Below are 1,153,433 nucleotides of genomic sequence, written 5' to 3' on the forward strand. Positions count from 1 at the left end.
TGAAAAAGTGTTTAAAAAAAAAAGTTAAAGTCCAGCAAGCACAGCTCTTAAGCCTCCACACTTCATTAAAGTCAATGGGATGCGGAATATATCACCTACTACTTGTAGGTGATAAAAAATCGGTAATTAACGACGAAATGATGCGCCTGAACATTTTTGAGAATTGATCTTTTATTGCGGAAAATACCGACTTTTGCGGAAAGTTTTCCGCATGAATCCCGCTCTTTTACCACACTTTTTCCACATGCGGAACATTTTGAGAATTCCAACTTGACGGTATTTTGGGTGCAAACTTCCCGCATGTACTTTACCGCATGCAGGAAGTCTTTGAGAACAGAGCCCATTGCGGGCAACATTTCAGCACAAAATAAACGCATTGCGGGCAACATTTCAGCACAAAATAAACGCATTGCGGGCAACATGTCAGCATAAAATAAACGCAATGGGGGCAAACATGTCAGTACAAAATAAACGCAATGGGGGCAAACATGTCAGCACAAAATAAACGCAATGGGGGCAAACATGTCAGCACAAAATAAACGCAATGGGGGCAAACATGTCAGTACAAAATAAACGCAATGGGGGCAAACATGTCAGCACAAAATAAACGCAATGGGGGCAAACATGTCAGCACAAAATAAACGCAATGGGGGCAACATTTCAGCACAAAATAAACGCACTGCGGGCAAACATGTCAGTACAAAATAAACGCACTGCGGGCAAACATGTCAGTACAAGATAAACGCACTGCGGGCAAACATGTCAGTACAAGATAAACGCACTGCGGGCATACATGTCAGTACAAGATAAACGCACTGCGGGCAAACATGTCAGTACAAGATAAACGCACTGCGGGCAAATATGTCAGTACAAAATGAACACAATTTGGGCAAACATGTCAGTACAAAATGAACACAATTTGGGCAAACATGTCCGTACAAAATGAACGCACGGCGGGCAACATGTCAATACAAAATGAATGCACGGCGGGCAAACATGTCAGTACAAGATAAACGCAATGCGGGCAAACATGTCAGTACAAGATAAACGCAATGCGGGCAAACATGTCAGTACAAAATGTACACAATGTGGGCAAACACTTCACCTGCAAGAAAAAGCATTTACTCACCTGGCAGAAGATGTCCCCTCACGCAGCCGGCCTCTGGTGCCTCTGGTGTGTGCAGCTCCCCCTGGCCTGTAGTGTTGTCCGGATCATGAACGATTCGGATCTTTGAGCCGAATCTATTTTGTGAGTCGAATCATCAAAACGAGTGATTCGGATCGCAAAAGGGGCGGAGCCAGGAGCGACACGCCTCCTCTCAGCGGGCAGCGGGGTCCTGGAAGCAGAGCTGAGATGGATCGCTCTGTTGGATGGGAGCCAGCCTTGCAGGGACAGGTAGATGAGAGAGAGGGGACATGGGTGCCACTGCCAGATATGTGTAGAGCACACATACTGGCTATAACGTGCTGCTCATTATAGGCTGTCTGTTCCGTAGTTGTGCACAGTGAACACATTGGAAGCTTTTGGCTCAGCTCAGCACAGCTCAGTAACTTTGCAGGCACTGTGATTGCAGCGCAATATGATCCTCCTGCACTGCTCTAAACAGCTGCACTTCACTTCTGGGAATGCTTTGGGGAATGCTTTCTTTCACTGTGCGACGTTTGCATTCAAAGTACACAGATGAGCATATAGGTGAAATACATGTAAGGGCCCGTTTCCACTATAGCGTTACGAAATCGCCGGCGAATCACCGCAGGCAAATCGCATGCGGGTGCGATTCCGCATGCGTTTTTTGCCGCGATTTCGCATGCGATTTCGCATAGGTAAGGCTGTATGCGATTTTAACCATGTCACTGCCTGTGTGAATTAACATGGGTACCTATGCGAAATCGCGGCAAAAAATGCATGGGGAAAACGCATGCGATTTCCCTATTAAATACATTGCGTGCGATTCGCCTGCATTCCACACGCAGGCGAATTCTGAGGCCCCTACCCTGCAGATTTTTACTGCACAGAAAAACGTGCGGGGAAACGCACAAGTGGAAACAGTCCCATCCACTTGTACTGACTGTGCGAATCCGCATGCAGGCAACGCATGCAGATTCGCGATAGTGGAAACGGGCCCTAAAGCATATGATTGCAGCATGTGGGTATTGTGTGCAAACAAACATTTCTGCTCTCTGCTCGTCCCTCCTCCCTTCTCTGTCCACTCCCTGCCCGTCTCTGCCCACCATCTCCCCTTCTCTGTGTGTCCACCCCCCTCCCCTTCTCTGCCCACTGCAGGGAAAGACCTGTCCTGCTATTAATTTCACCCCCGAATGCTTCGGTAGTAAAATGATCCGAGATTCGGATCAAAGATCTGGATCTTTTCTATGATCCGAATCGAATCATCCGGATCATTGAAAAGATCCGAACTTCCCATCTCTACTGGCCTGGACGATCTTCAATCTCCCGCTCAGCCTCTCACAGGCAGAGCAGGGCTACGGCAAGATGGCGTCCGGAGGCGGAGCCCTGTACTGGAGACACAAATAGTCTCCAGTACAGGGCTCTGCCTCCGGACGCCATCTTCCCGTAGCCCTGCTCTGCCTGTGTCTGCCGGAGGAGGACAATGCAGGCTGGAGCGGGGCTGCGGGGAATGAACTAGCGCAGCATCTAGTTCATTGTACGGTGGCCAGAGTCCCGAGGCCGGGACGTCCCGCTGCTAAAAGCGGGACGTTTCCCGGGACCTCATGCAGCCTGGGACATCGCCCCCTGAAGGCGGGACGCGTCCCGGGTAAAGCGGGACGTATGGTCACCGTACTTTAACCTGACACTGCAGCTGCTATAACATTTTGGCAACTTAAAGAAAACCATTGCAACCATACTTGGTGTTAAAAAAAGGCTTTGTGAGCCGAAATAGCAGTCTGTCACTGCTGCCACTGGGTGATATTAAGAGCTTTAAATACAGCCAGCGGTGCCGGTCTTTTTTGTTTTTCTTAGTTCAGTATATACAGCATTTTGAGTAATCCCTCCTATCATAGTAGCAGCTGAGAGCAAAGCAAGGTGGCTTTTACAATGAAACTTGCAGAGCTGCTGGGCTGTTATTTGACAAAACACCAGAGTAATCACACATACGCCTGTGTGTTGTAGCTTGTTAACCAGTTCATGTCATGGCGTGAGGGGTATAAAGGGTAGAAATGTGCGTGCACTTTGGCAGAATGGGATGTTTACATACATGTCCTATTTGTATTAAAGGTGCACTGTTTTTATCTGTTGAAGGGAACCTGAAGTGAGAGGCATATGGTGACTTTCATATTTATTTCCTTTTAAACAATACCAGGGGCCTGGCTGTCCTGTTGATGATTCTGGTATCAGGAGTAACTGAATCACACACCTGAAAGAGCAAGAAGTTTTAAATCAGGCTGATACCATCTATTGGCTCAGTATAGCCAATAAATGGTAGGACAGTTTTTAGGCTAAACTGCACCCAGGGTGAGGGTGTAAAAATTGTGCAAACCTATACTATGCCCCAAGTATAGGTAGTCGGTATTGGTGCCCCCAGTATAGGCAGCCAGGCATAGGTGCCCCAGTATAGGTAGCCAGATATAGGTGCACCCACTATAGATAGCCAGGTATAGGTAGCCAGACAGGTGACCCCAGTATAGCTAGGTAGCCAGCTGTAGGTGCCCCCGTATGGGTGATGGAAAGATGAGCCGTTGCCACGCTGGAACTCAGCCATGGGGAGGGGGGCCCGACTTCTCCCTCCATCCCTCCCTCCGTGCTCCACCCTCCTTTGCAGAGTAAGCGCAATGAAAGCCACAAAAACAACTCGCCTCCTTCCTGGCTCCAAGCGATGTTCACTTGAGCCGGGCTCCTTTGTCTGCAGCGCCTCTTAGCTTACTCTCACTACTTCCTGATTAGCAGGAAGTAGAGAGAGTAAGCGGCGCCCCCCTTCCTGCTGCTAAGTCTCAGTGTGGCCGCGGCTTCCCCCTCCATCACTGCGCTCCAGACAGACACCCGCCTCGTCCGCCTCGAAACGTGGCTGATAAATGGTATCATCCAAATTCAAAACTTCTTGATTTTAGTCATGGCTAACACGGTACAATACTCCTACTGCTACACCTGAAAGAAGCATGCAGCTAATCTTGTCTGATTTTTTTGTCAGAAACACCTGATCTGCATGCTTGCTTAGGGTCTACTGGTATTGTTTAAACTGAAATAAATATGCCAGCCTCCATATTCCTCTCACAACAGGTTACCTTACTGAGATGGGCTGGAGAGAAAAAAAAATATATACATAACTGGGGCTTCCCCCAGACTGATCGCTTCCTTGCCATCCTCCCACATCATCTGGCAGGGCCGGGCCGAGGCATAGGCTGGAGAGGCTCCAGCCTCAGGGCGCAGTGTAGGAGGGGGCGCACAATTCATTCAGCTGTCATTCCTAATTGTGTATGAAGCAGAAAGAAATAAGAAAAGGGGATACATAGCAGTGACTGCAAGCCAGATAACTAGATATTAATGTGTTGGGGAGGTTATGGGTCCTGTGGCCCTCTTAGTCTTATAGCAATCAGTGTGTGACAGCTGGGGTTGGAGGGATGGAGGGGCGCACTTTGGTGTCTCAGCCTTGGGTGCTGGAGGACCTTGTCCCTGCTCTGTCATCTGGATCCTCCACGGTTAACCCCAGAAAGTCCTCCAGTCAGCGCAGGCGCAGTGCGGCTGCATACTCCCACTGCGCTCTGTGGCCGGTAGCGTTCTGTTCATGCACAGTACGCCCCAAACGAGGAGGGCAAATTATGGAGGATCCAGATGACGCAGGAGTACAGTGAGGGAGTGATCAGCCTGGAGGATGCCCCAGGTATGTATAATTTTTTTCTCTCCAGCCCATCTCAAGTAACCTTTTAACCACCAGTAAATTCTCTGCTGTACTGAAGCGAAAAAGATAAGCAAGCCATCCAGGCAAGTAGCATTGAACAATGGGTCAGAAATGCTGCAGCCTCCATGTGGCTCCCTAGTCCAGGGTTCCTCTAGAATGGCCTCACTGCCTCTAGTGTTTTCAGCCAGGCCTTGCTCTGGCTGTAGTTTATGTGAGAGGTTCTCCCTGACACCACAGAATGTTGGCGAGCCCCCTCCTCACAGACACCCTGTAACTGTCACTTCCTGAGCTCAGCAGCTGTACTGCAGGAATCTAAACACAGCATTGCCTCAGGCATCTCACCATCCCTCCTCTCTCTGCAGTAATCATGGGCAAGTGAACTGCATGCCTGACAGGAGCACCTTCACACTGTAGGGCCCCGCTGTACTCCTGGTGCAATGATGTCACTCCGCTCAGTGCGGTTAGAGGTACACTCCAGCCAAACACCGTATCAAACGCTCCCATTTCATCTATTTCAGGGAAAGCAGCCTGGAACCCACTAGGGCGATTTTGGCTGCGGTTTTTGGATCGCCGGCGATTCCAAAAACCGCTTTGCTAATGTATTTAAATGGTGGGGAACCCGCAATTGGGATTAAGGTTAATTAGAATCGCAGGACATGCAGCATTTTGAGTATGTTTGCACATTTATTGGCTGTAAAATTATGGCAAAATTGCTGCGATCATGAATTTTTTTTAAAAAAGTACCGCGATTTTAATCCAAGTTAATGGAAACATTTTTTTAACAAATTAAAATGGCCCGCAAAACGCTCTTCCGTGTGCCAGGGCCCATAAAGATGACAATTACAGCTACAGCAGCAATAAAGACTTAATGTAGGAACTACAGAAGGGCCCCTCAGGTCCAGGGGCCTGGGTGCATCCCCTTTGCTACTCCACTGGGAGGGACGACCTGTGGTTATACACATGATTTCTATTATGCAGCCTTACTGTTCAAACAAATACACAAAATTGATTGGTCCTGTTTCAAATCTCCTTCACATGCTAATCTCCTAAAATGTTTTTCTGTGATCATTTTAGACAACTATTTACAAAAACTCGTTTTATGGACACTCCCTCTAATTAAATTCTTCTGCCCCGTGGAGGGGAATGGGGTGAATAAGCAGGAGACACCCTCGAGTAGCAGCCATGTGGAATTCAAAGGCAATCAGCTGAACACGGCACCATGCTGGACGCACAGTATTAGGCAGCGTGTATGTGGGTTTAAAGGGAACCTGAAGTGAGATGGATATGTTTATTTCCATCTTTATTTCCTTTAAACCACTTGACGAGCACAGTGCTAACCCCCCCTAACGACCAGGCTGTTTTTTGCAGCACTGGGCTGTGCAGGCTTTTCCAGCCTCCTGCACAGCCCAACTATGGAGCCCAGCGATCAGACTCGCCTCCTTTTTTTGTCCCTAAGGGGACATGCCGCTGATCGCTGCGGCAGTTTGTTTATTTATTTTTTTCTACAGCCTCATCGAGGCTCTCTCCCCCCATCCCTCTCCTTCCTCCCTCCCCTCCGCCTACAGAAATGAACAGGACGGCGATCCGTCCTGTTCCACCTCTCATAGGCATCAGCCAATGAGAGGACGGCGCTCTCTGGCCAATCAGAGGCCGGGGATCGCCAATCTCGTACAGCACTGCCGGGGACCACAGCACTTTATGGATGTAAACAAAGGGGATTTCTACTAACCACGGAAGTCCGTTCTGTGAAGTGGCAGGAAACGATCGCGCATGCGCGCGGCCGTTCTCTGGGAAACTGCAGCCCCAGGACTTGATGGCAATCAGCGTTAGGCGGTCCTGGGGCTGCCGCCACGCCCATCGGTGTTAGGTCCCAAGGTAGTTAAACAATGCCAGTTGCCTGGCAGCCCTGCTGATCACTTTTTTTGCTGCAGTGGTGTCTATCAGAGGCAGAGGATCAGCAGGCCTGCCCGGTAACATGCATTGTTTCAAGTAGGATTGTCAGCCAAACTCCATTTATCCACTGCTCTGTATTTATTATTTTGTCTACATCCTGCATTGCAAGCATTCCAATATAATCATAAAAGTGTCTGCTGTAATGAATTTTATCTTAGTCAGCCTGGCTCCTTTCTGGTACATTGCCAGGGAGAGAGAAGTTTGTCTCCCCATCCACATTTCTGCTCCTCACTGATTGGCTGAGGGCAGTTCAGTGTGACACGAGGCTGAGAAGGGAAATCCACCTCACCCATCTTCAGAAGCTGCTGAAATACGATCTAAGCTGTGCTCACGTGTTTACAAAGCAAGCTAAACATGACAGTGCAGTTTCTACAGAGCTCAGTGGGGAGGAGGGCTGACAATGAATACACCAGGCAGAGGAGAAAGAAAAAGAGTAAGGGAGGAAATTACATCAGGATTTACTTCAGTCAGAGGCAGTAAAGATGGAAAATGGCAAGAAAAAAGTTCTCTACTGTTTAAAATTCACGGAAATCAAAACGTGGACAGTACAATAGATATGTAAATAGAACAAGTATTTATCTACTTATAGATGTGTTTTTTCCCCTAGGATAGTATGGCTGGCTGTCACTGCGCATATGAGAGAAATCACCGCCGGGAGACTTGGGCGTAATATACAGCCGGCATGGCTTATCCTGCTTCTGCACAAGTTCCCGGCGACGTTAAATACTATTCCCCTTCTAGGTCCACGTGGATAGTGGGGAATTAAATAATTCGCCTTTCAGCAATTGCTGGAGGCCGAAATACAGTGTTTAGAAAGTAACTTCAGCTCAGTCTTCTGACGATGCCGAAGTTACTCACCGTGCGTTGGTTTAGCTGTAATTCCTATTACGGTCTACGGTGTCGCCGGCTGAGCCCAAATCTACCTGCGCTGGATTAGCAGTGTTCGGTCCCTGCTGCTTTAAAAGGAAATGAATATGGCAGCCTCCATATCCCTCTCACATCAGATACCCTTTAAGGGCTTGTGCACACTATCAGCTGATTTGCTGATTTTTTTTAAGCGCTGGCAATTTTGCAAATCGCCCTTAAAGCGCTTGTGTAATGATTTTCTATGACAGTGTTCACATATAAGCGTTTCGATTTAATTGAAATCGCAAAGGCGCTACGTGTACCATTTTCTGAGCGCTTGGCTCAATGAAAGGTATAGGGAAATCGCAAAGCACTTGAAAAAGCGTTTTGTATAGTGATTTCCCGAGTGCTTTTGTGAATAAATACATTCTATTTATTAATTTCCGGGTTAAAGAGTTCACAAGTGAAAAAAATCATCACTGAGCAATAAACGCTTAGAAATGCGCTTTTGTAAGCGAAAAATGCTGGGAAAATCGCAGTATAAATCGCTTAGCGCTTGCAATTAGCGCTGGCAATTTATAATGTGAACAAGGCCTCAAAGAAACCTGACTGAAAGGAATATGGAAACGGGCATCTTTACTTCCTTTCCGGCTGCTTGGTGGTAATATTGATCTTTTGGCCTCAGTGGTGTTGGAGTCACATACCAGGAACTCCTGATCTTCAGTCAATTAGAAAGCATTAGAGGCAGGATTAGCAAAACTGTCAGGCATGCAGCATTTTCAAAAGTGAGTCTGCCATGGTATCATCCGTGCTCCCCTCAGTTCAGATTTCCTGTAACCCCCTGACACTCATTGTAACCTTTCAATTGCTATTCCCCTTCTCTCTGTACGGAATGTTCGTTACCATGGTCATGACATCACACTGTGGGAGGGGTTTCACCACAATATCAGCCATACAGAGCCCCCTGATGATCTATTTGAGAAAAGGTAAAGATGTCTCATGGGAAAGGGGAGTATCATCAGCTACTGATTGGGATGATGTTCAGTAGTTGGTTACAGTTCCTCTTTAAGGAGAAACACAGGATTGCCTACAAGTATCCATGTAAAGGTGCCCCTACATGTGCTGATTTTCCCCAGCCGATTCAGTCATAGTCAAGACAAGACAAATAACATTTATATCGCGCTTTTCTCCTGGCGGACTCAAAGCGCCAGTAGTGATCGAATATGCTGGAGTTCGGTGCCGCAGTATGGCTGCCTATCGTAATTCTGATTGATTTCTGTCCGGAATCAATCAAAACTATCGATCACGCATTCTGGAAAGATCTTGCTTGAAAAGGTTGTGTGAACGACAGTAGCGGTGTTTGATATTGGGACAACCGACAGACCCCAGATCCGGTACTCCTCCCGTGCCGTGCAGATTGTTGGCAGCTGAGTATACACTCACCTGTGCATCAGTGCACTCTTCAGGAAGAGCGTGCCTGCCGACAGGTGAGTGTAAGCTCTGCTGCCTAAACTCTGCATGGCCGGGAGGGAGCACATAAGACAAGGAGACCTGGGGATCCAGCAGGCGGTGGCAGCTCCACAGATCTATAGGGTTCATGCTGGTTTAATCTGGTAGCCATCTCTTAAAGGACATCCGAGGTGAAAATAAACTGATGAGATAAGCAATTATAACTATCTTCCTTCTCCTAAAAATGGCTTTTTTTCGCTATCCCACAGTTTTATTTTATATTTAAATCTAGTTTTCAAGTTTCATTGCCTCTGCTCAATGATACCTTCATTGAAGTACACCAGAGCTAAAATCTATGAATTATTGACAAGACAAGACAAATAACATTTATATTGCGCTTTTCTCCTTGCGGACTCAAAGCGCCAGAGCAGAGCAGCAGCCACTAGGGCGCGCTCTATTGGCAGTAGCAGTGTAAGGGAGACTTGCCAAAGGTCTCCTACTGAATTAGTGCTGGCTTACTGAACAGGCAGAGCCGAGATTCGAACCCTGGTCTCCTGTGTCAGAGGCAGAGCCCTTAACCATTACACCATCAACCAACTGACATTATTGACACTTTTTATCTCTTTTCTACTCTCAGAAGCCATTTAATCACATGAAAGTGTTTTATGGCTATAGTTACTTATAAGTGACAGTCTGACCCAGTCCTACCTGGTCCCGACCCAGACAGAAGCTGTCACTTGCATACCTGATGTTTAACTCTTTAAGGCAGAGAGAAAAAAAAGGAACACAGCCTAGATATTTGTGTGCCTGGCACTGTACATACACGTCACGTCACCTCGGTTGTCCTTTAAGGCATTAATTCAGTGTATAAACGATGTGGTTGTACCCATTTATTATACCCAAGATCTTGGCTAATGTTTATCGTCACCTCTGTCCATTCACTCTGCTATCCTATTAGGACATTAATTTTTTAAAGCAAGGTGTGAGTATAATGTGAAAACGACACATGGAAATTTGTGGGAAAAGCCTGCTCTTGCTATTCTCCTGCCTATTTTCAAAACTATTCCACTACTGATAACTTAGCTCTTTTTTTCCCGAATCGCACTGTTTCAATTGTATTTTGGGCTCCAGCAATTGCCGACACCCAAATTACTCAGTGAGCGCTGCTATAGCCATAGGCTGGCATGTTGATTTCCTTTTAAACAATACCAGTTGCCTGGCTGTCCTGCTGAACTTCCAGGCATCAGTAGTGTCTGAATCACACACCTGAAACAAGCATGCAAATAAACGTGTCAGATTTTTCTCAGAAACATCTGATATGCTGCATGCTTGTTCAGGGTCTATGGCTAGAAGTATTGGAAGCAGCGGATAAGCAGGTAAGCCAGGTGACCTTTGACCCTAAACTGAGCTGATATTTCTGGTCCCAGAAGTTAGCAGTGCTTGCCTATCAGCATGGGGGTGCTGAACCTTCAATTTCCAGAGCAGCACTGAGATTATCCAACAATGAGAATGTTGGTCTTAACTTGCTCAGAATGAACCCCACACTTTGCTATTCTTCCATTCCATGCAAAGGTGAAGCAGGGAGGACCATGGTCAACGAGCGCTGTAATTACAGTACAATGGCTTCCAAATCCTTCTCATATGTAGTGATGGTCATTGCGATGCAAATTTTTCTGAGTTGAGGCAGGATTATGCTTATTATGTATGCAAATTTATGCCGGTTGAATATGGAACAATTGAAATCCACCTTGGTGGGGTTTCAATGGTCCATTTTTATGCTGCATAAATTTGTGTGCAGAATACTGTATGTACTTGGAATAATTTGCATCTCATTAACCATCACTAGTCATATGTTACAACTTCACTCTATTCCTAACTCTAGGCACAGCTTGCAGTTATGAAGTCTGAAGTCACCTGTCTGCTCCCTCCCAGTCAGAATCCCTCCCCTTTTAGTCACATGGGTAGGCAGCAGGGAGAGTTCTCACTCTGTCAGCTGAAACCCCTCCTCTTTGCTGGCTGATAGCCTATCATAGCTGTGAGTCTCTGTGCATAGAAAGGCGTGGTTCCCAGACTGGAAGAAAGGGAGGGAGGGAGCAGGCAGTCCTGCCCCTGAGGAGGAGATGAGGATCTGTAAATTGGTGCAAAAGGTATTTTTACTTTTCAACTGCAAAAACTGATAGACTTTTTATAAACTTCTATAACTTAAATCTTAACAAGAGCTTTAAATCAGAGATAACATGCGATTCCGATTTTTTTTTTTTAATTCTTTTTATTGAATTTTATTAAAATGACAAATTAACCAAAGAATGACTCACTCACAGGTGAGTCCACACAAAAAAAAGACTCATAGTACAATACATGGTACAAAACTAGAAACAGTCCACCACCTAATGGCCACCCCTTCTATCCCCTCCCCCATCCCCCCATCTACCACCAAGATAGATATACTCATTGTACTGATTTGTTAAATACAGTACAGGTAGCCATACACTGGTCGATGTGCCATTAGATCGACCAGCTGACAGATCCCTATCTGATCGAATCTGATCAGAGAGGGATTGTATGGCTGCCTTTACTGCAAACAGATTGTGAATCGATTTCAGCCTGAAACCGATTTACCATCTGCTGAGCTCCTCCTGCCGCCTGTCCCCCCCCCGTATACATTACCTGATGCTGGCTCCCGGGCATCTTCTCCGCATTGCACGGCTCTGTTCCGGCTCCATTACGGCGCTTCCTGTGTTACTCCGTGACCAGGAAGTTCAAATAGAGCGCCCTCTATTAGAACTTCCTGGTCACTGCAGTGACACAGGAAGCGCCGGGATGGATGGAGCCGGAACAGAGCCGTGCAGCGCGGAGAAGACGCCCGGGAGCCAGCCTCAGGTAATGTATACAGGATCGGCCGCCGCTAGCGACGCGCACTTTACCCGCGGGCGATCGAGGGTAATTTCCCGCACGGCGCGATCGACGGACCGATCCGATTCCGGGAGGGAATCGGATCGGCGGCTGCGTTTACCGCGAACGATTGGCAGCAGATTCGATCCCAGGATCGAATCTGCTGTCGAAACGGCCGGGAATCGAGCCAGTGTATGGCTACCTTTAGGCTGCTTCCACACAGGGACGTTACAGGTGCACGTTAGTGCAGCCTGTAACGCTCCCCCAAACGCACAGCAATGTAACACAAGTGGGCTGTTCACACTGCCCACGTTGCGTTACATGTAACGCTGCACGTTGTAGTGAAAGTGCAGCATGCTGTGCGTTCAACGCGGCTTAGCCGCGTTAGACTGTTTGCACATGCTCAGTGGGGGGCGGAGAGGAGGCGGGGAGATGCCGCTACAGTAGCCGCACACATGGCTACTTAATATGCACTGCACTGGCGGCCGCTGATTGACCGGCGGGACCACGTGATGCGGAGTGTCTCGCTCCGCATCACCTGGTCCCGCCGGCCAATCAGCGCCACTCTAGGAGACCTTATGCGGATAGAGCCGCCTAACGCGGCTCACTCTAACATCCTCTCCCGCACCACCATGCGTTGCGTTAGGAGCACGTTATGCGATCATAACGTCCCCTAAAACGCAACGTCTTAGTGTGTAAGTAGCCTAATAGACAGGGTATTAATATACATATAATATGACTATAAATCATGGTATGTATTACAACAGTTGTAATTTGTTAGACTTCTGGATTTATACAGTATCTTTATTACTGGTCCAGGACTTCCATATTTTATCAAACTTTTGTGGACATCCCCTCGCTATATACGCCGCCTTGTACAGGTGTACTGACTCATTTATTAGTTTTTTCCAGTATTGAATGGAAGGTGATTCAGCCTTTTTCCAATTAGGTATAATAGGTTTTCGGTAGTAATACAGTAAAATACCAATAAGTGTTCTTTGTGCTCTGGTAGGTGCAATTCTAGTAGTGTCCCCTAGAATACAGTACATTGGTTCACATGGCGTATGAATTTTTGTAATCTTAGTAATATACTCACAAATATCTTTCCATTTTGATGCTAGCGATTCCGATTTTTAATTGGTTTTTACATCCGATTCCGATTTTTAATCGTTTCTGCATGCTGCGTTTTTTCCTCAGTTTTTCTGTTGCTTGTATTCAGGGAAATCGGAATTGCAAATAGGAAACGGAATCGGAATCGCAAACATTGCAGTGTGCAGGGAGCCTTAGGCGGCAATATTTCTGTGCCTTCTGCACTGACCTGCTGCCATCCACACAACTGACTGATGCTACGTACACACATGCGACAACAATCGTTCGTTATGAACGACGAACGAACTTTTAATTGAAGAAAGAACGACCTAAATAAAGTTAGTTGTAAAAGGTGTGTAACGATCTGATCGTTAAAACGAACGTTACAACAAATAAAGCAACGATTGCGCTTGCGCATAAAAATGAAAAGTTCCATGGAGAAATAGTGAAATGCGCATGTCAAGCCTAGTACTAACGATTGTTTTCAACGATGTACTACTTTTGCAAACGATCATCGTTGGGAAAAATCCGCCAAGCTAGATCATTCGTTTTGAACGATCTAGCTCGTCCGTCGTTAGACTTCATGGTCGTTGGCTGCTTTTTTTTTTAAACGATCGTCGTTTGAAATGATCGGGGAATGATCGTTTCAAACGACTATAGTCGCATGTGTGTACGCACCTTGACCCACAAGGTAATTGCCACTGAATGCTGACTTTGCTGACTAGGACCCACCCACTCTTATCAAGCTGAGCTTGGAAGAAGCCCACACCCATAAGGTGGAGTTTGCATTGGTCAGTCAAACCCTAAACTCTGCCCCTCTGTCAGTCATTGTAGACTGGAGATAGAGCAAGCTGTCAGTCTCGGGTAGTACCGGACACTGCAGCCATACAGGCCATTAACACTGTGAAGGATCATAGGAGATTCTTAACCTTACAAACTACAAAATACAAACTATAGATTTATCTTTCAAAACAATGTCCATGGAGCTGATACCTCTATAGACTTTTTATATAATGCAGAAGGGTTAACTGGGACCTCCTTTATACAAAAGGTAAAATGCCCCTTGAATGAGATGGAGGATAAAAAAAAAAAAAAAAAATGTTTGCTGTTTTTTCCTTCTAGGAGCTGAGTTTTATGTATGCTGAGATATTGGCTGTGAACATCAAAGGGGACCTATCACTCCAAACTGAAAAATCTATCAAATGAGGATTGCAGTTAGAATAAAAATGGGTTCATAAATCTACAAATCAGGTTATTTTTTCTGTTTTTTTTAAATTGTGAACTGCAGTAGTACCTGTGCTGGTTACCAATGACTGTGAAGTGAATATCCCGTTCCTGGGTGGATACACAGATTGGCTGCAAATTACGGTAGTTGTATTGCCGGCTGTATAACTAGTTGCCTAAAGTTCCACTATAGTTTATAAATTGCTAGCGCATGTCAGTGCTTCAGAAATTACGATAATCTGTTGTAATTTTAAGGAAGCCCAAGGCGATGGGAAAAGTTGGCTTTTACCTAACCTGGTGCTCCTTACAGCCCCCCTGTAGACCCTCAGTGCCCTCCCGATCCCCTCAATTGATCCACTGTTAGTGTTGCTAAAGTCCTCTGAGCAAGCGGTGACCGGTCAACCCTAGCACACTCCATCTCTGCAGGTTGTGCGGTACAAACCCTGTTTGATGGAGCTGACAGCGGATCAACCGAGAGGACCAAGGGACCTTCAAGACTGCAGGGGGCCGGAAGAAGCCCCAGGTAAGATCCAATGTTTTCACCCCACTACAGCTTCTTTTAAAAGCAAACCTGTAATTTGAAAAAAGTTAGATACTTACCTAAGTAGTGGGGAGCCTCTCGATGTTCCCTCTATGAGATTGGCCTTGCTACTGGCTGAGTGGCATGTCTGTGAATAAGTGGAACCAACTATCTCATTTTTTAGGTGGTGTGGGATTCCGCTGGCTGTCAGTTTGAGCTGAGGTCTCTTTAGATAATACACTTTATTTATCTCTGCCCCGCCTCCTGAACTCCTCATATGTAAATCTCCATACACATGCTCGACTGCCGTTGTTAGCGATGAACTAACAAAAACGGAGCAAGTTTGAATTCAAAAGCAGCACAACGGCAGTCCGCTGATCGGATCGTTAGCAGAAGAGTGAAATTGAGAGTCTGGAACTGCTTCGTCTTCATATTCAACAAGCTGGGGGACCCAGAGCTGGAATGGTGGGCCACAGGATGATTGGGGAAGCCCCTGGACTATCCTGAGTTACTGAGGTAACTAAGTATTTAACTTTTTTTTACTTTTTTTCCGCTCCAGGTAAGCTTTAAAGGACACCTGAACTGCACCCAAAAATATGTCAGTGTGTGTATTCTGGGCTCCTCTCCATAGCGCTGCGCTGACCTCCATTTGTGGCTCAAACTGGGGGCCCGTCCAACAGAAGTTGAAGGAGATGTTCCACTCCGAGAGGTCCACGCTTTGGCGTAGCTGAAGCATTCTGGGCATGCGCTCTTCAATATGTGCTGCATAGTTTACCATTTTTGGGGTCAGTTCAAGTGTTTTTTAAGCTAATCATAAACTATGTGACAGGCAGTTGTATAATTAGCAGGGAATAGCCCCTGTGGCTTGTAGGATAACTGGAGCCAAGGTAGTACCAAGGCTGTTGCCTTTGATGTTGGATTTGAACCCTTTGACAAGGGGTTGGAATACTACCTCAAGCCATTACATAAAACAGTAAGGAGTCTTTGAACAAAGGCTACCTAATGATCCCGGTCACCCGTGGAGCGCACCTTAAAGTGTAACTGTCGGGCATAAAATAAAAAAATCAATTCTTTATTTGTATCTGGTAAATAAAAGTAATAAGGACGCTAACCAGGAAACCCAAAAGTTAAAATTACTATTACTTTTCTTGTTGATAAATAATCATTCCCCAGTTTACCTCTTATATTTGGTACACACAAAATTTGGTACACAAAACGGAAGTTGCAGGGCATGCTGAGTTGTCCTTTTTTTGCTTCTATACTTCGCCTCAGACTTAACTAATGCAGCCTGATTGGCTGAAGCCTCTTTCCCAACCCGTTTTTTTCCTCCCACACCTCTCTGGCTAATATTTGTCATGCTGAGACAATACACTTTCTATAGTGAAGGGCGGGCAAATCAGGCAGAGGAGAGTAAGGCCCGGTTCGCATTAGCGTTCCAGGTCCGGCTTCCCCGGACCCGGAACGCTCACTACACAGCGGATGGTGAACGGATACATTGTTAATCAATGTATCCATTCACACTCGTGCGCCGTCCGGATCCGGATCCGATCCGGGAACGCAGCTCCGGGACGGTCCGGCTTTTTTTCCAACATGCGCTATTTTTCACTCCGTCCCGGTGCGGCTGCGGACCCGGGCCGGATCCTGACCCTTCGCATGCGGCCATGCTGTGCAATGGGAAACGGATGTTTCTCATCACACTGGCAATAGGACCGGATGCTTCCAGCACCGGTCCTATGCCACTTGGGGGGCCCGGACTACACGCCGGTATCCCCCATGCTTGCAGTGCCTTTCCGGCACTGCAATGTATCTAGTTCCGGCTACTTTATTGTAGCCGGAACTGATACATTCCGGATCCGCAACTTGTGCCGCCTTGTGGCCACCGCAGAGACCCGTATGGTTTCTTTGCGGCCACCGGACCCGGACCCCTGGACACTTGCGGACTCGAACCGCAAGTGTGAATGGTGCCTAAAGGGGGAAATTACATCAGAATTGGCTTCAAAATAGCCACACTTAAAATGGGAAATGCTAAGAAGGATTTTCTCTTTATTTACTGTAGAAAAATCATTAAAATCAAGTTGTGGGCAGTGCAATACATATGTTATGTAAGCAGAGCAAGTATTTATCTACGTGTGTGTGTGTGTGTGTGTGTGTGTGTGTGTGTGGTGGGGGGGGGGGGGGGGGGTCTGTCTGAGATAGTATGCTCTGTTGCTTTGAGTCCACCAGGAGAGAACAGTGAAATAAATGTTCTACGACTTGTCTTCTTTGTTGTGCTTCCTCTCTAGCACCTCCAGTAGCTGCAAACTGGGTCATGCTCAATACGTTATCCCAGCCATGCTGCTGAGCATCTGTCCTCCACCCGCCTGCACAACTGCTCAAAACTGACATCTTTGTCCCTCCTTGAGCAGCCTTTGGAAGTACTCGTGTCCCCAAGTACTTTTGAAGATGAGCGGACCAGCGGATCCATGCTGCGCACGCTTGAGTTTGCTCTTGCGCACGAGCAGCACATTGCACCCATTCACAGCAGTAAGAGGCTAAAAACTGGTTGTAATCACTTTCCATGCTTGCCTACGATTTTTTCTTTGTCCTTGGCCTGGGCTTTAAATAGCGTCCTTGTTCCACTACAGCATTTATAATTCTGTGTTCTCCCCCTCATTACCGGTTTGCCTTTTGCTGTCGGTGCAGCCAGCAGTCCAGCTGGAAGAGGTGGACTCCCCCCTGGAAGGAAGGCTGGGAGAAGGGTACATGCAGGCCAGAACAGGACGCACAGTACACAAGATGGATGGGAACAGGCTGCCATTGCATAACTTCACTTGTCTTTCACATTACACCACAGCAGGCCTCCCCTGTCATGAGAAGAACCTTTCTACCCAGTTGCTTTACACTGGCCAGCGCTGAACAGTCAATATTCAGTGTTCTTTTCACCCACATCCACTTACACCCTCCCCAGTTCACGGAGAGTATTGGCAAACTCCAAGCCGGCTCTGCCGAGTTATTAGTCCTTTAGGCCTCATAGGTATTCGCACTGGATGCCGCAGTATATTCGGCCTGTGTGGTTTATAGTAGTGTGATTGGCCCAGATGTCAAACGTTCAGAAAGTGCAATATACTTCAAAGAGGACCTGTAATGAAAATAATGTAATGAATAAAAATTGCTTTTTTATTTTTACAATATTCATTTATAGATTATTAAGTCGGTGTTTGCTCGTTGAAAAAGCTTCCTTCTCCCGATCTCCATTGTGAATCACAGGTGACATTATCCTTAGTCCTGTCAGGTACAGCTCTGCGGAATGTCTGTTTATTGAGAGTTCTGAAGCCAGTACAAAATATATGTGGTCACTCAGAATGTCTGTGGGGGTGGGGAGGAATTCCACATAGCTATTCAGCCTGCCCATGTACTGGCACGGACCCGGATCGGTCTTGCCCACGCTATTTTAGAGGATCTAAAGTTTTGCTTTGAGGATCCAACATGTTGGATCCTTTGCGACACCCATTGCGTTTGCATGCCCAAGCGCAATGTTATTTTTGCTCACCCCCGTGGGAAGCCGTTCTGTTGCACTGATCATCATCCCTCTGCTTTCCCTCCCTCCTCTCCCCCAAGGAAAAGAACATACGGTTAGCCTGCAGCCTAGCAATGTGTCTGTACAGCCTCGGCCCTGCGATGACACCTGAGGGATTGGCTGCTGTATAAGGTTTAAAGCTGGGAACACACAATGCAATTTCCCATCCAACGAGGGGCAATCTGATAGGAAGTTGTATCGTGTGTACATGTCCAAACTGCTCCCAATAAAGGGAACTATTGGGATCGAAATAGATCGGTCCAGTCGGAAATAATCGTGCGATTTCCATCAATTGGACCAGAAGTTGCATCGGACAGGTAAACAGGTCATGGCTCAGGTCCCTGTGGGCGTTGGCTTAACTACAAATCATGGGGGCCCCAGCAAAACTTTGAAGTGACCCCCAATATTTACCCTTTCCCTTGCTTACCCCGATGACTCTTACTGCCTGGGGGCCCTCTTTGCAAGAGCCATAACACAAGTGTGGCCATCGTGATCTTCACACCCATAACAAGTGCAGCCACAAAAACACCTGATCTGAAGGTTGGACCCCTTTATAAGAGGGAGTGAAGTAGTATTTGGGGCCCCCTTACAGCTCTGGGCCCCCCTACGGTAGCATGGGCTGCTCCCCTCTAGTTACGCCCCTGCGTGCAGCTATTAGATGTGTCCCAGCTGCCTAAATGATGCTTAGGTGAAGGCATCAAGGACATCCCAGTGGCACACATGGAGACAACTTCCTGCTTCCAAAGGGTTAATTGCCATGACCCCTGCCAAGAACACCCCCAAGGTCCAGGGTCCTGAGATAGCGCAAAGGCAATTTAGTGTCCGGGAGACGACCATCGTGTCTGTCCTCAGCTATTGCTGCCTGTCAGGATTATCAGCGCGGCTCTGTCACTCAGCGGCTCTGGCTTTGTGCGGCTGGAAATTGGCTGCGAACCGAACACAATGAGAGCATCATGTGCAGAGCCCGACCACAGAAGCGTCCAGTGTGAGCCCTGTATTGTGAGCACTGAACACACAGCGGGCCTGGTGTATTCTGGGCCTGCAACATTTAATCTTGTGTGTGAGGGGCTCAGAGTTCCCCGGCGCGGCGAGCCCTGGACATGACAGGGGACATTGCACACTCAGTCCCTCTGAATGGCACACAGTCAATAGCTGAGCTTGTTCCTTCTAAAAGCCATCTCTGTTTGGCGGCTGGCCTTTTAGCCCGGGGCAGATGCCCTTGGAGCCGCGGGTCACTCAGTGAGCACTGTCTGTAGGGCTAACACAACGGACAGAGATGCCAGTGTTGGCTTCCTGAAGGACAAGGCCATAAAAATTGGCTTTGTGTCCTATGTGACCTCCCATAGCCTCCCCGTCTTCAGTTCTTCCTATAGCACTGCCAGCCACTCGGAATGACAACGCTGTAAACTGGATGACAAAGCATTGTGGTTTTTAATGATAGTCAACTTTTGCTTAAAACAAAACATTTTGACATTTGTCAGTGAGTTGGTTTAAATATTAATGTTGTTAAAATGTGCTCTGCTGTGCATCTCCCCGGGCTTTTAAAACACACCTGAAGTGAAAGGAATATGGAGGCTGACATCATTATTTCTTTTTAACCAATTCACATTAGCTGGCTGTCTTGCTCAGCATCTCTGCCTCTCAACTTGGGCGACAAATTGGAGGACAGATGCTGTACAGACGCAATGCTAGCATTAAGGCTAGTGATGCATCCTGTTGCTGGGGGAAGAAGGGGAGAACGATGATCAACGACCAATGGAGCGGATTTCGGCGGCGGGGGGGGGGGGGGGGGGGGATTAGAAAGAACATTGTGGTCGGTCCTGCTGGTGCATCTGTGGCAAGATGGATCCTCGACGACTTCCAACACCCAGAAGGATCGACCGGTGGCCAATGTACACACAGAACGATTGTCAGCTGAAATAGTTGTTATCAGCCGTTTCGGCCAACAATTATTGCTTGTGTATATGTACCTTTAGTATAACGTTATCCATTACATCAGAGGTGTGAAACTCCAGTAAAAGCTAGGGCACTCCCAAATGGTTTTTAATATAAATATTAATTAAGGATTGACCGGGAATAACCATTATTTTATCATTTGGGTGCAGGCCAGAGCTCGATGGGGTCGCGGGACGGAGCAGAACGCACTCACTGGCACCGCAGTTCCGCTCTAAGCCGCGGAACGCATCTGTATGAAGATTGTATACCGCAGTATCACCCAAGGAGTAGCTTTAGATCTCTGTAGAAAATTTGAAAATCCAAAGCACAAACGGTGGCTTATGGCAACGATAAATGAACGAGCCACAATGGCACTCGGGCATTTTGAACAAACGACACGGCAAATCACTTCACCAGATAATTGTTTATCATCAGCAGTATGTACAGGGCTACAAACAAACGATGTGTCCACGAATTCCTCAGCACCTCCCCTGCAATAACGATCCTGTCGGTAAACGATCGTTTGGCTTTTCGGTGGCAGTCTTTTGCTGTTGTTCACATCTCTAAACATCTTCTGTCTTTCATCATAGAACGGTTATTCATCGGATATTTCAAACAATTTGATCTTGCAGTGTGCACATAGCTTTATGGTGGGTACACACCATGCAATTTTCACTTCAATTTCTACTACCAATCAAGAAAATTATCGATTTAGGTCAAATATTGACAGCTAGTGACCAATCCCAGCTCAAAGTCATCTCTCTCTCAATCAAAGAAGACATAGTGGAGATTATTGATCAAAACACTGGCTATTGTTCCATGAGTATGTTTTTTTGATTAATTTTTGGTCGCCATCCACGGGAAAAAATTATCGGAAATCTGAGTGGAATTTCAAAAATCACATACCTGTGTATTCTTGCGCATATATCTCAAATCTGACATCGATATTTTCTGCAGATTTCTGAATCGCCGGCGATTGCTGGCGCTTTGAAACGCGCTACTGTAATTAATAGTATATGGCAGGGACCTCACTGCATCGATCACACCTGATTCGCGATTTGTGAAAAAAAAAACTGTGATGCATGCAGCAATTGAAATGTGAATAACAATTGCTCAAAAATCGTGAAAAAATGTCCAGTAAAAATATGCAAAAAAAAGTGAAAAAATTCCAGTCGAAAAATGCTAGTGATTTTGCTAGGGTTTTGCTATCCCCAGTGTAAACGGGGCCTAACACATGAGAATCAGAGACAGTTTTACATACGTAATCTTATCAGCCATAAAAAACAAAAGAAGCCTGTAGTATGGACATAAACTGTATAAATATACAGGAACCAGTTATAATTTTGTTAGGGACAGGAAGGTTCACATTACATTTACTGTTCCTTTAAGAGCAGACCGGGGACAGCGTGTTCCCCTTTGATCATTTCTTAAAACCTCCCTGATTTATGCAGCAGATGGAAATATTGACCCGCTTTTTCTGTTCCTTTTTAAAGTCAGGTCAATCAAGATGGCAGCTGCGTATTGACCAACTGGGGCTATCCGGAGTGATTCATGTATAATGCAGCCTCTGAGGCGAGCGGGGAAGGCTTGGGCCTGCTGAAATGGATCTGTGTCTCTTCTGGAAATAAGAGTCATGTGCAGAGGACGGTCTATAAGACGTGATAGTTGAGGGGATGGTGGAGCTGGGCTCCTGAAAGGCCTTCTTGTCTTCCCTCTGCCAAAGGCTGTTTGTAGTAGCGGTGATTACCAGGAGCAGTCTGTGCCTGCGTGTGGAGACGTGCAAGGACACAGCATAAATGGAGGAGACAGCCTTCTCCCTGGCCAGCAAACTGCAGAGCATTCACTGGTGTATCAGCTGACACTCAAACAGCCTCCCAAACTCACTAAAGTACTGACAGAAGTTAGGAGTTCTTTATTTCACCCTCCCAGAGTGTTCATATTTAGTTAATGGAAATAGAATATGTTGTAAGTCACACAATTTTCATATGAAATGGAGCTTTCAGAGAAATAACTATAAATCTCTAGAGATAGAGAGACACCAGTAGGGTGGGAGTGTCTTCCCACAGAACCATCACCTAACCACATCCATCACCTTTCTTTAATATAGAGAAAAAAGAAGGGAACACCAAGAGCCCAATATAGTGTAGTATGTACAATAAAGGGTAATGAGAGGTATATAAATGAATATACTCACAAGTCAGGGTTACCGTATAGGTAACCACTGTATAGGCAGGTGAGGAGATTAGACCTGTCCTCACTCAGGATTAAGATGTCGCTCTCTGTAGATAGGGAGAAGAAAAGGGGAATTCAACCCCTCCACCAGGGGTGAATGCCGATATTGTAAGGAGAACAGAGGCACCGAAAGAATAAAATGTATTAAAAGCTTTAAAATTCCTCGGGAGGCAGTGGTAGACTCATCTCCCTGAAGTAGGCATAATACCGTCACAGAGGGCGCTTATCGTGACCTTGAGACTGTACTGAGTGTACTCCTATTTGTTATTGCCTGAAGAAGCGGGAATATACCTGCGAAACGCGTTGCACTGTTTATTGGAGTATATAAATAAACTTGTTTGTATTAAAATTGACGGTATTATGTCTACTTCGGGGAGAAGAGTCCACCACTGCCTCCCGAGGAATTTTAAAGCTTTTAATACATTTTATTCTTTTGGCGCCTCTGTTCTCCTTACAATTTCATTAATATAAGCACAGAGAGGGGGTGGGAGGGGTCAGCTTTGTGCTCACAAAGAAAGACTGGCTAGCACCCTCCTCTTAGCACCTCCCTGACTACCTCCTGTCTGTAATGATGGGGCAATGGGAGGAGTTCAGACAGCTCACAAACTACTTCAGTCCAATCTGACATTAACACAGGAAGTCAGTTCTGCAGCCCCAGCCAGCTAATGATCTGTATGTCAGATGACCCAGAGACAGAGCTGCCAGTAGGGTGGGCGTGTCTTCCTCTGCACAGAACCATCACCTATCCACACCAACCTCCTTTGTCTGGTATAAGCACAGAGAGGAGGTGGGAGGGGTCAGCTCTTTGCTCACAAGGAAATAATGGCTAACACCAGTCCTGAACGATTTTAGGAAAAAATTGAATTGAGCGATTTCTGTCCAAAATTACGATTTCGATTCGATTCACAATTTCCTTCAAATCAAGCTTTGTTCCCCCCTTTGTGCCTGTTTGTTCCCCCTCTGTCCCCCTGTCTTTTCTTGTGCCCCCTTTGCCTCTTCATGCCTCCTCTGGGTCTCTCTCTTGCCTCCTTTGTGTCTCTGTGCCCACTCTGTTTCTCTCTGTGCCCCCTCTGTGTCTCTCTTTGTGCCCCCTCTGTGTCTCCTGTGTCCCTCTTTGTGACCCCTCTGTCTCTCTCTGTGCCTCCTCTGTCCCCCAAGTTGCATCAGTTCTGGACATAGCTTCAAGCACGAGTCCAGCGATGCCCGTCTATCCACTTTGCCTCTTGCAGGCTCTAATGCACGGCATACTTCCTGTATATCATGTGACATATAGGAACCCAAAGTTTTGCCAAGCACAAGAGGCGGCAGAGCGCGATAGAGGATGGAAGGTATGTCCAACGCTGCGGGCCGCACGCACTGGGACTTTGGGAAAGTTTGAAGGTGCTCCTTCAAACTTCCACATGTGGAAATGATGTGATCGCGATATTCACCGCTTTGACGATTCTGAAATTGTGATCTTGGTGATCGCGATTTCGATTTAAATTCGATTTATCTTTCAGGCCTAGCTAACACCCCCTCTTAGCTCCTCCCTGACTACCTCCTGTGGGTAATAATGAAACAAGGGGAGGCACCAAGCCGAGCAGTTACTGACATTAGCACAGGAAGTCAGTCCTGCAACCCCAGCCAGCCAGATAAAAAAATGAATGGAATGCAAATAGTCGCAAAAATGATGTAAGTGCAATGCACAAAACGTATGATAAATTCCCCAAAATATGCATGAAAAAAAATCATGAGCCTGAACTAATCTAAACTGTTTTAGCATGGATCTCCTACCACATCCCAAAAGCACTATACAAATGTTAGAATTATTATTTTTGACTCGTTCACCCAAAAATTAGCTTTAGGCTAGGTCCACACGGCACTGGATGCTATGGTGCTTTCACAGCGTATACTGGTGTGCCTCATTGCAGTGTTCAGTGAGATAGTCACACTACTCACCAGTGTGCATTTAGTCCACCACTGTTGCCGTCACCACCACCACCATTCAGGTCTTCCGCTGTTGATGGCACTGCCGTTAGGCTCAGTGGACAATGGATCAGAGTCCGTAGAAGGTGGATCCCATTGGATTGCAAAAGAGCAATGGTAATCCTCTATAACATAAATTCTCATTGGTCCAGTACTCAGCAAACCAATTAAAACCCTCCCTTGTCTTTTGCAATCCAATGCTGGCCCAATACTTCTTCCAGGATTCTGATAGCTATATATCAGTACTTGTCCTTCAAGCCCAGGAATGGTGCCAGCAGCGCCTGAGGACTCAGATGTAAGCAGAAGACAGGTGAGTAGGGCAGAAACAGAAGGCGAATGGAGTCGGTGAAACATGTTGGGGTCAACATGTGGGGCTGCTGCCGATCTATTGCATTGGACTTGAGCCTCCTCCTGCAGCCGTACATCCTCCTCCTGCCTGTATCCACACATCCATCCAGCTCTGCTACATCCGCAGAGGGGAACTGTGATGTAGAGGATTCAGTGAGTCCCGTTTGCCTGTTCTTCTGGTACAAGCGTGAGTCAAGCCTACTCTGTGGGACTTTTTGTGCAAACAGCATTCTCATTGCAACACATAAGATGGGGGAGCAGTTTTGGTGCCACCAATCATGCTGGCCACTGGTGACTTTTATCTTACACTATGATACAGTCTGCTTGCCAGCACTGTTTTGTTGCTGGACTTACATGCTTGCTAAAGCATCTGCAACTATACCATCTTGTCTTTATACTTTATATGTGTGCCATTCAATAGGCTTGAATATCTGCTTCAATGTTAACATGGATACTTATCCTCATCGCTTATTCTGATACAATTTTGGAAGGAGGCTGGAAGGAGGCATTTACCTAAGCACCACTTGGCATCATTAGCAACAATATTTGGTTCCATTCCATTATTGAATTGGTGGAAGTGTGTTTGCTGAAAGGGTGCCAATAATTTTGTCCAGCCCATTTTTGGAGTTTTGTGTGACATTATTATAATTTGCTTCTTTTCCTCCCTTTTTTGTTTTGTTCCAATACACAAAAAGGGAATAAACACGTGTATAGCAAAACATGTTACTGCAAAACTTTTCTGTGAGAAATACTTGATTTTCTGGAAAAAAAACTGGGGTGCCAACAATTTCAGCCATGACTGTATAACAAATTCTAAGCTTGTCTGAAGAAGTGTATTTTAAGGGTACATTTGAAGGTTCTCAGGCTTGGAGCATGACCAACAGTCCATGAGAAAGAGAGTTCCAAAGGAGAGGTGACACTCGTAAGAAGTCCTGGATGCGAGATTGAGAGAAGATGAGCAAAATATGACAAGAGCATCAAGGGGGAGGAACAAGGCTTCTGGGAGGAATGGTATCTGGAGATGATTGAAGAAATGTATGGATCGGACCGCTCATATGAGCTTTGTATGGCATGCAAGTGGCCTTACATAGAGATGAAATGTAGGTCCATAGGAAGCAGGACTGGGAAGGGGAGTATGTACTTCTATCTCTACAGGTTTATTGTTGTTTGCAATGTCTGGGTTCCGCTTTAAAAGTGTTGAATGAAAGCAATGAGCAGGTGTCATTCAGGCTGCCACATATACGGCCTGTGTCGGAATCAGCAGAGGTTCACATATAGCACCCATCTACGCTTGCCCTTGGCTTATGGTAGCCAACAGTTTTTGGCGCCCCCTATGTTGCCACAGCCATAGTCCTTAAAGTCTCTTACACACCAAATGTTGCATTACAGTAGCCGGTAAAAAAGACGCACCGCAACAAAGTCCCTAAAAAGTCGCAGGCGGTACACCGCACAGCTGATCAGTGTTGGGTGGCAATTTCCACTCCATCTACAGTGGTTTGCAAAAGTATTCGGCCCCCTTGAAGTTTTCCACAATTTGTCATATTACTGCCACAAATATGAATCAATTTTATTGAAATTCCACATGAAAGACCAACACAAAGTGGTGTACACATGAGAAGTGGAACGAAAATCATACATGATTCCAAAAATGTTTACAAATAAATAACTACAAAGTGGTGTGTGCATAATTATTTGGCCCCCTTTGATCTGAGTGCAGTCAGTTGCCTATAGACATTGCCTGACGAGTGCTAATGACTAAATAGAGTGCACCTGTGTGTAATCTAATGTCAGTACAAATACAGCTGCTCTGTGAGGGCCTCAGAGGTTGTCTAAAAGAATATTGGGAGCAACAACATCGTGAAGTCCAAAGAACACACAAGACAGGTCAGGGATCAAGTTATTGAGAAATTTAAAGCAGGCTTAGGCTACAAAAAGATTTCCAAAGCCTTGAACATCCCATGGAGCACTGTTCAAGCGATCATTCAAAAATGGAAGGAGTATGGCACAACTGTACACCTACCAAGACAAGGCCATGCACCTAAACTCACAGGCCGAACAAGGAGAGTGCTGATCAGAAATGCAGTCAAGAGGCCCATGGTGACTCTGGACGAGCTGCAGAGATCTACAGCTCAGGTGGGAGACTCTGTCCATAGGACAACTATTAGTCATGCAATGCACAAAGTTGGCCTTAATGGAAGAGTGGCAAGAAGAAAGGCATTGTTACAGAAAACATAAGAAGTCCCGTTTGCAGTTTGCCACAAGCCATGTGGAGGACACAGCAACCGTGTGGAAGAAGGTGCTCTAATCAGATGAGACCAAAATGGAACTTTTTGGCCAAAAATGCAAAACGCTATGTGTGGCAGAAAACTAACACTGCACATCACTCTGAACACACCATCACCACTGTCAAATATGGTGGTGGCAGCATCATGCTCGGGGGGTGCATCTTTTCAGCAGGGACATAGAAGCTGGTCAGAGTTGATGGGAAGATGGATGGAGCCAAATACAGGGCAAACTTGGAAGAAAACCTCTTGGAGACTGCAAAAGACTTGAGACTGGGGTGGAGGTTCACCTTCCAGCAGGACAATGACCCTAAACATAAAGCCAGTGCAACAATGGAATGGTTTAAAACAAAACATATCTATGTGTTAGAATGGCCCAGTCAAAGTCCAGATCTAAATCCAATTGAGAATCTGTGGCAAGATGTGAAAACTGCTGTTCACAAACGCTGTCCATCTAATCTGACTGAGCTGGAGCTGTTTTGCAAAGAAGAATGGGCAAGGATTTTAGTCTCTAGATGTGCAAAGCTGGTAGAGACATACCCTAAAAGACTGGCAGCTGTAATTGCAGCAAAAGGTGGTTCTACAAAGTATTGACTCAGGGGGCCGAATAATTACGCACACCCCACTTTGCAGTTATATATTTGTAAAAAATGTTTGGAATCATGTATGATTTTCGATCCACTTCTCACATGTACACCACTTTGTATTGGTCTTTCATGTGGAATTCCAATAAAATTGATGCATGTTTGTGGCAGTAATGTGACAAAATGTGGAAAACTTCAAAGGGGCCGAATACTTTTGCAACCCACTGTACATGATTCCAAACATTTTTTTTACAAATAAATAACTGCAAAGTGGGGTGTGCATAGTTATTCAGCCCCCTTTGGTCTGAGTGCAGTCAGATGCCCATAGACATTGCCTGATGAGTGCTAATGACTAACTAGAGTGCACCTGTGTGTAATCTAATGTGAGTACAAATACAGCTGCTCTGTAACGGCCTCAGAGGTTGTCTAAGAGATTATTGGGAGCAACAACACCATGAAGTCCAAAGAACACACCAGACAGGTCAGGGATAAAGTTATTGAGAAATTTAAAGCAGGCTTAGGCTACAAAAAGATTTCCAAAGCCTTGAACATCCCACGGAGCACTGTTCAAGCGATCATTCAGAAATGGAAGGAGTATGGCACAACTGTAAACCTACCAAGACAAGGCCGTTCACCTAAACTCACAGGCCGAACAAGGAGAGTGCTGATCAAAAATGCAGTCAAGAGGCCCAAGGTGACTCTGGACGAGCTGCAGAGCTCTACAGCTCAGGTGGGGGAATCTGTCCATAGGACAACTATTAGTCGTGCACTGCACAACGTTGGCCTTTATGGAAGAGTGGCAAGAAGAAAGCTATTGTTAACAGAAAAGCATAAGAAGTCCCGTTTGCAGTTTGCCACAAGCCATGTGGGGGACACAGCAAACATATGGAAGAAGGTGCTCTGGTCAGATGAGACCAAAATGGAACTTTTTGGCCAAAATGCAAAACGCTATGTGTGGCGGAAAACGAACACTGCACATCACTCTGAACACACCATCCCCACTGTCAAATATGGTGGTGGCAGCATCATGCTCTGGGGATGCTTCTCTTCAGCAGGGACAGGGAAGCTGGTCAGAGTTGATGGGAAGATGGATGGAGCCAAAAACAGGGCAATCTTGGAAGAAAACCTCTTGGAGTCTGCAAAAGACTTGAGACTGGGGCAGAGGTTCACCTTCCAACAGGACAACGACCCTAAACATAAAGCCAGGGCAACAATGGAATGGTTTAAAACAAAACATATCCATGTGTTAGAATGGCCCAGTCAAAGTCCAGATCTAAATCCAATCGAGAATCTGTGGCAAGATCTGAAAACTGCTGTTCACAAACGCTGTCCATCTAATCTGACTGAGCTGGAGCTGTTTTACAAAGAAGAATGGGCAAGGATTTCAGTCTCTAGATGTGCAAAGCTGGTAGAGACATACCCTAAAAGACTGGCAGCTGTAATTGCAGCAAAAGGTGGTTCTACAAAGTATTGACTCGGCGGGCTGAATAATTACGCACACCTCACTTTGCAGTTATTATTTTTTTTTTTTAATGTTTGGAATAATGTATGATTTTCGTTCCACTTCTCACGTGTTCACCACTTTGTATTGGTCTTTCACATGGAATTCCAATGAAATTGATTCATGTTTGTGGCAGTAATATGACAAAATGTGGAAAACTTCAAGGGCACCGAATACTTTTGTGTTGCCATTCGTTAACCTCAGTGTCCCATGGCACACATTTGACGCATAAAGCACATCAAGTGTGTGTTGGGTCGCAACACACCGTTTTCTCAGAACGCAGTAGGTGTGGGCTGCAAACAGAGAAAAAGCTTGCATCTCTACGGCAAAAAAAAGTCGCCTTGTGTTAGTGCGTCAGTTTCTATGGGATTTAACGCTACTTGGCGCATTTGGGGTGTAAGGGCCCTAAAGGAAACCTGCGCTAGCTGGCAGCGAGGGAATCGCCTCCTCCCTCTCTCCAACCTGCTGAGCAGCATGTTTACGTCGGCAGTTTCAGCAGCAGACAGATATGGTAATATCGCTTTAATATCGAGCCCTTTGCATGGAATGCTAAGATTTCCAGGGCCGGGTCTGTGATGTGAGAACGAGTTGTAGACCCAGAACAACAGATACAGCGGAGGCTGCTTCACGTAAGATCAGCACTGCCTGTCGTCTCCTCTCCAGCCTCACCAACAGCATCATGATTAATTTATCAGGGCCTTATGAATATGCAGATGAGGCTGCTTCTCTCCGGCAGCCCAGGCCTTTTTTTTTTAAAGGGGCAGCCGGGATTGGCTGAGGCAGCACCTTTTCCAGAGCGCATTTCCCTCGCATCAACCTCATCTCCCTGTGCAAAATAAATGAGATGCCACAGACGCAGTGAGCTGTGTGCTCGAGGACGGCGCGTGTAACGTGTCAGTTTTGCTTTTTTTTTTTTCCTGGGCAGCCTGTTCTTTGTGTGCGTTTAGTGTTGGGTCTTTTGTTTGTGTGTTGTGTGCATTGTCTGGGGGCTTGCTGCCTGTTTTGTGTGGCGGCATTGTGCATGTGACTGAACTAATGGAGGATTTATGGGGACCGGTCACTAAAGGTGCCCAGAGACATTAAAGCTGCCCATACACTTAAGGTGGCCATATATCTAGCTACTTGTGCCCCAATCGACCATTGTATTCGATAATTTTAAAGAATGTGATAAAACGATGTCCAATGGATGATTTAACTTATTTTGGGCAGAAATCGGTCAAATGTATCAGTTGAGCAAGCTGTAAAATCTCGGTCCGACGTGGTAGATCTGGTATGTGGCGATAAAGGAGTGGCCAGGGGCGTTTCTAGCCCTCTTGCCACTCCAGGCACAAGAAGTCCTGTGTCTCTCCCCCCCCCCCCCCCCATCCCCCAAAAACAAAAAAGTAAAACCAAAAAAAACACCACACACTAGAAGATATAAACCATGTGCTGTACAGGGTGGATGCATAATAGTCCCTAAGATACAAACAATTCGCCGATCTTGTCGCATTGCGTTGCACACCCCCTTCCTGCACAACCCCGGCTTAGTGTGTAAATGCAGAGCATAGTGCAGCAGAAGCTGTGCTCTCACCTCTCCGCTGGAGTCCAGTGCTGTGTTTCTGCCTATCCGGTGCCTAAGGCAGGTGCCCAGTGTCAGACTGGGAGGTGGAAAAACTGAGGAAATCCACCTGCTGGCCAAGCAGCAGTAACCCTGTGTTATCACTCCCAATAGAAACCTGTAGCAAGTCTTCACTGTAAGCAGCAACACATGATTACTGCTGCTTAGCCAGCAAGTGGATTTCCTCAGCTTTTTCAGCTCCCAGTCCAACACTGCAGGTGCCTAAAGCATGGAGAGAGTCTAGGGGCCATGTTTACGCTAACACCCACCATTTCTCTTTAATCCATCTCGCAGTGTAAATCTCACCTCACACACAACACCGTAAAATAGTCACTGCAATAATTTAGAAGTTGCATGCAAAGTAAGGACCAGTTCATACTTCAAGAGCTTTTTGAAGCTCTCCTCCCTTAGGAGAGAGGTATTCCCTGCTTAAAAGGACTCTGAGCAGAAGCAGTGGGTATGCATGTAAGCATACCCACAACTATTTGGTAAAGACAGGTCACTCATCGGCCCCATCAGTAAGGGCTCGTTCACACTACAGGCGTTTTTGCCCAAATTTAAGCGCAGATTTTTTTTCAAAACCGCCCTGAAAGTGCTTACACCATTATTCCCTATGAGACAGTTCACATCTGAGCAGTTCGTTTCTGATACACTCAGAAAAGCGTTGCATGGGCCATTTAATTGCTTTGTGTGGCGATTGCGTTTTTAAGAATAAATACATTGTATTTATTCTTTTTCGGATCAAAGAGACTGTCGTCAGGGAGTGAAAAAAACAGCGCGCTGGTAATCGCCGGGAATTGGAAAGAGAAATTGTGTCAAAAAACGCCAAACGCGGACGGACACGCGAACGGAACGCAATGTGAACAAGGCCTCAGCGCTCCTGCTCCCCAGGTGGCCACTATAAATTACATTGAAACAAGCAGCTCTGAACTAAACCCCTTCCCTGTCCTCTAACTGTTCACATCTACACCTGACTTTAAAGGGATAAGAGGGATGTGGAGGCTGCCATATTTATTTCCTTTTAAGCAATACCTGTTGCCTGGCTATCCTGCTGATCTTTCATGCATCAGTTATGCCTGAATCACACACCAGAAACAAGCATTCTACAAATCTAGTCAAACTCCAGGGTTGTTCAGGGTCTATGGCTAAAAGTATTAGAGGCAGAGGATCAGCAGGACTGCCAGGTAACTTGCAATGTTTAAAGGATACATCCAAGGTAAAACAAAAATCAAAATCCACTTACCTGGGGCTTCCTCCAGCCCCTGGCAGCCGTCCTGTGCCCTCGCCGCAGCTCCGCTCACTGCTGGTGTCCTCCGCTGAGTCAGCTTCCGGGTCGGCTTCATGTGCGCTCCACGGCGCGGGTCACGTGGTGTAGCCGACGTCATCAGGTCTGAGTAGTACGCCTGCGCAGTAGAGACCTGATGACGTTGGCTACACCACGTGACCCGCGCCGTGGAGCGCACATGAAGCCAACCTGGCGAGGCCGGCTTCTTCAGCGGAGGACACCGGCAGTGAGCGGAGCTGCGGGGAGGGCACAGGAGGGCTGCCAGGGGCTGGAGGAAGCCCCAGGTAAGTGGATTTTGATTTTTGTTTTACCTTGGACCTCTCCTTTAAAAGTAAATAAATATGGCAGCCTCCATATCTATGTGATTTCAGGTGTCCTTTCACCTTTCAGAACTAACTACTAAAGTACAGTACTTATTCGATAAAAAAGAGATTGATTGCTGGCATTAGATAAAGCATCCTGCAGTACACATCACAGCCTCATTACCCATGCTCATGGCTGAGGTAGACGTCTTATAAACAATTTGTAGAGTGTCGGGCAGTAGGTAAAATTCCTGGCTTTATTTATCACATTGGACAACAGTGTACATCAAAAACAAACGTTACCGTACAGTGGGGACAAAAGTCTGCGGCCTTACAGCAGTTTCACGGACTTCCGCTTCTTCAGAGCCCCAAATGCAGAGTGAGACCCAAAGGCAGAGGGACCTATGCATTTGGGTCTCTGAAGAAGCGGAAGTCCGCGAATGGGGTGTAAAGACGCAGACTTGTGCCCCCACTGTACAGTAACGTTTGTCTTTGATGTACACTGTTGTTCCACTGTACTTCCTCGGTGCAACCAACCCTAATCAATTACCCTTACCTGGCCAGTTGAATCCCTTTTGATTAAGTAGCTACTTGTGCTAATACACTAAGATTTCAAGCTATTTTTTTTTTTTTGCTTCAAGGGAACCTGAAGGATAAGGAGGCTGCCATGTTGCTGCCTCATAAAAAAATGTAATTTGCTGTCGTCTTGTGCTGAGCTTTCCAGTCTGGTGTGAGTCATAGACTGGTTGCAACAACTATGCAGCTAATTGAGTAGGAGTGAGTCAGAACATGTCATGTGCACACTCGCTGCCGGTTAGTGAGTCACTCTCTCTGAGAGGCTGAGGGATCAGCACATCAGCCAGGCAACCACCATTTCTACACATTATTAGTCAGCTATAACAACTTTCAGGCTCCTCTCACTCCAAGCATTCCCTTTAGTAGTGTCTGATTCAGTCACTTGCAACTAATGAGCTGCCAGTGTAGTCTAAATGTTGTCTTAATGTTTATCCTCAGGTACAGGTCTAAAAAATAAAAAAACGTATTGTTTAGTAATGAGGTCAAAAAGTTGTTAGCTTTTTTTGGGGTGAAAAATGAGTCTTCTGTGACTAAAAATCCTGTCTTAGAAGTTTGATCACATGACCAAAAGCATTGCTTTCAGTCATCTAAGAATCCAAACTAAGCAGTTTCTTTTTCCTACCTTGTGGAACTACTCATCAGTCTGCCTTGAACTATTTAGGTTGAGGATTTACATTAACTATGTATGTCTGCGGACCCTGACTAATGTTAATCTGAACTCTAGGGCATTCACTTTGCCATCTAATGCTGCACACACACGTTGGAGATAAATATTCACCAAAACATGATTGCTTTGGGTGAGCAGTTGTGCTGTGAAGGAAGAGCAGGAGGAATAGTATTCAACTCAATGAAGTGGAGACGGCCACCAGTGTTGTAGCCAGGGCCAGTTCTAGACTTTTTGCTTCCTGAGGCAAACTTGTGAGGATGCTAAAAGCCCCCCCCCCCCCCCCCCCCTCCTTCCAATTTGGAATGCTCTCACAGCACCTGAAAATTTGCACTGCACGTTATAGCTGCGTTGCGATGAAGAAAAAAAACAAAACCTCAGTATACAAAGGTAAGTTGCCAGGTACAGGTTCCCCCTGTATAGGAAGTCAGTTATAGGTAGCTCCAGTATAGGTAGGCATGTATAGGTGCCCACAGTATAAGTAGCCAGGTATAGGTGCCACCTGTATAGGTAGTCAGGTATAGGTGCCCACAGTATAGGTAGCCATTATAGTTGCCCCCGGTATAGGTAGACAGTATAGTTGCCCCCAGTATAGGTAGCCAGTATAGTTGCCCCCAGTATAGGTAGCCAGTATAGTTACCCATTATAGTTGCCCCCTGTGTAGGTTAGCCAGTATAGTTGCCCCCGGTATAGGTAGACAGTATAGTTGCCCCCAGTATAGGTAGCCAGTATAGTTACCCATTATAATTGCCCCCTGTGTAGATTAGCCAGTATAGTTGCCCCTAGCCTAGGTAGCTAGTATAGTTGTCCACAGTATAGGTTAGCCAGGTAGGTGCCCCCGGTAGTCTCAGAGTGGCGGCCACCTCCTCCAGGACAGTCCTGGTACCCCTCGCTACGCTACTACTACAATAGACCTCAGATCAGCGTCGAGCCACACTGAAGGGAGGAGAGCATCACCCATAGCAGCGCATTACAGGAAGTACTTACTTCCTGTATATGCGCCGTTACCAGGGAACTGCTCTCCTCCCTTCACAGTGAAGAAGGGCGGCAGGAGGGAGGGAGAGCGGGCAGGATGCCACTTGATGCACATCACTCAGGTGGCGTCATGGGCGGACCGGGCCTGAACACAGTTAAAAAAAACATTCTGTCCCTGTAATCTCCGCGCCTGATGCAGGTGTTTCACCTTCCTTCATGAGAGAACCGGGATCTGAGCGTAGCAATAGGGGATGCAGAGGCAGCGACTGCACTAGGGCCCCCAGACCACAGAGGCCCAGTAGGGACCCGCCTTCAACTGCTTTATTCTCTCTTAATTGGTGCTAAGCTGGTAATGATCATCTCTGTACAGTCCCGGATTTGCATCACAGGAGCCTATAGGCAGGGATGTCTGGCACCTTAGACTTCCATGATGAACCTACAAACCCCTGCCGAACCGCACCACAAGTGTGCTGACTAACCCAGCTGTCACTTCTACCTTACTTCCCTTGCCCATCATAGGTAGCTACAGGTGCCCCTTAGTATTAGGTAGGCAGAGGTACACTCACTATTCTGTAGCTTCGCCGGCTTAAGGGAGATCTGGTCGGTGGAATTCAGAGAGTTGGGTGAGTAACCTCTCATTTACGCTCTGCTCTGGACTGCATAGAGAGGGAGGTGCTCGGGGAGGGGAGTTATCCACCTCTCCATCATCAGGCGCATGTAGGCACCTGCCTATAATGCCTTACGATAAATCTGGCCCTGTCCCTGTATGTGCTTTGATTAGTTGGAACCATTAATAGACTGTTCTCCTCTGATTACACCTCTCTGACACTGCAGCTGTCCTTGGCAATTGTTACATATAGAGCGCTTGAGGGGGCCCAATGTAAAACTCGCACAGGGGCCCAGCACTCCTAAGCTACGCTACTGACGCCACCTGTACAAATGCTCACTCTCATAAATCATAACTTTACCCAATGTCTAGCTTGTATGCTTAGGTGAAGTGTTAAGAAAATCAGAGGGAGAGCTTTATCTATGTAGAAGCTGTCTGCTAAACTGATATCAAAGAAATCACCATGAAAGTACTTAGAAGCATATTCTCCAGTCATTTCATGCAGCATAGTCTTTCAGGCTGCAGTCTACTCCCAGAGTTCAGTCTGTGCCCTACCCCCTTGCTGCCTGAACAGCATTATGATGCAAGCCTGGCAATACTAGCCCCGCCCACACAGCCATCTCTGCAACTTCAGGTGACAAAACCTAATTTTTAAAATTTGGATTTAAATCAGCAGAGCCATCTTTTCCTACAAACAAACTGCATGGTGTTACTGATGGTCAATTTCGAGTTCTGCCCAGAGATGGGATCACCTGGACTTTGTGCTCCTCCTGTGCCAGGCATAGGATCAGCATGACAGCCAGGTGGCCACGATTTTTAAAAGAAAATTGGGCGCCAGAGGGACCAGAGAGGTTTGGGCACTGCCATATATGCCCATGTAATTAGGACAATAGGGCGCCAAAGGGACCGGAGAGGTTTGGGCGCTGCCATATATGCCCATGTAATTAGGACAATAGGGCGCCAAAGGGACCGGAGAGGTTTGGGCGCTGCCATATATGCCCATGTAAATAACCGCATATATTGGCTACAACAGGAGAAAAATAGTGGGCACCGGCGATGCTCCAAAAATATTTGAAGCCGCTGTTTTATAATGAGTGTCTCTGGAGCCCTGGTTTTCTTTTTTTCAGGCGCCTCCAGAGCCCAAATTGAATTTTGTAGCCGCTAATTGTAGCTCTACGCGGGTGCCTATGGCAGTGCCCAAATTTCTACCAGCTGCAAATAGTGGTGGAGCACCATGGAAAAAAATTGCGGCGGTGGACAGCAGCGAATGCAAGATTGCGAACTGCTATATAGTCACAGAAGGTCTGCACGCTGCAATTTCAGGAGCCGTGCTTTATTGTTTCTTCACCAATCACCACATCACCTGACTGTTATGCCATTGATTGTTTCGGGGGCTTCAGAGTCCCCTTTATCAATACCATATCTGTACTTTGCCTTGATAAAGGGGACCCTGTGAGGCCCCGAAACGATTGTAGGCATAACGGTCGGATGATGTGGCGATTGGTGAAGGAACAATAAAGCACGGTTGCTGTGTAGTGTGTGTCATGAACAGCTTTATGCATACCTTGTTTACAATTGGCTATGGGTCCTGCACTTGCTACTGCATTATTATGGAATGCGATCTTCACGACCTGAACTACCAGTGGTGAGTGTGGAAGTGGTGCTTATCTCACCTGTCCACCAGCACGACTCCTCCAGATTCTTCTCTCCACCGCCGCTGGGAGCCTGTACCCTGTGACCTCATTGCTCATACATGCCGTCAGGTCGCGAGTCAGTGATGTAAAGAAGTCTCAGGAAAGTAGAGAAGGCTCGCCAGCAGACAGGCGAGGTAAGCACTACTTCCATACTCACCACAGGCCTGGAGGGGGTACACATTACACATGGGGGAGGGACCGGCCAGAGTTCTGATGTTCGTTGGGAAATTGAACGCCACTACCGCCAGACCGACGCATTTCAAGCGATATCTTTCCAGAATGTTGGATTGATTGTGTGGATTGATTTCAGCCAGGAATTGATCTGAAAATTACAATCAGGCAATTTTGAGCAAGTCGGGCACTTGCTAATTTTGTCCTACTTCCAGCACATCGCTTTCAAGAACTGACTGGTCACATCCCTTGCCAAATACCATTGTAACCAGGTAATCCATATTATTCACATCTCCTGTCCGGTTTTGAAGAGGAACTGTAGTGAAAATAACATCCTACCTAATAAAACCCTCTCTGCGTCTGTCCCTGTGTCAGTGCTTTTTTGCACTGCGCATGAACAGGGACAAACGCAGAGACACTGCGGAGAGTCGGAGGAGGACAGGGCCGGCATGTGCGGCGGGGGCGCGATGGGCGTGCGGCGGGGGCGCGATGGGCGTGCGGCGGGGGCGCGATGGGCGTCCGGCGGGGGCGCGCATGCGTGCGGCGCTATTAGTGACAATAAGTCACTAGTAATGAATAATATTGCTTATTTTTTTCACTATTCATTTATAGATTATTTAGTTAGTGTTTGCCCATTGTAAAATCTTTCCTCTCTCTGATATCCATTCTTAAATGTATCACTAGTGGTGACCTCTTTAGTTCTGCCAGGTGATCTGTACGGAATGTTCGTTACTGAGAATTCTATGCACAGAGGGAGATATTGCTTGCTTGGTAGTTGGAAAAAGACCGTATTTCCCACAATGGCTATCATTCATAAAGTATTCCCACATGCGGAAATGCTGAAAACAGCTTACTTTACCGACCACTTAGCAAAATGTGTATTCATAAAGGCTGTTTCCGCATGAAAAGCTGACATTCCCGAGCAGAGCGATAAATTACCGCCTAGTGCTGTGATTATCTTAAAAAATGTAACAAAATGTCAATTTGTAAAGATTAACGCAAGCGGCATGCGGACGGGGAATACCGCTCCCTTGGAAGTAGCGATAAGCATGCGGAATACATTTAAGTGAATGGAGACAGACCTCCCAAGCAGCAGCAGAGAGAGCAGCGCACGGAGGGACTAAGGCAGCTTCTCTTTTTCTGCAAGCCTACCGCCAGCCTTTTTCGGGAAATCACCGCACTTGTATCGCAACTGGCAACATTTTTATGAATGACCACCCAGAAATCTAAAATACCGAAAGCGGTATTTTCCCGCACGGATTTTTGTTACCGACCACACTTTTGTGAATGATAGCCAATGTAACGAGGATCACAGACAGCAAACTGTCAGGATACTGGTCATGACGTCACATTGTGTGTTTGGAGGGTTCACCACAATATCAGCCATACAGACCCCCCCTGATCTATTTGAGAAAAGGTAAAGATTTCTCGTGGGAAAGGGGGTATCGGCTACCGATTGGGATGATGTTCAATATTTGTTTAAGTTCCTCTTTAATGTATGTTATACGGAAGATCTTTTCACAGAAATTCAGCCTCTGAAAATCTTAAACTCAAATGTGAAGATTTTAAAGCTATAATTAAACCGTTATAAAGTGATTAAACTGTCTTCTGTCATTTTCTCAAAATTTATGAAATTTCAATGCAGTTCTTGATCATTATTATTTTTTCTACTTTATAAGCAATGGAGCTTATTAAAGCATCAGCCTTTATTTTATTTATTTTTTATTTGGGGAAAAAAATGTATGTGTGAGGATTTCAAGACAATTTTCATTTTGTAACCACTCATAGTGTATTTGTGAACAATTACACTTAAAGGGAACCTGAAGTGTGAGGGATATGGAGGCTGCCATATTTATTTCCTCTAAAACAACCTGGCTGCTGATCCTCTGCCTCTTAGCTATAGACCCTGAACAAGCATGTAAATCGTCTCTGACTGAAGTCTGACTAGATTAGCTGTATGCTTGTTTCAGGTGTGTGATCCAGACACTGCTGCAGCCAAAGAGATCAGCAGGACAGCCAGGCAATTGGTATCGGTTTCAAAGGAAATAAATATGGCAGCTTCCATATCCCGCTCAGTTCAGGTGTCCTTTAAGGATAGGGTTATCTCAAGCAAAGAAGTAAAAAAACAAAAAAAAAACAGGTCCGTGTTCAGCCTCACATTTTTTCTTACATATGTATGATGATAAGTTTACAGTATTTAGTCATGCACAGTATTTTAATGTACTTTTTGCAATACCTATATTGAATAGACCTGGTTGGCAGAGCCCTGTACCTTAATTTCCTGTTGAGATGGCAAAGCAATTTTAGTGGAGAGAAAGCAGTCCAGGCTCCTCCCCTTATCCTATCATGAGCCACACATGAAGTAGTTAGAAAGCAGCTGGGAGGCAGTGGCACCTATTCTCTTCCTGTCAGCATAGATCACCTGACCAATCTCGTCCATTAATGCTGCTAAGAGATTAACTCCTTGTGGTCAGCAGCACTGCAGCTACAGCTCAGTCTCATAATGATGAGAATCTGCTGAGCTGTAGTGCTGACCACAAAGAGCTAATCTTTCAGCAGAATAGAGAGGAGCTAGAGAGTGAGACCTGTTCACTAGCTAAGGAACACCTACTCTGCTCCCCCCTGTTCTAGAGGGGGCTCTGGGTCACGTGAATAACTTTTCCGCAGATAATTTCTCTCAATGCATCAAATATAAAAACTATAATTGCTTAGCCCCTTATTCACATTTACTAACAGTGAAAAATCTGTGATATATATTCTTAGGCCTAGTTTCCACTTATGCGTTTTATTATGCTAATGAAAGGCAATGGACTCATTTCCATTACATGCTCAGTATGCTTTGCCGTCTTTAAACAGAAGGTACTCTGTATTTGCGATAATTAAGCTTTAGTGAGCAACTGTGGTTTCCCATGATGCATCACTCCTGAATATGCTATTTATCTCTTTATGCCCCTGAAAGCCAGACACACATCCAGAAATACTGGTGTGTAGTGAGCCTATAGCTTCTACATTTTACAGAGCCACATGACACCAATCTGATATGCATACAGCCTGTTTCGGACTGTTGGTCCTCCTCAGTGTATGGCAGGGATTGATATTGCTCTATGGGATAGAGCTAGGACCAGTATTACAGAATACCCAGAAAGCTCATGCTGACATGCAAATTTTTGTTTGTGTATTGCTTCCGAAAAGTAAACTACTGCATTTTTTTCACACCACACTAGTTTGCATTCAAAATATTATAATGAGTATCATTATAATGGTTCTCAATGGTGCCGCATGTGAGCATTTGCGTATGTTTCGCAAAGAAGGAGCAGACTGTTGTATATGCAAGTCGTGTGCAAAAATGTGCATAATATTCACATATTTTGCTTTCTTTTTGCAGGAAAATATAATGCAAATTCTCCACTGTAAAATGCAAGTAGTCTGTAGAGATAGCTTAGCCTAAAGGTGCGTACACACATGCGACTATAGTCGTTTGTAACGATCGTTCCCCGATCTTTACCAACGACGATCGTTACAAAAAATGAACCACCGACTATTAAGGCAAACGACGAACGAGACAAATCGCTACAAAAGAAAGTTCTGTCTCGGCGGATTTTAACCAACGACGATCGTTTGCAAAAGTAGTACATCGTTGGAAACGGTCGTTCGTACTAGGCTTGACATGCGCATTTCGCTATTTCTCCCTGAAACTTCTCATTTTTATGCGCAGGCGCAATAGTTGCTTTACGTGATGTAACGTTCGTTCTAACGATCAGATCGTTACACACCTTTTAAAACTAACTTTACTTAGGTCGTTCTTTCATCAATTAAAAGTTCGTTCGTCGTTCTCAACGAACGATCGTTGTCGCATGTGTGTACGTAGCATTAGTCCTATTTTCAGGCTACAGCGCATCTGCACATATAATGCGCAAAAACCTTCTGGCCCAAACCCTTAAAAAAAAACATAAAATTAACGGTAAATACACTTTTTAAAAAAGATCATCTGACTTGTCAAAAAAAAAGGTCTAATGTGGACTAGAGATGATCAGTGAGGCCCAGTGCACACTGAGCGGTTTTAGGTGCGATCCGCCGGCCGCATCCGCATGTAAATACGCTTGGCTAATGTATTTCAATGGGATGGTGCACACCGTCGGTTTGAGGTTTGTAGCAAACCGCAAACGTGCCTCCTGCTGCGCGTTTGCGGTTTTCAGAAGCGTTTCTGCCTCAATGTAAAGTATAGGAAATTGCAAACCGCTCTGAAAAACGCTACTTCAGTGCGGTTTGCCAGGCGTTTTTGTTACAGAAGCTTTTCAGTAACAGCTTTACTGTACCAATATGTGTAATCTGCTACACAAAAATGGACCCAAAACCGCTAGGCATGTTTAGAAAACGTCTCTAAACATACCTAGAATCGCTCTGAAATCAGCTCCCAAAACCGCTAGCGTATTGCGGATCTGCTAGCGGTTTTGGTGTGCACTGGGCCTCACATGCTAATGTATTCATGTTTTATGCAAATTTTGCTGCAGTTTTGAAATTGGACCAATCTAAATCAAAAGCAATTGCATTTCATTAGTCCCTTTTCAAGCCATGTACAAAATCTGGTCAGAAAAATCAGCATCTCATTAATTGTTTCTGCTGTGGATCCGCGCATGAGATCCTATTTGTTTCCAAGAAAGCAGCCAAGTAATGATTTAAAAGGAACCCAAGGTTTGAGACTTATGGAGGCTGCCATATTTATTTTCTTTTAAACAATACCAGTTGCATGGCAGCCCTGCTGATCTTTGTAGTCAATAGGGTCTAAATCGCACACCTGAAACAAGCATGCAGCCGATCTTGCGGGATTTGTCACATACATCTGATCTGCGTACTTGTTTAGGGTCTACCGTTTAAAGTATTAGAGGCAGAGGGGTCAGCAGGACAAGCAGGCAATGTGCATTATTTAAAAGGAAATAATGTGAATGGATAGGGAACTGGCTAATGGACAGAAAACAAAGAGTTGTGGTCAATGGATCATACTCAAAATGGGTGACTGTTAGCAGTGGGGTCCCACAGGGGTCTGTACTGGGTCCAGTGCTCTTCAATTTATTTATTAATGACCTAGTAGATGCAGTACAAAGCGATGTTGCTATTTTTGCAGATGATATAAAATTGTGCAGAATCATCAACTCTCAGGAAGATAGTGACATATTGCAACAGGATCTGGATAGGATGGCTATATGGGCACATAAATGGCAGATGAAATTCAATGTGTAAAAATGTAAAGTCATGCATTTTGGTCGTACCAATGGTCTAGCACCATACAAAATAAATGGGATACAGTTGGGGACATCAAACTTAGAGAAGGACTTAGGAGTACTCATCGACAACAAGTTACATACTGTATATTCTGGCAAATAAGACTACTTTTTACCCAGGAAAATCTTCTCAAAAGTCATGCTCAAGCTTAAACGCCGGGTGTCGTCTTATAGGGCTGGTGCTGAAACTTCTGAGCCAGACTGGAGAATGTGCGGTTGCCGCATACGGTAGGGGGAAGTAAAAAAAGTCGGCGTCCGCATCCCTGCCGTATGTGGAGACCGTATGAAAGCAGCAAGGGCGGTGCTGTACAAGTATGGTAGAAGAAAAGCCACTCACCAGGATTCTTGGAAAGAAGGGACTTGACGAGGTGAGGGGGTACCTCACTGAGAAGGCTTTGCATACAACAACCAGCCAATCGCCGGTAAGGTACATCGCTTTGTGATGCACCTGCATTGAATTCAGCAGAATAGTCCTTATCGCTTGAAGTTTTTTTCTCAAATGCCACTCTCTAAACACCCCCAGAGCAGGAGGTCATGATGTGTGGCAGGGAAAGGGGGGAGGGTGTCTGCTCCTTTCCTCTCATCTCAGGGCCCTCACTTGTGCTTCACTGCAAAGCAGGCTACTGGAGGCGGATCAGATCAATCAGGCACCCAAGGGGTAATTTGGGTGCCCAGTCGCCTCAATTCTGGTAGGGTTATCAAACAAATTACTTAACGTGAGGTAATTTACCTCATGAGGTAATGACATTTAGCAATTCTGGAGGTTTTAGTCATGTTTTACCTCATGAGGTAAATTATGAGGTAATTCATAAGGTAATTTGCATGAATTTTACCAAAAATAGCTATTCTAATGGAAATTAGGGGGCATGTAAGCACATAATTTACCGATCAGTTTAAGACCTGCCTGTACCTGGAGATAAAGTCAATTTGTATGCATTTTGCAGTTTTTAGTGGAGTTCCTATTTCTGTCTTAGTGTTGTTCCTATTCAGGCTGTGTAATAGAAAAGAATAGTAGAAATAAAACGCCTAATATTTACTGGAATTTTATTTTTTTTATAAGGGATGCCTAAAAAGATACTTTTCATAGGTTGCTACATAATAAAATGCACCTTCCCCCCTAAAAAAAAAAAAAATCTTCCAAAGACTATCCTAACTTATGGAAGATAATTATAGATTACTATTATTTATTTACTGCACACTTCCCAATGAAATACCTCATGTTTTACCTCAGTTTATGCATTTACCTCAAGTTCGGAAATGGAGAAAAATCTTTCAGAATTGCTAAAAAAAAAAAAAGAGGGAAAATACTGCGCGAGGTATTTTACCTACAAAAAAAATATTTACCGCACATAGCTACCAGGATTGAGGCCAATGTGGCTAGTAGCCGATTGGCTACTACATAGCAATTAATGGTCATAGACGATCAACAACTATCGGTCGCTTGGGTGCCATGGTTATGAGGATAGTCACGCGGGGGAAGGTGTGTGGGGGGTGTTGGGGTTAGGATTAGGTGGGGGTTAGACACTGACAGGGGGTCTTTTTTAGGCACTTATAGGGGGGTGTTAGACATTAGGTGGTGAAGATTAGGGTTAGGCATCTACAGCAGAGGGTTGAAGAGCATAGTTCATTTTTGGTAGTCTAACTTACCAGTATTTTACTACTAGCACCACCTGGCGCCCAACTCATGTGGCAGGGCTGCAATATGTACTCACTGGGAGGGGGTGAATGTTAGATTGATCACACTTGCTATGGATGGTTACTATACTAGGGAGGGGTACCCTATAATTTGTTGCTACGCTTCCACTTCAGCACAGGATGCACACCTGTGTGAGCCTCTGAAGGTAAAACAATTGTCAGATTCCATGATGGTATGACCCCCCGTTTATGTCACTATGCTCTAGCTATTTAATATGCTAGTTAAAGTGGACCTGAACTCTCACAATTGAACACAAGGAAAACAGAGAAATGCACCCTGTGTGTTTTTAGAGAGAAGAGCCTATCTAATTACCCCTCATCTTCAAGTAATCACAAATGTAATTTAATTTCTCAGCTGCGTCAGCTCAGAAATGTGGCAGTCCTTGGCAGACACAGCTAATATGTAAACACAGGATGTTAACCCCTTGTCTGCTTCCATGAAAGAAGGAAATAGACACACTGGAGATTTATTGCAGGAGTTCTGTAAGCTGTAACAAAGACATGTTTTCCTTAAAGGTTATTATGCTGGTGCTCAGTGGCGTCACTAGGGAGTGCGGTAGGTGCGGACTACACCAGGTGTCACCTAGCTCTAGGCTAAGGGAGAGTGGAGTAGGCTATGTAAATACCGACTAAGCTAGTGCCTGCTGTACTTCTCCCTCCTGCTCTTCTCCCTTCTAGCTGCTCCTTGTTGAACTGATAACAGAGTTCAGATGCCACCAGGGCCACGTGGTGTTCTTCTTAACATCCCCTTATAACAAACAATGGGGGACATTTATCAAAAGTGTCTGAGACAAAATATTTGTAAGTTTTTAGAAATCCGTGCAGTATTGTCTCAGGCATCTTAAGAAATCACTAAATACTGCAGATTCCTTCTTAAACTTTTAGGAATAGGAGGAGTTTTTCTGATTCTGAGTTAGAAAGGTTTCTCGGACAGTGCAGTGTGTGAGGGGAATTGCTGTTGTTGAGGTAACCAACACATCTGCTGTATTGATACCAGCAGGCTGTGTGTGAGGAATTCAGCAGGGGGTATGAGCCCTTCACACCTCATGTCTAGCCTGCACTGCTGCATAATCTGTAGAACTGCTATTAAGCACTTCTTAATCTGCGACAGTTTAGGGATGGATTTTCACTTTTAACTGTAGTGCAGCTCTAGAAATCCACGCTAAACTTCCGCCATTACGTAGGATTTTAGAAGTTTCTTATCATGCAGAACAGTTCGTCTGCTGGTTAGAACAGTGTAAGAAGAAAAAAACTGTCGGTAATCCACCAAACAAATAAAATAAATCTAGCCCAATTTTACTACTTGGTGAGGTTGGAACTTCGTAGGGTAAGAGGGGGTGACACCATTAGTTTCTGCACTGGGTAACATCAAACCTAGTGACGCCTCTGCTGGTGCTTAACTCTTAGATCAGGAGGAATTTAGGAGTTCAGATCTGCTTTAAGTACATGAACACTGCGATAATGTAAAACACTCACAATACCCCTGGTAGCCAGAGACCAGGTGATCTTTTGCCTAGCCTGTAGGTCACATGAAGAAACCTGGGAGCAGTTTTTCTTCCATACCAAAAAGATGAACTTTTCTAATCAAAATATAAGTCGAGGAGGGACTTCTATAATCAGCTGTGACGTGCTAATGCTGATATGCCCTATTCATTCATGAAAAGTGTGATTCTACTCACAGGTCTGCTTTAACCTTCAAAACCAAAGTGATGGACAGACATGATTAGCACCGTGCGAGCGACTACAAATTAGATGTCTCCTGTGAAATAAGATATTAAAAAACAATGCGGTGGAAGGAGGATTTCATGCCTAAGGTTAGACTCTGCCATTACAATATTTATTTTTTAATAATTCTGATAGTGCAAGTCAACATCTAATTGGTGGCTGTGGGCAAGATTACTTTTTTTTTTTTTTTACTCAGTCTTTGTGATCAAAATCAGTATGTTGTATCATTGCAAAGGAGGGGAGGGGACTAGAGGATAGGAAAGAGGAAGTGGGTGGAAGGGAGGGGAGACGAATAGAGGGGAGGAGTAGGGAGGGGAGGGAAAGAGGACAGAGGGGGAAAAAAGTAAAGGGGAGGAGCAAGAAGGGGAGAAGAGAAAGGAGGGGTGGGGAGGAAAAGGAAAGGGGGGTGATAAGAAGGCAGGGCAGTGAAGGAGCAAGCAGGAAGGGAAGGGGAGAGGAGAGAAGAAAAGGGAAGAAAGGGGAGGAGGAGGAAACAGAGGGTAGGGGAGGAAAGAGAAGAGGGGACACACTTGCACAGTATAGAACTGCTTGTCTTCTTAAAGAGACACTGAAGCGAAAAAAAAATGATGATATTATGATTTGTATGTGTAGCACAGCTAAGAAATAAAACATTAAGATCAGATACATCAGTGTAATTGTTTCCAGTACAGGAAGAGTTGAGAAACTCCAGTTGTTATCTCTATGCAAACAAGCCATTAAGCTCTCCGACTAAGTTAAGTCGTGGAGAGGGCTGTTATCTGACTTTTATTATCTCAACTGTTCCTGGACTATTTACTTTTCCTCTGCTAGAGGAGAGGTCATTACTTCACAGACTGCTCTGAAAGACTCATTTTAAATGCTGAGTGCTGTGTAATCTGCACATATTATAGAATGATGCAATGTTAGAAAAAACACTATATACCTGAAAATAAAAGTATGAGAATATTTTCTTTGCTGCTAATCTTCTAGTAATTATTCATAGTACACAACCAATTCACTATATCATATTTTTTTTTTTCCGCTTCAGTGTCTCTTTAAAGGGGTTCTTTCGAGAAAAAAGTAGGCAGTTAAAAAATGTGACAGATGACAGGTTTTGGGCCAGTCCATCTTTTTAAGGGGGATTCTCAGGGCTTTCTTTGTTTTCAACAGCATTTCCTGAACAACAGTTGCACAATCTAACTGACATAATAGTGTGCAAGTGATTAGGGAGGCCCGCTGGTATCTTGCTATTTTGGCAGTTAAACTGCTGTTCAGGAAATGCTGTTGAAAACAAAGAAAGCCCTGAGAATCCCCCTTAAAAAGATGGACTGGCCCAAAACCTGTCATCTGTCACATTTTTTTAACTGCCTACTTTTTCCGCGAAAGAACCCCTTTAAGCACTTGGGACACAAGTACTTTCAAGGCCTTCCGAGGATCCCGGAAGGTGCATTTGACCAGTTGGTCGAATAACTTCAACTGGGGTGACAACGCTGGAATGAGGAAACTGAGAGGGGACCAGGAAGCCCCTTATGAGAGTACAGGGGAAAAAAGGAGAAGAGTGGAGACAGACGGAGAGTAGAAAAAAGGGAAGGGGGAAAGAAGAGAGGGGAAGGGTGGGAAAGAGAAGGCAAGGGAGGTGAGGAGCAGGCAGTGGAGTGGAGAAGTAGGCAGGGGTGTGGAGGAGCAAGCAGGAAGGGGAGGGTAGAGAAGGAGGGGAGGAGGAGGCAGTGGAGGGTAGGAGAGAAGAGGGGGGACTCTTGTTGCAGTACGGAGCCGCCTGTCTTCTGAAGAACTTGGGGACACAAGTGCTTTCAAAGCCTACTGAGGATCCCCAAAGGCACATTTGACCAGTTGATCGATTAACTTCCGGGGGGAGGGGGGGGGGGTTGGGGGTGTGACAACTCTGGAACGAGGAAGACCAAGAAGGCTGTTATGAGATCCAGAGTTTTTTCCTTTCCATAGGTGAGTATCTGACTTTTTATTCTAAGTTGCTTCAGTGTTACTTTAAAAGGAAATAAATGTCAGCCTCCACATCCCTCTCACTTCAGATTCCATCAAATGGAGCCCTGCAAATAAGCTCCTTGTGACCTATGATGTCATTTCCTGTAGGGAGGTCAGTGTGTGAACCTTCATTGAGAGGGACTGGATTGGAACGTACTTTAGCGCATATCCTGCTGTGTGCTCTGCATACCGTAGAAAAGTCTTGTAGAAATGTGCTCACTGCACTCTCCCCTCTTTTCTCAGTTCCACAGCTGGATTTAAATACAAATATCTGGTGGCTGCAGGAAAGATGCAAACATTGAATACATAATACAAAAAAATAGGAAGCATAATGTATGCTTGCTGCAGCCTCTCCTGTTGAGCCCAACACGGCGCTGGCCCGCAAGTGTCTGATGGCAAGTATGGTCCTAGCTGTGTGCCAAAAGCAACTTTGCAAGTCCTAGTCCTACACTGAAAACAGGCATTAGCATCTGACTTGCAACTACATGAAATTCTGCATTTCACTATGAATACATTATCCCCCCGATGATCAGACATCAGCCATATAAAGTGCAATGTTTGCAGCAATCAGATCTACCATCCCCACTGGACTGTACATCTAAAGACATAATCAATTCAGCCTAACACACAGACTAGATAATCCTTGGCCGAGGCAATCGTTTTGGGCCAGCTCAACTGAACTCTGTGTGTGTACAGCTGCTTCACAATGTCGTTCATGACCAGAGACAGATCATCTACAAGGCAACTTAGGCAGTTGCCTAGGGCCTGGAGAGAGACTAGTCGCCTGGCTGACAAACAAGAACATTAGGGTTGATTCACAAAGGTTACTTATTTTTCACCTTAACTGTAAGGAGTACTAATGCAGGAGATAAACAAATAAGTAGAGATATTTAATAAGATAAATAGATAAGGAGAGCTAAACTATGAGTTATGTCAAATAAGGTGTGCTAAACCCCGAGTTATGTCAAATAAGGAGAGCTAAACCATGAGTTGTGTCAAATAAGGAGAGCTAAACTATGAGTTATGTCAAATAAGGAGTGCTAAACCATGAGTTATGTCAAATAAGGAGAGCTAAACCCTGAGTTATGTCAAATAAGGAGAGCTAAACCATGAGTTGTGTCAAATAAGGAGAGCTAAACCATGAGTTATGTCAAATAAGGAGAGCTAAACCATGAGTTATGTCAAATAAGGAGAGCTAAACCATGAGTTATGTCAAATAAGGAGAGCTAAACCATGAGTTATGTCAAATAAGGAGAGCTAAACCATGAGTTATGTCAAATAAGGAGAGCTAAACCATGAGTTGTGTCAAATAAGGAGAGCTAAACCATGAGTTATGTCAAATAAGGAGAGCTAAACCATGAGTTGTGTCAAATAAGGAGAGCTAAACCATGAGTTATGTCAAATAAAGAGAGCTAAACCATGAGTTATGTCAAATAAAGAGAGCTAAACCATGAGTTATGTCAAATAAGGAGAGCTAAACCATGAGATAAGTTAGATAAGGAGAGCTAAAACCTGAGTTAAGTTAGATAAGGAGAGGTAAATCATGAGTTAAGTCATTTGAGAAGAGATCAATTGTAAGTTAATAAATAAGGTAAGATAATTTAACAAAAAAGCTTTGTGAATCAGGCCCATTGTCTTTTTTCCCCTTCCCTTTTTTCCATCATCCCTCTTTGTATGCTGCATTTTCACAAGACAAACAGCATTTATGTTGCGCTTTTCACCTGGCAGATTCAAAGCGCTTGAGCTGCAGCCACTAGGGTACAATCAGTAGGCAGTGTCCATGTTAGGAGTCTAATCCATGGACTCCTTATTGAATACTGTATGTGCTGGATCACTAAACAGGAAGACAAGACAAGACAAATAATATTTATATTGTGCTTTTCTCCTGGCGTACTCAAGGCGCTAGAGCAGCAGCCACTAGGGTGCGCTCTACAGGCGCCCTAGTGGCTGCTCTATAGGCAGCGTTAGGGAGACTTGCCAAAGGTCTCCTACTGAATAAGTACTGGCCTGGCTTACTGAACAGGCAGAGCCGAGAATCAAACCCAGGTCTCCTGTGTCAGAGGCACAGGAGATTGGATGCAGAATGGATGCAGAAAAACTGACTCCAATGAATGTCTATGGGCCTGTTTTCACTAAACGTGAATTTTCTGATGCAGATTTTTTCATAGGCATTCATTGGAGTCAGTTTTTCTGCATCCAATCTGCGTGTAGTGGAAACAGGCTCTTAGCATTAGGCATAGCTATGGAGGAGGTTAATGCTCAGTGTAGGTATAAGAGAGATTAGTGTAAGGTATAGGTATGGGGGAGGTTAGGGTTGGGCAGAGGTTAGTGTTAGGCATAGGTAGGGTTAGACTAGGTGTAGGTAGGTGGGAGGTTAGTTTTAGGCATGGGGAGTGGGGAGGTTAGTGTAAGGCATAGGTAGTGGGGAGGTTAGTGTAAGGCATAGGTAGGGGGGAGGTTAGTGTTAGGTGTGGAGAGTTTAGTGTGAGGTGTAGATCGGTGGGAGGTTAGTGTTATGTGTAGGTATAGGGGAGATTAGCGTGAGGTGTAGGTAGGTAGGTAGGTGGGAGTTTAGTGTTAGGCATAGGTATGGGAGAGGTTAGTGTTCAGCGGAGTATAGGGGAGATTAGTGTGAGGTGTAGGTATGGGGAGGTTAGTTAGGTGTAAGTATGTGGGAGGAAAGTGTTTGGCGTAGGTAGAGAGTGGATTAGTGTGAGGTGTGGAGAGTAGGGAGGTTAGTGTTAGGTGTAGGTAGGGAGGGGTTTAGTGTTAGGCGTAGGTATGGAGGAAGTTAGAGTTAGGTGTAGGTGGGTAGGAGGTTAGTGTGAGGTATAGGTATAAGGGAGGTTAGTGTTAGGTGTGGAGAGTGGGGAGGTTAGTGTAAGGCGTAGGTGTGGGGGTGGCAGGGGTTAGTTAGGTGTAGAAGGGGGGGGGTTACCCACAGCAACAGCTTGCTTACAAATTAATAAGCACCATTATTAAATATATGTAGCTCTGTGCAGTAAACTGACATAACTTTCATTTTGGCCAAACAGCAGATGCAGGAGTTCTGATTTTAGGTTCAATACGTTTTTATTGTGAAAAGTTCAGTGAGGTATAATATCATAGCACAGCCAGGGGCATAGCAATAGGGGTTGCAGAGATAGCCACCGCATCGGGGCCCTTGGGCCAGAGGGGCCCTGAAGGGCCCTCCCTCAACTACAGTACAACTCTCTATTGGTCCTGTGCTCATAATAATCTCTTCTATAGATACTTTGAATAGTGGTAATCATTAACAAACTTCCCCATCCCCTTCTGGCACCTCTGACACTGTAGTTGCCATTGGCAAGTTTTGGTGCGCCGTATGAATTGCTATGTATAGAGTGCTTGGGGGGCCCCAATGTAAAACTTGCATCGGGGCCCACAACTCCTTAGCTATGCCACTGAGCACAGCAAATTATCCTTTGCAGAGGGAAGTGATTTAAATGAACATTAACAGAATAAACATAATAACATTGCTTGCAAGGTAAATCTGCTATGTGTTCCACTAAGTGAATTGCAAGCCACCTTATACTCATTATAGGTACATCTCAGGTAGGGGGTCACACTGCATTTTTCCACATGCAAATATACATTAGAATTTACAACCAATATAAATCAGTGGGCTTGTTTACATATGATGTGAATTTCCACATGAGAAAAAAAAACCTTACAGCTTGTTTTCACACCCGTTTATCACGGTAAACGTGTTGTATTGCAGAGGAACGTGCACAGTGTCTGAAAATTTGCAGGCAAAAAATATGAATATGTTTTCCGCGCCTACAAGCATGAACCTGACTCAGCGTAAAGAGAGGGAAAGATGAGTGAAAATCTAAGGGGCTAACAGAGTATTAAAGTGAATGAGAACCGCATTTTAAAAAAAAATGAAGCAAATACTTAAGGAGAGGGAAGGCTCTAGGTCATATAGAGCCTTCCGTCTCCTCTCTCGGTGCTCTCTATCCTGTGCTGGCTCCCCCCCCCCCCCCGTTTCAATCCCCCACCGAAAGGGTATTTGGAAGTCTTCGGGAGCCGTGTTCTCTCGAAGACGTGCGGCTCCATACTGCACAGGCGTGAGCGTGCAAGAGAGAGTGCTTGCGCAGGCGCAGTACAGGGCGGCCCTTCTTCAGGAGCACTTGGGCTCCCTGAAGACTTCTGAAGCCTCCTTCGGCCGGGTAAATCAGTATTTGACTAATTTAGGCAAATACTGCTACCGGGCAAGCCAGCACCGGAACAACGGGACCGGGAGAGGAGCCGGAAGGCTCTATAGGACCCAGAGCCTTCCCTCTCCTTGGGTAAGTATCTGTCATTTTTTTTTAATGCGGTTCCCATTCACTTTAACCACCTCATCTTGAATGAAAGTGACTGGCCATGCAATAGTTTGTGCTCCGCTACAGTGTAGCCAAGCGTCCAATAGTGTAGTTGGAGGTACACTACAGTAGCTGGGTGTCCAATAGCATAGTTGGTGCTACACTACAATGTAGCCAAGTGTTTAGTAGCATAGTTGGTGCTCCGCTACAGTGTACCCAAATGTCAAATAGCAACAAAGGGGCGCTGGGTGTTTAGTTTTGGTGCTGGCTACTATATGGCCAAGCGTCAGCGCCCAATTATTTAATAGATGGTGCTTAGCTACAGTGTAGCCAAGTGTCAGATATCACAGTAGTATTCTGCAAGGCTTGGCAATTATATAGCTGAGCTGTAGATATCACCACCGGGGCTCAGCTATCACTTCAGATAGTGGGACAGATTGAGTTAGGTTGGTTATAGTTAAAGGATACAGTAGGGGGAGGATGGGGTAGGTTAGTGATAGACATTAAAGGGAACCTAAACTGACAAGGATATGGACTTTTCCTTTTAAAATAATGCCAGTTGCTTGACTCTCCTGCTGATCCTTTGTCTCTAATACTTTTAGCCACAGCCCCTGAACAAGCATGCAAATCAGGTGCTCTGACTGAAGTCAGACTGGATTAGCTGCATGCTTGTTTCAGGTGTGTGATTCATCCACTATTGCAGCAAAAGAGATCAGCAGGACTACCAGGCAATTGGTATTGCTTAAAAGGAAACATCCATATCATTCTCAGTTAGGTTTCCTTTAAGGAAGGACTTTAGTTAGTGAGGGGGCTTAGTGTGATATTTTAACTATCTACAGCTACATCAAATGGCACCCACTGGAAAAAAAGAAGGTATTCAATGCACACTCTGCTGGGGTAGCTTATCGCTCAGTTAAACAGGAGCGCTGCAATATTCAGTCCTGACACCGGACTGACAATTCAGAGACAGGTTAAGGGCCTTTGTAGAAACCTTATGAAGACTTCCAAGGGGGGCGTGATGGCACATGTGCAAAATGGGCACTACGGAAATTTGGGCACCAAAAATATCCTCTAGGAGAGTATCGGTAAAATTACCAATATTTTACTATTGTGCAGTGCTAATTACACTACTGAAATGATACTGATATTTAACTATAGCTAAACCTAACCCTATTCTCAAACAGAGCCCACCCTCTATTGATGCCTAAACCTAACCAACCCCCCACCGATGCCTAACCCTAATGATCCCACCCTGCCGATACTTAATCCTAACCAACCCCCACCACTGCCTAACCCTAACCGACTCCCCAACTGATACCTAAATACAACTGACCCCCCCCCCATTACTATCCCTCACATTAAAAGATCCCCCCGCACCGATGCCTAACCGACTCCCCAACCAATGCCTAAGCCTAACTGACCCCCCCATTAATCCCAGCCCTCACATTAAAAGACCCCCCCCCCCTTCCCCAACAGTAAACCCGCCAATGTATGCACCACCACCACAAAAAAGGAAAAATATAGGGTGTTGGTGAAATTTAGGCACTTCCATAGGCACCCATACAAATGCCAGGTATAGGACAAAATTTGGGGTGCCAGGGCCGCCTGTAATGCAAACAGCAGCTATAAATAGCGGGCGTGAAGGGACGTGTCCAGTATTTGTAGCCGCAATTTGCATAGCCAGTGGCCCCGACACCTGCTGTTTTTTCGGGAGTCTCCAGCGCCCAAATTTACCCTCATAACCAGAATTTGTATGAGCAGCCATGGTGGTGCCCAAACTTCCATGTCACGTCCAGCACCCAAATTTCCTGTTTACAGCATGATGTTCTTGGATTTCAGTTCTATGATGAACTCTATATTCCACATTTCTATGGGTCTATCTGCATTCAGCATTCAGGTCGTCTCCCTGTCTGTCTGGTTTTCCTCTCACATCCAAAGACCCTAATCTCCATGAGTGGTCAGCTTCCTACAAGTATCTTCTTCTTCCATGAGGTCCTGGCACATGTGCAAAGTGGGCGCTAAGAAAATTTGGGCACCAAAAATATCCTCTATGAGAGTATCCGTAAACTGACCAATATTTTACTATTGTGCAGTGCTAATTACACTACTGAAATGATACTGATATTTAACTGTAGCTAAACCTAACCCTATTCTCAAAAAGAGCCCACCCTCTATCGATGCCTAAACCTAACCAACCCCCCACCGATGCCTAACCCTAATGATCCCTCCCTGCCAATACCTAATTCTAACCAACCCCCAACACTGCCTAACCCTAACCGACTCCCCAACTGATACCTAAACACAACTGACCCCCCCCCATGCCTATCCCTCACATTAAAAGACCCCCCCTCCCACACCGATGCCTGACCGACTCCCCAACCAATGCCTAAGTCCAACTGTCCCCCCTTTAATCCCAGCCCTCACATTTAAAGACACCCCCCCCCCTTCCCAACCAGTAAACCCGTCAATGTATGCACCACCACCACAAAAAAAGAAAAATATGGAGTGTTGGTGAAATTTAGGCACTGCCATAGGCACCCTTAAAAATGCAGGCAATTTTTGCCTATCACAGTTACTCTGCCTGCAGAAGGGGTGGGGTGTTGCAGCCAACGGAGCGTCACGCGGCAGGTGGGGTGAGTATGTTCTCAACCAGCACTTGACTTGAGTTGATCCAGTGGGCTGATTGCAGGCTGAAATGTTGGAGGCAACTGTACTCACACTAGACTCTCGGCAGAGGCGGTCTTATCGGCCACCTCAGACAAGTTTCATTTAGCATGTGTACAAGGCTTTATATGTCCTAATTAGCCCTCATCTCTTGCTCCTTCCTTCATTGCATTATCCTTGCCTCTACCATAAAGGGATAGGTTCCCTTTATGGTAGAGGCAAGGATAATGCAATGAAGGACTGAGAAGGATATAGATTTTTCCTTTTAAAATAATACCAGCTGCCTGACTCTCCTGCTGATCCTGTGTCTCTAATACCTTTAACCACTGCCCCTCAACAAGCATGCAGATCAGGTGCTCTGACTGAAGTCAGACTGGATTAGCTGCATGCTTGTTTCTGGTGTGATTCAGCCACAACTGCAGCTAAAGAGATCAGCAAGACTGCATCTGGCATTGTTTAAAGTGGACCTGAACTCAGAAGTCATCTCTGCTCTAAAAGATACACAACAGCATAATAACCTTCAAACAAAAAACATTTCTTTGTTACACCTGTTACAAATCTAAAATAAATCTGCACAGTTTCTACTTGGAAGCAGACATATTGTTAACAGTCTGTGCTTTCAAATGGAGTTATCTGCCATCTCTGCCACAGGCAGTCAGGTGACACAGGGGATAAATCAGATTACAACTAGTGATTAGAGACAAATGAAGGGGAATGACATAGGCTAAACTCTGTAAATACGTACAGGGTGCATTTCTCTCTGTATTCCTTAATTCCTGTGCAAGAGTTCAGGTCCACTTTAAAAGGAAACATCCATATCCCTCTCAGTTAAGGTTCCCTTTAAATACATTTAAAAACACCCATATCTTCTCCATCTTCCTCCCTCTTTCTTATGACCCTAATTAGCATCAGTTCTATTTCCGTACCCACCAAACAATTTTCTTGACAATATTTTGAACGACAAGCAGTCGTTTCCGTGACATGGCGATGTGGATACAGGCGCGCAATCAAGCGAACATTTAGCGATGCACAGCGTTAATGACCATCACGGCGGATCAGGTCTTTAAGATCCGACGACTCCCCGCAAAGTACCGTGATCGCTCGACTTCCCGTATGCGCCCATCATGTAAAGTCGCGTGATGTCACGAGCAGGAAGAAGAGTCGATGAACGATTGGTGTCAAGGAGACTTTGCTAGACCCATTGGGGGATGAGTACTCCGCTTTAGATTGTAAGCTGGATTGGGCAGGGTCCTCTTTGCTTATGCCACAGATTGGACTTGGTATGTAGGAAGGTTTGTCATCAGTAGGGTAGCAATAGAGGATGCAAAGGTTACGACCACACTAGGGCCCCTGGACCAGAGGGGCCCTCCATAATCCATCTTTTTAGCTTTGCATTGGTGCTATGCTGGTCGTTTATTGAATAGTGGTAATCATTAAAGGGCCACTATCACGAAAAAGTTAGGCAGTTAAAATCTGACAGGTTTTGGGTCAATCCATCTCATGGGGGATTCTCAGGGTTTTGTTTTCAACAGCATTTCCTGAACAGCAGTTTAACTGTCAAAATAGTAATATACCAGCCAACCTCCCTACTCACTTGCACATTATTTTGTCAGTTAGACTTTGCAACTGCTGTTCAGGAAATGCTATTGAAATCGAAGAAAACTGTGAGAATCCTGCATGAGGAAATGGACTGGCCCAAAACCTGTTGGTTCTGTCAGATTTTAACTGCCTTCTTTTTTTCACGATAGTGGTCCTTTAACAAACTGTTTCCTTACTCTGATTACACCTCTCTGACACTGCAGCTGTTCTTGGTAGGTTTTGGGGCTCCATATCAATAGAGTGCTTGGGGGCCCCATGTAAAACTCACACTGGGGCCCCAAGCTGCTTAGTTACGCCTGTTGGTCATCTCACCCCCTTTGTTTATTGTACAAGACTATATAACATGCTTAATAAGTGAAAGATAGTAATAAAGGATAAAGCATTTCAGTGAATGATGGCATCGGTAACGCCAGTCGGCCCATCCTGAGAAACCAGGGGCGTAGCAATAGGCCCTGCAGCGCCTGCGCCCGCGGGGGGGCCCGGCCCCCCCCTGGGGCCCGCTCGGGGCCGTTTTTTGGGGGGCTGGAGGGGTGGCAGCATGAGGGGAAAGCCTTGCCCACAGTCGGCGGGGAGAGGGGAAGTTCCCCCCTCTCCCTCACCTCGGGGCTCTCCCCTCTGCGCTCCCCTCCAGCTAGTCAATGTGTGTGGGCAGCGGGCAGCGGCGGCGGGATACATACCTTCTTCCTTGCGTTCCATCACCGCCTTCTCGCTCTAGCGGCTGACGTCACTTCCGGAAGCGGAAGTGACGTCAGCCGCTAGAGCGAGAAGGCGGCGATGGAACGCAAGGAAGAAGGTATGTATCCCGCTGCTGCCCGCTGCCCGCACACATTGACTAGCTGGAGGGGGATTTTCAGGTGTCTGCTGCCCACATTACGATTTTCAGGTGTCTGCTGCCCACATTACGATTTTCAGGTGTCTGCTGCCCACATTACGATTTTCAGGTGTCTGCTGCCCACATTGCGATTTTCAGGTGCCTGCTGCCCACATTACGATTTTCAGGTGTCTGCTGCCCACATTACGATTTTCTGGTCACTGCTGCCCACATTGCGATTTTCTGGTCACTGCTGCCCACATTGCGATTTTCAGGTGTCTGCTGCCCACATTACGATTTTCAGGTGTCTGCTGCCCACATTACGATTTTCAGGTGTCTGCTGCCCACATTGCGATTTTCAGGTGTCTGCTGCCCACATTACGATTTTCTGGTGCCTGCTGCCCACATTACGATTTTCAGGTGTCTGCTGCCCACATTGCGATTTTCTGGTATCTGCTGCCCACATTACGATTTTCTGGTGTATGCTGCCCACATTAGGATTTTCTGGTGACTGCTGCCCACATTGCGATTTTCTGGTGACTGCTGCCCACATTAGGATTTTCTGGTGACTGATGCCCACATTGCGATTTTCTGGTGACTGCTGCCCACATGGCGATTTTCTGGTGACTGCTGCCCACATTGCGATTTTCTGGTGAACTCTGCCCACATTACGATTTTCTGTCCCACATTACGATATTCTGGTGAACGCTGCCCACATTACGATTGTCTGGTGAATGCTGTCCACGTTACAATTTTCTGGTGACTGCTGCTCACGTTACGATTTTCTGGTGAACTCTGCCCACATTATGATTTTCTGGTGAACTCTGCCCACATTATGATTTTCTGGTGAACGCTGCCCACATTACGATTGTCTGGTGAATGCTGTCCACGTTACAATTTTCTGGTGACTGGTGCCCACATTACGATTTTCTGGTGAACTCTGCCCACATTATGATTTTCTAAAGGCCCACATTACGATTTTCTGGTGAACTCTGCCCACATTACGATTTTCTGGCCCACATTACGATTGTCTGGTAAAATGCTGCCCACTTTACAATTAATTTACAGTGAAACGCTGCCCCATTACGATTATTTGGCACCTATTGGGGGGGGGGGGGGGGGGCATCCAAATATTCGCAGGGGGGCCCAGTGATTTCTAGTTACGCCCCTGTGAGAAACGATGAGATCTGTGCGTCTGTGCGGTATGGCAGGAGATTAAGAAGCAGCCTTGCAAGGTAATAAGCACTCTTTCTCATTGTGCAGCCACTCCTTTATTGTCAGGTACAGAGAGCCACCCAGCCAGCCTAACCAGTTTATGGGAAAACATTGCCTGTGACAAGTCAACTCTTATTTCCCTGTTCCTAGCAGGGCTGGAGCTGCCTTTTTCTCTGGCTCTTTTCAGTGCGATTTCTCCTGCCTCTGCACAGCCCCTGTGCTTCTAGTTGTTTGCTGGTTTTCAGCTTGTATCCAGCAACCCCCCCCCCCCCCCCCCCCCTCTCTCTCTCTCTCAACCTTCTCCTTCCTTTGTACAGCTGTCTCTCCCTTCCCCTCTCGCTCTATGCACATACTGTGCTGCTGCTTGCTTATCTGTGTCTCTGCTTAGCAGCTTCCTCTGTACAGAGCCTCTCTGCATCAGTCCTGAACACTCTCTACTTAGTTCAGTGCTGCAGAGGGATTTTTTTTTCTATCTTTTTTTCCTCCCCTTTCTGTAGGCTCCCTGCTGTACCAGGCAGCCACCAAATCTCCCCTTTCAGAGGCATGCAATGCATTTGCTGAGCTGCCAAATGGTCAGGGGAAAAAGAATAATAATCTTTTACCAGGGAATGTCCTTGGTTCCTAGAATGGAAGAACTGAGTAAGGCAAAATAAAACAAAATCATGAGGATAGAAAAGATATTCAAAAAAAGTACATAACAGTTGTGAAAGGAACTGAAGATAAATGTCTAATAATTAACTGAGGTTTTGCACAGAAAATAATTATAACAAAATGCTTGACTGGAGTAATTCTGCACGGAATAGAAAGAGGATAACGTTAAACGGGCTTAGTACTCTCAAACTTAACTTCAGGCTTCCATGAGACCGTTCAAGTGACTGCAATTACTAGAGAATTAAACAGTGTGTAAGTGCTACAGTCATATGCACAGAACTCTGCAGCATTTCCCTGATACAGGCCCGGCAGCCGAGTGAGGCTGGCCACGCCTCCTCTAACCTCTGTATTTATGCAGTGGCCACGCCTCTTCCTCCAACCTCTGCATTTATGCAGTGACCACACCTCCTCCTCTAACCTCTGCAGTTATGCAGAGGACAAAGTAAGGTCACATGATGTGGGGGGAGTGAAGTGCTGCCAGAACCCACCAGGACTCAGGAAGCTCCATCCAGGGAATTGTTGCAGCATTGCAATTTCCTTTAAATGAAGTAAACTAACAGAGTTGCTGTAAACTAGCTAGATGTCCCTTGTCTTCACGGTTTTGAGCACATTTGGTGACACCCTCACATTTGCGGGTGTAGCAGATGACTGCTGTCTGACCCCCATCAGCGGGGCAAGGATATATCACTTCTATAAATATAAACACCGATATTTAGCTGAGCGCTAGTGCTTTGGCAGCAGTTTGTGGGCTGGACTAGACTGCAGCTACACAGCTGACCCCATTCTTGTGTCTATGGACTGCCTTCAAACTCTTTTAGGCTGGGTTCACACTGCACATAAAAACATTCAGTTTAGCAGAACCGATAGGCATGGAGGTGAATGGTTCCTATGCAAAGCAATAGGATGCGTTCACATTAGTCCATTCAAAACAGATCTGTGTGATCCATTCCCGACAAGTGGAATGCAAATATGGGTCCTGCACGACTTTCCCGGACGACCGAAGTCTACAGAATCAACAAAAGCCTAAGAACAGACAGTGTTTGTTCTCAATAGACTGGTTGCCACATACGTTTCACCATTTTCCATCATTGTGGTCATAGATTACTCTGTGTACCATGCATTGCCTACATTACAGCTTCACATAAAATGGTGTTGCTATATAAATCCTTAATAAAATCCTAATCTACTCCAGAATTGGTCCCACTCCTACTACCCTTCCCAAGCAGAATGTCAAGCCTTGCGCACATGCTAGACGGGTCAGGGCTGTCTGTGCCGAGCATCTGTCATGTGCATGGCTCTTGCGTTGCTACGCTATTCTCCACAATTGCTTTCTCTTTCATTATAGTGAGTGGAAGCGCACCGTGTTGCTCAAAAAATGCATACAGCCATTCACTCCGATTCTGCCGTGAATCACAACACGTGGATAGAAACATTAGTGCACTTCTGATGTCCTTGCGGATGACATCGCTGTGCACTGCTGAAAACGCGATCAGCAACTCACAGATAGTGACAAAGGCCTTAGTCATTTCTACAAAAAATTTTTTTAAAAATGTAGGGTCCCTACCACAAGCTTGCTGGGCAATCTAACTTTAGGAATCTACATAAATAAGTATATGTATTTTTTTTTTAATGATACAGGCAAGCCTTTGGTGCCTTGTTCAATCAATAATTAAGTAAAGAGAACCTTTACTGAATAACAGTGAATAAAATGGTTTATTTTGTACAATATTACTTTAGAAATTAGCGTTTGCCCATTTTAAATTCTGATTTACATTCTTAAAATGTATCACGTGGCAACACCTTTACTGCAAGGTGCATCACTGAGGAATGTTTGTGTGTCGCATGTTCCGAAGTAAACAGAAACAACATCTGGGGCCTGATTCACAAAGCTGTGCTAACCTAGTTAGCACGCTTAAAGACTTTGGGCGTGCTAACTAAGGTGCTAAGTACTTAGCACACCCCAAAGTTAATCAGATCACGCGCAAAGAACTGCGCGCAAAGGCCGGTGCGCGTGAAACAAACGTCACATAGGTGCGACGTTTAGGGTGCATCCAATGCGTGCACCGGCCTTTGCGTGCGAGCGGTAATGACCACGCGCAAAGGATTTTTAGGCCTGATAAGTGGCTTTTCACAAGCGTGCCAACAGTTAGCACCGCTTTGTGAATCAAGCCCCTGGCCTCCCACAGTGCACTGGGAGGAGGATTTGTGTAATCATAGCCTAGCCTTTTCTCTCTAAGGGCCCTTTTCCATTAGTACCATTTTGCTTTGGATTCTGATCGCCTCTGAATCTCAAAATGCAAGTTAAACAAAAACTGAGGAGCCAGCAATGAACGTTTCCATTAGTGCAGTGTATTCGATGCAATCTGCTGAATTTTGTGCACACTTGAGCACCTATACAAAATTTCCTATGCTCAGTGCACTAAAATGTGCATAGCGGCTTCTATGTGCAGGAAAATGGCATAGCAAGTGCTTTTCACATGATCAAGCAACTCAAAATATTTTCCCTCCCATCGGAATTCACAATCACACCATACACCCGATGGATCGCAAGAGGAATCACGGCAGTGTAAATATAATGAAACCTGATTGCCTTGCGATTCTTAGTGGAAAAGGGCCCTTAGCACAAGTGGGAGCGTGGAGTGCACAACCACCAACCACAGAGCTTGCTACTGAATCAAGAGATACAAACCTAGCAGTGGAAGTATTTGCTATCAATATTCCTAAAGCTTACAAAAATAATCCCAGTATCAAGTGTAGCAAGGTGGGCAGGTAAAGCATCATCAAGCAGGTATGGATTGGTTTACCTGTCAGCAGTACCTGGAGGGTTTCAGTCAGCAGCATTTAAGCTTTCATAGTTTAGACTTCATTAGGTGTAATACAATTCGTTTTTAACTAGCAATATACAAAATAGAGAATTGGAATAGATGGCCCATCATGTCCTTGCCGCAGAACACAATGCTGGGAGCCTAGCTATACAATGCGACCCAATTGCCCTTTTTATCAGAGGACAACAGAAAGACAATGAATGGAGGGCTTGCTGACTGTTCCCAAACACCGCACTGTCAATATGAAAGGCGGCTCCTAACAACCAGGAGACTGTCACTGGGATCAGGCTGCTGCTGCTTCTCTGCACAATGCCTTTTTATTTCCACCCTGCTGCTTATTTGTCTCAAGACCAGCGCAGAAATCAAGCTGATGATTCAGTGCCACTGAAAAAGTGGAGCTGCGAAAAAGCTTTAAGGGAGTTTGAAAAATCACTGCAATCCCGCCACGGTGTGTCAGGGGACAAGAACTGCTACTGATAAGCTTTCTCGCAAAAAAAGATTTGGAAATATCATCACACCTCTATGCAAACAGCTAGGAAGCTGCCATTCCTCCAGATGGCCACTAGGAGGAGCTCTGGCAACTGCTTACAGAACACAGCGCTGGGAGTAGATCGGTTGGATGGGGCTTTTGCTTGCTATAAACATAGCCTCTATTTTCCTGCACAAAATAAAAACTAAACGTTTGCAGAAAAGAAAAAAAAAGCCACATCAATAGGCATTTAAGGCTTTTTTATTATTCCTTTAGTTTTAATTGCCTCTACTAAACAAAAAAACGACAGCGCTTTATTTTCTCCCCTCTATCCCCCTTTTAAATGGTATTTTGTACACAGAAGTATGAAATAGCAATGATACTGTTGGACATTACACAGAACTGAATCGATTTAATCGACTGGAGTGCTAAAAGAAGAAAACTGCTTTTGTATGCTCATCTCCCCCCCCCCCCCCCCATATGAACTTTCCTGAGCATCAGGCTGTACCCTCTAATCTCCTATAATTCAGCCCATATAGAAGCTGATGCAGAGTCTAATGGAAAAGCACTGTTTATATATTTCTAGCTTGATGTCATCTGCAGTCTCCGGAAACCGAGATCAGCTCTTTTTTTTCATTGGTTTTCAATGGTATTTAATTCCTAGGTCACCGTATAGGTGGTCACTGGTTAGTGTTACCTACTCTCTTCTGATTAAAGTTGGGAGGGGGAGTGGGAATCAACACTAAAAGACACACCGCCAAGTGGCACTGAGGAGTGACAGCAATAAACAAGAATAGAAGAATAGGGAGAAAAGTTAGGATGAGCAAAATCACTGACACTTTGGTCAGTTCTGTCTGGCTACAGGACAACATGGTGTATGTGACCACATGGGGCCCAGTGTCCTTAAAACCTGGATGTCTACCCCTACCTGAGAATGGACTATCCCTTTAAGTCAAATTATATCAGCTAAAATACATGAGGGTTACCAAATAAGTCAGTCATACCTAAAAGTCCAACAACCCATGGCAAGCAATCATTGGCTCAGAGGTCATGAGTGGCTAGAGGCCTATTGGTTACCATGGGTTACAGCCAGTTAGGTCCTTTGTGTTATCAGAAAGACCCCAATCTAGGCAATGTACTCAAGACCCACACACCCAAAAAGTTTTCATTGAAATAGCTCGATTCACAGACCGCCAGTGACAACATCAAGTAATTTTTGCATAAATTTGTTTTTATTTAAGATTATAAATTTAAACAAATAAATTTGAACAGTTTTACCCGGTGATATACAGTTCAATATACACAAAATACAGGAATCGGAACAAAAATAAAACATTTTGGCAACGTATTTTAATACACATAGTGCTTGTAAGTGTGAATGTTGGCATGGTAGGCTCATCCTAAACCACCTTTTTACAACAAAAGGATTAAATGCCCCAAAAAATTATATAAAAATATATAAAATGAAAAAAAAAAATATATGGATAGATCACAAGACCATACAATGCTGGTTTCATGGCATTCATTGAAGGCTGAAATTACTACAAATGAACTTTAAAAAGAGGAATATTAATAAAAAAGGAGGGAGGTAAGAGGGTTGGGGTTATAGCACATGGTCTAAAGTGTAGTGTTCACAAGTCAGTAGGGACAGTGAGTAAAAACAGGTAACAGGGTATATAAAGAGTAGGTTGGGGTTTGAGGTGTTCTTTTGACTTTAGTTTTTTTAAAAAAAGCCCTGAAATGTGACATCAATGACAGTCCCCAACCTACCCCACATATAGCCTAGCTATATTGTACTCTCTCACAACACAGGAACAAACAATAAAGTTAAAATGTTGCTATTTCTGCCTTCATTTAAGTCACAATTTAACAAGGACAAAAGGCTGCAGTCAGGGGGAAGAAAAAGATCACAAATTGGAAAAATAATGAGTTGTTGCCCCAAAATCTTCTTTGTGAGTGGTCCTCATGTGGTGTAAAGAAAAAAAGTGCCTAAGTGGACCAGTCACAAGGACGATAAACGGTGAACTGTGCCAGAGCTACTAGGTACAGTCACCCCTCGCCTAACCCAAACCAGGCAGCAGACCCCCCTTAAACTCCCATGGAGTTGTGGGGGTCTGTCCCTGAAGTTCCCAATGGAGCCCACCCTGCAAGCTTCATGGAATACTAACAACACCCCCAGCAAGCAATATCTGTGACCCTCTTTCCACCCCAGACTGCAGCCTCTCTGCCTTGAGAGGGGGAGACCAGATTGACCATTTGTACAACTTAAAAAAAAATGCACAAATTCATAAAAAAAAAAAACATAAAAACAAACAAAATACAATTAAATAGGTGCTCTCTCTTTGCAAAAATAAAGTCCAAGATATTCTTTTTTTCTTAAATGTACAGTCTCTATAAAACATTTCTATGTACAAGTCCTGAATTCAGTCAGTGCCCTTCAAGGAAGGCACCCCCTTTTGAGCAACCCCCATCCCCGACCACCCCCCACCCACCCCGGCTAGAATGCCACGATCGCCCGAGTCCAGGCTCCGAGGCTGGCCAGCGCCTGCTTCCCGCACAGGTGGCCGTTCAGGCTCTGCTCAGAGTCCGCCTGCCGGCTGCTCATGAGTCCCGTGAAGCCGGAGCCGAAGATGGAGATGAGGTTGGAGATGTTGGAGGAGTCGGCGGGCTGCTCGGCGGGGCAGAAGTCCTCGTACCTCCCGCGCTTGCAGGGCACGCAGTGGGGCTCCAGCTCGTCCTCCTCCTCCTGGTAGCTGTAGCCCGGGGGGTAGCGGCGCTTAGCCGGCAGCAGCGGGGAAGGGGCGCTGAGGACAGGCGGGCAGGGGGCTGCATGGCACGGGCACTGCACAGCGCAGCAGTCCTGGTGAAGGTAGCCGCCCTCCACGGTGGTCACAACGTGAGTGTCCAGGTCCAGCACGGTGGTCTGGCTGCAGTGCGCCGGCCCCTCCTCCTCCTCTTCCTGGCAGCAGCTCCGAGGGTAGCCGGGCAGCTCCTTGGCAGGGTGCGGGCTGTGGGCGCAGGGAGGCAGCTCCAGCGGCTCGTCCAGCAGCTCAGTGGCGGCTCCTCCGCTCTGGATGCGCGGCAGCTGCATCTCGTCCTCCTCCGGGATCTGCAGCGGGCTGAGCTCCGGGATGCCGCACTCCATAGGCTGGCGGTAGAGCTCGGCGTAGCGCTCGCTCAGGTACAGCTGCCGGGCGTTGCGCAGCACCAGGGACACCAGCAGGTTCTTATGCAGCTTGATGCCGCCGCGCTGGGTGCGGGAGCTGTGGATCTTCCTCAGGGACAGGCTGATGAGGCTCTGCGCGTCCAGGGCGCCCTCCATGCTGCGGGGGACTCCAGCGGTAGCGGCAGCCTCAGCCTGGACGGGGGGCAGAGAGAAGGAAGAGCGCCTGTCTATGGAGCGCAGGACGCGGGGCTGCTGCTGAGCTGTCTCTCTGTTATAGTTCCCCCTCCACCACCACCAGTGCGTGTCTATGTGAGATGTGCGCGCTGCTCACTCTGTACAAGCTTGTGCCTGTTTCCTGGCTCGGCGCCTTATATACCCCGCCTGCCCATTCCCCGCAGCCAATGGCGGCGCCGCGTCAGCCGTGACGGGATCCCAGCGCGAGGCGCCCCGGCCAATGGAAGCGAGGCGGTTCCTTTGTGCTATTCAAATACCATCTAGCGAAGGCTTCGCTGCCGGGAATGAGAGACGGCTGTGCTGGCCGGGTCCGCTGCGGCGCTCTCAGAGGGGAGATGGGGGACTAGAGATCCCCTGCGCCGGGGGGAAGACTGACAGGAGCTGCGCTGCGGACGCCTAGACTCCTGCAGACTTCCTTAGCGCAGGGAGGGGATCGCTGATCGATTTCTCCTGCAATCTACATTCAATACACTTAGGGCTGGTTCACACGGGCGTCTGCTGAGCTTTTGCTTGGCATTGCGTTCAAACGCCAGCGTTTAAATGCCAGCGTTTAAAAGCTAGCTTTTGAAAGCTTTTGAAAAGCGTTCAAGGCTAGCAGTTCTGGTCTCTGCTATTGTTTCCTCGCGTTTACTGCCTCTGAAAGCAGCATGTTGCTTTTGAGACTAGACGCAACGCTGGGATCTACTGCCAGGCTTTCATGAAAGCCTGCAAAAGCCAGCTCTAAACGCTCCCATTCACTTGCATGGGATGGCAGTAGATCCCAAAAAACGCTGCGTCTGAAACGCTGCGTTAAACGCCACAAAAACGCCCGTCTGAACCAGCCCTTAAAAAGAAAAACTTTTTTTAATTTTTTTTTTATTTACTCAGGTTTTGACTTTCTTTATATCAAAAAGTCAGGAAATTGAAGAAGATGCTTTTTCTATTTGCGCATGACAAATAATTGTCGCAGGATTAGGGGAGAAGCCACACTTGTATCCGCGTAAAAACGCCATTGGTTTAACACGGTCGATTTTTCACATTTTGTGCACATTTTCACGCACCCGTAAATGATTTAATGATCATTCCAGTATTTATACAGCAGTTTTCTCCGGTCTGACTCAAAGCGCTTGCGAGGTGGCCACTAGAGCGCACTCAATAGCAGTGTTAGGGAGTCTCGCCCGAGGACTCCTTACTGAATAGGCGTTGTCTTACTGAAATAGGAAGAGCAGAGAGTTGAACCCAGCTTCAAGCAGCTGGCACATGCTAGCGGTCTATGGCAATTGTTCCCGGCGTTGCAATTTTATGAGGCAGGGTGAAAAAAATTAAATGTAGATATGGGGACCAAAAGAAATCGGAGACTTGTAAATGAACACCTCACCATTGCAAAGCAGTGTGTTAGGGCCCGGTTCCACTAGCCACCGTGTGCGGCTGGGAGACACGCGGCGGCACTTCCGGGTCTGCAGGAACGCAGACGAATCCCAGGATTCGCTGCCTCCCTTGCGAAAACTGTGGGCAATACCGGCCGAATCGCTCGGGCAAGCAATTAAGCCGGCTGCACCATTATTTCCTATGGCAGAGTTTCCCAGAGCGATTTGCCTGCGGGGAAACTACGGATTCGGCCCGGTTTCCGCCCTAGTGGAAACGGGTCCTTTTACATTGCACTAAATCGCACTTTAACAAGTATGGCCCCAGCTAACCACTTTCAGGGCCCATTTTCCACTAGCAGCGATCAGAATAACAAACAACACGTGATTTGGGAATCGCAATAGTAGGCATCTTAAAATAGAGATCGTAAGCACTATTTCCATTAAAGTGTTTCGATTCTGTTAGAAGTGCAACAGCATTCTTGCACAGTTGTGCTAGCCCTTCTGATTCTTGAATTGTAAGCATGTGTTTGCGTTTTTTGATGTGCAGTGGGAAAGGGCCCTCCAACTCCTCCCTCACCACCCACAACTCCCACACTGCATCCAACAACCCGTGTCAATCACACAATGCTGCATACCCTGCCACATCACATTAATGAACACCGCACTGCTTGATTGGGGGGGGGGGGGGGGGTATATGGCTGTAAGGGCTGTTTCACACTGGCATCTTCAGCCATGCGTATCCGGTTTCCACTTCACCGGATCCGTAAGGCAGTGGCGTAGCTAAGGAGCTGTGGGCCCTGATGCAAGTTTTACAATGGGGCCCCCCAAGCACTCTATACATAACAATTGATACGGCGCACCAAAACCTGCCAATGGCAACTACAGTGTCAGAGGTGCAAGAAGGGGATGGGGAACAGCTTGTTAATGATTACCACTATTCAAAGTATCTATAGAACTGATTATTATGAGCACAGGGCCACTAGAGAGCCAATACTACACTTGAGGGAGGGCCTCTTGGGGCCCCTCTGGCCTAAGGGCCCCGATGCGGTCGCTACCTCTGCACCCCCTATTGCTACGCCCCTGCCGTAAGGCTTGCTTCACACTGGCAAACAGATCCCAGAAAACGAATCTGATTACTGGTTCATCAGATCCGTTTTCGTATTGAATCGAATCGGACAAAAAATTGTATGGTGTAGATGAGCCTTAAGACAATCGCTCTGAAGGATGATGCCTGGAATGATGATGCTTCAGTATACTGATAAACATGTAAATCAGTCCCCCTTTCAATACATTTGTCAGGTCCTCATGCCTGTCACAGCAGGGCGCGTGTGCATGGCAGCATTACGCGTGTGCATGGCAGCATTACTTGCATATTTGTGGTGAGACACACATATCTGTGCTCTGTACATTTGGTCTGGTTACTTCTTTTTAATCTATAGCTTCCCTGCCATGTCAATTTACATGACATTTGTTTGAAAGCTACCATACCATACTGCCCAATCACAATTCCAAACAACACAACCCTCAAAACTGACAAGACAAATAACATTTATGTTGCACTTTTCTCCTGGGGAACTCAAAGCGCTTGAGCTGCAGCTGCAGCCACTAGGGTGCACTCTATAGGCAGTAGCAGTGTTAGAGTCTAGACCAGGCTTTCTCAACCAGGGTTCCTTCAGGACTCTGCAGGGGTTCCTTGGCATTTTCCCCCATTGTGGAGGAAGTATAATAGAGCACACTATAAAAGGAGGTACTGTAAAAAGAAGCACTAAATTGGGGGACAGAATAATAATGAGCACAGTATAATGAGTGGCAGTGGAATAGGAGTTAGTGAAATTAACAGCCTCACTTTATTTTGAAGACCATGCATCTGGAAAAATAGATACAGGGGATCCTCGAGATTAAAAAAATGTTTGCAGGGGTTCCTTGAGATCCAAAAGTTATTTGCAGGGTTCCTCCAGGGTAAAAAGGTTGAGAAAGGCTGCTCTAGACCAAGGACTTGCAGAGGTGGTTTCAGGAGAGAAGACCACTGATGTTAGCAGACATCTGGCACTCATACATTAGTTATAGTTGATTAAGGGATCGACTAAATCGGGCAATTAACAACAGTGTGGTAGATCAAAAACCAATCGACTAGTGGCCCACACACTGCAAGCGAGATCCTATGTGATTTCCTTCAGTAATCAATCTGACAGATGTTGTGCCTCCATACTCTGAAACCAAAAATCGATTCTGTGTCGATCGAAATCATGTGAACAGTAGCAGATTCTATCTCGATCGACAGATATCTTCCATCCTGCCAATTATTATTATTATTGATTTATAAAGCGCCAACATATTCCGTGGTGCTGTACAAAGTAAGAAATAAACATGGGGAACATAATCATACAGACAAATGGAATACAATAATATACAAAATACATAATTAGTGACAAAATACAGAAGTTATGCAAAATTCAGAATTGGTAATGACAGTGACAAAAGTAACACGATAAATAAAATGTATATTAAATTTCAAGACACAAAAGAGGGGAGAGAGCCCTGCCCTTGCAAGCTTACACACTAAAGAAATCGACCAATTGAGTAAATTGGTCGATTCGACCAGATATCGGCCAATTTCCATTGATCAAGCAGAGTAAAACATAATTGATTGCCCCCAACCCGATAAAATGATCAAATTGAATGGTCGATCACACAGGAGAATCAAGTAATGTATGGTGACCTTTAGACTGTCACAGATGAGAGGATGAAAATGTAACTTGTACATACTCATTTTTCAAAGCAACTTTAACCAAGGATGGAACTTCATCCCAATCAGTAGCTGATACCCCCTTTTTCAAATATATCATTGGGGACATCTGTATGGCTGATATTGTGGTGAAACCCCTCCCACAGTGTGATGTCATGACCATGGTCCTGACAGTTTGCTCTCTGTGAACCTCCTTGCATTGTGGGAAATAACAGTTTTTTCCAACTGCCAAACAAGCAGTATTTCCCTCTGTGCATAGAGCTCTCAGTAAAGGAACATTCCGTACAGATCACCTGGCAGAGCTAAAGATGTCACCACCAGTGATAATTCTCAAAGCGTAAATCAGGGTGAGGAAAGATTTTACAATGGGCAAACAAACACTGTATAATTTATAATTGAACAATAAGCAATTTTATTCGTTTTTATTATTTTATTTTCACTACTACTATTATTTTTTCTAATTTAGAAAGTGTCTCAAGACAACAGAGAAAGGAGATGCTTCATTCATTCAGGGGAAGAGGATCAGCATCAGCGGAAATAAAGCCCACATTTCACACATCACTTCCCTCTCCTGCAACTTGCACTTTCTGGTTTGTTTATATATCAACCAGCAGCCACTAAGAATGAAACAATCCCGCGCAGAAAAATGAAAGCAGCACCCAGCGGTGTCCCAGTAATTCACATGTGCAGCTGATCAGAGTGTAAACAGCTGCACGTGTCACTCTGTCACTCCTACTCCTCTGATAACAATAATATGCAGCATTCCATAGACAGCACTAGCAATCCAATCCTGCCCACTGCACGTCAGTGGTGCCTTCCCTACTGACAGCCTACAGCACGCAGTGCATCTGCTGCAGAATAACCCGAGCACTGAATGACTCCAGCAATGTAAAGGATGCTTTATTAGTGACTTCTGCTGTGATATCGCTCCAGAGGTTAGCCTGTGGTCATCATTGCATACATCCTTATTGATGGCTAAGAATCACAAGTACCAGCATGCCTTGCAAATATGTGCTGAGACTTATTGTTCCACTGCAAAAAGCTAGGTTTTTGTTTTAAAGGAAATTATTAGAAGAGAACTGAAGTGACAGGGATTGGAGCCTGCCTTTTTAAGCAATACCAGTTACCTGGCTATCCTCCTGATCCTCTGCCTCTAATACTTTGAGCCATAGACCCAGAACAAGCATGCAGCAGATCAGGTGTTTTTGACATTATTGTCAGATCTGACAAGATTAGCTTCATGCTTGTTTCTGGTGTGATTAAGACACTACTGCAGCCAAATAGATCTGCAGGGCTGCCAGGCAACTAGTATTGTTTAAAAGGAAATAAATATGGCAGCCTCTATGTTCTTCTCAGTTCAGTTGCCCTTTAAAGAGTACTTGTGATTCTTTTAAAATACTAATCCACTTACCTGGGGCTTCCTCCAGCCCGTGGCAGGCAGGACGTGCCCTCGACGCTGCTCCGGAGGCTCTCGGTCTTCTCCGGTGGCGAGCCCAACCTGGTCAGGCCGGCTTCCAGGTCGGGCTTCTTATGCGCTCCAATGTGCGTCTCACACGGGTGCGCTGACGTCATCGGACGTCCTCCAGGCTGTACTGCGCAGGCGCAGTAGTTCTGCGCCTGCCCAGTACAGTCCATAGGACGTCCGATGACGTCAGCGCGACCGCATGAGACGCACGTTGGAGTGCACAAGTGGATTAGTATTTTTATAACTCGGTGAACCCTCCCTTTAAGGCTACGTTCACACGGACATGTTGCGTTGGATAATATAATTGCATTGCTTAGGTAGGATTCAGACGGATGGCTGTCTGTGCTGTCGTTCACTGCTGGCATCCACTGCGTTCTGCATTGAGATAAATGAGAGCGTTTGTCTCAGTGCGTTCACAGTCAATTGCACAAGTACCGCGGCCGATGTTCCGAGACGCTGCATGTAGCTCCTAGTATCGCCAGCTTTCCTGCTTCCGTATCCCACTAAAAAAAGCTCAAAATGCGATGACGAACCGACAGGAAGTAGTGCCAAGCGTTTTTCTGCACTGTAGCAGATCGGCACAGCGAAGGACAGGGACAGAGAGCAGCACTGATGCATTGCATTATGTGACTGACGCCTGAGGCATTGTGCTGCAATGCCTCGTGCATTTTGCTGCAATGCAATATTGCATGCTGATGTAATTCCTATTTCCCTGTGCGATTTTGAATTGTGTTTTGGCCACGGTAAAAAAAAAAACACAATATGCACTACATGCGATTTGCCCAAAATGCATTGAAAGGGGGGGGGGGGGGGGGGGGGGGGGGGAATTGCATGAAAAAAACACATTAAAATAATAACTGAATGTTCAATGAAGTTATATACCTATATCTTTACATTGCAAATGAAAAATATATGACATATACCATATACAATATATATATATATATATATATATATATCGCGCTTCTCTCCTGGCGGACTCAAAGTGCCAGAGCAGCAGCCACTAGGGCGCGCTCTATAGGCAGTAGCAGTGTTAGGAAGGTCTCCTACTGAATAAGTGCTCTCTTACTGAACAGGCAGAGCCGAGGTTCGAACCCTGGTCGCCTGTGTCAGAGGCAGAGCCCTTAACCATTACACCATCCAGCCATAATAAATAGCAGCCTTTTTTCAGCTGCATGATGACAAATATAAAATATTTTACATATAATGGAGGAACCCCTCCCTTCCTTTCATATTGCCGGGACAGAATCCGGCGAACTGGTGGAGTAGGTGGTGTCCGGCAATGGAGGAATTGCTAATGGCTGCCACCTGTATAACCCTAGTTATGAAAAGAGAAGGGTGAAAAGCATGCACTAAAATGCTCATAGGCTTGAAGGAGTGTTTATTTATCTTTGTATGTGTCAGAGTGGTGCAACTATTTTGAATTAAAAAAATGTTTGGTTTGGGTCCGCTTTAAACCCGTACCTCTGCAGCCTGTAGTGCCCCCTCCCACAACACTTGTGTAATGATAGAGAATGGGCATGGATCAATGCTCAATTTCGATTGATAAACCGTCTAAATTGATCAACATGTCCTTATTTTTAAATAGAGTTTGTCACGTTTAGGGCCTGGTCACAGGCTCAGCTGCATTGCAGAATAACTCAACATATCTCCTCACTGCCCATTCAATCCTATGAGCCTGTTAACAGTACTACGTTGAACTCCCTGCATGCAGGCTTACAGCCTGATTCCCAAAGCGGTGATAACTCAGTTATCACGCCTAAAAGACTTTAGGCGTGATAACCTTTGCACCACCTAGTTATCACGGATTTGTGCTGCTCTTCGCGCGAAGCTCCCGCGCACAAAGTTTTGCGTGCGCAGCCGCGCACAAAGTCCCATAGGGCTTAATGGACGCTGCGCGCGAAGCGGGGGCGTTGCGCGGAAAATTCGCGCGAGTTTCTTCTTATCATGCCTAAACTGAGTTTAGGGGTGATAAAGGGCTTTTCACTGGCATGCAAACACTTTGCACCGCTTTGTGAATCGAGCCCTTTGTATTAATGTTCATGTCCAGCCTTAGGCCTGGAACCCAGTACAGCGATTTTATGAGCGTTTAGGGAGCGGGTCAAACCGCTAGCGAATTCCCTAAACGCTCAGCTAATGTTAATGGATTGGCCAAATTCCACTGGAGCGATTTCGATTCGCAAAACGTAGGACATGCAGCATTTTTAGCATTTAGCATTAGCGTTTCTGCAATGTAAAAGTATATCAACGCTAGCATAATCGGTTATCAAAACCTGCACAGTGCGATTTTTCTAGCGTTTTGAAGTTACTGCACACTGTAACAAAATTAAAATTAATTGAAAGGACCAATCAGAATTAAAACGGTAATTGCTAATCGCTAAACAACAACTGGCAAATAGAATACACTTTTTAAAATCGCTCCTGAAAACGCTTATGAAAACGTGTGCAAACCGCTCATACAAAACGCTAGCGATTGCGATTAGCGATAGCGTTTTGTAGTGGGTTCCAGCCCTCAATGTTTATATCAAGCCTTATAACTATCTATTAAAAAGTCTAAAGGTGGCCATACACCATACAATTTCTTTTTTTTACCTGTAGATTTCTTAAATCCAACACCAATTTTTTTCATTAACTGCATTGTTTGAAAAATCCAACCAATCCACGATACGTTATTTTGTCATTTCGAAAGATCGATCACCGTTTTCCACCGCAGCCAAATTTCAATTTTTCTACACAATCGATCATTTTTATTGAGAAAATCTTACGTTTTAGTATAACTGTTTATGGCCACTGTAATATTGTATGGATATTGCTCTAGATAGAGTAATTAAATGGAATGCGCAAAGTATTAAAGTACTGTAGTGAAAATATAATCAGTAAAAACATTTTTTTATTTTTTTTTTTTACAATATTCATTTATAAATTATTTACTCAATTTGCCTATTGTAAAATCTTTCCTGGCAGGTGATCTCTGCAGACTGTTTTGTTACTGAGAGTTCTGAAGTCAGTACAAATAATACATAGGCATGGGGGAAAGAATTCCACATAGCTAAATAGCCTAGGCTAAACATTACTGGGGGGCAGGGCTTCATAACAATATACAGCTATATATAGATATAGGAAGTGTTTCTGCTGCTAAAACCAGGAAAATTACAGTAAGGGCTTCTTCACACTGCAGGCGGTTTTGTTATTTTTTAAGCGTGGGCGATTTTTCAAAATTGCCCTGAGGTCTGGAACCCACTAGAGCGATTTTGTGAGTGTTTAGTGAGCGATTAAAACCGCTAGCGATTTCCCTAAACGATCAGCTAATATTAATGGATGGGCCAAATTCCACTGGAGCGATTGCAATTCCCAAAACGCAGCATTTTTAGCGTTAGCGTTTCTGCAATGTAAAGTATATAAACGCTGGCATAATTGCTCATCAAAACCTACACAGAGCAATTTTGCTAGAGTTTTGAAGTTACTGCACACGGTAAAATAATTCAAATTAATGGAAAGGACCAATCAGAATTAAAAATGCTAATCGCTACACAATCGCTGGCAAATACCTTGCACTTTTTAAAATCGCTCCTAAAAATGCTCATGAAATCGCTTACAAAACGCTCACACAAAACGCTAGCGATTGCGATTAGCGATATCGTTTTGTAGTGGGTTCCAGGCCTGAAAGCGCTTACACAATGATTCTCTATGTGATAGTTCATATCTAAGCGGTTTGTTTACGATCCGTTTAGATAAGCGGTGCTTGAGCCATTTTTGAGGCAATTCCGCCTCAATAGAAGGTATAGAAAAAACGCAAAATGCTTACAAAACCGTTTTGTGGAGCGATTGCATTCGCGTTTTTAAGAATAAATACATTGTGTTTATTATTTTCCGGATCAAAGACTCCACTTCCTGACTTGCTTCAGGGAGTGAATTACCAAAATGTTTGGGAAAAACGCGCCGGAAACCGCTAACGACAAAAAAGAACCGCCGACCCAAGCACTGAGAATCAGAAAGAAAAAACGCCTCAAATAAGCCCACCGCAGACGGACACGCAAGCCGAACGCAATGTGAACAAGGCCTTAAATTGGGTAACCTGAATCATTTACTGCATTCTATGTGTCACTACACTGCCTCTTTAAATATACTCATGTCATTTCAGTGTAAATGAAAGGGGAGGAAAGAGAGAGAGAGAGCGCGAGGGAGAGAAGGAGGGAGGGAGAGAGGGAGGGAGGGAGGGAGAGAGGGATGGAGGGAGAGAGGGAGGGAGGGAGAGAGGGAGAGAGGGAGAGAGAGAGGGAGGGAGGGAGAGAGAGAGGGAGGAGGAAGGGAGGGAGGGAGAGAGGGAGGGAGAGAGGAAGGGAGAGAGGAAGGGAGGGAGGGAGAGAGGGAGGGAGGGAGAGAGGGAGGGAGGGAGGGAGAGAGGGAGGGAGGGAGAGAGGGAGGGAGGGAGGGAGAGAGAGAGGGAGGGAGGGAGAGAGGGAGGGAGGGAGAATATAGTCTGACACTGGGGAATTCCGTGGAGTGCGCTATAAACACAGAATTGCAACGCAACAGAGGGGAAAGTTGCACTGTGCGTTTTGTATGTGTTGGAACACTTTTTACAGTCAAGCTAGGGTCACACTTTGCGGAAAACGCACATAATGCTTCCCAATGCACAATCGCAGTGCAATGGAAGCAATTTGAGGTTTTCTGCAGCAAGAAAAAAAAAAAGCCGACAATTTAGCTTTTTGGCTGAGAACACACTAGGCAGAAACGCTAGCGTTGCATATAACACAGCGTTTATGAGTATAATGTTAGTCAATGGGCCGCATAAAAAAACGCATATACAAAAATGCATAATCGTTTTGTATGTGTTTTATAATATGCGTTTTTTAAAATGCTGGTTTTGTTGCATATTTTTCAAACACGCATCAAAAATGCACATAATGAAAGTCAATAGTGACGCAGAGGTATTGCGTTTTGATGCGCTTTGCATGCACTTTTATATGCGTTTTTTTTTTTTTTAAAGAAAAACATGCTTTATGATGTATTTCCGCTTCCTGTTGACTTACTAGTGATTTGCATAAAATGCATATTAAAAAACACATGCAAAACGCATATGCGTTTTGTATATGCGAACTGCAAATGCATTAAAATGCACGCAAAACGCAAGAAAACGTGTGGGGGAAAAAACGCAAACGTAAAAAAAAAATTATTAAAACACACTACAAATGCAAAAATGCATGACAGAAAATACGACCTTTCACGCACTGACAAGTGTGCACCCAGCCATTATCTCACAATGCGTGCGATTTCCTAGTGACGACAGTCCACTGTTCTCAGCTGGCTGCCACCCAAGAATGCAGATTCGGCCGGGGAAACCGCTGCAGCAGTACTCAAGTGTGACCCTACCCTGAAGCATACAGTACATGAAATGTATGCTTCACTGCAACTGTAAACCTGCACGGTGTCCGGTACCACATAGCATGCCTTGCGTGGTTCCAGTGACCTGCCAATGTGAATGTCCCATTGCGTTAGATATGCGATTATATTGTCTGACGCAATGGGCTTGATTCACAAAGCCGTGCTAACGGTTAGCACGCTGGTGAAAAGCCCATTATCACGCCTAAACTCAGTTTAGGCGTGATAAAATAAACTCGCGCGCAAAGTTTTCGCACGCAAAGTTTAACGCGCGGAACACCAATAAACCCCATGTGACGTTTCGCGTGCACCGGACTTTGCGTGCAAGTTTTTACCTCAAAGCGGTGCTAACCTACTTAGTGCAATGCTTATCACGCCCAAAAGTCTTTAGGCATGCTAACTAGTTTAGCACCGCTTTGTGAATCAAACCCAATGTGTCAATGTGAAAGTAGCCAGAGCTATAGATAGCTCTCACACAGAATGTTCAGTGCAGCATGAAAGATACGTTCAGTAACCTGAATATTAACATTTCGGTAAGTAATCCTTCAAGAGGAACTATAGTGAAAATAACATTATGAATAAAATTGCTTATCATTTACAATCTTCATTTATAGACTATTTAGTCAAAGGTTGCCCATTGTAAAATCTTTCCTCTCCCTGATTTACATTCTGAAATGTATCACTGGTGGTGACATCTTTAGTTCTGCCAGGTGATCTGTACGGAATGTTTGTTACTGAGAGTTCTATGCACAGAGGAAAATGCTGCTTGCTTGGCTGTTGGAAAAAGCAGTGAGGTTCACAGACAGCAAACTGTCAGGACCTAGGTCATGACATCACACTGTGGGAGGGGTTTCACCACAATATCAGCCATTCAGCCCCCTCCCCCCATAATCTATTTGAGAAAAGGTAAAGACTTCTCACAGGAAAGGGGGTATCAGCTACCAATCCTTGGTAAGGTCTTGTTCACATTATAAATCGCCAGTGCTATGGCAAACTCTGAGCGATTTATTAAGAGTTTTTTAAACGCTTTTCCCTGCGCTTTGTGCTTAGAAAAGCGCTTATCTTGTCAGTCAGGAAGTGAACTTTTTCACCTGGAAATGAATAAACACAATGTATTTATTCATAAAAGCGCTCAGGAAATCGTTATACAAAGCGATTTTTCAAGCGCTTCGCAATTTCCTATACCTTCCATTGAGCCAAAGCGCTCAGAAAATGGTACATACAGCGAGTTTACGAATACTCATTTATGAACACTCTCATAGGGAATCATTGCACAAGCGCTTTTGGGGCGATTTCTAAAATTGCCAGCGCTTACAAAAACCTGCAAACGCTCATAGTGTGAACAAGCCCTGAGGCCTGGAACCCACTAGAAAACGTTATCGCTAATCGCAATCGCTAGCGTTTTGTATGAGCAGTTTGTAAGCGATTTCATGAGCGTTTTAGGGAGCGCTTTTAAAAAGTGTATTCTATTTGCCAGCGGTTGTGTAGCGATTAGCAATTAGCGTTTTAAAGTCTGATTGGTCCTTTCAATTATTTTTAATTTTGTAACAGTGTGCAGTAACTTCAAAACGCTAGCAAAATCGCTCAGTGCAGGGTTTGATGAGCTATTACGGCAGCGATTACATACTTAAAGAGACTCTGTAACAATTTTTTCAGCCTTAGTTCTTCTATCCTATAAGTTCCTATGCCTGTTCTAATCTGCTCTGGCTTACTGCAGTCTTTCCTAACTGCACTGTCTCTGTAATAAATCAATGTATCTTTCCTCTGTCCTGTTTGTCGGGCTAAAGCTTGATTGTGTGGAATGTGCAGGGCTGCTTGTGATTGGTAGAAGCGATACACACCCTCTGCAGGCCCCCTGCATACTCTGAATGACTCACACACTATGCTTAGCTGAGCCTATTAGAAGCTGGTTAGTTTGTTTGTAAACACTGCCTAAAACTGTTAATTACAAGCCAGGATTGCAGCAGAGAGTGGCAGAAACAGCACAGAGGGGCACAGGAGAAAATAATGAATAGAATGGTATGCTTTTTATTGTAAGAATATTAGAGTACAGATTCTCTTTAACATTGAAGCACTAACGCTCCCAAAATGCTGCATGTCCTGCGTTTGTGATTTTTCTAATCTCAATCGCTCCAGTGGAAGTTGCCCCATCCATTTACATTAGCTAAACATTTTTACAAAACGCTAGCATTTTCAAACGCTCCCTAAACGCTAAAAAAAAAATCGCCCTTGTGGGTTCCAGCCCCGTCAGTTCCTCTTTCACTCCTCTCTAGCCACAGTCCTGGGTTAGTTACTCCCAGATTCTGGAGTAGTATGAGGTGAAGAATTGCTGTTGAACGCTGGTAGAGCGCAGGAGAAGCAGGCTGTGTACGCTACGTGAGCACAGCTGTATTCCCAATGGCCAGTACGCCGCCGTAGAGCAGGCTGAATCAGGGTGAATCACTCAGTGGCTGTGAGAGTGAGTCAGTATTCTGCAATGCCAGGAAATCTGATCCGCTCTCAGTCACTATCCCCCTTCCTATACCACACGGCTCCTTCTCATACAGAGGACGGAACCGTAAAATAGGATAAGGCTCCGAAAGAAAAGTTGCCATATAAGGGGCAGGATATGACAGAAAAAAAAGGGTAATTTTAGACTTCTTCTGGGAAGAAGCTATTTTCGATGTCAAGTCATTGGGGTACAGGGCATCCAAGGCTATTTATTATTATTATTTTTTATTTACATGGCAACACCATCTTTTGTAGTGCTGTATTAAAGGATACCAGAGCATATAGTAAAGATTGGGGTGGGCAGGCTTGTATATGAAGCAGTTCTCCTCCGTTCCCCTCTTTTCTCCGGTGAATGCCCCCCCCAGCTACTTCCTGGTCGGGGAGGTCTAGCATTGCTGCGCGCGTCCTTGATCGATCGTTATCTGCTGCCCCAGCCGACTTTAAGGTGGCCACTAACGGTCCAATTTCTAACGAAAAATCATTTGAGCGATTAGAAATTCTGATCGGATTAGTTGAACGATTTCTGTTGATGGGCACAATCAATTACGAATTATTATAAAAACGTCCGATTGGATTTTCGTCGAACCAAAATTTGGATTTTCTTGTTGGTTGTGGTAGATGGGAAGCAAAGATTGGTTTGTTGATGGTGTAGTGAACGATTTCATTTGCGATCAGAATTATCTGATCGCTCAAATGATTTTTCGGTAGAAGTTGTATCGTTAGTGGCCGCCTTTAGCCAAATGTATGTACAAGGCTCTCTTGAGGATCGCGGTGTTAAACCCCCCCAGTAACCAGGCCATTTTTAGTAAAATCGGCCACTGCAGCTTTTAGGCCTCGCTGCAGGGCCATCCATCTCAGCACACAAGTGATTCCAGCCCCCCTCCCCCTTTTCTCCCCACCAACAGAGCTCTCTGTTGGTGGGGTCTGGTCGCTCTACAGATTTTTTTTTTTTAATTAAATATTTGTTTTATAATTTTTTAAATAAACCTATGTATTTTTTTTTTATTATTTTTTACAATCCCCCCTCCCTCCCTCTGCCAGCCAATCAGCATGATCGGCTGTCATAGGCTTCAGCCTATGACAGCGGATCACTTTTGTGCCTGTTAGAGGGACTGCCGTGTCACACGGCTGTCCCCAGTGCAGTGCTGCTGTAGATCGCAGTGCTGTACAATGTTAATAGACGGCGGTTTTGCCATCTAACAGTCTCCGAGAGGCGATCACCGCTGGGAAGCTGAAGGCGGAGCTTTGTCATTCAAGCGGGGATGCGCACGCGATCCCCTGCAATCCGCATTCCAAGCCATTCACACCAATCGGCGTGGAGTGGTCCTGGGGCTGCCGCAATGCTCATGGCAATCGGCATGGAGTGGTCCTGGGGCTGCCGCACTGCTCAAGCCAATCGGCATGGAGTGGTCCTGGGGCTGCCGCGCTGCTCATGGCAATCGGCGTGGAGTGGTCCTGGGGCTGCCGCACTGCTCAAGCCAATCGGCATGGAGTGGTCCTGGGGCTGCCGCGCTGCTCATGGCAATCGGCATGGAGTGGTCCTGGGGCTGCCGCACTGCTCATGCCAATCGGCGTGGAGCAGTCGTTAGGCAGTTAAAGCAGCGTTTCCCAAACTCCCCCTAGCCCACCAAGAGTGCGTGCTTTTGCAGGTAACGTTACATACCCACAGGTGTGGTAATTTGCCGCGTGGAATCTGCATAGCTGAGGCACTAATTACCCCACCTGCACGTATGTGAGGTCACTTGAAAAAAATTTGCAAAACAGTGCACTGTTAGAGGTGTGTGAGGACAGGCTTGGGAAAACGCTGCCCTAAAGCAATATACAGACAGTAGATATCTGACAGTCCAAACGATCATGACAGACAATGTACAGTTTACCCGTAATCATTTACAGTCATGATGCTGTACATCTTTATACACAGCAAGTTCTGTCTTATGGAGAAGGAAGGGTGGAGGAGAAGCTGATAGGAACAGATTTATGAGCAGCGCAGTAGTTACAAAATGTCATGGGCAATATTTACCTAATACTGTCCTATCAAAAGACACCTGAAGTAGGGTTGCCACCTCATCCCTTTGAATACCGGCAAATCTAAGTTATACAAGTTCTGGGGCTACTCTCATATAATCAATGCCTAAGCTGCATCTAACTAGCCACAAGGCATGTATAATTCATACATGCTGGTATTTAAAGGGATGAGGTGTCAACCGTGACCTGAAGTGAGAGGGAAATGGAGGCTGCCATATTTATTTTCTTTTAAAGAATGCACATTGTCTGGCTGTCTTGCTAATCATCTGCCTCTAATTTTTTTTAGCCATATACCCTGAACAAGCATGCAGATGAGATGATTGGCTTAACTGCTTGTCGACAGCTGCACGCCAAATGGCGTGAGCGGCCTTCTATGGGGCTAGCAGGAGAGCGCGCACATCGATAGAAGCTCCGCTGCGCCTTCAGTCTCCCAGCGGCGACCGCCGCTCAGAGACTGTTAGACGGCGAAACCGCCATCTAATGCGGCTGTACTGCGCTGCGATCCAAGGCAGCGCTGTACTGGGGACAGCCGTGTGACACGGCTGTCCCCCTGGGGGACACAGAAGCGATCGGCAGTGATAGGCTAAAGCCAATCACAGTCGATCTCTGTGATAGGCTGACATGTGGAGGGAGAGAGGGTGGGAAAAATAATAAAAAAAAAATAGGCATTTTTATTAAAAAAAATAAAAAAAAATATCTGTAAAAAAAATATATAAACATTGGGGGAGCGATCAGACCCCACCAACAGAGAGCTCTGTTGGTGGGGAGAAAAAAAAGGGGGGGGGAATCACTTGAGTGCTGAGTTGTGCGGTCCTACTGCGAGGCCTTAAAGCTGCAGTGGCCCAATTTATGAAAAAAGGCCTGGTCACTAGGGGGGTTTAAAGCGGATCCGAGATGAAAAACTAACTATAACAAGTAACTTGTCTATATATCTTATGTAAGGTTTAGATGGTGTACACAGCAAATCTAGCTGCAAACAGTTTTAATAGAATATGATTATTTATTCCTGTGATACAATGACAGCGGCTATGTTGTTTGTAAACATTACACAGAGGCAGGCTTATCTGTATCTTGAGCCATCAGCCTAATCCTCTCTCCTCCTCCCTCCTCCCCTCTGCCTCTGAAATCAATGGCTAGTAACACCTCCTCCTCCTCCTCCTGCCCAGACTGAGCTCCCATGAGCCCTTGCTACTGCCTTGGCTCTCTGAAAACCTGTGGGCGTGGCTTTTTTAGTTTATAGGGAATCAGAGTATTAAAACAAAAACAAAAAAGTATTTGGCTTGAGGAATGCCCTATAAACAACAGGAAAGGAACACAATTATGCAATGTGTAAAAGTTCACCTCGGATCCACTTTAACACCGCGGTCCTCAAGTGGTTACGTTGGACTTGCTTCACGTGTGTGTAATTCAGGCACTAGTGATGGACAGGCCCGAATTTACATCACAGGAGCCACTCTAGACTTTGCCCTCCATGAACCTATAAACCCCGGCCGAAACACACCACAAGTGAGCTGGCTGTCCCAGCTGTCACTTCTCCCTTACTTCCCTTGCCCATCATAGGTAGCTACAGATGCCCCTTAGTATTAGATAGCCAGATGTATCCTCAATATTAAGTAGCTAGAGGTGCCCCCGACTAAAGGGAGATGTGGTCAGTGGAATGCCGAGACCCAGATGACTAACCTCTCATTTTACTCTCATTAGGACTCTGCACAGGTAAGCTAGGAAGGGGGGGACTTGGGGAGGGGAGTGAGCCACCTTTCCATCATCGGGCGCCTGTAGGCACGTGCCTACAGTGCCTTATAGTTAATCCGGCCCTGGTGATGGATGAAAGATCAGCAGGATGCCAGGCAACTGGTATTGTTTAAAAGGAAATAAATACAGCAGCCTCCATATCCTCCTGAAAAGACTACTACAGCACAAAAGTAAGCAGTTGAAATCTGACAGAACCAAAAGGTTTTGAACTAATCCATCTTCTCATCTGGGATTTTTAAGGGTTTCTTTTGTTTTCAAAAGCATTTTCTGAATGACAGTTGCTAAGTCTAACTGCCAATATAGTGAGGAGGGAGACTGGCTGGTGTTATGCTATTTTGGCAGCTAGACTTAGCAACTGCCATTTCAGGAAATGTTTTTGAAAACAAAGAAAACCCTGAGAATTCCCCCATGAGGAGATGGACTAGTCTAAAACCTGTCAGATTTTTAACTGCTTACATTTTTTGCTGTAGTGGTAATGTAGTGTAGGCTTTTTTTTTAGAAGGGAGCTGGGCTAAAACATACGAGAGGAATCGGCGCAGGAGACTTGGGCGCAGGATACAGCCGGTATATGGCTGATCCTGCTGCTGCACAAGTCCCGGCCGTATTAAATACTATGCCCCCTCCAGGCCGCCATGGATGCTTTGGAATGAAATAATTCGACTTCCAGCAATTGCTGGAAGCCGAATTATTGTGTTTTATAAGTAACTTCAGCTCCGTCTTCAGGCGGCGACGAAGTTACTCACTTCTGCGCCCAAGTCTCCTGCGCTGCCTGGAATGGAAGTGTTCGGGGGTAAATCCCTTGGGGGGAAAGGGGTGGAGGGATAAAGCTGAATGAATGCCGCATTACTTTTATTAGTAGAGTATTATTATGTACTGGAGATAAGGTACAGTTTAACTATTTGTCGTTTTTACTTAAAGAAAACCTGAACTGAACATTAAAAGTCAAAATAAGCATACACAAGTCATACTTACCTCCTGTGTAGTCTACTCCTCAATCTATTTTTCCTCTCCTGCGTCCTGTTTGTCCACTGTGATCAAGGGAATTCTCCGTCCTCCATTTTGAAAATGGCTATTACCCCATAACAGCTTTCTGATCAGCACACAGTTAAAGTGTAACATCGCCCACTTGAGCCATAGGGAAACATGGACACCTCAGTTCTCCTCTCAGCTGTAACTGACAGCAACTGATATATTTCAGTTCTGACAAAATGTTGTCAGAACTGGAAGGGATCACTGTAAGAAGAAAATGGTGAGCTTCTGAGAGGAACTGATGGCAAGGTGACTATGTAATGTTCACTTGAAGTTACCTCATGAGTTTATTTTAAATACTTTTACTCAGTACAGGTTCTCTTTAAAGGAGTCATCAGGGAAAGTATAGTAAAATGAATGGTACTTACCGGGGGCTTCCTCCAGCTCAAAGCTCCCAGGATGTCCCTCGCCGCAGCTCTGCCCACAGCCGTTCGCCGCAGCTCCGACCCGGTCCCCGGCGATGGCGTCAGAGCGACCTCCAAACTATTCATGAAAACAAGAAAGTTAATGATAAAAACTTATTTTCCTAATTTCACAATATTATTGTGTAGTAATTAATAATGGTTATAAGCTACGAATGGTTTTGAGCTAATACAAATTTTATATTAATTTTATGTGCCTTGGACACTTTACTTTTCAGTACAATAACAAAAAAAATATGCTATTTGTACCACACCGTCCATCCATTTTTCCTGCACTGTAATAATCCATCAAACACCAAATGAAAAACCGAGTGATTCCTTATAATACCAAATGAAATACTGCATGAGGTAAAAATCTTAATGAATTGTCATGCAGGTTTTTGGTAAACCAAACTATTACCACATGTGAAAATAAGTCTTAGGGCTCATTACCATATAATGTGTGCGTTCACGCCTTGAACCCACTACAAATCGCTAGCGTTTTTAATTAGCATTTTGTAAGCAATTTCATGAGCGTTTTCTGGAAATTGTGGTATCGATTTTAAAAAGTGTAAGCTTTTTTGCCAGCGATTGTGTAGCGATTTGCGATTAGTGATTTTAATTCTGATTGGTCCTTTCAATCTATTAACAACAAATCACACACAAATCACTATGTGTAGCGATTCATGAGCGATTTGCTAGCGCTTCAATACTTTACATTTAAGCGCAAACGCTCCCAAAATGCTGCGATTTGCAATTTTGCTAATCGCAATCGCTACTGTGGAATTTGTTATATTTATTTACATTGGTAGAGCGTTTAGGGAAATCGCTAGTGATTTAAAGCGCTCCCTAAGCACTCAAAAAAACTCTCTAGTGGGTTTCAGCCCTCAGGTGCGTTTATGGAAACGCGATCGCAAGGAACACCAGAGAGTGCATAGACTGCTCTGTCTGATGTTTCCACACATGGACTGCGGTTCACCACTGAATCACAGCGCATGGTTGCCTGCATTTTGGGGCGATTGCGCCCGCGTTGCAAATGGAAACGAGCCCTAAAACACCGGATGTGGTATTTTACCAACCCTTCAGTTTTTTGTTTTTTTTTACCAGACGCGTCTAAGTGAATAAAAGCCTTTGTATAAGGCTCGGTGCACACATGACATAACATGAAAAGCTGCGATTTATGTCATTTTATGTTAATGTTGTGTGTTTTTTGTGCGTTTTTGCGGCATTTTGGTGTATTTGCATTAGTGTTTTTTTTTTTTTACCGCAGATGCCTTTTTCAAGCATCTTGCGTGTGTCTTAATGCGTTTGCGGTTCGCATATTAAAAAACGCATATGCGTTTGGTATGCTTTTTTCATGCGTTGTCATTTTGCATTTTATGCAAATCACTAGGCAACTGAAGCGGAAATACATCACAAAACAATTTTTTAAAGCAAAAACGCATAGAAAAATGCATGGAAAACGCATAAACGCATACCATTGCGTTTCCATTGACTTTCATCATGTGAGTTTTTCATGAGTTTTTGAAGATTATGCAACAAAACCAGCTTTTTTTTAAAACACACGCATCAAAAACACATGTGCGTTTTTGAGATGCGTATTTTCCTGCGGGCCGATAGACTTCTATCAGCAGCAAAAACGCAGCGTTTCCCACAACGCCAGCGTTTCTGACATGTGTGCACCTAGCCTAAGAAGTCAAGCGCATGGAAAATGCAAGAGGACCAAAAACTGGAGTCAGGAAAAATCATAAACACCGCACACTAATGGAAACAGACACGGTTTCCATAGGTTTCCCAGTACCTAGAGCTTTGCAATCCACCAATCCAAATCGCATAGCACAAAAGCTGCTAGTGGAAAAGGGCTCTAAAAGGAACCTAAACACAAAATACAGTATTGTAAAATGCAAAGTTGCACCACTCAGTATAGGTATAGCATATGGTAAATACAGTATTGCCTGCCTAAATAGACAAGACAAGACAAGACAAATAACATTTATATTGCGCTTTTCTCCTTGCGGACTCAAAGCGCCAGAGCAGAGCAGCAGCCACTAGGGCGCGCTCTATTGGCAGTAGCAGTGTAAGGGAGACTTGCCAAAGGTCTCCTACTGAATTAGTGCTGGCTTACTGAACAGGTAGAGCCGAGATTCGAACCCTGGTCTCCTGTGTCAGAGGCAGAGCCCTTAACCATTACACCATCAGCCAACAGGAACTGTAGTGAAAATAATATACAGGTAATTAATCAAATTGCTTATTTTTACAATATTCATTTATAAATCATTTAGTCAGCGTTTTGCCATTGTAAAATCTTACCATTTCCTGATTTACATTCTGAAATTTATCACTGGTGGTGACATCTTTAGCCCTGCCAGGTGATCTGTACAGAATGTTCATTACTGAGAGTTATATGCACAGAGGGAGATACGGGTTGCTTAGCAGTTGGAAAAAGATGCCATTTCCCACAATGCAACAAGGTTCACAGACAGGAAACTGTCAGGACCATGGTAATGACATCACACTGTGGGAGGGGTTTCACCACAATATCAGCCATACCGATGTCCCCAATGATATATTTGAAAAAAGGTAAAGATTTCTCATGGGAAAGGGGGTATCAGCTTTTAATGGGAATGAAGTTCAATTATTGGTTAAAGTTTCTCTTGAAATAAGTGGCCTTGTGTAAATTACCCTTCTATTTTGAACTGCATAAAGTGTACATAGCTATGTTTTTGTATAGAGCTTTCAGGCATTTTTGGTAAGGGGCTGTTAGGTTCAGCATAAAGTAACTGGATAACCTGTATTGGAGGAGGAAGCTGTGGCACAATTGTGCCATTTGTGCACATGATGCTGCAGGTGGGCATTCACCTGCTGTACGTTCTATTCTCTACAAGGCAGAAGGTGAGAGCAGGAGGTGTACACAGCCGATCCCTGGCAGCCGGTGCTGGGAACTTCAACGACAGTTGGCCAGACAAAGTTTCACCCAGAGATCATTGAGGGACAAAAGCTGGCTGTGTACGTAGCAGTAGCTTTTGTGCAGCTGCTCAGCCATAGAAATCTGATTCATGCGGATCCAGAGGAGCAGTTGTTGCGGATGGATGGTGGGCACTGATGTGGTCGAGTATGGGAGTAGGCTGTCATGTAAGGAGACAGTCACAGCAACAACACTTATTGTTAGGGAGAGATGGTGGTGTTAGTGAAGCTGGAACAGTTCCAGAGCTGGAATGCTTCCAGGACAGTTTGCTCCTTAGCGTGATCTCATGCTTTGAGTGTTGCATTGCTGCTGTCACTGATAGGTAAGAAAGTAGCTGGACCTCTTTATGTAAATGTCCTTCTGCCTGCAAAAACAGCTATTACTATTAATGTGTGGCCTTGTTGGTGGCGTGACTAAGGAGCTTGGGGCCACAGTGCGAGTGTTACATGGGGCCTCAAGCAATCTATGATATGAAGCCCCAAAACCTACCAAGGGCAGCTGCAGTGTCAGAGAGCTGTAATCAGAGAAAGGAAACAGTTTGTTAAGGATTACCAATATGCAATGCACATATAAAGGTGTTAATTATCATAAATAAAAAGCTGATAAGATAGATGGAGGGCCCCTAGTGGGCCCCTCTGGCCCAAGATCCTGGTGGGGTCGCAACCTCTGCATACACTATTGCTACGCCCTTGTCCTGTGTGGTGACTGCATTTTAAACTCAGGTTTTGAAACAGATGCTTGTTGGTGATCTGGTACAGCTTCCACAATGGGAGGCTGACCATCTTTGACCCAAGTCTCTACTTCCAGGATTGGCAGAAATAGCCAGACATGCCATGGGCACCCAGTTCCAGGGCCTAAATCAGCTGTTGAGTGCCCTTGCACTGTGCACCGCACAAGCAACCTGGTGCCTGTTTGTTTTATTGCAAGGACTACCCCACTGAAAAGAGTGGAGCCCTGCTGGTAGAATATCGGTAAAATTACAGATATTCTGCTATTGAGCATCGGTAATTTTGATATTTCGTTATCACTAAACCCAACTCTCTACCGATGTGTAAGATGTGCCCCCATCTACAGCTGTCACCGCATGCATCTGCCTGGTTTGCCTATGCCTAAAAACGGCCCTGCCTTGACCACTAGGGGAGATGATTTGTAAGTCTGAACTTGAGGGACACATCTTTTTTCGACCTAATTAACTATCATATGTAACTATGTAGCCAGCTTGGAGCTTTAGGGATATATATAACTGTCAACTGGTTCATCGTTTGCCGTTTAGTGATCCGCCACAATGATTCGCTACACAACGTCATGTGACAGCTGTACACATTTGATTCTCAGTTGAGACACTTCCAAACAAATTTCTCAGAAAAGTATCTTCTAGCGTGTATGCACGGCTACTGACTGTGGGAGGAGGATTAGACTATGGGGCTAATTTATAAAGCCATTTCAGTATGATTACACATAACCGCTTCTTTGTTTGCCTGACTCAAAAACAAGATCACGCCTTAGAGATCACCATATTTATAAAGGTGCAATCTGAGTCTTTATGGTGACGATTAGAGCTTTCATTACCTATTGTAATCACCCTGAAGTGGCGATCTAAAGTATAATTCACTTAACTTCAATTGCAGCTGCGAATTGTCATGTTTCTAAATGAGAGACTGGTCGTCACATAACTGCTGCTAAACATCTAAAAACAGTTAGTCATCTTTCCTTGTAAACTATCGCACTAGCAGCCTTGGGCTGAGCAGATGGGCATAATATTTACAAGCTGAATTCTGATTTCAAAATTCAGCTTTAAAGGTAAACTGACACGACAGGTTTATGGAGGCTGCCATATTTATTTCCTTTTAAAGAAAACAAGTTGCCTGGCTAACCTGCTGATCATTCTGGCATCAGTGCCTGCAACAAGCATGCAGCTAATCTCATCAGACTTCAGTCAGAAACATCTGATCTGCATGCTTGTTCATGTTCTACGGCGAGAGGTATTAAATGACGAGTGAAGTGAGAAGAATATGGAGGCTGCCATATTTATTCCCTTTTAAACAATACCAGTTGCCTGGCAGCTTTGCTGTTCTAGTTGGCTGCAGTAGTGTCTGAATAACACCAGAAACAAGCATGCAGCTAATCTTGTCAGATCTGACAATAATGTCAGAAACACCTGATCTGCTACATGCTTGTTCAGGGTCTACGGCTGAAAATATGAGAGGCAGAGGATACGTAAGACTGCCAGGCAACTGGTATTGCTTAAAAGGAAATAAATATGGCAGCCTCCATATCCCTATTACTTCAGTTGTCCTTTAAGCCTTGTACCCACACCTCACAAGTCAGCAGAGGTGGCTGATAGGGACCACCTCAGTTGATAATCAGGTGTGTGTACAGCAGCCAGCAGCCCCCAACCCACGGGCGCATCTACTCAACCCCAGCAACGCCGATCCAATTGTTCGTGCCAGTCCCCTGTCTTTCGTTGACGTCAGCACAGCACATCATCAGCTACACCCCTGACACTCGAGTGTGCAGCCCAGCCCAGCGATGTTGCCCAACGGGCGACATCTGTCAAAGGTGTGTACACTCCTGTAGAGGCAGAGGAGCTGCAGTGCAGGGCAGCCAGGAAATTTGTATTGTTTAAAATGAAATTAAATGTCAGCCTCCATATCCCTCCCACTTCAGGTTCCCTATAACATTTCGAGCCTTTCTGTGGCAATATAAAGCAGAAACCCAATGCCAAAATTTATGGCTCCTCAATGAAAATACTAATTAGGGAGTATTGATCAGTGCAACGCCATGCAAACTGTGACTTTGATCAGATTTTATTCAAAATCTTATAGCCCAACTAAATTCTGGCAGGAAGACTGCATTCTAATTTAAGTGAATGGGAGCCACACTGCTGTGAGCCAGGCAGAAACAGCTCTCCATGCAGCGTTCAGCTGTGCTCCAAAGAGGCACCTCCAGGGCTGTGCGCTCAGCATTATATGGCATTTTATACAAAAGAGCACCTTATTTATTAGGTGATGCTTGCCTCATTATATGTAGTTTTTTTTTTTTTTGAGACACTGCAGGACACCTGAGCAAACCGGCCCTAACTGTAGAAGAAAGGCATAGATGCACTGCTCTGTCTAAATATCGTCATACACAATTAAACTAATTAAATATTACATTTTCTCTTTTTTTTCTGTACAAAAAATTATTGTATGGAAAAATGTAATATAATTTTATTTTCGTTAAAAAAAAAATACACATTTTCTCAAATTGTTAGTTCTCTATTGGTTATGGTGGGAAATTAAGATTGACTGATTTATAGCAGTATGTTAGATTGGTTTGATTTTGAAACATTGATAAATGTTATATAAAACAATAAACAAAGAAAACTGAATCTAAAAGATCTGAAAAAAAGGGAAAACATCACATGGCGTATGGTCACACACCATACAATAAAAATAATCAGTTTCCCGTTTTCAATAAAAACGATCAGCTGTACCAATTTATTGAAAAGCTTTTTTTTTTTTTTTTACCAAGAAATCAGATCAAATTTTCTGTTTTTTTTTCCCTGACAGGCAGGGTGACAGGGAGCATGAGACACAGTTCCAACTGTCCTGTGAGCTGATCACCCCTCCCAGCTGCACACACTAGGCTTCAAATGTCAAATTCAAAATGTAAAAAAAAAAAGAATTGCACCAAAACAGCAGAACGAGAACAACAACATCAGAAATCCCATCATGCTTTGCACAGCATTAGGGGAAAAATGCCCGGGCAGTTTTTTTCCTGTGCAGCTAACAATGAGGCTTTAGGGCTGGTGCACACCGAGCGGCTTTTTGGGCGTTTTCAGATCCGCTTGCGGCTGCGGATCTGCTTGGTCAATGTATCTCAATGGGGTGGTGCACACCAGAGCGGGAGGCATTTTGCAGAAACGAAAAATGCCTGGGTGAAGCATTTTTTGGATTGTGGATGCGTTTCTGCCTCAATGTTAAGTATAGGAAAAACGCAAACCGCTCTGAAAAACGGCACTTCAGAGCGGTTTGCCAGGCGTTTTTTGTTACAGTAGCTGTTCAGTAACAGCTTTACTGTAACAATACAGGAAATCTACTACACCAAAACCGCTAGACAAAACCGCAAAACGCTAACTGAAACGCTACAGAAAAAGAAGAAAAAGCGTTTCAAAATCTGCTAGCATTTTGCGGATCTGCTAGCGGGTTTTGGTGTGCACCAGGCCTTAAAGTTAAAGAAACACCAGGCCTTTCCAGTGCTGCTGAGTCAATGTTTAGTCTGGAGGTTCACTTTAATACTTGTTATTGACCTAAGCAGTGGGTAGTTATCCAAGGAACGCATTATTGTAAGTAATTATTTCGGATTTCAAAGAGGACCTGAAGCAAAAAATAAAATAGTTAATACCTCAGTAAAGGGAAGAGTCTGGAAAATACAGCCATACCTATGAAAAAGCTGCCGGTAGACTTGGACGCAGGATACAGCCGGTATATGGCTGATCCTGCTCCTGCACAGCTCGATCGAGCGGCCGTTTCCATGGTAAACCACTTAAGACCTGCCGACGCCGATGGGCATTAGCTGGTCGTTAAGTGGTTAATATTGCTTAACCACTTGAGGACCAAGGTGGTAAACTCCCCTAAAGACCAGGCTGTTTTTTTTCATAATTGGCCACTGCAGCTTTAAGGCCAAGCTGCAGGGCTGCACAACACAGCACAGGAGTGATCCACCCCCTTTTCTCCCCACCAACAGAGCTCTCTGTTGGTGGGGTCTGATCGCCCCTCAGTTTTTTTTTTTCTAAATATTTATTGTAATTATTTTTAATAAATAAATCTATTTTTTCTTTTTTCCCACTATATTTCTGGAAAATTGCTGTTTTGAGTTAACACGTGAGGTAAATTACCGACCATGTGATAAATAGTTCGGTAACCTCTGGTGAATTGACGCCTATGTTCTTGTGGCCTGAGATGCAGAATGCATATGGCCATGGAGATGAAGATGGTCCTGGCCAACAGTGGTGGACTTGTGGAGGATCTGGGGGCCTCTGGGGCATCCAATACTTAGGTAAGTATCTGTTTTTTTCACTTTTGTTTTATCACAGGTTTGCTTTAATTGCAGTTTTGTTTCATTTGTGAGAGGTATGTTATGCCACTTATCCTCCTTTTAGACTGTTTTTTTTTTATTGCACATTGGCACCTCCTTATATAGGTCTTAATCCTGCTGTGGTACCATGGGATGTCTGTGACCACACTCCTCTTTGACCCATGCTTTTTTTTATAAACTAACATGATAACTGACCTTGCCTTTTACTTTTTTTCCCCCATAAGGCCATCCTAACAACCTGAGACATATTCACTAATTTTTGTGTCTTTATTTTTCATTTATGTTTGTGGTCAAACGGACCCCATAGTACCTTCCATGTAATATACCGGTAAGTATTTATATCTTATTTTCACTGAAAACTTGCCCAACTTTGGAGATCATAAGAAAGACAAGTGGCAAAATTGTTTGAAGGAACTGGCTCTTGCATACATAATTTCCTATTCAGGTCAGAGATTAGGAGCGCATATAAACACCGCAAAGGCTATGCTCACAGTGGTGCGTTGCAATGCGGCATAACGAACGCTTTGGGATGCGCTTTGCTGCACTACAATACACAACTTGTGCAGTGTGGTGTAACAGCGTTCGGCATCCTGAGTTACCATAAAACGCGCGCGTTGTAGTGTATGCTTCACTGTCTGTGACGCAACACGCGGATAACAGAAACCACTTACCCATTGGCAGGGCCGGATTTACCATAAGGCACTGTAGACTTGTGTCTACAGGCGCATTTTGTAGGACTGAAGGCTCCCCTCCCCAAATGTTCTCGTACCTATTGGGGGTGCTACTTAACACTGGAGTGGGAGAACATCTGTCTCTTGTAACTTGGGGGGCACATCTACTACCTACATTAATGGGGTTACCAAATACTGGGGAAAATCTGGCTAATCTGGGGAGGAGAGAAGCCTACCTTTGGGGGTGTGGCCTGAGTTGAGGGGCGGGGTTTAGAGTGCCAGAGTGCCTGCACTTACAGGCTCCTGAGCTATAAATCCCGGCTCTGCCCATTGGTCTGCATTCCTGCTATTACAGGGATCTACTGTGAATATAGGCATGTCAGTGACGTCATTTACAGTTGCGTCATTTTACCAGAGGCACCTTAATCAGCTCCACGCACCACCCAGCGCTATTCAGGGCAGTGCAAGAAATTCTATATTTGTGCCAGATTAAAGACAAGAAAATCATCTGTAATGCATGCAATAAGTTTGTGAGCGAAGAGCACAACAAATGGCTGTACACCCTTTATCAGCAGTAAGGCCCCATTCACACTTGCGTTTTGCCTTGCAAACGGACCAGATCCTGATCGGATCAGGACCTGATCCTGATCGGAACCGTACGGTTCCAATCAGGATCCGGTCCGTTTGCATCAGGCATGCATCAGGCTGCCATCAGGATCCGTGGGCAAAAAATAGCGAAATTAAATAAAAAAATGTTGGGGTCAGCAGAAGGTGCACCTGGTGCACCTGTAGAATCAGGTTCCTCCGCTGTAGGCCTCACCTCCACCTCCGACATTCTGCCAAAACAGCTCCAGCATGTCTGTCACTGCTGCTCCACTCCAGACATGCTTGGCCCATGTGTCCCCATCCGAAATGGCCGCTTGGATACGCATAGGAAGTGGGGTAGAACGTCAGGTTTTTGTAGGCAGTGTGTTCTGTGCCTTCCGTTCCCCATTGGTTTCTGTGTGCCTGATGGTGCTGTCAGGCTCCGGTCAGGATGCGTGGGCCGGAGATCCGGACCCCAAAAATAGCGCATGTTGGAAAAGAGTCCGGATCCGATCCGGCTCCGGTACGTACGGAACAGACGCGTGTGAACGTCCGCATAGACATTACATTGCTATGCGGAACGTACGTTCCGTTTGTACAGTATGCGTTCCGGATCCGATCCGGAAAATCCTGATAGCGAACGCTAATGTGAACCAGGCCTAAAACTTAGGCCTAAACTAGAGTGACCAGACGTCCCGGATTGCCCGGGACGCGTCCCGGATTCGGGGTCCGCTGTCCCAGGCAGCATGAGGTCCCGGGAAACGTCCCGCTTTTGGCAGCGGGACGTCCCGGCCTCCGGACTCTGGCCACTCTCTCCGCATGAACTGGCAGCGGCGTCTATAGACGCCGTGCCAGTTCATTGCCTGCAGCCCCGCTCCAGCCTCCTCTTCCGGTGTCTGCTCCGACACCGGCAGGCGAGCAGGGCTACGGCAATATGGCTGCCGAAGCCCTGTACCGGAGACTATGTGTCTCCAGGACAGGGCTTCGGGCGCCATCTTGCCGTAGTCCTGTCAGCACGGGAGACTTCAGGAGGAAGGTGGTCCCGGGAGCAGAGCGCCAGAGGCCGGACACTTCTGCCAAGTGAGTAAATGCTTTCTTTTCCAGGTGAACTTTGCCCGCATTGCGTTTCTTGCCTGGTGAAATGTTTGCCCGCATTACGTTTCTTGCCTGGTAAAGTGTTTGCCCGCAGTGCGTTTCTTGCCTGGTGAAATGTTTGCCCGCAGTGCGTTTCTTGCCTGGTGAAATGTTTGCCCGCAGTGCGTTTCTTGCCTGGTGAAATGTTTGCCCGCAGTGCGTTTCTTGCCTGGTGAAATGTTTGCCCGCAGTGCGTTTCTTGCCTGGTGAAATGTTTGCCCGCATTGCGTTTCCTTTCTGGTGAAATGTTTGCCCGCATTGCGTTTCCTTTCTGGTGAAATGTTTGCCCGCAGTGCGTTTCTTGCCTGGTGAAATGTTTGCCCGCAGTGCGTTTCTTGCCTGGTGAAATGTTTGCCCGCAGTGCGTTTCTTGCCTGGTGAAATGTTTGCCCGCATTGCGTTTCCTTTCTGGTGAAATGTTTGCCCGCATTGCGTTTCCTTTCTGGTGAAATGTTTGCCCGCAATGCGTTTCTTGCCTGGTGAAATGTTTGCCCGCATTGCGTTTCTTGCCTGGTGAAATGTTTGCCCGCATTGTGTTTTTTTGCCTGGTGAAATGTTTGCCCGCATTGCGTTTCTTTTCTGGTGAAATGTTTGCCCGCATTGCGTTTATTTTGTACTGACATGTTGCCCGCATTGCGTTTATTTTGTACTGACATGTTTGCCCGCATTGCGTTTATTTTGTACTGACATGTTTGCCCACATTGCGTTTATTTTGTACTGACATGTTTGCCCGCATTGCATTTATTTTATACTGACATGTTTGCCCGCATTGTATTTATTTTATACTGACATGTTGCCCGCATTGCGGTTATTTTGTGCTGACATGTTGCCTATTGCGTTTATTTTCTGGTGTCCGGGGTAACTGTTACTGCATTTATTATTTAATGGTCATAGATGGCTATGTTTGCTGCTTTGTGGTTACGGTATACTATTAGCATCACACAGTTTCTACACACCCATGATGCAAAGTCTCGTTTGTCCACATCATGGCGTAAACACTGCTTTCTTATGCCTCACTGTTACATCATTACGTTAGCTCCGCCCATACAATGTCATGGCCATGCCCATTTTTCGCCGCGGCGCGCTGCAGCCCCCCCGCCCCCGGTTTTCGGCGCTGCGCGCTCCTGAGTCCTCCCCACTTTTCGCCGCGGCGCGCTACGAGCGCCGCCCCCCTCCCCGTCCCAGGTTGGACCCACAAAAATCTGGTCACTCTACCTAAACTGATGTGCAATTATTTGGATTTTGTACAGTACTACATTTTCTGTATCTGCGTCCATATTGGCTATTTGAGAGCTCCAAAGACAGGCCTCTGTCTATTTCTGAGTACAAGAGAAACACTAAATATGAAAAAGTGTTTTTATTTTGGTAATCTAAACTTTGTATTGGTCATGTTTTCAGAATTTTATATACAGTCCCTGCAGTTTTTCAATATTTGTGTAGGTGCGCAATTACAGAGCTTTTTTATGTACACGAAGAAGCCCCTTGATTAGATGAGGGACTATAAATCAGTTGTGAAATATCTGGTAAGCAGTCCACCTCTTATACGACCGACTGCCTGTGCTGTAGAATGTAGTCTCCAAAGACCGACTCAGCCTTAGGACCCTTTTACTGCTCTGTGCTCTGTGGTTGTTTGGGCCAGATCAAAGTGTCTAATTAGTTCTTAACAGCAGCTGCGAATAGACTGCAGGAGCTCTGCCCAGGTTACTCTCCCCATACAGTAAACACTGAGGCTTAACCCTTACAGTGCTCCCTGCAAAGTAAAACCAAATTGTAAATTTCATTTTTTTAGGATATCCATAATTGTAGTGAAGACATTTTTTGTCCAAAGGTTATCATGCTGTGACTAATCTTGTAGAGCAGAGAGAAAACTCTGAGTTTAGTTCCACTTTAGGCTGGGTGCACACATAACATAACGTGAAAGTTAACGTTAATGTTGTGTGCGTTTTTTGTGCATTTCTACTGCATTTTTCAAGCGTTTTGCGTGCGTTTTAATGTGTTTGCGGTTCGCATATACAAAACGCATATGCGTTTTGTACGCGTTTTCCATGCATTTTGATATGCAAATCACTAGGAAGACAACAGGAAGCGGAAAAACAGCCAACAAATATATAATTTGGGAAAAGCGCATATAAAAACACATGGAAAGCGCATAAAAAGTGCATAATATTGCGTTTCCATTGACTTTCATTATGTGCAGTTTTGCTGCGTTTATGAATACTATGCAACAAAATTTGTGTGTTTGAAAACACGTGTTTTTTTTTCCTGCGGCCCATAGTTGCAAAAACGCAGCGTTTTCCGCAATGCTAGGGTTTCTGCTATGTGTGCACCAGCCTTAAGTCTGAGCCTCCATAGCAGCTTTTGGTCATGTGATCAAAATTTCAAGACATTTCAGTTACTGGATTTTAGGTTTCCTTTCTCTTGTTTACAAGGCTGGTAAAACAGACAGTGCATTTACCATTTATTTAGTTCCTTTTAATCAACACCAGTTGCCAGGCTCTAATACTTGTAGCTATAGACCCTGAACAAGCATATGCAGATTATATGTTTCTGACGTAGCCAGATCTAACAAGTTTAGCTGCATGCTTGTTTCTGGTTATTCAGACACTACTGCAACCAAATAGACCAGCCATGCTGCCAGGCAACTGGTATTGTTTAAAAGGAAATATATATGGCAGTCTCCATATACCACTCAATTCAGTTGTCCTTTAATTAACCTCTTGAATACCAGCAGTCTCTAGCCCCTTAAAGAAAACCTGAACTGAAAAGTCAACATACACAAGTCATACTTACCTCCCGTGTAGTCTACTCCTCAATCTCTTTCTCCTCTCCTGCATCCTGTTTGTCCACTGTGATTGACGGAATTCTCCATCCTCCATTTTGAAAATGGCCATAACCCCATAACAGCTTTCTGGTCAGCACACTGTTAAACTGTAACATCGCCCACTTGAGCCATAGGAAAACATGGACATTACCGGGCACTTCAGTTGTCCACTCAGCTATAACTGACAGTAACTGATATATAACTGACAGCAACTGATATATTTCAGTTCTGACAAAATGTTGTCAGAACTGGAAGGGATCATTGTCAGAAGCAAATGGTAAGTTTCTGAGAGGGACTGATGGCAAGGTAACTATTTAATGTTCATTTGAAGTTACCTCATGTGTTTATTTTAAATAATTTTACTCAGTACAGGTTCCCTTTAAGGACCAGAGACTGCCGGTACAAAAAACAGAGCTCACCGACATCATGCCGCACGAACCGGTCACTCTCGCTGTTTGTGTCGCTCTCTTGTTGCTGAAGCCCACTTGCTCTGATGTCGCTATGACAGCAAAGCTCCATGAGGCTGTCAGGAGTGGATTTCATTGGCTGCTGACCCTGTGATCACTGTGAGCCAATCACATTGGCTCACAGTGATCACAGGGTCAGGTCAACCCTGATGCTTATCCAGTTTAAACCATTCTCCCTAACCCACATCCAATCACCTATCCTATCCAGTCCCTAACTCCCACCCAGTTCTACTTCTCTAACCAACACATCCTTTACCCATCCATTATTCTAACCCTATCTTTAGATATAACAAACTACAGTAGATTGATAATAACATTCTAACCTCCCAACGGTGGTGCTTTGAAAATCAGATCTGAAACAGATTAACAATATTTGTTTTGTTTTTTGAAATCAAGTTGTTTAGTTTTTTTTATGAAAAGGTGACATTTAATAGGGAGGTACAATATGAAAATACATAATAATAATATACATACATACAAGCTTGTAATATATGTATATTATGCTGTTATATTTTTCACATTTTTCACTGCCCTGAAGAACCAAGACTTACCAAAACACGTAGTCATAACTTTGTGCAGTATAGTTTAGTCAATCTACGACTGGCTCATCCTTCAGGAGAGGTAGGCCAACCTACTACCTCCTATACAGTGGGTTGCAAAAGTATTCAGCCCCCCTGAAGTTTTCCACATTTTGTCATATTACTGCCACAAACATGAATCAATTTTATTGGAATTCCACATGAAAGACCAACACAAAGTGGTGTACACATTAGAAGTGGAACGAAAATCATACAGGATTCCAAACATTTTTTACAAATAAATAACTACAAAGTGGTGTGTGCATAATTATTCAGCCCCCTTTGATCTGAGTGCAGTCAGTTGCATATAGACATTGCCTGATGAGTGCTAATGACTAAACAGAGTGCACCTGTGTGTAATCTAATGTCAGTACAAATACATCTGTGAGGGCCTCAGAAGTTGTCTAAGAGAATATTGGGAGCAACAACACTGTGAAGTCCAAAAAACACACAAGACAGGTCAGGGATCAATTATTGAGAAATTTAAAGCAGGCTTAGGCTACAAAAAGATTTCCAAAGCCTTGGACATCCCACGGAGCACTGTTCAAGCGATCATTCAGAAATAGAAGGAGTATGGCACAACTGTAAATCTACCAAGACAAGGCCATCCACCTAAACTCACAGGCCGAACAAGGAGAGTGCTGATCAGAAATGCAGTCAAGAGGCCCATGGTGAATCTGAACGAGCTGCAGAGATCTACAGCTCAGGTGTGAGACTCTGTCCATAGGACAACTATTAGTCATGCACTGTACAAAGTTGGCCTTTATGGAAGAGTGGCAAGAAGAAAGGCATTGTTAACAGAAAGCATAAGAAGTCCCGTTTGCAGTTTGCCACAAGCCATGTTGGGGACACAGCAACCATGTGGAAGAAGGTGCTCTGGTCAGATGAGACCAAAATTGAACTTTTTGGCCAAAATGCAAAACGCTATGTGTGGCGGAAAACTAACACTGCACATCACTCTGAACACACCATCCCCACTGTCAAATATGGTGGTGGCAGCATCATGCTCTGGGGGGTGCATCTCTTCAGCAGGGACAGGGAAGCTGGTCAGAGTTGATGGGAAGATGGATGGAGCCAAATACAGGGCAAACTTGGAAGAAAACCTCTTGGAGACTGCAAAAGACTTGAGACTGGGGCGGAGGTTCACCTTCCAGCAGGACAATGACCCTAAACATAAAGCCAGGGCAACAATGGAATGCTTTAAAACAAAACATATCTAAGTGTTAGAATGGCCCAGTCAAAGTCCAGATCTAAATCCAATCGAGAATCTGTGGCAAGATCTGAAAACTGCTGTTTACAAACGCTGTCCATCTAATCTGACTGAGCTGGAGTTGTTTTGCAAAGAAGAATGGGCAGGGATTTCAGTCTCTAGATGAGCAAAGCTGATAGAGACATACCCTAAAAGACTGGCAGCTGTAATTGCAGCAAAAGATGGTTCTAAAAAGTATTGACTCAGGGGGCCGAATAATTACGCACACACCACTTTGCAGTTATTTATTTGTAAAAAAATGTTTGGAATGATGTATGATTTTCGTTCCACTTCTCAGATGTACACCACTTTGTATTGGTCTTTCACGTGGAATTCCAATAAAATTGATGCATGTTTGTGGCAGTAATGTGGAAAACTTCAAGGGGGCCGAATACTTTTGCACCCACTGTATATGCCTCCGACCGGTTATATATTTACACCTTAGCTGGAAGGTTGTAATTTTAGTTTTTATCCCCCACCTGACAGGTTTTTCTTTGTGCCAACTCCAAACATCGAGGAGATGAAATCCCTGGAGAGTAACCCTGGACATCCCAACCCAAGTAGAAGCGGGAATCTTCCACAAGGATTGAAAGTGGTGGTTTTGCTTAGCAACCAAAAAAACATGAGTATTACACCAAACATTTGGAAAAAGTACTATTTTGCAGTTTCTACCTGTAACGATTGGTGTCAGCACGCAGAGAGAATCTGATTATTGGTGATCTGCAGTATCACCAAGAATACAGATATATACCCAATTATTGATGATCTGCAGAATCACCGATAATACAGATATATTACTAACCTCTGGACACCTATATAGTGTGAGTGTTTCGTGCAACAGTAATAACTTTGAGTGAGGACCACCCGAGGAGCAGGTGGTCCTTGGCAGTATGAGAAATACCTCCCTTTGGAAGTGCAGCAGCCTGAGACATCCAAGGGGCGGAGTCTCAGGCTGAATAGCGAGAAGACCTGGTGACTAGTGACCCCTGGAAGATGGGCGTCACAAGCAGGTCTGGAGAATAACACAAATGATAATACAGTTCCCTAGTCTTGGGTGCGAGGTCTGTGGTCTCAGCACCCTGGAACTAGTCTGGAATATAACACAAATGATAATACAGTTCCCTAGTCTTGGGTGCGAGGTCTGTGGTCTCAGCACCCTGGGACTAGTCTGGAATATAACACAAATGATAATACAGTTCCCTAGTCTTGGGCGCGAGGTTCGTGGTCTCAGCACCCTGGAACTAGTCTGGAGTAATAATACAATGATAAACAAAAGTAAGTGTGTGTGGGAGAGCAGGCAGGCACTCGGAGTAATGCAGTCAAAAACAGATGTAGTACCCAGTACACTATGTGCTCAAGACTAGCAAAGGAGAGAGTCCTGAAGCAGTCAAAAAGACATGGGAAAAAAGAGGCTATGAGACAGTTGTCCGATACCTCTACTTACAAACCCCTTAAAAAAGATCCAACTGTGAGTTACCATTCTGCCCTGAGATCACTCCTAAGAAGAGGAGTTGAACAAGGTTTTTTGACCTCAATCCTGGCAAATAACCTTCTCCCAACCTTCCCAGTTAAACCTGTCTGGTATTGTCTTCCGAAGATACACAAATCCCTGACCGATCCCCCAGGCCGACCAATTGTTTCGGGCCTGGGGGCGGTCACGGAAAGGTTGTCACGATACCTGGACCACATCCTCCGGCCCTTGCTGCATTCAATTCCCTCACACCTCAGTGATACTATCGATGTCCTGGAGGGCCTGGGGTCCTCGTCGTGGTGTAGAGGGGATCTGCTGGTGACCATTGATGTCACCAGTCTTTACAGCAGAATTCCACACACTGACGGTATTTGTGCCGTGAGGATGTATCTTGACAGGGATTCTAATATAAAATCTTCTCATAATGCATTTGTGTGTGAGTGTTTGGAGTTCATTCTCACCCACAATGCCTTCATGTTTGGGGATACATGGTACCAGCAGATCTCAGGTACGGCGATGGGGACCCCGGTAGCTTGTACTTACGCTAACCTGTTTTTGGGAGCCTGGGAAGAAATTTACATCCATTCTCCCAAAAAAACCCTTTCGCTCGGCTTTGAGGATGTGGTCCAGGTATGTGGATGACATCCTGACCTTCTGGTCAGGAGATGCTTCACTCTTGCAGGGCTTTTTGGAATATCTAAACGATAACAATGTCAACATGCTCTTCACAATGGAGTGGTCAATGGAAAGCATTAGCTTTCTTGATTTGGAATTGGCCGTCACAGAAAAAGGCTTGTTGACAAAAAGTTATCGAAAACCGACCGCTTCCAATACCATCTTGCACTGCAAGAGTTATCACCCACAACATGTAACAGAATCCCTCCCCTATGGTCAGTTCCTGCGACTGCACAGAAACAATGCTAGGCTCCAGGATTTCCTTGATCAAGCTGAAAGTCTAAAACAGAGACTCCTGAATCGGGGTTATAATGAAAACAATCTTGATCTAGCGATCAAAAGAGCTCTAGACAAAGATAGATCTGACCTTATTAAAAGGAAAAAGCGAGCCAAATCCTCTAGAGGAACTGGAGTCTTTTCTTTTGATTTTTCTCCCATGGCCGGCCAAATCAAATAGGCCTTCAGTAGGAACTGGTCCCTACTTTTGGAAGATCCGCTTCTGAAGGACTCACTACCTCCTCAACCTTTAATTGCGTTCAAGAGAGCACCAACTATTGGTGACCTTCTAGTACACAGCGACTTTCGTGAGCATCCACAGCGCACTTGGCTGAATGATTTTGCCTCATCAGGCAATCATAAATGTGGCTTTTGTAAAGCTTGTCAATTCATGAAAACTGGTAAGTCCTGCAATTTAGGCCCGATACATCATAACGTTTCTTTCTTTGCTACATGTAGAACCAAATTTGTGGTATATGCCTTATGGTGTCCATGCAAACGTTTCTACGTCGGCAAAACCACCAGGATGGTGAAGGAACGCATCTTGGAGCACGTCCGGTTGCTTCCCAAAAACAAAGGTTGCCCGAGGATCGTCGAACATATGTCGACCTTCCATCAAAGCAATCCCAATCTTTTGTCCTTTGCCTGCATTGAGATTTGTAATACCACTCGCAGAGGTGGTGATAGAAAAAAACTCTTGCTCAGACAATAAGCGCTGTGGATCCTACGTACTGACGCTATGGGTCCTTTGGGTCTTAACGACTACGTAGATCTTGCATGCTTCCTTGATTCGTGACACCTCTCGGTAACCCCGTTTAGGGAATTCCTGTGCCCCCACTTTTGGCCACCCTTCTGTTGCCCGCTCACTCCCAGTGTGGCCACGTTTCTCTACGATTCAGCATAAGTTTTTAACCGTTCTGTGATAATTATTAATAAATTTACATACATACGTAATTTGTAATTTTTTTTATTGAAATGCCGCATTGGGATTGAACCAATTACCTCCCTCTGGGGTGCCGTCTACTGCTCCCACCCCTACTCTCCTTAGTGCACCCATTCTACCTTTATATCACCTCTTTTTCCTCTGCCACTTTCACACCTTTGGGTTCACTATTCCTCTATTCACCCTCTCCCCCCCCCCCCCCCCCTTGTTTGCGAATTCTCCAGTTTGCCCTTTGAACATAACGCTACATCATCTAATTACCAACCAAGGCTAATAAGCCAGATATGAAAAAATGTTTTATATCCCACTGCAGCTAATTTTACGCATGATTTGAGCACCTTGCAGTAGCTCCATGCGAAGCACGACTTTGCACGCATGATCCTTTAGGTGACGCGTATAGGCGTCATTTTTGACGCCCGTACGCGACCCATCATGCGGAAATGTTGCGTTTCAAGAGCGTTATGCAGGCTTTGGGCATGATAGGTCCGCGTGCGCTTACGTCATTTTCTGACGCGTACACGCAGCCTTTGCATGAGTAACCAAATGCGTTCCACTACGCTTATAGGTTATAGGGCATGGGCTTTTCCCATTTCCGGAGGGGGCGTGGCCTATTATGGCGAACCGGAAGTGCCACCAGCTGCACTTTAAAAAGCTTTGCCGCCTTTCCAGCACTGTTGCACACTTTACCTTTGAGAAAGCTTGGCGCAAGCCATGTGAAACGGTCGTTAGGCCGTGCACCCAGTGGCACCCACTACCGCTGCCTCCCACCTGTACCCAGCCGAATTTCAAGACACCATGATGGTATGTGTATTTTTCTCATTGCATGATCAATCAATGCATATCATGCTTGCTGATGCACTTTAATACACCACATGTGATACCTTTTTGTACAATAAACACTATAAACAAAAGTAATCTGGCTCAGTGTGAATTCCCAGGTCCTCCTGGTTCAAACACACTGTAGGATCTGACTAAGGTTCTTCCACATAAGTGTTCGCAATGGCAGACAACCAACAACTGGCAAGCAAGCTGTATATATAGTTGCAGGACTCTGCCGCCCCGCCCGAGCCACTCAGCCAACCAGGAGTCCAGCAGGAATCAGCTGATCGTCCTGATCAGCTGATCCATCTCCAGCTGGAATAAAGGTCCTGACTTCTGGCGGCCGCGCGTGTAGCTCTCCATCCAGGTGCACTAACAGAGCCAGCCACACCAGACACACACTGCTGCGTGCAAACCGCCGTGTTGGATGCGGAAACAGCCGCCTTGCTGCCAGTACATGCGGCGGCTTTTCCGCGATCTATCATAGTATCAGACGCATGCTGCTGCATACAAACCGCCGCGCTGGACGCGGAGCCAGCCGCATTGCTTTTCCGCGTTTTCTCACACTACCATTGGCTCCTGGTCATTTTTCCCTTTTGTCTTTTTTCGGTTTCCTAGGAGCTCTGGGACAATCCCACCAAGCCTTAACTTTTATTTGAAGTATGACTTAAATTAAGGTTTGCTTTAAATTAGGTATGCTTAAAAGTAAGGCTAGTGGTTTGTATGAACCAACAGTTCTGAATGCAAGGTTGACCTAAAAGAGCAAAAAGGAATGATTTGACTATCCTGATGCAATGCATTATTGGTTTTGCTTTTTGGCTACGGGTTGGAAGTGATGACCTGCAATTAACGTTTGTTTCAAGAAGGCAATAATGAAATTTGCTTTAAATTCTACATGAAAAGTAGTTAATGCAAAACGGCAGAGGACAAAACCCCACAATTTTCTTTGTAAAATATTAGTCTTTGGATAAATTTAATTTAGTATTAGTTTTAAACGAATAATTTTAAGGTTACTGCACTTTCTAGGTAAGTTCTTGATTAAAATATATTTAAAAATTAAAAAAAAAAAAAGTTTTACAGAATAAATTGAAAAGAATAAATAAGAAATGGAGGATTGGTAAAAGTGTGACTACAGGCAACAACCAAACGTGAACAGTGACACAATTCCAGTCATTGGTTCTTGGTGCTCCCACAATACATTTCAAATGGAGCAATCAAAATGCAACTGAACATACCAACAGTGCAATTTAGGGAGGGAAGTGAGCCACCTTTCCATCATCAGGCGCCTGTAGGCACATGCCTACAGTGCCTTATGGTAAATCTGGCCCTGTTTGCGGTAGAAGATGCATCGGGGAACGCAGGTTCAAGATTGTTTAGATCCCGACGACCTCTGCAATCATTTGCGCCTGTTATGTGCTGCTGCATATTCCGCGGTAGAAGATGGATTGGGAAACGCTCGTTTGTCGGGTCACACCGCCTTAGGTTTTGCGATCCATCTTCTGGTGGGTGCCTAGTTTTAGTCCACTATTTAATTAACTTTTTCTTGCAGGTGATATTTACACACCTTATCAATAAAATGTCTCATAAGCCAGCAGCAGGCAAGAAAATACTCAGAATTTTTTACAATCATTTTTCACCTACTTTTAGGTACTTTTTCAATCGTAAAGTGCTGAAAAGTTTTTGTTCTTTTCTGAAAGAAGATAAGTATCTCCTGGAGAAAACTGAGGCAAAAAGGTGAATTGAAGGACCTTTCTCTTTTCTGTATCAATATGTGAAGAGATTCAGGGTAAGAAACATCTTTAGCAGTCTAAAAATGAGGCAACAGAATTCTAAAAACAACAATAAGAATAGTATGAAATAGAGGAAGGACCTTGTAAATTACCTCATAAACGACCACAGTGAAAATCAGTAATTTATGAGAACATCAAGATAGACATTGGCCTCAATTCACTAAGCTTATCTCCTGTCTTTAATAACGTTTCTAGAGTTATCACCACGGTGACGAGGCATGTAGTATTCAGGAAACATTTTACCTCAGGCAAACCTAAAGTTAACTCTTCTGTCTTTAAGTTAACTCTTCAATCCTTAAAATAACTCCAGAATTCTAGACAGGCTGTTAATTGACTGCGTGTGAAAATAGCTACAGATGAGGTGACTTAACTACAGAGGAGGCAACTTAAAGAGTAACTGTCAGGCTGCAAAAGCTAATTTAAACCTCTATTCTCCTGTGTTAAACAGTTTAGAAGGAAGCCAAAAAGGCAATACTGAAGTTAAAAATCTATCTTCAGAATCAGAATCAATTTTATTTCGCCAAGTAAGTTTGCACCTACAAGGAATTTGTCTTGGCAGTTGCTTAACAAACACAAACAAAAACAATACAAGGACAGACAGTGTGTATACAGTGGGTTGCAAAAGTATTCGGCCCCCTTGAAGTTTTCCACATTTTGTCACATTACTGCCACAAACATGCATCAATTTTATTGGAATTCCACTTGAAAGACCAATACAAAGTGGAGTACACATGAGAAGTGGAACGAAAATCATACATGATTCCAAACATTTTTTCCAAATAAATAACTGCAAAGTGGGGTGAGCGTAATTATTCGGCCCCCTGAGTCAATACTTTGTAGAACCATCTTTTGCTGCAATTACAGCTGCCAGTCTTTTAGGGTATGTCTCTACCAGCTTTGCACATCTAGAGACTGAAATCCTTGCCCATTCTTCTTTGCAAAACAGCTCCAGCTCAGTCAGATTAGATGGACAGCGTTTGTGAACAGCAGTTTTCAGATCTTGCCACAGATTCTCGATTGGATTTAGATCTGGACTTTGACTGGGCCATTCTAACACATAGATATGTTTTGTTTTAAACCATTCCATTGTTGCCCTGGCTTTATGTTTAGGGTCATTGTCCTGCTGGAAGGTGAACCACCGCCCCAGTCTCAAGTCTTATGCAGTCTCCAAGAGGTTTTCTTCCAAGTTTGCCCTGTATTTGGCTCCATCCATCTTCCCATCAACTCTAACCAGCTTCCCTGTCCCTGCTGAAGAGATGCACCCCCAAAGCATGATGCTGCCACCACCATATTTGACAGTGGGGAAGGTGTGTTCAGAGTGATGTGCAGTGTTAGTTTTCTGCCACACATAGCGTTTTGCATTTTGGCCAAAAAGTTCAATTTTGGTCTCATCTGACCAGAGCACCTTCTTCCACATGGTTGCTGTGTCCCCTACATGGCTTGTGGCAAACTGCAAATGGGACTTCTTATGCTTTCTGTTAACAATGCCTTTCTTCTTGCCACTCTTCCATAAAGGCCAACTTTGTACAGTGCATGACTAATAGTTGTCATATGGACAGAGTCTCCCACCTGAGCTGTAGATCTCTGCAGCTCGTCCAGAGTCACCATGGGCCTCTTGACTGCATTTCTGATCAGCACTCTCCTTGTTCGGCCTGTGAGTTTAGGTGGATGGCCTTGTCTTGGTAGGTTTACAGTTGTGCCATACTCCTTCCATTTCTGAATAATCGCTTGAACAGTGCTCCTTGGGATGTTCAAGGCTTTGGAAATCTTTTTGTAGCCTAAGCCTGCTTTAAATTTCTCAATAACTTGATCCCCGACCTGTCTTGGACCTGTCTTGTGTGTTCTTTGGACTTCATGGTGTTGTTGCTCCCAATATTCTCTTAGACAACCTCTGAGGCCCTCACAGAGCAGCTGTATTTGTACTGACATTAGATTACACACAGGTGCACTCCATTTAGTCATTAGCACTCATCAGGCAATGTCTATAGGCAACTGACTGCACTCAGATCAAAGGGGGCCGAATAATTATGCACACACCACTTTGCAGTTATTTATTTGTAAAAAAATGTTTGGAATCATGTATGATTTTCGTTCCACTTCTCATGTGTACACCACTTTGTGTTGGTCTTTCATGTGGAATTCCAATAAAATAGATTAATGTTTGTGGCAGTAATATGACAAAATGTGGAAAACTTCAAGGGGGCTGAATACTTTTGCAACCCACTGTATTACATGTTAAGGACATTTATGCAAGTATAGTGGCAGTAAGCAATGTGAGAATTGTTCATTTACAGTTCTGTGCTGATTACTATCAAGTCCTAGCAGCTCTAACGTGGTTCAGCATTAAGTATGGCTACCGCTTGAGGAAAAAAGCTGTTCCTGTGTCTGGAGGTTTTGGTAGCGATTGACCGGAATCTTACTCCTGAAGGCATGCGCTGGAAGATGGAGTGAGCTGGGTGAGAGGGGTCAGAGGCAATTTTGGTTGCTCTCTTTCTGCACCTGCTAGCGTAAAGATCCTGCAGGGAAGGTAAGCTACAGCCAATTATCCTTTCCGCTGTTGGGATGATGCACTGCAGCCTCCCCTTTTCTAATGCTGAGCAGGAGCTGAACCATACAGTCATAGATGATGTTATGGTGGATTCAATAATTGCAGTGTAGAACTGCACCATTAAATTTTGAGGTAGGCCAAACTTTTTCAGCTGCCGTATATGGTACTGTGATGCTTGCTTAACAGCAAGGCTGGTTATTCCCAAGCTCGTAAGGAGGACGCCAGGCCGCATAACATACTGCAAAGCATTCTGGGGCTGCGTCTTCTACCCACTCTGCACTACCTTGGGTCCTCCCCCTTCATTTCCCTATCACGCCCTAAGGCTGCTTTTTACAGTGGGAAGTTACAGGCTCATGTTACAGCAGCTTGTAACATCACAGCACTGAAAAATCACAGGGCACATGTTCCGTTAGAGTATACTGCATGAGTCCGCTATTGTTCCTAGCCACATGGCTAATTAATATTCACTGCACAATAGTGTTGTCCGGATCATGAACCATTAGGATCTTTGATCCTGACTGAATCATCAGGAAGGAGGGAGGATATTACAAAAATTGGCTTCATAGGAGACAGACAAACATGGAACCTGCCATGAGCTGTCAGGAGCATCATTCTCTGCAAATACTATATAAAAATTCTATGAAATCCAAACGTGGACAGTGAAATGCATATGTAATGTAAGTACAGCCAATATTTAGCTACTGATATATGTGTTTTTTTTTCTCTGAGACCTTATACCTAACAGCTCCTCTATAAGGAATGAAGAGATAAGATAACTCTCTCACTGCGAGTTGGCAAGTTTTCTCTTGCCTTATCTCCAGCATGATCTTAGTGAATTGAGGCCAATGGCACTTAGTCAATTAAAGGAATACTTAACTATGTTAAGTCACCTAAAAAAAAATGACTTTTACTCACCCGGGGCTCCCCTCAGCCCCCTGCAGCTGAACGGTGCCCTCGCCGTGTCCCTCCGATGCGCCTGGACTCGCCGGCAGCCACTTCCGGTTTAGCCGTCACCGGCCGACAGGCTGGGACCGTGGCTGATTATCCGCATCCCCGGCCGCAATAGCGCCCTCTATAATGCTATTGCGGCCGGGGACGCGGATAATCAGCCGCGTTCCCAGCCTGTCGGCCGGTGACGGCCAAACCGGAAGTGGCCGCCGGAGAGTCTAGGCGCATCGGAGGGACACGGCGAGGGCACCGTTCAGCTGCAGGGGGCTGAGGGGAGCCCCGGGTGAGTAAAAGTCATTTTTTATAGGTGACTTAAGTATTCCTTTAACGTTTTCTCGAGGAGATAATTCTTCATCTTCACTTTAAAAACACTACTCAGCAAGTACTGAAAAGTGGGTGGAAAAGTACTATCAAAGTTTTTTTCACTGGTGGTTTAAAGGAAACCTGAGATGGTACATTGTGCCTGATTCATACTTACCTGAGGCTTCCTCCAGCCCCATGTGGACTGCGGGCTCCCTCATCACCCTCCCTGGCCACTCTGTTGTCCCGTAGAAACCTCTGCGCCCCGGCTGAGCTCCCATAGCTGGGAGCATTCTGTGCAGTAGTACTGTGCAGGCGCAACATGCGTCCCGCCACAGAAAACCAGACTATCAGAGCTTTTCATGGGAGGACAGTGTCCAGGGAGGATGGCGAGGGAGCCCACAGTCCACATGAGGCTGGAGGAAGCCCCAGGTAAGTATGGTCCATTGCACCTTGTAGGGATTTATCTGACTGCCATCTGGAGTTGGGAAGGATTTTTTCCCTTTTAAGGCTAATTGGTCCAGGCCTTGTGAGGTTTTTTGTCTTCCTCTGCATCAACTGGGATGCGTGCGGGTTTCAGGATTGTTTGTTTTTTTGGCAATTTTTTTGGTTTTGTTTTCTTTTTGGTTAAACTTGATAGACCATTGTCTTTTTTCAACCAAACTAACTAGGGTACATGTTACTATGTAACTTACTTCCTCAGGTTAAATTGAAATGTCACAGAGCAGCTCCTTATTAGGCAGTAGTTACTCACCAATGTAAGACGATTGGGTTTTTATCCCTCATTGCCTTTTTATTTTTGGAGTGTGGCTTTTCCTGGGGTGTTTGTGCAGACCCGAGAAGGGACAAGCGCAACTTCTCTACTTATTCAGTGGTTGGATGCCTTTCAGGCGACCCCAATTTGTGAGCAGGATTATACAACTACTCTACAAGTTGTGTTCTAAATTCTACAGTAGAATAGTTAGTTAATAGCTACAATAGAATAGTTAATAGCTACAGTAGTTAGTGTCATAGTTCACAACTGTCCCTCTTTTGGCGGGGCAGTCCCTCTTTGGGAGCCATGTCCCCTCTGTCCCTCTTTCTTACCTCTTTCAGGACTGATGTACAGATCTGTGTAACTATATGTATTTTTCTGTTTAAAAATGTGCTTAATTCATTTTAAACGGTATTTCCATCCTTTAAATTGATATATTTCTTCTATTCAAGGGTTAATATGAAGGAGAATGAACCAGGATAGAAAGGACCAGTGTGGCTTGAATTATAAAACAAAGTATTTTTTAAAGATTTATTTCTACATCTTTACAGTATGCGTGATTAGGGGTGTGGTGGGGGTGTGGTTAGGGGTGTGAGAAGGGCATGGCTTAAGTGTCCCTCTTTCTGATCTCAAAAAGTTGGGAGGTATGGTTAGTGTTATCTTCCTCAACTGGGTAAAACAAGTATACCAGGCACCTATCACCAATGAATGTGTCAATAGCTTAGGCACAAGACAGTGTTCCCGATAATAGTAGAATATCTGTAAATTTACCGATATTCTACTGGCCAATATTTCAGGGACCAAAATTTCCGATCCGAGTGCCATTTTTGAATGTACGCAAGAAGATACTCAGCTACACATAAGTGTCCAGGTATTTTCTTTACCTCAGCAGAACAAAAGAAACTAAATAAAATATCCAATACTGCGTTAAAAGTGATTATCTGTGGCTGGATGGTTTAATGGTTAGGGGCTCTGCCTTTGACACAGGCAACCAGGGTTCCAATCTCGGCTCTGCCTGTTCAGTAAGCCAGCGCCTATTCAGTAGGAGACCTTAGGCAAGTCTCCCTAATACTGCTACTGCCTATAGAGCGCGCCCTAGTGGCTGCAGCTCTGCCACTTTGAGTCTGCCAGGAGAAAAGCGCGATATAAAGGTTATTTGTCTTGTATTTGTCTTATCTACAAGTTTACTAATGTCTGTGAAAACACAGTTTCTTTATTGTGCAGCAAACTGCATAGAACTTTCATTTGTACTTTTAAAAGGGAGCCTGCTGTGGATCTAAGTATATAAATCCACTGCTATAACCTGAAAGCTGCGTGTTCAATAAAACTGAAAACGCCATCCACATGGCAACCTAGGCAGGTGCCTGGGGCAAAATAGGTTTCAGGGGGCCCAACTCCTAATTTCACTGTCCCATCTCCCACGTTAGATTGCCAAAAGAACCATCAGGAAGAGCCAAAGGTACTACCTTGCCTAGCGCCCCATTTAATCCATCATTGCTGTGCGGAAACTCAACCATAGCATGGTTGGACCTGCAGGTCTTCATAGTCTCTCCAAACTTCCTCCTCACCCACTCTTTTCTTATGAGCCATGCTGTCTGTTTTCTTGTGTTCAAACCCAAGCTGAACACACTGAGCAGCTGTCTTTACACTGCAGACACCAAAGTGGACAGCATGACACATCAGAAGAAGGGGTGGGGGAAGCTGATTAAAGTAGCCGGAAGAAATCTTTTAAAGGACAAGACACAGAAGCAGTACTTTAGAGAACACACTATATTGGTGATGCTGGTTTGTCTCTCCAAAATGGAAAAGGCACCCGGCAGGTCACAAGAGAAAGTTACGTGGCTAAAATGTTTGTAATGCGTCTTTCTCATCTGAGAGAGTTGTGAGGAGGATTGGGAAGAACACAGGGGTCCTATTAGAAGAAAGATCCATGCCTGGCAAACATATGACATCCTCGCTGTTTAATAAGCACAGATCTGCAGTCTTGAGGAAATCATGATAGCAATTCTCCTGTATTCCTGCCAAAACCACATTCATTTCAGCTCCTATTTTGCATGTTTTCTGCTGTATGTTACAGATTACCATCGCGGCGTGGAAGTCTGACACTTGCGTTTTCCATTCCGGTCCCCAAACTCTGGTGAGAATTTTATGTCTGCCCCTGTGAAAAAGGAAGAGTTCTGCTGACTTCCTAGTAAACAGCTGCAGAGCTGGAATCACTCTTCAGTCTGCCTGTCTGCTCATCTGCATATTCATCCTGTCTCTCTCTCAGCAGGTCCTTTCAAACAGAGAGAAAAAGGTGAAGAAGACCACAAGGTGGAGTAGTTAATTCCCTGACAATTACAGCTATGGATTGACATTGACCTTAGCGAAAGCAGCTGCCCGTGTGAAGCGTTCTGTGCAGGCTGCTGCATCTCCTCTGTGCTGACTGAGCCCGTCCATACAGCAGCGCAGCAGCGATCAATTAAAGGTACGCTCCAGTCAAGGACCAGGGTTTTGCATTTATAGCAAAAAAAAAAAGAAAATCGAATAAAGAAGCAGCCCAGTTTATAGCGGGATTCCTGTGATAACTACACATTTTATTCTTGCCCATTAAAATGACACAGCGGTAACACGTTTACACTTATGCACAGATTTGTATAGACACTTTCCAACATTTTTTGCACGCTTGCTCTTCTGCTTCCTTAACAGGGTAAACAGTGCCTATTATTATTATTATTTTTTTATAATACAACTGAAGTGAGAGGGATATGAAGGCTGCCATATTTATTTCCTGTTAAATAATACCAGTTGCCTGGCAGCCCTGCTGGTCTATTAGACTGCAGTGGTGTCTGAATAACACCAGAAACAAGCATGCAGCTAATCCAGCCAGATCTGACAATGTCAGAAGCACCTGATCTGCTGCATGCTTGTTCAGGGGCTATGGCTAAAGGTATTAGAGGCAGAGGATCAGCAGGGCTGCCAGGCAACTAGCATTGCTTAAAAGGAAATAAATAAGCCAGCCTCCATATACCTCACTACAGTTGTCCTTTAATGGGAACCTGAAGTGAAAGGAATATGGAGGCTGACATTTAATTTTAAACAATACCAGTTGCCTGGCTATACTAGTGATCCTCTGCCTCTAAGGCCTCTTTCACACCAAGATGTTGCGTTTTAGGGGACGTTAAGGTCGCATAACGTACCCCTAACGCAACGCCTGGTGGTGTTGGAGGAGGACGCCAGACTGAGGCACGTTGTGCGGCTGTTGGTGCGCCTTTTTTGTCTGATACTCTGCAGGGACCACATGATCGGAACACTCCGCATCACGTGGTCCGGCCAGCCAATCAGTGGCCGCTCCAGGAAGTAAACACTGCAGTAGTGATGGGAAGTTCGGCTCGATTCATTGAATCGATTCATTGAAAAGAGCCGGACTTCCTATCTCTACTGTTCAGAATCGATTCAGAGGCAGAGCAGCAGGACTGAACCTAGTAATGGGAAGTCCGGCTCTTTTCAATGAATCGATTCTGAACAGTAGAGATAGGAAGTCCGGCTCTTTTCAATGAATCGAGCCGAACTTCCCATCACTACTGCTGTGCAGTGAATATTAATTAGCCATGTGGCTAACAATAGCGGACTCTCCCCTCCTCCTCTCCTGCTTTCCTGCTCAAAAAAAAACAAAAACACACAATACTGAGCATGTGCAAACAGTCTAACGAACGCACAGCATGCTGCACTTTCAAATAACGTGCAGCGTTACACTGTAACGCAACGTGGGCACTGTGAACAGCCCATTGATTTTTCATTACTGTGAGTTGGGCTGCGTTACAGGCTGCTCTAACGTGCGCCTGTAACGTCCCACTGTGAAAGCAGCCTAATACTTTTAGCCATAAACCCTGACAAGAGTTGACAAGATTAAATCTGACAATGTTAGTCTCATGCCTGTTTCAGGTGCCTGATTCAGATACAACTGATGCCAAAATGAACAGCAGGACAACCAGGCAACTGGTATTGTTTAAAAGAATATAAAAATGTTATGCTCCATATACCTCTCGTTGTTAGAGGCCGGTTTTACATCTATTTTTTGTGTTGCAGTGGGGATGCAATGCTCCTGCTGCATCCCACTGCAATGCAAAACTTGAAAAACATATGACCCTGCAGCAGAGCGCGCAATGTCATATGCGTAGCCCCGCCCCCTGCTCAGTGACGTTCTTTGTTGGGCAGGAAGTAGATCACTAGGATATTTTGGGATTCCCATCAGTGCGCACATGCACACCGTGGGGCACCGCTCTCATAGTGTTCACACATAGTGCGTCATCCATAGACTTCCATTATCCCAAGCACCATGCGTTAACCACGGTGCTTGCGGTAATGCGCTGCAGCCTTTGCGTCAGCTCGGATACTTCTGGCGCAATAAGTGGGAGAGTCTTTCATTGCTTTTGCTGCAAAATAGGGTCCCTCAATGCACATTTAGCCTGCTAGTGTAAAAGATGCCTAAAAGGATATAAAGATGGCAGCCTCCATATACAGGTGCAACTCGGAAAAGTAGAATATCATACAAAAGTTTATTTATTCCAGTAATTCAACTTTAAAGGTGAAACTAATTTATGAAATAGGAACCCTTTGCAGGTGTTTTGGATGATTTTGCTGATTGGAGTCTGACACTTTGAGTCAAGAATATTGAACATGTTCACAATATTCTAATGGTCTGAGATTCTGAGGTTTGCCATAAAAATGAAAAAAAAAAAAAAAACCTGGTAAAACTTCCATTGTATTAATGTCAGTGTTGAGATTAAAGGAAACCTGTGGAGAAAAAACTGCCCAATTTGGGTACTTACCTGACTAAAGGAAAGCTTCTGGGTCCTCCAGAGGCTTTCCCCACCCTCCTCCAATGAGCAGTTCCAGCGCCGCATTGCCCAGAAGGCAGACAAGGGCTTGTCCATGGCTCGCACATGTGCAGCAGCACAGCACCAGAACTGCATGGCGGAGAAAGATGGGGGAAGCTTCTGGAACATCTGGAGGCTTCCCTCTCCAAAGGTAAGTATGCCATTTTTGTTTTTTTAATTCTCTTTAAAGCGGTATGGGAACTTGTATTTTCTAAATGAATAATAATACTTATGCACAAAAGCAAATATGATAACTGTATGGGATGTAAAAAGTAGGAAAACATGGTTTTATTGAATATGATGTCAGGATTTTATACCGCTTTAAGGTTATTACAAATGTATGTTATGCTGGTTCTCCTGAAGGCGAGTTTGTGAGGGTGGTAACAGTATGGTAGCTGCCACCAATTACCTGATTCCACACACGCAAGGTCCGTGGCTGTCAGGGATGAGCTCTGGATCAAATTCGGGAATAAAACCCAAATGAGTTTCATTCGGATTTCATCCTCTAATTCCTGCACCTGAGCGGGTGTGTGCGGGGGGGGGGGGGGGGTGTTAAATTTACCCAGCAGCCTTCTTCTTTAACCCGTCCCACGGCGCATACCACGCTGCGTTCCAAGCCGCCTCACGTGGCTACTACACTTCCTCCTTCAACCCGGAAGGATAAAGTGTTTGTAGTCACGTGACCGCTGCTTCCATAGCTCATCACTGGTGGCTGTCACTCTAGGATTCTTTTACACTGCAAATTGCAATTCCAATTTGCGACTTTCACTGGGCACTAGCAACACAAGAAGAAAAACGCAGAAAATGCAGCATGCAGGATTTTTTTTTTTTAATCGAATGAAAAATCAGAATCAGAATTGTGATTTGCAATGTAAAAGGAGCCTTAACGATCAAATTAAAAAGGATCTTTTTTTTCGAACAAGAAAAATGAACCATTATCCTGTTTGTTTGTTTTTTAATAAAAATCCAATTGGACGTGTTGGAAAAATCTCTATATTAGATCTAAAGGAATAAACATACCAAATTATCTAATCGAAGAAAAAGAAAAAAATTGTACCTTGTATGGGCACCATTAGATTGTTTTCAGAGTCCTGGAATATGCAAGCAGCCAGTGAAGTTGAAAGGACAGCTCTGGTCCTTAAAGGGGATCCCCAGCCCGCAAGTTAAAATCCAGCAGCCTTCTGTTAAAAGAAAGTTATAGTTACCTGAACTGTCTTCTCCCTCGAAGCCCCCCGAAGACCCCAAACTTACGGAGCGTGGCCTGCAAACTAAAATCCGGAAGGCTGACGATTTTTAACTTGCAGGCTGAAGATCTGCTTTAAGGGACCAGAGCTGTCTGGTCCCAAAAGGGTTAAAAACTGTTCAGAAGTCTTTCCCACACTTGTCAGTGGACTGTTAGGTTGTATGCTTTTTCACCTTATAATGTTCTCATATGGGCATGGGCTTCCAAACTTCAACCACCTACAAAGTTGGAAATGTTGGGACACATGGAAAACTGTTAAAATGAAAACTAGACACAAAAAGATGGGCTATCTCTAGGTCCTGGAAGATCAGGCCCACTCAATGTTTGACAATGCTGCAAATCCCATGTGGCTGGATTCCCAGGCAGTTACTATAGTAACGGCAAGATGGTCTCCACTACGGACTCCCCCACCACATCCAATATAGCGTAGAGAGGGAGAGATGGTGCAAATGGTCATTGTTTGTTGGCAATACGTTGATGTCACTTCCAATTGTGTTCTATCACTGCTATTATCTGTAATGCCATTATCCATGTACAGCTCTATAGGTACTCAGCCAGGGACATTGCTAGGATTTCACAAGACCTGAGGCATCACTGGGTACCAATGAATGGGAGATGTTGTGGCAAGCACTGCAGCAAAAGGTGGTCATTACAGATTAGGGGCAGGGCCAAATAACACCAACAACATAAAGGTATGTGCAAGTAGTTTGTACAATATTCTTTTATGAACTAGTCAGTTTGCCCATTACAAAATCTTTCCTCTCCCTGATTTACATTCTGAAATGTATCAATGGTGGTGACATCTTTAGTTCTGCCAGGTGATCTATACGGAATGTTCGTTACTGAGAGTTTTAAAAAGGAAAAGATTTCTTATGGGGACTCTGATCTAGCTGGGTTGCACGGTACGGACTTGTGACTCTGCTATGGTGACATCGGCACAACAAAGGGGACCGTGAGGACACTGAGGGGCCTCAAAAAAAATTCTGAGGGGCCTCAAAAAAAATTCTCTTACAGCTGTCCTCAACGATGAGATGGAGGAAGATTGCGAAGATGTGGAGTCCGTTTGGGTAAATATTCATGTTGGAAATAAAAGTTGCCAATTGCTTATTGGGGTATGCTACAGGCCACCTCTTATTAATGAAGCTGCAGAACTGCGATTACTACAGCAGATTGAAAAAGCTGCAGGTAAAAATGAGGTCATAATTATGGGCGACTTCAACTTTCCAGACATTGACTGGAGTATTGAGGCTACCCATTCTGGTAAAAGCAGCAGATTTCTGGCAGCACTACAGGACAATTACCTGACTCAAATGGTAACTGAACCAACTAGGGGGCATGCGTTACTGGATCTGATCATTTCTAATAGACCAGATAATGTATCAAATGTGCAGGTTCAAGAACATTTGGGAAATAGTGATCACAACATGATAACGTTTGATCTGGTGACTGATAGGCCACGGGGCAGCGGGACCACTAAAACTATGAATTTTAGAAAAGCAAAGTTCACTCAAATTAGGCAGGCACTAAGTTTGGTGAACTGGGATAATGTACTACAAGGGGAAGACACTGAAGGGAAATGGCAAGCTTTTAAACTTATACTCAATCATTACTGTAGTATGTATATCCCATATGGAAACAAAATGTCTAGGAATAAAAAAAGGCCTCTATGGATGAATAGAAAGGTTAAAGATAAAATGAAGAGGAAAAAGAATGCCTATAAGGTCTTAAAACAGGAGGGGACCGAGGCTGCACTAAGCAATTATAAGGAGTGCAATAAAAATTGTAAAAAAGAAATTAGGCAGGCAAAGATTGAAGCTGAAAAACAAATCGCTAAGGATATCAAATCTAACCCAAAAAAGTTTTACAAGTACATTAACTCTAAAAAAAGAAAGGTTGACTGTATAGGACTCCTAAAGGATGAGGATGGGAACTCAATGGTGGATGACCAAGGTAAGGCAGAGTTATTAAATGCTTTCTTTGCTTCTGTCTTCACAAAAGAAACAGCACTGTTGCAAACTACAGAGGCAGAAGAGTCTCAATCTTCTAACTGTAATATTAAATACTTAACGCAGGAAGAAGTGAAGGCAAGACTAAATAAATTAAAAATAGACAAGGCACCTGGCCCGGATGGCATGCATCCTCGGGTCCTAAGGGAATTAAGTTCAGTTATAGATAAACCCCTTTATCTTATCTTTTGTGACTCTCTTGCAACTGGCAGAGTCCCAGTGGATTGGCGTACAGCCCACGTTTTCCCATTATTTAAGAAGGGCAAAAAATCTGATCCAGGAAATTATAGACCTGTAAGTTTAACATCAGTTGTATGCAAACTATTTGAGGGGTTACTAAGAGATACTATACATGACTTCATAGTAGAAAATAGTCTTATTTCTCAGCATCAACATGGGTTTACTAAAGACAGGTCCTGTTTGACTAACATGCTCAGCTTTTATGAGGTAGTGAATGCTAATATGGATATTGGGAATGCTGTAGATGTGATATACTTGGACTTTGCAAAGGCCTTCGACACTGTTCCCCACAAAAGTCTGGTGCAAAAGTTGAGGATGCAAGGACTGGGGAAGAGTCTGTGTTCATGGATAGGGAACTGGCTAATGGACAGAAAACAAAGAGTTGTGGTCAATGGATCGTACTCAAAATGGGAGACTGTTAGCAGTGGGGTCCCACAGGGGTCTGTTCTGGGTCCAGTGCTCTTCAATTTATTTATTAATGACCTAGTAGATGCAGTAGTGAGCAATGTTGCTATTTTTGCAGATGATACAAAATTGTGCAGAATCATCAACTCTCAGGAAGATAGTGTCATATTGCAACAGGATCTGGATAGGATGGCTATATGGGCACATACATGGCAGATGAAATTCAATGTTGACAAATGTAAGGTCATGCATTTTGGACGTACTAATGGTCTAGCACCATACAAAATAAATGGGATACAGTTGGGGACATCAAACTTGGAGAAGGACTTAGGAGTACTCATTGACAACAAGTTAAATAATCGTACTCAATGCCAAGCAGCTGCAGCTAAAGCTAACAAAATTTTGGGATGCATGAAAAGGGAAATAAAAACTCGAGATGCTAGCATAATATTGCCCCTGTTTAACTCTCTAGTAAGGCCACATCTGGAATATGGAATTCAGTTCTGGGCACCACATTACAAAAAAGATATTGCAGTTTTAGAGCAGGTGCAGAGACGAGCAACAAAATTGATGCGTGGGATGGAAGGTCTCACTTATCGAGAAAGGTTAGATAAACTGGGTTTATTTAGTCTAGAGAAAAGACGCCTTAGAGGGGATCTAATTAACATGTATAAATACATCAGAGGGCAATATAATACCTTGGCGGATGAGCTTTTTGTCCCTAGGCCTTCTCAAAGGACTAGAGGACATGATCTGCGCATGGAGGAAAAACGTTTTAACCATTTATTTAGGAAAGGGTTCTTTACAGTAAGAGTAATTAAGATGTGGAATGCATTGCCACAGGAAGTCGTTATGGCAAACTCTATACCTGCATTTAAAGGGGGCTTAGATGCTTTCCTTGCGTTGAAAGACATCCATGGCTACAATTACTAGGTAATGCCTAATGATGTTGATCCAGGGATTTTATCTGATTGCCATCTGGAGTCGGGAAGGAATTTTTCCCTTTAGGGGCTAATTGGACCATGCCTTGTAAGGGTTTTTTCGCCTTCCTCTGGATCAACAGGGATATGTGAGGGAGCAGGCTGGTGTTGTACTTTATACTGGTTGAACTCGATGGACGTATGTCTTTTTTCAACCAAAATAACTATGTAACTATGTAACTATGTAAAAAAAAGATAACGGGGTTTGGAAGAAGCCCCAGGGAAGTGAAAATCAACTTTTCTTTTCCTGGCTCAGGTGGGCTTTAATGCTGGCCAAGAGGCAAGAGGGAGAGAGACATCACAGCTTGCGGTGTACGAGGCTGAGTATCCCAATACGAGTAATGATACCCTGCCCAATAATTTTACCACTTTATATTTATTTATTTCAGTATTTACATAGCACTGACATATTACACAGCGCTGTACAGGGTATATTGTCTTGTCACTAACTCTCACTCAGAGGGGCTCACAATCCAGTCCCTATCATAAGGTAAAGGGGGAAGAGGCGCCCAGAGCAGATAAAATACGTTAAAAACAAATAAAATTAAAAAAAAAGTGAGGTGGCTTACCTCAATGAAGACAAATTCACGAATTAATAGAATTTTATTGCACTGGATACGCGTTTCGTGGGTGCATACCCACTTCCTCAGGCCAAATAGCAGTGCCTAATAGTGCTTGTAGCCAGAAATAAAGGGGCCTCTCTTACCCTACCCTCTTACCCTACCATAGTCATAAGTCTATGTATATATGTATGGTGTAGTGCATGTATCATCGTCTAGGGCCAATTTTAGGGGGAAGCCAATTAACTCATCTGTATGTTTTTGGGATGTGGGAAATATAACAAATAAAATGAAAAAAGTGAGGTGGCTTACCTCAATGAAGACAAATTCACGAATTAATAGAATTTTATTGCACTGGATACGCGTTTCGTGGGTGCATACCCACTTCCTCAGGCCAAATAGCAGTGCCTAATAGTGCTTGTAGCCACAAATAAGGCGCCTCTCTTACCCTACCCTCTTACCCTACCATAGTCATAAGTCTATGTATATATGTATGGTGTAGTGCATGTATCATCGTCTAGGGCCAATTTTAGGGGGAAGCCAATTAACTTATCTGTATGTTTTTGGGATGTGGGAGGAAACTAGAGTGCCCGGAGGAAACCCATGCAGACACAGGGGGAGAACATGCAATCTCCTTGCAGATGTTTACCACAACTCTGTAATTTTAGCCCAATCACAGAACTCGAAAGCATTGGACCAATCAGAGAATGCAGATTTTTTCCCCTCAAAAATCAGATTACTGCTGTAATTTTAGACCATCACATCATTTTTCCAGTTTTTGTCATCGTTTGCATTCTCTGATGCAAAAAAATGACAGCTAAAATACTCCTTGGAAATCGGAAAACCGGAAAATGGCATTGGTGGATATCAGAGTTTCCACGGAATCAGAAATGGGCATTTCGACCATCCCTACACTCAACTGAAGCACTGCATCGGGATATCTTTGTAGTAATCAATGCAGATAAAGTATTGTTATTGTCAGACTCCCATTCTTCCTCCCCATGTCCAGTCAATAGTAATGACTGCCTATCAAATAACTATAGATTCATAATTTGTTGAAAATCGATTGATTTTGGTAGTCCCAATGTATGTCTGTTCTGTACAATATTTTTATTGAATTACATTAAATAATAGAATAAAAAAAATGAATTTTCTTAGTTTAGCTCTGTACATTGTGAAGACAGATTCCACATATAGGCACCCATTTCCTAAAAAATATTATATGTGTCACTACCATGTGCTATTTTTACCGTGCGTCGTTGCACAAAATGTAAAGCATGAAGCACAGAATCACAACTACACATTTTATCGGATGCTAATGAATGCACTATCAGGTGTTAACCAGTTAGGTGTGCTTCCACGTCATCCAATTCATTAGGAGAGCAACTCTGCATTAGTTAAGGTTAACATATGTACCAGTCACTTGGTAATTAAAGTGGTATATTTTTACACGTGAAAAAATTACGCAGCCAAAATGAAGAAAAATTAAAATAACATCCATGTATTTAAATTGAAACCAAGGTTAAAAAATAAACTGGTGAGTTAAACAATTGTATTTATCCTCCTACTCCTACAAATGACTTTTTTCAATATCCCATGGTTTTATTTAATATTTAAACATCTACAAATAGATTGATTTTTTTTAAAATCAACTAAAGGTTTAAAGTAATGGTACAGTACAGGTAATGTGTATCCATAAGAACAGATACAATGTACACATAGAAAATAAAAAAAAAACAACATCCGGTGGGTGAAATCTTAGGAGAAAAGAGATCAAACATCACAAAAGCAAAGAAATGGAGTCATAATTGTAGTACAAAGAATACAGAATATCATAAATTGCAACAGTAATCAAAGTTTAAGATTGAATGGTTTATTTACTTTGCTCATTGGCAGTCTATAAGTGTCACAAAGTTAAAATACCATGAACTATTGTGCCAGGAAAAAACTTTTATGACTGTAATTTGCTTAAAACATTTTTTATATTCCATTCCAGACAAAAGACAGACAAGACAGAAGCTGTCACTTGAATGCCTGAAAATTAATTCTTTAACCTGCTGAGCGGTCTGGACGAGCTCAGCTCGTCCAACACCGCCAGAGGCTGCCGCTCAGGCCCTGCTGGGCCGATTTGCACCAAATAAAAAGCAGCACACGCAGCCGGCACTTTGCCAGCCGCGTGTGCTGCCTGATCGCCGCTGCAGCGCGGCGATCCGCCGCGTGCAGCGGCGAAAGAGGGTCCCCCCAGCCGCCCGATCCCAGCGTAGCCGGAACAAACAGTTCCGGCCAGCGCTAAGGGCTGGATCGGAGGCGGCTGACGTCAAGACGTCGGCTGACGTCAATGACGTCACTCTGCTCGTCGCCATGGCGACGAGGGAAGCGAAACACGGAGGGCCGCTCATTGCGGCCTTCCGTGTTATCTCTTGCCGCCGGAGGCGATCGGAAGATCGCCTCCGGAGCGCCCTCTAGTGGGCTTTCATGCAGCCAACTTTCAGTTGGCTGCATGAAATAGTTTTTTTTTTATTTAAAAAAAACCCTCCCGCAGCCACCCTGGCGATTTAATCAGAACGCCAGGGTGGTTAAGGCAGAAAAATAAAATAAAAAAAAACTAAAACAGCTTGGTTATTAATGTTTTGTACTGTACATACACATGATTATATCATCATGTCACATGTCGCCTCCGGTACACTTTAAGCTACGGAACCAAAAAAAAAGCCTCAACGTTGGCTCAGTAAATGTACATGGAAAATAACTCAAACTCAGGCAGGAAGAAAAAATATTTGGGCTTCCTCTATTAAAGTGCAGAGTAGAGATTCCAGGTTGGAAAACAAATGCAGCTTCTGCTTACAGTAGATTTTGAAAAATTATAGCTATGTGCATATTGAAAATGGAAAGCTTGTATTTAAAACCATGTCGTACAGATACATGTTTGTAGTAAGTTTTTAGCAAAAGTGGAATTTCACTTCAGGTGTCCCTTAAATCTGCCTGTCAGTTTGATTCTGCAAGCCCAACTCAGAAACTTCTAGTTGATTTTAGGCATTTATCGATCAAAATCATTACTGGCCACAGTGGTCAATGTTCATCAATCAGGAGGGGAGAGAAGTGAGTAGCTTTCTCCTCCTCAATCATTTAGTTGACTCCGCCTCTTTATGACTATATGTACTTTTGCACACCAGATGTGTTTGTCAATCACTGTCTCTTTTCGCTGTTGCACAGGCTTTTTCATAGCTTCATATATGCTGTCTACTGTATTTATCTTAAGGTGCCCATACATGGTACCATTTTTTTTCATTTTCTTTTGATTAGACAATTTTTTTTATTATTCTGTTAGATTAAATATAGAGATTTTTCCAATATGTCTGATCAGATTTTTATTGAAAAAACTGGATAATCGATTCTTTTTTCTTGATAAAAAAAGAGATTCTTTTAAACTTTCATTCGATTCGATCGTTTTGGTTGAATAAACGGGAAAATTTAACGTTTTATTGTACCATGTATGGGCACCATTAGCCTCTGCCGTCCTCTTCTTCTTTTGCACTAAATTTTTCCAAACATTAAGGAAAAGAATCTGGTCTTCTCATAATGTGACCAAAGTATTTGAGTTTTAATAGTAGCATCAGTCCTTCTAGTGAACACTCTGGCTTTATTTCTTTAACTATTGACTGATTAGTTCTAGCAGTCCAGGGAATTCTCATTAGTTCCACACTCACAATTCATAGGCATACATTTTTCTATGTATGTCTTTATTTCTAGTCCAACTTTCACAGCCATAAGTCACTACTGGGAAGACCATAGCTCTAACTATCCTGATCTTTGTTGGTAAATTGACAACACTATCTTTTAGCATCTTGTCCAAATTTGCCAAAGCTTTCCTCCCAAGAAGACAGTAGCACTAGGTGGTAAATTGATCACGACTCCCCAATCGATTAATGACTGAGAACTAATCAAACACGGCTGAGCTGGTAGCGGCCTGTGTCTAGGCAATAGCAAGCTGAATACTCATTGCAGCGATGAGGAAGATAGATCCAGCGATGTCTTCCAGACGACGAGTCCCACAATCCATCTTCCGGCCGGCGGGTATGAGTGACGTCACACGATCGCGCGTACTTTGTGGGAGTTGGCAGGGATCTTAAAGATCCATCTGATAGTTGTTATTGCCACGCGACGCTCTGCGACATCTGCGTGATCATGCCCCTGTACCCATGTTGCAAGATCGTGGAAGCGATCCCTTGTCGTTCACAGTATCGACGGTCGTCTGGAAAATCGTTGGGAAATGTTAAATTGTTAAAAAACAAGCGATACCCATGCTAACCTAGAAATAAAAAACACATATATAAGTAGATAAATACTACTTCTACTTACATAACAGATGTATTGTGCTATCCACGTACTGATTCCTGTGAATTTTATAAAGGAAAAGCAGAAAATCCTATTCTAGGCAGTGGCCGTCTTGCCAAGCTAATGCTGACATCATATCCTCCCTGACTCTTGTTTTCCCCCCTCCCTTCTCTTGTTCATTGTGTATTCATTAGCTGCCCTCCACCCAGAGTCTTCAGACACTCCCACTGAGGTGTATACTAGAAACTGCTCTGTCTTATCCTCCAATCGCTGAGTCACTTCAGCCTTGCTTGTAAACACAAGTGATCAGAGGGTTTCTGAAAAGCAGCTAGGCAGGGAAATAAATGGAAAAAGTAAGAATATAATATAGATAAAAAGAATTCCCAGCATTCAATTCTTTGGCACAAGGGCCAGTGCTCCCAAAGTATGTGATAACTCCAAACCATAACAGAAGAAAACGTTTTGCAAGTTTTGAATGCAGGATTAGCATCTTTATCACTTAATACACTCAGACCAGTTGCTTTTGAAATTAGATTTTTATGGTGACAATACTTAGTGTATGCTTTAAAAAATATATAATCAAAATTATATAAATTAAAAAGAATATATATATATATATATATGAAATTATAGGCTTGACAGATATATTCAAATAATTTTAATTCCCAAAATAAAACAACACCAGCTGTTCAGTTCTACAGACTGAAAAATGAGTGTCTTGCATACTCCAAAGTACTGTGACTTGTCCTGGTTTTATCATTCACCATCATAAAGCTGCTGTAACAGGTCTTCTGACGGGAACTGGGAGATAACAGTGTCCACCTCTGGCTACAAAAGGTCCACTAGCATTTCCCATTTCCATCTCTCTAAAACATTCCAGTAAAACAAAATGTCCCGTATCAGAAACAGTGCCTTGTAAATTAATATGCAGCAGAACCAGTACTGAATGTACTGCAGAGAGATGAGGCTGCTCGTAATTACCAGATACATTTTAACCCTTCTCCTCGCTGGAGGGGGCAACATGGGTTTGGAATCGCCCCCCAAAAAGACAAAAATCGCTGCAAGAAAAAAAATGGCCCTTTTTTAACGGCTACACCACTTGACTTTCAATTAGGATTCTTGTAAAAAAAACCAAAAAAAAAACCAAGTAGTTCTAAATTATAGGATGGTTTATATAAAGAGAAAATATTATGAATACAGTATATGTAAATATACCATATATGTTGTGTAGTTGTGTGGTATGTTCGGGAGCGAGGCTAATAGGCCTTTGTAATCTTTGTAATGGAACAATGGTAATAGGTTCCTGTAAACCTGCTTGTGTGCGGACCCTACTTTGAAGTTTTGGATTTCGATTGCTGATAGGTCCAGCACCAGCAGGTTCCTTGCTGAAGGTGTGCAATCTCCCGGAATTCCCTGGTGTGTTCAGGAGGCGTAGCTTCCAGAGGTAGATGTACATCGCAGGGACAACCAGGAACACCGATATATTGTAGTATTTCAAAACAAACGGAGCAATAAATATAGACGAGAGATACTCATGAAGCTGGGTTTCCAATAGCAACAAAGGCATGTGAAGAAAGACCATCCCCACTCGAGATTGTGGTATGTCCTGTAAATGTAATAGGTTGCTCTCCGGAAAAAAAAAAAACACTGGATACATGGAAGAAATAGCCTAAAGGTCCCACTGAAAAAAACTGTAGTGGAAAAGATGAGCCCCATGTCAAAAAAAATCTAAAAAAAACAGGTCAAAATTTAAAGAAAGGCTTACCTCCATACAGTACAACAAATTGGGAGGAAAAAAACAGTTTATTGAATGCCTTATTTTTGAGAAACACTGGGTAATACTGCATCGTGATAAAACTCTCTCCGGTTTTATTTTTTTTATTTATTTTTTTTTGGGGGGGGGGGGGGGGGGTGTTCCTCTTCTCTTCCACTATGTCCTTGTCCTGTAGTTGCAGCTTGGGCATTACCTATGCTGATGGAAGCTGGCATGGTGCTTTCATGCTGTACATCACTTGGTGGAAATGAAATGATGCTTCTAGTGACTATTCACCCCCAATCAGTAATTCGATGAGATGATCATCACTCCTTTGGGCAGCTCATTCTGTCCTGCAAGAAATGTTCCTCTGCAGCTCGCATGCTGTAGAGGAGAGCCTGCAAGCGATGGGGGACACCTGTAATCATTCCAATTTTCACAGACATTTTTAGAATGTATATGTAACATTGTGTTCTAGAACATCTTTCTTAATTGGAGGAGCAATAGAGATGCTTTGCTCAGGTGTACCCCAGAACTGGTCAGTCACCTGGGTTAGCGTTTTGTTCTTATTGGACACCTACGTCAACTGGTGCTGGTGGTTCGACTGAGGTGGGGTGGAGTGTCCTATGATAGTTCAATTGGTTTGAGGCAACCAAAATGGCCAAAGAGCATAAGAAGGAAATTTTCTGAGCATTAGATGAAGATGAACCAAAAGTGGCAAGATGAAAGTATGCATAAGAAGCACAAGTATGTACCGTACTTATTTATTTATTTATTGTATTTATAAAGCGCCAACATATTACGCAGCGCTAGACATTAGTTTTGGTTACAGACAATATTTAGGGTGACAAATAGCAATAAGACAATACAGGAATACAAGAAAGACCAGATCATGCAGCACAGTATGAGTACAAGGTAATGCTTAGTCCATCACTGGAGGGGAGCATGGAGATTAGGCAAGTTGAGTTCATTCAAATGCATAGCATAGATGCAGGGGCGGCGCCAGGGGGGTGCTTGGGGGTGCTCGAGCACCCCCTAGAATTGTCCAAGCACCCCCAAAGCACCCCCTGGAGTGAACTGACTTCAGGCGTCTAAAAGACGCCAAGTCAGTTCACACCGGCAGCACGGAGCAGCAGGCAGGGCTACGGTAAGATGGCCGCCCGGAGCCCTGTTCTGCAGACTTCGGGCGGCCATTTTCCCGTAGCCTTGCTCTCTGCATGCAGGCAGGAAGTCTCGTGGTGACGTCGGGAAGGAAGAGGATCGTGGGCGCGCGGGCGCTGCGCGCCACAATGAGGTCGGGACTCGGGACAGGAGGTCGGGAAAGAAGGTCTTCTGGCTGTAGGTGAGTAAATGGGTTTTTCTTTTCTTTTTCAGGTGATGCGGATTGTGCATATTGGGGTCATATCTGCTACGGATTGTGCATATTGGGGTCATATCTGCTACGGATTGTGCATATTGGGGTCATATCTGCTACGGATTGTGCATATTGGGGCGATATCTGCTACCGATTGTGCATATTGGGGTCATTTCTGCTACCGATTGTGCATATTGGGGTCATATCTGCTACCGATTGTGCATATTGGGGCGATATCTGCTACCGATTGTGCATATTGGGGTCATTTCTGCTACCGATTGTGCATATTGGGGTCATTTCTGCTACCGATTGTGCATATTGGGGTCATTTCTGCTACCGATTGTGCATATTGGGGTCATTTCTGCTACCGATTGTGCATATTGGGGTCATATCTGCTACCGATTGTGCATATTGGGGTCATATCTGCTACCGATTGTGCATATTGGGGTCATATCTGCTACCGATTGTGCATATTGGGGTCATATCTGCTACCGATTGTGCATATTGGGGTCATATCTGCTACCGATTGTGCATATTGGGGTCATTTCTGCTACGGATTGTGCATATTGGGGTCATTTCTGCTACGGATTGTGCATATTGGGGTCATATCTGCTACCGATTGTGCATATTGGGGCCATATCTGCTACCGATTGTGCATATTGGGGCCATATCTGCTACCGATTCTGCATATTGGGACCATATCTGCTACCGATTGTGCATATTGGGACCATATCTGCTACCGATTCTGCATATTGGGACCATATCTGCTACCGATTGTGCATATTGGGACCATATCTGCTACCGATTGTGCATATTGGGGCCATATCTGATACCGATTGTGCATATTGGGGCCATATCTGCTACCGATTGTGCATATTGGGGTCATATCTGCTACCGATTGTGCATATTGGGGTCATATCTGCTACCGATTGTGCATATTGGGGCTATATCTGATAACGATTGTGCATATTGGGGCTATATCTGATAACGATTGTGCATATTGGGGCCATATCTGATAACGATTGTGCATATTGGGGCCATATCTGATAACGATTGTGCATATTGGGGCCATATCTGATAACGATTGTGCATATTGGGGCCATATCTGATAACGATTGTGCATATTGGGGCCATATCTGATAACGATTGTGCATATTGGGGCCATATCTGATAACGATTGTGCATATTGGGGCCATATCTGATAACGATTGTGCATATTGGGGCCATATCTGATAACGATTGTGCATATTGGGGCCATATCTGATAACGATTGTGCATATTGGGGCCATATCTGATAACGATTGTGCATATTGGGGCCATATCTGATAACGATTGTGCATATTGGGGCCATATCTGATAACGATTGTGCATATTGGGGCCATATCTGATAACGATTGTGCATATTGGGGCCATATCTGATAACGATTGTGCATATTGGGGCCATATCTGATAACGATTGTGCATATTGGGGCCATATCTGATAACGATTGTGCATATTGGGGCCATATCTGATAACGATTGTGCATATTGGGGCCATATCTGATAACGATTGTGCATATTGGGGCCATATCTGATAACGATTGTGCATATTGGGGTCATTGGACGTGTTTTTTGTTAAAATCTGCTCACATTACGTGTATTTTCTTGAGAAAACCTGCACAATTATGTGAATTTTCTGGGAAAAGGGTCACCAAAACTTGGGCCCTCTGTCTTTGCGTTGCACTTTTAAAGGGAACCCGAGGTGAGAATAATATTGAGGCTGCCATATTTATCTCCCTTTAAGCAATACCAGTTGCCTGGCTGCGGTGCTGGTCCTCTGCCTCTTATTCTTTCAACCATAGACCCTGAACAAGCATGCAGCAGGTCAGGGGTTTCTGACAATATTGTCAGAACTGACAAGATTAGCTGCATGGCTTGTTTCTGGTGTAATTCAGTTCACTACTACAGCCAAATAGATCAGCAGGGCTGCCAGGCAACTAGTATTGTTTAAAAGGAAATAAATATGGCAGCCACCATATCACTCTCACCCTGGGTTCACGTTAAATTACAGTTAGCCCCGCCCTCACCCGGTCATGACCACGCCCATTTTTTCGCCGCGGCGCGCTTCGCGCGCCGCAGGTTGTAGCCACACCCGTCAGCTCCCCCGGAAATTGGTCCAGCACCTGCATAGCACCCCCTAAAAAAAATTCCTGGAGCCGCCACTGCATAGATGCACAGTAATGGAGGTGCATGATCAGGTAGGACACAAATGTAGGAGGACCCTGCCCAAAGGCTTACAATCTAGAGGGAGAGGTAAGGGCACGAAAGATAGGGGACCCGAGTTCAGCTGTGGGTTTAGAGCACCTGTGAAGGGTAGTAGGCCAGAGTGAAAAGGTGAGTTTTGAGGGCCTTCTTGAAGATGTTAAAGAAGGGGGCTGCCCTAATGGGTGGAGGTAGGAAGTTCCATAGTGTTGGAGCAGCTCTTGAGAAGTCCTGGAGGCGTGCATAGGACTGGATGATGCGAGGGGCGGTCAGGCTAAGTTCATTGGAGGAGTGGAGTAAGCGGCTAGGTGTGTACCTCTGAGTAAGATCGGAAATGTAGGTTGGACAAGTTTTGTGGACAGATTTGTAGGTCAGACACAGTATCTTGAATCCGATTCTGGACTGGATAGGATGCCAGTGAAGGGATTCACAGAGGGGAGCCGCCGTGGTGTAGTGATGGGAGGAGTGGATAATTCTGCAGCATTCATGATGAACTGCAGCAGGGCTATTCGGGTCATAGGCAGACCAGACAGAAGGGCATTGCAGTAGTCAAGGCGGGAAATTATGAGGGCACGGATGAGGAGTTTGGTGGTGGTAGAGGTCAGGAAAGGGTGGATCTTGCAAGGTAGGTAGGTCAGGAAAGGGTGGATCTTGCAAGGAAGGTAGAAGTTGCAGGACATTGTGAGGTTTTGGATGGGGGGAGTGAAGGAAAGTGCGGAGTCCAGGGTGACACCCAGACAGCGGGCTTGAGAGGTAGGGCGAATGGTAGTGTGATTAACAGTGACATGCACATCTGGGAGGTTCAGGGATGGCTGGTGTGGGAAGTCCATAAATTACGTTTTTTCTAGATTTAGTTTCAGGAACCTAGCGGACATCCAGGAGGAGGTGGCTGATAGGCAGAAGGAGACTTTGTCCTTGGTAGTGGTGGATATGTCAGGGGTGTGGAGGTAGATCTGGGTATCATCTGCATACAGATGATACTAGTCAAAATCCATGGAGGAGATAACCTTGCCAATGGAGGATGTGGAGAACAGTAGGGGGCCAAGGACCGAGCCTAAGGACTTAAGGATTTAAAGTTTTGGCTGGGTGCTGGTGGGATGCAGCTCACTCCAAACCTTCTCTACCACCCTGACTCTTTCACCTCCCTCTCCCAGAGGCATAAAATGACTCTTGCAAACTTTACCATAAAATGAAATAACCTTAAAGGACACCTGAACAGCAAGGCTGCACATCCAAACCCACTAGTGTATAGCAAACTCGTAGTTAATATACTTTATAGAGCCACATAAATCCAACATGCCTACAACCTGTTTTGGACTTTTTGGTCCTCATCAGTGCATGGCAATGGACTGATATGGCTCTATTTGATAGGGCTTGGATGTGGCTCTGTAAAATGTATTAGCTACAGGCTCACAGGGACGCTGAGGCTCACTATACACCAGCAGTTCTGGATGTGCAGCCTTGCTTTCCGGAGCATAAAGAGAAGATTTGCATATTCAGGAGGGATGCATTATGGGAATCAACAGTTGCTCACTTAAAGCTGAATTATCCCAAATACCTTCTGTTTTAAAGAGAACCAAAGACGAAGCACATTCATGTATTTTATTACATTTATCAGTGGGAACATGACAGTAAACACCTACCCTGCTTTTAGTTTTATTCTTTTCAGTCTAATCTATCTGTTATCAACTGTGATGAGAATCCACCGACTATTCAGTCGACCTTTGACCTGGAATCATTATAGCTGAGTCACTCTTCTGTGGAGTCTTTTCAAGCCCAAGCCTGCCCCCTTCCTGGCTCAGATTTCCTACTCAGAGCTGTTGACATGGGAGGGCTGCTGCTGCCAAGTGTATCTGTGTGCACTGTGCAGCCTGTCATTATCTACTGTATGCAGTTTCATTTCTATGAGAGACACTTCCTACAGGCAGCCACACAGCATACCAGAATAATAGTTGAAAGCAGACAGATGAAAGGCTGCAGCAGCCCTGCTTGTCTATAGTCTCATATAGCCTAGACAGCACATCCAGAACAACTCATAACCCGGAAGCAGAAACGGCCATATTAGATATTTCCTGGAGCAATAATGGATAAAAAAACACTCAAAAAGGCACACCAGAGCGGCGAAATTATCAGGTAGAGCATTTATTCTTTACAAGCTATCAACTGATATGTTTATTTTGTGTGAATCGTTCATCTCTGGTTCCCTTTAAAGACAATGTAACCCCACTGCTGAAAAAAGAACCCAGATGCTTACCGAAGGAGAAGGAAGGCTCTAGGTCCTAATGAGCCTTTCCTCTTCTCTCCCGGTGCCCGCGGTGCTGCGTTGTCCCCGGGAGCAGTAGTTGACTAAATTGGTCAAATACTGCTCCTTCCGCCGATGAAGGCGACTTCGGAGAGTCTTCGGGAGGCAAAGTACTCCCGAAGACGGGCCGCTCCACACTGCGCACGTGCAAGCGCCCTCTATCGCATCATCGCGCATGCGCAGTATGGAGCCGCCCGTCTTCAGGAGGACTCGGCTCCCGAAGACTTACAAAGTCCCCTGCGGCAGCGGCTTTGAACGGGGGAGCCAGCGCTGCACCAAGGGCACCGGCAGAGGAGAGGGAAGGCTCATTAGGACCTAGAGCCTTCTTCCCTCTCCTTAGGTGAGTATGTGGTTTCTTTTTTTAGCAGCGGGGTTACATTGGCTTTAAGAAGGCAAAATTACACTGAGCGTTGCTTTTTTGATAGAGGGCTTTTTCCAGGTGGTTCTAAGTCACCATAAGCTCTCTGGGTATTCCCAGGTAGAGAATGTCATTCAACGACAGAGGACCTATTCACATACAACAAGGAAGTGACCAGTTTAGAGAATACCCAGAAAGCTCATGGTAAACCAGAACCACTAGGAAAGTAGGAAAGAGACTGAAAAGCCATCCTACTAAAAAGTCACGCTGAGTATAATTTGCTTTCTTAAAACAGAAGGTATTTGCGATAATTCAGCTTCAAAGTGGTCTGAAAGTCAGCACTCTAAAAGATTCTTCACAGCTATCCTAGAATTTAATGGTTAAATGGAAACTGTAGGGGCGGTCGGGGGAAAATGAGCTGAACTTACCCGGGGCTTCTAATGGTCCCCCGCAGACATCCTGTGCCCACGCAGCCGCTCACCGATGCTCCGGCCCCGCCTCCGGTTCACTTCTGGAATTTCTGACTTTAAAGTCAGAAAACCACTGCGCCTGCGTTGCCGTGTCCTCGATCCCGCTTATGTCATCAAGAGCGCACAGCGCAGGCCCAGTATGGTCTGTGTCTGCGCAGTACGCTCCCGGTGCCATCAGCGGAAGTGAGGACACGGCAACGCAGGCGCAGTGGTTTTCTGACTTTAAAGTCAGAAATTCCAGAAGTGAACCGGAGGCGGGGCCGGAGCATTGGGGAGTGGCTGCACCAACACAGGATGTCTGCGGGGGACCATTAGATGCCCCGGGTAAGTTCAGCTCATTTTCCCCCGACCCCCCTACAGTATCCCTTTAAAGAAAGCACTTTGTCCTGCTATTCAGCTTCAAATTTGCATCCAAACTGGAGATAACAGTATCTTTTGTCTACATCCCAATGTTTATACATTGTGCTTGATTCACAAAACGGTGCTAACTGTTAGCACGCTGTGAAAAGTGCTTTGTGCAAAATTTTGCGTGATAAATGGTTATCGCGTGCAAAAAAATCGTGTTTGCGGTTAATGCGAAATTTCCACGCATTAACAGTCGTGTTCGTGCGATAAATTTGCATTATCACACGAATGTTAACATAAAAGATTTGTGTTAATGTGCAAATGTGAATTTTTGCACACGTTAACCGTTTTTCAGCGAAACCCGTTTTTCAACGAAAACGCGCTAAAGCGCACGAAAAGCCATGCTAACAGCCGTATATATGAAAATGTAGAAGACGGAGCAGAGTTAAAGTGGACCTGAACTCTTGCACAGGACAGAAGGAAAACAGAGAGATATGCACCCTGTATGTATTTAGAGAGTTTAGCCTGTCTAATTCCCCCTCATCTGTGTCTAATCACAAGTGTAATTTGATCTCTCGGCTGTGTCAGCTTTGGAATCTCAGCAGAGCAGCTAATTTGTAAACACATGATGTTAACTCTAAGTCTGCTTCCATGAAAATAACAGGAAGTAGACACACTGCAGGTTTATATCACATGTAACCAGGGCCGTTTCTAGGGCCGTGCGGCCCGTGCCGCTGCCCTGGGCGCAGAGGAAGGGGGGGGCGCTGTGATAGCGGGGGGAGCCAGAGCCGCAGGGAGGGCAGCCCGACCTCTCCCTCCCTCTCCCGGGCCGCCCTCCATGCTCCCCCCCCCCCCCCCCCCCGGACTGCAGGCAGCAGAGTTAGCGCGCAGGGAAGCGCTGCTGTACACAGTTACTCACCTCCCTGGATCCAATCGCCGCTCCCGCCCTGCTGGTCTCCTCTCTGCCTAGCCGCCGATACACGCTGCTTCCTGTGTAAACAGGAAGCAGCGTGTGTAATGTATCAGCGGCTACATTGCAGAAAGGAGACCAGCAGGGCGGGAGCGGCGATCGGATCCAGGGAGGTGAGTAACTGTTTACAGCAGCGCTTCCCTGTGCGCTAACTCTGCTGCCTGCAGTCCGAGGGGGGAGCATGGAGGGCGGCCCGGGGAGAGGGAGGGAGAGGTCGGGCTGCCCTCCCCGCGGCTCTGGCTCCCCCCTCCGCCATTATGAGGGGGCACCTGACCTACTTAACCTATACTGGGCAAGCTACCTTTCTATCCTATACTTGGGGGCACCTACCTAATCTAACCTGTACTCGGGGGCAGCTACCTATCTAACCTATACTGGGGGCAGCTATCTATCCTATACTGGGGGGCACATACCTAATCTAACCTGTACTGGGGGCAGCTACCTATCTATCCTATACTGGGGGGCACATACCTAATCTAACCTGTACTGGGGGGCAGCTACCTATCTAACCTATACTGGGGGGCAGCTACATAACCTATACTGGGGGGCAGCTACCTGTCTAACCTATGCTGGGGGGCAGCTACCTGTCTAACCTATGCTGGGGGGCAGCTACCTGTCTAACCTATGCTGTGGGGCAGCTACCTATCTAATCTATACTGGGGGCACCTACCTAATCTAATCTATACTGGGGGCACCTACCTAATCTAACCTATACTGAGGGGCAGCTACCTAATCTAACCTATACTGGGGGGGCAGCTACCTATCTAACCTATACTGGGGGCACTTATCTAACCTGTATTGGGGGCACCTACCTACCTAGCTAGCCTATACAGGTGGCAACTATACTGGCTACCTATACTGGGGGCACCTACCTAACTAACCTATACTGGGGGTACCTACCTATCTAACCTATGCTGGGGGCAACTATACTGGCTACCTATATTGGAGGCACCTACCTAGCTAACCTGTACTGGGGGCACCTACTTCTCTAACTTATACCGGGGGGGGGGGGGTGCCTGCCTATCTAACATATACTGGGGGCAACTATACTGGCTACCTATACTGGAGGCAACTACCTGGCTAACCTATACTGGGGGCAACTTTACTGGCTCACCTATGCCTGGCCACCTATACTTGGGGGGGACCTATGGCTGTCTACCTATACCGGGGGGGGGGGGCGCAATTTTTACACCCTCGCCCTGGGTGCAATTTAGCCTAGAAACTGCACTGCATGTAACAAAAAAATGTTTCTCTTTAAAGGTTATTATGCTGTTGTCTATCTTGTAGAGCAGAGAGGAAGTTCTGAGTTCAGGTCCGCTTTAAGCGGAGTGCTGAGCTTTCAGTAATATTCCATCCTGACTTTCTGGCTTGCGTTGTAGAAATGTTAAGACTCTAGCAGCCCGAAGCTTCTATTTCACAGGCAGAGTCAGTGGTGAGAAGCCACTCCCTTGTCAACGTTCAGTCTCTGCAAGCTTGTGCCTGCAGAGCCCAGAACAAAGGGAGGGGGAGGAGTGGCTTCTGGTTGTGGCAAGGCTATAGCTGTAGACACCGAGCTTGCAGCTGTAACGATCTGTGCAGCGACACATGTAGCAAAACAGCCTAGCTGCAAACAGATCGCCGGATGAACGCAAGAGCCGCTGAGCAAATCTCTAGTTGGGACGTGCAGAATTAGAAATTTAGTTTTTTTCAGAAAGCATTTATGGCAATGTCCAAAATTGTTAGGAGCTTGTGTGAGCTGAATACATTTAAGTGAAGGTGGCATCAAGGGGAGCAATGATTTTCTGCACACACCTTACTTCCTGCTCAGAAGTCACTTCCACCACTTTAAAGTGGACCTACCACTTAAATCACACGCCACAAAAACCTATAGTGGACATGTCTGTATGGCTTTAAAGGACAACTGAAGTGCGAGGATTATTATTGTTATTATTGATTTATAAAGTGCCAACATATTCAGTGGCGCTGTACTGAGTAAGAAACGAACAAGGGGTACATAATAATACAGACAAATGGCATACACCAATATACAAAATACATAATTGGTGACAAAATACAGAATTGGTAATGACAGTGACAAAAGTACCATGATGAATAAAATGTATATTGAATTCCAAGACGCAAAATGGGGAGAATATGGAAGCTGCCATAAAAAAAAAACTCCTTTTAAACAATGCAGATTGCCTGGCTGTCCTACTGATACTCTGCCTCCAATACTTTTAGCCATAGAGCTTGAACAAGCATGCAGCAGATCAGGTGTTTCTGACTGAAGTCTGACTGGATTTACCACATGCTTGTTTCCGGGGTGTGCTTCAAAAACGACTGATGAATGAAAGATCATCAGGATTCCAGGCAACTGGTATTGTATAAAAGGAAATAAATATGGCAGCCTCCATATCCCACTCGCTTCAGGTGTTCATTAAATTATGTAGAGATGGCCCGAACCTCCGATTTTCGGTTCGCGAACCGGCTTCGCAAACTTCCGCGGAAGGTTCGGTTTGCGCAAACTTTCGTGAACCACAATGGGGAGGCGAACTTTGAAAACTAGAAACACTTATGCTGGCCAAAAAAGTGATGGAAAAGATGTTTCAAGGGGTCTAATATCTGCGTTTTTGCATGGATAAGCGGGATAGACACCAAAAGTCCCGGGGAAAAATCTGGATTTGACGCAAAGCAGCGATTTAAGGGCAGAAATCGCATTGAATGCTAAATTGCAGGCCTAAAGTGCTTTAAAACATCTTGCATGTGTATACATCAATCAGGGAGTGTAATTAGAGTACTGCTTCACACTGACACACCAAACTCACTGTGTAACGCACCGCAAACAGCCAGGGACGGATCTAGGGAAGGGGGGGGGGGGGGAGCAGACGGGTCTCTTGCCCCAAGTGCAGTTTGTTGAATTTTTAAAAAGGCGGCAAAATTTGGATGGGGAATGGCAGTTTAGGCGCCAAAACCTGATCTTTAGGCACCAAAACCTGACCTTTAGGCGCCAAAAGTGGATGGGGAATGGCAGTTTAGGCGCCAAAACCTGACCTGGCCCCAGGCGCAACTTGGTCTAGATCCGTCCCTGCAAACAGCTGGCTGTTTGTGTAGTGACGGCCGTGCTGGACTGGTGCGCACCATGGCGAGAGTGCAGGCTGTTGCGGTTTTCAAGCCCATATGGTCGCCGGGCTGTGGTAGCTTAATAATAGAACAACGGTGACTGTCCCGCTGATCAAATTTGGTCTGTCCACAATGAAGCAACGACCCATTATCTTGGGTGTGCCCCCCCAAGACACTCATATAGCTGGCAGTCATTGCTTCATTGATACGCAAGCCCTTCACCGCGGCAAGGTAATGATCATGAAGGGGAATTAGCACATGTACATGCCTTTTGTTTTGTTGTTGCAGCTGCAGTGCAGCCCGAAAAATTAGGCAGGCATGTACACGCACCAGAGAAAGTAGTACAGCGGCCTTAAAAATTCTAAAATCCACCTGGAGTCCTGGACCCTGTTGGTGGTGGCGGAGAAGGCAGTCAAGCGGCCTGCGGGCAGAGGTGCTGTGTGGGGAGCGACTTAGTCTTGGGGCAGGCAGTCACACTGCGTGCAGGCAGAGATGCTGTGTGGGGCCGGAGGTAGGCCTCCGGGATCCATGCCACATTCATTTTGATAAAGATGAGGTACTGAACACTTTTGTGACTTAGGCGACTTCTCTTCTCAGTGACAATGCCTCCAGCTGCGCTGAAGGTCCTTTCTGACAGGACACTTGAGACAGGGCAAGACAGAAGTTGGATGGCAAATTGGGACAGCTCTGGACACAGGTCAAGCCTGCGTACCCAGTAGTCCAAGGGTTCATCGCTGCTCACAGTGTCTACATCCACACTTAAGGCCAGGTAGTCGGCTACCTGCCGGTCCAGGCGTTGGTGGAGGGTGGATCCGGAAGGGCTAAGGGCTAAGAATGTCCGCATGTCTGACATCACCATGAGATCGCTGGAGCGTCCTGTCCTTGCCTGCGTGGACATGGGAGAAGGATTAGTGGCAGTGGTACCTTTATTGTGTTGTGCTGTAACATCACCCTTAAAACGCATTGTAAAGCATAGTTTCCAGCTTGTTCTGCAAGTGCTGCATCCTTTCTGCCTTCAGGTGAGTTGGTAACATGTCTGCCACTTTGTTCCTATACCGAGGGTCTGATGGCGTGGCCACCCAGTAATTGTCATTCCCCTTGATTTTTTTATATGGGGGTCCTTCAACAGGCTAGAAAGCATGAAAGACGCCATCTGCACAAAGTTGGATCCAGACGTACTATCCATCTCCTCTTGCTCTTCCTCAGTGATGTCAGGTAAGTCCTCCTCCTCCCCCCAGCCACGAACAATACCACGGGAACGTTAAGCAGCACAAGCCCCCTGCGATGCCTGCTGAGGTTGTTCTTCTGCCGCCACCTCCTCCATTTAAACACCTTCCTCATCACCCGAGTCTGACTCCTGTTCCCCACACGACTCTTCCTCCTTCTCCCTCTGTGCTGCCGCAGGTGTTGAGGAAACATCTGGTTCTGATGAGAATTGATCCCACAACGCTTCCTCCCATAACTGTTCCTGTTCACGCTAATACCACAGCTTGATCCACCACTCTATGCACGGCACGCTCCAGGTAGTAAGCGTACGGGATCAAGTCGCTGATGGTGTCTTCACTGCGACTCACCAGGTTGGTCACCTCCTCAAACGGCCGCATGAGCCTGCATGCATTTCGCATGAGTGTCCAGTTGTTGGGCCAGAACATCCCCATCTCCCCAGACTGTGTCCTTCTACTGTAGTTGTAGGGGTACTGGGTGACAGCTTTCTCCTGTTCTAGCAGGTTAGAGAACATAAGGAGGGTCGAATTCCAGCGAGTCGGGCTATTGCAAATTAGGCGTCTCACTGGCAACTTGTTTCTCCGCTGAATATCGGCAAAGCGTGCCATGGCCGTGTAAGACCGCCTGAAATGCCAACACAACTCCCTGGCCTGCTTCAGGACGTCCTCTAAGCCTGGGTACTTTGACACAAATCTTTAAATGACTAGATTCAGCACATGTGCCACGCACGGTACATGTGTTAGCTTTCCCAAATTCAAAGCAGAAATTGCTACCGTTGTCACACGCCCCGTTGCCGATCTCCAGCTGGTGCGGAGTCAGCCACTGATCCACCTGTTTGTTAAGATCAGCCAGGAGAGCTGCTCCAGTGTGACTTTCCGCTTTGAGGCAAGACATGTCTAAGATGGCGTGACATCGTCGTACCTGGCATGCAGCATAGGCCCTGGGGAGCTGGAGCTGTGTAGCTGGAGAGGAGATCACAGCACCAGTAGAGTTGAAATGCCACTCAGCCAAGGAAGAGGAGGATGACGACAGCAAAGAGGATGTAGAACAGGGGTGCCCAATAGGTCGATCGCGATCTACCGGTAGATCGCGACCGCCTGATCGGTAGATCGCGGCCTCTTGGCCGCGTCCCATTGAATTTAGCAGCCAGCAGCTGTATAACACAGTTTCTGCTGCTGGCCGCTGGAGGAGAGAGCCTGGCCAATCAGCGGAGAGAAGGAGAGAGTCTGGCCAATCGGGGAGGGGAGGAGAGAGCCTGGCCAATCAGGGGAGGGGAGGAGAGAGCCTGGCCAATCAGGGGAGGAGAGGCGCGCAGCCAATCAGGAAAGGAGAGGCGCGGCGCGCAGCCAATCAGGGGAGGAGATGCGCGCAGCCAATCAGGGGAGGAGAGGCGCGCAGCCAATCGGGACTTGGAGAGGCGGAAAACTTCCGAGTTCCGACTCCACTCACGCTGCCCACCGGAGCCAGGCCTGAAGATCTGGACGCCACCGCGGGAAGACACCGGCCATATACCCAGGTAACCTATACTGAAGGGACCTATACCCAGCTAACCTATACTGAAGGGACCTATACCCAGCTAACCTATACTGAAGGGACCTATACCCAGGTAACCTATACTGAAGGGACCTATACCCGGCTAACCTATACTGAAGGGACCTATACCCAGGTAACCTACACTGAAGGGACCTATAACCGGCTAACCTATACTGAAGGGACCTATACCCAGCTAACCTATACTGAAGGGACCTATACCCAGGTAACCTATACTGAAGGGACCTATACCCAGGTAACCTATACTGAAGGGACCTATACCCAGGTAACCTATACTGAAGGGACCTATACCCGGCTAACCTATACTGAAGGGACCTATACCCAGCTAACCTATACTGAAGGGACCTATACCCAGGTAACCTATACTGAAGGGACCTATATCCAGGTAACCTATACTGAAGGGACCTATACCCGGCTAACCTATACTGAAGGGACCTATACCCAGCTAACCTATACTGAAGGGACCTATACCCAGGTAACCTATACTGAAGGGACCTATACCCGGCTAACCTATACTGAAGGGACCTATACCCAGCTAACCTATACTGAAGGGACCTATACCCAGGTAACCTATACTGAAGGGGCCTATACCCAGGTAACCTATACTGAAGGGACCTATACCCAGCTAACCTATACTGAAGGGACCTATACCCAGGTAACCTATACTGAAGGGACCTATACCCGGCTAACCTATACTGAAGGGACCTATACCCAGCTAACCTATACTGAAGGAACCTATACCCAGGTAACCTATACTGAAGGGACCTATACCCGGCTAACCTATACTGAAGGGACCTATACCCGGCTAACCTATACTGAAGGGACCTATACCCGGCTAACCTATACTGAAGGGACCTATACCCGGCTAAGCTATACTGAAGGGACCTATACCCAGCTAACCTATACTGAAGGCACATATACCCGGCTAATCTATACTGAAGGCACATATACCCGGCTAATCTATACTGAAGGGACCTATACCCGGCTAATCTATACTGAAGGAATCTATACCTAACTACATTTCCGGGGGGGGGGGGGTGCATTTGAAACATTGGTAGATCTCCTGGCCTCGGCGAATTTTAAAGTAGCTCGCGAGCCGAAAAAGTGTGGGCACCCCTGATGTAGAAGGAAGAGAGGAGGTGGCAGGAGGCCTGCCTGCAAGCCGAGGAGGTGTCACAGGTTGGTCCGCTGCACAGCCACGTACTCCCTGCTTGCCATCGGTCACCAGGTTGGCCCAATGGGCTGTGTAAGTAATGTACCTGCCCTGACCGTGCTTGGCAGACCAGGCATCCGTGGTCAGGTGGACCCTTGACCCAACGCTGTGTGCCAGAGATGACACCACTTGCCTCTCAACTTCACGGTACAGTTTGGGTATCGCCTTTTTAGAGAAATAATTGCGGGGTGGTATCTTCCACTGCGGTGTCCCAATGGCCACAAATTTACGGAAGGCCTCAGAGTCTACCAGCTGGTATGGTAACAGCTGGCGAGCTAACAGTTCCGCCAAGCCAGCTGTCAGACGCCGGGCAAGGGGGTGACTGGCAGAAATTGGCTTCTTCTGCTCAAAGATTTCCTTCACAGACACCTGGCTGCTGAGGGCAGAGGAGCAGGAACCGCTCAAGGGCAGAGGCGGAGTGGAGGAGGGTGGCTGTGAAGGTGCAAGGGAGAAAGGGGCTGAAGATGCTGGACCTGAAGGAGGAAGAGGAGAAGGAGGGTGGATTTTCTTTTGTGTGCTGCTTTTCTTCTGGTGCTCTTCCCATTGCAGTTTGTGCCTTTTCTCCATGTGCCTTCGTAAGGCAGTTGTCCCTACGTGGGTGTTGGCCTTTCCACGGTTCAATTTTTGGAGGCAGAGAGAACAGATGGCATTGCTCTGATCTACGGCAGATACATAAAAAAAATTCCAAACCGCTGAGCCCCCCTGGGGTGATGGCACTATGGTGGCATCAGCAGCTGACGTTGAAGGGCATGTTGGCTGGCTGTCCATAGGTGGCGATACATGGCGCCGGACACTGCCACCAGCTGTTTCTGACGACGAGCTTCCCCGGCTTCTTTCAGGAACTCGTCTCCTCCTACTCCTCTCTGACTCCCCCTCTAAACTGTCCCCCTGTTCATCTCCTCTATTGGGAACATACGTGGCATCCGTATCATCGTCATCATCATAATCATCCTGCCCAGCTTCGCTTGTCTCAGACACCTCCAAAACTGCACCAACAGCAGGTACTTCATCATCCTCCTCCTCACACATTACGTTCATAGTGTCGCCTAACTCAGACATATGAGGTGGTGTAATTTGCTTAGTGTCTTCATTTGGTTGTAACAATGATGGCTGTGTATCAGTGATTTCCCCACCAAATAACCCCTGCGAACTGTGAAATGCAGCGGATGTGGTGCTTGTAGTAGCGCTGGTGGCTGCGGAAGATGAGGTGTTCTGTGTTAAATAGTCAACCACGTCCCGACAATCTTGGGAGATGATGGGATGTGCCTTCTTCTGAGCACTGTACTTTGGTCCAGGGCCGCACGAAATCACATCAGCATGACCTTGCACTGACCTGCCGGGTGGCCTTCCTCTGGGTCTGCCTCTACCTCTGTCTCTACCTGTTTTGCCCATATCGGTGTGGGGGGGGGGGGGATGAAGTGAAAGGTATGCACTGACTTGACTAATACAATGTGCAGTCACACAGGTGCAGTTAACAGGTATGCACGGAGTGGTATATCACGCTGCATGCACTAGGTAGGTGGGTGCACTGAACACAACAGGTAGGTATATGCAGTGATGGGTATTACAAATGTGCACCTGTCACTCACACACACACACACACACACACACACACACACACACACACACACACACACACACGTACCGAGCATGACTGGGGGAGTGACTAGAAGTCTTGTGGGGGCATGAAGGCATTCCTAGGGGTATGGCAAGGGCATAACTGCATGATGGTCATCTGCCCAACAATTTTTTACACTAAAAACATGCCCCGTTGGGAGTTAGGAGGTTACATTACCAGCATCAGTTAAAAAAAAAATACCTCTGTCACAATTGTTTCTTCATACTGGGAGCCTTAAAGGGGTTCTCCGGTACCTGTCAAAAAGCTAAAACTGACACTTACCTGGTGCTTCTATTGGCCCCCTGCAGCTGTAATGTCCAGCGCCGTCCTCCACCGATGCTCCATTCCCTGCCGCTGGTAATCTGCTAATTATTCGTCTAACTAGACCAATAGACCTGCGGCTGCGCGACCGTGGCTACGCGCGAGATCGCTCCTGCGTGCGTCATCGGGAGCTTACTGCGCAGGTGCAGTACGAAGTTCTCTTGTACTGTGCCTGTGCAGTAGGCTCCCGATGATGTGTGCGGGAGCGATCACGCGCGTGGCCATGGCGCGCAGCCACAGTTCTATTCATCTACGTAGATGAATAATTAGCGGCGGCTGGAAACGGAGCATCGGAGGAGGACGGCGCTGGACATTACAGCTGCAGGGGGCAGATAGAAGCACCAGGTAAGTGTCAGTTTTAGCTTTTCAACAGGTACCAGAGAACCCCTTTAATGTCATAAAATAAAAAAAATAAAAAAAGGAGTTTATTGTTCTTAAAGCTGAACTATATGTCATGAAACAAAATTAAAAAAAGAATACGTTTTATAAATAAATTGATTGCATTAAAGTGGCCACAAACAATATAATTTAGCGAACGATCGTCGGCGCTGTTTCCCCCTAATGTAAAATGTGCCTAAAATTGGTTGCATCATTGATCAGGCATGCTCTTGGCGGCACCGGTTTCATTCAATCCCATTATAATAATATAATCGGATGGTCGATCAGCCGCCAAATTGTCTAATGTATGGCCACCTTTACACTACCAACGGTCTTATGCATGAAGAAAAAGCGTGCATTCAGTGAAGAGAGGGATGTCTATTTGCAGAGCAAGTTTGCCGGGAAAAGTTTGTCCTGGTTTAAAAGGAAACTTGAGTGAATGGAGGAAGGAAGATGCCACTGCTGCACTGCTAACTTCCTCTTCAGCAAATGTGACTCGCCTGGCTGTTGTGTTGATCCTCTGCTGCTAATATTTCTGACCTAGAATGTGTGACTCCTTGACTAGAAACTCATCGCTTGAAGCAATTGCCTGAATGCATTCAGCATTATAATGCATGACTTCACTAATGATGGGAGGAATATTCCTCTGTCGCTAGAAAAATAATGCTGACATTTTGTTGTTACCAAGAAATTGCTTCAGTCTCTCACAATACTGTGTATTATTAGGTTCAAAGCAGACCCAAATCAAACATTTTTTTTAATTAAAAATATTTAGTTGCACCACTCTGACACATACAAAGATAAATAAACACTCCTTCAAGCCTATGATCATTTCAGTGCATGCTTTTCACCCTTCTCTTTTCATAACTGGGGTTATACTGGGGACAGCCATTAGCAATTCGTCCATTGCCGGACACCATCTACTCCACTAGTCTGCCGGATTCTGTCCCGGCAATATGAAAGGAAGGGAGGGATTCCGCCAATAAATGGAAAATATTTTATATTTGTCTTCATGCAGCTGAAAAAAAGTCTGCTATTTATTATTATAATTTAGAAAATAGATTTTATTTCTGAAATCTTGTATTTTTAGTTTGGGTCCACTTTAAGTGTAGGTTATTTATTATTATCTTTGCCAATGTTTGGATGCCCACTCCCCCATTACCAGGGTAAAATTGAGCGCATCTCAAAAATACCCCCGCCCCCTCCCCCCCAAAAAAAAATCCAAATATCTTATTGTAGGCCACATTTGACCTAGTGCTTCAGAATGCTCTCCATTTCCCACTGAATGCTCCCCTTTCCTCTTGGCCCTGTTATGTAAACTCACTCAGACAAGATATTGCTGTCACAGGAGATAAACACTGGGCAGCACGGTGGCATAGTGATTAGCACCCTAGGTCTCCAGTTCGAATCCCAGCCAGGGCACTATCTGCACAGTTAGTATGTTATCCCCCTGTCTGCGTGGATTTCCTCCAGGCACTCCTGTTTCCTCCAACATCCCAAAAACATACAGATAAGTTAATTGGCTTCCCTCTCAATTGGCCCTAGACTATGATACATACACTACACAATATATACATAGACATATGGCAGGTATTAGATTGTGAGCTCCTCTGAGGGACAGTTAGTGACAAGACTATATACTCTGTACAGCGCTGCAGAAGATGCCAGCACTATATAAATACTAAATAATAATATTAACTTGTGAAATTAAGGGATTATTCCTACAGCAATTGGTCAGGCAGTCCAGGATACAACTTGTATACAGCAGTTTGTAAACAACAACTTTAGTATCTAGTGAAAACAAATTGAAATAACAATTGACTTCAGACAGATCAAAGGGAAAGAATTACGGTCCCATTTTTGTAACAGTTGTTTACACTTTTACAAGGCTTCTGAGTGATTCTGCAGCAGTGATGGGTCGTCAATTCATGTATCATGGTAAATTCACAGCAGCAACATGTACTGCAGTGCATTATTTGGTAATACTGCGTAGCAGAGATCGACGGACTGTCAGGTGCCTTCAGTTACTGCACTGCTGAAGAGACTTGACAGGGCAACAAAATGCAGGAGGAAGTACATGTACATCATAGTACAGTCAGTACAGGCACCTCACAGTACAGTCGGTACAGGTATCTCACAGTCCAGTCGGTACAGGCACCTCACAGTACAGTCGGGTACAGGCACCTCACAGTACAGTCGGTACAGGTATCTCACGGTCCAGTCGGTACAGGTATCTTAGGGTACAGTCGGTACAGGTATCTTAGGGTACAGTCGGTACAGGTATCTCACAGTGCAGTCAGTACAGGTATCTCACATTGCAGTCAGTACAGGTATCTCACAGTACAGTCAGTACAGGTATCTCACAGTACAGCTAGTACAGGTATCTCACAGTACAGCCAGTACAGGTATCTCACAGTACAGTCAGTACAGGTATCTCACAGTACAGCTAGTACAGGTATCTCACAGTACAGTCAGTACAGGTATCTCACAGTACAGTCAGTACAGGTATCTCACAGTCCAGTCGCAGTCCAGTCGGTACAGGCATCTCACAGTACAGTCAGTACAGGTATCTCATGGTGAAGTCAGTAGAGGTATTTCCTGGTACAGTCAGTACAGGCACCTCACAGTACAGTCAGTAAAGGCACCTCACAGTACAGTCGGCACAGGTATCTCACAGTACAGCCAGTACAGGTATCTCACAGTACAGCCAAGTACAGGCACCTCACAGTACAGTCAGTACAGGTATCTCACAGTACAGCCGGTACAGGCACCTCACAGTACAGCCGGTACAGGTATCTCACAGTACAGTCCGTACAGGTATCTAACAGTGCAGTAAGTACAGGTATCTAACAGTGCAGCCAGTACAGGCACCTCACAGTACAGTTAGTACAGGTATCTCACAGTATAGTCAGTACAGGTATCTCACAGTACAGTCAGTACAAGTATCTCACAGTACAGTCAGTACAGGTATCTCACAGTATAGTCAGTACAGGTATCTCACAGTACAGTCAGTACAGGTATTTCACAGTACAGTCAGTACAGGCACCTCACAGTACAGCCAGTATAGGTATCTCACAGTACAGTCAGTACAGGCACCTCACAGTACAGCCAGTACAGGTATCTCACAGTACAGTCAGTACAGGTATCTCACAGTACAGCCAGTGCAGGCACCTCACAGTACAGTCAGTACAGGCATCTCACAGTACAGTCAGTACAGGCACCTCACAGTACAGTCAGTACAGGTATCTCACAGTATAGTCAGTACAGGTATCTCACAGTACAGTCAGTACAGGTATCTCACAGTACAGTCAGTACAGGCATCTCACAGTACAGCCAGTGCAGGCACCTCACAGTACAGTTAGTACAGGCATCTCACAGTACAGTCAGTACAGGCACCTCACAGTACAGTCAGTACAGGTATCTCACAGTATAGTCAGTACAGGTATCTCACAGTACAGTCAGTACAGGTATCTCACAGTACAGTCAGTACAGGCACCTCACAGTACAGCCAGTACAGGCCCCTCACAGTACAGCTAGTACAGGCACCTCACAGTACAGTCAGTACAGGTATCTCACAGTATAGTCAGTACAGGTATCTCACAGTACAGTCAGTACAGGTATCTCACAGTACAGTCAGTACAGGTATCTCACAGTACAGTCAGTACAGGCACCTCACAGTATAGTCAGTACAGGTATCTCACAGTACAGTCAGTACAGGTATCACAACATTGTTTACTAATCCACCATGCTGAATTACTAAATGACTGGCACAAAGGTGAGCTTTTATTTAGGGCCTCCTGCTCATTTGAAACTCATCTGTCTTCCATCCCTATCCCCAGATCAAAATGCTTCTCATTGCAGCCTTCTGCCCATCCACTGCATGTTTCTCTCCCACCATCAACACCAGAACAGAGCGCTACTATTTGTATCCTTCTGGCTATTTAACACTTGTTTCTCTCCCACCCCCAACCCCAGAACAGAGTGCTTCTATTCACAGCTTCTGCCCATCCACTGCTTGTTTCTCTCCTACCCCCAACCCCAGAACGCTTCTATTCACAGCCTTCTGCCCATTCGGTGCTGGTTTCTTTCCCACCCCCAACCCCAGAACAGAGTGCTTCTATTCACAGCCTTCTCCCTTTCCACTGAGTGTTTCTCTCCACCCTCAGAACAAAGTGCTTGTATTCACAGCCTTCTGCCTATCCACTGCATGTTTCTCTCCACCCCCAACCCCAGAACAGAGTGCTGCTATTTCCAGCCTCCTCGCTATCTGCCAGTTGTTTCTCTTGACCCCCAGAACAGAGTGTTTCAGTTCACAGCCTCCTGGCTATCTGCCTCTTGTTTCTCTCCACCCCCACCCTCAGAACAGAATGCTTCTATTCATAGCCTCCTGCCTATCCACTGTATGCATGAGGATACACACAGGAGACCACACTTCCTGTGCAGCACTTCAGGCTTGGATACACACAGGAGCCCATACTTCCTGTGCAGCACTTCAGGCGAGGATACAAACAGCAGTCCACACTTCCTCTGCAGCACTTTAGGAGAGGATACACACGGGAGCCCACACTTCCTGTGCAGCACTTCAGGAGAGGATACAAACAGCAGTCCACACTTCCTGTGCAGCACTTCAGGCTAGGATACACACAGGAGCCCATACTTCCTGTGCAGCACTTCAGGTGATGATACAAACAACAGCCCACACTTCCTGTGCAGCACTTCAGGAGAGGATACAAACAGCAGCCCACACTTCCTGTGCAGCACTTCAGGAGAGGATACATACAGCAGCCCACATTTCCTGTGCAGCACTTCAGGCGAGGATACGCACAGGAGCACACACTTCCTGTGCAGCACTGCTTCAGAAAGCCCTTCTCGCTTTTGCAACAGCAAGCATACCTCCAAACTTTTTGAGATACAAGAGGGACACTTAAGCCACACCCTTAATCACCCCCCCCCCCGACACACCCATAGTCATGTATACCATAAAGATTTCATAAGAAAATTATGTTTTATAATTCAAGCCACACTGGTCCTTTCTATGCCGATTCATTTTTCTTTATTTTAACATTTGACAATAAGAAATATATCAATTCAATAGATGGGAATAACGTTTATAGTCAATAAAACAAGTTTATTTTTCCAATAGAAAAATACATATATTTACACAGATCTGAACATCAGTCCTGAAAGAGGGACAAATGAAGGAGAAAGAGGAACAGAGAGACTGAGTTCCAAGAGGGATGGTTCACACTAAGAGCGTTTCTGACTATTTTTAAAAACGCTTGCGGGCTGAAAAGCACTTGGCTAGTGTATTTCAATGGGATGGTGCACACCAGAGCGATTCGTTTTTTCCCAAAACGCAAACTCCTGTCCTGCAGCATTTTTGCTGATTTCTGAGGCGATTCTGCCTCAATGTTAAGTATAGGAAAGTAGAAAACCACTCTGAAAAACGCTAGATCAGAGCAGTTTTTCAAGCGTTTTCGTTACAGGAGCTGTTTAGTTATAGCTGTACTGTAACAAAATATTAAAATGCTACACAAAAACGCTCCAGAAACCGCTAGGCATGTTTAGAAATTTGCTCCAAACATGCCTAGAATCTCTCTGCAAAACCGCTTCAAAAATCGATAGTGTTTGCGGATACGCTAGCCGTTTTTAGTGTGCACTGGCCCTAAGAGGAACAGTTAGGAGCTATGAGCATGCGATAGCTAAATACAAGGGGTATTATGCTGTAAAGACAAAAAAGTTCACTTTGCCTTTTTCAAAAGAAATAATGCGATTAACGAACATTTCTAATGATTACATTCTCTGTCTGGATCCTGATTATTTGACAGAAAAATCCCACAAAGTGATATCCTCTTTCTTGATAGCATCAGGGCTAAGGACTTTCTGTTTTGAATCCAGGTCCACCTCCGTGTTGCCAGGTGCACAGCAGTACCTAGCACATGGGCCCGCGTATCTCTGCAATGAGTTTTCTGCCATGGAATTTGCATACAGATGCTGTTTTACTCTGGCAGTTGGATAAAGAGTTTGTTAAATAAAATGAAGGGATTGTGTATTGAAGGATGGATGCTGGATCGACCCCAACATAGTGACCTATCAGTACAGTCACTCCATAGTCAAATCAATATAAGGGGAGACAGCTAGCACCTGCATGAAGTGCCCTGTTCTACGGCACTGCCTTTATCCTTAATCTTTGTATAACTCCCTTGGTAACATATTACTATGTTTTTTTATAAACTAAAGCCTCTTACACACAGCAGAGAGTTCTTGGCAGAAGTGATCGATTGCAGACGAATTTAGAGTGTGTACAGCAGCCCCGATCCTCCATAAATCGCTGTATTATCTCTGCCGAGCATAGGCCAAGCCCATTGTTCTCCTCCTTACCCCTCCCTGCTCCGTACACTGCCGCCACCTCCACAGCAACAGAACGCATTCTAAGGCTATGGCTACAACACGCATCTATAGGGAATTTGGCCCTGAATATTTCGTAACACCAACGCGTGATTTATCCCCAAGTGCATTGTTCTCCTCTTTACCTCTCCCGCCAGAAGCCGCGCATTGTACCACCTGCATAGTCTCTAGGCAAGCGGCGTGTCTGTCCAGCAGTCCACCTTGAACTGTCAGCTGACAGATCGAGTCCTGAACCCTGTGGGTGACATTTTTTTGCATGTGTACACACCGTGAAGGGTTGGAACCCCTATTGTGTATTTACTGCTCTCGATTTCTTTAAGGTTGCCACTAATGACACAATTTTCTGAACAATCGATTACAAACGATTATTTGTTTGATACGTTTTAGAATGCAAATCAGTGAGAGGAAAGATTTTACAATGGGCAAACACCAACTAAATAATCTTTAAATGAATACTGTAAAAAAAAAAAAAAATTAGATAAAAATGTATTTCTTATGTTATTTTCACGACAGTTCCTCTTTAAAGGACCACTATCGCGAAAATCTTAACATTTTAAACATATGTAAACATATACACATAAGAAGTAGGTTTCTTCCAGGGTAGAAAAAGCCATAAATTACTTTTCTCCTATATTGATGTCACTTACAGTAGGTAGTAGAAATCTGACAGAACCGACTGGTTTTGGACTAGCCCATCTCCTCATGAGGGGGGGGGGGGGTTTCTCAGGGTTTTCTTTATTTTGAAAAGCACTCAGTGAATGGCAGTTGCTCCGTCCAACTGCCAGAAAAGCATACAGTGAGCAGGGAGGCTGGCCAGCATTTTTATATACATTTTTTTCAAGGAGTGTCTTTATAAAGAACAAAAGCCAAGGATCCCCTATGAATAGATGGACTAGCCCAAAACCTGTCGGTAATATCAGATTTCTACTACCTACTGTAAGTGACAGCAACATAGGAGAAAAGTAATTTATGGCTCATTTTACTCTGGAAAAAACATGCATCTTATTTATATGTGTTTACATATATTTTCAATTTTAAGATTTTTGCAACTGTGGTCCTTTAAAACCTAACCAGAGGAAAGTCAGAAATGCATACTGGGCATTTTCATGAAGTCCGGAGTTCCCCTTAAATCCCACTGTCTGGTAAGGGCAACACCTTGAGTTTTCTTTCCTACCGCTCTCATAATTCACATCCATTATCACCGCAGTGCAGGAAAGAAAAAAACACACCTCTATTTTCTGAATACACAAGAAGCCAATAACAGATTACCATAAGCTGACAAGTAAAAAGGGAATATTTTCGAATCTGTGTCACCTCAAAATTTTTTAATCTAAGAAGGACATCAGAGGAGATAAATATACCACGGTAGGCGCTAAACGCGACTTCCCATCCTGACAGCTCTCGGGTACGGCGAGCCTTAGGGATGAAGCGCCGCGGATGGGGTATTTAGCCTACAAAAAACCCTTCCAGCAGCGACCGGCTTTAACAGACGCTATAAACGGAATTACTTTGGAATTCATATGCTATTTAGGTAACGCTACACAGATTCACCATATGTGTAATATGTATGTATTAAGGTGTCTCAGAAGCTGCCTGCTGCTTTTGTCATGACAGGTTTATAATAGAGATTTTCTGAGCGCTAAAGCTAATGGGAAAAGATAGTGCGGGTTATAGTTTCGGTGATAAATGAGATTCTTTTTTAAATGGAATGATTGGCTACACTGAATAGTCATGGGATAGCGGCAGAGCTCCGTGCTGTTCCTCTGGGCCAGCTATTAAAATCCTAAAGATAGAAAAAGGCTTCATATACATAAGGGCAGCTCTGATTCCGTAAAAATGTTCAGTTCATGGCGCGCTGTTCCCTTTAAACGCGCTCCCCTGTGGGTACAGAGCAGTTACTGCATTGTGCTCCACACTTCAGTCGCTTTCTTAGAAGCGCAGCTCAGCTGATGTTTGTGGGTTGAAGGCAGCTCAACACAGAATGATCTGATTGCACTGGCTGCATAGTGTAATGGTTAAGGGCTCTGACACAGGAGATCAGGGTTCGAATCTCCGCTCTGCCTGTTCAGTAAACCAGCACCTATCCAGAGAGGAGACCTTGGGCAAGAGTCCCTAACACTGCTACCGCCTATAGAGCACGTCCTAGTGCAGTGATGGTTAACCTTGGCACTCCAGCTGTGACAAAACTACAAATCCCATCATGCCTCTGCCTCCCCGAGTTATGCTTAGAGCTGTCAGAGTATTGCAATTGATACAGCGTACCAAAACCTGCCAAGGACAACCACAGTGTTAGAGGTGCAAGAAGGGGATGGGGACAGTTTGTTAATGATAACTACTATTCAAAGCATCTATAGAAGTGATTACCAACACAGGACCAATATTGTGCTTGAGTGAGGGCCCCTCTGGCCCTAGGGCCCCGATGCGGTCGCTACCTCTGCACACCCTATTGCAGTGATCTGCAAACTTGGCTCTCCAGTTGTTAAGGAACTATGAGTCCCACAATGCATTTGCCTTTATGAATCATGATTGTGGCTGTCAGACTCCTGGAATGCATTGTGGGACTTGTAGTTCAACAGCAGGAGAGCCAAGTTTGCAGATCACTGCCCTATTGCTACCCCACTGTGCAATGCCTCATGGGACTTGTAGTTCCACCACAGCTGGATTGCCAGGATTAGCCATCACTGTCCTAGAGGCTGCAGCTCTGTCGCTTTGAGTCCGCCATGAGAAAAGCGCAATATAAATGTTCTGTGTCTTGTCTTAAAGAGAATCCGAGGTGGGTTTGTGAAATCATATTAGGACACAGAGGCACGTTCTGTATACAATCACCTGCCTCTGTGTCCTTACAGTGTGCCAGTGTTCATTTTCTTATAAACAATGCTAGTTCCCTGACTTGTGTGCTGATGCTTTGCCTCGAATACTGTAAGTCACTGGCCCAGAATAAGCATGCAGATCCCATGCTGTGATGCTGCTCTGACTCCACTGGCTGCATGCTTGTTGCAGGTGTATGACTCAAATACAACTAAAGCCAAAAGCTCAGCCTCACAGCCAGGCAACTGGCATCCAAGCGGGTAATTTGGGCGCTGCCACAATGTTGATCCCTCGGTTTCCTACTGGTGGTTCCTGTGTGCTGCTTCCGCCTCCAATCGATCAGCCATTGCGGGCTACTGCGCATATCTGATCCGGGACACCTGCCTTTTCGAGGTGCACGGCCTGGTTCACACATGTGCAGTAGAGATGGCCCAGCCTTGGAGAACTCATGGAGAAGCACATGATTAGTTTGATCAGCTGATAGATGTGTAAGCCTCAGATTTGCTGTGATGACTTCCTGGTTTAACACATGATCATGACCAGTAAATCAGAGCCTTACATATCTATCACCTGATCAAACTGATCAGAATCAGAATCACTTTATTCGCCAAGTGCGACAGGCGCCGCACCCGGAATTATTTGTGAACACAAGGCATATTGGCAAGTGCAAACAGTACAAGTAACATTACACATAGTACAATTTATAAGGAAAACATTTAGACATAGCAAAAGACACATAGAGCGGTTGTCGCTTAGTTATGCAGAGATGAACATGAGTGACAGCCTATGGGCGTGCATTCGTCCTCTAGTGCCCCGAGAAGCAGAAGGGGATTAGGAGATGGCATTGGAGAGAGATTCTGAGTTGAGGAGAGTGATCGCTTGAGGGAAGAAAGTGTTCCTACGCCTGGTGGTTTTGGTGTAGATGGACCTATAGCGACGTCCCGAGCGAAGAGGACTGAAGAAGTGATTGCCAGGGTGGGAGGGATCGAGTGTGATTCTATTTGCCCTGGACCTCATTCTGGATGTATGGAGAAGGTCTAAGGGTGGCAGGGGCGACCCAATGATCTTCTCAGCCACATTGATGACTCTCTGGAGTTTGAGCCTATCCTGTGCTTATCCATCAGTTCTCCAAGGCTGGGCCATCCCTAATGTGCAGTAGCCAGGGCCGGCCTGCTCATGAGGCGGGGTGAAACCTTTGCCTCTGGCGGCACTTCTGGGGGGCGGCACCCGCCCGTCCGTGGGTGTGGGGGGCCGCCCGAGCTGGAGGGGATAGCGGGCAGGAAGGGGGTATTGGGCCTAGCGGTGGGGAGGGGGGGGGTCGGACTCCCCCCTCCCTTACCTGGGTCCCCCGTCCTCCGCTCCCCTCCAGCTTTGAAGAGTTAAGTTGCCGCCGCTATTGTAAGAGGCACGGGCGGGGATCACTCACCTTTTCCGCATTCCAGCGTGCGCTCCACTGACGTCACTTCCTGCTACACCGCCCACTGTATTGTAAGTGGACGGGGCTACAGGAAGTGACGTCAGTGGAGCGCACGTTGGAATGCGGAAAAGGTGAGTGATCCCCGCCCGTGCCTCTTACAATAGCTGCGGCAACTTAACTTTTTAAAGCTGGAGGGGAGCGGAGGACAGGGGACCCAGGTGAGGGAGGGGGGGTCCGACCCCCCTCCCTGCCGCTAGGCCAATACCCCCTTCCTGTCAGCTATCTCCTCCAGCTCGGCGACCCCTTACACCGATTTCTTCAAAGTTTGCCTCAGGCGGCAAAAAGTCTAGGGCCGGGCCTGGCAGTAGCCTCTCCACTGATCTAGTGGCGAGCTTTTGGAGGGGCACAGTGGAAAAACAGGCCCAGGAGGAAACCGAGGGACCTGTAAGGCTGCGGTTTAATCACTTTTCATTCGTTTTCAGGGTGAAATCGATGTGTTGGTTGTGGTAGGAATTGATCCCTCTCAAATTAAAGTGAAATCGATTGTTTTTGTCACATCGGGTGGCAATCTATGTGTGTATGGCCACTTTAAAGAGAGACTGAAGCAAGGATAAATTCTATTTTTTAACTTGTATTCCTGTCAATGACCATAACCCCTGCTAAACTGCTGCTATCCCGCGGCAAATCGAGGGGTCTATAACCCCCAAATCCCCTCTCCTACCTCAGGGGAGCGCTTCCTGAATGAGGCAGAGCTAATGGCTGTAGCTCTGCCTCTCAGCGCATCAATCCCTGCTGATCGCCGCCTCTCCCCGCCCCTCTCAATCTGCCTTCACAGAGAGGGGCGGGGGAGAGGCGGAGATCCGCGCGGCGACTGACGCGCATGGAGGCAGAGCTGCAGCTCATAGCTCTGCCTCCATGAGCAGCAAAATCCACAACCAAGAAAGTCGTGGATTTTGCAGGGGGATTGGGGGGTATAAAACCCTCGTTTTGCCGTGGGATCGCAGTGGTTTAGCAGGGGTTATAATCATTAACAGGAATACAAGTTAAAAAATAAAATTTATCCTCGCTTCAGAGTCTCTTTAAAGGGAGCCTTAAGTGACATGTGACACGATGATATAGAGATGTATATGTACAGTGGCAAGCATTACAAATAACTAGGCCGTGTTCCTTTTCTTCTTTCTCTGCCTGAAAGAGTTAATATTCAGCTATGCAACTGGCAGCGAACACTGCTATTTCAGCGCAGAAGATTTTGGCGCAGCCGACGCCACCATAGGCCGTAATAGGAATTACGGCTGTAACGACGCACAGTGAGTAACTTCGGTGCCGTCAGAAGACGGAGCTGAAGTTACTTTTTAGACAGTGTAATTCGGCCTCCACCAATTTCATTCCCCCACTATCCACGTGAACCTAGAGGGGGAATAGTATTTAACATCGCCGGGAACTTGTGCAGGAGCAGGATAAGTCATACTGGCTGTATCCTGCGCCCAAATATCCCGGCGGCAATTTCTCTCGTACGCACTGGCAGTTTCTCTCCAGTCGCACTATAGAAGACTATAGCGTCCCTCAATGATAAGGAATTACAGCCATAAAACACTTTATCGGCAGAGGAATGTGCTTCTGAGAGCAGGGGATAGATAATAAAAGGTCAAAAGTTCATAAATTTTAGCTCTCTTAGACATAGGTACAGACTGTGTAACTGAGCGGAGACAAAAATATATTTTTTTAATTTTTAAACTTTAAACTTAAAATTAAAACTATGGAACATTTAAAAGTAATTTTTAGGAGTAGGAGCATAGATACAAATATTTATCTCATCAGTTTATTTTCACTTAATTGCAATGTAAACAGAGGCGCCAGTAGAGTAAAAATTGATCATCGGTAAAAACAGATAAAAGTTGGGGGGCAAGGGTCGACTTACCTCCCCAAAAACCAAACACAACCTCTATGAATGGTTCAAACAAGATTTAATTGTACTCCAGAACAAATGCAACGCGTTTCGCGGGTCTCTAGCCCACTTCCTCAGGCAATAATATAAGTAGGAGCAACTCAGAAGTTGTGTAGCCAAGTACAGCGCCTCTGTTACAGAGGCGCTGTACGTGGCTGTTACAGAGGCGCTGTATGTGGCTACACAACTTCTGAGTTACTCCTACCTATATTATTGCCAGAGGAAGCGGGCTAGAGACCCAAGAAACACGTTGCATTTGTTCTGGAGTACAATTAAATCTTGTTTAAACCATACATAGTGGTTGTGTTTGGTTTTGGGGAGGTAAGTCCACCCTTGCCCCCCAACTTTTATCTGTTTTTACCTATGATCAATTATTACTCTGCTGGCGCCTCTGTTTCCATTGCAATTATTGTTATCCACCTGGTGGATGGGTGAACACCCCTTGCTTCCTTCTACAGAGAGCGAGAGTGGGGACAGGCCTAATCACCCCATAAGTGCTTTAAGAGGTTGCCTGAACCCGGCAACCCATACTTGTGAGTATATTTCTTATTGCTGCTACCTTGGCATTCCTTTATCATCAATAATACACTATTGGGGGCTCTTGATTGTGTTTTTCCTTTCTTTTACATATTTTCACTAATGTTCACTTTAAGCCTGTCTTGTACTATGAAGAGTGGAGGTGGGAAAACGAAGAGGAGCCCCAGGACTACAAGAGAAAAACAATAACAGTCCAACATGATGGGTCCCCAGCGTTTACGGGGGACACCTGCACTCACGCTACACTTCCTAACAATCTTTCCAGGGGAAGGCTTCACTGATGAGTAGGGCTGCTGATCTCATTTTAAAGTGGACCTGAACTCTTGTACAGAACAGAAGGAAAACAGAGAGAAATGCACCCTGTATGTATTTAGAGGGTTTAGCCTGTCTAATTCCCCCTCATCTGTGTCTAATCACAAGTTGTCCAATGTGTCAGCTGACTGCCACGGCAGGTAAGCTCATTTGAAAGCACAGGATGTTAACAATAGGTCTGCTTTCATGAAAGCAGGAAGTAGACAGATGGCAGATTTCTTGTAGGATTTTAATCAGCTGATCAACAAAGAAATGTTTTTCTTTAAAGGTTATTATGCTGCTGCATATCTTTTAGAGCAGAGAAGAAGTTCTGAGTTCAGGTCCGCTTTAATCGCTCCCAATTTCTGGAAAGACTAATGATTTAGATATGCAGGTCTTGTAGATAACCCCCGATTATAGAGTTTATTTTTAATCACATGCTCCGTTCATATCACCTGGAAATTCTTTAAAGGACAACTGAAGCAATGCCAGTTGCCTGGCTATCCTGCTGATCCTCTGCCTCTAATACTTTTTAGCCACATACCCGTAACAAGCATGCAGCAGATCAGGTGTTTCTGACATTATTGTCAGATCTGACAGGATTAGCTTTTTGCTTGTTTCTGGTGTTTTTTCAGACTTTACTGCAGCCAAGTAGATCAACAGAGCTGCCAAGCAACTGATATTAAGAGGAAATAAACATGGCATCCTGCATATTCTTCTCACTACAGTTGCCCTTTAAATACCAGAAGATACAGGGCAGACTCCTGAACACCGTGAAGTACCAGAATCAATGTACCAATTGTTGCAGGGAAGAATGATGTAATGATTGAGGAGGGTGGTGGAGTTGGAGCTATATTTGTAAAACTTGTCAAACTAGTTGAACGTACATCATGCGTGCAGACTGTAGTTTTATCACCTGCTCCATCAGGCTCTCGCCAGTGCACGGCGACGGTGCCGATATGTCTGGATAGCGGGGAATTCACTCTGAACCATTTCCCAGGAGGTTCCAGGCCACATGTCTGCTAGTGAAACATGGAGCAATATGTTACAAATGGATAATAGAGACATGTTTGTGGCAGTTTTATCTTTTAAACCTGTGTATTAGTAGAAAGATATTAACAGGTAAGCTGTATATTTCATACCCTGCAACTACAGATGGTCAATGGGGCTGATTTATGACACCTACCGTGCACAAACAGCACGGGTTAAAACTAGCGAGCGCACACTATGTGCGGTCCTGTCAGCTTAGCGTGCGCTCTTCCCTTACGCGCGATGTGCTTGTAGCGCAACCGCAATACCTCACTTGTGTGGCTGGTTATACATTAACGTAGTAGCGACCACGCTAGTGAAGTATCGCGGTTGCGCTTCCAGGGCTTTAGACTTTTTGCTGCTTGAGGCAAACTTGTGAGGATGCACCCCCTCTTCAGTCATGATAACTGTGCCACCTCCTCCCTTCTGCTGTGCAAGTCAAATGAAGCACTGCTGCTCTCCTGCCTCCCCCCCCCCCCCCCCACTCACTGCCAGACTCCTCACACAGCACAGCAAGCTGCTTTTCCCCAATAATGACCTCTTCACCTTGCTCTCCTCCTACTCTGACTGCATGTTGTTACAAAAAATGCTGCCCCTGTAATCTCTGCACCTGATGCAAATGTTTCACCTTGCTTCATGAGAGAACCAGCCCTGCATGCTACCAGCACATCACTTGGCATTAGTAAGGATCGTGCTCTTTAAAGTGAAAAGCGCATGCTATGCTGACAGGACTGTGCATAGCGTGTGCTCACTAGTATTAACTTACTCTACTTGTGCGCAGTAGGTGTCATAAATCAGCCCCATTGAGAGGCAAATAATTCTGGCTTGCATGTACATTTAATGCAAACTGCTTGCAGCTTGAAATTTGGGTGCTAGTCTAGTCTAGGGGAACCTCATAGGGAACAGTTCTCCAATCACAGCACCCTCTACAGCATGAAGGATTGTCATTGGCCGAAAAGTGTGTGCATAGTTTAATACAACCTATCTTAAACCTTGCAGTTCAAGAGGGTGCAGTCCACCCAATCACATTAGCAGAATTTGGCTATGAGATTTACCGCTAGGTCCGCTAAAGCAGATTAGCATTGGAGTTTGGCCTATCAAATGCACTTCCTGTCGTTTCTGATTGTCCCAATAGAATGTTGCATACAATTGGAATTAAATTTGAATAGAAGCCAGAATTCTTTGAATTCTTTTTGATTGGTCTCTGAGGAAGCGAGGAGCGCTCGCGAAACAGCTGTCAGGCCACAATCACCTTGTCTGTATTGGTTATTTGTGCTGGGAAGAAATAAAATGTTATGTTGATTGCAACCTCACCCGGTGCCCGGAAACTTTCTTCCTCTGCTTTGGTCAAGTTACACTTATGATTCGGAGACACAGTGAGTCACCATCATTCCCCAGACTACTGCCAAGTCCAGCATTTAGTGCCGACTTTCGTTCTCTTCTCTTATTTGCATCAAGATTTTTTTGCATCTTATTGACCATCTCTACCCGCAACATATTTAAGCAGTCTTCTCCTTAAAGTGTACCTGAGATAAAAGGAGGTGAAAGTTTCATACAGTAGCAGTAAAAAGTATGTGAACCCTTTGGAATTATATGGATTTCTGCACAAATTGGTCATAAAATGTGATCTGATCTTCATCTAAGCCCCAACAATAGACATCACAGTGTGTTCAAACTAATACCACACAAATAATTAAATGATTCCATCTTTTTATTGAACACACGATGTAAACATTCATGGTGCAGGTAGAAAAAGTATGTGAACCCCTAGACTAATGACATCTCCAAGAGCTAATTGGAGTGAGGTGTTAGCCAGCTGAAGTCCAATCAATGAGATGAGATTGGAGGTGTTGGTTATGGCTGTCCTGCCCTATTAAAAACAAACACCAGTTTTGGGTTTGCTTTTCTCAAGAAGCATTGCCTGATGTGAATGATGCCTCACACAAAAGAGCTCTCAGAAGACCTACGATTAAGAATTGTTGACTTGCATAAAGCTGGAAGGTTATAAAAGTATCTCCAAAAGCCTTGCTGTTCATCAGTCCACAGTAAGACAAATTATCTATAAATGGAGAAAGTTCAGCACTGCTGCTACTCTCCCTGGGAGTGGCCGTCCTGTAAAGATGACTGCAAGAGTACAGCGCAGAATGCTCAATGAGCTGAAGAAAATCCTAGAGTGTCAGCTTAAAGGAAACCTGAACAGAGTAAAATTATTTAAAATAAACACATGATGTACCTTCAAATGAATATTACATACTTACCTTGCTGTCAGTTCCTCTCAAAAGCTAACCATATTCTTCTAACACTAATCACTTGCAGTTCTGACAAGACCGTCAGAATTTAAATAGGTTAGTTGCTTTGAGTTATATATCAGTTGCTGTTAGTTATAACTGAAAGGACAACTGATGAGCAAGGCAATGTACATGTTTCTCTATGGCTCACATGGGCGATATTATAGTTTAACAGTGTGCTGACCAAGAAGCTGTTATGGGGCAATGGCCTTTTTCAAAATGGAGGATGAAGAATTCCATTGATCACAGTGGAGTAAGAGGACGCAGGAGAGGAGAAAGAGATTAATGAGTACATGGGAGGTAAGTATGATATGTGTATGTTTATTCTTACTTTAATTTTCAGTTCAGGTTTGCTTTAAGACTTACAAAAGTCTCTGGCATATGCTAACATCCCTGTTATTATTATAATTGATTTATAAAGCGCCAACATATTCCGTGGTGCTGTTAGCGAATCTATAATATGTAAAACACTAACCAAGAACGGAGTTCATGGGAGGATACCACAGAGTAAGCCACTGCTGCCTCCCCCCCCCCCCCCCCCCAAAAAAAAAAAAGACTGCTGCATGTTTAAAGTTTGGTTTGCAAACGAGCACCTGGATGTTGCACAGCAGTACTGGCAAAATATTTTGTGGCCAGATGAAACAAAAGTTGAGTTGTTTGAAAGAGACACACAACACTTAGGGCTTGATTCACAAAGCGGTGATAACTCAGTTATCACGCCTAAAAGACTTTAGGCGTGATAAGCCGTGCACTGCTGAGTTAGCACCGCTTTTGCTCTTTATCGCGCGGGACAAAGTTTTGCGCGCGCAATCGCGCAATTCCGCGCGCAGCGCCCATAGGGTTTAATGGGCACTTCGCGCGAACTGCACCGTGCGCCGGGCGATTGCGCGCGGAACTTCGCGCGAGTTTCATTTTATCACGCCTAAACTGAGTTTAGGCATGATAAAGGGCTTTTCACAGGCATGCAAACACTTTGCACCGCTTTGTGAATCAGGCCCTATGTGATGAGAAAACGAGGCACAGAACACCAACATCAAAACCTCATCCCAACTGTGAAGTCTGGTGGTGGGGGCATCATGGTTTGGGTCTGCTTTCCTGCGTCAGAGCCTGGATGGATTGCTATCATTGAAGGAAAAATTTATTCCCAAGTTTATCAACACATTTTGCAGGAGAACTTATGGCTATCTGTCCCCCAGCTGAAGATCAGCAGAAGATGGGTGTTGCAACAGGACAACAACCCAAAGCATAGAGTAAATCAACAACAGAATGGCTTGAACAGAAGAAAATAAGCCTTCTGGAGTGGCCCAGTCAGAGTCCTGACCTTATTCTGATTGAGATGTTGTGGCATGAACTCAAGAAAGCGATTTACACCAGACATCCCAATAATAATGCTGAATTTGAAACCGTTCTGTAAAAAGGAATAGTCAAAAATTACTTTTAACCGTTGTGCTCCTCTGATCTGCAACTACAGGAAACGTTTGGTTGAAGTTATTGCTGCCAAAGGAGGTTCAACCAGTTATTAAATCCAAGGGTTCCCATACTTTTTCCACCTACACTGTGAATGTTTGCATTGTGTGTTCGACAAAAACATGGAAAGATTTATTTATTTATAGTGGTATTAGTTTAAGCAGACCGTGGTTGTCTATTGTTGTGACTTAGATGAAGATCAGATATTTTATGACCAATTTGTGCAGAAATCCATATAATTCCAAAAGGGTTCACATACTTTTTACTGCTACTGTACATACCTAGTGCTTCCTCTAGCCCCCTCTATGCAGGTTGCTACCTTGCCGCTGTCCATAGCCTCCTAGATCCTCCGGTAGCAGCTGTTATTTTCAGCCAGTCAGTGCATGCGCAGTGTGGCAAAGCGCGCTCCCCTATCTTGCTCTGGGAGCATTCTGCGGCTGTGCAATAGTACTGTGCAGGCACAGAACGCTCCCGGAAACGCGCATGCGCAGTAAGCCCGACTGGCCGGGGAGAACAGGGCTGCTACAAGAGGATCCAGGAGCCTTTGGATGGAGGTGAGGGGGCGATCTGTGTGGAGGCTAGAGGTGGGGCTAGAGCAGGCATGGGCGAACTTGGCCCTCCAGCTGTTAAGGAACTACACATCCCACAATGCATTTGCCTTTGAGTCATGACTGTGGCTGTCAGACTCCTGCAATGCATTGTGGGACTTGTAGTTCCTCAACAGCTGGAGGACCAAGTTTGCCCATGCCTGGGCTAGAGGAAGCCCCAGGTATGTATTAAACGTTTGCCTTCTTTCGTCTCAGGTTTACAGAACTCTGAGCTCAATTCCTGCCGAAAGCTTAAAGGACATAACGTGAGATGGACATGGAGCAATACATATTTGTTTTCTTTTAAACAATGAGCATTGCCTGGCTGTCTTGTTGGTCCTTCCTAATATTTTTAGCCATAGACTCTGAACAGATTAGGCGTTTCTGATTGAAATCTAGATTAGCTGCGTGCCTGTTCAAGGTGCGCGATTCAGACACTACTGATCCCAGAAAGATTAGCAGGACTGCCATGCAACTGGTATTGCTTAAAAAGAAGTACTGTAAATATGGAAGCCTACATAAAACTAGGAAATACTAGGAAAGTATAAGGGCCTATTTCGCCTGGGAGCAGCGGCTTTTCCCCCGATTCAGCCGTGGCTCTTGTTCTGCTGCGTAGCCGCAGCCCGGATTGCTTAGCTGTGCCATGCACGGCTAACAAATCAGCTGTGTGCTGCATAAATCTACACCATGCCATCAAGATTTACACTGCAGAGCGATATGGATAGCAAGCCATGCTATAGATAGGCAGTGTTTCTGTGTGCTGCTCGCATGAGGAGAACTGCAACGTAGATGTAGCTAGTGGAAACGGGCCCTAAGGGAGTGATGTTACCCATTGAGGATCAGGACCTGATCCGCTTTGGCGACATATCTGGGCTGGGCTGCACACGCGTCAGCTGTGTAGCTGAAGACATGATGTGTTGCTATGCAGGGGGCAATGAGCGGCGCATGCATGACGTCATGCGGCGGGCGCAAACAATGGGATCAGTGTCGTTGGGGTGGAGTACATCTGCCCAGCATCGTTATCGGCCGCTTCAGATGACTTAAAGAGAACCAGAGACGAAGCACCCTCATGTATTTTACTACATTTATCAGTGGGAACATGACAGTAAACACCTACCCTGCTTTTAGTTTCATTCTTATCTGCTTAATTAGTCTGTTATCAGCTGCGATAAGAATCCCCGACTGGCTCAGTCTAGGTTTGACCTGGAAATATTATAGCTGAGTCACTCTTCTGTGGAGTCTTTTCAAGCCAAAGCCTGCCACCTCCTGGCTCAGCTTTGCATACTGAGAGCTGTGATGACATGGGAGGGGCTGCTTTTGCTGAGAGAGAAGCTCTGAAACAGACAAGTGTAGCTGCAATATGATCTGTGTGCACTCTGCATAGATAATGATGATGACTGCAGTTTCATTCCTATGAGACACTTCCTACAGGCAGCTGCACATCATACCAAAATGAAAGCACACAGATGAAAGGCTGCAGAAGCCTTTCTCATATAGCCTAGACAGCAGCTTAGTCTCATATAGCCTAGACAGCACATCCAGAACAACTCATAACCCGGAAGCAGAAGGGATATGAGCTGGCGGCCATATTGGATTTTTCCTGGAGCAATAATGGATAAAAAAAAAAAACACTAAAAAAGGCACACCAGAGTGGCGAAATTATCAGGTAGAGCATTTATTCTTTACAAGCTATCGACTGATATGTTTATTTTGTGTGAAACGTTCATCTCTGGTTCCCTTTAAGTCAGGCGTATGGACGAGGCTTAAAAGAAACCAAAAAGCCCTCCTACTAAGAGACCATTCATACTGGGCGTTTTCCACACTATTTTAGCATCGCTGAAAAGCACTGGCATTTGAGCAATCGCTCATTCACTGTATATTCTATGGGAGTGATCTCATTGAAGCGATTTGGGAAACTGCAAATGCACTGCATGCAGCATTTTCTGGGCAATACTGAGCAATTAGCGCTTTAATTTTAAGTATTGGAACGCAGCAGAATCACTTTTCAAGTGCTATGGTGAACACAGTATATAGCGATTTCACAGAGCTTTTACCCACAAAGCTCTGTAATCTTACCCATAAAATACTTCTTCCTGTTTAGATGTCATTTCCTGGTGATTGACGACAGAAAATATCAGCAGCAACAGAGTAGAGAGAGGCTGTCAAAATGTCCTGATTTTGCAATGAGGACCTCATAGCTAAAGTGCAGCTTAAAAGGACCCAGAGCAGTGGAAAAAAAAAACCCAGCAAATCTGGACTTACCTGGTGCTGCCTCCCCGTAGCCTGCGAGGTCCCTTGGCATCCTCTGGGTCCCTTCCGTGGTCCAACTGGCAGCTTCATTAAATGCGCATGTGTGTCCTCTCTGTACACGCAGCTCGATCACGCACCCATCGCTGTAAGCGTTCTACGCATCTAGAACTGCTCAGGCGCACAGGAGGACTGAGACCTTTTGGTGTGGAGGGAAAACACAAACTAGAGGCCATTTTCACGTCAGCCCAGACATCACACACGTACCCCACGTGCTATATGCCAGTAGTCATGTGGGAAATACAGCAAGAACACTCAGAGATAGGGTGACAGGTAAAGTTTAAATGCACTGGCACCAGGGGGCATGTAATACATTTTGAGTTACAACGGCCGGGGTTTCCATTGCTTTCATCGTTCCTCTACCAGCACATGCAGTCATTTTAACAATGGTGAGAGACTAGACAGATTTTTTCCCATAAACCCTGCAGGCAAGCCTCTGCTCTGCATCATGCTGTGTATATTAACCAGCTTGCCCGCCCTCTAATTGCTCTGTAATTGGGGGTTTATTTCCCTCAGCCAGCCTAGTGGTTCACATTATACAAAAATATGAATGCTCCAGGCAATGTACCAGCCCTAAATCAATAAATGAGAGGCAGCCTGGGGGGAAATCTCCCCACTTCCCCCCTGGCCAGTCCTCCCATGCATGCGCAGGACTTGGGCGCGTGCTCAGCAGAGTATGCAGACGGGCCACGCATGCGCGACTTTGGCCAAAGTCACACACTTAACGGAGCCACCAGCAGGACCATGGAGGAGACCCATAAGACGCCGAGGGAACTAATGGGCTACAGGGGGCTAAGGAAGCCCCAGGTAAGGGCAGATTTGTTTTAGTTTTGTTTTTTCACTGCTTAGGGTCTCTTTAATCCCATTCTATATGAAAAGGGCTCTTCTTCATACGATCTGGGCAAGAAAGGCAAAATATGCTCAGTTTTCATAGTTTTACAGCTGCTTAGAAGCATTTCCAGTATAGTAAACAACCGCTATTGATGGAGGTGGTACTTGCTCTATCATTAGAGAACTGAGCAAAAAGGACTAACATCTATGCAAATTTCCACTGACCGGGAAACAGAAGTGTGCAAGAGTATAATCAGAATCCCAAACTGCGGATCACATTCTCATTTCCTGGTCAAGGGACATTTACATAAAGGGTGAGTTTCCCAGACAGCACTAATCGCTACTTGAAATGCTGTCAGTCTTCCAGCTACGTAGCAATTAAGCACCATCACTCCCATTACTGAAGATGCTGCTGGCTATAATGTAAATTCACTGGGTGGCTCCCTGATAATGACAGAGTGAGTGAGGAATCACCTGTACCACATCATACAGGCCATTCCCTCGGCAGTGAAACAGCAAGGAATCTATGATAGTGGCCACTGGTGACCAGAGGGGCTCATTTATCAATATGGGCAGGGCTGGTTCTAGACTTTTTGCTGCCTGAAGCAAACTTGTGAGGAAGCGCCTGCAACCCCCCCCCCCCATTTTGAATGATGGCACGGCACCCGACAATTTACTCTACTACATGACATGCTGCATCTCAACACAATAGCACACTGGCTGGCTGTGAGTCTGTGACAAACGCACTGCTCACCCTCAGCCACTCCATTCCTCCTCAGGAAGGTACACACAGTACAAAAATGTGGTCCCTGAAATCTCTGCGCCTGATGCAAATGTTTCACCTTGCTTCATGAAGAACCAGCCCTGAAGATGGGTGCAAACAAACTTACAGCATTTGCCCTAAGCAGCCAATCAGGTTTCATCTGTTAACTGAAAGAATTATTATTATTATTTTTTATTTATATAGCGCCAACATCTTCCGTAGCGCTGTACATAGTACAAACAAATAATGGGGAACAAATATACATAAGAAATACAAGACACCGTACAGTCATGACATTGAATAGAATAAATACAAATACATACATAGTTGATGTGTAGTTGGTACATGTACATATGTTCAATTACAGCAGTAAGAGAAACACTAGGAGGAGGTCCCTGCCCTTGCAAGCTTACAATCTAGAGGGTAGTGGGGAGGAAACAAAAGGGAAGGAAACACAAGTATTAGTGGGTGAGCCAGTGTGCCTTCAGTGCTGCTTATAGCAAATCATAGGCTTGTCTGAACAGGTGTGTTTTCAGAGTACGTTTGAAGGTTTCCAGACTCGTGGCATGACGAACCGGCTGAGGGAGGGTGTTCCAAAGGAAAGGAACAGCCCGTGAGAAGTCTTGGATGCGAGAGTGAGAGGTGACTAGGCTGGAGGACAAAAGAGTCTCCTGTGAGGAACGGAGGGTCCGGGCGGGGAGGTATCTGGAAATTAAAGAGGAAATGTATGGAGGCGATAGCTTGTGTAGAGCTTTGTATGCAAGCGTGAGAAGTTTAAACTGGATCCTTTGGGCAACTAGTAACCAATGGAGGGATTGGCAGAGAGGGGCTGCCTCAGAGGATCTAGAAGAGAGGTGGATGAGATGGGCCGCGAATGATTCTGAATGGATGCTGTGAGAAAATGCTTCTTTATTTGTGTGCACTTCCTGAAAAAAACAAGTCTGTTGACTGTCCCATTACCCCATTGTAGGGATGGTGAATGAGAATCTAATAATTCAGAGTTGATGCAGATTGTAGAATAATTTTATGTAAATAAGTGCATCTTGAAAATGGACCCATCGGGGAGCCGATACTGCACTGGAGTCGGGGAAGGTAAATATTACAGGTGTTACTGCGCCACAGCCGACTATCCTTGACGGCTGTGGTTTTGGGGAGTTTCACTTACCTGGGGCATCTACCAGCCCCCTGCAGCCGTCCTGTGCCCTCGCAGTCACTCACGGCTCCTCCGGTCCCCTGCCCCCAGCTAGCTTCGTTTTTTTCCGACTAGGACTCGGTGGGCCGCCATGCGTACCTTTGCACGCAGGTGACATGACATGCTGAGATAGACATACAGTGTTCTCCCCAGGCTCTTTTAACCGGGCGCTCCACCCGGCTAGCTGTCATTGGCTCACCCCCTGCTATGCAGTAAGCAGACTTGCTCACAGAAACACCGGCCCTGCATTCTCTCATCTCGCCCCACCTGGCTATTTTTTCATGCCACCCGGCTGGAAAAAAAATTCTAGGGAGAACACTGACATACAGTATGTATGTACAGTGCTAAGCACACAAATAACTATGCTGTGTTCCTTTTTTTCTTTCTCTGCCTGAAAGAGTTAAACATCAGGTATGTAAGTGGCAGTTCCTGTCTGAGTCAGGACTGGGTCAGTCTACAGTGTGACCCTCATTGATAAGAAATTAAAACCATAAAACACTTTCCTAGCAGAAAATGACTTCTGAGAGCAGGAAAGAGATAAAACGAGTCAATAGTTCACAGATTTTTAGCTCTGGCATACTTCAATTAATTTATCATTGAGCAAAACAAAAAAAAACAAAAAAAAATCTTAAAAAGTAGATTTAAATATAAAATAAAACTGGCATATCTTAAAAGGTCATTTTTAGGAGAAGGAGGATAAATACAATGTTTGTTTCATTAATTTATTTTCACCTCGGTGGTCCTTTAAAAAGGCAAAGTTCTGCTTTACATATAATTTTCACTGAGGAAGCTTTTTGGGCGGTTTCAGCCCCTTACACACTCCTGGGAGTTCTGGTTCACCATGAAACAGTCTGTATGCCTTTTGGATTAGTTTGGCTCTATAATATTAACAAGCTGGCATATCATTGCATTCTAGTGGTTCTGGAGGTGTGTTTACTTCCATGGACAACAAAGGTACAATGTGCATATTCAGCAGTGATGAGCCGTGGGAGACATCTCAGAGCTCATGCTAACCTGAATAATCGCAAATACCTTCTGTTTTAAGAAGGTAGAATTCTGTTTTACATGATATAGAAAAGTCCAGGTCTATGCGCCGGAATCCAGCTCATACGGAGTTCCAGTGAATCTTATTAAACAGACATATGTGTTGGGGCATTCTAACTTTTAATTCTGGGAATACACGGGTTGTTTTTGCGGCAGATAAATGGTTAGATAGATCATTTCCGACATGTCCGATCTCCCGTTCAATCGTTTTGTTATGAATACGGGGACTGCAGCAGCACAAACAACTTTTTGTTTTTGGTTTATTTCATTTGTGTGGACTAAACACTACTATTACTGCATAATGTGGTGGTTTAAAAAACTATTTGCCCCCTTCCTGATTTCTTATTCTTTTGCATGTTTGTCACACTTAAATGTTTCTGCTCATCAAAAATCGTTAACTATTAGTCAAAGATAACCTAATTGAACACAAAATGCAGTTTTAAATGATGGTTTTTATTATTTAGTGAGAAAAAAAACTCCAAATCTACATGGCCCTGTGTGAAAAAGTGATTGCCCCCCCCCCCCCTTGTTAAAAAATAACTTAAAGGTGGTTTATTACACCTGAGTTCAATTTCTGTAGTCACCCCAAGGCCTGATTACTGCCACACCTGTTTCAATCAAGAAATCACTTAAATAGGAGCTATCTGACACAGAGAAGTAGACCAAAAGCACCTCAAAAGCTAGACATCATGCCAAGATCCAAAGAAATTCAGGAACAAATGAGAACAAAAGTACTGTAATTGAAATCTATCAGTCTGGTAAAGGTTATAAAGCCATTTCTAAAGGCCCATACACACGTCGGATTTGCGCGAACGACGGGTCGTTTGAACGTTCCGTCGTTCGCACGTTTCCGCATGAAATCCGGCGTGTGTACAGACTATCGTTCGGGAGATAAGACTGGTTACCAACGATCCGCCGGGCGGATCGCTGGTAACCAGTCTTATCTCCCGAACGATAGTCTGTACACACGCCGGATTTCATGCGGAAACGTGCGAACGACGGAACGCTCAAACGACCCGTCGTTCGCGCAAATCCGACGTGTGTATGGGCCTTAAAGCTCTGTGACTCCAGCAAACAACAGTGAGAGCCATTATCCACAAATGGCAAACACATGGAACAGTGATGAACCTTCCCAGGAGTGGCCGGCCGACCAAAATTACCCCAAGAGCGCAGAGAAAACTCATCCGAGAGGCCACAAATGACCCCAGGACAACATCTAAAGAACTGCAGGCCTCACTTGCCTCAATTAAGGTCAGTGTTCATGACTCCACCATAAGAAAGAGACTGGGCAAAAACGGCCTGCATGGAAGATATCCAAGGCGCAAACAACTTTTGAAGGGGAACTTCAGCCTAAACAAACATACTGTCATTGAGTTACATTAGTTATGTTAATCAGAATAGATAGGTAATATAATTTTTTACCCACCCTGTTTTAAAAGAACAGGCAAATGTTTGTGATTCATGGGGGCTGCCATCTTTGTCATGGGGGCTGCCATCTTTTTGGTTGAAAGGAGGTGACAGGGAGCAGGAGTCACAGTTCCAACTGTCCTGTGTCCTGATTACTCCTCCCAGCTGCACACGCTAGGCTTCAAATGTCAAATAAAAAAAAAATTGCACCAAAACAGCAGAACGAGAGCAACAACATCAGAAATCCCATCATGCTTTGCACAGCATCAGGGGGAAAAAGCCCAGGCAGTTTTCTTCTGTGCAGCTAAAAATGAGGCTTGGATAAGAGAAACAAAGTTCTGATGCTGTGAAACTGTTAAAGAAACACCAGGCCTTTTCAGTGCTGCTGAGTCAATTTTTAGTCCGGAGGTTCACTTTAAGCAAAAAGAACATTAAGGCTCGTCTCAATTTTGCTAAAAAAACATCTCAATGATTGCCAAGACTTGTGGGAAAATACCTTGTGGACCGACGAGACAAAAGTTGAACTTATTGGAAGGTGCGTGTCCCGTTACATCTGGCGTAGAAGTAACACAGCATTTCAGCAAAAGAACATCATACCAACAGTAAAATATGGTGGTGGTAGTGTGATTGTCTGGGGTTGTTTTGCTGCTTTAGGACCTGGAAGGCATGCTATGATAGATGGAACCATGAATTCTACTGTCTGCCAAAAAATCCTGAAGGAGAATGTCCGGCCATCTGTTCGTCAACTCAAGCTGAAGCGATCTTGGGTGCTGCAGCAGGACAATGACCCAAAACACACCAGCAAATTCACCTCTGAATGGCTGAAGAAAAACAAAATGAAGACTTTGGAGTGGCCTAGTCAAAGTCCTGACCTGAATCCTATTGAGATGTTGTGGCATGACCTTAAAAAGGCTGTTCATGCTAGAAAACCCTCAAATAAAGCTGAATTACAACAATTCTGCAAAGATGAGTGGGCCAAAATTCCTCCAGAGCGCTGTAAAAGACACATTGCAAGTTATCGCAAATGCTTGATTGCAGTTATTGCTGCTAACGGTGGCCCAACCAGTTATTAGGTTCAGGGGGCAATTTCTTTTTCACACAGGGCCATGTAGGTTTTGAGGTTTTTTTCTCACTAAATAATAAAAAACATCATTTAAAACTGCATTTTGTGTTCAATGATGTTATCTTTGACTAATAGTTAACGGTTTTTGATGAGCAGAAACATTTGAGTGTGACAAACATGCAAAAGAATAAGAAATCAGGAAGGGGGCAAATAGTTTTTCACACCACTGTATATGTTATTTATGATGGCTATTATCTGAGATATAGAACATATCTTATTTTCTCTTTTTTTACAGTTTAAATGTATTAGGGGTCAGTGCATTATTCTCCTTAACTCCAGGTACCCACAGATTGCTCTGACTCCTCCACTCTCACTCTATAGCCTGAGAAAATGTAAGGGCTGTTCCAGTTGACCTGTTTTTTTTTTTGGGGGGGGGGGGGGGATGTGAGAAGAAACCCATGCAAGAATGGGAAGAACAGACAAACTCCATACAGATAGCGTCAAGGCTCACATTTGAACCTAAAACCCTAGCACTGCAAAGTAAGAGTGCTCTCAACTGCACCACCGTGCTACAAATGGTGGTTGTTATTAATCCATAGTGTTGGTATTCCAATTCTAGATCCTGCATGCAGAAACCCAAATTATGCCAAACACCGCAGTACAGCACCCAAGCTAGTGGACAGGGTTGAGGTCTAGGCCACGCTTCTCATGACTCCAATGCTTCCTCCTAAGCTGGGGCTGTGCCTGACCAAGCTGCCCTAAAATGTACACTGCCCCGCATGCACAGTATGATGCTGTGCCGCCAGATTGCCTGTTCTATTATGCGGCGGGCGATATCTCCAGAGCCACGACTCCTACACTCCCCTAATTTTGAGGTCATGGAGGGGACCCCCTGAACTACCTCAGTGCCAAACTGCAGCCCCCAAACCCCAGGGTTAGGAGATATTTGTGGTTACTATTTTAAACTGCCTACTGAGCATATGTGTTACTTAGTGAGTAAGGCAGCTCTAGGGTAGCAAGATCAGACACTACCCCGGGATTACCGCGACCCTATCCACTAGCTTGGGTGCTGAAGGGTATTGTTTGGAATTATTCAGGCTATCAAAAATGCAGGATCATGAATTCAAACACAAACACTATTCCACTTGCTGAAGATTGCTGAAGGATGCCCATCTGGTGTGTCTACAAAAAATCCCTTAAAGAGAACCCGAGGTGTGTTTAAAGAATGTTATCTGCATACAGAGGCTGGATCTGCCTATACAGCCCAGCCTCTGTTGCTATCCCAAACACCACTAAGGTCCCCCTGCACTCTGCAATCCCTCATAAATCACAGCCGTGCTGTGAGGCTGTGTTTACATCTGTTGTGTCAGTCTCAGCTGCTCCCCCGCCTCCTGCATAGCTCCGGTCCCTGCCCCCATCTCTTCCCTCCAATCAGCAGGGAGGGAAGGGATGCAGGCGGGGACTGGAGTTCTGCAGGAGGCGGGGAGAGCAGCAGACTGACACTATAGAGATAAACACAGCCAGCTCTGACAAGCTGTTTGTCAGCAGCGTGGCTGTGATTTATGAGGGATTGCAGAGTGCAGGGGGACCTTAGGGGGGTTTAGGATAGCAACAGAGGCTGGGCTGTATAGGCAGATCCAGCCTCTGTATGCAGATAATATTCTTCAAACCCACCTCGGGTTCTCTTTAACGCGGACCTGAACTTTTGCACTGGACAGAAGGAAAACAGAGAAATGCACCCTGTATACATTTAGAGAATTTAGCCTGTTTAATTCCCCCTCATCTGTGTCTAATCACAAGTTCTAATTTGAGCTCTCCTCTGTGTCACATGACTGCCACTTCAGAGATGGCAGATACGCTCATTTGAAAGCACAGAATATTAACAATATGTCTGTTTCCATGAATCAGGAAGTAGAAACAGTGCAGATTTATTTTAGGATTTGTATCAGCTGTAACAAAGACATTTTTTTTGTTTAAAAGGGAACTGAAGTAAGAGGTATACAGAGGCTGCCATATTTTTTTCCTTTTAATCAATACCAGTTGCCTGGAAGCCCTGCTGATCCTCTGCCTCTAATGCTATTAGCCATAGCCCCTGAACAAGCATGCAGCAGATCAGGTGTTTCAGACTTTAAAGTCAGATCTGACAAGACTAGCTGCATGCTTGTTTCTGGTGTTATTCAGATACTACTGCAGAGAGCAGGGCTGCCAGGCAACTGGTATTGATTAACCACCCTGGCGTTCAGTTTCCCCAGGATTTCCGTGCAAAAAGTGTTTCAATTAATTTCCAATAATTTGCAACCATTTTTTTTTGCAACCAATTTTTTTTTTATATTAAATTCAATACAGATTATTGTATTGAATTCAATTTTAAAAAAAAGGGTTTTCTGCAAGATGTTGATGACGCTGTGTGACCCTGGTGTCATCAACGCCGATCAACGGGGGACATGTGATCGCCGAGGGAGAAGCAAAATCCGCCAAGGGACATGGAAGAAGACACTGGGGAAGCTATCAGAGGTACGCGACGAGGGATCAGCATGCCAATGGTGAGTATAAGACCCAGATGTATAGGTAGAAGATGTGCAGCCAGGTATAGTTAGCCAGATGTATAGTTAGCCAGATGTGCAGCCAGGTATAGTTAGCCAGGGGTATAGTTAGCCAGGTATATAGTGAGCCAGATGTTTAGCCAGGCATAAAGTGAGCCAGGTGTTTAGCCAGGTATATAGTGAGCCAGGTGTTTAGCCAGGTATAAAGTGAGCCAGGTGTTTAGCCAGGTATATAATGAGCCAGGTGTTTAGCCAGGTATATAGTGAGCCAGGTGTTTAGCCAGGTATATAGTGAGCCAGATGTTTAGCCAGGTATTTAGTGAGCCAGGTGTTTAGCCAGATTTATAGGTAGCCAGATGTCCCCCTCCCGATCCTCCCCCCCCCCCAGCACGCTGTGGGTAGCGATTTGTGCTACCCACAGTGTGCAGAACAATCATCCAGCCACCCTAGGGAATCCCTGGGCAGCCAGCGGGGCAGAGAATGTGCGGGGGATCCCCCTTGTATGTGAAGGCTGTGCTGGCGGGGGATCCCCCTCTATGCGGGCGGGGGGAACCCCTTTATATGGTGGCTGTTGCGGGCAGGGTATCCCCCTCTGTGCGGACGGGGGGATCCCCCTTCTATTGTGGCTGTTGCGGGCGGCCTATCCCCCTCCTCCCCCTCCCTCCCGATCTTCCCCCTCCCGATCTCCTCCCCCCCCTCTCTAAGCCCATTGAGTAAATAGATTTACTCACCCGAGGGCTTTCTCCAGCGACGGCAGCAGCACTTCCTCCTCCATCTCCGAAGTCTCGTTCTCTGTACAGTTACATTACGAGGCTTGGTGACGTCACCAAGCCTCGTAATGTAACTGTACAGAGACCGGGACTTTGGAGATGGAGGAGGAAGTGCTGCTGCCGTCGCTGGAGAAAGCCCTCGGGTGAGTAAATCTATTTACTCAATGGGCTTAGAGAGGGGGGGGGAGGAGATCGGGAGGTGGGAGATCGGGAGGGAGGGGGATAGGCCGCCCGCAACAGCCACAATAGAAGGGGGATCCCCCCACCCGCACAGAGGGGGACCCCCTGCCCGCAACAGCCACCATATAAAGGGGTTCTCCCCGCCCGCACAGAGGGGGATCCCCCACCAGCACAGCCTCCACATACAAGGGGGATCCCCCGCACATTCTCTGCCCCGCTGGCTGCCCAGGGATTCCCTAGGGTGGCCGGATGCTTGTTCTGCACGCTGTGGGTAGCACAGATCGCTACCCACAGCGTGCAGTCAGGCATCCAGCCATCCTGGGGAATCCCTCTGATAAGAAAAAAATGCAGCCGGCGGGGCAGAGAAACAGGAAATCTCCCTGTCGGCATGGACGAGCTCAGCTCGTCATAAACGTTTTTTGCAAGTTTTTGCTGGACGAACTCAGCTCGTCCATACCGCCAGGGAGGTTAAAAGGAAATAAAAATAGCAGCCTCCGTATACCGCTTACTTCAGTTCCCCTTTAAGGCCTGTTTCCACTTGTGCGAATCTGCATGCGTTTTCTGCATGCAGATTTGCATAACCAATACAAGTGGATGGGCCTGTTTCCACTTGTCAGAAATCCTGTGCGGTTTTGTGTGCAGGAAAAATCTGCACGGCAGAGCCATCAGAATTCGCACACTGCCTTGCGGTGTGAGATTCGCATACAATGTATTTACTAGGAAATTTGCATGTATTGTTTTCGTATTCGAATTTTACCGCAAATTTGTGGGCGTTTTCGCATAAAATCAATGTAAAAGCACACAGGCACTGACATGGTTAAATTCACACTTACTAACATATGCAAAAACTCCCGCGAATTTGCAATAAAATTCGCATCCACGTGCAAATTCGTTTTCGCGGTTTCCGCAACTAAATTGCACCGCACAAGTGGAAACGGGCCCTAAAGGTTATTATGCTGTTGCATATCTTTTAGGGCAGAGAGGAAATTCTGAGTTCAGGTCCGCTTATCTGCAATTTATGAGCCAATGTAATTTGAGCTGTCAGCCCTCTGCCGAATTCTGAGCTACTATGTGAACAGAGGTTAACCCCTTCTGTGCTCCCAGCAAACCAGGAAGTAACTACACTGCAGAATCTCTTTAAAAATTCTGTAAGCTGTAATGAAGTGTTTTTCTTTAACCTCCCTGGCGGTATGGACGAGCTGAGTTCGTCCAGCAAAAACTTGCAAAAAGTGGTAATAACGAGCTGAGCTCGTCCATGCCGACAGGGAGATTTCCTGTTTCTCTGCCCCGCCGGCTGCATTTTTTTCTCATCAGAGGGATTCCCCAGGATGGCTGGATGCCTGACTGCACACTGTGGGTAGCGATCTGTGCTACCCACAGCGTGCAGAACAAGCATCCAGCCACCCTAGGGAATCCCTGGGCAGCCAGCGGGGCAGAGAATGTGCAGGGGTTCCCCCTTGTATGCGGAGGCTATGTGGAGGGGGATCGGGAGGGAGGGGGTTTGGAGGGGGATAGGCCACCCAAATAGCCACCATTGAAGGGGGATCCCCCCACCCGCACAGAGGGGGATCCCCCCCCTCGCCCACATAGCCATCATTGAAGGGGATCCCCCACCTGCACAAAGGGGGATCCCCCGCCCACATAGCCATCATTGAAGGGGATCCCCAACCCGCACAGAGGGGGATCCCCCGCCCACATAGCCATAATTGAAGGGGATCCCCCCACCCGCACAGAGGGGGATCCCCCGCCCACATAGCCATCATTGAAGGGGATCCCCCCTCCCGCACAGAGGGGGATCCCCCGCCTACATAGCCATCATTGAAGGGGATCCCCCCACCCGCACAGAGGGGGATCCCCCCGCCCACATATCCATCATTGAAGGGGATCCCCCCCACCCGCACAGAGGGGGATCCCCCTCCACATAGCCTCCGCATACAAGATGGAACCCCCGCACATTCTCTGCCCCGCTGGCTGCCCAGGGATTCCCTAGGGTGGCTGGATGCTTGTTCTACACGCTGTGGGTAGCACAGATCACTACCCACAGCGTGCTAGGATGAGGGGGGGGGGGGGACATCTGGCAACCTATAAATCTGGCTAAACACCTGGCTCACTATATACCTGGCTGCACATCTGGCTCACTATATACCTGGGTGCACATCTGGCTCACTATATACCTGGCTGCACATCTGGCTCACTATATATACACCTGGCTGCACATCTGGCTCACTATATATACACCTGGCTGCACATCTGGCTCACTATATATACCTGGCTGCACATCTGGCTCACTATATATACCTGGCTGCACATCTGGCTACCTATACATCTGGCTAATTATACCTGGCTGCACATCTGGCTACCTATACATCTGGGTCTTATACTCACCATTGGCATGCTGATCCCTCGTCGCGTACCTCTGATAGCTTCCCCAGTGTCTTCTTCCATGTCCCTTGGCGGATTTTGTTTCTCCCTCGGCGATCACATGTCCCCCGTTGATCGGCGTTGATGACAACAGTGTCATCAACATCTTGCAGAAAACACTTTTTTTTAAATTAAATTCAATACAATAACCTGTATTGAATTCAATTTACAAAAAAAAAAAATAATTGCAAAAAAAAAAAAAAAAGGTTGAAAATTATTCGAAATTAATTGAAACACTTTTTGCACAGAAATCCTGGGGAGATTGAACTCCAGGGTGGTTAGAGGTTATTATGCTGATGCTTATCTTTTAGAGCAGAGAGGAAGTTCTGAGTTCAGGTCCGCTTTAAGCCTATAAACACTTGCCATTTATATTGCCCAAAATATCGCCACTTCCTTGTGTGTAGAAATGTCCCCAAACATCCATCCAGTGCTCTCTAGCAATTGGTCTCACTAGACAATTACAATTGTCATCAGGCACTCGCAGCTCACCCTTCTGCAGAACAGAACATGCTGATAGGAAGATAGCTGAACAATCAGTTCATACAAAATCATTAAAAATGCTTGTTTTGGACAACCAGTGTTGCAAGTACAGAAACCAAAAATAGTGAATTGTGAGGAGGATGGATGGGAATAAATAGATCACATCATTTTTGGCCACCAAAAACAGGACTTAATTCTTCTAAAATCTAATAACATAACTTGCCTTGGAGTGGTGGAAGAAAGCAAACATATAAGAGTTTGTGACACTATCCATCTATTTCAACATCTATAACCTAAAAAGATATCTTGTACTACTGACAGCTTTGCAGATAGACAGTGCAGACAGCTACAGCTTGCTATACATATTCCATCCTCTACTGCATTTAAGGAGCTGTGCATAAAAAATAATCATTTCCATGCTAAGAAATCCCTGGGCTGTCTCCAGCCTGCCATAGAGTTGAGGTCAGGTGATCTGGGCACCACATGGAAGCAGCAGCCGCACATACTCCCTCCAGTGTATAGAAGATGTGTCACAAGCTGACAATTGCAGGCTATGAAAACATCCAAACACATTCATTCATTTCATTAGAATACAATCCCCAGCAGCAGCACATGGATCACTCACGTCACGTGACCTCCCGGCGGGCGGGCTCCGCCCACCTGGGCTTTGCCACAGCTTGTCAGTGACGTCACCCTCGCCCCCCTCGAGCGCGTTTCAAGCCTCGCTGTGAGGCAGCTGTCACGCGGGATCTTGACCTCGGTGATCCAAGGCGAGGCTTGACTTCTCACCTGTGTGCTATGGCGGGGCAGACCAAAAGAAGCCGGAGGGGGGGGGGGGGGGGGCGTGCTGTAAACCAACTTTACTGAGAAAGGGTTACCTGTGCGTTGATAGCAATGCATATGGAAGCTTTCGTCATAGCGCCACTTCTTTTTTAATGTTATTTGCGACAAATAGGAAGGAACGCTTCCCCGTAAAAGCTGCAGTGGGTCTTGCCTGAAAAAAGCGGGAACGGCGTGGTCACGTGACGCAGGGCTGGCCTCGTGCAACAGGCGCTGTGTGTAGTGTGTGAGGATTGGAAGTGGCGAGAGATGCTGGTGGTGATGGACTTGCTCGCTATATTATTAGTGTATATTTTGTGAGGGAATAGCTAAATCGTCTCATTAACTAGGAGGGATTATCAATCTCCTTGTAGTTCACCAGAAATGTATGGAATCACAACTGCCATTTCTAGAACCATGTAAAAATCTTCTTACTCATGCCAGTGTAATTTTGGTATATCTGTGGCGCCAGTGGAGTTACATAATTGAGCCCCCTGGGAGAAAAGCAAGAAAAATAAAGACAGGTGTTCTTTCTGAAATCTCCAGGTGCTTATGTATTACTTATTGTATTTATCAGCTAATTGTGTTTGTTTATGATATTATCACTTAGCGTTCATATAGTGTCAACATCTTCTGCATCACTTTATAGGGTGTATAGTTATGTCACTTAAAGGGATACTGTAGGGGGTCGGGGGAAAATGAGTTGAACTTACCCGGGGCTTCTAATGGTGACCCGCAGACACCCTGTGCTCGTGCAGCCACTCACCGATGCTCCGGCCCCGCCTCCGGTTCACTTCTGGAATTTTAGACTTTAAAGTCTGAAAACCATTGCGCCTGCGGTGCCGTGCCCTTGCTTCCACTGATGTCACCAGGAGCGTACTGCGCAGGCCCAGTATGGTCTGTGCCTGTGCGGTACGCTTGTGGTGACATCAGCGGGACGAGGACACGGCAACGCAGGCGCAATGGTTTTCAGACTTTAAAGTCTGAAATACAGAAGTGAACCGGAGGCAGGGCCGGAGCATTGGTGACTGGCTGCATGGGCACAGGACTTCTGCGGGGGACCATTAGAAGCCCCGGGTAAGTTCAACTCATTTTCCCCCAACCCCCCTACAGTATCCCTTTAAACGTTGCTTTAACTTGCTGCAATCCGCTTCAAAAAACAGATCACAGCATTTTGCAGATCGCAACAACATGATTTACAAAGTTTGCATCACACTGACATGCTGTTATTCAGGATATAATCTTAAATAAAGATCAAAATATGAGACTCTGGGAAAGTTCTATCTACCATTATTACCACACATACAATTAAGTTCCCTGTATGTTTTATTAATTATTTTAATATCAACTTCGCTAAAAAGAAGCAATTTTCAGTACAAAAACATTTCCAAACATCATATGCGTAACTTACAGCATATTCACATTTGATAACAGAGTATACGTTATCCCACGCAGGGAAGCAAAGGGAAACCTTCAGGTAAATTACAAACACTGGCATCTCATTTGCAGGGTTTAGTGTAAGACAATTTCAGTACCTAAAGCATAGCTCCCAACTGTCCCTCTTATGGAGGGACAGTCCCTCTTTAAGAACCTTGTCCCTCGTTCTTCCTCATTTGTCCCTCTTTCAGGACTCACGTACAGATCTATGAAAATATATGTATTTTTCCACTGAAAAATGTGTTTAGATATGGTAAAACTTTATTCCCATCCTTGATTAATATATTTCTTATTTTCAGATGTTAAAATTAAGGAAAATGAACCAGGATAGAAAGGACCAGTGTGGTTTGAATGATAAAATAACATATTTTTCCTATGAAATCTTTATTGTATGTGAGAATAGGGGTGTGTTGGGGGTGTAGTTAGGTGTGTGGCAGGATGTGGCTTAAGTGTCCCTCTTTCCTATCTCAAAAAGTTTGGCGGTATCATGCCTAAAGTCCCTTTAAAAGATACCTCCAGGCTAAATAAAAAACAAAAATCCACTTACCTGGGGCTTCCTCCAGCCCCTGGCAGCCGTCCTGTGTAGTGATGAGCAACGGATAAATTCCGAATAGGTTTTATTCGGAGTTCATCCAGGTAATTAGCGCATCTGAGCGGGGAGGCGCGGGAGCCTTAAACTTACCCAGGAGCCTTCTGCTTTAATCTGTCCCACGCTGCGTTCCAATTCACGGTCACGTGACTACCACACTTCCTCCTTCAACCCAAAAGGAGGAAGTGCAGTAGTCACGTGACCGTGACTTGGAATGCAGCGTGGGACGGATTAAAGCAGAAGGCTCCTGGGTAAGTTTAACCCTCCCACGCCTCCCCGCTCAGGTGTGCTAATTTCCTTGAGGAACTCCGAATAAAACCTATTCGGAATTCATCCGTTGCTTATCCCTGGTCCTGTGCCCTCGCCGCAGCTCCGGTGGCTCCCGGTCTCTTCCGCTGCTGACGTCATCAAGACTGTACTGCACAGGCGCAGTAGTTCGGCGCCTGCGCAGTACCATAATCTGTAACAAAAAAAACAGCCCCTGGGGGGTTATTTACCTCTGGAGGGGGAAGCCTCTGGATCCTAATGTGGCTTCTCCCATCCTCTTCACTCTCTGGGATCCAGCGCTGGCTGCTCCCGAACAACAGCGAGGTAAATATTTACCTACTGCGATTCTGTGCAGGCGTAGTAGCTGCTTTCCGATTGGGCTCAGGCAGAAATAGCTGAGCGCCTGCATATTATAGAGGACCCGACCAGACTCGTCTATTTCTGCCTGAGCCTGATTTACAGAACTAAAAACAGAGAGGGCCCTTCTCATATGGTCCTATCCTATACGATACATACATACACTATATGATACATACATACACTATACGATACATAGGCATATGACTATGGTAGGAATTAGATTGTGAGCACCTCTGAGGGACAGTTAAGGAACAGGACAATATACTCTGTACAGCACTGCGGAAGATGTCGGCGCTATATAAATACTAAATAATAATCCTTATGGAAAAAAGAATAATCCCTACAGTCTGTTAAAAGATGTCACTCCATTACTGCGCAACTGAGCCTATGAACTTGTAGCGTTCTACATATGCTAGATTGTTCAAGCAGCTTGTCATTGAAAACTGCCCAACAATAGTTGGTACATTGTTGTTAGATGTAGCAAATGATTGGTATTTACCAGATTATCAGTTGTTTACCACCTTGACATGTTTTCCCATTCGATTCTACATCAGATCTCACCTAGGATAAATGTAATGTATTGAGGGGTCCTCCTTTTCTTTTGATAGATTTTTGTTAGATTCAATCTATTTAATCTTAAAGGGAACCAGAGACGTTGGGGGAAAGGTTTTATACATACATGGGGCTTCCTCCAGCCCCATAAGCCTGGATCGCTCCCACGCCGCCGTCCTCTGCTGCCTGGATCCGCCGGTACCGGGTCCCGTCATTGCCGCGAGTTGGCCAGTCGGCCGGCGGACGCAGCCAACTGTCAGCATCACAGGGGCTCCCTCCATATACCTACGCGTGCGGCTGCATACTGCCCAGCCGCATGCGTAAGGGTATGGAGGGAGCTCCTGTGATGCGGACAATTGGCAGCGTCCGCCGGAAGTGACGGGACCCGGTACGGGTGATACAGGAAGCGGAGGATTGCGGCGTGGGAGCGGGAGCGACTACAAGAGGAAAGTTGGTGCCAGGGCCGCCCACTGTACAAACTGCGTCCACAAATAGTGGGCATCTGATATTTGTAGCCACAGTTTACTTAGGGTTAGATATTGGTTAGGGTTAGGCATAGGTGTGTGGGGTCAGTTAGTGTAAGGCATAGATTGGGAATTTCCGCTAGGGTTAAGCATTGGTGGTGGTGGGGAGGGGGTCGATTAGAGATAGGCATAGGTGGGAGGGGGGTCTTTAGGGTTAGGCATCAGTTGGGCGGTGGGTTAGGGTTAGGCATTGTGAGGATCCGCTGGGCTGCCTGCGCAGACAGGCAGCCTTTTGACCACTGTTCAGGTCTGCATTCTGCAGGTCTCTGAAAGAGAGACCTTTTGTCAGTATTGCAGCTTGCTGCTGAGGAATTTGCATATGTTTGTCATGCAGATTGCCTAGCCAAATCCTTTGTAGGCTTGCTCTATAAATACTATGTGATATCACAGACCTGGGCTGGTCATAAGAGTTAGATCCTGTGTAACACTCGCCTGGAGTGTCAGCCTTGCTCTTTGTTGAAGATTAGCCTAGAGTATCCCTGGAACTGCACTAGGCAGGTTTCCCTAGTGCAGTTAGGATTGCATATCTGTTTTGTTTGTCTGTTGCGATTGTCCTGTCCCAGCGGTGGTCGACAGGAAATCGTTCTGTGTGTCTGGGTGCTAACTGGAACAGCGGTTGTTACTGGTAGACCCTTCTGATCTGTTTCCTGGATCGCACCAGCCTCTTGCGCTAGTGCTGTGGATCCTTCTGTTCTGCTACTTTGTACCTGGATCGCACTAGCATCTTTCGCTAGCGCTGTGGATCCTTCTGTTCTGTCTTCCTGGATCGCACTAGCCACTTGCGCTAGTGCTGTGGATCCTTCTGGTCTGCTACTCTCTTGCTGTACTTGGATCGCACCAGCCTCTTGCGCTAGTGCTGTGGATCCTTCTGTTCTGTCTGCCTGGATCGTACTCGCCTTGCGCTAGTGCTGTGGATCCTATCTCTCGTTTATTCCTGCTTTCGTGTATCTGTCTTGTCTGCTACGAATGCTTGCTGGAGGCTCAGTGAGGTAACCGTTAAGCAAGCGCTCGCATCCTCTGTTTCATGTTTGTCTGTCGGTGGTTAGTTAGGCGTGTTTGTCTCTATTGTGATTATCACGTGGAGACCGCGCATAAACGCGTGCACTGTTGCGAATGAGTGCGGTGTTCGCGTTTAGCTAGCGTTTGTTATTTTTCGTATCTCCTCATTGTATGATTTGCTGTGCCTTTGCTACTCTCGTGCTCTGCCTTGCTGTAACCTTGTGTCACGTCTGGCGATCGCACCTCTCACGATCGCGTTCCTACTTCATATCTGCTGTGGTGTGTGCACCGTCGCGGGTTGGCGACTAGTTTGGTGCACACACATACAATCTGTCTCTGTGCTCATTCTCAATCGCCTCTCTTGCGATTGCGTTTCTTCCCTTCGTACAATTCCTGTCTGGCGTGTGTGGTAGGGCAGAGGAGCTGTTCCTCTGCACTCCACAGCTCCACCTGCCGACAGGAATTTCCCTCTACAGGTGCATTGCACCTTTTGCTGGGTTCCCGCAAATTATACGCTTGTGGAGGATTTCCGCAGTGTCAGCGCACGTCTTGTGCGCTGATCACGGAGAGAATTCCACAATCGTTACAGGCATCAGTTGGGGGTAGGGATTGGCTAGGGTTAGGCATCAGTTGGGGGGGTTGGTTAGGGTTATTCATCAGTTGGGGGAGGAGGGGTTGGTTAGGATTAGGCATCAGTTGTGGGGGCTGGTTAGGGTTAGGCATCAGTTTGAGGAGTTGGTTAGGGTTAGGCATCAGTTGCGGGAGGGGTTGGTTAGGGTTAGGCATCAGTTGTGGGGGCTGGTTAGGGTTAGGCATCAGTTTGAGGAGTTGGTTAGGGTTAGGCATCAGTTGCGGGAGGGGTTGGTTAGGGTTAGGCATCAGTTGTGAGGGTTGGTTAGGGTTAGGCATCAGTTGGGGGGTTGGTTAGGGTTAGGCATCAGTTGAGGGAAGGGGTTCTTTAGGGTTCGGCATCAATTGGGGTGTTGGTTGGAGTTAGGCATCAGTTGGGGGAAGGGTTGGTTAGGGTTATGCATCAGTTGTGTGGGTTGGTTAGGGTTAGGCATCAGTTGGGGAAAGGGGTTCTTTAGGGTTCGGCATCAGTTTGGGGGTTGGTTGGGGTTAGGCATCATTTGGGGGGTTGGTTAGGGTTAGGCATCAGTTGGTGAGATTGGTTAGAGTTAAGCATTGGTTGTGGCATCAGATTGAGTTAGGCATCTACAGAGGGAGGGATCAAGTGAGAATGCGGTCAGGTTAGACAGTAGTAAAATATCGGTAACAATTACCAATATTTTTCTATCGTACTTGCGTAGTAGAATATCTGTAATTTTACCAATATTCTGCTATTTCCTACTCCTAAATTACCACGGGGGCCCTTTTTACATGTACGCATCCCACTCTGGCACTGAATAGGGCTGCTCCCTACCATGGAATATCTCTAATAATTGTATAACCAGACTACTGATTGCATATTGATGATGACAAGATGAATACTATAGTATGATTTTGACTATTGTTTGTGCTTTATTCTGTTTGAACTCAATAAACAGATATTTTTAAAAAATGTAACAAAGAAATGTTTTTCTTTAAAGTTTATTATGCTGTTGTTTATCTTTTAGAGCAGAGAGGAAGTTCTGACTTCAGGTCCGCTGTAAAGAGACTATGGTATGCCAAGTAAACACGTTTAGAAAAGTAAACTGAAAAAGCTGTGAAGACACAAGAGAAAAGCAAGAACCATTTCCAAGTGCTTTGGTATTATGAGGTAAGAAGAGTGTTCTGATTCAGGACAGACCTTCCTTGGATGAGGTACGGCCAGGCTACGCTACCACGTTTTTGGATGCTTTGGGTATTTGGAAAGGGTTGCATCACCATCAGTTACAAAAAAAATGTTGAGGTGGCCATGCACTCATTAATTTTATCATTTGATTCCTTGCAGATTTGATTTATCTTTGATTTATCTGCTGGGAATCGATTCCCTAAAATGTCAGATCAAATTTGACTACAAATAGTTCAAAAGTATCGATCAGACAGGATAGAAAATGTAAGGAGCATTGGCAGATCAACAGCCCATAGCTGGAATCTGTTGGAAATTGATGTTCAGTGTATGGTAGGAAACAATTCTGCTGAATTAATTATTTCCAGAAAGGAATCATTTATATTGTAACCTTGGGTGGAAATCTATAAGGCCCGGTTCACACTGGCATTAAAAAATGGTCCATTCGCTAATTGGAACGGATACTAATGAATGCAAATGGATCCAATGTCAACCTATGGATCCGTTCACATCCGTCTGTTCAAAGGGATCCGTTCCGCATGGTCCACTGAATGGAACGCAAGTTTCCTACTGCACTAATTTTTCCAGACCGCTGAGCCCAGCGGAACGGAAACCGAAGCTAAAGCGCTGCATTGGGGGCAATGAGATAAATAATGGAATGTTTCTTCACACTAGTGAAGAAACGGACCGTTCTAAGGGGCATAATCCACTTTGGGGGTGGAGGTCTGGGGGGATGTGGGGAATCAGAGCGGAAGCAGCAGAAGGGAAACAGAGAGGCAACCAACGTAGTGAAAACGGATCAGATCGACTGGTGATCAGATCCATTTTCACAGATCCATTTTCCACTTCAACGCAAGTGTGAACTGGGCCTAAGTTTATGGCCCGCTTTAAGAATGAACAGATTTAAACTTAAAGCAATGTGAACCAAAAATCCAGGTGCCCAATACCGTGATTGAGTATTAAACCACCGTGTAAAGATAGATTGGTAGGAGTGTAACCTGCGCACAACTGATTTGCTCAGAATTAGATACAGACAGCCAAATCACTGGCAAGCATAACAAAGTTTTATTAATAGGTAACAGCCTCCTAAAAATCTTAAAAACATATCCCCTCCCCCCAGGCTAGAAAGTGCTCTCCCCTCCCTACGGCCATCTAACAGCTAAACAGACACACAGCATAATTGGGCTATCCACTTGTATACCATCCAGCAAATTTTCTCATGGACCACAATGGCTCAGTTCTTGAGCTCAAACAATGGCAGTGCTATCCAGCACAGGGTCAATTTGGAAATAACTCCTCTGTGATTGCTGCTGACACAATAGCCCCATATGAGTTGTACGGGAGATACTACACCTGGGTCACCAGGAGTCACCACCTCCTTCTGTGTGTCGGTGGTCATCGCTGTGGGCCATCTGGAGGACTCCCCACTGATGATATCTAGCACCCGCTGCATTACACATGCTCTCAGCTCAGCCACTGTCACCGGCAGATGGACCCTGAGCGAGATAGCGGGGTTCAACCATACCAGCGGTGCAACCTGGGGTAATCGCCGCCAAGCGTGCATGTGAACCGGCCCTAATTGTGTGACTGCAATGTCCTATTCCTCTGCATAGAGTAAATAAAGCAAATACAAGGTCTCCCCCCCCCCCCACCCCCCGTTTAAATACAGTTTTCTGACACTCAGAATTGATATTAGGGCTACCTCAACTTATTTCCTACTAAAGCTAGACATGCATGCTATAGTAAACTCAGTTGAGGCAGCTGATAACAACCGCCTCTGCCAAGAATGTTGGGTGTGTACTTCGAGAGGCGCTCGGCTGCGGTCCAGACAACTTCTAGTGTTCTCCATTGATTGCCTGATGAAGCGGGATCTTGCCCGCGAAACGCGTTGCAAATTGGAGCTACAAATAAATGTTATTTTTTGATGAAAATAACAAATCTCTTGTCTATTTTTCCTCGAGGGAGGTAAGTCCACCAACTTCCCCCTTTTAAACTGTTTTTAGATGCTTTTACTCTACTTTGGAACCTCTGTTTAAACCTCTACATCCAGTCTAGTCCACCCTTGCTGGAGGGGTGTTATATTTTCCTATCCACAGAGAGCGACTTCTTAAAGGGATACTGTAGGGGGGTCGGGAGAAAATGAGTTGAAGTTACCCGGGGCTCCTAATGGTCCCCCGCAGACATCCTGTGCCCGCGCAGCCAATCACCGATGCTCCGGCCCCGCCTCCAGTTCTCTTCTGGAATTTCTGACTTTAAAGTCAGAAAACCACTGCGCCTGCATTGCCGTGTCCTCGCTCCCGCTGATGGCACCAGGAGCATACTGCGCAGACCAAAGACCATACTGGACTTGTGCAATACACTCCTGGTGACATCAGCAGGAGCGAGGATGCAGCTGCGCAGGCGCAGTGGTTTTCAGACTTTAAAGTCTGAAATTCCAGAAGTGAACCGGAGGCGGGGCCGGAGCATCGGTGAGTGGCTGCGCCAACACAGGATGTCTGCGGGGGGCCATTAGAAGCCCCGGGTAAGTTCAACTCATTTTCCCCCGACCCCCCTACAGTATCCCTTTAAACCTAAGTGGGGTCAGGTTATAATTCTCCCCACCTGCCGTTTGAGTGGTTACCTGTTGGTAACCCATGTTTGTGAGTATACCTATTATTGCTTACATAATACCACTGTGAAATACAAACTTATTGCACTAGTTTGGGCTCTCGGTTTCTTCTTTTGTTTTACAACTACTATCTATTTGGCTGCAGAAGTGTCTGAATCACACCAGAAGCAAGCATGCAGCTAATCTTGTCAGATCAGACAATAATGTCAGAAACACCTGGTCTGCTGCAAACTTGTTCAGGGTCTATGGCTAAAAGTATTAGAGGCAGAGGTTCAGCAGGACAGCCAGGCAACTGGTATTGCTTAAAAGGAAATAAATATGGCAGCCTCCATATCCCTCTCACTCCAAGTGTCCTTTTCCTCTATCTGAGAGTGTTCTCTCCAGTTCTCCACTTTTTCACCTTCCTATCTCCATTGATTATCAGTTGTATTCAAAGTTACAGCCATATTCAGTGCACTTGTTGTTTGTTACGCAGTACTATGCAATGTACCTTCAACAGCTATGCCAAAATGTGAGGCCCAGGTTTAAGTAGCTCATACAGGGAGTGAGGGTTAAATCAGGTCTCTATTTTACTGGCATGTATTATTTGTAGTTGGGGATATTAATGCTTTTTACAAAATGCATTTGGTAAAAGCTTTCATTTTGTCACTGAATGCACACATTCCATTTCTTCCTAAAGCCTGCTCTTCCTAATTTTTCTTTTTTTGGGGGGTGGGGCACTCCTTTAGCATCAACATGAAAATTATACAATCGACAGTAAGCTATAAATTCTCATCTACAGTTACAGAATAGTTTTTACCGCAACATTTTTTAACAGCAGTGCTCTGAAGGAGGCTTAATAACAAATGCGCCGTGTATTTGATTATATCAATATTTTCTGCTTTTGTGTCTTCTAATTCCTTTCTATTATCAAGTTTAGAAAGATTTTCTCAGTTTGCTCTACATACAGTGAAGCTGGCAGCACCGTACATAGCACATCCAGGCTTTTATTTTCCAGTCTTGCGAGTGAGGATGGCACTAGCGAGAAACACAGTTGAAAATCCATATTATGTTTATTCTGTTGGATGAAGGTGATCATTTATGAAATCTGAACAAATGCCGAGGATGCTCTATGAGGGTGAACGCGGAAGTTTTTGCACGTCTGTCGGCTTGTAGTCATCCGGCCTCCAAACATCCATGTTGCCTCTGGTAATGGTTGATTGGTGTTGGACTACGGAAATGAAACGTGGGACTCCTCAGGAGAAATAAAGTGTGAACATTTCATAGTGTGCGGTTGAGATAAGCAAAAGTTCCATTTCATTCCACTCTTCAAGATAGCAGGACAGTTTCCATGAAAAGCTAAAATCACTGTGAAATAGTAGACTGCTCATGAGTTATTTAAAGCTGGTGGCAAGAAAACTTTTATTCCTGGCCATCTTCTCTGCACCTCTCCATCCTCTTTGCAAACAACTGCTGTACCCCTGTTGTGTGGTCAACTGATGATGTTGTCTAGTAGGTACTTCCTGCTGGCTTCTGACAGCTTCTAATGGGTAACCAGGGGCATAACTTGAGGGGGGCAGCATCTGCAATTGCAGGGGGGGCCCAAACTACATATTTTCAGGGTTGCTTTCACGAGTAATCACAAGTGATTATCCGTGGTTCAAATGAGGCTTAATTGGCGCAGATGTGCGGCAGGGATACAAGGGGTTATTTACCCATAATTCTGCCATTCCAAACAGCTTGCATGTGTCCTATTGGTCGCGTTGTAAGCCTCACACTGGCAAACTAGAAGGAGGAAAAGCGGCGGTTTGAGGCTTGCAACGCGACCAAGAGGACGCGTGCAAGCTGTTTGGAATGCAGGGGGGACGGCGGAATTATGGGTAAATAACCCCTTGTATCCCTGCGGCACAACTACGCCAATTAAGCCTCATTTGAATCACGGGTAATCACTCATAATTTTCTCGTGAGAGCAACCCTGCTAACTTTCTCTTCCTCCAACACAAGGCACTGTACTTCAGAACTGTACTTCAGGCACTGTACTTCAGGTGTTTTTGTGGCTTCACTTGTTATGGGTGTGAAGTTTATGATGGCCACATTTGTTTTATGACCCTTGTGAGATGGCCCCCAAGGCCATAAAGGGTACCAAGGATGGGGGGGGGGCATCAAAGTTTTACTGGGGGGCCCCATGAATTGTAGATATGCCACTGTTCTGCACAGTGACCTGGCCTCCCATAATGCCTTTTGGAAGACAGTTTGGTGCAGATGCATTCAGCCTCTTCCCTCTACTGAATTGGTGGTTGGTGGCTCAGTGGCAGGGGTCTGCTGAATGCAGCACAGGTGGTGAGACAGGCCAGGTATGGGCGTTCAACTTTCCTATCATTCCATTTGAGAGTGAGGTGTGGCAGATGGAATAACACGGTGTTGAGACGTCCTGTATTCCAGACAAGCTGAGGAAGTGGCCAGTGGTCCTATGTTGGGGGCTCAGGTGGTCTGCTCTCAGAATGTAGGTTGGGGGGAAACGATAGGGTAGAAAAAATATGAAGTCCATTAATTTGCCATGTTCATATCTGCCTACTCTTGATCTTTATATGTAAAAGAGTGTTGACTCAAGCATGGAACATCCTTGTTAAGCTTTCATATACTCAGAGGCCTATGACTCTTTGACTTGCATGTTTTCACTACCCTGAGCAATCCATCTTTCAGGCAAATTCTTCTCTAAAACCTATACAACACTTTATGCTCATGGCTGCAAAGAAGTGCATTCTGCTGTTATGGACCTTACCCACTTCTCCCACAAAATTACAGACATTTGAATCAGAGACATTTAAGAGGTCCATTTATGCATATAGCAACTGTCTACCATGATTTTCAGTCGGTAACCACTGTAGTTTATGCAAAACTTGATGTGCACAAGCTCTGCTATAGGTAACCTAAAGTAAGAGCCAATATACTTTTACTACTGTTTTAGTATGTCCTTTTTGCATGTAATTTAAGTAGTTATGGTGACTCCAAGATAACGTTGCATGGAAAACAATGAATGTGAATTAAACCTAAATAATGCAGTAAATTTTCAGCGTACCCAATTTTAACAGTAATTTTCCTGGTTTCAACATCAGAAACACTTCCTCTATCTATATATTGCTGTATATTGGTATGTAACCCCACCCTCCCAGTGAGTCTTAGCCTAGGCTGTTTACCTATGCGGCATCTTCCTCCCAAGGCATTCTGGGAGACTAGACGTAGAGAGGTACCTGAAAGTACTAAAGATGTGGCCACCTGTGACAAATTTTGGAATGTAAAGGTGACCATACATCTAGCGATTTGGCTGCCTGAGCGACCAACCGATTTGATAATTTTATCTAATTGAGAATCGAATGTGTTCCAGTACCCTCAATCAACAGTAATTGACCGATATCAGGGTGAATGATGTTGATTCATTTTTCGAGCAGGATGGAAGTTAATGGTCGATCATGGAATAATCGGCTACTGTCCACATGATTTCGATCAACAAATACTCGATTTTTGGATTCACAGCCTGGAGGCACAAGATCGTTCAGATCGAAAGTGAAATGCCTAGGGCAGTGATCTACAAACTTGGCTCTCCAGCTGTTAAGTCCCACAATGCATTTGCCTTTATGAATCATGACTGTGGCTGTCAGACTCCTGCAATGCATTGTGGGACTGGGACTTGTAGTTCCTTAACAGCTGGAGAGCCAAGTTTGCAGATCACTGGCCTAGGATATTGCTTGTAGTGTGTGGGCCTCTAGTCGATCGACTTTTAATCAAACACATTATAGTTAATCCCCCAATAAAGTAGAACGCTTAATCGTTTGATGCAAAATCGCTAGATGTATGGCTACCTTTTACCTTTTATCTGTGGGAGGGACGATTTTACAACAAGCAAACAGTGACTAAAGAATCTATAAAGAAATGAATATTGTAAAAAAAATAAACAATTTTATTCATTAGGTTATTATCACTGCAGTTCCTTTTTTAAGTATTGCGATCACGTACACAGTAAATTGTGCTGTTTAGTTGTGTTTGGTTGGCAAGACCCTCACTACCTGCACTGCGTATGCCTCTCATTTTCCTCTCACATATCTGAATACCGCAACTGTAGATGCGTGCCCCTGCATGGATCACTGAGTAATTGACCTCTAAAGTCACAAAGGCATTAGATGACTTTGTAGGCATGTGGTAGGCTAGTCTAGTCACTAGCAGAGGCTTGCATAAGCTTCCTTGTAAATACCTTCCCAGCTTTTAGTGACAGGGAGGGAAGTGTTTCCTATGACACTCAGTCAGTCCAACTGTGGAACCCAAATTATATTTAAAGTGTAACTGCACTCAAAATATATTTTAACTAGTGTGACTTAGGCCCATGTCACAGGGGCGACAGCCTGCCAGAGAAGATTGCTGCTGCAAATAGTTGATCTCTAGATTTTTTTCTGTTGCAAAAACCTTTCTATTATTGAGTATTTATATAGGGTTAACATCTTTCGCAGCTTATCCTAGAGTACATGGCCTTGATTCACAAAGCTGTGCTAACTGTTTAGCATGGGTATGCTAAACAGTTAGCACGTGAAGTGCCACTCGCGGACTTTTGCGCGCGCAAAGTCCCGCGATCGCGGACATTTGCACGCGATAACGCGGACTTTGCACGCGATCATGCAGACTTTTGCACGAGATCGGTGGCCGATAGCGTGCAAAAGTTCACGTGATTGCGTGCAAAGTCCGCGTTATAGCGAGCAAATGTCCGTGTTATCGTGCGCAAATGTCCGCGAGCGGCACTTCGCCCGTGCTAAACAGTAAGCCCGGCTTTGTGAAACAAGGCCCATGTGTTTTCCAGTCCTAAACACAGTGTATGCTGTTTTTGGGGTGTACAAATTCCATTCAGATTGTGTCCCGGCCTAGACTTAAACTGGGGGCCCTAGTGCTGCAAGGCGAGAGTGCTATCCACTATGCCACTGCCAGGACTATGGGAGTTACACACAGAGGCGTATCTAGAGGGGTGCTGGCATGGCTTGTACCATGGGCGCCACAGCACCATGGGCGCCATTCCTACCCCTGTTCTGCACCGCCATGCCTGCCCATATGCTGTGCCGCCATGCCTGCCTCCATGGCTCCCTCTCATTCAGACCTCAGATCAGATTAATGTGGATATCTGAGGAACATGGCTACTTAAAGAGGATCTGTAACGTCAAAAGGTCCCCTGGGGGGTACTCACCTCGGGTGGGGGAAGCCTCCGGATCCTAATGAGGCTTCCCACGCCGTCCTCCGTCCCTCAGGGGTCTCGCTGCAGCCCTCCGTGCAAAATGACGTCATTATTTACCTTCCCGGCTCCTGCGCAGGCGCTCTGATGGCTGTCGGCTCCGAAGTAGGCGGAAATACCCGATCGCCGTCGGGTCTGCTCTACTCCGCAGGCGCAAGTTTCCGGCGCCTGCGCAGTAGAGCGGACCTGACTGAGATCGGGTATTTCCGTCTACTTCGGAGCCGAGAGCAGCCAAAGCGCCCCCGCTGGAGCCAGCAAAGTTAAATATTGAATTTATAGTCAGGTCCGTCGCTGGCGGTTCGGAGGGCTGCAGCGAGACCCCCGTGGGACAGAAGACGGCGTGGGAAGCCTCATTAGGATCCGGAGGCTTCCCCCACCCGAGGTGAGTACCCCCCAGGGGATGTTTCTGATGTTACAGAGTCTCTTTAACTATGTAGGGTGCACTTAGTGTTATAAAAGAGGAGAGAGAGTGAATAAGAAGAGCCATTTTCCAAAAAAAGCCTCAGCAAAATCCCATGCCAAAAAAATACACCACAACACATGTACGGAGCAAGAAAATATGCTGTTTTTAGAGGAGAAGGCTACTCTGAAAGAGGGGCGCAATTTCAGTGCTTGCCATAGGCACTATATTAGCCAGATACGCCCCTGGTTACACATCCACCTGATAGTTAAAGTAAACCTGAACCAAACCTCGGCCAAAAACCAGATACTAAGGTAGAGGGAAGCCTCTGGACTCTCATCTAAGTATCTAGCTTTTTCACCATAGGGTCAGCTAGGGTACATTTTAAGATTCAAATTCTTCTTAACATAGATCCGTAGAGCCATATCAATCACTGTCATGCACCGACCAGTCTGAAACAGGCTGTCTGCATGTTGGTTTGATGTGGCTTTGTAAAATGTATAAGCTATAGGCTTGCTATACACCAGCAGTTCTGGATGTCAGTCTGGCTTCAGGGGCAGGACATTTGCATATTTGGGAGTGATGCATCATGGGGAACCTCAGTTGCTTACTTAAAGCTGATTTATCGCAAATGCCTTCTTTTTTAAGAAGTAAACTTCCACTCAGAACGTCATTTCAGTAGGAGGGCTTTTTGGTCTCTTATAGCCCTTTATTCTTTCCTAGTGGTTCTGGGTCACCCTAACATATCTGGATGTTCTCTTGTTCATAGTGTCTCTGTAGTGTCTGTTGCACCAGACATGTCATATATAGCCTTGCTATTATGAATGACTTCTGTCTGATGTCTGTAAAAATCATGCAGGTCAGGACTTTGTGTTGTGTAACTGCAACGGATGTGTCGCACCATATATGGATCCAGTGTTTAACATAAGATTGGTCAACATGTTTGTTGGTTAATTCAGCTGTGGCTGGATAGTGTAATGGTTAAGTGCTCTGCCTCTCAGATAGGAAACATGGGTGCAAATCTTGGCTCTTCCTATTCAGTAAGACAGCACCTATTCAGTAAGGAGTTCTTTGGGCAAGACTCCCTAACACTGCTACTGAGTGCATTCTAGTGGCTGCCTTGCAAGTGCTTTGAGTCCGACAGGAGAATAGCACTATACAAAAAAAGGAATTATTATTATTAACTGTAGTCCTTTGTGTGTGAAGCAAGCCTTAGGGAACTCAGATTATGCAGGTTGTTGGACTGTGCAAACCATCATTGGCTATGTTGCCATGCAGTGCAGTGCAGCTCTGTTCAATATAAGTTAATGGTAGTGCACACCAGGTAGACCAAAATGCAGCTGGCCCTTCTTAGTTTCTTTTTACCACACTATACTGCATTCAATTCCTTTCATAGAAAAGCATGGCCTGCAGCAGTTTGGGAGTGGTGAGTTTACTTCTTGTGTGTGACACTAAATGGTGTACATCGCTCAGTACAATGACAGTGGAAACAATTCTTTAAAATATGCCTGTCAGATTTTTCTGTAAGTGCCCAAAGCAAGGGCATTTACACAAAGGCCATAAGGCACACTTATAATGCACACAAGGAGCATTGATATCACTGTCTATGGATGGTGGATGCGATGCAAATAATTCTGATGCAGGATTATGCCAATTACAGTATGTATGCAAATTTACACAGCTTGAAAATAGACCAACTGAATACCTCCTTGGCAGAATTTGCATACAAGATTTGCATAATCCTGTATCAAATGTGAATTGTTTACATCCCATTGACCATCCCTACCACTGCCCCAGAGACTGAGGGTGCCAATAGAGCTTGGTTTGTTGAATGTTGTGTTTTCCTTCTGCCTTAAAATGTACAGTAGGGAAAAAAAGTGCCCCTTGGGCCTGGGACACAGTAAAAAAATCGCTTTTGGTAGCGATTTGAGCTGCGTTTTCCAGCGATTAAGCTAACTCATATACTGTGTATTGGAGCCCACATGCTCACAAAATGCTGCATGTCCTGCGTTTGCAATTTCCACAATCTGAAGTGCTCTAGTGGCTCAACACCATACACTTACACTATCAATGCATTTTTGAAAGCGCTGGTGATTATCAGAGTGTCAACATGCCCCAAAAATCGCTCTAGTGTGTCCCAAACCTAAAGCTGAATACCCGCCACAAACACCTCAGATAGATCGATTCATCTTTCGCAGGGGTGTACCGTTGGAACAAACAGGTGTAAACGCGACATTGAACGATTGCGCTAGGTCAATGGCAATCGGAACGGGCATCCACGATTGCAGCCGTCATGATGGTCTTTCAAAGCAAATCATTATCAATCATAATCGGCCATCATTGAACATTGTTTAACGAACTTTCGTTAAACGATGTTACGCAATACAGGGAAAACAATCGTTCATTGTCCAAAATCGTTTGGGAAAGTCGCTTAGTAGGTATGGGCAGTAAGGAGTACTCACTTAGGTAGAGGGAAGCCTCTGAATCCTCGAGGCTTCCCCCGTCCTCCTTCCGTCTTCCTCCCCTGGCCCATTCCAGCGATGTCCCCTACTCAAAAATCCGGCTTGCACATGTGCAGCAGCATGGACCCGCTTGGGCTTTGACGAAAAAATCAGAGCCCAAACTGTTCCGGAAGCCACCAGCTGTTTTTTCCACCAAAGCCCAAGTGGTTCCATGCTACTGTGCAGGCCGCGTCTCGGGGGTCTTAGCTGTGGAACGGCCTGATGGAAGAAGACGAGGCAAGCCACTGGAGGATCAAGAGACTCCCCCTCCCATGGTAAATATCTGTTTTCTGCATTTCAAAATATTACCGGTTTACTTTAAAGGAAATATCCAGGCATTTAAAAAAATGACATTTACTTACCTGGGGCTTCCTCCAGTCCCTTGCAGCCGACATGTCCCTTGCAGCAGCTCCGCTCCCAGCCGCTGGCCCGGGGTCCCTGTTGGTGCGTAGGCTGACCTCGCGAGCCACTGTCAATCACGCGCATGTGGTGTGGAGTATACTGCATAGGCGCAGTAGTTCTGCACCTGCACAGTGTACTCCACACCACGTGCAAGTGATTTACAGCGGCGCAGTTGCAGTAGAGGATGACCCCCATGGGGACCCCGTGCAGGAGGCTGGGAGTGGAGCTGCTGCGAGGAACATGTCAGCTGCAAGGGGCTGGAGGAAGCCCCAGATAAGTAAATGTCATTTTTTTTTAAAATGCTTGAACATTCTCTTTAAGATGGACATCCACCATTCTATAGCGGCCTGATCCGGTGAAAGATCTTTAACTCTCATTTTACCTCCTTGCATCACTTCAAGAATCAATTGTACCATTGCCTCTGCCAGCTTTTTTACAGAATTATGGGTGCACAGCTGTGTAGCTGTCAATAGATTTACACTGATTCTAGATTTGATTAAAGTGATTGAATCTGACGTAAATGGCAATGCAATATTGACTAGCGGATTTCTGTCTGTACAGCTGGAAGTTGGAGGCTGGAGGCCCACAGGCAGCCTGAACTCGAGGCTGCGATGCAGGAACCTCATCCTCACAAATGACGGCACCGGTTGTAGTGCTGCTCATGTGTTTTACAAGCACATATTATGGTGTTTCTGCAAGTACCCTTGCTTCAGGCAGTGTAGAAAATGAAAGGTGTAAATTGAAGTAGGTTCCTAATCAATAATGCAGTCCATCTGCATTTATAGATCTTGGCCATATCATTAAATACCAGTCTTTGAGAAACAAGAAAAGCTGGCTACTTGGCAGGTCCATTCACCCAGACGGCGGCTGGTATCCTGGTACTAGCTGTACAATGATGCTGTTCTCCAGTACCTACTAGTTAGTCATCTACTTATATTCTACTGACAACCCCTGTGCTGTGTTTCCTGTTAACTTCCCATCTACCTAATAATGGGAACACTGAGGCCTCTTGCACACTGTAAATCTGATTTGCGATCTTTGGATGCTATCAACACAAGAAGAAAAAACGCAGCATGCAGTACCAATTCAAAATTGCAAATCGTAATCACATGCAAAAACACGTCAAAATCACAAATCGGATTCGCATGTAGTGTGCAAGAGGCCTGAAAGCAGCTTTGCTAGATCCTGGTCAAAGCTATGAAGCACCTTTGCTGACACAGCTGATGGCATCAGCATTGTTGCCAATCATCCATACATTTACAGATTATCTATGAAAAAAATAAGCAAATCTAGGCTGTCTGCAATGTTCATCAAACGTTGTTAAGTGCCTGTAAGAAAAAAACCTACATGGGCTTACTAGTTTACTGTCTATGCACAATGTGCCAGGTGTCCTCAAGGTGGGCACTCCTGGTTACCCAGCCTTGAATCTGCCTCTTTTTTTGCCCTCCAGTTGCCCAGCACTTAGCATGTCCCCCTTCTTTATAACAAGATGGCTTGTTTGCTGCATAGTTCACAGGTGATGGTGCTTCAGCCAGGATCCGGTACCATTTCTCTCTGCTGGGTAAAATAAAGAGCAAGGAGCCATCTGAAGGACAGCAAGGCTGAGCGCCAGCATAGAGCCAGCTGCTGCATCATTCCAGCGAAGAGTCAGGAGGTTGGGCCACACATCTGCACTAAACCGTGATAAATCACATCACAGCCGCGCTAGCGGTTTTCACGCGCATTTTTTGCGTTTTCGCGCACAATCGCGAATTTCCACGCAGAAATTGCGATTGTGCGCAGAAACACTAGCGCGGGAGTGATATGCGTTATCACGGTTTAGTGAATCAAGCCCCTTGTGTTTACCTGCAGCAGTATTCCAGCTTGTTTCAATGTCACAGCAGTTAAAGAGGAACTGACCTTTTTACTGCTGGCAGGTGATGTCAGTGGAAGGAGATGCTGCTTGCTTTTTTGGCAGTTGAAGACAGCTGTAAACAGCAGTTATTTCCGACAATGCAACAAGGCTTCCGCAGTGTGATGTCAGAACCATGGTCCTGACAGCACACTGTGGGAAGAGTTTCACCACAATATCAGCCATACAGAGCCCCCTGATGATCCGTTTGTAAAAAGGAAAAGATTTGTCATGGGAAAGGGGGTATCAGCTACTGATTGGGATAAAGTTCAATTCTTGGTTACGGTTTCTCTTTAAGGGAGTGGCCTGTGCATTGGCAATTGGGTGGCAAGATTGCCTGATACACTTCTGTGGGCCTGGAGCATCTAGTATGAAGTAATAGGCGTTTCTTATTGTTCATGTGGAATTAAAAATTGCAGATACTTTCTGTCATGAGCAAGAAACATCCTGGTCTTGGAGATGGGCTAAGCTATGTGGATGTGGTGATGTTTGGTCATAGTCTGCAATAGAAATGACAACTCTCTTGCAGGAAAATGAATGTAATACTCTTTTTAAAGTCACTTACAAAAGCTTAATTCAGCCTGTTCTAGTCAGTATGTATGGTCATAGCAAAAAGTAATCTGACCATGCCCAAAATTTATCCTCGCCCACATTCTCTCTTCCCTGTTGAGTGCACCACAGGCACTGTCCCCTTCCATCGACAAATGTGGGTGCCCAGTTTTGTTGCGTCTCTTGTTCGTGAAAAATAAGTTATTTGGCTGGCAAAGAGATTCCAGTTTGGATGTGTAAAAGGGCTGTGGAATTGGAGTCGGAGTTGAGGAGTCGGAGCAATTTTGAGTACCTGGAGTCGGTAGCTTCAGTAAACTCAGGAGTCGGAGTCGGATGATTTTTGAACCAAATCCATAGCCTTTGTAAAAATTAGATGTCGGAGCAATTTTGGGTACCTGGAGTCGGAGTCGGTGGTTTCATAAAATTAGGATTATTTTTGTACCGACTCCACAGCTCTGATTTTTCTTAGTTGAATACCTCTTTGGGACTCCTCGTGCAAACTCCTGAATTTCTAACGTCCCTGAGCTCTTCTGAAGACAAGCGGATCCCTACTGCACACATGCAAGTCCAGGCTCGTGCATTCACAGTACGGATGTGCCCATCTTAGGTACTCAAGGTAGCAAGCTCTTCCAAAGTACTCAGGGAAACAAAGACTTCCGAAGCTTGCTGAGGAGTACCAAAAGTGCTTATTTTGAATGGGAGACAGCGTTAGAACGAGGGCAAGAAGAGAGTCTTCCTTCTTCTTAGGTAAGTATCTAACATGAAGAAAGTTTTCTCGCTTCTGGTTTGCTTTAATTGATAGCTTTTGAAGCAATACTATTGGCAGATTGTGCTTGAAAGTAATTGCTTACCATCCAGACACATCTGAGACTTTAGGACAAGCCTGCTAAAGTAGTGTCCAAACTTGTGCCACAATAAGAAGAATGAGATCTGGCTGCTTTTCAGCAATCTGTTAAACCAGATCATCAACTAGCAAACAGTTCAAATATTTGATATAACATAGTAGTTACTTTAATGCATCATGGAGATCTTTCTGGTTTTATCACACAAACTTCAAAGTTTGTAAAGTGAATGCAACCAGAGTGCCAATATGATACCCTAGCCTTTCCTTTTCTGAAAGAACATCTGAGGAAATTATAATCCTGGTGCTGAAAAGGAAAATTCATGTTCCTGTATTCATTACTGTGTTGTCCTCAGCATACCCCATGATGCCGTATTTTCCATACAGCTCTCCACTGTTAACAGGTTACATTGTAACCAACTCTGGTGAATATTGTTCTGTGTTGGGAGTATAAGCAGCCAACTAAATAGTGGATATTAAAGAAAATCTATAGTGAAGAAGAAATACAAAGTCACATACTCACTGATGGAGAGGAAAGGCTCTGGATCCTATAGAGCAGTGTTTCACAACTCGGTCTTCAAGTACCCCCAACAGTGCATGTTTTGCAGAAACTGTTGGGGTACTTGAACGAGTTGAGAAACACTGCTCTAGAGCCTTTCCGGTCCTCTCATGGAGTTGTGGTTCCAGCGCTGTCCCTGTTTAAATCTGCCACCTCCGGGAGCCCTTGGGAAGACGGCAGTTCCATACTACCGAGGATCCCCGATGCCGTATTAAACCAGTTGCGTCGAATATGTGCAATAGGGGTGACAGTGCTGGAATGAGGGGACCAAGTGAGGACAGGGAAGGCGCCAATTTCTGAGTAGATGCTTGTAGACTGAATAAGCCCCTCAGGGTCTCCAGTGGTGGGATATCTGCACAGATGAGCGTTTTGGCTCTCTTCGTGTTTTGCATTCTGTTCCACGGAGAGGGAAGGGAGGAAAAGCAAGAGGTGTACAGGAGTCGTAGGGGCTATTGTTACAACCCTGAGAGGACTCCTGTACACAAGTTACATTTTGGCCCGAGATGTGTACAAAGCTTAAAGCAAACCTGAAGCGAAAAAAAAAACTTGATATAATGAATTGTATGTGTAGTACAGATAATGAATAGAACATTAGTAGCAAAGAAAAAGAGTTTAATTTTTATTTTCACTTATATAGCTTTTTTTTAATAACATTGCATCATTCTGTAATATTTGCAGTTTAGAAACCACACTCTGTATTTTAAGCTGTAATACAAAGCAGAAATAATGACCCTTTGAACTTTCCTGCAGTAAAACCTTATCTCGTGCTGCCTAACTGTTTCTTGGCTGTTTAAGTGCTTCAGAAAGCAAGTATTTGAATTGGCTCAAGTAGCTCAGAGGAGCTCTTTTGCATAGATAACAACTGAAGTTTTTTTTAACTCTTCCTGTACTGGAAAACAATATGAGACTCTTTTCTTTGCTACTAATGTTCTATTTTGTAGCTGTACTACACATACAATTCATTATCTTATATTTATTTTTACTTCACGTTTGCTTTAAAGAGACTCCGTAACAAAAATTGCATCCTGTTTTTTATCATCCTACAAGTTCCAAAAGCTATTCTAATGTGTTCTGGCTAACTGCAGCACTTTATACTATCACTGTTTCTGTAATAAATCAATGTATCTTTCCCCTGTCAGACTTGTCGGCCTGTGTCTGGAAGGCTGCCAAGTTCTTCAGTGTTGTGGTTCTGCTATGAACTCACCCTTCCAGGCCCCTCTCTGCACACTGCCTGTGTGTTATTTAGATTAGAGCAGCTTCTCTCTTCTCTCTTATCTTTTACAAGCTGGATAAATCGTCCTCTGAGCTGGCTGGGCTTTCACATACTGAGGAATTACAAACAAGGGCAAAGCTGTTTGCAGGAAGAAAAGAGCAGCCTGAAACTTCAGTGCATGGGGGAAAGAAACACACAAATGATCTCTTGAGATTCAAAAGGAATGCTGTATACAGCCTGCTTATGTATGGGTGTATTTTCTATGTGTGGACATACTGTACATCAACCTACTTCCTGTTTTGGTGGCCATTTTGTTTGTTTACAAACAAACTTTTTAAAACTGTTTTTAACCACTTTTAATGCGGCGAGGAGCGGCGAAATTGTGACAGAGGGTAATAGGAGATGTCCCCTAACGCACTGGTATGTTTACTTTTGAGCGATTTTAACAATACAGATTCTCTTTAAAGAGGAACTGTCTCGAAAATCTTAAAATTTAAAACACATACAAATAAGAAGTACATTTCTTCCAGGTTAAAATGAGCCATACATTACTTTTCTCCTATGTTACTGTCACTCACATTAGGTAGTAGAAATCTGTCATTACCGACAGGTTTTGGGTTAGTCTATCTCTTCATGGGGGATTTTCAGCATGGCCTTATTCTTTATAAAGACATTCCCTGAAAAAGATTTATACAATGATGCTGGTCAGCCTCCCTGCTCTCTGTACACTTATTTGGCAGTTGGACGGGGCAACTGCCATTCACTAAGTGAGAACCTCCCATGAAGAGATGGGCTAGTCTAAAATCTGTCGGTAATGTCAGATTTCTACTACTAACTGTAAGTGACAGCAACATAGGAGGAAAGTAATTTATGCCTCATTTGACCCTGGAAGAAACCTACTTCTTATTTGTACATGTTTATATGTATTTAAAATTTTAAGATTTTCGTGCCAGAGGTCCTTTAAGGATGCAAGGTACAAGACCATTGTTCCACAGACATTACAGTAAGCCATTGATATATAAATACATTAAGATTACAAATTGTTTTTTATGCTGTCTGGATCACTGTGGCCACAAAGCTACACAAGGACAACACAATGCAAGAGTGCTATTAGGTGGAGTTCAGTTATAGCTGATGGGGGCAGTAGTTGAAGTGTACAATATGAAACTAGTGGATGCATCTATACACCAATCTGAGTATAAATTAAATCTGTTGGAAATGTCTCTTTAAGCATAAACAGTGTAGCAGTTTGCCACATAAATCACAAGAATACCACAGAAAAGATGGAAGAGAAGTAGGACATGCACTACTTTCCCTCTGTCCCTTCTATAACACCCCCCTTTGCCTAGTGGCCACAGGGAGCACACTGCCTTATAGAGGAGAAATGTGCTCTGCTCTGCGTCTCTCCTGCCTCTTACCTGTCTCTCCTCAGGGTTTTACCATAAATGGAGCAAAGGAGAGACGTGGTAAAAGATGCTGATGTACACAAACCCCTGGATGAGGGTGTCTGTGACTGGGGCCGAGAGCTGATGGATACAGGACTGCAGACACCTTTGTGGAAATGAAAGCTGCTCCAGGAGAGAGACTGAAAGTACACACATGTATCTCAAAGTCTAAACATATTTAAAGAGGCACTGTAGTGACATATACAGTAGTAGAATGCAGTCAATTATTCTGGATAATCACTTTTCGGGCTGATTCACAGAACAAGAGCTTTTTAAACGCTAGAGATTTTAAAAGCTCTTGCTAATGCAATGTTATGGGGGATTTTTACAAAATCACATAGTTCCAGTGTGAACACACATATAGGATAACATTAGCAAGAGCTTTCAAAATGACAAAGAACTTAGAAAAGCTCTTGTAGTGCAAATTAACCCTTAGGGACACACTAGGTATGGGTTGCATAAAAGGTGGTCAGCTGAGCGAGTTTTGACATTGATGCTAAGGGGTAGGCAATCTTGAACAGATGCGTTTTGAGGGCTTTTTTTAAGGTGGTGAAGGATGGGATGAGTTTGATGGGTAGCGGAAGGAAGTTCCAGAGAGTGGGGGCAGCTCTTAAGAAGTCCTGCAGTCTTACATGGGAGTAAGAGATGTGCTGATCATTGGAGGATCAGAGGGGGTGGCTAAGTGTATATTTGAGGACAAGTTCAGAGATGTAGGCTGGGCAGATCTTGTGTACAGATTTGTAGGCCAGGAACAGAGGGTTTTTTTTAACACCATAAGGGTTAGAACCTTTGTCAGGTTATTGTTGCTGTCTGTGCTCCCTCAGTCGGCTTTGGGCCAGAGAGTGGAGTGTAAAGAAACTTTTTTACTTTGTTGCATCTGCAGGAAACAGCTACAATTGTCACACGAGCTGTAACAGCACAATGCCCATTGGGAGTGTTAGATTGGTAAAGACTGCAGGTGATTACTCCAGGGCTGTAATGCTTCTTGATCTGTCCTGGAAGAAGGAGTGTAATTGGGCAGGATGTTTTTTTACTGGTGCGCTGAAATGTACTGACTTCATGCTGGGAAAAAGGTGTTATTAACCTCATAGTGATGCACCGCCATTATTCCACAATCAACGTTTTCACAACATCACGTAAGCTCCGTGCTGCATTGGGATACATTTTTGCCAAGCTGTGCGCTACTTCACACCGCACATGTTTTGCCCATGTTATAAATGATTGGTGATGAGGTAACATGCACTGCAATGTGTGAGAAGCCACAAGCTGCTGCTTTTGAGACCCGTTGCGATGTGCCGCATGCACATCGTGAAGATTTGAATGTGAATTTAGCTTTAGGCTACTTTCACAGTGGTGCATTGCGGAGCGATGTAACAGAGGCTATTTAATGCGCAGTAACGCTATGCAATTATAAGCCTATGCAACATTCAGAATGGATCTGTGAGATGCGACCAATGGACTTTGGTATCCCAATGCAGAGCATGCAGTGTAATACCGCATAATGGGCTTGATTCACTAAGACAAATAGCATGCCTTATCAGAGTTAACACGCCTTATCAAAGTTAACACGCCTTATCAATCACTAAAGGACATTATCCCTGCACTTTGATTGGCCCAATAGGCTGCCTGTCAAGTTTACTTTCAAGTGACAGGTAGCCTATTGGGCCAATCAAACTGCGGGGATAATGTCCATTAAAATTATTGGACCCGCAGGGGCTCAGGGCAGGACGAGTGGAGCTCTTGTCATTGCCAATCAGCAGGCATAAGTTTGTAGCGCTCGCTATGCTACTCTGATAAGGCACGTTAACTCTGATAAGGCGTATTAACTTTGATAAGGCATGCTATTTGTCTTAGTGAATCAAGCCCTATGCGTGTTAACAGTGACACCGAAGTATACCGTACTTTTCATTGACTGAATGCTTCACTGTATGCGACACAAGGTACGCATAACGTGCAATGCGACTTTTCCCTTCTGCCGTGTTCCTGTTTTTACAGGGGACGCAGCGTAGCTCCCCCACTGTGAAATTAGCTTCAGGCATTTATAGCCGGCTGGAAACTAACAGGGAATCTTTTTTTTTGTTAAATAACATTAAATTACAAAATAGTATTTGTAGTAGAGAAATGTCATAGCAAATTTTAAGAAATGTGAAATATCACTTTGAATGTGATTTATTTGACAGGTAATTGGAGTTTCTGGGATTGCACTTTACTGTGGAATGCTGCGTAATGTGTTTGTGCTGTGTAATAATAATACTGTATACACTCAAAGTAGATTTGAGCATTTTATGGGATAAATTAGGAAAATAGACAGGTCAGTGTATGCTTGGGTCACCCTATTTTCTTTATTAAATTTAGGCTTAAAATATCCTACTTCGTCCCCCCTATGTAGTGGTCCAGGAAAGCATATTAGTATGGGGTTATAGTTGCTGCAAGAATCAAGAAAAAATCAAGAAAAATGTATTCGCCAAGTACGACAATGCCGTACTCAAAATTGCTTGTGGTTCACATGGCGTAGGCAAGAGTACACAACCTTGCCATTTACGGCTACATTCACAGAACATTTACAGCATTAAAGGGAACCTGAAGCGAGGAAAATTATTTAAAATAAACACATGACGTAGCTGCAAATGAATATTACATACTAACCTCACCGTTCGTTCCTCTCAGCAGATCACCATTTTCTTCTTACAGTGATCCCTTCCAGTTCTGACAATATTTTGTTTTGTTTAGTTTAACAGGATGCTGACCAGGAAGCTGTTAGGGGGTAATAGCCATTTTTAAAATGGAGGACAGAGAAATCCATTGATCACAGTGGACAAATGGGACACCGAAGAGGAGAAAGAGATTGAGCAGTAGACTACACTGGTGGTACCTTAAGTATGACCTGTGTATGGTTACTTTGACTTTTTATTTTAAGTTCAGGTTCTCTTTAAAGAGATGCTGAAGCGAAAAAAAAAATTATGACATAATAAATTGGTTGTGTAGTACGAATAATTCCTAGAACATTTTTAGCAAAGAAAATAGCCTCTTACTTTTATTTTCAGTTATATCGTTTGTTTTATAGCATTGCATCATTCTCTAATATTTGCAGTTTACACACTACTCAGCATTCTAAATGATTTCACAGAGCAGGCGAGTGAACTTTTGAGCTGTCCTCTGCAGAAAAAACAAAATACAGTGACAGACACTTGAGATAATAAGCTTCAGAAGACAGAGCTCTCTGCAACTTTGAAAGTCAGAGAGATCAGTGGCTCTTTTGCATAGATAACTGGAGTTTTTTTTAACTCTTCCTGTACTGGAAACAATATTATCATAAGTTTATTTTCACTTCAGATTTCTTTTAACGACACATTACCATCATAGCAATAGTGTATGTGATATTAACAGAAACACTTGAGGCAAGCATATGGAGTAGGAAACTGGGAGTTGTGCAGAATGGAAGGAACTGCGTGGGGGAAGAAGGCATTCCTGCATCTAGTGCTGCTGGATGGGACTGCATGGTAGCGCCAACCAGATGGGAGGAGCTCAAAGAAGTGGCTGCCAGGATGGGAGGGGGTCACAAGAGATCCTGGTGGCTCTCTTCTTCATCCTAACTGAGTATAGAAGATCGAGAGGTGGCAGGGTCAATCTGACGATCCTTTCTGTCTCTCTAATGACTCTTTGCACACAATATCTCCAGCTGCAGTCCCTCTCCTCCATTTGTCTAGCTCTCCAGCCAGCTTCTCTCGCATTCACCTCCTTTTGGTGGTAATGTGACGTTATGTGAGCTCCACTGGTAGATGGCCATGGGTGAGAGCTGCAGATGGGAGAAAACAGTGCAGTCCGAGATGTATCAAGAAACTATAAACTTATCTTAATATACTTCCCTGCTTTGCCCTGCATAGGGTAAGTAACTTGCGTGTTCTAGGCATGGCATGGCAATACTTGTTGGGTAGACACAGTGTTGGACTGGGAGCTGGAAAAGACACCGCTATGTCTGTAGGGGGACATGGGAATGTTTGTGCGGTAGACATGGCTAGGGGAACGTGGAAATACTTGTGGGGTAGACACCGCTATATCTGTAGGGGAACATGGGAATGCGTGTGGGGTAGACAGGGCTGTACCTGTAAGTGAACATGGCAGTACTTGTGGGGTAGACACGGCTATATCTGTAGAGGAACATGGTAATGCGTGTCGGGTAGACAGGGCTGTACCTGTAAGTGAACATGGCAGTACCTGTAGGGGAACATGGGATTACTGGTGGAGTACATGTTGCTGTAACTGTAGGGGAACATGGGATTACTGGTAGGGTAGACATGGCTGTACTTGTAGGGGAACTGTAACGATCTGCTCAGCTGCCTGCACGGGCAGACAGCTGTTTGTCCATTCCTTAAGTCTGAGGGCTGCAGGTCTCTGGAAAAGAGACCTGCCTGTGCTTTGCAAGTTTCAGACCTTTTCTGCTGCTGAGCAATTTGCATACACTTGTCATGTAAACGGCCTAGCTGCCTCCTTTGAAGGCTTGCAGTATAAATACCATGTGATCCCAGAATCCTTTGCTGCTCATAGAGGTTTGTTCCTGCTGGACTCACCTGGAGTGTCAGCCACTGCTATCTTAGTATAGTTAATTCTTGGAGAGTGCTCCTTGCATTCCTAGTTAGTGCAGTCAGTTTGTGTATAATTTGTACTGCCTATTCTGTCCTGTCTTGTCTGTCGCGATTGCGCTGTCGCCAGCGGCGGTTGATAGCGAATCGCTCTGTCTTGTTTGGATCGCACTAGCCTCTAGTGGTAGCGGCTGTGGATCCTTCTGATCTGAGTTCCTGGAGTGTAAGCTGGAGCAGCGGTTGCTACTGGCTACCTCATCTGTCTGTCTTGTTTGGATCGCACTAGCCTCTAGCGGTAGCGGCTGTGGATCCTTCTGATCTGAGTTCCTGGAGTGTAAGCTGGAGCAGCGGTTGCTACTGGCTACCTCATCTGTCTGTCTTGTCTGTTTGTGCTCCTTGGTGTTACTTGTGGCTAGTTAGGGTGGCGTGCTTGTCTCTGTTGCGCTTTTCGTGCGGAGACCGCGCTGTAAACGCGTTCGCTGTTTGCGAATTAGTGCGGTGTTCGCGTTTAGCTAGCGTTTATTATTTTCCTTATCTTTTATTGTTGTTTGCTGTGCCTTTGCTACTCTTGTGCTCTGTCCTGCTCAGTCTGGTTTTACTATTTGGCAATCCCCATTCTTGCGATTGCGTTCTCACTTAGTTTCCGCAGTTGTGTGTTCACCGTCGCTGGGTGGCGACTAGTTTGGTGGACACACACTGATTCTGTCTCTATGCTCTCTCTCTTTGGGGGCTATCTTGTCTTGTGTTGCTTCTCTTCGTACAATTTCCATCTGGCATTTGTGGCAGCGCAGAGGGTTTATTCCTCTGCACTCCACAACTCCATCTGCCGGTGGGAATTCCCCTCTACTGGTGCTTTCACCAAAAGCTGGGTTCTATTATTTTGACACGCTTGTGGAGGACTTCCGCAGTGTCAGCGCACATCTTGTGCGCTGACCACGGAGATATCCCACAATCGTTACAGGAACATGGCAGTACTTGTGCGGTAGACATGGCTATACCTGTAGGAGAGCATGTCAATACTTGTGCGGTAGACATGGCTATACCTGTAGGGGAACATGTCAATACTTATGGGGTAGACACAACTATACCTGTAGGGGAACTTTGGAATATGTGTGGGGTAGACATGGCTGTACCTGTATGGGAACCTGGAAATATGTGTGGGGTAGACATGGCTGTACCTGTAAAGGAACATGGCAGTACTTGTGGGGTAGACAGGGCTGTACCTGTAGGGGAACATGGAAATACTTGTGAGGTACAAGTGACTATACCTGTAGGGGAACATGGGAATACTTGTGAGGTACAAGTGACTATACCTGTAGGGTAACATGGGAATACTTGTGGGGTAGACACCGCTATATCTGTAGGGGAACATGGAAATACTTGTGGGGTAGACACCGCTATATCTGTAGGGGAACATGGAAATACTTGTGGGGTAGACACCGCTATATCTGTAGGGGAACATGGGAACACTTGTGGGGTAGACACCGCTATATCTGTAGGGGAACATGGAAATACTTGTATGGTAGACACCGCTATATCTGTAGGGGAACATGGAAAAACTTGTGGGGTAGACACCGCTATATCTGTAGGGGAATATGGAAATACTTGTGGGGTAGACACTGCTATATCTGTAAGGGAACATGGGAATGTTTGTGCGGTAGACATGGCTAGGGGAACATGGGAATACGTGTGGGGTAGATATCGCTATATCTGTAGGGGAATATGGGAATACTTGTGGGGTAGACACCGCTATATCTGTAGGGGAACATGGGAATACTTGTGGGGTAGACACCGCTATATCTGTAGGGGGACATGGGAATGTTTGTGCGGTAGACATGGCTAGGGGAACATGGAAATACTTGTGGGGTAGACACCGATATATCTGTAGGGGAACATGGGAATGTTTGTGCGGTAGACATGGCTAGGGGAACATGGGGATACGTGTGGGGTAGACACCGCTATATCTGTAGGGGAACATGGGAATACTTGTGGGGTAGACACCGCTATATCTGTAGGGGGACATGGGAATGTTTGTGCGGTAGACATGGCTAGGGGAACATGGGAATTCTTGTGGGGTAGACACCGCTATATCTGTAGGGGAACATGGGAATACTTGTGGGGTAGACACCGCTATATCTGTAGGGGAACATGGGAATACTTGTGGGGTAGACACCGCTTTATCTGTAGGGGAACATGGGAATACTTGTGGGGTAGACACTGCTTTATCTGTAGGGGAACATGGGAATACTTGTGGGGTAGACACCGCTATATCTGTAGGGGAACATGGAAATACTTGTGGGGTAGACACCGCTATATCTGTAGGGGAACATGGAAATACTTGTGGGGTAGACACCGCTATATCTGTAGGGGAACATGGGAATGTTTGTGCGGTAGACATGGCTAGGGGAACATGGGAATACGTGTGGGGTAGACACCGCTATATCTGTAGGGGAACATGGGAATACTTGTGGGGTAGACACCGCTATATCTGTAGGGGAACATGGGAATACTTGTGGGGTAGACACCGCTATATCTGTAGGGGGACATGGGAATGTTTGTGCGGTAGACATGGCTAGGGGAACATGGGAATACTTGTGGGGTAGACACTGCTATATCTGTAGGGGAACATGGGAATACTTGTGGGGTAGACACCGCTATATCTGTAGGGGAACATGGGAATACTTGTGGGGTAGACACCGCTATATCTGTAGGGGGACATGGGAATGTTTGTGCGGTAGACATGGCTAGGGGAACATGGAAATACTTGTGGGGTAGACACCGCTATATCTGTAGGGGAACATGGGAATTCTTGTGGGGTAGACACCGCTATATCTGTAGGGGAACATGGAAATACTTGTGGGGTAGACACCGCTATATCTGTAGAGGGACATGGGAATGTTTGTGCGGTAGACATGGCTAGGGGAACATGGAAATACTTGTGGGGTAGACACCGCTATATCTGTAGGGGAACATGGAAATACTTGTGGGGTAGACACCGCTATATCTGTAGGGGAACATGGAAATACTTGTGGGGTAGACACCGCTATATCTGTAGGGAAACATGGGAATACTTGTGGGGTAGACACCGCTATATCTGTAGGGGGACATGGGAATGTTTGTGCGGTAGACATGGCTAGGGGAACATGGGAATACTTGTGGGGTAGACACCGCTATATCTGTAGGGGAACATGGGAATGTTTGTGCGGTAGACACCGCTATATCTGTAGGGGGACATGGGAATGTTTGTGCGGTAGACATTGCTAGGGGAACATGGAAATACTTGTGGGGTAGACACCGCTATATCTGTAGGGGAAAATGGGAATGTTTGTGCGGTAGACACCGCTATATCTGTAGGGGAACATGGGAATACTTGTGGGGTAGACACCGCTATATCTGTAGGGGAACATGGGAATACTTGTTGGGTAGACACCGCTATATCTGTAGGGGAACATGGAAATACTTGTGGGGTAGACACCGCTATATCTATAGGGGAACATGGAAATACTTGTGGGGTAGACACCGCTATATCTGTAGGGGAACATGGAAATACATGTGGGGTAGACACCGCTATATCTGTAGGGGAACATGGGAATACTTGTGGGGTAGACACCGCTATATCTGTAAGGGAAAATGGGAATGTTTGTGCGGTAGACATGGATAGGGGAACATGGGAATACTTGTGGGGTAGACACCGCTATATCTGTAGGGGAACATGGAAATACTTCTGGGGTAGACACCGCTATATCTGTAGGGGAACATGGGAATGTTTGTGCGGTAGACACCGCTATATCTGTAGGGGAACGTGGGAATACTTGTGGGGTAGACACCGCTATATCTGTAGGGGAACATGGGAATACTTGTGGGGTAGACACCGCTATATCTGTAGGGGAACATGGAAATACTTGTGGGGTAGACACCGCTATATCTGTAGGGGAACATGGGAATACTTGTGGGGTAGACACCGCTATATCTGTAGGGGAACATGGAAATACTTGTGGGGTAGACACCGCTATATCTGTAGGGGAACATGGAAATACTTCTGGGGTAGACACCGCTATATCTGTAGGCGAACATGGGAATGTTTGTGCGGTAGACATGGCTAGGGGAACATGGGGATACTTGTGGGGTAGACACCGCTATATCTGTAGGGGAACATGGGAATACTTGTGGGGTAGACACCGCTATATCTGTAGGGGAACATGGGAATACTTGTGGGGTAGACACCGCTATATCTGTAGGGGAACTTGGAAATACTTCTGGGGTAGACACCGCTATATCTGTAGGGGAACATGGGAATGTTTGTGCGGTAGACACCGCTATATCTGTAGGGGAACATGGGAATACTTGTGGGGTAGACACCGCTATATCTGTAGGGGAACGTGGAAATACTTCTGGGGTAGACACCGCTATATCTGTAGGGGAACATGGGAATGTTTGTGCGGTAGACACCGCTATATCTGTAGGGGAACATGGAAATACTTCTGGGGTAGACACCGCTATATCTGTAGGGGAACATGGGAATGTTTGTGCGGTAGACATGGCTAGGGGAACATGGGAATACTTGTGGGGCAGACAGGGCTGTACCTGTAAGTGAACATGGCAGTACCTGTAGGGGAACATGGGATTACTGGTGGGGTACATGTAGCTGTACCTGTAAGGGAACATGGGATTACTGGTGGGGTACATGTAGCTGTACCTGTAAGGGAACATGGGATTACTGGTGGGGTACATGTAGCTGTACCTGTAGGGGAACGTGGGATTACTGGTAGGGTAGACATGGCTTTACCTGTAGGGGAGCATGTAAATTTTACGTTTTACAATTTTTCCAGATAATAGTTCTTTAATTGAAAAAGGGTGGAAAAAAGTTCAGTAAGTATACACAGTGGCAAAAACATATTTCTTTTAGAGAAACACAGATACTTCATAAAAATATGACCTTATGGATATCTGTCACAATCAGAGCACCATATGTCAAGCATCAGCAGCAACAGTCGTGCCCTCAGTTCTTGGCTCTTGATCTGTACAATTCCTATTTTGCAGTCATTGTTTGTTCTTCTAGTGATGTAGTTTACATAAGCTTAAAATCATCACACATCTTGAAAAGTAGAAAATTGACAAAAGATTAACACACTTCCCTTTCCTTTTAACATAGGCTTATCTCTTTACCGTCTAATCTCCCCTCATCATTACACCAGTTACATTTATCTGTGTAGCTGCCCACAGAATTCTTGGTAACAATCATCAGTATCTGTTAAAAGAAACTGTTGGGGTATACTGGCTTTCTTTTCAAGTGTTGCATGGCCTAAATGGACCAAAAGATTTTCTTAGGCTATTACAATTGTAGCAGATTTCATAGGCAAACGCAGGGGGGGATTACAGCTGCCTAGAATCCCCCCTCAGACCAGGTCTGGTGCAGTGTCTGGGGACAGGCACAAGTTGATACCAGAATATCTGCAGGTATCCTACAGCTCTCAGCACCGTGCTGCTGCATGCACTATGCTCCGCCCCCTTTCTTTTCCTCCTACAGTTGACTTTGGATGTAGCAACAGCGTGAGTACAGAGCATGGAGCAGCTCAGGGAAACGTAACAGAGCCAGGTATGAGCACAGCCCTGTGCCATGCTGCGTGAATGCTTCACTTTCCCCTTTATTATCAATATCAGCTGTCCTCATTATTATCTGTATCCAAACTGCTGCTGATCCATCCTGTTCTTCTTCGCGAGCAGATCGAACATTTAGGAAATAATTGTCAGATCCTGTCAGTCGGACGGGAAATTGCATTATGCGTACCCAGCATGCTGTCCTACCATTTTATAATGCTGTATTGGACGTGGCTGAGGGAGACCTTTCAGGAATCCCCCTCTTGAATATCCTGGGTTTGCCCCTGGATTTGTAAAATGAATCTCCACCTTAGTTGAGAAGACTACTAATCTCCAATGTACATATTACAGGGATTTTAATTTTATTACACATGATTTCAGGTCTTTGCCTTCTTATGGGCTTATACGATGCTAGCAGAAACTTTTTCTCATAAGCAATGCAGCATGGGTATGTTTGTTGGTCTCTTCTGGACAGAGCAATCTGAGGTGTGCAAAAAGAAGAACCATCTCTTTATCTTCTTGAGATGTGTGAGCTCTCCCTGTTGATCTTGGGAAACCAGAGGATGGAGTGAGGGATGTTTGCGTAGTGGTGGCTACAGACTTTCAGTCTTACAGAAATTATTACTTTAAAGTGGACCTGAACTCTTGCACAGGACACAAGGAAAACATAACCAAAACACACCCTGTATGTATTTAAAGAGCTTAGCCTGTGTATTTCCCCCTCATTTGTGTCTAATCACTAGTTGTAATTTGACCCCCCCCCCCCCCGTGTCACATGATAAGCAGATAACCCATTTGAAAGTACAGGCTGTAAACAATATGTCTGCTTCCATGAATCAGGAAGTAGACACACTGCAGTTATAACAAAGAAATGTTTTTTGTTTAAAAGTTATTATGCTGTTGTGTATCTTTTAGAGCAGAGAGGAGTCCTGAGTTCAGGTTCACATGAAAGCACATCATACAGGCATAGATGTAAAAACACCATGTGATAACTTAGTAATCAGAGTGTTCAGATGTTACCATATTTGCGTGGTTAAAGCTTTCTGCAGCTAAAGATTCAGTCTTGAAATGTTGATCACATCCCTAGTGTCAAATATTAGGCTCTGTGGGTGGGGCTACGGATGCTTGGATTACATCATTTCCACTGTTCAGACTTGGCATTAAGTTTGGATGAAACTCAAATTTCATCTATAGTCTAAAACATTAAACACGGTTTAGAGATCAAATTACAGTTGTGATTAGTCACAGATGAGGGGGAATTAGACAGGCTAAACTCTCTAAATACATACAGGGTGCATTTCTCTGTTTTCCTTCTGTCCTGTGCAAGAGTTCAGGTCTACTTTAAGGTTTCTGTTGCCTTATGTAAAATTATCAGATTGACATTAGGTGTACTAAGCTACAGTGGGTTGCAAAAGTATTCGGCCCCCTTGAAGTTTTCCACATTTTGTCACATTACTGCCACAAACATGCATCAATTTTATTAGGATTTCACGTGAAAGACTAATACAAAGTGGTGTACATGTGAGAAGTGGATCGAAAATCATACATCATTCCAAACATTTTTTACAAATAAATAACTGCAAAGTGGGATGTGCGTAATTATTCGGCCCCCTGGGTCAATAAGTGGTGGCTGGAAAGTGTAATGGTTAAGGGCTCTGCCTCTGACACAGGAGACCTGGGTTCGAATCTCGGCTCTGCCTGTTCAGTAAGCCAGCACCTATTCAGTAAGGAGTTCTTTGGGCGAGACTCCCTAACACTGCTACTGCCTACTGAGTGCGCTCTAGTAGCAGCCTCGCAAGCGCTTTGAGTCCGACAGGAGAAAAGCGCTATACAAAAAAAAGGAATTATTACTTTGTAGAACCACCTTTTGCTGCAATTATAGCTGCCAGTCTTTTACACATCTAGAGACTGAAATCATTGCCCATTCTTCTTTGCAAAACAGCTCCAGCTCAGTCAGATTAGATGGACAGCGTTTGTGAACAGCAGTTTTCAGATCTTGCCACAGATTCTTGATTGGATTTAGATCTGGACTTTGGCTGGGCCATTCTAACACATAGATATGTTTTGTTTTAAACCATTCCATTGTTGCCCTGGCTTTATGTTTAGAGTCATTGTCCTGCTGGAAGGTGAACCTCAGCCTCAGTCTCAAGTCTTTTGCAGTCTCCAAGAGGTTTTCTTCCAAGTTTGCCCTGTATTTGGCTCCATCCATCTTCCCATCAACTCGGACCAGCTTCCCTGTCCCTGCTGAAGAGATGCACCCCCCGAGCATGATGCTGCCAGGACTATATTTGACAGTGGGGATGGTGTGTTCAGAGTGATGTACAGTGTTAGTTTTCCGCCACTCATAGCGTTTTGCATTTTGGCCAAAAAGTTCCATTTTGGTCTCATCTGACCAGAGCACCTTCTTCCACATGGTTGCTGTTTCCCCCACATGGCTTGTGGCAAACTGCAAACGGGACTTCTTATGCTTTCTGTTAACAATGCCTTTCTTCTTGCCACTCTTACATAAAGGCCAACTTTGTACAGTGCATGACTAATAGTTGTCCTATGGACAGAGTCATCTACCTGAGCTGTAGATCTCTGCAGCTCGTCCAGAGTCACCATTGGCCTCTTGACTGCATTTCTGATCAGCGCTCTCCTTGTTCGGCCTGTGAGTTTAGGTGGATGGCCTTGTCTTGGTAGGTTTACCGTTGTGCCATACTCCTTCCACTTCTGAATGATCGCTTGAACAGTGCTCCATGGGATGTTCAAGTCTTTGGAAATCTTTTTGTAGCCTAAGCCTGCTTTAAATTTCTCAATAACTTGATCCCTGACCTGTCTTGTGTGTTCTTTGGACTTCACGGTGTTGTTGCTCCCAATATTCTGTTGGACAACCTCTGAGGCCCTCACAGAGCAGCTGTATTTGTACTGACATTAGATTACACAAGGCGCACTCTATTTAGTCATTAGCACTCATCAGGCAATGTCTATAGGCAACTGACTGCACTCAGATCAAAGGGGGCCGAATAATTATGCACACACCACTTTGCAGTTATTTATTTGTAAAAAAAGTTTGGAATCATGTATGATTTTCGTTTCACTTCTCATGTGTACACCACTTTGTGTTGGTCTTTCGTGTGGAATTCCAATAAAATTGATTCATGTTTGTGGCAGTAATATGACAAAATGTGGAAAACTTCAAGGGGGCCGAATATTTTTGCAACCCACTGTATGTAAACAATGTAGAAAAGTTTCTACTGTATCCAGGGGGAGCAGAGAAATTTCTCGCCTTTATTTAGTCACTAATTACTTAATTACAAGACAATCTAATAATTTTTTCTGCAACCAACAATTAGGAATTGGTAGATGTAGGGTACTTGCAGGGAGAGGCATGGCAAATTTGGCAGAGTGCAGAGAGAAGTAGCCTACAGGCTGCAAAAGTATTTGTAAACGAGACAATGTATTTGCATCCTATGAGACTTAATCTGAACCTCAGAGATGTAGAGATATATCCTTAGCAATTCATTAGGGAAAATATAGGCAATACAGAACACTGAAGTGTCTTTTTTTTACCTTATTTTTATATGCAGCCAGCTTTAGCAATAAATTCCAAGTGGATTCGCAGAACGAGTTATTTATGCCCATGAAATAGCCCAGCAAAGTTCCACGACTTTACAAGTCGCAGATTTTGCTGCCTAGGGAGATGCAGAGCTGTGTGCAGTTGCTCTGCCTATTCTCCAGTCAATCTCTGCTGATCTCCGCCTTTCCCCACCCCTCTCAGTGAAAGAAGTCTGAGAGGGGCGGGGAGAGGCGGAGATTGACTGGAGAGGAGGCAGAGCTACTGCACACAGCTCTGCCTTTTACAGGAAGAAAAAATATGCAAGCCAGGAAAGTCGTGGAATTTTCTTGGGCTATTTCTTGGGCATAAATAACTCATCCTGCAGCGGGAATGCGGCAAATCCACTTCGAATTTGATGCTGAAACTGGCTGAAAATAAGGTAAAAAAAGACAATTCAGTGTCTCTTTATAACCAAAGTCATTAAGATACACAAACTTGTATTTACCCTGCAGACAGGATCAGGTGGAGTTCACTTGCTTGCACTGCACGACACGTTTCATGTGACTGATACTTCTCTTTCGTCTCTGGAAGGAGGAGGTATTAAAGTCACATGAAACGTGCTGTGACGCACAAGTAAGTGAACTCCACCTGACCCTGGTGCTGATTGGTGCTAAAGTGTGATGTTCAGGTGAATACAGAGTGATGTTCCGAATTCGTACACCAACACTACCCAAGCATTTGCACTCTATAAATAAAGGAAATGGATTGGGAGACAGGGCTACTCAGTTCTTACTATGCCTGTGTTAAACCCCAAGCCCTTTTTCTCATAACATGTCTTTACTACGCTATTTCCCAGGATCCTCACCTTTGGAACTTTCTGTGGCAACTACCGCTAGTTTCAGATACAGACGATAGGCACTCGGGTTTACTCATGCAAACTTGTGTACCGAAAACACGTGATTAAACCCATAACAACCATTCTGGCCTTATCGTACATTTTCTAACCCGCGTTACAGAAATAACATCTTTATTTATTTTTTACTCACTCACTTTTTCAACATTAGCCTGGCTTTGTCAGATCTTTCCTAGCAGAGGAATAGAGGAAGATGGCATCCCATGTATCATTCGGTTGTGCCACAAAAGTACTATAATCAGGAAGCGGTGCGGCCGGTATTAAAGAGATGGAAGGCAAAAAAAACCTATTTGGTGCACTTCAGCAGATGTGAAATATCGACCAGGTAAACGGCTGCTATTGAAAGTTGGTCAATATTACTTAGACTTCATCTTTCTAAAAAAAAAAAAAGCCTTGAAGTAGCGAAAGGCCCAGAAATAAAAAAAAGTGATGCTGCAGAACATAAAAAAGGTACTTAGCGGAGAGTATTTTGTGATGGTTTTGCTGCTTTACTTTTAACGCGTTTGTGGAGACAAGAAGTGTACTGCAGAGATTATCCTCTTCAAAGTCAATAAGATACACAAACTTGTATTTACCCTGCAGAGACCTGCTACGTGAACACAGCCAAAGCCCTTTGTAGTTTTTGTAAACAGTATAACTTTCACTTCTTTTCTTTCTCTTTTTTTTCACTTTCGTTTGTAATTGTTTATTGTCTGTTGGCACTCCGCCTGTATTGCTCAGCAAAGGAGGCATGTGTTCTGTTTGCAAGTTCATTGGTAAAGCCCTGTTTGACTTGGGGAAACTCTGAGCTGTTTCTTTTGTATGTTAGGAGAGGATGAATGCATGCTTCCTGTTGTGGAGCGCACAGAATAAGCGCTGCCTTCAAACACAGAGGTGAGAGGATGTGATCCTTTTTGATGCATGCTGGAGCTCATTGTACAGCCAGGAAAGGTCTGCTCTGATCAGTCAGTGAATCGGACAACTGCAGACCAATAAAGACCCCTCCATTGTCGTGGAATACCTTTTGAGGGGAGACACAAGAGCTTGTTCATTAGGCTGCTGTACTTTTATAGAGCTTTGAAAATGGCATAAAGAAACCCTGACTTCTGCATGTTTTTTTTCAAGAAGAATTGTCATATGTGAAGTCAGATCATATCACTGAACTCTTTTAAACTATGCAGCTTCTATTGTAAGTTAGAATGTCAATGGTTTGAATGTGGTCTGTTAGATTGAGCCTGTCACTTTAAGGCCTCTTTCACTCTTTAGGGATTATTTCCACTAGCCACAAATCGCGGCCATTTTCCGCATGTAATTTGGGTGTAGAATTGCGTGCAGCCCCCCAAAAAAATAGAGACAGCAGCAGTTTTCCACAGGCTGCATGCAAATTTCTATAGCAGCTAAGTTGATTCGACTGTATGCTACACAAGAGTAAAGGGATGTGTGCTCAGACCAGTCAACTCCTGACTTCATTACTGGCTGCCTCAAGTCTGCTGGCTAATTAAAATGGCAAAGCGTTTGCATAATGCATTCGCCTACCAGAATGTGCAGGATCTAAACTATCAACCTGCCTTTCCTGCAGGGGTTGTCCCACGCAATGTGCATTGCATCTCAACAGGTGTGCCGCGTGTAGGCCTCCTTGTACCCCCAAGAAAGAAAGGGCAGCGCAGACACCCCCAAAATTCTGGGAGCGCCGCAACTGCCCCCCCGGGAGGGGGGAGCGAGATTACATGGCCGGTTCGCCCCCCAGACATGGCCTGTGTCCGGCGGGGGGGGGACCACCCATGCAGCCCCCCCAAAGGATAAATTCCCTACCTTGCATATTTACTTACCTGTGGTGCAAAATTGCATGTCCTGGGAGCGAACACACCAATGGTGGGGTGATGCGGAGGGGGGGCAGGGCGCAAGCCCCCCAGACGCTGCCACCGCTGGGAGAGTCCGTCCGCACCCCACCCCCCCACTCCAACCACCACACCACCCCCAAGAAGGAAGAACCAGATGTATGCTACACAAGAGAAAAGGGATGTGTGCTCAGACCAGTCAACTCCTGACTTCATTACTGGCTGCCTCAAGTCTGCTGGTGCCATTTTGCTCCCAAACCATGCAAATGGCACCACAGGTAAGTAATTTCGCAAAGGTAGGGAAGCTATCCTTTGGGGGGGGGGGGGCAGCATGGGTGGTCCCCCCTGGGCACAGGCCATGTCTGGGGGGGTGCTGGCCATGCTCTCTCGCTCCCCCCTCCCATGGGGGGCAGTTGCAGCGCTCCCGGGCAATGGATGCCTTGTGGGGGTGTCTGCGCTGCCCTTCATTTCTTGGGGGTACAAGGAGACCTACACGCGGCACCCCTGTTGAGATGCAAAATTTTGTGTGGGCCAACTCCTGCAGGAAGTTAGGTGGACAGGTTAGATCCTGCATATTCTGGTGGGCGAATGCAATTTGCATACGCTTTGCCATTTTAATTAGTCAGATGACTTGAGGCAGCCAGTATTTAGTCAGGAGTTGACTGGTCTGAGCACACATCTCTTTTTTTCTTCTGTGTAGCATACAATTGTGTCTCTTCCTTCACGGGGTGTTGGGGGGGGGGGGGTGCGGGGTGCGGATGGGCTTGCCCAGCGGTGGCAGCGCTTGGGGGGCTTGTCTGCGCCCCGCCCCCTCCCCTCACCTCACCATTAGGTGTGTTTGCTCCCAAACCATGCAAATGGCACCACAGGTAAGTAATTTCGCAAAGGTAGGGAAGCTATCATTTGGGGGGGCAGCATGGGTGGTCCCCCCTGGGCACAGGCCATGTCTGGGGGGGTGCTGGCCATGCTCTCTCGCTCCCCCCTCCCATGGGGGGCAGTTGCAGCACTCCCGGGCAATGGATGCCTTGTGGGGGTGTCTGCGCTGCCCTTCATTTCTTGGGGGTACAAGGAGGCCTACACGCGGCACCCCTGTTGAGATGCAAAATTTTGCGTGGGCCAACTCCTGCAGGAAGTTAGGTGGACAGGTTAGATCCTGCATATTCTGGTGGGCGAATGCAATTTGCATACGCTTTGCCATTTTAATTAGTCAGATGACTTGAGGCAGCCAGTATTTAGTCAGGAGTTGACTGGTCTGAGCACACATCTCTTTTTTTCTTCTGTGTAGCATAAGTTGATTCGATTTGGAAACGGACGTGGCAACTACTGGAAATGGGGGGGGTGAAAATAAAAACGCACACTTACCTGGGGCTTCTACTGCCCCCCTGCAGCTGTCATGTCTCACGCCGTCCTCCCAACGATCTGCTGTTCCCCCCGCTGGTCTCAGTCTGAATTGTCATCTGATCCAACTGCGGCTGCGCGCATGCTTGTTCCCACGTGCGTCATCGGGAGCAAGAAAAGTTCGTACCGCGCCTGCGCAGTAAGCTCCCGAAGACGCGAGCGGGAACGCGCACTATTCATCTTGTAAGACAAGGAATTGACCGGTGCCGGTGGTGGGGAACAGAGGATCGTAGGAGAACGGCACGGGACATGACAGCTGCAGGGGGGCGGTAGAAGCCCCAGATAAGTATCCGTTTTTATTTTCCTCCCACATCCCAAAAACATACAGATAAGTTAATTGGCTTCCCCCCAAAAAAATTGGCCCTAGACCATACATGCACTACACGATACATACATATGACTATGGTAGGGACTAGATTGTGAGCCCCTCTGAGGGCCCTTTTCCACCAGCGCGTTTGCGCTGGCCAAATCGTAAAGTCGCAAACCGCTATACGGTTTGCTTTTTAACATAGGAGTCGCGGTAGGTCATTTCCACTACCGCGATTCGTTTTTGACGCGAACGCGCGGCGGAACGATTATTGACGCGATTTTGCTATGCAGTGCATAGCATAGCAAAATCGCGGCCGCAAACGTCGGGAAATCGGCGGAATTGCGATTCAGCAATCGGTAGCGTTCATGCGACTGCTAGTGGAAAAGGGCCCTGAGGGACAGTTAGTGACAAGGCAATATACTCTGTACAGCGCTGCGTAATATGTCGGCGCTATATAAATACTTAAAGAGAACCAGAGCTGAACCATTGAAAAGCTTTTATACATACCTGGGGCTTCCTCCAGCCCCATAAGCCTGGATCACTCCCACGCCGCTGTCCTCCGCTGCCTGGATCCGCCGGTACCGGGTCCCGTAGTTTCGGCCAGTTGGAGTCAGCACGCGACCAATTGTCCGCATCACAGGGGCTCCCTCCATATCTTTACGCGTGCGGCTGCATACTGCGCAGCCGCATTCGTAAGGGTATGCCGGGAACCCCTGTGCATGCGGATAATTGGTCACGTCCGCCGGAAGTGACGAGACCCGGTACCGGCGATAGAGGAAGCGGAGGACGGCGGCGTGGGAGCGATCCAGGTTTATGGGGCTGGAGGAAGCCCCAGGTATGTATAAAAGCTTTTTTAGTTTTTTTATTTTTGTTCATCTCTGGTTCCCTTTAAATAAAATTTTTGAATAAAATAAAAATAAATAAGGTAGCGATGCAATTGGTCCTCAGTCACACCACAACATTCCCAAAAGGTCGCTTTGTACGGTAACGTTGCGGTGCCACCATACAGTGAGGCATACAGTACAATGAAACTTTCGGTGTAATCGTGCATAATTTAAGGGTATCCCTTATGTTATCCCGATGGAACCTGCCACATTGTGATTAATGTGATAGCCCCTTAGGAATATCATTGCATCTGCACCGCAATGTGATGATTTTGTGCAACGCAACAGCAGAAGTGTGCAAGCACCCTTAGGTCTCAAACCCACTAGCAGCCTTTTCTAAGTGCTACAGTAGTGATTTGAAAAGCTCTTGCTAATGCAATGCTATGGGGGATTTTTATAAAATCACATCACTAAAGTGGGATCACACCCATAGCATTACATTAGCAAGTGCTTTTCAAATCACAAACACTTAGAAATGGCTTAGTAACATACTGTTAGTGGGTTCCAGGCATTTGGCTCCCTGCACACTGCAAATCCGATTTGCAATTACAATTTTGATTCCCATTCCGATTTGCAATTACAATTTTTCCTGAATGCTATCAACAGAAAAACACAGAAAAAACACTGCATGCAGTAATGATAAAAAATCGTAATCGCATGTAAAAAACGATAAAAAATCGTAATCGCATGCAGTGTGCAGGGAGCCTCAGAGTTTGTATAAAAGAGCTGTTGACTGTTCCCCACCAAAACCTAGTGTGGCAAGTCTCACAATCTGTGATGCCAAAACCCAGGGCCGAGTCAGAGGCGAGAGAGGCTTCAGCCTTCGCGCAGTGTAGGAGGGGGCGCACAACTCACTCAGCTATCATTTCCCTATTGTGTTTTGAATCAAAGATAAATAAGAAAAGGGGATACAAGGCAGTGACTGCAAGCCAGATAACTAGAGATTATGGTATTGGGGGCCCTGGGGCAGCTCTAATACTGGGGATATACGGTACGTTTCTGTACCGTGTATCGACCAGCTGATCCGGCCAGCTGATAATATTCAGCTGGCCCGATCAAGCCGCTCGACCCCCGCCCGCTCGATCCCCGCCGGCGGACAATGGCAGGGAATCGAGCGCTGATAAGGAAGCGCCGGCGGGGACGAGCGGTAATCGATCCACGCGGAGGAGCGGGGACGCGGCTGGTGTCGATCCAGCGGCTAATCGGCCGCCGGATCGACCCGTGTATTTCCAGCATTAGTCTAATAGCAGTCAGTGTGTGATGGCTGGGGTGGGAGGGATGGAGAGGCGCACTTTGGTCTCTCAGCCTTGGGTGCTGGAGGACCTTGTTCCAGCTCTGCCAAAACCAAAAGGACCAAAAGAAGGGTCATTGGCACAATGCAGCTCCCCCAACCCTAGAATGGACTCCAGGGAGCTTGCAAAAGACTCCAAGAATTAACCTGGAATATTTATGGAGTGAAAGAAACCGAAACGCTTCACTGCTCATTTGCATTTGTTATTATTAGGGATGGACAGTCATGCCTGCAAAGTTACAATAAAGAGAGAAAGGAGGGCAACTGGCATGTACGCCATGTGAAATTGTTATAGCTGGTATAGGAGGTGAGATATGGTCAATATGCTTGCATGCTGTTTCTTTTTGGCAAATTGACCTGCATGAACGGATTATGAGGGGAGGGGTTTACACTTTTCCATACTAATAAAAGGAATAATTTATTCTTCTTTTATTTATTTGAAGTTGTATATAAAGGTTTTCCTGACAGATTCCATGGCTCAAGCTCTGGATCACCAGCCTTTTGCGGGGTATTTCTACAGTCATCACCTGGAGCATAAATCTCCATAGCGATCGCCTGCAAATGACAAGACACAGAACATTTATATTGAGCTTTTCTCCTGGTGGACTCAAAGCGCTTCAATGCTGCAGCCACTTAGGGCGCTCTCCACGGGTGACCAGGATCATTAGGAAGCCTTGCCCTAAGACTACTTACTCACTACAAAAAATGTATTGTATTCCGAGTATCTCAAATTTGTCTTTCTTGAATCTGACAGTCTATGGCCTCAATTCACTAAGCTTTATCAAACACTTTATCAAACGTTTGGTAATTTACCTCATGTGCAAAATCTAATTTTGAATTCACTAAGGTGTTATATATTTATTGAACATTTTATTGATAGAACATTAGATAAATATATAACACCTTAGTGAATTCAAAATTAGATTTTACACATGAGGTAAATTATCAAACGTTTGATAAAGCTTAGTGAATTGAGGCCATTGAATGTGTCTGCTTCTAGGAGGTAAGTCCACCACTGCCTCCTTAGCTTTTTAAATTTTTTAGGGAATTTTATTGTTTTGGCGCCTCTGTTCGTTGTATACTATATCAGTGTCCACCCCGGGTGGAGGGGTGTATTACCCCCTTCTTTCTTCTGATCTACAGAGAGCGACTTCTTAATCCTGAGTGGGGACAGGTCTAATCTCCCCACCTACAAATACAGTGGTTACCTTGGAGGTAACCCTGGTTTGTGAGTATAACTTTCCTACTCTATATTTACCAACCTATACCAGTACATACTACACTATATTGGGATCTTGTGTCCTCTTTATATTTCCTTACTCTCTTCGTACTGGCTTGAGCTGGGATTTGAACCCTGCATCAAAGGCAACAGCCTTATCCAGTACGCTATCCAGCTGGTTGCCAGGCATTACTGTTTTCCTCAGCTTTTGTCTAAGGGTCCTTTTACACCAGGCATGATTATGCCCCTTTTGACGCAACATGTATCGTGCATGGTTTCCACGGTGAATTAAAAGTCCATAGATTTTCAGTTTACCTTTCCCATCTAGCAATGCGTTAGTGTACGTTGCATGTAATGCCTCCGGGAACATTTAGGGCCTGTTTCCACTACAGGCGGATTCTGGATGCAGAAAAACTGACTCCAATCAATTCCTATGGACCTGTTTCCACTTAACGCGAATTTTCTGATGCAGATTTCCCATAGGCATTCATTGGAGTCAGTTTTTCTGCATCCAGAATTCGCGTGTAGTGGAAATAGGCCCTTAATCGAACGGTGTAAGTGATCTCCTGTCTAGTTAATTACTACTAGTGCTGCTGATTTGCGCTAAAAAGCAGACTCCCTCCGTAATGCGGTGCGTTGTAACGCATGCACGAAATCGGGTTTATGCACGTGTTAGCTAGTGTAAAAGAGCTCTTAAAAATAAAAGTGGCAGGCTGTTTTAATTTAATTCCTAATGAAAGCAGTAAGAGGTGAATTATTTTGTGAAGTATACTTATGAAATAGCAGGGAAGAAAAAGCGAGCCAGTTAGCAGAGTTCTTGTGACACCGTCTGTGCTGCGTGCAGTCCCGCTACTGGCAAACATCCTGCGAGGTTGCAGGTATCACATTTTTAACTAGACAGGGCAGATAGATTTTGTACCAAAAAAGAGAAGTCTATTTGCTTTTATCACACAGTGCTGCCAGAGCGATTCAGCTAGAGCAGTGCACCTTCCTTTTTAGTTTGACATGTCCGTGCGGCTTCGAGTGCTTTAAAAAGCAGCATGTTTTTGGGCGTGGGTGCTTCAGAAGTCTGTGGTTAAGCTGCTGAGTTCAACATGAATGCAACATGAACTCAGGATTTCCTTTGAAGTTTGACACCAGGGATTTTCCCCGCCTACTAGGGGGGACTGAAGAAAAAGAAGAAAAAAAAACCTTTTAAACTTCTCCAAGTACCATGTAGCTAGGAAGAAGATTCAGAAGAAAATTGCCCATGTTTGAAGAGTTAGTTTCCACATGGATCATATTCCTTTAACCTAACCTTTTTTTTTGTTGGAGAGAGTGTGTCAGATATGAAGGGAACAACTGAATGTTATTACTGCTACTGCTCTGGAAATCTAAGAGTGGAGCAGAGAAGCCTTAAAGTGGACCTTTTTTTTTTAGGGTGATCGCAGTTAAAAGTAAAATCTGTTGATGATATTCCATTTCTGCTTTACAGAAATACTTATCAGATCCGCTCTTGTCACTGCTCGGTCTACAATACAGTCTGCGTCCCCTGATTAGGCTATTGTACAGCTGCCATATTTGAGTAGCCTTAAACTACAGAGGGAGAGAGACAGATTACTTCCTCATTACTTTCTCCTCAGCCTCTCAGTCTCATGAGAAGACTCACAAGACTCTGCAGGGAATTTGTCAGGCAAGGTTGAGACAGAATCAGGTGCTTGTTGCTACATAAGAAGCTGCTCTTTAAAGGATTTCCAGTGTTCTTTTTTTTCTGCTTCTTCTACTTCTGTACTTACAGAGCCTTGCACAGCTCAGTGCAACTGATTATGTTAGGCTTGCAACAGCCCAGTGGCAACCTGGTGACCACTCTTATTGCAGGCCAAGAGTCCTGGGTTTAGTTTCCTGATGGATTGTTTGTATGGGTTTTCTTCAGGTGCTGCAGTTTCTTACCACAAGCCAATGACAGGTTAACCAGCTTTCCCCTGAAAGTTGTTCTGAACTGTGGTAAGGATAACGGGCTATCAAAACCTTCAGCAAACTCTTGTTTGGAGATACAAAAGGAACACCGAGAGCCTAATATAGTGTAGCATGTACTGGTAATTAGGTGTATAATGAAGTTTGAGAAAGGGATACTCACAAAGCAGGGTTACTTCCAAGGCAACCACTGTAAATGCAGGTGAGGAGATTAGACCTGTCCTCACTGAGGATTAAGAAGTCGCTCTCTGTAGATCGGAAAAGAAAGGGGCATATCACCCCTCCACCAGGGGTGGACACAAATCTTGTAGATAGTAAACATAGGCGCCAAAAGTAAAAAAATGGAACTAAAATGTTTAAAAATTGCTTGGAATGCAGTGGTGGACTTACCTCCTAATAGCAGACACAAAACTGTCAATTTCAAAACGACATAAATGTATTGATTGTAATGATCTGTTCTGCTGTCTGCACAGGCAGGCAGCTTTTTGACCATTTTTCAGGTCTGCATGCTGCAGGTCCCTGGAAAGGAGACCTGTTTTCACTCTGCACGTTTCAGACTTGCTGTTCTGGTGAGGGATTTGCATTCACTTATCTGGTTATTGATAGCTCTTCCTCTTTTGAAGGCTTGCCGTATACATGCCATTTCCTCCCAGAATTCCCTGCTGGTCATAAAGGTTTGGTTCTGCTGGACTTACCTTGAGTTTCAGCCCCTCTGCTATTGTTTGCTAATATTGTCTTAGAGTAGTTCCGTGGGAGTGCACTAGCATTCCTTCTAGCGCAGTCAGGTTGTTTATTATCTGTATTGCCTAGTTCTGTCTTGTCTGTTTGGATTGCATTCGCCCTAGCGGTAGAGGCGGTGGATCCTTCTGTACTCTGTCTTGGAGTGTAAGCCAGAGCAGCGGTTGCTACTGGTTACTCCTTCTATCTGTCTGTTTGGATCGCATCCGCCCTAGCGGTAGAGGCGGTGGTTCCTTCTGTACTCTGTCTTGGAGTGTAAGCCAGAGCTGCGGTTGCTACTGGTTACTCCTTCTGTCTGTCTTGTCTGGTCCGTGCGATGGTACTGTCGCCAGCGGTGGCTGACAGTGAATCGTTCTGTCCTGTTCCTAGATCGCATTCGCCCTAGCGTTAGAGGCGGTGGATCTCTCTTGTCTGAACCTCGGAGTTTAACCTTAGCTGCGGTTGCTAGTGGTTACTCCTTCTGTCCGTCTTGTCTGGAACGAACGCTTGCTGTTGTCTGGGTGAGGCAACCGATTAGCAAGCGTTCGCGTTCTCTGTTTATTTTCATTTTTCCGTGTTTCATTTGTTAGTCAGGGTTGGTACGTTTTGTCACTGTTGCGCTTAACGTGCGGTGACCGTGCCTTGAACGCGCTTTGTCGCTATTGCGCTTAACTTGTGGTGACCGAGTTTAGCTAGTCTTGTCTGTTCCTTAGTGTTGGATTGCAGGTTGCTAATTGGTTCTGTCTTTATTCATTCTATGTTCTGTCTTTACTCCGCCTTGTGTCTCTGCTAGCAATCGTCATTCTTGCGATTGCTTTCTCACTTTGGTCTTCGCTGTTGTATGTCAACCGTCGCTGGGTGGCGACTAGATTGGTGGACATACATACATTCTGTCTCTGTGCTCACTCTCTCTCGAGTGGCTATCTTGCCCTGTTTTGCTTCACTTCGTACAATCTCCATCTGGCATCTGTGGTTGTACAGAGACCGAGTTCCTATGTACTGCACAGCTCCATCTGCCGGTGCATTTGCACCAAAGCTGGGTTCCCTTATCCAAACGCTTGTGGAGGGTTTCTGCAGTGTCAGCGCACATGTTGAGATAATTCCTCAATCGTTACATTGATATAATTGATATACTCCCCAAATGTGTTGCAACGCGTTTCACAGTTTTAACCCACTTCATCAGGCAATAAACATGGATATAAAACAGTAGGGCCTTGATTCACTAACCGGCACTAAGACGGTTAGTGTGCCTTATCACTTAGTGGGCACAAACGACAGCGCTAACCTTATCTGAGGTCAGTGTGCCTTATCTGAACTTAGTGCCCCTTAAGTAGCTTTGTGCACACTAAAAGATGCACAAAGCTACATCGCGCACTGCACCGTCGCATCGCGTTGCACCGTGCGCAAAGATCGGCGCATTATGCTGTGCGCGGTGCAGTGCGCGATGTAGCTTTGTGCATCTTTTAGTGTGCACAAAGCTACTTAAGGGGCACTAAGTTCGGATAAGGCACACTAACCTAAGGCACAATAACCGGCTTAGCGCAGTAAAACTCTTTTTTACTCCAGCGCTAACACTTAGCGCCGGTTAGTGAATCAAGCCCCATATGGTCAAAGTTGCACCAGGCGCCTCTGTAAACTCATCCATCCATCCTTACCTGTTTCTTAGCCCTTAATTACTAATCAACCACAGTCCCATTTATCTATCTATATATCTATTATATGCTGTGTTTTCCATCTCTTTTAAACTGGGCACGGTCCTCTATTCCTGGATTGTGAAAGCTGGTTAAAAATATATGTCATGCCAGAAGTCTTCTAGTACAAATCTTATGTTATATGGCCCTACTATTCAAACAAAGAGGTAATAAGTGACTTTACACCTTAAGGGAAATAAGGCGCTATGCGTTTTGGCTGTTAGGGTTACCTGGCACTACAAGTGGCCTGAAGAATTGGGCTCACACCCACAAAACGTGTTGCCGGTGTTAAATAAATCATTTTACAATACCTTAAGAGGAAGTGTCGCGAAAATCTTAAAATGTAAAACACAGACAAATAAGAAGTATATTTCTCCCAGAGTAAAATGAGCCATAAATGACTTCTCTCCTATGTTGCTCTCACTTAAAGTAGGTAGTAAAAATCTGACATTACCGACAGGTTTTGGGCCAGTTCATCTCTCCATAGGGGATTCTCAGCATGGCCTTTATTCTTTATAAATGCATCCCTCTAAAAAGATTTATATAAAGATGCTGGCCAGCTTCCCTGCTCGCTGCACACTATTTTGGCAGTTGGAGCAACTACCATTCACTAAGTGCTTTTAACAATAAAAAAAACCCTGAGAACCCCCCTATGAGAAGATGGGCTAGTCCAAAATCTGTCAGTAATGTCAGATTTCTACTACTTACTGTAAGTGACAGCAACATAGGAGAAATGTAATTTATGGCTCATTTTACTCTGGGAGAAATGTGCTTCTTATTTGTATGTGTTTTAAATTTTAAGATTTTCGCGACAGTTCTTCTTTAGTGTTGTTTGTGAGGTAAACCATCTCGTCTTTGTTTCTATTTTATTGGTTTAAACAAAGTTGTATCCTTCCTGGGTGCCTCTTCTCCCCTGTTCTACTATGCAAACATATAAGGGTTTTGTGTTTTAAAGATTTTTTTATTTTATTTAAAGTCACCTACAAAACAATGTTCTCATCGTATATTTAACTCAGTTCCTATTCCGTTCACAACCATAAAAGTTTGCAGTTCTTTCTATTTTACTCTCTCTATATGAGCCAACTGTCACAAGTAGGGTCCTTTTAAGCTGGCCACTAACGGTTCAATTTCTAGCGAAAAATCGTTCGAGCGATCAGAAATTCTGATCGGATTGGTTGTAAATAATCTCCATTGGTGGACACAATCAATTATGAACAAGTGAAAAAAATGTCGCCCCAATGAATTTTCGTCGAACGAAAATTTGGATTTTCTTGGTGGTCGTGATAGATCAGAAGCAATGATTGGTTAGTTGATGGTGTAGTGAACGATTTTTCGTCCGATCAGAATTTCTGATCGATCGAACGATTTTTCGCTAGAAATTGGACCGTTAGTGGCCAGCTTTACACTATATCAGTTGCTCTTAGTTATCTGAAAGGATAACTGATTTTGAAAGTAATGTCCATGTTTTCCAATGGCTCAGTTCACACTGTATGGATTTTAACTGAAAGCTTTTTCACAATGAACTGCTATGGAGCGTTAAAATGCATCAGTTTTTTCAGCGTAAAGTGTAAAAGAGGCCTAACAAGAAATTAAAACAAACCTCCAGAAGAGAGATAGACAAGAAATGTATCCTTTCTACACTCTATACAAAACTTGGCATATCAGATTGAGAGCCCCTTAAAGTGAACCAGAGCTGACTATATAGAAAAAATCGATACTTACCCAGGGCTTCCTCCAGCCCCATAAGCATGTTTGAGCCCCTCACCGTCCACCTTTCAGCCGTAATCAGCCCCAGTAACAAGCCCAGTCGCTTCAGTCAGGGTCTTCTACGCATGCGCGGTAGGTCCGCGAATGCGCAGTAGACCCAGCCTGGACCCCACTGAGCCAGTTACCGGGGCTGAGTCGTGTCTGAATGGCAGACCGCGGAAGGACGGCGAGGAGCTCAGACATGCTTATGGGGCTGGAGGAAGCCCTGGGTAAGTATCGATTTTTACTTTATAGTAAGCTCTTGTACACTCTAACCTAAGACCGCCCCACGCTAATGGGTGTGGCCGCAGCAGCAGCCCCAGGACCGCCTAACGCCAATTGGCATCAAGTCCTGGGGCTGGCTACTGCAGGAGATCGCGCGTTTAGGCTGCGCGCACATCTTCTGCTTGGGAAGCAGAGCTCCACCCTGCCTTCAGTCTCCGAGCGGCGATCGCGAAGCCGTTGTCTTTTCAGTTAGTACAGCACTGCTATCTGCAACTTCTATGTAGTGGTAGAGCAGACACCTTTCAGTTCATAAGCCGCATCTACACGAGTAGATGCGGCCGCGATGCTCCTTATCAATCGAGCCGCTGCTGCGGCTCGATTGATAAGATCCGACAGGACGGATCTCTACACCGCCGATTCCCTGCCCGCTCCCCGCGAGGGGACAATGGCAGGGAATCGAGCGGAAGATAAGCGGCGCCGGCGGGGACGAGCGGGCACGAGCGGGGAATCGAATGCGGCGCATGCGCAGCGAGCGGGGCCTGCGGAAGAGGCGATCCGGCGGCTAATCGAGCCGCCGGATCGCTGCAATGTCCCATAGTGTAGATGGGGCTTTAAACTTGAAAGCCATTGTGTGCGAAGGGGTTGGAGTCAGATTTCCACCCCTTGTAGACTCCATTAGGAGTTGCTGGTCCAAATGGGGGTGGGGGCAAGGGAGAGGTAAGTAAGGTTGCATAGAATGCAGTCTTCTTACATGCACTTTTATTAACTACAATCTATTCTTAAATGTGAGATCATTACATGTGCCCTATTGGCAACTGGTAACATTAGTTAAAGAGAATCTCTTCTCTAACAAAAAAAAGTTAAAAAAGAAAGTGTGACTCATTTATGAACTAGATAGAATGTCCTTGTTCTGCTAATAGATTCTCTGTGTACTCTGAGTTTTAATTGGATTTGTCCTTTAAAAAAAATATGGTCTCTCTCTGTATTTCTGTTTTTTTTTTGTTTTTTAGGGAAAATCAACAAAATGTTATTTACAAAATGCCTCTTAACTTGTTTTATTTTTACATAAGCAGTGAGTTTCATATCAACCATGTGGCTTTATAGTCATATGAAAGGTACACTTTAAGAGGACAGGCAAGGACATGCAATGATTTGCATAACATTTGCATCTCCTTGTAGATCAGAGTCAAAAAAGCTGGATTACAATGATAGCAGTGAAACTCTAGAGTCCTGGCTTTAAAATCACTATTCTCTTTTAAAGCGTAGTTTAACTTGTTTTATTCAAAGGATGGCTGGGGCTCATCCTGTCATCAGTAAATAACTGAACTAGTGCATGGAGTGCAGTGGCGCAAAATGACTCAAAGAGAACCTCCATACATCTGCATTTTAGGGTCAGTTGACCCCATATATATTTTAATTTTTCGGCAGATTCCAGGCTGTTGAATTACTTTTTGGTTTTATGTGTACCTGAGGTGCTCCAGGAGAGAGATATCCGAACTGGAGATGCGATGCTCAGTACAAGTAGCTACGTCCCTGTAGCTATTCATAATCAAAATTTAAATGAGTTTGGGCTGCCCGTGGCTGAAGGTGGGGGGGAAGGGGTTAACGTACCCAGGCGCCGATGCGCTCCATTTGCGCCCCACATCTTATTCCACATCACTTCCATGCTACCTTCTTCAGCCAGGGAGAAGAAGGCATGGGAATGACGTGGGATGCGAATGGAGCGCATCGGCGCCTGGGTAAGTTATCCCCCCCCCCCCAGCCGCAGGCAGCCCAAAGTCATTTAAAATTCGATTAGGAATAGCTATTCTCCCACAGACCACACTTGAGCCCCTGAAGAAGTGGACAGGGCCACAGGGAGTTCACTTACTTGTGGTTTAAGCCATGTTTCATGTGACTCCGATACTTCCTTCTTCCAGGTAGGAGGAGGCATCGAAGTCAGGTGAAGTATAGTGTGAAATGCAAGTAAGTGAACTCGCTGTGACCCTGTCCACTTCTTCGGGGGCTGAAGTGTAGTGTGTGAGAGAATTCATGTTTCCAAAGTAAATCTTTCAAATTTGAACACAAACACTACTTAGGTCTGAACCATCACTTGCAACCCCTAGTAATGGAATGAGTGATCCCCAGCTATTACCAGTGCGCAGCGCAGTGCTACGTTCTCCAGTTTAAATATAGGCCAAGACAGTATCTACGTGGAGTCTGAGGCCCATATGCAATTAACTTTTTCACTCAAGATTTCTCCTTGGTGATATTTTTACAACTTGTAAATAAAATGCTTTTTAAATCACCAGCAAGCAAAAAAAATACTTAAAATAGTTCTGGCAGTACTTTTTCTCTTACTTTTTGGTATTTTTTTCAGTTGCAAGGTGCTAAAGAGTTGTTCTAAATAGAAGATGAAAAATTACTGTATATCCCAGGAAAAAAGCCAGGAGAAAAAGTTAATTGCATATGGGCCTGTATATTCTCCACCTGATTGTGTGGGTTTCCTTCCATATTCTACAAATATACAGAAAGTTAATTTAATAACCTAAAATAATAATCGGAACATTTGTATAGCGCTTTTCTCCTGTTGGACTCAATGCACTCTAGAGCTGCAGCCACTGGGAAGCGCTCAAGAGGCCACCCTGCAGTTTTAGGGAGTCTTGCCTTGGACTCCTTCCTGAATAGGTACTGATCGTAGCCAGGATCCGAGCCCTGGTCTCTCATGTCAAAACCAAAGCCCTTAACCAGTACACTATCCATCCCCCCTTCCCAATTGACCTTCAAGAGAAACATAACACAGTGACTATGACTATTGTAGGGATTACTTTGTGAGGTAATCTGAGGGACAGTCAATGACATGACTATATACTGTATACTACGTAAAGCAATGAGAATGATGTCAGCACTATATAAATACACAATAATAACTGTCGCAAACAGAACAACAAATATTGATCTGGTTGACGGCCCTTTCCCACTAAGAAACACAATAGCAATTGCAAACACTCTGTTCTCGTTTTTGTTTTCCACTACCGCGATTCTGCTATGATCCATCGGATATGCAGTGTGTTTGCGATTTGCGTCTGAAGAAAAAAAAGAAGCTGAAAATATTTTGAATTGTGGGAAAAATCACAGAGTGATGCGATTTTCCTGTGCCGCTGTAGAATGTATAGGGGCTGAAGCGGGAAAAGATTGCATCGCAAACTCAGCGCAGTACTGGAAACCGTGGATTCCACTAGTTAGTTTATACCTACTGTTTTGTGATCTACAAGCAATCAGAATCTGATTGCAAAACGGTGATAGTCAAAAATAACCCTAACTGGTGATATTAATCTATTAATTATGTTAATACCAATGCTGCCGTCCCACCTCACCTCAACTCATGGAAGGGCTGATTCCACTTCTCAAATGTGTCTGACTTTCCATGTTACATATCTGATTTGTTTTGCATTACAGCAGTCACTTTTGCCTCTTACAGCAAGCATTTCAGACAGACATTAGTGGGTTTGATCCTGCAGCCCTCTAAATGAATAAAATGTGTTTTATTGTTGTCTGTTTTCATTCAGGCAAGCATATGAAGGTGCCTATACTCTGTGCGACAGGCTCAGGAATCTCATGAGGGACCAATTAACAGAACATTTCTCTTCAGCTTGTCCCACAAATGCCCCTTGCTCTTCTTTACCCTCATTCAATCCCCCCACCTCCCCAACCCCAGGGCTCAGCTATTGGATAGCTAGTTAAACATTGTAGATCACACACATTTCTCACCTCAGCACCACACTGCATAAATGATTTACTTATACAGGTAGTGATGTCACTGCCATTACAAACATGCATAAATGGTGGGAGTGGACATTATGCGAACTTCTGACAATATGCTGCTTCAAACTAACAGGATGTAAGCCCGACGAAGGCTGCAAGGCCGAAAGCTTGCTTATTCTTATTCATTTTTAGTTAGCCAATAAATGGTAACATCCTGATTTAAAACTTCTTGCTTCAGAATGTGTGACGTTCAGGGCCAGGCAGAGGCGAGAGAGGCTCCAGCCTCAGGGCGCAGTGTAGGAGGGGGCGCACAACTCACTCAGCTATCATTCCTCTATTGTGTTTGAAGCAGAGAGAAATAAGAAATGGGGATACATGGCAGTGACTGCAAGCCAGATAACTAGAGATTAAGGGGTTGGGGGCCCTGTTGCGCCTCTTAGTCTAATAGCAATCAGTGTGTGACGGCTGGGGCGGGAGGGATGGAGGGGCGCACTTTGGTGTCTCAGCCTTGGGTGCTGGAGGACCTTGTCCCGGCTCTGGTGACGTTTGCTTTAAAGTACTCTGGAAACAGGGAATACCAAATTATTGAAGTCCACGGTGGGCTAGATTACCGCCTCCTGAGTGTGCTGCTGTTGCTCGTTCTCCTTGGGATCCTCCCCATCCCTGTATTCGTTCCTCTTAGGTGTGCAGCCGCCCGGAGGTTCCTCCAAACTGCACCATGAAAGAAAGTGCTCGCGGACGAGTGCTTGGTTTAGCTGTGCTTGCATGAAGCGGTGCAAGTTGGGGGTAAAAGGTATTCGACCGACTGGACAATCCTATTGAATATGGGGGGGGGGGGATCATGAGCAACGACAGGACACTCAGAAGAAGGTAGCCCACGTAGATGCAATAATTTATGTCTCAGTTCAGGGGTACTTTCAGTGATTCATAGCTTGTAAAGATAATATTTTAACCTTCAGGCCATTTTTACACCTGGCCAGTGAATTTGCGGTCTAATGCTTTGCCCTCTTCACAACACACAAGTTGTCATTATATGATCCCGTGGCAGAGTGCGCCAATAGGGTCATATGCATAGCGCCACCCCCTCGCACACCCTTCACCGCCCCTCACCCTGAGACGTACGCCCTGCTGGACACGAAGTACATCACTGGGCTTCCCAGTCCTACTTGCATTGTTCTGCGCATGCACACCACACCGCCGACAAATTTACATTTTCTGTGTCGCCCATCAACTTTCATGTATTCCACCCCAGCTGTGGTGCCACGGAAGTCCGGCGGTAATGCGCTGTTTTCTTTGCTGTGAGTCGGCGGCTAATCAGAAACTTCCGGCGTGACACAACGCGGTGAGTGTACTGTGCCCCATAGAGTTTCATTGCTGTTGCTTCACCCTGCATGCAGAAAGGGTAACGCAATGCAAAGAAAGTCTCCTAATGCAGAAGAGACCTCAATGTCCCTTTACAATATAACTTATAGATATGATTATATAACTAGAAGCATGAAGCATTTGGAGTAGAGTGCATTTATTTTGGACCATAACAGGAGTCTGAGCTCTTGCAAGGAGCAGAGTTTTCTTTTTTTCTTCTCAGTAGAAGCAAATATAGTAATGCTACAACTGAAAAACCGAGAGCAGATCTGTGTGTGCAGAGGGAGACTGGGGAAAGAACACATCTTGACATTTGCTCAGAGAACGAGCTTATGACTCAGAGCTCCTCTTGGAGGTCCAGCCCACAGACTGCTGCCTACATTGACTGCAAAATGAACAGCCGATGGAGTGGAATAAACAAGAGCTCTGCAGCCAAACAAAATGCAGAAGCGGTTTTCAAATAGCATTTTATTTTCTTAGGCGCAGCAGGCATCAGCAGCACTGCAGTTATGGGGTGCCACAATAGGCTGAATCTACTGCTGATGTGCTTTCAGCCCAAGGGAGAAGCATGCTGGTCACACACAGGGAGGCATCTTTTACTGAAGTTGCAAGGCAACTCATTTACATGGAATCAGAGGAGGGCGAAATCCAACAGGATAACGACTGAGAAGAAGAGGAAAAAGGTTTCACAAAACTCTTGTGGCAGCCGTATAAAGGTTACAGGTGGTGATTTGGCGGCCCGATCGACCAGTATGTGTGATCGACAATAACTGACCGATATCTGGGTTATTTCTCAGTCGAGCGAGATGGAAGCTGTTGGTCGATTTTAAAGGAATTGGCTACTGTTCACATTATATAGATCGACAAAGAATGTTAATTTGTATTCAGAGCATGGAGGCACAGCATCGTTCAGATCGATTAGTGAAGGCTAATGGCAAAGGAAATCGCTTGGACTGTGTGGGCCTTTAGTTGATCGTTTTTTGATCAATAACTCTGTAGTTGATTGTCCTATAAAATCGTTTGCTTAATAGCTCTGTGCAACGCTAGATGTATTAAACTTCATTAAAGTGAACCGAGCAGCATTTTTAGCCTCTGGTACATCTTGATAGCACATTAAAAATGCATGCTAACAATGTATCTCATTACTAAAAAAATACATTCTAGATCTTCTTTTTACATTTAAATGTTTGTTAGAGGCTTTTATTACCCTACTTCTGTGGTCTGCCTTTGGCTGCCGAAAGAGCATGCAGATAAGGACTGCTGTAAAGCAGTAGCAATGAGCAGACAAAAGCTTTCATCAGCAGGGTGTTGAAAAAAGGGGGATGGGGGTATAGTACCCTGTACTTCAAATTGTTTAGAGAAGGCCAACTTGATTACATTTAAAACTTCCCCTGGATAAATAAATGTGTGTGTGTGTGTGTGTGGGGGGGGGGGGGGGGGTCTTAGCTCCCAAAGCTATTAGAAACCAGGAAAAACTGCAGGAAAAAAAGCTGCTTAGAAGTGTCATTGGATTAAGCAATACATTGTAAAATGTAGTTCATATATCAGCTGCAGAATTTTAACACCCGTCAAATGTCTTCTCACGTGTCATTGAATTGGAAGCGCCAACAAAGCATTTGAAATGTATGCCTTCTGTTCTTAGACTATCGACTGTGCCTTCTACACATGCAGTTGCTGGGATTTGTCACCTATTGTACAATGACCCTCACAAACTACACACATTGATTGCCAACTGTAGAGCTTTGTACACACATACGAATATTGCCGCTTGCATCGGAACTTGATCACTCAGCCAAATGCTGTACAGATGCATTGCTAGCTTAGAGGCTGGTGAAACACATTTGTTGTTGTAAGAAAGCAATGAAATGCGGAGCACTGTGGTGCATCTCCTGGTGGGCGGGTTGTAAGGAGAACAATGCACTTGAGGGTTGGTTGGACATTGGTGTCACTAAAGATCTGTATAGCTGGATCCTTAGGTGAAGTCACTGGGCTCCTGTACACATGCTAGATTCTTGGCTGAGACACTCCTGAACGGCCATCTTGGCTGAATTTCATTCAGCACATGTAGCTAACTTAACTAGTTACTCAAAACTGATACCCACTGGATTTCTAATGACCTGTATAATCAAACCCATTGCTACACTAGGCAAGGGACCACGCTGTGACTGAAAATAACTTTAGTTGGTAGATGGAGGCGCTCAAAAAGAAGAAAACATTTAAAAACAGTTTAAATTGAGGGATATAGTTGGCTTACATCTCTTGTGGGTTTCAAAGCAGCCGAAGCAGAGAAGAGAACTTGATTGAGATTCAAGAATTTATAGGACAAAGTATGGTCAGACAATGCATTTCACAGGCATTTCCCATTTCATCAGGTCAGTAATAACCACAGATAGTGCTTTTTTGGCCAGAGAATCAGACTCGAGTACCTCAATCAATGACATGCAGATGGAGTCCTTGGTGGGACTCAAACCCAGAATTTTGTGTGGGAGGAAGTGACTTGAGAAAGGCCTACTAACCAGATATTAGTCTATCTTACATCAGCTACTCTAGGAGATGCTTCTACAGAGATAAGAACTTCTGTCACTGAGTGCCTAAACAGGACTAGGAAAGCACTTGTACGTGGAGATGGGTGTTTAAAAACCTATTAGAAGTACAAATAAATAATGCTCAAGATCATTTTTGCAGATCCCAAAATGCTTCTTACATGGTCTGTTTGCCTGTTTCCAAAACTCCTCCACATTAGCTCACTAAGGCTTTTGATATGAATTATCTTTTGTCCTTTCATACTCTTTTTGTATTGTTTTCAGAAGATCGGACTACCATACTTGTGAGGGAGAGAGTCACACAACAGGCAAGAGGGACATTTTGGAGATCAATAAAATATATATTTTTTATGTTGATAACTTTTAGAGCACAACAATGCGTGATATACTGAGATATTAATGATTTTTCTTACATATAAGCACAGAGGCAAATTTCAGAACCGTGGAAGGTGAGAATTGAGAGTTTTCAGAGGGGAGGGGGGATAAGAATTCCTGGAATTTGCCTTTAAGATCAGTTGTCTTTCATTGAGTTTCATGCTGTGTCTGTGACTTCCCCCAATACATCCTCGCTGCTGACAAACACCAGGCGGAATGCTACTTTAGCTATCTCTGAACTGCTCTGGTGATGCCTCTCCAAAAAAGAACATTTTCTTTCTTAAAACTGAGCTGGGCTCCTGTTGTTTGGTCATTCTGAATGCAAATAGGACTCAGACGAACGCTTCCATAAGATATTCTGCTGGAACATGACAGGCTATGTTTACCTCTGTGAAATGAAACACAAGTGGCTATAATCTGTATCAGAAACTGGCTCATAGTGTAATTTCATTGTTTAAATGCAATTGTTGCTGGAATTGCATCCAAGAACTTAGCAAGTTCCCAATGAAACACTTGCATTAGGCTGTCAAGAGAAGCTGAGCTTTAACCCTGATCTACCTGTGCATCAATGTTCTATCCATGCCCCGTCGTCGTTGAGTTCTCTGATTGGTCAGTGTTTCCATGACGACCAAAGGTCCTGGGGGGAGCTAAGGACAGCCATTGGATGGCTTGGCTGGCTGCTTTGACAGACTCCAACCTGTGTCCCTCTGGATCAGTCAGGAACTTGAGCAGAAGGTTGTGTGTGAAAGAGAGGAAAATGCAAAGAACAGTGGAATGAGTGCAAGCGAAAAATATGTACCCGCGTTTGCATCTTTACAAATACAAATCTAGCAGAGAGCTCTGAAGGGTTTTGTGTCTCGCACATCTGTTTGCAATAGCATTCTCAATGTGTGAAATCTGGGATTTTCCACAGATAAAATTTGTATCCGAAGGAAGGATAATATTTTACTTTCCATGAGAACTGGAATGAGGTCTAGTGAAAACAATGTAGTAGTGTTGATTATATTACTGTTAGTCTATATTGTGCTGTCATCTTCTGAATCTCTATGTAAAGCGTGAGCTTACAAGGGTTAGCATAAAAATAACATACAGGGAACAAAAGCCCAGCCTGAAAGGAGATGAGGTTGAAATGCTAGGAAAGCGAGATCAGGCGTCTGCAATTGCGTATAAAGCAGGGCTGTGGAGTCAGTACAAAAATTACCCGACTCTGCAGTTTATGAAACCTCTGACTTCATGTAACCAAAATTGCTCTAACTCCTCAACTCCAACTACTCAGTCTAATACTTACCAGGGCTGCGGAGTTGATGCAAAAATCCTCCGTCTCTGATGCCTCAGTTTATGAAACCTCAGACTCCAAGTACCGTCCGACTCCTCGACTCCGACTCTACAGCCCTGGTATAAAGTAAAACTCCATGATGTTTCATCATGTTGGCCAGAGTTGTCCTGTAAAGTTATCAACATCACTATTTTTAACTACTTGAGGACCCAGCCTCCCCCCCCCCCCCCCTTAAGGACCAGCGCTGTTTTTTGTGATCTGTGCTGGGTGGGCTCTGCAGCCCCCAGCACAGATCAGGTGGCATGCAGAGCGATCAGATCGCCCCCCTTTTTTCCCCCCTATGGGGATGATGTGCAGGGGGGTCTGATCGCTGCGGTCGGCAGGCATGTTGCGGGGGGGGGGGGGGGGAGGGCACCTCAAAGCCCTCCTCCGCGGCGAAATTCCCCCCTCCCTCTCCTACCTGTCCCCCCTGGTGATCGGGGCTGTCCTCTGTCACATGGCGGCGATCACCGGCCGCTGATTGGCCGCTGATTGGCCGGGGATCGCCGATCTGCCTTACGGCGCTGCTGCGCAGCAGCGCTGTTCTATGTAAACAAAGGAGACAAACGTCTCCTGCGTTTACATTTAGTCTGCGAGCCGCGATCAGCGGCTCACAGGCTTTTCACGGAGACCCGCTCCGTGATCTAACAGGAAACGGCCGCTCGCGCGAGCGGCCTTTCCTGATTAATTAGGGAGGCACCTGGCGACGCAGATGTGCGTCGCTGGTCCTCCAGCTACCACTTTGCCGCCGCACGGTATGAGTGTGCGGTCGGCAAGTGGTTAAGAAACTCATCAAACAATTCAAAAAAGATCTTTCCAAGTTCTGGGAAGTGAAGCAAACCTCTGACAATACTATAATTTTTACCTTCTTCACGACACTTACCTTCTTATGACCATTCCACGTTTAATTTTTAAATTCTGTTTGAATTGAGAAAGAGTTGGAAATTGTGCCCACCACTGCCAATCTAATTTATAGCTCCTATTGGCCAACTGTCACCATCTACAGTCAAGTGATATTGGTGAAAGGTCAGTTTCTACAAATTTTAACAAATCCTTATGTATGTGGTAGAGGAAACTTGGCCGAGTCCATCAGTTGGCATCATCCTGGTTGAGAATATAGTGTGTGTTCTAACATTTTTTTTAGTCTACATGAATAGAGTCTGAAGTAGACCTACTGACTGAAAGCTTATTCAAAACAATAACATTTGTAAAGCGCTTTTCTCCCATAGGGCTCAAAGGGCATAGTTATGTCTCACATTCATACATGGTTGCCGGGTGGACTATGTTACAGAGGAAATAGGCGTTTATAAATGGCAAACTAGATATTCAGAAATATTCCACCTGGAATTCTGCAAACACCTCCTCCATGTCCATTGGAGTACCTCAAACAATTCCTGCCAAGCTGAACTGGGGATATTCCCACTACTGCTTGAGATACAGAAGAGAGTGCTGTTGTACTGGGCCCACCTACCAGAACAGCTGCCCTGACTCACCACACTACATAGCCATGTTGCACAATGAAGACCATGAAAAGCCATGTGCCCTGACAGAAGTGGTCAACTCTCTGCTCCCTCCAAACCCAGATACTCAGGTCCTATCAAGAGCCCAGATAAAGCACACCACAGCCAAGAGCAAAGAGGACTATGTAGATAAATGGAGGAGTGAAATAATACAGTCACAAAAGCTAACCATATACAAGTACTTACAGATAGAATATAAAATGGCACCATACCTGGAAAATCTCCAAAACTCTCAAGAGAGGAAAATCCTGAGTAGCTACAGACTGAGTGCTCACAACCCCTGAATCGAGTCTGGGAGACCTAGACGTACAAACCCAGGGAGAAGAAACTATGCCAACATTTGTGAGAAGAAGACCATTGAGGATGAGAATCACTTCCTGCTGCACTGCCCCAAATATACTGCAACCAGGGAAACCTTCTTCAAGAAATTGATGGAACTATTTCCAAACTTTCACACATTAGAGCAGGGGTAGGGAACCTTGGCTCTCCAGCTATTAAGGAACTACAAGTCTCACAATGCATTGCAGGAGTCTGACAGCCAAAGTCATGAGTAATAAAGGCAAATGCATGCTGGGATTTGTAGTTTTATCACAGCTGGAGAGCCAAGGTTCCCTACCCCTGCATTAGAGGATGAGAGAAAACTCTACATTCTACTAGGAGAAGAAGAATCCATAGTGACAATTGCTGCACACTACGTCACAGCATGCCACAGACTGAGAGGAGCATAAATAAACAATAAACCTAAAAATGTCCATGAACTTACCCATTGTATCCCCACCCCACCCTGTTCCATGTCCCCCATTCCCCCTGCTTTGTCAATGCCTGTATGAATCTTGGTCATGCCAATAAAGCTATATTTGATTTTATTTGACTAACAGGTGGCTTTTCAGTATGGACTTAAATGATTCTAGGGATTGATATGTACTGATTGGGTGTGGCAAGTTTCAAAATGTAGGGGCAGCATAACTGAAGGCTCTGCCTTCAAAGGTTTTCAGATGGACTCTGGGGGTAGCCAATAATTGGTATAATCCTAATAGCCAATAATTGGTATAATCCTGATTCAATACTTTCCGCTTTAACTGATAGCTAATGCAGGACAATACTCCACTGCCTTCGTTATATCTGTGTTATGGTACTCATACATGGTACAATAAAAATGTTTGATTTTTCCGTTTATTCGACCAAAACGATTGAATTGATTGAAAGTCAAAAATAATCTTTTTTCAATCAAGAAAACGTTTATCCCGTGTTTTATCAAAAATCTAATCAGACAAGTTGGAAAAATCTTTATATTCGATCTAACAGAATAAACAACTGAAATAGAATCGAAAAAAATGCAAAAAATTCTACCATGTATGGGCACCTTAATCATTGAACTTGTTAAACACATCTTTGCCATAGGTTTAACTGCTAAGGCCCGGTGCACACCAAAACCCGCTAGAAGATCTGCAAAATGCTAGCAGATTTTTAAACGCTTTTTTTTATTTTTCTGAGGCGTTTTGCTAGCGTTTTGCGGATTGCTGCTGCGGATTTCAGTGTAGTACATTTCATATATTGTTACAGTAAAGCTGTTACTGAACAGCTTCTGTAACAAAACCGCCTGGCAAACCGCTCTGATCTGCCTTTTTCAGAGCGGTTTGCGTTTTTCCTATAATTAACATTGAGGCAGAAACGCCACCGCAATCCAAAAAATGCCTCACCCCGGGAGTATGCGTTTCAGCAAAACGCCTCCCGCTCTGGTGTGAACCACCCCATTGAGATACATTAACCAAGCATATCCGCAGCCGCAAGCGGCTGTGAAGACGCCAAAAAACCCACTCGGTGTGCACCAGCCCTAACAGAGGGTCTATCTACACAACTGTCATATAGCTTTTCTGGAGATTGTTGTTGACCATAGCAGCTAGTCATACTCTCATTTTTTTCTACAGTATTACCATGCGATGGTCTCAGGTCCTTTGTGCTAAAAAGCAACAAACCCAACAGAATTGACTTCCTGGCAAATGTAAGGAAAACTGTTCTGACACAACTGCCCAACACAACCAATCAGGCTTCATTTGAGGCTTCTGAATGGCCGTCCTGAGCAACTGCTCATATTTTGCTGCAGCTTTCTTTTGCAGTAATCTTGATCAGTCAGAAACCCCATGCCTTCTCCAGGCAGTTCTGTCTATGAACTCCAAGGAAAGGTCTGCTTATGTGCTGAGAGCCTTAGAAAGTGAAAGTGTTTTATGAATTGCTTTAGGCAAAGCCACACATATTTTCCTTGTGATAAATCATTCACAACAGGCCTCAAAGCTCTTTCACTTTTGTTTCAGCGCAAATGAAGGAAGTGTCCTCGTGTTTCTGCCAGGACACATCTGAAGTATTACTGTTTACATTTCCACTGGAACAGATTTTTTTTTATGCCTAACCAGATGTGAGGATTTGTTTTGTTATAGAATTGATGATGGTGATGTTTCTAATGGCCTTTTTCAGATCCAAGGGATTCTGTGTCCTTATAAAGCCTCGATAATTATTATGTGAGCAGTTCAGTGACTCTATTGATGCTGAGCTTTGTAGTGAAAAAAAATGTTAGGTCTTCTGGGCAGTGCTGCATTCAGGGCCCGATTTCTGGAAAGGCCAGAACGGCCCAGGCTTTGGGTGGCTGCAGCCCAAGAAGGCACCTAAAAATGAAAGGGGGGTTGAAAATGGGGAGCAACACATGAAAAAGGGAAACCAATGCCTAAGGGAGCTGTTAATGAAAGATATGGGCTACAGTACATGGATGATGCGCATGGAAGAGAGGGCTGCATGCACATGAAAGCGGAGCCATAACATACTTGGCCTAGGGGAACAGAAAGTTTAACTCCGGCCTTGGCTGCATTTGGGGAGAAACGGTGTGGTAGAGCTGACCCTCATTTACCCTCTCAATCAGGATGCAGGAGGGTAGACATTGCATTGACCTTGATGGGACAATGCATTGACAAAAACATTAACAAAATCATGGGACATGTAACGTGAAAACAAGCATGCAGAGAGCACTGCCCAACAGGCTTGTAAGTGTTCAGAGCGGGCAGCACAGAAACTGTTACTGACAAGGGGCTAAAGTGCCCCAGGTGGATGGACCTGGCAGGAGGAACTGGAGTTCCGTTCTAGGACTGCCTGAGAAAATAATGTACTCCTGCCTTTGGTGGCTCTGGAGGGCATGGTTCTGTAATGTTAGTCCGATGGAAGGAGCTGGAGGCTTGTGTCTTTATTCTGGCAGTATGAAGGAGATCTAGAGGTGGCAGGGGTGATCTGCCGCGTTGATTACACTTTGAAGTTTGTACTTGGCGCTAGCGGTTGCACCTGCGTACCAAACGATGACAGAGGAGCACAGTATGGATTTGATGGCAGCGTTGTAAAAGCTGGTCAGCAGCTCTCCTGGCATACCAAATTTCTTCAATTGGCGCAGGAAGAATACTCTGCTGATCTGTCTTCTAAATTTTGGTGGTGTTCTATTCCCATCTTAAAGAGACTCTGAAGTCTCATAAAAATCATCTTTTTATTTAAAAAATGTCTTTAACATGATAGCCCTAACTAAAACGCTGCATCCCCGCAGCTGTAATCTAAGTAAATCCCCCCAAACTCCCCGGGGGGCACTCCGGCCAGCGCTTCCGTGAGAGGCAGAGCTTTCAGCTACAGCTCTTCCTCTTTACGCGACTATCAGCGCTGGATCGCCGCCTCCGCCCGCCCCTCTCAGTCTTCCTTCACTGAGAGAGACGGGGAGAGGCGGAGATACGCGCTGATTGATGCGTAAGGAGGCAGAGCTGCAGCTGAAAGCTCTGCCTCCTCCAGCAGCAAAATCCACGACCAAGAAAGTCATGGATTTTGCGGGGGAAAGGGAGGGGGGAGTTAGGGGGGATTTAGTTCGATTTCAGCCGCGGGATGCGGTGTTTTAGTTAGGGCTATCATGTAAAGACATTTTTTAAATAAAAAGATGATTTTTATGAGACTTCAGTGTCTCTTTAAGTCCTTCGTTATGGTTGTGCCAGGGAACTAAACAGCTAAATTATTTGTGTTGTGTTATTCACGTGCAGGAAATGACATCACTGACTGGTGGTCACAAGACCCTGCTAAAGATATATTGGTATTTCTAACAGCGTATTTGGGAGACATGCTGTCAGACATGCCAATATATGTTCAAACATGCTGTTAGAAAGACCAACATTTCTTGCAGCCTCTGCATCTGTGGGGGGAACCATCATCTGTGCGTTCATAGACAGGGTGTGCCTGTGCAGAGGGTCAGATCTGCCATCAGAATGTAGGTATGGGGAGCCATGGCTTGTAGTTATGCCTTTACTTATACAGTTCACGTCAAATAACATTGCAAGATAAAATCCGTGCGTAAAAAGCCCGAAGGCCAGACCGTATTTCTGTATTTTACATCACTACTAATTTCTCTTTATTCATCATTGCTCCCTGTACTGTATTTCTGAAACATTGTAAAGCACTGCGTACCCAGTTGTATCATATAAATGCATGTATTCATACATACATACATAATATCACTAAGCAATACTTGAAAAGGAATAATAAACCACAGCAGTGGGAAAAGAATGATCTTTGTTGCTTAAAGTAAAATTATTAAACTGCTACAACTCAGTCATGGTGATTTCCAGTTAAGCTGCACCGCCTCCAGCTGGGAAAGGATTTGCTATTGTCTACCTGGCGGACGGGTGGAAATGGTAGAGTTTATCTGAGGCAAGTCTGTGCAGGTGTGCTGTATGTGCGCCGAGCCTCGCACACCTGAACCTCATGACTTTAACGGTTTCTCCGGATGGAAAATACAGCTGTCTGTAGCATCGCAATGCCTGAATACCTGATTGTCCTCATGTATCCGATGCTGAAATATGAACTCTCTGCATCAGGCTCACTGGGTCATATTATTATTGGTGGTTGGATAGTGTAAGTGGTGGCTGGATAGTGTACTGGTTACAGTACACTATCATTGGAGACCAGGGTTCAAATCCTGGCTAGGGTCAGTACCTATTCAGTAAGGAGTTCAGGGAAAAACTCCCTAACACTGCAGGGTGTGCTCTTGAGCGTACCCTTAGTGTCTGCAGCTCTTGAGCGCTTTGAGTCCAACAGGAGAAAAGCACTATACAAAAGTTTGGATGATTATGATTATTATTTGCAGTGGCAGGGTAGTGTACTGGTTAAGGGCTCTGCCTCTGACACACAAGATTAGCGTTCAAATTTCAGCTCTTCCGGTCCACTAAGTCAGCACCTATTCAGTAAGGAGGCCTTGGGCAAGTCTCCCTAACACTGCTACCGCCTATAGACCACACCCTAGTGTCTGCAGCTCTGGGGCTTTGAGTCCGCCAGGAGAAAAGCACAGGATAAATGTTCCATGTCTTGTCAAACATAAGGGTACATGATAATACAAACAATGGTATACACAAAATATAGACAATGGTGCATAATACAGAATTGGTAGACATAGTAATTACTGTAACAAACGTAACATGATGAACAAAATGTATAGCAATTTTCAAGACACAAAAGGGTAAGAGAGCCCTGCCCTTGTGAGCTTACAATCTAAAACAGGGATGTCAAACTTTAGTTTTCAAGGTCCTTACACATTTTTGGCACTACTCAAGTTAATTGATGGAACTGAATCAGGAAAAGTGGTTCATCAAGTAGAACACATTTGTCCATTTCTCGGACTATCCTAAACACCCTCGAGCTCACACCTGTGATCTAAAGGAATAGGAAGGAAACAAAAGGCGGTGTAATATACAATATGTATACCTAGAGGCAGTGGCCCTGATGTGATTCACTTTTTCTCCTAAGTTTTCTCCTAGGAGTTAATTCTTCATCTTCTGTTTATATAACTTCTTAGCACTCTGCAACTGAAAAAGTACCAAGAAGTAGGTAAAAAGTTCTGTCAAAGTTATCCTGAGTATTTTCTTGCTTGCTGGTGGTTTAAATTGCATTTCATTGGTAAGATGTGAAATCACCTAGTAGGAGAAAACTTTGGAAAAAAAAGTGAATTGGATCAGGCCCATTGTGTTCTGAGGATATACAGGTGGAACTCGAAAAATTACAATATTGTGCAAAAGTCCATTTATTTCAGTAACAAAAAGAGGGACACCGAGAGCCCAATATAGTGTAGTATGCAGTGGTAAATGAGGTGTGTGGAAAGAGTATATGCAATATACTCACAAGTCAGGGTTACCGCATAGGCAACCACTGTAAAGGCAGGTGGGGAGATTAGAACACTCAGGATTAAGAAGTCGATCTCTGTAGATCAAGGAAAAAAGGGGTAACACCCCTCCACCAAGGGTGGATATGTATGACGTAGTATGGATACAGAGGCGCCAGAAGGATAAAAAGATCTCAAACGTTTAAAAATGAGGAGGTAGTGGTGGACTTACCCCCTCTGGGCAGACACAAGAAAATGCCGAACTATGCCAAGCGCAGAGACACTTGGCATAGTACCAGGCCTGTTTTTGTATGTATATGCTCCATCTTATTGCCTGAGGAAGTGGGTCACTCCTGCGAAACGCATTGTATTTTACTGGAGTATGTAAATAAATTGTTTCGCTGAAAATTGATCGGCATTTTCTTGTGTCTGCCCGGAGGAAGTCATTTCTAAGCATGTTAGATCTTTTTATCCTTCTGGCGCCTCTGTATCCATACTACGTCATTTATTTCAGTAATTCAACTTTACCTCCTGAGCGTTACGCCGCTCAGGAGGTTTTGTTAGTTTGTGCCCCCAGGATTAATTAGATTGCTAACATGGCTGTAAAAGCTTTAGCTAGCACTAGCCGATCCAGCCAGTTTATACATTACCCAGCCTGGATCCAGCGATCAGCACAGCCTCCCCGCACAGCCCCGGTCTTCACGTCATGACATGTGCAAAACCCGATCCTCCCCTTAGAGAGACCGGAGCTGTGCAGGGAGGCTGCGCAATTGCTGGATCCAGGCTGGGTAATGTATAAACGGGGATCGGGGGGGGGGGGGGGGGGTCGTAGGTGATCGGGGGGTGCCAGACACCTTTACTAGCTAGCCTAGTGCTAGCTAAAGCTTTTACAGCCATGTAAGCAAATTAATTAATTCTGGGGGACTCCTGAGGACAGAGAGCGGTATGCCCGACACAGTGTTGGGCATACCGCTAAGGAGGTTAAAAGGTGAAACTAATATATGAAATAGGAACCCTTTTGCGGGTGTTTTGAATTATTTAGCTGATTAGAATCTGAAACTTTGAGCCTAGAATATTCAACATTTTCACAATATTCTATTGGTTGGAGATTTTGATTTTAGGATTCTCATAAGCTGTAAGGCATAATAATTAACATTACAACAAATGAAGGCTTGAAATATCTTGCGTTGCATGTGATAAGTCTATTTCCTATATTAGTTTCATGTTTTAAGTTGAATTACTAAAATAAATAGACTTTTGCACGATAGTATAATTTTTCGAGTTTCACCTTTGTTTAGCAAGGAGCACAATTTGGTCTGAGGTTGAAGGAGGATTGGCCTAAGTTTGTGTTCATAAGTAGAGAGGATAGCATTATATGCACATTATTTAGAACCTTTCTATTTTTAGTGTACCTGGCCACCTCACCATGCTACTAAGTAAAGAGTATGGGGTAGAATGGCAGTAGGTGCTTAAAGGGAAGGTCCGAGGTGATAAAAAAGCAAAAAAATAAATAAATATATGGCAGGCCCCATTTTGAATTCTTCAATCGATAATTCAATAGTTCTCGTTATCCTAAGCAGACATAAAGGAATTAAAATAAAGAACAGAGGTAACAAGGAAAAACTTAGGTCTAATCCTATGCCTGGATTTGGATAAAGAAAATGGGTGAGTAAAATATGGACAATTGAGGCCCCTTGCACACTATCGCCTCACATCACTACCCTCCGTCGCAGTGGACATTAGTCTCTATGAGATGGTACAGGCCTACACAGCCAGTCCTTCCAGCGAACCCTCAGGTCCTAACATTCCATGCTGAAGTTGGATTTTTTGTTTATCGCCAGGATCCACCACATCCTGCATTGATATGAATGGAAGTGTTGCCAAATGCTTTTCTGTTTGGTAGCGGAAAAGCGTTTAACCGAGACACTGGCAGCTGGCCTTGTGAACCAATGGGATTAGGAATTCCAAATCCAGTTGTTAATGCACATCTCCATGTGAGATGTTTATCCCTCACTATTTGTTGACTAGTCCACAAGTGGAAAGGACCAGAGGAAGAGAGAGCGACTGGCCAGTTCCAGAAGGATCCAGTACACCGAGCGGGAACGGTTTTATTTCTGCATGCACATATGGCGGTTGCAGGATTGCACCCCATTTTTGTGAGTATCTATTGCCCACAACATTCTGTATTTATATTGCACCTAACGATACTGCACCATCGGGCTCCTGTTCCTGTGCATGCAGTTGCTGCTAAATGATTTTATGGGGATGTATGTGTGTCTTTTGGAGGGAGGAAGTAAGTCTGCTCCAAGAAGTTTAACGCCACTTTTTCCTACAACGAAGCATTCACTGTGTGGCAGCAGAGTGGTGCAGTGGATGTGTGCTGGGCCCATAACCCAGAGATCGATGGATCGAAACCATCCTCTGCTAGGCATGATTTCATTTTTGCACCTCACTTTATCGCATGGGCAAAACGGTTTCCATAGCCCTGTAAGAAAGTGTAATAAGGGCCCTGCCGTAATATACGGTAGCTAAGACTACTCCTGGGCCTTTCTTGTAGTTGAAGAGATGAGTGAACTGGCTGGCTTCAGCCTGTAACGTTGGTGGTATAGTGAGCATAGCTGCCTTCCAAGCAGTTGACCTGGGTTTGATTCCTGGCCAATGTATGTGAGCTTGCTTTTGAAATCCTACAAATCCCTGGAAGACAAGATCCATGAACAGGAAGGAGGAGGTGGAGGGTTTTTATCTTTGTAATCGGTTTCGGATCCGGATATCTGCAATATCCGCGGATATACGGATTATGCGTCCAAATATCCGCAGATAGCTATCCGGATTTACAAAAAAATCCGAAATCCGAATCGGATAGTGTAAAAAAGTTCAGATATCCGGATTACCCGGAATCCGGATGAGCATCCCTGATTTTTGAGTCCATAGGAAGATATGGAATTGCAAACCTTGCCGATGCTAGCAGCTAGATCCATCATTGTGGAAAATGTGATCGATCATAGGGCTTGCGCAATTGACGGCAAAATATATTGGGCCTGATTCACAAAGCTTTTCTGTTGAATTATCTCACCTTATTTATTAACTCACATCTTATCTCTCTTTAAACGAGTTCTGTGGAGGCTGTTGAAAACAAAAACTGTCACTTACCCGGGGCTTTATCGGCTCCCTGCAGCTGTCATATCCCGCGCCGTCCTCCTACGATCCTCTGATCCCCACCGGCAGTTCCGGTCTAATTTTGCTTCTAACTAAACTGCGGCTGCGCAGCCGTGGCTGCGTGCGTGCTCGCTCCCGCGTGCATCATTGGAAGCTTACTGTGTAGGTGCAGTACAAGAAAACGTTGTTCTGCGCCTGCGCAGTAAGCTCCTGATGAGGCGCGAGAGCGAGCAGTATTCGTCTAGTTAGACGACTAATTAGACCGGACCGGCTGGGAACAGAGAATCGTATGAGGACGATGCGGGACATGACAGCTGCAGGGGGACGATAGAAGCCCCAGGTAAGTGTTAGTTTTTTGTTTTTATTAGCCTCCACAGATCCCCTTTAAATGACTTAACTCATGATTTACCTCTCCTTATCTAACTTAACTCATGGTTTAGCTCTCCTTATTAAACTTAACTCATGGTTTACCTCTCCTTATCTATCTTAACTCATGGTTTAGCTCTCCTTATTTGACATAACTCATGGTTTAGCTATCCTTATCTATCTTAACTCATAGTTTAGCTCTCCTTATTTGATATAACTCATGGTTTAGCTCTCCTTATTTGACATAACTCATGGTTTAGCTCTCCTGATCTATTTATCTCATGAATTATCTTTCCTTATTTGTTTAACTCATGCATCAGCACTCCTTACAGTTAAGGGGAAAAATAAGTAACCTTTGTGAATCAACCCCCATTGAAATGAACGCTCCCATTCATCTCAGTGCAGGATGCAGTGGATCCCTGCGATTAATGTTGAGGACGGAAGCCGTCTGTCTGAACTGACCCTTACCAGGGTGGTTTCCTTCCCTAGAATCGCTCTCAAGGCCTGGGCCCACTACCCAATTTTTCTGCTGTTTTTTCAGACGACCGCCAATTTTTTGAGCATAGTGCATTTGCTTCTGCAATCTTGCAATGTGGGTTCAGATGCGTGATTATGCAAATGACGTTTGGTGACACGACCGATAACGGCCATCATGGCGGGTCTTTAAGTTCCTCGACAACTCTGTGCAAAGTACCGCGATTCGCACCCGTCACATGTACCCGCCCACAGAAAGATGGATCGGGGAGCACTCGTCCTTGAGGAATGTCACTGGGATCTATCATCCTGGGTCGTCAGGTGATTATTCAGCTTTACTCAAAAGGTATAGTTATCAACATATTGGCAAGTATTTGTGTAATTCTCAACAGCATCTTGATGAAAATTGTACATACTCTGTAAATGGAGAACATATCAATGACTGAGTCACAAGCCGCGAAGTATTCTATGTGATAAATTTTTTATATTGTATTTACAGTATGTATTTTTTAATGTATTTTTTGTCAGAACACCTGTTTAAAGGGTATTAGTACGTGTATACTTGCAAGCAACAGCATACTTTAGTCTGTCAATCGCTTTGTCTGTTCACATTGTTTTGCTGCTGCCCAGTCACTGTACTGGTGCTTGCCAAAGTAGAGTATTTACCAATGCTTAAAGCTTAAAGAGACTGTAACAAAATGTTCTGCCTTATTTCTTTTATCCTCTAAGTTCCTATACCTGTTTTAATGTGGTCTGTCTTACTGCAGCCTTTTCTAGTTGCACAGTGGCTGTATTATCTCTGTTATATAATCTAATCTTCTTTCCTTTGACGGGTTTGTCGGCTGAGGCAGGAATGTGCTGCTCTGCTGTTATAGGAAGAAGCTATACACATCCTTTCCACGCCCCCTGCAGGCTCTGTATGAGTCACAGACTGAGCTTATCTGAGCCTATCACATGCTGGTTAGCAGCCATGTCTTTTGTTTGTAAACACTGCCTAAAACTGGCAATTACAAGCCAGGATTGCAGCGGGGAGTGGCAGAAACAGCACAGAGGCGCCCAGGAGAACATAATAAATAGAATATTGTAATATTTTATTGTAAGAATTTTAGAGAACAGATTCTCTTTAACTTAAGTCATGAAACAAAGAAAAGTTCGAGTTACAGGACATCGGCGGAGGGTAACAGATTTGCATGTCTCTTCACAGCCACCATCTCTGTTTACATATAATAATTGCAAAATGTGCTGCAGCTAGTGTTGCTGTTATTGTTCACGTTATTGTGAAGTTCTCTCCGAACATCATGTATTCAATTTGGAAACAACTAAACCGAACAAGTGTGATTTGGTGCATAAATTAGGCAAGGACTAATCCCAAAATGCCCCTAGACCTCTACAGCAGCTGATCAGGTTGGGGATGAGCAGAGGTTTGGAATACAAAGAGAAATATATATATAGTATGTCTGCCTATATGGAGTCTAGAAACCATGTTTTTGATGACAGAAGTCTTATTGGATGTTGATCACCTCATTTATGGCTCTGTCCAAGGCATCTCCTAGCCAATGACATGTGTTGCCTGGTGGTCTAAAGCTGAATACTCACTGCAACGACACAGGAAGATGGATCCATCGACGTCCCCAGCGACAAGCCGGTGGGTACACGCAACGTTACATGATGGGCTTCAACGGGAAGTCAAGCCATAGCGGTAGTTTGTGCTGAGTTGTCGGTGATCTTAAAGATCCAATCTGCCGTGACCTTCATTATTTCTGCGCATCGCTAAATGTAATTTGCGTGATCGCGCACGTACCCACATCGCAAGATTGAAGAAACGATCGCTTGTTGTTCAAAAGATCGATGAAAAATTGTCAGGAAAATCACATAGGGGGTACGGGTCTTTAGTAATTAGATCACTGCTAAGGAGACAGAGGAGTGATTCCTTGAGGCGATTTGTACTTCAGAATTACAGAAGCTACAGATGTAATATTACAGTATTGCAGGCGCAGTACAGCTAGTTGACGTGGACGCGCGGGCATGAATGCCCACACAGGTGCAGAAGAGCTGACCCGCCTGTGTGGTCCCAATTTTTATGGGCGGCCAGTGGGACAAACCAGGGGACTGGGGCTGTGGCGAGGGACTGAGACTGCTGCTAGGGGCTGTAAGAAACCCCAGGTGAGTAAAATCTGTTTAACACCCCTCGCCTCGAAAGTCCTTTAACCCCTTCCCAATCGCCTAACGCAGATAGGCATCAAGAACGTGGCAGCCCCAGGACCGCCTAACGCTGAAAGGCGTCAAGAGCGGTGGGTGGAGATTAGTGGGGATCGCGCACGCCCATTCACACGCATCCCCGCTTTAGTTACGGAGCTCCGCGGCTAGCAGGCTGTAGAAAAAACAACAACTTTTTTTTCTGTCTGCAGCGCTGCGATCTATGCCAAAGCTGTGACAAAGCTGTCCCCTCGAGTGTCCCACAATGTGAGTCCCTCTCATAGGCTGATGCCTCGGAGGGTACAGAAGAAAATAAATGAAAAATAACGAAATTTAATTTAAAAAAAAAAAAAAAGAATACAGTTAATTTTTAAAAAAACGGCAGCAGCAATCAGATGCCACCAACAGAATGCTCTGTTGGTGGCAACATATTGAGGACAGATTAATTTGTGTGCAAAGTTGTATGGCTCTGCAGCGAGCTGTCAAAGCTGCAGAACATTGTATTGCAAAAAATCACCTGGTCACTGGGGGAGTGTAAGCCTGTGGTCCTTAAGTGGTTAAGAAGTGACTGTATTGAAAATAACATGAATAATTTTTTTTTTATTTTACAATATCCTTTTATAAATTATTTAGTTAGTGTTTTCCCATTGTAGAATTATTTTTCTCCCCGATTTACATTCTGGACTTTAATTCTCTCACAGGCGACGACGTGTTTATTACTGGCAGGTCATCTCTGTGGAATATTGGTTTACTAGGGATGATCAATGATATGCAAATACTTCCAAAGTTATGCAAATATATGCTGTTTGAAAATGGACCAATCAATGTAAACCCAGGTTTAAATTGATTGGTCCATTTTTTTAAGCTGCATATTTACACAAATTTACATAAATTTGCATTAACTCGGAAAAAAAATTGCATATCATTGATCATCTCTGTTGTTTATTGAGAGTTCCAAAGCCAGTAGAAAAGATCTGTGGTCTCTCAGAATGTTCTGGTGGGAGAGTTCGGAATCATCATATACAGCCTAGGCTAAGCCTCTGTTGGTGGGCGGGGCCAGTATACAACAATATGTAGTTATAGGAAGTGTTTCTGATGCTGAAACCAAGGATATCTAACATAAAAGTGGGTATCCTGAACTGTTTACCACTATATGTCACTACAGTGCCATTTAGGCCCCTTTTGTACTTGTCGTGTTGTGTCGTTTCCACCTTACGCACCTCATCGCAATGGCCATAAAAGTCAATGCACCTTGACACACTTTCTGTGACGGAAGCGCTCTAGCTGACGCAGAAGCGGCAGTGCGTTATTGCTCACTGCACAAGAAGCAATGAAAGTGAATGGTAACGTGCACATTTTAAATTGCACCGTATGCAAATATGCACATTTTTGTATTTTCTGTCCACCAGTATACACCTGACTGAAGGGTGCTTGAAGGCAGGTTGCCTCCAATTTCCCTGTCAACGCAGTCTGCTGCACATACTATAGTGTGTGTAATGGTGAGGTGCAATATGCCATAGCCACGCACAAATGACACCACACCAAGTGACCCTTATATTTTTTCTTCTGTGGATTCCCATTGTTCCAGTTGAATGAACCAATGGAATCATTGACGGCATATTCATAGATAACGATGGACATGTTCCCACTCAATGTCTGCATAGACAAAGCAACTTCCTGCTCGTGTAAAAATCTATATTTGCATAAAGCTTTTGTTTTAGGAAGGTGTAATTGTAATTGGATTTCAGTTATCATATCATGCTTTTAGAGAAAGGTCAGTTTAATTGTTTATTAATATACAGCACCATGCAGTGTTAAAAGAAACTCTCCATGCTTGATGCACGAACACAGTGATATGCTGTGACAGTCAGTCTCTACACACATCGTCGCTATAACCTTTGATTCCCACGTTATACCATTCCTATAAATCTGCAGCTCCGCTCTGTCTGCTGTTCTCAATGCTTTTATTTATTTTTAGATGGAAATTAGAATGTACAGCTAGTGATTTTATGATTCAGTTTTTATAGCTCGGTTCCTTTAACCTCTAATGCCTGTGCAGCGAGATTCTGCTTGCGCTGCCTCTCTCTCTCTCTCTCTCTCTCTCTCCGCCCACTTCTCTTCCCCTGCTGCTTGTGCTCGCTGCTGCTACCCCTGCGTTTTAATTGTTATAAATACTGCAAGGCTCTGGAAACTGATTTGGGTATACAATGACACCTTGTGTTATTAGAGAGCACAGGACACTAGCAGACTGGCTTGACTTTTCCTCGTCTGCATTGCTTATCATAAGCCGGTGCTCATGTAAAAAAAATGATATATATATTTTTTTCAAACTAAATATCTATCTCTGGGTGATTGATGGTCACCGCTCTATTTTTATTTAAGTGAACGCGAAAGAAAAAAAAGCTACATAATAGCTATATAGTACCTGAGGAAAAATACAGAATTCAGTAATAAATATGTATGTGAGCAACAACATCCATTGCATTAAAGCACATGTGAACTAAGAAAAATATGGAGGCCGACATATTTACAGTAAAAGCCCTGTTATCCAGAACTCAGTTAACCAGAATTCTCAAGCAGCCAGAAATTTTGGGGATGACTTGCAGGATGCATACATATACTTTTACACTTATTTATACCAGGGCTGTGGAGTCGGTACAAAAATCTTCCGACTCCAACTCCGACTCCTCAGTTTATGAAACCACGACTCCAATTCCGACTCCGGGTACCCAAAATGGCTCCGACTCTTTTCGACTCCTTAGTCTAATACTTAACAGGGTTGTGGATTTTTTACAAAATCATCCGACTCCGACTCTTCAGTTTATGAAATCAACTACTCCAACTCTGACTCCGGGTGCCCAAAATTGCCCCGACTCCAACTCCGACTCCACAGCCCTGATTTATACTGTAGGAGCACCTATTCAGTAGGAGACCTTGGTCAAGACACCCTAAAATTGCTACTGCCTATAGAGCACGTCCTAGTGGCAGCAGCTCTAGCGCTTTGAGTCCATCAGGAGAAAAGCACAATATAAACGTTCTGTGTCTAGTTACAGTAAGTTAAGTCTGTCCTTTGTCTTAATTTGTTCTTAATTGCCGTATTTCAACATGAATACAGAGTTTAAGGTAAGTATGCAGTGTGGTGTATAGTACTGTTTTTTAGCTGGGACAATTTTTAACATTGCCTCTTTCCTCAGCCAATCCCTGTTAGCGTAGGATAAGGTGGCTTTTACTGTATTACCTTTTAAACAATGCACATTTCCTGGCTGCCCTGCTGATCCTACACTTCTAATACTTTTAGCTATAGACCCTGAACAAGCATGCAGATCAGATGTTTGGCTGAAGTCTGACTGGATTTGCTGCATGCTTGTTTCAGGTACGTGATTCAGACACAATTGTAGCCAAAACGATCAATGGGATGCCAGGCAACTGATATTGTTTAAAAGGACTAAATATGGCAGCTTCTATATCCCTCTCGGTTCAGGTGTCCTTTAAAAGCAAACCTGTGAGGTATTTTAAGGAAAAAATCGGATACTTACCTCTAGAGGGGGAAGGTTCTGGATCCTCCGGTGGCTTCCCCTGTCCTCCTCTGCCACACCGTTCCAGCTTTAAGACCCACATTACACCTGCACAGTACCATGGACCTACTTGGGCCGGGCCAGAAAAAGCTACAGTAAGCCCGATCGGGTCTGTGCTACTGCATATGCAAGAGCCATCGACAAGCCTTTGTCGATGGTCTTTCGGGGCACGCAGTGCTGGAACGGCCCGGTGGAGCAAGATGGGGGAAGTCTCTGGATTATCTATTTAGGTGTGTTTCCCTTTATGGCACTTTTTTTTTATTACAGGTACACTTCAAAGCAGAACTCCATGTATACAGCTCAGGGTATGGTTGAAGGAAAATGCCATGAAGTGTTTTTGGATTGGCCGTTGGGCAGGAGCAACCTGTGTATTGTATACCTTTTAAAAAAAATGTTGTCCTTCAAAGGTTATCAACTGCAAGTCTTCATCAATGCCATACAGAATTATTCCCTGGATCTGAATAAACCTGATCTGTCCTTACGTTATTCAGACAAGGATGCAGTTAATTGTAAGAAAAGCATCCAGTCCATTTTTAATGTTGCTTGGTAAGGTGACTTGGTGGTGGCTCACCATAGCATTGTACACACACTTGACGGTCCTCGGTCGAGGTGGTTGGTCGTAGTCTCCTCTGTCATGAATCTAGCATGTGTATAATGGCTCCCCTTGGTGCTTTGGCAAATGATCTGCCAGGATTGTCTCAGCCTAGCTGGGGCATTGTTCTTTTGCTCACCTTGCCTGCTCCATAGCATGCTGCAGCATTAGCCATCCTCCAAACCCCACAGCAACAGAATGCATCCCTGCAGGCTAGCGACACATTTGTACTACCTTAGCCCTTAGCCAACTGTCGCCTGAGGGATTGAATCTCAATTCCTGTCAGGCAACAGTACTTGTTCACGTGCGTGTACAAGGCTTTAGCCTTTCCTCTCCCTAATGTGTTGGCTGTCCAGCATCTGCACTGGAGCAGAGGGTTGGACTTATAGTGGATCCGATATAAACTTTTACTCATTGCATAATTGTGTTCCTTTCATATAGTTTATAGGGCATTCCTCAAGCCAAATACTTTTTTTGTTTTGTTTTAATACTCTAATCCCCTATAAACTAAACAAGCCTTGCCCACAGCTTCTCCAGAGAGCCTTGGCACTCTCAGCCTTAGTAGCAAGGGCTTATGGGAGCTCAGTCTGGGCAGGAGGAGATTACTAGCCAGGGATTTCAGAGGCAGAGGGGAGGAGGGAGGAGGAGAGGATTTTCACAGGCTGAGGGCTGGAGGTGCTATCTGCTTGCCTGTGTGTATTGTGACAAACAGAACATGGCTGCCCTCATTGTATCACAGGAAGTAATAATCATAAACTGTTGAAGCTGTTTGCAGTTAGATTTGCTGAGGAAACTATCCAAACTATAGACAAGTTACTTGTTATAGTTAGTTTTTCATCTCGGATCCACTTTAATGTGGGGAAGGAGGGAACTAGGAAGTCTAGCTAACGTCATGATTCCCATGTTAGCTCAGTAGAACTTTGTTAGGGGAAACTGAGAGCATGGTTTAGTAGTAAGACTGCATAGCATTCAAACTGTGTATCAGTTTACTTCACCAGTACAAGATCTGTTGAATCCCATGACTGACTTAAAGCTGAATTCCAGTCTGGCTAAACATACAATTAAAAACCTGTCTCACCACTTCTTATTGACCATATAGCCTTTCTCACAATTCCCCCCAGGTCACAGCTCAGTCAGAAAATGATGTCCTCTTTGTGACTGGTAAGGCTCCAGGTGAATGTGGATGTAAACCCCTTAACCCACTTAGACATTTTATTTCTAAACAGGAGATTGTTTTTAGAAGTTATAATGGCCTGACTAATTCATTGGCATAAAGGGGAAAATGCTGACTATAACTCAATTTAGTGTGAAAAACGAAAACATCTAGTTCACATTAATAAAACACAAAATCTCCAAGTCTTATAAAGTGTGAGCCAGTTTACAAAATGTAAATATGTCTCTCCTGACTCCACAACACACTTATGAGATACTTCCCTGGATCATCATACCACTGTGTATTATCAGAAATGTTGGTCACCTCTATATTTTTTTGTTGTTGAAAAAAACTGTAATACCTCAATAAAGACTCTTTAAAAAACAACAACACTTTAGGGTTATATACTGCATAATTTAGAACCATTTCTGATGTTAGAAAATGTCATGCTTCCATAGCCTTCAGTGAAGAGCATTTTCCTCAGCCGCTGATTAAACTTCTTTTCCTCAAAATCAAGGCGTTCCCTTGAGTGTTCTGGTCTTAGAATGAATAACTTTTGACTAAATTTTAGTGTGAGTCATTTATATTTTTACACAAAGTGATCATATTCTCCCTTAATCTCCTCTTCTCAAGAGTAAATCAATCTACTTTGGGTTGCCTTCCCCTCATAACAGATCCTCTATTTCCCTTTTTCAACTTTGCAGCCCTTCTCTCCACACCTATTTTCAGCCCAAAATCTGAACTGTGTATTCAAAGTGTGGTCTTTTTATCTATAATTTTGGCCACACTATTCCACGTTACAGATAAAGTCAGCTTAGCCTTTTAGTAAAGTTTGCAGTAGGTAGTGTCCCATATACACTGGACAGTGTATATGTAAAAGACTCCTGTATATACAGGGGGAGTGTCCTGTAGTGGTGTTATACAGTGTGTGGGCTGAGGATCAAAATGGCGGTGGTGGTTCTCTCTGGAAGCCACTGGATAGTGGTGCAAGTATCTGTACAGACAAGGGGTGAGGGGTATGGAAGGAGAGAGAGGAGAGCGCATTCAGAAAGGTAGCAGTTGTCCCTGACAAGCTTGCCGGGAATGATCTCACCTTTAGGACTGACTGACTAGCCCATATGGGTCTTTCAGCAGTCTAAAGTTGTCCCTCTCTATGCCGGGGATGCAGGCTGTGGGCATTGGTCGCATCAGCTGATCTCCATAGATGGCCGCTCGCTGGGTCTCGCTGGATATGGTGCCTGGAGGCAGTGTGTGCAAGTTTGTTAGCCGCACTCTAAGCTTCCACTGTGTGAGGATAGAACGTGCGGCTGAAGATTCCTGGAAGGTGCGGTTCGTGTGGAGAGGATACACGGCGAAGTTCATGTTTGGTTGAAAAAACAATAAAATGTTTATTACTTCTGGAGAGAAGCTTTCTCCTTTCTTCAGGTTTTTCGTCGCTGCCTGTGTCCCCGGCATAGAGAGGGACAACGCTAGACTGCTGACAGACCCATATGGTTTGGGGGAATGAGATGTTCCTCAGATGAAAGTAGGAATATTTGACTACTGCCGAGATTTGGTTCCTGAAGCGCAATTCCCCATCGATTAGCACACCGTGCAAACGTTACAGCAGTGTGGATTTCTCCAGCACAACAAATTATACTTGGTAGGTGAAAGTTTTGAGTTAGTTTAAAGTGAGGAAACTTGCTTCAGGTTAGGAACTCATCTATGGAGAGGAATGGCTATGGATCCCACAGAGCCTTTCCGGTCCCTTCTCCGTCTCCTCGTTCCACTGCTTTTCCACATTGTATTTACATGCTATTGGTACACCTTGCAGTGCAGAGACTGGATGAATAATTTTAACTGGGGACAGTGAGGGAATGGAGAGAGAAACGAGAAGGCTCTGGAATCCAGAGCCTCCCCTCTACATAGTTGAGTATCTATCTATTTTATCTTCAGGTTTACTTTCAGTGCAAGTCTAGGCAAACTTGTCTTTTTTATTACAATGGGGAAAGAATGGGACCGTTTTAAAGGGTTTTTTTTATATCTTGGTCTCCATTGAGATTTCTTATCACTTCTTACTGTGCTACCAGAAACAGAAAATGGCACACTCCCAGCTGCATAGATATGTGGAGAGCACTTCTTCCTGTTCTTTGGCTATTCAGTATCAAAGGTTATACCACAAACTAGAGCTGTGTTAATTGGAGCATCAAGCAAGGTAGTTTCAGGTTATTTCCAATCACAACAGGGGTGGGCTGTATCATGTTTGCCCTCACTGTAGTCCTGCCATTAAATATCCACAGCTGCCAATCTGAGTCAGACTTATGGACATTTTCCAGGACATATCTTATTAGTGATACACTGACACTCTAAATCTATGCTGTTTTGCCCAGAAATCTCTGTTGAGAACTCTCTTACACTCACTAGGTTGGAGGTAGGGATTGATAAAATGAGGGATTGGAAAATGCAATAATTAACTCTCCACCTTAAGCTGTTCCATGTCCACCATTCTAGTCTTTATAACCTTTACAATTTATCTTGACTTGTGACGCTAAAAAACCTGCTAGCTTCTAATAGCGTTTTTAGACTCAAATGGCAAGATTTTCACCCCGTAAAGCGGATCCGAGATGAAAAACCTACAATAACAAGTAACTTGTCCATATATCTTATCTAAAGTTTAGATAGTTTACACAGCATATCTAGCTGCAAACAGCTTCAAAAGTTTATGATTATTTATTCCTGTGATACATTGAGGGCAGCCATGTTCTGTTTCTCACATTGTCACAGCCTGGGGGCTGGAGATGCTATCAGCTTGCCTTTGTGTAAATTCAGTCCCCTCTCCTCCTCCCCTCTGCCTCTGAAATCAATGGCTAGTAACCTTCTCCTGCCCAGACTGAGCTCCCATAAGCCCTTGCTACAGTGCCAAGGCACAAAAGGAGCTGTGTGCGAGGCTTGTTTAGTTTATAGGGAGTCTGAGTATTAAATCAAAACAAAGTATTTGGCTTGAGGAATGCCCTATAAAGTATATGAAAGGAGCACAATTATGCAATGAGTAAACATATATCTCGGATCCACTTTAACCACTTCAGGACTCAGCCTTTACCCCCCCCCCCCCCTTAAGGACCAGCACTGATTTCTAAGATCTGTGCTGGGTGGGCTCTACAGCCCCCAGCACAGATCAAATACCAGGCAGAGCGACCAGATCGACCCCCTTTTTTCCCCACTAGGGGGATGATGTGCTGGGGGGTCTGATCGCTCCTGCCGGCGTGTGGCTGACAGGGGGGGGGGGCACCTCAAAGCCCCCTCCACCGCAGGATTTCCCCTCTCCCTCTCCTCCCTCACTGCCCCGGAGATTGGAGGCTGCACAGGAACGGATCTGTCCTGTGCAGCCTCTAACAGGCTCCTGCCTGTCATGTGACAGCGATCCCCGGCCGCTGATTGGCCGGGGATCGCTGATCTAGTACAACGCTGCTACTGTTAGCAGCGTTGTAAAAATTAAAACAAAGCGGATTATTTCTGCTTGTGTTTACATTTAGCCTGCGAGCCGCGATCGGCAGCCCGCAGGCTATTCACGGAGCACCCCGCCGTGAATTGACAGGAAGCAGCTACTCGCGCGAGCGGCTGTTTCCTGATTAATAAGCCTGCAACCGGCGACGCAGATGTGCGTCGCTGGTCCTGCAGCTACCACTTTGCCGACGCGTGTTATGAGTGTGCGGTCGGCAAGTGGTTAAAACTGAAGTGATGGAGTCATCATCTGTTGCCTGTTTGTTCATTATTGTAAGCAGTTGGGAGAGGAGTGTGATGTACACATTTGGTAAGCTTAACTGGGAAACCACCAAGCATTTTTGAATCCAATTATTTTCTTCTTATTGCATTCCAGCACATTGGGCAACTTTATGTAGGTCTGCAGTCTGTATGTGCCAGCCCAGCTTTTTCTCTTACCAAGTTAAATAAAAAAAAAAAAGCTCTAACTTTATTTTGATCATTTAGTGGCCACTTCCTATACCTTACAGTAATAAATTGTCCAATACCGTACAGTGATCTGCCCATGGCATTCAGTGTATTGCCATTTTTTTTTAAACTTTTACCAAGACTTGCATTGACAGTAGTCAATTGATTTCATGATTTGCCCTTTTCTATGTCACAAGACCAATGGAAGAATGCAAAAGGATAAAATATAAATATGAAAGGAAGACTTCTGAAAGGAATCACAAAGGCTAGATTTGGTTACTTAGAATGTTAAATAAGTGATAACAAAAAAAACAATTAAATTTAAAACTTAAAGGACAACTGAAGTGAAAAGAATATCTAGGCTACATTCTTCTTTTGTACACCTTTTTGTCTTTTGTCACCTTAATTTATCTTGTCAGAGTTTTACACCTATATTTTTATTGGTCTTTTTTTTTATTATTATTATAATTGCGGTACTAATGCTAGGCATACTTTTTTAGTTTATTAGTAGATCAGGTAAACAATAACTTCAGTATATTGATTATTTACACACTAAGGCCTCGTTCACATTAGGTGTGCTGAGAAACGTGTAAAAGCGCATGATAGAAACCGCATGGGCTTGTGCGTGCTTTATTGTGCATTTTTGTACGTTGGCGTGCACTTTTTTAAGCAGTTGTCAATAAAGCTTTGTTTTCATATGTAAATGTATTTTTTTTTCCAATTAGGGGTAAAAAACGCATGTATTTCTACGTGCTTGTACACGCTTCTATGTGCTAAAAAAGTGCACCCATTCACTTGCATTGATGTGTGCTTTACAGCTCAACGCACAGAAATACATGCAACCCTACGTTTTTGTAACGCTGCTCAGCGCAGCACATAGATGTGAACCAGGCACATTTAATTACATAGGAAAATCAATACCTTGCAGAATGCACAGGGCAATGCGCTGTGAAAAACACACAGAAATGGCCCTGATGTGAACGAGGCCTAACACTTTGTGCCATCAGGTAGTAGACAAGATTGCAGCAGAAATCTTGTCTGAGAGGAATCGTAACACCGCTGCAAGCAATACGTATCAATCCTCTCTGTACTTCCACGTACACATTGATTGAGCAAAAAATTGTCACTTCCAATATTTGATCAATATTGCAATTCTAATCATAAATGCCATAGTTTTAGCACATTTTCTGTTAGATGTGATGTGAACATTGAATCTGTTAAAAACATTGGCTTCAATTCACTAAGACATTCAGTACAAAATGAAGGGTTGGTAAAATACAGTATTTGGTGTTTCTTTTCTTTCAAATTCACTAAGATTTTTACACATGAGGTAATAGTTCGGTAATTTACCTTCTTCGGGATCATGTGGCATTTCATTCGGTATTTAATGAATTATTGCAGTGCATGGAAAATGAATGAAAGGTGTGATACCATTTTTTTTATTATTATTATACTTGACAAATAAAGTGCACATCCAAGGTGCATAAAATTAACATAATAGTTGTATCAGCTCAAACGATTAGTATCTTGTGAACCGGTTTTAATTACTACTTAATAATATTGTGAAATTAGGGAATTTCATTTTTTTTCACCTTTTCTCTGCCCTGTTTCCTCCCTTCTATCACCTTACCCAATGGCTGTTTTGTAGCTACCAACAGCTTCTGGCTGGAGATAGGGAAGTATAATCGGAGGGATTAGAAGAGATGTGGATCAGTAACGCAGCATTGTCCAGAATGGACTGGAGAAGTACAGTAGCATGACGGGGGGGGGGGGGGGGGGGGCACCTCAAAGCCCCCTCCACCGCAGGATTTCCCCTCTCCCTCTCCTCCCTCCCTGCCCCGAAGATTGGAGGCTGCACAGGAACGGATCTGTCCTGTGCAGCCTCTAACAGGCTCCTGCCTGTCATGTGACAGGGATCCCCGGCCGCTGATTGGCCGAGGATCGCTGATCTAGTACAACGCTGCTACTGTTAGCAGCGTTGTAAAAATTAAAACAAAGCGGATTATTTCCGCTTGTGTTTACATTTAGCCTGCGAGCCGCGATCGGCAGCCCGCAGGCTATTCACGGAGCACCCCGCCGTGAATTGACAGGAAGCAGCTACTCGCGCGAGCGGCTGTTTCCTGATTAATAAGCCTGCAGCCGGCGACGCAGATGTGCGTCGCTGGTCCTGCAGCTACCACTTTGCCGACGCGCGTTATGAGTGTGCGGTCGGCAAGTGGTTAAAACTGAAGTGATGGAGTCATCATCTGTTGCCTGTTTGTTCATTATTGTAAGCAGTTGGGAGAGGAGTGTGATGTACACATTTGGTAAGCTTAACTGGGAAACCACCAAGCATTTTTGAATCCAATTATTTTTTTTCTTATTGCATTCCAGCACATTGGGCAACTTTATGTAGGTCTGCAGTCTGTATGTGCCAGCCCAGCTTTTTCTCTTACCAAGTTAAATAAAAAAAAAAGCTCTAACTTTATTTTGATCATTTAGTGGCCACTTCCTATACCTTACAGTAATAAATTGTCCAATACCGTACAGTGATCTGCCCATGGCATTCAGTGTATTGCCATTTTTTAAAAAACTTTTACCAAGACTTGCATTGACAGTAGTCAATTGATTTCATGATTTGCCCTTTTCTATGTCACAAGACCAATGGAAGAATGCAAAAGGATAAAATATAAATATGAAAGGAAGACTTACATTCTGAAAGGAATCACACAAAAAAACAATTAAATTTAAAACTTAAAGGACAACTGAAGTGAAAAGAATATCTAGGCTACATTCTTCTTTTGTACACCTTTTTGTCTTTTGTCACCTTAATTTATCTTGTCAGAGTTTTACACCTATATTTTTATTGGTCTTTTTTTTTATTATTATTATAATTGCGGTACTAATGCTAGGCATACTTTTTTAGTTTATTAGTAGATCAGGTAAACAATAACTTCAGTATATTGATTATTTACACACTAAGGCCTCGTTCACATTAGGTGTGCTGAGAAACGTGTAAAAGCGCATGATAGAAAACGCATTGGCTTGTGCGTGCTTTATTGTGCATTTTTGTACGTTGGCGTGCACTTTTTTAAGCAGTTGTCAATAAAGCTTTGTTTTCATATGTAAATGTATTTTTTTTTCCAATTAGGGGTAAAAAACGCATGTATTTCTACGTGCTTGTACACGCTTCTATGCGCTAAAAAAGTGCACCCATTCACTTGCATTGATGTGTGCTTTACAGCTCAACGCACAGAAATACATGCAACCCTACGTTTTTGTAACGCTGCTCAGCGCAGCACATAGATGTGAACCAGGCACATTTAATTACATAGGGAAATCAATACCTTGCAGAATGCACAGGGCAATGCGCTGTGAAAAGCACACAGAAATGGCCCTGATGTGAATGAGGCCTTACACTTTGTGCCATCAGGTAGTAGACAAGATTGCAGCAGAAATCTTGTCTGATTGGAATCGTAACACCGCTGCAAGCAATACGTATCAATCCCCTCTGTACTTCCACGTACACATTGATTGAGCAAAAAATTGTCACTTCCAATATTTGATCAATATTGCAATTCTAATCATAAATGCCATAGTTTTAGCACATTTTCTGTTAGATGTGATGTGAACATTGAATCTGTTAAAAACATTGGCTTCAATTCACTAAGACATTCAGTACAAAATGAAGGGTTGGTAAAATACAGTATTTGGTGTTTCTTTTCTTTCAAATTCACTAAGATTTTTACACATGAGGTAATAGTTCGGTAATTTACCTTCTTCGGGATCATGTGGCATTTCATTTGGTATTTAATGAATTATTGCAGTGCATGGAAAATGAATGAAAGGTGTGATACCATTTTTTTTATTATTATTATACTTGACAAATAAAGTGCACATCCAAGGTGCATAAAATTAACATAATAGTTGTATCAGCTCAAACGATTAGTATCTTGTGAACCGGTTTTAATTACTACTTAATAATATTGTGAAATTAGGGAATTTCATTTTTTTTCACCTTTTCTCTGCCCTGTTTCCTCCCTTCTATCACCTTACCCAATGGCTGTTTTGTAGCTACCAACAGCTTCTGGCTGGAGATAGGGAAGTATAATCGGAGGGATTAGAAGAGATGTGGATCAGTAACGCAGCATTGTCCAGAATGGACTGGAGAAGTACAGTAGCATGTTACAGAAGTCTAGTTAAGATGCAATGTTCTCCTGTTTTCTGGGTATTCCAGTTTCCTTGTCACATTCCAGAAATGTATTGGATTAGGTAAACACTCTGAAAAGTGAGGCTGGTACGTTAAAGAGGAACTGTAACCAAGGATTGAACTTCATCCCAATCAGTAGCTGATACCCCTTTTCCCAGAAGAAATCTTTACCTTGATTAGATCATCAAAGGGGGGGGGGGGGGTGTCTGTATGGCTCATATTGTGGTGAACACCCCCCGCCCACACACACACACACACACATACACACACAGTGTGATGTCATGAACATGGTCCTGACAGTTTTCTGTCTGTAAACCTCATTGCATTGTGGGAAATAACAGCTTTTTCAGCCGCCAAACAAGCAATAAATCCATCTGTGCACAGAACTCTTAGTAACAAACACTTCACACAGATCACCTGGCAGAACCAAATATGTCACCACCAGTGATACATTTCAGAATGTACATCAGGGAAAGGAAAAAGATTTTACGATGGGCAAACACTGACTAAATAATCTATGAATATTGTAAACATGTAAACAATCTTATTCATTATGTACTGTAATTTTCTGTTTCAATATATATTTTATTGACTTATAATCAGGGTAATTACAACAAGGTATAACATTGCATTCAATTCAGAACAGTAGCTGGAACATGGCTCTTTCAGAACTTAAGCCGCTTACAAATTCAAATTTTTTAACAATTGGTATAACTATAACCAGGGGACCACCTGGGTTAGGATCATCTATTGTGATATTTCTGAGGAAGAGGCTACTTCTGGATTAGGTAGGCAGGTGGGTACCTGGATAGTGTATCGGGCAGTTCTGGGATGCTTATGTCAGAGAGAGTTCTGTGTAACGGTTGTTAGTGCTTGGCTTTATATTCAGCTTGTCTGGTGCTGCACCCATGTTACTGGGTACAGCCTTATTCATAGTTATCAATGTGATTGAGGTTGTAGTTGTTGGGTTCACAGATTAGGTCTTAAAGTTAGATTGGGTGTTTACTGGAGGGTTTACATCTGGGCTTAGGGCGACCTAGGTTGGGTGTTTGGCTGTTTAGGTTGGGGTCCCCTAGTGGGTTCCACAGGGTTATTGGTGGACGGTGAGTGGTAGTGTTATTTTGTGTTGTGACGTCATACGGAGGAGAGCATGGCTTGCTTATAGGTACTAGAGTCTTGGAATTCATACCATGTGGCCCATATGAGTGATATTTTGTCGGCTTTGTCTTGGGCTAGTAAGATGTTTTCTTCTATTTCTTTAGTTTTTTCCACTCTCTGTATCCATTGTTTAAAGGTTGGGGTAGTTGCGGATTTCCAGAGAGTTGGAATGAGCGCCCTGGCTGCGTTAATTAGGATTGGGATTGAGGTCGTTTTATAGGTTTTTAGTGAGTCGTGGGTTCCATGTAGTAAGAATGATTCTGGATTGAAGTGGAGATTAGCACCGGTGATCTGGTTGATCGTGTGGTGGATTTTAGTCCAGTAGGAGTGTAGCATGGGGCAATCCCAAGCTATATGTTTGAGGTCGGCTTTATTGGTTTGACATCTCCAGCAAGTGTGTTGGGCATTGGGAAAGATTTTTTGAAGCTTTGCTGGGGTGCGGTACCAGGATGTGAGGAATTTGTAGTTTTGTTCCTGGGCTAGGACATTAAGGGAGGACTTATGGGCCTTAATGTAGAGTTGTTCCCATTGGGTGTCTGATAACTGTTTGCCTAGAGCTTGGTGCCATTCCTTTTGAAAAGGAAGAAGGATTTGGGTGTCTACTGGACTGAGTAAATTATATAGCCAGGAAATAGTGTGTCTCTGGTGCTCTTGTGATCTACATTTTAGATCAAAAGCAGTGTAGTTAAGCCTTAAGTTGGTTGTTGGCCTTATTGATAAAATGTAGTGTTTTATTTGCTGGTATGACCACTCAGAAATCTGATTTGGCGCCGTTAAGTTTTTGCATTGTTGGTAGGGGGTTACTTTAGTATTAGTTAAAAAATCTCCTATTGTGGGTGGATTTGAGGTGGTCCATCCTTTCAGGTAATTTTTACCCAGTCCAGGTATGAAATCTGGGTTGTGGCGTAGGGGGGTCATAGGTCCCTTTGGATGGGATAAAGTGTATTGCTTAGAGGCTTTTCGAAAGGTTTTTAGAGAGGCAGTTATAAGGGGGTGGGAGGTGGGCATTTTGGCTTTTGGGTTAGGCGGGCACCAGGGTAAACTAGCTATTTGGGGTTCTCACCCAGTCCTTGGTGTCTGTGTGTACAGACCAGTCAATGATTCTGGTAAGTTGTGAGGCCATGTGGTATGTTTTAAAGTTTGGGAGGGCTATTCCTCCGTCCAGTTTTGTTCTCCTCAGTGTGGAAACTGCAATGCGTGGTCGTGTTTTGGCCCATATGAATTGGTGGAGTTGCTTGTGTAGATTTTTAAAAAAGGCGGGTGGGAGGTGTATAGGGAGGGCCTGACTGATATATAAGAACTTAGGTAGAATCGACATTTTTGCAGCCGCCACTCTGCCAAACCAGGATAGAGAGGTGATCGGGTTCCATTCCTCTAGGAGTGTCCCTAGGTTTTGTCCCAGGGGTGCATAGTTTAGTTTATACAAGTCCTCTAGTCTGGAAGGGAGTTTAATCCCTAAATATGCTATTGACTCTGGGTCCCATTGGAAGGGGAAGAAATTTTGGCATGTTTCAAGAGTTTGGGGCGATAGCGACACGTTGAGGGCAAAAGACTTAGAGTAATTTATTTTCAGATTTGATATATTACCAAAGTAGGTGAAGGCTGATATTAAATTTCTGAGGGAGTTCACTGGATCAGTTAAGAAGAACAGCAAGTCATCAGCAAAAGCTGCGATTTTATATTCTGATTTGCCCACTGTGACTCCTTTCACTTCTGGGTTGTCTCTTATCATGTTTAAGAAGGGTTCCAGAGTCAAGACATAGATGAGGGGTGACAGGGGGCATCCCTGTCGGGTCCCGTTTTTCAGGGTAAAGGATTCTGATAGTGTCCCATTTACAAGGACTCTGGCGGATGGATTAGAGTATAAGAGTGTCATCCAGGATTGTATTGTCGGGCCCAGCCCCAGGTTGGACAGGACTGCAAACATATAGTCCCATGCGACCCTGTCAAATGCTTTCTCGGCATCCGTGGAGAGAAACATTCCCTCCTCTGGATGCCGAGAGAGCCAAGAGTTAATCCCAATCGCTTTAATGGTGTTGTCCCGTGCTTCTCTTCCCATTACAAATCCCACCTGATCATTGTTGATCTTTTCTGCAATTATTTCTTGAAGCCTTACGGCCAATATTCTTGCTAATATTTTGGCGTCCAAATTCAGCAGGGATATTGGCCGGTAGCTTTGGCAGAGGCTGGGGTCTTTCCCTGGTTTGGGGATGACCGTGATGTGGGCTTCAAGCAGCTGTTTGGATGGGGATGTCCCAGGAGGGAGGCCATTGAATGCTCGTAAAAATGGGGTTGCAAGAGCGGCAGCATAAGATTTATAATATTGTGAGGTTAAGCCATCTGGGCCGGGACTTTTCCCTGGTTTTTGTGCTTTGATTGCTGCTAGAAATTCCAGCTCTGAGATGTTGTTGTCTAGCTCTTTCTGTTGGTCTAGAGTGATAGGTGTAAAGCCGTGTTTTGATAGAAAAGTGTTGATGGCTTCCTCCCGTGATGTCTGACTGGAGAGAGAGCTAGAGTTGTCGTTTAGATTGTATAGTTGGGAATAGTACGTACTGAAAGTGTTGGAGATTTCAGGCAGAATATGGCACATTTTCCCATAAGGGTCTTTAATTTGGTGTACTGCTCGGTTTGCTTGCCGCTTCCTAAGTAGTCTGGCAAGTAGAGGGCCTGCTTTATTGCTATACTCGTAGAATAGCTTAGTCTGGAGCATAAATTTGCGTTTGTGTTCCCTGTTTAGATAGGTTGATAGCTCTTCCCTTAAGAGGGTGAGTTTCTTTAGGGTTGTTTGGAGAAGTGATTTCTTATGCTGCTGCTCAAGGTTGTGGATCTTGGAGATGAGAGAGTTGTATCTCTCTAAGTTCTCTCTTTTTTTCCGGGCCCCCTGTCTGAGAAGTTTCCCCCGAACAACCACTTTATGGGTTTCCCAAACTGTTAATGGGGATATATCATCAGTGTTGTTGTCTCTAAAGAAGTGAGTCAGAGTTCTGTCTATTTTTTTATGTATTTCAGGGTCAGCTAGGAGTAGAGGATTCAATCTCCAATTGAATTGTTTGTTTCTATACATTGGGAACGAAATAGTCATGTATACAGGAGCATGGTCGGAGATGTCAATAGTACCAATCGAGGCATCCCTAACCAAGTCCAGGTCTGGTTGTGTTATGAACAGGTAGTCTATTCTGGAGTAGCGTCTGGCTGGGTCAGAGTAATATGTGTAGTCCCTTCCCTGTGGATGGAAGATCCGCCATGTATCCAAGAGGGATAGCCCTTTTAGCCTTGATTTGATTGTTTTTAATGCTTTGTAGGGGAGGGTCGAGTGTCCTGTAGAGGTATCAATAGGGAGTAGCGGTATGTTGAGGTCCCCTCCCAGGAGTATCATCCCCTTTGCAAACGTGTGCAGTGTGTTTAATGTTTTTAGGATAAAGCTGAGCTGGCCAATGTTTGGGGCATAAATGTTGGCAATCGTGACATCTCTCGTGCCAATAGTTCCTTTAAGGAATATATAACGGCCTTCTGGATCTGTCAAAATCTCTTGTTTCTGAAATAGGCACGTGGAACTAAGGAGTATAGAGACTCCTTTGGTTTTAGATTGCGGGTTAGTAGCATAGTAGTGAGTCTTATAGTGTTTGTCTGTCAGTCTAGGGACTGAGTGTGTCTTAAAGTGAGTCTCCTGCAACAACGCAATGGAGACTTTCTCTCTGTGTAGTTTGTACAGGAGCTGGGAACGTTTCTGGGGAGTGTTAAGCCCATGTACGTTGTGTGAGCTAATTTTCCAGTTGGTTTTTGCATCTAGGTTCTGTGTTTGTGTCGCCATTATGTTAGTGGAGAAGTATTGGTGCACCCCGAAAAGGATAAGCCCCAGAATCAGGGCAGCGGGTCTGTGAACCCAAGGGTGCATTCGGATCAGTCAGGGTAGGTATAGTACTGACTGAGTAGGGAGTCCGATTGGAGTCAGTTACGCAGCCTATCAAGGGTGCGCACTGGGTGGGGAGTGTGTAACCGGTCTAGGGATGGAGTGAGTGGCGTACCCTTTCTCACCCAGTCCCCTCAGCCTGAAAAGTGGAGGTACTAGAAGCCTTGTTCTAGGTGGGGTACTTTATGTCCTAGGCAGTAACTTGTCTAGTAGCTAGTCTATGTGGAACCAAAATATATATTAAACCTTATGTCAACTTAATATGACGTATACATTCAAGCAATAAATTTCGAAACAAACGTATGTTTTCCTTCTAATTTTAAGCTAATTTTCGCTGTGGAATACCTGGAGCAGTGTATTAGGTTATTATCAGCAGGATGGGGCATAAACAGTGGGGTTAGTACATTTCACTTTTAGGCAGAGTGAGTCAAAACCTGTATGGAAGTAAGATGTTAGATTATGAACAGTCATATATGTTACACTTATTGGTTTGAACACTAGATATATCTAGTATGTATGCATATTCCGCTAAGTAAGTGATGTAGTTCTAGGTTTTTCCAGGTATGGTACTTTGAAATAGTGGGCTTAAGTTAGGTACAAGTGGGGGATGTTTATGCCTTTTGGGTCCAAGAGATAGGCCTTTGCCTGCTCCGGGTATGGCTGATGGGGAGTTGATTCTGTGGACTGTTCGGGGGTGTATGGGTGGTAAACCGGATCAGCAGGTTACGACTTTATAGGTTGGGTAAAGAAGGCAGGTTGAAAGTGGAATTACAGTTCCCGTCACCTAAGGAAGGAAAACATGTTAGCAGTACGTCTAATGGGGACAGGCGATCAAGGGGGGAAAATAAAGTTACCCGGGTGTTCAAGGAAGTTCGTCTTCTTGATTTTGGGATGGAGATGGTGGTTTGGGGTGTCTTGAGGATGAACGTAGGTTCCTCCGTTCAAATTCTTTCAGGCGTTGGAGTTTAGGGGCCTTGTCGCGTGCTCGGCCGGAGGTGGATTTGATGGAGCCTTCATCTGAGTCTGAAGTGGACGGGCGCCGCTGCTTGCGTCTGTCAGGGGGCTGTGGAGGTTCAATCTCCGTATACCAATCCGGAATTTTAGGTTTTGGGATCTTGAAGGTTAGGCAAAAGTCTGGTAAGTCGGAGGGGACCCTCAGGTTTGCTGTTTTCCCATTCTTTGTGGCGGAAAGGCAGAAAGGAAATCGCCATCTGTAGATTATATTCCGTTGACGCAGTTCTTCTATCAGCGGCTTTAATATGCGCCTGTTCTGTAGGGTTATTGGCGAGAGGTCCTGAAAGAGTTTTATCTCAGTTTCATTAAAGTATATTGCATCTTGTGTTCTTGCTTTTTGCATAATCTCCTCTTTTAGGCCAAAGCTCTGCAGGCAACAGATTATGTCTCTGGGTGGATCATCGTCTGACTTGCGGGGCCTGAGGGCTCTGTGGGCTCGATCCATTAGGATTGGAGAGTCTGCATCTTTATCAAGAAGGTTATTAAAAATAGAAAGCAGTGCTGACCTGATTTGTTCCGTGGCGACCGATTCCGGAACGCCTCTTACTCGGATGTTATGTCTCCGACCTCTATTATCCAGGTCCTCAAGCTTGCGGTTGAAGGAAATCATTTTCGTATCCTGGGCTGCGGAGTTTTTCTGCAGGGTGTCAACTTTCTGCAGGAGGTCTCCGTCTTGTCTCTCAAGGGAAGTCACTCTTGTGGCTAGACTGGTAACCTCTTCTTTCAGGTCGGAGATAGCGGCTGTAAAAGTACGTTTGATGTCTGCCGCGATAGCTTGCATGATGGTTGTGGTGGGCATATCGCTGAGCATGTCTACTACTATTCCGCCTTCGGGTAATTCTTCCAAGTGGTGAGTTTCTGTTGCATCTTTGTCTGAGGACGGAGCGGGCGCCATGTTGGATGCGGTGTGCGTGGTAGGCCCAATCTTCCGTGGACGAAATATCTCCGGGATTTGGAGATTTGGCTGTGTCCCTTGATCGCCGGGGGGTTTAGGATGAGACATATGGTCGCGTGGTTCCTGGGTTCTGCGCTAGGTGTGAGTTTAGGGCCGATTGCGGGGAACTGGTGAGGGAGCTCGTCTCTCAAGCGGCCATCTTGCTCCGGCGTTAAACCACGCCCCCATACTGTAATTTTCATTACAGTTTCTCTTCATATCAGGACTCCTTCGGGGGTTAGTAGGTAATGTAATTTGGTAATTTGTACAGCATTTCTAGTAAAATGTTAAAATAAGAAAATGTGGCAATAATATATATTATTGTATCAAATAGAATAATTTTAAAATAGGTGTTTATTTTTAGTGCAAATTATATGTTAATGTACTCTAGAACGCAACAGTTTCTCTTTAAAATTTGGTTACATAATTGGCATTAGGTTGCTCCAAGCTTGTATACAAACCATTAGGAAGTTTACAAATAGGCAGAGTAGGAAACCAGACAATAGAGGAGTCTTGGAGGAAGGAATTAAGGCAACAATAGATAACAATCAGAAAGTAGGGTCAAGTTCAGGAAAGGGTCACCATCTAACTGGTTGTATTCTACAATGTCAGGATTCAAAGGAAAGGTCAAGTTTGAGCTACAGGCTCTGGATCCAGGGCTGCAAATAATCTCAGGCTGTTGAATGACAGGTTTTGTGAGCATCAAATAAAAGGCTGCAGTGGGCTGCTTGTGTGTGTCTATGTTCTTACCACTACCACTAATGACAGAATCCTATTCTTACAATTACATTTCACCACCCATGCTCCATTGGGCTAGACATTCCTAATAATGCCTTTGGGTGAGGTAACATTAGACAAAAATTATATAAAACTATGACCTAACATGATTTGTACTCTCCTAGTCTGAAAGACCAATTTGGAGGTCTGCCCTTGCTAGCATGGTCTGGGAATATTAGCGAATGGTTAGTTGCACGGTTGTTGGCATGCAAAGCTGTGTGTTTTCTCAAAAAAACTTTTGTATTCCCTCACATGGCTCATTGGCTAAATTGTGCTCATGAGTTGGTGGCAGTTGCCCAGTCCAACTAAAAACCTTTGGAGCCAGCGTCTTCTGTCATGCTGTTCCTACCTTTTGGAACACCTTGCCACACCAAATCAAGACAGTTTCAACCCTGGAGACCTTTAAATCAAAACTGAAAAGCCACCTGTGTCTGGCATTTATGATCACGTAACTTTTTCCCCTGTAACTCATCACTATGTACTCATCTGAGACAAGCTTATGCACTTTGGGTCCTCCAGGTGAATAGGGCTTTTATAAGTGTTTAATTGTTGTTGTTAGTGGATAAGTGTTTAATTGTTGTTGTTGTTAGTGGACTTGTCTGACACCTCTACCTGCTGCCTCAGTCCTTGTTTCATCGTTGCCGAACCAGGTTGCCACTTATGGCCCATACTCACGGGCAGCAAAAGTAGCCTGTCGCCAGCACACGTGAGCGTGTGGGCGACAGGCCGGCGACAGCTCGTCGCCACGTCCCTCCGCGTACACACGCGGAAGAGGGACCAGCGGCCGCGACGGAAGCTGTCGCCGACGTTCCTCCTCCCCCCGCCGGAAGCTATGCGTATCCCAATGGAGGTTGCTGTCACTAGTCCGCGTACTCACGCGGACTAGCGACAGCTGCGGCGGAGTTGCGGCGGCGACTGTCGCCAGGCGATTGAACATTTCAATCGCCTGGCGACATCAGCGACGGGCGACAGTTCGGGTTGCGCGCCCGTTCCGGGCGACAGTTCGGGGTGCGCGCGGCCCATACTCACGGGCGACCTGTCACCGCAACACGCGCCAAAAGTCCCTCGTGAGTATGGGCCATAACTCTTACCAAATCCTGATTATTTTGTTGACAACCCCAGCCTAATTTAATCACTGCTTCTGCCTTCTATATCTTGCTGTTGCTTGACTCGTAAAAGTAGCTGAACTGATCACTCCAGTCTCCCACTAAGTTTGGTAAGGATTTTCCTACTGAAGGCTAAAGGGAAGTCTTCAGTATCTGGCTCTCTGCTAAACAACAGTGCTGTATAGCTGTATATTATTGCTTTCTCAACTGATTAGTTTGTATTGGGGAAATGATATGTCTACTGCCAACTCACTTGATCATAAACCTTCAGGATTCACAATGATACCCCCAGCAGACGTATGTGTGATCTTCAGTATGGACTGTCGCCAGCTGTATATTTCCAACACTAGTCAGTGACACCAGTAAAGCCAACCTTGAACTGCCATGTTTGCTGGGGAAGCACTATACTCAGTAGAGTTATATAAAAAATATAATAGCAGGTAGGACCGCTTGTAGAAATAGCTGGTGGCACAAAGGAAGATTTGGATCTTGTCTTGGTCTTCTAATCTGAATCCTATTGACTGTCTCTTGTTTTAGAATCTGACAGATATGAAAGTTCTGCCAAATGCCAGGGAAGTGTGGAGGAAACTAAAAGACAATTTTAGAAGAGACACAGGGTATGGTCCTCTTTTCCACTAGCACTCGCGAGAATCACGCTAGCTGGTGACTGCTTTCAGAAAAAAAATGAATCGCGGTAGTGGAAAATGAGCATCACGATTTACATTCATCACACTTTGTGCATAGACATACAGCAGAGGGTAAAGGTGACAACACTCTTCATACAACACATTATAGAGGTGTCAGCGGCCTGAATAGGTTTGCATATAGTAACCTTTTACATTCAGCAGTTAAAGAGATCCTGAGCCAAAGTGTAGGTTAAATGCATGAGGACCACAGGCTTATACCCCCCCCCTAGGGATCAGGTGATTTTTCACAATTCAGCACTCTGCAGCTTTAACTGCTTGCTGCACAGCCATACAATTTAGCCCCCAAAGGAATCTTACCTCCTTTTCTTCTCCCTAACAGGACTTTCTTTCGGTGGTCTTTGATAGCTGCTGTGATCGTTAGTTTTTTTATTGTAAAAGAAAATTGCTTTTTTATATCTTTATTGCCCCACTCCCTCCCCCCCCTAAATTGGCCCTGGGCGGCAATCCATCCACTTCCTCTCTCATAGGCATCATAGGCATCAGCCTATGAGAGGGCTTAGATTGTGAGCCGCTCGGAGCGACAGCTAAGTGTCCCCTGTACAGCGCTGCACCAGATCGCAGCGCTGTACAGATGTAAATAAACAGATTTTTTTTTTCAGTTTTTTTTCTCTTAAAAGCCTGCCAGCTGCGATCGCGGGCTGGCAAGCTTATCACGGAGCTCTGCTCTGTGTCTCTGCAGGGAACGATCGCACTTGCGCGCACACGGTCCCTGCTGAACTACACCTCCAGGACTTGATGCCTATCGCCGTTAGGCGGTCCTGGGGGCGCCACCTTCCCACTGCCGATGGGCGTTAGGCTGTCGGGAAGGGGTGAAAAAACATAAACCTACCAAAGAAGTGGGAAGCCTCTGGATTGTGTAGGATTACCATGTTCTTCCCTCTGCTGCCGCTGCTCACCAGAACCCTTAGCAAGATCCGGGCCACGCCCCTCTTCATGCATGAGCAGCTCTGGCTTACGGTGTAGACACGCCCACAGAATCCAGAGGCTTCCCTCTACCTCAGCTAATATGTGTTTTTTAACCCGAGGTTGGCCTCGTTACACCTTAAATGTTGATAAAAAAAGAAAGGAAGAAGGTGCTGGATGAACACACATGTTCTGCAATGTTTTTAAACAGCAATTAAAATCTCACATAACATTTCTTCCTATTTGTGGTATTTTTTTTTTGTAGTTCCTGGGACAAATGTAAAAAAAGGAAGGTCCGCACCAATGTCTCCACTTCCAATATCTTTATTCAGGACGTGTCCAGTTTACAGGTAATAGCACTTGACTGACATGTTTCGGACTCCAGGTCCTTACTTATAGTCATTTCATGGCTCAGTAAGCGCAGGTTAAAAATAGAGAGGGCAGCTGGAGGTGGAACATGGCCCAGCCCATCCTAGGGAGGGAATAAATCACTGGCCACATCCCACCAAAAACTACCGACTCACTGGAGAACATAAAAAGTTTTTATATATGTATAAAACCAACACTTAGACAAATAAAATACAAAAAGCCAGCAAACAATACAGCATAATGAATGAGGATTAAAACACCAGCAACATGCACCAATGAGATCAAACAAATGGTTTGTTACAGTGTTGGGCACATAAATATGGGATAATGTCCAAAATAATGAGGACATACCTCCCCTTAACCCGTAACCAAAGCCAAATCCCACCTAGCATTCAAACCCTTAGGTGACCTGGTACCAAGGCGGAAAATCCAGAGTGCCTCCCTTTTACGAATCAGGGCCTGAAGATCACCACCCCGTTTGGGCAAAAAAACCCTCTCAATCCCATGAAAGGAGAAACCCGACATATCCCCACCATGCACCTGCCGGTAATGTTTGGCAACATTGGAGATGTTCTGAGTGGACCAGCCTGCTCCCAAGAAATGTTCAGACACTCTGGCTCTGAGTGGTCTGGTGGTGCAGCCCACATATTGAAGAGAGCATACTCGGCATGTCACCAAGTAAATGACATTTTTAGAACCACAATTAATAAAGTGCCTGATAGTAGATTTGTAGCCATTATGCACTGACTCCACAAATTGGGTCCTAGTATGTAGTGCACAATAGTTACAAGTTGGAATTGCACATTTGTATGAGCCTCTAGTAGACAGCCAAGTAGAAGACTCTCCCTGTGAACTGAAAAGACTAGGGGACAACATGCTGCTCAGTGTCGGGGCCCGCCTGCTAGAAAAACTGACACCATCTCGGAGAAAGGGCCGCAAATCCTCATCACCCTCCAAAATGGGAAGGTATTTGGTGATGATGCGCTTAACCTCCTGATACTCGGTGCTAAACGTGGTTACAAAGGCGGACCTCTCTCCGAAACTGCGACCAGAAGTATTGGCCCGTATAAGCTGCCTCCTGGGAATAGAAGCTGCCCTCTGTTTGCCCCTTTCTATAGTCCATTTAGGGTAGCCTCTCTCTAACAGGCGTCCCTCAACAACCCCAAACTCCCGTCCAGTAGCCGCATGATCCGAGCAATTCCGGCGCGCCCGTATAAATTCGCCCACCGGAATCGCCCGGATCGTATGCGCCGGATGACAACTGGCTGCTTGTAGTGTGGAGTTGCCTGCACAGGGCTTCCGATACGTCCTGGTTTGGACAGCCCGTGAGGCGAGGTCACCCTCCAGGCTCAAATCCAAATAGTCAATGGAACTGGGTTGCCACATATGAGTGAATTTTAAATTGCACTCGTTACTATTAAGACGGTCCATAAATGGCTGTACCTGGTCCCAATCACCCCTCCACACTACAAGCAGCCAGTTGTCATCCGGCGCATACGATCCGGGCGATTCCGGTGGGCGAATTTATACGGGCGCGCCGGAATTGCTCGGATCATGCGGCTACTGGACGGGAGTTTGGGGTTGTTGAGGGACGCCTGTTAGAGAGAGGCTACCCTAAATGGACTATAGAAAGGGGCAAACAGAGGGCAGCTTCTATTCCCAGGAGGCAGCTTATACGGGCCAATACTTCTGGTCGCAGTTTCGGAGAGAGGTCCGCCTTTGTAACCACGTTTAGCACCGAGTATCAGGAGGTTAAGCGCATCATCACCAAATACCTTCCCATTTTGGAGGGTGATGAGGATTTGCGGCCCTTTCTCCGAGATGGTGTCAGTTTTTCTAGCAGGCGGGCCCCGACACTGGGCAGCATGTTGTCCCCTAGTCTTTTCAGTTCACAGGGAGAGTCTTCTACTTGGCTGTCTACTAGAGGCTCATACAAATGTGCAATTCCAACTTGTAACTATTGTGCACTACATACTAGGACCCAATTTGTGGAGTCAGTGCATAATGGCTACAAATCTACTATCAGGCACTTTATTAATTGTGGTTCTAAAAATGTCATTTACTTGGTGACATGCCGAGTATGCTCTCTTTAATATGTGGGCTGCACCACCAGACCACTCAGAGCCAGAGTGTCTGAACATTTCTTGGGAGCAGGCTGGTCCACTCAGAACATCTCCAATGTTGCCAAACATTACCGGCAGGTGCATGGTGGGGATATGTCGGGTTTCTCCTTTCATGGGATTGAGAGGGTTTTTTTGCCCAAACGGGGTGGTGATCTTCAGGCCCTGATTCGTAAAAGGGAGGCACTCTGGATTTTCCGCCTTGGTACCAGGTCACCTAAGGGTTTGAATGCTAGGTGGGATTTGGCTTTGGTTACGGGTTAAGGGGAGGTATGTCCTCATTATTTTGGACATTATCCCATATTTATGTGCCCAACACTGTAACAAACCATTTGTTTGATCTCATTGGTGCATGTTGCTGGTGTTTTAATCCTCATTCATTATGCTGTATTGTTTGCTGGCTTTTTGTATTTTATTTGTCTAAGTGTTGGTTTTATACATATATAAAAACTTTTTATGTTCTCCAGTGAGTCGGTAGTTTTTGGTGGGATGTGGCCAGTGATTTATTCCCTCCCTAGGATGGGCTGGGCCATGTTCCACCTCCAGCTGCCCTCTCTATTTTTAACCTGCGCTTACTGAGCCATGAAATGACTATGAGTAAGGACCTGGAGTCCGAAACATGTCAGTCAAGTGCTATTACCTGTAAACTGGACACGTCCTGAATAAAGATATTGGAAGTGGAGACATTGGTGCGGACCTTCCTTTTTCTACATTTGTCTACTGGGCCTGGCTGCTCGTGTTCCTGCACTGTCCCACTTAGCACAGTGAAGCGGTACCTCCTGCCTACTCAGTTCCTGGGACAGCAGTTGTAGCCATGCCCTTGTCTGCCCAGCTGACCATACATCAGCCTCTGCATTGGAGCATTTGCAGGCTTATAGTGTTTTGTAAAAACTTCTCATAATATGTAAACTAGCCCCGCCCAAGAGGTGGAACTTGTCAATAGCAAACAAGAATTGTGACGTTCCTGGTTTCTACTTTAATTTTAACGGTTGAAAAGCTAGCTATGAAGTAACAGGGAGGCATACTGTCATATTGACGTGGCAGTTTATTCACGTACGTATATGCACCAGTGGGTCGAGCGCAGGGTGAGCCGAATGACAGCTCACCCTGCTGCTGCTGCTCAAAATACCAGTGGCGACTAAATACGATTCCCCCTCCGAGTTGCTATGACTCCGATCGCCGGAACCCCGAATTACCCATGTGCAGACCGCAGACTATAGCATTACTGCTATAGCAGCGCCTGACGCGTTTTTAGGCTGGCGCATGGTACTGAAATCACCTGCTTCAGTTTATTAGGCTCCCACATGGGGAAAGAATTACCTTTTCAACTTTTTTGTCACTACCCTACCTTACTCTGTACAGCACCATGGAATAAGTTGTTAATAATAATGAGGAGTGTCTGCATGGCCACTCTGGTTTATTAACCCTTGTAATGAAGTGAAAAAAATGAAAAAGGGAACACAGGCAAACTCTAAGTAGGACTGGTACGGGCGCTACCTACACATTTTGATCTCATCATGCTATATATGTCATTTCAGATACACTTTAAGCAAGCGAGGGAGTGTCTTTGTGTGGTGTGACCGCACCCCTTGATAAGCCAGCCTCTCCTCTAATGCAGAGGCTAATTTATGGGCGTTGCTAAAGACACAAATGCAATCATACTCTTTAATCCATGGGGTAAACTTAATTCGTACCTGTGACAGCTTTCAGAGTACTTGTTCTTCAAAACAAGCACTGTAGAAAGTGTGGCAAAGGCTGGACAGAACACAAATGTACCTTTATTGGGCACTGTGTCATGTCTACACAGTATACTTTATTGTTCATGTCTGACACAGAATTACTTTAGCGCTGGGCAAGGTGGTCACTCTTACTTTTACCCTCCCTGGCGGTAACCCTGAGCTGAGCCCGGGGTAAGAAAAATATGTCAGGAGCAGTAACCCCGAGCACAGCTCGGGGTAGCTAAATACGCGAGCGGCGTGACGTCATCGGGGGTGGCACCACAATTTAAAGTGGACCGGAAACTCTTGCACTGGACAGAAGGGAAACGGAGAAATGCAGCCTGTATGTATGCAGAGAGTTTAGCCTGTCTAATTCCCCCTCTGGACCTGATCTCTGGCACAGGACAGAAGGAAAACAGAGAAAAATGCAGCCTATATGTATGGAAAGCGTTTAGCATGTCTTATTCCCCCTCTGGACCCAATCTCTGGCACAAGACAGAAGGAAAACAGAGAAATGCAGCCTGTATGTATGTAGAGAGTTTAGCCTGTCTAATTCCTTCTCATTTGTCTCTAATCACAAGTTGTAATTTGATCTCTCCCCTGTGTCACATGACTGCCATGGCAGAGATGGCAGATAAGCTCATTTGAAAGCACAGGATGTTATCAATGTAGGCATTTGGCTAAGTGCTTCTGCTGATCTGCCTTACTGTTTCCGATTTGTGCCTAGATTTCGATTACTCTCTGCCTGCCGCCTGCACCGATGTTTGCCTGAATTTTGGCTACTCTCTGCCTGCCGCCTGCACTGACCTCAGCCTGTATTTTGACTACTCTATGCCTGCCGCCTGCACTGACCTCAGCCTGTATTTTGACTACTCTATGCCTGCCGCCTGCACCGACCTCTGCCTGGATTTTGACTACTCTCTGCCTAAGACTGATAGCGAAGGGAAAAAGTAAAAAAAAACAAACACGCTTCTACTGCTCCGATTGTGATGTTGCCCTCTGTGCCATTCCCTGTTTCAAAATAAACCACACACTGGAGGCATAATCCTGTTTCATTAGGCAATAAAACATGGAGCAAATAACAGCAATAAGTCATGTAAACGCCAGGCGCCTCTGTTGATGTTTCTGACAAAAATCTGACAAGGTCAGCTGCATGCTTGTTTCAGGTGTGTGAGTCAGACACTACTGTAGCGAAAGAGATCAGCAGGACTGCCAGGCAACCGGTATTGTTTAAAAGGAAATAAATATTGCAGCCCCCATATCCCTCTCAGTTCAGTAGTCCTTTAACTTAAAATGAAGTTCTCAGTTTGAGTTTTGGGTCCCTGTTGTTACCAACAGAATTATCTCTGCAAACTGTCTTCGGACTCCCTGAAAGTCAAGCTCCAACCCTTTCACAGCCTGACACGGCTAGCAGTTGCTGCAATAAACAGGACTTGGAAGGCAAAATCACTTTTCAGCAGCTGACCTTTCATTTAACAAATATTAATTATCATTGTTTCATAGCTGCTTATTTTTATCAGATCAATAAAAACACTACCTATTCAGGGTGCAGGGTACATATTCAGCTTTCCACTGCCTCGCTAGATCGAGAACTGCATCACGGAGAGAAAAGCTGTGTGCTGAGGCTGAGTTCTGCAAACGGAAAAAACACCATTTTTTTGCATCTAGAGGGGGAAGCACAGAGCTAAAAATAAAAAAAAGAAGATCAGTATCTGTCAGGCTGACAACTGATTGGCTGTTTGGAAATGCATATAATTACCCAGGGCTTGCAGTAGGTAGACGAATGCACTGGGTTCTCAGTACGAGAACAGCAAGGTTATGCTGTAACCTTTATACACACGGAACTGTGGCAAACTGACAAAGAAGAAACTTACTAAATTAGGTTTACATTTCTCAGTGAGCGTCACATGAATCGGGTTATAGTCAACTTCTCATATCGTACATAATCTTTCTCTTACCAGCGTTTTTACACTAATGCTTTCTTTTCTTTGGGGGGGGGGTGCTTCTTTGATGATAATAAGTAACAAAGATCATTGAATAAAATCTTTGCTGTTTTTTGAGCATTGCCAATAACTAGTTAACTTATTGGAATCATGAAATAGATAATACAAATTAAACATTGAGCTTTGTTACTTGATAATGAACTATTTTAGGGGTGGTTCAGAGGGGCGGATGACGGTGGCTTGTTTAGATGATGCTGAGCGTTTTCCACTGCAGAGCAGAAAAGCGATCGGCATCGGTCCCTGGCGTTTTGTCGTGGCATCACTTTGTTGAGCCTTTAGGGCACAACCTACCGCCGAACACAGCTGACGCTGGACCCTACAAGTAGCTTCCAAACTATGTGACGAACAGATCTACCGAGGTGTTTAGTCGAACGTCGCAAAAAGCTGTAACCGCCATTTAAAAACAACTTTCATTCATTGGGATGGCGGCTGATCACTTTCTTTGACGTTGTGATTTACTGCCTGCCTGAACCAGCCCTCAGAATGTGATCATTACAAATAGTACAGGCAGTTGAAAGCCTAGCTACAGATATACAGTAGATCTGATAGCTTCGTAAAAAGAATTTCCAATTGTTATCTGTTTTTAAACATTAAAGCCAATGTAACCCGTCAGCTAAAAAAAGAAACCAGATACTTACCTAAGGAGTAGGAAGGCTCTAGGTCCTAATGAGCCTTCCCTCTCCTCTGCCGGTGCCCGCGGTTCTGCACTGTCCCCGGGAGCAGTATTTGACTAAATTGGTCAAATACTGCTCCTTCCGCCGATGAAGGTGATTTCGGAAAGTCTTCGGGTGCCCTAGTACTCTCGAAGACGGGCTGCTCCACATTGCGCACGCGCGAGCGCCCTTGCAATCGCAAGGGCACCAGCAGAGGGGAGGGAAGGGTCATTAGGACCTAGAGCCTTCCCTCTCCTAGGTAAGTAGCTGATTTCTTTTTTTAGCTGACGGGTTACATTGGCTTTAAAGTCCTGTTTTAAAGGAAACCTGAAGTGAGAAAAAAGAAACCCCCAGTATTGGAAAGCCTCTGGATAGTCCAAAGGCTTCTTGAATCCTCCTACAACCCAATATTCCAGCACAGGGTCCCTCTATATCTATTTGACTCACACAAATCAGATGGGTTTCTTCTGGTCGTGAGCTCGGCCATGAACGAGTGCACCCTGGTGGGATTAGAGTGTCTTTGTTCCACTAGGCTTGCATGTAGACCTTACTTGTTCATGCCCTGTGTCAGGATGTAACTCTCTGGATTTATTTGGCATGAGGAAGTGTGCAGAGACCCACGAAACACGTTTCCTATGCTTACTGAAAAATCATTGTATTTATATACATGAATTTTTTTTGCTACTGAGGTAAGGCACCTCCGCCTTTTTATAATTTGTTTTTATCTTAGTTTTATACACTCCTGGGCACCTCTTACCCCTTCTGTGCTGTCAGGATGTGCTCTTGCATGCCTGGGGGTATGGGCTGATAATGAAGAGGGACCATGTCCTGGAGCGGGAGGTTCCACGAAGAATTGGGAAGCATCTGGACCACCCAGAAGCTTCCAATTACTGAGGTAGATATGAGGTAGATAACTTTTGTTGCTTTTTTTCTTTTACTCACTTCAGGTGTGCGTTAAACTTTAGTCATGCGACCTAAAGCAACATAGCTGAAAAACGTTGTAGCCTTTTATCAAAGGACACATCCGAGGAAAAAAAAAAACAAGATCTACTTACCCGGGGCTTCCTCCAGCCCCTGGCACCCGATATGACCCTCGACGCAGGTCCAGTGTCCTGTGGTCCCCTCTGTTGCTGATGCCGACCACGCCAGGTCGGCATATTCTGCTCCTGCGCAAGGGTGCGTCCTGGAGGGTGCCTGCGCAGAACGCCCCTGTCCACGTGAGCGCGAGCTGTGCAACCTGGCGAGATCGGCGTTTTCAACAGAGGGGACCCCGGGACACTGGAGCTGCGGTGAGGGACATATCGGCTGCCAGGGGAGTAAGTAGAACTTGTTTTTTTTTTCCTTGAGCAATCCCTTTAAGGCCTTGTTCACATCATTCAGCGCAGATGGCTGTGCGATCGGAACGCAACACGTACAATTGCACTCCATCTGCGCTACTATGCGCTGAGCTTCAGATCCCATTCACAACATTGAATGGGATCTGCACTGTGATTCCCGAAAATGCATGCAGTAGTGAGATAGCGCATCACTTGCTGCACAGCGCATATGATGGGACCGGTATTAAGTCTGTCTATCCCCTTCTTCCATTCTTGCGTGTCGAACACTATGCGTGCTCCTAAAATGCGCATGGCAGCGCGCATAGTCTGAACGAGCCCTAAGGAGAGGCCTCTTCTGCTGCTTTGCTCGGCTTGATCACATTTTTCAGACTGCAAGAAGCAGGGGTACAGACAGAGTTGTCTGAAAAAAAGCGGAGCCTATGGCTTAATAAGTAGAGATAGCCCGAACGGTTCGACCGCGAACTTTTGATGGTTCGCGTTGAACCGCAAACTATATGCGAGTTCGACCCGCCCCCATACTACATCATTAGGGTCAACTTTGACCCTCGACATCACAGTCAGCAGACACAGGGTAGCCAATCAGGCTACACTCCCTCCTGGAGCCCCCCCTTATAAAACGCAGGCAGCGTTAGCCTTTTCACTCACTCGTGTGGCTGCAGTAATTAGAGAAGGGAGAGAACTAGTTAGGAAAAGCTTAGTTAGGCTCTTGTGTTAGGCTTGTTAGCTTTCTCCTTGCTGATACTTATTGCTAAAAAGCACTCCTCATCCTCAACAGCTCTTTTGAGAGTTGTTCTTGTGATCTATTTTTTGTGTGTGTGTGTGTCCCACAGACACTTGCATTTACAGCCCTGTCAGTCAGTCTCAGCTGCTGGACCTTGGCCCCTTGGTAATTCCTACTGTGCCACCCGCAGGCCCAGCACATTCAGTGACTACCTGTGTGTGTGACAGCTGCACATTTGTAATACCAATCCCTGCATACCTGTTCAGTAGTGCACCTACCTACGTGAGCGCACGCAGTGTTATCTACCACCAGTCACTGCACCTGTTCGCGATACCTGTGTGTGAGACAGCTGCACATTTGTAATACCAATCACTGCATACCTACCTGTTCAGTGCACCTACCTACCTACGTGAGCGCACGCAGTGTTATATACCACCAGTCACTGCACCTGTTCAGGGTACCTGTGTGTGTGAGACAGCTGCACATTTGTAATACCAATCACTGCATACCTACCTGTTCAGTGCACCTTTATTCAAAGATGAAGTGTGATATCTACCCTAAAAATGAGTCTGTGACTGCATAATAAACATACAAAATTATATAATGTGGACAGGAGCCTCATTAATAAGTATCAAAAAGCATTTATTAAACCTAAAGCATATCATAATACAAACCCCCCACCCCCCCACACACACCCATTTAAAACCATAAAATGGCTGCAGACCCCATTGAGGAGGAAGGCCTAGCACTAAATGATATTGGAGTGCACTCCTATTGATATCATATACATGCAATTTGATAAGATCAAAAAATCTTCAGGGCCCCTTTTAAATACTTTAGGTAGTCCTTAGTATAGCCTCTATGGGAGTCCAGATCATGTGTAGTAATCATGTCCTGAATTTCCTTAATACTGTGTACTTCAGCCTCTTATTGCTACTCTCATCTTTAAATGCAAGCACATACCCAGCCGGATATAATGCAAGCAGACCGGCGCTCGCCGGGACTCACGTTTCCATCATAGAGCATACAACGATGCAGTGGCGGGTACTACCGGCAGTATCTTTGTCCTTATGCCGGGTTCCCTTGCGTGCCTGTCGTCTGCTGCACCGGTGCGCTGTAGTCAAGGCACTCACATGAGGCTGCGGTCATGTGACTTGTCTCCTGCTACAGGCCTCGCTCTCTCTCCCCAGCGCTGAACGGCTGAGCAACTTAGATGGCAGAAGTGCCCTGACTACAGCGCGGTTCACTATTGAGTTGTGCTAGCCGTTCTTCCAACTACAGAGACTGGTAATGGGTATAGAAAAACCTGTAAGGTCCCCCTCTGCGCTGTTTATAAATTTGCTATAGTGTATCAGTTTTTTATGGCCATCACCAGTGGCATGAGGTGCTTTGTGAAGTTGGGCAGTGAAGCACCATGGCCACTGCTGGCAAGCACAGAGCTGAGTGCCTGGTACTGAAGGGGAAAGGATTTTCGGTGCAATCAAATTGCACTAAGAATGGAGCACTCAAATGGAGCAACCAAATTAGCCCCGGGTAGCACATAATATTTGGGAGGGACAGTGGCCGGGGGTTTTGTCGCTCACAATATCACACGCTGTTACCGCCATGCACCCGATCGATCACGTCGGCCCGAAATTTCCCAGCATGTCCAATCGATAAGTTCCACTAATTTTGTCCAGAATCCGGTGGAATCATCAATCGGGCATGCTTGTTGTGGCACTAATTTTCATTTGCTAATAATTATCGAATCAGATGGTCGATCGGCCACACAAATTGCTAGATGTATGGTATCCTTAAGATTCATAAGATATGTACTTGTAGTGAAAAAGTTGAAAGTCATAAAAATAATGAAGCAATTGTGTCCTGCGATCCCCAAAAATCCTGATAGCAGACTTAAGAAAAAGTGCCGCACTGCAGTAGTTGATATTGTATTCAGGTTGTTCATTACTGTACAGTGCTTGGCGCTTATAAATAGACTATAATTTGTTGTCCCAAACATTTCACCCTGTTCCACCAGACAGCTCATGAACCAAACAGAAGCCCATTCAAAAAACACTATTGACTAATCTGTCCCACCTAATACAGTAAGGATAATACTTCCTGCAGTGATTTCCTGAGAGCAATTAGTAAATGGACATCACTGCGGGCACATACCTATCTAATCTATACTGGGGGCACTTACCTATCTAACCTATACTGGGGACACTTACCTATCTAACCCATACCGGCGGCAACTATACGGGCTAACCTATACTGGAGGCACCTACATAGCTAACCTTTACTGTGGGCACCTATACCTAGCTCCACGGGGTGGGGGGATTTTTACACCCTCAACCTGGGTGAAATTTAGCTTATAAACTGCCCTGATCACTGAACAAAGTAAAAATTCCCTAACATGCAAATTAGAGGGACGTTATGGCTGTGACATCACTGTGCAATTAACTTTACAAACAAAGCGCTATCAGAGGCGCCGATGTATATAAAAAAGCTAAAAAACGTTTAAAAGGATAGGCAATGTTGGTCTTACCTCTCCATAAGGAATAGGTCAGTTTTACTGGAAGAAAGTTTATTCAAGCACCTAAAATAGACAATGCAACTAATGTTGTCTATCTGTTAAAGTGCTGCTCAGGGAAAAGCGCAGGGATAGTGCGCAGGGAAAGCAAATGGATAAGTGAATTGGGAACTTTAACCCCGAATGGAATGAACAAAGCTTTCAGTTTAAGATGTTTCTTATAAGCAAGTACTTGCTATACATTGTGACCTGTCTCTTTAAGCATTGTGCCTGCCAACATTTGGGCATGTTTTATGTAAATTGTATGTCCTTTTAAGAGGTTTCTGCACTTTGTACTGTAAGCGCTTGAAAAAGAGATCAGGGTCGAAACGTTGTGCTCTGCACTGTGGTATTGCATTAAACCAGCCAATTGGACTGATTGCCTACATGCCACGCCGCATTGAAGCAGTCATTTCTACAAAAGGATTCCCAACCAAGTATTGAGTGCATAACTGAACATCATTATTTGAAGGGTGACTTTTTTTGTTTTAAAAACACTTTTCTTTTATTGGTCGGATAAAATATGCTAATTTTTTGAGATAGGAAATTTGTGTTTTCATGAGCTGTATGCCAAAATCATCAATATTAAAACAATAAAAGGCTTGAACTGCTTCAGTTGTGTGTATTTGAATCTAAAATATATGAAAGTCTAATGTTTATCAGTACATTACAGAAAATAATGAACTTTATCACCATATGCTAATTTTTTGAGAAGATCCTGTACATATGCACAGAGATACTGCTTGCTTGGCAATTAGAAACAATGTTATTTCCCACAAGGTTTACAGACAGAGGACTGTCATGATCATGACATCACACTGTGGGAGGGGTTTCACCACAATATCAGCCCTACAGATATCCCTGATGATCTATTCCAGAAAAGGAAATGATTTCTTGTTGGAAAGGGGGTATCAGTTTGTGCAGGCCTGGGGAAACTAGGGCCCACGGGTGCTATGAATGCAGCCTGTCGTTAGAGTGCCGCATTCTGCTCCTCTCTGCTTCTACTTCCCTTCGTTAAAAAAATGCATGCAGTACACATACAAGAAGTAACTCACCCAATCGCTCATTCTAGCAGCGATCACCATGGCAATGGCGGCGTCATGTGACCTGCCGTCATTACATATCAGCATGTCACATGATGCCGCCGTTGGCCTGGAAATCGCCGCTGAAACAAGCGATTGGGTGAGTTACACCCTATCATTCCTGGCAGTAGAAGTCCGGAGGGAGGGAGGAGGGGAGAAAGACATGGACTCATGCAGCGGGCCGCATTCAAGAGCAATGTGGCCTGATTAAGAAAAAGTTTGCCCACACCTGGGATAGTGATTGGGAGGAAGTTCAACCCTGGGTTAAAGTTCTTCTTAAAAGTCCACTTTACATGTTTTATTTTATTTTGCATAGATGTTTTATCGAGAAGTGTCACTGATGATTGCAACGTGAAACGTGTGTTTAGAATTAAGGTCGATGCAAAGGAATTACGTTCAAATTTATTTAACACACTTTCTTTCTCTCTGCTTGCTGGCATAAAAAAAAAACCCCTCTTCATGTGGAGAAGTAGCAGCGCTGGCAAGCATCAAACCACCAATCTGTATGTATATGTGCAGGCACTAACTGCTTCAGACTCCGCAAAAACATGCTGCATTATCTAATTAGTCACCTACTGCATGAAAGCCACTCTTGGTGACAGAAAGCCTCTGTGTGCTGTAGTTCTGGGACAGCATGGTGGCTGAATGTTTATCTCTTTCGCTCACAGCTCTGGGGGTCTGGGTTTAGTTCCCACATGGTTGTATGGATAGGCGTGGATTTCTTTCTGGTGCTCCAGTTTCTTTTCAAACGTACCGCTGGGTAAATTGAATTCTGTGCATTTTGTAAAGCGCTGCGCAGAATGTTAGATCTGTATACAGTATAAATACAGGAATTGAATGTAATGTTTTAAATTACTTTAGGAAATAGAGTTTTATTTTCTATGAAAGGATAAAATATTCCGCTTGAGCCAATGGAATAGTGTGTATCGTTCTGTGACTGATCTGTGGTAAAGTGTGTGACCTGGCTGGATTGTGCACTATGGCACTTTACGCATCACAGTTCATCTAGACTCCAAACCATGCAGAATTCTCCTGCCTCCTGTATCGCACTTCCGGGTTCGTGAGTTTGCTGTAATGCGCAACCCCACTGACTCGTGGATTTTAACGGGACTGACAACGGAGTAACAAAAGGGACCAGTAGGACACAGAGGGACCTTAAAAGGAACCTGAACTGAGTAAAATGATTGAAAATAAACACATGAGGTAACTTCAAATGAACATTACATAGTTACCTTGCCATCAGTTCCTCTCAGAGGCTCACCATTTTCTTCTGACAATAATCCCTTCCAGTTCTGACAACATTTTGTCAGAACTGAAATATATCAGTTGCTGTCAGTTATATATCAGTTGCTGTCAGTTATAGCTGAGAGGACAACTGATGGCCAGGTAATGTCCATGTTTCCCTATGGCTCAAGTGGACAATGTTACAGTTTAACAGTGTGCTGACCAGAAAGCTGTTATAAGGTAATGACCATTTTCAAAATGGAGGATGGAGAATTCCCTTGATCACAGTAGACAAACAGGACACAGGAGAGGAGAAAGAGATTGAGGAGTAAACACACAGGAGGTAATTATGGCCTGTGTATGTTTATTTTGACTTTTAATTTTCAGTTCAGGTTTTCTTTAAAGACTATGGGGGCTGGAAGAGGCCTCAGGTAAGTAAAACCCAACTTTTTCACCCAGCCTCGGGTATCTTTTATAGAAAATCTGTAAGAACCCAACTCCGGGGGATTCTTACCTCGGGAGGATCTTAATGAGGCTTCCCCCATCCTCCTAAGCCCTGGCGATCAGGCACTGGAAGCCCCTAACTACCAGAGAGGTAAATATTTGCCTACCAAGATCCAGCACAGACGCAGTAGCGGCTTTCCGATCGGGCTCAGGGTGTCCTGCATCTGCGTAGTAGAGCATACCCGATCGGGCTCAGGGTGTCCTGCATCTGCGTAGTAGAGCATACCCGATCGGGCTCAGGGTGTCCTGCATCTGCGTAGTGGAGCGTACCCGATCGGGCTCAGCTATTTCCACCTGAGCCTAATTGGACAGCCGCTACTGCGCCTGTGCTGGAGCCGGGGAAGGTAAGTATTGCAGGTGCTTTCAGCTGTAGTTTCAAAGGGAGCCTGCGCTGGATCCCTTAGACTTAGGATAATGGGAGATGGCGAGGGACGCATCCATGCTTATGGGGCTGGAGGAAGCCTCGGGTAAGTAAAAAAATGGCCCCTTTATTAATCTGAGTCTCTTTAAAGTGATTTTGAATTGAATGCTTGCTGATTTGTACAGCGATTGCCATTTCATGGAGGGAGGTTCTGGGTAGTAAAATCACAGAGATTTTGGAAGGATCCTATACTTTTGTGTTGGAGCACAGTCGCTCAAAAAATGCTGCAGGACCCATGATCGGGATTTGGTGAAATCGCATTCGCTCCTCTGGAACTGCCTCTATTGACATTCATTTGCCTAGTGCTTTCAGAATTGTTGACGATTTCAAAACGCAGCTGAAACAGCTCCTGTGTTTCCCAGCCTTAAATCTCCTCAGTATAATTTCCCTACATTATATACTGTAGTATGTGATGTGTGTATTACAAGTCTGTCAAAATGAATAGGGGACAGCCTATTTTTTATACTGAAATTGCACTTTTGTAAGGCCTGGATTTACATGACAGGAGCCTATAGGCACAGATGTTCTGGCATCCTAGACTTCGCCCTCCATGAACCCACAACCCCCTGCAGAAACTCACTGCAAGTGTGCTGGCTGGCCCAGCTGTCACCTCTCTCCTACTTTCCATGCCTGGTGTAGGTGGCCAGATGTGCCTCTTACTATTAGGTAACAAGAAGTACCCTCAATATTAAGTATTTTGAGGTGCCCTAGTATTAGGTAGCTAGAGATGCGCCTGGCTGAAGGGAGATCTTAGCAGTGTAATACAGAAAGCCTGGTGAGTAACCTGTCATTTATGCTCTGCTTGGGACTCTGTATAGGAAAGGAGTGAGGGATGCACTGGAGGAGGGGAGTGAGCCGCCTTTCCATCATCGGGCGCCTGCCTACAGTGCCTTATGGAAAATCTGGCCTTTACTTTTGTTAAAAAATCACTACAAACAAATCAGTACTAATTAAAAATGATCTTTCTGTTTCAAACTGGAATCAGCTTATGAAAGTTCAAATTGCTATTCTTTGGAACCATGACAACACTACTGGGTTTGACATTCATTCTGGGTTTGACACTACTGGGTTTGATTGCACACCTAATATTAATGCAGAAATCAGCCTTCATAAGACCTTGTGCCAAGGTGCGGCGACAGGGCCATATGCATATCGCTGCCCCCCTTTCCCCAGCTAGGGATGTACTCCCTGCGGGGCACGAGGTACGTCACTGGCATTCCACCACATTGCACTGCACTCCCATCGTGCACACTTGCTGTGTCACCCATTGACTTGCATTACTGCAGAATCTTTACAGTAGACACGGATCATGCGGTAACACACTGCAGACTTTGCGTTAGCATTGCAGCGATTTGGATACTTCCAGCGCACCGCGTCACATGACATGTAGCATGCAAGTCTCCATAGACTGGTATGGCCCTTGCAGTGGGGAGGAGAAATGTGGAGCCCTTCCTATGCTCTTTGCTCACCTGAACTACTTGAATGTAAACTCACCTCTTCAGGCAAGCATACTTTATCTACCTAGGACGCTTCGGCCACTGATCACTATTTCTACCATCTCATACACAGCTTCCCCTCACCTACTGTACAGAACAGAAGGAAAACATAGAGAAATCCACCCTGTATGTATTTAGAGAGTATAGCCTGTCTAATTCCCCCTTGTCTGTGACCAATCACAAGTTGTAATATCCCTCAGCTGTGTTAGCTGACTGCCATGGCAGAGAGGTTAATTTGAAAGCACAGAATGTTAACCCTATCTCTGCTTCCATGAAAGCAGGAAGTAGACAAACAGCAGATTTATTGCAGGATTTGTAACAAAGAAATGTTTTTCTTTAAAGGTTATTATGTGGTTGCTTATCTCTTAGCTCAGAAAGGACATTCTGAGTTCAGGTCTGTTTTAAACCTTTACACTGTCAGATCTTTTGGCCAGGGCTCTCTTCCCCTTTTGTCTCAGAATGTTGTGTAATGTGTGTGCATATCTCCCACCCCTGTGTAAAAACCTGTAGTTGATTTGGTCATTGTATCAGCGGCAATCCACCATTGTCTTATATTAACTGTTGTATTGATTATTTTGTATTTTTATACCCTGTATGCATGCTGTTGTACTGCGCCAGAAACGATGCTGGCGCTATATAAATCACTAGCAGACCCAAGCCCGTTTAAAAACGGGCTCTAGGGTCTGTGTTTTTCGCCGCCTACCGCATGTTACTGCGCGAGCGCACACCCGGCCGCCCTCTCACACGCCTGCCCGGCTCCCTGGCCCCGTCCTCCTGTCTCTGTGAGGCTGGGTCCGTGCTGTGCACATGCGCAGTAGCAAAAAGCACAGACCCAGCTACACAGAGACAGCACACGCAGGGAAACAGGGGTTTTATTATAGAGAATTAATAATATTTGGCAATGATACACTGATCTGGCAGTTTCTGCTGGGGACATTGTGAAATTATTGGGTTTAGCATGCAGATGTATGATGTAAAAAAAACTATAATGACGTTTGCTGTTAGTCCATGCAACAGCAGAACGAGCGGAAGTGAAAGAATAGCTTTTGCCTGAAGATACGAAGGCTTTCCCTTTAAGGAGAATCTACAGGGATCAGAAAGGCGGATTTCACTTGATATGGAAAGGCGATCTTTGAGCAGCAGAGTGACAAGCTCCACAGAATAGCAGCACCTTGTGGTACAGTCAGCTTTGGAGGAACAGGTTTTAAATCCAGATATTCTGCTTGATCCTTCGCTGAAACGAGACACTCTTGTTTAGCTGAAATGCCTCGTCTGCTTTTCCTCTCGCCCAGCCTGATCACTGCAAGCTCGATTAGCAGTGTTGTTGCAGACTGCGCGAGTCCTTCAGCGAATGTTGGTTTCCTCAGAAATAATAACATTCCCTCTTATTAGTGACACGAAGAGCCCTCGTCCAAAAATGTATTCTCCATTGTTGAAATTTCTGACAGAGTATCAAGGGCCCTTTCACATTATCAGCAGCGCACACCGCCTCAGTGCGGGATACAACTCCATTCAGTAAAATAGAATAGGGTTGCTTGTCTCCAGATGCCTGTTTTATACGGTGGCACACCACCCTTGGTGTGAACGGCACCGAACACTTTAAATGAAACCCCCCCCCCCCCCGCAGCAGTGGGGTGGGAGCAAGCAAGAAGCTGTGCATATTTAACCACATAGCCTTGTAGGTGAACAGGTCTTAAAGGGGAACGGAAGTAAGAGGTATACGGAGGCTGACATTTATTTCCTCTTAATCAATACCAGTTGCCTGGCAGCCCTACTGGTGTATTTCTGTGCAGTAGTATCTGAATAACACCAGAAACAAGCATGCAGCTAGTCTTGTCAGATCTGACTTTAAAGTCTTAAACACCTGGGGCTTGATTCACTATGCGGTGCTAACCTACTTAGCACGTCTAAAGTCTTTAGGCGCGCTAACCAGGGTGCTAAGTAGGTTTTCTCAATCAGATCGCGCGCTAAGTCCCGCGCGCAAAGTTTTGCGCGTGCAAATATCTATGCGCGCGCTAAGTCCCATTGACTTTAATAGGCACTTCACGCGGAGTGGCCTGCGCTCTGTGCAGTGCACGCGTAAAGTTTTGTGCGCATAAAGTTTTGCGCACGTAAAGTTTTGCGCGCAAAAAGCTCGTTTAGACGTGCTAAGGGGGTTTTCACAGGCGGGCTAACAGTTAACACCGCTTTGTGAATCAAGCCCCTGATCTGCTGTATGCTTGTTCAGGGGCTATGGCTAATAGTATCAGAGGCAGAGGATCAGCAGGGCTGCCAGGCAACTGGTATTGCTTAAAAGGGAATAAACATGGCAGCCTCCATATACCTCTCTCTTCAGTTCCCCTTTAAAGGACAACTCAAGTGAAGGCTGACATATTTCCTTTTAAACAATGCAGATTTTCTGGCTGCCCTGCCGAGTCTCTAATACTCTTATGCTAGGTACACACCATACAATTTTCTGTTACATTTTCTGTTATGGTGGCCGTACATGGTACAATAAAAACGTTCGATTATCCCGTTTATTTGATCTAAATGATCGAATTGAATGAAAGTTGAAAATATTTTTTTTTTCGATCAAGAAATTTGAACGATTATCCCGTTTTTTAGAGGAAAAACTGTTTGGACATGCTGGAAAAAAACTTTATATTCGATCTAACGGAATAATCGAACTAAATGATCTAATCGAAAAACAATGAAAAATTGTACCATGTATGGCCACCTTTAGATTTAAGGCCCATACACACGTCGGATTTCCGCGACCGACGGGTCGTTTGAACGTCCCGTCGTTCCGTCGTTCGCCCGCTAAATCGAGTTTGAGCGATCCCCAAGCAGACGATTACTTCCTCACTCTGCCTGGATAGAGGATCTCACTCACGGGGTTCCCATTCAGAGGTAACCACACCTCTGAGTAATTGCCGTGTGGTAGATATTTCCACACTTCCGTGATATTACTGTCTTTATTGTGTTCTTTTACTGGTGTCCAGAGGTTAGCAATATATCGGATTATCGGTGATACTGCAGATCATCAATAATCGGGTATATATCTGCATTCTTGGTGATACTGCAGATCGCCAATAATCAGATTCTCTCTGCGTGCTGACACCAATCATTACAGAACAGCAGACCATTGGTATGGAAGCACTACGCAGTCAGATCGAGACTCTAACCACCTCGCTTAATAACCTCATCGAGGTAGTTAATACACAACAGACTCAGATCAACCAGTTGGCTGGGTCTGTACGGGTCTTGCAGACGACTGTGGACACAGTGCAATCCCCTCCGGTCACAGATCTCCGCATGCCAGTGCCCGAGAAGTTTTCAGGGCAAAGATCTGACTTACAGAACTTTCGTAACTGGGTTTTATCTTATTTTGAGTTACGACCTACTCAGTCAGGTTCTGAGCAGCAAAGGGTGACCTTTATTAAGACCTTATTGTCCGGGGATTCGCAAACCTGGGCATATGGTCTTCCACCCGAGGATACGGCTCTCACTTCAGTTGAGGAATTTTTCAAGGCAATGGCTATAATTTATGATGATCCGGATGCCTCGATCACTGCCGAGAGGAAGCTCAAAACTCTCAGACAGGGTCGAGACACGGTTGAGGTTTACGCAGCAGAGTTCAGAAAGTGGGCTGTGTCATCTAGGTGGGGGTCTTACGCCTTGTTAGACTGTTTTCTGTCAGGCCTATCAGACGCAGTCTCTGATTTAATGTTGGGACACCCAGAGCCCAAGTCCGTGGACGACGCCATTTCTTTGGCGATACGGGCGGACCGCAGATTGCGCTATCAGCGCCAATCGAAAGGCAGGAATGGAGTTAGAGTTTCTTCTCATGCGTACTCATCACCTGCTCCTTCTACCGACGAACCGATGCAAATCGGATATTCTCGGTTGACTCGAGCCGAGAAAGAGCGTAGAAGAGCAGAGAACCTTTGTCTATATTGTGCAGAGCAGGGTCATATTGCTCAAAATTGCCCTAAGAAATCGGGAAACGCTGCTGTCTAGGTGTAGTTAGAGGTAATACCCTAGACGCACAGAACTTACCTCTACGTCAGAATAATCGGTTACTTCTCCCGTGTTCCATTTCCTGGGGGAATTTTACTGTTGGTACTGAAGCTTTTGTGGACTTTGGGTCCGCAGCCAATTTTATTGATTATGAATTTGTGAAAGGGCTGGGGGTTCCCTTACAGCCCTTAGACCGACAAATAGTCGTCACCGCAGTGGATGATTCTCCCCTACAGTGTAGATCACCTCTCTCTCAGACCCCAAGGTTGTCATGTACGATAGGGGTTCTACATAAGGAGAGTCTACAGTTTCTTGTTTTGCGCATGGCAACTTCCACCGTTATTCTTGGTATGCCCTGGTTACAGCTCCATTACCCACAGATAGATTGGGCCTCAGGTCAGTTACTCAGCTGGTCACCTTATTGCGATACCCATTGTCTAGGGAGGATTGCCATGTGTGCTGCCAAGGTAGAGGTCAAGGGGATACCCACACAGTACGCTGAGTTTGCGGATGTGTTTTGTCCTAAATCGGCTGATAAACTCCCACCACATCGGAGTTTCGACTGTCCTATCGACCTAAGAGCTGGTTGTATGCCTCCTAGGGGTCATCTTTATAATCTTTCCGGTCCGGAGAAACAGGCAATGCGGGAGCACATTACTGAGAACCTGGCAAAGGGGTTCATCCGCCCTTCTCGGTCACCGGCTGGGGCGGGTTTTTTTTTTCGTTAAAAAGAAAGATGGTGGCCTTAGACCCTGTATTGACTACCGAGGTCTAAACAAGATCACCATAAAGAATCGCTACCCATTACCTCTGATAGACGATCTCTTTGGCCAGATTACCAACGCCACTATTTTTTTCAAAATTGGACCTACGTGGAGCATACAACCTGGTGCGCATTAGGGCTGGTGACGAGTGGAAGACGGCCTTCAACACACCCGACGGGCATTACAAGTATCTAGTTATGCCCTTCGGGTTGTGTAACGCCCTGGCCGTCTTCCAGGAGTTGATTAACGAGGTCTTCAGGGAGGTCTTGGGGAAATTTGTCGTGGTATATCTCGATGACATATTGATTTTCTCTCCAAACCTCGTGGAACATCGCAAGCATGTCAAATATGTGTTAAAGAGGTTGAGACAAAACCTATTGTATGCAAAACTAGAGAAGTGCCTTTTTGAGGTCACTCGAATTCCTTTTCTGGGATACATCATCTCAACGTTAGGGCTCTCTATGGACCCAGAAAAGGTTTCGGCTGTCCTTGAGTGGCCGCAACCGGTGGGCTTGAAGGCACTTCAGAGATTACTCGGTTTTGCTAACTACTACCGGAGATTTATTAAGGGGTTCTCTTCGGTAGTAGCCCCTCTGACTAGTCTAACCAAGAAAGGGGCTGACCCTTATCAGTGGTCTTCGGAGGCCCAGGCCGCATTCAATACCCTGAAGAAACTGTTTTGCTCGGCACCCGTTTTGAGACATGTTAACATCGCTCTTCTCTTCATAGTAGAGGTAGATGCCTCAGAGATCGGGGTGGGGGCTGTGTTGCCTCAGCGCTCGGGTCTGCAGGGCAAGACACATCCTTGTGTTTTTTTCTCACGCAGGTTTTCCCCTGCTGAGAGAAACTACGATGTGGGCAACAGGGAACTGTTGGCCATCAAGTTAGCCTTCCAGGAATGGCGCCATTGGCTGGAAGGTGCAGAACACACCATTACTGTATATACTGACCATAAGAACCTGGAGTACATTGAAGGGGCTAAGAGGCTTACTCCTCGTCAGGCCCATTGGTCCCTATTTTCCTCACGTTTTAGATTTGTTATCACGTACACTCCAGGTTCCAAAAACATTAAAGCAGACACTCTCTCCAGATGTTTCGAACCGGAGACAGCTCAGCCCGCACTCCCCGAAAGCATTGTACCACACAAGGTGGTGCTAGCAGCCACTGAAACCTGGGAGGACTGGGCAGTCACACTGGCGCCTCACCAGCTAGATACCCCAGAAGGGAAACCGGAAGGGGTCCTCTTTGTTCCACTCCCGTTCCCTTTGCAAATCATGCAGCATTCCATGCCCATAAGAACACAGGTCACCTGGGGGTCACCCGCACTCTAGATCTACTCACAAGGTGTGTTTGGTGGCCTTCATTGGCCTCTGATTGCAGGGAATTCGTCAGAGAGTGTGTGGTGTGTGCCAGGAGTAAACCATCTCGCCAGGCTCCAGTGGGTACCTTACAACCCTTGCCAGTTCCAAGTGAACCATGGACCCACCTGTCCATGGACTTCATTGGCGAGCTTCCCAAGTCGGAGGGTATGACTGTGATATGGGTGATCGTGGACAGGTTCAGCAAGATGGCCCACTTTGTTCTTCTTAAAGGATTCCCATCAGCTGAAGACTTAGCCGACCTCTTCATACAGCACGTCTTCCGATTACATGGGATTCTGGAGGATGTGGTATCGGATAGAGGAGTCCAATTTGTATCAAAATTTTGGAGGGCTTTTTGCCATAATTTGGGTATGAACCTGTCCTTCTCGTCTGGGTATCACCCACAGACCAACGGGCAGACCGAGAGGGTTAATCAGGCACTAGAACAGTTCCTGAGGTGCTATGTGGCAGATGCACAAACGGAATGGGTTAAATTCTTACCGTTCGCTGAGTTTGCACACAACAACCTGAGAGGCACTTCAACGGGCTTCTCCCCTTTTCAGGTTGTGTCAGGAAGGTCTCCTAAATTTTCCCCATTACCGGTGTGCTCCTCTCCCTTCCCAGCCCTGGAAGAGTGGCAGAAGGTTTTAAAAAAACTTTGGGGACAAGTAAAGGAGAATTTGGGAGTAGCCTTCCAGAATCAAAAGAAACAGGCCGACAAGAGACGGTCTGTTGAGTGGCACTTTTCTCCTGGAGACACGGTGTGGGTGTCAACAAGACATTTGGCACTCAGACGACTGTCCACCAAGTTGGGGCCCAAGTTCGTAGGGCCTTATCCGGTGGCCAAAAAGATCAATGAGGTCTCATATGTGATTGATCTCCCAGCCAGCATGAGAGGTGGGAGATCGTTCCATGTTTCTTTGTTAAAACCAGCAGTATATGTGGATTCCTCTCTCCCCCCCCCCCCCCCCAGTGATAGTGGAGGGCCAGACAGAGTACGAGGTTGGGAAAATTTTGGATTCCCGGCTGGTACAGAATTCCGTACAGCATCTGGTCCATTGGAAAGGGTATGGGGTGGAGGATAGATCTTGGGTACCAGAGAATCGCATGCATGCTGAGAAATTAAAGAAGAGGTTTCATCAGGCACATCCAGAGAAACCGGGTAGGAAGTGTCCGGAGTCCACTCCTCAAGGGGGGGGGGGGGGGGGGGGGTACTGTGAGGTTTCACGGGGTCTCCGCATCCCAGCCAACGAGTTCCGCTTCACTTGCGGAACCGCTGGCACGGGTTGGTGGGCACACCGCCGCCGCAGCTGGTGACATAGCGGCGGGGCCGGTGATGCGGCCGGTGGAAGTTAGTACGTGCTCGCGCGCGGACCCTGGACACTGAGGCAGAGGGTCGCAAGCGCGCGCACAAGGAGGCAGGATTTGTACCTCCTACGGAGGAAGGTCAGCTGACTCTCCAGTCAGCTGACCTCGGCAACACTTTTGGTTGGCTGGGTGGCGCTGCAGATGCGCTCCCAGCATATAAGGAGCTGGTTTTCAGTTGCTCCTTGTCTGCTGTCGTGTTTACACTTCTGTGTTAGCGCTCAGACCCTAGTGCAGTGCCCTGGTGTTGATACTAAGGATTTCACACCTTAGCTTAGGAATATTATTGTATATTGATCTGTGTTTTGACTCTGGCTATCCCTGACTACTCTGTCTCTTGCTGATCTTGTACCTTGCCTATCTGATCCTTGTTGCCGACCTCTGCCTGATTACCGATTATTATTCTGCCTTCCGTTCCTGTACTGCTGCCGTCATCTCTGTTGCTGAACCCTTGCCTGTCTGACCTTTCTCCCTTCAGTGGGACGTCTCCCACTGGAGGGTTATCTCTGAGGCTTGCCTCTCCGAGACGCCTGCCCCAAGCAGACGATTACTGCTAGGGGTCGAGATTCCTCACTCTGCCTGGATAGAGGATCTCACTCACGGGGTTCCCATTCAGAGGTAACCACACCTCTGAGGAATTGACGTGTGGTGGATATTTCCACACTTCCGTGATATTACTGTCTTTATTGTGTTCTTTTACTGGTGTCCAGAGGTTAGCAATATATCGGATTATCGGTGATACTGCAGATCATCAATAATCGGGTATATATCTGCATTCTTGGTGATACTGCAGATCGCCAATAATCAGATTCTCTCTGCGTGCTGACACCAATCGTTACATGTGGGTTTTCAGGGTGCTAGGTTAGTTGGGGATGAAAGTGCGCAATTAGTAAAAAAAATATATGGAAATGGAGTCTAATGCATAATTGTAGTTACCCCTATTTGTTTAGCTCCCTAAAGCAGCTTAAAATGATTATATTTATCAGGAGAGGTAAAGCACTGTGTACACAGTAATCATCTGCCACTAGGCAGCCTATGCTTGTAAATTGCTGCTGCACTATTTATACTTATGCCCACCTTCCCCTGTGCCTTTTATCCTAATGCCCTAATATACCTAGCTGTGACCACCTTTACCCATTACTTATGCTTCCCTGATATCTCCCAGGGTTTCAAGGATTCAGAATGTCTAGCTTCCTACTACAGACAGTGGACCACCCAAGTTGCTAGATTTATACCTCTGGCTGGGTAGAGTAGTCCCTTTATTGGTTTCAGCCAGGAGAAGGTTAAGGACAAGGTCAAAGATGCATCTCTCCAGGTTGGGGTTCTGCAGCACTGCTCCTGGTGTCTGGCATTGTTCACCTTTGTAGCCACATGTAAAAGAAAGCAAGCTGAAGATTGATCCTCTTCAACTTAGTTGGAAAAGAAAGAGGTAAGTTGAGGACAAGAAAGAACACAGAGGACAAGGAAAGACGGAAATAACAAATGAAAGAAAGGATAAAAAAGAAGTGGAAGGAGGATAATTACAGAGAAAAGATGACATCACAGCTTTGGATTATACAAAAAGAAACAAAAAATTACAGCTGCATACAGACTTTTTTTCTGAATTAAAATAATTTTGTTATTTTTATTATTTCAAATGAAGTAGTATTGTTAACACGCGTTACACTCTGTTACAGGGGGCAGACATCTGGGTATCCTCTTGTTATAGGGTGCTCCCAGATTCCACCATAAGTCCCTGTCAGGACCTATACCCACATTTCTGGAGGTAGTTACCTCCACCTCCTCCTGGGTACCAGAGGTGGGGATGAGCCCCTTGTCATGGCATGGGCAAGCACTTTGGGGGAGACATGAAGGCTATGCAGTTTGGCTCAGCCATATTTGCAGTAACTACGGGGGAACAGCTCCTGCAACTGCAGTGGGGCCCAGAGCTGCGAGGGCGCCCAAGTACTAACCTTCTCCAATAAAGGGGTCCATTTGTATGGTTGCACAGCACTGGTAATGTGAGATGTGACTTACTTGCGATTGAGGAATAATCGCATTGCACTGTTCAGCTTAAAGTGTCATAAGAAATGAGGGTGTAGAGATGTTGGCACTGAAGTCACTATCCTCTTGGAAAGGTGGGAGGGGGGAGGAAGCGGCACTGTCACACACAGATGAGTATGGGAAGTTTAAAGCTTAAAGTGTGAAAGGAGCAAGCAAACTTTTGTTTTCCATGGCATTTTTGTAAGAGGGCTTTTTGGACCATTGTAGCCCCTTATGCACTCCAATGAGTTCTAGTTCACCATGAGCTTGCTGGTTAGTCTGTACCTTTAAGCTTATGTCTAAACCCCAATATTATTGAGTTTTAAGTTGGCCACACACCATACAATTACATTTTTACCAATTAGATAAATACGATCGATTGTCCAGAAAAAATCTAAGCTTTTTTTCATTCATTCAAGAAATGTAAATGAATTTCCCATTTTTATTTGATAAAAGAAGGTTGGAAGTGTTGAATTTTTCTGATAAATTTTTATGAAAGTTGAATGGTATGTGGTGAATTGTCAATTACTTGATGTACAGATCCAATCAATTTTTTCTGAGTTTTTAAATATTTTATTCATGATTGGGTAAAAATGGAACATAGGTGTGTGGTACAATGGTCAGATTTTTGAAATGTTACAATCAGTCAGAAACATGTATTGAATTTCTTGTAGTGAAAAGACATTTAAAAGATATTTTAAAAAAAATGTAAAAACGTGCATGGTGTGTGGTCAGCGTTAGACTTTACTTTGCCTTTCTGCTGTATTTTTCTGGTTAACCGCTATCCTTCTAGTCATCTTAAATTGTACGAAAATTGGCTTGCTGCTTATAAATTCTTCAATATTTACATTGTGTTGTTACATGTTCTATGTACTAAGATTTCTTTTTTGCGTTAAATGGTGTCCATCTTAAAGACCTCGGCCAATATGCAATTCACTTTTTCTCCTGACTTTTCTCCCGGGTAATAATTTCTCAACTTGTCAATCAAATAAACCACCTGCTAGCAAGAACATACTCCAGATAATTTTGATAGCACTTTTTCACATTCTTTTTTGGTGCTTTTTCAATTGTGAAGTGCTAAAAAATGATTTTAAAGAGAAGTTGAAAAATAATCTCCTGGGAGAAAACTCAGGAGAAAATTTTTATTGCATTTGGGCTCTCATCTTAGAAGCTGAAAAGTATGCAAAATCGTATATGAGAAAAAGAGAGAACACCAAGAGCCCAATATAGTGTAGTATGTACTGGTAAGGTATAATTGATAGAGTAATAATATTAATTTAATACTCACAAACCAGGGTTACCAAGTAGGCAACCACTGTCAAAGCAGGTGGGGAGATTGTCCTGACCCCACTCAGGATTAAAAAGTCGCTCTCTGTAATTGAAGAAGGAAGGGTACAACCCTCCACCAAGGGTGGACTTGATGTAGATAATAGGATAACAGAGGCGCCAATAGGATAAAAAACACTAAAAGAACTTAAAAACCCATCTTGGTAATAGAGGAGGCAGTGGTGGACTCACCCCCTCCAAGCAGAAAACACGACTGTGGATTTTCAGTCAAAACAATTTTATTGGATACTCCAAATAAAGTGCAACGCGTTTCACGGGATACAAACCCGCTTCATCAGGCAATAACAGATAGGAGTAAACAGCATCTGCCAGTATCATCAACACTGAGCGCCTCTGTCTAAATCGTATATGGTCGTATACTATAACGAGCATGCAGACATTGACACATTGAAACTGTGACAGACTGTTTGTATCTGGGCAGCCTAGTGACGGTGGATGGTGGTGCCAGTTCTGATGGAAGGCAACTATGGAGATCCCAAGATATTGCCTTAAAAATGAAACTAAAATATCCCAGAGCAACATGAAGGCAGTGTAGTGTAGTGGGGGTGTCTCAGCACCTTGCAGGGAAAAAAAATATAGGAGACAAATACGGGAGCCCAATAGTGTAGTATATTAGTATGCAATTGAAAAAAGAAATTTCAATAAATTACTACTCACAAAAGGAGGTTGCAAGGGCAACCAACCGTAGGAAGCAGGTGGAGACCATAAACCCGACTCCACTCGGGGTAGTCCCAGCCGGGACCTGGATGTGGTCGCTCTCCTTGAAAAAGTAGGGACAGGTGTCCACTGTGGGGCACCCACAGGTGGTCTGTCACCACCCCTCAAACACAGATTGTTTGGGGGTATAGCTATGCACAATTGAAGGTAAAGAGGCGCCCTGGTTGAAATAAAAGCATCTAAAAACAGCTTAAAATCGAGGAAATAATATGAGGTGGCTTACCTCAATAACGAAATCCTTGTATATGACAAAAGATTTTTATTTAGCACAGGCAACGCGTTTCGCGGGTCCAAGCCCGCTTCATCAGGCCAATAAAAGTGCCAAATGAACAAGTCGATATGGCAAAGGGAGCCTCTAGGGAGGCTCCCTTTGCCATATCGACTTGTTCATTTGGCACTTTTATTGGCCTGATGAAGCGGGCTTGGACCCGCGAAACGCGTTGCCTGTGCTAAATAAAAATCTTTTGTCATATACAAGGATTTCGTTATTGAGGTAAGCCACCTCATATTATTTCCTCGATTTTAAGCTGTTTTTAGATGCTTTTATTTCAACCAGGGCGCCTCTTTACCTTCAATTATGAAGGCAGTGTGGCTGTGTGGCTGAGAGACATGGAAGGTGTCAGTAGAGATAACACGAAGCCTTCAAACCTTTGTTAATCACTGCCTTCGAAGAATACTTAAAGAGACTCCGTAACAAAAATGTAATCCCGTTTTCTACCATCCTACAAGTTCCTATACCTATTCTAATGTGCTCTGGCTTACTGCAGCACTTTCTCCTATTACCATCTCTGTAATAAATCAGCTTATCTCTCCCCTGTCGGACTTGTCGCCCTGTGTCTGGAAGGCTGCCAAGTTCTTCAGTGTTGTGGTTCTGTGATGCATCTCCCCGCTCCAGGCCCCTCTCTGCACACTGCCTGTGTATTATTTAGATTAGGGCAGCTTCTCTCTGCTCTATTATCATTTACAAGCTGGATAAATCGTCCTTTGAGCTGGCTGGGCTTTCACATACTGATAAATTACATACGGGCAGAGCTGTCTGCACTCTGCAGTAAGAAACAGCCTGACACTTCAGTGGATGAGAGCTGAAGGGGGAAAGAAACACACAAATGATCTCTTGAGATTCAAAAGGAAGGCTGTATACAGCCTGCTTGTGTATGGATGTATTTTCTATGTGTGGACATACTGTACATCAACCTACTTCCTGTTTTAATGGCCATTTTGTTTGTTTATAAACAAACTTTTTAAAACTGTTTTTAACCACTTTTAATGCAGCGGCGAAATTGTGACAGAGGGGAATAGGAGATGTCCCCTAACGCACTGGCATGTTTACTTTTGTGTGATTTTAACAATACAGATTCTCTTTAATATCTGATGGCCAAATATAATTCCAAATAAAGAGTTTTGGGAGAGGGCCAAAGAAGAACCAGTGGATTTACAGATAAAATGAAGAAAGTGGAATGGCCACACTCTTCGCAAGAACAATGCCATTGAGAACAAAGTCATAGAGTGTACCTGAGCCGAAGATTGGTACAAAATTAGATACATATTTAAAGAGAGAGGGAAGACTCAGGGTCCTATTGAGGCTTCCCTCAATATTCTGATGTCCCCTGACGCTGAGCACGGCCCCCCAGAAGATTGGAGACAAGGCATTGGCCACACAGCTCCTCTTCCTGAAGTGTGGCTGTGTAGTAGCCCTGCAAGTGCAGTAAGCCTAAGCCGCTCCTGTGCTCGCTACTGCACGGCCGCGCTGGTTACAGAGGAGATGCGCGGCCCCGCTCAGTGACGGCGATATTGGAGCACTGAGAGAAGCCTTAATAGGATCCTGAGGCTTCCCTCTCCTTGGATAAGTATCTTATTTTGATCCCGAGCTTCGGCTCGCGGTCACTTTAACTATTTTACATTCCAGGATGTAGATCAGGGGTGCAAACGCGTTACATGTAGCATTTTGGATTGACCCGGCTGCTATTCTCATTTCACTGAATCAGAATTGCAAAGCGCAATCGCTGTACATTTGTTGCAAAATAGAAATTGCTATCATGTTTTGCAATTGCAACTGTGAATGGACCCTAAGACCTCGAAGAAAAGCAATTTGGGCTTACTCTGTCAATTTCGGAAATTCTTAGCTGAGAAAAAATAAAATAGACAATTTTTAATAACAGCCTTCGGGCAGGTCCTTCTCCTTGTGTGTCCTACCTGATCACGCTCCTCCATTATTGTGCACCCATGCTATGCATTTGAGTGAACTCAACTTGCCTAATCTCCATGCTCCCATCCAGTGACTGACTAAGCATTACCTTGTACTTATACTGTGCTGTGTGATCTGGTTATTCTTGTATTGTCTTATTGCTGTATGTCACCCCTAAATATTGTCTGTAACCTAAACTAATGTCCAGCGCTGGGTAATAGGTTGGCGCTTTATAAATACAATAAATAAATAATACATAATAACAATTAGTCTGAAAAAAGATTCATGCAGCACCGGTGTATGTTTATAGATTTGTTTTTGTTTTTTTATATATATTTAGGTTGTTTTATTTCAAGGGTGTTAAAAATGTCTTGTACACTTTTCTTGCATTACGGATTTCATCTGCTTTCTATAATGCTGGTCTACTATGCACAGTAGAAGCTGTGACCTCTGTAACTATACCAATAGTAAAACAGCCAGAGTGTGTGCTGATTTCTATCTGAGTAACCAGCCTCCAACACATTCCTTTCTTTCTCCCCTGTTGTAAATTGTGTGTCTGCACTGCTTATGTGTAGATATTATCAGCTATTTTTCTCCTGAGTTTTCTCCCCTTATCTGTTTTCAACCCCAAAAAGAACCTGGTTAGTTATATTAAGCAGTTTAGTGTGCTTTTTTTTTTACTTACAGTACTCTTGAGAAGTTATTTTATAGTAAGTAAGGCGAAAAAAGTTAAGGAGAAAACAGCGGTGTAGCAATAGGAAGTGCAGAGGTAGCGACCGCATCGGGGCCCTTGGTCTACTCTAGAGGGCACCCCTCTAACACAGTATTATCTCTTTATTAGTCCTGTGCTAATAATATTCTCTTCTATAGTTGATTTGAATAGTAGTGATCATTAACACACAGTTTCCCCATCCCCTTCTTGCTTGGGGGGCCCCAATGCTAAACCGGCACTGGGGCCCACAGCTTCTTAGCTGCGCCACTGGGAGCAAAAGTTTAGTGCAGGGCCTTCCAACTCATGGTGCACAAGTCACTTCCAGTCCATCGGAGCACTTATTTTTGCCTGCCATTTGTTGTCTGATCCCTGGTAATTATTGGTGGTTTCCGTTTATCACTATAATGGACCTGAGATTTAAAGCAAACCTGGGACTTTTAAAAACAAAATAGTTGAAAACTCACTTCAGTTGAGGAATGCCTTTGGGTGCTCTAGAGACTTCTTTGGTCCTTCTTGACCCACCGCTGCTCGCCGGAACCCTCATCTTCTATGTGGTCATGCTCCCATCAGTGTACGGGTATGGCTGCACTATGCAGATGTTCTGACAAAAAACATAGCTTTTAATCATCAGCTTAAAAGTAAGTCAGTGCATATAACAAATATATTGAATGTCTGTATGTCAGCATATTGGATGTTAAATGTGTGCCTGACGCACGTTTTGCGGCCTTAGAACCGGTCGCTTCTTCAAGGGCAAAGCATTGAAGTTTCAATACTTGTGACAAGTGACAACAGGTTTATAAAAACACTAGTGACCTATGCCCATTTAAAAACAGGCTCTCGGTCTGTAACCGAGGCCACAGCACGCACCCGCCCGCCGCTGATGCACACCCTCCTGACGCCCACCATGTGCGCACATGCGCCTGCACCCTTGGCCCCGTCGTCCTCCTTCCCTGCGTCATCCTCCTAGCTCTGCGCTGTGCATCCCTGTTGCCCTAGCAACCACAGGGACAGGGCATCGTGAGCTGGCTGAACTTGCACAGTTCAGTTTTCACATGGACACAGGGACAAATGATGACGTAGGGACAGTTAGGGATTATTATATAGGATAGTATTGTACACATTTGCTATCTTTTGGGAAGCACATCATCTGACCCAGACACTACAACCAGTTATTGACCTTTCAGTGTTTTAACCTGTATGAAAGTCTTAGGAATAAGTGGAATAATGTTTTGTTAGTCCTTGTCTTGCATAGTACTGTTTTATGCTTATTTGAGGCAGAATAGGACTCTATATGAATACAGCCCTTTTCAAGCCATCATTTCAAGCAGGCCTGGATTTACCTCACAGGAGCCTATAGGCAGTGATGTCCTGGCACCTTAGACTTCGCCCTCCATGAACCTACAAACCCCCACCGAGCCGCACCGCAAGTGTGCTGGCTGGCCCAGCTGTCACTTCTCCCTTACTTCCCTTGCCCGTCATAGGTAGCTACACGTGCCTCTTAGTATTAGATAGCCAGACGTATCCTCAACATTAAGTAGCTAGACTTACCCTATCATCAGGACTCTGTGTATGGAGGGGTGCACTTGGGGAGGGGAGTGAGCCGCCTTTACATCAGTGCCTACAATGTCTTATGGTAAATCCGGCCCTGACTTCAAGTTTTAAAGTGTTAAAGCTAATTAGTGAACTTGCAATGCACTTGCATTAGTGATTCTAGCTCTGTTCACAAATTGATTCGAATTGTTTTCATGGTTAACATTACATTAAGTTGGCCATACATCTCTTGGCGGCTGATTAACCATCCGATTCAATAATTATTATCTATTCGGATTAAAATGCCGCCAAGAGCATGCCCAATTGACGATGCAACCAATTTTGTGCCGAAATTGGTTGCATGAACCATGAGTGATCTTGGGACAAGTGACAAAACCGCCGTCGCTGGGTTCGGCGATCTTACGGAGGGGACAGCGGCAGACCCAGGTAAAGTATAACTTCATTTTACCTCAAGTATCCTTTATAGTAAATGGAAACCTAGAATAAAAACAAACAAAAAACAGATACTTACCTAAGGAGAAAGAAGGCTCTGGGTCCTATAGAGCCTTCCTGTTCCTTTCACCATCCCTGCGTTTCAGCGCTGGCTCCCACAGTAGCGGTATTTGACCAATTGGTCAAGTACTGCTCTCTGCCACCAAAGAAGGCTTCAGAAGCCCGAGTGCTCCCGAAGAGGGTCCGCTACATACTGTGCCTCCACAAGCACGCTCCCTCATGCAGGATGGAGCGGACCGGAAGCCTCCCGGGGCTGGGGATTCAAACGAGGATCCAGCGCTTAAACCAGGGGACCAGTGAAGGAATGGAAAGGCTGAGTAGGACCCAGAGCTGTTTTTTTTTTTTCTTTAGGTTCCCATTTACTTTAAAGGATATCCGGTAAAAGGTAATTAAAAGGTAATAGGTGAAATAAAGAAGTTACGCTTTACTTACTTATCTGGCGCTGCCGATGTCCCCTCGTAAGATCACCGACCCCAGTTGGGTCGCGGGCTTCACATAACAGGGGCAGAAGCGTGATCTTGCTTCCGTGGCTCAGAGAATTCTGCAATTGCGCAGTTCTAGTCTTTGTGAACTGTACAAGGCGGCCAAGGGAGCCGTTCCTGTTAGCTTTAAGTATAAGTACATTAACTCTTTATTGAAAACTATAAATAAATAACAAGCTGCTGGATTTCAAGTAGACATATTAAAATCTGTACTGTCCCTATTTTGTTAATATAGATACTCTTTAAAAATTATGTTTTTTTTGTTTCAATATCTGTGTATTCGTGTATCATATCCACAGCTGCTTGTTTGTTAAGCGCTCTGCTTTTAGGCTGTGTGGTAATAACAGCAGCGAGACTGGAGGCCAGCAAGGAGTTAACTGCGCTTGCTGTTGTTGCTCCTCTGTTTCAGTTCCTCATTTCATGGGCTGAACTCAAGGTTGGGACGGAATGTATGTAATGCGGAGAGACTGTGGGAGGTAGGGCTAGTTGAAGAACAACTTTTACGTGATACTTAGGTTGAGTAATCCAGCAGTGTGACAGGAAGATTGTCGACGTGCCCCTGAATCCCTGCACATTTCTGTCGCTCTATCAGCCCCGTCACCTTGTGTTTTTATGTTGCGGAAGTGAGCCTGCGATACTGCGGAGAGAGAATGAAACACTTATTTGCATTTGTGCAGATACAGTATGGCGCACTTAGCAAGATGTACATCTGATTTGTAGTTTATAACAGTCATGCTGGGGGAAATCTTGTATAACTGCCAAACAGGATAAGGGAAAAAACACAGCAGAATATCAAAGAAAATGAATCTGCGTAGACTTTAAATTTGTAGAGCGCTGTACTGTCTGGCTGTTTGTTTTTCAGGTTTAAAGAACTCAATGAATGATAAAGTACCCCCAAATAAAACCCCAGTGGCGCTAAATACTATTTCCCCTCCAAGTTGTTGCAACTTGGAGGGAGATAATTCGGGGTCCAGCAGCCGCCAGAGCCCTGAGTTACACTTACGCGCCCCGCACAGCATAACATTGCTGCTATGGAGCGCCTGGTTTTGGTGCCCAGCGGTGAGTTTTGTGAACCGAAACCACCTGCTTCGTCCAGTATTCCCCCCGACACACACAACCTTCCAATACCCCACCCCTCCGACACACACACATTCACTATGCAGTAAACACACAAAGCTGATGGCTATGTCAAAAGCTCATCTGCCCCATCCCTGATCATTCCTAATCCATCCTGCCCAGAGCCAAATGCATACACTTTTCCACTAAAGTCAACTTGCTTCTTTCATGCTCTGCCCCTTCCAGCAGCTCTCCTTTCTCTCTCCCCCAAACACAAACATACCCACACCTTCTTTGATGTACAGTAAACCAGGGCAGGGGCTACCTTAGGGGCAACCTGGGCAATTGCCTAAGCACCCTGAGATGGCTGCCTCCCTCCCAGGTCTCCCCCAACTTACCTGTTCCCCAGCACCCCTGCAAAGTAGCGTCTTACCTTTCCCGGCGGGCACACTCCTCTGTCACTTTGTGGCTATTTGCACTCTCATGTTCATCCTCATGGGGCACCACTCCTTGTCACCCGACACATGTTATTACGTAATAACATGCTGCAGGTCACAGAGAAGATGTAGCCAGTGGTGGATGAAGACAGGGAGCATGGAGCCATGGCCTGAAAGAGGTGTGTGCCCACCGGGACAGGTAAGAAACCACTCCTCCGAAGGCTATGCAGGGCCCCCAGGGAGCAACAGTTAAGTTGGGGGGAGACCTGAGGGGCAAGACAGCCTTCTGGGGAACTGGCTTCAACAAAGGGGCCCTTACTGACGCTTTAGGGAAGGGAGGGTCAGATCTGTCAGGAAGGTTTGAAGAATGGTGGTGGTGGTGGGGAGGTGGTTAATTTTGCCTAAGGGCCCCATTGCTACTAGAACTAGCACTACAGTAACCTCTCTCTTCCATGTGAAACATTGCATGTACAATAGTCTCCATTTCTAGTATAGCAGCCCCCATTTCTTATGCAACAATCCCCATTTCCATATGGAGTTCTCCACGTGCAACAGCTGCCTCCTTTCAGGTGCTGCCACCCTAGTTGATTTGTAGTTCCCCTCTCCTGTGCCTACAGTCTCCTTCTTCAGTATAAATACACTCAATGTGCAGCACCCCCCTAGGCTGTGGCCCATGTGAAATTTGCAGAAATGCAGATCTGACTGCAGCCCTCATATATTCATATTTCGAAATGTGAAGGTTCAAGATTCGGATTGGGGATGCAAAGTGACTGAGAGGTCAGCATTCTTGCTCTGCAGTGTTCCACGTTCAGAACCCAGCCAGGACCTGATTTGTATGAAATACTGGACGTTCCACATCTGTTAGGCCCCTTTCACACTAGAGCATTTTGCTGCAATTTCGGCAAAACGCCCAAACGCTAGCGCTTTTTAAAAGCGCTAGCGTAATGAAACCCTATGGGCCCGTTCTTACTTGGGCAATTTGCGCTAATCGCCGCAAATTGCCCAAAACGGGCAAAAACGCAAACGCGTCGCCTGCACCATTTTCAGGCGATTACCCGGCGATCGCATTTCAGTGCTATAGAAATCGCGGAAAAATCACTCCTGCAAAAGCCAGCAAAAATCGCCGGCGTTTTGCGTTTTGTAAGTGTGAATGGGGCCTTTTCCAGGCTTTTCAGACAAACCCATACTGGTAGGTTAATGATTCCCCAAACAAGTTGACCCTTGTCAGATTGTGAGCAGTGATGAACAAAAATGCTGATTGTGATGTGATGAAGAATTGATTGTGGGGGCACTTCTTTTACCCAGATATGTTTTTCTAAAACGTACCCCTCTTTCTCATTTCAGAAAATTGGGAGGTATGCATTAGTACCTGTATAACGCCTAGTGTGCCATGACCATAGCTATCAACTGTCCCTCTTTGGGAACCATGACCTTCTGTATCCCTTTCTCCCTCATTTGTCCCTCTTTCTGGACTGATGTACAGATCTGTGTAAATATATGTATTTTATCTACTGAATAAATGTGTTTAATAGACTCTAAACTTTCCTCCCTTCCTTTAAATTGATATATTTCTTATTTTAAAATGTTAAAATGAAGGAAAATGAACCAGGATAGAAAGGACCAGTGTATTTTTCATTATAAAACCACACATTTTTTTCTTATGAAATGTTTATTGGATGGGTGACTAGGGGTGGGTTGGGGGTGTAATAAGGGGCGTGATTAGGGGTGTGGCTTTAGCGTCCCTCTTTCTGATCTCAAAAAGTTGGGAGGTGTGCATGACCATGAGGAATCCATCTTGAAGCCAACTTTGATTTAGTATATTTCTAAAGTAATGCAAGTATTTACACAATGCAAAAACCCTGACCTCCATCATTTCCTTGGAAATGGCAAACATCTGCTCCCAAATTCTGTGAGTGCAGTGTACACTGCTATGGACCATCAGCGTTATACAGTGAATGCTTACTGCCACTCTAGCAAAGTGATAACCCCTTGAATCCCTTGTTAATGGTACAGCACAGTCTTCCAGCCAAAGCTAACCTCCTAAAGTAAACCCGAGACAATTAGAGAACAAGGATTTATATTTATCTGGGGCTTCCTCCAACTCCCTGTAGTCCATTAACTCCCTCGGCGTCCATCTAGTCCTCTCCGTTCTGCCACTGTGAAGTCTGCTACCTATTTGGGTTGCAGGCCACTGCTCATATGTATACCCGGCCGTGTGCACCCCCAATCGCGATCCTCTGGCCGGGAGCGTTCTACGCATGAGCAGTTCAAGTCTTAGCCATCGGTACACAGCTGGGAACGTGCCTGAGCAGTAGGGACTACTGCTCAGGCACGTTCCCAGCTGTGTACTAATTGCTAAGACTTGAACTGCTCATTCGGGGACTTTGCTGGGGCTTACAGTGGCACAATGGAGGGGACTGGGAGGACAGCGAGGGTGCTACAGAGGGCTGATGGAAGCCCCAGGTAAGTATAAATCTTTGTACTCTTAATTGTCTCAGACACACTTTAAGCTTCATACACACGTGAGATAAAAACTGTTCAAAACTGCCGATGAACGATGGAAGGCTGAGTTTTGTGTGACGTGCCGTTAGCTAAGGCACTACAGATGAATCATCTGATAATTTGCGCGCAGCTGGAAACGGCACTTCTTATTCTTCCCCTATGCATCTCTCATGATCTGCGGATTCTTGTACACATCCTTGATTACGAACGATTGTTGTCCTCCTGAAGGATCCGACCAAGCAGATCGGCCAAAGTGACTAAGAACCATTGCTTGTTGTCTTTTTCAGTTGTTTGCTTCCATTTTCTATAATGATAATTGGTTGATCAGTCATTCCTTGTTTTGTTTTTTTCCATCTGACATGTGTACGAAAGTTAACTATCTACAGTGTCAGTTCTTCCACGTGCAGAGATTATTGAAATTAGATATTTAAAGTTTTCAACTGGTTCTAGGCCTTACCATCCAGTGTTTTGTTATGCCTGGTATTCTACGGATAATCTTGGTTTCAGTCTCACTAGTGCTGTTGTCCATGCCTTTCTCCTTGAATTCCTTTTTCCATGTGTTGAAATTGTTCTGTAGCTCTACAGCTGACTTGGCTAAAGTGGCTATATCATCTGCAAAATCAGGTCAGATACTCTGGCTGCCTTTAGTAACCAGTTCCCTATAACGATCTCCTTTGAAAACCTCTTCACTTCTTAAAATGTGTCATCCATCATAAGCACAAATAAGTAAAGTGAAAGCACAACTCCCTGGTGTAATCCCCCCCGTGGTATGAAATTGTTGCAATACTGAACTGGCTGTCCTAATGTAATTTCGGCAGCTTCAATAGAAACTTTTCAGAACGCTTTTGCACATACCGTGTTACATTGCCGTGTGGTACGCTTCCCCATCGCAAGGGCATTGAAAGAGTATGGAGACTTCCATACTCATGCAATGCGTCATGCTGCATGGAAGTAGTAAAAATTCTGCAATCTCGTTGTAAAGTCACCCCTGCATTATTGCATGATCCATGCCTACCGCACGGATTATGCAGTAATGCAAGTCTATGGCGACACAGTAAGTGTAAACAGTGCAGTGCGACGCAGCACGGACCGACCAGAATCCTGATGACGTACTTCCTGTCCAGCAGGAAGTATGTCACTGAATGGGGGAAGGTCTATGCATATGACCCTGCCACATGGTCATATGAAATATGGTTTTGTGCGGTGTGGTGATCCCATGGCAGGCTCCCTGTGCTGTGGGAAAATCGCACCACACATATATAAAAGCAGCCTAAATCTCAAGTAACAACTTTTTGATCGCTTCCATCTTCCTAACCACATCCCACAGGGCCCCTCATGCCAACTTGTTTTTTGGAAGCAAGCATGTATTTTGTCCAGTACTCAATGGCTGTTTCCAGTAGTCCTTTTATTGTAAAGATGTAATCCTATGTGGGAATGTCGCAGTGTTCTCCCTCAATAAGATTTGCTGGGTGAGGGCCCATTCACACTGGGGTGATTCGCGGGAGTTTACCGTGAATAACCAGCGTTTTGAAAAGCGCTAGTGTTGCTAATATGATATGGCAGTAATCTCACTGCGGCGATCGCTGGTGAATCGCAGCAAATGAGGTGCATGCAGAATTTTTTGCCATTTCAGATCGCGGTCGCAATTGCAATGTTAAGAAAACACGAATTGCGAACGCTCAAAAATAGTGAATATGTACAATGAAAAATGCACCCAAATCATGAAAATATGGCTGCGCCAAAACGCCAGTGTTTTGCGATCCCCAGTATGAACGGGCCCTCAGCTGTTGAGTGTGGAGGGAACCCCAGCACTGGTGGATTGGGTCTAGTTTAAAATCATTGCAGTCCATTATGGAAGCTTAGCTCCTCCACTTTTGCATACATTTGTCTAGGACACATCAGAATATAGTTAGATTTGCTCACATTGACCAAAATACCAAGAGGGAAAAACTCAGCCGGGGGGGGGGGGGGGGGGGGGTGTTACGGTCGGGGTGGTGGGTTGGGGGTTGGTTGTAGATGGGTATATGTAATACAAAGCAATGCCAATGGAACTGAAACATACAATGCCAGGTTTGTAGCGAAAAGTTATAATCAAGTAAAGGGAATTGACTACACATAAACTTTTACTTACTTACGCATTTTGGTGAAAATGGCAGCACAATATGCTTTGATCCTGCATCAAGTGGATCTGTAGCACTGTAGAGGAGAGGAGGGACTATGTGCAACGCACAATGGAATGACACAGAGTGCAACGGCTAAGGAGCTATTAAAATCAGTTAACCCTTTGCACACTCACATGCATTCCAGCGGATCTGGAGGTGTGTTTAGCTTCTAAGGGCAACAATGGTTAATTTGCATATATTCAGCAGTGATGCACTGGGAGACATCTCGGAGCTCACTCCAACCTGAATTATGGCAAATTCTTTCTGTTTTAAGAAAGCAAACTTTTGTTTTCACATGCAAATGCTTTCATTGAAATCAACTATCCAGGATTAGTGATGGTCTTCGGTTCGCATCGGAAGAAAGTTTGCTGCGAAATTTCGCTGTTTGCATTTACTGCAAACTTCATGTGATGTTTGCGTTCACTCCATATTTTGACTCTTCACCTTTAAGTCAGGTGGGACAGCCAATCAAGCATTTTTACCACACAGGCCACCCCTCCCCCCCATAAAAGAAACAAACCTGACATCCATTTTAACACCACTTAACGACCAGCTAACGCCAAAAGGCGGCGGCTGGTCATTTGTGGTTTTACATGGAAACGGCCGCTCCATGTCCATGTCTGAGCGGCCGTTCCATGTTAGTTCACGGAGGGTGTCTCCGTGAACAGCCTGCGAGCCTCTGATCGCGGCTCACAGGCTAACTGTAAAGAAGAAAATCCCTGCTGTTTACATCAATACGCGGCGCCGTAAAGGAGATCGGCGATCCCCGGCCTCTGATTGGCCGGGGATCGCCGCCGTGTGATAGGCTGAAGCCTATCAGAGGCGGCGCAGGACGAATCTCCGACCTGCACCGCCCTTGCAAGGAGAGATAGGGAGGGGAGGGAGGGAGGAATCGCGCAGCGGAGGGGGGCTTTCAGGAGCCCCTACCCCCCCCCCCCCCCCCCCGCTCGGCCACACGGAGCGGCAGCGATCAGACCCCCCAGCAGGTCATTCCCCTAGTGGGGAAAAAAGGGGGGAAGTCTGATCGCCCTGCCATTAACACGATCTGTGCCACAGATCTGAGAGAAACAGCCCGGTTCTTAAAGCCATTGGTTACCTATTTAAAAACCAAAAAGTCAGATACTCACCTAATGAGAGGGAAGACTCGGTCCTAATGAGCCTTCCCTCTCCTCTCCCGGTGCCCTCGGTGCTGCGCTGGCTCCCCCGTTCGCGTCCGCCGCCGCAGGGACTTCGGAGGTCTTCAGGAGCACTTGGGCTTCCGAAGACGGGCCGCTCCATACTACGCACGCGCGAGTGCGTCATAGAGGGCGCTCGCGCATGCGTAGTATGGAGCGGCCCGTCTTCGGGAGCCCGAGTGCTCCCGAAGGCTTCCGAAAGCTCCCTTCGGCATGCGGAAGTGGCAGTATTTGACCGAACTGGTCGAATACTGCCACGGGGGATCCTGCGCGGGACCGGGCACCGGGAGAGGAGAGGGAAGGCTCATTAGGACCGAGCCTTCCCTCTCCTTAGGTGAGTATCTGACTTTTTGGTTTTTAAATAGGTAAACATTCACTTTAAGTGGTTATAAACTGCTTGGAGTCAGTGTTGGGAGAGCTGTGCTGCTGCTTGAGAGACAGATAGATAGCTTGCTGCTGATACTGTTCTGTGTTATCTAGTGATGTGTAGCTGCTTCCATGGGAGATCTGCTCCTTTCAGTTCACCAACTAGGTATCCCAAAAGTCCTTTTGAGGACTGATCCTGCTTTAATTGTGTTGTTGTTGTTTGTGGTGTGTAGCTTACAACACCACTTGTGTAGTATTGTGCAGTGTGTGTGGTTGTGTAACTGGTAAGATATGTACCCACTTCGCGATTTTACCAACGGTTTTCCTGATGACCAGTGATTTTGAGCATCAAGCGGTCATTTCTGCGATATCGCAAACATGGATACAGGCGCACGACCATGCGAATGCCACCTAGCGTTTTGCGCGGCAGTAATGACCATCACGGCAGATCAGATCTTTAAGATCCCCGACTACTCCCGGGCAAAGTACTGCTATCGCTTGTAGTCTCATTTGCGCCCGACGTGTAATGTTGCGCTACTTTGTGCATCCCTGTCGTCAAGGGGACGTCGCTGGACCCGCCAGGTGGTGAGTAAGGAGCTTTACAGTCGGTTACTGTTAAATTGATTGAGTGACCGCATTTTGTTTTTAAAAAAAATTGCATTTGCAATCACTGTCAGTGTTAAGACCACACTGCCCAAACAGCATACTTTGGGATATTTTTAGCAATTTTGGGGTAAATGCCAAATATTAAAGGCCTCTGCTACAGTGACTGAAACTAGTATGTTATAGGCAGGTAAACACGGTGGCCATTGTAAAGAACTTAATTTAAAAAGTCTAGAAATTCAATGCAATATTTCAGGTTTCAACATTAAAAAAGACTTCTACATAATTAGTGGCCACTGTACACATGCTGGAAGGGGCCCCGAATGGCAGCCTCAGCCAAGAACCATCTAAACATCTAAGTTGTTCACAAAGAGAACATATAGCTGCCCCACCGAGGGAGTTGGGCGCCGGGAGGTGCCGAAGTATTAGTAGTATTACTGATATTTAACCATTGACTGACCCAGTGCCAGTGGTGCTCGTAATGGCCAAAAAACTTTGTTCTGCAAATTTCGCATCGTAAAACTTTGCATTAAACTTTGCGTAGTATTTTACAAAATTACATGTATAACGTAATTACTGCTACAGTACTACACTTGTAAACGAAATTGCGTAACGTAATAACGCGTTACTTACGCCTGAAAATCCACGTTAAACTTGCCAATGCGCATACTATACACTGTATATTAATGCATATAATCATGCTTATAATGCGTATAATCATACGCATTAAACAGCGCATGCGCGTCTATACAACTCCATGTCCGCATGCTGAAATTTGTAAGCGTACATCAATCAAAATACGCGTCGAAAGACTAAATGGCTAATTTCATAATGAACCGTAATTTCGTGAAATTACGAAGTTATGCGAAATTTCAATACATAATTACGGTTCACAAGTAATTTATTACGCATTCTCCCGTAAATTGCGCATTACGATTACGATGGAAATGGCGAATTTCGATGCGAAATTTCGGCCCACCACTGCCCAGTGCCCTATTCTTACACTTATCCTCCCTCCTAATGCCTAACACTACTCTCCTCCCAGCACTTTAATAGCTGTTTTGTTTGTGATAGCCAATCATCTATTAATTAGTAGAAGTAGTGCAGTAGTAGAAGTTGGGTACCCAACTCACTTCCTTTGCACCATGTAACTGCAACAAGTGCCCAAGTCAACTGATCTGGTGTACGAGGCTTAACACTAAAAACACATACAGAGGTGATCATTACCCCTACAGCAACAATAAGGACAGGGTCATATTTGCAAGTATCATAGGTGTTTTGCCGCATGCTGAACTCTGGTCCTTAACCTTTAGTGTCCCTACCTCTCCCTCTAGATTGTAAGCCTTCGGCAGGGTCCTCCTCCTTATGTCTCCTACCTGATCATGCACCTCCATTACCTACACCCATCCTATAAATCTGAGTGAACATGACTTGCCTAATCTCCATGCTCCCATCCAGTGACTAAGCATTACCTTGTACTCATAGGCCTTAATTCACTAAGCTTTATCAAACACTTTATCAAACGTTGATAATTTACCTAAATTAAAATTAAACCTAAAAATCTAATTTTGAATTCACTAAGGTGTTATAGATTCATTGAATGTTTTATCGATAACAAATCCGATAAATATATAACACCTTAGTGAATCCAAAATTTTGTGGTGGAAGTGTTTGCTAAAGGTTAGTGAATTGAGGCCATACTGCACGGTGGCGTAGTGGTTAGCTCTCTTGCCTTGCAGCGCTGGGTCCCTGGTTCAAATCCCAGCCAGGGCACTATCTGCAAAGAGTTTGTATGTTCTCTCCGTGTCTGCGTGGGTTTCCTCCTGGCACTCCGGTTTCCTCCCACATTCCAAAAACATACAGATAAGTTAATTGGCTCCCCCTAAAAAAAAAAAAAAATTGGCCCTAGACTACAGTACTTACACTACATAATATAGACATATGGCAATGGTAGGGATTAGATTGTGAGCTCCTTTGAGGGACAGTTAGTGACAAGAAAATATATATACACTGTACAGCGCTGCGTAATATGTCGGCGCTATATAAATACTAAATAATAATAATAATACTGTGCTGCACGACCTGGTTTGCATGTATTCCTGTATTGTCTTATTGCTGTATGTCACCCCTAAATATAGTCTGTAACCTTAACTAATGTCCAGTGCTGCGTAATATGTTGGCGCTTTATAAATACAATAAATAAATAAAATAAATAAGATACGGCAAAATGTGCATGCCATTGAAGTCTACGGTCAGCTTGGGAATCCAAAATTCTTTCACATTTTGTTCACGTTCCAGTTCCGCATTTTTTCCACATTTTAAAATCGTGTTTTTTTTTCTTGCAAATCACGTTTCTCATTACAATGTTGTTTGCAACAATATGGAAAATCGCAAACAAATGTGAAAAATTGCGGGCTGACAAACGCAATCTCAAACGTGCTCACAGAGCGCTACAAGACCCCAAATTGCATCAAAAAAACGCATGAGCAAGTGTGACCCCTACCTAAAGATGTAATACAAGAATTGGGCCTCTCAAGCAGGGGCCCCCTATACGATCGCAGCCTTTGCATCCCCTATGGCTACACCACTGTGTGTTCTCTCGTCATAATGCTATATTTCTTCACGTTACAAAAGCGTTAAAGGTTTATGAGAGCAGCATACAGTATATGTGCATTGAAATCAATAGCAGCAGCGTTCCCTTACCCTGTCTAAATAACCGCACACAATTAGTCACCAACGCATCTCCACCGCACCCCATATAATAATATAAACTCTACACACCACACACAGAGCCACGGCTCAGGTTACTAGAGCTAATAAACACCAAAAGAACATGTTCCCTGCTTATCATAAACGTAATATTTTGATATAGGATTATCACAAGGAATTATATATAAATAGGATTCATAAAGTGGGGGGCTACCCGGCAATTGAATCCCATCCCCAGAGAGAGGCTGTTTTTATTTCCCTCATTCCATGGTGGGCTTCCTTCTCACAGAAAAGAAGATTGATTCCCCGGCAGGCGCGTTACTGAGGCGAGCCTCGTCCAAGTGGTTTGCATGTATGCATTTTTACTGCTTTCGTTTAATATGTATGCAAATGCGGCGTCTCCTGTCCTAGCTTGGATGTGGCACTGCACAGTCAGGAGCAGATTTCCATTAAACCCCACGTCTTCTGCTCCAAAGTACATTCGACTTGACTTGCCTTTAAACTCTGATAGATGGGGGTGCGGAGAGGGAAAAAAAAGAAGACTGATTTGTGTAATTTATTCGGTGTAAGGATTGATATTGGGTTTAGAGTAGAAAAGGAGGCGGAAGAAAAAAAATCAACGCCTGAATTTAAATATATGCAAAATTATTTGTAGGAAAATACGAGACCAGCAAAATGAATGTGGGCTCCTCTTATTAAAAATGCCAGGTGGTTTCCTAGAAAGTAGTGCTCTGCTCAAACCCTTTGGGTAGCTATGTTAGTTAGTGTCATTAATGTAATTAATAGTAAAATGTTTGTCTTAGAAGATCATTGTATAGCTGGATACTGATGTGTGTGTTATGTACGATAGCTGCTGTTACTGGTAAATGGTGCCTTTTACATTTTTCTGATACAGTTGTACATGTTATTATTGATTTATATTCCACACAGCTTTCTAGGTTAAATAATAATATAGCATGTAAACAATACAAACTGTTTATGGACAAACAAGGGCAATGAAGTTGATACATATTTGCAAGCTATAAGTACTTATAGAGGAGACTGCAACAGAGATACAGAGGTACTGATCTTCCAGTGTAACCTACCTGTTTACTAACTAGGAGCTAATGCCTAAAGCACCATACCCACTAAACGATTTTTTCGGGCGAATTTTCACAGCGAATAATTTTTTTGTGATATCATAGTTACATAGTTACATAGTTATTTGGGTTGAAAAAAGACATACGTCCATCGAGTTTAACCAGAGAACAAAGTACAACACCAGCCTGCTCCCTCACATATCCCTGTTGATCCAGAGGAAGGCAAAAAACCCTTACAAGGCAATCAGATAAAATCCCTGGATCAAGATCTTTTAACGGAAACTTGTTAAACTATGTTTAACGACACGCCACCCAAGGCGATAGTTTGTTTTTGAATGACTGTGGATTGCAACGATCCTTATTGACTTTTGTGAGTTTTGCTGCAATCGCAAAACAGATTGTTTACGTGATCATTTGTATCCGACACCGCAATAGACGCTTACTGATTTGGCCAGATGGCTCAGGGAAAGGATCGTTCATTAGCAGAGATCCCCGATCCATCTGGCCGCATCTGCTGGTAGGTATGTGGCTTAACTTTTCCAAAACACTTGTATCTTTCTTACCTACTCTATCCTATTATTCCACCTCCCCTCCTTTGATTGTAAGCCCAAGGGCTGGTTCACACTGTTGGTAAACACAGCATTTTGGTGGCCAATGAAAGTGTTATTCAAAAGGAATTTACCGCTGTTCCATTCTGATGAATAGAAGCGTTTTAAAACAATGGTGACAGCTTTTAGCTTTGTTCATTTAAACATCACGGTACATCATATTGCCTCTTCTAGGCTTGGATGCTATGTGTAGCGTCCAACATTGGTTGGGTTTGTGCAGTGGCTTGTAGGGATTTGGACTTGATTCTTCAGGCAGCAGTTCGGAACCACATGGAGACGCAACACTAGGCTACAGCCTAGTGACATGTTCTGTTGCTATGGAGAGGGGAGGAGGAACATCGGCTCAAAACTTGGCATACCATCTTCTTCTTCTTGCAGACAAGATAAAGAAGGGAATAATGCGTTTGCCAGCAAGGCCGGATTTATACTTTTTCCGCCCCTACGCCAAGTATGCTAGGGCTAATTTTCCATGTACAGCAGTGCCCCTCCCATTCTAGGTGCAGCCCTCTCTTCTATGTGTATTATCCGTGTACAGCAGTCCTTCTCTTTTATGTATAGCTCTCTTGAGCATCAGCTTCCATTTTTATGTGTTGTTCTTGTTCCCCATTTCCAGCCTAATCTTTCATATGTAGCAACCTCTATTTCATGTCCAGGTGCCCCCTTGGGCTGTGGCCGCCCAATGCCTGGACCTTTGTGGCCTTTCCAGATATCTAGCCCTGCTCGCCAGAGATGATCCAGCACTCTGGATCACTTGGTGACACTGGCAGCAGTACATATGCTAGATTTTTGGCAGAGATAGCACTGACCCAGATGAAAGTCTGTAATAATATCGGGTTGGTATTGGTAAACAATAAAAATGTGACGCAGTATGCAATATTCTGTTGAGCAATGTATACTGAATAAATTCCACCCAAGAGGATCTTTGTTGATCACTGCCGGTGATAATATATCCCAGATCAGTGTACAGATCAGCTGTTTGGCCATTTGCCAGGCAGCCCATTCTGTTCTGTTGAAAGGGAGAAAATAAACAAGCAGTGTCCCACTACAGCCCACAGCAGGAACTACAATAGAGATCACAGAAAAAGGTTCTTTCATGATGGATTACTGAAGGGGAGGCTGCCAATGCTTGGAGACACCTGTACTCATACTACACTATAACCGGAAACAATCATTAATAATCTTCACAAGTGATGAAGATTTATTAGGCGTACATAACACACACACACACACACACACACACACACACACACACACACTACATAAAGGGGTAGACAATCGTACACACACACACACACACACACACACACACACACACACACACACACATACACACTACATGAAGGGGTAGACACACACATACACACGCACACACACACACACACACACACTACATGAAGGGGTAGACACACACACACACACTACATGTAAAGGTAAACACACACACATTACATGAAGGGGTAGACACACACACATACTATATGAAGGGGTAGACCCACACATACACACATACACACACACACATACACACATACTACATGAAGGGGTAGACACACATACACACATACACACACTATACATGAAGGGGTAGACACACACACACACTACATGAAGTGGTAAACACACACACATTACATGAAGGGGTAGACACACACACACACTACATGAAGGGGCAAACACACACACACACTACATGAAGGGGTAGACACACACTACATGAAGGGGTAGACACACATACACACTACATGAAGGGATACACACACACACTACATGAAGGGGTAGACACACATACACACTACATGAAGGGATAGACACACACACACACACACTACATGAAGGGGTAGACACACATACACACTACATGAAGGGATAGACACACACACACTACATGAAGGGGTAGACACACATACACACACACACTACATGAAGGGGTAGACACACATACTCACTACATGAAGGGGTAGACACACACACACACACACACACACACTACATGAAGGGGTAGACACACATACACACACACTACATGAAGGGGTAGACACACATACACACTACATGACGGGATAGACACACACACACACACACACACACACACACACACACACACACACACACACACACACACACACACATACTACATGAAGGGGTAGACACACATACACACCACATGAAGGTATAGACACACACACACTACATGAAGGGGTAGACACACATACCCACACACTATATGAAGGGATAGACACACGCACACACACACTACATGAAGGGGTAGACACACATACACACTACATGAAGGGATAGACACACACACTACATGAAGGGGTAGACACACATACCCACACACTATATGAAGGGATAGACACACACACACACACACTACATGAAGGGGTAGTCAATTCAAGAAACAGATGGGTGGTAGTGGCACACCTTACCCAAGAGTGGGTGCAGAGCCTGTAAGTGCCAAGCCAAGGCACCAGTTCACATAACACAAAATGTAAGTCCAGGCTCGCACACCAGATTCAAAATGCAACGATCTTGTTTATTGCTCCATCAGCACAAAGTGACAATTGTTTCGGGGCCTCTGGGGTCCCCTTCCTCAGACAGTGCAGACAAACAATATCCCTCACAGTGAACATCAGTTATATACAATCTAAGTGAATATCCACCCTGGACAATCAATTGAGACCCCTCCCCCACCATCCCGCATCACACCCATTGTCCCAATGTAAACAGAGGTACTGTACACATGTGTACTACATCCAACAATGACACATGTTGCATACTACTATGTCCCCAATCATGTCATTACCTGGCGTGCCAATGAACACTGTGATTGCTGCTAGATGTGTACCAATCCACGCCGACCAAATAGTTCCCAATGTCAGTCACTGAGATGGAGGCTGGCACATGTGTACATTCAAATCTGATAGGCTGTCAGTTCGGCGCCACGGCTCCGCCGACCGTTGCCGTGCGCCGGGTAAGACAAACTGCAGTAACTTGCGGTCCGTCACGTCACTTCCGCCGTGCTCCGCGCAACTTTCGGTTATCATGCAACCGTGGAGACGCGTCATCACGCGTCTCCACAGCAACCATCACCATGGAGATCGCGTGCAGACATATGCCAGGCGGCAAGAAGGGCGCATAGCCCTAATGCCGGCGCGGCTGCGATACCAACAACCCTCGAAGCGCATCACACTGTGCCACACATCTCCAACAATGCGACCACGAAGTCGCATAAGCATCGAGACTATACATGGATCCTAGCGTGACCATAACACGCTGGACTGTCTTAATAACTTGCAAGATTGCAAGATTGTTGCATTTTGAATCTGGTGTGCGAGCCTGGACTTACATTTTGTGTTACATGAAGGGGTAGACACACATACACACACACACACAACATGAAGGGGTAGACACACATACACACTACATGAAGGGGTAGACACACATACACACTACATGAAGGGGTAGAAACACACACACACACACACACTACATGAAGGGGTAGACACACATACACTCCATGAAGGGGTAGAAATACACACCCACACACTACATGAAGGGATAGACACACACACACACTACATGAAGGGGTAGACACATATACACACACACTACATAATGGGATAGACACACACACACTACATGAAGGAGTAGACACACACACACACACACACACACACACATACACACACATTACATGAAGGGGTAGACACACATAAACACACACACTACATGAAGGGGTAGCCACACATAAACACACACACACTACATGAAGGGATAGACACACACGCACTACATAAAGGGGTGAACACACACACTACATGAATGGGTAGACAGACACATAGACACACACACACTACATGAAGGGGTAGACACACACTACATGAAGGGGTAGACACACATAAACACACACACACTACATGAAGGGATAGACACACACACACACTACATAAAGGGGTAAACACACACACTACATGAATGGGTAGACACAGACACAGACACACACACACTACATGAAGGGGTAGACACACACTACATGAAGGGGTAGACACACACTACATGAAGGGGTAGACACACACTACATGAAGGGGTAGACACACACTACATGAAGGGGTAGACACACATAAACACACACACTACATGAAGGGATAGACACACATAAACACACACACACTACATGAAGGGATAGACACACACACACACTACATGAAGGGGTAGACACACATAAACACACACACACTACATGAAGGGATATACACACACACACACTACATAAAGGGGTAAACACACACACTACATGAATGGGTAGACACAGACACAGACACACACACACTACATGAAGGGGTAGACACACATAAACACACACACTACATAAAGGGGTAAACACACACACTACATGAATGTGTAGACACACACACTACACGAAGGGGTAGACACACACTACATGAAGGGGTAGACACACACACTACATGAAGGGGTAGACACACACTACATGAAGGGGTAGACACACACTACATGAAGGGGTAGACACACACACACTACATGAAGGGGTAGGCATTAATTAAGCAAAGATTTGTGGTGAGGAGCAGAGCTGTCATTCATTTTTATAATGCTGCCTGAAGAGGAGACCTAAAAGGTTCCTGCAAGCTCCTATCTGTAAATATATTTACTTAACCAGTAAAGGGTATTGCCTGCTACAACTATTTTCCTCTTTCTATTAAAATGTCATAGGTTAGAATATTTGGTTGCTGCCTTTTTCAAATTCTCTAACCAACAGCAGAATGTCATTTAATTTACTTAGCGATTATGTGTAATTTATTAGTACTCAGATATTTTTACTTTTAATTACCAGTGTTGTGTTGTTCCTTCATATGCTTTCTCTTCATGTTGACAGTAACGGAATCAAGCGCTGTTAAATCGGTATACTATTCTGGTGACTGAGAATGATCTTCAAAACGGTCCCTACGCATGCTTAAAGGTATCTTTTTTTGCCTTCTCTATCTAGCTATTTTTTTCTGGTTTAAGTGGGTCTGAGATGAAAAACTAACTATAACAAGTAACTTTTCTATATATCTTATCTAAAGTTTAGATGGTTTACACAGTAAATCTAGTTGAAAACAGCTTCAGCAGTATATGATTATTTATTCCTGTGATACAATGAGAGCAGACATATTCTGCTTGGCATCATTACAAAGGCAAGCTTCTCTGCATCTCCTCCCCTCAGCCTATGAAAACTCCACTCCTGTCTCCTCCCCTTTCCGCCCCCTTGCCTCTGAAATCTCTGGCTGGTAACGCCTCCTCCTCCTCCTTTGGGAAAAGCCTCCTCCTCCCCAGACTGAGCTCCCATGAACACTTGCTACATGGGATTTAGAATGCCTAGGCGATGGAGGGACTGTGGGTGAGGCTTGTTTAGTTTATAGGGAATTAGGGCTTTAAAACAAAAAAGAAATATTTGGCTTGAAAAATGCCCTATAAACTATATGTAAGGGGCACAATTATGCAATGAGTAATAGTTTATTTCGGATCCATTTTAAAACATTATAAATTCACATCACTGGAAAATGTGGGGATTTTGTTCTTTTAGGCCCCCCTCACACATGACAGAATTCGTGTGCATTTTCAGTTTTTGCAAATTCGCTTTTACAGCACATTAAATACAAGTCAATGGCATCCCATTTGACATGCGTTGTAGTGCGAATTTTCACATCCAATTTTCCTGCATGAAAAAAAAACATGTATGCTTTTTTTCAGTACTGACATGCAAATCGCATACAATGCAAGTCAATAAAAAATTTGCATGCAAATGCAAAGTTAATTACAAACAAATTTATGTAAATTAACTTCATTGATACACAAAAATGATTATAATAAGTTGTAAGGGTAGAAGGGGTGCAGCAGAATGTCCCTCATTTAAAAATTAGGCAGCATTATAACTACATTTGGCAGGGGGTTTTTTGCACATAACCTAATTAGGCAGCACACGTACCAGTTAAAAATCTGAGTATGGATACAGAGACAGCAGAAGGATAACAAGATCTAAAACGTTTAAAATGAGGAGGTAGTGGTGCCGATCAATTTTCAGCAAAACACTTTATTTACATACTCCAGTAAAATACAACGCGTTTCGCGGTAGTGACTAGCTTCCTCAGGCAATAAGATGGAGCATAAACAAAAACAGGTCTGGTACTATGCCAAGCGCCTCGGTGCTGTGCTGAGTTAAAAAACTGATCCCATGATACACCCCAATAACAGAGTGCTCCAAACAAATATATCACTTATCCCCATTAAATGATTTGGGATGGGAGCCTCTGGCTTTTTTTCATTTTTAAGTAGAGAGCCACAGATGCTATAGATTCTACTTGCCGCAGGCCCGAACTGGTTAATTACAGCCCCCCAAGACAGACCTCTTTACCTGAGGGGTAACAATAGACCCCACAATCCCCTCATCGAGGGAAGGCCCCGAGAATAAGAGGGCCTGGTCCTGGGATGAAGAGTGGCGTGGCAGCGGACCTTCCTACTACGCATATCTCCATGGTTACAGACTGCTCCATCAGCACACAAAGCACCATGTTTTTTTTTTTTTTAAATGTAATATCTCACAACGTATGGGGGGGGGGGGGGATTGCTGCCAAATTTTGCTGGGAGCTCTGGGAAATTGCTCTCGATACAGACCCACAATAAACGGCTGCCCCCCAAAGCAGATCTCCAGTTACAGGCTGCTGTCATAAAGTGACAAACATCTCCCCAAGTAAAAGACAGCACCTCCATGATACTTCTGTACCAGACAGGACCCCCAGTAACGGACAAGAGCCTTAGAAACAGCCCTCTGCGTACGTATATAACCGTCTGTGAGCTGGGCGCAGGGTTAGCTCAAAGACGTTAAATACTATGCCACCTCCAAGTCGTAGCAACTGGAAGGGAGAAGTAATTCGGGGTCCGGCGATCGCACAGGGTGCGTAGTATAGCACTAGTGCTATAGACAAGACAAGACAAACAACATTTATATCGCGTTTTTGTCCTGGCGGACTCAAAGCGCCAGAGCTGCAGCCACTAGGGCGCGCTCTATAGGCAGTAGCAGTGGTAGGGAGACATGCCTAAGGTCTCCTACTGAATAGGTGCTGGCTTACTGAACAGGCAGAGCCAAGATTCGAACCCTGGTCTCCTGCATCAGAGGCAGAGCCCTTAACCATTACACCACCCAGCCATAGTGGCGCCCAGTTACAAACAACCTGCATCGGTCCCTCTTGCTACAATGCCTACAATAACAAGCACTCCATGCGTGCAGAACTTGCAGTGCTGACAGAGCTTACCTGTCCAGCCTCTGAACCCATCTTCTCCGATCCCCGCCCTCCACATCATGTGACGCTGGAGAGCAGAACTGATGCAGGGCTCCAGTCGGCTGCTGTGATCTCTGGGGGAGGGAGAAGAAATCAATAGGGGAACATCAGTTATGCTGTGGAGAAGCGCCCCCCGCTCTTGAAAAGTAAGGGTCCTTCTCCACCCGTTGTGCTCCAATTCAATAATCGGGAAAAGCGCACGGGAACATCTCCATTGCATCGCAGCTCCACGATTGCACTTTTCAGTGGAAAAGGGCCCTAAAAGGCGACCGTGGCACGTGCCATACACACACCACCATAGATAAACCTCTACCTCTTGCCCAATGCTTTTATGGGTTTTTGGTATTGGGGTACATGCAGGCCTGGATTTACATCACAGGAGCCTATAGGCACAAATGTCCTGGCACCCTAGACTCTGCCCTCCATGATCCTACAATCTCCCGCCGAACCACACCACAAGTGTGCTTCATAGCCCAACTGTCACTTCTTCTTTACTTCCCTTGCCCATCATAGGTAGCTACAAGTGTCCCTTAGCATTAGGAAGCCAGAGGTACCCTCAGTATTAAGTAGCTAGAGGTGCCCCCCAACTGAAAGGAGATCTCATCAGTGGAATGCTGAGAGCTGGGTGAGTAACCTCTCATTTATGCTCTGCATAGGGTAGGGGGGAAGAAGGCTTTAGGGGAGGGGAGTGAGCCTCCTTTCCATCATTAGGTGACTGTAGGCACGTGCCTACAGTGCCTTATGGTAAATCTGTGCCCTGGGTACATGTTATCAGCAGTGGGAGTCCAGAGTGGCTAAAGCGAGACATTTGCTGCATTCATATTTTGTTTATTTTTAATGTTTTTGTGGAACGTTTAAGCCTTACTGTGAGACAAGTGAAAGGCATAAAATAACATCCTGGGAATTGAATGAAAAGCAAATCTATTTGAAGAGTACACATTTACTCAGTCGGTGCGGTCTCTGAATGATGCAGTTATGCTGAAATTTCCCAGTCATAGCCTATGGCAGTGAATGGGAGCTGCCTTGCTATGGTAATATCTCTGCTCTCAGCAACACCAGCCATTCCAAAACAAGATTGGGAGGATTCCGTGATGCGGTGGGCATCCCTGGCTGGGGACATAGAATACAATAAAGGGATGTGGTCACTCAGGAAGCCTATCTGTACATGCTGCACTGACTATGCACTGACTATGCAGCAAAGGCATTATATGGTGACTGCATAGTCTTCTCGGGTGTATTTATATCCTAAAAAGGGATTACAGCGAATGACAAACAAAATGAAATCAGTCTGATTTTATTTGTATTTGCATGTTTGACAACACAATCTTTGTGAGGTTTCAGTAATTATGGATTGTGCAGTTCAGATTTTCAGCCATACATTGAAGTTCAATACACACTCAGCCTGTAGGTATTCCAAGACACTTCACCAGGGAGTCAACCCAGGAATCCCGACCCTTAGGGCGAAATGGTCCAAGTTAAAAGTGATAGACACAGACAAGTAACATAACTACAATTCATGGGGCCCCCCAGCCAAACTTGAAGACCCACCCCCCAATGTTCACACCCCTTTCCTTGCCCCCCTCCCCCCCCTGGTGCTCTTCAGGGCCTTGGGCCCATCTCACAAGGTTCATAAAACAAGTGTGGCCATCATGATCTTCACACCCATAACATGTGTAGCCACGAAAAACACCTGACCTGTATAGTCCCCTGTATCGGAGGCTCTGTGCCCCCCTGCGATCACATGTGCTGCTCCCTTCTATCTATGCCTCTGGACCCAGAACTCCACTTGGATTTCATTTAGCAGTGCTGCTTTATTGTGTTACAGTACCAGAGATACAACAGCACGTTTTGGTCAAACAAGACCTTTATCAAATGCATTTCATAAAGGTCTTGTTTGACCGAAACGTCATGCTGTTGTCAGTGGCGTACCTAGGGCATTTGACACCCGGTGCTGGGTATTATAAGACACCCCCCCCCCCCCCAAAAAAAAAGTAAAGGGGCAAAAAATGGGTGGCGCTATAACATGGGCGTGGCCATGACCGGATGAGGGCGGAGCTAACTGTAGTTTGACGTGAACCCGGGTGAGAGTGATATGGAGGCTGCCATATTTATTTCCTTTTAAACAATACTAGTTGCCCTGCTAAACTATTTGGCTGCAGTAGTGAACTGAATCACACCAGAAACAAGCATGCTTGTTCAGGGTCTGTGGTTGAAAGAATTAGAGGCAGAGGACCAGCACGGCAGCCAGGCAACTGGTATTGCTTAAAAGGAGATAAATATGGCAGCCTCAATATTATTCTCACCTCGGGTTCCCTTTAAAAGTGCAACGCAAAGACAGTGGACCCAAGTTTTGGTGATCCTTTCCCCAGAAAATTCACATAATTGTGCAGGTTTTCTCAAGAAAATAAACGTAATGTGTGCAGATTTGCCCAGAGAATACGTTCAATCATGTCGGCAGATTTGCCCAGAGAATACGTTCAATCATGTCTGCAGATTTGCCCAGAGAATACGTTCAATCATGTCTGCAGATTTGCCCAGAAAATACATGCAATCATGTCGGCAGATTTGCCCAGAAAATACATGCAATCATGTCGGCAGATTTGCCCAGAAAATACATGCAATCATGTCTGCAGATTTGCCCAGAGAATACGTTCAATCATGTCGGCAGATTTGCCCAGAAAATACATGCAATCATGTCGGCAGATTTGCCCAGAAAATACATGCAATCATGTTGGCAGATTTGCCCAGAAAATACATGCAATCATGTCGGCAGATTTGCCCAGAAAATACATGCAATCATGTAGCAGATTTGACCAGAAAATACATGCAATCGTGTGGCAGACCTGTCCAGAAAACACTTCAATCGTGTAGCAGACCTGGCCAGAACATAAACGCTACCCCTGGCTGCTAATATAAATAAAAAAATAAAAAAAACAACATTAACTCACCTGCAGCAGAGCTCCTGTTCCGGCCTCCGTCCAGTGCACAGCTCCCATGATCCTCTGCAGCCAGCAACTCCCAAAGTCTCCAGAGCAGGGCTTCGGACATTTTACTATAGCCCTGCTCTGCCGCTGCGGTGAACTGATACGGCATCTATTAGATGCCGAAAGTCAGTTCACGCTGGGGGGTGCTTGGAGAATTTTAAGGGGTGCTTCAGCACCCAAAGCACCCCCCCCCCCAGTGCCGCCACTGCCCCCAGTATAGGTAGCTAGCAGTTGCCCCCAGTATAGGTAGCTAGTTGCCCCCAGTGAAGGTAGTATAGTTGCCCCAATATAGCTAGTATAGTTGCCCCCAGGATAGGCAGCATAGCTGCTGTCCCCAATGTAGGTAGTGTTGCTGCCCCCAGTGTAGCTAGTATAGTGGCCTCCGTACAGCTGCCCTCCAGTATAGCTAGTATAGTGGCCCCCATAGTTGCCCCAGTATAGCTAGTATAGTGGCCCACAGTTTAGATAGTATAGTTGCCTCCATTGTAGCTGGTATGGTGCCCCCCCCCCAGTATAGGTAATATAGTAGTGTAGCTAGTATAGTGGCCCCCCGTTTAGCTGCCGCCAGTATAGTGGCCCCCAGTTCCAGTTTAGGTAGAATAGTGGCCCCCAGTTTAGGTAGAATAGTGGCCCCCAGTTTAGGTAGTATAGTGGCCCCCAGTTTAGGTAGTATAGTGCTCAACCCCCCCCCCCCCCCCCGTGTAGCTAAAAGGAGGGGTGACAGCAGGGATAGCGGCGGGGAGGGGGGAAATATCCCCCCCCCCTCCCTCACCTGGGTCCCCTCCTTCTGCCTCTCTTCTCCCCCCAAAAATGCGGGCAGTGGGCCGGGGGCAGTGGGCAGCGAGCAGGCTGGCGCAGAGAATACTCACGTTACTTCCGCGTATCAGCCTGGAACGCTGCGTCGCCGTCACGTGCCTCTACTGCGCCTCCAATGATTGGAGGCGCAGAAGAGGCACGTGATGGCGACGCAGCGTTCCAGGCTGATACGCGGAAGTAACGTGAGTATTCTCCGCGCCAGCCTGCTCGCTGCCCACTGCCCCCGGCCCGCTGCCCGCATTTTTGGTGGGAGAAGAGAGGCAGAAGGAGGGGACCCAGGTGAGGGAGGGGGGGGGGATATTTCCCTCCTCCCCGCCGCTATCCCTGCTGTCACCCCTCCTCCTAGCGCTGCTCTTCCCCTCCTTAGTCAGGTGTAGGGGGGTCGTGGCGACACCCCCCTGGCTGTCTGGCACCCGGTGCGCCACGCCCCCCTGCGCCCTTAGGTAGGAACGCTACTGGCTGTTGTAGCTCTGGTATTGTAATGCAATACTGCAGCACTGCTTAATTAAATCCAGGAGGAGTCCAAAGTCTTTCACTTTTTGAACTCAAATGTCTCCAATCATACAGTGGGCAATCCAGAAATCGTAAGAGTAAAGTTGGCCACATGCTATTAGATCAATGATGGCTAACCTTGGCACTCCAGCTGTGGTGGAACTACAAGTCCCATGAAGCATTGCAATACTCAGACAGCTCTAAGCATAGCTCAGGGAGACAGAGGCATGATGGGATTTGTAGTTTTATCGCAGCTGGAGTGCCAAGGTTAGTCACTGTATTAGATGTTTTCAATAGATTACACTTAGGTTTAAATGTTTAGGTTATTTAAACACATAAAATCAAACAAAAATGTAATACAGATAAGACTAATAAAAGTTCTGATAAAAATGTGTTATGCCTGTTATTTAGATAGTCACTATTGACACCTGCATTACTTTGTACTGCATTAGGCAGCACAAACGACCAGTCCACCATTAAGACCCCCAATTCTTATATTATATCCATGGACTTGGGATACACAGAGCTAGTTACTACTTCCTCTAAGGTATGTACTCACCAGTCTGTCTTTGCAACAGGCACAGGAAGGTAAGTACAGTAATGTTTAATTAAAATCATTATATTTTATATATGTGTCTGAGTCAGGCCCGGGGGCCAAATGCGGCCCGTCAAGATATTTGTGGTGGCCCACAAAAGCTCTCTACAGCCACTAATTAGCAGCTGCCACTGTGCTAAATGCAAACGGTGTATAGGTGTATGGGTTATTTCCCATGGAAATGTTTTATTTGTCAAAACATTTAATGTCACTGATTAGCCCCCTAGCACTCTCAAGATTGACAATATGGCCTTGGCCCAGGGGCGCCATTAGGCATAGGCAGTACAGGCCATTGCCTGGAGTGCCATTGGTTCTGGGGGCGCCATGTTGCTGGATTAAGCCTCGCCCCCTGATTGAAGCCCAATCCACCTGAATGAAGCCCCACCCCATGGTTGTTCTATTACTTGCTTCTGCTGCATCTGCTTAGCGTAAGTTGCAGGCAGCAGCCACTGTATCCCTTTGTGCCTCGTGCATCCTTTTTTCCCCCTTTGTGCCTCCTTCTGTCTCCTTGTGCCTCCTTCAGTCCCTTGTGCCATGTCTGACTCCCTGTCTGCCCTTCTGTTCCCTTTATGCCTCCTGTTTCCCTTTGTGCCTCCTTCTGTCTCCATTTGCCTCCTTCAGTCTCCATGTGCCACCTCTGCCTCCTTCTGTGCCCCTTTGTTCCTCCTTCTGCCCCCTGTGCCTCCTTATGTCCCCTTGTGCCTTCTTTGTCCCCTTGTGCTACCTCTGCCCCCCTGTTCATCCTTCAGTCACACTTTGCCTCCTTCTATCCTCATGTGCCTCCTTTTGTCTCTCTTTGTGCCTCATTCTGTCTCCATGTGCCTCTTCAGTCCCCATGTGCCACCTTTGTCTCCTGCACCTTCCTCTGTTTTCTTGTGAAACGCTGCCCACATTACGTGTATTTTCTGGTGAAACGCTGCCCGCATTGTGTATTTTTTGGTGAAATGCTGCCACATTTACGTATATTTCTCTGGTGAAACGCTGCCGCAATAACTGTAATTTTTGGTGAAATGCTGCCGCATTACGATTATTTTCTGGTGAAACGCTGCCGCATTACGATTATTTTCTGGTGAAACGCTGCTGTAATACGGTTATTTTCTAGTGAAACGCTGCTGCATTAAGATTATTTTTTTTGGGGGGGGGGGGGAGGGCACCACAGGTTTTCTCGCCTGGAGTGACAAAATGGCTAGAGGCGCCCCTGCCTTAGCCTAAGACATTTGGCCACCCTTAGTCTAAGCAATACGCTTTCCTGCATTCTAACAGCACCTCCTTCCTGTACCCTCTCTTTGCTGGGTTACCACAAGGCTTCTCCTCAGAACCCTTCCCTTTACAGTGTATGACATATGGTCGTGGTCAAATTATCAGCTGCCATTATCACCTATGGTTTACGCTATGACAGCTACTATTTACTTCCTCTGAGGTGCATGAATGGATTTTGGTGTCAGCAAATCTGAATGGGTGACAGGAGAGGCCCTAATCCCCTCAAGATGTTCATTAACCTAATGCAGAGGTTATAATACGGCAGTGAGTGAGGTGTCGGCTAGTGAAACTGGTGGAGGTTTGTGCTCTTTCACCTGGATTGAAGTGTTGCACTTTCAAGACACGAGGAGCCCTGTTTTGGGAACAGTACCTATTTTTCAAGGTCATTTTACATGCAAGATTACTGTCTCCACTTACCTCATGATTTTATCTCTGAGACCAGGGGTGTCCAAAGACCAGCCTGGGGGCCAAATGTGACCTGCCAAGCCTTTTCCAGTGGCCTCCCAAGCTCCTGAGAGATTTTCATTGCATGTAGCCCACATGGGCCTGGACTTGATGAGTGAAGGGTAGCCACTTATGCCAGCAGCTGCCACTCATTAGCAGCCACCATTAAGTCAGCAGCAGCAGTCACTCATTAGTGAACGCCACTGCACACTAAAGGGGACAGCACACAAGGGAATATGGTTTATTTCCCATTGAAATGTTTAATTTGACAAAATGATAATAGGCATACAGTACCTAGGGGCAATCAGAAAATGTTTTGTTTAATTTCACTAGTTTGTCCCCTTAGCTTTCTCACGATGGGTAATATGGCCCTTGGTCCAAAGAGTTTGGCCACCCCTGCTTTAGAGTGCAAACTCAAAATGGCGTGGCTCTCTCTTAGTATTTACAGTAATACTGTACCTTTACTCTGCGATGTGCAGGGTATAGTGTTCTTATTTGTACTACTGCGTGTATTGTTGTGTATCATCTAGTAGTGCCACATAAAACCTTGTCACAGTGTAAATCATTAATTATAATAATAATATAAAGTAATTTCAGTGAACTTTATGACTTAAACCCAACTGCAATATTTTATGAGTGGCATTAGGTATTCAACCACTCAGTCGTAGCCTTTTAAAACCCACAGTGAGAAGATGTATGTGATTTCAGCAGTGAGGAATAGACCAAACGTGACGCTCTGATTTGTAGCCGTCTACACAGGTAGAATGACCATTATTTCAGCTCAACCCCGAGGTCATATAACAAAATAGCAGCTCTCCTGGAACCATTTCATCGAGTGTAAACAGGACGGTGTACCCCCCTGCCCCTGCGTGTATACAATATGCTGGGATAAATTTATCGCAGAGAATTTACAAGTTAATGGCTTTATTTTTCCTAACGGAGACTGTACACAAAAGGAGTGTTACCGGACTCAAGGCTGTGTGAAGAGGCTTGAACTCTTAACCATGTTATTAGATAGGTGTAGCTTTATCATTAAGAGAGATGTAAGGGCTGTCAGATGAAGTGCAAACCTTGAGATGTCTACTACAAAGGAATATCTCTGCCCGTACTGAAGGTCCCGAGGAGATTGTGTGGAGCCTGCTTGTAATTCATTTGCAAATCCACACTGGCATCAGAAAATACAACTCTCCTCAAATACAGAGAAAATTCAAAAATCTGTCCAATGGTTAGCAGCACACCAAATATCTCCAATAGTTTAAAAAAAGAAAAAAAAAATACGACGTGTATTGCAGCAGGAACTATCAAAGCCCTTTTTATACTTTAAAATCCATCATATTTAAGCTGGCAGTATATTTATACACTGAATGGCCCAAAAAATTTGAGACATCTTTTAATGACAAGTTGGTCCACCGTTAGCCGGTATTTTTCTTGACATGGACTCAACAAGATGCTGATACCATTGCTGAGGAATGTTGGCCCATGCGGACATAATGGCAGCTCTGAGTTTGATTGGATGGTGGCGTTTCCAAGCTTTAAAGTCATCTTTCGGCTTCATCCCACAAATGAGTGAGCTGGCCATGGAAGAAGGTTAAACTCTGATTGATACTTCTCAAAACCGATTTGAAACCGATCAAGCATGGTGGCAAGGGCCCACAACAGGCTCCTTTTTCTGTGATACCAAAGGCACTCTTGATGGTCTCCAGCTGCTAAAGCCCTTTGAAAAGTCTGTCTTCTTGTGCATTGGTATATGCTTTGTGATGCATTTTTATGCAGCTGTGATTTGTCATGTTGTTGCCCTTCTGTTGCTGTGGACTATGCGTTCTACTCGCCTTGCACCTCTCTTGTTCACAAGCCTTTTTCGACCAAAATAGTCTTTATCATTTGAAGTTTTTTCCTCAACCGCCACTCTCCAAATATCCGAGATACTGTTGGGCGAGAAAACCCTAAAAGAATTGTCTTTTTACAGATGCTAGCACCAGCTCTTCCTGTACTGACGATCATTCCTCATTCAAAGCCACTTAAATATTTTGTCTTACCCATTTTCACATTAACTTCCCTGAAAACTACGTTGTCCGAAGCTGAGCGTTCCTTATATAAGCAGCTCTTCGTTGTTCCGTCACTCTACATCACCGTTGGAATGGTTTACTTTCAAATAAGGGGTGACTCTAATTTTTGGCCACTCAAGGTAGCTTGCCAAACGATGTGTCAAAGCGATCAATTCTTCTCTGAAAGGAATCGATTTGGGAAGGGTATGACTCCTACTACACACACTGCACATAGATTTCCAATCGATTCCAGCAGAGAATTTATTGAAAATCGATCAAACTGGACAGTCATTCTACTGCCGCTCTTGTGCCGCCCTCAATCTATCTGGATTTTCCTTCCTGTCTGATGGATACTTTTCATAGATATTTGGTCAATCGGACATTTCAGAGGAATTGATTCCCTGCAGGTTGAACGGATCTGCAAGAATATGAAAAGAAAAATGCTAAGTGTATGGGCTCCTTTACTGTCACATTTCCAAGCGGCAGTCACATTAACCCCTTCCTACACAAAATTCATAAACCAGCCCTCAAGAGATTCAAGTGTGCATCATTGTTAGTAAAATAATGGCGGCACACTGCCTTTCCATTCAGAGAAGCACACCAGTGACAGTGCATCTGGATAAAACCTTGCCAGTTTAACCCAAGGTGGAGCAACAACCCATGCGACCCTCCAGGAAAATTAGGATGGGGGTCCAAATCCCCTTGTGTGTCTGGTAAAACACACAGCTTTGCCCCCCTCCCTGTGTTTCAGAGTAGCGCACTGGAGCAGTGTAATATTTACCTCCTCTAGCTGCATTGGGTCACTTCTGTCCTTCCCAGCAGCTGCACACTTTCTAGTTTGCACACCTTCGTCACATGACATGTATTTGGAGCCAGAGGTATGCAGCATAGAGCATGTGGCTGCCAGGAAGATCAGAGGAGACCTGGAGAAGGTAACTATTAATTTGCTCCACTGCACTACTCCGCAGAAGGGGGGAGAGTGGGGCCCACATGGTCACTATAGTTACACCACTGTCCTTTTATTATGAGCAGTTCCATGAAGGAACTGCCTTAGTTGCAGTTTTGCTGTGCACACAGCCAGAAAGTCCATGCAGATTTGGAAGCCTTTATAGATGAAGCAGGGAGGGTGAGAGTGTTTTACATCAGGTGACAACTATGTATTGGCAGGGGAGGGCGAGCCCTGCATTTGATTGACCATTTTTCATTTTTAACTGCACATTGTGGCATCTAATGGCAGACTTTGAATGAAGGTGTGCTGGGCTGGCTAAGTGGTTAGCACTCTCACCTTACCGTGCTTGGGTTCTGGATAGGGTCTAGACACTATCTGCATGGAGTTTGTATTTTTCCTCTGTGTTTGAGTGAGTTTGCTCTGGGCACATAGTTTCCATCTACTATACATTCCAAAGACATATTTGTAATGTTTTTGGTTTTTCCCATATTAGACTATAGGAAGGATTAGATTGTGAGCTGCCTACAGAACAGTTATTGACATGAATTTAGCTCATAAAGTGCAACTGAAAATGCCAGTGCTATCCATATCAATAGTATTCGAACTTTAGGGTTTTAGTTATCTAGGGAAAAAATAGACACGGTGGCATGAAGTCTGCATCTAAAAGGCTCTTCTGAGGTTGCTATTGGACATAGGTGAACAGTCAGACATGCAGGCATGCTCCACCTACCCTCATGTGACAGAGACTTTACCATAAACATGACATGTACACTCAGCTTTGCATAAACATATTCACTTAGTTCTGCCTGAAACCTATAGTGGCAGCTTAATATAATATACAGTAGATGAAGTCATGCAATTCGGATCTTTAGGCATCTGTGACCAACAGTTTATCCTGAGTCACAGCTTTATAGCACAGACATGGCTTAAGGAAGCCAAAAACATTCAATTAAAATATTGTGAAATAAATCTTCTTCTTGCAATAAAGGCAATTTAAAGCTGAACTCGGCAGCTAAATACTCAAATGAAATATATAAAATCTTGCCAAAAGATTGTGGTCCCTTCCAAGCTGTCCTGTTATTAAAGTGAACTCGAGGGGACATGAGACTTGATGTGAAAAACGTATATGTACAGTGCAAAACATATTAATAACCAGACTTTTTTTTTTGGGGGGGGGGGGGGGGGCTACCTGAAAGAGTTAATTTTCAGGCATGCAAGTGACCGCTTCTCTCTTGTCGGTACCTTGTTGGGAATATAGTAAACCTCACCGAGAAGGAAATTACAACCATAAAAGTTTTCCTGGCAGAATACAACTTCTGATGGCAGGGGATAGATAGAAAAGGGTCAATAGTTGATGTATTTTAACTCTGGGACACTTAATAGGCTGGCATTGAGCAGAGACAATAAAACATTCAATCTACTTTGTAAGTGTTTAAATATAAAATAAAACCTCCTCTCACTCCCGCATCCATGACTTCTCACGGGCTGTCCCTTTCCTTTAGAACTCCCTCCCTCAGCCAGTTCATCATGCCCGAGTCTGGAAACCTTCAAACGTACTCTGAAAGCACGACATTTCAGACAAGCTTCTAATTTGCTATAGGCAGCACTGAAGGCACACTGCCTTACCTACTAACCCCTGTGTTTCCTTCTCTATTGTTTCCTCCGAGTCCCCACTACCCTCTAGATTGTAAGCTCGCAAGGGCAGGGACCTCCTCCTAGTGTTTCTCATACTGCTGTAATTTTAACATATGCACATGTACCAGCTACACATCAACTATGTATGTATTTGTATTTCTACTAATCAATGTCATGACTGTACATGTCTTGTATTTGCTATGTATATTTGTTCCCCACTATTTGTTTTGTACAATGTACAGCGCTACGGAAGATGTTGGCGCTATATAAATAAAATAATAATAATAATAAAACCTTGGAATATTTAAAAGTATTTTTTAAGGAGTAGGAGGATAAAAACAATTGCTTATCTCATTTGTTTATTTTCACCTCGGGTTCACTTTAAAGTGAACCTGAGGTGTAAATTGACTATTTAGTCACAAAACATAGTACCTAATCCAGGTCTCCTTGTGGATCTTTTCGTGCTCTCCATTGTGCCACTCGTCCTACAGGTCCTTAGGAAAAATTCTATTTCCTTATTCCAAAAGTACTTCGGGATCACAGCACGTCCCTGAGAGCAGTGCAAGCAGAGACAGGCGGGAAGGGGTGTTCCTAATGCATCTGTGGGCGTATTACAGGAGTTCCCTTACAGCACAGGACGCCCCTTTCTGTATCTGAATCCCCACAAGCTGCTTGTTGCTTTTTTATTTTTTAGGGGGCACTCCGGAGACCGGGGGGCAGAGAAAGGCACAGGGTCCGGTTCCCGAAGCTGCAGACAGCGGAGGACGGTGACGTGGTAGCGATCCGAGAGGATGGGGCTGGAGGAAGCCCCAGGTATGTATACATTTTTTTTAATACTTCAGCTTTGAGTACCTTTAAGGTAATACTTCAACAGAACTTTGAAGGAAGGCTTTCTCAAGACAGCAATAAAAGCTTAACAGAGATCCTAACCCCACTCATTTAAAAAAATGGGAATTCCACTTTATGAACCCCTATAAACTATGGGGTGGGGTTATTTATGTCAGCACGAAAAGGGAGAGCTGCAGTAAAAGTGGACATTTCCTGTGCAACTAATCAAAATTCTTGTTTAAGTTAACTGAAACCCCATTGGTTGCTTAATGCAACTCTTCTTCATTTGCTCCAGGTTTTTGTTGGACCTGCCTTGAAAAATCTGCCCCAATTTTTTTCCTCTTGCAAGGCAGTAAGTAGAGCCATGTAAATAATTTCTTAATGCCCCTGGGGCAACTGTGCATCCAGAACTGATGGTTTGTAGTGCAGATAAAGCTTAGCTATAACACTTTTTATCCAACTTGCCTACAGTTATTTCCAGCTTGTTAGGACTCATTAGTGCAAGGCGCGTCTTTTATCATGGAGTGATCGTTATGCTGGCTCAGGGAATTGCTCACTTCAAATTCCCAATCAAGCAGAAGCAAATTAAAAAAAAATCCTCTTTTTTTGGATGCTTGAATCAAGGTGGATGTAAATGTAATCCTTGGCCCTAAATTTGTTCCTTTCCTCCGGTGCTTAGAAATGAACCCAACAAAATGTACCTCACGTATTAGGATGCTTTGCTGGAGGGTTTCGTCTCTGAATATGGCACCACTGGTCGCATCATTAAAGGTAATTTGGTCATGTCATGGAGCCAATTTGCCGGTGTATTATGCAAAAGAGCTGACATGTGCAGCTTCGTCTGTCATAGAAATTCATTGGCAATCCCTTAAAAGGAATACCTCGGTGTGCGATAGGGATGCAAAACTACCACAGCAGGCTGCCATAATTTAACAGTGTTCCAAAGTGACCCTACTTGTGTAATACAAGTAATGGTCTTTGTATCCGGTTTCCATGCCAGCCAGGGCCAGCCTCTCTCTCACTCATTCTCTTTCTCTTTTTAAACCCCATTAACCATTTGCTGCACAACAGAGCATTAAGGAAAGTTCACCACCAGGTGTCAATCACATTATGTTGATCTGCCATGATTGCTTTGAATCTCAAACACCAAAGAGTGAAGAGCTTTCCAGCTTTATCCTGGCACTTCAGCCAGGAAGCCCCATTGGAAAATGTTATTATTACTTTGCTGACAAGCCACAGTGCTCTACAGAGTACATTGAACAATTTATGTCACTCGCTGCTAACAGTCTGTTCTAACCACAGTAGAGGGACAGTTTTTGGAAATGCCAATTAACCTACCAGTATGTGTTGGAATGTGGGAGCTAACTAGAGTACCAGAAAATGTAAACTCCATGTATAGAGTGTCCTGGCTGGGATTCCAAGTTGGAACTCTACTACTACCTATGTCACAGCGCTAGCAGCCCAACTGATCTATACCATAATGGTTCATATGCACTTGTAATGTGACAGTTTTATTGTGAGTGCTGGAACTGTACATACATAGTTTGGGATACTTCTTGATGCGGCTGGGGCACAAACCTTGAAAGGGTGACTGAAAAAGCAGTGACTTCAGTTGTGAAAGTACTGCAGTTATTTGCAGCATATATAGGATATATATATATATATATATATATATATATATATATATAGTCTTGTCAGGGCCGGTAGACTTCTTGCCGCCTGAGGCAAACTTGTGAGGATGCCAGCCAGCCCCCCATAGGTAGTATAATTGCCCCCAGTATAGGTAGCAGAAGTAAAGTGGGCTGCGTTCCACTGCTAGCATCACTTCCTGCAATAGCAGGAAGTGACACGAGCGGTGGAACGAAGAGCTGGATCATGGAAGTAGGTGAGTCATTGCTTCCCCCGCTACCTGACAGAAATTAAATTCTGCGCAAATAGCTGGAGGGGGAGCACGGACAGAGGAGCCTAAGGTGAGGGAGGGGGGACTGACCCCCCCCTCCCCACTGCTGTGTCCACTGCGCCCTCTTCCTAGCTGCTATCCCCTCCAACTCGGCGCCCCCCCCACCCACTTCCGCCACCTGAGGAACCTGCCTCACCCCTCCTCATGTGTCAGCCCGGGGCTGACTTGTCACTAACTGTCTCTCAGAGGAGCTCACAATCTAATTCCTATCATGCTCATATGTCATTGTCTAGCTGTATGTGGGGGTAAACCGCAGTGCCTAGAGGAAACCCATGCAGACACGGGGAGACCATACAAACCCCATGCAGATAGTGCACTGGCTGGGATTTGAACCAGAGACCCAGCGCTGCAATGCGAAAGTGCTATCCACTATACCACCTAATGTCATTTAGCGATTTTCTATGCCAAAACACTAAAAGGCCAACACAAATGAGTAACTATTGTTTTGCATTCCTTCACTTGTCTTCGCATGTCATGCTCCCCTGCCTTTCCACAGACAAGAACAGCTTCACTGTAGGCAAGCTATGTCTCTGCACAGCTATTACTCTCTTGCTGTCTTCTGAGACAATCATGAACAATAACAAACAATTGAGTTTGTTCACAATTATTAAGCACACATACAGGTGCTTTTTAAAGCGCTGTGTACCTTGATTCTTGTATACAAACATAGGTAGCAGTATGCCTACACACTTCCTGCTCTTTAACTCAGGAACACAGATGGTGGCTTAAACCACAAAGTTAAGGTTTGGCATGCCTGGTCTTCTCTGCACCACACTACTGATAAGTGAAGCTGCACATACTGTAATTTTAGGGGCTAACTGGCAAAGCAGGTCGTTTCGGCGCACGACGCTCAGCACCAAGCGCTGAAACTAGGTGCTGCCGTAGCAGTAATGGTATACAGAGCAGGGCGGGTAAGGGTAATTTAGAGTTCCAGTGATCACTGGACCCCAAATTACATCTCTCTCCGAGTTGCTACGACTTGGACGGGGAATCATATTTTACGGCGCTGCCAGGGATTTGAAAGGCAGTGGAATGATGGCTTACCCTGCACCCAGCTCACCGGAGTCATACATATATATATGCCTAACATTTTTTGTAGTAGAGTGGATTGGGTGGTCAGGAAGACCTTAAAAAAGCAGACCTAAAACCAAGAACTGAATTTTGTGTATTCAGTACTATTAAAAGGGAACAGTTTTTATAAGGTACTTATCCTTACCGTTTATGTAAAATAAAACAATAACAAAAACCTCTGGCTAGACTCATGATCATGTGGTAATGCCAACTAAATTCAGCCTATCTGGATGCATGCTGGGAGATTTATTTTAGTAAAGCCTGCAATCACCACACTCAGTTTTTGTTTCTTTATAGCTCTGCAAATTAAGAATTTACTTTTTTTTCCAACACATCTTCATTGAACAAGCTGAATAATTAGATACACTGAAGCAATTTTTTTTTTATATAATGAATTGGTTGTGTAGTATAATTATGATATAATAATTTGGTTGTGTAGCAAAGAACATATTCTCATATTTTTTATTTTAAGTTATATAGTTTTCTTAATAACATTGCATCATTCTCTAATATTTGCAGTTTACACACTACTCAACGTGCTAAATGATTTTACAGAGCAGGCCAGTGAACTATTCAACTGTCTTCTGCAGAGAAAAAGAAAATACAGTGCCAGACACTTGAGATAACAAGCTTCAGAAGACAGAGCTCTCTGCAACTTTGAAAGTCGGAGAGATCAGTGGCTTTTTTGCAAAGATAACAACTGGAGTTTCTTAACTCTTCCTGTACTGGAAACAATATTAGACTTATGTCTCTGTTCCTATTTTTTTTTTACTTACCTGTACTACACATACAAATCATTATATAATTTATTTATTTTTTTGCTTCAGTGTCTCTTTAACAAAAATAGGGCCAGTGCACACCAATAAGTGCTAGCGTAATCACAAAACTCATCACTTTTTGAAGTGATTTTTATAGGCGATTTTAGGCATATGCCTAGCGATTTTGTAATCATGCCTAGCAATTTTTGGAGCGTTTTGGTGCAGCGGTTTATTTTTGTTTTGTTACAGTGGAGCTGTAACTGAACAGCTTCTGTAACAAAAACGCTTGGAAAATTGCTCTGATCTAGCACTTTTCAGAGCGATTTTCCACTTTCCTACACTTAACATTGAGGCTGAATTGCCTCAGAAATCAGCAGAAATGCTGCAGGACCCGTGTTTGTGTTTGGGAGAAGATCACATCGCTCTGGTGTGATCCATCCCATTTAATTACATTAGCCAAGCGCTTTTCAAAGCACTCAGAAGCGCTCTTGGTGTGCACCGGCCCTGAGTGTCATTGATTCAGAGAAGGCGAGTCCCTAGATGAAAGGTGGGAATACTGTTTAAAGAGGAACTCCAGTGAAAATAATGTAATAAAAAAAGTGCTTCATTTTTACAATAATTATATATACATGATTTAGTCAGTGTTTGCTCATTGTAAAATCTTTCCTCTCCCAGATTCACATTCTGACATGTTTTACATGGTGACATTGTTACTGTGGGCAGATTATGTAGCTGGTCTGGCTTTAACAGACAGCTGTAAGCAGCTATTTCCTGTCTGAACATTGTTACATTGTGGCAGTTTGCCCAGAGTACCGTACGGTACCAGAGCCTCTTGTGGGAGGGGTTTCAGCACAAAATCAGTCATACAGCGCCCCCTGATGGTCTGTTTGTGAAAATCATTATTTTTCTCATGTAAAAGTGGGTATCAGCTACTGATTGGGATAAAGTTCAATTCTTGGTCGGAGTTTCTCTTTAAGTGAAAGGTTGAACATATTATTATCTAGTTGATGAATAAACTAGGGGTATAAAAACATAATGTAGGATTAGGTCAACGTAAAACATAATCCCTGTGAAGAAGACTTATTTTCATCCAGAAAACATGGAAAAGTTTCCATTATAGTTTTGTCCTATATGATGCCAGACCCACCCACCATGGTGTATCTGTTGAGCTTCGAACCTGTAAAAATCTCATCCCCACAAAATACAATTCCAAGCTTCCGGTTCTGGATCCTTTTTAGACGTGATGTCAATCAGCAATGTGTTGGAAGGAGTGTCAGAAACTGATAATTTTCCCTGGTGTCATTAGCTGGGCTGTGAATTTGCTGCAGGGCTGCAGAAAAAGTAGATAAAAGTGTTAATCACTTGGGTATAGTGATTTCCTGCTCTCTAATTAAGCATTGTTCTCCACACACCACTTTCCAATGGAATCTATAAAGGTGTGCCTTGATTTACTAAACCTGAAGATTTGCCTTGATTTACTAAAACTGAAGGCTCTATCGAGGAACTGTTGACATGCAGCCATGCTAAAAAAGAAAAAAAATCTCTACTGCATCAAATACAAAAACCATGCATGTGCGTTGATGTCGGTTGGCACACATTCACATGGGTGATCATATGTGCGTATTTACTGAAGGTCCTGCACACATCAACAGTCCCATTTTCTTACCTCAAAAACCCTCAATTCCTCAGACCATTTACAACATGAATTATTCAACAGCTTTCCAAGCATCGTGTTTCAATAAGCTTGGTGAAGGAAGTGTAATAGCTTTTTATAAAGGATTATTGTTTATGAAACACTACCAGCCTTTTCAAACACAACATGAAAATAGGACCTGGTAAATGTCTCCTTCATTCATCTACTTACTGTGTGGTGAAATCCAGGCCTGGGATGAAAGACTCATCACAACAAGCTGGGTTTAGGCCCCACCCACTCAGTATTCTGAATGAGTTGCGCTCTGGGTGAGTATCTGAATCTATAGGAGAAGCTGTAAGAATCATAATTTTTACAGCCCTGATTCAGGGACAATTTTATTCATGTATTTATTAGATGTGTAGTTTAGAATTTTAATGCATATTTATTTTTTGTCCTTAAAGCATACCTGAAAGTGACATGATGATATAAACATTTGCATATATAGTCAGTGTCGTAGCTAGAGATCATGGGGCCCCATAGCAAAACTTTAATGGGCCCGCTGCTCCTACCCTATGAATTTGAGTTAATTGGTCATTTTACACTCTCATGCAATCAACACTGCACATAGATTATGGGCACTGAGACAAAGTTTGAGGGTGGAGGAACACAAGAAAGTTAATGATGAATAAATGAAGTACCTGGGCCCCTTATGCTCCAGGGCCCCATAGCAGCTGCTATGACTGCTATGACTATTGCTACGCCCCTTTATATAGTACTAGCTCTGCTAAGAAATTATTTGAAGTTCCTTGCTGTTTTCCAGTACAGCAAGAGTTAAAAAAAACTTGAGTTGTCTATGCAAAACAGCTTGCCTGAGCTTGCAGCTTGTGGAATTTAGTCAGGTTTCCTGAAAAGTGAACAGAAGCTGAAAGCCTTTCTGTCAGGGAGAAAATAAAATAATAAGGTTTCAGTGCAGGAAAGTCCAAAGGGTCATTGTTCCTGTATCTTTTTGAGTTTAAAAGCCATAGTGTGGATTCCAAACAGTAATCTGAAAAAAAAATTGAGACTCTTTTCTACACTGCTAGTGTTTTATTTATCACCCGTACTACACATACAATCCATTATCACATAGGTTTATTTTTACTTCAGGTTTACTGTAGAAAGTAACCACTGTGAAAGTTTAGTGATCCTATCTGCTCTTTTGCCCAATTCCTTATAAAATTCCTACTTTCCCTGTCAGACAACGACCTGCCGCCTGCAATGTCCCAACATCTTCAAGCTATTGACATGGTCCAAGTAGAAAAAGCTGCCTACTGTTCATGTTCACCTGCTTCCCTCGCTGTTGTCAGCCTCCTTACAAGACACACATTACATTATTTTCAAAAGCTGCTAGTATTAAAAAATTGTGTGGTAAGCAGGCACATCCTACTCCCTGTTACTTAAGCAGCATCACTGTTGTATTATTATTATTATGCATTTATACAGTGTTAACATCTTTCTCGAGATGCTAGTAAACTACTTCTTATGTATAAATCACTTGTGAGGCCACATCTGGAGTATGGGATACAGTTTTGGGTGTAAAAAAAAAATTTACCTCGCAGAACGGGTACAAAAACAGGCAACTAAATCACAAGGATGGAAGGTCTCGTTTACCAAGAAAGTTTGGACAAACGGCTTATTTAGCGTGAAAAAAAATGATGACCGATAGGTGACAGATTAGCTTTCTGTCCCTAGGCTTGTACAGTGGACAAGGGGACATGATCTGCATATGGGGAAAAAAGTTTTTGCCATCTGTTTAGAATTGAGTCCTTCACAGTGAGAGTCGTTAAAGGAAACTTAAACTGAGAAGGATGTGGACTTTTCCTTTTAAAATAATACCAGTTGCCTGACTCTCCTGCTGATCCTGTGTCTCTAGTACTATTAGCCATAGCCCCTTATCAAGCATGCAGATCAGGTGCTCTGACTGAAGTCAGACTGGATTAGCTGCATGCTTGTTTCAGGTGTGAGATCCAAAAACTACTGCGGCAAATACATAAGCAGGACTGACAAGCAACTGGTATTGTTAAAAAGGAAACATCTAAATCCCTCTCAGTTTAGGCTCCCTTTAAAGATCGTCTTGTTTTGTTTTGTTGCCTTTCTCTAGTTAAACTGGGATATGTGATGGTTCAGGACAGTGTTTTGTTTTGTTTTTTCTTGTGGTTGAACTTGATAGACAGACGTCTTTTTTCAAACAAACTAACTATGTAATTCTGTAACAGTGCTTTGCAGAGTACATAGTCCTGTAGCCTCAATTCACTAAGCTTATCTCCTGTCTTTAATAATGTTTCTAGAGTTATCACCATGGTGATGAGGCATGTAGTATTCAGGAAACATTTTACCTCAGGCAAACCTAAAGTTAACTCTTTTGTCTTTAAGTTAACTCTTCAATCCTTAAAATAACTCCAGAATTGTAGAGTTAAAGACAGGCTGTTAATTAACTACGTGTGAAAATAACTACAGAGGAGGTAACTTAACTACAGAGGAGGTAACTTAAGGAATGAAGAGATAAGATAACTCTCTCACTGTGTGGTGGCAAGTTTAAGGTGCGTACACACGCACTACAGAAGCAAATGACGGGTCCCTCGGACCCTCCCGCTGGGTGAACTTTCAGCAGCCTGTAGTGCATGTGTACGCACTGTCGGCGGACTGATAAGGCTGTTCCTGAATGATCCGCCCGGCGGATCATTCAGGAACAGCCTTATCAGTCCGCCGACAGTGCGTACACACGCACTACAGTCTGCTGAAAACCCGCCCAGCGGGAGGTGCCGACGGACCTGTCGTTAGCTGCTGTAGTGCACGTGTACGCACCTTTACTCTTGCCTTATCATCTCCAGCATGATTTTAGTGAATTGAGGCCAATAACATGTTTTTCTGGAGAGCTCAGAAGCGAGTTCTTGCCAGCCATAGTCTATGGTCAGTTTTAGGGGAAGCCAATTAACTTATTGGTATATTGGTCCTGAGGAAACCAACACAAACACGGGGAGAACATACAAACTCCATGGAGATAGTGTCCTGGCCAAAAGTCATAGCTAAGACTCTGGTGCAGCAAGGCAAGAGTGCCAACAACCTATTTAATTGACAACTGAAATGAGAAGACTATGGAGGCTGCCATATTAATTGACAAGTTTAGCATGCAGCTAAACTTGTCAGATCTGAAAATAATGTCAGCAACACCTGACCTGCTGCATGCTTGTTCAGGGTCTATGGCTGAAAGTATTAGAAACAGAGGATCAGCAGGACTGGCAGGCAACTGATATTGCTTAAAAGGAAATAAATATGGCAGCCTCCATATCCCTCTTGCTTCAGTTGTCCTTTAACACGTAGCTGTGTGAGTTGGCTTCACTGCTAAGGCTGGGCAACGACTGATATGTAGTGAAGGATGTTCACAGAATTCAGGACATCTGCGGCAAAGGACATGGACAACAGTGAACTGATGAGCATTAAATGTAAATACTTTATTGCAAAAACGTACAATTTTTAAGCCTCTTTCACAGTGGGACAGTGCGTTTGATGCGACGTTAAGGTCGCATAATGTGCCCCTAATGCAACACATTGAAAGACTATAACTTGGACGTTATAGTACATTCTTTAGCCCTGCGTTTGTTGCACCGTTTTAGTCTCCCAGTGATGGAATGAAAACGGCGCATGCGTTACAATTAAAAAATAAAAAATTACTGAGCATGTGCAACACACACAACGCAGCCGATTTATTGATAAATGCACAGCATGCAGCACTTTCTAAATATTGCTACACGTTACACACAACGCAACGTGTGCACTGTGAATGTTGCTCAGATTTAATATTGCTGTGCGTTAGTCCATGTTAAAACATTTTCTAACGTGCAACTTTAACGTCGCACTGTGAAAGAGACCTTAAGGATAAGAGCTGGGGCTTTAGGAGACCCATGGTATAAGATGCCATTTTAAACTATAGATTAAGAATCTACCGTATTTGTCGCCGTATAAGACGCACTTTTTCTCCCCCAAAAATGGGGAAAAAAAGTCCCTCCGTCTTATACGGCAAAGGCAGGGAATTCCCAACTTAATAACGCCTGCCGATACGAACTGCGACCCGCCGCCACGTCGGGGATTCCCTGCCTTTCTGTACCTGCCTTCCCCCTGCCTGCCCGAGTCTCCTGCCCCCCCATGCCCCTCCCGCGCTGATCCTAGATCATTGCGCTGCCCCCCGCTAGCCTCCTCTGCCTCCCCCCTACTTATCTGGCCCCCCTGGGTGTAGGAATAAGTATCGATAGCTTACCTCCGCAATGCGCCCGCGATGACTGCAGACATCCGTCTTCCAGGCACTTCTCGCTCTAGTGACCGGCTTTGAACTGCGCGTCATCAGTTCAAGCCGGTCACTAGAGTGAGAAGTGCCTGGAAGACGGATGTCTGCAGTCATCTCGGGCGCATTGCGGAGGTAAGCTTCTGATACTTATTCCTACACCCGGGGGGGCAGATAAGTATTGGGGAGGCAGAGGAGGCTAGCGGGGGGCAGCGCAATGATCTAGGATCAGCGCGGGAGCCTGCCAAAGGTAAGTTGCCGCCGCTATTGACACTCCATGGAGAGGGCAGGAGACTCGGGCAGGCAGGAGGGAGGAAGGCAGGGGGGGGCAAATGAGGGCACAGGAGGACATATGGGGGGCACCGGAGCACACATATGGGGGCACATGAGCACACACAGGACACATGGGGGGGGGGGCACAGGAGGACATATAGGGGCACAGGAGCACACATGAGGACACACAGGAGGACACATGGGGGGCACATGAGGACACACAGGAGAACGCATGGGGGGCACAGGAGGACACATGGGGGGCACAAAAGGACACATGGGGGGCACAGGAGGACACATGGGAGGCACAGAAGGACACATGGGGGCACAGGAGGACACATGGGGGCACATGAGGACACACAGAAGGACACATGGGGATATGGGGGGCACAGGAGCACACATGAGGACACACAGAAGGACATGTACAAGACGCTCCTGGAATATGGACGCACCAGGTTTTTTTTTTGTTTGTTTTTTGTGGTCTTTGCCCTCTAAACCTGGGTGCGTCTTATATTCCGGAGCGTCTTATACGGCGCAAAATACGGTATCTATCTATCTATCTATCTATTTAAATTGCTGCCCATAGTTCCCCCATGTAATATTTTTTAATCAAAGGAAAAATGTTTAAAATGTGTAGCAGGATCTCTGAATGAATTAGTTCAATAAACACTAGTTATTTAAAAAAAAATCATCATCTTACAGTGAAATAAACATTTTTTTGTCAATATTTTCTTAAATGCCTAGCACCTTACTATCAAACAATGTTTTGCGTATCTTTATGTAATTATAAAGTAGGATATTTAATCTATAGATTATTCAATATTTGTGTTGTTGTTAAGTGTAGGGATTACTCTTTTGGTTGTGCTAAACACCCCTCTCGGCTCTATTCTGCATATTGAGTTTCCCATTTTTCGGATCACAGTTTATGTACCAACAAGCTGAGAAGTGTGTCGCAGATAACCCCTGGCCAAACAAACCCGGACATTTGCCACCACATTTCATAAACAAGGACACAACCTGCACATCAGTTCTGCTAAATAGTTCATATGTGATCCTTCAAAAAACAAGGCGTGTGTCAGATCTGTTGAATTCCTAGCTGAATGGCACAGAATTGCAACCACAGAGCATTTATATGGTAGCGTACAGAGGCAGGTTAAATTTTGTAAAAAAAATTGTTTCATTGTCACTTTAATGGTGGCCATACATTGTACAATAAAAACGTTCGACTATACCGTTTATTCAATCTAAATGATCTATTTAAATGAAAGTTGAAAATATATTTTTTTCGATCAAGAAATTCGAACGATTATCCCGTTTTTTCGGGAAAAATTAGATCGAACATGCTGGAAAAATCTTTATATTCAATCTAACGGAATAATCGAACTAAAATATCTAATCGAAAAAAATGAAAAATTGTACCATGTATGGCCACCATAAAATGTATTTTATTACCTAGGAGTAAACTTGGAGAAAAGTGAATTGGATTGGGCCCATTGTCTCTTGTTGTGGGAGATATGCTAAATTAATATAGGCTAAATGATTTTACATAATTTATTCTAGAAAAGAAAAAAGAATGGTCCACTAATGGTTACTGTATATAGAAGTAAAAACAAACATTAAAAAATAATCAATATAGCTCACAGTAAAACAAAAGAAAAAAATATTGAAAGAATACCCAAGTTTTTGTTGGTTTGATCCAGTCCTTAAGGTGGCCATTAACGATCCAATTTCTGGCGAAAAAGCATTAGAGCGATCAGATAATTTTTATCGGAAGTAAAATCATTCACGACACCATCAACGAACCAATCTTTTCTTCCTATCACAACCAACAAGAAAATCCAAATTTTGTTTCGACGAAAATCCAATTCAACAACGTTTTTATAATTGTTCAAAATCGATTGTACCCATCAAGAGAGATTATTTACAACCAATCCAATCAGAATTTCTGATCGCTCAAATTATTTTTTCACTAGAAATTGGAGCATTAGTTGCCACCTTTAGGCTTCCAATTGTAGCTTCTAAAACATCTATTCCATTGCAGTGAGATTTCCTCTTTAAGGCTTCTGTTAGGAAATGTATCCACAAAGCTTTAGCAGCATCAACAACATGATACACTACTGATCTTGACAAATAAATAGGATGATTAGACTTTACTAATTCTGCCGCATGTGCAGGTACTAAACATTATGCTGCAGTGCAAAGAAACTGATATTTTTACATTCCCGACTATTTGGACTGTTTGTAATCAGGACTTCATGTGGAATCTACCTAGACTTAGGCCCCGTTCACACTTGCGGTTTTGTCAAAACCGCACCGGATGTCCGGACCGCACCGTATCCGGACCGGACCTGATCCGTACGGTTCCTATACGGATCCGGTCCGGATACGGTCCGTTTGCATCCGGTTTCCGTGCGGTGTGAACACGGTTGCGGTCCGGATCCGGTTTCTTAAGGAGATAACAACCTGTAAATACCTGGGGTCTGGGAGGTCAGCAGAAGGGTCTGGGGTCATTGTTGGAGACAGGTGGACGTGTGGAGACCATCCGTGGATACAGAGACTGCAGTTGGGACCATGGATCCAGGCATTTTTCGTATACCTGGGAATTCTCTGTTGTTCGCCTCCTCGTTATCAGACTTATATCAGACATGTTGCTGCCTAGAGCTCCAGCATGAAATCGCTGCTGCCCCACTCTGTGAACTCCATGTGGTCCCCATCCAAAATGCATAGGAAGTGGGGTAGAACGTCCGGTTTTTGTAGCCAGTGTGTTGTGCGCTCTCCGGTTCTCATTACTTTGTATTGGCCGGATGGTGCAGTCCGGCTCCGCCCCGGATACGGCTGCCGGAGGAGCCGGACCAAAAAATAGCGCATGTTGGAACGGACGCCGGAGTCCGGATCCGGTCCGGATCCGGTCCGGCTCCGGTCCGGCAGAACGGACGCATGTGAACGGACGCATAGGCTTTCATTGCTATTGCCGTGCGTCCGTTCCGTCCGTTCTGCAAGCGGTCCGGCTCCGGCACGGCGATTCCGGACGGCCACCGCTAATGTGAACCGGGCCTAACTATGTATTCAGAAACCTTACCATTCTTGGGGAGGTTGTTTCTATGTTATCTAGACTGGTTAAGAAAAAAGACTTGCCACAAGCATGTATTCATGTATTTACAGATTATGCATAACCATTTATTTATCTTTGTCCATGAAGAATCTCATAATCTTATTTCCACTCTACACTTCACTTACTTAGAGGGAGCCCATTAACCTACCAATAGCATTTTGACTTGTGGGGAGAAACCACAGTGCTTTAGGAAACCTTCACAGACAGAACATGTGAACTTCATGCACATAATATCCTGAAAGGGAATAACATCTGGGACACTAGAGGTGTAACCATTTACTTACTCCGCTGCCCTAATCAAACACACCAGTTTGAAAAATTATATGCCAGTTGATTTCCTAGAGACTTGCAATGTGTGTGGCTTCTGGTCTTATTATTCTTATTATCTATTATTTAGTATTTATATAGCGCTGGCATCTTACGCAGAGCACTACAGAGTGTGCAGTCCTGTCACTAACTGTCCCTCAGAGGAGGTTACAGTCTAATCCCGACCATAGTCATATGTCCATCGGAGTTTCATAGAGCCACATTAATCCATACCATGCACTGATGAGGACTGAGTTTTAAGGGGCCCACACACTTAACGATTTTCCTGCCGATATACAGCAGATTTGATCACTGTGATCGAATTTGCTGTGAAATCGTTGCACAAACACTGACCGAACCAATAGTTCTCGTCAATCCGTCCGTGCGGCAGATTTCGCGCGATCGCCGGCGGGTCCGGAGCGCGTCGATAGCGGCATTCGAATGTCCGACGACCGACGCTAGCAGCAATACATTACCTGTTCCGCCGGCGCGTGTCCACGCTCTCTCCACTGTCTCTTCTCCGTGCTGGGCTCCGGCTGGCTTCACTTACTTCTTGTCCCGACAGGAAGTTTAAACAGTAGAGCGCCCTCTACTGTTTAAACTTCCCCCGGCAGGTAGTAAAGTGAAGCTGTAGCCCTTGAGCCCAGATTGGAGAAGAGACAGCGGAGACCAGGGGACTCGTGCCGGCCGGATCAGGTAACGTATGCGGGGGGGCGGCGGCAGCTCCACAGATTGTGAATCGGTTTCATAGTGAAATCGATTCATAATCTGTTTGCAGTAAATGCAGCCATACGATCCCTCTCTGATCAGATTCGCTCAGAGAGGGATCTATCTGTTGGTCGATCTGATGGCAAATCGACCAGTGTATGGCCACCTTTAGACTATTGGGCGATAATCAGGCGTGTGCACCCATGCAAATGACTTGACGAGCAACTGATAACAGGCATTGCACCCGATACAACTGTCGGATCTATATTGGCCTACGGTCGTCTGATATTGTGCAGATGGTCCAAACAGGCATTGCACCCGATACAACTGTCGGATCTATATTGGCCTACGGTCGTCTGATATTGTGCAGATGGTCCATGTGTACAAAGTCATTTGAACGACTGTTAAACAACTTGTACTTGTTTTCAATGTGTAGTCTGTCATTCTGCTATCGTGCGCAATATGTAAATGAGCTGGCCGCTTATCCGCCCGGACGTTTGGTCATACAGGTCGTGCGGTGAGTCTGGTTGTTCGGTTCATTGTGTCATGCAGGTGGCCGTTTGCACGTTGTGCACTTGTTGACTGTGTGTATGTGGCTTTAGAGAGAGAACTGACCTACTGCAATTAAAGATTTGTTTCAGCTGACTGAATGCAGCTTGGCTTGACTGCAGTCATCTATACTTAACCTCTATCTCATTGCATACTAAACCTTTTTGTGAGGGTGACCACAGACCTTCCAGAGAGGACACTATGGCATGATCAAGAGAAATTCCCAGAGAGCTCAGTAAGAAAAAGTTACACTTTTATCAGTCTTAAAAGGTAAGCTAGTCCCACAACGAGAGATGATGGGCCCAATTCAATTTACTTTTCTCCAAGTCTTCTCCTAGGTAATATGTTCAAATATAATCAATCAAAAGCCTTGTAAGACACCATCAAGCAAGAAAATACTCAGCATAATTTTGAAAGTACCTTTTCAACTACTCTTTGGAACTTTTTCAATTGCAGTGCTGAAAAGGTTTTTAAACAGAAAATGAAAAATATTCTCTAGGAGTAAACATAGGAGAAAAAGGGAATTGGATTTGGCCCAATAACTGCAAAAGGCTCCCATCTAGTACCCAACACCACCTGCTAGCACCTCCACTCAGGGCTAAGTATACATGTATGTATCCTCCTACCTGACTGCAACATTCAATGTGTCAATGGAAATAAAAACATGTTCACTGCAGTGTTGGCTCAAAACTCTTGCTCATTTTCCTTAAAGTAAACACTACAACATTTCAGAGCATGCAGGAACATCCTAGAGGAGATGGATTTCTACACAGGGACCCCCAAGTATCACCCCTGGGACCAGGGCCGGATTTTTACTTTTTACCGCCCAAGGCCAACTATACCATCTGTATGGTTGTTATCTCTGTGTGCCCCAATGAGAATTCTTCTTACTTTCCATAATTGGTGTCACAGACAATAGCTATTTTAGTAATACGTGTATAGATTATAAGTTATGTTTTGAAATTCTAGGTTATGCTTGCCATCTCATTAATGATGGACCCATTGCGTCACCATGAGAGTTAGGCTGATGTATACCTGCAGGATAGAGCTTACAGGTCCTGCAGGGACGGCACAAGTACAGGACAGAGAGTTCAAAGGTTAAAGCTGTTCTTGTAGATAGGGATGACTGCATAGAACAGCTTTCCTGCCCCTCACTGAGCTGCCCCCTAAACTTCTGGTGCCCTAGGCCATGGCCTATGTGGCCTTGCCAGAGATCCAGCCCTGCCTGGGACAGATATTGCTGACACATTCACGCTCTGCACTCCCGATTATCTGCAGAAAAACTAAACTTGAAACAATAGTGCATCTTCCAAAGATTGGCTATGAAACAATGCAACAAAAAATGTATCCAGCAAGTCAGATAAAATCCCAGAAGAACATTCACAGAACGGCAGACTTCTATAACCTAAGCTAACATCAGTATTTTCACTATTTGGTTTAAGTGCACTTGCTTTTTCTTCACCAATGCAAGTTAACATCAGTATTAATTTCACCAAAATGAGAAAAAGACTACTAAAAATTACATTCATGGGAGATTGGCAAAGCTTCAACGCTGCTGTCCAAGAGTAATACACATGACACATGCTCATCTCAGGTTTGCAAAACAACTCATTGCCCCCGCTAGTCTTCTGGGGCAATGCTCTGTGGAGTCAAAAGTGGAATTCTCTGGTCAACATGGATGACATTATGTTTGGCATAAGGCATATTCAAGATTCCACAGTAGCAGCCACATCAGTATGAAAATCTGGTCATCCTTTTTGAGAGTGGGGATGTTTTGCTGCTTTGGGATTTGGAACATTTATCATTATTAACGAAAACATTTCTACACCGTACCTAAAGAGTATTAAAGAGAATATATCAGAATCAGAATCAGAATCATGTTTATTTCGCCAAGTACAACAAAAGTTGTACCCGGAATTGATTTTGGCACAAGCAGGGTCGGTGATGGTACAGTAACAGAAAGGTGCATACAGTGGATACAATAGACATTACAGAGTATATACAGTGCTTACAGGTACATATGGATACATACATTAGGTGCATACATATATGTATATATACAGTAGGTACCTTGCATGTACAGGCATAGAAAAAGGCGTAGATAGGAGAAAAACAAAAAGATGGACCCAGGAGAAGGACCGGGGGTTGATCTGCTGCCGTCTAGGCACTCAAAACGCTTCTGCAGCGATATTTTGACTCAGATTTCCCCCAGTCTGACCTGGAAAAGAGAGAGAGAGAGAGAGAGAGAGAGGAAATATAAAGAAAGAGAGGTAGAGGGCAAGAGAAAAGAACTGAACAGTGAAAGTGAGTCCCCTTTGGAGTCCAATGTAACCTGGCTGGTTAGTATCCTGGTCCTGCCTTTACCCCCTTGGCTGCATGTATCCAGTCCAGAGTCATGTGCATGGGACTAGCCATGGGTGAGCAGGGCAAACTGCATGGGCCCTTCTGGGTACAGACCATGACTTTGTGGCCTAGTATGGTGTGTGGAGTAGCCACAAGGCCTTGACCAGGGACAGAGGATCAGGGAAAACGGTGGCTGCGGTGGTGAGTGGCTCACATACCTAGGTGTTGTGAAGAGCGAGTCCCCCTGATCCAGTTGGAGAAGGACTTGGAAGGACTGGATGGAGCTGGAGGCTGCAGCTTGGTGTTCCCGGTAGCAGAGCAGCTCGTGAAGCAGCAGCGGCAATGTCCCGTCCGGGCCGGAGTAACTGGGATCCTGCCCTGTGTGTCCCTGTGGGCAGCATCAACCACGATGTCTCGCAGTCTGGCAGCGGAGAGATGGATGGGGTGGGGGACCAGCAGCAGCAGGCATGCTCCCTTGAAGACCGACAAATTGCACAGGGGGGGCGGCTGGGAGCCGGCAGATTGTAAGCACGTGGGTGGACGATCCTCTGCACGCATCACGTGGTTGGCAGCACGCTCGTTCCTCCTGTCCTGTGCCCCTTAGCGTGGCTTGGTGATTTGGCTCTCCATGCAGCGGCAGAGAAGGCGCTAGGAGTGGAGGCGGTGCTTCCTTGGGGAGATGGTTGGCGCAGCACAGCTCACTTTGCACCCGTAGCGATGCACAGCACAGCTCACTTTGTACCCGTAGCGATGCCTTAGGGTCCGGAGCCCGGTCTTCTCTTGTCCCCCAGGACGGGGGGAGCAGGGGGAATTCAACTGCAGGTTTTCCATAGGGAAAGGGGGGGAGGAAAGGAGTGAAAAAAGATGTTACGGCCGGAGCCCTGTGGCCGTGGCTTCCTATCCTGGCGCCATCACAGGATGTGCCTTTAAATCAATTCACAAGCTGGGGCTGAAACATAGTTGATCCATGCAACTTGACGGTAATCAAAAATACTAAAGCAAGTCATCATTTGAAGGAATGGATCCGCAGCACCACATCCTAGTAAATATAGCTCTTTATTGTAATAAGTATTGAGAATGCCATAATCAGCAACAGACACTGTTTCGTACCAACTGTCCTTTCTCAACTGAGTTGACTTCTCTCAAAGTAAATTTGACATCACACACATTTATATACCCACCCAGACCAAGACAACAACCAATCAAATCAAAATCATCAAAATGTGCAATGCGCAACACATACAAAAACAAATGTAAAACCGTATAAACGTAGTAACTAGGCCGTATCATACAATATGCGTACAAGGTGTAATGCATAAAAAAATATCGTCAACATTTGAAGGACTTTGGGAGGAATAACATTTTGAATCCTGAGGTCCTGACTAAGACCCAGTAGAGATGTTCTGGCAGGACCTTGAAGCCCAACTTTTTTTCAATTCTGGCTGAACTTGATGGATGTGATTTTTTCAACTGAAATATGTTACTAAGACTATTAAAGAAGTATAATTCTGAAAGCACAAGTTATCTACTGTAAGTTATTAGTGTTACTTTTGCCATTGTATTTTCTCATTTAGAAATCTGTGTTGTAGCTTTTCCTACATGCATCTCCATACTTATTCAGACACAATTCAGACCCCACTACTTGGCCTATAACCTGTCTATAAAGTAGGAGGGTCCAAAATCATGCTTCCTGTGATCAACAGATTTACAGTATGTCTGTATGGACAGCAAGCTGTGCCAACACCTTTAATCTCCCACTTATCTCATGAGAATAAGACTGAATATGGCAAACCAGAGCATTGTGGTGCTGAAGCCGACTTTTGAGAGTCCCTTGGACTGCAAGCAGATCCAATAAGTCAATCCTTAAAGAAATGAACCCTGACTGTTCATTGGAAGGAGCAATGCTGAAGCTGAAATATTTTGGACACATTGGGCCCGATCAAATTCACTTTTTCTACTAAGATTTTTCCTATTGATGATATTTTCAAACCTTATCAGTAAAATGCCTTTAAGCCACCAACAAGCAAGAAGTTATTCAGAGTAGTTTTGATAGTATATTTTCACTTCCTGTTTTTACTTTTGTCATTGGCAGTGTTCTGAAGAGTCATTTCAAACAGAAGATAAAAAATGATCTCCTAGAACAGGGGTTCTCAAACTGGGTGCCGCGGCACCCTGGTGTGCCTCTAGCACTTCACAGGGGGTGCCCCGGCATTCATCTTCATCCTTTGTGCATTGCCATCAAATAATACAAGTGCATTGATATACAATGGGTGGATCAGTTACCACTTGGAGGGGGGTGCTGCATAATGGGGGGTCACTGGCTACTTGGAGGGGGAATGTGGCCTAATAAGCTACTTAAAAGGAGGTAAATGCAGCCTAATTAGCTTTACTAGCTACTGTACTTGGAGGTAGGATGATTTGCTATCTAATTGGGGGGGTCCCACTTACTACTTGGAGAGGGGATTATGCCTAATAAGCAACACTGGCTACTTGAAAGGGGATGGGGGGGGGGTGCTCTGCCTATTAACAGCATTATGATAGTTCATTTTACCCAGGGGTGCCTTGGAAAAAATTCAAGGCCATGAAGTCACCCTCACCCCAAAAAGTTTGAGAACCACTGTCCTAGAAGAAAACTTAAGAGGGAAAGTGAATTAAATAAGGGTCATAATGAGAAGGTAGGACTCAATGGAGAAGATCCTGATGGTGGTGAAAATCAAGGGAAAATGGAGGAGGGGACAGCCAAGAATGAGATGGCTAGATAGTTTTATGAAAGCAACAAACCTGAGCTTGGACAATACCATATATTAGTAGTAGTAGTAGTAGAACAAAAGCTTGCCTTCTTAAAACAGAAGGAATTTGCGATAATTCAGGTTGGAGTGAGTATATGATGTCTCCCACGATGTATCACTGCTGAATATGCAAATGATCCCTTGTTGTCCCTGTAAGCTAGCCACACCTCCAAAACCGCTGGAATGCAATGATGTGTCAGCTTGTTAATTGTACAGAGCCAAAGTAATCCAACTTGCATACAGACTGTTTCAGATTGGTGGATCCTCATCAGTGCATGGCATGGATTAATGTAGCTCTATGAGGTAGGACTTGAAACACCCAGAGTTACAGACTACCCAGCAAGCTCATGGTGAACCAGAACTCATTGGAGTGTGTAAGGGGCTACAAAGGACCAAAAATCCCTCTTACATAAATGTTAAGCTAAACAAATAAGCAGAATTCCCCTTTTAAACCGTAAGGTCTTAGATGCCCTGCATGGATACTGGCACCATTCTGTATCTATCATCTTGCTTTCCCACCTCTCTTGTGCAGCTACTGCATCTGTATGAGCTCCATAACTTGCCTTTTTGGACAACAGAATATCCAGGAATGTGCACCTGCAAGCTTTGCTCCTCCCTCTACTCGGTAACAGGTAAGAGGCAGGGAACACAGGGCCCGAGAAGGTGCTATATCCATGCTCCACTTTTGTCACTACCTCTGTCACTGACTTGTCACTGCTTTTGCCATAATTTTATGTCGTACTGCTGGGAAATGTTGTCTAGCTTCTATTGTTCTACCTGCTTTAAGTATCACATGGTCATTCCTGGTTGACCCATCCAGCTGTTGACTTCCAGAAAAGACTGTTCTCCCTGTGCTTCCATTCCAAGCACATTTTCTCATGAAACAAGTATTCTGCCCAATGCTTTGCTTCTATAGTCTGTTTATATTCACTTATCAACCTCAATGCCATTAATATATATCTTGTTCAATTCTGGGTTTATTTGGTTTTTAAACGAGAAATTTGTGCACAGAAACCTACAAGTATGTCCACATTAAAGCAGTTCTATATTAAAGAATTGACTGATATCTATCAGTGCTGCTGTGAAAGAGTGATACCAAATTAATGGGAAATGTGGGTTACATGCGTTGGAAAGCTTAAAGTGTACCAGAGGTCTTAAAAACAAAGATTTGATACTTACCCGGGGCTTCCTCCTGCCCCATAAACACGTCTGAGTCCCATGCTGGCCTCCCGCGGTCTGCGATTCAGCCACGATCAGCGACGGTAACTTGCACAGGCGGGTCCAGTCTGGGTCTTCTGTGCATGCGCAATAGACCCAGACTGACACGACTGAGCAAGTTATCGGGGCTGATCGCGGCTGAACAGCAGACTGCGGGAGGAAGCCCCGGGTAAGTATCAAATCCTTTGCTTTTAAAAACTCTGGTTTACTTTATGAGGTCGTATTTTTGATTGTGACAGTGCTTCTTCCGGTCTGAATTAGTGCCCATTGCAGCAATAGTAAAAGGTCTGAGCACTCTGAGCTTTTACTACTGCTGTTATTGACACTAATTCTTACCTGAAGAAGCGACTATAGACCACGAAACATGTTGTCCTTTGTGCTATTACCTGACTGTGAAAATATATATATGAAGAATCAATGTTTCTTTACCTGAAAATAGGCCAACAATTACCCTCCTTTTAAACGTTTTAATTGTGTTATATTTTTCATGTTTATTTTTTGGCTCATAAAGTTTGATTTTGTAGGGTGTGGATACGGTCTTGCCCCACATGTTGTATTGGTGTTTTCTTAATCAGGCAACCATGACTTGGGAGTATATATATTTAATAAACTATATATTAGTCCGAAAGTTCTGTACATTAACACACTACATCATATCGGGCTCTTGGTGTTCCTGTTGTGTTCTTGTCTCCCTCTTTTCCATTTGCATTTATCTGCGATGTAAGGCAGTGTTCCCCAACCCTGTCCTCAAGGCACACCAACAGTGCATGTTTTAGTGGAAATCCACAGAGGTATTTGATCAGCTCTGCTGAGACACTAATTACCTCACCTGTGAATGTTTGTGGTTTCTTACAAAATATGTGCTGTTGGTGGGCCTTGAGGACAGGGTTGGGGAACTATGATGTAAGGTATTCTTTCAGTGTAATTTAACTTGCATTTGTCTTAAGCGACTGCAGAACGCCTGTAACTGTTTGTTTTACAGCTTTAACATAAATTACCCCTCTCCCTCCGCTGAATTCCTCCAACCCATAGGTGAGGAGTGTGCTGCTACTACAACAAATGGATTGAAAACCTTGTAAAAAGATATGATAAAAGTTAAACATGTAGAAAAATAATCAGAAGATTCTGAGTCTGAAATAAAAAAAAAATGTTTCCTCGGTTAAATTAAAAAAAAAAAAAAACAGCTGTTAGTGTCCAGATGACCCTTATATCTACATTATTTTGGGAAAATGTGGAGTCTGCAGACATTTTTCAGCTATGTAAATTTCATTCACCTGCCGCAGTGATTTCCTAGTTTCCCTGTGCTGGCTAACCTTATGCCATCCACACGCAAAAAGAACGCCAAGCAACACCTTAAATTTGGTCGTAATTTGCCACAACCCCTCGCTCTCTACAGTCGTAACGGATGAAAAAACAGTGAAACAAAATTAAAACATTTTTATTTGTGTCAGGAGCAAGTTTTTCTCGGTTTGGCAACTTTGAAGTAATTGTAATGGTTAACCTTTCGGTCGCCAGCTGAAGATATATATATCTTTATTTTTTGTGTGACTCATCTCTTGCTTTTATAAGCCTTTCTGGTCCTTTAAAACCATCTTGCTGCATCCTTTGACCTTTGTTTTTCATCCCTCCGGAGCCCACTGATCGATGAAATCTTTTTTCTCCGAGCTGCCTGTGCACACAGGATCGTTGTAGCATCTCTAACACAGGAAGACGAAACATGAAGGGAAAAAAAAAGAAAGAAAAAAAAAGAAGCAGGAAAAAAAATTCACAGCAAAAATATAAAAAGCTTACATCGATATTTTTCTAGCATGCCTAAAACAGACGGTACACAACATTTAAATTCGGCTCCCTATATTCTCTCTTTATTCGTATTTCTCGCGTGCCTTTCGATCTCCCGAGTTGTGCCACCGCGATTTGACTTGTTATTTTCATAATCATCCTCCTCCTCCTCTCTCTCTCTCACATCTGAGCCTGCCAATGATTCCCGGAAAAAAAAACAGAAATAAAAAAAAAAAATCTATGAAGCCTCTCAAGGGTAAAGGTCGTCCCTGTGGTAACAGCTCTGTGATTGGCCAATGCGGTGCAGGGGCTTTCTTTCTGTGGAAGTGCAGAGTGATTAATGAGCCATCCTTGTGTGCGAGAGAGAGCGGCTGCAGACTTTGTACAGCTTGAAAATCCGGTATTTTTACACTGCTGATGAACTTTTTTTTGCCCTTACCTTCTTTTTTTTTTTTTTCCCCAGGCAAAACTAGTTGAGCGTTTTGCTGCTAAAAGGAACATTTCTTCAATAACAACACAAATTAAAATGATGTTAATTTTTTAATTGATTTCATAAATGAGGAGAGCACTTTGATTATTCTTATTTATTTTACGCAGACATAATTTTCTACGTGTGTTGTATAAATTAAATACTATATCTATGGCAAACTATATTTACCTGAGACAGATGGTGACATTATCTATCCTATATGTGCTATATAATACATAATATTATTAGTAGCAGTAGAGTATTATTAATAGTAACATGAGTACCGTGTTAGCCATTGGTAAAAGCGGGAAGTTTTGAATGAACAAGATATGTATTGACTAACCTAGAAAGAAAAAGGGTAAGATAATGGCTGATAAGCCTTCTTCAGACTCTGTTCATGTAGACTCAACAATCTAAAAGAATAGAGACCAAAGAAGGCTTATCAGCCATAATCTTACCCTTTTTCTTTAGCCAATAAATGTTATCATCCTTATTCAAAATGTCATGCTCTTACATAATAATAATTAAGACCCTTAAAGGACAACTGAAGAGAGAGGTATATGGAGGCTGCCATATTTGTTTCCTGTTAAACAATACCAGTTGCCTGGCAGCCCTGCTGGTCTATTAGGCTGCAGTAGTGTCTGAATCACACCAGAAACAAGCATGTTGCTTATCTTGTCAGATCTGACAATAATGTCAGAAAGCTCTGACCTGCTGCATGGTTGTTCAGGGGCTATAGCTAAAAGTATTAGAGGCAGAGGATCAGCAGGATAGCCAGGCAACTGGTATTGCTTAAAAAGAAATAAATATGGCAACCTTTACATACCTCTCACTACAGTTGTCCTTTAATTTTAACTTAAAAGTGAATGGGAACCGCATTTAAAAAAAATGAGACAGATACTTACCCAAGGAGAGGGAAGGCTCTGGGTCCTATATAGCCTTCCGGCTCCTCTCCTGGACTCCTCGATCCAGTGCTAGCTTGCCCGGTAGCAGCATTTGACTAAATCAGTTAAATACTGCTTTACCCGCCCGAAGGAGGCTTCAGAAGTCTTCAGGGAGCCCGAGTGCTCCTGAAGAAGGGCGGCCCTGTACTGCGCCTGCGCAAGCACGCTCTCTCTTGCACGCTCACGTGTGTGCAGTATGGAGCCGCACGTCTTCGGGAGGACACGGCTCCTGAAGACTTCCAAATACCCTTTTGCCGGGGGATTGAAATGGGGGGGGGGGGGCAGCACAGGATAGAGAGCACCGAGAGAGGAGACGGAAGGCTCTATATGACCCAGAGCCTTCCCTCTTTTGGTTTTAAATTGGCTTCATTTTTTGAAAAATGCGGTTCCCATTCACTTTAAAGAGACTTAGAAATGAAATATAGCATGATTAGAAGTTTACTGTAATCACATATCACTATTTATTTTTTAAAGCACACCTGACCTGAAGCAAAGCTACCTAAGATAAACACAGAGATACATAAATCCACTTACTACTGCTTTGTCTGTTCTCCTCTCTAATCACTCCTTGACTTTTGGTCAAATTTTCAGACAGGAAGAGGCAGGCTTGCTGCAGTGTTACCTCCCATCACTCTCCCATTCCCTCTTCTTCCCACCCCATTCACTCTCCTTAGGAGGAGGAAATGAAGGGTGATACAAGGGGACCTACCCCAGCACTGCACCCCACTCATTTACGTAGGAATTATCACAACCTTGATCTCACCTCCCTGGCTGATTCTCTCAAAGCCCTGAGCAATCTGTCATCCTACACTGACCCTGAGACAGCATCCACCCACTACTCCAACATAGTCTCTGCTGTCATGAACACAGCCACCCCTCTCACCAACATTTACCCCACCACAACAGACAGCCCTGGCTTACTGAACACATATAACAACTGAAAAACATTCCAGGGTGGCAGAGAGGCAATGGACGAAAAGCACTACTGCAGAAGACTACCAGCATTATAAAAAAAAGTGCTGCCCCAGCTCAGGCACACTGTTACATTTGCATAGCAGTCATACTTCATCTCACTCATCTCTTCACAATCCCATAACCCTAAACAAGTTTTTAACACCTTTAACTCCCTACACTGTCCCCACATCCTCCACCATCCTCATGTTTAACAGCTGAAGATTTTGCATCATACCTTATTAGCAAACTTGATACAATAGGATATTTCACCCGTCCAGCCATCGGCTCCACCATTCATACCTTTGCTTGCTTGCCCACACCCTAGAAAATACCCCTTTCCCCCTAGTCAGTCACAAACAGCGCGTTTCTTCACTAATCTCTAAAGCTCATTGCACTACCTGTGCACTGTACACCCAATTCCCATTTCTCTTATCCTCCAGTTCTCCTCTTTCTTCATCCCTGCTCTAACAACTATTTTCAACCTCTTCATCTCAACTGGCACTTCCCCTTCCTTATTTAAACACACACCCATAACACCACTAATCTGAAAACCTTCTTTGGACAATACAGCCCTTACTAACAGTGGCGTAGCTAGAGACTATGGGGCCCCATAGCAAAATTTTCATAGGGTCTTTAGATCTAGGCACTCTTGAGCAATGCCATCTGCCCCTTCCCTATCGATATGAGTTGACTGGGCAATTTACATTTCCATGGGCACTTAGACACAGTTAGAGGTTAGAGAAACAAAGGAAAGTTAATAGGGAACATATCAAGTACCACCTGGGCCCCTCATCTCCAGGGCCCCATAGCAGTTGCTATGGCTGTTGCTACGCCCCTGCTTTCTAACTATCATCCAGTATCACTTCTTACCTTTGCTTCCAAACTGCTGTAACAACACATCTATTCAGAACTATCTGACTTCCTGTCTACTAATTCCTTGTTAGACCCCCTCCAGTCTGGCTTCTGATCTCACCATTCCACTGAAACAGTTCTCATCAAAGTTGTAAGCAGCCTCCTAATTGCAAAATCAAAAGGCCCATTTTCTATACTAATACTTGATGTGTCCTCTGCCTTTGACACTGTTGATCATTCTCTGCTTTTCCAGACACTCTTGTCACTGGGTGTCAAATGCCTAGCACATTCTTGGATTAGCTTTTACATGTCTGGATGCTTTTTCACTGTCTCCTATTCCAACATTAACGCCACTCCGCACCGGCTATCTGTTGGTGTACCACAAGGCTCCGTTCTAGGACTTCTTCTCTTCTCCATCTGTACCCATGGCCTGGGACAATTATTGCCCTCTTTTTGTTTCCAGTGTCACCTCTACGCTAATGACACCCAAATCTATCTCTCAGCTCCTGACCTCTCTACACTATTATCTCGAGTCCCTGACTCTCTGTCTGCAGTTTCTGCATTCATGTCATCCCATTCTTTCAAACTTAACATGAACATTAGTGAGATTGTGATATTTCCTCCATGCCTCTGGTTCCCCACCCATAGTTACTATTAATATACAAAATTCCCCAATAACCTTAGCTCCTAAAGCTCACTGTCTGGGGGTAACACTGGACTCTGAGCTCTCATTTAAACCACATTAACACATTAACAACCTCCTGTTACTTCCATCTCAAAACTTTTACGCTTCTTTCCACATGAGGCTACTAAACTGTTTTATACATGCTCTAATCATTTTCCATCTTGATTACTGTAACACCCTACTCCTGTGGGCTACCTAAAAATAGTCTGGCACCTCTCCAGTCCCTACTGAACTCTGCTGCTCATCTCATCCACCTCTCCTCCTGCTCTTCTGATGCCGCCCCTCTTTGCCAATCCCTCTATTGGCTTCCAATCACCCAAAGGATTCAGTCCAAACTCCTAACACTATCATTCAAACCTCTACATAGGCTATCCCCTCCATATATTACCTTATTAATCCCCAAATATCAACCCTCTCGGAACTCTTCACTCCTCCCAAGAGACCCTCTTGTTGTCCAGCTCGGTCACTTCCTCTCACTCATATCCAGGACTTTTCAACTCTCTCACACAGCTTGTCCATCGTTATCCAAATCTGGAAATTTTCAAATGTATCCTCAAGACACACCTGTTCAAATAAGCTTATCATTTTTCATAACTATTATTATTTACTACTCATACAGCGCCAACATCTTCTGCAGCGCTGTACAGAGTATATTGTCTTGTCACTTAAAGAGACTCTGAAGCCTCCTAAAATGCCACTTTTTATTTAACATTTCTCCCCTACACTATAACCCAAGCTAAAATACTGCATCCCCGCGGCAGAACGCTGTGTATAAACCCCCCAAATCCCCTGGGCTAAATGTGGGGAGCGCTTCCTAGTAGAGACAGAGCTTAGCGCTGTAGCTCTGCCTCTACTCGCATCAATCCCCACTGATCGCCGCCTCTCCCCGCCCCTCTCAGTCTTCTTTCACTGAGGGAGGTGGGGGAGAGGCAGCAATCAGCGGTGATTGATGCTAATGGAGGCAGAGCTACAGCGCTAAGCTCTGCCTCCCTGGGCAGCAAAACCCCAGACTTTAAAAGTCGTGGATTTTTGCCCAGGTATTTGGAGGGTTTATACACACCATTCTGCTGCAGGGATGCAGGGTTTTAGCTTGGGTGATAGTGTAGAAGAGAAATGTTTAAAAAAAGGGAATTAATATTAGGAGGCTTCAGAGTCTCTTTAACTGCCCCTCAGAGGGGCTCACAATCTAATCCCTACCATAGTCATATGTCTATGCAAGTATTGTGCAGTGAATGTATCGTAGTCTAGGGCCAATTTAGGAGATACATAGTTACAATTTAAAGCTCATGGCCTCATTTGCTTACCCCTTAGTGTCTCCACCCCACTACCCCACCCCACAAAGGGCAAGGACCTTTCCCTTGAGTTTCCTGTTTCTGTGCACTTTATCAATGAACATACAGTGGGTTGCAAACGTATTCGGCACCCTTGAAGTTTTTCACATTTTGTCATATTACTGCCACAAACGTGAATCAATTTTATTGGAATTCAACATGAAAGACCAACACAAAGTGGTGTACACATGAGAAGTGGAACGAAAATCATACATGATTCCAAACATTTTTTACAAATAAATAACTGCAAAGTGGTGTGTGCATAATTATTCGCCCCCCTTTGATCTGAGTGCAGTCAGTTGCCTATAGACATTGCCTGATGAGTGCTAATGACTAAATAGAGTGCACCTGTGTGTAATCTAATGTCAGTACAAATACAAAAGTTGAAGAGAAATCGAGAGCCCAATATGGTGTAGTATGTCAAAATTGATTGGAAGCAAAATAAAACAAAAGCTACAGCAAAATTCTTCAAGTTATGGGGCCAATTCATTAAGAAATATGTCCCAAGTTCAGCGATACATAACCTTATGGAACCATTTAAATGGACAAGATGGTATTTGCTGGGTCGTATAGATGGAACTCTAGGAATATTTGATGTGGGGGCATAAAATTGGTCATATTACTAGGCTTAGGCCATGCACAGTCACCCAGGGGTCGCCGGTTGTGAAACGATCCAAGGCTAAAAAGGGGACATACAACAATACTGGATTAACCAGGTATAATATGTAAAGGTGGATGCTTGCGACAATGCACAGTTCGGTTATTTTTGTTACGGCTACCTCACGTTGAGGATAAGCCATAAACTGTAAAAACTTAGATAAGGAGCTGGTTTTTGGACACGCAGGTACTGCAAATTTGTCGATTTCACCCTGTTAATCTCTTTCTGTATATAGTATACCTGTGAGAGATGTGAGATATGCTGTAAATTCTCTGTATTTTTATTCTTCAGCTCAATAAAAATTGTTTAAAAAAAAAAATAAAAAAAAAATTGATTGGAAAAATGAAACAGTGAGATGGTAATACTCACAAACACGGGTTACCACCTAGATAACCACTCATTAGGCAGGTGAGGAGATTAGACCTGTCCTCACTCAGGATTAAGAAGTCGCTTTCTGTAGATAGGAAGAAAGGGGGTAGATCACCCCTCCACCTGGGGTGGACTCAAATATATTGGTTGGTGAACAGAGGCGCCAGAAGGATAAAAGTACATAAAATTTTTAAAAAAATTGCTGGGAGAAAGTGGTGGACTCGCCTCCGTTAAAGCAGACACCAAGGACTGTAAATATATAGATAATATAATGTGTATATCTATATATTTACAGTCCTTGGTGTCTGCTTTAACGGAGGCGAGTCCACCACTTCCTCCCAGCAATTTTTTTTAAATTTTATGTACTTTTATCCTTTTAGCGCCTCTGTTCACCAACCAATATATTTCAGTACAAATACAGCTGCTCTGTGAGGGCCTCAGAGGTTGTCTAAGAGAATATTGGGAGCAACAACACCGTGAAGTCCAAAGAACACACCATACAGATCAGGGATCAAGTTATTGAGAAATTTAAAGCAGGCTTAGGCTACAAAAAGATTTCCAAAGCCTTGAACATCCCACGGAGCACTGTTCAAGCGATCATTCAGAAATGGAAGGAGTATGGCACAACTGTACACCTACCAAGACAAGGCCATCCACCTAAACTCACAGGCCGAACAAGGAGAGCGCTGATCAGAAATGCAGTCAAGAGGCCCATGGTGACTCTGGACAAGCTGCAGAGATCTACAGCTCAGGTGGGAGACTCTGTCCATAGGACAACTATTAGTCATGCACTGTACAAAGTTGGCCTTTATGGAACAGTGGCAAGAAGAAAGCCATTGTTAACAGAAAGCATAAGAAGTCCCATTTGCAGTTTGCCACAAGCCATGTGGGGGACACAGCAACCATGTGGAAGAAGGTGCTCTGGTCAGATGAGACCAAAATTGAACTTTTTGGGCAAAATGCAAAACGCTATGTGTGGCAGAAAACTAACACTGCACATCACTCTGAACACACCATCCCCACTGTCAAATATAGTGGTGGCAGCATCATGCTCGGGGGGTGTATCTCTTCAGCAGGGACAGGGAAGCTGGTCAGAGTTGATGGGAAGATGGATGGAGCCAAATACAGGGAAATCTTGGAAAAAAACCTCTTGGAGACTGCAAAAGACTTGAAACTGGGGCGGAGGTTCACCTTCCAGCAGGACAATGACTAAAAATAAAGCCAGGGCAACAATGGAATGGTTTAAAACAAAACATATGTATGTGTTAGAATGGCCCAGTCAAAGTCCAGATCTAAATCCAATCGAGAATCTGTGGCAAGATCTGAAAACTGCTGTTCACAAACACTGTCCATCTAATCTGACTGAGCTGGAGCTGTTTTGCAAAGAAGAATGGGCAAGGATTTCAGTCTCTAGATGTGCAAAGCTGGTAGAGACATACCCTAAAAGACTGGCAGCTGTAATTTCAGCAAAAGGTGGTTCTACAAAGTATTGACTCAGGGGGCTGAATAATTACGCACACCCCACTTTGCAGTTATTTATTTGTAAAAAATGTTTGGAATGATGTATGATTTTCGATCCACTTCTCACATGTACACCACTTTGTATTGGTCTTTCACGTGGAATTCCAATAAAATTGATGCATGTTTGTATCAGTAATGTGACAAAATGTGGAAAACTTCAAGGGGGCCGAATACTTTTGCAACCCACAGTATATCAGTATTGTTGATGGTTTACAAACTACACATCAATTGTATTTATCTGTACTTGTAGCACTAGTTGTCCTGATTGTACTGCTCATGTATCTGTGCTTCCCATTGTTGTATGTTTTTATACGTTGTATGAAAGATGTTTACACTATAATAATAATAATGTCCTAACGTTGCACCAAGCCTGCCTTTCCTGTCTGAAAATTTGACTGTAGCCTTAAGTCACGTTTTTCAAGAAGTGATTATGGGGATCGGGGGGAATAAGGAAAGGAACAGACAATGCACAGAGGTATGTGGATCCAGCATGCACATACCATTATGCTTACTTTAGGTAGTTTTGCCTCAGGTCAGGTGTACTTTAAAGAGACACTGAAGCGAGACTAAATCTCGCTTCAGGTCTTATATATAGCAGGGGTACGTGTGCCCCTGCTAAAACACCGCTATCCCGCGGCTTAACGGGGGTCCCTTCACCCCCAACCCACCCCCCGCAAATGTTGGTCGGAAAATGGTCGCTGGAGATATCCTTCCTGGAGGCAAGGGCTAACGGCTGCAGCCCTGCCTCCCAGCGCGTCTATCAGACGCGCATCGCCGCCTCTCCCCCGCCCCTCTCAGTGAAGGAAGACTGAGAGGGGCGGGGGAGGGGCGGAGATACGCGTCTGACAGACGCGCATGGGGCAGGGCTGCGGCGGTTAGCCCTGCCCCAACCAGGAAGCGCTCCCCCGCTGCACGGAGGGGGTTTGGGGGGACAGGGACCCCCGTTAAGCAGCGCTATAGCGGCGTTTTAGCAGGGGCACGCATGCCCCTGCTTGCTATGAGGTCTGAAGCGAGATCTATTCTCGCTTCAGACTCTCTTTAAAGAAAATCTGTAATGACAAAAAAACTCCTCTGGGGTATACTTATCTCGGGAGGGGAAGCCTCTGGATCCTAATGAGGCTTCCCCCTTCCTCCGTTGTCCCTACAATCCGGCGCTGCAGCCCCCTAAACAGCGGTGAGGTAAATATTTACCTACCGGGATCCTGCGCAGGAGCACTAGTGACTCTCCATTATGGTTAAGGCAGAAATAGCTGAACCCGATCGTATCCGCTGTACTACGGAGGCATAGGTCCTTTGCGTCGGCAAAGTAGAGCGGATACGATCGGGTTGGCCTATTTCTGCCTTACCCAAACGGAGAGCCACTAGTGCGCCTGCGCAGGATCAAGGAGTGGTAAATATTACATGAGCCTGTGCTGTCTTGTCAGGATTTGTCCAAACTCCCACTCAAACCCCTCCCACTGGAAGGGGTATTTCAAGTGTGCTGTCTCCTGAAATAGCTTTCCCTTTGCAGGTCTTATATTCAGGAACCACTGATCAGCACTGGTGCTCTTTGCGTATCTCTTCTCCTCTTGTTCTCCTTGTTGTGTCACAGTTTGTGCTTGTCATTTATGCAGGGTTGTCCTCGGCACCTCCTGTTTGTTGTACAATGCTCTTGAATGTGCTGGCACATTAAAAATAAAAGATAATAATCTTTGTATAGGCACCAAGATTAGTTGATATTAAATCTAAATTACTTTTGAAGACACTTTTCAATCGCAAATTTTATTAGGTAGGTGTCTCCCCCCTCCCCTCTCCCCTTCCTCTCACTGCCCCAGTAAATCTGGTAAGAGGGAAGTTTCAATGTTCCAGGTAACAGTCATGTGATGGTCACTGCTTCTTGTATTTTACAGACGCCAGGAGGCAGCCAACTTGAAATACCCCTTCCATTATTTACAGTGGGAGGGGTTTGAGTGGGAGCTTGGACATTTCCCCTCCCACATCCTGATTTGGAAAGGTGGTAATTGGTCCACACTGCTCTGCTCAAGGGGATGGGCTACAAGGAGTAACAGCAGTTAATAAAATTGTGACTGGAGAGTGCTTTAAAATATGTGGTAAGAAGCCTCCTTCATCAGGCGTTTCCTGCAGGACTACAATCTCACTGGATAGCTCCCCCTCCATGCCTCTTGGAACTCTGTGTCCCCACCCCTTGGAATCTCAACTCAGTTTTATTGATCCCTAGGCGCCTCTTTCCTCCTTTGTGCTCCTACAGAGCCTGCCGCTTACTTTTTAACCACTTAAGAACCGCGGTCTTAACCCCCCCCTAGTGACCAGGCCATTTTTTACTAATTAGGCCACTGCAGCTTCAAGGTCTCGCTGCAGGGCCGTACAACCTAGCACACAAGTGATCCCCCCCCCCCCTGCTTTTTTCACAGAGCTTTGTGTTGGTGGGCTCTGATCCCTGCCAGCATGTTTATTTGTTTTTATTATTTATTTATTTATTTGTATATTTTTTCAATAAATATTGCTATTTTTCTAAATTTATTTCTAACCCCGCCCTCCCACCCCCCACCCCCGCTAGCTTCAGCCTATGACAGCGTTCACTCCTGTGTGTCTCAGGGGGACAGTCGTGTCACACGGCTGTCCCCTGTACAGCACTGCCATACATCGCAGCGCTGTACCATATAAATAGACCATATAACAGTCTCCTAGCGGCGAGAAAGGCAGCTGCCAGGAGGCTGACGATGGAGCGGAGCTCTGTCATTCAAGCGGGGATGCGTGTTCATCGGCACACGCAATCCCCTGCAATCTCCACCCCTAGGACTTCATGCCAATTGCCATGAAGTGGTCCTGGGGCTGACGCCGCGTTCACGCCAATCGGTGTGGAGCGGTCGGCAACAGGTTAAATGGGACTATTTTAGATCACAAGTAATCTATACTCCTTGGCATGTACTGTTGCCATGGTTGTAGGGAATCCCAATTTGAGCTCACTGTAATATTTTGTGCATTCTTATCTGTATCCAAATTGAAATGGTAAGATCATTTTAATAACATCAAATTGCCTGTACAACTCTAACTGTGCTTAATGCAATTTTATTATGAAACTGCAATTTCCCTTTAAAACGTCCTTTCATAGCTCCTGAATAAGCAGATCAGCAGAATGCATTAGATCTGCATTTATGCAGGGGTATAACTACATTGGGCCACCTCCCCCCTTTCCCCCCCTCCCCAGACATATTTCTGCCAACCCCCCAAGCCTCCATCACAAGAAGAGGGGAGGTGAGAACTAGGGAGGCCTGGCCTGGAAGCTGTGTGGCGATTGGTTGGCTACACTCTTGTAAACTGTAGAGGCAGAGAGGATACCCTATATAGATACCGGGAGAACACCCAGCAATCCCTGCCAACTGACTCAGCAACTGGGGAAGGGAATTATACCACACAGCAGAAGTCTGCAAAGAGGGGCTTCCAGCAGTCTGATACACACTCAGCATGTAAATACTACTGAAAAGCTTCCAACATGTCATAAGACCATTGTTTTTGAAGAAAACAAAAACAAGTATTACAGTTTTATTATAACTGGTAAATATTCCCTCATTATCATGTACAGGAGGTAGGGGAGTCTAAGTGGCTGAATGCTTCCACCAATCATCTGTAACAGGTGCTTTTTAATCAGACCTGCATGAAGTCTACAACCTGCCTACTCTGCAACATTGATTTACCCACAAAAATGTCTGGCACACCACCACCACCACCACCGTATTGACAGGTACACTTTAACCAGGGCTCCGTCTTATGCCCATAACATGGATACAACACTACCTGCTACTGATATAATTACCGTACAACACAATTTCTACATTCCACAAAATCATTGTAGTCTAATAAGTTAGAAGAAAGCACAAGGGGAAGATGTGCAGCGCTACAGATGTGTACTCATTAGGGTTCCAGTAAAGCAAGCTGCTATTTATACCCAGCATTCTCTTTAAGCCGCAGCGACTACAGCCCTTAGCATGCTTTATGCTTCCTCGTCAACTCCCTTTTGAAGCCCGTAGCTTTAATCCACAAACTGTTCACGACGCAGCTAAAATCTCCTTCTAAAAAACACTGAACTTGCCAGAAAAGCATATCTGCCTCTGTTTCTTTTCAACTTTTTCCCTCTTCATGTTGGAAAGTCTGTTTAAAGATAGCATGAAAATGTCATATTTTCAGCTAAGGCTTATCTGGAGCAAACTAGAGCTGCTCCCCCCTCAGCGTTCCACTTGCATATGTATAACCTAGAAGGGAAGGCACAATAAATGCAATCAGGGTGCTCTTTTATACAGGTTCCTCCATCGTATATTACCTATTTATTAGGTGCCATGCTATCTTTCGTTTATATGAAGGAGAAGCCATTCAAAAAAGTGTAATCCTGCCAAAGTTTACATTCCAGTTGTGGAATTTTCAGTGCTATCATTTATGCAATCTGTTCTCCTGGGGGTTGGTTGGCTAGGAGAGTATAGATAATGGCAACTAAGAATGCAGAATATGCATGGAACTAGGGCTGATCGGAACAGCTGAATTCCGATTCCGTCGAAATTTCGTGTACCGCTTGCGAAAACCGAATTTTGTGTTCCAAATTTTCGTGTTCCGAGTGCATTTCTATTGAAGTCAATAGTGCCAAATTCTGCGGTTAATTGTAAAGCCCCTGTACATGCTATCATCACCAAATTTGGCATGTATAATAAGCAGATGAGTAGGAACATGGTAAAGAAATTTTTTTGTGAAAAGACCTTATAGTTTTTGAGCAAATAGATTTCAAAGTTTCATAGGAAAAATGGTTTTTAAACTGTGTAAAATGACACTGCTGCAGTACAGGTTACTGCATTCGTGTTTGCCCCCACCTCCTCCTGGGGCATAGGAGGTGGGGAAGAGCCCCTTATCCATGGATTGGACAAGGGCTCTGGGGGAGAGGGGGAGGTTGGCCGCCCCTCTCCTCCAGAGCCCCCACCCCCCCATATCATGGACCATGCGGGCTGGTATAGCTCAGTGTGCGAAGCCCCACGTGGCCGGGACTCCGCATTCTGGCTATCCCAGCCTGCATGTGAGACAAGGAGTTAAGGAGGCTTGGAAGGGGGGACCCCACCCTGTCTGTTTTCATGAAATGTATACAATATGTATACAGAACTCGGAATGCAGTAACCTGTACTGCAGCAGTGTCATTTTACACAGTTTAAAAAACATTTTTCCTATGAAACTTTAAAATCCCTTAATTCAAAAACTATAAGGTCTTTTCACAAATTTTTTTTACCATGTTTCTACTCATCTGCTTAATATACATGCCAAATTTGGTGATGATAGCATGTAAGGGGGCTTCACAATTAACCACGGAATTTAGCACTCTTGACTTCAATGTAAACGCGAATTCGGTACTTGGAATTGCCGAATTTTCGAGTTTCGAGTGCTTACTCGGAACTGCCAAATTCCGATGGCAAACTCAAAATTCAGAATCCGAGAGCTCAGCCCTACATGGAACCCAATTACATTGCATTTTGACTGTTATTCGATGATACAGAACTGGTCATAAACTAAATAAACTAAAACATGACTAAAGTCATAAACTAATGTTAAGGTTCCTAAAACAGGTATTTGTAAACTGACGTAGTTACTTAAAGTGAACCAGAGATGAAGTACCCTCATGTATTTCACCATGTACTGTATATCAGTGGGAACATTAGAGAAAACACCTAACCTGCTTTCTGTTTCATTCTGCACTGCAAAGCTTGCTTCTTATCAACCCTGATAAAATCCCTGAGTTAGCATTCAGTCTGGCTTTATTATAATGACTCAGCTATAATGATTCCTGAGCAGAGTCAGCAGGGGGCAGGCTTGGACTTGAAAAGACACCAGAGAAAGACAGACTGAATGCTCAGTCTGGGATTTTATCAGGGTTGATAAGAAGCAAGCTGTGCAGTGAAGAATGAAACAGAAAGCAAGGTAGGTGTTTTCTCTAATGTTCCCACTGATATACATGGTAAAATACATGAGGGTGCTTCATCTCTGGTTCAAATCTGTAACCCAAAAAAATCCCTCTGGGGTGTACTTACCTCTGGATCCTAACGAGACTTCCCCCATCCTTCTCTTTCCCTCCGTTCAAGTGTATTGAGATAAATATTTACTTACTGCGATCAGCACAGGCGCACTATCTGCTTTTCGTTCGGGTTAAGGCGGAAATGGCTGAACCCGATCTAACTGCTCTACTGTGCAGGCGCAAAAGGACTCACGCCTGCATAGAGTAGAGCAGATACAATTAGGCTTGGCTATTTCTGCCTAGCCCAAACAAAGACCCACTACTGCGCCTGCGCTGGATCCCAGAGAGGTAAATATATCGAGCCATGTCAAGCTTGTCGGGGGTGTATTTGAGGGAGCCAGCGCTAGATTTCATGAAGCTACAGGGGAGGGGGAGGCCTCATTGGGACCCTGAGGCTTCCCCCTCCCGAGGTTAATATCCCTCAGAGGGTTGTTTTTTTTTAACGTAACAGAGTCTATTTAAAGGAAAATTCTACCTGTGTTATGAAATTACCATAAATTGGAGCTTGTACAATTTTTTCAGTAACTTTAAAGCAAATGTCAGCAGAAATAATAAAAAACAAAAGGATACATACCTATCCTCTCCTGGTCCCCTTGTTCTAGCGCTGTTACCCGTGTTAGCAATATTCAACTCTATAGGACCCAGAGCCTTCCCTAGTCTTCCAGGTATCTGCGTTTTTTTGTTTGTTTTTGTTTTGTTTGTTTGTTTTGTTTTTAATTTTAGCTTACATTGGCTTTAAAGGATTGGCGGGAGATCAGATCTTCTTAAGGGGCCCATACACCTAACGATTTTCCCGCCGATATACAGCAGATTCGATCACTGTGATCGAATCTGCTGTGAAATCGTTGCGCAAACGATTGATTTCCGTGCGAAATCAATCATTCCCGTCGATTCCCGTCGAGCCGGGAGCGCGTCGATAGCGGCGTTTGAATGCCCGACGACCGACGCAATACAGCACAATACATTACCTGCTCCGGCCGGCGCGAGTCCCCGCTGTCACCGATGTCTTCTTCTCCGCTGGGTTCCTCGTTCCGGTCCGGCTGGCTTCACTTCCTGTCCCGGCAGGAAGTTTAAACAGTAGAGCACCATCTACTGTTTAAACTTCCCCGGACAGAAAGAAGTGAAGCCAGCCGGACCGGAATGCGGAACCCAGCGGAGAAGAAGACATCGGTGACAGCGGGGACTCGCGCCGGCAGGAGCAGGTAATGTATGCGGGGGGGGGGGGGGGGGGGGGAGGCAGCGGCAGCACCACCACAGATTGTGATCGGTTTCATGCTGAAATCGATTCACAATCTGTTTGCAGTAAAGGCAGCCATACGATCCCTCTCTGATCAGATTCGATCAGAGAGGGATCTATCTGTTGGTCGAATCTGACGGCAAATCGACCAGTGTATGGCCACCTTTACCTGGGGCTTCTTCCAGCCCCTCCACAGTCTATCAGGTTCCAATTACCTCCAGGGTGTCGCTGTCGACTCCAACAGATCCAGCTACTGTACTCTGCATGACTTGTCATATTACTGCAGAATGCAGGTAACTGTTTCTTTCAGCAGTGTTACCCCCCCCCCCCCCCCCTTTGCAGTGCCTTCAACCTATAGGTGAGAAGTGTGATGCTACAACAACAATGGGAATGTAAACTTTGTAAAAAAAAAAAAGATATGATAAACGCTTAACTAAAGGAGGTGATTATGTGGATAAATAATCAGACATACAGTGTGTGTAGAATAAAAAAAAAATTAAATGTTTCCTTAATTAAAAATGTGTCTTGTAGAAATAGTTTTTGACCTGCAAATGTTTTCTAGTGCCCAAGTAGTAACATTCTCTCTAGCTAGCTGGCTGAATTACAGAGAGAAGCATTATTTGAATTACAGTTAAATGGTACTATTACTATTAAAGGTGAGAGGATGTCTGTGGTCTGCCTGAGAGTAGTCAGTTATCATTGTTTACATATCAGGGGATAATCATGTGCCAGTCCTGAAACTGGAAGCCCAATTACACTTTGATTACACTGGAATAACTAAGAATCATATATAGGAGTTAGGAGCCTTCCTTTCTCAACAAGTCTAGTTAGTACACACCATGCAATTTCCCATCAGTTTAACGGGTTTGAAATTATTGAATCAACCCGTCGAGCTGACAGGATATATTGTTGTGTGTACTGGACTCTAGAGTTGAGGCTGGCAAAAAGAAAATTAAAAATAAAGAATGAATGTAGTTGCATAGTCTATCCAATTGTAAAGGGGCCTGTTGTTCCTTTTGTCACAGCCACTTTGTGTTATGCTGTATATGTTACTACTGGTAAGAGCATAGCTCTAACTATCCTGATCTTTGTTGGTAAAGTGACATCCATCTCTATCATTTACATCTCGTCTAACCTTGCCACAGCTAAAACAAAATAAATAAATAAATCAATTAAAAAAAAAAAAAGTTGTGCCCCTGAGTTCCTATACAGGACTGGAAAACATTTGTACTGGACATGGGCTTTATTTTGTTAAAATATGTTTCGATATATATATATTTCCAGCAGCCAGTATTTTTGTAGGATACAATATACCTATGAAGGTTTGCTTTGCATACATTTTAAAAAAAATCTTGAAACATCTTTCAGCTGTTCTGAGTTTTTATGCAGATACAGTCCAATATTAAAGGACCACTGTGGCTAAAATAGAATATTCGGTAAAATATAGTACATGTTTATTCATGTAAATGTGCATTTGTCCAAAGGTAAAATGCTCTATAGGTTTCCAAAGGTTAAATGCTCTATACTTTTTTCCAGTGTCGCTGTCATTTAGAGTAAATAGTAAAAATCTGACAGGTATTGGAATAGACCATCTCCTCACATGGGATCCTCAGGGGTTTTTTTTTTTCATTTTCAAAAGCTCCTACTGAACGTCAGTTGCTCCGCCCATCTGCTCAAATATTCTGCAAATGAGTAAGGAGGCTGGCTGGCATGTTTATATAGATTCTTTCCAGGGGGTGCTTTTGTTAGGAATAAAGGAGATACTGAAAATTCCACAGGAGGAGATAAACTAAAACCTAAGATATGCATTACCTACTGTCACGGACGGTTGCGCGGCCGCAGATGGCGTCCTTGAACCGCCCGTGAAAAAATGTGATCGCAATCGATTTTCTGCACCGATTGCGATTAACGATAGCCTCTGTATTGGTTGTGTAGGGGCTACCTGTAGTCAAGCCTGGGGTCTCTCCTTCTCTCAGCAGAGAAATAGTTCAGTAACCTAAGGTACAGGGTGCCTGTGATTTGTAATTAGCTACCCTAATCATGTCTGATGTCATATTAATCAGTATTTACTGACAATTATGAATCTGCTATCCACCTAAATATGACATGTATCGTTTATGAGTTACAGCATTTTATAAGTTTAAACCTAAACTCTCTCAGAGAGAATGAACTGTCATTGGTGGGTAATTCAGAGGGGGCAGGCGTTGCCACGCCCCAAAACCAGCTTCATTAAAAGCACATTGCCAGCAGGCGGACCTCAGTCCTCCAAATACCATCTTCATGAGAGCATGCTGCTGCCAGCCAGAGGACCCTGTGGTTAGCGGCCATCTTGTCTGAACTTTGCTCTTGAACTGAAACAAATGAACTTTACGAGTTTTTCCAGAAAGGACATATTTCCATGAACTTTAAGTATAAGTATTTTTTCCCTCATTTTTATTTTCTATACTGTGCTATTATTTGTCTCTATAGTTCCTCATTTTTATTTTCTATACTGTGCTATTATTTGTCTCTATAGTTCCTCATTTTTATTTTCTATACTGTGCTATTATTTGTCTCTATAGTTGTTGATTGTAACGATTTTCTGTATATATTAATTATTTATATTGCATATTTAATAAAAGACGCTAACGTCCTTTATTTGTTCAGCTACCCTATTATTCAGCCGCACAAACTGAACCCTGGTTTCTGAAGAGTCACTACTATTGTTGATAGCTAGATACAATAGAGTGTGTTTAACAGTCTTCTATTTGTAGGTCTTGAGTCAGTCAGTCAGTGGGTTCCTCTGTCCCATGATAGCAGAGGTGGTGGCAGTTATACCCTGAAATAGTTTGTAATTTGTAGTACAGTAAGTCACAGGCTCCCTTCTAGTCGGTCTGCTGCCAAAATTCCAGCGGTTTCTGCGCACAGATTTCAACCACAGATTGCATGGTCTGTGTGTTGAAACCGATTGAAAGGCATTGTGCTGTCCGGCCACTAGGGGCCCTGTGACACCTACTGTGAATGTCCGTACCCACAACGTGATTTTTGCTGCAATTTTTCTAACACCCAGCGACTTTTTTTCACTACGAACGATCAGTTATTATAGATGTGCGGCGATGTGCGGCGATCACAACCGTCATGGCGGATCCCATCGTGAACTGTCGTTCCAATCCCCATAGACTCCTGCACTGATTAGCGCAATCGCGATTGCAGCAGATGGATCGGGGATCTGCTCGTTCGTCGCATCGCTGTCACCACGAATCCCTGATCCAAGTTTAGGTGAGTATGTAGCTTAAAGGAGTTGTCAGGCAAACTATAGTAAAATTAGTGGTACTTACCGGGGGCTTCCTCCAGCTCCAAACTCCCAGGATGTCCCTCGCTGCAGCTTTGCCCGCAGCCCGCGCTGACAATCACTGCCATGTGGACCGGAGCGGACCGTTCCGGCCCACGTGGCGGTGATTGACAGCGCCGCTCACGCAGGCGCAATACAGAGCGACCTGGAGGTCGCTCTGACGTCATCGCCGGGGACCGGGACGGACTTGCGGCGAATGGCTGCGGGCAGAGCTGCGCCGAGGGACATCCTGGGAGCTTGGAGCTGGAGGAAGCCCCCAGTAAGTACCACTCATTTTATTATAGATTGCCTGATGACTCCTTTAAGTGACAGCGACATAGGAGGAAATTAATTTACGATGCATTTTTCTCTGGGGCAAACTTACATCTTAGATTTATGCATATAAATATATTTTCCATTTTACAATTTTCCATTACAGAGGTCCTTTAAAGTGTAACTGTCGGGAATAAAATCAAAAATCAATTATTTATTTTAAACTGGTAAACAAGTAATAAGGATGCTAACCAGGCAATCCGAAAGTTAAAATCACTATTACTTTTCTTGTTGATCAATAATATTTCCCCAGTTTACCCGACTCTTATTTGGTACCCACAAAATTTGGTACACAAAAAGGAAGTTGCAGGGCATGCTGGGTTGTCCTTTTCTACTTCCCCTCAGGCTTAACTAATGCAGCCTGATTGGCTGAAGCTTCTTTCCCTCCTGTTCTCCCCTCCCACACCTCTGTTCCTCTCTGATTGGCCAATATTTTTTATGCTGAGACAATGTACTTTCTATAGTGAAGGACGGGCAAATCAGGCAGAGGAGATTAAGAGAGGAAATTACATCAGGATTGGCTTCAAAATAGCCACAGTTAAAATGGGAAATGCTACGAAGAACTTTCTCTCTTTTTACTGTAGAAAAATCACTAAGATCAAAATGTGGACAGTGCAATACATCTGTCATGTAAGTAGAGCAAGTATTTATCTACTTATATATGTGTTGTTTTTTTTTGCTGAGATAGTATGGCAGACAGCTCCTCTTTAAGAGTGTCCCTTATGTGCTCCACAGACTTGTAAGTCAGATGAGCTGCTATGAAGAAATCACACAGTTTATGTTTCTGTTCTTTCATGCATGAGTTCTGTTCCTGTGATTATTATCAGCCTGTACAAAGTAAGAATACATCTCGGAGCACGTGACAGCAGGCATGCTCACGCCCTGTCCTCCTGTCAGCCTGTGTGCAAATAGAGAGGCATGTGATCTCACTGCTGAAAGGACACAAGTGGAAGGACAAGTCCTAGGCAGAGCTCAGGGCGTGAGGACCGGTTTGTGTTTCACAAGGATTCTTAGCAGCAATAATGAATGTGCAGTACTGTCTGCTATAGTTTTTCATGTCTTCTCTGTTAATGAACTATTAACTATTTTGGCTATTCCAACTGTTTTCTACTTGTTCTCCTCGGCCCATGAATAAGGTACATAGAGCATATTCAAGGGACAACATATTTTCCAAATCCCTTTCTTTCTATGGCCAAAAATAGTTTTCTCCAGTACTCCAGATTCTCCTGTCCTTACTAACGTTTTTTCTTTCATTGAGGTGTTTAATAATGTAAGTAAAGAGTCAATAACACAGACACAAATTAATAGTATTATTAATGGACACCTGACCTGAGAGGGATAAGGAGGCTGCCATATTTATTTCATGTTAGACAATACCGGTTGCCTGGCATCCTGTTGGTCTATCATGCATCTGAAGTTTGTGAATCACACACCTGAAACAAGCATGCAGCAAATGCAGTCAAACTTCAGTCAGACATCTGTTCTGCATGCTTGTTCAGGCACTATCATGAAAAGTGTTATGCTAGATACACCCCACACAATTTTCTGACAGATTTACTGTTAGATCAGTTATTTCCGACAGGTCCAATCTAATTTCCGATCGATTTTCCTTTCACTTCTATGGGAAATTCATTGTAAAATCTATCGGAAATCAGATCGGACCTGTTGGAAATAATCAATCTGACAGTGAATCTGTCAGAAAATTGCATCGTGTGTATCTAGCATTAGAGGCAGAGGATCAGCAGGACAGGCTGGCAATATGCATTGTGTAAAAGAAAATAAATATGGCAGCTTCCATATCCCTCTCAGGTCAGCTGTCCTTTAACATACATTTACTGTATATATAGTGCTTACATTTTCTACTTTACAGAGTACATAAAACAATTAATGTCACTAATTGTTCCTTAGAGGAGCTCACATGCAAATCATTTCTCCTTGAATTCTAAGTTCATGTAAATCATATGCAGCTTTAAATTGGACCAATCAGAGGCACTGTGCAAATAACTTTTGAAACCCTTCGGCAATTTTTTTGGCCCGAGGAAGTGGGCAGAGACCCAGGAAACACATTGTTTGTGCTTATAAAAATTAATTATATTTATATATATAATTTTTTCATTATTGAGGTAAGCCACCTGCCCTTTTTCTCTCTTTTTTTTTTTTTTAACACTCCTGGGTGCCTCTTACCCCCTTTGAATTTGGACTATAGATTAGATTCCTTCTCTTCATTGGTTTAGTTACGTTCGACTCTTCGTGATTATGTATATTTTTGCACACCAGATGTGTCTGTCAGTCACTGGTTCTTTCAGCAGATTACACATTCATATTAGCCATAGTTAGCCACAGGTGTGTAAAAGGCCAGGATTAATGTAAGGATTGGCAGGGAGAGGTTTGGTTCAGAGCTACGTAATTAAAGGGCTCTTGGAAAATTGGGTGCCAAGGAAAGCCAATAGTAGAATATCGATAACTTAACAGATATTCGATTAAAGTGTAAAGAAGGATTGTAAAATATTGGTATTAAATACTGATAGCTAAACCTAACCCTACTCTCACACAGAACCCTCCTCCCTGACGCCAAACCCTAATCGTCTCCCCACACAGACATCCTTCCTGACGTCTAACTCTGACCCCCCCTCCCCCGCACAAACACCCTACCTGACAACTAACCCTAACCACCCGCAACCCCCCCACCCACCCCGCACACCACCTACTAACCTTAACCCCCCCCCCCCTTCAACCCGGCACAAAAATAAAACAAAAAGCTTAATTTGTCAGGCCCTCCATAGGCAAGGCGCTCATTAAAATTGTGGCATTGAGCCCTATGGTGGCGCTCAAACTTCCGCCAATAGCGGCAGCATACATGTCCTGCTTCCGTAATTAGCACCATGGAAAGGGCAGCTGAAATCTTATTGGTACTTATAGGTGATGCCTCCACATTCACTTGCTCCAAATGTAATCAAGTCAGTTTCCCTGTCCTCCCCAAAAGGCAACACTGGGCTTAAAGGAAAAAGTAAAGGTGAAGAGAAATTGTATTTATTACATCACTATGGTTCTTAAGATTAACTAGTATTGGAAGCATTCGTTCTGTCTGTAGAAGCTTCTCACAGAGTGGAAAAATATTGACCCTTGCACAATGCTGTAAGGTTAATTACAAAAAGGATTATTGAAGCCTAGACATCCCTTTTTTCTGGAATAAATACAGTTGAGTTCACCAGAAAACCATCCTTATAAAAAGACACAATTAATTTGTTAAACAAAGACTTATTTCTTCCACAACATTCAGTCTGAAAATGCCGGAGCTACAATGGAATCTTCCATGTTCTGCCAGTTAAAATACACTTCTCCAACCTCTCACAATACATTGTCATGCACAACATTGTTAACTCAAAGCAGAACTAAGCGAGTGAGATAAAGGAGGCTGCTCAGCATATAGCGGCAGTGGCAGTTACCTTTTGAAATAATGATTTAAGTGTTTGTCCTGAACCAGAATACAACTATAACAAATAAGGTAGTGCTCGGAGGCGCACAAATTAAAGACAGACTTCTGTCTATACATAAAAAAAGGCTAGACCACTCACAAGGCGTATCTAAATAAAAAGGTTTAGAACAGATGTTTCTTTTATAGCATAAGCATTGTGACAACGCGTTTCTTGGCAACCGCCGCTTCCTCAGCGCTCTACAGACCCGGACACTGGATATTTGGCACTTATTTGACCTGAGGAAGCGGTGGTTGCTGAGAAACGCGTTGCTTATGCTATAAAATAAAACTCTGTTCTAAACCTTTTTATTTAGATACTCCTTGTGAAGTGGTCTTGCCTTTTTTATATATAGACAGAATCGGTCTTTTTAATTTGGGCGCCTCCCAGCACTACCTTATCTCTTATACCCTACACTAGTAAGAGTCAGTATCGCACAATAAACTTGTGAGATACGAAACTTTTTTGGAGTGACCTACCACTCACTTCTTACATCTGAAAGGCCCGAGTGGAGACGGTACTGGCAACCCACACTTGTGAGTATACCACTATACTGTTTTATCTTATGCCACATCACCAGACGATACTACACCAGATTTGGCTCCCGGTATCCTTGTGTTCTTTTCCCAGTTCTACTAGCAACAAACTATAACAAATAACAAGTGTTGTTTCCCACGTCCAATTACATGTGTGACCAGCATAAAACCCTCTCCCCCCACACACATATCAAGGTGCTGTATAATGCCCCCTCCCCAATGACAAGTGTGGGCAAAGTATCAACTACCTTCCCTCCAAAATAACAAGTGGGGGCAGCTTATGGCCCCTTTCCTCATAATGTGTGGCCACGATGACACCCCTCCCTCCCATTTGAAATGTCTTCAGCTAAAAGTAAACCTGAGATGAATGGAAGGAAAGGATTTATACTTACCTGGGCTTCCTCCAGTCCATCTGCTGTCTCGGTGTCTGTCTGGCCCCCTCCATTGCACCACTATGAAGTCCACAATCCAGCTGGGTTGCAGGCCATGGCGCACGTGTTGTTCAGGGCTGCACACCTTTTCTATCGCGTTCTGCGCAAGCGCAGTTACAGCTTCAACAAACTGCACATGCGCAGAACACGTGCAGAAACTGTAGTGTGAACAGGTGGTGTACATGGCCAGCACCCCACATGCACTCTCATCTCAGCTGAGTCATGGATATTACAGGGCTGACAGCAGCGCAACGAAGGGGATGGCAAGGGAGCAAACAGACTACAGGGGGCTGAAAGAAGGCCCGGGTAAGTAAAAATCCTCTTATCTTATGTCTCAGGTGCACTTTAACACAATCTCATGCCCCCCCCCCCCCCAATAGTAAGTGTGAAGGCTTGTACACATGTGCAACTATTCCGCCCAACTATCATCCAAACTTGGTCAGTTGGATGATAGTTGGATGTGTGTATGCAAGCCAAACGACTAGATGAGTGACTGATAAAATGTGGTTTGCCGGATCCAACCGGCGGTTCAACTCACATGGCTGTTGGGATGATATAGTGCAGTTGGCCATATGTGTACAAGTAATATGAATGACTTGTACTTGTTTTGAATGCGACCATATCATGCAGTCTGTCATTCTGCTTGTGTGCAGAGTATGTAAATAAGTTGGTTGTTTAGTTTGTTTGGCTGCATGGTAATTCAGGTTGTGTCTACGGGTTGTCGTGCGTGTGGTCATATCGTTTGTTGGATGTTTGTACGAGCCTTGAGCAGTATAACTCCCTTCCTTTTCCTGCAGTAAGTGTTGCAAGTATAACAACTTGAGGTGCTTATACCCAGGGCTGGGCCGAGGCAGAGGCGAGAGAGGCTCCAACCTCAGGGCGCAGTGTAGGAGGGAGTGCAGATCTCACTCAGCTATCATTCACCAATTGTGTTTGAAGCAGAGAGAAATAAGAAAAGGGGATACATGGCAGTGACTGCAAGCCAGATAACTAAAGATTAAGATGGTTGGGAGCTCGGGGCGCCTCTTAGTCTAATAGTAATCAGTGTGTGACGGCTGGGATGGGGGTGATGGAGGCGCACTTTGTTGTCTCAGCCTTGGGTGCTGGAGGACCTTTTCCCATCTGCCAGCACAGTTCATCTCCTTCTCACTCTATGGCACAGGGGGGTCTTCTCTTTTTTGATCCTTCTATTTCACATTACCTTATAAATGACTGAATGCTTGCTCAATTATTTGTATTTGCGACTGATATAAGGGATATGACAGTTTTAATGAAAATGCCCTGTATAGAATCACCCATTATGCTAATCACTATGATATAGTGTTATGCTTTATGATTCTATGCCTGGCGTATAAATCTGTGCACAAAACCTGCCCTACCTACATCTCGGAGCTTGTTCACAAGTATACACCAGGTCGCCCCCTCCGTTCCTCCAACGACCTTCGCCTCACCACCCCACGCATTTCACACTCCCATGCCCGCCTGCAGGATTTCTCAAGAGCTGCCCCCACCCTCTGGAATGCCCTTCCACCACCCATCAGACTTGCTTCCTCTTTCAACACATTCAAGCAAGCCCTCAAAACCCACCTCTTTATGATGGCCTACCCGCCTCCTACCACACAGTAACTCTCTAAGGAATATTTAACAGCCCCCCCTAGTGTTTCCACCCCTCCCTTTAGATTGTAAGCCTCTGGCAGGGTCCTCCACTCCCTAGTGCAGCGGTTCTCAAAGTGGGTGCCGCGGCGCCCTAGTGCGCCGCGGACACTTCCTAGGGGTGCCGTGCTGTGCCCTGCTGTGTTTGTGTTTAGACAGCGCATTTTTTTTTTTAAACACGGCCGCCGATTGCTGTGCTCTGTCCCCGGCTCACAGCGATGTGGGGCTCTGATTGGCTGCTGCTCTCTCCTGTGGGCGGATACAGTACACTCTACTGTATCTGCCCACAGGAGAGAGCAGCAGCCAATCAGAGCCCCACATCGCTGTGAGCCGGGGACTGTATCCGCCCACAGGAGAGAGCAGCGACCAATCAGAGCCCCCCATCGCTGTGAGCCGGGGACTGTATCCGTCCACAAGAAAGAGCAGCGGCCAATCAGAGCCCCACATCGCTGTGAGCCGGGGACAGAGCACAGCAATCAGTGCGTGTTTCTAAAAAGAAAAAAAATGCGCTGTCTAAACATACAGTAGAGCCACCAATGAGTATGGACTCTACCTTCTCCAGCCAGCACAAAGTAAAGATCTTCAACTGCCCTTCGGGCAGGAAGGAGGGGGGAGTCGGGGGTGCACGGGTAGGGTAGTTAAGGGCTGCACACATATTTCTAATGGGGAGGGGGGTATGGAGATTCTTTCTGGCCCCACATGTTTTTTCTGGGGGGTCATTCTCAGGCTTCACACATGATGTTACCTGGCAGGTTGTTTCAAGAGAGGGCTTGTGATGGATGAGTGTGTGTGTGTGTGTGTGTGTGTGTGTGTTGTGTGTACAGAGTGTGTGTTGTGTGTACAGAGTGTGTGTTGTGTGTACAGTGGGTGTGTGTGTGTACAGTGGGTGTGTGTGTGTACAGAGTGTGTGTGTGTGTGTGTGTGTGTGTGTGTGTGTGTGTACAGAGTGTGTGTGTGTGTGTACAGAGTGTGTGTGTGTGTGTGTGTGTACAGAGTGTGTGAGTGTGTACAGAGTGTGTGTGTGTGTGTGTGTGTGTACAGAGTGTGTGTGTGTGTGTGTACAGAGAGTGTGTGTGTGTGTGTACAGAGAGTGTGTGTGTGTGTGTGTGTGTGTACAGAGTGTGTGTGTGTGTACAGAGTGTGTGTGTGTGTGTGTACAGAGTGTGTGTCTGTGTCAAACACGCATAATTTTTTTCTGGCGGAGTTGATTATTGTGATCAAATCTGTTGGTTGTCTGTCATTCCATGAGCCGCATCGATTGTAAAAATCGATCATAAATCACAATCGGACTGTAAATTTCAATCAGTCGGACGCATCGGGGGAGCGATGGTAGATCGAAAGCCCATAGGGGTGCCTCAAAAAATGTCTAAATCGCCAAGGGTGCCTTCAACCGGAAAAGTTTGAGAACCACTGCCCTAGTGTAATCTACAGGATCATGTGCTCCTGTCCTATGACAGCCTGTACTTGTATTACTGGGCCTACCTAACCAGCCCATATTGCATGATCATGTATTTTGTACAATTTGCCTGTATAACATTGTTCTATGTGTACAACCCTATGTCTGTCATCCTTGTATCATTGTGTATATTTATTGTCCAGCGCTGCGTAATATGTTGGCGCTTTATAAATACAATAAATAATAATAATAATAATGCTTGTTTTTCTATGGCCCGACTTGTGTTTTTTTTTTTTTACTGTATATTGTATGTACAATTTAGTTTTACAATAAAACTTAATGGTGAAAAAAAGAAAATCGGAATATGGAGACAAATAGCACCATGCTCTTCCAGCTTTCCTTCTCTAGCCTGCTCTGGAGAAGCGGATAATGGAAACTGGCTGCTATAGACAACAAGGATCTCTTCCACGTTGGAGATGTTAGCCATAGCAGCATTATTATTTTCCAACCGGGGCAATAGACCAGTGACAGCTGGATCCTGACTGGCTGCTGTGGGCAATTCCACGACTTTTCTTCCCTCCAGTTTTCATAAATCAGCCCTATTGTGTAAAAATCTGGCATCAGAATTTGTGTTCCTCCAGGGTAGGATTACCAGCTCGGCTAATGAGCCTCAGTTGACTGGGAGGACGGTTTCCTCTGTAGATGCTTTCTCCTTCTCCGTTCCCTTTTGAAAACTCTCCTGCTCTCTCCTGTGAAAAAAATTGATTTTTCTATCCATCAGAGGAACACATCAAGAAAATGAAAGAGCCTCTTCAGTATTGATTGTAGAACTCGGCAGACTGGGGTCAGCATGGGTGTGAATTCAGAGCAATATCCCTGCTCCCTGTTCCTTTTCAGATAGGCTAGTGCTTTCCAACCGTATGAGTTTTTGTTTGACTGCATAAGGAAATTCCACATCTAGACACCCAAGTTCCAGCAATAATAATAATGTTAACATTTGTATAGCGCTTTTTGTCCTGATGAACTCAATGCACTTGAGAGCTACAGCCACTAATGGCAACCTCAGTAGACCACCCTGGAGTATTGGGGAGCCCTACTCAATGACTCCTTGCAGAATAGGGATGCTTATTCGTCATTTCGCATTACAGCAACTCGCTCATTTTAACCCAATCACAGATCTCAGAAGCATTGGACCAATCAGAATGCAGAGTCAACTCAGAAGTATTTGGCCAATCAGAGAATGCACAAAATGACCAAAAAAAGACTCCCGGAAATCATAACTCTGCAGAAATAGTGCAATATCACAAATCAGTTATTTTAGCCCAATTACAGAACTTGGAAGCTTGGACCAATCAGAAAATGCAGAGTCAACTTGAAAGTATTTGGCCTATCAGAGGATGCAAAAAAATTTACTCCTCCCCTCCCCCCCCAAAAAAAATCATCGGAAATCAGTAATCGGCATTGGCGGAAAACAGATTTTCCATGGAATCAGAAATTGGTATTTCCGACCATTCCTATTGCTGAATAGGCAACTGGCTGCAGATAGGATCCAAACCATTGTCTCCTGTGCCAGAGGTGGTGTCTTTAAAGTGGTCTGAAACTCTGATATAACATTCAATGAAAATGTGTTTTCCTACTTTTTATTACCCATACAGTTACCATATTTGCTTTTGTGCACACGTAATATTGTCCATTTACAAATGACAAGTTCCCAAAGTACAGTTTATCTGCTCTGAAAGCTGCCATTGCATTTTATTAATAGTTGCTTTTATTACATTTTAACATCTTCTAGTGAGCTCTAAAAGAGTCTTTGAAAAAGTCTTTTATTTTACCTAAAAATCCAAATTCACAGTTTAAAGAGTTGTGTGTGTCACCTGACAAGATATTTGAGAAAATTTAGAATCTTTTTTGGATTCGGATTTAAGGAAATGTGTGATTTGTCCCTTCTCTAATTTTACATGTCAATAAGAAGATCTGGATGGTTCTTGACACCTGTGACCTGGTATAAAACATACCTTTGAGAATTATTGATGCAGGGAACCATTGGTTGCTTCCATTCTCCACCATTTACAAAAGAAATAACAGATTAGGGTGGATGGATGTACAGTAGCCTTTATGTCAAAGGAAATGAAATGTAGGCTAAATATTATTCTGTAAATTACCACAGCCATAAATACTGTATTCATGCATATTCATACACTCCATGAATCAAAGTAGGTTACATCTGCGTCTTCACAGACACTTGCAGTGGTGCGAGCCGAGAGATAGCCTTAGAAATAGGCAACTTGTCGCCCGTGGCTTGGATGGAAATAGCTGGAGAGAATTTTATGGGTCAAGACTGTGAAACCTCAGAATGCCAACTGAGCTTCACGCCAAGCGCTCCCTACTGCCGCGTAACATGACAGGGTGGCAAAAAAGCTGCAGGTGACGGAAAGTCTGACAAATCACAGACACTTGTGAATTGTATCTATAAATTACCGGCGCTGTTTTTTTTTTTTTTTTTCATTCCAGTAACGCCTCTTTGAGAGTATTTTTTTTTCTTTTCATTTTTGTTTCGATCTACAGCAATGAAAACATAACAAAAATATGAAAGCTAAACTAAAGGCATATATAAAAATCCACCATTTATTCCCACGTAAGCCGTTCAAATGTTAGTGATCAGTAAAAGATTAAGACACAATGGGGTGCTAGACAAGATAGCAGTTTGTGCCCACCGCTGATGGTCACCTGGCTTTTTTAGTCAGATTTGGTGGGGGCTAGCATCCACTAGGCCTTTTGATGTTCTCCAGGCCCTAGGCAACTAGCTAGAATTGCCTTGTGGATGATCTGGCTCCGGTTAGTGTATGTGTTGAGATGAGTCAAGCAGTATACTTACGTTAATGATTTTAGCTCTCTACCAAGGGCATAATTAGGCTACTGAAAAATTACTGGGGCCTCATGCTAAAACTACCTGACAGTACCTCCACCCCGGAGTGTGGCCTGCCTGTGACCCATCGGCCCTAATGAAAGCAGCATCACAGCGTGCACATACTTATGCCGCAGATATGCTCTCTCCTCTTAACTCTGGTGCATGCGCTAGCGTTTCTCCATAAAGCAAAATACTCACCACCCAATGGAGGTAGATGGACCCAGCGATGTCCCCCTGGCGACAAGCATTCCAAGATCCATCTTCCGTCTGACAGGTACACGCGACATCATATGACGGCACACAACGCGTGTGAATGGGAAGTCAAGAGTTTGCGGTACTTTGCATGGAGTCATCGGAGATCTTAAAGCGGAATATAACCCTGCATTTCAACTTTGCTCTAAAATATTATTTACAGCATATTATATGCAAAAAGCATTTTTTTTTTACTAGACCAGCATTGGAAGGGTTAAACACAGAGGTTTAAAGTTCCGTGGAGAGATATGCATAAGTTCAGATTGTTACATTCTATTTAGTTATATGTATCTATTGATAAATGTTACACACTCTTTGGCTGTCCAACAAGCTCCTTCTCAGTCAGAGAGAGTGAGTCACATTCAACACTTAGATACATTTATGTAAACAAAATGTATCTATTTCAGCTTCGGATGCGTCTGCAGAAATCTCCAGGAACTTTAAAGCCCTGTGTAACCCCTTCAATGCTGGTCTAGTAAAAAAAAAAATGCTGGTTGCATATAATATACTGTAAATAATGTTTTAGAGCAAAGTTGAAATGCAGGGTTATATTCCGCTTTAACCACACTGGCGTTCTGATTAAATCGCCAGGGTGGCTGCGGGAGGGTTTTTTTTAAATTAAAAAAAAAACTATTTCATGCAGCCAACTGAAAGTTGGCTGCATGAAAGCCCACTAGAGGGCGCTCCGGAGGCGTTCTTCCGATCGCCTCCGGCGCCCAGAATAAACAAGGAAGGCCGCAATGAGCGGCCTTCCTTGTTTTGCTTACATCGTCGCCATAGCGACGAGCGGAGTGACGTCATCGACGTCAGCCGACGTCCTGACGTCAGCCGCCTCCGATCCAGCCCTTAGCGCTGGCCGGAACTTTTTGTTCCGGCTACGCTGGGCTCAGGCGGCTGGGGGGACCCTCTTTCGCCGCTGCTCGCGGCGGATCGCCGCAGAGCAGCGGCGATCAGGCAGCACACGCGGCTGGCAAAGTGCCGGCTGCGTGTGCTGCTTTTTATTTGACGAAAATCGGCCCAGCAGGGCCTGAGCGGCAGCCTCTGGCGGTGTTGGACGAGCTGAGCTCGTCCAGACCGCTCAGCAGGTTAATCACTTCCCTACCCTAGGGTTTTCCCCCTAAAAAACCCAACCAATTTCTACATTTCACGCACCTCCCATTCATTAGCCAATAACTTTATCAGTATTTATCATGCATAAATGAAATATACCTTGTTTTTTTTTTGTTTTTTACCACCAATTAGGCTTTCTTTAGGTGGTATTTTTACTTAGAATTATTTTACTTTGTATGCATTTAAAAGAGAATAAAGAGAAAAAAAAACTAAAAAACAAGGTCATTATTTCTCAGTTTTCAGGCCTTACAGTTTGAAAATAGGAAGTGTAACTGTAGATCAAGCCCACACATTTTATTTACCCAGGTGTCCTGTTTATTTCAACATTTAAATTATGTTCATAGTACAATGTATGGCAACAATATATTATTTGTAAATAAAGGGGTATTTTTTCATTTTGTTTGCATTGTACTTGCATTGTACTTCAGTAATTACAAGCCGTATTTGCCAAAATAACAGTAATATACCCTCATGGCATACATATTCAAAAAACTAAGCCTATGTATTAGCTCTCACTCCCGTTGTTAGCCAGATGTGCCCCTTTATTCCCCTCTGCCCCCATAGATAGCCATGTGTGCCCCTTTATCTCCTCATAGATAGTCAGGTGTACCACTTTATCTCCCCCCAGTATAGATAGCCAGATGTGCCCCTTATTAGCCCTTTCCCATATAAAAGCCCAGATGTGCCCCTTTATTAGCCAGATTTGCCCCTTTGTCCCTCCACCCCCATTGTTAGCTAGTTGGGCCCCTTTCTTTTACCCCTCCAAAAAATCACCAGATGTGTACCCCTCTACACCCCCCACCCTCCTATAGATAGCCAGGTGTACTGCTTTATTTCTCCCACCTCTCCCAATAGATAGCCAGGCGTGCCCCCCCCCCCATAGCCAGGCGTGCCCCTTTGTCCCACGCCCCAAGATAGCCAGGTGTGCCCCTTTGCCCCCATAGCCAGGCGTGCCCCTTGTTTCCCCTCCCCCCTCAGATAGCCAGGTGCACCCCATTTTCCCCCATAGATAGTCAGGTGCACCCCATAGATAGACAGGCATGCCCCTTTGTTCCCCCCCCCCCCCCCTCAGATAGCCAGGTGCTCTTCTTTGCCCCCTCACAGATAGCCAGGCGTGTCCCTTTGTTCCACCCCCATAATTGTCAGGCCCCTTTGTTGTCCAAATCTCCCCCCCCCCAATAACCATGTGTGGCAAAAAGATATTCCCCTCCCCCCCAGTGATTTTTCTGACGGCCGGAAAGCCATCGTTTCTGCTCTCTTGTGACGTGGATACAGGTGCGCGATCATGCAAATGACATTTAGGAACGTGTGGCGATAGCGACCATCATGGCGTAGAGATCTTTAACCACTTTCCATCCTAACTACAGTATATTGTAGCCACGTCATGAGATAGCGAAACGATGGCTCGCCAGTCGTCGGAAAAATCGCAGAGAAAATTGAATAGTGGATGCTGTCCGCAAGGTCCCAATGTTACGTGACATGAATCTGGGCCTTGTGGAGGAACGCTGGTGCACGCTGACGAGCTGCAGAGTGAAGAGGAGAGAGCTGAGCTTCTGCAATGTACGAGCATGCTGTGCTACTGCTTTGAATAAGGGTGAGGAAGAGTGATGGACCTCCTAGCTCCAGGGGGCTATTGTTACACCAAGGAATGACGTATATTTAGTCTAGTTCTCTGTTTTTAGTATTAAGTGTTGATGAGGTTTTCACAGGCATGATAGTCAGTGTAGACAAAAGTGCAGCAAAAGAGAAGGAATTAACATGGTAGAGGCAATTTTTCAGACGATTTTTCACGATGAATGATCGTTTCGCAATATCAGGAAACAGTGTAGAACGAAAATGATGTTTGAAGATGTGTGACCACCCACGACGATCGTTCTTTATGAACAACTGTCATGACGGATCACTGGACAAGCGATAGTCCAGATCCCCATTGCCGCTCAAGTAAATTACCGCAATCGTTCACACTGCAATTATCGATCGTCGTTTAAGCGATCGCAGAAGATGCACCAGGGATCGATTCTTAGTGGCCGCTGACTCTCCGATGCATCTTTAGGTGGATACTTAGGCAGAGCTCACATGATCAGTTTTGAGAGTAGGAAACTGCAAGTGTTTTTATACCCTTCTGTCCATTATGCCCTTGTTGCCTGTCCTTGTGGCTGTCAGTTCTAATGAGGTGGTTTTAGTCACCTTGTACCACTTCTTCTGCAGGTCACTTTCATGACCTTTAATGGCAAGACCAGCCTGCTCCGCACACATGTACATAGCTGAGGGTGTCATCTGCTCTTTAGACCCTGCATGGAACATTTGTAATGCCCACAACCTTGCTGCACTCCTCCTGTGCTTCTTTGGACAGGATGGTGGTTTTACATAAGTTGCATTATCCTCATTGAGGAAGCCCACAGTTAACCACCCTCAAAACCATCCAAGTGAACTAGCTGCATACTGTATTTTCAGGGGAAATAGAGACATGCTAGTATTATATGCGGTAATAAGTCAGTAATGCATAAGGAGAATAGAGCAATAGGGATAAAATGGAACAGAGATAAAGATCTAAATGTCTAAGGATAAAGGTCTAATATAACATTTTATATTGTTCAAAATCACAATTTCATGATCTCACCAAAGTGCTCAACAGCGAAGGCACAGTGATGATGGTGACCTGACAGGGTTTTTGCTTGAAGTTTTTGTGTCACTACAAATGTTGGGGGGGGGATAACAATGGTATTTAACTTCAAAGGCACCGACAACTATCATGAGAGATTGTTTCAGAGAGACAATACAGTTGGGTACCTGCCCTAAAGACTCATACATATGCTATATGGTTCTCTGCCAAAGCTGCTGGTCGTCTCTGCCGAGAATCTAAAGTCTGTACAGCAGCCCCAATCCTCCTTGATGTATGGCAGAGAAATCCGGAATGTCCGTGTAACGATTGTGGAACTTTCTCCGTGATCAGCGCACAACGCGTGCACGTGACACGGCGGAAATCCTCCACAAGCGTGTAATTGCAGGCACCCAGCAAAAGGTGCTACGCACCTGTAGAGGGAAATTCCTGTCGGCAGATGGCGCTGGGGAGTGCAGAGGAACCAATCCTCTGTACCTCCACAAATGCCAGACAGGAATTGTACGAAGCGCAGAACGCAATCGCAAGAGAGGCGATTGCGAATGAGAACGAACAAAGGGACAGGTTGTATGTGTGTGCGCCAATCCAGTCGCCACCCCGCGACCGCGCACACACAACAGCAGATATGAAATAGGAACGCGATCACGAGAGGTGCGATCGCCAGACGTGACACAAGGCAGATCAGAATAGAATACGAGGGTAGCAAAGGCACAGCAAATAATACAATGAGAAGATGCGGAAAATAACAAACGCTAGCTAACCGCGAACACCGCACTCATTCGCAACAGTGCACACAGTTATGCGCGGCCTCCACGTGATAAGCACAATAGAGACAAGCACGCCTAACTAACCATCGACAGACAAACATGAAACAGGGGACGCGAACGCTTGTTTAACGGTTACCTCACCGAGCCTCCAGCAATCGGTCGTAGCAGACAAGACAGACACACGAAAACAGGGACAAGCGAGAGATAGGATCCACAGCACTAGCGAAAAGTGGCTAGCGCGATCCAGGTACAGAGTAGCAGAACAGAAGGATCCACAGCACTAGCGAAAAGTGGCTAGCGCGATCCCAGGAGACATAACAGAAGGATCCACAGCTCTAGCGAAAAGTGGCTAGCGCGATCCAGAGAGGCAGAACAGAAGAGATAGCTGGTAGCAACCGCTGCACCTGCTATGCTCCAAGAACAGAGATCAGAACGACTTCCTATCGACCACCGCTGGGACAGGACAATCGCAACAGACAAACAAAACAGATAAACAATCCTAACTGCACTAGGGAAATCTACCTAGCACAGTTTCCAGGAATTACTCTAAGCTGATCTTCAAACAGAGAGTAAGGCTGACACCCCACCAGGAGTGTTACATAGGACGAAATCCTTATGAACAGCCAAGCATTGTGGCAAAGACATAGTACTTATAGTACACGCCTCCAATGAATGTGGCCAGGCAATTTGCATGACAACGTATGCAAATTCCTCTGCAAGCACAAGCTGCAAAACTGACAGAAGCTCTTTTTTCCAGAGTCCTGCAGCATGCAAACCTACACAATGGTCAAAAAGCTGCCTGCCTGCACAGGCAGCTGAGCAAATCATCACAGTCCGATCATTGCAGCCGAGAACTGGCAAAGAGCATTGGCTTCTTATTTCTCCATGCACTGTGTGTTGTCCCACCTTCCCCTCCGTAGCAGCAGAACACATTGCCAGACTGTAGGCTAGGGACACTTCTGTACAGCACTCAGCCATGAAGGCAAGGGATCGAGTCCTTATCCTGATCCTGCTGGTGACAGATGTGTACACACCCTAAAGACTAACTTGAATGTGGAGGCATTGTTTGTCTGCAGTTTATTACAGCTCTAGTTATTGACCTAATAACACATTAACAGATACTGAGGATTTATTAGGGGGGTTGTAGAGGAAGGGCTCACTCTTAAAGAGAAACCGTGATCAAGAACTGAACTTCATCCCGATCAGTAGCTGATACCCCCTTTCCCATGAGAAATCTTTTCCTTTTCTCAAACAGATCATCAGGGGGCTCTGAATGGCTGATAATGTGGTGAAACCCCTCCTACAGTGTGATGTCAGGACAATAGTGCTGACATCACACTGTGGGAGCCTTGTTGCATTGTGGGAAATAACAGCTGTTTCCAACTGCCAAAAAAGCAATCAGCAGCTCCTTCCACTGACATCACCTGCCAGCAGTAAAAATGTCACCATATGATAAATGTCTGAATGTAAATCAGGGAGAGGAAAGATGTTACAATGGGCAAACACTGACTAACTCATTTATACATGATTATTGTAAAGATTGAGCACTTTTGTTCATTATGTTATTTTTACTGAAGTTCCTCTTTAAGTTCAAGGATGGGAGTTTGAATCAATAGTTTGCCGATGGCACTACAGCGGATCTGCTACTTGCAGTTGCAGCATTTATGCACTGATGGAGCTTCAAGAGGAAGAAACACAATAATGAGCTAAAAAAGCGGGATGAATGGTGCACTGGTCCTGTTGCTGCATCCAGCAGTTTTTCATCACTTAGGCTTGAAACACACCAGAGGAGTTTTTCTGAGCGTTTTGAGTTTTTAAATCTGCTGCTAATGTTATCCTATGTGTCTGTGCACACTGGAGCAATGAGGTTTTGTAAAAAACCCCATAGCATTACATTGGGAAGAGCTTTTAGAGGTTTCAAAACCTCTTCCCAATGTAATGCTATGGGGTTTTTTACAAAACCTCATCGCTCCAGTGTGCACAGACACATAGGATAACCTTAGCAGCAGATTTAAAAACTCAAAACGCTCAGAAAAACTCCTCTGGTGTGTTTCAGGCCTTAGTAAGGCCTTTGCCAAATTAACGCTGCTTCCATATGCATTTTCCTGGATGGTCCCCTTCCACATATTGGCACTAGAGCCTTATGTACATGCTAGATGGTCCTCTACAAAGGTAGACATTCAGGGGCAGCCCCTGATCCCACCGATGCATTGGTGAGCGATCTGGACTACCAGATGTTCTCATTCAAGTTCCGGAAGAGTGTATTGTTTTTCCTTCTTACCATTTCCACTCTGTGCTGTTCCATCATGCGATGCACGTCTTTCCTCCGCCCCTGTCTATTGCAACAGAATTGTATGTAGAGCATTGGGGCATGCGCACCCCCCCCCCCTTTGGCCAGCTACTGCCCCCCCCCCCCCCCTAGTCACCCGAAGTCGCAGGACAAGGAAGCAACACAAAAGGAGGGGCAGCTGGGACAGTGGCTGGGAGGGGGGCCAGACCCCCCCACCTCCCTCACCTGGGTCTCCTCCTTCTGGCGTTTCCCCTGTCCCCATGCCACTGTCCCTCCTTCCAAGCTTCCCCCATACTGGGGGCAACTATACTAGCTATACTGGGGACGACTATACTACCTACACTGCGGGCAACTATACTAATACGGGGCAACTACACTACCTACACTGGGGGCAACTATACTAGTTATACTGGGGGCAACTATACTAGTTATACTGGGGGCAACTATACTAATACTGGGGGGCAACTACACTACCTACACTGAGAGCAACTACACTACCTACACTGGTGGCAAGTTGGGCAACTATACTGGGGGCAACTATACTAACTATACTGGGGGCAGCTATACTCTCTCTGCCTTTCTGCTGTCCCTTTCTGCTGTCACTCTCTCTCTCGCTGCCTTTTTGCTGTCTCTTTCTCTCTGCCTTTCTGTTGTCTCTCTTACTCTGCCTCTCAACTCTCTCTCTCTGCTGTCTCTCTCTCTCTCTGCCTTTCTGCTCTCACTCTCTGCCTTTCTGCTGGCTCTCTCTCTCTCTCTCTCTCTCTCTTCCTTGCTGCTCTCTCTGCCTTTCTGCTGCTCTCTCTCTCGCTGCTTTTCTGCACTCTCTCTCTCCCTCTGCTTTTCTGCTGTCTCTCTCTCTCTGCCTTTCTGCTCTCTCTCTCTGCCTTTCTGCTGTCTTTCTCTCTCCCTTTCTGTGCTCTCTCTCCCTCTCTCTCTCTCTCTGCTTCTATGCTGTCTCTCTCTCTCTCTCTGCCTTTCTGCTGTCGCTCCCTTTCTGTGCCCTCTCTCCTCTCGCTCTCTCTGCCTCTCTGCTGCCTCTATCTGCATTTCTGCTGTCTCTCTCTCTCTCTGCTGCTGTCTCTCTCTCTCTCTCTCTCTCTCTCTCTCTCTGCCTTTCTGCTCTCTCTCTCTGCCTTTCTGCTGTCTCTCTCTCTATGCCTTTCTGCTCTCTCTCTCTCTCTCCCTGCCTTTCTGCTCTCTCTCTCTCTCTCTCTCTTGCTGCCTTTCTGCTGTCTCTCTCTCTGCTCTCTCTCTCTCTCTCTCTGCCTTTCTGCTATCTCTCTCTCTTCCTTTCTGCTCGCACTCTCTCTCTCTCTCTGCTGTCTCTCTCTCTGTGTCTTTCTGCTGTCTCTCTCTCTTTCTGCCGTTCTGCTCTCTCTCTCTCTCTCTCTCTGCCTTTCTGCTGTCTCTCTGCTTTTCTTCTCTCTCTCTCTCTTTGCCTTTCTGATCTCTCTCTCTCTCTCTCTCTCTCTCTCTCTGCCTTTCTGCTGTCTCTCTCTCTCCTTCTCTCTCTGCCTTTCTGCTGTCTCTCTCTCTGTCTTTCTGCTGTCTCTCTCTCTTTCTGCTGTCTCTTTCTCTCTCTCTCTCTGCCTCCCTGCTGTCTCTCTCTGCTGTCCCTCTCTGTCTTTCTGCTCTTTCTCTCTTTGCTGTCTCTCTCTCTACCTCTCAGCTGTCACTCTCCCTCTCAGCTGTGTCTCTCTGCAGTCTCTCTCTCTCTGCCTTTCTACTGCCCTCCCCACACACGGGCACCCTCCTCCTACCCACTGGCACCCCCCTCCTGCCCATTGTCACCCTCTCCCACCCACTGGCACCCTTCTGCAAAATCTGGGGTGTGGCTTAATGCCACACAGGGGCATGGCTTAAGTTTCTCTGTCACTTCGTAAACTGGGGGGGGGGCACCTGTGTCAGAGGCACTCGCAATCTAATCCCTACCATAGCCCTAGTCTAATGTCCCCCCATTGCCAAGTTCATGTAAACTTGGCTCCACCTGTGACCACACCCACATCGTGGGTCATGGCCACGCCCATTTTTGGCACGCCGCACTAGGTGTGCCACATGGCTCTGACCCCCCCCCCCCCCATTTTTGCCCCAAGACCCCCCACCCCGGAAAATTTTCTGCGGGCGCCCATGCCAAGGGGCCGTCTCTCAAGCACAATATTAGGCCTTTGCTGTTAATATTCACGTCTATAGATGCTTTAAATATTAGTGATCTCTCTTATTTAGGAAAGGGTTCTTTACAGTAAGAGTGATTAAGATGTGGAATACATTGCCACAGGAAGTAGTTATGGCAAACTCTATACCTGCATTTAAAGGGGGCTTAGATGCTTTCCTTGCGTTGAAAGACATCCATGGCTACAATTACTAGGTAATGCCTAATGATGTTGATCCAGGGATTTTATCTAAATGCCATCTGGAGTCGGGAAGGAATTTTTTTCCCTTTTGGGGCTAATTGGACCATGCTTTAAAAAGGATTTTTTCGCCTTCCTCTGGATCAACAGGGATATGTGAGGGAGCAGGCTGGTGTTGTACTTTGTTCTCTGGTTGAACTCGATGGACGTATGTCTTTTTTCAACTAATATAACTATGTAACTATGTAACTATGATCATTACCAATCTGTTCCCCATCCCCTGCTTGCACTTCTGACACTGTGGAAATCTTTGGCAGGTTTTGGTGCACCGTATCAATTGTTATGTATAGAGTGCTTGGGGGGCCCCATGTAAAACTTGAACTGGCCCCATAGCTTCATACCTACGCCACTGGTGCTGAACTATCACCCAAGGAGTGACAGTAATTGTGCGTGTGTATGCACTGTCTCCTTGCTGTAAATCGATAGTCTCTCAACTGGAAAACTGTCAGGAAAACAGGCGCAAAGATGCCCAATTTTTAGACAAAGCATAACATTCAGAGGTGAGCCCAGAGTCCAGATAACTACTCCTGAGACTTTCTCCAAGGCTCAAGGTAGAACAACACAGGTCAGCTAGCAGAAGAGAGGATACTTATACAGCAATATGTGTAGGATAAAATAACAACTTATGAGGATAGACTATAGAATTTCAGCCTGGCCACACGGAAACCAGCAATATCCTATTCCTGTGATGATACTTTATATATAAATACACTAAACTGCATAAATACTAAACAGTTGTCAGCTGAAACAAGTGTTTTAGCCATTAGTTGACGTCTGTACAGGCATCCCCTGTCTGCTACGGTGGAATGTTTTAGCCAATGGCTTTATCTCCTGGGTGCAGTGGGGTGAAGCAGGTCATTTCGGCGCACACTCTTCCCTATGTTGCACCTGACCTGGGCACCGCCATAATACACTTTATTATTATGTCTATGGCCGCACAGCAGTGTGATTCGGGTGCCAGCGATCACCAGACCCCAAATTACTTGTCACTCCCGAACTGCTACAACTCGGAGGGGGAATAGTAATTAACCCCACCCGGAATTTGTGCGGCAGCAGGGTGAGCTGTCATTCGGCATCCCCTGCGCCAAAATGACTGGCGGCAAGTATCCATGTATGCCTTTGGGGAGCCTTCTGCTTCTTCATCCCCTCCCACTGTCCCTTCCCTCTCCACAGCAACATACATGCTACTTGCTACTTGCCTCAACCAAATGTAATTCATCTGCCTCACTGAGAACATCATTTGTGAATCTGGTTGGCTCTGTGCAAAAATCTAGTTTGGCCCCCTCTTATTTTGATTCCTGAAAATAAGAAAATAATATATGGGAAAATGCAATTTTCAACTTACCTATAGTCATAAGTTCCAGGGATACAGTTGCTGTGGCAACAAAGAGGATTTTCCATAAAGAGGAACTCCACCCCCGACAGTTCAGCAGTGAAGGGTGGATATGTGTGACATACATGCCTGTTGCTTAGAGACATTGCCCCAGCTTATACACACACACTCGCTGTGCTTCTGGTTTGCAGCTTACATTTTAGGTTTGGCTCACACAGTCAGCTGGACTGCAGTTCAATCACTGCTTGCCAGCCACTCTACTGAACCATGGAGCATTGGGAATGGAGCAGTTGTGGTGTAAGATTTGTGCATCTGACTGCCTGTCATAAGCTACATGTAAGGACCCACCAACCACTCGCTAACGCATGTCAAACCCCTGCAGTAAGGCTGTGTTCCCACTTGAGCTGAGAATGGGCATTTTTTGTCCTTTCTCTGCTTTTTGAAAAACTAACAGTGAACGGCTACTATTTTATATATCGGAGCCGTTCACACTTGTCCACCGGCAAGGGATCCATGCGGTAAGCGGACTGCACTCCTGTGCAGTCCGCGATAATCCCGGAAGAGCAGATGCCTTATCCATATAGCCTATGGTGGTAACACATCTTCCCTGGGCTACAGCCAGACCACAGCAGACCATCAGAGCAGACACTGCTCTGTCCTCTCCTGCTGGCCACATGTGATCCAGCGCAAGTGGAAACCGAGCCTAAAGCTGGCCACTAACGGTCCAATTTCTAGTGAAAAATCGTTCGAGCGTTCAGAAATTCTGATCGGATTGGTTGTAAATAATCTCCATTGGTGGACACAATCGATTTTCTTCGTGGTCGTGATAGATAGGAAGCAATGATTGGTTAGTTGATGGTGTAGTGAACGATTTTTTGTCCGATCAGAATTTCTGATCGCTCTAACTATTTTTCACTAGAAATTGGACCGTTAGTGGCCAGCTTTAGGCTAATCTGCACACCAACTGTTTTTGACAGTTGGCATCAGTTTTGTATGAGTTTTCTATGGCTTGGTTCACATATAAAAGGTGTACATTTCGGGTCCAGTCCTATCCTGTCAGTGTGGAATCAGTTTTCTATGGGTGTGTTCAGACATAAAAGGTGTACAGTTCCAATCCTGTCAGGTAAAACTGGTAGAAAACTGAAACACACGCCTGAAACAAGCATGCGGCAACTCCAGTCACACTTCAGTCAGAAAACCATCCGATCTGCTTGTTTCTGAGTCTGTGGCTAAAAGTATTAGATGCTGAGGATTAGCAGGACAATCGGGCAATGTGCATTGTGTTAAAGGAAATAAATGTCAGCCTCCATATCCCTCTCACTTCAGGTGTACTTTATTAATCAACTAGAGACTTCTATGGTCTATAGTCCATTGACTAAATTCATTGAAATTGGGCAGCACAGTAGTTTAGTGGTTAGCACATTCGCCTTGTAGCCCTGGGTCTCCAGTTCCTAGCCAGGGAAGGGAACTATCTTCACAGAGTATGTATGTTATCCCTGTGTCTGTGTGGGTTTCCTCTGGGTATTCTAGTTTCCTCCTACATCCAAAAAACAAACAGATAAGTTAATTAGCTTCCCTCTAAAATTGGCCCCAGATCACGATACACATGCTACATGATACATACACAGACATGTGAGTATGGTAGGGATTACATTGTGAGCCCCTCTGAGGGACAGTTAGTGACAAGACAATATACTCTGTACATCGCTGCGTAATATGCTGGCAATAAATACAGTACATACTAATAATAATTGAAAAGGCACTGGAAGCAGTGCAGTGGATGCTCACAGCACATCTTGTCTCTTGTAGCCAGTAGTTCCACAGTTATGTTGACAAATGTTCTACACTCGCCCACAATGCCAAATGGTGTTAGGTGCAGTTCTTCCATAATGGAATACAGGAGCCTTAGTAGCAGATAATACATAAGCATAGCATGTTTAGTCAGCTTAATGCTAGGTACACACGATGACATTTTCTAGCAGATTTACTGTCAGATCAATTATTTCCAATATGTCCAATCTGATTTCCGATCGCTTTCCGATCAATTTTACGCTCACGTGTATTTAAAATTGATTGGAAAATGATCCGAAATTAGATTGGACATGCCAGATATTATCGCTCTGACAGTAAATCTGCCAGAAAGGCAGCCATACACTGGTCGATTGCCACCAGATCGACCAACAGATAGATCCCTCTCTGATCGAATCTGATCAGAGAAGGATCTATTGGCTGCCCATACACTGCACACAGATTTTGAATCGATTTCAGCATGAAATCGATTCACAAACGGTGGAGCTGCCTCTGCCTGCCTCGCTGCCTCCGGCCAGCAGCAATTATATTACCTGTCCACCGGTGCGGGTCCCCGGATCCGTGCAGGCCCTTTATCCGGATGGCCTTCTTTTCCATCTTCTCTTCACTTCCTGTCCCGACTGGAAGTTCAAACAGTATAGGACGCTCTACTGTTTGAACTTCCCCTTCTCACAGGACGGGACAGGAAGTGAAGAGGAGATGGAGAAGAAGGCCAGCCAGAGAAAGGGACAGCACGGATCCGGGGACTCACGCTGATGGACAGGTGATGGTATTGCTTCTTCTTTGGCACCGATTTGAACGGCGCTAACGACACGCTCCCGACCTGCTGGCGATCAAGCAAAATCTTCCGCCTGGACAGATCAACTCGATCAATCAATCAATTCCGGATGGAAATCGGTTGATCGGTCAATATCTGCATTAACGATTTCACAGCAGATTCGATCACAGTGATCAAATCTGCTGTATATCGGCAGGAAATCGACATAGTGTATGGGTACCTTTATTGTGTGTACCTAGCCCGAGGGAACCCGAGGTGACAGACATATGGAGACTGACATATTTATCTTCTTTCAAACAATGCACATTGTCTGGCCGTCCTGATGATTCTCTATACTCTTATGCTGGGGATACACTGTACGTTACTGTACCGAGTATCGAGCAGCTGATCCGGCCAGCTGATGATATTCAGCTGGTCCGATCACGCTGTTCGACCCCCGCCCGCTGGATCCCCGCCGGCGGACAATGGCAGGCAATCAAGCAGCTGATAAGGAGCGCCGGTGGGGACGAGCGGTAATCGATCCGCGCGGACGAGCGGGGACGCGGCGGGAGTCGATCCGGCGGCTAATCGGCCGCCGGATCGACCCGTGTATTCCCAGCATTAGCCATAAACCCAAACAAGCATGCAGATTACGCGTTTCTGAAAGAAATCTGACTGAATTAACTGCATGCTTGTTTCAGGTGTATAATCAGAGATTTCTGCAGCCAAAGAGATAAGCAGGATCAGGCAGCTGGTGTTATTTGAAGGGAAAGAAATATGGCAGCCTCCATGGGCTTGATTCACAAAACGGTGCTAACTGTTAGCGCGGCTGTTAGCACGGCTTTGCTCCTGTTTTAGCGCGTTTTAGCACGAAAAACGGGTATCGTGTGCAAAAATTCACGTTCGCACAAAAAATGCGCGTTAATGCGTGAACTCGAATTTTTGCTGGCAATAACTGCTATCATGTGAAATTTTGCGCGAAGCACTTTTAACAGCGTGCTAACTTGTTTTGTGAATCAAGCCCCATGTGTCTCTCACCTCAGATACCTTTTAAACATTGCTACTGCTATGACTTTGCTGTGTTCTTTCTTTTTTTCTTTCTTTATTTCACTTTCTCTATAACAAAAAATAAAATAAAATTAGTGTTTAAAACACTGTCATTCATTTATTTAACTTGATTTGAATCCCTCTTCCTGTTTGTTCCAGTGTTCACTCTCCTGATTCTAAGAGAGCCACTGAAGAAAAAAAAATTAAGAGTAAAATATATTTCTGTTGTGCCTTTTACAAGGAAAAATCCAGGCTGCTCACAGGGTCAGTGCATTGCCTGAGTCTTCCAGGGCTGATGAGAAGTGAATGAAGCAAGCAGCAGCGGCTGCACATCTCTGCCTTTTCCATAGAACTTAGGAATCCAGTGTTTTGTCAGCTTTTTTCACTAGAGGTTGCTCACTATCACTTCTTGATTTGTTCAGTGCAGCAGCTCAACCAATGTGACTAGTCTGCCTGCAGCGGCGTGGCACAGAGCACAGAGGAGATCAAGAGATGGTTTGCCTGATATTTCATTAAGCGCTGTCTCCAAGTAACAGCACACCCCTAATGGCCTGGGTGTATATCAACCATGTAAAGTCACGCTGCACGTGCTTCCTTCACCGTGTGACAAGCAACACAAGCTTCTATAGGAAGAGCCAGGAGTTCAGCGAGATATTTAATCAGCTCTGTAAGAGAAATCTCCGTTAGCTGCAACTGATTGTTTCTACGTTTCTGCTGCCAGATATATATATTACAGCCACATACCTGGTTTGTGAGACTTGTTATAGAAAAAAAATGTGATTTGTCAAGCTTGTAACTGTAAAGAATGTGGAAACGCAGCACTACATAGAACAGATATTTAGAGAGAAAGATAATATGAGAGGAATGTGGGACTGCCATTGCTTTAAAGGCAACCTGAAGCGTGAGGTGTATAGACGCTGCCATATTAATTTCCATTTAAAGCCAATGTAAATTGAAATTATATATAAAAAAAATGATACTTACCTATGGAGTCCTACAGAGCCTTCTCTTTCCGCTTACAGTTCCCTCATGCCAGGGCTGTCCCATTAGCAGTATTTGATCAATCCCTTGAATACTGCTCCGTGCCGCCGCGGGAGGCTTCGGAACTCTTTGAGAGCTTGAGTGCCGCGCAATGATGAGCATGCAAAAGAGCATACTTACACAGGCGCAGTACAGACCCGCCTGTCTTTCGGAGCACTGTCTCAGACAGAGAAAGAAAAAAAAGGAACACAGCATAGTTATTTGTGTGCTAGGCACTGTACATACACATGTCTATCTCATCATGTCACGTGTCACTTCGGGTATCCTTTAACCGTTCACAAAATGCCAGCTGCTTGCCTGTCAAGGTGATAACTCGAATGTGATCCCTTGGTGTCAGAAGAGTCACACTCCTGCATCAAGTCAGAGTGGAGAACACCTGATCCAGGCTACTTAATCATGGTGGATGACTCAGAGCACTAGAGTGAAAGACTATGCCATCAGTTCAACAAGATTCCAGTAAGCTGCTGTGACCAGTGCAGTTTACTGCACCTTACTGGACACTTGCTACATTATGACAACAATGATATTTATCTTACGTACAAGTCATTGGGATGACAGCTAGCACGGTTCATTATCTGGCCCAGTTACTGCTAGGTAGATGCTTTCCATGGTGCCGAATGTTTTAAGCTCTAAGGAGGGGGGGCAGTGTCTGGGTTCCCCTCTGGACCCAGAGTAGCACTGCCCCCAGCCAAAGCTGCTGGTACCCCAAAAGCATAGGAGTATACATTAACTCTAGTTGCCGGTTAGCTACACCTGTGACCCTGCTCTGTTTTTCCAGACTGTGGATGCAGCGCCCACAGCCACAGCAATGCATCCGCCCCTGGACCCAAATGGGACGTAAAAACGTAACAAAGCGGGCAATGAACTATTCCACTCTGCTCTAAATGAGCAGCATTGGGAACTGAGACTTAGCCTCTCATTTACACAAAGTACTATGCTCCCTGCTGGTTGTCATGGGAGCACTTTAAACACTCCCAGCAGACTAATTTGGATATGCCCTAAACTGACATAACCCACCTGCATCAGCTGCATCAAACTGTAGCATATTCTGGCCAAGTGTATGAATAGAGACAGAGCCAGTGGGGTTGAGAGTTCAAAGAGGAAGAATGCTGGTGGCACCAAGAAATGACTGCAGTCAGTGCAGGGGTACAAGCTGAGAAGAGATTCTTCAAGCATGATGAAAGAAGGCCTCTACCAACGCAGAAGAAGCAGCAGATCAAGAACCTTGAAAATGTCTACCAACTTGAACATGTCAAACTTTACATTTTACAGCTCTCAATTGACTATACCTGTACACTGCTAGCAAATTACTTAGAGTAGGTTCACACTTGTTTTAAAAATGTATCCGTGGTTCCCTTTTTTGGCCCGGATCAAAAACGGAGCCATGGATACCAATGTTAAAAACAGCGTCAGTCTTCACTCAATTTAAAAATTAAAAATGGGTCCGTTCAGTGTGCTTTCCGGGGGATCCATGCTGAAAACCTGAACGGACTGTCCGGATTCGCAGGATTTTTGCGGACCCCGCATACACAGAGGGGCAATGAAAGGCAGTACAAAAACGGATCTCCTCCACAAACAAAAGTGCACACAAACCGGTGGGGAAACCGGAGGGCCAGAACTTCCTTCTCCTCCCCTCAACAACATCATCTCTGACAGCTTCCAGTTGACAAGCTGGGAGAGATAGAGAGCAGCCATCATGCCCACCAGGAGTTTTATCAACGTGGAGGACCTGATTATGGCCGTCCAAGAGGGCCCAGAGCTGTAAAGCCACTCCCAAAATCCTCCCCTGTACATTCCAAATGTCCTTACTTGGTTCAACAATTGTTTCTTTACAGCATAACTGCTCCCACTTCCTTCCTATTGGCCATAATCCACTCCCAAAACCCCTTCCACTACATTCTACATGCCCATAAATGGTTAAACTACTGGTTTTTTTTATCCATAGCCATGCCCACTTTCTTCCTACTGATCCTCATTAAACCCCTCCCACTACCTTCCTATTGACCAATATCCTCAAACATAAAAAGACACGTTTTCTGTAAGTTTTTTGGGGTGAGAAACGGAACGGAAATAGATACAAAACGGATGCTCCTTTTTGCAAAACGGATCCATTTGCGTTCCGGAGCACGGACCGCAGGCTCCGTTCTGCAACCGTGCCTAGTGTGGACCTACCCTTAGTGTACCAGAGACCAGATCATATTAAAGCTTGATACATACCTGTGGCTTCCTCCAGCCCCATCTGCACGGATCGCTCCCACGCCGCTATCCTCAGCCTTCTCCAGCTCTGGTACGGGGTCCCATGACTTCGGCCAGTCGTGGCCAGTCTGCGCAAGAGAAGTACGCCCTCTAAATATCTCTCCGGTACCCCCTTTGTACCATGTGTGGGACCGTGAGGAGACTGGGATGGCTCTATAGGGCCCAGAGCCTTCCCTCTCCTTAGGTGAGTATCTGGTTTTTATTTTTATTTTCACTTCAGACTCCCTTTAAATGCACACAATGCAAAGTGGGATGCGTATCTCAGCGACAGCGATACAATTTGATGCAGTACAAAAATGATCCCAAATGCATAGTGCCACAATGCATGTGAATGCATACTGTAGCTGTTTTGTGAACAGTACCATGAAAGTCTATGGACTTCCTGTCACAATGCAGATTGCACATCATGTACAGTTGATCAGAACTGACATTATTGCTCATTTGCAGATGAAATCTACAAATACTCTTTCTCATTACCCTTCTTTACCCTTTGCTCATCCCCCCCCCCCCCCCCCTCACTTCCAGCTACATCGATGGGGGGCAGGAATGCTGTTGTCTGGAGGTATGAGGACTCGCTATCCTATCCACTACTGTATAAAACCTCAAATCTAGGATCTGAAGAACCAATGCAAACCAACCAACATTATTATACTGTCATAACAAGCAATTTTACCATTTAGCTTCCACTTATGGTACTTCATATGTGAGGCGTATATATTTATATGCATGCGCTCCCAAATTGGCTGGCCCCTCCCCTCTCTTGTGCCTAACACTAGCCTCCCCTCTCCTGTGCCTACCACTAACCTACCTTCTTCTGTGCCTAACACTAGCCTCCCTTCTTATTACCCTACCACTAATCTCCCCTCTCCTATGCCTAATACTAACCTCCCTTCTCCTGCCTAACACAGTCCTTCCTTCTCCTCTGCCTAACACTAACCTTCCTTCTCCTCTGCCTAACACTAACCTTCCTTCTCCTCTGCCTAACACTAACCTCCCCTCTCCACTGCCTAACATTAACCTCCCCTCTCCACTGCCTAACACTAACCTCCCCTGTCCTCTGCCTGACACTGACCTCCCCTCTCCTCCGCCTAACACTAACCTCCTGTGAGGAAACGCGGAAAAGCCGCCGTCTCTCGAGGTGAGGCGGCTGTTTCCGCGTCCAGCATGGCGTCACAACGCGGAAAAAACGCCGCATGCCGCATGGGCAGTGCGGCGGAATCCGCATTGGTAACGGCGGAATCCGCATCAGAGGCGGCCCCCGCACTAGATACATTGCATGACAGTACTGGTGTGGCTGGGACTGATAGTCCACCAGGATTCAGACTTACATGCGCGCGAGCACAGAGGCAGAGTTTAAATAGCAGTTAGAAGGGTGTCGGCTGACCAGCTGGGTCAGCTGACAAATTCCACTGCTCTCATTGGACCAGCAATTAGGGAGGTCCTGGAAAGGTCCTAGAGTATATATACTGCTGGTTGTTCACTTGCTCTTTGTCTGGCGTGCGATCACATATGTGGGAGCACTCAGACCTGTAGTCAGATCCTTAAGTGTGCCGGGACCAGCTGGAGCTGTAATCCTACACTTAGCTAGATTCTGTTGATAGCTAAAGTACTAGTTTGATTGTGATTATATGTTATGACTTTTGCCTGCTTTGACTATCCTCCTGAACTCTGATCTTGTACCTCGATATTTCTGATACTCTGTTGCTGAACCCCGGCTCGTTCCTTGACTCTGTTTCTGCCTCCTGATTTTGTACCCCGATATATCTGATACCTCGTTGCTGAACCCTGCCTGTACTTTGACTCCGCCTTTGCCTCCTGATCTTGTACTTTATCTGTCTGTGTGTGTACGACCTGGCTTGTCCGACCTCGAGAACCGACCTTACCGTTAGAGGCGGTTCCTCGCTCTGTTAGCGATCCTTCCTCCTGAGGGTCACTTTCAGATATACCTTCCTACTGTCATTCTGACTCCTCCCGTCTTGGAGAGCTCAGGTCTGCGGAAGGAATCTGTGCAGTACTCCTTGCTGCATTGAGGCCTTGTCCTCTAAGTGTTACTGTTACACCAAACACTACACTCTACTCAGGTGAACAGAGGTTAGTTTGTATATCGGATTATCGGTGAGACTGCAGATCACTTATAATCTGGTATATATCTGTATTTCCGGTGATACTGCAGATCACCGGTAATCAGATACTCTCTGCGCCCACCGATCGTTACAGAACGCCAGACCAAAATACAAAATGGACGCAAACACTGATTGTCTGGGTGTACTTGCCGCTTCGGTGGACAACATCAATCAAGTACTGGGCACTCACATAACTCTTATTGATGCCCTATCAGGGTCTGTACAAACCCTCCAGACATCAGTGGATCATGTGCGATCCTCTCCTAGCTCTGACATACGTATGCCTGTACCTGAAAGCTTTTCCGGCCACAGATCTGACTTCCGGAATTTTAGGAGTAGGGTGTTGTCCTATTTTGAGTTGAGACCCCAATCTTCGGGTACTGAGACCCAGAGGGTCACGTTTATTAAAACTTTGTTGTCCGGCGACTCCCAGTCTTGGGCGTATAGCCTGCCCGCCGGAGACAAAGCTCTTACCTCTGTAGAGGAATTTTTTAAAGCTATGGCGGTAATTTACGACGATCCGGACCTTGCCTCGACTTCTGAGCGGAAGCTCAAGCTTTTGCGTCAAGGCGAAGGTCCGGTCGAAGATTACGCGACCGAGTTTAGGAGGTGGTCAGTTACGGCCAGGTGGGACACCTATGCCCTATTAGATCATTTCTTGTCAGGGCTGTCCGATGAGGTCTCTGATTTGATGTTAAGCCAGCCCGAGCCCAGAACAGTCGATGAGGCCATCTCAGCGGCCATCCGAATCGACCGCAGGCTGCGCTACCAAAAACAGACCAGGGGTAGTTCCCGTCTCAGAGGGGTATCTTACACCACGGTCCCAGTGACTCCACCTACTACTATTTCACCTTCTCCTGTCGTGCCTCCTTCCGAGCCGATGCAGATTGCTCGGTCAAAATTAACCCAGGTAGAGCGAAGACGGAGAATGACCGAACAGCTGTGTTTGTACTGCGGTGAAGGGGGGCATATAGTACAGAACTGCCCCAATAAGCCGGGAAAACGCTGCCGCTTAGGAGTGGTGGGGGGTAACACCCTGGGCGTCCGACTTTTACCCCTAGAAGAAAAACGATTGCTTCTTCCCTGTACCGTTACATGGGAAGATAAGACTGAGGTCACGGAAGCCTTTATCGATTCAGGCTCCGCGGCAAATTTTATGGATTCGGAGTTTGCTAAGAGATTGTGTATTCCGCTCACACCAGTACAACCACCCATCCAGGTTACGGCAGTGGATGACTCTCCTCTGCAAGGGAATCACCCACTGTCTCAGACACCAGAGGTGGGGGTCACCATAGGGGTACTGCACTGGGAAAAGTTACAGTTCTTTGTGTTGCATATGACAACCTCCACCATTATACTCGGCATGCCATGGTTGCACCTTCATTCTCCACACATTGATTGGGCCACCGGCCAACTAATTTCTTGGTCAGCACACTGCTTTCAGCGATGTTTAGGGAAGGTGACATTGGGCCAAACCAGGGTTCATGTTCAGGGGGTACCTGAGCAATATGTGGAATATTCTGATGTATTCTGTCCCAAGGCTGCAGACAAGTTACCCCCACATCGCTCTTTCGATTGCCCCATTGATATACGTTCAGGTTGTATGCCCCCTCGGGGTCATTTGTACAATTTATCTGGGCCAGAGAAATTGGCTATGAAGGAATATATCCGTGACAATTTAGCCAAAGGCTTCATCCGGCCGTCCCGATCGCCTGCTGGAGCAGGTTTCTTTTTCGTTAAAAAGAAAGACGGGGGCCTGCGGCCCTGTATTGATTACCGGGGACTAAATAAGATCACGGTAAAGAATCGCTATCCGTTACCCCTGATAGACGATTGATTTACGCAGGTCACCGATGCTAAGATCTTCTCAATGCTGGATTTACGGGGCGCGTACAACCTGGTGCGCATTAGAAAGGGCGATGAGTGGAAAACGGCCTTTAACACGCCAGACGGGCATTACGAGTATCTGGTGATGCCCTTTGGGTTATGTAATGCCCCGGCCGTTTTCCAGGAACTCATCAACGAGGTCTTCAGAGAGGTGTTGGGGAGATTTGTGCTGGTCTATCTAGACGATATACTTGTTTTCTCCAACAACCTCTCTGAGCACAGAATACATGTGAAATTTGTACTCAACAAATTAAGACAAAACTCACTTTATGCTAAGATTGAGAAGTGTATTTTTGAAGTCACATCTGTCGCCTTTCTGGGGTACATAATTTCCACCACGGGCCTGTCTATGGACCCCGCCAAAGTCTCCGCTGTTTTGGAATGGCCTCAGCCGGTTGGGTTGAAGTCTTTACAGCGGTTTTTAGGCTTTGCGAATTATTATAGAAGGTTCATAAAGGGGTATTCCACGGTTATCGCACCCCTCACCTGTCTTACGAAAAAAGGGGCAGATACCACCCACTGGTCTCCTGATGCATTAAGTGCTTTCTCCACTTTAAAAGATTTGTTTTGTTCCGCACCCATCCTGAGACATGTAGACACCTCTTATCCTTTTATTGTTGAGGTAGACGCCTCGGAGGTTGGGGTAGGGGCTGTGCTGTCTCAGCGGTCCGGCTTCCAGGGAAGGCTACACCCTTGTGCGTATTTCTCTCGTAGGTTCTCTCCGGCAGAGAGAAACTACGATATAGGCAACAGAGAGCTCTTAGCCATTAAACTTGCCTTTGAGGAGTGGCGTCACTGGCTGGAAGGAGCAGAACATACAATTACTGTATACACGGATCACAAGAATCTAGAATACATCGAGGGGGCTAAGAGATTAAGTCCCCGTCAGGCTCGATGGTCTTTGTTTTTTTCGAGGTTCAGGTTCATAATTACGTATACCCCGGGTAGCAAGAACATTAAGGCAGATGCCCTGTCCAGATGCTTTGAGTTGGAGACAGCACAGCCTTCTGCCCCAGAGACCATTGTCCCACAAAATTTGGTGCTGGCCGTAACAGAGACTTGGGAAGACTGGACAGAGACCTTGAGTCCTTTTCAGCAGGATGTCCCTGAGGGGAAGCCTGAGGGGGTTTTATTTGTGCCTCTGCCATTCCGTCTCCGGGTGCTACAGATATTCCATTCACACAAGAATGCGGGACATCCTGGGGCATCTAGAACGCAGGATCTTGTGGCCAGGTGCGCTTGGTGGCCGTCTCTGGCAGCCGACTGCAAAGAATTTGTTAAGGATTGTGCGGTATGTGCTAAAAGCAAACCCTCCCGGCTGGCACCTGTAGGGAGGTTGCAGCCTTTACCCACCCCGAATGAACCATGGACCCACTTGTCCATGGATTTTGTGGGTGAGCTTCCCAGATCAGAGGGCATGTCGGTCATTTGGGTGGTAGTCGACCGCTTCAGCAAGATGGCCCATTTGGTGCCCTTGAAAGGACTCCCCTCGGCCCAGGAATTGGCCGACTTGTTTATCAAACACGTGTTCCGGTTACACGGCATTCCGGAAAACATAGTGTCCGATCGGGGAGTCCAATTCGTATCTAAATTCTGGAGGGCATTCTGTCATCAAATGGGCATGAAGCTGTCGTTTTCATCGGGCTACCACCCACAGACCAACGGTCAGACGGAGAGGGTCAACCAGTCGTTAGAGCAGTTTTTGAGATGCTACGTTGCAGAGGCGCAGAATGACTGGGTCAAATTTCTGCCCTTTGCAGAATTTGCACAAAACAATTTGAAAAGTTCTTCCACTGGATTTTCTCCGTTCCAGGTTGTGTCTGGAAGATTGCCCAAATTTTCACCGTTACCAGTGGCCTCCACTCCGTTTCCAGCTCTGGAGGCTTGGCAAAGGTCTTTTAAAGACATTTGGCGGACGGTGAGAGACAGTTTGGAAAAGGCGTTTCTGAGTCAGAAGGGTCAAGCTGACAAGAAACGGTCTTTGGAGTGGAGATTCCAACCAGGAGACTTGGTTTGGGTATCCACACGTCACTTGGCCCTGAAACAGCCCTCAGACAAGTTGGGTCCCAGGTTTGTCGGGCCTTTCCCGATAGCCAGAAGGATCAACAACGTCACTTACGCTGTTGATCTTCCCGCTAGCATGCGTGGGGTAAGGTCCTTCCACGTATCCCTGCTTAAGCCAGCAGTCCATGTGGGTCCCACTCCTCCTCCTCCTGTGTTGGTGGATGACCAACCTGAGTACGAGGTAGAAAAGATTTTAGATTCACGCGTTGTACAAAACTCGGTACAATATCTCGTACATTGGAAAGGGTACGGCATTGAGGAGAGACAATGGGTACCGGGGAGTCGCATGCATGCGGACGAATTAAGGAGGGAATTTCACGCCTTACATCCCGAGAAACCTGGTAGGAGTTGTCCGGAGTCCACTCCTCGGGAGGGGGGTACTGTGAGGAAACGCGGAAAAGCCGCCATCTCTCGAGGTGAGGCGGCTGTTTCCGCGTCCAGCATGGCGTCACAACGCGGAAAAAACGCCGAATGCCGCATGGGCAGTGCGGCGGAATCCGCATTGGTAACGGCGGAATCCGCATCAGAGGCGGCCCCCGCACTAGATACATTGCATGACAGTACTGGTGTGGCTGGGACTGATAGTCCACCAGGATTCAGACTTACACGCGCGCGAGCACAGAGGCAGAGTTTAAATAGCAGTTAGAAGGGTGTCGGCTGACCAGCTGGGTCAGCTGACAAATTCCACTGCTCTCATTGGACCAGCAATTAGGGAGGTCCTGGAAAGGTCCTAGAGTATATATACTGCTGGTTGTTCACTTGCTCTTTGTCTGGCGTGCGATCACATATGTGGGAGCACTCAGACCTGTAGTCAGATCCTTAAGTGTGCCGGGACCAGCTGGAGCTGTAATCCTACACTTAGCTAGATTCTGTTGATAGCTAAAGTACTAGTTTGATTGTGATTATATGTTATGACTTTTGCCTGCTTTGACTATCCTCCTGAACTCTGATCTTGTACCTCGATATTTCTGATACTCTGTTGCTGAACCCCGGCTCGTTCCTTGACTCTGTTTCTGCCTCCTGATTTTGTACCCCGATATATCTGATACCTCGTTGCTGAACCCTGCCTGTACTTTGACTCCGCCTTTGCCTCCTGATCTTGTACTTTATCTGTCTGTGTGTGTACGACCTGGCTTGTCCGACCTCGAGAACCGACCTTACCGTTAGAGGCGGTTCCTCGCTCTGTTAGCGATCCTTCCTCCTGAGGGTCACTTTCAGATATACCTTCCTACTGTCAGTCTGACTCCTCCCGTCTTGGAGAGCTCAGGTCTGCGGAAGGAATCTGTGCAGTACTCCTTGCTGCATTGAGGCCTTGTCCTCTAAGTGTTACTGTTACACCAAACACTACACTCTACTCAGGTGAACAGAGGTTAGTTTGTATATCGGATTATCGGTGAGACTGCAGATCACTTATAATCTGGTATATATCTGTATTTCCGGTGATACTGCAGATCACCGGTAATCAGATACTCTCTGCGCCCACCGATCGTTACACCTCCCCTCTCCACTGCCTAACATTAACCTCCCCTCTCCTCTGCCTAACACTAACCTCCCTTCTCCTCTGCCTAACACTAACCTCTCTTCTTCTGTCCCTATCACTAGCCTCCCCTCTTCTCTGCCTAACACTAACCTCCCTTCTCCTCTCCCTAACACTAACCTCTCTTCTTCTGTCCCTATTACTAACCTCCCTTCTCCTCTCCCTAACACTAACCTCCCTTCTTCTGTCCCTATCACTAACCTCCCCTCTCCTCTGCCTAACACTAACCTCCCCTCTCCTCTGCCTAACACTAACCTCCCTTCTTCTGTCCCTATCACTAACCTCCCTTCTTCTGTGCCTACCACTAACCCCTCTCCCCCCTCCTCTGCCTACTACTAACCCCTCTCCCCCCTCCTCTGCCTACCACTAACCCCTCTCCCCCCTCCTCTGCCTACCACTAACCCCTCTCCCCCCTCCTCTGCCTACCACTAACCTCTCTCCCCCCTCCTCTGCCTACCACTAACCTCCCCCCCTCCTCTGCCTAACACTTACCTTCCCACCTCTCCAGATTCTGTCGTGTCCAAGAAAGTGACATGAAACCAGGCAAATAGTGAAATGCCAGGAAAGCCATTTTCCACATTGGCCAGCCAATGTTGGACTTTGGCCGGTGATATTACAACTAAATTGGCCGGCCAGTTCCCGATTTGGAAAACTTCTGGCTTTGGGCATAACCTATACATAAAATGTTTGCATCATTTTTAGACACAAAATGTCACAAATGTGTGCGTTATCAGTCATGGTGCGAGCCTTGTTTTCTCTATTTGTGCTTGCTAAGTGGCTATACTATTTCCTTCTCAGAATGATGTGTCCCTATATATCACTAGCGTTCAGGGTACCTGTCTATCACATAAATGTGCACAGTGATTGGTTACAAAAAGGATTTTGGTTACCACATACGTAGAAGAAAGATCTTCTCTGGCTGATTGCTAATACTAATATCCACAGCTCTCGTTCACATGCGGACAACACAGTACCTGCTGTATTAATACTTGTATGGCATGAGATTAGGCTATTTCTTTGTATGGCTAGGAAGCAGTGATTCTGAATGAACACAAGAAAGTTCACAAGGGATGATGGAGTGGTCCAAAATCAATGTTTTATAATGGCCAAGCTAAAGTCCAGAGATAAATCCCATAAGCCAGGTTCAAGAAATCAATATGACATAGAATCTTCCCAGGAATGTCAGACACACACAGTATACATATGATCGGTGAAGCTAAGTGATGTGCGCTCTTCTATCCAACTCTGCATCCATATTAAAAGGGGAGGAAACTCCACAATAACTAAAAAAAAAATATCCAATAAGACACTTCTTATTTAGCTTACCTATCCTGTTGTTTTTAGTGCTCACTGTCAGATTTTGGAGAATGGTATGAAAAAAATGAAACAAATATTTTTGCTTGTTTCCATCTTTACTGTTTCTCTGTGATGCCAAAAGTGACATCACTTCTGCCTTTATTTTGGTTTTCAGATTTTCCCTCCCTACTGCCACAGCTTACTACTGTTCCTCCCACAGCACACATCACCTAGACAACAGGCTTAAAGAACAAGTGACACCCATGCTAACCTAACATTAAAAACACATATATAAGTAGATAAATACTAGTTTTACTTACATAACAGATGTATTGCACTGTCCATGTTATGATTCCTGTGAATTTTATAAAGAAAAAGCAGAGAATCCTATTCTAGGCAGTTTCCATCTTTGTTACATTTGAGCTCCTGACATAATTTCCTCTCTCAATTTTTTTCTCCTTGCTAATTGTGTATTCGTTACCACCCTCCTCCCACAGTCTTCAGACACTCCCACTGAGGTCTATACTAGGAAGTCCACTGTCTTATGTCATTAGAAGGAAGGGGAACTAAAGGGAAGAGGAGGAATATATTATAGATAAAAGACCCCCAGCATGCGACTGTTTGGCAATGGCACTTAAAGGGCCAGTGCTCCTAAGGTATGTGATAACTCCAAACCATAACAGCAGAAAAAGTTTTGAAAGTTTTGAATGCAGGATTAGCATCTTTATCTCTTAATACACTCAGACCAGTTGCTGTTGAAATTTGATTTTTATGGTGACAATCCCGCTTTAAAGGCTTAAGCCACATACACACGCACAACAAAAGTCTTTTAAATGCACGATTATCAACTTGAGGCGAACAACTAATAAGACACAACTCAAGTCAATCCAACAGTTGGATTGACTTGAGCTGCGTCTTATCAGTCATTGGTCGCCTCTTATCAGTGATAACGCCTTGTCGTCTTGACAAAAGTTGTCCAACTTTACTTGACAAAAGTTGTCCAACTTCTTCAAGTTGTTTGATAATCGTGCATTTAAAAGACTTTTGTTGAGCGTGTGTAAGTGGCTTAAAGCTACGTACACATGCATGATTGCTTGAGGTGGCTGATAATGACCACCTCAGTCAATAATCAGGCATGTATATAGTAGCTCCCAACCACTACCCCACAATGGATCCACTCTGCGAGGTAACTACAATTCATGCGCCCCCCCCCCCAGTGAAACTTTGATGGAGCCTCGTCCCATCATGATCTTCACACCCATAACAAGTGTGCCACAAAACCACCTAACCTGAAGTCCCCTGTATTCGAGGAAGGCAAAGTTAGTAGTTGGAAGTTAGTAGTAGTTTTGGTTGTGGATTTTGCTGCCCTCTACTTTTCCGTGTGAGACAGAGCTATGAGCTGCAGCCCTGCCTCACGCGCGTCTGTCGGCGGTGGATCTCTGCCTCTCCCCCGCCCCTCTCAGTGAAGGTAGACTGGGAGGAGAGGGGGAGAGGCGGCGATCCAGGCTGACAGACGCGCTGAGAGGCAGAGCTGCGGCTTATAGCTTTGCCTCTCACGGAAGCTCTGCCCGGATTTCCCCCCAGGGAGTTTGGGGGGACTTAGATAGTTTAGAGCGGCGGGGATGCGGCGGTTTAGGTAGGGCTGGCATATTACAAAGGATTTTATTATAAAAATATGATTTTATAGAGACTTCAGAGTCTCTTTAAATGATTATCAGCTACTCAAAGGGCAATCCTAAAAGTCGTCATAATCAAGATGTGCCAGCAATGGGCGCGTAGCTCACTTAAACAGAATATTTATATGTTAACAGGTTTACCTCTGGAAAAAATACGCAACACTCATCAGTTGAAGTTTATAAAATTATATTGATATAAAAAATAGATAAAGCATATATACAGGAATATACATCTCTCCAGTTGTTGTCCATCGACCAATATACATTGTCAAAGTTCCTTCAGTGAAACAAGTCCATATCAATATAGCAACTCTTCTGCCGTAGATTTTATCCTCCATCCATAATTGTTATCTCGAGATTGTACAGTGTATGGTACACACAAATATAGCTTTATCCTTAAAAATGGTATATAGAGTTCTTGTATAAAGAACTTTAAGTAGATATACAGTATCTTCATAAAAACAAAGCTAGGTAGTTGTCCCTAAGCTTGTAATTGCATCTAAATATTAATGCTTACTGATTGGTATATATATATAAATATATACTTTGCTTATATGGCCAGGATGCCAGTGGTCCTGCTCCGGGTGTCGGTGTTTCTCTCTCATGTACACAGTTAGACAAAGGCACTTGACCCCAAAAAATAGGGACATTTAGGGACCGAATTTAAAAATGGGGTTATATACTGTATGTGTTTGGGGCACTATTTGTTTGGCAATTTTTTAAAATCATTTTTGTATGTTACAACCCCCTTTAGCCGCTATTAGACTGTTAGACGGCGAAACTGCCGTATATTTACATTGTGCAGCGCTGTACTGGGGACAGCTGTGTCACTCGGCTGTCCCCTAGAGAGGCTTTGATCGCGATCCCCTCTTATAGGCTGATGCCTATGAGAAGGGATCGCTCTGATTAGCTGGAGGGGGGAGGGAGGGGAATAATAAAAAAAATAAAATTGTATACATTTATTTAAAAAAAAAACACAATGAAATTAATAAAAATAAAAAAAACAGCCTGCAGCAGCGATCAAAGCCCTCCAACAGAAATCTCTGTTGGTGGGCAGAGAAGGGGGGGGGGGGGGTTCATTTGTGTGCTTGGCTGTGTGGCTCTGCAGCGAGCCATTAAAGCTGCAGAGCCCTAATTTGTAAAAAAAAATAGCCTGGTTACTAGGGGGGTGTAAGACTGTGGTCCTTAAGTGGTTAAAGCAAACTGCCTCCTGCCATTGAAGACACCATACACCAGGACTTTGTGCTGCTGGAAAACCACAGACCTGCCGAGATCTTTCATGTTTTCAGAATCACTGACCCCCTCAAAACTGATCTAACATTATTGCTCCATTTCAGGGAGATTAGTAAATTTCAGGCACATATGATCAAAATGATTGGATGTGCCTGTCATCAATCATTCTGGTCAATATGTGTGAGGTCACCAGTATAGGCTTCCATCCTTTATAAAAAAAATGTTTTAATCAGCTGGATGATCGATTCAATAAAACCATTCAATCGAACAAAAATGGATTAAAAACAATGACCTTAGTTAATCAATTTTTTTTATTGTATTTTCAGTTGAAAGTTTAGAGGAGACCAGCAATCGGGCACAGGGAGGAACGGTAGGGGGAACAACAGCCCCATAACTTTGTATTACGGTACAGCACTAGCCATGTTGGCTGAATGCAGAGTATCCTATAAGCTCAGAGTGACACAGAACCACTGAGAGGGATGATCAAAAGAAACCAAAAAGGCCCCTTTGGGTGAATTTCCACTAGGTCCATTTGAGTGTATTTCTGTATATTTTTGTCCATTGAAAAAAGATTGCATGGCTTTGGAGGATGCCTGTGTTATATCGCATACAAATGTGCGCATTATGAGGAACACCACACTCAAACATTGAAGTGGAAATCAGCCTCACCAAAAACGAAGAGATTTTTGCTGAAATCTGATTTAACTTGTACCCAAGGTGACATGTGACTGTAACGATCGGTGAAGCACAGAGAGGATCTGATTACCAGTGATCTGCAGAATCACTGGGAATACAGATGTATACCAGATTATACGTGATCTGCAGTATCACTGATAATCCGATATACTAGTTAACCTCTGTTCACCTGAGTAGAGTGTAGTGTTGGGTGTAACAGTAACACTTAGAGGACTAGGCCTCAGTGCAGCAAGGAGTACTGCACAGATTCCTTCCGCAGACCTGAGCTCTCCAAGACGGGAGGAGTCAGACTGACAGTAGGAAGGACAGACTGGAAGTAACCTTCAGGAGGAAGGATTACTAACAGAGCGAGGAACCGCCTCTAACAGTAAGGTCGGTTCTCGAGGTCGGACAAGCCAAGTCGTACACACACGGACAGATAAAGTACAAGATCAGGAGGCAAAGGTGGAGTCAAAGTACAGGCAGGGTTCAGCAACGGGGTATCAGATATATCGGGGTACAAAATCAGGAGGCAGAAGCAGAGTCAAGGAACGAGCCGGGGTTCGGCAACAGAGTATCAGAAATATCGAGGTACAGGATCAGAGTTCAGAAGGGTAGTCAAGGCAGGCAAAAGTCATAACAGATAATCACAATCAAACTAGTACTTTAGCTATCAAAATAATCTAGCTAAGTGTAGGATTACAGCTCCAGCTGGTCCCGGCACACTTGCGGATCTGACTACGGATCTGGGTGCTTCCACGTATGTGATCGCACCCCAGACAAAGAGCAAGTGAACAACCAGCAGTATATATACTCTAGGACCTTTCCAGGACCTCCCTAATTGCTGGTCCAATGAGAGCAGTGGAAATTGTCAGCTGACCCAGCTGGTCAGCTGACTCCCTTCTAACTGTTATTTAAACTCTGCCTCTGTGCTCGCGCGCGTGTAAGTCTGAATCTTGGTGGACTATCAGTCCCAGCCACACCAGTACTGTCTAACAATGTATTCTGTGAACCGCTTGCGGGGGCCGCCTCCAATGCGGATTCCGCTGTTCTCAATGCGGATTCCGCCGTTCCCAATGCGGATTCCGCCGCTCTGCCTAAGCGGCATGCGGCAGTTTTTCCGCGTTGTGACGCCCTGCTGGACGCGGAAACAGCCGCCTCACTTTGAGAGACGACGGCTTTTCCGCGTTTCCTCACAGTACCCCCCCCCCCCCGAGGAGTGGACTCCGGACAACTCCCACCAGGTTTCTCGGGATGTAAGGCATGAAATTCCCTTCTTAATTCGTCTGCATGCATGCGTGTCCCCGGTACCCATTGCCTCTCCTCAATGCCGTACCCTTTCCAGTGTACGAGGTATTGTACCGAGTTTTGTACAGAGCGTGAATCTAGAATCTTCTCCACCTCATATTCGGGTTGGGCATCTACCAAGACAGGAGGAGGAGGAGTGGGACCCACCTGGACTGCTGGCTTAAGAAGGGACACGTGGAAGGACCTCACCCCCCGCATGCCAGAGGGAAGATCAACGGTGTAAGTAACATCATTGACTTTCTTGACAACCGGGAATGGACCCACAAAACTGGGACCAAGCTTATTCGAAGGCTGTCTTAGGGTCAAGTGACGTGTGGACACCCAGACCAAGTCTCCTGGTCGGAACTTCCACTCCAGCGACCGTCTCTTGTCAGCTTGACCCTTCTGACTCAAAAAGGCCTTCTCCAGGTTACTTCTAACCGTCCCCCAAAGGTCCTTCAATGACCTTTGCCAGGCCTCCAGGGCTGGGAATGGAGTGGAGGCTATAGGTAATGGGGAAAATTTGGGTGACCTCCCCGTCACCACCTGAAAAGGAGAGAATCCGGAGGACGAGTTTTTTTTAATTATTCTGGGCAAATTCTGTGAAGGGCAAGAATCTGACCCAATCGTCCTGCGCCTCTGCTACATAACACCTTAAAAATTGCTCTAAAGACTGATTTATTCTCTCAGTCTGGCCGTTGGTCTGTGGGTGATAGCCAGATGAAAAAGACAGCTTTATGCCCATGAGGTGGCAAAAAGCTTTCCAGAATCGTGAGACAAATTGGACTCCCCTGTCTGAGACTATGTCTTCGGGAATGCCGTGTAAACGGAAGACATGAGTGATAAACAACTCGGCCAATTCCTGAGCCGAGGGGAGTCCTTTCAAAGGCACAAAGTGGGCCATCTTACTAAAGCGGTCGACTATCACCCAAATGACCGCCATACCTTCAGACCTGGGAAGCTCGCCCACAAAATCCATGGACAGGTGGGTCCACGGCTCATTCGGGGTGGGCAAAGGCTGTAAAGTACCGACAGGTGCCAGCCGGGAGGGTTTACTCTTGGCACATATCAAACACTCTTTCACATATTCCTTGCAATCCGCTGCCAAGCAAGGCCACCAGGCGCATCTGGCTACCAGATCCTGTGTTCTGGATGCCCCAGGATGCCCTGCATTCTTATGCGCATGGAACATCTCAAGAACCTGAAGGCGAAAAGGCAGAGGAACGAACAGGACCCCTGCGGGCTTCCCTTCCGGGATGTCTTGCTGAAAGGGAGCCAACGTCTCCCTCCAATCCTCCCAAGTTCCATTGGCTGCCAGTATTAATCTCTGGGGAATAATGGTCTCTGGAACGGAGGGCTGTGCTGTCTCTGACTCAAAACATCTGGATAGAGCATCCGCCTTAACATTCTTGCTCCCTGGGGTGTACGTAATAATGAAACTAAACTTAGAGAAGAACAACGACCATCGAGCCTGGCGCGGGCTCAACCTCTTAGCCCCCTCGATGTACTCTAGGTTTTTGTGATCGGTGTAAACCGTGATGGTATGCTCAGCTCCCTCTAACCAATGTCGCCATTCCTCGAAAGCCAATTTGATGGCCAAAAGCTCCCTGTTGCCAATATCGTAATTCCTCTCTGCAGGGGAGAACCTGCGAGAGAAATACGCACACGGTTGCATTCTACCCTGCAAGCCTGACCGCTGAGACAGCACAGCCCCCACCCCAACCTCCGAGGCATCCACCTCCACAATGAACGGGAAAGAGGCATCCACATGTCTGAGGATGGGTGCTGAACAGAATAGGCCCTTCAGGGTGGCAAAAGCCTGTAAAGCCTCAGGAGACCAGTGGGTGGTATCTGCCCCCTTCTTAGTGAGACAGGGTAGGGGAGCAATGACCGTGGAGTACCCTTTTATAAACCGTCTATAGTAGTTGGCGAAGCCAAGAAAGCGCTGAAGGGATTTCAACCCAACCGGCTGTGGCCACTCCAGAACAGCGGAGACCTTGGCAGGATCCATAGATAGGCCCGTGGTGGAAATTATGTACCCCAAGAAAGCGACAGATGTTACTTCAAAGATGCACTTCTCAAGCTTTGCGTATAACGAGTTCTGCCTTAACTGATTCAACACAAACCTCACATGGTTTCTATGTTCAGCGAGGTTGTTGGAGAAGATAAGAATATCATCAAGATAAACTAGAACAAATTTCCCCAACACCTCCCGGAATACCTCGTTAATGAGTTCCTGGAAAACGGCCGGAGCATTACATAGCCCGAAGGGCATCACCAGGTACTCATAATGCCCGTCTGGTGTATTAAAGGCCGTTTTCCACTCATCGCCCCTTCTTATACGTATTAGATTGTACGCCCCGCAAATCTAGCTTAGAAAAGATTTTAGCGTCAGTAATCTGAGTGAACAAATCATCTATCAGTGGCAACGGATAGCGATTTTTTACAGTAATCTTGTTGAGACCGCGATAATCGATGCAGGGTCGCAGGCCTCCATCTTTCTTTTTGACAAAAAAGAACCCTGCTCCAGCAGGTGACTGGGACGGGCGAATGAAACCCTTGGCCAAATTTTCACGGATGTACTCCTGCATGGCCAATTTTTCGGGCCCTGATAGATTGTACAAATGACCCCGGGGAGGTACACAACCTGAACGGAGATCAATGGGACAATCAAAAGGGCGATGTGGGGGCAATTTATCAGCTGCCTTGGGACAGAACACGTCGGAAAATTCAGAGTACTGATCTGGTACCCCTTCCACCTGAATTCTGGTTTGCCCCAAGGTCAACTTCCCCAAACACCGCTGAAAACAACGAGGTGACCAAGTGGTTAACTGACCCGTGGCCCAGTCTATTTGAGGTGAATGAAGTTGCAACCACGGCATGCCTAGGATAATAGTTGAGGTAGACATGTGCAATACAAAAAACGATAATTGTTCCCCATGCAGTACCCCTATGGTGACCTTTACCTCCGGGGTCTGTGACAGAGCACGATTCCGTTGCAGAGGGGAGTCGTCTACTGCCGTGACCTGAATGGGGGGTGTCACAGGAGTGAGAGGAATACCCAACTCCTGAGCAAACTTAAAGTTCATAAAATTGGCCGCTGAGCCCGAATCAATGAAAGCCTCAGTGGCCACAGATTTCTTCTCCCATGTAATTGTACAGGGGAGAAGCAATTTCTTTTCTTGAAGGGGTGAAAATGGTGTGCCTAGGGTGTCACCCCCCACTACTCCTAGGCAAACTCGTTTCCCGACTTCTTCGGGCAGTTTCGCACCCTATGCCCTGCTTCTGCACAATACAAGCACAGCTGTTCCGTCATCCTCCGCCTTCGCTCCACCTGGGTCAATTTCGATCGACCAATCTGCATTGGTTCGGGTGGAGGCAAGGCCGGAGGGGATGAGACAGAGGGAGACGGTGTTACTAAGGGTGCAGCAGAGGGTGCCGCATAGCATGCCACCCTTACACGGTGACTGCCTCGAATTTGCCTCTGATGGCGTAATCGACGGTCGACTCGGATGGCCGATGTGATGGCCTCATCGACTGTCCTGGGTCCGGGCAAAGTTAACATTAAATCGGAGATCTCCTCCGACAACCCAGACAAGAAGTAATCCACCAGGGCAAAATTATCAAATCTGGCAGTGACTGACCATCTGCGGAATTCTGCCGCGTAATCCTCGACTGAGCCTCTGCCTTGCCGCAAAAGTTTGAGCTTGCGCTCAGAGGTAGCCGCAAGGTCAGGGTCGTCGTATATCACGGCCATGGCCTTAAAAAATTCCTCTACCGAAGTTAGAGCAGTATCAGTGGGAGGCAGATTGTATGCCCAGGTCTGGGAGTCACCGGTTAACAATGTTTTAATAAATATGACCCGTTGGGTCTCAGTCCCCGAGGATCGGGGTCTCAGCTCGAAGTATGACAACACTCTACTCCTAAAATTCCGGAAGTCAGACTTGTGGCCGAAAAATTTATCAGGTACAGGCATACGTATGTCATCACTAGGAGAGGATCGCACTGAATCAACTGACGTCTGAAGAGTTTGCACAGAGCCTTTTAGTGCATCAATTAAGGCTTTGTGCTGGCCCAGTGCTTGATGGATGGTATCCACCGAAGTGGCAAGCACAGTCAGAGGGTCAGCGCGTGCGTCCATCAGTATTGTGGTCTGGCGTTCTGTAAAGATCGGTGAAGCACAGAGAGGATCTGATTACCAGTGATCTGCAGAATCACTGGGAATACAGATGTATACCAGATTATACGTGATCTGCAGTATCACTGATAATCCGATATACTAGCTAACCTGTGTTCACCTGAGTAGAGTGTAGTGTTGGGTGTAACAGTAACACTTAGAGGACTAGGCCTCAGTGCAGCAAGGAGTACTGCACAGATTCCTTCCGCAGACCTGAGCTCTCCAAGACGGGAGGAGTCAGACTGACAGTAGGAAGGACAGACTGGAAGTAACCTTCAGGAGGAAGGATTACTAACAGAGCGAGGAACCGCCTCTAACAGTAAGGTCGGTTCTCGAGGTCGGACAAGCCAAGTCGTACACACACGGACAGATAAAGTACAAGATCAGGAGGCAAAGGCGGAGTCAAAGTACAGGCAGGGTTCAGCAACGGGGTATTAGATATATCGGGGTACAAAATCAGGAGGCAGAAGCAGAGTCAAGGAACGAGCCGGGGTTCGGCAACAGAGTATCAAAAAATATCGAGGTACAGGATCAGAGTTCAGAAGGGTAGTCAAGGCAGGCAAAAGTCATAACAGATAATCACAATCAAACTAGTACTTTAGCTATCAAAATAATCTAGCTAAGTGTAGGATTACAGCTCCAGCTGGTCCCGGCACACTTGCGGATCTGACTACGGATCTGGGTGCTTCCACGTATGTGATCGCACGCCGGACAAAGAGCAAGTGAACAACCAGCAGTATATATACTCTAGGACCTTTCCAAGACCTCCCTAATTGCTGGTCCAATGAGAGCAGTGGAAATTGTCAGCTGACCCAGCTGGTCAGCTGACTCCCTTCTAACTGTTATTTAAACTCTGCCTCTGTGCTCGCGCGCGTGTAAGTCTGAATCTTGGTGGACTATCAGTCCCAGCCACACCAGTACTGTCTAACAATGTATTTTGTGAACCGCTTGCGGGGGCCGCCTCCAATGCGGATTCCGCCGTTCTCAATGCGGATTCCGCCGTTCCCAATGCGGATTCCGCCGCTCTGCCTAAGCGGCATGCGGCTATTTTTCCGCGTTGTGACGCCCTGCTGGACGCGGAAACAGCCGCCTCACTTTGAGAGACGACGGCTTTTCCGCGTTTCCTCACAGTGACATGATGAGATAAACATGTGTATGTACAGTGCAAAACATATTAACCACTTCACATCCTGACCTTGTTTTCCACTTATGGACCAGAGCAGTTTTGTCAGTTTAGCTATGTCCTTATTTAATCAGAAATAACTTTATCCCTACTTATGACACAGAAATGAAATATATATATTTTTTTTCAAGACACACTAGGCTTTCATTGTATGCCATTTTTTTCCCTCGAACAATTTTGTTTTCTATGAATTTTAATGGGAAAACAAGGAAAAAATAGAAAAAAAACACATTATTTCTCTGTTTTACCAATTCCAGTTTAAAAATAAAAGTACTACTGTAGATAAAAAACACACATTTTGTTTGGCTATTCTTACCACTTATCACAAAACTTAGATTATGTTCCTGTCACAATTTATGGTGAAGATATTTGATTCTAAAATAATGCTACAGAGTGTATTTTTCACTATGAACTGAGCAAATAAAAGTATTTTTAATGGTAAAAATCAATCTCATTAGCACAGGAAACATATATTCCCGTTCACCAATTAGTGCTGCATCAGACAGTGCCAGAAATGTGCACAGGAGCAAGCCCAATCCTGCACAGCACTGCTTCTGCTACAAGATGTATATCTACTGACTCTTGGCTTAGATGAAGTTACAGAGGACATACTGTAGTAGTGGTACTGTAGTGGTGGATAAAGTGGTTAATAACCAGGCTGCTTTACTTACTTTGTTTTGCTGCCTGGAAGAGTTTATTTTCAGGCATGGAAGTGACATGTGACATGACTTGTTTGTACCTTATCAGAGTATAGTAAGCCTAAGTTACAACCATAAAAGTTTCCTTGGCAGAATACAACTTCTGCCCGCAGGGGAGAGATAGATAATGGTCAATAATTAATGCATTTTTACTCTGGAACACTTAAGCTACATTCTCACATCGCGACCCAGCGATGTCCCATGACAACGAGCACTCCCCAATCCGGAAGCAGGAAATTTGGGCGCATGAGGCAGGTGGACAAAAAGGGCGCCGCCATTCACTCCCATAATAAATATCGTTTAATCGGCGCCCAACAGGAAAAAAGGGCGCCGGAGAAAAATAACGTTTTAAAAGCGGCGCCCGGAGACTTTTAATGTTTTATAACTGTTTCTCATGATTACACATTATTTAATGATTTATAATTTTTTAAACATTATTTTTAAACGAAAAACAGTACAATATTTTTTTAAAACATTACTTTTAAACGAAAAACCGTACTTACATTTTTTTTTCACATTTTTAAACGAAAAACCGCACCATATTGTTTTAAAACGTTATTAATGCTTATCACAGGGGGGTCTTAGGTTTAGGCACCACCAGGGGGGTCTTAGGTTTAGGCACCAATAGGGGGGTCTTAGGTTTAGGCACCAACAGGGGGGTCTTAGGTTTAGGGACCAACAGGGGGGTCTTAGGTTTAGGCACCAACAGGGGGGTCTTAGGGTTAGGCACCAACAGGGGGGTCTTAGGTTTAGGCACCAACAGGGGGGTCTTAGGTTTAGGCACCAACAGGGGGGGTCTTAGGTTTAGGCACCAAGAGGGGGGTCTTAGGTTTAGGCACCAACAGGGGGGTCTTAGGGTTAGGCACCATCAGGGGGGTCTTAGGGTTAGGCACCAACAGGGGGGTCTTAGGTTTAGGCACCAACAGGGGGGTCTTAGGGTTAGGCACCAACAGGGGGGTCTAGGGGTTAGGGATAGGTACAGGGAGGGTTCTGTGTGAGAGTAGGGTTAGGTATAGCTTTAGTAAAATTCTTATTAATGTTTTATAAAACATTATTATAAATTTCAATTTTTAAACAGGGAAGATTAACGTTTTTAAAATTGCCGATTTTATACACATTATTTAATGATTTATAACTTTATAAAACATTATTTTTAAACAAAATATAACACAATTTTTTTTAAACGTTATTCATGATTATCTTTTAAAACCCTGCGCCCTTTTTTCCCGGCGCCCTTTTTTAACGTACGCCCCCAATCCATCTTCCGGCAGGCATGCACGACAGCCACGAACGAGACTTGCAAGAGGTCGCGGTACTTTGTAGGGGAGTCGTCGGGGATCTTAAAGTGTACCAGACGGGGAGGGGGAAAAATGATACATAGCTGGGGCTTCCTCGAGCCCCCTCCAGACTTATCACTCCCTCACCGTCCTCCTCCTGGATCTTCTGTAATCGGACCAAAAAAAAGTCCTCCAGTCGTGGCCAGTCGACGCGGCTCAGTCTGCACCTCGCCTTCTCAGGTCCTCTTTGAAGATCCGATCCACCATGACGGTTTTATCGCTGCTTGATGCTAAACGACGTTCACGTGATCGCACCTCTGTACCTACGTCGCAAGATTATGTAAACGACCGCTCATCGCTCAAAGTATTGCTGGTCGTCAGAAGGATCGTAGGGAAAATCACATCGTTGTTACGGGCCTTTAATAGGCTGCCATTAAACAGAGACAATAAAGCATTCAATCTACTTTGTAAATGTTTAATTATAAAATAAAACCATGGGATATCTAAAAAAAAAGTCATTTTCAGGAGTAGGAGGATAAATACAATTGTTTATCTCATCAGTTTATTTTCACCTCTGATTCACTTAAAGGGAAGGTCCAAGCAAAAAAAAAAAAATGAGTTTCACTTACCTGGGGCTTCTACCAGCCCCATGTAGCCATCCTGTGCCCTCGTAGTCACTCACTGCTGCTCCAGTCCCCCGCTGGCAGCTTTCTGACCTCGGAGGTCAGGGCCGCATTGCATACATTTTTACGCATTCCAGCTAGTGCAGGAACAAAAATGTATGCGTTGCACCACTTACGCGTAAAAATGTATATGTTAATGTTCCTGCACTAGCGGGAATGCGTAAAAATGTACGCAATGCGGCCCTGACCTCCGAGGTCAGAAAGCTGCCAGCGGGGGACTGGAGCAGCAGTGAGTGACTATGAGGGCACAGGATGGCTACATGGGGCTGGTAGAAGCCCCAGGTAAGTTAAACTCATTTTTTTTTTTTGCTTGGACCTTCTCTTTAAATCAAGTAGTCCACAGTTCTGGTCAGGAAGTAGGGTGTAGTTGATAATTTGCCACATCGAGCCAATGTTGAGTACATAACTATTTAAAGTAAATCTATCACTATATGTAACGGTCCGAAAGCATTGGCAAATGTGGTAAAATGTTGATATGTTTGCATGTGCTGCTAAAGCTCAACAGTTTTATAATACTAGAGATCAAGTCTTCTGTTTATCTGAGCCAAGCGTTTTGTCCCACCAAAGGGCCGGCGCTTTCATAGGGGAGAATTGGGACATTTCCCAGGGCCACAGAGCCAGATGCCCCCATGTCTTCCCTCAAGTGAATAATGCCCCCCTCAGGTCTCCACTTAAAGAGAACCAGAGATGAAGCACCCTCATGTATTTTATTACATTTATCAGTGGGAACATGACAGTAAACACCTACCCTGCTTTTAGTTTCATTGTTATCTGCTTAATTAGTCTATTAGCAACTGTGATAAGAATCCATCGACTATTCAGTCGAGGTTTGACCTGGAATCATTATAGCTGAGTCACTCTTCTGTGGAGTCCTTTCAAGCCCAAGCCTTCCCCCTCCTGGCTTAGATCTTCTGCTTTGCATACTGAGAGCTGTGATGACTGGGAGGGGCTGCTGCTCCTGAGAGAGAAGCTCTGTGGCTGTAATATGATCCCTGTGTGCTCTGTGTGCACTAGATTCTCATAGGAATGAAACTGCAGTTATTATCAGTGACACTTCCTACAGGCAGATCATACCAAAATGAAAGCACATAGATGAAAGGCTGCATTTAGCCTAGATAGCAGCATAGTCTCATATAGCCTAGACAGCACATCCAGAACAACTCATATAACCCGGAAGGAGAAGGGATATGAGCCGGCGGCCATATTTGATTTTTCCTGGAGCAATAATGGATAAAAAACACTAAAAAAGGCACACTAGAGTGGCAAAATTATCGGGTAGAGCATTTATTCTTTACAAGCTATCAACTGATATGTTTATTTTGTGTGAAACGTTCATCTCTGGTTCCCTTTAAATAGTGAAATATAGTGCTTGCAGCGGAGTGAACTCACCGTCTGGCACGCTCTTCCTTCAGTCTATGTGCTACTGTCTTCATCCTCTCCCCATGTAAGTCTGCAGCATGTTCTTTGACTACATATGTGTTGCTGGGTCACAAAAGAAGAAAAGGCAGCAAGCGGGAATGAAGATGGATGCAGCACACAGACTGAAAGAAGAGCACAACGGCCCAACAGATGCGTTCCTACCACTGCAAACACTCTGCAGGGGCTCCGGTGGACTGCTGTTCACTTAGGGGGAGACTTTGGGGCCCCTGCTGGGCAACCTAATGCTATCTAGGTGAGGAGGAGAAAAAGAGGTCACCTAATGCTGCATTGAATTGGGGAAGGGTGGGTGCGGGTCAGGTCAGGAGGGCTTGCCCCACTCTGACTAGGACTGGCCCTGTCCCACCCAACGCTACTATACTGTTTATTATGCTACCACAATTATTTAGTTGCACACAATCACTTGTTAATGTACATGGGCTAGTTCACATTGCATTTGATTCTTGGCATTGGGTGCCAGGAATTGCTGGTGTAAAATGCTAGAGAGTTGAAAGCCCCATTGTAGTCAAAGAGGCAGTTCTATCTACAAGCTTGGTGCTGGCTGACTTTGGTAAAAATCTTGCAGCAGGCAGTTTGGGGGTGTCGACTAGTGATTTAACCTCCAGTTGCTTGTCAGTACCAGCTGCTTTAATGGACCACTATGGGGAATTTGGAGCGAAGGTCTCTCTCTCTCTCTCTCTCTCTCTCTCTCTTTCACACATGCACACGCACACACCCTCAGACTTCTAATGGAATGACATCATAAGTTAGTCTAGTACTAGATAACCTCGCAGAGCTATTAGCATACATTAGTGGAGTGATTACCGTACTTTGTGTATGCAGGTGATTTCTTGTGATGTCATAGATGATAAAACCACTTGTGAGGTCCTTGATGAGTTTCAAGCTATTATATATAAAGTATAATACCAATGTTATATTACACACACACATTTATACACACGCAATCAGCCTAAAATCTAAACCAACCCCCAAACATAGGAATTTTAAAATCATTTGAAAGCATTTGCTCCCCTGAAATATGTCAAGGGGTGTGAAAGTAGTATGCTACTTCTTACTATTTGTGCTTGGCAGATGGGACAGAATTAAAGCTTACAGTATAGTTTCTGTATCATGGAGTGGTGACTTTGTAGAAAGTAACAATGAGCAGCAAAACATTTTTTGCAAGGTCTCCTGCAGATTGGCCAGTCTGAATTGGCCTGGGATAGAGGCCCACCCTAAACAGAAGTGAACCTCAGGCAACAAAATTACAGTCTATAATCTAAATATAGAAAAGAATCTCACACACACACGCACGCACGCACACACACACACACCACATGTATAGTACTGTCCACGTTTTGATTTCAGTGAATCATATTTAGTAAATGAAGAGAATTCTTTTCCTGGTGGGGGCCATGTCTTTTGCTCACAGTTTAGGCTAACTTGTGATGTCATTTCTGCCCTTTACTTTTTTATTTTCTCCTCCAATCAATGTGTCATCTCAGCCTTGCTTGTAAACACAAGTGAGCAGGGGATCAGGTTTCAGATAAGCAGCTGGCAGGGAAATAAAGGGAAAAGAAGGAATATATTATAGATAAAAAGAACCCCCAGCATGCAACTGTTTGGCACTGACTACTAAAGGGCCAGTGCTCCTTAAGTATGTGATAACTCCAAATCATAACAGCAGAAAATGTTTTGAAAGTTTTGAATGCAGGATTAGCATCTTTATCACTTAATACACTCAGACCAGTTGCTGTTGAAATTTAATTTTTATGGTGAAACTCCTGCTTTAAAGCTCAGTCTGATTTTATGGTGTTCATTGGTGGACTGCAGTCTTCAAGTCATTCCACAGATTTTCACTAGGGTTTCAGTTGGGGCTCTGACTGGGTAACGCAAAGGCATTTAACGTTTTCTTCTTTAATCATTGTGAGGTCAATTCTGCTGTGGGTCCTCCAACTCATTGTCTGCATTGCAAAAGCATTATATGTACCTCCCCAGGGAGTCTTCCTCCCCCCCCCCCCCCAGTCCTCCTTTTCTTTATCTTTTGTTTTCTTCACAGCAAACCTGAATTGAAAATTAGAATGTCATACCTACCTCCTGTGTTGTCTACTCATCAATCTCTTTCCCTCTTTCTCCTCATTAAGGTGCTCACTAATAAACTTCTTAGCCGAAAGCTTACTTTATATTTATACCTGTCTCTCTCTCTCTCTCTTTTCTCTCTCTCTCTCTCTCTCTCTCTCTCTCTCTCTCTCTCTCTCTCTCTCTCTCTCTCTCTCTCTCTCTCTCTATATATATATATATATATATTTATATAAATACTTAAATAATTAAATACCTAAATACCTCTAAGTTAGCCAATAAATAGTATCATCCTGATTCAGAACTTCTTGCTTTTACTGATGGCTAACACGGTACAACACTATACTGACTCTACTATGGAAATTTCAGCAATAGATTTCCGGCACATTATGGCTCACAGTTTCCACTATTATATAATGATAATGGATTGTCATAAATGTGGATCCATAGCCACATGGATACAGAGTGTATACTATCCTACTAATGATAAAAAGCATAGTATGGTAAATATCATCATCCCTGTACAGCTTTGATCTCCGGGACGTCATATTATTAGCCCCTTATGAGATTGGGGAGATAAAACTGGTAGGACATGTGGAAGGTAACATTTACCCTATAATGCTTTTGTTTGTTTTTTTAATACAGACCTGTTGAATACGAAGGCTAATGGCACTTTTTTTCAATACAGGTTTTCTTTATTTTTCATTCAGGTTGTGTCTAAATACTAAACTGATTTATAAACTAATATTTTATTCAGCTCCAACTATTACTGTATCATCTATATTCATACAGTACATACGTATTGCAAGATGTTCTTCTACCTGTGTGTCTCTATAGGCCCCAACCGGAGCAACCTAGCTTGTTTGCAAGGTGGAGATAGATGTACAGAATCATGTCCACAAATCAGGCTCTGCACAAGCCCCCTACTTAAAGAAATAAATAAAGAGAAAGATCTCAACCATAGAAATGAAAGCTGAAACATCTCGTCAGTCTTCAGGGTACACCGTATACCTCTACCTAGGCTAGATAGCAAAGCCTGAACCTGAATATTGACTGTGATAGCCAACTGGCTAGGGACACATTTACATCACTTGCATATCTTAGCAGCAGCCTTTGCGCTTTGCATGCAACCTCTGCCTGTTTGACATTGCGCTCCATTCCCAACCTCAAAGTCTTTCCCTTTTAACCTGCGCATGACCTTCGTGAAAATTGGCATAAAGCAGGTTACAGTAACGAGCGATCAGACTCCGGACCCACTGCGCCATATAGCATAGCACTTCGGAACAACAACATAAGCAGATTCTCCCCGTCGTTCTAGCGAGGATAATTGGGGCTGAGCTACTCAGCCTGAAGCCTTTCGTTTGCCACTAAGTTCAGATTACTGTCTCTCGGGTGGACGTGGGAGTTTTAAAGACTGCTGCTAAGCTTTTGTGAATATTTAAAGAGATCTACAGAGCACATTGCAGCAGCGTGCTGATGATAGGCTCGCTGGCCTGATAAGCTGTTTTACAGAACTCTGCATCCCTTGCACAAAGTTTTCCCGTTGCAGCTTGCTCATGAAAAATTAATAAGGATAAGGAAGCCAACAAAAGCACGGATATCACAGGGCTGCTGTGGAAGAAGTAGCTGTAATAGAGCAGGAGACTAACTGGTGATAGGTATAGAACAGAATCTGAACTGCAGGCGCAGTAGTTTCAATAAAGGCTTTTACTATTGTAACCAGAGCAGTTTCTAGGCTAAATTGCACCCAGGGTGTAAAAATTGCGCCCCCCCCCCTATGGACTTGCCAACGTTATTTACGATGTGGCATTTAACCCCCCAGTATAGGTGCCCCCAGTATATGTAGCCAGGCATAGATGCCCCCAGTAGAGGTAGCCAGGCATAGGTGCCCCCAGCATAGGTAGCTAGGCATAGGTGCCCCCAGTATAGGTAGCCAGGCATAGATGCCCCCAGTATAGGTAGCAAGGTGTAGGTGCCCCCCAGTATAGGTAGCCAGGTATGGGTGCCCCCAGTACAGGTAGCCAGGTATGGGTGCCCCAGTATAGGCAGCCAGGTATAGGTGCCCCCAGTATAGGTAGCCAGGTATAGGTGCCCCCAGTATAGGTAGCCAGGTATAGGTGCCCCCAGTATAGGTAGCCAGGTATAGGTGCCCCCAGTATAGGTAGCCAGGTATAGGTGCACCCCCAGTATAGGTGCCCCCAGTATAGGTAGCCAGGCATAGGTGCCCCCACCATAGGTAGCGAGGTATAGGTGCCCCCAGTATAGGTAGCCAGGCATAGGTGCCCCCAGTATAGGTAGCCAGGCATAGGTGCCCCCAGTGTAGGTAGCCAGTCATAGGTACTCCAAGTATAGGTAGCCAGGTATAGGTGCCCCCAGTATAGGTAGCCAGGTATAGGTGCCCCCAGTATAGGTAGCCAGGTATAGGTGCCCCCAGTATAGGTAGCCAGGCATAGGGTACCCCCAGTATAGGTAGCCAGGCATAGGTGCTCCCAGTATAGGTAGCCAGGCATAGGTGCCCCCACCATAGGTAGCCAGGCATAGGGTACCCCCAGTATAGGTAGCCAGGCATAGGTGCTCCCAGTATAGGTAGCCAGGCATAGGTGCCCCCACCATAGGTAGCGAGGTATAGGTGCCCCCAGTATAGGTAGCCAGGCATAGGTGCCCCCAGTATAGGTATCCAGGTATAGGTGCCCCCAGTATAGGTAGCCAGGTATAGGTGCCCCCAGTATAGGTAGCCAGGCATAGGGTACCCCCAGTATACGTAGCCAGGCATAGGTGCTCCCAGTATAGGTAGCCAGGCATAGGTGCCCCCACCATAGGTAGCCAGGCATAGGGTACCCCCAGTATAGGTAGCCAAGCATAGGTGCTCCCAGTATAGGTAGCCAGGCATAGGTGCCCCCACCATAGGTAGCGAGGTATAGGTGCCCCCAGTATAGGTAGCCAGGCATTGGTGCCCCCATTATAGGTAGCCAGGTATAGGTGCCCCCAGTATAGGTAGCCAGGTATAGGTGCCCCCAGTATAGGTAGCCAGGTATAGGTGCCCCCAGTATAGGTAGCCAGGCATAGGGTACCCCCAGTATAGGTAGCCAGGCATATGTGCTCCCAGTATAGGTAGCCAGGTATAGGTAGTCAGGCATAGGGTACCCCCAATATAGGTAGCCAGGCATAGGTGCTCCCAGTATAGGTAGCCAGGTATAGGTGCCCCAGTATAGGTAGCCAGGCATAGGGTACCCCCAGTATAGGTAGCCAGGCATAGGTGCTCCCAGTATAGGTAGCCAGGCATAGGTGCCCCCACCAGAGGTAGCCAGGCATAGGGTACCCCCAGTATAGGTAGCCAGGCATAGGTGCTCCCAGTATAGCTAGCCAGGCATAGGTGCCCCCACCATAGGTAGCCATAGGTAGCAAGGTATAGGTGCCCTCAGTATAGGTAGCCAGGCATAGGTTCCCCCAGTATAGGTAGCCAGGTATAGATGCCTCCAGTATAGGTAGCCAGGTATAGGGTACCCCAGTATAGGAAGCCAGGAATAGGTACCCCCTGTTACTGTACATTGTTGCCTGCCTACAGTACTGTTCACACCTTTTTGCTTTCCTATAGGAAGGAGCAGCGTGAAATGGGTCGCCTGTCAGGTGTGTGGGTAAGTAAAACTGACCAAACACTCTTATGGGAAATGATTACTCATGTTAGGGACCATATTGTTCTATCTATTAAAACTGGTAGTGGCTGAATTACTGTGCATCCTCCATTAATTAAACACTACTTCCAGTGAAAGGACCAGAGGCGTAACTAGAGGGGAGCAGCACAGCACCCGCAAGGGAGCCCATAGCTGTAAGAGGGCCCCAACTGCTACTCTACTCCCTCTAATAAAGGGCTCCATCCTTCAGATCAGGGGTTTTGTGGCTACACTTGTTATGGGTGTAAAAATCATGATGGCCACACTTGTTTTATGACCCTTGCAAGGAGGGCCCCAGACTGTGAGGGTTACCAGGAAGTTGGCAAATGAAAGGGTGTAAATGTTGGGGGGCCCCATCAAAAATTTGCGGGGGGGGGGAGGGGCATGATTTATAGTTACGTCCCTGTAAGGCTATTTATTATTGCTGCAAGGATCGGCGGGTGGTAAGGTTAATCACTTACCCGCTGGCCCGTAATTCAGTAATGCCAGAAACTCCGCCCCCTCCTCTTCAAAGCAGCAGCATTTTTCTCTAAAGTCTTCCGAAGCTCTGTGGCTATCCCCACCTGCTTGCTGAGGTCCACCCCAGCTTGGCAGCCATGGCCTAATTGGGTGTTACCGAACTGGGGGCACGCCACAGCAAGCAGGTAGGGGTGGCCACAGAGCTTCGGAAGACTTTGGGAAACATGGCTGCAGCTGTCTTAATGATGGAGGGGGCAGAGTTTCATTAATTAATGAATTACGAGCCAGCGGGTGAGTGATTAACCTTGCCACCCGCCGATCCTTGCAGCAATAATAGAGAGCCTTATATTGCAGGCTCTCTTTTTTACACTGGAGGTAGTCTTTAACGTACAGTACTAGTGGCATAGCTAGAAATCATGGGGCCAAATAGCAAAATGTTGATGGGGTCTCCCAGATCTAAGCACACTTGAGCACTGACATTTTATCCTACTGCATGGATATGAGTGGACATGGTGACATACACTCAGATGCAAAGTATGCAGTGTCTACAGCAAATAAACAGATATACAGTCACAGGTTAGGATAACACAGGAAAATTCAAACAGTGGTGAACAAATTTAAGTACCGTACACCTGAAGTCAGTGAAAAAAAAAGTAAGATACTTACCTCCGTAGTTGGAAGCTTCTGGGTGGTCCAGAGGCTTCTTGTAACCTTGTAGAGCCCACCGTTCCAGCATAGGGCCCCTGCTTCATCTTCTAGTCGGGTCCTGGCTGTGGACAAACACATTCGAAATGGGCTGCAAAAAGTGGAGCCCCAACGACTTGAAAAGACACCTATAAACCACGATTATTATCTATGTAGACAGATCTATCCTGGCATATAAGTATTACATAGTTACATAGTTTGGTTGAAAAAAAACATTCGGCCATCAAGTCCAACCAGAAAAAAAAATAAAAATAAAATAATAATTAAAAATAAAAAAATAAAATAAAACACCATCCTAAACCTGCACATATCCCAGTTGATTCAGAGGAAGGCAAAGAACCTTACAAGGCCTGGGCCAATTAGCATTAAAGGGGAAAAATTCATTCCTGACTCCAGATGGCAGATAAATCCCTGGATCAACTCTTCCGGGAATTACCTAAAAATTATAGCCATGGATGCCATTCAATGCAAAGAAAGCATCTAAACCCTCTTTAAAGAGACTCCGTAACAAAAATTACATCCTGTTTTTTATCATCCTACAAGTTCCAAAAGCTATTCTAATGTGTTCTGGCTTACTGCAGCACGTTCTACTATCACCATCTCTGTAATAAATCAACTTATCTCTCTCTTGTCAGACTTGTCAGCCTGTGTCTGGAAGGCTGCCAATTTCTTCAGTGTTGTGGTTCTGTGATGTATCTCCCCCCTCCCGGCCCCTCTCTGCAAACTGCCTGTGTATTATTTAGATTAGGGCAGCTTCTCTCTTCTCTCTTATCTTTTACAAGCTGGATAAATCCTCCTCTGAGCTGGCTGGGCTTTCACATACTGAGGAATTACATACAGGCAGAGCTGTCTGCACTCTGCAGGAAGAAACAGCCTGACACTTCAGTGGAAAATAGCTGCAGGGGGAAAGAAACACACAAATGATCTCTTGAGATTCAAAAGGAAGGGTGTACACAGCCTGCTTGTGTATGAATGTATTTTCTATGTGTGGACATGCTGTACATCAACCTACTTCCTGTTTTGGTGGCCATTTTGTTTGTTTATAAACAAACTTTTTAAAACTGTTTTTAACCACTTTTAATGCAGTGAGGAGCGGCGAAATTGTGACAGAGGGTAATAGTAGATGTCCCCTAACGTACTGGTATGTTTACTTTTGTGCGATTTTAACAATACAGATTCTCTTTAAATGCAGATATAGAGTTTGCTACAACTACTTCCTTAGGTAAGATGTTCCAGATTTTAACCACTCTCACTGCGAAGGACCCCTTTCTAAATAGCTGGCAAAAACTTTTTTCCTCCACACGCAAATCATGTTCCCTTGTCTGTCGAACAACTCTAGGGACAAAAAGATCATCTGCCAGCTTTTGTATTGCTTGTTAATCAGGTCACCTCTCAGTCGTCTTTTTCCAAGCTAAATAAGCCTAGTTTGTCTAACCTTTCTTGGTAAGTGAGATCTTCCATCCCTCTGATTAATTTAGTTGCCTGTCTTTGTACCCATCCCAGAAGGTCAATGTTCTTTCTATAGTGTGGTGCCCAAAACTGTATTCCATACTCCAGATGTGGCCTCACAAGTAATTTATACAGAGGGAGTAGTATACTAGCATCTCTAGATATTAATTCCCTTATTATGCATCCCAGAATTTTGTTTACTTTAGCTACCGCTGGTTGACATTGTATATGATTACCTAACTTGTTATCAACCAGTATTCCTAAGTCCCTCTCCAAATCTGATGTTCCCAGCTGTATACCATTTATTTTATATGATGAACCATTGGTTCGTCCAAGGTGTATGACTTTGCATATATCAGCATTACATTTCATCTTCCATGTGCCTGCCCATATGGCCATGTTGTCAAGGACCTGTTGTAATATGTTACTATCAGTCTTAGGGCCCTTTTCCACTAGCAGTCGCTAGGGTTCACGCTGAACGCTAGCGATTGCTGAATCGCAAAGTTAAAAAATTACCGGGGATTTCCCGACGTTTGCGGCCGCGATTTTGCTATGCTATGCACTGCATAGCAAAATCGCGGCAAATATCGCTCCGTGCCACGATTGCGTTTCAGGCAAAAACGAATCACGGTAGTGGAAATACCCTACCGCGATTCCTATGTTATTTAGCAAACCCTAGCGATTGTAAAATCGCTAGCGGTTTGCGATTTTGCGATTCCGCTAGCGCAAAGTGGAAAAGGGCCCTTAGGGTTAATAATTCTGCATAATTTTCTATCATCTGCAAAGATGGCTACATTACTCTGTATTCTGTCTACTAGATCATTAATAAATACATTGAAAAGAATAGGACCAAGTACTGATCCCTGTGGTACCCCACTGCTAACAGTTTCCCATTTTGAGTATATTCAGTTTACCACCACTCTTTGCCTTCTTTCCCTTAAACGATTCTCAATCCACATACACAAATTTCATCCTAGTCCCTGTATCATCAGCTTTTGTACCAGGCTATTGTGGAGAACAGTGTCAAAAGCCTTTGCAAAGTTCAAGTGCACTACATCTATAGCTTTCCCAAGATTTACATTTTAATTCACCTCTTCATAAAATCTGAACATTTTGGTGAGACAGGATCTGTCTTAAGTAAAAACCATGCTGTTGAACTGAAATAATATTATTCTGTGCTAAATAATTTTGTATAGCATCCCGTGGGTAGAGATGTGGCGAACGGTCCCCGAACTGTTCGCCGGCGAACATCTCTGAATCCCTGGGGGGTTTACTACTTCCGGGTCGCTCTGACCCGGAGTAGTACGCCTGCGCTGCCCGGCGGAGCGCATCCTAGATCGCGCTCCTGTTGCCAGGCACTTTATGCGCATGTGTGTGACGTCATGAACGACGTCACGCTCATGAGCAGAGAGTCAGAGCGACCCGGAAGTAGTAAACCCCCCATAGATGTTCGCCCGGCGAACCGTTCGCCACATCACTGCCCGTGGGTGCCTTCAAACTATTTACACGCAACTGATTTTTTTATTTATTTAATATTTTTATTTTTACAGCACCAGCATATTCTGTAGCTCTGTACAAGATGCAAAACATACAACAATGGGGTGTATAGATACATGAGTAGTTCAACACACTGTACAATCAGGACAACCAGTGACACAAGTACAGATACATACAATTGATGTGTAGTTTAACTAACATTACCGATACTGATAGATGTTCATTTGATAAATTGTCCAGGAGCAGAAGACAAAAGGGGAGGTCTCTGCCCTTGCGAGCTTACATTCGGGAGGGTAGTGGAGTTGAGACATAACAAGGATAAATTGGTTAGCAGGTGAGGTAGTTAGCTTTAAAGCTTCTAGCTATAGCAAATTATAAGAGAGTCTAAAAAGTCTTGAGGGTACGTTTCAACATTTCCGGACTTGGAGCATATCTGATAGGCTGTGGAAGAGAGTTCCAAAGAAGAGGTGACACTCATGAGAAGTCCTGGATGCGAGAGTGAGAGGAAGTGACCAAGCTAGACAACAAGAAGATATTTTGGGAGGATTGAAGATGTATGTAGAGCTTTGCGTGATAGTGTTAGGAGTTTGAAGTGGATCATTTGGGTGATTTGTAGCCAATGGAGGGATTGGCAAAGAAGGGTGGCATCAGAGGAGCAGGAAGAAAGGAGGATGAGACAAGTAGCAGAGATCAGTAGGGTCTAGAGAGGTGCCAGTTTGTTTTTTGGTAGGCCACAGAGTAGGGTATTGCACTAATCAAGACAAGACATTATTAGAGCATGGACAAGAATCTTAGTAGGGTCTTGTGTAAGGAAGGCACTAATTCTGGAGATATTTTTGTGATTGAAGTAGCAGGAGGTTGTTAATGTGTTAATATGTGGTTGAAATGAGAGCTCAGAGTCCAGAATTTCCCCCAGACAGTGAGCTTTAGGAGTTAAGGTTATTGGGGTATTTTCTACATTAATAGTATCTATAGGACAGTGAGCAGAGAGATAGAGGAAATATCAACATTTTTGTTTTGTTCATGTTAAGTTTGAGAAAAGGAGATGACATGAATGCAGAAAATACAGGCAGACAGTCAGAGACAGTCAGATAGCGGGTGTGGAGAGGAATTAGTATTGAAATAGGAAACTGTGAAAGAGCGTCCAGACAGGTAGGAATTAGCACAAGTATGTGCTAGGCCCTTGACACCCAGTGACGAGAGTGACTGGAGAAGCAGAGAGTAATCTACAGTGCCAAAGGCAGAGGAAAGGTCATGAAATATTAGTACAGTAAATTAGCCTTTTTGATTGAACTTTTTGGTTTTGGTTGGTTTTGGAACGAGGAGGTGGTTCACAACTTTGGTGAGGATTGTTTCAGTGGAATGAAGGTGGTCTAACAATAAGTTAGACAGGGAGGCAGACAGTTCTAAATATATGTGTCTTTCCAGCAGTTTGGAAGCAAAGGGAAGAAGTGAAACTGGACAATATTTAGAGAGGGCTGTATTTTCCTAAGAAGGTTTTTTTTGATTAGTGGTGTTATGATTGCTTGTTTAACCACTTAAGGACCAGAGACCACCGGTTCAAAAAGGATGGAATCCCGGAGAATCACCGCGCATACCCGCCGCAACCGACATCATCGCCGCACGCCGTGATCGCCGTATTCATTGGCTCCTGACCGTGTCTATCAATGTAAGCCAATGGGAGCGGCTTACATTGATAGACATGGCCAGGGGCCAATGAAATAGGCTCCTGACCGCTTCACATGGCTCTGCCATCATAGAGACAAGCAGAGCCTGTGAGCTGCGGTGAGAAACACCAGGTTTGAGCGGCATGATCGGCGGGGAGTGACGCAAACAGCGAATGCACGCTGCAGACGGTGATTGAAATCTATGCCCTGCCAACCAGGAACCCACCAAAATAGGGAGTAGATTTCAATCACCGCGACCCGAAAGTAGTTAAATGAGGTAGGACAAATGCCAATTGAGATGGAGAGGTTGAAAACAGACATATAGGCATAATCTGATTGGAATTTTTTTGCCTTACGCTCATCGTCTTTAAAAGCCATATAGGTGTTAAGGAGCTGGAGATGGGTTTTTATTCCTTTATTCTAGACTTTAATTACGCTTTAATGCCCAACTCCACCATTAAACTAAAACTAGCAGAGCAGGTCTCACTTGCTAAATCAAGCTGTTTAATGTAAAATATCCCTCTTACTGCAGAGTGGGCCCAGCGGAAGGCTCTTCACAGCAGAGCGGTACCAGCAGCTTCTGCCCAGCTTGATCGCGCTCTGACTCCCATTAAATTGTATTAGGGTGTGTGCGCATCCTAAGGCAAGTGAATTGGAGCTGGACGACTCTGCAGCCAGGCAAGAGCTGCTGTCACTGCTGCAGACCACTCTGCTGTGATGAGACCCACTCTGCAGTAAAAAGGATTTTTTTTTTCTACTCAAAGCAGTTTACAATTTAGAAGGTGAGACCTGCTTTAGAAGTCTCAGTTCAGAGGGAGAAATCCCTGGCAGCAGTGTTGCCATCAAGGTTTAGTTGGGATTTAACTTTTAGGTCAACATTGCAAATATTTTGGCCCTTCAAAGTGTTAAATATGTTATTTGAATCAAATATTGAAAATTCTGCTCTGTTTTGAAAACTCTGAATAATAATGTTAACATGTGTATAGTGCTGTTCTCCTGTCAGACTTAAAGTGCTTAAAGAGACTCGGTTACTTTAAAAAGTGCCCCTGGGGGGTATTAACCTCAGGAGGAAGAAGCTTCTGGATCCTAACAAGGCTTCCCTTGTCCTCCTCCGTCCCACGGTGGTCTTGCTGTGCCCCTCCTAAGCCACAGCCAACAATTTGTCAGGCCACGGCTAGCTGTGGCGCAGTAGCGCCAGCATTATTTACCTTCCCCGGCTCCAGAGCAGACGCAGTAGCAGCTCTTGGCTCGGGATCAGGCGGAAATAGCCAATCCCAGTCGGGCCATTCTACTGCGCAGGAGCAAGTCAAGTTGAGGTCTAATTGACAACATTTGTCAATGACATGCTCTGTCAGAATGAAGATGGATGAGATGGGCGCTGGGTGAAATACGTATAGTCCTGACGTCTTCGGGAAAGAGGTGACCCCCCTTGAGGACAGGTGAGTATTAAACCCTGTGACACCGCCCCCCACCCAGTCCTCAATCATTCAGACAGAACCTGTTATTTGTTATTTGGTCTCAAGTACTGTTTAAAGAGATCCTGAGAGAAATACAACATAAGGATTTAGACTTACAAGGGGCTTCCTCCAGCCCCCCCTGTAGGCAGTGGTCTCTCTTGGGTTTCCATCTGGTCCCATCCTTTGCTGTCACCCCCGTTAGTCGGAGACAACTGCGAATGGTTGGCCTAGGCACACGCCTCCCTCCTTGTGTCCTTGTTTGCGCTCTCATGGCTGGGAGCATTCTGCATCTGCACTGTTAGTTAGGGCTTGTAACTGGGCAGACTCAGAACACTCCCGGCCAAGGAAGCATGTGCAGTAGTTCCTGATTGGCTCAGTCAGAGAGAGACTTTACCATGGAAGACAGCAGAGGAGCGGACAGACGCCAAGGGAGCCCACAGCTTACAGGGGGCTGGAGGAAGCTCTAGGTAAGTATAAATCATTATGTTCTATTCCTCTCAGGTTTTCTTTAAGATCAGCAACTATTAAAGGCACACTCAGTAGGCCATAGGCCACACTAGAGCATTAGGGAATCTTATCCAAGGACTCCTTGCTGAATAGGTAACTGGCTTCAGCCAAGATATGAACCCTGGTTTCCTGTGCCAAAGGTGGTGTTTTTAACCAGTACAATATCCAGCGAATAGTGTAGGACTGTGGTACAAACACAACACAGCTTTATGCACCAGTGTGTTTACATGCATGCACTAGATTTTCATGACCTGAATCAATCGTGCTAGATCCATTCAGATGAGAATATAGTGTGAGTTCAGGTGTCCCCCCAACATCGTGTTCGTGTTCTGGTCCATATTTGACCATTATCCTGCAGTAGCGCAAGATTTCACATCTGTTTTTTTGTCCCCCCAACATTGCTGGCTTCCCCTTCTCCAGTTCACAAACTTACAGTCTATTCAGCCAACTGGTATTGTAGTTTTTTTTTGCTGCAAGCAGCAATGGTACCCCCCCGGCTCGCCTCTCATCCATACAGTCCATGTAAACAAAACTGTCACCCAGAATGATCACACAAAATCCTTCAGTTGACATTTGTCACAAATGTGTACGTAGCGTAAGACAGGAACGTGTAAAGTCTAATGATCTGGCATCCAAACACAAGTGAAGCAGTGTGGTATATACAGACTAGCGTACTGAGGAATGTAAACATTCAGACAGTGGGAAAACCAACAGTTCCTAAGTAAGAACATCGCCCAACTGTGCAGGTCAAGCCTGGGCACACTTTCTGCAGCTCAAGGAGAAATTACAAGGATCCGGTGTACATTCTGGATAGAGAAGAAAACTGGAAAAGTCCCAAACTCAAACAACTGTCCTTAAACAGGGGATGGGCCTTGAACACCATTTATCATCAACACCAGATGCTGTTTTACATCTTTTTTCAATCATTGTAAAAACAATCAGGGCCGGTTCAAGTAACAATTGGGCCCTAGGGCAGAATTAGCCTGGGGGCCCCCCAACAGACACCCACCCGACCAAAAAGTGTCATTTGGGGCCTTTTGTTGCAGCCAAATTTCCCTTCTTGGCCCCCGAGCTGGCTGCTGACCCTCCCCCAATCACCTCCCAACTTAACTGTGCTCCCTGGGGCCCTGCAGAGTCTATGTCAGTGTAGTGTCTCACTTGCCCACCAGCACAGATGAGACACTACACTGCCAAAGACTCTGCAGAGTCCCTGGGGAGCAACAGTTAAGGTGGGGGAGGGACACCTTGGGGGCCCCTACAGACTCTGGGGCCCTGGGGCAATTGCCCATTTTTTCCTATGGTAGCTCCGGCCCTGAAAACAATATACACCTTCAGCCAGATAACTTGACTCCTTCATAGTGTGTTCCAGTTAAAGTAGACTATGCTTGAAGTAAGTGAATACTGTATATGACAAGTTATAGGTGGCGCTTGTGGATCCCAACCTACCAAACAAGTACAGGGGACACAATCTTCCCGTACTGGCCTGCTGCTTCACACTATGTTGGGGTACCCCTAACCCCAGCCATACACAAATACTATCAACAAATAATGTGTGGAGTGCTGGCACTTGCTGTAAAACGTAATATCTCTTTATTTAAGGATCAGTTAAATTGAATTTGCATAAAGATCACATATATCGTACAATTTTCCATCCACTCACACACCCATCCAACCTGAGAGTATGCTGATGAGCCCAAAAAAACTGTTATATATATATAGGTGCACCTTAAAAAATCAAAAGATCAAAAAGCCATAAAATCAGGATAAAAAATCAAGAAATTCAAAAATATATAAAAAACTTCCCAAGCTTTACTACAGAGCGGCCTAGAGTCTCAGCTTCTTACTATTGCACAAATCCAACTCTTATTTCTAAGGTTAACAGACAGATGGTATACACTTATCTACTCGCAATAAAATCTGTTGAATGTCAAAACGGCTAACTTGCTCTATTAAATAGCATGCAGCCTATATGCTTACAGACAGGAAGATGTATTCCTCAGTCCACGTCTTTAGGTTATGGCGAATGGCAAGATCCGTCCAAGGTTCCCACGGCCGTTGTCCAAAGGGAAGAGGGGAACTAGGGCTGGTATCTCCGTTCACACCCACCCGCCGTAAGATTAAAGCCAGGCGGGGATAGCGGGTCCCGCTCAGAATACCGCTCCTCACTCCTCGTAATCCGCGGCAGCCTCCCACAGTACTTCCTGGATCAGAATTCAGGCCAGAGACGTCACTTCCGTGCGTCTCACTACTTCTTCCCTGCGTTCCAGCACGCACCAGACTCTCAGTGTTTGTACTGGTCCTGCTTAGGAAACCTCAGTTGAATACTGTATATGAGTATACAATTGTTTATTTTGTTTATTTTTCTTACAATTATAAATTATTTAGTCAGTGTTTGTCCATTGTAAGATCTTTCCTTACCCTGATTTACATTAAGAAATTGATCCCAGGCGGTGACCTCTTTACTGCTGGCAGGTGATCTCTGTGAAATATTTGTTTACTGGGAGTTCTGAAGCCAGTAAAAAATGTACCTGGTCTTCAAGAATGCTCTGGGAGGAGAATTCTGCATAGCTAAACAGCCTAGGCTAAGGATCACTGGGAGGGCGGAGTTGCATAACACTGTACAGCACTATATAGATTCAGGAAGTGTTTCTGATGCTGAAACCAGGAAAAGCAACATAAAAGTGGATATCCTGAATAATTAACTGCATTCTACTATATATCACTAAGATGGCTATTTCATTTAATTTGCATTAGATCAGATTGGATGAAGTTGCACCAAGTACGCTATATGCCCATTTAATGTGACTTGCTACTGTTCATTTTCCTCTCATAACCCAAAAGCATACTGGCAGCTTCACTGACTGATACCATCCCCAGCATGTGTCCATGCTTGAAAACAGCAGTAGTATTAGATTGCAAGCTCTTCTGGGGACAGAAGGCTTATATACACAATCGGTGTACTCTGCAAAGGGCTGCAGAACTTGTGGGCATTATAATGTATTTTCAAACCAGCAGAGGTGCTTGCATTTATTTTTTCCATCATGGGCCATACTTTGGCATTGGCCTTTTTTTTTTTTTGTGTGAGCCAGTAGATTGGAAGAGCAAAGGCCACGTCCACACCGATGTCAGTGCCAGGAAAGGCAGCTGTCTCCTGTGATTTAATAGGAGAGAGCGTGTGTGTATGCCGTATACAGGAGCGGGAGAGAGGGGGCCAATATGAATTGGCCTCAGCCTCGCGTGAGCTGGAGCATGATTAGGATCTCCTAAGCTCTCAGCTGCGCTCTGTTGCTGGTAGCTGGGGCTCGGGAGATGGTCTCCATAGCAACCGCTGCCACTCACTCCCCATCTCGGATGCAAATTAGTTACAATTTTATTAGTGTGTAGAATTTCAAGAGACTGTAGTGTGTCTCCGTTGGAAACAGCCTCTCAAAATGCGTCGCAGGAATACACATTGCTAGCGCGGTTGACTAACGACTAGTAAGGATGAGGATTGCTACGAGTAACTGTGACCACAGTGATTTTGTTAGTAAAGTTTAAAAAAGGCACAGAGAGAGCATGCTAGGCTTCAAAGCCCGACTCACAATTCCCCCGAGAAGCCTTCCATGACCTTTAGAAATTTGCTTTATTGCTCAGTCGACTTTTCTAGCGAAAATTAGATTGCGAGCCACCTAGGTCAAAAATTATCCTAGTTCAGTGCACTCCAAAATATTACACAAACTATTGTTGAAAACCAAATGCGTATTGATTGCACGGTGCTATTGTTTAATAGGAATAGGTCTCTTTGCTAAATGTCTTTTATGGCATCGCTCATGGAGGGCCTCGTGTGAGCTACTTGCTGTTAATTTACATAAAACAGATTCATAGTAAGGAAAAGATTAGGTATTATTATTTCTGAATAAGGAGATTTAAATTGCTTACCCTGCGATAAACAGTCTGTGGTTAGTCTGTGCCTCTCGGATTTACAAGCCCTACTCCATAGAGCCAAATTAATCCATGCCATGCACTGATGAGGATCAAACAATCCGAAACAGTCTGTATGCATGTTGGATTATTATGGCTCTGTACATATTAACAAGCTGACTGTCAGGGACTCACCTCGGGGATCCCGCGAAGCTGCCGCCTCCGCTGGTCTCCATGCGGGCTCCAGCACTTCCGGGTTCGCGCCGTCCTCTCGCGCGCACAACAACCCCGGCATCCATGGCAACAGGGGTGTGCGCGCGCAGCTAGGGAATGAGCGGGGACGGACGCATAGAGTCAAGCGTCCGTCCTATACGCTCAGAAGACGTATCACATAGTCAGCTGACATTATCAGTCAGCTGACAAGACAGAGGGCTCCTGTTGGTTGTGTCAGCTGGTATTACAGCTGACACTTAGGCAGGGATCATGCTGCATTTTGATTGGTTGTGGTGTGAGTGGCCGGCCACTGATTGGTTGAGTGAGATATTTAAACCTGACTTCCTCTCCAACACATTGCCCGTGATAGCTTGTGTCTTGCTTGCTGGGTGTGATTCTGCTGTGGATTTTCTGTGTACCGATTAAGCTTGGATATCGACTTCTCTTTGATTGCCGCCTGACCTGACCCTTGCCTGAATATCGACCATTCTGTGATTGCTGCCTGAACTGAACCTTGCCTGGATATCACTACTCTTGATCGCCGCCTGTACCGACCTCTGCCTGGACTCTGACCGTGTAACCGTTTGTTCCTTTTGTACCTCGATATTTCTGATCTACCGTGTATGACCTTAGATTGTTCTGGACTGTGTTTAACTTCCTGTTGGATCTAGAGGATTATTTGCTCACCCTGCATTCAGCCCCAATACTTTGCACACTAAAGGCCTGGGTGTAACCGAAGTCGGGCAGGTGTTGTCTCCTCACCTCCTGTTCAAGCGGGGACGCGCCACATAGGGTGAAGCGTGTGGTGATAGATTGGGGCATTGGGGCTGATTTGTGAGTAGATATTCTGACAGGTCTTACATTATCACGGGCCACTCCCCAAAAATCAGCTATGAACGTTGACGGGGAACGTTCTCAAATGGAGCTCCTCTGTGAACTGGTGGCTCAGCTCAGAATTTCAGTGGAAGAGGTTCAGAAAAATTATTCACAAATCCAGGAACAACTACGCGCTCCAGGCACTCCTCCCACTCCACTTTTGGCGGCTGCAGCCGTATCCGCTCCTGTTCCACCCCCACCAGTTGAGCCTGCCCCTGCACAGGCTCAACCTCTTGATCATCAAGTACCGGAACCCCGACTCCCCTTACCAGAGAGGTTTTCTGGGGATCGTTCAAAATTCAGACTTTTTCGGAGTGCGTGTTTCTTGCATTTTTCACTGCTCCCCAGAACCTATGCCAGTGAAAGTACTCGAGTGGGAGCAATTATTTCTTTATTACAGGGAGAACCTCAGGCCTGGGCGCTCCGGCTAGTTGAGCAGCAACATCCAGCTCTTGCTAGTACCACTACACTCTTTGAGGCCTTAGCTGAACTCTATGAGGACCCCGGCAAAGGAGCTTCAGCCGAAACTGCTCTTCAGGCTCTCCGTCAAGGCAGGCGACCGGTGGAAGAATACGTGACTGAATTTCGCCACTGGTCCGGAGACACAGCATGGAATGATGCAGCTTTGAAACATCAGTTCAGGTTGGGACTTTCAGAGCAATTAAAGGATGAATTGGCCAGGGTAGGAGTTCCTGGTACGTTGAAGGATTTGATTCAACTCTCCATCCAGATTGATCGACGTCTCAGGGAGAGACGCCAGGAAAGGGACTCATCCTTTAAACCAGCCTGGTCGTTATCAGTTCCTCCAGTTCCTGTTCCAGTAGCTGTTCCCTCCTCGCCCACTTCTGATGAACCTGAACCCATGCAGTTGGGTGTTTCTAGACTGTCTGTGATCGAGAAAGCTAGAAGGAGGAAGGAGGGATTATGTCTCTATTGTGGGGGCCCGGGGCATTATGCTCAGAACTGTCCTGTTAAAAGGAAGAAACAGGAAAACTCCAGCGCTTAGGTGAGGCCGAGGAAACTCACCTAGGCGATCAGGTATTTCCTCTTAAATATGACCGAGTATTATTACCTATTGATATTGTCCGAGGTGGCAAGAGTTACCAAGGTCAAGCATTTGTTGATTGTGGAGCTGCAGGTAACTTCATGGATCTAGCTTTGGCACAGGAGCTTGGTGTTCCTGTTTCTGTTTGTTCTGAAAGATTGAATGTGACAGCCATTGATGACACTCCACTGCAAGCTGGCCAGCCAATTTCTGTCACCTCTGACATTTCTGTAAAAATTGGTGCACTACATTCTGAAATACTGAAATTTTATGTCTTGAATATTCCCTCTAGTCCCATCATCTTGGGGTTACCATGGTTAAGATTGCATAATCCTATTATTGACTGGCAGTCAGGTCAATTGATTAAATGGTCTTCATATTGCAATAATAATTGTCTCACACGTTTATGTCTAGGGGCCACGTGTGTGGAGGAAAAATTACCAGAAGTTTACCATGAATTTATTGATGTTTTTTCCCCTCAGGCCGCTGACAAATTACCTCCACACAGGTCTTATGATTGTCCTATTGACCTTTTTCCAGGAACCATGCCACCTAGGGGAAGGTTGTATAGCCTTTCAGGGCCTGAAGACAGGGCAATGAAAGACTATATTAAAGAAAACCTGGGCAAAGGGTTCATACGCCCCTCCTCATCCCCTGCGGGTGCTGGGTTTTTCTTTGTCGAAAAGAAGGATGGTGGGTTGAGGCCTTGTATTGATTATAGGGGTTTAAACAAAATTACTGTAAAAAACCGCTACCCTTTGCCGTTAATTGAGGATCTTTTTGCCCAGGTAGCCGGGGCTAAGGTATTTTCTAAATTAGACCTCAGAGGTGCTTATAATCTGATAAGGATCAGACAGGGGGATGAATGGAAAACGGCCTTTAATACCAAGGATGGACACTACGAGTATTTGGTAATGCCGTTTGGGTTATGTAATGCCCCAGCTGTGTTCCAAGATTTCATCAATGATGTATTTCGTGATTATTTAGGACGTTTTCTGGTAGTGTATTTGGATGACATCTTAATTTTTTCCTCTTCTCTAGATGAACATCGTGAACATGTTAAGAGGGTGTTACAGAAACTCAGGGAAAATTGTTTATACGCTAAATTGGAGAAATGCGAATTTGAGATTCAAGAAGTATCCTTTCTAGGTTATGTGATGTCTAGTTCTGGTCTAGCCATGGACCCTGCCAAGCTCTCAGCAGTATTAAACTGGCCCCAACCCACTAATCTGAAGTCCTTGCAACGCTTCCTTGGGTTTGCTAATTTTTATAGAAAGTTTATTAAAAAATTTTCCCTCAAGGTGGCCCCATTGACGGATCTCACTAAAAAAGGTGCAGATCCCTCCAATTGGACCTCTGGAGCACTAACAGCTTTTAAAGAATTAAAGGAAACCTTTTGTTCTGCCCCAGTTCTGACCCATCCTGATGTTCAAAGACCGTTTGTTTTGGAGGTAGACGCCTCAGAATTGGGGGTGGGGGCAGTACCTTCTCAATACACTGGTTCTCCTGAATGTCTCCACCCATGTGCCTTTTTCTCTAGAAAATTTTCTTCCGCTGAGCGGAATTATGACATTGGTAACAGAGAGCTCTTGGGGGTTAAACTAGCGTTTGAGGAGTGGAGACATTGGTTAGAGGGAGCCCTTCATCCTGTCACAGTTTTTACAGATCATAAAAACCTTGAATACATTGAGAACGCTAAAAGACTTAATCCGCGACAAGCTCGATGGGCTTTGTTCTTTTCGCGTTTTAATTTTACTATAACGTATAAACCTGGGTCAAAAAATGTGAAGGCGGATGCTCTATCCCGTAGTTTTGGGATTCCGGAGCCGCAGGCTAGGTCCCCTGAAACCATCATTCCTAAACAATATATCATTGCGGCCATTAATCTGTCCCCAGACCTCTCAGAAAAGTTGAAGTTTGCTCAAAGGAGGGTTCCACCAGGGAAACCAATTGATTGTCTGTTTGTTCCCCCTCACCTCAGGTTGCAGGTCCTGCAACAATTGCATGAGTCTAAAACCACAGGTCATCCAGGCGAGAAGAAGACACTTAATCTCTTAAAAAGACTGGTGTGGTGGCCTTCCTTGAGCAGGGACGTGTGTTCGTATGTTAAATCTTGTTCTGTTTGTGCCCGCAGTAAAGTTTTACGTACCAGTCCTCAAGGCACCCTCATGCCTTTACCTGTTCCACTAAGACCATGGACACATATTTCCATGGATTTTATTGTAGATCTGCCCAGTTCTCAGGGTAATACTGCTGTATGGGTTGTAGTGGACAGATTTAGCAAAATGTGTAATTTCATACCAATGCCAAAATTACCATCCGCTAAAGAATTCGCTCAACTTTTTATTTGCAACATTTTTAAATTACATGGGATCCCTGAAAATATTGTATCTGACAGGGGGGTTCAATTTGTGTCACGGTTTTGGAAGGCCTTCTGTAATTGTCTAGGAATTTCGTTGTCATTCTCTTCAGGGTACCACCCAGAAACTAATGGACAGACAGAAAGGACCAATCAGAATTTAGAGCAAATTCTGCGATGTTTCGTAGCCAACTGTCAGGAGACTTGGTCTGATTACCTGTCCTTTGCTGAATTTGCCATCAATAATGCTGGAAATGCTTCCACTAAAATGTCTCCTTTTCAGATTGTTACTGGGTTGCATCCAAAATTTTGCTCACTGTCTCCAACTTCCTCTGATCTTCCCGACCTCGACAATTGGGTTGCTCACATGGAGTTGGTTTGGAAACAGGTTCAGGAGAACTTAAAGGTAGCAGGGCAACGACAAAAGTCATTTGCTGACCGTCATCGGTCTCCTGAACCACAGTTTGTGCCTGGGGATATGGTTTGGGTGTCTACTCGAAACATTTCTCTTAGACAACCATCTACCAAATTAGGACCTAAATTTATTGGTCCCTATCCAATATCTCAAAAAATCAATGACGTGACTTATAGAGTCAAGATGCCGAATTCCCTCAGGGGGGTAGATTCATTTCATGTCTCGTTACTGAAATCTGCCGTTAATTGTGATCAATCTGTTACTCCCCCAGATCCTGTGATGGTCAATGGTGAAATTGAATATGAGGTAGAGAAAATCTTAGATTCACGTATTGTAAAAAAGTCACTACAGTTTCTGATTGATTGGAAGGGTTATGGTCCAGAGGAAAGGTCATGGGTTCCTGCTAGACAGGTTCATGCTGATCAAATAATTAAAGAATTTTATGACAAATTTCCTTTCAAACCCCGATTAGAGTGTCCGGGGGCCACTCCTCGGGGGGGGGGGGGGGATTTGTCAGGGACTCACCTCGGGGATCCCGCGATGCTGCCGCCTCCGCTGGTCTCCATGCGGGCTCCAGCACTTCCGGGTTCGCGCCGTCCTCTCGCGCGCACAACAACCCCGGCATCCATGGCAACAGGGGTGTGCGCGCGCAGCTAGGGAATGAGCGGGGACGGACGCATAGAGTCAAGCGTCCGTCCTATACGCTCAGAAGACGTATCACATAGTCAGCTGACATTATCAGTCAGCTGACAAGACAGAGGGCTCCTGTTGGTTGTGTCAGCTGGTATTACAGCTGACACTTAGGCAGGGATCATGCTGCATTTTGATTGGTTGTGGTGTGAGTGGCCGGCCACTGATTGGTTGAGTGAGATATTTAAACCTGACTTCCTCTCCAACACATTGCCCGTGATAGCTTGTGTCTTGCTTGCTGGGTGTGATTCTGCTGTGGATTTTCTGTGTACCGATTAAGCTTGGATATCGACTTCTCTTTGATTGCCGCCTGACCTGACCCTTGCCTGAATATCGACCATTCTGTGATTGCTGCCTGAACTGAACCTTGCCTGGATATCACTACTCTTGATCGCCGCCTGTACCGACCTCTGCCTGGACTCTGACCGTGTAACCGTTTGTTCCTTTTGTACCTCGATATTTCTGATCTACCGTGTATGACCTTAGATTGTTCTGGACTGTGTTTAACTTCCTGTTGGATCTAGAGGATTATTTGCTCACCCTGCATTCAGCCCCAATACTTTGCACACTAAAGGCCTGGGTGTAACCGAAGTCGGGCAGGTGTTGTCTCCTCACCTCCTGTTCAAGCGGGGACGCGCCACATAGGGTGAAGCGTGTGGTGATAGATTGGGGCATTGGGGCTGATTTGTGAGTAGATATTCTGACAGGTCTTACACTGACACATCATTGCATTCCAGCGGTTCTGGAGGTGTGTTTAGCTTCTAAGGGTACAATGGTTAATTTGCATATATTCAGCAGTGGTGCCTGGGAGACATCTTGAGCTCACTCCAACCTGAATTATCGCAAATTCTTTCTGTTTTAGGAAAGCAAACTTTTGTTTTTCTTAACATCTTAGTAAGGGGGCTTTTAGGACCATTGTAGTCCCTTACACACTCCAATGAGTTCTGGGTCACCATGAGCTTGCTGGTTAGTCTGTGCCTCTCGGATTTACAAGCCCTACTCCATAGAGCCAAATTAATCCATGCCATGCACTGATGAGGATCAAACAATCCGAAACAGTCTGTATGCATGTTGGATTATTATGGCTCTGTACATTTTAACAAGCTGACACATCATTGCAATCCAGCGGTTCTGGAGGTGTGTTTAGCTTCTAGGGTACAATGGTTAATTTGCATATATTCAGCAGTGGTGCCTGGGAGACATCTTGAGCTCACTCCAACCTGAATTATCGCAAATTCTTTCTGTTTTAGGAAAGCAAACTTTTGTTTTTATAAACAGATAATGTAGCCTCCTTGGCATTCTGATTAGTTTTGGGTTTTAGGGTCTAACAGTGCAGTGGTACATTTTTTTCCACTTTGAGACCCTAAAATTAAAAACTAATCACACTACAGAAATCCCTCACCTCCCCAGAATCGAGATCAGCACTGCATTTCTTCCTCCTGTCCTCTGGGGCGGCGCTCTATCTCTATGTCGTCATGCTACAAACCGCAATCTTATGCAAGAGGTCGAAAGCCTCAGACAGAGGAGACTGTCCAAATCCTGGGGAGATGAGTTTTGAATGTTGCTCCACTGTGCTCTCTGCAATAACCTGCCCAGAAGACGCAAGGGGCCTCGTGGGTGGAGACATTTTCCTCCCTGTTCTGAGAGCCTGACAACTAAGGACACGGAGAGAAACAACTTTCAGTTCTCTGCACAATTGTTCTTATGTCTGCATCCGCTCAGCCATTCATAACGAACCATACAAAGATTTGTAGACAGTCCCTATTCAGTGTGCAGCAGGGTCTTGTGTACAGCGGCCTGCCCCAACCTCTACCCCTCCCCATGTGCTCTGTACTGTGCTGGGGAAGTCTGCAGAGCCAGTTCTGCTCTATCAGAGATGGACAGAGTGAATGTAATAAGCTTAGGCGGGAAGCACACTCATCTGTCACTTTTCTGTATATATTTTCTGCACACCATTTGTGTCTGTGTGTGTGAAAACATGCACGTTTTATCAATGTAATTGATAGAGAAAATGTGTGCAATGCTTCACTGCTGTCAGTTTTTTTCTGCATGGGGAAAACATATTCAAGTGTGCACTAGCCAATTGAATAACATTGGTTCTCAGTTTGCCTGTGCAGAAAGCAAGGGGGGGGGGGGCGCCATCCAAAATTTTGCAGCGGGGCCCACAGATTTCTAGTTACGCCCCTGGCAGCTTCCATTACATATCTTATGATAGACATCAGGAGCCGCCAGGTGAGTGGCTACACTAAGGCTGCTTTCACGGTGGGACGTTACAGGCGCACGTTAGAGCAGCCTGTAATGCACCCCAACGCACAGCAATAAAAAATCTATGGGCTTGTTCACAGTGCCCACGTTGCGTTACATTGTAACGCAGCACGTCTACATAACGTACTGCATGCAGTACTTTACACGCGGCTAAGCCGCGTTAGACTGTTTGCACATGCTCAGTAGGGTTTTTTTTTTTCATTTTATGGGCGGAGAGGAGGCGGGGAGAGGCCGCTACGTAGCCAGGCACATGGCTACTTATTATTCACTGCACTTGCAGTGTTTACATCCTGGAGCGGCCGCGGATTGGGTGGCGGGACCACGTGATGCGGAGAGCTCCGCTCACGTGGTCTCCGCAGTGCCTCCGACAGAGCAGGCGCACCAAGAGCTGCTTGTAACGCGGCTCTTAGTAGCGTCCTGCTCCAACACCACCAGGCGTTGCATTAGGGGCACGTTATGTGCCCTATAACGTCCCCTAAACGCAACGTCCTGGTGTGTAAGTAGCCTGAAGAAGAAGTGAAGAGGACCTGTCCGCTGCTGGAACTAGGCACAGTATGAAACTCAGCTGCAGCTGCTCTGCCCCCCAGGAATGGGCAACCTTAGCCTCAGCAGGTTATTGTTATGCCCATGATGGGTTTGAAATGTATTTTTCAAGAGAGGAATATATATTAATCACCTCCCAAATACAGCAATTTGTTTTCAGCAATACAATTCTCGCTATTTCTAAAAGACAAACCTTACTGATAACAAGTCACATAAAATAAGGCTTGTGATTGAGCAGTGATTTGGGGAGGGGGTGTCACTGTCTTGGCTTGAAGACATAAAATATAAATATAGTTTTGGATGGAAAGTTGACTGGAGGGATAGGGAATCGTTAGCGTAAAATGAACCTAAGGTGAAAACAAACTGATGATATAAACAATTGTATCTATCCTTCTACTCCTCAAAATGACATTTTCCTAGATACCCTATGGTTTTATTTTATATTTAAACATTTACAAAGTGAATGTTTTGTTCTCTCTGCTCAGTTGCAGCCTATTAATATGTTTTGCACTGTACATACACATATTTATCTCATCATGTCACGTGTTGCCTCGGGTACACTTTAAAGAAGAACACCGGATACCTCTGTTGGTACTTCATAGTTTCTTTACATTTACAAATAAAATTCCTGACAGCATTAAGAAAACCTGCCTCATCTCAGGTCTCTCATTTTTTCCTATGGAACTGAATGCTTAGCAGCCGTTAAATCTGAAAGGCAGACTTGATGGCAAGTTTGCAGAGGGCATTCCCTCAGGAGAAGGCTGTGTTATGTAAACAGCAATGCATTGGAATACAACCTTTTGCAGTTCAAAAGGTCACATGACACAACGTCCTCCTGGGAGAATGACTCCTGCTCACTGTTGAAATCAAAGCAGTGGTTGACCCACTGAATCTGAAAAGGCTGCATCTCTGACAGCAGTGGGAGATTTGGGGCAATTTTTTTTTTTCTCTTTGTGATGCCATCTTAGTGTTAATAGGGGTAGATTACATTGAAACCCAAATGAATTGCTCAAAGCTCCTTCCAGTAAACCTAAAGGTGCCCACACACCATACAATTTTTTAAATATCTGTTCAAGTTAAGAATTGCAATCAATTTTTCTGACTGATTGTAACATTTCAAAAATATGACCAATTTACCACACACAAATGTTCAATTTTTCCCCAATTATGATAGAAATGATTGGAAATTCTGAGAAAATTGCTTGGGTGTGTATATTAATAAATTGACAATCTAACACACACCATACAATCTTTAGAGAAATTGAAGAAAAATATATGGCATTCCGGATAGATACAAATCGAGAAACCGGGAAATCCGATCAGATTTTTCAGTCGAATGAAAAAAAAAGCTTTCGATTTTCTGTAAAATCGGATCATTTTATTGTATCGTGTGTGGCCACCCTTAGACCAATGCAGCACAAGGATGTATACTTACCTAGGGCTTCCTCCAGCTCCCTGTAGACTGTGGGCTCCCTCGGTGTCCGACTGGTCCATCTATTCTACCGACATCAGCCTGGTAGTCGGGGACTGCTGCGCATGCACATTCCTGGCCACGCACCTTCTTGGTCGTGCTCCCGTAGCCGGGAGCGCTCTGCGCCTGCACAGTTAGTTAAGGCTTGAAACTGTGCATGTGCAGTAGTCCCTGACTGGCTAAGTCAGGGACTTTATGGGAGGTGACTGTGGGAGAACGGACAGGAATGGATGGACACTGAGAGGGCCCATGGACTACAGGGGGCTGGAGGAAGCTCCAGGTATGTATAAATCCTTATGTTTCATTGGTCTCAGGTACAATTTAGTCACTTTTTACACAGTGTCCAATAAGGGTGAGGCTGCATTATATGCAGGCTAATCACTCTCTCTGCTTTACCTATTGTGAAAAGAGAGACTGTAAAGAGCACTGACAAGTCTTTTTGCATCTGTGCTTCCTGATACTGGAGTACAACCACCACAGCATAGCTTTGTTCTCTGTCTACTCACCTGACCATACCAGCTGCCTCTGCATTGAAGAAACGCTGCTGTTGGGAGGTAGGTTATTGTATTCATGTGCCCAAAGCACATGGCCGGATTTACCATAAGGCACTGTAGGCACGTGCCTACAGGCACCTGATGATGGAGGGGTGGTTCCTTCCCCTAGCGCCTCCTTCCTTCCCTGTGCAGAGTCCTGAGTGGAGTGTAAATAAGAGGTTACTCCACCTGCTCTCTGCATTCCACTGATGAGATCTCCCTTTAGTCCGGGGCACCACTAGCTACTTAATACTGAGGTTACCTCTGGCTACCTAATGCTAAGAGACACCTGTAGCTACCTATGACAGGTAAGGGAGAAGTGACAGCTGGGCCAGCCAGCACACTTTTAGGTTCATGGAGGGCGAAGTTTAGGGTGCCAGGACATCTGTGCCTATTGGCTCCAGTGATGTAACTCCGAGCCTGCCACAGCATCTCCAAGCCCTGCCTCTTCTATCTGCTCTGCTTCTCCAAACTAGGCTCCATTTTAAACTCGGGAGATCTCTAAAATTCTTATTGTGCGCTCCCATTATTTCTTTTCTAGACTACTTCAACAGCCTACCCTCCTGTCCTTGTCTCATATCAAACTCTCACCTCTGCAATTAGTTGTGAATGCTGCCACAAGACTCAACCTCCATCCACGCTTCATCCGCTGTCTCTTTCTGCCAACTCCTTCGTTGGGTTCCTGTCCACTTGACAATAAAGTTTAAACTATTATGCTTTGCAGTGCCTTGAGATCACTTAATGGCTCATCTCCTGCCAATATAGTACTGATTATTGCCTGGCACCTGCTGGAAATTTAAGTAGGTGCTGACTGGTGTTTTTAGCAAGTGCAGACTGTTGCTTTGCAGGTGTTGTTTAGCACAGGTAGCCGCTTTTAGTGGGCGCTGACTGGTTCTTTTGGATTGGATGGCAGACTCTCATGAGAATGCAAAGGAAAGCTTGTCAGTCATTTGAAAACAACATGGGGCAGTGACCTCCACTGTTTACCTATTCCTTTAGATTGTAACCTTGCATGGGCAGAATGTTTGTTTACTGAGAATTCTATGCACAGAGGGAGATATTGCTTGCTTGGCAGTTGGAAAAAGCCATCATTTCCCACAATGCAACAAGGTTCACTAACAGCAAACTGTCAGGACGGGACCATGGTCATGTCATCACACTGTGGGAGAAGTTTCAGCACAATTTCACTCCCCTGTCCATCTCTAGACTAACCACCAGGAGTTTGCCAAGTTTACTGGGTATGGGGGGGGCGGGGGGGGGGGGGATGGTTTGGGATAATGATAACACATGCTCATTAAGTTGCAAAAAAATGGAATTGTTTAGAGGAATATATGAAAAAGGAACCATAACTGTATTACATGCAAATTGACTAGTATGTCAGGAGTCAGAAACCCCAGGCAGTAAGGTAGTCAGCATTTTTATAGTCTACATAGGAAGAAAAAGGTATCAAAAACTTAACAATTTTAAAAACATATAAAAAGGAGGAAGAAGGTGGACTTAGGCCCTGTTCATATTACCAAGCGCAGATGGCCGTGCGTTCAGAAGGCAACACGTAGGAACGCACGCCATCTGCGTTTGTAAGCGTTGCATGGCTGATACCCATTCACTGTAGTGAATGGGTCAGCAGCACATTTCATGAAAAAATGCATGCAGCATGCGTTTGCGGACCGCACTGGTCCGGAACGCATGCAGTGTGAACATCAGACAGTGCAGTCTATGCACTTCCAATGTCGTGCGTGTCTGCCTCCTGCACCCGTTGCCGAAATCCGGATGCCAACGCGTGCAGTGTGAAGAGGGCCTTAAATGAAAAGATCAGAAACTGCAACAGGCAAACATTTTTTTAGGCTCTACAGGCAACACCTTTTGTGGGTCTGTAAGTCCGCTTCATCAGGTCACAAAAAAGAGCCCAGTGGCAGATAATGATAAAGCCAAGCCAGGGCTGGATCATCCACAAGGCAACCTAGGCAAGTGCCTGGGGCATAGTGGATGTCAAGGGGCCTGGATGCCACCTTCTTTGACCCCTCTTCTACCTCAGCTGACCAGAACGGCTATATTGAGGAGTCAAAGCTACTACCATGCCTCAGGCCCCATTTTGTCTTCATCTATCTCTGGACCAAGCTTGTTTGCGTTCTTTTTGGATCCTTGAGTTAGCACAGAGCTGAAGTGTGATAAAATGATACCGTTAAAGGGAACCTGAGACGCGGCCCCCGCGATAAAATATACATACCTGGGGCTTTCTCCAGCCCCCTCCGGCCTGATCGCTCACACAGCGTCCTCCTCTCCCTCTCCTTTTGTGCGCTCCAGCCGTGTTCACGTTGTCTGGAGCGTTCTGCACTCCTGGCGAGACAGGGGAGCTCGCCTGGCCGGACTGCACATGCGTCGACTGGCCCCAACTGACGGATTTTCCGGGGCCAATTGCAGGCGAACAGAGAGGGAGAAGAGGATGGCGAGGGAGCGATCAGGCCGGAGGGGGCTGGAGGAGACCCCAGGTATGTATACTTTATTGCAGGGGCCCCCGTCTCTGGTACATTTTAAATAATTCAGCAAAGGAGATTTCCCAGGCAAGTTATATTTTACAGCTAGATCAGGTTCAGAGATGACTACAAACGCCTATATCTGACTGTCTCTCTTTAATGTTTTTTTAATTTATTTTTTTTATTTGAGATTATAAACAGATCTTGACGATCTGTTTATAAAGAGTTATTTTCAAATGTTCCTTGTTTAGAACTTCTGACACCCAGGTGCCACATCCAAGGGCTTTTTCAAAGCAAGTAGAGAAGTGATCGATTTATTACCTGAGGGATTCAGGAGCTGTGCTCCCCGTATTCTGAGTAAGGTCCTTGGCCTTCTGCTAGGGAACTATTACATTGATGTTCTGTTCCCTAGAGCCTTGTAGACTGATTTACAATTTCAGACACCTTGTTTTGTTTTCAAGGTGCGCTTTTTCTGTTTGCCAACAGGCACTACAACTGTAAAAGCATCTTCTAGTTTCTAAAAAAAATTCATGGCATTGGACCGTCCCTGCAAAAGTCACCCCATTGTAAGTAAATAGTGAAGGGTTTAAATCAGGGGTGCCCAAACTTTTTAGGCCAAGGGCCATATCTCCATTCTGGAGAGTGCTGGGGGCCAAACTAGTGAAATGAAACACAGCTCTTGCTGATTGCCGTTTGGTACGCTATGCCTGTGATATTTTGTCAAATAATTATTTCCACGGAAATAACACATATACTGTGTGCAGTTAGCATGTCGCTTTCAATATGCAGGCATAGAGCTACTGCCACAGTGGCAGCTGCTAATCAGTGGATGATACTGCTGCTGGCATGGTGGCAGCTGCCAATCAGTCGCCGTTACTGCTTTCGGCGGTTGCGGCCCCGCGGACCCTCACCTCCCCCGGCCAGGCCAGCTGCACACACATGCGTCAGCTGCGTAGCTGACGACGCACTGTGTTGCTATGCGGCGGGCGACGGAGGGACAACGAGTGCTGCATGCGTGACGTCACATGGTGAGCGGGGAGTGGCACAAACAATGGGTTCAGCATCGCTGGGATCGGGTTTTTTCGTCTAGCAGATCGATCGCGGGGTTGGGGCGTCGGGGGGCGTTGGTTGTCGTATACTCATGACTGATTGTTGGCTGAGGTGGTCGTTATCGGCTGCCTCAGCCGACTTAAGTCAGGCATGTGCATGAGGCTTTAGAGAGGGACATTGCACTGTGACTACGATAGAGATTAGATAGTGACCTCCTCTGAAAGTCAGTCACTTACATGACTTTGTCCTGTGCAAAGCACTACAGCAGATGTCAGTGCTATGTAAGTACGTAATAATAGTTACGGAAAAGCACAGTAAGTATAGGAAAAAGTCTACATATGTGTAGATTAGGGTAGTAAGTCTCTTTATGAAAACCAACCACCATTTAGTTCAACGGGGCTCAGAATATTTGGTATATAAAATGAGCTGTGATAGATGACCTTACCTCATGCTTGACCTACCCTGACCTTTAACTTCCTAGATTGGTAGAAAACTACTTTCCCACTTTCTTCTATTGCCAACTTTCACCCACTTCAGATTGTAAACTCCCATCCCCTCCTTTCTCTGGTCTTTGCAGAAATGTACTGGTGGCACACCTGCTCATTTATGAGGAATCAGCAGTTATAATAAGCACATGGGAGATTCAAAAAGCCAAAAAAACGGAAGCAATGAAAAAAAAAGGAGTCATCTGCTTGGTTATTTTGTAAATCAGAATTGTCCAAATCACAAAACAGCAGAATTAAAGCAGACCTGAACTTTTCACAGGAGGCAAGGAAAAAACAGAGAAATCTACCCTGTGTGTGTTTAAAGAGAATCTGTACTGTCCGATTTGTACTATAAAAAACATACCTATCAAGTCACTGTGATCTCCTAGATCCCTCTTTGCTATTTCCGCAGCTCCCTGTCGTGATCCTGGCTTTTAATCGCCAGTTTTAGGCGATTAAACAAAAAACATGGCCGCTAACCAGGAAGTGATGTTTGTGTGTGTGTGTATATATATATATATATATATATATATATATATATATATATAATGTTACAGTATACTACAATTTTTTATTACATAGTGAACTCCATGGGAATCTCCCTTCCCCCTCAGACAAGCTGAAATTGAGAGCAGAGAGCTGTCTGTGACTAATAAGCAAAGCACACACACAGAGCCTGCAGGGGGCTTGGAGGGGGCTTGCATAACTTCTCGCTATCACATCAGAGGCAGTGCATTCCTCTCTGGCTCGACAAAGCTTGACAAAGAAAAGAAGACAGTACAACTAGAAAAGGCTGCAGTAATCCAGACCACATTAGAACAGGTATAGGAACTTATAGGATAGAGAAAATAAGGCAGAAATTTTGTTACAGAGTCTCTTTAAAGAAAACAGCCTGCCTAATTCTCCATTTACAACATTAAGCTCTGCCAAATTCTGAGCTTATATGCAAACACAGGAGGTTAACCCTTTCTGTGCTCCCAGCAAACTACACTGCAGCCTCTCTGAAGGAGCTCTATAAGCTGTAACAAGGAAATGTTTCTTCTTTAAAGGTTATTATGCTGTTGCTTATCTTTTAGAGCAGAGAGGAAATTCTGAGTTCAGGTACTCTTTACGAAACCTTTCCTGGGTAAAACAGTCCACTTTGTGTGTCTTTATGATGCTTATTTAGCTTTTTCAATACTTGTAATATCTATTGTGAAAATTAACTCAGATGGGTGGTTAGATCAGCAAACCATTTACTCCTCCCCAGAGGTAAATCTAGAGGGGTACAGCATAGCATGTGCCATGGGTGCCAAAGCACCATGGGCGCCATGGCTGCCCCCTTCTCCCTCATGCTCCATCATCATACTAAGGGATTCCTCTCGGGTGTTCAAACCTTATATTATTATACTGGAGGACATCTCTTACTACCTATACTGGGGGAGGGGGGGGGGCTACTTATCATGGGAGACCTCTTCCACTACATATACTGGGGGGGGGGGGGCTGGTTATATTGGGGACACACCTGTCACTACCTATATTGGGGGGGCTATTTATACTGGGGGACACCTCCTCCTACCTATACTGAGGGGATACTTGGGGGGTACTTATACTGGGGGAAACCTACCGCCATCTATGCTAAGGGAGGGGCGGTGTTCAGTGTTTGCCATTGGCGCTATATTACCCAGATATGCCCTTGCTCCTCCCTTACAATGCCAGCTGCCAAATCAAAGAGCTTATAAAATATTACTTCCTTGAAGGACTTTCACCTCAACAGTTTGGGGACAACCTCAGCCTTGATGGGTGGACATGCTCAAATCTGGGCTCAGTGGTGCTAAAGTACAGCAATTATTTGTTGACTGCCTTTGCTGTCATTGCTTCCACATACATCAGACATCTAATGGCACTTATGGATGACAACTCTACAATGGAGAAAAAGAAAGACTGGCACAGGCTTAAGTGACCATGCCTTAATCTCAGCTCAACAAGACAGACATTCCCTATCCTCATCTCTCTTGCCTGCACTAACAACTCTATTTAACCTGTCCCTCTCTACTGGCATCTTTCCGTCCCCACTCAAAAAAGCTGTTGTGACACCACTACTTAAAAAACCTTCTCTAGATCCTACCACACTTGCCAACTACCGCCCAGTGTCACTTCTCCCATTTGCATCCAAACTACTTGAACGCCATATACATGCAGAATTAAGCCATTATTTATCTGCTAACTCCCTACTTGATCAGTTCCAGTCTGGCTTTCGCTCTAACCACTCCACGGAAACAACCCTTACCAAAGTGGCCAATGACCTTCTTACAGCTAAATCCAAAGGTCAATTTTCCATACTCATCCTTCTTGACCTGTCATCAGCATTTGATACTGTCGACCACACCTTACTCCTACAAATACTTTCAAATGTAGGAATAAAGGGCCTTGCTCTCACATGGTTATCTTCCTACCTCTCTGGAAGGTCCTTCACAGTCTCCTACTCAGATCAGATCTCTTCTCCTCATGCTTTGTCTGTCGGGGTTCCTCAAGGCTCTGTCCTTGGTCCTCTCCTCTTTTCCATCTACATGCACGGTCTTGGTGATTTAATCAACTCATTCGGGTTTCAATACCACCTCTATGCAGACGATACACAACTGTACCTCTCTGACCCAGATCGTAACTCCCTCCTTAAACGTGTTCCTGACTGCTTGTCTGCTATATCCTCTTTCATGTCCTAGCGCTTCCTAAAACTTAATATGAGTAAAACTGAACCAATAATTTTTCCACTGTCTCTGTCCACCTCCCTGCCTGAAGTAACAATACATGTTAATAACGCTCCCATAACTTCAGTTCCCAAAGCTCGGTGCTTGGGGGTAATATTCGACTCTTCTCTCTCTTTTATTCCTCTTGTTCACTCCATAACCAGCTCCTGCCATCTCCAACTCAAAAACATATCTCGCATCCGTCCTTTTCTCACTCAAGACACAACTAAAATGTTAATACATGCTCTCATAATTTCTCTTCTGGACTACTGCAACATACTACTCTGTGGACTACCTTCTAACAGCCTGGCCCCGCTCCAGTCAGTACTGAACTCAGCTGCTCGTCTCATTCATCTTTCTTCTCGATCTTCCTCTGCCGACCCTCTTTGTCAAGCTCTTCACTGGCTGCAAATTAACCAGAGGATTCAGTTCAAACTCCTAACCCTAACCTACAAAGCTCTCCACAATCTCTCTCCCCGGTACATATCTTTACTAATTTCCAGATACAAACCCAATCGCAATCTCAGATCGGCACATGATCTTCTGTTGTCCTCCTCTAGAATCACCTCCTCACATTCACGCTTACAAGATTTTGCACGCGCTTCACCCCTCCTCTGGAATGCCCTCCAACAACACATCCGTCACTCGCCAACCTTCGTTGCCTTTAAACGCTCTCTAAAAACACACTTGTTCCGACAAGCATATGCGCTACCTTAGGCCACTTCCCTTTGTCCTAAGACCAAATTGCACTCCTACTAGGTGTCCTAAAACACACAGCCTCTATATATTTGCTGCATACTACCCCTTCTCTTGTTTCCCCCCATTCCCTTTAGATTGTAAGCCCGCAAGGGCAGGGCTCTCTCCCCCTTTTGTGTTTTGCAGGGGCAAACGCAGGATTTTTAAGGGGGGGGTTCCTGAAAGGTCCAGAAGCACGTATGTCCCCGAGTGCTTCCGAATACAGGTGGCTCCATACTGCCCATGCACAAAAGTGCGCTGGCGTATTACGGAGCTGCCTATCTTTGGAAGTACTCAAGGACACGAGTGTTTCTGAGGGCTTCTGGTAGCAGCAAATGTGAACGGGGTACAGATAAGATAGACTTAGTTTGGACAATTCAGTGGAATATGCTACATAGTGTCACATAGCGCAAGCGATACCCATATGATGCAGGGATATATGCATCTGCGGAAGATGGCGGCGCTATATAAATACTAAATAATAATATTTTGCCTCACCAGGATTGCACTTTTATTTAGCTTTCCTGTATGACAAGAACACACAGCCAGCTCTAGGGGAAGAGGGAAACAAAGGTGAATGAAGGAGGCTGGTGCACACCAAGAGTGCTTCTGAGCGTTTTTCAAATCAACAGTGATTTGAAAAGCGCTTGACTAATGTTACCCTATGTGGGTGTTCCCACAGCAGCGTTGTGATTTTTTCAAAATCGCAGGTATACTGCATGTAGCATGTTTTTGAGCAATTCATTCAAAAATCGCTCTGAAAATCACTTCACAAAATCACACTCACAAATTGCTAGCAATTGCTATTGTCATTTTGGCGTGCACTAGCCCAGAGAGAGAAGTGGAGAAATTGAGAATAGCCTGAGATGGAGCAGAGAACTTATCAGTATTGCAGTCCCACATCAGACAGGCTACTTGCCTGTAATCGGACTCCTGTCCCTGTCAGTCTCTCACACAAGTCAGAAAGAAGCCCTCCTGGAGTCTAGGGACTGTCAAAAACTTTTCAGCTTGTTAAACACCTTACCCACACATGCAGTCATTATAACAATGGGGAGAGACCAGACAGATGTTTGCCCACGGACCCTGAGTCCAGGCAAGCTCTGCATCATGCTGTGCATATTTACCAGCTTGCCTGCACTCTAATTTCATCATGTCGGACACTTCTGTGCTGTGGAGAGTCCAGGACTCCATAATCAACATTCTCTCACTGCAGGCTGCATCTTCTTGTGAGGGAAGCTGGGCTGCCTCTCTCATTCTATTAGCTGGAGGGAAGCACCAGAAGTAAGAAGGGAGGGAGAATGAGGCTGTTTATATTATGCGGGCTTCCCTGGCTGAATACACAGCTCAGTGCAGGGGGGAGGTTCCAGACACCCGGAATAGCCCCCTCAGTTCGCCAGTGTTTTGGTAACCATTATACATTTTATTCATCATGTTAATTTTATCACTGTCATTACCAATTCTATAATTTGCTTTTGTATCATTCTTCGTATTTTGTCACTAATTATGTATCTTGTATTTTGGTGTATAGCATTGTCTGTATTATTATGTACCCCATGTTTTTTTCCTACTTTGTACAGCGCCACGGAATATGTTGGCGCTTTATAAATCAATAATAATAATAATAATCCCCAAAGCTAGCCAGAAACATTTTGATTTTCACCCATTAGGGTGTATGCAGTAAACTGCGTTAAGCAGAGTTGTGCATTTTTACGCAGGATGAGTACTGTAGAGCATAATGAATTGCAGGGATATGTGAGGGTGTAGTCTAGTGTTGCAGTTTATTGTCTATTTGAACTCGATGGACGTATGTCTTTTTTTAACCCAAATAACTACTGTATGCAACTATACATGTAATATATTGCAATCTGCTCAACTCATTGTGCAGTAAGACTTTACACTCGTAATACTGTTTAACAGTTTACTGTATACATCCCATTATTCTAAAACGATCAATTCCTCAACGAATAGTTTCCTGCCACACACAAAGGATCAAGTTTTAATACATTCCAGAATCTTTAAAAATCGATTGAAACATAGCATTGTACTAGTCAACTGCCACTCCCGCCCTGCTCCCGATCAACCTAAATTTTTTGTCTGGTCCGATCAATACTTCCAATCGACTTTAGGCCAGAATCGGTCAGAAATCAGTCAAAAAGTTTGTTTGATTTGATCCCCATTGATCGTATCCAACGGAAAAATCTATGTTTGTATGGCTAGCTCAAGTCTTTGGGTACATACACACCCCATACAAATGCCTTTAGCTGTGAGGCGGGAACTAAAGACAGAAGATTGCAGCGTGCAGTTTTGAGCGACAATTCGCGCCAGCAACACACGCGGCAACATACTGAGTGATCTAACAACAGAAGCAGTCTGCCACGGACTAAAGTGATCATCATCATCTGCTTCCAAGCTCAACAGCTCTAAATTGCAATACGGGTTGCACTACAAAACTTGTGAGGGATTGAACGGTTTGATCTCTCGTGCTAGGGCTTGTCTGCAGACAGTCTTTGTCACTTGCTGCGTACACACGGAGCAATTGTTGCACAAACCGTCCTCCATCGCCTGTCTTGAGAGACATTTTTATGCCTGGGCCTTTTAACTTGAGAAACTACTAAGCAGTAATTCACAAAAAGTATTTTAGTACAAGAGTCTGGAGATACTCCTTACTTCAGCAGATCAGGACAGCTCCATCCCTGGACGTGTTTAAATCCAGACTGAAAATCCAGACTGAGTCACTCTAGTTTTGCACATTTGTATACCGACACAGATGGATGCAATGCGTTACAAGGTAGGTACCTATCCTTTGGGGGGTGGGTGTGGACTGCTCTCCCTGGTGGTGGCCATGCTGGGGGGGTGTCTGCACCTCTCAGCTCCCTTCTGAGCAGTGAGAGGGTTCATGCTTCTCCCCTTTCATTGGGGCATGGGGGGGGGGGGTCTACTTGTGGCACCCCTGTTAATGTGCAAAATGTTTTGCGTGGACTAACTCCTGCAGGGCAGGGCCAATCAGGCTAAGTTTGCAGCCAGATGAGTCAGGTTCAGCTTGGTGCTGCACACATCCTCTTGTTGTACGATTGCTATGCCAATGACACACAATTATATTCATGCTTCAAACCTGGCATGACAGGCCCAGCTTCAACCATAAAAACTGCAAGAGTGGATGAATGACAACTAATTTAAATTAAATGCTGATGAAGCTGAAGTGCTTGTCACTGAAATTCCGTAAAACAACTCCACTCCTAATCATTACCACTGGGCACGGGAGCCACACATCTACTTAGCTTTCACCATCTGCAGAGCTTGGGGTGTATAAACTGGTGGGAAATTAAACTTCAGAAATCAAATCTCTACAGCAGTAAATTCTTTCTACGTTCACCTAAGGAACATGGTGAAAATTAAACACCTCATGCTACTGGAAAATCTGCCAACTTTAGTATTTGCATTTAATTATATCAGGGATGGACTATTGCTTTGTCCCTTCCACAGGCCTTCCACATGAAAACCTGCACTGCCTGCAGTTTATACAGAATGCCCATGTTAAAGTGGTCTGAAAGCCAGCATTTCTACTTTGCTCTAAAAGATCCCTCAAAAGCTACTATCCCAGAAAAAAATTCTAGCAGAACATCACTGATTTTCTCCTGCTATTCAGCTTCAAATCTGCATCCAAACTGTAGATAACAGTATCTTTTTTACTTGTTAAACACAAATGTATCAACACTGGAATGTAAACAAACACGCTCTGTGAAACTGTCTCTGCTTCAGGCACACACAGAGTTCAGAATAGCTCATTAGAAGGTTTTAATATATAATCAAAATAAATTATAATAGAAAAATAATAAAATGCAATGCCAGCTTTCAGGGCAAGAAAAACTACACTTTGGAAATTTGTAAACAGACAATATTAGGTGTGCACAAAAGCAAATATGATAACTGTATGAGTAATAAAACGTAGGAAAACACATTTTTATTGAATGTTATGTCAGAGTTTCAGACCACTTTAAGCATTAACAAACCATCTCCACCACTGCCACATAATACTAAATGCTCACTTAATTCACTCCTTGCTCTCAAAGGACAACTGGGGCGGGCGAATAAAGTTGACATTTAATGGGACTTCTTCAAGCCCCCCATAGTCTCCCTTGGGGTCTCTCCATATTTCCGCTGTCACCCCAAGTAAAGTCAGTGAATGGCTGAGTCGCATACTTTGTTGATCGCACTCTTGTGGGTATGCGCAGTTACAAGTCTCCCAGCCACGGGAGCACAATCAAAGAGGCATGCAGCCAGGACAGCACATGCGCCATAGTGCGCAACCCAGCTGGGTCGCAGACTTTAGTTGGGATGACAACGGAACAATTGAGGGAACCTGGAGGACACCAAGGGACCTCAAAAACTACAAAGGGATAGAAGGAGCCCCAGGTAGGTGTAATTTTTTCCCCCCTGCCTTATGTTTACTTTACAATGGAGAATTTAAAAAATGAGACAAATGGCCCGCTGGTATCAAAATCCTTTTCACAATCTAGTCCCTGGCCATATGTAATAATTATCGCAGCTGCACTGAATATCCCACAACCTCACATCAGTGGGATCTAATAATCTAGTCATCCCTAGAGTCAAACTCAAAATCTTTGGAGCCTGAGCCTTCTGTGCACACTCACCATCCTCCCACAAGTGTTAGTTTTGCAAGACACCTCTGTAAAGAGCAGTAATAGGTCATTCTGTTTTTACTACCTCCTGGCACAGGAGGCTGACTATAGCCACACCCCTGCCTGTCCACCTGACCATACATCATCCTGTGTTTTGAAGCAAAGACTTGCTTGTAATATAGTAGGTTGACAAGGGGGCTGTCAATGTGCCACAATGCCATGCCCCTGCCTACCAAGTAAAATAAAAGATGATGGTGTGAAATCAGGTGCGTGTGTGGAGCATGGCCCTTGCATGAGTGCATAGGCTAGTATATAGTCAGGTTGATGGTGGTTATAGTGCTTAAAGAGAAACTGTAAGTAAGAATTGAACTTCATCCCAATCAGTAGCTGATGATACTCCCCTTTCCCATGAGAAATCTTTTCCTTTTCACAAACAGATCATCAGGGGGCTCTGTATGGCTGATATTGTGGTGAAACCCCTCCCACAATGTGATGTCCGGACCATGGTTCTGACATCACGCTGAGGCAGCCTTATTGTATTGTGGCAAATAACAGCTGTTTACAGCTGTTTCTAATTGCCAAAAAAACCAAGCAGCATCTCCTTCCACTGACATCACCTGCCAGCAGTAAAAATGTCACCATATGTTAAATGGCAGAATGTAAATCAGGGAGAGGAAAGATTTTACAATGGGCAAACACTGACTAAATCAAATTTTATTGCATTATTTTCACTGGAGTTCCTCTTTACATACACATCTCCTGTGGCAGTAATATCCAGTACAGCTTTCATTAGACTTGTTTTTCAACCTAATTCGTAGTATGGCACTACTGCCATCCTGACCCCAACAATAACCACACTAATTTGACCTTACCTGCCACCACCAAGATCTACTGCTTTAAGATTCAGTGGACTCCATAATGCTCCACTGTGTTCCGATCTCAGCTTTCTTGATTTACAAAACACAATCATTACAAAGAAGGATAAAACAGAGACATGATGACTACTTACCCTTACCCTAAACACCGTTCCTCTCAAGCTTCTTGTCATTTCTTATTATGTCATGGTTGTGTCCGTAGATAGTTCCATGAATTTATATCACATTGCTCTATAGTCTATCTCTAGGCCTATCTGTCCTCTCCTTTGTAATCTGAAGTGAAGACATGTATCCAAACATCTCGGCGCTAAAAGTATGATAAATGACAAAACAGTCATTTGAAGGAAATTGTTTAACTTTATATTGTGCTCCAAAAATAGATTTTCTGACACAGCAGACTTATAGAAATGATATATGCTACCTTCTCATTACAGCCTGCAGCGCTCTTTACAGCTGAAAGCAAGAAACTAAAGATAGCATTCACCGCCAGGGTCCTGTTTGTATGATGTATGTAAATAAGTGCATGTAAAGTAGTAGAGTCTCATTGAGTAGTAGAGTCAGAACATGATTTCCTTAATGAGAAGTCTTGAACAATTCTTGGGACCTATTGTTACGACTATTGTTATTCCTAAGTACTACCTAAACATCACACTCTCATTCATTCATCATTTGTGGATCCATCTTTGTGGATCTTCCAGAAAGAGGGAAAAATTACAGGAGAGACCTGGAGCCCCTGGTGTACCATGTTTTACGGATGGTATAAATAAGACTAATAAAAGTGGTACTCACAAACCTGTGTTGTGGAACAGCAACCACAGTATATAAACTTTGGGTGTGATGTATCCAATCACACTTGGGCGGTGCTGGGTCCGTGGTTTTAATCCCAGCCAGGTCAACATCTGCAAGGAGTTTGTATGTTCTCCCTGTGTCTGTGTGGGTTTCCTCCATGCACTCTGGTTTCCTCTCACATTCCAATAACATACAGATAAGTTAATTGGCTTCCCCTTAAAATTGGCCTTAGACTATGATATATGCACTACACAATGTAGATATATGACTATGTTAGGGACTAGATTGTGAGCCCCTCTGAGGGACAGTTAGTGACAAGACAATATACTCTGTACAGTGCTGCGTAATATGTTGGTGCTATATAAATACTTAAATAAATACTTGTTGAGGTACATATCTTGAAATGGTTAGGTTGCTCTCCAGAGAAAGTTTAGTGCGTAGGCGCTCCAAGCTGTGCCATACTTGCACTAAGACACTGTTTACTGAACTGAGGAAGCAGGCTGACTCTTGTTAAACGTGTTGATTGCTTTTTGGTTTGTTTGTTTTTTAACAAATAAACTACCTCTTTTTTACACTAAACTATGTGTCATCCTGAGGTAAGTTCCTCTAACCTTTTAAACTGTTTTATACTTTTTGGAGATCCTCCTTCCCTCCCATTACATTTTGTGCATTTTCTCAGTTTGCGATTTGGAAACGTTAGTAAATTAAATAAGGATACCAGTAGCCGCATTATGAAGTGCATATCTTGTGCTGTCCCCTTCCCCATATGTTTTTTCTGGTTACCTAGGCCTTACCTCCAATATAGCTTCCCTGGTGCTTTAGAGTGGGCCAAACATAATACAAAGTAGGGAAACCACCTGAGGGCCAAATCAGATGGCTCTGAGGGCCAGACTTGGCCCACAGGCCGGAGTTTGACATGTATGCTCTAGAGATACTTACGCACTGTTATGTTAATGTCACCACTACTAAAAGAAGATCTTGTCAGCAAGTCAGCAGACTGTCTGCAGACACAGCCATGTTTGAGCAATTCAACTGGTGAATCTCTTGTGACTTTTGTCTTACAAACCGTCGCTTAGTCTGTTGGTGTCCTGTCGTGTGTATGAAAGTCTTGTACAGACAGCAGAGTCGCTACCATTGTACTTCTACTATACATACAGTAGTCTGTGGCAGACAGCTTCCATCGTGTCTTCACTCTTTCAGTTGAAGAAGATGAAGCCGGCACCATCATCACTTCATCTTCTTCTGCAATACATCCATTTGGTTAACGGACTGCGTTGGCACATCACTACTTATACAGGAAGGAGTGCCTCCTCTCTACTATTACTTCACTCTTTCTGTTGTCACGTGTGTACAAGTGTCGCAAACTCGAATTGTCACTGCCATAAATATGCTGTTGTCTCGTGTCTGTTTGTATACGGGCCTTAAGAAGATAGGAGCCTCTAGATCCTCTAGAAGCTTCATGTGTCCTCCTCACTCCTGACGCCGCTCTCCTTAAAGGGGTTCTGTGGGGGTTGTGGAAGAGAAGAACGGACACTTACCTTGGGCTTCTATCAGCCCCGTGCAGCGGTAATGTCCCACGCCGTCCTCCTCCCATCTGGCGTTCTCCGCCGCCGGCCCCGGTCTAAGCGGCATGGGATCCAACTGCGGCTGCGCTAGAGTGGCCGCGCACCCGCTCGCTTCCGCCTGCGTCATCGGAAGCTTACTGCGCAAGCGCAGTACAAGGCTCCGTTGTACTGCGCCTGCGCAGTAAGCCTCAGATGACGCGAGCGGAGGCACGGCAACGCGCATTATTCGTCTGTATGTCAGACGAATAATAGCCCGGTGCCGGCTGCGGGGTACGGCGGATGGGAGCAGGACGTCGTGGGACATTACCGCTGCACGGGGCTGATAGAAGCCCAAGGTAAGTGTCAGTTTTTCTCTTCCACAACCCCCACAGAACCCCTTTAACATCAGAGCTGGGCTCCTCTCCTGGCACAAGTATGGCCATGCTGCCTTTGTTGATAATTTTCAAGCTGTTGTTGGTAATTTTCAGGGGGATATGCAGTTGGAAACGGGACCACAGGACGGTGTAGATTCAGATACTTCCCCTTCTCTTAGGTAATTATGTCTTTTCATACCCGAGGTTTGCCTCGGGTTTACTTGAAAGATTTTGTGGTCTTTACAGGCTCTAAGGTTCCTCTCCCATTTTCTGGATCAGTAGGGGCAATGGCTATGGTTGGGTTGGTGTGGCATGTGGAGAAGAGGGGTGTGTTCATGGTATTGTAAGACCGGCACTGGGGCTTTGGGGATATGCTGTGGGGTGTTGTGTAAAGGGGTGCAGTTGGTCTGCTACTCATTTCTCCTATTTTTTTGTTTCATGGTAGATGCAGGCAAGGGATGAAACTAGCATCCAGACAGCGGGGAGCAGTCCAAGCAGTGAGGAGCTTTAGCACGGTCTATTCCAGGACATGAGGAAAGTGAACCCCAAAATTGACAACCCTAAAAGTTAGTTTGTATGAAGTTTTGGGGCACTTAGGGGAACATATTTATGCTAGATTAAGGTATAGAAGGGGTGGGGATTGAGGGAAGGAGAGAAACCAACAATTCTTGTAACTGTTCCTTTTAACATGTAACTCTAATTTAATGTACAACGTCGTGGCATATATTATTAGCACTACACACACACACACACACACACACACACACACACACACACACACACACACGTACACACACACACACACACACACGTGTACACACACACACACACACACACACACACACACACACACCTGACCTGCAAGTGACCTACACCTCTCTGCATGCTAAGTCTACCTTCCGATGCCTCATGTCTTTCTCTGGCTTCCCAAGTCTCCAATACCATTAAGTGTTCCATGAGAACACACATCTGGAAGCATATCAAGTTACTCTATAACCTCTAACTTTCCTTCCTGTCTAGAAAAACCACTAGTCTACCATACTCCAATGACCCCCAGCTATTCAGCTATTCACCACTGGTATGCAGCTCTGTTATTTGCTATGCAAACTCACAGTTCCTTCCCATTCTTCCTCCCCGGGTTCAGTAATTTTGTGTGACTTGCCAGTTGCCAGACCTACAACCAGGAAAAGTTTTCACATCTCTCTCCCTGATCAAAGAAGTAGTCATGTAATTAACTTTGCACTTAGGACAGTAGACATGTTCTCTGTACCACTCCTGAATTCGGTTGTACATGCAATTCTCAATTATTTAAATCTGAGGAGTTACTGGTGGGTAAATTATTATTTTGCTACAAAAATATATGAATGTTTCCAAATTAGTCCTTAGTAGTGTCTACATTTAAAGCAGAATTAAAGTCAAATCACGAAAGGGGGGGGGGGGGGGGTCATTGCAGTGATCTGATGCAGTGCTTTTTTTTTCAACTAAGCACAATTATACTGCCCGCTGCAGTTTTCCTATGCCAACTGTGTTAGTAGTCAATGGGAGTGCACAAAAATAGCAAGCACGGTGCTATATGATTTTCGTGCAATTTCCTTATGCAGTCTGAAGTCCTACCTCTCGTCTCCTAAAAATCGCAGTGGTGCCATATGTAACAACAATCACACTAGAATTTAAAGAATTGGCTTATGGACATTAGATGATGATTATGGTCTTCTGTTTAAAATCATTTTTCAGCACTCTGCAATTGAAAAAATACCAAAAATGAGGTGAAAAGTACAGGCAAAATAATTTTGAGTATTTTCTCACTTGCTTGTGGCTCAAAAGGCATTTTATCGTTAAATTGGGAAAATATAACCAAGGAGAAAACTTAGGAGAAAAAGTGAATTGAAATGTGACATGTGAAGTCAGATACTACCCTATGGAGAAGGAAGGCTCTGGACCCTATAGAAGCTGCCCTATTCTCTCTCCATCCTGACGTTCCGGCACTGTCACCGTTGTTGAAATTTGCTGCCTCAGTTTGCCCTCGGAAGGCTTGGAAGCACTTGTTTCTCCGAGTGCGTCCGAAGATGGGCAGCTCCGTACTGCGAATGTGACTGCGTTCTTGAGCATGCACAGTACGGAGCCGTCCATCTTTGGAAGCACGAGAGACAAGTGCTTTCAAAGCCTTATGAGGGCTCTCAATGGTTTATTTGACCAGTTGGTTGAATAGCCGTAATGGGAGTGACATCACTTGGACAAGGTGACAGAGAGAGTGCAGAGAAGGCTGTATAGGATCCAGAGCGGGGAAAAAAATACTGCTACTTAACACCTACATAGACTCAGGCTGAGAGCAGGGAGAATTTTTTGCAGGGTTTATCCTGTTCAGTGTATGCTGCTGGAGCACTGACGTGATTTCTAGTGCACGTGGCAATACCGCCATGAAGGGACACCACATTTAAAGGATTGTGTAGAGTGGAAGATTGGGGTCTAGATTCGAAGAGGCTAGGAGACTAAAGGGTCGGAGCATGCCTGCTGGCAAACCAGACTTCCTGCTGTAGAAAAGGATGCAAACCCTTATCCACCTCTAAAACTGGTAGATATTTTTCAATTATACCTGTCACTTGATTAAACTCCTCGCTATAGGTGGTAGTGAATGTGGTTCTGCTTACAGCAGGCATGTGTATCAACTGTTTTCTGGGTTTGGCACGGCCTCTGGTCTTACCTTTATAGCCCATCTGGGATAACCACATTTGCATAGGTGAGCCTCACCTATGCCAGACTCTCCAAATACATCAGCCTCCTGAGAACAATTGTGACATGCTCACACAAACAAACTCCTTTGAATGGTATGGGCCGGATGGCAACTATTGGCCCTAACGGTTGAATTTCCACTGCAGGTCTTCCTAATGGTGCCCATACACGGTAAAATTAAAATGGTCGATTTTCCCATTTATTTAACCCTCTGGGCGATACAATTGCATCGCCCAGGAGGGGGCGCAGCACTTTTTTTTTAATTTTTTCTTTTTAAATCATGTAGCGAGCCCTGGGCTTGCTACATGATAGCCGCTGCGCTGAGGCATCCCCCCACCCACTCCGATCGCCTTCAGCGATCAGAGTAAACAGGAAATCCTGTTCAGAACGGGATTTCCTGCTGGGCTTCCCCTGTCGCCAGGGCGACGGGGCGGGATGACGTCACCGACGTCATGGACGTCGTGACGTCAGAGGGAGTCACGATCCACCCCTCAGCGCTGCCTGGCACTGATTGGCCAGGCTGCGCAAGGGGTCTGGGGGGGGGGGCCTACGCGGCACGGCGGGTAGCGGTGGATCGGCAGCGAGCGGCGGCGATCGGAAGTTACACGCAGCTAGCAAAGTGCTAGCTGCGTGTAACAAAAAAAAAATTATGCAAATCGGCCCACCAGGGCCTGAGAAATCCTCCTGCGCGATATACCCCGAGCTCAGCTCGGGATTATCGCCCAGGAGGTTAACAAATCGATCAAACACAGTGAAAGTCAAAAAGAATCTTTCTTTAGATTGAGGGGGAAAAAATAAACAATTATTCAGTTTTTTCGATAAAAATCTGTTCGTACATGTGTGAAATTGTATAGTGTATGGTAGGTTGAAAATAGAAATTAGATAAACCAACTTTTTTTTCATATTCAATCGTTTTTCTCGGATTTTTGGAAAAATGGAAAGTTTGTGTATGGTTCCTTGAAAAAAAATTAAAAACAATTTGACTAAACTGAGTAATTGATAGAATTTCTCTATTGGAATAAAATGAAAAAAGAAATTGTACCATGCATGGGCACCATAAAAGTGATGGAACTTACAAAATGGCCCACAAAGTCACCTTGAAGCGTGACGTCCAGGTAATCAATGGAGACCTTATTGGATAGTATAACTGCAAATTAAGACTATTCTCATTTAGGTACTACATTAAAACCTGGACATCAGCAGGTTCCCCCTACCAGACCAAAAGGAGATCATCGCTGTACCACACAAAGTCTACCAAAAGGCAGTCCCCACCCCAAAGATGCGGCACTCCTCCCATCACCTCATACAGAGGTGGGCAGTTTTTGGATAAGAATTTAGCACCCATAGATGCTCCTCACCTCTGGAGATAGAAACCACCATCAAACATGAAGTAGTTTTTGGGTCAGGAGATACTCGATGGCCAAGTATGTGAAGTCTGTTAGATCTAAGGAGTAAGCTGAATATTAGGTGGTACCTCCGGGCAGCCAAAGTCTAACTGGGGAGGGGAGGATACATGAGTAGTGGGACTTGACATCACCGGTGACCCACAAATTCTCTGTCCTCCACTCAAGGCCCTCAAGCCAACAAATGTTTAGTATCCTTAATGTACCCCCGTAGGTGCTAGACAAATGGCTGTAACAGAGAGTCCAGCCAGTCATCAAGGCGTTCCCTCCAGAGAACCAATGCTGACCACAATAGATCGGCCATCCAGGGAAACACCTGGCTTATGTATCTTCAGCAAATGGTGGAAAATGTGGGTGATTAAAAATTTTTTGTAATTCCCAAATAATCTACTAATACACAATCTAAAACCCCAAACTAAGACTGACATAAACCTCTGGGTCACCTAACTGTCTCAAAGCCTCTGCCCTCTATGTTTCACTGTTCAAGACAACAACTGCCCCTTCCTTGTCAGCACTACAGTTAACAATACTGTTATTCTTTTGAAGATTTTTAAATACTAATTACGCAGAAGGGGTTAAGTTGGAGTGCTGGACAGACTGGAATCTACTGGCAAAGTTTACCAGCTCTCCCTCCACCAAATCCTGGAAAGTCTCCACTGGAGGTGTAGATGCTGCCACCAGATAAAAATCAGGATTCCCCACCCTAACCCTTTTAACATCATACAAAGAGATTGGACGCATGTTATTGAACGCTAGAGAATGCAGCATCTACCTAGCAAGGGTATACTGAAAATGTTCTATGTCAGCTGGGGATGTTGGTTGGGGAATCCAGTAAATACTGCTCAGTGGAGAAATTCTTTCTTAATAGGATAGACCTAATGAACCTACTGACATCCAAAAGAGTGTTGAATATATCAGCATGGTGGGTGGGCACAAAGGATAAACCCTTGGCTTTCTTAGTCTGTCCCCAACCTCTGGACTATTTATTGGTCATGGCTGCCACTAAACAAATAGCTATGATTAAGGATTATTCTCTGTCTGAAACATGTTCGCCAAGCGCTGTATGGGTTTTTATTCTGGATACAGCCATCAATAAAGTGTTTTCTGGACATCATGCAGACTTTCTCTTCCATAGGTTCTAGAGCTTCCCTGTCCGTGAGTATCTGCTTTTCTTATTCCCTTCACATTTACTTTGAATAAGGGCTATTGTCTCTAGGACATAATGACCTTAGAACTCCAGCACTCTGAGTCCATAGTAACTAGCCATCTGTTACAGCAAACCTGCATCAAAAATGTGCCTAATGAGTTAGATGCATATACAGATATAGTGAATAATTAGGATTTGCACAATGTACATATAAAGTTGTAATCAGAAAACAAAAAAAAAGCAACAAAGACAAATTACAATGATGCCAGACATAGAACATAGACATATCATTATATGTTAGTAGCATGTATACATTTTGTCAGATTTGCTTTACTTCACCGCATTGGGACCAATGGTGTAACTATAGCCCCCACCACCACTTCAGTTGTGGGGGGCCCAGGGTCGGTGCTGGGGGCTGTCCTGTACCTAATCATGTATGCAGAAGGTGCAGCAGAAGCCTTATTATTCATTACCTGTTCCCGGTGATCGTGATTCCTCCGCTTCCTGGTTAGTTAGCAAGTGCCGTGCAGCCACCCAATCACCATGTGAGGACTAAAGCTGCATGGTGCTTACCACATACAAAAGAACAAATCGAGGGCCCAAGATAATGTAGTATGTTATAGTATACTGGATAAGATCTTGTATAAATTGCAAGGTGCTCACTAAGGCAACCACTGTAATGGCAGGTGGGTAGATTAGACCCGACCCCACTTGGGTTAAGAAGTCACTCTCCATAGAAAGGAAAAAAGGGGGTAACACCCCTCCACCAAGGGTGGACTAGAACTATTTGATAATATTGAACAGAGGCATCAGATCAGGATAAAATTAGTTAAAAACAGATTGGAGGTAGTGGTGGACTTACCGCCCGAAAAGCCATAAAGAGTCAATATTTATTAGTACAAGAGTTCTTTAATCATAAAACTCCAAAAGTGCTGCAACACGTTTCACAGACTTCAACCCGCTTCATCAGGCAATAAAACAGGATTAACCGTGCACTGGTTCTGAGCAAGTAAAAGCGCCTCCTGATCTCTACAGGGGGTAGGTTCATTTTAACTTGCCATTCTAACTAAATCTAGACTGCAAGAATGATGGGTGGAGTTTGATGGGTTGCAACGGGCCAGTGTGTGCTGCAGTGTTTAACAAGCGTCCGTGTATTTCTGCACTCGTATACGATTCAGATTAGACCAGAGCTATACAGTGTCACATTATGAAGCCGTGAATAAGTAACGCAGCAGGCTTCCGACTGCAGAATCCCTTCTAAGATGGATAACACGTCTTTCACGCTATAGCCAAATGTTCTGTGGAAGCTGCTTGGTCCGTAGCCTCTGGGGTGTTGTCATCGCTCTGTTTTGTTGCTGTATACAGCTTAAAACAGCACTCCATTTCCACTAGAAATCTGTTCCTGCCGTCTCTACCCGGCACCAAAGTGACAAGTCAGCGGATTGGCACCTGCCACTTCCACATGCTGAATCTGGAGCTGCTGAATAAGACAGACATGTAAACAGACTGATGGGTAATTTAGAAATAATTGTAACCCAACTGACCATGCATAGTGTGTATTCATTCTTTTCTTGCCTGAAGCTGTACTACGGGCACATGTAAATAAAAAGAAAAAAAAGGAAAATCACCATTTAATTCATCAATAGGCTCAATAAATGACAAGCACATTTTTAAAGTGTGAAAAGTGAGGGCTTGAAGTAAACTTATTTCAGCGCTGTGTCCTCCTGAAACTCACGAGAACGAGCGCGTCTGCACTAAAGTGGCTGAAGTTAAAAGCTATGTTTAAAGAGAGTCTGAAGCCTAAAAAAATACCTCTTTTTGCTAGGCAGTCCTGTTCAGAAATAAGGCCATAGATGAAACGCCGCATCCCCGCAGCAGAACGATCAATTAATACCCCTGAAATCCCTGGGGCAAAATTTGGAGCTCCTTCCAGGTAGAGGTAGAGCTTTGTGCAGTAGCTCTGCCTCTGTCGCGTCAATATCTGCCTCCTCCTGCCCCTCTCAGTCTTCCCTAACTGAGAGGGGCGGGGAGAGGCGGAGATCTGCGGACATTGACGCAACTGGAGGCAGAGCCACAGCATAAAGCTTTGCCTCCCCCGGGCAGTAAAATCCACGACCTGGAAAGTCGTGGAATCTTGCCCCAGGATTTCAGGGGTATTAATTGATCGTTCTGCTGCGGGGATGCAGCGTTTCAGCTATGGCCTTATTGCTGAACAGGACTGCGTAGTAAAAAGAGGTATTTTTTTAGGCTTCAGACTCCCTTTAAATATATATTTTAAACCCCCTAGACACTATACATTTTTATCGCCTGGCCTGCCATAATCTGTAGCTGTGGAATAATTGGCGTACAAACACTGTCCAAAAAAAATGGCCCAGTTGCATGTTGGGAATTTGCGTTGCATTTACTGTAACGGATCATTTTCAGACTGACAAGTGTGAACGGATCCTATAAATAAAATAGGATCTGTTTATTGTAAGTTTTGCATTTCACTGCGATCCTACAAAACAAACAAATAATGTTCGTTTGGCGTTGCAGTGTGAGCAGAGCCTTATATGTGCATTTTACATTTTTTTTGTTATTTATTTTCCTCTCCCTGCTGAACACATACAACTGTGCCAGAGACCTACAGCCATGAGTTTATTTCAGTAAGCTGTAAAGCCTTGTTCAAACTACACATCGCAATCGCTAAGTGCTTTGCAATTGTGATTTTGCAATGTGATTTTCAGAACAATTTTTTAAGGAATGTGCATTTTTGTACATTCCTTCAAGCTCAATCCCTCCAAAAAATGCTGCCTGCAGAGCGATTGTGATTTTGCAAACAAATCACAATGCTGCTGTGAGAACCTAATGCTGCTGTGTTAACACCCTCATAGGGTACAACAGGAGTTAAGAGGCACCAAGAAATGTATAAATCTGAGTTACAAACAACTATAATGAAAAAATAAGAAGTGGCTTGCTTCGATGATGACAACTTCATATAACAAATACATTTTAGTTGTTAATATACACTGGCAACGTTTCGTGGACCTCAGCCCACTTCCTTAGACCAATTGTAGCACGATAACTATGCAGTGGCGCTTTGCTGATTTATGGTGATCGGCCAGCACACCGCCAGTGGTGCTATTGTGAACTAGCCCTAAGAATGGTAATGCGTAGGAGAGAGCAAGCAATCTCCCCCTGCATCTTTTCTGTAGTCATGATTAGGCCTCTCTGCAGAGGACTGGACTTTAACATGGGAGGGGGCGGGGATGTGTCAGGGTCCTGAATAACGATAGAAAAAGATATGGACACCAATGCCACACCTTTCCAAGTACAGAAGTAGTAGAAAAAGAGTAACAGCTATAATAGTTAAGTGCTTTATCCTCTTGCAGTCTATTATGGACGTGTTGAAAAAAAGAGCCAAATTTAGATATTAACTCAGTAGAGGTTCACGTCCTCCTCCACCTCCCCGATCCAGGGCTGAGCCATGCTTATGCGCTTTGAGTCCTATGGGAGAAAAGCTCTTTACAAATGTCATTAGTTGTTGTTACCCCCTGAATCCCTTCGACAAAGGCTGGTCAAATAGTGCGCGTGGCCAACGCTCCCGTCTGTGAAAGAGTGCGGCCGCACTGCGCAGTGGCTGTGCAGCAGCAGTCATTAAAACAATTGTGTAGAGAGCAGAAAGCTTTTTCTCTCAGGACAGGGAAAATAAACTTCTCCCCCATGGGGCCCCCTGCAGCTTCTGCCCCCCCCCCCCCCCCCCCGCGGCTGCATCCCTTGCAGAGTCTATTGTTACGCCCCTGTGTTTGAGGAATGAGGGATGAGTTTAAAGAGACTCTGTAACAAATTTTTCAGCCTTAATTCTTCTATCCTATAAGTTCCTATGCCTGTTCTAATCTGCTCTGGCTTACTGCAGTCTTTCCTAACTGCACTGTCTCTGTAATAAATCAATGTATCTTTCCTCTGTCCTGTTTGTAGGGCTAAAGCTTGATTGTGTGGAATGTGCAGGGCTGCTTGTGATTGGTAGAAGCGATACACACCCTCTGCAGGCCCCCTGCATACTCTGAATGACTCACACTCTATGCTTAGCTGAGCCTATTAGAAGCTGGTTAGTTTGTTTGTAAACACTGCCTAAAACTGTTAATTACAAGCCAGGATTGCAGCAGAGAGTGGCAGAAACAGCACAGAGGGGCACAGGAGAAAATAATGAATAGAATGGTATGCTTTTTATTGTAAGAATATTAGAGTACAGATTCTCTTTAAAGCAGGGAGACAGGGAGAGAGAACTGGGTGAATAAAAGTGCCCCTAGCGCTAGTGGTAATGTGTACCGTTATATAGAGTCTTAAAAAAAATAAGTTGTTTTAATTGATAGTGTTCCTTTAACTATATGGCACTTGCTGCATGTTACAGTAACTGATCTATGGGAAATAATGCAGGGTTAGTCAGTCGTGGTCCTTCAACAGCCCAGTTCTAGTAGAGAGAAATCAGGGCTGTTTCCTCTCTTGACTCTTCTGTAGGACTCAGTGAAATTGTTGAAGCCGCTGTTTATATGCGTCACTGTCAGCAGTTAATGGGGTTTTCCACTTTCGGTTATAATCTGGAAAACACCTCAGCTTGTGGGCGGTTTCATACTGACCTGGAAGTAGTGGGGTTTTCCACATTGTTACTGAGCAGAAAACAGAAAATACATACTTTACACAGAACATGCAGAGTTCTGAATATACTGATTGTGTTTCAGTAGCACAAAAACAGACTTTGATCTTCTCTAATAAATGACAGTGTTGCCTACTCCTCAGCTTCATTAGGCTGAAGATAACTGCATTGTATCTGCCTATCCTCTAAAGCAGTGTTTCTCAACATCATTTTGCTAGATACTCCTTATAAAAGCCCAAGTACCTCTCTTATAGCTGAGATTAGGGCACGTTCATGAAATAGCGGTAAAATTGGCATGTGCAAGCAGCGCACACCAATTTTACCATTACTTATGCCAGATAAGTAGCCCTCATTGCACAGTTAGTGCGAACTGCGTTACCCAAGTATCCCATGCATTGCTAGTGTAACAAACACTACACAAGTAGTGCAATTGTGTGTTAACCCGGCAACACCCACATTACCTAGATAACGTGGCTTGCACTTATTGCACAATACATGCTACAAACCTGACATACGTAATGATAAAATTGCTGTGTGCTTCTTACGCATGGCAATTTAAGGCCTTGTTTACACTATATGCGTTGCTGTGCGCATTTTGCCAACACATATGGTGTACGTCACACAATAACATCAGAAGTGGATAGACTGCACTGTCCGATGTTCAGACTGCATGCGCTGCGCAGCACTGCGATGCACTATTGCACTGCTGCCCGGATTTATGGCAAAGCGCAATGCCACCCACGGAAGCACAGATGGATTGCGATCGCAAGCCCATCTACGTTTGCATCTGTGAACGAGGCCTTACCACTATTTTGTGAATATGCCCCATTGACTCAAGTACACCTCAATACATACACATTTATTTATAGTACACCCTAAGGCCTGGTTCACAGTAGCAATTAAGGGGCAAACGGATCCATGAAAACGGATCTGATTACTGGTCGATTGGATCCGTTTTCACTCCGTTGCCACTCAGCCGTTTTTCTTCCATTTCCACACCTCCCCCCCTCCTTCCTTCCCTGATCCCCATCAAAGCGGGTTTTACTGCCTGGAACGGTCCGTTTCTTAACTAATGTGAAGAAACGCTCCATTTTCTCATTGCCCCAATGCAGGGCTTCAGCTTCCCTTTCTGTTCCGCTGGGCTCAGCGGCCCAGAAAATTTGCAGCAGCAGCTAATTTTCAGTCCGTACAGCGGATCCTGCGGAACAGATCCGTTCTAACAGACCAATGTAAACTGATCCATAGGTTAACATTGGATCCGTTCGCATCCGTTAGGATCCGTGAACGGATCGTTTTTTTCCGCCAGTGTGAACCAGTATTTATGATTTCCAAGCATTCCCTACTCGTTTAAAGAGAACCCGAGGTGGGAATTTATTATGCTAGTGGGGCACAGAGGTTGGTTGTGCACACTAACACCAGCCTCTGTTGCCCCATGGTGTGCCTCAAAGACCTCCCTGCGCGCCGATATACCCCCGCAGTGCTGGCGACAATGTTTATCTAAGCGCTGTCTGTCAGCGCCGCTCCCCCGCCTCCTCCGTATCGGCGCTACCCGCCGCGTCACTTCCCTCTAATCAGCGGGAGGGAAGGGACACAGGCGGGTAGCGCCGATAAGGAGGAGGCGGGGGTGCGGCGCTTACAGGCAGCGCTTAGATAAACATTGTTGCCAGTACTGCGGGGGTATAGCGGCGCGCAGGGAGGTCTTTGAGGCACACCATGGGGCAACAGAGGCTGGTGTTAGTGTGCACAACCAACCTCTGTGCCCCACTAGCATAATAAATTCCCACCTCGGGTTCTCTTTAAAGAGGATCTGTAACGACACATAATAGAATTCTATAAATTATTCTGCTGTACATTGCATGTCCCCCAGTGATGTTTAGCCTAGGCTGATTAGGTCAGCGAAATGCTGCCCCCTCCCACCTCTCCCTTCCTGGAGTATTCTAGGACACCAGGTATATTTTCTACTGGCTTTAGAACTCTCAGTAATCAAATATTCAGCAGAGATCACCTGCAGGTACTAAAGATGTTACCGCCAGTGATACATTTCTGAATATAACTCAAAGGGAGGAAAGATTTTACAATGGGCAAACTTTGACTAAATAATTTATAACGTAAAATTAATAAAAAAAAAGAAAAAAAAACAGTTTTCTTCATTACTTTATTTTCACTACAGTTCCTTTTTAATTTACAATGAAAAGATGAAGGAAAGCACAACCCCGATAGTGTTGTAAGATAGGATGTGCCCAGGCTACTCGATCACCACTCGAGTTCTGAATCCAAGAAGAAGAAAAGCCGGCACCATCCAATGCTCTTTACTATTTATTGAAGGCTGTCATAATAGTACAGATGTACAAGCAGCGACGTTTCGGAGCGATGTCCTAGCTCCTTTATCAAGCCATGACAGCCACACAAGTAATGCATCTACAAACAAGTTTATATAATACATCATATCAACCTAAACCAATCACAGGCTAGTATTCCATTAGCCAATCCCTGCCAGGCATACTTAGGCCGGACCTGATGGGGAACTATTTTCATAGTGAGAGAACCAATGAGAAAGATCTGCTCACCTTTGAAATGTGTCCGTTCACCTAGCCACGCACTGCGCCGTATATTTCTACTGGCTTTAGAACTCTCAGTAATCAAATATTCAGCAGAGATCACCTGCAGGTACTAAAGATGTTACCGCCAGTGATACATTTCTGAATATAACTCAAAGGGAGGAAAGATTTTACAATGGGCAAACTTTGACTAAATAATTTATAACGTAAAATTAATAAAAAAAAAGAAAAAAAAACAGTTTTCTTCATTACTTTATTTTCACTACAGTTCCTTTTTAATTTACTAAAATACTTATTCAGATTTGTTTACTTGTTATTTATCATTTTCTAAAACTCCTCTTTTTTTAGCCTTAATTACCTGTATTCCCTGCAGGCATCTGGATTGCACCCTCGGGGACTCATAACACATGTTGAGTTCCTAGGCTGTAAAGTGTATGGGCAGCTTAAAGCCATACTAAACCCTCCCAGCAATATTGCTGCCGGGATTTTCCCACCACAAGCTATGCATACGAAAGCAGGTCTTACCTGCTAAATAAGGCACTTTCTTGTGCAAGATGTTATTTAATGCTGGGCTCCTAAGAGGAGCTTCCAGTATTGCATGCTCTGCATTTTATTTAAGTAGTTTGCTTTACTTACTGTATTACTTAGCAAGCAAGACGTGCTTTAGTAGACATGGTCTATGGGGGACGGCAAAATATGGCCAGTTTTTTAGGTGGGCTTTAAGAGGATCTGAACTTTGCGGTGCAGTTTTACATTTCTTCAAGAGACTTAAAGAGAAACTCCGACCAAGAATTGAACTTTATCCCAATCAGTAGCTGATACCCCCTTTTACATGAGAAATCTATTCCACAAACAGACCATCAGGGGGCGCTGTATGACACACAAGTAACCCCTCCCACAAGAAAAGTTCAACCTTTTGTGGGAAATAGCTGTTTACAGCTGTTTCCAACTGCCAAAAACCATGCAGCAGCTACATCATCTGCCAACAGTAAAATGTTCACTATGTCCCAAAAAATCACTGCGCTTGCTTATACCCTGTAATATAAATCAAAAAGCGCACATAGTGCCCAGCATTGTCTACAACAGACTAAAACCAGCACCCTGTGCTGCACTCCTGGGGGTAGTGCCACCACTAGTGTTGGGCGAACAGTGTTCGCCACTGTTCGGGTTCTGCAGAACATCACCCTGTTCGGGTGATGTTCGCGTTCGGCCGAACACCTGGTGGTGTTCGGCCAAACTGTTCGGGTTCGCCCGAACGGCTCATTGCCTGGCCGAACAGGGCCCCTGTTCGGCACGAACAGGGCCCTGTTCGCCCGAATACTGGCCCCCTATGGGGTCGCAGGCATAAGGGGGGAGCATGCCCCGATCGCGGGGGGGGGTCGGAAATTCCCCCCACCCCCTCCGCTAGCGCTCCCCCCTCTGCCCGCTTCCCCATTCAAAAGTTAGGAAGTGAAACTGTACCTGTGCGGCCGGTAGTGGGTGACTGGCAGTGGGCGGCACTATGGAGAGACTGAGGAGGAGGAGGAGTCCGGAGAGTGACGCGTTGAGGGAGGCCGGGCAGTGGGCGGATCAGCAGTAGTACGGTACTACTGCTGATCCGCCCACTGCCCGGCCTCCCTCAACGCGTCACTCTCCGGACTCCTCCTCCTCCTCAGTCTCTCCATAGTGCCGCCCACTGCCAGTCACCCACTACCGGCCGCACAGGTACAGTTTCACTTCCTAACTTTTGAATGGGGAAGCGGGCAGAGGGGGGAGCGCTAGCGGAGGGGGTGGGGGGAATTTCCGACCCCCCCCCGCGATCGGGGCATGCTCCCCCCTTATGCCTGCGACCCCATAGGGCCCCCAAAAGCGGGATGTTCGGGGAGTTCGGGGTTCGGCCCGAACATGCCGAACATTGCGGCCATGTTCGGCGAACTTTCCCGAACCCGAACATCCAGGTGTTCGCCCAACACTAGCCACCACCTCGGATAGGAATCAAAGTCGCTTTTCCCCCTTTGTGGGAGCACTCACCAGAAGCGCGTCTTTCACCACTGCATATCAAGCCTCTCTCAGTGAGGCCAAGGAGAAGACCACGATGTAAAAGCAGATCCAGTTTAATGTACAACCGCCAGGTTACAGAGATAGTACTCGCTCCAGCCGCGGACAAACGGAGCAGCACATTACCATCCGGCTTCCCTGTTTCCTGGTCGTGAAGTCAGCGCGCTCCTCCGACTCCGCCCTACGCGTTTCGTTACAACGTAACTCATTCAGGGGCTCCTGAATGAGTTACGTTGTAACGAAACGCGTGAAGTGACCTTTTCGTTGCTGCGATTCCCTGAGTGTGTGTATATTATTTCCAGTGGAGCGCAGTGTATTTCCGAGGATTTTAGTAAAATGTTCACTGGAATTCCTCTTTAAAGCTGGATTGTCACCGTAAAAATCAAATTTCAACAGCAACCGGCCTGAGTGTATTAAGTAATAAATATTGTAATCCTGCATCCAAAACGTTTAAAACTTTTTCTGCTGTTATGGTTTGGAGTTATCACATGCCTTAGGAGCACTTGCCAAACAGTTGCATGCTGGGGGATCTATTTATCTATAATATATTCCTCCTCTTCCCTTTATTCCCCCCTCCTTCTAATGACATAAGACAGTGCACTTCCTAGTATAGACCAAGGAGAAAAAAAGAGTGAAAGAGGAAATTATGTCAGGATTCACTTAATTCGTAGGTAACCAAGATGGAAACTGTCTAGAATAGTATTCTCTGCTTTTTGATTATAATATTCACAGGAATCATAACGTGGACAGTGCAATACATCTGTTATGTAAGTAGAACTAGTATTTATCTACTTGTATATGTGTTTTTTCTATTTCTAGGTTAGCATGGGTGTCACTTGTTCTTTAACCATCTGGCGTTCTATTAAATGTGCCAGGGTGGCTGCGCAGCACTATTTCTTTAATTTTTTTTTTAAATCATGTAGCTAGCCTAGCGCTAGCTACATGATAGTGCAGCGGCTTCCCCCCACCCCTTCAGAACGGGATTTCCTGTTTGGCTTCCCGCGTCGCCATGGCGACGATCGGGATGATGTCATCGACGCCATCCACGACATGGCGTCAGAGGGAGTCCTGATCCACCCCTTAGCGATGCCTGGCACTGATTGGCCAGGCTGCGCTCGGGGGGGCCCTGTTACGTGGCAGGTAGCGGCGCATTGGTGGCGTGCGTCGGCGATCGGTACAAACACGCAGCTAGCAAAGTGCTAGCTGCGTGTTTGAAAAAAGAAATTGTGAAAATCGGCCCACCATGGCCTGAGAAATCCAGCGTGGCGGTCATGGACGGGCTGAGCTCGTCCATACCGCTAAGCTGGTTAATGATTATATTAAAATAATCTGTGCCACTTTTCCTTTTTTTTGTGGCTATAAAACATCTTTTACATTTTTTTTCAATTATTTACATAGTTATGTAGGTTGAAAAAAAAAAAGACATATGTCCATCGAGTTCAACCAGAAATTAATATCTCACTTGAAGCCTCATGCTTTGCACCTCCTCCTACTACGCTTGTGCAGTAAGCAAAAAGTGCTACCGTGCATATACAGAACACTCCAGGCCGTGTATGTGCAATGACTGGGCCACTCGTCAGTTGGCTTGATTACGGAGGGGTACATAGGAGGAATGGCTGATCACTGATTCACGGCGAGGAAGCAGGAGAACTTCAGGGGGCTAGAAGAAGCTCCAGGTAAGTAAATAGGCACATTTTTTTCCACTTAAAGAGAGCCCAAGCTACCTGATCTGGGGGGCTGAGCGGATCAGGTAGCCACAAAAACTGCTGCTCCCACACTGGCCCACTTTTACTTTCGTTACCTCTGGGTCATGGCGCTGTAAGGAGAGACTGTGTGTCTCTCATCCAGCGTGCAGGGAGGCGGGGGATCGGCAGGGGGCGTGGCCAGGGATAGAAAGCCTGCAGAAACACCCCTGGCAGGCGTTTTAAGCAGGGAATCCCTCTCCCCTATGTTTACCTCTGATTAATCTAGGGGGGCTATAGCGCGGCGGTGGTGGGGGAGAGGCATGTCATGATACAGAGAACATACCTCTGTGTCCCATCCGCCCCCATGGAACTGCCTCAAATTCTCTTTAAAGTTCACTTTAAGGTGCCCATACATTACTCGATTTTCCCTCTCAGTTGACCATTTGATTCTATCAATTTTTTGGTTTGAGCGAGAATCGATTATGCTCCATTCTGCTCAGTTGATGGAAATTAGCTAATGTTGGGTTGAACGCAAGGGAATCGGCTACTGTTCACATGCTTTCTGTCCGAGCTCATGCATTGTCCAAGGGAAAAGAAAATACTGTCAACAGTGTCTAGGGGGTGACAAATGTCTTCTAAATTCACCCAGCACCCGTCTGCTCTTCATTTGGCATTATCAAATGTTCTGCATATCGTTTTCTTCCAGCAGCTGCATCTCAGCTTTAGATACAGGGACCAAATGTGAGCTGCAGTTGTGGAGTGGCAAAGAAGAGGTGGAAGAACTTCCTTTTGGTGTTCATGTTAAGGGACTACAGAGGGCACAGATGCAGGGTTAGTGGGGAGAACAATATCCTCCTGCAGCACTTGGCCAAGTTTATCAACTCGGCAGATATCTCACCAACATGCCAAAGGAGAACACGCTAGATTCTCGGCTGTGGTGGTCGTCACTGACTACCTCAGCATGCCTGATGGATAATGGGGACTATAGTTTGGGGGGGGGGGGTTCAGAGGCATTTTAAATACTGTATTTTATGGACTATAAGACTCACTTTTTCTCCCCCAAAAGTGGGGGAAAAAAGTCACTGCGTCTTATAGTCCAAATGCAGAGAGTTCCTGACTGCCAATGCCAATACGAATCTCCAACCCACCGCAATGTCGGGGACTCCCTGTACTCCCTGTACTGTTCCCATGTAGAGGAGGACACAGGGGGGAAAACGGAGGACACGGGGACACAAAGGGGCATAGAGGAGGATACAAGGGAGACACAAAGGGGCATATAGGAGGACAGAGGCGGACACATGGGTGACACAGGAGGACACAGAGACACAAGAGGTATAAGGGGGCATAATTCACAAGATGCCACTTCATCATGGATGCACCAGGTTTAGTATATTTTTTCCCCCTGGTTTTTGTCCTCTAAACCTAAGTGCGACTTATGGTCAGGTGCATCTTATAGTCCAAAACATACGGTACTTGCCAAGCCCCCAGGCACGTGTAGCAGCTTTTCTGCAGCTCCTAGCAGCTTTCCAATGCCATGTACGGAAGCCGGTGTGTCACCTGACCCTATGGGGGTCAGGTGAGACACCTTCTTGCGTGCAGAGAGGACGTTGGAAAGCAGGAGCTGCAGAAGGGCTGTGGAACATCGCTGGAGGTTCGGTAAGTATTTAGAGGGGAAGGTCTGTCTTAAAGTGGACCCAAACCAAACTTTTTTTTAGTTCAAAATTTGTAGTTGCACCTCTCTGACACATACAAAGATAAATAAACACTCCTTCAAGCCTATGAGCATTTCAGTGCATGCTTTTCACCCTTCACTTTTCATAACTAGAGCTATACAGGGGGCAGCCATTAGCAATTCCTCCATTGCTGGATACCATCTACTCCACCAGTTTGCCGGATTTTGTCCCGGCAATTTGAAAGGAAGGGATGGGTTTCTCCAATAAATGTAACATATTTTATATTTGTCATCATGCAGCTGAGAAAAGGCTGCTATTTATTATTATAATTTACAAAAATAGATTTTATTTCTGAAATCTTGTATTTTTAATTTGGGTCCACTTTAAGCAACCAGCAAGCATGTGTATCTGGCATCAGGCAATCCCCGCCGGTGCCAAATATTGCTGACTTTGCTTTATACCAGCAAAGTTTGATACAGTTTTCATTTTACTATGTAAGTCTTTGATAATGAAATCAACATTTTCTACCTGTTAGGCAATCTTGGTTTGCTGTTGTAAATAAAGCTTTAGTGGTATACAAGTTGGCATATATGAGAAGCAATTGTCCAGCAAAATACAAATTCTGGCATGAGCACTCTGTTATTGGCTCTGATGAAATATAGCTGTAATTAACAATCGGCATGGTACGAGTTCAACACCTTGAATAGATGAATGAGGGGTGGCTTGTTCAGTTAGGGCCGGGGCTCACAGTCACGTTGCTGATCTGATCTAATTTTGGTAACACGCATCATTGGGCAATAAGCAATGCAGAGCATCATGATAGTGTGCTCAGGCATTTAGAGTTCTCTTTCCTCTGTCATTTTATTCACTTATAATTTCTGAAAGTTGGAAACTTGCTTCTGAGTTTGTAATGAAAGAATAATAATCGGAGCAATAATCGCATGTAGGGATACTCCTCCTCGCTTTATTTTTCTCCTCTACTTTTCTCACTCCTCTTCTTTTCCCACAGAGAGTTATGGGAAATGCCACAAGCCCGCCCCTCTCTGTAAACAGACAAGGGGCAGGAGATAGATGGCAGATTGTCTGCTAATGAAGACCTGGTGGCCTGGATGCCATTCGAGTCACAGAGGTCAGAGAGGATGATGAGACAAATCATAGAGACCACAGGACACTTAGCACATCCCCTAAATCTGAAGTCATAACATCCCCCCCCCCCCCCCCCAAAAAAAAATCAAGTCAAGATTTAGATGATTTTCCACAATCAGCTGAACCTTTCATATGTTAACATTCCCAGTGTGCTGCATTACAGTGGCTATTGGATTGGAAAAGATCACTATTTACATCTATTCCCAAGAAAATAAAATTTCACAGACTGCAAACAGTACTCTACCATTGCTTTGATGTCTTACATGAGCAAAATATTACTCAAGGTCATATGGCATCGACTTGACTTGAACCGCACATAGAGAAATTACATATGTCAATTATGGCTTTTTAGAAAGGTAGAGGAACCAGAAATACAATTGTGAATGTTTGGTAGATAACTGAGAGTCCACATGTGTTCTGTTGATTACAAGTATATTGTATTTATGTGTGTAGAGCAGTGTTTCTCAACATTTTATTGCTATATACCCCTTTTAAAAGTCTGTGTTCACCAAGCACCCCTTGGCAATGGTAAAGATCATCTCAAGTACACTGACAAAAATATTCAGTAGTAGTACATGGTAATTGTTTCAAAGCCATTTCCAAGAATTAACTATTTAAATAGCTAAAATGCTAATTTGGCTTTGTTGTTTATATCGGATTTATTTGATTTCTCAAACTCTAAATTTGCTTTATTTAATTTAACTTAATCAAGCCCAAATCCCCCCTGGTCCCACAAGTACCCCTTGGAGTTTGAGTGCCACAAATTGAGAGCCAAGGGTGTAAATAATATCAAACTTTGGACAAATGGGAATCCAAGAAATAGGAAAACAAACAAACCACTGACCAAATGCGCCTAGATTTCTCTATAAAAAGACTAATGACACCGAAGCTTTCATACTGTGGTCACATTATTAGACATCTCTCCTGTGTGGAGCAGTGAGTCCTGCTAGGAGGGTGGAGGGACAGTGAAGACAAGGAAGGCCAGCAGCAACATGGATTATTTCTATAACAAAAATGATGAGGACTTCACTTTGGTAGCCAAAGAAAACTGAAAACAGTTTTTTTTTCTGGAGTAACTCTATAGATGTGGTCTCCAAGAGTTGACGTTGAATTTGAAGACACTTGGGCAGCATGGTGGCGCAGTGGTTTGCTCTCTCGCCTTTCAGTGCTGAATCCCCTGTTTGAGTCACAGCTAGGGCACTGTCTGTTTACATGTTCTCCCCGTGTCTGTGTGGGTTTCCTCTGGGCACTCTGGTTTTCTCCCACATCCCAAAAACATACAGATAAGTCAGTTGGCTTCCCCTAAATTGGCCCTAGACTACGATACGTTCACTACACGATACATATGACTATGGTAGGGATTAGATTGTGAGCCACTCTGAGGGACAGTTAGTGACAAAGCAACATACTCTGTACAGTGCTGTGGAAGATGTCAGCGCTATGTAAATAATAAATAAAAACAATTGTGCTACATTATAATTATACAGGCAGCCCCCTACTTACAAAACAGGTTACGTTCCGTGAGTTTGTTTGTAAGTTGAATTTGTGTGTAAGTTGAGTTGTGTTATACATAGGGAAACGTGCATAAATTATTTACTTTTGGACAACTCTGGATTTGAACATATAGTATAAACAATAGTTTTGGGTTTTTTTTCAATGTGTTTACAATGGTTTATACAATACTGTAACTTGTAACCAATAAAATAATAATAAAACAACAGTAATGTATATTTTGAACATCGAGAAAACTTTGTTTGTGCGTATGAAAAATTGTAATTTTGCAATGAGTCGTTTTTAAGTAGGGGATTTACTGTATATGGATAAAGTAGGACGAGTTTCAGCAATGAATCATAGTAAAGGTAACCACACATGACGCAATACAAAAAAAATTAAGGCAGCTTAAAGAGAATCTGTATTGTTAAAATCGCACAAAAGTAAACATACCAGTGCGTTAGGGGACATCTCCTATTCCCCTCTGTCACAATTTTGCCGCTCCCCGCCGCATTAAAAGTGGTTAAAAACAGTTTTAAAAAGTTTGTTTATAAACAAACAAAATGGCCACCAAAACAGGAAGTAGGTTGATGTACAGTATGTCCACACATAGAAAATACATCCATACACAAGCAGGCTGTATACAGCCTTCCTTTTGAATCTCAAGAGATCATTTGTGTGTTTCTTTCCCCCCTGAGGGGTGAGTGCATAGCAGAACCACAACACTGAAGAACTTGGCAGCCTTCCAGACACAGGCTGACAAGTCTGACAAGGGAAAGATACATTGATTTATTACAGAGACTGTGATAGTACAAAGTGCTGCAGTAAGCCAGAACACATTAGAATAGCTTTTGGAACTTGTAGGATGATAAAAAACAGGATGCAATTTTTGTTACGGAGTCTCTTTAAGAAAAAGATCAGTTGTACAGAAAAATGAATTCCGTATATACTCAAACACAAGTTGACCTTGTGTATATGTGGACTCCAATATTTGACCCTCTCAAGCTGGAATTTTTTATTCACTCAAGTATAAGTCTACCTAGCAAAGTTAATAGCTGCACTTGGGGCTCAAGAGAGGTTAATGACAGGGCTGCATAAAGTATTGCAGCCATTAACTCCTCCTCTCCCTTTAAGGGGTTCTATGGGGGGGGGGTGTTGAAAATAAAAACAGACACTTACCTGGGGCTTCTAGGGGCCCCCTGTAGCAGTAATGTGCAACGCCGTCCTCCGACGACCCGCAGTTCCCCACCGCCGGCCCCGGTTTAGCGCGGCATCTCGTCCGACTGTGGCTGTGCGGATGTGGCCGCATGCATGGTCGCTCCCACGCGCGCCATCAGAAGCTTACTGCGTAGGTGCAGTACAAGAAAACTTTGTACTACGTCTGCGCAGTAAGCTTCCGATGAGGCGAGCGAGAGCGCACATCTTGTTAGACGAATAATTGCCGGTGGCGGGGAACGGATGATTGGAGGAGGACGGCATGGGACATTACATTACATTAGCTACAGATGGGCCCCTGCCCCTTTCCTTGTTAATTATTATGGCCAGGACATTCATACCTGCGCTTTCTTGGCATTTCCATTAAGAATGTGTCACTTACCGCTGGGTAAATTGCTGCAAATGGGAATGTCACTAATAGTACACACATTACTCAGTGTGCTCAGTGTTGCCCATGACTCGTGTATAAAGTGACCCCTATACTTTTATTTAGTGAGTCAGACCTAAATTTTTAGACTTATACTCGAGTATATACAGTATATTTTCTTTCAATGTGAGCAAGGAATCTGTTTGTTTGTTTTTTAGTGCAGTTTATCAGCAGTCACTGATTTTTCTGTTCATTCTTTCTATGAATTGAATAGTGTGTGATAGATTGTCAATTTCATGATTTAAAGACCCAATATTTTCAGCATTGTCAATAATTTTTTTCATAATTTGAAAAATTGAACACACGTGTGATACATTGGTCACATTTTTCAAATTTTACAATCAACCTAAAAAATTGTAATTCTCAAAATGAAAGGAAAACATTTTAAGAATTGAATGATGTGTTAATTTTGATTGGCCAATTTTACCACCCCCATGATAGCTTACCTACAAAATGTATTCCTAGTATTCAAAATCTGTTGCCCCTCATGCTACTTGGAAGTGGTAGAATTACACAAACAATATATAAGCACTATGCATCTCACCAGTATAATACCTCCTCTGTATTAATGCAAAGAGCACATACAAGAAAAAAACGAGGGTTTTAATTACATACAATATTTTCAAATACAAAAAACGTAACCTTTAATACAGCGTATAAAAAGTCTCATAAGGACAGACATATAAAATTCAATACATCACGGTAGTACCATTAAACGCAACCTGACACCCGTTTTGCGAACAAGTACGGTAACTCCATCGGAGGTATGTAGTACAAGTACAGGTCTCTCCGAGAGCATACATAAAAGCAGACATGAATCCCTTTTGTCTAAAGTATCAAGCAAAACCACGTTGGACTGTTTCCAAAAGACCCATTCCATAAGGTAAGTACCAGAGGGAATAAGAGGAAGGGCTATACGGTATGCCTCTGAAGAAGTGACCATTTGTGGTCACGAAATGATACCATCATGATGTATTGAATTTTATATGTCTGAATTTATTAGACTTTTTATGTGATGTGTTAAAGTTTACGCTTTATATTTGAATTGCTTATACGCAAACCCTCGTTTTTTTTCTTGTATGTGTTCTTCATAATAAGGGATAGAATTCAAATCAAAATTGGATGTGTGTATGTACCCTAACTTTTATTCAACAGTTGTCTGTCTGAACACTCCTCCTTCCCATCCCTTTTCTCTAGAACAGATCAGTCTGCTAAACTGAGAACCTCGAAGTGTTTCTGTAAAGCACCTTTTCCAAAACTGTCACCCATAATGATCTCCAATGATTGTTTCAAGCGACAATATTCTAAAGTGTTTACCTGGCTTTAGAAGTTAAACACCTTTGCTCTGCTCTAAATACTACATTAGTGTTGAAATAATACCATTATAACCGGCATGTCCAAAGCCTGTTATAATGGTATTATTCCTGGGGGCCAAATGAAGCCCAGTGAGCCTTTTCTGGTAGCCCCCAAAGCTTGCTACAATTGTTAATGCTATGCGGCACACAGGCTGTAGCTATGGTGCCCTATGCAGGGGCCACTATATGTTATCACTCTGCCTCCCCCTTTGTTTTCCTATAGGTTATGAGCCTCCACTGTAGTAGTAGCAGCCACATATTAGCAGCTGCCACTGTGCCACAGCAGTAACAGCCACTGATTAGCAGCTGCCACTGTACCAGCAGCAGTAACAGCCACTGATTAGCAGCTGCCACTGTGCTAGCAGCAGTTACAGCCACTGATTAGCAACTGTCTCTGTGCCAACAGCAGTAACAGCCACTGATTAGTAGCTGCCACTATGCTAGCAGCAGTAGCGGCCACATATTAGCAGCTGCCACTGTGCCACAGCAGTAACAGCCACTGATTAGCAGCTGCCACTGTACCAGCAACAGTAACAGCCACTGATTAGCAGCTGCCACTGTGCCAGCAGCAGTTACAGCCACTGATTAGTAGCTGCCACTATGCCAGCAGCAGTAACAGCTGTCACTATGCCAGCAGCAGTAACAGCCACTGATTAGCAGCTGCCACTGTGCCAGCTGCAGTAACAGCCACTGATTAGCAGCTGCCACTATACCAACAGCAGTAACAGCCACTGATAACTGCTCCCACTGTGCCAGCAGCAGTAACAGCCACTGATTAGCAGCTGCCACTATGCCAGCAGCAGTAACAGCCACTGATTAGAAGCTGCCACTATGCCAGCAGCAGTAACAGCCACTGATTAGCAGCTGCCACTGTGCCAGCAGCAGTAACAGCCACTAATTAGCAGCTGCCACTGTACCAGCAGCAGTAACAGCCACTGATTAGCAGCTGCCACTGTGCCAGCAGCAGTAACAGCCACTGATTAGAAGCTGCCACTGATTAGCAGCTGCCACTGTGCCAGCAGCAGTAACAGCCACTAATTAGAAGCTGCCACTATGCCAGCTGCAGTAACAGCCACTGATTAGCAGCTGCCACTTTGCCAGCAGCAGTAACAGCCACTAATTAGCAGCTGCCACTGTACCAGCAGCAGTAACAGCCACTGATTAGCAGCTGCCACTGTGCTAACTGCACACAATATATGGGTAATTTCTTGTGGAAGTTTTATTTGGGAAAATGTCACAGGAATAGTGTGCCTAAAGGAAATCAGCAAAAATTGTATTTAATTTCACTAGTTCAGCCCCCAGCACTCTCAAGAACAGTGGTAGGGCCCTTGGCCTAAAAAGTTTGGACACCCCTGCTTTATAAGGACAAAATACATTTAGAAATTATTTACAAATTTAGAGCCAAAAACCCAATTTATTATACAAATCCATGTAAATCTGTGAGACTCCGTTTTAAGATAAAATACATTAAGACAGCTTCATTAATGCTTCATCTAGATTACGATGTAACCCCTATTATGCTCAGAAGTGCAATCACAACAAGAGGGTGTTTAGCATTAAATTACATTCACTTAGCAGGTTAATAATCTTCCCCTCAGCCTTTGATGGGTATATAATGTTACTGGTAACCTTACATTTTTTTTTATTTTTTTTTACACCACTGGCCATTCACATTTTTTTTTTTAACAGATATTCTAAAAATCTGGGCTTTTCATACAACAGTTTGTGTGTTTGTAAAGAACAATGCAAATGATGACTTGCAAAGTGACAAAATCGGTTGAATTGCTTAAAAAAAACATTTGACCTGATTATTTTGTTTTCTTTTCCCAGTTTAAATACTTTCTTCTGTCCATCTGCACTGACTGCTGCAGTCTCCCTAGTAAGTGAGTAACTGTAAACATTAGGCACATTAAAACATGCTTTTGACATGTTTAAAGGATTCAGTTTACTTGAATAGTAAAGGCAGGTCAACAGATCAAAGTATGCGGGGCTCACTATGCCTGCTAACGTGCATTATTTAGTATTTATATAGTGCCGACATATTACGCAGCACTGTACAGTGTATATATATATATATATATATATATATATATATATATATATATATATATATATATATATATATATAGTCACTAACTGTCCCTCAAAGGAGCTCACAATCTAATCCCTACCATTGCCATATGTCTATATTATGTAGTGTAAGTACTGTAGTCTAGGTTTTTTTAGAGGGAGCCAATTAACTTATCTGTATGTTTTTGGAATGTGGGAGGAAACCGGAGTGCCCGGAGGAAACCCACGCAGACATGGAGAGAACATACAAACTCCTTGCTGATAGTGCCCTGGCTGATCTTAAAGATCCCATCTTTCTTGACAGTCGTTGTTGACGCGTGTCGCTAAACGTCGTTCACATGATCACGTGCTTGTACCTACATCGCGAGATTGCGGAAATGACCGCTTGTCACTCAAAAAAATCTGGAATGCAATTATGTGTCAGCTTGTTAATTGTTCAGAGCCACAATAATCCAATATGCATATAGACTGTTTCAGACTGCTTGGTCCTCATCAGTGCATGGCATGGATTAATGCAGCTCTATGGGGTAGGACTTGGAACACCGAGAGTTACAGATTGCCCAGCAAGCTCATGGTGAACTAGAACTCCTAGGAGTGTGTAAGGGGCTACAAAGGACCAAAAAACAAGTACAATAATAAGGCCAATATTAGGGGAAACCAGTTAACCATCATAGACACTAGGAGATAATATCTCCATACAGGTAGTATCAAGTTGTGCTGTAAAGATTTTTACATTGATGTACTGTTAATCACAATTAATATGAAGTGTTCCTAAAAATGTAGGACTTTTTTGTGACTTTTTTAAAAAAACTGTTTTCTACTGAGTGGTAGTGTTGGGCGAACAGTGTTCGCCACTGTTCGGGTTCTGCAGAACATCACCCTGTTCGGGTGATGTTCGGGTTCGGCCGAACACCTTATGGTGTTCGGCCAAACTGTTCGGCCATATGGCCGAACTAAGAGCGCATGGCCGAACGTTACCCGAACGTTCGGCTAGCGCTGTGATTGGCCGAACGGGTCACGTGTAGTGTTGGGCGAACATCTAGATGTTCGGGTTCGGGCCGAACATGGCCGAACTCCGAACATAATGGAAGTCAATGGGGACCCGAACTTTCGTGCTTTGTAAAGCCTCCTTATATGCTACATACCCCAAATTTACAGGGTATGTGCACCTTGGGAGTGGGTACAAGAGGGAAAAAAAATTTAGCAAAAAGAGCTTATAGTTTTTGAGAAAATCGATTTTAAAGTTTCAAAGGGAAAACTGTCTTTTAAATGCGGGAAATGTCTGTTTTCTTTGCACAGGTAACATGCTTTTTGTCGGCATGCAGTCATAAATGTAATACATATAAGAGGTTCCAGGAAAAGGGACCGGTAATGCTAACCCAGCAGCAGCACACGTGATGGAACAGGAGGAGGGTGGCGCAGGAGGAGAAGGCCACGCTTTGAGACACAACAACCCAGGCCTTGCATGAGGACAAGAAGCGTGCGGATAGCAATTTGCATTTTGTCGCCATGCAGTCATAAATGTAATACAGATGAGAGGTTCAATAAACAGGGACCGGAAACGCTAACCCATCACAGATGTTCATTGTTCATGTTACTTGGTTGGGGTCCGGGAGTGTTGCGTAGTCGTTTCCAATCCAGGATTGATTCATTTTAATTTGAGTCAGACGGTCTGCATTTTCTGTGGAGAGGCGGATACGCCGCCAATCTGTGACGATGCCTCCGGCAGCACTGAAACAGCGTTCCGACATAACGCTGGCTGCCGGGCAAGCCAGCACCTCTATTGCGTACATTGCCAGTTTGTGCCAGGTGTCTAGCTTCGATACCCAATAGTTGAAGGGTGCAGATGGATTGTTCAACACAGCTACGCCATCTGACATGTAGTCCTTGACCATCTTCTCCAGGCGATCGGTGTTGGAGGTGGATCTGCACGCTTGCTGTTCTGTGTGCTGCTGCATGGGTGTCAGAAAATTTTCCCACTCCAAGGACACTGCCGATACCATTCCCTTTTGGGCACTAGCTGCGGCTTGTGTTGTTTGCTGCCCTCCTGGTCGTCCTGGGTTTGCGGAAGTCAGTCTGTCGGCGTACAACTGGCTAGAGGAGGGGGAGGATGTCAATCTCCTCTCTAAAGTCTCCACAAGGGCCTGCTGGTATTCTTCCATTTTGACCTGTCTGGCTCTTTCTTCAAGCAGTTTTGGAACATTGTGTTTGTACCGTGGATCCAGAAGGGTATAAACCCAGTAATTGGTGTTGTCCAGAATGCGCACAATGCGTGGGTCGCGTTCAATGCAGTCCTAGGCCGAAGAGGTCATAGCCTAGGGTCACAAAACCTGTTTATTTGGGCAATTTCAATGGTGGCGAGTCTGACGTACATAAATCGCAGCAATGGCCGTTAGCAACGTCTGAATCTCACGAAATGTCTCATGCAGGTAGAAGACATATTGTTAGACTTGGGCTCCAAAGATGGGTTCCCTACATCTCTGCAAACCAGAGTTACAGGGCTCCAAATTTGGTAAAATCCCCCATAGGCTTTCATTGGGCCTCCTATTTACAGTTCCAAAATCTCACATCTTTTCAAAGGGCAATTACTCAGCAGTGGCAAATTTTCTAGCATTGTAGGGACCCTTAGGGGGAACATGACTGGTGAGTTTCGGGCCCCTAGGCCAAAGAGGTCATAGCCTAGGGTCACAAAAACCTGTTTATTTGGGCTATTTCAATGGTAGTGATGGTGACGTACATAAATCGCAGCAATGGCTGTTAGCAAAGTCTGAATCTCACGAAATGTCTCATGCAGGTAGAAGACATATTGTTAGACTTGGATTCCAAAGATGGGGTCCCTACATCTCTGCAAACCAGAGTTACAGGGTCCAAAATTGGTAAAATCCCCCATAGGCTTTCATTGGGCCTCCTATTTACAGTTCCAAAATCTCACATCTTTTCAAAGGGCAATGGCTCAGCAGTACCAAATTTTCTAGCATTGTAGGGACCCTTAGGGGGAACATGACTGGTGAGTTTCGGGCCCCTAGGCCGAAGAGGTCATAGCCTAGGGTCACAAAAACCTGTTTATTTAGGCTATTTCAATGGTAGTGATGGTGACGTACATAAATCGCAGCAATGGCCGTTAGCAAAGTCTGAATCTCACGAAATGTCTCATGCAGGTAGAAGACATATTGTTAGACTTGGATTCCAAAGATGGGGTCCCTACATCTCTGCAAACCAGAGTTACAGGGGTCCAAAATTGGTAAAATCCCCCATAGGATTTCATTGCCTCCCTATTTCACTTTCCAAAATCTCACATCTTTTCAAAGGGCAATGGCTCAGCAGTACCAAATTTTCTAGCATTGTAGGGACCCTTAGGGGGAACATGACTGGTGAGTTTCGGGCCCCTAAGCCGAAGAGGTCATAGCCTAGGGTCACAAAAACCTGTTTATTTGGGCTATTTCAATGGTAGTGATGGTGACGTACATAAATCGCAGCAATGGCCGTTAGCAAAGTCTGAATCTCACGAAATGTCTCATGCAGGTAGAAGACATATTGTTAGACTTGGATTCCAAAGATGGGGTCCCTACATCTCTGCAAACCAGAGTTACAGGGGTCCAAAATTGGTAAAATCCCCCATAGGATTTCATTGCCTCCCTATTTCACTTTCCAAAATCTCACATCTTTTCAAAGGGCAATGGCTCAGCAGTACCAAATTTTCTAGCATTGTAGGGACCCTTAGGGGGAACATGACTGGTGAGTTTCGGGCCCCTAGGCCGAAGAGGTCATAGCCTAGGGTCACAAAAACCTGTTTATTTGGGCTATTTCAATGGTAGTGATGGTGACGTACATAAATCGCAGCAATGGCCGTTAGCAAAGTCTGAATCTCACGAAATGTCTCATGCAGGTAGAAGACATATTGTTAGACTTGGATTCCAAAGATGGGGTCCCTACATCTCTGCAAACCAGAGTTACAGGGGTCCAAAATTGGTAAAATCCCCCATAGGCTTTCATTGGGCCTCCTATTTACCGTTCCAAAATCTCACACCATTTCAAAGGGCAATGGCTCAGCAGTGACAAAACTCACCAGTCATGATCCCCCTAAGGGTCCCTACAATGCTAGAAAATTTGGTACTGCTGAGCCATTGCCCTTTGAAAAGATGTGAGATTTTGGAAAGTGAAATAGGGAGGCAATGAAATCCTATGGGGGATTTTACCAATTTTGGACCCCTGTAACTCTGGTTTGCAGAGATGTAGGGACCCCATCTTTGGAATCCAAGTCTAACAATATGTCTTCTACCTGCATGAGACATTTTGTGAGATTCAGACTTTGCTAACGGCCATTGCTGCGATTTATGTACGTCACCATCACTACCATTGAAATAGCCCAAATAAACAGGTTTTTGTGACCCTAGGCTATGACCTCTTCGGCCTAGGGGCCCGAAACTCACCAGTCATGTTCCCCCTAAGGGTCCCTACAATGCTAGAAAATTTGGTACTGCTGAGCCATTGCCCTTTGAAAAGATGTGAGATTTTGGAAAGTGAAATAGGGAGGCAATGAAATCCTATGGGGGATTTTACCAATTTTGGACCCCTGTAACTCTGGTTTGCAGAGATGTAGGGACCCCATCTTTGGAATCCAAGTCTAACAATATGTCTTCTACCTGCATGAGACATTTTGTGAGATTCAGACTTTGCTAACGGCCATTGCTGCGATTTATGTACGTCACCATCACTACCATTGAAATAGCCCAAATAAACAGGTTTTTGTGACCCTAGGCTATGACCTCTTTGGCCTAGGGGCCCGAAACTCACCAGTCATGTTCCCCCTAAGGGTCCCTACAATGCTAGAAAATTTGCCACTGCTGAGTAATTGCCCTTTGAAAAGATGTGAGATTTTGGAACTGTAAATAGGAGGCCCAATGAAAGCCTATGGGGGATTTTACCAAATTTGGAGCCCTGTAACTCTGGTTTGCAGAGATGTAGGGAACCCATCTTTGGAGCCCAAGTCTAACAATATGTCTTCTACCTGCATGAGACATTTCGTGAGATTAAGACGTTGCTAACGGCCATTGCTGCGATTTATGTACGTCAGACTCGCCACCATTGAAATTGCCCAAATAAACAGGTTTTGTGACCCTAGGCTATGACCTCTTCGGCCTAGGACTGCATTGAACGCGACCCACGCATTGTGCGCATTCTGGACAACACCAATTACTGGGTTTATACCCTTCTGGATCCACGGTACAAACACAATGTTCCAAAACTGCTTGAAGAAAGAGCCAGACAGGTCAAAATGGAAGAATACCAGCAGGCCCTTGTGGAGACTTTAGAGAGGAGATTGACATCCTCCCCCTCCTCTAGCCAGTTGTACGCCGACAGACTGACTTCCGCAAACCCAGGACGACCAGGAGGGCAGCAAACAACACAAGCCGCAGCTAGTGCCCAAAAGGGAATGGTATCGGCAGTGTCCTTGGAGTGGGAAAATTTTCTGACACCCATGCAGCAGCACACAGAACAGCAAGCGTGCAGATCCACCTCCAACACCGATCGCCTGGAGAAGATGGTCAAGGACTACATGTCAGATGGCGTAGCTGTGTTGAACAATCCATCTGCACCCTTCAACTATTGGGTATCGAAGCTAGACACCTGGCACAAACTGGCAATGTACGCAATAGAGGTGCTGGCTTGCCCGGCAGCCAGCGTTATGTCGGAACGCTGTTTCAGTGCCGCCGGAGGCATCGTCACAGATCGGCGGCGTATCCGCCTCTCCACAGAAAATGCAGACCGTCTGACTCAAATTAAAATGAATCAATCCTGGATTGGAAACGACTACGCAACACTCCCGGACCCCAACCAAGTAACATGAACAATGAACATCTGTGATGGGTTAGCGTTTCCGGTCCCTGTTTATTGAACCTCTCATCTGTATTACATTTATGACTGCATGGCGACAAAATGCAAATTGCTATCCGCACGCTTCTTGTCCTCATGCAAGGCCTGGGTTGTTGTGTCTCAAAGCGTGGCCTTCTCCTCCTGCGCCACCCTCCTCCTGTTCCATCACGTGTGCTGCTGCTGGGTTAGCATTACCGGTCCCTTTTCCTGGAACCTCTTATATGTATTACATTTATGACTGCATGCCGACAAAAAGCATGTTACCTGTGCAAAGAAAACAGACATTTCCCGCATTTAAAAGACAGTTTTCCCTTTGAAACTTTAAAATCGATTTTCTCAAAAACTATAAGCTCTTTTTGCTAATTTTTTTTTCCTCTTGTACCCACTCCCAAGGTGCACATACCCTGTAAATTTGGGGTATGTAGCATGTAAGGAGGCTTTACAAAGCACAAAAGTTCGGGTCCCCATTGACTTCCATTATGTTCGGAGTTCGGGTCGAACACCCGAACATCGCGGCCATGTTCGGCCTGTTCGGCCCGAACCCGAACATCTAGATGTTCGCCCAACACTACTGAGTGGTATTTAAAAGGTAAGATCGGGGGTTATCTGGGCCTACTGGAAATATGAAAATAAATTACACGAATAACTTAGTTTAGGGACTCATACAGGAGGGGGAGGGGAAGGGGGAGGGAATGAATGGAGAACCATAGTAGTTAGTAGTTGTTCATAGGTAAAACGTTGATACATGGTCAGAATTAGGTAAATATCGGACTAAGGTAAAGACTAATTGGTATAGATATTTAAGGAATAAAACTGTGAGTTTAGTCTCACCATATGAATGCATGTGTTATTCAACTGGAGTGCCTAGATAGTATAATATACTGTATGTCCAACAGGAGTTAATGAAGCATTGTTAAATTGCTATAGGACAAGTATCGATGCATAAATGTTTAAAAAGTTTGGTGAACTGTATTAATCTGTATGCATAATACTAATAAAAATATTTGAAAAAAAAAATACTGTTTTCTACACCAAAAAGATGTTTAATTACGTTTGTCTTTTTGAATTAAGATCTATTATTCAGGTTTATCTACATTTCCCTTAAAGACCCGTGGGCCAAAGGGCTTGATTCACAAAACGGTGCTAACTGTTAGCACGCTGTGAAAAGTGCTTCGTGCTAAATTTCGCGTGATAACGGTTATGGTGCGCAAAAACTTGCATTAATGCAAATTTTTCACACGTTAACGGTCACGTTCACGCAATAAATTTGCGTTATCACGCAAACGCAAGCGTTAACGCATGAAAAATTTGTGTTAATGCGCGAATGCAAATTTTTGCTTGCGAAACCCTTTTTTTTCACGCTAAAACACGTGAAAAGCAGCGCTAACAGCCATGCTAACAGTTAGCACCGTTTTGTGAATCAAGTCCAAAATGTTTTACTATTTTCTTTACTAGCGGTACCAACAAATGTGTCCAGGCCAGTAGCGTCCCTACAATAGGGCGCAGGGGGGCGTGGCGCACCGGGTGACAGCCAGCCAGGGGGGTGTCGCCACGACCCCCCATGCAGCCGCAGCAGGGGAAGAGCAGCGCTAGAAGGAGGGGTGACAGTGATAGCGGCAGGGAGGGGGAAAGATACCCCCCCCCCTCCCTCACCTGGGTCCCCTCCTTCCGCCTCTCTTCCCCTCCAAATGACAGCGGGGGCAGCGGGCAACTTAGAGTAAGGGCGGGCGGGCAGAGACTACTCACTTTACGTCTGGCTGCGTTCCAGCAGCTGGAGCGCTCCGCAGCGTCGCCATCACATGCCTCTTCTCCGCCTCCAATGCTGTGACACGCATTGGAGGCGGAGAAGAGGCACGTGACGGCGACGGAGCGCTCCAGCTGCTGGAACGCAGCCAGACGTAAAGTGAGTAGTCTTTGCACGCCCGCCCGCCCTTACTCTAAGTTGCCTGCTGCCCCCGCTGTCATTTGGAGGGGAAGAGAGGCGGAAGGAGGGGACCCAGGTGAGGGAGGGGGGGATCTTTCCCCCCTCCCCGCCGCTATCCCTGTCACCCCTCCTTCCAGCGCTGCTTCCCCCCCTCTTGGAGCAGCTATACTGGGGGCAACTAAACTAGCTATACTGGGGGCATCTATACTAGCTATACTGGGGGCAGCTATACTGGGGGCAGCTATACTAGCTATACTGGGGGCAACTATACTAGCTAATACTTTAAATTACAGTTAGCTCTGCCCTCATGCGGTCATGACCACGCCCAATTTTTTTGCCGGTTGTGGCCACGCCCAGCTATACTGGGGGCAACTAAACTAGCTATACTTGGGGCATCTATACTAGCTATACTGGGGGCAGCTATACTGGGGGCAGCTATACTAGCTATACTGGGGGCAACTAAACTAGCTATACTGGGGGCAGCTATACTGGGGGCAACTAAACTAGCTATACTGGGGGCATTTATACTGGGGGCAACTATACTAGCTATACTGGGGGCAACTAAACTAGCTATACTGGGGGCATCTATACGAACTATACTGGGGGCAGCTATACTGGGGGCAACTATACTAGCTATACTGGGGGCAGCTATACTGGGGGCAACTATACTAGCTATGCTGGGGCAGCTCTGGAGGCAACTATACTATCTATACTGGGGGCAACTATACTATCTATACTGGGGGCAGCTATACTATCTATACTGGGGGCAGCTATACTAGCTATACTGGGGGCAGCTATACTAGCTATACTGGGGCAACTATACCAGCTATACTGGGGGCAACTATACTAGCTATACTGGGGACAACTATACTGGGGGCAACTATACTAGCTATACTGGGGCAACTATACTGGGGGCAACTAAACTAGCTATACTGGGGGCAACTATACTATCTATACTGGGGCAGCTCTGGGGGCAACTATACTATCTATACTGGGGGCAACTATACTAGCTATACTGGGGGCAACTATACTAGCTTCACTGGGGCAGCTATACTGGGGGCAACTGTACTAGCTATACTGGGGGCAACTGTACTAGCTATACTGGGGGCAACTATACTAGCTAATACTTTAAATTACAGTTAGCTCCGCCCTCATGCGGTCATGACCACGCCCAATTTTTTTGCCGGTTGTGGCCACGCCCAGCTATACTGGGGGCAACTAAACTAGCTATACTGGGGGCATCTATACTAGCTATACTGGGGGCAGCTATACTGGGGGCAGCTATACTAGCTATACTGGGGGCAACTATACTAGCTAATACTTTAAATTATAGTTAGCTCCGCCCTCATGCGGTCATGACCACGCCCAATTTTTTTGCCGGTTGTGGCCACGCCCATTTTTTTTAAGGGGGGGGGTCTTTTAATACCCAGCACCGGGTGCCAAATGCCCTAGGTACGCCACTGGTCCAGGCTATTTTAAAATGTGGGGTTTTTCTTGTAGAATAAAAACAATATCAGATTTAGCATGCTTTCAATGACTTGTAGCAAAATCACAATTTTTCAAAAAAACATGATTGCTACAATTTTGCCGCAATATTAATGCAAGTAAATGGGATGGTGTGTTTTCAAAATCGCAAATGCAGCGATGACGGATGGAAAAGCTCTCTGCGGTATGGCTCAGCTGTGTTTTTAACAACTTACAACTGTTTAAAGTTGAAAAAATTCTCTTAATGTCAAAAATATGCATTATTATTTTTGTTATTACATATTTTTGTTGTTACGTTTACAGTATTGTTTAAACTTTAAATCATTCTGTAAACGTAACAACAAAAATATGTAATAACAAAAAGAATAATGTATATTTTTTACATTAAGAAAATTTTGCATGTATCAAAAGTTATTCCTCGAGTCGTTTGTAAGTTGGGTGCTATTTGTACTTTGATCTGGCTCTATGACCCTATTTTTTACAGATATTTATGTTTCTAATTTTAAGCACTGTTTTTTAGTAAAAAATATTTGCAGCTGCCGACTGAAGAAATTGATAGTGATCTCGTCAAACCAAATAATAATATCATCATCATCCACATTGATATTACTATTATCATTATCATTTTTAGTTATTTTCCTCCACCTTCTTAGGCTTGTCCATAAACAGACTCCTGAATGGCTGTTAGTTGTTTAGCTCAGGTGTCTGCAGGTCTGAGCTGGTGAACCAGGCAGGACGGGCAGATATAAGCTTGTTCGGCAGCTGTGCCTCTTCCTAGACTAAACACGGATTGCAAACTTCTGAGTGTGAGGTTGTGACAGCTGTGTTTTTCTTAACAGTTGCTTTACATTGAGGGTTGAACTTGAAGCTTGGGAATTATCTGTTTTCGTCAAATAGGACCTCAGTGGATTACTGCTAACACCTCATTTGTGGGATCCTGCCAATGTTTTTTTGCACCTGTACTACCTCAAGTTCATAATTACATGAATACGTCACACTGTTCGTACAATCAGCAGAAAACGGTGATGGGATAAGTTAGTCAAAATAACAGTTTGGCTGCTTGAAGAGCTTAGTCAGTGTTTAGCTGGCACTTATTAGGGCTTATATGCATAGTCACGCTTACTCTTCTCGCTCTGGTGCTCCACCAAGCTCGAGCTCTTGCAGATCCCCCCCGAGCACAGCTCACAACTCTTCCACTTTTAGAGGGATGATACAGATGGGGAGCAAAGCTCCCATGTGGCTATAAAATTAGGTTACAAACCAATAAAATGAATAATGAAGGGGTGGCTTACCTCCAAAGATGACACTTAAAGTGTACCTGTCATTGGAGGAAAGTTCTAATTTACTTACCCTGGGCTTCTTCCAGCCCAATGAAGCCTTACAAGTTCCTCACAGTCCTCCTGTTGATCTGCACCCTGGTTGATCAGCTGAGCCTCTCCAAAAGTTGGCAGACTCACCAGTCGAGAGCTACTGCACATGCGTGGACCTGGCCATGCACGCTTCTCGCTCAAGCTTGTGTGGCCTGGAGCTCCCTGCCACCAGAGCAGGAGATAAGAGATGGCCCGAGCCACGCATGTGCAGTAGTCTGCAACAGGCAATCTTTCAGAGGGTCACAGCTGATTAACAGAGCGCAATGGGAGGAAACCGAGGGACCTGTGAAGCTTCATGGGACTGGAAGAAGCCCAAGATAAGAAAATAAGAACTTTTTCTCTCATGACAGGTTTATTTTAGACACAGACACAGAACATATATATCACACTTTTCTCCTGGTTAACTCAAAGTGCCAGAGCTGCAGCCACTAGAAAGCACTCTATACGCAGTAACAGTGTTAGGGAGTCATGCCAAAGGTCTCCTACTGAATCGGTGCTGGCTTACTGAACAGGAATGCCATGATTCCAACACTAGTCTTCTGTGTCAGAAGACATGCCACGTAATAGGCAGAAAAATGTAAAGTCATGCATTTTGGTCGTATCAATGGTCTAGCCCTATACAAAATAAATGGGATAAAGTTGGGGACATCAAACTTGGAGAAGGACTTAGGAGTACTCATCGACAACAAGTTAAATAATCATATTCAATGCCAAGCCGCTGTAGCTAAAGCTAATAAAATTTTGGGATGCATTAAATGGGAAATAAAAACTCGAGATGCTAGCATAATATTGCCCCTGTTTAACTCTCCAGTAAGGCCACATCTGGAATATGGAATTTAGTTCTGGGCACCACATTACAGGAAAGATATTGCAGTTTTAGAGCAGGTGCAGAAACGAGCAACAAAATTGATACGTGGGATGGAAGGTCTCGCTTACCAAGAAAGGTTAGATAAACTGGGTTTATTTAGTCTAGAGAAAAGACGCCTTAGAGCGATCTAATTAACATGTATAAATACATCAGAAGGCAATATAAAAGCTTGGTGGATGAGCTTTTTGTCCCTAGGCCTTCTCAAAGGACTAAAGGACATGATCTGCGCATGGAGGAAAAACGTTTTAGCGATTTATTTAGGAAAGGATTCTTTACAGTAAGAGTGATTAAGATGTGGAATGCATTGCCACAGGAAGTAGTTATGGCAAATTCTATACCTGCATTTAAAGGGGGCTTAGATGCTTTCCTTGCGTTGAAAGACATCCATGGCTAAAATTACTAGGTAATGCCCAATTATGTTGATCCACGGATTTTATCTGATTGCCATCTGGAGTCAGGAAGGAATTTTTTTCCCTTTTGGGGCTAATTGGACCATGCCTTGTGGGGTTTTTCGCCTTCCTCTGGATCAACAGGGATATGTGAGGGAGCAGGCTGGTGTTGTACTTTGTTCTCTGGTTGAACTCTATGGACGTATGTCTTTTTTCAACCCAAATAACTATGTAACTAGGACTATTACGTGGCATGTTTGGAGGTAAGCCACCTCTTTATTATTAATAATTTTATTGGTGTTTAACCTAATTTTATATCCACCTGGGTAACTCTTTTCCCTATCTGTATTGTCATACTTGTGTTGGGAGCTTGTGGTCCCCAGCCTCCAATTGACTTGGCTGGTTTCCCTATTTTTCATAAGAGAGCGACCATCCCAAGAGAATCCAGTGATCACTTTGGTGGAGGTGGTTTCATTATTTTCACCAGCCTACTTAGTTGGTTGCCCTTAACAGCATCATGGTTTTGTGAGTACCTTGTTGTTACTGTACAATAAAAGAAAATGACTACCTACTGCACCACTTGGGCTCCCTGTATCTCTGTGTAGGTTTTTGTAGGTGCAACATCTCATCCTCTTGCGGTTCTTCCAGAGGGAATGCCTCTCTTCTAAGCAAATCCTTCCCACACCTCTTTCTACCTTAGTTGCCCCTCGTTTATCATATTGTACAGATCTACTAAATGTATGCTTGGTGTGTTAATTATTGCCTTTCTCATCTCCAAATGCTAATAAATAGTGATGGGAAAATTGTCCAGCGACATTTCAAATACTAAAATGCTTCTTTTGCTCTTGAATTCCTGCAAGGAAATCTGTTAAAGGCCAGGATGGAGGCGTTAAGTGCCTCAATTCACTAAGCAGTTTAGAGTGACTAGTTTACTGATGGTTTTTAGTCTACTGATAGTTTGGTCAGTTGCATCAAAGGGGAATTCACTATTATCAAATGTTTTAGACCCGTTTTTAGACCCGGTCTAAACCATTTGGTAATTAGGCGGGTAAAGCAGGGGAAATGATCAGAAGATGCAATTCACAAACAAGTAGCTATGACTGACATCCTTCTCCTTTGATGAGCTCTCCTCTGCATACAGTTAAACTCCTGCATAATTAATTCAAAAGGTTCCATCCTCACATCTAAAATACCTCACAGAATTACTTTACTGACAAGAAATCAGCTGGTCTAATCTCTGTCAGGAAAAGCAGGCGTGGTTACTCCTTGTTTGCCTTTGTGAATTGTGTCATTACTGAATGTTAGACCAGGTCTAAAGACAGGTCTAAAACATTACACCAAACCATCAGTAGACTAAAAACCATCTGTAGACTAGTCTAAACTGCTTAGTGAATTGAGGCCATTGTGGGCGTTTCTTTTGCCCAAACCGGTGTGCAATAAAGTCCTCATCTTAGGAAGTTAGGAAATACAATATTTTGGATGTTCAGGTGCATATGCACCATTTATCTGTGGCATTTTGCCAGAAAAACAAAAAGTCAGAGTCACAAATGTCCCAAATTTCAGGGCATATCAGCTGCTAATGTTTTGGCTACAGATACCGGCGGTGGGGTGATTAGGATTAGGCATCATGGGGGGTAGGTTAGACATCGGTTAGGGGATCGGTTAAGGTTAGGCATCGGGGGAGGTTATTAGGGTTAGGCATCGGTAAGGGGTCGGGTAGGGTTAGGCATTAGTTACGAGGGTAACGATTATTATTATTATTTATTGTATTTATAAAGTGCCAACATAATATGCAACACTGCACAACAGGGTTAACATACAAGGTAGGACATACAAGCAGCTCACAACCAAACAAGATCGTGCAAATGTCTTTGATAACAGTAGTTCAGTGTCATTGGTCAAAATAGAGACTGTTCTAGTCCACAAGAGCGGTGACAGACAGTGAGATAGCATAATCAAGCTGGAAACACTAGGGGGGAGGGCTCTGCCAGAGGTTTACAATCTAAAGGGTGGGGATAGAGACAATAGGTGCGTCTATTGAGACGGTTAGAGTTCGGCATTGGTGTGGGGATTGGTTAGGGATAAAAAACGGTAGAGGGAGGGCTCATTTGAGATTACTGAGTTTGTGTGAGTTTAGTGATAGCAAAATATAAGAAAAATGTATCAATGGTTTACAATCGGAAATTACGGCTGGATTATAGTAAAACATCTGTAACTTTACTGATATTTTACTAGTGTCAATTTCCGCATCACAAACGTTCCCGCCATCCATTTTGCATGTACACCCTCAGAACACTTACAAAAGTCTTGTGGAGTTCATGCCTCAACAGGATAGAGCCGTTTTGGTAACATGAGGGGGGCCGACACAGCATTAGGCAGGTGGTTTTAATGTGCTGGCTGATCTCGTGTATAAAAATTAAACTTGAACACTAAAAAATAATGATGGTCTTCTTTGGAAAGCAGCATAAAATTGCCATTGCTTCACAGCCTAAGCTCTGCATCCTTCTCCGATGAACCCTCAGCCCGTTGTGTGGCTGCTCAGACCAGCCTTGTGATGAAACGGTTAGCTGCTTTTCCTTTGCGCAATTTAGTACATGACGGTGACTTTAATTGTACCTCAGCTATTCACGGCTGTTGACGTACACATTAGCATGCAAATAAGCCTGAGCCGGGCTGACTGAGGCATTCTGATCTTTCCGAGCAGGCAGAATTTATGGAGCTGAGAATTTGTGACCATCTGTAGATTAATCAGCGCTCAGTCTTATTTACTAACCTGTGGTTTCATTAGTTTGCAGAGGTGGCTTAACTGAAGGTTAGTATGCAGAGAGGGGTGTCAGGCTAGCCCGTCTGGAAACAAGATGATCTTGACCTTGATTAAAAGGAAACAAGCATAATGCTGGCCATAGAAGGGTTAACGGAAAATGCTCCCTTTATTGAGAAATACCCAAAAGGCTCATAGTGACCCAGAACCACTAGGAAGGCATAAAAGGCTAAGAGAGACCAAAAAGCACTCTATTTAAGAACAATGCTTAATGTGATTTGTCTCCTTAAAACAGAAGCTATGTGCAATACTTCAGCTTTAATGAGAAACCGTAAACAAGAATTGAACTTCTCCCATATCAGTAGCTGATACCCCCTTTCCCACGAGAAATCTTTTTCTTTTCTCAAACGGATCATCAGGGGGCTCTGTATGGCTGATTTTGTGGTGAAACCCCTCCCACAGTGTGATGTCAGCGCCTCACAGTACCAAGGTACTGACATTACACTGTGGAAGCCTTGTTGGAATGTGGGAAATACCAGCTGTTTCCAACTGCCAAAAAAAAGCAAGCAGCATCTCTTTCCAGTGACATCACCTGCCAGCAGTAAAAATGTCACCACGTGATAAATGTCAGAATGTAAATCAGGGAGAGGAAATAACTTACAATGAGAACACTGATTAAATCATTTATACATGATAATTGTAAAAATGAAGAACTTTTTTTTTACATTATTTGCACTTTCCTCTTTAAGTGAGCAACTGAGGTTTCCCACAATGCATCACTTCTGAATATGCAAATCATCTCTTTGTGCCTCTGAAAGCCAGACACACATCCAGAACCGCTGGTGTTTAGCAAGCCTATAGCTTATAAATTTTACAGAGCCACACCAACCCCACATACAAACAGCCTGTTCTGTGTCAACATGAGCTATCCTTAGTACAGCAGAGTCCCCACTTTTCAGTGGGGATCGCCTGGTGCCGCATACATGTGCTTGCCAGTTGCATGAGCGACTGTCCGAAAAAGCACAAACCTCCCCCCTTGTGCAGCACAAAGTACTTATTGAGCCTCTAGCGACATCCTGCAGCTCCTAGCAGGCTCCTGGTGGCTTTCTGACATCCTCTGTGTACGGCACCCGGGGTGTCACCATAACCACATTGGACGGATGCTGGAAAGCCGCTAGGAGCTGCAGTACGTCGCTGGAGGCTCAGTGAGTATTTTGTTGCCAGCAACCCCCCTAAAAACAGTCCTCAGACATGCTGGTTAGTTGAGACTCATGGTTGCCGGAGTTCTAGATAACGGGGACTTTGCTGTACTAATCAAAGCTCTATCCGATAGAGCCATATCAATTCATGCCATGCACTGATGAGGACCAACAAGTCTGAAACAGGCTGTACGCATTTGTATATTCAGGAGTGATGCATCTTGGGAAACCACAGTTGCTCACTTAGGGCGTTTTGCGTTTTTTTATAGCACCAGCGATTTTAAAAAAATGCCCTAAAATTTGTGCAATGAATCCTTATGGGATAGTTTATATCAGCGCGTTTCGTCTCCTTCCGCTCAGCAAAGCGCTGCATGCACCATTTTTAGGGCGTTTTTGCTACAATGGAAGGTATAGGAAAACCGCAAAACGCTCACACAATCGCTTTATGCGGCAATTGCGTTCGCGCTTTCAATAATTAATACATTGGGCTTGATTCACTAAAGCGTGCTAAGTGTTAGCATGCCAGTAAAAAACGCCACTTAGCACATGCTAACTGGCTCTTCACGCGCTAATATGCGCGTAACAGTTTGCGCGTGCAAAGTTTTGAACGCAAAATCATCCACTTTGTGTGCTAAGTAGCGTGATAAGCAATGATTTCACATGCTGAGGATACTTAGTACATGAAGCAGCTGATTTTGCACGGGAACGGAACATAATTGCGTAGCACCGTTTGTGCGCACCGCGTAATGCCGTATGCGCCCTAAAATAGCAAGCGAACAGCAACAACTTTGCAGTGCAAACTACTTAGCACCCTAGTTTGCATGTGCAAAGCATTAACACGTGATGACTCAGTTATCACTGGTTAGTGAATCGAGCCCCTTGTATTTATTATTTTCCGGGTCATAGAAAGGATTCACCTCCTGACTTGCGCTGCAAAAGCGCTTTGAAAACCACTTTACAAAAAATACTAGCGTGAAGGTAAGTGCCATGAGGGGGAAAAAAACGATTGCGATTTTAGATGTGAACAAAGCCTTAAAGCTGAATTATCACAAATGCCTTTTGTTTTAAGAAGGCAAAATTACATTTTATTGAGAAACAAATTGATCCTTACCAAGTAAGCTGTAGTATTATTACAGAAGTTTACTATGTTCCGTACCTCTGTGCATAGCTACTTTCAGCAGCGTATCAGCAGGAGGTACTAAGGGCCCTTTTACACTATACTTACTAATTAGAACAACTCTGCTCCATGCAAAGTCAAAACAGAGACCCTATTAATAGAAGTATCAGTTTGCTCTAGTCAAGGAATACAGAGCAGCTTCAAAGTTAGAGAATTGCGCAAGCGCAGGACTTTTACCCCAGCCGGCATTCAGGTCGAAGTCGCCCATTAACGGAGCCACCTGCGGGGCCGAGAGGGGAGCAAGGAGGACACCGGAGGACCTTGCAGCCTACGGTGGGCTGGAGGAAGCCCCAGGTAAGTGCAAATTGTGTTTTTAAAAGCTGCTAAATGTTCCTTTAAACTGGACAGGCCATCTTTGTATAATCTGTCAGTAAGAAAGCATCTGAACAGCTTTACCATCCTGCCCTACTAATCATCACTTTCTCTTGTCCTCCCTATCACGGCCCTCATGTCCTTGTTTCTCTCTGCTAGATCTCACATACACCTACGTCATTACATACAGTATCTGCATGCACCTAGCATGTGAACAGCCTGGGACTGCCAAGTTAATGGACACTTCCTCACTGCCTTCCACACCGATGCCAAGGGTAGGTGTATGGTCACTTGGGAGAGACTTGCCACTTGGGAAAATAGGCAATATCATGTGACACACCTGGCCACTTCTTGACCAATGCACTTATAGAACTGCTTTAAAGGACACCTGAACCGAGAGAGATATGGAGGCTGCCATATTTATTTCATTTAAAACAATGCCAATTGCCGGGCAGTCCTGCTGATCCTCTGCCTTTAATACAAGAATGGCACGAAGAGAGAAACGACAAGCGGCTACAAAACCAAGCAGCACCTGATTGACATCCGGCTGCAGGAGGGGCCTCTCAAGCCAGCCCACAGGCCCACACAGTGCAAATATGTAAATTAGTTTAAACTTTGGGACTTTTAAGGGGATGTATTTTGTCCCAAGAGATGTAGGTTATTACATATTAGCCATAGTCATATTTGTTAGTGTTAAAAATATAAAAAAAATTACAGCTTAAAATGATAACATCAGCAGACAACATTTAGTGAATATAAAACCATAACGACACGCCATAGGTTTATAATAATTTTGTATACCATCAACACATTAGCCAACTTATACTGCTATCTCTGCTATCTGGGAAAGGAAGGAGGAGACAAAGGCTGCCTTATACTAGTACCTGGCTAAGGGGGAGGCAACAAAGGCCACCTAATACTGCTATTTCTGTTATCTGGGGAAGGGGAGGGACCTAATACTGCTATATTTGCTATCTGGAGAAGGGGGAGGGGTCAAAGGCCACCTAATACTGCTATCTGGGGAAGGGGGGAGAAGACAAAGGCCACCTAATACTGCTATCTGGGGAAAGGAGGAGGAGACAAAGGACACCTAATACTGCTATCTGGGGAAGGGGGGAGGAGACAAAGGCCACCTAATACTGCTATCTGGGGAAAGGAGGAGGAGACAAAGGATACCTAACACTGCTATCTGGGGAAGGGGGGAGGAGACAAAGGCCACCTAATACTGCTATCTTGGGAAAGGGGGAGGGGAGAAAGGCCACCTAATACTTCCAGGGCCGAGGCAGAGGCAAGAGAGGCTCCAGCCTCAGGGCGCAGTGTCGGATAGGGCACACAACTCACTCAGCTATAATTCCCCTATTGTGTTTGAAGCAGAGAGAAATAAGAAAAGGGGATACATGGCAGTGACTGCAAGCCAGATAACTAGTGATTAAGATGTTCGGGAGCAATCAGTGTGTGATGGCTGGGGTGGGAGGGATGGAGGGGCGCACTTTGGTGTCTCAGCCTTGGGTGCTGGAGGACCTTGTCCCGGCTCTGAATACTGCTATCTGGGGAAGGGGAAAGGAGACAAAGGCCACCTAATACTGCTATCTGGGGAAAGGGGAAGGAGACAAAGGCCACCTAATACTGCTATCTGGGGAAGGGGGAGGGGAGAAAGGCCACCTAATACTGCTATCTGGGGAAGGGGGAAGGAGACAAAGGCCACCTAATACTGCTATCTATGGAAGGGGGAGAGGAGACAAAGGCCACCTAATACTGCTATCTGGGGAAAGGGGGAGGGGAGAAAGGCCACCTAATACTGCTATCTGGGGAAGGGGGGAGGAGACAAAGGCCACCTAATACTGCTATCTGGGGAAAGGGGGAGGGGAGAAAGGCCACCTAATACTGCTATCTAGGGAAGGAGGAGAAGACAAAGGCCACCTAATTTTAGTAACACAGAACACTAGTGATAGATGTTAGTGCTGGAAAAACTTTGGTTGTAGCGATCGATAAAAGAGGAAAAAATGATTAACAATGGCAGATCAAACACTTGTATAGAAATATAAAAAAATAAATAATTGTTTCACCAGGGCAAAAAATTAACATGCCTCCCCCATATTGGAGTATTAGGTGGCCTTTGTCTTCTCCCCCCCCCCCCCCCCCATTCCCCAGATAGGAGTATTGGTGGCCTGTTATCTATGGAAGGGGGGGAGGAGACAAAGGCCACCTAATACTGCTATCTGGGGAAGGGGGGAGGGGACAAAGGCCACCTGATACTGCTATCTATGGAAGGGGGGGAGGAGACAAAGGCCACCTGATACTGCTATCTAGGTAAGGGGTTAGGAGACAAAGGCCACCTGATACTGCTATCTATGGAAGGGGGAAGAAGACAGGCCACCAATACTGCTATCTGGGTAGGGGGGGGGGGGGGAGAAGACAAAGGCCACCTAATACTGCTATCTGGGGAAGGGGGAGAAGACAAAGGCCACCTAATACTGCTATCTGGGTGGGGGTGGGGGTGGGGGGGTGGGGAGAAGACAAAGGCCACCAATACTGCTATCTGGGGAAGGGGGGGGGGAGAAGACAAAGGCCACCTAATACTGCTATCTGGCTGGGGTAGGGGGGGGGGGAGAAGACAAAGGCCACCAATACTGCTATCTGGGGAAGGGAGGGGGAAGACAAAGGCCACCTAATACTCCAATATGAGGGAGGCATGTTAATTTTTTGCCCTGGTGAAACAATTATTTATTTTTTTATATTTCTATACAAGTGTTTGATCTGCCATTGTTGATCATTTTTCCTCTTTTATCGATTGCTACAACCAAACCTTATCCAGCACTAACATCTATCACTAGTGTTCTGTGTTACTAAAATACTCCTAATTAAGGCAATCTTTTAAAATCTCTGTTCATCCACATGCGCAAAATAAACACCATGCATCAAAGATCACTTTCCCATGTCGGGATACACAGAATCATACATTCCTCATATGCAGGCTTGGCAGGCTAGCTGGAGAGCTGATGCTGCGTGAATGTTAATGAACACAGCAATTGCTAATGAGCAGTCTTTCTACTAAACTGCTCTCACCACTGTGCTGCCCAATTCACCAACACACTGCAAAATATTGCAAGGCTGGCCAGCCAACCCATATTCAGAACACTGCTTTTCTCGCCTTGCTCAGAGTGGTAGTCCTGCATGTTAGCATTCAATGTTTATTATATATTTTCTGTTCTTTAAACAGAGGAACAAACAAAATGTATGATATACTGTATACTGTAATATCCAGTATAATTTCAGGGCCATGGAGCTTAGAGTTGGCATTGTGAAGTCATATTTGAGGCACCCAGTGCATAAAAGATAGAGTAATAAAGTTTTTGATCTTATAAACAGAGAGGTAATTTTACCTCTCTTGTAGAATTTGGACCAGTCTATTAAAAAAAAAGGTCATTTATTTGAGCACAGACATTAACAATGTGGGTATTTGGAGTTAAGAGTCAGAAAAAACTTTGGGTATTTGGAGTTTAATGCAGATTAAATTTAAATTGTTTATACATTATTTGGTCAAATATAATTGCATTTGAGTATAAACCAAACCCTCATTTTTACCTGAGAAGATGTTATTTAAAGTGGACCCAAATTAAAAATTCAATATTTCAGAAATAAAATCTATTTTCTAACTTAAAATAATAAATAGCGAGGCGCATGCGCGACGCCGGCGTGACTGGATGCAGTCTCGCTGAGCTCCGTGACTGACCGGGAACTTATCGGCAAACTACTGCATTTCTGGCCGTGCTGGGCTAACCCCTAGTAGCCCAAAGCCTCTGGGATATGTCAGAGCAGAAGAAGATTAAGAAAAAGAACAAATCCGCGCATCCTGAGGGCCCGCTCCCGAAGCTCCTTGCACGTCAGCAGAAGGACAAGGCCTCAAAGATGGCCGCTGCCTCCTCCTCCCAAGCAAGTAGCGATTCCCTGGAGGACTCATCCTCTCAGCCTAGCATCTCACCAGGGGAGCAGAAGTCCGATCACTCGGCTCTGCTCAACTCGATCCATAAGCTCCTTAAAAAAGAGCTGAACGCGGCTGTCTCCGCCATCAATGCCCATATCCAGGAACTCGGTGACAGAGTTAATGTCGTGGAACAGAGACTGGACTCCTACGCTGACGCCCTGAAGGAAGATAAGAGCAGGCTGGACGCCCATGACGCTCGCATGGATCAGTTCGAAGCTAGGCAAGAAGATCAAGAAAATCGGGCGCGTCGCTCCAATATTCGCATTAGAGGGCTGTCTGAAACCTATACGGATCTCCGTGCTGTAGCTCTCAACCTATTCACAGCCATGCTTCCACAGGTGGACCAGGCCCTGTTCCGGCTGGACAGGATTCACCGCGCTTTGGGGAAGCCCCGCAATCCTAATCTGCCTAGAGATGTGGTGCTCCGGTTCCACTACCATGAGACGAAGGAACAGATCATGGCTGTGGCCCGTAATCTATCTCCGCTCCCCGGGGTGCCGGACACAGTCCAGCTGTATGCAGACCTGTCACCGCTGACGTTGCAAAAAAGAAGGTCGCTGCGCCCAATATCGCAAGCCTTAATCAATGAGGGTGTCCGTTACTCCTGGGGTTTCCCGTGCGCCCTGCTCTTTACCCTACAAGGAACGGCCCACCGAGTGACCACCGTAGAAGACGGAAAGCACATCCTCCAAGCCGCGAACATAAGGGTGCAGAGCGAGACCTCCATGGAGGCACCCAGAGCCCAACGCCCGGAGAGGGTCTGGCAGACCGTCGGAAGCGGACGGGGATCGGCCCGCAGCTCTCCTTCAACCTCCCCGAGATAAGTACCTTGAAAGGGGCTTCCCCCTCTCCTCTGATTTAACATTTTATCGATGAATGTGCTGATTTGACTGTGCTGATCTGAGGGTTTTTTATTAGGTCCCTATGGGATACCAGCTTTTTATCCTAGGGATATGATTTTTAGCCATATGTTCCTTATATGAAGTGAGGCTAACCTGACTTGCTTGTCACATAATGCTTCCTGGAGCTTTCTGCAGAAACGGAGTGCCTTTTCCTTTCCTCACAGCTTAAAGAATCTACCCTCATCAGGTCGCCAATGCATATCTCACAGTGTGAGTGGCATGGTGACCAGGAACTTTAGCTCGTGGCTTCTGGACATATCCGCATCGTTTGGCTGCAAGATCAGGCAACCCACTATTCCATGCTCTGTGTATTGTTTATTGGCCTGCTACTGACATTTGCTATCCTATCACAAACCTATAGATCGGCACTGCTCATCACGCATATGTAAAATCCCTGCCTTGTCTCGATTCATGGGAAGTGCTTACAGAACGCTCCCACATACCCAAGATGTCTACAAGATGGGATACTCTACTTTGATATGGCATTGAGAGATTGGAGACAGCTAGCCCACATGCTTTAAACCTGCCTTACTAGCAACCGTTCAGGTTATCCACGGGTAGCTGCATATCATGATCTATAACAGAGATGAATACCATACGCTCTGGGGGGGCATAACCCTTTTCCCCTTTCCCTCCCATCCCCCCTCCTCTAACCCCTCTAACCCCTCCCCCCCCCACCCCAACACACTCCCCTTCCCTTTTCCCATACCCTTTCCCCTCAGACCCTCCACCCCAGAGCTCAAACCTAAGCTTCTTTAACTCCGGGCGTTTTAGCAGGGCTAGAAGATTTAAACTCTTTAGTAGCTGCCGCCTTCCCGGTTAAGTGATTCATGTTGTCCTCACAGTTTGGTGGATTTGTGGGAGGAATTGGTTTTCCTTTCCCCCCACAACCCGACCAAGCCTTAACTGGCTTCACACCCAGTTATTGCACAGAACAATTGACTTCTGTGCCTACTCGAATTTTACTGTTGTTGTTTATGTTACTGTTGTTTTGTTACTCATTTATCTCTGCTCATGTTGGGACACTGCTTATTTCTGCCCACTTGGTTGATCACTTCCTTATCATACCATGGATTCCCTGAGGTTAGTCTCTCTTAACATAAGGGGTCTCAATTCCCCTAGCAAGCGAAGGAAAACCTTCATAACCCTGCTCCGGCACAAACCAGACCTTATATGTTTGCAGGAGACACATTTCACTGCCACCTCGTGCCCACGTTACTTTCATAAACATTACCTGACCTTTTACCACTCCCAGGCCACTAAAAAGCATAGAGGAACCTCGATTTTTATAAGGAACACACTCCCTCTAGTTGTGGAATCTGTTGACTCAGATCCAGAGGGGCGCTTCGTCTCCATTAAAGGTACCCTAAACAACAAAAATCTCTACCTGATTAACTGCTACTTGCCACCTGAAAAGGCTTTTCGTACCTTCTGTGACCTGCAAAAAAAACTAGAGATTGGTCCCAACACTATTTTTGTTTGGTGTGGGGACTTCAACTTCACACTGAATGAAAAACTAGACAAGTCCAAGCCTTCCACTGACAAACTCTCCAAAAAGCAACGCATTGCTCTCTCCAGGCTATTAGAAAATAATTTCCTTGTCGACACCTGGCGGGAGCTCTACGACAAAAAAAGGGGATTCACTCATTTTTCTGAAATCCACAACACTTATGCTAAAATAGACCATGTACTAGTGACTTCATCCCTAGTTCCCTCATTACAGTACTTAAGGCATATACCCACTAGCCTTTCAGACCATGATATTCTCCTCCTTAGCATAGATCTTCACACCAAACCCCTTAAGCGGCCTTGGTGGAGACTTAATGAGTCCTTGGTTGTTAATCAATCCACCAGACAAGACATAGCAGAACATCTAAATCAATATTTTCCCTCTAATGATGTGAATGATATCTCCCCTGTAACCCTCTGGATGGCCCACAAAGCTGTTATAAGGGGCTTCTTGATAAAAACAGCCTGTACCATAAAGAAACGTTCACTTGAGGAGCTTGACAACCTTCGTTTTAAGCTTCTTCGCCTCCAAAATATCCACCAACAAAATCCTACCCTTTTTACTCTTAAACAAATAAGAGATACCAGGGCCCAGTTAGATGTCCTTCTGGCAAAATCAGCAGAGAAAATGTTAAGATTCACTAAAGCAAGCTATTATAGATATGTTAACAAGCCGGACTCATGGCTTGCTAGAAAATTAAGAAATCAGCAAAGAATAAATACCATATATAAAATCAGGACACCATCAGGCACAATCACAAGCAACCCGGACTCAATCTTTGAAGCTTTTCATAAATATTACGCTAATCTTTACAGCAATAAACCTACAGCTTCGAGGGGTGACATTCAAGAATTCCTAGCCTCTTTGAATCTACCCACCCTTACCTCAGATGCTTCTAAGTCCCTAAATAAAGCCTTCTCAGAGGAGGAAGTTGAGGATGTTATTAAAAAGCTTAAACTCCATAAATCTCCAGGCCCAGACGGCCTTAGTGCCTTGTACTACAAAAAGTTCTCAGCTACTCTAATCCCCTACCTAACGAAATGTTTTAATACACTAAGAGTTAAACCCCTAAGCTATCCCGAGTTTCTCGACGCCCACATCTCTATCATTCCTAAGGAAGGTCGGGATCCTTTAAACACCAAAAACTATCGGCCCATAGCCCTCCTCAACCAAGATTATAAAATTCTAACTAGTATTTTAGCTGTCCGACTTAATGCTTTTTTACCATCCTTAATCCAGCGAGACCAGGTGGGCTTTATACCACACAGGCAAGCCTCAGATAACGTCCGTAAAACTCTTAATATACTTCACCATGTATCTCAATCGGGCCAGCAATTGGTCACCCTTGCCTTAGATATCGAAAAGGCCTTTGATACTATATCTTGGACATTTCTGCTGGAGGTCTTGGCTAGGGCAGGTATTTCTGGACCCTTTGCTCACCTGATCAGACAACTTTATTCGTCCCCCCAAGCCCGCCTAAAGCTACCCAGCACTTCATCTACTCCTATAAACATCCAAAGGGGTACACGTCAAGGTTGTCCCCTGTCACCAGCCATTTTCGCCTTGGTCATGGAGCCTTTGGCAGTAGCGATACGCCACAATCCTGACATTCAAGGTTGCAAAATTGGCAAATCAGAATACAAACTAAGCCTATTTGCTGACGATGTGCTATTAACCCTTACCAATCATGCCGTTTCTATCCCAAATTTGCTAAAGCTGCTTAAGCAGTTTGAAGCGCTGTCAGGCTTGGCATTGAACTATGACAAATCTGAGGCAATGTTTAGCAACTTCCCCAGGGGTATGGGCGACTTTATTAGTAGTATTTTCAAATTTAAATATCAACCCCATTACATCAAATACCTAGGGGTTCATATCCCGCACGACACGTTACAAATCTTTAAGTGGAACTATCATCCCTTACTTAAGACTCTCCATAATCTCCTTCTTTCCTGGGCCAGTCATAATATTTCTTGGGCAGGTAGAGTTACTGCTGTAAAGATGACCCTTCTACCCAAAATTATGTACTACTTCCGTACTCTTCCCATCGATGTTCCCAAAAGATCCCTGGCTCCCCTCCAGAACCAGATTTTTAAATTTATATGGGCCAACAAGAAACCCAGAATTAAACAAAACATGATGCTGCTTCATAAAAAAGAGGGGGGTCTTTCAGTCCCAAATCTCCACAAATATTATCTCGCAGCACAATTGGCAATGTTCCCCTCGATTTATGCAGGGGCTCACACCCCTCGTTGGGTAGACTTGGAAAACAGCCTGTTATATCCCATAAGCTGGAGAGGGGCCTTGTGGTCAAATACCGTGGGTTCCACATTAGGCAGCTCAGTGTCTCCTTACACCCAACATTCTCTGAGGCTCTGGAAGAGAGTCAGATTTAAATATCCTCTTCAATCAAGACCCTCCCGGCTGATAGAGTTCCTGGGCAACCCAGACTTTCCAGCAGGGCAGGACGCAGCACAATTCAAATGGTGGGCTCAGAGGGAACTAACATGTCTGCACAAGACACTCATGAAAGGTATAGTCCCTACAAAACGAGTACTTAGTGAGCTTCACAACTTACCGGCTGCTGAACTCTTTAGGGCGCACCAGCTCTATCATTTTATTGCATCATTAGCCAGACCTGGGCAAGAAATCAAGGCAACCTCCTTTGAACTCTTATGCCTCACTGACCCATTACGTAAGGGCACTTTATCTCTACTATATACTATTTTCAACACTAACCCTTCAAGTGCTAAATTTCGCTTTCAAGAAGACTGGGAAGCAGACATTGGCACACCGTTTTCTGATGACCAATGGGTTCAATGCTTCGATACATTATCAAAAGGCAGTCTATGTGTAACTGATATGGAGGTTGCCTTGAGAGTATTGCACAGGTCTTACCTTGTTCCTCAGAGATTGCATGCGTTCAACCCAGACAGATCAGCTTTATGCTTCAGAGGTTGTGCCAATACAGGCTCAACCTACCATGTATGGTGGTCCTGTCCCATAGTGGCTAAACTATGGAGGAGAGTAATAAGCAAAATCAATTCAACACTCTCACTCCACCTACGAACTGATCCAGCTATATGCCTTCTGGGCTTACAACCTGAAAAGATGCCCCATTCCCAACACAAACTCATACAGTTCATTATGAATGCTACCAAGACCTATATTGCCTCGCAATGGCTCAAGCAGACCTTATCCTTTCAATGTGTACTTGCCCGTATCCATACCACAATGATTAACGAAAAGATTAAAGCCAATCTTTGGGACAGGACTCACCACTTTGAAAAAATCTGGCATCCATGGACCCAGCTGAACTCACCCTTAGGGGTCCAGAGCGCTCTACAGGCATTATAATCCTTCCTACTATTGAGCAGAACCTTGTAGACAAAAAAAATCCCCCTGAGTCCCAACGTGAGCAGTCAAACTTCTCTCCTGTTAAAATTCTTTTTTTTTCTTTTTGGTTTTTTCTATGCTTTGATTTGCACACCACATAGTCAATAATGCCAGACCTTCTAGTTGCACAGGCTGGGATCTCGACAGGTTCACTTTTTTGTCAAAAGGACTCCACTGGCCTTCTACTGCTATGTTTCTTAGCTACAACTCCGCTCAGTTCGGTCACAATAGACATTATGTACCATTTGAAGTGTCCCAGCCTGCCTCCCTTAAGGACTATCTCTGCCTTTGGCACGTCTGGAAACTGTTAACCCTGATTCTGCTAATTGTGATTCTATGTGATGTATGATAACGTTATCTATTGTTATTTGATGGTTCTTTATTTCTGCCTATGACTTTTATTGCTACTCAATAAAAAAGTTTTGAAACTAAAATAATAAATAGCAGCCTTTTTTTCAGCTGCATGATGACAAATATAAAATATTTTACATTTATTGGGGGAACCCCTCCCTTCCTTTCATATTGCCGGGACATAATTTGGCAGACTGGTGGAGGAGATAAAAAACAAAACACAGGCTGCTACTGATGATGTCACAGGGAGGTGATTTCAGCTTGTGTGAGATTTCACATAGACAACGCCCCGGTGAGGGAGGGTAGCTGATGACAAACACACCCATGATCTAAAACCTCCTACTAAGCTCAGAAGTAATGGCTGCCACCTGTATAACCCTAGTTATGAAAAGAGAAGGGTGAAAAGCATACATTGAAATGCTCATAGGATTGAAGGAGTGTTTATTTATGTTTGTATGTGTCAGAGTGGTGCAACTAAATATTTTGAATTAAAAAAATGTTTGGTTTGGGTGCGCTTTAAGTTTTGTACTTTGTTTAAAGGGACACTTAAGTAAAAAAAAAATGAGTTTTACTCACCTGGGGCTTCCAATAGCCCCCTGCAGCTGTCCGGTGCCCTCGCCGTCTCCCTCCGATCCTCCTGGCCCCGCCGGCAGCCACTTCCTGTTTCAGTGACAGGAGCTGACAGGCTGGGAACGCGAGTGATTCTTCGCATTCCTAGCCACAATAGCGCCATCTATGCTGCTATAGCATATATCATATACCATATAGCAGCATAGAGGGTGCTAATGTGTCTGGGAACGCGAAGAATCACTCGCGTCCCCAGCCTGTCAGCTCCTGTCACCGAAACAGGAAGTGGCTGCCGGCGGGGCCAGGAGGATCGGAGGGAGACGGCGAGGGCACCGGACAGCTGCAGGGGGCTATTGGAAGCCCTAGGTGAGTAAAACTCATTTTTTTTGTCTGACTTAAGTGTCCCTTTAAGCTGTAAGCAGGGGCTTAACTAGAGAGGAGCAGCCTCTGCAACTGCAAGGGGGGGGGGGGGGCAGAGCTGTAAGGGGGTCCAACTACTACTTCACTCCCTCTTATAAAGGGGTCCTTCCTTCAGAGCAAGTGTTTTTGTGGCTACACTTCTTATGAGTGTGAAAATCATGGTCATGATCTGAGTCCTATAAGGCTGTGGAACTTGATGCATGTCTTTTTTTCATCCTAGATAGATAGCTCTACTCCAATGTTAGAACAACATACACAATGCAACGGAAGCAGGAAAAAAGGGCACATGTGGCTATTGGACAAAAGCGGCGCACCCATTCACTGCAATGCAAAATATTGGCTATTGGGCGCCCGACAGAAAATTAAGGCGCGCGAGAAATAGCGATTGCAGGGATCATGGTAACAAAAGTTTTAGTTTACAGAATAAAGTTTATTACAAATATCGTTTACAAATTCGTTTTGACTTTTGGTTTTACTTATTTTTTCGTTTTTAAATTTCACTTTCAGGAGGTTTTACTTATTTTTTCGTTTTTAAATTTCGCTTTTAGGAATGTAACAAGTAAATTTTTGTTTACACTTTTTTTATGGTTTTAAAATTAGTTTTCATACCTATAATACTTAAATATCGTTTTCAAGCTTATTGTATTAGAAATACATCACTTTTGGTATTAACCTTGTTTTGAGAATTATAATACGTTGATTATAGTTTTCAGATTTATTATCTTACTAATATATCGCTTTTAATATTACCGTTATTTTAAGATTTTTAATGCATACGTGATTGTAAGGCTATTTATTCTATTATACATATAACTTTTTCTATTTATAATATTTTTAATTTGTATCTGATTTTAAAGGGAAGGTACAAGCTCTAAAAAAAAAAAATCCACTTACCTGGGGCTTCCTCCAGCCCCTGGCTGCCGCCCTGTGCCCACACCACAGTGGCTTCCGGTGTTCTGCCAGGTCGGCTTCCTGGATGGCTTCCTGTGCGCTCCACGGCGCGGGTCACGTCAGAACTACTGCGCCTGCCCAGTACAGACCCGATGACGTCAGCCGGACCACGTGACCAGCGCCGTGGAGCGCACAAGAAGCCGACCCGGAAGCCGCCCTGGCGAGGTCGGCTTCTGCAGCGCAGGACACCGGGAGCCACTTGAGCTGCGACGAGGGCACAGGACGGCAGCCAGGGGCTGGAGGAAGCCCCAGGTAAGTGGATTTTGTTTTTTGTTTTTTAGAGCTTGGATGTTTCCTTTAAGGCTATTTATTCTATTAAAAATATATAAGTTATTCTATTCATGTTATTTGCGGTGAAGTATTTTAAGGATTAAATATATTATTGTTTATCTGTGTGTAAGGGTGTTTGTGCAGTGGGGGTGATTAGGGTTAGGCACCACCAGAGGGTGGTTAGGGTTAGGCACCACCAAAGGGATGGTTAGGTTTAGGCACCGCCAGGTGGGTGGTTAGGGTTAGGCACCACCAGGGAGGTTTTAGGGTTAGGCACCACCAGGAGGGTGGTTAGAGTTAGGCACCACCAGGGGGGTTGTTAGGGTTAGGCACCACCAGGGGAGTGGTTAGGGTTAGGCACCACAAGGGGGGTTTTAGGGTTAGGCAGCACCGGGGGGGTCTAGGGGTTAGGGATAGGTACAAGGAGGGTTCTGTGTGAGAGTAGGGTTAGGTATACAGTACAGTAGAGTACAGTTACAGTACAATATTTGTAATATATACAATTTATTAAATTATGTATATTTCCACAAAGGGGGGGTCTAGGGGATAGGGATAGGGAGAGATCTGTGTGAGAGTACAGTAGGTATAGTTGCAGTAAAATACCTGTAGTATCTACAGTTGTATTACTATGCTTAATACAAGTGTAAATATTGTTTTTGTTATAGACGGTATTTTGCCATTTCCGTTCATTCAACATATTTAGCACTTGCTTTTCGTTTATAAGCTATAAATGAAAAATATTGTTTTAGATAAAAACTTAATTTCGGCTATATCCCGCACCCTTTTTTCCCGGCGCACTTTTTGTATGTACGCCAATGCAACACCCTGCTACTCTTGAACTGAGCGACAGATAAGCTGGCAAATTACAGCTTTTTGCCAGAGACTTTGCAGAAAGATTTTTGGTTGAATTAGTGCCAGAATCCAGTCATGATTTTGGTAATTTTCTTCCAATTCTTTAGCCAGAAAATACTTGGTGACAGCTGCCTGTTATCTTCCATGGGAAATGTGCAATGACTGCAGCCTAGTTAGTGGAGTGAAAGGATTACTGAGAACATTGTCACTGGGGTCATTAGCTCCTTCTTTCTCTCTTCCCTGCACTTGTGGTGGGCTCCTCTAAGCCCCTGTAAGAGAGTGTAGCAGCGCCGAGGCTTCTCATTAGCCTGCACTGGCGTACTGAGCGGTTAATGGAAGACTGCAGATCCCTTGTGCTGGGGCTCAGCTATCAATCACCAGCACTCCTGCCTGCGATTTTCCTGGAAACAGGATGTTGCGAAAAGTTGCTGAAAATAGTTGTCCCTTCAGCGGTGCTTGGCCAGAACGTCTGCTGTGATTCACTCATCTCTGGTGCCTGAGAGGCTCAGCGCTGCAGAACTGCCTAATGGCAAATTATAATTCTATAAAGGCAAAGAAGACTTTCCTAAGAGGGATTCCGGCTTCAGTCTACTGGTTTTTAAGCAATACGAAAGCTCCAGGTGGATTAATACTTTGTAGTAGATATGTTATTAAAGTAAACCTGAAGTGAAAATAAACTTAAAAGATGATTAAGGAGGCCCTGTAGTGACATACAGTAGAATGCAGTAAATTACTCAAGACACCCACTTTTGCAGTAATTGTCCCAGTTTTAGCATCAGAAACACTTCCTAAATCTTTACATAGGCAAAGGCAAGGGGGATTACAGCTGCCCAGAATCCCAGCTTAGACCAATGCCAGTGCAGTGTCTGGGAACAGGCACAAGTTGAGACACTGGAATATCTGCAGGCACAGAGCATGGAGCAGCAGTGTGTGTACAGAGCATGGAGCAGAAGTGTGTGTACAGAGCATGGAACAGCGGTGTGTGTACAGAGCATGGAGCAGCAGCATGTGTACAGAGCATGGAGCAGCAGCATGTGTACAGAGCATGGAGCAGCAGCGTGTGTACAGAGCATGGAGCAGCAATGAATGTACAGAGCATGGAGCAGCAGCGTGTGTACAGAGCATGGAGCAGCAATGAATGTACAGAGCATGGAGCAGCAGCGTGTGTACAGAGCATGGAGCAGCAATGAATGTACAGAGCATGGAGCAGCAGTGTGTGTACAGAGCATGGAACAGCAGTGTGTACAGAGTATGGAGCAGCAGCGTGTGTACAGAGAATGGAGCAGCAGTGCATGTGCAGATCATGGAGGAGCAGTGTGTGTAGAGAGCATGGAGCAGCGGTGTGTGTACAGAGCATGGAGCAGCAGCATGTGTACAGAACATGGAGCAGCAGCGTGTGTACAGAGCATGGAGCAGCAGTGTGTGTACAAAGCATGGAGCAGCAGTATGTGTACAGAGCATGGAGCAGCAGTGAGTGTACAGAGCATGAAGCAGCTCTGGGGAACTTAACAGAGTCTTTTATGAGCACAGCCCTGTCCCCTGCTGTGTAAATGCTTCACTTTCCCCTTCATTACCAATGTTGGCTGTCCTCATTATCTTCTGTATCCAAACTGCTCCTGATCAATCTCGTTGTTGGTCGGTTGGTCGTACCCAGCATGATGTCCTACCATATTATTATATGAGGTATCTTATATGAGGTTGCTAATAAAAATCCCTTGTATTAACTACAGAGGTTTCGTCATTGAGGTAAGCTACCTCATATCACTTTTCGATTTTAAGCTGATTTTAGATGCTTTTATTACACCAGGGCGCCTCTTTCCCTTTTACGTGCTAAGTATACCCCCGCCCCGAACACATCCTGTCCGGGGGGAGGTGGCAGACCACCAGTGGAGTCCCCACAGTGGACTCTGTCCCCTTTTTTCCACTAAGAGAGTGACCATCCTTCCGGTTCTGGCTAGGACCACCCCGAGTGGAGTCGGGTTTATTGTCTCCACCTGCTTCCTGTGGTTGGTTGCCCCCAGCAACCTCCCTTTGTGAGTAGTGCTTCTAATTTATTTTCTTTTATTGTGGTCATTGACATATTGCACTACTGGGCTCCCGTTTTTTGTCTCCTGTGACTTTTTCTACAGGGTGTTCATCCACCCATACTACAATTGCATATTATTATATGGTATTGTGCGTGGCTGAGGTAGACCTTTCAAGAATCTACCCCTTTGAAAATCCTAGGTTTTCCCCTGCTTTATATTGCTGTATGCTAGTCGAAAGATATATTCATGATATTAGAGAGTCAGTTTGACCATGAAAAATCAGTGGGAATGCTTCAGAATCAGAATAGATTTTATTTGCCAAGTACAGGGTATGGTACAAGGAATTATTTTTGGCACACAGTACAGCAGACGTCCATGGGCAGAACACTCATACATGGGTACATATACATGGTCTGAAGTGGCAACCCAATGAGAATAGGTTTAGGCGGCGGTTGATGGGGTTGGAGGGATCACTATTTGAATAGGGAACAATAGCACAGACTGCAGTTTTGTTTCCTAACAGTGTAAACCCGCTGAATTAGATTATACTGTACATGCTGAGGCTGAATTGCCTGTAACTGGAAAGGGGGTCAACTTAAAAGTGATACTGCTAGTATACTGCAGTATTGATCAAGTCCTCATTTTAAGTTATTTTAATTAAATATAGGCATGCTACTGTCTCTAAAGCAACTACTTATAATCAGAAACTGCACCCATACAGGGCAAAAGAAGAAGATATCTTCATAGGAGATGCAGCATAAAACAACTAACATCTATTAAAGAGGCACTGTAGTGACATATAGTAGAATGCAGTAAATTATTCAAGGATACCTTTTATGGTAATTTTCCTGGTCTCAGTATCAGAAACACTTCCTGTGTCTATATATTGCTGTATATGGGTATGTAACCCTGCCCTCCCAGTGATGTTTAGCCTAGGCTGTTTAGATATGCGGAAATCTCCACCCAGAGTATTCTGGAAGACCAGGTAATCTTTGTACTGACTTAGTAACTCTCGGTAAACAAACATTCCTCAGAGATCACCTGACAAAGTAATGGAAGACAGATGGTCTTATTGATGCCAGGTAAATCTAACAGAAAATTGTATGGTGTGTAGATTAAGATGTCGCCACCTGTGATACATTTCAGAATGTAAACCGGCCAAGGCAAGAACTTACAGTGGACAAGCACTGACTAAATAATTTATAAATAAATATTGTAAACAAAAAGCACTTTTATTTATTATGTTATTTTCACTACAGTCCCTCTTTAATTGTATGTGTTTTACTAAAGGTTAATATAACATAAAAGTCGACTTTATCGGTGAATGGTAAAGCCCCCATATATGATATTGCCAACAAAATTGCTATATATGTTAAAGAGAATCTGTACTCTAAAATTCTTACAATAAAAAGCATACCATTCTCTTCATTATGTTCTCCTGGGCCCCTCTGTGCTGTTTCTGCCACTCCCTGCTGCAATCCTGGCTTGTAATTGCCAGTTTTAGGCAATGTTTACAAACAAAAAACATGGCTTCTAACCAGAGTTTGATATGCTGAGAACAGCTTACTGTGTGACTCATGCAGAGCTTGGAGAGGGTGTGTATAGCTTCTGCCAATGACAAGCAGTGCTGCACATTCCACACATGCCAGCCTAAGCCCGACAGAGACGACAAAGGAAAGAAGATAAGATTTATTACAGAGACTGTGCAACTAGGAAAGGCTGCAGTAAGACAGACCACATTAGAACAGGCCTAGGAACTTATAGGATAGAAGAAATAAGGCTCAAATTTTTTTTACAGTCTCTTTAAGGACAATAGTGGGCACAAGTCAAACATTTTTGACTTTTGAGAAAATCGATCCTAAAAATGCAAAGGAAAAATGTTTTTTAAACTCTGAAAAAATACAGTTTAAATACAATTTTTCCTTTGCATTTTTAAATTTGCATTTTAAAACTTTAAAACATAACGTGTAATCTCCAGAAGATACAGACACCAGTTCAATTGGAAAAATATTTATTCAAACATTAACAACGCCTTTTGCAGGTCATGGCCCGCTTCCTCATGTCAATACAAAAAATGCCTTAGCAGCATAAGGAGTGTAGGCGCCTCTCTACTCCTGCTAAGACACTTTTTTCGTATTGACCTGAGGAAGCGGGCCATGAACCGCAAAATGTATTGCCAATTTTTTAAATACATATTACAAACATTATTTATTAAAATATTAATAAATGTTTTTGAACTAGTGTCTGTGTCTTCTGGAGAGGTAAGTAATTACCTCTCGTTTACACATTATGTTTTAAAGTTTTAACACCCATATATTTTGGGCGCCTCTACCCCACTCTTCTATCAGTTAAAGTCCAAACTCAATCACTTGGATTTGACAATGCTGCTTTATTCTGCACCGTGCCATCATCCCTCCTCCCACCTCTCTAGAGACAGAATGCATCACTTGGCTGTTGCCTAGCAATGCATCTGTACAACATTGGGGCCACGCAATGTCACCTGCTTTGAGACATAAATTGCACTTGAATTGTGTGTGTGTGCACTCCTTATCAGACAGCATCTTCCTGAATGAACATAACAGCCTCTGCGTTCTGCCTACAGTCTTTAATAGCATAAAACACATCCAATAACCGAGTAGTGTGTGTACTGTTCTATAGAGAGGGATGAGGGACAACACGTGGCACGGGATAGAGTAGCATCCTGCAGCATGGAGATAAAAAGAAACTCATTTGTCGCTTTATGCTTGAGATCATGTGATCTCTTGGGTCAGATAAAGGACTTCAGTGGTAGAATATTTTGTTCACGGCAAGAAAAACATGCTTTTATTAGTTGTATCATTTGGTAATGCTGACGTGTTGCCTTTTGATTCGTATGAAGTGTGAATTTTAATGATGGATCTGTTTTAAATGTCTTGCGATCATTTACATTTCTAATAATTATCTCTCGGTGATATAGCTCTCCCAAAGGAAAACACAAATTAGCTTGTCATACTTGCACACATAATGGTATACCCGGAGAGGCTGCAATCCATGCCTAGCTCTCTTGCTTTGGCTCATGCCTCTACCGAGCACCCAGAAACAGAGGACAGAAGAGTTACTGCAGCTTACACTTACAGTGGCTCAATCTGCAACCACTTCCTCCACATTGTATTGTTCTACTGAGATGTGTGTCATATTCCTATCTAAAACCTTGTACACATGCTCAGTTACTGTTAAAGTAAACTTGCAACAAATACAAAAAAAGGATTTATACTTACTTGGGGCTTCCTCCAGCCCTCTGTAGCAGGGGCGTTCTTAGGCATAGGCATTACACGCCATTGCCTGGAGTGCCATTGGTCCTGGGAACACCATGCCCCTGAATTAAGCCTCACCCCGAATGAACCACTGCCTGGGCTAAGCCCCGCCACCACAGGTTTTTATCAATTGATTCTGATGTGTCTGGGTAGTGCAAGTTACCCTTCTGTCCCCCTGTGTCTCCTTCTGTCCTGTGCCTCCTTCTCTCCCCTTTTGTGTCTCCTTCTGCCCCCCATTGTGTCTTCTTCTGCCCCCTTCTGCCTCCTTATGTCCTCCTTTGTTACACCTTCTAGCCCTCGTGCCTCCTTCTGTCCCCCTGTTCCTCCCTCTGTCCTCATGTGCCTCCTTCAATCCCTGCAAGCCTCCTTCTGCCCCCCTTTGTGCCTCCTTCTGTCCCCCATTGTGCCTTCTTCTGTCCCCCTATGCCTCCTTCTATCCCCCTTTGTGCCTCCTTTTGTCACCCATTGTGCCTTTTTCTGTTCTCAGAGTAGGAACACCAAGAGCCAAATATAGTATAGTAGTATGTACTGGTAGTTAAAATGAAGTATGATAGAGTACTAAGCTACACTCACAAAGCAGGGTTACCTCAAAGGCAACCACAGTATAGGCAGGTGGGGAGATTGGACCTGACTCCAGTTAGGATTAAGAAGTCGCTCTCCGTAGATGAGAAAAAAAAAAGGTTAACACCCCTCCACCAGGGGTGGACTTGAAATAGCGTAGTATGGATACAGAGGTGCCAAAAGGATAAAGTATCTAAAAAGTTTAAAACATGAGGAGGCAGTGGTGGACTAACCTCCTCCAAGCAGACACAAAAATTGACAATGTGTTTGTCAAATAGTCAATTTATTTACATACTCCAGGGGACATTGCAACGTGTTTTGCAGGTTTGATCCCGCTTCATCAGGCAATTACAACAGAGTAATAGCATATGTGGTCAGTAGAAGAGCCAACCACCTCTGTGTGGCAGATCTCCTTGGGCAGGAGCCAATTGGATTGTGTGTACCAGCTGTGTACACAAACTACATCGTGGTTGTCGGGAACAAGGATACATGACGGGTCAGAGGTGGATCGTTGGGAAAAAAAAGTGTCCCGACGACAGTAAACGACAGCAAGTAACTTCCATGTAAACCGACTTGTCCTGACAGATCGGTGTTAATCATTCATACTGCACAATGGCAAACAATGTATTCATTTAAAATACGTGTTGCAGATTTCAAAGTTCTCATTTTTGCACTTCCGGTAAAGACCCAATCGCAATTAAAATGACGCTAACAATCAGGGATTGCTTGTTTGTCGACGACCGCAGTCTAGTGTGTGTACTAAGCTTTAACAATGAAGCTTTCCCACAGAGAGATGCAGCTCTGTTTCACTAAAGCTACGTGTAGATATGAAATGATGATGGTCAATCACCTTTTTACCTTCAAGATTGGTCATCTGCATCTGCTATAGATTGGCAGGACCTGCAGACAACTACTTTTATTTTATCATCTCTTTATTGTGGGTGGAAATACTTAGATTTCGCTTTTTACATCAATCAAAGGGTAAGAGCGTCCACAGAATTCTGCCTCCAGTCTTCACATTCTGCCTTCAGTCTGCACATGAACAGACTGCATGCAAATTTATGGAACCCTCTCCAAGGTGCTAGCTGAGACTGAGTCAAACAATGCTGTAATAAGACACTGGCGAGGCACATCAAGGAAGTCTGTAAATCCTCCATGTTCCAATATCAACATAGGACATCAGACATAATGATGTTATTGTTTTCTAAGTTACTCTTTCCAATGGTATGAGCCTGCCCACAATTGTAAAATGTAGTGGAACAACCAGACTGATGTAATGCTTGTGTGTGAAAAGTAACCTTATGGTCAGTAAGTTGGTTTCTTCTAATTAGAAGTATAATTCCAAATCATAGGGCCACACAGCAAAATTTAATTCACCCCCATCTCCATCGAAGCCAGATTTTGGGAAAGGCCACAAAGGTCTGGGCCTTAGGGGGTTTCTGCCCAATGGGGCGGGTGGACATGCAAACAGGGTTTCTGCATATGGAATCGGAGGTTGCAAATGGGGAGCTACACTCAGAAAACAGAAACTGCTGCTCAAGGAAGCTGTACATGAAAGAGAAAAACTGCTATACATGGATGTCACACACGAGAGAAGGAGCTGCACGTGGAATGGGTGGGGCGCTGTGGCACATGGGTATGGAGTACCAATAATATTGGTCTAGGGGCACAAACAATATAAATACGGCCTTGCTTCCACCACACTGCTGCACCTAGAAATTCCTTACAGCCTCTGTCAGTTCAGAATATTCCTAGTGGATAAGTGCTGAGTTTTAGTGAGATCATGAAATAGTAATTTTGAGGGATGGCGGGAATTGCCAAATTCCGAATCCTCTAAATATCCAAAATTTTGCAAAGAATTCCTAAAGAATTCCGAATTTTGTGGATTCCAAGTTTTAAATTGTGAAAATTGTGAAATTCTAATTTATTGCAAATATATTTTTGCACTAACCATAAGCTTAAATATGGTTAGTCCGAAGTTGGAAGCATTTGTTCACAATAGGTTACAATTTCGAAAAGATAGCAAAGATTTAACCTGGATTTTGTTTTGTACCTTGCATGTTCCCATTTTCTTCAAAAGGAAGTAGAATAGCTACAACCACCGATACATAGCCAATGGGAGCCTGAGATCCAAGTATCTCAGAGTCAGGCAACAAAAGGAGGATGTCCCGCTACACCATTGGCAGAGTAAAAAATCTCCAAAATTTGATTTAACACATCAGTAAATACACAGAAAAAAGCTCACAAGTATCAGACCTCTACATGGCTCCTTAATCATAGGTTTAAGGATTAAAGTGAACCAGAGACGAAGCACCCTCATGTATTTTACCATATATATCAGTGGGAACGCACAATGAGAAAACACCTACCCTGCTCTCTGTTTCATTCTTCACTGTTAAGCTTGCTTCTTACCAGCCCTGATAAAATCCCTGACTGAGTATTCAATCTGGCTTTGCTCAGGAATCATTATAGCTGAAACTGTCTTCTCTAATGTCTTTTCAAACCCAACCCTGCCCCCTTCTGGCTCTGCTCAGCAATCATTATAGCTGAGTCATAATAGCAAAGCCAGACTGAATGCACAGTCGGGGATTTTATCAGGGCTGATAACAGGCAAGTTGAACAGTGAAGAATGAAACAGAGAGCAGGGTAGGTGTTTTCTCTAATGTTCCCACTGATATACATGGTAAAATACATGAGGGTGCTTCGTCTCTGGTTCACTTTAAGTACAGTGACAAGATTTTTCTTGGCTCAACCTGGGACGGAGGGGGCGCCATGCCAAAAAATGGGCGTGTCCGTGAACACGTGGGAAAATGGGCATGTCCATGACATGGTGTGGGCAGAGTGAAATGTAATGTAACTCTGAGGCATTGGTCCAGAGTTTCCTCCCAAAACAGAGATAGGCAAAGTGACCCTAAAGGTAATTAGGCAATGTTCCCCAAACACATAAGAAAAAGCAGTGTTCCCACAATGATGTGGTGAAATGGGAAATTTGCATCATGGATGTCAGTCCATGACATGACTATCTACTCTGTAAAGTGCTGCTGAAGATGCAAGTGCTACATAAATACATACAGTAATAATATGGTGAGACATTAGACTTTGACTATGGCTGGGATTAGATTGTGAGCTCTGCCAAGGACAAGACTACATTCTCTGTAAAGTGCTGCCTTAAGATGCCAGTGCTATATAAATACATAATATTGGAGAACATTAGACTATGACTATGGTGGGATTAGATTGTGCGCAAAGTCTGCCGAAGCTGCTGATGCTACAGTATTAGCATACCCTTTAATAATCATGATCCCCCAAAATGCCAAATGCTGCAACAATAACCCCAAAGTAGCAAATGCAGTCTCTATGACCATCAAATTATAACTGCAGCAAATGTTACCTCTGACACAGGAACTGCAATAACTGTTACCTCTGACAAATAAACGATTACTCCGACTCCGCAAACAGTAAATAAGCCAAACATTACCTCACGCGGCCACAGAGTCCCACGGCTAGGTCATCCAGCAGCCAAAGTGGGACATAACCTGGGACACACTGCAGCCTGGGACAAGGGACCCTGAACCTGGGACGTGTCCCACGTAAAAAGGGACGTCTGGTCAGGGTACTTTAAGGAGCCATGTTGAGCCCCGATACGCGTGAGCTTTTTTCTGTGTATTCACTGATGTGTTAAATAAAATGTTGGAGATTTTTTACCCTGCCAATGGTGTAGTGGGACTTCCTCCTTTTGTTTCCCATTTTCTTGCTTAGAATTTTGCTCACTTTCACTATTTATTTGGAAAAAAAAAATTGTGCATTACATGAACTTAATTTCACACAGCTTTTGACATTTAATTTTAAATTCTGACATTTGACTCAAAATTGCAAAATTTTAGATCATATTTTTATTGTAATTTTAGATTTTTTCCTTAAAACCAGTTCAGGACCAATTCATTTTTCACATATCAGCACTGCTCCCATTCAGTCACCAATAACTTTATTACTACTAATCACACCTAAGTGATCTATATATTGTTTTTTTCAGGACAAATTAGGCTTTTAGTGTGTGATAATTTTGTTTAGTAGTTACCTTCTTTTCAATGCATTTTAAAGGGTAAAGGAGGGAAAAATTGAAAAACCACTATTTCTTCATTTACATCCATTATAGCTTTACAATAAACAGTGCTAACTATAAGTTGAACCCACAAATTGTATTTGCTTATCTATCCTGGTTATAACAATGTTTCAATTATGTTCCCAGCACAATGTATGGTGACAATATTGTGTTTGGAAATAAAGGTGTATTTTTTCTGTTTTGCGTTTTTGCTTTCACATTGTACACTATTGATGATTCCAATTCCTTATTTGCAAAAATAATAGTAATATACCCTTATAGCATACATATTTAAAAAGCCAAGTTCCTAAGGTAATAATGTATGTTTCTTCTTTCATATTCTGTCACTTTGTTTTCATTTTAAAAGTCTTTTTTTTTTGGTACAGAATATGCGAAAATGTAATTGCCTTTGATTCCGTTTGCGACTAAAAAGAATACACAGGACATGAGCCTCAACCCTAAATCTTTCTAAACTCTATTTTACTACTTATCAGGGTTAAAATGTTACCACATTTGTCTCTTGTAGTTTTGCTAAAATTTTCCCAAGGTTGATCATAATTTTGAAAATGACTTTTTATGTTGGATTGAGTTTGTCCCTACCTATTTTTTATGTGACATGCGCTCAAGATTTAAGACTCACCAAAATGTATTCTACAACTCGTCACGATTAAAATGATACCACATGTGCCTCATTTAGTAACAAACTGGTGGTGCACTCTCCAAAAATACAAGGTCAGTATATATACGTCCTATTGTCATTAACTGGTTAATAAATAAAATCATCACTTAACAACTGCATGTTGTGTTTACTTGGGGTAACATTGCCTAATGTTGACATTTGAAAGAAATCACAAAGGGGGCAAATACTGTTTCATAGCACTATATGATAGTGACAATTATGGGAGAAGGAGGAGATTAGGATTAGGCCTGGGGCAGGGGGTCAACTCCCCCAAAAATGTTTTAAAAATTCCGACAATAAGCTTGTCAGCAGCTTGAGAATGGAAGAAGTTTTAAATGGTTCATGTGATCTGCAGATCATTGTTGCAGTAGAGGAGCTACTTATCTCCTTTTCTGAGCTCCCTGACCATATGATCTGCAGAGAGAAGGCGGGAGAGAGCTTTAAGAAAGAAGAGAGAATAAAGAAAAGAAGAGTAAGTAGAAAAAGAGGGAATAACAGAAGCGGTACAGATGGAGAGAGGAGCAGCGGGGGAGATATATGGAGCAAATAAGAGGTTGTGAATGAGGGAGGAAAGATAGAGGGCAATGAAAAGCGAAGACTGAAGAGAAAGAAAAGAGAAAAGGATGATGGGAAGGAAAAAGAGAAAGAAAAGGAGGAACAGAAGAGATGAAGAGAAAGGAAATGCATAAAACTGGCAAGAGAAAAAGAAAGGTGCACAGAAGACAAAGAAAGAGACAGAGAAAAAGGAGTACATAAGAAAGGCGGAGCTTCAATAGCCATACATTGATAGATTTTCAGTAGATGTATCGATATTTCCCTGATCGGAGAATATTGATCGTTTTCGCACCACTTCATATGGATCCTATTTGCTAAATGCGTACTGTTTGATGTACAAAGCTATACGACCGTCCATTGCCCGCTACTCACCCAGGCGCTCTTGCCTGCGCTCGAATGTGATAAGAACACTCTTTCCTGACGCTTTCTTTTTTCCCCTAAAATCAATTAGAAAAGGTCACAGTTTTTTCTTCCTCGACTGCGTTTATTATACTGAACACCTAATCTATTCAAAACATCTAACAGTGTATGGGTGCCTTTAAAGTGAGACGGGATAAGGGACAGCAGAGAGTGAGATAGGAAAGAATATAAGGAAGGGATGAAAGGGGAGGTTGGAGGAAAGGGGCAGATCGGGAAGAGGGGGGGGGGGGGGCAAAGAGAAGGAAAGAGTGTGAAGCAGACAAGATACTGAAATAGCAGAGGAGGAAAGAGAGGGAAGAAAAGAGTAAGAGAGGAGGGAGTGAGAAAGAGAAGGCAGAGAGATGTGATTAGAGACGGGTTAAGAGACAGCAAAGAAAGGGAAATGAGGTAAGGGGAAACAATTAAAGGGGGGCAGGGGCAGGAAGGAGTGTGAAGTAGGAGGCGAGGGGTAACAAGAGACACTGAAATAGCAGAGAAGAAAAAGAGAGAGAATAAAAGAGTGAGAGAGGAGAAGGGGAGTGAGTGAGAGAGAAGGCACAGAGACGGGATTAGAGATGGGATAAGGGACAGCAAAGAAAGGGAGACAGGAAAGAATATGAGGAAGAGATGAAGGAGGAGGCGGAGGAAAAGGGCAGATTGGGGGGGGGGGGGGGCAAGGAGAAGGTAAGAGTGTGAAGTAGAAGAGATACTGAAATAGCAGAGAAGGGAAAGAGAGGGAATAACAGAGTGGGACATGAGTAGGGGAGAAAGGTGGAGGAAAGGGGCAGATACTGGGGGGGGGGGGCAAGGAGAGGGAGATAGGAAAGAATATAAGGAAGGGATGAAAGGGGAGTTCGGAGGAAAGGGGCAGATCGGGAAGAGGGGGGGGGGGGGCAAAGAGAAGGAAAGAGTGTGAAGCAGACAAGATACTGAAATAGCAGAGAAGGAAAAGAGAGGGAAGAAGAGAGTAAGAGAGGAGGGAGTGAGAGAGAGAAGGCAGAGAGATGGGATAAGAGACAGCAAAGACAGGGAGACAGGAAAGAATATCAGGAAGAGATGAAAGAGGAGGTGGAGGAAAAGGGCAGATGGGGGGGGGGGGCAAGGAGAAGGTAAGAGTGTGAAGTAGAACATATACTGAAATAGCAGAGAAGGATAAGAGAGGGAATAAAACAGTGAGAGGGGAGAAGGGGAGGGAACGAGAGAGAAGGCAGAGAGATGGGATTAGAGACAGGATAAGGGACAGCAAAGAAAGGGAGACAGGGATAAATATAAAGAAGGGATGAAAGAGGAGGTAGAGGAAAGGGGCAGATACAAGGGGGTGGGCAGGAATGAGGTTGGGGGGGGGCTGGGTAAGGTAGGAGTGTGAAGTAGGAGGCGAGGGGTAACAAGAGACACTGAAATAGCAGAGAAGGAAAAAAGAGAGAAAAAAAGAGTGAGAGAGGAGAAGGGGAGGGAGTGGAGAGAGAAGGCAGAGAGACGGGATTAAAGCTGGGATAAGGGACAGCAAAGAAATGTAGATAGGAAAGAATATAAAGAAGGGATGAAAGAGGAGGTGGAGGAAAGGGGCAGATATGGGGGGGGGGGGGGGGGGCAAGGAAGAGGAAAAAGTGTGAAGTAGAAGAGATCATGAAATAGCAGAGAAGGGAAAGAGAGGGAATAACAGAGTGAGACATGAGTAGGGGAGGGAGTGAGAGAGAAGGCAGAGAGAGCACAAGAGGATAAACAGGGAAGGGGGGGGGGGGGGACGCATTAGACTGTCTTATAAATAGCTCCAATAAAATGAGGGGGAAAACAAAGGCAATGTTCTGTCTCTTCCCAGCGAAAAAAAAAGTTCAGCATGAATATCACGGCTTTTCTTTTATACCAAATCACCCATCGCTCTTAAATCTGCAATCAGCAGTGTAAGCGTCTCCCTGATAAGCTGCTTGTACTGCGTTTCTATAGCCACAGAAAATAAGTCTGCGGCAGGAATATAATAAACTGAAAGGGGCAGCCAGGAGAAGTGCAAGCAGGAAAGAAACTGTGCAAGCGAAAAGACAGCAAGAGAAGCAAATCTCCTTGAGCTAACACAGTTGCTATGACGACACGCCAAAGAGGAACAGGAAGCCGCAGAAAATAGAATCCTTTTTGCTGAGGCCTGCAATAGCTCTGCGGAGCCCAGCTCCCTGCAGGAGGTTACCAGGGATACACTGATGAAAGAGAGGCTGCCGCATTTTTTTTTCTTCCCCCTTCCGTTCATTAAAATCTGCTGGCTGCTGCACCTTTGCAGGTAGCAGGACGAGGCGATGTGCGGAGGGAGGAGAGAGATGTAGGACAAACAAAAGGAAGTCATAAGAGAGCCCCGTGCTGAAAGCAGCGTTAAGCAGAAGCAGTTATCTCTGGCTTGAATTAATCATTTGCTCTGGAGATATCTTAAGAGTTTGAGCTCCTGGGGATTGTATAATCTTGTTATTCGGAGGCCGAGAATAACACAAACTTCTGAATTCGCTTTCAAATTCTTCCCTGCTTGATAAAATGGCCCAAAGCTAGCCACGGACATTAGGCGGTCGGTGGACGGACGGGCCAGGTATGAGCAGCAGAGCCGTATCATTTTTGAACGGTCGGACGATGTGCTAAAGCCCTTCTAAAATGCTGCCAGGGTTTATTAACTACTAGTTGGCTTTAGCTATGCTGGTTTTATATATTTTCCTTGCAATGCAAAGTTGTGCACCAGAATGGGAGTTTGTCTGACTCTGGTGACCTTTTTGTTTTGAATGAAGTTGTTGTCCTGAGGTCTACCGGCTTTAAAGGGTACATGTGTTTCCTGAGGGTAGTAATACTGCATCTGAGCAGCCTACATACTTTTCCCACTCAGTAATGTGTAGGGTCTCTTCGTGGCACCTCAGAGTACCCACACATCCTCCATATGTGCAGCGTGCTGTGGAGCCACCAGGCTGTGGATCAGGTCATTTGGGCTTGGGGATCAGCAGGCGTCTAATGTTAATTATTGGTAGCCCAAGTAGTGAATTGGGCCCACCGAATGTGGGTAGTAGGCGATCTACTAGGAACTACATAGGAATTAATGGTCGTGGCTGATCGTAGACGTTAGCTACAATTAGTAATGGTTTGGGCGCTGGAGTTACAAGGTCTGGTTTAGGCACTTAGCGGTGGTGGTTAGGGTTAAGCATTAAGTGGGGTGGGGGGGGGGGGGTTGGTTAAGGCACTTAGAGGGTGGAGTAGGGTTAGGCATTAGGTTGAGAGGTTCAGTTTAGGCACTTAGAGGGTGGAGTAGGGTTATGCATTAGGTTGAGAGGTTCAGTTTAAGTACTTAGAGGGTGGAGTAGAGTTAGGCATTAGGTTAAGAGGTTCAGTTTAGGCACTTAGAGGGTGGGGTAGGGTTAGGCATTAGGTTGAGAGGTTCAGTTTAGGCACTTAAAGGGTGGTGTAGGGTTAGGCATTAGGTTGAGAGGTTCAGTTTAGGCACTTAGAGGGTGGAGTAGGGATAGGCATTAGGTTGAGAGGTTCAGTTTAGGCACTTAGAGGGTGGGGTAGGGTTAGGCATTAGGTTGAAAGGTTCGGTTTAGGCACTTAGAGGGTGGAGTAGGGTTAGGCATTAGGTTGAGAGGTTCAGTTTAGGCACTTAGAGGGTGGGGTAGAGTTAGGCATTAGGTTGAGAGGTTCAGTTTAGGCACTTAGAGGGTGGGGTAGGGTTAGGCATTAGGTTGAGAGGTTCAGTTTAGGCACTTAGAGGGTGGAGTAGAGTTAGGCATTAGGTTAAGAGGTTCAGTTTAGGCACTTAGAGGGTGGGGTAGGGTTAGGCATTAGGTTGAGAGGTTCAGTTTAGGCACTTAAAGGGTGGGGTAGGGTTAGGCATTAGGTTGAGAGGTTCAGTTTAGGCACTTAGAGGGTGGGGTAGGGTTAGGCATTAGGTTGAGAGGTTCAATTTAGGCACTTAGAGGGTGGAGTAGGGATAGGCATTAGGTTGAGAGGTTCAGTTTAGGCACTTAGAGGGTGGGGTAGGGTTAGGCATTAGGTTGAGAGGTTCAGTTTAGGCACTTAGAGGGTGGAGTAGGGTTAGGCATTAGGTGGGGGTTTCAGTTTAGGCACTAATGGGGGGGGGGCTTAGGCAGTAAGTAGGGGGGTTTGGATTAGGCACTTAGAACGGAGGGTTCAAGTGAGAATGGGTACCAGAAACTGCATAATAAAATATTGGTATACTAAATTACCAGTATTTTACTACTAGTGGCACCACCCGACTCCCAGCTTAAACACTGCCCCATTTTATCAGGTAAATATGTTTTTTTTACTTCCTGGATTTTATGTTTTTTTTTAAATATAATCATAACAAGAACATTTGTGCTTTTTTTTCATACAGGACTCAAAGCGCATAGCATGTTTCAGTTCAATAATTAGAGGCAGGATACATTTTGTCACTAATGTAAGAGCAAGAGTCAGTGAATTCCAGAATAAACAGGTACCGGTTTCAATTTGGATTGTAACAATCTCCAAAGATGGAGTTTTCCTTGCTGACCAAGGTAACGAGTTCCATAGGGTAGAAGCAGCATGAGAAATGGGGTGGATACATCGCTGACTTGTGAAGCTGCAGTAGATTCCCAGCCCCACTTCCTGCTTCAGCCCAACCAACCCAGCTACAAAGTCACAGGTTTGACTTGCTGACCTTTGTTAAACTGTTCTAACATGCCAGAGGCAGTTTACCATGGACACCTGCTGCGAACACAGGTATGGCTCAACCTGAGATCTACAGGCCCTTCCTTTAGGCTGGAGAGAGCACCCCTGAGCCTCCTGAAACGACAAAGCTATGGATAAGCAGAGCCGGGACAAGGTACTCCAGCACCCAAGGCTGAGACACCAAAGTGCGCTCCTCCATCCCTCCCACCCCAGCCGTCACACACTGATTGCTATTAGACTAAGAGGCACCCCAGGCCTCCCCCCAACCCTCCAATCTTTAGTTATCTGGCTGCAGTCACTGCCATGTATCCCCTTTTCTTATGTCTCTCTGCTTTAAACACAATAGGGGAATGACAGCTGAGTGAGTTGTGTGCCCCCTTCTACACTCCGCCCTGAGGCTGTAGCCTCTCTCACCAGCCCTCGGGATAAGCATCAGTACACCATAACCAACTATCTTCTCCTATTTTTGCAAAAATAAGAACTTTCTTTAAAATGTATTTCTCTTACCCATAGACTTCAATGCATTTGGTGAAAATTTGTTTTTGCACGTACAAAAATGTGTTTTCTCATGCCCACAGACGTCAATGCATTTAGGGAAAATGTTTACATGTACTGTATGCCCATACATTTTCACACATCTGTGGCAAAAAAAAAAGTTTAACACTCCTGCCTTGCAGCGCTGAGTCAGCTGTTCGAATCCCAGCCAGGGCACTATCTGTAAGGAGTTTGTATGTTCTCCCAGTGTGTGTGGGTTTCCTCCGGGCACTCCTGTTTCCTCCACATCCTAAAAATATACAAATAAGTTAATTGGCTTCCCCCTAAAATTGACCCTAGATTACAATACATACACTACATGATGCATACATAGATATATGGCTATGATAGGGATTAGATTGTGAGACCCTCTGAGGGACAGTTAACCTTCCTGGCCGCGCAGGAGGTTTTCTCAGGCCCTGCTGGGCCAATTTGCTTACTTTTTTTTTTTGCTGCACGCAGCTAGCACTTTGCTAGCTGCGTCAGCACACCGATCGCCGCTGCCCCGCGCTCGATCGCCGCTATCCGCCGCGCCGCCCCCTCCCCCCCCAGACCCCGTGCGCTGCCTGGCCAATCAGTGCCAGGCAGCGCTGAGGGGTGGATCGGGACTCCCAATGACGTCACGACGTCGGTGACGTCATCCCGCCCCATCGCCATGGCGACGGGGGAAGCCCTCCAGGAAATCCCGTTCTTTGAACGGGATTTCCTGACCGAAGCGGGCGGGGGAATGCCGCTGAGCAGCGGCTATCATGTAGCGATCGCTACATGATTTAAAGAAAAAAAACTAAATTGCTGCACTCCCTCCTGGCGAATTAATTAGACTGCTAGGAGGGTTAAGTGACAAGACAATATACTCTGTACAGAGATGCAGAAGATGCTGGTGCTATATAAATACTAAATAATAATAGTCATATTTCAAGGACACCATAGAGGTTTGGCAGAAAACCAATGTTCCGATCAGTATTTGATCAGATTTCCGTTCATCAATACAGAATGGCATAAAGCAGTGAAGCAGTGAGAATTCTACAATGTATTTGTGATCAGGGAACTATTGATCATTTCCCACCATGGATATACACATCTAATTATATATGCCTTACTTTACTGAGCAACCTCTTCAGTACTTATGAGGCAAAGGAAATACCTAGCCACTTATATGCACAAGCCACTTACTCCAGCCCACAGGCTGACTGATTGACTATCATTATGCAAATGTTAATTGTTCCCTAGCTGAAGATGCATATTTTCTGAGGAGGGGATTCTCTCACACGTCATCTTTGAAAACAGAAAAAAATACCAATCACCACAGAGACGACTTGGAGGCCCGGGGGAGGGGGGGGAGGGGGCTTCTGTCAGTCATGGCCATTTCTACGTAAAACTGCCAAAGGACACTTCTTAGGACTTTAATGGTCACTTGTACTTCATTTTTTGGTTCTCCTGTGAGCTCCTTCCTGTAGTGGGTGCCAATAAAAGTGGATGAAGGGTGAGAGAGAGGCAAAGCCAGTGACCATTCCTTCGTATGGCATAACATTTTAGTAAGAGGGCTCTTTGGTCCTTTGTAGCCACTTACACACTCCCGGAGTTCTGGTTCACCATGAGCTTGCTGGGTAATCTGTAACTCTTCTTATGGTAGCTAGTCACTGTTTCTTTGCTTCAGAGCATTATACATTGATGATTTCTTTCTTTATTTTTTCAGTATTTATATAGCGCCGACATATTACGCAGCGTTGTACAGAGTATATTGTCTTGTCACTAACTGTCCCTCAGAGGGGCTCACAATCTAGTCCCTATCTAAGTCATATGTCTATGTATGTATTGTGTAGTGCATGCGTGTATGTATTGTGTAGATGATGAGGAGGACATCTGTTTATTGTCTCAGAGGAAAAAGACATGAAATAAAAACTGGAAGGTTACAAAATAATTGCAGGATTACGCATCAATGCCAGCAAAATAAAAGAAATATGATAAACAATACTGCTACAGAGACAATGAATATTAGGGACTATGAAAAATAACTTATTGGAAGGTTTCGGTGATCCTAGTAGTAACCGTGTGCTCAAGAATACCTAGGTAAACAGAGGCACCAATATCCTATTCACCTTGCTGCAAGGCACTTTATATTGACCTGAGGAAGCAGGTTAGTACCCCTGAAACTAGTTGTTTTATTTTGTGCTTTGAAAAAAAACTTTTCCAGTACTACTGGTGTTTTTGTCATTAGGAGAGGTAAGAGGTTACCTTTCACTCTTATTTTAACTATTAGAAGTTTATATATATGTTTACACTTGGGTTCCTCCATCCTTACAAGTTTGATATAGAACTGGTGGAGTCATTTACCTATTTGGGAAGTGTTGTGACCAGACATGGTGGTCCAGAAGATGATGCAAAAAATCGAATAAAGAAAACAGAGTATCCAGTTGTACCCTATCTGGAAAACCCCCCAAAATCTAAAAAAAAAGTACTATTGATATGATAGCAGTCCTTTTATACGCACATGAAACTTGGACGGTCTCACAACCCATTACCACAAGAATCCAGATCTTTGTAAACAGGTGCCTACGGAGACTTATGAATATTAAATGGCCAAAAAAGTGACAAATGAAGGACTGTGGAAAAACAACAACCGACTACCAACAGAAGTAAGACAAAAAGAAAAATGTGAGAGCCCGGAATAGTGTAATACTGTTGTATAAGTAGCAATGAATAGTAGAAATTTTACTCACAAACATGGGTTGCTGCCACAGGCAACCACTATATGTGCAGATGGGGAGATTATCCTGTCCCCACTTAGGCTCTCCGTAGATAGGAAGAGAAAGGGCAGAAACACCCATCCACCAGGTGAATATTCAATGATTTGTGTATACAGAGGCGCCAGAAAGTATAAAATCTATATATATAATAGAGTACGTGCCTCAACCTTCAAGCAAGAAGAAAAAGTAGCGCCCTGCCCCCAGGGCCGTTCCAAGCAAGAAGAAGGGGCCGGTCCAAGCAAGAAGAAGAAGTAGCGCCCTGCCCCCAGGGCCGTTCCAAGCAAGAAGAAGGGGCCGGTCCAAGCAAGAAGAAGAAGTAGCGCCCTGCCCCCAGGGCCGTTCCAAGCAAGAAGAAGAGTAGCAGTGGCTGAATAGAGTACTGATTAAGGGCACTGCCTTTGACATGGGAGACCAGGGTTCGTATCCTGGCTAGGGTCAGTACCTATTCAGTAAGGAGTTCAAGGCAAGACTCCCTAACACTGCAGGGTGGCATCCTGAGCGCGTCCCAGTAGCTGGAGCTCTTGAGTGCTTTGAGTTCGACAGGAGAAAAGTGCTATATAAATATTTGGATTTTTATTATTATTAAGTAGCGCCCTGCCCCCAGGGGCGGTCCTAGACTTGCCGCCGAGCTGGAGGTAGTAGCGGGCAGGGAGGGGGTCGGACCCCCCATCCTCGCCTGGGTCCCCCATCTGCGCTCCCCCTCTAGCTTAAGTTCAGCAGCAGCCGCTGCTATTAGTAAGAGGCAGGGATGACTCACCTCTTCGGCGTTTCAGCGTGTGTTCCACTGTCATCACTTCCTGCAATGCCATCCACTTACAATACAGTGGGCGGCATTGCACGAAGTGACGACAGTGGAACACACGCTGAAATGCGGAACAGGTGAGTCATCCCCGCCCGCTGCATCTTAATAATAGCGGCGGCTGCTGCTGAGCTTAAGCTGGAGGGGGAGCGCACATGGGGGACCCAGGTAAGGGGGGGGGGGTCCTGCTGAGCTTAAGCTGGAGGGGGAGCGTACATGGGGGACTCAGTTGAGGGGGGGTTCTGCTGAGCTTAAGCTGGAGGGGGAGCGCACATGGGGGACCCAGGTGAGGGAAGGGGGGGTCCTGCTGAGCTTAAGCTGAAAAGGGGGCGCCCATGGGGGACCCAGGTGAGGGAGGGGGGTCCTGCTAAGCTTAAGCTGGAAGGGGAGTGCACTTGGGGGACCCAGGTGAGGGAGGGGGGTCCTTCTGAGCTTAAGCTGGAGGGGGAGCACACATGGGGACCCAGGTGAGGGTGCCCAATACCCCCTTCCTGCCCGCTACCCCTTTATGCGGCGTATGCTATGCCGCTGGTCGGCTAGTATATTAAAAACAGTTTAAAATGGGGGTATTGGTGGACTTACCTCCCCATAGATGACACAACAATAATGTATCTTTAAAACATATTCAACATTTATGTCTTACTCCAATAACATCTGCAACACGTTTTGCGGGTCTATCGCCCGCTTCTTCAGGCAAAGTACAACAAGGAGCAGCTGAATGAGTGTCAGGACGTGTATAGCGCCTCTGTGACTACCAATAGAAATTAAATTAAGGAAGAGGAAGTGGGGTTGGATAGGCCACACACTCAGGAAGGGGGAGGCTTGTATAGAGAGAAAAGCCCTAGAATGGAACCCACAGGGATCATGAAGAAGGGGACGGCCTCAAAATACATGGAGAACATCAGTGGGAGATGATAGTAGAAACGTGAGAAAAACATGGAATGAGATCAAGAGAATAGATCTGTATGGAGAGTCTTCACTGATGCCCTATGCTCCACTGGGAGTAAAGGAACAGATGATGATTGTACATTACTTCATATAAGCAGGCAGTGTGATTCTACGTGGCGCCATGGCTCTAGCAATAATGGTCTGTCATTGTGTTTGTTTACATGATGATCATTCAGCTAAAAATTACAAGTTTCCGCAAATCACTGACTTATTTCTGTAAATATGGCTAAAGACAGCAGGCATAATCCATTGCAAGTTTACACTATGAACTACTGGTGGACAGGGTAGAGACAAGATATGTATAGATGAGACACAGAACATTTATAACGCACTTTTCTCCTGGCAGGCTCAAAGTGCCAGAGTTGCAGCCACTAGGGCGTGTTTAGTAGCCAGTTAGGGAGCCTTGCCCAAGGTCTCCTTACTGAATAGGTGCTGGCTTACTGAACGGGAAGAGCTAAGATTCAAGAGCTGGTCTCCTGTGTCAGAGGCAGAGCCCTTAAAGCAGACCAGAACTTCCTCTCTGCTCTAAAATATAAGCATCAGCATAATAACCTTTGAAGAAAAACATTTCTTTGTTATAGCTGATACAAACCCTGCAATACATCTGCGGTGTGTCTACTTCCTGCTTTAATAGAAGCAGACATAGGGTTAACATCCTGTTGCCGAGATCACATTACAGTTGTGATTAGTCACAGATGATGGGGAATTAGACAGGCTAAACTCTCTAAATACATACAGGGTGCATTTCTCTGTTTTCCTTCTGTCCTGCAACAACTCAGGTCCACTTTCCCCAGTAAACTATCCATCCACTAGACAGCACTGGCTTATTTATTAAAAATAGCAGCAATCAGATAAGGTATTCCAATGGAACTTGGCTGGCAGCAACCTCAACAGGTAATAACATGCAGTTGTCGCCCAAACTGCCCAAACAACGGCTGTGATTGTGTCTGTGGAGGTATTGACTATCCTTGTACAATGAGCCTCAATTTCACCAGACAGATGAAATTCCTGTCACATTTACTGTGTGAAAATCAACTAATAAGCTCACTAATGCTCTGTTTTGCGCTTAGTCTGTAGCGTAATTGATGGAACTGCCTATTGGATCCATTTGTTGGTATTCAGGTGGGTGTTTTTAAACTGCCATGAAATGAAGTTTCCTCGAAATTTGATTTTTCTAGTACTTTTTTGTATTGTTCAGCTTTCTGATTTGTAATGTTATGGTTTAAAAATGGAGACGGTTATCTTTATGTGCAAAAATGCATGGAATATTGTCTGTATCTTCAAAATGCTTCTAAATAAGCATGATAATGAAATGGGTAATCAGGTCACCTTTGACTTGGGCCTCTTTAGCGCTCCTCACATCTAGAACAGTGGTTTTCAAAATATGTACCCTTTATGAAAGACTAATTCCCCTTATTATAGGAAAAATCTCAAATGCCCTTTGTCACAAATACATTTATTAACAGTATTCTGTATCGTTTACGCATCATCTCACCACCCTTTTGTGTCTAGGAATTTACTATATATTTTTGTTCATCATATTACAATTGTCACTGTAATTACTATTTGCGTGTGGTCCGGTATCCATGACTGTAATTACTATGTCTACCAATTCTTTATTATGTACCAGTGTCTATATTGTAATGATCTGCTCTGCTGTCTGCACAGGCAGACAGCTTTTTGACCATTTGTTAGGTCTGAGTGATGCAGGTCCCTGGAAAAGAGACCTGTTTCCACTCTGCAAGCTGCAGAGTTGCTGTTCTGGGGAGGAATTTGCATCCACTTGTCATGCAGATTGCTTGGCTGCTTCCTCTGATGGCTTGCAGTATAAAAAACATTTCCTCCCAGAATTCCTTGCCGGTCATGATGATTTGTTCCTGCTAACTCACCTGGAGTCTCAGCCCTTTGCTTACTGTTTGCTAATATTGTAATCTTAGAGTAGTTCCTTGGGAGTGCACTAGCATTCCTGTTAGCATAGTCAGCTTGTTTGTTACCTGCATTGTTTTGTATTGTCTATCTGTTGCGATTGTCTTGTTGCCAGCGGCGGTCGACAGGAAATCGTTCTGTCTGTTGGGATCGCATTCGCCCTAGCGGTAGAGGCGGTGGTTCCTTCTGTATTCTGCCTTGGGAGTGTAGCCAGAGCAGCGGTTGCTACTGGTTGCTCCATCTGTCTGTCTGTCTGGAACAAACACTTGCTGTTGTCTCGGTGAGGTAACCGTTTAGCAAGCCTTAGCATTCTCTTTTGTTTTCGTGTTTCTTTGGTTAGTCAGGGTTGGTATGCTTTGTCGCTATTCCGCTTCTCGTGTGGCGACTGTGTCGCGCACGCGCTTTGTCGCTATTGCGCCTAACGTGTGGTGACCGCGTGTAGTTAGTCCTGTCTGCTCCTGTGTGTTGGATTACTGTTTGTTATCAGTTCTGTCTTTATTCTGTTCCTTTGCTCTGTATTACTCAGTCTGGTGTTGCTATTAGCAATCGCCATTCTTGCGATTGCGTTCCCACTTGGTTTTCGTTGTTGTGTGTTAGATTGGTGGACACGCATACATTCTGTCTCTGTGCTCTCTCTCTCTCTCTCCAAGGGGCTATCTTGCCCTATATTGTTTCACAACGTGCAATTCCCATCTGGCATCTGTGGCAGTGCAGAGGGTTTATTCCTCTACACTCCACAGCTCCATCTGCCGGTGGGAATTTCCCTCTACAGGTGCATAGCACCATAGCTCGGTTCTGTATTTTATACGCTTGTGGAGGATTTCCGCAGTGTCAGCGTGCATCTTGTGCGCTGATCACGGAAATAATTCCCCAATCGTTACATATATATTGTGTATAATGTAGTGTGTATTATTATGTACTCTATGTTTGTTTATTACTCATTACGGCACAGCAGAATATGTTGGGGATTTATAAATCAATAATAATTTCCCAGCTTTCACTGTAACTTTCAGTGAGTACAAATACATATTTAAATACTTATACACGTATTTCTATCAGGTATATCAGTTTCTAAAACTCTAAATTAATCCTGTAAAGCCCAAGTACCCTCTAAAGGCGCGTACACACGCCATACTTCAGCAAACAACGGGTCCGTCAGACCCTCCTGCTGGGCGGACGTTCTGCCGACAGTAGCACGTGTGTACACACTGTCAGCAGACTGATAAGACTGTTCCTGAAAGATCCACGTATCTGTCCGAAACAGTTTTATCAATCTGCCGACAGCGCGTACACACGTGCTACTGTCGGCAAAACGTCCGCCCAGCAGGAGGGTCTGACGGACCCGTCGTTTGCTGAAGTATGGCGTGTGTACGCGCCTTAAAGCCACATGCCTCACCCCTCCTCTGGTATGCCCTTCTAAAACACATCCATAACTCTCTAACATTTGAAGTCTTTAAGCGCTCCCTCAAAACTCACTTTTTCCAACAAGTATAGATTCTAATGTAGACCATTCCCCTTCAACCTTTGGCCAAGTTGTACTCCTTACTAAATATAACCCACACTGTCTCTAGCTATACATATGGTATACTACCCCCTCTTGTTTCCTCCCTATTCCTTTAGATTGTAAGCTTGCAAGAGCAGGGCTCTCTCACCATGTTACAAAGGTTGTTCACTATAATCACTATGCCTACCAATTCTGTATTATGTACCAGTGCCTTGTATACCATTGTCTATATTACCAGATAGCAGCGGATTACCCCCCTGGTCCTTCCCCTGGGTTCATCTTTTGTGCATCATTCTATCTATGCCATATTCTATGCCTTGTATTGCACTGTACCTGCTGTATGTATTTATGGTATATACCTGTATCTATGTACTATAAGTATAAATTTTATGTTAAATACACCACGCTGCTATTGTACCACTACCGACCCTGTTGTGCCAAAACCAATTCCAAGTACAACTCACATTGTACTTGGCGAAATAAACTTGATTCTGATTACTATGTACCACATTTGTCTTACACATACACTAGTTTGCGCATCTGGAGTGTACCATGTTGAAGTAAAACTCTTAACCACTTATGTGGTTTCAGACTGATTATCTACGTCCTGCAGGACTTCAGTTCCTGCCCAGATACGTAGATAATCGTCTATTAAATCCGACGGCCGCCACTTGCTCCCGCACTTGCTCCTGCACACGGTCTTGCCGCTGAACATCAGAGGGGAGACGAATGAATGGGAATGCCGTTCTAAGTCCCCGTGTCAATGATTGCCGGCGTCAATGATCACCGGTCATTGTAATAGAGGAAGTAACACACCCAAACATTACTTCCTGTTTGCGTACTTATAATACGCTTACAGGAAATAATGCGCGAGGACGTCTTGTGGCCAAATAGTAAAATTACACCTACATACATTATAATAAAAACGCCCACAAATACATTTAATACATTTAAAATGAACACCTTACCTCCCACACAATCCTTCCAAACAATACAAATTTTGCATAAAAAAAAAAGTTACAATTAAAAAAATCACCTTGTGGACTGAACTTTTTTAATAATTATGTCAAGATGATATATCACTGTTAATTTTGAAAATATGGGCTTTAAAATAGTGATGGACATAAAACTGAGAAAATGCACCTTTATTTCCAAATAAAATATTGTTTCTATACATTGTACTAGGGAAATATTTTAAACATTGCAGTAACCGGGACAAATGGGCAAATAAAATGTGTGGGTTTTAATTACGATAGCATGTATTATTTTAAAACTATAAAGGCCGAAAAATGAGAAATAATGATTTTTTACCATTTTTTTCTCTTATTTTTCCCGTTAAAATGCATTTAGAATAAAATCATTCTTAGCAAAATGTACTACCCAAAGAAAACCTAATTGGTGGTGAAAAAAAAAGATATAGATTGTTTTTTTGTGATAAGTAGTAATAAAGTTAGGGGCAAATGAATGGAAGGAGTGCTGAAAGGTGAAAATCTCTGGTACAAAAGGGGAAAACCCCTCAGTAGTGAAGTGGTTAAAGGGAGTTGAGAAACGAACTCATCCAGTGATAGTTATAACAAACTTTTACTATGCAAAGCTAAATGGATCTTTAATTTGGGTACTAGGGTAACAGATGATTTAAATGCAAGTTGGGATCTTAGCTTTTTGTATTATTATGATATTACATTTATTTTATATGTTTAATGATGACTCTAGCCTATTGTTTCTATGGATCTTTAGGTGTTGGCCTATTCTGTTACCAGCCCCTAATGGGCGGTATCTTCTTTTGTATATATGTCTTTTCCTGTTTGGACAAGCAAATTATGACAAGGACCTGTGTGTCTGAAACGCGTCAGTTGTCTTTCTGTCTGTTGGATTTGCTAAATAAAGTTCCTGGATTGCATTTCATCATGGTGGGCTGCTGGCTTCCTTGCTGAATTTGTATGTTTCACCATGTGGAGGGTTTTGCCAGGCACCACTAGAGAAGAAGAGGATTTGGAGCGGTCTGCCTGTCTGTTTCTCAGCTTGACAACCTATTATCTACAACATCTTTGTGTTCTGCTATTTCAGGCTGCACATCTCCAGAATATTCCCCTTCCTATCTCAAACAACTTCCAATTTCCCGATATACATTAGACTTGATTTTACTAGGTTTTTTTCTCCTATTGGCAAAATTATTAAGGATTGAGCTCAGGCACCTTAATGATACATCGTAGCCATACACCAGCACCCAAATCATACCCTGGGCACTGCCTGATAAATGTGATGACCCAAAGTGAACTGCTTCAGAGATTTCCAGTGCCTTTTAAGGGAAATCTATGAATATGCTAGCACTATTCTTTCATTTGTATCTGGATTATATATATATATGGTGTTACACTGTGCATGCATTCGGTTGGTTCTCCAGAGGATACTCAAAAGCTGCTGATAGGTACTAGGGCACACATCTTACTAGCTATCTCTCAATGTTGTGTCACCCAGCTGATATGTGTGGCATCTGGCTGTGGATAGGCATAACTAGGGATGATCGAAATGAGCAAATTCCGTTCCGCCAGAATTGCAGAATTCCGCCAGCGCTAAATTCCGTTGCCATTACATTTCCGCGGAATTGTGTGAATTCCTGCGGAATTCCGCATTCTGGCAGAGAAATTTAAGTAACCACAAATGAAACCTTGTTTATGCTAATGGACCTAGTGGCTGTTCCCCCGGTCATTTTTTTAATTTATTTTTTTTTGCAGCAGGAAGTGTCGCGTAAGCCATGGGACCTAGCGGTGGTCCCATGGAGGCTGTTTTGGCACCGCAGGAGGTGTCGCTTACGCCATAGGACCTAGCGGTGGTCCCATGGCAGTCATTTTGGCACCGCAGGAGGTGTCGCGTAAGCTATGGGACCTGGCGGTGGTCCCATGTCGGTCGTTTTGGCACCGCAGGAGGTGTCGCGTAAGCTATGGGACCTGGTGGTGGTCCCATGGCAGTCGTTTTGGCACCGCAGGAGGTGTCGCATAAGCTATGGGACCTGGTGGTGGTCCCATGGCAGTCGTTTTGGCACCGCAGGAGGTGTCGCATAAGCTATGGGACGTGGCGGTGGTTTCATGGCGGTCATTTTGGCGCCGCAGGAGGTGACGCATAAGCTATGGAACCTGGCGGTGGTTCCATGGCGGTCATTTTGGCGCCGCAGGAGATGTCACTTAAGCCATGGGAGCTAGCGGTAGTCCCATGGCGGTCATTTTGGCACCGCAGGAGGTGTCGCTTAAGCCATGGGACCTAGCAGTGGTTTTGGCGCCGCAGGTGTCGCTTATGCCATGGGACCTTGCAGTGGTCCCATGGTGGTCATTTTGGTGCCGCAGGAGGTGTCGCATAAGCTATGGGACCTGGCGGTGGTTCCATGGCGGTGGTTTTTGCGCTGCAGGAGGTGTCGCGTAAGCTTTGGGACCTGGCGGTGGTCCCATGGCGGTGGTTTTGGCGCCGCAGGAGGTGTGGCGTAAGCTTTGGGACCTGGCGGTGGTTCCATGGCGGTGGTTTTTGCGCCGAAGGAGGTGTCGCGTAAGCTTTGGGACCTTTACAAAATGGTTGGGATAGGTGAGATAGCTAGGGAGCTGGTTGCTAACATAGGATTGATTGGTTTTTGTTAACACTGTAATTGGTGGTGAAATAATTCCGATTTTCATGCAGAAATCCGTTTGGGTGGTTTTTGTAAGCCTCTGATTGGTGCAGAAATTCCGATTTTCATGAAAAAATCCTGTTGTTTTCACTTTAAACTTCTTCTAGGGGCTTCCTTGTGATTGGCTTACAAAATTCCGCATTCTGCCGGAATTACGCATCGTTCCGCGGAATTTCCGCTATAGCGCTAAGGCAATTCCGTTCCGATGCAACGGAACGGAATCACCAAATTCCGGCCGGATTCGTGGAAAAATAAACCACGGAACGCATTGAGCATCCCTAGGCATACTTCCCTACTGAACTCTGCTGTTTGCCCCATCCACCTCTCCTCCCACTCCTCTGAGGCAGCCACTATCAGTCAGTCTCTCCACTGGCTACCTATTACCCACAGGATCCACTTTTAAATGTCTTACCCTATCATACAAAGCTCTACATAAGTTGTCATTTTCTTACATTTCCTCATTAATTCTCCAGAGACCATCACTTCTGCATCCAGGACTTCTCATGTGCAGCCCCTCTCCTTTGGAATGCTCTTCCACACCCTGCCTGTCATGCTCCTAGCTTAGGAACCTTGAAATGTACTCTCAAAACACACCGTTTCAGACAAGGCTAGTCTCCTTCCCTAATGTCTGCAACTCAATACCCTCTAGATTGTAAACTTGCAATGGCTGTGACCTCCTCCTAGTGTTTCTTAGTCTGCAGAAATGTATCATATGAACATGCACCAGTCTTGGTGATGTCTCAAACCACAGATCAAATATGTATGTATTTGGGATGAGGTAGGATGCACCCAAGGGTGGTATGGTGTGTATAGTATGTGGCCAAAATGGATGGTAAGACAGTCTTACCTTTAATGAGCAATTCCGAGAGTAGGATGTTAAAAAAACCCCTCAAATTTATTATGCACATAGGACGCGTTTCACTGTGAAAATCACTTCATCAGGTCAAGTAAAAAGTTTGTGTTCATCCTGTATTTTATATGTTAGCTTAACTTTACTTGGTGCCAGATTTTGCTTTTCATATGCAATAATTAACTTGCCAGCAGCGTTTTTATGTCCTGCATTGTGAATGCTAGGAATAGGTATTTTTAGTTTGCACAGTGTAAATTGTTGTTACACCTACGCCATGAGACATGTTGGTTTGGAGGCATTACAGCCTTTCCGTACGTGTAGCTACTATATTTTGCTCTGTTTACCGTGAGAGTCTCTTGATGTTGCTTACAAGGGAGAGCTTAATGCTTTGCTGCTGCCTGCGTTTATCTGCCTTTGCCTTTCAGGCCCGCACACACATTGAGAAGATCAGGCTGTGCTCTCCAATAACTCATGCTGATGCTGGGGATCCAGATGGCCCAGTTAATAGGGCTCAAAGTAGTAAATCTCCCTTATTGCTGTGCTTTCTCAAAGCCTCAACGCTAAAGCTGTGACCAGCTTTGGTGCTTCCAGCTCAACATGAGCGCAGAGCATAGAGGCGCCCTTCAATTGTTACTCTACAAATTTGCCACATCTCTCTGAAAGGAAAAAATCAAACATGCAAATTGTGCTTTTAAAAGGTGACAAATTTGCAGTCTAGTGTGGCTTTGGCTGTGCACAGAAGGAAAGTGTTGTATAAAGAGATATGTTGTAAATAGTAGCTTGACCCCCTCTCCATGGAACAATGTGCCAGTTCTTTCAACACCAATTATGTTGAAGGGATGATATTCTATGCTCTACCTATCAATTGCTTACTAAGGTATCTCTGATGCTCTCATATTATTTTCTATGGCAAAAAAAAACAGCCCCCTGCCCCCAAATTAGGATCAACCCCCACCCTCATATTATTTTTATTACAGATATTATTGATTTATAAAGCGCCAATTTGTTCCGTAGCACTGTACAGAGTAAGACCAAAAACATGGGGTTCATAGTAATATAGACAGTGGTGTACACAAAGTATAGACACTGGTGCATAATACAGGATTGGTAGATATAGTAAATACAGTGACAATTGTAACATGATGAAAAATAAAATGTATAGCAAATTCCAAGACACAAAAGGGTGAGAGAGCCCTGCCCTTGTGAGCTTATAACCTAAAGAAATAGGGAGAAAACAAGAGGTGGGGTTGTATACAATCAGGCCCGGATTTGTTCTCTTTACCGCCCAAGGTCACTGTCACCAGCCGCCCCCCTTCAGTATAGGTAGCCAGAAGACCACTCCCCCCTTCCCTATAGTATAGGCAACCTGATACCCCCCCCCCTCCAGTATAGGTAGCCAGATGACCCCTCCCCCCTTTTCCTCCAGTATAGCTAGCCAGATGACTCCCTAAATCCCTCCTTTTCCCACTCCCACTCCCCCTTCAGTATAGGTAGCCAGATTACCCCTCCCCCTTTCCTATAGTATAGGCAACCTGATACCCCCCCCCCCTCCAGTATAGGTAGCCAGAAGACCCCTTCCCTCTAGTATAGGTCACCTGATGACCCCCCTCCAGTATAGGTAGCCAGATGACCCCTCCCCCCTTTTCCTCCAGTATAGCTAGCCAGATGACTCCCTAAATCCCTCCTTTTCCCACTCCCCCCCCCCCCTTTCAGTATAGGTAGGTAGCCAGCTTGCCTTCCCACAACAGCAGCCCTCAGTGTCACTTATTTCTCAGCTCGTCTCCAGTGCTGAAGATTCCTCTTCCCCTCTGTCTCCAATGCAGCCCAAGTTCATAGCCGCCAGCCACAATACAAACGTGCACAGAGAGCAAGATGGTCACTGCACAGGCAGCTGGCAGCAGAGTACCGCGATCAGGTGCTCGCCTGACCTCCTTGCATTACAGCATTTGCAAGCTTGCAAATTCTGCACCAGCTTAGCTTGCTGCTTTGGTGCCCTTGCTCCCGTGGTGCCTTAGGCCATGGCCTAGGTGGCCTTGGCCTAAATCCAGCTCTGTATACTATATGTATTGGAAGAGGCAGTGTGTTTTGGGCTATATTTAGTAAAGATTACAACTTGGTCAGGGGTTGAAGGGGGATCGGCCTAAGGTAGAGCGCATGCTTGACGATAAAAAAAGTGAGTTTTTAGGGAGTGGTTAAAGATTTTAAAGGGAAGGTTCAGGGACACTAAAAAATGAAAATCGAAATCCACTTACCTGGGGCTTCCTCCAGCCCGTGGCAGGCAGGAGGTGCCCTCGGCGCCGCTCCGCAGACTCCCGGTGGTCTCCAGTGGCCGACCCGACCTGGCATGAGCCTGCGCAGTACAGCCTGGAGGACGTCCGATGAGATCAGCGCGCCGGCGTGACACGCATAATGGAGCACAGAAGAAGCCCGACCTGGCCGCCGGCCTGGCCAGGTCGGGTCGGCCACCGGAGACCACCGGGAGCCTGCGGAGCGGCGCCGAGGGCACCTCCTGCCTGCCACGGGCTGGAGGAAGCCCCAGGTAAGTGGATTTCGATTTTTACTTTTTTTTTAGTGTCCCTGAACCTTCCCTTGAAAGGTTGGAGAGTGACAAATGTGTTTTGGAAGGAGATTCCAGAGGAGGGGTGAGGCACCTAAGAAGTCTTGTATACATGAATGCAAAAAGGTGATTCTAGAGGAGGACAGAAGGTCGTGTGCATAAAAACAAGTAGTACTAGTGCAGTTTAAAAAAGTAAATAGAAATCCTTTTTTAAATAAAATAATAATGCAGCCGTGACCAGATCACCACATTTTTTTTACTACAGTAGATTACGCAATAGATATTGGGAATCTAAAACACTGTTGGGTAGTTGGAGAAGAATTATGTAAAACAAGATTACACACTTTCAAAAAGCTGAGCTATGAGGGTGCGTTTTTTTTGTTTTGTTCTTTGCTAAACAATCGGTGGTGATGTATCATTCTTGCTAAATCAAACCCACTGAGTGTTGGTGAGTATCTGATGACATGGGGAAGGAGGTTTCAATGGAAACGAGCAGCACCATAAACTGTCCTGGAGGCACCTGTCAAAGAAGTAAGAAAATGAGAAAGACATATATAATGTATATTAACATATTAATATAGATTTAGCTTAGCCAGAAACAGAAAAAAAAATAATTTCTCTAAACCACTTAATGACAAGCTGACTTATAAAAACATCCTGCTAGAGCTTCTTAATGGCTCCAGGATGTTTTTATAAGTCAGACAATGCTGCTGCCGCTGTGCGCGTGCGTGTGCACGTGCGCGTGCGTGTGCACGCTCCCGTGCGTGCATCCCCATGCACGTGAAAATAGTGGGAAAAAAAAACACCAAAGAAAAAAATACATCTTGATTTCCAAATACTATATTGTCACCATACTTTGTACTACGGACATAATTAAATCCACATTTACATCAAACCACCAATCAGGTGCGCAGGTCCTCTCTTAACCTTAAAAGATGTTTGCAGTAAACAGAGTGAAAATTATTGCTCACTGAATTTATTCATTAGAAAAACATTCCCACTTTGTATCTGTAGACATGGAGCAAGAACTGCATTGAAATAAAGAAATGTAATATCCTTGGCCGTTTTTAGCCAAAGACATTCCAGGCCGTCGCCTGGAGCACCGTTGATTCTTAGGGTTGCTGCTAAAATGCCCACTATGCCCAGTCCCACTACTCACATTGCTACTTTCCATCATTATCTCACACTGGCCTGAACCAATAGAAAAGGAATGCTGCTCTCGCCCTTAAGTACCCTCCAGATGATGCATAAAGGTACTCAACTTCAGCCAAATTTGCATCACCGGCAAGGATTGAACTGAGTGCACAGCGGAGTTGCTTCGGCAGGCGCTATAAGGAAAATAACACTTGGGCGCTATTTGTTGCCTAAAGATCGGGGGGCACAAGAGTAACGCAGGCTGCCTTGCCTGGGCACCAAATAAGTCAGAATTAACTCTGGTAATCCAGCTTGGTTACACCCACAGCTCCCTTTCATTCAATGTTCCATTTAATGCAATAACAGGTGTCAAGAGGTTTACAGGCATTATTCTGAAACAAAACTTGTGAATAGACTTTTTTTATTTAAAATCTGCTGTTGAAGCAATTCTGAAGCCATGTAAAAAAAAAAAAAACAACAACCTTGATCGTGGGAAACCTGGAAGGCTTGTGAGCTATTTTAAAAAAATTAACAAGTCAAAATGATCTACCTATGTACAATTTTAGGAGCACACTTGTATATACAGAATGGAAAATGTAGTGTGGTCGGGATCTACCACAAAGTCCTTCGCGATCTACCTAATGGGCACCACTGTCTTAGCGCATCAAGCCATTCCAGCGGCAGGGTTTGCGCAGGCTCAGTAGAACTAAGTGCATGTCTTTTTTCCCTACGTGCAAAGCGTTTTGTTCTACTTGACCTGCACAAACCATACTACAGTCATGCTTATCCAAGGGCGCACTCGTTCAATGAAGAAACTGGGGGACTCAGCGATGGGATGGTAAAGTGTGAGAAGTTACGAGAAGCCCCTGGACCAGGGGTCAGGAACTTTTTTGGCTGAGAGAGCCATAAACACCATATATTTTAAAATGTAATCCTGTGAGAGCCATACAATATGTTTCAAACTAGGACAGTGCGCATGCGCAGCAGAGGGCTCACGTCCCTGTTGCCATGGTGATTTGTATACAGTTGATCCTCCGGGCAGTGGAAGTGTCAGACACGTCTTCAGCTTCTCTTGGGTTTCAGCAACATCAGCAATTTCACCAAGAGCCAGGCAGGAGGAATACCGACTAACTGCTTGCACAATTAGCTAGCTGACTTGGGGGTTGATTCACTTTGTAGGACAAGATCCCCGCAATTTGGCCCAAAAGGTTGCCTGTCAAGTGACAGGCAGCCTATTGTACCAATCAAAGTGCAGGATCTCATCCTATAGAGTCACTGGACTTGACAGAATCCAGGGTGGGACAATTGGAGCAGCCGTTAGTTTTGGGGGGAGTGCTAGTAAGCAGTAGCGTGCCTACTTTGAAAAGTGTACTTGTGCTGCCACACTAAGCTGCGCTGCTTGAGCTGTGTAGCTTAGTGAATCAGCCCCTACTGATTTGTCTGTGAGCCAGATGTAGCCATCAAAAGAGCCACATCTGGCACCCCTGCTCTGGACTATTCAGAGGCTACCCACTACTAAGGTAAACATATGTTTTTTTATCTCATATTTTGTTTTAAGGAGAGTATCTGGGGAGCTGTTTGATTTTGAAAGTTTAACTTCACCTAATGTTTTACCAGAACTCCTAGCAGTGTGTAAGCGGCTGAAAGGGATCAAAAAGCCTCTTTACTAAAATGCTACGTAAAGCAGGACCTCAAATGTTCACTCCAACCTGGAAAATCGCAAATACCTTCTGTTTAACAAAGGTAAAATTCTGCTTTACATAGCCTTTTAGTAAGGAGGCTTTTTTGATCTTTTTCAGCTCTTTACACACTCCTAGGAGTTCTGGTTCACCATGAACTTTGCGAGCAATCTGTATCTCTGGGTGTTTCAAGTCCTACCCCATAGAGCCACATTCATTCATGCCATGCATTGATGAGGATCAACCAATCTGAAACAGCCTGTATGCATGTTGGATTAGTTTGGCTCTGTACAATTAACAAGCAGGGTAGCTCATCCGGATTCCGGATATCCGGGTAACCCGGATATCCAAACATTTGTACGCTATCCGGATCAGATTCCGGATTTCTATAGAAATCCGGATAGTTACCTGCGGATATTTGGCCGCATAACCCGGATATCCGCGGATATCCGGGGATATCCGGATCCGAAATACTGTAACTAAGGAGATGACATCCTGGAGCCAATAAGAGGGCTCCCAGCAGAAGCCCTAGCAAGCGATCACAGAGAGGAACCCTGGCCAGCCCTACCTGACCTCATTGAGCCAATCAGAGGCCTCCCAGCCTAAGCCCTGGCACCCAATCACAGAAATGAACACTGGCCAGCCCCCCTGCATAATAAGGAGGGCTGCCATGATGAGACAGATCGTCTTAGCTTGCTGAATGGTCACTGAGAGACATGCTCCAGTGCTGGTGGCCTAGCAGCAAGGGCTGTACACAGTTATAAACCTAAAGCTGTTCAGTGATTAACCCCTTCACTACTATCACTACACTATAGTTAAATCGTTAATTAGCTTGATTAATGTCATAGGGCTTGATTCAGAAAAGGGTGCTAAGTGTTAGCACGCCAGTGAAAAGCCACTTTGCATGTGCTAACATGCTTTGCACGTGCTAAGTAGTTAGCACATGCAAACTACTTAGCACCGTAGTTAGCACATGTAAACTACTTAGCACCGTAGTTAGCACATGTAAACTACTTAGCACCCTAGTTTTTTTTTTTAAATCAGTGTTTATTCAACATAGAAAAGTAACATATGACAGAATATGCAGTGTAGCAGTGTGCCTCCTAACTTTTCCAACAGTAGCTTCAGCATCAGTTATTACTGTGGAAGATGAGAGGTATTGTTAACAATAATATAATGATCGCCACATAATATATAGAGCTCAGATTGAATTTAAATTTCCAAATATTCTATCTTTTACAAGATCATAATTAGCAAGACCAGGGATATCTAACCATGGAGCTTAGCACCCTAGTTAGCACGGTGCTAAGTAGTAGTTTGCATGTCCTAACTACGGTGCTAAGTAGTTTGCATGTGCTAACTATGGTGCTAAGTTTACATGTGCTAACTACGGTGCTAAGTAGTTTGTATGTACTAACTACTTAGTACCTAGTTAGCACGCCCAAAGCCTTTAGGTGTGCTAACTGGGTTAGCACCGTTTACTGAATCGAGCCCATAGTGTGATAGTTAAAGGTGGCCATACACTGGTCGATTTGCCATCAGATTCGACCAACAGACAGATCCCTATCTGATCGAATCTGATCAGAGAGGGATCGTATGGCTACCTTTACTGCAAACAGATTGTGAACCGATTTCAGCCTGAAACCGATCACAATCTGTTGTGGTGGTGGTGCTGCTGCTGCCGCCGCTCCCCCCCGCCGCATACATTACCTGCTCCGCCGGCGCGACTCCCGGGTCTCTCTCCGCTCTTCTTCTCCGCTCTGGTCTCCGGCTCCAGCATGCTTCACTTCTTCCTGCCCGGCAGGAAGTTTAAACAGTAGAGCGCCCTCTACTGTTTAAACTTCCTGCCGGGCAGGAATAAGTGAAGGCATGCCGAAGACCAGAGCGGAGAAGAGCGGAGACGAGCGGGGGCAGTCGCGCCGGCGGAGCAGGTAATGTATGCGGGCTCTATTGCGTCGGTCGTCGGGCACTCGAACGCCGCTAGCGACGCGCTCCCTACCCGCGGGCGATCGACGGTAATTTTCCGCACGGCGCGATCGACGGGATCGGACGAAATGTATCGAAATTCGGCGTGTAGCGCGAACGATTGGCAGCAGATTCGATCCCAGTGATCGAATCTGCTGTCGAAACGGCGGTAAATCGGGCCAGTGTATGGCCAGCTTTAGAGTGTGTGCTCCAGTGCTGCTGGGCCAAGGGCTGTACACAGTGATAAGCTGTTCAGTGATTAACCCCTTCACTATCACTACACTATTGTTAACTCATTAATTAGCTTGATGTCATTTGTGTGACAGTCAGTGTGTGCTGCATGCGGCTGCTGTGTGTCTGTGTGTGTGCTGTGCACAGACCAGGCCAGCTGCTGCCTGCTGGCCAGCTATTAGTCTTAGGTATAGGTTAGGTAGGTTAGGGATTAGGGGATAGGATTACTGTGTTATTGTGTAGTTAGTTAGTACTGTAGTAATGCAGTCAGTGTGCTAGTAGTTGATAGAGTAGTAGTACTACTGTGTTAGCTTTGTACAGAACTGCTGTGCTGTGAGCAGTGCCAGTGTGACAGTTAGTGTGCACTAGTGTCTTCTCCTCTGCTGTCTGTCACTCGGTACGTGTCCCGTTGGCACTTGGCACGTGTCACTTGCCACGTGTCACATGTCAAGTGTCACATGGCACTTGCCATGTGGCACTGGCCAAGTGTCACATGCCAAGTGTCACATGCCACGTGTCATGTGGCACTTGCCAAGTGTCACTTGGCACATGTCACGCGGCACTTGCCAAGTGTCACTTGCCAAGTGTTACGTGGCACTTGCCGGATCAATTCGGATTTTAAAAAGTGGTATCCGAGCACCCCTGTTAACAAGCTGACAACATTGTATTGTATCCCAAGTTCTTGAGGTGTGTTTACACAGGGACAACAAAAAATGATTTGCATATTCAGCAGTGATGCATCGTGGGACATCTCAGAAACTCACTCCAACCTAAATAATCACAAATACCTTCTGTTATAAGAAGGCAAAATTCTTCTTTACACCCAAAGGCTTTCCATTAAAAGGGTGAACCACTGAATATACAATTGTATTTTAAGTTTATTAACCAGAATGGTCAAATTACTTTTTTTGTGTGAAACCCATCTTCTACAACTAAAATATCAGTCTGAAAATTTGATCTGAAGCATCTGTGTGTAGGGCTACTGCTGCTTCTGCTGTTTGAATCGCATCATCCTGCCATTTAGACTGGAATGGGGTGGGGCACAGACTGAAGTTCCTGGGAAGATTGAGCCTATAACACAGTCAGTGGAGCAGGAAGTGGCCAGTGTCTGGGCTTCTTACCAGGTATTTTAAAAGTGATTTACCAGCAACTTATCAAGGAACTCCTATGCTGGTTTTAAAAAAACATTGGTGCCCGAAAGGGGGGGGGGGGGGGCTTTAATACATGAGTCACACTATATGGACTAACACGAACACTGGATGGAAGAGCCCAAAAATATATAAAATAATTAAAAACTATTTAAAAAGGGATTCAAAGCAACCAATATAACTTTATGGAGATTTAAGAGATTATTGCACACAGTAGGGTCGGACAACGTGTTTCACCTGCATTTCCTGCTTCCTGGGGTCAATAAAAACAACAAAAAATGCCGTTGGCTAAAGAAAGTGGGACTCGATTGCCTCGCTACTAAATGGACAAATGCATGAATGTAACTGTGCAGTTACTTCCATATTATTTTTCCGTAGTTGATAATCAGCCAATCACAGTGTAGTTATATTGTGTCTTTTATGAAATCTGAGCATTTGCTTCTATCGTGGCTTGTACTACATAATGTCATTACTAAAACTGCACTATATGGTTGAAAGAGACGCCCTGGTTATAGATAAAATCGTTTAAAAACTGTTTAAAAACAAAAAAGATTTGAGGTTGCTTACCTCAATGATGACAAATCTTTGTATAGACAAAAGTTTTTATTGGTAGCACAGGCAACGCGTTTCGCAGGTCCAAGCCCGCTTCCTCAGGCCAATAGCAGTGCCTATATCAGCAAAGGGAGACTCCTCAATATACCAGTACCAATAAAGTACATGCATTTATAACATCAAATGGATATCATTAACATTGTATTGTCCACTTTTACACTAAAACCACTAAAATTAATCTTTGACGGAAAACGTGCCTTTTACGTTTTTTCAAGTTTTTTACGTTATTATTTATTTATCAATCTATTTTTGGTTGACAAATATCAGTAGTCCTATCCAATGGGGGAAAAAAACACCAATACCCCTAACATGTTTGACATAATCTATTGGAAAGCAACCGCTGTCAAAGATTAATGTTTATAGTGGTTTTAGTGTAAAAGTGGACGATACAATGTTAATGATATCCATTTGATGTTATAAATGCATGTACTTTATTGGTACTGGTATATTGAGGAGTCTCCCTTTGCTGATATAGGCCCTGCTATTGGCCTGAGGAAGCGGGCTTGGACCCGCGAAACACGTTGCCTGTGCTACCAATAAAATCTTTTGTCTATACAAAGATTTGTCATCATTGAGGTAAGCAACCTCAAATCTTTTTCGTTTTTAAACGATTTTATCTATAACCAGGGCGCCTCTTTCAACCATATAGTGCATCTTTAACCCCTACACGCTACCCGTGTGAGAGGTAGAGAAAGAACACACGTGGTTTAATACCAGTGTGGACATCTGTCCCCTTTTCTTTTCCAAGGAGAGTGACCACACCAGGTCCCCAGTGACCACCCCGGGTGGAGTCGGGTTAATTGTCTCCACCTGCTTTTTGCGGTCGGTTGCCCCTCTGCAACCCACCTTTGTGAGTAGATACTTACCTTATACATTTACCAACTTGTCTCTACATACTACACCATCGGGCTCCCGTTTTTGTTTCCTGTGCCGTTTTCTAGAAGGTGTCCTAACACCCACTACCCACTACATTTCATTACTAAAACGTTACTTGTAAATCGAAGCAATAATTGGGTTGATTCATAAAGACCGGTACAAAGGAAAGTGGAGCAGCCACTCAGAGCAGCCATTCAGAATGCTTGTTTCCATGGCTGGATTTACCATAAGGCACCGTAGGCACGTGCCTACAGGCGCTTGATGATGGAAAGGCGGCTCCCTCCCCTCCTGTGTAATGCAGAGTCCTGAGCAGAGCGTATATGAGAGGTTACTCACCCTGCTCTCGGCATTCCACTGACGATATCTCCGTTCAGTCAGGGGCACCTCTAGCTACTTAATACTGAGCTACCGAATGCTAAGGGATACCTGTAGCTAGATGGGCAAGGGAAGAGAAGTGACAGCTGGGACAGACAGCACACTTGCGATGTGGTAAATTGGTGGTTTGTAGGTTCATGGAGGGCAAAGTCTAGTGTTCCCGGACATCTGTCTCCTGCGATGTAAATCCGGGCCTGCTTGTTTCATCTAACAGCTGATTGGTTGCTCAAACAGTTGTTCCCTGTTGCTCCAGTATTTTTTGTTATTTTACATTTTGAGGTTTGTGTTAAAAAAAAAATCCATAAAAAGTATTATTGTGTTGGGAACCTGATGCTTGGATTTTTTTCTTGTCAATATCATGCATTTGCTTGTTTCTGCAGTACAGTTCGCTGTACTAAACTTTTGTTTCTGTGTGTTAAACAAGCGCTATCACGTGTATAGCTTTAAGCTGCTAATATGAACATGTATCAGCTATTGAGCTTTCCCTCTGCCTTGCGTCTTGGCTGCCTGAATTTCCACCCTTTCATTAAGGCCTCCCCGGGGACCATGCTGTGCCTTCAGCAGAGACCATGCTATTAGATCCAGGCAGGCACCAGCTGCAGTAACCCTGTACAATGCAAGGGGGTCAAAGGGCCCTCCATAATGCCACAGTGCAGCTCCTGCTCTCTGCGATGTCCTCAATTAAGATGCTGCCAGCAATTGTGCCTAGTGCTGTTTACCTCTCATACACTCGCTAAACATTGGCCTGTAATTGTATGCTTGCAAAAGTTACAAATATGTAGAAAACAAATAATTATATAAAAATAACCTATTTGAGAATCCTAATTTAGGGTTCATTGAAGCATGTTTACATGCGTTTTTATACTTGCGGAAATTGATTTGTTTTTGGGTTTTTTTTCAGGCTGTAATAAGCAGGTGAAAGTTATTTTTCATCCACCCAAAATGTTCATTCCATATTCCTATACAAGAAGTTTTGAATCAGGATGATACCATTTATTGGCTAACTTGTAAGAATAAGCGTAAGCTTTCTGCTGTGCAGCCTTATTCAGACTTCAGTTGTGTTTGCTTACAAGCTTTTGGAACAAACAGCTATATACATGTAACATCAAAAGGGGATACATAGATTGTTTGCAAGCATAAATACAGTGGAATGCGAAAGATTGGGCACCCTTGTTAATTGTCATGATTTTCCTGTATAGATCGTTGGTTGTTACGATAAAAAATGTCAGTTAAATATATCATATAGTAGACACACATATTTGAGAAGTGAAATTAAGTTTATTGGATTTACAGAAAGTGCGCAATAATTGTTTAAATAAAATTAGGCAGGTGCATAAATTTGGGCACTGTCATTTTATTCCAAAACCTTTAGAACTAATTATTGGAACTCAAATTGGCTTGGTAAGCTCAGTGACCCCTGACCTACATACACAAGTGAAACCACAGACCGCTTATCTATAACCTTGACATTTGAAACAAAAATGTTTTAGCTTCTAAACTAAAATAATCTACTGTAATTATGAGTTTCACTGCCTGGAATATGTTGAGATGTCCCAGAGCAATATTTTAAAGAAGTACTCTAACTTTACAGTTTACAATGAAATTTTGCATAGAACATTAAAACTTAAAACATATACATATGACAGCTTTTCCTGCATAAATAAACCACTAGAATTCTGACAATGGGGGGGGGGGGGGGTCTCAAAAACAACTCTCAAATGACCTGAAGACAAAGATTGTTCACCATCATGGTTTAGGGGAAGGATACAAAATGCTGTCTCAGAGATTTCAGCTGTCTGTTTCTACAGTTAGGAACATATTGAGGAAATGGAAGACCACAGGCTCAGTTCAAGTTAAGGTTGGAAGTAGCAGACCAAGAAAAATCTCAGATTGACAGAGGTGATGAATGGTGAGAACAGTCAGAGTCAACCCACAGACCAGCACCAAAGACCTACAACATAATTTTGCTGCAGATGGAGTCACTGTGCATCATTCAACAATTCTGTGCACTTTACACAAGGAGATGCTGTATGCAAGAGTGATGCAGAGGAAGCCTTTTCTCCACCCACAGCACAAACAGAGCTGCTTGAGGTATGCTAAAGCACATTTGGACAAGCCAGCTTCATTTTGGAATATGCTGTGGACTGATGAAACTAAAATTGAGTTATTTGGACATAACAAGGGGTCATTATGCATGGAGGAAAAATAACGCAGCATTCAAAGAAAACACCTGCTACCTACAGTAAAATACGGTGGTGGTTCCATCATGCTGTAGTGCTGTATGGCCAGTGCAGGGACTGGGAATCTTGTCAAAGTTGAGGGACGCATGGATTCCACTGAGTATCAGCAGATTCTGGAGACCAATGTCCAGGAATCAGTGACAAAGCTGAAGCTGCGCCGGGGCTGGATCTTTCAGCAAGACAACAACCCTAAACACTGCTCAAAATCCACTAAGACATTCATGCAGAGGAACAAGTACAGCGTTCTGGAATGGCCAACTCAGTCTCCAGACCTGAATATAATTGAAAATCTGTAGTGTGAGTTAAGGAGAGCTGTCCATGCTCAGAAGCCATCAAACCTGAATGTAATAGAGATATTTTGTAAAGAGGAATGGTCCAAAATACCTTCAACCAGAATCCAGACTCTCATTGGAACCTACAGGAAGCGTTTAGAGGCTGTAATTTCTGCAAAGGAGGATCTACTATGTATTGATTTCTTTTTTGTGGCTGCCCAAACTTTCGCATCCCATTACATGTCATTAAGATGCCTTAAATGAAACAGAACATGTAAATGGGATGGGAGGATGTTAGCTGATTTATGACAAATAGATATGACCCCTTTACTCAATCCTCACACAATTGGGACTCAGACTGTCTCAGAGGCTTTGTAAATTCAGAGTTCTTCGCTCTGCTATGCCCCATAAATCATCAGCCGATCTGTGGACACACAGCGTGTCGCAGCCGGCTGTTTACTTCTGTAAGTGTCAGTCTCGGCTGCTCCCCGCCTCCTCCATAGCTCCAGTCCCCGCCTGCATCCCTTCCCTCCCCGCTGGGGGAAGGGACTTACAGAGGTAAACAGCCGGGGCTGCGACACGCTGTGTGTCGACAGCTCGGCTGATGATTTATGGGGCATAGCAGAGCGAAGGGGGAACTTAGGGGGATTGGGATAGCAACAGAGGCTGGGCAGTATATGCAGACCCACCCTCTGTGTGCTGTAAGCATTGTTAGAACTCACCTCGGGTTCTTTTTAAATATCATCAACCTTATACCAATATGGCACAGACTAAAATTTGTTCGTCCTCATTCAAGCCTTTGTCCACAGCTTTGAACCAGTTTATACATTTTGTCTCTACTATTAATCTCTCTTTCGATGATTTGAAGCCACCTTTCAAGGCAGTAACCCAAAGATCACGCAAGCTGTGTCAGTTGAAACGAAAGTGTGTAGCGACTTGGAGATTATCATATTTGGGATTGTTAATATTGTGCCTGTAAACACACTATACAGTAGACTCTGGTTATAGAAAACTCTAATATAGTAAACCTCTGGATATAATAAACCTAGTCCTCTGGTTCCAGCAAACGCATCTTTTGTCCACTGTGCTTCAAATCCCTAATTCTTATATCATGTCCTCCTGCGCCTTAAACAGAAATTCCTGTATGCTTCACTCAATTGTATAAAACATTTATTAAAATCAATAAGCACACTTTAAGATGGATTCATCACGTTCTTACAGGCCGATAATACAGTCTGCTAACATTGCCACATAGTAATCCTACTTTCACACTGTTCCACTCACACTCCTCTATTGGTCTAATTCTCTGCACAAAAGTCAGCACTCAAAGTAACTAAAAAGTTCTCAGGCCGCCCGTATATGCACAGGTATCAGTTCCCATAGAGCCTAGGTTCTCAACGTGTGGTACGCGTACCCCAGGGGGTACTTCTAATGGTTCCAAGGGGTACTCGGGCTTGATTTACTTAACCAAGAATATCAATTTTAAAGTTTTAGAAAATGATAAAGCTTATTTAAACACCACCACATTAGTGTTTTAGCTGATTAAAAGCAATAGTGAATGCTTAGAAATTGTTTAGAACCAATTATCATGTACTAGGATTAAATACATATTTGTCAAGGGGTACTTGTGATAATGTTTACTATGCTAGGGGGTACTTGGTGAGTACAGGGTTTTAAAAGGGGTACATACCAATAAAATGTTGAGAAACACTGCCCTAGAGTATGCTGTTGCCGCAGCTCTGAAAGTTTCTCCTTAACTGTAGTGGCAGCGTGACAAAAATTGCATAGAACCAGTTGTATGTATAATATACTGCAAGCTTTTAAAATATATTAAAAAAAAAAACCTCGGTGTCACATCAATAGTGATAGGGCAATACCAATGGCTATTTCCAGCTGGAGTGGCCCTATCACTATTGATGTGACACCGAGGTTTTTTTTTTTATATTTTAAAAGCTTGCAGTATATTATACATACAACTGGTTCTATGAAATTTTTGTCACGCTGCCACTACAGTTAAGAGAAGCTTTCAGAGCTGCGGCAACAGCATACTCTAGGGGAACTGATTCCTGTGCATATACGGGCGGCCCGAGAACTTTTTAGTTACCGGTACTTTGAGTGCTGACTTTTGTGCAGAGAATTAGACCAATAGAGGTGTGTGAGTGGAACAGTGTGAAAGTAGGATTCCTATGTGGCAGTGTTAGCAGACTGCTTTATCGGCCTGTAAGAACGTGATGAATCCATCTTAAAGTGTGTTTATTGATTTTAATAAATTTTTTATACAATTGAGTGAAGCATACAGGAATTTCCGGTTAAGGCGCAGGAGGATATTATATAATTTTTCATTTGCAATTGGTGGGGGTAGAGCACCCCCATAGTTTCTTATATATTATATCATCCCTAATTCTGACATAGTAAACTACTTGAAGAAAGGTATCGCATGGTGGTTTGGGGGCTCCGGCTAGTGAGAGAGTCCAGTTCCCCCAGCTGTCGTGTGAACCAGTGTTTGTGGTTTTAAATTATTTTTTTGCAGCTTCCAGGATTTGAGTGACAGTTGAGTGGTTAGGGAGGGACCCCTGTGGGAGGAATGACTGCACTGGGCGGTCCTGCTAGCGACATAGTCTACGATTACGTCCAACCGAAGTCTCCCACCTGAATGCTGCCTAATTTATGCAATTCCTGCTAAATTTGATACGGCAGGCAAAGGGGGTGTATAACTGTGCACCTGATTGGCTGACAGTAGCCTGCTGATCAGATAAAGGTAGGAAATTGCTAGCACTGGGAGTGAGCAATTGTGTGTGTTATAGTAAACTACTTGGCCAGGCCCCTTGACATTAACTATAAAGGGATTCTACTGTAATACTAAAGGCCAATTTCCTGCTCTAATGCTGGGAATACACGGTTCGTTTTTGCCTTCGTTTAAACCTTCGTTTCGATTGTGCCTTTTGTCCTTTTCGATCCCGAAATAATCAGTCATACGGTTAATATCACCACCCACGGTTTAGTTTTTTTTTCCGATTCTGATGGTTTCGTTTTTCCAATGATCGAAGGCTGCAAAGAAACGAAACGAAAATCCCTTTTTACAGGGACGGACTAGCATAAACGAATGTATAATCGATCTGAACAGCCATCAAGCCTACCAATGGCTCGATTAGATGGATAAAGAGAGATAATATCAAACATGTTCGATCACTAGTCGTTCGTTTTTGGGGTCTATTAATCGAAACTATAATGAGATTATGACTATTTTCACATACGTTTTCAACACTCGATTCGTTTACCGAACGAATCGAAGGTTTAAACGAAGGCAAAAACGAACCGTGTATTCCCAGCATAAGAACTATTTGCCTGGTGCTGGGCTGGTATAGAGTTAAAGCACTGCTCAATGTGGAAATGCTGCCTCAAATATTTGGTTATCGTTATTTACCCTCACCCACATGATACATGGGTCTAGGTGAATCAGCTTGTTCATCTGTAGTGACAGCTATAATCCTGAAGACTTGCACTCCATAGACTGCAGAATGGGAACAAGAAACATGAAATATATTATTTTTCAGGCTCCCGCTGACTGACAGTGTTATGATAAAACCACAAGTCACAAATTTGTCTAACAGCTACAAATGCAGATCTGGTTTATGTTCTGCTACCAGATGTAATGCATTGCACATTGTAACAAGGGTAATGTCATGGGGTTGCAATAAATTAAAGTTAACTAGCAGCACCAGTTGCATTAGCCACACTTCTGTGATGTCATTAACAACTCTTTTTTGGAGAGATTTGGTAGTTATTAAGTCTCTTTACTGTATTTTAATGCATAAAATAACACAAAAATAAAGACGGGGTCCCATGGTGGTTGTAAGTCAGTGTTGGGTGTGAATGCAGAATAAAAAGTCATGTAAACTCAAACGTAAGGTCTTAATGAATGAGTCTGGGTGAAAGACACTTAGTGAAAAAATTATTATTATTATTTTTCCTTTCTATAGCATCAACTTCCTCCATAGCGCTGTACATAGTACAAAACAAATTGTGGGAAACATAGACACATGAGATGTTCAAAACTCTGTCCAATCAGGACATCCAGCGGATGTAGCAATTCAAGTACCGTACAATTACATACATAAGTGATGTGTGGTTTGAAACATCACCGATACTGGTACATGTTTATAAGAGAAATATACATCAGAATAAGAAGTACCTCGATTCCGGAGGCTGTTATAAAACTCAGCTCAACTCAGAGATGACTGCACGACACTACAGTACATACAGGAAGCACATTTAGCGGTGAGTCTAGAACCTACGTCTGTGGAAGCATATAAACAGTGCAAATTGCAAACATTGGTACTCCACTCAGGCTGATAACTAATATATGAGGAGCTCAAGAAACTGGGCAGGGACACACAGAGAACCCGAGGAGGCTGAAAACAGAGAAAAAATAGATACCTATAAAAAGGAAGCCACGTCCTCCTGGAGCCCACCAATGCTGCCAGTAAATAATAATTTCAAAGTTTTTATAGCGCTTTTCTCCTGTCGGACTCAAAGCGCATAAGAGCTGCAACCACTAGGGGCACACTCAATAGGCCACCCTGCAGTGTTACGGAGTCTTGCGCATGGAGTCCTTACTGAATAGGCAAGAGAATGGCATTTGGAAAGATCCTCTTTAGATGCGCGATCAGACAGTCCCAATATAGGCAGCTCTATATTCCACTATAGAAAAAATAGAGAGGGCTCCATTGAAGATATGTCAATCTGTATATTGTCTTGTCCAGGACAGGTCTCACCTGATTCAATTTCAGGCCAGCCAGGGACCAGGCTCTTACGGAGGTGGCCAGATGTAGTCCCCCAGGAGAGGAGCACAGACTCCTTCGTTGGATGGCGTTAGTCCAGGTATGTATAGGGGAGGCTGACTCAACCCAACTGTGGCAGTAATGGGGAGCGGCATCCTCCTAGCTATAGCCGTTAACATCTGTAGGCAGGTTAATGGGCTTCATGCGGTAACTAGGCAGTGCCGCGGCGACTGAAATATTTAAACAGCGGGAAATGCTAGGTGGCAGACAACGCGTTTCACGGAGGATCAGCTTCTCTTTCCTCAGATCAATAAATAGGGATGAATAGGGACTCGCTTACTTATTAGGAAGAGTCGAGATTTTTGAACACTGGTCTAATCCACTGGTTCAAATGTGCCCTTGGGAGACACATCCCACATGGTGTGGTGGCTCATAGTGCCTTTATGGGTGACCAGCATATAGGCTTTTGTTCCTCTTAGCCAAGGATTGGACTTGTATAGTCGTCAGTGACATGTGGTGGTGATTCCTCCTAGTGTGGGTGTTACAAAGTCCAGGTTTGTTTCGATGTGTATGACATACTGTAAATTAATCGGCACATATACTGGTTTGAAAGAGATGAGAAGGCAGATTAGTGCATGTACAGCAGGTTAACTAGCTCTTTATTGGGCAACGCATTTTGCAGGGGTCTCTTCTCCGCTTCCTCAGGCTAAAAGGGACAAATGTAATGCAATCCTCTGGATTAGTGGCATATTGTAGCTGTAAGAATAGACATAGCTGCGCTTGCTGATTTTGTACACCTAATTTTTTAATTTGTATAATTAATTGGACTTGGGTGCAAGACACGCATTCTCTACTTTGATAGCTTTGGAAAATATGGCTTGTGATAACCTTGTGCACTTGGCCAAATTAAAGAAACAAGTTTAGAGCTCAGTTTTTTTAAACACAGTTTTGTAGTCAGATCTCCCCTTCATATCTGGTCGCACTTCTATGCCATCGGAGACCTTATAAGCTATTTTAGTGTGAAGGGGGCTTACCATGGCCGCCTGCAGTATCCTTCAATGGGATTACCGGACAGGAAGCAAGCTGTGCAGGAGAAAACGTCTCTCCCCGCAATAACAACTTTATCTCAAGCCTCGTCAATTTTCATAATCTCTTGATTTTTTTTATTTAAATGTATATTTTCTGATAGCAATAATTGCTCTTTTATGCAAACCAGTAGGACATTAAGGATTACCATTTTTATTTTTAACACCACTCAACTTTCTTAGCAGGCCGTTAGAGCTGGCTGCTGAATTTCTAAGCAGGTTGGCTCTTTCCCATTGGCTGGAAGGAGGGGGTTGATTGGAAGGGGCTAGGCTGGAAAGGGTTAAACCGTTCCTCCGCGATTGTGTCATTTCTTCAGGGACCTTTTCCTCATTCTGAGAACTGGTGCTGAAAGATGTGAAAGGCGTGGGGTAGTCAGTCTGCCGCTTTATTCTGAGTCTTCAGGGCAGCGCAGCTGTGTGTGGCGGCCTTTGCCTTGTAGATGGATGGAAAGAAGACTGCAGAGAAGATATGTGTGTGTGTGTGTGTGTGCGTGCGTGTGCGTGCGCGCGCCTATGAAACCTAATTGTCTGATGTCTAATCTGTCAGCTAGGGGGACAGTCTACCCATGCTCCTTCTAGGCAGTCTGATGAATACAAGCCAAACGCTGGCAACTCTCTTTTCTTCCTGCGCTCTTTAATTGGTGGCGGTGCGGGCACCGAGTTTGCACGCCTGCCTGCGTAATTCTGTGTAGGCAGAGACGTGAGCGACACACAGCATGCTGGTCCGCGTTCCCTTAAAGCATACTGTAGATACTTTGCTTCATCAGCGCACGACTTCAGTAAACCTCTGGCATGCTATTTATAGTCTAGTGTAATATGTGAGTTACAGTATACAAGGTCCATTCATTTCTGGCACTGGCGTTTCAGGCACAATTTTCTCAAGCAATCTGTAAGATTTTTTTTCTAAACCTTAACTTTGACAAATGCCCAACCCTAACTTTCCACTGGATATACCCAACCCTAGCCTCACCCCTTTCTATACGCCTAACCCTAACCTGTTTCTCCTTTAACCTTTAAAGCGGACCTGAACTCAGAACTTCCTCTCTGCTCTAAAAGATAAGCAACAGCATAATAGCCTTTAAAGGAAAAATGTCTTTGATACAGCTGATACAAACCCTGCAATAAATCTGCAGTGTGTCTACTTCCTGTTTTCATGGAAGCAGACATTGGGCTTTATTCACAAAAGGGTGCTAACTAAGTTAGCACGCCTAAAGCTTTTATTGATCACGCGCAAAGTTTAGCACTGCACAGTGCGCGCAAAACGTCACACCGGGTGCGCCTAAAACGTCGCACCGGTTGCGCCTGAAACGTCGCACCATTTTGTGCATCAAGCCCATAGTGTTAACATCCTGTGTTTACAAATTAGTTGTTCTGCCAAGGCAGCTACCTGACACAGCTGAGAGATCAAATTACACTTGTGATTAGTCAGAGGAGGGGGAATTAGACAGGCTAAACTCTCTAAACACATACAGGGTGCATTTCTCTCTGTTTTTCTTCTGTCTTGTGAGTTCAGAAACTACTGTTTTCCGCAGAAACACTGCTAAGGCTGCTTTCACAGTGGGACGTTACAGGCGCAGGTTACAGCAGCCAGTAATGCAGCCCAACTCACAGTAATGAACAATCAATGGGCTGTTCACAGTGCCCACGTTGCGTTTCAGTGTAACGCTGGACGTTCAAAGAAAGTGCAGCATGCTGTATGTTATACGCGGTTTTAGCCGCGTTAGACTGTTTGCACATGCTCAGTAATGTTGGAGGAGGAAGGGAAAGTCTGTTATTGTGCCTAGCCACATGGCTAATTAATATTCACTGCACTGTGTGATGTCCCGTGTTTACTTCCTGGAGCGGCCGCTTTATGCGACAATTGGCTTGCGGGACCGCGTGATGCGGAGTGTTCCGATCACGTGGTCTCCACAGACTTTTGAAGCATGCGCCGTTTTAGTTCTACCAGTATCGAACGAAAATGGTGCACCAAGAGACGCATAGCGCGTCTCTATGTAGCGTCCAACTTTAGCACCACCATGCGTTGCGTTAGGGGCACGTTATGCGACCTTAACGTCCCCTAAAACGCAATGTCTTGGTGTGAAAGAGCCCTAAATGCAGGAAACAGATACAAAAAGGTCAAAAAAAAGTGTTCATACAACTATATATGTAGGTAGTTGTTCATACAACTGAAACTATGACAACTTCAAACTTTCAACTTTTAACTAATTTTGACTCTGGTCCCTTGAAAGGAGTCATCAGGGGAAAAATGCTAAAATAAATGGTACTTACCGGGGGCTTCCTCCAGCTCCAAGCTCCCAGGACGTCCCTCGCCGCAGCTCTGCCTGCAGCTGTTCGCCGCAGGTCAATCCCGGTCCCCGGTGATGACGTCAGAGCTCTGTACTGCGCTTGCGCGAGCGGCGCTGTCAATCACCACCACGTGGGCCGGAGCAGACCTGCGGCGAACGGCTGCGGGCAGAGCTGCGGCGAGGGACGTCCTGGGAGCTTGGAGCTGAAGGAAGCCCCCGGTAAGTACCACTTATTTTAGCATTTTTCTAAGGACCAGAGCCTTTTTTTTTTTCTTTTTTCACTTCCTGATCACTGTGATTGGGACACAGTGATCAGGTGGTCAGTAGCTAATGAAAATGGCTCCTGACTGAATTAGGCCCCGTTCACATCTGAGCATTTTGCCGGCGATTTCAGCAAAATAGAACTTTTATCCCTGTGACATGTACACTATAAGGGCTAGAAAAGCATACAGGACACAAAATGCTTGTGCAATGAATCTCTATGAGAAGGTTCATATCAGCGCGGATCGTGTGCTGTGCGTTCAGCAAAGCAGTGCCTGTACCAGTTTTGGGGCATTTATTACTATAAGGGAAGTTATAGGAAGAGCGCTAAACGCTCACAAAAACGCTTTATGGGGCGATTGTGTTTTTTTAGAATGAATACATTGTATTTATTCGTTTCCGGGTCAAAGAATTCACTTCCTGACTTGCGTCAGGGAGTGGATCTCAAAACCGCTCTGAAAAAGCACTTAGAAAAGCGCTTTTTCAAAAAACGCAGCGCTCAGTGGAGCGCCGGGAGGGGGAAAAACGCATAAAAACGCAAAACATTTGCGTTTTCGTTTTCAGATGTGAACGAGGCCTTATTTGTGTTATGACTGCACGCTGGGTTATTCCTGACCACCTACTGGAAGTGAGATTCCTTTTAATATTTAATGACCACATCCATTAAATGGCTGAGTTGTTTTATGCTTGTCTGGACCTCTAAAGCTGAATGTTTACCTGACCACCGAGGAAGATGCATCCCAGTGGCGTCCCCTGACGACGAGCGGTCCCAGATCCATATACCTGCGGATGGTTACATGCAACAGCACACAACGGGCGCGAATGTAGACTCAAGTGATCACGGTACTGTGCACAGAGTCTGTGAGGATCTTAAAGAAAACCTGTAACTAAAAAAAGTTCCCCTGGGGGGTACTCACCTTGGGTGGGGGAAGCCTCCGGATCCTATTGAGGCTTCCCCCGTCCTCCTGTGTCTCACGTCGCTGTGCCCCTCCGTACATCGGGATGTAAATATTTACCTTCCCCTCTCCAGCACAGGTGCAGTAGTGGCTCTCCGATGGCTCGCCGGTTGCTGTTGGTCCGCTCTACTGCACAGGCGCAAGTCTCTTGCGCCTGCGTAGTAGAGCGGACCTGAAATAGATCGGCTATTTCCGTCTATCGCAACAGCGCCCCCGCCCCCTGTAAATATATCAAGCCTTGTTAGGCTTTTCGGGGGAGGATTGCAGGAGGCATCGGGGAAGCCAGCGCTGGATTGCCTGCAGCTACATCGGAGGGGGAAGCCTCATTGGGACCCTGAGGCTTCTCCCTCCCGAGGTGAGTACCCCCCCCCCCCCCAGAGGAACTATTTTTTTACAGAGTATCTTTAAAGCTCCGCCATGACAGTCGTGGTCACTGTGCATCACCAAAAGTTGTTTGTTGCCTGTACCCACGACGGGAGATTGTAGAAATGATCGCTGGTTGCTCGGGAAAAAAAATCACAGGTTATTGCAAAAATCGTCTCAAAAATCGTGTAGTGGATACGGGCATTTAGAGAACCAGGAAGCTAAGTAAAGAGTTAAAACAGCACATATGCAGCCTCACAACACATTAATTGCTTGAAAGTCTCTTGGGCTGTCTCATTGTGGAGGGCTTGGGGCAGAAATACCCCTTCTTTACCCCTACTGAAAGGTAAGACGATATGGAGCAAAGAGGAAATACTGCTTTTGTCAAAGCCACCAGTTACATATGGTTTTCATTTGGTAGCCTGCACCAAAAAAAGACAGCTTGGAGCATAAGCTTCACATACTTTAACAACGTACAAGGAACGGTGATTTTCAGGAACCCATTGCAGCCACATTCATTCAGCTTTCAGCAGAGTGCTGTATAAGGATGAATAAAATGATTATTCCTACAGGACGTTTCTGATTGGTTGCTCTTAGACAAATATGTATCCAGACAAGAGCAATAGAGGCAGCTTCCCAGGCTGGGCAGTAAAGAATAGAAGGAGCACAAAATATAACCAGGGAGGAAATTCTACATTAGGATGATAATACTTGATGCCTTAACTTCTGCCCTTCCAGTGATGCCAAAATCAGTCTCAACCCCCTTGGTGAGCATACAGAAAAATGTAGGCGAAATAAATATCAACAGTGTTATTTAAAGCAAATCTGAGGCGAAAATAAAATTATGAAATAATGTATTGTATGTGTAGTATAGAAAACAAAAAAGAACATTAGTAGCAAAGAAAAAAGTCTCATGTTGTTTTCCAGTACAGGAAGAGTTAAAGAGACTCTGAAGTCTCCAGAAAATGAGGCTTTTACTTTAAAAACCTCATTAACATTAATGCCCCTCTTAAAACGCCGCAGAATAGTGGCTGAAAACCCCCTCAATCACCCCAAACTCACTGGGGTACATCGCGGGCTCCTTCCACATAGAGGCAGAGCAGCTCTGCCTCTATGCGCGTCAATCAGCGCGGATCGCCGCCTCTCCCCCGCCCCTCTCAGTCTTCCTTCACTGAGAGGGGCGGGGAGAGGCAGAGATACGCGCTGATTGACGCGCATAGCGGCGGCAGCAAAATCCACGACCAAGAAAGTCATGGATTTTGCCTGCCGTGTACCCCCGTGAGGTTGAGGTGGTTTTCAGCATCGGTTCTGCGGCGTTTTAAGAGGGGCATTTATGTTAATGAGGTTTTTAAAGTAAAAACCTCATTTTCTGGAGACTTCAGAGTCTCTTTAAAACACTTGAGTTGTTATCTATGCAAAAGAGCTTCTCTGAGCTATTCGACCAACTTGGTCCAACTCAGTCCTGTTTTTTGAAGAGCTTAAACAGCCAAGAAACAGTGAGAGACAACTTGAGATTTTTTTTTTAATGCAGGAAAGTTCAAAGGGTCATTAGCTCTGCTCTGTTCAACATGCATTGTATATTTATAAAATGGTATGTAAGAAACAGGAAAGGACAACACCAGCTGCCAACCATTCAAGCTCAATGAGCCAATCACTAGGCGTGGCAATGCTTAGGAGAACTCATGGAGAAGCAAGTGTTCAGTTTGATCAGCTGATAGATGTCTACGGTTCTGATTTGATGGGATGACTTCCTGGTGTAACACATGATCATGTCCAGCAAATCAGAACCTTACATATCTATCAGCTGATCAAACTGATCACATGCTTCTCCATGAGTTCTCCTAAGTTTGCCATCCCTACCAATCACTAATCAAAAATCTGATAAAATGACCTATCTTTATGTTAAATCCACATATCAAAAATCTAAAAGGAATGGCAATGAACAGAAACCACAATCCATGTAGCTTTCATTAATTGGTTCCTTTTAATTGCCATTCCTTTTAGAGTTTTTAGTTTCAAGGGCGTTTATTGAAGGAACAGTCAAAATGACAATCAAGGGTACAATACACGTATATAGTACCCCACACAGGGAGGTCCATACAAGATAGCAACAAACATAGTAAGATATCACCTTGACAATGCATTTTACTCTATTTGTATAATGCTGGGCATACACGGGTCGAACCGGCGGCCGATTAGCCGCTGGATTGATCCCCACTCGTCTGCGCGTGCGCCAGGATCAAATCCCGCTCGTCCCCGCCGGCGCTTCTTATCTTCCGCTCGATTTGCCGCTATTGTCTGCCCGCGGGTATCGAGCGCAGAAACGATCCCCGTGGTGATTGGACACGTCGGATTTTATCAATCGAGCCATCAGGCTCGATTGATAAGCCTCCCTCGTCGCCGTGTATGCCCAGCATAACATATTAGGAAGAAGAGGGCAGGGAATGGAAAAGAATAGTAGATAAAGGGAAAGTGAAGAGGTGGGCCTTTTCGAGTTTTTATAAGTGGATTTGAAATAAAGGTGGGTCATTTTACCTTTAAAAGGAGTTTTATCTGATTTTTCAATAATGATTGGCTGATTAAGGTTGGTTGGTTGGCAGCTGGCATTGGCCTTTGTTTCTTTAGGTGGCCTCTAACAATGTAATTTACCCATCATTCATCTGCTCAATCAGAAACTATCATTCAGCACCAATGATGGACGAAAATCTAACCAATCCGATCAGATTGACGGGATCGATTTGAAAATCAGATGGATTTCATTAATCCAATTGCAAGTTTTTCATCCATTAGTGGTTCTAAATGATCGTTTCCTAATGATCAGATGAATGATCATTTGGCTAATTGTATCATTAGTGGCCACCTTAACCACTTAGGTCTATCTGGACGGATACATCCGTCCAAATACCCTGCCCTGCTGTCGCTGAGCCAGGCGCTCGATCCCGCACACTCCCGCCGCCTTCCATTATCCCAGGGATCAATGAATGGGAACAGTTCACATTCATTGATCTAAGTCCCCGTATGAAAGATCGACACCATCAGCGAGACGGCTCTGTCTTTCATAATTCTCCTTCTGCCCCATCTACACTTTAGTCCTGCTTGCGTAGTAATACTACGCTTGCAGAATTAAGCTCAGATGGCATATTGTGGCCAAATAGTAAAAGTACAACTGAACGTGAAAATTTCCACATAAAGACATTTTTTTTTTACTATTAAACTTAGTCCTTTGCCTCCCACACTCCCCAATAGCTACCATTTTTTTTTGTAAAATAAAAAAATACATAAATAGTTACCTTAGGGACTAAACATCTCTAATATGTATGTAGTAAGATATATTACTGTTATTTTTTAAATTGTGGGCTTGTAATAAGTGATGGACGCAAAACTGAAAAAATGCAGCTTTATTGCCAAATAAAATATTGGCGCCATACATTGTGATAAGGACATAATTTAAAAGGTGTAATAACCGGGACAAATGGGTAAATAAAATACATGGATTTTAATTACGGTAGCATGTATTAATTTCAAACTATAATGGCCAAAACCTGAGAAATAATGATTTTTTTTCCATTTCTTTCTTAATCTTCCTGTTAGAATGGATTTAGAATAAAATAATTCTTATCAAAATGTACCACGTAAAGAAAGCCTAAATCGTGGCGGAAAAAAAAAGATATAGATCATTTCAGTGTGAAAAGTAGTGATAAAGTTATTGGTGAATGAATGGGAGGTGAAAGTTGCTTGGATGCATAAGGTGAAGCAACACTGTTGGCTGAAGTGATTAACATAATGATTACCAACCACTTCTAAAATGTATTTTGTATACTGAAAACGATGGTTAGACTATATACTGTTAGTAGCTAGTTTTTCAGCAAATAGAATAGGAGGGTCTTATTAAGTTTTTTTGATTCATCTTATGCTAGGGTTATCCAGGGGCGTAAATATGGAGCTATGGGCCCCGGTTCGAGTTTTACATTGGGCCCCCCAAGCACTCTATAGATAACACTTGATACGGTGCAACAAAACCTGCCAAGGTCATAAACAGTATTAGAGGTGCAAGAAGGGGATGGGGAACAGTTTGTTAATGATTACTACTATTCAAAGTATCTATAGAAGTGATTATTACCACCACAGGACCAATAAACAGCTAATACTTTGGTTGAGGAAGAGCCCCATGGAGCCCCTCTGGCCCAAGGGCCCCGATGCAATTGCTACCTCTGCAACCCCTATTGCTACGCCACTGGGGTTATCCATCATATCCTAAGTTTGTGGAGTAAACATGCTTTATTTTTGTAAATAAAGGTTTACATTAATATAATAAGACTAAAGGTGGCCACACACGATACAATAAAATGATCCGATTTTACAGTAATTCGATAAAAACGATTGTATCTCTCGAAAAAAATCGAAAGTTTTTTTTGATTCAACTGAAAAATCTGATCGGATTTCCCGTTTTTTTCGATTTAAATCGATCTGGAATGCTAGATATTTCTCTTCAATTTCTACTAAAGATTGTATGGTGTGTGTTGGATTGTTCATTTATTAATATACTCACCCTAGCAATTTTCTCTGAGTTTCCAATCATTTTTATCATAATTGAGGAAAAAATTGAACATATGTGTGTGGTACATTGGTCATATTTTTGAAATGTTACAATCAGTTAGAAAAATTGATCGCAATTCTTAAACTGAACAGATATTTTAAAAATTGTATGGTGTGTGGCCACCTTAACACATAATAATGTGGACTTTGTTCTCTTTTGTTTGACCTGCCGATGTGGAAAAACAGAATGTAGTGATTTGCAAATCATGTAAACCTTATATGTAATTGAAAACAGTACAAAGACAACACAGCTAATGTTGAAACTGAGAAATATATTTTTTGAACAATACATGCTCATTTTGAATTTGATGCCAAGAACAATTTTTTTTTAAAAAAGGTTGGGACATGGTCTTGTTTACCACTGTGTTGCATCACCTCTTCCTTTTACAACACGCTGTAAATGTTTGGGAACTGAGAAGACCCAAATGCTTTTGTTTTTAAAGAACAAAGTTTTCCCCTTCTTGCTTGGTATAGGATTTTAGCTGAAATAAGCAAGACCTACCTTAAAAAAAGATGTCATTTGGCTGTTCACCAGGAATGGTGCCCTTCCAGATTTACAAGATACCCATGCCATGTGCACTAATAGAGATACTGAATCCTGTGCTGCCAGAACGCTAAGATGTGTGTTAAAATTCCTCCAGGTGCCGCTCCGGGTGCTGGGTGGTGCCAGAGACCTGTGCAGAGTAAGAAGAAACAGGAGCGCTCCTCTGGTGCATTAATTTTTTTTAATCACGGTAGTTGCACATAAAAGTTACAATTACAGTGTTTCAGAAAATCAAAGAGCACTTCAAAGCCTGCCGGAAACTCCTCTACTGCTTGGCCACAGCGACAGGAGCGATGGTACAGCGTGGAGCGGGGTCATGTGCACTAATACAAGCATCATACCACCATGGATGCTGACTTATTCACCTGTGTTACAGTTTAATGAGCACTGTCTACAACTCATGGGGCCTCCTAGGAGAACTTCAATAGGAGCCTACATTCCCTTCAACTGTCCAATCCCCCCCCCCCCCCCCCCCCACCACACACACACAAACAGTATGGCAATGTCCCCTCAGCCCTGTTATACAGCCAAGTCCTCCTAGCACTGACCCTCTCCCACACTCTCACAGCAGAGCCCTTCCCCCCACATGTCACCCCAGCAGTGCCATTCTACAACCCCCATTTCCCCTGCAGTAAGGCCAAATCCACCCAGCAGTGCAGCTCCCCACCTCCCTAACAAAAGAAAGTCATGACTGCCAAATTAGTGCTAAAACCTCCTCCTTCCAACTCTGTAGATAACCCATGTCCCACCAGCAGTCCTCCTCCCCCCCCCCCCCCGAGCTGACTGCAGTAAAAGCCATGACCACCTTCCTTCATGAAGCATTAGCACAGGGAAGCACCTGTTTTGTACTTACCACTCATTGAACTTATTGGTTTTCACCCATCTGTCTTGCTCTCCTTGGCCCGTATGCAATTAACTTCTTCTCTCTCCTGAGTTATCTCTTAGGAGATAATTTTCATGTTCTCTTTAAAATTACTTTTTAGCATTTCACAGCTGGAAAAGTTCCCAAAAGTTGGTGAAAAAGTACTATTAACTTTTTTTTGAGTATTTTTTTGCTTCCTGGTGGTTTAAAAGGCATTTTATAACAAGGTATGAAAAATTCACCTAGGCGAAAAAGTGAATTGCATATGGGCCCTTGTGTCTACACAGCCTTCTTCTGGTTCAGGACTAGCTCTGATGTCACAGCGCCTTAGCACTGGACTAGCATCAAGAAAAGGCAGTGTGAGCATAGGAAGTGGAAGGGTGATGGAGACAGAATGAGATGATTGCTGTGCACCATGAGGGATAACCATAAAACTGGTAACAGAACTACCAGGTGCACTCTGCAATGGCGGCTACCAGGGCTGTGTTGAAAGGAAAGCCCCCTTTGGCCCATGCCCTTTGCCCCTACAGCATCTACATGCCATCTCCCCCACTAGTTACACCTCTTAATTCATGAAAGTTGGACTTGGTAGGACCCCATATCAGCCAGAGGTTTCCAGCTGCCTGTTGGGTTAAAGAAATTGGCTCAGAAAATAACAGTATGGCCGACAGCAAGTCACATGTTTAGAAGACAGGATAGTTGGTACAGGCAGCAGAATGGAACAAGTTTTGTTTTGGCCATCAGATGACTCATGTCAATACTGACATTCGAACTGGAGAGAATCTATCCCCAGTCACTTTTAACTGTACTGTTCACATTATCTGTGTTTGCATATCACAGATTTCATTTACTTGGTGAAGAACCATCCTTCAGCAGATAAACCCAATAAGTGTTTCCAGTTCCAACAAAACACAGTGTTCTCATGTACTTCATTTTCATGCCGACCTTCAATAGCTCAGCCCAGGTACCGTATCATGTGATGTAGGATTGACACCAACATGTACATCCTGTGCCGTTATCTTATGGCTCTTCCTTGTAACGCTAATTGTAGGAACAACTTTAAATCATGCAGCCATCTGTCAACAGTGTCGACAGTATGTTTGCTGTGGTTCAGAGTACAGCCATTGCAAAGTATTTGAAGAACACACTGAACCTGAAGTCTGTATACACGTTTTCCATGTTCTTGGTAAACGTCTATTATCAACAGGAACATAATTTCTAACTCTTTCCGCTTCTTCTTCTTTCACACAAGTTTTTTCCTTCTCTTGTGAAAATGTTGATAACTGTATTGAAATCTAGAAAAAAAATAAATCTCTGAATACTTGCAGATCTTGAGTTACACAAAAGGTTGCATCCTCATGTATCGTTCTTTGCCCAAGCTTCACTGAATCAAGAGGGCTTAAAATAGTTTCCCCTTAAGCAAATTTTGAGGGTAGGCCTGGTAATAAATTTGAAGAAGAGAGACATTCACGGAAGGGACTTTTAAGTGAACCTGACATTAAAATAAACTCATAATATAAACAATTGTATCTGTCCTCCTACTCCTAAAACATTTTTTTTAGATACCCCATGATTTTATTTTTATATTTAAAGAGAACCCGAGGTGGGATTTAATTATGTTACTGGAGCACAGACGCTGGTTGTGCACACTAAGACCAGCCTCCCTTGCCCCATGGTGTGCCTCCAGGACCCCACTGAGCGCCGCTATAGCCCCCGCAGTGCTGGTCGCCAGCACAATGTTTACCTATGCGCTGTCTGTCAGCGCCGCTCCCCCGCCTCCTCCGCATCGGCGCTACCCGCCCGCGTCACATCCCTCCTATCAGCGGGAGGGAAGGGACACGGGCAGGTAGCGCCGATATGGAGGAGGCGGGGGAGCGGCGCTGACAGACACGGCATAGGTAAACATTGTGCTGGCGACACGCTGCATGTCGCCAGCACTGCGGGGGCTATAGCGGCGCGCAGGGGGGTCCTGGAGGCACACCATGGGGCAACGGAGGCTGGTCTTAGTGTGCACAACCAGCGCCTGTGCCCCAGTAACATAATTAAATCCCACCTCGGGTTCTCTTTAAATGCTTCAGCCTTCGAACAATTTTCACATATCAGAGCTGCTCCCATTAATTCCCCAATAACTTTATTACTACTTATCACACCTAAATGATCTATATATTGTGTTGGTGGGGGGGGGGGGGGGGGGGGGTTTCAGGACAAATTAGGCTTTTAGTGGGTGATATTTTTTCTTTAGTAATTTCCATATTTGTTATGCATTTTAAAGTAAAGCATTATAGCTTTACAATAAGCACTACGGTAGCTATAAATTAAACCCACTCATTTTATTTGCTTATCCATCCTGGTTATTACAATGTTTAGATTATGTTCCTAGTACAAGGTAAGTTGACAATATTGTATTCGGAAATAAAGGTTTAAATGAGACAATAAGTTATAGTGCAGCAAAATTCCTCCATATATTGTGCTGAGGAATAAGACAACTAGGAGGCACCCAATAAAAACTAAAATTGTTAAAAACAGTTTACAAATACATAGTAAGTATTGGCCAACCTCCAATGAAGTTACAACTAACATTCACCATATATGACCACTTATTCAGCACACTAAAGGCTTGGAGGTAGGCCAACACTTGCCATCCATTTTAAATATGTTTTTAGTGATCTTAGGTTTTTTTTTGGGCACCTCCTAGTTGTCTTATTGTATTAGTTTACCTCTGTTGGGAGGGCTGATATTTAATGTTTGTCCTAAATATGACCTTTGTGGGAGAGCAACCAGATTGTGGAGGGGACCCGAGTGGGGACAGGCATTTCAGACATGCACTTGTAGTGGCTGCTTTGGAGTACCCTTTTCTTTGTTCTCTTATATTTATGCCTCATACTGAACTAGTTCACTACACAGTAGAACCTTGGTTTGCGAGCATAATTGGTTCCGGAAACATGCTTGTAATCCAAAGCACTCATATCAAACAGTTATGTTAAAATAGTATAAAATACAAATGTTAACAAGACTTTCACTATAACTAACAGAATCCTTTCTATCTGTTGCCTCATCCTAACCTTTTTTTTAGTGTGGCTTTAAAGAGACTCTGAAGCGAGACTAAATTCACTTTTTTAACATGTAGTCATGTTAACAACTATAACCCCTGCTAAACCGCCGTTGTCCTGCGGCAAAATGATGAGTTTATAACCCCCAAATCCCCTCTCCTACCTCCGGGGAGCGCTTCCTGAATGAGGCAGAGCTTATGGCTGTAGCTCTGCCTCTTAGCGCGTCAATACTGGCTGGTCACCGCCTCTCCCCGCCCCTCTCAATCTGCCTTCACAGAGAGGGGCGGGGAGAGGCGGAGATCCGCGTGGCAACTGACGCGCATGGAGGCAGAGCTGCAGCTCATAGCTCTGTCTCTATGAGCAGCAAAATCCACGACCAAGAAAGTCGGGGGATTTGGGGGGTATAAACCCCTCGTTTTGCAGCGGGATAGCAGCGTTTTAGCAGGGGTTATAGCTCAGTTGTGATGATGTGTCGCATGTATACTTTTTTTTTGCTTCTACAGCAAGACGTTGCTTGTATATCAAGTCAAAATTTCACAAAAATGTTTGCTTGTGTTGCAAAGTGCTCTTAAACCAAGTTATTCTCACTGCAAGATCTTACTGTACTGGGCTTTCAGGGCCCCCCGTGTGCTTTTATGGAAAAGCCTTCACATATTGCTATCAGGTGTGCCACCGCCATCACCAATCAAAACATTAGGCTTTCTGTCACTCAAACTGATTGTGACAACTTAGTCTTGATTTTTGTACAGACAGTTCTGCTGGTCTTTCTGTCAGTGGCAAAGCTACAAATTATGGGCCTTCCCACAAAATCTTGACAGTCCCCCCCACCTTCCCCCATGCTCACACTCCCTTACCCCTCCTCCTATGGTGACGTCCACAGCCTGGAGGCCCATCTGGCAGGAGTCACATAATAAACATGACCTCCATAACAGTGTGGCCATCATCATGACTCCTTCCACACATAACACTAGCGGCCAAACAACACTTATTAGGGAGGTTGGGCTCTGTATCAAATAGAGGCTAGGAAATTGGGGCCCATATGGCCCTGGGCCACTTACTCCAGGTATAGTTACAGTACGTTCACTTCCTCAGGAGGTGTGTCCACTCCTCATTTTGCTTATGGATACATGTGCCCATTCTGTATAAATAAGGTGTATAACACCTAAATGGCACAGCATAGGGATGTTTAGAGTATTGACACTTCAGCTGGTGTTTAAAATGAGCTCCCACAGTAAAAAGAGAGCACAAATAGGTCCCCACACATATTTTTATTATCCTTGCTTCAATTTTTATAATATAACTGGAACTTGTCCCATCGGTCCATAGGAACACTTTGGGTATTATATCAAACACAATGACCATATTACAATATGGGGCTCTCTTAAAGGATACCACAACTGACATGTGGCATAATGAGATAGACATGGGTATGTACAGTGCCTAGCACACAAATAACTATGCTGTGTTCCTTTTTTTCTTTCTCTGCCTGAAAGAGGTAAATATCAGGTATGTAAGTGGCTGACTCAGTCCTGACTCAGACAGGAAGTGACTACAGTGTGACCTTCACTGATAAGAAATTCCAACTATAAAACACTTTCCTAGAAGAAAATGGCTTCTGAGAGCAAGAAAGAGATAAAAAAGGGGGAAATTCTTATCAGTGAGGGTCACACTGTAGTCACTTCCTGTCTGAGTCAGGACTGAGTCAGCCACTTACAAACCTGATATTTACCTCTTTCGGGCAGAGAAAGAAAAAAAGGAACACAGCATAGTTATTTGTGTGCTAGGCACTGTACATACCCATGTCTATCTCATTATGCCACATGTCAGTTGTGGTATCCTTTAAACAAAACCAACTGGAGGATAGGCAGGAAGCATTCCACGGACAGGTTTTTAACTTGGTGGATTGCTCTGGAGGAAGTGATTGTCAACTGAAGTGATCAGGAATGATAGCTTCAGGTGACAAGAAATATATATTGCACGCTAGCAGTAATCAGAAGTCCTGACTTTTGAGGGACCCTGTGGGATGTGCTGGCACCCTGTTCTGCAATCAAAGTAAGTTTGCGGCTGTGTTATGCTGAACATTATGCAGAATTACACTTTGTTGATTTATTTTTATCCAGGGCAATACAGGTACAGTGGAGGAAATAATTATTTGACCCCTCACTGATTTTGTAAGTTTGTCCAATGACAAAGAAATGAAAAGTCTCAGAACAGTATCATTTCAATGGTAGGTTTATTTTAACAGTGGCAGATAGCACATCAAAAGGAAAATCGAAAAAATAACCTTAAATAAAAGATGGCAACTGATTTGCATTTCATTGAGTGAAATAAGTTTTTGAACCCCTACCAACCACTAAGAGTTCTGGCTCCCACAGAGTGGTTAGACACTTCTACTCAATTAGTCACCCTCATTAAGGACACCTGTCTTAACTAGTCACCTGTATAAAAGACACCTGTCCACAGAATCAATCAATCAAGCAGACTCCAAACTCTACAACATGGGAAAGACCAAAGAGCTTTCCAAGGATGTCAGAGACAAAATTGTAGACCTGCACAAGGCTGGAATGGGCTACAAAACCATTAGCAAGAAGCTGGGAGAGAAGGTGACAACTGTTGGTGCGATTGTTCGAAAATGGAAGGAGCACAAAATGACCATCAATCGACCTCGCTCTGGGGCTCCACGCAAGATCTCACCTTGTGGGGTGTCAATGGTTCTGAGAAAGGTGAAAAAGCATCCTAGAACTAAACGGGAGGAGTTAGTGAATGACCTCAAATTAGCAGGGACCACAGTCACCAAGAAAACCATTGAAAACACATTACACCGCAATGGATTAAAATCCTGCAGGGCTCGCAAGGTCCCCCTGCTCAAGAAGGCACATGTGCAGGCCCGTGTAAAGTTTGCCAATGAACACCTGAATGATTCTGTGAGTGACTGGGAGAAGGTGCTGTGGTCTGATGAGACCAAAATAGAGCTCTTTGGCATTAACTCAACTCGCTGTGTTTGGAGGAAGAAAAATGCTGCCTATGACCCCCAAAACACCGTCCCCACCGTCAAGCATGGGGGTGGAAACATTTTGCTTTGGGGGTGTTTTTCTGCTAAGGGCACAGGACAACTTAATCGCATTAACGGCGGAAAATGGACGGAGCCATGTATCGTGAAATCCTGAACGACAACCTCCTTCCCTCTGCCAGGAAACTGAAAATGGGTCGTGGATGGGTGTTCCAGCACGACAATGACCCAAAACATACAGCAAAGGCAACAACGGAGTGGCTCAAGAAGAAGCACATTAAGGTCATGGAGTGGCCTAGTCAGTCTCCGGACCTCAATCCAATAGAAAACCTATGGAGGGAGCTCAAGCTCAGAGTTGCACAGAGACAGCCTCGAAACCTTAGGGATTTAGAGATGATCTGCAAAGAGGAGTGGACCAACATTCCTTCTAAAATGTGTGCAAACTTGGTCATCAATTACAAGAAACGTTTGACCTCTGTGCTTGCAAACAAGGGCTTTTCCACTAAGTATTAAGTCTTTTATTGATAGAGGGTTCAAAAACTTATTTCACTCAATGAAATGCAAATCAGTTGCTATCTTTTATTTAAGGTTATTTTTTCGATTTTCCTTTTGATGTGCTATCTGCCACTGTTAAAATAAACCTACCATTGAAATGATACTGTTCTGAGACTTTTCATTTCTTTGTCATTGGACAAACTTACAAAATCAGTGAGGGGTCAAATAATTATTTCCTCCACTGTATGCTGTAAGATGAATGAATATTTGAAACAAAGTGACTGATCTGTCATTCAAACGTCAGTAGATTTTTCGTTTATGTTTGTTGATACCATTAGTGGAGAATTTTTGTAGGTATAATTTGTGTTTGAAAAGCTCTAAGTGTTGTGAGTTCCACACACTAAATAAACCCGTCCCGCTCTTCACTCTTCAGAGCTGTGTTTCACATTTCTGATTCCTGCTTTTCTTGGCACATCACAGCAACAGCTGAATACACTGGTGATGCCATCCTGTGGAAAGCGCTTCATACAGCTCCGAGTGCTTCTCCAGTGCCAAAGGTCTCATAGAGGCCAGTCATAAGCAGTATGAATAGCCGCTAAATTTTTGTGACCGGTAGGTTTTGTGAGCAGAGACAAGTAAGAGCCAGTGTTTTGTTTACCAATTCCCCTGCTGTCTGCCACTTTGTCTGAAGTGCCCCTGAAATGCACAAATGTATTACCCACAAACGTACACAAAAGTGCCTGCTGCTTTCAGTTTATTAGAAACTCTGATTTGCTATTTTTTGTAAAAAAAAATTTTTTTGCTTAGCAATTCTTTAAAGAGGAACTTTAACTCAGGATTGAACGTCATCCCAATCAGTGGCTGATGCCTTTCCCACAAATAATCTGTACCTTTTCTCAAATGGATCATTAGGGACATCTGTATGCAGGGCTGTGGAGTCGGTACAAAAATCTTCCAACTACAACTCCGACTCCGACTCCTCAGTTTCTGAAACCACGACTATGACTCCAACTCCGACTCCGGGTACCCAAAATTGCTCAGACTCCGACTCCTCGACTCCGACTCCTTAGTCTAATACTTAAGAGGGCTGTGGATTTTGTACAAAAATCATGCGACTCCGACTCCCGACTCCGACTCCTCAGTTTCTGAAACCAAGACTCCAACTCCGACTCCGGGTGCCCAAAATTGCTCCGACTCCTCGACTCCGACTCCACAGCCCTGTCTGTATGGTTGATGTTGTGGTGAATCACTCATCACATAATGTGATGTCAGGGCCATGGCCCTGACAGTTTGCTGACTTTTAACCCCGTTGCATTGTGGGAAAGAGCGGTTGTTTCTATCTGCCAAGCGAGCAGTTTCTCCCTCTGTGCATAGAACTCTCAGATCGGATCCCCGATCCCCGGATCCTAACTGAAAACCCCCACTGACAACTTAACTTAACTGCAAACCCACCCCACCCCACCACAAATCCCGCCACAAAAAAACTAAAAATAACATGCACTGTGGAAGTGCTTGGCACCCAAGTTTTTCCTGTAGTCAAAATTAGTTTGGGCGCCTAAGACGGGGTCCAAACTTCTACGGTGACATTTCTTGCTACCCTTTTTCTTTGCTGCCATTTCCTTTATACTTCTACTATTTTTTAGACTTCTATTTTGCTTTTTACCCTATCATTCTCCCTTATTCCTGTCCTGCTTGTCATTTCCCCCTTCCTCTCTCTGCCTTCTCCCTCTATTAACTGCTCTCTTTCCCACGCCACCACCTTGTCTCTCACCTCCCCATTTATTTTCCTCTTTTCTCCTCTGTTTTCCATGTTCTCTTTCCCTCTGCTCTCTCCATTTCTCTTCCATTCTTCTTAAAGCGGAATATAACCCTGCATTTCAACTTTGCTCTAAAATATTATTTACAGCATATTATATGCAAAAAGCATTTTTTTTTTACTAGACCAGCATTGGAAGGGTTAAACACAGAGGTTTAAAGGTCCGTGGAGAGATATGCAGAAGTTCAGATAGATACATTCTATTTAGTTACATGTATCTATTGATAAATGTTACACACTCTTTGGCTGTCCTCCAAGCTCCTTCTCAGTCAGAGAGATGAGTCACATTCAACACTTAGATACATTTATGTAAACAAAATGTATCTATTTCAGCTTCGGATGCGTCTGCAGAAATCTCCAGGAACTTTAAAGCCCTGTGTAACCCTTCCAATGCTGGTCTAGTAAACAAAAAAATGCTGGTTGCATATAATATACTGTAAATAATGTTTTAGAGCAAAGTTGAAATGCAGGGTTACATTCCGCTTTAAACCCTCATACAGCCCCTCCACTATTTGCCCTCTGCAAAGCAAGATGCGATATCAAGTCAGGTTTTGAACCACAGGAACCAGGGCAAGATATTTTTGGTGGGCTGCAAGGATTCAAAAAGCCCTGCAATAAGTACACTATAAACTACAGTGTTGCCTTCTAAAGGCAGACTTGCATGGTGAATACACATTGGGCTTGATTCACTAAAGGGTGCCAAGTGTTAGCACACCAGTGAAAAGCCCTTTAGCACGCGCCAGCAAAGTTTAGCGCTGTGCGGTGCACGCGAAATGTCGCACCGGTGCTCGCGAAACGTTGCACCGTTCGGGTGCTAAATAGCCTGATAAGCATACTTAGCACGCCAACGGTGCAACATTTTGCGCGCACCGGTGCGACGTTTCGCACGTAGCGCTAAACTTTGCGCACGATCAGTAACAGCTTTAGACGTGCAAACTACTTAGCACCCTAGTCCTAACTATGATAGCACTCCTTTGTGAAACAAGCCCTTTATCTTTTATCACTAGTAAAATCTTTTTTGCTTTGCTGCTTTGGCTAAAAAGCATCCTTGTTTATATATATTTTTTTATTCTCATGTGAACATGGAGAAAGCCTTATTGATTTCCATATATTCTCAGAATGCCGGCAGATCCTGAAACCAGCATACGTTACATAAAATTATGCATCCCCAGACTCTTTCCCAATGTTCAAGTCTCTTTTTCTTTTTCCAAAGTTACACACTTATGCTAAATCAAGAAAACTATCATAACTGAGTTTCTAAACAAAAATATATGGTTGTATGAAATGTATGCAGTGTTAATAGAAAACAAATATGCAGGAATACTCCATTTTATAAATTGTTTTATTTTATTCCTATTTCCTTATTTTTCCCATTTTTTTACATGAGTTATATTCTTTTTAAAATATCCTCCTAATACAACTTTACAAATTAACAAGATAACAGCAAGAAAACTTAGAAGGGAGAAAGAACTATGATGTGTTACAACTGACCTGAGAGGGATATGGAGGCTGCCATATTTACTTCCTTTTAAATAATACCGGTTGCCTGGCAGTCCTGCTGATGTTTCATGCATCGGTAGTGTCTGAATCACCCACCTGAAACAAGCATGTGGCAAGTGCAATCATCTGATGTGCATGCTTGTCCAGATGTCAGGGATAGCAGTATTACCTCACCAGCGGAGAGTGCTGCGGCCGCCGCTTCCGCATCTGATGTCACCCTGGCGGCGGCCGCATCCTCTCAGACATCTTGCACAGCCTCTGGCAGGACAGGTCTCTCCTCTGCACATCAGATTAGGTCAGCACGTTCGCGGGCGGGGTGGCAGGACCTTTATAATCTGAGGAGACGGGTCAGCTGATCTTGCAGTCAGCTGACACCAACCTGCCAATCACACGCTGCTGATTGGGTCAGCCCTCTGGGCGGGCGGTTTGAATTGCTTCCTGTATTTAAGCTGGGAGATGTCATTTGCTGATTGTCTGTTGTTGCGAATACTTCGTGTTAGCGCTCAGACCTTTGATAGCTGTAATAATAACTTCATTATTGTATTATTTATCTGTGTATGACTCTTTGCCTGCTCTGACTAATCTTTCTGCCTTGTGATTCTGTACCTCTGCCCACCTGATCTTGTTGCCGACTTTTGCTTGAACTTCACTCTGATTTTGCTTGTCGATTCTGTACCTTATCTGCCCGTCTGTTGCCTACCTGATCTGTCTGACTATTCTCTCTCACCAGTGGGCCCTCGCCACTGGTGAGGTTACTGCTGTGGTTCTATCCGTAACCTCCATCGCCACTGGTGAGATTACCACTGAGATTCTATCAGAAACTTACTGTTTGCACCAATCACTACACTTTGTGCAATAAAGCTAGTGACTTTGTCACGTATTACACGCCATTTGCTTACTATACCTGTATTATTGGTGATACTGCAGATCACCACATAATCAGAAATCTGTTATCTTGCTGACACTATCATTACACCAGAGGATCAACTAGACAGCCAGGCAATGTGCATTGTTTAAAAGGAAATAAATATGGCAGACTCCATATCCCTCTCAGTTCAGTTGTCCTTAAAGAGAACCCGAGGTGGCTTTGTATAACGTTAGTGGGGCACAGAGGCTGGTTGGGCACACTAACACCAGCCTCTGTTGCCCCATTGTGTGTGTCAAAGACCCCCCTGCTCGCCGCTATCCTCCCCGCAGTGCTGGCGACACGCAGCGCGTCGCCAGCACAATGTTTACCCTAGCGCTGTCTGTCAGCGCCGCTCCCCCGCCTCCTCCGCATCGCCGCTACCCGCCCTCGTCCCTTCCCTCCAATCAGCGTGAGGGAAGGGACGAGGGCGGGTAGCGGCGATGCGGAGGAGGCGGCGGAGCGGCGCTGACAGACAGCGCTAGGGTAAACATTGTGCTGGCGACACGCTGCGTGTCGCCAGCATTGCGGGGGTATAGCGGCGAGCAGGGGGGTCTTTGACACACACGATGGGGCAACAGAGGCTGGTGTTAGTGTGCCCAACCAGCCTCTGTGCCCCACTAACGTTATACAAAGCCACCTCGGGTTCTCTTTAAATTGAATAAGGAACTTTTGAAATTGAATATATTGTGGATACTCCCATTAAAAAAAACAAAAAAAAACGTAACAATCACCACATTGTACTAGATATCACAAGAAACTCTGGTCTTTTATACATACAGTATATTTTTATGTACTTCAAACTTTCCATATTGGACAGATGTGAGTAATTATAGATCTAGTAGGTGTCATGAACTTGCTTACCTCTAATGGCCTATACTCACGGGCAACTTTTTGGGCCTGTCGCCAGCACACGTGAGCGTGTGGGCGACAGGCCAGCGACAGCTCCTCGCCAGGTCCCTCCGCGTACACACGCGGAAGAGGGACCAGTGGCGCGACGGAAGCTGTCGCCGACGTTCCTCCTCCCCCCGCCGGAAGCTCCGTATTCCTCAATGGAGGTTGCTGTCGCTAGTCCGCGTACTCACACGGACTAACGACAGTTGCGGAATTGCGGCGGCAACTGTCGCCAGGCGATTGAGCAATTCAATCGCCTGGCGACATCAGCGACGAGCGACAGTTCGGGGTGCGTGCCCGTGCAACGGCGCATACTCACCGGCGACCTGCGCAACACGCGCAGCGACAATTGTAGCCCGTGAGTATGGGCCATAAGGTTGTTTTTTGGGGGAGGAAGAGGGGGGGGGAGATGGGGGGGGGACAATGGGACATACTTAAACTTGACCACCTTTCTAAATTTTCAAAAATACTGATTAGATTACTGTGTTGGATAGACACAGTCAATGAAGTACTACCATTATATAAACTTTCTATAGAAGTTTTACTAACAAATTTCATTATACTGTATCTGGGACAACTGGCCATTCATTGACCAGATAATAGATATGACTCTTGTGAATTTGTTGAAGTTATATTTTATTAATACTGTCATTATACTTTCCCAGGAACAGAACTCCTATAACCCGCCCCCTTCCTTTTTCATATTCCTTTTACTCTTCTTATCTTTTTTTTTTTATTATCATATCTATTCAAAAATGTTGTAGATTGTAGTTCCCACATTCATATATCCTTAAAGCACAAAATAAGTAGGAATTCTGAAAATGTTTTACTATGTCACAATACTTTAGTAAAACTCTATAAAAAAATCTATCTTTTTATTTCATATCTATATATTTTATATCTTATTATTATTTTTTGTTTGTTTTTTATGTCTTTGGTTAAAATGATTAAAATAATTTGTAAATAAAAATATATACTGTGGTTGGTAACATATAGGTGACTCAAAGGACTGAATTAATTGTGAAATAATGCATAATCATTTAACCTCCTTAGCGGTATGGACGAGCTCAGCTCAGCTGCGTGTTGGGGACGATCGCTGCTGCTCGCGCCGAAGCACCGCGTAACAGGGCCCACCCGAGACCCCGTGCGCAGCCTGGCCAATCAGTGCCAGGCAGCGCTGAGGGGTGGATCGGGACTTCCTGTGACGTCACAATGTCGATGGCATCATTCCATTCATCGCCATGGTGGCGGGGGAAGCCCTAAAGGAAATCACGTTCAGAGCGGGATTTCTGGATGGGCTTGATCGCCGGCGGCGATCGGAAGGGTGGAAGGGATTCTGCAGGGAGAGGGGAATCATGTAGCTAGCGCTAGGCTAGCTACATGATTTAAAAAAAAAAAATGCAAAAATACTGCTGCGTAGCCACCCTGGCGATCTTAATAGAACGCCAGGGTGGTAGACAGAGTTACATGTTAAAATTATTTTACAATAATATTTTTACAAAAAAATTAAGATGTGGCAAAAAGCAGATATACAGTATACCCTAACACAAACGGAACTGTGTTCATATTGCAGCAACTTTAAATAGGCAATGGTAGGTGCTAAAATGGCGTGGCCATATCAGATAATTATGCTGTCCCTATTACACAACTGATAATAGGGATACTGAAATAGCATAATTTTTGCCATCGTGCCCCTTTAAAGCGGACCTAAACTCATAACTTCCTCTCTGCTCTAAAAGATAAGCAACAGCATAATAACCTTTACAGAAAAACATTTCTTTGCTACAGCTGATACAAGTCCTGAAATAAATCTGCAGTGTGTCTAAATCCTGCATTCATGGAAGCAGACATAGGGTTAACATCCTGTGTTTACAAATTAGCTGCTCTGCCATGGCAGCCAGCTGATCAAATTACACTTTTGATTAGTCACAGATGTGGGGGAATTAGACAGGCTAAGCCCTCTAAATACATACAGGGTGCATTTTTTATGTTTTGATTTTATCTTGTGCAAGAGTTCAGGTCCACTTTAGGACATAAAAGTCCTGCTGAGAAACACCTAAGTAACTAGTAATGTAAAATGTTCAATATTATTTGAGAAACTGTGCAGGAAAAAAGCTTTGGTGTTATTTTAATGCATAATAATAATAATTTCCAGGACATCACCTTCAGCATGTCCAAAAAGCCGTTTCTTAATGCATCACTTAAAGGCAGTGCTTAAAACCTTATAAATCCTTCTCAAATACCTCCATAGCTAACTGATGCATCCAGAACTGCCGGTGTACAGCCCAGATACAGCATTATGCTAAAAACACTGGTGGAGTTGATGATAGACAACAACTAAAGCTACTATATAAGTGAGAAGTGTAATGTCTCAGCTTCTCAAAAGGACAAACCAATAATTCATGCACAATAGACAACACGTTTCACAGGTATTAGCCCTCATCATCAGGTCAATTAAAGTGCCTGAAATGCTGCCGTTCACTAACGTGAGGACCGTTATTCTGCGACACTGCACTATTGGACTCCTGGTCTCTCTCATCCTATAGATCTTATAGAATCCTATAGAATTTGCTTCAAGCGAAACTAGTTGGGCAGCGTACTGCATGCCGCGTGGCCCAGCGCACATCACTCTCCTATACACTCAGCAAGCGCTATTGACCTTTACTCTTCAGCCTTATGCTGGGCATAAACGGTAAGTTTCTTGCTTATCAATCGAGCTGCTGATGGCTCGATTGATAATATCCGACAGGTCCGATGACCCGCCGGATAGATTCCCTGCTCGATCCCCGCGGGCGGACAATAGCAGGGAATCGAGCGGAAGATAAGGAGCGCCCCCGGGGGGGGGGGGGGGGGGGGGGCGAGCGGGGATCGATACAGGCGCCGGAGGGGATGAGCGTGAATGCCAGCGGCTCGTTCCGGCGCATAATTGCATCCGTGTATGCCCAGCATGGCAGCTATACTTTCTCTATCTCTCTATACTAGCACCGGCATTCTGTTTGCACGTTCCTCATCATCTAATTACCATGGCAGCCCATGTTTGAATATCTTTAGCTGCTACTACTGGCACCTTATTGGTGTTTTTTCTTGGTGATAGCTGTTTGTTTTTTGGGGATTCATCTCCTGATTCTTGTTTGATACTACCTCATGTCACTATCATATTTCATTTTCTCTTTAGCCATATAGTATATGGACTATTTGCACTTTATTATGCATTAGCACCTTTTAGATATATTGTATAATACATTTTGCATCAAGCACTTTATATTAATCATGATGATTACTACATGTGTGTTTCTTAACTTAAAGAGACACTGAAGCGAAAAAAAAATTCTGATATTATGATTTGTATGTGTAGTACAGCTAAGAAATAAAACATTAAGATCAGATACATCAGTCTAATTGTTTCCAGTACAGGAAGAGTTGAGAAACTCCAGTTGTTATCTCTATGCAAAAAAGCTATTAAGCTCTCCGACTAAGTTAGTCGTGGAGAGGGCTGTTATCTGACTTTTATTATCTCAACTGTAATTGAACTGTTTACTTTTCCTCTGCCAGAGGAGAGTTCATTACTTCACAGACTGCTCTGAAAGACTCATTTTGAATGCTGAGTGTTGTGTAATCTGCACATATTATAGAATGATGCAATGTTAGAAAAAACATCATATACATGAAAATAAAAGTATGAGAATATTTTCTTTGCTGCTAATCTTCTAGTAATTATTCATAGTACACAACCAATTCATTATATCATATATATTTTTTTCGCTTCAGTGTCTCTTCAAAGGTTATGTAGGATTCACTTATGATTAACAAATAACTGTGGTCAATAACTAATTCATGCGCTATATTATATAAAGCATTGCTATATCAATGTTCCACATACACAGTCCAATGACGGCTACTCTTTCCTGATGTCTTGTTTTGACCAGGACCTTTTTCTTTTTTTACTTTGACAGTGTGTCGCATGGCAGTTACATTACTAGTGGACTATAGTTGTAGGAGGTTCGCGTGGCTGTGCCTTGTTTTTAGATGTGCTTATATTTAGTAAGGAGTACAACTTGGCTAGAGGTTGAAGGGGAATGGCCTTAAACTGTATGCTTGTTGGAAAAAGTGAGTTTTGAGGTAGTTTAGGAAATTAAAAAGTTAGATACTTACCTCAGTAAAGGGAAGTCTCTGGATCCTCCAGAGGCTTTCCATGTCGTCTTGCAGACCCCTCTTGGATGCTGGAACCCCTTTGGAACTTTGGGGCTCTACTCCAATACCTGAACCACTGTGGCTGCACTGCACCTCCGTAGTAGCCCGGACCCACTTGGGCTACGCCGGAAAAAGCGTGTTTCGGGAGGAGGATGTAGGAAGCCTCTAGATCAGGGCTGTCCAATAGGTCAATCGTGATCTACCGGTAGATTGCGACCGCCTTCTCGGTAGATCGCGGCCTCATGGCCGTGTCTCATTAAATGCTGCGGCCGGCAGCTGTAGTTTTGCTGACGGCCGCTGGCCAATAGGGATGCAGAGGAGGAGAGAGACATCGCACGCTGCCCCTTTGCCCGTCAGAGTGCTCCTGGAACCTCAGCCGCCGGATTGAGGTAGTGATCTACTACCTCCTATACTGAAGGCAGATGTAACTAGCTAACCTATTCTGCAGGCACATGTACCTAGCTAACCTATACTGCAGGCACATGTACCTAGCTAACCTATACTGCAGGCAGATGTACCTAGCTAACCTATACTGCAGGCACATGTACCTAGCTAACCTATACTGCAGGCAGATGTACCTAGCTAACCTATACTGCAGCCACATGTACCTAGCTAACCTATACTGCAGGCAGATGTACCTAGCTAACCTATACTGCAGCCACATGTACCTAGCTAACCTATACTGCAGGCACATGTACCTGGCTAACCTATACTGCAGGCACATGTACCTAGCTAACCTATACTGCAGCCACATGTACCTGGCTAACCTATACTGCAGCCACATGTACCTGGCTAACCTATACTGCAGCCACATGTACCTGGCTAACCTATACTGCAGCCACATGTACCTGGCTAACCTATACTGCAGGCACATGTACCTATCTAACTTATACTGCAGCCACATGTACCTAGCTAACCTATACTGCAGCCACATGTACCTAGCTAACCTATACTGCAGCCACATGTACCTAGCTAACCTATACTGCAGCCACATGTACCTGGCTAACCTATACTGCAGCCACATGTACCTGGCTAACCTACACTGCAGGCACATGTACCTAGCTAACCTATACCGCAGCCACATGTACCTGGCTAACCTATACTGCAGCCACATGTACCTGGCTAACCTATACTGCAGCCACATGTACCTAGCTAACCTATACTGCAGCCACATGTACCTAGCTAACCTACACTGCAGGCACATGTACCTGGCTAACCTATACTGCAGCCACATGTACCTGGATAACCTATACTGCAGCCACATGTACCTGGCTAACCTATACTGCAGCCACATGTACCTGGCTAACCTATACTGCAGCCACATGTATTTGTCTACCCTATACTGAATTTTAAAGTTGCTCACGAGCCGAAAAAGTGGGGGTACCCCTGCTCTAGATTATCCAGAGATTTCCCTCTGTTGAAGTAAGTACCAATTTGGGGCACATTTTTTCACTACAGGTACACTTTAAAGACAGCAAAAATAAAAGATTTATGGCAGATAAGTATCCATTTATACTGTGAATTCTGACTCCTTTAGCATCGGTGTCCAATTCAATAACTGGTTATGCACTCTAAACAATGCAAGTTCAATGCCACTTTAAGAACAATACAGTCACATTCCCCTAGCATTATGCTAGCGCTGGAAATGTCTGAAGAATGCAAGGAATCAGCACAGACAGTGTAAAGGAGCCCTATACAACAGCGGTATGCAGACAAAGAGATAAAGGATGAGGTCAAAAACAAGACTGAAGTCACAGACACATATTAGTCCGCATCATACCGTGTTCCTCTCAACCTGTGACAAGCTGTGAGCATTGTGAGCTATTTTCACTGCTAGTTCCTCCCAGCAGAATGTAGAATGTCCTAACTTCCTCTACAGCAGTGAAGTCCAGGATGTGAACAGAGTGTCTCTGGAGATGAGTAGCCATGCCTGATGAGTTTTAGGAAGTAGCGCAGGAAGTAAGCCTCCCACACCGCCCTGTCACAGGATGCGCAGCACGCATTGTCTTCCCTTTTTGGTTTTGCAGGCTTGGGATGCTTGCAGTCCTTGCTCTGTACAAGCATAGGACCTGCCAGCGGCGGGATGGTGTAATATTTTCTAGGCTTGAGGACACTTTATAGTTTTCTATGCTGTGGAAGATTTGCATTTTACATTCAATAACAGAATAAAGGCATTAACAACCACGCTTGGCATTTTCCAAATACTTAGTGGCATAATACACATGGAGATTGATCACATTGAGAATGACGGGTTACTTAGCAAACTTTACCTAAAGCGAAACTGTGAGATCCATAGGTCAAAAAGCTTTACAGTAGAGTCCCAGTTATGGAACTCAACTAACCAGCAGTCTCAACCAACCAGCACAAAACCGGCAGTACTCACAGTAGTGAAGGACAACTTCATGGGCTGTTTGTTGGGTTAAAGACTGGGTTCTATGACTCCCCCAAGGTTAATATACTATCAGTGACTGTATTTTAACATGTAATACAGTGTTCATGCTATGTATATAGAGTGGGGTATAGTACTGTATTAGCTAGGCCTATTTTAAATAATTAGTCCTAAGCGTCCAGAAAGCACACTTATCCGGCATTGGCCGATCTCTGTTGGTGCTGGATAACAGAGTCTACTGTTTGCTTACCTTGGTAGAGAGAAGCCTCTGGATCCATTTCCACATCCTCCACCAATTGCTGGGAACCTCAGACGTTTGTGGCTGTACTCCGTACTGCGTACTGCACACGTGCAGGGTAGATCACGCCTATGCAGTAGCAAGGAGATGCCACTCTGGCTCAGTGGTAAAAGTGTGACCGAGCTCTGTTAACAAGCCCTTTTCGACAAGCTCAGGGGGTCCCTGGGCTGGATAGGGGAAGCAATCAAAATTACCTGCAAAATGGTAATTACAATGTTAATTATTATTAAGATCAGAATTGTGGAATTTCAGAAAACTGAAATTATCGATTATGATCAACACTAATAGTAATTCAAAATTTCACATAAGGACCTCGCCTCCTTTTAGTTATTTTGTTGTTCTCAGCTAAAATCTAAAGGGGAACTACCTTTCTATACAATAATCACAGCAAAATCAAATTCTTACTCTTTATAACATAGAGGCAACCAGATATTATAAAACCATTAAAACATTGAACATTTGGATTACCTCCCAGGAAGAGATTGCTTGAATATACAGAATTAGACTTTTAATAGAAAAAGCGGTTTCTTTAGGACAAGTGTGCTTCCTTAGGTGAGTATAATTTAACCATGGTTCCGAGCAGGGCCAGATTTACCATAAGGCACTGTAGACATGTGCCTACAGGCGTCTGATGATGGAAAGGCGGCTCACTCCCCTCCCAGAGAGCCTCCCTGCCTCCTTCCCTCTGCAGAGTCCTGATGAGAGTGTAAATGAGAGGTTACTCACTCAGGCCTTGGCATTCCACTGACGAGATCTCCCTTCAGGGTACCAGTAGCTACTTAATACTGAGGTTCCTCTAGGTACCTAATACTTGGGGGCACCTCTAGCTACTTAATAGAGTACTTCTGGCTACCTAATACGAAGGGGCACCTGTAGCTACCTATGATTGGTAAGGGAGAAGTGACAGCTGGGACAGCCAGCACACTTGCAGTGCGGTTTAGCTGGGGTTTGTAGGTTCATGGAGGGCGGAGTCTAAGGTGCCAGGACATCTGTGCCTATAGGCTCCTGTGAGGTAAATCCGGGCCAGGTTCCGAGATAGTTTTGATAGGGGTTCAAAACTGTTCTAGGGCACTAATTAGACTATTTTCTCCTGAGAAAGTGGGTTTGTACTAATGAAACACAAATGTGTATTCATTGTCTGCTATTGCAAGTTTCCTTGGAAGGTTAATCACCCACAATTTTATCCTTTTCATTTTTTGCAGCATCTGATAGCTACTTCTGGTGGATTACAACATCACGTTATTATATTATTCATCTGTGTTTAGGATTAGGGTTCGTGTTCAATTTCAGCATAATGAATACTGAACACACAAATGCTCCTGAACACCACACTTCAGCAGCATTTCAGTACAGAACAAGCAGACAGGGTCAGAGGGAGCTCACTGCTTGTGCTTCCTGGCATGTTTCATTTAACTCCGATACTTTCCTTTTCTGGCTTTGTAACGAGGAAGTATCGTAGTCATGTGAAATGCGTGGTGAAGCACAAATAGTGGACTCCCCCTGACTCTGTCCGCTGGTTTGGTACTGAAATGGTGCTGCAGTGTTGTAGTCAGCAGTATTCATGTGTTCCGGGTTCATTATGCCAAATTCGAACACAAAACTATTCTGGATCAATACATCCTGGTGAATAGGAGCGAGTCCGCTCTTTAGGCAGGCAATAGCGGCTGTCACTGCAGTAGACCAATGATCTACACAGGAGTTTCCTTTGTTGCCGAACACATCGATTGAAAAGAAATGGTATGCTATAACGAACATTATTTAGCAGGAACGATATGCTTTACTAGGCGTAACGTGGAGGAAACCCTGGCAGAGATCTCGTTGCCAGGGTTTAGTTGGGCTTTCATTTAATTCCTTTCCCAGGTTAGCAGAGGGTTGCATGCTAGGAATTTTTTCTCACCACTAATAAGGAATATATATCGGATATTCTAGGGACAAAATGATACTGAGGGGATGAAGGTGTATGAATAGAGGATTAGTCTATGGGCATTGTGAGTTTAAGGTTCATGTAAGGCCACATCAGTTCATGTTCCCCTCAGTCTAAGAAATGCTGTAACATATTGTACAGCTATTTTCCTGTTAATTCCTCATCTCCTAGCAAAATGAAGAGTTACCTCCCTTCTTGTACAGCCCTAAACCCTCTCTTTCTTTTTCCCTTTCTCTCTTTCCGTACTTGGTTATTTCGTTAGGATCACCTCAGAGCAAAACTATTTTTTGGGGATTGAAATTCTGTGCACAATTTAGTCATTGCTGTTTTTGACCAACTTCCTTAAAGATAATCTGTACTGTTCGGTTTGTACAATAAAAAACATACCAATTGAGTCACTGTGATCTCCTGGGCCCCTATTTGTCGTTTCCGCCGCTCCCAGCCGCGATCCTGGCTTTTAATCGCCAGTTTTAGGCAGTGTTTACAAACAAAAAACATGGCCTCCAACCAGGAAGTGATGTACGTGTGTATATAGATATATTGTATACACACACACACTAATATGTGTGTATGTATGTATGTATGTATGTGTGTGTGTGTGTGTGTGTGTGTGTGTGTGTGTGTGTGTGTGTGTGTGTGTGTGTGTGTATATATATATATATATAAAATGTTACAGTGTACTACAAGTTTGAATTATCTGCACTCCAGTCTGGTATTAGTCACAGTTTGCATGTGACAGGCAGCAGCTCCCTTTCCCCTCAGCCTCAAAAACTGCAATAAACAAAGCACACACACAGAGCCTGGAGGGGGTGTGCAGTGGGCGTGCATAACTTCTCCCTATCACAGCAGAGGCAGTGCATTCCTCTCTGGGTCGACAAAGCTTGACAAAGAAAAGAAGATTAGATATATTACAGAGACCGTGCAACTATAAAAGGCTGCAGTAAAACAGAGCACATTAAAACAGGTATAGGAACCTGTAGGATAGGAGAAATAAGGCTGAAAATTTTGTTACAGAGTCTCTTTAACCTCCTTGACAGTTATCCCGAGCTCAGCTCGGGGTAACCTGCGCAGGAGGATTTCTCAGGCCCCGCTGGGCCGATTTCTATGAAATAAAAAGCAGCACACGCAGCCGGCACTTTGCCAGCCGCGTGTGCTACCTGATCGTGCAGCGGCGAAAGAGGGTCCCCCCAGCCGCCCGAGCCCAGCGCAGCCGGAACAAACAGTTCCGGCCAGCGCTAAGGGCTGGATCAGAGGCGGCAGACGTCAGGACGTCGGCTGACGTCCATGACGTCACTCCGCTCGTCGCCATGGCGACGAGGAAAGCGAAACAAGGAAGGCCGCTCATTGCGGCCTTCCTTGTTACTTTTGATCGCCAGAGGCGATCGAAAGTGCACATCCGGAGCGCCCTCTAGTGGGCTTTCATGCAGCCAACTTTCAGTTGGCTGCATGAAATAGTTTTTTTTAAATTTAAAAAAAACCCTCCCGCAGCCTCCCTGGCGATTTTAATAGAACGCCAGGGAGGTTAAAGAGACACTGAAGAGAAAAAAAATATATGATATAATGAATTGTATGTGTAGTACAGATAATTACTAGAACATTAGTAGCAAAGAAAATATTCTCATATTTTCATTTTCAGTTATATCATTTTTTTTTGTTTGTTTTTTTTATAACATTGCATCATTCTCTAATATTTGCAGTTTACACACTACTCAGCATTTTCAATGATTTCACAAAGCAGGCTAGTGAACTTTTGAACTTTCCTCTGCAGAAAAAAAGAAAATACAATGACAGACACTTGAGATAATAACCTTCAGAAGACAGCGCTCTCTGTGACTCTTAAAGTCGAGAGATCAGTGGCTCTTTTGCATAGATAACAACTGGAGTTTCTTAACTCTTCCTGTACTGGAAACAATATTAGACTCATGTCTCTGCTCTACTGCTAATGTTTTATTTCTTAGCTGTACTACACATACAAATTATTATATCATAAGTTTATTTCCACTTCAGATTCCCTTTAAAGTACCCCTGAACTGAGAGCGGGGTATTAATGTAAATGTAATACACAAACATGCAGTGCTGAGACCAGTATCACAGCACAACTCTCACCGTTCTGTGCCCCCAGGTCTCCCCGCTCTGCTGCTCTCAATTATTCGATGGAACATAGATTATGGGCATGGAGGAAGTGGCAGTTTTCTTCCTCCGATCAGCCCACTTTGTCCGCTCTCTCCCCAGCGCGTCCTGGCCCCATGTGGCATAGTTACCGCCCCCTAATGCCCATCTCCATTGCATCTGCGTATACAGAGACGCGCAGTCTGTTGCCAGCATTGGCGCTGACCCGGAAGCACTTACGGGGTCAACGCACGAGTCGTCATTTACAAAAGTTACTGTATTTTTTGGACTATAAGACTCACTTTTTCTCCCCCAAAAGTGGAAGAAAAAGTCACTGCGTCTTATAGTCCAAATGCAGAGAGTTCCTGACTTGTGAACGCCTGCCAATACGAACCTCCAACCCCGCAGCAATGTCAGGGATTCCCTGTACTGTGTCCATGCAGAGGAGGACACAGGGATACAAATGGAGGACACAGGGATACAAATGGAGAACACAGGCGGACACAAAGGGGCATAGAGGAGGACAAAAGGAGGACACAAAGGGGCATAGAGGAGGAAACAAGAAGGACAGAGATGGGCACAAGGGGGAAACAGGAAGCCACAGGGAGACACAAGAGGTACAAGGGGGCATGAGGTACAAAGGAGGAATAATCCACAAGATGCCTCTTCATCATGGATGCAGCAGATTTAATATATATATTTTTCCCCTGGTTTTTGTCCTCTAAACTTAGGTGCGTCTTATGGTTAGGAGCGTCTTATAGTCCGAAAAATATGGTAATTGCGGCGGAACGGGAAAACAGAGAGGACCGATAGCACAGTGATGGATAACAGGAGTAGGTAAGTAATGATGTAATGTTTTTTTTTGTTGTTGTTGTTTTTGCACAGGTTAATTTCTATGGTTCAGGAGTATTTTAAAATAATCCTGAACTGAGGGGAATATGGAAGGTGACATCACTGATTTCCTTTGTAAGATGCTATTTGATTGGCTGCTGCTCTGACTCCTGGTCTGTAAAAGAGGACTCCATGAAGTGTTATTGGATTGGATAGAAATATGGTGTCATTTATACCTTTGGAACATTTTACTACATTGGATATAACAGCTGAGATTTTAAAAGGAACCCAAGGTGAGAGGGCTATGGAGGCTGCCATGTGTAGCCTGGCAGTCCTCCTGATCCTGTGTTTTATTACTTATAGACCCTGAACAAGCATATGCAGATCTGGTATTCTGACTCAGCTGACTCAAGTTTTACAGGATAAGCCATATGCTTGTTTCTGGGTTTTGACTCAGACACTACGTATGCTAGAAGATCAATAGGTCTGCCAGGCAACTGGCATTGTTTACAAGAAAATAAATATGGCAGCCTTCATAGATATCACTCTTACCCCGGGTTCCCTTTAATGGAATACCAAGGTGCCATGTGACATGATTAGATAGGCATGTGTATGTACAGAGCCAAGCATACAAAGACATAACTAGGCTGTGTTCCTTTTTTTTTTCTCTGTCTGAAAGAGTTATTATTTAGGTATGCAAGTGACAGTTTTTTTTTCCATTCGGGACCTAGTCAGACCATAGCCTAACCCACACTGATAAGTATTTAAAGGGGAACTGAAGAGAGAGGTATATGGAGGCTGCCATGTTTATTTCTTTTTAAGCAATACCAGTTGCCTGGCAGCCATGCTGACCCTCTGCCTCTAATACTATTAGCCATAGCCCCTGAACAAGCATGCAGCAGATCAGGTGTTTCAGACTTTAAAGTCAGATCTGACAAGACGAGCTGCATGCTTGTTTCTGGTGTTATTCAGATACTACTGCAGAGAAATAGACCAGCAGGGCTGCCAGGCAACTGGTATTGATTACAAGGAAATAAATATGGCAGCCTCCATATACCTCTTACTTCAGTTCCCCTTTAAAGAGGAACTCCAGTGAAAATAATGTAGTAAAAAAAACTGCTTCATTTTTACAATAATTATGTATAAATGATTTAGTCAGTGTTTGCCTATTGTAAAATCTTTTAAATCCCTGATTTACATTCTGACATTTATTACATGGTGACATTTTTACTACTGGCAGGTGATGTAGCTGCTGCTTGCTTTTTTGGCAGTTGGAAACAGCTGTAAACAGCTGTTTCCAATGCAGCAAGGTTCACAGACAGTAAACTGCCAGGAGTACGTACTCAGAGTTTCTTGTGGGAGGGGTCTCACCACAATTTCAGCCATACAGCGCCTCATGATGGTCTGTTTGTGAAAAGGAATAGATTTCTCATGTAAAAGGGGGTATCAGCTACTGATTGGGATAAAGTTCAGTTCTTAGTCGGAGTTTCTCTTTAAAGCCATAAAGGTCTTTGCTGGCAGAGAAAAGCTTTTGAGAGTAGAGAAGAGATAAAAAAAGGTAGATTTTAGCTCTGGCATACTTCAAAGACTGCGTCATTGAGCAGAGACAATGAAACACTGAAGAGTAGATTCAACCAGTTCCAGATCTCTGGTACATGTGTATATATATATATATATATATATATATATATATATATATATATATATATATATATATATATATATATATATACACCCTAGAAAACTTCACTTGTGGTTAAGGGTTGTATGCATATGTACTTTCACGCTTTCGCTGCCGTGCACAGCTGTGACCCGGTAGAGAAGACATAGGGGAGAAGCATCATGGCATGGAGAAAAGACACTGGACACGAGAAGCGCACTGGCAGACAAGTGAGAGTTAGCTCGGCTACCAACACTCTGCGTCAGTCATCCCCATACCAAACACTGCTATTGCCCCGCTTCCTATCCGCTGCCAATCGATTGATATCTTTCGTCCAGTGCAAATGACTTATTTGATTGATTTCAGTTGAAAATCATCCAGGTATTGATTGCAGCATTGATTTCTAGTGGATTTAATTACTGTGATCAAATTTGCTGGATATCGACAGTAAAAATCGATAAGTGTATGGCCATCTTAAGGGATGCATGAGGCAAGTTTTAAAAATCCAGATTTACTTACCCAGGGCTTCATCCAGCCCCTAGAAGCCTACGTGTCTCCAGGAGCGTTCCCTGCAGCCACGCGCATGCACAGAGGCCGCCAACCTGGCCGTGTTGGCGCCCACAATGGAGGGGACCCCGGGAGACTGCCTGAGAGCGGAGCTGTGGGTGGCGAAGGACACATAAGCTTCTAGGGGCTGAAGGAAGCCCCAGGTAAGTAAAAACATTTTTATCATGTATCCTTTAAAGCTATGGCTACATCCTTACTATAAGGAATACTGTAAAAGTCTCCAAGTATAGTACATAGCAGTGTGCAGGGTATTATGTTATGGCAAAATAAGAATGAATGAGCATATCTCCATCTACAGAAGGGCTTTATCCAATTTCTGGTCTAGGTTCTCCTGTATGTTACCTCCCCAATACCTTAGTTTGCATGTTACAGACACAGAGGTGTGATTTTGTTATGTGATAATTAAATATCCCAAACTTTCCCTTAATTGTATTTTGGAACACGAGGTGCTGGAGGGATCAGATCCTTCCTGTTTTGTTTTCGCGGTCATAGGGATCGTTCTTTGCAGCTTCAGCATTCAGAGCGCGAGCTGCTGCTTTCCGCTGCGTTCTCCCTCCCAGCGTACTGCGGAGAGAGCCTATTTGTTTGTAAAGGAGCAAACGAGGCTGAATTAATTCACTGCTGCTTCGCGCTGCTGAGCTCATTCCTAATTAGAGCTGAGAAAAGCAGGATGAAAACTGTGAAGGTGCCCTACACACCTCCTGCTATCCCCCCATCCTTCATCATCTCCCCATTTCCCTGCTTATTTCTTTTCTCCAACATCTCCTTCTTTGTGTATTGTAATGTTATTTGGGTGATGTTGGCTGCTTGGAAACTGTGGTCAGCCTAGCTTCTTTGTGGCTGATTTATATATAGAAAAAAAAAGCCTGCAAGAAGAGGGAAAAGAAAGTCCTTTACACGTAACAGTCAGATCCCAGGTGTCATTTATCTGAGCTACGAAGTGAGGCAACACGCGATGGCAGCAGGCTTCGGCACGCACTGCATCTCCACGGCTCCGGGTTCTATAAATCAGTCACTGCTCACCAAGATTGTCCTGTAGGGCGATTGTGGTATAAAACATTCACGCCTGCTCCAGCGGAGCGAGCATGTTTACGCCCTGCACAGATATCCCGCCACTGTCGTGAGGAAACCATAAGCAATAGGATCAGCTTGGAAAATCTATTTTGGGTAATGAATTCTCTCCATGATGCTGAATACTCCTCTGTCGATGGATCAGGGAACCTCACAGCAACGTCTCCCAACAAGTGAGGTTCCCCAATCCATCTTTCAGCCCGCAGGAACATGCAATGTCACACAACAGGCGCTAATGAGAGTTCAAGGGATTGCAGCACTTTGCATGGGAGTCGTCGGGGATCTTAACGATCTGATCCTCCATGACAGTCATTATTGCCATGCGTTGCAAAGCGTTGTTCGCCTAATCTCACACTCATACCCATGCTCGTCATTTGTCAACAATCGCTCATCACTCGCTGGTCATCAGAAGAATTGAGACCATTTGAGCTGAAATATTAAAGATTTGATCTGAAATGTTAAAGATTAGATCTACTTACCTGGGGCTTCTCACAGCCCCTAGCAGTCTTTCTGGTCCCTTGGTGTAGTCCTGCTGCCCTCCAGTGTGGCGCTACCTCCTCCGAAAGATCACCGACCACAGCTGTGGTTGCAGGCTATTGTGCATGTGCGTCCGTGAGCCTCTCTCAATAGCTGGGAGTGCTCAGCGCTTGTGAACTTCAGAGTGTGCAGAATGCTCCCAGCCACAGGAGCACAATTCAGAGAGGCACATGGACATGCCCACGCATGTGCAATAGCCCGTTGTGGTCGGCGATCTTTCAAAGGGGCTAGCAGTGCACTAGAAGGCATCAAGACTAAACAGAGGGACCAGACAGACTACTAGGGGCTGCGAGAAGCCACAGGTAAGTAGATCTAATCCTTAACATTTCAGTTCAGATTTCCTTTAATAAGCCAATTTCCAGAACGATCCACCATCCATTTCCATTGTTGTGATTGATCGAAAATGATCATTATGGCCCATCAACGAAGGGGAAATGATAAGCCATCCGACCAGACTAAAAGAATGGTTCCAAAATTTGACTGAATGATCGATAGAACATTAATCGGTATCATTAAAGGTAGCCATACATCTGGCGATTTGGCTGTATTGTATTTGACGCAATCATTTTATAGAATCGAGAGAACTGAGTGTATTCCAGTATAGCCAATCGATGAAAAGTGGCTGATATCATGTCGAATCGACCAGCTTAGTCGATCGGGCAGGATGCACAGGAATCGGCTACTGTTCACATGTCATTCAATCAACTCTGAATTGATTTTTGCATTCAGAGCATGGAGACACAACATCGGTCAGATGAATTAGTGAAGGTGAATCGCATAGTATGTGGGCTACTAGTAGATCAACTTTCGATAAATCATACTGAGGTAGATTCTTTAATAAAGTGGATCGCTTTGTCGATTTAATCAGAATCGCTAGATGTATGGCTACCTACAGCACACAATGCGATCAATCGTATGGTTGATTGTTCAGGAGATTGTACTGTTAATGGGACCTTAAGAGTAGGAGTATGGGTAAATTAAAGCCCTTGTATATGTCATTATTCCTCAGTTCATTATTATGTATTATAAAGCTTTTATTCCTTTACATTGACCACTTCATATTATTATTATTAATATTATTTATTTATAAAGCGCCAACATATTCCGTGGCGCTGTACAATGTAAGAAAACAAACAAGGGATACATACAGACAATGATATACATCAAAAATGAACACTGATACAAAATACAGCACTGCTGATTACAATTTGATTTAACATGATGACTAAAATGTATAAATGTCTAACAGTGTGCAAGCAATTAAATTAATAACAGTCCATGACACAAAAGGATGAGAGCCCTGCCCTTGCGAGCTTACAATCTAAAGGAATGGGGTGGAAACAAGAGGTGGGGATGTATTCATATCACTAACTGTCCCTCGAAAGGACTCACACTTTAGTGTCTCTGTTGCAGTCTAGGGACAGTTTTATGGGGAAGCCCACTGTAACGAAAAATCCGCAACGCCGGATGGATTGCGGAAATACGGTCACATCCGTTCCGGCAGGCGGATTTTCCAACGAGGGATGCGGAAATTTGTCCGCATCCGTTGCGCAAAACCTTCCCAAGGCACATCGCCAAACTCACCAGCGTGCTGCTCACCAGGGCTCTGTCATTGTATCTCTAGGGGGTGCGCGCGCACGCCGGACACGCCTTTATGCTCCTAGAAAGCGGGTCAGCTGACCTGACCTGGAGGTCAGCTGACGTTTTAGCCTGCTCTGATTGGTTGCTGCTTGGGGTGGAGATTCCTTTCTCAGGCAGTATTTAAGGAAGTGCTTTTCAGTAGCATTTTGTCTGTGTTTGCGATACCCTGTGTCAGCACTCAGACCTAGTCAGTTCCCGTGTGATAATCTGGCAGGATCCCGGCTCTTGTCACATCTAGTCAGCCTTGTAATTGATATTGTGTTATATATTGGTTTATCGCCAATATATACACATATTATACTGTCTTAATTTACCGTGTATGATTCTGTGCCTGTCTTGGCTATTCTTCTGCTTCCTGATTCTGTACTTCGCCAGCCCGTACTGTTATCGACTATTGGCTTGGTTTCAGACTATTCTCTTGTCTGACGTTTCTGTACTGTTGCCGCCTGATCTGTTGCCGAACCTCATTTTGTCTGACCTTTCTCCCTTCAGTGGAACGTCTCCCACTGTAGGGTTCTATCAGAGGCTTGCCTCTTGAGACGACCGCCTCTAGAAAACCCTTGCTGCTAGAGGCCGAGACTCCTCCATTACGTCCTTTGGAGGATCTCATACACGGGGTTCCCATTCAGAGGTAACCACACCTCTGAGGAATTACTGTGTGGTGGACTTTTCCACAATACTTGTGAATTCATACTGTATATCATTGTTGTCTGCTGTTCCAGCTTGCTGGAGGTTGTATTTCTGTGCCCTATAGAGATACTCTATTGCACCAAGCACCTTCTTGCATCCGATTGTTCCGTGTCACGCTATACTTGCATTATTGGTGATTCTGCAGATCACCATATAATCAGGTATAGCATCTGTATTATTGGTGATACTGCAGATCACCAATAATCAGAAAATCTGTGCTTGCTGACACCAATCGTTACACCCAATCATCTGCACATATGTTTTTGAGCTGTGGGAGAAAACAGAACAGCCAGAGGAAACCCGCACAAGCACTTGCTGAATTTTCCACTTGTTAAAAACAACTGGACATTATCACCTCTGAAGTGCTCTTGGTCACTCTTGCTGTTGAGAGCCTCTACACCTCCATCCCTGTAGACTGGTATTTGTTGACTCAAGCAGACTAATTGGTTGAACGGAGGAATTTTGCAATTGCAATGTTGTGGGTTTTCATGGAGGAGAACTATTTTGAGTTTGAAAGTTCCTATTTCCAACAGCCTAGGGGTACAGCCATGGGCTCGAATGTGGCCCCCTCCTACGCAAATTTGTTTATGGGCCTATACGAGGAGGCTTTCATGTATACTAGTCTGTACTTTCACTGCCACATTTTGTGCTGGTGAAGGTACATAGACAATGTTTTTTCGTTTGGAGGGGGTCACAATCATCCTTGTTGGAGTTTATATATGAGTTAGGAGAAAAGTGCCCCTCCATTAGACTAACTGCACACTCTGATCTGGTACAGGTTTCTTTCTTGGATACCCTAGTGATGAGACATGGGGTGTTTTTTCCATGGACCTGTTTATAAAGCCAACAGACAGAAATTCCCTGCTTAAATTTGCTATCTTCCACCCTAGGTCTGTCAGAGAACATATTCCAGTTGGCCCTATTGACAGGGTCAGGAGAATAGTGTCTGATCCTGATGTCTGTGAATCAAGTTTGGTGCCAGCACCTCCCGTCTGATTGGTAGCGTGCCAAAGCTTTCCCTCTGTCAAAGGAAAGGATGGCAGGTGCCGCCAATCGATTGAGGATGGAGTTTCAGGGATGCATATGGGCCAGGAAGGCAAGCAGGAGAGTGGAGATGAGGCAGCCAGGAGCTAGGTGGGCAAAATTGTTTGCCCAAATGTTGCCCCCTTATAAGGAACTTGCCTGGTCTTGAAGTTTCCGCCGGGTGGAATCCATCGCTTCCAGGTCTCGGCACTTGTTCCCCACTGATGACGTCACTGCTGAGACACAAACCGCACATGCTGATAGGCGGAGGACGCGTTCGCAATACTCCCTCCGCAAATGTAAGCAATAGTCAGCTAACTCCGGTCAGCTGACAGCACGGTGTCAGCTGACGTTACAGCTGACACCTAGGTAGGCTGAACATTGTGTGATTGGATGTGCGGAGTGTGGCCAGCCACTGATTGGTTGAAAGTTGTATTTAAACTTGCAGAGTGCTCCCAGTCATCGCCCGTGATAAGCATAGCTTTGGCTAGTTGCTGTTTGTGCACTCACTTGTTGATATTACTGGATCTTGACCTTTGATTTGTAGTGACGATTCCTGTCTGCTGTGATTAACCCTTGCCTTGTTTCTTGGATAACCCTTGCCTGCTGCCTGGACCGACCACTGCCTTTTTCCCTGGATAACCCTTGCCTGCTGCTTGGACTGATCTCTGCCTTGTTTCTTGGATAACCCTTGTCTGCTGCCTGGACTGACCTTTGCTAAGTTACTGGACACTCTAAATAAGCCAGAACTAATCCTTGAATATTGAATAACCTTGCATGTGATCCTTCCATGAACTCTCTCCTTGCCTGGAGCATTCACTGCCTGTCCAATAACGTTGCATGTGGACTTGCATGAACTCTCTCAAATCTACCTGGATCCCTCACTGCCTGATCCTCATACATCTGTCATTACTGGCAATCGACACGGAGGGCCTCTTCCTCCGGAATCAATGTAATTGCCCTGTGTGATACTTATGAACTATCTGAACTGTGTTACTAGCCTTAGTGGGGTCCTAGCAGGTTGTTGTTCTCTCTACTTCAGTTTGTATGTCTTGCACGTTAAGACCTGGGGGTAACCGAAGTCAGGAGACATATTTAGTGTCCTGTTCAAGCGGGAACTTGTCTATAGGTGAAGACATGGGCCGAGCTCAGAGCTGCGGCACTAGATTGGGGCATACAGACCGGTTTGGAACATAACCTGTCAGGCCTTACAACCCTAGATTTTGCTGCCTGAATCACATGATTCAGGTGGCTTCATGTTAGGTCCGCCCCTGTATATGGTTCTTTAGACCTATAACAGTGGGCCCTTTTGAGTGCAATGTTTGTGCCTACATTTAGTGTGGGGCGACAATGTGGGGCAGATGTTTTGATTTTGAGTGGGCTCCTCATAGCCAGTGTCATGGATGATGATGCATGGGGTTTGGAGGAGGTTGTACAGGTCTTCATCATGTCCCGCTACACTGCTAGCGCTGAAATGATCGCTTTCTATACAGTCGCGGACCTTACTGATGTTTTTTAGACCTGGAGGTAGGCGGGCTTTACAACAAGATCAGCAGTTCCCCATCAGGTCCTCTTGTGCACATAATTTTCAGTGATTGGTCACTCTCCCTGTGCAACATGTTGATTGGTACAGGTGACCCTTTTATGTATTTATTCTGCAGTTGCAATGAGTGTTATCATAGAGAGCCAGCACAGCCTGAAAAAGGAGGTTAAACTCCGAAGCAGTGTCTGTCGCTGTTGGCTACTCCTCTCATGTTGATTTGATAAAAGAGCATAACTACAACCACGTGGTGCTGCCGGCTCCTCTTCTTTGTCCTAAATATACATCTCTCTGTCAGTTTTAAAGCTTGCACACAGAGTCTCCCAGCTATAAACTTTTCACTTGCCGTCAGAGATACAACTACACATTTTAAGTACAGTAGCGTCAGTGCATCACATACCGGTAAATAAGGCTCCCAGGAGAAAATGAAAGTAAACCCATTCATTTTGGTTGCAGTTCTGCTGTAAAATCAATTATTGGAGAAGTTTCCCACTGGGATTCCTCTCAAGGGAATGCAGAACCTGGGGAACTTGAGAATACTTCTCATGCACTGACCACACTCAGCAGACCAACAGACACCAATTCTTTGGGCAGCTTACATCCCAACAGCTACACCCAGTCTAGTTAAACCCATTTTCTCCCTATCCAATTTAAAAAGGCCAAAGTAATTCATCCACTGACAGCATTTGAACAGCTTTGTACTGGACTAGAGCCAAAGTGGAGAATTCTCTCTCTTCAATTTATGTGATGCTAATCCATTCCACCCAGAGCACTAAACCATTTTCTACTCTCTGGGAAAAAGGTCACGCAGTAGCTAGACAAATGACAAAAAATATTTACTCTTATCCGTCAAACATTTCTATCCCTATAAGACTCTAATAGTCAGGGATATAAGTCTTATGTGTGGTGGATATCACATCCTGTGATGCATTAAATAGATGCACCCTGCTATGGAGCCAATCAGTGAGTTTCAGTGCTGGGGATTTGGGTGTTGGCGCACACCTGTAGGGTTAGGGTGCCAATAGTTAGCTACGAGTTCTTATCAACAATGACTGTATTTTTTGGGTGTCAGTCCATGGCCACACATCCCAAACAGGTTATGGTTAGGAATAGATAAGGAGTTCAGTCTTATGCTGTTTATAGATGAAGGCTCGGTTCCCATTTGGAAAGGAGTAAAACAGCTGTTCAGTTCAGAGCGAAGCAGACCAGTTCAGTGTTCGCTTCGCTTTCTCCTCCCATTCCAGTCCAAAGCAGGTTTGTTTCCACCATAAGTTTCTATAGGAAACATATCTGCTCTCAGGTAAAAATGCAACAGGACTTGCAATGCAATGCAGCAAAGGGATCCGGTACACTTTAACCAGTTAAAGTGGACCCAAATTAAAAATACAAGATTTCAGAAATAAAATCTATTTTCTAAATTATAATAATAAATAGCAGCCTTTTTTCAGCTGCATGATGACAAATATAAAATATTTTACATTTATTGGAGGAACCCCTCCCTTCCTTTCATATTGCCGGGACAGAATCCGGCAGACTGGTGGAGTAGGAGGTGTCCGGCAAAGGAGGAATTGATAATGGCTGCCACCTGTAAAACCCTAGTTATGAAAAGAGAAGGGTGAAAAGCATGCACTGAAATGCTCATAGGCTTGAAGGACTGTTTATTTATCTTTGTATGTGTCAGAGTGGTGCAACTAAATATTTTGAATTAAAAAAAATGTTTGGTTTGGGTCCGCTTTAAGAACGACGCTAATGAAATCGATGCTGTTTTGATGCTGTTGTGGCTGCCAGGGCGTAGATTTCAGCTCACCAACGTCATGCTCTCTCGTCTCTCCCGACGATCGTGTTGCTCTCTGCCTGCCGCAGCTCACTCGCTCTGCTGTCTCTATGATGGCAGAGCCCTGTGAGCAGGTCAGGAGCTGATTACATTTTCTCCTGACCCTGTCTATCAATGTAAGCAACCCCCATTGGCTTACATTGATCACGTGTAGAGTTGAGCCGAAATTTTCGTAATTTCGCATTACTATAATTACGCATGCGAAATTTGCGATTACGATGCGAAATTACGGTAGCGTAATTGCCATTAAAATCGTAATTGAGAATACCGTAAGCGTAATTTTCAACGCGTAATTTCGCGTTTCGTTCATGCCGTAATTTCGCATTAAACGCTACCGTAATTTCGCGTTAAACCGTAACGCTCCGTATAATGTAAAAAAGCCGCCGACTTTAAGGGTTAATAGCAAAGCCCCCTTAAATGCCAAGAGCCTCAAATTTGGAGAATATATTAAGGAGATCAGGAGGAATAAGAGGAAATTTTTTTTTTCAAAAAGACCTTATAGTTTTTGAGAAAATCGATGTTAAAGTTTCAAAGTAAAAATGTATACATTTAAAAACCCGCCGACTTTAACGGTTAATAGCAAAGCCTGCTTAAAGTTTAGGAACACCAAATTCCTAGGGTATATTAAGGGGATCAGTGGGAATAAGAGGAAAAACATTTTTTTTCAAAAAGACCTTATAGTTTTTGAGAAAATCGATTTTTAAGTTTCAAGGGCAAAAATGTCTTTTAAATGCAGAAAATGTCAGTTTTTTTTGCACAGGTAACAATAGTGTATTATTTTCATAGATTCCCCCAAGTGGGAAGAGTTTTACTTACTTCGTTCTGAGTGTGGGAAATATAAAAAAAAAACGACGTAGGGTCCCCCCCTCCCAGACCTCTTTAACCCCTTGTCCCCCATGCAGGCTGGGATAGCCAGAATGCGGAGCACTGGCCGCGTGGGGCTCCGCACCCTGACTATACCAGCCCGCATGGTCCATGGATTGAGGAGTCTCGGAAGGGGAGGGGCAGCCAAGCTTTCCCCTCCCCCTCCGAGCCCTTGTCCAATCCAAGGACAAGGGGCTCTTCTCCACCTCCGATGGGCGGTGGAGGTGGAGGCCGCGATTTCCTGGGGGGGGGTTCATGGTGGAATCTGGGAGTCCCCTTTAAAAAGGGGTCCCCCAGATGCCCACCCCCCCTCCCAGGAGAAATGAGTATAGAGGTACTTGTACCCCTTACCCATTTCCTTTAAGAGTTAAAAGTAAATAAACACACAAACACTTAGAAAAAGTATTTTAATTGAACAAAAAACATAACCACGAAAAAAGTCCTTTAATATTCTTAATTAACCATTAATACTTACCTGTCCCTTTAAATAAATGATCCCTCGAAATAGCCTCGGAAATGTTCTATCAGTTACAATGTAACAAAGTTATTACAATGTAACAACTTTGTTACATTGTAACTACGCCGCACCCGACGTCACTCGCCGCTCAGCCGCCGCATACGCGTCTGCGCTGCACAGACCTGACAGAGCTCTGAGCTATATAGCTCAGAGCTCTCTAAGCATCTTTGAATTTGGGCTCCAAGGAGCCCCATTGGTCCTTAGCAGACCAATGGGGTTCCTTCAAATCAGAAGGAACCCCATTGGTCTGCTAAGGACCAATGGGGCTCCTTGGAGCCCAAATTCAAAGATGCTTAGAGAGCTCTGAGCTATATAGCTCAGAGCTCTGTCGGGTCTGTGCAGCGCAGACGCGTATGCGGCGGCTGAGCGGCGAGTGACGTTGGGTGCGGCGTAGTTACAATGTAACAAAGTTGTTACATTGTAATAACTTTGTTACATTGTAACTGATAGAACATTTCCGAGGCTATTTCGAGGGATCATTTATTTAAAGGGACAGGTAAGTATTAATGGTTAATTAAGAATATTAAAGGACTTTTTTCGTGGTTATGTTTTTTGTTCAATTAAAATACTTTTTCTAAGTGTTTGTGTGTTTATTTACTTTTAACTCTTAAAGGAAATGGGTAAGGGGTACAAGTACCTCTATACTCATTTCTCCTGGGAGGGGGGGTGGGCATCTGGGGGACCCCTTTTTAAAGGGGACTCCCAGATTCCACCATGAACCCCCCCCAGGAAATCGCGGCCTCCACCTCCACCGCCCATCGGGGGTGGAGAAGAGCCCCTTGTCCTTGGATTGGACAAGGGCTCGGAGGGGGAGGGGAAAGCTTGGCTGCCCCTCCCCTTCCGAGACCCCCCAATCCATGGACCATGCGGGCTGGTATAGTCAGGGTGCGGAGCCCCACGCGGCCGGTGCTCCGCATTGTGGCTATCCCAGCCTGCATGGGGGACAAGGGGTTAAAGGGGTCTGGGAGGGAGGACCCTACGTCGTTTTTTTTTTATATTTCCCACACTCAGAACGAAGTAAGTAAAACTCTTCCCACTTGGGGGAATCTATGAAAATAATACACTATTGTTACCTGTGCAAAAAAAACTGACATTTTCCGCATTTAAAAGACATTTTTGCCCTTGAAACTTAAAAATCGATTTTCTCAAAAACTATAAGGTCTTTTTGAAAAAAATGTTTTTCCTCTTATTCCCACTGATCCCCTTAATATACCCTAGGAATTTGGTGTTCCTAAACTTTAAGCAGGCTTTGCTATTAACCGTTAAAGTCGGCGGGTTTTTAAATGTATACATTTTTACTTTGAAACTTTAACATCGATTTTCTCAAAACTATAAGGTCTTTTTGAAAAAAAAAAATTTCCTCTTATTCCTTCTGATCTCCTTAATATATTCTCCAAATTTGAGGCTCTTAGCATTTAAGGGGGCTTTGCTATTAACCCTTAAAGTCGGTGGCTTTTTTATATTATACGGAGCGTTACGGTTTAACGCGAAATTACGGCAGCGTTTAATGTGAAATTACGGCATGAACAAATACCCATTGTAATGCGAAAATTACGCTTACGTGAAATTTCGCGAAATCCTTCTTCATTACGATTATGTACTTACGGCCATAATCGTAATTACACTAATTACGCGAAATTTCGCGAAATCGTAATTACGTCATTACGCTCATCTCTAATTCACGTGGTCAGGAGCCAATGAAAGCGGCTCTTGACAGGCTCACAGGAGCTCTGCCATCATAGAGATAGCAGAGTGGGTGGCCTGAAGTTCCCGGCGTGCGGTGTGGACGGCGGTATGTACAGCGAATTTGTCAGTATTCCGACGTTTATGGTACCAGAGGTCTCTGGTCCTGAAAGGGGTCTAAGCAGCTCCTGGCTTCAAATAGCTGAAAGGGCTGTCATGTTTGAGACATTCTCCCCCTGCTACTGTACCTTTCCACTGTCACTATCCAGGCTAGTTGTGAAATTCTTCAAGTGTAACTAATGTTTTTTTGTTTGAAGTACAGTGGGGAAGACTCAGGGTTTGTTTGTCATCACCCCAATCCCCATCACTTCCTACTGTATGGAAGTGAAGTATGGGGCCCCACCACCTACCCAGACCAATCAAAATGGGAATCCAGCCCAACAGAAATATTCCACCTGGAGTTCTCCATGTTCATCGGAGTACCTCAAACAATGCCTGCCGAGCTGAGCTGGGGAGATTCCCATTACTGCTTGAGATACAGAAGAGAGTGTTGTCCTTCTGGGCACACCTACAGAGCAGCAGCCCTGACTCACCCCACTACAAAGCCATGCTGCACAATGAAGACCAAGAAAAGCCGTGTGCACTGAAAGTAGTGGTCAGCTCTATACTCCCTCCAATCCCCGACCCACAGGTCATAATAAAAATCCAGACAAAACACACCACAGCCAAGAGCAACAAGGACTATGTGGGAAAATGGAGGCGTGAAATAAAACACAAAAGCTAACCATATACCAGTCTCTACAAAGAGAATATAAAATAGCCCCATACCTGGAAAAGCTGCAAAACTCTCAAGAGAGGAAAATCCTGAGTGTCTACAGACTGAGTGCTCACAACCTCGAAATAGAGTCTGGGAGACACAGACAGACGTACAAACCCAGGGAGGAGGGACTATGCCAACGCTGTGAGCAGAAGACCCTTGAGGATGAAAGCCACTTCCTGCTGCACTGCCCCAAATATACTGCAACCAGGGACACTTACTTTAAGAAATTGTTGGAACTATTCCCAGACTTTCTCACATTAGAAGATGAGAGAAAAACATATATCCTACTGGGAGAAGAGGAATCCACAGTGACAATCGCTGCACACATGTCACAGCATGCCACAGACTGAGAGGAGCATAACGGAACTAAACCTAAAAAATGTACACAGACTTCTTAGCCATTGTCTAACTACCCCACCCCCCTTCCATGTCCCCCTTTTCCCCTGGCTTTGGCAATACCTGTAATGAATTTTGGTCATGCCAATAAAACTATCTTTGATTTGATTTGATTTGTTTGTGGTTAATTCAGTTTAATTAGGTGATTTCTGCCTTCCATTATCTGTTGCTTCTCAAGTCCTTGCAGGGACAAAGAGGTAGAAGGTTACTGCTTATTTTAACCCTTAAATGTAAAAATAGCTGATGCTTTAAAGGTGCAGATATAAACTGCTACACATTGAGGGCCAGTGTACACAGCAGATAGGGTTTCCTAGACTTAAAGTGTGCCAGAGACGAATAAATACGAAAGATTTATACATACCTGGGGCTTCCTCCAGCGCTCTCTGCATCAATCGCTCCCACAACGACTTCCTCCACCTTCTCCTGGTCCCGGTAGAAGCCCTGTAAATTTGCTCAGTCGGGGTCAGTTGGCGCATGCTCACGCAGCCTAGCTGCGCATACGCGGTGCACCCGACTCGCCAAACTTACAGGGCTTCTACCAGGACCAGGAATCCAGCCGCTACACATGGAACAGTCTTTTGTGCAACCACTCATTAATATATGGATATTAATGAGTGGTTGCACAAAAGACAGAGGTTGCTGCTCTTAAATTAGCTGTTTCCACCAACCAAGGCCTATGGGAAACAATTTGTTATATTTCTTCACACCTAAGGAACATAGCATACCTCCAGTGGTTCTTCCAACCTAGTTCACACCTTCATCACATCACGGCTGGACTATTGCAATGCCCTCTTTGCGGGCGTTCCAAATAAACACCTACACCGCTGCAGCTAGTACAAAATGCTGTTGCAAGGCTGTTAACGAGCCAACACCGCCAATGCCACATGACACCAATCCTTTGCTCACTCCACTGGTTACCCATAAAATGGAGAATCCTCTTCAAAATGTGCATGCTAACAACAACATTTTTACTTGACCTAGGCTCCAGATACCTGAAGGTTTTGTTGCAATTGAGACACCTGTCCCACAACCTCAGATCAACAGGATCTAATAACTTGACCACCCCCAGAGTCAAACTCAAAACCTTTGGAGTCACAGCCTTCTGTCATGCTGCCCCTACCCTTTGGAACGCCTTCTCCAGTCATGCTGACCCTACCCTTTGGAGAACCCAATCCAGACATCTCTAACCCTGGAGCTGTTGAAATCAAAACTGAAAAGCCACCTTTTTAATCTGGCATTTATGATCACATACTGTAACTTTTTCCCCTGTAACACATCACAAACCGCAACTATGTACTGATCTGAGACACGCTTTACAAATGTTTTGTTGTTGTTGTCCTACTTGACCCTCCCCAGCTACTTCTGGATTGCTCCTCCAAAAGAGGTTTATCACCTCCTAATAGCACTCTAGACACCTTTTCCAGTTTTCAATGAAATATTTTCTTCTGTGTCTCCCAGCCTTTTGATAATGTGCGCTGTTTATTTTACTGCATTGTGTGACTGCCATATTCATTACTCTATATAACCTTGGAGTGAATACTTGCTGTAAACTGACGTTCATCTGTTTGCTTATGTGCTATGGATCTTTTATATGCACTTTAATATTTTTAATACATATCCCCTCCTCCCCTGTTGGGGCGTGGAGGGTAAGTTAAAAAATGGAAACAGACCATAATATAAACATGACAGAAGGTCTGACCTTTCCTCGCTCTACAAAAGTAAAAATAATGCTGTCCCTTTGAGAAGATATCCCTTCACTTCTTGTATTTGGAGGCACCCATGAGAACAACAGAAATGAGTGCATTTGGTTGGGCCGAACCTCCGATTTTAGGTTCGCGAACCTGGTTCGCGAACTTCCGCGGAAGGTTCGGTTCGCGTTAAAGTTCGCGAACCGCAATAGACTTCAATGGGGATGCGAACTTTGAAAAAAAAAATAATTATGCTGGCCACAAAAGTGATGGAAAAGATGTTTCAAGGGGTCTAACACCTGGAGGGGGGCATGGCGGAGTGGAATACATGCCAAAAGTCCCGGGGAAAAATCTGGATTTGACGCAAAGCAGCGTTTTAAGGGCAGAAATCACATTGAATGCTAAATGACAGGCCTAAAGTGCTTTCAAACATCTTGCATGTGTATACATCAATCAGGTAGTGTAATTAAGGTACTGCTTCACACTATACAGTGTGGCGGGTCCACTGAACAGAACAGGTATGCAGTGGCGGGTTCACTAAACAGAACAGGTATACAGTGGCGGGTTCACTAAACAGAACAGGTATACAGTGGCGGGTTCACAGAACAGGTATGCAGTGGCAGGTTCACTGAACACAACAGGTATGCAGTGGCGGGTTCACTGAACAGGTATACAGTGGCGGGTCCACTGAACAGAACAGGTATGCAGTGGCGGGTTCACTGAACAGGTATACAGTGGCGGGTCCACTGAACAGAACAGGTATGCAGTGGCGGGTTCACTGAACAGGTATACAGTGGCGGGTCCACTGAACAGAACAGGTATGCAGTGGTGGGTTCACTGAACAGGTATACAGTGGCGAGTCCACTGAACAGAACAGGTATGCAGTGGCGGGTTCACTAAACAGAACAGGTATACAGTGGCGGGTTCACTAAACAGAACAGGTATACAGTGGCGGGTTCACTAAACAGAACAGGTATACAGTGGCGGGTTCACAGAACAGGTATGCAGTGGTGGGTTCACAGCACAGGTATGCAGTGGTGGGTTCAATGAACAGGTATACAGTGGCGGGTCCACTGAACAGAACAGGTATGCAGTGGCAGGTTCACTGAACAGGTATACAGTGGCGGGTCCACTGAACAGAACAGGTATGCAGTGGCGGGTTCACTGAACAGGTATGCAGTCGTGGGTTCACAGAACAGGTATGCAGTGGTGGGTTCACAGCACAGGTATGCAGTGGTGGGTTCAATGAACAGGCATACAGTGGCGGGTCCACTGAACAGAACAGGTATGCAGTGGCAGGTTCACTGAACAGGTATGCAGTGGTGGGTTCACAGCACAGGTATGCAGTGGTGGGTTCACAGAACAGGTATGCAGTGGTGGGTTCACAGCACAGGTATGCAGTGGTGGGTTCAATGAACAGGTATACAGTGGCGGGTCCACTGAACAGAACAGGTATGCAGTGGCAGGTTCACTGAACAGGTATGCAGTGGTGGGTTCACAGCACAGGTATGCAGTGGTGGGTTCACAGAACAGGTATGCAGTGGTGGGTTCACAGCACAGGTATGCAGTGGTGGGTTCAATGAACAGGTATACAGTGGCGGGTCCACTGAACAGAACAGGTATGCAGTGGCAGGTTCACTGAACAGGTATGCAGTGGTGGGTTCACAGCACAGGTATGCAGTGGTGGGTTCACTGAACAGGTATGCAGTGGTGGGTTCACAGCACAGGTATGCAGTGGTGGGTTCACAGTATGCAGTGGTGGGTTCACAGCACAGGTATGCAGTGGTGGGTTCACAGAACAGGTATGCAGCCAGACAGGAACAAGTTAAGCCTAACTAATCTTTCCCTGAGAGACAGTCTGCAGCAGCTCGCCCTACTCTCACTAACGCAGGCAGCACACGAGTGATCGTAATGGCCGCCGCTGCCTGCCTTATATAAGGGGGGGTGGGGCTCCAGGGGCTAGTGTAGCCTAATTGGCTACACTGGGCCTGCTGACTGTGATGTAGAGGGTCAAAGTTGACCCTCCATGTGCATTATGGGGCGAACCGAACTTCCGCAAAGGTTCGCCTGCGGGACGCGAACGCGAACCACTGAAGTTCGCATGGAACCGTTCGCAGGCGAACCGTTCGGCCCAACTCTATTTCTAACCAGTGTAGTCCCAGACAAAGTCTGATTGCCTGGAAGAGGTTCTGACCCTTCCAAACCCCACTGTGAAGAATTAGGGGTAGTGTCGGGCTTTAAAGTGAACCTGTGAAGAAAAAAAAATCAAAAATATTTACTTATCTCAGTAGAGAAAAAGGCTCTGAATAGTCAAAAGGGTTCATGGGTCCTCCTGGTGCCCAACGTTCCAGAACTAGGTCCCTCTTAAGCACTTGTTGGATGTGTTCTCACAGCCATGCTCCCATCCGAGTACAAGCTTCTTTGTACTGGGCATACATGAAGATGGTCCTCACATGCCCAGTAGATCAAAGACGCTTGCACAAACTGTAATGAGAGGGGTAGGGAGGCTGCCATATGTATTTCCTTTTGCACAATACCAGTTGCCTAGCTGTCCTGCTGATCCTCTGCCTCTAATGCTGGATACACACGGTGCGTTCGTGCACTCGATTTTCCCGTCGATTCCCGTCGATTCGTTTATTTCCAACATGTCCGATTTGGATTTCGATGGATCGTTAGGTCGATTCGGCATACTTTGCATGCGAATCGACCTAACGATCCATCGAAATCCAAATCGGACATGTTGGAAATAAACGAATCGACGGAAATCGACGGGAATCGACGGGACAATCGAGTGCACGAACGCACCGTGTGTATCCAGCATAATACTTTTAGCCATAGACCCTGAACAAGCATATGCAGCTTAGGTGTTTCTGACATTATTGTCAGATCTGACAAGATTAGCCACATGTTTGTTTCTGGTGTGATTCAAACAGTGCAGCAGCTAAATAGATCAGCAAGGCTGACAGGCAACTGGTATTGTTTAAAATGAAATAAATATGGCAGCCTCCATATTCCTCTCACGTCAGTTGTCCTTTAAGCAAAGCAGTCAAAAGTGCTGAAGAATAGTACTACAGAGATTACCAACCTTCAGCTAATGCAGAGTTCCCCAACCGTGTCCTCAAGGCCCACCAACAGTACATGTTTTGCAGAAAACCACAAACATGCACAGGTGAGGTAATTAGTGTCTCAGCAGAGCTGATTAATTACCTCTGTGGATTTCTACAAAACATGCACTGTTGGTGGGCCTTGAGGACAGGGTTCTGGAACACTGAACTAATGCATAGCTCTCAACTGTCCCTCTTTTGGAGGGACAGTCCCTCTTTGGGAACCCTGTCTCTCTGTCCCTCTTTCTCCTTCATTTGTCCCTTTTTCAGGACTCTTGATCTATGTAAATATATTTCTACAGAAAAATGTGTTTAATTGACTCAAAACTGTATTCCCATCCTTTAAATTGATATATTTCATATTTTCAAATGTTAACATCAAGGAATGAACCAGGATAGAAAGGACCAGTGTGGTTTGAATGAAAAAACAACATATTTTTCTTTTGATATCTTTATAGTATGCGTGACTAGGGGTGTGTCAGGGGTGTGGTTAGAGGTGTAGTAGGGTGTGGCTTAAGTGTCCCTCTTTCTGATCGCAAAAAGTTGGAAAGTATGTGAATGATGTGACCAAATACCAAGGACCAAATCCTTTCAGAGCCGGGACCAGGTCTTCCAGCACCCAAGGCTGAGACACCAACGTGTGCCCCTCCATCCCTCCCACCACAGCCGTCACACACTGATTGCTATTGGACTAAGACGTGGCCCAGTGCCCCAACCCCTCCCCCCAACACCTTAATCTCTAGTTATGTGGCTTGCAGTCACTGCCATGTATCCCCTTTTCTTATTTCTCTCTGCTTCAAACACAATAGGGGAAAAAAAGCTGAGTGAGTTGTGCGTCCCCTCCTACACTGCACCCTGAGGCTGGAGCCTCTCTTACCTCTGCCATGGCCCGGCCCTGCCTCTTTTATATGTTTTATTTGTTTGTAGACGTGTTGGGTGCTGGGGGGATACAGTCATTCTAATACCTTCACATAGCATAATAATTATTACTTATTAAGGAGTAAGAAAAAAAAATGATAGCAGCTATTCAAATAAAGCTACTTGACGTATTTTGCATGCTCTCTTGTATATTCCTGAAATAAAATAAGGATGCCAGCGTTGGTATGGCAGTCCATGCGCGGCCAGGAGAGATGGGAGCCGTATTAATTCTCTGGACGCGGTAATGTTCAGCCTGAGCTGGAAGCTGTATGTCATGCCGTAATGTGGGACCGGTGCCAAGAGAGAAATCCTGACCCAGCATCTTCTAACATCATTATGGGAAATTATTTTTTCCTTGTCCTTCTGCAATTCCGAGGCTGAAATATATGGAATTAGCGAGCAATTACATGAGCTATATTCTAATGAGATCACAGAGTGTCCTTATCAGACTATTTAAGAGGAAAGCTTCATAATATCCTTATTTGAGAAGGGAAGGCATGCCTTCCACTCCCACTGGCCATTACTGGAGATGTTATGGAGATGTGTGAAGCTGACTAAGAAAGATTACAGCTGATGCACCACTTTGTAGGCCAGTACCACTTACAAGCAAGTCACAATGGCATTCCTTCATTGCAAGTAGTGCTTATTTCTACCCCATCCTGATTTCCTGGAGTGAGGCTGTGAAGACACAGAATCTGAACAAATGAAAGCCTTGTACTCAGGCTTAATGCTGCTGCTCAATCATTATGGCAGCACTGCAGTGACCAAGCACCGTACAGGTGTGCTGCTCAGCCATAGCCAAGCAGCAAGTACTGACATGTACTATCCACTGTCAGACAGCTCATAGCAATTGTATTGGCACTGCTAGCAAAATAGCAATTAGCGCAACCTGTGGTACCTGGGTAATGCGTGTGTTGCTATGACAACACAAATTACTAATTGTGCACTGCACACTATTGTACTGGGTAGGTATATGGAGGTTGCCATATTAATTTCCTTTCAAACAATACCAGTTGTCAGGTAGTACTGCTGATCTCTATTGCCTGCCCATACACCGCAGGCCAATTTCCAATAGATTTAAAATGTCCAATCGATCCTTCTAACTGATTTTGGCCTGAAAACTAGGGCACAGCAGGGGGCAGACCAAGGGGAGGCATAAAAAAAGAAATTGAGAGCCCAAATAGTGCAGTATGTCTTTGTGTTTTAAGAGATGGTGTGCTCTGTATGATAGAAATATAGCTGAATTTTTAGTGTCCTGCCGAACATTAGCATATCTCTTTCATGGGGCTGACATAAGCAGCAACTCCGTTATCAAACTTCTCTGTAATGGAATGCCCTACAATAGCCATGTTTAGTACCAAAATGTTGCAAATGTTTCATGGATCATGAATATGCCAGTATTGTACGTGGGTGATGAATGTTGCCCGAAATATAGACTAGTCATACTTTCAAGACCAATTCTCCCTCCAAAAGCAAGAGGTCACCTACCCTCTAACACAGGGGTGGAATATGAGTATTGCCTTCAAAGCAGGGTTGTATAAAAGAACAAGGCTGAAATCAAGCCTCCCTTCTCCATTTTGTACCTTCATTGAAGGAACCTGGAGCCAGCAAGAAAGCTCCTGAGGCTCTAAACACGTCCTTGCATTTCCACAACCAGGACTCACACTACTTCCGAAAACCTAAGTATTCATTTCTTAATGTTTCTCCCTTTACTTTTCATACTGTTTGCTAACATTTTTATAATTGTTATCCTCTATAATAAAACCCCTTTGTCTCCGCGTCCCATCCCTGCACTTCCTGTGTGTGAGTGTGTGTCCCGTGTTTTGCGCTACTGCGCATGTGCAGGGAGGGACGCAGAGACTGAGGAGAGCTGAGGGCGGATAGTGCCAGAAGGGGCGTGTGGTGGGCGCGCGTTGCACGCGCGCATGCGCGAGTGACTGTGCGGCGGTTAGGGGGGAGGATGAGAGGGAAGAAAGGGTAGGGGAGGAGAGGGAGGCGGGGTTTCAACACAGACCTAGAGCCCATTTTGAAACGGGCTTTAGGTCTACTTGTTCATAATATTTTTCTGTAGGTATTATTAACTTATATTGCATATTTTAATAAAACAACTATTTTTTTTCTGTTATTTTGATCGGAGTACCACAGAACGAACCTTGCTTTTCTAAAGGAACACTACCCAGGGGTTTGTATTGTGTTAATAAGTTTAGGCTGTGTTAACCCTTTTCTTTCCGCAGGCTTAGAATAGTCAAAACAGACCTTTCCCCTTATAATTCAAATGTGACAACTTTTTACTGCTTTTTACTGCTGTGTTTTTTTAATGTGTTCTCCCCTGTCTTGTTTGTTTGCCCAATTCCAGCTTCTTTCAGCACATCGATTGCATCCACGAGATTGGATGGTCTGCGGTCTGAAGCAGATTGGGAGGAACTAAGTGGTATGGCCAGCAGGGGGCGTGTAACAATGGCCATCTTTAGTATGCTAACTTTAGTATGCCAATTGTGAAGAGGACTCTCCATTTTATGGGTATCCAGTGGAATGAGCAGAGCATCGGCATAATGCAACAATGGGGGGGGGGGGGGGGGGGTTGCTAACAGCCTTAAAGCAGTATTTTGCACTAATTGCAGGTGGTGCAGATTCCTATATAGAGAGCATTGCCTTAGTCTAGCCATGATGGAGATATAAACTAGGGTTGGGAAATCTGTATGGTTCCATGCTGGCATCACTGGTGTAATCACCAGCATTACTTTAAATTAATGATTAAGCAAGTTTTGAAGTAGGTAAGACTTTCAGCTTTAGATTTAAAAAAAAAAAAAAAAAAAAAAAAGGAAATATTGCACACATAATGGGAAAAAAAATCTAGAACAAAACTTCACTATTACTTACACGTTGCACACGTGTCAGAGATGTTTTGAGGCTTTGGTGCTCCATGAGATGAGTAACATGGGCCTAATGAAGTCTTGTCATGAGCTCTTGTCATCATCCTCAAGCTGGCCACTAACGGTCCAATTTCTAGCGAAAAATCGTTCGAGCGATCAGAAATTCTGATCGGATTGGTTGTAAATAATCTCCATTGGTGGACACAATCGATTATGAACGAGTGAAAAAAATGTCGCCCGAATGAATTTTCGTCGAACGAAAATTTGGATTTTCTTGGTGGTCGTGATAGATAGGAAGTAAAGATTGGTTAGTTGATGGTGTAGTGAACGATTTTTTGTCCGATCAGAATTTCTGATCGCTCGAACGATTTTTCGCTAGAAATTGGACCGTTAGTGGCCAGCTTCATGATGATGCTCACAGTCAAAGGGTGAAACGTGACTGAGCTGGAAATGAGGAAATGTAGAAGCATATTCAGCAGTGATGCATTATGGGACACCTCATACACTCACTCCAACTTGAATAATCACAAATACGTTCTGTTTTAAGAAGGCAAATTTCTGTAGATAGAAACAAAGTGAAGAGGAGAGAGTGTTCCACCTACTGCTGTCATCTGCTACTCCCAAAGAATGAAAAAAAGCTGCTGGTCTTTAAAGGGGTTCTTGCACGAATGAGGAAAAAAAAAGTGGTTTATGCATAACCTATTAAACATCCTTCTAAAATAGTGTAAAAAGTTTTTTTAAAAAAATGAATGGTTTCATCAAGACAATATGTATTGTAAAAAGTGACGGATGACGGCTGGGAGGCTAATCCATTTGTAGGGGTGGTGTTTTTTTTTTACTTTCTTTTCACAAATATACCTCCTGCCTAAGTAGTTTTCAGTGGTATAACCCACTTCTAGCAGGAATCGCTGTTATAGCCCTAAAGGCTTAGCTCCACTGAGCTGCTGAATTGTTTACATTGTTGCTAGGAAACCAGAGGCCGTGCAGAGACTCCTTTGTGAAAAAGAGTCATAAGGTGCTGGGAGAATGAATCAGTCCCATCTAAACCATATGATTCTTTGTCAGATTCGATTCAATTTGATTTGATTCATTGATTTGATGTGATTCAATCTGACATGTCCGATTCATGATTCGATTCAATTTCAATCTAATTGAATCGAATCATGAATCAGACATGTCAGATTGACTCAAATCAATGAATCAAATTGAATTGAATCTGACAAAGAATCATATGGTGTAGATGGGACTGATTCATTCTCCCAGCACCTTATGACTCTTTTTCACAAACGAGTCTCTGCACGGCCTCTGGTTTCCTAGCAACAATGTAAACACATATTCAGCAGCTCATCGGAGCTAAGCCTTTAGGGATACAACTGTGATTCCTGCTAGAAGTGGGTTATACCACTGAAAACTACTTAGGCAGGAGGTATGGTTGTGAAAAGAAAGTAAAAAAAAAAACACCCCTAACAAATGGATTAGCCTCCCAGCCGTCATCCGTCACTATTTACAATACATGTTGTATTGATGAAACTATTCATTTTTTTTAAAAAAACTTTTTACACTATTTTAAAAGGATGTTTAATAGTTTATGCATAAACCACTTTTTATTTTTTTCCTCATTCGCGGAAGAAACCCTTTAAAGGGACCAGAGGCGCCCGTCCCAAATTAGTTAACCTGGGATCCTAGTGCTGCAAAGTGAAAGTGTTAACCACTATGCCACTTTCTTAAAAATAAAACCACAGAGTTATGTCATTGGTATGGCTACTTTAGGATGCACAATTATTCATTTACACAGATGTTTTAAGGATGGTAAACTGCTGCTTTTTAACACCCTCGAAAATGCCACAGTGTTGATGTGTGGGCCCGCTCACATTGATGTGGTTTGTGATGTTGTGTCTGAGGGCTGTATGCAGTGTCTGGGTAGTAGCAACTGCTCTCATAGGCATATATGTGGACGGCCTGTGGTGGTTCTTACACAGTGACCTATTGAGTTGAATGCTGAAGTATAGAATGAGAACAGCTAAATACCTAATTTACTCCCACCCCCATAACAGCAGATAGTCAGTTTGCTTTCAAGGCATTTAAAAAGATGTCCATATAAACAAGGCCATTGCTTCTTGAAGCTGTGAGAAGGTATACTTTTTACAACTTTTGGGTTTTTTTTTCTACCTATAAATTTTCACAGCTAACACAGACTACAATAATCGGTGCTACTGCAGCGTAATTCCTGCCATCATTTTTTGTTCCAACTTTAGCTGTTGAAACCTGTAGAAACAAACACTTGCACTAACGGCTTTTTGCTTCCTACCTCACAACATAACAGTTTCATGTTGAGGTACCTCTAAACTTAGAGGGGTTGTTTGCATGGTTGAAATAACATTTTGTTTGCAGTGCATCCTCATGGTCCAGTGCCCCCAGGTACCTCCGGCGTACTCAAGTTGAAATCTTCGACTGGTGTGAACCTAGAATATGGGCAGGGAGGAAGTGACAGTTATCCTCCTCCGTTGGCCGTAGGAACTCCCCTTTCACGCTCTGATCATGCCCACTTGCACCGCCCTCAGCCGCCGGTTCATTACCGAATTGATTACCGGTGTAAAAAAAGCCCCAGATCATCTCTCCTACTATGCGTTCCACTCACTGTCTTTTCTGTCCTGTCAGCTCTTCCATTCTGCCGCAGTGTCCACTCGTGAGCCCCGACATTTTCACAGCAATGGTGCTGACCCAGAAGTACTGACATGGAAGTACGTCCGGGTCATCACCATTGCTTTGAAAATGCTGGGGCTTACAAGAGGACACTGCAGTGGAACGGAAGAGCTGATGAGACGAAAAAGACTCGTCTTTGAGTGGAATGCGGAGAGGGGAGTTATGATCTGGGGCTTTTTTAACACAGGTCACAGGTTCAGGCAGAGAAGTTTAGCCAAGATTAGCTGTGAAACCAGTAGAGACAAACACACAAACTGCATATCCTTCCAAAATGCTGTTGCAAGAGTTTTATACTGGAGTGGTGCACAGTGAAGAAACGTCATCATTATATCTCCTTCAACATGGTAGAGGAAAATTCTTGCCCTAAGTGTGATGGCCCAGTGATGTTAATGAACAAGAGGGTCCATACACATAATGTGCCAGTATGGAGGGCCAGAAGGAAGGGATGCCAGTCTGCTTAATCAATAAGAAAGGGGAACATATTCTTCCATTACACTGATTCAAATGAAAGACTCCACTGTAATTTGAAGCTCTGTAAAATTGTAGAGGTGGTTTACATCTGGAGTATTATTTAATCCGGACTTCATGAAGACCACTTTGTAGGGCTACTATAGCGTGAGCATTGATGATCGTAGGATCCACACTGAAGTAGCACCCAATAATCTACTTTGTTTTTCCTTTGGGCACCTGTTCCCACTTCTCATTGCAGAGCATTAACATTCTAAATATAATTTCAAAGTTGGGGGAGAATGTATTATTGGCAGGAGTTCAACTTTTTAAGTGACTTTGAATGAGTTATATAAACTAAGCTGGTTCCTCAATAGAAGGATGGCACCATAATGTGCTGACTGACACACTGACTGATCCAAGTTTCAGTCCATCAGTGCAGGTCTTGATTAATATGTAGAATATACTCATTCTTGCAGGTTTTCAGCACACCATATACCGGTATTCAGCTTCAAGCATGGATGGATTAAGATTTAATGGGGCCCTAGGCAAGGTGGTAGATTTGGGGCCCCATTGTGTTTCTTTTGGTAAGCTGAAGTGGAGGAGAGAGGTCAGAGAAGATGGCAGGTGGGCCCCTTGACACCCGTTAGTCCCCAAGCACCTGCCTAGGTTGCCTAGTGGGTGATCATGCTCTGCCTTCAAGTGGCTACAGCTATGCCGCATGTTAGGTAAATTAGTGTGTCCTGCAGCACTTTATGCAATAAAGAGGCTGCCATCTTTGTCCCACGTGGCCCGGCACGCATTCTAAGTCCAAGGCAAAAGATTACCATGACAGCAGGGCAAGTGGTATTTCTAAAAGCTAATAAATGCTTCCACATATCTTTCCCTACAGGTTTTCTTCAAAGAACCTCTATCGCGAAAATCTTAAAATGTAAAATACATGTAAACATGCACAAATAAGAAGCATGTTTTTTCCAGATTAAATGAGCCATAAATTACTTTTCTCCCATGTTGCTGTCACTTACAGTAAGTAGTAGAAATCTGACATTACTGACAGGTTTTAGACTAGCCCATCTTCTCATGCGGGGTTCTCAGGGTTTTCTTTTTTTTAAAAAGCACTCCGTGAATGGCAGTTGCTCCGTCCAACTGCCAAAAAAGTGTGCAGCGTGCAGGGAGGCTGGCCAGCATCGTTGTATAAATCCTTTTCAAGGAATGTGTTTATAAAGAATAAACGCCATGCTGAGAATCCCCCATGGAGAGATAGACTAACCCAAAACCTGTCGATAATGTCAGATTTCACTACCTACTGCAAGTGACAGCAACATAGGAGAAAAGTAATGTATGGCTCATTTTACTCTGGAAGAAATGTACTTCTTACTTGTATGTGTTTTAAATTTTAAGATTTTCACTACAGATCCTTTTTAAGTGAAAAATAGTTGAGCAATGCTTATGTGAGGTTGCAACAATGTAAAAAACTATTACAGTTTAACTAAACATTCCAAAACAAATTGTTACCCTGTGTTAGAGTGTGTTTAAAAAAGATACTTCACAGCTGAAAAATGTTCATTTCAAAGCTTTCTCCAGTATTTTTTTAAAAAAAGACATGCAGAATTCCTAGCACCAGCAATGAATAGTAATAAATAGCGTGTTAAGATTTTTCTTTTTAGGTAGAAATGGTAGGTCACCACTGGTGTATCCAGACGGGGGTTCTGGATGTATGGAACACCCCCCTGAGACTCCTGTACCTTTAAAAAAAAATTCCCTGAAATCGCTGAAGCAGAGGCTTGCCTGCAGGGTCTGTGGGAAAAACTCAGCTCTTTCCCTATTGTATAGACTGCATGTAGACAGCTACATAAGGTATGTCACAGGTTGAAAAGTTTTTGACAGTCCCTAAACTCCAGGAGGGCTGCCTGCAGCTTGTGTGAGAGGCTGACCATCCCTTACATTCTCCACACCCCTATGGACGGTATACCTATATCATTCCCCTATTCCCACAATCCTCCCCACCATGTTGTTAATGTTTTGTTTTTGCTTTGGCAATGCTAAATGTATTTGGTCCTGCCAATAAAGCTTTTTTGGATTTGGCTGGCAGGGACAGGAGACACAGTACATGCAAGTAGCCTCTATGTGATGTGGGACTGCAATACAGATACACTATCTGCTCTATCTCAGTCTCTCCACTCCACCTGGGGGGCAATCTCCCCCAGGTCCCCTTTCATTCAGGGATTTAGGGCTGGTGTCTGGTGTATTCAGGTTTGTTGTTGTAAGGCAAAGCAAATACTAGGCTAGCTGATAAAACTGCAACTAAAGGGCAGGCAAGCTGGTATATATACACAGCATGATTGTAGAGCTTGCCTGGAGGGTTCGTGGGCAAAAATCTGTCTCTCCCTTATGTCATAATGACTGCATCTTGTTAAACAAGGTGAACATTTTTTGACAGTCCCTAGACTCCAGGAGGGCTGCTTTCTGACTTGTGTAAGAGACTGTCAGGGAAAGGAGTCCGATTACAGGCAAGTAGCCTCTGTGTGATGTGGGACTGCAATACAGATAATGCTCCATCTCAGGCTATTCTCAATTTCTCTCCACTCCTCTTCTCTCTCGGCTAGTGCACGCCAAAATCACAATAGCAATCGCTAGCAATTAGTGAGTGCGATTTTCAGAGCGATTTCTAAATGAATCACTAAAAAAAATGCTGCATGTGGTATACCTGCGATTTTGAAAAAAATCACAACGCTGCTGTGGGAACACCCTCATAGGGTAACATTAGCCAAGCGCTTTTCAAATCAATGTTGATTTGAAAAACACCCAGAAGCCCTCTTGCTTGGCACCAGCCCTCCCTCATTCACCTTTGTTTTCCTCTTTCCCTAGTGCTGTCTGGCTGTGTCTTCTTGTCATACAGGAAAGCTAAATAAAAGTGCAATCCTGGTGAGGCAAATTATTATTATTTAGTATTTATATAGCGCCGCCATCTTCCGCAGATGCATATATCCCTGCATCATATGGGTATCGCTTACGCTATGTGACATATTCCACTGAATTGTCCAAACTAAGTCTATCTCCCGTTCCTCTCTTGGGGGGAGTTGTTCCAGCGCTGTCCCCTGTTCAAATTTGCTGCTACCAGAAGCCCTCAGAAACACTTGTGTCCTTGAGTACTTCCAAAGATAGGCAGCTCCGTAATACGCCAGTGCACTTTTGTGCATGGGCAGTATGGAGCCACCTGTATTCGGAAGCACTTGGGGACATAAGTGCTTCTGGACCTTTCAGGAATCCCCCCCTTAAAAATCCTGCGTTTGCCCCTGGTCACTAGACCGCAGCCTGGTCAGCATAATTTTCAGGAGATTAGGGTCCTTATTCAATTCGCTTTCTTCTAAGTTTTCTCCTAGGATATAATTTTTTATATTCTGTCTAAAATCACTTTTCAGTACTCTGCAATTGAAAAAAGCACTAAAATGTAGATGAAAAAGTGCTGCCAAATTTATTCTGAGTATTTTCTTACTTGCTGGTGGCATTTTATTTATTTAAGTCTGAAAACATCACCTGGGAGAAAACTCAAGGTAAAAAGTGAATTAAATAAGGACCATGGAACGGCATCATTATAGCCTTGTAGCATTTCCGGGAAGAGGCATGGCAATCCTTCTACCCTTCTACCCTCTGCAGCGGGGCAGGGGTTAATGGTCTGCCACTTGCTCTACCTAACACCATGCATTCTTAGGGCTGGTGCACACCAAAACCCGCTAGCAGATCCGCAAAATGCTAGCAGATTTTTAAACGCTTTTTTTTATTTTTATGAGGCGTTTTGCTAGCGTTTTGCGGATTGCTGCTGCGGTTTTCAGTATAGTAGATTTCATATATTGTTACAGTAAAGCTGTTACTGAACAGCTTCTGTAACAAAAACGCCTGCAAAACCGCTCTGAACAGGCGTTTTTCAGAGCGGTTTGCGTTTTTCCTATACTTAACATTGAGGCAGAAACGCATCTGAAATCCAAAAAATGCCTCACCCAGGCATTTTTCGTTTCTGCAAAACGCCTGCCGCTCTGGTGTGCACCACCCCATTGAGATACATTGACCAAGCAGATCCGCAGCCGCAAGCGGATCTGAAAACGCCCAAAAAGCCGCTCGGTGTGCACCAGCCCTGAGAAGGGTCCTGCTTTTTTGGACAACCAGGCCCTAATTCAATTAACTTTTTCTCATACGTTTTCTCCTAAGTAATATTTTAACAACTTATCAATAAAATGCAATTTAAAGAAAAAACAGATAAAAAAACCCTCCCTCCTGCTCTACTTACCGGAGGCTTCCTCCAGCCCCTTGCATGTCCCATGCCGCAGCTCTGCTCTCAACCGCCGGCCCGGGTCCCCACCGGTGCAGAGGCCAACCACGAGGTTGTCCTCTACTGCACCTGCGCGAGCGCCGCTATAAGTCAAGTGTACGTTGTCTGGAGGGTAGTGCGCAAGCACAGAAGTTATGTGCCTGTGCAGAACATGCCAGACAACGTGGATTTGATTGACAGCGGTGCTCGCGCAGGCACAGTAGAGGACGACCTCGAGGTCGGCCTCTGCACCAGCGGGGACACCAGGCCGGCAGCTGAGAGCGTAGCTGCGGCGTGGGACATGCCGGCTGCAATGGGCTGGAGGAAGCCCCAGGTAAGTAGAGCAGGGAGGAGGTTTTTTTTGCCTGATATTTCTTCTAAAGGGACCCCGAGGAGTAAAAATAAATGAAATCGCTATTTACCTGGGACTTTCTCCATCCCACCGTAGGTCCGGAGGTCCCCCAGCATCCTCCTGGCTCCTCTCTCGGTCCTGCTGCTGCATACAGCACCGGCGACACCCGGGACACTGCGCATCATCACGCCAGCCACTGCGCGTCATCACGGCGGCCAGTGTGACAGTACTGTGCATGCGCGGTTAAACCGCAGCTCCCTAGTTTTATTTTGATGCGCAGTCCTGATCATGCTCCCATGCACGAGAGCCCTTCTTAGTATGAAAAAAATCTCTTCTCTATTATGCATGCGCAGAACACTCCCATGCACGGAAGTGTGATCGAGTAGGCGCGCGGCCACGACCATTCATGCGCAGTGGCCCGTTGACTCGCCGGTCGGCTGGCCAGAAGAGAGTCGCTGCGGGGCACTGGAGGAACATTTAGTGACAGCACGGGCACAGGGTGGCTACAGGAGCTTGTAGAAGCCCCAGGTAAGCTAAACTTCTTTTTTTTTTTTTACTTCAGTTTAGGTTTCCTTTAACTTTTCACCTTATTTTCCTCACTACTGAGAAAATGCATCAGATTGGCTCTCATTTTCTTGATGTGATAAAATGTTTAAAAATTCTCGAATTTAGCAGAAATGATCATTTTAAAATTATTTTGAAATATGTCAAACTCTAAACTTTCGTTAAAATAGAGCATTTTTTTAGCAGAAGCATCAGTTTCACAACTTTATTCCTCCTTAAGTAAATTTGCTCCTTAACCAGCTTTTTAAATTTTTTTTTATAAAAATTAAATTTATAGACAGTAATCTAAATGAGGAAACACATATTATGCTGTAGCTTTAATCTGATGAGCAAAAATATAAAATGTCTTAGATTGGGATAAAAACTAATCCCCATTCACACTAAATCTGACAGCATGGCTGCTTGCTCTCTTTATTTTTACTCACTTCCATTTTCAGGTAGGACATCAAAATTTCCACTGTGTGGCAACAGTAGCTAAATCTATTTCAATAGCACTCTGAGTCACAGCATATCAGTCCATCAATAGCAGAGCTCCGGCCTCATTAGCGATGATCCACCTACCATTCCTTCCCAGCAGAAAGTAACATAATTGCCTGAATCCAGCATTCTGCTACATGCAGCCACTGATAGCAAGTGTGGAATCAGTCACAGCGTACTGCCAGTGATTGGTCATTTAGATAGGACTGATGTATGGCTTATCCAGCTGCAGGAAAAGAAGTCAATGTATCCCCAAAATGTATACATTCTTAAGAAAAAATAAAAATAAAATATATATTTTAACTCTTTATTTAACAAAACTTCACAATCACAGAGTTTTGCTATTCTGTGTTATTTTTATTTATTTTATTTTTTTTGTAATGCTGGTACCCAAAAAATATGAGAAAAGAAAGTTAGCATTCTAGTTCTAGCAGTGTGCTACTAAATCATACATTAACCCAAAGGTCCTAAAACTTTTTCGGGTGACGACGTGGTTGATGGCTTTTAAGTTTGCTCAATGCCCCTACCTCAGCAAAAATGCCCTTATGACCGTTACTTAGCAGCTACCCCTGCCAAGTAAGGGTCATAAGGGGCCAAGTAGCTAGCGTTGATTATAGGCAGCATCCCCAATCCAAGTAGTCAATAATTGCCCCCCCCCCCCTTCCCGGCAACAACCCCCTCCAAATAATCAGTGACACCGCCGTTAGGCAGCATTACCCCCTCCAAATAGTCACTGACCACTCATTTTGCAGCACCCCCCCTTCCCCCCCCCCCCCCCCCCCCAAATGAACATAACAATGATAAAGAATAAATGTTGTAGAGCACATAGACATTTCCCCACATGGGAACTGCAGTCAGTAACATCCCCTTTAATTATGCAGCATCACCTCAGCACCAGGGTTGCTCGTAAACTACGCCAGCCCGAATCTACGCGTCGTAGTACGCAACTACGCATCGTAGTTCGTAGGCGAAGTTTAAGAACTACGCGTACGCATTTCCGTGTAGTCGTAGTCCCGCTATGCGAAGCTTCGCCCGCTACGCATAGTTGACGTATGTATTGCGAAGTCAACTACACGTGCAGTAACTGCATCTATATGGATCATTGCGCATGCGCAGAAATATTATTGCCCTTTTATACGCATACAATTCCGCATTGGAAGGTGGAATGTACGCTTATATTAGTTTATATTTGCAAATAGGTTGAAGATTATTGCGGAAATTTTTCCGCATAAGGGCATAAGCGGTCGCATCAACTACGCTTCGCACTACGCAAAGCTTGCGTATTTTAACACGTAGTCTACGAAATGCAAACGTAGTGAAGTTTCTGATTACATAGCCGTAGATTGCAAAGCGTATTTCCGTAAAAATACGCGTAGTTCCAGCGTAGCGAAGTTGGCTGACTACGACCATCTCTGCTCAGCACCCACTCAGTGACTTCCATTAAAGCGGACCCAAACCAAACATTTTTTTAATGCAAAATATTTTGTTGCAGCACTCTGACACATACAAAGATAAATAAACACTCCTTCAAGCCTATGAGCATTTCAGTGCATGCTTTTCACCCTTCCCTTTTCACAACTAGGGTTATACAGGTGGCAGCCATTAGTGATTCTTCCTTTGCTGGACACCAGTTTGCCGGATTCTGTCCCGGCAATATGAAAGGAAAGGAGGGGTTCCTCCAATAAATGTAAAATATTTTATATTTGTCATCATGCAGCTGAAAAAAAAAAGCTGCTATTTATTATTATAATTTAGAAAATAGATTTTATTTCTGAAATCTTGTATTTTTAATTTGGGTCCACTTTAACTGGACAAACATTTCCTTACCTATCCAGGCCAAGGTTAACTGGCAGGTAATTCAGCCTCATTGTACATCAGTGTGCTGTTACATTACTGATGGAAATGAACAAAGAATGGGGATGCATGCTGTGGCGCCCCTGGCAGGTGCTCAAGGCACCCAGTTTGAGAACCTCTGCAATAAACTGTACAGTGTCTGGAGGTTTTGGTGGGGATGGTTCTGTATTGAAGGTCAGATGGAAAGAGGTTGAAGTGACGGCTGGCAAGGTGGGAGGGACCGTTTGTTATCCTGTTGGCCCTAGTCCTCAGTCTAGAGGTGTGAAGGATGTCCAGTGGTGGTAGGGGTGACTCTACAATCCTCTCTGCAGTGTGATTACTCTTTGAAGTCTATACCTGTTGCTTGCAGTTGTGTCTGTATACCAAAGGATAACAGAGGAGCAGAGGATAGACTCAATAGTGGCAGTGCAAAAGCTGGTCATCAGTTCCCATGGCTACCTGAAATTCCTCAGTTGTCTCAGAAAGAGCAACCTTTGCTGGGCCTTCTTCTGGGCTTTGGTGGTGTTCTCCCACCATCTGAGCTCGCTGGTGCCTAGGAGCTGAATATTGGATATCCTGGAGACATCAGTGCCTTTGACGGAGACTAGGTTGAGTGTGGGTGGGCGTCTTCTGAAGTCCACAGTCAGTTCTACAGTTTTTGCTGCGTTTAGTTTGAGCTAGTTGTCTTTGTACCATTTGCAGATTCGCTTGATCTCGTTGCGGTATGCATGCTCCAGGGCAGTTTCTAGGCTAAATTGCACCCAGGGCGAGGGTGTAAAAATTGCGTCCCCTTCCCCCCACCCTCGTGGACTTGCTAACCCTTACTCTTTATGGACAGTCACACAGCCAAAGGTCACAAGTAGATCTGCATACTTACAAGTGACCAGCCGCTCATCCAGGAGGAAGCAGGGACCAGTAAAACACACAGGCGAAGAGAGCCCAGAAAGCTGACTCCTCCATAGGCGCCATGCACTGATAGCCTGCAGTACCGCTACAGGACATCAGATGTCATTATGCGGTGGTGACGTGATGATGACTTGACGTCGGACGCAGGCAGCCCAGGAGCAGTCAAGGAAGGTGATTGCGCTGGTGATCTTCTTTCTTCTTCCATTTGACTGCACCACACCTCACCAGCTCCAGATTGGTTATGTTCTTTTGCCTGCGCCCCCCTACTTCTACTTGCCGGTCTGCGCCCAGGGTGGTCGCCCTGTCCAAGAAACGCACCGGGCATGCTCTTCGATTCCGTCAATGAGGCCATGGATTAATCTTTAGATATCACCCCACTGGCATCCTCTATTCTGCTAATGATATTCTCTTGTCTTTGGGTTTTTTTTTACTTCTCTCATATTTATCCCTTCCTCTGGAAACCCCTTCCATCAATCTGTTCAGCTCTCACCCGCACTTACCGTCTTTAGGGGCAACCTGAAAACTCACCTTTTTGGTCAGTCTGTTTTGAGTGCTAGGTGTGTAATATAGTCCAGTTACTGGAGCTCTGCACATTCATGCAGATAAATCATTCAGGTATAACTTCTGTTTCTCTCTGTTGGTGGGCTCTCATTGCTGCTGGCCTGGGATGTTTGTTTATTTTTTAATCAATATTTATTTCCTTTTTTCTATAAATATTTGTATTTTTTTTTTTATTCTGGCTCACTCCCTCCCCCCATCAGCCAATTACAGCGATCGGCTATGATAGGCTTCAGCCTATCACAGCGGATCGCTTTTGTGCCTCCCCGGGGGGGCAGCCGTGTCACACAGCTGTCCCCAGTACAACGCTGCCATAGATTGCAGCACTGTACAGTGTTATTAGACGGCGGTTTTGCCATCTAACAGTCTCCTAGAGGCGATCGCCTCTGGGTGACTGATAGCGGAGCTCCGTCATCCAATCGGAGATGCGCCCGCCAGTCCTGCAAAACACGCCCCTAGGACTTTACGCCGATCGGCGTTAGGTGGTCCTGGTGCTGGCGTCACATCCACGCCCATTGGCGTGACACGGTCGACTAGCGGTTAATCAATTAGAGATTCAACCAGGGGCATTCCAACAAAAAAATTGACATAGGGCCTTCTGACCTCCCCCTCAGCTTTGACTAGCCAGCCGCACACACCTCAAGACCCACCCCCCACATTAGTAGAGTAAGCGCCAAAGAGTAGTGTAATCATTTCCTTGTCCAACGATGCATTGGTGGCAGTGGCGGACATACGGCCGTGCAGGCCGTGCCGCCGCACGAGGGCCCCTGAAGTTCTGCTGCTTCAGGGGCCCATTAAGTATTGCAGGTTTTTTTTTTTTTATTTTTTTTTTTATTATTTATTTTTTTTTTAACCTGGGGGGCCCAACTCCTGTCCTCCCCCCTCACCTCGCCCCCCCCCCCCCTCATGCGGCGGGAGAGCGGAAAATACAAGAAGTCTCCGGCCGGGGCGGCAGCTGCCGCTTGGTCTCCAACTTTGGAGACATATCGGAAACTAAGCAGCAGCTGCCTCTAGCGTCTGCTGCAGCCCCGGCCGGAGACTTCCTGTATTTTCTGCTCTCCCGCCGGCTGCAGCGCATACCGGGAGGGGGGCCCCGAGGTGAGTGAGGGAGGATAGGAGTCGGGCCCCCCACCCGGATAGCTACCCACCCGGCTACCTTACCCACCCACCCGGCTACCTACCCCGCTACCTAACCATCCACCCGGCTACCTACCCGGCTACCTAACCAGGCTACCTACCCACCCACCCGGCTACCTAGCTACCCACCCGGCTACCTAACCACCCTGCCGGCTATCTACCTGGCTACCTACCCACCCGGCTACCTAACCACCCTGCCGGCTATCTACCTGGCTACCTACCCACCCGGCTACCTACCCACCCGGCTACCTAGCTACCCACCCGGCTACCTAACCACCCTGCCGGCTACCTACCTGGCTACCTACCCACCCGGCTACCTAGCTACCCACCCGGCTACCTGACCACCCTGCCGGCTATCTACCTGGCTACCTACCCACCCGGCTACCTAGCTACCCACCCGGCTACCTAACCACCCTGCCGGCTATCTACCTGGCTACCTACCCACCCGGCTACCTACCCACCCGGCTACCTAGCTACCCACCCGGCTACCTAACCACCCTGCCGGCTACCTACCCACCCGGCTACCTAGCTACCCACCCGGCTACCTAACCACCCTGCCGGCTATCTACCTGGCTACCTACCCACCCGGCTACCTAGCTACCCACCCGGCTACCTAACCACCCTGCCGGCTATCTACCTGGCTACCTACCCACCCGGCTACCTACCCACCCTGCTGGCTACCTACCCACCCACCCGGCTACCTACCCACCCACCCGGCTACCTACCCACCCACCCGGCTACCTACCCACCCGGATACCTACCTACCCACCCGGCTACCTACCCACCCACCCGGCTACCTACCCACCCGGCTACCTAACCACCCTGCCGGCTATCTACCTGGCTACCTACCCACCCGGCTACCTACCCACCCGGCTACCTAGCTACCCACCCGGCTACCTAACCACCCTGCCGGCTATCTACCTGGCTACCTACCCACCCGGCTACCTACCCACCCGGCTACCTAGCTACCCACCCGGCTACCTAACCACCCTGCCGGCTATCTACCTGGCTACCTACCCACCCGGCTACCTAACCACCCTGCCGGCTATCTACCTGGCTACCTACCCACCCGGCTACCTACCCACCCACCCGGCTACCTACCCACCCGGATACCTACCTACCCACCCGGCTACCTACCCACCCACCCGGCTACCTACCCACCCGGCTACCTAACCACCCACCCGGCTACCTACACACCCACCCGGCTACCTACCTACCCACCAGGCTACCTACCTACCTACCCACCCGGCTACCTACCAACCCACCAGGCTACCTACCCACCCACCCAGCTACCTAACCACCCACCTACCCACCCACCAGGCTACCTACCCACCCGCCTACCCAGCCACCCACCAGGCTACCCACCCGGCTACCCAGCCACCCACCAGGCTACTTACCCACCCGGCTAAGGGCTACCTACCTACCCACCCGGCTGCCTACCTACCCACCAGGCTACCTATCCACCCAACCACCCATGGGAGCTGCGCGCCGGATGGAGGCTGGGACAGGAGGTCTGCTGCTGCAGGTGAGTAAATGTTTTTTTTTTTATTATTTATTTTAGCAGGTGTATGTTCTGGGCAGGTCTGCCACATGATTGCGTGTATGTTCTGGGCAGGTCTGCCACATGATTGCGTGTATGTTCTGGGCAGGTCTGCCACATGATTGCATGTATGTTCTGGGCAAATTTGCTACATGATTGCATGTGTTTTCTGGGCAAATCTGCCGACATGATTGCAGGTATTTTCTGGGCATATCTGCCGACATGATTGCAGGTATTTTCTGGGCATATCTGCCGACATGATTGCAGGTATTTTCTGGGCATATCTGCCGACATGATTGCAGGTATTTTCTGGGCATATCTGCCGACATGATTGCAGGTATTTTCTGGGCATATCTGCCGACATGATTGCACGTATTTTCTGGGCATATCTGCCGACATGATTGCACGTATTTTCTGGGCATATCTGCCGACATGATTGCACGTATTTTCTGGGCATATCTGCCGACATGATTGCACGTATTTTCTGGGCATATCTGCCGACATGATTGCACGTATTTTCTGGGCATATCTGCCGACATGATTGCACGTATTTTCTGGGCATATCTGCCGACATGATTGCACGTATTTTCTGGGCATATCTGCCGACATGATTGCACGTATTTTCTGGGCATATCTGCCGACATCATTGCACGTATTTTCTGGGCATATCTGCCGACATCATTGCACGTATTTTCTGGGCATATCTGCCGACATCATTGCACGTATTTTCTGGGCAAATCTGCCGACATGATTGAATGTATTTTCTGGGCAAATCTGCTCACATTATGTGTATTTTCTTGAGAAAACCTGCACAATTATGTGAATTTTCTGGGGAAAGGGTCACCAAAACTTGGGCCCACTGTCTTTGCGTTGCACTTTTCAAGGGAACCTGAGGTGAGAATAATATTGAGGCTGCCATATTTCTCTCCTTTTAAGCAATACCAGTTGCCTGGTTGCCGTTCTGGTCCTCTGCCTCTTATTCTTTCAACCATAGACCCTGAACAAGCATGCAGCAGGTCAGGGGTTTCTGACAATATTGTCAGAACTGAGAAGATTAAGCTGCATGCTTGTTGCTGGTGTAATTCAGTTTATTACTGCAGCCAAATAGATCAGCAGGGCCGCCAGGCAACTAGTATTGTTTAAAAGGAAATAAATATGGCAGCCTCCATATCACTCTCACCCCGGGATCACTTTAAATTACAGTTAGCTCCGCCCTTATCCGGTCATTGCCACGCCCATTTCGCGCGCCGCAGGTTATAGCTGCACCCATTTTTGGGCGCGGCGCGCTTCACGCGCCACAGGTCAGGGGGGCCCACAATTGATATTTTGCACAGGGGCCCACTGCTGCCTGTGTCCGCCACTGATTGGTGGGTCTCCTCTTTGCCGCATACCCAGCTCCTGATGTATGTCATGTGATTCGGGATGCAAGTATGCAGCCTAGAAAGTATGCAGCATAGAGTTAGTGGCTGCCAGGAAGAAGAGGAGACCTGACGCAGAGCTGGAGCAGGTAAAATAACACTGCTTTGCTGTGCTTAATCTGCACAGGGGGGATTAGGCGTCGGCCTCCATAGCCCCAAGTTCCCTCCATGATGGCAGGGTTCGCATGGGCTATTGTTATGCCGCTGCATTCAACTCAGGAAAAAAGCATCATATCAAATAAAATGTTGTGTCATGCTACAAGTATGGCCACCATTATACATTCCCATAATAGTATGGTTACCATGACTGCCACCACTCATAGCAGGAGTGTTCACAGCCATACCTGCTATGGGGGGGGGGGGGGGGCTGTGTTGGAGGTGAGTAGTTGGGACACCCCACAGCCCCAGGTCCCTCTGGTAGATGCATGGGCTGCTCCCCCAGTAGATATGCTTTTGGATTACAGAGAAAAGGATTGTTTGTTGGATTGGGCTGTGGCATAATGCAGTACATGACTCCTTAAAGTGGAACTTTACTGAAAGATAGTAGTGGGGGAAAAAAATAAATCAATACATTGCCAAGTGAGAAGTTATAAATTAGAAAATAGATCAAGATATAATTGTATCTCGCCTTCTAATTTGTTCATGTTGTTTGATTCACCACAGGGCCAGATTTATCATAAGGCACTGTAGGCACATGCCTACAGGCGCCTGATGATGGAGGGGAGCCTCACTCCCCTAGCACCTCCCTCCTTCCCTATGCTGAATCCCAAGCAGAGCATGAATGAGAGTTTAGTCTCCCAGCTCTCGGTATTCCACTGACAAGATCTCCCTTCAGTTGGGGCACCACTAGCTATTTAATACTGAGGGTACTTTTGGCTACCTAATGCTAAGGGACACCTATAGCTACCTATGATGGGTAAGGGAGAAATGACAGGTGGGTCAGCCAGCACACTTGCGGTGCAGTTCGCCTGGGATTTGTGGGCTCCTGGAGGGGTGGAGTTTAGGGTGCCAGGACATCTGTGCCTATTGGCTCTTAATGTAAATCTGAGCCTGATCCACCATCAGCCTGCAGTATTTACTACTGGCAGACATAAAAAATAGACAGCACCAACTGCTTTTTTTTCTGTAAATACACCCCCTAACCAGAGCAGGGACAAGGTCCTCCAGCACCCAAGGCTGAGACACCAAAGTGCGCCCCTCCATCCCTCCCACCCCAGCCGTCACACACTGATTGCTATTAGACTAGGAGGGCCACAGGGCCCACAACCTCCCCAACACCTCAATCTCTAGTTATCTGGCTTGCAGTCACTGCCATGTATCCCCTTTTCTTATTTCTTTCTGCTTCATACACAATTAGGAATGACAGCTGAATGAATTGTGCGCCCCCTCCTACACTGCGCCCTGAGGCTGGAGCCTCTCCAGCCTATGCCTCGGCCCGGCCCTGCCCCTAACAATGTGATAGGCTAAGAGGTTGGGGTATATATATTTATATATAAATTACAGATATGTGTGCACAGAGGGGGATACTGCTTGCTTGGCAGTTAGAAACAGCTGTTATTTCCCACAGTGCATCGAGGTTCACAAACAGGAATCTGTCAGGGCCATGGCCCTTACATCACACTGTGGGAGGGATTTCACCACTATATCAGCCACACAGACCACCCTGATGATCTATTTGAGAAAAGGGGGTATCAGCTACTGATTGGGATGCAGTTCAACCCTGAGTTAAAGTTCCTCTTTAAGTTTTATTTCATGTCCCATTCAATGTTGGGGGTAATAGCAGCTGAATTATGATGTTTGGACTCCTGTCATACACTGCATCGAGTTACACAGAAACAGATAAATAGTATCTGATAACTTATATACTACCGATTATATTTTGTAGTTCTTTAAGCAGCGCACAAAATATCTCAGTGTGGTCATTGTGGGTTACGTACCGTTTTAGAACCAATATTGTGCTGAGGCTGGGGTTCAGGCTAGCAGGCCTCAGGTCATGGCTACTCCTACAGCCAAGCAGGGAGAGCCTGCCATCTTGCCAGATTAGCACTAATGAGTCCTTGTGGAATGCTGACCCTGGTGACCTTAGCGGGAAGGTCACTACTGGAGCTGCAGGGGGGCAAACCATGCCGGCTAAGATGGAGGGCCAGAGCCTGAATAAATGAACCTTGAATGCGGGGTGCAGAGCAGCGCGTCTTTTCTGCTCTCTCTCTTTCTAGATCACACTGTTCCTTCCCTTTCCAGCTAGCAGCAAAGCTGATAAACGTATGGATATTTTTAGCTGGGATTGAGCTACAATTAATTAGCTTGGTTGCAGCAGTGCATGCTGGAAGCCTGGATGGGAACAGTTGCTCCTCCTGAACATGACAAACACCGCTCTCCAATATGATGGCACGGCGTATAGAAAATGGAACAGCGGTTTAAAGAGGACTAGTCACAAAACTGCACTTGTAATAATATGGATCTCCACATTCATTTAATTCTAGGATTTATATCAGCCTGGCATTTTGCTTTGTTATTTCATAATATAGTTTTTCTTTTCCAAACCTCAGCGCCTGCCAATTTGGAAGTGCCAATAAGGGAGTTGTTATGAGTCTGGCCACGGGTGGGAGGAAGAGGGCTTCCCTGAAGTGAGACCTGTTTTTTACAAAAGTATCCCATAAGGGATGGCAAACAGGTGGCCCTAGTGGCTGTTGGATAACTTTCCTGCAAGGTTCCGCTTACGCTTAGCCCACAGGATTAACCCTCCAAGAGTTAGCGGTAACATGTAAGGCTGCAATGTGTGACCTAGTAGTCATTCAGACCATGTCAGTTACAGGAACTAAAAGTCCTAGGATCCATTCACAAAAGCTTGCACTTGCACTTATCATAATGAACCTCTGCTGAGCTGAAGTGCTGGCTGTAAACAGTTAATGAGCAGAGGGGGGGAAGTGGGTGGGGTCAGATAATCTGTGTGCTGACAAAGACAGACTAGCTGGTGCACCCTCCCAGACAACCTCCTATCTGTGAGCATGGGATAGAGAGAGTAGTGTGGACGATTTCCAGTAATATTGATGCCTCCACACAAATAGATCTACAAGAGCAGAAACATACCTGCAAATCATGGGGGATCATAGTGAATCTTTGAGGACTGCAAGAGTGTCCACTATGTGTTCCATTCACCCACCATAATTAATGTAGCAACCATGTCTCCCTTCTCTCCCTCTAAATCACTGAAACGGAGGAGTCTCCTAAAACAAATACCAGCTTTATTAAAAAATTACTATAGCAGCCACATAAGACCACTTAGGCCCCGTTCACACTTGCGTTTTGGCAAGTAAACGGACCGGATCCTGATCGGATCCTGACCTGATCCTGATCAGAACCGTACAGTTCCGATCTGGATCCGATCCGGATCCGGTCCGTTTGCATCAGGCATGCATCAGGCTGCCATCCGGATCAGTGGGCAAAAAATAGCGAAATTTTAAGAAAAAAATGTTGGGGTCAGCAGAAGGTGCACCTGGTGCACCTGTAGAATCAGGTTCCTCCGCTGTAGGCCTCACCTCCACCTCCGACATTCTGCCAAACAGCTCCAGCACGTCTGTCACTGCTGCTCCACTCCAGACATGCTTGGCTCATGTGTCCCCATCCGAAATGGCCGCTTGGATACACATAGGAAGTGGGGTAGAACGTCAGGTTTTTGTAGGCAGTGTGTTCTGTGCCTTCCGTTTCCCATTGGTTTCTGTGTTCCGGATGGTGCTGTCAGGCTCAGGTCCGGCTCTGGTCCGGGTGCGTGGGCCGGAGATCCGGACCCAAAAAATAGCGCATGTTGGAAAAGAGTCCAAAATCCGGATCCGATCCGGCTCCGGTACGTACGGAACGGACGCGTGTGAACGTCCGCATAGACTTTACATTGCTATGCGGAACGTACGTTCCGTTTGTACATTATGCAGTCCGGATCAGATCCAGAAAATCCGGATAGCGAACGCTAATGTGAACCGGGCCTTATCCCCCCATAAACATGGCCGTGTTCAGTGTGTCTTTAGCTGATCAACCATCTAATCATCACCAGCACTCATGCCACAAACACACAAGGTGCTGGTGATGATTGGATGGTTGATCAGCTGATGACACCCTGAACACGGCCATGTTTATTTTTAAGGGGGGATAAGGGGTCTTATGTGGCTGCTATAGTACTTTTTTAATAAAGTTGGTATCTGTTTAAGGAAAATCCCCTGTTTCAGTGTATTTAAGTCTTGGATGAGATTACAGGGTGTGGCTCCCCCTGATGGGTAACAGTTCAGCAGTAAATATCCTCAGGCGTTCCTCCATTTTTTGCTATGGTCTAGAAGACATATGGCCTAGTGTTCTCATGGCATGTTGCTGACTAAATCACAGCCTTCCTTCTATGGGAATATCAGCCTTTGGGCATGTTTGTTTTCTGAGTTGTTAGAAAAACTCCATTAGAAAAAAACTGGTTGCTGTGAAACAGGAAAAACATAATATGGGAATGAAGCCAGTGAGTCACCAGAAGTGCAGTGTTTTAAATGGCCTTAAAGTGAATTAGGGCAACATCAGCAGGCTAACGAATGGCGGAGGGCTGACGGAGCACGGTGGGGGGTGAGTAGGGGAAACAAAGCTATCGGCCATCGGTCGGCTGAATTGATCCCTCTGGCGGATTGCTGGCCAGGCGGCTCTTGTGAGTCCGGGGCTGCTGTACACACACCAGATTATTGGCAGAGGCGGTCATTATTAGCTGTCTCAGCTGGCTGTAATCTAGCATGCGCCTTTAGTCATGTGACTCAGAGATCTGTGCAGACATATGCAGCTGCCAGGAAAGTGACACTGACTTCTACTGTGCAGAGCCATCACCTGACCCCACCTACCTCCTCCTTCTTCTCCCTACAGTGGGCAGAGTCAGCTCTGTGCTCACAGAAAAAGACTGGCTGGTGTCCCCTCCCAGACCCTCCCTGCATACCTCCTCTGGTGTAAGGATGGGATAAGAGAAGAGGTCAAACTGGTAGTCAAAAAAGTGAACAGTGCAAAAAGCTTTGTGTATTGCAAACTATGCAACATGCATTAAAAACACAAGCCTAAACTAGGGCTTTAAAGAGGACCTAGATTGTAATTTTTATTACATTCAATAACATTAATGTAAACCTCTTGCATGTATCTATTAGAATTGGCGGGTGACAGGGGTTGAAACTGACCCCCTCGCCTGTAAATCAGTACTCTTTTGAAACTCCGCCCCCTGTGCAATCCCTCCGTGGCCATATTTATCTGAATTGTTTCAAAGCTCTGTGGCCACCCCCACCAGGGTTGCCATGGTCCACTTTAGCTCAGCAGCCACCTATTGGGCTGCAGCTGCTGAGCTGGAGGTGGATCAAGGTGAAACAGCTGAGGGTGGCCACAGAGCTTCAGAACACTTCAGAAAAAATGGCATGGCAGTTTTTCAAAGGAGGGGGTGGAGTTTCAAAAGGTCAGTATCAGCCTTTAGTAGAAGTGATGCTTCCATGTTCAGCCTAGCAAATGAGACTTTACCATGAGCACAAGGACATTGTCATAAAACCCGCGCGCACAAACAAAGCGGAAGAGTGTAATTTATGAGACCGCTAGTTTATGCTCTGTGAGGTGTAATTAGATTAACTAATCAGCAGAAGCAGGTCTGCGGTTTGCTGAAGCCACTCAACATCTCTTAACTACACTGAGCCTACACAGAGAACATCTTTAGGATTCACACCATGAATGTGAGCGGTTAATTATTACAATAGTCTACCATAGTCTGTAGTTGTTGTCAGCAATCATTAAATTCATGGAGATGTTTGCAGTTTCCACAAATTATCTTCAGTGGTATTCCCTCTAAATGCAAATTGGGTGTTTCACTTTTTTTGGCAAGTCACACATTTGGACTATAGGAGCCTAGGTAACATGTGTTGCGGTAATTGCGCAAGGTGTGCTATGTAGTTGGCATAAATAATGGTAAAATTGCCATGTGCTCCCTGTGTCAATAACCATATACCCAAAGCTGTATCATTTTATTTATTTTGTATTTATATCGTACTGACATCCTTCATAGAGCTTTACACAGTCTAGTCTTGTTACTAAGGGTGCCCATACATTAGACGAATTTGTGGGCCGACCGACCTTCCAATCCAATAATCTTATCGAACTGGAGGAGAATCGATGCCATTACATTGCGATCCAATCATTCTTTCAATCTGTTCCGAGACAAATATCTGTCAAAAGGATTGGACAAGCATGGCTGACAATCTCAGTTGCAAAGGCTCGATCCGGTGCATGGCAGTAATGGCATTCGATTTCTCAACGACCCAAGGAACCCCCACCAATGTGCCCCCAAGTGTATGTGTTCCTCATGGCAGTGTGCAGTGTCGAAAGCACATCTGTCCACTGCCATGAATCCTGGCCTCCTCCGGTGTCCGGCATCACCGTGAGCACCTGTACCATGTGACACCACCACATGTAGTGACGCCGCTACATGCACCGGTTTGCGGCATTGCGACAGGTGAGCTTTCAACATTGGACATGGGCACTGGGAGGACTCATATACACCTGAAGGGTGGCAGCAGGACAATTCATACTGAAGTCTATTAAAAAATTGCTGTGCAGTGTGTGGGCAGGCAATAGCTCCCTCTCTGATCGAATCTGATCAGGATCTGTAGAGAATTAACTGTACTTACATACGTGATTACTAGGCATGGTCGGAAAAGCCCATTTCCGTTTCCGGGACAATTCCGCATACCGTCATACTGAAATTCCGCTACCGTTTCATTCCGACGGTATACCGGAGCTATTCCGCGGAATTCCGACGTATACGTCTCTCTCTCTCTCTCTCTCTCTCTCTCTCTCTCTCTCTCTCTCTCTCTCTCTCTCTCTCTCTCTCTCTCTCTCTCTCTCTCTCTCTCTCTCTCTCTCTCTCTCTCTCTCTCTCTCTCTCATCCATCCTCTTATATCATCAAGTAGGGAATTGCAGATTTTCAAAACAGCTTATATACCATAGCTGGGATTTGAACCCAGGATGCAGTATGTAGTAGGTATCTGTCTTACCCTCTAGACCATGAACCACACTACATGCTAAAGCTGGCCTAGCATAAACCATACTACCATTATGCTACTGCCAATAGAGCGCGCCCTAGTGGCTGCTGCTCTGCTCTGGCGCTTTGAGTCCGCAAGGAGAAAAGCGCAATATAAATGTTATTTGTCTTGTCTTGTCTTGTCTTATGATCAATTCAATAGAAAAAGTAGCATGATTAAGGATTTGTACTTTTTGAAAAGCATGCTTATATACCATAGCTGGGATTTGAACCCAGGACGCAGTGTGTAGTAGGTATCTGTCTTACCCTCTAGACCATGAACCACACTACATGCTAAAGCTGGCCTAGCATAAACCATACTACCATTATGATCAATTCAATAGAAAAAGTAGCATGATTAAGGATTTGTACTTTTTGAAAAGCATGCTTATATATCATAGCTGGGATTTGAACCCAGGATGCAGTGTGTAGTAGGTATCTGTCTTACCCTCTAGAGCATGAACCACACTACATGCTAAAAGTGGCCTAGCATAAACCATACTACCATTATGATCAATTCAATAAAAAAGTAGCATGATTAAGGATTTGTACTTTTTGAAAAGCATGCTTATATACCATAGCTGGGATTTGAACCCAGGACACAGTGTGTAGTAGGTATCTGTCTTACCCTCTAGACCATGAACCACACTACATGCTAAAGATGGCCTAGCATAAACCATACTACCATTATGATCAATTCAATAGAAAAAGTAGCATGATTAAGGATTTGTACTTTCTGAAAAGCATGCTTATATACCATAGCTGGGATTTGAACCCAGGATGCAGTGTGTAGTAGGTATCTGTCTTACCTTCTAGACCATGTCTAGACCCTCTAGACCATGAACCACACTACATGCTAAAGGTGGCCTAGCATAAACCATACTACCATTATGATCAATTCAATAGAAAAAGTAGCATGATTAAGGATTTGTACTTTTTGAAAAGCATGCTTATATACCATAGCTGGGATTTGAACCCAGGATGCAGTGTGTAGTAGGTATCTGTTTTACCCTCTAGACCATGAACCACACTACATGCTAAAGGTGGCCTAGCATAAACCATACTACCATTATGATCAATTCAATAGAAAAAGTAATTCGCATAGCAAGTGTCGTCCACTACACAGCTGATTTGCATCACTACAGCCTAGCCCTGCGATTTCAACCAAGGAAGCGGGTCCCGACGGGTGACATCCATCAAAGGTTTGTACACACCTTATGCCTCGAACGCTAAGGCTACGTACACATGGGCAATGACTGTCACCGTCCAGAATCGGGAGTTGATCCCTAGGGAAACAGTTGTGTCCACAAGCTTGTACCGATGCCATATGAGTGCAATGAAAGCCTGTAGCTTAGTCTAGCCTGCTAGCTTATTCCCATGTGATCACACCTCATCTATTCCCTCCTGTGTAAGGTCCTGTACATGCGCTAGATGGTTATCTTCCAAGGCTGACTGCTGAATCATCTTGCCCGAGCACCTGTCCATATTTCTACCTCCTTAACCCTCCTGTTCTTTTCCGCTCCATGGTGCGCTGCATGTCATACCTTCCCCCCCCCCCTCCCCTCTATATTAACGCAATGCATCCCTAGCAAGGAGGCTAGTTATGCATCTGTACAACATTGGGCCCTGCAGACCACAGTACTCCTGCGGGTTTATGAACTTTACGCATCTTTGGTTGGCAAGCAGGCTAGTAGCTATTGTGGTAGTTGAAATTCAATGCACTTTTTATGTGGATGTTTAAAGGGAACCTAAACTGAGAAGGATGTGGATTTTTCCTTTTAAAATAATACCAGTTGCCTGACTCTCCTGCTGATCCTGTGTCTCTTACTTTTACTTTTAGCCACAGCCCCTCAACAAGCATACAGATCAGGTGCTCTAAATGAAGTCAGACTGGATTAGCCGCATGCTTGTTTCAGGTGTGTGATTCAGCCACTTCTGCAGCCAAAGAGATCAGTAGGACTGTCAGGCACCTGATATTGTTTAAAAGGAAAAATAAATATCCTTCTCAGTTTAGGTTCCCTTTAAGAGGAAAGGAAAGATTATTAGGGTAAGCAACAGAAACTCTGCTTTAATGTTTCAGTTTTAGGAAATAACAGCAGGAGCGTTGCTAGGAGCCTTAGAGATCCGGGGCACTTTTGGGCACTCTAAATGGAAAATGGGTGTGGCCCAGCACCAGAGTATGGGTGTGGTCATGGGTGGAGCCAAATTTACATGAACTTAAGAGCAGTAGGCCTGCCCAGCAAAATGTCCGATGAAGCCTCCTCTCCATTAATAAAAAAAAAAAAAAAAATGCAGCTTATTACATAAATAGGCAGTGTCACTGAAACATAACTAGGCAGAGTTACCTGGCTTCTGTGCTGGCCAGTCTGGCTTTCTGTAGGGCGGGCTGCCTGGCTATCTGGCAGTTCCCCCATAGCATTCCCTGACCTTCTAGTGGACCCCCTCCCATGCTCTCATGGACCTCCCATTGAGGCACTACAACTCCCAGCATGCCCCCATAGAAGTACTACAGCTCCCTGCATGCCCCCATAAAGGCACCACAGCACCCAACATGCCACCATAGAAGAACCACTGCTCCCTGCATGCCAACATAAAGGCATCACAGTGCCCAACTTGCCTCCATAGAAGAACCACAGCTCCCAACATGCCCCCATAGAAGAACCACAGCTCCCTGCATGCCACCATAAAGGCATCCCAGTGCCCAGCATGGCACCACAGCACCCTGCAGGCCCACATAGAGGCACCACAGCACCCAGCATACCCCGATTGATACACCACAGCTGACTCTGCCTGGGGGACATCCGGGGCCACTGATCTTTGGGGCTAGCTACGCCCCTGAGTAACAGTAGATTCATATGCATGAACTTGATACAGGGTAATTTCATGCTGAAATCCAGCTTTAGTGCTGTTTTATTATACTGTACAACCTGAAAACACTACTTTATGCTGTGAAAATCAGTAGTTACATGGACACTGCTGGCCTCTTTAGCCAAGTCCCCTCCTGGCATTGGCATAAAGGGACTGCATCATTAATGTGGAAACACCTCACCTCCTCTCCCTTCACTGCCTGACAGGAGGTGGAGGGCCTGATGTGCCAGGGATCCAGGCCAGGACAGAATTCACCTGACTGAGGAGGTGAGAGCAGCTATTCATAAACTACAATAAGGGCCCTTTCACACCTAAGTGGGAAACGTGCGATTCCCGCTAATCGCTAAAGCACTAGCGGTTTTTAAAAACGCTAGTGCTATATTAGTCTATGGCAGTGTTTACACTTGAGTGATTAGCGATAATCGCGGGCGTTCTGTGATTATCACTAATCGCAAACGTGTTGCATGCAGCATTTTTATGACGATTTAGGAGCGATCGCCATTAGCATATATTGAAACGCTAATTGCGATCGCTCCAAAAACGCAAATTTGTACAGTGATTTTTCCACGTTAAATCGTGGAAAAATCACCCACAGAGGACGGTAGCGCAAATCGCTAGTGGTTAGGGATTTTAGGTGTGAATGGGCCCTATTACTTGGATACAAGTGTAATAACATAAATAGCACTACCATTAGATAGAAGAGTGCTATAGAGAACAGTTATCAGTCACCAAGTCCAGGGACTTTGCTTGTGTAATGTTTTAATGACTTGTTTACTTCTGATATAAAAACTTAACTCTCAAACCAGTAGTTAGTGTAAAAAAAAGGTTTTAATTTAATTTGTAATAATTTACAGTGTTTTTAACAAAGAAAAATAAAAAAATTGGGGGGTGTTAAATACAATAAAAAATAGAAATAAGATGCTAAAAAAAAGCACTTAACATTTCCTTGAAATAAGAAGATAAAAAAGTCGATGGAAAAATCTAAATTATATATATATATATATATATATATATATATATATATATATATATACATATCATTGTTTCATCATTCCTTGTACATATTATTTAGAACAAAAAGGATGCCAATAAATGGTGGTGCTTTCTTCAGCTTTTAGAGTTGTTAATTGGGCAGCTGCCTTAATTGCTCCAAGCCCACTCAGGATAGATGATATCCATATCAGCGGTCGTCTCCACTCCCCAACGTTGAAATAATTAGGTGACACTCCGTAAACTGAGCCGGAACTGTAGAAATGAATTAAAAGCGGAAACCTAGCTGGCTCGTCTCTCCAGTTGCCGGAGTGGGAGCACAGGCGCTGGCTTGTTGATGTGGATGTCAGTTGCTTGGTTATCCTCTGTGCAGATCCGGTTTCTGGATTTCCAAGCAGAGAGCGGATCTCAGTGGCTGTAGAGGTTCTGGCCTTGAGATAGGAAGGCAGCTGTGCTCTCTGTTCCTGCAAAAATAGTTCTGCCTTTCATGTTCTCCAGTGGAGTGACAGAGCTGCCAGGAAGCTGCTGGTGAGACTGGAGCTGTCAACCTTGGGGCTTTTAAATGTGCTAAGCCAAGTGCAATCAGCATGTGAAAGAAAGATGGTAGGAAAACATATAGGCAGCCAGCTTTGTTTTCCCAGCATGCACATGTGTGTTATGGTGCAGTAACCAGTACAACTGTTATGAAAAGAAAAAAATAAGATATATATATATATATATATATATATATATATATATATATATATATATACATACATACACATTGTACACTAATATACAAAATACAGAATTGGTATATAGTTGGAAAAGTGGAGGGGGTCAGGGACAGAGCCTTGAGGTACCCCCACAGACAAAGGATGGGGAGAAGAGATCTGCCGACAGATGAAAGATTATATATATATAACCTTCTGCCATCACCTATTCCATAAATTATTTCACTTCTGGACCTCCGTGTACCTTTCTGGTTAAAATCACCTAGGATTAGTCCCTGAATGCTTGTGAAGGGTTTGTTTACAGTAACCCTGTAGCGTATTGCCACTACTACTATCTTATTATGCGTAAGGGAGGGAACATTTCAACAAGACTACCTATTCCTGTCTGAACTTTAGCCAAAAGTTATATTTTTCAAGGAGTAAGTACGGAAACTAGGAAGAACGGACAAGACACACAAGACACAGAGGTTTGTGGACGTATGTAGATAGCTTTGCCTTAGTTTAGGTCTGCGTTAATACGTCTGTCAACAACAGACATGTCTCCTATATCAGATTAGAAGAGTACATCCTTGTACACATACTGAATAAACCTTGTCCAAGACAATTGTTTTGTGCCACCTCAGATGTATCTAGCATGGGCACAGCTTCCCCACAATGTTGTTTAACTATTTGCCATTCAATGAGTCCACTGTCTTCTTTTGTAACCCACACCATGGGACACAACTCTCTCAATCACCGCTCCCACCTGCATAGAACAATATATTCTACTTGGCAACAGTTAAGGATGACTTCTGTACAATGCTCATTCCCGAAACTCGATTAACAATTGTTAAAGTGTACCTGAGGCTGACCTTGGGTTAAAAACCACATACTTACCGAAGTAGAGGGGAACCTCTGGATCCTGTAGAAGCTTCCAACGCCGTCCTCCGGTCCTCCATTGCCACTCACAGGCCACCCCAAGGAATTCCAACAAGTGCTTGTTGGATTGAAGATCGGGACCGTGCACTTCTTTAGGAATGAGAACAGTCATACTGCACTTGAATGATGGCTGCCACGCCTGTGGAGTAATCCGAAGTTGCTCATGCACGAGTGGCTCCATGTAACTTCACAGGTGTGGCCGTAGTCACGTGGGTGCAGCACAGTCGCACTCATGCATGAAGAGGAGCATGGCCCAGATCTTCCAGAGGGTCTCAACTAGCACAGGCGAGGATGATTCTGGAAAACTCTTCAACCTGCACCTAATCAGTGAGGAGACCTTGGGTAAGAATCCCTAACACTGCTACCAGAGGCGTAGCTAGGGTTTTCAGCGCCCGGGGACAAAGACTATTAATGCGCCCCCTAAGGTGAAGGGTCGTGACCAAATGTGGGCGTGGTTATGGGTGCTCCACATTTGGTCACGCCCCTTCAAATGTACATGGAGGTTAGCAGGCTCACGCTCACCCACCCTCCCTCAGTATGTACCTTCCAGCATGTTCCAAGACAAATTCAGCAATCATGAGCCCCCCCCCATCAAGACAAATTCCGCAATCATGAGTAAACATGAGGCCCCCAACATGACCAACTCAGCAATCATGAGGCCCCCAACAAGACAAATTTAGCAATCCTGAGGCCCCCAACAAGACAAATTCAGCAATCATGAGGCCCCTAACAAGACAAATTCAGCAATCATGAGGCCCCTAACAAGACAAATTCAGCGATCTTGAGGCCCCCAACAAATCATGAGGCCCCCAACAAGACAAATTCAGTAACCATGAGGCCCCCAACAAGACAAATTCAGCAGTCATGAGGCACATAAATAGACAGCATTTCACATAAATAGGCAGAATGCCCCCTTAATATGGTAGACACCTCTCACCTGGCAGCAGTTCCCCAAAATACACTCAATCTGACAGCAGTGCTTCCCCAAAAATAGGTAGCCCCAGGTCTATAGGTGTCCCCAGAATAGGTGGCCAGCAGTATAGATGTCCCCAGAACAGGTAGCCAGGGGTAGAGATGTCCACAGAACAGGTAGCCAGGGGTATATGTGCCCAGAGTAGGTAGCCAGGGGTATATATGCCCAGAGTAGGTAGCCAGGGGTATATGTGCCCAGAGTAGGTAGCCAGGGGTATATGTGCCCAGAGTAGGTAGCCAGGGGTATATATGCCCAGAGTAGGTAGCCAGGGGTATATGTGCCCAGAGTAGGTAGCCAGGGGTATATGTGCCCAGAGTAGGTAGCCAGGGGTATATGTGCCCAGAGTAGGTAGCCAGGGGTATATGTTCCCAGAGTAGGTAGCCAGGGGTATATGTGCCCAGAGTAGGTAGCCAGGGGTATATGTGCCCAGAGTAGGTAGCCAGGGGTATATGTGCCTAGAGTAGGTAGCCAGGGGTATATGCCCAGTATATGTAGGCAGGGGTATATGTGCCAAGAGTAGGTAGCCAGGGGTATATGTGCCCAGAGTAGGTAGCCAGGGGTATATGTGCCCAGAGTAGGTAGTCAGGGGTATATGTGCCCAGAGTAGGTAGCCAGGGGTATATGCCCAGTATATGTAGGCAGGGGTATATGTGCCCAGAGTAGGTAGCCAGGGGTATATGTGCCCAGAGTAGGTAGCCAGGGGTATATATGCCCAGAGTAGGTAGCCAGGGGTATATGTGCCCAGAGTAGGTAGCCAGGGGTATATGTGCCCAGAGTAGGTAGCCAGAGGTATATATGCCCAGAGTATGTAGCCAGGGGTATATGTGCCCAGAGTAGGTAGCCAGGGGTATATGTGCCCAGAGTAGGTAGCCAGGGGTATATGTGCCCAGAGTAGGTAGCCAGGGGTATATGTGCCCAGAGTAGGTAGCCAGGGATATAAGTCCAGTATATGTAGGCAGGGGTATATGTGCCCAGAGTAGGTAGCCAGGTCAGGTGTCCCCCTCCCCAGCAGGAGGGGAGCAGCGCAGAGAAGAGCTGCTCTCCCTTCCTCGCTGTCCCCTCCAATGTCCGGGTGGCTGGCAGCGGCGGGTGGAACTTACCTCCGTCTCGTCGCAGCGCCGGATGGATCTGCCACTACTCTGGTCTGGTCCAGACCAGAGCAGCGGCTGCGCACCCGAACTTCCGCCCGGCGCTGGAGCGAGACGGAGGTGAGTTCCGCCCGCCGCTGCCAGCCAAGAGCCACCCGGACATTGGAGGGGACAGCGAGGGAGGGAGAGAGCACCTAAGGTGAGGGAAGGAGGGGGGATATGGCCCCCCTTCCCCACCGTCCGCACAGCTCTCTCTCTTCTCTGCGCTGCTCCCCTCCGCCGCCAAAAAAAAAAAAAAAAAAAAAAAACCTGGCAGCTCAGCCAGGCGGAGGGCGCCCTTGGGGACCAGGCGCCCCGGGGCACTTGTCCTACCCCGACCCCCCCTAGCTCCGCGCCTGACTGCTACTGCCTATAGAGCGCGTCCTAGTGGCTGCAGCTCTGGTGCTATGAGTTCACCAAGAGAAAAGTGCAATATAAATGTACTGTGCCTTGTCTTGTCTCTACAGGATCCAGAGACTTCCCTCATCTTTGTTAAAGTGGATCCGAGATGAAAAACTAACTATAACAAGTAACTTGTCTATATATCTTATGTACAGTTTAGACAGCAAATATATCTGCAAACAGCTTCAATAGGCTATAATAATTTCTTCCTGTGATACAATGACAGCAGCCATGTTGTTTGTAAATATTACAAACAGGCAAGCTTATCTGCATCTTCTGTGAAAAAAAAAACCTAATCCCCCTCCTCCTCCCTCCTCCCCTCTGCCTCTGAAATCTCTGGCTAGTAATACCTCCCCCTCCTCCTGCCCAGACTGAGCTCCCATGAGCCCTTGCTATTGCCAAGGCTCTCTGAAAAGCTGTGGGTGAGGCTTGTTTAGTTTATAAGGAATTAGAGTATTAAAACAAAAACAAAAAAGTATTTGGCTTGAGGAATGCCCTATAAACAATAGGAAAGGAACACAATTTTGCAATGAGTAAAAGTTCGCATCCACTTTAAGTATGTGTTTTCTTACCCCAGGTTTGTCTTGGGTTCTCTTTAAAGGCAACAGAAATTGAGTGTGTTGTAGACAGCATATAGTTGAATCTGTACAGGCAGGAAGTATCTGTGAAATGCACCATATTTTGCCAATACACATTGAGTGGCAGATTTACCAGAAAAAAAGTTTCTTAGAGTTATTGCTCAGAACAGCCAACCAGAATTCTTGCTCTGAAGAAATCCTCCAGCCTTGCTCTAGTTGTCCTCCAATTTTCCTTGCGCTGGAGGTAGGTTATTCCTTTCAAATAGTTTAACTCTTTTAATTATTTTATCCACATGTGGGAGCCTCTTACTCTTCTGATCTAATAATCATAGGTTATTTTCAGTGAAAAATGCGTGACAAAGCAATTCTTTGTTTCAGAGCGATACTCCAGAGGAGTACGGGGTGTTCAGCTTAGAAGTACACAATGGATATTAATACTGACAATTTTGATTTAACATGCCTTATAAGTTACAGCAAGTGCTGAAAGTGACCTCTGTAATGCTGTGCAGACATTTGGGCATGTCTCACCTTATTTATGGCAATACACTAGTTACATTCTGAATTACAGTGGTGATGTTCATCTTCAGTGTCTCCTTATTGTGGAGATTACATCTGTATACTGTGTTAAAGAGAAACCGTAATGACATATCGTAGCATGCAGTTCATTATTCAGACTACCACATTTTATGTTAAATATCCTAGTTTCAGTATCAGAAACACTTCCTATAGCTATATATTGCTGTATATTAGTATGTAGCCCCGCCCTTCCACTGAGGCTTAGCCTAGACTGTTCATTATGTGGAATCCCCCACCCATTGGGAGACCAGATATATTTCTGCTAGCTTTAGAACTCTCATATGTCGCCGCCTGTGATAACCTCTATCATAATCTATTGTTTAAAAAAAAAAAAACATCATGAAACATGGCCCAATCGTGATTATGGCAACATGTCCAGCGTTTACAGACATTGTCTTTGCACAACTCATATAACTTATATAATACTGAAATCAAGTGAAGTGTTTATTACTTAATTTACTTTATTACTCAATTTACTTGTAGACTTGTTACCTTATATACTCACATATAAGCCTAATTTTTCAGCAGAAAAAATAAGCTGAAAAGTTACCCTCTCGGATTATATACGAGTCAGTGGAGCGGAAGGGATGGTGGAGCAGGTTTTGTTACTAACAGAGGAGCATAAGGATCTTGCTCTAGTGATCCTGTTCTTGCTAGATGGCTCCCTGCTGTGTCTATGCCCTCCATCCTCTGCAGTATGGTGTGCAAAATGTGCTGCTCAAGACTAGAGATGTTGCGAACTGTTCGCTCGGCGAACATCTCTGGGGCTTTTACTACTTCCGGGTCGCTCTGACCCGGAGTAGTACGCCTGCGCTGCCCGGCGAAGCGCGTCCTAGATCGCGCTCCTGTTGCCGGGCACTCTCTGCGCATGTGCGTGACGTCGTTCATGACGTCACGCACATGCGCAGAGAGTGCCCGGCAACAGGAAGATCTAGGACGTGCTTCGCCGGGCAGCGCAGGCGTACTACTCCGGGTCAGAGCGACCCGGAAGTAGTAAAAGCCCCATGTATCCAGAGATGTTCGCCGGCGAACGGTTCGGGAACCGTTCGCTACATCTCTACTCAAGACTACCTGTGTCCCCTGGATTGTGGACTGGAGTGTGCAAGCAACATGTCAGTGGAGCAATGATTGCGGATTCTTCCTCTGTGGCAATCGCTGTGTCTCAAATCTATGACGCCACCTAGTGGCATCTTGAGACACAGCTGTATCATCCTTGGGGCACATCTGGCTATGGGGAGAAAGAATGACTTGTACTGGGGGCACATCTGGCTACTGTGGAGGGGGCTATACAGTACGGGAGTCAATCACTTTTTCCTGTTTTCTGGGGGAAAAGTGGATACCTTGGCTTGTAAGCGGGACAGCTTATATGCGGTATATATGGTAAGTGATCTAGTTGTCAGTATCTTACCATTCTAATAAAAAAAAAAATGTCAGTCAAAACGTTTCTTTTACACTCGTCTCTTGTCTAAAGTGTCTTGTCTAAAACTGAACAAGTTTTATTGAAATTTGTCACCAATTTTCTGAACCTTATTTGATGGTGCTTCCTTACCATACAGCTCTCACATGCTCATAGCTCACTTAAAAGACACTGCACCTGAGGAAGTGACCTGTGACCCACGAAACATGTTGTAGATGCTTGAATAAATACTTCTGTTGTCTGGTTGTCATTTTAGGAGGTAAGTAATATTCATAAGCCTTTTGATATTTTGATAATTTTATCACCCCTGGGTGCCTTCCTTCTCCTTTTTACCTTCCTCAATATTAGTATTATATTATTCCACATCTTGGTGTTTATTATCAGCTTCATGCTCAGTCCATCATGAGAGAAACTCTGCTTGAAACACCCCAGGGTGGGTTGCTTTGGAAGCATTAATGTTTGAAAGGTCTCTAGTAATACAATCAGAGTCTACTGGGTATCTCACTCTCGTCCTTTATTTTTACCTTAGTAGAGGGAAGCCTCTGGATAGTCCTTTACTCCTTCCAGACACACCAGACAGTTAGAAGAGACACTTAGAAGAGCTTCCACACTGCCATCTACAGAGCATTGGTCTTTAGCTACTCTAGCTCCTTACTAAATTTAGTCTTTGGCCGATTATCTACCCAGTGACCAATTCTGGTCTATGATGTATTTGCCTATAGGGGCCCATACACTTACCGATTTTCCCATCGATTCCCGTCGTTCCTGTCCGTGCAGAAGATTTCGCTCGTTCGCCGATGGGTCGGGAGTGCGTCGATAGCGGCGTTCGAATGCCCGATGACCGACGGTAGCGGCAATACATTACCTAATCCGGCCGGTGCGAGTCCCCGCTGTCACTGCTGCTTCTTCTCCGCGCTGGGCTCCGAGTCCGGCAGGCTTCACTTCTTCCTGTCCCGGCAGGAAGTTTAAACAGTAGAGCGCCCTCTACTGTTTAAACTTTTCCCAGCAGGAAGTAAAGTGAAGCTGGAGCCCAGAGAGGAGAAGAAGACAGCGGAGACCAGGGGACTCACGCCGGCCGGATCAGGTAATGTATGCGGGGGCCCGGGGGGCGGCGGCAGCGACAGCTTCACAGATGGTGAATCGATTTCATGCTGAAATCGATTCAAAATCTGTTTGCAGTAAAGGCAGCCATACGATCCCTCTTTGATCAGATTCGATCTGAGAGGGATCAATCTGTCGGTCGATCTGATGGCAAATCGACCAGTGTATGGCCACCTTATGGTGGTATTTGCCTATGGTCTGACCAGACTAAAAGGATGCTTGATGCATATCAAAGTATGGATAAACAATTGATTACACATGCTATGTTTTTAATACCTGTTGTCACATCTACTGAAATGTCAATGCTTTGCCTCTGAAGAAGACTTAAAGGCCGTGTGTGAAAACGTGTGTCAGGCTAATCTTTGATATTGACTATATTGACACATGGACTTTTATGATATTTGTTACAAGTACTGGCTAATTTTAAGCTTGCAACTAAAAGCTCTGTTTTATTAATCCCACTGGGGCGGTTTCACTATGGACCTGGAAGACACTTCATAATGCTGTAACTTCGGATGTGCAGTCTTCACTGCATGCAACTCCTGATTGTATCGTGTCTCTGATTATACTGCTCAAATTTACTTCAGGGTCACTTTAAGGTCATTTTAACCTCTTGCCAACCGCGTCACGCCGATAGGTGTGACCGCAGTGGCAGCCCCTGGACCGCCTAACACCGATCGGCGTAAAGTCATGTGGCAGGGATTTGCAGGAGATCGCGTGCACCGATGCACACGCATCTCCGCTTGGATGACAGAGCTCCGCTCCATCATCAGTCTCCCAGCAGTGATTGCCGCTAGGAGACTGTTAGACGCAAAACCGCTGTCTATTTAGTCTGTGCAGCGCTGCAATCTACGGCAGCCATGTACTGGACACAGCCGTGTGACATGGCTGGCCCCCTAGGTCGCAAGACAGTGATCCGCTGTCATAGGTTGAAGCCTATGACACCCGATGATACTGATTGGCTAGCAAGGGGAGGGAGGGTTTAAAAAATAAAGAAAAAAAATACACATTTTTATTATAAAAATAAAGAAATAAATATGTACACACACTTGTGTGCTGAGTTGTGCGGCCCTGCAGTGAGGCCTTAAAGCTGCAGTGGCCTAATTAGTATAAAATGGCCTGGTCACTAGGGGGGTTTAAGCTCTGGTCCTTAAGTGGTTAAAGCTAAATTTTTACCTTTCCTAAGCCAATAAATGGGGCTGCAGAACAAGATTTTAAAAATGTATGACCAGTACATTGCTGAACCAGAAGTGGAAAATGTGTTCCCCGTATTTATGTGTTGCCCGCATCATATACAGCCCTTTAAAGATCTGTAAAGAGTACATCAACTATTTACGATACTTCCTGGCCAGAGGAACTAAACAGCATACCCAGGGCAGTCTCGTCTTACTGCTGTCCTGGTTTCAAATCCTAAGTCTACTATCTGTATGCATTTTGCATATTATTTTCATATTTTCTGAAGGCCTCCTCCCAGGGTTATATGAGTACGTTACTTGATTTCCTTCTCAAATGGGCCCCAAAGTACAGAAACAACATTAGGCTACATTCGGTGAATAATACAAAATATTTTTAAGCACTGCACAAGTCTCCGCATTATATATATGTTGAAAAATAAGACATCTAATGTCCCTACTACCAGGGGCGTCACTACAGGGGAGCAGTTTCTGCAAGTACAGGGGAGGGGGGAGGCAGAGCTATAAGAGGGCCCCAATTACTACTTCACTACCTGTGATAAAAGGGTCCATCCTTCAGATCAGGCGTTTTTGTGGCTACAACTGTTACACTTGTGAAAATCATGATGGCCACACTTGTTTTATGACCTTTGGCTGTTTAAGCACTTCAGAAAACAGGACTGAGTTTGAAGTTGGTCGATTAGCTCAGAGAAGCTCTTTTGCATAGATAACAAGTCAAGTTTTTTTTTTATTCGTCCTGTACTGGAAACCAACATGAGACTTTTTTCTTTGCTACTAATGTTCTGTTTATTATCTGTACTACACGTACAATTCATTGTCTCATCGTTTATTTTTGCCTCAGCTTTAACTCTGTGTCAATGCATTTTTAGTGAAGGTGGAATCTTAGGTGAATTTACCCCTCAGCCCTCAAAACTATCTAAATGTGCATAAGATTTTTTGATTGCATTGGTCTACCTCCAAGTTGACCGCATGTGCACTCCTCCCACCTGGGCTATCCCAAAGGTGCCCCCATCCCTGGGCCACGCCTCCCTTTTGCAGGATGGAGGCTGAGAGGCAGACTGGTCATAGCCCCTCCCACAGCCCCACAGCAATGTTTTTAGAAAACCCTACCACACATTGACAAGGTGGCCTTCCCTCTGCTGTGTCACCTCCGCTGCTAGTTATGCCCCCACTGAGGAACAGGATAAGAAGGGGGAGTGAGTGCCGTACCCCACCCACATGTGATATTAGGAGACTGTGCCACTGTGATGACACAGGAGTTCTTCTCCAGAAGACATAAGGAGCTGGAGCCTCAGCAGGATGCAAACGCTGCAGCTTCAAGGGTATCTACAGAGTATCTTGCAGGGTGGGGAAGAACACTTCATAGTATTAAACATGGAAGATCGATATAACGAAGAGCATAAAAATCATATTGATCTGTTTTAAAAGAAGCATCAATTGATTTTCTCATATTCCAAAAATTGGAAAGACTGACACAAGACTGTGCAGGGATATCGTACATACCGAAAGTCGCAATTATACATTTCTACTTCCAACAACGGAATAGAGCAGAGAAACACGCACGCACGTCTATTAAAACCTGCCTTTTATGAGAAAACATCGCTTTTGAAATGCCCTTGCAATTTACAGTGTGTGAAAATCACAGGCCTCATCCTCTAAAACTTTTTTTTTTCCTCCTCGCTCCTCCCCCCCTCCCCACAGGAAATATTTCTGTCATAGTGTAACCGTTATTTGTAACCTCCACAGCTCGCCTCCCTCTTTCCTTCCTGCTCTATCTCTCTTTCTCCCTCGTTCTCTCTCTCAGGGGGGAAAAAAGGTCATTGCGCAAATGATTAGTCAGAGCTCAGTTGCTATAGCAACCAGCTCATGTAACTGGGACAGGCATGCATTCAGGACAAGAGAGAGGTCGACCATTAGCGTGTGCTGGCGAGCTGAAGCCCTTTTGTATTTACTTCCAAGCAAGACTCCGCAAAGCCCCATGCTGCCTGCTATACCGGACAGGTCTCTTCTTAATGATTGAATTTAGTCCAGACTATTTATTCCGTTTTTTATCGAATTTGAAAAAAAAATTATTTTCTTCCTTTTGTTGATTCTAGTCTTTTCTTGTGTAATTATCTGATGCATTTCTTTGCTGTAAACCTCCATCTCACAATGTTTCCTTTTTTTTCTTTTTGCTCTTTAAGATGATTTTATTAGCTTAAAAAATGTTTTTGTGTGTTATTTATTTTTCTTTGTGCTTTTACTTCTTTTTGCTTCATTAGCAAAAGCAACCCTACTGTTACCTCTAATTATTAAGCTTTACTGTTTTTGTGTGTTTTTTAAATATATATTTATATGTATATATATTTTTTTCATACTGTATATCTTTTTACAAATAAAGCTGTTTTTGTTTGAACATAATATGTGCTTGAAGGTTTGGATGCTAAGGGTATATATTCTGGATATGTTTGAGATCAATTTCTATTTACAGAAAAGACTAAAAGATTGCCTATAGAACATTAGATTTTATGTGAGAATCGGATTTGTATCTACTTATCGCAAAATACTAGTTTGGTTTTAGTAGTCACCTCTCTGTATGTCTTTTTTTAGGTTTGATAAAAATATACAATGTGTGGTGTAATAATTCATGCTTGCGGGGTCTCCGAACTACCTTAAAATCACCTCAGTGGTACATTAAGCAGGGAGTTAGTGGCAAGAAAGCATTTAAATAATGGATCGGTTGTAGAGGGGAATTTATTACAAATAATTCCAGATCAATAAGTAGGATCATTGAAAGCGTATCACAGTTAAATCTATTTAAATAGAAGATGGTATAATAATGAGCACCATGGAGAGGATGATAATTTGTGACGTACATCTGACTTCCTGTCCAATAATTCATTAGGAAAGTACTGCCAACAAGGACTGTTTCTGGCCATTTTGGCCCCCCAGGCAAGGCACTATTTGTCTCCCTACCCCAATTTAATGAACAGAAAGATCTTAACATTCATCAATTAATTTTGTGGACACCAATAAGAAATGTAAAGTTGACATAGAAATAATGTTGTTACTCAAAATAAGTTTGTAAAGGATACACAAATGATTACCAGGCCATATACATTTCAAATACCTTTCACTGGCCCAAACTCACTGAACCTATCTAACAAACCCTTCCAATAACAGTTTTGAAGGGTGGGAATCTACTTTATAACCATTATACTGTTTATGTACAGCCTGGGTCTTTACAGATAAGAATATTTTGCTGGGCATCCAATCAAAATTAGAACAACTGACACAGCAGTGCCAATTTAGATGTTAAAATTGCCATCCATCTCTTTCTTAAAGGAACTAGCAGTTGGCTATGTGAATGCCATAAAGTACAGTGTGCTGAGAGTAGCTCTGTGGTGCCTCCTCCTATAGTTATCACCCCAGACATGGGCCTGGTTTGTCTATACCTAAAACCGGCCATGCTGCCAACTGTCATATTTAGCCTTGCCTTAGCCTAGAGTAGCAGCTATCATGAAGCAAAAAACAAAAGAAGTAAATTTAAATGGTCAGTCCGCCCAAACACAGCATGTCAGAGTTTCGTAGATGTTGAAGACATAAACCATTTAGGAATTCAGGAGCAAGACCCCTTTCTACAGCTACGAGGCCTGCACAGCTGCAGCAACTGTAGGCCTGGCTTTTCCTGTTGGATGTTTAGCCTGATTTTATAGTTATGGAAAACACAAGAGATATATCAGTAAAAGCAGGGGTGTAGCAATAGGGGTTGAAGAGGTTGCGAACACATCGGGGCCTTTAGGCCAGAGGGGCCCCGAAGGGACCTCTCTCAACTACAGTATTAGCTCTCTATTGGTCTTGTGCTCATAATAATCACTTCTATAGATACTATGAATAGTGGTAATCATTAACAAACTGTTCCCCATCCCCTTCTTGCACCTCTGACACTACAGTTGCCATTGGCAGGTTTTGCTGCGCCATATTAATTGTTGTGTATAGAGTGCTTGGGGGCCCCCCCATTGTAAAACTTGCATCAGGGCCCACAGCTCCTTAGCTACGCCACTGAGTAAAAGCCCAGAGTGGGCAGAAACACCTAAAACTACATAATCAGGAGAAATAGAGCAGAGAACTACTACTATTATTATTACAGTAGCGTCTTGGTTATTTGGCATCGACGGTGATTGGCTGATGCCGGATAATTGTGCTTTTTGATTGCTTGAAACTCAACGATAAAAATAGGTCTAGCTCACTTCTTACCCCACTCTATGTACTTACCATGAACTCTGTATTCAATGTTATCATACAGTAATTAAAAGTTTATTAAAAGCAAAAGAAGAGCAAATGGTTGGCACTACAGCGGTATGACATGCACAGCTCAGCTTGAAAGGCATGCAGACTGCACAGGAGGATTGGAATAAACACACTCCTCTAGAACCTCTTCAGCATGCTCAAGCAAAAGCATCAAGTTGCAAGCAAACAGAAGAAAGCAGGAAAGCTGGCACTGCTGCAAGTGTTCAATTTATTGTGGCGTAGATAAAGTGCAAATGAGCAACATCTTGCAAAAATGGACATAGATAAAACACATACCCTTGTGAGAGGAGGCGTGGATGGTGGTGGGTGCTGGGCACCGGATGCCTGACGGCCGTTTCGCGCTAGATAGCGCTTCTACGGAGGCAGCCCAAAAATGGGTGTGGCTATAACCTACGACGCGCGAAGCACGCCGCAGCAAAAAATGGGTGTGGATAGAACCTGCGGCGCGTAGCGCCGCGGCAAAAAATGGGCGTGGCAATGACCGGATAAGGGCGGAGCTAACTGTAATTTAAAGTGATCCCGGGGTGAGAGTGATATGGAGGCTGCCATATTTATTTCCTTTTAAACAATACTAGTTGCCTGGCAGCCCTGCTGATCTATTTGGCTGCAGTAATAAACTGAATTACACCAGCAACAAGCATGCAGCTTAATCTTCTCAGTTCTGACAATATTGTCAGAAACCCCTGACCTGCTGCATGCTTGTTCAGGGTCTATGGTTGAAAGAATAAGAGGCAGAGGACCAGAACGGCAACCAGGCAACTGGTATTGCTTAAAAGGAGAGAAATATGGCAGCCTCAATATTATTCTCACCTCAGGTTCCCTTGAAAAGTGCAACGCAAAGACAGTGGGCCCAGGTTTTGGTGACCCTTTCCCCAGAAAATTCACATAATTGTGCAGGTTTTCTCATGAAAATACACATAATGTGAGCAGATTTGCCCAGAAAATACGTGCAATGATGTCGGCAGATATGCCCAGAAAATACGTGCAATCATGTCGGCAGATATGCCCAGAAAATACGCGCAATCATGTCGGCAGATATGCCCAGAAAATACGCGCAATCATGTCGGCAGATATGCCCAGAAAATACGCGCAATCATGTCGGCAGATATGCCCAGAAAATACGCGCAATCATGTCGGCAGATATGCCCAGAAAATACGCGCAATCATGTCGGCAGATATGCCCAGAAAATACGCGCAATCATGTCGGCAGATATGCCCAGAAAATACGCGCAATCATGTCGGCAGATATGCCCAGAAAATACGTGCAATCATGTCGGCAGATATGCCCAGAAAATACGTGCAATCATGTCGGCAGATATGCCCAGAAAATACGTGCAATCATGTCGGCAGATTTGCCCAGAAAACACATGCAATCATGTAGCAAATTTGCCCAGAACATACATGCAATCATGTGGCAGACCTGCCCAGAACATACACGCAATCATGTGGCAGACCTGCCCAGAACATACACCTGCTAAAATAAATAATAAAAAAAAACATTTACTCACCTGCAGCAGCAGACCTCCTGTCCCAGCCTCCATCCAGCGCGCAGCTCCCATGGGTGGTTGGGTGGATAGGTAGCCTGGTGGGTAGGTAGGTAGGCAGCCCTTAGCCGGGTGGGTAAGTAGCCTGGTGGGTGGCTGGGTAGCCGGGTGGGTGGGTAGCCTGGTGGGTAGGTAGCCTGGTGGGTGGGTAGGTGGGTGGTTAGGTAGCTGGGTGGGTGGGTAGGTAGCCTGGTGGGTCTTTAGGTAGGTAGCCTGGTGGGTTGGTAGGTAGCCGGGTGGGTAGGTAGGTAGGTAGCCTGGTGGGTGGGTAGGTAGCCGGGTGGGTGTGTAGGTAGCCGGGTGGGTGGTTAGGTAGCCGGGTAGGTAGCCGGGTAGGTGGTTAGGTAGCCGGGTGAGTGGTTGGGTAGCCGGATGGGTGGGTAGCCAGGTGGGTAGGTAGCCGGGTGGGTAGGTAGGTAGCCGGGTGGGTAGGTAGCCGGGTGGGTAGGTAGCCGGCAGGGTGGTTAGGTAGCTGGGTGGGTAGGTAGACGGGTGGGTGGTTAGGTAGCCGGGTGGGTAGGTAGCCGGGTGGGTGGTTAGGTAGCCGGGTGGGTGGGTAGATGTGTGGGTGGTTAGGTAGCCGGGTGGGTAGCCGGGTGGGTGGTTAGGTAGCCGGGTAGGTAGCTGGGTGGGTAGGTAGCCGGGTGGGTGGGTAGGTATCCGGGTGGGTGGGTAGGTAGCCGGCAGGGTGGTTAGGTAGCTGGGTGGGTAGGTAGCCGGGTGGGTAGACGGGTGGGTGGTTAGGTAGCCGGGTGGGTAGGTAGCCGGGTGAGTGCGTAGATGTGTGGGTGGTTAGGTAGCCGGGTGGGTGGGTAGCCGGGTGGGTAGGTAGTCGGGTGGGTGGTTAGGTAGCCGGGTAGGTAGCCGGGTGGGTAGGTAGCCGGGTGGGTGGTTAGGTAGCCGGGTGGGTAGGTAGCCGGGTGGGTAGGTAGCCGGGTGGGTGGGTAGGTAGCCGGCAGGGTGGTTAGGTAGCCGGGTAGGTAGCCGGGTAGGTAGCCATTAGGTAGCCGGCAGGGTGGTTAGGTAGCCGGGTAGGTAGCCGGGTGGGTAGGTAGCCGGGTGGGTGGTTAGGTAGCCGGGTAGGTAGCCGGGTGGGTGTGTGGGTATCCGGGTGGGTAGGTAGCCGGGTGGGTGGGTAGGTAGCCGGCAGGGTGGTTAGGTAGCCGGGTAGGTAGCCGGGTGGGTGGGTGGGTAGGTAGCCGGCAGGGTGGTTAGGTAGCCGGGTAGGTAGCCGGGTGGGTAGGTAGCCGGGTGGGTGGTTAGGTAGCCGGGTAGGTAGCCGGGTGGGTGTGTGGGTATCCGGGTGGGTAGGTAGCCGGGTGGGTAGGTAGCCGGCAGGGTGGTTAGGTAGCCGGGTAGGTAGCTGGGTGGGTGGTTAGGTAGCCGGGTGGGTGTGTGGGTATCCGGGTGGGTAGGTAGCCGGGTGAGTGTGCGGGTATCTGGGTGGGTAGTTAGCCGGGTGGATGGGTGTGTAGCTATCCGGGTGGGGGGCCCGACTCCTATCCTCCCTCACTCACCTCGGGGCCCCCCTCCCGGTATGCGCGGCGGCGGCGGGCGGGAGAGCAGAAAATCCAGGAAGTCTCCGCCGGGGCTGCAGCAGACACTAGAGGCTGCTGCCGCTTGGTCTCCCGTGTCTCCAACTTTGTACACTGCTCGCTACTAAACCAGGAAGTAGCGAGCAGTGTACAAAGTTGGAGACACGGGAGACCAAGCGGCAGCAGCCTCTAGTGTCTGCTGCAGCCCCGGCGGAGACTTCCTGTATTTTCTGCTCTCCCGCCGCATCGCATGAGGGGGAGGGGGGGGCCGATGTGAGGGGGGAGGACAGGAGTCGGGGCCCCCCAGGTTAAAATAAAAGGTAAAATTTAAAAAAAAAACCTGCAATACTTAATGGGCCCCTGAAGCAGCGGAACTTCAGGGGCCCTCGTGCGGCGGCACGGCCTGCACGGCCGTATGTCCGCCACTGCCAGAGCCAACAAACAGCTTAAAAAGTTGACCTTTAACACTGTGAGTATGGCTGAGGATTTGTGCTGCTTGGTTGAGACTACTGGTTAGTTGAGTTCCAGATACCCTACTGTACTGTGTATTTTTATATTCTGCAGCACTCTGCAAAGGCCATAATCATGTTGAAAACTCTCCTTAAGTGGCGCTCATAATCTAATTGACGCCATAGCCATAGTATTTTGTCCCTCATATAGATTAATGCTAATTTTGGCATGGGTTACCAATTAATTTATCTGTATATGTGTCAGAGAGATCTCACATCACCTATAGGGCTTGATTCACTAAGACAAATAGCATGCCTTATCAGAGTGAACACGTCTTATCAGAGTTACCACACCCTATCCGAGTAGCATTGTGAGCGCTACAAACTTATGCCTGGTAATTGGCAACGACGAGAGCTCCACTCGTCCTGCCCTGAGCCCCTGCGGGTCCAATCACTTTAAAGAACATTATCCCCGCACTTTGATTGTCAAGTGACAGGCAGCCTATTGGGCCTATCAAAGTGTGGGAATAATGTCCTTTAAAGTGATTGGACCCACAGGAGCTCAGGGAAGGACGAGTGGAGCCCTCGTCATTGCCAATTAGCAAGCATACGTTTGTAGCGCTCGCTATGCTACTCTGATAAGGCGGGTCAACTCTGATAAGGCATGTTAACTCTGAAAAGGCATGTTAACTCTGAAAAGGCATGTTAACTCTGATAAGGCATGCTATTTATCTTAGTGAATCAAGCCCATACAGCAGTTGAAACACCACTTTTGAAGGGACTAACTTTTTAAACACCAACTCCAAGGAAAAACAGTTTAAAATGGTGCGGGATGGAGTTAGCACCTTCTTTGGGTGTCTACTACTATCCACGTCCTTATTGATGATATTTTCCATCACTTCCTGTTTTAAGAGTCTTCCCTGGACCTTCCATGTTCAGATATGAAACCTGGAGGTCCTAGCAACAGGAAGTGATAAAACAACTCTATAACTCTATTTGTACTTTCCTAGTGTTTTGGGGTCACCATGAGCTATCTGGGTATTCTGAACTACTACTTGAATATCACATAGTGTCCATAGCAAAGCTGAGGCCAGAAGGAACTGGAATGGAATGATATTACATGAAATAGAGGGGTGATCCACTTGTCTGGATAGCCTCTAAACTTGCCCTAGAACCTGACACTCATTACTAAGGTACGGTACATAGAATTATGTATTAATTATGGTATATGTAAACATTTATAAAAGCAATATACTCACACAACACAGGTGTTTGGAATAATGTATGTATTGTTATCATTCGGTGTAGGCCACTCCTGCCTGTAGGTGGTTGTGTAGTTATTGCTGGGGTTGGCTATAAAGACATCTTGTGTCTGTTTCTCTTTCTGGGTGTGCTTAGCTGCTAAATATTAATGAAAGCAGCTTGAGCTGTAAACTCAGGAGTGCAGCCTGCCCCACAGTAGTTTACGGAGTTTATACAGAGTTTCTCTGAACCAAAAACAGATACAAGCAAAGCATAACCTCACACAGCAAGAGGATAGTGGTCCAGCAAAGCTTTCCCGACCGAGGCAGCCGATTTTGGTGCAGCGCTTATCATTTCGGTGCCAGTGTTCCGTGATGGATTTTGGCACCCCCGAAGTTTCAGCTGGGCCCCGCACAAATTAGCAAAAACAAAGGTAGTTCGGCAGCCAGCAATGGTGTTCGAATTACATGCCACTGAATCCCCCCCCCCCCCCCCCCCCCCCCCGGGTTGTGACAATTCGGAGGGGGAACAATAATTACCGAAGGCCGGGAGTTTGTGCAGGAGCAGGGTAAACCATATTTCGGCTTAGCAGGTCTGAAAGTGAAAACAAACTTAGGAGATAAGTATATATAGCTGTAGAACTATTCTTAACCAGAGCTATCCTGGGGTCCCATATTATTATTTTAGTAAACCTAGGTATGTAAGTTTGAACTCTGAACCATATTTAAAGTGAACCCAAGGTGAAAATAAACTGATGTGATAAACAATTGTATTAATCCCTATACCCTGAAAAAATGACCTTTTTTAAGATATACCATGGTTTTATTTTATATTCATACATTTACCAAGTAGATTGAATGTTTTATTGTCTCTGATCAATGGCAGCCTATTAAATGTCCCAGAGTTAAAATACTATCTGTTTACTACATTCCCACAACGTACTGACAAGAAGAAGCTGTCATATTATTATTATTATTAGTTGCATGCCTGAAAATTAATGCTTTCAAGCTACAAAAAAAAACATCCTGGTTATGAATATGTTTTGCACTGTACATATACATGTTTATCTGATCATTTCACATGTCACCTGGGGTACACTTTAATGTCACACTTGCATTACTGCTCTTCATTCAGTTCCCGTACAAATGTTTTGCTATCAGGTGTGTTTTTTTTTATGACCTCTGACTAGTTATCAGACTGAAGTGTGACTTTTCTTTCGAACAGATAAAGTGGTGCATTGCAATAAGCCCTTGCACAAAGGGAACACAGGCAAGAGAAAAAACAGGTAAGAAGGGAAGGAAACGGTGAATGGTACACACCAATGAATAAAAAAAACACAGGCAAGTCCTAGTTAGGATTGGTATTATAGTTTCACATGTTCATCTCATCATGTCCAGGCCCGGTGCCAAGTGAGGCAACTTCCTCAGGTGGCAGAAGTCGGGGGAAGCACCAGGCAGAAACAGGAAGTGAAGAGAGTGCCTGGCTAACCTATACTGGGGGAAACTGTACCTGGCTAACCTATACTCAGGGCAACTGTACCTAGCTACCAACACCGGGGGCACCTATACCTGGCTACCTACCTATTCTGAGCGTGTTTTTGGGGGTCTCACCGCAAGCTATAACGTGCAGTGCAAATTGCCTCAGGCAGCAAAAAGTCTAGAACCGGCCCTGTCATGTGTCACTTCAGGTACCTTTAACTGCTAGTAAAGGTATTCTCATGGTTTATGGGTAGCAGTGAGAGGTATGTCTAGAACACAGTTGCCAAACCCAATCGTTTTGGAGACGATCTGTCGAGGGATCTATCTGCCAAAAAAACTCATGGTGTTTTCCCAGCATTAACATCATGACACCAATTCCCTGGTATTCTGTTGGTGCAGAAGGCTGGACAGGATTGCCCCAGGCAGTACTTTAGATTGTCCCAACAAATTCACACAATGACATAATTTGGTAAGTGCATACAGAGGACAAACACATGACTTGGAGGAAGCTACACAGGGGTATGCAACAGGACCACACATTAAAGTACCACTGAATTGAGGACAAAAAAAAATGCTGTATGAAGCCCATGGTGTGCTAGATTACCTCCTCCTTAGTCTCCTAAAGCTGCTTGTTGTCTATGGGGTCCTCTTCTCTTCCCACCCTCCTGGAAGTTCCTCCGAGCAGCGCCAAGCGATCCTGAACTGCGCGTGTGCGAGTTTAAAATCACACATGCAGAGTGAAAGAAAGCAGTCATGGACGAATGCTTACATTTGCTGTGTTCACGTGGTAATGAACTTGCGCCTGCACGTTCTGAATAGCTCAATGATGAGGAACTGTGTTCAACAGAGGGAATCTATCAAATACATAGAGGACCTGGGGCAGGGAACATGAAGGACCCCAAAGACAACAAGCAGCATTAGGAGCCTGTAGACGAGGTAATCTATTCTAGACCATCATGGGCTTCACCCAATTTTTTCTCCCGATTCAGGTGTACTTTACGACTGACATTAGCATAAAAAGAAAGTGATTCAAGGCCATTCTAAGGAGGGAAAACGGTTCTTGGCAGCTACCAATAGCATTATATTCACACCATGCCTTGCTCTGATAAAGGCCAAAAGACAAGACAAGACACACAACAGTTATATTGTGTTTAAGGGCTGCAGCCCCTTAGGGGAGCACTCCACAGACAACCAAGATCAAAAGCCTTACCACTACGCTATCCAGCTGACCCAAAAAAAGCCTGACAACTCTTTGCAAGCTGGATTACCCCTGGCATGCAAGGGTACAAAGGAAGGATTTACACATTCCCTGTGATGCATTATGGGAGTTACTTCTCACTCACAAGAGGGTGAAACTGGCATAAACCTTCTGTTTTAAGAAGGTGTAATTGTACAGTATACAGCATAGCTTTTACAGTAGAGAGCTTTTGGGTTCCATTAGACCATACATGTCAAACTCCAGCCTGTGGGCCAAATCTGGCCATTGGAGCCTTCAAATTTGGCGCTCAGGTGGTTTCCCCACTTTGCATAATGTTTGGCCCACTTAGGACCACCAGAGAACATATATTGTAGGGTAAGCCCTAGATCATCAGGGAAGCCATATGGTAAGAGGAAAAACACTATGTACCAGGGAACTATACAGATGTGGGAGGGAATCATATAGGGAAAGGAGAGGACACTAGACACAAGGCAACTGCATAGGGGATGGAGGCTATTAGACACCAGGGAACTTTACAAGGGAGGGAGGTGGCCACTCGTCATTGAGGTGGCCCGCAACTTGGTACCAGAGCTCAAATTCAGTCCACTTTGTATTTGAGTTTGACACCCCTGCTTTAGACCCACTATAAGAAGTCCTTGTGGCTGTGGGATCCTCAAAAGGCTTCGGAAGCACTTGTGTCTCCAGATGCTTCCATAGAGGGGTGGCTCCATACTGTGCATGTACAAACATGCACTCGTGCATGCACAGTTCGGAGCCACCAGTTTTTGGAAGCAATCGGGGACACGAGGGCTTCCAAAGTCTTCAGAGGACCCCCGGAGGCAGCAAATTTGAAGTGGGGACAGTGCTGAAACTACGAAACTGAAAGGGGACCTGGAAGGCACTATGAGATCCAGAGCCTTCCATCTAGATAGATGAGTATCTAACGTTTTTTTTTGGCTTCAAACTTGCTTTAACTAGGAATAAAGTGGGGCAGTCTATGTGCAGATATAGCTGTCCTCGTAAATATACCCTTATAGTGTACAAAAAGAAACAAATGTAAAAATAAAATAATAAAAAACATTGACAGCGTTACTTAGATCACGACAATCACATTCGAATACTGTCTTGATTCCCCTGATTCCCCAGCAATAGTTAGCTCACATTTTACAGCACAAGTCTTCCCGTTGTGACAGAGCAGTTTCTGCTGATTCAAGCTGAGCAGTGTGAAATTTGATTCAAGCTACTTGGTTTGAAGCCTACTGGGTGCGGGACTGGGCGGATGGGCAGAATACAAAGTCACAGTCTCACTGTAAATCCTACCTTTTCCCCAAAAAGTAGAATCAAGACTTAAAGATGATTTATATTATTCTGTTTCTACAGCTAAACAAAATTCACAAATGATGGTGGGACAAGGAGTGCTGAACACTGCAGTTATTATTACTACTAGTACTGCTGCCATTGTTATCATTATTGTCTATCCAGTAATTCAAAAAATAGATTATTTCAAATTAATACCTGGTGGCGTAGTGGATAGCGCTTTCGGCTTGCAGCCCTATGTCCCCAGTTCCCAGCCAGGGAACTATCTGCACGGAGTTTGTATGTTCTCCTCATGTCTGTGGGGGTTTCCTCCAGGCACTCCAGTTTCCTTCCACATCCCAAAAATATACAGAGAAGTTAATTGGCTTCCCCCTAAATTGACCGTACACTACGATACATACACTACAACAGAAAGAGCACCAAACACCGCTCACTCAGACTAGGACAGTGCTGGAACCAGGAAGGCCAAATCCAGAGATCAGTAGCAGAAAGAGGGGGTCCGCTCGTGTCCTTAAATGAATCCTTTATTGTAACATATCCAAGATCAACACCAAATCACGCATCAGCAGCTGACATGTTTCAGACCTACTGGTCCTTAATCATAGCTAAAGTGAAGGTGACACAAAGTACCCATATATACCCACCCCCTGTGAGGGGGGCGGCCCTGAATATCAGGGATACGCCCTCAAACTCCACAGATAGGAGGGGATATTTACAAAAACCCATGGGTATGGGGTTGCAAGAGTAAAAATATAATCGGAGGGTCAAAACAATTTGTTTGTATCGCAAGACCCCTCAAATAACAGCCCCAATCAAATATTATATAAAAAATATTGAATAAAATCAACTATGCATACAGGTACAAATTTTAAGAGAAAGAAAAAGGAGCGGGCTCATGAGCAATGTTATGTAATCAGAGCTAAATCCCATCGGGAATTCAGACCTTGAGGGAGCCTCGTACCCAACCTAAAAATCCACAAGGCCTCACAGCTTTTCAACCGTTTGGATGCATCACCACCCCTCACATTCCACGAAATCCTTTCTAGGCCATGAAAAGAGAAAGAGGACATGTCGCCCTGGTGTACTTGGCGAAAATGCTTCGCCACATGCGACACATTTGAACTCAACCACCCAGGGCCGCAGTAATGTTCTCCAATCCTGGCACGCAGAGGTCTGGTGGTGCACCCCACATATTGCAGGGCACAAGCGCTGCAAGTCACCAGATATATGACGTAACGGGTGCCACAGTTGATAAACTGTTTTATGGGAAATCTGCGACCATTAGAGGCAGAGATAGCCTCCTGGGTCCGGGTATGGACATTGCAGTAATGACAGGTCCTAACACCACAGCGGTAAGAACCTATGGTGTTAAGCCAGGTGGGGACCCTCGACCTAGAGTTGTAGAGACTTGGGGATAAGGATTGGGCCAGGGTGGGGGCACGCCTACTAGCAAATCTTACCCCCTGCTGCAGGACACCACGTAGATCCTCATCACCCTCTAGAATAGGGAGATATTTTTTCAGAATCGAAACAATATTGTTGTACTCAACACTATATGTTGTCACGAATGTGGGTTTAGGATTGTTTCTGGTGTCACTCCGACCAACACCCTCCAAAAGTAGGTCTCTATCCCTAGAGCTGGCCCGCATTTTGCCCCTCCTAATCATCCATTCTGGGTACCCCCTTTCCCGCAGTCTCCCCTCCACCTTCTCAAACTCATCACCGAGCCAAGCTGCCTCCGAGCAGTTGCGGCGGGCTCTAATAAATTCCCCGACGGGGACCCCGCGAATAGTATGCTTTGGATGACAGCTAGTGGCTCGGAGGGTGGTATTCCCGCTACAGGATTTCCGGTATGTTTTAGTCTGTACTGTCCCTCTAATAGGGTCACCCACCAAGGTAATGTCTAAATAGTCAATGGAAGTAGCATGCCAACTGGAGGTAAACTGTAGATTGAGAGCATTGGAGTTGAGATAACTCAAGAAAGCGGGGATGTCACTAGGTGCCCCCCTCCACACCAGGAGAAGGTCATCGATGTACCTCCCGTACCACGCAACACCCCCCAGAAGGCGGCTCCCACCCCCAAAGATGTAGCGCTCCTCCCACCACCCCATATAGAGGTTGGCCAGGGACGGGGAAAACTTAGCCCCCATGGAAGCGCCACACCTCTGGAGGTAGAAGCCGCCATCGAACATGAAGTAATTGCGGGCCAGGAGGTACTCGACAGCCAAACAAATGAAGGTCCGAAGATCTTCGGAGTAGGCAGAGTATCTATTTAGATGGTATCTAATAGCTTCTGTGGCGGGACCATGAGGTATACATGAGTAAAGGGCCCTGACATCAATAGTGATCCAAGTATAATACTCATTCCAGGTGAAACCCCCCAAACTAGAAAGGAGATGTTTGGTATCCCTGATAAAACCCGGGAGACGTCTCACCAGTGGTTGGAGCAAAGAATCAACCCACTCGCTCAGGCGCTCCCCCAGGGACCCAATGCCGGCCACAATGGGCCTGCCCTCTGGGGGAACGCCCGGTTTGTGGATCTTCGGAAGATGGTGGAAAATCGGGGTGACCGGATGAGCCACACCCAAATAGTCCACCACCCTCTGATCCAAAACACCCAGACTACGACCAAAAGATAGTAAGTCCATAAGCTCCTTCTGAAAGGGCACCCTGGGATCCCCTCCCAGTCTCTGGTAGACAGTGGGGTCACCTAATTGTCTCAGTGCCTCGGTCCTATAACTATCACTATCGAGTACGACAACAGCCCCCCCCTTATCAGCATTCCGAATAACAATATTCGAGTTATTTTTAAGTTCAAAGAGGGCCTGCCGCTCCCGATGTGACAGATTGGACCTACCAGGTGAACGACTTCTCTCTAGTTCAACTAGGTCCCTTTCCACCAACTCCTGGAAGGTCTCCACATGGTGGGTTCTGCTGGTTAAAGGATAGAAATCTGGATTGCGGGTCTGGATTGGCTTAACATCATCAAGGGAGATTATTCCAGTGCTTTCAGATGCCAGATGATCCAAAGCCCATCTAGCACTAGTCTCATCAAAATCCCCAATATCAGTAATGCCACTCACAGTCCCCTGTTCACCAGCTCTATCCATGTTCCGATCTGAAAAGTGTTTCCGTAATAAAAGGCTCCGTACGAACCTATTCACATCTATGATAGTGTCAAATACATCCATGTGATTAGTCGGTGCAAACGAAAGACCCTTACCCAAAACTCGCTCCTCCACCTCAGAAAGCACATAACGGGAGAGATTAACCACACTGCACACCTCATCTCCCCCCAATATAGACCTATGGGTTCTGTGTTTCAAACCTGCTCGTCTGGTCTTCCTTCTCCTCCCCTCCTGCCCCTCCTGCGGCCCTTCCTCTGTCTCCTGTAATAAGTGGCCCGGCCTAAAGCGTTTTTTGAAGGCCCAGATGTAATGGCAGCTTGTGTGGAGGTACTGTCTCCAACTGACTCAGGAGTGTCCGAAAACTCCGAGGCCTCAGGTGAGCTAAAGCTTACTCGTCTGTTCTGCTGTCTATAGGGTCTACGTAAGATGGGTCTTGGTGATTTAGGGGACCTAGCCATAGACTCCCACCTTCCCCACTCATAAACAACATTCGATTTGTAATCTCCCACATCTCTTAAATATTTAGATCTTTTTGTTTCAGTGATGATGGATTCTAACTTGGTAATGTTATCCTGCAACCTCTTATTCAGGATATCAAACTGTTCAAGATTTCTAAATTTCACAATATTACTTTTCAGATCTGTGATTTTGACATTTAAATCAACAAGTTTCTCTTCCTCATAGGAAATAACTTTCCTAATGCGAAGTCCCCTAGGTATGATTTTTTCGGCCACATACTGCTTCAGTGTGGTTAGATCCCACCACACCTTCGTTTCCTTCTCAACAAGAGATTCCAGCTGTGAGAAAGAGGTCCTCAGGCCAATCTCTGGCTCAACCTCCCCCACATAAGGCTTCCTTGAGAAGACAGCAGCAAATTTCTGACATCTGTTGGAGTCATATGCTAGATCCCCCAAACCTATAAGGTGTCCATCAACAGGCCCCTCCACCGGCCGCTGGGAAGTGTCAAAACTCGGTTGTGACATGTGAGTGGAGTCAGTGGCCATTTGTATACGTTCCATAATTTCTTCATTGGTGGGCCACTGCCAAGCGGGGTCTGGCTCAGAGGACCCCTCCTGCAGATAGGATGCCTGATTATTGGCAGCCTGGGAACCGGGCAACTGAACCTGCGTGTTTAAGCCCTGTAGTGCATGGTTAGTGGCATATATAGGTGGATTGATAGCAGATACACTAGGAGCGACCGTTTTGGCAGGAGAAGAGGAGCAATTAACAGCGGTATTAGTAGATGTGTTCGTTACCTGCTGGCCGCCGGCTTTCTCGTGGTCCCAGTCTCTCAATAAACCTTCCATCAGGCGTTTGCAGTGTGGACGGGACTGCAAACAGACCTCCTCTGTAGCGAAGCTCCCACTCGGCTCTCCCGTCGATTGCTTCGGTCTGGCTGCCAGTGATGACATCACCAGGGTTGCGTCCAGTGGTAACACTCCAGGTCCGAGTGAGTGACGTCTGCCCCGCTCAGTGAGACCCTGGATACGGATCCCCGCCCGCTCCAAAGCAACAACATGCGGAGCGACAACGGAATCCCCAAGGAGCTGCAGGCGCACTCCATCTCCGGCCAGACCAGCCCCAGGATACGGAGGGTGACCCGGACCAGCAGTGTCGGCACTCCCCAAGGTAGGAGCCGACTCGAAAAGGCATTCCGTGTCAGGTAGTGGAGCATTACAGAGCGGGGGGTTGGATGCAGATGATGCAGCACCAGGCTGAATATTCATGGCAGCCGTTGGTTTACTTCTAGATGACTGTGGGGGTTTAGAGGCTCTAAAGTAAAGGTCCAATTTCGACTTGGGAACATTGCTGGCGCTGTCCTGCGCACCTGTGTTGCTCCTCAGAGCCCGCTGTTCCCTCTGTGCCATAAAAACACAAAGATGCGTGAGGTGTGAGGCAAATATAACTTGACTCGTAGGTGGAGACTCACGTCTGGGAGCTGGTGTAAAAAGCCAAAGCAATACAACAGAAAGAGCACCAAACACCGCTCACTCAGACTAGGACAGTGCTGGAACCAGGAAGGCCAAATCCAGAGATCAGTAGCAGAAAGAGGGGGTCCGCTCGTGTCCTTAAATGAATCCTTTATTGTAACACTAGCTGATTGCCCGGCGTTGCCCGGGTATGTATTTGGCTGGTGTTGGCTCCGCCTACTTTTTCTAACCCTAACACATAATTACTCACTGACCAAGTTTGTGAGCTTTGCGGTCTTTGGTATCAATAATCTGCTTTGAAATGAAACAAATCTGATTGGCTGTGTGTGGCTCCACCCCTTTTCTGAATTTGAACCCCAGTCACACAATAACCAACTGTACCAGGTTTGAGGTAGCAATTGAATGGTAGCAATTAAATATTCCCCTTGAAAAGCAACAGGTGAAGTTTGATTCACTTTTGTAGGCTCCACCCACTTTTCTGAATATTAATCCCAGTAACCAACTGTGCAAAGTTTAAAAACCCTGCCATTAACAGTGTAAGGTGGCTGCAGTTTACATTTTCCCAGTGAAATGTGTATTTGTCTCCACCCACTGATGACCCGGTGTTGCCCGGGTATGTATTTGACTGGTGTTGGCTCCGGCCACTTTCTAACCCTAACGCACAAACACTCAATGACCAAGTTTGTGAGCTTTGGGGTCCTTGTCATCAATAATTTGCATATTCCCATAGAAATGAAACAAATCAGATAGGCTGTTTGTGGCTCCGCCCCTCTCCAGCATTCAAACCCCAGTCACCCAATGACCAACTGTAGCAGGTTTGAGGCATCTGCTATTAACAGTGTAAAAATGGCAGCAATTTAAATATTCCACTTGAAAATCAACAGGTGAATTTTGATTGGCTATTATAGGCTCCACCCACTTCCCTGAATATTAATCTCAGTCACCCAGTGACCATCTGGGCAAAGTTTGAGAACCCTGCCATTAACAGTGTAAGAATGGCTGCAGTTTATATTTTCCCAGTGAAATTTGGTTTTGGTTCCGCCCACTATTTGTAACCTAGACACACAGTCACTCAATGACCAATTTTGTGAGCTTTGGGGTCCTTGGCATCGATAATTTGTACTTTCCCATGAAATGAAACAAATCTGATTCACTGTTTGTGGTGGCTCTGTCCCCTTTTCTGAATTTGAACCTCAGTGACCCAATGACCAACTGTACCAGGTTTTAGGCTTGTGCCATTAACAGTGCAAGAATTGCAGCAATTTTAATATTCTCCTTGAAAAGTGACATGTGATTTTTGATTGGCATTTTTAGGCTCCACCCACTTTTCTGAATATTAATCCCAGTCACCCAGTAACCAGCTATGCTAAGTTTGAGAACCCTGCCATTAACAGTGAAGAAGGGCTGCAGTTTACAATTTCCCAGAAAAATCTGTTTTTAACTCCACCCACTTTTTATAACCTTGACACAGTCAATACTCAATGACCAAGTTTGTGAGCTTTTGGGTTCCTGGCATCAAAATTGTGCTAATGGAAGCAGTTTATCCAGCAAAGAAATCTGGTTCTTTTTGGCTCCGCCCCTTTACTGAATTTGAACCCCAAACACTTAACAACCGACTGTAGCAGGTTTGAGGCCTCTGCTATTAACAGTGTGAGAATGGCTGCAGTTTCAATATTACCCTTGAAAATCAATAGGTGAATTTTGATTGGCTCTTGTAGGCTCCACCTACTTTTCCGAATATTAATCCTAGTCACCCAGTGACCAACTGTGTGAAGTTTGAGGACCCGGCCATTAACAGTGTAAGAAAAGCTGCAGTTTACATTTCCCCATGTAAAAAGTTAGTTGTTTTTGGCTCCGCCCACTATTTCTAATCTTGACATACAGTCACTTAGTGACCAAGTTTATGAGCTTTGGGGTCTTTGGCATCAATAAGTTGCATTTTACCTTTGAAATTAAACAAATCTGATTGGCTGTTTTTGGCCCGCTCCCTTCAGAATTTAAATCCCAGTCTCCCAGTGACTGACTGTAGCAAATGTTAGGCCTCTGCTATTAAGAGTGTATGAATGGCAGCAATGTAAATATTCCCCTTGAAAATCAAAAGCTGAATTTTGATTGGCTGCTGTAGGCTCCACCCACTTTTCTGAACATTAGTCCCAGCCACCCAGTGGCCAACTGTGTCACGTTTGAGAACCCTGCCAATAACAGAATGGCTGAAATCAATCTAACAAATCTGATTGGCTGTTTGTGGCTCCACCCCTTTAGTGCATTTGGACCCCAGTCACCCAATGACTGACTGTATCAGGTTTGAGGCCTCTGCCACTAACAGTGTAAGAATGGTAGCAATGTGAATATTCCCCTTGAAAATCAATAGGTACATTTTGATTGGCTGTTGTAGGCTCCACCCACATTTCTGAATGTTCATCCCAGTCACCCAGTGGCCAATTGTGTAAAGTATGAGAACCCTGCAATGTAAAAAATGAAGTTGTTGGCACCGCCCACTTTTTCTAACCTTGACATACAGTCACTCAATTATCAAGTTTATCAGCTTTGGGTTCCTTGGTATCAATACTTTGTATATTCCCATTGAAAAATAAACAAATCTGGCTGTTTGTGGCTCTGCCCCCTTCCTGAATTTTGGCCCCAGTCACCCAGTGACCAACTGTACCAGGTTTGAGGCATCTGCTTTTACCAGTATAAGAGAATGGTAGCAGATGAAATATTCCCTTTGAAAATCAAATGGGGAATTTTTATTGGCTGTTGTAGGCTCCACCCACCTTCCAAAATCTTAATCTGTCACCCAATGACCAACTGTGCAAAGTTTGAGAACCCTGCCATTAACGGTGTAAGAATGGCTGCAGTTTATATTTTCCCAGTAAAAGTTGTTTTGGCTCCGCCCACTTTTTGTAACCTCAACACACAGTCACTCAATGACCAAGTTTGTGAGCTGTCAGGTTCTTGGCATCAAAAATGTGTGAATGGAAGCAGTTTATCCACCAAGGAAATCTGATTGGCTGTATGTGGCCCCGCCCCTTTAGTGAATTTGGACCCCAGTCACCCAATGACCGGCTGTAGCAAGTTTGAAGCCTCTGCAATTAAAAGTGTAAGAATAGCAGCAGTTTAAATATTCCCCTTGAAAATCAATAGGTGAATTTTGATTGGCTGTTGTAGGCTCCACCCATTTTCTTGAATCTTAATCGCATTCACCCAGTGACCAAGTGTGGCAAGTTTGAGAACTCTGTGATTAACAGTCTAAGAATGGCTGCAGTTTACATTTTCCCATTTAAAATGAACGGCTGAAATTTGATTGGCTGTTTTATGATCCACCCACTTTTCCTGGATTTGTAACCTCGGTCACCAAGTGACCAACTGTGCCATGTGTGGGGACTCTGGCTTGATTACTGTGAGAATGGCAGCCTTTTACATTTTTTCCATTGACTTGAATGGGTGGAATCTGATTTGCTGTTTGTAGCTCCGCCCAGGTGTGCAGGGGGGCCGCGAGACCCCCAGAACATATCATCCCAGGTAGTAAGGGATCTGTGTACCAAGTTTCGTTCAAATCGGTCAAGCCGTTTTCGCGTGATCGCGGCACATACACACACACATACACACACACATACACACACACACACATACATACATACATCCGATTTTATATATATAGATATCTAAGATCAACACCAAATCACGCATCAGCAGCTGACATGTTTCAGACCTACTGGTCCTTAATCATAGCTAAAGTGAAGGTGACACAAAGTACCCATATATACCCACCCCCTGTGAGGGGGGCGGCCCTGAATATCAGGGATACGCCCTCAAACTCCACAGATAGGAGGGGATATTTACAAAAACCCATGGGTATGGGGTTGCAAGAGTAAAAATATAATCGGAGGGTCAAAACAATTTGTTTGTATCGCAAGACCCCTCAAATAACAGCCCCAATCAAATATTATATAAAAAATATTGAATAAAATCAACTATGCATACAGGTACAAATTTTAAGAGAAAGAAAAAGGAGCGGGCTCATGAGCAATGTTATGTAATCAGAGCTAAATCCCATCGGGAATTCAGACCTTGAGGGAGCCTCGTACCCAACCTAAAAATCCACAAGGCCTCACGGCTTTTCAACCGTTTGGATGCATCACCACCCCTCACATTCCACGAAATCCTTTCTAGGCCATGAAAAGAGAAAGAGGACATGTCGCCCTGGTGTACTTGGCGAAAATGCTTCGCCACATGCGACACATTTGAACTCAACCACCCAGGGCCGCAGTAATGTTCTCCAATCCTGGCACGCAGAGGTCTGGTGGTGCACCCCACATATTGCAGGGCACAAGCGCTGCAAGTCACCAGATATATGACGTAACGGGTGCCACAGTTGATAAACTGTTTTATGGGAAATCTGCGACCATTAGAGGCAGAGATAGCCTCCTGGGTCCGGGTATGGACATTGCAGTAATGACAGGTCCTAACACCACAGCGGTAAGAACCTATGGTGTTAAGCCAGGTGGGGACCCTCGACCTAGAGTTGTAGAGACTTGGGGATAAGGGTTGGGCCAGGGTGGGGGCACGCCTACTAGCAAATCTTACCCCCTGCTGCAGGACACCACGTAGATCCTCATCACCCTCTAGAATAGGGAGATATTTTTTCAGAATCGAAACAATATTGTTGTACTCAACACTATATGTTGTCACGAATGTGGGTTTAGGATTGTTTCTGGTGTCACTCCGACCAACACCCTCCAAAAGTAGGTCTCTATCCCTAGAGCTGGCCCGCATTTTGCCCCTCCTAATCATCCATTCTGGGTACCCCCTTTCCCGCAGTCTCCCCTCCACCTTCTCAAACTCATCACCGAGCCAAGCTGCCTCCGAGCAGTTGCGGCGGGCTCTAATAAATTCCCCGACGGGGACCCCGCGAATAGTATGCTTTGGATGGCAGCTAGTGGCTCGGAGGGTGGTATTCCCGCTACAGGATTTCCGGTATGTTTTAGTCTGTACTGTCCCTCTAATAGGGTCACCCACCAAGGTAATGTCTAAATAGTCAATGGAAGTAGCATGCCAACTGGAGGTAAACTGTAGATTGAGAGCATTGGAGTTGAGATAACTCAAGAAAGCGGGGATGTCACTAGGTGCCCCCCTCCACACCAGGAGAAGGTCATCGATGTACCTCCCGTACCACGCAACACCCCCCAGAAGGCGGCTCCCACCCCCAAAGATGTAGCGCTCCTAGATTGTGAGCCCCTCTAAGTGACAGTTAAGTGACAACACAAGGGGCTTGATGCTTAATAATAATGTTAAAATTGCCGCATTCAGGTTGCACTTGGCAATTTTAACGTTACTTATGGTTAGTATTGTGCAAATATTTCAACCTGCGTTTCCTGGTATAACACACACATCGCCAGTGTATTGTGCGTCACACTACGTGTAGGCACCTTTTCTGAGCAATTGAAATGGAACCTACTCACAATGAAGTGAGCACTTGAGAAAGGGCAGACAGCCCGAAATGTTGTGCTTTCTTGCTGTATAACCTCTGTTGAAAAGCAAATAAAAAAGCTGAAATTTATTACAGAAGGGTCGAGTCCAGATTGTATTGTATGTGTATGGACTGTATTGCATTGGAGACTTGATGTCGCTCCACGCTCCTACCTTAATCTGTGACTCCTCGTGATCGATTGGATACAGTCTGAGGTCCATGGACTTTTCTTTGTTGCACAATAGAAGTTGCCCAGCTGAACTGGATTTTTTGCTGGTGAAGAAAACCATTCTCCACTTGATATGTATATAGGGTGAGTGAGAATGTATAGGGGTGAGTAAGAATGATTTCACAAAATGCAAAATTGTCCTGCAGTGTGCATGGGGTGCGGGCTGTGTATGCAGCGGTTAACTCACCTAATCCGACCCCACCCTTCCGAAGCATTCCAAGCTGCATTCCATCTACTTACACTTCCATCCTCAGAGCGGAACTTGTGGTTTAGAAGGCGGAAGTGTAAGATGGAACAGGGCCTAGAACTCATCAGAAGGGAGGCAACAGTGTAGGTGATTTGACCATTGCATACACAGCCAGCGCCCCTCGCACACTGCAGGATAATTTTGCAAAACCATTCTTGCAAATCCCTAGTCTTTAGGTCCTTTGGCCACAGTCCGATCTGTTGGTGTCAGTAGTGGGGAGAGAAGGATAAGTATTTGAAAAATGGGGTCCAACTGTATAAGGTTTATAAAATGTGAATCTAAAGCACAGTTTTCTTAATTTATGCAAATATCTAGTGGGAGAAAATGTAGGAGAAAAAGTGATTTGAATAAGAATTGAATATGGGCCATTGCTCCATATGCACTTGAGTTTTCTCCTAGGTGATATTTTCAAACCTCGTCAGTAAAATGCCTTTTAACCATTTATGCCTCCTGGACAAAGTACCTGCGTCCAGGAGGCCATGTGCGCGTCCGCGCACTCCCGCGGCCGATCGCGCGCGTGCACGCGCGCTCCGGGCCCGCGGTTCGTTAGCCAGGCAATCAGTGAATTGGGCTATGGTGCCTGATCACTGATTCCTCTCCCCCGCAGAAAAAGTGACAGCTTCTCTCTTCGCTTTTTCTGGCTTCATGCGTCCCTCTAAGCGTGTGTTACGCTTAGAGTGACGTCATGTAAACAAACTCATGGCTGCCATCTTGTGGCCAAAAAGTAAAACTACACCTAAATGTAAAAAAAAATAAAAATGCACATATATTTACCCCAAACAAACACTATTTACATCCCACCCTCCCAAAAATAACCAAATAAAATGTTTAATATATAAAAAAAAACATTACAATTAAAAACAAACAAACATGGAAATATTTACCTAAGGGTCTAAACTTAGTGATGGATGCAAAGCGGAAAAAAATGCACCTTTATTTCCTCATAAAATATTGTCGCCATTCATTGTGATAGGGACATAATTTAAACGGTGTAATAATCGGGACAGATGGGCAAATACAATACGTGAGTTTTAATTATGAAGGCATGTATTATTTTAAAACTATAATGGCTGAAAACTGAGAAATAATGATTTTTTCCGTTTTTTCCTTATTCTTCCCGTTAAAATACATTTACCGTAAAGTGGCTCTTAGCAAAATGTACCACCCAAAGAAAGCCTAATTGGTGGCGGAAAAAACAAGCTATAGATCAGTTCATTGTGATAAGTAGTGATAAAGTTATAGGCTAATGAATGGGAGGTGAACATTGCTCGGATGCATAAAGTGAAAACGACTGAAGGCTAAACTGGTTAAACCACCAGCAAGCAAGAAAATTCTCAAAATAATATTGATAGTAGTTTTTCATATTTTTTTAATTTTTTTTATATATATAATCTTTATTTTTTTTCCTTTATTTTGTGTGGTACAAATATGACAGGTATACTTATGAAATACAGTCAAAACCAGTATAGATTGCATATAATCTTCCTATGATTCAACATTATCTCTGCAGATTTTGAAAAAGCCTGTATGCTAAACATACATAGTATATGGTGCCCATGTGCATGCTCATATGTAAGTCTATAGAAATCAAAGTACCCATCTTAGGAGAACTTAGAAACTCACAAGATCTGCGGATATAGTATATTATGATATGTACCCACTCTTTTCAAAATTTTGAGTTTTATTAACCCTTCAAACACCCACACCACCCTTTTTCCCCCTGGGTGTACGCCTCCTTAACTGCTTGCCGACCACGTCACGCCGATCGGCGTGGCGGCTGCCCCAGGACCACCTAACTCCGATTAGCGTAAAATCCGGGGGCAGCAGTTTGCAGGAGATCGCGTGCAGGCTGCGCGCGCATTTCCTGCTTGAGGGGCGGAGCAGTGCTCCGCCTTCAGTAGCTCGGGAGACTGTTGCACGGCGAAACCTCTGTGTTTACATCAGTACAGCACTGCGATCAGTAGCAGCACTGTACTGGGGACAGCTGTGTGATGGCTGCCCCCCTGGGGGACTTAGAAGCGATCCATCAAAAAAATGGCCCGGTCACTAGGGGGTTTAACACTGCAGTCCTCAAGAGGTTAATGATGCTTCATCTCAAAGAAGATTCCAGTTGCTCCACAGTAAGCAATGTCATCAACCTTTGCTACAGGCCTAGGTGGTTTAACCTTCTTGCCGATTATCCCGAGCTCAGCTCGGGGTAACCTGCGCAAAAGGATTTCTCCAGCCCCGCTGGGCCGATTTTCAATTTTTTTTTTTTTTACTGCACGCAGCTAGCACTTTGCTAGCTGTGTGCAGTTTCCGATCGCCGCTGATTCGCCGCCCAGCAGGAAATCCCGTTCTGAACGGGATTTCCTGCTTACTCTGATCGCCGAAGGCGATCGGAGTGGGTAGGGGGATGCCGCTTGTCAGCGGCTATCATGTAGCTTGCCCTGGGCTCGCTACATGATTTAAAAAAATTTTTTTAAAGTGCTGCGCTGCCCCCTTGCCGCCAGAATTGGAACGGCAAGGGGTAGTTAAGCAGATCATTGAATCTAGGCTACGGTCCATTTAGCACCAATGATAGTAGTTTTTCACCTACTTTTTGTCACTTATTCTAATGCACAGTGCCGAAAAGCCATTCAGACAGAAGATTAAAAATTATCTATTGATGGGTTGATTTGATCATTTTCAACCGGTGTGATCAATGTTCGATAGATTTTCCACTAACTACTGTGGAAAATCGATCGGGAGTTGATCCAAGCAGTTGGAAATAATCAAATTGACCCACTGATCTGATGGGAAATTACGTTATGTGTACTGGGCTAAAGATCATGAGCTATATTCTTTGTGGCAATGAGTGGAAAAGCTAAAAGAGAGGGGCATCAACTGCAGAGCGAGAGGAGATTTGGGATACTTTGATTAGTCTACTAGCAGAAGACATTGGGTGGTATCCACCTGCTCCTCACTGGACATTGAGGAGGATGTTAGGCTCAGTACACACTATGTCAGATATGTACTCCTGCATAAAGAGGAGTGCAGCCCAGATCTTCAACCCAACAAGCCCTTGTCAGATATCTTTCCGTAAGCAGCAATGGAGGTCCAAAGGATGGTGTGGGAAGTCTCTACCGGATCCAGAGGCTTCCCTCTTCTTAGGTAAGTATGCGGTTTTTGACACAAGGTTCACCTTAAAGGATACACAGGGTGACATGATGAGACAGACATGTGTATGTACAGTGCCAACCACACAAATAACTATGCTGTGTTCCTTTTTTTTCTCAGGTGTGCAAGTAGCAAATTCTGTCCAGGTCAGGACTGGGTGGGACTATGGCATTATCCTCACTGATAAGGAATTACAACCATAAAAACCTTTCCTGGAAGTAAATGACTTCTGAGAGCAGGAAGAGATAAAAAGGGACAATAGTTCATAGATTTAAGCTCTGGCATACTTCAATGAATGTGTCATTGAGCAGAGACAATGAAAGAATAGAAACTTAGAAAGTACAGTATATTTAAATATAAAATAAAACTGTAGGATATCTAAAAACAAGGTAATTTTTAGGAAAAGGAGGATAGATACAATTGTTTATCTCATCCGTTTATTTTCACCTCATGTTTCCTTTGAAATTGTCTGGCTGAGATATAATGAAGACATGCACCAGCATTTTATATGAATCCAGTTTTAGAACATTCCTTGGAAGGCTATTAGCTAAATGAGTAAACCTAACCGATCATAGATTTAACATTTGTTGCAGTAACTTAGGCTGGCCATGAAGCCCAGATGATGGTCAAACAGGTAAGAATTATCCCACCACTGGCAGAGATGTTTTATTTTTGACAGGCATAAAATGTATGTGTCCCTTGAGTTCTACATGTTTATGGAACATGAAGGGTGCATGCTGGACGTACCTGACATTCAACCATTTATAATTAGCCCTCCCCCAGCTGATGAGAGCTCCAAGTACCTGCTTTGCATAATAGCTGCTCAACCGCTGCAAGTAAATTAGGTAAAAGTATTAATTAGTTACATTTTGTGAAGGCCTTACTATATTATCCTCTTTTTTTAATCAGTTCACTACAGAGTCAATTGCAAAAGAAAAATGTAAAGTTGCTTGCTGCACCAAGCTATATGAATGCTGTGCAAAAGCGGCAGGTTTGCATTCCACTAATATTCTACATATATAGTGCCAACATCTTCTGCAGCGCTGTACAGAGTATATATAGTCTTGTCACTAACTGTCCCTCAAAGGAGCTCACAATCTAGTCCTTACCATAGTCATATGTCTATGTATGTATTGTGCAGTGCATATATATTTTAGTCTAGGGCCAATTTAGGGGGAAGCCAATAACTAATCTGTATGTTTTTGGGATGTGGGAGGAAACCGGAGTGCCCGGGGGAAACCCACACAGACACGGGAAGAACATACAAACTCCTTACAGATGTTGACCTGGCTGGGATTCGAACTGGCGACCCAGCATTGCAAGACGAGACCGCTAACCACTACACCATTGTGCTGCCCACTATTGCAAGTACATCTAGTGCAAAGATCGGTCATAATCATGCTATAAAAAGCTACGAAAGTGATCTTCAGCTGCAAATTACCATTATTTAAAGAGAACCCGAGGTGGGAATTACTTTTACTATTGGGGCACAGAGGCTGGTTGTGCGCACTAAGACCAGCCTCTGTTGCCCCATCGTGTGCCTCCATGTCCCCCCTGCTCGCCGCTATACCCCCCGCATTGCTGGCGACACGCAGCGTGTCGCCAGCTCAATGTTTACCTTGCGCTGTCAGTCAGCGCTGCTCCCCTGCCTCCTCCGCATCGGCGCACCCGCCCGTGTCCCTTCCCTCCCGCTGATAGGAGGGAAGTGACGCGGCGGGTGGCGCCGATGCGGAGGAGGCGGGGGAGCGGCGCTGACTGACAGCGCAAGGTAAACATTGAGCTGGCGACACAGCCAGCAATGCGGGGGGTATAGCGGCGAGCAGGGGGGACATGGAGGCACACGATGGGGCAACAGAGGCTGGTCTTAGTGCGCACAACCAGCCTCTGTGCCCCAATAGTAAAAGTAATTCCCACCTCGGGTTCTCTTTAAGTTGAAATAAAATGTAATATCCTCATATATATATATATATATATATATATATATATATATATATATTTACTTATTATTCTCCTGTATTCCTGTATTTACAGTGGGTTGCAAAAGTATTCGGCCCCCTTAAAGTTTTCCACATTTTGTCACATTACTGCCACAAACATGCAGCAATTTTATTGGAATTCCACGTGAAAGACAATTACAAAGTGGTGTACATGTGAGAAGTGGATCGAAAATCATACATCATTCCAAACATTTTTTACAAATCAATAAATGCAAAGTGGTTCAAAGGGGCCGAATACTTTTGCAACCCACTGTATATATCACTGACATCTTCCACTTCACTTTACATAGTCACGTCACTAACTGTCCCTCAAAAGAGTTCACAATCTTATACCTACTATTGTGTTATGTTCCTATCACTATTGCAATCTAACTCCAGTTTCCACCCCGGGGTATTAAAGGAGTTGAGTTCACTTATCGATAAGCCACCTTATCCTACTATCTTTGATTCTCTTTCAAGGGAGTCAGCACCGCTACCTTCCACTCCCCATGTTCCTTCCCTTCTCTCCCCCTCATGACCACCATGACCAACCACTATGATAGTGCTGCCACCATGTACATACTATCCACTGACACCTCACAGTGTTCTTTCACTCTTAAGCAGCGTACACACGCCGGACTTTAGGCAACGACGAGTCCGTCATTGCCTCCCGCTGGGTGGGCGTGCCAGCGACAGTCCGGCGTGTGTACGCTCTGTCGTCAGACTGATACGGCTGTTTCTGAGCGATCCGCCCGGCGGATCGCTCAGAGACAGCCGTATCAGTCTGACGACAGAGCGTACACACGCCGGACTGTCGCTGGCACGCCCACCCAGCGGGAGGCAACGACGGACCCGCCGTTGCCTAAAGTCCGGCGTGTGTACGGACCTTTACTCAGTAAATGGTTGGGCTTTGGCATCTGGAACAGTCATTCCCATCCAAAACAACACAAAAACAGCAAAACATTTGTAAATCACTTTTCTCCTGTACGATCCAAAGCACATAAGCTTTTATCAGATCAGTACATAGTTGCAGTTTGTGATGTGCTACAGGGGGGGGGGAATTATTTGATCATAAAAGCCAGACTAAACAGGTGACTTTTCAGTTTTTGATTTGAACGCCACCAGGGTTGGAGCTGTCTTTATTGGGTGTGGCAAGACATTCCAAAGGATAGGGGCAGCATGAGAGAAGGCTTTGGCTCCAAAGGTCTGGAGTTGGATTCTGGGGATGTTCAAGGTGTTTGATCTTGTTGATCTGAGATTGTGGGCAGTGTGAGTGGATATGTGGATGTGACAAAAATCAGCCCATCACTTTTGTTCAGAGATTTTGAGCCATTTGATAGCAGACTTCCTGATTGCAACAAAGATATATTTCTGTTGAACGAGCTATATTTCCATGGCAGATAATGTATCTCAGGATCCTCCAGCAGTCCTCAGGTTTCCGCTCTGGATCCAATACTAACATATTATCCTGAAATAGGTGGAAAAAAAGCTCCTGATTTATAAGTGTATTGAAATCAGCGAATGCTAATATTAATCTAATGTTCAACATCAGAATATTGAGAGCCTGGCTGGGAATTATGAGACTCTCAGGAAGGAACCCTCCAAAGTGCGTCGAGAAAGGAAAGACAATAATGTATATCTTATGCCTTGGAATTCCTGGATATGGAGGACCGCATGTAATATTGCATTCTAAAAATGTAAATGTCACACAATGCAGGCATTTATTTTCCTGCATTAGAGGATGTGTGTGAAGGGTCTCCACTAGGTATGTAAATCCAAACCTTAGATGGATGATTATTTCTTTTATATTAGATTATTCCTACCATTTGTATTATGCCGTATCGAGAAAAAAAAAACACACATGGCGGTTTATCAGAGTTTAACTATAGTCTCGCAGAAGGAGTCTTTGCATCCCGAACACTCAAATAAGCATAGAAAATATAGCTTCTACATATCACTATCACAAAAGACTTAAAGGAACTTTACGCGTTGAACAGAGAGGTGCAAAAGTCTTGAGTTCAACTGGTGTCCAGAGCCCAGACTCTCGTATGCTCTAACAAATTACCGGATTTTTCAGAATATAAGAATCTTCGGAATCTCCCAAAATGGGTAGAGAAAGTCACAGCGTCTTATATTCCAAATACAAGGAATCCCCAACTCACAAATGCTCCCTAATAGGAACCGCCGAACCACCGCGATGTTGGGGACTCCTAGTATTGTCCCCGGGTCTCTGCCGTTCCCCCTGTGTCCTCCACCGCTTCCCCTCAATAAATGAAAGGAGCAGCAGCACCCAGAGGAGTAGCTATGGGTGGGCAAGGGGAGACATATGTCCCTGGCCACAGCACTGTGAGGGTGCTCAGCACGGCCATTACACCCCAACGTGCATGAGAGGTGGCTTGCTGGCTCCCTCTGCAGAAGTGTTAACAGTAGCAGAATAAGGCTACCTAAAGGGGGCACATCTGGCTATCTAAGAAGGGTGAAAGTGGACACATCTGGCTAACTAAAGGGGCACACATTTGGCTATTTAAGGGGGGGAACATTTGGCTATCTGAATGGGGTGAGGGGACACATATAGCTATCTGAATAACTTTTGACTCCACCAATTATTATTATTATTATTATTTATTGTATTTATAAAGCGCCAACATATTACGCAGCGCTGACGCAGCACCAATGACCATGACCACATTTTGATGTGTGGCCATGCCCATTTTGTCTGGGGGGGGGGGGGAGGTGCAAAAACTATCTTTGTCCCTGGGCGCTGAAAACCCTAGCTACACCTCTGGGCAGCACTGTTCCCCTAATCCATCAGAGCCCATGGCGATCTAAGACCTCTCCTCTACCTCGCTGTTGCCCTAGTGCCGGATTCTGCTGATCGCAACATCAACAGAAGCTCAACCCAGGCCCAGGATACCTGGAGGATTTGTTGCAACTGCGTCACACCTCCCACAACCTCAGATCAAAAGGATCCAATAACTTGACCACTCCCAGATTCCAACCAAAACCCTTTGGAACCAGAGCTTTCTGTTATGCTGCTCCTACCCTTTGGAATGCCTTGCCAAATTGAATCAGGACAGCTCCAACCCTGGACACGTGTAAATCAAAACTGAGAGCCACCTGTTAAGTCTGGCATTTATGATCACCTAACTTTTTACCCTGTATCACTGTGTACTGATCTGAGAGAAGCTTATGCACATTGGATCCGCAGGGAAAAAGGCACTTTACAAATGTTTCATTGTTGTTGTTTGGCCCCCTGCTTAAAACCTATGAAAATATTAATTCCCCGCTATGTGACCTTGCTTAGGTCAAGCAATTGTTATTCTTTACTGTTCTTTTATATTTTCCCTCTCAAAAGAGCTGTACATGTCTCATAAGCCAAGAGGAACCTGGCAGATTGAGGCCTCTGATGAGTCACATTGACGAAACTAGTAAGGCGTGGCCTCTGGCGGAAGTCGCACTGGGAGACGCGATTCAGGATACGGAGGAACTTATCACAGATTGCCGAGGATTGTACTTTATGTACTTTATGTGCTGTTTGATGTCTACCTTTGTAAGTGCACTACTAGGTTTTTAACCTTTTATTAAATACAGTATCACGCTATGGTATCATTTGTTTCAGTCTTTAAGGAATGTGCATTCCATCTGAATAGAAAAGATCTAAACACAAGCGCACATTGCTGATCGAATCTGGGGGTCAGCATTGGAATCTGGTGAGCAGTTAACCATTGCATTGTCGGTGGTGGGAACACAAATTTGATCACCTGACACAGGGTGAATTACACAGTCACTTTTAATCCTGTGATCCACGGCAGTATTACGCTATGTCCGCATATTGTGTTTGAATCTACAGATGCCAATAGCAGTGGAAGATCATTGGAGTATATGTACATGCTGTGCTTGCTGATCTGTGATTAAGTCAGCCAACTGATCTGGTGAGAGTACCTGGTGGATACATATTTGTGAACTAATGATATCGTTTGGGTCCGCTTGTATACAGACTGGTCTGGGACTGTGGACTTATTATCATTTATGTTGAGCGCCTGCACAGACTTCACATCATTTATTTAGGGAGGCATTTCCCATCCCACTGTGTGGCGACCCATACCTGTTTGCTTCATTGTTTGTGAAACCATATTGTAGTTGGAGGAGCGCCTATAACCACATTAACTATACTAAAGTATAGGTGATTCTGCAGATCATCAATAATCAGGTATATCTGCATTCTTGGTGATACTGCAGATCACCAATAATCAGATACTCTCTGTGTGCTGACACCGATTGTTACAAAAGGTTAACTGGAAGTTTATGCAGCCACATTGTATATCAATATGAGGTTGCATTACCTGATGGCAATGCACAGAGGATGAGGATGAATGCCAAGGCACCCCTGGAAGGTGCTTGAGGCGCACCAGGGTGCCGCGGCACCCAGTTTGAGAACCCCTGTCTTAGGAGATAATATTTCATCTTGAATTTAAAACACATTTTCAGCACTTTGCAATTGAAAAAGTACCACAAAGTAGGTGTAAAGGTATTATCAGAACTATTTTGCGTATTTTCATGCTTACTGGTGTTGTAAAATGCATTTTATTGTCAAGTTATGAAAATATCACCTAGAAGAAAACTCAGGAGGAAAAGTTAATTTCATATAGTCCCTTGTCATAAAATGCATTTTAAACCACCAGCAAGTGAGAAAATACTTAATATAATTTTGATAGTGCTTTTTCACCAACTTATGGGCACTTTTTCAGTTATAAAATGCTGAAAAGTTATTTTACAAAGAAGATGAAAATTATCTTCTAGGAGATAACTGAGGAGAAAAAGTGAATTGCATATGGGCCAAAGTGTCAAAATATCACCAAGGAAAAAACTCAGGAGAAAGCAAGTCTCAATACTAGGGGTATACACGTCTATTTTATGCTGGGAATACACAATGAGTTTTTAGGGCAGATTTACTGGCCAATCGATTTTCCATTTGTTTTTTCCGATCGATTTCCAGTCACTTTTATGAGAAAATTGATCAGAAAAACGATCGAAATCAGATCAGATCTGTCGGAAAATTATCTATCGAGCCTTCTATCTGCCAAAAAAACTCATCGTGTATTCCCAGCATGACACGTCACTGCTGTTCCAGGGGATGTACTAGTGAACCCAGCGTCTCTAGTTTTTTAACACTTGCTGTACTGGAAAACAGTAAGGGATGTCCGACAAATAAACTTCAGACAATCTATTAGTAGTACTATTACTATAAGTATCTATGTTTAGGATGTGTGCCAGGGGCGTAAAGAGATGATTTGCATATTTAAAAGTGATGCATCATGGGAAACCACAGTTGTTCATTTAAACAAAAGCCTTTTGTTTTAAGAAGGCAAAAATATATTCAGCGTTGCTTTTTAGTAACAGGTCTTTTCGGTCCCTTTTAGCCACTTATATTCTCCTAGTGGTTTTGGGTCATTATGAGCTATCTGGGTATTCTGTAATATCTATGTTTATCTCATCATGTCACATGTCACTTTAGGTATACCTCTCAACTTTTTGAGATAAGAAAGAGAGACATTTAAGCCACACCTCTGCCCCCAGCACACCCCTGATCACGCCCCCAGCACACCTCTAGTCACCATACCATAAAAATTTTATAAGAAATCATGTTTTTTATCATTCTAACCACACTGGTCCTTTCTATCCTGGTTCAGGACCGGGCCGAGGCAGAGGCGAGAAAGGCTCCAGCCTCAGGGCGCAGTGTAGAAGCGGGCGCACAACCAGGGGCGTAACAATAGAACCTGCAAGGGATGCCTCCGCAGGGGGGCCCAGAAGCCTCAGGGGGCCAGTGGGGGAAAAGTTTGAGAGACTGACAGCTAAGGGCATGGAGAAAAAAAACCTATTCTGCTCTCACACATTTGTTATATTGACTGCATGTATCCAGCACACAGATAAGGAATCACACACATTTTAGAATTTGTACACTGTCCCTGCTCCCTAGGGTTCGTAAAAAAACATCTGTCTCTCACTGCTGCAAAGTTCTGATGACTAGATTACAACTTTTTTTTTCAAAATGTGACTCCTTTGTTTGTAATGTTATAGGATGTTCCCTTGTCAGCAAAAGGATTCCTAGATTCGTATCACACAGGCTAATGACTTTATGGCATCTGAATACTTTTACAACACAGTGGAGTGGAGATTGATGTCTGACTGTCACTGCCTCATTGAGAGCTTTTTGTTTCACATGGAGTCCAAGATCCTGTAATAAGAGTATCAATCAGTGACATTCTGAATGTTTTGCCAAAGTTACAGTAAATACTATATCTTATGTTCAGCATGTCATTGTTGTTCCTCCATATAGCATGTGCTGTCATGTAGTAAGATAATACGGCTGTGTGTGTATGTACTGGGAGCTGCAATGAGGGACTAGTCGGCTGCAAGGGGCTGGAGGAAGCCCCAGGTAAGCAGATCAGGGGGTAGCATAGATTGCCTGACGTTTCCTTTAAGTCTAAGTGTTTTTATCTGCATGGGGAAAACGCATTGGTCCTCAGTTTTCCTGTGCAGAAAGCGAAGGGGTGGGGGGCCCCATCCAAAGTTTCTCGGGGGGGGGGGGGGGCATCCAAAGTTTTGCAGGGGGGCCCAGTGATGTCTAGTTATGCCCCTGCGCACAACTCACTCATCTATCATTCCCATATTCTGTTTCAAGCAGAGAGAAATAAGAAAAGGGGATACATGGCAGTGACTGCAGCCAGATAACTAGAGATTAAGGTATTGGGGGACCTGGGGGGCCTCCTAGTCTAATAGTAATCTGTGTGTGACGGCTGGGATGGGGGTGATGGAGGCGCACTTTGGTGTCTCAGCCTTGGGTGCTGGAGGACCTTGTCCTGGCTCTGTCCTGGTTCATTTTCCTTCAGATTATCATTTTGAAATAAGAACTATATCAATTCAAAGGATGGGAATAAAGTTTAGAGGTAAACACATTTTTCAGTAGAAAATTCCATATATTTACTCAGATCTGTACATGACTCCTGAAAGAGAGACAAATGAGGGAGAAAGAGGAACAGAAGGATTATGTTCCTAAAGAGGGACTGTCCCTCCAAAAGAGGGACAGTTGGGAGCTATGCTTTAGGTACGCTTTAAGAGTACAATAGCACTTTAACTGTGTGTGACTAGAGATGGCCCGAACCTCCGATTTTCGGTTCGCGAACCAGGTTCACGCTAACTTTCGCGAACAGAAATAGACTTCAATGAGGAGGCGAACTTGGAAAACTAGAAAAATTTATGCTGGCCACAAAAGTGATGGAAAAGATGTTTCAAGGGGTCTAACACCTGGAGGGGGGCATGGCGGAGTGGGATAGACGCCAAGGGCTCGATTCACAAAGCGGTGCAAAGTGTTAGCACCATGGTGAAAAGGCCCTTATCACGCCTAAAGTCACTTTAGGCATGATAAGAAGAAACTCGCGCGAAGTTGCCGCGCGTACGCGCGTAAGTGCGCGCGCAACACCCGACGCTTCGCACGAAGCTCCCATTAAGCCCTATGGGACTTTGCGCGCGCTCTTACGCGCGTACGCGCGAACGCGCTTACGCGCGGTAACTTCGCGCGAAGAGCAGGAAAAATCGGTGATAACTCAGTGGTGAAAAGGTCATCACGCCTAAAGTCTTTTAGGCGTGATAACTGGGTTATCACCGCTTTGTGAATCGAGCCCCAAGAGTCTCGGGGAAAAATCTGGATTTGATGCAAAGCAGCGTTTTTAGGGCCTAAATCACATTGAATGCTAAATTAGCAGGCCTAAAGTGCTTTTAAACATCTTGCATGTGTATACATCAATCAGGGAGTGTAATTAGAGAACTGCTTAACACTGACACACCAAACTCGTTGTGTAACGCACCGTAAACAGCTGTTTGTGTAGTGACGGCCGTGCTGGACTGGTGCGCACCATGGCGAGAGTGCAGGCCGTGGTGGTTTCAAAGCCCATATGGTCGCCGGGCTGAGGTAGCTGAATGACAGAACAGTGACTGTCCAGCTGATCAAATTTGGTCTGTCCACAATGAAGCAACATGCACCAGAAAAATTATTATAGTGGCCACTGCTATCCGCCTGGAGTCCTGGACCCTGTTGGTGGTGGCGGAGAAGGTAGTCAAGCGGCCTGCAGGCAGAGATGCTGTGTGGGGAGTGACTTAGTCTTGGGGCAGGCAGTCACACGGCGTGCATGCAGAGATGCTGTGTGTGGGGACTGACTTAGTTTTCGGGCAGGCCTGACCGTGCTTTGCAGACCACGTGGTCAGATGGTCCCAGTCAAGCGGCCTGCAGGCAGAGATGCTGTGTGGGGAGTGACTTAGTCTTGGGGCAGGCAGTCACACAGCGTGCATGCAGAGATGCTGTGTGTGGGGACTGACTTAGTTTTCGGGCAGGCCTGACCGTGCTTTGCAGACCACGTGGTCAGATGGTCCCTTGACCCAACTCTGTGTGCCAGAGATGACACCACTTGCCTTTCAACATCGCGGGACAGTTTGGGTATCGCCTTTCTTAACAAATAATTGCATATCTTCCACTGCTGTGTGTGGATTTGCTTTTGTGTGCTGCTTTCCCTCAGGTGGTCATCCCATTGCAGTTTGTACTTTGTAATCATGTGCCTTCGTAAGGTAGTTGTCTCTACGCGGGTCTTGGTCTTTCTATGGCTCAATTTTTGGTGGCAGAGTACAGATGGCATTGCACAAAAAAATGTCCACACCGCTGAGCCCTGGGGTGATGGCACTGCAATGTGCAGTCAGTCACACAGGTGCAGTTAACAGGTATGCACGGAGTGGTATATCACACTGCGTGCGCTCACGTAGGTAGGTGGGTGCACTGAAGTGAACAACAGGTATTAGGTATATGCAGTGATGGGTATTACATGTGCACCCGTCACACACAGACAGGTACCGGATAGGCACAGTGACACTGCGTGACACTGCGTGCGCTCACGTAGGTAAGTGGGTGCACTGAAGTGAACAACAGGTAGTAGGTATATGCAGTGATGGGTATTACATGTGCATCTGTCACACACAGACAGGCACAGTGACACTGACTGACAGGGCTGTATATAATGCAAGTGGGCCACACACACACAAAAAAATAGATCACAAGAACAAGATTAGCTCTCAAAAGAGCTGTTGAGCTGTGCTTTTTTAGCAATAACAATCAGCCAGGAGCAAGCTAACAAGCCTACAAGAGCCTAACTAAGCTTTCCCTATGAGAGTCTGCAGCAGCTATCCCTTCACTAATTACTGCAGGCACATGAGTCCACTGCCTGATGCTGCCTGCCTTTTATAAGGGGGGTGGGGGGGCTCCAGGAGGGATTGGCTACAATGTGCCTGCTGACTGTGATGTAGAGCCTAGTTTCTCAACATGCGGTACGCGTACCCCAGGGGGTACTTCTGATGGTTCCAGGGGGTACTCAGACTTGCTATACTTAACCAAGAATAACAAATTTAGAGTTTTAGAAAATGATAAATCCCATTTAAACAACACCAAATTAGTATTTTAGCTAAATAAAAGCAATAGTAAATGCTTGGAAATTGTTTAGAACCAATTATCATGTAATATGATACAAGCAAGAAGTTTTAAATCAGGATGATACCATTTATTGGCTAACTACAAATGAATAAGAATAAACAAGCTTTCGGCCTTGCAGCCTTCGTCAGGTTTACATCCTGTTACAGGATGTAAACCTGATGAAGGCCACAAGGCCGAAAGCTTGTTTATTCTTATTCATTTGTAGTTAGCCAATAAATGGTATCATCCTGATTTAAAACTTCTTGCTTTTACTGATGGCTAACACGGTACAATACCCTACTGCTAGTAATATGATACATACATACATTTGTCAAGGGGTACTTGCGATAATGTTTACTATGCTAGGGGGTACTTGCCGAGTAAAGGGTTTTAAAAGGAGTACATACTAATAAAATGTTGAGAAACACTGATGTAGAGGGTCAAAGTTGACCCTCATGATGCACTACGGGGGCGAACCGAACTTCAGGAAAAGTTCCCGGTTCGCCGCGATCGCGAACCACGGAAGTTCACCAGGAACCGCTCGCCGGCGAACCGTTTGGGCCATCTCTACGTGTGACATACATAGCAAAAGAATCAAGGAAGCGTTTGAGGAAGTTAAATCCATTCATTTCTGCATCACTGTTATTTTATGTGAGAACCTACTGAGTCAGTTTCACACAATGAAATGCAAACTCGGGAGGTGCACATTACCGTCTCACAAAGACAATTATAAGGTGTGTTCCAGATAAACATCTCACAACTCTCATTTTCAGAAGGAAAGAGGCTGCTGAGTAAACGACAGTGTTGAAATCACATCTTGCTCAACAGCATTGATTCAACACATTTCCTATGATGGCATTCTTATTACTTTACAGTGCAAACAGAGGATTTTAAACCTGGCTCATTGTTGATGTATTTCATAAAGTCCTGAGAATGGGCTGATCAATGCTGAGCTCAGCCTCTGACTGTGCGCTGTAGAATGCAGAGCACTTCTATCTAGCAGGGATGAAATGAAAACTGAAGAGCAGGAAACACTGAGATGCTGCCCACAGCCAGGCTTCCGTACTGACATCTGGAATCCGGACAGCTGGTGATGTCGCAAGACTGGATAGTAAAATAATCAACTGAAGGTACTATTTAAAGAGCGAAAAGAAGGAAGTTTAGGTTGAAGACTTTAATGTACTTACTCTTACACTTGTTTAAAATGTGATAAAACGGGGCCCTGATCTATGATTCAATAAACTGGCATTATTTAGCATGCTTTCTTTTTAAGCAGGTCAACATAACCTAAGTATTGTGGAAAACACAAAAACAGAAAGTGATGAGCTTATGAATCACTTTAATCATACAGAGTCATTTATTAAAACCTAAATTTTAGATCCCTGATGGTTAGACAGTGTCCACTTCTGAGCAATATAATTAGGCAGCATGTCACCCCAAACAACATAATTAGGCAGTATGTCTACCCAAACAACATAATTAGGCAGTGCATAATCTCAATGAACATAATGAAGCAGTGAACTCCCCCAAACAACATAATTAAAGAGACACTAAAGCGAAAAAAAAATATATGATATAATGAATTGGTTGTGTACTATGAATAATTACTAGAAGATTAGCAGCAAAGAAAATATTCTCATATTTTTATTTTCAGTTATATAGTGTTTTTTCTAACATTGCATCATTCTCTAATATGTGCAGATTACACAACACTCAGCATTCAAAATGATTCTTTCAGAGCAGTCTGTGAACTAATGACCTCTCCTCTGCCAGAGGAAAAGTAAATAGTTAACTAACAGTTGAGATAATAAAAGTCAGAAAACAGCCCTCTCCATGACTTTGAAAGTCGTAGAGATAATGGCTTTTTTGTATAGAGATAACAACTGGAGTTTCTTAACTCTTCCTGTACTGGAAACAATTAGACTGATGTATCTGATCTTAATGTTTTATTTCTTAGCTGTACTACACATACAAATCATAATATCATAGTTTTTTTTCCGCTTCAGTGTCTCTTTAAGCAGCATATAGCTTAAACCACATAATTAGTAGGGATGTACTAAGACCCGTTGTGTTCCCCTTACCTTGTGATGAGCAGGCACTTGCACTTACTGTATATAGAGCAGAGGCCATGCAGGGTGTGCACAATGTGGGACCTGGGGAAATTAGTGAGTAGTCAGAGTTAAGGTGCGTACACACGCACGACAGCAGCCAACGACGGGTCCGTCGGCACCTCCCGCTGGGCGGGTTTTCAGCAGACTGTAGAGTGTCTGTACACACTGTCGGCGGACTGATAAGGCTGTTCCTGAACGATCCGCCCGGCGGGAGGTGCCAACGGACCCATCGTTGGCTGCTGTCGTGCGTGTGTACGCACCTTTACAGAGCCTATCCTTATAGCAAAGTGCTGCAGAATTTCTCCGGAACACTTCACTGAGTAATGTAGTCTTTCTTCCTTCCAGGAAATTAAAATGCTGCTCACAAAAACCTGTGGAAGTGGGGATTTTTATTTATATTAGCATATTTGAGAGAGTTGAGTCCAGCTCAGGTTTCCTGTAGGCACTGCAGCTTTGGGGGCAATGCTGATATCTGCCTCCTTGCCTTGCAGCGCTGGGTCCCCTGTTCAAATCCCAGCCAGGTCAACATCTGCAAGGATTTTGTTTATTCTCCCCGTGTCTGCGTGGGTTTCTTCTGGGTTTCACTGGTTTCCTCCCACATCCCAAAAAACATACAGATAAGTTAATTGGCTTCCCCCTAAAATTTGCTCTAGACTACAATACATACACTACATGATACATACATAGACATATGACTATGGTAGGGATTAGATTGTGAGCCCCTCTGAGGGACAGTTAATGACAAGACAATATACTCTGTACAGCGCTCCGTAATATGTAGGTACTATATAAATAAATGTGCCAGGGTTCGGGAACTTCATCTAAATTTTGCAATAAAGTTTCTGTCTCTGAGGCTTGTTCACATGCGTTCGGCCCGCGTGTCCGTCCGCTGTGGGCTTTTTTCCATGTTTTTTTAAAGCATTTTCTGGCGATATTGTAAGCGTTTTTGCAGAGCGCTTCCGTCTTTTGATCCGGAAAAATTAAATACAATGTTGGTTTTTTTTTTAAAAACGCTCATGCAATCACTTGCCAAAGCGATTTTGTGAGCGTTTTGCATTTTTTCCTATACCTTCCATTTAGGCAAATCGCCTCAAAAATGGCCCAAGCACCTCTTTTCAAAGGGGATCGCAAACGAACCGCTTTGATATGAACTCTCTCATAGAGAATAATCGCACAAGCGCTTTCAGGGCGATTTTGAAAATCGCCCACGCTTAAAATTTTACAAAAACGCCTATAATGTGAACAAGGGCCTGAGTCTTATTAAAACAATCCGCTATATTCCTCATTAGTTGCAAGACTGCAAAGCAGGTAATTTGGGCAGCACCTAGGGGGTAATTTAAGTGCCGTGAATGCCCAATATATATTGGGATTAGGTGGCTAGTGGTGGCCAATAAATAGAGGATGAAAGGGATTATTTAGCGGCGAAGCTGGCAGTGATATCGGCAAAAACTGCAGCAGGTGTAGGTTAGTGTTATGCACCAGTAGAGGGAGGGTGTGAGAAAAGGCAGAGGTGTATCTACAAGGGTGCAGGTATGGCATGTGCCATAGGCGCCTCTTACTGGGGGTGCTGCTCTGTAGCACCCTTGGTCTCGAGGCATTCTGCCCGGTTTCATCATTTGAATGCCTAACTGTTATTTGGGGGATATGTGGCTGGATAGTGTAATGGTTAAGGGCTCTGTCTCTGACACAGGGGACCTGGGTTTGAATCTCAGCTCTGCCTGTTCAGTAAGCTGCACCTATTCAGTAGGAGAAGTCTCCTTAACACTGTTACTGCCTATAGAGCGCGTCCTAGTGGCTGCAGCTCTGGCGCTTTGAGTCAGCCAGGAGAAAAGCGCTATATAAGTGTTCTGCGTTTGTATAGGCTGACGTATTGCGATACTCTTATAGGCCATGCTTCACTTCAACTTGCGCACAATCAATTCAACCAAGACTACATGTTAAAATATTAAAATATCCCACCCCTGAATTTCAGTGTTTGCCATAGGCGCTGGTTTTCCCAGATCTAGCTTCACACCTTAACCTGGATACATAATGAGCAGCTAGAAGGGGGGGCTGGAACATGGCAGCTCCTACAGCTATTAGAAACCAGGACAAACTTTAAGGAAAAAAGGGACGCTAGGTTCCCTTTAAATGATTATTGATTTGGATGACGGTTTAGGGACGATCTCCGTAAAAGTGTTGCTTGGCTCTCTGCAGTAGTGTAGCTTAGGAGTTCTGGGCCTCAGTGCGAGTTGTATATTGGGCCCCCTCTACCACTCTATACACAACAATTGAAACGGCGCACCAAAACCGGCCAAAAACAGCTGCAGTGTCAGAGAGGTGTAGGCTGGGGAGAACAGTTTATAAATAGTTACAACTAAGCACATATAGTGGTGTTCCTTACCAACTTAGTACCAAATAAGAGCTAATAAAGGGGTTGAAAGAGGTGCCCTTACTAGGCCCATCTGGTACACGAACCCTGGTGCTATCGCTACTTCTGCATCCCCTATTGCTACACCACTGGCTCTCTGCAGACCAGCCTGTAATGTTCTATGGAGAGGGCTGGTTGAACAGGTGGTGTTCTGTTGTGGAAACCACAATAGAATAACTATAGCGGTTGGGCAACCAGGATACAATCCAACACAGCGGACCACTAATGGAGTTTTCCACAACATGGTGGGACTCCTGTACCCACACTGGATCTTCTTTTAGGAGCATCACGGTTCTTTTAGGTGATGAAAGTTTCGGCCCTCCGCCTCTAGCAAGCTGACCACCATTTTCTTCCCATTCTGACACCGTAGCACAGTCCGATAGGTTGACCACCACTCTCTTTTCCACAGCATCGCTTGACTCCTGACGGTCCTGTACCGGCACTGGATCTTCTCTTCGGAATTTTCTTTCAGATGATGAAAGTTACAGCCCTCAGCATCTAGCAAGTTGACCACCACTTTCCTCACACTATGACACCGTAGCACATTCCGGTAGGTGCGGATCTGCATTTCTCCGCAATACTTCTTGGCAGGTAAAACAGTTCCTGTATACGAGTAATAAAGGAAATTCATTCCACTTACCTGCACATCTAATTGCCTGTTATAAAATGCAGAAAAACTATGGCGTGAGCACTTTTGCTGTCAGAGGTCTTAGCTCCCAAACTATTCTAAATTATCCCCAGCGTGCCTTGGCTTCCTTCCCAGCCATCCATTGTCAGAGCACAAACTGCCAGGGAGCAGAAGCAACAGCAGCACAAGGGCTCAGGAGTGGATGTAAATAAGTGGGAATCCAGTGTAGCTCCTGGACAGATGAGTGTGTGCAATATATTATAGGCTGATGCTGTGCAGATAGGTGCTGTATGATGCGTGCAGCAGCCAGAAGAGGGCTTTGCAATACTGATGATCAGTCTGTTTCCATTTAAAGCTCCCATCCATCACTGTCAGCCATTAAACCTTCTGCAGAAGTGCTTAGCGGAAATGACACCATTCCAGACGTGTGTGGAAAAGGAAGTTTAGGATTTATTTTCTCTTGCATGATCTGAAATGTGTTTACATTGAACAGAAGAGGGAAGCTGTATGGCTCTCAATTACGATACTAGATTTGGAGGTTGCGAAGGGTAGAACAGGTGAAGGTTAGTGAGTTTAGTGAGAGAGTTTCATTGGTGTTAGAAGGGGTGGTTCCTCCATGAAGCAATGTGAACCACCAGGGCAGTTTTTAAGCTAAATTGCACCCAGGGCGAATGTGTAAAAATTGCGCCCCCTTCCCCCTGTGGATTTGCGAACCCTTAGGCCCGGTTCACACTTGCGGTTCTCTGCCAAACAGACCGGATGACCTGACCGGATCCGGACCGGATCCGGATCGGAACCGTACGGTTCTGATCCGGATCCGGTCAGGTTGCATCAGGTGTTCATCAGGATGCGATCCGGATCTGTTTGGCAAAAGATAGTAGAAATAGAATAAAAATGTTGGGGTCTGGGAGGTCAGCAGAAGGTGGACCTGTGGAATCAGGCCCTCCGCTGTTTAGCACTCACCTCCACCTCCGACATACTGCCAACATCTCCAGCACGTTTAAAGTCACTGCTGCTCCACTCCAAAATGCTTGCCCATGTGTCCCCATCCAAAATCGCCGCTACAATACGCATAGGAAGTGGGGTAGAACATCCGGATTTTTAGCCAGTGTGTTGTGCGCTCTCCGGTTCTCATTGGTTTGTATTGGCCGGATGGTGCAGTCCGGCTCCGCTCCGGATACGGCTGCCGGAGGAGCCGGACCAAAAAATAGCGCATGTTGGGTCTAATGCCGGAGTCCGGATCTGGTCCGGATCCGGTCCGGACGAAACCGACGCATGTGAACGGACGCATAGGCTTTCATTGCTATGCCGTGCGTCCGTTCCGTCCGTTCTGCATGCGGTCCGGCTCCGGCACGGCGATTCCGGACGGCGACCGCTAATGTGAACCGGGCCTTACTCTTTAGGGACAGTCTTACAGGCACAGGTCACAAGTAGATCTGCATACTTACTACTGACCAGCTGCTCATCCAGGAGGAAGCAGGTACCAGGAAAACACACAGGCGTAGAGAGCTTGGAAAACCGACTCCTCCATGGGTGCCATGCACTGACAGCCTGCAGTACCGCTACAGGACATCAGGTGTCATCACGCGGTGGTGATGTGATGATGACTTGACGTCTGATGCAGGCAGCCCAGGAGGAGTCAAGGAAGGTGATTATTATTATTATTATTTAGTATTTATATAGCGCCGACATATTACGCAGCGCTGTACAGTGTATATATATCTTGTCACTAACTGTCCCTCAAAGGAGCTCACAATCTAATCCCTACCATTGCCATATGTCTATATTATGTAGTGTAAGTACTGTAGTCTAGGGTCAATTTTTTTTAGGGGGAGCCAATTAACTTATCCTTATGTTTTTGGAATGTGGGAGGAAACCGGAGTGCCCGGAGGAAACCCACACAGACACAGAGAGAACATACAAACTCTTGGCAGATAGTGCCCTGGCTGGGATTCGAACCAGGGACCCAGCGCTGCAAGGCGAGAGAGCTAACCACTACGCCACCGTGATTGCACTGGTAATATTTCTTCTTCCATTTGGCTGCACCGCGCATCACCAGCATCCTAGTGGTTATGTCCTTCTTCCTGTGCCCCCCTTCTTCTAGTTGCCGGTCTGCGCCCAGGGCGGCCGGTTGCCCTTTCCACACTGCCTAAGAAACGCCCTGTGAACCACATTCTTCAAGGCGACAACAAGCAGAGGGTGGCAAGAGGCAGCTCCCTCCCCTAAATGTCCCCCTCCACATACTCCCTGTTTCCCCCTTCATAGATGAACAGTGCCGTTTCACTTACCTGCTCTCAGCGTTCCAGTGATGAGATCTCCAATTCTCCATGTGCACATCCAGCATCCTGTATCCATGGCTACAGTTGTACCTCATGTGACCTGTGTCGTGCTGCCGGGTCACATAAAGCACGGCTGTAGCCAGAGAAGAACCAGAACTTCATGCATCGCTAATCTGCTGAGAGTGGGTGAGTGATGTGGCACCAGTGCAGCACATACCCGGCATCCTTGGGATCAGATGCTGCAGGCCAGCATGGGGGAGATGCTGTCTTGGAAGAAACAGAGGGAGGTAAGTGTAGTGCCAGTGACTGCAATGCACAGCCCAATGTGTCTACCCTCTCCGGTCCGGCTTCTATGCTTCCCCGCAAGTATATTGTACAAATGATCTTTGTGTTCACCTGCTGTCTGTGCTGTATGTGTCATTGCCATGTCCATGGGGCAGGGAGGAGGAAGAGTGTCAAGATTGCCCAAAGCTATGTACACACACTGGATTAAATGACTGAGTGGTGAGTGCGTGACTACATACCGCGAGTGGGGGAGTTGGCCCTTGCTTGGCCAAGTTAATCCGCTGGGCGACTCGCTTTCCGAGTACCCGTCGCTCGGTGAGGGCCTCTGTACACCCACCTGACTTTTGGCTGAGGCGGTCATTGTTGGCTGCCTCAGACAAATTAAGTCACGCGTGTATACAAGGTTTTAGTCAGGCGTGTATACAAGGTTGAGGTGGCTGGTAAAGACCGTGTCAGGCAAAAACAAACAAACTACTGTGCAAACTTACGTCGCCTAAGGATCTGCCATGCTTGACCTTTAGCGCCTTCCAACAGTATGCTGAGTACATTGTACTCCTACTCACCCTGCCTGCTGATAGCTGCTTATTTGTGCGCCATGCTCCGTCCCTTCTCCTTCGTGACAGACACGTTGCTAGCCTCTAATCTAGTGACACGTCCATGCAGAACTTGTGTGTATGAGGCTTAAGACCAGGGACCTCATCAAAATTTGGGTTACACCAATGATGAGAGGCAACATAGATGATTGTAGAAAAGGTTGTCACTGTGAGAATACCATGGTCACCTGTGTGACAAGGAGAGACCAGGAGCCAAATGGTGCAGTATTGTGGGGTATTAGATGTTAGATTGTAGTGCAAGAGTATTTATACTCACGAAGGTGGGTTGCAGTCCCTGCAACCATCGTATATCGCCAACGGGGAAATAACCGTCCCTGCTCGGTATTCCAGGTCCTACTGGAACTGGATGGTCGCACTCCTGGTTGGTCCTTCTTGGTTGTAGGAAACACCACACCCAGAAGATGAACACCTCCAAAGGAGATATAATGTATAGTACTGGGGGTGGAGACACCCAAAAATAGGTAATGTAATGAAACAAAAATTATTGGTAAACTAGTAAACTTCTGTTTGTTTTTGTTAAACAACAGGGCTACATGCTGGCTGAGATTGCATGCGGGATGTGAATGCCAAAAGATCTCTCCATTAACATAAAAGCTTGAAAAGTCCAATCATTTATGTTACTGGGGGTGGAGGCGCCCAAAATTTGGTAATGTAATGAAACAAAAATAATTGGAGGGAGGGTGTCTTTACCACTCAAGATGGAAGAACCCAAACCACAGGGTTAATGTAAAACAATTAAATTATTTATTCAGCACGATTAAAAGGACAACGCATTTCACGGGTCTCAGCCCGCTTCTTCAGGTCAATACAAGTGCCTTTAAAATATGGTCACAAGCATGGACGCCAGCAATAATCTTATTTCTGGCGTCCATGCTTGTGACCATATTTTAAAGGCACTTGTATTGACCTGAAGAAGCGTGCTGAGACCCGTGAAATGCATTGTCCTTTTAATCGTGCTGAATAAATAATTTAATCTTTTTACATTAACCCTGTGGTTTGGGTTCCTCCACCTTGAGTGGTAAAGATACCCTCCCTCCACCATATTTTTGTTTCATTACATTACCAAATTTTGGGCGCCTCCACCCCCAGTAACATAAATGATTGGACTTTTCAAGCTTTTATGTTAATGGAGAGATCTTTTGGCATTCACATCCCGCATGCAATCTCAGCCAGCATGTAGCCCTGTTGTTTAACAAAAACAAACAGAAGTTTACTAGTCTGTTAACCTCCTTGCCGGTTATCCCGAGCTCAGCTCGGGGTAACCTGCGCAGGAGGATATCTCAGGCCCCGCTGGGCCGATTTGCATAATTTTTTTTCCCTACACGCAGCTAGCACTTTGCTAGCTGCGTGTAGGTCGCGATCGCCGCCGCTCGCCGCCGATTCGCCGCTACCCGCCGAGCCGCCCCAGACCCCTGCGCAGCCTGGCCAATCAGTGCCAGGCAGCGCTAAGGGGCGGATCGGAGTTCCCTCTGACGTCACGACGTCTATGACGTCGGTGACGTCATCCCGCCCGGTCGCCATGGCGACCGGGGAAGCCCTGCAGGAAATCCCGTTCTCAACGGGATTCCCTGCATACTCTGATCGCCGAAGGCGATCGGAGTGGGTGGGGGGATGCCGCCGCTTAGCGGCTATCATGTAGCGAGCCCTGGGCTCGCTACATGATTTAAAAAAAAAATATATAAAAAAAACGTGCGGCGCTGCCTCCTTGCCGGATTTTTTAGACCGGCAAGGAGGTTAAAGAGACACTGAAGCGGAAAAAAACAACTTATGATATTATGATTTGTATGTGTAGTACAGCTAAGAAATAAAACATTAAGATCAGATACATCAGTCTAATTGTTTCCAGTACAGGAAGAGTTGAGAAACTCCAGTTGTTATCTCTATGCAAACAAGCCATTAAGCTCTACGACTAAAGGTCCGTACACACGCCGGACTTTAGGCAACGACGGGTCCGTCGTTGCCTCCCGCTGGGTGGGCGCGCCAGCGACAGTCCGGCGTGTGTACGCTCTGTCGTCAGACTGATACGGCTGTTTCTGAGCGATCCGCCCGGCGTTTGCGCTGGTGGAAAAGGGCCCTAAGAATCATTTTGAATGCTGAGTGTTGTGTAATCTGCACATATTATCGAATGATGCAATGTTAGAAAAAACACTATATACCTGAAAATAAAAGTATGATAATATTTTCTTTGCTGCTAATCTTCTAGTAATTATTCATAGTACACAACCAATTCACTATATCATATTTTTTTTTTCGCTTCAGTGTCTCTTTAAGCATTCATTTCCTCAGCCCTTGATGTATTGCAGTGGACAGTGTTTAGTGCAAATATCTGATTGTACCTATTGTTGTGTTTGTATTGTTTAATCCTCCTTTGTATGTGATGGGGCCAGATTAAAGCTATTAACCCAATTAAGAGAGCCATTCCACCTCACTGAATCTCTGTATGAAGCTGCAAGTTGCACATAATTGCCTGAACTTTCACACATCATCACAGGTGTATGTCACCAGTGTGAAATGTAGTGGCGCTGCAATCTACAGCTGTCCATACATGGACTCTGGCTAATTGCTGACTGCTAGAGGTTCTTTCAGGGCAATGATTTGAAAAGAATTCCCGAAAATGTCAGCGTCATTATGCATAGACTGGTGTATTCACAACCTTTTAAAACACTGTCACCACTCTGAACCAGGGGAAAAAATTGCCACGTTCCCAAGTTTTTTGATGATTTGGAATGCGCGTAGCGGGCTATGCTTGTAAACTTCAGAGTTTCATAAACATTTAATAATAATTCTCATATTTGTATAGCGCTTTTCTCCTGCCAGCTTCAAAGCGCATGCGAGGCAGTGACTAGAACGCGCTTTCCAAGAACTCCTTACTGAATAGGAAGACACAGAGGCAGAGCCCTTAACCATTACACTATTCAGCCACTAATATGATGTCTTTACTTACAGTAAAGGGGAACTGAAGTGAGAGTGATATGGTGGCTGCCATATTTATCTCCTTTTAACTACCTAACGACCACGTCACGCCAATGGGTGCGACCGCGGCAACAGCCCCAGGACCGCCTAACGCCAATTGGCGTCAAGTCCTGGGGCTGGCTACTGCAGGAGATCACGCGCAGGCTGCGTGCACATCTCCTGCCTGAGGGGCGGAGCTACGCCCCACCTTCAGTCTCTGAGCGGCGATCGCTACTCTAAGCTGCAGTGATCAATTTAGTGAAAATTGGCCTGGTCTTTAGGGGGGTTTAACACTGCAGTCCTCAAGAGGTTAAACAAAATATACCAGTTGCCTGGCTGTCCTGCTGATTTATTTGGCTATTTTAGTGACCTAATCACACTAGAAATAAGCATGCAGCTAATCTTGTCAGATCTGACAATAATGTCAGAAACACCTGATCTACTGCATGCTTGTTCAGGGGCTATGGCTAAAAGTATTAGAGGCAGAGAATCAGCAGGATAGCCAGGCAACTGGTATTACTTAAAGAGACTCTGAAGCGAACAAAAATTGCTATTTTTACTTGCTAGTTCGCTTCAGAAGTCTCATTAGGTGTAAACCGCCGCATGCCCACCACAAAACTAGCACTTTAGATCCCCCAAATCCCCAGGCAAACATCCACGACCAACTTGGTCATGGATTGTGCTGCCCTGAGAGGTAGAGCTTTCTGCTGTAGCTATGCCTCTCCTGCCGTCAATCGCCGCACGGATCTCCGCCTCTTCCCGCCCCTCTCCGTGAAGGAAGAGTAAGAGGGGAGGGGAGAGGTGGCGATCTGCGGCGATTGACATCAGGAGAGGCAGAGCTGCAGCTGGAAGCTCTGCCCCTTTCCAGGAAGCGCCGGCCCGCTTCCCCACCCCCCTCCGGGATTTGGGGGGTCTAAAGCGCTCGTTTTGCAGCGAGGATGCGGCGGTTTAGATCTGATGAGAGGACTGAAGCGAACTTGCAGGTAAAAACAGCAACTTTTGTTCGCTTCAGTCTCTCTTTTAAAGTAAATAAATATGGCAGCCGCCACATCTCTCTCACTTCAGTTGTCCTTTAAGCAAAATACTGCTAAATACTATATATACATATATATTTTATTATATATTTGTGTTGTTACATGTTACAGTATTGTATAAACTGTTGTAAGTAGTTTAATGCCTTGTACACACCATGCAATTTCCCGTCAAATCCATTATTTCTGGAAGGTCCAATCTGATTTGTGATCGATTTTCTGATCACTTCCACACAAAATCAATCAGCAAAAATGATCGGAATTCATATCGAACCTGTCGGAAATAATCTTTTCGACCCGCCTATCTCTTGGAAAATAGCATGGTGTGTACCAGGCATTAAACAAATTAAAAGCACATTGAAAACAACCAAAAATCATACCACATGTCCTATTCCAGAGTTGTCCACACATAAATAAATTATCCATGTTTCCCTATGTATAAAACATGACTACCCTTACAAATAAATTCACCTAACAAACAATGGAATGTAACCTGTCTGTAAAGCCCCATACACACGCTCAACAGCGGTCTTTTAAGGTATATACACACATCAGATTATTCCAAACGACCAGTCGTTTGGACATCTGATCAAGCGTGTGTACAAACCGGTCGTTCAGCTGATAAGACCGGATTTAACCGATCCCCCAAGCGGATCCGTTAAAACCAGCTGTAACGAAAAATCAGCAACGCCGGATGGATTGCGGAAATATGGCCGCATCCAGTCCGGCAAGCGGACCTTCCAACGCGGGATGCGGAAATTCGCCCACATCCGCTGCGCAAACCCGTCCGAGCACTCTGCTCCAAACTCACCAGGGCTCTGCCATCTTGCCTCTAGGGGGCGTGCGCGCACGACAGACACGCCTTTACACTCTTAGAAAGCGTGTCAGCTGACCTGGAGGTCAGCTGACATTTTAGCCTGCTCCGATTGGTTGCTGCCTGGGGTGGAGACTTCTCTCCCAGGCAGTATATAAGGAAGTACTTTTCAGTCAGACTTCATCTGAGTTTGCGATACCCTGTGTCAGCACTCAGACCTAGTCAGCCTTGTCTCTGATATTGTGTTATATATTGGTTCATCGCCAATATTTACACATATTATACTGTTTGATTTGCCGTGTATGATTCTGTGCCTGTCTTGACTATTCTTCTGCTTCCTGATTCTGTACTTCGCCAGCCCGTACCGTTATCGACTATTGGCTTGGTTTCCGACTATTCTCTTGTCTCACATTTCTGTACTGCTGCCGCCTGATCTGTTGCCGAACCTCATTTTGTCTGACCTTTCTCCCTTCAGTGGAACGTCTCCCACTGTAGGGTTCTATTAGAGGCTTGCCTCTTTGAGACGACCGCCACTAGCAAACCCTTGCTGCTAGAGGCCGAGAATCCTCCACTCCGTCCTTTGGAGGATCTCACACACGGAGTTCCCATTCAGAGGTAACCACACCTCTGAGGAATTACAGTGTGGTGGATATTTCCACAGACTTAAATTTACGCTGTATATTATTATTGTTGTCTGCTGTTCCAGCTTGCTGGAGGTTGTATCTCTGTGCCCTATAGAGATACTCTATTGTACCAAGCACCCTCTTGCATACGATTGTATCGTGTCACGCTATACTTGCATTATTGGTGATTCTGCAGATCACCATATAATCAGGTATAGCATCTGTATTATTGGTGATACTGCAGATCACCAATAATCAGAATATCTGTGCTTGCTGACACCAATCGTTACACCAGCGTTATCAGCTGAACGACCGTTTGTACAAACACCCGATTTGACATCCAAACGACCGGTCGTTTGGAAAAATATAACGTGTGTATGCACCTTTATGCTTTCATAAGTTTTGATGTGAAACAAGTTGAAACAACTATTAAAAGTATTTTGCCATTGTTCGAACAGCTGATAAAACTGATAAGAAGTCAATCCAACTGTTAGATTGACTTCTTATCAGTCTTATCAACTTTTTGAACAATAGCAAAATACTTTTTTTTTTTTGCTGTTTCAACTTGTTTTACAACAAAAGTTGTTAAAAAATTGTGCTGCATAAAAGACTGCTGTTGAGCTTGTGTATGGGACTTTAAACAACAGAAAAAAGTTGATTGCTATTGTTCAAAGAACTGATAAGACTGTTAAGCCGTCAATCCAACAGTGGTTGGATAGATAGATAGATTTTGCGTTCCTTTTGATTTCCTGTTATTGTAGTTTAATACTACCGAATACGATTTCTTGTCTATTAAATCTTAAGGTACATATACTTCAAGCAGGAAATAACATTCGTAAATTAGAACATAACATTTATAAATTAGAAGTTAGTAGTAAGTACAGTATATCTGCTCTGAAAGCTACCATTGCATTTACTGCATAGCTCCTTTATATATTATCTAGTGACCATTTGGCTCCTTTTTCAGCTTCTGTAAAGCATGCAGCTAAGATAAAGCACTGCCAGGAATGTTTACTAATTGTGGCTGATAAGAAAATGTAAACATAAGACAATGTAATCACTTCCTCTGCATAGGTTGCTAAGTGCTGTGTTTAACAAAATAAATGGCTTTCTGCTCTAATTTTTTTTTCCTAGTAGGTTTTATGCTGTAATTAAGCAGGCCATACACTGGCTCGATTCACGGCCGTTTCGACAGCAGATCTGATCCTGGGATCGAATCTGCTGCCAATCGCTTGCGCTAAACGCACCCGCCGATCCGATTCCCTCCCGAAATCGGATCGGTCCGTCGATCGCGCCGTGCGGGAAATTACCCTCGATCGCCCGGCGGTAGGAGCGCGTCGCTTGCGGCGTACGATTCGGGCCCGATCCGAGCATGTATACATTACCTGAAGCTGGCTCCGGGGTCCTCTTCTCCTCGCTGCACCGCATTTCCGCATGTCCCAGTGTACGCTTATACTTCCTGTGTCACTCCGGTGACCAGGAAGTTGAAATAGAGGGCGCTCTATTTGAACTTCCTGGTCACGGAGTAACACAGGAAGCGCCGGGATGGAGCAAGAACAGCGGTGCGGTGCAGTGCGGAGAAGACGCCCGGGAGCCAGCCTCAGGTAATGTATACGGGGGGGGGGGGGGACAGGCGGCAGGAGCAGCTGAACAGATTGTGATCGGTTTCAGGCTGAAATCGATTCACAATCTGTTTGCAGTAAAGGCAGCCATACGATCCCTCTCTGATCAGATTCGATCAGATAGGGATCTGTCAGCTGGTCGATCTAATGGCACATCGACCAGTGTATGGCCACCTTTAGTCTATTAGAGCAGAGAAGAGTAGCTGAGTTTCATATGACTTTAAGTATGTCTTAATCAGTAATGCTGTAGTTTTAGTATAGTTGTATCTTACTTTAGCGCCGTTTTATGATATTACAACATCACTGTACCATGCGCAGACCGACGAGAATCCCAGTGATGTATTTCGTGCCCAGCAGGAAACAAGGGGCGGTGCTATGCATATGACTCTGTCACCATCTAGTGGCACAGGGCATATAAAGGTGGTTTTTTTCGGTGCGATGCTTACACCGCACTGCACCTCTACTAAGTGTAAAAAGGTACTAAAGGTACTCTTCTAGCTTTATATTTGTGTTGATGCATTGACACATTCTGTTTCTACGGGAAGAGGAGGAGTAACGTTGTGACAGAGCAGAGGGATTAGGAGGGGAACAATATACTTGGAGGTCTGGTGGAAGAGTCTTTTCGACATTGTGCACATGCAGCGGACTACATGATATCTGCCAACAATGATTCGCTGGATGGATTGGGAAAAATACCTAATATTGGTCGCTCGTCTTTGTCGTTTAATTACAGTTTTCCACACGCTTGTCTTCCGATACAGCAAAATCTGTTTTTTCTTTTGGACGTTTCAAATGACTTTTGTTGAGCGTGTGTACGAAGCTTTAGAAGTTTAGGAAGACCATGCATGTTATTTGCTTAAAGATACTCTGTAACAAAATTTTCAGCCTTATTTCTTTTATCCTATAAGTTCCTATACCTGTTCTAATGTGCTCTGGATTAATGCAGCCTTTTCTAGTCGCACTGTCTCAGTAATGGATCTAATCTTCTTTTCTTTGTCAAGTTTTGTCGACCTAGAGAGGAATGCACTGCCTCTGCTGTGATAGGGAGAAGTTATGCATGTACCCTGCACGCCCCCTGCAGGCTCTGTGTGTGCTTTGTTTATTAGTCACAGACAGGTCTCTGCTCTCAATTTCAGCTTGTCTGAGTGGGGAGGGAGCTGCCCATGCTGAGAAGCCCTGACTGGAGTGCAGACAATTCACTATGTAATAAAAACTTTTGGTATACTGTAACATGATATACTGTATATATATATATATATATATAGATATATATATATATATATATATATAGATAGATATATATAGATATATATATATACAGGGAGTGCAGAATTATTAGGCAAATGAGTATTTTGACCACATCATCCTCTTTATGCATGTTGTCTTACTCCAAGCTGTATAGGCTCGAAAGCCTACTACCAATTAAGTGTATTAGGTGATGTGCATCTCTGTAATGAGAAGGGGTGTGGTCTAATGACATCAATACCCTATATCAGGTGTGCATAATTATTAGGCAACTTCCTTTCCTTTGGCAAAATGAGTCAAAAGAAGGACTTGACAGGCTCAGAAAAGTCAAAAAAGTGAGATATCTTGCAGAGGGATGCAGCACTCTTAAAATTGCAAAGCTTCTGAAGCGTGATCATTGAACAATCAAGCGTTTCATCCAAAATAGTCAACAGGGTCGCAAGAAGCGTGTAGAAAAACCAAGGTGCAAAATAACTGCCCATGAACTGAGAAAAGTCAAGCGTGCAGCTGCCAAGATGCCACTTGCCACCAGTTTGTCCATATTTCAGAGCTGCAACATCACTGGAGTGCCCAAAAGCACAAGATGTGCAATACTCAGAGACATGGCCAAGGTAAGAAAGGCTGAAAGACGACCACCACTGAACAAGACACACAAGCTGAAACGTCAGGACTGGGCCAAGAAATATCTCAAGACTGATTTTTCTAAGGTTTTATGGACTGATGAAATGAGAGTGAGTCTTGATGGGCCAGATGGATGGGCCCGTGGCTGGATTGGTAAAGGGCAGAGAGCTCCAGTCCGACTCAGACGCCAGCAAGGTGGAGGTGGAGTACTGGTTTGGGCTGGTATCATCAAAGATGAGCTTGTAGGGCCTTTTCGGGTTGAGGATGGAGTCAAGCTCAACTCCCAGTTCTACTGCCAGTTTCTGGAAGACACCTTCTTCAAGCAGTGATACAGGAAGAAGTCTGCATCCTTCAAGAAAAACATGATTTTCATGCAGGACAATGCTCCATCACACACGTCCAAGTACTCCACAGCGTGGCTGGCAAGAAAGGGTATAAAAGAAGAAAAACTAATGACATGGCCTCCTTGTTCACCAGATCTGAACCCCATTGAAAACCTGTGGTCCATCATAAAATGTGAGATTTACAAGGAGGAAAAACAGTACACCTCTCTGAACAGTGTCTGGGAGGCTGTGGTTGCTGCTGCACGCAATGTTGATGGTGAACAGATCAACACACTGACAGAATCCATGGATGGCAGGCTTTTGAGTGTCCGTGCAAAGAAAGGTGGCTATATTGGTCACTGATTTGTTTTTGTTTTGTTTTTGAATGTTAGAAATGTATATTTGTGAATGTTGAGATGTTATATTGGTTTCACTGGTAAAATAAATAATTGAAATGGGTATATATTTGTTTTTTGTTAAGTTGCCTAATAATTATGCACAGTAATAGTCACCTGCACACACAGATATCCCCCTAAAATAGCTAAAACTAAAAACAAACTAAAAACTACTTTCAAAAATATTCAGCTTTAATATTAATGAGTTTTTTGGGTTTATTGAGAACATGGTTGTTGTTCAATAATAAAATTATTCCTCAAAAATACAACTTGCCTAATAATTCTGCACTCCCTGTATATATACACACAAACATCACTTCCTGGTTAGCAGCCATGTTTTTTGTTTGTAAACACTGCCTAAAACTGGCGATTAAAAGCCAGGATCACGGTGGGGAGCGGCGGAAACTGCAAACAGGGATCCAGGAGATCACAGTGACTTGATTGGTATGTTTTTTTATTGTACAAATTGGACAGTACAGATAAAGTCTGCACAGATTTAGTTCCTCTGTTAACTACTTCGGGACAGCAGGCTCTGGCCCCTCACTAGACCCTTTTTTTTAAATCCGTACTTCCTGATCACTGTGATCGGCTCACAGTGATCAGAAGGTGAGGAGCCAATGGAAACGGCTCCTGAGTGATGTATGAAATGCTGTCATTAGATAATTGAGTTCTGTGCCAGCAGGGACACACAATTGTGTCACATGTACGTGAACCACTGGTGTTAAAACTATGCCGCATCAGGCTTAGGCAGCCACAAGTGCAGCTTAGTTTTAGCATGTGGCGGTCTCGAATTGGTTAAAAGAGTAAAGCAAAACTCAGAAAGCTGGGGGAAACTTTTCCAGTATCCCTTCAGCGGCTGTGGGAATGTTTGTGGTGCTGGGCACAGTTCCTCCCTGTGTCACAGCATGTCTGCCTTAGACCTGGGCACGCTTTTCGCTCTCTTATTACATCCTTTTCTTTTCCCTTCCTGTCGTACGTCTTTCAGGCCTGTAGGAACCTGAGCTTATGCCCCTATTCATTGCCGCACAACAGGGGTAGGGTCACGCTCACTTTGTCAAGTAGTGGAACGTGTTGGAACAAGGGGAAGATTTGAGCTCATTGTAAAAAAGCCATATTCAGCTATTTAGTGGGAGGCATTCCGGACATGTAGAGCCCCTGCACTTGTGACATTCCGCACACACGCCGGTCCTCTCAAGAAATACATCAGAGCTGCCAGCTGGAATATCTCTGTGGCACTGGTATTCTTCAGAAAGTCTGAGGCCAACATGGTGATAGATGGGCAAATAACCAACATTAAAGGGTTAACGGAAATGAAGTCATAACTTAAAGTCCTCCTGCTTAGCTGTGTCATGAAAATGTAACAAAAAAGCTAACTGTTCACTATTTGCTTCAAAACATGGAAAGGAAGTGCTTGCTACTTAATTTAGTCTAGGCCTAGGGTGAGGGAGAATTGCATTCTGGGAAGGTCACATGATCACAAATACCTCTTCCAGTTCCACAATGAAAAGCACAATCTCTCCCAGCCAGCAGTTAAAACCCTAAGTTAGAAAATGCAGCAAGCCGTTCTCGACCAGAACTTATGCAAGTAAATCTATGGAGTTGAAGTATAAAGCCCCCATCCAGGCAAGTATGCTTTAACACTTCCCACTAATGGTAAAATATGTATTAACCACTTTAGGACCTGAGGTTTACATCCCCCTAGTGACCAGGCAATTTTCACAATACAGCACACTACAGCTTTAACGATACATTGCACAGCCATACAACTTACCACCCAAATGAATCTAATCTCTTTTTCTTGTCACTATTTAAAAAAAAAGCCTTTTTCTTTTAAAATTAATACAGTTCCCCCTCCCTCCCCCCTTCCCTTGCCTAAATTAGCCCTAAGCTGTGATCTATAATCTTCACCTACTCTCATAGGCATCACCCTATGAGAGGGATTCGCTTGGATGCCGCTCAGAGGGACAGCTAAGTGTCCCTTGTACAGCACTGCACTAGATCGCAGCTCTGTACAGATGGAACAAACAGTTTTTTTCCAGTTAAAGGGGTTCTGTGGGGGTTTCTGAGGAGAAAAACTGCCACTTACCTGGGGCTTCTATCAGCCCCATGCAGCGGTAATGTCCCACGCCGTCCTGCTCCCATCCGCCGTTCCCCGCAGCCGGCACCGGGCTATTATTTGTGCCTCCGCTCGCGTCATCTGAGGCTTACTGCGCAGGCGCAGTACAACAGTTTCTTGTACTGCGCTTGCGCAGTAAGCTTCCGATGACGCAGGCGGAAGCGAGCGGGTGCGCGGCCACTGTAGCGCAGCCGCAGTTGGATCCCATGCTGCTTAGACCGGGGCCGGCGGCGGAGAATGGCAGATGGGAGGAGGACGGCGTGGGACATTATCGCTGTAGGGGGCTGATAGAAGCCCAAGGTAAGTGTCTGTTTTTCTCCTCCGCAACCCCCCACAGAACTCCTTTAAGATCCTGCCAGCTGCGATCATGGGCTGGCAGGTTGATCACAGGGAACGATCGCACATGCGCGCGAGTGTTCCCTGCTAAAGCCCGCCAACTCCTCTTGACACCGATCGGCGTTAGGTGGTCCTGGGGCTGCCACCCTCCCGCCGCTGATAGGCGTTAGCAGGTCAGGAGAGGGTTAAGCTGGGCACACATGGTACAATTTTCCATCAGATCGACAAATCTATTCGATCATTTCCAACCTGTCTGACTGGATCCTGATTGATTTCGTGATCGATTTTGGGTACTTAATGCAAAATTGATCTCAAAATCGATCGGAAACAATTTGGACGTCTACACAAAATCCAATTTCTTATGAGATCACCGGTCAATCTGATGGAAAATTGTACCATGTGTATGAGGCTTAAAATCTAAAAAGTTAGCCAAAATACATTAATGTGTTTTGTCAGCTGTAGTCATATAACCATCTCTGGGCCTCTATACCAGTAAGGGCCCATTCTCACTTGAGTGGGAATCGCGCGATTCCCGCTCAAGGCAAACCACTAGTGGTTTTTTAAAAACTGTTACAACATGTACACTATGGCAGTGTTCTCACTGCCTCGTTTGCGGTTAGCGTTAAAGGATACCACAATCGAAAAAAAGTTAGCAGCAGTGTGTGGGGGGTTAAAATTACATACCATTAGCCAGTCCTGCCCCCTTCATTCCTCTGCCTCCCCTGCGCTGCGTGTGCGCTCGATTACACTTAGCGTCACATGATTAGCAGGGGAGGCAGAGGAATGAACGTGCTTCTGAGCCGATCGCTATGCGCCGGCCAGAAGTGAAGAGGGGAGGACATACTGCGCGCACAGGGCGCAGTATGTCCGGGTGGGGGGTCAATCAAGTCGCCGGGCACCAGGACTTATAGCAGACTAACGGCGGCAGACGGAGGGGGCAGGACTGGCTAATGGTATGTAATTTAAACCCCCCACACACTGCTGCAAACTTTTTTTCGATTGTGGTATCCTCTAACCGCAAATGTGTTACATGCAGCGGTTTGCCGGCGATTAGCATTTAGAGATCGCGATTAGCACGCATAGCACCGCTAATTGTGATCGCTCAAAAACCGCCGCAGTGTCCAGTGATTTTTCCGCGTTAGTCGCTGAAAAATCACTATCACCGCTGGCGTTGTGCTGTTTTAGATGTGAACGGACCCTAAATGATGATCAGATCTCACGAGCAAGTGCAATACAAACTACTACCTACCACCTGCTAACCACGTCCTGGTCCACTGACATGCATGGGAGAAGGGCAATTGAATAGCAACTCAGCCACGCCCCTCTTCAATATCCTGATTGTGAGGGGACATGAGCAGGAGTTTATTGACTCCTCCCCTTTCTCCCCCTCTCAGGACTTGAAAGATGGGACAAGCTGGTGTCATGTGACCAAAAACCCAACAAATAAGTTATTTCTGCTATTACCTCTAACCAGCATGTTTAATAAGCTCAGGTTACTTATTACTGCAGAACAAGGTACTCCGCCCACCAAAAATCAAAAATGGTGTGCCAAAGGTCCTCACCCCAGTACCAAGGGGTCTTAATAGTCCAAAAGCAACAAAGGACCGGCACCACACGATGTATTATAGCTGAAAAGTGATTTATTGCAGCATCAAAGTAATCAGCAACGACAGCCCGCTGTTTCGGCCAAACGGCCTTTGTCAAGTTGCACAAAAGATCATGATCATTTGTGCAACTTGACAAAGGCCGTTTGGCCGATAGAGAGCTAAACCATGAGTTATGTCAAATAAGGAGAGCTAAACCATGAGTTATGTCAGATAAGGAGAGCTAAACCATGAGTTATGTCAAATAAGGAGAGCTAAACCATGAGTTATGTCAGATAAGGAGAGCTAAACCATGAGTTATGTCAAATAAAGAGAGCTAAACCATGTGTTAAGTCAAATAAGGAGAGCTAAACCATGAGTTATGTCAAATAAGGAGAGCTGAACCATGAGTTATGTCAGATAAGGAGAGCTAAACCATGAGTTATGTCAGATAAGGAGAGCTGAACCATGAGTTAAGTTAGATAAGGAGAGGTAAATCATGAGTTAAGTCATTTAAGGTGAGATAAATTGTGAGCTGATAAATAAGGTGAGATAATTTAACAGAAAAGCTTTGTGAATCAGGCCCCATGTGTGCTACTTGCCTTTCACCTCGCTCATTCACCAGCATTATTTTGACCAGAATAGTTTTTTTTCTCTCAACTGCCACTCACTAAACACCCGAGATACTGTTAGAGAAAACCCTTAGGGCCTGTTCCCACTACACGCGGATTCTGGATGCAGAAAAACTGATTCCAATGAATGTCTATGGGCCTCTTACCACTAAACACGATTTTTCTGATGCAGATTTCCCATAGGCATTTATTGGAGTCAGTTTTCTGCATCTAGAATCTGTGTGTAGTGGAAATAGGCCCTAAGAGTCATCATTTCAGGATGCACCAGCTCATCTTGCACCAACGATCATCCCTCGTACTTACATTTTTCATCATACCCATTTCGGCACTAATTTCCGTGATAACTACACCGTCTGAAGCAGAGCATTTCTTATATAAGCAGCTCTACGTTGTTACGTCACTCTATGTCACTGTTGGACTGGTTTCCTTTCACATTTTTGGGCCACTCAGTGTAATTTCTAAGGGCTCGTTTCCACTGTTGCGGTGCGGAATCGCCTGGATTCCACCGCAGAAGAAATCGCATGCGGCTGCGTTTCCGCATGCGGATGTAGCCGCGATTTCGCATGCGATTTCGCATGGCAAGGAGCCAGGCGAATTTAACCATGTCACTGCCTGAGTAAAGCTCCATAGCAAACCATGCGAAATTGCACGCGAAATCGCGGGGAAATCCGCATGACAAAGCCGCATGCGATTTCCCTATTAAATGCATTAGCGGCGATGCAGATTTCTGCCGCACCGAAAAACGCTCCCGCCGCCGCACAAGTGGAAACAGCCCCATCCACTTACATTGACTATGCGAATCCGCATGCAGTGCCCGCATGCGGATTCGCTATAGTGGAAACGAGCCCTAAATGAATATATATGTAAAAAAAAAAAAAAAAAAAAAAGCAATTTTGTTATTTTGACTATAATTCCTCTTTAATAGGATCCTGTACTCTCCACTCAGTTGCTACAACGGACAGGATGTACTCAGGTAGCTCCTGCAATCACTGAGCTGTATACGGTGTTATATATACAACAGGCAGCAACGCACACGTCTGATGTTTTGGCTATGCAGAGATGTTGTAACGTTTTGCGGATTTCCGATCATTCCATATTCTCTGTGGAAAAGTAGAACAAGCCTTTCACTGAGCTGAAGAGGGAGATCACAGCAGGTCCCAGCGGTGTGTGATCCTAGTGAGCATGTGTAGACCTCTCATCACCTGTCATTCTCAGTGACAGATCTGTCCGTGTATAGCTATTCTGAATGCACAACGAATAGACCGCAGTGAGTATTCTTCCCGAGCTGTCCACAGTAGTTTATGTCTGACATTGTCAGAGCTCCGTTCATGGCAAATCCCACAAGAGCAGAATGGATGGTCGGGACCAAGTGTCATTGAAATCACTGTGGGGATCACCTGATGCTCATGCCGATTACAATGGTGCCTGAAAATGTACAATGCGCTTGCTCATTAGGGGGCTCCTGCATAGCCCCACTCTTTATATCACTAGAAAACTACTATGGATTGTCACAACATGAATGTCTAAGTCATAACAAAATGAAACATTTCCTCCCTAATATCCAGGTACGAACATCACTGCACGCTTTTATTATGTATTTATGAAGTGCTGACGTCTTCACAGGGCCGGCCTTTGACCTGAGCGACCTGTGCGATCGCTCAGGGCGCCGGCTTCCAGGGGGCGCTCCTGCCGCCTGGCCGCATGTAGCTGGCTGTGTCCGTCTCGCTCCGCCCCCCCCCCCCCCCCCCCCCCCCCCCGTGCGGCCACCGTGATGGAGGGGGGAGCCGCGGGGAGAGCAGCCCGTCCTCTCCCTCCCTCCTCTCCGGGCGCTCTCCGTGCTCCCCCCTGCAGAGTGCAGACTGCAGCCAGCAGTGAGAACAACTCACCTCGTTGGTTCCGATCGCCGGCGCCTCTCACTTGCCGCTGGTCTCCTCTTGTACATTGTCACTGATGCACAATAAACTTCCTGCTTAACAGGAAGTTTGCTGTGTATCAGTGTCAATGTACAAGAGGAGACCAGCGGCAAGTGATACACCGTGAGAGGCGCCGGCGAACGGAACCAGGGAGGTGAGTTGTTCTCTCTGCAGTCTGCAGCAGCATCGGAGGGGGGAGCACGGAGGGTGGCCCGGAGAGGAAGGGAGGGAGAGGTCGGGCTGCCCTCCCCGCGGCTCCCCCTCCAGTATGAGGGGAGGGGAGCACCTACCTACCTACCTACCTAATCTATACTGGGGGCACCTACCTATCTAGCCTGTACTGGGGGGGCAGCTACCTATCTAATCTATACTGGGGGGCAGGCAGCTACCTATCTAATCTATACTGGGGGCACCTACCTATCTAACCTATACTGGGGGGGGGGGGCAGCTACCTATCTAATCTATACTGGGGGCACCTACCTATCTAACCTATACGGGGGGGGGGGCAGCTACCTATCTAATCTATACTGGGGGCACCTACCTATCTAACCTATACTGGGGGCACCTACCTATCTAACCTATACTGGAGGGGCAGCTACCTATCTAACTTATACTGGGGGCAGCTACCTATCTAACCTATACTGGGGGCACCTACCTATCTAATCTATACTGGGGGCAGCTACCTATCTAACCTATGCTGGGGGCAGCTACCTATCTAACCTATGCTGGGGGCAGCTACTTATCTAATCTATACTGGGGGCAGCTACCTATCTAACCTATACTGGGGGCAGCTACCTATCTAACCTATACTGGCGGCAGCTACCTATCTAACCTATACTGGGGGCAGCTACCTATCTATACTATACTGAGGGAACCTACCTATCTAACCTATACTGGGGGGGGGGGGCAGCTACCTATCTAACCTATACTGGGGGGGGGGGGCAGCTACCTATCTAATCTATACTGGGGGGGGGGGGCAGCTACCTATCTAATCTATACTGGGGCAGCAGCTACCTATCTAATCTATACTGGGGGCAGCAGCTACCTATCTAATCTATACTGGGGGCAGCAGCTACCTATCTAATCTATACTGGGGGCAGCAGCTACCTATCTAAGCTATACTGGGGGCAGCTACCTATCTAACCTATACTGGGGGGGGGGCAGCTACCTATCTAATCTATACTGGGGGCAGCTACCTATCTAACCTTTACTGTAGGCAGATCCCCCCTTTAGTGTATATAGGCTTAGGCTACTAGTCTTACAGTCGCAGATCCCCTTTTAGTGTATTTAGGCAGCAGATCCCCCCCCCCCCCCATTAGTGTATGTGTGTGGTGCGCTCACACGCGAAGAGGATGAATTTGGGGGGGGGGGGGGGGCACCAAAATCTGGTTCTGCTCAGGGCGCTGTGAAACCTAAGGCCGGCCCTGCGTCTTCAGCAGTACTTTACAGAGCACATGTTACTCTCTGTCCCTCTGAACTCACTATCTAATTCTGATTAGAGTCACAGTCTAATGGATTTATACCATAGTCTAAAGCCAATCTGGGGGAAATCATTTAAAGGGTACCTGAGATGAGAAAAAAAAAAAACATCTGTGGCTTCCTCCAGCCCCCTTCAGGCTGATTGGTCCTCCTCGGCCACCTGGATCCTTGCATAGGTGGCCCCAGAGCCGGGACAAGGTCCACCAGCACCCTCAGCACCAGCTGAGAGACCAAACTGCGCCCCTCCATCCCTCCCACCCCAGCCGTCACACACTGATTTCTATTAGACTAAGAGGCGCCTCAGGGCCCTCAACACCTTAATCTCTAGTTATCTGGCTTGCAGTCACTGCCATGTATCCACTTCTCTTATTTCTCTCTGCTTTAAACACAATATAGAAATGATAGCTGAGCTGAGTGCGCCCCCTCCTACACTGCGCACTGAGGCTGGAGCCTCTCTCGCCTCTGCCTCGGCCCGGCCCTGGGTGGCCCAGTAATCTCGCAAGTCAGCGCCAGTTGGCGCAGGCACAGTCCGGCAGTGTGTGCGCCCTAGTCGTACTCCTGCAGCCGGGAGTGTTCAGCGCCTGCGCAGTAGTACTGTGCAGGCATAGAACTCTCACGATGACTGGAGCGCGATGGGGCATGCGGCGACTTGTGAAATTACCAGGCCACCTACCAAAGGATTTAGGTGGTGGAGGTGGTGGTCATTTATCCTGAGGCCTCTCACATCCAAGATTTTTTAAGGGAGTCACCCATCCTTTAGAACTCTCTTTCACGCTAAGTTGCTCATGCGCTATGTGATTTTCCCTGGCAGGTTAGATCACTGTGATCAAGTCTTCCAAGGATCGGTCCCCCTATAAGGATCATAATTTGTGAACAAATTCGATCAACATTATGGATTGCACAGGACTGTTTTTTTGTGGTCAAAAGGAAGCAGGGGAACATCGGTAAGTAAGTGATAGCAGCAGCATCTATGTGACAAGCAGCCCCACAGGGGTCCCTCAAGATACCCAGGGCCCCTGAGGAGTATTAGCACACTCACCTGTCTGGCCTGCATGCTGCGCTCTCTTCTGTGTCCTTACATCATCTCCTAATGCTCAGTGACCTGGCATTGTACGCTAAAGCTGTCATGAAAATGCCATACAAACTCTGGCATGGTGAAAAAAGAAGTGTGAGATGCATTGGAGTTTTTGGGGTGGAAAGCCTTTGTTTACATTTCAGAGGAGAAACACAGCAAACTCCAGAATCCAGCAGTAGAATGTATCCTTGCTGGATATGCCAAAAATACCAAAAGATATAGAATTCTGGATCCAAAGGTACCTCTCGGTGTTACAAGCCCTACTCCATAGAGCCAAATTAATCCATGCCATGCACTGATGAGGATCAAACAATCCGAAACAGTCTGTATGCATGTTGGATTATTATGGCTCTGTACAAATTAACAAGCTGACACATAATTGCATTCCAGAGGTTCTGGAGGTGTCTTTAGCTTCTAAGGGTAACAATGGTTAATTTGCATATATTCAGCAGTGATGCACTGAGAGGAATCTCAAGCTCACTCCAACCTGAATTATCGCAAATTCTTTCTGTTTTAAAAAAGCAAACTTTTGTTTTTCTGTACTGTAGTTGTAACCCTAGTCTTTTACAAATCTTCAGAATCAGCTTTAAAGGGACACTTAAGTCAAACAAAAAAAATGAGTTTTACTCACCTGGGGCTTCCAATAGCCCCCTGCAGCTGTCTGGTGCCCTCGCCGTCTCCCTCCGATCCTCCTGGCCCCGCCGGCAGCCACTTCCTGTTTCGGTGACAGGAGCTGACAGGCTGGGGACGCGAGTGACTCTTCGTGTTCCTGGCCACAATAGCGCCATCTATGCTGCTATAGCATATATCATATACCATATAGCAGCATAGAGGGTGCTAATGTGTCTGGGAACGCAAAGAATCACTCGCGTCCCCAGCCTGTCAGCTCCTGTCACAGAAACAGGAAGTGGCTGCAGGCGGAGCCAGGAGGATCGGAGAGACAGCGAGGCCACCGGACAGCTGCAGGGGGCTATTGGAAGCCCTAGGTGAGTAAAACTCATTTTTTTTGTTTGACTTAAGTGTCCCTTTAAGATCCTATGCCTCACCTACATCTCTAACCTGGTCAGTAAATACACACCCGCTCCTCCAACGACCTCCTCCTAACCTTGGCACGCATTTCACACTCCCACAAACGACTGTAGGACTTCACTAGAGCTACCCCCATCCTATGGAACACTTTCTCACTGCCTATCAGGCTTGCGCCCTCCTTTAGCACCTTCAAACAAGTCCTCAAAACTCACCTCTTCAAGAAGGCCTACCCCACCTCGTTGATGCACTAACGCTCTCTGCCAAAACCTCTTGATGCAGCCCCCCTCCTATCATGTCACCACCCCCTCCCCTTAGATTTTAAGTCTTTGGCAGGCCCTCCCTCCTTGTGTATCTTACCCGATAGTGTATCCTGCTCACAGAATAACATGAACTTGAATTACTTGGACTGCTACTCCATGATCTGGCATTGTGTATCTTGCCACTTATCATTGTATGTATGCATAATATGTTGGTGCTATATAAATCCAATAAATTATAATAATAATAACAACAATAAAAACTGCATGTTGGTTTAGCACAGGATACTCTTTACCATGCCCCTTGGCTGAATAATGCAGGTGTGCCTTGTACAGTGTCGCTTTCCATAAATGCCAGGCTGGAAGTAATTTACTGAATGAAACAACTCCGTACACATGAGCAGTGAAGCAAGATGCTTGTTCTGCTTTGTTGCGTGGTACTCTGAAATGGAAGCTGTATTCTCACACATTTACAACACTCGACCCCTCTACCATGTGCCTGACTCCCCCGGGACGGTGTAGAGAGGCCAGCCAAAACAAGATCCAAAACCCTGTCAGTGGATTTGCGTTTTTATGCACTCCACAATATAAAACCACAGTGTAACACGTCATTTAGTACCGTATAGTGAGCGACAAATGACATAATGTTTGTAATGAGCAAAACAAAGAAATGTTTTCAAGAAAATTGAGGAAATTTTGTTACTCGTTGTAAAAGATATTCTAAGAAGCTTTCAAGCCTCGTACACACACTAGATGGAACTTGAAAGATGCGTGACTGTACCTTGAGGTTAAGCGCTGGGTAGTGTTGCTAATAAAAAATATTGGTCATTTACATTACCAGTACTGTATGTTTCTATGCGCTTACCTGGCACTCATTCTCACTTGAAACCCCTACCACCACCATAAGTGCCTAAAGCTAACCTCCTACTCTTAATTCCTAACACTAACCCTCACCATTCAACCGACCACTAGTAGTAGCCAATTGTCTACAACCATTATTTCCTATGTAGTAGCCCATCTCACACCCAACTCACCGATTGGGCACCCAATTATTGATAATGTGTACAGGTCTTTTAGACACCTGCCAATCTCCCTGTCTAAATGACGTGACCTGCATAAGGTCACTTATAGATTCAGAACTCTGGTGTAATGATCCGCTCAGCTGGCTGCACAGGCAGACAGCTGTTTGACCATTCCTCTAGTCTGTGGGCTGCAGGTCTCTGGACGAGAGACCTGTCTTTCCTGTGCAAGTTTCTGACCTGCTCTGCTGCTGAGGAATTTGCATACATTTGTTATGCAAATCGCCTAGCTGCCTCCTTTGAAGGCTGGCAGTATAAAACCCATGTTTTCCCAGAATCCTTTGCTGGTCATCCTTCATGGTGTGTTTCTGATGAACTCTCCTAGAGTATCAGCCCTGTTGGTTTTGCTAAAGTTTATCTTAGAGTAATTCTTGGGACTGCACTAGGCAGCTCCTCTAGTGCAGTTAGCTTGCTTATCTGTTTTGTCTGTGTTGCCTCTCTGCTGCGATTGTCCTGTCGCCAGCGGTGGTTGACAGCAAATCGTTCTATCTGTCTGGGGGTGCTAACCAGAGCAGCGGTTGCTACTGGTAGCCCCTTCTGTTCATCTGTCTGGATTGCACTAGCCTCTAGCGGTAGCGGCTGTGGATCCTTCTGATCTGTGTTCCTGCTTGTACTCGGATCGCACTCGCTCTGGCGGAAAGAGCAGTGGATCTTTCCTATCCTGTTCCTGAACCCGGATCGCACTCGCTCTGGCGGAAAGAGCAGTGGATCTTTCCTGTCCTGTCCCTGTACCCGGATCGCACTCGCTCTGGCGGAAGAGCGGTGGATCTTATCTCTCATACTGTCTCTTGTCGGATACGAACGCTTGCTGTAGGCTCGGTGAGGTAACCGTTTAGCAAGCGTTCACGTTCTCTGTTTTTGTGTTTGTCTGTCATTGGTTAGTCAGGGTGGCGTGCTTGTCTCTGTTGCGCTTTTCGTGCAGAGACCGCGCCGTTAACGCGTTCGCTGTTGCGAATGAGTGCGGTGTTCGCGTTTAGCTAGCGTTTGTTATTTTCATTATTTTCTCATTGTTGTTTGCTGTGCCTTTGCTATTCTCGTGCTCTGTCCTTCTCTGTCTGGTGTCTCTTGGCAATCGCCATTCTCTGTGATTGCGTTCTTGCTTTGCTTCTGCTGATGTGTGTTCACCGTCGCTGGGTGGCGACTAGTTTGGTGGACACACATTCATCCTGTTTCTGTGCTCTTTCTCTTTAAGGGCTGTTCAGCCCTGCATTGTCTGTACAATTTCCATCTGGCATCTGTGGCAGCGCAGAGGGTTTATTCCTCTGCACTCCACGACTCCATCTGCCGGTGGAAATTGCCCTCTGCTGGTGCATTGCACCTAACCTGGGTTCTCCTAATTACACGTTTGTGGAGGATTTCCGCTGTGTCAGCGCGCATCTTGTGCGCTGACCTCGGAAATAGAAACCCGCAAACGTTACATCTGGATCTTAACCAGTTCCCTTCCCGCAGGATGAGTATCTACGTCCCCAAAAACTTCACTTTAGCACCCAGGGATGTATATACTTGCCTCTGTGTGGTGAATGCATCTATATAATGATCTAGATATAGAGTAAGCATATATTGGTCAGCACGGTGTGGAGCCCACCATGTACCCAGCCCAGGTGCCAATTATCAACTGTGTTAATCTCATTGTGACCTCTGTAGGCCCATGATAATAAAGTAGGCATACAAAAGTCACCACAGCATGCAGGGTATTGCATGCATTGCCCATGTATCAGGCATCTATAATTCCTGTATTTTAAAATTCCCCCAGAAATGTTCTCCATAAACTACATGTGAATTATAAACAGAAAGGATAGCTCAGGATTGTTGACCTCGAGTAGTGCGTCCACCCCACAGAACATTACCAATGATACATAGAATCCACTTGTACATTATATATATAATAGTTGCTTGTGTACCTTATAGATCTTCAGAGTAAGTTAAGAAGATAAGAAAATAGGAAGAGAGAGAGAGACTAGTCAGATCAGATGAGGTGGAGTATTGCAGAGGACTGGGACCGTTTGGGAGTAAACAACTAATGACACAGGCCAGGTTTGAAAAATATCAGACAGAGAGAAGACATACATTTAAAAAAAAGGAAAGAGAGATATACAAGGGGCTTAGTTTCCTTTGTAGAGTGATGTGTAATGATAGGTATTTTTCAACCTTATCCAAATGGATCAAGTCTCCTTATATTCCTCCTGTCTGTTATATATGCAAAGTGTTAGATCCTCCATTTTTTTTAATGAAGTCAACTTCTTCAATCCATTCCTGCGCTGAAGGGGGGGGGGGGGGGGGGTAGGCTGAGACTTACAGTATATGTATACCGTGTTTCCCCGAAAATAAGACAGTGTCTTATATTAATTTTTGCTTCAAAAGATGTGCTAGGGCTTTTATCTCTATCAGGAAGTGTCTCTTAGCAGAGCATTTCCTGTTCCTTTGTACGGTGCTGTTCCTGGATTTGAAGGTATGCTACTGTACTGATCAGGTACCTGCCCTGTCATTCCTGCACACAGCTGATAACCTTGCTGTGTGCTGGGATAACAGGACCGGTGTCCGATCAGCACTGCACTGCTGTGTCTCTGATTTCTAGCTGCCTTTTCCTCCTCTTTAACTTCTGCTAGGGCTTATTTTCGGGGTAGGTCTTATTTTCAGGGTGGTAACAATTTGGCTGCAATTAAAAGATGCCTGATGACAGAGTTTTTATACATTTTCAGTGGCCAGGGGTTGTGGTGGAGTAGAAAAAAGCAGGTGAGTCAGGAGGAATCCGGTCTTTCATAATGCAAATTACCGTTCTTATTTCGGACCAGAATCTTGTGAGCCTGTCACATGACCAGAAGATGTGTAGAAGGGACCCTTTATCTGTGCCGCATCTCCAACACAGAGGGGAGGAATTCGTAAATATTTTATTAAATTTAACTGGGGTATGGTACCATCTTCAGAGTATCTCATATCCACCTCTTATCTGGTGGAGACAGATGATTTGAGGATTTATTTTCCATTGGGCTTCTGTAAAGGTTAATGTTACATTTTTTCCTATTTGGACCATATGTTGGCTGTGGGATTTTCTGGGTCATTCAAGAGTGTGTATACTGTACAAGGGATAAAGTACATCTAATGAGGCTTCTGTCAATACAGGTCCTCTCAAATGTTGTCAGGGGTCTATCAAATTCTTGTTTAGTACATATGGATTGTGAAAAATGCTTGAACTACATCAGGCTCCATCCGCCCAGAGAGGGGGCTTCTAAGAACTTACATAGGTGGGTTAGTGAGATCCACTCACCATTTGATAGAAGGTGAAATGCTCTTGGTACCGGGCCCTTCCTCCAGTTAGGGTAGCTGAGTAAAGGGCAGTCTGGAGCAGAGCCGGGACAAGGTCCTCCAGCACCCAAGGCTGAGACACCAAAGTGCGCCCCTCCATCCCTCCCACACCAGCCGTCACACACTGATTGCTATTAGACTAAGAGGCGCCACAGGGCCCACAACCTCCCCAACACCTTAATATGTAGATATCTGGCTTGCAGTCACTGCTATGTATCCCTTTTTCTTATTTCTTTCTGCTTCAAACACAATTAGGAATGACAGCTGCATGAATTCTGCGCCCCCTCTTACACTGCGCCCTGAGGCTGGAGCCTCTCCAGCCTATGCCTCGGCCCGGCCCTGGTCTGGAGGAGAGATGGGGTTTATCTAGTAGAGGAATCATAGGACATAGCCAAGGTAATATATGCTGTTTGATTTTGCAATTAGTGTTGAGCCGAAATTTCGCGTAACTATAATTACGCATGCGAAATTTGCTATTACGATGCGAAATTATGGTAGCGTAATTGTCATTAAAATCGTAATTGAAAATACCGTAAGCGTAATTTTCAACGCGTAATTTCGCGTTTCGTTCATAACGTAATTTCGCGTTAAACCATAACGTAATTTTGCGTTAAACCATAACGTAATTTCGCATGTCTTCGTAATTTTGCGAATTTCGTAATTATTTGTTAGCAAGGTTGCTCGCGAATTTTCGCCAAAGGCATTTTCGTCTGCATGGCGAATTTTATATGCGAAATAGCATTCCGTAACGTGAAAACGATGCGAAAATTAACGCTTACAGTAATATGAACTATCGCGAAATTACGTTATGTAACTACGCTTACAAACGGTTGCATGCAAGGCAAACGTAATTTCGCGATACCCACTGTAATGCGAAAATTACGCGAAAATTATGCGAAAATTACGCTTACGCGGAATTTCGCGAAATCCTTCTTCATTACGATTATGTACTTACGGCCATAATCGTAATTACACTAATTACGCGAAATTTCGCGAAATCGTAATTAAGTCATTACGCTCATCTCTATTTGCAATATGTGTAACAAGTATCAGAGTGGGTTCTTTTAGTCTCACAGACTTACTTATTCATGGGGTATTGTATAGGTGATATACTGTAGGAGCCCACTCTTCATAGAAACCCGCAGTTTTCTTCATAGAAAAAGCAGCTACACTATAAAGCTGCCAGTCCTCCCAGTCCTATGTGTGGTTTGGAGGGAGAAGTTTAGTCTTAGCTTACGACCTTTTCAGAGAAAGTCTGAAAAAGTTTTAGTGACTTTCCTGAAAAAAGAAGATGGCAGGGGTATCAGAAGGGTTCGGAATAAGTATATTATTTTTATTATTATTTTAATTCTTCCAAACCATGAGAAGCATTGTTTATTCCAAGTGGCAAGGTCGTGTGTAAGATCCTTAGGGTTTGGTGTAATCAATGTTTTTAAGTATTTTAAGGCTTTTGCGGGCCATTTAAAGGGAAGGATTGTCTGTAGCCTCTCTTTTTGACCCCGTGCAAGTAGAATTACTATCACCTCACTCTTATCATACTTGATCTTCATATTAGAGAGTTGGCTATATGTCTTAAACATAAGGTTTGGGAGAGCTATGTGGGGATCTGTAAGAAAAAACAGCATGTTATCTGCATATGCCGCTACCTTGTGTATTGACTTTGGAAAATAGAGGTGTGTATGCCGGATTTCATATGTACTCTGCTCAAAAATGGTTCTAGAGAGAGCATAAAAATTATCGGGGAGATGGGGCAGCCCTGTCGTGTTTCATTCTTAATTGAAAAAGATTCTGATAGCAAACCATTGGCTTTAACTCTGCATAAGGATTCGTGTACAGTGCCATAATGGATTCAGAAAGGGTTTAATCAAGATTTAAAGTAAACCGGAGATCACCTAAAAGAAAAAAATATACATACCTGGGGCTTCCTCAGCCCCCTTCAGGCTAATTGGTCCCTTGCTGTCTTTCTCCATCACCTAGATCCTTTGGTAGATGCCCCATTATGCCCGTCGTGTTCCCAGCGCCAGGAGTGTTCCTTTACGTTCCCATCGCTGGGAGTGTTCTACGCCTGCACAGTACTGCCCAGCTTCGGTAGCGCAGCGGGGGGACCGCACGCAGCTGTACTGCTCCTGTGACAACTGGCCCTGTCTGGCGAAGATAATGGAGCAGCTACCGGAGGATCTAGGCGGTGGAGGAGGACAGAGAGGGACTGATTAGCCTGAAGGAGGCTGGAGGAAGCCCCAGGTATGTATATATTTTTTTTTCTTTTTGTCATCTCAGGTTCACTTTAAGCTACATATGCCTAAGGAAAGGTCCAACCCTGCCAATGTATATGAGACAGCTGTTTCCCAACCAAGTAACAATTTAATGTCTATGGGCAGTGGTGTAAGAACAAATCATAAGGCCCACCAGCAAAGCTTTGATATGGCCTCTGTGTACACACCCCATTCCCCCTCCTCCTGTGGTGACCCCCTTGAGCATAGAGAGCATCAGGCAAGGATCATATTACAAGTGTGGCTGCTATAATCTACCACAGTGGCATAACTCAAGGGTCCGCAGTGGAGAGCAGGGTTTGTGGGGTGCATTGAGTAGTGCCTGTTGCTCAATGCAAGGATGGGCCCACCATCTTACTTTTATTTTGCTTCTAACACTCTCCCAGTAGTTTCCACTACAGGGAAGAGTGCGTAGAGCAGCACTAGCACCAGATTTAGCTGTCGTGATGCTCAGTGGTCCTCTCATCTTGTCTACATTGCTCTTCCTTTCCTTGCGTTCAAATAGCCTTTTAGTAACTCACCTATGTAGAGAGAAGGCTTCGGATCCCAGAGAACCTTTCCAATCCTCTCTTCATGTCCTCATTCCCTGGTTCAAATTTGCCACCGTGAGCACTCCCAAAGTCGGGTTCATCCCTACTGCGCTTGCGCTAACTCAAATGCGTGCAGTACAGATCCACTGGTCTTCAGAAGTACTCAGTGACATAAATACTTCTGAAGGCAGCCGAGGAGGGCCGAAGACGTATTTGACCTGGAAGTCAAATAACTTTACCGTGGGGAGATTGGGGGAGCCACAGGACAGAGAGAGGACCGGGAAGGCTCTATGGAATCCAGAACCTTCCCTCTCCATAGGCAAGCTTTTTTTTACAGCTCACTTCAAGAGAAAAGGCAAGACGTGGAACATTTATACAGCAAAGTCCCCATTTTCCGGAACTCAGGCAACCAAAAGTCTCAACTAACTGGCATGTCTGAGTGATAACCTTGCTTTTTGCAGGTTTTGAGGCTTTTTAAATACTTACCGGGGCTCCAGCAATGTCTAGCAGCCTTTCTGAATCACCTAACGAGCTCCTAGCAGCTTCGGGCGTCGGTGCATGCAAGTCGGCATGTCACACGACCCAATGCAGGTCAGCTGACATACCGGCTTCGGTGCACGGGGGAAGCCGGAAAGCCGCAAGGAGCCCCAAGGTGATTCAAAAAAGCTGCTAGACATCGCTGGAGACTCGGTAAGTATTTTTTGGGGGGGAGGTGTAGTGCATTTTAAGCCGGCAAGCACATGTGTCCATCAGGTGCTCCCCGCCAGTGCCAGATATTCGGGACTCTGCTGTATTGTGCTTTTCTCCTGGCAGACTCAAAGCACCAGAGCTGCAGCCAATAGGGCACACTCTCTAGGCAGTAGCAGTGTAAGGGAGTCTTGCCCGAGGTCTCCTCGCTGGCTTACTGAACAAGAAGAGCCACATTCAAACCCTATCTAGCATCAGGCAACAGAAATATACAGAGTGTAATATATAAATATGTAATAATAGTAAAAAAATAAATACATCTAGAGGTCACATTGCTTCTGCCGGTCCCCTGCTTACTGCGCTCATCCTTAACATTTCATTTTCCAGCTATATAAATATATAAATACAGCCTCAGTGCCGCTTTAAAAGAAGAAGAAAAAAGGCGGAATTTTTCCTCCATCTCTGTGTGCTGCTAGCTCAGCTCTCCTGCATTAGGGTTAGAGTAATCTTAGCTGTCTGCAGCCCAGTTACAAAGGCAGAGGGAAAATTCCATAGAGATAAAGGACGGTTTGATCTGGGAGAGCATGCGGTGGGGCTATTTTGCCGTGCATGCCTTTCTCTCTCGCTCGCTTTATTTTTTCCTGGAGAGAAGCCTGGCGCCAGCAGTCTGGAACCAGCCTGACAAGCTTTTTGAGTTATGGAAGGGGGGAGGGAGGCGATAGGAGAGAGGCAGCTGGCTTGCGGGGGTAGGGAGATTGTTAAAGCTGCACGAGAAATAACGAAATGAGAACACAGGGTGGGGGATTTCACAGCAGACTCTTTTTTTTCCCAGCCCTGTTCTCAGAACGTTCTGCGCTCTTTTTTACCTCCTATTTTCTTATTTGTGACATTCTGCACGGCAGTGAGGGAAATTCAAAAAACTGGCAAAGACTCGGAACTGGCCAAAAGGTTATTATTTTTCATCGTTAGTTTACTGAAATCATTTCTACAGCTTCCGTGCTTTACTGCGGTGGTTTTGCAGAGAATGTTGAGCAGTTTTTTGCCTCGTTGGCCACTCCGAAGGAGCTTATAGTCGATTTTTTTCTAGCCTTTTGGAAGGTGGGAACGAACTTAGGACACCAAGTGTCAAAATTACCAGGGGAAAGAGGTGACCTTGTCAATCGGTTGCCCGTGCTTTCCGGACTGTGTCCTTCACTCGTACTGAAGCCAAGGCATAAAGCTAGCTGTAGAATTTATTATCGACAGTTCCATTTTATTGTAAAGGCAACATAGGCAATTGCTTTGGGGAGTTGCGGCTGCCACAGGGGGACTGAACATGAAAGCTGCTGCTCAAACGAGATACACATGGGGAAGGGGGGTGCGCAAAGAAGAGAAGGGTGTGCATTAAATTGAAAGCCAACGGTTGTGCGTTGATGAGAGGTCTGCTGTACCTGGTAAATCGTGGGGGGGGGGGGGGGGGGTTGAGGCTGTTGTGCTGCTATACATGGTGGAGGAAACCGCTCCTGGCATTGTGGGAACTGTAGCCACATTAAAATGGTGGGGGACCGTACGTATGTAAAACAGTAAAGAGTCCTTGGGCAAGGCTCTCTAATGATCCTGGAGTGCCCCCTAAGTGGCAGCTGCCCTGAAGCACTGTCCGCCGGGAGAAAAGCGCAATATAAATGTTCCCTACCTCTCATGTCCCTATCTCTCCCTCTAGATTGTAAGCCTTTGGGCAGGGTCCTCCTCATTTTGTGTCCTACCTGATCATGCACCTCCATTGCTGTGCATCCATGCTATGCATTTGAGTGAACCTAACTTGGCTAATCTCCATACTCCTTCCAGTGACTAAGCATTACCTTGTACTCATACTGTGCTGTGTGATCTGGTTTTCTTGTATTCCTGTATTGTCTTATTGCTGTTTGTCACCCCTAAATATTGTCTGTAACCTAAATTAATGTGTCTGCGCTGCGCAATATGTTGGCACTTTATAAATACAATAAATACATAAATAAGTCTGTGTCTCATCTTGTCTTGACTGTGGTACACAGAGGAGGGGACTGAACTTTGAAGAAAGGCAGCTGTATATGGGGAGGAAACAGAACTGCATATATGTAGAACTAGGTGGACTGCTGTATGTGGAAGAAGATAGCACATGGAACTAGGCAGAAGGAGGCACATGGACGACATGAAAATATGTGAAGGGGGGGGGGGTACAATAATTAGGGGAACTGCAGATTATTGGAACTGCTCTACATAGTATAGGGAACTGCGTATGGAATGGGGGCAGCTTGTTACGTCACACTAGACCAGTGGTTCCCAACCTTTTCCGGCCCGGGGAACACTGCCTGACCAATTTTTTCTCCGGGGAACGGCGCGGGGGGGGGGGGGGGGGGAGCGACGGGCGGGGTTGCGGCTGCATAGCTAGCATAGTTGCCCCAGTGTAGGGAGTTTAGTTGCCTCAGTATAGCTAGTATAGTGCCCCAGTATAGTGCCCCAGTATAGCCAGTATAGTGCCCCAGTATAGCCAGAATAGTGCCCCAGTATAGCCAGAATAGTGCCCCAGTATAGCCAGAATAGTGCCCCAGTATAGCTAGTATAGTGCCCCAGTATAGCCAGCATAGTGCCCTAGTATAGTGCCCCAGTATAGCCCGCCAGTATAGCTAGTATAGTGCCCCAGTATAGCCCCCCAGTATAGTGCCCCAGTATAGCCAGCATAGTGCCCCAGTATAGCTAGTATAGTGCCCCAGTATAGCCAGCATAGTGCCCCAGTATAGCCCCCCAGTATAGCTAGTATAGTGCCCCAGTATAGCCCCCCAGTATAGTGCCCCAGTATAGCCAGTATAGTGCCCCAGTATAGCCAGAATAGTGCCCCAGTATAGCCAGCATAGTGCCCCAGTATAGCCCCCCAGTATAGCTAGTATAGTGCCCCAGTATAGTGCCCCAGTATAGCCCCCCAGTATAGTGCCCCAGTATAGCTAGTATAGTGCCCCAGTATAGCGAGAATAGTGCCCCAGTATAGCCAGCATAGTGCCCCAGTATAGCCCCCAGTATAGTGCCCCAGTATAGCTAGTATAGTGCCCCAGTATAGCCAGAATAGTACCCCAGTATAGTGCCCCAGTATAGCTAGTATAGTGCCCCAGTATAGCCAGAATAGTACCCCAGTATAGCTAGTATAGTGCCCCAGTATAGCCAGAATAGTGCCCCAGTATAGCTAGTATAGTGCCCCAGGATAGCCGGTATAGTGCCCCAGTATAGTGCCCCAGTATAGCTAGTATAGTGCCCCAGTATAGCCAGAATAGTACCCCAGTATAGCTAGTATAGTGCCCCAGTATAGCCAGAATAGTGCCCCAGTATAGCTAGTATAGTGCCCCAGAATAGTTCCCCAGGATAGCCAGTATAGTGCCCCGGTATAGTGCCCCAGTATAGCCCGCCAGTATAGCTAGTATAGTGCCCCAGTATAGCCCCCCAGTATAGTGCCCCAGTATAGCCAGCATAGTGCCCCAGTATAGCTAGTATAGTGCCCCAGTATAGCCAGCATAGTGCCCCAGTATAGCCCCCCAGTATAGCTAGTATAGTGCCCCAGTATAGCCCCCCAGTATAGTGCCCCAGTATAGCCAGTATAGTGCCCCAGTATAGCCAGAATAGTGCCCCAGTATAGCCAGCATAGTGCCCCAGTATAGCCCCCCAGTATAGCTAGTATAGTGCCCCAGTATAGTGCCCCAGTATAGCCCCCCAGTATAGTGCCCCAGTATAGCTAGTATAGTGCCCCAGTATAGCGAGAATAGTGCCCCAGTATAGCCAGCATAGTGCCCCAGTATAGCCCCCAGTATAGTGCCCCAGTATAGTGCCCCAGTATAGCTAGTATAGTGCCCCAGTATAGCCAGAATAGTACCCCAGTATAGTGCCCCAGTATAGCTAGTATAGTGCCCCAGTATAGCCAGAATAGTACCCCAGTATAGCTAGTATAGTGCCCCAGTATAGCCAGAATAGTGCCCCAGTATAGCTAGTATAGTGCCCCAGGATAGCCGGTATAGTGCCCCAGTATAGTGCCCCAGTATAGCTAGTATAGTGCCCCAGTATAGCCAGAATAGTACCCCAGTATAGCTAGTATAGTGCCCCAGTATAGCCAGAATAGTGCCCCAGTATAGCTAGTATAGTGCCCCAGAATAGTGCCCCAGGATAGCCAGTATAGTGCCCCGGTATAGTGCCCTCCCGCCCGTCCCCGCGGCCAACGCTGTTATTACCTTAACAGCTGCCGCTCTCCCCTCTCCAGCGCGTGTATATTCTAGCAGCGTATCTCCGGCTGCTCTGTCTGTGTGATGCGGAAGGAAGCATCCGGGCAGCGGCTTCCTGTAACGGCGATATGTATCGCCGTTACTATGGGAACCGAGCCCTCCCTCCTTCCGCATCACACAGACAGAGCAGCCGGAGATACGCTGCTAGAATATACAGGCGCCGGAGAGGGGAGAGCGGCCGCTGCTATGCTAATAACAGCGGCGGCGGGAGGGGGAGAAGAGGACGGCACACCAGGCAACGTTCCGCGGCACACTAGTGTGCCGCGGAACACTGGTTGAAAAACACTGCACTAGACAATGATAAGGTGCGTATACATGCTCAGCGGATCGTTCAGAAACAGCCTTATCAGTCTGCTGACAGACTGTACACACGCTCTACTGTCAGCCGAACGCCCGCCCAGCGGGAGGGTCTGACGGAACCGTTGTTTGTTACAGTAGTGCGTGTGTACGCATCTTTACAAACCTGAGATAACATGACACAAAAGGAGAGTTTAGAATCTATAGCTATGGGCACACGCTCAACAAAAGTAATTTGAAATGTCTGACAACCAACAGATTTCACCGTATTGGACGACAATTGTATTAGGAAATGTAGCCAAACCACGAATGACAGATATCGGGCATTTTGCCGTTCTATTCGGCGGATTAACTCAAATGCCTGTTGGGTGTGGGACATTTAACGACATTGTTCTACAGAATGCATGCATGTCGTACGTAATGTGGCTTCCCACAAATTATATTTAAATGAGTTGGTTGTTTGCAATATCGGTATGAGGACAACACTGTTGGAAAGACTCATTGTTTGTCTTTGTCGCTGACCAAGTCGTTTCTGCAAGGTTGTTCGTTTGCAGTGACTTTTGTCAGCGTGTGTCCCAGGTCCAAAAACCACTAGTCAACGCTCAAAGCAGTCTGGTGGTGTCTTCTGGTCACTAAATAGCAACTATAACTAGCAAATGCTACAAAATGGCATGGAAAGGAAATGTGCACAGTGATTAGGAGGGGCCATTTCATGTGAGTCAGAGGGCAACGTAGTGCCAATTTGTAGGGCCCCTGGGACTCGTAACAGTGACACCACATTTTGGCAGTGCACACTTTCTCAACTTTCTTCAATGATATAGACTTAACAATCCCCCCTGCCATCTCAGGGGGGCCCAGAAGCTTTCAGGGCTCCTCCTCCTCCCTCTCACAAAAGCCGTGTGCAGGACTGTGAGTAATTTTTTACTGCTTCCAGACTCTGCTTCACAGGAGAACACTCTGCTGCCATTTGGCGGTTCCTGATCACGTGGGGTTCGGGGACACGGGGCCCCATGCTATCATTTTTTTTTTGGGGGGGGGGGCTATTAAAGGGACCCTGAGCAGTAAGGAAAAAAAAGGAATTCCGGACTTACCTGGGGCCTCCTCCAGCCCCCCATAGCTCGCGACGTCCACGGCGTCCTTTTGGTCCCTTCCGTGATCCTGCTGGTGGCTCCAGTAATCTGGTGACTTTGGCTGAAGTTGCGCGTGCGCGTCATCGCGCCGGTCGCCATAAGTGTCCATTGCATGCACAGTTTAGTCTTTAGAGAACAAAGTCGCCAGATTACCGGAGCCACCAGCAGGACCACGGAAGGGACCAAGCGGATGCTGGGGAGTTTGTGGGCTATGGGGCGCTGGAGGAAACCCCAGGTAAGTCTGGATTTCCTTTTTTTCTCACTGCTCAGGACCCCTTTAAGTCTAGTTATGCCCCTGTTTAATTACCTTATTTTTCTTACACATCTTAATTTACCTTAAAAAATTGTTTACACAAATTTCTGTCAAATTAAAATACATTTCTCTTGTGATATAATCAACTGGTGTCAAAGTAACACACAGCATAAGCCATGCATTGGTGTGCTCCCCGAACCCCTTATTTCAGCATTGGTACAGGAGTCCCTTGGAGAGGTCTTCCTAACAAAAAAATGAGGCAGACCTGAGACAAGATGCTGAAGGCAGGGCTGGGCTGAGGCAGGGCTGGGGCTCCTCTTATTCTAATAGCAATCAGTGTGTGAGGGCTGGGGTGGGAGCGATGGGGGGAGCACTTTGGTGTCTCAGCCTTGGGTGCTGGAGGACCTTGTCCCGGCTCTGGCTGAAGGGGTTTTTTCATGTAGTTGTGGGCAATGGGTCAGATTAAGACAAGACAGATGTTCCATAGTGTAACTATTGTGTGAAATAAAGGACCTTTATCTTGAAGAATTTAAAGCGCACGACCAGCTAAGGAGAGCCGTGGCCACTTATAGCAGATTCAGTTTCATGCAGTGGTGGTTTGTGTAGATAAAATGTCAACCCCTATTATAATGTAAAGTTGTAAGCTATATACATACACGCTGGATTAAACTCGAATGGGGGGGACCACCTTGGGTGAGAAAGTGTGTACGGGAGCCCCTGTAGGCCACTGTCATGTCTGTACAGAACTCAGCCCCGAACTGTCGCCTGAATGATCATGTACTGATTGCAGCGAAGTTACAACGGCCTACAGAAACATATTGCGCCTCAGGTAATGGCCATCTACTGGCCAAAACAGAGGTTCCATAGTGTAATTATAGAAGCCCGGATGACAACAACAACAAACAACATTTCTAAAGCACTTTTCATCCATAGGACTCAAAGCACATAAGCATGGCTCAGACCAATAATTGGTTGATTGGTAAATTGTGGTACAGAGGAAGAATTCTATAAGTCTACAAATGTCAGGCAAAACAGGCGGCTTTTCAGTCTGGATTTGAAGAACTCCAGGGATGGGGCTGTCTTTCCTGGGTGTGGTAGGGAGTTCCAAAGGGTATGGGCAGCATGACAGAAAGCTGGCTCCAAAGGTTTTGAGGTGCACTCTGGGATGTTTGTGGCAGGAGCCACTGTTTCCATGGCTGCCTTTTACGGCACTATCTTGAGTAAGTGTGGATACGATCAAGTATCATGTGGGAGAGGCTCCAATCTCGGCTGCATCAGTGAGGAGGGGTTGAAATAATTATTATTTTGGATTTATATAGCACAACCGTGACAGGGAACAGTTGTTCATCAGAAACATGGGCCACCGTGCACAGGGTAACCCATCGCTTAACTCCTGCTGTTAGTATGCTGATCAAAAGTGGCTGGTGATAATGGTAGCACTGTTGGCATTTGCTTGTGGAAATGTGGATATAATGGCAAATAAACACCTTTGTCTTAACATAGTTCCAAAAACAGAATTTCTGTGGCGTGATAAAAGTAGCACTGTTGATACTGACTGGTTTGTGGAAGTTGGACGATGGCAAAAGACTTTAGTGGAGATTTGCCCCATACTGAGCCAGGCCTGAGAGCAGACGCAGAAAAATTTTGGAGGAAGCTGCCTGAACTTTAGAGGAAGCCTCATACCAGAAGCAGAAGGCCTGTAGACATGTACCTCATGTACCTCCTCACACACAGTTGAGGTCAGATGTGCCAGGTTTTGATTTGGGGCAGCCCAACACTTATTTAATAATTAGAATTATTACAGAAGCTGGAGTGAGAGGAACATGGAAGCAGTTACACCACCACCATCTAGAGCCCAGAGCGTATACTCTTAATTTTGTAAGTGTATATACTTCATCAGGGGCATAGCTAAGGAGCCAAGGGTCCCAGTGCAAGTTTTACAGTGAGCTCCCTGAAGCACTTCATACATAGCAATTGATACTGTATGTAGCATCACAACCTATCAAGGACATCCGCAGTGTCATTCCCTGTGGACATGCAGATATATCTGTTGATCATCACCCCACTGGTTGCTATGAACCATCATTCCAGTTTGCCTCATGGTGAGCCAGCGCCTTTATGGCACGTGCTACAAGCGCTGTGCTCTGGACATCCTCTGGTCTAATGAGTCCTCCATTGAGATGGTTGTTGGATTCTCTCACATTATTATTATTATTTCAATGTCTTGGCTGTTAACAATATTTATTATATTGAAGAGTACTCCTAACCCTGACTTACAGAGCACTCCATTACTTGTTCCACCTCCATACATATTCTCCTTAATCTCCAGATATAATCTGAACCGCTATGTTCACCATATTGATTACCTACTCACACTGTGGCATCCCAGAATTCTCAAGAATGTTACCCCTCCTGTGGAGCTCTGTTCACAGGGTTCATCTTGCCCAATTTGAGAACCTTCAAACACTTCCTGAAAATACCTCTTTACTAGCCATTTACCAGACCAGTGTCCACATCTGCCTCTTGCAACATCCGTCACATGACCTGCAGCCTCCTCAGCTATTGTCCTAGTCATCAGAGTATAGTAAGTTTCTGGCCTCTGTCTGATTTTAAGCTGCACCTTCACTATGTACTTGTTCTACCAAAACATTAAAGAGGCACTGTAGTGACATACAGTAGAATCAAGTAAATTATTCAGGATGCCCACTTTTACAGTAATTTTCCTGGTTTCAGCATCAGAAACACTTCCTATATCTATATATTGCTGTATATTGGTATGTAGCCCTACCCTCCCAGTGATGCTTATTATTATTGATTTATAAGATGCCAACAAATTCTTTAGCGCTAGGCTTTTTAGCTATGCAGAATTTTAGAGCATTCTCAAGGACTAGGTATATTTTGTACTGGCTTCAGAATTCTCAGATACAAACATTCTGCAGAGATCACCTAGCAGAACTAAAAATGCTGCCACCCATGATAAATTTGTAAACGTAACTCTGGGTGAGGAAAGATTTTACAATGGGCAAACACTGAATAAATAATTTATAAATTAATATTGTAAAAAAAATTAGCAATTTTTCAAATTACGTTATTTTCACTACAGTTCCCCTTTAATGAGCCCTGGACCCTTACGAACCTGTTGCCAGTTTACAAATTGACCTTTCTTGGAACACTTTTGGTCGGTACTAACCACTCCGTACCAGGAACACCACACGGGATCTGTCATTTTGGAATTGCTTTGACACAGCCATCCAGTCATTAAATTTGACCCTTATCAAAGTCGCTGAGATCCTTACAACTGCTCAGTTTAACGGCTTCCAACACATGTTCTTGAAGAACTCACTGTTTACTTACTGCCTTATGTAGCCCACCACTTGACAGATGCCATAGTAGCGTGATACAGTAGTCACTTCACCTGTTATGGGTTTTAATTTTGTGGCTTATCAGTGTATACTGCTCTCTGTACAGCACCTCACAAGATAATGACTTTATATTTATTATAATTATATACTATATAGTCATTATATAATAACAACTAACATGTGTGCCTGTTGGTGCACTATAAAAATTACCACAACTGGAAAAATTGGGCGCTGGGTATATAAGACTAAATGCTACTGTAAATACGATTGTGAATTGGGTGCCAGATGAAAACAAAAAAAAATATTTACAGTGGTAATGATGATAGTAAAACATTGGTAATGTTTACCAATTTTTTACTACAACTAAATCTAACCCTACTCTCTCACAGAACCCTTCCCCCTCTTCCTGACGCCTAACCCTAAAACCCCCTTCCTGAAGCCTAACCCTAAAACCCCCCTTCCTGACGCCTAATCCTAAAACCCCCTTCCTGAAGCCTAACCCTAAAACCCTCCTTCCTGACGCCTAATCCTAAGACCCCCCTTCCTGATGCCTAACCCTAAAACCCCCCTTCCTGACGCCTAACCCTAAAACCCCCCTTCCTGATGCCTAACCCCCAAACCCCCCTTCCTGATGCCTAACCCTAAAACCCCCCTTCCTGACACCAAACCCTAAAACCCCCCTTCCTGATGCCTAACCCTAACCCCCCCCTTCCTGATGCCTAACCCTAAAACCCCCCTTCCTGATGCCTAACTCTAAGACCCCCTTCCTGATGCCTAACCCTAAAACCCCCCTTCCTGACACCTAACCCTAAAACCCCCCTTCCTGACGCCTAACCCCCAAACCCCCCTTCCTGATGCCTAACCCTAAAACCCCCCTTCCTGACACCTAACCCTAAAACCCCCCTTCCTGATGCCTAACCCTAAAACCCCCTTTACTGACGCCTAACCCTAAACCCCCCCTTGTAACCTTATCATTTTTAAAAAGATAATTTTCAAAACATTTCATTCACTTTTTAATTTTTAAAAACTATAAAGTTCTAATACTCTCAAAATGATAAAACCTTCAAAAACATTAATGTTCTAATTTTCAAATCATTATTTATTGGACGCCCAGATTTCTGCTTTTGGCGCCCAATAGCCGATATTTGCATTAGCGGCTATGGCACCACCCAAATCGACCATTAGACGCAGGCGCCCAAAATTCCTGCTTCCGGTATGAATTAAAAGGAACCTAAACTGAGAGGGAAATAAATGTTTCCTTTTAAACAATATCAGTTGCAGTCCTGCTTATCTCTTTGGCTAACTGAATCACACATCTGAAAAAAGCATGCAGCTAATCCAGTCTGACTTCAGTCAGCGCACCTGATCTGCATGCTTGTTCAGGGGCTGTGGCTAAAAGTATTAGAGACACAGGATCAGCAGTAGAGTCGGGCAACTGGTATTGTTTTAAAAGGAAAAAAATCCATATCCTTCTCAGTTTAGGTTCCCTTTAAACTGTGAGCTCCTTTGAGGGACAGTTTGTGATATGATTATATACACTATGTAAAGCAAAGCGAGAAATGTCAGTGCAATATAAATCCAAAATAATAATAATATCAATAAATATCTAAACTTATGTGGCTTCACCAAACCACAGTAATAGTTATCCTTAACCTTTTGGGGACCGCTGCAAGTAAATCCTACGCTGCAGGATTTACGCCACCTGCCGTTTCCGCTCCAGACGCAATTGTGTGCACCCGAGAGGGGAGATTAAGCTGTCATATGACAGCTGACATCTCCCCTCAGTGATCAGGAGCCATCACGATTGGCTCCTGATCACGTGATCACTACGATCGCCGGCGGATCATAGTGATCACTGTTGGCAGCCGCAGTCTGAGGGGAAGAAGAGGATGGGGACTCACCTTCCTGACATTCCCTTGGCGATCGTCTCTTCCCTCTGCTCTGGCGGCATCCCCGCTCACACTGCGTTAAGTGTTGGCGAGCCGGAACTTAACGGCGGTGTGAGCGAGGATGCTGGCCAGAGCGGAGGGGGCTAGAGCTGCTCATCGCTGGAGCCTGGGCTACACAGGGGACACCATGCCCAGCAAGCATTACTGGGGATCCGGCTGCCTGACCCCCCAAATGCCCCCACCGCATGTAAAATGGGGTTAGGCAGCCGGTCCCCAAAGGGTTAATATTAGAGCATAGGTGAGTGGTGACTCTTTCCACGATGCTAGAAGATGATTCAAAAGACTACAAGGCTCTCTATCCTTAGCTTAAATCAGTGTTCATCATGACTCCACAGTAATGCTTTGTACGGACATTAAGGGATCACTATGTACTGTTGACTGAAGGTTCTGACTTGTGTCTAGAGCAACATATAGACAGGGGTATAACCATAGCAGATTGGCTTTACCTGCAAAGCATTGGGCAAGTCCACTATGCTGTTCACCACAGCCACACTGTACAGCATACTTCTGCTCAGCTCGCGATGTGTGTCACGTGACATGTATCAGAAGCCATACAGAGTGGAGATTTGCTGTGCAGAGTGGCTGTGGTTAACAGCAGAGTGGACTGACCTGGCACTGGAGCAGGTAAAACTCTGCTGCACTAATATTCATGTTATGCACATGTTACTGGGGGTGGGTGGGACAAGGTGGGAATAAGGTTATAATTTGTTATGGTGGGAAGGAAATGTGTTCATGTGTTATTGGTTGTTGGGGGGGGGGGGGGCAAGGTAGGGGTATGTAGCCACACGTGTTTTGAGGGGGTAGGTGGAGCATAGCACAGTCACGCAGTGCTTAGCACTCTCGTCTTGCAGCACTCGGTCCCTGGTTCGAATCCCAGCCAGGGCACTATCTGCACAGAGTTTGTATGTTCTCCTCGTGTTGGCGTGAGTTTCCTACGGGCAATTTGGTTTACTCCCACATTGCAAAAGCACACAGACAAGATAATTGGCTTCCCCTAAAATGGCCCTGGACTACGATGGAGAAATGACTATAGTAGGAATTAAACTGTGAACTCATCTGTTGTCAAGGCAAGTATTAACTCTTCCATTCTTTAATAGATGGTGAAACATGTATGTTGCATAACAACGATCCAGAAAAGCCTAAAAAGAACAAAGTCTACGTTTCTGTGGGCGAGTATAACCAAAGTCAACATTTTGATTAAGCCTAGTCAGAGTCCTGACTCAAACTTTACAGAGAAGCTGAAGTATATAATAAAACAATCACTATGAAAAAAAACAACAACAACAACAACCAATGCTTCTCCATTAAGTTACATCTGTACAGAAGAGTGGGCTAAAATTCCCATACAGTGATTTGAAAGACTAATGTCATAGTCGTTAAACATTCTATTGGGCAGAAAAGTCCAGTTGCCTCCCCCTCTACCCACTTCCTGTGTGGTCTGCCCCAGTGTCAACCATCATACCAAAACATAGAGGTCATCAAGATGATATATCAAAGTCCATCAACCCACAGTTTTGTAGTCAATACCCCCTTAGGATAACTTAGTTTGAAGCCTCATTTGAGTACTCCAACTATTATACTATTAAACCATTAGTTTTCCTCTTATGGCTGTAAATACTTAGAAAACCACTTTATTCAAATCTGCTAGTAATCTACATAGCCGATTGAGTTTTGATAGATGTTGTGCAATTTATCAATCGAAAGTCTTACTGGACATGTTGCAAAAATTTCCATGTGACAGGGGCACTGGGGTCTCGATGGTCCATAGTGTTGCACTGCATTGAGCAGCACAATGCTTGTGGTTCCATCAATGCTTGATAAATTTCTGCTTCTATCAAAATTGGGTTTGCCGCGTGTGGTAGGAATCACTATTCAATCAAATTCTAAATTGGGCCATAATAGAACCATAATAGCCGTACCCTGACTACACCCTCCACTTACACTACCCAGGTAATGCCTGCCCAACTCCAACCACGCACCCCAACCCTGGCCACCTCATGCAGAGGCTAGGCGGCTAAATTACTAGTCCATCACTGGATTCCTATGTAACTTACCTGAGCCCAGTTAACGAGAACATTCATTATTGTTGAGGTGGTAAATCTGCATAATATGACTAGTGTTGGTGTTCCAATTCTGCATCCCGCATTCAGAGGTGCTCAGGGTTGGGGTGTGTGGTTGGCAGTGGGCTGGCATTGGGTAAAAAGTTCATATAAGTTGTGTGCTTCTTGTGGATTGCGGGGGGTGCTGGGATGGCGGCGGGTGTCAGCCATGCGCCACCAGCACCCACTGCTATCCCAGCACCCCCCCCCCCCCCCCTCCAAGCCATGATAAGTTCACACCTTATATACAGTGGGATGCTAAAGTTTGGGCAACCTTGTTAATCGTCATGATTTTCCTGTATAAATCGTTGGTTGTTACGATATAAAATGTCAGTTAAAGAGACACTGAAGCGAAAAAAAAAAACTATGATATTATGATTTGTATGTGTAGTACAGCTAAGAAATAAAACATTAAGATCAGATACACCAGTCTAATTGTTTCCAGTACAGGAAGAGTTAAGAAACTCCAGTTGTTATCTCTATACAAAAAAGCCATTATCTCTACGACTTTCAAAGTTGTGGAGAGGGCTGTTTTCTGACTTTTTGTGAGAAAACGCGGAAAAGCCGCCGCGGGTACTCAGAGCAAGGCGGCTAATTCCGCATCGAACGCGACAGGTTGCGCGCGTGGGTCTGCATCCACTGGCATGATGGAGCGCGATGAAACTGCCGCATGCCTTATGAACAAGGCGGCGGATTCCGCATCAGACGCGGATGTTTGCACGCATAGGCATATTTCTGACAGTACTGCTGAACGCGGAGGAACCGCCGCATGCTTGGACAGCGGTGCGGCTGGTTCCGCATCCAACACAGCAGAAACATTACAACAAATGTCTGGTGTGGCTGAGACTGATAGTCCACACAGGTTCAGGAGGACGTGCGCGCGCGTGGATAGGCAGAGCCTTTATGACAGTCAGAAGGGTGTCAGCTGACCAAGCCGGTCAGCTGAAAATTCCAGCAGTTTTCATTGGTCCAGCACTTAGGGGTGGCGCTGGAGAGCGCTGGTGTATATATACTGGGTGCTGGTCATTTCTATGGTGTCTGGCGTTGCGATCACTACGTGGTAGCAAGAAGTTTTAAATCAGGATGATACCATTTATTGGCTAACTACAAATGAATAAGAATAAACAAGCTTTCGGCCTTGCAGCCTTCGTCAGGTTTATATCCTGTTAGTTTGCAAGCTGGTGGTACAGACAGCTTATATACATGCAACATCAAAAGGAAAAACAGATATTTTTTTCAAGCATAAATACATCATTAAGATGCCTTAATACAAACAGACCACCTAAATGGGGTAAGATAAGGATCCTTGTTTACTTTATTGCTCACAGACCTGGTATTAGGATTGACCCAGAGGTATCGTAAATTCTTAGTTCACAAGTTCAGCTAGGGTGGCTGAGACAGTTCATATATCATCAATCTCATACCAATATAGAAAGTTGTTGTCCTTATTCAGACCCTTCTGCACAGCTTTGAAACAATTTATAAATTTTGTTTCTGCTATTAATCGGTCATTTGACGTTTTGAAGCCGCCCTTCAGGGCAGTGACACGAAGATCATCCATGCTGTGTCCGTTGGACCGAAAGTGTGTAGCAACTGGGAGTCCAGATTTGGTATCATTAATAGTGTGCCTGTGTCCATTCATACGTTTGCGCAGAGTTTGTCCAGTTTCTCCCACGTACATAACATTGGGGCATTTAGCACACATGATCAGATATACCAGATTGGTGGACCCACAAGAAAATTTACCTTGTATTCTGTACTCCTGATGTGAACCTGGTATCGTTACCCTGTCAGTGGAGTAAATGTGTCTGCAGGTCCCACATATTTTTTGTCGGCAGGGTGATGTTCCGTTTTGTTGAGGCCTATTCAAAGAGCTCCTGACAATCATCTGTTTTAGATTGTGTGGTTGCCGATATGACAAGAGTGGAGGTTTAGGGAATATCGTTCTCAGTCTGTGATCCTTGTGTAAAATGGGATGAAGTTCCTTAGCAATCCTCCTTAAGATTTCCAGGTGTGGGTTGTAGGTGACAACCAAAGGGACACGTTCCTCTTTCTGGTTTTGCTTATATTTCAAGAGTTCAGTCCTGGGGATGTTGCTGGCTTTCCTGATTTGGGCCTCAGCCATGGGAGGACTGTAACCTTGTTTAATGAAAGTGTTCTTAAGGTGATCCAGGTGCTTGTCTCTGTCCATCCTGTCAGAACAAATCCGGTTGTACCTTATAGCTTGGCTGTAAATTATAGAGTTCTTAATGTGCTTGGGATGAAAACTGTCATATCTTAGGTATGTGGGACGGTCTGTAGGTTTGCGATACACAGAGGTTTGTATGTTTTTACCCCAGATGTATATGGTGGTGTCCAGAAAGTTAATCTCTGTGTGAGAGTAGGTAAGTTTCAATTTGATTGTAGGATGGAAGGCATTGAAGTTCCTGTGGAACTGGAGAAGATCATCCTCACTTGCGGACCAGATGATTAAAATATCATCAATGAAGCGGAAGTAGGCCAAGGGTTTTATGCCACATGCATTGAGGTATTCCTCTTCGATTTTGGCCATGAATAGATTTGCATACTGTGGAGCGAATCGCGAACCCATTGCCACGCCCATCTGCTGTAAATAGAGGTCCTGTCCAAAAGTGAAATAATTATGAGTGAGAATGAATTTGATCAGTCCAGTAATAGGCTTTACAGGTATGCCCTGACCCTGAAGATATTTACGGCAGGCCGCAATACCATCATCATGGGGAATGTTCGTGTACAGGGACTCCACGTCCATCGTGGCCAGTATGGTTCCCTCAGGTACTGGGCCGATGGCTGACAGTTTGTTCAGGAGGTGGGTGGTATCCTGTAAGTAGCTGGGTCTTTTACAGACAAGAGGTTTCAAAATGTTTTCCAGCCACCCTGAGATGTTCTCTGTAAGAGTTCCGCTCCCTGAGATTATGGGCCTGCCAGGGTTTCCCTCTTTGTGGATCTTGGGAAGCATGTAAAAGCAGGCTGTTCTAGGCTCTTCAGGGATAAGGGTCCTTACATGTAGTCTGATGTTTGCAGGCAATCTGTTAACCATCCTATTAAGTGCCATCCTGTAGCCTTTTGTGGGGTCCCCCTGTAATTTGGCATAGTGAGCGGTGTTGGATAATTGTCTTTGTGCCTCCTGGATGTAGTCACTGGTGTTTATTATGACTATGGCACCACCTTTATCCGCTGGTTTAATAATAATGTCCTTATTCTCCTTAAGGGATCTGATGGCCTGTCGCTCCTGTGGTGTTACGTTCTGGGCCAGTGTCTTTCTTTTACTCAGGATCCTGTCAGAGATTCTGCGTCTGAATTTGTTTATGTATTTATCCAGGGCCGGGTTTTTTCCTTCTTTGGGGGTCCATCTTTTTTTCTTTTTTTTCTTTTTTTTCCTTTTTAGATCTGGTGCGTTTTGGTCCATTATCCATTGTATCACAGGCTTCACTCAGACCTTCTGTCAGTATCTGTGTTATTATCTGAGTTATTATCTTAGGGGTGGCGCTGGAGAGCGCTGGTGTATATATACTGAGTGCTCGTCATTTCTCTGGTGTTTGGCGTTGCGATCACTTCGTGGTAGCACTCAGACCTTCTGTCAGTATCTGTGTTATTATCTGAGTTATTATCTAGACCAGTTTCCAAGGTGTAGATGACCAAGGAGCTCACACCTTAGTCTAGGAATCCTGTTATTATCTGTGTTATTATCTGTGTCATTATCTGAGTTATTATCTAGACCAGTTTCCAAGGTGTTAATGACCAAGGAGCTCACACCTTAGTCTAGGAATCCTGTTACCATCTGTGTTATTATCTAGACCAGTTCCGGGATGTTGATGATCTAGGAGCTCACACCCAAGTCTAGGCATTGTTGATTATTTGTTATGACCTTCTGCTTTCCTGACCACTCTTCTGATCTCTGATTAGGTACTTTGCTATATCTGATACTCTGTTGCCAAACTCTGCTAGTCTTAGGATTCCGCATCTGTCTCCTGTCTCTGTACTTTATCTGTCTGTGTGTTGACGACCTGGCCTGCCCGACCTCGAGAACTATCTCCCCAGCTAGAGATAGTTCACAGTCTGTTTGTGACATCCCTCCATTGGTGTCACTCACACTCTGGTCCTTCCCACTATCAGCCTGACTCCGCCCCTTGGGGAGCCTCAGGCTTTTGGAAGGAGCCTGTTCTCTGGGCAGTACCCTTTACTGCCTTGCACCCTCTATACGGGTGCTCTCCTCAAAGTATTACTGTTGCACATAACACTCATATTACCTGGTGTCCAGAGGTTAGAGATATATCTGATTATCGGTGATACTGCAGATCATCAATAATCGGGTATATATCTGTATTCTCGGTGATACTGCACATCACCGGTAATCAGATCCTCTCTGTGTTACACCGATCGTTACAGAACGCCAGACCCAAAATGCAAATGGACGCACCCACCGACCGTCTGGGCACACTTACCACTTCGGTGGATACCATCAACCAAGTGCTGTGGATGAAGTGCGATCTCCTCCTAACAGAGACATACAGAGACATACGCATGCCTGTGCCTAAAAAATGTTCTGGTCACAGATCTGACTTCCGAAATTTTAGGAGTAGAGTGTTGTCATACTTTGAGTTGAGACCTAGATCCTCAGGAACTATGGCCGAAAGGGTCACGTTCATAAAGACTCTATTATCAGGCGATTCTCAGACCTGGGCGTACAGTCTACCCGCCGGAGATTTAGCCTTATCCTCGGTAGATGAATTTTTTAAAGCTATGGCAATAATTTACGACGATCCAGACATTGCCTCGACTTCTGAGCGGAAGCTCAAATTGTTGCGTCAAGGCAAGAGTCCGGTCGAGGAGTATGCTGCAGAATTTAGGAGGTGGTCAGTTTCAGCCAGGTGGGACACCTATGCCCTTTTAGACTGTTTCTTATCAGGGTTATCAGATGAGGTTTCTGATCTAATGTTAAGTCAGCCTGAACCTAGAACCGTCGATGAGGCCATTTCATCGGCCATTAGGATTGATCGCAGGTTACGTTATCAAAGGTAGACCCGGGGTAGAAACAATGTTAAGATGGTGTCCTACGCTGCGCCTCCTGTGACCCCACCTCCTTGCGTTTCACCTCCACCCGAGCCAATGCAGATTGGTCGGTCCAGATTGTCACAAGTGGAGCAACGACGCAGGATTTCTGAGCAGTTGTGTCTTTATTGTGCAGAGGGGGGTCATAGAGTGCGGAATTGCCCTAAAAAGTCGGGAAACGCTACTGCCTAGGAGTAGTTGGGGGTAATACCCTAGGCGTACGACTCTTACCCCTAGAGGATAAACGGTTACTTCTTCCTTGTACGATTACATGGGAAGAAAAATCTGAAGTCTCTGAGGCCTTCATTGATTCGGGCTCAGCGGCTAATTTTATGGATTACGAATTTGCTAAGAAATTGGGTATTCCGCTCACCCCGGTAAAACCACCCATCCAGGTTACGGCAGTGGATGATTCCCCCCTGCAACGTAACCATCCTCTGTCTCAAACTCCAGAGGTGGAAGTCACTATAGGGGTGCTGCACAGAGAGAAATTGCAGTTTTTTGTGTTACACATGACAACCTCCACAGTCATCCTTGGCATGCCGTGGTTACACCTTCACTCTCCTCAGATAAATTGGGCCACTGGTCAGCTAACAAGCTGGTCAGCCCATTGTTTCCATCATTGTTTAGTGAAGGTGACCTTGGGTCAGACCAGGATTCATTTAGAGGGAGTTCCGGAACAGTATTCCGAGTTTTCGGATGTGTTCTGTCCCAAGGCTGCCGATAAATTACCTCCACATCGCCCTTTCGATTGTCCCATCGATCTCCGATCTGGTTGTATGCCCCCTAGAGGTCATCTCTACAATTTATCTGGGCCGGAAAAAGTGGCCATGCAGGAGTACATCCGTGAAAACTTAGCTAAAGGATTCATTCGCCCTTCCCGGTCACCTGCTGGAGCAGGCTTCTTTTTTGTAAAGAAAAAAGACGGAGGCCTTCGGCCATGCATTGATTACCGAGGTCTGAATAAGATCACAGTAAAAAATCGCTATCCATTGCCTTTGATAAACGATTTATTCACTCAAGTGGAAGAGAAATCGAGAGCCCAATATGGTGTAGTATGTCAAAATTGATTGGATAAATGAAACAGTGAGATGGTAATACTCACAAACACGGGTTACCACCTAGGTAACCACTCATTAGGCAGGTGAGGAGATTAGACCTGTCCTCACTCAGGATTAAGAAGTCGCTCTCTGTAGATAGGAAGAAAGGGGGTAGATCACCCCTCCACCTGGGGTGGACTCAAATATATTGGTAGGTGAACAGAGGCGCCAGAAGGATAAAAGTACATAACATTTTTAAAAAATTGCTGGGAGGAAGTGGTGGACTCGCCTCCGTTAAAGCAGACACCAAGGACTGTAAATGTATAGATATACACATTTATTGAAAATACCCCAAAGATGCAACGCGTTTCGCGGGCACAACCCACTTCTTCAGGCAGAGGTGCTCTGCTTGCTATAACTGAATTGCTGTTGTTTATCCCCTGCTTATTGCCTGAAGAAGTGGGCTGTGCCCGCGAAACACGTTGCATCTTTGGGGTATTTTCAATAAATGTGTATATCTATACATTTACAGTCCTTGGTGTCTGCTTTAACGGAGGCGAGTCCACCACTTCCTCCCAGCAATTTTTTAAAAATTTTATGTACTTTTATCCTTCTGGCGCCTCTTTTCACCTACCAATAGATTTATTCACTCAGGTCACTTACGCTAAGATTTTTTCGAAATTGGATTTGCGAGGGGCATACAACCTGGTGCGGATCAGAGAGGGCGATGAGTGGAAGACGGCCTTTAACACACCCGATGGGCATTACGAGTACCTGATGATGCCCTTCGGGTTGTGTAACGCCCCGGCCGTTTTTCAGGAACTTATTAATGAAGTATTCAGAGAAGTGTTGGGTAAATTTGTCCTGGTATACCTAGATGATATACTTATTTTCTCAGACAACCTCACCCAACACAGGGCTCACGTCAAATTTGTTCTGAGCAAGCTAAGACAGAACATGCTTTATGCTAAATTGGAGAAATGCATTTTTGAGGCAACATCCGTCACTTTTCTGGGGTACATAATTTCCACCTCGGGCCTTTCTATGGATCCTGCCAAGGTCTCTGCTGTCCTGGAATGGCCTCAGCCAGTGGGACTAAAATCTCTCCAGAGATTTTTAGGATTCGCCAATTACTATAGAAGGTTCATAAAGTGGTACTCTACAGTCATAGCACCCCTCACCAGTCTCACAAAGAAAGGGGCAGATACCAACCACTGGTCCCCCGAAGCCCTGGTTGCTTTCTCCACTTTCAAAGAATTGTTTTGCTCTGCACCCATTTTGAGACACGTTGACACCTCCTATCCCTTTATTGTGGAGGTGGACGCCTCGGAGGTCGGAGTAGGGGCTGTGCTGTCTCAGCGGTCTGGGTTGCAGGGAAGATTACACCCGTGTGCCTATTTCTCTCGTAGGTTTTCAGCACCAGAGAAAAACTACGATATAGGCAACAGGGAGCTCCTAGCCATTAAACTGGCCTTTGAAGAATGGCGTCATTGGTTAGAAGGAGCAGAACATACGATTACAGTTTACACTGATCACAAAAATTTGGAATACATTGAGGAGGCTAAAAGATTAAGCCCCCGTCAGGCTCGGTGGTCATTGTTTTTCTCGAGATTTAGATTTATTATTACGTACACTCCGGGTAGTAAAAACATTAAAGCGGATGCCCTGTCAAGATGTTTTGAACCGGAGACAGCACAGCCCTCAGACCCAGAGACTATTATCCCACAGAAGGTTGTGTTGGCAGCCACAGAGACTTGGAAAGACTGGACAGAGACTTTAAGTCCCTTCCAGCAGGATGTCCCTGAGGGAAAGCCTGAAGGGGTTATGTTTGTACCACTGCCATTTCGTCTCCAGATCTTACAGATGTTCCACTCGCACAAGAATGCTGGACATCCGGGGGCCTCCAGAACACAGGACCTGGTTGCCAGATGTGCTTGGTGGCCTTCTCTGGCAACGGATTGCAAGGAGTATGTTAGAGAGTGTGCAGTTTGTGCAAAAAGCAAACCCTCCCGTCTGGCACCTGTGGGAACGTTGCAGCCTTTGCCCACCCCGAATGAGCCGTGGACCCATTTGTCCATGGATTTTGTTGGTGAACTTCCGAGGTCTGAAGGCATGTCGGCCATTTGGGTGGTAGTCGACCGTTTCAGTAAAATGGCCCATTTTGTGCCCTTGAAAGGACTCCCCTCGGCCCAGGAGTTGGCCGATCTTTTTATTGTCCACGTTTTCCGACTACATGGCATTCCGGAAAACATAGTATCGGATCGGGGAGTCCAATTTGTTTTTAGATTTTGGAAGGCATTTTGTCATCAAATGGGCATGGAACTGTCATTTTCATCGGGCTACCACCCACAGACCAATGGTCAGACTGAGAGAGTGAATCAGTCATTGGAACAGTTTTTGAGGTGTTATGTTGCGGATGCGCAAAATGATTGGGTCAAGTTCTTGTCGTTCGCAGAATTTGCGCACAATTATTTGAAAAGCTCGTCCTCTGGATTTTCACCGTTTCAGGTGGTAACTAGAAAGTTGCCTAAGTTCTCCCCACTGCCAGTAGCTTCCACTCCGTTTCCAGCTTTGAAGGCGTGGCAAAAGTCATTTAAGAACATTTGGGGGAGCGTGAAAAATAATTTGGAGAAGGCTTTTCAAAGTCAGAAAGGTCAGGCTGACAAAAGACGCTCCGTAGAGTGGAAGTTCCGGCCAGGAGACTTGGTCTGGGTGTCCACGCCTCACTTGACCCTGAAACAGCCCTCGCCCAAGTTAGGACCCAGATTTGTGGGCCCTTTTCCAGTGACCAGGAAGATCAACAATGTCACTTATGCCATTGATCTCCCTGCCAGCATGCGTGGTGTAAGATCCTTTCATGTGTCCCTGCTTAAGCCAGCAGTTCATGTAGGTCCCACTCCTCCTCCTCCTGTGATGGTAGATGACCAACCTGAGTACGAAGTAGAAAAGATTTTAGACTCACGTGTTGTACAGAACTCAGTGCAGTATCTAGTTCACTGGAAAGGGTATGGTATTGAGGAGAGAACATGGGTACCTGAGTGTCGCATGCACGCGGATAAATTAAAGAAAGAGTTCCACGCCCTACATCCTGGGAAGCCGGGTAGGAGCTGTCCGGAGTCCACTCGTCAGGGGGGGGGGGGTACTGTGAGAAAACGCGGAAAAGCCGCCGCGGGTACTCAGAGCAAGGCGGCTGATTCCGCGTTCAACGCGACAGGTTGCGCGCATGGGTCTGCATCCACTGGCATGACGGAGCGTGATGAAACTGCCGCATGCCTTATGAACAAGGCGGCGGATTCCGCGTCAGACGCGGATGTTTGCACGCATAGGCATATTTCTGACAGTACTGCTGAACGGGGAGGAACCGCCGCATGCTTGGACAGCGGTGCGGCTGGTTCCGCATCCAACACAGCAGAAACATTACAAAACATGTCTGGTGTGGCTGGGACTGATAGTCCACACAGGTTCAGGAGGACGCGCGTGTGCGCAGAGAGGCAGAGCCTTTATGACAGTCAGAAGGGTGTCAGCTGACAATTGTAGCAGTTTTCATTGGTCCAGCACTTAGGGGTGGCGCTGGAGAGCGCTGGTGTATATATACTGGGTGCTGGTCATTTCTCTGGTGTCTGGCGTTGCGATCACTACGTGGTAGCACTCAGACCTTCTGTCAGTATCTGTGTTATTATCTGAGTTATTATCTAGACCAGTTTCCAAGGTGTTGATGACCAAGGAGCTCACACCTTAGTCTAGGAATCCTGTTACCATCTGTGTTATTATCTAGACCAGTTCCGGGGTGTTGATGATCTAGGAGCTCACACCCAAGTCTAGGCATTGTTGATTATTTGTTATGACCTTCTGCTTTCCTGACCACTCTTGTGATCTCTGATTAGGTACTTTGCTATATCTGATACTCTGTTGCCAAACTCTGCTAGTCTTAGGATTCCGCATCTGTCTCCTGTCTCTGTACTTTATCTGTCTGTGTGTTGACGACCTGGCCTGCCCGACCTCGAGAACTATCTCCCCAGCTAGAGATAGTTCACAGTCTGTTTGTGACATCCCTCCATTGGTGTCACTCACACTCTGGTCCTTCCCACTCTCAGCCTGACTCCGCCCTTTGGGGAGCCTCAGGCTTTTGGAAGGAGCCTGTTCTCTGGGCAGTACCCTTTACTGCCTTGCACCCTCTATACGGGTGCTCTCCTCAAAGTATTACTGTTGCACATAACACTCATATTACCTGGTGTCCAGAGGTTAGAGATATATCTGATTATCGGTGATACTGCAGATCATCAATAATCGGGTATATATCTGTATTCTCAGTGATACTGCAGATCACCGGTAATCAGATCCTCTCTGTGTTACACCGATTGTTACACTTTTATTATCTCAACTGTTAGTTAACTATTTACTTTTCCTCTGGCAGAGGAGAGGTCATTAGTTCACAGACTGCTCTGAAAGAATCATTTTGAATGCAGAGTGTAGTGTAATCTGCACATATTAGAGAATGATGCAATGTTAGAAAAAAACACTATATACCTGAAAATAAAAATATGAGAATATTTTCTTTGCTGCTAATCTTCTAGTAATTATTCATAGTACACAACCAATTCATTATATCATATATTTTTTTTCGCTTCAGTGTCTCTTTAAATATATCATATAGGAGACACACAGTGATATTTGAGAAGTGAAATTAAGTTTATTGGATTTACAGAAAGTGTGCAATAATTGTTTAAGCAAAATTAGGCATATGCATAAATTTGGGCACCACAAAAAATAAATGAAATCAATATTTAGTAGATCCTCCTTTTGCAGAAATTGCAACCTCTAAACACTTCCTGTACGTTCCAAAGAGTGTGGATTCTGGTTGAAGGTATTTTGGACCATTCCTCTTTACAAAACATCTCTAGTTCATTCAGGTTTGATGGCTTCTGAGCATGGACAGCTCTCTTTAACTCACACCACAGATTTTCAATTATATTCAGGTCTGGGGACTGAGATGGCCATTCTAGAACATTGTACTTTTTCCTCTGCATGAAAGCCGTAGTGGATTTTGAGCAGTGTTTAGGGTCGTTGTCTTGTTGAAAGATCCAGCCCCTGCGCAGCTTCAGCTTTGTCACTGATTCCTAGACATTGGTCTCCAGAATCTGCTGATACTGAGTGGAAACCATGCTTCCCTCAACTTTGACAAGATCCCCAGTCCCTGCACTGGCCACACAGCCCCACAGCATGATGGAACCACCACCATATTTTACTGTAGGTAGCAGGTGTTTTTCTTGGACTGCTATGTTATTTTTCCTCTATGCATAATGCCCCTTGTTATGCCCAAATAACTCAATTTTAGTTTCATCAGTCCACAGCACCTTATTTCAAAATGAAGCTGGCTTTTCCAAATGTGCTTTAGCATATCTTAAGCGGTTCTGTTTGGGCTGTGGGAGGAGAAAAGGCTTCCTCTGCATCACTCTCACATACAGCATCTCCTTGTGTAAAGTGTGCCGAATGGGTGAACGATGCACAGTGACTCCATCTGCAGCAAGATGATGTTGCTGCAGATGGTGCTGGTCTGTGGGATGACTCTAAACATACATATATCCAGGCACATCGCCTCTAGTTAGGACATTAAATAAATTATTAGGGAAAGGGAGGTGCTGAAGGGGGTGTGGCTAGAAACAGCAAAAATCAATTAACCCTTCGCACACTCACATGCAAATGTTCAAACAAATGCATTCACAGATTACTCATCCAGGCACAACTGTTATCCCTACAGCTAAATTAAAAGCCAGGGTTTTAGTTCACAGAAGAATGCATTCTTATGCTTAGTCACCTATACTGCGTAGAAGTACCCAGGTAAACATAGGTGTCCTAACTCTGGCCCTGTAACATGCATAGTGCAGACATGCAAACACATTCATTGCATCAAACCTATCAATGGATTAGGAGCACACATCCTAACTTCCTCTCCTGGGAAAGACAGTGCATCTTACCAATCGCACAAGGGAGCTAATGTTATGTGTCCATGTGCACCATGCGCATACACCAGCATAAGCTGTCTGCATGCTGACAAACATACAGGGGAAGGGGGGAGTGCACCGAATTGGACCCTAGCCACAGGGGTCAATGATAAGAATAAACATACATATATCCAGGTACATCGCCTCTAGTTAGGACATTAAATAAATTATTAGGGAAAGGGAGGTGCTGAAGGGGGTGTGGCTAGAAACAGCAAAAATCAATTAACCCTTCGCACACTCACATGCAAATGTTCAAACAAATGCATTCACAGATTTACTCATCCAGGCACAACTGTTATCCCTACAGCTAAATTAAAAGCCAGGGTTTTAGTTCACAGAAGAATGCATTCTTATGCTTAGTCACCTATACTGCGTAGAAGTACCCAGGTAAACATAGGTGTCCTAACTCTGGCCCTGTAACATGCGTAGTGCAGACATGCAAACACATTCATTGCATCAAACCTATCAATGGATTAGGAGCACACATCCTAACTTCCTCTCCTGGGAAAGACAGTGCATCTTACCAATCGCACAAGGGAGCTAATGTTATGTGTCCATGTGCACCATGCGCATACACCAGCATAAGCTGTCTGCATGCTGACAAACATACAGGGGAAGGGGGGAGTGCACCGAATTGGACCCTAGCCACAGGGGTCAATGATAAGAATAAACATACATATATCCAGGTACATCGCCTCTAGTTAGGACATTAAATAAATTATTAGGGAAAGGGAGGTGCTGAAGGGGGTGTGGCTAGAAACAGCAAAAATCAATTAACCCTTCGCACACTCACATGCAAATGTTCAAACAAATGCATTCACAGATTTACTCATCCAGGCACAACTGTTATCCCTACAGCTAAATTAAAAGCCAGGGTTTTAGTTCACAGAAGAATGCATTCTTATGCTTAGTCACCTATACTGCGTAGAAGTACCCAGGTAAACATAGGTGTCCTAACTCTGGCCCTGTAACATGCATAGTGCAGACATGCAAACACATTCATTGCATCAAACCTATCAATGGATTAGGAGCACACATCCTAACTTCCTCTCCTGGGAAAGACAGTGCATCTTACCAATCGCACAAGGGAGCTAATGTTATGTGTCCATGTGCACCATGCGCATACACCAGCATAAGCTGTCTGCATGCTGACAAACATACAGGGGAAGGGGGGAGTGCACCGAATTGGACCCTAGCCACAGGGGTCAATGATAAGAATAAACATACATATATCCAGGCACATCGCCTCTAGTTAGGACATTAAATAAATTATTAGGGAAAGGGAGGTGCTGAAGGGGGTGTGGCTAGAAACAGCAAAAATCAATTAACCCTTCGCACACTCACATGCAAATGTTCAAACAAATGCATTCACAGATTTACTCATCCAGGCACAACTGTTATCCCTACAGCTAAATTAAAAGCCAGGGTTTTAGTTCACAGAAGAATGCATTCTTATGCTTAGTCACCTATACTGCGTAGAAGTACCCAGGTAAACATAGGTGTCCTAACTCTGGCCCTGTAACATGCATAGTGCAGACATGCAAACACATTCATTGCATCAAACCTATCAATGGATTAGGAGCACACATCCTAACTTCCTCTCTTAGCACAAGGGAGCTAATGTTATGTGTCCATGTGCACCATGCGCATACACCAGCATAAGCTGTCTGCATGCTGACAAACATACAGGGGAAGGGGGGAGTGCACCGAATTGGACCCTAGCCACAGGGGTCAATGATAAGAATAAACATACATATATCCAGGCACATCGCCTCTAGTTAGGACATTAAATAAATTTTTGATGCAGTGAACTAAAACCCTGGCTTTTAATTTAGCTGTAGGGATAACAGTTGTGCCTGGATGAGTAAATCTGTGAATGCATTTGTTTGAACATTTGCATGTGAGTGTGCGAAGGGTTAATTGATTTTTGCTGTTTCTAGCCACACCTCCTTCAGCACCTCCCTTTCCCTAATAATTTATTTAATGTCCTAACTAGAGGCGATGTGCCTGGATATATGTATGTTTATTCTTATCATTGACCCCTGTGGCTAGGGTCCAATTCGGTGCACTCCCCCCTTCCCCTGTATGTTTGTCAGCATGCAGACAGCTTATGCTGGTGTATGCGCATGGTACACATGGACACATAACATTAGCTCCCTTGTGCGATTGGTAAGATGCACTGTCTTTCCCAGGAGAGGAAGTTAGGATGTGTGCTCCTAATCCATTGATAGGTTTGATGCAATGAATGTGTTTGCATGTCTGCACTATGCATGTTACAGGGCCAGAGTTAGGACACCTATGTTTACCTGGGTACTTCAACGCAGTATAGGTGACTAAGCATAAGAATGCATTCTTCTGTGAACTAAAACCCTGGCTTTTAATTTAGCTGTAGGGATAACAGTTGTGCCTGGATGAGTAAATCTGTGAATGCATTTGTTTGAACATTTGCATGTGAGTGTGCGAAGGGTTAATTGATTTTTGTGGGATGACTCTGACTGTTCTCACCATTTGTCGCTTCTGTCTTTTAGAGATTTTTCTTGGTCTGTCACTTCGAGCTTTAACTTGAACTGAGCCTGAGGTCTTCCATTTCCTCAATATGTTCTTAACTGTGGAAACAGACAGCTGAAATCTCTGAGACAGCTTTCTGTATCCTACCCCTAAACCATGATGGTGAACAATCTTTGTCTTTAGATCATTTGAGAGTTTTGAGACCCCCATGTTACTACTCTTCAGAGAAAATTAAAAGAGGAGGGAAACTTACAATTGACCCACTTAAATACTCTTTCTCATAATTGGATTCACCTGTGTACGTAGGTCAGGGGTCACTAAGCTAACCAAGCCAATTTGAGTTCCAATAATTAGTTCTAAAGGTTTTGGAATCAATAAAATGACAACAGTGCCCAAATGTATGCACCTGCCTAATTTTGTTTAAACAATCATTGCACACTTTCTGTAAATCCAATAAACTTCATTTCGCTTCTCAAATATCACTGTGGGTGTCTCCTATATGATATATATTTAACTGACATTTTTTATTGTAACAACCAACGATTCATACAGGAAAATCCTGACGATTAACAAGGTTGCCCAAACTTTAGCATCCCACTACATAATCAATGTTTTTGTATTTATTTTGCAAATAAAGGTCCTGACTAGTGCTGTTCCTCTCTCTGATTTATACATAACAATTGATATGGAACACCAAAACCTAGGGAAGGACTACAGTCTATTAATGGTAACAACTAATCAAATCACGTAAAGAGGTGATCATTACCAGCATAGCACCAAAAAAGAGCTATTAAAGCAGTCAAAGAAGGGCCCCTAGTGAGCCCCTCTGGTTCCCCTTTTGCTGCGCCGCTGGCCTTACATTTTACTTTCGCACAGAATGGGTTGTGGGCAATGGTTATGTTTTTTTTTTTCAGCACCTAGAATTCTGCCTTAAGACTGCTATCATTTGTCGGTGTTAGCCATAGTCCAAGGTGGAATTCCGCTTTAATTGGAAGCATACGGCAACGCTTTTTGTTTATAGCAGCGGAAGCCCTGTGACCTCCATGTCCAAAGCTGCTGAACTGAAACATTCTGCAGGAAAACAGCCACAGATTCTGGCAAGAAATAGGAATCCTCAGAACCAGCCTCACGTCCTAAATATTTAAATTGCTTTTTTTTCGGCTAAAAATCGCTTCTATCCATCCTTGTTTTTTGGCTTTGCTGACTCAAAAATGTTCAATCTGCCTGTTATTTTTAGTAATGAAGTTTATATAGACAGGCTAGGCAGAGATCCTTTGTCTGTGGTGTAGTCTTCTTCCACTGTCTCCCGGTGGACCATACATCATGTGTCTGACCTGGCTGTATCTCATCTCCAGGCGTATCTCCAAACCAAGCTTCGTCTTCTCCAGCCTATTTCCATTTATCTCCTGTGGATGCTGTTTCCAGCCCATAACTCTCCACCCTGACACAGCACACAGCTCCTCACAGCACCTAATTTAGTAATATCGCGTTGTTCCTGGTAGCCCTTATACCAGGGGAGTTCAATCAGTTCAGCTGGACATTAGTGTGGCAACAGCAGTAGCATCCGTAGAATACAGAGGCAGCCTGAGCTAATGCCATAGGGATGTCGCCAAGTTCTAAGGAAAAGGATTGAAAAGATGGGCAAAAAAACTGGGGGCCTTCTTAGGGCACAGTTTCAAATGGGTCCTCTGTTACCAGCAGCCTGGTAATAAGAATGACTGGAGAGGGCTGCTGTTCTCCCCCTGCTGCTGTTGTCCACTTACCAGCCTCAGGGGCGTGCATTGAAAAAAAGGTTTTTGAGGTAATTTGGGCGCCGGGCTAGGCTGCTAGCAGAATATCAATAGAAAAAAAAAACACCCTCTACCTACTCCCAACACTAACCTATCACCCCACTGATATTTGTGTCACCTTCCACTGCTATTATTTGCCGATGACACAAAGCTGAAAATAATACACTGTGCCCCACTGTAGCTGCACTTAACATTGCAGTCTACCACCAGGTGGCCACCAGCGCCCAAATTACCTGCCTCGGCGTCAAGGTCATTTAAGCAAACCAGATACTATGCAACATTTTTAGTCAATTACGGTTGGTTCAGATGGGCTTTCGTTGGCGGTGCGTTTAGCTGGAGCTAAATGCTTCTCTGCAAATGACCAGAGAAGTGCTTGACATCAGTTACTATCATTCCGGTGTCACGTCACACTACGTCCTCCTAGAGAAGCACGGAAGCGGCAGATGTAGCCGATCCTGGATGCTTCATGTGGCATCCAGGACGAGATGAGGCAACAGGATTGAGTGTGACCTTTACGCGAATTATAGGAAAAGCTGTTACCATCGTATAAATAGCACTGCCTGTTCATATGAATTGTCAGCGCTTAAAGAGACTCTGTAACAAAAATGTCATCCTTTTTTCTACTATCCTACAAGTTCCTAAACCTATTCTAATGTGCTCTGGCTTACTGCAGCACTTTCTACTATCACCATTTCTGTAATAAATTAACTTATCTTTCCCCTGTCGGATTTGTCGCCCTGTGTCTGGAAGGCTGCCAACTCTTCAGTGTTGTTGATCTGTTATACACGCCCCCCTCCAGGCCCCTCTATGCACACTCCCGTGTGTGTTATTTAGATTAGGCAGCCTCTCTGCTCTTTTGTCAGTGAGAGAAGAGAGCTGCCTGCCTTTTACAAGCTGGATAAATCGTCCTCTGAGCTGGCTGGGTTGTCACTGAGGAATTACAGACACAGAGCTGTCTGCAGGAAGAAACAATCAGCCTTTCACTCTTCAGTGAATGATAGCTGCAGGGGGAGGAAGGTAAACACACAAATGATCTCTTGTGTATACAGCCTGCTTGTGTATGGATGTATTTTCTATGTGTGGACATACAGTACTGTACATCAACCTACCTCCGGTTTTGGTGGCCATTTTGTTTGTTCCAAATAAACTTTTTAAAACTGTTTTTGACTACTTTAAATGCGGCGGGGAGCAACGAAATTGTGACAGAGGGGAATAGGAGATGTCCCCAAACGCACTGGTATGTTTACTTTTGTGCGATTTTAACAATACAGATTCTCTTTAAGTGACGAATACCACAATCACACGTTTAACACCCGTGTGAACTGGGCCTTAGATATTCAGTTTGAGAAAACCATTAAATAGAAAAAAAAAATGAGCAAAAACTAGGTGCACAGTCAACCAATTTTTTCTATGTTAATCTGAATTAGAAACTCACCGTAATGAGTAAAAATTATTCTTTATAGGGAGGCAAGAGCAGTAAATGGCATTGATAGCCACATAACTTTGTACCGCATAGATGAATACAGAGTTAGCAATGATGGACTTTGAATCAATTTCACACAGAGTGGCTCAAGGTCCTAAAATGAATATACTTAGAATAAAAAAAAAATATATTGCTACCGTATTTTAACTTCCCTTGCCTATGAGCAATGAGAAATGTATAATATAGCCTGTAAAGGCGTAAATAGGGTCAGCACTATATAAACAAAGAAAATCATACTATTAATGTCACAGAAGTCAAAGTTGGAGAAGGGTTGACTGAAAAATGTCAGTTTGGAGTCTGAGCCATGTTTAACATCACACTGACTTTATACAGCTCCCACACAGAGAAATGATGACCTTTGAACTTTTCATCGATATCCTGTTATCATTAATAGCCATTTCCTGAAGGACAAAATTCCACAGACTCTCCAGCCATGTTTCCACTTGCGCCATGCACGGCTATGGGGGATTTGGATGCATTATCCAAAAAAATACTGCAGGTCAGATTTTTTTTCCCCTGCCCAAGAATAGGAAGCAGCCTGTTAATTTCAATATGTGGACACAGAAAAATCAGCCGCACAGCCCGTTTCAATAGCTATGCACACATAACCACTCTATAGGTTTGAGCTGCGAATCCAAAATGCAATCAACAATGTCAAAAAATAAAGGACTGGAAGCGCTCGACTAGTATGCATAAAGTGCTTTTTATTGGTCAAAACAACGATTGACTGTGTGTTGAGCGAACCTCACCTATCCCAGCATCCCAGCCCATTAAAGCACTGGCCCACGTGCCTCGAAGGGCCGAGAACCCCAACAAACACACGCTGCCTAATTGCCTAAATACTGCAGTACCAGCCCTGCTCAAATACCCAGCATCAGCCACACCCCACACTCTCACTGTGTTGTTTCAGGCTGACGACCCACAAAGGGTTGGCAGGGAATACAGCAGGCCTTGCAGCATATAGCTCGGCTGTGCATGGGACAGGGATACACTGAGCTATTAGTGACAGCATCGCATGTCTAGTGATTTTTTTTAGACAATCAGCAAGTTCTTATGAATGAAGCAGTTTTCTAACTATGAACCGTGCATGCGCAGGGCTGTCACGCCGGGTGCCACAATGAAGCATAGCGGCCGGCGTGATGACAAGGAGCGTCATGGATCTGGACGGCTTGGCCCGACATTCAGCGGGAGTGTCGCCAGTAATGGAGCTGCCAGAGGAAACCAGAGCCAGGAGGACGCTGGTGGAACTCGCAGCCTATGGTGGGCTAGAGGAAGCCCCAGGTGAGTATCAATTTTAAATTGACCCCAGTGCTCAGGGTCCTTTTAAGTCATATATATACATTTGTTAAGCAGAGAGTTAAACAGAGACCTACAGAAAATGAAAGAGAAAAAGAAAAAATGAGAAGAGAAGGAGGAAACTAGTATAAAAGAGAAAACAAATAGTGTTATGCTGGCCATACACTGGTCGGCTACAGAATGACTGACCAACCTATGACCGTTTAGTAGTAAAAGTCCACCAAAATGTTTGGCACCCAACAAGAGCAAGTTCCTTTGTAGGATCACAACACAAACCGGCGCCGGGTCCTCATCACTGTGGTTTCTTTTTACACAGACCAGCTGCCCGACTGGGATGCTCCTAATTAGTGGCGGAGGGTGAAACTGCCTGCATGAAGCACGGAATTCCCTGCTGTTGGCTTGCGAACCATCACACTTTAAAACCGTCAGTCACCCTTATGGAGGCACAGATCCAGAAAAAATAAGCAAGACCTCTCCCAGGTATAAGGGAGCCTTGTAGGTGACCATTGTTTTGACCAAAGCTAGTCGAGCGCTTCCAGTTCTTTTTAACATTGTTGATTTCAATAGGCTGCATGTGGAGAAATGCTGCAAATTGCTTCTAGTGGAAATTATCCCTAATTGTGACCTTCTGAGTCAGTTGTGAAAGTCACACCCTTGCTTTAGGGAAAGCATGATTATAGGGAGATTGTCAGGTATAAAATCAAATTTTATTTACCCACTGCTCTCCGTTTATTATGTAGTCTGCATCCTGACCCTGCATTGAAAGCATTTCAATATAATCATAAATGTTTATCAGTCAGCCTGGCTCTATTCTGGTACATTGCCGGGGAGAGGAAAGCTTGTTATCTCTCCTCCCACATTTCTGCTCCTCACTGATTAGCTGAGGGCAGTTTAGTGTGACACGAGGCTGAGAAGGGAAATACACCTAATCCTCTCTGCAGAAGCTGCTGAAATACGATCACAGCTGTGCTCACGTGTTTACAAAGCAAGCTAGATATGACAGTGCAGTTTTAGAACAGAGCTCAGTGGGGGAGAATGGCTGGCAATGCATACGCAATTTCATGCAGGAGAAAAAAGGGAGGAAATTACATCAAGATTGGCTTCAGTCCAAGACCGTAAAGATAAAAAAAAATGGCTGGAACAGTTTTATCATTATTTACTTTATAAAATTCACTTAAATGAAAATGTGGACAGTACAATACTTTTGTTATGTAAGTTAAGCAAGTATTTATCTACACACACACACACACACACGCACGCACGCACGCACGCACGCGCGCGCGTGTGTGTGTGTGTGTGTGTGTTTTTCCTGGTATATTATGGTTGCCCCTGCTGCTTTAAGCTAAAATACATTAGTTGATTTCAATATCCCTGGCAGATTCGATCATTATGATCAAATCTGCCATAAGTTGATGCTGCAACATGGCTGCTCGACCTGTTTCGTGCTATATATTTCCAGCATATTGGATTGATTGTTTCCGACAGCAACATGGGTGGGTCAGAAACTGCCGATTATTCCAGTTGTGTCTAAAGAGTTGCAATGCCTTCTGCTTTGTGCAGCTAATTTTTTATGCAAATAGATGGGAATTACTGGACAGTCTGGACCTGAGAGAATATAGCAATGAAGTACTGATTTCATATTTAGGGAAAAAATTGTTATCCATATTTCTGGGCAATTTTATTCATTGATAGCTGGCTACAAATTTTAATAGAAAGATAATTTAAAAATATTAAAAGTACTCGCCTTTACAATGTAAAAATCCCAAATACTTGCAGATCCTCTTCACAGGTGCCTAATTCCTTACTGACATATTGGCTATCATTCATAAAGCATTTCCGCATGCGGAAATGCTAAAAACAGCTGACTTTACCGACCACTCGGCAAAGTCAGCATTCATAAAGGCTCTTTCCGCATAAAAAAATGACACTACCGAGCAGAGTGATAAATCACCGCCTTGTGCGGTGATTATCGGAACAAATGTAGCAAAATGTTTATTCATAAAGATCACCGCAAGCGGTGAGAGGTCGGGAAGTACCGCTCCCTGTGATGTGGCGATACCAATGCAAGTGAATGGAGACACACAGACCTCCCAGGCAGCTGCAGCAGAGCGGAACACGGAGAAATGTATCAACTCGGCAGCTTCCGTGTCTCCGCCTGCCTACCGCCAGCCTACCGCCTGCCTAGTTCGGGGAATCTCCGCACTGCCACCGCACCTGGATGTTTTTTTATGAATGCCCACCCAGAAGTCTAAAACACCGGCAGCGGTGTTTTCCCGCACTGATTCCCTGTACCGACAGCTCCTTTATGAATGATAGCCATTGCAGGCTGTTTAATCCCCCCTGCCTGTATAAATGATGTACCATGGACCGCATAATGGTGGGGATAGGTCCAATTGCTGTGCCCTCTGTAGCCCTTATTGACAGCTTATCTTGGCTCAGGTATGGAGGTGTGGCTACAACAGGCAGAGCAGTTGGGCCTGCCCTTTACATTCTGACATTTATCACAGGTGGCAACATCTTTAGTCCTGACGGGCAGCTCTGTGAAATATTTTGTTTACAGATAGTTCTAAACCCAGTAGAAAATATATCTGGTCTGCCAGAATGCTCGGGGGGAAAGGGGGGGAGCAGGGCTGGATTTGTACTCTTTACCGCCCAAAGCCACTGTCATCAGCTGCCCCCTCCAGTATAGGTAGCGAGATGACCCCTCCCCCTTTCCCTCCAGTATAGGTAGCCAGATGATCCTCCTCCCCATCCAGTATAGGTAGCCAGATGACTCCCTTAATCTCTCCCTTTCCCACTCCCCCCTTTCAGGATAGGTAGCCAGCTCGCATCCACACCGCAGCAGCCGTCAGTGTCACTCACATCTTCGTACATCTCCAGCACAGAAGCTTCCTCTTCTCTTACGTTTCCATCAGCCGCCGCTGTGCTTCTGTCCCTCCAATCGGTGTCTCTCACATTTGACTCATCAGCATGTTACAAGTGAGTCATAGGGGAGGAGGAAGAGTGACTGGCAGCTGCTATTCCACTTCCTCCACTTGCTGCTTTGCAATGCTTCCCAAGTCTGTAGCTGCCCGTCACAATGCCAACATGCACAGAGAGCAGGGCGGCCACTGCACAGGGGGCTGGCAGCAGAGTACTGCGGTCAAGCGCTTGCCTGATCTCCCTGCACTGCAGCATTTCAGCATTTGCAAGCTAGCTTAGTTTTAGCCTGCTGCTTTGGTGCCCTTGCTCCTGTGGTGCCCTAGGCCATGGCCTAAATCCGGGGGGGAGGGATTCCGTATATGTAATCAGTCTAAGCTAAGCATCACTGGGAGGGGGGGGGGGGGGGGCTACATACTAATATAGTGTACAGCTATATATAGATTTAGTAAGTATTTCTGATGCTGTAAACAGGAAAATACCTTGAAAGTGGGTATCCTGAATAATTTACTGCATTCTGCTATACGTCACTACAAGGCCTCTTTAAATATAAGCAACATTCTTTAAATTATCATCACTCTTGCCTCAATTCACAATGATACATTCTGAATTACCTTCCGTGAATACAAATGTAATGATGTCTATTTTTAGCCAGTTTTGTCTATAAATCGACACACCCATGCTATGACCGTACCCGGATTGGGCTCACGTTACCCGAGACGGGTGACTTGACTTTGACTTATTCTTGCCGTTTGGCTCGCCATTCATTGATATCGTAAACACTTGCATAAACAAACATAGGGTATTGTACCACCAACTGCTAGAAAAAAAAAAAGTTTCAACGAGGCGAAGGAGAGAATGACAGACTGCAATCCCTCTTGAGTGCCTGAGCTCATGAATATTAATAAGGCAGTAATTAAAATGCAGGGACACAGCAGGATGGATGCAGGCGCTGCCTTCGGAGCGCTGGGAACGGGGGGGGAGCGAGAGCATCCTTCCAAGCAGATTTCGACTCTGTTCCGTGATGAAAAGAAGGAACCCGAGCTTTCAACTTTAATCAGTTTAGAGTTTTCTGACGTGAAATGTCTTTAACTGAAGATATTTCAGTTGCGATGCTATTTGGCCGGAGCATTAGCGATCCTGGCAGGCGGTGAGAACGGCAAAATATTTCCTCCACGTTGTTGATGGATTTATTAATCAATTTTCAATACTAACTCCCCTATAAATAATAGTTTAATGATACCGTTGCATACATTCCATCTTTTCCTCCAGTGCTGATACATAAGTAATGACAGCATCATCTGGCAAAGAAAGCATATGGAAAATGTCGCGCCACAGGGGGTCGCGGTGTGGTGTTGGGTTGCTGAAGTCCTGGATGCAGTTCTCATTGTACAAGGTTCATCCACAGGAGCGCGGCTAGGAACTGAAACAATGCGGGGAAGCGGCGGGCAACGGGAACGAACCAGGTGGTTTTGGCACCAAGCACTGGCCGTGTAGTACCTGAGTTGGGCGTCGCTATAGCAATAACGCTATAGTCCGCGGTTCGGGCTTGGGCTATTCGGAGTTTCTAGCGAACGCTGGACTCCAAACTACTTCTCCCTCCGGGTTGCTATGTCTCAGAGGGGGAATAGTATTTTACACCACTGGGAATTTGAGCGGCAGCAGGGTGAGCCGCCATTCGGGTCACCGTGTACCCAACTCACCGGTAGTGTACATATACATACGCACCAGGGGAGGTGTTGTGGTAAAAAGTGGGCATGGTTGAATGGGTGTAACAATAAAAAGGTAGCATTTGGCGTGCGCAGACAGAGAATTGTCATTTTACCAGTACTAAAGCCAGGGGAGCGATGGGCGTTACGCTTTTAGCGCAGTGCCCATTACCTTGGAAATGCGGTCGTTACTATGCAAACACGCATTACCACTACCCCGGTAAGGCTTGTTACTCTAATAGCATCACACATGCTGCTCTCCTAGCATTAGTAAAATTGCTGTGTGCTACCTACTCAGGGCTTATTTACTGGTACTTTTTGCATCTGGCTCAGTGTCCCATAAAAAACATAAATAGGCATACCAATTTCTGTACACATCCGCATCACCAGTTCAAGCCAAACTTATAGTACAGGGCAGCAGGCACCATGTGGGGTTGGCAGAAGCTCTGCACCAGTGCAGCTGAGCATAGCAGGTCCGTGGATCTGGTATGTCCACCTCCTGGTCAGCTGCACAGTCCTTTGCTGTCTGTCTCTGGGGCCTGTCTAAAGTTGATACTTAGGGAGAAGGAGACAGCGGGCATTCGGGGCACAAAGCCCACATTGTTTTGCCTCAGGCCACTTTCATACTGGTGTGATGCGTTACCCTGTTTTTACCTCAGGGTAATGCTAAACCAATGAAAGTCCATGGGGCACTTCATAGCTGTGCGATGCTGTGGAAGTGATGTTATCGCCACATGGCCGATGCTAATGCAACAGATGCTAGTGCAAGTGTTGGTGGGTAACTTGCGTGGTGACATACAGTGGCCAGAAGTCATGTAAGTTTATGGCACCACGCATATTTTAAAAACGTTCACCGTGTGTATTTGCATCACACATGTGTGGAAGCGTACTTTGACTATACACTTTGGTGCAATTCTACCATCGGCCACAGGAAGTGAGCGCTAGAGAGCCTCACTTCCTGCTTGGATTGCAGCCAGAAGGGAGATTACCACGCATGGCCGTGGTAATCCCTGAAGGTTATTTTTAAGCGTTGCGGTACGATGCTATCATTGCACTGCAATGCTGGTTACAAGTGTAAAACTGGCCTTAAGATGCCACTGTTCATCTATATACACACAATTCAATAGAAATTCTACTTAAGGAGAATATTACAGAGAAGCATGTGATCAGTTTGAACTGGTGATTGATCAGTATTCGCCTGACAGGCTGATTGTGAGTGATCAGTGTTAAGACTTACCTAACATGCAAATCATCAAAGACCCAGAAAATAAAACAAGAAAACCCCTAACCAATCAATAGTGATGTGTAAAGAATTCTTCTAATATGCTCATTAGTCTCTACCAGAGGCAAAAGTTGGGGCGAGCAATCAGTGAACAGTAAAGACAGCTGATAGTTACCTAGATCAGTTGCTAAAACCTTTTATAGGTCAATGCCCACTTCTGCCAACTTCCTACATCACCTTCACTAGTATCCGGACAAATTCACTGTATTTCTCTGGTCTGTTGATACTTTGGATGCACTGATGGAATGCAGACTCGGCTGTTACGACACACTATGATCATAGTCCCATCTCTGCAGAAGAATGCCAAGCAGTGAGTACAGTCTAACTACTTTCAACACAATGCCATGTATAGGGAATAACCATGCCTGGCCACAGGTAAACGTTTTGCCTCCCTCCAGTACACCTTCCAGACAGGCAAGGTGATAAGTTACAGAGTAGTCTTTGGTTTAGAGGTGGGCAAAGCTCATCGTCTGAGTAAATCTTCTGAGGCATAATGGAACAAGGCTTGAGTGACATCCAGTAGACTCATGTTTGGCCACATACTGGGGCAATGGAACCACAATATAAGCATTATGTATTACAATAAAAAAAATGTATATACGCATTATTTTCATAACAATGTTTTTTGATTGTTTCTCAAAAGAACAAAACACTAGAATGGTGATTTTTGTGATTCATTTGAATGAACTGCAAAGCTGTACAACCCTGAAAGATAGTAATGGAAAGGTACAACTTACCACGAGGTCAAGTGCACTGTTCCTAACTTTCCTCAGATGTGTAATAGGACATGTCACCTACGTTTTTTACGGTTGGGAGCCTTTCATATATTAAGAAACTATTTCTTTTTACTAAACTTAATAATATTTTGTCTGTGTAGGGCATACAAAAGTATATAGCGTGCAGTAACATAGCAATGGGGGATGCAGGTTGCTACCGTACTGGGGCCCTTGGACCCTCCTTCATCCATCTTACTAGCTTTTCATTGGTGCTATGGTGGTAATGAACACTCCTATATGTGCATTGCATAGTAGTAATCCTTAACAAACTGTTTCCTTACTCCGACACTGCAGCTGTCCTTGGTAGGTTTTGGAGCTCCGTATCAATAGAGTGCTTGGGGTCCCATGTAAAACTCACTCCAGTGCCCCTTAGTTATGCCACTGATAGCATGTTATTGAACGTTAACTTGAGCATGGCATTTCTTTGTCCAGTCAACTTTTAAACCATGATAGAAAGACCTTAGGAAACTAAACTATTCCCCTCAGACATGAGGTTCTTGAAGGTCCACACTGTCTTGCTTCTTCAAGATCTCTTGGTGTTCTGCAACAATAATGCAGTCTCACAGCGGATCATCCGTATCTCTTTGACCTTGGCTTCAACAAGATGGATGAATGAGCACTGTGCTTGTGTATTTGCACTACCCATAATAAGCCATAGCACATTAATTGTATTGCTTCCGCTTCTATCCATTCCAGTTACCATGTAACTTTCCAGTTGCCATTACTTTCTGATTTATCCTCATGCTTGGCGATTAAAATGATTCTGATACTTATTCCAGTTGAGTTTTTGATTCAGTAATTATCGTAGTCAAATGAGCAACATCACAGCCAAGAAACAAATTTACTTAAAGAGGAACTCCAGTGAAAATAATTTAATATAAAAAGGTGCTTAATTTTTACAATAATTATGTATACATGATTTAGTCAGAGTTTGCTCATTGTAAAATCTTTCCTCTCCCAGATTCACATTCTGACATGTATTACATGGTGACATTGTTACTGTGGGCAGATTATGTAGCTGTTCTGGCTTTAACAGACAGCTATAAACAGCCATTTCCTGTGTGTGTCATTGTTACATTGTGGCAGTTTGCCCAGAGTACCGTACGGTACCAGAGCCTCTTGTGGGAGGGGTTTCAACACAAAATCAGTCATACAGCGCCCCCTGATGGTCTGTTTGTGAAAATCATTATATTTTTCATGTAAAAGTGGGTATCAGCTACTGATTGGGATAAAGTTCAATTCTTGGTCGGAGTTTCTCTTTAATTCTAATTCACATAGAGGTTCTAATTGCCACCTCAATTCCTTTAGATCATAAGCTTGCAAGGCCAAGCTCTCTCCCTTTTGTGTCCATTTTGTGTCTTTGTCACTTGCTCTCAGGGCAGCCATCGGGGGGAGGGGGGGGGGGGGGACAACTGACACTGCAGTGGGGGGCTCAGGCTTCTGGGGGCCCTAGACTTCCCAAAGCACTGGAAGGGCTGCATGTGCTGGCTGCGGGCCTGCGGCTCACTAACCAGCACACAGCTGAAGAGTGATATCAGCGCTTGAATGTGGGGAGCAGATGAGTGAGCCCGCTACAGCTGACTTTCTATACTGGGGCACCACCTATATCTGGCTACAGGCTATCTATACTGGGCCACCACCTATACCTGGCTACCTATACTGGGGCTGGAACCACCTATACCTAGCTACCTATACTGGGGCATCACCTATACCTGGCTACCTATACTGGGGCACCATCTATACTTGGCTACCTGTACTGAGGACACCACCTGTATCTGACTACCTATACTGGGGCACCACCTATACTTGGCTACTTATACTGGGGTACCTATAGCTTGCTACTTATACTTGGGGCACCTGTACCTGGCTAACCTATACTAGTGCACCACCCATACCAGGCTACCTATACTGGGGGCAACTATACCATGCTACCTATACCGGGGCACCACCTATAGTTGAATACCTATACTGGGGGCACTTGTATCTTGTTGGCCTATACTGGGGCACCAGTTATGCCAGGCTAATTTTACTGGGGGCATCTACACCAGGCTACCTATACTGGGGGAGCCTATACCTGGCTTCCTATACTAGGGGCACCTATGCCTGGATCCATATACTGGGGGCACTTATACCTGGCTAGGGCAGGGGGATGAACTGAGACAGAAGTGGACAAGAGGCACAGGGGGAACAGAGGCGGACAGAAGAGGCACAGGGAGAAAAGACATGAGACGGGAACATGAGGTCACACAGAGGGACACAATAGAGGCACAAACTGAGGTGAAACAGAGGCGACAAAAGAGGCACAGGAAGAAAAGAGGAGGACAAAAGAAAACTAATAAAGGATAAGAACGGACCTACAAATCCCTATCTCATTTGTTAACCGGACACTGCCTGTATTTTGCTAGTATTTTGCTTCACCCACAACATGCCATGGTCATGCCCACTTTTTGCTGCATCACGCTGTGCATGCCGCTTTCTTCAGTGTCAGAGCCATAAACATTTTTCACCGCAGCGCACTTCGCGCATGGACATGGGATGGCTATTGGGCGGGCACAGAAACTAGTGGGTGGGCCCAGGGAGGGGGGGCCCAGGCCTAAGCCTGATGATGTGTGAGGGGCCCCAAAATTTCTGATGGCCGCCCTGGTTGCTCTACATTTTGTTTTGGCTCATACAGGTTCTGGAAAGGTTTGGGGGGGGGGGGGGGGGTGTGATGTGTGAAAGCCATGAACATCGGTAACATCCCTACAGGCACAGTTTATGCAGAATTGGGTCCAGCTACAAATCACAGTTTGTATGTAAAAAAAACAACAAAAACACACGCAGTAAAACTGGTCACTGCATCGTCTGGGCAGTGGAAAGAGATCAGCAATGAGTGGAAGGCAATTTTGGCCTCCGTACCTCCATATTTATCTGATTACCATCCCAGTATGCCAAAACATGACTCAATACTGAACCTGTTTGGACGTTCCAACGTTTTTCTAACATCCCGATCCATTGTGGGATTGAAAGACACGCCAGTATGGCCTAAATAGGTACCCATGAAAATGAGCCTCTATACAGAACAGAACTACAATCCACATGTTCATGCATGATTTATTCTACGTAGATCAATTTGCTGCAAGACCTCGATGTTTTATTGTCGAAGGAACCCTGTGAATTTGTAAAGCGTGTAAAATCCACTGTATGTTTGTTCAGTGGAATGTATCGCATTGCCAATTCCAATTCTATTTCACATGACAATAACCTGCGCTGGCAGGGGTCCTCCCTACCTATATTTTCCCATGAAAAGGAGAAAACATAGTGGCAAGTCCCAGACAAATGCCAAAACGAATGATGTGTTAGGCCAAATTCACCTAAACATGTAATTACCTCTGAAATAATGTCAAATATTAGGACTGGAAGATTGTGCGTAGCTGCAGTTTGGATTGTAAGCATAATAAACATCATTAACATGAACTGTAGTGTGGAAATACATTATCATAACCATTAAGCCTCTGATAGCAGAACTTACAGGTAGGATCTATTATTCGATGCAAGAAATGAACCGACACTCAAGCGCTATAAAGAATCCGGGTAAAGGCTACACATAGTGGCAGGCTGAAAATCTATGAAAGGTAAAAGGCTGCACACTGATTTTTTTTTCAATGTATCACAACCAACTTTATTTTCACCGCACACAGAAACACACCAGAGATTGGAATCAGCACTTTTCTCACCACCTATCCATCTACTTATGTTCTTAAAGGATACATGAAGCAAATAGAATAAAATAAGATTTAATTACCCGAGGCTTCCTCCAGCCCCTAGAAGCCTGTGTCCCTTGTCGCAGCTCTGCTCTCTGCCAGTCTCCTACGGTCCCCTCCGTAGTGGCCGCCGGCTTCTGCAAGTGGGCAGGCACATGGCCGTGCCACTTGAGGTTGCACTTCCGTGGCCAGGAGGGTTATGCGCAGACGCAGGCTTCTAGGGGCTGGAGGAAGCCCCAGGTAAGTAAATCTGATTTTATTTTATCTGCCTCATGTATCCTTAAACTAGTTGATCCATTAGCCACTGTAATTGATCTGGATGCGTATTTGCTTCCTGTGTTGTTGCGGCGGATGCACATACATTTGCGCAATCCCGCTGCTCATTCCTGGCGGCGCTTACAGGGGACCGACTGGTGAAGGGGAACAAGTGTACCCCCGAGCCAACCGAAGACCCTGTGAATGAATCAACATGCCTTGAATCACGAGGCATGTTGATTCATCAAAGTGAAAGTAAAAAGTAGTAAGACAAAAAAAAGATCAAGCACTTTCTGTTAACCACTAGGATAGTTCTTAAAATAAAATTAATGTAAACAAATATTAAAATAAATAAATATAATAAATATTAAAATCTTATCAACCCCAAAACTCGCCCGTAGCTACAAAAAATAAAAGTAAATAACACACTGTTCCCCATCCCCTTTTTGCACTTCTGAGACTGTGGTTTTCCTTGGTAGGTTTTAGTGCACTGTATCAACTGTTATGTATAGAGTGCTTGGTGGTGGTGGTGGTGGTGGTGGGGCAACGTAAAACTCACACCGGGCCCATAACTCCTTAGCTATGTGTAACAATCAGTTTAAGCCTCAATCAGATCTCTGATTATATGGTGATCTGCATAGTGGTGCTCAGCAGAGCTCGAATATTCGAGTAGCTCGAATATTCGAGCTCTTTTCAGCTATTCGAGCTCGGTATTCGAGCTCCCGAATAGCTGGAGCTATTCGAAGGGGCTATCCGAGTACACTCGAATAGCCCATTCACTATTCGAGCTATTCGAGCATCTCGGCGCTATTCGAGCTCGGTACCGAGCTCGAATAGCGTCATAGCCCAGATTGATGTCCTTAGAGCCAATCAGAGGGCTCCCAGGCCCTCTGACGGCAGCCAATCACAGAGGGGGACCCTGGCCAGCCCCCTACCCTATAAATAGCGGCCGCCATGTTACGTTTCTCCATGCTTGCCTGAGACTTGTACAGAGAGAGAGTTGCTCCTTTGTGCTTTGGCTTAGCAAGTGCTCTATTGTGATCATTTACCTAGCGTTTTTGCTCACCTACACCTGCCATATACACCTATATTGTTGTTAGTTAGATAGACATTGTATTTTAGTTAGTAGCTTGTGTGTTACATTAGAGACAGGCAGCTGCTGCAAGCTTACAGGTTTAGGCCTCAGGGGGGCCTTGCCTCTGTGGGCAGCTGTCCTCTGTTTATTTCTCTCATCTATACCAGTATTTCTGCTGTCCTTTACTAATAGTATTGTAGTTATACTGTACTAGGAGTAGGACACTCACTGACTGTCACTGTTTATAGGCTACTAGCTAGCTCCTGCGTGTGTGCACTCACTCACTGTCTGTGTGTACACACACTCTATTTCCTTCTGATTACTGATAGATTATTGTTAGTTAGTTGTACTTACTGTTACTACTTACTCTTACTGTACTAGGAGTCTAGGACACTCAGTCAGACAGTCACTGTGTTCATAGGCTACTAGCTCCTGCGTGCGGTCACTCACTGTCTGAGTGTACACACACCACCCACACTCCATTTCCTTCTGATCGCTGATTGATTATTGTAATTAGTTAGTTGTACTTACTGTTACTACTTACTCTTACTGTACTAGGAGTCTAGGACACTCAGTCACTGTGTTCATAGGCTACTAGCTCCTGCGTGCGGTCACTCACTGTCTGAGTGTACACACACCACCCACACTCCATTTCCTTCTGATCGCTGATTGATTATTGTAATTAGTTAGTTCTACTTACTGTTACTACTTACTCTTACTGTACTAGGAGTCTAGGACACTCAGTCACTGTGTTCATAGGCTACTAGCTCCTGCGTGCGGTCACTCACTGTCTGAGTGTACACACACCACCCACACTCCATTTCCTTCTGATCGCTGATTGATTATTGTAATTAGTTAGTTGTACTTACTGTTACTACTTACTCTTACTGTACTAGGAGTCTAGGACACTCAGTCACTGTGTTCATAGGCTACTAGCTCCTGCGTGCGGTCACTCACTGTCTGAGTGTACACACACCACCCACACTCCATTTCCTTCTGATCGCTGATTGATTATTGTAATTAGTTAGTTCTACTTACTGTTACTACTTACTCTTACTGTACTAGGAGTCTAGGACACTCAGTCACTGTGTTCATAGGCTACTAGCTCCTGCGTGCGGTCACTCACTGTCTGAGTGTACACACACCACCCACACTCCATTTCCTTCTGATCGCTGATTGATTATTGTAATTAGTTAGTTCTACTTACTGTTACTACTTACTCTTACTGTACTAGGAGTCTAGGACACTCAGTCACTGTGTTCATAGGCTACTAGCTCCTGCGTGCGGTCACTCACTGTCTGAGTGTACACACACCACCCACACTCCATTTCCTTCTGATCGCTGATTGATTATTGTAATTAGTTAGTTGTACTTACTGTTACTACTTACTCTTACTGTACTAGGAGTCTAGGACACTCAGTCACTGTGTTCATAGGCTACTAGCTCCTGCGTGCGGTCACTCACTGTCTGAGTGTACACACACCACCCACACTCCATTTCCTTCTGATCGCTGATTGATTATTGTAATTAGTTAGTTCTACTTACTGTTACTACTTACTCTTACTGTACTAGGAGTCTGGGACACTCAGTCACTGTGTTCATAGGCTACTAGCTCCTGCGTGCGGTCACTCACTGTCTGAGTGTACACACACCACCCACACTCCATTTCCTTCTGATCGCTGATTGATTATTGTAATTAGTTAGTTCTACTTACTGTTACTACTTACTCTTACTGTACTAGGAGTCTAGGACACTCAGTCACTGTGTTCATAGGCTACTAGCTCCTGCGTGCGGTCACTCACTGTCTGAGTGTACACACACCACCCACACTCCATTTCCTTCTGATCGCTGATTGATTATTGTAATTAGTTAGTTCTACTTACTGTTACTACTTACTCTTACTGTACTAGGAGTCTAGGACACTCAGTCACTGTGTTCATAGGCTACTAGCTCCTGCGTGCGGTCACTCACTGTCTGAGTGTACACACACCACCCACACTCCATTTCCTTCTGATCGCTGATTGATTATTGTAATTAGTTAGTTCTACTTACTGTTACTACTTACTCTTACTGTACTAGGAGTCTAGGACACTCAGTCACTGTGTTCATAGGCTACTAGCTCCTGCGTGCGTGCACTCACTGTCTGAGTGTACACACACTAAATTTACTTGTGATTACTACTGATTATTGTAACTGCTAGTTGTACTTCCTGACTGTTACTACTTACTTACTGTACTAGGGGACACTCACTCAGTCACCTCACCAACCAACCCACTCCATTAAAGTACCCCACTTTTCACCCGCCCTTTTACAAAACTTTTGTCTATACGCCCAAAACATTTAAGATGTCTGGAAGTGGCAGCCAGCGCGGTTTGGGCAAGGGGAAGGGCAGCAAGGGAATCAGGAGGAGAGGGAGCAGCATTGTGGCAAGCCGCGGCCGCGGGCGCGCCACCATGCACAGTTCCGCAGCAGCAGCAGCAGCGTCAGTGGCTAACATTCCTCCCATAGCCACTGGCCGTGGACGCCTTGGGCGCCGCCCAGCAGGAGCATCTGCAACTCACGCTGCAGAGACACAGCAGCAGCAGCGTGTAGCACCTGCTCCGATTTTCCTCCAGCCGGGTCGGAAACGTCCCATTGAGGAAAAGGATGCAGACACTGTGGTGCAACTCATGACGGAGGATGAGCAGCCCGCCATCAGCTCTGCATCCGAGGCCTCCACCCTCACCACCACCACCACCACCACCCCTGTTCGCAGCAGCCGCCCAGCAGGGTCTGGGGAGGAGGCCAGTTCACCGTCAGTCGCCGACCTCTCATTCAGCACTCTTTTGACCCCAGGCATGATGAGTCAATTGTCTGCTGTTGTTGGCGATTTTGAGGAGGAGATGCTGATGGGCACTTTGGGGGATGAGGGATTGGACAGCAAGACTGTGGCGACAGTCAAGCAGCCCATCCATGCATCAGGAGAGGAGTTTGGGGGGTCATCATCCCAGCAGGACATGTTTGAGGAGGGGGAGGATGATGTTGATGACCCGGTGACAGACAGAGACTGGGTGCCACCACCTCCAGGGGATGTCGTCCTCAGCAGCTCGGAGGAGGAGGAGGATGCGCTTGTGGGCCTTGCAAGGAGGCGCATCATTGCAAGCATTGGCAGCGACCCACAGCCTGCTGGTGTCTCAGGCTCAGCAGCAGCAGCAGCAGCATCAGCCAGTACCACCACCAGCCGCACCCAAGCCCCCCCCCCAACCACCACAGGGAGACAGGCAGCAGCGCTTCCATGCCGTAGGGGGATGTTTCTGTCACCAATCTGGCGCTTTTTCACCATGCCCACTGTGTACAGCAAGTACGCCACTTGCAACCACTGTCAGCGGAAGTTGAGCAGAGGTGCAGACCCCTTAAAGTTCAGCACCAGCTCGCTGATCAACCACCTTGCGGCTAAACATTTCCACCAGCATGAGGAGTTCCAGAGGCTGAAGGCATCTGGTGCTGGCAGTGGCACCACACCCATCACTGCACAGCCTTCAGCAGCAGCAACAGCAGCCACCCGCCCTCCTGCTCCTCCAGCAGCACCAGCAGGAGTGCGGAAACGCACTGCTCCTCCCCCCTCTGCAACTCCTGCCGCCGACACTGAGGCCTGTTCTGGCAGCCAGTCCTCAGTGGCCTCCTCCGCTGTGTCTGGTGATTCCCGTGTCAGCAAAAGGCCACGCCAGAGCCTTTTGAGCGAGTCCTTCCAGGGGGTGGTTAGGGCTCTGCCTCCCAGCAGCCGTCGCGTGCGGCAGCTGAACGGCTTGCTGGCACGGGCCATGTGCTCCCAACTCCTGCCGTACACGCTCGTGCAGGAGGGGAGCGACATGCGGGCGCTGCTTGCTTGTGCAGCCCCAGACTGGCAGCTCCCCAGCAGACACTTTTTCTCCCGCAAGGCCATTCCAGCACTGCACCGCTTTGTGATGGCCAATGTGGAGCGAGGGCTGGAGCACGCGGTTGGTGAAAGGGTCCACGTCACCATGGACTCCTGGAGCAGCCGCTTCGGGACAGGCCGCTACCTGTCCTTCACTGTCCACTGGGTCAGCTTGGTGGAAGGGGGTGAGGATGGGAGAGCAGCAGCGGGCACAGCAGCAGCAGCAGCAGCAACACAGTGGGTGGTGCCACCCCGCAGGGTCAGGGGAACTGCAGCGGGTTCCTCCGATCCTCTGCCATCCTCCGCCACACCTGGCCAAACCCCCCGCCTCAGCAGCAGCGTGAAGGCCCGCCACTGCCAAGCGCTGCTGCACTTGGTCAGCCTTGGCAAGACCAAGCTGACGGCAGCCCACGTGTTGGCCAAACTCCAGGAGCAGGAGAGGATTTGGCTGACCCCCAGAGGCCTCAGAGTCGGAGAGGTGGTGTCCGACAATGGGGCCAATCTGGTTGCTGCCATAGACAGGGGAAACCTGACCCACATCCCCTGTCTTGCCCACGTGCTGAACCTGGTGGTGCAGAAGTTCCTGCGCACCTACCAGGGGATGGGCGAACTGCTGGAAACGGCAAGGAATGTTGTGCGTCACTTCCGGCGCTCGGCTGCAGCCTGTGCGAGCCTGGAAGACGTGCAAAAGGAGCTGGATCTGCCACGCCATCGGCTGATCATTGACGTTCCGACTCGCTGGAACTCCACCCTGGCGATGTTGGAGCGTATGGTTGAACAGAGGCACGCTGTCAACCAGTACCTTGCCCTGGCCACTGTTTCCGCAGCTCGGAGAAGGGACAAGACCAGCAACATCCCGTCCATCGTCCCCGATGATGACTGGAGGCACATGCAGCAGGTGTGCTTTGTGCTGGCTCCCTTCCTGCAGGCCACAAACATGGTGAGCAGGGACCATGCTATGGTCTGCGAGTGGGTGCCCCTGGTTTCTCTGCTGAACAGGGCCCTCGATGGTTTGCTGGAACAGGGAGCGGCAGCCTTGGACCAGCAGGAGCGGCAACCAGCTGCGCAGTCCACCTCTGAGGGGGAGGAGGAGGAGGACTTGGTGGAGGTCCCTGACCTGGCTGCTGATGAGGGGGATCAGCACAGCGCAGCTGAGTTGGTGCGGGGGTGGAGAGAGGATGAGGCGGCAGAGGAGGAGGATGAGGACAGCACTGACGTCGATGTGCCAGCAGACGTGGCCCGCCTCTTCCCAATGGCAGCGCACATGCTGGCGTGCCTGCGCAGGGACCCCAGGGTGATCCAGATGAAGCAGAGGGAGGACATCTGGATCAGCATGATGTTGGACCCACGCCTCAAGGGGAAGTTGAGCCAGTTCCTGCCGCCTGCAGGAGGAGACCCAGCGCAACAAATAAGGAGCTTGCAGCAGGCCCTTGTTGAGCGCTTGGAGGAAGCCTTCCCCCAGCCTTCCACCCCCACTGTCCAGCAGCCAGCACAGAGGCAGCAGCAGGTGCCTGCATCCAGCAGCAGCAAGCGCCCCACAGACCTGCTGTCTCTCAGCCACGAGCTCTACAGGACTGTAGAGGCTCCGGCAGCAGTGACTAGAGAGGAGATGCATGCAGCAGCATCCTCCTCCGGTCACAGCCAGCGCCTGACCCGCATGGTGGCTGACTACATGGGGTCGTACAGCGGGCTTGACAGCGATGCCCCTGTTGATCCCATGGAGTATTGGGTCAAGCGCATGGAGATCTGGAGCGAGCTAGCGCAGTACGCCCTGGAAGTGCTGTCCTGCCCCCCTTCCAGCGTGCTGTCCGAGCGCTGCTTCAGTGCAGCTGGTGGCGTGGTCACCGAGAAACGCTCACGTCTGTCTCACAAGTCTGTGGACAGACTGACGTTTCTCAAGATGAACCAGGCGTGGGTGGAAGGCGAGTTCCTGGCCCCTGTTGTCGGCGAGAGGGGGACATGAACTGGCTGCCGGAACCATCGTTAATGTGCCTTACCACCCTTTACCACCTCCTGGCTCCTGCTCACTAAGCCAGCCTGGTTCACTTTGACTATTACGTCGCCTGCAGCCACACATTTTACACCTACAGTGGGCTGCTGTGTACTGCCCTTCTGCTGTCTGTCTGTGTTTCCCACTGCCAGGGTACACAGAATGACCTTCTTCTGCTGCCACTCTGCCACCAGCTATTACGTCAAACAATAGCTATATTGGTTGCAAAACCGAAACCAAACAAACCATTAAAAAAAAAAAAGGTTTAATTTTTCTGAGGTGCCCGGGTTGAAAACTGTGTTGTCCCAGTTGTGTATTGGACACAATGTGGGCTGCACGACCGCTGTCTGGGACCTCCTGTTGTGTTTATTTACGGCCCTGGTATCACCGCTAGGTACCAGGGCTATTATGTCACGCTGCCTACCTGCTGCCACACTCACACTACTCCTCCATTCCTCCTGCTGCTGCTGTCTGTCTGTGTTTCCCACTGCCAGGGTACACAGAATTACCTTCTGCTGCCACACTGCCACCAGCTATTACGTTAAACAATAGCTGCTCACATAATTACTCTCCTCCATTCCTCCTCCTGCTGCTGCTGCTGTCTGTCTGTGTTTCCCACCGCCAGGGTACACAGATTTACCTTCTGCTGCCACTCTGCCACCAGCTATTACGTCAAAAAATAGCTATATATCTGTGTAATTGGTTGTAAAACCAAAACTACAAAACCATTACAAAAAAAGGTTTAATTTTTCTGAGGTGCCCGGGTTGAAAACTGTGTTGTCCCAGTTGTGTATTGGACACAATGTGGGCTGCACGACCGCTGTCTGGGACCTCCTGTTGTGTTTATTTACGGCCCTGGTATCACCGCTAGGTACCAGGGCTATTATGTCACGCTGCCTACCTGCTGCCACACTCACACTGCTCCTCCATACCTCCTCCTGCTGCTGCTGCTGCTGTCTGTCTGTGTTTCCCACTGCCAGGGTACACAGATGATTTACCTTCTGCTGCCACTCTGCCACCAGCTATTACGTCAAACAATAGCTGCTCGCCTACTCCTCCATTCCTCCTCCTGCTGCTGCTGTCTGTCTGTGTTTCCCACTGCCAGGGTACACAAAATTACCTTCTTCTGCTGCCACTCTGCCACCAGCTATTACGTCCAAAAATAGCTAAATTGGTTGTAAAACCAAAAACCAAAAAACCATTAAAAAAAAAAAAAGGTTTAATTTTTCTGAGGTGCCCGGGTTGAAAACTGTGTTGTCCCAGTTGTGTATTGGACACAATGTGGGCTGCACGACCGCTGTCTGGGACCTCCTGTTGTGTTTATTTACGGCCCTGGTATCACCGCTAGGTACCAGGGCTATTATGTCACGCTGCCTACCTGCTGCCACACTCACACTACTCCTCCATTCCTCCTGCTGCTGCTGTCTGTCTGTGTTTCCCACTGCCAGGGTACACAGAATTACCTTCTGCTGCCACACTGCCACCAGCTATTACGTCAAACAATAGCTGCTCACATAATTACTCTCCTCCATTCCTCCTCCTGCTGCTGCTGCTGTCTGTCTGTGTTTCCCACCGCCAGGGTACACAGATTTACCTTCTGCTGCCACTCTGCCACCAGCTATTACGTCAAAAAATAGCTATATATCTGTGTAATTGGTTGTAAAACCAAAACTACAAAACCATTACAAAAAAAGGTTTAATTTTTCTGAGGTGCCCGGGTTGAAAACTGTGTTGTCCCAGTTGTGTATTGGACACAATGTGGGCTGCACGACCGCTGTCTGGGACCTCCTGTTGTGTTTATTTACAGCCATGGTATCACCGCTAGGTACCAGGGCTATTATGTCACGCTGCCTGCCTCATTGACTGCATGCTGCCACACACTCATCCTCCTCCTCCTGCTGCTAAATTTACCTCCTGCTGTCTGTGTGTTTCCACTGCCAGGGAGCACATACAATGGCGCTTCCAACATGCGTGCGCCACCAGCTATTTGTTGTTACGCTCAAAAATAGCTGCATTTCTTTAAAAAAAAAAAAATGAAAAGAGAAATAAGTGACGAAGAAGACGATATAGAAGAAGATGAAGAAGAAGAAGAAGATGAAGAAGATGAAGAAGAAGATGAAGAAGATGAAGAAGAAGATGAAGAAGAAGATGAAGAAGATGAAGAAGAAGATGAAGAAGAAGAAGAAGAAGAAGAAGAAGAAGAAGATGAAGAAGATGAAGATGAAGAAGATGAAGAAGAAGATGAAGAAGATGAAGATGAAGAAGATGAAGAAGATGAAGAAGAAGATGAAGAAGATGAAGATGAAGATGAAGATGAAGAAGATGAAGAAGAAGATGAAGAAGATGAAGAAGAAGATGAAGAAGAAGAAGAAGAAGAAGAAGAAGAAGAAGAAGATGAAGAAGAAGATGAAGAAGATGAAGATGAAGATGAAGATGAAGAAGATGAAGATGAAGAAGATGAAGAAGAAGATGAAGAAGATGAAGAAGAAGATGAAGAAGAAGAAGAAGAAGAAGAAGAAGAAGAAGAAGATGAAGAAGATGAAGATGAAGAAGATGAAGATGAAGAAGATGAAGAAGAAGATGAAGAAGATGAAGATGAAGAAGATGAAGAAGATGAAGAAGAAGATGAAGAAGATGAAGATGAAGAAGATGAAGAAGAAGATGAAGAAGATGAAGAAGAAGATGAAGAAGAAGAAGATGAAGAAGAAGAAGAAGATGAAGAAGATGAAGATGAAGAAGATGAAGAAGAAGATGAAGAAGATGAAGATGAAGAAGATGAAGAAGATGAAGAAGAAGATGAAGAAGATGAAGATGAAGAAGATGAAGAAGAAGATGAAGAAGATGAAGAAGAAGATGAAGAAGAAGAAGAAGAAGAAGATGAAGAAGATGAAGATGAAGAAGATGAAGAAGAAGATGAAGAAGATGAAGATGAAGAAGATGAAGAAGATGAAGAAGAAGATGAAGAAGATGAAGATGAAGAAGATGAAGAAGATGAAGATGAAGAAGATGAAGATGAAGAAGATGAAGAAGAAGAAGAAGAAGATGAAGAAGAAGAAGAAGATATAGAAGAAGAAGAAGAAGATATAGAAGATAAAGAAGAAGAAGAAGAAGAAGTATATACAGTACTGAACAAAATTCTGGACACAACTTCTCTTTTCACCTTTTTTTTTTTTTAAAGGAACATCCCCACATAATCACTTGCTGTTGTCACTTGGAAAAAAATATGTTTCTTGCATCATTAACCCTCAAAACAAGTGTTGGGAAGCTATTTAAGGCCAATTCGAATAGTCAGCTCGAATAGTTAGCTCGAATACCGACTCAAATAGTGAGCTCGAAGTCCGAGGTCGAATCGAATAGTAAAAATTATTCGACTCGAATATTCGACTGACCTCGAATAATTTACTATTCGAATTCGACCAAACTCGAATTTTAAAAAGGGGTATTTGAGCATCACTATCATCTGCAGTATCACCAATAATACAGATTCTATACCTGATTATGTGGTGATCTGCAGAATCACCAATAATGCAAGTATAGATACAAGGCGTAATAGCAAATGTGCAGGAAGTGCTTGGTGCAACAGTAAGTACTGGTAAATTCAGCTATACCTCACCAGAGGAGCTGGTGGGCACTATCAGTACATTGAGTACCTCACCAGTGACGAGGGATCACTGGTTAGTAGAGAGGTCAGACAAATCGAGTTGGCAACAGACAGGCAGATACGGTACAAAATCAGAAGGCAGAGAAGAAACGGTTAACAGGCAGAGTCGGCAGCAAGATCAGATGGGCAAAGGTACAGAATCACTGAGAGGAAGAATAGTCAGGAAGAGCCTAGAGTCATACACAGATAATCAATAACATACTCAATAATACTAACTATAGATAGATGTATATGGCAAACGCTGCATATACATCTATCATCAGCAGGAACCTGACTAGGTCTGAGTGCTAACACGAAGCATTTGCAACAGCAGACAAGTTGCGAGTGACTCCTCCTTTTGAAGCTGAGGAGTCCCTGAGGCACGCCCCCCACCGCCCAGCCTATCAGGAGCGGCCGGCGCCTCCAGTGACATCAGCCGACCCCTGGGTCAGCTGATGCCACTTTTCCCAGAATAAAGGTTGTGGCGATGCGCGCGCACGCCCTAATGCGACCTTGTGAGCTGCAGACAAACCCGTCCTCGGCGTGCTAGACGCCTGAGGCACGGGAGCCGAGGTAGGCAGGGGAAGAGAGGCAGCCGCAGTGGTAGAGCTATCCACCGCGGCTGCTAGATCATTAATTGTTACACTATGCCACTGGTGCTTACTTCTAATCTAGATGAATAACTTTCTGTACTGGGAGAAAAAGTAGATATTTTATTTTAAAAATGAATTTCATTGGACAGTGTAGGCTTCTTCAGGTGATTTTCAGGACACCTAAAGTGAGAGGGATATGGAGGCTGCCATATTTATTTCCTTTTTAAAAAATACCGATTGCCTGGCTGTACTGCTGATCTTTCAGGCATAAGAAGAATCGGAATAACACACCTGAAATGCACAAAATATGCAGCAAATCCAGTCAAACGTCAGTCAAACATCTGATCTTCCTTGCTTGTTCAGTGTCTACAGCTAAGAGTGTTTGAGGCAAAGGATCAGCAGGACCTCCAGGCAATGTGCATTGTGTATAAAAGGAAATAAATATGGCAGCCGCCACATCCTTCTCACTTCAGGTGTCCTTTAGGCACGATAACTCATGTGAGTGAATCTGTCAAGAGGTTAAAAAGCAAGCAAAGAGTAGTAAATCACCAGCTTTGCAAATGCAGTCACGTGCACACACCCACTGAAAAAAAAAATGTGTACAGCCACCCCAATCCAAAGAGCCAAGTAGCCAAGAACCTAGTAGAATGAGTATGTCTGACCTTGCTGGGGTTATGGAAGATTCACAACTTTATCATAGCTGTCAATCTTTGAAGCTGGCTAGGAGCATGCGTTCCACAGTAGCTACTGAAGAGGAGAACTGTGCCTTTCAGAATTGTTTCCTCAGTACTTCCATGTGGGCGCTTACTTACATCATTTCAAGATGGCAGTGCCCAGGCAATGATTTTTGCTTCATTTTTGACTCCGCAAAATCAATACCCATATATATTTGCATATAAGCCGACTTGTATAAAAGCTGACTTGTATAAGCCGAGCTACCCACTTTTCCCTCGGAAACCAGGAAAAAGTGATTGACTCGCGTATAAGCCCCGTCCCCAGTAGCCAGATGTTCCCCCAGTAGAGATGGCCCGAATCTCCAATTTTTGGTTCGCGAACCGGGTTCGCGAACTTCCACGAATGTTCGGTTCGCGCAAATTTTCGCGAACCGCAATAGACTTCAATGGGGAGGTGAACTTTGAAAACTAGAAACACTTATGCTGGCCAGAAAAGTGATGGAAAATATGTTTCAAGGGGTCTAACACCTGGAGTGGAGCATGGTGGAGCGGGATAGACACCAAAAGTCTCGGGGGAAAATCTGGATTTGACGCAAAGCTGCGTTTTAAGGGCAGAAATCACATTGAATGCTAAATTGCAGGCCTAAAGTGCTTTAAAACATCTTGCATGTGTATACATCAATCAGGAGTAGACAGTGGGATGTGGGGGGATGGGTGGAAAAACAAGGGGTGGGGGAGAGCGCACTCAGGTTGTCATTCAATAAAAATGGCCAGCCGGGCGTGGAATATTTTCACCTGGATCTGTGGCTGACTGTCCCATACGGGGTGGCCAGCAGAAAGGCTTTGCCCCACTTGGACCGGGGACCAAGTCTTGGCAGAAGTCCTCCTCCACAAGGCGTGCAGACGATAGCCTCCTTCAGAGCTGTAGTAGCAAGCCGCTGCTCTGGTATATTTTCCACCTAGCCTGAGTGCTGTGATGCCACTATAGGCGGCTGCACTGTCAGGCAGTCGTGGGTGGGTTAAGAAATTTGGGTTTAAGCAATTTGCCAGTGCAAGTGTATGCAAGTAGGAAATAGACGGCGGCTGCCGGGCTGAGGTAGCTGAATGACAGAACAGTGACTGTCCAGCTGATCAAATTTGGTCTGTCCACAATGAAGCAACGACCTTATTATCGTGGGTGTGCCCCCCCCCCCCAACACACTCATATAGCCGTCGGTCATTGCTTCATTGTGATACGCAAGCCCCTTCAAGGTAATGATCATGAAGGTGAATTGGCACATGTACATGCCTGTGGGCTGAGATGCTGTGTGTGGGGACTGACTTAGTCTTTGGGCAGGCCTGAGCGTGCTTTGCAGACCAGGCATCCGTGGTCAGATGGACCCTTGACCCAACGCTGTGTGCCAGAGATGTCACAACTTGCCTTTCAACATCACGGTACAGTTTAGGTATCGCCTTTTTTGAGAAAAAATTGCAGCCTGTTATCTTCCACTGCGGTGTGTGGCTCTGCTTTTGTGTGCTGCTTTCCCTCAGGTGGTCATCCCATTGCAGTTTGTGCTTTGTAATCATGTGTGTAAGGTAGTTGTCCCTACGCGGGTCTTGGTCTTTCCATGGCTCAATTTTCGGTGGCAGAGAGTACAGATGGCATTTCTCTCATCTGAGGCAGACACACAAAAAAAATTCCACACCACTGAGCCCTGGGGTGATGGCACTTTGGTGGTGGCGGCCGACTGAGTGTTAAGTGGGGTGCCAGAATCAGAGCAGGAGGAGGAAGATATATCACGCTTCCGTGCGTAAGCTGAGAAAGATGAGGTGTTCTGTGTTAAATAGTCAACTACGTCCTGACAATATTGGGGGTTGATGGCACGTGCCTTCTTCTGAACATTGTACTTTGGTCGAGGGCCGCACGAAATCACGACAGCGCGATCTTGAACAGACCTGCCAGGTGGCCTGCCTCTGCCTTTTGTTTTGTCCATATTGAGGGGGATGAAGTGAAAGATATATACTGACTTGACTGATACAATGTGCAGTCACACAGGTGCAGTTAACAGGTATGCACGGAGTGGTATATCACACTGCGTGCACTCACGTAGGTAGGTGGGTGCACTGAACACAACAGGTAGGTATATGCAGTGATGGGTATAACAATGTGCACCTGTCACACACAGACAGGTACCGGATAGGCACAGTGACACTGCGTGTGCTCTCACGTAGGTAGGTGGGTGCACTGACAGAAGTGAACAGGTAGGTATATTCAGTGATGGGTATTACAATGTGCACCTGTCACACACAGGTACCGGACAGGCACAGTGACACTGCGTGCGCTCACGTAGGTAGGTGGGTGCACAGTGAACAACAGGTAGGTATATGCAGTGATGGGTATTACAATGTGCACCTGTCACACACACAGGTAGTCACTGAATGTGCTGGGCCTGGCAGTGGCACACACAGTAGGAATTACCAAGGCTGTCTATGCAACACAAGTGTCAGTGGGACACACACACACACACACACACACACAAAAGATCACAAGAACAAGATTAGCTCTCAAAAGAGCTGTGGAGGGGTGCTTTTTTAGCAATAAGAATCAGCAAGGAGCAAACTAACAAGCCTAGAAGAGCCTTAACTTAGCTTTCCCTATGAGAGTCTGCAGCAGCTTTCCCTTCTCTAATTAATGCAGGCACATGAGTGAGTCCAAAGCCTGACGCTGCCTGCCTTTTATGAGAGGGGGGGGGGGAGTGGCTCCAGGAGAGAGTGTAGCCTGATTGGCTACAATGTGCCTGCTGACTGTGATGTAGAGGGTCAAAGTTGACCCTCATGATGCACTAGGGGGCAAACCGAACTTCCGGAAAAGTTCGCCAGCGAACGCGAACCACCGAAGTTCGCCGGGAACCGTTTGCCAGAAAACCGTTCGGGCCATCTTTATCCCCCAGTACAAGTCAGCCCACCTTCCCATAGCCAGATGTGCCCCAAGGATCATAAAGCTGTATCTCGAGAAGCCACTAGATGGTTTCATAGATATGAGACACAGCGATTGCCACACAGGAAGAATCCCTGTTGATTGCACTGCTGACACATTGCTTGTATGCTCTGCTCCACAAGCCAGAGGACACAGGTAGTCTTGAGCAGCACACTCTGCACACCATGTTGCAGGGGATGTAGGGCACGGATACAGCAGAGCGCAAGCTGGTAAGAGCAGGATCACTAGTGCACAATCCTTACGATCTTCTGCCATTAACAAAACCTGCTCCACCATCTGTTTTGCTTTACTGACTTTTATGTTGAAAAATTAGGCTTATACGTGAGTATATACAGTACTTATCATTTTAGGGTCAATTCCCACTAGGTCCTCTGCCGTTGTGTTTCCTAGAACAGACAGCAGCAGACCAATGAACATATCCATTCTTTTTTATTGGCATGTATACAAAGTCTGTTTTCAATGGGTCTTGGCTTGTCTGTTGTGATATGGACAATTCCTTGATGCACATTTTTTTACAAACAGGGTATGCTTTGCTATATGTCAGATAAATGGTGTGTTACTGCTCCGCTGAGCAATGGGGCACTCCAAAGGAGCATCGGAGTGGATACAGCATGCCCCTACTAGACAGATATGCAACTGACCCTTAAAGCAGATCCAAACTCTTGCATAGCACACAATGAAAAGTCTTTATTACACATATAGTTGCTGAAGAAATGCACTTATCTGTGTTTGTTTAGGCAGATCAACCTATCTAATAAGTTCTTATCAGCAACTGTGAATAGACTGCAGGAGAGCTCTCCATATACTGTATTTTTTGGACTACAAGACTCATTTTTTTCTCCCCCAAAAGTGGGGGAAAAAAGTCACTCCATCTTATAGTTCAAATGCAGGGAGTTCCTGACTTGTGAACGCCTGCCAATCCAAACCTCCAACCCGCCACAATGTCAGGGACTCCCTGTACTGTGCCCATGCAGAGGAGGACACAGGGGGACAAACTGAGGACACGGGGACACAAAGGGGCATAGAGGAGGACACAAGGAGGACAGAGGAGGACACATGGGGGACACAGGGAGGCACAAGTGGTACAAGGGGGCATGAGGTACAAAGAGGGCATAATCCACAAGATGCCCCTTCACCATGGATGCACCAGGTTTAGTATATATTTTCCTCCCTGGTTTTTGTCCTCTAAACCTAGGTGGGTCTTATGGTCAGGAGCATCTTATAGTCCAAAAAATACTGTAGTTAACACTCTTATGAGGCTTAACTCTTTCATTGCCTTCTGCAAAAGTGAAACCAAGTAAAACTTCAGGTTTTTTTTAGAATTGCCATAAATTGTAATTCATATTTTTTTCCCATTAAGGTTATTATCCTGTGGCTAATCTTTTAGAGCAGAGAGGAAGTTCGGAGTTGCGTCGCCATAGACTAATGCTGGGAATACACGGTTCGTTTTTGCCTTCGTTTAAACCTTCGATTCGTTCGGTAAACGAATCGAGTGTTGAAAACGTATGTGAAAATAGTCATAATCTCATTATAGTTTCGATTAATAGACCCCAAAAACGAACGACTAGTGATCGAACATGTTTGATATTATCTCTCTTTATCCATCTAATCGAGCCATTGGTAGGCTTGATGGCTGTTCAGATCGATTATATATTCGTTTATGCTAGTCCGTCCCTGTAAAAAGGGATTTTCGTTTCGTTTCTTTGCAGCCTTCGATCATTGGAAAAACGAAACCATCAGAATCGAAAAAAAAAACGAAACCGTGGGTGGTGATATTAACCGTATGACCGATTATTTCGGGATCGAAAAGGACAAAAGGCACAATCGAAACGAAGGTTTAAATGAAGGCAAAAACGAACCGTGTATTCCCAGCATTACATGCCTTCCGGTCTGCCGCACATGGTCGCAGCTGGACACATAAGCACGCGGTAACGTAGGTCTGTCTGAGCGTCAGGATGTGGCTAAAACGTCACTTCCGTTGCATCGCACTGTACCGCATCAGTATGAAAGTCCCCATAGACTTTCATTGCCCTGCGGTGGGGTGCGGTAAAATTAAAAGCCCTAGTGTGAAAGGGCTCTCACTGTCCAACAAGGAAACTGGGGAGAGACCTGGGAGGGAGGAGGGGCATCATCCGGCCCTGGCCAATTGCTCAGTCTGACCCATGGAAGCGGTGCCTCTGATGGCAAGTACACTTTCAGTTGATACATTGCCCAAAATTGTTTAACAGTTTATCATTTGATTTTATGAAGGTAAAAAATTGCTTACAGATTGAATCAATGTGATCCAATACATATTAGCTCTCGTATGGCCAACTTTAGCATGGTAGCCAATCAGAAATACCTTATCACTATGATGTGACTATTTGGCCAATCAGGGCACGTCTTCAGTGGTCAGCTGAGGGATTTACCTGAGGGCAGCTGGGTCACCCCTGCCTGTCTAACTGACCTTGCATGTCCACAGGCAGTTTTATAACACTTCTTCTTTGTGTAGTTTCCCCCTGTTATTTTATGATTGAAATCCACATCGCTTTTCTTTCCAAATTTCCCTGAAGTATTTAAAAAGCAATTTGTGTGATAAAAGGCAATGATATCTATCTCCAGGAAACCAGCTAAACTTCAGTGGGTATAGCGGTGCTTTCAAACTGGGGGAAAAAAAATAAGCAGCATTTCAGATGACTAAGAAAGCAAACAAGATTACAACAGCGTGCTTTCAACAGAGCGAGGCGTGGAGAGATAGTGTGAGTGACTTATTAACACTGGGATTCATTTAGCAATACGGTGCAAAGAGCGCCATGCAGTCACGTAGAGTGACCAATCGGACCAATGCAGCCAGATACGCTGTGGAAGAGATCTGAACTTAGTTTACAGCCTCCGAGATGCAATACACAGATATTTCTCACTATTTTGCTCTGTGTTAGCGGTGTGGTGTAGTAACTTGAGGACAACCATTGTTGCTATGGCGGTGTTTCCAACTCGTCCAGCTTGCTTCTTTTAACAAAAAATGCTGCGATGTGTCAGTGCTGTAAAGTGGACCTGAACTCTTGCACAGGACACAAGGAAAACAGAGAGAAATGCACCCTGTATGTATTTAGAGAGTTTAGTCTAATTTCCCCTCATCTGTGACTAAACAAAAGTTGTAATTTGATCTTTCAGCTGTGTCAGCTGGCTGCCTCGACAGAGCAATTAACTTGTAAACACAGGATGTTAACCCTATGGGCTTGATTCACAAAAGCGTGCTAACAGTTAGCACGCTTGTGAAAAGCCCCTGATCACGCCTAAACTCAGTTTAGGCGTGATAAGTTCTAATCGTACGCAAAGTCCCTCACGCAAAGTTTTGCACGTGCACAGCCCAGCGCGCTGTGCGCGAAGTGCCCATTCACCTTTATGCGACATTGCGCAAAACTTTGCGCAACGGACTTTGCGCGCGATCAGGTCTACACAGCGGTGCTAACCTAGTTAGTGCTATAGTCATCACGCCTAAAAGTTTTTAGGCGTGCTAACTGGGTTAGCACTGCTTTGTGAATCAAGCCCTATGTCTGCTTATGTGAAAGCAGGAAGTATACACTGCAGATTTATTGCAGGATTTGTATCAGCTCAGCTGTAACAAATAATTTTTTTCTTTAAAGGTTATTATGCTGTTGCTTATCTTTTAGAGCAGAGATGAAGTTCTGAGTTCAGGTCCACTTTTAGTCACTGCTAACACAAGTTCACATACACATTCCCACACTTACAGCAGTCGTAATGGTGCCCTTTATATCACTCATGGCCTATGAGCACTATGGGATTTCTCAGCTTAGTGTGGCTGCGTTGCTGCATTGTTAGATGTGATCTTGCCCATGAGCAATGAGTCTGTGAGTTAACTATTATTATTATTTAGTATTTATATAGCGCCGAGATTTTCCGCAGCGCTGTACAGAGTATATTGTTTTGTCACTAAAGCTGGCCATACACTGGCCCGATTTGCCGCCGTTTCGACCCAGTGATCGAATCTGCTGCCAATCGTTCACGCTACACGCTGAATTTCGATCCATTTCGTCCGATCCCGTCGATCACTCCGTGTGGAAAATTACCGTCGATCGCCCGCGGGTAGGGAGCGCGTCGCTATCGGCGTTCGAGTGCCTGACGACCGACGCAATAGAGCGGCAATACATTACCTGCCTCGCCGGCGCGACTGCCCCCGGTCACCGCTGCTCCGTCTCCGCTCTGGTCTCCGGCATGCTTCAGCTCCTCCTGCCCGGCAGGAAGTTTAAACAGTAGAGGGCGCTCTACTGTTTAAACTTCCCGCCGGGCAGGAAGAAGTAAAGCATGCCGGACCTGGAGACCAGAGCGGAGACGGAGCAGCGGTGACCGGGTGCAGTCACGCCGGCGGAGCAGGTAATGTATGCAGCGGGGGAGGGAAGAGGCGGCAGCAGCACCACCACCACAACAGATTGTGAACGGTTTCAGGCTGAAATCGGTTCACAATCTGTTTGCAGTAAAGGTAGCCATAGGATCCCTCTCTGATCAGATTCGATTAGAGAGGGATCTATCTGTTGGTCAAATCTGATGACAAATCGACCAGTGTATGCAGGGCCGGGCCGAGGCATAGGCTGGAGAGGCTCCAGCCTCAGGGCGCAGTGTAGGAGGGGGCGCACAATTCATTCAGCTGTCATTCCTAATTGTGTTTGAAGCAGAAATAAATAAGAAAAGGGGATACATAGCAGTGACTGCAAGCCAGATAACTAGATATTAAGGTGTTGGGGAGGTTGTGGGCCCTGTGGCACCTCTTAGTCTAATATCAATCAGTGTGTGACGGCTGGGGTGGCAGGGATGGAGGGGCGCACTTTGGTGTCTCAGCCTTGGGTGCTGAAGGACCTTGTCCCGCCTCTGAGTGTATGGCTACCTTAACTGTCCCTCAGAGGGGCTCACAATCTAATCCTACGATAGTCATCAGCATTTGATACGGTTGACCACACCTTACTCTTACAAATACTTCAAATGTAGGAATAAAGGGCCTTGCTCTCACATGGTTATCTTCCTACCTCTCTGGAAGGTCCTTCACAGTCTCCTACTCAGATCAGATCTCTTCTCCTCATGCTTTGTCTGTCGGGTTCCTCAAGGCTCTGTCCTTGGTCCCTTCCTCTTTTCCATCTACATGCACGGTCTTGGTGACGTAATCAACTCATTCGTTTTTCAATACCATCTGTATGCAGACGATGCGCAACTGTACCTCTCGGACCCAGACCTTAACTCCCTCCTCAAACTTGTTCCTGACTGCTTGTCTGCTATATCCTCCTTCATGTCCTCTCGCTTCCTAAAACTTAATATGAGTAAAACGGAACTAATAATTTTTCCACCGTCTCTGGCCACCTCTCTGCCTGAAGTAACTATAAATGTTAATAACACTCCCATCACTTCAGTTCCCAAAGCACGGTGCTTGGGGGTAATATTCGACTCTTCTCTCTCTTTTATTCCTCATCTTAACTCCATAACCAGCTCCTGCCATCTCCAACTCAAAAATATATCCTGCATCCGTTCCTTTCTCACTCAAGACACAACCAAAATGTTAATATATGCTCTTACAATTTCTCATCTGGACTACTGCAATGTACTACTTTGTGGACTACCTTCTAACAAACTGGCCCAGCTGCTCGTCTCATTCATCTTTCTTCTCGATCTTCCTCTGCCGACCCTCTCTGTCAAGCTCTTCACTGGCTGCCAATTAACCAGAGGATCCAGTTCAAACTCCTAACCCTAATCTACAAAGCTCTCCACAATCTCTCTCCCCGTTACATATCCTCACTCATTTCCAGATACAAACCCAATCGCAATCTCAGATCTGCACACGATCTTCTGTTGTCCTCCTCTAGAATCACCTCCTCACATTCCCGCTTACAAGATTTTGCACGTGCTTCACCCCTTCTCTGGAATCCCCTCCCACAACACATCCGTCACTCGCCAACCTTTGTTACTTTTAAACGCTCTCTAAAAACTCATTTGTTCCGACAAGCATATACGCTACCCTAGGCCACTTTCCTTTGTCCTAAGACCAAATTGCACTCCTACTAGGTATCCTAAAACACACTGCGTTTATATATGTTATCGTATACTACCCCTCCTCTTGTTTCCCCCCATTCCCTTTAGATTGTAAGCTCGCAAGGGCAGGGCTCTCTCCCCCTTTTGTGTCTTGGAAATTATTATACATTTTATTCATCATGTTACTTTTATCAATGTCATTACCACTTCTGTATTTTGTATTCTGTATGCTGTATCGTTTTTTGTATTTTGTCACTAATTATGTATCTTGTATATTAGTGTACACCATTGTCTGTATTATGTACCCCATGTTTGTTTCTTACTTTGTACAGCGCCACGGAATATGTTGGCGCTTTATAAATCAATAATAATAATAGTCCTATGTCTATGTATGTATCGTGTAGTGTTTGTCTCATAGTCTAGGGCCAATTTAGAGAGAAGCCAATTAACTTATCTGTATGTTTTTGAGATATGGGAGGAAACTGGAGTGCCCGGAAGAAACCCACACAGACACGGGGAGAACATACAAACTCTGTGCAGGTAGGGCTCTGCCTGGGATATGAATCGGGGACCCAGTGCTGCAAGGCGAGAGTGATAACCACTACGCCACTGTGTTGCCCAAGGATGAGTGCGACACTCCAACAGAGCACTGGTGTAAGCAGGCCACATTACTGGAGGTCACCTCATTCTGGTCACGGCCTGGCCACAGTGCCCCATGCCTCTCTGCATCCTCCCTATACTCCTCCTTCCGGCTGCTTGGCCGATCCATTCGGCAGATCAACTCACACCACTTTATATCTGATATTGTGCAGTTGGCCATGTGTGTTCAAATCGTATGAGCAACTTGCACATGTTTTGAGTGCGTCAAAATGCTTGTACATGCAGTATGCAAATGAGTTGGTTGTTTAGTCACGTAAACGGTTTGTTGTGGGGTCAGTCATGTCGTGGAGTTGGTCGTACACTTTGTTGGATGTGTGTGTGAACGCTTAGACATGAAGGCCATTTGTTCACGATTTTTCTGGTGTCCTACTCCATCACCTGCATTACAGCTCTGAATGCTGGCAGAAGCTAGGACCAAGCATGAGTGGTAATTACATGAAGCAAGAAGTGGCTGTGGACCAGAATGACTGTCATGTAATTTGAATGAATGTGGCCTTCCATTGAAGCCTACTGCTGCCTACTAGAAGTGTCACCTGACACTTAATAGTGACCTTTACTGACCTGACACCTAACAGTAACTTAAACCCCACCCAAAGCCTAATACTAACCTGACATGTAACGCTAACCTTACCCTTACCTGATACCTAACACCGGATTACCGCTCACCCGCATCTCTCAGCTGTCCCACACAGGAAAAAGGAACACTTTTTTAGCTCCAAAATATATAGGTAAACAGCAGGCACCAGCCATACCTCTATATGATACCCCTGATGAGTCACACTGACGAAACTAGTCGGGTGGAGCCTGGCAGGACGGGAGACCCCGAGATTACCTGTTGCAACCTAGTTATATGCTCATTTTTATCTACAATTGTAAGTGCACTACTTTTTTATGGATTTGTAATAAATGATTTTACGCTATGAAGCTATCTTTTGAGTTTAAAGGCTATTGTCAATGAAGAGAGGATGAATATCATATGCCAAGCGCAGTTGGCTGGTCTGAAGTTGGGTTAGCAACATTGTCCGCCATAAGGAGAGGGGAGAAAGTGATAAGATTGCTGGCTGGGCTAAAAGCGGTGGTGCTGATCGTGATTTGAATAGCCACACTTTCTGGTGAGCGCACTCTGTGTCTGTGAGGGTGTGTGATACATATTAATCGGACATACGACACCATTGTGGGCTTTCTTTCGTTGCTTTCTTTGAGGTGATGAAGAATTACGCCAGGATCAAGTACACAGGCTGAGCCACAAGTGCATGAGATGATCTGTAATCGATCGGCAATTGAATCTGGTGAGCTTATTGCATAACTATTAAAGTTGAAGAATGTGCCTTGGTCTTTGAGGCGGGAACTGTACCCTGTGCAGAGACTTGTTGATCTTTTGGATTTGTTGAGCGCTAGGCCATTTGCTAAAATAGTTTGTTGAAGGTTAACACCTAACCCTAGGTCTGAGCGATCCAATTACACTGTACAACTAATATCTTGAGCTCAAGGAGCGCACTACTCATTTTTATATAAAAATCTGTTTTTAATATAAAAATACCTCTATATGTACCATTACAAATTCACCAGAAAAAATACATTTGTATACACCTATAGATATCTGGAGTGGTCACTATCTGCTTTAAAGGATTGTAAACAAATACACTAAATTTTTATCCAGTATATTAATTTAACCGTTCTCGGACCGACCCAGTATGAATCTGCGCCCCTGACTGGAAGTAAACTCTACGTCTCATTAACCGTGCGTACCCGCCATTTACCGCCGATCTCGCCGCTCTGTCCCCGCCGCAATGTGCTGCCCTGCCACCTCTATGACGGCAGAGCACTGTGAGCCGGACAGGAGCCGTTTTCATTGGCTCCTGGCCGTGTCCTCACTGTAAGCCAATCCCATTGGCTTACATTGATTCACAGGGTCAGGAGCCTATGAAAGCGGCTCCTGACCGGCTCACAGCGCTCTGCCGTCATAGAGACAGCAGAGAGTGGAGCCTGCAGCGGGGACAGAGAGGCGTCATCAGCGGGAGCGGCAGTTTTTTTGCGGGGATTCTTCAGGAAGCGCCGTTTTGCTGTACCAGCAGCCTCTGGTCCTTAAGGGGGCAGAGGCTGCTGGTACCAAAGTGGTTAACAATTGAACCTAATGTTCATACACTATAATTAAAAAAACAAATGTTTATATACAGACTAGTAAAAAGGCCCACCCGTTAAAAAACAGGCTCTAGGCCATGGCCACGACCCTCCCAACAGACTCATGGACGCGACCCGTGTGCATGCCTGCTACACATGTGCACACGGTCCTGACCCAGCAGGGAATAAGTCACTGAGTGGGGAGCAGTGCTATGCATATGACCAGTCAGCGCACTCTGCGGCAGGGTCATATGTTTGTCATTTTTTTGTATTAAATAGGTTTAAGGGCTCTTGCACACTACATGTGATTTCGATTCCGATTTGTGATTTTTATGCGATTTTACATGCAATTCCGATTTGCGATTTTAAATCGGTACTGCCTGCTGCGTTTTTTCCTGTGTTTTTCTTCTTGTTTTGATAGCATCCAGGGAAAATCGGAATCACAAATCGGATTTGCAGTGTGCAGGGGGCCTCAAACCGGCCTGAAGATCTCCAGGCTCGGCGCATGACGGGCTGGCTGTGGGGGAAAGTGTTCCAAAGGAGAGGTGATGCTAGTGAGAAGTCCTGGATGCGGGAGTGAAGGTTGAAAAGGGTGTTCAGAACTTCTAGGGGTAGCGACATCCATTTCATGAGCGCTTGCCTATGCAGAAGGCATATTGAAGCTTCCAGATTGGTGCTGTCTCCCCGAATGGTCTGAATACCAGACTTGACTTAACCCTCAACCATTGTCCCCACATTGGTCTGCATCTACAACTGCTTAGCAAACAAGGCACTTATATGTCCACTCCATAGCACAGCTCCATACTGTGGAGGCTCTAGGAGGCTCTGGTTCAATTGAGTTTTCTCCCAGATTTTGTTTTTTCTATTCTACCTACAAAAAAAACTTTTCAGCACCTGGCAACGGCAAGTGAAAGATCACAGAAAAATAGATAAGAAAAGGAAACTCAAACTTAGATTAATTAAGATTAATTAAGTCATTTTTGCTTGCTGGAGGATTAAACACTATTTTATTGAAAAGGTGCGAAGACATCCTCTGTGAGGCAGGGGTCACACTTGGGGGAATCACACGCAGTTTTCCCACAAACTCAGCATTAAAGGCAGGAAATTGGCATTTAAAAAATAAGTTTGGCAAAGGCAGCTTTCATAAGCTTTAAGTATAAGTTGACTTTAACAATAGGCAGGGGACAAACTTGTCTATTATCGTGCGCATTTTCTGCTCAGAAAAAAACAATTTAAAGTGAGGATTTAGGTTAGGGCCTATTTCCACTAGTGCTGCATTTGGCACAAATCTGCAGCGTTTCCCCACGAGTGAGACGGGTGAGGAAATGCTGGCTATCTAACCTAAGATCTGCCATCCAGATTGCACTGTGGTGCCAATCTGGACAGCATGCTGCAGTTTTTATGCAGCACACAGCCGAACCCCTATAGCTGTACATGGCACGGCTTAGTGATTCAGGCTGCGGCTCTGCATCAGAATGGGAGCTTTGGCTGAATCAGAAATGGCTGCAGCTTCTAGTGGAAATCAGCCCTTAATCAAAGAGCTAGTTCACACTTGAATGCATTTTTCATGCGCAGAATGAAATCCTGCAGCATAATTCTGCACATTTTTCTGCATACAAACAAACGAGGTGTGCAGAAAAGTGAAAGACAAGTGTATCCCCAGCATCTTAGTAAGGAGGCTTTTTGGTCTCCTTCAGCCCCTTACGCACTCCTAGCAGTTCTGTTCTCCATGAGCTTGCTGGACAATCTGAAACTCTACCTCAACATGTTATAGTTCAAATATATTGGTAGTATTGTACCTGATTAGCCATCAGATAAGTCATTCTCAGAATATGGAGCCTGAAGAAGGTAAGACTACATATACTACATACCCAAAGCTTAGACAGAGATCACACTACAAACCGCAACCATAAACTGGTTTTCTATATACAATGCGGGTTTGTATGCATTCAACGGTTCATGTCTACAGCTTCTGAACAAAACATTTTTAAAAGCTGTAAGGCAGGTTTCACACCTATCAACAATTGCTCCCAAATTGCAAATTTACAAAAACATGTTTACTGCATATATGGTAAAAGTCAAAGGAAATTCGCATTCTGAGTCACATTTAGCAAAATTGCGTTTGCTTTTCATCTGTGTAAAAAAAATCGACATCTCACAGCATAAATTCGCACGCTGCTGTCCTCATGGCTGCGTGGGTTTCCTCCGGGCACTCAGGTTTCCTCCCACATTCCAAAAAAACATACAGATAAGTTAGTTGGCTTACCCCTAAATTGGCCCTAGACTACAATACAACAATACATACACTACATGATACATACATAGACATATGACTATGGTAGGGATTAGATTGTGCAAACAGAAGTGGCAGTCACACCGCTCATGCTGCAAATTAGCTTTTACCGGGGAGTCAACCAGGGCATAACTTGATTTAATAGGGCCCCCCTGCAAAAATGATAGCATGGGGCCCTTTGGTTCCTGAACCCCATGCGGGTCACGTGATTGGGACCCAGCGAATGACAGCAGAGAGTGTTCTGCTGTGAAGCAGCATCTGGAAGCAGGAAAAAACACGCTCCTGCACACGGTTTTTGTGAGCGAACAGGGAGGAGGGGCTAATTGGCAGCACTTGCGGTTATGGAGAGGAAGGAGGAGGGGCCCCCAAAGCCTCTGGGCCCCCCTGCGATGGCAGTGGTCGCAGAGGTGGTTTCTACGCCCATGAAGTCAATCAGTCCACACCCGGATCCACCAAGGGTGCAAGGAAACACAATCGTAGAATAAAAATGATCGGGGCTCCACCTGGATTCATACAACAATCAGGGCCGGATTTACCATAAGGCATTGTAGGCACATGCCTACAGGCGCCTGATGATGGAAGGCTGCTCCCTCCCCTCTTCAAGCGCCTCCCTCCCTCCTTCCCTACGCAGAGTCCTGAGCAGAGAGTAAATGAGAGGTTACTCACCCAGCACTCATCATTCCACTGACGACATCTTCAGTGAGGAGTATTTCTAGCTACTTAATACTGAGGTTCCTCTAACCACCTAATACTTGGAGGTACCTCTAGCTAAGATTGAGGGTACTTCTGGCTACCTAATACTAAGGAGCACCTGTAGCCACCTATGATGTGTAAGGGAAAAGTGACAGCTGAGCCAGCTAGTACACTTGCGGTGGAGTTTGGTGGGGATTTGTAGGTTCATGGAGGGCGAATTCTATCTGTGCCTACAGGCTCCTGTGAGGTAAATCCGGGCCTGACAACAATCGCTAATTTATTAAAGCATCACAGTAAATATGCACAACGTTTTTGCCGGCAAGCCTTTATAAAGTCCTGTCGGTTGAAATGTGCATTTTTGCTGTGATGCTTTAATAAATTAGCCATTGTTGCATAATTCCAGGTGGGAACACGGTCATCTTTGTTCTACGAGGGATTAGATTGTGAGCCCCCCTGAGGAACAGTTAATTATTATTATTATTGATTTATAAAGCGCCAACATATTCAGTGGCGCTGTACAAAGGTAAGAAACAAACATGGGGTAGATCATAATACAGACAATGGTGTACACCAATATACAAAATACATAGTTGGTGACAAAATACAAAATCGTCACAAAATACAGAATTAGTAATGACAGTGATAAAAGTAACATGTTGAATAAAATGTATATTGAACTCCAAGACACAAAAGGGGAGAGAGCCCTGCCCTTGCGAGCTTACAATCTAAAGTTAAGTGACAATATACACTGTACAGCGTTGCGGAAGATGTTAGCGCTATATGAATGCTACATAATAATAATAACACTGCAAGCATTTTCTCATTGTCAATCAATGTCTGTCTAAAATGCAAAAAGAATATGCAAAAATTTCAGCGGCTCTTTGCATATCATTGGCTGTCCGCGCTGAATTCTCACATTGCATAAAAATGCACACGAAGAATGTGTGATTCCACTTTGAATCTTGTAAAGTTATCTAGTAAATGGCATCATCCTGATACTGAGCGTTTTTCTAATGAAGCAGCACTTTTGTTCCATGTAATTTTTACCTAGCGACTAGCAAGGTAAAAGGCCTGACTGCACATGCAATGTTTGTACTGGATCATAAATAAAGTTTTTTTAGAGGCAGAGCTTACAGAAAGGGTCATAAATTGTGATCAGCTGCAGAGGAATTCCAAGCAGTGGTGGGAGTGTGTGATGTCTACACACAAAGGTCGCCCCACCGCCTCTATAAACAGTCCCGCTCCAGATCAAGTTTCAAAGCATGTTTGGAGTGTCTGATACCTGTGGGTGGAGAATGTTAGGCTCTCCTGTCCATCAAAGCCAGCATTCTCCCCCCAGCACTCTGATGACTTTAGCAGTCTTGTGGTCTCTGGTTAGAGGTGGTCCGGTATCTGTGTGGCGCTCATGGTTTTTCAACTCTCGCACTGTTAATATTACGGTTAAACAAGCAGTTCATCTAGATCAGTTATGGCAGACTCAAGGGAAGTCACCGGCCCGCCCGAAAAGGTGAAAACCAGGACAGGACTCTCCATCGATCTAATCCTGGCCACACACAGGTTGAAGACAACATAATCCTGTTAACAATCAATACTACTGCATCAGATACAGGCCCCATAAATCACCTGATGCCGCGCAATTTACCCTCTCCGAGATAAACTTTTACTCATTGCATAATTGTGTTCCTTACCTATAGTTTATAGGGCAATCCTCAAGCCAAATACTTTTTTTGTTTTGTTTTAATACTCTAATTCCCTATAAACTACACAAGCCTCGCCCACAGCTCCTTTTGTGCCTTGGCACTGTAGCAAGGGCTTATGGGAGCTCAGTCTGGGCAGGAGGAGGAGGAGGTTACTAGCCATTGATTTCAGAGGCAGAGGGGAGGAAGGAGGAGGAGAGGGGACAGAATTTACACACAGGCAAGCTGATAGCATCTCCAGCCCTCAGCCTGTGACAATGTGACAAACAGAACATGGCTGCCCTCATTGTATCACAATGATCATAAACTTTTGAAGCTGTTTGCAGCTAGATATGCTGTGTAAACTATCTAAACTTTAGATAAGATATATAGACAAGTTACTTGTTAGAGTTAGTGTTTCATCTCGGATCCGCTTTAAGTTGGTTTTACATTCCCTTAACTTAAAGCAAACTTGAAGTGAAAATAAACGTATGATATAATGAATTGTATGTGTAGTAAAGCTAAGAAACAGAACATTAATAGCAAGGAAAAGAGCCTCGTGTTGTTTTCCAGAACAGGAAGAGTTAAAAAACTTCAGTTGTTATCTAGGCAAAAGCGTTTATCTAAACGCAGTCTTTTTTTCTGAAGCAATTAAACAGCCAAGAAACAGTGAGAGTGTTTTACTGCAGGAAAGCTACAAGGGTAATTACCTCTGCTTTGTTTTATAACTTAAAAGACAGAGTGTGGGTTGTACACAATGATGCAATATTGTTAAACAAAAAAAAATAAAATAAAAAAAAAAGCTTTATAACTGAAAAAAATAATATGAGACTCTTTTCTTTACTAATATTGTACTATTCGTTATCTGTACTACACATAGAATTCATTATGGTTTTTTTTACTTCAGGTCTGCTTTAACATGAGTAAAACAGAACCATTTTTTTTCCTGCTATCTCAACCCACCTCTGCATTATAATTATCATTGTTATTATTGATCTTAAGGGCCCATTCACACCTGAGCAGGAATCGCACGATTCCCGCTCACGGCAAACCGCTAGCGGTTCTGCAAGAACCGCTACACAATGTAGCGAGTGGCAGTGTTCTCACTGCCGCGGTTGCGGTTAGCGATAACCGCAACCGCGCTGCATGCAGCGGTTTGCCGGCGACGAGCGTTCCGCGATTTGCGATTGTGATTAGCGTGCATAGCACGCTAATCGCGATCGCTCCAAACCCGCCGCAGTGTCCAGTGATTTTTCCGCGCTAATCGCGGGAAAATCACTCCCGCAGAACGCCGGCGGTAATCGCCGGCGTTCTGCGGTTTTAAGTGTGAACGGGCCCTAATTGATATTTATATATAACGTGCCAACATGTTCTGTAGCGCTATACAGAGTGAAAAACAAACATGTGGTACAGACATTAGTATACGCATAATACAGACACTGATACATAATACAGTATTGGTAGACATAGTAGTTATAGTTACAATTGTAGCATGATGAACACAATACCTAAAAAGGGATGAGAGAGCCTGGAAAGGAATAGGGAAGAAACAAGAGGGGGTAGTTTACAATATTTATAGCTAGAGGGAGTTGTTTTTTAGGGATATTAAGTAAGGAGTACAACTTGGAGAGAGGTTGTAGGGGGAACAGCCTAAGTTAAAGCGTATGCTTGGTAGAAAAAGTTAGTTTTGAGGGAGTGTTTAAGATTTCAAAGGTTTGTAGATTGACGGATGTGTTTTGGAAGGGGATTCCAGAGGAGGGTTGAGGCACCTGAGAAGTCTTGTATGCGTGAATGTCAGGAGGTGTTTCTGGAGGAGGACAGAAGACGGTCGTGGTTAAATCTGAGATGACACAATATTAAATGTTGATAATAACCTCAGCTCCTCAAGCTAGGGGTAGTATTTGATTCTGCACCTTCAGTGTTGCATTATTTTCCCTTACTACCCTCTTCCTGTTATTTTTTTTATCTTAAAAAACATATCCCACATCTATCCCTTTCTCACCCTTGATACTACCAAAATGCTTATGCACAGCCTTATTTTACCCTGCCTTGTTTATTGTATTATCCTCCTCATCATTCCAGTCTATGCTGAACTCTGCTGCTCAACTCATCAACCTCTGTTCCCACTCCTTAATTGCTGCTCCTCCTTGCCAAGCTCCGCACTAGCTGCCAATTCAAGTTTAATCTCCTAACTCTAATTTACAATGCTCTCTACAATACGCATCTCCTCGGTAATTTCCTACAGGATTTCTCACAAGCATCCCCCTAGGAATACCCATCAAAATATATACGTCCTTGTCACTCCACAACCCTTGATTCCTTACCACGCACCCACAAAATAAAGCTACAGTCTGGAACATCATACAATGAGACCCGTCTCCTAACTCCATATTAACTAGATAGTGGGCTTAATCTAATTAATTTTTCTGCTACGTTTTCTCTTCGGTGATTTTTTTACATCTTATCAATAAAATGCCTTTTAAGCCACCAGCAAACAGAACAAATACTCCAAATAATTTTGACAGTATTTTTTACCAAATTTTTGGTACTTTTTCCAATTGCAGAGTCCAGAAATGTTATTTTAGGCCCCTTTTACACTTGAGTTAGGTTACGTTACCCTGTTTTACCGCAGGGCAATGCAAGTCAATGGGGCCTGGCACTTATAGCGTTGCGTTGCATTGCGGTGGAAGTGCCCGATCGGCCACCGAGCCACCGTAACGTTAACAGCGCGTTTAAACCAAGAGGCACTTGTCTGTCATATTTATTGGCAGATTACGCCATCTTTGATTTTCTTGAGACAGTTTTCTCAAGGGAGTTATGTTCTGTGTGAGTAAGGATTGGGGGTATTTGCCTTTTTTAACCCTACGCATTTAATGTTATTTGTGGCGTTGTCGATGTCCATCATTTTTGCTGGCTGCCATTACACTGACCTGGATGTAAAAATATCTTGTATGAAGGGAACAGAGGCGCCAAAAGAATAAAATCCACAATTTTTTTTTAAAAACATAAATAAAGAGTAGGTAGTGGTGGACGTACCTCCTCAAGCAGACAAACAAACTGTCAATTTCAACAGTGAAAAGTTGTATTTATACACTCCAAGAAATTGTGCAACGCGTTTCACAGGCATAACCCTGCTTCAAAAAACGGAGTATACAACAACTGCAGATCAGTGTAACACTAAGCGCCTTAAAGAGACTCGGTAACAAAATGTTCAGCCTTATTTCTTCTATCCTATAAGTTCCTATACCTGTTCTAATGTGGTCTGTCTTACTGCAGCCTTTCCTAGTTGCACAGTGGCTGTATTATCTCTGTTATATAATCTAATCGTCTTTCCTTTGTCAGCTTTGTCAGGCTCAGGCACTCAGGCAGGAATGTGCTGCTCTGCTTGTGATAGGATATAAGTTATACACACCCTCTCCATGCCCCCTGCAGGCTCAGTGTGAGTCACAGACTGAGCTCCTCTCAGCCTATCACAAGCTGGTTAGCAGCCATGTCTTTTGTTGGTAAACACTGCCTAAAACTGGCAATTACAAGCCAGGATTGCAGCAGGGAGTAGCAGAAACAGCACAGAGGGGCCCAGGAGAACATAAGGAATAGAATGGTATGCTTTTTATTGTAATAATTTTAGAGTACAGATTCTCTTTAACCCTACACATTTAATGTTATTTGTGGCATCGTCGATGTCCATCATTTTTCCTGAGTGCGGTTACAATGACCTGGATGTAAACTTATCTTACTCTTGCTTTTGTTTATCTGGAATCCTGAGGACTGCACAAACCTCTGTAGGACCAGCTGAATGTCAATCAGATGGGAGAAATAGAATAATAACAGTAACAATACTGTATAACAACAACATTTGCCAAGCATGTTTCTCCCATAGCACTCAAAGCACATAAGCATGTATCAGACCAGTGAATAAAATAGTTAGGGTGGAGGGTTGTGCTACAGAGGAAAATCTACAGGTCCATAAACGCCAGACTGAACAGGTGGTCTTTCATTCTGGATTTAAAGGGTACCCGGGCACACCTCAGATTAGAAAACACATACTTACATAAGAAGAGGGAAGCCTCTGGATCCTGTAGAGGCTTCACACGTCGTCCTCCGTGGTACTGTGCAGGCATGGCTGTGATTGCGTGGGCGCAGCATGGCCATGCTTGTGCATGAAGAGGACTACACTCCGGATCTTCCGAAGAGTCCAGGTGAGTGGCAGAAGTGGTGAGGAGGATGCAGGACGCCTCTACAGGTTTTTTGAGGCTTAGCTCTTCTTCAGTAAGTATTATTATTATTTATTGGATTCATATAGCGCCAACATATTACGCAACACTACAATACATAAGATTAGAGACAGGGGTGACCGACAACACAATACAGGTAGTAAGCAATAAGATACAATAACAATACAGGTAATAAGCAATAACATAAACAACACAAAACAGGTAGTAATACAATGCCAGATCATACACAGAAATGTTAGTGCCAATAATACAAGTTCACATTACTCTGGGTGGAGTGTACAATCAAGTAGGATACATAAGGAGAGAGGGCCCTGCCAAAGGCTTACAATCTAGAGTTGCGCAAAAGGTGGATCAGCGCAACACCAGGCCGCCTCCGAATGGCCTCCATCAGAGATGCGCTGAGCCCCCCCAGGAACTGCAAACGCACCTTGAACCCAAACAGAAGCTCTGCATATACACCAAAAGCATGGCTGTTAAGTGGGAGCAGCTGACCAAAAACGAATTACATTAGTACATAGCAAGGAAATGAGCAGCGCTACTTAAAAACAGACTAGTGCCTACCTGCAAAAGAGTGCAAGCCCCACTTGTGAGATATAATACACACCGAGCATACACATGACCTGTCTACCACTAGAGGAGGATGTTGGTTTCCATTAACAGCTTGCATGCAACCTATTAAGTACTCGTCCCTCCCACTGCGAAGAAGTCAATCCTCCATGGGAGGGGCCTAACACAAGTGGGGCTTGCACTCTTTTGCAGGTAGGCACTAGTCTGTTTTTAAGTAGAGCTGCTCATTTCCTTGCTATGTTACAATCTAGAGTGAAGGGGTGGTGACCCTGAACGGAGGGGGGCTGCGTCAAGAGGTTCTCAGCAGAGAGAGAGTTAGGGCAGCGTTGAGGTGGGATAACCCTCCTTGAAGAGGTAAGTTTTGAGGACTTATTTGAAGGTGTTGAAGGAGGGGGCAAGCCTGATGGACAGTGGGAGAGAATTACACAGGATGAGGGCAGCTCTAGTGAAGTCCTGAAGTCGAGCATGGGAGTGTGAGATGCGTGGGGTGGTTAGGATGAGGTTGTTGGAGGAGCGATTTGTGTGGCCAGGTATAATACCCACCAGGTCAGAAATGTAGGTTGGGCAGGACTTGTGTATAGATTTGTATGCTAAACATAGGATCTTGAAACTGATTCTGAAGCATATTGGAAGCCTGTGAAGGGATTTACAGAAGGGGAGTCGTGGAGACATAATGGTGGAATGAGTAGATTAATCTGGTTGCTGCATTCATGATGGATTGTAGGGGGGTGATGTGGTTCTGAGGAAGGCCTGACAGGAGGGTGTTGCAGTAGTCCAGGCGGGAGATGATGGACAAGGAGTTTGCCAGTGTCCGGGGTCAGGAAGGACCAATCTTAGAGATGTTGCGTAAATGGAAGTTGCAGACCCTAGTGATGGTTTGGATAATGGGGGGGTGAAGGAGAGGGCCGAGTCCAGGGTGACACCCAGGCAGCGGGCTTGTGTAGTTGAGCGGATAATTGTACCGTTGACAGTGACATAGATGTCTTTGGGGGGTGAGACTGCACAGGGCAGGCAGATTAGGAGTTCTGTTTTATCTAAGTTTAACTTTAGGAACCTGGCTGACATCCAGGATGAGATGGCTGAGAAGCAGGATGATACCTTCTCCATGGTGGTGGTGGAGAGGTCCATGGTAAGGAGGTAGACCTGGGTGTCGTCTGCATATAGGTGATAGTTGAAGCCCAGAGAGGAGATAAGTTTGCAGAAAGAGGCAGTGTAAATTGAGAACAGCAGGGGGTCAAGAACAAAGCCTTGAGGGATCCCAACTGAAAGGGGGGTGGAGGTTGAGAAGGAACCATTAAAGGAGGTGTTAAAGGAATGATTTGAGAGGTATGAGGAGAACCAAGCTAGGAGGAGGTCTTGAATTCTGATTGCAGGGATTGGAGTAGCAGGGAATGTCAAATGATGATGACAGGTCGAGGAGAAGGAGAATGGTGTATTTTTGTGGGGCCTTGGCGAGCATGAAGTCATTGATAACCTTGGTGAGGGCAGTCTTGGTGGAATGGGCTGGCCGAAAATCCTGATTGTAGGGGATCAAACAGGGAGTTGGAGCCAAAGTAATGGGTTATGCATTGGTGGACTAGACGCTCCAGGAGTTTAGATGTAAAAGGAAGGCGGGAGATAGGGCAGTAGCTGGATGGGAGTGAGGGATTTTTACGAGGGGAAATACAGTGGCATATTTGAAGTTAGAGGGGAGGTTAAACAAAGAGTTTGTGGTTCTTACCTCGAGGTTTGCCAGTAATGGAGCTGTCTTAACTGTGGAAGGGAGTTGCAAAGGGTAAGGGCATACACCTGGGCAGCCTTGTCTTTGTTTCTCTCAAGTAATTGATCATTTGCTATATTGGGCTACCGTTGAATATTATATGTGTAATGAATAGCGGAGATACCGCCGCGCAAGCAAGCGACAGGGCAGCTGTCTCCACGTTCAAGCCGGCGGCCTTCTCCGCGCAGCAACATGTCTCTGGTTCGCCTAGTCCTTCTAGTGCACACAGATGGAGAGCTGCGCGCCAGGCGGCAGGACATGACCTTTATGCCAGCAGAAGGGGAATCAGCTGATCAGGCCGATCAGCTGATCCCAGCTGGACTCTGGATTGGCTGAGTGGCTGGGGCGGTGTTGTGGAGCGCTGCAAGTATATATAGGACTTGCTTGTCAGTTGCAGGTTGTCTGCCGTTGCGAATACTCACGTGTGAGCACTCAGACCTCACGACACTACAAGAACAAGACGAAGCTGCATACTGTAGGCAGCGAATCGCGATGGCTTCTCACGGGGGCACTCTCTCTCCTTGCCCTGTGCCATCACACCTTGGTAAGCTTCAGCTTTTAGACACGTATTATCACTTAATGTTTCATTTTTTCCGTTTTTCATTGCCTTTACCAACACGATGTTATACATGTGAACACTTGCACAGTGGATGGCTTTACACTTGGTTTCCCATCCTAATAGTTTCCATGGACATCTTTGTCCTCCATGCACTTTCTACATTGCACTTTACTAACCACAGTGCTGGACTACTGACTTGGTGAACATTATTTTCTACCTCCTAACTTCTTATTCCTTGGATCACTTGATACTATATTCTGAATTTGTGATATAATACAGGGTGTTATGGATGATTATTGTGATTATGAACATGTTTATGACGTTTGATATATATTACAGAGTGCCCCCTTGTATTGATCTTAAGTGTTTTTAATTTTGTTGTACTTAATAAAGTTTTCATATATTTTTGTACTTATGGGTTGAGTGGTGCGGTTTTTTAGGGAACTTCTTGTTCTTGTAGTGTCGTGATGTTTATATTGGTTCCTTTCTGCACACTCCCTACTTATTTATCCATATTTCATGGTAGTGTGGATGGTGCTTGCCTCTTTGCTCTGTTTTAAATAGCACTCAGACCTCAGTCAGATTGTTAGAACCAGTTGGAGCTGGGAATTCACACTTAGCCAGATTCCACTTTAGTCGCTATTGTGTTATTGTACTGTTATACTCTAGACTAGTTCCCAGGTGTTGAGACCAAGGACCTCACACCTAAGACTAGGAGATTGCTGTGTTACTACTGTTATACTTCAGACTAGTTCCCAGGTGTTGAGACCAAGGACCTCACACCTAAGACTAGGAGATTGCTGTGTTACTACTGTTATTCTCTAGACTAGTTCCCAGATGTTGAGACCAAGGACCTCACACCTCAGACTAGAATTGTGCTATACTGTTACCTGTTATGATCCCTGGCTTTGTTGACCACTCTCCTGCTTACTGATTCAATACCGTGCCTATCTGTCTACCCGTTGCCAACCTTGCCTGTACCCGGATACCGTATCAGTCTTCTGTCTTTGTACTTTATCTGCTCGTGTGTTGCCGACTTGACCTGTATGACCCTTCTGGCTGTCACTCGTCCCTTGGGTGAACAGCCTCACTGTACTCCTTGTGACACCAACTCTCTAGGTGTCCATTAGCTGTTAAGGCTGCCTGCTCCGCAGGAAGACCTCCTTACAGTCCAGTCAGGGGACTTTACCCCATAGGAGTCCACTGGCTGGAGTACAGTCTGATTCCCAGCCCATCAGGGAATCCTTGACTGCAGTACAGTCTTATTCCCGATCCATCATGGAATCCCTGGCTGCAGTACAATCTCCACCTCCTCCGCTTAAGGAGGTCTGTGTCTACACAGTCAGAGGCCACCTGCTCCTCAGGTGTCCACTGGCTGCAGTGCAGTCCAATTCCCTGCTCTTCAGGGGAATCCTTGGCTGCAGTAGTGTCTGTATCTCCCGCTCCTCGGGAGATAACCTTCTTACTGTTGCACCAAACACTCACACTACATTAGGTGTCCTGTGTCAAGCTATACTTGCATTATTGGTGATTATGCAGATCACCATATAATCAGGTATAACATCTGTATTATTGGTGATACTGCAGATCATCAATAATCAGATACACTCTGTGTGCTGACACCATTCGTTACAATATGGTCACCTTTACACTCTGGGCCCCAGTGTAGATGGGCTCTTTCAGCAGTTGGATCTCATCCAGGTAAGTTCTGCCCGCTCTTTTCTTCTCGAGGCTTCTTTCCACCAATATTGAGTAGTACATGAAATGAACCAACATGTATCACCAGCCATCTACGTAAATGCACATTGTTAAAACTAAAGTTGCCATGGCAATAGCTCCTCTAGTCAACACGTATAATTGTCTAAAAATACAGCATATCAGTGAATATAGAAATATAACAAACATAATCTGATTTTCAGACATGGATTGCGGTATTATAAGTAGCATATTCAGAGTGGCTTACTCACCTTAGTGACGTGTTCTTCTCATAGACATTGAGAACACAGCGTATAGCATTAAATTGGTGAGGAGGGTGAATTATACATAAATAGCAGGGATAGAGTTGTTCTTAGCATATGTTAAAGCTTAGAAGACCATTAAACAGTAAAGACCAGGATGGAAGGCGGAAATATTCTGTCACGCATTATCCACGATTTAGTCAAACACTGTATGTAAATGTTAAGAAACTCACTTTTAATATCACAAAAGTACTACAACGTGATCCTGATATGATGAAGGAGATCTGCATGAGAATGTTTTTCCGGCAGGTCCAAGGGAGGGGGTTACCCCAAACCAGTGTTGCCAACTTATCCCTTTACTGGCTAACACATTTAACTTATTGTGGCTAGTTGGATACAGTTTAGGCACTGATTATGTGTAAGTGGTCACAAAACCTGCTTAAATGACCTCTTTCACGAAAATCTTAAAATTTTAAATACATGTAAACATATACAAATAAGAAGTAAGTTTCTTCCAAAGTAAAATGAGCCATAAATTACTTTTCTCCTATGTTGCTGTCACTTACAGTAAGTAGTAGAAATCTGACATTACAGACAGATTTTGGACTAGCCCATCTTCTTATGGGGGGGTTCTCTTTATTTTTAAAAGCACTTAGTGAATGGCAGTTGCTCTGTCCACCTGCCAAAAAAGGGTGCAGCGAACACGGAGGCTGGCCAGCATGTTTGTATACATCTTTTTCAGGGAATGTCTTTATAAAGAATAAAGGCCGTGCTGAGAATCCCATATGGAGAGATGGACTTGCCCAAAATCTGTCCGTAATGTTGGATTTTTAATACTTACTGTGACAGCAACATAGGAGAAAAGTAATTTATGGCTCATTTTACTCTGGAAGAAAAGAACTTCTTAATTGTATGTGTTTTAAATTTTAAGATTTTCACGACAGGTCCCTTTTAAGGTCGCAATACACTATATGATTTGGCGGCCGATCAAGCATCCAATTTGATAATTATTACTGAATCGGATGAAAATTGGTCCTGCCAAGAGCATGCACAATTGGCAATGCGACCAGTTTTGGGTCGCATGTATCGATTGGACATGTTGCAAGATGTCGGGCCTTTGCGGTCGATTGGGTGCGGGGCGGCAAAGGCGAGAGATATCAGGACGAGCGACGAACGGAACAAAACCCCGCTGTACCCCCTAGTGTATAAATGTGAGATACCACACCATTGTTTGGGACACGGATGCCAAATCATCCCTTTATAAATTGACGCAGTGGCATTCGTCTAGTTAAACGAATAATTGGGATGTGAGCCACGGCACGGGGACCAGAGGATCGTTGAGGTTAGCGCGGGACAAGATGTCTGCAGGGGGGTGGTAGAAGCCCCAGGTAAGTGACACTTTTTGTTTTTAATAACCACTACAGCACTTTTTTTTACCATTCTCACCTCGGAAGTCCTTTAAAGCTGAATTATCGCAAATACCTTCTGTTTTAAGAAGGCAAATTACACTGAGCTTTGCTTTTTAGTAGGATGGCTTTTTGGTCTCTTTTAGTCTCCTATGCTTTTCTAGTGGTGTTGGGTCACCCCGAGTTGCTTGTGTATTCTATTGTATTTAGTGTAACTCTTAATAGGAGCATTTCCATTCCTTTTGACCATTCTAGAATGATCCTAACGGTTCTGGCTCTCCAGAACATAACTGGGTACTCTGTAAAGGAGCATACGTACACTCGAGTACTATTACCCGCAAGGATCGGGAAAGGGATCAGGTCTCAATCTCTTGCATGACAATTTGCAGCCAAGTTTTATACAGACATGTCTCTAGCCCAGGGACTAGTAATGCATTCTGTTGCTATGAGGCATAGAGGAGCGATGAGGTGAACAATTGTCTCGGCCGTGCTGATCTGGCACTCCAGGTCTCTCAGTGACACGTCAGGATGAAAATTGGTCCTGCCAAGAGCATGCACAATTGGCAATGCGACCAGTTTTGGGTCGCATGTATCGATTGGACATGTTGCAAGATGTCGGGCCTTTGCGGTCGATTGGGTGCGGGGCGGCAAAGGCGAGAGATATCAGGACGAGCGACGAACGGAACAAAACCCCGCTGTACCCCCTAGTGTATAAATGTGAGATACCACACCATTGTTTGGGACACGGATGCCAAATCATCCTTTTATAAATTGACGCAGTGGCATTCGTCTAGTTAAACGAATAATTGGGATGTGAGCTACGGCACGGGGACCAGAGGATCGTTGAGGTTGGCGCGGGACAAAATGTCTGCAGGGGGGCGGTAGAAGCCCCAGGTAAGTGACGCTTTTTGTTTTTAATAACCTTTACAGCACTTTTTTTTACCATTCTCACCTCGGAAGTCCTTTAAAGCTGAATTATCGCAAATACCTTCTGTTTTAAGAAGGCAAATTACACTGAGCTTTGCTTTTTAGTAGGATGCCTTTTTGGTCTCTTTTAGTCTCCTATGCTTTTCTAGTGGTGTTGGGTCACCCCGAGTTGCTTGTGTATTCTATTGTATTTAGTGTAACTCTTAATAGGAGCATTTCCATTCCTTTTGACCATTCTAGAATGATCCTAACGGTTCTGGCTCTCCAGAACATAACTAGGAACTCTGTAAAGGAGCATACGTACACTCGAGTACTATTACCCGCAAGGATCGGGAAAGGGATCAGGTCTCAATCTCTTGCATGACAATTTGCAGCCAAGTTTTATACAGACATGTCTTTAGCCCAGGGACTAGTAATGCATTCTGTTGCTATGAGGCATAGAGGAGCGATGAGGTGAACAATTGTCTCGGCCGTGCTGATCTGGCACTCCAGGTCTCTCAGTGACAAGTCAGGACTTCTGTACACATCATAGATCCTCAACAGCGACGGCCCGGGCCATCTTCTTCAGGCAAGAACCATCTAGCATGTGTACAAAGCTCTACACTCCACCATGAGGCAGCTGGGAAGCAGCTTGCAGAGCACCCTCTTGTGAGAAGTCACATTACATGGCACAGGATAGAATGTTATGGCATCCCAAATGGTCAAATGGCTGAGGACCCTACTGCAAGCTATCAAGGCCCAGAAAGATAAACGCAAGGAGTAACACCTGTCATTATGAGGAATTATGGATTCCCAGTAAGTATCTGTGATGCAGAGCTTTCATTGAGCATTCCCCATAAATAGAATCTGATTAATGACATAGCAGTCAGCCTGAAGCTCTGTATACTGAGAGCCCATTTAGCTCATGCAGAAATGACTGCAAACTGACTGCAACAAGGAGCTCATACTAAACCAAAACACATTGCACACAATGCTTGTTTTCTTGGAAGAGCTCCTAGCTCTGGCTGCACTACTCTAGGTTTTTTGCAATTTATAAAGTTGGGGTTTTCTATAAAAAACATTCCAAAACGTAAAATGTATGGACAGTTGTAAGCTGTCATTACCAGAGTAAGGGCTCGTTCACACTAGGGGCATTTTCTCCCTTTTTTCAAGCGCAGGCGATTTTTAAAATCGCCCACAAGACGCTTGTGCAATGAATCTCTATCAGAAGGTTCATATCAGCGCGGTTTGTGCGCTGTGCGTTCAGCAAAGCGCTGCCTGGACCATTTTTGAGATGATTTTGCCTCAATGGAAGGTATAGGAAAAACGCAAAATTGCTTTGTGCAGCGATTGTGTGAGCGTTTTTGAGAATAAATACATTGTATTTATTATTTTCCGGGTCAAAGAGTTCACTTCCTGACTTGCGCCAGGGAGTGAATTACAAAACCGCTCTGAAAAAGCGCTTAGAAAAGCGCTTTTACCAGAAATGCAGCACGCAGTAGAGCGCTGGGAGGGAAAAAAAAGCGCACAAAAATGCAAACGCTTGCATTTGCGTTTTCGGTTTTAAGGGGTGAATGAGGCCTAAATCCACCTTTCACCAACTCTTCTGCCCAATGGTGTAAGAATAAGTGTTGCAGGGATAACAACTAGAGAGGTGCAAGTGAAATCCTCAAAGTCAGATTCACAGCAAATCTTAAAAAAAAAAAAACTTTGAGAATGTGGTGCCACAATTAGCCACAAAGCAGATTTCTTTGGGGGAAGTTGGATTTCTTCTTTACATCCAATGGAGAGTTTTTAGGTGTCATTGCAAAGGAATTAGATGATACAGATCCTTCCTCTCGGAATTAGGACATTCTCATCTCTTCTAAAGGCGAAGAGTGAGAGGGATTTCACATTCTGTTACCAGCTTTCACTATGGCTGTAGAGTAACTAAGCAGCTCAGGGTGACCCAAACTACTAAGAATGTATAGGGGGATAAAAGGAACCAAAAAGACCTCCTACTAAAAAAGCAAAGCTTGGTGTAATTGCCTTCTTAAAACAGAAGGAAATTTGCAATAATTCAGTTATAAGTGAACATTTGTGGTTACCCACAATGCACTACCACTAAATATGCAAATTATCCCTTTTCGCCCTTGTAAGCCAAGCAAGCATCCAGAACCGCTGGTTTATAGCAAGCCTATAGCTTTTAGTTTTACACAACCATATGGCTGTAGGGAGAGTTACTGGGACAGCTGTATTCAGTGGTCAGTGAGTGTATGCACAGTTACACTACACAGGCAAAGGCAGTCAGTCAATACCTTTGCTGATATATCACTGTGGATTTGTTTTTTTTGTTTTAAAGTGTACCAGAGCTCACATAACTAAAAAGATTTCTACATACCTGGAGCTTCCTCCAGCCTCATCCTCTCGGATCGCTCCCACGCCGCTGTCCTCTGATGTCTGCAGCTCCAGTACCAGATCCCCGCACTTACGTCAGCCGGCTCCAGTCTAAGCAGGAGAAGTGCGCTCTTTGCGTATCTCTCCAGCAGCTGCTGAAGAGATACATAGAGGGCGCGCGCACTTATCTTACGCCAGACTGGCTCTGACTGACGGAAGTGCGGGGATCTGGTACCGGAGCTGCAGACATCGGAGGACGGCAGTGTGGGGCCGATCTGAGCGGATGAGGTTGGAGGAAGCCCCAGGTATGTAGAAATCTTTTTAGTTATGTGAGCTCTGGTTTCAAGTAAAATGTTAGTATTGTGCAAATTTGCACATAACTATGCATTACTACTGTTACTGTGAAAATTACTATTCTACACATTTCTCCACAATTCGGCACTCCTACTGTTATTGTAAAGATTAGTATTGTGAACATTTCCATTCATTTCAATCGATAGCATTTAAGCACTGGTGTATGTATATAATCTTTTAATGCAAATGTTCTCATATGATTTCTCTGCAGAAAAAAATTGCCTATATTTATGCTTTTTTGGGGGGGGAGGGGCAGACATACAAATCCTATACGATGCAAGTCGATGGAAAATTTTTTTTTGCAAAAAATGAGAAAATTTGCATAGAAATGTAAAGTTATTTACATACAAATTCACATAAATGAACTTCATGAATATTGGAATGCAAAAATTCACGTTAAAAATGCCAACGAAAAAAAGAATTATCAGATGCAAAAAAACGCAAAACTCAAAATCTCAGATGCAAAAAAGTCCAAAAAATAGTTAGAAAATTGCAGGGATAACTGTGAAGACACTACAAACACCAAGTTAAAACCTGACAAATCTGGCTTTGCAAATTTGGCCTAATTGACTAATCACGAGATATCGCTCATGCACATGTGCATTTGCTTTCGCATGCCAAAATATGCAGGATCTAAAACTAATAAGCGGTTGCCCTGCGGGGATTAGTTCATGCTGCATTAGCACTATCCAGGAGCGCCACGGGGAGGCTCCCCAATGCCCCCATACAATCGGGGAGCCGCAGGGTTCCAAGCCCTCTTACTGCTGGGAAACCACACAGCGGCACCCCGGAGGGGGAGGCTAAAAAGGGGCAGGCGATCCCCCCAAGTGTGGCCAGCGCCAGGAAGAGTCGCTCGCACCCACCTCCCAAAATTTAAAATCAGGTACTTACCTTTACGTCCATTGCGTTCTGCTACATGAGCATGACTTGGGAGCAACACATGAGAAAGGAAAGGAGTGAAGCATGGGCCACACCAAGCTTTGGAGCTCAGGGCTGGGTTTCACGCAACACACTCTGGGGGGAAGGGGGGGCGCGGTAAGGACAGGCACAGACAGCCTGCTCCAGGGCTCTCACCACCTAGAACAGGCCATCCACCACCCGCCTTCAGAGGGGAAAGATGTGGAAACACTACAGCAAAGAATTTTATTTGTGCATCAAACACCAAGTTAAAACCTGACAAATCTGGCTATGCGAGCGGCTCTTCCCGGCGCTGGCCATGCTTGGAGGGGGTGCCGCTGTGTGGTTTCCCAGCAGTGAGAGGGCTTAGAACTAGTGTTGGGTGAACAGTGTTCGCCACTGTTCGGGTTCTGCAGAACATCACCCTGTTTGGGTGATGTTCGAGTTCGACCGAATACCTGATGGTGTTCGGCCAAACCGTTCGGCCATATGGCCGAACTAAGAGCGCACGGCCGAACGTTCCCCGAATGTTCGGCTAGCGCTGTGATTGGCCGAACAGGTCACGTGGTTCGGACCCGAACGCGCTCTGATTGGCCGAACGGGTCACGTGGTTCGGGTAAATAAATACCCGATCCACGTCATTTATCCGCCATTTGTCTGTGGGTTTAGCTTTGGGTAGGCAGGCAGGGTAGTTCTCTCTCCAGCCAGGCTAGCCAGGGTCCCCCCAGTCATTGTGTCGCTGCTGGGAACAGTAGTACACCGCTCACCCACACTATATAGCATTGTGCTCTGTGTCGCTGCTGGGAACAGTAGTACACCGCTCACCCACCACTGTATAGCATTGTGCTCTGTGTCGCTGCTGGGAATAGTAGTACACCGCTCACCCACCACTGTATAGCATTGTGCTCTGTGTCGCTGCTGGGAATAGTAGTACACCGCTCACCCACCACTGTATAGCATTGTGCTCTGTGTCGCTGCTGGGAATAGTAGTACACCACTCACCCACCACTGTATAGCATTGTGCTCTGTGTCGCTGCTGGGAATAGTAGTACACCGCTCACCCACCACTGTATAGCATTGTGCTCTGTGTCGCTGCTGGGAACAGTAGTACACCGCTCACCCACCACTGTATAGCATTGTGCTCTGTGTCGCTGCTGGGAATAGTAGTACACCGCTCACCCACCACTGTATAGCATTGTGCTCTGTGTCGCTGCTGGGAATAGTAGTACACCACTCACCCACCACTGTATAGCATTGTGCTCTGTGTCGCTGCTGGGAACAGTAGTACACCGCTCACCCACCACTGTATAGCATTGTGCTCTGTGTCGCTGCTGGGAATAGTAGTACACCGCTCACCCACCACTGTATAGCATTGTGCTCTGTGTCGCTGCTGGGAATAGTAGTACACCGCTCACCCACCACTGTATAGCATTGTGCTCTGTGTCGCTGCTGGGAACAGTAGTACACCGCTCACCCACCACTGTATAGCATTGTGCTCTGTGTCGCTGCTGGGAATAGTAGTACACCGCTCACCCACCACTGTATAGCATTGTGCTCTGTGTCGCTGCTGGGAACAGTAGTACACCGCTCACCCACCACTGTATAGCATTGTGCTCTGCGTCGCTGCTGGGAATAGTAGTACACCGCTCACCCACCACTGTATAGCATTGTGCTCTGTGTCGCTGCTGGGAACAGTAGTACATCGCTCACCCACCACTGTATAGCATTGTGCTCTGTGTCGCTGCTGGGAATAGTAGTACACCGCTCACCCACCACTGTATAGCATTGTGCTCTGTGTCGCTGCTGGGAACAGTAGTACACCGCTCACCCACCACTGTATAGCATTGTGCTCTGTGTCGCTGCTGGGAATAGTAGTACACCGCTCACCCACCACTGTATAGCATTGTGCTCTGCGTCGCTGCTGGGAATAGTAGTACACCGCTCACCCACCACTGTATAGCATTGTGCTCTGTGTCGCTGCTGGGAACAGTAGTACATCGCTCACCCACCACTGTATAGCATTGTGCGCTGTGTCGCTGCTGGGAATAGTAGTACACCGCTCACCCACCACTGTATAGCATTGTGCTCTGTGTCGCTGCTGGGAACAGTAGTACACCGCTCACCCACCACTGTATAGCATTGTGCTCTGTGTCGCTGCTGGGAATAGTAGTACACCGCTCACCCACCACTGTATAGCATTTCTGTACTGCCACTGTACTGCTGCCAGTCAGCGTGTACTTTAAGGCTAAGTGAAATGAAGAAGAAATCCTGTGAAAGAGGGAGGGGCAAGGGAAGAGGTGTTTCCCCTGACGGTTCACGTACAGGCCACAGTGGAGCACCGAAGAAAACCCACTCAATACCGCCCATGTTGTCCAGGAAATCAACCCTCACAAATCCAAAAGAACAGGACCAGATAATTAATTGGATGACCTCTCAAGCGTCCAGCAGTGGGTTAAGCAGCACCAGCACATTACGCACAAGGTCCGAGTCCTCAGCCAGTTACAAGGAGCCAGTGGGCACAAAGCTGACACAGCCGGCAGCGACACCACGCACACAACTGCCAAATAACCAGTCCGAAGAATTTCCTCAGGACACAATGGGGTATTCGCAGGAGCTATTCCCAGCCCAACAAACTTCCACCTTTCAAAGGTCAATGGAACAGCCAGAAATGTTGTGCCCGGATTCACAACCATTTACTGTGGGAAATGCACCGCGCACTGAAATGCAAGGCGAGTCCGAGGACTTTGAAACCCAAATCCCAGAGCAAGTTGGGCAGGAGGGGTTTCAATTGCAGGAGGTCGGCCGAGAAGATCTGGAAGACGACGTTGGAGTAAGCTGCGCAGAGGTTGTTCTGGGGAGCTCTACTCCACGGCGGCGGCCCACAATCACATATGACGAGTTTGAGGAGATGGAAGAGGAGGGTTTGGACAATGTGGACAGAGACCCAGATTTTGTATGTGAAGGAGAACATCGCCGTCGTAGCAGCACAGATGAGTCTGTTGAAGAACCCACTGCTGCACGAGTTCGCCTTGTGCCACAAGGTAGGCGGCGCGAAATTTCAGGCACCACAAGCGTGGAAGTTCAAGTGAGACGCAAAAGAGGCGCAAACAGAAATCGCCAGCAAGGCAGGTGCTCCAAAGTCTGGCCTTTCTTTGAAGACTGCAGTGAGGATGGTACCATGGTGATTTGCAAGGTGTGCAAGACCCGCCTGAGCAGGGGGAAAATATTAACAACCTCTCCACCACCAGCATGACCCGCCACATGGTATCCAAACATCCCACTCTGTGGGCAAATGCGGCAGGACAGGGTACCAGCAACAATGCCTCCCTTGGGATCACCAGACTCACCACCAGACCCTCCTCAGCAGCAGCAGTAGCCCAGCCATTGCGTGGTTCACAACAACATTCACAAACATCAGACGACGCTGACACTGTCACTTTCCGGAATAGTGCTCTTGAGGTCTCCCAGTCTTCATCAAACACAACAACCAACAGCCTTTCAGTGTGCAGCCCTACGGTTCAGTTGTCTGTCTCGGAGATGTTTGAGCGCAAGAGGAAATTGCCAGCAAATGACCCCCGGGCCGTGGCACTAACAGCCAGCATAGCCAAGCTTCTGGCCTGCGAAATGCTGCCATATCGAGTGGTGGAGACAAACAGCTTCAAGGGCATGATGTCAGTGGCCATCCCACGTTACGTGGTTCCCAGTCGCTACCACTTTGCGCGCTCTGCAGTGCCTGAGTTGCATGAGCACGTGGTCAGCAAAATAACCCGAAGCTTGAAGAATGCCGTTGCCTGCAAGGTTCACCTCACCACTGACACCTGGACGAGTGCGTTGGGCCAGAGTCGATACATCTCCCTTACCGCGCACTGGGTGAACCTTGTGGAGCCTGGCAGCGATTCCTCACCTGCTACGGCGCGGGTGTTGCCCACGCCGCAAACAGCTGCACCGCCGTCCCTCCCACTGGATAACAACAGCAGCACCTACCTCTCTGACTCCTTCTCCTCCAACGCATCTCAAAGCTGTACCTCATCCGGAAACGCTAACCCAGCAGCAGTAGGATCGTGGAAGCAGTGCAGCACAGCTGTTGGCATGCGTCAGCAAGCGTTGCTGAAGCTGATCTGCCTTGGGGATAAGCAGCACACAGGGGAGGAAATTTGGAGGGGAATAAAGGAACAGACGGATTTGTGGCTGGCACCGCTGGACCTGAAACCGGGCATGGTTGTGTGTGATAATGGGAGTAATCTCATTCGCGCTTTAAGGTTGGCTAAGCTGACACACATCCCTTGCCTGGCGCACGTGATGAACCTAGTAGTTCAGCGGTTCCTGAGGACATACCCAGGCGTGGCCGATCTTCTGTTGAAGGTGCGACGAGTGGCCAAACATTGTAGAAATTCCAGTACTGCTTCGGGGGCACTCGCTAAGATGCAGGAGCGCTTCAATCTCCCCCACCATCGCTTGCTGTGTGATGTCCCTACGCGCTGGAATTCTACGCTGCACATGCTAGCTCGCTTTTGCGAGCAGAAGAGTGCAGTGGTCCAGTACATGACGGCGCAGTACCGAGGCGCATCTGGACAGCTGCCAAGCTTCTGTGGATCCGATTGGGCCAACATGTTGGACCTCTGCCAAGTCCTCCAAAATTTTGAGCAATCCACGTTGCTTGTGAGCAGTGACAACTCTTCAGTCAGCATTACCATACCACTGCTGTGTTTACTGAAGAAGTCAATGTTGAAAATCAAGGAAACAGCTGTCATGATGCAACTGGGGGAATCTGAAGGAGAAAACGATCAGCGTGATGATACCAACATCAGGCCATCTGCCTCAGGAAACGCTGGCCCCAGCAGCTATGACGAAGAAGAGGAGGAGGAACAGCTGGAGTTGGAGCAGGAATTTCATGCCACCACTGACGAGGGCCAGAGCGGTGCACGTTGGACTTCCACAATTCAGCGCGAATGGTCAGCAGAAGCAGACCAGGAAGAAGGTGACGACTATGATGCATCACAACTATCACAACGCTCACAAGAGGATGATGAGGATTCTGGCAGGACTCTGGCACACATGGCTCAATTCATGCTAGACTGCATTGAACGTGACCCACGCATTGTGCGCATTCTGGACAACACCAATTACTGGGTTTATACCCTTCTGGATCCACGGTACAAACACAATGTTCCAAAACTGCTTGAAGAAAGAGTCAGACAGGTCAAAATGGAAGAATACCAGCAGGCCCTTGTGGAGACTTTAGAGAGGAGATTGACATCCTCCCCCTCCTCTAGCCAGTTGTACGCCGACAGACTGACTTCCGCAAACCCAGGACGACCAGGAGGGCAGCAAACAACACAAGCCGCAGCTAGTGCCCAAAAGGGAATGGTATCGGCAGTGTCCTTGGAGTGGGAAAATTTTCTGACACCCATGCAGCAGCCTACAGAACAGCAAGCGTGCAGATTCACCTCCAACACCGATCGCCTGGAGAAGATGGTCAAGGACTACATGTCAGATGGCGTAGCTGTGTTGAACAATCCATCTGCACCCTTCAACTATTGGGTATCGAAGCTAGACACCTGGCACGAACTGGCAATGTACGCAATAGAGGTGCTGGCTTGCCCGGCAGCCAGCGTTATGTCGGAACGCTCTTTCAGTGCTGCCGGAGGCATCGTCACAGATCGGCGTATCCGCCTCTCCACAGAAATTGCAGACCGTCTGACTCAAATTAAAATGAATCAATCCTGTATTGGAAACGACTACGCAACACTCCCGGACCCCAACCAAGTAACATGAACAATGAACATCTGTGATGGGTTAGCGTTTCCGGTCCCTGTTTATTGAACCTCTCATCTGTATTACATTTATGACTGCATGGCGACAAAATGCATTGCTATCCGCACGCTTCTTCTCCTCATGCAAGGCCTGGGTTGCGCCTGAAAGCGTGGCCTTCTCCTCCTGCGCCTCCTCCTGTTCCATCACGTGTGCTGCTGCTGGGTTAGCGTTGCCGGTCCCTTTTTACGGAACCTCTTATCTGTATTACATTTATGACTGCATGGCGACAAAATGCATTGCTATCCGCACGCTTCTTGTCCTCATGCAAGGCCTGGGTTGTTGTGTCTCAAAGCGTGGCCTTCTCCTCCTGCGCCGCCCTCCTCCTGTTCCATCACGTGTGCTGCTGCTGGGTTAGCATTACCGGTCCCTTTTCCTGGAACCTCTTATCTGTATTACATTTATGACTGCATGGCGACAAAAAGCATGTTACCTGTGCAAAGAAAAATGACATTTTCCGCATTTGAAAGACATTTTTTCCTTTGAAACTTTACAATCAATGTTCTCAAAAACTATAAGCTCTTTTTCAAATATTTTTTTTCCTCTTGTACCCACTTCCAAGGTGCACATACCCTGCAAATTTGGGGTATGTAGCATGTAAGGAAGCTTTACAAAGCACGAAAGTTCGGGTCCCCATTGACTTCCATTATGTTCGGAGTTCGGCGCGAACACCCGAACATCGCGGCCATGTTCGGCGAACGTTCGCGAACCCGAACATCCAGGTGTTCGCCCAACACTTCTTATAACCCTGCAGCTCCCCGGTTGTATGGGGGCATTTCCTTCCAAGCCGGATAGACCTGAACTTATCTCAGTACTGCTGGTTCCAAGGCAAACTCTTTTGCTGGGAGCTCATTCCATTACTTTCTGAGTTGATGTTTGACCAGCTCGTCAAATGTTTTCTGTGTTCTTTGTAATGGTGAACTGAAGTGAAATCATTTCCAGGCACACGTAGCTGCTGTGTAGAAGAAGCATGGAGGTGGAGCACAGCAATTCCATAGTAACATTTAAGTACATAAAGTGTAATGCTAGTTACACACAACACAATATTCTGACAGATTCACTGCCAGATCGACTATAACAGGTCCAATCTGATTACCAATCTATTGTCTGCTCACTTCTATGGAAAATCTATCGGAAATCAGATCGGACCTGTTGGAAATAGTCAATCTAACAGTAAATCTGTCAGAAAATTGTATTGTGTGTACCTAGCATAAGGCTGTCGACACACTATGAGCATTTTCTGAGAGCTTTTCTGACCATCAGAGCTTTCTGAGCACTTTTTAAAAAAAAACGCTCCCATTGACTTGCAATAAAATCGCAGTAAAATTGAATCGCCGCAATTTTAATGCACGTCAATGGGAGTGTTTTTTAAAAAGCTCTCAGAAAGTGCTCATAGTGTGTCTAAAGCCTAACTGCTTATGTCAGGAAGAAAAATAAACAAAAATAAATGCCATATGTCCATGATTTATAAAACTTTATTTGTAATTTAATTATATTAAAATGACCTTTCCAGTTCAGTCTGCAGCCAGCTCTGATTTCTCAGTCATGTTGAATTATGCTAAGTTGCAAAAAATCTGACAAATGAAACTTTTCAATTTGCATCACTTGGGCGGTGAGATTTTCATCCATGCAAGTAGGACTGTTCACTACCTGTAGGAGAATATATCAGGAATGTCCCAAATGTCTGTTCTCAGCTCGTGTGCAGCCACACCCAGTTCTGTTCCCTGTCAGCTTACCTAGGTTCCCAGCTAAGTCAAACAAAGCAAAGGAAAAGGGCAAGTTAGTTTGAAAATGTTTGTTGATATATTTGCCCTGCATTAAGAATTACTAAAGAATGATTTATTTATTTTACAAAAGTGAAGTTATCATTTAAAGGACCCCTGAAATGAGAGGAATATGTGGGCTATAACATTTATTTCTGTTCAAAGAATGCCAGTTACTCGGTTATCATGCTAGGAATAAATACTTAATATAAATACTAAATAATAATAATAATAATACAATGTTGCCTTCATTTTGGCTGAATCAGGCCTCTTGCAGATCAGATGCGATTCCGATTTGCGATTTTGATGCAATTTTACATGCGATTCCGATTTGCGATTTTTAATCAGTACTGCATGCTGCGGTTTTTTTTGTGTTTTTGTTTTGACAGTATCCAGGGAAAATCGGAATCAGAAATCGGATTTGCGATTTGCAGTATGCAACAGGCCTTACACACGAGCAACATGCATGTAGCCAGCAGAATCTGCACACCTGCCAACTTTATGAGGTAAGATAAAGGGACACCTTTAAGACACGCCCCTGCCACACCTGTAATCACTCCCCCACCACACCCATAGTCATTCATACCACAAAGAATTCATAAGAAAAAAATATTTTATAATTCAAACCAGGAAGTGACCAGTCAAAAATGCAGTAATTGAAAACAACTAGAAAGATTTGAGAAGTGTGGTGCAAAAAAGTTCCCAAAGTGAGAAAGGTGCTTACATGTTGTGGAGGGAGGGAAGGAGTGCGGAGGATCACTTAGCCCCAATGCCTTGTCACTTCCCGGTTCTCACAAGGGGTGCAATATCATCTATTGGCACTTTAGCTCTTTTTTTTTAATCAGACTGTACTTATTAACCATGCAATAAATTTTCCCATACAATTTGATTCAATGTTGTTGCACTTAATAGCCATTCCTGTATATATTCGAAGGAAGGTTTAGAATTTTGTGTTATTATGTTCCACCACGCTCTGCACACAGGCTTGGGTACTGTGGGCAACTAGAACCTTATATATGTATTGGTTTACATACATTCGGCCCATTGGGGTTTTCCCCGGAGATCTGCTCTCAAAAACCAGCTGTGCCAGCAGCACTAATCCCAGCATTCGTATTCCCAGACACAGTCCCAGCTTCACGTGGCTCCTCTTCAGATTTCCCCCGGGATGCCTCTGCTGGATTATTACTATCTTTAAAACATGCTTATGTCAGGTGCCTGTGCTGGGTATAAAAATGCCTCTGGGGAATGTTATGCTATAGGATGAGAATTAATTATACACACTAGATAGTCCACAAGGGACACCCTATATGTGCATACAATGTTTATTTCCTCGCATCAACATGTACAATATTAGTGGGTAAATGATCACCTGACACACGGATATAATAGCAGGCGTGTGAGAGAAGTTGTGTGGATGAACTGTTATTCATAGTTAGATGTGTGTGAGTAATGTTATGAGTATGACAGAGGATTGCAGTGCAGACTGAAGTGCTCAGCGATTAGCAGGGGCGTATCTGGGTAATATAGCGCCTATGGCAAACACTGAAATTGCGCCCCATATCCATACTTGAGGTTTCCCTTCAGTATGGATATCTAGAGGTGTGTCCACCCCAGTATAGGTAGCCAGTGGTGTTCCCCTCCCAGCATAGGTATTTAGACGAGTCCCCCCTCCATATAAGTAGCTCCCCCAGTATAGGTTGCTAGAGTTAGCCCCTTCATGTATAAGTAACAAGCGGCATCACTCAGTATGGTAGTGGAGCATGAGAGAGGAGGGGCAGAGGGAGGAGGGGACACCCATAGCGACCATGGTGCTGTGGCGCCCATGGCATAAGCCATGCCCTGTACCTCCCTAGATACACCTCTGGCGATTAGGATCAGATCTTTTACCTTCTCTCATTGGGGGCATCTGGGATTCACGCTGTATACTTATTGACCTGGGAGATATATGTGTTCCTGCACAGTAACATCATTCAGTAAATAGGTTAATTCGAATAACAGACGGTCTGCAGCATAAAATCAGATCATCACCAGTCCCTATAGGCGTGCATGGTGGTGCTAGAGGGATTCGGATGGGTTCTCACACTATAACAAGTGCCGGCATCTTGTCTTGCAGAGGCATGTTGGCGCAGAGAAAAAGTAGCCTTAAGGTGCGTACACACCTCTCGCTTTATGTAACCCGTCGAGGATAAGGACCCGATCCCCTTGGGCAACATTAGACCGTGTCAGCTGTGTAGCTGACAAAGTGTTCTGTTGCTATGCGGGGGCGGAGGGACAACGGAGCAGCACGTGTGTGATGTTGCCCAGCAGGCGGTAGAGTGGAACAGACAATGTGATTGGCCATCGCGGGGGTGAGTTGATCCGCTGGGCAAATCGCTTGCGGGTCGGGAGCTATCGGATGAGGCGGTCATTATCATCCTTAATAACTCCCTACTACCTTGCGCTTAACACAACCAATCAAATTGTATAACATATGTCCCAGAGATCAAACTTGATATATCAATTCGTGTATTATGACAAAAATTCAATTTCAATATCATCTGCCTTAGTCAGGCGTGTGCCATATACTGACAGATAACAACCATCAGAAATCGATTTGGTGGTAGTGTGATCTCTCAATCCCTTGCACCAATTTACCTTGCCCCACTCCATCCTAATTATCCTTTAGCAGGAATCTGATTTAGATTTGACTGATCTGATGCAATCCCATTTATGTTCATTTTGTTCATGAGTTTGGTGTCCGCGACTGTATCTAGGCATCATCATGAAATGCCTCATGTGCCATGTTTCCTTAGCATCTCAAAAGTAAGCAGATGTAATTCAGCTGAGCCCACTGATCACTCTCACAGGGCTGCCCGCAAACTGGCATCTGAAATAATCGCAATGTCTAAAACTGTATGAAACCTAAGGGACAGTAAGGCCTCACACACATGTATGAGGCCTGTCGCTCGGCAGAGACAGTGTGGGGCCAAGTCTGTACAGACAGGTCGCTAGCCTGCCGTTCTGTTGCTATGGGGATGTCGATTAAATAGTATGGGCGGGGCGAATGAAGAGGACAATGCCCTTGCACAGAACTATGCCAACACGATCTGCGAGCCAGATCTCTGGCCAAGGCAACGACCGGGGTCGAGGGCCTCTGTACACACACTAAATTCTCAGCGTAGACAGCCCTGACCAGCTGATTCCACTTAGAACCATCCAATGTGTATAAAAAGCTGTGAATTGTTCAGTGTACTCTTGTAAGGCTTGGTGGTGTATTCTCCACAGTCAGCATGCAACGCAAGAGCTGACGTGGAGGAGGTACACACACTAGCACAAGGAAACAGGCTATCCCTAGTATAGTGGAGGGGAGGACTGACTCCAAAAGGAGATTGTGGCGCACAGAGCCGGTGCAGATCCGACAGCCACAAACAATGCTTTCGCTATAACGTCTCAGCGCAAAGTAGCGCTGAGCGCATAAACCAGAACTGAGGAGATCAGAACAGGTAGACAGAATGAACGCTTGCTAGCTAGCCGCTACTTAGTGACAGCAAGCGTCCACAACAAGACAGACTGGAATGAGGCAGCCAAAGCGTAGCGGCGATGGCGTGCCTCACAAAGACAGGACAGGATAGTCAGGAATTAGCAGGATCAAGATAGATGAACGTAACACAGATAAATATACAATTAGTATGTTTTCCTAGCGTATTACAATTACAGCTATCAATGAAACTATTTGTAACGTCTGACTAACATATGTATATATCGGCAATGAACCGATATATGACATAAGCAGGAACACTGACTTAGACTGGAGCAATACAGGGAACAGGACTCAGAAGGATTCGCTATCTCTTCGCAGAGAAGAACGCAATCCACAAATGGTAACAGAACAGGATTCAGAAGGATTCGTTATCTCTTTGCAGAGATGAACGCAATCCACAAACAGTAACAGAACAGGATTCAGAAGGATTCGTTATCTCTTCGCAGAGATGAACGCAATCCACAAACAGAACCAGGAGCAGGGTAACTACCTCAGCACGGGTGATCACGGTACGCGCAACCTACCAAAACGTGCTGGAAAGCTGACTAACTGCACACAGGATATAAACAGTTCGTGTACATATACATCAGCGACACTGATGTATCAACGTAACACGAATACAAGGAAAATAATAAACGTGCTGGTATGCATATATATTGGCAATGAACCAATATATGATGCAAAGACCAGCAAAGTATCTTTAGAACAAGAAACACGATCGGGGGCTGAAGCAACAGCAAGACAGGCTTAAACTGAAGCTATGAAAACCCGAGGAGTCCTGCAGGAAGCAGATCTTTATACTGAGGTCATCCAATGGGAGCAGACATGCAGATTCCCACACAGGTGAACGACAATCAGTCACAAGCTGACAGCAGGGAAAGGCAGACAAAGCTATGCAGCCTGCCTGGAAAGAGATCAGAACTACCTGAGCTGCAGCACTACTACTTCCAGCAATACCTGCTGCAGCAGCGATCATGACAGTACCCCCGCCCTTAAAAGCGGATTCCAGACGCTTTTCAAAACTGAAATTCCCAACAAAACAGTCTGACTGATAATTCATGATGACCGGGACAGCCCGGCAAGACCGAATTCCAGAATCAGTCCCCACAAGACTGGACCCATCAGAACCAGAACCTACAGAACCATGCCCATCAGTACTACAAGCCCCAGTGTGACACCCATCAGAACCATGATTTCCAGAAGAAAGCCCTCCGAAACTCCCTGAGCGATACCCACCGCCTTCCAGGAACCGTTCAAAAACGCCAAAGCCTTTGCAATGCCCACCGGGACTGTCTTTACCAACACAAAACCCACTGTTGAACCAGTCCAAGGCACCAGGACAAGTTTTCTCAGAGACCTCCCAGAACACCTTGAAGCTCCAAAGAGATCCCCATAGGTCAGAACGCCCCTTAGGCTCACATGGAGAACTATCAAGAACCCCTATGGAACCTAGGGCAATTCCCGAGTCAGGGCCACAAGGACAAACATCAAGATCAGGGCTTTCAGGGACCAGAACCATCTCTGGGCATGCAGGCAGACTGGCAACATCAGAACATGTTCCCACTAAGGAAGCATCAGAGCACGCTAACACCTTAGACACACTTGGGCATTCTGGCACACAAAGAACATCTGGGCACACTGGCACAAGAGAAACCTCTGGGCATGTCAAGGAACTGTGAGCCTCAGGGTCAGCCAAGACAGGACCAAAACCAGGACTGGCCAAAAAAAAATCATCATGACTAGACTTCGCAACTACTGGACTTTTACACGAGAATGCAGGATCAGACTTAGATGTCGCTGATTCCAGCAAAGTCAGTAACAAATCAGATTCAGGGGCACTAACAAGACAGGACAAATCTTCTGATGTATGCACTGAACCAGATAGGGACTCCACAACTACCTCTGGACTGGACAGAGACTCATCTAATACACTGGATTGGAGCTCATGAGGCGCTGCAGAACAAGTCAGTATTGCAGCAGCCCCCACTGGACTAGGCAAAACTGAGGAATTCCCTGGACAGGAAGGGGACTCTGGAACCTCTGCCACAGCGGCCAGAGAACCAGAATCTTTCAGGATACAGGGCTGGGTTTCAGGAACACTCATCAGACCGGACTGAAATTCTGAGATTTCTATTATTTTGACCAGAGAATCAGAATTATCCATGTTACAGGGCAAGACTTCTGAAACATTCAGAGGACAGGGCTGGAGTTCCTCGGCTGTTACAACACTGGAGAGGGACTCAACAACATTGGTTAAATCAGACTGTGTACAGGGCAAGGTATCTAACACACTTGCTGACGAGGACAATATTTCAATGGCTTCTGCTTTGCTGGGCAGAAATTCATCAAGTTTTATTAGAGCAGACTGTAATTCCAAAACAGCTGCTAGACAAGTGAATATTACTGCAACACCAACTGAGGTAAGCAGTGCCTCAGACTCCTCTGCTAGAGGGTTTGAAGTATCCAAAGTACTGGGTGAAGCATAAGACTCTGCGACCACAGCTTCACTGGACAGGATCACTGAACAGTCCATATTGCAGGGCAAAACCATGGAAGCACCTGCTGGACAGCATAATGATTCTGTGACCTGAGTTTCATTGGAGAGATCTACTGCACAATTCATGGTACAGGGCAAATTTACTGGAACATTTTCTGAACAAGGTAATAATTCTGCGATTTCAGGTTCACATAGCAGATGCTCTGAGCTATTCACGATACAGGGCAAATTTACTGGAACATTTTCTGAACAAGGTAATAATTCTGCGATTTCAGGTTCACATAGCAGATGCTCTGAGCTATTCACGAAACTAGAGCGAGGTGTAGAAACAGGAAGATCAAGACACAATGTTTGCGCATCTGAATCACCATTCATTTGTAAAATTGGAAAATTCAGATGCTGGGGTTCTGAGGTTTCTAGACAGGATTGCTGGGACTCGGAAACTGATGTAGTGCATCTATTGGCATCTGCTGGATCAGACAGGAGTTGAACTTTATTAACACAGGTAATTTCTGCAGAAGTGTTTGCAGAGGCAGGCAAGATTTTTCTGGTGTCTGTTTCACTGAACAAAGACTCATGAGTACTGGCTAGACTGGACTCGGAAGTCAGCAGGACCTCTGGATTCTCTGCTGAGAAATTTGTGCAGGGCAAGGTTAAGAAAGTATCAGTGGCTTCTGTTTTACTGGGAATTAACACTGAGTTATCCATGGTACAGGGTGGAATTGCAGGAACTTCAATTTCACACAAAAAGAGCTCCGAATCACCTGCTGAATCAGCGAAAGGTGCTGAAGCAGGCGGGTCAGAACGCCATATTTGCGAATTCGGAGTCACATAAAAATCATCCAAAATCAGTTCCCACACATCAATCAAAGGAGCCACACAGTCATACCTACACACACCAGTCTCTATTAGGTTATAGGCTGACTAAATGCATGCATTCAATACCATTTCACTTTTTGCAATGTAAAATTGACAAAATGAACTTGAATCATTCTTCCATTCACAGACCAAGGCTTACATCTCTCCCCTCTCGAATGGAGGATCCCATGCATACTTAACAGCGAAACATTTAGGCTGATCACAGTTGGCAGATATGATTGTGGCAGGCACATGTATAGGGTTAATTAGCAGGTGATTGGCAGATTCCTTATTCTTAAGAATCTCCAATACCTGTAGCAAGTGTTGAACTGTAGTGTATGCAAACTTCCCTTGGTTCACAAATAAGTTGATTTGTTCAATACTCTGTAATATCTCCTCATAATCATACTCAGATAATTCTTTTAAACAAAAATCTTTATTTTCCCTAGCCAGGGAGGAAAGTTCATTAGTAGTCTCATAAGTCCATTTAACTCCCCTGAAAGACAATTGCATTTCATTATCTGTTAATGGCAGAATCTCATTATAGGTCTCAGTCGCTAAGGATAACGACTCTGCAGATCAGACACGTTTCTTAGAACGTTTGCGTTTTGACTTAGACCCTGCTGCCTTTGGTGATTTATTCAAAGCTGCAGGAAAATTATCAGGAACACTCTCTGCTTGCTGATCATTTTTGCAAACAATTGAAGGGGAAGCTGATTGGCCTGCTGCCAGGAGTTCATTTAGAGGAAAAGGCAATGGATCTATGCGCAACCAGTTATGGATCACAAACGCTAGAAATTCCAGCGGTCTCTCTTTCAAATCGGAATGATTGAGAACATCAAATGCCCACTGAAACAATTGCCCTTTAAACAAAATATAAACTAGCTGGAGTGCCCAGGTTGAAACAGGAGTCGCTTGGAGATCGGGATTGGCCAGGAACCTGGCACATTCAGAGAAAAACTCATTTTCTGTTTCAGAGTTAAGTTCTTCAAATTTCTTAAAGGAACAGGAACCATAATTAACAGTGTCATACTTTCTGGGAATCCCCCCCACAATGGGGATTGGTAATGGGGTTTTCATAATGTAAGGCTTGGTGGTGTATTCTCCACAGTCAGCATGCAACGCATGAGCTGACGTGGAGGAGGTACACACACTAGCACAAGGAAACAGGCTATCCCTAGTATAGTGGAGGGGAGGACTGACTCCAAAAGGAGATTGTGGCGAACAGAGCCGGTGCAGATCCGACAGCCACAAACAATGCTTTCGCTATAACGTCTCAGCGCAAAGTAGCGCTGAGCGCATAAACCAGAACTGAGGAGATCAGAACAGGTAGACAGAATGAACGCTTGCTAGCTAGCCGCTACTTAGTGACAGCAAGCGTCCACAACAAGACAGACTGGAATGAGGCAGCCAAAGCGTAGCGGCGATGGCGTGCCTCACAAAGACAGGACAGGATAGTCAGGAATTAGCAGGATCAAGATAGATGAACGTAACACAGATAAATATACAATTAGTATGTTTTCCTAGCGTATTACAATTACAGCTATCAATGAAACTATTTGTAATGTCTGACTAACATATGTATATATCGGCAATGAACCGATATATGACATAAGCAGGAACACTGACTTAGACTGGAGCAATACAGGGAACAGGACTCAGAAGGATTCGCTATCTCTTCGCAGAGAAGAACGCAATCCACAAATGGTAACAGAACAGGATTCAGAAGGATTCGTTATCTCTTCGCAGAGATGAACGCAATCCACAAACAGAACCAGGAGCAGGGTAACTACCTCAGCACGGGTGATCACGGTACGCGCAACCTACCAAAACGTGCTGGAAAGCTGACTAACTGCACACAGGATATAAACAGTTCGTGTACATATACATCAGCGACACTGATGTATCAACGTAACACGAATACAAGGAAAATAATAAACGTGCTGGTATGCATATATATTGGCAATGAACCAATATATGATGCAAAGACCAGCAAAGTATCTTTAGAACAAGAAACACGATCGGGGGCTGAAGCAACAGCAAGACAGGCTTAAACTGAAGCTATGAAAACCCGAGGAGTCCTGCAGGAAGCAGATCTTTATACTGAGGTCATCCAATGGGAGCAGACATGCAGATTCCCACACAGGTGAACGACAATCAGTCACAAGCTGACAGCAGGGAAAGGCAGACAAAGCTATGCAGCCTGCATGGAAAGAGATCAGAACTACCTGAGCTGCAGCACTACTACTTCCAGCAATACCTGCTGCAGCAGCGATCATGACAAGTCTGTGTACTCTACCAAACACTGTGTAATATGTTAGAGGCATATAATATAGGAACTAAAATGGTGGTCTAATTTCATATCTGGCTACCACTGAGACCTAGTTCCCATTATAAATCACCAGAGCAATCGCAAGCACTGAGCGCTTTTGTAAGCGATTTTCCCTGCGTTTTTCAGAGCGATTTGCAATTTTCTAAGCGCTTTTGTTTGGCTATTTTTTTTTTCTTCCTGACGACAATCAGGAAGTGAATTTTTTGACCTGAAACTTAATAAGTACAATGTATTTATTTTAAAAAGTGCTCATCAAATTGCTTTTCAAAGCGCTTGTTCAAGCACTTTGCTAATTCCCTGTACTTTGTATTGAAGCGCAAACGCTCAGGAAATGGTGCAGGAGCCGCGTTTGTGATTGGAAAGAAAGCTCATCGCTCATGTGAGAATACTCAGATTGAGGAACATTGCTCAAGTGCTTTTAAAGTGCTTTTAAAAATCGCCAGCGCTTTTTCAAAAATAAAAAGCGCTCATAGGGCTTGATTCACTAAACCGTGATGACTCAAATATCACACCTTATCAAGGATCACACCTAACGAAAAGATATCACACCTTATCAAAGTTAACACTCTTTATCAGAGTAGCATAGCGAGCGCTACGAACTTATGCCTGCTAATTGGCAATGGCACTTGTCCTGCCCTGAGCCCCTGCGGGTTCGTAGCACTCGCTATGCTACTCTGATAAGGCGTGTTAACTTTGATAAGATGTGATATCTTTTCATAAGGTGTGATATTTGAGTTATTACGGTTTAGTGAATCAAGCCCATAGAGTGAACAAGCCCTAAATGTTTGTAATTTGCATTAGGCAGACATCAACACAATTAACAAATTATAGCTACTTTTTGTCCACATTTAGATGCTCAGATTAGTTTGAGGACTCTCTGTAGCTTAGGCAACAAGAAATTATTTCTCATTTTTCCTGTTTGATAATGAGTGCATGTGAAGAGAATTTCTGAAATAACATGCAGACTCTGTGAAGATAAATACCCACCTGCAGATATGGCCAGTTGGATCGGGTATCGCTGCCGCCGAAAGTTCATTTCCCCGATCCACCTGGCCAAATCTGAAATAGTTTTTTGCAGCAGTGGAAATAAATGATCATGTAAACGATAATTTACACGATCGCGGCAAAACCCACGCAAGTCAACGGGGATCAAAAGCATCCTCAATGGCTTAATCGGACATGTTGATCATTCAAAAATGAACAATCGCCATGGGTGTCGTGCGTCATTAAACAACGTTTAATGAATCTTAGTTAAACGATGTGTGATATCGCAAAAAAAAGTTTGCTCCACAAAATGGTTCACGAAAAAATCGCTTAGTGGGTATGGGCCTTTCTGAACAGCGGTGACAGATAACACAGGCTCATCCTGGGTGCAGAGTCTAAGGAGCCTCTCTCCCCACCTCCTAGTCTTCACCAGGGCAGGCCACAAAGGATGATGGAGATGCACCACTAGTAGAAACCAGTTTCCAGACTCTTTGGTCTTCTCTGTGGAAGACCCACATTATTGACTTTATGATAAAGTGCAAGAAAGAGAGAGGCTAGTGTGGGAGGAGATAGCCTACAGCTTGAAAATGTACTCATATATTAGAGACAGGTATTACAAAGTGTCACATTTTCCACAAGTAATCCTTCACACACACACACACACACACACACATGTGGGAGAAAACTCGTCTGGAGGATTCTAAAACAAAATACACTACAAATAATATTTTTGGGGATACAATAAGTAGAGTTTGCAGAAGTCCATTAGGTTTGGTCAAATCTTACTTCTTGAAGAGTCATTTGCAGGGGCGTTGCTAGGGTCCTGGACGATCCGGCACCAAGGGGAAGAAGATAGTGCTGCAAGCAAAGAGCGCCGCAGCAAAAATGGGTGTGGCCAGGAAAGGATGTGGGTGGTGCCAGCTGTTAAATAATAGTGTAACCAAAAGGCAGTGGGCCCGAGTTTCCTCCCAAAACACAGGCAAAGTGACCCTAAAGGTAATCCGACAATGTGTTCCCCCCAAAAAAGACACACTCATAATAAGGCAGTGTTTTTTCCCCCAAAAACACACATAATAAAGCATCCCTCATGATGTGAAACGGGGGATTGTGGTGGAACATTAAAACAAGAGACTATTCCTGGTGCTCAAGCCCCAGATCCCAGGAAGAGGAAATAGTTTTCAAACAAGGCAGTGTAGAAAGAGGACATATGGTAGACCGTAGAAGGGAAGCCTAATAGTAGGAAAGTGGAAAAGAATGAGGCACTGAAATAACCATGAAGGAACCATAAACTGAACCATGATAAGTATGAGAGCCAATTAAAAATCCTGATTTAAAATGATAAAATTACAAGACTTTTAGCAATAATATTGCACAATTGTCCCCCCAGAGCATAGCATAGCAGGGACCAGCATCTCTCATCACCCACCTGCCACAGGCTGCATTGATGTGTTCCTCTGTGCTCAGCTCTAGTTAGATGCTCTTTGCCCACCTGATTCAGGAAGAACCAGGAAGAGCAACATTCAGCCCTAACGACATGCCTGGTCATTAGCCATATCAGTTGGCCAGAATGACCTTTGTAGCAAGCCTACGGGTTTTGGAGACAGCAAAGCACCCTATATTTATATTGTCAAAGCAGGTTTGTAGGTGAATATCTGAAGTTCCTGGGCTCCAAAAATGTGATTTCCTTGAAAACATCTCAGCTTTTAAGATTTCTGTTGGGTGGTGAATAAATATTGGCAGAAACGTTATTCTGTTAAAATCTGAAAGTAGAAGCAAAACATTTTTACATAAAGAATGGCATTTGAAATAGTATTTTAAGAGGTGCCTGGGAACATTGAGGGAGTGTGTTGGCCTTAGAGTTCTTAACGAGAATGGTGGATAAGCAGTAAGTCAGAGCAGGAGACAAATAAGCCCCATCAGGCCTGTCTTGGTCTTAATAAGTTAACAAATCATAGATATTCTCGATCAGGACTTGATAGGAGTCACTGTCCAGGAGATACCACCATTCCTCAGGAGCAGCTTTAGTGGCTGGTATTGTACTGTCCATTATTTATTAGCTTCTCGTGAAGGAATCAAATCTCCCTGAGAAGAATACTACAAGGTGCAGAAGAGCTTTAGGTCTAGAGTGCTGTGACAGGATAGCCCCCACTACATCTTCAGAGTAGTCCTCAAGAATCAAGGGTAGAAACAGGTCCCAATGATTCTAAATCAGAGCAGTGATAAATATATGCCAGATTATTGTTTTTAAAGCCATACCTTGAACCTTGTGAGGTTCAAGAGACTGTGAGGAATGGAAAACTTCTCTTTATTATTATTATTATTATTGATTTATAAAGCGGCAACATATTCCGTGGCGCTGTACAAAGTAAGAAACAAACATGGGGTACATACTACAGACAATGGTGTACACTAATATACAAGATACATAATTAGTGACAAAATACAAAAAATGATACAGCATACAGAATACAAAATACAGAAGTGGTAATGACAGTGATAAAAGTAACATGATGAATAAAATGTATAATGATTTCCAAGACACAAAAGGGGGAGAGAGCCCTGCCCTTGCGAGCTTACACTCTAAAGGAAATGGGGGAAACAAGAGGAGGGGTAGTATACGATAAAATATATAAAGGCAGTGTGTTTTAGGATACCTAGTAGGAGTGCAATTTGGTCTTAGGACAAAGGGAAGTAACCTAAGGTAGCGCATATGCTTGTCGGAACAAATTAGTTTTTAGAGAGCGTTTAAAAGTAGCAAAGGTTGGTGAGTGACGGATGTGTTGTGGAAGGGGATTCCAGAGAAGGGGTGAAGCGCATGCAAAATCTTGTAAGCGTGAATGTGAGGAGGTGATTCTAGGGGAGGACAACAGAAGATCGTGTGCAGATCTGAGATTGCGATTGTAACTGGAAATTAGTGATGATATGTACCTGGGAAAGAGATTGTGGAGAGCTTTGTAGATTAGGGTTAGGAGTTTGAACTGGATCCTCTGGTTAATTGGCAGCCAGTGAAGAGTTTGACAGAGAGGGTCAGCTGAGGAAGAGCGAGAAGAAAGATGAATGAGACGAGCAGCTGAGTTCAGTACCGACTGGAGCGGGGCCAGTTTGTTAGAAGATAGTCCACAAAGTAGTACGTTGCAGTAGTCCAGACGAGAAATTATAAGAGCATGTATTAACATTTTGGTTGTGTCTTGAGTGAGAAAGGGACGGATGCGAGATATGTTTTTGAGTTGGAGATGGCAGGAGCTGGTTATGGAGTTAAGATGAGGAATAAAAGAGAGAGAAGAGTCGAATATTACCCCCAAGCATCGTGCTTTGGGAACTGAAGTTATGGGAGTGTTATTAACATTTATAGTTACTTCAGGCAGAGAGGAGTTAATTTTTTTAGGAGATAATTTTTTATCTTTTGTTTTAAAGAGAATCTGTATTGTTAAAATCGCACAAAAGTAAACATACCAGTGCGTTAGGGGACATCTCCTATTCCCCTCTGTCACAATTTCGCCGCTCCCCGCCGCATTAAAAGTAGTCAAAAACAGTTTTAAAAAGTTTGTTTATAAACAAACAAAATGGCCACCAAAACAGGAAGTAGATTGATGTACAATATGTCCACACATAGAAAATACATCCATACACAAGCAGGCTGTATACAGCTTTCCTTTTGAATCTCAAAAGATCATTTGTGTGTTTACCTTCTGTCCCCTTCTTCTCTCATGCACTGAACATTACAGGCTTCCTGCAGACAGCTCTGCCTGTGCCTGTGTTTGTAATTCCTCAGTATGTGTCAGCCAGCTACTTTCACAGCCTAACAGAGGAGGGTTTTTATCCAGCTCTCTTCTATCACTGATAAGATAGCAGAGAAGCTGCTGGCTTATGTAAATAAAACACACACTGGAGTGTGCATAGAGGAACAGACCAGCACTGAAGAGTTGGCAGCCTTCCAGACACAGGCCGACAAGTCTGACAGGGGAAAGATACATTGATTTATTACAGAGACCGTGATAGAACAAAGTGCTGCAGTGAGCCAGAACAGATTAGAATAGGTTTAGGAACTTGTAGGATGGTAGAAAAAACGTTGTAATTTTTGTTACAGAGTCACTTTAAATAACTTTTCAGCACTCTACAAGTACCAAAAAGTAGGTGAAAAAGTACTGCCAAAATTATTCTGCATATTTTCTCGCTTGCTGCCTGCTGGTGGCTTAAAGGGTATTTTATTTATAAGATGTGAAAATATCACTAATGAGAAAACTTAGGTGGAATAGGGATTTGAATTGGGTCCGAAGTCTTAATAAACTCCAAGTATAAATGGGCAAATCCAATTCATCTTTGGACTCAATTTCAGTTAGAAAATTGTAGTCAATCAAGAATAGCTTAAACCCTTGGAGAGTCCATAGCTAAACCATGAAGAAATAGGAGCTGGATGCTGACTCTTTTGAACTCACTATTTCATGCTTGGCATAACGTCTGTGAGTTTGGAGGCAAGTCACATTTTTCCTTATGTGAGTTCTGTGTTTTTCCAGAAAGTCTTAGGCCCTGTTCACAGTGCTCAGGTGTGTTGCAGAATAATTCTGCATTACAACTCACTGCCCATACAGTTCTATTGGCCTGATCACAGTACTGTGTTGTAACTGATCACGTTATTCTAACTTGCTACATGCAGGCTTTGCATTAAATGCAATGGCCATTCTCCATTGCAGTTCATGCTCATTATAACAGAAGCACTAAGGAACTTGATGGATTGGAAGCACTCAGGAAAAATGGATGGGAAGCACTCAGGAACATGTTGGATGGGAAGCAATCAGGAACATGTTGGATTGGAAGCACTCAGGAACATGTTGGATGGGAAGCAATCAGGAACATGTTGGATCGGAAACACTCAGGAACATGTTGGATGGGAAGCACTCAGGAACATGTTGAATTGGAAGCACTCAGGATCATGTTGGATGAGAAGCAATCAGGAACATATTGGATCGGAAGCACTAAGGAACATGTTGGATTAGAAGCACACAGGATCATGTTGGATTGGAAGCACTCAGGAACATGTTGGATGGGAAGCATTCAGGAACGTGTTGGATTGGAAGCACTCAGGAACACGCTGGATTGGAAGCACTCAGGAACATGTTGGATGGGAAGCAATCAGGAACATGTTGGATCAGAAGCACTCAGGAACATGTTGGATCAAAAGCACTCAGGAACATGTTGGAATAGAAGCACTCAGGATCATGTTGAATTGGAAGCACTCAGGATCATGTTGAATTGGAAGCACTCAGGAACATGTTGGATGGGAAGCACTCAGGAACATGTTGGATTGGAAGCACTCAGGAACATGTTGAATTGGAAGCACTCAGGAAAATGTTGGATTGGAAGCATGTTGAATCGGGTCCAGAGTGAGTTTTCACTGATAAGGTTTGCTTTACTGGTACCGTGTCGTAGATGCAGGGGGTTAAGCTTGTTGCATTGGAAGCACTCAGGAACGTGTTGGATTGGAAACATTCAGGAACGTGTTGGATTGGAAGCACTCAGGAACATGTTGGATTGGAAGCACTCAGGAACATGTTGGATTGGAAGCACTCAGGAACATGTTGGATTGGAAGCACTCAGGAACATGTTGGATTGGAAGCACTCAGGAACATGTTGGATTGGAAGCACTCAGGAACATGTTGGATTGGAAGCACTCAGGAACGTGTTGGATTGGAAACATTCAGGAACGTGTTGGATTGGAAGCACTCAGGAACGTGTTGGATTGGAAGCACTCAGGAACATGTTGGATTGGAAGCACTCAGGAACATGTTGGATTGGAAGCACTCAGGAACGTGTTGGATTGGAAACACTCAGGAACATGTTGGATTGGAAGCATGTTGAATCGGGTCCAGAGTGAGTTTTCACTGATAAGGTTTGCTTTACTGGTACCGTGTCGTAGATGCAGGGGGTGAAGCTATGTTTGAGCTTGCTGTGATTGTTTCCCGATTTCATCAACATGGATTGTTTGAGGCAGTGGTTTAGGAAAAGGAGCTGTACAAACACTCTGCTCAGCTCCTGGCCAAGCAGCGTGTTCTGTTCTGTGGGGGGTAAAGTAAACTAGCAACTCCCCAATTATAGAAGATTCTAAGAATCTAAAATTGTCTGTCCCAGCAGCAATTTACTAATTCTGAAATAGGGATTCAAGTGCTACAGCAACACCTGAAACTGAATCAGTTTACATTGAGTCAGATTCTCTAGGGACTATGCCAGTGAGAATGGACAACGGGAATACAGAATGAAAAGATCTTTCTTCCTAACAGTGAGACCAGGTCCTAGGCTTTCAACCATGACTGTTCAACTACATTTGTGCTGTGGTCACATTAGTTGTGAATATGGAAGTATTAACTGAAGAAAGGCCCGTCTTTCTATCTACAATTGTGTGCTGCTAAGTTGGTGTTACTAAGTTGGTGTAAGACTGTTTGCACCACTCCTCCCTACTCTGGACTCCCATTCAGCTCCACCCCCCACCCTTTTCCACTCCTTCCGCTCCTAATGCCTTTGGGCCCCTACATATCCTTCAGTACTGCTAGTGGTGCTAACAGATTAGAGTATTGGAATACATCTCTAGTGACTTCCCCTAAAGGTTCCCTTTCTTTCAACTGTGTATGTATCAATTGTCTTCACATGCAGAATCAATGTCTCCTAACCCCTTCTAATCCTATTTTGGACTATGTCTGATCTGGCATTAGTCTGATATAAGAAAACTGGTTGCCGCTAGATGATGCTGTTGCCAGATGAAATCTGGAACATCTTCATCCTCTTTAGATCACAGTATCAGACTTTGTCCAACACTCTGATCTCCATGGGCCCAATCCCCCGCCACTGTGCCACGTAATATAAATATTATGTAGGCGCATTTGCGCTGATCACTAGGTATGCAGTTGATAAATCTAGTCCGACAGTTTGATCCTCTCCAGTACCCTCTTGGCGCATGTGCAAGGGGGGCAGAGCTACAGAATCAGAGGTACTGGATCAGTGATCTGGCGCAGGATCCGCTTCCTGCCACAGATGCTGGGTCACCTCCTTGCTCTAGTACGAGGAAGTACAGACCCTTCCGATCACTGCCACCACCGCAAATCCCAAACACCCAGATCCATGTAAGCGAGGCATTACCCCTTCCAAATCTCTTTATCAGATCACCCATCAGAATCGGGACAAAGGATTGGAAAGGATAAGGCCTTGCTTACACGGGTGTTTATGGCTGGATAGTGTAATGGTCAAGGGCTCTGCCTCTGACACAGGAGTCTTGGGTTCAAACTTCGGCTCTTCCTATTCAGTAAGACAACACCCAGTAGTGTAGCTAGAAATTCATGAGCCATCAGAACTAGGTACTCTTGGGTAATGCCACCTGCCCCTTCCTTATGGATGTGAATTGATTGGCCTATTTACATTGCCCTGCAATGTACACTGTGTATAGTCCTTAGGCTAAGAGACAAAGTAAGAGGGTGGAGAAACAAAGGAAAGTTAATAGTACAACCTGGGCCCCCTCTGCTCCAGGACTCCATAGCAGCTGCTATGGCTATTACTAAGCCCCTGCCAACACCTATTCAGTAAAGAGTTCTTGGGTGAGACTCCCTAACACTGCTACTGCCTACTTAGTGTGCTCTAGTGGCTGCCTCGCAAGCGCTTTGAGTCCGACAGGAGAAAAGCGCTATACAAATACAGCAATTATTATTATTATGCAAGTGTCTGGAAAACCACATAGAGCAGTTTTCCATGCATTAACAAGATGGCGCTCATAATGTCACCACCACAAAAAACAGTAAATTCATGAAGCCACCTCTGCAGTGAGTATTGCCGCAGCATGTACACACACATGCGCGGTTATCAGCAGTTGCTGCACGTTGCATATTTTGACCAGCCTCCACCAGCTACCCCCTCCGCCTACGTATGCCCAGGTATATAGGTTAAAAAGTGTTCAGATCTAGAGAGTGGTCTGAAGACCTAAATAGGCTTAGGCTCGTATTTTGCTGTGAAAGTCCAGAAGATAAGCCCACCAGCCTAGCCACGTTTTTTCTCTGTATCGACCCACCAATACGCCCATCCTAGGCTGCAGAATCGAGGGCGAGACATGTCAAAATCCGTATAGATTTGTCAAGATCAATAGCCGTTCCCCATGCATCGCATTCACACGGTGTACCTCTGCTGCCTGCACACATCCGCTCATGCAGAAAGAGATAGAAAAATACTCTATTTGGCATTCAAAGCGGGAGAAGAGATTTTTGCTGTGAACTGTTTCCATCAGCCCCTCCCAGCCAAGCGAGACTGGAGGCTGAAGCGGTTAAATTCCTTTCCAGCTGAGCTAGCAACTAGAGCCCCAGCATGTTAGTCAGATCTCTGTGGGGGAAGCAGGGAGGAGCCGCCTCTGAGAAAGGCAGAAATCTATTCTCATGGGCTCCAAACAGGGAAGGGAAGGGGCATGGCAAAGCTTGCCTGTTCCCAGAAACTTTATTATATTTATCTTACAAGAACAAAAAAAAAAGAAAAAGCTGCAGAGGGTTGAAGATAAGTTTTAAGTGCAGCTGAAGCAAAAGACAAACGCAGCGTTTTACAGGCTGCTGAGAATCTGCATGAGAGATAGAGAAATAGAAAAAGCTTTGTGTGAACTGTCCAAATACTGAGGAATACATTATCTCCAGGCACATAACACAATTATTTCAGGAATGCTTGCCTGACCCCCTCTTCAGTGTTACTTGCTTTGCAAAATAAAATTGAAGTACTCTAAACTGTCCATTTGTTTTCAGTGCATATAAGATTAGCAGTATTTATGTGGGTAGGTAGAGTATACAGCATACACAGTATTCTCATGGCCAAGGGCATAACTAGAAGGGAGCAGCCCTTGCGACCATAGGGGGGGTGCAGAGCAGTATGTCAGGAACCGACCCGCGGCACGCCTGCGTATACGGTTCCTGACTGCGGGTTTGACCAGATCGAGAGGGGAAGCAGCCTTAGTTGAGCTACCACAAGGCTGTGACCCCTCAAACACTTCTCACTGCCACCACTGGCTGTTGCTAGACCCAATCCTCACTCTGATGTTGAGCTATTTGCACTGGCGTTTTCGTACGTTGGGTCAGCTGCGCGCTTTAGGCCAACGTATGACAAACGCCCCACACACACGCACAATTGCAATCTTACACTGTAGTGAAGCAAAACCACTAACAGTCGTTCCGAACAATACTGTTAGCCACTCCGAGACTTCCCACTCTGCTGTTGAGCGCAGAAGTGCCCCATACACACAATGCAATTACAATCTTATACGGTAGTGTTGCTCAATCATACAATCAGGCATGGACTTATACACAGTTACACTTCAGTCTCCTCTACTAGGCTATGAGTGTTAGTTTAGAAGTCAAACTTATTAAATAGCAATGTAATATTCCAGGAAAAAAGTGGAACAATGCAGGAAATAATATATACAAAAGATTTACAAAAACAAAGTAAAACGTTACAAAATAAAAGTTTACAAGGATACACACACGACAAGTTGCAAAAATAAAAGGGAAATAACGTTACCAGCGTACGTTAGAACGTGGTTGGCGGGAGAACGCCGTTTCCGATTCGATCGGGATCCTCCCTAGCTATGCGCTACCTCCAAGAGAACATGATCTGTGACTGTCCTAGCTGCTGTTTTATAGCAAAATGTGTGACCCGGGGCCACCCCAATGTCCCAGGTCCAGGAATAATCCAGTTTCCTGTTTAACACGTGCAACTTCAAAGTGTTCCTGTGTTAGTGTTTGATCTTTTCAGAGATTTCAGAACACTTCCATAAACCCAATTTCTACAAGTAAAAATTGTAGCAAAAGGACTTCAACCCTTCACCCATTTCCAGTAGGCTGTCACATGTAAATTTCAAACATTTCTGTGTTAGCTTCCACTGTCCCCAGACTATGGTAGTCTTGCTTTGTATATTGGGACAATGGGCTGTCTCCAGAGTTCAAAAGCCATGCAGACCAGCCTATTCTTCCTCAAGTGGCTGCTAATTAGCAGTTCCCTGCTACCCCAGGAACACAAAGCAAATGTAGTTTCACAGACAATCACACCTGAGACAGCAGATTAAAGGTGACAGGCTAGAGGCCTAATGAGCCATTTCCTTGCCCAAAGCTCGCAACTCAAGGCAACAGCTCCCTTCTAGCAGACATACTCGTGACACAGGCAGAAAAATGAAAGAATATGTTCCTGTATTATCCTTAACATCATCAGCACCCCAATATATCACCACACAGTAAGGGGAAGTGGTGTAGTAATGGGGAAGCAGAGGTTACAACCGCAACGGGGCTCCTAGGCAAGAGGGGCCCACTAGGGGCCCTCCTTCATCCATCTCATTAGCTTCCCATTGGTACTATGCTATGCACAGGAGCTTCTCTTTTCCTCTTCTACAATTACCTACTCACATTCATCTGTACAAGACTTTTCAGGTGCCTCACCCCTCCTCTGGAATGCCCTTCCACAGCAAATCCGCCACTCTTCCACCTTTGAAATCTTTAAACGCTCTCTCAAAACCCACCTTTTCCAACAAGCATGTGCTCTATCTTAGGCCATACACCCTTCAACCTCGTGTCTAGTTTTACTCCTTACTAAATATCCTAATCACGCACTGCCTGTATATATACTGTGTACTTCCCCCACCTCTTGTTTCCATGCCATTCCTTTAGATTGTAAGCTCGCAAGGGCATGTGTCTTAGCATGTTATTCATTTAATAGCTTGCACTCTCTTACACATTTAAGTCATCATGTTAAATCTGTTATTGTACTAACCAGTTCTGTATTTTGTGCCAGTGTCCATATTTGACGTATATCATTGTCTGTATCATTATGTATCCCTTGTTTGTTTTCCTACGTTGTACAGCGCCACGGAATATGTTAGCACTTTATAAGTAAATAATAATAATAATAATATGCTGTAAATGAACACCTCTATATGTGCTCTGCATAGTGGTAACCCTAACAGCTCTTACTCTAAATACGCCCCTCGGACACTGCAGATGTCCTTGATAAGTTTGGGGGCCCCATCTTAATAATGTGCTTGGGACTCCATGTAAAACTTGCATTGGGCCTCAAGCTCCTTAGTTATGCCACTGATATGGCAGCCCCAACGTCACTCCTTCCAATAAAATGGGTCTATCCTTTATATCAGGTGTTTTTGTGGCTACACTCAGGGCCGCATTTATACTTTTTTCTCCCCTAAGCCAAGTATATTGGGGCTCCCTTTCCAAGTGCACCAGCGCCCCTCCCATTCCATGTATGGCCCCTCTTCCATGTGTATTATCCCTGTACAGCAGCACCTCTCTTTCATGCACAGCTCTCTTGGACTTCAGCTTCCCCTTTCCTGTATTGCTTCCCATTTACAGCCTTTTCTTTAATATGAAGCAACCCTTATTTCATGTCCATGTGCCCCCTGGGGCTGCAGCCGCATACGGCCCAGGCCTTTGTAACCTTTCCAGAAATCCGGCCCACTTGCTGTGGGTGTGAATATTATGATGTCCACAATTGTTTAATGACCCTTGCGAGATGGGCCCCCAGGCTGTGAGGGTCACCAGGGGTAGGCAAGGGAAGGGTAGTGGCAAACATTATTCTCTTGAGGACCACGGTCTTAAACCCCCCTAGTGACCAGGTCATTTATTTACAAATTAGGCCACTGCAGCTTTAAGGGCTCACTGCAGGGGCACACAAGTGACCGCCCCCCCTTTTCTGCCCACCAACAGAGCTTTCTGTTGGTGGGCTATGATCGCTCCCAGGATGTTTATTTTTTTAATAAATATTTATTTGGGTTTTTTTTCATTAAATAATACTATTTTTTCTTACTTTTACACAGGTCCCTCCCTTCCTCTGCCTGCCTATGACAGCGGATCGCTCCTGTCTCCCCCAGGGGGACAGCCATGTCACATGGCTGTCCGCAGTACAGCGCTGCTGTAGATCGCAGCACTGTACAGTGTTATTAGACGGCGGTTTCGCCATCTAACAGTCCCTAGCGACAATTGCTGCTGGGAGGCTGAGGGTGGTGCAGAGCTCCATCATTCAAGTGGAGATGCGCGTGCATCGGCGCACGCGATCCCCTGCAATCTCCGCCCCTAGCACTTCATGCCAATTGCCGTGGAGTGGTCCTAGGGGTGCCGTGCTGCTCACGCCAATTGGCGTGGAGTGGTCCTAGGGATGCCGGGCTGCTCACGCAAATTGGCGTGGAGTGGTCCTAGGGGTGCCGTGCTGCTCATGCCAACTGGCGTGGACTGGTCCTAGGGGAGCAGTGCTGCTCACGCCAATTGGCGTGGAGTGGTCCTAGGGACGCCACGCTGCTCACACCAATTGGTGTGGAGTGGTCCTAGAACGCCACGCTTCTCACACCAATTGGCGTGGAGTGGTCCTAGGGATGCCGGGCTGCTCACGCAAATTGGCGTGGAGTGGTCCTAGGGACGCCACACTGCTCACACCAATTGGCGTGGAGTGGTCCTAGGGATGCCGGGCTGCTCATGCAAATTGGCGTTGAGCAGTCGTTAGGCAGTTAAGGGGCCCCATCAACGTTTTGCTGGGAGGCCCCATGATTTGTAGTTGTGCCCCTGCTCGTGGCCTCTCCTTAGGTACAACATCTTCTGGAAAGAGACCTTGAATCAACTCTAAATGTGCTATTATGTGCCAGTAAGGATAGAACAGCCTAAACCCAACCCATAGGCTCTACAATACACAGCGCTGCGTAACATGTTGACACTTTATAAATAAAATAAATAAATAAATACACTGATAGGGGTTGATTAACTAGGGGTCTGGAAACCATTGGAGAGCACAAGTGGCCCTACAAACCAGGCTTGGGTTTATTGAAAAATGTTTACAAGAGTTCTTAAGGACATCTAAGATTGTACAGAAGTAAAACTTTAAAGTGAACCATAAGTCAGAAAAAAAAATGAGTTTTACTCACCTGAAGCTTCTACCAGCCCCCTGCAGCAGTCCTGAGCCCTCGCAGCCACTCACTAATCCTCTGGTCCCCCGCTGCCAGCTAGTTTCGTTTTTGCCGACAGGCCCGTCAGGACTGGCCACGCGTAGCTTTTTCCGCATTCCCGACTGCAATTAGCGCTATTGCGGGCCACAACGCGTCCAAAAATACACGTTGTCGCATATTTATGCGTTCTTAATGCGGCAACGCGTATTTTTGGACGCGTTGCGGCCCGCAATAGTGCTAATTACAGTCGGGAATGCGGAAAAAGCTACTCGTGGCCAGTCCTGACGGGCCTGTCGGCAAAAACGAAACTAGCTAGCAGCGGGGGACCAGAGGATTAGTGAGTGGCTGCGAGGGCTCAGGACTGCTGCAGGGGGCTGGTAGAAGCCCCAGGAGAGTAAAACTCATTTTTTTTTTCTGGCTTAAGTGTCTCTTTAATGTAAATCTTTTTGACAGTAATACTAGTATTGTCGGGTGCCAGGCAAAGTAATTCGCCCACTTGCCTGTAATTCTGTATTATATTGAAAGTCTGCCCCCCATCTGCAAGTCCGCCATTTTAGTTCCAAGTGTTTCCAAAGTTGTGCCCTCAGCTCGGCAGCCCCGTATTAGGCTTCAGGCAAAAACTGCCATGGTAGTTTTGCAGAGAGGGGCTGCAGAGATCCAAAATATAATGGAAGTACTTCGCCTGGCACCCGCTAATATTAGTATTACTGTCTAAGGGGTTTACGTTGAATTTATTGTTCAATTTACTGAGGTTCCTCTTTAACCACTTACTGCACCAGGTGCAGTATAATCACGGCTTGGGAAAACTTCACTTGAAGTCCCAGGGCTGTGAATATTTGTCTTCAGCGGCGGACGGCCACCGCACGCTCCTGTGCGCAAGCCCCTGTGTGCTCCCATCACCACCCGTTAGCTGGAAAATGAATGAATGGGAACGCAGTCCCCGTGACGCAAGTCCCCGTGTCAATGAACGCCGGCATCTATGTGCCACACATTACATCCTATTCATGTACTTACGTACGCGAATAGTAAATAATGCGCAAGGGCATCTTGTGGGCAAATAGTAAAATTAAACCTAAATGCATTTAATTTATTAAAAATACCAATTCTTACATTTAAAATGAACTGCTTCCCTTCTACACTCTCTCATAGTACCCAAATATTTTTTTTTTTATAAAATAAATAAATGACATAAAAAATACATAAATAGTTACCTTTGGAACTGAACTTTTTTAATATGTATGTCAAGAGGGTATATTACTGTTATTTTTTAATGTATGGGCTTGCAATTAGTAACGGACGCAAAACTGAAAAAATGCACCTTTATTTCCAAATAAAAAATTGGTGCCATGCATTGTACTAGGGAAAAATTTTAAACATTGCGATAACCGGGACAAATCGGCAAATAAAATGTGTGGGTTTTATCCACAGTAGAACGTTTTATTTTAAAACTATAATGGCCGAAAACTGTTAAATAAAAAACTTTTTCCATTTTTTTTTCTTATTATTCCTATTAAAATGCATTTAGCATTAAATAATTCTTAGCATAATGTACCTCCCAAAGAAACCCTAATTGGTGGCAAAAAAACCCAAGATATAGATCATTTAGTTGTGATTAGTAGGGATTAAGTTATTAGCAAAACAAAGGGAGGAGCGCTGACAGGTGAAAATTGCTCTGGTCCTCAAGGGGTAAAAACCCCTCAGTGGTCAAGTGGTTAAAGGTTCTTTCCATGGATATCCTTCTTACTCAAGTAGAATTCTTTGCTAGCTTGAAAGTTTGCAGCCATTCGGTAATGTCTAATGGACAATGTTCTTGGAACATCAGTAGTTACTGTACAGGAGCCACTTTGAGGAGATCGCAGTCTCTCTTTGGTTTGGATCTGATCACGTTAACCTGGGCAGTCTTTGGTCCTTAAATGGACTGAATGTTGGTCAAAGAAGAGCTGAGGACAGAGGTAAAAATTTTTGTTTTATGACTACTGACTATTTTTTTTAATTAGTTGAAAAAAAATTTGCACCCAGAGCTGGATCAAGGAGGTCCTCGAGCACTGAAGGCAGAAATTACAAAATTACCCCTTCCTACCCCTAAAGAACATGGCCCATGCCATTCTAGTCTATAGTTCTAGTTCTACAGATTGCATTGCACTGATTATAGTCTATAGAAGCAAAACAGCTTGTGAAATTTGGAGAATTCAAAGGCTGCAAAAAAACAAAGAACAAAATAGGGTCTAATAGTGCAATATATCATTGTACCAGAAGATTTAAATAAGGAGACTTATCTTAACTTTTTTGGTTGCAAATGCAGTGCAACCACCAATATGGCCTGCAGAGGATTTCCCACCACTGCTTGGGTTTGCAAGGATCCTCACTGGTCCCTCTCCTGATGATTAGGAAGGCCCCCAAAAGGGAAGTAGGCTAAAAGAACATCCTTGCAGCAGAGGTGTAAAGCTGTAATACTGGTGGGTAGAGGCACCCAAATATCATAAAATCATTAAAAACTGTTAAGAAAGGAGAGCCAGTGGTTGGCTTATTTCTACTGTTATTTAAGTAACCAGTACGACTCAAATACATGTCATAAAGTTTATTTTACAGAAATGAAATTAGACTACACATTTCATGGGCGTTGCCTTCTTCCTCATGTCAATAGAACCCACAAAAAAGTGCCATGGGGCTAGCAGTGATAAGACCCGAGTGTCTCTGAGGGCTTTCGTGGGTTCTACTGACATTAGGAAGAAGGGAATGCCAACAAAACGCGTAGTCATGCGCTAGGTGCACACTTAGCAGAAACGCTAGCGTTGCAAAAAACGCTACGTTTTTGCCGCTAATGTAAATCTATGGGCCACAGGAAAAAACGCATATCAAAAACGCGTTTTTGATGTGTGTGTTTTAAAAAACGCTGGTTTTGTTGCATAATCTTCCAATACGCAGCAAAAACGCACATAATGAAAGCCAATGGAAACGCAATGGTATGCGTTTTCCATGCTTTTTACTATGCGTTTTTTTGGGGAACATTTTTTTATGGTGTATTTGTGCATCCTATTGTCTTCTTAGTGATTTGCATAAAATTAAAAATAGAAAAATCATACAAAACGCATATGCATTTTGTATATGCGAACCGCAAATGCATTAAAATGCACACAAAACGCTTGAAAAAGGCATCTGCGGTAAAAAAAAAAAAAAAAACACACTAACGCAATCGCACAAAAAATGCACACAACATAAAAAAAAAAAACATGACATAAAACGCAGTCTTTCATGTTATGTTATGTGTGCACCTACCCTAATCCTATTTCTGTGCAACAGAAAATATTACATTTACTCCACCCACCAGTATCACTTATACAGATGCTCACTTTATGGAGGGGGAGGAGAGAGGATGAGTGGGGTGGCATCAGCCAAGGATTACAACTACTGAGGACACTAAAAAGCTTCAAGACATCATTGGGAAATATTTCTTATTTTCATATGTGTAAATGAAGGAAAGCAAAAGGAAGGAAGTTCCGCACAAAATTCTAGGTGAAATATAGTCCCAACTTTATTAAAAGATATAAAAGCTGTACAGCAGGGGTCATTTGCGGCCCTCGATACAATATTTTGTGGCCCTCGCCGGCAAAAGCTTCCTTATAGTTCGCTTCAGTGCTCCCAAGTAATCCGCCGCATCCCTGCTGCTAAACGAGGGCTACAGAGCCCCCAAATCGCCCGGGGGGCAATCCGCCGGCATTTCCTGGAAGGGGCAGAGCTTTCAACTTCAGCTCTGCCCCTCCTGACGTCAATCGCCGCACGGATCGCCGCCTCTCCCCGCCCCTCTCTGTGAAGGAAGAGTAAGAGGGGCGGGCAGAGGCGGCGATGCGCCGCGATTGTGAAATTCCTTATGCGGCCCAGCCTCATCCTGACTTTGCCTCCTGCGGCCCCCAGGTAAATTGAGTTTGAGACCCCTGCTGTACAGCCTGGTAGCTATGAAGGAAAGCTAATGATGATAGAGAGCACCAGTGTGGTTTGAATGATTAAACTACATCTTTTGCTTGTGAATTCCTTGTGGTATGCATAATGAGGTGGGGCGAGGCAATAGGTGTGGCAGGGGCGTGTCTTATAGTGTCACTCTTTCTTATCTCAAAATGTTGGGAGAAAGTTTTATGTCATTGCACTGCCTTGCTCACACACAGCACCTGACTTACTAAGGCTGGTATTAAGTTGTTGATTTACTGTCCTCACATGGGTATATCAGATCATAGTGAGCAGTAGGTGTTATTTTATCTCTTTGATGGCTTGGTACTGCTAGTAACAGCACCAGAGCTGTAGTGCACTGTGGTGCAGAATGCTACTGGCAAAAGCTAAGAATTTGTTTCTTTCCATTACCCCAGCCACATAGCCCCAGCCATATCTCCAACCATATCTCCAGCCATAGCCCCAGCCATATCTCCAGCCATATCTCCAGCCATAGCCCCAGCCATATCTCCAGCCATAGCCCCAGCCATATCTCCAGCCATAGCCCCAGCCATTTCTCCAGCCATATCTCCAGCAATAGCCCCAGCCATATCTTCAGCCATATCTCCAGCCATATCTCCAGCCATAGCCCCAGCCATATCTCCAGCCATATCTCCAGCCATAGCCCCAGCCATATCTCCAGCCATAGCCCCAGCCATATCTCCAGCCATAGCCCCAGCCATATCTCCAGCCATAGCCCCAGCCATATCTCCAGCCATAGCCCCAGCCATATCTCCAGCCATAGCCCCAGCCATATCTCCAGCCATAGCCCCAGCCATATCTCCAGCCATAGCCCCTAGTGCACGGTGGTGCAGTGGATAGCACTCTCGCCTGGCAGCATTGGGTCTCCAGTTCATATCCCAGCCAGGGCACTATATGTAAGGAGTTAGTGTGTTCAACCCATGTCTGCGTGGGTTTCCTCTGGGCACTCCAGTTTCCTCCCATGCTTTCCCCTAGACTATGATGGACATATGAATGTGGTAGGGATTAGATTGTGAGCTCCTCTGAGGTACAGTTACGTGACAAGACAATATACTCTGTATAGGGCTGTATAAGATGTGGTTGCTATTTAAAAATTAAATAATGATAATACAATACTATTTCCCCACCATGTTCTAACAACCTCTCTCCCACAAAATAACTCCTCTGCCCAATGTACATATTATCCTGGCACCAGGCGGTTGAGTCGAATGCCGTCTCTCCTTGCTGCTGCTAAATTCCCAGGTGTTAAATACTATTCCCCCTCTGAGTTGTAGCAACTCAGAGGCAGGTGTAATTCGAGGTCCGGCGATCCCCAGATTCCCGAATTAATCTTACACGCCCCACGCAACATAGCACTAGCGCTACGGCTGCACCCAGCTTCGGCGCCTGGCGCTGAGCAAACGGATATAATGCACTGATTTGCTCTCCCTGCTCTATTCCACAACAGTTCCCCCCACACAGGGCAGAGGTGAGAGAGGCTCCAGTCTCAGGGCGCAGTGTAGGAGGGGGCGCACAACTCATTCAGCTGTCATTCCCCTATTGTGTTTAAAGCACAGAGAAATAAGAAAAGGGGATACATGGCAGTGACTGAAAGCCAAATAACTAGAGATTGGAGGGTTGGGGGCATGGGGTGCGTCTTAGCCTAATAGCAATCAGTGTGTGATGGCTAGGGTGGGAGGGACACGCTTTAGGCCTCAATTCATAAAAGGCTTTGCGGTAAAAAAAATCTGGGAGGGAAAATACCGCATTCGTTATTTTAGACCTTCGTGTGCTACTTCATAAAGATTTTCACTGCTGCCTTTGAAGTTCAGTAAATTACCGCAGCCCATTGAGCGGTAGTAGGTACAGCAGAAGTGTGGCGATATCTCTCTTTTGTTACAAGCTGTAATTACGGTTCCCTGCACAGACTCACAGAGACTTCGGCTCCCTGCACAGACTCACAGAGACTTCAGCTCCCCGCACAGACTCACAGAGACTTCGGCTCCCCGCACAGACTCACAGAGACTTCGGCTCCCCGCACAGACTCACAGAGACTTTGGCTCCCCGCACATACTCACAGAGACTTCGTCTCCCTGCACAGACTCACAGAGACTTCGGCTCCCCACACAGACTCACAGAGACTTCGGCTCCCTGCACAGACGGAGACTTTGGCTATCATCAGTGCAGTTTCTAGGCTAAAATGCACCCAGGGCGAGGGTGTAAAAATTGCCCCCCCCCCCCCCCCGAAGCAAGGTATGGGTGCCCGCAGTATAGGTTAGCCAGGTCTAGTTGCACTCAGTATAGATAGGTAGCCCAGAATAGGTACCCCAGCATAGGTAGCCAGCTATAGGTCCCCCCAGTATAGGTAGCCAGGCATAGGTGAGCCAGTATAGTTGCCTCCGGTATAGGTTAGCCAGGTAGGTGCCTCCAGTATAGGTAGCCAGTATAGTTGCCCCCAGTATAGGTTAGATAGGCAGGCGCCCCCGGTATAAGTTAGATAGGTAGGTGCCCCCAGTAGTACAGGTTAGCTAGGTGGGTGCCTCTAATATAAGTAGCCAGAATAGTTGCCCCTAGCATAGGTTAGATAGGTAGATCCCCCCAGTATAGGTTAGTTAGGTAGGTGCCTCCAATATAGGTAGCCAGTATAGTAGTCACCTATATAGGCTAGCTAGGTAGGTAGGTAGATGCCCCCAATACAGGTTAGATACGTTAATGCTCCCACTATAGGTTAGATAGGTAGCTGCCCCCCAGTATAGGTTAGATAGGTAGCTGCCCCCCAGTATAGGTTAGATAGGTAGGTGCACCCCAGTATATGTTAGATTAGGTAGCTGCCCCCTCAGTATAGGTTAGATTAGGTAGCTGCCCCCCAGGTTAGATAGGTAGGTGCCCCCCAGTATAGGTTAGATAGGTAGGTGCCCCCCAGTATAGGTTAGATAGGTAGGTGCACCCCAGTATATGTTAGATTAGGTAGCTGCCCCCTCAGTATAGGTTAGATTAGGTATCTGCCCCCCAGGTTAGATGGGTAGCTGCCCCCCAGTATAGGTTAGATAGGTAGGTGCCCCCCCCCAGTATAGGTTAGATAGGTAGGTGCCCCCCCCCCCCCCAGTATAGGTTAGATAGGTAGGTGCCCCCCAGTATAGGTTAGATTAGGTAGCTACCCCCTCAGTATAGGTTAGATAGGTAGGTGCCCCCAGTATAGGTTAGATAGGTAGGTGCACCCCCCAGTATAGGTTAGATTAGGTAGGTGCCCCCCCAGTATAGGTTAGATTAGGTAGGTGCCCCCCCCAGTATAGGTTAGATTAGGTAGGTGCCCCCCAGTATAGGCTAGATTAGGTAGGTGCCCCCCCCAGTATAGATTAGATTAGGTAGGTGCCCCCCAGTATAGGTAAGATTAGGTAGGTGCCCCCCCAGTATAGGTTAGATTAGGTAGGTGCCCCCCCCCCCAGTATAGGTTAGATTAGGTAGGTGCCCCCCAGTATAGGTTAGATTAGGTAGATGCCCCCCGGTATAGGTTAGATTAGGCAGGTGCCCCCCCCCCGGTATAGGTTAGATTAGGTAGGTGCCCCCCCCCAGTATAGGTTAGATTAGGTAGGTGCCTCACCAGTATAGGTTAGATTAGGTAGGTCCCCCCCCCCCCCAGTATAGGTTAGATTAGGTAGGTGCCCCACCAGTATAGGTTAGATTAGGTAGGTCCCCCCCCCCCCAGTATAGGTTAGATAGGTAGGTGCCCCCCCCCCCAGTATAGGTTAGATTAGGTAGGTGCCCCCCAAGTATAGGTTAGATTAGGTAGGTGCCCCCCCCCCCCCCCCCAGTATAGATTAGAATAGGTAGGTCACACCTGCTGAGAGGCGCCGCCGCCGATGATGATGTTCCGGGGGGAAAGCACGCAGGGCGGCTGGGCGGGTCACCAGGCAGGCCACACAGACGCATCGGCGCTCTGCCTGGCCTGCACCGCTAAACGTCAAGTGTCATGCCATCACGCGGTGACGTCAGAGCGGAAGGTGCCGCAGGACGCCCAGGAGGAGTGTGGGAACTGGGACGGAAGGTGATGATCGCGCAGGCGTACTTTCATTCGCCTGTATCGCGGCGCGCATCACCTGTCCTGCTCACTCAGCGGCTCCAGTCAGTTTCCTCTTGCCGGTGTAATGTCAGAATGGGCAGCCCAGAAGCAGCCTTCCTCACTGAGTATGATGCATGCTCAGTAGGAAGTTAGACATTATTTACCTGAAATATCTCGGCTTTCGCACCACATACACTCCCGAAATTTTCAGGGGAGGGAGGGGACCCCCAGATCTAGCTCTGTGTCGAATTGCAGCCCCCGAGCCCCGCTAGTTCCCAAGATAGGTTTGCTGCAATCAGTTTCGGGAACCAGCGGGGCTCGGGGGCTGCAATTCGGCACAAAGCTAGATCTGGGGGTACCCTCCCTCCCCTGAAAATTTTCGGGAGTGTACGTGGTGCGAAAGCGGAGATAATTAGGACGTTTTACGTGGCTGAGTAATTTAATGGGACACAGGCTCCTACTGCGCATGCGGGGCTGCCCAATCTGCGGGGCTGCCCATTCTGACACTACACCACCGGCGCCCTCTTTCCTGTCCTGCCAGTCAGCGCTCAGTGCGGTCGCCCGGCCCGCACGGTGGAAAAAATGGCCCTGGCTATCATTCATAAAGCATTTCCGCATGCGGAAATGCTTAAAACAGCTGACTTTACCTAACACTTGGAAAGTATTGCATTCATAAAGCCTCTTTCCGCATGAAAAACTGACACTACCGAGCAGAGTGATAAATCACCGCCTTGTGCGGTGATTATCGGAACAAATGTAACAAAATGTAAATTCATAAAGAATACCGCAAGCGGTATGAGGTCGGGAAGTACCGCTCCCTCTGATGTGGCGATACCAATGTAAAGTGAATGGAGACACAGACCTCCCAGGCAGCTGCAGTAGAGCGGAACACGGAGAAATGTATCAACTCGGCAGCTTCCTGTGCTTCCGCAAGCCTACCGCCTGCCTACCGCCAGCCTAGTTCGGGGAATCTTCGCACTGCTATCGCAACTGGATACATTTTTATGAATGCCCACCCAGAAGTCTAAAATACCGGCAGCGGTGTTTTCACGCATTGATTCTCCTTACCGACAGCTCCTTTATGAATGATAGCCTTTGCATTGTTAAGACCTCACCAGAGGTGTTGGTAATTATCGTCTGACTTACCACTTGTTGAAGGCTTTATGAATTGACATTTGCTGACAATTTACTGACATGTGTTGGAGGTAATTACAGCCAAGTCGGTAATCTACCTCACTGCTCGGTGATTTCAGTTTTTCATGCGGTAACAGCCTTTATGAATTGACACTTTGCTAAGTGCTCGGGAAAGTCTGCTGTTTTCAGCATTACAGCATGCGGTAATGCTTTATGAATTGAGGCCTTAGTGTTTCAGTCTTGGGTGCTGGAGGACCTTGTCCCGGCTCTGCCCCCACCAGCCCCATAATCTAACTTAATCCTGATGTAAAAACGTCCATGGTTTAACATGTCCCCCTTTCAATGTAAACCCCCCTCCCCCAAATACAATATAACTCCTGTCCCTCCATAACCTAGCAGACCCCCTTCCAATATAAATCTCTCCACCCCCACCCCAAACTAGCCCTCTTCATCCCGAAAAGTATGATGCTCTAAACCATATCCTTTCAATCCTGCTTCCTAGCAGTTGACTCCACTCTCCAATCAACACATCAAAAGGAGAAAAAGGAATTACAATACTCACCTAATAAAGAAATCATGCACCAAGTTGTGCAGCACCAAGATCACCCATTGTCACAAATGATACCATCCAGTATTGAAAGTAGAGAGAAGAGATCACGCAGATGCTGTGTAATTCACCTCCTGCTGCTTCAGCGCCCACAGCAGCAAGGGGTCGATCCTGTGCCAAAACAGCTTGGTGCCACATCAGCCTGCTTCATGCTGAAAAGTATGTGAAATTTTGCTTCTGGGATTCACAGCAAGAGTTGTTGTTTTTTTCATTTTAATAATTTCAGGACAAACTGAATTAATTAAAAAAAAATTCTTACTGCTGAACAGTAAACATGACCATGACTGTAGTTACTCTGCTAATTAACTAACCTTTTAGTAGACCCCTCGGTATTTCAGTATGACCAGAGTGAAGGCTGGGATCCTTTGCCACCTATTTATATCTCCAGTAGAGATCCTGAAGGAGCACTGGAGATGTTTTAATAAAAGCTTTAGAGTATCTCTTTATTCCTCAAGCAATAGCATTTAGGTCCACTTTCTGACCAAGTTCACACTGGGTTGGCTGGTAGGCTTCTTCCTGGAGCGGATATCAGGGGACCAACCATAACCCTATCATTCAAAGCTCTCCATAAATTGTCTTAATTTCCTCACCAATCTCCAGATACCATACACGCAATGGCTTGGGGCCTCACACTCTGCAGGGGCCTCGGGCTAGGCTGTCTTGTGCTCCGCTGCCCCCTGCTGCCAAGCTGCAAGTACCAGGTAACTCACATTGCCCCTATCCAGCGTTGAATCTCACTGCTCTCCTGGCACAAGTGCCAGATGTCCATTCAGTAACCAATGAAAGTTTTGGGGCCACAGTGGGTCCCCTTGTCAAGGCAGAATGGTAACCACCATGATCTCATGATAAGAGGCCCTGGTTGGAAGTAACCATGGTGACCGGACGCTAAACGGCAGGAGAGCAGTGAGATTCGGCAATGGATTAAGGCCAGGTGAGTTACCTGCTACTCACAACTTGGCAGAAGAGGGCTGTGTAGCACAGGGAGGGGGGACAAAAGAAGCACAGGGTGACAAGAGAGGCCCAGTGGGACAAGAGGTCACATGAAACCTTCCTGTCCTCTAGACTGGTCACCGCCTCTCACATTCAGGACTTTCCACAAGTATCACCTCTTCTTTGGAAATCTTTTGACAGCTTGTATGTCATGCTCGAGACTGGAAAGTTTAAAGCAGGCATGTTTATAATATTTTCATAGATGTTGAGGCTCACTGCCTTATCCATTAGCCACTTGTTTGTCTCTTCACGTAGTGTCTCTAGCTCACTCCCCTCAAAATCGTAAGCTCACAAGGACAGGGTCCTCCCCTAATTGTTCCCGTCTCTGCTGTACTTTATCAAATGGACATGTACCAGTATTGCTGATGTTTTACACGCATGCCCTACTGTATATGCCAACGTCAAACCAACAATCGTTGATCCAAGTAATAGCTTAAATGGCTAAATTGTGCGTAGTTTCTGGGCAAGCTTTTGAAACTTCTTCAGGCATGATGTACAATTGGATCAGAACCATAAAAAATTAATGTTACATGCATAGGCTTTTATATGGTTTTGTGGCAAAATTATGTATCAGCCAGTGCGTGTAACATTCACTTTTGTACAGTTTTGTACTATGGTATATGTTGGCACCATATACAGGAAATACAAACTAATAATGATAAATATGAAAGGCCCACTGCTTTCCTATGGACCCGTTCACATAGGTCTGTTTTTATCTTTTGTCTTTTTTTTAATGGGATTTTTTCATTCGAGAACAACAAATGCAATGCAATTGATCTGATAGACAGGCCGGCATTTGGTGTCTAGTGCAATAGAGCCCCTGCACGGTACAGTCTATCCATACTATACAGCTATTCTACCGTTCTAGTAAGTGTGAACTGAGCCTTTAGATCTACTGGTACCACTAATGACCCAATTTCCTGTCCGATCCACCCTCTGATCAATTGGATTGGGCATTGTTGGAACGCATGATCAATTTATTGATCATTCTGTTGATCCATTTTTTGGTCGGAACAGATTGGGTACGTTTTCCCTTCCCAATAGCGGGCCTGAACGATCGCATTTATCAGATTGCCCAATTGTTTGTTCGGGAAATTGAATCATTAGTGGGCACCATAATAGTTTGCTTATTACCCTCACCTACTTCCTCCATACATCAGTAATCCTGAGTTTGCAATGAACAACGTCCAATCAACATTATTGGCAGAAGCAGATTCCAATCCAGGGTTGTCCAGTCTCCGTCCTCTATTCAGAAATTCTGGAAAGACAGCGGAGATTTGATATTCCTACGCTGCCACATAAAATATCAAATCATGTCACAACTTTGCAAATGCTGTAACTGGCTGATTTAATTCAAGATTTTATGATTCCCACTCTCAAGATCGCTGTCTGTTTCATGCCTCAAACAGCCAAGCAAAGGGATCATTATCCTGAAAATGGCAGAGTATATGTGCAGCACAGCGATGCTTTATTGGTACAGCAGAATAGCAGCCTTCTTTTTCCTTGTGGGGGGGGGGGGGGGGGGGGGGTTAGGTGTTAGCAAGAAAAGCAGCAACTTGTTACTTCATGGAATTTAAAGATGAATTTTTGTATAAAGTCAGGAGAATAGCTACATACATTGTATTTTGGAAACAAAAGAATCATCTTATAGTGGCCACATACTGTACGTTAACATTTTTAAATTTTTGCTTGTAACCAATGTACCACACACGTATGTGGATCGAATAAAAGTATAAATTAGATGTAATAATACATATATTTTCATTTATAAATGTGTATGGGGTGCTCTATGATATCACTGCTGTGTATAAAGGCACACAACAACACAAACAACCTTAGAAAATGTACTTTACATGAACAAATCCATTCCTCGTTTATTTTAATCAACAACACTACATGTATTACAGTGAAGAAATACATTCTATCTAGTGTGTCAATTTGACAAATAAAGTTTCTTTATTCTTGAATGTAAACTTAACATGTATTAGGTCGAAGGACTGTCATATAACCCACCACACACCGTTTCAAATTCTGACACAACTGATCTGATTTTTCCAACCATTCCACAAGTATCACCTCTTCTTATTTGAGAAAAATGAATCAATCAAATTTATCGATTGGAAAAAAATATTTTCTCCATTTTTCCACACAATCGATCGAATTGGGGTAAAATCGAGCAGAAAAATTGTAACATTTGTGGCCATTATTACTCTCTTCAGGTAAATGTGGCACTATTCATCTCAGCACAGGAATTTCAGGAGCACCGATGTCATTATTATTTTTTATTATTTATTTTTAAAGCACCAACATGTTCTGTGGCCCGTACAAAGGAAAAAAAACAACAACATAATAATACAGACAATGGTGTAGACCAAATATAGACACTGGTACAAAATACAGAATTGGTAATTACAGTGACAAACATAACATGATGAATAAAATGTATAACACATGGCATATTACGAAATGAATAACAAATTCCAAGACACAAAAGGGTGATAGAGCCCTGCCGTTGTGAGCTTACAATCTAAAGTAAGGGGACAAGAGGTGGGGTAGTATTCAATATCCATACCTCGAGGCAGTGTGTTTTAGGTTATCTAGTAAGGAGTACAACTTGGCCAGAGGTCAAAGGGGAATGGCCTAAGGTAGAGTGTATGCTTGTCGGAAAAAGATTGGGGGAGTTTTGGAATTTCCAAAGGTTGGAGAGTGACAGATGTGTTGTGGAAGGGCATTCCAGAGAAGGGGTGAAGCATTTGAGAACTCTTGCATATGTGAATGCAAGAAGGTGATTGTAGAGGACAAAAGAAGGTCGTGTGCAGATCTGAGATTAGGGTTGGGTTGGTATTTGGAAACAACTGAGTAAATGTTTAGGGGAGATAGATTGTGGAGAGCTTTGTAGGTTAGGGTTAAGAGTTTGAAAAGGATCCTCTGGTGGATTGGCAGCAAATGAAGAGAAGAGCAGCAGCGGTATAATGAGAAGAAAGATTAGACGAGGAACCGATTTCAGTACAGATTGGAGTCAGGTAGTTGGTGGTCCACAAAGCAGTATATTACAACAGTCCAAATGAAATATTATAAGAGCATGTACTAACATTTGTCGTGTCCTGAATGAGAAAAGGTCGGACTCACTATATGTTTTTGAGTTGGAGATGACAAGAACTGGTTAGGGAGAAAATGTGAAGAATAAATGAGAGTTAGGAGTCAACTATTACTCCTAATTATTCCTAATCTGTGAAGGCTCATAACATTGTGTGTACATACTGAATAATCTGGGCCCTGGATACATGAAAGATATGTTACAGCTGCGTAGCAATCCCCGCATTCTCAGATCCACAGGTTCTAATAATCTAGTCACACCTAGTGCTGGGCGAACACCTAGATGTTCGGGTTCGGGCCGAACAGGCCGAACATGGCCGCGATGTTCGGGTGTTCGAGCCGAACTCCGAACATAATGGAAGTCAATGGGGACCCGAACTTTTGTGCTTTGTAAAGCCTCCTTACATGCTACATACCCCAAATTTACAGGGTATGTGCACCTTGGGAGTGGGTACAAGAGGAAAAATTTTTTAGCAAAAAGAGCTTATAGTTTTTGAGAAAATCGATTTTAAAGTTTCAAAGGGAAAACTGTCTTTTAAATGCGGGAAATGTCTGTTTTCTTTGCACAGGTAACATGCTTTTTGTCGGCATGCAGTCATAAATGTAATACATATAAGAGGTTCCAGGAAAAGGGACCGGTAACGCTAACCCAGCAGCAGCACACGTGATGGAACAGGAGGAGGGTGGCGCAGGAGGAGAAGGCCACGCTTTGAGACACAACAACCCAGGCCTTGCATGAGGACAAGAAGCGTGCGGATAGCAATTTGCGTTTTGTCGCCATGCAGTCATAAATTTAATACAGATGAGAGGTTCAATAAACAGGGACCGGAAACGCTAACCCATCACAGATGTTCATTGTTCATGTTACTTGGTTGGGGTCCGGGAGTGTTGCGTAGTCGTTTCCAATCCAGGATTGATTCATTTTAATTTGAGTCAGACGGTCTGCATTTTCTGTGGAGAGGCGGATACGCCGATCTGTGACGATGCCTCCGGCAGCACTAAAACAGCGTTCCGACATAACGCTGGCTGCCGGGCAAGCCAGCACCTCTATTGCGTACATTGCTAGTTTGTGCCAGGTGTCTAGCTTCGATACCCAATAGTTGAAGGGTGCAGATGGATTGTTCAACACAGCTATGCCATCTGACATGTAGTCCTTGACCATCTTCTCCAGGCGATCGGTGTTGGAGGTGGATCTGCACGCTTGCTGTTCTGTGTGCTGCTGCATGGGTGTCAGAAAATTTTCCCACTCCAAGGACACTGCCGATACCATTCCCTTTTGGGCACTAGCTGCGGCTTGTGTTGTTTGCTGCCCTCCTGGTCGTCCTGGGTTTGCGGAAGTCAGTCTGTCGGCGTACAACTGGCTAGAGGAGGGGGAGGATGTCAATCTCCTCTTTAAAGTCTCCACAAGGGCCTGCTGGTATTCTTCCATTTTGACCTGTCGGACTCTTTCTTCAAGCAGTTTTGGAACATTGTGTTTGTACCGTGGATCCAGAAGGGTATAAACCTAGTAATTGGTGTTGTCCAGAATGCGCACAATGCGTGGGTCGCGTTCAATGCAGTCCTAGGCCGAAGAGGTCATAGCCTAGGGTCACAAAAACCTGTTTATTTGGGCTATTTCAATGGTAGTGATGGTGACGTACATAAATCTCAGCCATGGCCGTTAGCAACGTCTGAATTTCACAAAATGTCTCATGCAGGTAGAAGACATATTGTTAGACTTGGATTCCAAAGATGGGGTCCCTACATCTCTGCAAACCAGAGTTACAGGGGTCCAAAATTGGTAAAATCCCCCATAGACTTTCATTGCCTCCCTATTTCACTTTCCAAAATCTCACATCTTTTCAAAGGGCAATGGCTCAGCAGTACCAAATTTTCTAGCATTGTAGGGACCCTTAGGGGGAACATGACTGGTGAGTTTCGGGCCCCTAGGCCAAAGAGGTCATAGCCTAGGGTCACAAAAACCTGTTTATTTGGGCTATTTCAATGGTAGTGATGGTGACGTAAAATCCCCCATAGACTTTCATTGCCTCCCTATTTCACTTTCCAAAATCTCACATCTTTTCAAAGGGCAATGGCTCAGCAGTACCAAATTTTCTAGCTTTGTAGGGACCCTTAGGGGGATCATGACTGGTGAGTTTTGCCACTGCTGAGCCATTGCCCTTTGAAATGGTGTGAGATTTTGGAACGGTAAATAGTAGGCCCAATGAAAGCCTATGGGGGATTTTACCAATTTTGGACCCCTGTAACTCTGGTTTGCAGAGATGTAGGGACCCCATCTTTGGAATCCAAGTCTAACAATATGTCTTCTACCTGCATGAGACATTTCGTGAAATTCAGACGTTGCTAACGGCCATAGCTGAGATTTATGTACGTCACCATCACTACCATTGAAATAGCCCAAATAAACAGGTTTTTGTGAATCCTAGGCTATGACCTCTTTGGCCTAGGGGCCGAAACTCACCAGTCATGTTCCCCCTAAGGGTCCCTACAATGCTAGAAAATTTGGTACTGCTGAGCCATTGCCCTTTGAAAAGATGTGAGATTTTGGAAATTGAAATAGGGAGGCAATGAAAGTCTATGGGGGATTTTACCAATTTTGGACCCCTGTAACTCTGGTTTGCAGAGATGTAGGGACCCCATCTTTGGAATCCAAGTCTAACAATATGTCTTCTACCTGCATGAGACATTTCGTGAAATTCAGACGTTGCTAACGGCCATAGCTGAGATTTATGTACGTCACCATCACTACCATTGAAATAGCCCAAATAAACAGGTTTTTGTGACCCTAGGCTATGACCTCTTTGGCCTAGGGGCCCGAAACTCACCAGTCATGTTCCCCCTAAGGGTCCCTACAATGCTAGAAAATTTGCCACTGCTGATCAATTGCCCTTTGAAAAGATGTGAGATTTTGGAACTGTAAATAGGAGGCCCAATGAAAGCCTATGGGGGATTTTACCAATTTTGGACCCCTGTAACTCTGGTTTGCAGAGATGTAGGGACCCCATCTTTGGAATCCAAGTCTAACAATATGTCTTCTACCTGCATGAGACATTTCGTGAAATTCAGACGTTGCTAACGGCCATGGCTGAGATTTATGTACGTCACCATCACTACCATTGAAATAGCCCAAATAAACAGGTTTTTGTGACCCTAGGCTATGACCTCTTCGGCCTAGGACTGCATTGAACGCGACCCACGCATTGTGCGCATTCTGGACAACACCAATTACTGGGTTTATACCCTTCTGGATCCACGGTACAAACACAATGTTCCAAAACTGCTTGAAGAAAGAGTCCGACAGGTCAAAATAGAAGAATACCAGCAGGCCCTTGTGGAGACTTTAAAGAGGAGATTGACATCCTCCCCCTCCTCTAGCCAGTTGTTCGCCGACAGACTGACTTCCGCAAACCCAGGACGACCAGGAGGGCAGCAAACAACACAAGCCGCAGCTAGTGCCCAAAAGGGAATGGTATCGGCAGTGTCCTTGGAGTGGGAAAATTTTCTGACACCCATGCAGCAGCACACAGAACAGCAAGCGTGCAGATCCACCTCCAACACCGATCGCCTGGAGAAGATGGTCAAGGACTACATGTCAGATGGCATAGCTGTGTTGAACAATCCATCTGCACCCTTCAACTATTGGGTATCGAAGCTAGACACCTGGCACAAACTGGCAATGTACGCAATAGAGGTGCTGGCTTGCCCGGCAGCCAGCGTTATGTCGGAACGCTGTTTCAGTGCTGCCGGAGGCATTGTCACAGATCGGCGTATCCGCCTCTCCACAGAAAATGCAGACCGTCTGACTCAAATTAAAATGAATCAATCCTGGATTGGAAACGACTACGCAACACTCCCGGACCCCAACCAAGTAACATGAACAATGAACATCTGTGATGGGTTAGCGTTTCCGGTCCCTGTTTATTGAACCTCTCATCTGTATTACATTTATGACTACATGGCGACAAAACGCAAATTGCTATCCGCACGCTTCTTGTCCTCATGCAAGGCCTGGGTTGTTGTGTCTCAAAGCGTCGCCTTCTCCTCCTGCGCCACCCTCCTCCTGTTCCATCACGTGTGCTGCTGCTGGGTTAGCGTTACCGGTCCCTTTTCCTGGAACCTCTTATATGTATTACATTTATGACTGCATGCCGACAAAAAGCATGTTACCTGTGCAAAGAAAACAGACATTTCCCGCATTTAAAAGACAGTTTTCCCTTTGAAACTTTAAAATCGATTTTTCTCAAAAACTATAAGCTCTTTTTGCTAATTTTTTTTTCCTCTTGTACCCACTCCCAAGGTGCATATACCCTGTAAATTTGGGGTATGTAGCATATAAGGAGGCTTTACAAAGCACGAAAGTTCGGGTCCCCATTGACTTCCATTATGTTCGGAGTTCGGCTCGAACACCCGAACATCGCGGCCATGTTCGGCCCGAACCCGAACATCTAGATGTTCGCCCAACACTACACGTGACCCGTTCGGCCAATCACAGCGCTAGCCGAACGTTCGGGTAACGTTCGGCCATGCGCTCTTAGTTCGGCCATATGGCCGAACAGTTTGGCCGAACACCATCAGGTGTTCGGCCGAACCCGAACATCACCCGAACAGGGTGATGTTCTGCAGAACCCGAACAGTGGCGAACACTGTTCGCCCAACACTAGTCATACCCAGAGCTCAGTTGGAAACGTTTGGTCCCAGAGCCTTCTGTCATGCGGCCCTTATGTTTTGGAACTCCTTACCTCAACAGATCAGGACAGCTCCATCCCTGGACGTGTTTAAATCCAGACTGAAACCCCACCTGTTCAGTTTGGCATTTGCAGAAATAAAACTTTTGTTGTGTGAATACTTCATCCTACTACCAATTACTGAATCTGAGAGAGCCTAAGCGCTTTGAGTCCTATGGGAGAAAAGCGCTATAGAAATGTTATTGTATTGTATACTTATGTATAATTGCTCTCACCTGCAGGGATCAGGAGCCAATCCCGCAGGTGATTTGCTGCCTGATTTGCATTTTGCGATACAAGTGTGAACCATGGTTTAGAGAACTCAGCACTGAAAGCCCAGTGACTACTTTGGATGCAGGATGACCAGGGTGGGAAATGTGTGCATGTTTGGGTGAGGCGAGTGCTTTGTTTTTTCTTATGATTAGGGCTGGTTGATGAGAGGCAGAGGGCTCCTCACACCAACCCTGAGATGAAGCAAGAAGAACAATGGTGGTTGTGGGTGGATTTGGGGATGGTAGGGTTAGGGGTAGTAGTCACAGCAATTTCAGCTATCCAAAGATTAAGGCCCTAGGTGAGCATTTTTAAAATCGGTAATTAGCTGTAAAGATCACCGCTTCTCCTATGACTGCTAGTTTACAGATTTATAATGTAGCAATAAAACCTGATCGTCACGTAATAAGGATCCAAGGAGACCATGTTGCATTTACCGTGGCAATCTCCATAGGAAATAATGGAGAACTGTGGCGTTCTTTCAAACACCCTGTTTACAACTTTTGCTGCAGATTACCACCGTAGAAAGCAGCAGTATGTGGTTGCTATGAAAGTCAATGAGATGTATACTGCGACTTCTAAAATAGTGGTCACAGCAAAAACTAACAGGCCAGAGTGATGAACAGTTGCTCTATTCATTTGAATGGGAATACAGATTGGAACTTTCAAATTACCACAATTCAATACTAACAGAGGCATGTATTATTATTTTTGTTGCATATTTATGTAGTGCTGACGTTTTCTACACATAAACAGTTTTAGGTCATGGCCAGACACACCATAATACAGTCTATTGCAACTGAAATCCACAGTTTTCAGCGCTGCGTAATATGTTGGCGCTTTATAAATACAATAACTAAATAAATAAATAAATAAGACGGATTTGAGGTGCGCAGCACGGTGGCGTAGTTGTTAGCACTCTCGCTTTTCAGCGCTGGGTCCCCACTTTGAATCCCAGCCAGGGCACTATCTGCACGTAGTTTGTATGTTCTCCCTGCCTCTGCGTGGGTTTCCTCTGGGCACTCCGGTTTCCTCCCATATCCCAAAAACATACAAATAAGTTAATTTGCTTCCGCCTAAATTGACCTCAGACCATAGCTCCTAATTGTCCCTTTTTCTGAAGGGACAGTCCCTCTTTGGAAACCAAATCTCTCTGTCCCTCTTTGTCCCTCATTTGTCCCTCTTTAAGGACTGATGTACAGAACTATGTAAATATATGTATTTTTCTACTGTGTTCAATTGGCTCTAAACTTTATTGCCATCCTTTAAACGGACTCCGAGCAGTAACTCAATTCAAAATCTGAACTTACCTGGGGCTTTCTCCAGCCCACCGTAGGTCGGGAGGTCCCTCGGCGTCCATCTGGCTCTTCTCCCAGGCCTTGGTCAGAAATGGCTCCCCGGCGGCTCCCGGCGAGCCCCAGGTAAGCTCAGATTTTGAATTGAGTTACTGCTCGGAGTCCCTTTAAATTGATGTATTTCTTAATTTCAAATGTTGATATGAAAAAAAAAACTAGTGATGGTAGAAAGGACCAGTGTTGTTTGATTTATAAAATTACATCTTTGGCTTATAAATTCTTAGTGATTTCTGTGGTTAGGGTTGTGGTGCTGGCGTGATTAGGGGTGTGGCATGGGAGTGTCTTAAAGTGTTTCTCTCATCTGAAAAATTTGGGAGGTATGTCTTATGATAGACATATGACTATGGTAGGGATTAGATTGTGAGCCCCTCTAAGAAATAGTTAAGTGACAAGACTATATACTCTGTTAAGCGCTGCAGAAGATGTCAAAGCTATACAAACCCTAAATGAAATTGAAAAAATAAGTGGGGATGTGATGTCACAGGCAAGTTAGGTCCCGCTCACATAGAAAGAACAAGGCAGTGGATGAACTTGGAAAGCAAATCATGTGACCTCTATTTTCAGATCTAAATGGTTAAATTGCTTGTCCATCCTCAATGCTTTAAAAGATCCCCCTTGCCTCTGATAATTTATTTATTAATTAGAAAAATACTGCAAGTACTGTAATTCAAAATTGTGTAGCACAATCATACTATTTTGCTATACCCAAATGACGGGCAGGCCAGCTACCAAAATCCCCACCACCAGCAACAACACCGCAGCCATGCTGCAGTCATGGTGCAGCATGGCGGTCCTCATGCTTAAAGAAGTGCACATCCCGGACCTTCTGGAGGGTCCCGGCAAGGGGCAGCAGCAGCGTGAAGGAACCGGGAAGCCTCTATAGGATCCATAGGCTTCTTTCTTCTTAGATAAGTATTTCGCTTTGGCCAAAGCTACGGCTCGGATTCAATTTGAGAGGTTTTCTTTCCAACCCAGATCCAGGGGGAAAAAATATTTGTTTTGGATGGTAAGGTGAGACATCATATCCCCTTTTAGAATTATACTTCGGTCTTTTGTGCCATTTGTGAGAACGTATATCACTTCCTTTCTATTCAGGAAGTAGAGAAATGTCTTGTGATAGAGACAACAATAAATAATTAAGACCCAAATTTCAGCAGGCCGAAATGGAAGAGCCTCATGATTCTGGTTCGAGGCTGAGGTCAGGAAAGGTGTGAGGATACGGAAGGGGGATGAAAGGCATGAAGAGGAGATGGGGTCTGAAGGGGAAATGGGTTGGTAGACTTGGTCTTAGTCAAAATCTTAGTCAAAAACAAATAAATAGCAAAACACTATTGAGACATAACGAGATAAACAGAGGAACACCAAGAGCCCCAATAGTGTAGTATGTATTGACAAAGGGGATAATGACAAAGAGTAATAGTTGTTATACTCACAAGCATGGGTCACCAATAGGCAACCACTGTAAAGGCAGGTGGGGAGATTATCCTGACCCCACTCAGGAATAAGAAGTCGCTCTCTGTAGATAGTAGAAAAGGGTCGCAACCCTCCACCCAGGGTGGATACAATATTATATAGGAGAGAACAGAGGCGCCAAAAGGGTAAAAAGGGTTTTAAATGAGCTTAAAAGCCAAAAATTTGGTAATTAGAGGAGGCAGTGGTGGACTTACCTCCTCCAAGCAGACACAACACGACTGTACACTCTGTCAGAGGTGCCGAGTGTTGTTTGTTTTGCTAGATGCTGTAACTCCTTTTTCTATTGCCTGAGGAAGCGGGCACTGACCCGTGAAACGCGTTGCTTTGTTTTATCTGGAGTTCGTTAATAAATAGACTGAATGTACAGTCGTGTTGTGTCTGCTTGGAGGAGGTAAGTCCACCACTGCCTCCTCTAATTACCAAATTTTTGGCTTTTAAGCTCATTTAAAACCCTTTTTACCCTTTTGGCGCCTCTGTTTTCTCCTATATACTATTGAGACATACTTCTCTCCAATTAGGCTCCCAGTGGTCACCAGTTCTCTCATACTGTAATTCAGACCTGTTTTCTCTCATGTGCTGTTGTGAATATGACACAAGCAACCTAGGGATGACCTAGGTTCATGCTCGTTTGAGCCTCCATTTTCAGTAATTGGAACTGTTGGAAAGTTAGTGGACCTGTCAATCAAAGCTGCAGAGATCTTCAGGAATAATAAAGAGGAGGATCGGAGACCATCAGGAAAGGTGAGTTTGAGGTTTCCTCACTACTTTTTTTTATCTAACGACTAAAGCTGTTATCATTATGATTGTTTACATGACACCAGCATCTTCCATAGTGCAGTAGGGTGTGCAATATAGAAAGAAGAGTGTACAATACATAAACAATTACAATGGAAACATCAGAAAATGCAAGTGTCATACATAAAGATACACGTACACTTACCAGCCAAAACATTAAACCACATGCCTAAAATCATATAGATCTATCTCATATTACCAAAACAGCTCTTACCTCTCAAGTCATGGACACCAGACCTCTGAAAGTGTCCTGTAACATTTGGCACCAAGACTTAAGCAAGTCCTACTAGTTGTGAGGTAGGATAACTATGGATGGGATTTATTTTTCCATCACAACCCACACAAAATTACAACAACAGAAAAACATTTGTACAATACAATACAATACAATACAATACAATACAATAACATTTCTATAGCGCTTTTCTCCCATAGGACTCAAAGCGCTTAGGCTCTCTCAGATTCAGTAGTTAGTAGGATGAAGTATTCACACAACAAAAGTTATATTTCTGCAAATGCCAGACTGAACAGGTGGGTTTTCAGTCTGGATTTAAACACATCCAGGGATGGGGCTGTCCTGATCTGTTGAGGTAAGGAGTTCCAAAACATAGGGGCAGCATGACAGAAGGCTCTGGGACCAAAAGTTTCCAAGTGGACTCTGGGTATGACTAGATTATTAGAACCTGTGGATCTGAGAATGCGGGGATTGCTACGCAGCTGTAACATATCTTTCAAGTATCCAGGGCCTAGATTATTCAGGGATTTAAATGTCAGTAGGCCGATCTTGAATAGGACCCTCCATTCTATAGGTAGCCAGTGAAGGGAATGCAGGACTGGCATTATGTGGCAGTGACGGGGTTGGTTGGTTAGCAGTCTGGCAGCAGTATTCTGTATCAGCTGTAGGCGGTACAAGACCTTTTTTGGAAGGCCAGTGTAGAGAGCATTGCAGTAGTCCAGTCGGGATGTGATGAAGGCGTGGACTAAGGTTGGCAGATCTTCTGGGGGTATGAGGTGCTTGATTTTTGCAATGTTCTTCAGGTGAAAATAGGATGATTTCACCACCGCAGAGATTTGAGTTCTGAAGTTTAAATCCCCATCAATTAGAACTCCCAGGCTACGCACATGATCAGAGCTGCGTAGATCCGTGCCTCCTATTCCCAGTGGTGAAGACTGCAAGTTAAGTTGTTTTGTTATCATGCTCTGCCCTCCAATCAGAAGGACTTCAGTTTTGTCTGCATTTAGTTTCAGCCAGTTGTCATTCATCCATTGCTGTAGTTCACGTAAGCAGGCGTTTATAGTTAGAGTTGGGTCTGTCACACCAGGCTTGAAGGAAAGATATAGTTGGGTGTCGTCTGCGTAGCAGTGGTATGTCAGGCCATGTTTTTGGATTAGTTTTCCCAACGGTAGCATGTAAATCGTGAAAAGCAGGGGAGAGAGGATTGAGCCCTGGGGCACCCCATACTTAAGTGTTACAGGGGTGGATAGGAAGGGCCCCATAGACACTTTGTGGGTTCTGCCACTCAAGAAGGATTGGAACCACCGAAGTACTATGCCATCAATGCCGCAGTATTCCTGTAGACTGTTTATCAAGATGTCATGGTCAACTGTGTCAAAGGCTGCAGAAAGGTCTAGCAGTATGAGGATCGAGCACTCTCCTCTGTCTCTTGCCATGAGCAGGTGGTTGCATATTTGGATGAGGGCAGTTTCAGTGCTGTGGTGTTTCCTGAAGCCAGACTGGAATGGGTCATAACTGTTGTTTTGTAGGATTCTGGCTTCTAGCTGGAGGTATACAGCTTTTTCAATTAGCTTGCCCAGAAAGGGGAGGTTAGCGACAGGTCTGTAGATGGTCATTGCATCTGGGTCCAGGGAGGGTTTTTTGAGGAGAGGCCTGATGATTGCTTCCTTCAGTAAAGCAGGAAATATCCCTGATTGTAAGGAACAGTTAACAATTTTGAGGAATACCGGTACGAACAGGTCGGGGCAGTTCAACATGAACTGTGTTGGGCCAGGATCCAGGTCACAGGTAGTTAGGCGGACGTGAAGGAGGATGCTTGATGTGACTTCTTCATCAATTTCTTTGAAGTTTGACCAATGTGTTACGTTGTCTCTGCTAATGGTCTTCGGCGCTATATTAGGCTCAGATGCTGTAAGTTGGATGGCGGACCTCATAGCGGAGACTTTGTCTGTGAAGAAATGGGCAAATTGGTCACAGAGGTCCTTTGAAGACTCGATATTAAGTTTTTGACATGCTGGGTTGCAGAGTTTTTCCACTGTGCGGAACAGTTGGGCTGGTTTGTTAACTGCATTTGCAATCTCTTGTGATAGAAAGGATGATTTTTTTCCCGTGATTACCTTGTAAAGGGCTTTTCTCCCGTAGGATCCAAAGCTCAAAAGCTTGTCTGTAATCAGTACATGGTTGCGGTTTATGATATGTTACAGGGGAAACAGTTATTTGATCATAAATGCTAGACTAAACAGGTGGCTTTTCGGTTTTGATTTAAATGCCGCCAGGGTTGGAGCTGTCTTGATTGGGTGTGGCAAGGCTTTCCAAAGGATAGGGACAGCATGACAGAAGGCTCTGGCTCCAAAGGTTTTGAGTTGGACTCAAGTTATTAGATTTTGTTGATCTGAGGTTGTGGGGTGTGTGATACAGTTGCAACAAATCCTTCAGGCATCCGGGGCCTAGTTTGGAAAGAGATTTGAGTGTTAGCATGCCAATTTTGAAGAGGATTCTCCATTGTATGCGTAGCAGTGGAGTGAGTGTTAAGTGGTGTTATGTGGCAATGGTGGGGTCAGCTTAATACCTTATACCTAATACCTTTCGGCAGCATTCTTTCTTTGTCTTTGAATGACAACATACATGCCGCCCTCCGGATATTCATCGGATCAGTGGAATAGCTACAGAACTGTGGATCCCATAGCCGATACAGTAGTGTGAAAGAAGTGTAAGTGGCGGGACAGCAATCACCACTGTTCAAAACACATACAGAGGTGTTCATTACACATATTGCTTTAGTAAAGAGCTATTGCAGTGGCTAAAGGGGGCCTCTAAGTGGCCCAGAGGCCCAGGTGCAATTGCATACTCTACACCCCCTATTGTGACGTTTCTGCATAGGATCTAAAAGAAAACATGATTCATCCGACATGTCCACCTTCCGTTAATCCATGGTCTAGTTCTGACTCACACTAGCCTATTGCAGATGTTTTAGTGGATAGGAGTCAACATGGGCGTTCTGACTGGTATTCTGCTACGCAGCTTCATATGCAGCAGACTGCAATGCATTTTGTGTCCTGCCTTTTCTCTCATGGCCAGCATTATGCTAGGTACACATGATGCAATTTTCTGACAGATTGACTGTCAGATTGATTATTTCCAACAGGTCCGATCTGATTTCTGATAGATTTTTAGAATGATTTTTCATAGAAGTGAACGGAAAATCAATCGAAAAATTGATCGGAAATTGGACATGTTGGAAATAATCAATCTGACAGTAAATCTGTCAGAAAACTGCATCATGTGGACCAGGCATTAAAGAGACACTGAAGCGGAAAAAAAAAAATATTATATAAGGAATTGGTTGTGTAATACAGATAATTACTAGAACATGTATCAAAGAAAATATTCTCATATTTTTATTTTCAGTTATCTAGTGTTTTTATAGCATTGCATCATTCTTTAATATTTGCAGTTTACACACTACTCAGCATTCTAAATGATTTTACAGAGCAGGCAGTGAACTATTGACCAGTCCTGTGGAGAGAAAAAGAAAATACAGTGACTGACAGTTGAGATAACATGCTTCAGAAGACAGAGCTCTCTGCGACTTTGAAAGTCAGAGAGATCAGTGGCTCTTTTGCATAGATAACAACTGGAGTTTCTTAACTCATCCTGTACTGGAAACAATATTAGACTTATGTCTCTGCTCCTAATGTTTTATTTCTTAGCTGTACTACACATACAAATCATTATATCATATTTTTTTTTCGCTTCAGTGTCTCTTTAAAGCACATCTGTAGTGAGAGGGATATGGAGGCTGGTATATTTATTTCCTTGTAAATAAGGAAAATGACCTGGCTGTCCTGCCGATATTCTGCCTTTGATACTTTTAGCCATAGATCGATCTGGAACGAGCATGCAGATCCGGTGTTTGACTTAAGTTTGACTGGTTTTGCCGCATACTTGTTTCAGGCGTGTGAGTCAAACTATGTGACAATGCCGCTGTCACCAATGCATGAAAGATCAGCAGGATGAAAGCAACTGGTATTGTTTAATGGAAATAAATATGGCAGCCTCCCTATCCCTCTCACTTCAGGTGTCCATGAGGCTGGTTTTACACCTGGCCTATGTGGTTGCGGTGTGGTGTCCCGCCCCAGTCCCATCGCACCGCAACACACAAAATGTAAATCATATGTCCCTGGGTGATATGCATAGCTCCGTCCCCCTCTCCTCCAATGACATTCACCTTACTGGACAGGAAGTACGTCACTGGAATTCCCGGGGTTTCCGGACGTATTCCCATCGATCTGCACATGTGCGCCGCCACCAACGTATCTGCATCACCCCTTTGACTTACAAACCTTCCGCCGTCACTGTGCTGCCGCGGAAGTCCGATGGTAACACGCTGTTGACTGTGGTGGCTCGGCGGCCGATCGGGCATTCCAGCCCAACGTGACGCCGTAAGTGCACTAGGCCCCACTTCCTTCGCCATTGCATTACTCTGCGGTAATACACGGCAACGCAAAGCAGGTTTGCAAGACAAGTGTATAAGGAAAATAATGTGCGTGTAAGTTTTAAAAAAGGGCATGGAGTTAGTAAATCACTACCTTGCTTTTTATTTAAAAAAAGAAACAACAAAAACTCACTGCTGAACCTGTACTTTGCAAAATATTTAGCCAATATATAAATGTATGTAACTGTATATTAGCTGTCCATATGACAGAGACTATAGCCCCATGAAACTTTAATAGCATGGTAACTGGAACCTGTCCAGCAAACGCTCTGTGCACCCTCTGGGGCCGCTTGTGTTGGCGGTTCTTGACAGCATCTTCAGCGGTCCTATCTGCTGGCACAATTATATAGACACTGCTGCCTGGGATAAGCTCGGCTGAAGCCGTATAGCTCTTGTCAGTGGCCTTGAGCTCTCTTCCCATTCCAGCTGAACTGAAGAGTGTGACTTTGAATTTCTGCAAATTACAGGAACTGTACTGCAGATGGCAGTGTGTTTTTACATTCCTTTATTTTACACATTTTCTATTTTATCGATCACTTAAAGGGACAATGCTATTTGTCTGCCTAAAGGAGGTCTCCGGTCTATTGGAAAAGTGTTTTTTTTCCTCTGACAAGTAGCTGTTATAATCAATAAATTTAACCTGTTAAAATACACTTCCGCTTTTGTTAATGTGTGGTGTTACTAGAATTTTTTGGCGTTATTAAAAATCATAAAAGCATACATGTCTGCTGCAAACATTGGATAAATCCAATGGACTGACATGTGATTTCTGTTGAGTATAGAGTAAATTGGCCTACCATAAAGTGGACCTGAACTCTGGCACAGCACAGAAGGAAAACAGAGAGAAATGCACCCTGTATGTATTTAGAGAGTTTAGCCCAGGCATGGGCAAAATTGGCCCTCCAGCTGTTAAAGAGACACTGAAGCGAGAATAAATCTTGCTTCAGAGCTTATATTCAGCTAAAACGCCGCTATTCCGCGGCTAAATGGGGGTCCCTTATCTTCCAAATCCCCCCCTGCAAAATCCGCTACCAAGATTTTGCTGCTCTTCAGGCAGGGCTAACGGCTGCAGCCCTGCCTCTCAGCGCCGTCTATCAGCGGCGCATCGCCGCCTCTCCCCCGTCCCTCTCAGCAAAGGAAGAATGAGAGGGGCGGGGGAGAGGCGGAGATACGCGCTGACAGACGCGCGTGGGGCAGGGCTGCGGCCATTAGCCCTGCCTCACCAGGAAGAGATCCCCGGGACTCCACGAGGGGATTTGGGAGGTAAGGGACCCCCGTTTATCCGCGGGACAGCGGCGTTTTAGCAGGGGCACACATGCCCCTGCTGAATATAAGCTCTGAAGCAATATTTATTCTCGCTTCAGAGTCTCTTTAAGGAACTACAAGTCCCACAATGCATTGCAGGAGTCTTACAGCCACAGTCATGACTCATAAAGGCAAATGCATTGTGGGACTTGTAGTTCCTTAACAGCTGGAGGGCCAAGTTTGCCCATGCCTGGTTTAGCCTGTCTTAAGCCCCATCTACACCATACAATTCTTTGTCCGATTCGATTCAATTCAATTTGATCCATCGATTCGATTCGATTCAATCTGACATGTCCGATTCATGATTCGATTCAATTTCCTATTCAAAACAATGGCAAATTGAATTAAATTGAATCAAATCATGAATCTGACATGTCGGATTGAATCAAATCAATGAATCGAATTGAATTGAATCGGACAAAGAATCGTATGGTGTAGATGGGGCTTAATGCCATCTCATCTGTGACTAACCACCAGTGTAATTTGATCTCTCAGCTGTGCCCGCTGGTTGCTTCGGCAGAGCAGCTAATATGTAAACACAGGATGTAAACCCAATGTCTGCTTCCATGAAAGCAGGAAGTAGACACACTGCAGATGTATTGCAGGATTTACATTAAAGTTTTTCTTCTGTACACCGTCTCCAGTCATGCGATATTGGTGACGGGATTAGTGGGCGTTGGTCAGTGCCAGCAGCTTAGAGGAAGGGGCAGGTACACGTTATGATTCAGACCTTCATAAACACAGGGTACAGGTTCACTTTAAAATACTTACCACCATAATGCATGCTTAAAAGAAACACAAGGTGAAAATAACCTGATAAGATAAACAATTGTATCTGTCTTCCTTCTCCTAAAAATTATTTTTTTTAGATATCCCACAGTTTTATGTTATATTTTTATGTGTTTTTACTGTTTCATTGTCTATGTTCAATGACACCTTCTTTGAAGTATGTCAGAGCTAAAATCTGTGAACTATTGAGCTTTTTGCTTTTTTTAAATAAAATGTCCTGCTCTCAGAAGCCATTTTTTGTGAGGACAGTGTTTTATGGTTGTAATTCCTTTCCAGTGAGGGTAATGCTATAGTCCCACCCAGTCCCAACCTGGACAGAAACTGTCACTTGCATACATGATGTTTAATTCCTTCAGGCAGAACACATCATAGTTATTTGTTTGCTGTACATACACATGTCTAATCATGTCACATGTCACCTCAAGTATCAGAATCAGAATCGGTTTATTTTGCCAGGCACGGCTGGGCCGTACTCGGAATTGGGTTTGGCACATCGATTAGGCACAGTGAAAGTAATACAAACAACAGCACAGATATGCAGAGACAACAAAGTGTTGAAAGAGATAAAGACAGTAATAGAAGTACAACCAATAGCAAGACGGTAACATTGAAATAGGGCAGCACACCCGTAGTCAGGTGACAGTCACTAGGCAGCTATAACCTTACGGGGGTGACTTGACCACAGGGGGGAGAGTGGATCAGACAGAGTTCAAGAGTCTGACGGCTGCCGGGAAAAAAGTGTTCATACGCCTTGTGGTCTTAGTGGGCACGGCCCGCAAACCTCCAGACCCGATTTGAGCTGTCTGAAGAAGCTGTGGCCTGGGTGGGAGAGGTCATCAGAAATGTTCATTGCTCTAGAGTGCAACCTGGTGTTGTAGATCAGGTCAAGAGGGTTTTCTCAATAATTCTCTTTGCTGAGCTGATGACCTTTTGAATTTTATATCTGTCACTGGGGGATGAGCCAGTGTACCAGACCAGGATGGAGGAGCAGAGGACTGACTCAATGGGGACGGAGTAGAAGGACTTCAGAAGTTCCTGGGACATAACTACTTGATCTATAACTTTTGAAACAACCCTTTACCAGTGTTTAGCAATTGGACAAAACTGAAGCAAACTGGCCAAATTTCATTCCACTGTTGCTAGATTGGAAATTTTAGTGCAAAATTTAACATGAATCAAACATACAGAATATTATAAGTGAATAAAAAAACCAAAAAAAAACCCAGTTCTTTTATAAATTCAAACTAAACTCAACAAAAATAGGCGATCCTATTGGTAAAACTGTCTTGAAGGAGAAAGCATTAGTTTAATTAATGTTCGTGAGCAAGTAGAGGCTAATGAAGATTAAATTAGTATTCTGTCGTGATCCTAATTTTTTTTTCTTTCTCTTCCAGTGAATATGAATTCTTCTGGTAATTTTGCATAAAAATAACTACAAATTCTTTATGATTGCGGGGAGGTGTTTTCAGTAGTTTGGGCTGTGTGACTGCGCATCTCCAATGCTATTTACTGCTGATGATGTGATTTTAGCAATTATTTTCTCCATATTTCCTGTTAAAGTACAGAAACTTTTCACTTAGGGGATTATTTATAAAGGGGCGGCGGTCTATTACGTCTCACTAGAGAGAGTAGCAGCATTCCTCCGATAGACATTTATTACAACGGGTTAAAATACATCACTGCAGAATGTTTGTTTACGAAGTGTTCTGAACTGAGCAGAGCACTCTGATCTTCCACAACCAAATAGCCTAGGCTAAACATTATTTGGAGCACAGGGTCACATATGAAAATTTAGCAATATGTACATAAGGGAAAGGGTTTCTGGTTTTGAAACCAGAATAATTAATGTAAAATTGAGCATCCCGAAAAATGTATTACGTTCTACTATGCTGTGTGTCATTGTGGTGTATCTTTAAAGCAAACCAGAACTGAAAATTAAAAGTCAAAATAAACATACAAAATAAACATACAAAATAAACATACCTCCCGTGTAGTCTGCTCCTCAATCTTTTTCTCCTCTCCTGCGTCCTGTTTGTCCACTGTGACTGATGGAATTTTTCATCCTCCATTTTAAAAATGGCAATGACCTTGTAACAGCTTTAAGGTCAGCACACCATCACACACTTGAGCCATAGGGAAACATGGACATTACCTTGCACATCAGTTTTCCTTTCAGCTATAACTGACAGCAACTGATATATAACTGCTGTGGCTGGATGGTGTAATGGTTAAGGGTTCTGCCTCTGACACAGGAGACCAGGGTTCGAATCTCGGCTCTGCCTGTTCAGTAAGCCAGCACCTATTCAGTAGGAGACCTTTGGCAAGTCTCCCTAACACTGCTACTGCCTATAGAGCGCGCCCTAGTGGCTGCTGCTCTGGCGCTTTGAGTCCGCCAGGAGAAAAGCGCGATATAAATGTTATTTGTGTTGTCTTGTCTTGTATATACAGTAAGTGACAGCAACTGATATATTTCAGTTCTGACAAAATCTTGTCAGAACTGGAAGGAATCGTTAGAAGAAAATGGTGAGCTTCTGAGAGGAGATAACTGATGTGGAGGTAAGTATGTAATATTAATTTGCAAGAGTACCACAATTATAAATTACAGTTTGCTTCAAACCAGGGGCGTAACTAGAAATCACTGGGCCCCCCTGCGAATATTTGGATGGGCCCCCCCCCCCCCCCCCCAATAGGTGCCAAATAATCGTAATGGGGCAGCGTTTCACTGTAAATTAATTGTAAAGTGGGCAGCATTTTACCAGACAATCGTAATGTGGGCCAGAAAATCGTAATGTGGGCAGAGTTCACCAGAAAATCGTAATGTGGGCCTTTAGAAAATCATAATGTGGGCAGAGTTCACCAGAAAATCGTAATGTGGGCACCAGTCACCAGAAAATTGTAACGTGGACAGCATTCACCAGACAATCGTAATGTGGGCAGCGTTCACCAGAAAATCATAATGTGGGCAGAGTTCACCAGAAAATCATAATGTGGGCAGAGTTCACCAGAAAATCGTAACGTGAGCAGCAGTCACCAGAAAATTGTAACGTGGACAGCATTCACCAGACAATCGTAATGTGGGCAGCGTTCACCAGAATATCGTAATGTGGGACAGAAAATCGTAATGTGGGCAGAGTTCACCAGAAAATCGCAATGTGGGCAGCAGTCACCAGAAAATCGCCATGTGGGCAGCAGTCACCAGAAAATCGCAATGTGGGCATCAGTCACCAGAAAATCCTAATGTGGGCAGCAGTCACCAGAAAATCGCAATGTGGGCAGCAGTCACCAGAAAATCCTAATGTGGGCAGCATACACCAGAAAATCGTAATGTGGGCAGCAGACACCAGAAAATCGCAATGTGGGCAGCAGACACCTGAAAATCGTAATGTGGGCAGCAGGCACCAGAAAATCGTAATGTGGGCAGCAGACACCTGAAAATCGCAATGTGGGCAGCAGACACCTGAAAATCGTAATGTGGGCAGCAGACACCTGAAAATCGTAATGTGGGCAGCAGACACCTGAAAATCGCAATGTGGGCAGCAGTGACCAGAAAATCGCAATGTGGGCAGCAGTGACCAGAAAATCGTAATGTGGGCAGCAGACACCTGAAAATCGTAATGTGGGCAGCAGGCACCTGAAAATCGCAATGTGGGCAGCAGACACCTGAAAATCGTAATGTGGGCAGCAGACACCTGAAAATCGTAATGTGGGCAGCAGACACCTGAAAATCGTAATGTGGGCAGCAGACACCTGAAAATCCCCCTCCAGCTAGTCAATGTGTGTGGGCAGCGGGCAGCGGGCAGCAGCGAGATACATACCTTCTTCCTTGCGTTCCATCGCCGCCTTCTCGCTCTAGCGGCTGACGTCACTTCCGCTTCCGGAAGTGACGTCAGCCGCTAGAGCGAGAAGGCGGTGATGGAACGCAAGGAAGAAGGTATGTATCCCGCCGCCGCTGCCCGCTGCCCACACACATTGACTAGCTGGAGGGGAGCGCAGAGGGGAGAGCCCCGAGGTGAGGGAGAGGGGGGAACTTCCCCTCTCCCCGCCGACTGTGGGCAAGGCTTTCCCCTCATGCTGCCACCCCTCCAGCCCCCAAAAAAACGGCCCCGAGCGGGCCCCAGGGGGGGGCCGGGCCCCCCCGCGGGCGCAGGCGCTGCAGGGCCTATTGCTACGCCCCTGCTTTAAACCTAATACCTAACAGCGCTTTGAGTCCCCAGGGAGAAAAGCGCTATATAAATATTATTGTTATTGTTGTTAATAAGTTGCCAAGATATCTAAAATCACACATAATACATAGCTACCAACTGTCCCTTTTTCGGAGGGACAGTCCCTCTTTGGGAGCCCTGACCCTCTGTCCCTCTTTCCTCCTCATTTGTCCCTCTTTCAGGACTTTGTCCTTCTTTCTATGTAAATATATATATTTCTCTACTAAAAATGTGTTTGATTGCCTCTAAACTTTATTCCCATCCTTTAAATTGATATATTACTAATTTTAAAATGTTACTACGGTATGAGGGAAAATGAACCAGGATAGAAAGGACCAGTGTGGTTTGAATTATAAAACAACATATTATTCTTATGAAATCTTTATGGTTTGCGTGACTAGGGGCGTGGCGGGGCGTGATCGGTAGTGTGGCAGGGGTGGGGCTTAAGTGCCCCTCTTTCTCATCTCAAAAAGTTGGGAGGTATGCTGGATACACACGGTGCGTTCGCGCACTCGATTTCCTGCTCGATTCCCATCGATTCGTATATTTCCAACATGTCCGATTTGGATTTCGATGGATCATTAGGTCGATTTGGCATACGTTGCATGCGAATCGACCTAAAGATCCATCAAAATCCAAATCGGACATGTTGGAAATAAACGAATCGACGGGAATCAAGCGGGAAATCGAGTGCGCGAACGCACCGTGTGTATCCAGCATTATGCATAATAAAGTGTGATTTTCTCACCCCCAGGGTTGTTTACATGTGGTCTTGAAATCCTTGCCCCAAGTGTGAAATTGGGCCTGAGTGATATTTTTTTTTCTTTCCAAACAATAGATACAAAGGATGTTGTCACCCCCCCCCCCCCCCCCATGTGATCTAATCCAGGCAGTCTGACAGACATCTGAAATAAGAATTGTAGCAAACAGACAGGATACGAAAGGCTGCTGCTGTTCACCTGCCTCTCCACTTCTTACACACTGTGAAAACAGATGTAATTTTATCCGGGCAGGCAAAGAGCAGGGGAAGGAACCAGGTTGGAGGGGAGGACACAATGCTGAGAGTGCACTTTGGCAAGGCTTCAGCATAAAGAGAAAGAAGGAAGAGCTACTACAGATATAAATGTGAGTCTGTTTTATCCACTACGAAGCAAAATGCACACTGGCATAGTGGAAACCGGCCCTTAAAGTGTACCTGAGACAAAAAAAAGCATCCATACATACCTGGGGCTTCCTTCAGGCCGTTGGCTCCATCGCCGCCCTTCTGGGCTGCCTCAATCTTCTGCTGTCTGTCCGAGTAAATCTGTTATTAAAAACATAAAGGCAGAGCGATCAACAGTAACAAGAACTGCAACACTAATGTTGCTAAGTAATCAATGTCCTCTTTGGCGTAAGCCTAATGCTGTCCAGACAAAGTTCATCCACATTTGATAAGTATAGGCTCTTCACTGTAAAACTTCCTCCAAAGAAATTGATAAATTTCTGTCACAGCGCTTATCACTATACGCTCACCAGATCGGTTGGCCAATCTTTTCAGATCAGCAGTCAGCGTTTTTGGCCTTGCCAGCAAGAGATTCCTCCGATCACTTCACCAGCCTCTCCAGACATCCGACCATAAGCTCAGAATAAAACAAGGGAAATGCAATAGTGTGATACCATTTGGATAGAGCTTAATATTATCACCAGTGCACCCCTTTTCCAGAACAGTGCCACCAACGTGCTTCCACCATAAACAGATACACAAGGCGCTCACCAGATGCACTGGCCGACCCGCAACAGACCAGCAATATAGCGTGTTGTTATAACTTCAGTTTTTGGGATAAAGGACATCCTAGGACTCAAACAAAGCCGACCATAGCATAATTCCGTTTGATTTTAATAAGTAATAAAAGTAGTGCACTTACAAATTTGCAGTAAAACATGCGCATATAAAAAAACGTAGCACAGGATCCTCCAGCGTCTCCTCAGCTCCTTAGGCTCCGCCCTACTAGTTTCGTCCAATGACTCATCAGGGGCAGGGGATCTTGTTAATTGTACAGTTCCACGGTGTCTAGTGGCCCCTCCCTCCCCTACACAGTTCCCTGGTTGCTAGTGGCCCCCTTCCTCCCTTACAGTATACAGTTCCCTGGTGTCTATTGGCCCCTTTCCACCCCTTACAATATACAGTTACCTGGTGTCTAGTGGCCCCTTCCCTCCCCTTTACCTGTTAAGGGTTTCTAATGACCCCCCTACCTCCCCTATACAGTTTCCTGGTGTCTAATGCTTCCCCTTACCCCATTTGGCTTCCCTGGTGATCTGGGGCATCACCTTCAATATAGCTTCCCTGGTGGCACTGGCGTTGTAATGGGATCCGCTCAGCGGATCTGTCAAAACCTTCCTTATCAGCCTGCCGATATACTGTACACACAGGCAAACTGTCGCTAGAATGGCCATCCCGCGGGCGGGTCTGACGACCCGTCGTTTGCGGGAATCCGGCGTGAGTACGCGCCTTTAGGCTCCTGTCCCATGGAAGAAAGGAGGTTGTCACAGTTTCCTTTATGCAGCTATCCCAGGTGACAACAAAATAATGTAAGTGCTACCTGCTGTGACCCCCTGCTGCCTTCTAATTCACTCACTTATTTTCTGCTATTCTTCTCTTCTCACTGTCACCCCTTCCTGCTTTCATCACTGTTTGTCACCCCTCCCACTGTCATGCTACTTGTTGCCCTTGCAGCTGCTGTCACTAGGTATTGCTCCTTGCTGGTGTTGTCACTTCTTTTCACCCTTTGCCATTGTCACCCCTTCCTGCTGTTATTGCTGCTCGTTGCCCCTTCCACTGTCATCTGGGCCCGTCACCTCTGCCGCTACTACAATCTACCTAACACTCCCTGCCGGACATTACAATCTACAATCTACCTATCACTTCCTGTCGGCCACTACTGTCTACCTATCCCTACCTGTCAGCCACTATAATTTACCTATTACTACCTCCCTGCCTCTACAGTCTACCTATCACTACCTGTCAGCCACTACAGTCTACCTATCCCTACCTGTCAGCCACTATAATCTACCTATTACTACCTGTCGGCCACTACAATCTAGCTAGCATTACCTGTTGGCCACTTCAATCTACCTATAACTATCTGTCAGCCACTACAATCTACCCATCAATACCTGTCAGCCACTACAGTTTGCCTATCCCTACCTGTCGGCCACTATAATATATCTATCACTACCTGTCGACCACTACAATCTACTCATCACTGCCTGTCGGCCACTACAATCTACCTAGCATTACTTGTTGGCGACTTCAATCCACCTATCACTACCTGTCGGCCACTACAATCTACCCATCAATACCTGTCGGCCACTACAGTTTACCTATCCCTACCTGTTGGCCACTACAATCTACCCATCACTACCTGTTGGCCACTACAGTCTACCTATTGGCTACTCCAATTTACCTTCATTGCTGTTATTGCTGTTCGTTGCCCCTTCCACTGTCATCTGGGCCCGTCACCTCTGCTGCTACTACAGTCTACCTAACACTACCTGTCAGCCACTACAATCTGCCTGTCACTACCTCCCTGCCTCTACAGTCTACCCATCACTACCTGTCGGCCACTACAGTCTACCCATCACTACCTGTCGGCCACTACGGTCTACCAATCCCTACCTGTCGGCGGCTACAATCTACCTAGCATTACCTGTTGGACACTTCAATCTACCTATCACTACCTGTCAGCGACTACAATCTACCCATCAATACCTGTCGGCCACTACAGTCTACCTATCCCTACCTGTGGGCCACTACAATCTACCCATCACTACTTGTCGGCCACTACGGTCTACCTATCCCTACCTGTCGGCCATTACAATCTACCCATCACTACATGTCGGCCACTACAGTCTACCTGTCGGCTACTCCAATTTACCTTCATTGCTGTTATTGCTGCTCGTTGCCCCTTCCACTGTCATCTGGGCCCGTCACCTCTGCTGCTACTACAATCTACCTAACACTACCTGCCGGACATTACAATCTGCCTGTCACTACCTCCCTGCCTCTACAGTCTACCCATCACTATCTGTCGGCCACTACAGTCTACCCATCACTACCTGTCGGCCACTACAGTCTACCCATCACTACCTGTCGGACACTACAGTCTACCTATCACTACCTGTCGGCCACTACAGTCTACCCATCACTATCTGTCGGCCACTACAGTCTACCCATCACTACCTGTCGGACACTACAGTCTACCTATCACTTCCTGTCGGCCACTACAGTCTACCTATCACTACCTGTCAGCCACTACAGTCTACCTATCACTACCTGTCGCCCACTACAGTCTACCCATCACTACCTGTCGGCCACTACAGTCTACCTATCAGCTACTCCAATTTACCTTCATGGCATTCCTCAGAGATTTTGGTCCACATTTACATGATCACATGAGCATCACACAGTTTCTGCAGATTTATCATATGCTCATGCTTAAGCATATGCAATGCTTAATCATATTTATCATATGCTCATGCTTAAGGACTGGTTCACACGGTCTCGGTGTCGGTGAAAAATGCAGATCATCACCAAAAGACGTCAAATGCTTTTCTGCTTTAGGGTCACTTTGCCTAACTGTGTTTTGGGAGGAAACTCAAGGTACTGCCTTAGAGTTACAACATAACGGTTATCTCCACCCATGTTATGGCCACACCCATTTTTCACCACTCACACCCTTTCTTTTTTTTGCGGTGGGGGGGGGGTGTCTGTGAATACCCAGCACCAGGTGTCAAACACCGTAACTACGCCACTGCCTGGTGGACTAGAGTGGGCCCTACATAATGCAAAGTGGGGAATCCACTTGGGGGCCAACTGTGATGGCTCTGCGGGCCGGATTTAGCCCATGTGCCGCAGCTTGGCATGTATGCTCCATGGGGTAGGAACACTCAGAGTTACAGATTGCCCAGCCAGCTCTAAATGAAAACAATGATTGCTTTGCTATGGATTAGCAAAAAGTGTTGTCATTTCTGACTTCTCTCCCACCTTCCTTTCATACATACTACCAGACATTACAAAGACAGCATGTGCTGTAAGAAAACAATGTGTGTATGTGTGTATTCGAGCCTCCGGAGTTAGAATATCTAGACATGAGAAGCAATGTAACATTTCGTTATTGTTGCAGGGATTATCTTGTGCTTTCATGTCTAGATGTTGCCACAGGTAATGCGCGTATATCGGGGCTGGTTGACCGCATCAGCGATTGAAGGACAAATTCTATCAATCGCACATCATCTAGCAGGCTAATCATATAGTTTCACACGCTGCTGCTTGTGAAATTCCACCGTCTCTATTGTTGGCCCTGAAACAACTTACCAGACTAATTTATTATTGATTAATTCATTGGCAGTTAGGATCGTTCAATTGGTAAATGAGGTGCTGTGTTGGAATCCTGGTCTTACTGCTACAGCATGACCATTTTGTATGTTAGAGAAGGTGAGAGCAATGGGGGCGTCCATGTATTTTCTCCACTGTGTTTTCTGATAACTCGGCACTGTGTGCTGTCAGCCTGGCCGCCTGCAGCTGAATTATAGGAAATCGCTGACAATTACTGCTTTCTCACGCCTAATCATTAAATCGGGTTTTCTGCCCTACCATTAGTCCCTCTGGCAAGAGTGGCCTCAACTGGCAGGGTGAAGAAATTTCAAAAGTATCAAGGGTGTAACGTCAGTGGCCTGGGACCCCAGCAGACCACCCCCTCCGTGTCATGGATGGACCCCTCCGTTATGGATGGACTGAGGCCAACGTAGTGACCAGCTGTTCTGCCTCACAGCCCCCCACCCCCCTGAGCAGAGTAAGTGCAGGGGGGGCTGTTATACTTACCCAGCCCACGCTGTATCAGGTCTCCTGTTCCTCCCAGCATCTGCATACTCTATCAGAATCTCTATGCTGCCCCCACGAGGCTCCTGATGACATGACATGCAACGGAAGTGAAACAATGACGTCAACATAGAGCGCGCAGATGCCTGGAGGAAGAGAGACCAGATAAAGGTAAATATAAGAGTGCTCCCTGTGGTTACTCTGCTCAAGAGGGGGGAATGGGAGGAGTTGGTGCCTATTGCCCTTCTGGCACCCCCACCCCCACCCTTGGCTATTGTTACTCCTCTGAAAACTACAGTAAAACTTTAATTTGAAAGTTACTTGGTTTAAGACAAAAAAAAATTCTTATGAAATTGTGACTTGATAAGCAAGTAGCATCTTGATATACAAGCACAGAATGTATGTGCGTGTCACCTCACCACAACTGAGCCGATGGTTCTTCTCCCTTTGACACCAGGGCCGGTTCAAGTAACAATTGGGCCCTAGGGCAAAATTAGCCTGGGGGCCCCCCAACAGACACCCCCAACTAAAAAGCATCATTAGAGGCCCTTTGTTGCAGCCAAATTTCCCTCCTCGGCCCCTGAGCTGGCTACTTATCCTCCCCTAATCAACTCCCAACTTAACACTCTGCAGAGTCCCTGGGGAGATACAGTTAAGATGGGGGTGGGACACCTTGGGGGCCCCTACAGGCTCTGGGGCCCTGGGGCAATTGCCTATTTTTTCCTATGGTAGCTCCGGCCCTGTTTGACACTGCAGTATTATTCTTAATCAGAGTGTAGGGACTGTACCAATTTATTAATTATTATTATTGGTGAGCACAGGAGGGGGGAGCCTGAAGTGAGGGAGGAGTCAGGTCCCTCCCGCGGCTCTGTCACAATGTGCCCGATGCTCCCCCTTCCTGCGCTGCACCCCCCTTCTGCACGGTGCCCCCTCTCCCGCTCCTAGAAACAGGGCTGGTACAATGGCCACATGACTATTATGACACATGGATATCAAGCTGTGATGAAGAAGGAACATGTGGGAGGCCAGAGCTGTAGATGGGGGTACAGCGGATGAAGAGGAAATACAGAAAACAATAGGTAACCATAACCAACCTGCTTATGCCAGACTCAGCAAGAGGATACAGCTGCATATTAACCACTTGGCCCTATCTGGACGGATATATCCGTCCAGATAGACTGTGCTGCTCCTGCAGCGTGGTGCGCGCGATCGGGCGCGCTCCTGCTGCTTGCCGCTAGCCCCCCGATCAGTGAATGGGAATATAATTCCCATTCACCGATCTAAGCCCCCCAGAGAAATACCGACGCTTTCTAAGCAGAGAGCGCGGTATTTCTGCCCGGAAAATTTTTTTGAAGCCTCCTAATAGTTCCTGGCAGCGTGATCGTACGCTCCAGGAACTTTTTTGACTGTGGCCATCTTGTGGCCAAATAGTAAACTGCACCCACATACATTTTTAAAATAAAGAATTACATTATATTACACCTAAAATATCTGTTTACCTCCCAAACTAAAATCACCCACATACATTTTTTAAATAAAAAATAAATAAAAAAATTACACTTAAAAAAAAACAAAAAACTACATAAATAGTTACCTAAGGGTCTAAACTTTTTAAATATACATGTTAAGAGAGCATCTTATTAATTTTTTTGTAAAATTATAAGCTTGTAAATAGTGATGAACGCAAATTGAAAAAATGCACCTTTATTTCTAAATAAAATATCGACGCCATAAATTGTGATAGGGACATAATTTAATAGGCGTAATAAGAGGGACAAATACGCAAATAAAATACATGGGTTTTAATTACGGTAGCATGTATTAATTTTAAACTACAATGGCCAAAAACTGAGAAATAATGATTTTTTTCCATTTCTTTCTTCATCTTCCTGTTAAAATGGATTTAGAAAAAAATTATTCTTAGCAAAATGTACTACCTGAAGAAAGCCTAATTAGTGGCGGAAAAAACAAGATATAGATCAATTTATTGTGATTAGTAGTGCTAAAGTTATTGCGAATGAATGGGAGGTGAACGTTGCTCGGATGCATGAGATTTTCTCGCTGTAGGCTGAAGTGGTTAATGAAGGGCGCTAACAATTATGAACCCTATAATTATAGGCCACAATAATGAACAGCACTAAAATTGTGGGGTGTGGGGGAGGCACAGTATAATAAGTCATAAATAACAACAAAGTGGGAGTGGGCTAATCAATGGCTGGCATGTGTGCTATATATCAACAGTAAAATAAAAACATGATCAGTATAGTACAAAATATTATTTATTATATCCCAAAAAATCAAACATAAATTAACACAAAAAATACAAAATAAAAGCGCATGGGAGGGCCACCCCACCATGCAACCAACAAGCATAACACACACTGGTGCACCTCACTATCACACCTAGTAGGGACCATGGCTTAAGAATGGATAAATACAGTCATTGTGACAGATTGCAGTAAATGATTGCAGATCAAAAGGCATATAAAGGAAGCTTGGTAAAGGCAAGTCTGTAGCCAGCAGAATTAGTGGCAGTCAATGCAGAGGTTAGTGGCAGAAGTCGCAAAGCAGGAGGTCAAACTGCATAAGCTTGTATCACATCAATAATGAATCAGCTGCAATGTTACAATAAAGTAAGTCATATTTAGATCTCACCATAGTCCAGCAGCACGTTGTACATCATCAGTGATCACCTCAGCATGTGGTAGTGGACCTGTACAAAGATCCAGGCAAAGGCAGACAGTGGGGTGCGATGGGTCGCCCTAATGTGTGAAGTGAGAAATGCAGTGAGGGTCTGGGTAGTTACCATGGGCGCCATGCCAGGCCATGCCAGTGTGGGCCCTCTCACATCCCCGTGCCACGCTTGTGGAGCAGAGCGGCGTGGCGTACCATGGAGGAAAGCAGCACCCAACAGTTTCGCCGGCTTCTGTCTTCTTCAGGGGGTGTATAATAAGTCACTCTATGATAGAGGGGTACTACAAAACAAGCACATAATTGGGAAGTCAGTAAAATAAATAGCAAACTAAGGGCCTAAGCCCACTAATGCAGTTGTGTTGGCGGCAGCTTCACAGATGGTGAATCAATTTCATGCTGAAATCGATTCCCAATCTGCAGTAAAGGCAGCCATACGTTCCCTCTCTGATCAGATTCGATCAGAGAGGGATCTATCTGTTGGTCGATCTGATGGCAAATCGACCAGTGTATGGCCACCTATAGACAGTCTAGGGTTGGTTGGTTCATTATTGAACCCCCCTTCCCTTCACCCAATTTACACTGTGAACAGTATCTCCCATTGTATTGTCAGGATGAGCCTGTTGTGTGCTCTGTGAATAAACGCTCTGGACATCGGCAATCTATGGTTTTAAAGCAGAATGGATTAAATTAGTGCTTGTTCTAATTTAGCCTCAGCTGCTAAAGTGTGGCGATGTCTATAATTAAATGTGCGACCAGCACATCTGAGGTGACAAAAACAGTTCTGCAGTCGTCATTCCCAGTGAAGACAAAGTGCGGTTTCATTGTTTTGATGTCAGAGAAATGTGACATCAAATATATTCAGAGGGTGGATCCATGTTCGGTTTGCGTGGCTTCCATTGCTCCGGGTGATATGAGATTGGCACGGGGATCATTAGAGCGTCCATAAAATGGGGACGCATACATATTGTTTATTGAAAGTAAAAAATGCATTGCAAGGATTTTAGCCAACTCTCCTGTACAACTTACCCATGGCTGCCAACTGTCCCTTGTTTGCTGGGGCAGTCCCTGTTTTGGAACCAAATCCCAATTAGTGATGGTCATGTCTAACAAAACTCATGGAGAAGCATGTGATTTGTTTGATCAGCTAATTGATTTACAAAACTCTGATTTGCACATCCTGCTTTAGCACATGATCATGACTAGCAAATCAGAGATGTACATATCTATCACCTGACCAAACTGATCACATGCTTCTCCATGAGTTCTCTTAGACATGAGCATCACTAATCCCCATCAATCTCCTAGACTGTCTATCTGCTGTTTCTGCATTCATATCATCGTTTCCTCAATCTTAATATGTCTCTGTCCCTTAACCCTTTAGACTGTAAGGCCACTTGGCCAGGGCTTTCCTTCCCCTTCTCTCTCAATAACTTGTAATGCCTAAAAATCGGTGGTTCCTTTGTTCAATGCCTCAGCTGCTATCCAAACAGCTGTTATCTAAATCATTGTCTTGTATTGTTAACTGTTGCATAGTTTATTTTGTATTGTTATACTCTGTATTTTGTTGTACAGCGTCACGGAACATGCTGGTGCTATATACTGTAAATCAATAATAATAATAATAATATAAGACATACCAATAACCTCAGCTTCTTATGCCCCCTCCTGCTATTTCCATCTTAAAAATACTCTTTGAATTTGTCCTTTACTCACACCAGAAGCTGCTAAAATGCTTGTGATGTCCTAATCATTTCCTGCCTCAACTACTGCAGCATCCTGCGCTGCGAAATATGATGGTGCTTTATTAATACTGTACAACAAATAATAATAATAATCATAATCCTATTCTGTGGCTTACCAAAAAAACAGACTGATACATCTCCAATCCCTACTGAACTCTGCAGTCCGTTCAGCTCGTCTCCGCTCTACTGCGCAGATGGACCTGATCCGGCTTGGCTATTTATGCCAGAACTTGAAGGGGAAGATGGTACTGCACCTGTGCTGGAGCGCAGAGGTAAGTATTGCCGTCTGCTGCTGTTCGAAGGGCGCCAGTGTTGGATCGGGACTGCAAAGGAGGATGGGGGGCGTCTCATTAGGATCCAGAGGTTTCCGCCTCCTGAGGTAAGTACCACCCAAGGGCACTTTTCTTTATTACAAGTTTCCTTTAATGGACTTCTGAGGCGACTGATTAAATCTACCTATACTTACCTGGGGCTTCTTCTAGACCCTAGAAATCATTTGTGTCCCTACCCGCAGCTCCGGTCTCCTCCACAGCCTCTAAGGATCTCCGACCCCCGATGGGTCTAAGTTTTCTACACATGCACGAGCGTGCATCCGCCCTGCAAGAGACCGTGCCCACATAACCAGGAGCGTTCTTCACCTGTTAGGTAGTACTGCGCAGGATCCCGATGACGTGGGGGCATTCGCCCACATGCGCATCGGTGATCCTTGAAGGCCGCCAGCGGGACACTGGAGAAGACCGGAGCTACGGCAAGGGACACAAATGACTTCTAGGGGCTAGAAGAAGCCACAGATAAGTAAAACTAGATTTAATCAGTCACCTCGGAAGTCCTTTATGCACTGCAAGAGATGTCAACACTACACAAGTACCCGGTATTAATTATAGGAAATAGTAATAATAAGGTGAAAAACAGATAAGGTGAGAAAATACACGATACGTTTTTTTAATCAACCCCATGGTATGTGCACATTCCTGTCCAGCGCTGCGTAATATGTTGGCGCTTTATAAATACAATAAATAATAATAATAATTCCTGAAATTTTACAATGGGGGAGCATTACACTAGGGTATATAAACTAAACCTTACTAAAATTTGTAATTACAGGTAGCTGACCTAATGATTACCAGTAGCGAAGGTCATGTCTAGAAAAACTCATGCAGAAGCATGTGATCAGTTTGGTCAGGTGATTGATATGTAAGTCTCTGATTGAAAAAGACAAAGACAAACACTTATGTCACTGACCGCAAGGCCGGTCTGCGGTCGGGTCAATCGATCAGAGTCAGAAATCCTCTCACACTGTCATGTTGCCCATCACAAAGCGTAAACCTGACTTAGCAGTTTGATGAACTGACTAATGGAGGGAGCGTTCAGACGCCAAAGGATTCACCACACACATACAATTCAAAGATCTTCCACCAAGTGGGTTACACAGCCCGCTACTGTAATTATGCTAATACTTTGAGAACGCTCTGTTAACCCTTTGCAGTATGCATGAATCTGGGTCAGCTCTGACTATCTGAGCCGGATTCACGCATACGGGTTATAAATGTACACTTCTATTAAACACAGGGTAGCAGTTTCAGGAGAATAGGTACGATTGTGTATGTTCAGCAACAGGTCATAACCACTAAACGATTTTTAAAACGTTTAATAGCAAAAATGCATTACATACAGTTATATACACCAATTAACATATACACACAAAGCTTAAAATAAAAGGGATAAAATTAGAAAGTTCTTACTTAGTTACGGCTAAGCAGTCCATTCGGAGAATGAAGAAAGAGTCCAGTTTAAATGAGCTTTAAGAGTCCTTGGAAAAATGCATCAGTCGGTCCCTGTGTGGAACACATGCTCTAAGCTCTTCTTTAGCAGATGAAATGCTGAAGGACAGGGGCGGGCTCTGCTGGCCCCATATTTATACAATCTTAGAATTGCGGCTGGGTTACCTCCAAACTAGGTGGAGGAAAGGCGGGGTTATCTCCTGGCAGCATGGTTGCCACCCCCAGACTCAGAGCAATAAAATGTAGCATTTATTATTAATCTGTGTGACTCCGCCCCAGATTGGCGCATCGCAAATCCAAGGCTATATTCATAAGCGGCCTGCGACCCTGTTCAAATGATGCTACACATGCCTATGCTATCGTGTTCGCTTTGCGCAGGTTGAATAAAGCATTCCCTTGACTGACCCCTGACAGTTGGGGAACTGTAATTCAGGTGAATGATAGAACTGATTTATGGTTATCCGAAAATGTAATTTTTGTCTTTCTGTGACAAGCCTATTTTGAAATACAAATACATTAAAGTTTCCTTTGTTTGAGTCTACGAGTTTGGAGGGAATCTCTTATCTTACTGGTTGGATCTAGTTTCTGGGACATGAGATGTGCAGCAAATGGCTCTACCTAGGAGGTCAAGGAGGTCAAGCCAACCATTATGCGCAAAAGCAGGATGAGGTCACAGCAAATCAGAGCTTTGCAAATCTATCAGCTGATCAAACAAGTCACATTCTTCTCCAGGAGATCCTAGACATGACCATCCCTATTTACCAGCCCTAAAGCAATCTACATAGCGCATTACACAAGTAGCATGACATGCAACAACCATGCTGCCAGTTATACAATCAACATCTGCACACTTAAAATGTAGCAAGGTTTTGTGAATATACTCGATTGGGCTAACACTCCACCACTAAGGGTTTTTTCCCTTAAACCAGAGCAATTTTCACATTTCACGCTCCTCCCAATCATTCATCAATAACTGTATAACTACTTATCACAGCTAAATCATCTATACAGTACATAATTTTTTTTTCTCCACAAAGTAGGCTTTTTTGGGTGGTACTTTTTGCTAAGAATTATTTTATTTTATATGCATTTTAAAGGGAATAATAATAAAAAAATGCATTATTTTTTAGTTTTCAGCTGTTATGGTTTTAAAATAAAATGTGATACTATAGATAAAACACACACATTTTATTTGCCCATTTGTCCTAGTTATTACAAAGTACGGTGACAATATTTTATTTGGAAATAAAGGTGTATTTTTTCAGCTTTGAGTTTCTTTATCAACAATATCAAGCCCTTATTTGCAGAAATAACAGTAATATACCCTCATAACATACATAGTAAAAAATGAGTCTCTAAGGTAACTATTTATGTATTTTTTTTATAAATGATGTCACTTTTTTTTTTTACAAAAAGGGGTTAATGTTTTGTTTTTTTCCGCCTGTAGTTTACACTCCTCCTGCTTGTATGCAGATTATTATGGTGGTTTCAGCACAGACATTTCTTCTAATATATCCAGTTATGTTTAATATTTTGTATTCATTCCAAAAGACTGAACAGATGCCAGTTTAGAAGTATGAGTATAGCCCAATAAGATTACCTGCTGTAAGCCTTTGTGTATTTGTGGTTTGTACAATTAGTTTATTATATGTTATGGTGTACTCTTATTAAGCTTTACTATATGTAACATATTTATTTAGGAATCATTTGACTGGAACGAGTTTTACTGAATGTGCACTGAGCATAAATACTCACCAGGAATAGCGCTATCTGAGAAACCTTATGCTGAACCGCAGTGTGAACAAGTACATCAAGCATGCCTGTCCTCTACTACAGCAACAACAAAACATTTGTATAGAGCTTTTCTCCTGTAGGACCCAAAGTGCATAGATATGTCTCAGCTCAGTGCATAGTTACGGTTAGTGATGTGTTACAGGGGAAAAGCTATGTGATCATACATGCCAGACTAAACAGTTGGCTTTTCGGTTTTGATTTAAACACCTCCAGGGTTGGAGTTGTCTTGATTGGGTGTAGCAAGGTGTTCCAAAGGGTTGGGGCAGTATGACAGAAGGCTCTGGCTCCAAAGTTATTAGGTTCCAGAGTCCCTCCCTAGTATAGGCTATTAGGTACCCCTCATGCGTCTCCACTGTGTTCCCCCATGTGCGGCCATTATCTCCAACTCATGTGTCTCCACCGTGTCCCCCCATGTGTGGCCATTATGTCCTCTCATGTGTCTCTCTACTGTCTCCCCCCTATGTTTGTCCATTATGTCCTCTTGTGTCTCCACTGTGTCCCTTGTTTGTTTGATCATTATGTCCCCCTCATGTATCTCACTGTGCCCCCCCTATGTGTGGCCATTTTGTCTCCCTTATGCACAGGTATTATGGGCTCCTTATGTGGCCATTATGTTGCCCAAACCACCTGTGTGCCTTTATAAATAAAACACCATGCTCACCTGTCCTGTGCAATCATGGGACCCATCAAACCCATTTTCCTGGAACTGGATTGCAGCCAGGTCACTCCCATTCAGTTGAAGCTGGGGCGCTCTCCTCCTCCTAGGCAATGATGCAGCCTGCAGGAAGCCAGTGCCGCTTCCATTAGAACCTGGCTTCCTGCTGACTCTTGCCTAGCAACGTTAACATTTACACTTTTTAAGACAACACGTTTCGCGGTAGCAACCGCTTTATCAGGTCAATTGGAGTGCCTAATTGCTCAGAGCTCCAGGCGCCCGAGACTGGAGCTCTGAGCAATTAGGCACTCCAATTGACCTGATGAAGCGGTTGCTACCGCGAAACGCGTCGTCTTAAAAAGTGCAAAACAATTTGATTCTTTGTATCTTATGGTCTCCTGAATTAAGGTAGGACCACTCTTATCCTATTAATGTTAGTATACATGACTAATAGGGATTGTCTATACTAAGAGCTATTGTGGGCGCACTTCCATCTATCAGAATCCTTGCTCATACACAGGGCCGGATTTCTGGGAAGGCCACAAAGGCCATGGCCTAGAGCGTTAAATCAGATAAGATAAGACGGGCGGCATGACTTGGAGAGAGAAGAGGTCATATGTCAAAGTTAATCACCTCGTCTTGTCCCGCAGAGCAGCCAGCCAGCTCCCTGCTCTGCACTAATAGCTGAATTCCACAGTTCCCCAATCCCTGCATCTCTCTCTCTCACAATTCCTGGGCCCATATGCAATTCACCTTTTCTCCTGAGTTTTCTCCTAGGTGATATATTCACAACATGTCATAAAATGCCTTTTAAGCAAGCAAGAAAATACTCAAAATAAATTTGATAATACTTTTACACTATTTTGGGGGTACTTTTTCATTTGAAAAATGCTGAAAAAATTGTTTAAAGAGAAGATGAAAATTATCTCCTAGGAGATAACTCAGGTGATAAAGTTAATTGCATATGGGCCCTGGTGTGTTATGACAATCAACATCTGCTGTCCCCTCCTGATAATCTTTTCCTCTGTATGATGGACATACAAGTTGATGTGAGAAATACCAGGGATTTACATTACAAAGCAGATAGAACTAAGTTCCGCTGAGTTTTAATGCAGGCATTCACAGACATCAGTGAGCTCTGCTAGTTTCTTCACTTTCTCCTTTACAGCTGTGACACTGACCCCAGCAGCTGTAAATTACACTTTCTTATCTCTAGTCTACCTAAGTTTATGGCTTTAGGTTTTTTTGTCTTCCTAGCCAGCAGTGGTCTCAGTTAACTCTTTCCTGACTCATTTTCTGTCCTTCAGTTCCTACCATCTATGAGAACTGCAGGAATAAAAATGCTGTTTGATTTCCTTTCAATGCTACACTGTCACTGTCACCTGAGCTGTTACTACCTCTATGCTAGTGTGTATGGTTTGGCATCCTTCTGCTTTCCTGTAGCAGTAGAGCATTGTGCAATCTTAGCCATCAGTGAAAGCAGAACGTTTTGAATCAGGACGATACCATTTATTGGCTTAAAAGAAAAAAAGTAAGCTTTCTGCTAATAAGCCTTCTACAGACTTTGTTCCTGTATACTGTCAATACGTTAGAGCAAACCACCATATGTACTTTCAACATTCAAAAGAGATACATAGCTTTTTCAGCAAATATAAATAAATATTATTCAGATGCTTTAAAGTGGAGCTGAACTCTTGCACAGGACAGAATGAAAACATAGAAAAATTCACCTTGTATATTTTAGAGAGCCTATGTAATTCCCCCTCATCTGTGTCTAATCTGAAGTTGTAATTTGATCTCTCCCCTGTGTCCCCTGACTGCCACAACATCTAAGCTCATTTGAAAGCACAGGATGTTAACAATATGTCTGCTTCCATGAAAGCAGGAAGTAGACACTGCCGATTTATTGCAGAATTTGTATCGGCTGTAACAAAGAAATGTTTTTTTTTTAAAGATTATTATGTTGTTGTGTATCTTTTGAAGCAGAGAGGAAGTTCTGAGTTCAGGTCCGCTCTAATTACAACCAAACATCCAAAGTGGGTATTGAGAGGATGTTTGCTACATACCTGTTCTCTGTTTTGGATGGGCTTCTCTCCATTGAGCTGCCCTGTCACCTGTTTGTGGCTCTGACTGCAGCGAGTCGCACAAAGAGGACAAAGAAGCAGCGCATGCTCTGGCCACTTGCGACTTGCGCAAGTTTTCTGCTCCTGCCCAGATGTGCACAGCAACCAACGCCAGTATAGTGTTATGCATTCTTGACAAGTGACAATAACAATAACAGTAATATTTTTTTTTTTTTTATAACTCTTTTATTGTCCGAAAGAGAAAAATACAGGCAATGTTGAAATTGTTTCTATGAAACACATAGACAAAACTTGCTCAGTAGAGGAACACAGTAAAATCAACAGTAAATGACATAACTGTCTATGCATTATTTTTTTTCTCCTAGGATAGAATACAACATTGTAGCAATATATATAATTACGATTCTCTTCTATATGTATCGCTCCTCTCCGTTGATCTACCAGTTCGCTCAATTTGGTGTTTTATCAGTTATAATGTCAATAAAGATAATCATCTCATATATATCATAGCATTCTATCTATTACTTCAGTTAACCCCAGTTGTTTCACTAGATCATAGCCCTCTCCTCCCCCACATAGTTTACATCCCAGTAGTCCCAGACCTTCCTAAACTGTTCTTCTGTCTCATATACTAACGATGTTAGGTTCTCCATTGTCCTTACCCATCTAATTTTATTCACTACATCTTCGACTCTAGGACTTATACTCTTTTTCCAGAAAGCTGCAATAGTCATCCGAGCTGCTGTAAGGATATGGTTGAGCATACGTTGTGTATAAGACTTCAAACCTGGATATGGTTTTCCTATCAAATAGTACCACGGCACGGATCTAACGGTATATGTTTTTTTATAACTTTATATACCAGAGATTGAACTGTCTTCCAAAAATTTTGTACTTCTGGACAGAACCAGAATATATGGTCGATTGTCCCTATCCTTTTACATCGTCTCCAACATAAATTGGAGGTTGCGGGGTATATTTTACTAAGATGCTCAGGAGTTAAATACCACTGAAACAGTATTTTATAGATATTTTCTTTTGTTTGAGTGCAGATTGATGTTTTACGTGCATTCATCCATATGTCTTCCCAAACATATATATCTTGGGTCGCCCCTAATTTAGATTCCCATGATAGCATATACCTATGTTTAGTGAAAGCAGCAATCTCTGGTATAGATAAGATGGAATATATTTTTGATATGAGACCTGGCTCCCTATCTGTCTCTAATAATGTCCTTTCACATAATGTAAGAGGTGACAACTCAGTGGATCTCCACTCCCTGTTAACATATGACCTGATTTGCAAAAACTCATAGAATTTAGCGTGTGGTATCCCAAATTTTTCCTGAATCTGGGAGTATGACAACATCCCTGAGGCTGAGTTGTTATATAAATCTCTAAGTCTATGTGGCAATAGTTCTAAGGACCCCCTTTTATATCTGGTCAACGAGTTTTGAGGTAGAGATGGATTACCCCTCAAGTATATCAGTTGAGACGGACAACATGATAAACCGTAGTTCCTGCATGCCCTCCGCCATATATACCAGGTGAAAGTGATTGTACTGAGAATCAGTGGCATCTGTGGTATTTTTGTTAATATCCCTGGTAAAGCTCCTATAGCATACGGTGCAATTGAGGCCTCTTCTATTTCTGCCCATTTAGTCCTTAGAGGAAGAGCCAGCCATTCCGCTATCTGACGTATGTGGGAGGCCAGATAGTATAGTTTAAACTGTGGAACCGATAACCCCCCTCTTGATCTATCTGATTCTAGAACCTTACTTGAGACTCTTGGTCTTCCTCTAGCCCAAACGAAACGGAGTATATCTTTCTGGAATTTATATAGAGTTTTACTTGGAACATTTATTGGTAGTGTTTCGCAGAGATATAAAAATCTGGGGAGTAAATTCATCTTTACTGAATAAATTCTACCAATCCACGATATTTGATATTGATTCCATTTATCTAAATCTTTATAAGCCTGTTCAAAAAAGGGTACAAAATTAAGATCATACAGCTTTTTATAGGAGGATGTTATGTGGACCCCCAAATATTTTATGCTCTCCGTCTCCCACCTGAGGGGAAACCCATCTCTTAGTCTCGTATATAAGTCCTGTGGTAGGTTAAGGGGGAGGACCTCTGTCTTATCCTGATTGATCTTAAACCCTGAGAATCCTTCAAATTCTGTTATCAATTTAAAAACGTTCGGGAGAGAAATGAGAGGAGAGGTCAATGACAGTAACACATCATCGGCAAATAGGGATAACTTGTACTCCCTTCCCCCTATAGTTATCCCAGATATATCTCTAGATTGTCTTATTGCTATAGCTAATGGTTCTATACAAATGGCAAACAGCAGGGGTGATAAAGGACACCCCTGCCGTGTGCCATTAGAAAGCTTAAACAGGGAGGAATGTGCCAGTGGAACACACACTTTAGCCTGTAGGTCACAGTACTATAGCCCTTGGATAGCCCTGAGGATGAGATCCGAAAAGCCAAATCGTTGAAGCACTTCGAAAAGATATGGCCAAGTCACTCTATCAAAGGCCTTCTCTGCATCCAAACTCAGGAGCAGAGAAGGCCTTTGCGTTTTTTCCGCCCAATCTACAATATTAATAGCTCTCCGTGTATTGTCTCCCGCTTGTCGCTTTGTTATGAACCCAACCTGGTCTCCATCGATAATTGTCGGTAATATGGAGGTCATTCTGTTAGCCAATAGTTTCGTATATATCTTGAGATCAGAATCTATCCGTGAAATTGGCCGGTAGCTACGAACATCTTGTGGATCCTTACCCTCTTTATATACCAACAGTAATATTTTTATAGCGCTTTTCTCCCTGGGGACTCAAACTCTGTGACCCTGCATTATGCAGTCTCAAAGGCTAGGGTAAAGAGGTGAGTTTTTAGTCTTTTTTTAAAGCTGTCCAGAGAAGGAGCCTCTCGTACTGATTGTGGAAGTGAGTTCTATAGAGAAGGGGCTGCATAGGAAAAGGCCCGAGCAGCAAATGTTAAAGTGAACCTCCAGACTAAAAATCGACTCAGCAGCACTGAAAAGGCCTGGTGTTTCTTTAACAGTTTCACAGCATCAGAACTTTGTTTCTCTTATACAAGCCTCATTTTTAGCTGCACAGAAGAAAACTGCCCGGGCATTTTTCCCCTGATGCTGTGCAAAGCATGATGGGATTTCTGATGTTGTTGTTCTCGTTCTGCTGTTTTGGTGCAATTTTTTTTTTTTTGACATTTTGAATTTGACATTTGAAGCCTAGCGCATGCAGCTGGGAGGGGTTATCAGGGCACAGGACAGTTGGAACTGTGTCTCATGCTCCTTGTCACCTCCTTTCAACCAAAAAGATGGCTGCCCCCATGACAAAGATGGCAGCCCCCATGAATCACAAACATTTGCCTGTTCTTTTAAAACAGGGTGGGTAAGAGATTATATTACCTATCTACTCTAATTAACATAACTAATGTAACTTAATGACAGTATGTTTGTTTAGGCTGAAGTTCCCCTTTAAGTGTATCCTGGGAATAACCAGCTTCATCTTGTTGGCAGAGCGGAGGGTGCGTGGAGGGGCATAAAGTTCCAATAGATCCGCTATGTATTTGGGGGTATACATCAGCGTCATTTCTTAAGTATGCATGTCCAGAACACTATTGGCTGCTGTGCACATTCGGGCAGGAGCGCAAATTGCAGGAATTATTGAGCAGACAGAGCATCCTCTGATTCTTGGCTGAATGGGGGGCAGAGCAGCACAACTGAAATGAGCCCATTCAAACCAATGATCGCTAGTCAGAGTGTTGGACAGAATGTTTTTTGGTGGTGGTGGTGGTGGTGGGGGGGGGGGGGGTCGGTAGGTGACAGCAGGCCTAGGGCACTGGAAAGTACAAATCCGGCCCTGCTCATACAAGATGGGATCCGTGCTTCTGCACAAGTGCGGCTGTTTTGCGCAGGTGCTGCTGCTTGAAGAGAAGCCCGGTCACAATCATAAAGGGGGTCCCGGGCAGCAGCAGTGGTCTCCAGAAGGATGTGAGAAGCCTCTGGAGGATCCAGAAACGTCCTCTTCATAGACATAATGTTATTATGTCTATGACGTGCAAGGGTAATTCTGGACTCTGGATCGCAAAACCCTCTTCTCCCTCTGAGTGGCTACTACTCGGTGGGGGAACAGTAAATAACCCCGTCCGGAATTTGTGTGACAGTAGGGCGAGCCATCATTCATCATGCGCCATCCATGTACACCCTTTCATGTTCTCTTTAGCTGCCAGTTTGTACTAGAACTGTTCTTACACGTTGTGAAAGGAAGACGCCGTTCTCCAACTTTCCAAGCAGTACAGAAATAAGAGCTAAACTTTAATTTCCACCGAGACAATTCCTTTCTTTACATTGTATTAATATACAGACACGTATAGCGTCTCTCCCCAGTGAATTGTGTTTTGTTACATAGATAGCTATGTTTTCTTTCTCCCTCATTCTTAGGCAATGGCACAGAACATGCTGCTTCTGGATGCACGGAATATAATTACAGGCTTTTCATCAGTGACTGATGAGAAAGCTGTCCTCTGTGCCCATCTCCCTCTGCCTGTACCAGTGCACGGAGCTCAGGCCCTGCTGGCAGCACTTTTCTGCTTTTTTTTTTTTTTTCCTCCTGCTCTCCGCCGTTCGCTTTGTGTTAAGCTCCCTTTCAGCTGAAATGGCAGAGGCTGGGTGTTCTGTGCTGCCAATAATTGCTGCAGTCTAGACAGTGTCTGGTATGAAGCACAAGGAATCAAAGAGGCCCCTCTCGTCCTCTCCACTTCTCATCCTCTGGTTTAGACTCCTCTCCCTGACATCTGCTCACGTCTCCTCCATTTTCCTGTAGCCCACCCCAATATTTTGGCAAGTCCCCCTTCTTCCACCCAGCAGACGCTTTTCTGTGCCTGCTTGTTCACCCCAGCTCTGGTCCCTTCTGTCATCTCCACCAGGGATGATGAGTGACAGGGACTATAGGGAAAATGTCTGAGGACTTGGAGCTGGAATTCGATTTGAAAGCTGCTTTGACAGGTTAGGCTTCCCCAGTGCTGTCAAAGGTCACCTCCCTCCCAGGAGTGGAACAGAGAGTGTTGCACCTAATCCCTTCCTGTCCATCACACTCTTCCTCCCGCTATCAATGCACACTACACACTCAACCTCATTTATGGGGCTGCCTCCCTTGTCTGAGAACATGGCAGCTTTCTGTATGGGTTGCCTTATGCGTCACCTCCCCAGTGTTGAGGGCCCTGTGTCTCCAATGGGCTTACTGCATTGTTTTCACACGTAAGGGACGCTAGCGATTGCGATTCAGCAAAAGTAAAACATTTCCCGGCGATTTCCCGACGTTAGCGATTGCGATTTTGCTATGCTATGCACTGCATAGCAAAATCGTGGCAAAAATCGTTCCATGTTGCAATCGCAATTTAGTAAAAAACAAATTGCGGTAGTGGAAATTACCTGCTGCGATTCCTATATTATTTAGCAAACCGTAGCAATTTTAAAATCTCTAGCGATTTGCGATTCAGCAATCGCAAACACTCTAGGTGTGGGTTGCGGGCTATTGCGTGCGCGACCTAGTGGACAGTGTCGTGTGCAGCGGATTACGGGGGGAGGGGCTAGGGTGTGGCGGCATAGCTAGCATAGTTGCCCCAGTATAGGGAGTTTATTTGCCCCAGTATGGCTAGTATAGTTACCCCAGTGTAGCTAGTATAGTGCCCCAGTATAGCTAGTGCTAGTATTGTGACCAGTATAGCTAGTATAGTCCTAGTATGGGTAGGTAGTGCCCCAGTATAGCTAGTAAAGTGCCCAGTATAGTGCCCCAGTATGGCTAGTAAAGTGCCCAGCATGGCTAGGCTAGTATAGTTACCCCAGTATAGCTAGTATAGTGCCCCAGTATGGCTAGTAAAGTGCCCAGCATGGCTAGTATAGTGCCCAGCATGGCTAGTATAGTGCCCCAGCATGGCTAGTATAGTGCCCAGCATGGCTAGTATAGTGCCCCAGCATGGCTAGTATAGTGCCCCAGCATGGCTAGTATAGCTACAGTAAGTTAATTGGCTCCCTCTAAAAAATTGGCCCTAGACTACAGTACTTACACTACATAATATAGACATATGGCATTGGTAGGGATTAGATTGTGAGCTCCTCTGAGGGACAGTTAGTGACAAGATATATATATATATACACTGTACAGCGCTGCGTAATATGTCGGCGCTATATAAATACTAAATAATAATAATAATAGTGCCCAGCATGGCTAGTATAGTGCCCAGCATGGCTAGTATAGTTCTCCAGTATGACTAGTATAGTGCCCCAGTATGGCTAGTATAGTGCCCAGCATGGCTAGTATAGTGCCCAGCTATAGCTAGTACAGTGCCCAGTATGCGTAGGTGGTGCCCCCGCGGCCGCCGCTTCTGTTACCTTATGAGCGGGCGGCCGCTTCCGGATGTCCCCAGGCGCCGCTCTCCTTCATGCAGTACTATCTCCTATAACAGCAGCGCGTCTTGCGTCTGCTGTAAGGAGGGAAGGAGGCGGGGCAGCGGCTTCCTGTAGCTGCGATATGCATCGCCGCTACCATGGGAACCGCTGCCCCGCCTGCATGAAGGAGAGCAGTGCCTGGGGGAATCCGGAAGCGGCCGACCGCTCATAAGGTAACAGAAGGGCGAGATGACAGACCCGCCGTGGCCCAGCTGGAAACTGCCAATGGACCGGCAGTGGGCCGCGGCCCGGTGGTTGGGGACCCCTGCTCTATACGTTCCTTGTGGTTTTGGGTCACCCCGAGTTGCTTGGATATTCTCTTGTTCTGGTCCAAGCCCCATCCCATAGAGACATATCAATCCCTGCCATGCACTGAGGAGGACCAACAGTCCGTAACAGGCTATCTGCATGTTGGGTTGATGTGGCTCTGTAAATTTTAAAGCTATAGGCTTGCTATACACCAGCGGTTCTGGATGTAAGCCTGGCTGCCAGGGCATAAAGAGATAATTTGCACATTCAGCAATGGTCCATTGCGGGTAACCACAGTTACACACTTAAATCTAAAATATCGCAAATACCTTCTGCTTTAAGAAGGCAAACCATACTAAGCATTGCTTTTTCAATACGAGGGCTTTTCGGTCTCTTTTGGTTCCCTTTACTTTCCTAGTGGTTTTGAGTCACCCCAAGCTGCTTGGATATTCTAAGAGTTTTTGTCCATTTAAAGTACCCATTCTAAGTACTCAGTGCAATTTCCCTACACATATAAGAAGGGGAAATTCTGGAAATGAAAACATTATTCTCATTATGCTCTCCACAATCTCTCTCCTGTGTACATCTCCTCACTTGTTTCCAGATACCAACCCAATTGCAATCTCAGATCTGCACATGACCTTCTTTTGTCCTTTAGAATTACTTCCTTACTGTCACATATACAAGATTTGTCATGTGCTTCGCTCTTCCTCTGGAATGCCATTCCACAACACATCCATCACTCTCCAACCTTTGATATTTTTTAATGCTCCCTCAAAACTCAATGTTTTCAACAAAAGTATGCTATATCTTCTCCTCCAACCTCTGGCCAAGTTGCACTCCCACTAGATATCCTTAACCACTTGATGACCCACCCTTTACCCCCCCTTAAGGACCAGCGCTGTTTTTAGTGATCTGTGCTGGGTGGGCTCTGCAGCCCCCAGCACAGATCAGGTAGCAGGCAGAGAGATCAGATTGCGCCCCTTTTTTCCCCCCTATGGGGATGATGTGCAGGGGGGGTCTGATCTCTTCTGCCTGCCTGGGTGTTGCGGGGGGCACCTCAAAGCCCCCCCCCCCCTGCGGCGAAATTCCCCCCTCCCTCTCCTACCTGCTCCCCCCCCCCGGTGATCGGGGCTGCACAGGACACTATCCGTCCTGTGCCCCTGGGGGGTACTTACCTGGGGAGGCGGAAGCATCCGGATCCTATCGAGGCTTCCTCCGTGCTTATTATTATAAAATTTTTTCAGCATTTTTCATATATTTCTACAAGGCTTTTAATCCCTATGTTGTATATATATTCGTATCACACTCCTGACCTGAGGAACTGAGGGGAGGGCTGCATGTTGATGCTGCTGAACAAACAGTTACTGGTGTTCTGCAGTCATGTGACAAGTGGTACAGGGAGAGAAGAGGTTAACCTGAAAGATGTTAGTTAAATTACACAAAAAAAATGTTTTCCTTATGAATGTTACTTTCTGAATGCCCTTCCTACATCACTAATTATCCATCCAAGAAGCTTACAATCTTGGATCCATCTTGGGGCACACCTGTTAACCTACGTTTGTGGCACTAGGGAGGAGAATGGGGTGCTCATAGGAAACTCGCATACTGTATCTCACAAAAGTGAGTACACTTCTCACATTTTTTGTGAATATTTTATTATATCTGTTTGTGAAACAACACTGAAGATATGACACTTTGATAATGCAAAGTAGTCAGTGTACAGCTTGTATAGCTGTAAATTTGCAAACAAAAAAAATGTCTTATTGAGCAGACTTTTGACATTCTTCACTTAGGGGCGTACGTGAGTAGTTAATGGCTGTGTGCTGCGTTATTTTGATGGGGCAGCAAATTTACACTAAAACTCAGAAACTACAAAGAGTTGTGGTCAATGGATCGTACTCAAAATGGGAGACTGTTAGCAGTGGAGTCCCACAGGGGTCTGTACTGGGTCCAGTGCTCTTCAATTTATTTATTAATGACCTAGTGGATGCAGTAGTGAGCAATGTTGCTATTTTTGCAGATGATACAAAATTGTGCAGAATCATCAACTTTCAGGAAGATAGTGTCATATTGCAACAGGATCTGGATAGGATGGCTATATGGGCACATACATGGCAGATGAAATTCAACGTTGACAAATGTAAAGTCATGCATTTTGGACATACTAATGGACTAGCACCATACAAAATAAATGGGATACAGTTGGGGACATCAAACTTGGAGAAGGACTTAGGAGTACTCATTGACAACAAGTTAAATAATCGTACTCAATGCCAAGCAGCTGCAGCTAAAGCTAACAAAATTTTGGGATGCATTAAACGGGAAATAAAAACTCGAGATGCGAGCATAATATTGCCCCTGTTTAACTCTCTAGTAAGGCCACATCTGGAATATGGAATTCAGTTCTGGGCACCACATTACAAAAAAGATATTGCAGTTTTAGAGCAGGTGCAGAGACGAGCAACAAAATTGATACGTGGGATGGAAGGTCTCACTTATCAAGAAAGGTTAGATAAACTGGGTTTATTTAGTCTAGAGAAAAGACGCCTTAGAGGGGATCTAATTAACATGTATAAATACATCAGAGGGCAATATAATAGCTTGGCGGATGAGCTTTTTGTCCCTAGGCCTTCTCAAAGGACTAGAGGACATGATCTGCGCATGGTGGAAAAACGTTTTAGCCATTTATTTAGGAAAGGGTTCTTTACAGTAAGAGTGATTAAGATGTGGAATGCATTGCCACAGGAAGTCGTTATGGCAAACTCTATACCTGCATTTAAAGGGGGCTTAGATGCTTTCCTTGCGTTGAAAGACATCCATGGCTACAATTACTAGGTAATGCCTAATGATGTTGATGCAGGGATTTTATCTGATTGCCATCTGGAGTCGGGAAGGAATTTTTCCCTTTAGGGGCTAATTGGACCATGCCTTGTAAGGGTTTTTTCGCCTTCCTCTGGATCAACAGGGATATGTGAGGGAGCAGGCTGGTGTTGTACTTTATACTGGTTGAACTCGATGGACGTATGTCTTTTTTCAACCAAAATAACTATGTAACTATGTAACTATGTAAGAGATGGATTAAGATGAAGTAGGGCCACGATTAAGGTAGTAGGTTTCGCACCTCTGGCTTTTAGTGATCTAAGGTGTAGACAGGGCCGGCGCTACCATAGAGGCTGAGGAGGCAGCTGCCCCAGGGCCCCAGAGCTTGTAGGGGCCCCCAGTGGCTACAAGAGGAAAAAAATTTTTTTTGCAAATCGGCCTTATAGTTTTTGAGAAAATCGATTTTAAAGTTTCAAAGGAAAAAAAATACACATTTAAAAACCTGCTGACTTTAATGGTTGATAGCAAATCCACCTTAAATGCTAGAAACCCTAAATTTGCAGGATATGTTAAGGAGATCATTAGGAATAAGAGGAAAAAAATATTTTTCAAAAAGACCTTATAGTTTTTGAGAAAATCGATTTTAAAGTTTCGAAGGAAAAAAAGTATACTTTTAAATGCGGTAAATGTCACTTTTAGTAGCAAACCTAACGGTAGTGTAATTTTATATGCATCAAACGAAAGCGCAATAATATTCCTGACGGGGTTTCCAGGGGGTCCATACGCAGCCGCAGCGCTTTGGCCAGGGATCGCTATACAGCCGCAATATGGCTGTATGACGATCCCTGGCATTTTTTTCTATTTTCCCCAAAAAAAATTTATGTTTAGAGTGTGGGAATTTAAAAAAAAAAAATATGTGGGGTCCCCCCTCCTGAAACTTCTTAACCCCTTGTTCCCCATGCAGGCTGGGATAGCCAGAATGTGGAGCTCCGACCGATTGGGACTTTACACCCTGACTATACCAGCTGCAAAAAAGGTCCCCTAATGACGATTTTTGTTCCGGGGTATATGTTGGGGGGGCCCCCCAGGTTTATTTTGCCCTGGGGCCCCATTGTTGCTTAAACCGGCCCTGGGTGTAGAGAGACCAGAGGGCACCTATACATCTATTAGGCCCCAGGCACCTGTCTAAATTGCCTTGTGGATGATTCTGTTCTGCTGAAACTTCTTCAAAATGGTGGGTTTCCATATGTGTTAATTGATTGAGCAGCACGGTGGCTAGTAGTTAGCATTCTTTAGCACTAAAAACCCAAGTTTAAATCTATAGCAGGGGTGTCAAACTCAATTATGTGAGGGGCCAAAATTCAAAAACATAGTCTAAGTGGTGGGCCATATTGTTTTTATTATTTACCATTTATTGAACAGCCTCAAACTAACTGGTGTAACTATAGGGAACATTGGGGGCCTGCTCCTCCCCCTTCTGCAGTGTAGAGCAGTGGAGCAGTTTCATATTTAACCTGCTCCAGTGCTGCTTTGGCAGAAAGGGATCAAGATGAAATGTGATGCAAGATGCTAGCCTTCACTTCCCCCATAGTCTTTTTGGTAAGCTGATGTGGCAGAGGGAGTTTTACTAACCACATGAAGGGGCTTGGATCCCAAGAGAAGGCCTCATGATAATTGTGCTGAGGGGTCCCATGGGTTGTTGCTGAACCCCACCTCAAACGGACTATATTTAAACCAGAAACGCTGTCACTGGTGTGCTCCTTTGGGCGGGAACGCAGTGTGCTGTGGTTCTTTTACTGCTTACAATGATGCACATTTGAAGCTCTGAAGGGCCACATAAATGGCAAAGAGGGCAGCATTAGGGCCACTGGCATTGTGTTTGACACCTGTGATCTAAAGCAACATACACAGTCAAGATTCCCCTTGGCCAAAATCCACGGTGTGCACACTTATCCCAAATAACGCTTGCTTCCTCTACTGTGATCTGATATGATGGACATGCATCCACAGCCTCTGTACCATACCTTGTGGCATCCCAAATGACTAGAAAGGCCAATCTACCAGGAATTACCCAACAAGCGCAGTCACCGTGATTTCCCACATCCATGAGAAGTGTACTCAAGGCACTGCCCTCCCCCCAACCCTCACCCCAAACTCAACTCTGCCTGCTTTGACTTATCTTAGAAAAATAGTGACTAGCCAGCAAAGATAACATCTACCTAATAGATTTTTCCCCAAAAAAAGTTTGAGCAGGAGAGCTCAGGTTTGGGTTGAAGAGCAACAGCGCTGTATTTCTGGAAAGGTCACAAAGGCCTCGGTCCTGGGTGGATGCATTCCAAGGGGGCACCTGGGAAGAAGGAGGGGTTACTACATATGAAAGAGGAGGGTCAGAGTGAAGAGTAACACATGAAAAAGTAAACTGATGCTCAAGGGAGATTTTCATGTAAGAAAGACGCTGCTCTACATGGATGATACCATGGAAGAGGGGGCTGTGCATGGAATTGAAGGGGCACTGCTCCACTTGGAAGGGGAACCACAACATGCTTGACCTAGGGACATAAAACAGATACTGTAAATCCAGCCATTCTATTAACAGATGATTTGAATACATCTACAAGGCAACCTAGTCAAGGGCCTAGTGGGTGTCAGGGGGCCCAAATACAAGCTTCTCTGGCCCATTCCCTAACTAAGCTTACCCACAAGGATCAAAAAGGACAAGTTACAACCTATCCTATGTCTCTATTTAATCGTAATTTTTCTCTGGTTGGCTAAAAACCATTATGGGCACGGCATGTTCTGTTTGGTGTGGCTGACATTCACTAGGGCATTTCTCAATCAGCTAACAGCGTGTGTGGGCAGCAGCGGACGTATCGGCAGAATTCTGTCTGGATCATGTGATATGATAACTACCTTCTGTGAATAGCTTTAGCAGCAATGAAAAACTAAGCTCCTTTCAGAGCAATGCATTCAGCTGCTCCAAAAAGAAAAAAATACAATAAAGACTAAAGTTGGCCAGTTCTAAGATTAATCCGTCTCCTATGCGCTAATCTTGTGCGTCCATCTTCATTAAACAAAACATGCATCCAGAATGTTATAGCCGTCCCAGCTAGGAGTCTAGCTGCTGCATTCCATTCCATCCCTGAGTTCTTTCCTTTCCCTGTTTTCTGCAGAAATACCCGGCGATGTCCTTTAGGAGTGAAATCAAATACAGGACATTTCGTTAATAGCACACACGTGCATAAATCCTCTCCGGTGAGCGCTACCCAATGGGGATCTGCAGAACACAATGCTGCTTTCTGCATAGGAGAACCACCCAGAGAATTACGCTGCTGGATGAGAAGAGACCCTCTACTATGTGGAGTATTTTTAGCATTACCTATGTGGCGTTCTTGTGTCACCTTGCATGTTTGTGAAGGACTTTCCTTTTACTGAGGGTAAAATACATGGAATACATACAGCTGCATGCTGACAGAGCTCTTTGCCAGGTGCTTGACTTATAGAATGCAGATTTACAGGTTCCATGTAGCCTGATTGGTAGCTGACTAGACCACCCGTATGTTATCTTTGGGGTTTAGATTCTGGCAGCTGCCAGTATGATGCTACCCAGCGTTGCCATCTCATCCCATTGAGGCTGGTTTTACATTTAGTGTTGCTGTAAGGTATGAGATGCTCCTGCCGCATTGCACTGCAACTCAAAAAATGTCAATCATATGGCCCTACAACAGAGTGCACTGACCGGTTCATATGCATAGGCACGTCCCCCACAAAGTGACATACTTCCTGCTGGTTCCTTAACCTGCTGAGCGGTCTGGACGAGCTCAGCTCGTCCAACACCGCCAGAGGCTGCCGCTCAGGCCCTGCTGGGCCGATTTTAGTCAAATAAAAAGCAGCACACGCAGCCGGCACTTTGCCAGCCGCGTGTGCTGCCTGATCGCCGCCGCTCTGCGGCGATCCGCCGCGAGCAGCGGCGAAAGAGGGTCCCCCCAGCCGCCTGAGCCCAGCGTAGCCGGAACAAAAAGTTCCGGCCAGCGCTAAGGGCTGGATCGGAGGCGGCTGACGTCAGGACGTCGGCTGACGTCGATGACGTCACTCCGCTCGTCGCTATGGCGACGATATAAGCAAAACAAGGAAGGCCGCTCATTGCGGCCTTCCTTGTTTATTCTGGGCGCCGGAGGCGATCGGAAGATCGCCTCCGGAGCGCCCTCTAGTGGGCTTTCATGCAGCCAACTTTCAGTTGGCTGCATGAAATAGTTTTTTTTTTATTTAAAAAAAACCCTCCCGCAGCCACCCTGGCGATTTAATCAGAACGCCAGGGTGGTTAAAGGACATCTGAGGTGAAAATAAACAGATGAGAAAAACAATTGTATCCATCCTCCTTCTTTTAAAAATGACTTTTTTTTACATATCCCAAAGTTTAATTTTATGTTTGAATCTAGTTTTTAAATTATAACTGTTTCATTGTCTCTGCTCAATGACACCTTCATTGAAGTATGCTAGAGCACAATTCTATGAATTATTGACCTTTTTTTATCTCTTTCCTGCACTCAGAAGCCATTTACTGACTGGAAAGTATTTTATGGCTGTAATTACTAATCAGTTAGGGTTATGCTATAGTCTGATCTAGTCTGACCTGGTCCTGACCCAGATAGAAACTGTCAATTGCATGCCTGATTTTTAACTCTTTCAGGCAGAGAAAGAAAAAAAAAGGAACAATGCCTAGTCATTTGTGTGCTTGGCACTGTACATACCCATCATGTCACATTTCACCTCAGTTGTCCTATAAAACAAACCTGAAGTGAAGTGAATGAACTGATGAGATACACGTAATCCTAATCCTAAATAGTATTTTCCACAATCCCACTGTCCATTTTGTATTTAAAGGTTAAAATCTACCTTTGAACTTTTGAGTTACAGGTACACTTTAAACTCTTATTTATTTAACTAGTCTCATAGTGAGTCCCTCTAAACCTGTCAGTAAGGGTGCACACTAGGCAGTTTTTCTGGGATCAGGACAAAACGGTGCCTGGGGCTAATGGACTATTTGGGCACCCTATACACACTAAAATAAAACGCAAAATATCGGCTATCGGGCACCAAAGAAGAAATTAGGTCGCCTGATAAATTTTGTGTTGATAATTTGTAAATTATCGGTTTAACTTTGTATACCATTTTAAAATTCGTTTTGAAGTCATTTCATTAAATATTGCTTTGTATTAACGTTATTTGCAGCAGAGAAAGGGGGTTTTAGGGTTAGGCGACAAGCAGGGGGTTTTAGGGTTAGGCACCACCAGGGGAGTCTTAGGATTAGGCACCACCAGGGGAGTCTTAGGGTTAAGCACCACCAGGGGAGTCTTAAGGTGGCCATACACTGGCCCGATTCGCGGCGGCCGATCCGATCAGGTATACATTACCTGACGCTGGCTCCCGGGCGTCTTCTCCGCGCTGCACCGCTCTGTTCCGGCTCCATCCCGGCGCTTCCTGTGTCACTGCAGTGACCAGGAAGTTCAAATAGAGGGCGCTCTATTTGAACTTCCTGGTCATGGAGTGAATCAGGAAGCGCCGGGATGGAGCCGGAACAGAGCGGTGCGGTGCAGCGTGGAGAAGACGCCCGGGAGCCAGCTTCAGGTAATGTATACGGGCGGGGGGGCACAGGCGGCAGGAGCAGCTCAACAGATTGTGGTCGGTTTCAGGCTGAAATCGATTCACAATCTGTTTGCAGTAAAGGCAGCCATACGATCCCCCTCTGATCAGATTCGATCAAATAGGGATCTGTCAGCTGGTCGATCTAATGGCAAATCGACCAGTGTATGGCTACCTTTAGGGTTAGGCACCACCAGCGGGGGTCTTAGGGTTAGGCACCACCAGGGGAGTTTTAGGGTCAGGCACCACCAGGGAAGTCTTAGGGTTAGGGATAGGTAGAGGAAGGGGTCTGTGTGAGAGTAGGGTTAGGTTTAGTTGTAGTAAAATATTGGTAATATTTAACAATGTTTTACTATAATTATTATGATTGTTCATATATTTTCATTTTCATTGTTACAGACAATATTTTCAGATTTTATTACATGAAGAAACAAACAAATATAGTTATAGACCATATTATAAAATTTCGGCTATACCGGGTGCCCTTAATTGATGTATGCGTTTTTCTGTTTTTTAAGAATTTTTTTTATTAATTAGTGACACTAATGTAGAACGTACAGTAATACAAAAACACTCAAAAAGAGCAGGCAAAATATTACAGGAGGGTTGTGGCTGGGAGAAGGCATGGCTGGCACAGGAGGGTTGTGGCTGGGAGAAGGCATGGCTGGCACAGGAGGGTAGGGTTGTGGTTGGGAGAAGACATGGCTGGCACAGGAGGGTTGTGGCTGGGAGAAGGCATGGCTGGCACAGGAGGGTTGTGGCTGGGAGAAGGCATGGCTGGCACAGGAGGGTTGTGGCTGGGAGAGGCATGGCTGGCACAGGAGGGTTGTGGCTTGGAGAAGGCATGGCTTGGCACAGGAGGGTTGTGGCTGTGAGAGGCATGGCTGGCACAGGAGGGTTGTGGCTGGGAGAAGGCATGGCTGGCACAGGAGGGTTGTGGCTGGAAGAGGCATGGCTGGCACAGGAGGGTTGTGGCTGGGAGAAGGCATGGCTGGCACAAGAGGGTTGTGGCTGGGAGAGGCATGGCTGGCACAGGAGGGTTGTGGCTGTGAGAGGCATGGCTGGCACAGGAGGGTTGTGGCTGGGAGAAGGCATGGCTAGCACAGGAGGGTTGTGGCTGGAAGAGGCATGGCTGGCACAGGAGGGTTGTGGCTGGGAGAAGGCATGGCTGGCACAAGAGGGTTGTGGCTGGGAGAGGCATGGCTGGCACAGGAGGGTTGTGGCTTGGAGAAGGCATGGCTGGCACTGGAGGGTTGTGGCTGGGAGAAGGCATGGCTGGCACAGGAGGGTTGTGGGTGGGAGAAGGCATGGCTGGCACAGGAGGGTTGTGGCTGGGAGAAGGCATGGCTGGCACAGGAGGGTTGTGGCTGGGAGAAGGCATGGCTGGCACAGGAGGGTTGTGGCTGGGAGAAGGCATGGCTGGCACAGGAAGGTTGTGGCTGGGAGAGGCATGGCTGGCACAGGATGGTTGTGGCTGGGAGAAGGCATGGCTTGGCACAGGAGGGTTGTGGCTGGGAGAAGGCATGGCTTGGCACAGGAGGGTTGTGGCTGGGAGAAGCATGGCTGGCACAGGAGGGTTGTGGCTGGGAGAAGGCATGGCTGGCACAGGGAGGTTTGTGGCTAGGAGAAGGCATGGCTGGCACAGGAGGGTTGTGGCTGGGAGAGACATGGCTGGCACAGGAGGGTTGTGGCTTGGAGAAGGCATGGCTGGCACAGGAGGGTTGTGGCTGGGAGAAGGCATGGCTGGCATAGGAGGGTTGTGGCTGGGAGAAGGCATGGCTGGCACAGGAGGGTTGTGGCTGGGAGAAGGCATGGCTGGCACAGGAGGGTTGTGGCTGGGAGAAGGCATGGCTGGCACAGGAGGGTTGTGGCTGGGAGAAGGCATGGCTGGCACAGGAGGGTTGTGGCTGGGAGAGGCATGGCTGGCACAGGAGGGTTGTGGCTGAAAGAAGGCATGGCTAGCACAGGAGGGTTGTGGCTGGGAGAGGCATGGCTGGCACAGGAGGGTTGTGGCTGGGAGAAGGCATGGCTGGCACAGGAGGGTTGTGGCTGGGAGAGGCATGGCTGGCACAGGAGGGTTGTGGCTGGGAGAAGGCATGGCTGGCACAAGAGGGTTGTGGCTGGGAGAAGGCATGGCTGGCACAGGAGGGTTGTGGGTGGGAGAAGGCATGGCTGGCACAGGAGGGTTGTGGCTGGGAGAAGGCATGGCTGGCACAGGAAGGTTGTGGCTGGGAGAGGCATGGCTGGCACAGGAGGGTTGTGGCTGGGAGAAGGCATGGCTGGCACAGGAGGGTTGTGGCTGGGAGAAGGCATGGCTGGCACAGGAGGGTTGTGGCTGGGAGAAGGCATGGCTGGCACAGGAGGGTTGTGGCTGGGAGAAGGCATGGCTTGGCACAGGAGGGTTGTGGCTGGGAGAAGCATGGCTGGCACAGGAAGGTTGTGGCTTGGAGAAGGCATGGCTGGCACAGGAGGTTTGTGGCTAGGAGAAGGCATGGCTGGCACAGGAGGGTTGTGGCTGGGAGAGGCATGGCTGGCACAGGAGGGTTGTGGCTTGGAGAAGGCATGGCTGGCACAGGAGGGTTGTGGCTGGGAGAAGGCATGGCTGGCATATGAGGGTTGTGGCTGGGAGAAGGCATGGCTGGCACAGGAGGGTTGTGGCTGGGAGAAGGCATGGCTGGCACAGGAGGGTTGTGGCTGGGAGAAGGCATGGCTGGCACAGGAGGGTTGTGGCTGGGAGAAGGCATGGCTGGCACAGGAGGGTTGTGGCTGGGAGAAGGCATGGCTGGCACAGGAGGGTTGTGGCTGGGAGAGGCATGGCTGGTACAGGAGGGTTGTGGCAGGGCTGAGTAAAGATGTAGCATGGTATGGTGGGGCAGGTCAGAGTGGGAGGGGCAATGATTCAGCTTCCGAACAACGAAGTTCAACCAAACACCAGGACTCACGATAGCCTCATACAGTGGCAGAGGTAGCAAGAATGCATACAGTGGCATAGCTAGAGATCATGGGGCCCCATAGCAAAACTTTCATGGGGCCCTCAGATGTAGGCGCTCTTAAGCAATGCTACCTGCCCCTACCCTATGAATATGAGATAATTGGGCAATTTACATTCCCATGCAATCACCACTGCACATAGTTCATGAGCACTGAGACAAAGTGAGAGGGAAGAGGACCACAAGAAAGTTAATAGTGAATACATCAATTACCATTGGGCCCCCTTTGCTCCAGGGCCCCATAACAGCTGCTATGACTGCTATGGCTATTGCTATGCCCCTGGATGCATAGTATAGTCATGTAAACCTGTACAGATTTGCTTTAACAATAACCACCTTAAAGAAATATAACTGTCCATGAAATAACTCAAAGTCTGTAAATACCAAAACAAATTGCTTACTTTTGTGACTCCTCCAAAATGGAGGCACCCATGTTGGTTTTCCTGCTACAGTTTGTGCTAACATATTCCTCTTGATGATATGCGCTATGCGTGTGCCCATGTTTCCTGACTCTGTATGCATCGTTTGTATGTAACAGATGGCATCATTCCCCTCTGAGGCAGACTTTTAAAGTTTTGCCTAGGCAGGGTTCCCTCATCCAAGCTCTGGGGAAGCTTATTATGAGTAAAACATACTGCTTCTTGGCAAAAGAAAGTTGTTAGCACATATTGTGATAAAAGAGCAGTTTATACATCCTTACTCGGTATTTAGGTGATAGGTCTGCTGTAATTCCATTGAGAGAAATATTAATGCATACAGCATACAATGTCATGGCAAGGAATTGGGGAGGGTCCTATTCGGGTTCAGTATGCAAGGGTATGTGATGAAATGTTTAAGTATGTCTGGTGTGGAAGAACTTGAGTAGCCATCACAAAACCGTGATTTGAACCATATTGAACACAGTGGGCCTGATGCTATTCAAGTTGATAAGTAGCATGCAGATGCGAGCTACTTATCACCTTGCCATCGCACGACGATTACTGGCAAAACTTATTGCTAGTTTCACTCGTGCGATGGCCGATCGTTAGGGAGCATTACTCAGGCAAAATCCTTAGCGATACTCCCATGTTACATGCGATGGGGAGCGAGGTTTTATCCTGCGGTGCTGTCCATCAGCACCACGGCCTCGCTCCCCACACATGCGCACACCCGCCGAACATCCGCCGCTATCTTCCGCCGCTGCATCTGGGGGTGGAAGGGGCTCCTTCTGCCCACCTGCACTGGTTTCCCTTTGGATACTGAGGGGGCTACTTCTAGCTATCTATTCTGAGTGGTCCATCTGGTTAACTATATTAAGGGAACTACTTCTGACTACCTATACTGGGGGTGTGCAGGGGCTACTTCTAGCTACCTATATGGGGGACCCAGTGGCTACCTATATTGAGGGGCCATTTCTGGCTTTTTATACGGGGGATCACCTCTGGCTACCTATACTGGGGGGGGGAACTACCTCTGGCTAACTATACTGGGGGGGGGGGAGCCTTTGGCTGCCTACACTGGGGTCTAACTAGGGGGTTCCGTTGGCTTTTATTACTAAAGGGCTACTTAATGCTGGGGGGAAATTTTACTATGAGGTTTGGATCCCAGGAGGGGGCCTCATGGCAATTTTGTTGGAGAGTGGGGTCCAGTGGGTTATTGCTGCATCCTGGTTCAAACTGACAGTGTTTCAATGTGCCTTGTGTTTGACACCTGTGCTCTATGGCAGTGTTTCTCAACATTTTATTGGTATGTGCCCCTTTTGAAACCCTGTACCCGCCAAGTACCCCCTACCATAGTAAACATTATCACAAGTACCCATTGACAAATATATAGTTAATCGCAGTACATAATAATTGGTTCTAAACAATTTCCAAGTATTTACTATTGATTTTAATTAGCTACAACACTAATTTGGTGTTGTTTAACCTCCTTGCCGGTTATCCTGAGCTGAGCTCAGGGTAACCTGCGTAGGAGGATTTCTCAGGCCCCGCTGGGCCGACTTTCAAATTTTTTTTTTCCTGCACGCAGCTAGCACTTTGCTAGCTACATGCAGTTTCCGATCGCCGCCGCTCGCCGCCGATTCGCCGCTACCCGCCGCGCCGCCTCCCCCCCTCCAGACCCATTGTGCAGCCTGGCCAATTAGTGCCAGGAAGCGCTGAGGGGTGGATCGGGATTCCCTCTGACGTCCCGACGTCCATGATGTCGGTGGGTGACGTCATCCCGCCCGGTCGCCATGGCGACCGGGGAAGCCCAGCAGGAAATCCCGTTCTGAACGGGATTTCCTGCTTTCTCTGATCGCCGAAGGCGATCAGAGTGGATAGGGGGATGCCACTTGTCAGCGGATATCATGTAGCGAGCCCTAGGCTCGCTACATGATTTAAAAAAAAAAAAAATTAACAAAAAGTGCTGTGCTGCCCCCTTGCCGCCAGAATTGGAATGGCAAGGGGGTTAAATAAAATTCATAATTTTCTAAAACTCTACATTTTTTATTCTTGGTTAAGCATATCAAGTCCGAGGACCGCCTGGAACCATCAGAAGTACCCCTGGAGTACGCGTACCACACGTTGAGAACCTGGGCTCTAGTATCCAGAGACTTACCTCTATATAGGTATATATGAACCCTGAAGTGAATTTCTCACTTTCGATTTGCTTTACACACTCAGCATGTCCTTGCTCCTCCCAAAACTTCACCACACAACTTCCTTTTCTGCCTAGGCACATAGAGAAAGTCATAGGTTGGGTTCCATGCTTTTTATTTAGGTCACAACGTCACATGTTGCTTCTTTTTTATGCCAATGTGGTTTGCTAATGCTAACTATTGGCCTGCTTCATGTAAAGTGAGATTTTCATGAAATTCAACTTTAACTTGGAGAGGGGGGAAGAAGCCAGTGCCAAGCCCTGAAAACAAGTCCGGGTAGTCCCAGAACAGTGTGTGATAACATTGTTGTTGTAGCGCCTCACAGAAGCAGGTGCTGGATCACTAAGTTACCAGGGTGCAGATAAGAAATTATATTGGTCTCAAAGGTTTCCTTTCACAGGAGCTGGTGATTACACAAACAGTTCAAACAACGGGCAAAATTATTAACTCAGCTATGGGTTTTTCTTTTAAGGCAATTTAATTTTTAAAGTGAAGCTAAATACTTTGGAACAAAACAACTACTGGTACGTAAATATAGGAAAGTATGTTACAGAAATTGGAAAAAAAGTTAATAAGTTTATTAGAATTCACTGCAGTGACATATAGGAGACTGTAGTAAATTATTCAGGATACCCATTTTTACAGTGATTTTCCTGGTTTCAGCATCAGAAACGCTTCCCATATCTGTATATTGCTGTTTATTGATATGAAGCCCCATCCTTCCAGTGATGCTTAGCTTAGGTAGGCTGTTTAGATATGCAGAATCCTCCTCCCAGCACATTCTGGGAAACCAGGTATATTTTCTACTGTCTTTAGAACAGTCAGTAAACAAACATTCCACAGAGATCACCTGACAGGAGTAAAGATGTCACCACCAGTGATAAATTTCAGAATGTACATTTTACAATGAGCAAACACTGACTAAAGGTGACTAAATACATGGTCCAATAAAAACGTTCGATTATCCAATTTATTCGATCTAAATGATCGAATCGAATGAAAGATGAAAATATTTTTTTTTTCGATCAAGAAATCTGAACAATTATTCAGTTTTTTCGAGAAAAATCAGATCGGACATACTGGAAAAATCTTTATATTCGATCTAACGGAATAATCGAACTAAATTATCTAATTGAAAAAAAATGAAAAATTGTACCATGTATGGCCACCATAAATCATTTATAAATGAATATAGCAAAAAATAAGCAATTTTGGTAATTAACCCAGAATCCGAAATCAGAATCCGAAATGATTTTCTTTGCCAAGCACGAGTGGGTCATGTCCAGAATTGGATTTGGCACTTTACAGGACTCAAGTAAGAGACAGGACATGCAATAATCAGGATACATAAGTATCATCTTACTAATATTATAAATGCAAAGGTTTGGATGTTTGTTACTCAATCACACAACAATGGCTGAACGGATTTGAATGAAATTTGGCACACACATAGTACATTACCTGGAGTAACATATAGGATACTTTTTATCCCCATAACCAAAAAGTGGGTGGAGACAAATACAAATTACACTGGGAAATGTAAACTGCAGCCATTCTAACATTGTCAGGGCTCGTTTCCACTGTAGCGGTGCGGAATCGCCTGGATTCCACCGCTGAAGAAATCGCATGCGGCTGCGTTTCCCCATGCGGATTTACCCGCGATTTCGCATGCGATTTCGCATGGCAAGGAGCCAGGCGAATTTAACCATGTCACTGCCTGTGTAAAGTTCCATTGCCTTTCATGCGAAATCGCATGCGAAATCGCGGGGAAAGCCGCATGACAAAGCCGCATGCGATTTCCCTATTGAATGCATTAGTGGCGATTCGCCCGCATTCCTGCCGCGCGCGAAATCTGACGACCCTGTCGTGCAGATTTTTCCCGACCTGAAAAACGCCGCCACCGCACACGTGGAAACAGCCCCATCCACTAACATTGAGTATGCGAATCCGCATGCAGTGCCCGCATGCGGATTCGCTATAGTGGAAACGAGCCCTCAATGGTAGGCTTCTCAAACTTTGCACAGTTGGTTACTGGGTGACTAGGATGAATATTCAGAAAAGTGGGTGGAGGCTACAAAAGCCAATCAAAATTCACCTATTGATTTTCAAGGGGAATATTTAATTGCTGCCATTCTTGCACTGTTAATGGCACAAGCCTCAAACCTGGTAGAGTTGGTCATTGGGTGACTGGGGTTCAAATTCATAAAAGAGGGTGGAGCCACAAACATCCATGCTTCTTAAAGTCAATGATCACCTTGACAGTTTTGGCTGCATTGAGGACCAGTCTGTTTTCCTTACAACAGCGGCATTTTCTCTCAACCTGCTGATGGTAGGCCTGTTCCTCATTCTTCGTTACAAGGCTTTTGATAGTGGTGTTGTCAGCAAATTTGATGACCATAACATAGTTTGCTGTGTCTCTGCAGTTATTTGTGTAGAAAGAGAACAGGGTCAGTGACAGGACACATCTTTGGGGGGCACCTGTGCTGGTGACCCTTGGTTGAGGAGATATCTTCTCAACATGACGTTGTTTTAACTACAGTTCCTCCTTAAGTAGTTTTCTTCATAAAAAGTGTGTCCTACAACTATTGAAGCCTCAGAAGAACTTTAAAGTGTACCAGAGACAGACAAAATAAAGAAATAATAGATACCTGGGGCTTTCTCCAGCCTCCTTTAAGCTGAATGGTCCCTCACCACTTTCCTAGGCCGCCTGCATCCACCGCTAGGTGGCCCGGTAATTCAGTCAGTTGGTGCCAGTCAGCGCAGGCACAGTCCAGCCAAGTGTGCTCCCCCATCACATGCAAAATACTCCTGGTGACGGGAGCGTGATGGGGCACACGCGGTTGGGCCACGCATGCGTAGTATGCGCTGACCAGTGGAATTACCGAGCCGATCTGAGGAGGATCCAGGCGGCACAGGGGGGCGGTAAGGGACAAAGCAGCCTGAAGGGCGCTGGAGGAAGCCCCACGTATGTATACATTTTTTTTTATTTGAATCATCTCAGGTTTACTTTAATGCCTTGCCCCTCTGCATTCACACTTCCCTCTCACCTGCGGGGACTGGCATGTCCGGACAGGGGTCAGATAACAAGTACAACCATTGAGACTTTCTTACCAATAACAAGTGTGAACACAACAAAACCTGCTCCGGAGGAGGGGCCCCGAGTATAAGAGAGATGGTAAGAAATTGAGGGTCCTCCATAGTCCTGGGCTCCATTGCTCTGCAACCTACAGTATATAAATGACACATTAAATACCTTTTGGGTCACTCCCTCTACTATGTGACATCATGTTCAGTTTGTGTTTGTTTTTGAGCCAGGAGTATTTATTGACATTATAGAAATTAAATTGTTTGTATGCTGGGTTTAAAGGGGCATTTTTTAAAGCGGGATTGTCACCATAAAAATCAAATTTCAACAGCAACTGGTCTGAGTGTATTAAGTGATAAAGATGCTAATCCTGCATTTGAAACTTTCAAAACGTTTTCTGCTGTTATGATTTGGAGTTATCACATACTTAAGGAGCACTGGCCCTTTAGTAGTCAGTGCCCAACAGTTGCATGCTGGGGGTTCTTTTTGCTGGGGGGTTCTTTTTATCTATAATATATTCCTCCTCTTCTATTTATTTCCCTGCCTAGCTGCTTATCTGAAAAATGATCCCCTGCTCACTTGTGTTTACAAGCAAGGCTGAGGTGACTCAGCGATTGGAGGAGAAAAGAAAAAAAAGTAAAGGGAAGAAATGACATCAGTATTTAGCCTCAAACTGTGGGCAAAAGACATGGTTCCCACCAGGAACAGAATTCTCTTCATTTACTATATAACATTCATTGAAATCAAAACGTGGACAGTACAATGCATGTGTTATGTAAGTAGTATTTATCTACTTATATACTGTGGGATGTGAAAGTTTGGGCAACCTTGTTAATTGTCATGAATTTCCTGTATAAATCGTTGGTTGTTACAATAAAAAAAATCAGTTAAATATATCATATAGGAGACACACACAGTGATGTTTGAGAAGTGAAATTAAGTTTATTGGATTTACAGAAAGTGCGCAATAATTGTTTCAATAAAATTAGGCAGGTGCATACATTTGGGCACTGTTGTCATTTTATTGAATCCAAACCCTTTAGAACTAATTATTGGACCATAAATTGGCTTGGTAGGCTCAGTGACCCCTGACCTACATACACAGGTGAATCCAATAAGGAGAAAGAGTATTTAAGGGGGTCAATTGTAAGTTTTCCTCCTCTTAATTTTCTCTGCAGAGTAGCAACATGGGGGTCTCAACAATCTCAAAAGACAAAGATTGATCACCATCATGGTTTAGGGGAGGGATACAGAAAACGGTCGCAGAGATTTCAGCTGTCTGTTTCCACAGTTAGGAACATATTGAGGAAATGGAAGACCACAGGCTCAGTTCAAGTTAAGGCTTGAAGTGGCAGACCAAGAAAAATCTCATATAAACAAAAGCGACGAATGGTGAGAACAGTCAGAGTCAACCCACAGACCAGCATCAAAGACCTACAACATCATCTTGCTGCAGATGGAGTCACTGTGCATCATTCAACCATTCGATGCATTTTACTCAAGGAGATGCTGTATGCAAGAGTGATGCAGAGGAAGCCTTTTCTCCGCCCACAGCACAAACAGAACCACTTGAGATATGCTAAAGCACATTTGGACAAGCCAGCTTCATTTTGGAATAAGGTGCTGTGGACTGATGAAATTAAAATTGAGTTATTTGGGCATAACAAGGGGTGTTATGCATGGAGGAAAAAGAACACAGCATTCCAAGAAAAACACCTGCTACCTACAGTAAAATATGGTGGTGGTTCCATCATGCTGTGGGGCTGTGTGGCCAGTGCAGGGACTGGGAATCTTGTCAAAGTTGAGGGACGCATGTATTCCGCTCAGTATCAGCAGATTCTGGAGACCAATATCCAGGAATCAGTGACAAAGCTGAAGCTGCGGCAGGGCTGGATTTGTCAACAAGACAATGACCCTCAACACTGCTCAAAATCCACTAAGGCATTCATGCAGAGGAACAAGTACAACGTTCTGGAATGGCCATCTCAGTCCCAAGACCGGAATATAATTGTAAATCTGTGGTGTGAGTTAAAGAGAGCTGTCCATGCTCAGAAGCCATCAATCCTGAATGAACTAGAGATGTTTTGTAAAGAGGAATGGTCCAAAATACCTTCAACCAGAATCCAGACTCTCATTGGAACCTACAGGAAGCGTTTAGAGGCTGTAATTTCTGCAAAAGGAGGATCTACTAAATATTGATTTCATTTCTTTTTTGCGGTGCCCAAATTTATGCACCTGCCTAATTTTGTTTAAACAATTATTGCACACTTTCTGTAAATCCAATAAACTTTATTTCACTTCTCAAATATCACTGTGTGTGTCTCCTATATGATACATTTAACTGACATTTTTTTTATCGTAACAACCAACGATTTAAACAAAAAAATCATGACGATTAACAAGGTTGCCCAAACTTTCGCATCCCATTGTATGTGTTTCTTTTCCCTGGCATAGTATGGCTAATCCTACTACTTTAAGAAGCCAGAACATCATTTACAGCGTTAATATGTATTTATCGTGACATTCTTAAAGCAGTCATTGTGTATTTAGTAGCATTTTTTGAACCTGTTCTGTGTTATGGTACGCAAGGGAGTAAGATGATATTTTTCTCTTATTTAAGAATGAAAAAAGATCAGAAACTGGAAACTACAGATCTGTAAGCTTAACATCAGTTGTGTGTACACTGTTTGAAGGTATTCTAAGAGACGCTATACAAGACTTTATAGCACAGAATAATCTCATTTCAGCTCATCAGCATGGGTTTACTAAAGACGGGTTTTGTCTCACGAACATGCTCATCTTTTATGAAGTAGTGAATGCACAGTTAGATTATGGTCTTGAATAGGCTTTTGACACTGTTCCCCATAATAGCCTGGTGCAGAAGCTGAGGATACCGGGACTAGGAGAAAATGTGTATTTGTCGATACAGAACTAGTTAAGAGACAGAAGGCAAAGAGTTTTGGTAAATGGGTCATATTCAAAATGGGAAACTGTTAGCAGTGGTGTCCCGCAAGGGTCAGTACCAGGTCCAATCCTTTTTAATGTATTTATTAATGATCTAGCGCAGGGGTAGGGAACCTTTTTGGCCGAGAGAGCCATAAACACGACATATTTTAAAATGAAATTCTGTGAGAGCCATACAATATGTTTAAAACTAAATACAAGGTAATGTGTACATTTTATGCAAAACAAACACTTTTTAAAGTACAATAAGTGTCTGCATTCTTTAATAACGTTGTTATGCAGTTGCTAATGGTTAGGATTAGGTTGTGAACTCCTGGGCAGGGGGAGATGGCTAGGGGTGGTGGGTTGGGAAGGCCGGTCAGGGGACAGGGGCGAAACTAGAAATCACTGGGCCCCCCCTGCGAAAATGTGGATGGGGCTCCCCCATAGGTGCCAAATAATCATAATGGGGCAGCGGTTCGCCATAAAGTAATTCTAATGCAGCAATGTTTCACCAGAAATTAATCGTAAAGTGGGGAGCATTTCACCATAAAATAATCGTACACTGGCCAGCATTCACCAGTAAATAATGGGAGCGGCAGGTCAGGGTGCGGAGAGGTAGGTCAAGGTGCTGGGTGGGCAGGTGATATTGCTTGGTGGGTGGACAGATGAGGTGCACAATAGTCCACATGGTGGAGGGCCGGCTGGCCACAAAATGCAATCTCATTGGCAGACGATTTCCCCACAAATGCAATCTCATTGGCAGACAATTTCCCCACAAATGCAATCTCATTGGCAGACAATTTCCCCACAAGTGCAATCTCATTGGCAGACTATTTCCCCACAAGTGCAATCTCATTGGCAGACGTTTTCCCCACAAGTGCAATCTCATTGGCAGACGTTTTCCCCACAAGTGCAATCTCATTGGCAGACGTTTTCCCCACAAGTGCAATCTCATTGGCAGACGTTTTCCCCACAAGTGCAATCTCATTGGCAGACAATTTCCCCACAAATGCAATCTCATTGGCAGACAATTTCCCCACAAATGCAATCTCATTGGCAGACAATTTCCCCACAAGTGCAATCTCATTGGCAGACTATTTCCCCACAAGTGCAATCTCATTGGCAGACAATTTCCCCACAAGTGCAATCTCATTGGCAGACGTTTTCCCCACAAGTGCAATCTCATTGGCAGACGTTTTCCCCACAAGTGCAATCTCATTGGCAGACGTTTTCCCCACAAGTGCAATCTCATTGGCAGACAATTTCCCCACAAATGCAATCTCATTGGCAGACAATTTCCCCACAAATGCAATCTCATTGGCAGACAATTTCCCCACAAGTGCAATCTCATTGGCAGACTATTTCCCCACAAGTGCAATCTCATTGGCAGACGATTTCCCCACAAGTACAATCTCATTAGCAGACAATTTCCCCACAAGTGCAATCTCATTGGCAGACGATTTCCCCACAAATGCAATCTCATTGGCAGACGCTTTCCCCACAAATGCAATCTCAATTGGCAGACTATTTCCCCACAAATGCAATCTCATTGGCAGACAATTTCCCTACAAATGCAATCTCATTGGCAGACGATTTCCCCACAAATGCCTATCCTATCTCATTGGCAGACGATTTCCCCACAAATGAATTTACCAGACTGGAGTGACCTCCTGGACCTGTCCTGGAGTGACTGCGGCGGCTCCTGCGGCGGCGGCGACGGCTGCTGCTGGCTTGTGCGCTCCGGAGCAGTACCTATGGGTGCGGCTGCCTCCGGGTCGCACGTCGTGGGGTCGGCTCCTCCCCCCGCCAAGCTGCCTCAGTTCCCGCCGGCTGCGCCGATGTGTCACACGTAACGTGTGACATCACACAGGCAGCGCCAGCATCAGCGCAATTACAAACACCCGGCATGGAGGAGGGGGGCGGGGCGGCGGCGCAGATTACCGGCATGGAGGAGGGGGGCGGGGCGGCGGCGCAGATTACAGCGGGGCAGATTACTAAACACAGGCTCTCTGGCCGCTCTGTCACCCGTCTTTTAGCGAGCCAGAGAGCCATACGCAGGCATGAAAAGAGCCATATATGGCTCGCGAGCCATAGGTTCCCGACCCCTGATCTAGCGGATGGAATACAGAGTAATGACACCATCTTTGCAGATTATACAAAACTATGCAGAATTATAAACACTAAGTAGGATAGTGACATTTTACAATAGGGTCTCAGCGAGCATAGCTATATTGGCCTACTGATGGCAGATGAAATTCAATGTAGATAAATACAAGGTCATGCATCTTGGACGTGCCAACGGTAGAGCAACATATAGAATAAATGGATGGATAGTATATTGGTTAAGGGCTCTGCCTTTGATGGGGAGACCAGGGTTTGAATTCTAGCTAGGGTCATTACCTATTCGTAAGAAGTCCTTGGGCAAGACTCCCTAACACTGCTGGGTGGCCCCTTGAGCATGCTCTTAGTGGCTGCAGCTCTTGGGTGCTTTGAGTCCAATAGGAGAAAGGCGCTTTAGAAATGTTAAGATTATTATTATTTTAAATGGCTTACAACTGGGAACATCAGATGTGCAAAGAAGTGTGGCTACTGCTTCACCCCATGCAGTCCTTGGACAGTGCTTGATCAGGTTAGCAAAGCCTATATGGCAAACAGAGAAAAGAATGGTCTGCACTTGTCCACTAAGACTTCTTAATTTGTGGACAAATCCAAAATCCTCATAGATCACACAGCTGACATGTTTCGGACAGTCTAGTCCTTAATTATAGCTGACCTCAGACTTGGAGAAGGACATGGGAATACCGGTTGATAACAAGCTAAACACCCGTATTCAATACCAAGCAGCAGTAACTAAAGCAAAACAAAAATTCTGGGATGCATAAAATGGGAAATAAAATCAAGAGATGCTAGTATACTACTCCCTCTGTATAAATCAGTTGTTAGGTGACTGTACACACCGATATACAGTGTGTATTGTTTGTTACTGGCGATTTCTTCATTCTTTGGATAACAGCTTAAAGAGACTCTGAAGCGAGAATAAATCTCGCTTCAGAGCTCATAAATAGCAGGGGCACGTGTGCCCCTGCTAAAACGCCGCTATCCCGCGGCTAAACGGGGGTCCCTTCACCCCCAACCCACCCCCCGCAAAATTGTGTCGTAGAAAGGTCGCAGAATTTCCCTTCCTGGAGGCAGGGCTAACGGCTGCAGCCCTGCCTCCAGTCGCGTCTGTCAGCGGCGCATCGCCGCCTCTCCCCCGCCCCTCTCAGTGAAGGAAGACTGAGAGGGGCGGGGGAGAGGCGGAGATACGCGTTGACAGACGCGCGTGGGGCAGGGCTGCGGCGGTCAGCCCTGCCCCAACCAGGAAGCGCTCCCCGGGTGTATCGAGGGGGATTTGGGGGTGAAGGGACCCCCGTTAAGCCGCGCTATAGCGGCGTTTTAGCAGGGGCACACGTGCCCCTGCTATTTATGAGGTCTGAAGCGAGATTTATTCTCGCTTCAGACTCTCTTTAAGAGAGATGATTCTGGGGAAGATTTATCAAAGTAAGTGCATGGAAAACTGCAGCAAACGTAAAGCAGCTGTCCAGAGCGATTGTTAAATAAAACATGGCTTCTGATTGGCTGCTCTGAGCAACTGCACCAGTTTTCCCTGAATCTGTTTTGATATATTATCCCCACTATTGTTTAATTACCGAGCCAAACATTTCCAGAATGGTAATGCTGTATCTTTACAGTTCCATCATGGGTTACTTCACTGGAAGAAAATCGCAGCCTGAATTGCTCCTGTTTTGTTCCATCCTAGTTTCCCTCTTAGAATAAGGGCAAGCGCGGTATAACACGCAAGTGAAGAGGCCCATGTATATTTCATGCTGCCTAAAACACTTCTTGGAGTATTGCGTTAATCCGCTCTCTTCACAGGTCTGAAGTGCTGATGACTGAACAATTAGCATACTCCATAAGAGAGTGGAAACAGTGCGAGTGCAAGGGAGGCTGCTGCTGGTTTCCATGGTGCAAACTTGTAGTCAGAATAGGATTACAATGAAATGGGGCCCTAGGCAATATAGCAGTTTTTGCCCACCACTGATTGTCACCTGGATTTTTTTAGTAATACTTGGTGGAGACTAGCATCCACCCTAGATCTCTCCAAGCCTAGGTTTGCCTTGTGGATGATCTGGCTCTGCTTCTAGTACACCATCTTCTCCCAAACCCCTCTCAGTGCTATTGCCAGTGATGCCTACCACCTCTGCTCTATAAAAACTGTCCCATGACTAGGGCAGGTTCTAGACTTTTTGCTGCCGGGGGGGCCAGGGTTCGGCTGAGTGCGGATGTGTAGGTGGGTGGCTGGGTGCCAACAGCTAAAGGTGGGAACCAGAGGGTAGACTGGCACATGGAGAGGAGGCGGGGCCAGCAGAGAGCAGTGCATATTTAATAAGGGGTGTGCCAGCACACACAGACTAACAGCAGGCAAGCTCTGTTGCTCCATGATTTAGGCAGAAGCAGCAGAGCAGAGGTAGAAACTGAAAAAGATCAGCTGAGTGTAGAGCTGGTGCTGCCCCCTACAGTCTGCTGTCCTGAATCATGTGATTCAGTCTGCTTCATGTTAGGGCCGGTCCTGCGTATGACCTTGAGAGCTTGTAAAGTAGTGGGATCTCCACAGAAATCTCTCTGTGAAGCCTCGGCTATGCTTTTCAGCAGTACCGGTTTTAGTTATAACAGGGCCTCTGGGCAAAAGTAACCTGGGTGCAGAAAAGCGTTTGTCACTGTTTGGCATTGATCCGTCATTGCATTTTGAGCCCCGTGGGATACCGTTACAGCGAATTCTGCGAAAACCAGAAGTGGCATGTAGAGTTCGGGAAAACTTGATCAACCATAGCACTTGACGAAACAATGGCAATCGACAGTAAACAACGTGATATAAATGCTTCCATTTATCTGAGTACGCGATGCGGTGGATCCCGAGCTGTAAACACTGGGGGCGGACGCCGGTGATGATCCATCTGAACCATACAGGAAAGAGTACATATGACAGGAGATGCAGCCAGCAGTGTGTCCCATCGGAAGTTTGGGGTCACATTACTTGTAGTTACACTCTAAACTCCATCCCTGTCACATGACACAGAGGGCCAGCAACATAGGGTCCGTTGACCATCATTCTAGAGATTAATGAATGTAAATCAGTGGAGTCTGGACAGAAATCTCATTTAAAGTGAACTCGAAGTGAAAATAAGTTGATGAGATTGTATCTATCCTCCTACTCTTAAAAATGACTTCTTCTTTTTTTTTTTTTTTAGAAATTTTAGTTTTAAAGAGTAACTGTTAGGCATTATATGTGAAATACATTTTCGATTTTAGCCTATTACATACACAAAAAGGTTGCTAATAAGGCAATGCAAATAGTTAAAATCCTTCTTACTTTTTTCCTTAGGAGGTTTTTCTCTCCCCATGCTTGCAGGACGCAAGGCCGCAGAACAGAAATGACAGGCAGGATGATTGGCTAAAGCCTCTGTCAATCACCTCTCTGCTCTGCGATTGGCCGCCTGCTCTCACCTTGTCTGTGGTGGTTGTAGCCGCTGTAAGAGCGCACGGAGGGGGGCCAGAGGCTATCTCCTGTCACTGTCCTCTGCCCCCCTCCTCCAGTGTGATGTCCGCGCCCCCCTTCTGCCCTTCTGCCGCCCGCCGCATTCTCCTTCTTCCCCGCACAGATCTTTGGGGAAGGATAAAGGCAGCGCACAGACTCCAGGAATAATGTTCCCAGGCGCTGCAGTTCCCCCCATACTCTCTGCACTGCCACTGGTGGTAGAGCAGAGAGTATAGGGGGAACTGCAGCGCTTGGATCTATTTTTACGCGAGTCTTTGCCAGCTGCAGCTTTTCCTCTCCGCTGGCTGTGCTGAGGATAAGTGCGGGGGGGGGGGGGGGGGGGGAGTGCAGGGGGGTAGGGGGGGGAAGAATATACCCGGAGGAAGCAAGATGGCCCCTGCCATGAAGAGAATGACCACATATTTATAATATAAAATGATATGGAAGGAAACCGAGGACAGTGCAACACATCTGTTATGTAAGTAGAGGAAGTATTTATCTACTTACATATGTGTTTTCTTTAGTGGGCATGTTATTGCTAATAGTGCCTCTTTAATTTATGTTTAAAGGGAATATGAAGTGAAAATAAACTTATGATGTAATGAATTGTACGTGTAGTACAGCTAAGAAATAGAACATTAGTAGCACATATTGGAGTCTCATATTGTTTCCAGTACAGGAAGAGTTAAGAAACTTCAGTTGTTATCTATGCAAAGGAGCTTCTCTTAAGGTGGCCATACACTGGCCCGATTCGCGGCCGTTTCGACAGCAGATTCGATCCTGGGATCGAATCTGCTGCCAATCGTTCGCGCTAAACGCACCCACCAATCCGATTTCCTCCCAAAATCGGATCGGTCCGTCGATCGCGCCGTGCGGGAAATTACCCTCGATCGCCCGCGGGTAGGGTGCGCGTCGCAAGCGGCGGCCGATCCGATCAGGTATACATTACCTGACGCTGGCTCCCGGGCGTCTTCTCCGAGCTGCACCGCTCTTTTCCGGCTCCATCCCGGCGCTTCCTGTGTCACTGCAGTGCACAGGAAGTTCAAATAGAGGGCGCTCTATTTGAACTTCCTGGTCACGGAGTGACACAGGAAGCGCCGGGATGGAGCAAGAACAGAGCGGTGCGGTGCAGCGCGGAGAAGACGCCCGGGAGCCAGCTTCAGGTAATGTATACGGGGGGGGGGGGGGGGGGACAGGCGGCAGGAGCAGCTCAACAGATTGTGATCGGTTTCAGGCCGAAATCGATTCACAATCTGTTTGCAGTAAAGGCAGCCATACGATCCCTCTCTGATCAGACTCGATCAGATAGGGATCTGTCAGCTGGTCGATCTAATGGCAAATCGACCAGTGTATGGCTACCTTTACTTTAGTCAGAGAGCAATGCTATTTTCTGAAGCACTTATCTCAACCTGCCTCTTACGGTTTCTTGTGTATTTAATGCTTTTTTGCCAGGAAGTTCAAAGGATCATTAGCTTTGCTCTGTTTCATCATTTAACTACCTAAAGACCGCCTAACGCCAATTGGCAAGTCCTGGGGCTCTAATTTGCATGAGATCGCGCGCGCATCTCGTGCTCGGAGGGTGGAGCTCCGCCCCCTCTTCAGTCTACGAGCGGCAATAGCCACTCGGGAGACTGTTAGATCGCCGTCTATTTACTTGTATAGCGCTGAGATCAGCAGCAGCGCTGTACTGGGGACAGCCATGTGACACGGCTGTCCCCTCTAGAGGCTGCACAGTGATCGGCTGTCATAGGCTGAAGCTTATGACAGCTGATCACGCTGATTGGCTGGCGGAGGGAGGGAGGGAGGGAGCGGGCGACAGCACAGAAAAAAAAGCATATTTTATTAAAAAACAAACACAAATATTTATACTAAAAAAACAAACAAACACAAAGGGGGGGGGGGGGGGTGATCAGACCCCAGCAACAGAGAGCTCTGTTGGTGGGGAGAAAAGGGGGGGGGGGGGAAATCACTTGTGTGCTGTATTGTACGGGCCTGCAGCTATGACTTAAAGCTACATAACTGAAAATAAAAATATGAGAGTCTTTTTTAATGTTTTATTAATTATCCGTACTATACATACAATTCATTATATATTATTTTATTTTATTTTTTTCGCTTCAGTGTCACTTTAAGGATAACTAAAGTTTTAGTTTAAAATATTTTTGAATGGCTGACAAGTTTAAATTCTAATATGTTATAACGTAATAATAGTGTCTACTAAAAAGGAGCTCTATTTATATCAATGCAAATCTTTTCTCTATTGGCGCTAAGTTTATAAAAATGGCGCTGCGTAAATATAAAAACCTAAATAGCTTGTTATCTTTAACTTTCATTTCTATACCAACTTTATCGATTACAATAACCCATTATTTAACAAATAATCGTTTCTATAACTGTTCCCTATGCTTTCTCAGAGAAAATTTGTTTACATTAACTACTTGACGACTGGGGGTTTATACTCCCCTAGTGACCATGTAATTTTTTACAACTCGGCACTTCACAACTTTAATGGTTTATTGCTCAGTCATACAACTTAGCACCTAAATGAATTTTACCTCCTTTTCTTCTCACAAATAGAGCTTTCTTTTGTTGTTAAGTGATTGCTGCTGTGATTTTTATAAAAATTTGTATTTTACTCCTCAATTATCATCGTTTTTGATTCTATGTTACATAAAACCATAAACAATCATATACTAATTTATATTACACAAACAAAACGAGGTTATGGTTAGGCACCACAGGGGGTGGGGGGTTAAGGTTAGGAACCACTCGGGGGTTAAGTTAGGCACCACTGGGGGGAGGAATTAAGGTTAGGCACCACCAGGAGGGGTTAAGGTTAGGCAACATCGGGGGCGCCAGGTTAAGGTTAGGCACCACGGGGGGTTAAGTAAGGTTAGGCACCACCAGGAGGGGTTAAGGTTAGGCACCACCGGGGAGGTTTAAGGTTAGGCACCACTGAGGGCGGGGGTTAAGGTTAGGCACCACCGGGAGGGGTTAAGGTTAGGCACCACTGGTAGGGGTTAAGGTTAGGAACCAACAGGGGAGGGTTCCGTGTATCTGTAAGTATTCAAGATATTTTACTATATGAATAAAGTAGTAAAGTATCAGTAAATTAAACAATATTTTATCACTTTTACTGGTGCTTATATTAAACGTGAAAATAGAGGTTACAGTGGGGAATAGTAGAATATCAGTATTATTAAAAAATATTTTACGACATATCCTGGCGCCCATTTTACTAAACGATAAAATCTGGCGCCCTTTTTAACCATCCACCAACCACCTTTTTGTGTGTACCTACATCTTACATATACATCTTTGATAAAAGGTACAGTCTTGTAATAACAGCTTTGTACATTTTCTATATTTTCATGTCCTGAAGTGTAATCGTATTGGGTATCGTTCTTGGCATACACCCTAAACAGGGCGTCTGTATGTGGCCCATTATTCACCTGTCACCCAAAATGAACGATCCTTTGGGGAGACTAAAATCTAACCTGTGTAGTAGTCTCAGTATACAAAGCCTTGTGGGTTTTTGAATAACAGAGCACAGCAGAAGGTCACTGCCTGGAGACAATGTTCAGAAACAGGCACCAAACAAAGGAAGGAATTCTGCTCAGCAAGGCAAATGGAACAATCAGTCTATATTGTTAGCTTGTCTTATCTCACCACAAAAGCCATAAACAAAGCATAGGCCTCTCAGTCTTTTTTTTTTTTTTTTGCTCAAAAGTTCCACCTGCTGTCTCCAAATGGGACACACTATGTAATAACAAGTATTATTTCATACTTAAATGCCATTACCTTCCATAACCTTCAGTGATAAAGTACATACCCATGCATAATCAAATACAAGTTGACCTCATGTATAAGTCGACTCCAATATTTGACCCTCTCAAGCTGGAATTTTTTATTGACTCAAGTATAAGTCAGCAAAGTTAAAGGGAACCTGAAGCGAGTACAATTATTACAAAGATGGGGGGTATGTACACCCATTACACAGCATTGTGAGACAAAAGGGGAAGAGAGCCCTGACCAAAAGGCCTTACAGTCTTAACATTTAAGGTATAGGGCAGTAGGTAAAGGGAAACGGAGTGTGGAGTGGTAGAAATGGTGGTTAGTGGGCAGGGTCCTAGGTAGGAGAGTATGCTTGCCTGAAGAGGTGAGTTTTCAGATTGCGCCTAAAAATAGTAAGTGTGCGTGAGTGGCGGATGTTTTGAGGGAGAGTGTTCCAGAGGAGGGGAGAGGATAGAGAGAAGTCTTGCAAGCGGGAGTGGTAGAGAGGTGATCAGGGAAGAAGACATGGATATCGTTAGCAGAGCGGAGATTGCGTGTAGGATGGTATCTGAAAATAAGTTGATTAAGATAGAAAGGAGCTACGTTGTGGAGAGCTTTGTAGATGAGAGTAAGAATTTTAAATTGTTTCCTTTGTGTAACTGGCAGCCAGTGAAGGGACTGACAGAGGGGGATTGGGCTAGAGAATTAGGAGGAGAGGTGGATTAGTCATGCAGCAGAGTTCATGATAGACTGTAGGGCGGCTAAACGGTTGGCAGGGAGGCCGCAGAGCAGAGAGTTGCAATAGTCTAGTCGGGAAATAATCATGGCATGCAGAAGTTTGGTGGTGTCCTGTGTTAGAAAAGGATGGATGCGGGAGATGTTTTTAGGTGGAGGCAACAGAGGAGGATAGTTTGTCAATGTGTGGTTTGAACGTGAGACTTGAGTCCAAAGTTACACCTAGACAGCCAGCCTGGGGGACAGGTGTTATGGAAGTGCCATCAACAGAAATAGTGATGTATGGCAGGGGCATTGAGTTGTGAGGTGGGAAGACTACTATTTCAGTCTTATCCATATTGAGTTTCAGAAAACAGGAGCACATGAAAGAGGCGATCGCATTGAGACAGCTTTTAAAGAGGAACTCCAGTGAAAACAATGTAATAAAAAAAAGTGCTTCACTTTTACAATAATTATGTATAAATGATTTAGTCAGTTTTTGCACATTGTAAAATATTTTAAATCCATGATTTATATTCTGACATTTATCACATGGTGACATTTTTACTGCTGGTAAGTGATGTAGCTGCTGCTTGCTGTTTTGGCAGTTAGAAACAGCTGTAAACAGCTATTTCCCACAATGCAACAGGGTTCACAGACAGGAAACTGCCAAGAGTATGTACTCAGAATTTCTTTGTGGGAGGGATTTCACCACAATATCAGCCATACAGCGCCCCCTGATGGTCTGTTTGTGAAAAGGAATAGATTACTCATGTAAAAGGGGGTATCAGCTACTGATTGGCATAAAGTTCAATTCTTGGTAGGAGTTTCTCTTTAAGGTGTCCAAGTCAGGTGCTGAAATGTAGATCTGGGTATCGTCAGCATATAGGTGATATTGGAAACCAAAGAAGCTGATGAGTTGACCAAGACCATATGTGTAGATAGAGAAAAGGAGAGGTCTGAGGACTGAGCCTTGGGGAACTCCAACAGTGAGGGGACGTGGAGAGGAGGTGGTGCTGGAGTAGGCAACTTTGAAGGTCCTATCTGAGAGGTAGGAGGAAAGCCAGGAGAGAGCAAGACCCTGAATGCCCATAGATGAGAGGATTTGGAGAGGTAGGGGTGGTCCACTGTGTCAAAAGCAGAAGAGAGGTCTAGGAGGATAAGAATAGAGAAGAGGCCTTTAGATTTAGCAGTCGCCAGGTCATTGGTTACTTTAAGAAGGGCAGTTTCGGTAGAGTGGCTGGGGCGGAATCCAGATTGGAGGTCATCAAACAGAGAATTAGCAGTGAGGTGATGGACTAAGTCAATATAGACGTGGCGCTCAAGTAATTTTGAAGAGAAGGGGAGGAGAGAAATAGGTTGGTAGTTGGGCAGGAAAGAGGGGTCAAGAGAAGGTTTCTTTGAGTATAGGCGTAACAAGGGCTTGTTTGAAGGAGGATGAAACGATGCCTCTGGTGAGGGTAAGGTTGAAGAGGGAGGTTAAGGCAGGTGAGATGGTAGAGGATAAGTGAGTAATGAGGTGAGAGGGCATGGGGTCAAGTGGGCATGTAGTGGGATGTGATTAAGAGATGAGAGAGGAGACAGTGAGTTTGGTTAGTGGTGAGAAGGTTGTCAGGGAGGATGTAAGGTTTGGGGTATGTATGGAAAGAGGAGGCAGCTGGGTAAAGTTTTTCGGATGTTGGTGATTTTATCACTAAAGAAGGAGACAAAGTCCTCGGCTGAGATGCAGGGAGTGGGGAGGTGGAGGTGGGGGTCGGAGGAGGGAGTTGAATGTAGCAAAGAGTAGTTTAGGGTTGTGGGAGTGTGAGGAGATTAGTGAGGAGAAGTAAGAATGTTTGGCTGCTGTAAGGGCCTGTCTTAGCGTGTACAAAGCCTCTTAGTAACTGTGAAAATGCTCAGACAAGTTATTTTTTCGCCAGCGCCGTTCAGCTATCCGGGAGTAGCGTTAGGAGGTAAGTATTGAAAAGATTTTTTTTATCAGTAAAAGTTGTAGTAGAATGCCATGAGGAAAACTGAACAAGTGGGCAATCATGACCTCGCCCTGGCTTGGCTCTCATCCTACCTCTCCAACCGCTCCCTCACAACCTCCTTCAATGAATCCTTATCCATCCCCAACCACCTCTCGGTGGAAGTCCCCCAAGGCACAGGCCTCGGCCCCATACTTAAAAACAGATGAATGCTTACCTGCAAAAAAGTGCAGACCCCACTCATGGGATACAAATACACAATGAGCACACATACAACCTGTCTACCACTTGGAGGATGTTAGTTTCCACTAACAGCTTGCATGCAATTTGTTAGGTACTCGTCCCTCCCACTGTCGAAGAAGTCTTTCCTCCATGGGAGGGGACCTAACACTAACTAAATCCTACCTATGCATATGCATATACTGGGCGCGCTACCAGTAAATTTAAGAATTGCGCAGAAAAAGTGGGATCAGCGCATCACCAGGCCGCCTCTGCAGGTAAGCATTCATCTGTTTTTAAGTAGCGCTGTTCATTTCTTTGCTATGTTTGATTTAATTCTGGTCAGCTGCTCCCACTTGTTAGTTTTTCTTTGGTGTATATGCAGAGCCTCTGTTTGGGTTCAAGGTGCGTTTGTAGTTACTGGGGGGGCTCAGCGCATCTCTGAGCTGAGGCCATTCAGAGGCGGCCTGGTGATGCGCTGATCCCACTTTTTCTGCTCGGCCCCATACTGTTCTCCCTATACACATCCTCCATTGGCAAGGTTATCTCATCCATAGGTTTTAACTATCATCTGTATGCAGCCTACCACCCTGCACCATGTGAAATTGTTATTACCCCAGTGCACATGCAATGTACACGGAACTACAGTACAGCACACAAACTGGTGCACTATTCACGCCCCACCCGCTGATGCTGGGTCACCTCCTAGCATGAGGAGGTAGATTCCCTGCACGATCCACCCGCAGCAGCACTCCCGTGTCCACCTATGTTCCCCCTACGTAATCAGCAAGTCTACTTATTCCAAATTTGCTGATAATTTCAAAAATAGGTAAAATACAGCACAACCTAAAAGATCACTAAGGGTGAGTTCACACTCAGGAAGTTAGGAGTTAGGCATTGGGGTAGGGAGGTTAGTGTTAGGCACTGGATAGGATGTGCTTACTGTTAGGCATTAGAGATAGGAGGTTAGGGTTAGGCAGGGGAGAGGGCAGGTTAGTGTTAGGCATAGGAGAGAGGAAGTTCGTTTTAGGCCTTGGATAAGTTAGTGTTAAGTATCGGAGAGGGGAGGGGGGAGGTTAGTGTTAGACATTGGAGAGGGTGAGGATAGTGTCATGCACTGGAGAGGGGAGGTTAGTGTTAGGCATTGGAGAGGGGAGGTTAGTGTCAGGCATTGGAGAGGGAAGGTTAGTGATAGGCATTGGAGAGGGGAGGTTAATGTTAGGCATTGGAGAGGGGAGGTTAATGTTAGGCGGGAGGTTAGCGTTAGGCACAGGAGAGGGGAGGTTAGTGTTAGACATTGGAGAGGGAAGGTTAGTGTTAGGCATTGGAGAGGGGAAGTAAATGTTAGGCAATGGAGAGAGGAAGTAAGTGTTAGGAGTGAAGAGTGGGGAGGTTAGTGTTAGTCATTGGAGGGGGGGGGGGGGGAAGAGGGCAGTGTTAGGCATTGTAGAGGGGATTTTAGTGTTTGGTATTGGGGAGGGGTAGATCAGTGTTAGGCATTGGTGAGATGAATGTAAGTGTCAGGCATTTGGGAGGTTAGTGTTAGGTATTGGGGAGGGGGGGGGGGGTTAGTGTTAGGTATTGGGGAGGGGGGGGGTTAGTGTAAGGCAGAGGAAAGGTTAGTGTTAGGCAGAGGAGAGGTTAGTGTTAGGCACTGAAGATGGGTTAGTATTAGGATCTAGAGAGAGGTCAGTGTTAGGCTTTGGCGAGGGGAAGGTAAGTGTCAGGCATTTGGAAAAGGGAGGTTAGTGTTAGGTATGGGGGGGGGGGGGGGGGGTTTCGTGTAAGGCAGAGGAAAGGTTAGTGTTAGGCAGAGGAGAGGTTAGTGTTAGGCACTGGAGAAGAGGTAGTATTAGGTATCATGAGAGGGAGACATTAGTGATAGGCACTGGAGAGAGGTTAGTATTAGGCTTTAGAGAGAGGTTAGTGTTAGGCATTGGAGAGTGGGATTTTTGTGTTAGGCACTGGAGAGGGGAGGTTAGTGTTAGGCACTGAAGAGGGTAAGGTTAGTGTGAGCATAAGCATACAGTGCAACGTGACCCAGATTTACAGCACAATGTGGGAATTATTATTTTTCGGATTCACTCTTGGTCACAGTAGAAATGTAAATGATAGCATCGAACCTCCCTTTACTCTGCCAATCATTTTTGCTTCCTGGTGGCTTCCCTTTAAATGAGGATCAAATCCCTTTCCTCTGATTGCTAAAGTCATATAAAAAGCCTTATATTTTAAAAACCCAAAGCTGTACGTCATAGTGAGAAATCAGCTCCGCTGCGGGCGCCCCCGTATCTGCGCCTAGTGCGGCTGCAAGGGTTGCCTATAGTCAAGGTTAGCCACGTATACAGCTTGCGCCGAGCACACAGCGCCTACACGGTTAATGAAGCGGAGGGGTATTAATGAGCAGATCTGTCCTCTTTTTCACACCCCTGGTATAAGAAGCGCTGGAGAGAGAACAATCCTCTCTGATCAAGCTCAACTCCCTTTGAAAGCGCTTTCTTTCCACATTGCAAGCGGGGAAGGGTTTTTTTTTCCTTTTTCCTTTCCCCTTCATTGTACTGAGTGAGTGTAACTTGATATTTTTCTGCACGTCCCCAGAGGGTTTTTTCCATTACACAGACACTGCAGAATGGTTTGGCTTTTTCTGAGAGTGCTGTGTTTGCCCCCTCCCTTCCCCTCTCCATCTCCCTCCCCCAGGCATGCTTTATCCAGAGGCACATTGTGCAAATGTAACCTTTCAACAGGCCCCGCCCACGCCAGGGAGGCAGGATGGGGAGGGGGAGGCAGCAGAGAGAGAGAGAGAGAGGGAGCCGGCTGGGAGCTGGAAGGCAGCCCGTTAATCAGAGCAGGCTGACAGTAAAAGCACAGATCCTGGGGAACAGATTTTTCCTTCAAACTCCCTCTTGAGCTGCCTCTGCCTGCAACTTTTTTTTTCCTCTCTCTCTCTCAGTCTGTCTCTTTGTTATTCATTTTCTCTTCCACCACTTGCTTTGTGCATCTGTCCATAGCTAGCTTTGCATGCCCATCTATTATCTCTTGCCCTTGCCAGTTGCTGTATTTCATTTTGTGCTGCTAACTGATCAGATGGGGGAATTTTATCCCTTTTTGCTTTCCGGTGCCGCGCTTGCTGCATGCTTGGCATGGCTGTCAGCACTCAGTGGGCCAGTTGTTGAGTGACCTCTTAGGTTTCTGAGGCCCACGGGTCCCCCTGACTGCCTTAAAAAGGAAATACCGCTTTGTTTCTATAACGTCCATAAACAAAGACCGGTGTAACCGTATTAAATGAGCCTTCTGCTTCAATTTGCAGCCAGCTCAAATGTCTCTTCTGTGCAAATGAACTCTGCTGTACAAGCGATCACTAACTCTCTAAACTGAAAACAAACACAACAAGCTGGAACTGTAGTAGTGGTAAAAACAACTAGCTTGCAAAATTATGTTCAGTTGCAAAAATGAATCTTCTTAGCTTCCAAAATGGACTGCAGAACTGGACCTATTCACCAGCGTTGAGGTCCCCTCCTTCGAATCGGTCCCCACTCTATGTATACCATGCTCTTGTACCTGAAAGTCAAGATGAGGTTATCTCTTGCAAAGGGAACACATGCATGCACATAAATCAGTCTCACATATTGGTGTGTATTTTTGAAGTCCCACAGGTAAGTTGGCTTCCAAGTCACATATTAGTGGTAGGGCCCCTTTCGACTGGAGTGGGACTTCAATGAGGCGAAAGGGTCCAGTACGTAATGCCTTGGCATGCAAAACTATTTTTGGAAGCTAACATCCTCCATTAGTGCAACTGAATGCGAATAGTGCAGGTAGTGCAACTGAAGGTAAATTTCATGCAATGTTTTTTTTTTATATATATTCTTTATTTATCAATTTCAATCCATATAAAAAACATATTACAAAATAGTTTCATAAATCCATACCTCATTTAAAACATTTCTCTAGGATAATCAAATACAGTTCATCCAATACCCCATCTCCACCCACCTCCCACCAATGCCCCATTTCCAATAGTCCATCCCCTCTTCCACCTCTAAGGCCCCCACCCCTCATCCCACCCCTCCTCATGTAGAGTACATCCCGTCTAGTCCTATTTTAATCCTCTCATCTATGGGGACCGCACCCGGAGAGGGAGGGGGGGTTAGGTCAAACCTATGGACGGGGAGGTCAGAGAGAAAGAAGGGCATCTATAAAGGCGAAGGTACTCCGCTTCATCTCCCAGGGTGGGCAGGGCGTCCTCCCCATATTTTCTCCTACTCTGATATCCTGATCCGCTATTCCCACATACACATTCTAAACTACTCACTACCTACTCACAAACAACCACCCATTCATTCCAGGGCCACCCGCATCGAGAGAACCGAGAGAAGGGGGGGGGGAGCACCCGCTCCATCCATCCCATGTATCTCATCCCCTCTGCCCAGGACTACTTCTCCTGACCCAAGACAATGTTTTTATCAATACTAGAGTTCAACCTTATATATGTAGTTGAGGGCCTCCCTTAATTTTGCTATGTTTATTGGGGTCAGTTCAGCCCTTGCATAGTTTGGTACTGCAGTCTGAATTCACGTGATGTGCCTCTAATTACTGACAGGCTTCTGTAGACCATTTATAAGACAGGTGCTGCTTGGAAGTGTTCTTACTGTGTGTTTTTTCATATATTGGTGCCTCATTGTTGGTGAACTGGTCCAGTACAAATTTACTGCAGTCCATTTTGAAAGCTAAGATCCTCCATTTATGCAACTCAATACAAATTTGCAACCTAGTTTTTTTTTTGTTTTTTTTTTCAGTCACTACCAGAGTTCCAGACAATCTTAGTGCATTCATATATGGTGCAGTGCAGTACATAGAATAATTTCAACATAGAATAATCTCAATAATTGCCATCATTTATTGTCCCTCAGGAGAGCTCACAGTCTAATCAACAAGATTTCCACTGGAAACAATCTCAATGGATGAAAATCTGGTGCAGTACAGTCCATAATCCACACCACAGTCCAGGGCAAGTTTAGGGAAAGCTAAATAATCTACTATTATGTTTTTGGAATGGGGAAGGAAAGCAGAGCACCCAGAGGAAGCCCACACTACCACATGGAGACAGGGCCGGGCCGAGGCAGAGGCTGGAGAGGCTCCAGCCTCAGGGCGCAGTGTAGGAGGGGACGCACAACTCACTCAGCTATCATTCCCAATTGTGTTTGAAGCAGAAAGAAATAAGAAAAAGGGATACATGGCAGTGACTGCAAGCCAGATAACTAGAGATTAAGGTGTTGGGGAGGTTGTGGGCCCATGGGGCACCTCTTAGCCTAATAGCAATCAGTGTGTAACGGCTGGGGTGGGAGGGACAGAGGGGCGCACTTTGGTGTCTCAGCCTTGGGTGCTGAAGGACCTTGTCCCGGCTCTGCATGGAGAACACAAAACTCAATTCAGACAATGTAAAGATGTCCACACACACACACACACACACACACAGACACAGACACACACAGACACAGACACACACACACACAGACACACACAGACACACACACACACACACACACACACACACACACACACACACACACACACACACACACACACACACACACACTATACACAGTACACACAGTACACACACTATACACAGTACACACACACACACACACAGACACACACACACACACACACAGACACACACACACACACACACACACACACACTATACACAGTACACACAGTACACACACTATACACAGTACACACACACACACACACAGACACACACAGACACACACACACACACACAGACACACACACACACACACACACACACACACACACACACACACACACACACACACACACACACACACACACACACACACACACACACACACACACTTTTTTTAACAATTGCTCAATTTAACCACTTGGTTGTTATAAAGTCATAGCCTACTCTAAAAGCAGTCCAGTTTTGATCAGATGTGTGAATTTGGCATCAGAAGTCCTCAAAACACACCTGTTAAGACTACAATTTGCTATAGGTATCATTGGAGATCCACTGCCTCATCTGCTAACCCCTGTGTCTTTTCCCCTTGTGTCTCCAACCCACTACCCTCTTCTAGAGTGTAAGCTTACAAGGGCAGGGGTCTCCTCCGAGTGTTTCTTATTCTGATGTAAATTATCATATGAACATGCACCAGTATTGGTGACTTCTCAAACCACACATCATCTATGTATGTATTTAAAGGGGCACTACAGCAAAAAACTGTACATTTTAAAATATGTACAAACATACAAATAAGAAGTACATTTTTACCAGAGTAAAATGAGCCATAAATTACTTTCCTCCTATGTTGCTGTGACTTACAGTAGGTAGTAGAAATCTGAGAGAAGCGACTAGTCCATCTCTTTATATAGGGGATCCTCAGGGATATATTTATTTTCAAAAGCACTTAGTGAATGGCAGTTTCTCTGTCCAACTGCCAAAAAAATTGTGTAGGGAGCAGGGAAGCTGGCCAGCATCATTGTTTTATTCTTTATAAAGATATTCCTTAAAAAGGATTTAAAGCCTTGCTGAGAATCCCCTATGAAGAGATGGACTAGTCCAAAACCTGTCGCTTCTGTCAGATTTCTAATACTTACTGTAAGTGACAGCATTATAGGAGAAAAGTAACTTATGGCTCATTTTACTCTGGGAGAAATGTACTTCTTATTTGTATAGGTTTGCAAATATTTTAAATTTTACAGTTTTTCGCTGTAGTGCCCCTTTAAGCTTGTATTGCTGGATGTCCTGATTGTACAGAGTTTTGTCCTTCTCATGTATCTATCTATGTTCCCTAATATTTGTTTTGTACTTGCACTGTGAATGATGTTGGTTAGAAGATGTGATGGTCTAAAAAATAAAAAATAATAAGTACTGCAGGAGCAGCCACTGTAGTTGCATGGCGGCCATGTGGTGCAGGGAGTCTCGGCTACACTGCCTGCCTCCATCTGATACTTGGGCCTCCCACATAGCAGGTGTTGTGGTCGCACTGGTCATGAGTGGAGCGAGTCATGGTGACCATACTTGTTTTATGATCCCAGGCAGAGTGGCCTCCAGTCTGTGAGGTCCCCAGGTGTGGGGAAGGGGGTTATAAAACTTGGGTGGCCCCATTAAAGTTTCCTTTGGGGGGAGGACCCTCAAGATTGGTAGTTACGTCTACAAACATTTTTTTGACTCATTGGGTACCCCAAATCTTCTTTCCAGAGCAGAATCATCATGGAGTTACTGAGCAAATATTGTCCTTGATCAAAGAAGACAGAAAACATTCTCTGGACACGTTTTTTATTATGGAGGAAACACGGAAACAAAACTTCAATGTGTGGAGTAAAAACTAAAGTGGAATTCTAAAGAATCGACTCCTCCCAAAGAATTATAGTCACAAGCGTCAGAGTGCTAGATTACAGCAACGATTTTAAGGTATATAAAAGAGAGCCATATGGTTGGCTATATTCTACATGACAATGCAATCAACGGCACATGTTATACTGCTGTAATTCCAAAATTGGCAGAGATTATCAAAGACAAGTATTACAGAAACTTACAGAAAGGTGTTCTCTGCCAATAAGGCAATGTTCCGCCATAGTTACCATTGCTGCTATTTAACACCGTTCACATTGTATAACCTAAACCACCCAGCCTATTCTGGCCCCCAGTGTCTTCTTCCTATTCCCCAAAATAAAACATAATATACGGGGAAAGTGATCGGAGGCAGTGGTGTACCTAAGGAGCTGTGGGCCCCCGATGCAAGTTTTACAATGGGGCCCCCAAAGCACTCTATACATAACAGTTGATACGGTGCACCGAAACCTACCAATGGCAACTACAGTGTCAGAGGTGCAAGAAGGGGATGGGAAACAGTTTGTTAATGATTACCACTATTCAAAGTATCTATAGAAGTGATTATTATGAGCACAGGACCAATAAAGAGCTAATACTGTGGTTGAGGGAGGACCCCTCTGGCCCAAGGGCCCCGATGAGTTCGCAACCTCTGCAACCCCTATTGCTACGCCACTGATTGGAGGCTGATTCTAAGATGATAGGCTACAGAAACACGTTTCTGTATAGGAATATAGATTGGATAAATCCATTCAGGTGCCCATAGATTACTTGGCTTGGCAGTCGATTGACCATCCGATTCGATAATTGTATTTTAATGAAATTCTGTGCTGCCAAGAGCATGCCCGATTGACGATGCAACCAATTTTGGGCCAAAATTGGTTGCATGTTTAGATAAAAAAAATATGATTCCAGATCCTGCTTTAAATCACCATATACTTTATTTAAAAAAAAACAAACATGTAACACTGTAAAATAAGAATACTGATTTTACAGTGTTACATGTTTTTTTTTAAATAAATTATATGGTGATTTGAAGCAGAATCTGGAATCATAATTTTGTCAGTATTGTTGTCTCCTCCAGATCCATGCTCCCCTCTCAGGGGTACCACCTATTTACTATAGCCTGTGTGCTCCAGGATCTTTTTGTATTCACGCATGTATCGATTAGACATGCTTGAAAATCTCAGGCTAACATGCACGATTGGGTGCACGGAGGTAACGGCGTGCAATATCGGGACGAGTGACGGAACCCTGGTGCTGTCTCCACTAGTGTTTTATGTCCCCCCCCCCCCCCCCCACCCTGAGGCCCAATGCAAGCTATACTTTACATGTCCGCCATCCATGCTGAGTGATTTCCATGTGACTACAGGCATATTGCACATGGGGCGTGTGTGGGACACACAAAAACACCTGATCTGAAGTATCAGAGAAAGGCAAGGTTAGTAACCGAGGCCCTCCCACACCTCTGGGCTGCCCTGCAGTCACAGGGGCTGTTCACCCTTAGTTACACCCTTGGGGTGGTATAATCAGGACATTGAAATAGGGAGTGTTGTAGTAGGGAACCAGGAAATATGGGGCAGGGACTATAATGAGAGAATTATAATGGGGAAAACTTTAGTGGGTAGAAAACAGGCCATTTCATTGTTCATTAATCTAGCCATACATGAGTTAATAATCACTTGATCTGGCTAGCGTTTGATCTATACCTGATTGGAAATCAAACAGCTAGTAGAGATCAATGTACTTCAGCATAAACCTGCTGTAGAAACGATCATGCCACAGCTGTAAAGCCGAATACTACCACCCGACGGTTCCAGTGGCGTCCTCTTGACAACGAGTGTTCGGCAATTCCTCTTCCTGCTTGCGACGCTACACGACGGCACACGATGGGGCAAACAGGAAGTCAAGGGATTGCGGTACTTGAGTCGTAAGGGATCTTAAGATTTGATCCTCCATGATGGTCGTTATCGCTGCGCATCGCTAAACGTCGTTTGCGTGATCGCGTGCCTGTACCCAGATTGAGGGATCACGGAAACGACTGCTCATCGCTCATAAAAACGCCGGTCCCCGGAAAAATCAATGCAGTACCATTCTCTGCGGTCATTGATTTCACCCACCCTACAAAATTAACTATTTGAGCTCCAGTCCCTTTCAGTAGTTAAATTATCCGAAATCAATTTTATTGGTAGGATATATTTCAGTCAATAAATTACTGGTAGTTTCAAAGTGTTTGAATATTTGGCAAAATCTAGACCCATGTACTTTTAGGGCTCATTCACACATGTAAATTCAAAACGCTAGCATTTGTGTGGGTGATTTTGTCGCGATTAGCGCTGTAAAATCACTGTACACTCCCGCGATTCCCGAGCGATTGCAATCAGCACTTTTTAAGCACTGTATCGCAATCGCTCCAGAATCGTGGTAAAATGCTACATGCAACGAACGCGTTTTGCGATTGCCACAAATCACCCACGATCAGCGGCAATTGAGGCAGTGAGATCACTGCCATACACTTTGTATTGCGCTAGCACTTTAAAAACCACTTAACGACTGCCTAACGCCGATAGGCGTCCGCAGGTCGCAGTGGTGTTTCCATGGAAACGGTTCCATGTCAGTTCACGGAGGGTGTCTCCGTGAACAGCCTGCGGGCCTCTGATCGCGGCTCGCAGGCGAAATGTAAACACGCGGGGAAGAAATCCCCTGTGTTTACATCCTACGGTGTGTACGGCGCACCAGCGCCGTAAAGGACAATGGCGATCCCCGGCCTCTGATTGGCCGAGGATCGCCGGCATCTGATAGGCTAAAGCCTATCAGAGGCGGTACAGGACGGATCACCGTCCTGTGCCGCCCATGGAGCGAAGGGGAGAAAGGGAGGAATAGCGCTGCGGAGGGGGGCTCCCGCTCGGCCACACAGAGCGGCGGCGATCAGACCCTCCCAGCAGGACATCCCCTTAGTGGGGAAAAAAGGGGGGGGGAAGTCTGATCGCCCTGGTGTAATCCTGATCGGTGCTGCGGGCTGGAGAGCCCACGCAGCACAGATCAGCCAAAAATCCCCTGGTCCTTAAGTGGTTAAAAAGGAATCACCCGCTAATCGCCCGAGTGTGAACGGGCCCTTAACCACTTAGGCGCCATACATGAGTTATCTCATAGCAGATAACCCAGTGCAGCAGCACTACCGATGAGTTTACTCAGAATGCTATGGGGTTATGCTATCGTGCAATCACGTGACTTTGCGCTATACAGGATTTGTTAGTAGAAGTGCTCTGCTTTCTTTTCTGCCTTCCAACACTGCCCTCTAGTGGAGGATGGACAGAAATGCACTGCCTACTACTTACTTTTTATTGCTACAGTATTTGTATTGGAGCTTGAGCCTAATAATTATTATAATACCTCACTTGACTGTTTGCCCAGTTTTGCGTTTTTGTTTGCGTTTTCCACATGTGAGTTTTTATTTTCCCATGCAATTTTGTAATTCGGGAAAACAACAATAGATTTAGCAATGTGCACAGTATTGGGGGGGGGGGGGGGGGGGGGGGGGAAGCAAAAACGGAAATGGAACAAACAAACAGAAAAATCCTGAACCACAGGTAGACTATTGGCTTTCAGTATATCCGCGGGTGGTTCGTATTTCATGCTAGGCAGCAAAACATAGATGATTTTAGCAAGTGTGTACGCTACCTAAGTGTGCTACTTAGTAGCAAGGTAATAACACAAATAAGAAATAAAATAACATTTTCTAAAATAAAACTTCCTGGAGCACTTGCAAGCCACTTGTTAAATTGGTAGAACTAAACTAGCATTATGGTTTTTTTTTTCTTCTTTTTCTTCTTTTATCTAAGAACCCGTTTTAACTTCCAAATAGATATCAATATTTTTAGAATACATCCAAGCCTTTTACCCAAACAGCATCTTACTGTTTAATCGAGTAGTTTTATGTCCTGAAACAAGAGCACCCTCCCGATACAGAAATAGGACGGTGTTGCTTAGCTGGTGGCCAAGGTTGAAATCTTATGCTACGTACACACATGCGACAACGATCGTTCGTTGAGAACGACGAACGAACATTTAATTGATGAAAGAACGACCTAAGTAAAGATAGTTTTAAAAGGTGTGTAACGATCTGATCGTTAGAACGAACGTTACATCACGTAAAGCAACTATTGCGCCTGCGCATAAAAATGAAAAGTTTCACAGAGAAATAGTGAAATGCACATGTCAAGCCTAGTACGAACGACCGTTTCCAACGATGTACTACTTTTGCAAACGATCGTCGTTGGTTAAAATCCGCCGAGACAGAACTTTCTTTTGTAGCGATTTGGCTCGTTCGTCGTTTGCCTTAATAGTCGGTGATTCGTTTTTTGTAACGATCGTCGTTGGTAAAGATCGGGGAACGATCGTTACATACGACTATAGTCGCATGTGTGTACGCACCTTTACAGCCGCTCTACTATGATTTAAATTTTTTTTATTGTATCTGAAATTGTTTTGGAAGCTTGAAAAAGCAACAATATGTGTGAAGGGGGAGAGTGGAGCTTAAAAAATGAAAAATACTAAGTACACCCCTTTGCAGAAGTCTTCTAAGTTCTGCTGATAATATATAATGATACAGATTATCCAACCTGCTTTGTTCATCTACTAAAATTATACTGGGGAGAAGGGGGGGGGGGGGGGGAGTTATCAGGGCAATATAATGGGGTGTGCACATACGCACAATGTCTATTGTCCGAAGAGATCGGGATTTGCTCCCTCGAATGACAGTTCAGGGGTTGAATGATGTACGGGCACCATGCTCTGCTTTAGCTGATGAAATCCATTAGAACACAGAAACATAAACATTATTATACAATCATACACTTGCTGGATTATTTTTGTCTGTGTGTACGGTGGCCCCATTGCCTCACTAAGAGATTCATAATGAGTCTATTTCTCCCTACTCCTCCCACTCGCTCGAAGCTGTGCCATTGTCCCTCCTGCCTCCATAGCAACAGAACACAGCGCTAGCCTGTAGGTGACATGTCTGTACAGCACTCAGGCCTATTATCTTACAGGAGGGATTACATATGTGTCTGCAGGAATTGCAAATGATTCACTGCAAGCATTTGGCCACACTATGGGCTTGATTCACTAAACCGTGATAACTCAAATATCACACCTTATCAAAGTTACACGCCTTATCAGAGTAGCATAGCGAGTGCTACGAACTTATGCCTGCTAATTGGCAACGGCACTCGTCCTGCCCTGAGCCACTGCTGGTTAGTAGCGCTCACTATGCTACTCTGATAAGGCGTGTTAACTTTGATAAGGTGTGATATCTTTGATAAGGTGTGATTGAGTTATCACGGTTTAGTGAATCAAGCCCCATATGTGTGTCATACCCCCCAACCGTCCCATTTTCATCGGGACTTTCACGATTTTGGGGGGCTCTCCCGCTATCCTGGTATGAGCCCCCAAGGGCATCAATGTTAATTTTAAAAAAAATCTTCAAAAAATGTTATGGTAGGCGTGACTAGGGTGTGTGTTGGGGGTGTGGTTAGGGGTGTGGCCTGTGTCTCAGTTTCTAATTTTAAAATGTTGGGAGGTATGTGTGTGTTAGTTTGCTTTTTAACGCTTTTTTTTGGTTTACATTAGCCAGTGTTTTCAATTTCATACAGCCTTATCAATCCCTGCCATGTACTGATGAGGACCAAAAGTCCGAAACAGACTGTCTACATGTGGGTTTGATATGGCTGTGTAAAACTTAAAGCTATAGGCTTGCTATAAACCAGCGGTTCTGGATGCTTGCTTGGCTTAACAAGGGCGGAAAGGGATAATTTGCATATTTAGTAGGTGTGCATTGTGGGTAACCACAAATGTTCATTTATAACTGAATTATTGCAAATTTCCTTCTGTTTTAAGAAGGCAATTACACCAAGCTTTGCTTTTTTAGTAGGAGGGCTTTTTGGTTCCTTTCATCCCCCTATACATTCCTAGTAGTTTGGGTCACCCTAAGCTGCTTGGTTACTCTGTTTTCAATGAGGAATCACATGTGTTTTGAGGTAGAGGTAATATTTTCCATGCTGTACAGTATGGCCCGGTTCACACTTGCATTTTGATGAAATACTTACCGGTGGCACGGGTCCGTTCCGGTCCGTTCTGAGAACATCCGTTCGCCATCAGGAGGCCATCAGGATCCGGTCAGGTCACGTTCATTTTTTCATCCGGATCTTTTTCCGTTCTTCATGCGACCTGGATCCGTTTCCGTTTTCAAAGAGGGGCCTGGAAGGTCTGGAAAAGAGCTAGAGTCCTTCTTGTGGAGAGCCTGCTGTGCGGACATCATCCTCCTCGTCCCGCGGGGCCGTGCGTCTGGATCGTCGGGTCCTTCCGTCCTCCGTTGTGTTCTGGGGTGGCTGTGGAGAGGCTGGGGGCTGTCCGGCGCTGGGTACATACACATTGCCTCCTGTACCATAGAGAACCCCACAGGAAGTGGGGTAGGACATCCGGCTCTTATCCGGAAGTGTGTTCCGTTTCCCCTCAGTTCCTATTGTGCTGGATTTCTTGTCCGGGCAGGCGGCGGTGGACGGAGGACCGGTCCGGAAAATTGGAGCAGGTTGGAAAATTCCGGACCACAGGCCGGACCGCAGACCGCATACGGAGGAACGGACGAGTGCGCACGGGTCCATTGATTAACAATGGACCCTTAATCGTCCGTTGCGTTTGCGGACCTTGCGGTCCGGCTGCGGTCCGCAAAACAACGCCAGTGTGAACCGGGCTTATCACAGAAGGTTCCTGAAAACGCAGCAGACCCATAGGTAGTCATTACATGCGTTTTCCCACTGCTGCAAAACGCTGCCAAACTGCACAAGTGATTAGGTTGATTACTTTTGGGTGAGACTTACCTCCGGGTTTGGTATTTATTCAGAGGCCTCACTCACAGCAGGAACCTTTTATGACAGGTCCGACCTGGCTGTGACTTGTACAGCCGCCACTGCCTCCCCGTCACTCACACACAGACCTCAGAGCAACGTGAAGAGAGGGGAGAGCGGCGCAGTGACTATGGAGTACACTTCAGATGCAGAAGTGAGGTCATTACTCACTTCCTGCATTTAATGTGGGCTGCATGATTACTGTGCGCTGCTGTCCTCTCTTCAGTTCCTAACTGATCTGCAGGTCTATGAGTATTGCAGGAAGCTGCATACCCCTCCACTGACACCAATGCCCGATATGAGAGGGAGACACACCTATACTGGGGGTGGCTATCTAAACTGGGGGGACACCTTGGCTACCTATACTGAAGGTGGCTACCTATACTGAGGGGAGGTGTGCACCTTTGGTTACCTTACCTATACTTTAGGGCTACTTTTTGTTGGGGGGGGGGTGACACCTTTGACGACCTAATATTATGTGAGAAGGGGTCTCTGACTGGGGGAGGACCACAAATGATGTGCTGCATGGGGCCACAACAACCTTAGCACCACCCCTGTATTTATACAGCAAAGTATAACTATGGTTCATCAGCACATGAACTGTCACTCTATGGGCCTGATTCACAAAGCGGTGCTAACAGTTAGCACGCTGGTGAAAAGCCCTTTATCATGCCTAAACTCAGTTTAGGCATGATAAGTTTAGGTGTGATAAGTTTAGGTTTGAAAGTTTAGGCATGTTAAGTTTAGGTGTGATAAGTTTAGGCATGATAATTAAAGCACCAACTGGGTTAGCACCGCAGTGCACAGCTGATCAAAAGTTTTGCGCTAGCAAAGTCTGGTGCACTTCGCATAGAGTTTAATGGCGCTGCTTTGCGTGCGGGACTTTGCGTGCGATCTAAACTTATCTAAATTTAGCATGCCTAAACTTATCACGCCTAAACTGGCTTTTCACCAGCGTGGTGCAATGGTTATCACGCCTAAAGTCTTTTAGGCGTGATAACTGAGTTATCACTGCTTTGTGAATCAGGCCCTATGAATCACTCTACTTATATACTACCACCAAAAGCAAAGATGCCATATATTAAAAAATGTTCAATCTCAGAAACACAGAAACAACATTTTTTATTCAGGACAAGATGGAGTATGTTTCACTGACAATAGTTATGTCATTTGGTAACAGAGTGACCTGTGTCCTATTGATTCATGTCGGTAGGATTGGTTTACTTTAACGTACGGACTTTTCATAGTACGCCCTCTTTAAAGGGACTCCGAGCAGTGCAGAAACTATGGAAAGATGCATATCATTTTAAAGCTCTCTTTCTCCTCTTTCCAATGATATATAAACCGCCGCTTTACGCCTTTTAGTTTTCGCTATTTTCGCGATTGAAATTGCCGCGGCCGTGATTTCAATCGCGAAAATAGAGAAAACTAAAAGGCGTAAGGCGACGATGTAGGTGTCGTCAGAAAGAGGAGAAAGAGAGCTTTAAAATGATATCCATCTTTCCATAGTTACATTGTATTACACAGGGCAAGTTTTTTCCTAAAGTCAGCAGCTCCATTCAGCAGAATGGAGCTGCTGACACTGGGGAAAGTGTCGTCCTGTGTAATACAATGTAACTATGGAAAGATGGATATCATTTTAAAGCTCTCTTTCTCCTCTTTCTGGCGACACCTAAATCGTTGCCCTACGCCTTTTAGTTTTCTCTATTTTCGCGATTGCAATCGCGGCCGCGGCAATTTCAATCGCGAAAATAGCGAAAACTAAAAGGCATAGGGTGGCGGTTTATATATCATTGGAAAGAGGAGAAAGAGAGCTTTAAAATGATATGCATCTTTCCATAGTTTCTGCACTGCTCGGAGTCCCTTTAAGACACATTCCTTTCCCACAGTGCCCAAGACATCGGCAGCTCCAGTAAAATGATAACTGTTAGAGTCTTGTTTTCCTTGCGTGGTATTTTTCCCCATCACATCAGCTGCCCTCTCCTCCTCCGCTGTATCTGGCTGTGCGCGGCATAAGATATTCCAGAGCTGAGGAGAGCTGAAAGAGGGAGAATATACTGCAGCGTGTGCTGGAATGGGCGTAGCGAGAGCGCTCTCCCCGCGTTACCCACACAACTTGTCCTGGAGCATGTTCTTCTAAAGAGGCGTCGTGTTTACAATTCCATGTGGAAATGTGGTAACATGCCGCTTTCTTGCGAGGCCCTAGATTAGCGTGAACGTCTGCAGGAATGCGAGGCTGAAATCCACACGTCTTGTGTGAATGTGTTCTTCCTCCGTGTAATTATTATTATTTTTTCCCTCAAAGAAAAAAAATAAGGCGTCTCGCAGTTTCCTGCTACACTCTGGCCAGACCTGGAGATGTCGCCTTTAAAGTGTTATGCTTGTCACACCTGGGTCAATAACGGCCTGATACTGCAAGCGATCCATCATTTCTCAATCTAAACCGGGTCGTGGTGATCTATGTACTGCCTTGTCCACTAAATCCCGATTAGATTGCAGCAGAAATATAAGTGAGAATCAATGAAATGGCGAGTGCTGTACCGCTAGATAAAGAACAATGCTGTCGGGCCTTCGATCACTCGCTGCTCCTTCCCACCGTCCGCTTTTTTTTTTTACTGCGCCTGATCGTCGTTTGGATTGGTTGACTGCCAAAATCAAAAAGATCGATTGAACGCTAATCGATCACACATATTAAGGGGAGAAATCCCATGTAGATATGATCTGATGTAGACAAACTGGAAGGAAAAATCAATATATTTATGACTAGGGGTGATGAGCTCACATTTTGCATAATCGTAATCTCGCATAGTAATTTGTCATTACGAGGCAAAATTGTAATGCGAAATTTCAGGTAAAATCGTATTTGATTTCATTTGTAAACATCATAAGGAACTGTAAATTTGTGTAATTTTCAAGTAATTGTACGCCGTCTTTAGCGTTTAATAGCAAAGTCCCCATACATGCTATCGTCACCAACATTTTTCAAAAAGACCTGGTAGTTTTTGAGAAAATCTATTTAAAGAGGCACTATGGCGAAAAACTGTAAAATTTTAAATATGTGCAAACATAAACAAATAAGAAGTACGTTTTTTTCCAGAATAAAATGAGCCAGAAATGACTTTTCTCCTATGTTGCTGTCACTTACAGTAGGTGCAGTAAAGTGTTGTACCGTGTTAGCCATGAGTAAAAGCAAGAAGTTTTGAATCAGGATGATACCATTTATTGGCTAACTTAGAGATGGATAAACAGTGAGCTTTCGACTTATAAAAAGCCTTCGTCGGACTGGTTCCTGACCAAAACTGAAAAACACAGCTTATATACACTGACATACAGAGGAGAAACATTCTTTAGCAAACATAAATGTAATTAGATGCCTTAACTGTTATGGCCCGTACTAACGGGCTGCAAATGTTGCCTGTCGCCAGCACACGTGAGCATGTGGGCGACAGGCCGGCGACAGCTCCTCGCCAGGTCCCTCCGCGTACTCACGCGGAAGAGGGACCAGCGGCGAGGCGGAAGCTGTCGCCGACGTTCCTCCTCCCTCCGCCGGATGCTCCATATACTTTAATGGAGGTTGCTGTCGCTAGTCCGCGTACTCACACGGACTAGCGACAGTTGCGGCGGAGGTGCGGCGGCGACTGTCGCCATGCGATTGAAACTTTCAATCGCATGGCGACATGAGCGACGGGCGACAGTTCGGGGTGCGCGCGCGTGCAACGGCCCATACTCACGGGCGACCTGTCGCCGCAACACGCGCGCGCCGCGTGTTGAGGCGACAAAAGTCCCTCGTGAGTATGGGCCATTACTGAGGAGGCTTTCCCAGGCATCCTATCTAAATTGATAAGATCAATAGAATCCTCAACATGACATAAAGCAGCCTCTAGTGATAAAGAGACATCGTAAATTCCGAATTCAAATGGTAACTGGCCTGGTTACATGCACCTTAATTCTAAGCTTAAGAGAATCGTGGCATTTAAAGCCAGCACCTGAAAGCAAATAAAATGAATAGTGACAGTGAATTCCATCTTACACAGCATATGGCACAAAAATGAATGAAAAGATAGAAAAATTTAAATTAAAAAAATTGTGGCATTTAAAACCCATCGTACCAGCACAAGAAGTTAGAGTCCTTGTTTAAACCATCTTCTACAGTTTTGAACCAATGTATAAACTTAGTTTCTTGTGTTAGTCTCATGTTGCCCGATTTGAAGCCACCCATTAATACAGTGACGCGAAAATCGCTTAAACTGTGTCCAGGACTTTATGCTTTATGTCATGTTGAGGATTTTATTGATCTTATCAATTTAGATAGGATGCCTGGGAAAGCCTCCTCAGTAACAGTTAAGGCATCTAATTACATTTATGTTTGCTAAAGAATGTTTCTCCTCTGTATGTCAGTGTATATAAGCTGTGTTTTTCAGTTTTGGTCAGGAACCAGTCCGACGAAGGCTTTTTATAAGTCGAAAGCTCACTGTTTATCCATCTCTAAGTTAGCCAATAAATGGTATCATCCTGATTCAAAACTTCTTGCACTTACAGTAGGTAGTAGAAATCTGACAGAAGCGACAGGTTTTGGACTAGTCCATCTCTTCATGGGGGGATTCTCAGTAAGGCTTTTATTCTTTATAAAGATATTCAATAAAAAGGATTTAAACTAGGATGCTAGCCAGCTTCCCTGCTTGCTGCACAGTTTTTTGGCAGTTGGACAGAGCAACTGCCATTCACTAAGTGCTTGTGAAAATAAATCCCTGAGTACCCCCTATGAAGAGATGGGCTAGTTCAAAACCTGTTGCTTCGGTCAGATTTCTACTTCCTACTGTAAAGTGACAGCAACATAGGAGAAAAGTAATTTAAGGCTAATTTTAGTCTGGAAAAAAACGTACTTCTTATTTGTATATGTTTGCACATATTTTAAATTTTACAATTTTTCACCTTTAAAAACCATTTTCCCTTTGTATTTTTAAAATTGATTTTTAAAAAAAACTACTAGGTCTTTTTGAAAAATATTTTTTTTACCTTGTTCTCCTTAACCATTTCCGGACCGCAGTGATAGAGATCTACGCCCTGTTTTGATGGGCTCCTGGCTGGCAAGGCGTAGATCTCTATCACCGGCGCCGCCGCTCCCCGCCGCGATCGCGCGCACCGAACCGGCTGCACTTAGCTGTCTTATGACAGCTAAGGCTTCCGGGTATCGGCAGGAGCCGTCACTGATTGGCTCCCTGCCGTGTGATCGCTGTGAGCCAATCACAGCGATCACCCTCCGAAAGGCAACATAGTTGCCGTTCCGCCTCCCTCTCCGCCTCCCTCTCCCTGTCACTGTGGATCTTGTGTGACAGGGAGAGACGCACAGCCTGCAGCCGTGACAGGCTGTGCGATTTTAGTGTAAAAATAAACTTTTTTCCAGCTCTCCCCCCCCCATGTATCCCTTGATCCCCTCCCAACCACCTATATATAGATCTATATATATATATATATATATAGATATATATAGATATATATAGATCTATATATATATATATATATAGATCTATATATATATATATATAGATCTATATATATATAGATCTATATATATATATAGATCTATATATATATATATATATATATAGATCTATATATATATATATAGATCTATATATATATAGATCTATATATATATAGATCTATATATATAGATCTATATATATAGATCTATATATATATATAGATCTATATATATATAGATCTATATATATATATATATAGATCTATATATATATATAGATCTATATATATATATATAGATCTATATATATATAGATCTATATATATATATAGATCTATATATATATAGATCTATATATATATATATAGATCTATATATATATATATAGATCTATATATATAAATAGATCTATATATATATATATATAGATCTATATATATATAGATCTATATATATATAGATCTATATATATATATATATATAGATATATATATATATATAGATATATATATATATATATATATATATATATATATATATATATATATTACTGGATTGTGATTTTAACCACTTGCCGGCCGCCCCTACCTAGGGGCGGCGGCAAAGTGGAGCCCGCAACGACCGCGCAATACGCCGATCGGCGGCGGCTCGTTGCGGACTAGCTGCCGGGGATCGCACGCTGGATGTGCCCACCCGCGACGTCAACCCGCCAGCCAATTAGCAGCGGCGGCGGGTTGTTAACCCCCGATCTTCCGCATGTAAAGCGGATAATACGCTTTGTAATGTATACAAAGCGTATTATACAGGCTGCCTCCTGCCCTGGTGGTCCCAGTGATTGAGGGACCACCAGGGCAGGTTGCAGCCCTCCTAGTAAGTACCCAAGCACACTGATCCTGCCCCCTGATCGCCCACTGCACCCATCAGACCCCCCCTGCCCACCCCTGGGACACCTGTTTGCACCCAATCACCCCCCTAATCACCCATTAATCACTCCCTGTCACTATCTCAACGCTATTTTTTAGATTAGGTCCTAAACTGCCCCCTGGGGGCTCCTGAACACACCCCCCCCACACCCTTAGATCCTCCCTAGACCCCCCCCCCTGTGTACTGTATACATCTATTCTTCCCTATAATCACCCACTGATCACCTGTCAATCACCCATCAATCACCCCCTGTCACCACCTGTCACTGCCACCCATCAGATCAGACCCTAACCTGCCTTTTGTGGGCACCTGATCACCCACCCACACCCTCAGATTGCGTGCAGACCCACCCTCAGATCACCTCTGAAAGTGCATTGTTTACATCTGTTCTCCCCTCTAATCATCCACTGATCACCCATCAATCACCCCGTCACCACCTGTCACTGCTACCCATCAGATCAGACACTAATCTGCCCCTTGCGGGCACCCAATCACCTGCCCACACCCTAAATTAGCCCCCCAGACCCCCTCTGATCAACTCGCCAGTGCATTGCTTGCATATATTCTCCTCTGTAATCACCTACTGATCACCTATCAACCACCCCGTCACCCCCTGTCACCACCTGTCACTGCTACCCATCAGATCAGGCCCTAATATGCCCCCTGCGGGCTTCTGATCACCCGGCCAAACCCTCACCCGCCCCACCGCAGTGACAGAAATTTTTTTTCTGATCACTGCTGGTACGACTTAATTGCCATGTCCAGGTCATGATTTGAGAACATTCCTGCACTTCAGTGCCAATACAACCTGTCATCTAAGAAGCCACCCTGCTTATGACCGGTTCCACAAAATTCGGCCCCTCATAGACCACCTGTCATCAAAATTTGCAGATGCTTATACCCCTGAACAGTCATTTTGAGGCATTTGGTTTCCAGACTACTCCTCGTGGTTTTGGGCCCCTAAAATGCCAGGGCAGTATAGGAACCCCACAAGTGACCCCATTTTAGAAAGAAGACACCCCAAGGTATTCCGTTAGGTGTATGACGAGTTCATAGAAGATTTTATTTTTTGTCAAAAGTTAGCGGAAATTGATTTGTATTGTTTTTTTTCACAAAGTGTCATTTTCCACTAACTTGTGACAAAAAATAAAATCTTCTATGAACTCACCATACACCTAACGGAATACCTTGGGGTGTCTTCTTTCTAAAATGGGGTCACTTGTGGGGTTTCTATACTGCCCTGGCATTTTAGGGGCCCTAAACCGTGAGGAGTAGTCTAGAAACCAAATGCCTCAAAATTACCTGTGAATAGGACGTTGGGCCCCATAGCGCACCTAGGTTGCAAAAAAGTGTCACACATGTGGTATCGCCGTACTCAGGAGAAGTAGTATAATGTGTTTTGGGGTGTATTTTTACACATACCCATGCTGGGTGGGAGAAATCTCTCTGTAAAGGGACAATTGTGTGTAAAAAAAATCAAAACATTTTAATTTACAGAGATATTTCTCCCACCCAGCATGGGTATGTGTAAAAATACACCCCAAAACACATTATACTACTTCTCCTGAGTACGGCGATACCACATGTGTGACACTTTTTTGCAACCTAGGTGCGCTAAGAGGCCCAACGTCCTATGAGTACCTTTAGAATTTCACAGGTCATTTTGAGGCATTTGGTTTCTAGACTACTCCTCACGGTTTAGGGCCCCTAAAATGCCAGGGCATTATAGGAACCCCACAAGTGACCCCATTTTAGAAAAAAGACACCCCAAGGTATTCAATTAGGTGTATGGGGAATTCATAGAAGATTTTATTTTTTGTCACAAGTTAGTGGAAAATGACACTTTGTGAAAAAAACAATAAAAATCAATTTCCGCTAACTTGTGAAAAAAAAATGAAATCTTCTATGAACTCCCCATACTACTAACGGAATACCTTGGGGTGTCTTCTTTCTAAAATGGGGTCACTTGTAGGGTTCCTATACTGTCCTGGCATTTTAGGGGCCCTAAACCGTGAGGAGTAGTCTAGAAAATAAATGCCTCAAAATGACCTGTGAAATCCTAAAGGTACTCATAGGACTTTGGGCCCCTTAGCGCAGTTAGGGTGCAAAAAAGTGTCACACATGTGGTATCGCCGTACTCAGGAGAAGTAGTATAATGTGTTTTGGGGTGTATTTTTACACATACCCATGCTGGGTGGGAGAAATATCTCTGTAAATGGACAATTGTGTGTAAAAAAATCAAAAGAAATCTCATTTACAGAGATATTTCTCCCACCCATCATGGGTATGTGTAAAAATACACCCCAAAACACATTATACTATTTCTCCTGAGTAAGGCGATACCACATGTGTGACATTTCTTTTGCAGCCTAGGTGCGCTAAGGGGCCCAAAGTCCTATGAGCACCTTTAGGCTTTACAGGGGTGCTTACAATTTAGCACCCCCCAAAATGCCAGGACAATAAACACACCCCACAAATGACCCCATTTTGGAAACTAGACACTTCAAGGTATTCAGAGAGGGGCATGGTGAGTCCGTGGCAGATTTCATTTTTTTTTGTCACCAGATAGCAGAAATGGAAACTTTTTTTTATTTATTTTTTTTTGTCACAAAGTGTCATTTTCCGCTAACTTGTGACAAAAGATAAAATCTTCTATGAACTCACCATGCCTCTTAGTGAATACTTTGGGGTGTCTTCTTTCCAAAATGGGGTCATTTGGGGGGTATTTATACTATCCTGGAATTCTAGCACCTCATGAAACCTGACAGGTGCTCAGAAATGAGAGAGATGCTTCAAAATGGGAAAATTCAATTTTTGCACCATAGTTTGTAAACGCTATAACTTTTACCCAAACCAATAAATATACACTGAATGGGTTTTTTTTAATCAAAAACATGTTTGTCCACATTTTTCGCGCTGCATGTATACAGAAATTTTACTTTATTTGAAAAATGTCAGCACAGAAAGTTAAAAAAATCATTTTTTTGCCAAAATTCATGTCTTTTTTGATGAATAGAATAAAAAGTAAAAATCGCAGCACCAATCAAATAGCACCAAAAGAAAGCTGTATTAGTGACAAGAAAAGGAGGTAAAATTCATTTAGATGGTAGCTTGTATGACTGAGCAATAAACCATTTAAGCTGCAGTGGTCTGAATGGAAAAAAGGCTCTGGTCCTTAAGGGTGAAAAGACTGCGGTCCTTAAGTGGTTAACATGCGTAGCAATTTTGGTGACAATAGCATGTATGATGGCTTTACTATCAACCACAAAATTATGCGAAATTATGAATGGGTTACACAAAATCAATTGAATATCCAAATCGTAATTATGTATGGCCATGATTGCAAAAATTATGCTAGATTTTGCGTAATTGTAATTAGCATATTACAATCATCACTAATGGAAAGCCTCAAGTTAGGCATACACAGGTCAATAACAAACCGATATGCCAGACTGATCAATCTCACCCTATTAGAGCAGCACCCTCAGGGCTATTTTCCACTGAGTGTGTTTTTTAAAACGATGGGATTTTCCTCTATCACAATTGTGCCTGCTGCAGTTTTTGTACGATTGGCCTCCTATACAAAGTATAGTAGTGCAAGTACATTGCAGAGCAATCACACTGCTATGTGATTTTTCAGCGATTTGGCAACTCAAAATATTTTTCCATTTTTTTCTCCAGCCGTAAACCGCAAATGCATCCCAATTGTGCCCGTACACCCGTCGGATTGCCGTCACTGCAGTCGTAAATGGTAGAAACACGATTGCATCACAGCACGATCCTCAGTGGAAAACATCCCTCATTCTCAATAGATTTCAGTAGAAATCAAACATCAATGGAACCTGAAGCAGGAGTAGTTGACATTCACTGCCAAAAAGGTGAACAGCAATATCCAACTTGGTGGATAGCTGGAGCAGCAGACACTTTAGAAAACGCGAATACAGACAGTGTAGTGCATGATACAAGAGCCATTCACCAGTCTGGGTTATAAAAATCTACCTCGTGCAAGTAAGGTGCCTGTACACTTATCGATTTTCCTGTTTTATTAGGGCAGATTTGATCACTCTGATCTCAAATGTCTGATTGATTGACTTTCGATCCATTTTGACCAAAAACTGATATTGACCAAAAGTATCCATGAGAGAGGGTGGCAAATATAGGTGAATCTTGGCAGGAGCGTTGGTTCACTTACTGGAACCGTAAGTTCTGTTCTTGCCTGTCCCAGCTTGTTACTGACCCTCCACAACTTCATGGTGTCTGAGGCGCATGGAGGATTATATTATTATTTTGCACAGTATTTATATAACGATGACATCTTCTGCAGTGCTGTACAGAGTATATTGTCTTGTCACTTAACTGTCCCTCAGAGGGGCTTACAATCCAATCCTTACCATAGTCACAAGTCTATGTATGTATCATGTAGTGTATGTATTGTAGTCTAGGGCCAATTTAGGGAAGTCGATTCAATTATCTGTACGTTTTTGGGATGTGGGGGAAATCGGGGAACCCGGAGGAAACCCATGCAGACACAGGGAGAACATACAAACTCTGTGTAGATGTTGCCCTGGCTGGGATTTGAACCGAGGACCCACTGGATCCACTACACCACCGTGCTTATATACCCAGGACCCAGGTGTTACCAGGCCGCGAACAGTTTATAAAAATGTTAGAGTCCCATATAAAGGCTCATTTCCATGTACAATTTTCCATCAGATCGACCAGTGATCTGATAAGAAATTGCATAGTGTGTAGATGTCCAAATAATTTCAGATCAATTTTGCGATAGATTTTGCATTGATAAGTACCCAAAATCTATCGCAAAATCTATTGCAATCCGATTGGACCGGTTGGAAATTATCTAATAGATCCGATCTGAGGGAAAATTGTACTATGTAGATGAGGATTTAGGTGTGTACTTCATGGTCTCTCGTGCCCAAATAGTCATTTCCCCTTGTCCCAGAACTGGAATACTGCCTGTAACCCTGAATGGTAGACCTGGGTAGTGCTATTTAGTAGTAATCCTAAGAACTGGACACCAGCAGTGGTGGGCATTGGAGAAAAATAATGGAGTAACAGTGTAGAGGAAGGGTGTGAAACCTCTCAGTGTGCCTTTGCTTGTATCATGCAGCAGTCTTTTTGGCATCTTAGCATCTCATCTGATGGTGTTGCATTTACGGGATAAAGGGACTTGTGTGGTCACAGAAGAATGATCCATTTGGTCTCTGTTGCAGGCAGATTGGCTAACGACTGGCAAACACTTGACTGTAGGCTGTAAACAGTGTCCTGCTTCTTCTCAGTGATGTCATAACAAAAGGCCTTTGTCATCCTATCTGTGGGGCAAAAGGCTGTTAGCATAAGCACAGCTGACTTCTGATAGAAGGCTTTGTACTGGCGAGAGTCTGGCAGAGCATGCTAAATCTCTGGCCAGTGTAATGATAATTGAAAAGGAAGAAGGGAATCCCAGTGCAATACATGCAGGCTGTACGAGGAAGAAATTCAATTTCTTAAAAACTTCAAGGAAAATTCAATCAAAAACATTTTAATCGGTCGCCAAACTTAAAAGAATAACCGTACTGATTTTCAGTCCATTTTATTTAAAGAGGAACTGTGATCAAAAAAATTAATTAATAAAATGGCTTATTTGTTGAAACATTCATTTATAAGTGAAAAATCTTTCCTGTACCTGACTTACTACCTGAAATTTATCACGGCAACATCTTTACTACTGGCAGGTGATCTCTGTGGAATGTTCAGTTACTGAGCGTACTAACGCCAGTAGAAAAGATTCAGTCTCCCAGTCAGGTTGGGGGGGGGGGGGGGGGGGGTTACAAATCAATGTACAGACATATAGAGCTATAGGATGTGTTTCTGAATATGAAAAACAAACCAAAATGGTCACAAACAATCTTTTCGTTCAGTTTAGTCTACAGGCCATTTTTGTTCCAAATGAAAGGTTACAGCCATCTCCAGAAAATAATTTTTGCTTTGTAAAGCATGAGAGGGTTAGAATCTCTTTCAGGTTAACTGTTGTGTGTGATGTACACATCACTTCCTGTCCTAACGCTAAGGTCAGATTTTCATTGCTGTTATTCACTTCTTGTCCAGTGATCCTATTAATGATATTAACATTCCAGACACAGGAAGTGAGAGAAAATCCCACCCCAATGGTAATTTAACATAAAAAAGGCCCAGGAATGGTCATGCACGGATCGATTTTTCCAGCTCATTCAATCACTTTCATTAAATACAAGCCCGACCAATCAACTTAGGATTGACTTCAGACTGCTCATCAACTGAACGGGTGATCAGATATGGGTGCGAGGAGGAGCAGCGATCAATTGATGGTCTCTAGTGATGAGCACAAATGTCACATAATCGCCCAATTAGCGGTTACAAATAAAGCCTTGTCGTTTTTGAAAAAATTGATTTAAAAAAAATGCAGAGGAAAAATGGGTTTTAAATGCAGAAAAATTACAATTTAAAAAACATTTTTCCTTTGCATTTTTAAATCAATTTTCTCAAAAATAAGTTTTTTTTGACTAAAAGTGTTTTTTGACTTGTCCCCACTCTTTTCCTTATCATACGTAGCAATTTTGGTGATAATGTATGGAGACTTTGCTATTAACTGCTAAAGTCGGCATGAAATTACGTGAAAATTACACGAAATTACAAATGGATTACACTAAAGCAAATGAATGTCCAAATCTGAATTCCGTATGGCCGATTACCAGATTACCATCATCCCTAATGGTCACGTTGTGCTGCACTGCATTGATTGGTACAATGTTACTGTTTAATCGATACTCATTTAGATTTAAGTTTCTGTAATCTAAAGGCCCATACACACAGGCTTGATTGATGTCGCCCAACAGGGATCGGGATCCAACCCCTCTGGTGACATCACTGGGCCGTGGCTGTACAGACGTGGAGTCATCTGTACAGCTGACAATGTGTTCAATGCGGGGAGGTGGAGGATAGAGGGAGTGGTGCAGACGTGATGTCACATAGCAGGCGGGCGAGCTGTGTCAACAAACGTATCACTCGGCCAAATTGTTCACTTGACAGGCGGTGATCAGGGGTCTGAGGCTCAGAGCTGTGGAGTCAGAGTCGAGGAGTCGGAGTATTTTTGGGTACCTGGAGTCGGAGTCGGGAAAAATGCACCGACTCCTAATGACTCTTAATGAATTTAAACTGTAATTAAAATAAAAAATATGATAAAATGTTCTATTTCTCAGATAGAAGTCATCATAAATAATTTATATATACAGTAATAGCTGTGCTTAGTCCACAAAAATGAAATAAACCAATCAAAAAATAGTTATTTGTGCTGCTTCAATAAAGCAGTCCCCGTATTTTTAAAGTCAGATATACACATCTGATTGTTACTGTATATATGATGTGTACACAGGAATCTCTTATATATACTACATAACCTCTATGCTGTAAGAATAAAGCCTGATGTGTAGCCGTGTCACTAATAGAGATGGTCCTTGGGATGGAAATAATTCTGCGTTGATGCTGGTTTATGCAAATGTATGCACTCTCTTTGCTCATGAATTTAAATAATTTGATTTGATGACTACGAATTAAAGGGTACCTGAGAAGGATGAAAATAAAAGTTTTATACATACCTCAGGCTTCCTCCAGCCCCCTTCAGGCTAATCATTCCCTCGCTGTCCTCCTCCACCACCTGGATCTTCTGCTATGGGTCCCGGTAATTCAGCCAGTCAGCTCAGTCCGGCTGTGTGTCACTCCCACAGCCAGGAGCATTCTGCACCTGCGCAATAGTGCTGCGCAGGTGTAGTATGCTCCCGTGGCGGAGTGTGTGCATGCGCACTACGCCCGACTGGCTCAAGTACTGGGACACATAGCAGATGATCCAGGAGGACAGTGAGGGACTGGTTAGGCTGAAGGGGGCTGGAGGAAGCCCCAGGTATGTATAAAGTATGTATAAAACTTGAATTTCATCTGTCTCAGGTTTACTTTGTTACACAGTAGTACTATACTCTACATATGCACTCCCCATAGAGCTGCAGGGAATCCACTGAGAATGTTGTGCACATTGAACACAGAGGTGTTGTCTATCACCCATAAACCTGGTTCAGATTGTGCATGAAGAATGTGTAATAGAGGAAGAATCCCCTCATTCCCCTGCAGAGTACCTGCACATCACTCTTACATGTACCTACAGTTACATTGCCTAGGGCCTGATAGATGTTCTTTGTTCCTCCCTGTACCTTCTACAAGCAAGAAGTTTTAAATCAGGATGATACCATTTATTGGCTAACTAAAAATGAATAAAAATAAGCAAGCTTTCGGCTTTGCAGCCTTCGTCGGGCTTATATCCTGTTAGTTTGCAGGATGGTGGTACAGACAGCTATATACATGCAACATCAAAAGGGAAAAGGGTACCCTACTGCTACCTTCTACAAGTACTCTTACCAAGGACTAGTTTTAGTCTAGAGGCAGAAGATCCACCAGATAGCCAGGTAACTGGTACTGTTTAAAAGGGAATAAATATGGCAGCCTCCATATCCCTCTCACTTCAGTTGTCCTTTAAAATTCCTAAGCGTTGGCAGTTAAGAGATGCATTTCATGTTACATACGCTCAATCAACACTATTATAATATGCAAATTAGTGGAGTCGGAGTTGGAGTCGGTGGAATCCTAGCATGAGGAGTTGGAGTCTGAGTCGGTGGATTTTTGTACTGACTCCACAGCCCTGCTGAGGCTACTGTACACACACCGGATTATAACGACCACCTCAGCCGACTTTAATCTAGCGTGCGTACGGGGCTTAACTAGTGCAAGGTGGTTTAAGAAAAAGTAGCGTTGAGACCTAATTTTGGTGACTTGTAATCAAAGACATTTTCATATTCTAAGTATACCATTGAAAACCTTACCTCCCATTGCCTTGATTATGGGATTTATGGAATTGGGGTGTTCTGAGAGAATGTTTGAAGGTTTCAAGGCTCAGAGCATGATGGATAGGCTGTAGGAGAGAGTTCCAAAGGAGAGCTGATGCTCGTGATTAGTCCTGGACTGGGAGTGAGAGCAGTTAAAGGACAAGAGGGTCTCTTTGGAGGTGCGAAGGTTCTGAGTGGGATGGTCTCTGGAAATAAATGAGGAAATGTAAGGAGGTGACAAGTTGTGTAGAGCTTTGATTGCTATGGTGAGGAGTTAAAACAGGATCATGTGGGTAATAGGTAGCCAATGTTGAGATTGGCAGAGAGAGGCTGCCTCAGAAGAGCAGGGGGGGATGTGGATGGGACAGCCAGCAGAGTTTAGTAGGGAATGGCCACAGGGGCGTAACTACACTTAATAGGGCCTCCCTGCAAAAATAATAGCATGTGGCCCCCAAACCCCATGAGGGTCACGTGATTGGGAGCCAGCAAATGGAAGCAGAGATTGTTCTGCTGTCAAGCAGCGTCTGGAAGCAGGAAAAAATTAGACGCTCCCGCTACTTGCAGGGCGGGAGAAGGTGGCAGGGATTTTTTTTTGGAGCGAACAAGGAGGTTTTCTTTGCTAATTGGCTGCACTTGCAGTTGTTGAGAGAGAAGAGGCGGGACCCTCGAAGCCTACGGGTCCCCCTGCGATGGTGGGGGTCATAGAGGTGATTGTTACGCCGATTGTTACGCCCATGTACTGGAGAAGTGCTGGTCAAGGTATGCTTAAAGTCCCTATTTGAGTCTAGATATAAGGAGTGGGGCCACTACCCAAAACAACAAACAAAAGCCAGGTTCCTCTATATCTTTTGAGCAATTTATCATATGTCAAATGTGGCTGTTATTGTATAGATTGTGGCCATCGTTGAATTATGGGGACTTCCTGAGCATACAGGAAGCCATGTGGACTCTAGAAGGCTGGACACAGCCACCTCATGGTATTCTGTACACACGTAGCAGTGTCGTTTCACTCATGTTGCAGAACTAGAGACTGACTGTAAAGTTTAATCCTATTTTCCATAATCTCCCTCCCACACTCTTCAGAATCACTGCACTGTATACTTCAGTCATTTGTAAAGATTCCTGTAGAAAACCTGCCTGCAGTGCATTAAAGTAATAAAGACAGACTCACAATTGAAACTGAGATTTTATTTGATGCAAACATATGGGGTAATCAATCAAACATAGAAGAAACAGTTGAAAACAGGAAGAACAGATTTGCTAGCGAATATTTCAGAGGGCTGCTAAAGCTGGTCATGGCAAGACTGTTGGTTGGTCGACCAGATAGGATCTATGCAATTGCAAACAATAGACTGTGCTTAGCCTGGGCATTAAGATTACTCTATCAACAGAAATATTACATCCAGTCCAATACTTAATTTTGATCGATTTTAGCCGCAAATCAGTTAAAATTACATTTGATACAGTTTGTTGTACGTCAATGTGTGAATGGAATCCTTTATGCTACCCATCACAGACTGGTAATGGACTGATATGGCCAACAGTCAATTGGGTGTTAGTGTTTAATTCTACTACAACGTGTGTGCCCAGGCCTGATTACATCTTAGCGGAAAACTAATTATTACTATTATTTTTTTTATGTATATAGCGCCACGATCTTTCATAGTACTGTCCATAGTACGAAGACATACAATAATAAGGAGCACAGATACAAAAGCAGTTCAAAACATTGTACACCCCCCCTCACCCACCCCCCATACACACACACACACACCTAATGCCCAACCTTGGTGACCAAGTTATTAGATCCTGTTGATCTGAGGTTGTGGGACGGGCGATGCAGTGGCAACAAATCCTTCAGGTATCCGGGTCTTAAATGATGTAGAGATTTGAATGAGCAAGTCCGTTATCGACCCGTATACATCTAGCCTACGAGTGGGGAGCCAGGCAGCCATACATAATACAACCAAACTGTTCGATTTTTAAATGAATTCCATAAAATGATTTTATGGAAATAAAATTGAATGAAATGTTTCTTTCAATTGATGAATTTCACTCGATTTTGCAGAAAAGTGCCTGACAAGGTGGAGAATTACTCTGATCTATAAATCGATTGTTTTCATAAGAATAGGAAAAAAAACAAAAAAACACTTTGTGTATGGCCACCTGAACTTTGGAAGCTAGTCCTTAAGGTGGAAATCTGTTTAATCTCATTCCACAAGTGTTGGTTTATAATTGCCAGTGTGTTTTGTGGCTGTATTGTCTGGCTGCCTCTGCAGGAAGCATCTCCACATTTGCCTTCCTCATGCAGCTCCTCACACCACATCTTGTTAGCACTTTGGTGTGTGTGTTTACCATTCTCCTCACAATCTCGCCTTCCTCCATATTCCCTGCTCAGAGCTCTTCTCAAGCCTGTTTTCTCTCAGTCTTATCAGCTCAGCCCAGAATCTCAGTCATCTCCACAGCTGATGCAGTGAATTCTCACCATCATGGGTTTCTTCACAGGCACAGAGCGGTGTCACAGTCTGCTGTGGAGGGAGCAGGAAGTTGACCATTTGCTGTTAGAAACCTCTTTGAAATTCGGTCATCACATAACTACCTGTATAGAGGAGGACGATGAATTCTTTATTTATCACTGGGCTGCCAATGTTACTGGAATGTACAGACACTCCATAAAGAATGCAGAGAATTGTATGGGCATGGTGCAGCTAAATTGCAATTGGCCCCAGTGCACATTTTATACTGTGTCCACCCCCAGCAGGATTTTACACTGCCCCCTCTCCCCAGAATATTATACTGGAGTATGGGACGTATTGTGTGGCCGCTAATCAGTTGTGTGCAGGGAAAACCAGAGAGAGAAATGGACCTACAATAACGTTATACAGCACAGTGGCATAATGGTTAGCGCTCTCGCCTTGCAGCACTGGGTCCCCGCCCCGGTTCGAATCCCAGCCAAGTCAACATCTGCAAGGAGTTTGTATGTTTTCCCCGTGTCTGCGTGGGTTTCACCCGGGCACTCAGGTTTCCTCCGATACACCAAAAACATACAGATAAGTTAATTGACTCCCCCCTAAATTGGCCATAGACTGTGATACAAGCACTACACGATACATACATAGACATATGACTATTGTAGGGATTCAATTGTGAGCCCCTCTGAGGGACAGTTAGTGTCAAGACTATATACTCTGTACAGCGCTGCGTAATATTTCTGTGCTATAGAAATACATAAATAAGTAAAAATATAGGGTAGGGACTAGATTGTGAGCCCCTCTGAGGGACAGTTCATGACAAGACTATATATACTCTGCACAGCGCTGCGTAATATGTCGGCGCTATATAAGTAAATAAGAATATACTGACCCCCCCCCCCCCCCCCCCCTCCATGCAGAATTTTACATCGGTTCCCCCACAGAATTTCATGGGAGAGTTTTAGGACTTCCTCTGCAGCAGAATTCCATACTGGACTCCTCATACCATAATCTTGCATATACTGGTGCTTCCAACCCCCTCTGATTGGAATCAATTCCTACCATGCACAGCACATCAATTTTCAATAGATTCCGGTTCTATGCAGAGCAACGTTATGGGCCGCTGATATACCGCCGCTTCTGTCCAGCCCCTGAATGACCTAGATCTTTCACCCTGACGGATCTATTCTTTAGATCCATTTTTGGTCAAACATCTATTCCCAGCAGATTCGATCAGAGTTTTCCAATCTGCCAGGAAACAAAAAGTAAAATTGATAAGTGTATGGGCACCTTAACACCATTGAACAGCCAATGCAGAAAATAATGCAAGGCTTAGGTGGGCAGCTGAAGCAGTGACAGTATTCTGTACCCCACTATTTATTTTTGTACTATGTACAGCGCTATGGAAGATGTTTGTGCTCTATACTGTAAATAAAAAATAATAAAAGCTACAACTCTGGACTTGTATCTTTAGGGTTCCAGGTTGTGTTTGTGTGCGTTTGTTTCCTCTCACATCCACTGACTTGGCTGACTCCTGTGTGATTGTCCTTTTTTGGAAAGGTACCAGTTGTAGCATGTATAGTAGCTCTATCATAAGCATGCACATGAAAGTCGATAAAAAAAAAAAAACAGAATACCTGATGCACAATGGTGGTGAGTGTGAACATTTCACTGTACGCTGCAACGGGGGGCTATGAACACATCGTTGTGCATCCTAGTGTGAACCTAACCTAATTTTGGCAAAGTGGTTAGCATTTTTACCATGCACAGAGTTCCAAAAATCCAGTCCTGGGCTGGATAGTATAAGTAGGGTCATTGTAACTGTACTAGTAATATAAAGGGACATGCTGACTATACAGATCTATGGATTTGTGACTATATTTGTTATGTGAGGGGCATTCTATATTTTTTATATGGGGGCCTATGGGCTTGATGTATGTGAAACTCCGCTCACAACCTCCAACTGCTCACAGTGCAGGAAACCGGGCTGCTCTGACCCAAAGTCCAATGCTGTAGAAAGTGAGTTCCGCACGATGTCGGTAGAGTCAAACGGCTTTATTTAAATCAACACATAAGGGCTAAAATCCTACACCACATGCTGACATGTTTCGGACGTTGCATGTCCTTAATCATAGCATAGGTGCAAGTGAGCAAGGGTGGTCCTTAAAAAGAGTGGAACCACACCCGGCAACACATGCTCAAAGCTCCACCTTCACAGAAAAGTGTATCATAAAAGATTGGGCAATATCCCAAACAATGTAATCAGGATAAAAACATATACAAAAGTATAGATGCTTGTGATTAAATACGTTACAAAGATACGCAGCAATAAATACAATACAGTATTGTATAAAGCAAACCTACTTCTCACTTAGGTATTATTGGCCCCATACAAAAATAACCAAAGAAAAAAACCCTATATGCTGACTATACCGTTCAATGGTTGTAATGGTGTCTATATTTGCTATGGGAGAGGCATTCTGACTACTATGTGCCATATTGGCCATACAGGAAATATGAGGGGGCATGCTAACTATACAGTTCTATGGTTGGAATGGTGACTACATTTGCTATGGGAGGGGCATTCTGACTACTATGTGCCATATAGGAAGTATAAGAGGGAATGCTGACTATACATGTTCTGTGGGGGTAATGGTAATAAAACTTGATCCGTGGTAGGGCATGGTGGTCATACTTGTTATGTGGTGGGCATTGTGACTTAACTGTTATTTGGAGGGGCACAGGGGCTGCATGCCCCCCTCCCCCCCCCCATGAGCTCTGTGGCGCCCCATGCTAAAAAAAAACCCTGCCCCTCCCCCAAGAGTGTGGCCTGTTTGTGACCCCCGGACCCTATTAATGAGAGCAAGCATGCAGTGTGCACATACTTACATAGTCAAGGCTCCACTCTCTCCTCTTCAATCTGCAGTGTGCACTAGCATTCCTCCATAAGGCCCCTATATTACATGACAAGCATGGGGATATTACAGAAGAACGTTGGTGCATTCTGCAGAATGGAGAGGAGAGAGGAGAGCCGCGCATACAGTATGTCCATGCTGCTGCTCCGCATAAAAGAGCTCCTGGCTCTGGGCCCTCCTGTGGTCGCAGTGGTCCTGAGGGTTATTGCTATGCCCATGGAGGGGCATACTGGCTATACATGTTCTGTGGTGGAAAGCATGACTAGGTTTTTTATATCAGTGTTATAATGTCTGCACATGTTATATGTGGAGCTATCATGGCTGCACTTATTACATGGGAGATCCTGATTGTACTTATTGTGGGAGGGGTAGTACTGGCTATAACTGGGAGAGAGAATATCACAACACCAAATCCGTTATGGGGGTTGGCTGAATGCTTTGAGTACATTTAATTTGTTAATTGGGAATGAGGGAGGTTACTGTGCACCAGGGCAATTACCACTGGTGGGGGCATTGCCTAGCATTCTAAACAGCCATATGTCTGGGGACACCTGTATGTATACATGATTGTCACCTGAAATGATCGCAAACAATTATTTTATATAAGGAAGATCTAGCATGTCATTTGCCTTCTGTTTTAAAAATGCAAACTACACTCAACCTTGCTTTTTATTCTCTTTTAGCCCCCTATACTTTCCTAGTGGGTTCTGGGTCATCTTGAAATACTTGGGTATTTTGTAGTACTGTCCAAGCCCTATCTCAGGGCTGGTGCACACCAAGCGGCTTTTTGGGCGTTTTCAGATCCGCTTGCGGCTGCGGATCTGCTTGGTCAATGTATCTCAATGGGGTGGTGCACACCAGAGCGGGAGGCGTTTTGCAGAAATGAAAAATGCCGGGGTGAGGCATTTTTTGGATTTCGGATGCGTTTCTGCCTCAATGTTAAGTATAGGAAAAACGCAAACCGCTCTGAAAAACGGCACTTCAGAGCGGTTTTGCAGGCGTTTTTGTTACAGAAGCAGTTCAGTAACAGCTTTACTGTAACAATATATGAAATCTACTATACTGAAAACCGCAGCAATCCACAAAACGCTAGCAAAACGCCATAGAAAAATAAAAAAAAGCGTTTCAAAATCTGCTAGCATTTTGCGGAGCTGCTAGCGGTTTTTGGTGTGCACCAGGCCTCACAGAGCAATATCAATCCCTGCCATGCACTAAGGAGGACCAGAAAGTCTGAAACAGGCTGTCTGCATGTTGGTTTGATGTGGCTTTGTAAAATGTATAAGCTATAGGCTTGCTATACATCAGTGGTTCTGGATGTAAGCCTGGCTTCAGGGGCATAAAGAGATCATTTGAATATTCAGAAGTGATGCATTGTGGGAAACTACAGTTGCTCACTAAAGAGAGTAACCAAGCAGCTCGGGGTGACCCAAACCACTAGGAATGTACAGGGGGATAAAAGAGACCAAAAAGCCCTCCTCACTTAAAGAGGAACTCCAGTGAAAATAATGTAATTAAAAAAAAGTGCTTAATTTTGACAATAATTATGTATAAATGATTTAGTCAGTGTTTGCCCATTGTAAAATCTTTCCTCTCCCTGATTTACATTCAGACATTTATCACATGGTGACATTTTTACTGATGGCAGGTGATGTCACTGGATGGAGATGCTGCTTGCCTTTTTGGCAGTTGGAAACAGCTGTTATTTCCCACAATGCAACAAGGCTCCCACAGTGTGATGTCAGTACCTCAGTGCTGTGAGTCTCTGACATCATACTGTGGGAGGGGTTTCACCACAATATCAGCCATACAGAGCCTTGATGATCCGTTTGTGAAAAGAGATAGATTTCTCATGGGAAAGGGGGTATCAGCTACTGATTGGGATGAAGTTCAATTCTTGGTCACGGTTTCTCTTTAAAGCTGAATTATCGCAAATACCTGCTGTTTTAAGAATGCAAATTACACTCAGTGTTGCTTGTGAGTAGGAGGGCTTTTTGGTCTCTTCCTCTACTTTCCTAGGGGTTCTGGGTCACCATGAGCTAGCTGGGTATTCAGAAAATCGAATGTATGTGCACCCTTCATCAAGGCTGGATTTCTGGAAATGCCACAAAGGCCTGGGCCTAAGGCGTCTGCAGCCCAAGGGGGCACCTGGTTATGAACAAGGTTGATACGTATGAAATAGGAGGCTACAAATAGGGAGCAACACAAGACAAAAAGGAAGCTAATGTCCATGCGAGCTGTTCAAGAAAGACAGGGGCTAAAGACATGGATACACATGGAATAGGGGGCTTCACATGGAATGAGAGGGGCGCTGCTGCACAAGTAAGGGGAGTCACCATACATTTGGCCTAGGGGCAGAAAAAGTATAAATCTGGCCTTGCCTTTCATTGTTCCAGAAAACAAGTGAATGTTTAAAAATAGATATACTGTAAGTATAGCATGAAGCAGAACGTGTGGCTTATAAATGATCCTGTGATGGTGGGAGTGGGACAAGCAAGCAAGCTCCTCTGATCTCTCTGGCCAGCTTAAAAGTTCAGACAAGGGTGACAAGTCTTGTGTCAAACACTTTATTCCTCCCACAGCTGATCCCCTACAGATTCCTGGAATTGGAATGGGTCAGATAAGCCATCAATGTGTCACCAGCTTCACAGATCTCCAGTAAACCCCAGGCCCTACTGTGAGCTGAGGCCATTTGTTTGTTTGTACTTTTGTCACCAGCCAAAAGGGACACCTTACCTAGTGATAGGAGGCATCATTCTGCAATACAACACTGCTGATGGAAGTAAAGGGAACTCCAATGAAAGGCTGATAGGGGGTTCCTCTGAAAAACAGAAGAAAGAAATGCATGGCCTTGTAACCTGAGTTACAGAGATAACACGCTCCAGCCAGGACCTCCCAGGAAAGCTGGATTTCATTGAAATGGATGTGTGCTTTGTTAAAGGGAAAGGATAGTCTCAGGAAGGTGAAACACTTTGAAATTCAGCTTCCTCAGTCTATCTCCTGCCCCCTCCCAGCCTTCCAAACAAACAGCAGCTCCATATCTGCCATCTACTGGGGGTTTAAGAGGTAGTCCTTTCAGGCTGGCATTGTTGGATGAGCTGGCTTTTTTTGTTTCAGGCAAGCCAAGGGGATTGTCTAGTAATTAAACTGCCTTTCTCTGCCCTTGGAAAAAGGGACTGAGATAACTGTATGGAGCATTCTGGCTGCCCAGCAGGCTTTTACACTGGAGGGCAGTTCTATACAGATTGCATCCATTGGAAACACCTGATTGCATTGTGGCCAGTTCAGCTTACACATTCCTTGCCTGCTTAGTGTATAGGCGAATAGTGATCCGCATTGAAAGGTAAAAGAGCTCTCCGCCCTGGAGAAGCGACTGCGAAGTTTCGTAGGGATAAAGCATTGAGTGAATGAGCTGTTCCCCCTGGTGTGTGGGGTCAGTACAATGCAGACTTAATGCGCGGAGCATGGAGCTAGGCTTTCCATGATCCTTCCTTCTGTATCCACATTTCATGTGCCTGCCATGTAAATGCCATCATCTGGGCAGGTATGACTGCTCATCACTATTCATGAGAGCATTGATAGCCCTTTACTGGCATGGAGAATGCTGATTGTCAGGGTAACAGGAGGTAATTAAAGAGAGAGAAATACAAGCACAAAATAGTTCTCTTAAAGGACATCCAAGGTGAAAATAAACTGATGAGAAAAGCAATTGTATCCATCCTCCTTCTCCTAAAAAATGACTTGGTTTTAGATATCCCAGTTTTATTTTATATTCAAGTCTAGTTTTTCAGTTTCATTGTCTCTGCTCAATGATGCCTTCATTGAAGTATGCCAGAGCTTAAAGGGAAGATCCGCGCTGGAAATATAAAACAAACTGCACTTACCTGGGGCTTCTTCCAGCTCCTGGCAGTTGATCTGTGCCCTCGTAGCAGCTCCTGCATCTCCCGGTGTCCAGCGGTGAAGAAGCCGACCTCTCCAGGTCGGCTTCATGTGCGCTCCACGGCGCGGGTCATGTGGTGTACGTGATGTCATCGGGTCTCTACTGCGCAGGTGCAGTAGTTCTGCGCCTGCGCAGTAGAGACCCGATGACATCACGTACACCATGTGACCCGCGCCGCGTATCTATCCTCTTTCTCCTAAAAATGACTTTTTTAGATATCCCACTGTTTTATTTTATATTTAATTTTTTTTTTTTTTTTGAAAGATTTTACCGTTTCATTGTCTCTGCTCAATGACACATTCATTGAAGTATGCCAGAGCTCAAATCTATGAACTATTGACTCTTAATTTAAGTATTTATATAGCGCTGACATATTACGCAGCGCTCTTTTTATCTCTGCTCTCAGAAGCCTTTTTTTTTTACTAGGAAAGTGTTTTATGACTATAATTCCTCATCAGTGAGGGTTGTGCTATAGTCCGACCCAGACAGAAACTGTCACTTGCATACTTGATTTTTAACTCTTTCAGGCAAAGAAAGAAAAAAAAGGAGCACAGTATAGTCATTTGTGTGCTTGGCACTGTACATACACACATCTATCTCATCATGTCACATCGAGTATCCTTTAATAGTTTTAGCCATAGACCCTGAACAAGCATGCAGCAGATCAGAGGTTTCTGACATTATTGTCAAATCTGACAAGATAACCTACATACTTGTTCCTGGTGTTATTCAGACACTTCTGCAGCCAAACAGACCAGCACAGCTGCCAGGCAACTGGTATTGTTTCAGAGAAAATAAATATGGCAGCCTCCATATTCTTCTCACTACAGTTGTCCTTTAAATGTATATGGGCCACTGGCCCTTATTCAATTCACTTTGTCTCCTAAGTTTTTTCTCCTAGGAGATATTTTTTTTATCTTAGTAACTTTTTAGCACTCTGCATTTGAAAAAGTACCAAAACGTAGGTGCACGAGTACTGTCAAAACTGCTGGTAATTTGGGTATTTTCTTGCTTGCTGGAGGCTTAAAGGATAATTGTAATGAGAAGTATATAGAGGCTGCCATATTTAATTTCCTTTAAACAATACCAGTTGACTGGCAGTCCTGCTGATCTATTTGGCTGCAGTAGTGTCTGAATCACACCAGAAACAAGCATGCAGCTAATCTTGTCTGACAATAATGCCAGAAACATCTGATCTGCTGCATGCTTGTTCAGAGTCTGTGGCTGAGGGCACATTCACACTTGAAAGCGCAAAACGCCAGCGCTTACCGCCAACGGTATGTGTGAGTGATTTTTCAGCGGAAAAATCACTGAACACTGCGGTGATTTTTCCACGATCGCGTTTAGCGCTTCTATAGCACTGAAACGCGAACACCGGGAAATCGCCTTCAAATGGTGCAGGCAACGCGTTTGCGTTTAGCGATTTTGGGCGATTTGCAGCGATTAGCGCAAATCTCACAAGTAAGAACGGGCCCATAGGGTTTCATTATACTAGCGCTTTCAAAAGCGCTAGTGTTTGAGCATTTTGCTGAAAACGCCGGCAAAACGCTCAAGTGTGAATGGGCCCTAAAAGTACTAGAGGCGGAGGATCAGCAGGACAGCCAGGCAATGGTATTGCTTTAAAGGAAATAAATACGGCAGCCTCCATATCCCTCTCACTACAGTTGTCCGTAGAAGTCATTTTATTGACAAGGTGTAAAAATATAACCCAGAGGGAAAAGTGAATTGGTTGGGCCCGCTGTGTGCTATTAGGTGGCAAATGTTCACCCATGGCATGTGATTTTAAGGTTTATATCTTTTAACGTTTTTTAAAGGCAGAGGATCAGCAGAATAGCCAGGCAACATCCGGGAAAGTAATAAAAATCATATTTAATTACCTGGGGCCCCCGAAAGCCTATTTGTCCCTTGCCACAGCCCTGTTCCAAGCCAGTCTCCCGGGGTCCCCTCCGTGGCCACTACACATGCGCGAGCACGTGGCCGTGCAGCCTGCAGTCGTGCCCCCGGCCTGCACATTCCCACAATGCTCCCGACCACGGACAGTAGACTGTGACCATAGTCATAGTGTAAAGTCCCTACTATAACATTATTATGTATAAAGCGTTGGTGTTTTTCACACCACTTTACAGAGTACATAATCATGTCACTTAGGCCTGGTACACACCATGACATTTTTTCTTCAGATCGTATGGTACACAGCCTATCAAACACCAGCAATCAATTCCAAGCTCAAAACTGATCTCCTTCTAGATTAGGAGCAGATCAGATGGAAATGATTGATTGCAATACTGGCCATTCTGTATTCTGTGAAATTCAGTGACTCATGGGAAACTTTATCCCTTCTTTCACAGCCTTTGTATTGCTCCTGCCACATTAATTTCACATTTAGTCTGGAGTGACATCTAAAGGTGAAACTAGGTATTGCCACCAGACTACTGCATAAAAAAGCATTTATTGAAGTAAAATTAGGAAACTCAGACACTATTAAAAAAAGAACAACGGGGTACATGACCTACTTCTAGATGTTATGACTAAAGGGCATGTTTCACAGTTGAATGTGATCTTCAAGACATAATAAATAATAATAGTAACAGTAATAATAACAATAAACTACCACCGTACCTCACAATTTTTAGATGAGAAAGAGGGACACTTTAACACACGCCCCTGCCAGATCTCTAACCACGCCCCCACCACAACCCTCGCCATGTATAACACAAAGAATTCAGAATCAAAAGATGTAGTTGTATCATTCAAACCACACTGGCCCTCTCTATTATCATTTGTTTTCCTTCGTTATTACATTTGAAAATAAGAATATACAGTATCAATTGAAATAATGGGGATAAAGTTTAGAGTAAAATAAAATACATATATTATGTACATGAGTCCTGAAAGAGGGACAATGAGAAAGAAAGAAGGACAGTGCCTCCGAAAGAGGGACAGTTAGCTAAGCTACCACCCCTCTATCTAATCACTATATACTTTAAGAACACCATTTTAACAGGGTTTGGCCTGTGGTCACATGACTTCCGCTAGACGCCATCTCCTGCTCTGGATACAGTGTTTCTTCTTGCTGTACGTACCCTATGTGTGTTGGCATGGCCTGGACTGCTGGGCTTCTTCCCCTACACCAAAGACTTACAGGAATGCGGTTTTGCTTAGACCACCAGCCATCCATCCAGACAGCACAGGATCTTCACCGTTGGTCTAGTATAGAGATGAGAGCCCAGCAGTAGGCATGAATGTGAGATTTAGCTTCTCAGAAAGGGGTCCTGAAGTCAGAGGAATATGGAGGCCACCATCTTAATTCTTAATTAATGCCAACTGCCCGATATTTATGCTGATGCTCTGCCTCTAAGGCTGGGTTCACACTGGCCATGAGAACCTTCTGCTTATCGGAGAGGAACAGATCGTCAAACAAAGCAATAGGATTCACATAGGTCCGGTTGTTGTGGCTCTGTTCATCCCATCTTGACAAGCAGAACGTAAGTTTGTGCAGGAGGTGATCATTCTGGATAGGATAGCATATGGAGATTATGGAAGCCTATGAGAACAGACAGTGTAGGTGGTCGCCATATAGGTTTCGCTAATTTATTCACCTGTCTTCGGTCACCTCGGGTCCACCGCCAGTGCTGCCACTGCCCCGCGATGCACTGCAAAGGAGAAGAACAGGTATACAGATCAGAGTCCCAACAGAAGCATGGGGCTCCCCTTTGGTTTGCAACAGACCAATTTGAATCCTTTATACCTAGGGAGGTTTCTCATTGGCTCACTGAGTGGGTGACCAATGAGAATCCGCACTGGTGGAAGGATGATTCCCATTGGTCTGTTGCAATCTAATGGGGAGACCCATATGCTTCTGCCAGCGTTTTTCCCCAGCAGCCAAAGTACTAAACTAAGGCCAAAAGCTCAGCATGACAGCCATGCAGCTGGCATTGTTTATACGGGAATGAAGATGGCAGCCTCCGTATTCTTCTCACTTCAAGTTCCTTTTAACTTTTTTTCTTTAAAAAACCTTGGCATTGTTCATGCATCGGGTAGGTGGTAGTACTATTTGAAAATGATGAGATTTTATTTTACCACCCTTCGTGCTTCACAAATTGTACTTTTGCTTTCTTCTTAAAGTGGAATGCATTGAGGACAATGATGGAAGTGAAATCTCCCGTCAAAACCGAACCAAAGTAGGTAAGTCTATTCCCCAGTCACAGAAAGAGGGAATTACTGCTTTTCATGCTCAGACTATCTTATCACTTGTTTTGATAATATTGTGAAATGTTGAAGCATAAATATCTGTAGGAGTGTCATCTCTCCTTCCCTCTGATCTAAATTCTTCCTTTCTGTGGCCTTAATTTGGAGCAGGTCACAGGAATGGCTATTGAAAGTCAGCTGCATGGCATTTGTATGCCCAACCTGTGCTTGCCTGTCCTTCCTCTGGGTACAGTTATTAACTGGTCTCCTTCATGGTAGGGATTAGATAGTGGCATACATGCAAAAATGGTGCCTGGAAATTTGGGTGCAGAGCAAAGCTGAAGAATGGCTCACCCTGCTCCCGGACAGCTGCTCTGCTGCGGTGCCGCGCTTCGGCGCGCTCCCACGTGCGATTGCGGGCTTGCTCCCGTGGTGTCCCCTGGTAGCCCTGGGATCAGTGAACGGGAACATGGTTCCCGATCACCTATCCGTGTCCCCAGCAGAAAAACCGAAGCGCTCTTACAAGAGGCTTCAGTCTTTCTGCACGTAAAAATTTCCGCATCCCCCTTGTGCTTCAGCTTAGCGAGAAGCACAAGGAGGGAAAAAAAACTCAAGATGGCCATCTTGTGGCCAAATAGTAAAACTACATCTACATATTTTTTACATTACAATTTACACATATAATAACATTAAAAATTAACTGTTTATTTCCCACACCAAAATATTTCCCAAATAAAATTTTTAATGGAAAAAAAAAATTACAATAAAAAAAACAAAAGACAAATAGTAACCTAAGGGTCTGAACTTTTTAAATATGCATGTGAAGGGGTATACTACGAACATTTTTAAAATTATAAGCTTGTAAATGGTGATGGACATAAAATTAAAAAAATGCACCTTTATTTCCAAATAAAATATTACATACATTGTGATAGGGACAAAATTTAAATGGTGTCATAAACGAGACAAACGGGCAAATAAAATACATGGGTTTTAATTATGGTAGTGTGGATTATTTTAAAGCTATATTGGCTGAAAACTGAGAAATAATGAATTGTTTCCATTTTTTTCTTATTAATCCTGTTAAAATGCATTTATGAAAAAATAATTCTTAACAAAATGTACCACCCAAAGAAACCCTAATTAGTGGCGGAAAAAACAAGAAATAGATCAATAACTTGTGATAAGTAGTGATAAAGTTATTAGCGAATGAATGGGAGGTGAAAATTGCTCTGATGCATAAGATGAAAAATCCCAGCGGGCTGAAATGGTTAAGGGGCAATAAAGCCTGGTACACACCTTTAACTTTGATTGGCCAATCACTGACCGATTTTACCACCTCCATGTATTATGAGAGTTCACCTACACAATCTGCTCATATTATTTAAAATCTGTTGACCTTCATACTACATGGAGGTGTGTACCAGGTTGAAGGCCTCGTTCACAGCGAAGCGTTGCTGTGAGGCATTACGGCCGCTTAGTAACATGACTTGCCGCACTGCAGTGCACCACCTATTGCAATGTTCACAGAGCGACGGGAGCATTGGCGTATACCGGTGCGGGGCTTGGTAATGCACTGCATGCAGTTACCGCAACCATACACGCAGTAAAGGTTGCAAGTGAAGCATACTTTTTATTGAACTGTGTGCTTCACTGTACCTGACGGAGGACATCACGTGGGTAACGTGAGGCGCCCTTTCTCTAACGTTGCATTCCAGCTGTCACAGGAAACCCAACTAATCATTGTGTACAGTGCCTTAGGGTGCACACACATCCAATTTTGATTAGCCAATTTTAGAACTTCCATGTTTTATGAGGGCTAACAGATTTTGAACACTGTAAACAGATTGGGCATGACTCGCAAAGCTTTTTCACCTGTTTTCCTCTGTTTTTCACCTTATCTATGTTACATTTTTAAGCCTCCAAAGAGAAAAAAATATAATATAATACTTACAGTATTATATAATAAATTAATTTAACCAGGAACAACTTACTTTAAGGGCCCGTTCACACTTAAAAGTGCAAAGCATTTTGCGCAAGCGATTTTGCTGCGATTAGCTGTACACCTTTGCGATTCAGAGCGATCGCGATCAGCGCTTTATTAAAGTGAATTTTAAAAAAAATGAAGCAAATCCCACCTGAGGAAAGGGAAGGCTCTGGGTCATATAGAGCCTTCCGTCTCCTCTCTCGGTGCTCTCTATCCTGTGCTGGCTCCCCCCCCCCCCCCGTTTCAATCCCCCGCTGAAAGGGTATTTGGAAGTCTTCTGGAGCCGTGTCCTCCCGAAGACGTGCAGCTCCATACTGCACACACGTGAGCGTGCAGGAGAGCGTGCTTGTGCAGGTGCAGTACAGGGCCGCCCTTCTTCAGGAGCACTCGGGTTCCCTGAAGACTTCTGAAGCTTCCTTTGGGCGGGTAAAGCAGTATTTGACTAAATTAGTCAAATACTGCTACCGTTCGAGCCAGCACTGGAACGAGGGGACCCAGAGCCTTCCCGCTCCTTGAGTAAGTATCTATCTCATTTTTTTTTAATGCGGTTCCCATTCACATTAAGCACTATACCGCGATCGCTCCAGAATCACGGCACAATTCAGCAGGTAACACGTTTTGCAATTGGCACTAATCGCCCACTATCGGCGCCAATCCCGGCAGTGAGATCATTGCCATAGGGTTAGAATAGCACTAGCACTGTAAAAACCGCTAGCGCTTCGGCGATTAGCGGGAATCGCTCGCTAATCGCCATAGTGAGCAGGACCTGAGTGATTATTTTGCTTGTAAATGTGCTGAAGGTTAATTTTATCAACTAGGTGATAAATACCAAATTTCGCGCCGTATAAGACGCTCCGGCATATAAGACGCACCCAGGTTTAGAGGGCAAAAATCAGGGAAAAAAATAATCGAAACCTGGTCTGGAGCGTCTATATATCAGGAGCATCTTGTACATGTCCTCACCCAAATGGTGTCCTCCTATGTTCCTCATGTGTCCCCATGTGTCCTCCTGTATGCCCCATGTCTCCCCCTGTATGCCCCATGTCTTCTCCCTGTGTCCTCTGGTGTGACCCCCTTGTCCTTCCATGTCCTGGACTCCCCCGTGTCCTCCTGTTAGATCCCTGTGTCCTCCTGTCTGCCCCTGTGTGTTCCTGTCTGCCCCTGTGTGTTCCTGTCTGCCCCTGTGTGTTCCTGTCTGCCCCTGTGTGTTCCTGTCAGCCCCCTGTGTCCTCCTGTCAGCCCCCTGTGTCCTCCTGTCAGCCCCGTGTCCTCCTGTCAGACCCCTGTGTCCTCCTGTAAGCCCCCTGTTTCTTCTTGTCTGCCCCCTGTGTCCTCCTGGCAGCCCCCTGTGTCCTCCTGGCAGCCCCCTGTGTCCTCCTGGCAGCCCCATGTCCTCCTGGCAGCCCCCTGTGTCCTCCTGGCAGCCCCCTTTGTCCGTTTGGCAGCCCCCGTGTCCCCGCTGTGCCTGGCTCGTGTCCCTGCCTGCGCGTCTCCTCCCTCCCCCTTGTGTCTCTGTGCCCCCCCAGTGCAAACAGCGGCAGCAGCAGCTTACCTTCTCCATCCTGCCCGCGGCGAATGAAGACATCCGGCTTCTCCGTGCGGCTTCCTCTAGTGTCGGGCATCTAATGACGCATCATCAATGACGCGTCATTAGAAGCCCGGCACTAGAGGAAGCCGCACGGAGAAGCCGGATGTCTTCAATCGGCGCGTGCAAGGTGGAGGAGATAAGCTGTTGCCACTGCTCGCACGGGGGGGGGGGGCCACAGAGACACAAGGGGGAGGCAGGAGACACATCAGGGGGGAAGCCAGGCACAGCGGGGACAAAGGCAGGGAATCCCCGATGGCGGCGGGTCGGCGGTTCGTATCGGCGGGCATTCGTAAGTCGGGGATTCCCTGCCTTTGCCGTATAAGATGCAGGGACTTTTTCTCCCCACTTTTTGGGGAGAAAAAGTGCGTCTTATACGGCGCCAAATACGGTAAGTCATTTATGAGAAGTTTTGTAAATAGAGTCCAATGTGTAGGCAAGCTCTCATAATACATGATAATAGTCAAATTGCCCAAGTCAAATTTGGATGTGTGTAAGCACCCTATATGTTAGTAATCACTTACACTGTGGATGTAATGCTGGGAATACACGGCTCCATTCTGAATCGAGCGCCAGAATCGAACAGTGTATTCCCAGCATAAGCCTGGTACACACTTTCAATTATGATTGTCCAATCACTGACCAGTTTCACTGACCAGTTTTACTACCTTCATGTAGTATGAGGGATTACATACATAATCTGCTCATAGTATTTGATCTGTGTGTACCAGGCTTAATCACACTCAAAGACAATAGGAACTCCCCACTACCTTGTTATCATTGTGCACATAGCAGGGGAAGGTTTACCTCAGTCAGAAAATCCATTCAAACTCACACCAGGATACACAGTGTATTGAATTGCAAAAACACTATTCTTTGCAGTATTTCAAAGCATGTTGTAATTCAGAGAAACAAAGTGTTCAAAGATTAATCGCAAGAACTGTTATAACGAGGGGTATTCTTTTATTGCGACATATCCTGGCATTTTGTGGCGCTTTATGCCTGGGATACACCATGCAATTTCCTGTCAGATAGATGGTTCAAATCGATTAATTCAAACAGGTTTGATCTGATTTCCGATCGTTTTACAGATCAATTTTCAAATCACTTCGATGCAAAATCAATCAGTAAACCGATCAGAAATCAGCCTGTCCAAAATATAATAGATTTGACCAGTCTGTCGGACAGGAAATTGTATGGTGTGTACCAGGCATAACAGCTCTAGCCTGCTGGGATATTGTAATCTCCATTGTTCTCTATGAGGCTAATATACTTCATAAGGCTGCTATGGTCATATCGCTTCTAACAATTTCATGCGTATGCATTGCGGCATCAGGTGGTGTTGCTAGTAGTAAAATAATTGGTCATCTGGATTACTGACATTTTACTATGCACTACCCAGCACACATTCTCAGTTGAATTGCCCGATGTAGATACCGCACCCCCCTAAACACCCCCCCCCCCCCCAGTAAGTGCCTTAAAATAACCCTTCCCACCTATTGCCCAATCCCCCCCCCCCCCTTCCCTCATAAGTGTCAACCCTAGGTCCCCCACCTAATGCCTTTGGGTGCTGTGATTTCCAGGAACTTTCCTAAAAGAAGTTATATCAGCTGCAACCTTAAAGTAAACATGAGATAGGGCAAAAGGAAAAATCTATACATACCTGGGACTTCCTAAAACCCCCTCCAGGCTGATAGGTTCCTCACCGTCCTTCTGCGCCATGTGGATCCTCTGCAGTTTTCCCTATGGTCCGGGGCGTACTGATAATTTGTCCAGTAAGGGCCATATTTTTAAGCGCTGCCGATTTTGCAAATCGCCCTAAAAGCGCTTGTGTAATGATTTCCTATGACAGTGTACACATTTAAGTGCACTACATGTACAATTTTCCGCTTTTCTGAGCGCAAATCGCAGGGAAAAGCTCTTTAAGAAAATCACAGTATAAATCGCTCAGCACTTGAGATATATAATATGAACAAGGCCTAAGGGCCCATTCACACTTGAGCGTTTTGCCGGCGATTTCGGCAAAACGTTCAAACGCTAGCGCTTTTGAAAGCGCTCCCCTTGCGATTAAATCCAATCCCCAGTCCGGAACCGTCTATGCAGGCTTGCCGTGGGGCCGGTTCCTGACATTGTAATCACAAGTACAAGAGCTTTTCTGAGCGATTTGTGATTTTAGAAGCTCTTGCTAATGTTATCCTATGTGTGTGTTCTCACTGGAGCGATGTGATTTTGTAAAAATCCCCCATAGCATTGCATTAGCAAGAGTTTTTAAAATCACTAGCACTTAGGTCTCGTACACATTGCGTTCCGCTCACGGTCGCACCCGCGCTGGGCGACTTTCTTCTTTAAATTGCTCTGCGTGTTATAAGTGCTTTTGTAAGCGCTTTAGCAGAGCAATTATTTAAATCACTTCCTGACGTCAGTCAGGAAGTGATTCCTTTGCCCCCAGGAATACTAAATACAATGTATTTATTCATTAAAGCGCTGGAGAAATCGCTACACAAATCGTTTTTTCAAGCGCTTTGCGATTTTCCCTATATCTTCCAATCAGGGCAAATCGCCCTGAAAATGGTACATGCAGCACTTTTGTCAGCGGCAAGCAAACAGAATGCCCCAATGAGAACTATCTCATTGGAAAGCATAGTGTAAGCTGCCTCTAGTGTGAACGAGCCCTTAAAAAGCTCTTGCAGTGTGAATCAGCCCTAACTGCCAATGTTATTAGATTATCTTGTAATTAAGTAACTGCTGAGCGAATAAAGCAGAGACAGTTGTCTGCTTCCTCCCTCGATACAATATGATCATTTTGTCAAGGCAATCTTATTAATTAGCTTCTGAGTGAAGTAGTAGTTTGAATTATTAACCCTTCCAGTAACACCAATCATATCTTTTTTTCCAATTACAGTGGTTTGCAAAAGTATTCGACCCCCTTGAAATTTTCCACATTTTGTCATATAACTGCCACAAACATGAATCAATTTTATTGGAATTCCACGTGAAAGACTAATACAAAGTGGTGTACACGTGAGAAGTGGAACGAAAATCATACATGATTCCAAACATTTTTTACAAATAAATAACTGCAAAGTGGGGTGTGCGTAATTATTCAGCCCCCTTTGGTCTGAGTGCAGTCAGTTGCCCATAGACATTGCCTGATGAGTGCTAATGACTAAATAGAGTGCACCTGCGTGTCATCTAATGTCAGTACAAATACAGCTGCTCTGTGATGGCCTCAGAGGTTGTCTAAGAGAATATTAGGAGCAACAACACCATGAAATCCAAAGAACACACCAGACAGGTCAGGGATAAAGTTATTGAGAAATTTAAAGCAGGCTTAGGCTACAAAAAGATTTCCAAAGCCTTGAACATCCCACGGAGCACTGTTAAAGCGATCATTCAGAAATGGAAGGAGTATGGCACAACTGTAAACCTACCAAGACAAGGCCGTCCACCTAAACTCACAGGCCGAACTAGGAGAGGGCTGATCAGAAATGCAGTCAATAGGCCCATGGTGACTCTGGACGAGCTGCAGAGATCTACATCTCAGGTGGGGGAATCTGTCCATAGGACAACTAGTCGTGCACTGCACAAAGTTGGCCTTTATGGAAGAGCGGCAAGAAGAAAGCCATTGTTAACAGAAAAGCATAAAAAGTCCTGTTTGCAGTTTGCCACAAGCCATGTGGGGGACACAGCAAACATGTGAAAGAAGGTGCTCTGGTCAGATGAGACCAAAATAAAACTTTTTGGCCAAAATGCAAAACGCTATGTGTGGCAGAAAACTAACACTGCACATCACTCTGAACACACCATCCCCACTGTCAAATATGGTGGTCGCAGCATCATGCTCGGGGGTTGCATCTCTTCAGCAGGGACAGGGAAGCTGGTCAGAGTTGATGAGAAGATGGATGGAGCAAAATACAGGGCAATCTTGGAAGAAAACCTCTTGGAATCTGCAAAAGACTTGAGACTGGGGCGGAGGTTCACCTTCCAGAAGGACAACGACCCTAAACATAAAGCCAGGGCAACAATGGAATGGTTTAAAACAAAACATATCCGTGTTAGAATGGCCCAGTCAAAGTCCAGATCTAAATCCAATCGAGAATCTGTGGCAAGATCTGAAAACTGCTGTTCACATACGCTGTCCATCTAATCTTAGTTGGCGTCTGGGTCAACTCGTTCCGTTTCAGATATCTCGTAACCTGTTGTTGGGTCGCCTTTCTCGGTGTTTCTTGTCCTTTGCAGGCTTTAGATCTTCTGGACATTCTATTTAGGTAAATTGCGGAGGGTTATCTTTTTTCTTAAGCTTATATTAAGCCGGTCGGACGGAGGAGCTCCCGCAACTCACGTCCTCACTCTTCCATGTCTAGCTCCGCCCCTACTACTCAGCATTCTAAATGATTTTACAGAGTAGGCAAGTGAACTATTGACCTGTCCTCTGCAGAAGAAAAAAACAATACAATGACTGACCATTGAGATAATAAGCTTCAGAAGACCGAGCTCTCTGAGACAAGCTCAGTGGTTCTTTTGCATAGATAACAACTGGAGTTTCTTAATTCTTCTGTCCATCTAATCTGACTGAGCTGGAGCTGTTTTGCACAGAAGAATGGGCAAGGATTTCAGTCTCTAGATGTGCAAAGCTGGTAGAGACATACCCTAAAAGACTGGCAGCTGTAATTGCAGCAAAAGGTGGTTCTACAAAGTATTGACTCAGGAGAGCTGAATAATTACGCACACCCCACTTTGCAGTTATTTATTTGTAAAAAATGTTTTAAATCGTATGATTTCCGTTCCACTTCTCACGTGTACACCACTTTGTATTGGTCTTTCACGTGGAATTCCAATGAAATTGATTCATGTTTGTGGCAGTAATGTGACAAAATGTGGAAAACTTCAAGGGGGCCGAATACTTTTGCAAACCACTGTAGTTTTACATTGTGTTTAATGTTTTAGACCAGACTTTCTTACCGCCTTAAAGTGAACCTAAAGCCGGGGGGAAAAAATGAGATTAACTCACCTGGGGCTTCCCTCAGCCCCCTGCAGGAGGCCGCAATAGCAGCATAGGGGGCAATATACAGGCTGGGAACGCGAACAATCACTCGCGTTCCCATGCCTGTGGGCCGGTGACGGCCAAACCGGAAGTGCTCGCCGGCGGGTCCTGGAGCGTCAGAGCGGGGCTGCGAGGGCACCGATCGGCTGCAGGGGGCTAAGGGAAGCCCCAGGTGAGTTAATCTCATTTTTCCCCCCGGCTTTAGGTACACTTTAAAAGGTGATCAATTACAGAAGGACTTGTAATTATACAGGTGAAACTCGAAAAATGTGAACATTGTGCAAAAGTCCATTTATTTCAGTAATTCAACTTAAAAGGTGAAACTAATATATGAAATAGGAACTCTTTACATGGATTTTGGATTAATTAGCCGATTAGAGTCCAACACTAGAGATGTCGCAAACCCGCAGATTTTGGTTCGCGAACCGAAAAGGCGAACTCGCAAAAAAGTTTGCGAAGCGGCGAATCATTGCTAACCGCAATAGACTTCAATGGGCAGTCTAACTTTGAAAACTACAAACGTTAATTCTGGCCACAAAAGTGATGGAAAAGATGTTTCAAGGTATCAAACACCTGGAGGGGGGCATGTTGGAGTGGGATACACGCCAAAAGTCCCAAGGAAAATTACGGATTTGATGCACAGCAGGGTTATAATCCCTAAAGGGCAGAAATCACTTTGCATTCCTAAATTGGAGGCCTAAAGTGCTTGAAATTATCTTGCATGTATACATGGATCATGGAGTGTAATTAGTGTACTGCTTTACACTGACAGACCAAACTCACTGTGTAACTCACTGCAAACAGCTGTTTGTGTAGTGATGGCCGTGCTGGACTGGTGCGCACCATAGTGAGTGCAGGCGATGGTGGTTTTCAAGCCCATATGGTCGGACTGAGGTAGCTGAATGACAGAAAAACAGTGACAGAATGTCCAGCTGATCAAATTAGGTCTGTCCACAATGAAGCAATGACCTGATCTTCTTGGGTCAGGTGTGCCCCCAACACACTCATATAGCCGGTCATTGCTTCATTGTGATACTCAATCCCCTTCACAGCGGCAAGGTAACGATCACGAAGGGGAATTGACACATGTACGTCTTTTGTTTTGTTGTTGCAGCCGCAGTGCAACCAGAAAAATTATTATAGCAGCGGCCGTAAAAATGCAGGAATACACCTAGAGTCTTGGACCCTGTTGTTGGTGGTGGGGAAGGCAGTCAAGCAGCCTGCAGGCAGAGATGCTGTGTGGGGAACGACTTAGTCTTGAAGCAGGCAGTCACACGGCGTGCAGGCAGAGATGCTGTGTGTGGGGTAGAGGCCAGCGCGGGTCCACTTTTTCATACCCGCACCCGACCCGCTTTTTGGTGAGTTTGATACCCGCAACCCGACCAGCAGAACTGCTACCCACACCGCGACCCGCTTTTTAAAAAAATGTCTTCTAAAGTGCACATTTGCATAGTTGTCCCCAGTGTAGCCAGCATAGTTGTCCCCCAGTGTAGCTAGCATAGTTGTCCCCCAGTGTAGCCAGCATAGTTGTCCCCAGTCGGGGCCAGAGCCCCCCCCTCCTCTCTCACCTGGGTCCCCTCCTTCAGAATAGCGGCGGCGCTGCGGGGCGGAGGATTACTCACCTTCTAACTTCCGCATTCCAAGCGCTGGCAGCGTCCCCTCGTCACAAGTCTCCGCCTTCAATGCCGCCCACTGTGCTTCCGCCAATCAGGAAGCACAGTGGGAGGCATTGAAGGCGGAGACCTGTGACGAGGGGACACTGCCAGCGCTTGGAACAGAAGTTAGAAGGTGAGTAATCCTCCGCCCACAGACCCGCAGCGCCGCCGCTATTCTGGAGGGGGAGAGAGCTGAAGGAGGGGACCCAGGTGAGGGAGTTCTGGCCCCCCTCCCTGTCGCTGTCCCAACTGCCCCTCCTGGTGCTGCTTCCCCTCCTCACTACCCGCACCCGCAGACCGCTACCCGCACCAAAAATCCATTCGGGTACCTGAACCCGACCCGCATTTCGGGTTACCCGCGGGTACCCGACCCGCTGCAGGCCTCTAGCGTGGGGACTGACTTAGTCTTCGGGCAGGCCTGACTGTGCTTTGCAGACCAGGGATCCGTGACCCAACGCTGTGTGCCAGAGATGACACCACTTGCCTTTCAACATCACGGTACAGTTTGGGTATCGCCTTTTTTGAGAAATAATTGCGGCCTGGTATCTTCCACTGCGGTGTGTGGCTTTGCTTTTGTGTGCTGCTTTTCCTCAGGTGGTTATCTCATTGTAGTTTGTGCTTTTTCATCATGTGCCTTCGTAAGTTAGTTGTCCCTACGTGGGTCTTAGTCTTTTTCATGGTTCAATTTTCGGTGGCAGAGTACAGATGGCATTGGTTTCATCTGAAGCAGACACACAAAAACATTTCCACACCGCTGAGCCCTGGGATGATGGCACTTTGGTGATGGCTGGCGACGGAGTGTTAAGTGGGGTGCCAGAATCAGAGCAGGAGGAGGAAGATATGTCACGCTTCCGCGCGGAAGCTGGAGGAAGATAAGGTGTTCTGTGTTAAATAATCAACTACGTCCTGACAATATTGGGGGTTGATGGGGTGTGCCTTCTTAACACTTAAGTTGTCACTGTCAGCCATTCTATTTCAGGAAAAACACACACATAAGTAGATAAATACTTGCTCTACTTACATAACATATGTATTGCACTGGCCACGGTTTGATTTGTCATTTTCTCCCTTACTCTCCCCTGCCTGATTATGTATGCATTGCCCACCCTCCCCCCAGTCGTCAGGCACTTCCACCCAGCTCTGCAATAGAAAGTGCATTGTCTCAGCATGACAAAATATTGGCTAATCAGAGAGGAACAGAGGTGTGGGAGGGGAAAATAGGAGGGAAAGAGGCTTCAGCCAATTAGAGATGGCTCCAACCTCCGATTTTCGGTTTGCTAACCTCGAACTCGAACTTCGGAAAAAGTTTGCGAACTGCAATAGACTTCTATGTGCAGGTGAACTTCAAAAACTACAAACACTGTTTCTGGCCACAAAAGTGATGGAAAAGATGTTTCAAGGGGTCTAACACCTTGAGGGGGCCATGGAGGAGTGGGATACACGCCAAAAGTCCCAGAAAAATTATGGATTTGACGCACAGCAGGGTTATTGTGAGGCCACCGCAAGTGCTCAGAGTGAGGCGGCTGTTTCCGCGCCCAACATATCGGCACAACGCGATGAAACCGCCGCATGCCGCATGGGCAGAGCGGTGGAGTCCGCGTTGGATGCGGCGGATTGTACGCATAGCAATACTACTGACATTGTGGTTGGACGCGGGGAAGCTGCCGCTTGCTTGGAGAGCAGTGCGGCTGCTCCCGCGCCCGAATCAGCGGATACATTGCAAAACATGTCTGGTGTGGCTGGGACTGCTAGTCCAAGCTGGTCAGCTGACATTTTCACCACCTTCCATTGGTCCAGCACTTAGGGGCGGCGCTGGAGAGCGCTATAGTATATATACTGGGTGCTGGTCATTTCTCTGGTGTCTGGCGTTGCGATCACTACGTGGTAGCACTCAGACCTTGTCTGTATCTGTGTTCTAGCATAGTTTCCAAAGGTGTTGATGATCAAGGAACTCACACCTTAGCATTAGGTATATCGAATTGTATTATTTGTTATGACCTTCTGCCTGCCTGACTATTCCTCTGAACTCTGATTCTGTACCTTGCTATTTCTGATATCCTGTTGCCAAACTCTGCTCGTTCCTGGACTCTGTATTCGCCTCCTGATTCTGTACCTTGCTATTCTGATACTCCGTTGCCAAACCCTGCCTGTGCATTGGATTCCGTATCTGTCTCCTGAATCTGTACCTTATCTGTCTGTGTGTTTACGACCTGGCTTGCCCGACCTCGAGAACTGACCTTACTGTTAGAGGCAGTCTCCAGACCTGTTAGTGACACCCTCTCACTGGTGTCACTTACACTCTGTCCTTCCTACTCTCAGCCTAGCTCCTCCCCCGGGAGAGTCTAGGCCAACGGAAGGAACATACTTCTGTGCAATACTCAACGTATTACTGTACATACTTCTGTGCAATACTCAACGTATTACTGTTGCACCTAACACTCACTTGCTATCTCAGGTGTCCAGAGGTTAGAAGATATATCTGATTATCGGTGATACTGCAGATCATCAATAATCGGGTATATTCTGTATTCTCGGTGATACTGCAGTTCACCGGTAATCAGACCCTCTCTGTGTTATGCCGATCGTTACAGTTATAATCCCTAAAAGGCAGAAATCACATTACATTGCTAAATTGGAGGCCTAAAGTGCTTGAAAACATCTTGCGTGTGTATACATGGATCAGCAGTTAGTGTAAGTAGTGTGCTGCTTCACAATGACAGACCAAACTCACTGTGTAACGCACCACAAACAGCTGTTTGTGTAGTGATGGCCATGCTGGACTGGTGCGCACGATGGCGAGAGTGCAGGCGATGGCGGTTTTCAAGCCCATATGGTTGGGCTGAGGTAGCTCAATGACAGATTAAGTGAGACTGTCCAGCTGATCTAAATTGCTCTGTCCACAATAAAGCGATGACCTTATCTTGGGTGTGCCCCCCTCCCTCCCTCCAAAACACACTCATATAGGTCATTGCTTCATTGTGATACGCAAACCCCTTCACCGTGGCAAGGTAACGATCACGAAGGGGAATTGACAAATGTACATGCCTTTTGTTTTGTTGTTGCAGCCGCAGTGCAGCCAGAAAAATTAGGCATGTACACAGACCAGAAATTTTTTTATTATGTTTGGTAGCGGCCAGAAAAATTCAGGAATCCACCTGGAGTCCTGGACCCTGTTGGTGGTGGCGGAGAAGGCAGTCATGCGGCCTGCAGGCAGAGATGCTGTGTGGGGACTGACTTAGTACAGAGACAGGCAGCAGCGTCCAGCAGGCAGATATGGGAGTGGAGATTGACTTAGGGTGGGTACACACGTCAGATAAAAGTCTTTGGAAAATGAAAGATCACAGACCAATTTTACCCCCTTTCATGTAGTATGAGAGCCATACTCTACACAGTCTATTCTATGGAGCTGAACTCCACATCAGAAAAAAATCTTTGCAAGATGCTGCACACAAAGATGCTGTACACATTCAACAGATCAGTATCTGCAAAAGATCTGTTCCTGCAAAAGATCCGTTCCTGCAAACTGCATTCATAGTCTATGATATCTGCAGATCTCATACACACCTTGTTTCACTGACAATTATCTGTGGATCAGATCCACCAGGTTGGATCTTCAGATCGGCAGATAATTGTCTGATCTGCAGATGAATGTCCATTCAACAAGGTGTGTATGAGGATCTGCAGATGTCATAGACTATGAATGCATTTTGCAGGAATGGATCTTTTGCAGGGATTGATCTTTTGCAGATACTGATCTGTTGCATGTGTACAGCATCTTTGTGTCCAGCATCTTGCAAATATTTTTATCTGATGTGGAGTTCAGCTCCATAGAATAGACTGTGTAGGTATGGCTCTCATACTACATGGAAGGGGGTAAAATTGGTCTGTGATCTTTCATTTTCCACCTTTAGTCTTGGGGCAGGCAGTCACACGGCGTGCAGGCAGAGATGCTGTGTGTGGGGACTGACTTAGTCTTCGGGTAAGCAGTAGCCCTCCGGGATCCATGCCTCATTCATTGTGATAAAGTTGAGGTACTGAACACTTTTTTGACCTGACTGCTGGTGGTATAATACAATGTGCAGTTACACAGGTGCAGTGAAAAGGTATGCAGTGACTGCTGCTATAATACAATTGTGCAGTCACACAAGTGCAGGGAAAGGGTATGCACTGACTGCTGCTATAATACAATTGTGCAGTCACACAGTTGCAGGGAAAAGGTATGCACTGACTGCTGCTATAATCAGGGCCGGATTTACAGCACCGGAGCCTATAGGCACAGAAGTTCTGATGCCCTAAGCTCCGCCCCTCAGCACAGGGCACCCCAAACCCCCTCTATTCTTAAGAAAAAAAAACACACAAGGTGATGGAGATATTACCAAAAAAATTGTGATAGGTTTTACTCACAGGAAGGTAATAATAAGTAGAATATAGCCATTGGTAGATTCTAGTGATAGGAAGGGGGTGGTAGGCAATATGGATGATTAGTGAGGTGATTTGAATTTAGTAACTAACCCAATCAATCAGTTGCAATGGCATTGGATTGGTCCAACTTCTCTCTTCACCCATCTGAACAGCAGTGCAGTTCAACATGCATTTTTAAAACACACAAAAACATACATCAGCTGTTACTTCAATATAAACTTACACATACTCCTATGTACGCTCTTTAGCCTTTTGAATACAAACACACACATGCTGACGCACACACATACACAGACCGACACACGCTGACACACACGCTGACACACACATATGCAGACACACACGCATACTGACACACACATACACACACACACACATTGACGCACACACGCTAACACACACACACAAATGCACACATGCTGACAGACACATACACACATACGCACACACAACTGACACACACACGCACACACACATATGCAGAAACAAACACACTGACACACACACACACGCTGACACACACACACTGACACACACACACACACACAATGACACACACATACGCACACATGCTGATGCACACAGACGCACACACGCGCTAACAGACACACACACACACACACACACACACACACACACACACACACACACACACACTTACACACATGCAGACGCACACACGCTGAAACACTCACTGTTGATCCAATGTACGCTTTCCTCCTGCATTTACAAGGGGGTGATATTTGTGAAAATAATTAAAGAGCAAACTTCCCTTTTCCTCTCATAGTCCTAGATATGGTTGGCTCTGCAAAACATAGGCTTGCCTAAGAATTACTATACCATAAGAGCAGGTATTACACAATGTGCTGCTCCTTGGATGTAGTTATTTGGGCAGATATAGCATTTGGCAGTGGATATCTATGGCCAGAAAAGTAAAACATCCTGTATGTAAATATTAGGATTTATTGTGTCAGAATTCTTTAACGTTTTATGAAAAGCCCATTTTGAGGTGTTTTGCTGCCATAAATCACACATGGCAGAGATCAGAGGACACCACTATGCAGATACATGAACAGTGAGGACAGGGGGGTCAGCACAGATTCTCCATCTCACAGCCTGTCACTGGCAGACAACGGGAAACATCATCCTTGACCCGCAATACTCACGAGTGTCAAATACCATCGGACAGAGCTAAACTAAAGAGATCTGCCGAGGAGAAAGACATACTCCCCCATATACACTTTTCAGGAGTGAGATACTCACTCCGCTCTCTGATGCCATTCTCACGCTTCTGGCCGGCGTGACCGCTGACACCGGAGGGAGGATTTTAGAGGCAGTGGAAGTTCAAGTCTCCCTCTCCAGTGCTTCGTCTCCCAGCCACTTCCTGTGTTCTCCGTGGTGATGATAGGAGGAGTCAGTAAGAGATATCATCAGAGACTCCCGCTCTGCACTGCAGCGGTTGCAGAAGCAGAAGGGTGCAGCGCCCCACATAGCTGTTTGAATGAGGCGCTGGGGACACATGCGATAATGCAGAGCAGATAGCCTCTGGCTGTAGGCAGCAGGGAGCGGGCAATGACATTAGCGGCAGTGTTGTAACCATAAGTGCGGGGGCGGAGCCGGCAGGACTCGGAAGGAGATGTAACTATGCACATTGCTACCCGCCCCTGCGCACATGGCGCCTGTAGGCTCATGCCTACAATGCCTATTGGTAAATCCGGCCCTGGCTATAATACAATTGTGCAGTCACACAGGTGCAGGGAAAAGGTATGCACTGAATGGGGGTGGTGGTATTGTATAATACAAAGTGCAGTCACACAGAGGCAGTGAAAGGTATGCACTGAATGTGCTAGGCCTGGCACAGTACAGCAATTAGCAAGGGCCAGCTGCAACAGACAGGGCTGTATATACAGGGTCAGTGGCAGGCACGCACGCACGCACACCAGAAGAACATTAGCTCTCAAAAGAGCTGCTCTCAAAAGAGCTGTTTTGGGGTGCTTTTCATCAACAAATATCAGCAAGGAGCAAGCTAACAGACCTCCTAACTATCGCTTTCCCTATCTCTCCAATGTCTCTCCCTTCTCTCATTAATACAGCAGCACACTGAGCGAGAACATGGCCAATGCTGCTGCCTTTTATAAGGGGGGCTCCAGGAGGGAGTGAAGCCGGATTGGCTGCCATGTGTCTGCTGTGATGTAGAGGGTCAAAGTTTAGCCCAATGATGTAGTATAGGGGGTGGGTCAAACTCGCTAAGTGTTCGCGGTTCACCGCAAACTCGAACCAGCTAAGTTTGCGCGAACAAGTTCTCCGGCGAAAGGTTCGGGCCATCTCTACAGCCAACCAGGCTGAAAAAAAAGTAAAGAAGCAAAAAAAAAAAGACAACCCAGCATGCCCATCAACTTCCTTTGTGTGGCAAATGTACCAAATAAGAGACAGTAAACGAGGGAATGTTGTTTAATGGATCAGAAAAGTAAGAGTGATTTTAAACTTTTGGATTGCCTGGTTAGCATCGTTATTACTTATTTACCAGCTAAAAATAAAAAAAAGATTTTTCATTTTATGGCCGAAAATTACACTATAAATCAGGATTGAGATAGAAATGGTAATATTTGCATAGGGAGACATAAGAGGCAAAGCTGAACTTTTCATACACATGTGAGATTTCTACTGCCCAAGCGTTCCAGTCTATGGTAACTCAAGTACTATGATGGTGGTGAGTGGCCCCTATGTACATCCAGATACACACTTTTTTTTTTCTCTTGGCTCCTGTTGTGCACAACAGGAGCCCGGAGTAAGCAAGGCTTTATGCCCATGCACAGAAAAAGTGGAAGTGCATAAACACCCCACAAAAACATGCATGAGCAGCCCCAGGCCCCACAAAAGCAGGGTCCTTTCCGGTGTTCCCTGAAGGGAACCTCCCCCTTTGCCTTCGGCGCAGGGGGTACATGGGGTCCTCCGACACCCGAAGGATTGGAGGACCCCGACCTGCCCTGTGGATACCCACAGGGCCTGGCCATGTGGCATTCCACATGGTCCGGGTGGCTCCCCTGAGAGGGAGCCGGGGCGGGGACCGAAGTCGCCAGGGGACAAGTCCCCGGTGCCAGCAAGCTGGCCCCGACCTTGCGGCCGGCATTATAAAAATTCCGCGCTCTCCCTAGCCAAAAGGCCGGGGAGCTGTGTTATTCGGCTATGCATATGGGCAGAACAGTACCTTACTCAGCCCGGGATTTCCCACGTCCCGAGTTTTTCAGGTACTCCTGGAGCGCCACTTCTAGGGGCAGTACGCCTTAGCAAAGCCTTCCAGCTTCCACCGTGGTAGATACACACCTAGTCTATGAGAGCCTGCAGAGCTGTAAAATGCAATATCACAATTGTGTCTGATCATCTCAAATTTAGGATCACCACAGTTTACTGTGAGCAGTGAAATGTGCTCAAAGCCCTCCCAGACTGGGGCAGCCAGAGAATAATCCATTGTAATGCACTGACATGGGGTTTTACATTATGCCTAGGAAAAAAAAAAAAACACACACAGAGAATAACACCCACCCCTTGCACTAATGAGCCCGCAGGGCATTTGCTGAAAGTCTTTGTTCCTGCCCCGCCCTGCTGAAATGTAAATACTAAGCTGCTAAGAGACAGCCAGAAAACAGCTGGTAACTCACAACAGCCCTTGGCTAAGGGGAACATTCCCATCCCTTCTCTCTGTGCGTTTTCTGTTCATCCCTTCATTCTGGGCTCTCTGTTAGTGTGCCTGCAAATACATCACAGTTCAGTGTCCCCTACAAATGCGGAACTCAGAACAAGGTGTCACATAGCTCCCAACTGTCCCTCTTTCGGAGGGACAGTCCCTTTTTGGGAGCCCTGTCCCTCTTTCCTCATTTGTCCCTCTTTCAGGACTTTGTCCCTCTTTCTACAGTATATAAATATATATATATATATATATATATATATATATATATATATATATTTCTATACTAAAAATGTGTTTGATTGGCTCTAAACTTTATTCCCATGCTTTAAATTGATATATTACTAATTTTAAAATGTTACTATGAAGGAAAATGAACCAGGATAGAAAGGACCAGTGTCGTTTGAATTATAAAACAATTTTCTTATGAAATCTTTATGGTATGCGTGACTAGGGGCGTGACAAGGGGTGTGGCAGGGCATGGCTTCAAGTGGACCCAAATTAAAAATACAAGATTTCAGAAATACAATCTATTTTCTAAATTATAATAAATAGCAGCCTTTTTTCAGCTGCATGATGACAAATATAAAATATTTTACATTTATTGGAGGAACCCCTCCCTTCCTCTCATATTGCCGGGATTTGTCCGGCAAACTGGTGGAGATAAAAAACAAAACACAGGCTGCTACTGATGATGTCACAGGGGAGGTGATCTCAGCTTGTGTGAGATTTCACATAGACGATGGCCCTGTGAGGGAGGGTAGCTGATGACAAAAACACCCATGATCTAAAACCTCCTACTAAGCTCAGGAGTAATGGCTGCCAGCTGTATAACCCTAGTTATGAAAAGAGAAGGGTGAAAAGCATACACTGAAATGCTCATAGGCTTGAAGGAGTGTTTATTTATCTTTGTATTTGTCAGAGTGGTGCAACAAAATATTTTGAATTAAAAAAAAAATGTTTGGGTGCGCTTTAAGTGTCCCCTTTTCTCATCTCAAAAAGTTGGGAGGTATGGTGTCACGATGCCTTCCTAAACCTGAAGGAATGCATAGGTTTCATAACTGTAAAAACAAGAAGCAACACCCATAATACATCACTTCAGGACAGATTTTAAAGGACGGGTGTAACCCCCCCCCCCCCCCCAAGAGCTACATACCTGGGGCTTCCCCCAGCCCCTGGCAGCCTATTTGTCCCTTGTCGCAGCTCTGGTGTCCAGCGATCTCCTCCGTTGCATGTGCAGACCTCGCCAGGTTAGCATCTTCTGCGCCTGCGCAAGCATCCTCACGTGGCCTGGAGCGTTCTGCGGAGGACCCAGAAGCAGCCGGCTGCTACAGAGCAGAGCTGCGGCAAGGGACACACACCAGGGTCAGGAGGAAGCCCCAGGTAAGTAGATTGTTTCTTAAAAAAGAAGAGAAGAGAACCCGAGGCGATTTTCTTGGGGGGCAGATGGGACACAGAGGCATGTTCTCTGCCTCATGACATGCCTCTGTGCCCCCCACCATCGCTCTCTGCCCCCCCCCCCCCCCCCATAGCTTCCTGAGATTATCTGTGAGATTAAACATGTGGGAGAGGGATTGCCTAGCCGCAAAAACCACTGCTCCTGTGGGGCCCACTTTCACGACTCCTGGGTCACGCCACTGAAAAGATTCTCGCCCAGTGTGCAGGGAGACGGGAGTGCGGCCAGGGGAGAGATAGCTGCCCAATGGCAGCTCTGGAAACCCTGCAGCAACGCCCATGGTGGACATTTTGAACAGGCAATCCCTCTCCCACGTTTACCCTTGAAATAGTAGTGACAAATATTGTCGCTAATTTCAGGGGGCTATAGAGCGGCGGTGTGGGGGGCAGAGATCGGCGGTGTGGGGAGTGGACACAGAGGCATTTTATGAGGCAAAGAACATGCCTCTGTTCCATCTGCCCCTCCCCCCCCCCAGAACCGCCCCTGGGGTTCTCTTTAAGCTTGTAGCAGTGGGTATAAGTTATGGGGAATTACAGCCTAAATGCTGTTCGTAGCCTTGCGCTCAAATATCCACGGATCACCTGGATCCGAATCCTATGGAATGTCAGTAAATTATCATACATATACCACAATAGCTTTAAAATATTCTGGCAGTTACTTGGATCTGCCTCATATTACTAAAATATTACCAAAATATTACCAGTCCAGTTAAATATCATGCAAACACTCTCCTGGTATTAAACAATGAGTTAAAAAAAGTCCAAGTGCTCTTTGACTTTTTTAAGCTTCGCTGAAATCAATTTAGGCGAGTATGTCCTTTCAATCATGTATTTTAAAGAGATTTGACCAGCGCTGCACAATATTCTTTATGTCACTCCCACCACCAACACCACGTGGAGAGCGACTCACCGATTTTGTTGGACCACAGATTATAATGGTCTAATGCGCATGCGGAGCATTCAGGCTCCCCTCGCCTATACTGTACTCCGCCCTTGCTGCAGCCACCATCAATCGTTACGTTTTCCAAGCAAACGTCTCCAACATGTACTGATTTTCCTCAAAATAAAAGTATTGAACACTCTCATAGCGCAACACTGTATAAAATTACATATATTTATTCCTTTCTATGCACTTACAGATTCGCAGTAGGTTTGCCGTCTGCAGGTCCGCCCGATCGATTTCGTCACAGCACGTGGCTCAGGATGAGTCACGTGCTGTGACGAAATCGATCGGGCGGACCTGCAGACGGCGTCTTCCGCACTTCCAGATAGACGGTGGGAGGCCAGAGCTGACCCATACGAATTGGATTGAGGATTCCATTCAGCCATACCGGGAGGCTGAGCGGGGGAGAGCCCGTGGGAAAAACTCAATGTGCCAAACCTACTGCGAATCTGTAAGTGCATAGAAAGGAATAAATATATGTAATTTTATACAGTGTTGCGCTATGAGAGTGTTCAATACTTTTATTTTGAGGAAAATCAGTACATGTTGGAGACGTTTGCTTGGAAAACGTAACGATTGATGGTGGCTGCAGCAAGGGCGGAGTACAGTATAGGCGAGGGGAGCCTGAATGCCCCGCATGCGCATTAGACCATTATAATCTGTGGTCCAACAAAATCGGTGAGTCGCTCTCCACGTGGTGTTGGTGGTGGGAGTGACATAAAGAATATTGTGCAGCGCTGGTCAAATCTCTTTAAAATAAGTTATGGGGAACCAGAACAAGCAGGATTTAGGTAGCGAGAATAGAGACCCCAAAGGCCACTTACTGGAAAAGCACCATATAGTACATATTTCCTTCTTATTACAAAGACTTGCAGATTTCACCTCCACATGAGCATGGAGTAACGATAAAGGTGGCCATACATCAGGCGACTTGGGCCTCGATTCATCATTGTCTTTGAGATAACTTTTTCCAGTTAGTTAAATTACCGAATTCGAAGTTTATCGATTTCTAGTTGTATTCATCAAGGTTCTTCCGCATTTGGTGTGAATTCGATAACAATTCGGTAACATGTCGATATTTCCATTTTACAGCGGTAATTTAACACAAGGCCATAAGATTCCCATGGAATTGTGGGTAAAAGGCAGTCCTTTGAACACTACGTAGCAACATTCTGAATAGGGCTTAACACCTGGACCAGGATTCTGGAAGTGGCTTGGGACAATCCCACAATTTCACCACGCCCACTTTCATTTTCATGAATTGCACTTTCTTCCATTTTAACCCATCACTAACGAATGATTACCGAATTCTTACTGAATGCGCGCTAACAGCTGTAGATAAATTTGATGAATCCTGAAATCAACTTAACGAATTCGGTATTTTACCGAACTGTCGTTAACCAATTCGATAAGTCTTGATGAATCGAGGCCTTGGTCACATGTATCGATCAGACATGCTGCAAGAAGTAGGGCCGACATGCTCATTCGGGGTGCATATTATCCCGGCGCCGCTCGGTTCGGCTCGGGGAGAGCCGAATGACGGCTCTCACCGCTGCACTCTGAGGCGGCGTTAAATACTATTCCCCCTTACGAGTTTTCGCAAATCGGAGAGATGTAATTTGGGGTCTGGCAGCCGCCAGAGCCTCGAATTACCGATACGTGCCCCGAGCAGCATAGCATTGCTGCTATGGGGCACCCAGTTTCGGTGCTCGGCTCTCAGACCCGCACGCTGAAATCAGCTGATCCGGCTCAGTCAGGTGCAGAGCAGTAACAGCATGTGATTTTGGGACAAGCAATAAAGCGACTGAACTCCCAAGCAATGCCCCCCCTAGTGTAAAATGTGCCCCATGCAATGTGCAGTATACTTTACCCATCACTGTTCACCGCTGGCTCTGTCCACGTACACACGCCCCACATGGTAACCGGCGTATATATGGACATCACACGTGCCCACGTTATGCCAGCAACCACGTGGGGCGCGTGTATGCGGACGGAGCCAGCGGCAGACACCGACAGGTATAGTATACTACACAGGGCACATTTTACACTATGGGGGGGGGGGGGTTCACAGAGGCAGTGGATGCAGTGTCACAAGGTCAGCTCCTGAGAGATTTCATGCTAAAAGACCAAGCTTTACATTTATAGATTTAATGGTATGTTGGGAATGATGCTTGTTTAAATACTGGTGTAGATACCCTATGAGATCTCATACAATTATGTTATAGTCCGACATATGAAAGCTGCGCCATGTAATAAAAACATTACATGGCCGTATTTGGGCTTACCGCTAGGGGCGCTGTTGCCGGATCTAGTGCAGCACAGTGTCACTCTGTGTGGATCAAAGTGTCAGAAAAGGTTGTGCAATGGGTGAAGCTACAGCACATGTACTAGCCTCGTCGCTGATGCTGGGTTTACTCCTCCCATTACAACACAGTGGGGGAAAAAATGAAGGTTCCCATACGTTCAAATCTGATCAGAGAGAAATCTGTCAGCTGCCCACACACTGCAGGCCAATTCCCGATCAATTTCAGCATGAAAACTTGCGGGAATCAGCCTAGTGATGCTGCCTCCTGCGCTGTCCCCCCAGTGTAAAATGTGTCCCCCAGTGGCCTGTGCAGTGTACTTTACATGTTGGTGTCCGCCGCCGGCTCCATCCTCCTCCTTACATACACGCGGCCCACGTGGTTGCTGGTGTAAAGTGAGCGCTTGTGTAATGTCACATGCCCACGTATATGCCGACAACCACGTGGGGTGCACCCATGTGCACAAAGCCAGACACTGGCAGGAAAAGTATACTGCACGGGGGCATATTTACACTACAGGGGACATCACCGGGGGTTCCATCACCTGTCCCGATACCACACAACGTTGCCGCCACACACACGATCGAGCATGTCGGCCCTACATCTTGCAGCATGCCCGACTGTTACATGTGACCAATGTCACCCTGAAATTGGTTGCATTGTCGATCGGGCATGCTCTTGACGGCACCAATTTTCAAATCGGATGGTCGATCAGCCACCAAGTCACCTGATGTATGGCCACCTTAAAAAAAAAAAAAAAAAAAAAAGGAATTAGCAGGCGTTACCTCCTCATAAGCAATGACGCAATACCTGTAACCAATCATTTAGCGGTTGGAATACACAAATCGCTCATTTATGCCCTTGTAAACTGAGTGTACATTTAGAAGCACTCGTTTATGGCACCCTTATACTTTATTCATTTGACAGAGCCATACAATCCACTTTACAGAAAGCTGTGTCAGCACGAGGTATGAACTGACTAGGAATTGTGCAGGTTTCACCGGGTACCCAGTTAAAGGGAAAATGGCACCTTTGTCATAGAAATTGCCATAAATATCGAGATTATTGATGCATTACATTTCCCACCAAAAAGATTAAAGCGGACCAGAACTCAAAACTCCCTCTCTGTAACATGTTACAGCTGATACGAATCCTGCAATAAATCTGCAGTGTGTCTACTTTTTGCTTTCATGGAAGCAGACATAGGGTTAAAGTCCTGTGTTTACCAATTAGCTGCTCTGCCTAGGCAGCTGGCTGACAGCTGAGAGATCAAATTACAGTTTTGATTAGTCACAGAAGAGAGGGAATTAAACAGGCTAAAGTCTCTAAATTCAGATAGAAACCTTAGATAATATCAGTAGAAGGAAGCGTCTGGATGATCCAGAGGCTTCTCCGATCCTCCTCCATCTCACCGCTGCTCGCTGGGGCCCTCCTCTTCTTCACTGTCCCGATCCCGTCCATGTATGAGTGCAACCACACTGTCCAGGTATGCCCCGCGCAGTAGCACATAGCCACTCATGCAGTTTTCCTCCTCCATGCACAAGCGGGCCATAATTCCGCCGCCTGTGCAGTATGGTGACCCAGAGGAGAGAGCAGCCACCAGAACATATATCAGCAAGGTTTGTTGAATACATTCAGAGGGACCCCACACTGGAACGGTGAGGTAGAGGGGGATAGGTGGACGCCTCTAAATAGTCTAAACTACCCTAAGGCTTCCCTCTATTATAAGTATGTTTCCCCCTTTTTCGCCACAGGTATACTTTGAATGCTAATTGTTTGGCTGGGATTTGGATTTATTTATTTTTTGTATTAACAAGAAGCAATAAAGACACCACAAATTGGCTGGGAGGCAACAACTTTTATTACTAAATGAACAAAATAATACAAAGAACCAGTAATAGAAACGGGTAACTTAATAAGAAACAGTTTCAAACAATGGGAGATCTTCCCAAGGTTGAATGTAAATAAGCAGGAAGTCAAGAAATGTAGAAATGCGCTTCACTGGCTGTTTGCCTGGTCAGGATGACACTGCTGGCGGAAATAGTGTCGTAGCTTTTTTTTTTTTTAGTGTGAACTGATAGGGGAATGCTGGATCACTTACCAGTGACTGTGGCTATGCCATGTCCTTGCAAAACCAGCAGCCCACCCTTTCCAGAAACATAAGCTCCACCTCCCATGAGAGACCTCTGCTCAACCAATGGCATTCCCAGCAAATGACGGCCTTCAAATAAAATGGAGCAAGGAGACCGTTACATAATAATAACGTGACTGATGTCATGTGGCGTTACCTGTTTTAAGCTTACTTATGATCCTGAGAGGACATAAACTAGGGTCGTCACTGGGTGATGGTAGATCATAGACTGTGGTCCTATCATTTCTAAGGGGAAAGTATTTCATGAAGTGGAAAGGGGGGGGCCTACAAGACCCTTTACCATTCCACTGAGATTGGTGATCGGGGATATGTGGTGTACATCCACTCACAGGCAGCCCCATCCGATATGGAATCAGGTTCCTGACAACTGATCTGCTAATCACAGATAACAACATGTTTTGTTCTTCAGTGTGTTAAATTAATAAAATGCTCAGAGGCATATTAACACCACAACAATTTTATATGGAAAAAACACACCCATTGAAAAAAAAACAACAACTTTTTTTTTGTTTTGTTTTGAATAAAGCAGAGGAAGGGTTAGAACATTTATTAGGTTTGTACAGCCATCTGTGCCCCCACTAGTGAGATATTCCTGCACTTCCTTTCCCTAGTAATGCAGTAATCCAAGTGGAAACTTACCCAGCATGCAGATCTTCAAATGACACAGGAAGTGGGCACTGAGCTAGTTTTTAAAAAGCCAATGCTAAAGATCAGTTTTGGAAGCTGATTCATTTGCACAGTTGCAGCCAACTGATTGGCAGCTAGTGTTTCCTGGGTCAGTGGAGGCTTGCCTGTTGGAAGAATTTTCCACTTATCCCTAATCAGGACAGTAAAGTGTTGACCGTAACGACTGTGGTTGGATTGCTACGGCAACACTGCAGACAGTATTAGCGCTACAGACCCATCATGTGCCTATAGTCAAAGTGTCCTGTTCTAGAGGTAAATGGGCAGGTTAAGTCAAGTCAACAATGCATTTGGTTGTCAGCATTGTGTATTGTTCCAGATCACCAAATATTGTGGGTGGGGCAGGGGAAGGAATTAGCTGTACGTTAAGGTCCGTACACACGCCGGCGGATCGCTCAGAAACAGCCGTATCAGTCTGCAGACAGACTGTACACACGCCGGACTGTCGCTGGAACGCCCACCCAGCGGGAGGCGACGACAGACCCGTCGTTGCCTGCAGTCCGGCATGTGTACGGACCTTTAAATTCTTAGCCAAGACGGCACTGATGGCCAAGTTCCGTCCAGCTTGTGAACGCTGCTAATGCCTGCTACGCCATACATTTCCCATCAGATCGTCAAGTCGAATCGATAATTTCCAACAAGGTTGTGGAGTCGGAACAAAAATTACCAACTCCGACTTCAGGTACGCAAAATTGCTCCGACTCCACAGCCCTGAGGTCTGATCTGATTTCCGATCAATTTTTCAATCACTTCTTTACAAAATCAACGGTAATCAGAACGGACCTGTCGGAATTTATCTATTCGACCTGTCGATCGGACGGGAAATTGCATGGTGTGTACCAGGCATTAGACCTGAGTTATATAAGCAAGGTTAATCAGCCAATCAGTTCACCTAAGGACAGTTTGCAAGTTGCGTTGCGCTATAATTCCACCTGTAAACACGCTGCTCACACAATTTTATGGGCATGTTCACCTTTCTACATCGTAATGGATTTCTGGATAACGTGTGCAAATATGTGCACATTGCATAGACACTCGACAAACGTGCGCAGCATGCACTGCAGCACACACGCATTATAGCGTGCATACTGTGAGTGCAGACTTTGGGCCAGTGCACGCCAAAAATCTCTTGCAGATCCGCAAAACGGATTTTCAGAGCGATTCTAGGCATGTTTAGAGAGATTTTCTAAACATGCCTAGCGTTTTTTGGAGCATTTTTGTGTAGCAGATTGTAGATTTTGTTACAGTAAAGCTGTAACTGAAGAGCTTCTGTAACAAGCACTTGGAAAACCGCACTTGGAAAACCGCTCTGATCTAGCATTTTTCAGTGCAGTTTTCCACTTTTCTATACTTTGCATTAAGGCAGAAACGCCTCCGAAATCTCAAAAATGGTGCAGGACCAGAGTTTGCGTTTGGTGGAAAAACGAGCCGCTCTGGTGTGCACCAGCCCATTGAAATACATTACCCAAGCGGTTCTTAAACCATTAGTGTTTTTAAAAACGCTCAGAACCGCTCTTGGTGTGTACCAGCCCTAAGAGTACATCTTCTGCAAGGAGAATTGTTAAGAATGCACATGATTCACTTATACTTCACTAACTGGCTGGTCAAAATCATGTGACCAGGCCTCCATTTCACTTCCTGTGTAGCCTCATACAGAGAAGTACAGATCAGTCATCTGACAAATAGGTCATGTGATTCTCCAGAAATTCACCTTGTAGTAGAAGTGTTCCTAGGAGGTTGGTTTTATTTGCAATACACACATTTTGGCACTTGTCAACAAGTTCAGTCTCATGACTGAATCACCCCTGAACATATGGAGGCTACCATATTTATAATCTGCATTATTTAAAAGGAAACAAATATGTCAACCTTCATATCCCTCTTAGTTTAGGGGTGCTTTAAATTGTACCCAAGCTCGGGTACATATTCACACTTACCTAAGAAGAGGGAAGCGCCTGGATCCTAATTAGGCTTCCCTCGCTGTCCTCTGGTCCCCGAGCGTGGATTCTCCAAAGATTGCCGACAAGGGCTTGTCAGTAATCTGATCGGGGTCATGTTGTTCAAGCACAAGCGTGGCCTTACTGTGCCTGCCCTAGTACAGAAGTGCCTGCGCAGCAAGCCGTGCCGCTCGTGTCAGAAGAAGAGTGCAGCCCCGATCAGCTAGAGGTTCGGCGAGCAGTAACAGGGGACTAGAGGATGCCGCAGGAAGCCTCATTTGGATCCAGAGGCTTTCCTCTCCATAGGTAAACATGTGTTTGTGAACATGAGCTTCGGCTCAGGTTCTCTTTAGGCCAGTTGCACACTTGACACGCAATGTGAGCACCGCACAAATTGGCCTTCATTTTACCCTGCGCCACTGTGCGGCGACCGTCATATAGATAGGCCCGCCACCCAGCTAGTGACGTACCCATTACTGGGCAGGAGGTACGTCACTGGGACTTAAATCGATGCGCACCACGTCGCACTCCTTTCCTACACACTTGCTACATTGCCCATTGACTTGTATTGCTGCATAATCCATGCGGAAGGCACGCATCATGCGGTAACGCCCTGCAGCCTTTACGTTGCCACTGCAGCGATTTGGATACTTCCATCGCACTGCATCACATCGCATGAACTGTGTAAGTCTCCTTAGACTTGCATGGCTCTTGCGGCTTGGAAGAGTTACGCAGGGCGACGCAGCACGCAAGTATGCACAGTGCTTTAATCTCGCTCATGCAGTACAGGACTACAGGAGGAGTATCTTTATAGTAGGGGCACAGAGAGTCATAAAACCTTACCTAATCAACTGGAACACCAGCAGGAATACCCCGAATAAAAACAACAAAGAAAACCACAACAGAAGTCCTCCCCTCTCGCTGCTGAAGAAAAGAAATTGAACTAGGGTTCCTCTGTAATTTGACTCAACACTTGTGAGCCAACATAAGACATGTAACTGAAACAGTCGGGTGAGCAGTGGAAAGTCATGGATTCCTAGCATTGGATCTTCTCCAAACTTCAATGGCTTTACCGATCCCTTCCTGAATGCCTTCACACCAGATATCATTCCCGGTGTCATTAAGATGAACGCCATCCTCCTCAAACAAGTCAGCAGAATCATCCTCCAGGTCTCGATGACGTACCACTACCCAGCCCCTACTTTTCACAAATTTTGATACGTCTCTGTTTATTTTAATGCGAGCGCGGTCAATTCCTTTCACTGACCGCACATCACGCCAGCTGTGTCTCTTCACAATCTCCGACCAAACGATTACTACACCTGGAAAAAGAGAGCGGAGCCTCACCATGTCAAACTTGATATTGGCCATCAGGGCCTTCATATGAACGGCGCCCAAGTCGCCACCACCAGCGTGTAGCACCAGCACGTCAGGCCTGCGTTCCTGGCATGAATAACGGACAGCTGTAGGTTGTACGCTATCCCAGATTAGGTCATTGATCCCCAGCCAGCGGATCACTGCCTCAGAGCGAGGGAAACCTAACTGGCGGCCATGTGGCTGGTCCGAAACTTGTTCTGCTGCGGACGTGACAAATAAATTGCCAAGGATCCACACCAAGCATGGAACATCTGAAAAACAAATACCAAGGCATGAGTTTAAAATGGACAACGAACCAACAACCAGAGCTCTGCACAAACAGTACACGGTCGCTGGCTGAAATGATTGTTCATGAAAGTTTTAGCACCTCCAAGCTCCATGTTCTATTGTATGTAAAGGGGTGGGGGAGAAAGGCAAGGAGGTTACAGCTGCTGTGTCCGATTTGCTGGTTGCCTGTGCTTTAAGGGACTCAGAAGGCAGGGAAAGTTTGCTTAGACATCAGGCTAAAATGTTTAACCCTGGAATGTCTAGGGTCTCTAGATTCCTACATCGGACCTAAAAAGTGTAAATTCCATTGTGAAAAATTGTCAGGCACTTCCAATGGATTTTATCCATTGCAGCAACAGGATTTTTGTATTAAAGTAACAGTCGGGCATAAAATTTAAAAATCAATTCTTTATTTTTATCTAGTAAACAATTACCGTATTTTTCGGACTATACGCTCCCGGACTATAAGACGCACCTAGGTTTAGAGGGCAAAAACCAGGAAAAAAAAATATCCTAAACCTAGTGCATCTATAGTGCAGGGGTGTCTTATAGACCTTCCTCCCCCCAATTATGTCCTCCTTGTACCTTTCAAGTACCTCCTGTGCCCTCCTTTGTTCCCTATCCCTGTGTCCAGTGTCCCCATCTCCTCCATATCAGTGTCCTCTGTCCCATATGATCCCATACATTATTGCTGTCTATTCTCTCCCCCTGTCATCCATCCTGCTGTGTATTCTGTCCCTGTGTCCTTTCTTCCGCTGTGTATCCGGGCTCTGTATCCTGTGTCCATGTCTGTTGTGTATTGCCCACTGTTTGTCTCCTGCCCTTTTTGTGTCCGTGTGCTTCATCTCACTGTGTATCCTGTGTCCGTGGTGTATTGCCCGCTGTCTGTCCCCTGCTCTCTTCCCCCCTTCCTATGTCCCCGGATTCAGACCCCTTTTCCATACTTAGCTGCAGCATTCTACCTGGTGTCTGCCCCTCTGTGTACTCGATCCAGCTATGTATCCTATATACACGTGTCTGCTGTGTTTTGTCCGCCGTCTATGTCCTGCCTTCTTTGTGTCCTTGTCCTTTGTTCCTTGTCACGCTATGTATCCAGTGTCCGAGGTGCCCGCTGACCCGTGCCCTATGTCCCCAAGTGCAGACCCGTTTGTCCATACTTAGCTGCAGCACACCGCTCCGATGAAGAGGAAACAGCCATCTTCTCGGTCTTGAGGGTGTCCGTGGTGCCCGCTGTCCCGTGCCCTATGTCCCCGAGTGCAGACCCGTTTGTCCATATTTAGCTGTAGCACATCGCTCCGGTGAAGAGGAAACAGCCATCTTCTCGGTCTTGAGGGCGGGAGCAGAGCGACATCACTGGGGCCAATCACTGCAATCCCTGCAACTGAGCGAGTGCAGTGATTGGCCCCAACGATGTAGCCCTGCTCCCGCCCGCGAGACCAGCGCGTCCTATTAGGAAGGGAGCAGGAGCAGTGAGCTGCCGTGATTGGCGGTTTGGGGCAGCGCCTCTCTGCTTGATTGGTAGATGGCTGCTTCCTCTTCATTGGAGCTGCAGCTAAGTATGGACAAGCGGGTCTGCACTCGGGGACATAGGGCATGGGTCAGCGGTCACCATGGACACTGGACGCATAGCGTGACAAAGGACACGGACACAAAGAAGGCAGGACACAGACAACGGGCGAAACACAGCAGACACGGACACAGGATACACAGCGGGACAGACACCAGGTAGAATACCCATGGGAACAGAGGACACATAGGTGCCGGTCCAAATTTTAGTATTCGGACTATAAGACGCACTGACTTTTCCCCCCAACTTTTGGGGGAGAAAAAGTGCGTCTTATAGTCCGAAAGGATGCTAACCAAGCAATCCAAAAGTTAAAATCACTATTACTTTTCTTGTTGATAAATGATCATTCCCCAGTTTACCTGACTTATTTCCTACACACACAAAATTTGGAACGCACAAAAGAAGTTGCAGGGCATGCTGGGTTGTCCTTTTTTGCTTCTCTACTTTCCCCTCAGACTTAACTAATGCAGCCTGATTGGCTGAAGCCTCTTTCCCTCCCTGCTTTCCCCTCCTTTCCTCTCTGATTGGCCAATATTTCTCATGCTGAGACAATGCAGTTTCTATAGTGGACGGCGGGCAATGCATACACAATCAGGCAGAGGAGAGTAAGGGAGGAAATTACATCAGGATTGGCTTCAAAATAGCCACAGATAAAATGGGAAATGCTAAAGGTCCGTGCACACGCCGGACTGGAGGCAACGACGGGTCCGTCGTCACCTCCCGCTGGGTGGTCGTTCCAGCGACAGTCCGGCGTGTGTACAGTCTGTCGGCGGACTGATACGGCTGTTTCTGAGCAATCCGCCCAGCGGATCACTCAGAAGCAGCCGTATCAGTCCGCCGGCAGACTGTACACACGCCGGACTGTCGCTGGAACGCTGACCCAGTGGCAGGTGACGACGGACCCGTCGTTGCCTCCAGTCCGGCGTGTGTACGGACCTTTAGAAGGATTTTCTCTTTTTTTACTGTAGAAAAATCAGCCACAGATAAAATGGGAAATGCTAAGAAGGATTTTCTCTTTTTACTGTAGAAAAATCACTAAAATCAAAACCTGGACAGTGCAATACATGTTATGTAAGTAGAGCAAGTATTTATCTAATTATATATGTGTTGTTTTTTTCTAAGATAGTATGGCTGACAGCTCCTCTTTAAAGAGACTCTGTAACGTCAAAAAGATCCTCTGGGGGGTACTCACCTCGGGTGGGGGAAGCCTCCGGATCCTAATGAGGCTTCCCACGCCGTCCTCTGTCCCACGGGAGTCTCGCTGCAGCCCTCCGAACAGCCGGCGACAGACCCGACTGTCAGTTCAATATTTACCTTTGCAGGCTCCAGCGGGGGCGCTGTGGCTGCTCTCGGCTCCGAACTACACGGAAATACCCGATCTCAGTCAGGTCCGCTCTACTGCGCAGGCGCCGGAAACTTGCGCCTGCGCACTAGAGCAGACCCGACGGCGATCGGGTATTTCCGTGTAGTTCGGAGCCGACAGCCGTCAGAGCGCCTGCGCAGGAGCCAGGAAGGTAAATATTGACGTCATTATTCTCGGAGGGCTGCAGCGAGACCCCTGAGGGACGGAGGATGGCGTGGGAAGCCTCATTAGGATCCGGAGGCTTCCCCCACCCGAGGGGAGTACCCCCCAGGGGATCTTTTGATGTTACAGATCCTCTTTAAGCAGGAGGGAAGCACTACAGCAGCTCTGGTATGCGACATTGTGTGTCTGTCTACGGATTTTGTGGGTCTATGCCAAAGGCACTTAACCACCTTAGCGGTATGGACGAGCTCAGCTCGTCCATTACCGCCAGAGGGTGCCGCTCAGGCCCTGCTGGGCCGATTTTGATGAAATAAAGAGCAGCACACGCAGCCGGCACTTTTTGCCAGCCGCGTGTGCTGCCCGATCGCCGCCGCTCTGTGGCGATCCGCCGCGAGCAGCGGCGAAAGAGGGTCCCCCCAGCCGCCTGAGCCCTGCGCAGCTGGAACAATTAGTTCCGGCCAGCGCTAAGGGCTGGATCGGAGGCGGCTGACGTCAGGACGTCGGCTGACGTCCATGACGTCACTCCGCTCGTCGCCATGGCGACAGCAGAAGCCAAACACGGAAGGCTGCTCATTGCGGCCTTCCGTGTTACTTTTGGCCGCCGGAGGCGATCAGAAGAACGCCTCCGGAGCGCCATCTAGTGGGCTTTTTGCAGCCAACTTTCAGTTGGCTGCAAGAAATAGTTTTTTTTTTATTTAAAAAACCCTCATGCAGCCGCCCTGGCGATCTTAATAGAACGCCAAGGTGGTTAATCAGTCTAAGGAAGTGAGCATGGACCCACGAAACACGATAGTGCATATTAAAATTTTATTATATAAATTTGTCGTTATTGAGGTAAGCCACCTAATTTTTTTCCCCTTTTGGTTTTTAAAGGACTTCCAAGGCGAAGATATAAATCTATTTTTACTGACCTGTGGTCCCTAGAAGTCGTTTGGGTCCCTTAAAACAGCTCCGTTCCTCCCCGGTGTCCTGCTGGTCGCCTGTAAAAATTGGCAGCCCATTGACTAGTCGGCGCTTCTGCGCGCCATCATTGGATGCATACTGTGCCCAGTGACGAGGGCGTATATGTGCACACGCATCCAAACATGTGCGTAAGCGATGAGTCATCGATCTTCACAAGCGACCAACGGGACACCGGGGAAGACAGGAGCTGCGGCGAGGGACCCAAATGACTTCTAGGGGCTGGGAGAAGCCCCAGGTAAGTAAAAATAGATTTCTTCGCATCGGGAGACCTCTGACGCAGTTTCATCGCACTTTTGGGCCCCCTCTTTCCTGCACTTGTGTTACCACCCTTTGGAGGGGTGTACCTCGGCTCCTTGCGTTTCTGCCCCTTTCAAAACCTTGGTTATTTTATACTAAGAGCGCAAATGTATCCAGTTCCATCTGAGCACCCGAGTAGAGTCAGGTTTATGCATCTCCACTTGTTCATCAGTGGCTGGTTGCCCCTCATGCAACATACCCTTGTATCTACCCTCATTATTTACTCTCTGCCCCCTTCATGTTGACATACTGCACCATCCGGGCTCCAGTTGTCTGTGTTTTGTACAGCAGGAGACATTGGCAGCGCTTCCAAACAGAGCTAACGTCCTCCTTTGCTGTACCTGTTTTGAATGCAAGTTGTGTATTTTAGTCCACATAGTGCTGCTCTGCACATCTATTGCAGGAAGTCAATTCGGGTGCAGCCTCTGTTTGGAAGCGCTGCCAATGTCTCCTGCTGTACAAAACTTATGTAAGTATACTTATGGCTAGCTGCATCCATGTGCATCAATTTGCATTCAAATGATAGATTAGGACTAGTACATGATTTGCATCGGTTGTGCATTCAAGGCATTTATTTAGCCCTGTGGGGCTCTGCATGCCTGTTGGTCTACAGTTCAGTTGCAGCCTATAAGCGCTGTCATTAGTTTGATGTCTCTGTCTTTTACTTCCTTTAGTGCCCATTCACACTATAAATCCCAAAACGTTAGCACTTAGCACCACCGTTTTGTGCAGGTGATTTTACCGCGATTAGCGCAATAAAATCACTGCTCACACTTCCGAGATTCAGAACGATTGCGGTCAGTGCTTTATAAGCACTGTACCGCGATTGCTCCAGAATTGCGACAAAATGCTGCATGTTGCGAGTTTTGCGATTGGTGCTAATCACAAAACGCCCGCGACTGGCGCCAATCGCGGCAGTGAGATCGCTGCCATAGGGTAAAATAGCACTAGCGCTTTGGCTATTAGCAGGAATCGCCCACTAATCGCCGTAGTATGAACAGGCCCTTAAGGCTCAAACCCACTAGAGCGATTTTGAGAGCATTTAAAGAACCATATTCTATTAAAGCTGTTTGCAGATAGATTTGCTGTGTAAACTATCTAATCTTTAGATAAGATATATAGACAAGTTACTTGTTATAGTTATTTTTTCCATCTCGGATCCGCTATCTGAAGCGAGAGGGATAGGAAGGCTGCCATATTTATTTGCTTTTAAGCAATACCCAGCCTTGGGAAAAGCACAACTGGCACCAAATGTGGCAGAGCTACAGGCCCAATAGCCCCTCTCTAACGGAGGGTGAAAAGCGCAACAGGAGGTCAGAAGCATTCAGCGGTATATACAATTGTTAAAAACAACAAATTTAAGAGGTAAGCCACCTCTTATTTTTTGTGTTAAGGTGGCCATACACTGGCCTGATTTGCGGCCGTTTCGACAGCAGATTAGATCCTGGGATCGAATCTGCTGCCAATCGTTTGCGCTAAACGCACCCGCCGATCCGATTTCCTCCCGAAATCGGATCAGTCTGTCGATTGCGCCGTGCGGGAAATTACCCTCGATCGCCCGCGGGTAGGGAGCGCGTCGCTAGCGGCGGCCGATCCAATATACATTACCTGACGCTGGCTCCCGGGCATCTTCTCCGCGCTGCACCCGCTCCATCCCGGCGCTTCCTGTGTCACTGCAGTTACCAGGAGGTTGAAATAGAGGGCACTCTATTTGAACTTCCTGGTCACGGAGTGACACAGGAAGCGCCGGTATGGAGCGGGTGCAGCGCGGAGAAGATGCCCGGGAGCCAGCGTCAGGTAATGTATGCGGGGGGGGGGGGGGGGGACAGGCGGCAGCTCCACAGATTGTGATCGGTTTCAGGCTGAAATCGATTCACAATCTGTTTGCAGTAAAGGCAGCCATACGATCCCTCTCTGATCAGATTCGATCAGATAGGGATCTGTCAGCTGGTCGATCTAATGGCAAATCGACCAGTGTATGGCTACCTTTATATTTAACTGCATTTTATATACCTCTGGACGCCTCTTACCCAGTTATAATATTATATTATCTTCTGCGCATGCGCTGTGCACCGAGCGGCTCTGGGGATCACACTCCCAGCCCCAAGAGTGCTATGCGCAGTTCAGTAAAAATGGAACTGGGCAAGTGCAGGGCACTCCCGGCGCCGGAAGCGCGATGACGAGAGGCCCATGCATGCGCAGGAAAACTTGACTTGGCGGCAGATACAGAGGGTATAACGGAGGCCTGGCTCACGGCGGAACTGCATCATGGGACCTAACAGACTATTAGGGGCGGAAGAAGCCCCGGGTGAGTAAGGAGAAACATTCTTTAGCAAACATAAATAAATGTAACTAGATGCCTAAAAGGGCCCATATAAAGGTCGATTTCAGCCATTGATAGGAAATCGATTCTATGGATTTCAATCGATTTGATCCATCTAACTGGGTGGAAAACCTAGGTCGAACTGCTGCTGGCAGCAAATCGATGGCCCGTAGAGTTGCATTGGATCTAATGCTGGGGATACACGGTACGTTTCTGTACCGTGTATCGACCAGCTGATAATATTCAGCTGGCCCGATCAAGCTGCTCGACTCCTGCCCACTCAATCCCCGCCCGCGGGCAATGGCAGGGAATCGAGCGGTGATAAGGAAGCGCCGGCGGGGACGAGCGGCAAGCGATACGCGCATGGGTGAGCGGGGACGCGGCTGGGGTCGATCCGGCGGCTAATCGGCCGCCGGATCGACCTGTATATTCCCAGCATAATGGTCAATTAATGCATTTAGATCGATATCATTCTGAAATCTATTGGAAATCTGTTCCTAGTGTGTGGCACACATCAGATTCCTGTCAGATGCGACTTGACAGGCATCTGACAGAAATCTGATGGTCGAATCTGCTGCAAATCTATAAGTGTATGGCCACCTGAACACTTTTTTATTTAGTTCTTGGATCTGTCCTTAAAGGAGTCATCAGGCGAAATGTAACAAAAGAAGCGCTACTTACCCGGGGCTTTCTCCAGCCCCAAGCATGTCCCTCGCCGCAGCTCTCCCCGCAGCTGTTCGCCGCAGCTCCCTCCCGGAGCCCGGCGATGACGGCAGGCCGACCTCCTGATCGGCCTGTACTGCGCCTGCGTGAGCGTAGTACAGCCCGGCGGACGTCCGATGACGTCAGCGCGCCCGCGTGGGACGCAGAAGAGCCCGACCTGGCAGCCGGCCTGGCCAGGTCGGCCACGGAAGACGACCGGGAGCCTCTGGAGCGGCGGCGAGGGCACCTCCTGCCTGCCACGGGCTGGAGGAAGCCCCAGGTAAGTGGATATGGATTTTTATTTTTTTTCAAGGTGTCCCTGAACCTTCCTTTTAAGAATCAGGAGTGAATTCTTCCTTCAATTGGATCAGAAACAACCCAATAGCAGTTGTTTTATGAAGTGTTAATTGATCGGATGTAGCGGTACATACTGATCAATCCATTATGTGGATGTGCAAATGACTGATCAGTGTAATATGAGAGTGCGACAGGAACTGAAGATCGGATGATAGAGCCGTAGATTTGTCTGACATTCCTGTCCAATCAGTAGGAAAAAAAATAGATTGCCTGAAAAACTGCCCAGGAATTTGTATTGTTATTAGGCCCGATTTTCAACTAGGTTACCATTTATGAAGTAGAGCCTTCATGATCAAACAACAATACTGAAAATAAAGTTGTACATGGAAAATACACAAGTTATAAATAACATAAGGCACTAGTGTTGCGGTGAAGGTGACCCACCAAGAAACCTCATGGGGAAGTTCCGGTAACATGATTGGTTGCAGTTTTAACAGTTATCCAATGACAGCACCCTCAGGAGTACATTTGGAATCGGCGCCGGTAGACTTGGGCGCAGAATACAGCCGGTATAAGGCTGATCCTGCTTCTGCACAAGTCTGGGCCGTGTTAATTACTATCCCCCCCCCCCCCCTCCAGGCCGCTATGGATGGTAGGGAGTGAAATAATTTGGCTTCCAGCTATTGCTGGAGGCCGAATTATTGTGATTTTTAAGCATCCTCGGCTCTGTCTTCTGACAGCGCCGACGTTACTCACTGAGCGCCGCTATAGACTGATTCCTATTATAGTCTATGGCGGCGCTGGCTGCGCCCAAATCTAGCAGCGCCTAAAAGCACTGCTCCGCCCTCTAGAACTTCAAGGTTTTAGATAAGTTATAGACGTAACCACGCCCACACTATTCAGCCAATAACAACTTTTCCAAGTTGTAGAGATTGCTGTGATTGGAGAACTGTTCCCTATGAGGTTTTCCGTTGGGTCACCTAAACCATACTAGCTCTTTATACATTACCGTAACGATATACTTTTGCATGGCCTGCTTTCTCGCTGTGAATAATTACCTGGAGCCTGAGCAGGAAGGCGAACGTGCAGGGATGAAGAATTTAAGCTGTGACGATGAAGTTGAGGTGGCGGTAAAAAGTCTCGATTTAAGCTGTGACGATGAAGTTGAGGTGGCGGTAAAAAGTCTTGGCGTACTGGCTCTCGGTACCTTGCTTGTGCCTCAATCAACGCGTTTCTGTTGATGGCAACGTGTGGAATAGCTTCACTGCCCCTACCGTGGCGCTCTGTTGATCGATTCACACCTTCCCTACTCGGAATTGGTCTGGCGTCAACTTTAGGCCTACTTTGCAGCCTCCCTCCGCTGTCATTGAAGAGCTGTCGCTGGACACAGGAGGAAGTGCTGTCCGCAGCTGCGATACATGGGCTACTATCTGGTATGAACCACGCCGGCCTCTGGAAGGAAGCAGGCCTCACCGCCTCGCTAAAGGGATTCGCTGCAGAAGACATGCGACTGTATACTGGCTGTTCAGCATTGGAACTTTCCGGATTCCTCCCAGGATGCAACACGTGTGAGGCTTCTCCTGGAGGGTCCACGCGTTGAGGGCTCCTAGTTCTACGCCGCACCCTAGGAACTGGCGATGGACTTCGGTTCTCAGCAGGCCTAGGCCTCCTAGTGCGTAGCTGGTGGTCACTGACTGTTGAATCAGGTTGTCTTTCTCTCTCTGCAGCAACCATTGCAGCATGTACCCCTCTCAGCCAGGCTTCACCTCTTACTAATGCTGCAGCACGAAGCTGAGCAATCAGGCCTTGCAGGTCAGCAGACATGGCTGGATTGCAGCAAAACAGAAAACAGGAACTGCTGTGCCCTCCTGTGTGTCTGGATCTCCTTCCTGTCCTCTAGCTAGGCCTCTCTGCAGGCCCCTCCCTTCCTGCTGCACGCTGACTTCTCTCAGAGCAGCTAAGCCAAGCCTCGCATAGCAAATGTGAACTCGTGTGCTACGTTCCTGCAGGTCCTCTTCCGGTAAAGCAGCGTTATATATACTGAGCTGCCAACCAGCTGTGCCTCAGTAATATACAGTATAGGGAAAGGGATCGCGCACAGCTCAGCTAGGCTTTCTGCAATGAGACGAGAATCACACCAGCAGAGTTTATATGCCCGCCCCCTGTAATTTATATTACTTATAATTATGGGAATGAGGGCTGCACCAGATCTTTGAATGGAGCTAATCAGATTCAGAAGCAAATGATTCATTAAAACGTAGCTTGCCTTTTATCAATAAATCACGCTGTTAATTTATCATTAGATTCCCGAATTCCAGCTGTCATTTATTCCAGTGAGGGCTGGAACCCACTAGATCATTTTTTTTTTCAGGGATTGCTTTCAATCGCTAACAATTTCCCTAAACGCTCTGCCAATGTAAATGGATGGGATAGATTCCACAGTAGCGATTGCGATTAAGCAATCGCAGGACATGCATCATTTTGGGAGCATTTGCACTCCTATGTAAAGTATTGAAGCGCTGCCAAATCACTCATCAAAATGGTGGTTGGTGTGTAATTTTTGGATTATTGCAAACTGTAAAAAAATATATAATTAAAAACGACCAATCAGAATTAAAATCGCTATCACAATCGCTGGCAAAAAGCTTGCACTTTTTAAAATCGCCGTAAAACACTCATGAAATCGCTTACAAAACACTAATTAAAAACGCTAGCGATTTGCGACTTGTAGTGGGTTCCAGGCTTAATCGGAGATTTAAAAAAGACGGGAAAGTTGAGTTTTGGGCCAAGTTCACACTGGTTGTTTTGGCATACAGAAACGCTACTGAGCAGAAAAGCGTTTGGCGTCGGTTTCCATTGATTTGTCATCACGTAGGGAACCATAAACGCCGCCAGCGCTAGAAGCTGCGTGCAGCAGCTCAGACAGTTTGAACGCGGTGCTTGCGTAATCAACGGTAAACATGATGAACGCTTCCACTCATCTCAATGCAGGATGCGCCGGTTGCAGTAAACGAGGAATAGCGTTTCCTATAGCAGCAGAAACGGATCGGGAAACCACCACTGCATGTTACCTATGCGTTAGGCCGCATACAATTCAATGAAAACTATGCTTCACTATAACCCTTAACACTCCCATTTGTGGTAATACTACTTCCCATTATACTGCAACGCTCCCCCCACACTATGAACATCGCATAGGTAGTGCAGTAAGCCGCATTACAAAGCAGCTGTTACATCGCACCATGAGACAACACTGCAAATTACGCCTAAAGGGGCCCATGCACTGGTTGATTTCAGCCATCATTCGATTGATCGATTCTATAGAATCGATCGATCAGAAATCAATACTTTAAAGAGAATATGTATTGTTAAAATCGCACAAAAGTAAACATACCAGTGCGTTAGGGGACATCTCCTATTACCCTCTGTCACAATTTCGCCGCTCCTCACCGCATTAAAAGTGGTTAAAAACCGTTTTAAAAAGTTTGTTTATAAACAAACAAAATGGCCACCAAAACAGGAAGTAGGTTGATGTACAGTATGTCCACACATAGAAAATACATTCATACACAAGCAGGCTGTATACACCCTTCCTTTTGAATCTCAAGAGATCATTTGTGTGTTTCTTTCCCCCTGCAGCTATCTTCCACTGAAGTGTCAGGCTGTTTCTTCCTGCAGAGTGCAGACAGCTCTGCCTGTATGTAATTTCTCAGTATGTGAAAGCCCAGCCAGCTCAGAGGAGGATTTATCCAGCTTGTAAAAGATAAGAGAGAAAAGAGAAGCTGCCCTAATCTAAATAATACACAGGCAGTGTGCAGAGAGAGGCCTGGAGGGGGGAGATGCATCACAGAACCACAACACTGAAGAACTTGGCAGCCTTCCAGACACAGGCTGACAAGTCTGACAAGAGAGAGATAAGTTGATTTATTACAGAGATGGTGATAGTAGAACGTGCTGCAGTAAGCCAGAACACATTAGAATAGCTTTTGGAACTTGTAGGATGATAAAAAACAGGATGCAATTTTTGTTACGGAGTCTCTTTAAAAATCTATCGATCGATTTGTGGCTGATTTCGATGGATTTGATCTATTTGACAGGATGGAAGATCTAGGTCAGTCTGCTGCTGGCAGCAGATCGATGGCCCATAGAGCTGCATTGGATCTAATGGACCAATAATGGGCTCTATACACAAACACACAAGCGGTAAGAGATTTTTTACCGCTATATTACCGCCAGTGATCATTTCCGCATTTTTTCCACATTCACTAAAAATGTTCTGCATGTTTTCCGCATGCGGGAACAATGCGTAAAAATTTTTGGGAAACATGCGTAATTACATAGTAAACATGCGGAAACCATGCGGGAAAAAAAGTGGCATAAAAAAACTTGTTCAAAAAATAAAAATTAAAGTTCCGCAAACACAGCACTCAAGGCTCCAGACTCCATTTGTGAATGTCAAGAAGGTCTCATTTCAGTCTGGAATTTACCGCAAGTGCATTTCCGCATGCGGAAAATGATTATGAATAGAGCCCAATGCATTTAGATAGATTTCCAATAGATTTCATTCTGAAATCTATTGGAAATCTGTTCCTAGTGTGTGGCACACACCAGATAGATTCCTGTCAGATTCGACTTGACTGGCATCTGACAGAAATCTATCTGATGGTCGAATCTGCTGCAAATCTATAAGTGTATGGCCACAGTCACACTGAAATCTACTGTGATGCAAGTGTGGTACATCACAACGGGTTTAAAAAACAGGTGCATCCAGCAATGTGCACAATGAAACACACAAGACCCCATCACTAATCATTTAGCTCTAGTAAATCACTTCCATGATTGTTCAAATCGTGCCGCAATTTCGCAGTGGATCCCAGCCCTCAGGCTACGTTAAGATTGGGAGTTGCATTGCCTTCCCTGTAAAAACAGGAAAGCAAGGGGGGCAGAAAAGTGGGGCACTCATTATGCGTGCATTGTGTCGTGTTCAGTGAAGCATAAAGTCATTGTGCGTGAACTGCATTGTGTTGCATGCAGTCATGTGAGCATTGTGTCGCATACAGTCAATATGCTGCTCTGTCAATGCTTGCATTGTGCATGCAGTACCACACTGGCCGGACGGTGAACGTCGCATAGGTTTTGCATTGTGGTGAGCCGTCACATTGCACTGCAAGCCACCTCTGTACACATAGCCTCAGGCTAGGTTCACAGTAATTGCTGCGCTGCATTCCCTCTAAAAGCGGGAATGCAACAGAATGGAAAAGTGGTGCCGCAGTTTATTAGAGCGTTGCGTCTTATAAAGTGAAGCATGCATTCAGTGAAAAGTATGCTTCACTGTGCAGTTAACATGGATGTTAGGTGCTAAACACACTGCATGCAGTGCATTGTGATGCCGGACTCTAACCGTCAGAAAGCACCACAATGGCACTGTGAACGTCGCATTGCTTTTGCATTGCAGTTTGACATTCTGCGGTACAATGCGGTCGTTACGACGCACCACAACACTCCACTGTGAAACCTGGCCTTGGTCGGAATTACTTAAAGTACAGTTGAAGTTATGGGATATGGAGGCTGCCATATTTATCTCCTTTTAAGCAATACCAGTAGCCTGGCTATCCTGCTGATCCTCAACCTTTCTACCCTGGAGGAACCCTGCAAATAACTTTGGGATCTCAAGGAACCCCTGCAAACAATTTTTTTGATCTCGAGGAACCCTGCATTTATTTTGGAGGAGGAATGGTCTTTAACAGTATGTGTGGCTCTTTATTTCCATACACCCTATTACACTGCCACTCATTATACTGTCTCCTGACCCCCCAATTTAGTTATTTGTGTTAAAGTACCACCTATTATAATCCGTATCTCTCTCCATGTCTATATTGCCTTGGAAATGTTTTTAGTGGCTCTGGAATAAATGCTATGTTTTAGCCTGATGTGCACTACCGCTTTCTTCTGTGTGCATTACCACCTATTATAATGTGCTCTATTATACTTTCCCTACAATGAGGGAAAATGCCAAGGAACCCCTGCAGAGTACTCAAGGACCCTGGTTGAGAAATTGGAAAATTGTATACTTACCTTCCGTAATTTTCCTTTCCTGGATCAAATGATGGCGACATACCTATAGGTATTGGCCCCGCCCCTGAACCCTGATAGGACAGATCACCTATAAGTTTTTAGAACCCGCCCCCTCCAGCCATTCTGGTGAAAATCAGTCCCCGAATCGACAAGAGGGAGGGATTCGTATGCTGCCATCGTTTGATTCAGGAAAGTAAAATTACAGAAGTATACAATTTTCCGATTTCCTGGACCAAACATGGCGGCATACCTATGGGATGTAACAGATCACACACAAGTGTGGGAAATGCTGCCAAATTACCTACTTCATTCACACAGACAATACAGCTCTACCAAAATCCACAAAGGACAAGGAAGCAGGATCAACGTGGTAATGTTTTAGAAACGTGTATATAGAAGACCAGCCTGCTGCTCTTCAAATAGATTCTACTGAAACTTTCGAAAAACATGCCCGGGAGGCAGCCATGCCCCTGGTAGAATGCGGATGAATTTCTCTTGGAACCGGTAATCCCTTAAGAGTGTAACATCTTTCAATAGTCTTTACTAGCCAAGTAGCAATCGTCCTAGATGTTACAGGCATCCCTTTCCTTGGACCCCTGAAGTTGATGAACAGGTGTTCCGAAGACCTGAATGAGGCTGTAGCATCCAAATATAATCTGATAGATTGACCTACATCTAAAGGATGACAGGCTCCCTCAGAGATGAGAGTGGGTAGAGAAAGTTCTTGATTTATATGGAACACTGAGGCTACCTTAGGTACAAACTGTAGAACTGGCCTAACAACTACCCTATCCGAGAATAATTCCAGTAGGTTGCCAGAGCAACCTAGGGCTTGGAGATCCGATACTCTCTTTCCTGATGCCATTGCAATTAAGAAGACTGTTCTTAGCGTTAAATCCTCAGGAGATATGGACTGTAGAGGAAAGAAAGGAGGAGACGACAGAACTTCCAGAACCATGGAAAGGTCCCACATCGGGAAAAAGGGTTTCCTAGGTGGCTGCATCTTGAGAATCGCTAGTACAAATTGCATCACTAGAGGGTGAGTAGCCCATTGGTAATTGGTTAATGCTGATAAAGCTGAGACTTGGACCTTTATTGCCGCAACACTAAGGCCTTTGTTGACTGCAAAAAATCCAGGATGTTCTGGACCATTGGGCCCATGCTGTCAAATCCTTTTTCCAGAGCATAAGCCACAAACTTCTCCCAGATGCGGTAGTAGGTAGAGTTTGTAGAAGGTTTTCTTGCTCTTAATAGTGTCTCTACTACTTGTCTAGAACAACCGATGTCTGTATACCTCTTCCTCTCAACCTCCAAGCCGCTAAACTCAGTTCTCTGATTCTTGGATGAAGGAGGCTCCCCGAGACAGAAGGCTGTGACTGACCGGCAACCTGATTGGATCCTCTATACTCAGGAACATTGCTAGAGCAAACCAAGGTCTCCGGGGCCAGAAGGGAAGGATAGCGATGATCGTGCATGATTCTCTGCAATGGAGGGAAGGCATACCCAGGGCCCCCAACCGCCCCGTTTTCGCCGGGACGGTCCCAATTTTGGGGGGCCGTCCCGCTGTCCCGCGCTGCCCCCCTGCCCCCCCCCCCTTAGTCCCTGCCGTTGGGGGGAGAGGGGGGAAAAAAACGATCGCGGCACCAGCCCGGGATGCGTATGCGGCATCGATGGCTGCCGCCATTAAATTTCTCCCTCCCTCCTAATATGCCCCCCAGTGTCCCCCCCCCCCCCCCCCGCAGAGTAAACAAATGTGCAGCGGAGCGGGCTGTAACCGGGATCTCATGTTGTCTTCTCGGCTTCCGGCTTCCTGTGACGTCACAGGAAGCCGAGAAGACAACATGAGATCCCGGACGGTGCAGAGAGGCAATGGTAGGAGTTACAGCCCGCTCCGCTGCACATTTGTTTACTCTGCGGGGGGGAAGGGGACACGGGGGCATATTAGAAGGGAGGGAGAAGTTTAATGGCGGCGGCCATCAATGCCGCATATGCATCCCGGGCTGGTGCCTCGATTGTTTTTTCCCCCTCTCTGCTCACCCTCCTCCCCACCCACTGGCACCCTCACGCGCCTCCCCTTTCGGGAGTAATTAATATAATTATTAATTAAGAATATTTGAAAAAAAAAAATATTGGTGGGCGTGTCTAGGGGGTTGGAGGTGTGGCCATGGGTGTGGCCTAAGTGTCCCGTTTTGTAAAAAAAATGTTGGGAGGTATGCATACCCCAGAGTGAAGTTCCACCTCTGGACCAGACAATCCACTCCCGCTGCAGAGGGATGATGGAAACGAGAAAAAAACTTCTGAACCTTCTTGTTCTGTGGGGATGCCCATAGGTCCACTTGTGGATACCCCCACTTCCTGGCAATCCTCAAGAAGACTCTCTTGTCCAAAGACCACTCGTGGGGATCTGCAAATTCCCTGCTTAGATGATCCGCCAAGGCATTCAACTTCCCCAGCAAATAGGTTGCTGTGAGATCTGACAGATTCCCCACTGCCCAGGTCATTAGATGAGCAAATTTCTGAAGGAGAGACTGACTCCTTGCCCCCCCGCCTTCTGATATATGCCTTCAAAGCCATGAATGCTGCTCTCAATTCCAGGAGATTCAAGAATTCTCCTTGTAATGATCTCCACTTCTCTTGCACCTGAATCCCATTGCAATGGGCTCCCCAAACTTTAATTCTAGTGTCCATGGTGATTACTATTGGAACATCCGGTTGAATCTGCCTAGCGATCTGAGGACCGTCTCCTTTTCCTGTCTCTAGAATGTCTGCGATTTGATCTGGAGCGGCGACCCCATCTCCTAGAAGACTCCTCATAATGCCTTCTACTTCTCCGGCTTCTACTCCGGGATCTGCTTCTATAGTCTCTGGAGGATCTTCTCTTTACAGCTGACTTATTACGGGAACGGTGGCTCTTGCTTCTGTCCCTTGATCGTGACTGAGACTGCCGTCTTTTAGATGGGGATCGGCGGTTTGTAGGCACTGCCTGACCACTTCCTCCTTCCCCCGGACTGTGGAGACATAAAATATATATGCATGTTTCACTCAAATCCATACAAAATTATGGAAGGGGAAAAATTAGCACTCTTTTAAAACATAAATCCCCTCGGGAACCCTGTGCAAGGGAGACATATCATAAAATAACACCCAGTGTGTATGATCAGAAAAGATTACATTTAGTAGTCTGTTACCTGACAGCGACCACCTCCTCTGAATGGTCAACCACATCCATTTCTCTATTTAAGAGAAACATCAAGTAAAACCATTTCCATCCTAGCATTGGCATGAACAATATCATTGCAAAACCTTATGCAGAATAACAGACTCATACCTGCATCCAGCAGACCAGATAGTATTGAACAACACGAAATCCAATAGTCAGGAGCGAGCTAATAACCAGGAGCCGGCACAGCATACACCAAATACGCCAGACCGCTGAAAACAGCGTGCAGCCATCGCTCTGCTGCTTCCTGGTGTCGGGGCGCCCGTCCAATCAGCGCTCCTGCAGCGAAATCTCACCCATCGCGAGACATCCTGCGCTCTCGCCGACTACACTTCTCGGAGGGGTCTGGTGGCGCCATTACAGAGCAGGGCAAGCGGCACATCCAGCAGACATGCTGGTATGCACGCCGAGGAAGCCATTAAACCCTATTTAAGGGTACAGGATGACCTCATAACGCGGGAGAGGCTGAACCCGCTGAGCAAAGGTAAGGGACATAGGAAAAAGGAAAAACAAAACAAGAAAAAAATGAAAAATAAAAACAAATAGGCGAACCTGTCCATTTGAGGACAGAAAAAAGAATGGCTAGAGGGGGCGGGCTCTAAAAACTTATAGGTGATCTGTCCTATCAGAGTTTGGGGGCGGAGCCAATACCCACAGGTATGCCACCATGTTTGGTCCAGGAAAGCCTACTCTATGGCCTGGGACCCACTAGAAAGCGCTATCGCAAATCACTAGTGCTATCGCAAATCACTAGCGATTTGTGTTCGCGCTTTGCAAGCGATTTCCCTTCTCCTATACAATTCATTAGAATGGAAATGCTCCCAAAATGTTGCATGTCCTGCGATTGCGAATTTCCCTAATCGCAATCACTCTAGTAGAATCTGTCCCATCCATTTACATTGTCAGAGCCTTTAGGTAAATTGCCAGTAGTCATAGACCCTAAACAAGCATGCAGCAGATCAGGTGTTTACTGTCAGCTCTGACAAGATTAGCTATATGCTTGTTTCTGGTATTATTCAGCCACTACTGCAGCCAGAGAGATCAGCAGGGCTGCCAGGCAACTGGTATTTTTTAACAGGAAATAAATATGGCAGCCTCTATATTCCTCTTACTTGTGTACTTACTGTGTAAAAATGTATAATAATAAAGGGTTATAGCAGATTCTAGGCCGATATGATCAAAAAGATGTGATCTCCCTGTGTGATGGTGTACTACAACGTCCAGCTGTCTTATCAGCCATCGCATAAACGGAGACATTGTTCTGGAGACTTGCTATGGGTTAATTTCATCGTGGCAGCAATTTATGAAACAATTTGGTTTATCTTTTAACCCTCTGCAGGCCGGCTCTCCCGCCTGCTTTGGCTCATTTTCCGGGGGTAATTGTATTAGTGCCTAGGCAAACATATGGGAGCTGGTGGAAGCTGCAGCCAAGCAGTTCTGGGCCCTCCGAGGTGCTATATAAAGCGGCGTTTTCTATTTATGACACAATACAGGTCTGGATATCTCATTCCCAGAGGCAAGGACAAAAATAATGATAACAGGCAAACTCCAGGAGGAGCCAGCGATAAGAGATAAAAGGAGAAAAACCGGGGAAAAAAAATAAAATAGAAGAAGCGAAACCTTTTTAGCTATGTATTTAAAAAAAATACGAACTTGTTTTAAAAGCCAAACTCCAGGCGCAGTTCTAAATATACATCTGACAGTGCAGTGAGCAGAATCAGCAGCGGTTACCTTCTGAGCTTCTTCAGCAACAATTCATATGCAGGAATTGGTTATGTGGCCTGAAGCAGCGCAGCTGAAGGAGGTAAGAGCCGGCTTGGGTGGAAAGGCTGCTGCTGGCTTCAGTGTCATTCTGCTGCTCATCATACAAGGAGGTGTGATTCAGACGAGAGGTGATCAATTAGATGTAATTAACCCTTTAGCAGCCAATTTATTTAAGGTGGCCATACATCAGAAGATTATGGGCAGATTCGACCAAGAGACAAATTTATCTCTAATTGAATCTGATTAGAGATACATTTGTCTCTTGGTCGAATCTGCCCATACACTACAGGCCGATTCCCGTCCGATTTCAGCATGAAATCATCAGGGAATCGGCTGAGCCCGCCGCTGCCCCGAAATGTAGAAATGTATGTAGTGTGTGCGTTTATACATTACCTGTCCTGTAGCAGCTTTTGCACGGTGTCCGTCCATCTCACCGGGCAACAGCTGCCTGACATCAGAAGATATGCGCCGCCGTGACGTCAGACATAGCACCACTGGCGTGTATGCGGAACCCGGCGAGATGGACAGAAACTGCTTGGAGGCTGACACCGGACAGGTAATGTATAAATGCACACACTACAAACATTTATACATTGCGGCAGGGGGTTTCGTTTCTTGTCGCTCGTTCGCAAATCGGCCACGCACCCGACCAACCAACTCGGTACGCCACGCACCCGACCAACCAACTTTGGCCCGACATCTTGCAGCATGCGCGATCGACCCTGCAGCCAATTTCCGTCCCGAAATTGGTCGCTTTGTCGGTCGGGCATGCACTTAGCAGCACCAATTTTCATCCAATTTGATTATAATAATCAAATTGGATGGTCGATTGGTTGTTCAGCTGATGTATGGCCACCTTTAAAGACTTCCAATTTATTTTAGCACATTTTTTTTTATTTCTTTGTTACATTTCCTTGCTTCTAATTAGTACTGCTGTGATGTGTATTTATGGCCACTTGTCACTAGGGGGCAGTGTGAGACAATAACAGAGGACTTCTGCATTCAGTTTCTATATTGTTTGCTAGTAGAGAGACATCAAAGAATTCCAATAATTTACAGCACAAAGAGTTCTGCCAACTGAGGTCAAAAGCAGTTCACTTATCTCAAACGAGATAACTCTATCGAAGCTGCTAATGGGTGAAATTCAGCTTGTATGGAAATGTAATGCAAACTGTATGCAACTTGGACTTTAGCCAATCCAAAGATTGTCACCTACAAGGATCGGGACTCGATCCCGTGGGCAACAGTTTGGGGCATAGTGCAGTCCACACACGTTGCTAGGCTTAAAGGGGAACTGAAGAGAGAGGTATACGGAGGCTGTCATGTTTATTTCCTTTTAATCAATACCAGTTGCCTGGCAGCCCTGCTGGTCTATTTCTCTGCAGTAGTATCTGATTAAAACCAGAAACAAGCATGCAGCTAGTCTTGTCAGATCAGACTTATAAGTCTGAACCACTGAAACACCTGATCTGCTGCATGCTTGTTCATGGGCTATGGCTAATAGTATTAGAGGCAGAGGATCAGCAGGGCTGCCAGGCAACTGGTATTGTCTAAAAGGAAATAAACATGACAGCCTCCATATACCTCTCTCTTCAGTTCCCCTTTAAGTCTAGTGAGGTGTGGCACACAGAGTTGCTGCTTTTGGTAGAACAATGGGGGACATTTATCAAGAGTGTCTGAGACAAAATATTGGTAGGTTTTTAGAAATCCATGCAGAACTGTCTCAGGCATCTTAAGAAATCACTAAATAGAGTAGTTTCCTTCTAAAACTGTTGTAAAATAGGAGGAGTTAGGAAGGTTTCTCAGACAATGCATTGTGTGAGGTAAATTGCTGTTGCTGAGGTAACCAATACATCTGCTGTATTGCATCACTGCCCAGCACTGGAAGGACACAGAACAGCTTCACAGGACACCTGGCAGAAGGGGGGAGGAGCCCTTAACAAATCATGCGTAGCCTGCACTGCTGCACAATCTGTGTAGAAGTGCTAATAAGCACTTCTTATTCTGTGGAAGTTTAGGAATGGATTTGCACTTTTCATAACTGTAGTAAAGTTCTAGAAATGTGTGCTAAACGGCCACTATTATGTAGGATTTAGGAAGATTGTTACTATCATGCAGAACAGTTCCTCTGCTGGCTAGAACTGTTTAAAGTGAATGGGAACTGCATTAAAAAAAAAATGAAGCAAATACTTACCTAAGGAGAGGGAAAGCTCTGGGTTGTATAGAACCTTCCGTCTCCTCTCTCGGTGCTCTCTATCCTGTGCTGGCTCCCCCCCTTTTCAATCCCCCGCCGAAAGGGTATTTGGAAGTCTTCAGGAGCCGTGTCCTCCCGAAGACGTGCGACTCCATACTGCACAGGCGTGAGTGAGCATGCAAGAGAGAGCGTGCTTGCGCAGGCGCAGTACAGGGCCGCCCTTTTTCAGGAGCACTCGGGCTCCCTGAAGACTTCTGAAGCCTCCTTCGGCTGGGTAAAACAGTATTTGACTAATTTAGCGAGCCAGCACTGGAACAAGGGGACCAGTGCTGGCATGGGCACACGCGTTCTTTGTCTTAATACGCGTCTTTCTGTAGTTATAGACGTGTATGGGCAGAAGATTTCCGCGTGTTAGCATATATGCTCTCATAGAAATTACGCATATACGCAAATAAAATACGCAATGAGACAAAGTTTTTGCCAATTTATGCAGAATAGGTTAAGTTTATGATACATACATATAGAATTGGATGAGATATGCAGAATATCCTTTTTTAAGCATTACGCATGATACATCTAAATACCATGCATATCGGTACTTATCTAATTTCATAGAATGACTAAGGATCAATTTTCTATACTTTTTCTTTATACAGTAATATAATAATTGCTATATTGCAAATTTAAAGAAACACTGTAACATCAAAAAGATCCCCTGGGGGGTACTCACCTCGGGTGGGGGAAGCCTCCGGATCCTAATGAGGCTTCCCACGCCGTCCTCTGTCCCACGGGGGTCTCGCCGCAGCCCTCCGAACAGCCGGCGACTGTGCCGACTGTCAGTTCAATATTTACCTTTGCTGGCTCCAGCGGGGGCGCTGTGGCGACTTTCGGCACGGAAATAGACGGAAATACCCGATCTCCGTCGGGTCCGCTCTACTGCGCAGGCGCCGGAAACTTGCGCCTGCGCAGTAGAGCAGACCCGACGGAGATCGGGTATTTCCGCCTACTTCGGCGCCGACAGCCGTCAGAGCGCCTGCGCAGGAGCCAGGAAGGTAAATATTACGTCACGGCTGCACGGAGGGCTACAGCGAGACCCCTGACGGATGGAGGACGGCGTGGGAAGCCTCATTAGGATCCGGAGGCTTCCCCCACCCGAGGTGAGTACCCCCCAGGGGCCGTTTTGTCGTTACAGTTCCTCTTTAAGGGAAACATTTGACTGTTATCTGATTCAAGTTTTATAATATGCTACTGATAAAAGTATTAGTTTGTAATCTGTTCATATGTAATTATGATGTATCCTTTTAAAACAAATGTCATATATATGACTATGGTATGTTTGAAAAATTCCAATAAAAAATATTGAAACCGGAACGAGGGGACCAGGAGAGAAGCCGGAAGGCTTTATAGCACCCAGAGCCTTCCCTTTCCTTGGGTAAGTATCTGTCTAATTTTTTTAAATGCGATTCCCATTCACTTTAAGAAGAAAAAACTGTCGGTAATGCTGGGCATACATTAGCCTCCGGATTGACTCTCGCCGCGTCCCCGCTCATTCCCGCGGCCGCCCGGATCGATTCCCGCTCGTCCCCGCGGGCGCTTCCTTATCTTCCTCTCGATTCCCCGCTATTGTCCGCCCATGGGGATTGAGCGGGGAATCGATCCGTGCAGTGATCGGACATGTCGGAAATGATCAATCGAGCCATCAGCGGCTCGATTGATAAGAGAAAATCTAACCATGTATGCCCAGCATAAGGCTTTGATAAATCTGGCCCAATGAGCCCACTAGCACTCTGAATCGCTCAGCAATGCATTTAGCGATGCGTAAATGCAGCAGTGTGTACAGGCCCTTAGGGCCTGTTCCTTTATGGTCCACTACACGGACTGATTTTTTTGTCCTACGTGAAACGGGCCTTTCTGCTGTTACACCATGATCTGCTAAACCACAAACATACTGTGTTGGCATTGGCATTCGGTGTCTACCAAAACCAGTGGTGCTCACCGCCAGGTCGTGATCACGCTTACGCGTGGATTCACGACCATTTTGACGCATTCCGCCTCGGACACGAAAATCCGTGAATAGATTTTCAACCACGAAAATCTGCTTCGGCTACGCGTGAATGCGGACAGAAATCCGCATTCACGCTCGTAAAACCCGGCGCTGAAGTCGTGGTTTGCGGAAATGCGTCAAACTATGCGGAAGTGACACATTGCAGGCCAATCAGAGTGCCCCAGCCAGGCCCTAGCAACCAATCACAGGAGGGGAGCTATGCCCTCCCCTCCTGAATATAAAGCGGCGGCCATTATGGAAAAGCTCTGTCCTTGCTAGACTGTGGTGCTGAGAGGATTATCTCCAGGCCATTGTTGTTTGAGCAAGTGCATTTATTGTGTTAAAAACAAAGCTTTTTTTTGCTAACACTGCTCTTATACTGTACACAGTTCGCTAGTCAGTGAGTGATTGCTGTAGTTAGTTGTAGTCAGTGTAGTGTAGTGGGAGTGTGGGAGTCTAGTGATTATTTAACTGTGTGTAGTGCAGGCAGGTTCAGTGCTGCAGTGTAGTCAGTGTAGTGGGAGTGGGGATTATCTCTGTGTAGTGCAGGCAGGCAGGTTAGTGCAGCTGCAGTGTTCACTTGCATATTCCAGTGACAGTTATACACTTGTACTATTTGCAGGCAGCCAGTCACACCGCCGGCGCCGCCACTCTCTGCCAGCGCTGTTCATTCATTCTGTCAGTGACCTTGTGCCGTGCCCAGTGCCCACTGCTCGCTCGCTGGCATATGAGCATCTCATTACACAGTGTGACATCCTTGTGTGCCCACTGCATCCTTCAGTGACCTAGTTGTATATCCAGTGCCCACTGCTGTACCCACTGCATCCTTCACTGACCTTGTACTTTGCCCACTGCATCCTTCAGTGACCTAGTTGTATATCCAGTGCCCACTGCTGTGCCCACTGCATCCTTTAGTGACCTTGTACTGTGCCCACTGCATCCTTCAGTGACCTAGTGGTATATCCAGTGCCCACTGCTGTGCCCACTGCATCCTTCAGTGACCTTGTACTGTGCCCACTGCATCCTTCAGTGACCTAGTTGTATATCCAGTGCCCACTGCTGTGCCCACTGCATCCTTCAGTGACCTTGTACTGTGCCCACTGCATCCTTCAGTGACCTTGTACTGTGCCCACTGCATCCTTCAGTGACCTTGTACTGTGCCCACTGCATCCTTCAGTGACCTAGTTGTATATCCAGTGCCCAATGCTGTGCCCACTGCATCCTTCAGTGACCTTGTACTGTGCCCACTGCATCCTTCAGTGACCTAGTTGTATATCCATTGCCCACTGCTGTGCCCACCGCACCCTGCAGTGACCTTGTACTGTGCCCACTACATCCTTCAGTGCCGTTGTACTGTGCCTGGTGCATCCTTCAGTGACCTTGTACTGTGCCCACTGCATCCAGTGATTCATTACTAGCAACATGTCTGGCAGGGTTTCGCGGGGTGAGAGGAAAGGGAGTTTAATTGCCTCAGCCACTTCTGGGACTGCTCCACGTCCAGGGAGAGGACGCCCAGCTGTACGTGGTCGTGATGCAGCAGAAAGGGGGGCAGCAAAGCCTGGGCCGAGTCAGCGGACGCCATTGTCCAAATATTTTCTGGTCCCCGTGTGGTGGTTGAGCAAATGGAACCTGACGTACTCATGGACATCATGACTTCCTCCCAGACCTCTACTGTGAGCACCACTCCAAGCAGCAGCAGCAGCAGCCAACGTCCCACGCTTGTTGTGACATCCACCCCAGCACCCACTTGTCAGCAGCCCTCCCAGGATGACAGCGTTCTGTCCCTCAGTCCGGCTTCTGGGAACCTGCTGATGCAAGAAGCTCAGGACTTACTGGGGACTGATGTGGCAGAGATTGAGATCGGGCCACAATCACAAGCGTTGTTGAGTTCTGGTGATGAAGAAGAGGGGTCTGTGTCTGGGGATGTAGGGACAGAAGAGGAGGCGGGGGAGTCAGAGGAAGAGCTGGATTATGATGATGCTGCTGATGATGACGACGTTGTGGACCCTAACTATGTGCAGCCTGCTGAGTCCGTGTAAGAATGGTCAGAGGCAGAGCAGGATGACGAGTCACCTCGGCCTAGGCAAGGATATCGCCATATGTCAGGCAGGGGCATCGGCAGCAGTGGGCGTGGAGGAAGTAGACAGGACACTGCTTCAGCCGGCACCACCACCATGCAACCCCCGGCAACTACTACCACACATTGTTCCGCTGCACCCTCTGCTAGTGGGGGCCGCAGTAAATTAAAGTCACCAGTGTGGGATTGCTTTGAGGAATGTACTGATGACAGAAGGTATGCTGTGTGCAGGTTATGCAGCAAAAGACTGAGCCGTGGGAAAAGTCTGAGCAAGATGGGTACCTCATCCCTCCAGGGCCACCTGAGAAGCCGCCACTGCCGCGAGTATGCGGACTTTAAGAGGAAGCAGGCACTGCTGGCAGGGGTTCCTGAGAGCAGAAGGCCCACCAGCGCAGCAGCATCATCCCTCCCTCAGGGTCGTGAATCCCCCACAGCAGCAGCAGTAGTAGCACGCAAGCGCTCTTCCACCTCGGCTACTCAGGACACAGACATTGAGGCTGGCAGCCAGTGTTCGTCTCTCCTCTGTCTCCCCTCCATCCCAGCGTCGTCAGACCCTGCTGAGCGACACCTTTCAGGGTCTGACCAAGCCTCTGCCTCCAAGCCACAGGCGGATCCGCAAACTAAATGGCTTGCTGGCCCGGGCCATGGCATCACAGCTGCTTCCCTACTCCCTGGTGCAGGAGGGGAGCGCCATGCGGACGCTGCTCCAATTTGGCATCCCCGAGTGGCAAGTCCCCAGTCGCCACTATTTCAGCAGGAGCGCGATCCCAGCACTCCACAAGTTTGCGGTGGAAAACGTGGCCCGTTCCCTGGACTACTCTGTGGGCAAGCGGGTCCACGTGACCATGGACTCGTGGAGTAGCAGATTTGGGACAGGTCGCTACCTGTCCTTTACGGCCCACTGGGTGACACTGATGGAAGGGAGGGAGGACAAGAGCGCATCAGCCCAGCTAGTGGTGCCACCACGCGGGATCAGGGGGGATGCAGAAGGGTCCTGTCACGACACTCCCTCTGCACCCGGAAAGCAAGCCCGCCTCGGCAGCAGCAGCGCCAAGCCTCGGCACTGCCAAGCCCTTTTAAAATTGGTGACCCTGGGGAAGGAGAGGCTTACGGCCACCAACGTCCTGGCCGCCCTCAGGAAGCAGGAGCGGAGGTGGCTGACCCCCAGAGGCCTGGAAGTGGGGTATGTGGCAGCCGATAACGGGGCCAACCTGGTGGCAGCAGTGCAGGAGGGAAACCTCCAGCACATCCCCTGCTTGGCCCACGTGCTCAATCTTGTGGTGCAGCGCTTCTTGCGCACCTACCAGGGGATGAGCGAGCTGCTGCAGGATGCCCGGGCGGTGGTACGCTTTTTCCGCCTGTCAGCCACTGCCTCTGCACTCTTGTCCACCTTACAGCAGCAGTATGGAAGGCCACAACACCGGATGATCATCGACATGCCAGTTCGCTGGAATTCGACTCTGGCCATGTTGGAGCGGCTGTGTCAGCACAGGCTGGCTCTTAGGGCCTACATGCTAGACCCAAGTGTCCCCAGCAACCAGCAAGTCCCCATGATTACTGCCACTCAGTGGACACTGATGCAGCAAGTATGCCTGGTGCTGAGTCCCTTCCTGGAGGCAACCAAGATGGTCAGTGAGGAGCGGGCCTCTGTGTGCCAGTGGGTGCCCTTGGTTTGTCTACTGGAGCAGGCAATGGACAATTTAATTGAGCATGGGGATGAAGCCCTGAGGCAGTTGGAAGAACAGGAGCAGATGGCAGCACAGTCCAGCTCAGAGGAGGGCTCACAGCAGGTAGTGGAAGAGTTGGAGGTCCCTAACCTGAATGAGGAGGAGGAGGAGGAGCAGAGTGCAGCAGGCGTTGTACGTGGATGGCGGTTTGAGGAGGACAACGACATGGCACAGGAAGAGGACAGGCATGCGTTATGGGACAATAGCGAGGACGAGGAAGATCTTGCTGGCAGGGCCCACTTGTTTCCCATGGCTGTGCACATGTTGCGCTGCCTTCGCAGGGAACCCCGGGTGATCCAGATGCGTTCAAGGGAGGACATCTGGATTACCTTGATGCTTGATCCCCGTCTGAAGGGGAAGCTGGGAGACTTAATGACGCCATCCACCACCGAGCAACGCACAAGGGAGTTGAAGGAGGCCCTTGTGCGCAGACTACTGGAAGCATTCCCCCAGCCTTCCACCCCCACTGTAACTGCTCTGCCAAGCCAGCAAGAGGTGCCTGCCATTGCCACTAGCAGCACAACAACAACCACCAGCAGCAGCAGCAGCAGCAACTGGCGCCCGGAGACCTGAAGAGCCTAAGCAAGAGCCTGTATGCAGTGCAGCAGCCCAGAACAGAGGTGCCCGCCACAGCATCCACCACCAACCAGCACAAGCAATGACTGACCACCATGGTGTCTGACTATATGGGGTCATCCAGCGGGCTCAATGACACCGACAGCCCCGTGGACCCCTTGGAGTACTGGGTCAAGAGACTGGACATCTGGAGCGAGCTTTCCCAGTACGCCCTGGAACTCCTATCCTGCCCTCCTTCCAGTGTCCTCTCAGAGAGATGCTTTAGTGCGGCCGGTGGCGTGGTCACAGAGAAGCGCTCTCGGCTCTCCCACGCCTCTGTGGACAAACTCACCTTCCTGAAAATCAACCAGGCTTGGGTGGAAGGTGAGTTCCTGGCCCCTATTGTCGGACACAGGGGGACATGAAGTGGCTGCTGCATGTGCTGTTGTTAACTATGCCTGCCTTTATAAAGACAGTTACTACCTGCCTAGTGCCTACCTTGGTTAATTTTTTGGTGTTATGGTACTACTACCAGTAAGTTGCCATGGTCCTCCTTCTGAGCTGCTGAACTGACTGCCCGCTTTGTCCTCCTGACTCAGTCGCTACTACACTCTGCGTTCACACTGCCCGGGTCACTGGGTGCATTTAATTTTTTGGCCAGCACTATGACGCTGTGCTACTACTACTACCACCAGTATGTTGCCATGGTCCTTCTGTGCTGCTGAACTGACCGCCCGCATTGTCCTCCTCCTCCTGACTCAGTCGCTTCCACCAATGTACTCTGTCTGCGTTATCACTGCCCGGGTCACCGGGTGCATTTAATTTTTTGGCCAGCACTATGACGCTGTGCTGCTACTACTACCACCAGTATGTTGGCATGGTCCTTCTGTGCTGCTGCTGCTGAACTGACCGCCCGCATTGTCCTCCTCCTCCTGACTCGCTACCACGGTACCACCAATGCACTCTGTCTGCGTTCACACTGCCCGGGTCACCGGGTGCATTTAATTTTTTGGCCAGCACTATGACGCTGTGCTGCTACTACTACCACCAGTATGTTGCCATGGTCCTTCTGTGCTGCTGCTGCTGCTGCTGAACTGAACGCCCGCTTTGTCCTCCTCCTCCTCCTGACTCAGTCGCTACCACGGTACCACCAATGCACTCTGTCTGCGTTATCACTGCCCGGGTCACCGGGTGCATTTAATTTTTTGGCCAGCACTATGACGCTGTGCTGCTACTACTACCACCAGTATGTTGCCATGGTCCTTCTGTGCTGCTGCTGCTGAACTGACCGCCCGCATTGTCCTCCTCCTCCTGACTCAGTCGCTTCCACCAATGTACTCTGTCTGCGTTCACACTGCCCGGGTCACCGGGTGCATTTAATTTTTTGGCCAGCACTATGACGCTGTGCTGCTACTACTACTACCAGTATGTTGCCGTGGTCCTTCTGTGCTGCTGAACTGACCGCCCGCATAGTCCTTCTCCTGACTCAGTCGCTACCACCACTGCACTCTGCGTTCACACTGCCCGTGTCCACTGACAACTCTGCTGTGATGTCATTGCTAATTGCTGCAAAAAAAAAAAAATTACAAAAACCTCTCTGGGGCCTTTTTGGCGTCAGCCACTCATCCTCCTCCAGCGGTACCTTCGCCGCCAAGTGCCATTGGAACTCGCCTTCACCTCTTTGACTGCTTAACGCGTATATCCCTTTTTAAAACCACTTATTACCAATTAATAGCCCCATTTAAAGTGTTGATTTCACTTTAAAATCCATTTTCTCTAGAAAAAAAAAATTTTGGGAATTTTTTATGTTGAAGTTATGTTGCCCCTTATCACCTCGATAATCCATGCAATTTGGGGGATTGTAGCATGTATGGAGGCTTTGTTATTAACGTTAAAAGAAAATCCGCCTCCGGGCGGGAATCCACGCGTGATTACGCCATTCACGGCAGAAAATCCGCGTGGTTGCGTGGACGCGGACGAAAATGCGCATGCGGCGGGGCCGAATGCGGATTTTTTTTTGCAACCACGCGGATTGCCGAATTCGTGGATGAGGCACATCCAAACATCCCTGACCAAAACTGCAAAACATGGGGACCCCAGCAAAACCTTGATATGGGCCCCCCAACATTTACATCTCCTTCCCCATAGTTATCCTCACAACCATGAGGCCTTGCCGCGTTCATCTCAGTGCGTTTACTATTCATTGCCATTGATTGCGCAAGTGATGTGGTTGATCGAATTCTCCAAGATTCTGTGTGTGGAATCGCGTTGGTTGTATTACAGATCCATATCCTCTTAGGGGCTCAAAGCGTGACACAATGACAAACCAGCAGGAAACGATGCCAAACGCTTTTCTGCTCGCTTGCAGACAACGAAACAAAACATGGACCTGCTGCCTTGTGGACTGGCCCTTAGGCCTTTTTTCCAGGGACTGTTGAGCTATGTGCTCAGCAAGCAGTTAGCAGGCAGCAGTGAGCTGTAACCAGGCAGTTGTGAGAGTTTGAGAGGCATTTCACTGCCTTTCAACAGTCCGTGGAAAAGAGGCCTAAATCTGCTGGTCACATTGGCCCCTGCGTGACCACTTTAAGCAGTGCTGCTGGGGATCCAGGAAATTCACTGGCCAGCCAAGCAGCAGTAAACATCTCTGAGCTTTCTTCTAAAACTAGAATACTTGAAATCCCAATTTCCCACTTTAAATTAAATACGCTCAGATCGAGTTTTTGCTGTGAAAGACCAGAAATGATTACAGCTGCTTGCAGTGAATTCCCCGGCCGAGGCTCACACTGCTTTGAAGGACTGGCACACAAAGCTTTTCCTGCTCTTTAAAACACTCCTGCATAATGAAGTGAGTATGATTGACTTTAGGTGTTTTTTTACACACCCTGCTATGTTAACAGGGACAAGCTGCTTATTCCAGAGAAAGAGCCTGGCCTATCTGTTGTGACTACATATATACTTGTCTAGGGGATGATAAGCATCAATTGTTTCTCCAGTTATTTCCTAAGGCCGCATACAGACACTCAACTCATGCCACCCATCAGGGATCAGGACCTGATCCCCTTGGGTGACATTGCTGGGCCGGGCTGCACACACACATGTGCACTGTGCTGCTAAGCGCGGGGGGGAGGGGGGATAAGCGCAAACACTGGGATCGGTGCGAGTGATCTTCATTGCTGGGAGTGGGTAGATCCGCCCAGCAGATCACTCGCGGTTTAGGGGTCAGCGGTCGGGGCTGATGTACACATGCCTGATTATCGGTTGAGGGGGTCATTATCGGCCACTTCAGCCGACTTAAAGGAGAACTGTAGTGAGAGGTATATGGAGGCTGCCATATTGATTTCTTTTTAAGCAATACCAGTTGCCTGGCAGCCCTGCTGAGCTATTTGGCTGCAGTAGTGTGAATCACACCAGAAACAAGCATGCAGCTAATCTTGTCAGATCTGACACAAATGTCAGAAACACCTGATCTGCTGCATGCTTGTTCAGGGTCTATGGCTACAACTATTAGAGGCAGAGGGTCTGCGGGTTAACCAGGCAACTGATATTGCTGAAAAGGAAATAAATAAGGCAGCCTCCATATAACTCTCACTACAGTTCTCCTTTAAGTCAAGCGTGTGTACAAAGCTTAAGTCATACTAACAGCAGAACTGAGATCACTAGAGAGATACATTAAACAGGAACTTTAACCCAGGAGTGAACCTCATCCCAATCAGTGGTTGATATCCCCTTTCCCTTGAGAAATCTTTACCTTTTTTTCGAATAGATCATCAGCGGGGTCTGTGTGGTTGATATTGTGGTGAAACCCCTCCCACAGTGTGATGTCAGGACCATGGCCCTGACAGTTTCCTGTCTGTGAACCTCGTTGCATTGTGGAAAGTATACAGTGGCTTGCAAAAGTATTCGACCCTCTTGAAGTTTTCCACATTTTGTCACATTACTGCCACAAACATGAAACAATTTTATTAGAATTCCACGTGAAAGACCAATACAAAGTGGTGTACACGTGAGAAGTGGATCAAAAATCATATATTATTCCAAACATTTTTTACAAATAAATAACTGCAAAGTAGGGTGTGAGTAATTATTCAGCCCCCTTTGGTCTGAGTGCAGTCAGTTGCCCATAGACATTGCCTGATGAGTGCTAATGCCTAAATAGAGTGAACCTGTGTGTAATCTAATGTCAGTACAAATACAGCTGCACTGTGACAACCTCAGAGGTTGTCTAAGAGAATATTGGGAGCAGCAACACCATGAAGTCCAAAGAACACACCAGACAGGTCAGGGATAAAGTTATTGAGCAATTTAAAGCAGGCTTAGGCTGCACAAAGTTGGCCTTTGTGGAAGAGTGGCAAGAAGAAAGCCATTGTTAACAGAAAAGCATAAGAAGTCTCGTTTGCAGTTTGCCACAAGCCATGTGGGGGACACATCAAACATGTGGAAGAAGGTGCTCTGGTCAGATGAGATCAAAATGGAACATTTTGGCCAAAATGCAAAGCGCTATGTGTGGCGGAAAACTAACACTGCACATCACTCTGAACACACCATCCCCACTGTCAAATATGGTGGTGGCAGCATCATGCTCGGGGGTGCATCACTTCAGCAGGGACAGGGAAGCTGGTCAGAGTTGATGGGAAGATGGATGGAGCCAAATACAGGGCAATCTTGGAAGAAAACTTCTTGGAGTCTGCAAAAGACTTGAGACTGGGGCGGAGGTTCACCTTCCAGCAGGACAATGACCCTAAACATAAAGCCAGGGCAACAATGGAATGGTTTAATACAAAACATATCCATTGTTAGAATGGCCCAGTCAAAGTCCAGATCTAAATGAAATCGAGAATCTGTGGCAAGATCTGAAAACTGCTGTTCACAAACACTGTCCATCTAATCTGACTGAGCTGGAGCTGTTTTGCAAAGAAGAATGGGCAGGGGTTTTAGTCCCTAGGGGCTTGATTCACAAAGCGGTGCTAACTGTTTAGCATGCAGACTTTTGCGTGCGCAATTTGCCGCGATTCGAGCAAATCAAGCCCTAGATGTGCAATGCTGGTAGAGACATACCCTAAAAGACTGGCAGCTGTAATTGTAGCAAAAGGTGGTTCTACAAAGTATTGACTCAGGGGGCTGAATAATTACGCACACCCCACTTTGCAGTTATTGATTTGTAAAAAATGTTTGGAATGATGTATGATTTTCGATCCACTTCTCACGTGTACACCACTTTGTATTGGTCTTTCACGTGGAATTCCAATAAAATTGATTCATGTTTGTGGCAGTAATGTGACAACATGTGGAAAACTTCAAGGGGGCCGAATAGTTTTGCAAGCCACTGTAGGCTGTTTCCTAAGGCCAAGCAAGCAGTACCATCTACTTTGTGCATGTATACTTATATATACAACCTTTTAACATATCATGGAATACACACACACACACACACACACACACACTTCTATCTTTGGCTATATACACATGCTAAATTGAATTCAGCCAGGGCAGCCAATTAATAGCTCGCCCTGGACGAGAATCTATTGTATGTACTGGAGACCCCTGACATAACTTAAAGATCTTTAGTGGCAGTTCTTGAGTAACGTCCGAGTGACCCCTGAGCACATTGATCTCCCACTCTGGATACCTGAAGAACTTGTTACAATTGCATCACACCTCCCACAGTCTTAGATCAAAAGAATCTAAAGGTGCGTACACACATGCGACTATAGTCGTTTGTAACGATCGTTCCCCGATCTTTACCAACGACGATCGTTACAAAAAACGAACCACCGACTATTAAGGCAAACGACGAACGAGCCAAATCGCTACAAAAGAAAGTTCTGTCTCGGCGGATTTTAACCAACGACGATCGTTTCCAAAAGTAGTACATCGTTGGAAACGATCGTTCGTACTAGGCTTGACATGCGCATTTCACTATTTCTTCGTGAAACTTCTCTTTTTTATGCGCAGGCGCAATAGTTGCTTTTTGTGATGTAACGTTCGTTCTAACGATCAGATCGTTACACACCTTTTAAAACTAACTTTACTTAGGTCGTTCTTTCATCAATTAAAAGTTCGTTCGTCGTTCTTAACGAACGATCGTTGTCGCATGTGTGTACGTAGCATAATACCTGGTCACCCCCACCCAAAGTCCATCTCAAACCCTATGGAGACAGAGGCTTCTGCCCCTACACTTTGGAACTTCTTGCCACACCCAATCAGGACATCTCCTTTCCTGGAAGCATTTAAAGGGAATGTCCAGGCTCTGTAAAAAAAAATAAATCTACTTTTCTCTACCCGGGGCTTCCTCCAGCCCCTGGCAGCTGATATGTCCCACGCCGCAGCTCCGCACTCAGCCACCTGTCCGGGGTCCCGCTGGTGCAGAGGTCGACCTCGCAAGGTCGTCCTCTACTGCGCCTGCGCGAGCCCCGCTGTCAATCAAGTCCACCTTGTCAGGAGTGTACTACACCTGCGTAGAACTACTGCACCTGCGCAGTACACTCCGGACAATGTGGACTTGATTGACAGCGGCGTTCACGCAGGCGCAGTAGAGGACAACCTCGCGAGGTCGCCTCTGCAGTGGAGGGGACCGGGAGCCAGCGGCTGAGAGCAGAGCTGTGGTGTGGGACATGTCGGCTGCCAGGGGCTGAAGTAAAAAAAAAAAATTGAATGAGCCTGGACATTCCCTTTAAGTCCAAACTGAAGAGCCATCTGTTTGCTCTGGCATTTAAAAACAACTGACTATTTCCTCTGTAATACAGCCCAACCTGCAACTACGTATTGGTCTGAGAGCAGAGCACACATTGAGTCCTATAGAAGAAAAGTGCTTAGCAAATGGTATTATACTGTATTGTATACAGTGTGCACCCCTAGTGGCCGCAGCTCTCAAACCCTTTGAGTCCAACAGGGGCAATTGCCCCCTTTATTATTAGTATTATTATTTGGTATTTATATAGCGCCGACATCTTCTGCAGCGCTGTACAAAGTATATTGTCTTGTCACTTAACTGTCCCTCTGAGGGGCTCACAATCTAATCCCTACTATAGTCCTATGTCTATATTGTGTAGTGTATGTATCGTAGTCTAGGGCCAAATTTAGGGGGAAGCCAATTAACTTATCTGTATGTGTTTGGAATGTGGGAGGAAACTGGAGTACCTGGAGAAGACCCACGCAGACACGGGGAGAACATACAAACTCCTTGCAGATGTTGACCTGGCTGGGATTTGAACCGGGGACCCAGCGTTGCTAGGCGAGAGCGCTAACCACTACGCCACCATGCTGCCCTCTTTGCCTTATTGCAAAGCGCAGACCATGACTCTGCGCCCAAATTTCCTCTGCCATCTTTGCATGAATGCCTGCTGATAGGCTTCTGAGACCCTCCTCAAAGCCATCCATGAATCACTGCCAGTTACCAAGCCACCAGTTGGGGACCACATCTACAGAGAATTAATTGCAGTCTCAGAGAAGGCAGTCTGATTCATTCATCAAGGCACGGCTCCCATGTAGCATGGAGGAGACTGACAGGCAATGACTGCTGCACAAAAAAAAAATTAAAACGCTCAGGCAGGACTTGACGGTCACAAGCATTGGAAAGAAGGTTTTTCCTTTCAGAGCGGCGTGTCTCTTTAAGCCAGGCTGTGCGGGGCGGGCATGTCCTGGCTCTCTGCTGCTGAGTGCAGTACAGAAGGAGACAGGCCTGTCAGTGAATATGAGGGAGAGGGAGCTCTTTGTGCAGCACACAGCAGCTCAGAGCGGGCTCTGGCTCATCACCCGGACAAGGGATCAATAACTAATTTCACTGCAGCAGCACGAGTGCTTTTCCAATAATTGTAAGCCAGCAGCGTGGAATGAGGCTCACAGCGGCTCCGAAGCAACCTGCCTTCGATCAATCCGCACACCCCTCTTGGGGCAGAGCAAAACTACCTTTTTCTCTGCTCCGGCTGTTCTGCTTTAGCACCCTTACCTTGGTTTAATGGGTAGAATTTATTCTGTCCTACATTTATTGGGTATTCTCATCTGCAGCTCCTGCCGCTTATCAGACAGGAATGTCGCTGGAAGTAGGCAAGCGATAGGCCTCATTCACTAACACAGTGCGAAGGGCAGTGATGTGCGGTAACCCATGGCGACGAAAGGTCAGATTTTCTCCTGATTGGTTGTAGGGAATATAACTATTGATAGCATTGCAAAAGATGTAGCACCGGTAAGCAATGTAAAATTTTAATATCTTCAAGCAAAAAAGCAAGAAAATAATTTTACTTTATATATGCTGAGTCTGACGCAGTCTCAATGAGTAGAACAGCTTTACCCCCCCCCCAGAAGTGTAACTTGTAAGAAAAGAAAAGGTGTAGACCGAGAGCCCAATATAGTGTAGTATTACTGATATTCGGAAATATATTATACAGTATGTGAAATTATTCTCACAAGGATGGGTTACCACGAAGGCAACCACTGAAAAAGCAGGTGGGGGGAATTATGACCTGACACCACTCAGGTTTAAGAAGTCGCTCTCTGTAGATAGGAAGAAAGGTGGGGTAACATCCCTCCACCTGGGGTGGACTAGATAATGCTAAAGTATTTTGAACAGAGGCGCCAAAGCAGAGTAAAAATGTCTAAAATCAGTTTAAAAAGGGGTAAGTGCAGGGCCGTGCCAAGGCAGAGGCAAGAGAGGCTCCAGCCTCAGGGCGCAGTGTAGGAAGGGGCGCACAACTCTCACCTATCATTCCCTTATTATGTTTAAAGCAGAGAGAAATATGAAAAGGGGATACATGGCAGTGACTACAAGCCAGAAAACTAGAGTTTAAGGTGTTAGGGGTGTTGTAGGCCCTGGGGCGCCTCTTAGCCTCATAGCAATCAGTGTGCGACAGGTGGGTGGGAGGGATGGAGGGGCACACTTTGGTGTCTCAGCCTTGGGTGCTGGAGGAACTTGTCCCAGCTCTGGGTAAGTGGTGGACTTACCTCCCTCAAGGAAATACAGACAGGGATTCGTTATCATATATCAAAAAATAGCATTTATTATAAAAACTCCTCTTTGCAACACGTTTCGCAGGCACAATCCCGCTTTATCAGGCAATATACGGAGATACTCAACAAGTCTGTAGCGTGGCCGAGCGCTTTGACAGAGGCAGAGCAAATTGTCTGATGCTGTGCGATCATTCTAAATCGGGAGGGGGGGATCCCCCCCAAGTTTGCCTCAGGCAGCAAAAGGTCTACAACCGGCCCTGGTACCTAATATACTATTAGGTAGCCAAATTTGCCCCCATATAGTAATAGGTAGAAAAATGTGCCCAATGTAGTATGAAGCAGCCAGATGTGTCCCCATATAGTATCGGGTAGATAAATATGACCCTCATATAGTATGAAGCAGCTAGATGTGTCCCCATATAGTATTAGATAGCCAGATGTGCCCCTCATATAGTATTAGGTAACCAGCAGTACAAAAATATGGCAAAAGGCTAAAAATCATTTGACCTAGCTGTGCTGGAAATTTTTCCAGTGATAAATATGGGGGTCACCTGTAACAAAAAAACATTGGTGGTGTGGTTTATATGGAGGACATTCATCTAGAAGCAGTTATCCCTTATAAATGTATACAACAGGTAAAAAAAAATTACTCAAAGCACATGTGCAATGCATTTAACTGGTCCAACCTCCTTCCTCAGATAAACAGTGTCTAAAAAAAACAAACCCAAAAGAGACACAAAACAACAGAACTATCACACTGATACGTGATGAAGTAGCGTAACTGGTATAATACACAACAGTAGAGAGTAAAGTGTAGTCAGTTTCAGGCCGTAGTCGTGCACGGAGTCAGAGGTAACGAAGTACAGAGTAGCTAGGCAATATCGTAGTCAATAAACAGGCAGGGTCATACACATAAGTCAGATGTTAGTCGTATTGGAAGGATCAACAATAGCGAAGTCAGGGACAGGCCGAGTCGAACACGTGTATCAGATGGCAGTGGTACACTAGGACAAGACAACAGCGAGGTCAAGAGGCAGGCAAGAGGTCGGTACATAGATAAATATACAATGAGATGTTTCTACAATATAATAATATTACAATATGATAATATTACGAATATATATTACTACAAAAATAATAGGACTGACTGACTAGAGTACATACTGTACATATTGTGCTGAGCGCAATATATAAATGTAGCTCACAAATTCACTAGCTAGGCCAAGAACCAGGGAACTGATTAGTATCAAGTCCAATGAGCAAGTGAATACTCTGGCCTTAAATACCCAGGAGGCAGAGCAAAAGCCCAGCCCCCAGAAATGACAGCACCTATTGCAAAAAGGTGTCAGCTGATGACATCACCACTGACACCCCATCAGACACGCCTCCTCAGCCTATAAAGACAGCTCTGAGCCTGCGTGCATCATGCCAGAACCAACACGCCGACCCACATCTATAGGGGAGCCGGGAGGCTTCATCAAAGAGGAAGAGGAAGCTTCCTCCAGATGCTCCAAACTATCAGAGCAGCCTGCAGAGACCACACCAGGTAAGTTTGTTACAAGAACAAAGGTATGTACTTAGGGGGTGTGACTTTTGTGTTGTATTTTTAGGAGCTGTTTATGTGAGGGCTGGACTGGCAAAACACGTTGTACAAACATTCTGGTTTAAGGTTTTTACCTGTATTGGCCCGTTGACCAGCCAAATACATAAGCGGGCAACGCTGGGTCATAAGTGGGCGGAGACAAATACAAATTTTACTGGGAAAATGTAAACAGCAGCCATTCTTACACTGTTAATGGTAGGGTTCTCAAACTTTGCACAGTTGGTTACTGGGTGACTGGGGTTAATATTCAGAAAAGTGGGTGGAGCCTACAAAAGGCAATCAAAAATTACCTATTGATTTTTCAGGGGAATATTTCATTGCTGCCATTCTTGCACTGTTAATGGCACAAGCCTCAAACCTGGTACAGTTGATCATTGGGTGACTGGGGTTTAAATTTATAAAAGGGGGTGGAGCCACAAACAGCCAATATGATTTGTTTCATTTTAATGCAGGTTATTGATGTCAAAGACCGCAAAGCTCACAAACTTGGTCATTGAGTAATTGATTAATTGTGTGTTAGGGTTAGGAAAAGGGGGCGCAGCCAGCACCTGCAAAATACATAATCGGGCAGTGGCGGGTCATCAGTAGGCGGAGACAAATGCAAATTTCACTGAGAAAATGTAAACTGCAGCAATTCTTACACTTTTAATGGTAGGGTTCTCAAACTTTGCACAATTGGTCACTGGGTGACTGGGATTAATATTCAGAAAAGTGGGTGGAGCTTACAAAAGCCAATCAAAATTCACCTATTGATTTTCAAGGAGAATATGTAATTGCTACCATTCTTGTACTGTTAATGGCACAAGCCTTAAACCTGGTACAGTTGGTCATTAGGTGACTGGGGTTCAAATTCAGGCAAAGGGGTGGAGCCACAAACAGCCAATCAGATTATGCAAATTATTGATGCCAAAGACCGCAAAGCTCACAAACTTGGTTATTGAGTAATTGTGTGTTAGGGTTACAAATTGTAGGCGGAGCCAACACCAGCCAAATACATACCTGAACAATGTTAGGAAATAAGTGGGTGGAGAAAAATACAAATTTCATTGCGCAAATGTAAACTGCAGCCATTCTTACACTGTTAATGGTAGGGTTCTCAAACTTTGCACAGTTGGTCACTGGGTGACTGGGATTAATATTCAGAAAAGTGGGTGGAGCCTATAAAAGCCAATCAAAATCCACCTATTGATTTTTAAGGGGAATATTTAATTGCTGCCATTCTTGTTAATCACCTGTACCTGGTACAGTTGGCCATTGGGTGATTGGGGTTAAAATTCAGAAAAGGGGTGGAGCCACATCCAATCAGATTAATTTTATTTCATTGCAAATTATTGATGCCAAAGGCCGCAAAGCTCACATACTTGGTCATTAAGTAATTGTGTGTTAGGGTTAGGAAAAGTGGGCAGAGCCAACACTAGCCACATACATACCCGGGCAACGCCAGGCGTCCAGCTAGTAAATAAATAAGGAAGGGGCAAATGTCCAGGAAAGGCTGTGGTCAGTTATAAGAGCAGAGGTATTCAGTTTTTGGGAAGTCCCATCTATAGACAAAGTGCACAACCGTTGGAAAATTTAAGAAAACATCAGGTTTAGTAAACCGTGGCTGCCTACAGACCAAATCTTAAAGGTCTTTACATTTTATGTGGCACCTATTTATATTGTATCATATTTATTTTAACAAAACTTTTTTTTCCTTTGCAATTAAGCAGAACACTGCCTACCTCCCCTGCTTTTTGGCTGTGCAGTATGTGTCCTTCAAACTACACGTCCAGATTAATAAGGTAAAAAGAACATTACACTAACCCAGCAGCTGAACAGTTATCATTGGTCATCTTTCTTAGATGATTAGTTGCTATGGGCTACAGCAGTTTGTTTATCATCAGAGCAGTTAGCAGCCTCTGAACAAAGCATTACAGAAACATCTTCTGGTGAGTTAAAGACTCCACTGTGTATCATGCCCCAATCTGAGAGCACTTGGTCACCTGTTTACACATAACCGGCACCATCTCCCCTGCCTCCCAGTACATTACCGACACTGTTCATTCTTCTAATGGACTTTAGAGTGCACTCACCCTCTCCTGGATATGAAGATTTACTCCTGCTCTCCAGTTGTCTTTGTGCTGGCTGTGTTTCTGTACTCAGTGGATAAAAACGACTGCGGTGACTTGTACTTAAAGTGGAACTCTCTGCAACGATCAAGATGTTGCTACTATTGGGCGTACATCACCCACATACAATGTCACTGTTTGGCTTAGGTCACTTGGATAGTTTTGGAGAGACTGGATTATGTGATTTCTAAGCAGTTGAGTGCTGAACAACAACAATTGCAAACACCTTACCACGTACGGTAAGTGTATCTAAATGTGGGCACCTGCACAGGTGGTTAGGTTCAGCGTCTGTATGGCGCCCATTTACTGCACCATCGGCATGCAATTCAAAGCCATTTTATGTAGCAGGTGATGAACAGACTAAACGCTGGTATGCACGCTTGACTAAAGTCATCTGAGGTGGCCAGTAATCAGGCGTGTGTACACAGGCTTGCGACCCCCGGTTCCTAACCCGCAAGCAATCTGCCCAGCGGTTCAACTCAAACCAACCCCTCCCCCCCCCCCCCCCCGCGATGGCTGATCCCATTGTCTACACCACGTGATGTAATGCGTGCACCACTCCATTGTCCCTCCACCTCCCCCATAGCAACCTGCGCATCGTCGGCTACACAGCTGACTCGGGTCTGTGCAGCAGCCTGGCCCAGTGATGTCGCCCAAGGGGATCAGGTCCCGATCCCCGACATCCATCAAAGCTGTGTATGCACCTAAAACCACTTCAATGTCAAAGACATGAAACCGAACCTCCTAAAATGCCTTGTTAACACGTATTGTTTTTACTGAGCAACTGTGAGACTCAAGGAATATATGAATAGAAAGGAAAAAAGAACCAGAGGCCAGTCTGGATCTGAGAATGGGGTATTTAGGGGATATGTAGGAGAAAAGTACAGTAAGTTGTGACAGTACTCATCAAACCCTTGGTGGAACCAACAAAACATCTCACGTGCAAAAGACATCAAATCAACTATGTTTTATTGAACTTCCACATAAACATTCAAATAGTGATTGCACACATGGCAACTGCTATGGGAACCTGGAGAGGAGAGGGCCCAGGTGGTTCTTGATGTGTTCACTTTGTTTCTCCGCCCTCTGACTTTGTCTCAGTGCTTATGGACTACACACAGTATAGATTGCATGGATATGTAAATTGCCCTGTCAGCTCTTATCCATAGGTTAGGGTCAGGTGGCATTGCTCAAGAGTGTCCAGATCTGATGGCCCTGTCAAAATCTTGCTATGGGGTCCCATAGTCTCTAGCTATGTCACTGATACCAATATATATAACTCCACAGTGGTATAGAAGGAGGGGAGAGGGAGAACAGGAATACAACAAATGGTGCTGTACTCTTGTGACAAAGCAATAAAGACCTAAATGCAAACAATACGGGAGTAGTGAAAAAATAAACGAGAGAGTGCTGATAAGTTCCTGGCTTTGCCCAGAAAGAAGACAGACAGAAATAACACATTCATTCAACATATATACCTCTCTGAGACTGATGCACTTTATACAGCGTAGTTGCAGATTTTCTAAACCAGATCACTGGAGCATGTTTGACATTAGAATTGTCCTCAAAACGTTGCTCCTTCAGGTATTTCTTCAAGTTCAGGAAGAAAAAGGATCCGTTTGGTTAACTTTCTATGGTGTATCGTCTTGGTTGCCTCCTTTAGCTGTTCCAGTAGGTTAGCATAATACCATCTTTTTCCGAGAAATTGGACGCCATTCCCTCACTTTTTTAGTCGATTTCTTCTGGGTGTGGATCTTCTTTGGCCATGGAGACCCACTGTGGCATCATTCCTTTGACTGGTTCTTGTTTTTAGGATTATACAGTAGATGTGGAGCCAGGTTTTATCCTCTGTCAATCCAAAAAGTCCTTTGCAGCTTCTAAATGGGTTAAAATGGCTTTCGATGCTTCAACCCGCCCCTTCTTCTGATCACTGTTCAAACATTTCAGCACCCACCTCACTGAAAGTTTGCGCATGCCATGTCTAGGTCCTAGGATAGTGGTGATAATAAACCCAACAAGCTCCCATGAGATGTCTAGTATCCTGGCATCTTCTTTTGTGGATATTCGTCAGACTCCTCAATAATCAGCTCATGGACAGCATCACAGATTGCCAGATCAGTTGTGGTTGGGGGGTCGACCACTGCAGGGCTCATCTTCAATGGTAAAATGCTCAGTCTTGAAACAAGATAACCAAATTTTGACAGTGCTGTAGTAGGAAGGACACTTCTTCTCCAGTGTTTCTGAGATCTCAGTGTAAATTTCCTTTGCCGACTTTACCGAGAGAAACAAAAACTTAATGATGGCCCGTAACTCCAACAATGTGAAATTTGCCTGTGCCTCTGCCATCACAGCTTCTCATTAAAAGAAAAAACAGTTTTAGGAATTGGAAACATCTGATATTTGCACAATTGCATACTAAGATATTAGGCTGTCATACCCCCCCCCCCCCCACACACACACACTTGTTTTTTTATGTCATATGGAAGGGGGCAAAGCTAGGAACTTCATCTGGAAGGGGGTAAAGCCAGGAACTTATTGGCACCCCCAAAAAGCACTTCAGAAAAGATGCTACAGCCGTTTTGCGGCTTGCAAATTGCCGCTTCTTTAGAGGCTCAACAAGTCCATTGAGGCCAAAGTATACTGAATTAAAAGAACGATAAGTCACACAAAAGTGCAGCCAAACATGAAAAGGGCCCAAAACATAGGTGTCTAGGGACCTATCAGTATAATGGAAAATGGCAATGTGCCACTGTGGGGCCAGTTTTGTGAAGAAGTGCAGATGAGTGCTCCAGGAATTCCTACAGACGCAAGCATGTCCGGCAAAGCGGTGGAGCACTGAAATAGGCGCCCGATACAGCGTGGGAATCTCGGAGAACGGGACGCCGCCTGGGAGCCGATGCAGAGCTGTGAAGGGCCCTAGGAACACTGCTGTGATACGCCTGAATCCATCTGTAAGTGGCGAACGTGGCACGAGAAGCGCAGTTGTGAGCAAATTAACTTTTACAGTAGCTTTGTGCAATGAAGGTTTTATTGTGTTTTATTAACCACTTAAGCCCTCTGTCGTTTTCACTTTATGCAATATTCACCTCCCATTCATTAGCCTATAACTTTATCACTACTTATCACAATGAACTGATCTATATCTTGTTTTTTCCGCCACCAATTAGGCTTTCTTTGGGGGGTACATTTTGCTAAGAGCTACCTTACTGTAAATGCATTTTAACAGTAAGAATAAGAAAAAAACTGAAAAAATGCATTATTTCTCAGTTTTCGAACATTATAGCTTTAAAATAATACATGCCTCCATAATTAAAACCCACGTATTGTATTTGCCCATTTGTCCCGGTTATTTCACCATTTAAATTATGTCCCTATCATAATGTATGGTGACAATATTTTATTTGGAAATAAAAGAGTTTTTTGTAACGATTGGTGTCAACACGCAGAGAGAATCCGATTATTGGCGATCTGCAGAATCACCAGTAATACAGATATACACCAGATTATGGATGATCTGCAGCATCACCAATAATCCAGGTATGTCTAACCTCTGGACACCTGAGATATGAGAGTATGATGTAATAGTACCACTTTGAGTAAGAACCACCAGTGGGGCTGGAGGTAGTAATGAAGGGAATTCACCGCAGACTGTGGGTGAATCCCTGTAGCCAAGCTCCCTGGGAGAGGGACCTAGGCTAGGTTGCAGGATGCCCTGCTACTAAAGAGAACAGTCTTGCCCTAACTGGGTGTGAGATCCTAGCTCTCTACACCCTGGAACCGGGCTAATGAAATACAAGTACACAATGCTAGTCTTGGGTGTGCAGTCCGTAGTCACCACACCCTGGAACTAGCCTGTAGCATAACATAGCATTGACACAGTATCCTAGGCTTGGGTGTGAGGTCCGTAGTCACAACACCCTGGAACTAGTCTAGAACATAACATAGCATTGACACAGTTTCCTAGGCTTGGGTGTGAGGTCCGTAGTCACAACACCCTGGAACTAGTCTATAGCATAACATAGCATTGGCATAGTATGCGAGAGTAATCTAGCTCAGTGTGAATTCCCAGGTCCTCCTGGTTCTAACACACTGTAGGATCTGACTGAGGTCTGTGTGCTAACACGTAAAGCATTTGCAACGGCAGACAACATGAGACTGAGAGGCGAGTGGTTATATAGTGTAGCGCTGATCAGCGCCGCCCCAGCCCCTCCAACCAATCAGCATACATCCTGGGATCAGCTGACCAAGGGAGTCAGCTGATCTGTCTCTGTTTCCCATAAAGCTTCTGTCTCTCCGCGCGCGCGCGTGTATTCCTCAGTCTATGTGCACAGGAAGGCTGTATCACATCAGACACATGTCGCCGCACGTAAACCGCCGGGCTGGACGCGGAACTAGCCGCCACGCCATCCGAGCACGCGGCAGCCATTCCGCAATCCTTCACACTTTTTTTCCGTTTTGCATCCATCACTATTTACAAGCTTATAAAAAAAAAAAATAGAAATATTTCATCTTTACATAGATATTAAAAAAGTTTAGACCCTTAGGTAAATATTTATGTGTTTTTTTTTTTTTATTAAACATTTTATGTGGGTATTTTTGGGAGGGTGGGATGTAAATAGTGTTTGATTTGGGGAAATATATGTGTATTTTAATTTTTTTTAACTTTTAGACGTAGTTTTACTTTTTGGCCACAAGATGGCAACCTTGAGTTTGTTTACATGACGTCACTCTAAGTGTACAATGTACGCTTAGAACAGTGGTGTCAAACTCAAATACAAAGTGGGCCAAAATTGTACACTGGAGCCTAGTGGCGGGCCAAAATTGTACACTGGGGCCTAGTTGCGGGCCAACCTCAATATCTACTGGCCACCTTCCACCCTTATAAAGTTCTCTGGTGTCTAGAGGTCCTCCCTCCCCTATACAGTTCCCTGGTGTCTAGAGTCCCCCAGCCTCTCCTAAACAGTTCCCTAGTGTTTAGTGCTTTCTCTCTACCTCCCCATATGGCTTCCCTGGTGTTCTAGAGCTTCACCTCCTATATAGCTTCCCTTTGGTCTAGAGTGGGCCAAACATAATGCTAAGTGGTGAAACCACTTGAGGGCCAAATTTATTGGCGCTGAGGGCCAAATTTGGCCCCCGGGCCGGAGTTTGACATGTATGGCTTAGAAGAACATAGGAGTCAGAAAAAGCGAAGCTTCCGAGAGAAGCTGTCACTTTTTCTGCGGGGGAGAGGAATCAGTGATCGGGCACCATGGCCCAATTCATTGATTCCTGGGCTAACGAATCTGCGGCCGGGAGCACGCGTGCACGCGCGCGATCGGCCGCGGGAGCGCACATGTCCTCCTTGACATATTTATACGTCAAGGAGGACCAAGTGGTTAAAGATTAAAAGTTTTATACCCAGCCCTGTGATATGATTCACTGAAGTACCCTGGTGAAACACAGTTTGAATGCGACACCCATCTGAACAATGAGGTGGCTGAAATCCAGTGAACCTCTCTAATTGTGGGTGACGGGTGCACGAGTGACAACACTTGGTTCACACTACACAGAGGTTGTGTGCTGTTTATCTTTGACAGAGTTACGAGATGTGTAGTTTGTGTTATAGGTCGGCCAAGTACAGATTGAAGAAGTGAGAGCGCAGTGAACTTTCTTTTACATTACTCAAAATTGGAGCTTGCGTGCTTTGGATCCAGTCCAATCCCTCCTTCAATGTGTACCTCAAAACAAGCCAGAAAACAAAAAAAAAATAGCTTAACATGTTTCAACATATTATATCACACCACGGTGCACCAATATGTCCCAAGAAAATAGACCAATGGAATCCATTGACAAACACCATCACCAGCACGAGTATAGAAGGTCTCTTGGATGGGTATAGCACCCCCTAGAGAAGATAAGAGAGACCAGGAGCCCAATGGTACAGTACTACACAACGGCAGGTTGCAGTCCTTTGGCATATGGTATATATATATATATACTGTGTATATATATACATATATATTTGTAAAAAATCAATTTAGAAAAAGATTTTGTTATACCATAGTAGCATGAATCGTGAGTAGTAAACATACTTTTGTATATTCTAGGCGCAACTCTTTGAATTGAACATGTAAACAGGAGGATAATCCAGCACTCCACTGTTTCCCATAAATCTGGGAAACAGCCACACTGCCTCTGAAGACGCTGCAAAGCGAAACGGTCATAAGGCGGGCCGTCACTCACTGCTCCACAGCCTGATAGCTCGATGGAGAGACTAGGTATGTGCTTCATGGTTTTATGGATCTGCACAGTTCCTGTTTGTAGCATATTTATGCAAGCCTGCATAATAAAGCTTTTTATATGGGAAACAGTGGAGTGCCGGATTATCCTACTGTTTACATGTTCAATATATCTGCTATTCTTCATTCCTGAGCACACGCTACCCATCAACATTGCACACCTAGCCTAATTGGGAGCCAAGGATATTTAATGCTATTATCCGCAGTGCCTGAGCGCACCCACCTACATTAATACAACTCTTTGAATTGACCTGAGGAAGCAGGGGAGTACCCATCAAACGCGTTGTCATGCCTTTTTTTTGTGATGAAAAAGCAGGCTCCTAGTATTCATAGCATATCCATCAGGGGTTGGAGATGCATTGCCATCAGGCTTCTTTCAAGCTGCTCTCCTTGATCTGTTTAAAACATCTGTGTTTCACTACTGCTTATCCCTCCAGATGTATGGAATAAGACTTTATATGAGGCGCCCTGACAAGTACCGTAAGCAGATTCTGCAGCAACTCTTGCACCCTCTTCCATAGACTGACCAGCTCAGGTGCCAAATGCTTTCATTTCAGAACTTTTAATAGCCAAAGACGTTACAGATAGCGACACCCAACCCATGCAAGAGTTCAGTCCAATGGCCACATCTGAAGACATTTTTAATCGATAAAACATTAGATTTGATTTTTTAAACCAAAAACCTTAAAGGCTGGGAGCACACTTAGGTACAATTTTGTGTGTCTCCAGATGTTTTAAAGAGGAACTCCAGTGAAAATAATGTAATAAAAAAGTGCTTTGTTTTTACAATAATTATGCATAAATGATTTAGTCATTGTAAAATCTTTCCTCTCCCTGATTTACATTCTGACATATCATATTTATCACATGGTAACATTTTTACTGCTGGCAGGTGATGTCAGTGGATGGAGATGCTGCTTGCTTTTTTGGCAGTTGGAAACAGCTGTTATTTCCCACAATGCAACAAGACTCCCACAGTGTGATGTCAGCACCCTGGTCCTGACATCACACTGTGAGAGTAGTTTCCCCACAATATCATCCATACAGAGCCCCTTGGTGATCCGCCTGTGAAAAGGAAAAGATTTCTCATGGGAAAGGGGGTATCGGCTACTGATTAGGATGAAATTCTATTCTTGGTTATGGTTTCTCTTTAAAGAAGCCCTGAAGCAGGGGAAAAAAAAGACTCACCTAAGAAGAGGGAAGAGTATGGATCTCATGGAGCCTTCCTGGTCCTCTCTCTTTGTCCTCATTCCAGCACTGCCCCCTAGTGAAGTGCCCCCTAGTGAAATCATTCGTCTTCGGCCTTCCTCGGGCAACCTTCAGAACTACTTGTGTCCCTGAGTGCTACTGAAGATGAGTGGACCCATACTGCACACAACGCGTCTATGCTTGCACATGCTCAGTATGGAAGGGCCTGTCCTGTGGGGGAGGGGCCATCGGCAGGAACACGGGCTCCATAGCTTTTCACTGCAGCAAGCAGTATAAAACTTGTGGCTGCAGTGAGGAGAAGAATATTATATTGGATCTCTGCTCAGATCTGATCAACAGTGGCGTAGCAATGGGGGAGGCAGAGGCTGCAACCGCACTGGGACCCCTGGACCAAAGGAGCCCACTAGGGACCACTGTATTAACTATTCATTGGTGCTATGCTGGTAATGTATGAGGTAATACTCACTAGTGTGGGTTACCACTAAGGCAACCATTGTGCAGGCTGGTGGGGGGAGAACAAACCTGACCCCACTCGGGTTAGGAAGTCACTCTCTGTGGATCTGAAAATAAGGGGTAACACCCCTCAACCAAACATGGACAAGAAACTGCTGAAGATTATGGAACAGAGGCACCAGGAAGGGTAAAACACTGTGCATAAAAATCACTTTAAAATAGGGGGTAGTGGAGGACTTGCTTCCCAATCAATTACATGATCCATCAGATTCAATCATAAACTCTAATGCTGGGCATACACGGTATACATGGAAGAAGAATAGTAATTAACACCGCCAGTAAATTTGCAATAGCAGGGTGAGCCGTTTTATTTTGGCTTCACCCTGCGCCCAAATTTCCCGGTGCCCTTTTTGCATGTATGCATAGTACTAGGCTGATAATACTGTACCTGCTCTAGATGGAGAATTGCAGATCCATCTAATCCATGGCTTTTGGACCCTCTCTTTATGTTACCCAGTAATGCTTGCTTTGCAGTGACCTCCCCTAAACACAAGTGGGGTAATTAGCAGTGGTGTAGCTAAGGAGCTTTCTGCCCCTGTGCAAGTTTTACATTGGGACATCAAGCATTCTATACCTAACAATTCATATGGCGTAACAAAACCTGCTAAGGGCATCCATAGCATGAGAGGTGTAAGCAGAGGAGGGCAGGTTTGTTAATGATAATCATTATTCAACGCATATATAGAAGTGATCATTACCAGCATAGCACCGTTGATGAGCTAATATTTTGGTTGAGGGAGGGCCCCTAATGAGCACCTCTGGTCCAAGGGCCCCAGCGCGGCTGCAACCTCTGCATCCCCTATGGCAACGCCACTTGTAATTAGTGTCTCAGCACTATGGGTCCAAATCCACAGAACCTTTCCCTGTCGGTGGGACTTGAGGACCGGTTTGGGAAACAAATCTATCCTATTATTGTTATTTATTATTTATATAGTGCGGACATCTTCTGCAGCGCTGTACAGAGTATATTGTCTTGTCACTAACTGTCCTTCAGAGGGGCTCACAATCTAATCCCTACCATAGTCTTATGTCTATATCGTGTGGTGTATGTATCGTAGTCTAGGGCCAATTCACATTGTTACACACATATGGCCGTGCGATCGGACCCCATTCTCTGCAGTAAATTAGTCAGCCGGGCATTTTGCAAAAAAAATGCATGCTGCATGCGTTTGCGCACCGCACTGGTATGGAACTCATGCATTAGGAACATCAAACAATGCAGTCTATGCACTTGTGATTTTTGCTAGAGTGACCAGACGTCCCGGATTGCCCGGGACGCGTCGCGGATTCGGGGTCCGCTGTCCCAGGCTGCATGAGGTCCCGGGAAACGTCCCGCTTTCAGCAGCGGGACGTCCCGGCCTTGGGACTCTGGCCACTCTATCCTTATGAACTGGCAGACGCCGTGCCAGTTCATTGCACGCAGCTCCGCTCCAGCCTCCTCTTCCGGTGTCTGTTCCGACACCGGCAGGCGAGCAGGGCTACGGCAAGATGGCTGCCGAAGCCCTGTACTGGAGACTATTTGTCTCCAGTACAGGGCTTCGGGCGCCATCTTGCCGTAGCCCTGCTCTGCCAGGCTGTCAGCGCGGGAGACTTCAGAAGAGGTGGTCCCGGGAGCAGCGCGCCAGAGGCCGGAGACTTCTGCAAGGTGAGTAAATGCTTTCTATTCCAGGTGAAATGTTTGCCCGCATTGTTTCTTTTTCAGGTGAAATGTTTGCCCACATTGCGTTTCTTTTCTGGGGAAATGTTTGCCCGCATTGTTTCTTTTCTGGGGAAATGTTTGCCCGCATTGCGTTTCTTTTCTGGGGAAATGTTTGCCCGCATTGCGTTTCTTTTCTGGGGAAATGTTTGCCCGCATTGCGTTTCTTTTCTGGGGAAATGTTTGCCCGCATTGCGTTTCTTTTCTGGTGAAATATTTGCCCGCATTGCGTTTCTTTTCTGGTGAAATGTTTTCCCGCATTGCGTTTCTTTTCTGGTGAAATGTTTGCCTGCATTGCGTTAATTTTCTGGGAAAATGTTTGCCCGCATTGCGTTTCTTTTCTGGGGAAATGTTTGCCCGCATTGCGTTTCTTTTCTGGGGAAATGTTTGCCCGCATTACGTTAATTTTCTGGTGAAATGTTTGCCCGCATTGCGTTAATTTTCTGGTGAAATGTTTGCCCGCATTGTAGTAATTTTCTGGTGAAATGTTTGCCCGCATTGCAGTAATTTTCTGGTGAAATGTTTGCCCGCATTGCGTTTATTTTGTACTGACATGTTGCCCGCATTGCGTTTATTTTGTACTGACATGTTTGCCCGCATTGCGTTTTTATTTTGTACTGACATGTTGCCCGCATTGCGTTTATTTTGTACTGAGATGTTTGCCCGCATTGCGTTTATTTTGTACTGACATGTTGCCCGCATTGCGTTTATTTTGTACTGACATGTTTGCCCGCATTGCGTTTTTATTTTGTACTGACATGTTGCCCGCATTGCGTTTATTTTGTACTGACATGGTTGCCCGCATTGCGTTTATTTTGTACTAAAATGTTTGCCCGCATTGCGTTTATTTTGTACTGACATGTTGCCCGCATTGCGTTTATTTTGTACTGACATGTTGCCCGCATTGCGTTTATTTTGTACTGCCATGTTGCCCGCATTGCATTTATTTTGTACTGACATGTTGCCCGCAATGCGTTTATTTTGTACTGACATGTTGCCCGCATTGCATTTATTTTGTACTGACATGTTGCCCGCATTGCGTTTATTTTGTACTGACATGTTTGCCCGCATTGCGTTTTTATTTTGTACTGACATGTTGCCCGCATTGCGTTTATTTTGTACTGACATGTTTGCCCGCATTGCGTTTTTATTTTGTACTGACATGTTGCCCGCATTGCGTTTATTTTGTACTGACATGGTTGCCCGCATTGCGTTTATTTTGTACTGAAATGTTTGCTCGCATTGCGTTTATTTTGTACTGACATGTTGCCCGCATTGCGTTTATTTTGTACTGACATGTTGCCCGCATTGCATTTATTTTGTACTGACATGTTGCCCGCATTGCATTTATTTTGTACTGACATGTTGCCCGCATTGCATTTATTTTGTACTGACATGTTGCCCGCATTGCATTTATTTTGTACTGACATGTTGCCCGCATTGCGTTTATTTTGTACTGACATGTTTGCCCGCATTGCGTTTATTTTGTGCTGACATGTTGCCCATTGCATTTAGTTTCTGGTGTCCGGGGTAACTGTTACTGCATTTATTATTTAATGGTCATAGATGGCTATGTTTGCGGCTTTGTGGTTACGGTATACTATTAGCATCACACAGTTTCTGCACACCCATGATGCAAAGTCTCGTTTGTCCACATCATGGCGTAAACACTGCTTCCTTATGCCTCGATGTTACATCATTATGTTAGCTCCGCCCATTTAATGTCATGGCCATGCCCATTTTTCGCCGCAGCCCCCCCCCCTGGTCTTCATCGCTGTGCACTCTTCAGTCCTCCCCACTTTTCGCCGCGGCGCGCTGCGCGCCCCCCCCCCTGCACCCACCCTCCCTGTCCCAGGTTGGACCTACAAAAATCTAGTCACTCTATTTTTGCGCGTGTCTGCCTCCTAAATGCATTGCCCAAATACGGAGGGCAGCGCGTGTAATGTGAATGAGGCCTAACTTATCTGTATGTTTTTGGGCTGGGAGGAAACCAGAGTAGCTGAAGTAAACCACGCAGACATGGGCAGAACATACAAACTCCGTGCAGATAGTGCCCTGGCTGGGATTCAAACCAGGGACCCAGCTCTGCAAGGCAAGAGCGCTAACCACTACGCCACCGTGCTGCCCATATCCTACCTCGCTCTCCTCACAGCCGCCCCACTCCCCATATTATTCAGCCTGCACACCACAGCTTTCTGCAGAGCACGTAGGACGGCATTTAAGAGGACACGGATCAGCATATTGCCGGTGCCGGCACCTCAGCGGGGAGCGCAGGTGACATCTAGCCGCAGCCGAGCATCTCGACATTCTCTGAACTTCTCCGGGAGGTCACCCAGATGGAAAATACATTGCGATATATCCTGGGTCACCTCCTCATCACGGCCGCCTCTATTGACACAGCTGTATATCTTGTGTATCCATAACACCTTAAAGGCTGCCGCCTCTCTTCTGCCTTCTCCCCCCCCTTTTTCACGGCCGACTCATTATTGTTCAGGGCCCTGCTCTGGCTGAAATGGAAATCAATGCGGGGAAGAGACGTTTGTCGAGATTATGGATAGGGGTTTGAATGAGAAAGCGCCCTGGATGCGCTGGAAAGGCATCAGGACGACCGGACACGCATCACTCCTCCCCTAACAATAAGCAGGAGTCTTGTCAGCAGACTGTCAGAGCACAGAATCAGCACAATTTTATCAAGCCTGCCCCGGCCAGCCTGAAAAGCTGTTTGCCTTCTCCGCTGCCTGCAATGAAATAGCACTGTCGAGGGAGCATTAAAGCATACTTAATAAGCCTGTCTATCCAGGAGGATCGGGCTGCCTGTAACCCTTTGTGCAGCGCTGCTGCTGCTGCTGCCGAGAGGCTGGTGACTGATGCAATTAGGGAGCCCATATATCTGCGCCACAAATAGCCTAAACGCCACGGCTGGATGCGGTGGGGTCCATAATCATAAAAGGCCTTCAGGTCTCCATCATAGAGACAGCCCTGCTATCACGTCTCCAGCAACCAGCACCGCAGCATATTAATTACGTCTGTGGATGTCTGACGGAGGCGCCTCGCTTGTATAGACATTCATTATAGGCAGGGTTATTAAAAAGAAAGGCTATTGCTGCGCTTATAAAACAAAACATGTGGGCCGTGTATTGCTGGGCACCATCGTAGCTGCATGATGTGCCATGACTATAGTAACATCCATACATTACACTTAAAGTGGATCTGTACCAAACAAAAACAGCCCCTGGGGGGGGTACTTACCTCAGGAGGGGGAAGCCTCTGGATCCTAATAAGGCGTCCCCCATACTCCTTAGGCCTAGTTCACACTAGGTCCGGAAACATATTCGTGGCTCCGTTTTTCAGCCCGGATCAAAACCGGAGCCACGGATAGCAATGTTAAAAATAGCAGCCGTCTTCACCCAAGAAAAAAACGAATCCGTCTGAATTTGCCGGGACCCGGTTTCAAAACCTGAACAGAAGGTCCCGATTTGCTGCATTTTCACGGACCACAGATACACAGAGGGGTAGTGAAAAGCAATGGAAAAACGGATCCCCCTCTACACAGGCAGTTTTGGACACAGAAACCGATCCGTTTCTGTGTCACAACCTGTGGGTGAGAGGGGGCCGCAATGCTGGAGTGGTATAGCAGGCAGGACACGGGTGGCAGCGGGGTCCCCCCCTCACCTGGGTCCCCCCCCCCTCACCTGGGCCCTACATTCCCGCTACCACCCCAGCTAGTTTCACATTTAAAATCAATATAATGTAGTAGGCGGTGAGCAGGGAACTTACTTCTTTGCGTCCCACCGCTACCGCGTCACTTCCTGTAATGCCGTCCTCTGATGTTCATTGGACGGCATTACAGGAAGTGACGCAGCAGTGGTGGAGCGCAAGGAAGTAAGTTCCCTGCTTGCCGCCTGCAACATTATATTGATTTTAAAATAATTTTAAATTATCTGAATTATCTGAAACTAGCTGGAGGGGGAGCAGGGAAGGGGGGACCCAGTTGCCCCCTTCCTGCCTGCTCTTCTATTTCAGCATGGCGGCCCCCCACCCACGGCCAGGGCTGGGGACGTTTCCACGGACTGGAAACATCCTTCCCAAAAACCCATTTCTCTCAAAACGGAGAGAAAAAAATTGTTTACAAAAACGGTTCCGTTTTAAACGGATCCGTCCTGCAGGGGACAAGTGTGGACCTAGCCTAAGTCTCAGGGATCCAGCCCTGGCAGCCCCCAAAACCCACAGCCGACAAGGATGTCACCTGCACAGTAGCCCAGTCGAGCTCCGCTATTTCCGCCTGAGCTTGATCGGAAAGCCGCTACTGCACCTGCTCTGGATCGCAGTAAGTAAATATTTACATCGCCGGTGTTCAGAGGCTGCCAGCGGTGGATCCCGGAGGATCCACATGGCCAGTATAAAGATCCCTAGTCCTAACCCCTATCTCCCCCTATAGAAAATGGGTCCAGTATAACCCACACTGGAGTCAGAGAGAGACAAAGGAGGCACAGAGGAAGATACTGGAGGCAGAGGAGGACACAGTGTTCCAATTTACAAATTCAGCTTAAGAACTAACCTACAGTCTGTATCCCGTTCATTAACCTGTGACTGAAACGGGCCTAGTGCACCTAGGGGCAAACAGCAAACATATTTAATCTCACTAGTTTGGCCCCCTCATGATCTCAAAAATGGTAATATCATACCTTCCAACTTTTTGAGATGAAAAAGAGGGACACTTAAGCCACGCCCCCTGCCACACCCCCAATCACGCCCCCGGCACACCCCTAGTCACACATACCATAAAAATGTCGTTAGAAAAATATGTTTTATAATTCAAACCACACTGGTCTTTTCTATCCTGGTTCGTTTTCCTTCATATTAACATTTTAAAATAAGAAATATATCAATTTAAAAGATGGGAATAAAGTTAGAGCCAATGAATCACATTTTTAAGTCGAGAAACACATATATTCATATAGAAAGAGGGACAAAGTCCTGAAATAGGGACAAATGAGGAGAAAAGAGGGACAGGGCTCCCAAAGAGCGTACGAGAGATAACAACGCTGGAGGACTTGGGCGCAGGATACAGCTGGTATACGGCTGACCCTGCTGCCGCACAAGTCCCGGCCGTATTAAATACTATTCCCCCTCCAGGCCGCCATGGATGGTGGGGAATGAAATAATTCGGCTTCCAGCAATTGCTGGAAGCCGAATTATTATGTTTTAAAAGTAACTTCAGCGCCGTCTTCTGACAGCGCTGAAGTTACTCCCTGTGCACTGCTATAGCCGCAATTCCTATTACGGCCTATGGTGGCGCCAACTGCGCCCAAATCTCCTGCGCTGGTTTCAGCGTTTTTGCCCAAAGAGGGACAGTTGGGAGATGGGTAATATGGCCCTTGGTCTAAAAAGTTTGGACACTCCTGCAGTACAGGAAAGCCTAATGATCTGTATTGGTCTATTGAGCAGGAGAAAACTGCAGCTAGGATTATGTCTTGCTGTGAGCTCAGGGCTTGCAGGATCTTAGCACCTGACACGCCCTTTTCAGTTTCTGCTCAGGGATTGGGTGTGAGATTGTACTGGAAATAGAGGCAGAGATTAGGGCAGACAGGTCTTCTGCTGCCTCACCTGCTCAATTTCCCTTTATCAGCAGTACTATAAGCATAAAGTTTGTTTTCTCTTACTGCTGTAAAAAATTACATAAAGAGGTGTGAAGAGTAAACTGTCTGATAGTGTGGTACGTATTGATTTCTTCTCAACTGGCCAATGAAAAACAGCTATTTTAACCTATTTTGTACCATGTGGAAATTGCATTGCACAGGCATAAGTAGTATTAATATTTTAAAACCAAAGAAAAAAACAAAAAAATTGCCCATATGTCACAGGAGTCTGTTAAGTTAAGGTGTAACAACTCCTGCCTACTTGATCATGTGGCATCACCCAGCTATCAGTGCTTTGTCAGGGGAGGAATCTGACATTATTACAGAAGTAAAACTGTGTGACATACAAAATTAGAGGCAATTTTAAAAATACACATAGGATTTAATTCACTAAGCTGAGGTGCTAAAGCAGTGCAGCTTAGTTTGAACAGCACAAGTTAAAATCAGCCCACGCTACGGGCTGTGTAACGTGTGCTGCGAACTCATGCGCGCTCCCTTGTATTTAGCGGCCGCTCCTTTACTCCCGCCCTGAGCCCTGTCATGTCCTGTAGCTGCTTAGGACGTGATCCCGCACTCTGATTGGCCCAGTAGGCTGCCTGTCAAGGGACATTAGCAGCGCAGCTTAGTGAATCAAGCCCATAAACCGCTATTATTAGGAGCTGAAGCAATATATTAGGTTAGTTCAAACATCTCTGTGCTTTACCATTTGTCCAGTTGAAATAAAGGTTAAAGAAAACCGAAGGCAGGGAAAAAATATTGAGTTTTACTTACCTAGGGCTTCTTCCAACCCCCCACAGTCTATCAGGTCTCTTAGAGTCCTCCTGGCCACCTCCACTGTGGCGCTGTCCCCCTTTAAAAGAATGCCGACTGTGCATGTGCTGTCCCGGTCCCATGCCTCGTTAATGAGCTCCCATGGGTGAGCTTTTGGAGAGCGTCAGCAGCACAACAGAAGGGACCGGGAGGGAACCGTGAGGCCTGATAGACTGCGGGGTGGTCAGTGGAAGAAGACCCAAGTAAGTAAAAGTCTTCTTTTTAATCCCCCCCTTTCCCCCGGGGTATCCTTTAACCAAACTTGTACAGTGCTGCAGCAGGTCATTATTGCCGAACAGTGGGGTTGATTCACAAAGATTAGTTATTTTTCACCTTAACAGTAAGGAGTGCTATAATGCATGAGATAAACAAATAAAGAGAGATAATTCATGAGATAAATAGATAAGGAGAGGTAAACCACAAGTTATGTCAAATAAGGAGAGCTAAACCCTGAGTTATGTCAGATAAGGAGAGCTAAACCCTGAGTTATGTCAAATAAGGAGAGCTAAACCATGAGTTATGTCAGATAAGGAGAGCTAAACCCTGAGTTATGTCAGATAAGGAGAGCTAAGCCCTGAGTTATGTCAAATAAGGAGAGCTAAACCATGAGTTATGTCAAATAAGAAGAGCTAAACCATAAGTTATGTTAAATAAGGAGAGCTAAACCATGAGTTATGTCAAATAAGGAGAGCTAAACCATGAGTTATTTTATTTATTTATTTATTTATTTATTGTATTTATAAAGCGCCAACATATTACGCAGCGCTGAGTTATGTCAAATAAGGAGAGTTAAACCATGAGTTATGTCAAATAAGGAGAGCTAAACCATGAGTTATGTCAAATAAGGAGAGCTAAACCATGAGTTATACAGCAAAGAAATGAACAGCGCTACTTAAAAACAGATGAGTGCTTACCTGCAAAAAAGTGCACACCCCACTCATGGGATTCAAATACACAATGAGCACACACATGACCTGTCTACCACTTGGAGGATGTTAGTTTCACTAACAATTTGCAATTGTTAGGTACTTGTCCCTCCCACTGTCGTAGAAGTCTTTCCTCCATGGGAGGGGACCTAACACTAACTAAACCTACCTGTGCATATGCATAGCCTGGGCGCGCTACCAGTAAAATTAAGAATTGCGCAGAAAAAGTGGGATCAGCGCATCACCAGGCCGCCCCTGAATGGCCTCAGCTCAGAGATGCGCTGAGCCCCCCCAGGAACTACGAACGCACCTTGAACCAAACAGAGGCTCTGCATATACACCAAAGAAACACTAACAAGTGGGAGCAGCTGACCAGAATTAAATCAAACACAGCAAAGAAATGAACAGCGCTACTTAAAAACAGATGAGTGCTTACCTGCAAAAAAGTGCACACCCCACTCATGGGATTCAAATACACAATGAGCACACACATGACCTGTCTACCACTTGGAGGATGTTAGTTTCACTAACAATTTGCAATTGTTAGGTACTTGTCCCTCCCACTGTCGTAGAAGTCTTTCCTCCATGGGAGGGGACCTAACACTAACTAAACCTACCTGTGCATATGCATAGCCTGGGCGCGCTACCAGTAAAATTAAGAATTGCGCAGAAAAAGTGGGATCAGCGCATCACCAGGCCGCCCCTGAATGGCCTCAGCTCAGAGATGCGCTGAGCCCCCCCAGGAACTACGAACGCACCTTGAACCAAACAGAGGCTCTGCATATACACCAAAGAAACACTAACAAGTGGGAGCAGCTGACCAGAATTAAATCAAACACAGCAAAGAAATGAACAGCGCTACTTAAAAACAGATGAGTGCTTACCTGCAAAAAAGTGCACACCCCACTCATGGGATTCAAATACACAATGAGCACACACATGACCTGTCTACCACTTGGAGGATGTTAGTTTCACTAACAATTTGCAATTGTTAGGTACTTGTCCCTCCCACTGTCGTAGAAGTCTTTCCTCCATGGGAGGGGACCTAACACTAACTAAACCTACCTGTGCATATGCATAGCCTGGGCGCGCTACCAGTAAAATTAAGAATTGCGCAGAAAAAGTGGGATCAGCGCATCACCAGGCCGCCCCTGAATGGCCTCAGCTCAGAGATGCGCTGAGCCCCCCCAGGAACTACGAACGCACCTTGAACCAAACAGAGGCTCTGCATATACACCAAAGAAACACTAACAAGTGGGAGCAGCTGACCAGAATTAAATCAAACACAGCAAAGAAATGAACAGCGCTACTTAAAAACAGATGAGTGCTTACCTGCAAAAAAGTGCACACCCCACTCATGGGATTCAAATACACAATGAGCACACACATGACCTGTCTACCACTTGGAGGATGTTAGTTTCACTAACAATTTGCAATTGTTAGGTACTTGTCCCTCCCACTGTCGTAGAAGTCTTTCCTCCATGGGAGGGGACCTAACACTAACTAAACCTACCTGTGCATATGCATAGCCTGGGCGCGCTACCAGTAAAATTAAGAATTGCGCAGAAAAAGTGGGATCAGCGCATCACCAGGCCGCCCCTGAATGGCCTCAGCTCAGAGATGCGCTGAGCCCCCCCAGGAACTACGAACGCACCTTGAACCAAACAGAGGCTCTGCATATACACCAAAGAAACACTAACAAGTGGGAGCAGCTGACCAGAATTAAATCAAACACAGCAAAGAAATGAACAGCGCTACTTAAAAACAGATGAGTGCTTACCTGCAAAAAAGTGCACACCCCACTCATGGGCGGAGCAGTGCTTTTCAGCGCTGCTAGATTTGGGCGCAGCCGGCGCCTCCATAGACTTCAATAGGAATCATTCCTATTGAAGTGCTCAGTGAGTAACATCGGCTCCGTCAGAAGACAGAGCCGAAGTTGCTTAAAAACATAATAATTCGGCCTCCAGCAATCGCGGGAAGCCGAATTATTTCATTCCCCTACTATCCATGTCGGCCTGGAGGGGGAATAGTAATTAAATCGGCCCGGACTTGTGCAGAAGCAGGATCAGCTATATAACGCTGTATCCTGCGCCCAAGTCTACCGGCGCCGATTTCAAATGTACGCCTCATGGGATTCAAATACACAATGAGCACACACATGACCTGTCTACCACTTGGAGGATGTTAGTTTCACTAACAATTTGCAATTGTTAGGTACTTGTCCCTCCCACTGTCGTAGAAGTCTTTCCTCCATGGGAGGGGACCTAACACTAACTAAACCTACCTGTGCATATGCATAGCCTGGGCGCGCTACCAGTAAAATTAAGAATTGCGCAGAAAAAGTGGGATCAGCGCATCACCAGGCCGCCCCTGAATGGCCTCAGCTCAGAGATGCGCTGAGCCCCCCCAGGAACTACGAACGCACCTTGAACCAAACAGAGGCTCTGCATATACACCAAAGAAACACTAACAAGTGGGAGCAGCTGACCAGAATTAAATCAAACACAGCAAAGAAATGAACAGCGCTACTTAAAAACAGATGAGTGCTTACCTGCAAAAAAGTGCACACCCCACTCATGGGATTCAAATACACAATGAGCACACACATGACCTGTCTACCACTTGGAGGATGTTAGTTTCACTAACAATTTGCAATTGTTAGGTACTTGTCCCTCCCACTGTCGTAGAAGTCTTTCCTCCATGGGAGGGGACCTAACACTAACTAAACCTACCTGTGCATATGCATAGCCTGGGCGCGCTACCAGTAAAATTAAGAATTGCGCAGAAAAAGTAGGATCAGCGCATCACCAGGCCGCCCCTGAATGGCCTCAGCTCAGAGATGCGCTGAGCCCCCCCAGGAACTACGAACGCACCTTGAACCAAACAGAGGCTCTGCATATACACCAAAGAAACACTAACAAGTGGGAGCAGCTGACCAGAATTAAATCAAACACAGCAAAGAAATGAACAGCGCTACTTAAAAACAGATGAGTGCTTACCTGCAAAAAAGTGCACACCCCACTCATGAGATTCAAATACACAATGAGCACACACATGACCTGTCTACCACTTGGAGGATGTTAGTTTCACTAACAATTTGCAATTGTTAGGTACTTGTCCCTCCCACTGTCGTAGAAGTCTTTCCTCCATGGGAGGGGACCTAACACTAACTAAACCTACCTGTGCATATGCATAGCCTGTTTTGCATGGTAAGTATTTAGTTTTGCATATGTTTTGCATCTGTCTGATTGCTGAGTGTGTATTTGAGCTATTTAAGCGGTGCATATGAGGTGATGAGTCATTCAGATGCGGCCCGTGTTGGTGAGCGCTTGCTTTGTTTTCTGCTGTCTGTATTGAATGTAAGTTACACATTTTAGCGTTAGCTGCTGCCAGGGCAAAGACATTTGCTTTTAACTTAGGTCAGTTTAGTGTTAGGACATCTGCCTTGGAGATTTACCTCAACGTTGGTGCAGATGTCCAGTATATCTATATTTTTGCATGCAAAACTATGATGGAAGCTAAAATTTCTCCATAGACCAGTATTGCATTGTTTGGATGCGGGCGTACATTTCAGTCCAGGGGGGGCGGTGTGCGCCACAGCGATTAACCATTCAATTGTACAGTATTGGGTCAGGGATGCGCAGCCTTTTACCTATAATTTGTTTCCACAGTTCTGTAACTACCAGGCTAGCAGCACCCATTGTGCTATCCTGTTTTGCATGGTAAGTATTTAGTTTTGCATATGTTTTGCATCTGTCTGATTGCTGAGTGTGTATTTGAGCTATTTAAGCGGTGCATATGAGGTGATGAGTCATTCAGATGCGGCCCGTGTTGGTGAGCGCTTGCTTTGTTTTCTGCTGTCTGTATTGAATGTAAGTTACACATTTTAGCGTTAGCTGCTGCCAGGGCAAAGACATTTGCTTTTAACTTAGGTCAGTTTAGTGTTAGGACATCTGCCTTGGAGATTTACCTCAACGTTGGTGCAGATGTCCAGTATATCTATATTTTTGCATGCAAAACTATGATGGAAGCTAAAATTTCTCCATAGACCAGTATTGCATTGTTTGGATGCGGGCGTACATTTCAGTCCAGGGGGGGCGGTGTGCGCCACAGCGATTAACCATTCAATTGTACAGTATTGGGTCAGGGATGCGCAGCCTTTTACCTATAATTTGTTTCCACAGTTCTGTAACTACCAGGCTAGCAGCACCCATTGTGCTATCCTGTTTTGCATGGTAAGTATTTAGTTTTGCATATGTTTTGCATCTGTCTGATTGCTGAGTGTGTATTTGAGCTATTTAAGCGGTGCATATGAGGTGATGAGTCATTCAGATGCGGCCCGTGTTGGTGAGCGCTTGCTTTGTTTTCTGCTGTCTGTATTGAATGTTAGTTACACATTTTAGCGTTAGCTGCTGCCAGGGCAAAGACATTTGCTTTTAACTTAGGTCAGTTTAGTGTTAGGACATCTGCCTTGGAGATTTACCTCAACGTTGGTGCAGATGTCCAGTATATCTATATTTTTGCATGCAAAACTATGATGGAAGCTAAAATTTCTCCATAGACCAGTATTGCATTGTTTGGATGCGGGCGTACATTTCAGTCCAGGGGGGGCGGTGTGCGCCACAGCGATTAACCATTCAATTGTACAGTATTGGGTCAGGGATGCGCAGCCTTTTACCTATAATTTGTTTCCACAGTTCTGTAACTACCAGGCTAGCAGCACCCATTGTGCTATCCTGTTTTGCATGGTAAGTATTTAGTTTTGCATATGTTTTGCATCTGTCTGATTGCTGAGTGTGTATTTGAGCTATTTAAGCGGTGCATATGAGGTGATGAGTCATTCAGATGCGGCCCGTGTTGGTGAGCGCTTGCTTTGTTTTCTGCTGTCTGTATTGAATGTAAGTTACACATTTTAGCGTTAGCTGCTGCCAGGGCAAAGACATTTGCTTTTAACTTAGGTCAGTTTAGTGTTAGGACATCTGCCTTGGAGATTTACCTCAACGTTGGTGCAGATGTCCAGTATATCTATATTTTTGCATGCAAAACTATGATGGAAGCTAAAATTTCTCCATAGACCAGTATTGCATTGTTTGGATGCGGGCGTACATTTCAGTCCAGGGGGGGCGGTGTGCGCCACAGCGATTAACCATTCAATTGTACAGTATTGGGTCAGGGATGCGCAGCCTTTTACCTATAATTTGTTTCCACAGTTCTGTAACTACCAGGCTAGCAGCACCCATTGTGCTATCCTGTTTTGCATGGTAAGTATTTAGTTTTGCATATGTTTTGCATCTGTCTGATTGCTGAGTGTGTATTTGAGCTATTTAAGCGGTGCATATGAGGTGATGAGTCATTCAGATGCGGCCCGTGTTGGTGAGCGCTTGCTTTGTTTTCTGCTGTCTGTATTGAAACCATGAGTTATGTCAAATAAGAAGAGCTAAACCATAAGTTATGTTAAATAAGGAGAGCTAAACCATGAGTTATGTCAAATAAGGAGAGCTAAACCATGAGTTATTTTATTTATTTATTTATTTATTTATTGTATTTATAAAGCGCCAACATATTACGCAGCGCTGAGTTATGTCAAATAAGGAGAGGTAAACCATGAGTTATGTCAAATAAGGAGAGCTAAACCATGAGTTATGTCAGATAAGGAGAGCTAAACCATGAGTTATGTCAAATAAGGAGAGCTAAACCATGAGTTATGTCAAATAATGAGAGCTAAACCATGAGTTACGTCAGATAAGGAGAGCTAAACCATGAGTTATGTCAAATAAGGAGAGCTAAACCATGAGTTAAGTTAGATAAGGAGAGATAAATCATGAGTTAAGTCATTTAAGGAAAGATAAATTGTGAGTTAATAAATAAGGTGAGATAGTTTAACAGAAAAGCTTTGTGAATCAGGCCCAATGTGCTGCAGTTGAATTTCTTTAGGTAGAAGGAATTAAACTTGTTAATATTCACTATAAGATGTTGCCTTTGTATACAAGTGAGCACATCCTGTCTGTCATAACTCAAAATTAAGGAATGTGTAGAAAGGTTTATAGCAGGAATAGCAAGTATAAAGTTAGACATATGCAAGTTGATAACAACATGCTATAGCAAGCCAATGGGTTCCTCCCTGTGTGGAAATTGATTGGGTAGTGACTGATAGAGATGGTCAATGGGATGCAAATAATTTTAGTTTGCAAATTGTCTCATTGACCGATCACACGTCCGATCGATAAACTGCTCAAAACCAATCCAAAGGCAAATCAGGCGGACATTTTGGGTGTAATAGATGTCCAGCAGATTCGCCTCTGACATGCCCTATTCAGTTTCTGCTCAGCAACTGCATGTGAGATTGTACTGGAAAAAGAGACTGACATTAGGGCAGAGAGGTCTTCTGCATCCTCACCTGCTCAATGTCCATTTATCAGCAGTACTGTAAACTGTAACGATTGTGGAATTCTCTCCGTGATCAGCGCACAAGACGTGCGCTGACACTGCGGAAATCCTCCACAAGCGTATAATTTGAGGGAACCCAGCAAAAGGTGCAATGCACCTGTAGAGGGAAATTCCTGTCGACAGGTGGTGCTGTGGAGTGCAGAGGAACAGCTCCTCTGCCCTGCCACAGACGCCAGACAGGAATTGTACGAAGGGAAGAAACGCAGGGCAAGATAGCCCTGAAAGAGAGAGATCAAAGCGACAGAGGGTATGTGTGTCCACCAAACTAGTCGCCACCCTGCGATGATGAACACACAACCATGAAGATAAAGTGAGAAGGCAATCGCCAGAGATGGCGATTGCTAACAGCGACACAAGACCGAATAAGCACAGATGAGGAATGTATGTATGTCCACCAATCTAGCCGCCAACCTGCGACGGTGGACACACAACAGAAGAAACCAAGTGAGAACGCAATCGCAAGGGAAGTGATTGCGGAAGAGAATGAGCACAGGGACAGAATGTATGTATGTGCCCCAATCTAGTCGCCAACCCGCAACGGTGCACATACAACAGCAGATATGAAGTAGGAACGCAGTCGCGAGAGAGGCGATTGCCAGAGGTGACACAAGGCTACAGCAAGGCAGAGCACGAGAGTAGCAAAGGCACAGCAAATCATACAATGAGAAGATGAGAAAAATAACAAACGCTAACTAAACGCGAACACCGCACTCATTCGCAACAGTGCACGCGTTTATGCGCGGTCTCCACGTGTTAAGCACAACAGAGACAAGCACGCCTAACTAACCACCGACAGACAAACATGAAACAGAGGACGCGAGCGCTTGCTTAACGGTTACCTCACCGAGCCTCCAGCAAGCGTTCGTAGCAAACAAGACAGATACACGAAAACAGGAATAAGTGAGAGATAGGATCCACAGCACTAGCGCAAGAGGCCAGTGCGATCCAGGAAGACAGAACAGAAGGATCTACAGCACCAGCGCAAGGCGAGTGCGATCCAGGCAAGACAGATCAGATGAGATAGCTGGTAGCAACCGCTGCTCCAGCTATACTCCAAGAACAAAGATCAGAACGACCTCCTGTCGACCACCGCTGGGACAGGACAATCACAACAGACAAACAAAACAGATATGCAATCCTAACTGCACTAGGGTACCTGCCTAGTTTGAGCTAATCTTCAAACAATGAGCAAGGCTGACACCCCAGGAGTGTTTCACAGGACTAACCCTTATGACCAGCCCAGGTCTGTGATATCACATGGTATTTATAGTACAAGCCTACAAAGGATGTGGCTAGGCAATCTGCATGACAAACGTATGCAAATTCCTCAGCAGCAAGCTGCAAAACTGACAAAAGGTCTCTCTTCCAGAGACCTGCAGAATGCAGACCTGAACAGTGGTCAAAAGGCTGCCTGCCTGCGCAGGCAGCCGAGCGGATCCTCACATAAACAAAAAGTGTGTTCTCTCTTTCTGCTGTAAATAAATCAATAAAGAAATCAGAAAAATCAATCTGGTCAGAAATCAGAACCAGAAAGGATTGATTGAGAGCCTGGAAAATCTCGGTTGCGAGGGCTTGATCAGGTGCATGGCGGTAACAACGTTCGATATTCCAACGATCAGCGGACCCCCATCTGGTTTCCCCCTTGTGCCCGTATGCAGTGTTTTAAAGTCTCACCTATACGCCAGCGTGACTCTTGGCCTCCACTGGTGTCTGATTCTCACCGCAAGGGCTAGAACCACATGACATGTGTGATGGACATGTGTGATGTCACATGTGCCAAGCCATGTGGTAGCAGCGATCTCAGTGACACGGAATACCAGAGCATGCCAGGAGTTGCGCTGGTGTACAGATGAGACTTTAAAACACTGCACGGGATTGGGGGTGGCATGGGACATGACACTTTACACTTGGGGGGGTGGCTTTCAGCGGTAGGACAATTTGCAATAGATTTCATGCTGAAATCTATTGCAAATCACTGGTCGGCGTGTGGGCAGGCAATAGACCCCTCTTTAATCAGATTCGAACAGAGAGGGATCTATCTCATGGTCGATCTGGGCATACATTCTAGTGATGTATGGCTAACTTTTATCATTCGTTTGCACGAGGAGCAGAAGATTTCAAGCAGACCTAACTATAAGGTTCTAATTTGCCTGCAAAACTGAATACTCACCTCATGAAGCAGGGATCCCAGCGACGTTCCCTGACAACAAGCGTTCTCTGATCCATCTTCCTGCCGGCGGGTATACGTGACAGCACACGACGGGCGTGAGCGAGAGTTCAAGGGATCGCGGTACTTTGTACGAGGGTCGTCGGGGATCTTAAAGATCCGCCATGATGGTTGTTATCGCCGCATGTTGCTAAGCGTCGTTTGCGTAATTGCACGCCTGTACCCACAATCGTGAGATCGATTGTTTGTCTTTAAATAGACGCCAGTCGTCGGAAAAAAACGCATAGCGGGTATGAGGACCAGCCACTGTACTGTGACCAGCATCAACTACAGCGGCCCATGCTCTTACTGCCACACACAGCCGCGTTTCATCACAGGAACGCCAAATTTAACTCTGCGCTGGATTTTTCCCTCAGTCCTATGGATAAAGTTCTGTTGACGCGAGCTGGATAGAATCAGAGGACAGCCATGGCTGTGCTGCACATTCCCCCGTGGCTGCCTATTCTTTGTACGCAGGAGGCAGCCTGTCACTGAGCAGCCTGCAGCACTCCCAATCACAGCACAGCTGCCCGCAGCTTAGGAGACAATGGCAGAGCAGAAGCCTTTCTGCTTGTGACCTAGAAAAGCCAAACCCGCTCTCTGTGTGACTGAAGCGGCCCATCTAGCCAACAGCTTTCTGGATCTTCTCTGCGTAATGTGCAAATGCAAATCAATCCCCTCCTGCTTCTGAACTGTGTCCAGATAGCGGTATACAATTCCTCACTGCCTTCTATTTCTAGAGTGGGGAAGATGATTAGACTGTGGCAGAGATCTTGGCTCCTGCGAAAGGCCACCACTGAAGCTGACTCTGAATGCCGAAGCTCTGGGTTTATGGAACAAAATACTCCCAGCAAGTATCAGACAAGCAGTGTCAATAAAACCAACTTCATCAACTCCGACCAAACGGCAACATTTAGAGGAATGTATTACAGTGCGTGGACAGGGTTTTTTTGTTTGTTACCATTTCTAATTCTCTAATTTTAGACAGACATTTATGGCAAACACGTGTGTATCTTCCAATTTTTTGAGATAAGAAGGAGTAGGTGCGGGCCTACCATGAAGCCACCTGAATCACGTGATTCAGATGCAAAACTTTAGGTGGCAGCATTTCGACAAACAGTTTCGGCCACCTGGCGCCTTCTTCCTCTCCGCTTTCTTGCTCGCCTTCTTGGCACACACACTACACTACTCTGAGAATTATATAACAAGTGTAGTCACCATGACCCTTCAATAACAGTGTGACCACTGTGGACCCCCCCCTCCCCATGAAAATTGTGGCCACAACATCATCTGCTCTGGAGAGGGTACCCCTGCATCTGACGGGGACTCGGGGAGTGGGAAGACAAGAGTCCCCATAGTTATGCCTCTGAGGGTCACCATACACCAGAAGGAAGAGCTGAGGAGAAGAAAAGATCTGGTAGAATTTATTGCAGTCGCTCAGCCTGTCACAATTTTTCTTTATAATATCTTTTATTTCATATCCAGATCATTCCTGACACAAATATCATTTTTTCTCCCTTGAAAAACACATTACTTTTTGGTAAACAGAGTTATAAATAGACGTATTGTGCCGCTTGACATATGGTTGGTTCTGGGCTTTATTTAGCACATGAATTGTTTCCAGTTTGAGGCAGACAGTTTGAACAGTCACAGCAAGTCAGTGGCGATATTATGGGAGGGTAATGGGGACAATAGAAAGTGCCTGGAGGTTTCCTCATACAAGAGTGCTTATCCCACCGCGACAGTTCATGACGATTTGTGCGTTGGCGGAGAAACTGGACTGCAGAAATGAGCTTTGCAGTCCAGGTTGTGCCCCTTTCCATTCTTCCCTGCTAAATAGGAGGGGGCCTGGCAGTATGGGCTGTCCCATAGATTCCTGTTAAAAGGGAGGAGCCTGGTAGTGCAACCTATTGGTGCTTTTATAATCTCCTACTGAAGTGGAGGGACCTGGCAATGTGGGGAATGTCTCCTCCCATAGTTGTTTTCTGTTGAAGGGAAGGGAACTTCACAGTTAGGGACACACCCCACTCTCACATTTTACTGTGTAAGGGCTGGTTCACACGGGCTTCTGCCCCGCGTTTACCGCTGGCGTTCAGGACTCAGCGTTAAACACTCACATTCAAGTTTGTACCGGGCATTTATTGGTGTTTGCACAAACGCCGCGTTCCGATCCTAACTTTCTCTGGCGTTAGAGATGACCCTGGACACTACATGTTGCATCCTGGGGTGGTTAACCGCTGTGGCTAATGTCACCTATGGGGAAGAAAAATGCAAACCGCAACTGAAAATCACAGAAAGCCGTTGAAACCCTGAATGCGACGCTGCCGCAATGCCACAAAACGCGCCGCCGCCGAAAGACGGGAACCAGCCCTTAACCCTCCCATAGCGTCCTGTTGAAGAAGAGGATGATGGCCCAGCTTCTGGACCATTATCCCCCCTCAGTCTCCTACTGAAGGGAGGGGAACATGGCAGTCTGGGCTGTGCCTCACTTCAGGGAAGGAGGGTGAAGTAAGGGAGAGCCATGCTGTTCCTTTGAAGACTGGGAGTCAGGAAAAGATGTATTTATTTTTCTAACCAATATATTTCCTGAACCGAGAGGAACATTTAAACAAAGGTTTTAAGCTGCAGGAGATTCGTTCAACGCTACATATTACATATATACGGTACTTTCAATTATCATCACCACTTGGATGGAAAGTCCTCTTCCAGACTTGGGTCGCACTCCAATCGGAAAAGGTCCACTGGAACCACTGGATATCGGTTGCAGGGAGAGGGGAATTAGACTATACAGGGTGGAAGGAGGTGCCCCAGAGTGTGTGTAAACTACCAATTTGGGATTTAAAATGGACCTGAACTCTTGCACAGGACAGAAGGAGAACAGAGAGAAATGCACTCTGTATGTATTTAGCCTGTCTAATTCCCCCTCACCTGTGACTAATCACAAGTTGTAATTTGATCTCTCCCCGTGTCACATGACTTCCATGGCAAAGACGGCAGATAAGCTCATTTGAAAGCACAGGCTGTTAACATTACAGGGAGTGCAGAATTATTAGGCAAGTGGTATTTTTGAGGAATAATTTTATTATTGAACAACAACCATGTTCTCAATGAACCCAAAAAACTCATATCAAAGCTGAATATTTTTGAAAGTAGTTTTTAGTTTTAGCTATTTTAGGGGGATCTCTGTGTGTGCAGGTGACTATTACTGTGCATAATTATTAGGCAACTTATCAAAAAACAAATATACACCCATTTCAATTATTTATTTTTATCAGTGAAACCAATATAACATCTCAACATTCACAAATATACATTTCTAACATTCAAAAACAAAAACAAAAACAAATCAGTGACCAATATAGCCACCTTTCTTTGCAAGGACACTCAAAAGCCTGCCATCCATGGATTCTGTCAGTGTTTTGATCTGTTCACCATCAACATTGCGTGCAGCAGCAACCACAGCCTCCCAGACATTGTTCAGAGAGGTGTACTGTTTTCCCTCCTTGTAAATCTCACATTTTATGATGGACCACAGGTTCTCAATGGGGTTCATATCAGGTGAACAAGGAGGCCATGTCATTAGTTTTTCTTCTTTTATACCCTTTCTTGCCAGCCACGCTGTGGAGTACTTGGACGCGTGTGATGGAGCATTGTCCTGCATGAAAATCATGTTTTTCTTGAAGGATGCAGACTTCTTCCTGTACCACTGCTTGAAGAAGGTGTTTTCCAGAAACTGGCAGTAGGACTGGGAGTTGAGCTTGACTCCATCCTCAACCCGAAAAGGCCCCACAAGCTCATCTTTGATGATACCAGCCCAAACCAGTACTCCACCTCCACCTTTCTGGCGTCTGAGTCGGACTGGAGCTCTCTGCCCTTTACCAATCCAGCCACGGGCCCATCCATCTGGCCCATCAAGACTCACTCTCATTTCATCAGTCCATAAAACCTTAGAAAAATCAGTCTTGAGATATTTCTTGGCCCAGTCTTGACGTTTCAGCTTGTGTGTCTTGTTCAGTGGTGGTCGTCTTTCAGCCCTTCTTACCTTGGCGATGTCTCTGAGTATTGCACACCTTGTGCTTTTGGACACTCCAGTGATGTTGCAGCTCTGAAATATGGGCAAACTGGTGGCAAGTGGCATCTTGGCAGCTGCACGCTTGACTTTTCTCAGTTCATGGGCAGTTATTTTGCGCCTTGGTTTTTTCACACGCTTCTTGCGACCCTGTTGACTATTTTGAATGAAACGCTTGATTGTTCGATGATCACGCTTCAGAGGCTTTGCAATTTTAAGAGTGCTGCATCCCTTTGCAAGATATCTCACTATTTTTGACTTTTCTGAGCCTGTCAAGTCCTTCTTTTGACCCATTTTGCCAAAGGAAAGGAAGTTGCCTAATAATTATGCACACCTGATATAGGGTTTTGATGTCATTAGACCACACCCCTTCTCATTACAGAGATGCACATCACCTGATATTCTTAATTGGTAGAAGGCTTTTGAGCCTATACAGCTTGGAGTAAGACAACATGCATAAAGAGGATGATGTGGTCAAAATACTCATTTGCCTAATAATTCTGCACTCCCTGTATGTCTGCTTCCATGAAAGCAGGACGTAGAAACAGTGCAGATTTATTGCAGGATTTGTATCAGCTGTAACAAATACATTTTTTGTTTAAACGTTATTATGCTGCTGCATACCTTTTAGAGCAGAGAGGACATTCTGAGTTCAATTCCGCTTTAACCTGTACAGGACTACGGTGGCAGCCCCAGGACCACCTAACGCTGATCGGCGTAAAGTCCTGGGGGTGGCTTTTGCAGAACCGTGCGCATCTCCGCTTGGTAGGCGGAGCTCCGCTCTGCCTTCAGTCTCCCAGCGGCGATCGCTACTAGGAGACTGTTAGACGGCGAAACCGACGTCTATTTAGTACGTACAGTGCTGCGATCTAAGGCTGAGCTGTACAGGGGACAGCCGTGTCACTCGGCTGTCCTCTCCAGAGGGACAAAAGCAATCCGCTGTCTTATGGCCCGTACTCACGGGCTGCAGAAGTTGCCTGTCGCCAGCACACGTGAGCGTGTGGGCGACAGGCCGGCGACAGCTTCTCGCCAGGTCCCTCCGCGTACACACGCGGAAGAGGGACCAGCGGCGAGGCGGAAGCTGTCGCCGACGTTCCTCCTCCCCCCGCCGGAAGCTCCATATGATACAATGGAGGTTGCTGTCGCTAATCCGCGTACTCACGCGGACTAGCGACAGTTGCGGGGGAGGTGCGGCGGCGACTGTCGCCATGCGATTGAAACTTTCAATCGCATGGCGACATGAGCGGCGGGCGACAGTTCGGGGTGCGCGCGCGTGCGGCGGCCCATACTCACGAGCGACCTGTCGCCGCAACACGCGCGCGCCGTGTGTTGAGGCGACAAAAGTCCCTCGTGAGTATGGGCCATTAGGCTGAAGCCTATCACAGTCGATCGCGCTGATTGGCTGGAAGGAGGGGGGAAGAGGGGAAAAAAAATAGTAAAAAATATTACAAAAATGATGACATAAATATTTATAAAAAAAAACTCCAAACAAACACCTGGGGTGCGATCGGACGCCACCAACAGAGAGCTTTGTTGGTGGGGAGAAAAGGGGGGGGGGGGAATCACTTGTGTGCTGAGTTATGCGGCCCTGCAGCGAGGCCATAAAGCTGCAATGGCCTGGTCTTTAGGGGGGTAAAGCCTGTGTTCCTGGAGAGGTTAATAAGGAACAGTCTTTCCTAAAGGTGCTCCTCAGGGCCCGTTTCCACTTGTGCAAATCTGCATGCGTTTTCTGCATGCAGATTCGCATAACCAATACAAGTGGATGGGCCTGTTTCCACTTGTCAGAAATCCGGTGCGGTTTTGTGTGCAGGAAAAATCTGCATGGCAGAGCCATCAATTTGCATACAATGTATATAATAGGAAATTTGCATTTTACAGCGAATTTTACTGCGAATTCGCGGGCGTTTTCGCATAAAATCAATGTAAAAGCACACAGGCATTGACATGGTTAAATTTGCATACTTACTAACATATGCGAAAACGCCCGCGGTAAAATTCGCATCCGCGTGCAAATTCGTTTTTGTGTTTCCCGCAACTAATTTGCACCGCACAAGTGGAAACGGGCCCTCACCCGTGCTACAGAGACACTGTGTTATTCACCTGAAGAAGCGGGTGAAACCTGAGAAACGTGTTGTTTTGTTTTTGGTGTTTAACCACTTGCCGACCGCGCACTCATAACGCGCGTCGGCAACGTGGCAGCTGCAGGACCAGCCGGCTGCAGGCTAATTAATCAGGAAGCAGCCGCTCGCGCGAGCGGCTGCTTCCTGTCAATTCACGGCGGGGGGCTCCGTGAATAGCCTGCGGGCCGCCGATCGCGGCTCGCAGGCTAAATGTAAACACAAGCGGAAATAATCTGCTTTGTTTACATTTGTACAACGCTGCTAACAGTAGCAGCGTTGAACCAGATCAGCGATCCCCGGCCAATCAACGGCCAGGGATCGCTGTCACATGACAGGCAGGAGCCTGTTAGAGGCTACACAGGACAGATCCGTTCCTGTGGAGCCTCGGATTTCCGGGGAAGGGAGGGAGGAGAGGGAGGGGGGGAATTTCGCCGCGGATGGGGGCTTTGAGGTGCCCCCCCCCCCGCAACACCCAGGCAGGCAGGAGCGATCAGACCCCCCCAGCACATCATCCCCCTAGTGGGGAAAAAAGGGGAGCGATCTGGTCGCTCTGCCTGGTGTTTGATCTGTGCTGGGGGCTGCACAGCCCACCCAGCACAGATCAGCTAAAACAGCACTGGTCCTTAAGGGAGGGTAAAGGGTGGGTCCTCAAGTGGTTAACCTTCATATCGAGGGTAAGTCTTTTCCTTATCAACTCCCAAATTGGTAGTTTACACTCACACTGGGGCACCTCCTCCCACACTTTAACATCTCCAGAAACGACCTTTAATTACAGATTTGGGTAACAAAGGTTGTCCTCTGTACAAACATGCTGCTTGTCTGCCTACTGAGGAGTATGTTGTGTTTCTACAATAAGGGCCAGTTCACACCTAAAAGCACCAGCTTAATAACAAATGCTCAGCGCATTCAGAAGTGATTTTTCAAGGCGCTCCTAGGTATGTGCCCAGCGATTTTCTATTTATATCTAGCAATTTTTGGAGGGTTTTTGTGTTTTTTTTTTTTTTTTAGGTACAGTACAACTGCTAGTGTACTGGTTATGTAACAAAAATGCTTGGAAAATCGCTGTGATCTAGCCCCTTTCAGAGCGATTTTCCACTCTCCTATACTTAACATTGAGGCTGAATCGCCTCAGAAATCAGCAGAAATGCAGTTGGGAAAAAATCACATCGCTCTGGTCTGGTGTGCTCCATCCCATTCAAAAACATTATCCAAGCGCTTTTTAAAGAGCTAGCATCTTACCTATGCGCTGTCAGTCAGCGCCGCTCCCCCGCCTCCTCCGCATCGGCGCTACCCGCCCGCGTCACTTCCCTCCTATCAGCGGGAGGGAAAGGACACGGGCGGGTAGCGCCGAAGCGGAGGAGGCGGGGGAGCGGCGCTGACAGACAGCGCTTAGGTAAACATTGTGCTGGCGACACGCTGCATGTCGCCAGCACTGCAGGGGTATAGCGGCGTGCAGGGGGGGCATGGAGGCACACCATGGGGCAACGGAGGCTGGTCTTAGTGTGCACAACCAGCCTCTGTGCCCCACTAACATAATTAAATCCCACCCCGGGTTCTCTTTAAAGAGAACACGAGGTTCTATTAGCACACAGAGGCTGGGTCTGCATGCATATAATGCCCAGCCTCTGTTGCTATACTGTCTCCCCCCGGCTCCCCCCTGCTATGCCCCCCAAACTAAACCGCTGTGCTAACGACACACAGCGTGTCACCAGCAGGCTGCTTACATCTACACTGTCACTCTTGCTGCTTCATCTCCTCGCCTGTATTGCGGTTTGCGGTGCTCCCCGCCCGCGTCCCTTCCCTCTCGGCTGATTGGAGGGAAGGGACGCGGGCGAGGAGCGGCCGAATACAGAAGGCGGGGGAGCGGCGAGAGTGAAACAGCCTGCTGGTCTTAGTGTGTACGGAGGCTGGTGTTAGTGTGCACAACCAGCCTCTGTGCCCCAGTAACATAATTAAATCCCACCTCGGGTTCTCTTTAAAGAAAACCTGAACTGAAAAATTATAAGTCAAAATAAGCATACACAAGTCATACTTACCTTCCATGTAGTCTACTCCTCAGTGTCTTTCTCCTGTCCTGCGTCCTGTTTGTTCACTGTGATCAAGGGAATTTTCCGTCCTCCATTTTGAAAATGGCCATTACCCACAACAGCTTTCTGGTCAGCACACAGTTAAACTGTAACATCGCCCACTTGAGCCATAGGGAAACATGGACATTACCTGATACATCAGTTTTCCTCTCAGCTATAACTGACAGCAACTGATATATTTCAGATCTGACAAAATATTGTCAGAACTGGAAGGGATAATTGTCAGAAGAAAATGGTGAGCTTCTGAGAGGAACTGATGGCAAGGTAACTATGTAATGTTCATTTGAAGTTACCTCATGTGTTTATTTTAAATATTTTTACTTAGTACAGGTTCTCTTTAAGGCCCTGTTCACAATAGTCAGTTGCATTGCAGAATAATTCTGAATGTCAACTCACTGCCCACACATTTCTATGGGCCTGTTCACAGTAATAGATCATGTTATTCAAACTCGCTGCATGTAGGCTTTGCCTTAAAGTCTATGTCCAGTCTTCATTGTTGTTCACACACATTTTAGCGCATGCACGCATGAACCTAGCCTAAAAGCCCTCAGAAGCGCTCTTGGTGTGCACCAGCTTTAGGGAGGGGGGGGGGGGGGGGAAGACACATGAGAGGTTGCAGGAAGAACAAAATAAATATAATAACCTCAGTCATTAGTGATCCATAAAACAACAGATCAGTAGAAGATATTGGATGATTATTTCGGGTGATAAGAATCCTGTATGCAAATGCAACACACAGAGGCGGGACAAGGTCCTCCAGCACCCAAGGAAGGCTGAGACACCAAAGTGCGCCCCTCCATCCCTGCCACCCCAGCCGTCACACACTGATTGCTATTAGACTGAGAGGCACCACAGGGCCCACAACCTCCCCAACACCTTAATCTCTAGTTATCTGGCTTGCAGTCACTGCCATGTATCCCCTTTTCTTATTTCTTTCTGCTTCAAACACAATAGGGGAATGACAGCTGAATGAATTCTGCACCCCCTCCTACACTGCACCCTGAGGCTGGAGCCTCTCCAGCCTCTGCCTCGGCCCGGCCCTGGCAACACAAACAGGTAAGATTCGGGCGCACGGCTTACTTTATATGCTCTATTTTGAGCGGCGCTTGGAGATTTAGATTTTAAATGACCACCTAACGAGTCATTTTTCCTCCGCTCCTGACTTTTAGGCACCCTGATAAATAAGATTGGCCTAATGTCTGACAGTCTTACAGCCATCAATGCTTCAATAGATTTTTTCCTCCCATAAAAAGCAGTTTTATTCTAAGAGATTGTTGAGCCAATGAAACGTCTGTGAGATAATATATGGAGGAGAGAGCGGGAGAGAAACTCTGCAGTGTTCCCAGAGAAAGTACAAGCGGAGGGAATACAAGGCATGTGACCAGCCTGCAAGTCTAAGCAGGAAGTGGCTTAGACATGATTCTGTGGAAGAGAATCACATGCAAACCGCCATCACATGATGCAGCCTGCGCTGTAAACAGCTTGTTCCAGGGAAGTTAACCCTGTCCTGCTCTGCTCTGTTCCGTCTCTGCCAACTGGCTTTTTCCACTGCTTCTCACAGCGACGGTTTTAGCAGAAACTCTACAATTAAAAGTGGATAAAAAGCAAATTCAAGCATGTTTCTAACTGCAGAGTTAAAGAGGAACTCCAGTGCAAAATAATGCAATAAAAAAGTGCTTCATTTTTACAATAATTATGTATAAATGATTTAGTCAGTGTTTGCCCATTGTAAAATCTTTCCTCTCCCTGATTTACATTCTGACATTTACCACATAGTGACATTTTTACTGCTGGCAGGTGATGTCAGTGGAAGGAGATGCTGCTTGTTTTTTTGGCAATTGTAAACAGCTGTTATTTCCCACAATGCAATGAGGTTCACAGACAGGAAACTGTCAGGACCGTGGTCCTGACATCCCACTGTGGGAGGGGTTTCACCACAATATCAGCCATACAGAGCCCCCTGATGATCCGTTTGTGAAAAGGAATGGATTTCTCATGGGAAAGGGGGTGTCAGCTACTGATTGGGATGAAGTTCAATTCTTGGTCACGGTTTCTCTTTAATAGTTTGAAGCCCAAATTCAGGTTTTGTATGTGCCACCTGATATTTAGTTTTCTGAATGTAAAGCTTCGTGCACACGTTAAGGCCCATACACACGGGGCACAACTGTCGCCACAAACACGTGGCACACGCATGTCTGAGCGACAGTTGCCCCGTGTGTATGATGCACGCGCCACGAACTGTCGCCGGACAGTAAAGTTGCCGTGCGATTGAAAAGTTCAATCGCCGGCAACTTCTGTCTCCGCAACTGTCGCTAGTCCGCCACGCGTACTGCGTGTGTATGCGGACTAGCGACAGGAGACAAAGGCAAGTGAATGGAGCATCCGGCCGGGGGATGCTCCCTTCACAGACAGCTTCCGCCGCGTCTCTGCCTTTCTGGCGAGACGTGTGGATAGCTGTTGCCGTCCCTTTTCTGCTGGCAACAGCAGACAAGAGTAGCCCGTGTGTATCCACCATTGGTATGGAACTCGCCTGTGGTGGCCGGTTGGGACCATTTCGTCTGAAAGTCTAGTGTGTATAGCAATCCCCTCCCAACTGGTCACTAAAGTGTACCTGTTGAAAAATAAGTGCCCCTAGGGAATACTTGCTTTGGGGGGGGGGGGGGGGGGGAGCCTCTGGATCCTAAGGAGGCTTCTCTCATCCTGCTCAGCAGCTCTGTTCCAGCACTGGATACCCAAAGCTGATGAGGACAGGCTAAGCCTCTTTAGGAGCCAGAGGCTTCCTCCTCCCAAGGTAAGTGTCTGGAAAGAAAATAAGAGATACTCACTGAAGAAGGGGGATGCCGCTACATCCGCCGTGCATGACCCCTGGAACATATCCAACAAGAGCTTGTCCTATATGTTACTTGGCCTCGCTCTGTACTAACCCAGAACAAGTATGCAGATTAGATGTTCTGAATCAACTCTGACTCCAATAGCTGCACACTGGTTCCAGATGTGACCCTGCAGAACATAATCATAGGTAGGAGACAAGTATCATAGTATCAGCCCGGCTTCCGTATGAAAAGTAAACGTACTGGTGTAACTGCCTGAGTTTTCAGTTAAAAATGTTAATCGCATGATCTTTGTCATCCTTTTGTTAGATTAATTCTTTATGTGGGTCAGCCCAAATGTGGAACAATCTAGGCCATACATGTCAAACTCAAATCAAAATGTGGCCCCAAGTGGTTTCCCCACTTTGCATTATGTTTGGCCCACTCTAGACCACCAGGAAGGCTATGTTAAAGGTGAATCCCTAGATCACCAGGGAAGCCATATGGGGGAGGGTTTGGGAAAGCACTCCAGTGTTCCCCAACCCTGTCCTCAAGGCCCACCAACAGTGCATGTTTTGTGGAAATCCACAGAGGTAGGTAATCAGCTCTGCTGGAACACCAATTACCTCACCTGTGCATGTTTGTGGTTTTCTGCAAAACATGTACTGTTGGTGGGCCTTGAGGACATAGTTGGGGAACTCTGCACTAGACAACAGAGAACTGTATAGGGGAGGGAGAAGGCATTAGACACCAGGGAACTGTATTGGGTAGGGAGGAGAGTCACTATACTCAAAGAAACTGTATAGGGTTGGCAGGGGGGTATTAGACACCAGGGAACTTTCTAAGGGAGGGAAGTGGCCATTAGACATTGAGGTTGGACTGCTACTTGGTCCCAGAGTTCAGTTTTGGCCCACTTTGCATTTGAGTTTGATAACCCTGACCTGCCTAGGGCCCTGCAGGTGTAGAGTGGCTTGGTGGCCCTCTCCCCTGAGCCCCTGTCCCTGCACCATCTTCACCTTATCAAAAGGCCAGGAGACAAGCAGGGGGCAGCTACTACCTTGCTCAGGGTCCCATTTCACCTTCATCCATCTCTACGTGAGCCTTCAGTTCCTTAAGTCATATTATCCCAAGACTTGTTAAAGAACGACCTCTCCATTCATGCTGTGCGGATGCATCAGTGTATTATAGCTAAGGTTGAGGAATGAACAGGGTGTGCCTGTGCTCATCGTAACATTTGCATTGCCTCCTTACTCAGGGTTGCTTCTGCTTGGCTCAACTTCATCATGCTATTCAGACTGCAAGGGGGTGGAGCCCAGGCTGAGCTGTTTCAGAAGACTGCACCCTGCAGGTCACAATGTCTATACTGCAGAAAATGACCCATGAAATAATATTTATTCAGTAGTTGCAATACTCATGTTTGCTGCACTCTAGTTATATTATATTTTATATATGTTTTACTATAGTTATAGTATAGTATTTATGTGTACTGTGCTAGTATGAATGCAGGTTTTTTTGCATAGTAGTGGTTGAGGGGTATAACAACATCTAGCTGAATGCTCTTCAGTGAGCGCTAAAAAGGAGTGCTAATAATAAGCCTCCTATGGACAATCTGATTGCTTGAATAACTAGTTTTTCAAAAAAACGTAAGCACATACAGAGCTAGAACATATAAAATGCATAAAATTGCATGAAATGCAAGAAAGCCTGCACTCCTACAATAATAAAGCCTGCGGACAATCAGATGCAGGCTTTATTATTGTAGGGGTGCAGGTTTTCTTGCATTTCATGCATTTTTTAGCTGTGTATGTGCATACGTTTTATTGAAAAATAGTTACTGTACATAAGAAAACTATGCAATAGGAAAGACAACAGGCCGGGCACCAGCTGAGTTACTATGCCAATTTATTTCATCCCATCCAGTGACAGATACAGAAAAAAAGTCAGGCAGCAGGCCTAACAGCCGTTTCGCAAGCTTACAATGCTTGCTTCCTCAGAGACCAACATTGCCCAGTGAAACACACACATATATACATAAAACATCTATGCTGCTAATTGAAAAGAGGAGGGACTCACCCAGGCCGCTTCCGGCTTGTTACCGAGGGGTAGCCGCACTGGCCAAACCGCTCCGAGCCCCCAGCGCGCACGGCAAGATAGCTCCGCCCCTTTTCCAGGGCTGGAGCATGCCGGAGTTTCCTCCAATCATGAAATAAGATCAAGCATTTACAAGAATTGGTCTCATTTGAGAGACAGCCCCGATCTGAGATCGGCCATAGGTGACAGACCACTAGTATCTTTTCGTAGGGCACGCACGATAGCGAATTTACAACCCCACGTCAGCAAAACTGGCTGGAAAAATTGCGTCCGGTGGGCAATTATAAATGCCATAATTGTACCCATTGCAACCAGTTCATCCCGGGAAAGTCATGCCATATTGGGGGGGTCACCCTGAGGATTAATGAGTTTATGCACTGCAGGTCCAAGTTTGTGGTGTATGCGGTGGTCTGTCCCTGTGGCCGGTTTTATATCGGGGAAACGACAAGGCAGATGTGTACCCGTTTTCAGGAACATTACCATTCAATTACAACTGGCAAAGGAGCCAGTAGATTGATTTCCCATGTTAGGGAAGAGCATAATGGTAATGCAGAGTGTTTGCGGTTTTTTGGTCTAAAATGGGTGGATGTACCACATAGGGGAGGTGATAGAGAGAAGCTGTTGCGGAGAGAGGAGGCAAGGTTAATCTCGACCACGGAGGCCTGTGGCAGTATGGGACTCAATGGGCGAAACGAGCTTCATTGCTTCCTGGACCGCCACTAGGTGTGTGTTGGGTTGACTGTTGGGTACTAATATTCCTCGGGTCTCCTTTCCCTCCCCTTCCCCACCTCAAGTCTCAATCAACAATCCATTTTCTCTCCCCCCCCCTCCCAATAAATCTCCCCTTCTGCTCATAGTCTTCTATGAGGGAGTTCTTTAAAGAATGTCATCTTCTAAATCTTGATTTGTAGCGTCCTTTTCTATTTTCCTAAATTTCCTGCTTAGATGTAGGTTTTAGTGGTCCCCAAGTGTAGCTATTACTTTCCTTTTTTAATTAGGGTCCCTGTACATTGTTTCAGCCTTGGAGGGTTTTTTTATACACACTGTTATATTCTGTTTGGAACAACTATGTACAATTATAGGCTAACTAGATATTCAGGCTCTGTCTGTGATGTTTTTATAAAAATGTTTTCTAAAAATGTTTTTTATTATCCACATGGAGGGGTAGTAATGTTTAATTAATCTTTCTGTATGTCTTTTTCTTTTTTTATAGGAGGTGGGGATGATGCAGGCTGCGCGACGCTGCCATGGCAACACACCAGCATGGAGCGCAGCGTCCGGCGTGTTGATACCCCCGGTGGAAAGCACTCGAGGTTTCATGACGTCACTAAGATTTGGAATCGTGACATTGATTGGAGGAAACTCCGGCATGCTCCAGCCCCGGAAAAGGGGCGGAGCTATCTTGCGGTGCGCGCTGGGGGCTCGGAGCGGTTTGGCCAGTGCGGCAAACCCTCGGTAACAAGCCGGAAGCGGCCTGGGTGAGTCCCTCCTCTTTTCAATTAGCAGCATAGATGTTTTATGTATATATGTGTGTGTTTCACTGGGCAATGTTGGTCTCTGAGGAAGCAAGCATTGTAAGCTTGCGAAACGGCTGTTAGGCCTGCTGCCTGACTTTTTTTCTGTATCTGTCACTGGATGGGATGAAATAAATTGGCATAGTAACTCAGCTGGTGCCCGGCCTGTTGTCTTTCCTATTGCATAGCTGAAGTCTTTACCGGAGGCACAGTGATTAAGGCCAAGGACCCCCCAAAGACTCTGCCATTCCAGCATTTAGTGCCGATTTTTTCCAAGGTTTTGATCCTTCCACATGTACATAAGAAAACTAATTGTCCATTGGAAGCTTTATTAGCACTCCTTCAAGCGCTCACAGAAGAACCTTCAGCTCAATTCTATATATTTTGGGGGGGTTGGGGAGATCCTCACTCCAGTGGGCAGCTCTACACTTTTGTTTACAAGTCCTTTTGTACAACAAAATCTATTAGTTGACTAAAGTCACTGTGAAATGCTGACAGTATCCTGATAGGTCATACGTTTGCTAGTAAATGTATACAGTATATGTGAGTATTTATTAATAATTATCTGAATAGAGCAGGCTTTCTCAGCTAACCATTGTGGAACCTGAGGCAGGGGGGCATACCTACAAAGCATGGGGGGAGGGGATCAGCACAAGAAAAAGTACAGTAATAAAAAGGTTCATATGAAGGAAGTATAATGAGGGGCAAGACGGAATTTAGACTTTTTCTGCCGCTAGGCCAAGTTTCTTGTGGCTCTCCTTCCACATACAGCAGCCCTCCTCCCTTTTCATGTGTAGCCGGGTAGCCCCCCCTTCCATGTGTGACAATATACAGCAGCCAGTCTCTTTCATGCACAGCCTCCTTGGGCATCTACTCTCTTCTTCCTTTTGTTGTTCCCCTTTTACAGCCCCCGATTTGCAGCTTCCTCTTCCATATACAGCAACCCTTCCTCCATGCTCAGCCGCCTCCTTGGGGAACAACCGCCCAAGGCCTGGGCTTTTGTGGCCTTTCCAGAAATCCATCTCTGATGAGGGGGCTCTATAACTGTGGGAGCTATGATAAGAAACACTATAGTGGAGGCAAATATATCAGACAGCGCTGCAATGGACGGCATGACGAGGTTGTACTGTCAAGGAGGAACATGGAATGGAGGTAAAACAAAGATACCATGCCTATGCAAAATAAATTCCCTCTCCCTTCACCTATGTGTAATAATAGTGTAGGGATTCTCTGAGACCTGACAATTATAAATTATTATTTTAAGGGTTCTTTCAGGGTGAAAAAACTGAGGAAGGCTGATCTACAGAGTAGTCTATGGAAGTTGAAGCCAGCTATATCGGTATGCTCCCTGTATAAATCCTCTGCACTGAATGACTTGTAGTACCTACTTGTAGACTGCAGATGGCACTGTTGCTCCTGGTTTATTCATAGTTGTTTGTGCTCCAGAAAAGGTAAATTTTCCATTGATTGCACTCGCTATAAGAGCAGTAAACTGCGCTCCGATTTAAAAGTGGGAACGTAATCGTTGTCTGCAAAATAGTGTTTGAACCTTTATTTGAAAAGATAGTTTATGCTGGATATTACAGAGGATGCAGCATTGCCTCTGCGTGAGATGTTTTGGCACTTCTGTATTAGCCCATCAACCTAATGCTGGGTACACACGATGCATTTTTTCGGTTGATTTTCCATCCGATCGATTTCCGATTCGATTATCTTTTCTTATCTATTTCACTTCTATGAGAAATCGATCAGAAAAACGACCGAAAATAAGATTGGACTTGTCTGAAATTATCTACCAAAGCATCTATCTAACACAAAATTTTATGGTGTGTACCTAGCATAACAGCTGATCAGCTAACAGCTGATTCGATGTGGCTGGGAAGGTTAAAGCTGGCCATGACACCATCAAATCCTGGCTGTTCAATGTTAACACTTTCATGTAGTATTAACTTAGAGCTTAGGAAAAATAACTTCTCAAGGTAATTTCAATCCGCTAAATATGTATGATTACGATTGTATGGTGTGTGGCCGACCACCCTAAAGAGAAGCGAGGTTAGTGTTATGCAGAGTACGGGATAGGTTAGTGTTAGGCAGAGGACGGGAGAGGTTAGAGTTAGACGGGGGACGGGAGAGGTTAGTGTTAGGCAGGGGACGGGAGAAGTTAGTGTTAGGCAGGGGACGGGAGAGGTTAGTGTTAGGCAGAGGAGGGGGGAGGTTAATGTTAGGCAGAGGACAGGAGAGGTTAGTGTTAGGCAAAGGAGGGGGGAGGTTAATGTTAGGCAGAGGACAGGAGAGGTTAGTGTTAGGCAGAGGAGAGGCGAGGTTGGTGTAAGGCAGAGGATGGGGGAGGTTAGTGTTAGGCGGGGGACGGGGGAGGTTAGGTTTAGGCAGGGGACGGGGGAGGTTAGGTTTAGGCAGAGGAGGGGGGAGGTTAGTATTAGGCAGAGGACAGGAGAGGTTAGTGTTAGGTAGGGGACGGGAGAGGTTAGTGTTAGGCAGGGGACGGGAGAGGTTAGTGATAGGCAGAGGACAGGGGAGGTTAGTGTTAGGCAGAGGACGGGAGAAGTTAGTGTTAGGCAGAGGAGAGGCGAGGTTGGTGTAAGGCAGAGGATGGGGGAGCTTAGGGTTAGGCAGGGGAGGTTAATGTTAGGCAGAGGACAGGAGAGGTTAGTGTTAGGTAGGGGACGGAGAGGGTAGTGTTAGGCAGAGGACGGGAGAGGTTAGTGTTAGGCAGGGGACGGGAGAGGTTAATGTTAGGCAGAGGACAGGAGAGGTCAGTGTTACGCTGAGGATGGTATAGGTTAGCGTTAGGCAGAGGAGGGGGGAGATTAGTGTTAGGCAGAGGATAAGGGAGTTTAGTGTTAGGCAGATGAGGGGGAGGTCAGTGTTAGGCAGGGGACGGAGAGGTTAGTGTTAGGCAGAGGACAGGAGAGGTCAGTGTTACGCTGAGGATGGGATAGGTTAGTGTTAGGCCGAGGAGGGGGGAGATTAGTGTTAGGCAGAGGATGGGGAAGGTTAGTGTTAGGTAGATGAGGGGGAGGTTAGTGTTAGGCAGATGAGGGGAAGGTTAGTGTTACGCAGAGGACAGGAGAGGTTAAAGTTAGGAAGAGGAGGGGGGAGGTTATTGTTATGCAGAGGACTGGATAGGTTAGTGTTAGGCAGAGGACAGGAGAGGTCAGTGTTAGGCAGGGGACGGGAGAGGTTAGTGTTAGGCAGAGGATGGGAGAGGTTAGTGTTAGGAAGGGCACGGGAGAGGTTAGTGTTAGGCAGGGGACGAAAGAGGTTAGTGTTAGGTAGAGGACAGGGGAGGTTAGTGTTAGGCAGAGAATGGGAGAGGTAAGTGTTAGGTGGAGGACAGAAGAGGTTAGTGTTACGCAGAGGACGGGAGAGGTTAGTGTTAGGCAGAGGAGGATGGGGGAGCTTAGTGTTAGGCAGGGGACGAAAGAGGTTAGTGTAAGGCAGAGGACAAGAGAGGTTAGTGTTAGGCAGAGGATGGGAGAGTTTAGTGTTAGGCAAATGAGGGGGAGGTTAGTGGTAAGCAGGGGACGGAGAGGTTAGCGTTAGGCAGGGGATGGGAGAGGTTAGTGTTAGGCAGGGAATGGGAGAGGTTAGAGTTAGGCAGATGACAGGAGAGGTTAGTGTTAAGCAGAGGACGGAAGAGGTTAGTGTTAGGCAGAGGTCGGGAGTGGTTAGTGTTAGGCAAGGGACGGGAGAGGTGAGTGTAAGGCAGAGGACAGAAGAGGTTAGTGTTAGGCAGAGGATGGGAGAGGTTAGTGTTAGGCAGATAAGGGGGAGGTTAGTGTTATGCAGGGTACGGAGAGGTTAGTGTTAGGCAGGGGATGGGATAGGAGAGCATAGCGTGACCAAGCGTCTAGCAAGACGCGAAACGGCCGTCGCAAGCCCCAACTGGTGCCCGGCACCCCCACCTCACCACCACCGTATTGACCATCTGTTGTACACACTTATGCCATGTAACCCACGATGATGTAAGCACTCTACAATAAACCGAGGACGGAAGGTGCCCGGATGTTTTTCTTTTTTCTCCATGGTCATACTTGTCACTAACTGTCCCTCAGAGGAGCTCACAATCTAGTCCCTACCATAGTCATATGTCCTATGTGTATGTATCGTGTAGTGTATGTGTTGTAGTCTAGGGCCAATTTTAGGGTGAAGTCAATTAACGTATCTGTATGTTTTTGGGATGTGGGAGGAAACCGGAGTGCCCGGAGGAAACTCACACAGACATGGGGAGAACATACAAACTCCTTGCAAATATTGACCTGGCTGGGATTCGAACCAGGGACCCAGCGCTGCGAGGCGAGAGCGCTAACCACTACGCCACCGTGCTGCCCGACAATTGTATTTCAGTGCAGGCGTCCCCTCTCGTGGGCTCACACTCAGCACCGCACAAATCAATTCCCTGAACCGCACTCACAGGCGGTGAACTAGGAGAAATTTCACTTCTGTATATTTGTGTGGGGAGATGTGAAGAGGAGTCATTGATGTTACCTGATTACTGTTATGCACACAGATCAATAATGTGACATAAGGAGTATGGGTATGGTGAAGGGAGCGCACAGCTATTACCTGCGATTGAATTGCCAGCTGCACATAGGAGCTTTACAACAACCACTATAAATATATACGGTATAGATGTATGTTGCTTTCTCATGATCAATGTTATATAACGCTACTTATGCACAAAAGACAGTGAAGAAAACATTTTGGTTTCAGACAAGTGTATATACTGTATAAAATTCTTATAATAACAGGTGAAAAAATATACGTATTGAATATAAAGAGAGGTATACTGCCTTTGAACTGCTTTTTTTTGTAGAGCATTTGGCAAAAAAAATATAATGACAATTTGTTGTATTGCTTTGTCTTTGTAATAGTGAATACTGCATAATAATTATATAGTCTCTTCTGTCAATAAATACAAACGCAATGCACCAAATTTTGTATATGACATCACACACATATACAACCCTCCCCCCCCTTGACTTGTTGTCCCTCCAGGACTAAAGCTCCATACACACACTAGATGATAATGACACTAGATGATCCCCCACCCCTCTCAGCTAGCGATCCACCTGGTGGAACGCTTCACTGCACAGGCCAAGAACAATGTTCTCCCCACTTGCCCCATCCGCCTCATGATGTCACTTCTACAGACTCCTGCCCCCCTCCCATGCATAGGAACAGAACACGTGACTAGCCTAAAGGCTAGCGACCTGTCTGTACAGCCTCAGACCTGCAATGTTGCCCAAAGGATCGTGTGCTGATACTTGCTGGGTGTCATGCCTCATACGTGTGAGGTATGCAATCCAGAGGCTTCCCCCATCCTCTTCCATCAGGCTGAGATCCCCAAATTTCATTGCCGCACTGCAACTGCGCGGTAGCACCGGCCAGCTAGGGCTTTGGCAGAAAATGTCGAGCCTCATTGGGTACCTGCCACTGCACATGATCAAGCCATCTACAAGCCCTTGTCGACAGTTCTTTGGGAGGGGAGAGCGTTGGAACGAGCCTCTGGAGGATCTCTCTCTTGCAGTGAGTACTTTGGGGCACTTTTTCCCCTGTCAGGGTTACTTTAACAGTAATTCTGCAACTGCTAAAATACAGTACATGACAGAGAAGTATACTTGTAAAAGGAACTGTATGCTGTCATCTTTGCTTGTTATAATGTTCATAAGTGTTAAGTAAGGTCTCTGTGGTGGCACAATCACAACCCCTGTCAGCTGCAGGCAATTGCAAGCCTTTGGACCAGCAAAGTATGGCACATGACGTGTGACTGTACATGCCTGCTAGACGTTACCTGCAGCCGTTTTCTGCACTGTAATAGCGTGTTACCTGCTGAGCCGCTTGTGGTTACAGATGCCGTTGTTCCATTGCATTACGTAGCAACCAGTGGGCACTTATTCCCTGGCAAATCAACAGCTGCACATTGTAAGTTTCACATGGTAATGCCTAACACACAAGGCTTTCCTCTCTTTAGCTAAGTATTTATTTTTGTACCCAAGCTTTGGTTCGGGTACACTTTAAAGCAGAGTTCCCCAACCCTGTCCTCAAGGCCCACCAACAGCACATGTTTTGCAGAAAACTACAAACATGCACAGGTGAGATTATTAGTGTCTCAGCAGAGCTGATTAACTACCTCTGTGGGTTTCCACAAAACATGCACTGTTGGTGGGCCTTGAGGACAGAGTTGGGGAAAACTGCTTTAAAGAATGTGAACTGTAACATATGGTATATAATGTTAATTCACTAGCACTGTTAACTCTGAATTTTATGGCATTCTTTACCAGTTTTGTCCCCCAAAACTATTTTGGTTACAGGCGGATGCTGACGACCCAAATCATCTACCAGCGCCTAATATGTATCAGCTTTTGCACTAAGGTATTCTCTCTGTCCTTCTAGGGAACTTTGTGACTGCCTTGCCTTTGCCTTCTTGTATTTGGTCCTTGATTTTTTTTTGTATTCATAGGAATGTATTGGTTCTGTAGGTGCATGCCAACATTGTAACCCTTGCTTGCACACAATTATTGTGGATTGGGTTCCCCTTTAAGTTTATATGCTCTGTATGCAACCCCATAGAACCATGAACATCAGACATAGCTAGAAAAAATGTTTCCACCAAAATATATCCTCAGGTTGTACAAATTTGTCCGAGCAGCGTGTTTGGTGGTCTCTTGTTGAAAGGTTTTTAACACTTCCTTATTTAACCCATCACTGACATGAGTGACAGGTGACTGACATGTATCTCCAGGCCAGAATGGACATCTTCCAGATAAGCATAAATGGACTCTAGGAAAGACCTTTAGCTACAGGGAGTACATGGAGGAGGACACAGCTGCTTTCTTTCAGGAGAGTGTGAATTTCTTCCATGCTAAGGTCCTTGGCTTGTCTCCGATTGATCTCCAAGATTTCATCTCCCACTTCCAAGATTCCCTGTGGAAATGACGAGGTGAAGGTTCCGCTCAGCTGAACCACGTACAAACCTGATGGGGAGATGAACAATGAGGACAGCATTAGGGTTGGTCAAATAACTGCCAAAGACAAGGTCAAGAGGTTAGACACTGATGGACTGAGAGGGGGTGGGTTGGGGAGAAGAGGCAGACAAGGCTATGAGAAGGTTCAGTCCACAGAGAAGGAAGACACACTGTAGAACTATATAAGCAGGAGATATTAAATCAGAATGATGCCATTAAATGGCCAACTTTAAAGAAAAGTAGTAAGCTTTTGGCCAATAATCCGTCTTCAGACTGTATTCCTGTGGGTTACTGTAGAACAATATATTATTGTAAAAATGGAGAACGGGTGGGAATAGTACATACAACTAATTGTCATTGTCACTTGACTTTAATAGAAATGCAGCAAATATAGAGTTTGCCATGCCTCAAAATTGGACCATGCCTTATAAGGGTTTTTTCGCCTTCCTCTGGATCAACAGGGATATGTGAGGGAGCAGGCTGGTGTTGTACTTTATACTGGTTGAACTCGATGGACGTATGTCTTTTTTCAACCAAAATAACTATGTAACTATGTAACGTCTGAATCACTTTTTGTACTGTAAAATTTAATTTTGCCTCCTTAAAACAGAAGTTTCCTACGATGCATCACTCCCAAATATGATCATCTTTTTATGCCCCTGAAAGCAAGGCTGCACATCCAGAACTGCTGGTGCATAGTGAACCTGTAGCTAATGCATTTTACTGAGCCACATCAATCCAACATGCAGACAGTCTGTTCTGGGTCACCCCAAGCTTTCCGAGTATTCCTTAAGGTGGCCACTAAGGATCCAATTTCTAGTGAAAGATCGTTCAAGCGATCAGATAATTCTGATTGAAAGAAAAATCGTTCACTACACCATCAACGAACCAATCTTTGCTTCCTATCTATCACAACCAACAAAAAAAATCCAAATTTTGGTTTGATAAAAATCCAATCAGCATACTATTTTTATAATCATTCATAATCTATTGTGCCCATCAACAGAGATTACTTACAACCAATCCGATCAGAATTTCTGAACGCTCAAATGATTTTTCGCTAGAAATTGGACTGTTAGTGGACTCCTTTAGAACTAGTCACTAGAGATGTCAACAAACGGTTTGGGAACCATTCGCTGGCGAAGCACTCACCCTGTACTACTTCCGGGTCGCTATGACCCGGAGTAGTATGGCTGAGCTGGGCCGGCAGTGCGCGTCTTTGATCGCGCGCCTATTGCCGGGCACTTTCTGCGCATGTGCGTGACGTCACGCTCATGCGGAGAGAGTGTTCGGCAACAGGCGCGCGATCAAAGGCGCGCACCGCCGGCCCAGAGCAGCCATACTACTATGGGTCATAGTGACCCGGAAGTAGTATTTGCACATAGAGTTTTGCTAGAGAACGGTTCGCTAACATCTCTACTAGTCACAGCCTGTACCATAGAGCCACATCAATCCAACATACATACAACCTGTGCCAGACTTTCTGGTCCTCATCAGAGCATGGCATGGATTGATATGGCTCTATGGTATAGGGCTTGGACCAGTACTAAGTAATATCCAGACTGGTTTCTTTTAGACCTTTATACCTTCCCAGTGGTTCTGAGTCACCATGAGCTATCCGGGTATCCCTTAGTACTGGTCCAAGCCCTGCAAAATGCGTTGTCTTTTGTGCAATAAAAACCCTTTTCATTAGTCGACGTAAGACTGGCTTGTTCTTTAGAAGAGGTAGGCTAACCTCTTCCTCTCCTTTTACTGTTTTTAATGTATTTTGTCCTCCTCTGAATCAGCAGTGTCATGGGTTTATATATCTGTCTATATGACTTGGGACAATAGTTACAGTTTGAACTAAAGATTTTGGCATCGAACTTGTTGCTATAATATTTACGTATACAGTATGCATGATTGTAAGTACTTTATACACTGCTTATCTTTGTGCTTGTTTGTACGTTTTATTAATATACTCAATAAACTTACGAGTTAAAAAAAAGTACACAGAGTTAATGCAGAAGGGGTCCGCTCCCGCTGCTGCATCACCTCCAGAGCATCCAGAATGTCTTGAACTGTAGAGCACTAATTTGCAATATTTTACTACCCTCATAAAATACAGCATGCCTCCACCACCTTCTGAGCTGCCTGCTGCTCAGGGCCATGAGGTCTGCAGGATACAAAAGTCAGCACACCGAAAGGGTTGTGAGACGGTAGGAGGGGTGCCATGCTAAATACAGAACAGTTAAAATCTGAACAGTGGAGTACACAGCTTTCAGGACTCCCAGGGAACTCGGTGTAAGAAGTAAAGTGGACTGTCTAGGTACTTGCAATACATACAGTATACACAGGCAGTGCATGTATTACAGGAGTACTGAATGTAAAAGGTTCACATGAGTATGCATACTCATACATGGCTAGTGCACATGAGCGTGTGTGTTCATAGATGGCTGGTTCACATGAGCGTGTGTGCTCATACATGACTGGTGCAGATGAGCGTGTGTGCTCATACATGGCTAGTGCACATGAGTGTGTGTGTTCATACATGGTTGGTTCACATGAACGTGTGTGGTCATACATGGCGTTCAGATGAGTGTGTGTGCTCATACATGGTTGGTTCACATGAGTGTGTGTGCTCATACATGGTTGGTTCACATGAGTGTGCGTGCTCATACATGGTTGGTTCACATGAGTGTGTGTGGTCATACATGGCATTCAGATGAGCGTGTGTGGTCATACATGGCGTTCAGATGAGTGTGTGTGGTCATACATGGCGTTCAGATGAGCGTGTGTGGTCATACATGGCGTTCAGATGAGCGTGTGTGGTCATACATGGCGTACAGATGAGTGTGTGTGGTCATACATGGCGTACAGATGAGCGTGTGTGGTCATACATGGCGTACAGATGAGTGTGTGTGGTCATACATGGCGTACGGATGAGCGTGTGTGGTCATACATGGCGTTCAGATGAGTGTGTGTGTGGTCATACATGGCGTACGGATGAGTGTGTGTGGTCATACATGGCGTTCAGATGAGTGTGTGTGGTCATACATGGCGTACAGATGAGTGTGTGTGGTCATACATGGCGTTCAGATGAGTGTGTGTGGTCATACATGGCGTACGGATGAGTGTGTGTGGTCATACATGGCGTACAGATGAGCGTGTGTGGTCATACATGGCGTACAGATGAGTGTGTGTGGTCATACATGGCGTACGGATGAGCGTGTGTGGTCATACATGGCGTTCAGATGAGTGTGTGTGCTCATACCCAGATTTTCTCTGATAGCAGGCTTTCATGTGGGACTACTTTGAGAAATGCACTCCGAGCTTAAAAATAAAGAGCTAATGAAATTCCTAAATGCAGCCAATTATCCTAAATGTGGCTAATTAAGCCTGTGACTGCCTTCCTTGAGTGATGAAAGAAGAGATACGAAATTGAACATGTTTTCAGGATTCGCACGTTATGTGTCTGAGCCCAGCCCCCACACTTCATTATCTGAAATGACCCCTTCCAGCTTAAGGAACAACTATCAAAGAAACCGTTTTTCTGAAAACCCCGCATACCTATAGAGTTTTTACCCAGCAACACTAAAATGCTTTTCATGGGTCTTTCAGCATATCCTGTGTGAAAAAAGCCCTGTTTACCAGCTATTTTGTTACAATTTCGTGTCAGCATCGGGGGGGGGGGGGGGGCGAGGGGGAGGCAGAGCTTCACTGTAACCTGGCTGTAGACTGTTTACTTTACACTGTGAGGTAGAGACACACAGAAATGAACACAGAGCTTCAGCTGTTGATGATTTACACGCATTTGAAGCTATATTTCTGCTTTCTATCATTCTGAACAGATTCCAGTCACAGTATTAGAGCCAATGTAGATTATTTCTGTATGCTGGATGTGCTGGGCACAGTACTCCATAGTAATGCCCACAGTGAGAACTGTTCTCTGTAAATGTAATTTACAAGATGAAAAAAAGCCTTTGTATTGCTAGTAATTACTGGAAATAGATGTGGCATTTAGAATAAGTCTGTAACGATTGGTGTCAGCAACACAGAGTTTTTTCGGATTATTGGTGATCTGCAGTATCACCAATAATACAGATGCTATACCGGATTATGTGGTGATCTGCAGAATCACCAATAATACTAATATATCTAGTCACAGGACACCCAATGTGATAATGTGTTTGTTGCAACAGTATACAGAGAAGTTCTCTCCCGAGGAGCGGGAGATACAGACACTACTGCAGCCAAGGATTCCCTGAAGAGCAGGGAATCAGACTGCACTGCAGCCAGTGGACCCCTGAGGGGCAGGTTACCACTGACTGTGCTGAAGATGATCTCTTTATGTGGAGGAGATACAGACTGTACTGTAGCCGAGGATTCCCTGAGAAGCAGGGAACCTTGGATGGTACTACAGCCAGTGGACACCTGAGGGGCAGGGACCACTGACCGGGCTGCAAGAGTGGTAACTGGTGAAATGAGAGATGTGATCGGGCTGCAGCCAAGGTTTCCCTGAGGAGCAGGGAATCAGACTGTGCTGCAGCCAAGAATTCCCAGATGGACTAGGAATCAGACTGTACTGCAGCCAGTGGACTCCTGAGGGGTAGAGACCACTGTCTGAGCTGCAAGATGGTTTCCTGAGGAGCAGGTGACCCTCGCAGCTAATGAACACCTGAAGAGCAAGTGTCACGGACAGTACAGGAAGGCTGATCACCCAAGGAATGAGTAACAGCCAGAAAGGTTAGACAAGCCAGGTCGGCAACACACGGACAGATAAGGTACAGAGACGGAAGACTGATTCGGTCCTGTCTCCTGGCGCGCACGCGCGTAGCTCTCAATCTGTGTGCACTAGAAGGACCAGGCGAACCAGCAGCATGTTGTTGCGCGGCAGAAGCCGCCGGCTGGAACGCGGAGATAGCTGCCCTGCCGCTTGCCCACGCGGCGGCGTCTCCGCTATTCATTACAGTACCTCCCCCCCCCCCTGAGGAGTGGACTCCGGACACTTCCTACCCAGCTTCTCAGGGTGTAAGTCATGAAATGCTTTGTTTAATTCTTCAGCATGCATGCGACAATCCGGCACCCAAGTTCTCTCCTCCAGACCATACCCCTTCCAGTGGACCAGATACTGTACAGAATTTTGCACTAAGCAAGAATCTAGAATCTTCTCGATCTCATACTCAGGTTGGTCGTCAACCATCACAGGGAGGGGACGGGGGGAGAGGAATCTGAGTGCACTGCAGGCTTCAACAGAGACACATGGAATGATCTCACACCTCTCATGCTGGCTGGGAGATCAACCACATAAGTGACATTATTAATCTTTCTGGCCACTGGGTAAGGTCCTACAAATCTGGGTCCTAGCTTAGGTGACGGTTGTTTTAAAGCTAAATGCCGAGTAGATATCCACACCATGTCCCCTGGAGAAAACTTCCACTCTACAGACCGCCTCTTATCTGCCTGTTTCTTCTGAGTCTGGAAGGCTTTCCCCAAATTCCTCTTACCCATTCCCCAAATCTCCCTCAATGCCCTCTGCCAATCCTCCAGGGCCGGAAATGGGGTTGATGCCACAGGTAACGGAGCAAACTTGGGAGATCTTCCTGACACTACCTGAAACGGGGAAAATCCAGAAGAGGAACTCTTCAGATTGTTATGTGCAAATTTCGAGAATGGCAAAAACTTTACCCAATCAGACTGTGCATCTGCCACATAACATCTGAGAAACTGCTCAAGGGACTGGTTAACTCTCTCGGTCTGACCATTGGTCTGTGGGTGGTAGCCTGATGAAAATGAAAGGTCCATACCCATCTGATGGCAAAATGCTTTCCAAAATTTTGACACGAACTGGACCCGATCTGACACCACATTCTCCGGAATGCCATGCAGCCGGAAAACGTGCTGGATGAAGAGATCAGCTAACTCCTGGGCCGAGGGGAGTCCTTTCAAAGGGACAAAATGAGCCATCTTACTGAACCTATCTACTACCACCCAAATGACCGTCTTGCCCTCAGACTTGGGGAGTTCTCCTACATAGTCCATTGACAAATGAGTCCATGGTTCATTTGGCACTGGTAAGGATTGTAGTGTACCCACTGGTGCCTGGTGAGAGGGCTTGCTTCTAGCACAAACTGCACACTCTCTCACAAACTCCTTACAATCTGTTGCTAGCGTAGGCCACCAAGCGCATCTAGCCAGCAAATCCTGAGTTCTGGCAGCCCCAGGATGCCCCGCATTTTTATGGGAATAGAACAGTTGTAAGAGTTGCAGGCGGAAAGGCAGTGATACAAACATAACTCCCTCAGGCTTCCCCTCTGGAACATCCTGTTGAAAAGGGCCCAGAGTAGCAGTCCAGTCCTTCCAGGTCTCAGTAGCTGCCAAGACTACTTTCTGAGGTAGGATAGTTTCAGGGGTTGAAGATTGTACTGTCTCTGGCTCGAAACACCTAGATAGGGCGTCAGCTTTGACGTTCTTACTACCTGGTGTATATGTTATGACAAATCTGAATCTTGAAAAGAATAAAGACCAATGGGCCTGTCGAGGACTAAGTCTTTTGGCCCCTTCTATGTACTCCAAGTTCTTATGATCCGTATAGACTGTGATAATATGCTCTGCCCCTTCCAGCCAATGTCGCCATTCTTCAAAGGCTAATTTAATGGCCAAAAGCTCTCGGTTGCCAATATCGTAGTTCTTCTCTGCAGGAGAGAACCTACGAGAAAAGTAGGCACACAGGTGAAGTAAAGTTTGCCCTGAAAACCTGAGCGTTGAGACAGTACAGCCCCAACCCCGACCTCTGAGGCATCGACCTCTACTATAAAGGGGAAGGTGACATCCACATGTCTCTAAATGGGAGCAGAACAGAACAGTTTTTTCAGTGTAGAAAAGGCAGAATGTGCCTCTGCTGACCAGTGGTAAGTGTCAGCCCCTTTCTTGGTAAGACTGGTGAGGGGTGACACTACCGAGGAGTACCCCTTGATGAATCTCCTGTAGTAATTAGCAAAGCCCAAAAATCTCTGGAGTGCCTTCAAACCCACAGGTTGTGGCCACTCCAAAACAGCAGAGACTTTTTCTGGATCCATGGAGAGACCAGATGTAGAAATAATATAACCCAAAAAAGGAACAGACGTGACCTCGAAGAGGCACTTTTCTAACTTGGCATAGAGTGAGTTCTGTCTTAATTTCTTTAACACGAATTTGACATGTTTACGATGTTCCGTCAGATTAGGAGAAAAAATCAGTATGTCGTCTAGATACACTAGCACGAATTTCCCAAGCACCTCCCTGAAAACCTCATTAATCAACTCCTGGAAGACTGCAGGAGCGTTACACAACCCGAAGGGCATAACCAGATACTCGTAGTGCCCGTCGGGCGTGTTGAACGCCGTCTTCCATTCGTCACCATCTCTAATCCATACCAGGTTGTATGCACCTCGTAAATCCAATTTAGAGAAAATACTGGCATTGGTCACCTGAGCGAACAAATCGTCAATCAACGGCAATGGGTAACGATTTTTCACTGTAATCTTATTTAAACCTCGGTAGTCAATGCAGGGTCGGAGGCCTCCATCTTTTTTCTGTACAAAAAAGAATCCTGCCCCAGCTGGTGAGCGGGAAGGGCGAATGAAGCCTTTGGCCAAATTCTCTTTGACGTACTCCTGCATTGCCACTTTCTCAGGTCCTGACAGATTATAAAGGTGACCCCTAGGAGGCATACAACCAGATCTTAAATCAATGGGACAATCGAAGCTACGGTGAGGTGGGAGTTTATCTGTGGATTTGGGACAGAACACATCAGCGAATTCCACGTACTGTACTGGCACACCTTTAACCTGAATCTTGGTGGCACAAACGGTTACTTTCTCCAAACAATGATGATGACAATGGGCCGACCAGCTCTTTAGCTGACCTGAAGCCCAGTCAATCTGAGGGGAGTGAAGTTGTAACCAAGGCATACCTAGAATAATGGTGGAGGTTGCCATATGCAGAACAAGGAATTGTAAACTCTCTTTGTGTAGCACCCCTACATTACACACCAACAAGGGGGTTTGAGAAAGAGGTTGTCTTCTCTGCAAAGGAGAGTCTTCAACTGCAGTGACCAAAATCTGTCGGTCTAACGGGAGCAAGGGAATTCCCAATTTTTTTTACAAAATCATAATCTATGAAGTTAGCCGCAGAACCAGAGTCTATAAAGGCTTCTGTGGAAACAGTCTGACCTTCCCACGTGATAGAGCAGGGAAGGAGCAGACGATTATCGTTTAGAGGTAAAGACTGCTCGCCTAGAGGTATTACCTCTGACTACACCTAGGCGGCAGCGTTTCCTGACTTTTTAGGACAATTCTGAACCATGTGACCCTCCTCCGCACAGTATAAACAGAGTCTTTCTGATTTCCTGCGATTCTCCACCTGCGTCAATCTCGCTCTGCCTCCAATAGCAGCAAAATCCACGACCAAGAAAGTTGTGGATTTTGCGGGGGAGATGGAGGGGGGAGTTAGGGGGGATTTAGATAGATTTCAGCGGCGGGGATGCAGCGGTTTAGGTAGGGCAAAGATCAGTAGGAGGGTTAGTGTAACTAGACATAGCAGTTGGAGGGTTAGTGTTAGGTGTATCAGAATGAGGGGGACCCCAAGGACAAGAAGTAGTGCCGTGACACTAAGTAAGAGGTAATCTAGCCCATTATGGGCTTCATTCATTTTTTTAGCTCTTGTTCAGAGGTATTTTAAGGATTTGTCAGGGACAGTATCACACAGAAAAATCAGGTTTAGTGCTGTTTTAGTGATCTGAGAATGACAGAGACTAGTTAAACACTGGTGGCGGTGATATACCTACTGGCCCAGTTTTTTCGGCTTATTTGGTTAATTTTATATTCAGAGCTTAATTCTCAAGCTATGTCCATGAAAAGCAGTTTTATTCTTAAGTGTTTTATTACTGGGAATTCATGGCCACAATCAAGGTCATGGTTTGCTCCAGGCAAGTAGGCCAAAGACAAAAGAAGGTCCTATGAACATCTCATGTGTCCTTGAGGGCTTACAATGATCTAGTACCAGGAAGTGACTGGTGGGAAAGGTGGAAATTATACCAGTTAGGTGACCCAGAATGCAAGGACATTGGGCCATGGGAGAGAAGTCAAGAGAAGGGAGAGAAGTCAAGGGAAGGGAGAGATTCAGAAAGCATTTTAGCCAGAGGGTTAGCTTTCCTGCCAGCCAGTAAACTAGAATTTTTTTTTTAGAACGTCAAGATGGCAACCTCCGTAGCTCTCAAATGCAAGGTTTATTTTATGTCTTTACAAGGCTGCTCCCAGTGGGTAACGGTTGCATAAAATGAACACTTTCCAAGGTTTTCACAAGACGCCCCAGAAATGTATAGAAAGCCCTAAATGTGAAGTTACTTGTTACAGTGGCTTGCAAAAGTATTCGGCCCCCTTGAAGTTTTCCACATTTTGTAACATTACTGCCACAAACATGAATCAATTTTATTGGAATTCCACGTGAAAGACCAATACAAAGTCATGTACACGTGGGAAGTGGAATGAAAATCATACATGATTCCAAACATTTTTTACAAATAAATAACTGCAAAGTGGGGTGTGCATAATTATTCAGCCCCCTGAGTCAATACTTTGTAAAACCACCTTTTGCCGCAATTACAGCTGCCAGTCTTTTAGGCTACTTGCACACTAAGAGGTCGCATAACGTGCACCTAACGCGACGCCTGGTGCTCTTCTATGTGGACGTCAGAGTGAGACGCGTTGTGCAGCTCACTCTGGCGTCCGTGATGCCGTGATGCGTACTCTTGTGCGCATGCGGCATCATATGGTCCCGCCGGCCAATCACCGCACAGAGCGGCCGCTCCAGGAAGTAAACACTGCACGTCACAACGTGCAGTGAATATTAATTAGCCATGTGCCTGGCCGCTCTCCGCTCCTCCCCAACATGACTGTGCACGTGCAGACAGTCTTACGCGGCTTAAGCCGCTCTAACGCCGTAGCATGCTGCACTTTCGGGAGAACGTGCAGTGTTACATGTAACGCAACGTGGGCTGTGTGAACAGCCCACTTGTGTTACATTGCTGTGCATTGGGGGAGCGTTACAGGCGCACGTTATTGCGCCTGTAACGTCCCTGTGTGTAGGCAGCCTTAGGGTATGTTTCTACCAGCTTTGCACATCTAGAGACTGAAATCCTTACCCATTCTTCTTTGCAAAACAGCTCCAGCTCAGTCAGATTAGATGGACAGCGTTTGTGAACAGCAGTTTTCAGATCTTGCCACAGATTCTTGATTGGATTTAGATCTGGACTTTGACTGGGCCGTTCTAACACATGGATATGTTTTGTTTTAAACCATTCCATTGTTGCCCTGGCTTTATGTTTAGGGTCGTTGTCCTGCTGGAAGGTGAACCTCCGCCCCAGTCTCAAGTCTTTTGCAGTCTCCAAGAGGTTTTCTTCCAAGATTGCCCTGTATTTGGCTCCATCCATCTTCCCATCAACTCGGACCAGCTTCCCTGTCCCTGCTGAAGAGATGCACCCCCAGAGCATGATGCTGCCACCACCATATTTGACAGTGGGGATGATGTGTTCAGAGTGATGGGCAGTGTTAGTGTTCCGCCACACATAGCATTTTGCATTTTGGCCAAAAAGTTCAGTTTGGGTCTCATCTGACTAGAGCACCTTCTTCCACATGTTTGCTGTGTTCCCCACATGGCTTGTGGCAAACTGCAAATGGGACTTCTTAAGCTTTTCTGTTAACAATGGCTTTCTTCTTGCCACTCTTCCATAAAGGCCAACTTTGTGCAGTGCATGACTAGTAGTTGTCCTATGGACAGATTCCCCCTCCTGAGCTGTAGATCTCTGCAGTTCGTCCAGAGTCACCATGGGCCTCTTGACTGCATTTCTGATCAGCGCTCTCCTTGTTTGGCCTGTTAGTTTAGGTGGACGGCCTTGTCTTGGTAGGTTTACAGTTGTGCCATACTCCTTCCATTTTTGAATGATCGTTTGAACAGTGCTCCATGGGATGTTTAAGGCTTTGAAAATCTTTTTGTAGCCTAAGCCTGCTTTACATTTCTCAATAACTTTATCCCTGACCTGTCTGGTGTGTTCTTTGGACTTCATGGTGTTGTTGTTCCCAATAATCTCTTAGACAACCTCTGAGGCCGTCACAGAGCAGCTGTATTTGTACTGACATTAGATTACACACAGGTGCACTCTATTTAGCCATTAGCACTCATCAGGCAATGTTTATGGGCAACTGACTGCACTCAGACCAAAGGGGGCTGAATAATTATGCACACCCCACTTTGCATTTATTGATTTGTAAAAAATGTTTGGAATCGTGTATGATTTTAGTTCCACTTCTCATGCGTACACCACTATGTATTGGTCTTTCACATGGAATTCCAATAAAATTGATTCATGTTTGTGGCAGTAATGTGACAAAATGTGGAAAACCTCAAGGGGGCCTGAATACTTTTGCAAGCCACTGTATGTGCTTCAAACAAACCTATGAGGTTTGTAATCTAATATTTTGGATATTAAAAGGACAACTGAAGTAAGAAGAATATGGAGGCCACCATATTTATTTTCTTTTAAACAATACCAGTTGCCTTGCAGCCCTGCTGGTCTATTTGGCTGCAGTAGTGTCTGAATAACACCAGAAACAAGCATGTGGCTAATCTTGTCAGATCTGACAATAACGTCAGAAACACCTGATCTGCTGCATGCTTGTTCAGGGCTAGTAAAGAGGCTGCTGCACTCACGTATGTAACCCATATGGGAGCAGGGGAGTTGAAGCCAAAATGTCCAGAGAGTCCAGGAAAAATCCCGCTACACCAGATGGTGGGATATAACAAAAAGACCTTTATTTGTAATCCAACAATGTTGCAAGAAAAGCTCACGCGTATAGGAGCAACGGCTCCTTAATCATAGCTGCTTGTTCAGGGTCTATGGCTTAGAGGCAGAGGAACAAAAGGATGGCCAAGCAACTGGTATTGCTTAAAAGGAAATAAATATGGCAGCCTCCATATCCCTCGCATTACAGTTGTCCTTTAACTCGGGAGAGGGAATCCTCTGGATAGAGGCTTCCTTGGTCCTCCTCTGCCAGCCTCTAGACCGTTCCAGTGCCGAGGCCCCCGAAGAGCACTGCACCTGCAGATTAACGGCAAGCACTGCAAATTTTGGCACGCGGAGGCGCCCACTATGCATTGCTACAATTTGCATTTCTGCAAACCCCTGGGTGCTGAAATGTACCATGCTTGCTGGTAATCGGGTGCATCCAGGCAACCAAATTTAATTATAAAATTAATTATAAAATTATAAAAGCCACTATTAGCGGCAAAATGCGTCCAAATTTCCATTCTTTGCCGATACCCGCGGCTTTTATACATTTTATAATAGGTGCCTATAGCAACACCATTTTTTCTAAAAGGGCTCCTGCGACCTTTTTACCTGATTCGTCCAGAGTTTGCCAGGCGGTCCAGGAAATAAGAAGCAAGCACTTGCTGTCAAGTGACCGGTGTTTCAAAAGCCTGACACCGGTATTTTATTTTACACAGTCGCTATTCGGTCTGTAGTCCTTGTGAGGCGACAGCTGCACTTTGGATGCTTTTTTGAGAAAACTGGCTTTTTAACTATGAAATTTCATACAATACCAAACTTCCAATATCTGTAATGAGACCATGCTTAATTAACTAGATTGGAGATCTAAGTACGCCAAATTGATATGCCTTATTCGGCCTTGCTGCTTGGTCTTCTTGGTTCTGTTGATGCTTTGTGTTAGGTAGTATCCTCTTTTCATGTGTGGCTCATCATATCTGATAGAGTAGAGCGAGCAGCTCCTCCACCCAGCATCAAAACTGAAGCCAAGCTGTTGAAAGGACCTGCGGTGGGATGGCAGAAAGCAGCAAGTTTCTACAAATCCCCTTTCATCCCAGAACTCTTTGACGCACAAAGCCTCCCCGGGGGCCTCAGTGAACTGAAGCAATGCCTTAGAAAGGCAGGGATCACTGGCCACTGCACATGAAAGAGCTGTCCTAACTTGTTTGAGAATTACCTGCTTCTTGAGCTTTAGCTTCTAACCCATTTCATGGTCTAAGTGTCGACAGAAAAGTCACAGACTCGGCTGGGGAATTACTGAAGAAACAGGCATTTTCTGAGACTGGCTTGACAGGCTAAAAGGATGAATCAGTGCTAATTCAGGAGAACTGTTTATTGTAGGGCTGAGCAACTTTTTCCAAATCTTGCAGAACTACATCTCCCATGGTACTTTGTTCACCATCCATTAGGGTCAGTTAGATTAGCCTGTGTTGCATGATTTCCAGTTTAGTGAAAAGCTGGCCAAATACTGTTACATTTAGTGATGGAGTTAAAAGATTGATATGTTCTACAGTAGATATTGTTCTACCAGACATGATTTTAGCAGGGTAGTCGACATTCAACCCCATACACTTCATTCTACATGGCCTGCAGTGCTATATTGAAGAGTGGGAGGCACTCTTATTTTTATAGGTCACCCATCACCAGGAATACACGGGGGGATAAAGATTAGTATATACAATTAGATTAAAAACAATTAAAAGTAGAAACAGCACAGTTCTTATGAGTAAAATTTGACTCTCTCTTTTATTCCTCACATTCACTCCCTAACCAGCTCCTGTGATCTCCAACTCAAAAACATATCTCGCATCCAACCTTTTCTCACTCAGGACACAACTAAAATGCTATTACATGCTCTTATAATAACCCGCCTGGACTATTTTAATATACAACTTTGTAGACTACCAACTCACAGACTGGCACCGCTCCAATCTGTACTGAACTTGGTTGCTCATCTCATTCTTCTCTCTTTTCACTCTCTCTCTCTCTGCTACTCCTCTCTATCAAGCTCTTCATTGGCTACCAATTAACCAGAGCCAGGGCCGGATTTACAGCTCAGGAGCCATTAGGCACATAAGGACTGGCGCCATAAGCTCTGCCCCTTAACACAGGCCACACCCCTTGAAGACAACCTCCCTCCTCCCCATATGCAGAGTATTACTGAAGCGGCTTGCTCTAACTTACCTCTCCATGCTCCTTCCTCTGTGCTTTTGTCATCTCCCGGTGCCTGGAGTGACCCAATGAACTGGCGATGAATGAGAGTGCATACATGCTGCCAGGTCACTACACACAGCGAGAGAAGACAGCAGCACAGAGGAAGGACCACACAGGTTGGGCAGAACGCTCCGCTGTGCTAATACTCTGCAGGGTATCGAGGAGAGCAGTATAGCAGGTGGACACCTGAAGGAGTGGCAGTAATTAATCTTTAATACATTTCATGCTGAAATCTATTAAAAATTGATGTGCAATGTGTGGCAATGACAGATCTCTCTCTGATCAGATGTCTATCAGAGAGGGCACGATCTATCTTGTCGAGATAAATTGTGCCAGTGTGTGTCAGGCATCAGGCTCACACTGAGTGTGCCTACTCCCATAACATCAAGGTGACTAGATGTCCACACAGTACTGTAGTGCCATCTAATCAACTCTCTCACCCCACACAGAAAGGTGGTGGTGAAAAGGAGAGGTGGGCAGTACAGAGCTTTTTGCTTAACTCTGCTCTCACACATCTTTCTCCCCCTCGTTTTCAGGCAGCAGAGACTGAGCAGTGCACCACCCCCGATGCCTATGCGCTCAGCTTCTGCTGAAGACTTGCAAGTTGAAGAGCTGCGTACAGACAGAAAGGAATACGGCGGCGGGCTTCACCAGCCTGGCTGTCACTGCATGCGGCCAGCTGCGGAGCGCGAGGCAGCCGTCGAATTATGGTGTAAGTGGGCGGGGCGAGCGGAGGGGGCAATTGATCTGCATTTTAATAGAGGAGAGGTACATTTGGCATGCTGCCTTTGCCCCATAAGGCGCATGTAGGCACGTGCCTACAGTGCCTAATGGTAAATCTGTCCCTGACCACAGCAGAGCATCTAGTTCAAACACTTAACCCCAACCTACAAAGCTCTCCACAATCTCTCTTCCCTGTACATCTCCTCACTAGTTTCCAGATACCAACTCAATTGTAAACACACACACAAACCTCTGGACCCCCAGGTAGTCTGTCCTAAAACTAATGCTGAATACACACCATGAGTTTCCGCGTCGCACGCATCCGTCGATACAAGCTGATTCGATTATTTCCGAGCATTTCCGAGAGCATTTTGATTATTTTTAGGTCGAATGCCATGTAAAGTATAGCAAATCGACCTAACGATCCATGGAACCGCGAATCGGACATGTCGGAAATAATCGAATCGACGCGTATCGACGGACGCATCGAACGCGGAAACGCATGGTGTGTATCCAGCATAAGTGAAAGGTTCTAGTTGAGTAAACTCTAGGAAAACAAAAACGAGAACTGCTGATAGACAGTGTAGTATGTAAACAGTATAAAATGAGGGCTACTGATAGTGTAGTACGTAAACAGTATAGCGAATACCAAGCTCAGAAAAAGTTGAGCTGTCAGAGCCAACAAGGTCCAGACTTGGGTCCCTGCAGGTGATGTCACAAGTAGTCGCACTCCAAAGGATAAAAAGGAAGGCTAAAAAAACAAACCTACCACCAAAGTAGGCTACCTCTATTAGTATATAAGAAAGTGCAAAATAATATCAACCATCAAAAAAAAAGAAACAAAAAAAAAAAACCCTACAGGCTAAAAGGACGTGTGTTAAGTAAAGATTTTTTTGACCTACATGTGGTCGTCCTTGGAGGAGGTAAGTCCACCACCCTCGCTTTCAAACCAGTTTATAGCTGTTTTATATAATTTCGGCCATTTCTTATATAATTGTAATCTAAGCTAAGGACAGATGATGCATGAATATCATGAATAGCTCAGTGTGTTCTGCAGAGTGCTGCATAAAATGTTCACACTAAATAAACACAGAAAATAAAAAATGAATGCAAGAGGACAGAAAATCATCTCTCCTGCTCTAACTCAGGCCTTGGATTGTTCTACAATTACTGGAGGGTTTATTATAATTCATAATTAACTGGTTGCCGAAGGCTGCATTTTTACACATTGCTATCTTTATTAATTACTAAATACTAATGCTGACATGAGGTGATCTTGCAATAGCGCCTCTATAAGCTTAACATTATTTCAGTTCTACTAATTTGTTTATTAGAATCAAAATGACGTTAATCACTTGGCAAAAGCTCTATTTTATTTCAATCTGTGATAAGGGATTTAATTATTCAGAACAAATGTACAACATATTTTCACTTGTGGCTAAAAACATTTATTATAGTCATATGATTTTCTATTTTGATATAGAAGAATATGTGGAGTTTAAGAACAGAGATATCTAGTAAGATACACCGTAATCTCACTCCAAGACTACGGTATATCAGAATCAGAATCGTTTATTCACCAAGCATGACTGGGTCATGCCCGGAATTGGGTTTGGCACAATACATAGCTCAGAGGTGCAGGAGGTCAAAGAAGATACCGTTTACAGGGCTACAGTAAAACAGTGATAGGGAAAGGCATAAAACATACATACACACTATAACGTCAGCAGCACACAAAAAAACAAAAACAAAAAAAAAACATAGCGAACACAATAAGCCCTCCCGAAATGGCACGAGAAAACATATGCATTCTAGGTCTGGTTATTGTTGAAAGGGAATAAAACCTCTTTTGGATTTTTACTTACTGGTTGCAGCACTGAGCACACTGAGTAATGTAATGTACTATTGGTGACATTCCCATTAGCACAAATTTACCCAGTGGGAAGCAACACTTTCTTGAGAAAGGAAATGCCAAGAAAGCAGAGGTTTGAATGTCCTGGCCACAACAAATAATATGAAAAGGCATGCTAAGATTATGGGGTGCAGTTCTTACTAAGGAGGGGAGTGGATAATTGAAGCATTCAGGGACCTGGAGGAAATACTGGCTGCACTTAAGGGCCATGAAGGGTTAAAGGCTGCAATACTGTATGCAGTGCAGTCATTAAACCCTCCTGGGCTCCAAGTGCAACCATTAAATTTGCTGGGTAGACTTATACTTGAGCCAATAAAAAATCCAGCTTAAGAGGGTCAAATTATGAGGTCGATTTACAGGGGCGTTGCTAGTCCCAAAGATCAGTGGCACGTGCCCTGGATGTCCCCCAGGCAGAGTCAGCTGTGGTGCCTCAATGGTGGGCATGCTGGGAGCTGCGGTGCATCAAATGGGTTATGCTGGGTGCCTCTATGTGGGCATACTGGGTGCTAGTGCCATGCTGGGCACTGTGGTGCTTTTATGGGGGCATGCAGGGAGCTATGCTTTTTCTATGGGGGCATGCTGGGAGTTGTGGTGCCTCAATGGGAGGCCGATGAAAGCATGGGAGGGGGTCCACTAGAAGGTCAGGAAATGCTAAGGAGGAACTGCCAGATAACCTGGTGCAGGCCAGCCCTGGGTGGGCTAGCCTGCACCTGGTTATCTGGCAGTTCCCCCTTAGCATTTCCTGACCTTCTAGTGGACCCCTCCCATGCTTCCATGGGCCTCCCATTGAGGCACCAGTTGGCAGAAGTCCAGACCAGCCAGCACAGAAGCCGGGTAACTCTGCCTAGTTATGTTTAAGTAACTCTGCCTATTTATGTGATATGCTACACTTCTGTTTTTTTTATGAATAGAGAGGGGGCTTCATCCAGCATTTTGCTGGGCAGGCCTGCTTAGACTGCTGTTAAAGAGACACTGAAGCGAGTAAAAAACTTGCTTCTTCTCTTATATTCGCAGGGGCATGTTTGCCCCTGCTAAACCGCCACTATCCCGCCGCACAACGGGGGTCCCTTACCCCCAAACTCACCCCTGCAAAATCTACGTCCAACTTGGTCGTATATTTTGCTGCTCCTAGAGGCAGGGCAATGCGCGTCACAGCGCGTCTATCAGCGGCGCATCGCCGCCTCTCCCCCGCCCCTCTCAGCAAAGGAAGACTGAGAGGGGCGGGGGAGAGGCAGAGATACGCGCTGACAGACGCGCGTGAGGCAGGGCTGCAGCGGTTAGCCCTGCCTCAATGCGGAAGAGATCCCCGGCGAGGACGGAGGGGATTTGGGGGGTAAGGGACCCCTGTTGTGCGGCGCGATAGCGGCGGTTTAGCAGGGGCACACATGCCCCTGCTGAATATAAGAGAAGAAGCGAGTTTTATTCTCGCTTCAGATTCTCTTTAAGTTCATGTAAATTTTGGCTCCATTCATGACCACACCCGCACTCTGGTGCATGGCCACACCCACACCCCTAGAGTGCCCAATAGTGCCTCAGATCTCTTAGGATTCTAGCAATGCCCCTGTCGAATTATACACAAGGTCAACTTAAAATCGAGGATATACAGGTATTATTATTTTTTAAATCTAATCCTTCCTGTTTCCTTAATCGAACATAAAAATGTACTGCCTCAACGCCCCTACCATGCTCACCTATTTTAGGTCCTCAATTTTAGGGTCACGTGACTCAGGTGGCTATGGCCATGATCACTGGAATCGGTCTGTTTCTGTACCTATGCTGCCTCCAATAGCCCCCCTCTGCCACTTTCCAGAAACCCCCATACATGCCCAACATTCTAAACACTCAGCTTTCACCATAATCAAATCACCTGCTCTGATTTCTCCACTGACTATGCCCAACAAGTCTCTGGTGTCACCCATCATCAGCTTTCCACCACCACTATGGTCATGCCCACCCTGACCTTGACACTGCCCCTACAGTGGTGCCACCCACCCTGAGCTCATTAGTGACCATTACTGCAGCGTACAGAGCGTTCACTCCTCTAGCCAGCCTGACTCCTGATTTCATCTGCTGCGTGGTTAGGATGTGTTAACACATAAAGGGCTTGGTTCACACATAAATCTGTACATTTCAGGTCCAGTCCTGTCAGTTTTGCATGAGTTTTCTATGGCTTGGTTCACACATAACAGGTGTACATTTCCGGTGCAGTCTAGTCCAGTCCTGTCAGTTTTGTATCAGTTTTCTATGGGTGTATTCACATATAAGGCTAAGGTAACACTTGTCCATGCAAAAAAACACCCAAAAAACAGTTTTCTGCTATGAGTATTTATTTGCGTTTTTTCCTGTGTTCACTTTTTTTCGTGTGCGTTTTTATGCGTTTTTCATGTGGTCCAGTGTGTATTTTTAATCAATATTCATATTTAACAAGTAAAAATAAATAATTACCAAATTAGTTTTTACCTTATTTGTGCAAAAACGCCCATTTCAAATAAGTGTGACTGTGGCCTAAAAGGTGTACAGTTCCAATCCTTTCAGGTTAAACTGATAGAAAACTGAAGCAAAACTGGCAGGACAGGACTGGACTGGGCCGGAGATTTATGTGTGAACCAAGCCTAAAGCCTAGTACACACTAGCAATTTTGATAGGCCAATCATTGGTCAATTTTACCACTTCCGTGTAGTATGACCATTTGCCTATATAATCTGCATAGAATTGAAAATCTGTTTGGCCCTCATACTACATGGAGGTGGTAAAATTGACCAATCATTGGCCAATCAAAATTGATAGTGTGCACTAGCCTTAAGGCTCGATTCCCACTTGCGCCGGATCACATGACATACACAATGCAGTGTCCGCTCTGGGCCGGCTGGAGCCCGGGGCAGATGTGTTACCCCCGTAGGCTATACGAGGTCCGTTCTCTGTTCAAGTGGGAACACAGCCTTATTCAGTAAAAAATTCACGGAAAATCATTTTGTAACTTTTAACTAAATCAATGTTTTTATTTATCAGCTTGCTCTATTTATTTATCAATGTATCTGAACATGTTGGTGGGACTATTTTCTAGGGGGCAATTAGAATCCCCCGGCTGCCTGTCTCTGGCATCTCATTGTTCGCAGAGGTGAGGCAGGGCTTGCCAGGTCCCATGTTATCTGCATTCTGTTTCCAGCTTGGCTCAGCAGACTAGCAGAGCGATGGGACTGCATGGAGGAGACGCAGCAGCGCCGTTCCCCATGAAACCCTCTGAAAGCAGCCTGGCAGATGGCCAACCATTAGATATGGAAATGCATTCTTCTCGGAAAATGGCTCTGCATTTTATCTCTGCTCTCCATTATAACTGGCTGTGAATGCGGAGCCGGGCTGCAGCATTTCACAGGAGTCAGCCTGAAAAGCAGAGACGTTGCGAGACCGCTTACATTAGATTGAGAACGCCTTGGCAGACAATGCTAACACATCACATTGACCGTAGCCAGACACATGGATCCCAGCTGCTGTAATGAGGCTCCGGGTATTCTGGGACTCCCGTATAAACGATGCAGCTCACAAATAAATAAGGCTTTTGCCCGCAGCAGCCTGACACTGTAAAGTGTTACTACCCTTTCATTAAGAAAAACACTGGTGTGACATGTGTCACTGATGGACAAGCAGGAGATTTTTTTTTGTCTTATTAAAAATTATCTTTCCATTTTAGTCTGCAGCCTGCAGTGATCTGCAAGACATGCCCAAGTTTTCAGAATGGGGTTTTTTTTGTAACTAAGGAAAGAACGGCTCCAAATTCTAAAATGTTGTGCATGTCCAATTGGGAAGCGAGTAAAAAGAAAAATAAACCTGCATATTCACTAGAACCGTAGAAAAATGAGTCTATGAGAGCCAGACTGTAAAAATAATGCCTATACACTTAAAGGACCATTAGCGCAAGAAATTGAAATTTGAAAAAAAACCATTGAGAAAAATTGAAATTTTTAAATTACTGTATATACCGACACAGCATAGATCATATTTCAGCAGCTTCTGACGTGAAGGGGTGAAGTGTATTTCCCTTCTCAGAATCGTGTCACACTGATCTACCCTCAGCCAATCAGTAAGGAGCAGGAATGTGGGAGGGGAGATAACAAGCTTCCCTCTCCCCAGCAATGTACCAGAATAGAGCCAGGCTGACTGAGATAAGATTCATTACAGCAGAAACATTTATGATTATATTGGAATGCTTGCAATGTAGACTGCATGTAGACTACATAATAAACACAGAGCTGTGGGTACTGTAAATGGAATTTGATTTTGTGGCTGACAATCCCGCTTTAAAGAGACACTTAAGCCAGAAAAAAAATGAGTTTTACTCACCTGGGGCTTCTACCAGCCCCCTGTAGCAGTCCTGTGCCCTCGCAGCCACTCACTAATCCTCTGGTCCCCCGCTGCCAGCTAGTTTAGTTTTTGCCGACAGGCCCGTCAGGACTGGCCATGCGTAGCTTTTTCCGCATTCCCGACTGTAATTAGCGCTATTGCGGGCCGCAACACATAAAAAAATACGCGTCGCCGCATTACGCGCGCATAGATATGCGGCAACGCGTATTTTTGTACGCGTTGCGGCCCGCAACAGCGCTAATTACAGTCGGGAATGCGGAAAAAGCTACGCATGGCCAGTCCTGACGGGCCTGTCGGCAAAAACTAAACTAGCTGGCAGTGGGGGACCAGAGGATTAGTGAGTGGCTGCGAGGGCACAGGACTGCTGCAGGGGGCTGGTAGAAGCCCCAGGTGAGTAAAACTCATTTTTTTTCTGCCTTAAGGTTCACTTTAACGATTTTCTGTGATAGTGATCTTTTAATAATCAATGTTTTTGAACTGTGGCATTGGAGGAAATTGGGAGTTCCCTGGACTGCAGCAATATCTAACCAGTCAGTGATTAAAGCCCTAATTCTGCCTCCCATTTTTTAAAGCACATGATAGTAATTTTGCATAAATTCACATTGATTTCTGCATTGCACACTTGTTGAAAGTTGCTGCCTGGATGCATCCAGTGACTCATTATTACCAGTAAAGTGAGAGTTGCTTTCTGGGCACATAGCAGATCACCTGACTAAGCCCAACTCCTCCCACTGCTGGGACAGATAAACTCTTTGTGGCCATACCTGCAACACTGCAGATCCTACATGCTCAATGTGTAATGCGTAATAAAGAATTTAAATCTTCTGACACCCTTCCTAGTGCCTTTTTTAATGTTTTACCACTTATTATAGTGGCCTAAATCCAAAAAGAAACAAGTTCTTACTGATCTTTTGATTTATTTTTCCTACACAGACTGGGATGGGTGTAGGAAGGTAATTGTGTGATGTTCCCTCCTATTACGCTCCCCCTCCCCATTCACTCCCATTCAGGGGCGGGAAGAGGAGGGAAATATGAGTGTGATCGGACGGAACAACGTGGCAAGCCAGACTCCTGACTCAAAGTTTGACTTTAGCCAAAAGGAGTGATTACGGGGACCAGGGGGAATGAGGAGAGGAACGGACAATGCACAGAGGTATGTGGGTCCAGCATGAACACACCTCTGTGATCTCTGTGCAGGTAGCCTTGCCTCAGGTCAGGTGTCCTTTAAGGAAATTCTATTAACCTCCCTGCCGTTCTTATTATTTGCGGTGCACGGCCACGGGATGTTTTTTTTCTATTTTTTTTTTTAGCATGTAGCTAGCCTAGCGCTAGCTACAGGCTTCCCCCCTCCCTGCAGTGTCCGCCCAGCCCCTCCGATCGCCACCGGTGCATAATCCCAACAAGAAATCCCGTTCTAAACGGGATTTCCTGTATGGGCTTCCCCCGTCGTCATGGCGACGATCGGACTGATGTCATGACGTCAGAGGGAGTCCCGATCCACCCCATAGCGCAGCCTAGCGATGATTGGCCAGGCTGCGCAAGGTGTCTGCGGGGGCCCTCTTTCGCGTCGGGTAACGGCGGATCGGCGGCAAGCGGCGGTAATCAGAACAAACACACAGCTAGCAAAGTGCTAGCTGCGTGTTTGAAAAAAAAGTATGCAAATCGGCCCAGCAAGGCCAGAACAATCCTCCGTGGCGGCATAGCCCGAGCTCAGCTCAGGATTACCGCCAAGGAGGTTAAGCCCTGAATGTTATTGGTCGTGTCTTTTATCCAAAGACGTTTGCAGTTATAAGTATTCCTCTCTCTCACTCTCTCTCTCATTTCTGCAGAGAGTCAAATGACAAGAAGCTGCCTTGCATTGTTGAAGGTTGCTGTAACGTACGACGGTATATGAATATGGAAGGGTGAATGAAGTAGGTCATTGATACGTGTTGCCTGGAATTGTTTTAATATGTAGTATTTCAATGTGTCTTCTTGAAAGACACTTATTAATTACACTCAAAAACAATCCCCCCTTCAACACACCTCCTGTATTACGGCTGACATATACAAGCTACAGGATTTATAATGGGCTTAATTATGTTTTGCGCTGTCCTTGGATGTTTGAAGGCTATACATCAATTTAATTGATTTTACTCTAAAGGTAGTTGAGACAATGGAAGTTATGCACGAAAAAAAAGGAAAATGGGAAAGTCCATATGACAACAACCAATCAGATTTCTGCTGTACCCAGTGAATGGAACGTATGCAATCCACTCCAGTTACCAGACCTGGTGATCACAAGTGATAATGTACACCTGACAAAGGTCCCACAGGATTTTCAATTAAGATACCATGCAAACTGGGGTAAAAAAAGGAACCCAAACAATGATTAAAAAAGAAAGTAAAAAAGGCCTACCAGGGAGGAGTAACTTAGCTTTTAAAGGAGAGCGACCACACTTCAGAGTATTCTCCAATATGGGGACAGGTAAAAGCCAAATACCCTCATCACTAGTTTCCAGATACCAACCCAACCGCAATCTCAGATCTGCACACAACCTTCTTCTGTCCTCCTCTTCAAAAAACTCCTCACATTCGCGAATACAGGACTTCTCACGTGCCTCACCCCTTCTAAAATCTTCTTCCAAAACATATCCGTCACTCTCCAACCTTTTAAACCTTTAATCGCTCCCACAAAACTCACTTTTTTTTCAAGCATATGCTCTAACTTAGGCCATCCCCCTTCAACCTCTGGTCAAGTTGTACTCCTTACTAAATATAACCCAAAACACACTGCCTCTAGCTATAAATATTGTATACTACACCCACCTTATTTCCTCCCTATTCCTTGTGGATTAGAAGCTGGCAAGTGCAGGGCTCTCTTATCCCAGGAATCTTCTTGTGTAGGAATCTTCTATATATTTTGTTCATCATGATACAATTGTAACTGTAATTACTATGTCTACCAATTCTGTATTATGTACCAGTGTCTATATTTTGTGTATACCATTGTTTATATCATCATGTACCCTATGTTTTGTTCTCACTCATACAGCGCCACGGAATATGTTGGCGCTTTATAAGTCAATAATAATAATAATAACACCCTTGAACCTGATCGTTGGTTACTCTTTTTAGGTAACTAGAAATATGTCAGTCAGTGGCGTAGCTAAGGAGCTGTGGGCCCCGATGCAAGTTTTATATTGGGGCCCCCCAAGCACTCTATACATAACAATGGATACTGTGCACCAAAACCTGCCAATGGCAACTACAGTGTCAGAGGTGCAAGAAGGGGATGGGAAACAGTTTGTTAATCCAAATCCAGACTGAAAATCCACCTGTTTAGCCTGGCATTTCCAGACTTATAAAATTCTTTCTCTGTACCACGATGGTCGGAGCCATGCTTATGGGCTTTGAGTCCCATGGGAGAAAAGCGCTTTACAAATGTTATTTGTTGTTGTTGTTGTTGTTGTTGTTGTTGTTGTAATAATTACCACTATTCAAAGGTATCTATAGAAGTTATTATTATGAGCACAGGACCAATAGAGAGTTAATACTTGCTGGATAGTGTACTGGTTAAGGGCACCGCCTTTGACATTGAGAGACCAAGGCTCGGATCCTGGCTAGGGTCAGTACCTATTCAGGAAGGAGTCCAAGGCAAGACTCACTAAAACTGCAGGGTGGCCTCTTGAGCGCGTCCCAGTGGCTGCAGCTCTAGAGTGCTTTGAGTCCGACAGGAGACAAGCGCTATACAAATGTTTGGATTATTATTAATACTGTGGTTGAGGTAGGGCCCTGATGCGGTCGCAGCCTCTGCACCCCCTATTGCTACGCCCCTGATGTGAGTACTTTAATATGAAAAACATACTCACACCTGAGATAATACACCAGGTGTGGCTCCCTCCTTCCCCCCAGTGTCCCTTGTTTTTGGGTTGTGTCTCATTCCAAACTGGAGCTCTTTCTTTGCACACACATTATGGCCAGGGGCAGTGTGCAGAAACTAGGGCCCATATGCAATTACATTTTTCTTCTGAGTCTTCTAGAAGATAATTTTCATATTTTGTTTAAAATAACTTTTAAAGATTTTATAATTAAAAAAGTACCCTAAAGTTGGTGAAAAAAAGTACTATCAACATTATTTTGAGTATTTTCTTTCTTTCTGGTGGTTTAAAAAGCATTTTATGACAAGGTGTGAAAATATCACCCAGGAGAAAACTCGGGAGAAAAAGTGAATTGCATGTGGCCCCAAGCTCCTTAGCCTCAAAAATCTCTCTTGAAATGTTGAGAGGATCCTGAATATACTCTTCGCACGGCTGCAGGCACCACTATACATTAGGCTTTCATTCCTTCAGTAGGATCCCGCTTGCTAGGGACGTTTGCAGGGCTGAAGCTTTTTTTCCACCTAGGTCTGCAGGACCACTTGCATTCTCCACTGCTGGGGTGTAACTAGAGGGGAGCAGCCCAGAGGTAACCTTCCCTTCCTCCCATACAGGGGACTATACTTCAGATCAGGTGTTTATGTGTCTACACTTGTTATCTATGTGAAGATCATGATGGCCACACTTCTTTTATGACCCTTGTGAGTTGGGCCCAAACCCCATAAGGGGCACCAAGGGGAGGCAAGGGAAACATTGGGGACCCCATCAAAGTGTTTCTGGGGGGCCCTCATGAATTGTCGTTAGGCCACTTCTCCACATCCGGAAAGTACTAGAAAATTAGACCATCTGTTTTTAGGGATTAGGGTGCTGATGCACAACGGTAAAATTGTGCAAGAAACGGATGGCAATTTCACCTTTACTAACTCCGCAGTAGCACCGCCTGTTAACTCATTAGCGCCACACTCGTTACTGGATTGGCATTCACGCTGCTATGGTAATTCAAGGCTATTTGCCTTATGCAGGGGCAGGACAATCTGTGAAACTCTCCATACATTTCAGAGCAGCCAGCTCTTCTTGTTCTCTAATGAATGGGAAACAAAGCTTTTTCCACAATGCAAATAGTTTGTGAGGCAATAGCGGAACTATGTCTATTTTTTACTCCTATTTCACGGTAAACACAGGTGACCTTAGCAGCCTGCAGTGCTTTGAAATACCGGCTCACATTACTTCTTGCCCAACCCCGATCTCATGTAAAGGTCTCTCTGTGTGACAAACAGCACTGAGAAGTTTTCCAGTGAGTCATTATGTGAGTCACAGACAGCCCTGCCGGCTGATGTCACTGCTGGAGACAGGAGACGTTCCCGAGATAAGGACTGTAAACCACAGCATTAGCCATGCTTTACTGGAATCATTAAAGAGAACCTGCACTCACTTATAAGGAGATCCTCTGCACACCACTGTTTACTTCAACGATGACCTCAGAACAAGAGCATAGTGCAGTCTGAGGACTCACGTGAGCTGACATCGGGCCCAGAGTAAGGCTGTGTTCCCATTTGAGCTAAGAACTAACATTTTTTGCCCGCTTATCACAAAACTGACAGAGAACGGCTCCTATTTTATAGAGGTCCTTCTAAAAAAATTAGCATATTGTAATGATCCGCTCAGCTGGATGCACTGGCAGACAGCTGTTTGACCATTCCTCTAGTCTGTGGGCTGCAGGTCTCTGCAAGAGAGACCTGTCTTTCCATTACAAGATTCTGGTCTGTTCTGCTGCTGGGGAATTTGCATACACCCGTTATGAAAATCCTCTACCTGCCTCCTTTGATGACAGGCAGTATAAAGAGCTATGTTTCCCAGAGTCCTTTGCTGGTCATAAGAGTTAGTCCTGTGGAACACTCCTGAGTGTCAGCCTTGCTCATTGTTTGAAGATTAGCTTAGAGTAATTCCTTGAACTGCACTAGGCAGTTTCCCTAGTGCAGTTAGGATTGCATATCTGTTTTGTTTGTCTGTTGCGATTGTCCTGTCCCAGCGGTGGTCGACAGGAAGTCGTTCTGATCTGTTGTTCTTGGAGTATAGCTGGAGCAGCGGTTGCTACCAGCTATCTCATCTGATCTGTCTTGCCAGGATCGCACTCGCCTTGCGCTAGTGCTGTGGATCCGTCTGATCTCCATCTCTCTTTCTATACTTAGATCGCACTCGCCATGCGCTAGTGCTGTGGATCCTTCTGGTCTGCTACTCTCTTGCTGTACTTGGATCGCACTCGCCTTGCGCTAGTGCTGTGGATCCTTCTGGTCTGCTACTCTCTTGCTGTACTTGGATCGCACTCGCCTTGCGCTAGTGCTGTGGATCCTTCTGTTCTGTCTTCCTGGATCGCACTAGCCTCTTGCGCTAGTGCTGTGGATCCTATCTCTCACTTATTCCTGTTTTCGTGTATCTGTCTTGTCTGCTACGAACGCTTGCTGGTGAGGTAACCGTTAAGCAAGCGCCCGCGTCCTCTGTTTCATGTTTGTCTGTCGGTGGTTAGTTAGGCGTGCTTGTCTCTGTTGTGCTTATCACGCGGAGACCGCTCATAAACGCGTGCACTGTTGCGAATGAGTGCGGTGTTCGCGTTTAGCTAGCATTTGTTATTTTCCGTATCTTCTCATTGTATGATTTGCTGTGCCTTTGCTACTCTCGTGCTCTGCCTTGCTGTAGCCTTTTGTCACCTTTGGCAATTGCCTCTCTCGCGATTGCGTTCCTACTTCATATCTGCTGTTGTGTATGCACCGTCGCGGGTTGGCGACTAGTTTGATGCACACACATACAATCTGTCCCTTTGCTCAATCTCATTCAGGGCTATCTTGCCCTGCGTTTCTTCCCTTCGTGCAATTCCTGTCTGGCGTGTGTGGTAGGGCAGAGGAGCGGTTCCTCTGCACTCCACAGCTCCACCTGCCGTCAGGAATTTCCCTCTACAGGGGCATTGCACCTTTTGCTGGGTTCCCTCAAATTACATGCTTGTGGAGGATTTCTGCAGTGTCAGCGCACGTCTTGTGCGCTGATCACGGAGAGAATTCCACAATGGTTACAGTATGACCAGCCAAACCGAAATTCCCAGTGTAGAGGGAATTTCCGATTTGTACGATTTGGTCAAATATGGGTCCTGTGTCTTTAAGAGGTTTAAGATACTGGACTCTGAAACCAGAGATGATTTCATTTCAGAATGTTCCAGATTCTTGGCAAATCCTGAATTTCAGGCCACCCATATTTCCACTTGAAGTGGTCAGATTGCTTACAATCTTTTCCAAGGGAATCTGTTCGTGTGGGCTGATGAATATGCCAGACACGAGAATCTGAGACATAACCCTCGCAGATTTCTCGCTCACGTGTTTTCTCATAAGCTTGGAACTTGCATGCCAAGTTATTTCTATGAGTTTTTTTCCTGCAGTGCAAGATGCTGATCAGATTAGGTTATGCAACATTTCTGTGTCATTACCATATGTTAATGAATTGGTGCTTGCAGGCCAATCTGCTGATTTGGCTTGTCAGCCAAAAGATTCGTTGCCCATAGCAACCACAAATAAAGAGGTTATTTCTGTCAAGTCTGAAATGTGCAAAACCATTCAGTATGATAATGATGTTTACAATGATGTTTCTCAGTCTCCGGGTTTTTTGCCCCAATCCAAAGCTTATGTGGATCCTATTATAGGTAGGATCGCACACTATATTAAAGCAGTTAAAAAATCTGTTCTTGTTCCTGAACTCCACCCATATGGAGATTACCTGGATACTGGCTTGTTTGAACCTCCATTTGCCTCATGAGACATTGGGGCCTTGATGGAGGAATTTGATTTTGATTGGAAAGCCTTTTGTGATTTTTACATCGCAAAAAGCGAAGATGTCTTGAATGATTGTCTCGATTCTATGTACCTTTTGATTGATTCCGATGAATGTGACGAGGGTGATGTGGATCTGATGATTTATGTATGGTAGACGATTTTGGATGAGTTGCACACACACCAATCAATTGATTCCAATAAAGAGACATCGTTGTCGGATGATTGTTTCTGCCTTTCTGGGGTAAAGCATGTGAGTCTTGACATTGTGCGATCTGAAATGAGTGGGTGTGCCACTGTGGTTGACTCCTGTGCGAATCCTGGAGGATTCTCTCCTGACTGCGTGCAGTTTGAATCTGTGCGATCTGATGCCTGTTTCTCGGATGTTCCTGCAGATTGTGATCGGCATGGATGTGCCAGTTTTCTCAAGGATGTGTGGGACCCCTTGTCATTTAGAGACAGATCTTTAAGATCTTCCATCTGTGATCCTGCTATGGGGAAAATTCCTAAATTATGCAACATCAAAAGTAAAATTAATATGTCTAATAAGATTTTTCCTGATGTTGTCGCTATTTCTACTGCAAATGCGTCTTTGTCTCACCCTGTTCACACTTGTAAGGGCCCGTTGCCTGGTGACAGTTGCTCCAGTGTTTCTGTCCTGAACGCCTTACAGTCTGCCCCGCAGATCGCGGAGGTTTGCGCTATGCAAGCGTCAGTTTCACAACCTAAAGCGATTTTTGATTCGCAAGTTTTGCGTTCTGACTCCTCGGATTTGACATTGTTAGCCGAATCTAAGAGTGAGACAGCGCTTCGGTTTTGCGAATCTGATGCTGAAGCTTCTTTGCTTTGCCCAGAGAAGCTTTCTCTGAATCTGCCCTGTACCATGAATGAAAACCTGATCTCCACTCGCACTGACATTTGTGAGTCCCTTTCTTGTTCTAAGGAAAATGCTGATTCTGCACCCTGTACTCTGGATGAGTTAATATGGCCTTGTTTTGAGTCTCCTGCAGTGTCCCTGGAGGCTCGTCTAGGTATTGCTACTATACTCACCTGTTTTTCTGCAGTTTTGGAGTTGCAAGCTAGTTTGACTGCTACGCAGAATTCTGGGTGCAGTGAGATTAAAGTTAGGGAGTCAGTGTATGTTCCAGTAAATATTCCTGTACAGTCCGCTCATGATGATGAAATTCAGTCTCAGTTTATTGTGAAACCTTCCCTGGGACATCTGCCCTGTCCACAAAATAAAGTTCCAGTTTTGCCCTGTAACATGGATAGTTCAGAATCCTTCTTAGAAAACTTGGAAAATGATGTTCCTGAGGTCTTGTCTGATGTCCTGGAGACCTCCGAGTTCCTCCCAAAGGGTGCAGAACTTGTAGGAGATGTCTCCTGCCCCCCAAGTCCTTCTGAGGTGTTGCCCACTTCAGTAGGCATTGCTGCCTTGCTGGCTACTTTTTCAGCTCTGGTGGAGCTTCAGTCGTGTGTAGTCAATGCTCCTGAGGTTTTGTTTGATGATCTGGAGGACTCCGAGTTCCTCCCAAAGGGTGCAGAACTTATAGGAGATGCCTCTGGCTCCCCAACTCCTTCTGAAGTATTGCCCACTTCAGTAGGCATTCCTGCCATGCTGACTACTTCTGTAGCTCTTGTGGAGCTTCAGTTATGCGTAGTCAATGATGAGTTTTTGTCAGATACCATTACAGTCACTGAGACTTCTAAGCCTGAGTCCGAGTTTTTTTTTGAAAGTCCAGTGCTTGAGACCACTGCTCATGATGATTCTCTGCCCGGTTCTGGTTTTGGTCTTGTCGTGACAGACTCTGAGGTTGGCAGTTCCTCGACGTGTCCTGAGGTTCCCCTTGGGCTAGTGTACCCCGATGTGTTCTGTGACCCAGAAAGCCCAAGTGTGTCTCGGTTGCCAGCCTGCTCAGATGCTTCCTCAGTGGAAACCTGTTCTGATGTTGCCTGCCTGCCTGCATGCCCAGAGGTGGTCCCTGAAAGCCCTGTTCTTGATGCTTGCCCTGGTAATTCTGAATCCGGAATTATCATTGGTTCCATAGGGGTTCTTGATAGTTCTCCATGTGAGCCTGGTGATCGTTCTGCCCTCCTGGGATCTCTGCGGAGCTTCAAAGTGTTCTGGGAGATCCTGGGAGAAATATTTCCTGGTACCTTGGATGAGATCAGCAGTGGGTGCTTTGTGGAAAGGGACACTTCGAATGGGTATTGTGGCAGGTTTGGTGTTTTTGGACGGTCCTTGGAAGGTGGTGGGCATGGCTCGGTGGGTGTCGATGGCTTCTTCTCTGGCATTCACAGTACTGATGGGTGTTACGCTGAGACTTGTGGTGCTGATGGGCATGTTTCGGTGGCTTCTCCTTCCGATGAGGCCGTTTTCAGGTGGGCTGACTCTGGAAATGGGCCTTGTCGGGCTGCCCCGACCTTCATGAGTCTTCAGTTAGAGTCTTTTGCAAATATGAGTTTAGAGGCTCGTCTGGAATCCGACCCTAGAGGGGGGGTGGGGTACTGTAATGATCCGCTCAGCTGGATGCACTGGCAGACAGCTGTTTGACCATTCTTCTAGTCGGTGGGTTGCAGGTCTCTGCAAGAGAGACCTGTCTTTCCATTACAAGTTTCTGGTCTGTTCTGCTGCTGAGGAATTTGCATACACCCGTTATGCAAATCCCCTACCTGCCTCCTTTGATGACTGGCAGTATAAAGAGCTATGTTTCCCAGAGTCCTTTGCTGGTCATAAAAGTTAGTCCTGTGGAACACTCCTGAGTGTCAGCCTTGCTCATTGTTTGAAGATTAGCTTAGAGTAATTCCTGGAATTGCACTAGGCAGTTTCCCTAGTGCAGTTAGGATTGCATATCTGTTTTGTTTGTCTGTTGCGATTGTCCTGTCCCAGCGGTGGTCGACAGGAAGTCGTTCTGATCTGTTGTTCTTGGAGTATAGCTGGAGCAGCGGTTGCTACCAGCTATCTCATCTGATCTGTCTTGCCAGGATCGCACTCGCCTTGCGCTAGTGCTGTGGATCCGTCTGATCTCCATCTCTCTTTCTATATTTGGATCGCACTCGCCTTGCGCTAGTGCTGTGGATCCTTCTGGTCTGCTACTCTCTTGCTGTACTTGGATCGCACTCGCCTTGCGCTAGTGCTGTGGATCCTTCTGTTCTGTCTTCCTGGATCGCACTAGCCTCTTGCGCTAGTGCTGTGGATCCTATCTCTCACTTATTTCTGTTTTTGTGTATCTGTCTTGTCTGCTACGAACGCTTGCTGGTGAGGTCACCGTTAAGCAAGCGCTCGCGTCCTCTGTTTCATGTTTGTCTGTCGGTGGTTAGTTAGGCGTGCTTGTCTCTGTTGTGCTTATCACGCAGAGACCGCGCATAAACGCGTGCACTGTTGCGAATGAGTGCGGTGTTCGCGTTTAGCTAGCGTTTGTTATTTTCCGTATCTTCTCATTGTATGATTTGCTGTGCCTTTGCTACTCTCATGCTCTGCCTTGCTGTAGCCTTTTGTCACCTCTGGCAATCGCCTCTCTCGCGATTGCGTTCCTACTTCATATCTGCTGTTGTGTATGCACCGTCGCGGGTTGGCGACTAGTTTGGTGCACACACATACAATCTGTCCCTTTGCTCAATCTCATTCAGGGCTATCTTGCCCTGCGTTTCTTCCCTTCGTGCAATTCCTGTCTGGTGTGTGTGGTAGGGCAGAGGAGCGGTTCCTCTGCACTCCTCAGCTCCACCTGCTGACACGAATTTCCCTCTACAGGTGCATTGCACCTTTTGCTGGGTTTCCTCAAATCACACGCTTGTGGAGGATTTCTGCAGTGTCAGCGCACGTCTTGTGCGCTGATCATGGAGAGAATTCCACAATCGTTACACATATTGTGATAAAGTTCATTATTTTCTGTAATGTACTGATAAACATTAGACTTTCATATATTTTAGATTCATTACACACAACTGATGTAGTTCAAGTCTTTTATTGTTTTAATATTGATGATTTTGGCATACAGCTCATGAAAACCCAAAATTCCTATCTCAAAAAATTAGCATATCATGAAAAGGTTCTCTAAACAAGCTATTAACCTAATCATCTGAATCAACTAATTAACTCTAAACACCTGCAAAAGATTCCTGAGGCTTTTAAAAACTCCCAGCCTGGTTCATTACTCAAAACCGCAATCATGGGTAAGACTGCCGACCTGACTGCTGTCCAGAAGGCCTTCGTTGAAGCAAGAGGGTAAGACACAGAAAGAAATTTCTGAACGAATAGGCTGTTCCCAGAGTGCTGTATCAAGACACCTCAGTGGGAAGTCTGTGGGAAGGAAAAAGTGTGGCAGAAAACGCTGCACAACGAGAAGAGGTGACCAGACCCTGAGAAAGATTGTGGAGAAGGACCGATTCCAGACCTTGGGGGACCTGCGGAAGCAGTGGACTGAGTCTGGAGTAGAAACATCCAGAGCCACCGTGTACAGGCGTGTGCAGGAAATGGGCTACAGGTGCCGCATTCCCCAGGTCAAGCCACTTTTGAACCAGAAACAGCGGCAGAGGCGCCTGACCTGGGCTACAGAGAAGCAGCACTGGACTGTTGCTCAGTGGTCCAAAGTACTTTTTTCGGATGAAAGCAACCACTGGTAAATGGTTTACTGACTATGGTATTACTGTGCTCAATTGGCCTGCCAACTCTCCTGACCTGAACCCCATAGAGAATCTGTGGGATATTGTGAAAGTTGAGAGACGCAAGGCTAGGGATGCTCATTCGGATTCCGCAGAAATGCAATTTCCGAAATTCCGCTCGGAAATTGCATTCCCGCATCGGAATGCGGAAATCGGTAATGCAAATGCGGTAGGCGGATTTCCGCCGGAAATCACGGAAATTTCCGCCGGAAATCGCTGAAATTCCACCCAACTTTAACATCGATTTTCTCAAAAACTATAAGGTCTTTTTGAAAACTTGTTCACAAGATTCAATTTAATAAACCCTGAAAATTTGGTGTTTCTAGGACTTAAGGGGGCTTTGCTATTAACCGCTAAAGTCGGCGGATTTTTACTGTGAAATAAAATGCAGAAAATCTGCATCTGCCTATTAAATAGGCAGGGTTTATTAAACAGAATCTTCTGAACAAGATGCAAAATAAAGTTTTTAAAAAGACCTTATAGTTTTTGAGAAAATCGAAGTTAAAGTCGGGCGGAATTTCCGTGATTGGAATGCGGAAATTGGTAGCGGAATCGGTAATTGGCAATGTCGGAATGCAGATTTACCGCGGAGTCGGAAATTGCCATTCAGACCATCCCTACGCAAGGCCCAACACTCTGGATGAGCTTAAGGCCGCTATCGAAGCATCCTGGGCCTCCATAACACCTGAGCAGTGCCACAGGCTGATTGCCTCCATGCCACGCCCCATTGAAGCAGTCATTTCTGCAAAAGGATTCCCGACCAAGTATTGAGTGCATAACTGAACATAATTATTAGACGGTTGTCTTTTTTAAAAAAAAAAAAAAACACTTTTCTTTTATTGGTCGGATGAAATATGCTAATTTTTTGAGATAGGAATTTTGGGTTTTCATGAGCTGTATGCCAAAATCATCAATATTAAAACAATAAAAGGCTTGAAATACTTCAGTTGTGTGTAACGAATCTAAAATATATGAAAGTCTAATGTTTGCGTACAGAAGACGCAACCAATGGGAATGGGAAATTGAAACGGGACATCGGGGGAGTGAAGAGATGAGAGAGAGGTCTGGGAAGGTTCTATAGGATTCAGAGCCCTGCTTCTTAGGTGAGTATATAACGTTTTTTATTTAGGTGGTGTCAGGGTTCTATTAAATTTGGCACCGGTGATAGGTACGGGCAGTCCCAGGGCGTTGCAACCCGCAAGGGATGATGGGCTGTCATCCATAATGGGTGGTGGATTACTTTGCTGCCTGGTGCATGCTAGGTCATGACCCCCTAGGACTACCCCACAAGAGACAAGAAGAACAGAAGGGGTACAGGGAAGGAGTACTAAACAGGTCTGACTAACGAAACTAAGAGAACTGGACAAACTAATTGGACAGGACGGACAAGGCAGGCTGGATGGGAAGGGCTGGACAGGATGGACTGGATGGGATAGACTGGACAGGCTGAATGGGGACTAGTTGGGTAAGTACTGGAGCACTGGGCAGGGGATGCTGGATAAGTGCCAAAGTACTGGAACATGGAAAGGACAGCCTGGAAGTAACAAACTGAACTGTACCGACAGGGCCCAGACTGGCAGACAAGACAGGGAAGACTAACTGGAGTGGCAGGGGAGACAGACCACACAGGGCAGACTGATATATGATACACTGGCAGACTAGCTGGCAAGGCAGAGGGAACAGACTGGTTCTAGGCAGACAGGCAAGAGACGGCGTGGGAGCACGCCACGATTGTATGGCCCGGATGCAACTGCACTGGAATGGCAACAGGAAGTGGTGTAACTAGAAATCACTGGTCCCCCCCCAGCAAAACTTTGGATGGTCCCCCACTCTCCCTCCCCCCCATCAGAAATTGGAGAGGCAGGCCAAG

General features: G+C 45.2%; 3 protein-coding genes and 1 long non-coding RNA gene across 9 annotated transcripts in view; 1 reads left to right on the plus strand and 3 right to left on the minus strand.

Moving 5' to 3' along the window:
- Positions 1-64,831: 64,831 nt before the first annotated feature.
- Positions 64,832-65,835, minus strand: IER5L (immediate early response 5 like). Its single transcript, XM_068249802.1, has one exon. The coding sequence runs from the start codon at positions 65,658-65,660 to the stop codon at positions 64,836-64,838; it is 825 nt and encodes a 274-aa protein (XP_068105903.1). The 5' UTR covers positions 65,661-65,835; the 3' UTR covers positions 64,832-64,835.
- Positions 65,836-178,925: 113,090 nt separating this feature from the next.
- On the plus strand, positions 178,926-846,414 carry LOC137527704 (uncharacterized). 4 transcript variants are annotated; one of them, XR_011023198.1, is made up of 6 exons: positions 178,926-179,414; positions 185,213-185,355; positions 328,851-328,934; positions 441,835-441,874; positions 674,702-674,821; positions 846,304-846,414. It is a non-coding gene; the product is annotated as an uncharacterized lncRNA (long non-coding RNA). The 4 variants fall into 4 exon arrangements; XR_011023201.1 differs by lacking the exon at positions 441,835-441,874; XR_011023200.1 differs by lacking the exons at positions 674,702-674,821; positions 846,304-846,414 and adding an exon at positions 522,742-523,514.
- Positions 846,415-1,026,220: 179,806 nt separating this feature from the next.
- LOC137527700 (uncharacterized) lies at positions 1,026,221-1,040,557 on the minus strand. Its single transcript, XM_068248482.1, has 2 exons — positions 1,039,527-1,040,557; positions 1,026,221-1,030,778 (listed from the first exon to the last, which is right to left on the minus strand). The coding sequence occupies exons 1-2, from the start codon at positions 1,040,290-1,040,292 to the stop codon at positions 1,030,177-1,030,179; spliced, it is 1,368 nt and encodes a 455-aa protein (XP_068104583.1). The 5' UTR covers positions 1,040,293-1,040,557; the 3' UTR covers positions 1,026,221-1,030,176.
- A 75,409-nt stretch (positions 1,040,558-1,115,966) lies between these two features.
- LOC137527701 (uncharacterized) overlaps positions 1,115,967-1,153,433 on the minus strand; it is a 154,984-nt gene continuing 117,517 nt past the window's right edge. For 2 of the 3 annotated variants that reach the window (XM_068248484.1, XM_068248483.1), the window contains exon 11: positions 1,115,967-1,118,191. In XM_068248484.1, coding sequence (XP_068104585.1) covers positions 1,117,998-1,118,191 — 194 coding nt within the window. In that variant the 3' untranslated portion in view covers positions 1,115,967-1,117,997. The remainder of the gene's footprint in view (positions 1,118,192-1,153,433) is intronic. The other variant, XM_068248485.1, reaches the window with a different exon arrangement.

This window comes from Hyperolius riggenbachi, chromosome 8 (assembly GCF_040937935.1).
Source record: "Hyperolius riggenbachi isolate aHypRig1 chromosome 8, aHypRig1.pri, whole genome shotgun sequence".
NCBI lineage: Eukaryota > Metazoa > Chordata > Amphibia > Anura > Hyperoliidae > Hyperolius > Hyperolius riggenbachi.

Excerpts from the sequence above, each read along its gene's own strand:
- IER5L (XM_068249802.1), bottom strand. The coding sequence starts at position 65,660 with ATGGAGGGCGCCCTGGACGCGCAGAGCCTCATCAGCCTGTCCCTGAGG.
- LOC137527700 (XM_068248482.1), bottom strand. The coding sequence starts at position 1,040,292 with ATGTCTGCTGACCTGCAAGGCCTGATTGCTCAGCTTCGTGCTGCAGCA. Across the intron at positions 1,030,779-1,039,526 it reads CCTTCCTGCTCAGGCTCCAG|ATGTTCCATGCTTGGTGTGG; the intron begins GTAATTATTCAC and ends TTTGTTTTTCAG.